Here is a 1153433-nt window from a genome sequence, read left to right on the forward strand (position 1 = left end):
CTTTTTTTTTTTTTTTTTGTCATCAACACAGTTTTGTTCTTTTTTATGGAATACTCACTCTGCTCTCAGTAAGAGATAGAGCAGTGAATGAATGACTCAAAGCTTCTTGCCTTCATCAACTTACATTCAACACTGTGAGATTTCCCTAGAGACTCCTTTTTATGCTTTCTTGAAAATGTTTTCCTTCATTTCTTCTCACATAGAATATCCTACATGCTCTCCACAATCCCTCATTCTCAGTGATGACCCTGATAGCCCCTGAAAAAGAAACTGAAGAAATCAGATATATACTCCTTACATTCCCATCACCTAACATAGAAGCCCAACTCTACATATATCCGTCTTATTTTTAACATGAAGAAAAATATATAATGCTATATACACATACATATGTGTATACACACATATAAATGTGTCTGAATATATGCACTCCTCTGCTACCTTCTTAAAGACCTAATTTTCTCTGCACTTCTTCTCTCTTTGCATCACCAACTTCTCCCACATTATCAGAAACCTCTGGTGACCACACAGTCCCTTCTAGTGCTTGATGTCTCTGCCACCCTGCAAAGCATCATTTCTCTGAAAATTATCTATGCTCTATCTGTCCATGTTTTCACCTCCTATTCACTCTCTATGCTCTTCAATCTGGCCTCATTTTTCTCCATGCCATTAAAGATACCCTTGTCATGAAATACATCTTCCTTTAGTTTCCTTGATAACAGATTCCCCTGGGGTTCTTTTTACTTTTTGGTTACTCATTCTCGGTTTTTTTTTTTTTTTTATTCAGTGAGTTCTTTTTTCTTACTCCTTGTCTAAGCATTGGGCTTCCCTGATAGCTCAGCTGGTAAAGAATCTGCCTGCAATGCGGGAGACCCCATTTCAATTCTTGGGTCGGGAAGATTCTCTGGAGAAGGGAGAAGGGATAGGCTACTCACTCCAGTATTCTTGGGCTTCCCTTGTGGCTCAGCTGGTAAAGAATCTCCCTGCAATGTGGGAGACCATCCCTGGGTTGGAAAGATCCTCTGGAGAAGGGAACGGCTATCCACTCCAGTCTTCTGGCCTAGAGAATTCCGTGGACTGTATAGTCCATGCGGCCTCAAGGAGTAGGACACAACTGATTCTTACCTTTTTGGTTACTTATTCTCAGTCTTCTTTCAATGAGTTCTTTTTTTCTTAGTCCTCTAAATATTGGAGTCCTCCCAGGACCCATCCTATACTGTAAAACATCCTGTACTCTTTTATCTGCATTTGCCTGCTCTCCCTCAGTAACTTCCTCTAGTCTTATAATTTTAAATGATGCCTACATGCTTATATCTCTGGTATTGACTTCTCCCATGAGGTCTGAATGCTTACTGACTACTCAAGATGTCTCCTTGGGTATATATTAGCATCTAGTCATCTCAAACTAAATGTATTTAATAGAGAGAAGTCTTGACTTTTCCTGGACTGAACAATTTTCTTTCCCAACCTTCCTCATTTCAATAAATGGCATTGATACCTAGCACCTAAGACCTGGGAATTCTCTTTGATTTCTCCCTCACCTTCATCTTCTAGTGTCACTCTACCAATGCATTTTTTTTTATTACATCCCCCAAAGATACTTCACATCTCTTTATCTTTTCTCCATCTCCACTGCCACCATCTCTGTCCACACCGTGATTATCTCTTCTTGGTCTACTGAGACAGTGTCTTGCTTGGTCACCTTGCTCCCATTCTTACACTCTTATAATCTATTTTCTACCCAGAATCTACAAGGATCAGTTAAACCCCTAAATCAGATCGTGTAGCTCCCTTATTACGATTGCAGGTTGCCAGTATCACTTAGATGAAAACCTGAACTCCTTAGAATTCCTCACAGGACTCCATCCTTCCTTTTTGCATCGTCATCACATAATACTCAGTCCCTGTTTCACTATATTCCCATAGTATTGCTCTCTTTTCTGAGTCTTAAACAGAGTGAGAGAGCTCACCAATGCATTTTTTGTTGTTGTTTTTGCCTGGAATGCTCATCCCTGCTCTCATCACATGTGCCTCTTTCTTGTTTGTTCTTGAAATTTCCATTCAACTGTAACCATTACTCAGAAAGCCTTCTTATACCATGCTAATTAAAGTAGCTATCTTACCACACTCCTCTCACTCTCATAATATGATTGCTTTCAGTTTTTGAGAGAATTTATTATGAGCCGAGGTTATTTTGCTTATTATTTGAATAATGGTGTGTTGTCTATCTCTTCTAGCAGATAAAAAGCTACTTGAGGGTGAGACTCATGTTTGATTTCATCTCTTCTGTATTCTCACCACCTAAAATAGTGCCTTTCCCATGCAAGATTCACAATAAATATAGATTGAATGAAAGAATAATTAGTAATATCATCAGCAATTCATAAGTACAAGGAGACATGCCTGCAAGAGAGAAAGTAATTCTGAAAAGGTAAACATATATCTTGATTATGCTGGTAAAAAGTATTGGGTTTAACTTGTCCTTCTTCAAGGAGAATTGCCTTGGTTAAAAAAAATAATGACTGTATAGCATTTGAATAAGTAAACTACATCTATATGAATCAGAAGGCCCAGCTCTTAAAAACAAAATGAAAGTAAAAAAGTTTCAGAATACTACATAGTGTATCCATGTATAAAAATGTAAAACTCCATAAGGCATCTCTTGTTTACATATGCAACTTACTTGGTAAAAGTAGAAAACACTGACTTTCAGGACAGAGCCATTCCATATTCATTATCATTGCTACTTCTGGGAAGGGAAAGGAATGGGACTCCGGCAAGGAACAAAAAAGACTTCGGTTTTATCTGCAACATTTCATGCCTTTTATTTAAAAAGTTTGAGGCAAATTTGACAAAGTGCTAACATTCTGCAGTTGGGTGGGTTGATGCTTGTTTATTATATTTTTCTTCATAATTAATGTACTTTTAACATTAAAAAATAAACTTAGTTAAGGGCTTTCTATACCTGTGGTCTGTGGGGTACTTAAGGAATTGATTCATAAAATATAATGTCCTTGTATTTAAATCAGGGGTTAACTAATTCAATTTGGCATCTATCTTTATGATTCTTGGGTGGGCTTCCTTCTGGCTGGCGTCTGTGTTTTTGGGTCAGACTGAAGTGGTGTGGAATGTGAAAATAAGACGGAAAACATCTGCGCGCTGACTCAAATATCTCTCCTCTGTTCCTCCAGGGTTGGCTCTTTTCCTCCTGACATAAGAGTGGCAAAAATAACAAATGTCGTTTATTGAGGATGTACTACATCATTTGTACAGTATCTCATCAATGCTCACTGCAACTCACTGACGTGGATATTATCACTCCTGTTTTACAGGCAAGAAGACTAAAATTTGGAGATGACTTGTGCCAGACCACGCAGCCAGCAGAACAGACGATGGAGACAGAGGTCAGAGTTAAATTTATCTGACCCAAAACTGGGGATTTTCTCTTCTACAACTTTACCTATTTCTTTTTGACCAAAAATGCCTCTTTAACTTCTAGAGTTTTCAAGTTTTGCTTCGAATGTAAAAGCTGCCTTCCTTTCATTCATGCACTTGGTCAATAATCTATCCCTTTCATGAAAGACATATTTAAACTGACCTGAGCTTCATCTTTAAGAGATGAGATGAGGAGTCATATTATTTAGTAGCCACCATCTCTGCTACAAATTGGAATTTCATGGATAAAAAACAGGGTAAAAACAGAGTCGAAATTTTATTTTAGTCACATGCACCACCTATACATGTGTGTATTTATGTATCTGTAATACAGATATATGTGTATATATGTACATGGGGATGTGTATATGTATGTCTTAAGAGAGTTTGGCAAAAGATATCAAATGAAAGTAGGGGAAATTTGAAGGAATAAATAAGTCCTATTAAGAACTATACTCATAAAATTTTGGATTTGAGCTAATCAAGGCTGAGCCTTGTGAAACAGACAAGATTTGTTTTGTCATTCTAAGTAGCTAGAGCAGTGTTTCTGCCTATATATTTCCTTGAGTGAGTGACAGGTTTTGACATCCATCCCCCACGTGGGACCCTGTCCTTCATCTCACTCACACACCCCACCACTGATTTTTCCATGCTGATCTGGGGGTGCTGGAGCCCACCTTCCAGTACCCAACCTAGGTACCAGTTCCCACTCACCAATGTTCCCTTAAAGATGAATCAGCCTTGTTGCTTCCTGGTGAGAAAACCAAATCGGGGCAATTGCACCCAGGAATGTAAAATGGGCAATATCTTCTCTCTTGCAAGTAGTACATTTTCATTTTTTCCTTCTATTCTCATATTATATTTAATTTTAAAAACGTTTTATTTTATATTGGAGTAGAGCTGATTAACAATATTGTGTTAATTTCAGGTACATAGCAAAGTGATTCAGTTTTATGCATACATGTATCTATTCTTTTTCAAATTCTTTTTCCAACTAGGTTGTTATATAATATCAAGCAGAGTTCCCTGTGCTATAGAGTAGATCTTTGTTGGTTATCAGTGTTAAATATAGAAGTGTACACATGTCAATCCAAAACTTCCTAACTTAAAAGGGTTGTCTCATTTGTCTCCCTTTACCTCCATGATAACTCTATGTGAGTTTCAGGCAAAATGACATTAAAAAAAAAAAAAAAAAAAAACAGGGAAAAAAGATCTTTCTATGTGTCTCAGAGCTGGTATGTTGCTGCTTTTTCTCAGTTTGTGTGTTAACAATTCTGTTATTCAGACCATTGTGTTGAATCATATCAGGACACTGAGAAATACATGACCATGCTTTTTTTCTGGAAGAATGTATCTTGTCTTTCACTGCTGATTGGAAATAGAGGTTTTTGTAATGAAAGCAGATAAACAGCATAGGTTAGAGATAATGAGGGCAGGCAAGAAAGGTGTGATTTCTTTTTATGTTGTAGCCATGAAACTGAAAAATATAAGAAAGAGAAAAAAATTTTTTTAATTAAGGTATGGAAATTATCAACTTGAATCAATGGAAAATAACACTTTACATGAACATATATAGGTGGCTGTTTTATTTCATTTACAGCTGAGATGTCATTTTGTTCAATTCCTTGGAATGTCAGCCTTTAAAACATATATATGTATGTATGTATGTATATATAGGACAGAATAACAGTGATAGAAATAGTAACTGTAACACCACAGGCTTTTTCGAAGCCTTCCTTAGGATTTTGAAGATTTTAAAAGGTAACAAAAAATCAATTTCATGGATATAGATGGCAGTTCTGTAAGTCATTTTTGTGCTTACCTGGGGGAGGGATTTGCTTGTAGAAGTTTTAAATAAACAATCTAAATGGAAAGGAGAGATTAGATCATAGGACAGAAAATTTGGGGGATTATATACATCTTTTCTGTAGCCTTTCTTTTTTATTCCTTCATAGATATACTCGATGGTTACTTTGTGGTGGGAATAGCATGGATATTATGAGGCCTCAGATTTATTTAGAAAGGTAAATAAAGCTCTTCTCTATTGTCAAGTAAATTAAAATGCACTAGAGCCTATTAGGAGAAGGCAATGGCACCCCACTCCAGTACTCTTGCCTGGAAAATCCCATGGACGGAGGAGCCTGGTGAGCTGCAGTCCGTGGGGTAGCTGAGAGTCAGACACGACTAAGCGACTTCACTTTCACTTATCACTTTCCACTTTCATGCAACGGAGAAGGAAATGGCAACCCACTCCAGTGTTCTTGCCTGGAGAATCCCAGGGACGGTGGAGCCTGGTGGGCTGCCGTCTCTGGGGTCGCACAGAGTCGGACATGACTGAAGCAACTTAGCAGCAGAGCCTATTAACTTTGGTATATTGGAATAATTTCTGGCAGTTTCTATTGTTTTTTGGGTTATCAAGTCCATTTGAGAGTAGTGGTCAGTCATGGTAATCCTTTCCCCAGTCTTGCTCATAAAAATTGATTTATCTTTTATACTTAAGTGTTCTGCAAATTCATTGATGGTTAGGTAAGATAATTAATGAAAAGTCACTTCTATCTAATATAGTTTCATTTTACTTTCAGCATAATTTCTGGACGCAGTAATTGTGTAACAGTAGCTTTTCAGGTATCTGTTTTTATTTAAAAAAATTACAGTTGAAATGAGATGCTGTCTGGGATTTGCTTTAAAATACTCAAGGGAAAAAAGTTGCAGAAAAGATTAGAAAAATGTTGGTACTTAAATTTAGGCAATGACTACTTGGAGCTTTATTATACTCTCTATCTAGCGTATGTATAAAATTTTCCTTCTGCATTCTTAGCTACAAATTACCTGTGAATATTTTTTTTTCTCATCAGCTATTTGGTTATCCTGAAATACTACTCATATAAGAGTCAGAATACTTGATTTGCTTCCTTTATACATCAATTTTCAGAATATTGTTCTATTTTCTAGGTATATCTTGTTTTGGAGAGCAGTGAATTTTTGTTTCTTATTTTACTTGATTTTTTAAAAATATATTTGATATCTTTAAATCCATTGCAGTTATTATACATTTTGATGCCCAAGTTATCCCATCTTAGGTCAGTGGGAATCTCTTCAGATTGGCTCTTGCGTCTTTTTGGCACAATCACACTCGTCGCTGGTGGCTTTCTTGTCTTATAACAGAATGAGCAGCTCCAGAGTCATCTTGTGCACTTTCTGTCCAAGAACTAGAATCTGTCATGTCTCCACAAGCTCAGGACATTTTCATCCCCGCCATGGAGGTGTCTGCCTGTTCTAACTGCAAGGAGGAGACATTGTGAAGGAAGGGTGTGTGGTGCTGTGCCAAGTCACTTTAGTCATGTCCAACTCTTTGTGACCCCATGGACTGTAGCCCACCAGGCTCCTCTGTCCATGGGATTCTCCAGGCAAGAATACTGGAGTGGGTTTCCATGCCCTTCTCCAGTGAAGGAAGGTTCAGTTCAGTTCAGTCACTCAGTCGTGTCCGACTCTTTGCGACCCCATGAATCGCAGCATGCCAGGCCTCCCTGTCCATCACCAACTCCCAGAGTTCACTGAGACTCATGTCCATTGAGTCAGTGATGCCATCTAGCCATCTCATCCTTTGTCATCCTCTTCTCCTGCCCCCAATTCCTCCCAGCATCAGAGTCTTTTCCAATGAGTCAACTCTTCGCATGAGGTGGCCAAAGTACTGGAGTTTCAGCCTTAGCATCATTCCTTCCAAAGAAATCCCAGGGCTGATCTCCTTCAGAATTGACTGGTTGGATCTCCTTGCAGTCCAAGGCACTCTCAAGAGTCTTCTCCAACACCACAGTTCAAAAGCATCAATTCTTCGGGGCTCAGCCTTCTTCACAGTCCAACTCTCACATCCATACATGACCACAGGAAAAACCATAGCCTTGACTAGATGAACCTTTGTTGGCAAAATAATGTCTCTGCTTTTGAATATGCTATCTAGGTTGGTCATAACTTTCCTTCCAAGGAGTAAGCGTCTTTTAATTTCGTGGCTGCAGTCATCATCTGCAGGGATTTTGGAGCTCACAAAAATAAAGTCTGACACTGTTTCTACTGTTTCCCCATCTATTTGCCATGAAGTGATGGGACCAGATGCCATGATCTTCGTTTTCTGAATGTTGAGCTTTAAGCCAACTTTTTCACTCTCCACTTTCACTTTCCTCAAGAGGCTTTTGAGTTCCTCTTCACTTTCTGCCATAAGGGTGGTGTCATCTGCATATCTGAGGTTATTGATATTTCTCCTGGCAATCCTGATTCCAGCTTGTGTTTCTTCCAGTCCAGCGTTTCTCATGATGTCCTCTGCATATAAGTTAAATAAGCAGGGTGACAATATACAGCCTTGACGAACTCCTTTTCCTATTTGGAACCAGCCTGTTGTTCCATGTCCAGTTCTAACTATTGTTTCCTGGCCTGCATATAGGTTTCTCAAGAGGCAGGTCAGGTGGTCTGGTATTCCCATCTCTTTCAGAATTTTCCACAGTTTATTGTGATCCACACAGTCAAAGGCTTTGGCATAGTCAATTAAGCAGAACACTGTGAATATTAATTAGCAGAAATGGGAAAGTTTCTCTGGATGAGCTGCTGCCAGACACCATTGTTTATTCTTGTGGGAGGCCCATGCTTCTCACAGACATCACTTATTATTACAGTAAGTGGCAGAGTGGTAAAGAATCTGCCTGCCAATATAGGAGATGCAAGAAATGTTGGTTCAATCCCTGTGTCAAGAAGATCCCCTGGAGTAGGAAATGGAAACCCATTCCAGTACTCTTGCTTAGAAAATGCCATGGACAGAGGAGCCTCGCAGGCTACAGTCCATGGGGTCGCAAAAAGTCAGACATGAGTGAGCACACACAGCACAGTATAAGCCCAGACCAGCCAGCTATCTCTCTTTAACTTGCTCCAGATTTACCCTGGCTTACAAACAGAGATCCTGCTGGCCTCTGTATGTCTCCATTTCACTGGGTCAGTCTTTGCCCTTCAAATCTTTCTAGTGTCCAACTTTGCCTATAGGATAATTGGCTTCTCAGGTATATTTGGTTCACATTCCTCCACTCAGTGTCTAAGATAGAGAGTCGTACTCAAACATCAACATCATTTTCTTCATCCATAAAGTTGTCCAGGTAACTTTTTTAGGCATAACAGTGATAGCTAGAACAAGAGTTATCGAGGACAGCACACTTCTGATCAAGGGCTTTGCACACAAAATCTCATTGTCTCGTTTCATCCTCACCACAGTCCTACAAAGTGGGTGTTACTGTCCCCATCTTACAAGACCACACTGAGGCTAAGAGAGGTCAAGGATACTCCTTTCAGAAACTGGGAGTTCCACAGAGGACTCTCTGAAGTCAAAGCTGGAAAATTTATCCACTGTTTAATGCCTCCTTTATCCTCAGGAATGCTAGAGATACAAAGGAATCTAAGACATGGGTTTTCTTCTCAAAGAGTTTATAATCCTAACTGAGAAAGAATCCTCACAGGAAAAATATATCAACATGAAGAAGCATATGACAAGAGACATGTCATTGTTTCCCTTCCAATCCACTTATCCCGTGCTGTCAGATTAATTTTACTAAAACGTTTTTCTTCTCATTACTCCCCTGCTTCAAACTCCAGAGTTTCCCCACTGCCTTCAGGATAAAGTCCAACTTGCTTGCTTGGCGTTTCAGGGATTCCCCAATTTGGCCCTTACCTATCTTCTCATGTGTGAAATTCCACTGTGAAGCTGGCTTGCTAACCGGGTTTCTAAGCCAAAGGACACGTCTGGTACGCTGGGCTTTTGTGTCCTAGAAATGTTATCACATAAAGGCATCCAAGTTTTACTTAGTTCCACCTTTTAGAACAAGATCCAAAAAAGATGTAAAGTCAATTGTTGCTCTGAACCCCCCTCTGTTAGAGTTCTCCATTGTAGCCAAACAGTAGTCTTATTCCCCAAAGGCAACTTCACAATTTCTGCCTTTGGGTCTTTGCTTATGTTACAACCTTACCTTGAGGCCTACGTTTTTCCTCACCTGCCTTCCTTTCAGAGCTAATGGCATCCTGGAGCCTCCCTGATGTCCAATATGATGTCATTTGAAAGTCCTCACATCTTATTGTTTGTACCAATTACTACACAGAGTCTTAGGTTACCATTTATATATATTTATTGTATTTGGTCTTTTTCTAATTATGAAAGTAACAAATGCTCAAAGCAAAAACTTGGGGATGTGCCAGGCACAATGGGAGAAAATTAATTACTGATAATCTCACAACTCAAAGATAAGCATTGCTAATATTCTGCTGTGTGTACATACACGTTACAGGATATATAACAACAATGGTATCACACTGTACCTATGATTTCATACCTTGATCTTTTCTGTTAGCAGAATTTCTCTGGTCAATAGTATTTAAACACATAAATTTTATTTTCAGTTCAGTTCAGTTCAGTCACTCAGTCGTGTCCGACTCTTTGTGACCCCACGAATTGCAGCACGCTAGGCCTCCCTGTCCATCACCAAATCCTGGAGTTCACCCAGACTCATGTCCATCGAGTCAGTGATGCCATCCAGCCATCTCATCCTCTGTCGTCCCCTTCTCCTCCTGCCCCCAATCCCTCCCAGCATCAGAGTCTTTTCCAATGAGTCAACTCTTCGCATGAGATGGCCAAAGTACTGGAGTTTCAGCTTTAGCATCATTCCTTCCAAAGAAATCCCAGGGCTGATCTCCTTCAGAATGGACTGGTTGGATCTCCTTGCAGTCTAAGGGACTCTCAAGAGTCTTCTCCAACACCACAGTTCAAAAGCATCAATTCTTCGGTGCTCAGCCATCTTCACAGTCCAACTCTCACATCCATACATGACCACAGGAAAAACCATAGCCTTGACTAGACGAACCTTTGTTCGCAAAGTAATGTCTCTGTTTTGAATATGCTATCTAGGTTGGTCATAACTTTCCTTCCAAGGAGTAAGCGTCTTTTAAGTTCATGGCTGCAGTCACCATCTGCAGGGATTTTGGATCCCAGAAAAATAAAGTCTGACACTGTTTCCACTGTTTCCCCATCTATTTGCCATGAAGTGATGGGACCAGATGCCATGATCTTTGTTTTCTGAATGTTGAGCTTTAAGCCAACTTTTTCACTCTCCTCTTTCACTTTCATCAAGAGGCTTTTGAGTTCCTCTTCACTTTCTGCCATAAGGGTGGTGTCATCTGCATATCTGAGGTTATTGATATTTCTCCCGGCAATCTTGATTCCAGCTTGTGTTTCTTCCAGTCCAGCGTTTCTCATGATACACTCTGCATAGAAGTTAAATAAGCAGGGTGACAATATACAGCCTTGACGCACTCCTTTTCCTAATCGGAACCAATTATTTGGCAGTGGCAGGTCTTAGTTGCCCCACGGCAGGTGGGATCTTAGTTCCCTGACCAGGGATTGAATCTGCAGCCTCTGCATTGCAAGGCAGATCCCTCACCACCGGACCACCAGGAAGTACCCCCATAGGTTGTAAATGTCTTCAAAATACTTCATTATGTAATGTTCCTTTGCATAGTTATTCAATTTTATATTAGTAGATATATTGTCTACTATGAAAGTGAAAGTGTTAGTTGCTCAGTCATCTCTGACTCTTTGAGACCATGTGGACTATAGCCCATCAGGCTTCTCTGTCCATGGCAATTCTCCTGGAAAGAATACTGGAGTGGGTTGCCATTTCCTTCTCCAGGGGATCTTCCCAACCCAAGGATTGAACCCAAGTCTCCCGCATTGCAAGCAGATTCTTTACTATCTGAGTCACCATGGCAATAAATTTATTTTGGGCTTCTTAACCTTTTTAATGTGGAGAAAATAAGAATATTTGTTCTAAAGTTAGACATACCTAGTTCAAAACCACTTCCTAGCTCTTCTCCCTTAGGCAATGATAATATCTACATTTCCTCATCTTTGAAATATTCATCAAAATACTGCTATATCACAGTTTTGTTGCAAGATAACTGGTCCATGGTAAGTCAGTAATAAATGTAGATTACTATAATTTCTACTTTTTGGCCTCATGTTTTTTCACCTATAGTGAAAGTGAAGTGAAAGTGAAAGTTGCTCAGTCGTGTCTGACTCTTTGCGACCCCGTGGACTATACAGTCCGTGGAATTCTCCAGGCCAGAATACTGGAGTGGGTAGCCTTTCCCTTCTCCAGGAGATCTTCCCAACCCAGGGATCGAACCCATGTCTCCCGCATTGCAGGTGGATTATTTACCAGCTGAGCCACAAGGGAAGCCCATAACTAGATCATAAGTCCTTTATGGGAAGTACTTTTATTTCCTGGGGCTTGTATTTATCAGTTTCCTGTCTGTCCCATTGTATTGTAATAGGTGGTTAACAGCTACTTGTTAATAATCATAACAATGATGCCTCAATAGTCACTGAATGCTCTCTGGGTAGGGAGTTGCTCTTAGTAATTGTCCTGGGCAAACCCCAAACTTCTATTGCTTCTCTAAAACTTTTCTTTCCCCATCCAAATGCTCATTTTGGTGTTAACTTTCACTTTCCAATAATCCACTTCCCCCTGTATTCCTTACATCCCAGTCGTTATGCTGATTAGCGGTTGTAGGTGTAGATGGTGTTGTAATAGCAGGATTTGGGAAGATCTATGCTACCCCCGTGTGATGGTATTTCTAGGGTACTAATGCATGGCACTGGAAACATATCTTTGGCTGAACTAGCCAGTTCAAAAGCCAGCTTCACAGCAGAATTTCACACATGCAAATGAACCATTGTGATCCCGGTCATGAAAATTCATGGAATAGTGGCTAGTTCAGTGTGGATGACCTGTCAATTTGGCAGCCAATCATTTAGTTAAACATCCAAATTACTGGCCAGTTACTCCGACTAAGGCTAGTCTTCCTGTTTGTGACTGGGTTCTATGTAATCCTATTAAAAGCAATGACATTCCCTTTGGTTTGTGGCAGCTAATGTGTAGAAGTACCATGCAGGCATAGGACATGTGTCTGGCATAGTTTAAAAGCGGGCATTGTGAGAATGGACTATTTGTGTTACTACTGGATTTATCTTAAAATCCTAAATATCTTTCATTGACTAACAGGCAAAGTATCCTGATTTCATGGGTGCTTCTATTTACTAGTTTCATCAATTGAAAATAGGAGATCCTCTAAGGATTGCATCATCATCTTTCAATGTGTACTAACTGATTTTGTTGAATCTATATTTCACTCCTTGGCCCAGCCTGTCCTGTCCTGTCAGGTAATCAGACAGAAATCCATGGAGTACTCAGAGCCTGGTAGACCTTAGGATCTGACTTGACCCACTCGTAGTTTAATTCAGATGTAAGATAATAGTATTGTTATGCTGGAAAGCGAATCTAGAACAGTAAATCCAAATCACAGACTTCACTGAAAATATAAGGAAAACTTCAGACTTTAAGTGGAGTGAAATGCACACAATCTAGCCTGAAAGTTCTAAGAGTTCAAGTATCAGTTGCAGCCCAGGGATCCCGGGAACCATGAATTTTAGGTTAAGATGCCTGCCCTGGGTGTGAGAACGAGGATCAGGAATAGAGAGAGACAGAGGAGAAGCACAGAGATAGAAAAAACAAAGAGAGGCAGAGAAACATAAACACAGAGACAGAGGCAGGTTGGAGAGAGACAGGGAGTATAACTCCAGTTCTCTTAGTGGAGCACAACTTCTCAACACTACGCTGAACTGGATTCTAATAAATGCTTTCCAATGTTTGTAATCCCTCCTTCTTCTGGTGAATTAAATCTCTCATGTGAGAGATACAACATATCCCACACCTGATGGTTTTTGACCTTAGTCTTGAGAAATTCTACAGGGACATAGATTTTATTTTAAAGGCAAGTATGTAGGCTGTTTGAAAACACAGTATTATAGGTTAAAGGACTATTTGGCTTTCATGTGAAAAAGCCTTTTGTGTACACTGAAGACCACTGATTGAATAATTATACTAAAAACACTACTGATTAAGAAGCCTTGTTTCACATATTTTTAAAAGAGTCTTTAATGTATGTTATCATATTTTATTCTCACAGGAGCCCTGATGTTAGGTAGGAGAGAAATTGCAATATGGATTTCAAATTTAAAGAAATGGAAGCAGAATGTGTATACAGACTTTTCTGGAATTACAGATGCACAATAAAAAAATGAACTCTAGAAACCAATCTTTGATTCTAGGCTGAATCTATATATCCCTGTTGATAGAACACCCATATAACCAGCATAAATCCTTTTGTTTCCTAATACAAAATATATGAATTTAAACTAGTGTTCTTGAAATCGGACAAAGTAAAAGAATCATAGAGATTTAGAAGGTAGGCAGTCCTAGAGATGAACACTAATGACCTCCTCATAGTAAGAATGAAGCCCTGACCCAGAGGACTTGAGACAAAAGCAGGACTCGAGCTGGCCTGAGGGAACACAGAGCTGACAGAGTCTAATGCTGTGAGGACTTGCCTCTGAATTTCCTGCTTTCGTTGAACTAGGAAGAAGTGAGGTGTAAAAGCACCTATACCATGGCTTATGTAATTTAGGTTGAATGAGCTGGTGATCATTTTGAAATATAGGTGTGAGTCAAATCTGATCCTCCACTTAGACAATGCTCAGAAAGTTTAAAATTCTGACAGAGTTTCTCAGAAATGGTTTTTATAGGATAATGTATAGTTCCACACATTCGATTGACCTGGGAACATATAAGGAAATATGACAGATTAACTGCTCTGCTTCTCAGGCTATAATAGAGAATTGTAGGTTAGAATAGGTAATACACATATCAAAGATGGATATATAATATATACATCTACATCTACGCACCCACATCCATACACACACACACACATACATATATATATATATTTATGTATAAGTAGCTATAAAAATTAGTTTTAGGGGTATTTAAACATTCTTCATTTATAACTTGCTTTTAGGGAATTATTTAGTTATGCAAGATATCACCATATTCAGTATTTTTTTTAAATAATAAACATGTCTAGTCAAAGAAGGCATTAATGAAGCAATTCCCCAAATAAAACAGTCCATGATATCTGAGTTGCAGCAGAGAGAGAGTATGGTCTTTGTAGTCTAATCAAGATCACAAGACTTGTTTTGAGCGTCTGTCATCTTTAATTTTACGGCACTTCATTTCAGAGTAGGACTGCCAGGGTCACATGCAATTAAAACACAGGCAAGATTTGTCTTGTGAAATCTTAACATAAAAAGTAATGTGTTACTCCATTTTAACTTTTCTACTGAACTCTGTGAACTCACTAATTACTTTTCCCCCCTCTTGTCACCTTTTTGATATGACATGTATTTTATAGAGGAGATAGAAGTTTGGATTTTTTTTTTTTGTATCATGCATACGATTGAGGATAACAAAATTAAACCAGAGAAAAAAGAAATTCGTTTTTCAGAAATGCATTTTTTAAAAAAGACATATCTGAGTACTCCAGCTTCAATTACAAAGAACCTCATTGATCGAATTCTAGGAAATAACTGTTAATCTGCTTAACTAGGGCAGGTAGAAGTATAATAACGGACCAACGATTTTATGCAGGCCAGAATGGTGAACCAGAGTTTATTCTCTGGGGTGCGGGGCAAAGGGGCTTTTATGTGATTGGCTGTGAAAAGTATTAAAAACCGGCGCCAACGTGGAGATTTGGAGCGCAAGGAGGCTTGTTCCATCTTAGTGATCAGTAAATTGCATAGACCCTTATTAACCTTATTGATAAGGAGCTTAGGGAAGTCCCATTCAGGCCGCAATATATTCTTCTTTTTGTTCTCCTGTCTCCGCCTGCGATCCCAGCCGCTTTGTAAGCAGAGCCTTTATGCTGCGCCTCAAAATTCAGCGTGAGTAGCTGCGCCTTTAAGTTACTGCAGCGGAAGGGCTTGCGGAGCAGCCCATGCACAGGGGCTCAGGGCCTATTGCGCGGGTGCTGCGGACACCTGGAGAATGTTTGCAAATTTTGTGCTTAAAGAATCTTTTATATTGTTCCTCTTTCAATGCAGCTGGGGTCTGTAGGGATCAGGGGATTATTTTTGATACCTGTCGAAAAGAGTTATGTCTACACTGATTTTCCATCCCTCACTACTAATTAACCTTATTGTATACAGGAAACAGTCTATTTAATACCTGCATTCTTTCTGTAAAGCCAAGTAAAATGAAATCCACTGTGAAATCTAGTTAGCGTTTGCCTTTTTGAAGTCATTTTTAAGTTTCCAGTTTTAGTGACTGTGACCTCAGAACTGATAGCTAGAAAAATGGTGAGCTCAAAACAATTTTGGTTTCAATTGTCTTCTGCATCCCCTCCCACTTAAAAGCTGCCTTTCACCTGCCACTTAAAAGCTGCCTTTCACCTGGACTTGGGAAGAGGCGTTAGGAACGGGCACCTCCAGCTAGACCATCGTTCCCTGGAGTCTTCCTCATTGACCTCTCCCTGGAATTCTAACGCATCTCTTCATCCCCTCATAGGCTGGCCCGCGGTCCCCTGACTCTCCTCAGCAGCGGAGCACCTCTATCATTTTCCTTTCAGTCAAGGAGGCTTGACTTTGACTGAGGGGCACATCATGACAGATTTGTGCACTCGCAGTACAAATAGATGCTGAAGCAGAGGAAAGAATCTGAATACTCAAGGGAATCCCATTAGTGGAATATTTGCGAGGGAAAAAAAGGTAGGGTCTAGCAATACAGAGCAGAAATGAAACTGTGCAAAATGTCACCAAATGATGTGGAAAAATCCACACTTCTTCAAGCATGCTGTGCAATATGGACTCAGAACACACTTTGCTGGTGATGTGAGAATGGTTAGCACAAGTCCTGCTCTTCAAATGTGAGTGTGCCTGTCTCAAATAAACTTGTCAGCTTAAATGGTGCCAGAGGAAAGTGTGGATTTTTCAGGCCGATGCTTTGTATTTGCCAGATTTCTTGGCTTTTCAGATTTTCATACATGGGTCAAAAAGTCAGTACTCTCTAGCATTTATCTGACACATAAACCCTATATTTGGCAGAGCAGATAAGGTGAGTGGAAGATGGGGCTGGGTATTCTGGATGCCTGGACTTTTCCAGATCCAAACAGGACTTTTCCAGATCCCAAACAGAATTTGCATACACAGTAGACTTGCATGAGTCAGGTGAGCAAATGCATTGATCCTCTGCTGCTGTGCTTTTGGAAAGAAGTATTTCTTGTGCACTTAGACTTTAAGAGAGCCAGCTGAAGGTGTATCTATTTGATGGTCCCTTACAAGTGGGACTAGGAGTCAGTACAGACACTGGTGAGTTTGGACTACATTTAACTTGTGATATCTAGTTGATAAGAAACACAGTGGTGGATCATAGTTGTATTTAATGTTGCTTATGTTCTGGGTGCTTGTCTTGGTTCACTCATCCAACAAGTGTACACTGAGCACCAACTCTGGTAGTGTTACCTCTCTCCCTCACTGCTTTCCTAACACTCCCCTTATTCAGTGAGGAGCCTTCTGTAGAATCCAGCTGATGGCTTAAGAATTTCATAGACCCTGAAGTCTTCACTTCAAGCATAAGATAACAAAAATCAGCTGGATGAGTCTACAAGGGATGTGTGTGTGTGTGTGTGTGTGTGTGTATCTTCCTGCCAGGTCTCTCACCAAGACAGCTAGACATTTTCATTTTGACAACACTGCTACAGAAAATTGTCATCTTTTTGGTGCAAGATGTTCACTGTATGCTCATCATTTGGATGATTCAGGATCGCTCCCCGGCGGTATGTTTTGATGCCTGCCTCTTTTTCAATTATATCTAAGAGGAAGACTGTTGAAGACCCATTTTTTTTTTAATGTTGCACAGGACTCCTAAAGGGTAAGATTTAATTTCAATACAATATTAGGCAGTATGACATGATGGGTGATAACAGGATATTGACAAATACAATCCAACACAGGATAATATGATGTTAGAGTAGAAGTCATGCAAAGTACTTTCAAAAATGTGGGCTAAGAGGCTTCCATGCCCTCCTTTTCGTAATGTAGTGACATGGTCAGTACAATGTAGGAAAATGAAATGATACATGAATATTAAAATTATAATAGCAATGACAAAAATGAGATTTAGCCATCTACTCATAACAACAAAGGTACCCTGTATTTGGGGAAATATATAATATCCCTCTTGTTCTTTCATGGAAATTAGTATGAAAGTGAAACTCTCACCAGATGTTTTAACAGGGGAGTTATCAGGTACACACATCTGGGGTGTAAATATTTAGGGTGTTTATTTGTTTACATTCATCATTTTTTTTCCCCCTGACTGAGTGAATCTATGGTATAGTGGTTAAGCCAGGGGCCTCTGAAGCCATACTAATTTAGATTCAAATACTAACCTGACACTAACTTCATGAATTTGGGTAACTTCATTATTTTTCCCCTCAGTTCTCTCAAGTATAAATCAGGAGTAATAATTGTACCTCCTTCCATAGAATTATGAAGATAAAATACAACTATATTTATACAGTGCATTTCCTTAACAAGCACTCAAGACATGTTAGCTAATCAAAAATCAGTCATTCCAGGATGAGTTTCTGTTGGTGGTCCTCTGAGTGACCAGGGAGGTGGCATCACCTGGAGATAAGGGAGGGAGAAATCAGAGCAGATGAGATAGAAATGACCTGATGATTATCTGGGGATCATACTGGAGGCAGAAGATGGTCACATGCATGTTCCTCTGACTTGAGTATAAGTTGGTCCAAATATTTTAAGACATTACTGTCAAATGTCAAATCATTGTCAGGATATCAGTATCACCCCTACCCCAGGCCCAGAAAAATTCCAGTGGAAAGGGGCCTGCTATGAGAGTCCTATGTCCCAGGACTCTTTGCACCGAGCAGTCATAATTCAGATGTAGTAGGTGAATATGGATGTGAGAGTTGGACTGTGAAGAAAGCTGAGTGCTGAAGAATTGATGCTTTTGAACTGTGGTGTTGGAGAAGACTCTTGAGAGTCCCTTGGACTGCAAGGATATCCAACCAGTCCATTCTGGAGGAGATCAGCCCTGGGATTATTTCTTTGGAAGGAATGATGCTAAAGCTGAAACTCCAGTACTTTGGCCACCTCATGCGAAGAGTTGACTCATTGGAAAAATCTCTGATGCTGGGAGGGATTGGGGGCAGGAGGAGAAGGGGACGACAGAGGATGAGATGGCTGGATGGCATCACTGGCTCAATGGACGTGAGTCTGAGTGAACTCCGGGAGTTGGTGATGGACAGGGAGGCCTGGTGTGCTGCGATTCATGGGGTCGCAAAGAGTCGGACATGACTGAGCGACTGAACTGAACTGAGGTGAACCTCAGGAATGCAATTGGATGATACTCCTTAATGTTGATTTCCATAGCTTTTGCCACTGTCTGAATTCAGATCTGTGTTAATAGTACTATGGCAATTATCTTCTGTCAGTGGTGCCTATAATTTCTTCCAGCTTCAAGGTCTACTTCATAAAGTTGCCAGGAAAATCTTTATAGCTCTGCTAAAGTCACTTTGCTGCTAAACAAACTTTCAGGGTCTCAAAATTGACTATGGACTTAATATAAAACCTCTTGTGTATGCCATCATGTGTAGGCTTTTTGGAGTCTGGTCCCAACTTTTCTTCTCATCATTTTCAGAAGATCACATTGTTAATTGTTACTCAATAAGCTGGAAATACATCATCTGTCTCCAGGAGGGACACGTTCTAATTCCATGGTGTGTTACCTGTTTTATATCCTTTACATAATTCCATTAGACAGTCTTAATAGAGATAAGACAAGTACAATTCTAATTTATAAATTGAGAAACTGAGGTCTTTCCTGGTGGCTCAGTGGCAAAGAATCCACATGCCAAGGCAGGAGACACGGGTTTGACCCCTGACCTGGGAAGACCCCCACATGCAGAGGAGCAACTAAGCCTGTGCACCACAACCACTGAGCCTGTGCTGCAGAGCCCAGGCGCTGCAACTACTGAAGCCCTCAGTGCCCTGGAGGCCGTGCTTCTCAACAAGAGAATCCACCGCAATGAGAAGCCTATGCCCCACAACTGGAGTAGTCCCTGCTCACTGAAACTAGAGAAAAAGCTATGAGGCAACGAAGACCCAGCATATCCAAGAATAAAGTAAAGAAATACATTTTTTAAAAAAATGGAAACATCTGGACACAGATGAAGTAAATAATTTGCCCAGGACCTAAATAGCAAGTTCTCCTAAGTGCTTATTTCTTAGCCTGCTCATTTTCTGCTCTAATCCATTGCTCTGGCTTATTTACATATCCCCACTGTTTGCTTTGTATGCTACTATTTTTTCTGGGGAGCTGGCTTTACAACATCACAAGGTTTAACAACACTGTGTTGGAAAAAAGTGGAAGTCCCTGGGCTGAGTCAGCTTAGGTATGTTTTGTTAGGTGCCCTTAAAAATCAATTTTCACTTAAGTTTCTGGCTTTTCATGAAAGATCTGAAGGTCTGGTAGCCTGGTGTCCATGTGCCCCTGTAAGCAACATCAGCTTGAGCTGAGAAGTCAGCCCTTCTGTCCAGGGGTCCATCTTGAGTTTTACCCAGGTGTTGTCGCTCTTTAGTCACTGAGTTGTGTCGGAATCTTTGTGACCCTATGGATTGTAGCCCTCCAGGCTCCTCTCTCGGAGAAGGCAATGGCACCCCACTCCAGTACTCTTGCCTGGAAAATCCCATGGACGGAGGAGCCTGGTGGGCTGCCATCTATGGGGTCGCACAGAGTTGAACACGACTGACGCGACTTAGCAGCAGCAGCAGCAGCAGCAGCAGGCTCCTCTCTCCATGGGATTTCCCAGGTACGAATACTGGAGTGGGTTGCATTTCCTTCTCCAGGGGATCTTCCCAATTTGGGGATTGAACCCTAGTTTCTTACATTGCAGGCAGATTCTTTTTTTTTTTTAATTTAAATTATTATTATTATTTTTTAAATTTATTTATTTTAATTGGAGACTAATTAAACTAATACTTTACAATATTGTATTGATTTTGCCATACATCAACATGAATCCGCCACGGGTGTACATGTGTTCCCAATCCTGAACCCCCCCTCCCACCTCCCTCCCCATACCATCCGTCTGGGTCATCCCAGTGCTCCAGCCCCAAGCATCCTGTATCCTGCATCGAACCTGGACTGGTGATTCATTTCTTATATGATATTATACATGTTTCAATGCCATTCTCCCAAATCATCTCACCCTCTCCCTCTCCCACAGAGTCCAAAAGACTGTTCTATACATCTGTGTCTTTTTTGCTGTCTCGCATACAGAGTTATTGTTACCATCTTAGGCAGATTCTTTACCCTCTGAGTCACCAGGGAAGCCCTCCTCTGGTGTTACTACTTCCTAATACCTTAAGTCTGCTCTTTGCAAATCACTTACATTATTGGCTGGCCCTAGTAAGCAGCCTTGCTTTAAGAAAAAGACTCATCTAAATTTCAGATGATACATTTTAATTGAGGAAATAATATGTGATTATTATGTTTGAAGAAAGTTTTCTTTTTGTTGTTGTTGTTGTTGCTTTTTCGTATTGCGATTTGAATTTCCCAGGAGAGAGTTGATATTGTTTTGGTTTTATTTCTTTTTGACAACAGAGCAATTTGACCCAGAACTCTTAGTGACAGTCCTTTTGGATGAAAATCTTTGCAGGGCCTTTTAATTAGGAATTGACAGGGTGATTAACTTATAATTCACAAAAAATAAATGTGGAAAAGAGAAGTACAGGTCAATTTCTAGCTGTGTTAAACTGTAAGGACAGCACCATTGGCAAGTGACTGTTCCCTTTTAACAGCTTTTCTAATTTTTCTTAATTGGATCCTTTGTTTTCTAAATGGATAGAGAGAACTATCATATGGCTTTCAATTACTGGCTGTGGCATGGTGATCCTGTCATATGTCATATACTAAGTAAAGTCAGACCCATAACATTTAGGATGGAAAAAAAATACCATCTCCAGGAACCCTGTTTTAGAGTTCTGTTATGTTAAGGTTATAATTTCTTTAAAATATTTGCTCATCGTAATATATAAATGCTTCTGAGAATATAAGATTATCTCTTGCGTTCCTGGAAAATGTTAAGAGGTGTACACACATACACATGTACACAAACATGAGAAATGCCAGTGTCCTTTGTTTCTTCTGCCCACTGATGAATTTAGAGATTCTCTTTCTAAGAAATAAAGTTTCTCATTTTACAGCTTCCATTGGCTCTCTGCTGCCTACAGGATAAAATCTAAATATTTTATTATGTCCTGTGTCTGTGTGCTCAGTCCAACTCTTTGTGAGTCTATGGACTGTAGCCCACAGGGCTCCTCCATCCATGGGATTCTCCAGGCAGGAATACTGGAATGGGTTGCCATTTTCTCTTATAGGGGATCTTCCTGACAGGAATCAAACCTGAATCTCCTGAGGCTCCAGCACTTCAGGTGGATTCTTTACCACTGAGCCATGGGGGATGCCCATTATATCCTATGTCTGACTCCAATTCTGTTCTCCAAAATTTTTAGGCATGTGCATCACCGTGAGCTTCTCACTTTTCCTTGGAGATGTTAGGTCTTTCAGCTCTCTCCTCATGCCACCCCTGCTTGCTAGTATGTCATCTACATTGGGGGAGGGATTAATTTTATTCAGTTGATCAAGATTAGACCGAAAGGGTTATCTTCCTAGTGAAGCTTCACCTGACTACCCTAGGCACAATTTGCGTTTTGGTTCTCTGTCAACTACTGAACTTCCTAATATCTCTGTACTAACTTCTGTTCATTCATTCAAAAATACTTTTTGATCAAATCAACTGGAAAATATACTTTTTGAACATCTCTCTGTAGAGGTGCTGAAGCCTGGGGCAACGTGGTTACCAAGATGGCTGAGTCCCTAATCTGGTGTCGAACTGTCTCCCTTACTGGGCTATGAAACTGCTGGGTGTATTAATATTTGCCTTACTTTGTATTTGATCAGTAGAGTCTAAACTTGCACCTGGCTCAGATAAGGTGCTTAAGAAATGCTCACCATCTTTTAAGGTCTTCATGATGGAAAATGTTGGTCAGTTTTTATAAAATCGAACCCCTTATTGAGGCAACCCAGGATACCTACAATCTTGGCTTTTGAACTTGGAACAGTTGATAGGAACACCGGTGCTGTCTCTGAGATGTTATGGGATCTAATGACCTTTCAGTGTGACTCTTTTTATACCTTTAGTGTGTATAAGTCAGAAGGGCACTTTGGCTCAGCACCTTGGAATGGTCTTCTCCAGAGAGCAAACTTAGTCTCTGATTAAATGCCCTTAGCAGGCACAGGACACAGCTGGGGTTTAAATCAGGCTAAATCCCATCAGATTGGAAATCAAGAAGCTGCTGCTTTTGAAGATTGTAAATCTGGAAGGCAGCAGAGGCAAGGGGCTGTGGGTCCCTGCTCCAAGCAGATAATGCCTCTTCTCTTTGGCTCTTAGTGCTGCTTCTCTCTGGCTCTTGCTCCCAGAATTACTTTAAATATGGACACAGGAAGGAATGAGATTTTAACACTGGGACTACTAAACCTAGTCCTTCCCACTTCAAAAATAATTAAAGAAGTAGTAATGAAAGTCTTGGAGGAGACCTCATTGAGAATATGGAATGCCACAGAAATGAGCACTTGAATGCCAGAGACTTGTTTCATGTCTCCATGTTTTCCTGAAAGACATAAGCACAACGTGGAATGAAAGAAGAGCTTGAAGCTGGCAAGTCTGTCAGCTCACTGTTACCAGCGACTTTAGATCATGGGGTTCTGTCTCGTGTGACTTTCCTTGGCTTTGTGGTATTTGTATACATCCCACTCGATGAAACCACACTTCAGCATTTGTTGTGGTCACTTGGTTTTTGGGCATACGCCGACTTACTGGCGCCATTGCCAAAAGGAAGACATTCAACAGGGGTGAGAGAAGCCTCTCCTTCCTCAGGCAGTGTGGTGGATGTGGGAGCTGTGTGAACATCTGGCTTTCTATTGAGCAGTCTCTCTCCTCCACTGTACACCCCATCCATGCAGACAGCCCAGGCCTCTGAGCTCCTTATTGCTCTAAGTGTTTGTTCTTGGGTCCATGCTTCACGCATTTTATTTACATGCTTTATTTTTCATTTTAAGAACAAATCAATAACTAGACTTACTCTTTATCACAGTGGATTAGTTTTATTTATTCCATTTGAATTTGATTAAAAAGCTGTCAAACATAAGTCTACATTTTTATCAGCAGAATACTTTCACAAAACCAGTATGAGATGTGCTCAGCTAGAACATAGTTTTCAAAATAAAACAATGTTTGATATATTCTAGACAGTTACCCTTTTGTTTATCCATGACAACTGAAGCTAACCATCAAATGGATAAAGCCATCCAAGTCTAGTCAAGTAATCTTTGGGGCATATTAAAAAAAAACAACTTTTTTTTAAAAAAAGTTCTTTCTAGATGGATTTAATATGATTCGCCAATAAAACATCCTCAGAAGCATAATAAAAATTCTACATAAAATGACATAGCCAGGGAAAAAAAGGAAGATATACAGTTTGATGAAGATTCAAAATGGATGTTAACATTAAAAATGAGCAGGCATGCAGTTCCTGTGTAATATAAAGATCAAAATTGCAAGGCACTAATTTTGCTTCTAGTTTATAAGACAGTATGTTTATGGGACTGCAAATAGTATAAGTAAAAAACATATCCAATGGCAAATGTTTTGAACTGTCATTTGTCTTCAGAAAAATTGCCGTTCTACATGTATTTGTAAATTTCAGCATCTAGCACCAGGGATGCTGGACTAGATTTACACTTATAAAAGTGTTCTTGAAAGATGAGGTATGTCTATTTTGGTTGAAATCCTGATTTCTTCTGTTCTATTTAAAAATTATTCTTTTGTGTCTTGCCCCCTCTTTTAGTCCTGCTTTGTACCCAGGGGTGTTTGAACACAGGCCTGAGGCAGCCAGGGTAATGAAGAGGTTCACCTGTGTGGACACATACCTGTACTCTCAGTCACATTCACACTCACTCGCATATCTGCACATACACAAGCACATGTGCAATGCCCAAGAGTCTCATTAAGGCTATTTTTGGATATACCGTGCCCTCTGCACACTATTTTACAGCGTCGAGCATCCATAATGTATGCCTGGAAGTGCTGGAAGGCATAGCAGTGAAGGGGTTAATGTAGAAGACATATAGGCAAATATTGTCAACTATTTTATTCAAATGTTTGGAACTTAAACACAAAATCATCATTAAGTTTTCACAAAATGAGGCATCTGTCGCTTGAAAGGAAAAAAATATTTCAGAAATATGTTTACAGAAATGTAAAAATATTAGGCATCGAGACAGATGTGAACACACTCAGTAGCTCGCCTCGCCTGTCAGTCAGCTGAAGATCTGGTCGTAGGCGCTCAGCATGAGCTCGGCGATCTGGTTCTGGTATACCATGTGCACAGCCATGTTCCCGCTCTCGTCTTCCGCTCGCAGGAGGGTGGGTCCAAACACAATCCCTAAGCTGTGTGTGGACATGAGGTTCTTGGACGCTCTGGCCACTATCCTATGGAGAGAGAGAAAGCAAGAAGACCCACTGGAGTTTAAATAAAATGGTGACTGTTTTTGAATTGTAAAGTTCTGTGTTCTTGAATTCCTTTTCTTTCTTAAATTTCAACTTAAAGAAGGAAAGTAAGGGCAGGGATTGGCTTTGGCAAAACAGAGAATGTGACACAAGCAGAAACAACTTTAGATTTCAGAAAAACACCTGCCATAACGTTATTTAATCTACTCCTTATGCTTTATTGTGTGGAAATAGAACTTACGACTTTCAGGAGAAGGATTCTATCCTCATAATACCTAGCCATTGTGAGTGCTCAATAAATGTGGAATGAATACATTACAACAATTACTGTGACAGTTAACAAGATTCAATCTTTGAAGTGACTAGAGTCAATGGAGGAAACAGGTGAGACATGCATAGCACACGTAAGAAGCCAAATATGCAAAAAATAGAATATAGGCATAATTTATAAGTAGAAACAAGAGCTGAAAAAAATAATTAAATTCTTAGTGATTAGTGTGAGTAAAGTATTCCTGAAAAATGCTATTTGTACTCTGTTTTGTTGAAAGTGCTAAGTCATGTCCGACTCTTTGCAACCCCATGAACTGCATGCAGCATGCCAGATTTCCCTGTCCTTTTTCCAGAGTTTGTTCAAACTCATGTTCAATTGATTCGGTGTTGCCACCCAACCATATCATCCTTTATTGTCCCCTTCTCCTCCTGTCCTCAGTCTTTCCAAGCATCAGGGTCTTTTCCAATGAGTTGGCTCTTTGCATCAGGAGGCCCAAATATTGGAGCTTCAGCTTCAACATCAGTCCCTCAGGGTTGATTTCCTTTAGGACTGACTGGTTTAGGGACTCTCAAGAGTCTTTTCCAGCACCGCAGTTCGAAAGCATAAATTCTTCAGCGCTCAGCCTTCTTTATGATCCAGCTCTCACATCTGTATTACTACTGGAAAAACCATAGCTTTGACTGTACAGACCTTTGTCAGCAAAGTGATGAACATTTAGGTGTATAACAAGTATCTCCACCCCTTTTACTCAATAAAATACAGAAGCTTGTAGCATTTGCACAGGAAAAAAGTCCCACTGGAATCAAAGAAGTGTTTGCTTGCGTGAAGACTGTGGAGAGCTGCAATACCATTGAAACATTAGGATGTGGTTTTATTAATGGTAGTCCGTTGCCTGCATCAACATGGGACTCTTAAAAAGAAATTAAAGCCCCATCTTCTACATGGAGGCTTTAAAATAAAACAAAACAATGCTTATTCTCACAATTGAAGCCTCCTTGGTTTTATATTAAAATTAGGGAGAGTGGGGATTTAGTGATGTAAGGAAAAAAGGGAAAGCATATGGAAGGACAGAGTGCTCACAAATACTAAACTCTGCATTCTTCCAGACACCCCAACCCAAGGGAAATCTGAGCACAGAGAATAAAGTGAGGCAAAGGAACACTACTACATAGCAGTGGGGTCTCTGTTCTCGGAGCCCATTGGAGCACCAGTTCACCTCTAGAGGACTCTGTGTCTGGTCTAAGTGGGCCGACCTAGTCTCCATGCATGGAGGCAAGAGGAAGAAGACTTGTTCTCTCTCCATCCCTCCACAAACCTTCATCTCAGGGCCATTTCTGTGAAAAAGGCCCTGACTTCACTCTCCTGAAAGACACTGAGAAGGGCCAACGCCTTCAATTTGGGACTTCCCATAGTACAAATTCCTGATCAGCAAGATGTCCTTGATTTGATCAATATCAATAATAAGAATTATTCTAAGCAATTTTATTTTACTTATTACTTAGGTTTAAAAATGGAAGTATCATTGACTTTATTCTAAGCAGTTTTATTGTCTCACTTGATCCTCACTTGATCCTCATAATAATCCCATGAGGTGCTTGTTGTTTAGTTGCTCAGACGTGTCCAAATCTTTGTGATCCCATGGACTGCAGTACGCCAGGCTTCCCTGTCCTTCACTATTTTCTGGAGTTTGCTCAAACTCATGTCCAATTCTATTATTAAGCCCTTTTTACAAATAAGAAAACTGAAGTCAGAGAGTGGTGAAATGCCTGATGTCACACAGACCTGAGGCTCAAACCCAGGCAGGCAGGCTTCAGCGCCCATGGAAACATCACTGCCCGGGTGTGTGTTATGGCTCCTATGCTTAGTAATTGGCTGACTTGTCTCTCTGCCATTCTCCACATGGTTATAGATCCTTCCCTAAGAGGGTCTGGATTTTTATTCCACATAGCATTGTGATTGACAGTCTGGTTACAATGGATTCATTGTGGGCAAAATGACTCTTAAACTTGGACTAAATATTCAGGATATTCTGCCTCCAATTTTCACTTTTCTTCTTCTTTGTATGAAAAGTCTTCATACCTGTGAGTAACATTGGCGTGACTACATTTCTGGAAGGGATTCTCATATTTTAAAGTATTGGTGTGTTATCGGAGACATCAAGTTTAAAGTTTCCTTTGGAATATAGAAACTGCACCACTTGCTACTACATTTACCAAAAGTCTGTAGAATGATTTTAAAACATTCCCCTAACCTGGAGGAGGGAAAGATGGAATGGGGCTATGCTTCCCTTTAACACACCTATTTACCTTGGCTTAAAGTCTCTCTTGAGCTTCTCCCAGACCTCTTCATTACAAAAATCACTAGTAAGATTCATTGAGAAGGAAAACAGATTTTTCTCTCTTGGATTTAAAGTAATAGCTTCTTGTTCAGTGCTCTATAATGATCTAGATGGGTGGGATGGGTATGGAGGTGGGAAGAAGGCCCAAGGGGAGGGGATACATGTATACATATAGCTGATTCACTTTCTTGTACAGCAGAAATTAACACAACATTGTAAAGCAACTGTACTCCAATAAAAAAATAAAAGTAGTATCTTTTTGGGGATACGAAGTCCTTCATTGACTCTGCCATGGTAACAATAAATTTGTTAAACAAATATGGAAAGAGATAACATAACTGATCAATTAACTGAGTAACTATTACGTAAAAGTTGCTTTCACAACATTACCCATTGGTACCGAACTTCTAAGCTGATGAGAGTTATCTAGCAGAGAACAGGGCTCAGAGATCACAGAGCATGAAGATGGTAGAATTAAAAGTAAGAGACTATTCAAGTATGAAGGTGAATGACTGATATAGGGTCAACCGAGTAGAAGAGGTCCAGGAATCCAGGGAGACTGAAAAGAGAAAGGAAGAATATAAAGACAGGTAGACAGAGATATAGTTTCCTAGTTAATAATGGCTATAATTTCAGTCAAAACAGGAACAGTGAGATTTGGGGTAGCTGGGAGCTAAAATTGTCTCTAACTACAGAGGAGCCTGGTGGGTGACAATCCAAAGGGTTGCAAAGAACTGGGCATGATTGAGCGAGTGAACACATACCCTCAAGGTGAGGTTAGAAATCAAGGAAGGTCCAAGAGTAGATTACTGGAGGGGACAATCATGGCTGTCAGGAGGTTATGGAGGTAGAAACTGGAAGAGGCCTATGGTGCTGGAGGAACTGGGGTGACTGGAGGGGTAACTCAGCCCTACCTGAAAGACGCAGCTGGTGGGACTCGATCTGTGGGGAGAGTAAAAGGATGCAGAAATGGGACTAGATTATTTATAAAGTTTCCCAGTGTTCTTTATATTTTTCCCACTCAGCCAAAGTCCTGGTCCAAGAATTCAGAGCACGAACCAATCCAGAGAAGAAACCAAGGCTCAACTTCAATGGAGTGACGGGTAGGAGGCAGAGCGGCTGTCAGAGGCCCCCCTCAGGCAAGTTTCTCTCTCTTGGCCAGTGGTTCATGGAGGGAGTCCTAAAACGGATTTCTGCGAGTTCATCAGTTTCCTAAATTTGCCCTTTGTCAAGTGCTCATTTTGTGCTCTTCTCTGTGTGTAAATGCAGAGCATTCATTCCATCTCAATCTGTGTCCATTTCTCTGCACACTTTCCATGTGATTTTAATAAAAACACTTTAAACTCATGGGTACTTTCAAGTAATCCTGTTACAAGTATATTTTACCAAAGAATATATGGTTCTGTATTCTTGTTATACTTGCATTCAGATCAGATCAGATTAGATCAGTTGCTCAGTCATGTCTGACTCTTTGCGACCCCATGAATTGCAGCACGCCAGGCCTCCCTGCCCATCACCAACACCCGGAGTTCACTCAGACTCACGTTCATCGAGTCAGTGATGCCATCCAGCCATCTCATCCTCTGTCGTCCCCTTCTCCTCCTGCCCCCAGTCCCTCCCAGCATCAGAGTCTTTTCCAATGAGTCAACTCTTCGCATGAGGTGGCCAAAGTACTGGAGTTTCAGCTTTAGCATCATTCCTTCCAAAGAAATCCCAGGGCTGATCTCCTTCAGAATGGACTGGTTGGATCTCCTTGCAGTCCAAGGGACTCTCAAGAGTCTTCTCCAACACCACAGTTCAAAAGCATCAATTCTTTGGCGCTCAGCCTTCTTCACAGTCCAACTCTCACATCCATACATGACCACAGGAAAAACCATAGCCTTGACTAGACGAACCTTTGTTGGCAAAGTAATGTCTCTGCTTTTGAATACGCTATCTAGGTTGGTCCTAACTTTCCTTCCAAGGAGTAAGCATTAGTGATTTTGGAGCCCAGAAAAATAAAGTCTGACACTGTTTCCACTGTTTCCCCATCTATTTCCCATGAAGTGATGGGACCGGATGCCATGATCTTCATTTTCTGAATGTTGAGCTTGAAGCCAACTTTTTCACTCTCCACTTTCACTCTCATCAAGAGGCTTTTGAGTTCCTCTTCACTTTCTGCCATAAGGGTGGTGTCATCTGCATATCTGAGGTGATTGATATTTCTCCTGGCAATCTTGATTCCAGCTTGTGTTTCTTCCAGTCCAGCGTTTCTTATGATGTGCTCTGCATATAAGTTAAATAAGCAGGGTGACAATATACAGCCTTGACGAACTCCTTTTCCTATTTGGAACCAGTCTGTTGTTCCATGTCCAGTTCTAACTGTTGCTTCCTGACCTGCATACAAATTTCTCAAGAGGCAGATCAGGTGGTCTGGTATTCCCATCTCTTTCAGAATTTTCCACAGTTTATTGTGATCCACACAGTCAAAGGCTTTGGGATAGTCAATAAAGCAGAAATAGATGTTTTTCTGGAACTCTCTTGCTTTTTCTATGATCCAGCGGATGTTGGCAATTTGATCTCTGGTTCCTCTGCCTTTTCTAAAACTAGCTTGAACATCAGGAAGTTCATGGTTCACATATTGCTGAAGCCTGGCTTGGAGAATTTTGAGCATTACTTTATTAGCGTGTGAGATGAGTGCAATTGTGCGGTAGTTTGAGCATCCTTTGGCATTGCCTTTCTTTGGGATTGGAATGAAAACTGACCTTTTCCAGTCCTGTGGCCACTGCTGAGTTTTCCAAATTTGCTGGCATATTGAGTGCAGCACTTTCACAGCATCATCTTTCAGAATTTGGAATAGCTCAACTGGAATTCCATCACCTCCACTAGCTTTGTTCGTAGTGATGCTTTCTAAGGCCCACTTGCAGGTTAAATTTTCCTAGCAGTTTGGAGTTTTTTCTTAAGTTTGGGAAAATTAAGTAACTTGCAATAACACTTAGAGATATCAAATGTAGTTAAGAAAGGTTAAGAAAATGTGGATGTATATTATATAGAATTCATACTATCTTTCCTACTCTCTCTTACAAAATGTATGCTTGTGTGTGTATGTGTATATTTCATTGACAATTTATGTTCTGAATATCAACCAATCAGTAGTTGGTATATTGAGAAATCAATCAATCTTTAGGTTAAAAAAGATGCTGAGGGCGAAGACTATTTGTGGGTGGAAATCACCAACTACTGAACTATATGATTCACGTAAATAGGCAAAAATATTCTCATACCAACATTCACATTAGATTAAACCCTTTTATTGTAGAGGTGGTGATAGACATATCTAGCAAAGAAGCCACCCAAACTGGGTATGTTTGGAAAATGTATTTATGCTGTTACAGACTTCACTATTCAAATATGAACCTACCTACTCTCTACCTCAATAGATTTTTAAGCAGTTAAGTGGTTGATTTAGGAGAACATAAGTAGTCAACCGCAATTTCAAAATACAGCTAGAATACTATCCTACAAAATTCTTCAAATCTCTCTCTCTTTTTTTTTAACCTCAAATCAATGGATCTAATACTTTTCTCTCTTGCTGTGGGGACTAGCTGTGCATTGCAAGTGCCATTATTTCTGAAGGCTTCAACTAGTAAAACATATGTAGAGGAGAAATATAGGCTACTGAAAGAAATGAAAGCCTGGAATGGAAAAAAAAAAATGCAATCTAGTATCTAAGATGGAAAACTCTCAAAAACAGTAAGTTATACTTCCAGTAGCTTAAAATGCAGTTAAGCTGTATTATTGGAGGGGAGGATCTGATTCAGAAACCAAATACATTTTTACTATGGGTTTGGCAGTACTTCCAGGACAGCTTTCACTAAAGTGAGTTCTGCAAACACCATCTCTGTGACACACTTCACAAAAATAGCAGTCTGGAGTAAGATAAGTTTGCAGAAAATTATATGCCATTTTTCCTTCTTGGAAATTTACAATGCACAATAGCATAATACAGGCTCTGACAAGTCCTGCAGAAAACTAACCCTGTTCATCTTTGTGTAACTTAGCATGTTCCCTAACTTACTTGAACATTGTGGATCCTCTTTCTTGAGTGACAAGGAGGAGTGTATATTGAGACATGTTACTCTAGTGTGCTTTGCTAAGGATCTACTAAATCTGAAACATGGTTTGAATCTCCTCTGCCACTCAGGCTTCAGAACTCAGTAGCAGCTAACTCAAAGAGATCAGACTGTGGTCACTTTTGGCAAGTTCCACCCCTCTGGTAGGGCTCAGATTTCATCTGGCCTTAAACTCCACGACAGTGTTGTAAATTGTGAGCTACCATTTAACGTGTGTTCACAAAGAAATGAAAGGAACTCCCTTTTTAGGACAAGAATACTGGAGTGGGGCACAGCAACCCCACTCTCAACCCAGGGATTGAATCCACATCTCTAATGTCTCCCTGCATTGGCAGGTAGGTTCTTTACCACTTGTACCAGCTGGGAAGCTCTTTGAGGACAAAACAAAGATCAAAGGCAAAAAGACCACATCTGAATGACAAAGGTGAGAGCAGTCACATGGTTGAGAGATTACTATACAGCAAATGGCTGGACGGTGAAAAGGTGTAAAAATATTTAGATCAATATTTGGAAATTCTTCTAAATGTTTGTTTACTCAACATTAGTTTACTCCCAAGAAATAGTGAAGATACCTGATTCAAAGCAATGTGAGGAGCTCAAACGTTAGTGCCTGTGAATGCTTCACTAACAGGAAAAACATCTTAAACTGCAACTCTTTTGAAAAAGGCTATTTATGAACACTGCTAAGTTTAAAACAGCTTGACAAGAATAATTATGATTTTATGAATTTGTTCACAAAATAGCACTTGATATATATTCTTTGTAAAAGAAACTCTCTAACCACTAAGTAAAATTTAAGTTTATAAAATCTTAAAGTAGGTAAGAATTCATTTTTCTGGCAAGAGATTAAAAATGTGATGTACAGTTTACAGCACAAAAAGGAGAAGAAATGCCGGAGCTACTTTTTGTCGGGCCCCAATGGAAGGAGCAACAATTCATCAATTTTAGATTATTTTAGAAACAATCTATAATCCACAGCTACAGATGTTGGGCCCCAGACAAAAAAATCCTCACAGACTTATGCTAGGTAAGTTTTTTTCCAAAAGTGAGCTGAATCACTAACTCAAAGAAATTTCTTAGTTGTTGAAAATCATAGCCAAATGATTCAAACTGAAAGAGAGATTTACCATAAAACTCAAAATTAATGCTAAGAAGACCAAAGCATTTAATAGTAAGTAGACCAGCTACAAACAGATATAGGGATGCAAACTTCCTTTAAAGTTTGTGCTTTGCTGTTATCATAGAGACTTGCAAAGGAAGTCAAAAGCCACAGAATTGCCTGCAGGACAAGCCTCAAGTTATTGGAGGTGTATTATAAGTATTCCCTTCTCTATCTCTGGATTGCTGTGGTTTTCCAACACACATAACTTTAGGATAGTTTAATGGAGAAAGTGCGGTGGTAAATGTACTTTTGCCAACAGGTCACACCTGGCTTGTATAATACAGCTCATCCACTGTACATGAAATGTTAATTGTGACTTTGACCACTTCAGTGAGGAGAAGCTGCTAAAAATAGAATAAATTTTCACTGTGCTCAATTTATGCTTCCTATGTGCTGTAGCTACTTTGGGGGGGATCCATGCTAACCATATGCTTGCCTACTCTCAATCTGCACAAAATATACTGCCATGTCTACATTGGCCTTTTTCTTTTTTTTTTTTTTAAGATTGGGGACTTAGTAGGAAGTCTACTTTTCCCCTTAAAGTCAGGGCTGTACGTTAGAAAAATTTTCGAATATTATAAAAGAAGGCGAGCATTTACAACTGTTATTTGCATTTAAACTAATATATTTCAAGGTGGTCATTCACTGGTGACTGTCACTTTTACATGCAAATTTACACATCAACTGGCTTAAACTAATTGTAAAATCTTCAATTTTATGCTTAAATATCCTATTATTATTGTTTTCCAAAGTAAGCAAAGAATTATCCTCCTAAAAGAGAATTACTGCTATGTTCTGGCATTTTTGCTTTTAAATTATCTTCGAAGCTATGTGTATATAATTTTTTCAAAGTACATTGTGGAAAAGGTACTTTATATGGTAGTTACACATTAACAGCTAACATGGCCTTATTCTTTACATTTATTGAATACCTTCTTTGCAATGATTTCGTTTCAAAAGATTGAAACATTTTCAATTATTCACTTGTTTCATATTTATATTGATTGGCCATTACAAGGAGAGTCTAATGTATCTTTAAAGCAATACTCAGAACTATAAGAGACAAGGAATGACTAAAAAAAAATGACTAGCCCGTAGACTTAAACATGGCTTATTTCTGGTTGTAATATGTATTCTATAAGGTGACAACAACATATATAAAATGGGATATCATAGCCAAAGCCCTTACATAGCAGATAATATCAAAAAGGAACACAAACAGTGGTTATTTGCCAAATATCCATTAAATGCTAATCACTGTGCTTCAAATATACCATGCTTTTCAAAGGCAGAATTAAAACTCAGCTGTAATTTCTCTTGCTCTGATTAGTAATACATTCTATTAGAATTTGAGATGGTAAGAAAAGTATGATAAAGAAAAAAAACACACCAATAACTGTAACAGTAACTCAAGGTAATCATTTCTCATTCATTAAAATCTATTATTCAATAGACCTGCTATTACTCAGTACCTGCTAGGTGCCTGATGTTGGGGATGATGCAGTGAGTAAAATAGACAAAGTTCCTACCCATATGCAACTTATAATCTAGTTGGGGAAACAGACAGGAAACAATCCACTAATTAATACACAAAGTGATTTCGACACAGAGGTACTTCAAGAAAGACTAAGAGAAGTGGTGGTTCTTCTACTGACCCTTGGAGCCTCTTAAAAGTTCCTAATGGCCTAGAATCCATCCCCGGAGAGTCTTCTTTGCTAAGAATGAGTAGAGCCTGGCTGGCCGAAGATAACAGAGTCCCCAGATTATTTTGATGGGCAGAGAGAGGTGGAAAGTGCTACACATAGCAGACAAGGTTCTCAGAAGTTCTTTCTAAGGAAAGGACACATGGGCAGAGAGCAGCTTATGTGCACACACCACAGGAAGGAAAACTCCAGGCAGGAAAAAGTTGGTAGAGAGCCCCAGTTGTGAGGTTGTGTTGGGTGGTTCTAGGAATAGAGAAGAGGGTAATATAGCTGAAGGCTGGGGAATGAGACAGATAAGGTAGGAATGCTGTGGGGAGGACTTAGGACTTAATTCTAACAGTGAATAGGTGTTCATCCTTGGGTTTTGAGTAGGAGAATGACGCTGACAGCATTCAATATACATGTATAAATAATTTATTTATATACACATTCAAGAAAATACTTTCTATATAATTTTGCGGCCAACATTTTTCACTTCTGTCATGAGCAGTTCTCATGTCTTATATGTGTATTGTGAGTTAGTTACTTAGTCGTGTCCGACTCTTTGTGACCCCATGAACTGTAGCCTGCCTCCTCTGTTCGTGGGATTCTCCAGACAAGAATACTGGAGTAGATAGCCATTCCTTTCTCCAAGGTATCTTTCTAACCCAGGGATCAAACCTGTGTCTCCAGCATCTCCTGCATTGGCAGGTGGGTTCTTTACTGCTAGTGCCACCTGGGAAGCCCTATGTCTTATATATGTGTGTGCATGCTAAGTCGCTTAAGTCATGTTCGACTTTGTGTTACCTTACGGACTGCAGCCTGCCAGGCTCCTCTGTCCATGAGATTCTCCAGGCAAGAATACTGGAGTGGGTGGCTGGGCCCTTCTCCAGGAGATCTTCCCGACCCAGGGATCAAACCTGTGTCTCTTACATCTACCTGCACTGGCAGGCAGATTCTTTACCATAGTTTTTACTAATTATCTTATATGGGACAGAATGGTTTGTGCGCTATGATTTCTTAGTATAAATGTAATTAATATATTAAAAACCCTTTTTTTTGTATACTCATTCTCCACATTTTTGGAGTATTTCTTTAGGCAGTTGTTTCCAAATAGGGGCAACTTCCCTACCCCCACATCTCCCATGAGGCGTTTGCAGTGTCTGGAGATATCAAAGGTTGTCATGACTGAGTGGAGTGGAGAAGGTGAGTTGCTATGGCATCTAGTGAGTCAGAGGCAAAGGATGGTACTAAACAGTCTACGATGAATAGGACAGTCTCCCCAAACAATTTATCCAGCCCCAAATGTCAGTATTGCTGCTGTTGAGAAACTCCGCAGTAGTAGAAATGTAGCAATTAGATCAATGGTTCTGAAACTTTACCATTCATGAGAATAATTTGGAAACTGGGTTGTATCACAAATCACTGAACTTCACCTTCAGACTTCTGGTTCAGCAACTCTGGGGAGGGACTTGAGAATATTACACTAGTCACAAGTTCCTTGAGAGGATACAATTGGTCTGGGGACCACACTTTGAGAATTCGCACTAGATCATTAAGTTAAGGGTTTTCTTTTCTTAAACCATGATAATGTGGGTAACATGACAATTCATAGTCCTGATAGCATTATTATCATTTGATTTTATTCTTCTTAAAATAATTGCTAACTTGATAGGTGAAAAATGATCTATCATTGTTTAAAGTTAGGATTCTTTGAATTTAGGAAATGGGGAAGAAGTTTAAAAAGCACAGCAATATGGATTATCTCTTCTGTGAATAACCTTTCATATCACCTGCCTTTTTCTTATTGAGAGCATACAATTTTGTTTGTTTCATCCATTTAATTATTTTGTATAACAAAACTAACACATAGTATTTAAAAAGTGTGCTAATCAGGAGAATATAGAATGAAAAGGTCAAACCTTCTGTTTTTCTAGTCAAACTCCTTCAAGACAACTATAATTAACAGATGGGTGCTCCCTCTGGATGTTTTTCTATTTATCTGTCCATCTACCTGGGCTTCCCTGGTGGTTCAGGAGTAAAGAATCTGCCTACTAATGCAGGACAAGTTTGATCCCTCAGTTGGGAAGATACCCTAGAGATGGAAATGGCAACTCACTCCAGTATTTTTGCCTGGGAAATCTCAAGGACAGAGGAGCCTGGTGGGCTAGTCCATGGGGTCACACAAAATCAGACACGACTTAGTGACTGAACAACAACAATCCCTTTAGTATCTGTTTTCTTAAAAAAAAAAAAAGAATGAGATAAAAATACATAATATGTTATAGTACAACTTGCTTTTTCCCCCTTAACTATATATCATGGGAATCTTTCCAAGTCAGTACATTTAAAAATACCTCATCTTTTGAAAAATGCTGTTACATTTCATAGTATGAAAATAATTTATTTAACCATTCCCTTGCTGATGGACTTTTATGTTGCTTCTAATTTTTCGCTGTTACAGACAATGAAACATGTTACAATGAACATATTTGAACATATTAGATTTCTGAGGTTTTTTTTTTGTGTTAAATGGCATAATATTTCATTAGTTTTGTTGTATTTATATTCTCTCAATTATATTTTTCCTTAATTTTGTTTATTTATATTTTTATGTGTTCATATCTAGCATTATTTCTTTTGGAATTTCTCTCATTATTTTTTAATTATAAAATTCATCCATTTAAATAAATCAGGTAATTGTCATCAATATTTTTTTCTAGATTTTAAAAATGGTATATTTTTGTATCTTCTAATTCATCTCAGTGTATTTTACTATATGAAATGTGAAGGTAATCTCTATTTTTTTTCAATAGCTAGCTGATTGCCCCAATAATATATCCTACAACTCACAGACAAAAGCACCTGGTATGTTTTATTCTGGATGATTTGTATTCTGCACTACCACTTTACTGTTCAAATAACTGTAATTTTAATATACACTAGGAATATCTCCATTTTTTTTCTTTTTCAGATATAAAAGAAAATTTTCAGATGGATAAAATGAGCCTGAGAAACACTGAATAATTTGATCGAGACCACATAGTTAAGTGGCAGCAACACTTAGATGAAGATGCAGATCTTTATTACTCTGGGAGATAGATCTTCTTTCCACAAACAACTAAGAGTCGAGAAATCAAGGGGTTTGAAATCAAGGGGTTTCTTAATGATGAGGCCTGAGACCTGGGGTAGATGTGGAAGGGAAGTGAGTCAGAAAGTCTTGGGTGACATATTTTGATTTTTTCATCACCTGATTCATATTCAAGGATATATTTATAGAGATGAAAAGGGTTTCAGGTGGAAGAAAAATCAAAATAATACATATTGCCTTTTTCTCCAGATTCACACAGTGTGTTCAACTTCTGAGAATATTCACTTATCATTGTGGAAGGAAATGCACTATTGGTGAGACAGATTTAGAATTTCAGCTACACGGTTCCCCTTAGGTGTTTTCTGTTAAGCTTTCAAATGGTTTTAGCCATTCACATTTGACCATGTCAGCAGTAAAAGAAGTCTTAATTTGCCTATTCCCTGAGCTCTGTTGATCTAGCAATAACCATGGATAACATCATCATCCTGGGAAGACACTGCCCTGGGTTTAAGAGAGAAAGGCTAGGAAATATATGACGTGTTGGAAGTATTTTTAGAAAAGAAAAAAATATAACACTGTTTATTATTCTTTACTTGGAATTTGTCCAATAAGGCAGTTAAAACACTAGTATGTGCTAGTAACATTTTATACAGAACATTGGGGGTTGTGCGTGGATCAGCATTAATTAGGCCAAGCAGAGTAAGGCACCTAATTATAAGACATTAGTGGGAATATGGAACTTAAATATTTGCCTTATGATTTTAGATAAATCTAAAAGGAATATATACTATCCATGTGCAAAGTCAGAATTCATCAACCTCTTTTCCACTCTTCCTATTCCACTAAGGGATCAACATCAAACCTTCCACAGTTTTCTAGAAAATTGTCTCCTAGTTTAAGAGGTTCCAGAAGAGCTGAAAGAAAGTCAGTTCTAGTCTGTGTGTCAGTATTCAGTTGTCCACACTTAATTTTACTTTCTGAGGGAAAATAAATTTTATATATTTTTCACAGTGACTTGACTCTGGCTGCACAAGTTGAGGCTCCAAGGTGAATGTGTGCATCTGAGTGACAGGCTGCTCAGTGATAGAGGACAGGGACTGATGGTGTTTTGCTTCAGAAAAAAGAACAGTTAGGGCAGCTGTGATGACTGAATGCAAAAAAAGAAAAAAAAACAAACAAACCCCATGATATGGAAGAAAAAGTCTATTTTTCTCTAGTAAATCCAGTTCCTGCAACTGACCCACAGACTAATTTCATTTCTGTATGAAGAATTAGAGTTGTGAAAATAGACTAGTCTGCTTCAAAAGATTCACATTTATTACAGAAAATTTAGAGAAGGTAGACAAGTTACAATAGAAAATAAAAATCCCTCATAATTCTGTCATTTAGTTATTATTATTTGGTATGCTGCTAGGTCACTTCAGTCGTGTCCGACTCTGTGCGACCCCATGGACTGCAGCCTACCAGGCTTCTCCGTCCCTGAGATTCTCCAGGCAAGAACACAGGAGTGGGTTGCCATTTCCTTCTCCAATGCATGAAAGTGGAAAGTGAAAGAAGTCGCTCAGTCGTGTCTGACTCTTAGCGACCCCATGGACTGCAGCCTACCAGGCTCCTCCATCCATGGGATTTTCCGGGCAACAGTACTAGAGTGGGGTGCCATTGCCTTCTCCCTATTATTTGGTATAGATTTTTCTAAATGTATACTATAAAAATAAGGAGACTATCAAGGTTATTAAATATTCTACACATAAAAAGAACACAAGTTCTCCATCAGGAGGCATTCACAGATGTTCCAGATTCCCATACTGGATGGTAAATCCAGTGATATTTAAAATGTGGTTTGGTTTGGGCTTCCAGATTAATGATGAAAGAATGAACATTCTGGGAAAGTCCAAGATGACGTGGGATAATATATCATAACTGAGGTTTCTTCTCCACCCTCGCTCATACCTTTTTCTTTTCTCCAAGATTCCATTAACAACATTTTGTCCTCAGTAGAGGGATGGCACAACAGAAGAGCAGAGAAAGTGCTTTGATTTCTTTGTAAACTAGGGTATTTGAATTGCAAAGGACTGGGCCTTGGGGTTTCAAAGGCTCAAGTGCCCTGGACTTAGAATTGGAATGATGGCCTAATCAGTAGACTGGAAGGTAGATGAAGAGCCAGGTTAGCATGCTGCCAGACAAGAGAAAGATTTCTCTGGATTGGGAGGAGAGTTAAGAAGAGCAGAGACTTGGTAAGGTCCTGTGAAGGTGGCTCGGTCAGGAACCCTTCCTATCCCTCTTCCCGAGGACAGGCTGTGGGCAAGTCTGAGGATTCTGAGATCAGACAGACCTCTATTCTCCCCTTGGAGCAGACCTAGGGTTAGAACAAAATCTCAGAGTTCTCTGCTCAGTGTTATGTGACAGCCTGGATGGGAGGGGAGTTTGGGGGAGAATGGATACACGTGTGTTTATGGCTGAGTCCCTTTGCGATTCGCCTGTAACTATCACATAATTATTTGTTAATCGGCTATATTCCAATGCAAAGTAAAAAGTTAAAAAAAAAACAACCCTCAGATTTCTTCATGTTTAATGTATCAGGAATAGTTAAATACAAATTACTGCATGGTATATCTACACAAAGATAGCAAGATAACCTTCACAGGGTCTGCTGGTGACCGATACCAGACCTGGGATTGGAAGAGATGAAGACAAACAACCAGAAGGAAATGAAGACCATCCAGGACAGGTGACAAAAACCAGACACTTTCTACCCTGCTTATCTGCTTTATTACCTTTCTCCAACAGAATGTAAACATCTTAAGGACCAGGACTTTGTTTCTGTTTAGTGCTGTATTCCTAGACCGGGATTAGTCTTTGGCTCATAGGTGCTCAACCAATATTTACTGAAATACTGTATAAATGGATGCTCTCCCTGCCCCTCACCAGATGCTTAGGCCATTCTTAGCCCTCCAGAACTAGAAATGACCCAGGAAAATGTTTAGAAGTGTCTAGAAGACACTCTGAATTGACTAAATTTAAAACATTTAGAAGAATGGGCCTCAAATAATGCCTGGTTTGAGACAGTCCTACCTTCCTATCATCTTACTCAGAAATGATGCCCATGGGAGCTCTTCTCTGTCACAGCTGTGTCTTTCCAACGCCCATCTAGATCGACACATACTAGGTACTCAATAAATACTTGTCAACTGCATAAACATCTGAACTCTGGGGAAAAGAAACAAGCAAAAAGGGCCTCAAGAGGGAAATCAGTTTTGATTTTGGTACAATACTTACGTTTCTTGTACATCAGAGATGGTGAGAACATGAATGCAGAGATTGTTAAACAGAGATACTATTTCTTGAGACCTAGTTCAGGGCTTGTAACTATGCAGGGTACCTTTCTTTCCCACATATTATCTGACTCAGTTTTTAACATGTACCTGATTTGAACAAAACTGATGAGAAAAGTCTAGAATAAAACATAATTTTTATCTGATTTATACTATGGATGGTTGAAGCTAAAGATAATGACACTTTTTTTCCTGACCATCTGAAATCTGACCATCACATAGTATTTTAGGTAAAATGTTTATATCTGCAGAAAGGCACGGAGAAGGCGATGGCACCCCACTCCAGTACTCTTGCCTGGAAAATCCCACGGACAGAGGAGCCTGGTAGGCTGCAGTCCATGGGGTTGCGAAGAGTCGGACACGACTGAGTGACTTCACTTTCACTTTTCACTTTCATGCACTGGAGAAGGAAATGGCAACCCACTCCAGTGTTATTGCCTTGAGAATCCCAGGGATGGGGAAGCCTGGTGGGCTGCCGTCTATGGGTCGCATAGAGTCGGACACAACTGAAGTGACAGCAGCAGCAGCAGCAGCAGAAAGGTAAACCCCTTTAAATATATATAATACTTGGCTTAAATATAGAAGCTATTTGTTTTGCCTTTATACACATGAATTTGTAATCTGTACTGTGGTGGAGAAATAAATTGTGCGAGTTCCTGCATACATCCTTGTGCACATGGACGTCAGGCTAACTCATGCGTCTATTGTCTGTAATCACCTGTGATGACTCAAATCTGGACCTTTTCATTCCTCTAAGTTTCATCTGCTGTTATCCATGCTGAGTTTTCATTCTTGTGCATACATTTTATTATAATATTACATGTTAGTAATAAAATGTAATAATAGAGATAAGAGGGATTTTGAATTTAAAACATTGTATAAATATAATGTGCTATGATTATTAAATATTAAAGTAATTACTCCTATCCCATTAGAACTAAGCCGTGTGATTTGTGTGCTTTTAGTGACTAAGGGGTGAGGCTATAGGTAACCTAAGATATTTTTAAGTGTATATGAACCAAGAATAAATTAAACAAAGTGACAGCAAGGCTGAAATAATGTAAGCAAGCCCAAAATGAAACATTTCAGTGAACTCAAAATAGAGTAGTGTACTGCTACCGACTGTTCCCCTATCTTGACATGCTGACTTAATTTGGCATCATGAAAGAAGAGAAAAGGATAAAGACAGAGACAAGGAGAAATGGAGAAATGAAGATGGTTTTAGAGTGATCATGACCAGGCCATTCATATTTCTCATATAGCCTGGAAACAATCTCATACTTATTGGAAGATGTGACCTTTAAATGTTCCTTACTTGCAAAAAGACAAATATTCTAGAAGCTGGGTATTAGCTCGTGGAGTCATCTGTCCTGCCTGCTCTTCAAGTGGAGGTTACTGCAGGGGTGGGGGATGCAAGCTGTAGATGAGCAAATGTGTTACTTATTCTTAACATTTGCAGACTTTAGAGTAAGCTCTCTTTGACAGCTCCCTGATTTCTTTAATGTAGCAAATCTCTAATCAGCCTAGATATGTTAAAATGTGATTTTTACAGAGAATTGACCTGAGTTGAGTACTTGAGTTGAAATGTGTATTTTTCGCCCTCAAAAGCTGACTTGGAGGGGAAAAAAAATCAGATATTCTATGATATACTTTGCCTCAGTGACAAGATGTTTTGGGGGAAATCATCCAAGCTTGAAATAAAATCTTTATTGAAAGTAATTCTACATTCATGCCAGTCAGATACATTGTAGGATTAGACCGACTATCCCAGGGGAAAACGACGGTATATGCACAGGCAGAGCTGGTTATTTGGACCTCCCGTCAGTTCTTAACTTCCTGACAATGGCTGAAGCATTCACAACTGCTACAGCTCTGTTTTCATCTTTATTTTGAGAGAAAGTTAATACACTTTACCTTAACTACACCAAATGTACTGGAAAATAACACAGTAATAAGATACACCCTGCCTACCAAGTGATATCTATGTGTAGAGAGCATTTAGCTGTGCATTTTAAGGAAACAAATACAAAGCGGCAAATGACAGAGAGATACTGGGATTATTTTTTCTGCTTGAACTTTTAAATTTTTCTGGCAAAGTCTCCTGTGTGCTGTCTTAAAATCAACATGTATACATATTTATGGAGCCAAGGAAATGACTTTCATTGACAATTTCCTTCAAATGCCACGGTGGGAGGAGCCCTTGAAAATTATTATTACTAGAGTAATTTGGTTATCAATGTTATTTGGTGTCAAAAAGGAAGACACAGGTGTGCCAGGTGATATTTGGCTGCATTTAGAGTCAACAGCCTAGGATGTCACTTTTGTAAAAGTCATAGAATTGTTTCTTTGGATATAATTAACACTGGCTAAAAAAAAAAAAAGAGAAAAGGCATAATGTCAAATTTAGATTTATATTCTGATTCATTGTGAAGACAAACCATAATTACAGTTCTAACGGACAGGAAAAACATGACCCCCAATAGATGCTTGATAGTAACCATGTTCAATTTAAAAACTCAGAACTTAATTTCATAATTCTCATAATTTTATAACTTTTGGTTATATGTTGTAAAAAACTTTGCTTTCATGTTATCGAAGAGTGAAAGCAAAAGGGTGAGGTGGCTTAAAACCCACAAGTTTAAGGAGACAAATGATGACCTACTCTCATGTTAAAGAAAAATGACAACATACTTCCCTAGACAAAGAAGTCTCAAGGTAAAAAGAATATGGGTTCTGAGAATCAATTTCCTACCTGAGTAATGAATTGGTTAAAAAAAACAACAACTTTGTTTTTAAATCTTAAATGCTTATGAATGTCCTTCAATGGGTGAATAGATAAACAAACTGTGGGACATTCACATTGTGAGATGATGGAATATTATTTGGCAATGAAATGGAGTGCACTATCAAACCATGAAGAGATCCATTTAAAATGTATGCTGCCAAGTGAAAGAGGCCCATCTGAAAAGGCTATATGATTTAAGCATCTGACATTCTGAAAAAGGCAAAACCTAGAGATAGTGAAAGATCAGTGGTTGCCAGGAGTTTGGGAAGAGGGAGGGATGACTGGGCAGAGCACAGAGGAGTCTTAGGTAGTAGAGTTATTCTGTATGATATAATGGTGCATACATGTCACCAAATATTTATCAAAATTCACGTAATTTACAACATTAAGAGTGAACCTTAATGTAAACTATGGACTTTAGCTAACAATGATGTATTGATGTTGGCTTATCAATTAAAACAAATGTACCACACTAATGCAAGATTTTAATAACGGGAGATTCTGTGGTTGTGTGTGTATGTTTTGGGGAGCAGGGGGAAGGGGAGTGGAGAGTATATGAAAACTCTCTGTACATTCTATTCAGATTTTTGTAAACCTAAATCTGTTCTGAAAAAGTGTGTGCATGAATGCTAAGTTGCTTCAGTTGTGTCTGACCCTATGGACTATAGTCCACCAGTAAAATTATAAAAAAGTGAAAGAAAAAAAAAGGATAACAGAAGCAGATTGCATTAATTCAGGGGACCGAGGTCGATTCCTGCTTGCCTATTTTTATGGCCACACGCATTTGAATTGTTTTGTGCTGTGTGTCAGTCACCATATCCAAAACCATATTTAAGCCTGTCTCTATGAGGAAGCCTTTAAGAACTGTATTCTGATCACTTCGTTATTTGCTTTCTTGGCATTTAAACATTCAGATTGTATTACATTGTTGTTGACATGTTTTATTTTTATCTCTAAGTTATTTCATGCACATATGTTTTATCTCCCTCAATTAGATTGCAAAATCTTTGAGTTTAGGTGGTGTGTTACCTTCTACTTTACTCCTATTTTCACTGCAGTAGGAAATTTGGGCATTCTATACCTTCCTGTTATTACAAATATATTTTGCTTTACAGGTCACTGGCAGGTTAAGTTTTTCCTCACCCAGATGCATTTTTGCTCCAACAGAAAGTGAACTGAACTGAACAAAAATGAGATACTCTCTAATACTTGTCTAGCTACAGTCAGAGCCAAGCTATCCACAGATACTCTTGTTAGCTGCTTTTTCTTAAGTCCAGAAGGGCAAGTCAAGATGATCAGCAAAGACCTTGAGTCCTTTTCCATGTCAGTCCTTTTTCCCTTTCTCCTTTCCCCTGTCTTCTCTTTTTGCTTCTTTTGAAAAAAATCACAGAGGATGACTGGAGAATAGAATTTGGAAATATAGCAATTTAATGTAACATTTAGAGGCTTTTTTTGGAAAAGAGAATTCAGTAGGTGCAAAATATCATCCTTGGATGCTCTGTTTTCAAGGGTTTTTATGAGGTAGTGTGAAATTACTTTAGGTTAAGGTGTCAGAAATAGAATGTAGGAGTTGTGAGGATTGTGTTGATAAGTTTTGCTTTTTTACAGAAATGTCTACATCATTCAAAGGGGAAAGAACTGACTTAGAGTATTCTGTAGATGTCCCTGAGGCCTACTGACCCAGTACACCATAGGAACCTGGAGAAAAAGTTGATTCAGTAAGGAAGTTTTGGTCTAATAAACATGCACAGTTTAATGACTGGGTGGGAGATCAATTGTTCAAAGACACAGAAAGCCTGGTTTCTTCCCTGTCTCCACTTTTTATTGCATGTAGGACTTTGGAGATTCACTTAATCTTCCTCATCCCCAGCTTCCTCTTTTGGAAAATCAGACAGTTGGGCTAGAGGAGTTCTAATTTGTGCACTAAATCCTGTTGTTCAACAATTTAATACATACACGCAAAGTTTAAACTCTTTTTTTTCCTTCCTCAAATTTGAAATGATTGGTAAGGAAAGTTGACAAGCTCAGAAACACATGGTAAGCACAGTTCTCAACAGCAAAATAAAGAAACTCTAAAATTTAAGGGATTGTAATAATGTCTTACCTATGTACGTATATGCTTTACATATAATTGACACATACAGGGTATGTATGCATATTTTGGGCTTTCCTGGTAGCTCAGCAGGTAAAGAATCTGTCTGAAATGCAGGAGACCCCAGTTCGACTCCAGGGTTGGGAAGATCCCCTGGAGGAGGGCATGGCAACCCACTCCAGTATTCTTGCCTGGAGAATCCCCCTGGATAGAGGAGCCTGGTAGACTACAGTCCATGGGGTCTCAAAGAGTCAGACACGACTGAGTGACTAAGCACAGGACAGCATGGATATCTTCACTATAAGACTTATATTTATTTATTAAAATAAAGATTGAAAGAAAAAGGCAGACTTAGGGAATTTTTGAGGAAACAGACACAAGCCTCCTGTTCTCTTGGAAGCATAAGGGTGTGTCTGTAGTCTGCATTTTTGTTTTCATAACACCTATAAAAGAATGGTGGCAATGGACCAAGAGACCCACTTTGGCTGAGATGACACAGCTTTACCTGGCTGATGGTGGCTGTCTGCTCTGTGGGGAACGACCCTGAAGCTGAAAGAGCTATGTGACCAATCAATAATGTCTACATGGGATTTGGATGAGAAATGGTGGTGTATGTGCCAGGAATGTGCCATTCAGGGTAAAAGTAATTTCAAAAGGAAATCAGATACATCTATAGAAGTATTACAAAGCCTTCCTAGATGAGAAGGAATCTGGAAACTTGAGAGGCAAGCTGCTGGGAGCATTTGAACCAAGCTACCCTTAAGTGAGTATAGGAAAAAAAAAAGGGAAAATTATAGCTGCATAGAAGTGTCAAAGTAGACAAATAGTGACTTTAGATATGCTGCTGCTGCTGCTGCTAAGTCGCTTCAGTCGTGTCCGACTCTGTGCGACCCCATAGACGGCAGCCTACCAGGCTTCCACGTCCCTGGGATTCTCCAGGCAAGAACACTGGAGTAGGTTGCCATTTCCTTCTTCAATGCATAAAAGTGAAAAGTGAAAGTGAAGTCGCTCAGTTGCATCCGACTCTTAGCAACCCCATGGACTGCAGCCTACCAGGCTCCTCCGTCCATGGGATTTTCTAGGCAAGAGTACTGGAGTGGGGTGCCATTGCCTTCTCCGATATATATTAAATTTGCAAAGATAACTATTTGCAAGACATTTAAAGAAATATATCTATAATGAGATATAAATCGGTAGTCCTTTCAAATTAGAACATAATACCTGCTTCATTTTTTAGAAGAAATTATACAACATATATAATCTGTATTTTAAAAAAACCCAGTTTCCAATGGATGTACATTACCTACCTTACTAGTATATTTTATTACCTTATAATCATCAAAAAATGAGGTTTTCTGTGGTTGTATGTGCAGACTGAAGAAAAAAGTCACAGAAAGGAAAAATCCAGTCTCTCAATGGTTAAAAGGGTCTACTAATGTCAGTTGTTAAGTAGTAATTTTATTAAGTAGTGATAATAGAGGGAAGACGTACAAGGCTTCTAAATAGCAGAGGGTCAATGGATTCTATTCATTTTGTGTTTATACATTCGTACTCTTTGCATGGCGCCTCATTGCAATGCCTTATCTGGGAGGATTACTAATATGACAACACTCCTGATTTATAGAAGCCCAATTAGGTTAAACAGTTTGATTCATTTCAATTGGATAAAAAAACTCTTGTTGAAGCTGAATTCTTGCTTTGCAATGAACACAAACTCACACTCATTATTACTTATGGTGCTTTTCTTTATGGATGAAGTGCTTTGCAGCCAAGTAGCAGTAGTCACCAGCTGATGACCATAAGGAAAGGCAAACACTGTCAGCAGAATAACATCCTTAGCCAAGTGTTTATGTTGGATACATATACAATACATAACTGTTCTTAACTAATGATACAAAGTTGGCCTCCCCAAGTTTCTCCTTTTGTATTATTTCTTGCCACCCATGTGTTAAGCAAGATTTTCTCAGGACCTAAGCACCCCCTCACCAAAAGTAAGTTCTGCTTCTTTGCAAGCTGGATTTATTCCTTCTAGCTTCCAAGTGAATATCATACATCATATAACTGAGTTAGTTATACATACAATTGTGCTGATGTGACTATTCATGCAGTTTTCAGAGGTGGTTCATTTAGGTACAGGGTATCTTAAGCAATGAAATGATGTGGATAATTTGGTGTTTTTGAATGTTTCCCTTTAAGATCCTTTGTTTCTTTTTTCCTTCTGAATCTATTGGTTTATTATATTTTCAATGAAAACTTTTTTTTTTTTTCCTGTAGGCAGGGGAAAACATCTAAATCTTCCTATTAAGAACTTTATTTTCTTTCTTTTCCTTGCTCCAACTTTCCTTGCTTTAAATGTTCTCTAACCTACAATTTGGAATTTTCTCTTCAATTGGCTGAAGTAATGTTTTACTGGCATTGCTCTGGCCAGATATTCCCTTGATAGATTCAGCACCAAGCTGAAAGACCTGGCAAACTGCTGGGACCAACAGAATGAGACATTGGTACATCGGGAGTGTGGTGAAGCCAGCTAGATCAGAGGGAAGTTGATGCAGCCCAGAACGTGGCTCTAGGGACACAGAGAAGCTACAACAAAGAGTCAGCACAAAAGGCCAAGCAACACAGGTTGGCAAAGGCTACAGCCAGGGGATGAGCCATATTTGTAGGAACAACATAGCTACCATCTAAGACGACATGACACAATCAGCAGGAACATCTCAGCTCATGACCCTGGTATCAGGCCCTCCAGTAGGAATTTCTGCTTCTGTTTTTCTAAACCTCAAGTGCTGTATGGTAAGCCATCTTCTCTCTGATAAAGAAGCTAATGTTTGTTCAGCCCTTGCTTTGTGCCACTCAAGTGCATCATTTTATTGTTTCCTGACAACAGCTTTATGAGAGCTTTATGAGCATTATTACTCCAGTATTCTTGCCTGGAGAATCCCCATGGACAGTGGAGCTGGGTGGGCTACAGTCCATGGGGTCGCAAAGAGCTGGACAAGTGACTGAGCGACTAAGCACAGTTCAGCACGCAAAGATGAAACACTTGAGGCTCAGGGAGGTGCCCTGTGTCACACAGAAGTGGTTGTGTCGAGATTCAAAGACAGGTCTTCTGAATGCAGACTAGGAACTCCTCTTCTCTTATCATCCCTCTGTCCTCCTTATACTTCACTGGTTTCTCTGTTTGCTGCTCTTTCTCCCCCAGCCCTGGGTCTCTTTAGTTCCTGATCAGATAGCCCTCATCTCCATACCCAAAGCTCTGAGCCAGCCTGTACCCCTCCTTCCCCTGGCCCCAGCTCACTTAACCCCAGCCCGGGTAAGAGCCCCAGGCCCCTGGCTTTCCTGGCAGGAGAATAAAGACAGCTGGCAGTGAGAAAATCCTGTGAAGGAGAATATGAGCGCAGTCGTGGTTATGGCTTTGCTGTCTGAGAACTCCCTCTGTCAGAGAACTGCTCTGGCTTCCCACACTTGCTACATGGACAGATGTTTTCAATTATTATCACTGACAAGCCTCCGGGCCAGGTTCCTTTCTGATTGGCTGTTACGGGACTCAGAGGGGACGAAAGGAAACTGAGGCTGGGACACAAAACACCTCAGTCATCACTTTAATCATGTTTCTCCAAAGCCACTGGTTGAGTTGGACAGTTCACCCAGAATTGGAATCCTTTTGTAAACACAGACTCAATTTCCTTTCTTTTCATTCTGGTTTCAATTTTTCTGCCCATAGTTTTTCTGACATTGTAAGAGAGTGAGACATTTGTCATTTCTTTACCAATTCTTTCCTTTTGTTGTTCTTCCAGAGTTTCGGGTACATACCAGGATATAGGGCGAATTGTGATTTAGTGAAATTTAATTTGATACTACTAGATGACATTGTGTAATCATCGGCAAAAATGACCTAGGTCTGATCTGGAAGTGCCAGAATCATCCAGTGTTTCCACCTATAGAAACCCAGGGAATGCCCGATCCTAAACTTCTCATGTAAGTTTTACACCAACTAGGGTTTGCTGGGAGCCATTTAACACATCCGAGCTTCATCATTAGGGCTGTTGTCTAACTTTCTAGCTAATAACGGTATCAGCCGTAATTACCGTGATTTCTTTACCTCACCATCTCTGGTGTGTCCTAAGGAGACACAATGAAAAACTGATCCCAGGGGAAATCTGAGGGAAGTCTTGGCATGGTTGAAAATGGGAAAGAATGTAGGCATGGCTCTTAGAAGCCACCCTGACAACCCTGTCTTCTACATTCCTTCTCCTTCAATGGGATTAGTTACATTTGGTATCACTCGGCCTCTAAATTCTCATTATTTATTCCTTCCTTCCTATTTCTATAATTAGAAGGGGAAATTAGACTGTCAGGTGGATTAAAGCTTTTGAAATTCATTTTTATTCCCCATTCTGTCATTTATCTGGTTAGAAAAAAATGTATTCAAGATGCTCCAGTGTTTCTGCATATTAGTTTCATGTTTTTTTGATGTCCTGAAGTTAGGTTTGTGTGTGGTCCATCTTGCTCAAGTCTCCAGACTGCCTTGTCTCTGCTGCCATTTTAAAACAATAGCAGCAGACAAGCAATTCACCAAATGTATTTGGTAAAACAGACAAAAATCCATGGACTTAATCCTGAAGGCTGGAGCCTCCATTTTAATTTCTGAAAAATGTATCCTTGACTTTCAAACCACACTCTTTATTTTAAGCCCAAAGGTAAAACATTATAGGATGTTAATTCATCCTTTCTCAAAAAAGGCACATGAGGGTTAAAACATATGCTTCCTTCTTCACTCAGAAATAAAAATCACTCCAACCTTTTGGGGGGATCACATATAGCTCTAAAACAGCTGAAGCTAAAAACATCAAAGTTGGCATGACTTCAGTTATCACTGAATCAGGAAGATCAAGCCAAGTTTTTGAAGAAAATGGTTGAGCATTTTAAAAATAAAAGAAGTTCAAATGCTCTTTCTGAGCATGCTCAGTGGGAGGCTTTTCAATATTTTCTTTAGGTTGGCTTTATTTTGCTCATCACTTTGGAAACATTTCAACAAACACTATCTAATTAGTCTTTATTAATATTGTTCATTAATGCCCTAGCCAAGGCTCAAGTGTCTGTCACCTGCTAAGGTGATGTTTTCACCCTGGTTGCCAAAAGACCCCCACTACTCAGTGAGGGTGAGTCGTGTTGGTCTTTCACAGCTCTGTCATTGTTGGGTTCAGGGATTTGGGGACTTCTCTGATAGATCAGATGGTAAAGAATCTGTCTGCAATCCAGGAGACCTGAGTTCAATTTCTGCGTTGGGAAGATCCCCTGGAGGAGGAAATGGCAACTCACTCCAGTATTCTTGCCTGGAGAATCCCATGGACAGAGAAGCCTGGTGGGGTACGATCCATGGGCTTGCAAAGAATTGGACGCAACTGAGCTACAAACACTTTCACTTCACTTTCAAACACTGGGGAGAGGTTGAGGGACAGGACATTGAAGCACTTCCACAGCAATATGTACATTAATATAGCTGCTAGATCCTTGCCTGTTGTATTTTTTTCTCTCAATGATCGATAACTTCAATATTTCCTCCCCAAGTGGGTAGGACAGTTTGAGTATTTGAAAAACAAGAAGCAGTTTAAATCAACTCCCAAGCATACAGACATGGTCCTTGGAAAGGAAACTGAACAGAACCTATGTTCATTGTTTTCTGATAGGATTTCACTCTCTTTTAGGCACTAAAGTGTTCATGGGTGCTTCTGGTAGTTTGGGGGCCTGCACTTATCTTGCAATAAGACAGTCACTGCCCCTGCTTTACCTGGGATGAGATCAATTGACAGACATGGAGAATCATTGACACAGGAGCTTGTTATCACTGCCATCCGATACTGTCTCAAGATGTAAATTTCTCAAATGGTATCAACAGCTTGGTGAGAATATTACTTCTTATAGCAGAGCCCTTTTGCTAGTTTCAACACTGCAGTTTCAGGAATTTCTTTACTGGAGTGTTCAGTGAAATCCTCCAATAGCATTTTTGAATTGAGGAAATATCTTGCATGTATAATGGCCCAAGGGAATTGCCTCGCTGGTGAGATTACCTCTCCACCTGTCTAAATAGCATTGGATCTATAAATTGTCAAGAGGAAAGGCAAGGGGTAGGGTCTGACATGAGTGGTGTTCCTAATATGCTGTCAGACAGTGACAGCCAGAAAGGCCAGCACAGTACAGGGTATCCCAGTAGACGAATCTGCAGGTCAGTTTAGATATACTAATCCATACTTAAGTAAAAAAGAGGTACCACTATGCTCAAGTTATAGATTCAAGTATACTAGGGGAAAAGCCTGACTTAATAGCTGGTAGCAGAATTCCTCTTAAGGGCAAAAACATAATTTTTCTTTCTTAGCACAGCATTTTGGTTGTGGAAAGATAATCCTTAGAACACAGCAGAAAAAGAGCTAACCAAATTCTCTCTATAAAACATGAAATAGACTTATGAAGGTCATGTATAAAAAGAAAGAATATGAAAGAAGGGTGTTGAGGCAGAATTACATGGTGGGAAATTGGGGGCTAAATGAAAGAGACACCCCACAAAATTCCCAGTGGAGGGCATAGGGAGAATAAGAAGGGGAGTAATAGGAATGCCTAGTACTGAAGTTTAAATTTTAAATTATCTGCTAGGCTGGGTGAGATGTAATCCTTCTATCCTCCATGAATCTTCAGTAAATGTCTAAGTCCTACGTCCTAGAGTGAGCTTTTAGAAACAAGGCAAAGTTAAGATGAGGCAACACTGGTAAGTGATCAGGCATGCATGACTTGTGGGTTCAGCTGAAGCAGGAAATCAAGCCCAAAACAACTAGAGGAAACATAAATCCTTTGCGATAACCTGCGAGACACTGGGTTTCTAATTTCATAAGGACTGAAAGTTTGAACACATGTTCCTTTAATTTTAGTAGAAATGATGATGTAGAATGACAAAAGATACTTTCCTGAGATTCTTGGTACTGTTTCTTGTCGGCCTCAACTGTACAAAAGTTTCTTCTAAAGGGCCTATGCATCCTGCTAGTTCATTGATTTTAGGATGCAGCAGGACTGAGGCGTATGTGCCCAGTCTCACTTGTGGTTTTGATACTTGGTTCTGTTTTTCAGTTTCCCCCCAAGAGCCCTAGAGGGACTGCTCAGACACTTGACTCTCTCACTTATTGCTTACCAGCTCCTTCTGCTAAGGTTATTGTCTTTTTCTGCTCTCCCAAGTATATCAGAACCACCAGCATTGCTTCCCTCCCATCTTGGAAGGTTATAGAGCCTTTTCAAGTCTGCATGTACCTGGACTCCTCTAGTCTCATCATATGGGTCAATATCCTTGACTTGAAAACCAGCAGTGGTTTTCTGTTATCTGTTAGGTAAGAATCTGTTGGCTCCTTACTTGGACATGCTAGCCCTTTCATAATACGGGTCCAGTGTCTTTTTCCAATTTGCCTCACTCAGTGTTCTCAAAACTCACCAGGATATTCCTTTTTCTTCAAGAAAGTAAACCTGGCCATGTTTTGTTACTGTTGTTTGGGCCAAAGGTGGAGGCTTGAATCAAGGAATGGGACCAACTAGAATACCTTTCTCAGCCCTTAAATTTGATTTGAAGAAAGACATTCCAGTTTGTGCAATGGTTGTTCGGAGAAGGCAACGGCACCCCACTCCAGTACTCTTGCCTGGAAAATCCCATGGACGGAGGAGCCTGGAAGGCTGCAGTCCATGGGGTCGCTGAGGGTCGGACACGACTGAGCGACTTTGCTTTCACTTTTCACTTTCATGTATTGGAGAAGGAAATGGCAACCCACTCCGGTGTTCTTGCCTGGAGAATCCCAGGGACGGGGGAGCCTGGGAGTTGGACATGACTGAAATGACTTAGCAGCAGCAGCATCAATGGTTGTTAATATAAAGTTTTTACAGAGCAGAGCATGCAATTTGGATTGTGTAACTATTTCAAGAAATAGAGTTTAAAAAAACTGAAAAAAAAAAGTACTTTGGCTCAGACTCTTTCTTTCACCAAAAGTAGCAATAAAATTTTAAATTGTTATTTACACCAAAATGTCTGAAATTATAATGACTACAGATGACCTAGTTCACATAAATAAGTAGTAAAATCTGTTGATCTCCATAATATTCAGAGACCTGGAGGTTGCCAAATGTAAGGAATTGATCTGGTTCAAGTCATCTCTCACTAGGGAGCCATTCTACATGAGGTCAGTGTCTGCCAAGTGGCCAGTGATTACCTGGGAAAAATCCAAGTTGTCTAAAACAGTCGAAGATTGAAAGATGCCTTTAATTTTGTGTGTGCGTATGTGTGTATGTTTGTGTGTGTGTACCGGCACACGCACATACGCTCAGGACTCTTAATTACCTCACAGACAACCAGAGAAAGTCATGTGTCTTCTGGATGTGACCAATCCTATATGACAACTTTTCTTTTCTTTCTTTCTTTAAAATATCCACTATTGATATTTATTAATATTGTAATTATTTGCTTGGGGCTAAGCCACTCCAGCACTTACCCCAAGACCCACCTCCCACCCCCGACCCCTGGCCCTGCTTACTTGGCTTGTCACTCTCCCATTGATCAAGAATCAGCAGTAACGATAGCTTCTACTCTGATCATGAAATTTTAACTTCCTGAGGCACAGATTGAACTACTTCTAATACTCAGCAGGAGTACCTGATTACAAATAAGAATTTCATTAGATTTTAGCTTTGAATGACTACTACTTTTAAACAGAGTCATTAATCTCCCCCAAACTGCCAGTTTTAAAATACAGATGTTCCAAGGCTTCTCACTTTTGTTGCACTCTGATTTTGAGGTTTGCAAGTCAAAAAACAAATAAGTTTCAAAAATCTTCATGAGATCATCATGAAAAATTAAAAGAATAATCTCTCAATTTCCTATATTTGGACAGGCAGAAGTGAAAAGCATATTTGAATCTTCTTTTAGATTCTACCTTATTGTTATTGTCATTTCAATGTGTGAGACAAGTTTCTATTTTTTTCTTTCTTAGAAATGAATTTAGATTTATTAAGATTAGAGTTAGAATGGATTTAGAACAGTACCAAGTATTAATCCTTCATGTTCTACCATTTTCTATTAGCACTGCTTTTTTGCCCAATACATAGTTGTGACTATAGGAAAACTGATTCCAGAAGGCAGGCTTAAAATTCTGGCTATAAAGTTCTGATTATATCGCTTATAGAAGTTTTAAATACAAGTAGATATGGGGTACACTTTTAAGTAACAGTGGCATTCATTAAGATGAAGAGTATGCAGAAGACCACCATAGTACTGCAAAGGTTCTTGTGGCTGACTTCTACTTAACCAGCTCTCTATTTTCTCTGTAAAATATACTGACCAATGCCCAGAACACACTGAATGTCTGCGGCTAGTTAATGACTCTCAACTGTGCACATCTGTTCCCACTAGAGGGAAGTCCCAGGAGAGAGCCCCAAACAAGTTTATGCCAGTTGTACTTATTATTATAATTATGTAATTTAATTAAATATTATGTAAACTGATGAAATATGAGAGCAAAAAAGGAAGACAATTGCTTTGGGGAGCACTTTTTCTGAAGAGAAGATAAATTCTACTAAATCTAAAATGACTAACGTGTTTTCTCTGAAGATGGGGTAGGTCTGGATGAATTCTCAACGCTTTTTCCAAATCTATCATAATAGCTATTTCTTGATTTTTAAATTTTGTTTCCTTTTGGATTTAGTCCCTAATTCTATTTCATATGATAATAGCTGCCAATTACCATTTCCTGAGCACTTACTATGTGCCAGGCACTGCATACAATGGTTTGTTTGCATTATCTCATTTGATAAACACAGTAATGACTATTAATTATTGAACAATGACCTTATGTGCCTGGTCTTATGTTGAGCAAATTATAAATATTACACATTTAATTCTTACAATACACCTATTTTTAGATACAAAAACTAAAACACAGAAGGAATGAAAACTTTGTCTATACTCACATACCTAATTAGTAAAAGAGCCGGGATTGAAACCCAGCTTCATGTAACTCCAAAATCCTATCTCTTGTGACTACATTATTACTACTTTTGCCACATAGGGGCTCTTTAAGGAGCCACCTTATTTATTTTTGTAGCCTCAGTGCCTAGTTCAGGGCCTGTCTCACTGTCGGGACTCATCAGTGTTACATGGATGAAGGAATGCATTGATGGATGGATGGATGGATGGATGGATATTCCTTCAGTTTTGCATCATAGGCCTTGAGGTGTCTTTGCCAGAGAGCAGGAAAGAAAGCTAGGCAACCTTTCTTACCCATACACAACAGTGCTCCTTACTCTGACTTAGCCTCCATTTTCCTCTCTGATTGATTGAAATACTATTATACTCAGAGGTAGGATAGCTGTGATGAGGAAATAAGAGGTTGCAGTTACAATTTACAGTTGTGCACAAGTAGATTTTTTTCCCTTTTATGCATCTTTTTTCTTTCTTTCAGTAAGAGCATTTTTTGGGGAAAACTGCCTGTCCTCTACTCCCAGTCTCAACTCCACTCCCAGTTTGAATGGAGTTGACCCAGTCCCTGCCTCCAGAGGTGGACTTATGTCCCAAGTCCAGCTAATGAGAGCCATGCCTTTTCTTCTGCCACAGTGAATGGATGAAAAACAAATATGGAATAAATGTGGGATCCAAGCCAGGCCAAGGAGAATTGTTCTGGGGATTTTCTATTCCCACAGCAAAAGTGAGGCTTACTTGCCTCTGAGAATGCTAAGCTGATACAATACAATACTGTTGCTGCCATCTTGCTGCCAGGAGGAAAGATTTTAAGTGAAAATGACGCTAACCTAAAGATGAACAGAGATGGAAAGAGGCAAATTCTCTGCAAGACACTGGCACTTGGATCTAGTAATGCCCAGCGTCATATCTCATCCTAGAACTTTCAGTTATGTAATCCAATAAATGCTTCTCAGGTGACTCAGTGGTAAAGAATTCACCTGCCAATACAGGAGATGCAAGAGATGTGGCTTTGTTCCCTGTGTTGGGAAGATCCCCTGGAGGAGGAAATGACAAGCCACTCTTTGCATCATAGGCCTTGAGGCCTCTTTGCCAGAGAGCAGGAAAGAAAGCTAGGCAACCTTTCTTACTCATAGACAACAGTGCTCCTTACTCTGACTTAGCCTTCATTTTCCTCTCTGATTGATTGAAATACTATTATACTCAGAGGTAGGACAGCTGTGTTGGGGAAATAAGAGGTTGCAGTTACAATTTACAGTTGTGGACAAGAGGATTTTTTTCCTTCTATGCATCTTTTTTCTTTCTTTTGGTAAGAGCATTTTTTGGGTATTCTTGCCGGATAATCCCATGGGACAAAGAGAGGAGCCTAGCGAGCTACAGTCCATGGGGCCACAAAGAGTCAGAAGCAACTGAGCATACATTCATGTGAATCCAATAAATTCTCTTTTCTACCTAAACAGTTTGAATTGGCCTTTGTCACTTGTACTAAACTTTAGCATTCAAGAACCTATAGAAGCCTAAGTAATGTTTTCATAGAGTATATAATTGGGATCAAATGGATTGATCTGGAAACCATGACTTGTAAATATTTACAGGAGAAAAAGAAATTAAACCTCTAACAAAGCAAAGTGAAACAAAATTATACATAAAGCTGAATCTAATATCTGGCTCTAACATCTAAGCCCTAGCTGGTGTTTTACTTTTGGTGCTTTGTGACACTGTTTTGTTCTTTGATTTTAAAGAGGACTCACTAATCTGCTAAGTAAAATGGCTTCATTAAGAGACAAGATTAACATTTCAAGATCTGCATTTCTTGGAAGTCTTCAGATCAAGTCAGAATATTCAGGAAGGATAACCACCCCCACCCCCACCCCCATGATGTTTTAAAGTGAATTCTTTAATTCAAAACTTCTTCAGCATTTTCTTCCAACTCACTTGCAAAACACACACTTGTGTATACATATCCATGCAGAAACAGAAATCCATTCAGGTACAATCTAACTTGCAATCAAGAACTGCTAAAACAGGACCTTTATCATCAGCCCAGCACATCCCAAAATGTCTTTGTAAAATAAATCAAATTATATGAGTTAATTGATTCCAGGCAACATCAGCAAGTGCAGGTGGAGACTGAATAACAGGATGTTTATTAATGAAGTACTATTAATCAAAATTGACAATACCAATTCCTCTTTGTTGTATTTGAAAGCTACCTTCAGTTATAGACATAACTGTTGAATTTTAAATCAGTTTTAAAAAGGAAAAACATGGGGGGGCATAGTAACACATGGGATTTTTCGCTGTGGATTTTGGATTACTGGTATTTAAACACTGGAAAGCTACTCTTAAATGCAATTTGACAAGCAATGCCAAAGATGCCAGTGGTAATTAATTAGCACTTAATTGAGACCACAGAACAACAGAACGCAGAATTGGTACTCAGTGCCATTTCCCCCTTAAGGCTCCATCTCATGAGGGTCAGGAGTGTGGCTGCATGCTGAAGGTCAGGAAGTAAATTGGGAGAACACATTGACACTGGACATTTCATGATGGATCTCCTTCATCCTATACTACTGCTCCCGGCCATCTCTGATGAGAAAAAGGACTGTGTTTGAAGGGGAGTCAGTGTTCATGCACATCTAAACCAAGGTAAGCACTGCCTTCATATCCAAAATTAGTTAGGTTGATCACTTCACAAAAAGATAAAGCTCCTACATTGAATGTTAACATGAATGAGAGTAATAGGCCTGTATAAAAGCAAATTAAATTTAGAGTGAAGTGTTATTTGAAGTTACTGGTTTTGTTTGTTTATGTTCAATCTTTGTAAAAATAAATTTAGACTGGGTTTCTTTTTTAATAGTTCGGATTTGTATGATGCCTGTTAAAGACTTTAGAGATGTTTGAAAATTCAAATTTAGAAATTGTACATATTCCCCCAATTCTTCTTCAGACACTGACCCCCTGTCTTTAATAGATAGGTGTCAATATTCTTTAACAGAGAGGAAAGAACATTCTTGATTCATAATTTCATTGACTGAGCAAATAAAAAAGGAAACTAATTGTAGTCTCTGAATAAATCTTGAGACACTTTCTGATTGAAAATGTATAGTAGCATGTCATAACACATGAATTGGGAAATGGGCTTGTTAAATTTGCACAATATTTTTTGAAAAATGAAGTTGGGTCCATTTTTATTTTTTCATCTTATAGTTAAAATCAGTAACTGAAGGTATAGTTCACTGATATAACTGGGAATTGATATCTGGCTTCTTGAGTATCTGGCTTCTTGAGAGTAAACCCTCACTCTACACAGATTATATTACTTTTGAAGGGCCTTCACTCTCTAAATGGAGCCGAAATAAAGCACAAATGTCATATATACATCTGGAAAAAGACTCTTCAGGGATCTGCTTTATTTGGTCACACACATGCCTGCAGTTTAAACCAACCAGATACCCATCCTTTCAACACTCTAAGGAAAGGCTTGACTTGTTCTTTGGAGGTCCTTGAGAATTTGTAGTAGACAAAGACATCCACAGACAGAGCAGAGGGCAACGACAATTAAGAAATACTTTCTCCCTCTCTCTGAGTTCCTTCGCATGGTTCAGTCGCAGAAGTAAGTTGGTTCCCACGAGAGTCGCCTCAACATCACAGCTCTTTACCACAACTGGAAAAATCTGGACAAGGGATGTCTTTATGAGACTTGAGATACTCATGTGATATGACTGAAGTAGATCAGTGGTTCCCAGCCTCCCTTATCATTAGAAAATAACAATTAAGGGTTGGTGATGGCAATAGAGAGAAATACCATCTGGTAGCCTCAGAATTTGCAATCAAATTAGCTTCTCTTTACTGTCTTGATATTCATTTAGCAAAAAAACTTCAAGAAAACCATATCTTTCAGTCTTAGTCAACTCTCCCCTCTGTGTTTTAAAATATCAGTTTGCAAACGTTACGATATTTGAGTACAAAATAATTTTCAAATTCAGAGATCTTTGTACTGTTTAGTGAGCTTTGAAAAGAATTCTATGAAAATCCCATATCTCTTCCATTGGCCTTTAAACTCTTCTGATTTTAGTACTGATAGACTGTATCTTTAAATACATTCTAGACCCACACATTTCAAATCTTTCCTAAAACACAACATTGCAATTACAGCCCTATGCTTGAATGAAATAATACATGAGGCCATGAGCCACCCACTTCTAGCCAGTGAACATTTCTGAACTTGTTCTTTAAATTTGAGCACCAATTTTATTTCATGAATTAATTTTATTATGTATTAAACTTATTTACACTTCCACCTTATAAAATAAATGTATTTTACTGTATAAAATGAATTCAATATAAAAGTTTCAAATACATTTAAAATGAGTAAGAAAATAAGGGTAAAGGGAAAATATGGGGTGAGGTGAGAGAGTATTTAGGTGGCAGGCTCTAAAGTTGCAAACACTTGCCAAGTTTGACCTGAGGCTTGTTATTCCCTGTGAGTCATATCACTTCCAGGTAGGCTGCCACTGACAACTTAATTGTTAACTTCTGAGAGTATTTCTGCTTTCCTTGTGCTATCTGTGTGACCATGTTTGTTGAGAGGAACCAATATTTGATTTTGAGTCAGATTGGAGCAGGGGACAGTTTCCATATTATCTATTAATTTACCCATTCATTAGATTCACAAATATTTAGTGACTTATGTGCAGGTTACTCTGAGAAGGGAGGCAGTTTTGCATAGAGGTTAGATATAAAGGTTTTGGATTAAGAAAAACTTGTATTCAAATGCTGGCTCTACTACGTTTTAGTTGAGTGATTTAGGAAAACATCACGGTTCCTCTAGATGCTAGATATTGGCTACATCAATGGAGAACAATACCTCCTTTACATGGTTGCTGAATTGAGAGGATATATTTTAAATATTCAGCAAATTGAGGGACATGTGGTTAGTGCTCAATAAATTATGTCTCTTCATGCTAGACACTTTGCAAGAATCAGAAAAGAATAAGAAGAGCTGCACATTTTCTTTTCTATAGTCACTGTATTCTATGTATGTGTCAAATTACCCCCCACAACTATTCCTAAAAAGGGCTGTTACAGAGCCTCAGTTTGAGCTCCCTGAGTTATACAGCAAATTCCCATTGGGTATTTATTTTACATATGGTAATGTATGTTTCCATGTTGTAACAACCTAGACAGGTGGAATGGGGAGGGAGGTGGGAAGGCGGTTCAAAACGGAGGGGACATAGGCATACCTATGGCTGATTCACGTTTGGCAGAAACCAACACAATACTGTAAAGCAATAATCCTTCAATTAAAAATGTATATATGGAATTATATATATATATAAAAAAAGGGCTGTGAGCTGAGAGTAGGGAACGGTCTCCTCAGATGGGGCCAGATCTGTGATCAAGCAAATCTGAATAGATCTGGACACTGAGTCAGATTCTTCAAAGAAGTGGTAGAATCTGGAATGAGCAGAGAACATAGAGAGGAGCCTGAGTAGGAAGAGAAGACTGTGGGCCATACCTTGCAAAGGGGGGATGCAGGAGGTACAGTTGGAGCTGATGATGAGAAAATTCATTCATCTGATGAAGTGACACATTCATTCATGGAAGTAAGGGTTAGAGTTCCAGGTAGAGCTAAGACAGTGAGAAAGTCCTGACAATTTTCTAGAAAAGAGACTGCTGTGATGAAATTACCTTCATTGGAGACTGAACATCTAGGAACCTTAACTGTATTTAACCAGCTAGAATAATCAGCCAGTTGGAGCTTAAGTGCCTTTGACATAGTATATTTCTAATTTCCTTTTACCACTAAGGTCAATCTGGGTTACTGGACCTGCAGACTGGCTAGATAACCTAGGAAAGTCCCAGGTTTGCTCATTTTCGAAATGAGAGGCTTGGCAAGCTTCCCTTCCAGCAATGACACCTCAAAAACCTATAAACCATTTTTTTTCTTGAAAATGAGAATAAAGGTCAGATGCTTGCTACTGCTGCTCTACCTCAACTTGCCTTTTGGACGTCTCTGTTAAAACTCCCAGACGTGTGTTAGGACTCCTCTGCATGCTCAAACATTAAAATTTTTTTTTAAATAATTCATTTCCTTTTTTTTCTTTTTAAAAAGGAGTGGTCCAGGTGTTGATTAGATTGAAATTCCACAGAACTGGAAACAAAATCAATTCCTTTCCCCTCCTCCCAAGAAAAAGACTTCCTGTGTTTTTCTCTGTGAAGTCACTTTACTCCTTCCTGATTTTAGTCTTAACAGTTACATTTTTAAAGAGACATTGTACTTTGGAATATAAACATGTGACATCTAAATACAAAATGCAATAGAGCAGCTTGAGCCAAGCCACACACTTCTGAACTCATTTCTAGCTGTGCTACTATTCTTTGGTAGGTTTTGAGATGAGGCCAGCCTAATCTCAGTGACTTAGTCCACTCTCTTGGAAGATGCCCCGTATTTTCTTCTGCTTTGCAGCATCTTTGCTCCGAGGGGCTGGGGCTATTTAAGCCTCAAAATAGCCCAATACAGAAGGATATGTAGTATTTTTTGCATTACCAATTTGAGACGGTGAAAGACAAATATTGTGTACTTTTTCCTAAGCACAGGAAATGCCCTTTTGTGATTCACTCCCCATGTAGACTGACAAAGACGTGTGATTATAGTGTGTGTTTAGGTCCTTTCTAAGCTTTCTGCCTGGGGGTAATGCAGAACTGCTGGGGGTGGTGGCTGGCACCAAGTGCAGAGGACCCAAGAAACATCCTCCTCACTCTGGCTGCATTGTGGCAGCTCCTACTGTCTGAATTCCTACTTTAGCATATCCCCAATCCTGTTACTAATGACATTCCTATGTTACTAACAATCTCCTCAAAGTAGTTCTCTCTACCTGGGGGTGTTTATCTTCTTTGAAAGCCCTTCATTAGAACACTCCTAGTAATCTCACTTTCCTCTACCTCCCTGACTCTTGTCTCTCCTGACATTTTAAGTCCAATTACTGACATCTATTTTTACTTTTAGTGTTCCCCAGAGGCCCCACCCCCAATCCTAGAACATTTACCAGTTTATGATTTCTCCTTCCCACCATAACAAAAAATCCTGAACTCATACTCTTTCAGAAAACCTTTGCTGACTAAATTCAAGGCTAGGCAAGATAACTTTCAACATATACTTTCTACAAATGCATTTGGTTGTTTTGATTTAAAGCAATCTAGATCCTTATTTCATTATATTTTTAATCTGTATCTGGACTCTCTCTTCTTTGTTGTGATCTGTCTTAGCTTATAACTTTATTGAAGAAGCAGAATATGTCAAATACACTTTTAGACAGCTTTTCAGAGTACTATGAGAATTTCTGGTTCATTTATTTCACAAACAATTACTAAGCAATAATCTACCTGCAATGCAGGAGACCTGGGTTTGATCCCTGGGTTGGAAAGACCTCCTGGAGAAAGGAATGGTTACCACTCCAGTATTCTTCTCTGGAGAATTCCATGGACAGAGAAGTCTGGTTGGGCTACAGTCCATGGGGTCACAAAGAGTCAGACACGACTGAGCAACTAACACTTTCACTTCACTTCATAAGTGCCAGACACTGGACCAGGTTCTAGCATTATAAGAATGTGTACATGTGCTAGTCACTCAGTCATTGTTTGCGACCTCATGGACTGCAACCCTTCAGACTCTTCTATACATGGAATTCTCCAGAATGGCCAGCATATATGCACCACCGTGGAAGTCATATAAAGCAGAAGTGTTGTTTCAGCAGGAAAAGATAGACTATGCAATGACGATAAAAAGTCAGAAACAAAAATGAGGTGGATTAGGCAGCAGCCCTGTTGGAAAATGTGGGTGGCCAATGAAAGTTTCTCCAGGGCTTTTCAACTTGATGAAAGACTGTATTCAATTGAATGTCTAGCAGATTTGACCTAGGAAATAATGACCAGTGAACAATATGCAGAACATGATTGATTTCTACTTCCTGCATTGCTTAATAACCCTTTAAAAGTGTTACTGTAGTTGCCCTTGATTAGGGCAATTCATTTCCATTTTCTGAATCTTAGGTTCAAAACTGTTGGTTCTGTTGCTTTTTTTTGTTGTTAGTGTGGTTCTTAGTTTATTAGAGCAACACTATTGAATGGCTCTTTTCTAAATTTTTCAGCTAGCAGGGTAACTCAGATAAGTTTCCTTTCTCCTTTTTTTCCCCCCTGAATATGCACACACACACACACACACCCAACCACCTTCAGATTTTTTTACTGGCACATCGAGAGGGGAAACTTGAGCGTTGGTTTAAGGTTGTGTAACTGAGACCATAGCTCTGTGGCTTTGACTGCACTTCCCAGTGCTGAGTAGACTGCTGGGATTCTACAGATAAATAATAAAAATAATAATGATTTTTAAAGCATTTGGAAATGCTGAGTTGAAAGGTGTGGTGTAAGTGCAACATTTTATTGTGAAAGTGATATCTCTCGCATTATCTGTTCCTAATGGAGGGCGGCAGTAATGGAGGGGAGGCACTTATGCCTCCAGACCAGGGGTCCCTGAAGGCGGGGTGGAGCTCGGGCGGGCACTGTGGTAACACTTACTGTACTCTGAAGCTGCTTCCTTCCAGTCTAGCCAGAAGGCAGGAGAAGAGTCTTGCTGCTGCTCGTTCCCCTAAACCTTAGAAAGTCAGCCTTGTTTCTTCCTGATGGGAGAAGTGGCTGAGAATCATATTTGCAGTAGCCCGGATATGGGTATTCTCTTGGACTGTGTTATGGACTGAATTACATCCCCTACCCACCCCTCACCACACACACCCCGATTCATCTGTTGAAATGTTAACTCCCAGTACCTCATAATGTGACTATATTTGGAGATAGGGCTTTGAGTAATTAAGTTAAAATGAGACTGTTGGGATGGGCCTTCATCCAATATGATTGATGTCTTTACAAGAAGAAGAAACTGGGACTAAGACAGTTGGGATGTGCACACATAGACAAAAGAGCCTGTAAGGACACAGTAAGAAGGCAGCCTTCTGCCGTCCAAGGACAGAGACCTAAGAAGAAGGTAAACCTGCCGACACCTTGATCCCACACTTCCATAACGGATGGAATGATTCTCACAGTATTCATAATTGAGAGACAATACATTTCTGTTGTTTAAGCAGCCTAGTCTGTGGCATTTTGTTAAAGTAGTCCCAGCAAAGTAAGATAATCTGGGATTATCCACCTTTAGGATTCACACTGAACCATATAGTCTAATATAGAAAAAGATACATATTTTTCATACAGTGTGGTCTGAGTGCTTTCCCAACTAAGTCCATAATGTTAATTATAAAATGCACATAACCTGTATTAAATTATGAATATGTTTACATACTGAATGGGGACAAGAAAAATAAACACCAGATTTAAGCTATATAGGCACTGGAAGGTAGAGTAAAAAAATCTGGTTTCCTTGACCACATTGTCATAATATGCATATATAACAGTTTATTGAATCCAGGCTGTGTAGACAACCAGAAGAACTCTGGCTCCATACTGTCACAATGCATGCCCACAACAAAGGCTCTGGGGGAACAGCCCCTTTCATTCGATCCCTCTAAGTATTACCAACATGAGAGCTGAAAACCTTACCTCTGTCTGAAATATATCTATATATCCATGCATAAGTTATTAACTAGACTCCCTGGGCTCTGCTGCTAGAACTATTAATATATTCAAATCTCACTCTAGCTACTGCAAAAAACGCTACATCAGATCCATGCAGCATAGTATCTTCTTAGACAAAAGAATTCTAATGTTTATAGAAATTTCTTTCTTATTCCTTGGACTCTAGTTGAAACATAAGTGATATACAGTCTAAAAAGGTAAACTGGCCACAAGTGTGAGTACAGAGTTGAATGCATCTATAAAACACCATTGCTTGTACTTGGAATACAATACTTTCATGAGAATTATATGCTGAGTACTGTTCTTAGCATCCAATGGCAGAAAAATTTCTTTTAATTTTCTTAAGACATTTTACCTGATGGAAGTGACATGGACTGTATCTGAATGCCCTTTAATTGCAGACAATGTGACTTTTAATCTATCGATATTCTTGCTTTTATGGGCTGTGTCATCTAACACAAAGATAGCTTCAGAGGATTTGAGAAGCAAAACTTTCCTGAGAACCAACAAGCCAAGTGGAAAACTAGAGACGTTATTAAGCCAGTGATGAGAGGGGGGTCAGCCTTGAGATTTATTCCTTTAGATTGCTGCTCTGCATTTCTGGACCCCCAGTTAAGAGATATATGTAATGAGCAGCCTCTACACCATACAGCTTCACATTTTTGCTATTGGCTGCACTTAAGTCCTTTTATTGATGACAACAGACAAAGTAGGTGGCCTTCTACCTCTTTCTAGCTGCAGAAAAAAAAAGTGACATAATTTTTCACAGCCTGAAATAATTGTGGAAGTACAGATACTGGTTAGGATCACTATGAATTATTAGTGGAAAAGTGGGTCTCAGAAGTACGTTACATGTGAAATATTTTTCGTCACTTGAACATGTGCCGTCCAGAGCTGGCCCTGTTCTAGCCGTCACAGGGAACAAACATTTCACATTCACAGATGCTCCCAATTTGGTGCGGTTTGGAGTGTAATTTAGATCAAACGTCTCCATGTAAATGAGTCAGGGTTTCTTAATTAGGTGCCTCTAAAGCAAAACCTTGGACCACATCAGTAGGTGTGGGTGTGGTGCCCACAATACTGGAATCTTTCCTATAGCCCAGACCAGGCTCCTAGTATCATTCAAATACAGCTTCTTTTTTTTTTTTTGGTTGTTTTTCTCAGGCAGTAATAAATCTGCAGATGGCATAGACAGAAAGACGCTACTTCAGAAGAGCTGTCTAAAAAACACTGCCTCTTTGGCAAATGCCTTAAAGTAGGTCATTCTGCTGTGATTTAGCTTTTTTCTTTAGATTTGATTGCCAGCTTTTTGTTCCCATTACAAGTAGGGTGCATTCCAGTCCACAGACTTGTTCTTAATTTTTCCAACTGGTATTTGTTTACTAGGATTTGCAGATCTTCCTACGAAAATGGCCAATATCCTGTCACAGCGCTAATCATGCCCTTGACCGCAAAGCGAAATGGATCCTGGTGATAATCTGGTGATGCTGAAATATTAAATTCCTTAAACACCCAGTCTTTCCACAGCAAAACTGCATTGATTTATCTGGGCAGGTTTGTTGAAATAATTGTCCCATCTTTTATACATGTGAAAAGAAGAGGTGACAGGATGTAAATGGAAAACTTTTACAAGCCATATTGCTGTTTGTATAGATATTCAGGTTATCTGCTTTTATACTTGTCATTGTTTGTGTTTTTTATAGGGGGAAAAATCATTGGGTCCCATTTCCCTATCAAGGCTTCGGGATTTACATGCAGAACCCCCTGAAGCATTAATGAGTTACCTGCATAAATCCCCTAGCAATCGATGGGCACATAGGCCTTGTTTTGTTATATTAATTATTCCTCACAGAACCTTGACACTGACATTAAACGGCGCCTTAAAAAATCTTGATGAAGGTCTTAAGGTATCTTTTACTGTTCAAATATTAGCATTGCAAAACCTATGTCTAAGGCATTATTCATTTTGTGGTATCACAGGGAAGGAGGGACTGAAATCAGGAGATGGACCAAAGGGTCCAGGCGGTGAACTTTCTGGTCTTAACTCTTTACTGCTTGGAGGCCAGTTTTCTTAGGACTGAGTTATAATCTTCAAATTGTGATAATGGTTAAAATAAATATTACGATCATAATGAATAAAAGAACTGAGTACGTTGTTTTCTCCAGATTGGTATTGAATATGGTGTCTTCTCCACAGGCCAAGTTTTGTCTTGGCAAAGTGTTGGTGTTTTCAGGTGAATTCCAAAATGTCAGTTAAAAAGATACAAAAAAAAGGGCCCTAGAGAGGAGATGGAAATTATTGGCTAGGTATGTTGCAAGATGGCTTGGTAAATATGTACTTAACAGACTGGAAACATGGTTTTATGTGCCATTTTCCTTTATTCCCTGTATACTTTCCTTACTTAGAAGGCCTGGGCAGTATAGGTTCTGATTAAGCAACTGCTCTGGTGAAAAACACATTATATCATCATGTGTGGATTAGCAGTAATCAAACAACACAAATAATATTAAAATTACAATGGATATGACATTATTGTCCTTTGATAATTCACAAGGAACTTTTGAATTGTGATGTTTTCTTCAGCAACTTCAGTTATCTCTGTGCTAGAGTGTGGTTACTAGATAACTGGGTGATTATTAGGGGGATTTCTGGTGAAATGTCAACTAATTGAAATTTGTTTGGATCCTTTTTGAGCAGAAGTTATTTATTAACGTATACCAGTTGATGATACTCTTCAGATTTTCATCATGCTGATGATTCTTTCTTATTGTATCTGTTTATCTTCTGTGTTGTTTCTCTTTTCTGGTTAGTGATGCTTACTGTGTTGGTCACCAGTGTGGTATTTAATTCCATCCTGTCTCTTCAGGCTCTGAATTCTTTCAGTGAATGTATCCACTCTAATTGTTTGGAATATTTACTCTACAAAAATCTGATTCCCAAATCGACACTTCCTTCTTTAGTATCACACCTTTACTTAACCCCTTGCTAAAATGATCTGCTAAATCCTCCTGCTGCTCCACCCTGGTTACATGGGTGGTACTGGTTATATGGGACACTGAGGAAGAAATTATTTCTTAATCATTCTTAATCTTCAGTTAACGTGAAGAATTAAAGTTAGCTATCTGTATGGAAGGATTAATTATGATTTTTTAACAGGCTGAGTAGAGCTGTGTACAGTTGGAATAGGAGCTTTGGGGAGCTTCATTTGTTTGGTGCTTTACAGTTTATAACTGGACTTGTACTCACATGTGACTGTGGATTAAGTCCTTTGAGGTATCAGTATTATAATCTCCTCTAACAGAGAAGAGGAAACCGAGGAAGCTGTATTACCCAAGGTGACAGGTTTAAGGAGTCAGGGACTCAGGATGCAAACTCAGGTCTTGTGGTTCTGAATCTAGTGCTGTCTCTATTTTCATTTGGGTTCAGCACAAGATCAAGTGTCTAGTCTGGACTCTCCACTTGAATTTCCAACCATGTCAAACTCTAGTAACAGTATATAATCTTGACTTTCATTTTCTTCATCTCCTTAGATGTGGCATGTGCAAACACACACACACACAAAGACACTACAAGGTAGATAAAGTTAAATGTTATTCCCATGTTAAAGATGATAAAGCAGCAGCTTAACAGGCCTTAAGTTATTTGGGATACTTATATCCAAGAAGGGGGCTGGAATCTAGCTCTTTATATTCTTTTAACCTATCAGAGGCAAATGCATGAAAAGAACTTTCCACCCACAAATAACTCTTTCTAATTAGATTGGTAACTGTATAAGTTAAATAGTTTTCTATCTGGTTATCCTATTCTCCTAGAATGTACCCTCAACACAGTGATTCTTTTAAAACTGAAATCAATTCTTGTCATTCCTGCTCCAAACTCTACAACTGGCTCCCCGTTTCTTTGAACTCAGTAGAAGACCAAGTGCTCACATTGGCCTCAGAGGGCTGTATGTGACATGGCCTTGTCAGCTAGGTGACTCTTCTCCTCTTCTCCCCACCCTCCCTCTACTCAGGTCACACTGGCCTCCTTGCTTTGCTGTAGCTCAAAGACAGTAAGAGTCTAGATGTTCTCTACGCCTGGAATGCGTTGATTTCAGGCAAATCCATCTGACAAATTCCCTCCCCTCCCTCGAGTCTTTTCTCAGATCTCCCCTCTGTAGTCAGTTCTTTCTCACTGACTGCAAACCACTGGACTCAATTACCCCTGCAGCAGCCTGGACCCTCCTTACTCTGCTCCATTTTTTCTAGTTCCTCAGCAGCTATCATCTTGTACTATACTGTAGCATTTCCTTGTTTATTATGTGTATTTGTTTGATTTATCCATTTATATTATATGTATTAAGTTTATTGGGGCTTCCCTGGTGGCTCAGTGGTAAAGAATCATCCTGTAGGAGATGTGGGTTCGATCCCTGGGTTGGGAAGATCCCTGGAGTAGGGTATAGCAACCCACTCCAGTATTCTTGCCAGGAGAATCCCATGGAAAGAGGATCCCAGGAGGCAACAGACCATGGGATTGCAAAGAGTTGGACACAACTGAAGTGGCTTAACACAGCACAGCACACCTGAGTTTCTAAAACAGTGCCTGTCACAGAGTTGGTGCTCAAAGTTCATGATAACCCAGTTTCTATCAGTGGTATCATCACTCTGTCTACAGATGGGACATTCTGGCATTGTCTCAGACTCTTTCCGGTCATTTATCCATCATATCAAACCTATCAGCAAATACACCTGACTCACTTTAAAGTTTCCCTGGCAATTCCCTTCTTCCTGCTGAGTTCCTCAACCAACACAAAACTAACTGCTCTCCAGCCTTACTGCAAGCCTCCTCCTTCAGCCTCTCCATCTCCAAAACAATTTCAAACTTGACCTTTCAATAAATTGAGATATTGAGAGCAAAACAAAAGCAAAACTTCTATTCTTCAACTGTTCAATAACCTGCCTTGGGGCCCTATGGTCTGAGACTTCAGATTCCAACTTTCCTGCCAGGCCTCACTCATGGTTCCCCACCTTTCATTGAAGACTTAACTATTTTACTCTACTTCTTCCTTCATGTACTGTTTAACAGTTAATTGTTCTTTGCTCTTTTTCCTAAGTGCTCTGTCCACTTTCAGATTAGTAGCTCTGCATTGGCAGAACTTTATACATCTTCTATCTTCCCAACCCTCCCTAGTGTGGTGTGGAACACAGAGTGGGCACTCCAGAGCTACTGTTGGTTCATTGATTGATGCTTACATTCTTCTACATATATATATATATATATATATCTTATCCTAAATTTATATATCTTTGGCAAGTAGCATACTGACAAGCTATATATTAGGATAAATGTATATTCAAACATTAGCCTTATCTAGTTTAAAATTTGTTCACAGCAATGTCTAAATGTAGGAACCCATACTAATTTCACCAGGGGCTAACTGGGTCTTGCTTATAAGCATGTGTTTGTATATCTGTGTGTACATGTTTCCATATATCTAAAGTGAATTCTATCATTAAGCAGTCACAAAATATGTAGATATTAGTCTAAAAAGCACCTAGGAAATGACTAGATAAAGAATATAATCATTAATCCACCTATCAATTAAGTCTTTAATAGTACTTGCAGCTTTTATCATGAAAGGCTTCACAGCACATAGCAATAAACTGAGTTTGCATAATATAAGCTTAAAATGGCCCATTCTTTGATGTTTGTCACCAACACTGATTGTATTTTATAGGCTTTGGAGGAAGATTATTACTCCCTTTACTGCCCATTGATCAAGTTTTGAGGGTCTGTATTCAGCCATCTTGTGTTCTCTTGACTCACCTTAAAAGACAGTTTTAATTCTTGGGAGGTCATCCCAGACCACTGCTGGCTGGGGTGTCTCAGCTACAGTATCAGCCAGTGAGTGGGAAATGCTATACTGTTTAAAGTAGCCATCTCATTCGTGAAACATGTTCAAGGAACAAAATCTGTGCCTCTTGCATCCTCTAATAGTAAAAGTTATTTTAGGAGTAGATTGGAGTCTTTATAGTTTGAACTCTTTCTGTTTCTGCTTCCTTTGGTTCCTAGGACCAATGAAAGTGAGCCTGATTATTGTGGGTGTTAAATCTCATTTTAAAGTTCTCAATCTCTTCGTCCAGTCTCTGCTGTCTTTTCTGCAAGCCCTGACTTCTAAAAGTTTGGTTCCCACACAGCAGCACCTGGAAGCTTGTCCTCAATGCAAAATCTTAGGCTCTGTTCCAGACCTCTTTAATCAGAATCTACATTTTTGACAAGATCTCTATGTGATTTGATCAACAAGCACCTTCAAGTTTGAGAAATTCTGAACTAGAACTTTCTGAGATGGTAGGCAGCCTTTGTGTTGGCCGCGAGATGAGCAGATGGTGGATCCCTCACAGTTCCCTTGTCTACCACTTGACACCTGGGATGTCCATTATTTAAATCTCCCTCCATTCTACCTCTTCAAAGCTTGCTTCCCAAGAAGGCTGAATTAGTCACACAGCACAGGGCCCAGTCTATAGATCGTGAAGAGTCAGAAATGACTGAGCATGTGCATGCGCATGCGCGCGCACTCACACCCACACCCATACCCCGCCACACACACCCCGAGCCCAGGCACACCGATAGAGGGCACTCTTTCTTCCAGTCAGTTAATTGACACCATTACGCCCTTGTGATGGAGCCTAGGTTGTGAGAGGTGAGGCCTTCTGGATGGGCCGCAGGATGCCGGCCTTTACCACTTGTGGTCATTGATGTTCCCGCGGTGCTTTTTGTGAGAAGGGGTTGTTAACCTCAGTGTCCTGGCTGACTTCCAGTGTCTGTAATTGCACGCAGCCTACCTAAGTCTGCTCTGTAGTTTCAGTTAGGTAAAGTATTGTTCACTTCTTGCACTAAACTGCTGTGTTTTGTGGCTACAGACAGCTAATTAGCTGGTATTTTTCAGGTGGCTGCGTTCCTGATGAACAGAACATCTCTCTGGCTCTCTCTCTCCCTGCCCCCACTATCTCCGTGGCCACAGTCCATTTTCTTTTATATGGCAACCTCATGTCTGTTTTCTTCTATATCAACATTTCTTGGATAAATGTGCTTTGGGATCAGAAATGACTAGAATGTGGCAGTGAATCTTTACTTTATGTAGTCACCTGCTTCTTAGCCTACCTAGCCTACTATAGAGTGTTGGAGGGGAAACTCAAGCACAGAATAGCAAGAATGTGATGAGGGGTGAATAAAACAGGCCTGCCTCTGTGGAGAAGAAGGGTAAATGCCTGTGACTGCCAGGGAAGTATGAATTACTTTAAAAGCTTGGTTCCCTAGGAATTGGTTATTTTCAATGTAATATGAAAATATTTTATATTTCAGTGTGATATGAAAATATTTTTAGTGGTTATTTTCAAAGTCAGGGCAAAGAGAATGCGGCATGCATTTTATTTTTCCTTTCCCATTAGGTAAAAAAATATAGCTGGACGTGTAAACCACCCATAAAATACCTCACTATCTCTGTGGGGGATGTCTGACCCTAAACAGGAAATGTGGCGTTGGGAGAGTGAATGGAATCTCTTTCTGATGACTCAAAGGTCAGTACCAAAAGAGCAGTTGTAGCTCTGGAATGGCAGCTGGAAATGAAAGAGAAGTGGGAAAAGGTGGGTGAGCCTGGAACCAAGAGGACAGAGTTGTGCTCTAATCAGAGAAGAGATGCTTTTGAGGGTGGGATTTTTCTGGAATGTAAAATGATTGTTCAAAAAGTGTTCAAAAGGAAAATAATAAGATTTAAGTGAAGTATCACACTTTGCATGTCTTTTCCCTGTTTGAGAACACTCATTCGGTTTTGATGTCTAAGAGACATGAATTAATTAGATAAAAATTCATTTAGAGCAGGGGTAGTTTCTTGTATCTTTTCGTATCCCAAACACTATGAGCTAAATGAATTCATGAATGAACGAATGAATGAATGAGCAAGTGAACTCACTGATAAAGGGAAAAGATTTATTAAGAGGTGCGTCTTGACTGACATTAAATGGAGGGTAGGAAAAAAGTGTTTTTATTGCCCGACCACCAGCAACTGTATCTTGCCTATTCCTTGCTGTGGCCTTGCTCCTAAAAGTTCTACTTCACTCTTTTTTTTTTTTTTAAGATATTTTTGACTTGGACCATTTTTAAAGTCTTCATTGAATTTGTTATAATATTGCTTCTTTTTTATGTTTTGGTTTTTTTGGTCACAAGGCATTTTAATTCCCTTACCAGGGATGGAACCCTCTGCCCCTGCATTGGAAGGTAAAGTCTAAATCATTGGACCACCAGGGAAGTGTCTGTACTTCTCTCTTTGAAAGTGGGAAAGCAAAGAAGAGCAGGGACTTCCTAATCACATGGATGGATTAACTAAATGCCTACAACAGATAGGCCGGCTTGCATATCTCTGTGAGGAGAGGAGGGGCAGGGCAAGAGTCAGAAAGTTGGGAGTTAAAGTCAAGATTGAGGGACATGAACATTCCCAGATAAGGGCAGAGAGACTGATAACATAACTGAATCAAGTTCCCAGATCCCAGGAACTGATTGTTTTCCTGGTAAAATTATCCTTATTTCCAGCTCAGCATCTATCACATGATAGGCACTTGATCTGTATTTGTATCAAGAATAAATGGGGAAATGGATGATGTATCTGTAAAGCTTTGAAAGTGAAGACAGTTCTCAGAGAGAAGTGTAGGAAGAAGAATTTGAGGAGGAGGAGGATATTGGGACAAAAGGCAGAACAAAAGAAAGGGGAAATTGTCAGTGTAAAGAGCCTGGTTTAAAAGAATGTATGACAGAGGAGAAGAAATTACTAGAAGTGAGAAAAAGTTTATAGAAGGCCGTATTTCATATAAAGCTTCTAAGTTCTGAAGGTTATTTCCAACTTCCTTTGTACACATGAAAACAAATTAACCTGAGGAAAAACTAAAGACCACAAAATATTATTGAGACAGAGATTAAAAAAGCCTTAAAAATCCTAATATTAAATTTGAGCTCTACTGTTTTATAGATGATTTCAAAGATCTTCCCAATGTCCTGATCTGAACAGCTCTTAAATTCATTTCTTTGTCCTCCAGAGGCTGTCATTTCAGGTGAGTCTGGGTTTTAGTTGCATACCCCTTCAAAGTCAAGTATGGGTTTAATCTGCCACTGGCCACAGACTAATTATTACTTATGTCTGCGATTTCCTTCTGTCCGTTATTAAAGCCCAGTCTTTTCTCAACCCAGACAACACAGTCTTGAAATCTGAAATCTCGTATACAAGCTGCACTTTTTCCTGCACAAGGCAAAACCCCCAGCAACGTGGAAATGTGCAGCTACCCCGTGTTAACTATTCCTGGATGTCACCCTGCAGCTCTAATTTCTGCTTTCTCCTCTGCATTCTGGGTGCCGCTGCCGGACTTGTCAGCACCTTGTCACAGCTTCCTGGTGCGTGGGCTACCATTGGACTCTGTGTTCTTAACAATTATCCATAAAAAAAAGCCCCACAGAATCCTTCACCAGTGAAAAAATGTATTTACATTAACAGGTAAAAGAGAGAGAGAGAAAAAGAAAATTTTAGTGTCCTGAAGCGGCAGCTATTTGTAAAATGCTGCCGCGTTGTCTCCTCTTCTGCAGTCCTGAGATGCTCTTTTGTTCGTGGTGTGACAAGGATGTGGGGGAGCCGATATGATTTAACTAAATAATACACAAATGCCAGGAATACTTTCATATCTTGTGTACGGACCAGAATAAATTACTCCGATGGAATGTTTTGTTTTTCTTTTCAGGGAACAACCTCCCCCCACCCCCCACCCCTAGTTTACAAGGAACTACGCTGACAAGAAGTGGCTAAGAAATATTATTCAAAGTAACCTATTTTAGTGTAGGACTAAATGGCTGAAGATTTCACTCGGGTTCAAAAGACAGAAGCCTGGAGAGGAAGTTGACAGGCCGACAGCAGTGAGAAATTAGTCTTGTCCTGGAATTCTTATGGGCAGTGGGGAGAAAAATAAGTCCAGTAAGAAATGAAAATGAGGAAGCTAGTTCTCAGAACTAAAGGTGAAGCAAAAGGAATTGGCAGCTGCCTGGACATGCCAGCCAGAGAGGCCATGGTATCTGATACACGTGACAGACCAAAAGACAACTGCAAAGCTCCCAAACGACTCGCCTGAAGGGCTTGCCAGGAAGCCAGATGCTGCTTCTGGAAGAGTATCTTCCGTGGTTGGGCATCTGGGTTCAGTGCTTTCCATTTAAGGAGGAGAAAGAAGGTGGCAAAAGACAGCTCCATCACCACCTTTAAAAAAAATATGTTCTTTCTACTTCTTTCTGCTTGTTTTTTAAAAGGACCCCTGGAGATAAAACTTGCCAGTGTTTCTTAGGTGGAAAGCAATGTGTTAGAGGGAGAGAGAGAGACGGAAGGACAGACACCAAAGAAACCCCTATTTTAATATGTCACTCCACTAAATAATTTGGTAATTTTATTTAAAAGGTTGGGGTTATAGCTGATGTGCAAAAACAGGTTATTTGAGTGATGGGCCTGTGCCTTTATCACAGTTGGCTGGTCTTTCTCCCTCTTTCTTCCCTGGAAACAATCGCGTATTGGTGTTGGCAAGGAAGCAGAGTGTGGTCTAGTGGACTGGAAATCAGGTGACTTGAGGTCTGGTTGATTTTTTTCCCCCTTCTACTTTGAAGTTATGTGTCTCCACTCCATAAAACAGGGGAACTGAATTTCTTTATACACTTATAAGCAGAGGTCAAGCCTTGGTAATAATAATTTTTTCTCCTTACCTGATGCTAAATAATTCAAGGTAATAGGAAGTCAATATTGGATCTGGAACAAAAGATGGACAGGAAGGTTGGATGATATGACGAGACAAGAGAGATAGAGATTCTTTAATTGAGTAGTGAGACTACTGACAGGAGGAAAAAAAAAATCTAAGTTTTGAAATTCCAAGATCTGTTACAAATCTGAGATAATCAAGCAACTAGAAGAACTGGCAATCCCATTCTGGGCTGTAGTGATTGATTTAAAAGGCTCCAACACTGGTGGGTGGTCACGGAGTCCCTGATCAAGACTTAGCAAAGTCAGCTTTGTTGAGCACCCATTGATCATTATACTCTGGACCTCCTAACATGATGAATGTTAATATTGCCTCTTTTCTAATTAGAGCTGTTCTTCTCTTCATCATGATGAAAAGATAAACATAAGGTGAGGAGACAGAAGCTTGAGAAAAACAATTCACTTAACAATATCCTCGAAATGGAATATTCCCTAGTCCTAGTCTATATCAGGTTTCTAAGATTCCAGGCTTAAGAAGTTGACCTTAATTGGAACTATCAATGACTTTTCAATGATCCTCTTCTCTTCAATGAGGTCATGTGATTGTTCAACAAAAATCACTGAGTATCCACAATGTGTGGGACACTGTAGTAGGCTCTTGAAATGTGGCAAGAATCAAAATGATACAAATTCCTGCCCTCCTGAAGCCCATGTGCTAATGGTAGAAGGAACCTGGTCATAATTTCCATTTTTACCAATGTTTCCAAGAACTCACTATACTATAGAACAATTTTTTTTTTCCTTTTGGATTATTATATATTCATTCCCGTGATTTTTCAAGAGCCAAAGGATGAATGTTAGAATAGGAGATCATCATTACTAGATGGAGAAGGCAATGGCACCCCACTCCAGTACTCTTGCCTGGAGAATCCCATGGACAGAGGAGCCTGGTAGGCTGCAGTCCATGGGGTCGCTAAGAGTCGGACACGACTGAGCCACTTTCCTTTCACTTTTCACTTTCCTGCACTGGAGAAGGAAATGGCAACCCACTCCAGTGTTCTTGCCTGGAGAATCCCAGGGACGGGGGAGCCTGGTGGGCTGCCGTCTATGGGGTCGCACAGAGTCGGACACGACTGAAGCGACTTAGCTGCAGCAGCAGCAGCAGCCCTACTAGAATATCTGCTCAATGTCCCATTACCATGAGAAATTTCTAGGTCCCTTTTCTGGAAGCAGTAGTTTTAGCCACAAAATAAAATACCTCTGCTCCATCAAGTTTTCTTTCTATAACCAGGTCTACTATTCTCAGATTCCTTTCCCAGTATCTCTTCCTCTGGCCGCTTCTTCAATAGGGACACCCCCAGGAGTCTTTCCTCAGCTCTCTTCTAGGTTCACACCTTCCCTTGGGTTTATTCATGACCTCACCCAATGCTATCTTTAAACCAGACTACCAGATTCATACCTAGATCCCAATCAGCTTTCCTGCATTCCAACATAGATTTCTTATTCTTTAATAGAATATAAACAATGACCAAATCACATCATGTCCAAAAGATTTCAACTTCTTTCATGTCTCTAATTTTCTTCTTTTGCTCTGTTTGAGTTAAGGGTTTCACCATTTAGCTAGTTCCTGGGTGCCATGCTGGAATCTTCTTTCCTCTTAACCTCTTGCATGTACTCACTGAGCATGTTCTATTGAATCTACTTCCTCCATGCCTCTTGTAGCCATCCCTTTCCCTCCTCTCCCCGTCACTCCCTTAGAATGGTATCTCAGACTTAGACACTGTATCAGCCTCTTAACTACTCCTACTACATCTAGTGCTGCCCTCCTACTAGTTATTCTTCACATTTAAAAAGATTGTGATCTTTATAAATACAAGTCAAATCACATCTCTGCCTGCTTCAGATCATTCAGTGATTTACCTAGTGTCTATGAATGAATTTCGAACTCCTTAGCAAAGCATATGAGGTTCATCACAATTTAGCTCTAATTTACTACATTCTGGGCTTCTGTCCTATCCCCTCTTTTATGGTTCCTAATTTATCATTCCAGAGGAGTCACCATGTCTTTATCGTACTGTAATTCTCCTTCTTCCTGCCGCTTTGTACACAGTCTTCCTTCTGCCTATAGAGGCCTTTGTCTGCCAAAATGACATCCTTAAAAATAGCCCATGTCTTCTCTTGTGGGAGGCATTCTTTGGTTTCTCTTGGCTAAACGTCAGCTCCTGCTTAGTGCTCTCATAGTGTCTTGTGATATCACACTGTATTTATTATAATTGTTTACTCATTTATCAATCCTGGGAAACCATAGGATAAGTGAGGGTAGGAGTCTTGCTTGTGCCCCTGGTATTCAATTGAAAGGTAGGTAAACACTTTCTGTAAAGGGTTGGATAGTAACTATTTTTGGCCTTGTGCAACTTGTTACAGTGATTTAACTTTTGCCACTGTAGCATGAAAACAGCCACTGGCAATACATAAACACATAAGTATGTTGTGTTTCCCAATAAAACTTTGTTGATAAAAATAGGCAGCAGGCTGGGTGTCATCCATGGCCATAGCTTGCCAATCTCTGATCTAGTCCAGCGCCTGGAATACAGTAGGCACTCCTTTAAGACTTCCTGAAGGAATGAGTGGATAGGACTCCACAGTTAACATTTTCACAGTGTGAATTTACTTGACCTATTTCACAGATAAGTAAAAGGGAGGGTTAGAGGCATTAAAGGCTTTCCTAATATTATACTTCCCTGATGGTTCAGGGGTAAAGAATCTGCCTGCAATGCAGAAGACACAAGAGACTTGGGTTCGTTCCTGGATCAAGAGGATCCCCTAGAGTAGGAAATGGCAACCACTCCAGTACTCTTGTCTGAAAAATCCCATGGAAAGAGGGAACAGCAGGCTACAAAGAGTCACACATGACTGAGTGGCTTACAGTTTCTAAGGGCTGAGGTTGGGATTTGAGCCTATGTCTTTTGATTCTAAATCCCTGGGTCTTTCCCTCTAGGTAAAAGGCTAAGATTCATGGTGGAGAAGGCTGGGACAGCTTAAAAAAACTTACCTTTTAGGAGGGAAATACCCCATGAGATGGGCCATCACTAATAGTCGAGAAGACAGTGATAAATGGGCAGTAGCCATGTTAAGTTTTGCTTTGTTTTCTATTATTCAGTGGTTAATGTTAACATTCAAATGTTAAATCAAAAGATCTAAAGTCATTTTACTCCCGTCTTAAAAACCTTATCTCCCAAAGCCTTCCTGCAGAACAAGGATCCACCAGTGGAAGGATCATTGAACCTTAGTCCCATGCTCACAAACCTTATGAATCCCATGCCAAGATGTCTCCTAAGTAGATGACATTTTAATGATTACTACAGGGAGTTGGGAACTATTGCTTCATCCTCAGGATCAGAGTAATTAATTTTCTTAACTACCAGGCCAAATTCTGCCACGGGAGTCCAGTTGAGAAATTTCAGACCCATAGGAAGTACATTAGCTCTTCAAAGTGATTAGGGTGCCATTTCAAACACACAAGCAAAGGAGCTATTAGGCTTCTGGCTTATTTCAAACAACTTGCAGCCCTTGTTTCTCAGGGGGAAAAAAAAGAAAGAGAAAAAGGGAAAATAACAATTTGCTCAGGTTCTTTATTTTCCAGTAAAAATACCCACGGCCTGCAAGTCTTTGGATATCAGGTATTGTGGTTGGGTGAGAGACCAAAGTGTACAGAAAAAGGGTGGAGTGCCAGAAGGCAGCACAGGAAAACACAGCTTGCTCCAAGGCACACCAGAGCAGAGCTTTCAGAGGCCTTGATGGGAGGCAGAGCTTCACCAGCCATCACTCTTTAACAGGGAGAAGGGTGAGGACTCACAGGCTTTCCAGTCCATCTCAGGCTATGCCTCATCCCCCCACCCTCCCAAAAGCTCAGAAACACCCACAGGACCATTTTACAGGCTGGGTAGATGAATTACTTCCTCAGCATCATTTCCTCATACAATCCCTATACTTCTAGGTCATCGTCATTGGAGTTCTTCTGACATGCCTTTGTAGAATATTTTATTTAACATCCATGAACATCACAGAGAAGCTTTAAATATCAGTTTACTCGCACAAAATAGCCACAGCTCAACAGTTTCACCTTTCAATGAAGCATTCAACTGGCATGCTTCCATGAGATCTGTCTATTCAGCCATATCATTTTTTCACCTTGGAATTCAAAGAACAGCTGGACGCTTTTCTTAGCCTACTTTACAAAGTGCAAGTCTCCTACAACAATGTTTATTTGCACCTAAAATCTTCAGCAAATATATTCTTCCAAAGCTGTTTTTGAAAATCAGTGAATGACATTATTTTAAGCACCTCTAAATGCTACACATTTCTGAGATATTTTAACTTTCTCTGGACGATGTATACCTCGTTGGGGATTGAATGTTCTTTTATATCTTCCCCTACCCATCCTCAAACATTTGAGATTGTTTTGGCCTCCAAAATGCATGCCACAAAGTAAATCTGGCTAACGAGTTTAACAGTGAAAAATACTGTTGTATTTATCTTCTAAGTTTTCTGTACTTCTCGTGTATTATTTTTATCCTGGAAATAAAAATGTGAAAAAAGATTTCAGCAATAGCTAGGACAGTTTATTTATAGTAACAGCAGCAGGAATTCTAGAACTTGAAAAGGTCAGCATCAATGACAGGTGGATATATAGCTGGTAAAATTCTAGGAGTGTTTACACTGGGGATTTGAGGCCAAGGGTAAGGCCCTACTGGCTTCAGATTATCTCACTTACTAGGCTTCCACATGGCCAGTGTGCTGCCCTGCCTGGTAGGAAATCCTCACTGTGAGAACCATTCTGATAAGTTAGACAACAAGGCAAGAGGACTGTCTGTCCCTAGGATACTGCTATAACAGAAGGCTCTGAACGGGAAGTGAAGGAGGACCCGTGTCTGTCACCAGTGTCCCAATGCCTGCATAGAAGTCAAGTGGACCAGGCTTTCTTATCAGCAGGATACCACTTTGAAGGTGAAAACAGCTGGATTTGAGAACATGGGATAAGATTCAGATCAGGTTGACGGAGAGTTGGTGACAGCACAGAATTGTGCAGGGAATTCACACAGGGGCTGGGCACCCCACGGAGGTGTCAGGCGGTCTGTCAGCCCGCCAAAGAAGGCAGCTCATGGGGACCAGGGGAGCCTGGCCGAGTCAGGCCAGAGTCGGAACTCAGGTTCTGGCAAAAGATGTTGTGGTGAGCTAAAGAATTTTTCTGGAAGTCAGGAAATTTGGCAACCCAGCCTCAGCAGTTCTTCCTGTATTTATTTCATTAGGAATTATTTTATGTTTCTCACATAATAAAAATAATAAATGTTGATGTATAATGCTTATCCAAGACCTACTATGTGCTAGGTACTGTGCAAGATTCTTTCAAAGGATTCTTCTTTCACTGCTAACCACAGTAATAGGTGTTATTATGAATCCTGAATTGCAGATGAGAAAAAGGAAGCTTAGAGTTAAGTCAGTTCACAGTTATGCGTCCAGTAAGTGGCAGTGCCAAGGCTCACATTCACTTCTGCCTAACTTCAAAGCCTATTCTCTTTACCGGCTCTCAAACCCCATGTCTCTTTCTATCCCACTGCTAGGAGAGAAGAAGAAACACACAAAGAAAAAATTCTTTCATGATTCAACAACTCTAAGAAAGAAATATTAACATCTCAGCAAGCAGCTTTACAGTCTTTTCTAAATGCACAACTTTCCCACATATTTATACTTATACTCTCTTTGAGTATATAAAATATTGTATCCCTGACTTTGACTTAATGCAAGGATTTCCCTACTTAAAAAAACAACTAGCTATGAACTACATTTTATTAAGCTGATATGATATGCCATGTTTTGTATAACTATCCCCTGTCCCTGAATGCTTAGGTTGTTTCCAAGTTTCTACTCGTGTAAATAGTAAAATTTCGTTTGCATAAGCTACCTGCCTCCCCCACCATTCCTTAGGATAGGTAATGGCATTAAGATATTGGCTCAAAAGGCAATAAGATCTGAAAGGCTTTCATTCTTGAGCTATATTACATTTATGGGTTCCCACCGTGCTGGGTGGGACATCCCCACCAGCAGATCTAGAGGGCTTGTTTCAACTCACACCAACAAAACAGAGTTAACTCTATTTCCTTATTCTTCTCTAAGCTCATCTTGCTTTTTCCCTGTCTGTATTTCAAAATAGAGAAAAAAGTGCACCCTTCTAAACAGTGTCTTCTTTTGCAATTTTACTGCTATTGAAGGAACTATTTTTGCAATTACTTGGCATTGAAACCCCAGACTTATCCCTGCTTCTGCTGCTGCTAAGTCACTTCAGTCATGTCCGACTCTGTGCGACCCCATAGATGGTAGCCCACCAGGCTCCCCCGTCCCTGGGGTTCTCCAGGCAAGAACACTGGAGTGGGTTGCCATTGCCTTCTCCAATGCATGAAAGTGAAAAGTGAAAGTGAAGTTGCTCAGTCGTATCCGACTCCTAGGACCCCATGGACTGCAGACCACCAGGCCCCTCCATCTGTGGGATTTTCCAGGCAAGAGTACTGGAGTAGGTTGAGACTTATCCCTATGACTGACTAAATAAGGGGGTTGAAGAAATGAGAGAAGCAAAAGCTGAGTGGAATTTTCCTTTGAGAAGTCGCAGGGTTTGGACCATTGTTTTCCATCCAAGATTCATCACTCCAATCTAACTACCTCTCCAAGTGGCTTCTTGGGTTCTTTTCTTCTTCTATCTCATTCACCCCACACTCTATTGTTGGAGGACTCTTTCATAAACACGGAGCACATCATGCAAATGTCCAACAGATGAAGTCTCAGTGGTTCTCTATTTCTTATATAACCTCGCTGCCTAGCTCTCATCCTCAAGCTACTACCCATCAACAAGCAACGCTTATCTTTCTAGTTCTGCCTTCCCATTAACTTCATCTCCACTTTGCCTGCCTGCCTTTTCAAATAAGCAGGCCGAAGGAACATGCACTGGCCACATATTTTTCAGAGATAGAACATGCCATTTATATGATTCAGAGGGTATCACGGGACCTTCCAGTGCTTATCACTGTAATGTCAATTGGTGAAAGTGCCTATTAATAAAGATTTCTGGCTGATGACATTTTGAGACGATAGTGTATTCTGAATTCCTGGTCTCAATCTATCACAGCAGAAGCACATACTTCACCATGAGTATGATTGAGAATGAGGACTCTGGACTATGAGACTATTCAGCCTGTGAGGTTATTATGTAATCTTATGCTTAACATGAGCTTCCCAGGTGATGCAGTGGTAAAGAATCCACTTGCCAATGCAGGGGATGCAGGAGACACAAGAAATGCAGGTTTCATCGCTGGGTCAGGGAGATCCCCTGGAGAAGGAAATGGCAACCCACTCCGGTATTCTTGCCTGGAAAGTTCCATGGACAAGGAGCCTGGTGGGCTACAATTCATGGGGTCACAAAGAGTGGGACACGACTGAGCAACTGAGCATGCACTCACATGCTTAATATAATCATAACCCTTTAAAAATTCTGGCTTTTGTGAATAGCACCTGCATCCAGCTTCTACTTCAACTGTGGTGCATTAAACTTTCTCAGTTGGGAGTTGCTCTGCTTTCAAGGGAATGTTTAACTCAGAGCTTTGCAAAAATGGACTTCTATTCTGTTGGCTATAGAGTACGACGTAGGTCAAGTGGAATTTTTGGCACTTCATTGCATTCCCTGACCTTTGCTAAACAAACTTCAAAATATATATATATTTGCAACAATTTGGAATAAACACTACATACAAGTGTTGATGGTAGATTTTCTGAAGAACTACCAAATACATCAAGACTAAGGAAAACATTCTAATGATTCTTTCAAACATGAATACATTTAAATTCTCGTTAAACAATCTTCTTATTTAGTCTTCTCAAGCTTTGATGACATGCCACGATTGGCTGTTTATCAAAAACTTAGCAAGAAATGCTTAACAAGATATAATCATGTGCACATACTTGTGCATAATTAAACCCTGTTTATAAATCATTGCAGGGTGGAATATGGTCACACAACTCAAGAAAGGTGGGCGGCAAGCAAACAACACTTTCTCTCCATCTAAAATGGAAACCTGTATCACGTGGATGCTGTGAAGGTGATATAATAACCCAATCTGAAATCTCCATCAAAAACATCTATTTCCATCTCTACTGAATTGAACGAAAGTTCTAACAAAATTAGGGAATTAATTTAAATATAAGACATGATCAGGCACTAATTGCTAATACTGCGATTGTGTGGCATGACTCTTATCCTTTCAAAGTTTTTAATTGGATAGACTCTCTTCACTGTGTGTGTGTATGTGTGTGTGTGTGCATGTGTGTGTTTTCAAAGTAGGATTTAGCTGATTCTCAGTTTCTTCATTTTATAGTTGTTCTTTCAGTTGGAAAAACAAAGGCATACTTGAGACTGAGTAATGGATATTTCTCAAGATCTCTGAGACTAGGTATTACATAGCGTTAAAGAGTATACTTTTCCATTTGCTTAATGACTTTGTCCAGTTAGAATTACTGAGATAAGCACTCCAGTATTTACATGCAACTTGAAATTCCTTTCATGGTGTGCCTGGAACCTAAGGGAAAAGAATTAGCATTTGAGGAATGCTTACCTTGTGCCAGACTTTTTATATGCATTATCTCATTTAATTCTCATAACCACAAGATATGGTTGATATTATTTAATATGATTTTACGTGTTTGAGATCATAAAGGGAGTATAAAGTATAGAACAAGAATTTGACTGTAGATCTCTATTTCTTCAAAGCCCAACATCGTTTCACCAAGAAACCATACTGGGTTTCCCACCAAAGGCAGTATATGGACGTGACAAGCAGGGGCATTCTAACAATAAGGGATCTTCTGAACTTTGATACAGCTTCCACTGGTGGGAGTGAAATAGTAAGAAGGAAATATGATGAATTAGATTGAAATATGTTCCCTAATGTAGTGAACAGTGAAGCAAATTATAGATTATCCATCCCATGGAATACTATGCCACTGTTAGAAAGAATCAGATACCTGCTTAATGAAATGGGAAGCTGTCCATGAGTTGCAAAAATAGTTGCAGAACAATATGTGTAGAATGTATACTCTAATGCAATAAATAAGCACACACAGGTATATTTGCATGTCCTTAGGATTAGGAACATGTCTGGAAGGGTAGATACAAGAAGTGTAGTTATTTCTGCTCAGCAGGCTAAGAGTGACTGGAAGGCAAATTTGATTTATAAGCATGACAGTTGCCTAAATTTTTCATGTATGCAATTCCGTGCATTATATTTACAATTAAAAATTATGTAGTGGGTTAATTGAATAATCCATAGGAATGACTCAACCCAAGGAATGGGTGATTAAAGAGATTTAATCTCACAAAAGCAAAACTGCCCGATCTATCAGGCTTCAATATTACTATATGTATGTGATGAAAGCTAAAACCTCATCACTTATATTGCACTCTGCATTATCTGAAGAAGGTGTTAACACAAGACAAATGAGGAACGGTCATTTCAAACTTAAAGTGTCCAAAACACAGCTCTCCAGTTAGTTCTTCCTATTCAACCTTTTCCTTCTCCCAGTTTTACTCATCTAGGTAACATTACCATTTCTCCATTTGCTCCAAACCAAACCCCAAGAGGAACATTTAATTTCTCCTTTCCTTTCTCCACTGCATCCTAACTATCAGCAAATCTGACTTGACCCATCATCAAAATACTTCTTTAAGGCTTCCAGTGAAACTACCATTACTTTTTGCCTGAACTACCACAGTCTTCTCCGTATAGGTCTCCCTGCTTTCACTTTTGGAAATCATTCTCCATCTGTCAGCCAGGGTGATCTTGTATAGAATCCCTCAATTTAACACACTTTATGGTTCATCACTGTATTTATAATGGAATTCCACTTTCTCACTGTGGCCCGCAAGAACCTATGTGGTTTTACACTGGTCTAACATCTATGACCTCAGCTCCACCCCCATGTCCCTCATCCATGAGGCTCTAGCCAGTCAGGTCTGCTTTATGCTTGTCAAACACACCAAGCTCTGTGTGGCCTCTAGGTCTTTTCACTGTCTTTTTTTCTCTTAGCAGTTTACATCAGATCAGATCAGTCGCTCAGTCGTGTCCGACTCTTTGCGACCCCATGAATCACAGCACGCCAGGCCTCCCTGTCCATCACCAACTCCCGGAGTTCACTCAGACTCACATCCATCGAGTCAGTGATGCCATCCAGCCATCTCATCCTCTGTTGTCCCCTTATCCTCCTGCCCCCAGTCCCTCCCAGCGTCAGAGTCTTTTCCAATGAGTCAACTCTTCGCATGAGGTGGCCAAAGTACTGGAGTTTCAGCTTTAGCATCATTCCTTCCAAAGAAATCCCAGGGCTGATCTCCTTCAGGATGGACTGGTTGGATCTGCTTGGAGTCCAAGGGACTCTCAAGAATCTTCTCCAACACCACAGTTCAAAAGCATCAATTCTTCGGTGCTCAGCCTTCTTCACAGTCCAACTCTCACATCCATACATGACCACAGGAAAAACCATAGCCTTGACTAGACGAACCTTTGTTGGCAAAGTAATGTCTCTGCTTTTGAGTATGCTGTCTAGGTTGGTCATAACTTTCCTTCTAAAGAGTAAGCGTCTTTTAATTTCATGGCTGCAGTCACCATCTGCAGTGATTTTGGAGCCCAGAAAAATAAAGTCTGACACTGTTTCCACTGTTTCCCCATCTATTTACCATGAAGTGATGGGACTGGATGCCATGATCTTTGTTTTCTGAATGTTGAGCTTTAACCCAACTTTTTCACTCTTCACTTTCACTTTCATCAAGAGGCTTTTTAGTTCCTCTTCACTTTCTGCAGTTTACATAGGTGTCACATTGTCTATTGGCATCAATGTCTTATAGATGAAGGAACTGGTTATCAGAGAGATTAAGTCACTTATATGTGGTCATCACTCTTGGTACATGATGGCTCTAGGTTTTGAACTCATGTCTAAATCATTCCAGGCTCCTGCCATCATACTAAAATAACAAAGTAAACCCAGCCCATTCCAGGGCTCTGGCTACAGTTGTGGCAATCAGTCAGCAAACATGTACTTGTTTAAAAGTCAGGGAAAAGAGATTATTTTGAAAGTTCCTTTTGTAGGTCTCCCTTCCTACCTCAAGTACATTTCCCAGCTTCTGAAGGAAGAGTTAGATCAGCTAGAGGGGGAAATTTGAGATGGATGCATTCAGAAACTCTTGTACTAGAGACTTGAAATTAAATATTGGTCATTTAGGAAATGAGAATATGACAACACAACCAGAAACTTTTACAACTTACTTAGTTAGGTGTCCAAAGAGAACCTTCATGGTGTCACGATTTGGTGGAGGGAGTTTTTGTACAAGAGACTTTATAGCTTCGATTCTTGTGTTGTTGTCTTGCTTTTCTGAAAACAAAACAAAACAAAAAACAGAAAAGAATACGATTACTCAGGTGCATGAGGGAATTTTCTGAGAAGAATTTTGGACTAAATCCTAGCAAATGTAAAACGTAAAGCTCTGATTAGCAGCCAAAGGGAATAAATATACTGAAAATCAGCATCATGAAGTTTCTTTATTTTGACTGTGAATAAGATCAAGGGAAAATGAAAGCAGCAACAGTGTGGCTCTGACACGATCTTCTTATTAAGATCAATCAGTTTTCATAAGTGCTTTACTATTTTCTAAGTTGTGGCAGAGTGAATAATGGCCTCCCAAAGATGTCCATGGCCTAATCTCTGGAACCTGTGAATACATTACCTTCCACGTATTAGGGATTTAATCCCAATTAAATTTGGGATTCTGAGATGGGGGGGGATTATTCTGGATTATCTGGATGGCCCAATGTAATCACAGTGGTGGCCAGGAGGGAAGCAGGAGGATCAGAGTCAGAGAGAGAAGGGGATATGTCAATGAAAGCAAAAGGAGCTATGGCTATGTGATACTCCATGGGTCGAGGAGTAAAGATAGCCTCTAAACCCCAGAAAAGCTGAGGAAAGAGCCTCCAGAAGGAACACAGGCCTGCCAGCACCTTGATTTTTGCCCTACAAAATAGACTTCAGACTTCTTGTCTTCAGGAACGTAAGATAATAAATTCTTATGGTTTGGAGCCAGAGTTTGTGATAATTTGTCATAGCAGCATTAGAAAACAAACACACAAGGACATACATTCTGATTCAATTACCAGTATTCTATTTTTTTGCTTAATTTTGTGGAGGAGTAAAGATTTCTTTTTTATTAGTTCTATGCTATCTTTTCTCCCTAATACATTTCATTTTTGCTGTAAAACAAAAAAAAATGCAAATAAATTTGAAAGCATAATGCTTAGTCACATACATTAAAAAAAATAGGAAGTTATTCCAAACTACATATCACGTAGGGTGTTTTCTTTCATTTTGTTTCTTTTTGCCTTTCTGGGCATGGATGGCACAGTAAGAACTGAGTTACTTAGTATACTAGAGAATTTATCTTACCATAGTTTTAATAAAAGCTCAGAATTATAATAATTTCTTGAATTTAAGCTCTTTATATAATTGACTCAGATACCTTTCTTTTCTGTACTTTACTTCTAACTTCTAGCACAGAGCTCCTGATGATTCTAAAGAGGCCACTGCTAGAAAAGATAAGAGATAAGAGAATAATAGGTGAGGCACACACCACCCAGTATCCATTCTCTTCCTCCTTAGCTAGACCATCCCATTGTTGAGGAGATGGCCATACGCAGCTAAAAGAGATCATTTCCTCACTTCCTTGGCAGCTAGAGTGACCAGCTGACACAGTCTGGCCAATGAGACTGTAGTCAGAGTGTTATGTGGGACTTCTGGGGAGACTGTGTACAGGGGGATAACTTATCTTTGTAGCCTTTTGGCCTTTCTGTTTAGAAAGTAGATGGCTTATAGTTGTACTATGAGATGATCTTGAGAACTGAGCCCATGGAGAGTGGAACACACAGTATAAACAGCTTCCTTCAATCTGTGGAGCTATCAGGACAGTCCTGAAGAACGAGTGTAGAAACTGACAGTGTTTTTTTTTCTTAATACACTATTGCAAAGGAAACTTTTTTTCTAAGGAATTACAGGAAAATATCCTGCAGAAGATAGTATTTGGCTAAAATAGAGCTATTTCAAATCCTGAAGGATGATGCTGTGAAAGTGTTCACTCAATATGCCAGCAAATTTGGAAAACTCAGCAGTGGCCACAGGACTGGAAAAGGTCAGTTTTCATTCCAATCCCAAAGAAAGGCAATGCCAAAGAATGCTCAAACTACCACACAATTGCACTCATCTCACACGCTAGTAAAGTAATGCTCAAAATTCTCTAAGCCAGGCTTCAGCAATACGTGAACTGTGAACTTCCAGATGTTCAAGCTGGTTTTAGAAAAGGCAGAGGAACCAGAGATCAAATTGCCAACATCCTCTGGATCATGGAAAAAGCAAGAGAATTCCAGAAAAACATCTATTTCTGCTTTATTGACTATGCCAAAGCCTTTGACTGTGTGGATCACAATAAACTGTGGAAAATTCTGAAAGAGATAGGAATACCAGACCACCTGAACTGCCTCTTGAGAAATTTGTATGCAGGTCAGGAAGCAACAGTTAGAACTGGACATGGAACAACAGACTGGTTCCAAGTAGGAAAAGGAGTAGGTCAAAGCTGTATATTGTCACCCTGCTGATTTAATTTACATGCAGAGTACATCATGAGAAACACTGGGCTGGAGGAAGCACAAGCTGGAATCAGGATTGCCAGGAAAAATATCAATCACCTCAGATATGCAGATGATACCACCCTTATGGCAGAAAGTGAAGAGGAACTAAAGAGCCTCTTGATGAAAGTGAAAGAGGAGAGTGAAAAAGTTGGCATAAAGCTCAACATTCAGAAAATGAAGATCATGGCATCCGGTCCCATCACTTCATGGGAAATAGATGGGGAAACAGTGGAAACAGTGTCAGACTTTATTTTTCTGGGCTCCAAATCACTGCAGATGGTGATTGTGGCCATGAAATTAAAAGATGCTTACTCCTTGGAAAGGAAGTTATGACCAACTTAGATAGCATATTAAAAAGCAGAGACATTACTTTGCCAACAAAGGTTCGTCTAGTCAAGGCTATGGTTTTTCCAGTAGTCATGTATGGATGTGAGATTTGGACTGTAAAGAAAGCTGAGCACCGAAGAATTGATGCTTTTGAACTGTGGTGTTGGAGAAGACTCTTGAGAATCCCTTGGACTGCAAGGAGATCCAACCAGTCCATCCTGAAAGAGATCAGTCCTGGGTGTTCATTGGAAGGACTGATGTTGAAGCTGAAACTCCAATACTTTGGCCACCTGATGCAAAGAACTGATTCATTTGAAAAGACCCTGATGCTGGGAAAGATTGAGGGCAGGAGGAGAAGGGGATGACAGAGGATGAGATGGTTGGATAGCATCACTGACTCAGTGGACATGGCTTTGGTTGGACTCCGGGAGTTGGTGATGGACACAGAGGCCTGGCGTGCTGCGGTTCATGGGGTCACAAAGAGTCAGACACATTGAGCAACTGAGCTGAACTGAACTGAAAATAGGGTGGGGGTAGTCTTATTAGGAGAACTCTGCTTAGAAGTTGTTCTTCTTCCTCTAAAAACCACAAAGGCCTATAAATAATGCCTCCCACACTCAGAGCTTTCAAAATTGCAGTTATTCTTAGAAGAGTTCCAACATACTATGGATTGGACAACTGCAAATGAAAGAGACAAAGAGAAAAGGTAGAGAAAGGGAGAGAAAAAGAGAAAAGGGAGAGAAAGGGAGAGAAAAAGAGAAAAGGTAGTTGCAACATCATAGCAACAGCAGATCTAATCTTCCTGCCAAAAGGCTAGAAAGCCCCCTTGTAGCTTAATGATGGCAGGACAATGTGATGCTTCAGAGGACCAGTTGGAGCCTATGGGATATGAGAAACTCAGAAGTAAAACAAGTCAATAAAGATGAGAGCAAATTGGTACAGTATGTTCAGGACAGAGCACTTAGGGACACTTGGAGACTTTGTGTCTAGGCATCTGAAGCTAATTCCACACACACCAATGATCCTATACATAAACATACATTGCTTCCCTGGTGGCTCAGTGATAAAGAACCGCTCTGCCAATGCAAGAGATATGGATTCAATCCCTGGGTACGGAAATCCCCTGGAGAAAGAAATGGCAACCCACTCCAGTATTCTTGTCTGGGAAATCCCATGGACAGAGGAGCCTGGCAGGCTACAGTCCATGGGGTCGCAAAAGAATCAGACACGACTTAGCCATTAAACAACACAACACACATACATTTATATATTTTTGAGATGAGTACATTCTGCATAAAATGGGATGATGCTAGTAGTTTAATTTACCCAAGGATCTTCTGATTCAAGTAATACAGATGAAATTGGGAAAGATGAGGGGAGGAGAGGAGGGGAAAGGAAGAGAGGTGACCTTTCTAATTTTATTGAAGACTCTGGCCATGGTAATGATTAGTTTAATGTCAGAGTCTCCAAAAAAAAAAAAAAAAAAAAGGATCCGTTAACATTGAGGTCTATAGAAGTAGCAGCCATGATCTAAGCTTGACAGACAGTAAGTAGAGAGTGGTCTAAATGGCCACATCCAGCAAACCTCAGTTTTAGGGAGTGTATGACCCAGGCAGAGCAGGTTTAAGAAAGGTTGGGGTTGCTTAATTGGAAATAATTGCAAGGTCACTGCCATGGTATCTGGGCAGGAATTAAAGCTTTACTTTGTCTTTTTAACCAACTGGATAAAAGAATTATGAACCTCCCTAGGCAGAGTCCCTCTTCTATGTTCCATTGCGCTTAGGACATTCTATTTATTGATATATAACACTTCATATGGTATTTTCATGACATGAATACCTGTAGATTTGTCCCATTAAACTGAAAATTTTCCCATAAACTGAGGCAACTCTTATACTGGCATATAGTGGGTTAAATGGAGTTTCTAGATGGCACTAGAAAATGAGCTTTCTAGGTGGTAAAGAACCTGCCTGCCAATGCAGGAGACATAATAGATGTGGATTTGATCCCTGGGTGGGGAAGATCCTCTAGAGGAGGGCAGTATTCTTGCCTGGAGAGTCCATGGACAGAAGACCCTGGTGGGCTACAGTCCATGGGGTAGCAGAGTCAGACATGACTGAAATGACTTGGCAGCAGAAGCAGTGGGTTAATTGAATTTAAAAAAAAAAAAAAAGAATTAGTAAACAAAGGAAAGACCTGAACACAGATTGGGACAGACAGACCTTGGTTTGAATTCCACAACAGTGTTTTAGCAGTCTTGGATAAGTGGTGTGTGTGGTCTTGGATAAGTTTTTTATTTTCTTTGAAAAATGTCAAAGAGGCCAGACTTATGGATTAAACAAGGTATGTAGTGTACTTAACAGTGACCAGCAAAATGTAGGTACTGTATAAATATTCATCACTCCCTTCCCCTCCTCTTTTTTTTGAGGTCTATGCTAAATATGGCTCACCTTTTATTTTCAGTCCCGGGCATACTACCTGGTTATAGTGAGCATTCGAAATGTAGTTCCTAATACTTGAACTGAGTTGATGCCAACTGGTGACAAGACACTTGCTATGGTTGCCTGACATTTCACAGCACACTACATAATTTGAGAGGCTGGTGATCTTGTTGATGAGCAGCTTAGTTCCATGTAAGAATTTTTGTAAAAGTACATGGTTGTTCCATATATGCTGGTAAGAAACATCCTACATGAAGACTACTTAATAGAAATATTTTTCTCTTTCTCTGCTTTCACTTATAATTGAGGAACTGAAATGAACGGTGGTACATAAATATCTGTGGTTAAGTTACACTTAAGTCATGGAGCGGGTACTGGACAATAGATTAGAGAGGGCTGAAATATTATCAAGGAGGAGCCATTTATTGTTCTTACAACATAATCAGAAAGAAGGTTTGAAAAGGTTATAGGAAAGCAGTAGCTTCCCCTTCAAATCAATACTGAACCCACTCTTCCATAGCTTGTAAAATCAGAAATAACACAAACACTTCTAAGTGAAGGAACTTCTAAAAATACAATTGGATACATTAAAATCGAAATGACACCTTTTCAGATCTGGTTTATTGATGTGTCATATTAGGAGCTGGAATCAGCATACATAATACAGGAGTGGTTAATGAGCTAAGATTCAGACACAGCTTACTAAAGATGCGTCAACTGTCTTCAACTGATTCAGTGAGCATCTGAAAGACAGCATTTTCTATTAATATTTCTCCTTCAGCATATGGTTTCTCATTATTGTAAAGTATTGAGAGTTTTGAGAAGACTTTCAGATATCTCTGACTCTTTTACATCATGACTAAAAGGGAGAAAATGAACCTTTGCTACACAGAGAATTAGAGAACCTCTTAGGTAAATGGTATGCTAAGAGACTTACACGAACTCTTGCCAGGAGGAAGACACTCCATGATTGGGGCCTTTTCACTCACATTTGCTCTTACCATTGTGCCCTTCTGATTTACTTTTGTATCTACTTTGAGTGAAAGTTGCTCAGTCGTTTCCGACTCTTTGTGATCCCATGGACTATACAGTTCATGGATTCTCCAGGCCACAGTACTACAGTGGGTAGCTATACCCTTCTCCGGTGGAACTTTTCAATCCAGGGATCAAACCCAGGTCTCCCACGTTGCAGGCAGATTCTTTATCAGCTGAGCCACCAGGGAAGCCCATCTACTTTAATACTTACCTTTTAGTTCCCACTCAGATTCCAATAGCCTCTCCAGTCTGAGCTGTGAACCCATACTGCATACAAAACTTTTCTGGAGGACTTCATTTTTGTTACCCAATTGCAAAAAATGCCTATGGAAAATATGCATGGGATACACATATATACTAAAATAGTAAACTGTTTTTTTTCACTAAGGCCTATTCCTCACCCACCTGGCCCCATATTTTCAAATTATACCAAACTCTGTTGTAAATGAGCTTCTTCAAAAACAACTCCAGGCTACTTAAAGAAGTAACAGCTCCTACATGATGTGATAGCCTTTAATGTTATGATAAGGATGTGGCTTTATAGTTTTTCCGTGATTCATGGTTTTGAGGGCACATTTTAAAAAATATGGTTTATGATGGTTACATTTGCATTTATCTGCATGAAATGTTGCTACTAAAACAAGGACATTTACAGCCAAATGCCTTTTTTGCAGAGATAAGATAAAGTTATACAATGATGGAAAGAGTTCTGTGCAGTGCAAAACCCCAGACCCGATGACCCCCAGACACTTTTCCGGCCTTATCATCTATGCATTTATTATTCTTAACTTATTTATAGTCACAAGTTAAATCATATATCAAAATTAACTCTGCTTTGATATGTAGGTTCACCCAGGGGAATAAAAGACCAGATTCTCCCAGTAAACAACATGGTAGTAGTACTATTCATTCTATTTATCTGTAATTCTAAAAGGATAACTGTACCCCTTTGTTTGAGGAGGTCAATATACATCACAGCTGTTCTGCTTCTGAAAGTTATGCTGAAATGTATAGAGCATCCTGTATGAAAAAATCGGCTGTCGCTTATATGTCAAGGCTATATTTGGAAGAGAGCAGTTTAATTTCTATCCACTTTCTATTCTTTGTATCATCACCATTTCAGAATTTAGTTACAGACTGTCCTAGCTTGTAGGAGGGATGTTTATCTTCAGAGAACGTTTTATTTATTTATTTATTTTTTTAGTGTACCCTACAACCAGATGCAAATCTTTGAGGACATGCTTTTTAATTATAAAATTTGAGTTGGGTGTTAAAGGATCATCCAAGTCATGCAAACAATCACTTGATAAATTTCTTTAAATAACTAACATTTACTTCAGGGAGAAACACTAGGTGGAAAGGGAGAAAATTCAGGACTTACAAATGGATAAAAATAGACAGATGCTTTAAACTCCTGCTATAAATTAAGAGAAGTGGTATATCATGAAGGAGTCTGAAAAAATTAAGTTAGAAATAGTGCTCTATAGTACAGTTGGGGCAAGTTGCTTGAACTCCTAATGTCTCCAGTTCCTACTTAAACACAGACGCACATACACACACACACACAATCTATATACATATATCATACAATTGTACGTAGAATTTTGTTTCAATGTACATAAATGCACATATTGTAAGTACTACTGAATGTAAGTACCCTTCCCATTAACATCTTTCTTTTGAATCATCCTCTCTATCTGCCCTGATTGCTCATAGTTCAAGGTTATTTTCCAAATCATATGAAGCCATAAATGTTACTCTTTAGTGCTGTTTCCTAAACAGGAACAGCCCATAGTATGTATTGGCTTTGTGAATACTTAGAAAGCAGTTCATTATCAAAGAGAGCTTGGTTCTAATTCACAAGTTGATGTGCGTGTGTATGTGCTAAGTTGCTTCCGTCATGTCTGACTCTTTGTGACCCCGTGGATTGTAACCCACCAGGCTCCTCTGTCCGTGGGATTCTCCAGGCAAGAATATTGGAGTGAGTTGCTTTGGTGCAGTCAATCTTAGGATGATAACATTTTCTAAAATTCACCAAACTGAAACTGTCTCTGAAAACAAATTTCTTCAGTTTTGCAGAAATGCCCTTTGTCTGAATCAAAGAGTAAGGTAATGGCGGCAGTCTTCACAGGAAAAGCATGATCGTATTATCCTCCCTAAAATTTCTTGTTTTCCAAGTAATTTTGGAAGTGTCATAGTGGCCAAGTACATTTCTGTAACTTACAAATGATCCTAATTCATCCTCAGGCGATAGTGTGTGTTGAGAAAATAAAGCTCAGTAGTTTATTTAGTTCTCCTGTGAGAATTTTCTGTAAACTATATTTATCCTTACATATCTGGTTTTACAAGTTTTTTTCTTTAAAAAAAAAAAAAAGGCTTATCGTTTTGAGTCATTTAACATCTTTCTAATCATAAACCAGTAATTCTTTTCAAATACTCAAGTTGCTATTTCTATTACCATTATCTTTGTACATTTTCATGAGGGTGGCAATTCTACAAATACTTTTCTAGATTTAAAGTTTTTAATATGTGTCTACCTCTTTTTGTTGGTAGACAAATTAAATTTACTGGGGATTTAAAAAGTCCCACCTGAAAACAACTAGGATCTGTTACACGAGAAAAATGTGAAGGAAGGAATATTTTCTCCTCTCCACTTTTTTTAAGAAGCATATTCAACTTTATCCATAACTATTCATTTTGAACAAAAGACCTCTCAAGAGGAGATAATGGTTAGTATGCTCAACTGTTTCTCCAGCCAGTTCATTTGTGTTGGCCACACAGTGATGTTGAGAACAGGGGACAAATGTTAGAATCCTTTAAGAAACGGGGAATAAAATAATTTCATGATTCAACTTTCTTTTTTGTTAATTGTAAGGCTATTCTAAAAGAAGAAAAACAGGCAACATGTGGTAACTTTAGTCAGCATTTCTGAACTGGGAATGATAAACACCTCTGCCTGGCTCTGGTATTTATCAGGACTGAGATATTATTACCACATAGAGTCACAGCATGGTTACTGTTATCATCGGCAAAAAGAGCCAGCTAATCTTAATGGTTTGTAAAGCCGTTACCTGCACTGGTCTGACATTTATCATGATCATTTTACCACATGGGTCCTACATAGCAAAGGTCTTTTATCTGGAAGGGACATCACTATGAATTATTATTTGCAGCTAGGTAGAAAATTGTATGTTGTAGATACCTTTTCTCATTATAAATCACATAGTCACATTTCACCATTCCCCTCAGAAAGCTGCTGAGCCCAGGTTTTTTGCCACAGCTTGCTTTCCTCTCCCTGTCTCTCTTCTTTCTCTTTATAGTTTCCTGAAATTATTAGCCATATTTTTCATTAACATCCTTGATATAATTTTTGAAGAATCACATATGTGGCAGGCAAACATGGACATACTTTCTGAATAGTTAGGGGATTTTCATCCACATTCTATAGAGACTGCATAGAACTTTAGAAATCGAAGCTGATAAACTGTCCACATTTCTGTTTTTGCTTATTCTCTCTTCTGTCTTGGGGGCCAGAGTTTTCTCTGTTCTTGACCTTGTCAATAGAATATTTACCAGTAGATTAGACAAAATTTCCGATGCCTGGTTTGAAATACTCCAAACATGTACACCATTTTTTGCCTGAAATACTTTGCTTGGGAATGTGTTCTCATAAGAAGTAAAATATAGTTTACTTTGTTAGACTGTGAGTTTTTTCAAGTTCTGTTCCAGTAAGTTGCAACGAAGCAGCAGGTTCCTCCAACAAATTTGTTTAAAAAGGAGCTTTTTAAACAACTATCTATGTCCTAAATGACATACATCAAAATGTAAATATAGAAGAAATAAGGATATTAGAAAGGACAATGTTTTGGAACCATGGGACCAAGACAGTAAAGTGAAATGCATTATTTGACAATGGAAAATTACAATGAAAAGCCCAATTGTTTACAATGGGGAAGAAATGAACAAATACTCTCTTTTAAAAAGATTGAGACAACTAATCTTCTGAAGGAGATATTTATATATTTCCTTCTTTCTCAAGTGTTCCATTAGGAATAAACAAACCAGAAATTCTGCACTTTTATAATGAAGAGGGAGGAGAATTCTTTGCCATTTTTGCATTTAGGAAGAAATGTGCAAGAAGAATGTGACAATTTAAGCAAATCAAGATTGTTTCAAATGGATCACAAACGGGACTTTGTGGGATATTTTACACTAGCATGCGAAGCAAACAGTAAATTTGAAAGGAGGATTTTCTCAATGGTCTAGTTCTGAAGTGTTTTCCCATCTCTTTGTGTGTTTAAAAGAGGTTTGGATGTGGTGTTTAATATTGCTTCGACTCTTGCAAATGAGTTCTGGAGAAATATCCGTACATGAAGGAAAGCTGATGTGCTGTAATGCTGACAGCAGCTGGGGGGATACGAATGAAGAAACCAGATTGCCAAGTCTGGATTTAGCAAAAATAAACACCTATCATTCCATTAAAAAAACTGTACCGTTTAAAATGTTTATGGGCATCAATAGCAGACCACTCTCCCTTTGAAAAAACTAATATTTTCTTCAGATAACTCCATTCTTTGAGAGGGAGATAACAACTTGAATTTGACATGCAGTATTTTGTAGTAATCTATAGTAGTTTGCCTATCTTGTTACATTTGATTCCATACTAATTTCTGTATTATTACAAATTTCTTCCAAAGGATACAATTTCTATTTCAGAGATTTGTGAGACGAACTTCCATAAATTTGGGAGCAGGGGGTAGAGTGGAGGATATCATTTGTGAAACCAACCTGTACTTTCACTGCTCAAGAAGAGCTGCACACACTTCGGTTAGGTCATCTAAAATTTCATAGTAAAGAGGCGGTCTAATATTCTAAAACACTGTCTTACCCGTTGAAAGACTGCACTGATTTAAATCAAACAATCCCTTTTATTTTTTTTTAAATTTCAGAATGACTCTTTTGTTCTAGCTTAACATCATTCTGCCATCATTGTCCCCCCAAAACTGTAACCTGGGAGCATTTACCATAATTAGTGAGGGGCTTTGCTGCCTGGGTTTTCTCCTTTTCTGGGGAACTGGGTGAATTGTTGAGTGCTAATGAAATTCGGAGACTCCTAGCAGTGGTTGAGCCAGGCAGAGTGCAGGCAGACGCGCTAAGCTTCCCACTGTGCTGCAGTACAAGCCTCCCTGCTGTTATGTTTACCATAGTTTTTAATGTCTGTGAAAAAAGTCCTGATGCAACCGAATTATGTTATGCCCTCTTGTTTATCTAACCCCAACCCACTACCCCACCTCCAATTTAGCAGATTCTTATTGCCCCTCTTGCAGAAAGCACCTTCTCAACTTTGCGGCCATCTTACCACATCAGTTCTTGCCACACATCCCAGCTGCTTTGCAACCATGTCCAGAGGATCACACATGATCCATCTAGAAGTTTTGGGAGGACAACACACATGTCTTACTCTACTTATCCACCTAATAACAGATATCCTTTTCTCCACTGCATGCCAGTTTTGTCAGAGGTGATGTTAAAGCACCAAATTTAATCATCTGGCATTGACAATACTAGCTTAAACTGCAAATGTATTTGGTAAAATGTACTGTGTCTTTAAAGAAATTTATCCAAAGACCTCAAACTATCACAGCAAACTAAATGATGTGCTCAAAGATGAAAACAACCAATCTGTGATTTGAGTTGATCTTATTTTTTGTCCTTTTCTTAAAAATGGTTATCTAAAAGAAAATGACCATTCCACTCTATGGTAAATTGATGGATTCACCAAGTGTGATGTACAGTGAAGTTTTTAATGAATATTCATACAACTCTTTCAGTCCATTAACAGGACTTAAGACAATGAAGATGCAACTCATTCCCATTTAGATAGTGGGGGGAATGTAGAATTAATATCATAAACAGCACTTGGAAAAGTTTAACCTTAATGTATCAAACTCCAGGTGCCAGAGTTTGAAGAAAATAACCAATAATAGCCATTTTTTACATATTTGATGGGACTGATTATGCAATGTGCAACTCTAAATGGCTTCTAGCACATTGTAGCATGGTTCCATCCCATTGGCTACAGTAGGGTGCAGGCAGATGGATGACAGTGACAGGGAGAGAAGTGCTTTTGCTTAGCCGTGCGTTAAGATGCCATCCAGAAGCTCTGTGCACTGCAGACACTTCATTAGGATGCCAGGATAATGGTAAACTACCACTCAGAGTGACACCCCATTTCCTGCTTACTGAGCGCTCCAACCTCGGCAGATGTCAACAATCTCACAGTGCTACAGAGCAGACCTAACTTTCCAGCCACTTTGACTCCAATTTTTTCCTCCTAACAGTGCCATACATTATGTGCAATATGTAATGGCAAACACCTCACGGAAAACAAAATCTGCCCAGTTCGTTATGACTGAAGTGCTTTTTTTTTTTTTTTCCTCTAAAAGATAAGGGACAGTGAGCTGGGTGAGAGGATATGTCCATTCACTATTTTAACCTCAAAATTTCTTGCTATGATTTCCATTTGCTAATCAGTTTGAAGTGTTAATTGTGTGGTGAACTCTGATTCATAGTAGTTAAACTCTGATCACAGGGGATATGATTGTTTCTTTTAATTACTGTCCGTTCCAAAGGTAAGTGATTGTGGAAATCTTTTGTTAAAGATTTTAGACTCCGTTTCGGTATGGTTCTTAGTTGTCTGCCAAGAAAAGGCTGACTTGAGCATCTGGAGGATATTTCCTCTGCAAAAAATGTATAACTTGAGGCCATTTACACACCTCCTTACCCTCAATTCAAGCCAATAGAAACTTCTTTCCCTATAGTGTAAAGTCCAAAATTCCTTTTACAAAGAACCAAGGTGTGGTTTACACAATGAAAAAAATCCCCCAAATGGAAAAATAATATTTTGAAATCTATCTTTATGATAAACGATTGATTTACATTTTGTGACTCTAAACATCTTCTTAGAAGCTCAAAGGGCCTTGCAAATGGCAAGACTAAAAATAAATTTCCTCCTTTCAGGTCTGTTACCATTTCCAGGTAAAGAGGCAAATGTGAAGAAGTCATAGACTGAGGTCACGCTCCAAGGGAGAATTTGAATGCAAACTTTCGATGTGAGGTTCTTGATGCAAATCTTGACTTTTGCTTTAAAAATGGCATCTGGGTGGCAACACCTAACCACCTCTTGGAACCTGCCACTAAATATGCTTGATGACACAGAAAAAAAAGACTAAAATGCTTAAAATAACAGGGACTGACCGGCAATAAGGTGACAAAAAGTTAAAGAGTAATTTCCTTTAAGACAGATGGAATTTAATTGGAAAATGCCAGTGGTGAGACCACTTGCACTACTGAACTACTGAACCAGAGACTGTGCCTATCTTAAAGCGGATAGAAATAGCCTTCTCTTCCTCTCTTCAGCCATCTGATTTCAGAATCAAAGACTCAGCCCAAAGGACTAGGCAGCACCCCTTTCCATGCATACAGATGAATACTGTGAAGGATTTCCTTCCTCACCTGAATTCTCCCCTTCTAACTATGTATGGAGATTTCTCTTTTGTCTGCAATAATATAGAGACAGCAATTTCCACAAAATAACGAGGGAGATTGAGAGCGGAAGGCAGAATGATGATGATGATGGTGATAACAACAACTGAGAGTGGAAGGCAGATAATGGCACATATCACCGTAGGAATTGTAGTCCCGTATGTAAAACATAGAATCAGTGGAGACTGGCAAAATTCTATTTGGAACAAGTTCTTAGAATTCTAATATTGTATGTCTTTAATCTTTTAGAATGTCAATGAGCTAAGCAATGTGGTGGGAGAAAAATCACCAGGATAGTAGGGTCATAAGACAATAAATATGCTAGAAAAGAATTAATATAAGAGCTGTGTTTATCAATTTGTCATCTGGATGATGTTCCAGGGCAAAGATTAGAGTAGAGCTAAAGTAGAGCATAAAAAGCAACCTGTATTATACACAGAATGCTGGATATGCTTCCACCTTTTGAAATGAATAAATATAACAAAGGGCTTCCCAGGTGGCACTATGGGAAAAGAAACTACCTGCGGATACAGGAGACGCAGGAGATGAGGGTTTGATCCCTGGGTCCGGAAGATCCCCTGGAGGAGGGCATAGCAACCCATTCCATTATTCTTGCCTGGAGAATCCCCATGGATAGAGGAGTCTGGTGGACTGTGGTCCATAGGGTTGCAAAGAGTTGGACACAACTCAAGTGACTTAGCACCCAGACATGCAAACACAACAAAAGTATGACCTATGAAAAGCTCTTTTTAGATAAGACCAGTGCTCAGAAATGCAGAACTTTCACAATGACCATGAGACAATTAGGCAACTATTTAGCACCTTTAGTAGAATGTTGAACATCAAGGAGTCTAATGAAAAGGATCAGCAGGCCATTAGGAGACAACTGGGTAAGATGAAAGGATGCTCAGATGAGATGATAAGGAGATAGACGGTGAGGAAAGACAGTGAGAAAACTAAAAATGCAGACAAAATGAAAGTTTACATTAAAGGCGAAACTGTCATTGCAGAAAAATTAGGTCAGTGATATGGATGACAAGAGAAGTGTCCAGAACATGGAAACAAAATATGATAGGAAGGAGAAGGAATGTTGGAAGTCTGAATTGAGAGATTATCTACAATTTATTTTTGTGGAATTGGTGATTTTGAACTGTGGTGCTGGAAAAGACTCTTGAGAGTCCCTTGAACCACAAGGAGATTAAATCAGTCAATCCTAAAGGAAATCAACCCTGAGTGTTCGTTGGAAGGACTGATGCTGAAGCTGAAATTCCAATAATTAGGCCACTTGATGTGAAAATTGACTCAATGGAAAAGACCCTGATGCTGGGAAAGACTGAAGGCAGGACGAGAAGGGGGTGACAGAGGATGAGATGATTGGATGGCATCATCAACTCAATGGACATGAGTTTGAGCAAATTCTGGGAGATGGTGAAGGACAGGGAAGCCTGGCGGGCTGCAGTCCATGGGGTTGAAAAGAGCTGGACACGACCGAACAACTGAACAACAACTACAACTTATAAATGTACTTGGGGAAGAGTGTATTTGAAAAATACACAATAGTCAAAGATAAAGTTAAGGAAAATGTGAATGAAAGAAACAATCTCAGTGTTAAAAATGACAGCTTGGTTTTAAGAATATATCACTGAGTAAATATATTATTTTAATATATTCTGGCAAAACTTTGTAATGATGATCAAGCACTATCCTACAATTATTAGAGCCCAAATAAAACTACGTTAGTAGCCATACAGGCTTTCCTGAGACGTATCTGACTAAATTCTGAAGCAAAACAAAGCAGTACCTGTTGTTCAGAGGGAAAAGCTGTGGTCCTCAAACTGTGTGCACTCTTCAGTCATCTTTTTCACATTAGGATAACAGAAAGACATCTATGCAAAGATTTATAATAGCACTACTTTCTTGAAAAGTTTATTTGAAAGCTTATGTAAGCCTATTGAGTGATGAGTCAAAATTTGGAACTCAAAAATAGAGATACTATAAATGAAACTACATATCTTTTTAAACTTACTTGGACCCCAAACTCAAAACGCCCCATTGAATTATTTCCCTTTGGCTTTCATTTTATTCTCAGTATCAGGAAATGGTTTTATTGTGGTCCACCCTTCACAGTTCAGGTGAAATCTCTAGTGCCCATTTAAAACAGTGACTGATGCTATTCAGTTCTGGCATTTGTTAGCAAACACAATTATTAGAACATTGCAGTTGAGAATTACTTGAGTTTTCCCTTCTCGAAAAGCAGAGTTTCATAGAATGTTTACTCCTATTGCTGAGAATCTTTAGAGAACATCCTTTATATCTACAATAATTGTATAGAAACAACTAAATCAGGGGAACAATCAAAGTGATAAAGACTGAACAATCAATCAATGATAAATATTATATCCAAATTTTCCTATTTTGTATGTATTTAAAAATTAAATAGGCTGGGGACAAATGCAGAATAAACAGGTCTACAGAATATGATGGTGAAATTCAGAGTAATTTTAATTTTTTTCTTTTTACTTTTCTGTTCAAGTTAGCATCAACAAATATTTATTATTTCTGTAATCTGTTAAGAGACAACTTTAAGTTTGTACAATTGCTTAGATACCAAATAATTATAGCTTTCCCAAAACAGCTAATTAAAAAGACTGTAGGAAAGATATACCAAAATATTAGCCATGATAAGTTATCTTTGAATAACAGGAATATAAATCACTGTCTTCCATTTTAAATGTGCTTTACAAATTTTCTTTAATATTGAGTATATGCTATCTTGTAACAAAACTAAATCTCTGTGTTTGGTACAGAACATTTAGGTGTTCTAAGCCACAGAAAAATATACTATTTTCAAAAATCAAACCATTTCTAGGAAAATAATATACTAGACTTTCCTCTAGGTATTTCTGTTGCAGTAAATATTTTATTTAGTGCCTATATTACAGAATCAAGAAAGAAAGGTTAGAGTTTGATACTTTCTTTTCATGGGTGAAAATACTAGATATAGGGTACTTTCAGGGAGAGGACAGAAAATATAAAATGCCACAGGACTATAACTTTGCAACTTGAAGAAAGACCTAGGATCCTCAATGCCACATATGTAAATATGTTTAGTTCCACATTCTAATTTCTGATTCTTCCTCAATCAAATCTTTTCTTAGGGAGTTACATTGCCCGTTGGACTGAAGCATGGGAAATACCACCTATCAACACAACACTAGTTCATGGATGAGATTTAATGGTGATATTTCTAAGCAGAGAAAAAAAGAGTGCTATAGAGTTTATACCGAAGCACACATTGTATTCCTATGCCTGTCCCTTTAAATCATATCAATTTCTCTTCTCTTTTGGAAACTAAATTCATTAAAGCCTTCCATACCAGTAGCATAGTTTAGAAATGAGGTCATAGCAAATTTAAACCCTTAAACTTTACTTTTGTTTCAATTTTTTTGTACATATTAGATACACAATTAATACATGTTGACTAAATGATCCAGATACTGACTCAGTTCTCCAGTTCACCTTCCACACACAGTCAGGTGAGAATTTATTCAGAGTTTTGGTATCAGTGGTTAGTTCCAGGTTTTACCAAGCAGAATCACAAGGAACTAAGAGTTAAACATTTTGAGGTAGAAGTTATTAGGCAATCAAAAATTAAATTTTCAATTGAAACTCTTTTCAGAATTGAGGTTAGATTTGAATGGAATTTGGAATGGTAGGAAGTCAGTATATGTGGGATATTTAAGAGAGCCCCCTGTTGGTTAATCTTAGAAATGTCTTCTGATTCCTTTCTGTCCTCCAGATGGCCAGTTATATATGTCTATCAAATTGCCCATGTGTTTAAAAGTGAATTGGGATGGTGGCAAAGCAAGCCCCTATGTTTGATTAATAATCATTTAAAAAATATTTTCCAAAAAAATCTATTATCTGTTTCAAGGTATACAAAAAGACAGTATCAACCTCCAACAAACTAGAAATATAAGCATTACAGAGAATGTTTTAAACAGAATTAGATTAAAAAGTAAACTTGGGCATATTACAGTGTGATTCCTTAGAGTCTGGAAGTGATTGCTATCGTTAGGGACTCATGCTTTGCAAAGGTTCTTCTGGTCTTTCTAAAACCAATTTCAGGCTGAATTTAAAAAGAGAATAAAGTTATTTTCTCATATAATCAAGCAATGGCCTTTTCCACTGGTAGACATCTTCCAGGACTTTAGGAATTAAAAAAAAAACAATAAAGGATGCAAATGTTATTCTTTTCTAGCTAACATAATTTTTTTTAAAGTAAACATCAGCTCCTCAAGGGAGATTTCGATTTGAAGACTGTTTATTATATCATTTGAATAGGACTAGACCTGGCCTTTTGACTTTGAACCACTACCAAATTTCAGGCTGTGAGGAAATTGTTCTACATTTCCTGACAAATTGAGTTAAGCAGACATTAAGTGGGCTTTAAGAAAACAAATGGCCATCTTTATCACAGGTGGACACTGATGGCTTAATGGGGTCTGGGCTGATTGTATCACTTCTAATGGCTTGACGGGAAGCATTAGGGTTTTTGCATAAAGAACTGGCATTGCGAACCCTGCTAACACAGACCTGTCAAGCGCTCTGTATCCCTTTGTGCACGGAAGCAGATGTTTGTATGTATACTATGAACTGGCATTAGAGCAAGCGACAGATGCCTGTATGAATGCCAGGTTTGTGAATTTTTACAGCAGGAGCATGTTCTGAGGAAGTGCAGCCCTGCCCTCTATCATAGGTAATTCCCAGTGGAACTTGCTAAATCCCAGCTATGTTTTCATTATTTGGCTTTCCTAGCAACTGGATGAATGTGTCTATCCTGAAAACGCAAGATGAGAGCCCTACCAAATTCTTACAGATTTGCACATAGCTCGTCTGTTTTGAACTTGGACTTTTCCAGGCAGCGCTTTTGCACTGGAATCGCAACCAACTTACTCAGAGGAGCGGGTGGTATTATGGCTCTCTAATTAAAACTTACTTCAATGTTTATCTGCCAGTCCTCCCCCATAGTCTCCCTCCATTCCCGCCCCCACTCCCGAGGAAACGTGAATTCTGTTTGGAGGTTTTTCTCTCCTGCAACATTCAGAACTTACACGCTAGTTGTCTGTCAACAATAGAAACAGGTAGCTTGCAGTCCATTAAACAAACACAGTGCCCCCCTCACTTTTATTTGACATTTTATTTGGCTGTGACAAATGAGCAGCAGTTGGATTATAACATAATTTGTCTTGTCTTTATTACCAGCACAAAGGACACCATTCATTAATTATTCTGCCGTTGCAGCTTAACACTGACTGGAAAGGTCCCTCTTCGGACAGATGGCGGGGACGATGTTATTTATATCAATCAGCCAAAATCCTCAACAAGGATTACTGTTCCTGAGACTACAATGATTTATTTCTTTTTACCTCACCCTCCCTCAACCCCTTCTGCTTTCAGAGATTTCTCTATAAAAACGAAATTTGATGGGAATCTTAAAGCAAAGCCATATTTAACCTGTTAGCTTGCAAAACAACATGCATGCTACATCAGTTTAACTGCATGACATTAGCTGCATATTTTTTAAACTGCTCGGAGTTTTTTGATCTTCCATTCTCAAGCAAAAGATTAACCGAAGGTCTCAGGGCAGCAAGTTCAGCAGAAGTTTGCCTCTTTTGTGACACGATATTACTGTGGCCCATGGGACCCCCCAATAAGGATAACTGTGCTGTCAAGAATTTTTTTTTTTCCCTGCCTCTGCTGAGAGGAGATGATCCATTCTCTTTCAGAGTCCAGAAGACTTTCTGCAAGATCAGCTAGGATATTTGGATTAAAAAAACAAAAAACAAACAAACAAAAAACAACAACTAAAGCCAACCAAGCAGAAACACCCTTATCTCCTATCTAAATTGGGGTCAAATGAAAAAAAAAGTGAAGCTCTCCTTTGATTTCTCCTGGATCCACATCTCCATGTAGTATCATGAGGTGGTTTACAGGGTGGCAGTAGTGGGTGATTTACCTTGCTTGTTTTGTGTTCTTAACGATTCTGTCTAATACATGCTGATCGAGCACTAATAAAAGACTAGACTGAACCCAGATGTGACATTCTTCTACACATTTTTCAATAGTGCTCTTGTGATGTGGCCATTTCTCCAATTAAAATCTTTAAGAGAGTAGTAGGTACAAAAAAATATACAGACTGTTGAGGCTAAGTCACTGAGAGTGTTTTTTTAAGTTTTCTACTTGAATATAATAAAGAAAATAATGCAGAAAGTTTTTTGTCTTCAGAAATTATTGGTATAACCTTGCTATCCTGATTAGTTTGCAAATATTAAAAGTCCCATCAAGACAAATATCAGCAACATGCAAATACTCTTGCAGGTTGTGATTAAGATTTTAAATGTATCCTTTTGCTTTTAGTTAATGAAAAACAAAGTCTTGGAGGATCTAAGTTGTAATTTATTAAACATGAAAGGCTCCTTGATGAAATATAGAAATGAGATATATTTTGCATTTCAAAGATTTAAGCTGACAACTTACTTGCATGCAAATAAGAGCAAGATTTGTAAAAATATTTGAAAAGAAATTATTCCTGAATGTACTTATTACAATAATGTGGCATGTAGATAAGAGAAACACACAGCATTAAAAGACATTCATTTCTCCAAAGTCTTAAAATTAGCTTCTTTCTGCCATTGTGTATTAATGTTCTTCTTCAGGAATGCAGCATATTAAAGAACTGCACAGAATTAGTAATAAATTTGTTAATTACAAATTTAAGCAACACAACTGTGTTGTTTTCCCAATATGTTTTTTTTCAAAAGCAGAATTGCTAATGCATTTTAATCATTTATGTATAAACATTTGAAGATAAAATATTCTGAAGTTTATCAATTTCAAGAGCTGTTTATTTGCCAGCAAAATAGGCCATGTTATACAACATATATCTTATCATTTTTGCTCATCAAATCCCCATTTGCTGAATGCAAATTTCCCTGGTCTAAGTGCTCTTGCACCTCAATTTAAATGAATAATAGGATCGACTCTATTAAAATCAGTTTAAGGTTGCCATGGGTGACATATCAGTAGGGTTAAAATGAGAAAAAAAGGTCACAGAATCAGTCCTTACAACCTGTTTTTTATCATAATGAAGCATATGTAAGATTTGGCGAAGGCTTAAATAACAATATGTCACTTAGGCAATACTTTAGTTTGTGGGTCTTCTTAAGAAATCTTCTTTAAACCTCAATGTATTTCAAACAAAATAAACGTAAAATCATGGCACCATCAATAACTTGGGGAATGTATTTAATTGTGTTGAAAATTAGAGTATAAGATCTTGTGCTATCATATGAGACTGACAGATTGTGGATTTGTAAAAATAACAGAGAACTCTTCAAAAAAAAAAAGAGAGAGCAGGTACTTTTACTGCAGTAAATCTCTTGTTACAAGGATCCAGCTAGGTGTTATAATCAAATTAACAAAGCATACAGAAACTAGATTCAAACACTTCATCTGAGAAAAAATTTTGCTTCCTCTGCCAACCAGGTTTAAAGAATTATATTCATGTAGTTATTAGTAAGTATTGAAATACAGGCTCACACCAGATGTAGAAGATATCCTGGAGCAAATCTTTGGGTCATAGGCTCTTGAAAGCTGAAAAAGCAAGACTTTGAGTCTGACGGAATATACATACGATCATATATACATACACATATGTGTGTATGTGTGTGTATATGAATCTTCTTTTAAAAGTCAATTCTATTTATTAAATTCACACACAATGTTGATTTTATATTATTTATGATTCTCATTGGGATTTCACAGAGTCACATTTTTGTTACAAGTGTTATGTTTCCTATCTTTTCTTTAACCTGCAATAAAAGGGGGAAAAAAATCTCCTTATTTGCTAAGGTTACAGTGTTAGTTTAATTTTCATAGAAGTGGTGGAATATTTTGAAGTGAGTAACATTTACCAAGTCATTAGTTTTATGCAAACTAGGAAGGAAGATGAAAGAAAAAAAATTATCAATTATTTATAGATTGTTAAAATGTATCTTAGTGCACTGCTACTGTATAGAAATGACAATTAGCCAAACTTACCTTCTTTAATTAATAATGCATACATTATGCTCTTTGGGCAACTAATCACCAGCTCTACAAATTTGTTTGACACTGTTGAAGATACCTATCACATGGGTTAAAAAAAGAACAATGCTCTGCCGGCTGCAGCCAACTTTCAGCCTTCTAGCAATGCTTGAAATGCAGTCGCTGTTCCAGGGAGCAAAATGGTGGGACTTCAGCTGCCTGACACTATGAATATGGCACTGAACTGCAGAATGCTGCCTGCTCTGCTTCACCACCAAAGAATGCACATTTTATCTCAAATCAGTTACTTAGCAATGAAAACCTGCAGTCTCTCTCGCCCATGTTCATTTCCACAGTCTTACAGTGAAAAATTGTTGCAGGTAAAATTGTCCTGTTGCCTTAAAGCTGCATTTACCATATTTTCTGAAGTAAAATAGGAACATATGTTTGCGGAAAAGGATGGGCTATTTGAAAACTGAACTACTGTACAGAATCTGGGATGCATAGTCACCATGCTTACCACAGAAAATTTCAACCACACCTGTGATCCCACCATTTTATTGCTATGACTCTCCACAGTTTATTTTTAATATGGCATAAGCATCTATCAGTAATATATTTAGACTAGAAGAAAAGGTCAAAAAAATCTTTAAAAATTGCTGACCTCTGCCTCCCTCTGTACTTTAAGTATGGAAAACCCTGTCTCATTTTACTCAAAAATCTGAGGGCAGTGGTAACTACTTGGAAGTTTGCAAAAGTTTCACATATGCTACTAAATTAACATAAAAGCCTAGGCATTCCACGTCTCTGAGGCCACTAAACCATAGTATGATATTGAGCAGGATGCCTGAGTGGTCAACAGGCCAACTGACATTGGGACCAGGTAGACACTTAACTGTCACCAATTTCATTGCAGAGTCACACACGCCACAATGAGATAGCAGCTTGTAACATTTGGAGGAAGAAATGAGACTGGTGCAGCTCCCTCACATATGGTGTTGAACAGACCACCCTTCCCATTTGCTCCTCCGAAAGGTGTGCATTTTCCAGCGATAATGCCGAGTGTTCTTTGTGCTACGGTATCTTTGCCTTGAAAGGTGATGTGTCTGACACATTTTGGCAGGCTACCGTGAAGAGCTTTAGAATTTTCCACTGACTTGCACTAAGACTTAAGAGAATAAAGTCGTACTTTATCGAGGATAATGATCTGACTTTCAGAATGATAAGGTCGTAGCTCTGGAATGAACCGAGAACACGAGAATATGGATTTTTACTGATGATATTCCTCACCACCCTGTAAAATTCCTGCTTTTTTGCTTTTTAAAAACAATACAGAAAGACTAATGATCTGCCTAGGTAGGTTTATCATTTTAAGAAGATTGTGAATTAGAGCTATGAAATGTAGATACAGTAAAACCAGAATGTGTCTTGTGAAATCCTCTCCTTTTTCAGCTGCTCTAAATGAAATGCAGAATAAGAGTCAGAATAAATGCAAGGAACTTCTCTCAGAAGACTGAGAGAACCAATTCTATATGCAAACTGAGGGAAATCTTCATTTCTATCATGAACAGTGGGTATTTCCCCACCCACTGTTTAGAAGGATTTCTGTTAGTCTTTTGTGAAAGATTGCTCTCATTTATTTAACTCATGCCACATGGCTTAGCTTCATAACCAGTATAGGGTTTCTAGAGATTAAAAAAAATCCATTTTGTATCTATGGAAATATGAAGCTGGAATTTAAGCTATAATTGCTCTAAGTTTTCCACATTATGGTATAAAATTGCTGGATTTATTAATGCTGGGCATACTTCAAGTACTCTGTGTTTTGCCCTGGTCAATAGTTACCTGTCAAAATGTAAAACAATTTTTAAAGAATATTCTGTGCCACCAGGAAAAGTAATATGTGGATTTTTCTCATCTTTTTGTTTGTTATAAGCAGAATATTTGCAATAATTTATGGAAAGTCTTAGAATTATAAATATTACAGCATTGCCAAATGACTTAACTATCCCTCCATGGCAAATTGTCTTTAAACACTACCATTTTTTTTCTTTCGTTCTTTTTTTTTTATCATTTACTTGTGGACCAGAAACACTTGCAGGCTCTTGCCCCTGGCCTTCTGTGAGAATGTTAGTTAGCAATGCTCATAAAAACTCAATTCATCAATGTGAACATAATTTGCTATGAACAGAAAGCTCACAAAAGGGTGAATTTGTCAGATAGACAGGTGGCCTGAGATCTCTCCCTGATACTGAATGATATGAATAATAGATTCTGGTAAATGTATGCCAAGACTTGAGCTGTAAACACAGCTGCCTCCATTCCCTTCCAGAAAAACAGCTTCGAGGACGAAAGCACAGGAACCACGGTTCCACCTGAGGACCTAAGCTTGTACACACACACAAACACACACACACACCCATTCAAGAAATAAACAACCTCCATAAAAAAGGACAGAGTTAGAGGAGTCTTCTTGTTTTTCCCTCTCTATGAGAAAGACATTTAAGCTGTCTTGGGCAGAGGAGACTAAATAAAGAGAAAAAAGAGAAAGGAAATAGATTTTCCTAATGGTTCTGGTTCCTTGTTATTCAAATGTCTTATTTTAGAAAATACACAAATCAACAGAGCTAATAAACTTTGTAATATTATAACTCCTGTTTTATAATGAGAAAAATAAGAGAGCAGGTTGACTCTATGCAGAAGCACTATGCTTAAAATCATTCTAGTAATTCATGGCTATTTGTCTTATGGGTTATTAAGTATTTATTAAGGTTCAAATGTAATGTAGCCTTTTCTCCAATTTACTCTGAACTTTAAAGATCTATTTTGCAAATTGTTTTCCAGGTAATGCACAAACCCACTTAAGATTGAATCTCAGGATTTAGCAGATTCTGATTGAGTGCAACATATATTTTTTTAGTCTTTATAGATAGTATATAAGAGGTTGACCTATTCTGATAACATTTATGACTGATTGTCAACTGGCGAAGACATTGGTTAAGTCTTTTTTAATATAGCATAGCAGTGCTTCTTAAAGTAAAATATGCATATTATTGGTTGTGTAAAAGACAAATTTAATGATTATGTATTTATTTTCATGTATATTAAAGTGTAAGGAATATCTAGAATGTGTGCATCATGGATATTATTACTTGGGAATAAAGCTAAATCTATCGGTCCATGGAATTTTCCAGGCAAAAATACTGGAGTGGTTTGTCATTTCCTTCTCCATTATTTAAATAAAAATGTCTTAATTTAAGAAAAATATTTGGCATTGTTTTACTTAAAATACTATCCATGAAATTAGCGTGTGGATCGATGAAGTTTGGGAAACCTGGCAATCTCATTCCAATCACCAAAATCACATAAAAAATCTTATCAAAAATAATAAGAATCATAGAGCCACAGAAGATATTAATAGAATCATGACATTTTTAGAGTTGGAGTAGACTTTGGAAATCTTCTGTCCTAATATCTAATTTTATGGATGTAGAGGCTATGATAAAAGGCTATGATAAAGAGTCAATGAACAGGTCATCCATCCAGTCATGGGCATAGACACGATTAGAAACCAGAGCTCCTCACAGGCTATCCTCTGATTGTTAGGAAAAAGTAATAAATAAATTTTGGCATCACTTCCCATTCATTCCCACTTGATTTCTGAAAGAAACACTATTCTCTGTATAAAAGGTTATCATCTTGACTCTGTTGAAACAAAATTCCTAAAATTTCTGACTAGTATTTTATTTAGGCTTTCTCAATATGCATACATTCAATATGAGTTAAATTGGTCTAAAATAAAGCAAGTCTCTTTAATGGGGGGGGGGTGAAAATAGGCAAACATATTCTTCCTCTTTGCATTTTCATAAGAATGCATCTCTGCCCCTCTTTTTCCACATGACTTTTCACTTCTTATTGTGTATTAGTTAGAAACGTTTTTTTTTTCTCTCTGACAACCTGATAGAACTTTGCATACAAGGACTATGCCTTATTTATCTTTGATTTCTTATCTCAGTGTCTTACTTGTAGTAAGTATTCAATAACTTTGTTATATGAAGGCAAAATGAATTCAGTTCCTCAAATCCCTATTAATATTGCCTGATCTGTAACTCCATTACCTATAAATGTTATTTCATCCAGTTTAATTAAAATTCAATCTATGAAATACTTCAATCCTTACCTAGCACTTGATTTAAATGAATGTTCCAGGTGCTGTGAGGTAATAAACTGTTTTTAGCTTAAAGAGCACACCAGCTAAGAGAGTGATATGACATGATCAGAATTAAAATACAAGGCATACTAAAGAGGTATGAATTTCTATGAGGATTTGAAAATGAAAAATATATCTATTTTTCTGGGATAAATCAGAAGGGCTGAATGAAAGGTAGTTCCAATAACTTACTTAGTTCATTTTTTACTCCAATGTCCAAAGATAAATACAGCAATATATTCTCAGGTTTACCCATTGATTCTGATATCCAAACTCATGATTACATTACCAAGTACACCAAACATGTCTTCCAAAATTTTGTGTTCACAAAACAGAAATCCCTTAGTCCAATCAGGTCTAAAATTTCTATTTCTTCTTTAAACCTTAATAACTGGTACTCTGGGTCTCTACCATTTTCAGAGGGTCTTGAGTCCTTATTGCGACTTCCCTGGAGGCTCAGACGGTAAAAGTGTCTGCCTACAATACGGGAGACCTGGATTTGCTCCCTGGGTCAGGAAGATACCCTGGAGAAGGCAATGACAACCCACTCCAGTACTCTTGCCTGGAAAATCCCATGGACGGAGGAGCCTAGTAGGCTACAGTCCATGGGGTTTCAAAGAGTTGGACACGACTTAGCAACTTCATTTCCTTTCTTTCTGAGTCAATATTAGAATCATTGGAATCATGGAAGACTAATGAAACAATGAATGAGATGTCTCCTGGAACCAGGAGAATCAAAACAGAATAAAATGATGAAGAAACCATAATGATTTTTCAATTACTTTCCATTTAATTTTTAGCTCAAGTAAAACTGAGATGAAATTCAAATAGTGGCATGCATACACCTTAAGTGTATAGCTTGATTAGTTTTGATAAACTCAAGTAACAAACACCCCAAATAAGTTAGTACATCATTCTCACTTCTAAAAATGCCTTTAGACATCTTTCCAGTCAATCCCCATCTTTCTCATATGCAACCATTCTTCTGAGCTCATAATAATTTTGCTTGTTTGTGAACTTCATATAAATGGATCACGCAGATACATAGTATTGTGTGTTTGAATTCTTTTCCTCAAATCAAATTTTAAGATCATCATGCTATTTTGTGCATTGATAGTTCATTCTTCTTTTTTAACGCTTGATTATTGTAAGTGTTCATCTCTCAGTAGTGTCGGACTCCTTGTGACCCCATGGACTGTAGTCCCCCAGGCTCTTCTATCCATGGGATTCTCCAGACAAAAATACAGGAGAGGGTTTCCTTTCGCCTCTCCAGGGTATCTTCTCGACCCAGGAATTGAACCCAGGTCTCCTGCATTGCAGGCAGATTCTTTATCATCTGAGCTACCAGGGAAGCCCTTAATGCTTAATAGTATTCTATTATGTGATTTGTTGATAAATTCTCCTTTAGGTGAACAAATGAGTCACTTTTATGGTTTTGGCTATGATGAACAGAGTTTGTGAATTCTTGTACAAGACTTTTGGTTGACAAATGTTTTTACTGTTCTTTGGTATATAACTAGGAGTACAATTTTTGGATCATAGGTAGGAGTATGTTTGATTTTTAAGAACTGCCTAACAAAATCACTGCAGATGGTGACTGCAGCCATGAAATTAAAAGACACTTGCTCCTTGGAAGAAAAGTTATGACCAACCTAGATAGCATATTCAAAAGCAGAGACATTACTTTGCCAACAAAAGTCCGTCTAGTCAAGGCTATGGTTTTTCCAGTGGTCATGTATGGATGTGAGAGTTTGACTGTGAAGAAAGCTGAGCACTGAAGAACTGATGTTTTTGAACTGTGGTGTTGGAGAAGACTCTTGAGAGTCCCTTGGACTGCAAGGAGATCCAACCAGTCCATCCTGAAGGAGATCAGCCCTGGGATTTCTTTGGAAGGAATGATGCTAAAGCTGAAACTCCAGTACTTTGGCCACCTCATGCAAAGAGTTGACTCATTGGAAAAGACTCTGATGCTGGGAGAGATTGGGGGCAGGAGGAGAAGGGGATGACAGAGGATGAGACGGCTGTATCGCATCACTGACTTGATGGACGTGAGTCTGAGTGAACTCCGGGAGTTGGTGATGGACAGGGAGGCCTGGCGTGCCGTGATTCATGGGGTCGCAAAGAGTCGGACACGACTGAGCGACTGACTGAACTGAACTGAACTGAACATTTTTCCAAAATGGTTGTACCATTTTACACTCTCACCAGCAATATACAAGAGTTCTAGTTGCTCACTATTTTCACCAACATTTGTTATTAGTCTTTTTAATTTTAGCCCTTCTCATAGGTGTAAGGTTTTAATCTGTAGTTTTAATCTGCACTTCCCTGATGACTATTAATTAACGCCAAGAAACTTTTCATGTCTTCTTTGACCACTGTTTGTCTGAAAGTTTGTTCAAGTCTTCTGTTCATTTTTTAAAAATATCATTGCCTGTTGTCTTCTTATTGATTTTGTTTTATATATATACATATATATATATACAGACATATATACAGGTATTTTTGTCAGATGTATGTGCTAGTGGTAAAGGACCAGCCTGCCAGTGCTGGAGACATAGGAGACTCAGGTTCAATCCCTGAGTCAGGAAGATCCCCTAGAGAAGGAAATAGCAACCCACTCCAGTATTCTTGCCTGGAGAATCTCATGGACAGAGGAGCCTGGTGGGCTATAGCCCATAGAGTCGCAAAGAGTCAGACAAGATTGAAGCAACTTAGCATGCATGTATGCATGCATTATAAACATTTTTTCCCAATCTATGGCTTGCCATTTTGTTTTCTAAATGATGATTTTTGTAAAATCCAATAATAATAAACTTCCTTTTGAGGTTATTGATTTCTATGACTTGTCAAAAAAATCTTTGCCTACTTCCCAGGTCTTAAATGTGTCCTATAATATTTTCTTCTAAAAGGCATGTAGAGTTAAATGTTACTTCTAAGTCTATGGTCTAACTCAAATTATCTTTTGTATATTGTATGCAATATACATCTCACAATATATATCTTTTGTATATTGTGAGATGGGGACCAATGTTTTTCTTTTCTTTTTTCCATTTGCTTATTTAATTGCTCCAGTGCTATTTGTTGAAAGGACTTTTCTTTGCCCATTAATATTTTGTTTCTTTTTATGATTGTTTCAACTGTTCCAAGTTGCTTTCATTCTCTTAATCATTTTAGAATCAGCATCTCATGTCTACAGAAATGCTTGTTGAAAATTTGGTTTTCAACAAGCATTTTTGAATTTGTGTTGACTCTATGGATGAATCTAAGTAGAGCTGACATCTTACTAAAATTGAGTCTTCTAAACCATGAACATGGTATATTCTTCTATTCACATAGGTCTTGTAAATTTTCAGCAATGTTTTGTAGCCTTTGATGTATTAGTATTATATGACTTGATAAATTTATTGCTAAGTATTCAAAGCCATTTTTAATGGAAGTTTTAAATTAAACTTTTGAAATTTCCATTTTTGGTTGTTTGCTGCTAATGTGTGTGTGTATGTGTGTGTGCGTCTACTCAGTCTTGTCCGACTCATTGCAACCCCATGGACTGTAGCCCACCAGGCTCCTCTGTTCATGGGGATTCTCCAGGCAAGAATAATGGAGTGGGATCTTCCTAACCTGGGATTAAACCCACATCTCTTGCATCTCCTGCACTGCAGTGGATTTACCACTGCACACATGAGAAGCCCAATAATATACAGATATACAATTGCTTTTTTTTAAAAATTGATTTTGATCCTATGGTGCTTACAAATTTGCTTATTATTTCCAGTACTGTTTTTATAGATTACCTTAGGATGCACTGGATAGAAAATCTAGTACAATTTTGAATAAAAGTGCCAAGACACTGGGTTGACTTTTTACCAGCACTTTAACAATGCTTTTTCTTTGTTTTTAATGAAAATTCAGTCATAATTTATAGTTTCTATATATTTGCATGAATTGTGTTTTATTCTCCACAAACTTTTAAGATTTTTATTTCCATCTTTGGTTTTAAGTTAAAATATATAGTTTAGTGTTTTTATTTTTGCTTTGTATTGTATTGCATCTTCTTTTTTTTTGCTTAAGGTTTTCTGAGCTTGTTAAATTTATAAGTTGGAGTTTTTTGCAAAATTTGGGAAATTTTGACTATGTTTTCATATATCTATATAGTTTTCATTCTTTTGTGCTTACTCTTTTTCTACTCTCCCACTCTATGTCAAATTATAGCATGTTACATTGATTTTGTTCTGCGAGTCAGTGAAGTTCTGTTCTGTTTTTAAAAAGCTTTTTTTTCTTTTTCTGTTCTTCTTGCTGGATAATATCTATTCATCTGTCTTCAAGTTCGCCAACCCTTTATAATATAAATACCTGTCTATTGTTAGGCCCATTTATTATAAAGTAAATTTGTTTACTTTCAGTATTTTACTTTTCAGTTCTAAAATATTTATTAGGTTAAATAATTCTTCCTCTTCTTTCCTTCCTCCCCTTCTCTTTTTCTACATCTCTATGCTGAGGTTCCCCTTCTGTTTGCTCAATTTGACCATCTTTTCTTTTAAGGCTTTAGACATTTACAATACCTGCTTCAAATTTTTTTTTTTTTTTTTTTTTTGCTGACTTCATTATTGTGACCATCTTCAAGTCTATTTCTGTTGTCTGCTTTTTTCTTGATTGTGGGTCATATCTTCAACTTTGTCACATCTCCAGCAACCTTCACTGCATCTTTGGCTACGATACATTGTATGGAATCTGTGTTAGGTTGCTTTTCCTTAAGGAGGAGAAGTTTTTAATGAAGGATAGTTAAGCTTCAGTCAGATACTTTTCGGTCTTGTAAGACTTGGCTATTTTTCTGTTAAGGTTGGTCTATTTCACTTTTGAACTCAACTATATGTCTTATTAGATAGCTACAGCCTTCCTAAGGTCTCACCTAAAAAATTGCTCAGAGAGATTTCTCTACTTTGACTAAACTGAAGCTCCAATGTCTCTCAGTTCTGTGAGACCTCAGTACTGTAAGACATCTTTCTTCCACTCTCAATCCTGAAACAGAATATCTCTTCTTGGCCTCATGGAAGCCTTTTGCATGTATAACACAGTTCTCAGGTACACAGCATAGAGACTGCCATGCAGATTTCTGGAAGTCCTGTTTGCAAAGCTCTTTCTTTTCTTATGTCACCCTACATGAATTCTAGCCAATTTAACAGTCCTGAACTCCAGCCTCTACCCTTTAACTCAACAACGCTACCATACTCAAATGAAAAGTTTTTCATTTTCCTATGCTGCAACATCAAAGTGTATCCCAAAAACATTTTGCATCCACTTAGCAGTCACCAGGCCCATTTCATGTGATTCCTTTCATTTTATTTTTTCAATATCTTAATGCATCTTCTATTTTGTTGAATTGTACAGTTATTTCAAATTGGAAAGAAAGTCTATTAGCAGTTATTCCAATATGGAGAGATGCAAATTGCCTATCTGATATATGTATTTTTAAAATTCAACTTTTCAATAACTGTCAAAAGAAAAAGAATGCAAAAGTGTCATCTCCTTAACTTTTTTATCTGCTTATTTATTCAAATTAAGAGTTTAAACTAAGCTTAAATATATGTTTTACCATTGCCTTTGGATATTTCTACTTTCAGTTCAGTTCAGTTTTAAAGCAAATAATGTAGATATTCATTTAGCTTAATTAATTCTCACACTGCACCATTAAAGGCTACTACAGAGAGTAAAGATTCAGTGTTATAAAATATTATTCTCATTCTTGGCCCAGCAATTTCTTTATGGTTTGTACATGAATCAGCAGGGCTGAGTTGAGGTTCTTTACCTTTTTTATTAAATTGAACCAATTTAATGGAATTGCACAAATTGCAAATTTTGAAATCAATCAATACTAAATCTAGACAGTGTATTAAAAAGCAGAGACATCAGTTTGCTGACAAAGGTCTGAATAATGAGAGCTATGGTTTTTCCAGTAGTCATGTATGGATATGAGAGTTGGATCCTAAGGAAGGTTGAGCGCTGAAGAACTTGATGCTTTCTAATTGTGGTACTGGAAAAGATTCTTGAGAGTTCCTTGGGGAGCAAGGAGATAAAACTAGTCAATCCTAAAGCAAATCAACCCTGAATATTTAATGGAAGGACTGATGCTGAAGGTGAAGCGCCAATTCTTTGGCCACCTGATGCAAAGAGCTGGCTCACTGGGAAAACCCTGATGCTGGGAAAGATTGAGGGCAGGAGGAGAAGGGGACGACAGAGAATGAGACGGTTGGATGGCGTCACCAACTCAATGGACATGAGTTTTAGAAAACTCTGGGAGATAGTGAAGGATAGGAAAGCCCAGTGTGCTGCAGTGCATGGGGTCACAAAGAATCAGACACGACTTAGCAACTGAACAACAAATAGTATGTCTATCATGTAATATCTGTGGTGAGGTCCATTAATTAACTTAAAAATCATTTGAGTCTTCTAACATGTGCATCGGAGAAGGCGATGGCACCCCACTCCAGTACTCTTGCCTGGAAAATCCCACGGACAGAGGAGCCTGGTGGGCTACAGTCCATGCGGTCGCTAAGAGTCGGACACGACTGAGCAACTTCCCTTTCACTTTTCACTTTCAGGCATTGAAGAAGGGAATGGCAACCCACTCCAGTGTTCTTGCCTGGAGAATCCCAGGGACGGGGGAGCCTGGTGGGCTGCCGTCTGTGGGGTTGCACAGAGTCAGACAGGACTGAGGTGACTTAGCAACAACAACAACACGTACATATAGTCCATTTGTCTCATCTTTGGGCTCTTTATAGGCATTAATAGCGATAGTTCCTCATGTTTGAACAATGAGCCAATTTTTGAGTTTTGTCCATCATGTATATGCATTTTTGTGCTCTACTTTGATTTTTTATCTGAGAGTATCAGTTTACACTGAGCCAAAATGATTCAAAACAAAACCTAAAGCTGCTTCTTAACATATTATATTGCATGAATATTGTTCATAGTAATCTTCAATTATTGTTCAACCAATAACATACACTATGTTTTTTAGCTTTCTGACATATCGTTTTCTCAGTAGGCATGCCATTAGCCCATTGTTCTCGAAGAAAATATAATTGTAGAATGGAGGTAGTGTGGTTAAAGCTAGAAGAACTAATGTGTATGCCCAAGAATTCTTTTCCAGTAATTTGTCAATGGTTTCCTTTGGCCTGGGATGTTTTAACCCAGTTAACTTATTCTGTTTAGGCAGTCAGGTTGGTTTACCAGCTGATAGAGAGAAAGTACTCACTTTCAGAAACCTGCAACGTGCAAAGCAACTTAAAATACATAAAACAATTAAAGAGGGTTCTGATCTCCAGTGACCCATTGGATCCCTCAATGTGTGCAGGCTGTTGAAAGCATGAAATTTGGGATTTGCCAATGCATGGAATTGGCAGAGGCAGGCAGAAGTGACCACATGGGTACCCTTGATTTTATGTGTCTTTTGCACAGCATTTGACTGGTCTGGTAGGTGATATGACAAAGAGAAAGCAAACTCAGTCTGAGGCATCAGTCTCATGATCTTCAAATCCTTCCTATCATACTCCAATAAGAAGGATGATATGCATGACACAGAAAATGTGCTGACACCAAGAAGTAATACAATAGCACTAGAAATACAGAAAAAGTTGAGGTTTTTGCATAGGAGACAGAAAAAAGTAGATGTTATAAATTAAAAAAGAAATCTGGAATGTGGTTAAGGGCAGAGAAGGGGTGTATTCTAAGAACTTTGAGCAGGAGCAAGACTTAGATGATAAAGAATCTGCCTGCAATGCAGGAGACATGGGTTTGATCCCTGGGTCAGAAAGATCCCCTGGAGAAGTGAATGGCAACCCACTCTAGTATTCTTGCCTGGAGAATTCCACGGACAGAGGAGCCTGTTGGGCTACAGTTCATCGAGTCACAAAGAGTTGGACACAACTGAGCAACTAACACATATACATACAAGAGCCTTTTCAGGTGGAGCCTGACTCCTCCAGTGTCAAGTCTCTTGTCCATCCTTGGAACACTGAACTGCAACCAGTGAGCTCAGTTCCTCCCTGACATCCAAGGTCTGTCTGACCTTCAGCAGTGATGGGCACTTAAGAAACTAGTCTACATGCCCTCTGTGGGGGACCTGAAAACCATGTCACCTCTGCAGCTTGTCTCAGCCTAAAATTAACTTCAGTGTGAAACACTGGTCCCCTTTTGCTTGAATCTTTTTGGTGGTGATGAGATCAGGTATACCTTGGGTCCCTCTAGTAATGGGAGTCTTGTAATGGGAGTCTTGTGATCCTCTCCCTATCTTTCTTATGTATTTCTTATTTCTTATGTACTTTCTATTCAAGTATAGACACTCAGAGCACCACGCTTGCATACGTAGAAGCAAATCTCCATTTTCAGCTCTCAGGTCTGGAAGTTGTCCTGTATTCTCAGACCTTCAGAGTTTGCTAAAATAGTTCTTTGTCTGGATTATAAAATATAACCTTAGATTCACCTTTATAGATTCATATGATATATGTCTGCTGATAGAGACTAAGTCCTACCTGACTAAAGTATGTTAGTATACAAGAGATTAAGTCTTTGGATCCTGGAACCAGAGACTTAGATTTAAATCTTGTTCTATAAGTTACTAGTGGTCTGATCTTAGATAAGCCACATAAATTTCTGGGTCTTAGTTTCCTTATTTAAAAAATGGAGAGAGTGATAGCTGCCTGATCATGGTATTTAAGTTACATAGCTTAGAGAAAACCTTTAGCACAGTTTGGGTATATAGCTAATGCTCAACAAATCACAACTGTTGTTGTCATTATCTTTTCTGGTTTCTATTTGGTACCTACATTTGTGTTTATCCTTCAAATGTTTGATCCATGACATGGCAAATTTGTTTGTTCATTCATTTATTCAACCTGCAGTGTTCTAGGCCTGTTCTAGGCATTTGTTCTAAATCTTGACTTTTCTCACTGGGCTCAATCTTGTGGTAGGTTGGGGCTTCTCTGGTGGCTCATACAGTAAATAATCTGCCTGCAATGCAGGAGACTGAGGTTCGATCCATGAGTCAGGAAGATACCCTGTAGAAGTGAAGGGCTACTCATTCCAGTATTCTTGCCTGGAGAATCCCTGGACAGAGGAGCCTGGCGGGCTAAAGTCCATGGGGTTGCAAAGAGTCAAACACAACTGAGCAGCTAACACTTTCACTTTTTCATTCTCTAAGATGAGACATAAGAGAGGATGTATACTTCGGTGGCAGCTAAAAAATGGCTTTGGCGTTATACTACCTAGGTTTGAACGCCAGTCTCTCTACTTAACAGCTGAATAAACTAAGATAATTTTTCTACACCTCAATTTTTCTTTTCTGCAAAATAGAGATAATAATAATACATATCTCCTAGGATTGCTATAAAAGCTGAAACTGACACATTTAATGTGCTTAGATTAGTACTTGGCTCATAATAAATATTCGATGTTAGTTATAGTAAAATTTTAAGGTCTAAACTCGGGGCTCTGAGTCCCAACAGAATGTAAGCTTTCCACATAGCTAGCCATTCCAATATCTGAAAACAATTAAAATTCTGATTCTTTCATAGTGGAGAGAAGAATACACTTGCAAACAAATTTATACCAATGTGAATTAAATCATTCTCATATTTCTTCTTTTTTGGGAAGTGCTATTGTATCAAGTTATGTGTTGTGAACTTGAATGATTCTACAGCTGTCTGTGGCCTGTATATTTGACTTTACAGGATTGTCTATGTATTCAACTTCAAATAGAAAGTTGGAATTTCTCATCAAAGGATTGGAATAAAGGTGACTTGAACTACAAGTGTGTCAGAACTCTGGGCTTCTCTAAGAAAAAATAACTGGCAGATCAACTGCAGCAAAAGGAACAGGGTGACTTATTCAGAAGGAGATGGTCATGTAGGCTGCACAAAAAAGGAAGAGTCAGAGTACAGGCTTGTCAAACAGCAAATTGCGCCTGCAGACAAAGGACATAGTTTAAGGGCATGGGGTTTTAGAAAGGAATGCTGGTCTCTCATTTGTCTTTTCAGCTGGGTCTGCATACATGGGTGATATCGCCACAATCAACCATGTCATCTCTGAATAGGGAGGAATAGAGACTCACACAGAGCTTGCACCAGGGAGATCCTTCACACAGACGAACAATTCATTAGTCATTCAGAACTCAAAGCTGTTGCCAAATTTTGCTCTGTATGCTAAAAACAATACCATGATTGAAAATAAAAAGAAAATAGAATCGAGACAGTGAAGAAGGCTTTTAGGAGGCAATGGGAGTGTTACATCAGCATACTGTTAAGATTCAGATGAATATCTTCACAGTATTTTCCATCCTGTGGGATTTGAAACTTAGACTGTATACAGGTTTAACAACAGTGGTAACTATTCTCCAGACTACTATTAATACTCATACTAAACCTACAAAATACACCTCAAAGCATTTTTACCTGTTTCTCTTTAATATATTTTTCTTTTCTGAATCTCTATCACAATTTATTGGGCTTTCCAGGTGGCTCAGTAGTAAGAGAAGCTACCTGCCAATGCAAGAAAACACAGGGTTCAATCCCTGGGTTGGGAAGATCTTGTCGGGAGAATTTTATGGATAGGGGCGCCCAATGGGCTGTAGCCCATAATGTTGCAGAGTCAGACATGATGGAGCACATACACATCATGATTTATACTAAATTATAGATGGAATTTTCTTGAAGATTAAATCAACTCACTTCTGTTTAGCACTTATTTGCAAGGTAGTTATCATTGATAATTTTATTTTCATAATAAGAACATAAACTTTTTAAAAGTATGGGTTTTTTAAAAAAATTCTTATGGGGTCTTTTCTTTTGTCAGCCTTGTGTTCCTGCTTATCTTTTCCTACTTCTCTGCTCATAGCTGACATTCATTAAACATTTATTGTTTCATTATTTTGGTGAGGACGATGTAGGATTTTAACTATTTATCATTTAAGCAATGTTATATACTACTCAACTTGTGTGGTAGGCAGAATAACAGACCCCTAAAGATGCCCAGGTCCTAGTCTCTGGAACCTGGAGCATGTTTTCTTCATGGTAGAAGGGACTTTGCAGATATGATTAAATGAAGGACCTTGAGATGCGGATATTATCCTGGATTATTTGGTGGACCCCAATCTAATCATATGGTTCCATAAAAGAGAGCTTTGCTGGTAGTGGCCAGAGGGAGATATGAGTATGGAGGAATGTTCTGAGAGATACAGGATAGTGTTTCCGTTTGTTGGTGGTTGTGAAGATGGAAGAAGGGGTCCATGAGCTGGGGAATGTGGGTGGTTTTAGAAGCTGGAAAAGGCAAGAAAATGAATTCTTCCCTAGAGTCTTCAGAAAAAAACACAGTCCTGCCAACATCTTGATTTTAACCCAGTTAAGACCCATGCCAGACTTCTAAGCTACAGAACTGTAAGATAATGAGTCATCAAAAGAAAATGAATATAATAGTGATGAGATAAAACGAGGACATATCTGTGTGTTATTTGCTGGCCATCACAAACTCACTTTGTTGCTAGTACTCCTAGGTTAAAAGTGAGGGGCTAGGAGATTTCTCAGAAGGAAACATATACGATAGGTCCAATCTGTTTATTTCTGTGACAAAACTACATTTGTAATTTAACATGGTGGTGGTGGTTTAGTCACTAAGTTGTGTCCGACTCTTGTGACCCCATGGACTGTAGCCTGCCAGGCTCCTCTGTCCATGGGATTCTCCAGGGAAGAATACTGGAGTGGGTTGCCATTTCCTTCTCCAGGGGATCTTCCCAACCCAGGAATCGAACCCAGGTCTCCTGCACTGCAGGCAGATTCTTTACCAACTGAGCTAAATGAAAATAACCCTTAAGGAGATGCATCACATGTAAAGTTCACTGATATTTATGCAGACCTATCTGTAATTAACTTCTTGATATCTTCCATTAAAAATGTATAAACTGTGTATCTTAGGATTGATTCTTGTTCTTATGTGTTTTTTTTTTTAATTTTATTTTTAAACTTTACAATATTGCATTAGTTTTGCCAAATATCGAAATGACTCTGCCACAGGTATACCTGTGTTCCCCATCCTGAACCCTCCTCCCTCCTCCCTCCCCTACCCTCCCTCTGGGTCGTCCCAGTGCGCCAGCCCCAAGCATCCAGTACCGTGCATCGAACCTGGACTGGCGACTCGTTTCATACATGATATTATATTAAAAAAAAATTAAGTTCTTTCTTTTTTCACTCTTCAGTCCTTGGCTATGTTAAACCACCATTCCTGCTTTAACCTCTTAGGGCACAGATCTCTTTTCTGGTTCCAGAATGTTGCTCAGAAATATAGAACTTTAAAATCTGGCTGAAACTAGTATTCAGTTCAGTTCAGTTGCTCAGTCGTGTCCAACTCTTTGCGACCCCATGAACTGCAGCACGCCAGGCCTCCCTGTCCATCACCAACTTCTGGAGTCCACCCAAAACCATGTCCATAGAGTTGGTGATGCCATCAACCATCTCATCCTCTGTCGTCCCCTTCTCCTCCTGCCCTCAATCTCTCCCAGCATCAGGATCTTTTCAAATGAATCAGTTCTTCACATCAGGTGGCCAAAGTACTAGAGTTTCAGCTTCAACATCAGTCCTTCCAATGAACACCCAGGACTGATCTCCTTTAGGATGGACTGGTTGGCTCTCCCTGCAGTCCAAGGGACTCTCAAGAGTCTTCTCCAACACCACAGTTCAAAAGCATGAATTCTTCTGTGCTCAGCTTTCTTTATAGTCCAACTCTCATATCCATACATGACCATTGGAAAAACCATAGCTTGACTAGACGGACCTTTGTTGACAAAGTAACATCTCTGGTTTTAAATATGCTGTCTAGGTTGGTCATAACTTTCTTTCCAAGGAGTAAGCATCTTTTAATTTCATGGCTGAAATCACCATCTGCAGTGATTTTGGAGCCCAGAAAAATAAAGTCAGCCACTGTTTCCACTGTTTCCCCACCTATTTGCCATGAAGTGATGGGATCGGATGCCATGATCTTAGTTTTCTGAATGTTGAGCTTTAAGTCAACTTTTAACTCTCCTCTTTCACTTTCATCAAGAGGCTCTTTAGTTTTTTTTCACTTTCTGCCATAAGGGTGGTGTCATCTGCATATCTGAGGTTATTGATATTTTATTGATATTTCTCCCAGCAATCTTGATTCCAGCTTGTGCTTTTTCCAGCCCAGCATTTCTCATGATGTACTCTGCATATAAGTTCAATAAGCAGGGTGACAATATATACCCTTGACGTATGCCTTTTCTCATTTGGAACCAGTCTGTTGTTCCATGTCCAGTTCTAACTGTTGCTTCCTGACCTGCATACAGGTTTCTCAGGAGGCAGGTCAGGTGGTCTGGTATTCCAATCTCTTTCAGAATTTTCCACAGTTTATTGTGATCCACACAGTCAAAGGCTTTGACATAGTCAATAAGCAGAAATAGATGTTTTTCTGGAACTCTTCTGCTTTTTTGATGATCCAGCGGATGTTGGCAATTTGATCTCTGGTTCCTCTGCCTTTTCCATATCCAGCTTGAACATCTGGAAGTTCACAGTTCACATATTGCTGAAGCCTGGCTTGGAGAATTTTGAGCATTACTTTATTGGCATGTGAGATGAGTGCAATTGTGCGGTAGTTTGAGCATCCTTTGGCATTGCCTTTCTTTAGGATTGGAATGAAAACTGACCTTTTCCTGTCCTGTGGCCACTGCTGAGTTTTCCAAATTTGCTGGCATATTGAGTGTAGCACTTTCACAGCATCATCTTCCAGGATTTGAAATAGCTCAACTGGAATTCCATCACCTCCACTAGCTTTGTTCGTAGTGATGCTTCCTAAGGCCCACTTCACTTTGCATTTGGGGATGTTTGGCTCTAGGTGAGTGATCACACCATCGTGATTATCTGAGTCATGGAAATCTTCATTGTATAGTTATTTTGTGTATCCTTGCCACCTCTTCTTAATATCTTTTGCTTCTGTTAGGTCCATACGATTTCTGTCCTTTATTGAGCCCATCTTTGCATGAAATGTTCTCTTGCTATCTCTGATTTTCTTGAAGAGATCTCTAGTGTTTCCCATTCTATTATTTTCCTCTATTTCTTTGCTTTGATTGCTGAGGAAGCCTTTCTTATCTCTCCTTGCTATTCTTTGGAACTCTGCATTCAAATGGGTTTATCTTTCCTTTTCTTCTTTGCTTTTCACTTCTCTTCTTTTCACAGCTGTTTGTAAGGCCTCCTCAGACAGCCATTTTGCTTTTTTGCATTTATTTTTCTTGGGGATGGTCTTGATTCCTGTCTCCTGTACAATGTCATGAACCTCTGTCCATAGTTCATCAGGCACTCTGTCTATCAGATCTAGTCCCTTAAATCTATTTATCACTTCCACTGTATAATCATAAGGGATTTGATTTAGGTTATATCTGAGTGGTCTAGTGGTTTTTCTCCACTTTCTTCTATTTCAGTATGAATTTGGCAATAAGGACTTCATGATCTGAGCCACAGTCAGCTCCTGGTCTTGTTTTTGCTGACTGTATAGAGCTTCTCCATGTTTGGCTGCAAAGAATATATCAATCTTATTTTGGTATTGACCTTCTGGTGATGTCCATGTGTAGAGTCTTCTCTTGTGTTGTTGGAAGAGGGTGTTTGCTATGACCAGTGTGTTCTCGGGAGAACTCTATTAGCCTTTGCCCTGCTTCATTCTGTACTCCAAGGCCAAATTTGCCTGTTACTCCAGGTGTTTCTTGACTTCCTACGTTTGCATTCCAGTCCTCTATGATGAAAAGGACATCTTTTTGGGATGTTAGTTCTAGAAGGTCTTGTAGGTCTTCATAGAACTGTTCAACTTAAGCTTCTTAAGCATTACTGGTCGGGGCATAGACTTGGATTACAACATATAAATGCAACTGATGTTCCCATTGGCTCTCCTAGAACTTCTGGGATTACAGAGTGGAAAAGACATTCAGGAGTTGAAGAATTATACTAAATATGGAGGAAGAAGGAGAAATATACTCAGATGTCATTTTTGAAAACATAGAAACAAGTATGATTTAACAAATTTTATACAGAGCAAAGTTTGAATGCAGGAGTTAGTTAGGGCTTCAAGGACCCCATTATTCCAGGCTATGAAGTTTGTAATGATTTTTGTCATATAGCAATAGAACATCTTATTAGACTCAAATCTGCTGTAGTATGGAACACAGACCATGTGTCTATCCACAATATACTGTTAGAAAAAATTAAGTCCTGAGTTAAAAACTCAGGATGTTGGTCTATGTTAGCTTTTTCTAGCATCCCTCCATGAGAAGAATATCCACCTATTGCTTCAATTTATCTTGAAGAAAGTTCTAAGATGAAGATCCTGCTGCTGCTGCTGCTGTTCAGCTGCTAAGTCTTGTCTGACTCTTTGTGACACCATGCACTGTAGCCCACCATGTTCCTCTGTCCATGGGATTTCCCAGGCAAGAACACTGGAGTTGCCATTTCCCTTTCCAAGGGATCTTCCCAATGCAGGGGTTGAACCTGTGTCTCCTGCATTGGTAGATGGATTTTTTTTTTTTTTTTTTTTTTTACCACTGAGCCACCTGGGAAGCCCCAAGAAGCATCAATAAACAGAGTGGGAGAGAAAAGTGGCAGAACACAGAAGCTTATTGCTAAGACGATGAAGTTTCCACAAAAGATTTCTAAAATGATTGAAAGCTTATATAATTCACTAGAAATGAAAAACCAATAAACCCAAAGTATTCTCAATTTTTAAAACAGATTGTCCCTGAAAGGGTAGACAACTCCTTAAAATTTCCCTGGGCCCTTGAGGACATGGATGCTACTAAAGACTATCCTTCACTCTCTCTTTCTCTACTCTGACCATGGGAGACAGTGAATAAGTGAGAATTTCCCAGAAAATAGGATTAGGAGCCATCAGACTATCTGATCTAGAAAATCACTCCACAGCCAGGGCACAGAACTCACAGAATTCCTGCTCAGCAGAATATCATCTGTTTTATGGACAAAGCACTACCTTATGCTCTCCATTGTTCACTTTTACAAATAGAAATCTTAGTTTTAGTTACGCCCTTTTCCTCTACTTTTGAATAGTAAGTGCTTTGGCGGTAGATAGCTGTCGTTTAGTTAGAGAAGTCTCATTATACCTGGTAGAAAACTGAGCACAAACCTTGGTTCTTGGTACTAGCTACAGTAGCTGGATGAGACTAGAGAGAAGTGAGTGGCTTCAAATAGCTGTGAAGGTTTCAGAGGTAAAGGTTGGAGTAGAAAGGAGCATGTGAGTGTTCTACAGTCAATGAGTTGGAGAGGAGATGCCAAAGCCTACCTATACTGCAATTACTTTCTCCTCTCCTTCTAAATGGAACTTCCGTGCTGCTCTTAGCAGACCCCAGGCTCTGATCTGGGATTCAGCCTTGCCTAATCCAAGTCAACCTGCTTTTCCTTGCTATTTTAAGAAATAAGCATGTGATGCAGTTCAAAGTAATTAGGTGAAAAGAGATGTTTGCTTCAGATTTCTGGGAAATGGGCTCTTCTACCTCCCACCATATGTTACAGAGGAAGGACAAGGTTGTGTTGCTATTCGGGGTCACCTTATACAATGAGGGCAATGAGCATGAGAATGAAGCCAGCCCTGTGGATGGCAGAGCAGTGATAGAACGGGCCTGGGTCCTCCACACCCATCTTTGAATCACTGTATCAATAAATCCTATAATCCCCCAGTCTCCTGTAACCCTTTCTCATTACATGAACTAACACATCTCCTCACTGCCTAAATCCTTTTGAGCTGTCTTTCTGTCAACTGTAGTCAAACATAATCCAACTGACTTATTTGATATTTGGAATTTGACACTGATATAGGGATGGTTATATTACTCATTCATTTACAGGAATAAATAACATACAAAGGTTCAATTCTGGCTCCTCAGATGTGTATGCCAAAATGTAATGGATAGATGTATAGGTTTTTAAGCCAAACAGACCTGAACATTGATCCTGCTCTGTCTATTGCAGCCTATGCTTGTCTTCTCTGAACTCCAATCTTCATACTGGCACAATGAAGATAATGAATCTATCTTATACGGTGCTGGTAGAGAGAAAATGAGATAATGCATATAAAATTCCTATCATGAAGGAGATGTTCAATCATTACAACCATCATTTTAAGGGCCAGAGAAAAATTTGTGTAAGAACCCTTGGTGAGAATTTTATAGGAAGATGGCTCAAGAGGAATAGAACACTAAAAAGTGAAATTCTGAAAATATAATTGCAAATGATTCTGATGAGAAAGGAAATGAATAGTTAGCTAAAGGAACTTCAGTAGCTGCACAGAATAAGTTCCATGAACTGACACAATTTTTAAAATGTATATTGGGAGAGCAGAAACATTTCACCACCCATAATGGATATAAAAGAGAAGTGCAAACTCCAAGAACAGGATGGAGGTGGGAGGGTTGAGGCACAGAAAGAATATCAACTTAAAGAAAAACTCATAATTATATCCAAAGCCATGATAGTAAGAATAAATCAATAAGACACATGTAGAGACTATAATGTTAAGAGGTGACAAGTGAACATAAGTATGTTTAAAAACTGAACTGAGCAATATGCAAGAATAATATGCATAATATAGATGGAATCACCAAACAGTAAAATAATATTCTACCTATTTTCAAAGTAAATGTTACTACTGGGAAATTTTCAATTATACTTTGAAACATTACAGGCCATGTTGACTTATTTGTTACTGAGTTATGAAAATATAATAAAATAAAATATCAGATAAATTAGATTGATATCATCCCGAGTTATTGATAAATTTCAGAGATAAATCTTGACAGTACAAAAGGATAATTGCTCTTTATCCTGAGGTCTGTACTGGCAAACCATGACTTTTCTATGTGAACATGATATTCCCACCTTGCCTCAGTGAACAGACATAGCTTTCTAAAATCTTTGATTAGCTTTAAATTATAAAAATGTTTCTTAGTGATTATACTAATGGATAATACGTCCCCAACCCCATACACAGAGGGAAAGACTGGGAATTGGGTTCAGAATTCAGACAGATGCCACTGTATATGTGACTTACTAAAAACATGCCAACACACACACACACACATCAGAAATTCTATCCTAATTTCTCTGTATGTGTCAGCAATAAAATCTGAGGGGAGGCCTTCGTTATCAAGGTTAAGTTCATGTCTGACCTAGTTAATTCTTCTAGAGAGGAGAAGGACTCTGCCTTGCGAGGCCAGGAGAGAACACAGCGTTTTCACCAAGGAGGTCCTTAGAAATAATTCACCTTCAGGTGAACTGCTTTTAGAAAGCACTTTTCAGTTACCTGCCCCCAGAGTGAAGTTCAAAAGAAAAGGGAGTTGAATGTTCTCATTCAAGATCTCTGGTCTGTGGTGTTTTCTATCACTGGAGAGTTGCTTGCTTCCGAACATTATCACCTTCAGGAATAGGAAACAGTCATTTCTTTACTCAGACAGTCTTTTAATCTTGGAACAAGAGGCCTAGAAAGCTATTCTCACAGAAGGCTTTTCCTGCTTTTAAAAACACAATCAAATTGGTTCCAGTGGAGTGGGATATAAGGAATGTACCTCCTCTACTTGTACTCAGTAATTGGACTAGCCTAATTAGATTGCCCAAGTGTTTAGATACCATGGTGATGGGTACTTGATAAATACTGTATGTAGCTAAACTGGGAACATCCCTTGTGGCAGTAATAGCCAAACAGTTAGCTCTGATAGGTTAGCAAGATGCAAGCCAAGTGCTTCGCTACATTCCATAATATTTATTGATAGTTATTTATGTTGACATTTTCAGCCATTTGTGGTGTCTTTTTACTCTAGATCTGTGGGTAGTGTGGTCAGAGATGACTTCTGCTGACAAAAATATCTTGTATGCAAGGTAAGCATCAGTGTGGATTCTGCCAAATAACTAAGGAAACTATTATAACTTATAAGCAAATGCCATCCAGAAATCAAGCTGCACTTAATCAGTTTAGAATTAGAACTTGCTCAAATGAGACCTGCTGTGAGTGAAAACCACACATTGCATGGAACTTAATGGTCTTTGGTCCTAGAAGAAAACCAAAGGATATTCTCTAGTAGAAATAAATCCAGAAAATAGCGTAACTGAATGCTGAGTTGCTTTCCTTCCTTCTCAAACTCTTTTTCTGCCTCATTTGTCAAGCTGGGGCAACCTCAGTAAGAAAACTACAGTGGAAAAGAATGAAACTGCTGATTTATATAAGTAGGAAGAAACTGATTCATGTTTTCAGTCTTTGTATTTAATTCTTCCAGACTGGAAGGTAATTTATGATTTTTTAAAAGGTTTGGAAATTCTTGCATACCACCAAGCAGTTACCTAGCATGATAGGGAAGTGATACAAAAAAGCTAAACCTTTTGCTCTAAAATCAACCTTTTACTATAGGGAAGAAAGGGAAACGAACATCTCACAATGCCAGGGCCCATCTTCTTTTTATAACACCATGTTTTCTTGCTGCATTAAAAAATGCTGCCCTAGGGAAATAGGTGACTACCTTCACCACGAGTTTTTCAGAATTTTTATTAAATTTTGATTGTGTGTTTGTCCTCACAGTTAATTACTGCATTAATAAGAGCATCATAATATACATGGAAGTGATTAGCAAGGGCAGGGGAGAAGCCAGATTTAGAATAAAAATATCTGGGTTCAAATCTGGAGGCTGACAATTTTAATGTAGCTTCGAAATGTCATTCAACTCCTCTTCATCTCAATTTATTTATCAGAAAAATGAATGTACTTATAATATCTTGTCCCAGGGTCGGTGACAACAAAATGAAAAACTTGAAAATGCTTTAAGGAAATATATAACAGTTAAAATCAAAAGATTTAATCTTTTGAGATGCATTTAACTTTTTTGGGAAATTCAATCATGTGAATCCATTGCACCTACTAGGCTGAATCAGTGCTTCACTGATAACGAAACTTTAGTAGAGAAGGCAATGGCACCCCACTCCAGTACTCTTGCCTGGAAAATCCCATGGATGGAGGAGCCTAGAAGGCTGCAGTCCATGGGGTCGCTGAGGGTCGGGCACGACTGAGCGACTTCACTTTCACTTTTCACTTTCACGCTTTGGAGAAGGAAATGGCAACCCACTCTAGTTCTTGCCTGGAGAATCCCAGGGACGGTGGAGCCTGGTGGGCTGCCGTCTCTGGGGTCGCACAGAGTCAGACACGACTGAAGTGACTTAGCAGTAGCAGCAGCAGTTAATATATTAATCTTCCTCATTCTTTGTGTCTTCCCTGGTGGCTCAGATGATAAAGCATCTACCTGCAATGCTGGACACCAGGGTTCGATTCCTGGGTCGGGAAGATCCCCTGGAGAAGGAAATGGCAATCCACTCCAGCACTCTTGCCTGGAAAATCCCATGGATGGAGGAGCCTAATAGGCTACAGTTCATGGGGTCGCAAAGAGTCGGACATGACTGAGTGACTTCACTCACTCACTTACTCACTCATTCCTTACTCTAAGTGGTCAGACAAATTCTGTTACTTTTTATCTCCAAATACTCCTTATACAACCAATATCTCCTTAATTAGCTCCCCACCCCGAGTCTTCCATCCCCTAAGTATACATGTTGCACTGCTAATCTTAGTATGTCTTCAGTTCAGTTCAGTTCAGTTTAGTCACTCAGTCATGTCCAACTCTTTGCGACCCCATGAATCGCAGCACGCCAGGCCTCCCTGTCCATCACCAACTCCCGGAGTTCACTCAGACTCACGTCCATCAAGTCAGTGATGCCATCCAGCCATCTCATCCTCTGTTGTCCCCTTCTCCTCCTGCCCCCAGTCCCTTCCAGCATCAGAGTCTTTTCCAATGAGTCAACTCTTCGCATGAGGTGGCCAAAGTACTGAAGTTTCAGCTTTAGCATCATTCCTTCCAAAGAAATCCCAGGGCTGATCTCCTTCAGGATGGACTGGTTGGATCTCCTTGCAGTCCAAGGGACTCTCAAGAGTCTTCTCCAACACCACAGTTCAAAAGCATCAATTCTTCGGCACTCAGCTTTCTTCACAGTCCAACTCTCACATCCATACAGGACCACAGGAAAAACCATAGCCTTGACTAGATGGACCTTTGTTGGCAAAGTAATGTCTCTGCTTTTGAATATGCTATCTAGGTTGGTCATAACTTTCCTTCCAAGGAGTAAGCGTCTTTTAATTTCATGGCTGCAGTCACCATCTGCAGTGATTTTGGAGACCCAAAAAATAAAGTCTGACACTGTTTCCACTGTTTCCGCTGTTTCCACTCTTTCCCCATCTATTTCCCATGAAGTGATGGGACCGGATGCCATGATCTTCGTTTTCTGAATGTAGAGCTTTAAGCCTTATTTAAATCTTCAAGGGACTTTGTTTGTCCTCAGGATAAACCTCCCTCCATAGTAAGTCACAGAAGAGTGTTCAGAATCTGATAAACGATTATGCTACTTCATTTATAAGTGATTAAAATAATGATTTTTAAGCTACTACCACATGCCACACACCATGGCCTGCTCTGGTGCTATGAAAGTAAAGGCAACAGACAACAACTAACCATCTCAAACGAAATTAATGAAAATGCTCTGACTGAGGGAAAGTACCGGGGATAGAGGATGCTAATCCACACTGGGGGGCAGGTAGTACTCATTGAGGAACTCTTCTTTCTCACCTCTTTTATTTTGTGTTTCTTAAGTGCTGGTGGCTCAGACAGTAAAGAATCTGCCTGCAGTGTAAGAGACCTGGGTTCTGTCCCTGGGTAGGGAAGATCCCTGGAGGAGGGAATGGCTACCTACTCCAGTATTCTTGCCTAGAGAATACCATAGACAGAGAAATCTGGTGGGTTACAGTTCATGGGCTCACAAAGAATTAGACACAACCAAGAGATATTTAAGGAGCAGTGTTAAGTTTTCATCAATTTCCTAAAACTTTGTTTCTCTTTTTTGAAGCATCTTTACTGTATTCTTTAGAAAGATCTTAGAAAAAGCAAAGAAGATGCTAGTTACTAAATTAGGAACGAGGGAGGTGACATCTCAGTAAATTCTATTAATAATAAAAGAACAATAAGAAAATATTATAGGAAAATTTATGCCAATATATTCAACAAGTGAAATGAAATAAATTTCCTGAAAGACAAAATCAATCAACATTCAAAAATGAATGACCTGGAAATTCCTATATATAGCAGAGAAGCTGAATTTTTAGTTAAACCTTTTTCACAACACTGAAGAGGAAGAAATAGTTCTTCATTCTGTCAGGACAAGCATTGTTGACAGTAAAGAATAAAACCATACAAATATATTGCTAAGGGGGAAAGATCCTTTAAAGATCAATACCTTTTATCAACATAGATGCAAAACACTAAACAAAATTTTAAGAAATGGAAACCAATGATAGAAAAGATAACAGATCATGAACCAGTGGGACTTGTTCGAGGAATGCAGATTCATTCTAGCATTTGAAAAGTCTATCAATGTAATTAACTGTATTGACAAGATTAAAAAAAAATCATATGACCTTTCAATAGATTCAGAAAAATTTTTAACAAAATTCAATATCTATTCTGATAAAAACTGCCAGAAAACTAGTGATAGATGAGAAGAAAAAACCTACAGTCAGCAACATGCTTAGGGGTAAAAGAGTGAATACTTTCCACCTAAAGGAAACAATGGAACAAAGATGTCTACACTCATCATTTCTATCTAACATTGTGCTGGAGGTTTTAGCTAGTGTAATGAGACAAGAAAAAGAAAGAAATGTCACCAGATGTGAAATAAAAGTAATATTTTTTAATTCAAAGATGACATATTTATCTATGTAGAAAACTTGATGATGTACCAAAAAACTGCCAGAACCAATGAATTAGTATCACAATATTGCAGATGTAAGAACAAAACATAATATCAACAGTATTTCTATATAGAAGTGAATAACAACTAGAAATTGAAATTAAAAATACAATAATAATAGCAATGAAAAATATTAAATATTTATGGATAAGTCTGACAAAATATGTGCAAGATATGTATAGTGAAAATTGTAAAACACTGATGGGAAAAATTAAAGAAGATATAAATAAATGATAAGGTATAATTTATTCATTGGTTGGGATTCACTATATTGTTAAAATGTCAATTCTTCTTGAATTCATCAGTAGGTTCAATTAAAAGTGAATCAAAATCTCAACAAATTTTTTTAAAGTTTTATGAAAAGATAAGATAATTCCAAAATTCAAGTGAAAATGCAAAGGACATACATCAAGGTTTAGCAAACTATGACCTGCAGTGTATTTCCAGCCTGCTGCATGCTTTTGTAAATAAGGTCTTTTTGGAAGATAGCCATCTCTATTAGTTTAAATATTGTCTATGGCTGTTTTTGCATTACAGTGGCAGAGTTAAGTACCATATGAGACTATACAGCTGTAAGCTTAAAACTATCTGTCCCTTCAAAGAAAAAAGTTTGCCAATTCCTGACCTAGAATAGTGAAAACAAGTTTGATAAAGGATGAAGCTAGAGGAAAAACAATACCTGATCTTAAGATTTATTCTAAATTTATGATGATAAAGTGTGGCACTGGTAATGAGTTATATAAATAGATCAATGAATCAAATGGATAGTACTGAAATAGTACTAGTTACATCAACAACAGACATTCAACAAAGGTGCAAAGGCAACAGAATGGAAAAAGGATAGTATTTTTAACAGAGTCCTGAAAAAATTGGATACCTAAAGGCAAAAAAGAGTGGATTTCAATCTTTACCTCTCCATCTTATGTAATTGAGAGGTATGGCTGAGTCCCTGCACAGTTCACCTAAAACTATCTAAACACTGTTAAATGGCTACACCCAAATACAAAATAAAAGTTCTAAAAAATAACTCAAACTGGGTCATACATCTAATGTAATCTAAAACTACAAAACTTCAGGTCTTGATCCCTGCCTCCTGTACAATGTCACAAACCTCTCTCCATAGTTCTTCAGGCACTCTGTCTATCAGATCTAATCCCTTGAATCTGTTTGTCACTTCCACTGTATAGTCATAAGGGATTTGATTTAGGTCACACCTGAATGGTCTAGTGGTTTTCCCTACTTTCTTCAATTTAAGTATAAATCTGGCAGTAAGGAGTTCATGATCTGAAGCACAGTCAACTCCTGGTCTTGTTTTTGCTGACTGTATAGAGCTTCTCCATCTTTGGCTGCAAAGAATATAATCAATCTTATTTCGGTATTGACCATCTGGTGATGTCCATGTGTAGAGTCTTCTCTTGTGTTGCTGGAAGAGGGTGTTTGCTATGACCAGTGCATTCTCTTGGCAAAACTCTATTAGCCTTTGCCCTGCTTCATCTGTACTCCAAGGCCATATTTCTTCTTTTCTCCAGGTATTTCTTGACTTCCTTTTTTTGCATTCCTTTCCCCTGTAATGAAAAGGACATCTTATTTTGGGTGTTAGTTCTAGTAAGTCTTGAAGGTCTTCATAGAACCATTCAACTTCAGCTTATTCAGCATTACTGGTCAGGGCATAGACTTGGATTACTATGATATTGAATGGTTTGTCTTGGAAATGAATAGAGATCATTCTGTCATTTTTGAGATTGCATCCAAGTACTGCATTTCAGACTCTGTTTTTGACTATGATGGCTACTCCATTTCTTCTAAGGGATTCTTGCCATAGTAGTAGATATAAAGGTCATTTGAGTTAAATTCACCCATACCAGTCCATTTTAATTCACTGATTCCTAGAATGTCGATGTTTGCTCTTGCCATCTCCTATTTGACCACTTCCAATTTGCCTTGATTCATGGACCTAATATTCCAGGTTCCTATGCAATATTTCTCTTGCAGCATTGGACTTTACTTCCATCACCAGTCACATACACAACTGAGTGTTGTTTTTGCTTTGGCTCCGTTTCTTCATTCTTTCTGGCGTTATTTCTCCACTGATCTCCAGTAGCATATGAAGTGTACACATATTTCTTCATGTTGATGAAGATGAGGACAATTGCAACTTCTACATACTGCTGTCCTATCTTTCTACCTTTTCATACTGTTCATGGGGTTCTCAAGGCAAGAATACTGAAGTGCTTTGCCATTTCCTTCTCCACATTTTGTCAGAACTCTCCACCATGACCCGTCCGTCTTGGGTGGCCCTACATGGTATGGCTCATAGTTTTATTGAGTTAGACAAAGCTGTAGTCCATGTGATCAGATTGGTTAGTTTTCTGTGATTGTGGTTTTCAGTCTGTCTGCCCTCTGATGGAGAAGAATAAGAGGCTTATGAAAGCTTCCTGATGGGAGAGACTGACTGAGGGGGAAAGGGTCTTATTCTGAAGGGTGGGGCTCAGTAAATCTTTAATCCAATTTTCTGTTGATGGGCAGGGCTGTGTTCCCTCCCTGCTTTTGACCTGAGGTCAAACTATGGTGAGGGTAATGAAGATAATGGAAGTGAAGTGAAGTGAAAGCTGTTCAGTTGTGTCCAACTCTTTGGGATCCCATGGACTACACAGTCCAGGGAATCCTCCAGGCCAGAATACTGGAGTGGGTAGCCTCTTCCTTCTCCAGGGGATCTTCCCAACCCAGGGATCGAACCCAGGTCAGCCACATTGCAGGCGTATTCTTTACCAGTTGAGCCACCAGGGAAGCCTGAAAATAACGGAGACCTCCTTCAAAAGGTCCCATGCACGCACTGCTACGCTCAGTGCCCCCACCCCTGCAGCAGGCCACCGCCAACCCACAGTCCCACTGGAGACTCCTGGACACTCACAGGCAAGTCTGGGTCAGTCTCTTGTGGAGTCACTGCTCCTGTTGGCCATTAGAGAAATGCAAATAACAACCACAAGGCAACACCTCTACAAACCTGATAGAACTGCAAAAATTAAGAAGATGGACTATTCTTATGTTGATGAAGATGAGGAGAATTGCAACTTCCGCATACTGCTGGTGAGAAGGAAAAATGGTATAGCTACTCTGAAATATAGTTTGACAAATTTTAAAGTTAAATATTCATAATCATATGACCTAGCCATTCTAGTTCTAGGTATATATACAAGGGAAATGAAAGTATATTTCCATACAGAGGCTTACACACAAATGCTCATAGCAACTTTACTTGTAATAACCCAAAACTTGACAATCCAAATGTCTACCAACAGGTACATCGATGAGCAAACTGTGATGTAGCCAACCATAGAATATTACTTAGCACTAAAAGTAAATCCCAATATCTACAACATCGAAGAATTTTGAAATAATTGCTCCACATGGAATGAACTGACAAAAAAGCATATTCATTACATAATTCTAGTTATACAGTACTTGAGAAAATAAAACAAACCTATAGTGATGGAATGAAAATCATTTGTTATGGAGGAGGGCACCAGAGGTGGAGGGAAGGAATTACTAAAGGACATGGGGAGCATTTTGGGGGTTAAGGATGAGCTCAGTATTTTGACTGTGCTGATGATTTCATGGTGTACACATATCTCACTGTGTGAAACTCATCAAATCGTGTACTAAATTTGTGTCCCAAATAATATCTTAACACAGCTGGAGAAAAATTCACATGGCATGCTCTAATACTGTGCATTTTTAGTTTTTACTACTATAGCTTTTATCAAAAACAAACATACAACAACAGCAACCAGACTTAACATGTACCCTTGGTCTTTAATGGGCAAGGCCAGGGCATCTGCATTGCAGTAAACCCATTATATTTGACTTTTTTTTTTTTGCTGATGAGAAGGCATAAGTAATTGATGATTTTGTGTAATGAAAAATCTACTAGTACATTGATATATAGGATTTTCCTCCAAGATTCCTCCAGGTCACCACTAAAATATATTTCTAGCACAGTAAAAATGGACAACATATGCGGTTGTGCTGATTTGGGGGAAAATGAGTCATGTGATGGGAGCTATGTAATCATGCATGCATGCATGCTAAATTGCTTCAGTCGTGTCTGACTCTTGGAGACCCTATGGACTATAGCCCACCAGGTTCCTCTGTCCATGGGATTCTTCAGGCAAGAATACTTGAGTAGGTTGCCATGCCCTCCTCCAGGGGATCTTCCAGATTCAGGGATCAAACCCATGTCTCTTACGTCTCCTACACTGGCAGGCATGTACTTTACTACTAGTGCCACCTGGGAAGCCCAAGGTATATTAAGTGCCACCAAATACATGACAGAGTAAGCCAAGAATTTTATTTTGTCAACAGTACTGTAGAATTCCTCACCAATACCAAATAAATTGTATTGGCAATGAGGATTTGCTACGTATAAGGATCTTTGATTTTACCTTCCTCAAAACAAGACAAAGGTGCTTGCCTGCCTCTTTCATTTGGCTGGGTCCTTGACAAAGAGAATACTTACTGGGTAGAGTATAAAAGACTACAGGAGAATCAGGCAAGAGTCTTGGCTTGATTCACTACGAAACAGCAGGCTTGTGAGGAAGGTAATCTGTAAAGTTTAGCATTACAGAACCATGAACTTTACAGTAGGTTGAGGTGGTTAGAAATCACTTCGTTTGATAACCTCGAACATCAAATTTGAGAGGACAAATTATTTGCTTGATCTGAGGAGCTAATTTGAGCCAAACGCACTTGTGAAGCCACACTTTTCGTGGTAAACCGTATTTGCCCTTTATTACTCGTGGTGCCATACAATGTACGTGACAAAAAGACCCACAGGAATTTTATCATATTACTTTGAAAAAAATAGTTGTAGCCAGCTTTGATATTTCAGCTCATCAAGACCCACATCTAGGGAAACTTTTCAGTGTTGTTCCTGATATAAATGAGTTTCTGATAATTGGGTTTTTTTTTTTTTGCAGAGTGCTAATTGAACATTTGGACTTCCTCAGTGGCTCAGCGGGTAAAGGATCTGCCTGCAATGCAGGAGACACACAGAAGACATGAGTTCGAGAAGACAGGGGTTGAGGATTCCCTGGAGAAGGAAACCCACTCAAGTATTGCCTGAAATATCCCATGGACAGAGGAGCCTGGCAGGCTACAGTCCAAAGGGTTGCAAATAGTTGGACACGACTGAGTGATTAAGGATGCATGCAATTGAAAATTTAGGTTAATGAAGGAATTTAAAAGAGGAAAAAAAGCTCCAACAATATGAAAATGAAAGTTTATTTACAATCTTTTGGAAAATATTAATTTTTCTTAGTAAAGTATACTTTGTACCAAAATGATTATTTTTTATTTAACTCTTGCAATCCTTGTAGTATGAGGTATTTTATAAGAGAGGTGCTTTCACTGCTGTGATTCACGGTAGTATCCCAGTTCCTTCCGTCTGTAAAATGGGTATAACTACGAATTCTAATGACCCAAAGTGAATAATTCTTAGACTGCTATGTATTTCAACAGTATTGGTATGCATGCAGAATGTTGTAATTTTCATTCCCCTATATTAAAGGGCACAGATTTATTCAATACCTTCCTTATTCAGTGATTGTGGAAAACAGACTACATCTGCCAGAGAGCAAACACTGTTTCTTCTCTCCAGATGTCTGCTTTTCCTCCCAGAAGTTGGAGAGCATTGGACAAGCAATAACAGATGATGAACACATGCATAACTACAAATGGGCAAGCTGATTGTTTTCAAAATTGGTATAAACATTTGCTCTTGGGTTGAGATTTAGCCCATAGCAAATCTTTACATTTGCGTTATAAACTCCCAACTTAAAAAAAAAATGTTTATAATGGAAGTGCTGACAATGTGAAAATTCAGTTATGGTCAGGAAAGCAGTTTTGTTTAAAAATGCCATTTTGCGCTTCCATATTTACTTCCTAACCAGTGAATGAGATGTCAATTTCTCCAAAGTTTTCTTTTCCAGTCCAAGGAAGAATCTGACAACTGTTTTGAAATGAACAAGAGAGCTGAATTTCAGCCTCTTGCTTCTTCAACAAATAGAGATTAGAGGATAGAACCACATGCTGGTTACTTAACTGATTACATAGATGATAATGATGTTGATTGTGATGTTGATAATGATGAATGAAACAGAAGACAATTATGCTTGATGCTCACGCGAGGTTTTGCTTTTTATACACTATTTGAAAAAGAAATGGCAGCAATTATCAGGAGATACTTCACATTCTCTGACCTTGAGTATGCCAAAACATAGTAAGTACATTCAGTTCAGTTCAATCGCTCAGTTGTGTCTGACTCTTTGTGACCCCATGGACTGCAGCATGCCAGGCTTCCCTGTCCATCACCAACTAACTCCTGGAGCTTACTTAAACTCATGTCCATTGAGTCGGTGATGCCATCCAACCATCTCATCCTCTGTTGTCCCCTTCTCCTTCTTCCTTTAATCTTTCCCAGCATCAGGGTCTTTTCCAATGAGTCAGTTCTTCGCATCAGGTGGCCAACGTATTGGAGTTTCAGCTTCAGCACCAGTCCTTCCAATGAATATTCAGGACTGATTTCCTTTAGGATGGACTGATTCAATGATTAGAGGTTATTAAGTAAAGTCAGAGAATTCCCTCAATTTGCTTATAAGTCACTTGGTGTGGGACCTTATGTGTGGTTTTCACTATGAGGCTGGTATTACAGTGAGGCCAGTGGGCTGAATCAGATGTTTTTCCTATGTCTCATTATGTAAATACACATATGATCCTCTGATATAGTTGAATTGTAAAGACCACTCTTCTGTTCACTCCCAGGATGGAGAACAAATTTAAAAATAGAAGAATGTAATAAAGATATAGACATGTGCTAACAATGCATATTTATGAGCTAGGATTTTATTTTTTTGGAAAAATTTGGTTGGGTAGAAATCACAGGAAATTTTATATTTGATTAAAGCCAATGGTGGGAATAACTTTTGGATATCAGGCAACTATTTTCATTTGAAAATTTAAAGCTATTCTGTTTTATAATCTAGATTATTGCCTAGATTCTCACTTATTTGCAGGGTAATTGAAGTATTTTTATAATAAAAGGGGAGAGGGGAAGGAAAAAAAAAAACATCCAAATTTCCCAAAGAATCAGGTTGACATGAATAGGCAAAGACTCCCCATGCCCACTTTCAACATGTGGATCTGAGCATAATCCAGTCCCACTTGCTTAGGTTCAGACATGGGAAGAAGGACAAATAACTTATCCTTAGCATAAAAACACATAGCAAATTTCTCTTGAAAATGTTGAGAGTCTTTGAAGGAAGAAAAACTATGTTAAAATCTGAGTTCACTATTTAACACTTGCCCAATACTGTATGCAAAAAATTAAGGCATGCATGTAAAATTTTAACATTTGTATTTTCTTTCATTGAAGCACACAACTAATAGAATACTGTGGTCACAGTAACTCTCAAGTTAATGCATGCAAGAGGGTTACGGTTCAAATCGAGAAACGGGAATGAGAAGGCATTCAAGCATTATAAGAAAACATGGACTTTGCTTTTGGGCTCTTGCTTTCAGATCTCAAATCATGTAAATGTTCAACCTTGTCCAAGGTTAAGAAGACTTGCATTTATCTTATTAGTATTTGTGGGGGACAATCTGGGTGGTGGTAGAGTAACAATAGTCAGAGTGGATTGATATTTTGAGTATTAATACTCAGCCCTCTCCAGCTGTTAGATTTCTGGAACTATTTTGAAAAGAGTGTTACACAGACATAGAACATAATGAAGAAGGCATGTGTATGAAAATATGGAGTCCATTCTCATTTTCCATGTTAGTGAGAGACAGTTTTCTTCAGGACACTGAAATACTTTGAAGTGAAAGGCATACCTTGAAAAAATGATACAGTATAGTATAAATCTCAGATAGCTAGTCAATCTTGCTAGTCATTTTGAATTTTTTACTGTAATTTAACATTTCAAAAAGTTATGAATATTTGTAAATTGAGTTAATCAAGTGCTGATAGATAGAATAAAAATAGAATTAAAGATAATCTTTCCCCAAATGAGATCTTTTTGGCTCATCCCTTTACAATTATTACTCGGAAGATTGGAATGTGTCCTTTGTTTATGACTCAATGATTCTCATAAAGGCAGCCCTGTATTACCACATAAAATAACTATAATAATTTGCTCTAATTGAAGAAAAATGTGTTTGTGCAGAAAGCACCTAACAACCACAGTTTTGGTGAATTCTTTTCATAATCCTTCGATCAGCACTGTAATGTGAGCAGATTTAAAATATACTTTCTAATAAGTGGCTTGCCTTTTTTTTTTTTTCTTAACTACTTGGTGATATCCTAATTAACCATGCTCAATTGATTGCTTTCAAAATAAGAACTAAGAGCTCTCATCTAGTCAAGTGGAAGCTAATTCAACTCTTTTACACTATGGCAATGATACATCTCACATACACACTCCAAACAACATGCACACTGCCACCACATGTGGTCTAGTAGACACACTACATTCTGGGTCTTCTGGTTTGAGTCAGTGTAGCTTGATAATCACATTTCAATGGATCTTCACGTATTACTATCTTTAATGCTCATGACAGTGAGTCTAAGTTTTTATTTTTCATTCATTGAAATTGTTTTCAGAATTTTTTTAGATCATTTGACAAACTCTCATATCCAGGAAATAGGCTGTTTACTTGGAAGAAAGCAAAAAAGTTAATGGGAGAAAACGAACCCCGGTCAGGAATTCTGACCTTTTCAAATCTTAACTTCTCCCAGTTGCCTCTCTCTTTTGTCTTTTCACGTCAGAATTAAACACATCTAACTTGGGTTGACAAAACACTTAATCACTTGATTATGAGATTATCCTAAGGAGCTGGAACATCTACGCACATGATGGTATTAATACTTGGGGGTAGAATACAGAATTTTCAGACCCTCATTACTGCGCATCCCATGAACATCTTCTCCAGCCAAATGTATAAATGGGGGTAGCTGATACAATATGTAACTTAATGTCATGCACAGACCTGAAAAACTGTATTCAGTATATATAAATCTCAGTCCAGGCATTACACAACAGGAGTTTAAAATGTTACATGTAAATCATCCAGACTTAAGCTTCTTAGGAAACACTAACCATTCTCCAAGGACCTATGAGACCAGAACTTCAGAAGATTCTGTCTAACTGTGGCATGGCAGAAAAAAGCAGCTCACAGACCACCCTGGTGTGCAGTAATCAACAATATAGTGGCCCACTTTATAAAGGCGTCAGACAGTCTGTAAGCAAAAAGGCAGAACCTCCAACTGAGACAGGCCCTGCTAATAAGTGGCTTCCAGTAAAAAGGGGAAAAAAAGCCAGCTTTAACATATGCAACAGGTCTCAAATCGCAATGCATTTATTGCTTTTGTGTTCTATCTTCTTTCATTTGGAGCATCATCATCAAGGATGTCATCTTGAAACACCATGAGCAGTGGAAGAGAGACCCTTTGTTAGCTCAGGCCCTTTCATGTCTTCATTGTGGGGTTGCCCTTGTGCTGTAAAGATCCTGTCACATGTCTGTTTCGCTGCTGGACTGTGAACTTCATAAAAGTGGTACCCTGTCCTGCTCATCTTACCATTTTTAACGTTCAGTATATCATGTCCATAAGAAGTCATCCAATATATATTTGGTGAATAAGTTGTTCTATTCCAGTATTGCTCTTAGTGATCTATCTGGTAAGTTCTGGACAAAACATTTCATGGGTTTTAGCTTCAATTCCCTCATTCAGCTTTAAACATTTCACAAAAAGTTAGCAAAAGAGGTAATATATTTGAAAAAATTTAAAAATATTTTAATAAAAAATGTGTGCTTGCAAGGTGCAGGTTTGGGCATTTTTTGCAATATAAGCTAAATTATCTGAATAACGTAATTGTTATATGATTTATAATACTATAACTGAATTGGTCTTATTCTGACAGAGAAGTTCTTGTTCTGTGATCTTATGCTAAAAATCATTCACAAGAATGTTGCTAATTTGTATTATTTGTATAACACATTAAATGATGAAAAATAACAGCAATTACTTCAGAAAGTATTGAAAATGTTTCTGTTTCTTTATGATTCTGACTATATCAGCAAAAGTACCTTAGTGAGTGCTCATACCTGCTGTGATAAGTAGAGAGACTAAACCACATTTTGTCAATAAGGGCAACTTGTACAAACTGGGTACACAAATAGAAAATAATACTGCTGAAGAAAGTGTAATTAATTAATTCAAGCTTCAAGATAAGATCACTGGATCCTGCTGACCCTACATGTTAATCAGTTGATTGATTAATTGCTACAATCATAATAATTATATGGTGCAAATCTAAGTACACTTAATGATAGTGTAGACAGAGTTAAAAGTTCTTTTCAATCTGCATATCTTTTCCCTTTCTTGATTCAAAGGAGTTGGTTTCATTTACTTTAAGGGTAACTTTTGGTTTGTAGAACTGGAAAGCTTTTGTCAAAATTAGTCAAGGTTCATATTTGCATGTTCTGTTAACCGTTTTTGCTCATTTCTCAATGCTCTGTTTAAAAATTTAAAACAATGTTGCCTCTGAACTAGGAATTTTACATTACACTTATTCATCAAATAATTACGCTTTTCACCTGTGGAAATCCCTGTTTTAGGCTTTATTATTACTATAAATTATATCCTTAAAGGAAATCAGTCCCGAATATTCACTGGAAGGACTGATGTTGAAGCTGAAACTCCAATACTCTGGCCACCTGACGCGAATTACTGACTCATTGGAAAAGACACTGATGCTGGGAAAAATTGAAGGCAGGAGGAGAAGGGGACAACAGAGGATGAGATGGTTGGATGGCATCACCAACTCGATGGACATGAGTTTGAGGGAGCTTCTGGAGTTGGTGGTGGATGGGAAGCCTGGTGTGCTGCAGTCCATGGGGTTGCAAAGAGTCAGACACGACTGACTGACTGAACTGAACTGATTATTATTATTATTGCTACACACACACACACACACACACACACACCAAGATATCATGTTATCTTTGATTTTGCCAAAATTTTCATTCTAAACACTTTCTACTTCTGATCATCTATTCAGTATTCAAATAGTTCTAATCAGTTGAGTTATCCCAGAATAACTTGAAGCACAAAGGCACATTGAACTGTCTTGCTCCAAAGTCTATAAGAACAATGTCAGGAAGAAAAATCAGTTCATCAATGAGTTGTGTTTGGTCCAGTCTCCTACGGCATGCCAAACAGCCAACAAAGCTTCTCTATTTCTGTCAAATACAGTTCTGTTCTCTTGATTATCTAGGTTTAAAATCTGACCACGATAGTCTGTCTTAAGTTCCCATTACCTCTTGGCGACTTTTCTCTTTTCTGGTAATCTTTACCAGTACCTTCTTCTTTTCCTTTCTTTCTTTTACAAAGCCGGCAAAGATTTTCAAGTTGGTGAGAAGCTTAGAACTCATCCAGCTACTAGATTCTTAAACTTTTGCATGCAGATGAATAACCTTGGGAGCTTATAAAAACGGATTCCTGGGCTTTGTTCCCAGACATTGTCATTCAGAAAGTCTGGAATCGGGCCCCAGGATTTTCATATCTAACAAGATCCCAGGTGAGTCTGATGCTACCAGTCTGCAGACCACATTCTGAGTAGTGCTTATGTTATAAATTTTTTCAAGGTCACATATTTTCTGAGATTTCTGTTCCAGAAAATACACAGGTGTGCATAAATAGAAATTTGAACAACACTTTGGGCAGTGGATCGTGAAATGCTTGCACATCTATGTATGTATCTCAGTTTCAGAATTCTGACATGGTATCATTTCATTACTTTAGAGAAAAAAAAACAAAAAAAACTGAGTCCCTGAGTAGTTAGGTTACTTGTCCAAGGTCATATTCAATTGGTGGCCAGGTCCAATCCTAGTAGGTAGATAACACAACAGGGATTCATGTCTCCTATCTCTCCTCTTAAACACATCTGTCAATTACCATGAAATAATTTCTCTAAAACATACTTTTCAGTTTTTCACTACTTTTCTCAAAAATGTTTAATGGAATTTCCTCTACTGTGGATTAAAATGAAAACCCTTCTGTAGTATTGAATTCTCTGCAATTAATTAGTTAATTTATTGACCAAGTATTTGCTGAGTCACTTTTCTGTGAAAGGTACTGTGTTAGGCAGGAGGATACAAGATCAAATACTAGAGTTGTTGCCCACAACCTTCATGGGATTTGTAACACTGGCTTAACTGTATCTCTGCTCCTCATCTTCATTTGTTATCTCCAAAATCTTTAGTGCTTTTTGCTCAGATTCTTCACTTTCACCGGAACACACTCATCTCAGGTCTAGAGCCAGTGCTTGTGTTCTTTCCTGGGCTGGCTTTTCCAAACTCCAAACACACTGAATGACTCCTCCATGAAGTCATCCCAACCACTGCCCTTTTCTCTCTCTCCTCTATATAGCGTTCGATCACTTATGGTACAGCTAGAACCCATAGGGTTGCGTATTCTTCTCTGTTGTTGTTCAGTAGCTCTGCCGTGTCCAGCTCTTTGCAACCCCATGGACCTCAGCACACCACACTTTCCTGTCCATCACTATCTCCCGGAGTTGTCTCAAACTCACGTCTATTGAGTCGGTGATCCCATCCAACCATCTCGTCCTGTGTTGTCCCCTTCTCCTCCTGCCTTCAATCTTTCCCAGCATCAGGGTCTTTTCCAATGAGTTGGCTCTTGCATCAAGTGTACAAAGTATTGAAGTATAGTTTCAGCTTCAGCATCAGTCCTTCCAATGAATATTTGGGGTTGATTTCCTTTAGGATTGACTGGTTTGACCTCCTTGCTCTCCAAGCGACTCTCAAGAGTCTTCTCTGACACCATAGTTCGAAAGCATCAGTTCTTTGGTGTTCACCCTTCTTAATGATCCAACTCTCACATCTACATGACTACTGGAAAAACCATAGATTTGACTAGATGGACTTTTGTCATCAAATGATGTCTCTGCTTTTTAATACGCTGTTTAGATTTGTCATAGCTTTTCTTCCAAGGAGCAAATGTCTTTTAATTTCTTCTCTAGTTTGGGGAATTTACCTCTTACTTCTTTAATCTCTCCCTCAAGGAGCACACACATGGCTTGGGGTGAGCTGCTATGATGCCAATAGTCTGTTCAGAGAAAGAGCTTCTTCCTCCTTTTCAGCTTTACTGAGGAGAAGGGATCAAAATCAATGGTTCCGGAATCTGACTAGACATCTGTATCACCTGAGGATTTGCTCATTGCTTTTTGGTAAAAATTCCTCTACTTCCTCTCAGGCACACTCACTCAAAATCTATCAGAATCAAAATTGACCAGGAATCTGTTTCTATGAAGGTGTTTTAGGTCAAAACCATTTTCCAAATCCTTTAGGGTAACCACTCGGGATCTCTTATAACAATGTCAACTCACCCTCTTTTTATATCTTTTATTCTTAGTGTTTTATTATTACAAATGTACTTACTAAAGAAATTTACAGAACACAGAAAAGCAAGAAAAGAGTGTCAAGCAAAGGCTATATAGTTATTCAGAGAAAGTGAAAAAGTGAAAGTGTTAGTCACGCATTCATGTCCAACTCTTTGTGACCCTATGGACTGTTGCCTGCCAGGCTCCTCCAGATAAGAATACTGGAGTGGATTGCCATGCCCTCCTCCAGGGATCTTCCTGACCCAGGGATAGAACCCGGGTCCCTTGCATTGCAGGTGAATTCTTTACCATCTGAGCCACAAGAGAAGCCTCATCAGAGAAAACCTCTGTTAAGATTTTGAAATAAATACTTGGTCTTTACTTACAGATAATTATATACATATTTAAAAGTAGATTAATATTGTACACACTTATGCTCTCTTTTAATATTTATACTCATTTTACCTTGTGAAGCAATGTTTTCTGTAACATAATTTAACAATTGTATACTATTTCATTATATTAATGTGCCATAATTTAACTTTCAGACAAATATGTTACTCTTACATTGTTCACTATTTTAAACAGGAGCTCTATAAACAAGTTTTGTACACATTCTTGTGCATATCTATAAAAATTTCCTCCGGTAAATTTCTAGATATGTAGTGGCCAATACAAAGGTATGCAAATTTTTAAACTTTTTGATGTATATATAGCTAAAATGCCCTCAAGAGTGTTGTAAGACTTCCAATTCTAAGTAGCTAACAATTCTTGCCTCATCGTGAACTTCAGCTGGCATTTCATCTAGAGCCAAGTGTTTCTATGATCAGCATTTCTTTATAGGTATCATCAGCTTATATCCGTGCAGCATACTTCACTATGCAGAAACTGCATCTTTTGTTAAGGTTATTAAAATTTTGGCTATCTTCCTTGCAGGCTTCCACCAATGTTAGAGAAAAGAGAACTCCAAAATAATTAATCTCCTGAAGTAAACTTTGATGAGATGTAACATTAAAACTAAAAAACCTGAAGAAGGAGAATGCTATTTTCTTGTGTGATACCTTATTCTGGCCATCTGTTTAACAAATATCTGGTTCCAAAGAGTGTCAATTAAAACTGATGGCAAATCTTAATAACTTCAACTTGTGAATATCAGCAAGTGCAAGCTTGTGCTATTCATGTAGTTATCTTATGGGAGTTGAGGTACCACCAGATTTTACATGGATACACAATGCTCTCTCACTTTATCTTTAACCTAGCAGAACTAGTTATCCAGAACACCCACTGCTAAGCAACTTTGTAAAATACAATACTGCTTAGCATTGGGAAATCCCAAATCTGGTGCCCGGAAGTCCATAAACATAGTCATGAACCCTCCCACGTCAAAAGTGAGCACTGTTTAATAGAGCAAGTAGGAATGGCCTCTGTGATGCTTTGAAGCTGGAGGTTTTGGACTGCAAGAGAGCAGAAACTTCGTAAGGGTAGTAGTTGTAACACCAGATCCTGGAAAGGCCAGCTACTTCAGTCTGCAAGTAAACTAAAAGGAATGGCTGCTCACACATGGTCCTGATGCCACAGAAATAAGAAACTCAGCACAGGAGCAGAGGAATGGGGATTTGGTGGCAGATGGAAAGGTCTGCGGGAAGTGTCCACCCAGCTTTGTTTGGCCCATATTCTGAAACAACTAGAATAAACACTGAGTGTCGTAATTTATACACATTTCAATACCAATAAATCAGAATCATGCAAACAGTCATGTTTATTATATTCTTGTTGCTTAATATTCATGACAGTAATTTATTTTTATAGTACAGTTTCACTGTTCTCTCCACCACTGCCCTGCATTTAAGTCTGGCAAGTTGTTTTAGGAGGAGTTCAGGTAACCCTTTGAATACTGCAAAAGTTCACTAGCTGATCAAAGTCCTTTCTTTGTTCATTTAATTTCCTCTTTATTCTCTCATAAACTTTCAAGCCACAAAGATGAAGTCTTTGTAAATTATATAGTAATGCCATTTTGTCATACAGAAAGTACGAAAACAAGAGTTAGTATATTCTTCTGATGGTGACATTTTCACAGAGTTCTAAAGAAGATGAAGGACATTCGGAGAAACGTTAGCAGTTAATTCTTAAATCCGTTATCAGTAAAATGGGTAATATTAAGCACAGTTTCCTCCTCTTTTATTTACCTCATGGCCAGTCCTTTTCATTACCGCACTTCAGCAGTCCATTGCTGCTAATTACAATGGGTCGTTAAAAGAGGAATTATATGAAACAACCAGCACAAAGCATGTTATGTCTTTACATTCACCTAGAGCTGCAGCTACGAAGATAACTAAGACTCGGCTCCTACCCTAGGGACCTTTAGGTTAGGTTAAGAGATGAAAAACAATGTCCTAAGTTTTATACCCAGAAATGAGACAGCTTACACTCAGTTTCATATTTACAAATTCAACAGAGATAATTTATGATTAATCACCAGAGAAAAGAGTCACAAACATACAAGCCTGGAAAATCAATTTTATAAAAAATAATTCCAAATTAATAACGCTCTCAAGATCTGTGTACTGTATTTGCTGTTTCAACAAAGATGTTAAACCTCTTTTTTTGTTTGTTTGTTTGTTTTTAAAGAATATCACTACATGTGAGTGGACATAGTATCAATATTTTAACTATAGTTGGGCTTTTTCTATTATGATTAAGATGGTTGAAATAACGAATCTATTTTATAGACTTTATGAAAATATATTCTAGCACATGACATGAGAGGCAAAGCTGCAGTTCCACGTTTCAATTCAATAACACATATGATGAAAGTTGTAAGAAATTTTATGCTATTTCTTAATTCACTTCCTAGAAAATGTAGTAAGAACATAGAGTCTTGTTTCTACACTTTAAGGATTTCTTCTCCATCTGCTAGGAATGTTTGAATTTCACTGGTGCTTAGTTTTATTTTTAAAAGTTTTTCCAATGACCAGGAATGAGAATGAGTACCTGCAATGTTGCCTTGGATACAGAAAGCAATAAAAAAATTTCATTAAATTTGTTATAAATTGAATAGCTAGGACAGAAGCTTTTCTTAAATAAATAATGAGGTTTTGTGACCATGTGTATGAACATAACAATTTATTCATGTTCTATTTAGTTTCCTCTCATTATAATTCTTGACAACAGAGTCTTTATCTGAGCCACATCTAAATCTACTAATTACCTAAATTCTAAGTAGACTTGTTATCACTTCATCCAAATTAGGCAGAAGTGTTAGTTTCCTGGTTAAGAACAACAGCTTTGGAGTCTTCCAGTTTGGGGTTCAAATCTCAGCTAGCAACTTCCCAGCTGGTACGCTATTTCATTTTCACGAGCCTCAGTTTTCTAAGCTGAAACAATGGGAGTAACAACACCTATCACAAAGGAGGTCCTAAATACTACTTTAAATGGAAAAATGGACATATTGTACTTGGCTTTATGCAAGTGAAAATATGGTAAGTAACCCATAAATTGAAACTGTAATTACATGAGCTGTTTCTGGATTTATTTATACATTAACATTATTCTATTAGACTATAACATTTATAATTCAAATGACTTCTTAAAACTGTCCAAATGTCTAAAGAATGTCTATATTATAAATTTGTGATGCTCTTTTCTACAGTTCTTCTTATTGGCACAGTATTTGAAATTCTTAACAAAATGTTATAAATTGTTCTCTCTCATTGCTCCATTGTTTCAAATGGCTTTCCAGTCTATGCTGCATGGTCCTGAAATGTATTCAAGACCCAAGGAATACACAGTGTTCGGATTTGCAAATGCCACAATGCTGAGAGGAAGATCAGATGGTAAGACTAAAGGATTTACAGTTAAAAACTTGCATTTTGGTCTAATTGTTATGTGACTCAGGTGAGATAAGTCTTGTGAATATGCAAAACTTAAAGCGAATCTCCTCTGCCAATGTTATTGTTCTGATAGCCTGGGATCATGAGGGAAAAAGCACAATAGTAGAGGGTTGCATTCATAAATCTTCTTGTAGGTTAAAAAGTGCACAAATTTAATGTGAAAGAGAAATGGGTAAAAGTGACACCCGAAACTTTAAATTCAGTTTTAGACCCCAATAATACATCAAATAAGAATAAACTACTATTAATAAAGAGCTAGTTAAACCTTGTGTTGCAGTGATAAAAAGATACTGCCAGAATAAGGCAAGAAACTTTATCCACACTGATTAGTAGCACATCTAAAATATTCCACTCAAGAATGATTTCTGCTACTGAATGTTTTTGTTCACTCTACCCCCCAAATTGTTTCATTGAAATCCTAACTTCCACTGTAACAGTATTTGAAGGTGGGAGCTTTACTCAGAGAAAAAATACAGAAAAGTGTCAAAGAACAATCTTATCATGGAAGGTAGAGTTAAGGACCTGGAGGGGGAGCTCAAAAGATATTGATTTCATGTATCGGAAGGACAGTATGAACCTGCAGTTAGCACAACAGATGGCATTAATTAGGTCTGCCCATCCATTACTTGGCAGAGGAATGGACTTGAGATCTAAAAGAGACACTCTTTCACCTGCTGGACACTCCAAGTGAAAAGTGAAAGAGAAAGGCGCTAAGAGCTGATTGGTTTTCATGGACTCAGGGCCTTAGAAATGTACACTTTTAGAGTAATTTTCTGGAAAGTGAAGGTATTGCATGAAATAAAAAGCGATGTGCATGTGTGCTCAGTTGTGTCTGACTCTTTGAGACCCTAAAGGCTGTAACACACCAGACTTCTCTGTCCATGGAATTTTCCATGCAAGAAAACTGGAGTACGTTGCCATTTCCTCCTCTAGGGGATCTTCCTGACCCAAGGATTGAACCCATGTCTCTTGCATCTCTTGCATTGGCAGGTGGATTCTTTACCACTAGTGCCACCTGGAAAGCTCAAAATGGGGATGTGGGTGAGCTGCATATTTAAATGGAAAACTATAAATAAGTCAATGAAAGGAGGAAACACATAATTATACCATACAACACTTTTTTTTTAACTGTGCATTGATTTTTTTTTTTTTTAAGATACACATTTGCTTTTGTTCTTTCAAGCATACTACTTTTACTTGTAAAACTAGCACTGCTACTTGCTTTCTATAAAAGGCTATCCATTTTCCATGTTTCTGTTTCCCAAAGTGTAGGTAGAAAATGTGTGACTCAGTCCTTAGGGGAAAATTCCATTCTCCAAACAACATGGCAATTCTCAACGAGTATATTCTGCTGTTCCAACATGAGCAGAATTCCTGCCGGACTTGTATAGTACTCCAGCAGACATCACTTCTAAAGTGTAACTCTCCAAACAACACAGAGTGACAAAGACACATTGCATTTTAAGAACCCCATGATAGTCCTACAAGCTATAGGAGAAAATTCTGTTATAAACTTAGAGGTAGAGAATTGGAGCGAGGACAGGTGCCTGAGCGCTGAACGTGTGTGACTGAGTGTGAGCAAGTAAGAGACCAGAGGGTAAGGCATCAGTTCTCACCTCATCTCAAGGTTCGAATATAGCTCAGGGAGGTTAATGTGAACGTTTTCTTGAGATTATTATAAAAGGATAAAAAAACAAGTCTACCTTTTAAAGCTAGAATGTCATAAGCTGTGAGAGTTGAAGAGTGAAACACTTCCAGTTTGGAGAATGTGTGTGTGTGTGTGTCCCTGTGTCTGTGTGTGTGTATGAGGAGGGATGACTTCTTGTGGAGTATGGTTTAGTTGACAATTCTTTGAGTGTTTTGCTCTGTGAGAAAGATCAACAGTGTTACAAATACTTGTACAGGCTCGTGAGTAGCCTCCCTGTGCCACACCCTAAACTCCTTATATCCCAACCTGTGAGTCTGTGACCCTGTGAGTCTGTGACCTTCACGAGAGAAAACACAGGAACACTATCAGCAAGGGAGCTAATTTCCCAACTTGGAAAAAGCAATACTTTGAAGTTTTCTTTTCTGGTGCCACTCTTGATGTTACAATTTCTAGTATTTAGTAAAAGGAAGACAGCATCAGGTTGGGGAGGGTAAGCCTCTGGGTTATGATAAAGATGTATGTTTTACAATGAAGGGACAAGCTCTGGAGTCATGAGGTGGAGTTGGGCTTGGGAACTGCTGGCAGAACAAAGGAGAGATGCTGTGAGATAAAGAAAGTGGGAGTTGCTGGATCTCGAAGCAAGAGAATATCCTGGAATGTTATCTGAAACATATTTGGTGCTGTCTGGAATTCTGCAAACCAATATTAGAGCAGAATAAAGGTAGTCATATGTGTCACTCAAGACAATGTTATTAAATGAGTAGAAAGATGGTGGGAATAGATAGGAAAGTCATGTGAGAGTGTGGACTGAAGGATAGTCTGACTGTACACAGGTTTGATACTACTACCTAACGTTCACTGAAGGCCACATGCCAGAAATCTGTAAATAAGTGCCTTGTCATGATAGTCATGCTCAGTTGTGTCTGACTCTTTGGCACCCCATGGACTGTAACCTGCCAGGCTCCTCTGTCCGTGGGATTTCCCAGGCAAGAATACTGGAGTGGGTTGCCATTTCCTCCTTCAGGGGATCTTCCTGACCCAGGTATTAAACTCATGTTTCCTGTGTTTCCTGCATTGGCAGGCAGATTCTTTACAACTGAGCCAACTGGGAAGCCTTTGTCATGATTGCTATGGTGTTCGCAGTGGCTCAGTCATGTCTGACTCTTTGTGACTCCATGGACTATAGCCTGCCAGGCTCCTCCATCCATGAGGATTCTCCAGGCAAGAACACTGGAGTGGGTTGCCATGCCGTCCTCCAGGGGATCTTCCCAACCCAGAGATCGAACCCAGGTCTCCCACATTGCAAGTGGATTCTTTACCATCTGAGCTACCAGGGAGGCCCCTTGTCATGATTAGCATTTCACTAAATCCCCTTCAGTCCCATTGGGAAAGATATTACTTTTACATTTATTTCTAGATGTAGACATTGACGTGTGTTCTTGTTAAAGGTCTTAGGACTCAGGATTTGAATGGAAGTGGTGCTGTGCCCTGCATGTAGAAATGTTAGCTTCTCTGATGATGTAGGCCTCACTGAGGAGTTAAATGTGAGTGAAACATGGGGGCATGCCCCTGGTAGAGAGGTTGAGCAGTCAGACCCTCCATATACCTGGGGCATTCAAGTAAGGGCCAGGAAGCCAATGGGCTTGAGTGAGACGGTCCAGGCAAGACAGCTGTGGGTGACCAGACATGAAGGCTTTGAAGACCTCACAAAGAATTTGTCTTTTCTTCAAAAGAAAACTGCAAGCCAGTTGCATAAGAAGCCTATCTTTACAACTAGATTTACGCTGGATTGGGTGAGAGAAAAGGAACCTGTTAGGGAAGTAGAAGAGGTCTTTCTCCCAGAAATGTGGTCAGACTCAGAGTTGGGAGTGGGTCAGTAGAAAATTTTTTGGAAGCCCTCTCGGTGGTGTGGGTATCAACCCATGAATGTGAGATGAGACAAGCATCTCAAAGACCACAGACCTTCAGTTTCATTAGGCTCTGTTAGTGCTGTGAACTGGATAACAGTTGATTAAAACTGTCACCTAAATCTACATTAGAGGAGAGGGTAAGATAACTGTTGTCCATTGAGGTACTGAGGGTAAATTCTACATTCTGCTATATATTTTTAACAGCATTTCTCTTCAGTGGGAGCAGAGATGCTCAGGAAGCTGTCTCATGAAGGTTGACAGACTGATCACTCAGCTTGAGAAGTTTATTGCTTTGAAAAGTGACCTCATAAAGATATGGAAGAAAGAAGTGCAAGTAAAACAAAGTTATAAGGAAAAACAAAAAGATAAGCACTGCATTTTCTCATGGAGGTGATGTCTTACCACTCAATTAATTTCAGCGTCAAGGGCCCAATTTTAGTTCTGAATCACCTTCTAGTTTTACTTATAAAGGACTTTTCATTAAGCCAAATTAAGTAGATGGAGGTCCAGTTGTTTATTATCTAGCACTAAACCATTCCTACAAAAAGACACCTGTGCAAGCCATTTGGCTCCAGTCAACTATTTTTTTTACAATTTAATTATGAATATAATTAGAATGAGTTAAGAGACAAGCGAGGCATCCACCATAAAATTTCTAGTTTGCTAACACACACACACACACACACACACACACTGATTAAAAAACAACCACAACAATAACCCTGCCAAGTCTGCAAGAATGTTAGCTTGCAGTGGAAACTGTAGTTAAAGGGGAGTATTTGTAAAATCTACCTTTATTTTAATTTCAAATTTCCTTAAAACGGTGCTGTAGAGAATATTTTTATACTATATTATTTTTACATCTCTGTTGTCTTTGTGGTTACCCTTTAAACCCTGCTTTTTCCTTTCTCTGGTCTTAAGGTAATTTGTCACTATCATGCTTTCATGTTTAGCAACTGTTTGTAGTCAAGTGCCTTGCAAGCTCTGTTTCTTTTCTCCCAAAGAGTATCATCATGGAGTTGATGATGCATCAGAAATAGTTTGACCAAAGGGCAAGATAGTCAAGAGTAAAGAAAATATTTGCAAATATACTTGACTAGTTTTTTCCCCAATTACTTATTTAAAGTATACTTTAAAGGTAAAGTAGCATGATGGCCATAGAAGGGGAAAAAAAAACATTAAGACATGCAATGGATACTTTCTGCCATAAGGTAACACCTTTTTATAGGAGGGTTGTGTGACTGACAGATATATAGCAGGATGAGTTGTATTTAAGGATACAAGGAAATGGCAACCCATTCCAGTATTCTTGCCTGGAGAATCCCAGGGATGGGGGAGCCTGGTGGGCTGCTGTCTATGGGGTTGCACAGAGTCAGACACAACTGAAGCGACTTAGCAGCAGCAGCAGCAGGGCATGTTTTATCTTTGGGGCCTAGATTTCAAAGATGCTCATTCAACCTTATGGATACCATTTCTCAGAATTTGTTTTACTGCTTAAGTAATCAGTGTATACCAAAACTGGTCATAAATATTGTCTTCAAATGTCTGTGTGATTGGAACCTTTAAACTGAAGACTTGAACATTTTATTTATTTATTTATTTTAAGTGGAGGTTAATTACTTTACAATATTGTAGTTTTTTTTGCCATACATTGACATGAATAAACTGAAGACTTGTATGGAACATCTTTACTGTCTCAGTTTATTGCTGGCTTGCCTAATCTCCAAGGCCTATATACATAAGTACACATACACATACGGGCTTCCCTCATAGCTCAGTTGGTAAAGAATCTGCCTGACAGGACTGAAGCGACTTAGCAGCAGCAGCAGCAATGCAGGAGACACCAGTTCGATTCCTGGGTTGGAAAGATCTGCTGGAGAAGGGATAGGCTACCCACTCCAGTATTCTTGAGCTTCTCTTGTGGCTCAGTTGGTACAGAGTCTGTACCAACTGGGAGACCTGGGTTTGATGTGGGAAACCTGGATTTGATTCCTAGGTTGGGAAGATTCCCTGGAGAAGGGAAAGGCTACCCACTCCAGTATTCCGGCCTGGAGAATTTCATGGACTGTATAGTCCATGGGGTCACAAAGAGTTGGACACGACTGAGCAACTTTCACTTTCAATTCCATATGTATATACACATATATTAAATAAACATGCTATATATAAAACAAACATGATACCTAATAAGCGTGATATGTAATAAACATTATGTATATATATATTTGGCTTCCCTAGTGGCTCAGATGATAAAGAATCTGACTGCAATGCAAGAGACCTGGGTTTGATTCTGGATTGGGAAGACCTGAAAACAATGACAAGGGGATTGGTATTGGAAGCACAGGTTTTTTCATTGTGGGGTTAGCAATGTTTGCATCCCTATGATGGGAAATACACAGGGCCATGGTCAGGGATGGGAGGAAAAGTAATTATTTTTACACACAAAAGGCAACATTGGAAATTGAGAATATAACACATCAACAAACCTCAAATCATGCTCTAATATGAGCAGCAAAGAGCTGAGGTGAAGAAGGTGACCAAAATGAAATTATAAGATAGTCCTTGAATAACTGAACTTTGACCTAGGCTTGAGAGAAATCTCTAAGCCTATCCCTCATAAATAATAGATAAAACATTTTGTAAGGAAATCCATGGGGTCATTTCTCTTTATTTCCCTCTGATCTACTAATCAGCCTATTCAGTTCAGTTCAGTTCAGTCACTCAGTCATGTCCGACTTTTGCAACCCCATGAATCGCAGCACGCCAGGCCTCCCCGTCCGTCACCAACTCCCGGAGTTCACCCAGACTCATGTCCATCGAGTCAGTGATGCCATCCAGCCATCTCATCCTCTGTCGTCCCCTTCTCCTCCTGCCCTCAATCCCTACCAGCATCAGAGTCTTTTCTAATGAGTCAACTCTTCGCATGAGGTGGCCAAAGTACTGGAGTTTCAGCTTTAGCATCATTCCTTCCAAAGAAATCCCAGGGCTGATCTCCTTCAGAATGGACTGGTTGGATCTCCTTGCAGCCTATAGCTTTACTATTATGTCAGCGCTGATGATTGTTTAGATTTGAGGCAGTTAGATGAAAACTGATGGATTAAGAGCTTTTATCATATGGAGATAAAGAAAGTGCCATCTGTAAAAATTAAGAAAAAAACCTGTAGTAGGCAAAAAATGGCTCCATAAAGAAGTCCATATTTTAATTCCCAAAGGCTGTGACATTATTCCTTTACATGACAGAAGAGATTTTGAAGATGGGATTAAATTAAGGACTTTGAGATGGGGAAGTGTCCTGGATGATTCAAGTGGGCCCAAGGTAATAACAAGGATCCTCAAAAGAGAAAATTGTAATCAGAAGCAAGTCTGAAGGAGATATTACAATGGAAGAAGTTGGAGGGATATGATGTCGTATGATTGTTGGCTGTGAAGGTGGAGGAAGGGAACCACTGGCTAAGGCACGCAGGCAACTTTAGAAGCTGAAAAAAGTGAGAAGTGGATTCTCGCACAGAACCTCCAGAATATGGTCCTTCTGACTCTGATTTTCACTCAGTGAGACCAAGTGTCACACTTTTGTTCTACTGAACTATACGGTAATAAATTACTATTATTTTAGGCCACTGAGTTCAAGGTAATTTGTTATGGCAGCAATAGGAAACTAACACACAATGTCCTATAGGAAACAAAGGCTCTAATTCAGAAAACAGAAAGAAATCCCTGTTTGAACACTCTGAAACAGGGATTTCAAGGTTCTAGAAGCACCACTGTAAATGGCAGAAGGCTCTAAAAAGAAAGCATTCTGGAAAATTGGGACACTGTACAATAGAGTCAGAAGAGTAAGTTCATTATAAAAGAAAAAAAAACATAGAGAAAGATAAGCAATTACAGACTCCAGGGAAAAAATAAATAATCTACGCAAGAAAAGCATGATCCAACTATAAAGGGAAACAAATATGGCCAATAGTTTAAGCAATTTTTGGAGAGAAATAAAATAGATTCTGTTGGATATGGTGAAGAATATTCTTTGAGAAGTGTAAGGATTGTAACAGTGAATTCTAAAGAAAAAGTCTTTGTGAGATCTCTTGGATAGGCAATGAACAAGACTTACAAACTCATAGTAACACAAATATAAATCCTGTTTATTAGTTTCCAATTTGGTCAAACCATTAAAACTTCAAGGGGTTAATGACCAGTGACTGTGAAAAAAAGGAAGTGAGATACAGGAAAGTACAGAAAGGAAAATATACTTATCTTACAAAGGGAAGTTATGAGTTATTATAGAATGTTGATGAAACAAGAAACAGAGGCTTATTCATATTAAGTACCAAAATATAATAGCATGATTATCAAATATGGAGGAAGTGGAATAGAATAAACTGATACTTCCTATTAGGAATTATCTATAGATGATAAGTCAAGAAGTAGAGATGTTATCCAGAGTTATGTAAGTAACTTCTAGAAGAAATTAAAAACTGAAATAGCTGAAGGAGGTTTCCTCTTATGAACAGGCCTGGGGATGTGAAGTGATAGGACTCGATCTATCACTTTCCATTATAAATTCCTCTGTGAAATTTGGTTTGGTAAATGTTGTAGTTTGATACAAGTGAGAAACTGTAAAAAAAAGTAATATTAATAACACTTAAACTTGAAATACTACTCACATGATTTAAGAAAATAATATTGCATATATCTAAATGCATTTCAAAAGGGGGTGTGTGAACAATTGGTTATAAAAATAATACAGTGGAGGGTTAAAATGTACTCAAAGAGGGCAACATTTAAAGCATTGGTGCTTTTAGTATCTACTAGTAAGTATTGAAACATTGCACACTCTTGGAAAGTACTAGCTTTATTTCTTTTTCTTTTTTTTAAAATTTGTATTAATATGCATTTGAGACATTTTTAAACACACAGCACAAACATACTTGACTTATGATTTATCATATTTTGTTTTTCATACTTTTTGATGGCATCTTAAAACAAGACTTTTTATCTCAAGTTTAAATTGTAAAATAATTAAGAACATAATAGTAGGTTTCAAGAACATATAGTAATTACTAATGAACATGAGTACATATGTAAACATACACATTATTATATACTAATATGAGTATATAATATATACTTATATTTAATATACTTGCTTCTTGGAAGAAAAGCCATGACAATACTAGACAGTGTATTAAAAAGCAGAGACATCACTCTACGGACAAAGGTCCTTGTGGTCAAAGTTCTGGTTCCTCCAGTAGTCATGTATGGATGTTAGAGTCAGACCATAAAGAAAGCTGAGCACCGAAGAATTGATGCCTTCTAGCTGCGGTGCTGTTGAAGACCCCTAAGAGTCCCCTGGACAGCAAGGAGACCAATCCAGCACTAGCTTTATTTCTAACCTAAAACTTCAGTACTAAAATTTCTGATGATTTAATTCTAGCCTTGATTTAAAAAAACACCAAAATGATATGATCTTCTGTAGAATGATATAGGATATATATGTCTTATATAGGATGATGTAACAGACATATATTTGGCAGCAGCTAGTTATTTATTCTTCCAGCAAGATTTCTTTTAGATAAACAGTCACAGAAAGGCAGTGTAGGATGATGGAAGGTATTTATGTTTTAGAGTCTGCAGCTTAATGCTAAGCCTAATCTTCTGAGCCACATGAACTTGGGAAGTATTTTGCGACTTGCTTGATTCCTCTGAAAAATGAATTTCTTTCAAATCATTTATTGAGCACCTAATACAGAGTGAGGAAAACGTTATGCTGTATAATTCTCATAGAAACTTTATGAGCTAGAAATTATTTTCCACATGATTTTTCCATTTCTTCTGTATCCTGTGTTATCATCAGAAATGAATGATATAAAAAGTGCCAACGAGTTTTCCTTTCCCAGGAATTTTGAAAAGATGCAGGTAGTAAAATGGAAAAGACACTGTTTGTTGCCTCTTTCCTTTGGATCTGTAGAAGTACCAGAACAAAAGAGATGGGAATAGAGGTAAACAGTACATTTCCTAGGATTTAGAGGTACTGGAAATGTCCACAAGCCCAGCAGGCTTTTAGCTACAAGACTGCATCACCTATCATAAAACTCTAAAGCTGTGTTTTTGTACTGAGTTCACATTTAAGGTATTAATAATGCCTTCAGCACAAGTTATTTCCAGGGAATTAATTTCCTAGTAGTCAGTGGGTTAAATCCCCTACGAAATAACATGCAGGTGACCCAGTTGTATTGACCTCAGGTATAGAATTTCAGATCAATAGCTGCAGTACTTGGATTCTGAAATATAAAATAATCGCAGGTGTTTTTGTTACCCCAATGGGTGTTATTAGACAGGGATCACTATGGCAATTGCAGGTTCTTATCATATTAATGTTTGTTTTTGGTCCAAAAAGAAACTACTTAAAAAAGTAAATGCCTTCTGTTCCCTCTTCTTGGAATATGTAATGATGACTTTCAAACATATAATAAAAACTAACAGTATTTCAAACAGCACAAATGATCATTAATTGATCTTACATGAAATAATATTTCTTCTTCAGGAGCAGAGCATTACAGCTGGATGCAAAATTCTTTTTGGTCTATTCACCTTTTAACTCTGTCATGAAAGCATAACAGAAGATCTCTCAATTTGTGACCAAAGAGAAACATTAAGCCTTCACAAACTGGGCTTGGAGGTAGTGAGGCAGTAAAGGGAAATACTTTTATAGCTACCTGAACCATGACATTGACTGGCATGACATTTGCTAGTGACTAATCAGTGACCAGACATCGCTTCAAGCATTGACGCCAATAGAGGGAACTGATTACCCATGTGGTAAAGAAGCTGAGAGCCAAGTAAGGAAGAGTGTAGTAACCAAGTAACTAGAGACTGCAGAAAGCCACTACCCAGCTAGAGGGGCAAATGGAGGAGTGTCCCCATCACCAGATGGAAGCTGGAGCCAGAATGGACTAAAGACATGGAGGAGATGGATCCTTGGGTAGGGAAGCTACCTGAGGAAGGTGGGTGGGAAAGGGAGAGAGGGGTGGAGGATAAACTAAAAAACTGGGTTATCTTTTCCTTCCCTCTCCCTCTGCCAACTACCACTGGCCACTTCCTTTGACTGTGGTAGCATTCTCTGTAATACAGCTGGCTAGGGTCAACCTTCCACAGGTACAAAGCAAAGAAGTGACAAAAGAAGATGGTCAAAGAAGCCCAGAGCCAGCATATATGGACATCTCCCCTGGGGAATTACTTTACCTGGCTGGTTCCTTTTCATGAAAAGTTAAGACCTCATGAGGAGGTCTGTTGAGCTCACAATATAGATTTCACAAGAAGCAGTGAGCCCTATGATAAAGCCAGCACCTCTCTGCAATGGATAAGAATGTATTTACAGTTTCAATTTTTTTTTTTTTAACTCAGTTAGTGCACGTTGGGTAACAGTGCCTCCTCTGGTGTGGTTTTGCCATTTCCAAGCAACTATGTGGCCACTCTCCTATTGCTTAAGGATATTTAAATACTAACTACAACTTCGAGCTGAGTTAAGAATTCAAGAACTAATGTCAAGGTTATGTCAAAAATGCATGGATTAGCAAACATATGTCCCTTTCCAACATATTTCTCAACCACATTAACCTCTTGGTTAGTCCCTCCATTTTATATATGAAAAAAATACTAAGTACTGCATGAGTTAGGTAAGCCAAGATTGTTGAGATTGATTCTCCTTGCCTTGAAAAATGAAAAACTCCTCTCTTTTTCCTTCTAGATCACTTTCTTAAACAAAGTTGATCTGAAGAAACACTGTTAGCATTTGTTCAGTATCTTACATCTTTAAAGGGATGTTCTAAAATACTTTCTCATTCATTCTCAACATAGCCTTTTTGATAGGAGTTGGAAAAAATCATTGCAATAGCCATATATCACAGTAGCATGCTGCTCTACCTCACTTCTGCTTTGTTAAGTTCTGACCATGCCAGTGTTTCTGAAATTCTGTCCAGTTTGGAGCTGAGTCTAGGATAGTCCAGAGATGGCCTTACTTTTTACGGAAATTCAAAGGACACAACCTCACATGGGTTTGAGGGCCTGCTTTCCACATCCTTAGACTAAGGGAATGGCTTGCCTAACATCTTCAGAATCAGGTTAAATAAGGAAGCTTAAATGATGGGTTGTGGCTCAGCTGGTAAAGAATCCGCCTGCAGTGCAGGAGACCTGAGTTCGATCCCTGGGTTGGGAGGATCCCCTGCAGAAGGGAAAGGCTACCCACTCCAGTATTCTGGCCTAGATTTTTCCATGAACTGTATAGTCCAGGGGGCCACAAAGAGTTGGACACGACTGAGAGACTTTCACTTTCAAATGATGGGTATATTACATCATCGCCCTCAGATCAGCACAAGCACGAGTATGCTTCCAAATGAGACAATTCTCACTTAAAAGTATGGAGACTTCGATGTGAAATTTGTATGACTTCTTTGCTGCTACTGCTAAGTCGAATCAGTCTTGTCCAACTCTGTGCGACCCCATGGACTGCAGCCTACCAGAATCCTCCATCCATGGGATTCTCCAGGCAAGAGTACTGGAGTGGGTTGCCATTGCCTTCTCCGATGACTTCTTTAGATATATAGAATCAGAGTACATGGGTGCATGCTAAGTTGCTGCAGTCATATCTGACTCTGTGCGACTCAGCCTGCCATGCTCCTCAATCCACGGGATTCCCCAGGCAAGAATACTGGAGTCGATAGCCATGCCCTCCTCCAGGGATATCTTCCTGACACAGAGATTGAACCCGCCTCTCTTATATCTCCCTCATTGGCAGGTACGATCTTTATCACTAGCACCACCCAAATGCAGAAGCCCCCAACGTCTTACTGGAAGGCTGTCCTAGCCTTATGACTGACCTTCCATATCAGAATAAACTGTTATGGAAATTCAGGCTTGTTTATTTTTGTCTTTATTCTTCCTTTTAAAAAGACGTTAAGAGAGCCTGGGAACTATAAAATACTGTTCTTCTTGAGAAACAGAGGACTCATGAAATAAAAAATCTGACAGGGGATAAGAGTTCCAGCCTCACTTCAAAACCTATATTTAAAGCACTGTTCCTCTATTCAACAACAGCAACATCATCTGAAATTGTGAGCAGGCAGCAAGAAAAAGACCTTGGGAGAATAAACTCTGCTTTATTCCTCTTGATATCATTTTGCCAGAGCTTTAAACAAGCGTGAAGACTTTTGTGAAATGAAAAACAGAATAAAAGAGCATATTGAGGGGCTGTTTCCAACAGGCTCCCCGTATCCCACTCCCCCTAATGGGAATGCTGTACACACAGCCATCCAAGATCAGACCTCCTAAGCAGAGCATTTTTTTTTTCTCAGAGATTTTTCTCATTTGGACTTTAATTAAGCTCCTGCCAGGCTTGCAAGCTTTTTAATTTTACCTTTCTTTCTTCTTTCTTTTTTCCTCCTTGAATCAGCCTGCTTGCCAGGAAACTTTTTCCAAGCTGTCATAATCATAGTAAGTATACCCTAAGATATTAATATTAAATTTAGAAATGTACTAGTCGCTGTTGCTTCAAGAATCAATAGCGGAAGTTGCCTCACATTTGGAAAGATTTTCATTCATTTGTTCATTCATTCATTTATTCATTAGTTTTTCCTTAAGCATGTGTGTGTGTGTGTGTGTTATGAATGAGAAGATAACAAAAAGGAAGCTTCATGGAGTGTACAATGACTACTGGATAATGATACAACTCAACCTCCCCCAAAGCCACCAGTTTAATAGAAGAAACCTTCCATAACTTAATTGATACTCACAATGTCCATAAGCAAACTGTAGCCAACTCTTTCCTAGTGTTGGTGGGTGTAGGGTGAGCGATCCCTTAAGAAGGTAATGTCTCAGTTGACGATTTAATACCTCTTTGATGAAATGTAATGTTTAATTCACTTCAGTTCTTTTTCAAAATCCCCTTGTAATCAGTTAAACTCACCGTAACTCCCAAAGTATAAAGGTAGGGGCTGGGGATGTGGAAGGTGACCCCTTTAAAGCAGATTGTGGGCAAGGACCTGGTGTAGAGCACAAGGAACTCTGCTCAGTGTTATGTGGCAGCCTGGATGGGAGAGGAGTTTGAGGGAGAATGGATACTTGTATATGCATGGCTGGGTTCCTTTGCTGTCTACCTGAAGCTATCACAATGTTGTTAACCAGCTATACTCCAGTATAAAATAAAAAGTTTTAAAACAACAACAACTAGAAAAAAATAAAGCAGATTGTATAAGAAGCTATTTTCATTTAAGGAGGCTTAGTTGAAAATCAGCCACACTAAACAGGATGTCTTCTTTTTTTTTCCTTAATTTTTAAAAATACTCAGATAATATTGCAGAAATAAGAATAAGCCATTAGAAACACCAAAACTAGAACGAAAGCTGTGGAGCACTGGGGGTATTATCATCGCCCTGATTGCTACTCTCGCCATTCTTATTGTTAACTTAATAATAATTCCACACCACCAGGTTTTTGCACCAGCCATTCCTGTGTATCAGGTACTTACTGATCGCCTCCACAAACTGCTCAAAGAAACTGTAAGGGAAGAGCGGCTCAGGCAAGTCCCGGAAAAACATCTTCAGTGCTCCGGTGACAACGTGGATGTCCTCCCACTGGCTGTCGTCCAAATTCAGCTTCTCTTCTGGGAAAACACGAGGAGAAATGGAACAACTGGTTTTAATGAAACAATTACAAGACACTAATTATTATGTTAATGTTTGCCTACTATCATCAGCAACCGTTAACAGCCTTCTGCACCTAGAGGTTTGGTGCTGTGCATGTTTTTTTTTTTTTCCCCTTTTTTCCATAGGAAGGGAACATTTTCAATGGAATACCATCTGTAGGAATGCAGCTAACAAAAAAACAAGAGACACAAAGAGACAGTGCCATTGACACAGTATGTCAGATACATTTATTCCCATAATGCATCAGTATGAAAATTAGCATCACAGCTCAACATGATTCAAAGCTATTTGGTTTAGAGGCCGAGGGGCTAAGAGTTGCCAATGATGGCTGGCTCAAGGGACCGGCCTAAAGGCCTTGCTGAGCCAACAGGAGACATATGCTAAACATGGCAATAGAAAATGAGTTATTGCTTTACATGTGTTAGCCTTGCTATGTACAAGGGAATAATGGGTAACACTTTTTTCCTTTTTTTGCTGAATATAAAGTCAGCAAGGAATAGAATACTGAGTGAGAAAAGATATTAATTCCTTCTTACCGCTTCAAAAATATCTTTTTTTTTTTTTTTTTAGTTTTCATCTCAGCGAGGAAAATGTGCCCAGCAACAATATTAGACAGACCCCTGTTGGCCTACGTAGGCTATGCAAAGCTGTCAAAAATGATAACACACTAAAGACAAACCACAAGTGCTCACCAACTCCTCTTAGAAACAACGGAAATGTTTGCTTGGGAAGCTTGAGTGAGTTGAGACATTTAAATATTAAAGGCAATAAAGGCCCCAATAAAGTTCTCAGAAGAAATAAAAAGAGTCTGGGCAATTATTTCCTTCTCTTTCGTCTTCAGTATGAAAGACTGGAACCATTCTCACTCAAAAAGTGGATGCAATAATGTCTGAAAGTGACACCTTTACATACAACTAAAAGGAAGCAGGCATGCAAGCATTGCTGCTGAAACACGGTATTTGTCTTTCTGAACGTTACAACACAGAAAAGATTTTGGATTCTGGGCTTAATGAAAGCTGAGGCTAATCATTTTGGACAACCTGCGGGTTAACAGGAAAGCTGAGGATCCTGGCAAGAACTTACTAGGTATTTGGTCAACTGGAATTGTGTGTCTTTACCGATGTCTTGCGCTCACATTTAGATGCCAGCTTGTGTCAGGTTTATGAATGCAGAGGAGACTTTGCACCAAAAATGTAAGAAAAGCTGAGAATTGTCACTGTAGGGAATCTCTGCATGGGCTGTTTTGCTAATAGTGTTCATGTCCTTTTAAAAATATTAGCTGAAATCTTTATCAGATCTTTTTTTTCTAAATGGATTATTATTCCCAGGGCTGGTAAGTGACGTTCCTGCTCAACTGGCTGTTTGCAAAGAGAAGGAATGAAGGTGAATCTGTTTATTTCAGCTGGGCTATTTTCTTCTTCCCTTTCAGTCTCCATCCCTACCTCAATCATAACACAATAATTTGACCCACAACAAAATCAGCAGAGGAGACCTTCTTTCTGCCCTGCAATCATTTTTGATTGATTGTATTTCAACAATTAGTCTTTTATTTGGCTACACACTATTGAAATAGGACGACAGCATCCTAGCAGGCCAGCTTTAAACAGTCAACTGTTAACAATAGCATCAAAAAGGGAGACCTGATGGGGTTTACTGTCACTTTAAAGAACGGGGTTTTCACATTGTTGAAATCTGTCAGATATTTTGAAATGTCCCTCTCACTATGGTGCCACACCCCCTGCGTGCCCTTATAATAAAATTGGTTTTACTCCTGATTAAATCATTTTCTCCCTACCCACTACCATACTTCTCATAATGGACCTGTGCGCTCTACAGCTGGTGTTCTTCCCATGGTACCAATTCTTACTTTATCTTTTAAGCACTTTGCTGCTAAGATCTCATGCAGAGTGCTTATGTTTTGTTAAGAGCTTCATTCTTAGAGAAATAGCTTAACACATGTTCTAAAAATGTTGTACAACTTATTGCTTAAAGCACATTTAGAAAATGTATAAGTACGGTAGCTTTGGCACTGAACTTTAAGTGGAAAACTAAATACACACAAACACACACATACACACACATGCTCACATGCACAACTATCTCTACCAAAAATTTATCACAAAAATCCACACAAAAATTCATTTTGGTGCATAGGTTTAAGAGTACAAAAGTCCAACACAAAACGCTATTTTGCTGCATACGTTTAAGTTTAGCAGGTTAAAAAACAGGATGATTTTATTTTGAGCAAGCAAACAATTGCATAACCAAAGATAGATGCCAGTCATGTTTGTCACCTTCAGATAAACATCAATTAATTCAACTGATTTTGAAAATGAAATATTTCAATATACATAAAAAAGAAAATCTACCACTCAATCAACACCATTTGATTATATCCATTCAAAATGCCATATAATATCAATATCAACTTGTGTTACTTAAACTAACATTCCTATTATGTGGTCTTCATTTTAAAAAGACCATGTATAGCCCCCCAACAAGTAGCTTCAATAAATAAGATGATAAGTAGTTGGAAAGTCTTTTGGTATATAATACCTAATTTTTATATTAAGTTTTTCCATAAACAACCAAGGTTAAGATTTCTTTGTAAAACAGAGGACTTTAAGGCATATTTTTCAAGACCACTGATACTTATCTAAACACACAGTTGGGTCCATATTTATATGCCTTCTCATGAATGCAATCTGTAGTGAAGATGAAGTGACACTCATCTCTGTGTTAACAGGTATCATTATGAACACATTTGTATTATCTGATAGGCATTTTCTTACAAATCTGTTAGCAGTGATGATGTCTTCTTGTTCCCCTCTTTTCAAACGAGCATGATTTCTCTGTAGTGAAGCACTGTTGACATTCGGGACTGAATAATTCTTTGTAACGGGGGCTGTCCTGTGCATGCTATGGTATTTAGTAGCATCCCTGGCCTCAGCCAACTGGTTGCCAGCAGCACTTCCCAATGGTGCTGATGAAAAATGTCTCCAGGTATTGCCAAATATCTCCTGGGGGTACAAAGTGATCCCCCAGTGGAGAACCAAAACAATGGATTCTGTAAGAGTCTATAAAAGTTACTCAACAAACGTTGATTTGTGAAGTTTACCTTTGGTGTATAGAGAAATAGAAAACTAGATATGTGCATATTGAGGTTTCTTCAACATGAACTTAAGTGCTGGTGGGGCTTCCCTGGTGGCTCATTTGGTAAAGAATCTGCCTGCAATGCAGGAGACCTGGGTTTGATCCCTTGGTCAGGAAGATCCTCTGGAGAAGGTAATGGCAACTCCAGTATTTTTGCCTGGAGAATTACATGGAGAGAGGAGCCTGGTGGGCTACAGTCCATGGGGTCGCAAGGACATGAATGAGTAACTAACACATTCAACATTAAGATCTGGTAATTATTATTGACAAAATAAAAATCTGTTACAGAACAAAATTCAGATGACTATATTTTAGGGAATCTTTGCAACAGAAACAATAACCAATAGTTATTTGATGCTTACACCATGCTAGAGACTATGCTATGCACTTTACATTTTTTTTATATAATTTTTTTTCAATAATGAGGTCTATGCTATTGTTATCATCAGCTTATTTTACAGACAGGGAAAATGAAGCATGTATAGATTAAGTAAAATTTCCACGGCTGACAAGTTATAAACCCAGGATAAGGAGTCAATTTGTTGCTGTTTCTTAGTTTCTAAGTCATGTCTGACTCTTTTGCGACCCCATGGACTGTAGCCCACCAGGCTCCTCTGTCCCTGGGATTTCCCAGGCAAGAATACTGGAGTGGGTTTTCATTTCCTTCTACAGGGGATCTTCCCAACCCAGGGATCGAAACTGCATCTCCTGCACTTCAGGCAGACTCTTTACCGAATGAGCCACCCGTGAAGCCCAAGGAGCCAATCAGTCTCTCTTCAAACCACTATGGTCAGGCTAAGCCTGGCTTGCAGAAGCTGAAAAGATAAAGGCAAGTAAATGGTAATTGCCAGTCATAGTGGATTGACTATTACTTCAAAGATAGTGATTTTTATTTATTTTTATCCCTAAATATCTTACTTGAGGCTATGCTTTTACCTGTGACCTGACTCTGATCTTTCCTAATTACTCATTTATAGAAGACACAGATTTTTATATAAATAGATATAAAGCAAACTGGCAATAAAAAGAATGCATTAGGAATGGGACAGAAGATGGAGCAAATTACTATGTGGTGCTAGAGTGAAGAGGAAACATGATAGAGTGAGAAAGAGATTATATAAAACACCAGGCCTGGATTTACCGCTAATTTATTGTGTATCTATTTATTTGTGAAATAAATATATTTAGAAGGATAGTCATTTGTATCAAATGAGAAAATGTATCTGAAAAACATTTGGAAAGCAAAAAAACCTCAAGCATATCCAAGATGCCATTGTGATGGGGAAGGTGAATAAAGGCCCAAAAGGCAAAATATATTAGGGATTAAAGTAATGGAAATACTGAGCAAACATCATAAACCATCCTGATTGTCTTAGAGGATTTGCCTCAGCATGATGCAATTTGTCATAGGAGCTCAACAAAAACTTCACATGCTGGAGTTCAGTACTGGGAAGAAGTCTGGTTGAGTCAAGACACCTCACAATCATCACACCAATAATCTGTGCTGGTTTCTCCTGGCCCTCTAATCAGGTTATTGTAAATTCATGTTGGTTACGGCTTTTGGCTTAAACCATTTAAACAGAATTGAAGACAGCTTAAGCTCCAAAATCCAAAGTCACTCTGTGACTTTTAAGATACCACAACAAATATATTTTAACATTGTATCCAAGCATTCAAGTCTATCTTGAAATGTCCTTCCTTAAAGGGTTTTTTGTAGACTTGCTTTTTTTAAATAAAAACTTACCTATATCTAGCTAAAAATCCACTATATTTGAAATTAAACATTTTTGACAATAGCTATTAGAAATTACCTCTTTTTAAAAAGAACTGAAAGGTGTATCTCTGAGAACCACAGAATGTCATGATAATTTCCATGGAAAAAGAAATATTTAAATATCACTAATAGGATTTCCTTGGTGGTTCAGTGGTTAAGAATCCTCTTGCCAATGCAGGAGACAAAGGTTCAATCTCTGGTTCAGGAAGATTCCACGAGCCTTGAAGCAGCTAAGCCTGTGTACCACGACTATTGAGCCACGCTCTAGAGCCCATGAGCCACAACTACAGAGCCCATGTGCTTCAACTACTGAAGCCTGTACACCTGTAGCCCATGCTCCGCAACGAGAAGCCATCACAAAGAGAAGCCCACACACCGCAGGGAAGAGTGGCCCTCGCTTGCCTCAACTAGAGAAAGTCCACACACAGCAATGAAGACATATTGCAGTCAAAAATAAATAAATAAATATCACTAATAGCTTAATCACCACTCTCTTCTCGTATTATATATTGCTCTACAGACTTGCTATAACTCAAAGTTGCAACATTGTCTGACTTTAAATAAAGGCACTGTGTTAACCTAGGGTTGGTTGACATGAAGCTGCAGACAAACTTGGACTCTCCAGAGTAGAATAGTTACATAAGAATAAAGATGAGCATCTTTGTGTATTGAAAGACAAGTACACTTTTGCCTTGTAATTTTTCCACGGCAGTTTTAAAGTCCCTTTCCAACTTTTATTTTACTGGTGTAATAAAAAAAAAAAGAGGAAAAGACAGCCCAACTTTACCAGGATACAGAGAGAATAGCTCTGATATCATTAATACAGTGACAAGAACCTATTACATCGTGAAACTCTCATAAAGGATATGGTATCTGCTTCCAGCACAGATGACCATTTGGAAACCTTATCGGAAAGCCCTGCTGGGTACATGAAAGTCACATCATGAATGAAAGAGATGTCATAGGGACAATTGATCCAAAAAATAATAATATGTTTGGCCATAAAATCAAACTGGAAGATTAGATATGAGTGGATGAAACATACCGTTTATAAGGATACAGCTGATTTTTAGTTTAGCATTTAAAGGGGTGGATCAAAAGGAAGTTGGGTGAATCATCCAACTAGCTCGACCTTTCCTGTCGTGTTAGCTCTTTAAAGTGACAGTTCAATCTGATTTCTGGTGGATTAGAGAGGTTCCAAATTCTCAAACACAGCGATATGTAAACTTTGTGCCAAAACCATCCTCTTTGCATCCTGCACCCACTAAAGGACCTCTGTAATTCCTTGGGAACATCAGACTTTGGTGGGGACGTTATCTTAGAAAATTAGGCTGGTCGACCAGTTAATTTGCTAGTTTATTTAATTTTTACTCAACAATTGTAGCTTGAATGGAGACTACATACTAGGAGCTGTATTTGGTGCCTTTTTAGAGCTACAACTGTTGAGGCTGCTTTGGATACCTCAAAGAGAGGGCTTTGCCAGGTGCTCAGAAATTTTATTCAAGTGAAAATAAAGTAGGTTCTAGGCATTTTCCATCTTATTCCTGTCCCCTAGAATAATACTCTTTTTGACCTTAAAGCAGAGACAAATTCACCCCCGAAATGTGCTTTATGTTTGTTATGGGCTGAATTGTGCCCCCACCACCACACTGCTCCAATGAATAACTTGGAGTCTCAAACTCCTGTTCAGTTCAGTCACTCAGTTGTGTCCGACTCTTTGCGATTCCATGAATCGCAGCACGCCAGGCCTCCCTGTCCATCACCATCTCCTAGAGTTCACTCAAACTCACATCCATCGAGTCGGTGATGCCATCCAGCCATCTCATCCTCTGTTGTCCCCTTTTCCTCCTACCCCCAATCCCTCCCAGCATTAGAGTCTTTTCCAATGAGTCAACTCTTCATATGAGGTGGCCAAAGTACTGGAGTTTCAGCTTTAGCATCATTCCTTCCAAAGAACTCCCAGGGCTGATCTCCTTTAGAATGGACTGGTTGGATCTCCTTGCAGTCCAAGGGACTCTCAAGAGTCTTCTCCAACACCACAATTCAAAAGCATCAATTCTTTGGCGCTCAGCTTTCCTCACAATCCAACTCTCACATCCATACATGACCACTACCCCACCATATTTGGAGATAGGGCCTTTAAAGAGGTAATTAAGGTAAAATGAGGTGACATGGATGGCTTTATTCCAATATGACTGGTTTCTTTATAAGAAGGGGCAACTAGACATCACAAAGGAAGACCATGTGAAGACATAAGAAAAAGACAGGCATCCACAAGCTAAGGAGAGAAGCTTCAGAAGAAAGCAACCTTGCCAACACCTTGATTCTGGTCGGAGAGGAAATACATTTCCATTGTTTAATCCCCTAGCCCCCCATCCCTCCTAGTCTATGATACTTTGTTCTGGCAACCCTAGAGAATGAATACAATGCCCAACGCAAAGTTTCTGTGCAGAGAAAGACATCATGTTCCTAGATCATATCTAGACATTTTCTCAAATCATGGGCCGTGTCACATATGAAATATGGTAGACAACAGAAATAGCTGTTTAAGTAATTCAAACTAAATAAAAATTATTATCTAGATTCAGAGAAAGCATTTGAAATTTGAATTAGTTGAAGAATTTCTTGCCTATTCAGGCTCAACCTAACTATTTCAAATGGTTTGCTCTATACACATGCAGGATACTCTCTAGCATGACTACCAGACAATAAAATCATGATTGCTATTTTCTTACTCATTCTTTTTTCCAGCTACTACTTCTAAAGTAGAAATACTTCATTGCTGCTATAGCCCAAGACATGAAATACTAAGGAACATTTAAAATTGTTCTCTGGAAATCTTGGGCTTCGCAGGTGGTGTTAGTGGTAAAGAATCTGCCTGCCAATGCAGGAGACATAAGGGAAGCAGGTTCGATCCCTGGGTCGGGAAGATCCCCTGGAGTAGGAAATGGCAATCCACTCCAGTATTCTTGCCAGGGAAATGCCATGGACTGAGGAGCCTGGTGGGCTATATAGTCCATGGGGTGGCAAGCAGTTGCACAAGCAGTGTGCGACTGACATTGTGCATACTCGAGCGCCCGTGCGCACACACACACACACACACACGCACAAGATCTCAATGCAAGCCAAATTAACTCCCTATGGCCGTGGTTATCTATCAAAGAAGGCAGAAAGTTGTTTTAAATATATAATTTTATATTCCAAAACCAAAGAAATTTATTCCTTACTATTTACCACAGTAACCTGCAGGAAGCTATTAGAAGACATACATTTGAAAATGGTTGCTCTACTATAAAAAGAGATGGCTTGATCCATATAGAGAATGGACACTTCTGCCACCTGGTTTACCAAATTCAGTTTTGTGTGGCCTCCTTGTAGTAAGGAAAAGGGAGGAGCCAAGAAAATAAGCAGAAATTTTCCAACATGCTAAAGCCTCTTTCATGAAAGCTTCTATTTCTTAACTCCATTGGGTTAAGTGAAAATAAATTGGGGTATTTTGGTATGCCATTTTAGCTTGCTTTCCATAGACTTCATGCTGTGTATATTTCTTTGGAAATCACTTAAGAAGCCCAAGGCATGCAAATAATGTCACAGGCTAATGAAATGTCTTTAGTGACTCTCTTTGATGGTGGTGGAGCAGCCTTCTACTCTATCTATCCTTCCCCAGCTAACCAGTACAAGAACTGAGTCAAGAATGACTATGCCTTATTTTTGTTTTTCCTCAGATTTCATTTGAATGTAAATAATAACATAATAAATAGGTACAACTGAAATTTGTGAAGCAGGCACCACAGATGGAAACTATAACAAACGTGTCACTGCTTTTGCATCTTTAATTTATAATGGCATAACATACAGCATCTTCCCATCGTAACTCCATGTATAATGCCACCTTATAAAAGGCTGTTATGGACATTACTTTTCTCTCCTGGCTCCTAGGTTTTTTTGTCTAGGCATCCGAGGGGAGGTAGCCCTGTTCAGACTCTAACAACAGTAACAATGATAAAAATGAATTGACTTTGTTAGGATCGTAAATTTTAAAAAAGGATACCTTTCATGATACCAATATATACTTCTTTAATTCCTTTCTCACTCAGAGCTTCCAATACTGCTCTTATTTCCATGCAGTCAAAGGCTTTTTGTGCTCTGCAGACACTATACACAATGGTTCATTTTATTTGACCATCTTCTCCAAACAGATTCTGAATTCACTCAAATTCCATGGATGATTTCATACATTACATACGCCAAAGGGTAGAGAATCCATAGGATTAAATTTCAAGTCATTTTTGAAAGTTTTCTTCGTTATCGGCTCTAAGTTTCAACACTATCGCTTTTTGTTCTCTCTGAGTTATATTACATTTGTAAATACCAAGCAGAAGGTCAGGTCAAAACATATCTCATAATGATATCTAGGAAATAAATATAACTAAGGTCTATAAATACCCGTATACAGATAATATGTCTATTGTAGGTATGTGCATATATATAGATATTGCTTAACATACTGGTTTCCTTACTTGTCCAATGAGAACTGTTATCTCTCCCTCCTAATTTTGTGTGAGAATTCAGTGAAGAGATATAAAAGATCTAGTATAGGCTTGTTATACATTATTAGAAAATTTATTTGAGTATTATCTTTGTCAGTCAGACTTTGGCAAATATTTTCAGAATCTTTTATAATATCTGGCTTAAATTACTCCTTTTACTGTACTGTCATAAGAGATGTAACTTCTGATGAAAAGAAAAGTTTGACTCTTTAAGTAAGAACTGATAAACAATTGATGCTTAACAAATATATAACAATAATACAGCTGACCGTTGAACGACCTGGGTTTGAACTGCAAGGGTTTACTTAATATACAAGTTTTTTTCAAATACTGCAGTGCTAAATGACCCGCACTTGGTCAAATCAGCAGACGCAGAGCCATGGCTACAGAGGAACTGCGCATATGGAGGGTGGATTATAAATTATATTCCGGTTTTCAACTGCATGGAAGTTTTGCCACACCTAATCCCCTCAGTGCTCAGGGGTCAACGGTAAGTACAAATCAAAAAAATAAACCCAACAACAGTGACTGTTTTCTGATGAAATAAAAATCTAAATAGAAACAAAGTCAAAAGAAAAAGGAATTAGCATGCTGAAAATGAAATGAATGAATGAAATTCCATCGTTATACATCAATTTCAGTATTACATTTATAGCGCAAAGTGAAACAAAACTACCAATCAAGTTAATACATTCACTCATTAAAAATAAAACACCTAATATGTGTCAAATGTGCTAAGTGCAAGAGGTACGGGTGGGGAAGGCAGTTATAATGACAGAATGAGGATTGTAAGATATCTAAGAAATGGTATATAATCTCTTGAAATATGACAATTCTTAAGTTTTTTAACATTAGTACTAGAATTATGCTGTCTCTAGGAAAGGAGCTACTCCTTTTAATTTTATATTCAATTCATTAGTACAAAGACATGCTCAATTAGTTGCTTACTAAGTACCTTTTTAATAAAGATGATGATGATAACTATATAAATGTCCAAGTCTGAGAGTTATCTACAGTTCCTTTTGTAGAAAGACAGAAGACATCATTCTCTATAGTCTCAGGTGAACTGTTAGTACTAAGACACCTTTCCAAGCAGCCTAGGCAGTTTTGGCCTATACGAGCCTCTCCCTTTTCTCTGCAGAGTAGAGATGTACTCAGGCTAACTTCACCACACATTCTCACATAAGAAAGTTAGTGGAGGAAACTGGAGTGATGTTAGTGGAAAGACACAGCTTTCTTCAACTAGGTACTCTTCTTGCTTTTCTTCTCTTCTGATTTAACACAAAACACATCTGGGGCCCTCACTCCTGAGTTTTTGCCTATGGTTCCTGAGGTCACCCACGTCTGTGCTGCTGATCTTCACTCTGGCCTACATTCAGCTTCATTTCAGGTCCATTTAGTATGTTACTCATCCTAGCCTGGTAATCGTATTACTCCAGGCCGTGCCTGTGTCCTCAGTTGTGTCTCTTTGCAATCCCATGGACTGTAACTGGCCAGGCTCCTCTTATCTGTAGGATTTTCCAGGCAAGAATACTGCTGGAGTGTGTTGTCATTTGCTCCTCCGGATATCTTCCCAACCTAAGGATCGAACCTGTGTCTCTTGCCTCTCTTGCACTGGCATGTGGATTCTCTACCACTGTGCTACCTGGGAAGCCCATTACTCTGGGGGCACACCCTAAATAACTTAGCCTCAGCAGTCCTCTTTCATCCTTAGTTTTGCTTTCCACAGGTATCTGCCATCAACCACAGTCTGAAAATATTAAATGATAAATTTTAGAAATAAATTTTAAGTCATTCTGAGTGGTGTGATGAAATCTCACGCAGTCCTGATTTGTCCCCTTCCCTCCCCACTCCCAGGGCCCTGAATCTCCCTTTTGTCTAGTGTAGCCTCCATCGGTCACCCGGTAGCCATCCCAATCGACCACACTGGCTGCCATAATATCAGAGGCTTGTGTGCAAGACACCCTTCCTTAATACTGGCCCCCAAACACAAGACTGGTGATGCTGGCAATTTGGATATGCCAAAGAGATGCTATAATGTGTTTCCTCTGAGTGAAAGGGTAAATGTCCTCCATTTAATAAGGAAAGGAAAAAAAGTTGTATGCTGAAGTTACTAAGATTGATGTTTAAGAACAGACCTTTTGTCCATGAAATTGTGAAAAAGGAAACATAAATTCATGCTAGTTTTACTGTTGCACCTCAAACTGCTGAACTTTAGTTAAGATGGAAAAGGCATTAAATGAGTACAGTAAGATATTCTGTGTGTGAAAGAGCACAGTCACATAACTTTTATTTCAGCATATTGTTATAATTTTTCCTGTGCTTTGCCAGGAGTGAGCAAGACGGATCAGGAGTATATGGATGAGAGGTTATGTGTCCAAGAGGTACCAGCAGCAAACAGCTTAGTTGAGATGCTCTGTTGTGTTAAAATACTGCATATTCACTGTGGAAAAACAATATTTTAAATGCAGTCAGGAGATAGAGAAAAACTCAGGTGTATTCATGAAACCATTGTACAGCAGAGAAAGAAGCCTAGAAAACTGATGGCTAGGCATATACAAAGGATTAAAGTTCAGAGACAATTATTGTGTATCACATTTATCACAAGTTCAAGGAAGTCAAAATATTCTATTTTCCTGAAGTTTATAAAAACCTGCTGGTAGTTGGAAAAGGAAAATCCGTGTGGATTATCTGACCAGAGATAAGACTTCAATGGTGTTTCAGTATCATGCACTACTTTACTGACTCTACAAAAGGGAATTACAATTAATTGGATTATGCTGGTCTCCACACGCTGATTGTAAGAGAAGGAAGTATAAAAGTGGAACTATTGCTAACAGGTCATATCTATCATCAACCATGGGATTTGCTTTTTTACTTACCAATAAGATTAATTTCTTCTTTACAATCTTTCAATTTGAAGCTGTTTTAATTATAGAGTTTAGAAAAGTCAAAGGAAAAGGCAAACCTACTTTCAATGTATTATTAATAACTGACCGCATTTTTATGCATCTTTATGATAAGGGAAAAACAAATGGATGGTTTTGTTTACTGATTAGAAGAGTTTTACTTAAGATTTCTTTGCAATCTTTTCTGAATTTCAATTGAATTGAAAGGTTTTTATACTTAATTTCTATAAAGTGCTAGGCCTGGGGTTATGTTTCTGGGAATTCATGGAGATGTGGTCTCTGTTTTCAGGGTGCTTAATATCTAGTAAAGGACTTTGTTCTGCAAACTCTAAATGTCATAATATGCTAAGTGGAGTGTTAGATTAAAGATATGAACTACTAGGTAACATAATAGAATTGAGTCCTTCTCAGGCACTATTCTAAGTGCTTCACATACGTTCATTTATTTTCACATCAACATACGCTATAAGCACTATTATTTTTTCCAGTTTTACTGATAGGGAAATGGGTCCAGTATTAAGTAACTTATCCAGGTTCACGCAGATATTTAGCTAGAGTCCAGTAATCTGGTTCTAAGCCTTTAGAACCCTTAGGCACTGTGCTAGCACAGAGTATGAACTGGTTCATTCAATGGCAGTAAGGGATTCATTGGATTTTGATGGACTGAGATGGGGAAAGAAAGATGTTCTAGGCCCTGGTCATACAAATGTGGTCTCAGCACCAGCCATATTGGCATCACATAGGACAATGTTAGGAATGAAAATTAATGAACCATACCTCAGACTTACTGAATCAGAATCTCTGGGGTGCGGCTGGCCATCTGTGATTTAACAAGTACTCCAGGTGATTCTGATGCATGCATGCTGAAGTGGGTTGTGTAAGGTGACGAGAGCTTAGCTTGGAAATCAGTGGATAGCTTCACTGTCATGTTAAGAGATTAAATGTTCTTTAGACAAGAGAGACCCATTAAAAGTTTGAGTGGGGATATATGTCACTCAGAGTGTATTTTAGTGGACATAGTATTTGAGAGATGAAAAGATAAGAATATGTAAATTATTTAGGAAGCCATTGCAATTGTCCGAGGCACCATGAAGGCCAGAATTACGTAGTCTTTGTAGAAATTCAAAGAAAAGGTTGAGGATAAAAGGACTTAAAATTTAATGAAAACAGTGGTGGTAAAGGGAAAAGAGAATCAGGTAAAACTATTGTTTCTAGCTAGAAGGATGTTGGTGTGTTGATACAGCTGTCACGTATTAGACACCGAGGAAGAGTTTTTATTCATTCAGTTCGTTCTCAACAAGAAGATGCCAGGGAGTATGAGTTTGATTTGGCAATGCTACTGGCATTTCCAGGTGGCAATGTCCATATAGACATTTGTATATTTGAACATGAAGCTTAGTAAAGGGGATAAAGATTAAATAGGTCAATTTGAGAATTATCAACATAGAAGTAAGAGTTAAATAGTAATGATAACTACAGTAATGACAACAGAAGCTGTTAAGTTAGTTTCTATCATGTGCCAGTCACTGCGAGATGTACTTTACATACACACATGATCTTAATTAACTTCCATAGCAACCAAGCAAGGTAGTACTATCCTAACTTAACATGTGAAGAGCTAAAGACCAGAGAAATTAACTAGCTCAAGTTCACTCAGGAAGTTAGTGTCACAGTAAGTTTTTAACATTGTTTCCTCACTTGTAAACTATTTTGCAAGACTAAGATAATAAGGGAGACAAATTGTCATGTAGAAACAGAGCAAGAAGAGAAGGGTACCACTCAAATTTATGTCCTGGAAGTCAGAATATAATTCTTTTTATATGAGTTTAAAAGCAAACAGCTCCAGACTGATTTGAAAGGAATATCCAACCAACAGATTGGTTAATATCCAACCAACAAATTGGAATCTGTGTTAAACATAGATTCTTGTGTTAATACTTAAGTTCCAAAAATCAGCATCTACACAAATTAGTTGGCTTGACAAGGTAAACTCCACAGCAGTTTTGTCTCTAGCGGAGGAGCAGCAGTCTTAAGTACACGGAATAAGTCACACTTTGTGATTCAGGTCATCTGTCCTAAAGAACACCAATCACTGCAAACCCAGTGTTCTCTGAACTGGTGCTGAATAACGATCACTATGTTGTAAATTTTATGGGTAAAATACATCTAAAGTTGAGGGGAATGAAACATAATGGAGTGATAGGTGTTTCCCAGGCTCAATAGTCATGTCTATGCAAACTATCAATTTGTTGTTTGATAGTCTGAAGTTGATAGTTTGCAATCATACCAACTACAAATAACCTGTCAGATTTATAACACTCCACATTAGTCCAAAAGGTTTTAGGAAGACAGTACTAAATGATGACTCTTGGTTAAGGCATGACATGATTTTAGGAACATTATGTTTTAGTTTTCTGAAAATCTAGGTTACATTTCCTTTAATGAACAGAGCTATTTTTAAGGGATAGAACAGCCAAAAGTTAATTTGAATGTGTGATAAGGCACTTGAATAAACCTCCACAATACATATCATTCACAGATTGGGTCTATAGATTGAGCACACGTTTGTCATGTATTTTAAAGACCACGATTTCTCATTCCATCCATTCAAGGCCTCTACTATTAATACATGACCCAACCTGCCATTTAATCTTAACTTTCCTCTTCACTCAGACCCCTGACATCTGTTCCTGTTAAGCTGGTATTCTTTCTGTTCCCCAGAAAAGTTAAGCTATACTCTGTACCCTCCATACTTTGGTTCCTTCTCATTCTGGACCCTAAGCTATCATATCCCCTCCCTCCTTCTACTCCATCCTACCAATTCTTTAAAGCCCAAAGGGAAGCCTTCACATCTCCCAAAATCCTCCCTGCTGCTGCTGCTGCTGCTGCTAAGTTGCTTCAGTCGTGTCCGACTCTGTGCAACCCCATAGACGGCAGCCACTAGGCTGCCCTGTCCCTGGGATTCTCCAGGCAAGAGTACTAGAGTGGGTTGCCATTGCCTTCTCCAATGCATGAAAGTGAAAAGTGAAAGTGAAGTCACTCAGTCATGTCCGACTCTTAGCGACCCCATGGACTGCAGCCTACCAGGCTCCTCCACTCATGGGATTTTCCAGGCAAGAGTACTGGAGTGGGTTGCCATTGCCATCTCCGAAAATCCTCCCTAGAGTGATCCATTTCTGCTTGATCTCACTTGCCTTTGAAAGCTGCGGATTTATTTTCTATGACACTAATTTGGGGATTGTGCATGCATGCGTGCTAAGATGCTTCAGTCGTGTCCGACTCTTTGCAACCCTATGGACTGTAGCCCTCCTGGCTTCTCTGTCCATGGGGTTCTCCAGGCAAGAATACAGGTTAGGTTGCCATGCCCTTCTCCAGGGGATCTTCCTGATCCAGGGATTGAACCCACGTCTTTTGTGACTTCTACATTAGCAGGCAGGTTCTTTACCACTAGTGCCACCTACGAAGCCTGATTTGGGGATTAAGCATTAAGAATCGGAGCATTCTTGCATTGTCTCCTCCTACCCTCTGTTCTGCAGAAGCCTCCTTCTGGTTCAATCTGGTGGGAAGCCTTTTGGTAAACAGGACCTTGGTGAAGTGGTACATATAAGTTAGATCCTGGGTACAGAGCAGGGTAGAGAATAAGGGAGAACCAGTGTGGAGCAGGGAGGAAACAGAAAACTACAAGCATATCAGTCCAATAGTGGGCTTCCTAGGTGGCTCAGTACTAAAGAATCTGCCTGCCAACACAGGAGACATGGGTTCAGTCCCTGGGTTGGGAAGATTCCCTGGAGGAGGAAATGGCAACCCACTCCAGTATTCTTGGCTGGGGAATCTCTTGGACAGGGGAGCCTGGTGGCCTACAGTCCATGAGGTCACTAAGAGTCGGACTTGACTGAAGTGATTGAGCACTAAGCACAATCCAATAATCTGTATGTTAGAAACTTGAATCCAGTTGTCCAGAGTAATAGTTCAGAATCTCAAACAGTATAACTTGGCTTAGAATACTGTAGGAACTTTCTGGGTAGAGATGGGAGGCACAAATATCTTTTGTGGAAGGCCATCCCTAACATCCTTAATCCCATAAAGAAACACATGTACATGCACTTATTTCAAAGTGTAATTATTGACATAAACACAGCTGCTCTCTACGTTAAAGGAACATTAAGCTCACAAAAGCATGGAAATTCCTACTTAGAGTGTCTACTCCATCCTTAACATGCCTTGTTGTGCCCAGATGCTGCACGTATTTTTGCACTGTTTAAAAGGTTGATGTACAAAAGCAAAAAAAAGGTGGTAGAAAAATTAACTGAAAAAAGGATCAAGCCATGTAGCCTTGTCCTATTCTTCAATTTTATTATGCTCTAATCTCCATAATGGCTAGGCACAACAAAACAAATTAAGAATTAAAGAAGAGATAATTTGACCATGGGTTTTTGGATTTGGGGGCAGGAAAGTGATGTATGTAAGGATACACAAGACACGTACAGCCAAAACAGAAGAATACTGAAATTGTGTAGTTTATGATAAACTTAAAATAAATAGAGATTTACACTTCCCTTTAGATCCAGAAATACATGAAAAGTTGCAAGGCAGCCCACAACAAAGCAATTGACAAGAAAGATAGCATCTGCTTTTCTGTCTATTCAAGCTGAAGTTTTTCATTCTAAATGCAAGCAATGCTTCCCAAGTTAACATAATTAACTCATGACAATCCTGAAACATCATAATATAAGATACAGATGGAAATTCAAAGCTTTAAAAATGTCAGCTAACTGCATCAGGATTATCACTTTTTTTTTTTTAAAGTGAACAAACCATAATGCTAATTAAAGCAGGTGTTTTTATTTCAAACCCTTTTGCATGCTATGAAATTACAACCAGGGTTATTTATTTATTAGTCTGCTGTGAAACATACATCTTAGAACAAGGGGATCTGTGAAAACAACAAAGTAGAAAGATAAAAAGAATGACACTCAGCATTGCTTTCTGATACAATAGAGGACCAGTCGTTCAATTAGTTAGTAATTTCCGTGTGACTACTTGACAGAATCTACTAATTGTTAATCTTCCACTAACTATTGCTTTACATAATTAATTATATTCAAATAAAAACAACAAAGACATGTGGGCCAGTTGCCCTTTTGAGAATTTTTTTTCACAAACTGGTTCTGCTACTGACAATATTTCCAGTATGAAAAGATCTTAATGTCACAGGAGAAAAGACATGAAAGTGTTAGCACACTGCGTCTTCTACCTTGCTTCTAGAGCGCCCCCACCCCTCTACCACCACCAAGGACACAACAACAAAAACCCTGAAGCTACTGCCTGCTTTACGCAACTCCATCCTCAGAGCAGTTCGTAACAGCCAAAGTCCTTTGAGTCGGAATCTCTCATATTAATTTAGCATTGCGTAAAATTCGGAGTAACCCATACGGAGGTCAAGCATCATTCATCATTAGCTGAAGTGACATTTTCAACCCTTCATATCGCAGCTGCTAAGAAGTGGGGTAGAAAGGTATTCCTTGGGAGGAAAAAGTCAAGACTCAGAACACAATCCTTGCTCTATGCACAGAAGAGAAAACAAGGTGCCTCTATGTCAGCCCGATAATATGCTTAAATTTGATGATGTCATTCTTCCCTAACCCCAAAGTCACTGAACACATGGCAGCTACATTCCTCCATTTAGGAGTTCTAGTGGAGATCAGTATTAACCATTTTACATGTAAATGCAATCCTTTAGTGGGGTGGAGAACATAGCTTTGTGAGCTGAAGTGATGATTTATATCCAAATCCTATCTTGTTTTCGAGAGATTGCAACTGTTAACAAGGCTACCCTTGTTCTTGTGGCATCCTCCAGGCATAAAAAATTCTGGGAAGCTGAGTATGATCACTTTTGAAACTGCAAAACAGCATTCCAAGGCTTTGCAGCAAACATACTGCCAAATTAGGATCTATGAAGCTTTGCAGCTCACAAATGAAAGATCACTCTCTCTATTGTGGGATGCCTTCCTTTCTCTGAAACATTAAGGTCAAGACGGGAAATGGGAGCAATTACAATGAAAAAACAATCAGCAAAAAGTAGATAACTGGTATTTAAATGACTAGTAATTCACAGGGCTTTTGATAATGCATAGATGTGTGCAAAATTATGAGACATCTCTGGTTCTAAAATATCAGGATATTTGCTCTAGGAAGTAAAGTTTCTCTGGCAAATAGTCAAAGTTCAGACACAAGTGTTATAAAAAGTTCCAATGAAAAAGGTGAGATCTGAAGGTCTCTGCTGAGACTCTCTAGTCTCTTTTTGAGTCACCTTAGACTCTGATTCACATGGTAGAATTCTGAAGACACAGTGAAGTTTTGAAACATAGTAGAATTTTACTGCTACTTCTCCTCCCAAGTTATAGCAGTGTGATTGAAAAGTATCTGCAGTAATTATGATGTGTAAAAAAAAACTTTTCAAAATTTGCAAAAATCAAAACTAAAAATGACTGACATTTCATTTGGGAGAAGAAAGTAATTTAAAAGAACACTCCACATTGATGACTTATATAGATTTAAATTATGTCTATATTTGTAATTCTGTTGCACTATGTCAAGACATTTAATGTGGTATTTTCATCTGTAAGGACTATCCTAATATCATTTAACCTTCTCCTCTACTGTGTTTGGCTAGAAGTATACCTATTCAAAGGACACAAGTGGAGTAAATAAAGGCATATGATTGCAGTAGGTAAGATCACAGGTTTTGTGGATCCTTACACATGTGGTCAAAGCCTGCAGTGGTCCAAATTTTAGACTTGACCCTGAGGGAAATGTATACCTTTTACTTACATCAAAACCATATGGGATTTCTGGCATTGAAAAGTTCTTTACAGTGCTGGCTTTAAGTTTGGGTATGAATGTCTCATAAACACAGTGACAAGAAGAAATAAAGGCTGTCTATATACAGGAGTCCAAGGACTGTTATAAATGCCAAATGTCTTTTCTATTCCACTGTTAATTACCTGATATGAGCTGAGCACCCACAGAGATCAAATTGGGTGTTAAAAGGGTAGTTATCTGAATAATTTAAGAAATTACTAAGCTACTAAACTAATTGGAGCAAAATATAACAGATTATGTTAATACCATTCATCACATTCAAAACACACTCACATTCAGCATCTCATTTAACACAACAATCTGGGGAAAAGTTATTACTAGCATTCTCTGCATTTTAGAAGACAATAAATAGGGGTTCAGTGAAATAACTATACAAATATTGTAAATAGGAGAGTCAGGATTTGAATCAAGTCTTTGAGTCAAATATTCCAACTCTTTGTGACTCCATGGACTGTACCCTGCCAGGCTTCTGGACTGTAGCCTGCCAGGCTCCTCTGTCCATGGGGATTCTCCAGGCAAGAACACTGGAGTGGGTTGCCATGCCCTCCTCCAGGGAATCTTCCCAACCCAGGGACTGAACCCAGGTTTCCCATATTGCAGGCAGATTCTTCACTGTCTGAACCACCAGGGAAGTCCAAGAATACTGAAGTGGGTAGCCTATCCCTTCTCCAGGGGATCTTCCCCACCCAGGAATCGAACTGGGGTCTCCTGCATTGCAGACAGATTCTTACCAGCTGAGCTACCAGGGAAGCCCTTTTAAAGCATACCTAGGTTAAAGACAGCATTCAGGGATTAAAAAATGGCAAAACCATTTCAAATTTGAAGCACAGGTTGTTTGAAAGTTATAGATGAATGGTTTTAAGCAAGGTCTCAACTAGCTCCTTGTGGTCAATTAATTCCACCTCTTTATGCTGGAAGGCAAAAGTGGCTTTACCTCAAGTGTCCTGAATCTGCTTCATAGTAGTAGATGTTGGTATAACTGTCAGTTTGGGATTATCTATGAGTTTTTTCCTGGGACCTGTCCTATTTTCAATTGTGGATTTCAAGCACCTTGACATGAGGTGCTATGTTTTACATTTTTTCTAGTGCCTTGTTTCTATGCAGTTAGGTACTTTTTACATTCTTCCCTCAGGACTACATCTTTACCTGGATATATAGTTCCAAGTGCTAATTATGGTGCTGCTGCTGCTGCTAAGTCACTTCAGTCGTGTCTGACTCTGTGCGACCCCATAGGTGGCAGCCCACCAGGCTCCCCCGTCCCTGGGATTCTCCAGGCAAGAACACTGGAGTGGGTTGCCATTTCCTTCTCCAATGCATGAAAGTGAAAAGTGAAAGTGAAGTCGATCAGTTGTGTCTGACTCTTAGCGACCCCATGGACTGCAGCCTACCAGGTTCCTCTGTCCATGGGATTTTCCAGGCAAGAGTACTGGAGTGGGGTGCCATTGCCTTCTCCAATTATGGTGCTAGTACCAGCGAAAGAGAATACCAAATGGAAAATGCAAATGCTTTTCATGTGAGAGTGCAGGCATGGAGCAAATGTTGATGGAGCAGGAAGGAGCTGAGAGGCTGAACTCTTTACTTCAAGTCCCTGCTCTGTCTCTCTTAGCTTCAATTGTTGGGTTGTGTTGCGAGGATCTATTTAAGGAACTATATGCAGGAACAATCTATGAAAGTGTAAAATATTATGCTATATAAGGCATTACTACTCCAACCATCTTCACCAGAACAGAGATGCTCAAGAGAGTACAACATTTAGGAGGAAGCACAGAACGTGTATGCGAGATTTAAAGTTGTCTGAATGCCACTATTTAGTTTCAGCAAATTCTATTCTATTAATATATCATCTGATTTTAGTAGGAGTATAACCTGTATGTACCAAATCGTGGTCATTAGGGCTAAAACTCTAAAGCCTTATCTAGAGGAATTTGTTAGGAAATATCTCAGTAGCTACCTATGTGCAATACTTTGTCCAAAAGGGCATTTTGTATATACAAACGGGCAAAATGTTGATGATTGAAAGGTTTTGTGACTAAATGGTATTTAAGTGCAATAATATAGGAGCTTGATAAACATTGGAAAGTGGAGCAGAGAGAATTCTCTAAGTGATAACTGTACTGATAGATTCTTGCTTCTGATAGATGCTTGAAGAGCAATGCAGATTCACAGACAAAACCAGGTCTGTCCGTGAGAGTCCAGTTTCCCAAAATAGCTTGCAAGGATCCATAATGGAGGGTCTTGGAAAATTCCAATCCAACATTTGGATTGGAATTTTCAATCAAATAAACAAAAACAAGAGAAACAGCCAGGCTCAAAAGAATTGATTTTTCTAACTGCCAGAACAAAACTCTGCATTTGAGCCTGATATCTTTGGCTGCCTTCAGTCTATCCTTAAATTTGAAATCTTATAAGCAATGCAACCACTACTTTGAGAAATTATTTTGTAGTCTAATGGATCTCATTGTCAGGAAATGGTTTTTGATATTCAGCCAAAATCAAGCTTTCCAGAAACAACTTTTATTTGTGCATTTCCCTCCTTTAATATTTATGGCTAATGTAGATATTTCATTTATGGGCTTCTTTTTTCAAGCTTCATATTGGTAGATGAGGAAAGGAAGATGAGGAGAATTTCTTCAAGAATTTCTTTCTTTTCTTCTCCTTATCTCCAGTAAAGTGAACTGCTAGTGCAGACAACTACTTTTCCACTGAGAATAGGAGAAATCCTTACAAGGAGAAGCAGCACAGATAGGTGGGAATATTTGAACAGTACCTTGCAAGAGCTGCTGCTGAAAGTTCACCAAACAAACTAAATCTGTAAGAAGACTACTTCAACAGCTTTACAATTCTTTGTATTGCCATCATTCATTGGTAACTGGGGAGTTTTTACAGCCTTTCAAATCTTAGAGTCCTTTCAATCACTAGATGCCTTAAAGGGACAGAAAGCCTTAAAATGTGCTCCCGATCTCCCAAGTTGAAAAAGATACATAGACAGAGGGGGGAAAAGTCAAACAACAATACAAAAAGCATTAATGCAAAGAACAGTGGGGTCTCTCCCTAATTTGACTTTCTCTACAGGTGGCCTGCAGCTGCGTCCGAACAGGTTACTCCATCGCCTTCCCATGAGCACAGCAACAAAGTGCTGTCTGTGTTCACAAGAATACATTTAGTGGCAGAGACTGATTCAGGTCTAAAAATAAGAAAAAAGCATTTTTCCTGCATAGCCTGAGGTAACTCTGTGCACCAGCGGAAGACAGTAACACTCTTGTCTCCCTGGCTGTGCCTGAACATAAAGGAATCAAAACCTACTTCACATGACTCGAGGAGGCCCAGGGCCAGCGAGGAGTTGATTCATTCTATTTACATCCCTATGAGTCCCACTGACTATATACAGCAGCAGAGCAGGCCGAATCAATAAGGAATATTCTGTTTTCAATGGACATCAAGGTAGACTATACATATAGATCTCTGAGATTGATATACCTGTTTAAATAAGTATTCTATCATGCTGGTCAACCTTATGCTGAAACATGCAAAATTAGAGCACGCCTATTGGGTTTGGCTTTAAAATAATTGATCAGACCACCTTTACTAATCTGCTTTAAAGACATACTCCCTGCCTACATGGTGACATAGTGATGAAATGACAAAAAAAAAAAAAAGAAAACCGGAAAAACCTTTATATTGGACACGTAATCCTCTTAAAATTGATTTATAATTTATGTCTTAATACTTAAATAATATCTTTTGAAACGAGATTTCAATTACATTGCTTCTTGTATGTAACATTTACACATGAGGGAGTTCAGCCTGTTTCTGAAAAGTTTTCCTACTTTCCCTTTTTCCCTACTCTGTCCTCCATTCCTTTCTTCTTTTTTTCACATTTTCCCTCTTATCTCTAAAGCAGGAATTTTATTTTTTTCTTTCATGAAATTTCTATTCTTTTCCAATTCATCAGGCTGATTTAAGAGCAAATCAGTAAAAGGTGCCCTCCCCATTCACCTCTGCCAAGAAAGAAAAATCTGACCCCCTCCATCTTCCCTGGAACACCATTGTATTTCCATTATCATGACCAAGCAAATCATCTTTGAGATATGTTTAATTCCCTACTGACCCAAGAAGTGTGAATCTCTGCTTGCCTTCTAAGTACAGGTCTCATGAGTAATTTTACTTCTTCAATTGCTACACTCCAGAACTGTCTTCTTTTAAAACTTTTTGATAACTCTGTGTTTTCCCATCCACTCAGAAAGCCATACAATGTTATTTTTGTAATGTGTACATGACAACCATTAGCAAAAACTTTTCTCTACTTTGGATATCCAGATGGTTCCAATTTCTTTCCCTATTTCTCTTTAAACCTCCACCTATATTGTTTTATGAAGATATATTATTTTAGAATACCTCATAATATACTTTTGCTGATGCATGCCAAAAAGAAAGAAAAGACTAGCTTATTTGCCTTTTGAATTCAATAAAGAGAGAAAGAATTAATGAATGCTTTATTGTTTCATGTAATACAAGGGGAAAAAAAAAACCCTGAAAAATGTATCTTTGAAAGGGTAAGTGTCCAGTAGTCTATGCTCATTGTAGAGTGAAGGCTCACAAATGGGACTGGGGTAAGATTAACAAGTCATTCCCAAAGGAAGTCACAAACAACTGTGTGTACTTAGGGGGGAAAAAATCCAAGATAAGCTATATAATAGTTGCTTATTTTAAATGAAACACACAATACAATGTGGTTTGAAATAAGACTTTTAAGAATTAGGATGGAAAACTTTAAATCCTGCATCATGCAAGATTTTCAACACCAGATGAAGTAAAAATGCTCAATTATGTTCTCATGATTGAGATATGAAAGACAAATAGCAAGGGAAAATTGAGAATCTTCAACTCACTTTAACCAGAGAAATCATACAGCTCAGGTTTTAAATGGCCAAGCCCTATGGTCAGGCAACCTCCTCCCTCTTGTGTTTGAAACTAGCAACATTTGCTTGATCACTGGCTACTGCTAATTTTTAACGTTTATGAATGCTTGCTGTATCAGAGAAAAGAGAATTAATTTCAAAAACTTGTTCTATTGTCTTTTACTTCTTATTACGCCTATGTCGAATTTCCCTGGGCAAGAAACCTTCTACCATTAACGAAAGAAAACATCTTTGAAGAGATAGGTTGTCAGCAAAATATTATAAACTCATGAAATCCAAGCAAATCTACAGACCACCACACTGTAAAATACATGTTAAAGATATCAAGAGAAATTGAATCATATTTGGAGAGAAAGTCAGATAACTTATTGAGGTTTCTTCAGATCCAGCAGTTGAATTATAAATACAAGCTGTGAAAACCAGTTTGGGACTTCTACAGCAATTGATGTTTTCCAGCTAAACTTTTAGAACTACTGCTTTAGTACAGAGTTTGGCAAACTATGGCCCATAGACCAAAGTTAGCTCAAACATAGATGGGTAACATTTTAAAAATAGGTCATATTTTAAATATGGCATGCTTCAAGAAATGTCATTCATATAGGTGGTATATTTTAAATGGTATGCTTATATGAAGTTTCTTAGTTCTCAAAAAAGTATTATATTGGGACTAAAAAGAATAAAATAAAAAATAAATGTACATTTGTGCAAATGAACTACTTAAGATCACTTGCCGGTTTCCCAAAAGCATCAAAAATACTACATTAGCCGGTACCATTTAGCTAGCTATAGACAAGGACTTTAAAGGTTAGTTTTTCTGGCGATTGACTTAATCTGCTTTATGGGACTCTATGCTCCTTCAATATAGTGGACAATTTCACATGGTAATTAAATGAAATGAGGTTTGTAAAAGCAATTTAAAGCAGTAAAGAACTATGTAAAGTGGTAGTCATGGTTGTGATACTAGTGGTAGAAGTAGGTGTTTAATAAATATTTGTTGGATGAATTAAATGTTGGCTCCATTTTGGACCACGATTTTAAGAGTTTTAACTGCTGAGAAGAATATCATGCAGATAAAATGTCTGTTTCAGATCTGAAAGTCGACTGAGTTACATATAATATGAACACTCTGCTGGTTATGCAATGCTTGGAATTCCAAGTGGGAGTTTTACTCATGGAAGAAATACAGTATGTGGCCCTGTGACTAAAAGATAATAGGAACTATTGAAGATGGAGATTTTTCCACTTGGTCCTGGGCACAGAATCAAAATCTAAGTTTAACTTGGTGATATTTAAAAATGCATAACATGCAAAAGTCTGCAATCATTCTGTTTCTCAGCTAGTGAAAATAGAAGTCTACAGCCTAGTATGTGTCAATTTTGAAAATATAGCCAAATCAGGCCGACAAGAAAAATCTTAAGTAAATAACTTCATCCATGTGTTTAGTACCATCCACAACTCTATGCCAAATTCACTTCAAGTTCCCTTCTTCAGCAACTTCTTTTATAACATGTGCCTGCAGCTATTAACTATCTGAAGTGTTGATGAGGAAAGAAATTACTTTCATGGTTATGTTTTAGGGGGACATTTGGAATTCAACACTACATTCGAAGGGACCAGCTTCAGCTTGAAAAAAAATCTGCTAAGAAAAACACCTGGATTCTAAGCAAACAGTTTAGCCATTTAAAACTCATCGAGGCAGATACACATGATAAGAAATAGCAGAACTGGCAGAAGAGAGAGAGAAAGAGTGAGAAAAGTGATCCATGTCCATAAGTAGCAATGGAAAGAAACTAAAGTTAAACTGGAAATTCATGATAAATACAAACTATATGAGAATATTAAACATTTGATTTTTGGATGAAAAGTGCTTTCTGTTCTTTGAGGCTTATTTTTCTGGTTTTTTTTTTTTTTTGCAGTGATATTTTCATTTGTTTATCATTTTCTATTTGTTAGTAATTGACAATTTTTTCAATGTATTTTTGTTAAGACAAAATCATTTTTTCCCTCCTAGCTATGAAATATTCAAATGGCTCATGCTCAAGTTTACTTTTGAAAGATTGTGTATTAATAGGAACTTACAGGTGCACACATGTTTGCTGGTAGGAAAATTACTTAGGCTCTCATCTATGGACAGCAAAAACTCTATTCAAATGTCCATGTTTATTGAAATGACTTACTGCTGTTTTTCCAAGTGGAAGTATTTAGAAGGTTAGCATTCTGTGAATAGACAAATAATTTTCGCAATAGCTAACATTCCTTCCAGAATACATCACTTGTATTCCTGTTTGCTATTGATGTTTGGTTTTTAAGGAAATGCATGGACTTCTTTAAGACTCTTAAGTTTTCAACCCTGAGAAACGTACCTCTCCTCTTCTATCCAGAATATTTCTTAGGATTTCTATCTTCTGTTTGCATACTCTCTATCCTCAACAGAAATAAAACAAACCTTCTATTTAAAGAACAGACTGCTCCAGGCTGTGGAGGACAAGCAGGGTGTGATAGAGACACACAAGGTTTGGCTGATCTTGTTGGGTGGCTAATCCAACTCCACTCCTAAGTTCCTTCCCTGTGGCCACCTTCCAGCTATGTGCTGTGCCATGCTTAGTTGCTCAGTTGTGTCTGACTCTGCAGCCACATGGACTGTAGCCCATCAGGCTCCTCTGTCCATGGGGATTCTCCAGGCAAGAATACTGGACTGGGTTGCCATGCCCTCTTCCAGGGGATCTTCCCAACCCAGGGATCAAACCCAGGTCTCCTGCATTGCAGGAGGATTCTTTACCATGTGACCACCAAGGAAGCCCAAGAATATTGGAGTGGGTAGCCTATCCCTTCTCCAGGGACTCCCACCCAGGAATCGAACCAGGGTCTCCTGCATTGCAGATAGATTCTTACCAGCTGAGCTACCAGGGAAGCCAATGGTGGCCATGTGACAACACAGTGGCTAAGAAATTTTACCATGTGTATATCATGTAATACCATCTAAAGTCTTTACATCTCTCCATAATTACTGTAGACCTTGGAAGTTACTAATTTTGTTTACTCCCCTACCCAGTTTATACACTACTTTTGACAAGATTTCATCAGTCTCTAGATTTACACCCCACAAATGTATCATTGTTTTACAGTTTCTTTAGATTTACCCATAAGTTTAGTTTTTTCACTAATCTTTTCTTCTAACAGTTCAGACATTTCTTCTGGCATAATTTAATTCCTTCCTGAAACATATTCTTATAATACTGTTTTGAGAGAGTCTGTTGATGTTAAACTCTCAGATTTGCTTGCTTGAGGTTGTTTCTATTTTGCTACAGAATATATACAGACACATGTTATTAGTTGAATGTTATTTTTTTTCATGTAAGAAAAATGCCACTTATCAAACTACCTCTTCTATCTTTCTGTACCATTTTTAAGTTAAATATTTACCTTTTGAGATTAAAGTCTCTCTTTCTCCCTTAAATTAGATTTTCGAAGGGAACAATAAGAGAGAATTATTAAGCTGATTAATTGCTACCTCCTATTAAGTGACTGCGGAGAAGGCAATGGCACCCCACTCCAGTACTCTTGCCTGGAAAATCCCATGGACGGAGGAGCCTGGTAGGCTGCAGTTCATGAGGTCGCTAAGAGTTGGACACGACTGAGCGACTTCACTTTGACTTTTCACTTTCATGCATTGGAGAAGGAAATGGCAACCTACTCCAGTATTCTTGCCTGGAGAATCCCAGGGACGGCGGGGCCTGGTGGGCTGCTGTCTATGGCGTCATACAGAGTTGGACACGACTGAAGTGACTTAGCAGCATTAAGTGACTGACTAACATTTTAAGGGACAGCTGGACAGGGCAGTTCTCATGCTTGGCCTCCTGCTTTCTTTTAGAAAGGTCATATGAGGGAATTTCCACATCAACTGGATTAAAGGTAGATTTTCTATCTGCATTAGAATCTGAATTAAGATACATAAGCCAATATGTATTATATATAATATAAACTATAATAATTTTTCCATAGCTCTTACAAAAGAATATCAATTTTACATGTTTATCTCTTTATTATGATATTTTGTATTTAAGCAAATCAACTACCAAGTGATAATAAGAGAAGTCCTGAATTCTGCCATGTTTCCTAAATTGTAAATTCTCAAAAGTTCTTTTTTATATCACTGTAATTTCAAAATGGCTATAAACATGTATTACTGTTAGGTGAAGGTGGTGGTTGATGGGAGGGATAGGAAGAGGAAAAGAAAAGGAAAGGAAAACTTAAATTAGTGAGAAATAAAATTTATGGTCAACTTCGGTTCATTTAAAATAGATTATTATATGTTATTGAGGATAATAAATGATTCTTGGTGGAATTCCTTAGAGGATCTGAATTAGAGATTAGTGATGAACATTTTATAGTTAGAACACCACTTTGTGGAAGAAAAACTTTTACAAGTAATTTATAATGCTTAAGAATGTCCCTAGAATTTTGGAAGCATTTTTTGAAGATTTTTTTTTGCATAGTAAACAGGTAAACATCAATCTATTCCATCTCAAGTATATATGAATCATTAATTAGTGAAATCTAAATTATTTGGAAGGATGATACAGACTATTCTAAAGATCTGGCTTAACGATTCTAAATAAAAATAAGGATAACAATCGGAGTAAGGGTTAAGACAAATGCTAGTTTATATGTAATTTAGTTTCAAGAGTAATTATTTTAATTTTGGGCAAGTTGGGTAGATTCACAAACGGCGACTTTTACTCAAATCACCATTGTTCCTCTCTTCCAAATGATCTGATTTCATCAACCCCGTTTCTCTGGGGTTGTTATGACATGAATTGAAAGTTTTCGCATTCTTTGAACAGTAAAAAATAAAAGCTCTTGTTTGCTTCTAATTTCAGTAGAAACTTGCTTCACACAGGAAATAGCAATCTAGATGTTTCTCTTCATATTGACTCAACCTAAAATTTTCATTTTAATGAGAATTAGACCATGGCATTTTTCCTTAGCAAAGCCACATTTCCATTCCAGGGACTGTGTTTTAATTCCTGGTATAAATTGAACATAATCCCAAAGAGTAGAGTCAATACCACCTCCTCTCTTGGCACAAAACAAGATGGTTTGGGGAAAAATTTGAGACTATTTATTAAGGGAAACCTAAATTCACCCTCACCTTAAAATTTTTTCTTTACGTAAAAGGAATGCCTAAAAGCCTCAAGTTAACAATCAATCTTAGTTTAAGAGCTGGATCTTGGTTAGAATATAAATTCCCCTGAAAAAGACAATACTTAATACCTAATATTTGTGGGTTTAAGATACTTTTCTGAGAGTAGGTTTTAGAAAAGAAAAAGAGAAGAAAATACAGAGGAAATATGTCTCTTAGAGGACTTAGAAGTTATCCTGAAGAAAAGGACTAGTGGACAAATGTTGATAAATTTCTGCTTCCTCAGAATCTTATCAAGAGCTTCCCCAATATTCATGCATGAATTCGTTTTTTCATCCCTTTGATTAGTTTTCATTGGTATGTCCTGTGTTCTAGATTGTGCTAAGGATTGGGGGTGCAAATTGAACACAGTATATTTTCTGTTTTTAGGAATTCTACTCTAGTGGAAGAGGACATCACCAACAATCAAAATACATAATGACAAATGTGTAAGGGAAGACTGTAAGAGATTCCACTGGAGGATTATGCAAAATAGATGGACTATTGATCTATAAACTCTTTTTGAAGTTAAAATATTTATTTACAGGAATATGAGATGATGCTAATTTAGTATAATGTACACTAAATTTAGTCAACCATTGGTGGCCTAATATAACCAGCCCTAGGAATGTCTCACCACATTTCTTCTTTGAAGATACAGTGCTAGCAAAGCTTAAAATATTTTAATATCTGGTCAAGTCAGCTGCTCTGACAGCAATTGATTTGCTGAATGTCAAATCTGTTCAGACTGGAATTTAATGGGTTTTAATAAGGTTGGGGATGGGATAAATCTAAATGTTTGAATAAGTATTTACCAATTTAACTTTTTATATTTTGGTTGAATAGGAGGTGTTTATATTTCTAAACATGGATTTACATCCTGGGCTTGACGGCAGTACCACTATTCATTTTATGGATTATAATATATCTTGACACAATCCAGGGAATTTGAAGGTAGAGTTGACACTCCATCATTTGCTTGCACAGTTGTGTCTTTTCCTAAAACTGAACAACTTAAGCAGGGGGTGATTATAGATGTTAACTTTGACACTGCTGACATTTGTCACCTTATGCCATAACATTAACATTATTTAAAGATATTTGTGGAAGAGCTTCCTGATTGTTCAAAGCACAGTCTAGCATTCTGAAATGTACAGGCTCCTGTAACATTTGCTCCGTCAGCAATCAACACATCAGCTTTTCTTTGAGAGGTAAATATTACATGTCATGTTCCATAGGGGAGAACAGTAAGACTGTTATGACATGGTCTTTGATAATTTTTCCTCCTATTTTCCCTTTGTTTTAGAGGTTACACTTGTATCAGAAATGAAATAGGCTGTGAATTTCTCTTTGTCCTTCATCAATCAAAGCTGATCAATTATAAGACCAGCAAAACTGGATCACAACTCCAAGCTACATGGTCATATTACACTCATATTATTACTAAAAGCCACATCTATATTCCAAACTTGGATACTATAACCCCTTTGTCATTTTCCAATAAAAAGACCATACCAAATAGGCCGAGCACACCGTAATTAGCAGCTGGCAGAGAAAGCTGTAAATCTGTATGAGTTCTGAACGATTTGCTTACATTGTTGCTTTGTTGACAAATGATGCTGTACATGTTAATGTTCCTGAAATGTCCCCATTGCACCTGACGTGCCAATAAATGCCAGCCAGCTGTATGAATTATGGAAATAAGATTTTTGTTTATGAAGGTATCCCAGACATTTATTTTACAGCATTCCTCTCGACAGATTTAATGTCTGGAGTTACGTTGAGAAGATATTTGCTACCTGACATAATGGATAATGGAAACTTTAAAGGCTTTTTTTCCTCCTTTTAATGATGAGATTAATACATCCACACACGCACACACATGCACACACATATACGTATTTGAACATTTACCTTTTGACTTTATAATTTTCTCTTAATTTTTTAACATCATGCACTCCTGCTCAAGAGTAAAATAAGTTATCAATTTCCAATTAAGACTATTAGGGGTGAATATTTAGAATTACATACTGATAATTTTCATTTCCATTCCAATCATTCTTTCAGTGTGTATGTGAATAGCACAAAAATATTTTGTACGCATTATATTATTTTGCATTTGTTGATCTATTACTTTATTGTTGATCTTAAAAAGGTGTGTGTGTAAGTCATGTCCAGCTCTGAGATCCCGTGGACTGTAGCCTGCCAAGCTCCTCTGTCCATAGGATTTCCCAGGCAAGAAAACTGGAGTGGGTTGCCATTTCCTTTTCCAGGAGATCTTCCCTACCCAGGGATCAAAGCCATGCTTCCTGCATTGCAGGAAGATTCTTTACCACTGAGCCATCAGGGAAGCCCCCCAAAAGCTTTACTTGTGGGTATTTTTTTACAAGTTAGTACTCTTGTACTTTCTTTTACAAGACTAAAAGTACTTTCTTTTACAAGTTGTAAATAGCTTTATTTTAATATACTTTAAATTAATGTGTTCTACAAACTTTGTTTGTAGAAATGTGTTCTTTAAAATATGTGTTCTACAAACTTTGCCTCATTGCCCATGGCACCACAAAAACCCTTTATTCAGATGAGAGAGTTAATTTATTATCAAAGAGCTCTCATATGAGATAAAATTACCTGATCTTATAGTAATCATAAAATAACCACTAGTTCTGAAACTTATAAACACAGTCATAAAATAAATTAAATCATACTAATTTAAAAGCCTTTTCTCTAGCATAAGTATAAAATGTATAATTCCTAGATATGAATACTACCCTTCTCAAGTTTTAACCTTCAAAACATTTTCAGATGGTTGCTCACTATTGTATTTGAATTATACTTTTCCATAGGTCAAAGGGGATTAGAAATTATGATTTTTGGACTATAGTAATACTTTCGTCTTCTGTTTCCATACCAAGAATGAACTGAATCAGTACCAGAGCTGTTGATAATACATGGCCAATAAGATTTTGAATTTGATTCTGATCTCCAAAGGGTTTGTCATATCATATGGCATGTGATTTAGAAAAGAACCAATGAGTAAGGCTAAGTGGCCTCAGTTACATAGTTTCTCATCTGGATTAATTTGTTTAGTTGATTTTCACATACTTAGGCCAATGTGCTTTGTCCACAGAATTTTTGATATACCTTCCCACATCCTAGTCAAGATCTAAGCTACCTAAAGTCTCAAAACAGTAGGAAAAAAAAAAAGCCTCATTATGGAACTTTGAACAATGGCACCTTAGGGATGATTAACATACAAATAGGGAGGAAAGTCCAAACACCTTTGCGACCAAAGGCAATTCCCTTCAAGTGTTTCTTGCCTCACAAAAGAATCCAGATGGCAAAAATGATGCTTAAATAAATGCTGGCTAAAGCTCAATTCTTCTGGTTCACATTGGCTACAATAGACACTCACATTTATATATTAACCATTTCACAGATTTTGTGCAAAGAGTAAGCTACATGTCCATAGGCCTATTGTGTTTAAAGAGTTAAGTCTCCAATTCTTGACATTGCTGCTTTAGTCTGTATTTGCTCAAAGGAGGATTAAGGGTAATGTGCAGCAGAGGAACAACGTAAGGGGACCTGGACTATATCTCTCTCCTCAATATACCTGCACGACGGGAAATGTGGGGCTCCAGACTCCACTCTCCATGTTTTATTTCACGTGCATGGAATTCATTGAAACTAATGGGAAGGAAATTATAGTCGTCTCACAGGTCTCCTAACTACAGGTTTCTGTGTGGATAAATTTAACTTGTCAAGATTTCTTACAGAATGACACAACAAAAGTCAAATAGTCAACGAAGAATAGCAGGAAAATCTACAAGTATTCAGTTCCCCCATTTTGGTTAAATAAAACCAGATACATCATAGGCAAAGATCAGAGTGTGACTGGAGACTTTCCAAAATGATACTATAATTTCTTACTGAGTTGTGAAGTTAAACACACACAAAGTAATAAATATCTAGAAAAACATAGTTCATCTAATTATCTGAGTATAATTTTAAAATTAATTTTTTATAGGCAAATCTTTTCATATACTCCACTAGGATACAAAAGGATTGACATTCAGAAAATTAAAAGAAGGAGTTGTTAAATGGTGTTTGACTATTAATCGTTCAGAAAGAGCATTTCATCCAGGAAATATTGAATATAATAAATAAATAGCTGAAACAGAGAAATGTGCTATGCTGCTTTATGGGGCAAAGTAAAGCACTAAAAGAAAGTTTCTTCAAATATGAATCCTTCTAAAAAGAGAGTTACAAGAAATTTTATCCCGGCAATATTTGCAGAATAGTAAGAAAATAATAATCATAACCTTTATCTCACTTGCATTTGAAGTTGGAACTTCACAAGGTAGAATTATTAATTTTGTGTTATAGTTGAAGAAGCAAAGTCCTAAGATGTCCTAACTTTTCAAGGCTGTGCCAGTTTTACAGAGCAAGGCTTGAATTTATCCTAGGCCAATGTGACTCCAGAACTCACATTTTAAAGCACAAATTATTTTGTGCTTAGAAATGACACATGCTGATTGTCACAATCTAATTTTATGATTTAATGAATGTGTTTTGGAAACTTTACTGAAAAATGGAAAGCAAAGCCAAGTGGATTGGGGAGGAAGATTCTCTGGAAAGAAGAGTTGGGAGGAAAGGATAAGTAACAAAAATAGTTAACAAAGTATTTGTGAACAGTAAGGTGGACATGGTACACCAAATAGATACTTTTGGAAATTTACAAGAAGAATCTTTTTCAGGCTCCTGAGTGCATGACATCCTAAATTCACATAGGTCATCATCAGGAGAAGTCCTGAATTGGATGCCTAATTTTTGTGAACAAATATCTCCTGAGTACTACTCGTCCACTTCAAAATGAGAACTTGTCCACTTCACTGTTCACAATTACTTTATTATTTTTTTGCTACTAATCATGCCCTACAAACTTCTGTCTGTCCAGAGGATCCTCTTTTCCAATCCACTTGGCTTTGCTTTCCACTTTTCAGTGAAGTTCCCCAAATGAGACAATCATCTGCAGTAAGTACTGAATCAAGGGAGAGAAAATATATACAGATTAACTACTAAGAGCTAAATATTTCAAAGTGCAACAGTACTACTCACCAACTTATAAAAAATGCCCACCCCCACCAAGTTTCAGTCTCACTGTTTTTCACTAGCCCCAAAAGTCCGCTGAGCTAGGGCCACATCTTACTCATTTTGACACTCTGTTGTTTTGTACCTGGGATATATAGGCCAATGAATTCATGTTTGTTAAAGAAGAGTGACTGCAGACTCAAGAAGCTTACCCTATACCTAGAGTGAGGTAGAATTTAAGATAACACTATGGATTTTGACACAGTGTGTAAAAGTACATTGACATTACATTCGTATCAATCCTAGGTTTGACTCTTGACTCTGTCATCTACTAGCTCTATGCCCTTAGGCAAATTAACCTTACCAACTCTGTTTCCTTATCAGCTCAATTGAGACAGTAAAGTCTACTACTTCTTTGGGCTCTAAGTTTATTAAATGAGATAATATTTGTAAATCACCTCATGCAGTGGTGGTATATAATAAGTGTTCAAGAAATACTGTTAAAGATATGGTAGTTTTGAGAAAGTGAAAAAGCAAATACTGGAAATGACTCAAACCTGTCATCCTAGGTTAGTAAGAGCAGTCAAATTTTGTAGGCAGTAGAGTATACACAAAGAAAGTAGATTTCTTAGAACAGAGATTAAATTTCTCTATCATTTCAGTGATTAGTGACCACTTAAGTGGAGACATATTTTTAGGCAATAAAAACCACACTTTTAATAATATGCTGAAAGGCAGGAATTAAGGTATAGAAATAAAGGTTTGAGAATAATTTGATTGCAAGTGATAGCTGAACTATGCAAGTTCTCTGAAGAGGGAGTAGAGAAGAGGGTCTAAAGTTGAACTTTCTCCAGCCTAGTTCAATAGGTGAAATATTGATACAGATGAGGAACCAGCAAAATGGACCCTAAGGCCTTTTTAAACTCTTAACTCAGGAAGTAGGTTAAAAAAGGCCATGGAAGAAGGCACTTGGTTGGGGAAGTCAAATATGAATGTAAATTTACTATAGAGCATTGGAAACATGTCTAAGCCAGGGAGGAAATGTATTAAACTGAGTAGAAAATAAAAGATTCCAGAATCATTTAATTTTCAACATAGTACAGGTGGTATTTCTTTGTGGAAGAATTTCTGATGAGTATGCCCAGGAGGGACACAGTCTAACTTAACTAATTAGATATCCATACTTTTTCTCTTCTGTTCATAAAAGCAAACTGGAATGCAATGAGTGTGATTTTTTAAAAATGGAAACCTTGATTTTTCTCCAATATATTTAGAAGATAAATAGCTTGAAAACATGAGTACTTAAAGCAATTGAGATCACTGTTCTGGAATGTGATGAAGGGTAGAAAGCCAGATGGAGGGCCTACCTAGAAGGTACCATGGGTGCTCCAGATCACTTATCTAAAAGGACTCTAAAAGATCACTTCAAATGTAATGAGCAGGGAGAATTTATAGTATTAGAACTTCTCTTAGGAGGAAAACTGTATATAGTTCTTTGATAAGCTGTTTGACAAGGAGGAGAGGAGCTAAAATTCTAGGTGGTTATGTTTGAGTAAAACCAAAATACTGTTAAACTGTTTTCTAAGGAAGTTAAGCCCAGTTAACAGAAAGGTTTTTGATGTACTGAATGGGGGCTACATGATGAGGTACTGGCAACAGTAGACTTCTTTTCTATTATACTTTTTCTAATAGACTTTCTTTTCTAATAGACTCCAACCCCAGTACTGGAGTTTGCCTTTAAAAATGTTTAATAAATATTTATATCAGTTTAAAGAAGTGACAAATGACTGGTGTTCTTTGGAGGTCAAATGATAAGTTTGACTATAGCACAAAATTATTATCCCACCAGTGGCGTCCACATGTCTCCAAACAGTTCAAATGGAGGACTGGCACTACAGAAATTGTTATGAAAGAGGAAAGATGAAAGAAAGGGAGGCCTTTACCCTTTACTTTGGGAAGGATAAAAATCAACTAAAGCAAGAGGCATTTGGGAAGGAGTAGTATATTTGATTTGTTTAAAGTAATTCATTAGAAAGGAAGATATTTTTCCAGGAATATTTGAATAAAGATCAAAACACAATGACACAAACTTCAAAAGTCTAGAGAAACTTAGGTCTTAAGATTATTTCATTTAAAAAGCATCTAGATTGAGTGCTTTGAAAACACACCCAAAGCAATAAAGACTGAAAAAAAAAAAAAGAGAACCACAGCAACACTAACAGGAAAGTCCCTCCAATCTTCAATAAAACAAAAGAAGTAGTCAGAGCTTCGAACTATACACAGTCATGTGTACTGTGAACTACTATGGAATCTGTACCAATATGAGGAGAGAAACTATTAATAAGAGCCAACACAAACTTCAGAAATAGAAGAGAAAAGGGGTGTCCTTACAAGTGTCATAGTTTTGCGTGTAATATCTGATGATCCAACAGAATATCAGGTCTGGGAACGGAATGGGTGCAGCCTGTGAGTAGGCAAATATCCTAGAAATTTATGCCACAGAAAGTCAAGGAAGGTAGCATGGAAACAAAATCATTTTATTGTTTATTCCCCAGTTACTTAGCTGAGGAAAAGTTCCAAAGAAGAAACTGCATGGAGGGAGATAAAACAGAAATTTGCAGGTTCCAACAAACAGAGCTGTGTTGCTGGGAAAGAGAGAGAAAGATTAAATTGCCCAATCCAAGGATTAGTAGTGATCAGAAAAAATAAGTAAGGATTAGAAAAGTACCAAGGTATCATTGTTTAGAGAAGAATAAAAAGACAGGGGGATATAAATCATCAGAGAAATTATGCAAGAAACCAGGGGAGTTCAGGCAAATAGCTATCTACAGTTGAAAAAATATCAATAAAATTTATCAGAAATTAAAAATTTTTTTTAATTTTTAAAAAGAGCTATACATATTCAAAGGGAGCAAAACAAGTTGATCAAACTCAGGAAATAAGTGAAATAAAAAAAAAACGTAAAAATGTCAAAGTAGAAGAAAACTCGCATGCATATATAATTGAAAATACAGGATGAGATATAGACCAGAAGAAATTAAACAAAATGAAAAGGTTAAATGCATAAAATATGCCTGAATAATTTTATGTATATGAATAAAGGTGATTATAATACAAAGACAAAACTAGTGCTGTTTAAGATCAAAGAACAAATGGAACAGAAATAAACAATTAAAGATGAAACAGAAGAAAATTTTTGGAACTAGAGAAACACTTAAATTTTCTTACTGAAAAAATGCACTTAGTTTCAGGAAAAATTGGTACATATCCTAGTAGGTCTAAGGATAAATAAGAAGACATATGGTTTTCCACACAGCACAGGTAATTCATATTAAGAGAGAGAGGGGGAAAAAAAAAGATTGGTGTTAGAATCCTTCATAGCAATGCTCCGTGCCTAATGAAAAGGTTTGCAAAATTCAGAAAAATTCATTCAGTAACTGGAGAGTAACCTACTCGTGCTCCTTTATTGGAAATGCAACTGGATAACAAAATGTAATAAATAAAGTTTAAATGAAGTCCTTGAGAATAAAGAAAACTTGATAAAATGACGAGATGTGAACATTTTTTCCTTTCGTATCATAGAACTAAGTCTAAACAACGCTGGGAATAATGATTACAAATGTGAATGTTACCCTTGTCAATAATAAAATCCTAAATAAACTGAAGATCATCTGGAAGGAAGAACACCTTCCAAATCTTTTGAATAGCAAAAATTTTACTCTAAATGGAAATAATTCTTTTCGCTTCAAAATCTTAACATTTTCCTCAGGGTTAAGTTATCTTTAAGGAGCTGATCACTCTTGGGTCAAATAAACATTTATTTGAAGTTTAGCCATTCTTTCAAACTCATTTACATTTCTTTTTCTTCTTAAAATTCAAGTAAAACTAAACATAAAACATTTTACTAAAAAATAATAACTGTGGCAGAGTCCCATTTTTACCTATCTTATTATCCATATCTGTCTACATCACTATATTGAGTCATCTTTAATGCTATTCACTATTAACATAATTATACATGTGTATATTTTATTATGTGTTTATTTATGAAATGACTACATGACATTTTTTTCTTTTTCTTTGTGTATTTTTGTCTGTTTGAATTTCTGTACAGTTAATATTTTAATACAAAAAGTTGTAAAATATTCTTTCAACAAACAGCAATATAACTGCTTAAGGTCAGAGCTGAGGTGCTTTTATCATTCTACAGTCAATATAGAATTATAAAGAACAGTTACAGGCTTAAGCAAATCTTTACATTCTTTTACTTTTAGTCTAGGGAACTATGAACCTCTTATAGGATTTATCTTGCATTTCTCTAAATTTAGAAAGGATATTTTAAGTCTCAAGATGATTTGTTAACACCCAGAATGTTTCTAATCCATCTCTCTATGCTTTTATCAATATGCTTAGGAAATGTAAAATTAGTTAAGTAAAACACAAAGATATTTGCAAGGGATTCCAAAGCCAAATACAAATTATTTGGGACTATTTAGAATTGTCTTCCCCAGTGGTTCAAGAAGTGAAGAATCTGCCTACAGTGCAGGAGACACAAGAGACACGGGTACAATCCCTGGGTCGGGAAGATCCCCTGGAGAAGACAATGGCAACTCACTTCAGTATTCTTGCCTGAGAAATCCCATGGACAGAAGAGCCTGGTGGGCTACAGTCAATGGGGTTGCAAAGAGTCAGACATGATTGAGCACGCATGTACACTTAGAATTACAGATTTCTTTGTCAGTTGTTCTGATATGGTCATATTTCATCTTCAGAATTTTTCAGGTATTTAGATTTTAAATTTTGCAACTGAGAATAAAAGATGTGTGACAAATTATTTATTCATAAAAATTGCTTTGTGGAACTACAGCTTGACTTCGATTGGCTTCAGAAAATATATGTCTATACTGTCAGATTTTTAATGCTCTAATTATCTAGATTATGTTGTAATAATGTTGCTGTTCTCTTCTAGAGTTTTTAATTTATCAGAATACTACAAATAAATAGATTGTGAATGTTCACATACTTTGATACCCGGAAGACTTGGAATTTACTGATTTTCTGTCCAGCCTTGTGTCTACACTGTTGGAATAATTTTACTCAAATTCTCTTGGACATTTACTTTCATGACATTTCTTTCCAAATATATGACTTCAATAGAAGGCATCTTTAGCAGTTTGAAGAAATAAGAATGGTACATCTTGGGTGGTATTTTTGCATATTGCATTTATTTAATGTACTAGTTAATGGAGAATACAAACTATAATATCATGTATGAAACAAGTCGCCAGTCCAGGTTCGATGCACGGTACTGGATGCTTGGGGCTGGTGCACTGGGACGACCCAGAGGGAGGGTAGGGGAGGGAGGAGGGAGGAGGGTTCAGGATGGGGAACGCGGGTATACCTGTGGCGGATTCATTTCGATATTTGGCAAAACTAATACAATATTGTAAAGTTTAAAAATAAAATAAAATTAAAAAAATAAACATGCAGGGATTTAAGTAATAAAAAATGTAAAAAAATAAATAAATAAAATAAAATTTCAAATTTACCTAGAAGCATCTCAATGTAGGCAAAAGATAAGATTTAGTTGAAACTCTGAGAAATGATGGGAGAAACTAGTTTTCTCAACCAATAAAATTAGTAGTAGACATTTAACTATAAGTAAATAAAACTAGTATTTTGCAGTAACCAGGACAAAAAAAATCCTTGGAGAAATCTAATTCAGAATTATTTCTAAATAAAAGAATTGCTAGTTTATCCTTGCTCACAAAGAGGTCTTCCAGTCTGAGCTTTAACTTGATCTCCATGTTTAAATAAACTCAGACAAAATCTTAGAAATATCCCTGAGAGAACCTAACTCCCTACATCAATTTTCGATTTGTCTAAGAATTCAGAAACATTGTTTTAAACACATTCTGTTAAGTAAATCCATGCCATCTACCTTTTTGACTCATTTTTTTAAAAAAAATGAATGCAAGTAACATCAATCATGAATAACTTGACTTTCTATAAAAGTAACAGTTCATAAAAATCTGTGAAACTACTACTGGGAACAAACAAATTAAACAAATGACAATGTAAAATAATAAAACTGCTGTTGTCCTCCTCTGGTGGAAGAGCTGCTTCTTCTATGGGACTAATACATCTTACAGAAACAATTTTAGATAATACGTAACATATGGATTTAGCTTTTATTATTCTTCTAAAAGAAGACAATTATATTTATGTGATAAACTGTTCAGTGTTAGTAGCATGATGTTTATATTACTGGCCACTTAAATAATCTTTGACATGCTTGTATGTGGATCAGCAGCCTGCTTCTCTTGAAATCCCTCTTACATTTAAGTCCTGTCTCTTTACAATGGCGATCCCGTGCACTCAGAGCATCAGGAGCGCACTCTGGTCTCTATGTGAGACTGACGAAAAAATTTCTTACGGTGGATATGGCTAACTCACATGCATCTCCTCTTCCCTTCCACACACCTTCCATATGAGTTCTCTCCTCTTCCTTAAGAGAAAGCTGGGACATGACCTCAGTCGGTGTTTGACAGAATGAAAGGAAAGTAGCTTTTGAAGTTTTGCTTTTGCTGAATGAACATCAACTAGGTGTTACCTGTAAAAAGTTTCTGAAGGACTGTCTCCTTCTCACTCACTGGAAAGCAGGTTAGAGATGTATTTTATATTACTTTTTTCATCTCTATGTTTTTTAATTGAAGTATAGTTGATTTACAATGTTGTGCTTGTTTCAGGTGTACAGAAAAGTGATTCAGTTATACATACATAAGATCTATTTTTTCACATTCTTTTCCCTAATAGCTATATTTTTCAGTTTCTTTTTTCCTCTTTTCACGTTATTACAAAATATTGAGTATAGTTCCCTTCACTGTATAGTAGGTTCTTGTTGGTTATCTGTTTTGTATATACTAATGTGTATACGTTAATTCCAAACTCCTAACTTATCCTTCCTCCTCTCTTTTCTTGTTTGGTAAACTTAAGTTTGTTTTCTATGTCTGTGGTGGGTATGTTTCTGCTTTATTTAAGTTCATTTGTATCACTTTTTTCAGATTCAATATAGAGTAAGATATGATATTTGTGAAGTTTTGTGGAGTAGAGAGAACCCTGAAGACATCTGACGAGTTGCCTTCCACAATTCATCTAAAAATGCTTAATAAAAGCAGAGAAAAGTTTGTCTCCACATCTTTCAGTGTGACTGCCCCCTCACTCACACAGACATTTCTGAAGGAGAGAAATGAACTTCCAAATTGTCACTTTGGCTCACTCCTCAGTTGCTGCTGTGTGTTTAAATAAGACTTGCTAAAAAGTGATGGAGTTTGCTTTGCTGACTTGTGCTTCTGTAGTGAATCTCTTACAGAGTAACAGTTGGCGTAGTATTTACCTATGCCCCTCCTCTCTGCTCTACTGAGTGAGTTGAATAATTCTAATAATCAAAGGCATAGAGTCTGCATCTAGTTGAGAAGTGAAACCATGGGTAATTTTCAAATGGGTTGCCCTCAATTTTTGATGAATTGTCACAGAAACAGGAATTAACACAATTCAAAAATCCCATCCACTAACGGACAGAGATCAGCATCTGTGGATGATTTCTTCTAACCCACTACCCTCATATTTCCTTCCCTGCCCCCCCTAGTAAAAACACACCCCTTTGCCTCATGCTTCCAATTTAGCGCAACCATGCCTCTTACTGGCCATTGCCTTGCAGGACACCAGCTGTCAAACACATAGACGCAAGATATGAGGGTTTGAAATATAAAGCCTTATTAATGTAAAAGATGTGCACATCTTTATATCATGTCCAATATTAGACTCAAATAAGACTGCTCAGCCTGCAGAAGCAAGAACACAGTTGCATCATAAACACTGGAAATGAAGGAATGCTAAATGGCAGTTATCACTTTCCAGAGTCTTTAAATGAGTAATCTCATCTCATCTCATTTCATGTCTTTCAGAGAAAGAAATGGCCCTGTTCCCATCTTTTCCAATCCCCTCCCCACCAATAAGGTGATTGTGAGAAAAACCCCCATCTTTGGAAGGTTTTAAAGAAACTGTCTTTGAAGGTAAGATTTTACTCTTCCATAGATTCTGAGAATCTGAAGTTAGGGGAGCTGCCAGGGGAGCTCAGAATATGTCATTTCTAGAATTGGAGCAGCTAATTTCATGCATAAATAAACTGTGCTGTTTTTTCTTTTGTGTAGTAACTCAGTTAAGACTCATTTATTTCTATCACTTCTGCACTAGTCCTTAGGCCAAGTAGTAGAGGCAAAGGTGAGATGCAATACTTGCCCTAATGAAATTCAGGCTCTACTAGTGAAAATACTAAGTGTTATGAAAAAAGCATGGATATAATGGAAAAATACAAGAGGAGGAAGGGTGAGGTCGTCTGTGCCTGAGGGACCTGAGGACAGTCTCAGAGATGTGATTTTAGCTGGATTTTGAAGGATGAACAGGAATTTGCAAGCATTTGTGGGGCTCTGGAGTGGAAGCCTATTCTGGGAAGGACTAAAGTGTGTGCATTGGTTCACAGTGATGCACAAACAGGCATAGAAAATTGCTGCTTTGACACCATTAACCCAGCTCTGCATAAAGTGATGCTATAAAAAATTTCAGCTTGTCTAACACATGTTATAGTACATCAAAATAGATGTTGCTTGGCTCCTGCATCTTCTGGCTTTTTGTGGAGCTAATTAGTCAAACACCTATGCTTGAAAACAAGGACTCTGTTAAGAATATATGTGTACGACTCGTGTCCTTTGTCACTATAGCTCTTCTCACTATACCTCAGTCTGGAGATGGATGTGATACTAGTACTTGCTACATAGGATTAATGTGATGATCAGTAAGAAAACGCTAATCAAACACTTGGCACACACAGTACCTAGCACATAGTAAGGCCTTGATAAACATGAGTTATCAGTTTCATCATCACTATTAAGCACCTATTATGTCACAAGTATTCTTCTGAGCACTTTAAGAGTAAAAATATAGAATAAGATATGATGCTACTCCTGAGGATCAAGATGTTTTTGGTTGGGGATACAAGTCAACTGCAGAATTAGTGTAAAGAGAAATATACATATATGAATTAGTATTATGTACTAATATAATAAAACCCTAGAAAATAGAGCAATTTAAGCATTAATTATTATAAAATAATATTGCAATAAAAAACATGTAAAAAGAGGAAAAGTAAGGAAATAAGATTAATTCATCAAAGGAATTTGGAAATTGAGATGAATTTTGAAACATGGTCTAAGCAAGGGGATTTCAGGAAAAAAAAAAAAAAGATCCATAAAAGCAAGTCATAGAGGGGGAAGTAAATATACCATTTTCTTCCTATAATGATTATATTTACTTGCAAGAACATAAGATTGGGTATGGGTTGAAAATAGCAGGATGTGGTCAGCTTCTGGAGAACGTGGTGAACTCTGAAGAAATTTATCTGGATTTTACACTAATAGATATAATAAATCTACATTTAAATTTTGTCTTTACATTTTCTATTTAATTGCGATAGCACAAATCTCTGAATACTCTGAGATGAGACAAGTTACTTTCACCTATCTTTGGCCCCCTAATTGAGTCACTACTAATTAAATATAAAACAGAAAATATTGCTTGAGTTTCTCCTCTAATTTTGGAGTATGCCATCAACCTAGTCTTCAATTGGCTCTGTATCCATATCACTGAAAAACTACGGCAAGATTCAAAATAAAAAGCCTTTTCTCATCTCCTAGTGTTCTTCCTTAATGTAACAAACAAATGCTATTCCATTGCTGATAGTGGAGAGGTTTGTGTGGGAAGAGCTGAGTAAAGCCTGGAATGGTTGCTCATTTAAAGGTGTGTCCTCCAAAATATTTATTAACAATAACAAAAAAATTAGCTTCATTCTTAATTTTAAAAGTTGCCTTTGAACACTGGCCTCTCTTGACAAAATATTTAGCTAATTTCCTCCATCTGAGGCATATCTTTTGGGCAGTTTTTCTGGAAATTGGATGGATCTGGGTTGCTCTACTTATTCTTTCTGGTTTAGTTCCCCTCATAATCATAGGCACACATTTCTGAGAACATGGCTCTGAATTAAGGACAGTCTATATCTACAGAATATAAAGGATCAAACTGACGCACACAGAGACTAGAAGTACTGTGCCCTAACTCAACTAAATACTTTTTTTCCTTAAGGAGAGAAAACCATGATAGGTCAAATTCAAATAGATTCATTTTTGCCAAGATAGTTAGTGTCCATGATGTGAGTCAGCTGCAAATCCTCTTCTAGCAAACTTATGTTTAAATTAGTTTCCTATTCAATAGCCAATATGAATGGCAACTTCCCACCCTCTGATTTAACCATCCCTGAGAAGACCATGTACTTATATGCCTCCTATCACAGTTTAAATGTGCCCTTAAATATTCAAATTACACAATTATGCCTAATTATGCAATACACTGTATTTGATTACAAAATAATACAGTTTTGTCATCATTGTCATCTTATAGCATTTGCCTTTTTATGTTGTGGCATTTTGAGTATTTTGATCAAACAGTATAAATGGAACAGGTTTTGCATACTGAGCATTTAAAACCCACTTTCAAGAGATTTACTATCAATGCACATTTTCTGTTTGGCTGGAAAACATAAGAACTTTATATTGTATATGATGAAATATAAAATATTAATACTATTTAAAGTTAATGATATGTCAAAGAAAATGTCTAATAATACATTATACAATTAAATGCCTATTATATTAGTTCATCTATTAACAAAATACAATAGATTCAAAGAGAAGGATTCTGACTTGTAGTTTTTCCAGCAAGGGTTGCCCATGTGTAAAAGCTAATTTATTCAATTTTTAGACTGCTGGATACATCAGTTTGTAATTATTTGCATTATATTTGAATGCTTTGTCATGTGTCTGTGATACAACAACAAAAAAAACCCCCAGTTTTCTCTTCTTATACAAAGGCATCTTCTTCTGCACAGATGCCACCAACAGTGACAAAAAAAATCAAACAAAAAATCATCTTCCATTATGTCTAGAGAGTCATTAAGAATTTCTAAATATCCTGGAGTCATCAAAGATCTTCATACTATGGTTTCAGACCCTTTGCTGAACTGTATGGTATCACACCTTAACCTAGTTCTGGGGTACATAGTTCTACATCATTATTCTGACTCTTTCAACATTTACCTATGCCTGTTCAAGGTTAGGTCTCTTCTTTTTAATACTCTATGTTGTAATTTTATACATCTTGGTCCATGCTTGTATATGATCATGTGCTTATTATTTTCTTTTCAATGTTGGTAACCTAAAATACATTGAAAACATATAAGTTTTGATCCTAGAACAGTCCAAAGATAATAGATTAATTAAAAACTGGGAACATGTTAAGGCCCATGCTTGTGCTGGAGCAAGCTAACCATTTTAACTAGGATGCAATTACCCCTTTCTTGAACCTATCAATTACAGCAATGTTTGTGTACATCATCCCAAAGCAATTACTGCATGTTTAAAAAAGCTCCCAAACCCTGTGAAATGGATTTACCCAAATAGTTTTTAAGTGTGTTTGAGGACCTGCTTGAAGATATGTGCCTTCCATGAGTGTATCTTCCACACACCAGTCTCCATGGTATAACATCCACTGTCTTAACAGCAAAAGTTCATCTACTCATTGTAGAGAGCATCTTGCTTCTGGACCTTGTACACCAAATTTCCTCAGGGGAACATCTGACTTCTCTATGCCAGTCCAAATGCTTTGAGTGGGTCTCTATCCCTACCTCCAAGTATGGATCATGTGACATTGGTCTAAGCCAATCTCCCCATGTGATTTTCTTAGCCACAGTGGCTGATTCAGGAATATTGGTTAGTGAGCCAATTTTGATCATTGGTACTCAAGCCTGTTGAGGAAAAAGTTCCAGGGGACCATGTTGACCAAGAGATTTTGCAATCATTATTGCCACCATGTGAAGCCTGAGCAGAGCTGAGGGATCCAGAGTCTAGGTCCTGATGAGGCTGTTTAAGCAACCAATTTTAGTCATGAATGAGTCTGGATTATTTTCTGAATTTTCCAGTTATATGACAAATGTATTTAAATCAACTAGAATTGGTTTGCTATTCCTTGAAATCAAAGAATTCTAACTGATTTACTTGTACTTTCTATTTACTCTTTTGTTTCTTTAAAGATGCTAAATTTTTGAGCTACTGCATGGTGAGAGACCAAATAGTCAATAAATTTAAAAAATCAGCATTTCACCATAATCCCCAATGAAGGGGATTTTGTTTTAGTGGTATAAGAAAAGGCAGATAGTATATTTATTTCAAGTCAACACACAACTTAAATTGAACATTGAGGTCTTGCATAGATGGCAGTTTCATCAAGCTTTTTCAGGGTTGGTCAAAAATTAGAAGTTGCTCAGTCCTGTGTGACTCTTTGCGATCCCATGGACTATAGCCTAGCAGGCTCCTCCATCCATGGCATTTTCCAGGCAAGAGTACTGGAATGGGTTGCCATTTCCTTCTCCAGGGGATCTTCCTGACCCAGGGATTGAACCCAGGTCTCCTGCATTGCAGGCAGACGCTTTACCCTCTGAGCCACCAGGGAAGCCCCAAGTCTCATCAACCTGAGCCCAAAGTAAAAGTAAAGCGGGAAGACTGATTAGATATATCATTTTAGTTTTTCTGTATTTCAGGTGACTTGTTTGTATTTCTTAATTAGGGGGTTTGTTCTATCCACAATTAAATGATAGTTATAGACAGAAAGACAGTGTCTACAGTCATCAGCTGAAGTCATGAGATGGGATGGGACATTTTTTGTAGGAAAGATTATTTTGGACTTCTTGTTATTTCAGTGAGAGTCAACTCAATATATGGTTTACATAATGAACAAGAGTCAACCAAACTAGCTTAGTCATACGTTATAGCAAAGCGGGGTGGGGGGGACTAATAGTTAGTGGGTAAAACAGAGCTAGTCTTAGTCAGAAATTGTTCAATAAAATGTGGCTTTCTCATCTAATTCATTGTAAGAGTCAAGGCTTTTTTTTTTTTTTTTTGCTCTTATGCTTCTAGGACTTCTCTTTAGTTCTTAATTCTTTATCATATACTCTTCCTCTCTCCTGACTCTTCCAAAATTTTCTTTCTTTGCTGTGTTCTCTTGGAGGTATACTAAGATTTGTGCTTTCCTGCCTGATAAACAGATTTTTGTTCATTATATTTCCTTAATGCATAAACCTTATATGATATTTGCATTCTAATAATTAACTTTTGTTAATCCAATACCATATTCCAGAAATAGAAAACTTGTGGCAGGCCTACTTAGGTTCTTTTAAAAAATAATGCCATCATATGACATCTCTTATATGCAGAATCTAAAAAGAAATGATACAAATGAACTTATCTACAAAGCAGAAACGGATGCATAGACTTACAGAATGGACTTATGTTGTCAGGGGGAAGAATGGGAAGAAGGGATAGTTAGGGAGTTTGGGATCAACATATACACACTGCTATATTAAAAATGGATAACCAACAGGGTCCTACTGTACAGCACAGGGAACTCTGCTCAGTTTTATGTGGCGGCCTGGATATGAGGGGGCTTGGGGCAGAATGGATACGTGTATATGTATGGCTAAGTCCCTTTGCTTTCCCACCTGAAACTATCACAACATTGTATGTTAATTGCTATACCTCAATACAAAATAAAAGTATATAAAAAATAATGCCCATGCCATACATCACTTTTGCATCATAGAAGTCATTCTCTTTAAGACATTGCTTCAGTCTCCTCCTTAACACAACCATCTAATCACTAAAAATCAACTGTATTTAGTATAAGAGGTAAGATTATTTGCCTTTCTTGCCTTAGCCAGATTAATTGATTTTCTAATCGTGGCATTTCAAGCACAGTGAAATGGTGGTGGGAAATTATTTTGTATGTAAAGAATTTTCTTCATTGGCAAAAGCATCCACCTACACTGCTGTCAAATCAGGTTAGTCCATGAGTATTTTAAACTTGTTAAATAAGAGATATAGATTTGGGTGTTACCGAATAGTGCTTTTTATATTGTCGTTTGAATATGGATGTACTCAGTGACCTAAGTGAGTTTATATTCCACCTCCTCCAGTTTAGATTATTTATAAAATAATTCAGGGCACTTCTTTGTCAAAATAACATATTCCATCTAGAGAAGGCTAAATCAAGTACTCCAGTCCCTGCTTCCTTTTCCTTCCCTCTTGCCCCCAGAATAGGACTATTCATATGGAAAACAAAACCCAGGCACTATTAGAATGGTATCATCTCTTATTTACTTCACAAAACAGAATACAATACGGGTTGCTGTGAAATACAAATGAACTGTAATCCTCATCAGGTTTGGAAATAATGGATTCAGGCTAACATTTCCAGAAGAAATATGAAGGCAGTATTCTAAATTTCCTATTCTTTCCCAAATGAGTTTGCACAAAATGTGTCGCTAAGAAGAGTAATGTGCCCATCACATGGCGAAATTTCCCACTTGCAAAATGAAAATGAAAAGTCTGCATTTTAGGATGGCGTATTTAAACACATGCACCATGCTGTTTGTACAGGAGGGAAAAGAAAGCTCCCCCTACTGGAGCATAAACAAGCCTCATCGCTTTCCTGCACCCCATGGCTCCGTCATATGCAGGAAGGCGCAGAAACATATAGTCTTCCCATTATCCTGCAGACAATCCTGGTTCTCTCATCAAAACATTCCATTTTCCTCATTTCAGTTAATTAAAGGACAGCTGGACATTTCATTATTGCACCAGCCTCAGCTCTGACTAGTTGAAATGGGGCATGGGAAGGTCTTGGTCCCAAAGACACTTTCACCCGAGACAAAAGATTTAAAAATTCATGCCTCTAAGGGAGAAATTTACAAAAGAAATAAAAATAATCTTTGAAGTGTGTACATATATATGCTTGTGTTTGGTTTTCACAATACACAAGTACATATACATATGGGAAGGGTGAAATTTAGCATGGAAGAATTTTACTAGAGAATGTCTATCTATCTATCTATATAAGAAGAGAGAGAGAGACACAGGCACACTTATGTGCATACTTTAAAGATTACTTCTATTTCTTTTTCAAACATATATGAAGAAAGGAATAAAAAAGGAGTTGTGAGATTGGTGAGGTATTACTAATGGTTGGTTATTAGCATTTTATTGGCAAATCTCTAGACATGTGAAACTCAATGTCTATCTATTTTACTCTGTAAGTATAAAAAGCTACTGTAAATGTGAGAGGTTTAGAGGTTTAGAGGCATGGCCAAACTAAATATAAAAATAATTTTTCCCATGACATTATATGAGGTCACATGTTTTATCAAGAGGGCAAAGGGATTTATACTAAAAAGGACTTAATGAAAATTTTCCTCAAAAGAATTTCTAAGCTTTTATTGTTGCAACATTTGCTGTCCACAGGAAAAACATCTACACTTAACCAAAGTTAAGAATATTTCTACTGATTCTAGCAGGATGGGGGCATTGCTGAAGGGGACATTAAGCATGTTTCCCAAATATTTTCAGTTTTAGTGTTACTGACTTGAGAAACTTTGGGGACATGCCCTTCTCATCAAGATCGGGGCGGAGCGGCGGGTATTCTTTATCTTTGAGAAAACAATAGACAACTGGAACAAGTCTTGCCTTTGGGATAGGTTTGATTATATTAATAGTTCATCATTTTTAAGACAAGGCTTATATGTTCATTCTTTTTTGAAATAAAACCTGGGTCTTGTCACTCCCTTCAGAATTAGCAATTAAACAACACACTCTCTCTCCCCTTTAGACTAAGCAAAGGACCTGCTTTTAAAACAGCGTTAGACTCAACCTTATGCTCTGTGACAACCTGGAGGGGTGGGGTGGGGTGGGGTGGGGCGTGGAAGGAAGGTTGAGGAGAAAAGGAACATATACATAACGATTGCTGATTCATGTTACTGTATGGCAGAAACCAACACAGCATGGTAAAGCAATTATCCTCCAATTAAAAATAAATAAAAAAGGTCTCTGGGCTCTGGGCAATGGAGACTTGGTCAGCAACATTCCCACTCCTAGAAATCTGAGGTATTACAGTCACACAATTTTGAAAGTCATACTGATTAGATTTTTTACTCAATGATTCCAGACTCTAAAGGGTTTGTGAGGATAAGGGAGTGTGTTTATGCTAGCGCAAGTGGCATAGGAATAGACATTGTGCATAGAAGTTCTTTGCCCCTTTTCTTGTTTCCTGTAACAGATTCAGGAGCAACTATTTTCAGGAAAATGCAGTCCAGAAACCATCCTCTACTGTTCACACATATTTTCAAGAAAATAGTATAAATAGTCACAGAATAAAAATAACTCAGACAACTTTTCCTCCTCTCAATCCTGATTTTATTAAATAAAATATAAAAGCTGCAATTTTTCTATAAATGGAAAAAATATGATTATGATCTGCAGTGAATGGGGGAAATATGTAAGTCAGATTTGTCACTTGTTTCCACCAACTAGAACTGGGTTACCTCTTACAAAGGAAGAGTGCACCTCTAAACATACTATACTAGGTATGTTGGAACCCATAAAATTTCCAATTACTGCTTCAGAATTTATTGTGCACATATGGAAAATAATACTTGTAAAACAGAAAGGGGTTTGTGCCTTGTGCTGTCAATACTGTGAAGGATGAGGTGATTATAAAGCAAATTAACAATACTTTTAAATGTGCATTCACTTATCTTTCCAATTAAATCCTTGTTAAACAACTGCACAGACAGTAATGGCGCTTCTGCAAAGCACTGATCAAGACAGTTTTATTGTAATTTTTACTCTGTAACAATTAATCAAGTAGGCATTTTCTTTATTATTAAATTATTTAGTTAATAAATATTCTCAATTGGCTAACAGATTTGTAGTTTACATGTTATTTTTGATTTTCCTACAGTGGAACATATTTGGGAATATTTCCATTTTCAAGCAGAGGGACCATTAAGGGATGTGATTTTATACATTTCTTTTCTCGAGAAGAATAACTGTGAACAAGAGAAGTCCTTGAAACTTTAAACCATTCAAAAGTCCTATTTCAACCCTTTTTTTTTTTGTAAGGGATGCAAACACATTGCTTTCAGCAGATAAGAAATGAGAGGTTTTGCTCTAAGGCGGCTCTCTGTTGGGGTAAGCGTTAAAATTAGCATTTTAAAAGTTCATTAATACGAGTTACAGACTTTTGAGTCACAAGGCTGCATTGTGGTTTGCATTTTCTTCACTTGTCCCAGTGAAATGAAAAGTACCTGAATGTTATTTCTTCTATAAACACACAAGGTGGTACAAACGAAGAAACATATAAAAATATGTTTTTTTTCCCCATTTTTGAATTTCCAGTTTTGTAATTGGAGATTTGAATTTATCCAGCTGATATACTTCACTTTTAAAGTGCTTTAGATGGTTCTTAATATGGTCTCTTTTTGTTTCAATTGTGTATTTTATATTTTAAAATTTTTGATTAGAACAAATTTTCAGATAACTGGATTAGTATTGAGAACAGTGATCTCAGAAATTACACCTGGATTTAGGATTCAGGAGGGCTATATTAATTCAGAATTAACATATGAGAGCTACACATTTGAGCCATAAAAAGAAAATTCCAGGCACAGTTGGCTCTAAAGTTGTCAAAGTGGTATGATTTTGAGATGAGTCAACATTACTTTTTGAAAATGCCTTATGTAGAAACCTGATACCCTCACTTTTGGCTTGGTTATAGGAGTTCCCTTATATTACTCTCTTATGTAGTCAAGAGTCTGAACTAGTTTACTGCGGTTAACAGATTGTCACCTTAGAAGGTCTGAGCAGACTCTTGGGAATGATGATAAAGGTCAGCAGAGAGTATCAGAAAAGGGAGAGGGAAAGGAATGGAGCAGATGGTTGGGTGCTGCGAGTATGAAAGTGGAGAAAGCAGGCTTTGGAGGCATCAGAGGTGAGGGCAGAATGGCTTGAAGGCTCTAAAGGCACATTTTGGTCCCTCTGCACTTTGAGATGATTGACCTCAGTTTCAAGTCAGATAGCTCTCTGGGGGTAGAAATGCAACGCTGATGCCAAGGCATATATTCTCCTGGCTGAGTATTTGGCAAGCAGAAATCATAGGCTCTGGCAGGGATAACTTTACTGAGGGTCTATAATGTACTTGGCACATGATGGGCATAATGGGAAATCCATAAGTAAGCGTGAAGCACATTTCACTTCCCAGAATCTAACGGTCAGGAGAGGGAGAAAGATACGATGCTAAATAGACTAAAACCACTGCTGAACCACAGGTACACAATGATACAGGAACACAGTGGAAGAAAAAGCTAATTTCTGTTGAGATTGATCCCAGGAATCATGAGAGTTGTCTTAAAGAGATGAAGTTACCAGTCAGCAAAACCAATGATGGTGTGTCTCTTGCTCAGAAAGACAGATCTGCTGTTCCTTCCATTGAGACCAATCAAATAATAATATGCACACATATTTCTGTCCCTGTGTCTGATGGGACATTGAATTGAAACATCTCGAGCATAGAAAGGAGACAACCCTTATGGTTGTCAGAGCATTAAAGGAATGATTTAACTAGAAGGGAGAACAGGCCATTCACAAGAGAAAAATGTAGCAGGGAGTGGGGAGACCACAAAAAAACAAACAATCTGGAAAAATGTAAAAGATGAGATGGTGAAACAGCAAGACAAACTGCTATTTAAACAACATTATTCTAGTGAGTTTTTTAGGATCTCATGGACATTACGTTAAGTAAACGATCAGACACCATGCTCACCCTGAGAGCATCCAAGATGGAAACCAGGTTTTTGAAGACTTTAGCTGGGCTTTAAATCCATTTCGTCTCTAGATTACCATGAGACACACACTGCCTTCTCAAAATATCACTTGAATGAAACAAATGCAAGTTTTAGCAGGTCATTTAAACTCATAGGGACTTTCATTCACCTATAAAGTGAACAGCTTTTTTATACAGATATAGTGAGACAGCACTGAAAATGCTTTAGAGAATCAAGTACCGACATTCCCTTGGCAAGTTCTAAGGGTGAGCACCATTCTCTTAAAGCGAATTTACACAACTCTTTTAAAACAAAGCATGTATTTCTTTTGTTATTTCAAAAGAAATATGTGTTAACTGTGTGAAGTTAGAACATGTTTTAGAAAAAAGAAAGACAATAAAAGTCACCAGTACCTAGTCAGACATTTTGTGCATTTCTTGCCATTGTTTCTGGAACAGAGTTTGGCAATACACAATGAAATAGTCCATTTTAAGAGTGTTCTCTAGCATGTGTAAAATACTTCTTTTTCTTTTTGAAGGAAATATCCCAACTCTGGATCTGATCAATATATTAATTAAGATTCTATTCATTGCAAGAGAGCTTTCAAAGTGAAGCAGGACAGACAGACTTATGGTCTCTGCTCTTAAGGAGTGTTCAGTGTGTTGAGAAGACAAGATATGCATATAATTCTTGCTAGTAATATATGACAACACATACAACATGAGATTTCTGTGAATCAACTAGCTGAAACTGCAAACATATAATTTAAAAGGAGCAGCAATTCCTGAGGGTTGGGGTGATTCAGGGAAAAAACTGAGTTACAGTTAAATAATCCAAGGAAGATATGAGATTAGCCTTTTATCAAATGTTCTTTCCTTTAAAAAACACACACTTTGTTGTATTAAAATAGCTATCACCATTAGGATGGTTGTCAGGGACGCATTTCGATATAATTTCTGATTCTACAAGCATACCCTGAAGATATCATGGGTTTGATTCCAGACTGCAGCAGTAAAGCAAATTCCACAATAAAGTAAGACATACAAATTTTTGGCCTTCCAGTGAATATAAAAGTCATATTTACACTCTACTGTAGTCTATTAAGTGTACAGTAGCATTATGTCTACAAAAATAATGTACATAGTTTAATTATAAATATTGCTAAAAATTCTAACCATCAGCTGAAGTTTCAGTGAGTCATAATTTTTCTTTTGGTGGAGGGTCTTAATGTTGGTGGATGCAGACTGATCAGGGTGGTGGTTGTTGAAGGCTGGGTTGGCTGGGGAAGATCTCTTAAAATATGACAATGAAGTTTGCCATGTTGATAGACTCTTCCTTTACAAACAAGTTGTCTGTAGTTTGCAGTGCAGTGCTATTAGATTGCATTTTACCCAAAGTAGAACATCTTTCAAAATTAGAGTCAATCCTCTCAAACCCTGCCTCTGCTTTATCATTTAAATTTATGTAATAATCTAAATCATTTCTGCTATTGCAACAATCCTCACAGCCTGCTCACCAGGAGTAAATTCCACCTCAAGAAACCAAATTCTATGCTCAACAATAAAAAGCAACTCTTCATTCATTCAAGTTTTATCATGAGATTGTAGCAATTCAGTCACATCTTAGGCTCCACTTCGGGTTCTTTTTCTCTTCCACTGCATCTTCAGTCACTTCCTCCACTGAAGTCTTGAGCCCCTCAAAGTCATTCATGAGGGTTGGAATCAACTTCTCCCAAACTTCTACTGATGTTGATATTTCCAGTTCTTCCCATGAATCACTAATGTTTTTAGTGGCATCTAGAATAGTGAATCCTTTCCAGAAGGTTTTCAATTTACTTGGTGTAATTCCATCAGATGAATCACTATCTATGGCAGCTATATAACTTTATGAGATATATTTCTGAAATTATAAGGCTTGAAAGTAAAAATTACTCCTTGCTCCAAGGGCTGCAGAATGTGTGCTGTCAGCAGGCATGAAAACGTGTCAGCAGGCATGAAAACATTAAGCTCATTGTCCATCTCCATCAGAGCTCCTGGGTGACCAGGTGCATTGTGAATGAGCAGCAATATTTTGAAGGAAATCTTTTTTTTTTCCTGAGCAGTAGGTCTCAACAGTGGGCTTAAGAAATCAGTAAACCATGTTGTCAACAGATGTGCCGTCACCCAGGCTTTGTTGTTCCATTTACAGAGCACAGGCAGAATGGATACAGCAAATTCTTAAGGGCCCCAGGATTTTCAGAATGGTAAATGAGCTTTGGTTTCAATTTAAAGTCACCAGATCATTAGCTTCTTATAAGAGAGTCAGACTGTCCTTTGAAGTTTTGAAGGCAGGCATTGACTTCTCCTCTATGAAAGTCCTAGATGGAATCTTCTTCCAATAGAAGGCTGTTTCATCTGCATTGAAAATCCATTGTTCAGTGTAGCACCTTCATTAATTATCTGAGCTAGATCTTCTGGAAAACTTGCTACAACTTCTATAACCAGCATTTGCTGCTTCATCTTGTGCTTTGATGTCATGGAGACAGCTTCTTTCATTAAATCTCCTAAGCCAACCTCTGCTGATTTAAGATTTTTCTTCTGCAGCTTCCTTATTTGTCAGTCTTTATAAACTTGAAGAGAGTTAGGACACCGCCCTGGTTTAGGCTTTGGCTTAAGGGACTACTATGGCTGGTTTGATCCTCTATCCAGACCACTAAAACTTTCTCCATATAAGCAATAAGACTCACTTTCTTATCATTTGTGAATTACTAGTTTCCCTGGTAGCTCAGCTGGTAAAGAATCCTCCTGCAATGCAGGAGACCCGGGTTCAATGCCTGGGTTGGGAAGCTCCAATGGAGAAGAGATGGGCTACCCACTCCAGTATTCTGGCCTAGAGAATTCCTGTATAGTCCATGAGGTTGCAAAGTGTTGGACACGACTGAGTGACTTTCACTTTCAGCCTTTTAGAGTTGCACTTTAAATTTTTTTTTTTTTTTTTAAACTTCTGTTTGCATTCACAACTTGGCTAACTGATGCAGGAGGCCTAGCTCTCTGCCTGTCACAGGTTTTGACATGCCTTTCTCACTAAGCTTAATCATTTCCAGTTCTTGATTTAAAGTGAGAGCCACATGACTCTTCTCTATTTGAACACTTAAAGGCCACTATAGGGTTCTTAATTGGCCTGCTTTCCATATTGTTGTGTGTTAGGGACTAGGAGACCCTCAGAGAAGGAGAGAGACAAGGGAATGGTTGGTTGGTGGAGCAGTCAGAACAAACACAACATTTGTGGATTAAGTTCACTGTTTTACATGGGCGCCATTCAGAGTACACCAAAACAATTACAATAGTGACTTCAGAGATAACTGATCACAGATCACCATGATGCTGCTGCTGCTGCTAAGTTGCTTCAGTCGTGTCTGACTCTGTGCGACCCCATAGATGGCAGCCAACCAGGCTCCCCCATCCCTGGGATTCTCCAGGCAAGAACACTGGAGTAGGCTGCCATTTCCCTCTCCAATGCATGAAAATGAAAAGTGAAAGTCAAGTCGCTGAGTCGTGTCCAGCTCAGTCGTGTCCGACTCTTCGCGACCCCATGGACTGCAGCCTACCAGGCTCCTCCGCCCTTGGGATTTTCCAGGCAAGAGTACTGGAGTGGGGTGCCATTGCCTTCTCCACAGATCACCATACCAATCATTATAATAGTAAGTTTGAAATATTGTGAAGATTACCAAAATGTAACACAGAGACACAAAGTGAGCAATTGCTGTTGGAAAAATGGCATGGATAAACTTGGTACAGGGTTGCCACAAACCTTTAATTTGATTAAAAGGCAGTGTCTATGAATAATAAAGTGAAACCCAATAAAATGAAGCATAATGTAACATTTTCCACTATAACTGATTCATTATTTCATGTGATTAACTCATCTCTAGAGAACAGATGGTCTTGCCTTAAAGTCAAGAAAACTGGCCTAGGAAGGCTAAGTGATTTGAGCAAGAAAACACAGCTAGTAAGAGGTGATACGGAAACCCATAAAAGTTATCTAACTCCTGGACCTCAGTGTTCTCATTGTACCTAATGGCTTAAAAGAAATGGTTCAAAAGACACATGGAAAATAAGACAAATTAGAATGTGGAGATTACCTCATGTAAACCAATGACCATTATATCTTGACTGACCTACTGCAATTACCTCCTAACTGTTCCCCAGTTTCTACCCTTATCCTCTACAGTCTATTCTTCTCATAGCAGTCAGAATGATTAAAAAATAAATAAATAATATCAGATCATTCTGTGATTATCTGCCACCCCCTCCACCCCTTGACTGTCTATTGAATTTAGAATGAAAGGCAAAACTTCTTATTTTGATTTGCAAGTGTTTCCATGGGTGGCTTTGCCCATCTTTCTGACTTCCGTGTCCTGAGGTCATACAAACCCTGATTCTCTAGGGCCAGTTTTCCTCCGCCTGGTCATTTCTCCCTCCACATCTTTGTGTCATTCCTATCCGGGCAAGTATCTACTCAGATGGCACCTCCTCAAAGAGATCTTCACAGATCATCGAAAATGAGGACCATCTTCCTCATCCCTTCAGTTATTCTCTATCATGTCACTATCTTGACTCTTGGCTTATCTAGTAAGCACCTTGTATATTTGATTATTATCTATCACTTGACATCAAAATGACTACTTCCCCAGATCTTGACTCCTTTGGGCTCTTCTCAGTACTTAGAAGAGACCCTGACTCATAGAAGGTTTTTCAGTAAATATTTTTGAATAAATAAATCTCCATTTCAAGTCATCCTTAGGCAAATTAAAGTCTTATTCTATTCTTTAAACTAATTTTCCTCATTTCTTGATTCTTATATACTTTTAAATGTATAATACTTTTGGGGGTGGGGCATCGCAAGACCAGGAAAGTCCCTTGCAGTTTCAGCCTTGAAATTTGAGAGGTGGCTTTTGGCAGCCTGGCAGGGGGCTGGCAGAGCCTTGGCAATGAGCAGTATCACTGAGAGGAATCACACTGTGGACATTCACATAAGTAGACGATAGTCCTAATTGTGGTCTTACCACCTGGGTTGAGAGTTGCCCATTGTTTAGGCAATTTTTCTTGGCCTATTGGGCCAGGATGTTAGTGCTGGCTCTGATCTTCCATCTTAACAGCTGCCTTTTCATTTTGCCAAGTCTTTATTATCCGGTCCATGTTGGACAATCAGATTATGACCTCATGTGGAGGTAAGAGGTAGAGAGAAGTTGGTGGTTTATCGGGTCGACTGGACATAAACTTTCAAACTCTGAAGATTTTTTTTTGCTTGGGGTTATATAACACTTTGGCCCTAAGAAGCCTGGTAGTCTATTCAGGCCTAACCATCACTGGTGGTCCAACATTATTCATTAATTCACTTAAGGAATTAATTCGCATTCAGCAAAAACCTACTTGAAGGCTATTATGTTCTAAGCATACTGAGAACTGGGGGGTTACTTAGGAGACCAAACCAAGCAAAATCTTGCTTGCAAAGAGGCTACAGTGTAGAGGGGGAGGGCAGTAACTGAAGCAGCAATGAAAGAAGCAAGGCGATTTCAGGCAGTGTGTGTGGTGAAGAAAACAAAGCATTGGGATGAAGAGTGTATGGGTGAATACAGTGCAGACATGTTTCAGACGTGTTAGCAATGGAAGGTCTTGCTGAAAAGATGATTTGAATGTTGAGAAGAGTGAGTCTGGTAGGGACTGGAGGAAGCACATTTCAGGTACACAGGAGCAGAATCCAGAGCCTTGGAAAGGAAATGAGCTTCATGTGTCTGAGGAAGGAAGGAAGGAAGCCAGGGTGGTTGGAGAATAGTAAGATGAGAGACAGGGACATAGTAAGATCAGAGAGATAGGAAGGAAAAAGAATCTGTGGGGCCTGCAGATCCTAGGAGTTCCTTATTAATTTACACTGAATAGACCAACAGGTTTCTTGGCTATTAGATTCAAATATCCATGGAAATATAGGCTCCATGTCAATGAGAATGTCTTTTGCCGTATTCACTGCTATATTTCCAGCATCCTCCATGTTGCCTGGCACATACTAAGAATGTTTTGAGTGTCTGTCAATGAACAAATGATGTAAAAGCCAAAATCTTATTTTATGAAGCTCACTTCTCACTTCCATATCAATTTTGATGTCTCAGGACCCTCAGAGAAGAGGAAAGTGGACAGGCATACCTGCCACTCCATCTCCAGTAGGCCATGAATGTGAGGGCATATAAGGAGGATGATGTTGAAGTCCACATGACTCTAAGTCACTCAGATTTTCATCTGATCATTGCTTCATCCCTAACTTTGTAAACTTTGGATGCTTCTCTTCAGGGAGTTCATGAGGACCTGAAAAAGTTCCTCCCTGCCTCTATACTTGTTACTTTTTCTTTCTAGAAGAAACTTTGAAGTAATGAGAATACTTTTTTTTTTTTCCCATATAGCACACTTTTGTTAGGAAATGATTTTCAACTACATGGAGTGCCTTGAAAAAGAGGTGCCATATGTGAGTCACTGAAGCCAAAATTATCGGCAACAGGGACTTTCCTGTGTGAAAACAAAAACCAAAGCATACTTTCAGAATTCAAAATTCAGTGCATGGACTTAACAAGAGTAATACAATTAATTTCATCCCTAGTTAGTCAATTCTGATTTTCTCTCTACTTTGTCATTTCCAACATTCTGGAGAGCCAAGATGGCAAGCAAAGTAGAGCCACTATTTCCTATAGCATGCCTGGCTTGCCCAGTAGCCAATGACATGCAGTAAATCATCTCTCCTCAAGCTTTTTCTCACTGAGGCAGAGAATGGGAATTTGGGATTTTTTCACTCTTTATTTGTGTCCCATGATTTTTTTTATCCAATCTAAATTAGGTGTTAATTTATAGGAGTCTGGGAGAAAATAAATGCAAAATATCGCTTGAGTGTTCTTTACTGAGACACCTAAGTAGTAGAACCTAACACAATGTACCTATGATACCACTTGGTAGGAGTTTATCAGAAGTTCATCATTCTCTTATTTTGCACCAAATCTTTATTTAACCCATAAAGAGTATTGTGCACTTTGTTGTACTGGGGATACAAAAATGAATCAAACTTATTACCCTCCATGAAGTCACAGGCAGTTAGGGGTTATTTATTGAAAGAACACTTTAAAATGAGGTTTCCTTTTATAAGAGTCCCACAGACTGGACATCAAGAAAGTATAGTAGCATAATAAGAAGTGGTTTTTGGTTCTTTGATGTTAAAAAGAAGAAAATGTCTCTCTCTTCCCTCCCCTACAGTAAATTGAATCCAGCAACCAGTGACATATTCTTTGGAGTAAGTTTAAAGTGGGTTCATTGTCTGGCTTTAAAACATATTACCCTTGTGGCCTTAGAAAAGTTACTCAATCTTTCTGAACCATGATTTTCATGTATGCATAATGTGGATAATAAAGTTTATCTACCTAGCAAAATTCTATATGGATTAGAGATAATTCTAACTTTGCATACCTGCCATGTAGTAGATTCTCAATAAGCACTAGCTATCATCAGTGTTAGTATTATTCTGTTACATTTTAAAATATTATTTACCCTTTAGTTTTGTTAGCAAATCCTTAGACACAACAATTTTCCTTTTCATTTATTCCAGAATCTACAATATTGGAAAAGGATTGCAGTTATGAAAAATGCCAGCAATTTTAATCATATGAATAATATACATGTTACATTCATGACATTAATTTCTTAGTTACATTCTAAATCATAACTCAGACTTCATAAAAGTCTTAACATTATTATATCAATCAATAGTCAAAGAGAAACTGTTTATCATTAGAAATTGCTTAACAAAAAAGTGTTCACAGCCTATTTCTGCTTTTCTTAAAAATACATCTCACATGTCTTATGGTTTGTAGGTCATGTTTTCTCTAAATATCCAGAATAAAACTAGCTGGACATTGCACAGGGGTTCCCAGATCTGGCTATGCACTTGACTCGGCTGGAAAGTTTTTCTTTGAAAATGAATATTAATAGCTCTAACCTCAGCCTTTTGCATCAGAGTTTTTATGACTGAACTTCAAAAATCAAATATGCAGGGCAGGAATAGAGATGCAGACATAGAAAATGGACTTGTGGACACAGCGGGGGAAGGAGAATGGGGGACAAATTTAGAGAGCAGCATTGAAATATATTCATTACCATGTGTAAAATGGATAGCTAGTGGGAAGTTGCTGTATAAGACAGGGAGGGCCTCGTGCTCTGTGATGACCTAGTGGAGTGGGATGGTGGGTGGGAGGGAGGGAGGCTCAAGAAGGAAGGGATATATATATATATATACACATATAGCTGATTCACTTTGTTGGACAGCAGAAACACAACATTGTAAAGCAACTATACACTATTTTTAAAAATAAATAAACAGTGGCCATGATCTATAAAAAATAAATAAAATAAAAAAACATAAAAAGCCCCACTACTTGATTCTTGTGGCAGACAGACTTTACAATGATCCCTGATTATCTCTTCCACCTTGTGTTCATGCCTTCTGTAATCCCCTCCTCTAAGGTATGGATACGAACCACAACTTGCTTCTAACCAACAGCATGCACCAAAGGTGTTGAGTTATAACCTTTTTGATATCTTACAAAAGATTATATCTTTGCTTCAGCCACTGGTCTCTCTCCCTAACTGCTCTGATGAAGAAAGCTGCCATGTTGTGAGATGGTATATGGAGAGGTCCACAAGGCCTTTGACCAACAGCCAGTACTGTTGAGGCCTTAAGCTCAACCTATAAGGAACTAAATCCTACCAACAACCATGGGAGCTTGGAATTAGACCTGTCCCCACTTGAGCTTCCAGATCAGGGCCCATGCCTGGCTGACACCTTGACTGCAGTCTTATGCAGAATTCAGCTAGTCTACCTCTGACCCACAAAAACTGGGAAATTATAAATGTGTGTTGCTTAAGCAGCTAAGTTTCTGGTAACATTGTTACTCAGCAGTAGATAACCAATACAATTTTGAAATATAGTCAGGGCTGGGAACCAATGCTTTAGACTTTGTTTAGAATAGAAGTAAGTTCAATTTTTTTCCTACTAATTTTTAATGACTATGCATTAATTCTAATAATAATGATAAATGATAATGATGGGTTTTTATAAATATCCATAGAGATTTGCTTAAAGATTGGTAGTCGCACATCTCTGACTGGTCTAATTTCTGGACTCAATTTTTTGACCCAGTGGAAAAAGCACAACTAAAGTAGATCTGAAAATTTCAGCAGAATTTACTCCTCCTCTCCAATGAACATGAGGATATTCTTTTGGAATCTGGAATTTCCCAAAAGCCTTTGGATAAGATAAAGCTAACCCAGACTTCCTATGAATTTGGCTAGGTATGAGACAAATCACTGGATAGTCTCTAAAGAAATATAATATTATTATCATCAGAGAAAACTCAATCATGTGGAAGCCAAAAGCCATATTTGATTATTAATATTTAGTATCATGTTATTATTAAGACAATTAAGTAATATTGATTTGATTTCAAGTAACCACTTGTCATCTTAATTAAATCTAATACTGATTATCATTGCTTGATTCAGAGTTTTTAAAGTCCTTACATTTTCATTATTATTCCCATTTTGGAAATGAAGAGTCTGTGATTTGAAGGGGTTAACATAGTTTCTATTAGACTAACAAATAGCTTGGAATGAAGATAAGGAGGCAGTTTCATCGATGCTGACCCAGTGCTCTTTCCTGACTAGATGATCTCTGTCTTTGATTGTTTCACCACGGAGTTAAATCAGTTCCTTTTTGCTTGGTATATAATGAATTATAAAATATAGTTCACAATAAATGAATGGTGTCATTTGTTTAAAAATAAGTAGGTAGAATTTGTTTACTTTAAACACTAAACATATTTGAAAGGTGTTATTCGAATATTACATGAAACTAAAAACTTTATAAATATATGTGCATGTGAAGATCTTATTGTTTCGACCTCTGTGTTTAGCATTACTTACTAATAACAAATACATTTTCTTAAGCAGCTAGGAAGCAATACAAGCTTTGGCATCAATAGTCTTTGAGCCCTCTGACTCAATGTAGCTGAAAAATGAGGTCTGAGAAAGTTTCCAAAGCCCTGAATGATGTTAGAGTCTGGCCCTTTTATGATCAAGTGATCTTTTCAGCTTTAATGGGAAAAATAAATCATTGTTAAAAGATAATCTTGTCACATGGAAGCCAGAAAGGTGCAATATCAATGATTCAACTTACCAAAAAACCGCCCCGTGGAATGGATAAAGCAAATAACACAGTTTGTTTTGTTGTTGCTGTGGTTGGTGGTGAGAGGGGAGTAGGCTTAAGGAAATACCTCGTTTTAAAAATAATAAGAGGGCAATATAAACTTTCTTAATAGAAAAATGAATGGACTTGATACAAGGGCTATTTTATGAGAACAGAACTAGAAGTTTTGAAATCCTTTTCCAGATCTTTTCCTGTTTCATCCAATTGCTTATTTCATGGTGAAACTGCCAATTGTTCACATTCTTTCTCGCTTTCCTCTTCTCTTATTCAATTTTTGATGCTGCAAATAATATGAAAAGCACCAGGATAGCTACTAAAGTTAATGCTTTGCTTTCTTTTGCTTTGTGGTACAAATCTATATAAAAGTAGTTTAGATATAGCTGGCAACACAAAATTGTTCCTCTAATAGTTTATTTTCAATGGAGCTTATTCTTAGCATGATCAAAATAAGCAAGTTCATCTCTTTAAGCCAATATTTAATTTGGATTATTATGCCAGTAAGGTCTGGGTGAATAAAGATATGCAAAGTATAAGACTGTAAATTAATGGGAAAAAATCTTCTTCCATTTTAAAATAACATACATACAATCGTATGCACACACACACGTACACACACCCACATACCCAATTAAGATTCTTGGCCATGGAGATTTATGGCATTTATATATTTTGTTCCTCTGGGTGTGAAAAAGTGAAGGAGGGTGTCCCTGAGAATGTTCCTTTAAATTATTTTTCTATATTTGGAAAGCATGTCTAAAATTCTGGTAAGTAACTTCTTCCAGTTCAGAGAAATGCTTAGAGGGAAGATTTGTTATATGTACCAAGAAACACCAGTTTGGAAAACGCTCAATCAGTTCTTCTCTCTGTGCCTCACAGTCCTTTATTGTCTCATGGGCTCAGGAAGTTTTGCAGTTAATATTTTCCAAAAAGAATGCCAGTCTTCCTTGTCCTTTTTTTTTTAAAGGGTGAAAGAGAGCATCTAAGTAATATAAAAGGGAGTCTGAACTGAATTTAGAGTTTGACCAATAAGCCCGATGGGCAGCTCAAACCAGAATTCTGGTGTCAAAGGAGGGGGTGTTCAGATTGGTGGGATTTTTAAGACCCACTTTCAGAAGTTCTCAAGACAGTGATGCAGCATCCTCAGTGCTAAAGTCTGTCCTTTGTGAAAGGACCCCCACACAAGTCACATCACAGATCATTCTAAGGAATCAACGCAGTGTCACTGGCTGATTGTAAGTTGACATCTAAGATCATAGACTAGTTTCTCTGATCATAGACTAGTTTCTACAAGGGGCTGCCCTTGTAGAATGGAGGAGAAGCATCAGCAAAATGTCACTGAAAGTTGTCACCAAATATAACAAACGGAAGAGCACGGCTCACTAATGCATAAATAGCCAGTGAGTCTAGAGTCTTTCATGACTCTCTGTGAGGGTCGCAACAGAATACTGTGATAGTTTCTGGTTCCAAACATAGATACATGAAGCTCTACTGGGAATGGTAGCATCAGGCGTCAGACTTCTTCCTAACTGTAGCATTCGGTGTTTTCCCAGGCATTTCTCTTTCTTGAAAAGTTTCAGTCAAACTCCTACGACAGTACTTGTCACTTACAAACACCAGAAAATAGAAAGCCACTAAGAAGTGGATAAAACATGAAGAGACTGATCTTCACTTTTGTAAGGAGGTAATAAAGAATCAATGAATGGGCAAAGTCAAACCCAGCAGTGGTTTTTGGCACTGGCTCTGAGACACAGAGATGTGGGATCTAGTCCAAGCCCTCTCACTCACTTGCTTTATGACCTTAGGACATTATTTAACATTTCTGGGTCTCAGTTTCCTCACCTTTAAAATGGAAACAGTAATAACCCACATTCTATGGAATGGTAGGACTAAATTAAATAAGTAAAACACTTGGTAGAGTGCCTGGCACATAATAAATTATGAAAATACATTAGCTACTTTTATAATAATAATTATTATTATCCTCATCATTACCAGTTACAATTAGGAAATGCTTTTCAAAAGTGATCACTTTGAATTTAACTTGTATGCCATCTGATCTGGAAGTATAATAAGGGTATCCAATTCCTACTGATTTAGTGAGTCAAACAGAAAACCAAAACAAATTGAATCATTCAACTGGTGTATTTAGAATTGCTGATGATTATAGCATTCAAGAAAGTTAGTGAAATACATAAATTGCAATTAAACTGTTCTTGAAAATCACCAAAATCAGTTTTCATTTGTCTAGTCTAATGGTGGGTAGGGCTTATTCATTTAAAAAATATACATTTCGAACCTTCTGAAAAGGAAACATTGTGGAATGTGAACATGGAGGAGATAAAAGGTGTTAACACAGACAGGGTATGCCAAAACCAGCTATGCTCTATCTTAGAATACAAAAAAGAATGCATTGCCTTCACATATCCCATTTTGCTTTTCAAGGAATTATCACTGAACTGCCACTTTATTGCCTTGCACATACGTGCACACACACACACACATATTCACTCACATACATACACACACATAGAGAAAATCACAATGATGTACACATTCAGTCTCTTTGTATCCAGCACTGATTCTCTCCTATGTCAGCTCTGTTGTCAGCAACCAGCATGTAGAAGGGGAAGGTATGGTGTTAGAACAAATGTTACAGCTCCACTCCTGTAATTTCATTCACAAGATAATCTGATTAGTAAAATTTGAGGGAGACTGGCATATCTTTTGGGCTTCCCTGGTGGCTATCTTTTATCATCTAATCCAAAAAAAAAAAAAGAACACAACATAGCTTGGACAAAATCACTAGTATCAAAGGTTCTAATACAGCATAATTTGTGCTGAGTGTATTGCATTCTGACAGTGCTATAAACCAGGGAGACAGTTTACTGACAATTCTGTGCTACCAGATACCAACTCAGGCCTCTGTCCAGCTTTACATTGTCAGCTCTCATGGAAACATGAGCAGTTATGCAGCCCCAGAGGATGCTGAAGTTTTTCAAAAGATGAGATGGACAGATTTCATATTTTCATTGCAGATTTTTTTTTTGTCTTTTCAAACTGCTGAGCATAATTTTTTTAAAGGCAGGAAATGCAACTAGTGTTTGTTTCTAGCATGGCTTCTGTTTTGAGATTTCTTCTTTGTAGAAGAAATGTGTTGCCCAGCTGTCTAGAATCCCAATCAGGATATGGTTTTTGTATGAAATATATTACAAGAATGATTTTAGCTGGTTATAAACAGGAATGGTTATAAAAAGCTGGGGCTATTTTATCCAATTTTTATCCACAGAGGGGGTACTCTGGTTCAGGCCAATGGGACCAATATGAATACATAAGGTAATGTTCAGTTCTGCCTTCCGCCCATGAAGGACAGTAATTCTGAAAGACAAAAGTACATAATAGTGAGCAAACAGATTCTTAGTTACAGTGTAAGTGAAAGTTGCTCAGTCGTGTACAATTCTTTGTGACCCCATGAACTATACAGTACATGGAATTATCCAGGCCAGAATACTGGAGTGGGTAGCCTTTCCCTTCTTCAGGTAATCTTCCCAACCCAGGGATAGAACCCAGGCCTCCCACACTGCAGGCAGAATCTTTACCAGCTGACTCACAGGGGAATTACAGAGATGCTCAGAAATAAGAAGCACGTGGCCACTGGCCAAAAGCATTGTAGTTAACACTTAAAAGCATGGTTCAACCCAAGCTGAACTGCTGGAGAGGTTAATGCTTCTTAGTATTAATACTTCTCCTATTTGCAACACACACACACACAGACAATATACAACAGATATTAAGAGCTCCCTGCGTGGAGACTCCAAGAGCTACTGGTTAATGAGGATAGATACAAGACTTATTTAAATCCTACCTTTTTAGGTGTATAGAGATTCAGGGAGGAGATAGATATTTCAAACAGTATGCTCTTTTTTCTTATTCCAAGACTTTCAAATTGTAATGCTTCTGAAATATAATCACTGAATATATTTGATAAAATTCTCTTTAAAAGAATGGCATTAAATATCTGGGTCTTATAATAGATGGAATTTTAGAAGTTAGATATGCTTGTACGAATGCAAATTTAACTACCCAGCATAATGGGCACCCAGAGAAGGAATCTGACTGAAGGAATGTTGCAAGCTCCCTGGAGAAAATGATTTATAATCTGAGCCTTGAAGAATAAGGATAAATCTAATGAGACAGGAAGTTTTTGTATGTGGGATAGGAAGGAAAAGATAGGAGGATATTGAAAGTAGATGAAAGAGTGTATGCAAAAGCATTAAGAAATACAACAGCATGTAAATAAGGAAGTACAGTTATGAATGTATTGTGAAAGAAATTCTGAGGGCCTGCATCTGGCTAGAAGTAGGTGGGAAGCCAGATTATGAAGACTGTATAAATTCTCCTGAAGGCAATTAGACACTATTGACTTTTTAAGTGAAAGGGAAACTTAGATGTACTGAACAACTACCAAGAGGCTGTTATGTTACTAAGGGAATGCCACATCTTATCTCATTTCATTCTCACAAGTATTTCCAAAGCACCTCCTTCCTGTTTTTACAGATAAAAAACAGAGCATAGGAGAATTAAATAGATGCCAAGGACACAAGGACAGAGTGTCTCGTTTTTATCCCACATGTATAACTCGAAACTTAGGAGCTATCTGTAATAACATCTCAAGATGTTTCGATCTTTTATTTTCTTCAATATTTCCTAATTATTATTTTTTAAATTCTCATCTTTTTTTAGAGAAAGTTTAGGTTTACAGGAAAGCTTAATAGAAAATATAGTTTCCAATATACCCCCCTTATACTTGTCCACTCCCCCACCATTTCCCTTATTAGTAAGATCTTGCATTAATGTAGTAGATTTGTTACAACTGATGAGCCAATATTTATAAGTTATTATTAGTTAAAGTCCATAGTTTTCATTAAGGTTCACTCAGGGTTATATATTATTTAGATTTTGATAAATGTATAATGACATGTATCCACCTATACAGTATCAAACAGAATAGTTTCATGGCCCTAAAAATCCCCCATGCTCACTCATTCTTCTCTCTCTCCCCTCAAATCCTTTACTATCACTGATCTTTTACAATCTCCATAGTTTTGCATTTTACAAAATGTCATATAGCTGAGATGATATAGTATATAGCATTTTCAGACTGGCTTCCTTCACCTAGCAATATGCAGTTAAGTTTTATCCAAGCCTTTTCATGACTTGACTGCTCATTTCTTTTTATCAGTAAATAATATTCCATTACAGGGATGTTTTATGGTTTGTTTATCTAGTCAACTATTGAAGGAAATCTTGGATGCCTTAAAATTTTACCAATTATGAATAAAATTAATGAAAATATTTTGTGCAGTTTTTTTGTGTGTGAACATAATATTTGAACTCATTTGGGTAAATACCAAGGAGTACAACTGCTGGGTAATAAGGTAAGAATAAGTTTATTTTCATAATAACCTGCTAAGGTATTTTCTGAGTTAGCTGCACTATTTTTCATTCCTACTAGTATGAATGAGAGCTCCTGTTGCTCCACATCCCTGTCAGCATTTGGTGCAGTCAGCATTTAAAATTTTAGCTATTCTAATAGGCTTGTGGTAGTATTTCATTGTTGTTCTAGTTTGTAATCCTTTGATGATACATGTATTTCATAATTTTTATTGTTTTACTTACCTATTATATATTTTCTAACATTTGTGATTTTGACTCTTACATTTTCCACTATTCATTTATTTATTCAATTATCAACATATATTAAACGTGTATTATATGTCAGCAACATTTTTCAAAGCTAGTTTATTTTTTACTCATTATTCTCGTCTTCATTTTAAGTTCATATTTTACTTGTTATTTATTTCACACAATGTATCAGCTAGGCCTTTTTATTGTACTCATCTTCAAATAAACTATATTCGTAATACACACAGCAGAGAGTGTGAAATATTGTTAGAGACAAAACTACTTGAAAGAAGGTCTGAAGTAAAGAAATCACTTACCTTGGTTGACGATAAATCTTAACTTCTGTATTGTTGCCAGATTGCCACTAACACGATATATTCCATCAACATCTAGACCTGAAAACAAAAGGGCATGTTTTATATTCACTCTTATAAGAATGAGATGATAAAAGGAAGATAATAATTATACTATCTCTTCCTCACAGAGAAAACAAATTTCTTTTTCCTAAAGCAAGTAGTCTTCAATATTTTAATCCAAATAAACTAATCGTTAAGTTCAGTAACAGCTAACCATCGACAAACTTGATTGCAGTTGAACCATAAAAGAGCAGTAGGTAGCATGGAATTTCACAGTATAGTTATGATTCATTCCCAAAGACAGAAATCAACCTGAGGGTGCAGTAGGCAGAAGAACCTTCATGTATATGTGTATTATTGACCCTTGTTGGAAAGATAAAGTAACCCAAAGTGTTTGTGAAGTTTCCCTTCCTTAAAAATTCTTCCTTCCTTCTCTGCCCTTTACTGTTTTCTCACTTTTCTTTCTCTTTTTCTTCCCTTTCTCCTATTCATATTCTATTCTTATTCTGTTGTATTCTATTCTATTCATTTTATTCTATTCCTAGGGATTCCAATTCATTTCCATTTGGTTTCATTTTCTTTTTCATGCAGTCCCTATGGCATAACGTGTATTGGTCTGATTATTTGAAACTACAGAATGAAAATTCTACTCTCAATGTATAACTACTTTGATAGTCTCTAGTGTATTGTAGGTAATAGGATACTCCATTACAGAGGGGAAAAATAAAAAGAAATCCTTGACAAGATAGTGACAACAGTTTCAGATTATTTTAAAACTAGTCATCTATAATTCAGAATAACTTATCCTGGCAGTGGGTTTGGATAATAAACCACTTGTTTTCCACATACTTATTTATATCTATATCATCTGGTTATTTCCATGAGTCAGTTATGAAAAAGAAGAAAATGGAGAAACAGGAAAATGAAAAGAGAAACACTTATTCAGACACTATCATTGTCAATAAGAAATGTTGATAACATAATTTTTATGTCAGGATTGAATATTCCTTGATGTGCCCAGGCCCTCAAAGAGACTTAGATGAGATTCAGATCAGATCAGATAAGTCGCTCAGTCGTGTCCGACTCTTTGCAACCTCATGAATCGCAGCACGCCAGGCCTCCCTGTCCATCACCAACTCCCAGAGTTCACTGAGACTCATGTCCATTGAGTCAGTGATGCTATCCAGCCATCTCATCCTCTGTCGTCCCCTTCTCCTCCTGCCCCCAATCCCTCCCAGCATCAGAGTCTTTTCCAATGAGTCAACTCTTTGCATGAGGTGGCCAAAGTACTGGAGTTTCAGCTTTAGCATCATTCCTTCCAAAGAAATCCCAGGGCTGATCTCCTTCAGGATGGACTGGTTGGATCTCCTTGCAGTCCAAGGGACTCTCAAGAGTCTTCTCCAACACCACAGTTCAAAAGCATCAATTCTTCGGCGCTCAGCTTTCTTTATAGTCCAACTCTCACATCCATACATGACCACTGGAAAAACCATAGCCTTGACTAGACGGACCTTTGTTGGCAAAGTAATGTCTATGCTTTTGAATATGCTATCTAGGTTGGTCATAACTTTCCTTCCAAGGAGTAAGCATCTTTTAATATCATGGCTGCAGTCACCATCTGCAGTGATTTTGGAGCCCCCAAAAATAAAGTCTGACACTGTTTCCACTGTTTCCCCATCTATTTGCCATGAAGTGATGGGACCGGATGCCATGATCTTTGTTTTCTGAATGCTGAGCTTTAAGCCAACTTTTTCACTCTCCACTTTCACTTTCATCAAGAGGCTTTTGAGTTCCTCTTCACTTTCTGCCATAAGGGTGGTGTCATCTGCATATCTGAGGTGATTGATATTTCTCCCAGCAATCTTGATTGCAGCTTGTGTTTCTTCCAGTCCAGCGTTTCTCATGATGTACTCTGCATATAAGTTAAATAAACAGGGTGACAATATACAGCCTTGATGTACTCCTTTTCCTATTTGGAACCAGTCTGTTGTTCCATGTCCAGTTCTAACTGTTGCTTCCTGACCTGCATACAAATTTCTCAAGAGGCAGATCAGGTGGTCTGGAATCCCATCTCTTTCAGAATTTTCCACAGTAACATAGAGGTCAGCACCTCTGCAGTTTCTCTAAGGAGGTGATATAGCACCACTGTTAAACATTGTCATTCACGATAGTTAGTATTACACAAACTGATAAAAATTACTGTCATGGTATAACAGAATAAAGTCTTTTTGAAGTCTTTACTGACATGAAATGAATTCCTTCATTGTTTTACAATCTCTATTTTTATGTACTTTATAGTAGAACATTTCTGCTGCTGTGCAAAATATATCATCAGTAACTTAGGACAGACTGACATAATGTGTAATACTAGTACTAATGGCATAAATCAAAGCCATTATTCATTCAGTTTTAAGACATTATTTTTAGAGCAACTTTAATTTTACATCAAACTTGAAGGAAAGGTACAGCGATTTCCTACTTAACCCTGGCCCCTACACAGGTATAGCCTCTCTTGTTGTCAACATCTCCTACCAGAGTGATACATTTATTAAAATTGAGGAAACACCACCAATACATCTAAAGTCCATAGCTTACATTACGGTTCAGCCCTGGTGTTGTACAGTCTATTGATTTGGACAAATGTATAATGACATGTGCATGCGTGCTAAGTTACTTTAGCTGTTTCTGACTATGTGCAACCCTTTGGACTGTAACTGCCAGGCTCCTCTGTTCATGGGATTCTCCAGAGAGCAATACTGGAGTGAGTTGCCATGCCCTCTTCCAGGGGATCTTTGAACCCAGGGATTAAACCCGAGTCTTTTATGTCTCCTGCATTGGCAAGTGGGTTCTTTACCATTAGCGCCACCTAGGAAGCTCCCATAATGACAATGGATAATGACATGTATCCATCATTAAAGCATCATACAGAGTATTTTCACTGCCTGAAAAATCCTCTGTGCCCCACCTACTAGTCCACACTATGGTTTTATTCTTCCATGTAATAACTTCTATACAATTTCAATAAAACTGAATGGCTATTAACAAATATATTAATTGGTGTGAGTTTTGTAGTTCTGACTTCCCTGGTGGCTCAGATGGTAAAGCGTCTACCTACAGTGGAGGAGACCTGGGTTCAATCCCTGGGTCGGGAAGATCCCCTGGAGAAGGAAATGGCACCCCACTCCAGTATTCTTGCCTGGAAAATCCCATGGACGGAAGAGCCTGGTAGGCTACAGTCCATGGGGTCACAAAGAGTCAGACATGACCGAGCAACTTTCTTTCTTTGTAGTTCTAGAATAGTCTAACAATAAATTAGCAAGCCTCTGTCCCTTCCTGAGAACTATGGATTTATGAGGAATTTAGATGAGGTGGAACACCTATTAGTATGTGGTGAAAATGTCTAAGACACATACATTTATAAAAATCAAATGTGTCCTTGTTTTCCTGATGTATAAAATAGCTCCATTAATCAAAGTGCACTCCAGTTTGTTTTTAAGCACAATGTGCACTTACAACTTAAATGTGATAGTCAATTAGAACTTTTCCAACGTTTGATTTTCAGTTTTTGCACTGGACTATGTTGGTCTTCAGTTTATGTACGTGTGCTCGGAACTTTGTAATTTTATACCATTTTCTTCTTTGCTTTGTCATGTAGATAATCTTTCTGACTTAAGTTTAACTTCTGTGTTTTTAAAAAATGTTATAGCTTTTTAAAATATTAAAACTTATGCATTCAAGTATGTGTCTCCCTTTCAAATTTTTCCCTTTTGGGGGTATCCATAATACTTCTGAACAAGTAGCCATTACAAAAAATATTTTGAAGCTATTCTCCAAAATGACCTTCAGTGGCTCCATATTGTCTACAGAGAAATGTTTATTAATGGCAACTTTGGGGCCTTTGATGATAGTTTTTTGGTCTGGAAATAGTCAAAGGTCATTCAGAACCATGAATGTTGAATGAGGTCCTCTGCTTGTCATCACAAAATTTCCCTAAATGAAAATTATCTTGATTTTTTCCTGTGAGTTATCAGTTGCTCTAAAGGAAGTTGAGAAAAAAATTAGTTTGAAAAATAGAAATATTGAGGGAATGTGTAGATCTACATTTCCCAAATGAGAAATCTTAATATACATTTTTTAAGAAATCAAATTAGCCCTATTTAAAATAATGATTAAAAATGAAATGTCAATTAACAACAACTACAATAAAGTGAAAAAAAAAGTTTTAATTAGTTGGACCTTTATCCAGGGTCAATAGTAAATACAATCATTTGAATTCTAACAATTGCAAATAAAGACCTTAATTAAGCCTCATTTTAATAAATATGTCTCTATAGGTATAAAATCAAGTACACTTTTTTTGAAGCTAGAAATTTTTCTTTTCTAATATTATTTTAAATGTTATTGAAATGCATCTGTTGTCTAGAGTTTTAAACTGAATTTCAATTAATGAAATTCCCTACTACCTAAAAACTTTCTCTGATAGAAATTTGATGTTACTACATAGGAAGTATCCCTTTGATCTTTCATAAATTTCAGTAGAAGTTATATATTTTTTTAACTTCAGTAATCAAAAACATTTGAAAGAGGAGTATGGGTTGAATATATTACATATGAGCAATTGGAAGGCACTATACTGTTCAAACAAAGCAGCCTCATTCTAAATTAATAAGCCAATTTTCTTCTGGAATAAAAGAAGGGAGTGCTGGGAATGGAGACAGGGAGGATAATTCAGACTAGTGCGACCACTGTGGTTGCAGACCTAAGTCACAGCAGAGAAACCGCTCTGTGGCTCACGATAGAAACCAGAAAGTATAAAGGAGTAAAGCAAAACACATTAGATGCAATTTGAATCTAACTTGACAGAACTTCCAAGCCCTTTAGATTCAGATATATCAACACCATATATCTTATGAAGGATAACAATCTCTGACATTTGTGGCTCCTGCTTTGAATGGCTTATGCTCCCCTGCTATCATACTTTTTAAATTACATAAATAGAGTGAAAATGACAAAGCAGATATTAAAAAGGAGGGTATTACATTTTGCAAAATAATCTGGAACACATCAGTGAGTTTTAGCAGTTATAAATTACATAGGTACAGTCTTGTAATTGATTAGCTCTTCCCTGAACAGCTCATGGAATGGCAAACCCCAAGTCCTGTGAATTGAACCCAAATTACAAAGTTTCATGTGCCATCCTCTTCTTGCTCCAAGAACTTTGAAAGTCATGCCAAACCAAACCAATGTAAATTGGTGGATTTGGACATCCTTTTCATGACCACATTATCCTTGCTGGACTGGAAGCTACTTATTTTGGAAATATAATTAGACCTCTTATGATTTTTAAATGAGCAATATCTTCAAGGTACACATGTTGGGCCTTGGTGAAGTTTGGAGAAAAATCACTTTACGAGGTACTTCTTTCAAGAAAATACCCTGACTGAAAATGCTGACAGGAATTTTGCCTGTTATGCTAAAAATACTTTGGGAACACAATGAAACTAAAACATTGTATGCTTATTTTTATCAGACCAGCATTAATGTAATGTTGATGAAAAATTCTCTTAAAAAATCCACATTCACTGAAATGTCTTTTATTTGTTCCTCATCAGCTGACACTCTTAAGTTCCAAAATAGTGTTTACTGTTGACAGAAATCACTGGGTATTGCTGCAGGGGATTTTCAAAAGTCCTCCCCCTCCTCCACTTTTTTTTTTTTTTTGAAGAAGCTTAGACTAGGATAGACACACAATTAGGAGTTATTAGACCAAATGGTGGTCTAAACCCAGTGGAAAGAATGCAGCTGTCATGAGTAATTCCCACCATAAATCTCAGACACTTTCCAAAAGGAAATCTAAGAGACCAACACTGTTTCCAGAGTTGACTGACTTATCTGCCAAAATATGGGTAGTTTTTAACAATGCAGATGAGCCTGTTAAAAATAGCTGCAAACTGTGGATTAGGTAGCATTCTTGGCAGCTCAAACGATGGACAAATCACGAAGATGTAGAGTTTGAGCCTGGTTGAGAGGTAGGCTCAAAAAGCCTGCTTGTTTTTCTGGAATATAACAAAATGCATCTGAACCTCTGAAGTCTGAAATATGGGCTGGGAATTCTGCACAGTCTCTCTCCTGAGATTTATGGCACTTCCTAATTCCTAGGAGGCCAGAGCTACCGCAAAAAGAGTCATTCTCGCAATACTTTGGTCTTCTGGCTTCTCCCTCTGGCAAGAACAACTGAGCAGAGGAACACCCAGACTGCCCCCAAAGAGTGCTGCCCATTTCTTTTTCTATTCTTCTAAAGGTCCTGCTTGGTTTCAGAGATGTATTTGAGGAGAGGTTTTGTACCATTTTGAATGGCACATATTTCCTCCTCTAAATTGAAGTGTTTCCAACTTTATATTGCTAACTGATCTGATCACACACTTTAAATTCAGTGGCTGAGTACAGGATATAATTGGAAACTCTTTCTAAATTTAATTTCTACTCTGTCTCAATGGCTTGTATTTATCCTGTATCTTTTGCTGGCTTTATTTATTACTAATTTATTGTGAGATACACATCCTTCAAGAATGACTACCTTAAAAATAGTTGACACAATTCTGATTGTCAAACAAGAATGATTTTATCTTATATGAAAAACTTTGACTTTATAATAATCATTAAATTTTTTTTTTTTTTTACTATAGAGGCAATATACTTGCTTGGTAAAAATGAAAACTAACCCACACAAGATTAATACAATGAAACCTAAGTAAATACCTCATCCTGCTGTCCAAAGACAGTCACTGTTAACAGTTCTGTTTTAGTTCTTTTGTTGTTACTTATTTTATGTTAATGCATCACATTTCTGTTTATTAATTTATTAACTTTGAATGGTATTTATTCACTCCTTATCAGAAAAGATAAAGAGTCTATAGCTTCTACCACTTATCTATGTACCCTCTCTTTGTTATTATTAACTACCTTTGTCTATTTCTATATCTTAATATACCAAATTAGCTCTGTGTGTAAGAAAATAAGGAACTTATTGCATTTTACTTTTCCTTACCCTTCTCTTCTCTCTCATAACTTCCAACTTTATTCTTTGTTATTATTGCTTACGTCTTGAAGTTTACAACATTTTGTTTTATTCTCTATAAATATTTTGTGGCTTATCTGTGGGTTAATATTAGTCACTATTTATAAGAAAGTGACTGTGATTGGGTGCCACATTAACCTTTTTTCACAAAGGAGATCTCATCAGAGTCTCGTGTGTTTTCTTCCATTGTAGGCCTCTTTATTTCTTCAATTAAGCACTGTCCAATAGAACTGTTTATGATTATGGAAATATTCTCTATATTAACTATTTAGACCAGCAGTCACTGGCCACATAAGGCTGTCTGCTGAATACTTGAAATGTGGTTAATGCAACTGAATAACTGAATTTCTATTTACCTTATTTTAAATAACAGCCACATGTGGTCTATGACCACCATACTGGATGGTACAGCTCTGTGTCAGAGTCAACTACTACTCTTCTCTTGTATTCTACTATTATTTCTTCTTGGATTTCTTTTTTAAGAGTTATGATTTTTTTTTTTTTTTGCAGACGTGTGTGGTTGGTAAATTTTCTTATTTATTCTATCTCAGTGACTGTTTTTTATAAAAACAATGTCATACTGTATTGTACAGGTAATTATATTCAGTATATAGTGACAAATAATAATGGAAAAATATGAAAAATAATATGTATATATTCATTATATATATATATATGTATATAGAAATGTATGTGTGCATGTATACTAAGTTGCTCAGTTGTGTCTGACTCTTTGTGACCCTATGGACTGTAGTCCACCAGGCTCCTCTGTCCAAAAGCTTTTCCAGGCAAGAATACTGGAGTGGGTTGCCTTGTCTTCCTCCATGGGATCTTTCTGACCCAGGAATGGAACCCACATCTCTATGTCTCCTGCATTAGCATGTAGATTCTTTACCACTAGTATCACAGGGTTCTTTACCAGTGGTGCCACTGAGTCACTTTGCTATACAGAAGAAGGTAACACAACATTACAAATCAACTATTTTTTAAAAAGACTGTTTTAAAAAGACTGCTTCCTATTTAATTGTTAATTTAAGTATTTATAATTTAAAAATTTTTCTAACTTTGAAAGGCAATGTTCCATATCTTCTAGCATCTCTGCTGTTATGTTTGATATCAAGTTGATTCTTGATGCTTTGCAGGTAAATTTCTTTTACCTTCAGGTTTAAAAAAAGATTTTCTCTTTAACTTGTAGAAGTAAAATTTCACTCAAATGTGTCTACATCTAGTCCTTCAATCAGAAAACATTTTCTTATATTATTTGCATTATATATCCTTCTTCCTACTATCTTTTCACTTTATCTAGAACTTCTTTAAGATGGATGTTCAAATATCAGAATACTCCTTTGACAAAAGAGCAAATTAACTAGAATAAATGACGGTCATGGGTACTTCTGTATTTGTACACTATTATTATTATTATGTCCCGCAACAGGCTCCAATCTTAAATTGTCAGGCTGAGTGAGGATGAACCAGTGTTGAGTAGATAAGATAGTAGACTGGGCTTCCATGGTAGCGCAGCTGGTAAAGAATCTGCCTGCAGCACAGGAGACCCCAGTTCTATCCCTGGGTTGTGAAGATCCCCTGGAGATGGGATAGACCACCCATTCCAGTATTCTTGGGCTTCCCTGGTGGCTAAGATGGTAAAGAATCTGCCTGCAATGCTGGAGACCTGGGTTTGATCCCTGGGTTGTGAAGATCCTCTGGAGGAGGGCATCTCCAGTATCCTTACCTGGAGAATCCCCATGGACAGAGCAGCCTGGCGGGCTACAGTCCCTGGTGTCACAGAGAGTCAGGCACAACTGAGTGACCAAGCACAGCACAACACAGATAGCAGGCTAGAGGTCTTCAGCTACCAGGTAAGGAGGACTTATATGGGGATATGGAGCACTTGTACTATTTTGCTTCTGAGCAAAGTTCTCCAACTCTGTGTCTGCTGTAGAAGACCTGAGACATTTCATTTTCCACTGCCTTCCTTCTCAGATGCCAGCATCCTCTCATTTGTCCTTGTAGAACCTATTCTCAGTTGAGCCTGTTCTCTTCCTTGATGCAAGGCAAATGGAGAGGGACTCAGCTTTTGACATGTTAGATACAATATTTTGTGCATTACTTTACTTACTGCCCTCTTGCCCTTTGTTGCTCTTTTTTTTTTTTTTTGTCAACTCTAAGGTTGGATATTTTCTAGGACATCCCAAGCAAGAACTGTACCTAATAATAGTGTCTGGGAATGATGCTTCTTTCACTCTAATATGTTCACTTGTTTGATCCCATCTGCTTTCAGTCTTCCTGGAACTTTTATTTCTTGTTTGCTGATGGCACTTTTTCTCTTTTCAGCACCACTTGTTTTTGTTTTTCTTTCCCAACATATATTTTCTCTTATTTCACTGGGATGATCTTTGAGGAAGGAGAATTCAAACATAATTTCTTGGCCTGGAAATTTGAATGGGGGCCCTAGTTATTTTTCATAGAGAGATTTTTTAATGCTGAAAACAAAAGTTTCACTAGATTGCAAAGATACTGCCATATAACAATTTTCTTTTCAATAGTAATCTAAATGACAGATGTGTGAAAAATTAGAATATTTAAAACACTTATTATGTGTCTCTATATCTAATGCCGGCAGAATATGTTAATATCGGGTCCAGGATCAGATTATCCTTCATCTTTTTCTCACTCCTGTATTTTTCTTTGTCATTAGAAGTTTCTACTGTCATTTATGGTTTTGACAATGTTCCTTTTATTACTGAGATTGCTTTATTTGGTGTATTTTTCTCTTTTATTTGTTTCATGAGTCCTTCTTTTTGTTTGGTAAATAACCGTTTTTTAAGATTCCATATTAAAACTCAACATTCAGAAAACTAAGATCATGGAATCTGGTTCCATCACTTCATGGCCAATAGATGGGGAAACAATGGAAACAGTGAGAGATTTTATTTTGGGGGGCTCCAAAGTCACTGCAGATGGTGACTGCCACCATGAAATTAAAAGATGCTTGCTCCTTGGAAGAAAAGGTATGACCAATCTAGACAGCATATGAAAAAGCAGAGACATTACTTTGCCAACAAAGGTCCATCTATTAAAAACTGTTTTTTCTAGTAATCATAAATGGATGTGAGAGTTGGACTATAAAGAAAGCTGAGTGCTGAAGAACTGATGCTTTTGAACTGTGGTGTTGGAGAAGACTCTTGAGAGTCCCTTGGACTGCAAGGAGATCCAACCAGTCCATCCTAAAGGAAATCAGTCCTGAATGTTCATTGGAAGGACTGATGCTGAAATTCCAATACTTTGGCCACCTCATGTGAAGAACTGACTCATTTGAAAAGACCCTGATGCTGGGAAAGATTGAAGGCGGGAGGACAAGGAGACGACAGAGGATGAGATGGTTGGATGGCATCACCGACTCAATGGACATGAGTCTGAGTGAACTCTGGGAGTTGGTGATGGACAGGGAGGCCTGGTGTGCTGCAGTCCATGGGGTCACAAATAGTCAGACTAGACTGAGTGACTGAACTGAAGTGAAGATTCCACATATAAGTGATATCATATGACATTTGTCTTTCTCTGTCTGACTTACTTCACTCAGTATGACAATCTCTAGGTCCATTCATGTTGCTACAAATGACATTATTTCATTCTTTTTTATGCTTGAACCCTTTTTCCTTTAAACTTTTATCTTATTTTAATTTTTTCCTACCTTCCTTGTATCTCTGTGATAAATTCTTGTTTCATAAAGACAATCGTTGCAATAAATGTTTGTTTTCCTTCTTAATATCATGACAAAATACTTATTATCAATTTTCCTTTACTTTTTTGTTTGCTTGATTTTGGTAGCAGTCCATTTTAGGTTACTTATTTATGAATGAAATAAGTTTTTCATCTAAGAGATATTTTATGGATTCATATGGAAAGAAGAATTTTGTCTTCTTAAGATATGAAAGAGACAGTATTTGTTGATAAATGAAAAAAAACATGTTAGACTGAAGAGAGGTCACCAAGAAAAGGGTGTTTTTTTTCCCTTGAGAGGACTGCTTAGATACTGTGATGATAATAAATAAAACATTATTTTATATTGTTTTTGTAGCATATGTTGCTATTGTTGTTTAGTCGCTAAGTCATATCTGACTCTTTTGCAATGCCATAGACTGTAGCCTGCCAGTCTCCTCTGTCCATGGAATTTCTCAGGCAAGAATACTGGAGTGGGTTGCCATTTCTTTCTCTAAGAGATCTTTTCCTACCAGGGATCAAACTTGCATCTCCTTATTTGCCAAGCTGGTTCTTTACCAGCAAAATTATTTTTCTATCATCATTTACCTATCATTTTTGTATCAATCATCTATCTACCTATATTTTTTATCATGCCATATTTGCTATTCTGTGCAATCCTAATGTCTTACGTAGCCTGGGAGCTGGGAAGATGAACTTAAAATTGGAAGAGGAAAAGGATAAAATATCCCAAGTATTAGGGGTGTTACTGATCACATTTCTTACTCATTCCATATTGTACCACTTATGCCTTGAAAAGATCTGCAGTGTTAATACTTAGGGATTGTGTATGGAAGGAAGAGCTAGCTGTCTTACTTATTATTAAGTATTCTTGTAAAGAGCTATATTGCTGAAAAAAATTAGGAAAACCATTTATTTCCCATACAGTCAATTCTTTTAAGGTAGGATACTGAATACTTCAACATGTAGAGAAGAATCACACTGAATTCTTTAAATGTTACCAGAAACACAGAAACATCCGCATCACTGTGCACTGTCATTCCTCTCTACTGGAATTTCTCCCTTGTATTTATACTTGTTGCCATAGTATTTCACTAATTGTCTCATAATTGCAAATGCACATGTATGGGGTTCCCAGTTGGCAGTAATGGTACAGAATCTCCCTGCCAATGCAGGAGATGAAAGAGATGGGTTCAATCCCTGGGTCAGGAAGATCCCCTGGAGTAGGAAATTGCAACCCACTTCAGTATCCTTGCCTGGAAAACTCAATGGACAAAGGAGCCTGGCAGGCTACAGTCCATGGGGTCACAAACAGTCAGACACAACTGAACGACTGAATACACACACAGAGAACATGCATACCATTATCAACTAGAAACAGTAGTATATGAAAAGTCCTGTGAAAACTCACATGAGTACCAAGGGCAAGGTCCTGGTTTCCATTTGCTCTGATACTTTTTATGCATTAGGCTTATTTTTGCATATCACCTCCATACATTTAATGCAACTCATAGTCCATTCAGACTTACTACTGGACCAGTTGCCTTTAAAATCATACCTTTTAACTTGTGTGTGTGTGCTTAGTTGCTCAGTTATGTCTGACTCTGTGACCCTGTGGACAGTAGCCTGCCAGGCTCCTCTGTCCCTGGGGATTCTCCAGGCAAGAATACTGGAGTGGGCTGCCATGCCCTCCTCCAGGGGATCTTCCCCATCCAGAGGTTGAATCCAGGTCTCCCACACTGCAGGTGGATTCTTTGCCATCTGAGCCATCGGGGAAGTCCACCTTTTAACTTATGAACTATTAAATATAAGTAAATAATGGAAAAGACAAGGGGAAAAAGTTCCAGTATGGTTAGTGTGACATAGATAAAAGCCATTTGTATGCCCTGTTTAATATCTGGGTAAAATGAAACGCCAGTCTAAGAATGCTATCCCAAATGCTGTCCCTCATTTTTACTCATTGAGTCTCATGTATCTTTTTAAAGTCAGCTGAGAATTTGAGTTCTATGAGTCTGAAGCATGGTATAAATAAATAACTTACAGAATTATACCAGTCTTATGACCTGAATAATATTGGAAATAAACTCAAAGTAAGAAGAACCTCATGGAGAAGGCAATGGCAACCAACTCCAGTACTCTTGCCTGGAAAATCCCATGGATAGAGGAGCCTGGTAGGCTGCATTCCATGGGGTTGTCAGAGTTGGGCACAACTGAGTGACTTCACTTTCACTTTTCACTTTCGTGCATTGGAGAAGGAAATGGCAACCCACTCCAGTGTTCTTGCCTGGAGAATCCCAGGGACGGCAGAGCCTGGTGGACTACCATCTATGGGGTTACACAGAGTTGGACACGACTGAAGCGACTTAGCAGCAGCAGCAGCAAGAAGAACCTCAAGAAAGCTTGAGTATGCTTGTGAAATTTCACTAGGAATCCTAATCTCTGATTTGATAAGACTAAAGATAACCACCTGAAATGATTTTTAAATGTAGAAAACAAAGTACCTAGAAATAGTCTTTAATAAACTCTCTTAGATGCTTATTTTTAAAAAAATCTTAGTTTTGAAGACAAATATTGGCCAATGATTAACTGACAGCATTTGTCTTCAAGGAAAATCTCTTGTGTCTGGAAGATATAGAGATTGAAATTGGTATTTGGCTCATCTCATCATCTTCTGAGTTTCTTGTAGGTCTGAGTTCTATTGTTATGTTATGCTGTGATCGTGCTGATGTAAATAAATCATTCCTTTGGTACTGTGACTGAGGTGTTTCTTTAAAATAAATAAGTCTAATGTGGTCAGCCATCATCTGGTAGTTTGCATCCCTGGTGGCTCAGCTGGTAAAGAATCTGCCTGCAATGTGAGAGACTGGGGTTCGATCCCTGGGTTGGGAGGATCCCATGGAGAAAGGAATGGCTAACCACTCCACTACTCTGGCCTGGAGAATTCCATGGACTGTACAGTCCATGGGATCACAAACAGTTGGACACGACTGAGCGACTTTCACTTCACTTCACTATGCCAACATAACCTGAGGTCCAGACAGGAGTACATGACCACAGCAGGCTTATGAATAGAAAACAAGCTGCCTGAAAATGCCATTTCTAAGGAAAGCTTGGGGGCTACAGAACAGTAATCTGTAAACCGTGCCCATGTATTCTTTCTTTTTAAAATTCTAGCAACAAACTTTCTTATAAGTTAAAGATATGCAATGAAAGGCTTACCAACACAAACAAGAAGAAAACACTGAAAAATGGCTCCTTCTCTGATGAAGTCATTATAGTTATATAAAGTCTAGCCTTTGATCCCATCATACTTGAAATGGATATTGATCTAAAATTTATATATTTGCCCTCATTTTTTTCAATCCCTCCACCTCTATTTTTTAAACATCTAAACAAAGTGACCTCATTGTTTTCCACTGGACTTTTTTTTTAAACATTGGCTGGGATGATTGAGATTCAGGAATGTGGGAAAATGGATTCCCAAACCACGTCCCTCCCCTTTCATTCTGAACTGTAATTTTTGGCTTGGCTTGAATCACAGTCATCACATTTCAGCCTGAATCTCTCTGTAAAGTGATCTTTCTTAAACATTTCTCTCACTCATCAAGGGATCAGAAACAAAGCCATTCTAGCCTTTCAGCAAAACACTTACAAGCAGCTTTTACAGAGAAGTTGCAAGAGCTCAATTTCCTCTAAAACGGGTTGAAAAGTGAACATTTTCAGTGCCTTGTTGTCCTTTTTGTGAATCTTGTCATCTGTATGACATGAGTTCCAGCAGCTATTTTAATCTGTTTTTGTTTGCAATCCATTTGGTGTCCACCCAAGTAAATGCAGGTGATTCTAATTAACTTACTGCTGAAGATGTAGGAAAAAATATCTCAATTGTATTGTAAAGAACTAGACACTTGAAACTTTTCTTCTATTATTTATAACATCTTATTAATGAAAATGATTATATGAATATATTTACCACCTAATTCACGGCTGTTCACGTTTCTAAATCAATGAGGCTTATGGCACAGGAAAAAGCCACACACATACACAAATACACAGACACAATACAGGCCCCAAGAATTCTTGCCAACTTTTATTTAACAAGAGTAGCAACTTAAAAATAACATTATTTTTACTTTGTGCAACATAGTTTAATATCTGAAATAACCCTGTTCCAATAAAAACCTATTGAAATACTCTTAGGCCTAACTCTGCCCTGAAGGTAAAAGTGATTAATTGAAAGATTTTGGCAGATCTCTGCTCACCACCAGGGCAGTTTAATTTAGAACACATTCAACCATTTCTCAGTGTCTCTATGTTGGTGCAGCATAACTTTTGATCTTCTTTGGGGAGGTGCCTCTAATTCAGACCCTTTGGCTAGCTACTTCCTGGAGGGTTTTGATGGTTTGGCTCAGCTTAGCATTCAGGTGAGAGACAGAGCCCATTCTGGCTGCTGCTCCTACAGCGGATTAGGGAAGCCAAATTCCAGACACAAAGGAACTATACTTACAAGACTGTTTAAGCATATCAGGACCCCAAGTCCTGTTTAGATCACAGACAAGATGGTTCTTTGCAACTTCTTGATGCTCTCCCAAACTTCAGAGAAATTCTGTGTCATTTGACTCTTTCCTGGTCAAAGAAGATGCGCCTGACCATGACAATGGATGAGGCTAAAAAACGGAACTTCCTTCTCTCAAGAAACATAAATAAGATTACTGTTCTTTTTTTGAGAATACAAGATAAATAGTGAGAATGGTATTGTTAATATTTCTGCTAAACAGAAACATGGGGCTACTGCATAATACTCCTGTTTGACAAAGGACCCATGCTAAACTGTGGCTAAATGGAAGGACAGAGAAATTCCAATATATTCTAGATAGAAAGTTAGAGTTAGTAAAATCTAACACTCTATGCAATTTAACAAGTATCAACTAAGTGCTCACTGTATAGCAAAAGTGTCCGAGGCACTAGAGACACAGCAAAGAACAAAGAGTACACATCTCAGATGCCATCGAGCCATAGCATCATCTTCTGAAGCAACAATGCATTAATGACATGCATTGAACATGCATTAGTGACGACACCTGCAAGCTCTGATATTTTTACACATAGGACACATCGAAGCAATATATACAAGGTGGTATATAAGCTCTGTAGTCAACTTTAGAAGAAAACACCACCACGATATATATTCAATTTCACATTATATCCTGAAACAGTTAAGTTTCATCAGTTCAGTTCAGTCACTCAGTCATGTCTGACTCTTTGTGACCCCATGAATCACAGCACGCCAGGCCTCCCTGTCCATCACCAACCCCCAGAGTTCACTCAAACTCATGTCCATCAGTCAGTGATGCCATCTCATCCTCTGTCGTCCCCTTCTCCTCCTGCCCCCAATCCCTCCCAGCATCAGGATCTTTTCAAATGAGACAACTCTTTGCATGAGGTGGCCAAAGTATTGGAGTTTCAGCTTCAGCATCAGTCCTTCCAATGAACACCCAGGACTGATCTCCTTTAGGATGGACTGGTTGGATCTCCTTGCAGTCCAAGGGAATCTCAAGAGTCTTCTCCAACACCACAGTTCAAAAGCATCAATTCTTCGGTGCTCAGCTTTCTTCACAGTCCAACTCTCACATCCATACATGACTACTGGAAAAATCATAGCCTTGACTAGATGGACCTTTGTTGGCAAAGTAATATCTCTGCTTTTGAATATGCTGTCTAGGTTGGTCATAACTTTCCTTCCAAGGAGTAAGCGTCTTTTAATTTCATGGCTGCAGTCACCATCTGCAGTGATTTTTGAGCCCCCAAAAATGAAGTCTGACACTGTTTCCACTGTTTCCCCATCTATTTCCTATGAAGTGATGGGACTAAGCCATGATCTTAGTTTTCTCAATGTTGAGCTTTAAGCCAACCTTTTCACTCTCCTCTTTCACTTTTCAAGAGGCTTTTTAGTTCCTATTCACTTTCTGCCATGAGGGTGGTGTCATTGCATACCTGAAGTTATTGATATTTCTCCCAGAAATCTTGATTCCAGCTTGTGCTTCTCCCAGCCCAGTGTTTCTCCTGATGTACTCTGCACATAAGTTAAATAAGCAGGGTGACAATATACAGCCTTGATGTACTCCTTTTCCTATTTGGAACCAGTCTGTTGTTCCATGTCCAGTTCTAACTGTTGCCTCCTGACCTGCATAGACATTTCTCAAGAGGCAGATCAGGTGGTCTGGTATTCCCATCTCTTGAAGAATTTTCCACAGTTTATTGTGATCCACACAGTCAAAGGCTTTAGCATAGTCAATAAAGCAGAAATAGATGTTTTTCTGGAACTCTCTTTCTTTTTCCATGATCCAGTGGATGTTGGCAATTTGATCTCTGGTTCCTCTGCCTTTTCTAAAACCAGCTTGAACATCTGGAAGTTCACGGTTCACTTATTGCTGAAGCCTGGCTCGGAGAATTTTAAGCATTACTTTACTAGCGTGTGAGATGAGTGCAATTGTGTGGTAGTCTGAGCATTCTTTGGCATTGCCTTTCTTTGGGATTGGAACGAAAACTGACCTTTTCCAGTCCTGTGGCCCCTGCTGAGTTTTCCCAATTTGCTGGCATATTGAGTGCAGCACTTTCACAGCATTATCTTTCAGGATTTGAAATAGCTCAACTGGAATTCCATCACCTCCACTAGCTTTGTTCGTAGTGAAGCTTTCTAACGCCCACTTGACTTCACATTCCAGGATATCTGGCTCTATGTGAGTGATCACACCATTGTGATTATCTGGTTTGTGAAGATCTATTTTGTACAATTCTTCTGTGTATTCTTGCCACCTTTTCTTAATATCTTCTGCTTCTGTTAGGTCCATACCGTTTCTGTCCTTTATTGAGCCCATCTTTGGATGGAATGTTCCCTTGGTATCTCTAATTTTCTTGAAGAGATCTCTAGTCTTTCCTATTCTGTTGTTTTCCTCTATTTCTTTGCATTGATTGCTGAGGAAGGCTTTCTTATCTCTTCTTGCTATTCTTTGGAACTCTGCATTCAGATGCTTATATCTTTCCTTTTCTCCTTTGCTTTTGCTTCTCTTCTTTTCACAGGTATTTGTAAGGCCTCTTCAGACAGCCATTTTGCTTTTTTGCATTTCTTTTCCATGGGATGGTCTTGATCCCTGTCTCCTGTACAATGTCATGAACCTCTGTCCATAGTTCATCAGGCACTCTATCAGATCTAGTCCCTTAAATCTATTTCTCACTTCCACTGTATAATCATAAGGGATTTGATTTAGGTCATACCTGAATGGTCTAGTGGTTTTCCCCACTTTCTTCAATTTAAGTCTGAATTTGGCAATAAGGAGTTCATGATCTGAGCCACAGTCAGCTCCCAGTCTTGTTTTTGCTGACTGTATAGAGCTTCTCCATCTTTGGCTGCAAAGAATATAATCAATCTGATTTTGGTGTTGACCACCTGGTGATGTCCAAGTGTAGAGTCTTCTCTTATGTTGTTGGAAGAGAGTGTTTGTTATGACCAATGTGTTCTCTTGGCAAAACTCTACTAGCCTTTGCCTTGCTTCATTCCGTACTCAAGGCCAAATTTGCCTGTTACTCCAGGTGTTTCTTGACTTCCTACTTTTGCATTCAAATCCCCTATAATGAAAAGGACATCTTTTTTGGGTGTTAGTTCTAAAAGGTCTTGTAGGTCTTCATAGAACCATTTAACTTCAGCTTCTTCAGCATTACTGGTCGGGCATAGGCTTGGATTACCGTGATACTGAATAGTTTGCCTTGGAAATGAACAGAGATCATTCTGTCATTTTTGAGAATTGCATCCAAATACTGCATTTCGGACTCTTGTTGACTATGATGGCTACTCCATTTCTTCTAAGGGATTCCTGCCCACAGTACAGTAGTAGATATAGTGGTCATCTGAGTTAAGTTCACCCACTCCAGTCCATTTGAGTTCGCTGATTCCTAGAATGTCGACGTTCACTCTTGCCATCTCCTGTGTGACCACTTCCAATTTGCCTTGATTTATGGACCTGACATTCCAGGTTCCTATGCAATATTGCTCTTTACAGCATCGGACCTTGCTTCTATCACCAGTCACATCCACAACTGGGTATTGTTTTTGCTTTGGCTCCATCCCTTCATTCTTTCTGGAGTTATTTCTCCACTGATCTCTAGCAGCATATTGGGCACCTACTGACCCGGAGTGTTCCCCTTTCAGTATCCTATTATTTTGCCTTTTCATATTGTTCATGGGGTTTTCAAGGCAAGAATACTGAAGTGGTTTGCCATTCCCTACTCCAGTGGACCATATGTGTGTGTGTGTGCATATATATATGTGTGTGTGTGTGTGTGTGTGTGTGTATTTGACTTTTGTGAACAAATGGCTATAATTATATTTACTTTATTACCAAAGTATTGTCAAAGATTACATTTCTTTTTTATAATACACTTGTGTGTTCCCAAGGGTTCATTTGAAAAAGCCTGGGAGATTATCATAAATCTACTATGTCCTTGAATGTTCTATCTTGTATCTCTAGTTTAGCTGAAAGATGCTTTAATATGCATGATATCAGGTTCCAAATCTCTAGGCGACACAGTGAAAACTTCAAAATTTAAATATTTCACAAGTCACTGGACAAATCACACCCAGTTTTGGAGATATAAGTCAGAGGAATAGAGATAAAAAGACAATCATTTCCCCTAATTAGAAGCTCTAACTATACCTGGACAATTTAAACCACTGTAATTCATGATTTTAAGATTTCTTCAAAGAGAAATATATAGATAAGTGCTTAGAACTAGCATTGAGGTTGGCTTTCTTAATTTCTGTTATCATACTATAAGCAGAAAAATTAGAGGAAGACTTCCTTTAGTGGTGTAGGAGAGGGCAATATTCTCAGCTTCATGTTGACTACTTTAGGACTGTTTACCAATTGCACACACTCTAGTTACTCAAAACTGTACTTGTTGTCTTGAAAAAAAAAAAGCATTCCAATTCTGATAGTTCTCTTTTTAAACTTATTAACACTAGTGTAACAGAAATAGATTTCTTGTTTCTGAATGATCTTGTCACTTGGGTTTACATCAAAAGTCTTACTGAAATATTTGTGTCTATATGTGTATGTGTATGTGTGTGCTTAGTCGCTCAGTCATGTCCGACTCTTTGCGACCCCACCCACTGCAGCCCACAAGGCTCCTCTGTCCATGGAATTTTCCAGGTAAGAATATGGAGTGGGTTGCCATTTCCTCCTCCAGGAGATCTTCCCAACCCAGGGATTGAACTTGCATCTCTTGTGTCTCCTGTATTGCAGGCTGATTCTTTATTGCTGAGCCACCGAGGAAGCCATACACATACATATTTAGTATCTATCACTAAATATCTATCACTTCTCTGTGATCTGTTGTCATGAAAAGAAGGTATATTAAACAAAGATGTGTTACATATGCTGATGTTCATTAATACACTATTTACTGAGTGTCTCTTCCTTGTGTGATTTTTCTAAGTGGTAAGAAACCAAGTTACAAATGCATTTCATGTTTTTCACTATCTTAAATTTAAGTAAAGAGTATCTTAATTTTCTTAATTCTATCAAAGTGTGTTTGATTTTGAATTTTGAAAATAATATTAGAAAACCCAGTTACTATATCTGACTATTAGTACTACAGAAGATAGAAATAAAATACTATCAATTTGAAGACCTGAATTTCCTTTTTTGGTCCCAAAGGTTAGTTTTTAACATTAATTATAGAGGCTATATTTACAATATCTTTTTAAAGTTTTGGGAAGATAATTTCATCTTAAAATATTTCTTTTACATATCATTGCTTATGTATAAAATTCTGTAATTAGAACTTTATTCCTTTGTTTTTAAATCCCATGGAGGGATTTCACATCAAACTTCACTGATCAATCTATTAGATCTTGTCCTGAGAGAAAAATTTAGCTAAAAGAAAGCAAATACAGCAAGACTTCACTTGTGGAGGATGTGGGACAAGAAGAGATGAAGGATAAGACTAGTGTAATAAATAATGGGAGAAGACAGAAGAGGAAGTGGGTGTACCATGTAGGCTAATCCAAAGGGGTGGTTTCTATTATCCAAATGCTCACCCTTCTATTTTCAGATACAATAGTTATATGAAAATGGCATGTTCTTACTGTATTTAAAGGTTTGGGGGAGGAGAGGCACATTTTTCCACTTGACTAAATACAATTTATTCTTAAATATGATTTATTTTTATTATCATATTAATTTTCCATTATATGGGAAGCATAATAAATGATCTGTCTTTCTTCTGGGACAACTTATATGACCCTTTCCCTTTTGAGTGAGTGTAACACTCTAAACTGAGACTCAAAAGCTGAGTGTGTATAAATCCATATAGGGCTTTGCTCTATAGATTGAAATACTGTGAAGAGACAACATTGTTCCTTGGAATTATGAGACCTCTGTATCTCCTTGGAATAATGAATTAATGATAATAATGAATAATAATGAATTACAGTCCTCTCTCCTTTCTGGGTAGGGCCTGCAGAACACATTCTTGGAGACTTCTCCTGCTGCATCATTTTTCTGCACCAAAACTGCATCTTTGTGCACAAACTCTGTGTGCACACTGCTTTCTGTATACAAACATCTAGCTCCATCAGACACCTCTCCTTTCTCATGCCCTTAAGTCTCCTCTGTGCTGCTGCTGCTGCTAAGTCACTTCAGTCGTATCCGACTCTGTGTGACCCCATAGATGGCAGCCCACCAGGCTCCCCCGTCCCTGGGATTCTCCAGGCAAGAACACTGGAGTGGGTTGCCATTTCCTTCTCCAGTGCAGGAAAGTGAAAAGTGAAAGTGAAGTCGCTCAGTCGTGTCCGACTCTTTGCGACCCCATGGACTGCAGCCTTTCAGGCTCCTCTGTCCATGGGATTTTCCAGGCAAGAGTATTGGAGTGGGGTCCCTAGCCTAAAACTCTACAGTGTCAACTGGAGATCACATGACATTGAACAATGTGTCTAGATTCATGAGGTCCTTGATTCCCAACCTAATTTCAAGTTTTCAAACAAACCTGAACAAAAACTACTATACACAGGAACAAATGCATTTCTACCAACCCACTGGCTGGAATATAAAAAGAAAATGATGACCTTATTTTGCCCAAGTTTAGAGCAAAGTATACTACAAGCAAAAGCCCTAGAGTGGAAGAAGGTACTAACCCTGGAAACACAGCCTACTCCCAGAGATGTCAATATGACTCTCCTTCCCTTCTTTGCTTTATCAAACAAAACAAAGCAAAATTCCTTCCATGGTACCTGAATAGGAGACAGAGCCATTTGATGCCAATTTATTGCTACCTTTCAGAACAACTGTACTCAAGGTAATACTCAGTCACAAGGGTGTCTGAACTTCAGGCTGAAACTGAAAACTTGGCAGGTTTGCCAAGAAAAGGTACTAGAGGTCAGACAGAGTGCTGAAGGGGACAGCATGGAGTAATGCAGCCATACAGCAAAGAAAGAGAAAGAAGAGGGTAATGAGTACCAAAATACATAGGCACCATCCTGGAGTTATTCTTGTTCAGAATCCACATTTTGCCCCATGAGAAATTTCATTATTTGGTTTATAATTGTCTTCTTATGGTTTCAGGATTTCAGACTTATTACAAATTTAACTCTGTGTCCTAACAATATTATATATATATATATATATATATATATATATATATATAATCCTGTTATAAACATGAGTTAAAAGTTTAATATTTCACGATGTTTAATGAGAGAAAAGCATTTCGCCTGTTCACCATACTGTTAAACAGGAAAATGACAATATTTGATTTAGGACTTGAAGTATGAAGGTCTGCCCTCACTCTTACATGCCATGTGCATTAGAAACATTGGATAAGAGATTTCAAACACGTTGTTGTTCATAGAATAGTATTTCTGTACAATCTTCACAATTTTAGTTAAACAGAAGTGCTGTAACCTTTTTTTGTTTATTTTTGTTTTAGTTTTGGTAATAAGAATTTATGGCAATTTTAAAATATGGAATTTTAAGAATTCATTAAATTTTTCTCTACACAAAACATTACCCTGATAATTAGTCCATGGGATTAAATGCAATATCCTTCATATATTAAAAGTCCCTATACTTTGGTCTGGAAAGATATGGGAAAATATAACTATATTATTTTAACCTGTGATCTTCTTTTAGAGCTACTGGTATCGCTTTTTGCACATGGATCTCTAATTGTTTCTGTTGGCTCCTCAGGAATCTACAATCTAACTCTAGAACTATTTTCAGCTAAGACAAGTTGCTTTCTACCATTAACCTAATTTCTAGATTAATAACTTTTCTTTTAGCTTACCCGCTACAAATAATTATTTTATCTGCTCCTACTCATAGACAGCTTGTGAAAAGAAGCCTGGTTCTTCTTTTCTGGTGGGAAAAGAATTTGAATGGAAAACATGGTCATACATATATCAGACCGAGGATTAAAAGATGAACATTATACGTGAGGAAACATTTCAAAAAGGTTTCACTATATAAGTTTTTCCAAGTTAGTATTCCAAGCCCATTTTGGATTATGTGTGAAAAGTAAGAACTCTGCACTGTAACAGGTGCTGGCAGGAAACTCCCATTAAAGCTTATGGAAGTTATGCCTGTAAAGTCTTGGCATCTGAGAAAATTCTCTCATAAGAATGCATTGTGCATCAGATTTTTCTCACTGCAAAAACAATACAAGGATGTAACTGCTTCACCATATTCCCAGTCACTGTTTTGCTAACACCATCCTTCAGTGATGACACCTTTGGTGACCTTGTGCTATATGTAAAGTATATATCAGCTTTAATTTCAACATGGCAAATGTGCATCATCTTCTGTATATAACAATAGAGATGCTGGTCTACCATCTGTCTGTCCTAATCACTAGAAAGATTTTTTTCCTGGGGAGTCAATGAATTTATACTAATTCGCCCATATTCTGAAGAGTGACTTATCATATACACCCTGCCAAATGTTTAAGAGATTCACTGAAGTTAAAAATTCTGTTTGGAGTACCAGGTAGTAAATGATATAGGCTTTAAATGTATTGTACTGACCCATGTTGGAAAGCATTAGCATTATTTGTGGCACGTAGTAGGTGCTTAATAAATGTCGCCTTTGTTTTCCTTACATAAATCATACCTTGTCTGTATGACTACAACTTCAAAGACTAATGCTGTAATTCTTTGCAAGTAAACTTGCCTACGTTAAAGTTAACAAGTAATGTCTCTCTGATCAAGTTCAATTTTTCAGCCTATTCATTCTATATGTTAAATTGTTTTTACTGACATTTGCCTGTCGGATACAACTGAAAAATTCTCTGACTTTATTTTATAAATCTACTAGTTATAAAGAATTTGATTTAAACTCAATAGGCAATTTGAGTTTAAAGCATTTATCAAATTAGGGAGTGAGATTAAAAACTTAAATAGTAGTGAAGGTTAGGAAAAGTCTCCTGAAAATAATTGTGAGCCTGTATGTATATCTAGGTTAGTGGCTACACTACAGATTAAATGTTACTAGTTTACATTTGTATTTGTATTTACACTTTTACGTGTGCTTTTTGTATATCAATAAATATTTTGAGGAAAAAGTCCTCAGTTGGGATAATATAGCTGCCTTCCAGAACACACAAACACACACACACACACACCGAGCACCAGCCCAGGCAATCTGCCAAAGTGTGGTTGCTGTGAAAAAGGTTTTGCTTTAGGGCATAGCAAACTAGCTCACCGCCCTGCGGCCCTGTCCACTCCTCGCCACATGATTCTTTGCTGTATCCTTAACTTCCCCTCCTACAGTGAGGGAACATTTCTTTGGACTGTTTTATTGCCAATACATTTTTACTTTGTATGATGAAATGAAACAAGGGACTGGTTTCATTAGAAGGAGAGGTAAACAGAGCATTAATTAAATTTGCTGATGATACTAAATTGGGAGGAACTGTGGACATCTGTGAAGACAAAAGAATCATACAAATGGACTTAAGGAGTTTAGAAATACGAGCAGGAAATAATAAAATGAGATTCAGCCTTAAATAATGCAAGCTAATACATTTGGGAAAAGATAATCAGAAACATGGCTATTCAGTGGATGGTAGATGCCTGGAAAGTGGTGATGGTGAAAGAGACCTGGGGGTGATAATGGGAAAAACGATATACAAACTTACAGGGAAGTGGGCACAGTGCCTGGAAGTTTATATATAAAAAGCAGTTTTTGAACTAGAAACATGATAGTTCTACACTTAGGACAGTGACAGGTCTCAAAAGCATCAAATTTGTTTTTAGTTAATTGAATCTCTCAGGTTTATGAAACATTTAACACTGTTGAGAGAGCGATTTTTCCCTCTTAAGGATGAGAAAGAATCACTGCTTTATTTTGGTCCTGTTTTATCCTATTATAAACTATTGCTAATATGGTATGTCACATAGATATGACATAGATATATGTCATCATGTATATGTATGATATCAATATAGATATTGATATGGATATACATACATATCATACCATGATACAAATGTAAAACAAAACAACTCTTTTAAGACAGTTTCACCTTTCCAGACCATATAACTTTACTCTGTGTTCCAAGAGACATTTAATGACTCTTTCTTCTAGCAGGTCAATGAATCTTCAGTATACAATTCGATTCTCTAAGGATGTATACACAGATGGATGAAAGAAATCTTGGATAGTATCTATTTATCCATCCAATCATCCCTGATGACTTGAATCCTTACCATATGCCAGCTCTGGTGTGCTGAGCAGTGAGGAGGCAGAGAGGAGCCAGACAAACCCTAGACTCCAGGACTTACATTCTAGATGAGGAAACAGATATGAAACTAGCCACTATGATCCCATGCAATAGGGTGGTATTGGGGAAAGCAATGCTTTTCTTGGAATACTGTGGAGGGAAGGGTGCTAATAATGCTCAAGAGACTACAGAGAGGTGACTGAAGATATGAGTCATACAATATTCATCTGTGAGGGGGAAGCTTGTACTATGCCCAAGAGGATGAATGCAAATTTGACAGATAAATGGATATGGAAAAGGTCTTTAAGGAGAGAAAACTGTTCATGGACGGAATATCAGCCTTTGGAAAATTTCATGTAGGTGGGGCATAGGAAGCTGTTTATGAGGTTATAAAGCTGGACAACAGACAGAGGTCATATGCTTATCCTTTTTATGATAATAACTAGTGTGGAATTTTGTTTATCCTGATGGAAGGTTCTCAGAAGGGATAATATGATCCTATTTATATTTATGAGGGATAATTTTGGCAGCATTGAGAAAAATGACCTGGGCAGAAATAAGAACAAAGTCAATGATGTCAATTAGAGGGTTCATATCAAAAGAAATTATGGAAGCACAATTAAGGCCATGGGATGTGAGAGGAAGAATCAGATTTAAGAGACAGTAAAAAAGTAGAGATTGGGACTTTCCTGGCAGTCCAGTGGTTAAGACTTAGCTTTCCAGTGCAGAGGGTGCAGGTTTAAACCCTGGTCAGGGAGTGAAGGTCTCACATGCCTCATGGCCAAAAGACCAAAAACATAAGACAGAAGGAATACTGTACTGTAATAAACTCAGTAAAGACTTAAAAAATTAAAAACAAAGTAGAGTTCATGAGACTTGATGAAAGGTGTTGTACATAATGAGAGAGAAAAATCTAAGATGTCCAGTGAATTTCTTTTTAGGGCAATGAGCAAAATAGGTCATGAATCCATTGGGTGAGGTAAGGACAAAAAGAGGAAGAGCAGGTTTTTTGAGGAAAGGTATAAGCTCAGTTTGAAAATGTTGAATTTGTGATGGCAGAAAAAAAATATTCAAAAACGATTATTCCTAGATCTCAGATGTGAGTATAAAAAACTAGCTTGAGGAGTCATGCCTATATCAGAACTTTAGTCATTGAAGGAATCACTGAAGTTTTAGGGTCACTGAGATCACACTGAAGAGCTGACTCATTTGAAAAGACCCTGCTGCTGGGAAAGATTGAAGGCAGGAGGAGAAGGGGATGACAGAGGATGAGATGGCTGGATGGCATCACCGACTCACTGGACATGAGTTCGAGTAAACTTCAGGAGTTGGTGATGGACAGAGAGGCCTGGCGTGCTGCAGTCCATGTGGTCGCAAAGAGTTGCACAGGACTGAGTGACTGAACTGAACTGAGATCACACTGAGAGAAATAGTAGCATGAAATGTCAGTCAAGAATTAAATCCGAAGGAAATGCATAGTTTCTTTTTATGCTGTTAAATCCAAGGCAAAACACATAATATATCCAATATTATGCTATGCAGTTTTACTTACGTGCCAACCGCCCACTTTTAAGACAAAAGTAAAGAAAGCTTTCAATACTGTGATTACAATAATTTCTGTTAGGTGTCTCACCACTCTGTAGGGAGACTTAAGGGTTAAGTTAGCACAAGCTATCAAAAATGCAAAACATAACAGAAGAACATATTTTTTAAAAAAGAAAGACAATAGCCTATTTTTAATGACACTGGTATATTCAAAGTCTTTATGTAGCTTTTGATAGCATCAGCAGAATTTAGCATTTTTGTGCTGTGAAGTAATTTTGAGAAAATGAAATCAATGTCCAATAGCAAAACTATGTCAGAATTTAGAGTACTGCTATCCTTTGTTCATTAGTTTCAAATTGATAGGTCTGTGTAGTTGACCGCATCTTTCTTATTTCAAATTCTTTGACAGATTCTTTACACTAAAAAAAAAAAAACTATCATGAAACTAAGAAATTCCTGAGATCTACATAGAAAAGAAACACTAAATCAGGACGATGAGATGTTTACAGGAGAGTAAACTAACACAGAGGAGCACTGAGATGGTAGTCCAAGTCTGAATTAAAGCAGAAGATGCGGTGCTTAACTTGCTGTGGGGTTATGGGACCAGAGCCTTTGCCTGGCCATTCACATACATGTCACTTACAAGTCATAGTTGCCATTCAATCACTTAATTAAGAACAGCAGGCTATTGGTGTTGAAATAATGCCTAATGGGATATGACTTCCTCTGATGAAATGAGAAGAGAATGGATGTTCTATTAGCTGCTGAATTTAAATGTAGTTTCCAAAAATTGATGGGCATAAAATCTTTAAGTAAACATAACTGTGAATGCTTAGCATAGCTGTGTGTCAATGGGGAAGAATGATGTCATTTAGAATAACATAATATCTTCAGAAATGGTTTAAATTTAAAAAAAAATGCAAACCACACTATTCTCTGCACATCCTGTAGCTGCCTCCGACCAACAACTGCTGGTTATTCATCTTTTTAGTTTCAAGCATGTGCAGGTGTAGCGACGGTGTGCAACTTTCCAGTGAAGATTTAAACAATGTTGCCTATAATTTACCCACTATATCATTTATTGAGAATGCATCACATGCTAGGCACTGAGTGAAGAATTAAAATGAATCCACTCTCTCTACGGGGAGGAGCACAAATGTACTAAAGGAAACATTTAAAATATTTTTTCTTTGATACATGGTGCTTTCACCCTACATCTCAGGGCATTCTTATTTCTTTAAAAAGAGTATGACTTTACACTTTGGGTCTACAGTATACTAAACCTCAAGAATTCTTCCAGCAGTATCATTTCAGAGCTATTTTGGTTTTGCATGGTTAGTTTTCTTTTTCAAAGTGTCCTGCCCTTGATTTTTTTTGTTGTCGTTTGTTTTTTTCTGAACTGAAGATAGAAAGCGGCTTGAAGAGTATAAAATTTGGCAAAAAGGAATAAAACTAGCAAAGAAAAGATTATTTGAACCCAGGAAAAACATTTCTAACTCAATAGCTTGTTAGACTATAAGATAACCTCTCATAGAATTTAGAAGAAACCCCAAGACATGAATCTACTAAGGAGATGGGTAAATTACTTTAAAACATCCTATGGAGGAAAATATGCCATGTTCAATAATGTAGACTGATAGAACCATTTCTCCTGGAATCTGTATGTCTCTTTTACTGTGTATGCAGATTAATGATTAATGTTCAAATTGAACACACTTCATCTGAAAGTGTGAAAATTCCTTGGAAGGGGCAATTTTTTTCTAGACATTTAGAGGGGAATGCCATTCATTAGGAAACCCACAAAAGAGTATAATATTTTGGTCTTATTCATAATTTCCTAAATTAACTTAAGGCTTCTCAATGATCATACATTTTTAAGCTCTAGGGAAATGCCTATAAAAATATGATGTATAAATTAGTGACCCCATGGACTGCAGCTCACCAGGCTCCTCCGTCCATGGGATTCTCCAGGCAAGAGTACGGGAGTGGGTTGCCATTTCCCTCTCCGTAATAAAGGACAGATTAATTCAAAAACAAAGTGACACTTGTGAAAGTGTTGACGAGTTATTTTTTAATCAATGGGTTCACATTATGCAACAAGAATGAAAATATTTAAAAACTACAAATCCATTTTTGGATCTAAAGGCAACAAATATTTGAAAATTTCTAACTGCCTTATTATTATCATTATTATTATTACTACTACACTCAATTTCTAAAAACATGAAAGCTTTCCAAATGCATGTGATAATTTTTTTCTTCAAATCTTGTAAACGTTTGCTTTCAGGCTTAAACATCCTGCCAATTTTCAGCCAAGATTATTTTTATGGTTGAACTATTAACTTCTGAATATGGGGGTTTATAATGGGAAAAACCTCCAGACCCAGAACTCCCATCATATAAATGACACCACTAAAGGATAATTTAGAGTATTACATCTTGACATGTTGAGGTGTTGCTTTATTTAAATCCTCCATCCACAACAAGAAGCTAATTTCCTAGGGTATTAATTTTGGCTCTGTTTCCTTACAACTAACTCCAAGGGAAATGTACGTTAAGAACCTAAGCTTTAGAAAGGGGATGGGAGTGCGGGCGGAGGTTGGAAATTGGACTTAAGCTTTATCTAGGAAGAGACATTATTTATTCGTATGCATTCTGGACTCAAAAGTGTGGGAATATCCGCTGACTGACTTGACCAGAGCTACATTGCTGGATCTGTTAGATAGCCTTTCCGGTTATTGAACTGCACACTCATTTCTCTGTTAACTTCTGTTATAGTTAACTCTCTCTCTTTTCTTTTTTTTGATAATAACACTGCTGTGTATTGCTCAGCATAGATAAATGCCATTAAAAGGCACTAATAAGTGCAGTGAATTAATTAGTAACCACATCTATGTACAGAAATTGTGAACATTCAGAATTTGTGAACATCCACGGCAAGATTCAACTTACAAGCATTTTCTGCAGCAAAAGTACATTTCTCTGGAACAGGGAGTAGGTATCAGGTAACTATGGCAGAGATGGTAACTGGTTCAACAGTCTGTCTTCTCTTCATTACAGACCTCACAAGCATGCCCTTTTATCCACATTTGTTTTCGTAATTGCAAAACACAGCTTTTTTCTCTCTCTCCACCTTGTCATCTCTGATTTCTTTTGGTTGTCTTTTCCCAGTTTCTCTTTTATACTCTCGCGGGCTGTTTCCTGTTTACTCTTTTTTTGATTTTGTCTTCCCCTCTAGCCCTGAATGTGGCTTTCTTACAGACACAGAGGCCCCAGCATGACTACCCCAAAGAGCCAATTCCAACTTGGACCCAGCACAACACGATTGCTGTCAGGAAGGTGGCAGTCACTGGGTTGCATTAAAACAAAACAAAATAAAACACAAAATACCAAAACAAACAAACAAACAAAAAACCCACTAAACTGGACTTAGTTTTAGCTCAGAAGTAAAAACTAAAGAAAATTTGCTGTAAACTTTCACGGAGCTTCTTTGAGGATCTTTCTATTGTAAACGCATGGGGATGCCTAACTTTAGGCATAAAAAGCAAGCACTTGAAAAAAAAAAAAAAAAGGAAGACATAGGTCAGTGCCCTGAGAAACATTTTTGTTCAGTCCCACAAATATTCTCTAGGGAAAAGGGAATAGTGCTTATCTTGAACTCTTGATTTTATTTTTTGAGCATGTAATTTTTATCAGTTTGTTTTGTTTTCATTACTTTTTATTTTTTCACTTGCTGCTTATAAAACTAGCAAGCAGAAGTCTCTCTGGAACAAGATATAATCATAAAAGTTTTCAAGAATCTCGTCACCAACTAAACAGTACAAATTGCACATTCTTCATGGAAGTATCAGGCTTTGGTGCGTGCCTGGATCCAACTATAATAGATTATCCCAAAGTGGGAAAGAATGAACAGTGTAAAATTAGCAGAACTGGGAGCAGAATTTGCCTAGGGAAGGCATTGTGATCGGCCCTTCAGGGGCCTAGATCACCGGGAAATGGGAAAAGAGTATGTAGTTTTATTTTTGCCAGTGAAAACTTGGTAGAATCTCAAGACCATGTCAGACTGGTGCACTGGATCTGGTGCATCATAGCTATATTATAATCAGGTCTGTTCCTTTTATAATAAGTACATACATGTGCATGCCTTACTTAATTTGCAAACACCTATTAAGGAAGCATGCACTATATATAATAGGAAATATCCTTGTATTTCTGTATAGTCCTTGTTCTGAATTTTTATGATTCAGTAAGTATATCCAGTAAGTTATAAGGGTATAACCATACCTTCCTGTGATATTAATAAGTACGCCCAAATAAATATTGACACAATAAGAGAAATAGGTTTGGTCTGTAATGTCATGGAATTCTTAATCTGCCCTTTTCTCAAACTTCACGTAACAGCAGGGGAACTACCAAAAAGAAACAGTTAAGGTATAATAATAATTTTAGTCATTCTTTTTCCAAGTTGCTATAATCTACCCAAAGATAACTAATTGTTCAAAGTAAACATTCCACTCTGACCACAAAAGGAATCCATTACACAAACATATAATTCACAGTCATTTTTAGTGGGTTGTAAACAGTTTGGAATGAGCATAAAATGGGACAAAAATCAAAGTGAGCATTTTGAAATGAAAAAGTGTTTGCTACAAAAGGTCAGTCCCTTTGCTTGGCAAACTATGTAGAAAAGCCTGGGAAAATGCTGATCACACAAGCAATGAGGGAATTTTAAAGCCAACAGCCTCCTTGTTTCTTTAAACAGACATCGGAACCTATAACTGGATCCTGTCAAACAAACGACAGCAAAAAAATATAACAGCTGCTAAGAAGTCAAAGAGAGAGATAAAGTTTTCGGGGCTAAGGACCTTCTCAGAAGTAGACTAAAGGTCTTTTTTAAATCTTTAAGCAAGGTTATGGATCCCAGGGTGGCTTTTAGGCACCAAGTCAAATATGTAATTTTGTGTATCATTCCTGTCATAGTATTTTGTGTTCCAGAAAAAAGAGAGAGAACAAAATTGTTGGTTAGCATCTGCTGAGGCATTCTGCAAAGTAGCTTATAGCTGGAATCATCAAATTTGGAAGACCTGGTATCATTTATTTTTAATTGTGGCAAAGAAAATCATATAATATAAAATTTACCATTTTAAGTGTACAGTTAAGTAGTGCTGTGTTCACATTGTTTGCGACAGATCTCTAGATGTTATTTTAAATTTGCTATATCGTTCAGGGGCATAGTAACCTGAACTGGGAATCAAGGAGGAAGAATGAGTTGTTAAACCATATTCCAAAGGATGAATGCCAATCCAAATGCAACTTAAAAATTGTTTTAAAACCAGCCCTATTCCTTACAAGCAAAAATATATTGGATGCATAAAAGTATATTTAGTGTAGAAACACGTTCATTCGTTTAGTTAACTCCATTATTATATTAAAAAATGTCTTTGGCAATGTATGGCATTGTTGCATGGAAAAAGGACTGGTTCATCATTCATGGCATGTTCTTTTGGGTATCTCACACCAAGTGATTCCTTGTGTTACAATGTTAAAGTATGTCAAGAAAATAACCTGGGAGATAGGGTGTCATTAAACTTCTGGTCTTATCAGGAGGCTAAAACCAGAAGAGTATGTGTTTATTATTCAGGGCTTATTATATCATTTAAAATATATTCTAAATGAAAACTCTCTCTCTCTATATATATATATATATTTAAAGTGTACAACCAGAAACTATAAAACTCCTAGAGGAGAACATAGGCAAAACACTCTCTGACCTACATCACAGCAGGATCCTCTATGACCCACCTCCCAGAATATTGGAAATAAAAACAAAAATAAACAAATGGGACCTAATTAAACTTAAAAGCTTCTGCACAACAAAGGAAACTATAAGCAAGGTGAAAAGACAGCCTTCAGAATGGGAGAAAATAATAGCAAATGAAGCAACCGACAAACAACTAATCTCAAAAATATACAAGCAACTCCTACAGCTCAATTCCAGAAAAACAAATGACCCAATCAAAAAATGGGCCAAAGAACTAAATAGACATTTCTCCAAAGAAGACATACAGATGGCTAACAAACACATGAAAAGATGCTCAACATCACTCATTATCAGAGAAATGCAAATCAAAACCACTATGAGGTACCATTTCACGCCAGTCAGAATGGCTGCGATCCAAAAGTCTACAAGCAATAAATGCTGGAGAGGGTGTGGAGAAAAGGGAACCCTCTTACACTGTTGGTGGGAATGCAAACTAATACAGCCACTATGGAGAACAGTGTGAAGATTCCTTAAAAAACTGGAAATAGAACTGCCTTATGATCCAGCAATCCCACTGCTGGGCATACACACTGAGGAAACCAGAAGGGAAAGAGACACGTGTACCCCAATGTTCATCGCAGCACTGTTTATAATAGCCAGGACATGGAAGCAACCTAGATGTCCACCAACAGATGAATGGATAAGAAAGCTGTGGTACATATACACAATGGAGTATTACTCAACCATTAAAAAGAATACATTTGAATCAGTTGTAATGAGGTGGATGAAATGGGAGCTGATTATACAGAGTGAAGTAAGCCAGAAAGAAAAACACCAATACACTATACTAACGCATATATATGGAATTTAGAAAGATGGTAACAATAACCGTGTATACAAGACAGCAAAAGAGACACGGATGTATAGAACAGTCTTTTGGACTCTGTGGGAGAGGGAGAGGGTGGGATGATTTGGGAGAATGGTATTGAAATACGTATAATATCATATATGGAACGAGTTGCCAGTCGAGGTTCGATGCACGATACTGGATGCTTGGGGCTGGTGCACTGGGATGACCCAGAGGGATGGTAAGGGGAGGGAGGAGGGAGGGGGGTTCAGGATGGGGAACACATGTATACCTGTGGTGGATTCATTTCAATGTTTGGCAAAACCAATACAATATTGTAAAGTTTAAAAATAAAATAAAATTAAAAAATTTAAAAAAAAGTGTACCACATGATATACATAGACATAGCAAAATGAAAACTAATTAACATATCTCCTCACATAACTACCAATTTTTCTCTGTATTGAGAGCATCCAAAATCTACTCTTCTTTATTTTTAGTATTCAACACAATATTGTAAACTCTGGTTATCATGCTTATGTAATAGGTCTCTAGACTTTTTCCTCCTACATAACTTCAACTTAATGCCTTTGATCAAGATCTTTCCACTTCCCCCACCCCCATCATGCTAATTTTAAGCAAACTTCTATTTTTAAAATTATTATTGTAGTGGTTGTTCTTTCTTCCAGCACAATATCTATTCTTTTCTTTCATAGGACTTACCACAGTTTGTTTAATGTGTATCTCCTCTGTATTCTCAGATGGTAGTATGGGGAATGATACAGAATAGGCATCTGAGCAGCTAATTACCTGTTGCTGAAGTGCAGTAACACTAGTTCTATTACTTCATTCAGCCAATATTACTGAGTGTTTACAATGTGTCGCACACTTTGTGGGGCTCTTTCCAAATGACTGGCCTTCACAAAGAATAGTCAGTTACAGACTTTTCATATACAAAAAAAAACCCTATGGATTAAGGTTTTAGTACTAATTATACCAGTTTAGATGAAGTACTTTCTTTGGTTCATATCTCTAGGTCCTTGTCTCTAAGTGATAAAAGTGACTCTACTTTTAAGAAAGCAATTTCTATATACCTCTTAGATCATTGTGAACTACAGAAAGCATTTCATAAAGCGCTGAAAACTGAACTTCTCTCTGTTTAGAGCTATATACCACCAGTATGTCACAAGGTACACCCCCTACATGCTTGTTCCTCCAGGCTTTAAAAAAACTGTCAGATGATCTCCTGCTTTTGGTCAGTTTACCATGTCTATTGAGCATTAGCTGAATAATCATTCAATATTTTTTGTATAATTTTCTCTAGAAGAAGAAACAAAAATTCAATTTCTCACTGGTTATTTAAAATTTCACACACACACACACACACACACAGTCCAAAACTGTAAGGGCAAGGCAAAGGAAAATGAACCACTTGGAAAAGTTTTAAAGACTAACACACTCCTTCACAGTTGGCCCTCCAAGTTCTGCGTATATTTTCTGGGCTAACCAGACAATGTCAGAAACCACAGAAAGAACTTTAATCTAGTTACAATAGTTGGTAAGGAGGAGAATGCTCTGGTGGTTTAGAGGAATAAAGGAAATCCAAATCAAGATAAGGAAACATATTAAACAAGTGATTCGCTAAATTGGTTTACATTCGGCTCACTAAGAGATTTTCTTCTAGGCATGTCCAAGACATTCAAAATTTAAAATGCAACTAATACCCTTACGGCAGAAAGTGAAGAAGACTCTTGATGAAAGTGAGAGAGGAGAGTGAGAAAGTTGGCTTAAAGCTCAACATTCAGAAAACTAAGTTCATGGCACCTGGTCCCATCACTTCATAGCAAATAGATGGGGAAACAGTGGCTGACTTTATTTTTTTGGGCTCCAAAATCACTGCAGATGGTGACTGCAGCCATGAAATTAAAAGACGCTTGCTCCTTGGAAGGAAAGTTATGGCCAACCTAGACAGCATGTTAAAAAGCACAGATATTGCCTTGTCAACAAAGACTATAAAGAAAGCTGAACACCGAAGAATTGATGCTTATGAACTGTGGTGTTGGAGAAGACTCTTAAGAGTCCCTTGGACAGAAAAGAGATCCAACCAGTCCATCCTAAAGGAGATCAGTCTCGGGTGTTCATTGGAAGGACTGATGTTGAAGCTGAAACTCCAATACTTTGGCCGCCTGATGCGAGGAACTGACTCATTTGAACAGACCCTGATGCTGGGAAAGATTGAAGGCAGGAGAAGGGGATGACAGAAGATGAAATGGTTGGATGGCATCACTGACTCAATGGACATGGGTTTGGGTGGACTCTGGGAGTTGGTGATGGACAGGGAGGCCTGGCGTGCTGTGGTTCATGGGGTCGCAAATAGTCGGACACAACTGAGTGACTGAATGGAACTGAATACCACTTTGCCAAGTATGGGTAAAGAATACATTTTGTGCCAAGGACTGGGTAGGATACCCCTGGGGGAGACTAGAGAAGTGTGGGCAAATTGCTTCTGCCAAGTGTAAGTAACTAACTGAATGAATGGATGAATAGAGGAATGAATGAGTAAATGGTGAGAGATGCTCTCCTAATGTTGCTTCATTTGTAATCAAGAATGTTAGAAGCATTTAGGGCTTCCCTGGTAGATCAACTGGTAAAGAATCTACCTGCAATGCAGGAGACCCCGGTTCAATTCCTGGGTTGGGAAGATCCCCTGGAAAAGGGATAGGTCACCCTCTCCAGTATTCTTGGGCTTCCCTGGTGGCTCAAATGGTAAAGGTTCTGCCTGCAGTGTGGGAGACCTGGGTTTGATCCCTGGGTTGGGAAGATCCCCTGAGGAGGACATGGCAATCCACTCCAATATTCTTGCCTGGAGAATTTCCATGGCAGAGGACCCTGGGGGGCTCTAGTCCATGGGGTCACAAAGAGTCGGGCATGACTGAGCAACTAAGCACAGCACAGAAGCATTTAAAAAATATTACTGCAGTTTGTAAATGATTTTTTAAGGTGGGGAAAATAATCTCGAGAAAAAAGAAAGGAAACAATTAGTTTTTATGTAACAGCTGATGTGCTGCTGTAGTGAGGATTGAGACCATTTTCCTAAGTCTGTGAGAATAAACACACAGTTTTCATTAAACATGCCTTTCCCATAACAGGTCCATAAGCATTTCCCATGACTCTGCAGTTGGGTATCTTGGCTGGAAGAGGATCTGGCCATTAGAAGAAGGGCTCTAGATACGCTGAGTCCAGCCGTGCTGAGAGACTTGGCACCTTTATATGTTACTTTCTAACACCAACCCCAGCACAAAATGTCATCAGAAACCTACATAAACATTGGACTTATATTCACATAAATTATTTCTGTACTGAGGTGCTTTATGCCAGAATTTAGCAAAAACAACACTTTGAGTAAACAGAATTGGCATATAAATGTAAGAATATTAATTCAACAAAATGATCATAGAAAAATATAATCAACAGCACACACTTGTAAATCTTGTGAGAGGTTTTTGTGCCTTTGAGTTTTGTTGAACATTTCCATAGAGTTCCTTTAAGCTGATATTGCCAAAATGCTTTGAATTATCTGCTACTTTACGGAATTGTAGTCTTTGTTTCATTAAAACATTTAGGAATTATATTAATAATCATTATATGTGATTAGTGCCTATCTAGTGCTGAATCTACAAATTCATTTTAAGAGAAAACATTGGGACGATGAAATATAAGGCCAAATATGATTGCCCCTGTCAGCAAAAACATGGTTTTATTTTATTAAAAATCACCAATAAAATGCCATGGACAAAACATATAGTTTCTATTTATAGGCATTTTCAATTCTGCAATACCATGATATCTGCATGCCACACGACTGTGTCTAGCAGGGTTTTCATTTTGCCTGGGGTATATACAGAAAAAGAGAGGTATAAAATCCTTTTTAAAATGTGCACACATCTTATTATGCACAGCTTCCCCCAAAGTCCTATTTGGATTTTTGTTCTAATATGACAGTGCTTACACTGTCAATACTGAGTATTTATAAGTGAGTGAAGATTTCCAGAAAATGATGATAATTTAACTATTGGCAATAATAACATTATAATATTTTCAGTGATCCCTTTGGCTCTAAGTATTTATTAAATAATATTTATTCCTAAAATACGTACTCACACAATTACATGAGATTGTAACATGCAATAAAAGGACTTTTCTCTCTAAACTCCAATTGATTCCACTCCTCACAAATACCTCTCCTTGTGTTTATTCTGCTTTTACTACTTTCTATTCTCTCTCTGAACTCTCAGCTCAGCTCTCTGATGTGTTGATATGCTTTTCCCCAAAGCTGCTCACTTTACACACTTTCTCTACCCACTTGTCCCCTTCTTGTTATTCTCTCATTCCCTACTGATATGGGAATAATAGGATCCCAAGGCTGTCCTTACAGTATAATTCAAGTATGAATTTCCAGGAGTTGGAAATTGCAGACCATTTTTATTATGTTTCTATAATAAAGCCAGGTAACATTGAGAGAATTAAAATGGCTTTTCCCTAGCAGATAACTTGGTAAAGATTTCTTCCCTTGGTTCTGCTGTTTTAAGAGACTGGGAGCTGAAAAGGGGAATAGATTCACCAATTCTTTTTCTGAAAACACCTCCATCCTTTACATGATATATATCCCCCTAGATCCTGGGAATATGTTGTAAACTTGTAACAGATGGTGATGAAGCTTCATATTTTTATACAATATAGTTTTTGAGATTCTGCATCTACTGTGGTGTATCTTCCAGGGAAAATGACCTTGAATGAATGAAGTCAGAGTCTGAAGGAAAAACACCCTACAGATAGACTACCTTAGAAATAATGAGTCAATTGGGTTTTGCTTTGTTCCCCTCAGTAAGATGAGATCATTTCAGACGAAAATTAGACTGTTGAAATATAGGAATCAAAGGTCATCTTAACACTGGAGGTGTGTCTGTTAATTGTTCCAGCAAAACTAGTTAGGCGTATTCTGTGCTGAACAGATACATGTGGAAGATGGAACATCACCGTTTACAAGTAGGAGCACTATTGGGTAATGGGGGCTTACCAAAATTTGTTCTGGCACAACGTCTACCAGCCTGAATGTTAGGAGGGTTCTAACACTGTGAGTACTGATATTTTATGAATGTTTTATCACTGGCGGGAAAACAGAAGTTTGCAATTGAATCAACAACATGTCAGACAGCAAAATATTAAAAAAAAGAACATTAGTGGGAATTATTGATGTCCCTACTGTGAAAACAAACTGGAGTTAATAAGAAACTTGATCCTCTTAACTGATTAGCAACAGTCAGGTTTTAATTGCATGGCTTTCCAGACAAATCAAGTGGTGCTGTTAATGTGAGCATGGGTTGTGTAGAGGGTGCAGTATTGGGGGAATGGCTGTGCGTTCAGTTACCCACCTCTTTTTTCGACAGCTTCAATGCATTGCTTTACAAACCGTGGAACTGTGGACTTTTCACGTTCACACAGTGTGTGCAGATGAGAGCCAAAAATTTGATCTGCAAAAGAAACAAAGATGAGCTTCATTAAAATCCAAGCTTGCGTTGTTCTTTAATTTGATTCTGTTTCCATATCCACTGAATGATGAAATCTGCATCTTGCATTGGAATCGATTTTTGGCTTTAATTCCAAAGTGTCTGTTGCAGACATGCAAGGACCATAGCTCCCTCCTTTATGGAACAGGACTCTGGCCCTAGAGAAAGAAAATGAACACTCTGCCATCGATTAGGCAGGGATGACTGAGTAAGTTATAGTCTCTCTGGGCTTAATTTCGCTGTCTATAAAATAATGACTAGGAATTAAGAAAACTTCGATGAATTAATGAATCCTAGTGAATTGGTGTCTCAGTGTTTGAGAAGAAGTTTATCAACAGTCATCAAAATTATGATGTTGTTAGTATATTTAGATTCATTCAATGGCACAATGATATCTGAAAAAAGCAAGTTCCAGAAGATTTACCTTGAAGTGAATGTTTTCACATTTCTCCTGCCTTGAATTTGCCCTTCCTCTAATCTAAGTATCCCTTTTCTTTTAGGGCTCAGCTCAAATGGTTCTTTCTCCACAAACTCTATCCGGAACTCTTATCTCAGCTTTATGTCTCCTGTAACATAGATTCTTTGGAATACCAGTTTCTCAGGATGTTAATAGGCGATTTGAGGGGGAAAGCCTGTAATCAAAATGATTTAGCAACACTGGGTTAAACAAAGTTAAACAGGTTTCTTTCATGTGTACTTATTTTCAGAGCCCGTGTTATGCCAATGTGCACTGGGAATCTCCAGGCAGGACTGAAGGACGCGCCAGTTACCAAACTTATTGGAGTAAGATCCTTTTATTTCAAAGGGCATCTCTCCAGACTAACGTTTCCGAGAACACTGTGTGAAATTCTAGCCTAGCTCTCTCATTTGGAACATGATTTATGCTACCTTGCATTGTGTATTTTCACTTAGAATATATGGAATGTATTCTCAAAGCAGATTCTCGAGTGCTGCATTGCTTATACTGTTCTTTCAGTCAAGCACAGTTTTGGGTCCATGGTGTTCAATTTACCATTTTAACCACTTTTGTGTGTCCAGTTTAGTGGCATTAAGTACATGTGCACTGTTGTGCAACCATCACCACCATCCATTTCCGGAATCTTTTTAAACAGCAGAGATGTTGATTATTGACAATGAAACAAATATTTAGTAGGTTCAAGGACTTTCCATCTCGCATGCAATGAAATCTAATTCCTTGACATCACCTCCGAGGCAGTAAACAACCTGACTTTCCACCAATTAACTGACTTCATTTGCTTCCTCTCTCCTCTCTCTGCTCATCACTCGCTGCTGCCACTCTGTCTACATCACTGATTCTTGTCCATGCCAAGCACACTTCTGCCTCAGGGAATTTGAACTTATTATTTCCTCTATGTGGAAATCAATTATCCAGGTGATCAAATGTCACCCTCTTATTGTAGCCTTTCCTATCCACCTTTAAAAAAACTGGCAAGCCCTGCTGATAACAGATCTTCATGCTGCCCACAGCTTACTTTTCTTAGAGCACTTTACTCCATCTGACATATTAGATTGATATGTTTACTGGTTAGTTGCTCTCCTTGCTTAGAATGCAAAACCCAAGAGAATAAGGGCTATTCCTATTTTCTTTATTACTGAATTCCCAGTAACTCGACACTCTTTGGAAAATACTAGAAGTTCAGTAAATATTTATTGAATTATTGACTATAAGACATCATCTTTTTCATCAGTAGAAGTTTTCAAAAATGTAAAACATATTTTTAGCACGGTTGCTGTTTGTTGTTCAGTCCCTCGGTCATGTCCGACTCTTTGTGACCCTGTGGACTACAGCACGCCAGGCTTCCCTGTCCTTCACCATTTCCTGGAATTTACTCAAACTCATGTCCACTGAGTCAGTGATGCCATCCAATCAGCTCATCCTCTGTCATTCCCTTCTCCTCCTGTCTTCAATCTTTCCCAGCATCAGGATCTTTTCTAATGAGTCAGTTCTCTGCATCAGGCCACCAAAGTATTGGAGCTTCACCTTCAGCATCAGTCCTTACAATTAATATTCAGGATTGATTTCCTTTAGGATTGACTGGTTTGAGCTCCGTGCAGTCCAAAGGATTCTCAAGAGTCTTCTCCAACACGACAGTTCAAAAACATCAATTCTTTGGTGCTCAGCCTTCTTTATGGTCGAACTCTCACACCCATACATGACTACTGGAAAAACCATAGCTTTGACTATATGGACCTTTGTCAGCAAAATAATGTCTGCTTTTTAACATGCTCTCTAGATTTGCCATAGCTTTTCTTCCAAGGAGTAAGCCTTTTTTAATTTCATGGCTACACTCACCATCTGCACTGATTTTGGAGCCCAAGAAAATAAAGTCTGTCACTGTTTCCATTGTTTCCCCATCTATTTCCCATGAAGTGATGGGACCAGATGAAATGATCTTCATTTTTGAATGCTGAGTTTTAAGCCAGCCTTTTCATTCTCCTCTTTCACCTTCATCAAGAGGCTCTTTAGTTTCTCTTTGCTTTCTGCCATAAGGGTGGTGTCATCTGCATATCTGAGATTATTGATATTTCTCCTGGCAATCTTGATTCCAGCTTCTGCTGCATCCAGCCCAGCATTTCTCATGATGTAATCTGCATTTAAGTTAAATAAGCAAGGTGACAATATACAGCCTTGATGTGCTCCTCTACCAATTTTGAACCAGTCTGTTGTTTCATGTCTGGTTCTAACTGTTGCTTCTTGACCTGCATACAGGTTTCTCAGGAGTCAGGTAAGGTGGTCTGGTATTTCCATCTCTTTATGTTTTTAGCGTAAGTGGGGGAAAATATAAGATGCAGCGTAATAGAATGGTAAATGATATGTTATTCAAAGGGATAGTCAACACAGATTGTGGTGAGACTTCAAGGAAATCACGATTGTCATCAATTTCTTAGGAAAGGTGATGGCTTGAGTTGAGAACAACTCAGCAAGTTAAGGCTAGAGCACTAATAATAATGCAATTTAATGTGGAAATGTGAGTTTTTGTCCACGAGACAGAAAGAAGACAAGCTCAAAACACACATCAACATAATGTAGAGAAGTGGGAAATAATCATGAATATTTGCTTTGAATATCTGGTCTAGTAACAAAGATTCATTCAGAAACAGTAAGTCACCAACATAAGAAAGAATAACATAAAATATTATTTAAGAAAAATAATCCAGAACTTCAGATTTGATCATTTAAACTGGTCAGAGATTACAGAAAGGAAGCATTTTTATACAGAATAAAATCTTTTAATGATAGTCATGATTCAAATAAATTTCAGAAATATGTACCAAGTATCCTCTATAGTTGAAGCAATGAGTAGGCATATTAGGTTGTGATAAATATATCAAGAAGCTTATAATATTGTAGGGCTAACAGAAACATTCTGTTAATAAATAATAAATAGAATATATAGCAGGTATCACAAAAAGTACTTCGTGCAAAGAAAGAAGTTCTAAAGTATAAAGTTTTTTTCTGTCATTTAGTGCAAAGGTGGTATGTGGGAAGGGGGAGGTTGGGGGAGGATTTATGGGATGGAGATCATTCAAGAAAGATAGATTCTTGAATGAAGATGATGCTAAAGTCTGGAGAAAGGTTTCTTTCTTTACTTTTTTTTTCTGATAGGTAGATACAGGAATATGAAAAAGATGAAAATATTCTACTGTATTTACTCCTTCACTCATTCTGTTATTTAAAAGAAATCCTAAATGCCTGGTCTGTGTCAGGAGCTAGGAAAGGCACTGATAGCACAATAACAAAGACTCCTTTCCAATGCTCTAAAGTTTCTTGTCTAGTGGCGACGTCATATAAGGAAATAAGTAAGAACATGTCATCCTGAAGTATACTATTCCCAAGGAAGCACAGATCCAATGGGAACATGTTAGAAGGAGCACCTGAACAGCCTTGAGCACTCATGGAAGACTTCCCAGGGAAGAACTGAGTCCTCAAGGTTAAGTAAGACTTAGCTTGGAGATGTAAGGAAAAGAACAAACAGGGCATTTGGGGAGGATGAAGGAGAGGTAAACAATCAGCGACGAGAGAGTGATGAGAAGAATCATCTTGGTGTGATTGTACAAAGGGAAACATACACTTTTTCTTATTTAGAGAAATCTTCATCCAAGCCAGGCTTCAGCAATATGTGAACCGTGAACTTCCTGATGTTCAAGCTGGTTTTAGAAAAGGCAGAGGAACCAGAGATCAAATTGCCAACATCTGCTGGATCATGGAAAAAGCAAGAGAGTTCCAGAAAAGCATCTATTTCTGCTTTATTGACTATGCCAGAGCCTTTAACTGTGTGGATCACAAGAAACTGTGGAAAATTCTGAAAGAGATGGGAATACCAGACCACCTGATCTGCCTCTTGAGAAATTTGTATGCAGGTCAGGAAGCAACAGTTAGAACTGGACATGGAACAACAGACTGATTCCAAATAGGAAAAGGAGTTCGTCAAGGCTGTATATTGTCACCCTGCTTATTGAACTTATATGCAGAGTACATCAGGAGAAACGCTGGACTGGAAGAAACACAAGCTGGAATCAAGATTGCCGGGAGAAATATCAATAACCTCAGATATGCAGATGACACCACCCTTATGGCAGAAAGTGAAGAGGAACTCAAAAGCCTCTTGATGAAAGTGAAAGAGGAGAGTGAAAAAGTTGGCTTAAAGCTCAACATTCAGAAAACGAAGATCATGGCATCCGGTCCCATCACTTCATGGCAAATAGATGGGGAAACAGTGGAAACAGTGTCAGACTTTATTTTTGGGGGCTCCAAAATCACTGCAGATGGTGACTGCAGCCATGAAATTAAAAGATGCTTACTCCTTGGAAGGAAAGTTATGACCAACCTAGATAGCATATTCAAAAGCAGAGACATTACTTTGCCAACAAAGGTCCATCTAGTCAAGGCTATGATTTTTCCTGTGGTCATGTATGGATGTGAGAGTTGGACTGTGAAGAAGGCTGAGCACCGAAGAATTGATGCTTTTGAACTGTGGTGTTGGAGAAGACTCTTGCGAGTCCCTTGGACTGCAAGGAGATCCAGTCAGTCCATTCTGAAGATCAGCCCTGGGATTTCTTTGGGAAGGAATGATGCTAAAGCTGAAACTCCAGTACTTTGGCCACCTCATGCAAAGAGTTGACTCATTGGAAAAGACTCTGATGCTGGGAGTGATTGGGGGCAGGAGGAGAAGGGGACGACTGAGGATGACATGGCTGGATGGCATCACTGACTTGATGGATATGAGTTTGAGTGAACTCCTGGAGATAGTGATGGACAGGGAGGCCTGGCGTGCTGTGATTCATGGGGTCGCAAAGAGTCGGACACGACTGAGGCACTGATCTGATCTGATCATGTATGAAGCTTTAAGAGGAGATAAAGTTTGTGTTATGCGGAGTCTTAACTATTAAGTCAAGTGGGCATTTATCTGAGAGCCTGAAAATGTGGCTGATTTGTTATACATACGCCATTTCCCTCCCAACTTCTTTCATGTTTTAGAGTCCACTTATAATACAGATTCTGGTGTTCAAATGGTCTCCAATGACTTCTGCTTCCTTTGTAGCTTTCAGTTCAGTTCAGTTCAGAAGCTCAGTCATGCCCAACTCTATGTGACCCCATGGACTGCAGCACACCAGGCTTCCCTGTCCATCACCAACTCCCAGAGCTTGCTCAAATGCATGTCCATTGAGTTGGTGATGCTATCCTCTGTTGTCCCTTCTCTTCTGGCCTTCAATCATGTAAATTTAGTTAGTTTAAAATTAGAGAGTTCTGGTTGGTATAATGCAAGGGGATATGACTTGGGAAACTAAAAAAGAATTTTTTTTTCCTGATGAAAGGAGAGGGGTACATGAAAGCATTCTGTCTTTTTTCCTTCATGAACATCAACGTGCAACTTTGCAATGCCTGGAGCTACTGCTGCAATCTTGTCACCATGAGACAAGAAGTTTGCAAGCCAAAGCTGCTGCTGCTGCTGCTAAGTCACTTCAGTCGTGTCCGACTCTGTGTGACCTCACAGACAGCAGCCCACCAGGCTTCCCCGTCCCTGGGATTCTCCAGGCAAGAACACTGGAGTGGGTTGCCATTTCCTTCTCCAATGCATGAAAGTGAAAAGTGAAAGGGAAGTCGCTCAGTAGTGTCCAACTCTTGGCGACCCCATGGGCTGCAGCCCACCAGGCTCCGTCCATGGGATTTTCCAGGCAAGAGTAAGCTACAAAGACCTGAGACCTCAGTGATATTGTTGAGCTTCTAAACCTGTCCTAAAACACTTTCTCTATACTTCTTATATATAGATAATATAAACAATTTTTAACTGGATATTCTATCACCTGTAACCAAAATATTCATAACCAAATGGTGGGGTTGCGGGGCACAGATCGTGGTGAAGACTGAACACAAAAGATCTGTTGAGAAGCTAATGTGGTTACGTATGCAGATGTTATGAAGACCAGAATCAGGATAGGTTTGTGGTAAATTTAGTCATCATTGAGCATTCTTCTCCTCTTCTCGGAATTAGATTTATACTTTTACTACCTTTGCCATCTGACTGTGTGGTGAAACTCACTAGAGTGGGTGACATTTATTTCCTTCATTTCACTGATAGAGGGCTTGCCCAAATGATTACTTTGGACAATGTAGCCTGTGTAGAAATGACTGTGTTTCAGTTCAACACTGAGGTCTTCAGACATGCTACAGATTTCTATGCTTGCTTCTCTGTTACTGCTGAATCAAGGTTTACCTGGGTAGCAGCTGCCCCTTCAGTCCGGGCTCCAGAGTAAATACATATAGCACAGAACTGAGGCTGACCCTTATTGAGGAGACAAGTCCAGTCAAACCTACAATGTAAAGCAGAGCGGTCCATTCAAGCCACAGACACATGAAAAATAAGTGCTTTTTGCTGTTTGCCACTGAGATTCTGTTTGTTAGACAGCAACAGCTTACTGATAAAGAATGATAACAGGAGACTGGAGTTTGGGTGATCTAAGCTATGCTGTGAGAATGAAAACAAAGAGACTTGATAGGACATGGAAACCAAAACTGGGGAGCAAATAAATAGAGAAAAAATTCTAAATTTAGCTAGAACGTGGAATTACACATCCATTTAGAATCAATCCTAAGATTGAGTCTCTTTGAAGAGACTCAAAGGAAATTTCTCTCACCTTAAAATTTAAAGTCATTATGTTTTATGTTATATTATGGCACTTCTTATTATGTATTCTCTACAGATCAATTCAAATCTATTTAATTCAATTCAGTGAATATTTCATGAGCACCTACCATATGCTGAGCACTGTAAAGAATTTGAAGATTGACATCCATTCATAACTATCTATTATATTCATAACTATCTACATGCCCACTGTAGCCTAGACATTGCACTCCATCCTGAAGATGCAATGGTGCATGAAGCATGATCTCCCACAGTCTGGGCGGAAGAATAGTTCTCACAATTATAATATGATGCAATTAGTGCTATTATAAGGGTGTTTATTAATAATAGCAAAGACTTATTGCATTAAGCCAGGCAAAGTTCAAAGTACTTTATTCTAACTTACTTGATCGTCATAGTAATTGTAACACTTTGGTAGTAGACACTATTACCATCCTGATTTTATAGGAGTGGAAACTGAGGCAGAAAGATACTGAGTCATTTGCCCATAGGTACAAACCATCAGGCTCTAGATGAAAAAAAAAAAAGATAAGGACCTAACTCAGACAACGGAGAGATGTAGTGATTCTGCGGATTTGCAGACAGGATGCAGGAGGTGAGCTAACTCACTGGGCAAAGAGGATTTAAGTTTTTGCTTGATTAAAGGAGACTAAAATGCAGAAACCTGAGGGTTTGGAGAAGAATCGAGAGAGTTGATATTTAGGAGTTAGGATGGGTAATTCAGAACAGAATGTTGATGAGAAATCAAGGTGAAATTAAGAGGTTATTGGTGATCATAAGGAAAATGGCTTTTGTAGAATGAAACTGAAAAGCAGAGGCTTTTGGTCAAGATTTGAAGGGAAGGTGAGAAGTAGAGACAGCAAATAGACTTTTTTCAGGTTAGTGATGAGGATTCACTAATTATAAGGAAAGACAGGATTTGGGGAGGGATTATGAGTGGGGTGGAGAACAGAACATTTCAATTGCAAGGTATTTTTGATTTGTTGATTGCCAGAATGCTCTAGAGAGGGTGAGGGGCACTCCTAGCTACTTTCAGTTGTTCTGAGGCCAGAGGTGGGGGAGGTGCATTACTGCCACTTACTGGGTGGTCCAGGTAAGTGCAGGCAATCCCTCATGGGGAGAGAAAACAACCCTTCCCAGATTGCCAACAGCGCTCTGGGGAAAAAAGAGTTGATATATGTTGAACTTCATTAGACAGGAGGGAAATGATTGCCTTCACTGGTTACCAGAAAGGTAAAAAAGAAAAATAATCACCTCATTTATATCCTGACTTTAAAGTGGCTACACTTACCCAGTAAGGCTCTGTAGAAGGACCTAGTCTTCCAGGTTAAAACAAAAAGTGAAAGTGTTAGTCGCTCAATCCAGTCCCACTCTGTGACCCCATGGATGGTAACCCACCAGGCTCATCTGTCCATGGAATTCTCCAGGCAAGAATACTGGAGTGGGTAGACATTCCCTTTTCCAGGGATCTTCCTGACGCCGGGATCAAACCCGGGTCTCTTGCATTGCAGGCAGATTCTTTACCATCTGAGCCACAGGGTAGCCCATACCTTCTGGGTAAACCTGATTAAATTAACGGTTGTCATGTGGCCCAAGCCGGGTCAGTGCAAGTTTCCCTCCAAAAGTTTTACAATTGGGACGCTACAGTCTGAGGTGGTATCAGGGATACTATCTGCTCCAGGGACACTGAGGGGCAAAGGGAGGCGTTTGGCGAGATGGCTATGTGCAGTGAGTGAGTGTGCACAGAAACGGATATGCAGAGGGAGGTGAATGAAGCAGAGACACCTCAGCTCCTCACTTCCTGATACTTATATATGGTGTCATATATATACCATATACTGCTGCTGCTAAGTCACTTCAGTCGTGTCCGACTCTGTGCGACCCCATGGACTGCAGCCTACCAGGCTTCTCCGTCCATGGGATTCTCCAGGCAAGAACACTGGAGTGGGTTGCCATTTCCTTCTCCAATATACCATATACATGATGCACCATATATGGTTGCCATCGGGTGCATTAGAATTAGAAGGCACTGGGCTTCCCTGGTGGCTCAAACAGTGAAGAATGTGCCTGTAATGCAGGAGACCCGGGTTCAATCCTTGGGTCAAGAAGGTCCCTTGGAGAAGGGAATGGCTGCCTACTCTAGTATTCTTGCCTGGAAAATCCCATGGACAGAGGAGCCTGACGGGCTATAGTCCATGGGGCCACAAAACCACAAAGAGTCAGACCTGACTGAGTGACTAACACTGACACTTTCAGTTTAATGCAGCCAAACAAATTTGGCAAGAACATGGACATAGCACTGTCCACAATGTTCCAAAAGAGGACTTAGAATCAGAGGAGAAGGTGCCAGGATTGGAAATAACTCAGTGAGACCCACTGGTATGGGTGGCGCTGGTTAGGATGAGTATGTTGCATGTCTACTGGTTTTGCTGGCCTTGGAACGATTCTTCTATCCTCCAGTAAGAGCACTCTGGTTTTCCTATGGGGGTGATACTTTCTCATATTGCTGCCATTTGTTTTGAGTAGTGCTGACCCCACCAGCTCCAGCTCTAGCAATAAACATGCACTTCTTCCCTTGGCCACAGGGATATGAACATGTGTTCAGATATGAACACATGATCCAAGTGGATCTGGTCTCACAAATCCTGAGGGCTTTTTTTTTTTTTTTAAAGTGCTACTGGGAAAAAGGAGCCCTCTTTCTGTAGGAATTGGTAAACTATAAGGATATAAGTCTGAGCTTCTAGAAGTTATGCTGCCAGCTTCTGGGAAAACATACTGGAGAATTAAGCCAACAGATTGGAAAAGAGAGCTGAGGGATGGAGGAGATAAAGATTTGATAGCATTTTGTGCCCACAGGTCCAGTCAAGGTTGAAGCTATCCTCGTCTCTTGGACTTTTCAGGCAAGTAGTAATTAATTCCATTCTTTCGTTTGCAGTTTGAACAAGTTTCTATCAATTACAACTTAAAAAAAAAATGACTGCAACATGAGCTTTTAACATTACATGGTGAAGTATATAATGTGGAGGAGATGATGATACACTTGAAATGACTTTGCAAAATCAAAAGTGCTAAGGAAGTAAATCATAGAGATTTAGCTAAGACATCATTGTACAGTTTAGGGGTTATTGTAGGATTGCCACCCATCTGTAAATCTGATTTCAGAGTTTGATACACCAAGGAAGACCATTAAATTATAGGAACATGTTTGAACCACAGAACCTTCTATCTTGAAATTGTGTGGGGAAAGGGGGAGGAAGAAAGAAGGTGTTTTGTTTTCCTGGCAAGCACTGATGACCTGGCTTTTGCCCCCTAAACACCCATGCCTGCTATCCTGGCACAACGTTAAAGATTATTTCTGCTTTCCCCCTCCTTATGGCATTCCGAAAAAGGGAGCAGTCCTGGAACCCTGAGTTCCCGGCTCCCCACCTATAGTTCCATCTGTGGGCTCACTGGTAATCCTTTCTTCCTCTCTTAACAACTTTTTGTATTTAGAAAACACCTCTTGCTAGGGGTGCCAATATTTTTGGAATGTTCTGCACATGCCCATGGCCTTGGCTGGTGTGATCATTACATCTTTGTTCTCCTGCTTCAGTGCTTGTACCAGGGGTGGCAGGCAACACATTGGTTGGAGAAAATCCATTTTCTGTAATTTTTCTTTGAAAGCATCTTTTGGTGAGAAAAACAAATAGACCTTCCACATGACTGCACTTACAAAGCATGTTGTTTACATAATGAATTAGAGTTTAACTAGAGAATGGTGGTTTTTAATCTTTAAGCACTCAAACTTTTGACCGATTTAGTTAGTTCATCAGCATAACCAGGTTAAGTCTCCCAGATTACAAATTAGCTTCATTCTCCCTCATCTCTGCTATACATTTTTTGACAAATTATGGAAAGAACAGCCAGTAATGGGATCTTTGTCAGTTAGATTCCAAATGAATCAAAACTACGAGGAAAACTACTCAATAGAGGCAGTTAAATGTTCAAATAATGTGACGGTGTTATCATCATTTATGCAGGGGAGACAGTCTCCACATGCTTTTCAAAATGATGTTATTCTGCTATCAGGAGAGAGGCTCGTTGCAGCTACTCTAGTAAATTTTAAAGCAGAAAAACAAAGCCCATAGAACTACACACATGAAATAAAGAGAGGAAGAGAAAACAATAATAAAAAACTGAACTGTTCAAACATTCACACACACACACATACACACATTGGACAGTTATTTTGGTAATGAGGTACATTCATTGAAGATTTGGCTACAATAGAAAAGAAAAAGCACTGTGGTTATCTTAAGCAAAGAAAAATTTATTCAAATGATGTCAAAGGATGGGGGTAGGAGGAAACTCAAAGAATTTACTGGGAACCAAAAGTAATTTTAGAAGGCAGAATACTAAAGAGTAAAAAGTAATAAAGAAGGTGAAGTGCCAAAGAATTGATGCCTTTGAACTGGAGAAGACTCCTGAGAGTCCTTTGGATAGCAAGGAGATAAAACCAGTCAATATTAAGGGAAATCAACCCTGAATACTCATTGGAAGGACTGATGTTGAAGCTGAAACTTCAGTATTTTGGTCACCTGAGGCGAACAGTTGACTCATAGGAAGAGTCGCTAATGCTGGGAAAGACTGAGGGTAGAAGGAGAAGAGGGCGTCAGAGGATGAGATGGCTGGATGGCATCACCGATGCAATGGACATGAACTTGGGCGACTGAACAACAACAGAAGTAATTTATAACTGAATCATTTTGCTGTATATCTGAAACTAGCACAACATTGTTAATCAATAATGTTGCTGTTCAGTCACCCAGTCATGTCTGACTCTTTACAACCCCATGGACTGCAACACACTAGGCCTCCTTGTCCCTCACCATCTCCTGGAGTTTGCCCAAGTTCATGCCCATTGTACTGGTGACATCATCCAGCCATCTCATCCTCTGATTCCCTCGTCTTCTGCCCTCAATCTTTCCCAGAATCAGGGACTCTTCCAATGAGTCAGGTGTTTACATCGGTGACCAAAATACTGGAACTTCAGCTTCAGCATCAGTCCTTCCAAAAAGCATTCAGGGTTGATTTCCCTTAAGATTGACTGGTTTGATCTCCTTGCTGTCCAAGGGATTTTCGGGAGTCTTCTCCAGCACCACAGTCAGAAGATATCAATTCTTTGGCACTCTATCTTCTTCTTTATGGTCCCGCTCTCACAACCATTATGTGACCACTAGAAAGACCATAGCCTTGACTATACAGACTTTGTCAGGAGATTAATGTCTCCACTCTTCAACACACTGTCTAGGTTTGCCATAGCTTTCCTGCTGAGAAGCAATCTTCTGATTTCATGGCTGCAGTCACCATTTGAGTGATTTTGGTGGACTGCCATCTATGGGGTCGCACAGAGTCGGACACAACTGAAGCGACTTAGCAGCAGCAGCAGAGCCCAAGAAGAGGAAATCTGTCACTACTTCTGCCTCTTCCCCTTTTGTTTGCCATGAAGTAATGAGGCTGGATGTCATAATCTTAGTTTTGTTTTTTTTTTAATATTTAGTGTTAAGGCGGCTCTTTCACTCTCCTCCTTCACCCTCATCAAGAAGCTCTTTAGTTCCTTCACCCTCAAGAGGCTCTTTAGAATAGAAATCAACTATATTCCAAATTAAATAAAATAAGTTAGATGAAAAAAAAAGCAATTTATGAATTCCTCAAAGAAATTACTGCAGGTGAGGGGCCAGTCTTAGAAAGGCTTAATCCAAAGTTCTCAGGAGAGCCAAGAAGTAAGAAAAAGGAAATACAGCAGCTGTCTTGCTGTCTTGTGACTTTGAGAGGGACAGGATGTCACCCCCCCCCCCCCACTAATGTCCTAATGACGTCTGTTCATCAGTTACTCAAGATTTGAAGTTCTAATAGATGATGTTCAAGTGAATGAGATTTTGTCTAAAAAATGGGTTGGAATGAGAAAAAATACAAGCCTTGTAGCTTCCTTAGTAGGTAGCGTTCACTAGGAAATTTTCTCCCTCTAAAATGCCACAGACACAGGCAGATCATTTCCCAATAGGCTGCTGTAAGGACAGGGCAGTGGCTGATGGAGGACAAAAATAATATTCTCAAGATGGGTAATTTCAGCAATTTAGGTGATTTCATCCTTTGACTTTAAACAGTAAGCGACATGTGGTTTCCCTTTGTGAGTAGGTTTCCAGACCCAAACTTTTAGATTACTTATCAAGGAATCCTATCTCTATTCTTATATTTTCTCCAGTTCCATTCTTGCATTTTTCTTTTCCTTACCTTTAAAATACTCTCTATATGAGCCCCCATCATATAATTCTCCCACAACTTCACTGAGACTTTTTGAAGAAATACGTGATTTAAATTAAGTACTGTAGTATTCTGGTGGCTTATGTCTTTGAATTAAGATAGAGAGAAATATGTTTAATGCTAAAACACTAGCACTGAATTTAATATATGTTTAAGAGTTTCAGGAGGTACTGAATTATCTTATAATACCTCAGGGCTTTGATTAAAAATATCAGCTATTGCTTTTTATTACACAGATATCAAAAGTTGCACTGATTCTCTGCTGAGTCTCTTAATATAAACTGGAAGTAAATCTCTCTCATTGCTTTGTTTACTCATGATTTTTTTTTTTTCTCATAAGTGGCAAGTCCAGGAAAAAGCTTAATTATTTTAACTTTCAAGTAGTTTGGAATCTAAATAAATAGGAATTTTAAGTATATACACTTCTGTGTATGGTTCTTCCCACATGTTTGTTCATATTTTTGTATCTCATCTGATCTAACAGACTTTAAAGTCGCTGGCAGAAAATGATAATGTCTACCCTGGAAAGACTGGCCTGGAGGAGACTGATCGAGGCTCTAGGCAGAAGACCTCCCCCAACAAAGGAAGGTTGGGATCTGGAGCTTCCAGTCAACGTTGGATAGTTGCTTCAAAGGTAGCACCCTTTGACAGGATCAGCCAAAGATGAGGGTCAGAGACAGACTGGCTGCCATCCAAACAGTATGGAGGGTCCTTCCGCAGTCCTTTCCATTTTCCCTCCTCCTTTTCTTTTCAGGCTTTCAGCAGTTACACTCTCAACCTCAAACAAGACTTCTATAAAGCGTCCTCTGGCCCTTCCTTTTAAGCTGCCAAACTCTTATTAAAAATAGATCTCAACTCCATTTGATCCAAGTAATGCAATGTACATATTGGTGGGTCCACCAGCCAGAAAGACACCTTTATCTTAAATGAACAGTTTATTAACTCAAATATAACACTGAGTATACCTTTTTTCTTTATTTGTCTCCCTTAGGCCAATCTTTGTCCTATACTTCTTTTCTGTGCTTACCTAAAAGAACACATACACACACACACTCCACCATATGTGTGTGCACAGAATCACAACACAGAGAATGGCTTGACCAAGTGGATATTACTGCATTTTTATATTCATCCATTCAATCAATCCATCCCTGAGTATTTTTCAATGCCTGAAGAAGATGGAATAATGAATAGGACACTCTCTGTCTTTACACACTCTGTATGTATATGGGAGAAACAAGCACATATGCACATTAATATATCAGGTGGTGATAGGTGTTATGAGAAAATAAAGCATGCCAGAGAGAGAGAGAGCAAGAGAGAAGTGTTATCAGAGAAGACTTTTTAGAGGTAATGGCACTGAGCAGAGACCCAAGAAGTGAAGGCACGAGCCATACCAATATGTGGATAGAATATTTAATCAGAGGAATAGCAAGTGAGAATAAGTGGGGTAACTTGGAGGAGCAACAAGAAGGCTGGTGTGACTGAAGTGAAATGATAAACAGGAAGTATGGTTGAGGATGAAATTGTAAAAGTAGCCTAGTGGACATAGCAGGTGGAACCCTATAGGTCACAGGAAGAAAAATACATATGATTTTAAGTATGATTTAAGTACTTGGAAATTACTGAGCAGGGAAGTTATGTAAAGTGATTTATGTTTTTAAATAATCTTTCTAGTTGCTATGTGCAGATTGTATTTAAGAGGGTGAGGAAAAGAAGCAGAGAGGTCAGCTAGAGAGCTGGTGAGATAGTTCAGGGAGAGATCATGGTCTTAGATAGGGTGGAAACAATGGAAGTAAATAAAAGTGGTTGAATCGAGAATACATTTTTAAGGTGGGATTTGCTGATGAGTGTAGATGGGACAGAATAGCAGGGAGAGAGACCCCAGCTGGCAAATAGCAGAGACATTTCCTGGAGTTGAGAATACATGGTAGCTTGGGAGGCAAGGAGTGCTCTATAAAACTGTGAGATGGCTTACCAAGCATCCCAGGAGATGTCAAATAGATGTTTGAATGTGCAAGTCTGGAGTTTCAAGGGTCTGGAGTTTGAAGTACTAAGTTTAGAAAACCTATCATAGGAATTTGAAACCACAGGGCTGGAATATTTCAGCCCTGGAATATTTGAATAGTGCTCAGTAGTCTAAGACGGAAAAGGAAAAGAGAAGAGAAGTTCAAAGACTTAACACAGGAGTAGCCCAACATTTGGAGGCTGATGTAAGGGGCAGTCTTCACTAAAGGAGCACCCAGTGGCTTAAAAGTTTCCACAAGAAGGAATGAGAAATTGTAAATAAATAGGAATTCTAAAACCACTGAAAGATTTCATGCCCTCCGTCCCTTCTTTCCTACTCCCTTTAAAGCAGAGTGAAGTTAAGATGCTCTTTAGTCCACCAGAGACAATTCACGGTCTCCTTGGAAGGTATTAAAAGTCTCAAACAATGAAATTATAGTGTGGGGATAAACAGAAAAGAGGACTGATTCAGAATGAGGAAGACAGAAATGGCTTTATGGAGTTGGTAACTTTGAGCTGGAAGACTAAAAATGAATAGAAGTTTACTAGGAAGAAGAAGCTAGAAAAGAATATTCAAGGTGAAGGAAGCTTTATACAATAGAACAAGATAAACAAAATTTTTCCTCTTTCCTATAGAAATAGATGTATTTCTATTGCCTCCTATTACATTCCCTTCTGGATGCCAAGTAAAAATAAGTGAATAAGTAAATGAATGAATACATGAATAAGTGAATGAATGGATATATGAATAAGAGAAGACAATGTATATAAAAAAGTGACTTTTATGTAATGACTGTTTTATGATAACTTGAGTATGAAAGAAATGTATTTCAGTTTAGTTTGCATTAATGCACTTTGGATGATCAACATTACCAAATTTTGCTTAGCAAAGGCTGATTATTTACATTTTGGGTTGACAATATTTTCTGTTTTTCCTTCGCCTATCATCATTTTATTAGCATTACTGAGGGGGTCTATCAAAGGAAAAGGGAATAAAATTTAATGATGTCAAACTTTGCTACTTTATCCCTATTTGTGTACAATTTATGTTTTTAAACTAGAAAACTGTCCATGGAGCTTAACTGCTCAAGCATACAACTTATTACAATTACTCTGAAGTCAATACTTTTATAGATTAAGTTGTCTACTTACTTCACTTAGAAGGAACTTCGCTGGGGTTAAAATTACTATGGAATCAGTACTTTTATTTCTGCTTGAGTGATGAGGATAAGAAGAAAACTTTATACATGAAATTTATTCAGATATTTGATTGAATTAAACCTAAATGATTTAATAAAATTACCTTTTAACCCATAATAATAGGGACTAAAGCTGGTAATGTCATTCAGTGATTGATAAAAGTTGAAAGTTTCTTTTAAGGTGGAAAAGGTGTGGAAATTGTGACTCACTCTAGATTAAGTAAAATCTAGGAAATAACACTGTACTCCTCCTAATATCAGCATAGATTTGTTAGAATCCCAGGTGATAAGACTTCAATTTATTTGCATGAATGCATAGTTCAATAAGAAAAGATTTAAATTTAGTTGGAGTAAAACTGCTTAATGATTTCAAATATTACTTGTGATATATTAATATAATGGGTTTGAATATCTATAATGGAGTCTCTTTCATTTGGGTCTTAAGGGTGTTCTCACAGCTACTAATGCTGAGTGCTAGGTACATGCTGAAGTACCTAAGAGGAAAGCACTTTAGGTTAAAAGCACTTTCTCTTCTCAGCCTTGGGTTAAAAGCTATTTCAGGATTCTGTTAAAGGCATTCTTCGGTCCTCAGCTTCAGCTTAAAAGCAGCTTTGATGAAAAGTGCTTTGAGGCAGGTAAAGGATTTGATAATAAACCATATTAAGAGCTGGGGAACGGTGTGGTTCTATGGAAGTGTTGGCTAGCTCCGTGGAGGTGTGGCGTATACCCTGTGCAGGTTTGCCTGCTCTCTGTCGTACTCTAATTATTTTATGCAAAGAAATTGAAAAACATTTCCAGGAATGTAATTGGAGAGAAGGGGTTAGGAGCCCAAATTAATAGGCCATGATGCACACATTTACGAAAACATGTTGTCTCTTTTGGGGCTTCCAGTAAAACATGGTGTGTATTTCTTTCTCAGCCCTTACTGTAGAAAGTGACTTTGCACTAACATTTCTAAAACAGCTTATCCTGTCCCAGGGCTGTCCACAGAATTCAATAAATAGATATCTCATTGGAAGATGGGCTTCCTTGGTAACTCAGAGGGTAAAGAATCTGCTTGAAATGCAGGAGACCCAGGTTCGATCCCTGTGTTGGAAAGATCCCCTGGAGAAGGGAATAGCTACCCACTCCAGTATTCATGCCTGGAAAATTCCATGGACAGAGGAGCCTGGCGGGCTACAGTCCATGGGGTCACAAAGAGTCAAACACAAATGTGTGACTAACACTTTTCACTTTCATTGGGAGATGCACTTTGCATACATTTTCTGGGTTTATTTCATACACTTCGGATTACTTTTCCAGCTAACAGGGCCTCCCAAGGTGGGACAGGCATAATTAAAGATGAAATGGTTGGGTCTACCAAATGAATTGGCAGAGTGATGGTCACTACCCAGATGTCTAATTGCAAGTGTTAATATTTGTTGGTGAAAACACCAACAGTCTGTTTGAGAAGTGGCTTGCTTGAGAAGGATTTTGAGCTTGTGGAATCAGTGGGAATTCTCAGAGATGGAAGAATGCTTCATGTATTCTAGCTGATCCAAGTTCTGTTGAGGAGAGGGCCTCAGAGAGAATGGAAAGAAGCTAGTTTCTCACTTTGTGAGATTCAAAGCCTAAGCACTGTTGCTTCAGGCCCTAAAAAAATCAAATGAACCATATAGTTGTCTGGGAGCAGGGCCGTCTTCTGGATTGCTCTGGAGGCAGAGTAAAGCCAGAAATTCAGTGGAAGCAGAGGGATTGCAGCCCCTGAAAGGTTTTGTAGGTTTGGAAACTTCTGGACAGTAAGTAGGCACTGAAGCAGTCATTGATCAGAAGACACTGGCTGTCTGTGGCCATGACAAATTGCCTTCCTTGGCCAGTTTGTAGGTGATGGGATATCAAAGAAGAGGAATCAGAGAAGAAGAACATGAAGAGAGCAGTTCTCCTCAGATGTGATATATTCCAGGAGTTCCAGAGATAGCTAGGGAGACATTGGAAACAGAAAGGCTGAATTGTTATGATGATACAGGTGGGAGTCAAGACTTGTGATATTTGCTACCTATGAAACCTTGCTACCTTCATGTCATTGTTACTTCATTCACAGTAACAGGTTGCTGGGACGTGGCCCATTGAGGTTAAATAGGAATTAAGTAAAATTAATTTCATAATGCGGCTTTCTAATATAATCAGTCCTTCACATATACGGGGATGTAGAACCAGCAAATACAGAGAAATGACTGTACTGTGGCATTTTACACACAGGGTTGTAGCATCTTCAAATTTTGCACCAATCCTTTGTGGATAGTAAGGGATAACTATATGTATTTCCATTGGACTTTTCAAATGGAGCCAAGTTGGCGAGATATGGACATAATTTTATTTTAATATAGAATACTTCTTTCCAGGCAGTGTCTAATTTTCAAGAAAGGAATCTCACCTTACACATCTTGGTGGGCCCAACATCCAGTCTATCACTTACCAGATGGTAGGTCCTCAATATATGTTCATCAAATAAATACAAAATATGTAATGGTACTGAGTGAATAATAACATTGCTCATAATATAAAGTACAAGGTCCTTAGCCTGGCCCTATGCAAACCACCTGCCACCATGACTTATTAAATCCTTTGTATTTCATCCAAGTCACTATTACCCATGCTTCCCTACAACTGTATACTTTGCATGTCTCACTCATTTCTTCTCATATCCAAAAACTTTAAGGTTCAGTTTAAGGGCCATAGAGTAAAAGAAACAGTAATCTTTCCCACTTCTTTTTCCACTTGTAATTTTCCCAAATCTATGACCTGAATCTCCCTTGAAGCAATTGACATTTGATATATTATGCCATATTTGTTGTGCATTTTCCTCCCTCACTCATTTCCTGGGGGATTCTGCTTTATGAAACTTTGTATCCTCTTAGAAAATAGTGATTTACGAGTATGTGTGAGAGTTAGACTGTGAAGAAAGCTGAGCGCTGAAGAATTGATGCCTTTGAACTGTGGTGTTGGAGAAGACTCTTGAGAGTCCCTTGGACTGCAAGGAGGTCCAACCAGTCCATTCTGAAGGAGATCAGCCCTGGGATTTCTTTGGAAGGAATGATGTTAAAGCTGAAACTCCAGTACTTTGGCCGCCTCATGCTAAGAGTTGACTCATTGGAAAAGTCCCTGATGTTGGGATGGATTGGGGGCAGGAGGAGAAGGGGACGACAGAGGATGAGATGGCTGGATGGCATCACCGACTTGATGGGCATGAGTTTGAGTAGACTCTGGGAGTTGGTGATGGACAGGGAAGCCTGGCGTGCTGCAATTCATGGGGTCGCAAAGAGTCGGACATGACTGAGTGACTGAACTGAACTGATGCGTAGGCAATGTAAATAACCATCAAAGCATAAAGAAATGCAAGCAGAGTTCTTTAGCCTTGTTATTGGATACCATAGTACATAGTGGATAGGATGCTCCACATGTTGGTTTTATTAACGCAGTCTCACAAAAATCTCATCATATTTTATCTGTTTTGAAATTTTCAGAATATCTACTCTGCATCCAGGAGAAGAAGCACATACAATATGCTCTGAGATAATAAGAGAAGAATTAGGAGTATAAGAATGAATAGCTATTACTTGCTATGTTGATTATTCTTTATATAGTATCAACAATCCTAAGAGGTAATATCTGGAAAGTGTTAAGACAGCAGATTTCATTACTTTGCCCTAATTCACAAAAAATAAGCAGCAGAGCCAAGACAGACTTCAAATCTAGTTCAAAATTCTACCATCTTTGTGGCTTAATGACTGCAATACATTGTTTCCCTGAGTAAAATAGGTTACATATAGCTCTTTCAAAAATCACAGGGAGAGTTGGTCACTATCATCTCATCAGTTCACACCACATGCCCCCAGACCCAATGGGGGAAATAGTCTTTCACATATTTCATTATTTCAAGTGTTCTTTATATACTTAAATATCATACAAAACTAAGTACAGTTTTGTGTTCAAGCACCTCTCTTTCCCAAGGATGCACAGCATTGCTGCATTACTTGTTAGATATTCTTGTAGTCTAGGAGTCTAGGCTGGTGATAATGGAGGCAACAGGCTGGGACCTTCTCCAGCAAAGGATGCTTCCACCACCCCTAACCACCAGATGGTACGGCAAATGGATTAGCACAGACTCCATGCAGTGGGTCTCAGTTGAATGTCTACCATCCAGCTCAGCAGGTGAAACTGGAGCTCAACACACATATACATGGCAGCTTCTCAGACTCTTGAGTTAGAGAACTGCATCTGGGAGACATAAGCTTTCTCTAGGCATTCGGTAGTGTTCTTACTATAATAACTGATTGTAGGGACAGATGGCTTTGGATGATCACTGGGAAATGTTTTCCACTAGAACTTTACCCAAAAGTACTTACTACCTTCTCCAGAATTCCTTAGATAAGCTGTCCCACCTCCCCAACTGTCTCCAATATGCTATTTATTCTCTACGTGGTATTAGTGCAGGGTTATGATCTTGTTTTCCCCCACCATCCACCTCCTGCCCATCAATCCTTTCTGAGGCCACAGTTCCCTGGCCAGATTTTCTGCTTTCCAATCTGTCCTCCACAATGGCAGTTCGGGACAGGCATCTTACTGATAAAGTGCCCTGGTATGTGGCCCCATGTGGTCATATTTGGAAAGCTTATATATTAATACCTACACTATATTGCCACCCTTGAAATACTTTCTCCATATTGCTGTGGCATCTTGAATTGAACATAACTTCCCACATAGATGTAAGTGTCTTTCCTTGTGTGTAATGGACAGTGTATTTCTAACCAATATTACTTTTCTTCAAAGATTATTCAATCATACTTTTAATATGTGATTTTTCTGATTAAAGGGGCATGCATACAAGTGTATACATGAATAAAAAACCTTATGTTAAAGAACTTGAGATATCTGACATCATTGAGAATCCTGATTTTGATGAAAACAGGGTCTAACCTTGCATTTTTTTTCCTCCTAAAATGTTTGACTTCTTCAACTGGTAATTATGTAAACAGATTTATGACCAAAAAGCGCTCTCACTTCCTCTTCTGACATGTTAATTGTTTCTAAAAAACATTAAGTGAGGTCCTGTCAAATTCTTTACATAATATTGAATTTATCCTATGCTAATTACTTTTTAAGATAAAAAAATTGTACCATGCTCAAGGCCCCAGTACATTTGAAATGTACAGTCACAAAAGACGTAACCATAATGTTATACTGTTCAGAGAAGGAATGTATGAGGTGGTGCAATGATGAAGGAATCTGGGGGAATAATAGCTTTTCTGAAATTTAGATTATTTGGAATATCAAGATGCTAAGATATCCTCAAGACATTATTTTCAGACCATCTGTTTTCTTATTTCTCAGCCTCTAGCGCATGATAGATTCCTTCATTGTGAGGTTAACCGAGGCCAGTCCTCTTCCGCCTCCATCATTTTTTCCCTCCTATGAGTTTGAGTTCCAAGTTCAAAGGGATAAGTTAGGAGTGATATATTCAAGTTAATGACCCTCACATGTGTTTAACTTGGATTACATCTCCTCTAAAATCTCCTTCCTGTCTAATATGGGTAGATAAGAAAATCATTAAAAAATTGGAACTCAACAACTGTTGAAAGAGAATGAAAATTTCTCTCCTTTGCTCTTACATTTCTAAGTGAATTAAATCTGATGAAGATGTCAATCCTTGTAATAGCCTCTTAGATAGCTATCTGCCCAAGTTATCCATCACAACACCAAGCACAATTCAATAGCTGTATGCATCTCAGGAAGGCATCAAGTTAGGCAATTTTAGGATTTACTCTAGGTACATAGGTTATAATTTGGGGCAAAATTTCAGCAATAAATGTATAGTAAATTTTCTTATAAATATTGGCCAAATATATATGACTTATTTTGCTTTAAAATTATAGCATTCTTTATAATGATTATCTTACATGTCTGAACATATATATGTATCTACTAATATTATTAGAAGTATATACTTTATATATGAAATTTCTTTAATAAATCCCAACTTCATTACTGTCCTCCCTGGTGGCTCAGACAGTAAAGCATTTGCCTACAATGCAGGAGACCTGGGTTCGATCCCTGGGTCAGGAAAATCCCCTGGAGAAGGGAATGGCAACCTACTCCAGTATTCTTGCCTAGAGAATCCCCATTATCCGAGAAACCTGGAGGGATACAGTCCATGGGGCTGCAAAGAATTGGACATGACTGAGAGACTACTGGTTCCAAATAGGAAAAGGAGTTCGTCAAGGCTGTATATTGTCACCCTGCTTATTTAACTTATATGCAGAGTACATCATGAGAAACGCTGGACTGGGAGAAACACAAGCTGGAATCAAGATTGCCGGGAGAAATATCAATAACCTCAGATATGCAGATGACACCACCCTTATGGCAGAAAGTGAAGAACTCAAAAGCCTCTTGATGAAAGTGAAAGAGGAGAGTGAAAAAGTTGGCTTAAAGCTCAACATTCAGAAAACGAAGATCATGGCATCCGGTCCCATCACTTCATGGCAAATAGATGGGGAAACAGTGGAAACAGTATCAGACTTTATTTTTGTGGGCTCCAAAATCACTACAGATGGTGACTGCAGCCATGAAATTAAAAGACATTTACTCCTTGGAAGGAAAGTTATGACCAACCTAGATAGCGTATTCAAAAGCAGAGACATTACTTTGCCAACAAAGGTCCATCTAGTCAAGGCTATGGTTTTTCCTGTGGTCATGTATGGATGTGAGAGTTGGACTGTCAAGAATGCTGAGCGCCGAAGAATTGATGCTTTTGAACTGTGGTGTTGGAGAAGACTCTTGAGAGTCCCTTGGACTGCAAGGAGATCCAACCAGTCCATTCTGAAGGAGATCAGCCCTGGGATTTCTTTGGAAGGAATGATGCTAAAGCTTAAACTCCAGTACTTTGGCCACCTCATGCGAAGAGTTGACTCATTGGAAAAGACTCTGATGCTGGGAGGGATTGGGGGCAGGAGGAGAAGGGGACAACAGAGGATGAGATGGCTGGATGGCATCACTGACTCCATGGATGTGAGTCTGAGTGAACTCCGGGAGTTGATGATGGACAGGGAGGCCTGGCGTGCTGTGATTCATGGGGTTGCAAAGAGTCAGACATGACTGAGCAACTGATCTGATCTGATCTGAGAGACTAACACTGGAGAAGTCATCGGCACCCCACTCCAGTACTCTTGCCTGGAAAATCCCATGGACGGAGGGGCCTGGTAGGCTGCAGTCCATGGGGTCGCTAAGAGTCAGACATTGACTGAGTGACTTCACTTTCACTTTTCACTTTCATGCATTGGAGAAGGCAATGGCAACCCACCCCAATGTTCTTGCCTGGAGAATCCCAGGGACGGGGGAGCCTGGTGGGCTGCCATCTATGGGGTCGCACAGAGTCGGACACGACTGAAGCAACTTAGCAGCAGTAGCAGCAGCAGAGAGACTAACACACACACAACTTTATTATTATAGGTTAGTGCTCAGTATCAGTTAGCTATACAAAGTATTCCAAGTATTTTTTAAACATATTATCAAAGGTAAAAAAAATGCTAGAGACAATTGAAAATATAAGATGGAGTTAGGTCACAATATGTAATAACACATTGTAATAACATATATGTAATCACAACAGTAATAATAACTGAACTCTTGAGAAAAATGTAAGTTGAAGACATATATAAACAAATATTCATTTCTTATCAGTTCAGTTCACTCAGTCGTGTCCAACTCTTTGCGACCCCATGGACTGCAGTACGTCAGGCCTACCTGTCCATCACCAGGATATCACCGTCATCAGCCCTGTCCATCACCATCATCACTGTTTCATATAAACTTCTTTAAATGACTCTGTATTCTTTTCTTTCCTGGGTTTTTCCCCTAAGCTACTGTTAAACTGTGAAAGTACATACTCATAAAATCTTTTTTTATTGCATAAATGTTGTTGATTTGATGAGGGAGAGAAAAGTTTTCTTATTTCTCTTTTATGTTTTCTTTATTGTGTGAGAAGAAAGTGTTCTGATCATCTTTTTAAATAATGAAAACAATAATAACTGTTCCCAGGAGAATAAGAAAGCAAAGAGAAGGCTTTGTTTGACTTATCTGTGATAAGGCACTTTTGTGCTTCACGTTTTGTGAGTTGAAAAAAGAGATGTACACAACACTTGCATGCCCTTCTATTACGACAGTTTATGCTTCCTATACAGCTTATTTAACTCAAATGCCTGGGAAATAGACACAATTACCACCTTATGGAATGCCACTTAACTTTAAACGTTCCCTATAGAATAGAAACCTACTTCATCAAAATTTATCTCAGTTTCTCAGGAATTATTTCTCCTGTAGGCTTCTGATTTTTTCTGTGCAATTTTAAAATTTAACTCAAGATTGCTTAGGCACAACTATGATATAAAAAGACAGAAAATATTCCCACACTCAGGGAGTTTGTTCACAAGAGTTCCTGTGAAAGAGCTGTGTCCTACGCTCATGTACACTTTAATCATTCACTCTTTCAGCTGTTATCAATTTAAAACCAATGAAACTCCCACACTGAGTCCATTTGAGCAGTCAATTTTAATATCTCAAGGCATCTGTAGTTATTCTGAATTGGCTGCAAAAGCAGAACTAACAAGTTAAGCTCTAACCATAAGTCGACATCAGGCTGGTAAACCATACATCAAACGCAGACAGTTAGTCAATACTCCAGTACGAAAAACCAACTAGCATTTTTAAGAAGCGCAATATATTCATAATATGTTTGGCAGTCTGGTTTGCATTGCTTCCTTGATGGCTGTGCATTTAACTTTTTAGTCAACAGGGTGCTTTTTGCACTGCCGAGGCAACACATTTGAGGGAAAAGTGGTCTAGTCTTCCCATGTATGGGTAATAATTTTAACACGAGAATAAAAGGGATGGAGGAATGTGCCCTTTGTGAATAAGAATACAGAAAGTGTCTTAATAGTGGCTTTTTATAAGAAAACTCTTTCAACCATATGTTCTGGATCTTTGAGCACAGTCTCGATTTCAAATATTATGTCATTGTCAGGCCATGTGTCTCAATTTTGTGTTTGGAAAATATGGTTGGTTGAAATACCTCTTTCTCTCCCAGGAATGACTCCATGACAGGACTGTTGCCTCCCATAGAGAAAAGACAATGAAGAAGGAGGAGTATTCAAACAAGATCAAGGCAGTCATCACTTCAATCAAATTATTTCCAAATTTTGGGGGCTCCGGGGGCCCTGGGCAAGGGGGAGTGAAGGGTATTTATGACATATAGCTGCCTATTCCCAGAACTCTTTTATGTACTTTTATTTTATCTTCAAAAAGAAAGGACATATTAAAGAGAAATATCTAAGGAGGAACAATGCTACATAAAGTTTATGTTTTCAGATCTGTTGCCCCAGAAAATGCTTTGATAAAACACACTTAGAGCAACATAGTCAATTTCAAAGGAAAGTTGGGAGATAATACCTCCTCATGTTGCAGTGTGACTAATACTGACAGACCACCAATTATGATTATCCAAATTCTGATATGGCATCTTGCCTCTTTCCCAGAGAAAAGTTGAATATGCTAGAATAGTATTTTTGTGATACAGAGTTATTTTTCTGATGATTAAATTTTACAGAGGCTGGTCAAATTTCAATGTCACTAATCAGATAAGGTAACAAGTCAAAAGAGATATTTTTATATTGGACAAGAGAGATATTTTTATATTTGTTCCCCCCAGTAAAATGATACATTTCTTTTTTTCCTTTATGTTGGGAATTTGTGGAACATTTCTGATTTATAATAGACATGAATTTAAGAGGAAAGATTTGTAGGCCACACTGTCAGTGATGCTGGAGGAAATAAAAAGAGCACTATATCAATCTTTGTTGTTGTTTACTCACTAAATCGTGTCCTACTCTTTGTGACCCTATGGACTGTGGCCCACCAGACTCCTTTGTCCATGGGATTTCCCATGCACGAATACTGGAGTGGACTGTCATTTCCTACTTCAAGGAATCTTCCCGACTCAGGGATCGAACCTACGTCTCCAGCAGATTCTGTACCACTGAGCCACTAGGGAAGCCCATTTTCATGTTAAGATATGTCAAAATGAATTATTGATGGTAACATATCCACTCCAGTACTCTTGCATGGCAAATCCCATGGATGGAGGAGCCTGGTGGGCTGCAGTCCATGGGGTCACGAAGAGTCTGACGTGACTGAATGACTTCACTTTCACTTTTCACTGTCATGCATTGGAGAAGGAAATGGCAACCCACTCCAGTGTTCTTGCCTGGAGAATCCCAGGGACGGGAGCTGCCATCTCTGGGGTCCCACAGAGTCGGATACGACTGAAGCAACTTAGCAGCAGCAGCAGCAGCAACATTTCCTATGCTCGTAGCCATCCACATATCTGCTGAATGTGGACCCTCATGAGGAGAAACTGGTTGGGAGAGCTCTGAATTGTATCATCTCCAGAGACACAGTCAGCATACATACAAATGGACTCTCGAATTCCAGTCATACCATGAGTACCTCCTTTTCCAAGCACTATGAAAAACTGAATTCATCTCACTATATATGAAGCATTTATACACACATTTGTTCAAGTTATCCATCTCCCGGCAGAAAGAAACTCTGGTTTCCTCTCCCTCCATTCTCCATCCCACTACAAAATGAAATCAATGTATTTTCAGCAACAGAATTACAACTACAAAGGAGAAGGTAAAGTGCCAGCACTGGTTTTGGATGCAGTCTGTACAGTCTACCGAGGTCCTGAAAAGCTAACAAGAATTCAGCTGAAGAATCTTCCCCTGCCTGTGAGCTGGGTTTAGGAGTCATGAGGGAACTGTGTGGTATGAGAACACCTGCTGGAGAACAGCAGGGTATCAATAATAAATGCTAACCTTTAAAAGAGGGACTCCTGTGAACACTGACGAGAGCCCTGCATCTTTTTCTTCTCTTCAGGTGGTTTCATGGAGGAAAGATTTAGGATGTGATTAGAGGATTGAGCGGTCATAGACCGCCTCTCCAGAGGGCAGCACAGCAGCCTTTTGACCCAGGAAGGAAATAATCACATTGGCCTGACTTGGTCATCTGCAACTAGTTGAGGATATGCTTCAGAGAGCAAATAAACTTGGGCTGGTGCAATGTCAGGGATGGGAGGAGAGGCTTCTTATCCTGTACATGATCTACAGACACATGCATACATGCCCAAACACATATGCACAAACACATACAATTTGAATTAGAGCACAGAGTATGCTTAAAACATGGTTTATTACAAAACAAAACCTGTCTCTACCTGGTACTGTTTCCTTACTGGTGCTCATGCTGATTTCTTCTTACTTTATGAAAACTTGTCAGTCCTCAAACTGGAAGGCTTAAAAACAATATTTCGAACTGTCACCAAGATTAGACTAACTCTGTAAGCTGTGCCAAAACACTGGGCAGTCTTTTAATAATAAATAGTCCATGGAATGGCTAAACCCAACATCTTCTGCCAGGACAAGAATTAATATGGGTTTTAGAGGCCATTGGCTAACAACAAAATGCCAGTATGCTATTTTCAAATCAACTGGGTCTTATTCATTTTATATTCTCCGTATTTAGAATGCTGTTACTAGGAATACAGTCAGCTTTAGTGCTAAAGGCTGATATTATCCAGAACTTTCTTTTACCTAAAAAAACCAGAGATCTTGAGAACTCAACTCAAATGTTAGTAATATAATTTAAAGGAAGAAAAAAGGAGAATAGTAGAAAAATAATATTACCTGCAAACATATGAAATATAGTAGTTTATAGCAGGAAATTACAGATAATATCATTTTGTAGTACTAAAAATCAAGTATAGGTAAGTCACCATCTCAAATAATATATTCTAATGAATGCTGTGTGAAAAGTTCTCCTTCCATAAGAAAATAAGTTCTTGAGCCACAGGGAAACCAAGTCATTACTCTGGCTCATTCTTTCCCCCCTTACCTCATTTGCTCGCATTTCTGGACCTCATTTCTCTCTTGTTGCTCTGAAGTTATTTTGCTTTTAATATCTCATAATATCAGGATCATTTCCTCTCTGGATAACAGGCTTTTAAAAGACATGGGCTTAACCTGCTAGCCAGGTGCACTTTTTCCTCAACATTTGCCATCTTTCATGGTGACCTGTATTTTATTATTGAACAAAAGCTAGCTATGTGGTACTCTATTATGAACACATTTGCTCCCAAGAGCCTTTAAATAACAGAAACTGCCTGGGAACTATAAATGCAGAGGAACCAGGAAGCTTATAGGCCAAGATAAAGCAGCTTAAGGTTGGCTATTAATTTTGGCTAATATTAAATCATGACACAGCTCACACGTAAGGATCACAGTTCAATTATGAACCATAAAGAAGTTTAAAGAAAAGAAGATTTACAAGATATTTTTAAGCACATTAATGCATATTGTGGAAGTTGTGAGAGTATTTCAGGCCCAAGCAATGATAGACCCATGCCCCAGTATATAAATTCAAATATAATTATTCTCAGACTAACACTGATAATGTGGCAAGTTGGAGCATATCTCTACTCAAAGGTATATTGCAGTGTTGCTCATATATATTTTGCTTAAATTAACAATGTGACAGGTAGGTTACTTTGTCATACATTAGCTCTAACAAATTACTTTAAAAATACTGTCCTCTTAACTCAATGATTTTGCTATTCATAAACATGACTGCTGAAACTTTAGGGCTAATAACTTGTATCAGCAACTTGGATGGCAAAGCTTTCTTTACTCTTTAGTAGAACATATATTTTACAAAAGTACTGTGATGTCAAAGATATTATTTTCTCATATGCCAGAAACTTAAACAATTGTCTGTTTGGATAATTATTAAACATTTTAGCAATTGGATGACACCATGTTAGTGGGTGTAGATAGAAAAGAAAATGAGCTCATGCCCATTTTTGTATAAAGAGTACCATAATAAAAATTACCCAAAATGGTAAATATGAGCCAATTGCAAATGATTTTTACACTTTCCTTGAAGAAATGAATTACTGCTTCCTTTCCTTGATACTTGTCTGGATTAATTTCTCAAACATTAAAAGAATACTTGAGAGAGTGTTTTCCTAGGGTCATCTTGGTCATGATTTCCTCTATAAACATAAGTAAGAAAAGAAAGAAGGGGGGAAAAAGGAAAGAAAGATGAAATCAAGGAAGGAAAGATAGAAGGAAGGAAGGAAGGAAACAAGGGAGCTGCTGAATGTTTAAGATAAGTTGGGCACTATGGGAGATTCTTTCATTTACATTTAAAATAAATAAACTTAAATATAATTTCATTTGAATTTTATGATGTAAATTTTATAAACCCAAAAGTTGATAACCAAATATTAAATTTATAACTGATAAATGAGAGAATTTACCTTTAACTTAGTCACATTCTAAAGCTGTTATGCTTTCAAATAAACTCAATTCTCTTAATTATAAAAGAGAGTTGAAAATTTTCTCTCACTATAAAAAATTGTACACAGATTTATTCAGTTTAGCAAAAGTATATAAGGCATACACTACCCTATGGAGATATTTGATATTTCAAGCAGGTTTGATAGTTCCTATAGATCACCCTAGAGCAAAAACATACCACTGACAAGCTAGCTCTACCCATGTATGCAGAATTACAGCTCATTTTTGTGGAGCCTCATTTTGTAACAAGAACGAAGAGCAATGGCCAACCAGACATGGGGGTGAAGTTACTAATGTGATGGAAAGAGAATCAGACAAATATATGAGTAAAAGGAATGCAGATGACATTGATGATTCAAAGAAGAGAAAATCTTAAAATTAAAAGTCCAAAACAACAGCAAATTGTAATTTATACAAGTTGATAAGTTAGAAAAAAAATATAATCTATTTTCTATTTTCTCTCTTATTCAATGAATTAACGTTTACTGAGTGTTAAGTATCATCCTCACTATTAGGAATGGGAGCAGCATGGTCAAACAAAACTTGTCCTCATATAATGCGAGAGAGTGAGGTATGTAAAAAGGAACCGAGAATAAGAAGGATGTCTAGAAAACTGAAAATATAATTGTTGAAGCAAAAATTATGATGAAACTGAGAATTCTTTCAGAACATGAGAAAAACCAATTCTGATGATCTAATACTCACATCCTAAAGATCACAGAGAGGGCAACAGAAAACTGATGGGAGAAAATTATTAACATAATAAGAAAGAGAAAAAATTCCAGAGCCAAAGATTCACAATTCTTCAAGTTGAGTGCCAAGCAAAATAAAATTTAAAAATTCTGCCAACTGTATACATTATCTTGACTATAGAATCTCAAAGACTCCCCCCATCAAAAAAAAAAAAAAAAACAGACAAAAGAAATCAACGATTCTGAAAGAAAAAAGAATTCAAAGGAACAAGAGTAAGAATGGAAACTGCAACTCTATATTCTAGAGGCAATGGGATTTTATGCACAACAAAACTATTGATTAAGTGTATGGACATACTGAAGATATTTTTAGACAGTCAAGGTCTCATGTTTTCTAAATGAGTTACTGAAGGCTGTTACATAATAAGAGAAGAAATTAAAGCAAGAAAGAAAAGGCATGGGATTCAGAAGACAGTGAATACAGCTCAGAAGATCAATGAAAGGAAATCACAGAGTAATAAACGTGAAGCACAGAAAGCAACCAACACAAATGGAGTAAGATTATGGAAGGATTTTAGAAGAGATATGCAGCTGATACCACTCTAATGGAAAAAAGTGAAAAGGAACTAAGGAGTCTCTTGGTGAGGGGGAAAGAGGAGAGTGAAAAGCTGGCTTAAAATTCAACGTAAAACAAAAAAAAGAAACCTAAGATCATGGCCATAACTTCATGGCAAATATAATGGGAAAAAGTGAAAGCAGTGAAAGATTTTACTTTCTTGGGCTCCAAAATCACTGCAGATAGTGACTGCAGCCATGAGATTAAAAGATACTTGCTTCTTGGAAGGAAAGCTATGACAAACCTAGACAGCATATTAAAAAGCAGAGGCATCACTTTGCTGACAAAGGTCCATATAGTCAAAGTTCTGGTTTTTCCAGTAGTCATGTATGGATGGATGTGAGAGTTGGACCAAAAAGAAGGCTGAGCAACTGATGATTTGGAATGCTGATGCTGGAGAAACCTCTGGAGAGTCCCTTGGACTGCAAGAAGATCAAACTAGTCAATCCTAAAGGAAATCAACCCTGAATATTTGCTAGACTAATGCTGCAGCTGAATTTCCAACACTTTGACCACCTAATACAAAGAGCCAACTCCTTGAAAAAGATCCGGATGCTGGGAAAGATAGAAGGCAAAAGGAGAAGAGGGCAGGAGAGGATGAGATGGTTAGATAGCGTCACCGACTCAATGGACATAAATTTGAGCAAGCTCCAGGAGATAGTGAAGGACAGGGGAGCCTGGCATACTGCAGTTTATGGGGTCACAAACAGTTGGACACTACTTAGCAACTAAATAACAACAACCAAAGTGAAACCTGGAAAGCAACCAAAAATACAAATGGAGTAGGATGATGGAAGGGTTTTAGAAGATATTCTGGGGTAAAACCTAGGGAGTCACAGACTAAGGTACATAAAATGTTTAGTAGAGAGGACTAAATCCTTTGAGGATGTAAAACTCAGAAAGCAATGAAAAAGAAAACTTTGGGAGATAAACATCTGTACAAGAAATTCACAATCCCAAAATGTATCAAGCTAAACAATAGCACAATTATAAGCAAATGATGAAGCATAAGCTTTAAAAATAATAACATTATAATTTGTGCAGCCAATAAAGCCTGGTATCAGACCTATGGATAAATTAATCCAATCTGGCACACTACTTGGTGAAAAATTTTGTAATATCTACATGATTACATGACTGATCACTTCTTTCACATTTAGATTTGAAATATATGGGATGAGGGTAGAATTCTTGATTGCGGCTGTGAAACAACTTTTCATGATGTAGAAGTAAAGACTTAACAGCAAAAGTAGAGGAGATGAAAGGGGAAAAGGACACCTTGCTTGTCATCTTGTCAGTGGAGGCATTAAGTCTCAATTGTCTATGGTCAACAGAACAATAAACAGAGGTTTAAGTATGTTGGATATTTCAGATGAAGCCAATAGTAACAGTAAGGCCAATTGTATTTGAGTATTTGGGAGAGAAAAAGACAGGTAGATGAAGTCCAGTTTAATTGTCAGATTCACTGTAAAATAAACCTGAAGTAATGTCTGAAATTTATAAAGAAAGATATTGAAACATTAAAGATAAGAAAGATATTAACAAAAATCTATACCCCAAATAATAATAACTAAGATAGAGAGGCAGCCTTGAGAACTACAAATAGAAACCCCCCCAAATGGTCCCTATAAGGAAGAAAATGAGCACGAGGCAGGAAAACACTGCTTTCATCATAAATCCTGGAGGTGTACTATTTAATCCTTATACTGGCTGTTTCCCTTATAACAAACATTAAAAAACAGAAGTATTACCACATTGCTCTCAATTTCTACTAATGTCATCCAGTATGGTTTTTTCTATACAAAGATGAAAGAAACCACTTTCAAAATACACAATAGTCTTTATCATTTTGACATAAGGAAATGTTAGTTGCTCCTAAAAATCCAACCAATTATTATCTTTTCTAAAAATTGCATTGCCTGTGTTTTATGTTCTTGGATGTCAATGCTGCTATTTGAAAGATTACATAAGGTAGTTTGGCTGATGCTAATGAGCAATTACTTCAGTTCCAAAAGCAAGGAGAGGACATGTACAAACATACCTACCACCCTAAAGTGTACCCTATTCCCTATAATTTACATATTACATTGATTGGAGTTTTGTTTTCCGTGAGTGGCTCAATGTAATAAACTCATACATTTAAAAAGCTCTTGCCATTCCCTTGGCAAATGTGAAAGCACTTGGAGAAATTGAAGGCTTTTCAGAAGCTACTACTGTAGTGGCACAATGATTGTGACACCCACCTGAGCTATTACTATTTCTTTTCATTGGGTGATAATTCAGAATTTTCTGCTGGCCCCTTTTTGGCATCATAAGGTACCCTTTTCATTAGTCATATTAAAGAAATTAGAAAATGCAGCCCCATTAAAAGGCTACTTCCCTATCTAAAATCTAGCCAATGAAATCACATATTGGCCGGGTCTTCATGAGTCCAAAAATCAAGTTTTAAAGAAAGGGTTTGTGCCTGAGTTTATACTGTGCGATATTGTGACAGTTTTCTTTTCACCTAAAGTGCTTTGTGAATATTGTTCTGCTGGGCATTGAAAGTCAATAAAACACAGCCTTTCCTGCCCCACAGTGGGGGCTCAATAAACGCTGGTTGAATTCAAAGCTTAGGCCTCTCAATCTGTTGGGAATGTTGCATAAAAGCGTAAACACTTTGAAAAGTGGCTGTGGCCTTGCCAAACCCCTCCTAGGTATCAGGAAGCACGCTTGTAAGACCCAAACTACCATGTACAGCTTTCCTGAACCTCAGTAATGGAGGTCTTTACTCAACATATGCAAAAGAATATATTAAATATATATTATTTGAATATATATTTAATATAATTTGGGAAAACACACTCCAGGACACATTTAAAGGCATTATCCCTTTTTTCTAAATAATTCTTCTCTAGAAAGAGTTAAGTCATTTTACTTGGAGAAATTAACCATTTCAGTGTTAATCATTGATTTATTTTGTGTGATTTTTCACAGCCAATCAAAAACATTGTTTTCATTTTTTCGCCTAAGTCTTTGCCTTAAATATGCTAAGAAAACGGACTTAACATACTAAATTTGACTGGGTCGATATCTTTAAAAATTGGTTTAATGCTTTCTATTCAGTTAAAAAAAAAAGTCTCAGAAGCCTTACAAAAAATTCACAGTTAAAACTGAAACAAGCCCAAGAAGTGAGTGCATTTGCATAACTTGATCTGTATTTGGAAGAAAATTCCACTGAAGACAACAATGGAAGCTTATCAAATTGGAATTTCACATAGATTTTCCATAGCCTTACTAATGAATTCTGACTCATTGGTCAACTATGGTGAAAATGCAGTGGAGCTTTAAGATAGGAAATGTACCATCGGAGTGTGTTCAGTGGTTCCATTACATCAGTATGAAAACTGCATTAGGCATCCAGTTTCTCTGCTGTTTTCTGAGACCAATTCTAGAGCACTATGGTTTTTAATTCTTCAGCATTTTGATTGGGGCCAGACCATGCCACTGAATTAAAGCCCGTTTTATTTTGCTACAGTCATGAAAAATTTGGAGTTTGTCAGACTGTAATTGTTTGGGCTGCTTATCTGGGTTTATATTTTGTCATGATAGCAGGTAACATGCTACTGATTTTTTTCTAAGAAAATGATAATCCATGGGATAAATTCTAAGGTAGAACTGGAGGTACTGCAATATGATGATGTGAAGTTGAATCTGTAGAAGACCAAATGCTGTCCACTGCAAAGGACATTTCAGAGAGTAAAAGTCTGAGCTTAAGACTGATTTAAAGCAGGTGCTAGTTCTACTTCCAAATGCTTATGTTAAAGAATTTTCCACTCTATTAGTGATAGGTATGTTCATGCTTCACAAAATTTAACCTTTCACAATTGGTTCAAAATGCTAGATGATTTTTGTGATATGTTCACCTATTTTAAAAAGAGACTGAAGTTAATAGGTCAGATGGCTATTGTAAACTACTGAAATAATTCTCATCCCAAGTAGTGCTGAAAATACTATCTGCTTTGCCCTGTTCCTGAGAAATATTTGTATCATAAATCACTTTTTGACTTCTATAAGGATGTCTTTCCACTTCATTCTCAAAGTTTATTTTAGTACTTTATTTTAGGCTATTTTCAAATTCTTTCTTGTATTTAATTTTCAAAATGTGTCCATTGGTTAGAAAATCTGAAAACCAGGGAGAATAATGGACTTGATTAATATATTTTTTTCTTAGGAAAAAAATTTGCCTCTGTGATCTATAAGGTGATTTCCAGTCATAAAAATCTACATCACTGGTTTTGTCTGTCCATCCATCCTTTCATCTATCTGGTAACAACAAGAGTAATGAATGATAATAATATTAGTGATAGCAGAGGACATTTTTTGAATACTTATATTCCAGAAGCACTGTTAAATACTTTAAATGGATTATCTCATTTGTTTAAGAGTCTTCTCCGTGATGGGTATAAGTATCCCCAGTTAAAAGAAGAGGCTCTGAGATAACATCTCTGAGGCTCAGAGATAACAGCTTGCTCAACATCAATATTAGTGAGTGGTAGACTAGAAGTCTGAGTCCCAATTACAGTATCATGCCAGAGTGTTCTTCTATTCTGGTGTTGGAATGGTGGAAGATATTTTATATACTTTACACATATTTGCAAAATATCTGCTTATTTCAATTTAGATTGAGTTCTGGGTCCTCCAGTTTTCAAACCTGTAAGTTTTCACGACACTAGTTTATCTTAGACTTTCTTCCTAGCCCTACTTCAGACTATGACTAGGTGATCAGATAACTTATTATACAATTCAACACGTTTACCTGTGGTGGATTCATTTTGATATTTGGCAAAACTAATACAATTATGTAAAGTTTAAAAATAAAATAAAATTTAAAAAAAAAGGAAAAAAAAAAAGACTCAATTGAGAATGAGAAGGGATGCTGTTAGTAAATATTCTGGAGCAATAGGTACATCGAAGATTATTCCAGCATGTGGGGTCATTCTAATGGACTACTGGGGTGTTTCTTCTTGGCTCCCAGATCCTCTGAGGGCAAAACCTGGTATTTTTTCAATGATCTTATGATACAACCTTTATTTTCTCAGGATTAGTTTTCTGGAGAGCTATTTTTCCTTCTGTCATAGAGCAGAACATTTAATAAGCAACCTAAGAAGAATAAAATCTCCTAAAACTCCTTTATAGCCAACTAACTACTGACAGAGAGGCACATTCATTTATCACTGTTACAGTAAAAGTATAAAATATTCTATACCTTTAATAAGTCCTTTTTCTTGCAGAGTTTTCAGGGAAGGTCTTCGGGTAATAAACTTCTTTAATCTGCTTTTAACTCGGTTTTTGTCGCTTGTATCAGAAGCACTATGATGCAGTCTGAACACTGGAGATTAAAAAAAAAAGTCAGAGGCTTTCAGTAAATTTTTCCTTTATGATTATTACTTTATGCAAATATGAATAGAAAACTGCTAGTTATGGGATGACTACTTGAATTCATAGCTCAGGCCCTTCTGTTTAGACAGGGCACAGGAGTAAAAATTTGCCCATGTAAAAATATTAGCTCTGTTGCTACATGATCATGTAATGAACATGTGGTTAGGTCCATATTTTCACAATTTATTTTCACATTAACTTCCTCATAGTTAACATGATAACTTATTTGGATAGCTCCACCTGTGTATGTGTGTGTGTTTAGTCAGTCGTGTCCAACTCTTTGCAACCCTGTGGACTGTAGCCCACCAGGCTCCTCTGTCCCTGGGATTCTCCAGGCAAGAATACTGGAGTGGGTTGCCATTTCCTCCCCCAGGGGATGTTCCTGATCCGGGGACTGAACCTGCATCTCCTATGTTTCCTGTGATGCAGGTAGATTCCTTAATGCTGAGCCACCGGGGGAAGCCCTCTACCAAACTGTATCTGTACACAAAATTATAGAAAAGTTCATCTAACTTGCAGAGAAAAAAGCTCTTGTTAATTTCAATTAAAAGCAATGACAAACCTAGAGAGCATATTAAAAAGCACAGGCATTACTTTGCTGACAAAGATCCGTCTAGTCAAAGTTATGGTTTTCCCAATAGTCATGTATGGATGTGAGAGTTGGACTATAAAGTAAGCTGAGCACTGAAGAATCGATGCTTTTGAATTGTGGTGTTGGAGAAGACTCTTGAGAGTCCTTTGGACTGCAAGGAGATCAAACCAATCAATCTTAAAGGAAATCAATCCTGAATTCATTGGAAGGACTGATGCTAAAGCTGAAATTCCAATATTTTGGCCACCTGATGTGAAGAACTGACTCATTGGAAAAGACCCTGATGCTGGGAAAGATTGACGGCAGGAGGAGAAGGGGACAATAGAGGATGAGATGGTTGGATGGCATCACCGACTCAATGGACATGAGTTTGAGTCAACTCCAGGAGTTGGTGATGGACAGGGAAGCCTGCTGTGCTGCAGTCCATGGGGTCGCAGAGTCAGACATGACTGAGTGACTGAATGAACTGAATTGAACAGTAGGAAATTTAGGCATTTTCAAAGGTCCTGCATACCTAATGATTTTTTCAAGCTTCTTTATCAAGTTAAGAAAGCAGATATTTTTAAGATTTCAGATTCCCCTGGCCATCCAGTAGCTAAGACTCTGAGCTCCCAATGCCGGGGTCCAGAGTTTGATCCCTGGTCAGGAAACCGGATGCAGTTAAGAGTTCGAATGCTGCAACTAAAGGACTTTTCATGCCACAATGAAGGTCAAAGGTCCCTTGTGCCCCACTAAGATCTGGCACAGCTAAGTTAATTCATCAATTTTTTAAAAAGAATGCAGATACATCTTTCTCTTCTTATTTGTGTGAAATTACCACTAGGTGAAATTCTGTAACTCATATTGACTCAAACTTTTGCCGTGTCTTCATCAGTCCCCCATCTCAGTTTTACTAGCCTCACTGTTATCATGAAAGTTAGGTGTGTATCTATTAATGATTCATTTACTAAACACATGTTTGCTGAATGCCTACTGATTATCATATCCTATGCTAAAGGATATGGATTCAATGATGAACATAACATTTAAGGTCTGTACCTTCATTAGCACGGAGCCTAAACACTTTCAAGTTATCTTATTATTAATGACATTATTAACAGGGGTTCCCTTGTGGCTCAGCTGGTAAAGAATCTGCCTGCAGTGTGGGAGACCTGGGTTTGATCCCTGGGTTGGGAAGATCACCTAGAGAAGGGAAAGGCTACCCACTCCAGCAGTCTGGCCTGGAAAATTCCATGGACTGTATAGTCCACGGGGTGGCAAAGAGTCAGACACAACTGAGCAACTTTCACTTTCACTATTAATAATGATTCTTATCATTAATCGTTGTGCTGGAGAAGACTCTTGAGAGCCCCTTGGACTGCAAGGAGGTCAAACAAGTCAATCCTAAAGGACATCAACCCTGAATATTCATTGGGAAGACTGTTGCTGAAGTTGAAGCTCCAATACTTTGACCATCTGGTGGGAGTAGCCAATTCATTGGAAAAGACTCTGATGCTGGGAAAGATCAAAGACAAAAGGAGAAGGGGGCAGCAGAGGATGAGATGGTTAATAGCATCATGAATTCAATGGACATGGATTTGAGCAAACACCAGGAGACAGTGGAGGACAGAGGAGCTGGGCATGCTGCAGTTCATGGGGCCACAAAGAGTCAGACACGACTTAGCAACTGAACAACAGCAACAAAACAACAAAATCATTCATAATTGGTAAAATGATAGGAATGAATTGTCTCTATGCCATGAGATACTCATCTTAACAGGGCCCTTCGTTGTCCTCACCTAATTACCGATTTCATGTGAAGATTTGGGACACCTCAGTAGGAAAATGGAGGTCTTTTCCTGTCAAATCACATTTCAGAATAAGCTGATCATTCAATATTAGAGCTTCCCAGGTGGCTCAGTGGTAACGAATCCACTTGCCAATGAAGGAGATGCAAGAGACACAAGTTTAATCCCTGGGTCAGGAAAATTCCCTGGAGTAGGAAATGGCAGCCCACTTCAGTATTCTTGCCTGGAGAATTCCATGGACGGAGGAGCCTGGCAAGCGATAGTCCATGGTGTCACAAATAGTCAGACATAACTTAGTGACTAAGCATGCAGGCACATACACAATCATTCAAATGGGTTAATAAGACTATATCTAAAATGTATTGAGACCTTACTATATGCTTGAAACTCTCCTAAGCATATAATGTGATTTAACCTAATTCTACTACAGTGTAAGGAGGGATTTCATGTACTTTTATAAACACTGTTCACTAATGTGTCCCTAATACTGCAACATTGTTCATCACATAGTAAAGGTTTAATCAATATTTTCTGAATCAAATCACAAAATGATCTTTTGAAGTATTGGAAAGAGGAGCCTGGCACGCTGCAGTCCATGGTGCCAGAGTCGGACATGAATTTAGAGAGTGAACAACAAACAAAACTAATTCTACTCATTTTAAATGATGAAGAAGCTAAATTAAAGAGGTTAAGTAACTTGTTCAAAGTCAAGTTGGGATATGGGATCAGTCTAATAAGATCTTTATCTGGTATTCTAATATATTGGAGTATTTTATTTTGGGGGGCTCCAAAATCACTGCAGATGGTGACTGCAGCCATGAAATTAAAAGACACTTACTCCTTGGAAGGAAAGGTATGACCAACCTAGACAGCACATTAAAAAGCAGAGACATTACTTTGTCAACAAAGGCCTGTCTAGTCAAAACTATGGTTTTTCTAGTAGCCATGTATGGATGTGAGAGTTGGACTATAAAGAAAGCTGAGCACTGAAAAATTGATGCTTTTCAACCGTGGTGTTGGAGAAGACTCTTGAAAGTCCCTTGGACTGCAAGAAGATCAAACCAGTCAATCCTAAAGGAAATCAGTCCTGAATATTCATTGGAAGGACTGATGCTAAAGCTGAAACTCCAGTACTTTGACCACCTGATGTGAAGAGCTGACTCATTGGAAAAGACCCTGATGCTGGGAAAGATTGAAGGCAGGAGGAGAAGGGGACGATAGAGGATGAGATGTTTGGATGGCATCACCGACTCAATGGACATGAGTTTGAATCTACTCCGGGAGTTGGTCATGGACAGGGAAGCCTGGTGTGCTGTAGTCCATGGGGTTGCAAAGAGTTGGACACAACTGAGTGACTGAACTGAACTAACAGTGAAAAATGGAAGGTGAAGGAAAACGAAAGTATCAGGAGCTCACTTAGTCTTTTAAAATAGAATGGTTTTAATCAATTAAAAAATTTTATGTTGCTATTGGGTGCAAAACAGTTTACTAAGTGATAACTGTAGGGGAGCTACACTTGAGCCATTCTATCCCCTCCTGAGGAACTCAGAATAAAAAGAGAGAGATTTAGGAGGGAACTGGAGCTGGGAGAAAATAAATTGCTTGAATTAAAGGATTTGAAGTCAAATTTTCCTAGTGGGATCTCAAAGGAACCCATGAAAGTGCCTGAGGGAGAGTGTCTGCTTTAAAGAGTCTGCCAGGCCTAGTGTGAGAAGCTTTCTTGTAACTGGTCAAATAAGGACATTTTTGCAACCTCCTTCCTTTAGCTTTGACCACAAGGTAGTTACAAACTTTTGTTAGCAAAATGGGGAGTTAGGGTGAAATGCAAGGCTAAGGAAAAGAGAGGAAGACATCTTGTCCTCCTCCTAGCTAAGTATAGAGTGGAGCTTTAATTTTAAATTAAGTGAAAAATTTAAATTATCACATGGGATTATACACTATTAAATACTAAGTTAAGACAGTACTTGCCACTTAAAAGATCATAATATCTTCTATTACCTCAAAGGAAGGTTCTCAGCTTTGGCACTATTGGTATATGAGGTCAGACAATTCCTTTTTTCAGGGGGCTGTCTGTGCAGAGTAAGGGTGTGGAGAAGCCTCCTTGGTCTCTACCCACAATATGCTAGTAGCATCCTCTCCTAAACTGTGGCAATCAAAAATGTCTCTAGACATTTTCCAATGTCTCCTGCGGGGAGAGGGAGGAGACATATTCCCTGTTGAGAATCATTCCCAACTGAAGGGAAATTTTTCATTGATTGGTGGTGGAAGGGCTACTCATGGACTGACAAAATGTAAAGGAACTGTGAAAAGTGAAAAAAGTCTTATTTTAATAATAAATCTCTCTATAAGCAGCATATATTATCTATATGGACTTCCCTGGTGGCTCAGACAGTAAAGAATCCACCTGCTAATTCAGGAGACCTGAGTTTGATCCCTGAGTCAGGAAGATTCCCCGGAGAAGGGAATGGCAACCCACTCGAATATTCTTGCCTGAAAAACGCTATAGACGGAGCTTGGTGGCCCACAGTCCATGGGGTCACAAAAAGTTGTGTCCAACTCTTTGTGTCACACACAAGAGCGAATAACAGTTTATTACATATACACATATACTTAACATATATATCTGATGTCTCATCTATTACATTTTGTGTGTGTATGTGTATCTTAACTTGAAATGGCCTGAGGAGCGGTGCTTTAGAGCTGCACTGTCCAATTCAGTAGTCACTAGTCACTCTGGGCTATTGACTACTTACAATGCTGCTTTTGCCATAGGTTGAAATAATAATGTTTGGGTATTTTTGTTAAACTATATTATTAAAACTTATTTCTTGTTTCTTAAAAAAATGTGGCTATGAGAAGATTTTAAATTAGGCTCAAATATTCCTGGACAGTGCTGCTAGATGCTTAAAAAAATATACAAACTGGCCACATGCATGCATGGTAGTGCTGAATTTAACTGCTGTGGATAAAAATGCATATGGTCTCTACAGTAATAATACAGTATGGTGAGGAGTATGAAGTACAAGAGACTAAGGGATCTTAGTGGAGGAATTGACCTCAGGTCATTCTGGAGAAATACCAAGAGCCATTAGAACCCATGCTAGCCATAACTGCTCTTATAGGATCGTGAATATCAGGTATTAACTGACTCAAAATTTTATGACTGGATGAGTCATTTTGAGCATCTTAATATGCTGTGCTTACATTCTAGCCTATCAACTTTCATTTGGGTCTGGTCATGTATAATCTGCTCCAACTGACAGTTGTTAACAAAGGCCCAAGGGCCTCGGTTCTAGTAGTGGGGGCTAAATGAACGAGTATCCTTCAGGAGAAACCTACCTCAGTAATTTGGGTCTCAAAGTCTGCTTTTGAAATGATATGGAACAAACAATCTAAATTTTCACAGGTTACCAAAGGTATTATTTTCTATTTCTAGTCTCATGTCAAAATCCCGTCATTTTCCATGACAGGCTGCCAGGAAATTCAGAGCCAATGATGGTATTTTTTTCTGCCATTTAGGGACTAGTAAAAATGATATGATTAAAAAGTACTTTGCAAATTAAAACACATATACACATGAAAGTAATTATATAGTAAGTTATATATTTTTGGAAACAGGTACTCTGGTGATAGTACTCTTAATTAGATGTGTATATATGTGCATATATACATACATATATATATATATTGTTTTCAATACCACCATCTGGCTCCACATGTGTGAAATGTGTGTAAGGTACACTGTTTTTACAAGAAAAATGCAAGTATACTTTAAGATGCTTTAGCTTGTTTCCTTCTCATACATTCTGAGAAACTAGCAGTCTTGGATATGATTACACAGTTTTTAACACAGCCAAACTACCCAAAGTTGCCTCTAATGATGACTTTCCTGGAGACAGACTAGAGCGTCAACTTCCATTTCCTGATGCCATAAATAATCGTCCTTAGATGACAAGTCAAATTGCCAGGCCTCTGCCATCATTCATTCTGCTCATTTTGTTCTAAGAAGAGTTATGCAAAAGTTAAAGTCAATAGATGACTATAATATATGGCATAGTTTTTAATTAACCAAATAACTTTAAAGCACTGTAAATACAAACCAAAAATGTAAAAAAAGCACACGGTTACAAAGCAAAGTCCATCACTGGCCCCCTGTAAACAGCAGAAAAAGTCTTTGAATATTGCGGTTTACAAATCTGATTTTAACAGCCAAACTTATAAAACAGTTTACGCTTTTCTGTTGTCAAGGGAGAAAAACTTGCCAAATTGTTCATTTTAAGTAAATACAACATAACCAATTAAGGAAAGCAAAATTTAAACACATGCCTATGGTAATCAGGACATAGTTTGCTTCTGATTTCACTACTGATTTTAACAGAACAGAGTTCCTTCCACTTTCCCACAGCACCCAAGTGACCCCACACATACTTTTAGAAACTTGTAATCACACAGTACAAATAAAAGGACACTTTACTGGAAAATACACAGTGTGGTACAATAATCCATCATTTATGAAAAATAGAATTCAGCCTTTTCCTTTTCCTCAGAGATTCAACTACTTTTTGAGGGTGAAACGTATTGTAATTTAAAGATTTATGTTAAGCCAATGAGCAGTTTTTTTCCGTTCCCATTTAAAATTTTTATTCAAAAACTGAAAAATAAACCAAAAAGATATAGATTTAAATTCCAAAGAATTTAATCTGATTTACAGAGGAATCACTCTTAATTCCACATATTTTCAACTCTGAGAAAAGTTAAGTTGAATTGGATTAACTTTCCAGGTATTTTAGAATTTACTTTTATTTTTTTATTTCCTTTGTGCTTCCTGTCTCTCTCGTTTTTTTTCCCCCACCAATGTGTGATCTTTTTTTTCAAGCCCAAACAAACAGAATATTTTTCAAAGCCTAAGAATTCTGAATAACAATATGCAATTTAAGTCTCCACACTCATAGACCTAAGGCATTAGTTTTAAGCACCTTTCTTAACCAGTGGAGAGATTTAATTGCTGTTAAAGCTGCTCACACTAGAGAATAGTTAGGATCCTGAGTTTTTCAAGATGATTTCCAATAAATATCATTACATATGATATCAATGCATGGCATTATCCCAACACAAGTTTTATACCTGACGCAGCCATTATGGTGTTAAAACTACCTCTCAAGGTAGGAATGCTTACTATAAAGAATGCTTTTTGTACTATAATGGATGCCTTTTGTATATTTATTTTCCAACTTTAGTAATGGGAGGAGGAAGCAATGCAATTTGAATGATGAACATCCACTACCATGCTATTAAGTGATGGGAACCACACACAAAAAAAAACCTCTCAAATCTTCCAGAATCCAACAATTTGGATAATATGATCCAGAACTGTGCATTTGCCAGAATTTGTCTTGTTGTGGATCTTATTTTGAAATATCCCGTTTTCCTGCCAAACTCCTGTTCTCGCGGTATTCCCATGTTACACTTACATGTTGTTAATATATTTTTTTTTCAATTTGGAAATGCTGGGAGAGCTAACATTTCAGAAATATTGCTAAAGGAAAGTAGAGTTACTACCCTTCAGAAATGCTGTTTCAAACAATTTTCTAGGGTATTTGTTGTTACTTTTTTGGTGGGGGTTTACATAAGGAGCAACATAGGTGTAGATAGATAGCTGTATTAGCTGCTAGGAGTTCCCAACACATGGAGAGTCTAGTGGGATGTTCAGAGCAAAGCTGGAAGGAGTCACTTAGTACAATCATCTTATCACACTGCAGGGTTCCGAGAGGGAAATCCAGAAAAAAATGAAAAAATCAGGTTATATCAGACTTTTCACCCCCAAAGATTTCCAAACACTTCTCAAACCATCACGTGGATCACAAAACAAAACGCTGATTTTTCTCCTTTCCTATTTTCCATATGATCTTGTATTTGGAATTTCCCTGTTGTAACTCTTTCTAACTTACTAAAACAAGAGCACCTTACCCAAAATTGGGAAACAAAATTCACTAAATTTCTTGTCTGCCTCCTGCCTGATTCCTTTCCAGGGCACACCCTCTTATCCTAATTCATTAGGCTGTAATAAATACTGCTTGCTCTCTCCACAGTGTGGTTTTACAGCTCAAAACACTTTGCACATATCTCCCTGTGTCAGAGTGGGCAGAAAGGGTAAGTTTGGGCTTAATGTACTGTTGGTCATTTAATATATTGTTTTCTTCACAAGCTCAGTGTAAACAAAAGTCATAATTTCAACCACTTGAGAAACTAAGTTATTGAAACTTCAAGTGACTTACTTGAAACACAAATCAGGATTAAATCTGGAAATAATTGGAAGAGGGAATACACGGCATTCTAACAGCAGTGCTGTGTTTTAACCACTTAATTCCCATTTAGATGTTATAGAAAAACAAAATAATCAGTTGGAAACAGAAGGGTATGATAACATTCTCTCTTTGATGATTCATATTTATGCTATCCACTCATGAGAATTCATACAATATAAATGTTTACTTTTTCGCTAAATTATCTAGTTTAAGTAGACAGATCTAACCACTTTTTTATGTTTTCAGTGTCAATAAACAGCAGGCAGTTTACTGTCATAGCCCTGTCATTTGGCCATATGGAAATACCATTATTTTTCTACTAATTATAATAAATTCTTCATAGTACTTTCATGTATAGGCTTAACATTTTTATTTTGCTGATCATATATCTTAGGTGTATCTAGTTTATAATGCATTGCTGTAGGGTGAGTCAGGGTGTTATATTTAAACTATTTTTATAGCATTTAGCATAGCTCTGAGTTACTTAAACAATAACTTTCAGGGTGGTTGTGATGATGATGGCAACTTCAAAACTGTACTGCAAACACTGAGCAATTTCATCACAAATATAATATTCTTTCAACTGTAAGTCTGTCTAGTTTATTTCTATAAGTGAGAGTTGCAAAAGATTTTCCATCAAAAGGTTGTGGAAATACTACAAATAAAAAAGGAAAGAAGAAAGAGAAAATATACCTAAATAAATAAACCTATGGTGTGTATAGAGATACATAATGACAGTTTTTTTCTGAAACAGAATCAGATACAGTATAAAATCTAAAGATTCAGATCATCAAATATCTTCTATTGATGAGAAATTTTATCTTGGCTTCTTATTGCTTGATATAGTGTTGATAAAACTTTGTCACTTGAAAACTATTTCAAAACTTTGATAAATTTGCCTATAAAGTTTGGGATTGCAGAGCTGCCTTAGCTCAGCAGCTGATTTTGACAGCAAAATTACTAAAAAAGAAAGGAAAAAATAGCATGGAGCATTAATCTAGACAAAGGGCACCATGAAGTAGAAACATGTTTTCCATGTTTTCTATATATTAAATACAGGAATGGGCTAGTGATATAAAATAGGCCACAGTCAAATCAAATGGGAAGAGCCTCATAGGTCAATGTGCACATCAGTCCACAAAAAGAGAACAAAATAAAAAAACCAAAGCAATATAATTGTACGCATGGCAATTCCCCCCATAGAGGTAGCAGTATGACCAAATTCTAGGAAATTACCACTTAGATTTCTATGGAAAAAAAAGTAAAGTTGAAAAAGGAAATAATATTCATATTTAAGAGTACTGGATAATGTCCACACTGGTTTTACATACTGACTCACGCTTAGCAGTATTTGCATTGGGTAGTGGTGGTGGTGTTCATTTGCTAAACCATGTCCAGCTCTTTTGCAATGCCATGGACTGTAGCCCACTAGGTTCCTCCATCCATGGGATTTCCCAGGCAAGAATACTGGAGCGTGTTGCCCTTTCCTTCTCCAAGGGATCTTCCTGACCCAAAGAGCAAACCCACATCTCCTGCATTGGTGGATTCTTTACCACTGGGCCACCAGGAAAGCCCATTTGCATTGAATGAGTGGCAATAAAATCTTCCCTCCTTAAGACATAAATAGAGATTGCTATCACTATGTATATTGTGTCCATGTATGTACTTGTACTTTGTGAAAAATGTGTGTAAAGATACTGTATTCTCAGCAGGTGTAGAGGGGAGAAATATATGACAACTCTGAAGATTTTTCTTTCATCTCTAAACTCTTGGTCCTCTGTGTGATCAAGAATATGCAATACTGTATCCCTAATTTTTAAAACATAAAATTTGAACCAGGGCAGAAAAATATATAGTACAGGCATTGGTAGTTTGAGAAATGTCTTAAGTCAAAGCAGTCAATATTTAAGAGGAAGTGGTGGAATAAAGTGTTTATTTAGATTGTGAGAAATGTTAAATAAATAAACATATATTTAACTTTTCTCACAATTTAAATATTATATATACAATTACATATTATAATCCATATAGTATTGATTCTTTTAAAGCAATCTCAGTTTCCACTTTGACAAGCCAATCTGATCATCCCAAAGTCACATGGATTACTGTTTTTAGAGTGTTACTAGTGTGACAAGGAAAGAATATTCTATTTCATTTAGTCCTTATAATCATTCAATGTGGTAGGTTCTCTTACTGCTCTTGACTCTGCTGCTTAGTGATCTGAGGTTCAGAGAGGTTATGCCAAGTAAGCAACAGTGGCTAACCTGGAAATCAAATATGAGCTGTCTGATTTCCGGCCCTTGGCAATGCCTCACCCGCCACGCAGCCTGCCTCTCTGTCTGGCAATGCTGTCAAAGTTCTAAGGACACAGAGAGGTGGCAGTAGCCTCCCACTGTAATCAGTTGCTTTCAACTTAAGGTCTTAAATCATATGCTTCAGGTGAACTCTGACAAAATTACTCCAGGTTGCTCAGATGGTTAAGAATCTGACTGCAATGCAGGAGACCCAGGTTTGATCTCTGGGTCAGGAAGATCCTCTGGCAAAGGGAGTGACAATCCACTCTAGCATTCTTGCCTGCAGAATTCCATAGACAAAGGAACCCGGCAGTCTACAGTCCATGGCGTCGCAAAGAGTTGGACATGACTGAGGGAATTTGACACATGTGTCACTCTAGACCTAAAAGGGAAGATGAGTTGCTTTAGGTGAGTTTAGTGAATCACAGGACAGCATCAGCATTGATACGTGACTACTCTGTACTGCCAGTCAGAACAACTGAAGATGGCTTTTGGGCTGCAGAGAGCACGATCACCATAAACACAAATTGAACTCTTCAGCTACTGGGAAGAAGGTGAATACAAGAACCACTCACTGTGCTCCAGGTGCTGAATGCATTAAGATAAGAATGAATATAGGAATAGAGATACAGAGTACAGACTGGGGCTTCCTTTTAAGCAAAAATGCTTTAGTGACCTAATCATCTCTCTCAGTTTCTTAGTTCTTGTTCTTGATTACTGTCATCACACTATATTTTTTTTCAAAACAGATGGTGTAAGATTACTGGGAGAAATATCAATAACCTCAGATATGCAGATGACACCGCCCTTATGGCAGAAAGTGAAGAGGAACTCAAAAGCCTCTTGATGAAAGTGAAAGTGGAGAGTGAAAAAGTTGGCTTAAAGCTCAACAGAAAACGAAGATCATGGCATCTGGTCCCATCACTTCATGGGAAATAGATGGGGAAACAGTGGAAACAGTGTCAGACTTTATTTTTGTGGGCTCCAAAATCACTACAGATGGTGACTGCAGCCATGAAATTAAAAGACGCTTACTCCTTGGAAGCAAAGTTATGACCAACCTAGATAGCATATTCAAAAGCAGAGACATTACTTTGCCAACAAAGATCCGTCTAGTCAAGGTTATGGTTTTTCCAGTGGTCATGTATGGATGTGAGAGTTGGACTGTCAAGAAAGCTGAGCGCCAAAGAATTGATGCTTTTGAACTGTGGTGTTGGAGAAGAGTCTTGAGAGTCCCTTGGACTGTAAGGAGATCAGCCCTGGGATTTCTTTGGAAGGAATGATGCTAAAGCTGAAACTCCAGTACTTTGGCCACCTCATGTGAAGAGTTAACTCATTGGAAAAGACTCTGATGCTGGGAGGGATTGGGGGCAGGAGGAGAAGGGGATGACAGAAGATGAGATGGCTGGATGGCATCACTGACTCGATGGACGTGAGTCTGAGTGAACTCCGGGAGTTGGTGATGGACCGGGAGGCCTGGCGTGCTGTGATTCATGGGGTCGCAAAGAGTCGGACACGAATGAGCGACTGAACTAAACTGAACTGAACCCTTAGCCCACTATATTATAAGCATATACATTCATGTTTATAAGCTCCTTAGCTCTTTTCTCAGCCCAATTAGGAACCTTATTCTTCTCCATCCCAATCACAGAGTCTGCTTTTATTATTCCTAGTTGCTGCATAGGAGTAAGAGTTTAGGATCAATATTTAAGCATGAAAGCAGATAAGAACCACTAATATGTGGCCTCCTTTCAACATTAATGCTGTTCCTTTTCAAAAACTTTGTGTTCCAGTCTCTTTCATGCATTTTCTCTATCTCTTTTGAATACTACCAATTTCAGATTTTGAATTTCAGCTGTCACCTAACAGTGGCAGAATCTTATTTAAGCAACATAAGTTCTTTTTGCCTCTATTTTCTCATCTGTTAAATGGTACTGGCAATATCCCTACCAAGGACTGTTGCAAAAATTAAATGTCCTGATATATACAAAACATGGTAAGCATTCAATAAAAGCTAATTGTTGTGAACGGTGGTTATGATAGTTACTCTATATCATAATCATAGTTGTAATAATCAGTAAGTAAATAGAGCAGCTGGTATGAAAGTGCACTTTCACCTTCCATCCCAGTGCCTCTGATTTCTTCAACATTTACTGGGCATTTATTATGTACCTGGTATTATTAGAGTAAGTCTTTAGCTGCTTCATACATTAAATATATATTAATTTATAAGATAAATATATATTAATATATACATTTTAATTAACTGCTTTTTGGCTCTTTGTTAAAAAAATACTTCATACAACACCAAAAGTTTATCTGTGATTAATTTCTGCCAGGTAGAGTGTATTGCAAGACTTTGAACACATGCTGAAATCATTGGGTTTTGAAGAACTATCCATTAAAGACTTTCTGAACTGTGACAATGGATATTGGCAGTGCTTGTCAGACTAAACCACTATTGATTGGTTCACATCATGTGTATAGCAAAACCAATTTCTTTCAAGTGCTTCTTCCTAACTGAAATACATTATTGCAGCCTTCCTCTCTGTTTATTATAACACCAAAGCTCATCGCATGTAACACATCCAGCAAAAAGGCTTCACAACGAACAAAGCAGCAAACTGCAACACAGAGAGAAGTGAAGGCACTTAGCAATCCAAATACTCTTGTGCTATAAGTTGCTATCCCTTTGGAAAATATTGATCTCTTGCAGAGTCTTGTTTTTTTTTTTTTTTTTTTAACAGTTCCCCTGAATATGGAAAGATCACGGACTAACAGAGCTTTGCTATTGTTTAATGATCCTGTGACTCTCACGGCTTCTATCCTTGAATGAAACTATTTTAAGTATTGTGTGTATGTTTAAGTTGTGGGAAAGAAAGTGTTGTTTATATTGGGTCATTGCTCCCCTGTCCACAAACATACACAGCTCTATACACACACACACACACACACACACACACACACCAGGGATGTGACTTTTCCCAAGCCTTAGAATGTTTTCTCCCATGAGTGACTTAGGCCAACTCTGGTCATATGCTACACACTGTACAGTTTTATTACTAATTTGAATTTGCATTGTGCCTTTTTTCCCAAGAGGGTACATTTCTTCCTGAAACAACATTCTTATATAGCCACGAGAAGTTTTCATTATACCCCCATGAGTGGGAAGAATTCCAGATTTAGTTTTCATTTGAAATTATTATTAAACAAAATCTAAAAGTATACCTTCCCCAAGTACTGACTGTTCATACCTCATGTTTCCTGCAGTGTATGAGCAGCATTCCAGGGTCTAAAGACCCTTTAGTCCTAGTTTTTACCCTCTAAGAAGCTCAGAGTGTACTGTATGCAGATGCCTGGGGAGACAGAGTATTCCTGGATTCTTGGGATAATTCTCAAAATATTCCTGTAATTGCCAACATTCTAAAAAATGATCCCCAGAACTCACAAACGTTACTCTGATGATAAAACAGGGAAGACTTTGGTTAAGTTTACAGATACTTTAATTAAATCTGGTGTGGTGCTGCCAGCTTCTCTCCCATTCTATGCATGCCTAGAAATTTAAAGAAAAAAAATTTGCTTAGAAGGCTGGCAAATGCTCCACAAGCAAAATGTATCTTTCTGCAAATTCCCTACTTAAGTGACACAGTTCCAAATTTGCTTGAACATTCGAGACTAGGAATTCTCCCAAGATAAGGATTCCATTGAGTCTTGCCTCCTGCTCCTCCATGCTACAGCCCAGGAGAATGGCTGCACTCAGCCCCCTGGACTGTGTCCTTCCTCTGGCTTTGCCCCTTGGCCATGGCCTTCTCACCCCCACATTCCGCAGCTCTGAGACAGGCTTCTGGCCTTGGGCCCATTCTCTTGGCACTCTCTGTAGGGGTCACTCTGTCCTTAAAAAACGGTTGGTTGTTAGGGTGGCAGCCTCCCATGCCTTTTTCAGGACATCAGAGATGAGGAAATGTCAGGCCAGAGTCAGTCTCTCACAAAATAGTTTTACTGGGATGAGATTCTCTATGAGAAGCATCGTTTTGACATAAGCTTCCAGTTATTTGCTCCAAAATGTGCTCTTGAAAGGCTGAGACCCTCCCCCACAGGAAGGGTATTGAGAATGCAAAGGGTGGGCCGAGCAGAGCTGAGGACACAATATGCAGTCTCCAGCTAAGTGATCTGGGATAGTGGAGCGGTTTGTCCTCACAAATGCTGACAGACAGCTGCAATTTGCAGCTGGCAGTGAGCTTATGCTTGCTAAACAAAGATCTAGCTGGAGCCCGTGAATACTTGGCTCCACCGCAATAATCATAATTCATAACATACATTTCTAAAGAAGGAGGAAAAAAATGAGGAAAAGACCCAGAAAGACCTGTATCATTGTGATGCTTGATGTGGTCAGGATATAGGCTCTTTCATTTGTTTTCTATTTTAAATCTATCTGGGGTCCTTCTTGGAGACGATGGTCCCCAGGTCGTCAACAAATGAAACTGCTTTCTGCTTTTCAGTCACACCTTCAGATTAACTGTATTAAAAATAGTGATGGGAGATTTACTTTCTGCCACCATTCAATGATTACCCCAAATGTTTTATTTCTTTTCCTGGATGAGTTAATTGTAAACAAATTACCAAGCCTTTCCTTGTTTTTGACCATCAGATAATCCCATTCTTGGGCACAGGTCATGTTGGAGTCACAGAAAAATGAAATATTAAGCCTGGAATGAACTGGAGAGAACATAATGCTCCTTACTTTTGAGATGAGGAAAAAGACACCCAGATTGTTCAAGTCACTTGCCTAAGGCTACCAAGTAAGAAGCAGGGTAAAAATTCTATCGCAAATATCTCAACCACCATCTCTGGGTTTTTGTCAGCACATCTTTATGTCTCCCTAAACCCAGGAAAAACTTTCCTCAATCCAGAACAATGTTCTAGAGGAGCCAGGACTGTTGCCGTAGGCGCCCCCTACTGGCCTGTGCTTCCAGTGATCAGGAGTTTTAGATTGGAATTTAAATGTAGTCGTTGCCATCAATTAATTTCATTTTATTCTACATATTTAGAAAAAGAGTTTTAAATAGAATATGGAAATACATTTAAATTAATATGCATAATCATGCATAATGACATAAAAAGACATGCCCCAAGGCGGGGTGGGGGGTGGGGAACTACAGTAGCCTTCTTTCAGACATGCAGCAGTGCTGTTTTGCTATTATCCTTTTCTTTAACTTTTGGTAACCTGAAATCTGTAAGAGATTATTATTATTTGGGGTTTTGAGCCTTTCCTTTCCCTGGGGGTGGGGGTGGGGGAGAAGATCCTGTTGCCCACTGCCAGGACATTCCTCCAGACAGATGTCACTGAGGAGAGTCTTCTGCAGGATCTGTCTCCATGTGTTGTGGCCTAAGCTAGGAGGAAAAAGACAGGATAGAGCAAAGGATGGGAACATGCATTTCGCCAAGTTCCAGCCCCTCTGAAAGTCGAACTTTTGGACTATGGAACAGGCTGAGATCCTGATTTTCTACAAGCTTGTTTACTTTCGACAAGCAGAACTTCTGGTCTTAGGGAAAAAAAATGTCTTTGGGTTTTAAAGGTCTCTGAAAGCTTCTTGAGACATTAAGTACCTCTTACATAAAAAATAACACAGTGATGATTTAAGACCAGAGAAACTAGAAGTATGTGGATTAAATGACCTTTAAAATACACATAGGTTTAAAATTGAAAGGAAAATGCACTTAGCAAAAAAGCATTGGGGATTTATTTCTAAAATATGGTTGGAAACATTAAGGAAACTCAAAATGAGGTGATGCACACACATCCTCATTTTGACTTAAAAATCTAGTTTTAATAACACAACAGATGTAGTCATCAGCATCTGTTCCAACAGGGACACAGTGAATGGTGAGAAAGACACAGTAAGACTTGATAATAACAATAACTACTGTTATTGTTATCCCTTAATCCTTCAAACTGTCAAAGCAGAACCAAGAGTAAAAGAGAAATATTCTAGCAGGATCTGACTCCCTCCGCATTTATGTCAAGCAGTTCAGTTAAGAAATTTCCAACAAGAAATACTTCCTTAAGTTAATCACTGGAAAGTGAGTTTAGTTATTTTTCACTCTATGGCACAAAAGAAAAAAACACCAGAGGACTTCAGTCTGAAAACACTCCTGACAACACAAACAGGTGTTGGCTTATGTAATGGCTGAAAAAAGCAGAGGTGGACAGAGTTGTGAATCAAGGGTGGGGCCTTGCAAAGGAAAATTGAACTTAATTGCTCCATTGTGAGGGAATGGTCAATGAGAATTATGTGCTCTGGGTCACATAATAGTTTGGCAAAAATACTTTTTTTTTTTCCAGTTTTGTGGCCACATGAAATAAACTGCTGTTGGAATACATGCTGAAGTCACAGATGAGGATGGGCTGAGGCAGATCTTCACATGATACTTTGGAACTGAAGGGTGCTCCCTATACACTCATCAAGGCGGACACACAGTCAGGGCTCAGTTTTAAAAATGTTTAGCAATTGAATACTGTCTGTGCAAGACATACAGTGGCAAGAACATAGGCATTCATGTTATGACATCTGATCTTGAGTCCCAGACCCACCACTTAGGAAATGTATGACTTGGCTTCCCTGAATCTCTATTTCCTTATCTAGTATATTTAATAGAGATACAAACGCTTGGTTGCAATGTTGTAAGGATTAAATGCTATGCTGTAAAATAATCACAGTGCTTTGCATGTACACAAATTACTATCTTTATCCTCTGCCTCACTTTCTCCTTCATCTTCATCATTCTCACCATTATCATCATAAATTACAGCTTGCACTACACTCTATAAAGTGAATTAAATAGAGAGAATCCTTGGACTTTGGGCGCTAACAAGTAAAAATCACAATGCATCTGATGTGTCTAAACAGAAAGTAGATATAGATCATTTAAGAAATTTGGAGTATTATTTAAAAATTAAGCTTATATTAATATTAGCTGTCAGCAAGGAGATATGCCAATATACCATAGGAAGAGTCCTGGAAATTGCTTGTTGAGACTGAGTATACATTCTCACACTTTTAAAAAGCACACTAAATTCTCCAACTGTGTGTATGTATATTAATTGTAGCTTTGATGGCTTAGGTGTCCTGGTGGTATAAATCACCCCAGATGAATGTGGGAGTTACTACAACTTCTGCTAATAATAATAATTGTAATTTTTAAAATAAAAAGCATATTTTATTTATACCTAATTTAAGATTGAAATCTTCTTTCTACCCAAATAGAAATGGTAGAAATTCTGCTTTGATAAATATGGCAGTAACACTGTTTTATATAATGGAATTTCTTACCAGAATGTATCAGAAATACATCCCATGTAGCCTTAGGGTACACAAATAGGTACTTTAATAATTTACACATTAAAAAATTTTAAAAGATCCTTGACACTTGATTAATAGCAGATAGAATGTAGCTCAGCAGAGAATCTGAAGATCTGAGGACCTCAATTGTTTGTGTGGTGGGGAATGAGGGAATGGGTTAGTTGGCAGGAGACTCTCTGCTCTGATGTTGTACTTCATAGTGTCATATTCACAACTTTTAAGCAAGATCAGCTCTGAACAGTACAGTAAAAGAAAACTCTTCAGAATGAGTATCTCTCTGGTAAGCTACCACATGACCATATGGAGCTATTTGTCAGTCACTAATTTTACTTTAGCTACACTGGCCTTCTTGTTCTCTCCTGAGCACATCCCACCTCAGGGCCCTTGCACATGCTGCTTCCTCTGACACAGAAGTTTTTTGGGGATATTTGCATAGCTACTTTCCCCACCTCTTTTAGGTCTTTCCTTAAATATCACCTTTATATAGGTTTTCTCTCTCTGTTTAAATTTGCAAGCCTTCCCCACTTAGGTGCTACCTCCCTTCCTTGGTTTATTTGTTTAAGTTTGTAAACTTCACTATCTCACTAATACATGTTTTCTTTCCTTTTTAAATATCTATTTCCCCCCAATAGAATGTTAACTCCCCAAGAGCAAGATTTTTGCCAATATTTCATTTTATTGATTTTTTTTAGAGACTAATTCCACTACCTGAGCGAATGGTAGAAGTGAAGTGAAGTGAAGTGAAATTGCTCAGTCGTGTCTGACTCTTTGCGACCCCATGGACTGTAGCCTGCCAGGCTCCTCCGTCCGTGGGATTTTCCAGGCAAGAATACTGGAGTGGGCTGCCATTTACTTCTGCAGGGGATCTTCCCAACCCAGGGATCGAACCCCAGTCTCCAGCATTGTAGGCAGATGCTTTTACCGTCTGAGCCACCAGGGAAGTCCCAAATGGTAAGTGCTTAGTATAAATTGTTGAATGAATAGAAGAATACTCTGAATCTTTTTCTAGAAAAATCAAAGCTCTAATTTTATTCAACATTTTGCAACTTATGAATAAATCCCTAGGTTCTAAGAAAGCAAATCTTCACTTAATGTTTCATGAGGAAAGGGAATTATGATGGGTTATTATCACTGAATAACAGTCTGAGTTTACATCCACAACAGGTCTGAGAAAAAAAACACATCTTGACCCTCAGGCCTTTCTCTTCAAACCCTGAACATCTAGAAAGAGTTGTGGTTTGTGGTATTCTTTTATTATTTACCTATTCACAAATATGAGTGAAAATTATCTTGCTATCCTTATTATCTTGTTTAAGTAAGAAAATAGGATTCATATTAAAAAATTAAATATAAAGACACATTCAAGAATATATTAAAATGATCCTAGGTGGTGTTTATGGGGAGGAAGGTGAATGAGAGATAAGGAAAAAAACTGTAAGTTGCATGGCTAATGATAATAAGGATGACAAGGATGGTGAAGATGGTATCAACTCCATTCTCTGAATCAATTAAGTAGACAAACATGTACATACAAAGAGGCTGTTTCTTCAGGAGACTGATTCTGATCTGTGACCTCAGACCACCTAATCCAGTACTGTCCACATATGTAAGTAGTCCCACACAATTGCACTCATTTCACATGCTAGCAAAGTAATGCTCAAAATTCTCCAAACTAGGCTTCAAGAGTACATGAACAGAGAATTTCCAAAAATTCAAGCTGGATTTAGAAAAGGCAGAGGATCCAGAGATCAAATTGCCAATATGGGTTGGATCATAGAAAAAGCAAGAGAATTCCAGAAAAACATCTACTTCTGCTTCATTGACTATGCCAAAGCCTTTGACTGTGTGGATCCCAACAATCTATGGAAAATTCTTAAAGAGATGGGAATACCAGGCTACCTTATATGCCTCCTGAGAAACCTGTATGTAAGCCAAGAAGCAACCATTAGTACTGGACATGGAACAACAGACTGGTTCCAAATTGAGAAAAAAGTATGTCAAGGCTGTATATTGTCACCTGCTTATTGAACTTACATGCAGAGTACATCAGGAAAATGGCGAACTGGATGAAGCACAAGCTGGAAACACAATTTCCAAGAGAAATATCAATAACCTCAGATATGCAGATGACACCACCCTTATGGAAGAAAGCAAAGAGGAAATAGTCTCTTGATGAAGGTGTAAGAGGAGAGTGAAAAAGCTGGTTTAAAACTCAGCATTCAAAAAACGAAGATCATGGTATCGGGTCCCATCACTTCATGGCAAATAGATGGGGAAATAATGGAAACAGTGACAGACTTTATTTTCTTGGGCTTCAAAACCACTGTAGATGGTGACTGCAGCCATGAAATTGAAAGATGCTTGCTCTTTGGAAGCAAAGCCACGATCAACCTAGACAGCATATTAAAAAGCAGAAACATTACTTGACAACAAAAGGCTGTCTAGTCAAAGCTACGGTTTTTCTAGTAGTCATGTACGTATGTGAGAGCTGGACCATAAAGGCTGAGTACTGAAGAATTGATGCTTTTGAACTTTGGTGTTGGACAAGAGTCTTGTGAGCACCTTGGACTGCACGGAGATCAAACCAGTCAAACTTCAAGGAAATCAGTCCTGAATATTCATTGGAAGGACTGACGCTGAAGCTGAAACTCCATAATTTGCCCACCTGATGTGAAGAGCTGACTCACTGGAAAAGACCCTGATGCTGGGAAAGATTGAAGGCAGGAGGAGAAGGGGCTGATAGAGGATGAGATGGTTGGATGGCATCAGTGACTCAATGGACATGAGTTTGACAAGCTCTGGGAGATGGTGAAGGACCGGGAAGCCTGGCATGCTACAGTGGGGTCACAAGGAGTCAGACACGACTGAGTGACTGAACAATGTCACATTAAAAAAGAAAAACCAGATATTAATTTTAATAATATGTATATTTTATTTAACCTAATCCACCCAAAGTATTGTTATTTCTCCATATAATTAAAATAAACATTATTTGTGAGATATTTGTACTAAGTTTTTGAAATCTGGTATGCATGCCGTACCTACAGCCAGGACATCTCAATTCAGACTAGCCCCACTTTAAATGTCCAATAAACACTTGTGGCTGGTGGCATCCATACAGAACAGTACAGTTCTAAAGCAAGCCTCTAGGTGTCATGTCTGAAGGTGGGTATAAGTGAAAGCCAAAGTGAAGTCACTCAGTCTTGTCCAGCTCTTTGCGATCCCATGAATTGTAGCCCACAGAATTTCCCAGCAAGAATACTGGAGTGGGTTGCCATTTCCTTCTCCAGGGGATCTTCCTGACCCAGGGATCAAATCTAGGTCTCCCGCATTGCAGGCAGAGGCTTTACCTCTGAGCCACCAGGGAAGGTGGGCATACGTCAATACAAATACAGTCCCCTGGAACCACAGCTGAACTTTGCTGGCAGTTGGTACTGTGAGCTGGCTCAGAGATATTACCACAGTAATGGGCAACAATGTGTCAGAAGAGAAAGCCACAGAGTCATGTTTCCAGAATCAGAGTCACCAAAACCAGAGATTATTTCTGAATTGATTTGTCTTTTCAGTTCTTTTTCCATCTAGGTTTCTGTTAAGTGTCTGAGTAAGAATTGCAGGGGGAGCCAGGGTGATTCATTAAAAGGGACAACACTTAGGAAAAAAGTAAGGTGATTTTATTGCATTTTAGGTTGGTAGAAGAGGTAAAGCAAGACACATTCTATTATATTATCTGTAATAATTAAGCTTCTGAATTTTTGTATGGGCTTCCCTGGTGGCTCAGATGGTAAAGAATCTGCCTGCAATGCAGGAGTGCAGGTTTGATCCCTGGGTCAGGAAGATCCCCTGGAAAAAGAAATGGCTACAGACTTCAGTATTCTTGCCTGGAGATTTCCATAGACAGAGGAGTCTGGTGGGCTACAGTTCATGGGGTCGCAAAAAGTTGGACACAACTGATCAACTAACACACACTTTCAAGTGCTGCTCTGTCAAAATTTCACACGTGCTAATCATCTCTCCACAATAACTGAATTTTTATACCCAAACCTTTAAACATATCTGGGAGGAGTGAAGGGGTTAACTGCAGGTTCTCAGGGGTGCTGGGTGCTTTAAGTAAATAAGCTGTACTCCCTTATAATAGTTCAAGTGCTTATTTGATTCTCTCTCCTACTAAATTTATTTTATTTTTGAAAATTCATGGCAAGGTAAAAATTTTAAATTGTCACAAAGGGCCAGTTTCAGATGATCTATTTAATGTAGGAAAGACTGGGTGGGCATTGTCTGGTTTATAATGCATTACACAAATCAAGGTTTTGTTCTGGTGAGAAAAGTTAGAGACATACACACAGACAGTGTGTGCTTAACTATAGAATAAATTGGTTTTGGTCAATTTAAGTTTTGGTTTTGCTCTTAATTTCCCAATATTTAGCTGATGTGACTGTACTATGATTTGAATAGACTACTGATTTTACTTTTATGTCATTTCCCTGTATGGGAATCAATTCACATAATCTCAGCCAAAAATTATTCAAACTCAGAAGTGTATACATCTTTCAACTTTCACATTACTCTCTTTCACACACACACACACACACACACACACACACATACACATTCTAACACACTTACAAGGGAATACCCAGCATCTATGGGCCAGATGAACCATATTGTTCCATAATGCCCAGGATTTAGTAATAAGACAAACAATCCATCATGGCACTGATTTTAAGCAATGCAAATCCTGAGAAAACAGTTTGACTAGTTGAATAATAATAATTAATATTATTTCTAAAAGGTTTATGAAACCCTCGATCTAGTTCTCAAAACCAAAGCCATATTCACCGAATATTTGCAAAAGATTTTCAGCTGAAGCTTTCAGGTTCAGCTTTATTCCCCCTCCCCCTCAAAATGATTTTCTTCTTATTGCAAATAATCACTAGAAAGTATTTAAATGTGTGCATCTTGAAAGTCCCCCGCCCCCCCAAAAAAAGGTGGATATAAACAGAACTTCACTTTAATTTTAAGAATAAGAGTGTGTCTTAAATATGAGTATGATGGAAATGCTGGTTAAAAAAGGAAACTGGATCCCATTCCTCTTAAAATTTTTAATGTGTATACAAGTACTTAAAATACAAACTATATACCAGTTGACACTGTGCAGCAATACATAATCTAACAAGACACCATGAGGCAGATTGAAAACTTCCCTCAATCATGTTTCCCAGCTTTAAGGATGCAAAGGTCTAATAAACATGAACTTGAACTACAATGAACATACTCAAATGATCCTTAAAAAAATAGGTATTTACAACAACAAAATAGTATTGTAATGGCAAAGATAAATGAACTAAGCTTAGATCTGTGTAATATAAAAAGGAAACAATGATTATATAGTACAAATAATTTTGCTGTAATATGACAGCCTAATGACTTAAGTGCCCAATATCGTCATTATGGTTCTGAACCCAATGTGCATTAGCAATAAAGACTCAATAAAACTACTATATAATTCATATTTTTCCATGAAAATCTTGTTCTTCTTTTAAAATGTTTGTGCCTCTAAGATCTGTAAGCCTAAATGGAAAAATATAATAAAGTGAATTATATATTATGTCTGTGTTGTGATTTGAAGGTGATCTCAAGAAAGCTCCTAAACAATCCTTCTAATGAAGGGAAACAACACTTTTGGACACCTGGATTTATTCAAAGGTTTGTAATCTAGTAAAAAATGCTTATTTTGTTATTTAATGCATTAATTTAATATACATATATATATATATATATAATTCTGTGAATTTTATATAGTCCAAAACCAATTACAATTACTTATCTGATCAGTGCATTTCAATTTTGCATAAAAAATAAATAAGTGACAGTATGACAAATATTTGAAACATTCATCTTTACTTACTATTTGCCATGCATATAGCTATTACTTTAACCTTTTCTTTTTCAAACAAGGTAAATGAATGGTGTAGGGTAGTGATCAAACAAAAACACTGCAAAACGTGCCTTGGAATAATTGCACAGCATGATAAGGCATCATTTCAAGTATTCATATTCTCTTCCTTAGATCTCCAAGTCAGGTTTGCTAGAAATCTTCCGTTGCTCAAATTATAAAGGGAAAGAAAACATTGCTTAAAAGTGTAGCAAGAGTAGGTATTTTCAGGCCACTGAGCCATGTATCATGAAGCTGTTTTTCTAAGAGATGCTGAGAAACATGAGAAATTAAAGATGCTATTATCTTTTATTTTTCCTTTTAATGTTTGTAAGGGAGCAGCTGTGCCCAATTCTTAGTGTAAAAGGAAAACCATATCAATTTTACTCATTTTTGTGGTTGGAATGAACATGTGATGAGACGTACATTTTGCCATTATTGAATCGGGAGATGTGACAATAATTTTAACGGGTGTTGTTTCATCTACCTGCTAAACTGGTCCTCCTTGCTCAAAATATGGTGTTGTAGGGTTGTATCAACCATCTGGCATCACAGAATGAGAGTTTTACAAAGAAACTTCTTGGATGTCTAAAAATGATGTGAGGATAGACAAGCCCCTCAAGGGTGTCTGCACAGATGCAAATCATTTACATTTGCAAATGTGTGCACAAAAGAGAGGATGGTATTACCGAGCAAATGGCTCCCCTCAATTACCTGTTTTGTGCCTGAATATGCTTGATTTATGAGTGTAAGAATCAGGAACTTGAAGAACTAAACCAGGAGACAAAGCCTATCACATGAAATACTCTTTTCCACTAATACTCAAACACAGTGAATGTTTGGACAAATATATACGCTTGATTTATACAACTGACTTTTTTTTCTCAGAAGCTGAAAAAAAAAAAAAAGATTCAACCCAAGCTGTCTTTTCCAAGAGTCTTGAGAAGCTGCATTGTTTTGAAAAAAAAAATTGGCTTCATTTTCACAATTTTAAAAAAATGGATATGGAAAGAATAAGATTGTGCCCATAAAAGCCAACTGTTTCCAAACCTCCCTGTATTGTTTGGCCCCAATACAGTATCCTCCTATATGGATGTAGGAAACCATGACAGACTGGAAATACAATAGTGAAAGTTGCTCAGTCATGTCTGACTCTTTGCGACCCCATGGACTGTATCCACAAGGCTCCTCTGTCCATGCAATCCTCAAGGCAAGATAACTAAAGAGTGGGTTGCCATACCCTTCTCCAGGGGATTTTCCCAACCCAGGCATCAAACCAAGGCAGATTCTTTATCATCTGAGCCACCACAGTACTTGATCAAAATAAAAGTTTTATTCTGTGGTAACTTTAACATCCTGGGGAAATCTGCTGAAACCCCAACCCTCCCTCTGTCCCCCATTCAGTGGGACAAAACAAACTAAATGAAGAATTCGGTTTTTATGTTAGGTCCTCACTGTTCAACGAACTGATTTGCTGACTGACACACATAGGTTTTCTGTTAAATAGAATTCTAAAGAGTGACAGAGATTATCAAGGGCAATTGAGGGATTTTTCTGCCTTCCAAGGGAGGAACTAGAGAGCTAGCTGATGTAAGCTGGGGTTGCAGAAAATGCCTAAGCCATACCTAAGCACAAATGGAGATAGTGAAGCTAACTGAAAATATCATTGTTGCTACTATAACAAAAGGTGGACTTCTGTTAGTTTTTATGTGGGGAGATGTCAAAAAGTAATGAAAAGAAAACATATTTATACTTTTTCTGTTGATTAATATCTAAAGGTAATTATATTTTCAAACATTTTTGCTTTTTTTATATGTAATATATCAGCATTTAGATTGTTAAACTGGAAAATATAAAGTATTAGCTTTCTGTTAAATAAAAGCATAAATAAGGATACTATGTAAGTTGTACTGTAAAAATGCAGTACTATCAATAAAGACCAAAAGGAAACTATAATCAAGGTGAAAAGACAACCCTCAGAATGGGAGAAAAATAATAGCAAATGAAACAACTGACAAAGGATTAATCTCCAAAATATATAATCAGCTCATACAACTCAATATCAGAAAAATAAGCAACCCAATCAAAAAGTGGGCAGAAGACCGAAACAGACATTTCTCCAAAGAAGGTATACAGAAGGCTAATAAACACATCAAAAGATGATCAATATTGCTCATTATTAGAGAAATGCAAACCAAAACTACCATGAGATATCACCTCACAAAGGTCAGAATGGCTAACCATCAAAAAATCTACAGACAATAAATACTAGAGAGGGTATGGAGAAATTGGAACCCTCTTGTAATGCTGATAGGAATGTAAATTGATACAACCACTATGGAAAACAGTATGGAGATTCCTTAAAAAACTAGGAGTAAAGCTACCATATGACCCAACAATCCCATTACTGGGCATGTAACCTGAGAAAACCATAACTGAAAAAAGAAACATGTTCCCCAATGTTCATTGCAGCACTATTTACAATAGACATGAAAGTAACCCAGATATTCATTGACAGATGAATGAATAAAGAAGCTGCACATATATCAGTCAGTTCAGTTTCTCAGTCATGTCCGACTCTTTGCGACCCCATGAACCGCAGTACGCCAGGCCTCTCTGTCCATCGCCAACTCCCGGAGCCCACCCAAACTCATGTCCATTGAGTCGGTGACGCCATCCAACCATCTCATCCTCTGTCATCCCCTTCTCCTCCTGCCCTCAATCTTTCCCAGCATCAAAGTCTTTTCAAATGAGTCAGCTCTTCGCATCAGGTGGCCAAAGTACTGGAGTTTCAGTTTCAGAATCAGTCCTACCAATGAACACCCAGGACTGATCTCCTTTAGGGTGAGTTGGTTAGATCTCCTTGCAGTCCAAGGGACTCTCAAGAGTCTTCTCCAACACCACAGTTCAAAAGCATCAATTCTTTGGCACTCAGCTTTCTTTATAGTCCAACTCTCACATCCATACATGACCACTGGAAAAACCATAGCCATGACTAGACGGACCTTTGTTGACAACGTAACGTCTCTGCTTTTTAATATGCTATCTAGGTTGGTCATAACTTTCCTTCCAAGGAGTAAGTATCTTTAAATTTCCTGGCTACAATCACCGTCTGCAGTGATTTTGGAGCCCAGGAAAATAAAGTCAGCCATTGTTTCCACTGTTTCCCCATCTATTTACCACGAAGTGATTGTACAATAATTACTCAGCCATAAAAAGGAACATATGTGAGTCAGTTCTAATGGGATGGATGAACCTAGAACCTTTTTGCATCTCCTTCATTGTTAGGTGGTCTCTTTACCAGCTGAACCACCAAGGTAAGAGATACACACACACACACACACAAGAACAGATGTGAGGCAGTCCTAATGAGGTGGCTCAACTAGAGCGTATTATACAGAATGAAGTAAGTCAGAAATAGGAGAACAAATGTCATGTATTAATACATATATATGGAATCTAGAAAGATGGTACTGATGAGCCTATTTTCAGGGCAGCAATGGAGATGCAGAGAACAGACTGTGGACATGGGTGGGTGGGGGGAAGGAGAGCGTGAGATGATGGAGAAAGTAGCATGGAAATATATACATTACCATATGTAAAATGGATAGCCAGTGAGAGTTTCCAGTATGACTCTGGGAGTTCAAACTGGTGCTCTGTGACAATCTGGAGGGGTGGGATATGGTGGGATGTGGGACAGAGTTTTAAGAAGGAAGGGGCATATGTATGTCTATGGTTGACTCATGATGATATATGGCAGAAATCAGCACAATATTGTAAAGCAATTATCCTTCAATTAAAAAAAAAATAAACTAATTTAAAAACAGACCAACAGTGACTAGATTCCCAGTACTTTCAATCGCGCATGAGTGAGTGAGTGAAGTCACTCAGTCATGTCTGACTCTTTGCGATCCCATGGACTGTAGCCTAACCAGGTTCCTCTTTCCATAGGATTTTCCAGGCAGGAATAATGGAGTGGGTTGCCATTTCCATTTAAAGGTAAATATTATGGCAGTAATCCATGTTGCAAGGATTGCAGACTTTTTGTTACTAAGATCCTTCATTTTCTCTGATTTGGTCACCTATGCAATACTGTAGAACTTTGGTCCAGCTCTGGAAATGAGAGTCAGCTGCAGAAATTAGTTGAAGACTGATAGCAATGCCTGCTGTTCATCTCTTCCGTCTTCTCCTCCCTCTCTAGCTTCCTTTGCCCCCTCCTTTGTTCCTATCGGATGTTTTCGTTAATGCTCATTAAAGGGTATTTTTAAATGTTAATGGAAAGCCAGCTACAAAAAACAAAAATAGGAGGAGTTTAAGGGGGAGAGAAATAAGAAGGAGGGAAAGAAAATAGCAATGGGAGGGACAGTAGAGCCATTTTGAGGGAATGATGGGAGAAAAACTGCAACATTTTAAAGCTGAAAAAACATTCATTAACCTAAGCAACTAGTTTTTGTTTTAAAATAGGCTTTAAAAGTTTAAAAAAGTAAAATTTGTTATAATACTAACTGTGAAAATGTCATTACTGCTTTACACAACATGAAAAGGATTTTCTTAAAAGATAATGAAAACTTATATAGTAAAAGGCTTTAAATTGATGTGGAAATCTAAAGAAAATCTATAGGATTTTGAAATCATATTACATTTGATAAAAGGAAAAAGCTAAGAAACATAATGAGGGTGTAGTCTATAATAAAAATCTCCAGAAGTGTAACTAGCCTCCAAAACAAACTTCTTGAGATGTCTTGATCATCAACAAGATGCCGAACTAGCCTTGGTTACATCATTTCCACTGTAACAGAAGTTGTCTTGACTAGAAATTGTCACAGAATTTTCTGCTACATACATTTAGAAATATAAATAACTTGTCTGGCAAGACTAAGCACAGCTTTCAAAATTTACATGAATATACAAAGAGTTATTTATTTACTTACTCTTTCTATGTTTGCCATAATATGTTTGCCATATTAATAAAAATTCACTTTAAGTTATGTTTTTGTATGTCCTCAATCACCAATGTAATTCGTTCTGTTTATTCAAGTTTAGACCTTTATTTTTTCTTAATTATTATAATTTCAGTCTATTCCTTAGATGTATCAAATTGTATCTAACTTACTAGCTACCATTATAATAAATACAATTAAATAAATTGTAATTGTTTCTTAATTGTCCTAACATCAATTCAATAAATTAAAGAGGTTATTTAAATACATTTCTTAAAATCTAATCAGCTGAGCTCTTTAAAAGAGGGCTGAAGTCTTCGCTGGGGTCAGAAACTCCAAATCACTTCTGCTCAGGAAATTCCAGCTTTGGCTTCATGTCTCTTTTCTTACTGTCTATGGATAATTAGCTTCAGCCTCTGCCTATGAGGTTCCAGCCTGGTTGCGGTCTTCCCTTTCGGATTACTTGCCCTATGGCCTGCAGACTCAGCCAACCCCACAAGCATGTAGATCAGTTTGGTTCCTTGTTATCTGTCAATCCCTCTCCTCTCTCTTCTTCTCCCTTCCCTTCTCTTCTTCCCTCCCCTCTCTTTTTCTCTGTGTGTCTCTCTCTGGAACTGTTTGTCCACCCATCTGTACCTATTGTTTTTGTCTAGTCGCTAAATCATGTCTGACTCTTTTGTGATACCATGGACTATAGCCCTCCAGGTTCAGCAATCTATAGGACTTCCCAGGCAAGAATACTGGAGCTGGTTGCCATTTCTTTCTCCAAGGGATCTTCCAGACTCAGGGATAGAACCTGCATCTGCAGGTGGATTCTTTACTGCTGAGCCACCAAGGAAGTGCATCCTTCTCATTAATAGTGGTTCTGCTTCTCTGGTTGAACTCTAATATATACAGAGGGTTTCAGTCTAACTTTTGTCTTCCATAAAAATAGAAGGTTGATTAGGTACATTCTTGAGCTACCTTTCAATTCTCAATCACATAGCCCCAATATTAGGACCAGCATTCCCTTATGTGTGAGACATTTTCAGAGAATATTAACTAATCCAGTTTGTTCAAAATTATAACTGCATTGAACAGTGTTTCATATATGGAATGAATGTGTGGACGGGTGGAAGGATGGATGGATGGGACTCTGTTCTCTGTGTCCTCTGGAAATGTGAAATGTATCTAACCTTCAATGGGGTTTTCTGTTTTCCTATCATGTCTCTGTTGAAGATTTAATGATTTGGAATCATTTTTCCCTTTCAACCTTTTTGTTTTTCTCCAGAGTTAAAATTTAATCTGTTATTTTTATAAGGCAAACTTCACCGTAAAACAGATTAATTTAAAAATCCAGATAAAGAAAACAAAAACCCCTGGCTGAATGGAGATAATGAGTCACACTTTACAATAATCATTTTTACATATCAAGTGTGCTTGCTGAATAGTCTATTTTTAATGGTAAACAAGTATTAATGCCTATTTGTTCAATGTACTATGTTGAAGACACCCCAAAGGGGAATCATAATTACAATTTCAGAAGTAGAATTAACTAGTACCTTCATTTTTAAAAATATTGAATTCTTCTTGATAGACAAAGATACTATAAGTCATGCTGAAGAAAACAGATATTGAAAAATAGCAGGGTTTTTGACAGTTAAAAAAATTTCCGTATGAATTTACCAATGCTCTTACATTTATAGAAATATTCCATTACTTTAGTTTGTTTTCTTTTAATGATGGGGGAAAATTATTTTCTATAATTATAGTAAAACTAGTCATTTAATCCTTATGTTTTTCCTATAACATGTAGCCCAAATGAAGAAATGATACATATCCCTGGGATTTCCTCCAAGTTCAGAGGAATGAAGATCCCAAACCATACATTTACTGCCCCACAGATGTGCTAAAAGTGAAAGGATGGTTTCACAGTACAAGCCAAATCTGAATAAAATATTCAAGGGTTTCAATTTAAAGATGGGCTGTGTCTTCTAGATTCAGTAATCATTGTAAAGCCTGAAGAAAAGGCTAAGGTCTCGTTTCAAATTAATTTTTTTTTTTTTTTCCCCAGCAAAAGGGGCCTCTCTCCTAGGGCTGAAGTCAGGTATGTTACCTATGTTCTGTGTGTCTGTTCCCCTCTGACCCGATTGACAGGGGTGGCAGAAGTGCTAGGGGAGTTGCCCGCTGTTCTGTTCAACAGGGTACAGCCCCTTCCCTGAATCATGGCAAAACGCAGAGACTCAGCTGAGGCCATCTGTGCCCCGGGTTCCTTTCTCAAGTTTCCTCTAAGTGGCAATATTTCATTTTTCGTCTCCTATGCTCATTTTCTTCTTGTTAAACAAAAGAGGAATCACACATATATGTTAGTTAAAAAGGATCAAGGTTTAGGTAAAATCTTTGTAGAAAACTGTATCATTTCTTGAATTAAATCCAACAGAGAGAGAGAGGGAAAAAAAAGATAGTAAAGAAAATAATGGGGCTTTCCTGGAGGTTCAGTGGTAAAGAATCTGCCTACAATGCAGGAGATGTGTTTGATCCCTGAGTTGGGACGACCCTGGAAAAGGACATGGAAACCCATTCCAGGTTTCTTGCCTGGAAAATTCCATGGGCAGAGGAGCCTGGCAGGTTACAGTCCATGGGGTCACGCAGAATTGGACATTGGACACGACTGAGCACAGGCGCACAAAGAAACCATAACCCCAATGCAATCATTGTACCAAGGAATAACCCATAATTTGTGCTTTATGTCTGAGGTCTGGTTAATATAAAATAAAGATTCTAATTTATCACTGTTTAAGTACCTTGTCTTCTAAATCTTTGTAGTTCAGTTCTTTGATAAGAAATTGTGTTTTTGGCCCCTGGATATGTATTTTTCCAGATGTGTCATTCGTACCTTCACATATGTAGAGGATAAAGTGAAATTAATAAAACTAGTAGCATGCCTCATTATATAAAATTAATAAAACTAGTAGTATATATTATTATACACACAGAGAGAATACCTTCAAGTCTCAATCTGACACCCTTTTTAAGGTAGGCAGCAAACTGTTAAAAGCTGTCTGCCTCCTGACTAACCCAAGCTACTAGCAATCTTAAAAACTGATATGTAAAAATATAAAACGATGCCTCCAAACGTTGAAACTATTTTGCGAGGATGATTTTCAGAGCACTTTTCTCTAAGGCTAAAAAAAGGTCTAGCTAATTACTTCCATAAAAGCAAAAACAAAAGTATGGAGTACCTAACAGCTAGACTGAAGAGGTCAGGTGGCCTTGACTATCCTGATGAGTTTATCATTATTTACATCTCAAGCTGATCACAGATCAAACATCACAACCATCACTCCAAAACAATTATTCCGTGTTGGTATATTTAGTTGCTGTGAGATGCCAAAGCAATTGAGCCTTGACTTCAAAGCAATGAGTGATGGTTCATTCCCAAAGGAGAGAACATCATTAGGAAGGAGGGAAATTTTTTTTTCTCTTAAACTATTCTTCAAACAGATGTCTATCCTGATGATTTTAACTGACAAAGTTCTTAATTTTTAACTTCTAAATTTGAGGAGTCCATTTTCAGCAGTTAAGAGCACTAGGAACTTTCAGACTCTTTTTTTCCCATGGCCTCTGATCACTAGCCCTTCAAAAGGGAAATCCTTTATATTATTTTCTGAACACACTGCTGGTAGTGCTAGAACAGCCTGGTTGCAGGTCTCCAGAGCTGATTCTTCTAAGGAACTTCTTGGAAAATCAAGATTGAAACTCTGGTCATAATTAGCTTTCATTTCTGGGCAGACAGCCCCTGCTGTTCATGACAGCTGGGGCTGCAGGTGTAGTATATTCTCTTTATCACTTTATTTTTCAGTTCCTTGGCTAAATGGGTAACTTAAGATTTTTCTCATTAATCATTTGTATGCTTTGGAATGTCATGAAAAATTATGGGTTCTTTATAAAATTGACACCAGTACATTTTTAGACCTGAAAGAGTTTGAAGGAAAATTTTGAAGAGGTGTTTTAGAATATTCCACTTTTTCCTCATTTCTTTTGGTTAATTTTTCTAAAATACAATATTTCACTGGTTTTCTCTGTATCAGAACAAAACTTTATATACTACTGTATTGAAATTTAACTTCTGGATCTGCTTCAGATTTTAAACTGTAATTGTGCTTTATGTACTTTTACGGTTTTCAGTTATTTTCATTTTATTCTTAATAATATTTATTTTCTCAAGGAACTAACATTTAGTTTACTATTAATTTTTGTTTTATAATTTACTGGTTTTCTTAGCTTTATCATTTTTACCTTTGGAGTTCTTTGGTTATATTTAGTTATGAAAAAATGTTTCTGAATTAAGTTCAGAATTGTTTAACTTTGCTCTTAATACTAAAAACATTTAATGCTATGCATTTGCCTCAGAATAATTCTTTGGTTGCATACTGTTACATTTGATATTTAATGGGCTCTTCCTTAGGAAAAAGCAATGGAAGGAAATGTTCTTTTAACCAATAAGTGACTTGGGGCATTTTGGTTAGTATCTTGTTATCAGTTTCAATTTTTCTTATATTTTTATAAGAAAAAATTTATTTCTTATTCTTATTATAAGAAATTTATTTCTTATATTTTCTTATGGTCTTATTCATGGTCTTATTCAAGGTCTTATTCATGTCATGTTTCTTCACAATTTCTGAATTTAGGATTTAAACAAATTCTTTGTGGCTTTAATACATGATTGATAATAATAAATACTATGTAGGATGTTTTAAAATAAGATATTATGTCTGTACTTAGGGCACAAAGTTTAATATATATTTAGTAATCAACAATATGAATACATGAAAAGTTTTTTACCTCCACTATAATCTTATGGGTATTTATCTTGGATTAAATATCATATTTTCAAACTAAATATTTGTACACAGGCAAATTTCTAAACAGGAACTGTTAAATAAAAGACATAACTCTGAAAACTTAAAGGTTAGAATTAATTTAAATATAATTAGAAAATAACAAGCTTCTGAACAAGTTCATAGAATAATCTCACTAATTTAAAAAATGAAATTGCATTTTAATATTTTGCTTTTAGTTTTTAACTCACCATCTGTTAAATCAATAAATACTAGAGTTTAATTGTTATTATATATTAATTTCTAAATCAACTTTCTTTGACATTTGTACTTTCCCATCTGTCAATATGGCCCTTAAATTTTATTTTTATTTACTATATAGGCACACATGCATTTATGTCTGTATACAGATCTTTTTATCCTTCAAAACACATTACAAAAATCATTTAATAATATAATTATTTATATGTATTTGCAAGTAAAACTTAAAGAAAGGTGAGAGGAAATAAAAACAAAATTGTACAAAGTCTAAAATATGCAATGTATGCTTAATTTATAATCTATATTCTGAAATTAAAATGTTTGTGTTTCCTCTTCTATAAGTGAATATAAAACTTATTATATAGGATGTTTTAAAGATGAAAATGAGAAAATACATGCTTTGTAATTAGAACAATGCATGCTGTTTATATTTTTATTTATATTGATATTAATATACAAAGGCTGATAAAAATTATTTTCCCTCTAAGAGGAAAATGCTTTAACTTTGGAAATAATGCTAGTCATATCACTTTACATCTTTGTTTACTTCATATCATTATCTAATGCATTTAATTTTAATATATAAGACAATGGAAAATTCAAAATTGTTATTTTATTTATGATTTTTTAAAAATTTTCTACCACCTCCAATGAATCTGCTACTCTGTGATATATATTTTTACCATTTGTTTTTTAAAGTTATTCAAGTTTTATGGACTATTAGGTTTATTTGGTCTAATATGAGTCCCTAGTAAGGATAATTAATATTTTAACAGCACATGCTGTATTCCAGGCAATGTTCTAAGCACTTTCAGAGACTAAGTGATATACTCTTCACTGTGAATCTATGAGGAAATGTTACTCAAGTCACAAAGATGGTCCTGGCAGGCAGGTAGGTCTAGGACCTACCTACGTCTAAGTCATCTGTCTCTAGTATCAACACTTCCATCACCGCACTGCAACTGGACAATCAGGTGAGCTGGTAGCCTAATTTGCACTTAAAGCAGCACTTGCTTCCTAACAGCTGGGCTCTAGGTCATTTAACACTGTTTCTATCACTGTAAAGTGACAAATTCCCATTCCCAGGGCCAGATAGGAAACAATTCCAGCCTCTAGAAGACTGAGGATGAACAATGACACTAGGACTCAAGCTTGCAGCATTTTGACTCATCAAATTCTTCCCTTATGAACTCTTGGTAGACCATGGCCCATGGCACTACTTAACCCTCCATAGACAGGAGTTTGTTCTTAATGTGAATGTAAAATTTCTCGTAAGTTCAATGTGAGACTTCACTTACCCTTCAAGGTGTAAACTTAAGCGAAATACGTTGCCAAAATCATATTGGCTGTGCTGTGCCCAGTCACATCTGACTCTTTGTGATGTCATGGTATGCAGTCTGCCAAGCCCCTCTGTCCATGGAGTTTTCCAGGCAAGAATATTGGAGTGGGTTGCCATTTCCTACTGCAGGGGATCTTCGTGACCCAGGAATAGAATTCATGTTTCCAGTGTTTCCTTCACTGGCAGGCAGATTCTTTATCACTGAGCCACCCAGGAAGCCATATAAAAGCATATTTAACCAGTCATTATTGTATTCATTTTGTTGACAAAATCAAAATAGTGTATTTTAACAATTTTTCATGTGTAAATTCATCATGAATTTTGATAGAGAATAGGAAATGCTTACTTAAAATGTGACTATAAACACTGTTAGTCAATGTAGAATTGAGAGCATCTGGAACCTCTTTAACTTCAGTGCTTCAAACACCACAAATAATTCTTCAATAAGTGCCTGTGATGTCAATGCATAAACTGAGCACTTGCTCCCACTACTCTAACTTTTTAGAATTTATATCATCTTTGCTTAGACCTCAGATATCAGTTTTTAGAGCTTACTTGTCTCTTCTCAGTTCCCAGATTTAGATCATTCTGATCTGAGTCAGTCCATTTATATTATGAACATATTATAGTACAGGGACATTTTTAATTCCTCTATATTTAGAATGTAATGAATACATTGAAGGGAAAATGTAACAAATACAACAATTCTTGTTTCTTCACTGGTTTTTGGAGTTGATTGGCTGATGTATCATTTATTTATTATCATGCCATCTAAAGTCATTTCGTTTCTAGCTATTCAGTGGGAAAAAAAGCAGAATTTAAGAGACAATGAAGAGCTTTACTCTACTGTCAAAACCTCCATATAAACAAGCAAATAAATGTAGCCTGGTGGCGGGTTAAGCTGTTTTTTGAGCCAAATAAAGTATGTCTCTGGTCTTAAATATCAGATACTGATTTTATCCCAATAGTCTTCCTAATAGGAAAATTATCTGTGTATGATTCACCCTTGACTTACAATGATCTTGGCCCAATAGTGAAAGACTCGTGAAAGGCTGGGTAGGAAAAAAGGACTCTTAATTCCTGACTGTCTTGACAAGCCCTTAAAATAGCAGTTTCTTTAGCATTTGAGCCTGAAGTCTAGGTATCAATTACTAGCAAATAAGAGGCCTCAGGGCCTCTCAATGACAGTCATTACAAAGTAAGGCTTCTGGAACATTCTTTCCACCCAACTTTGAAAGGATCAATTTGTTCCTTTTCTGTTTATTCCCAGTCAAAATGCTGATAAGTAATTTCAGTTAAATTCCTGCAACTTCACTGAACTTTGTAATTCCTCATTATATTGCCAAAGCTGAAGCCCCTCAATATGACTATCCAAGTTATATAATTATACCAGTTAGCTGAGTTTTCTGCTGTCTTCTGAAGTAAGACAAATGCACTGAAGCATATCAGATTTGGCAAGAGGAGTCTGTCTCTAGAAACAAATAAATTGACCCCCTATCTTCATCATCTCTTTTATGATTGGATAAATTTGTTTTCACTAAGTAAGCTAATATAATATATCTATGTTAATTTTGAATCAAGACTTTTATAAATGGAAACAAAAGGACGACATATGACTAAGTTCAGACTGACGACATAGAGTTCAGTCTTCTGTAAGTCATTCCATATGCTATTTTTTCCCTATAAATCCAAAAGAATTTTTGAAAATATGTTAATCTAAGAGAACTCAGTCATCTATTTCTAAGGTAACCTTTCCTTAAACAAATTAGGAAGACTCTTCAAAATACTAAAGATCAAAATTAAATACATGTACCAATGTCAGTATTAACATTTAGTGAGTTCTTATGTTATGCAAAGCAGTGCTAGAAACACTACTTGCATAATCTAATTTATGCTTCTAAACAACTCTGTGAGGTAGATGGCCATTTTCAAGATGATAAAACAGAATATTAGTGAGGTTAAATGACTGGCTCAAGTTTATAGATCTATTAATATGTAAGTAACGAAAACTTCAGCCTCATTCCCAAACCCCGAATCCTCACAGAACAATGGTTATGGCTCCAGGCTGCAGAGTCAGAATGCTTGGTTTTGAATTCTAACTCTGCCTCTTTTCAGCTGTGTCACCTTGGGCACATTGACAAACCATTCAGTGCCTCACTTACCACCTGGTAAAATGGGTGTGATGATAATGCCATTGTACCTCGTAGGTTCATTCACAGAATTAAATGAGAGAGAACATGTACACTGCTTAAAATGGGGCTTACAGCTTAGTAAGCACTCCCAAACACTAGCTATTTCTATATCATAATTCTATAGCTTAGGGGATATGGAAACTTCATTCTTACAATACTATTCATAAATTTGGCATAGGAATGGTCCTTGAGTGATCATTTAATGATGATTTTCCTATCAACAATTTATATAACTGAAAAGCTTATGTTTATTTCAAATTCTACCATACTGTCCCAATATTTTCTGGTAATAGCCACTAGCTATTTGGGAGACCAAGACTAGAAAAACACAGAACCTTTATGAGAGGACTTACTGAATCTCTTTTTTGGTTTTCCTTTTTACTCACCCATGATCAAATGAGCCCTCCCATTTTAGATTGCTAGGACATTGAGAAAAAACATCTAAAGGGGAGGGTCACAGTTGGGGGACTTCTCCTCCACGGGTGCACCTCAGAACACAGAATGTTACACATGCATCTTTCACATACTTATCCTTAAACTGTTTATCTGGCACATCGACAGGCAGCTGGTGGAACAAATAGGAAATCCTGGGAAGCACATTCATTTTTAAAGTGTTAATGCGCCCAATCCAAGAGACAGTAATGTGCTTCCATCCGTTAAGATCCCCTTTAATGTTTCAAATTGGAGGGCCATAATTTAAATGAAATGCATTATCCAACCTGGAAGGTATTCCACATCCTAAATATTTAATTGATTTCTCCATCAGGGGAAGATGAGCCTACACAATGAGCAGATCCTATCTATATCTAAGTGTCCGATTAATAGTGTCTCTAATTTAGGGTAATTTAGGAGTTTACAACTTATAAAATGGCTATTTCTTCCACATTCCTCCCTAAGTACCAAGAGGATTGTGTCTGGATTAATTGCAAAAGCAGACAATCCTCTGTGTATAATGAAAACTCAGAGTCAGCATCATCCAGCCATGCACCTATAATGTGAGATCTCATCTGAATATTTTTCACAAGAGGCTTCACATCCAAAGCAAACTGAAGTGGCAAAGGAGGAAAGTTCTAATTGTTGCATCTCCCTATTAGAAAAGTTTAGTGAGTCCAGTTCATTCCTGCTGATTTTTACTTAGTTGGGTCTTAGCTAACTGAGTGAGGAAGATAAATCAAGCTACTTTCAGATTTTCCTAATGGTGCAAAGTTTGGCACCCCGAGGACTATGGAAATGTCTGTTACTACACTTGTAAAGGAGAGAAATGGAACAAGAATGTGGGTGGCTGGATCCATATAGTGATTTATTATTCTTGAATCCACTCAGTCATTTCCAGATAAGCACTTATGTGCCAAAGTTTATGGCATTTTCAGTTTAGGAAAAGAATAGGGCACATTTTCCCATACAGAACAGATATATTATTTGGAGAAATTGACACTTTTTTCTGGGTTTACTAGCAAATTGAAAATTTGAGTTTATAAATTTAAATGTATCCTTGAACTTTACCTCCATGAGTTGTGTCTGACTCTTTGCAACCCTATGGACCACAGCTCCTCTGTCCATGGGATTCTCCAGGCATGAACACTGGAGTGGGTTGCCATGCCCTCCTCCAGGCGATCTTCCTGACCCAGGATCGAATCTGCACCTCTTATGCCTCCTGCATAAGCAGGCAGGATCTTTACCACTAGCACCACCTGGGAAGCCCCCGTTCAGTTCAGTTCAGTCACTCAGTCCTGTCCGACTCTTTGCGACCCCATTAAGTGCAGCACGCCAGGCCTCCCTGCCCCCGTAAGCTTAATTCTGATGTTATGAGGTCCTTTTAATTCCAGTTTTTTTAGGGAAAAAGGATATGGATGCTCTGTTAAAATTTATTTGGGGATTTGACTTCTGAAACAAAAGAAGTTAAAAATTTAGTGGCATGTCAGGAATATAATTTGTTGATGTTAAATTTACCTTTTTTGTGGCAATTTCTCCCTGTATTCTTGAAGAGCCACTTTGTAGATAGCTTAATTTTTGTTTAAATAAAAAGTAGAATCAATTTTCTTGGGAAAAATAATCAGTATGGATCCTGTTCTCCACAACAAAGAAAATACATTTGTAGACATACTCTGGAAATTTAAATCCCTCAATGCTTCTTTGAGGAAGTCCGAGGAGATTTGAAGACTGACATTTTGTACTTTTGCTATTCCCGAGAGGCACATGTATGATCATCTTTACTGAGGTTTGTTCCAGTCCCTGCTGAATTAATATGCATTTTCGTTAACTAATCTTGAAACAACAGGAATAAAGTTTATCCAGGTCTTTTATACCTCAGAGAACAAAACAAATACTACAAATCTTTAGAGAGAAAGGATATACAAAAGGGCTTGAGGTGAATATTTCAAAGCAAATACTCTTTAAATGATGTGCAAATTATTTCAGCTCTTGAGCATGATTTATGAAAGGGGATTAGCCCACTGAAATAAGAACCAAGTTTAAACTGTTGGGTTTCAAAGTCAAAGATGAGAAGTGGTTACAAGGAAAGGAAGGAGAAAGGCGATAATAATTTAGAGGAGGGATTTGTTTTAATTTTTTCTCTAAACTGACTCACCTTAAATTAAGTATCACCAACTGTTGTTACTTAACTGCAGTAGAAAATATTGCATTTGTCCTCTAATTTTCTTTAAAGTTAAGAGTGCAATAATTAAGAAATAATACTGGAATTTATATTTCAGCAAAATGGTCTCTACTTGCCACACAAAAATATTATAGAATCACAAACTGTGTTAAAGAAAACTATTCAAGCTGAAAAGGATAACTTCTAAGAGTCTCGAATCAGAGAACTTTTTTTTTTCAATTCACAAGTCACATCTATAATAATACAACATAATATATTCTAATATTCCAATATGCTTCTCAAGTAATAGTTAAAAGCTTCTTCTAAGACTTATGAAAAATGATTGCTTTTATGCAATTGTAAAGAGTATTAAGAGAGCTCACTTCTTATCATTCTGTAATGACCCACTATTGCTATGCTGGAAGGTAAAGGAAATTTTACTTGCATGTGATTAATATCTAATGCTTCTTGACTAAAATTCTGGATTTTGTTCAATAAAAATAAGTTAAGCAAAAATTGCATGGGTTCTCAGTCAACCCCTTCTGTGAAATCAGTTATGCCCAATTTAAAAATAAGGCATAGAACCTCAATAACAAACCTAGGTACTGATGAGGGAAAAAAAAATAAGATTAATTATTCTGATGTAACCTGTCCTAGAGTAATATAACTAAGTAAGTGAAATGCATCCAGGCATTACTAAAGTTTTGAGGCTACTCTTTCAATATGTTTCATTACCATTCACCCAACTTTAAAAGACTGGGCATTTAGGGGCAAATTTGTGAAGCAGAGTCTTAGAAAAGATTATCATTTGCTCAGTTTAGTTTGCATTTCCTGGAATAAACAAAGGTGGATCTGAGAAAACCATGCTTTATTTCCAAGATAACTATTATTACCTCTCACTGGCAAGTGCAATTTCATATTACTAGAAGGATTAATCAGACTTTATATGGAATATGTCCTTTATTTTTTGATAACTAAATTGTGAGCCTACTTTTATTTTTTGCATTTTTTCCTAAAGTGCTTCACTAAGCTGCAAGCTGGTAGGCCTTGATTGTTTTGGCAGGCACAACATATAAACTTACTCTATGAGTAAGTCATGGGGATCATTCATAATTATGACAGTTAACCTGAAAGGACAATGGGAAATACATTCAGGTACCTAAGAACATCAAAATAAAGGACATTTAAGCCATAAAATACTACAATTTTGCCTTTGGCAAAGAGAAATAACAAAAGAAAGCTATTTATAACATATATCCCCAAAAGAGTCAAATGGAAAATGAGAGGTAAGTAGCATTTCAGATGGACTTTGCATGTGAGCACATCCAGAAAATTAATGAATCTTTTCCTTGTTTGGAGCTTTGGTTTCTTCACTCTTTGTCTTCTCTTTGTCTTAGTTTATTCTTGGCTTAATTTTCATTATTGTTATTGTTTAGCTAGTGTTATTGACTTTCTGACATGGATAATTCAGACTTCACATCATGGGTGTGACCCAGGCAAAAGTTATGAGGAGAGTTTAAGTTGGTTCTGTCTTAATCTGCAATCAGGAGTTGAAAGAGGTTGATAAGATGAAATAAATATTCAACAACAGTGCTAGTGGCAAAAAACCTGCCTGCCAATGCAGGTGATATAAAAGATGCAGTTTTGATCCCTGGGTCAGGAAGATTCCCCTGGAGGAGGCCATGGCAACCCTCTCCAGTATTCTTGCCTGGAGAATCTCATGGACAGAAAGCCTGGCAGGCTACAGTCGATGGGGTCATAAAGAACCAGACACGACTGAAGCGATTTAACACGCACAGACAACCAAAATCAGTGTAATGGCATGGCAAACATGATAATAACCATATGTAAACTAATCCTCAGTTCAGTTCAGTCATTCAGTCGTGTCCGACTCTTTGAGACCCCATGAACTGCAGCACACCAGGCCTCCCTGTCCATCACCAACTGCCAGAGTCTACCTAAACCCATGTTCATTGAGTTGGTGATGCCATCCAACCATCTCATCCTCTGTCATCCCCTTCTCCTCCTGCCCTCAATCTTTCTCAGCAGCAGGGTCTTTTCATATAAATCAGCTCTTCACATCAGGTGGTCAAAGTATTGGAGCTTGAGCTTCAGCTTCAGCATCAGTCCTTCCAATGAACATTAAGGACTGATTTCCTTTAGGATGGACTGGTTGGATCTCCTTGCAGTCCAAGGGACTCTCAAGAGTCTTCTCTAACACCACAGTTCAAAAGCATCAATTCATTGGTGCTCAGCTTTTGTTACAGTCCAATTCTCACCTCCATACATGACTACTGGAAAAACCATAGCCTTGACTAGATGGACTTTGTTAACAAAGTAATGTCTCTGCTTTTTAATATGCTATCTAGGTTGGTCATAACTTTCCTTCCAAGGAGTAAGCATCTTTTAATTTCATGGCTACAATCAGTATCTGCAGTGATTTTGGAGCCCAGAAAAATAAGTCAGCCACTGTTTTCCATTATTTCCCCATCTATTTGCCATGAAGTGACGGGACCAGATGCCATGGTCTTCGTTTTCTGAATGTTGAGCTTTAAGCCAACTTTTTCACTCTCCTCTTTCACTTTCATCAAGAGGCTCTTTAGTTCTTCTTCACTTTCTGCCATAAGGGTGGTGTCATTTGCATATCTGAGATTATTGATATTTCTCCCGGCAGTCTTGATTCCAGCTTGTGCTTCCTCCAGCCCAGCATTTCTCATGATGTACTCTGCATATAAATTAAATAAGCAGGGTAACAATATACAGCCTTGACATACTCCTTTTCCTATTTGGAATCAGTCTGTTGTTCCATGTCCAGTTTTAACTGTTGCTTCCTGACCTGCATATAGGTTTCTCAAGAGACAGGATAGATGGTCTGGTATTCCCATGTCTTTCAGAATTTTCCACAGTTTATTGTGATCCACATAGTCAAAGGCTTTGGCATAGTCAATAAAGCAGACATAGATGTTTTTCTGGAACTCTCTTACTTTTTCCATGATCCAGCAGATGTTGGCAATTTGATCTCTGGTTCCTCTGCCTTTTATAAAACCAGCTTGAACATCTGGAAGTTCACGGTTCACGTATTGCTGAAGCCTGGCTTGGTGAATTTTGAGCATTACTTTACTAGCGTGTGAGGTGAGTGAAATTGTGTGGTAGTTTGAGCATTGTTTGGCATTGGATTTCTTTGGGATTGGAATGAAAACTGATATTTTCCAGTCCTGTGGCCACTGCTGAGTGTTCCAAATTTGCTGACATATTGAGTGCAGCACATTCACAGCATCATCTTTTATGATTTGAAATAGCTCAACTGGAATTCCATCAACTCCACTAGGTTTGTTCATAGTGATGCTTTCTAAGGCCCACTTGACATCACATTACAGGATGTCTGGCTCTAGGTGAGATCACACCATCATGATTTTCTGGGTAGTGAGGATCTTTTTTGTACAGTTCTTCTGTGTATTCTTGCTGCCTATTCTTAATATATTCTGCTTCTGTTAGGTCCCTACCATTTCTGTCCTTTATTGAGCCCATCTTTGGATGAAATATTCCCTTGGTATCTCTAATTTTCTTGAAGAGATGTCTATTCTTTCCCATTCTGTTGTTTCCCTCTATTTCTTTGCATTGATCGCTGAGGAAGGCTTTCTTATCTCTCCTTGCTATTCTTTGGAACTCTGCATTCAAAAGGGTATATCTTTCCTTTTCTCCTTTTCTTCTCACATCTCTTCTTTTCATAGCGATTTGTAAGGTCTCCTTAGACAGCCATTTTGCTTTTTTGTATTTCTTTTCTTGGGGATGGTCTTTATCCCTGTCTCCTATACAATGTCATGAATCTCCATCCATAGTTCATCAGGCATTCTATCAGATCTAGTCCCTTAAATCTATTTCTCACTTCCACTGTATAGTCATAAGGGATTTGATTTAGGTCATACCTGAATGGTCTTGTGGTTTTCCCCAGTTTCTCCAATTTAAGTCTGAATTTGGCAATAAGAAGTTCATGATCTGAGCCATAGTCAGCTCCTGTCTTGTTTTTGCTGACTGTATAGAGCTTCTCCATCTTTGGCTGCAAAGAATATAATCAATCTGATTTCAGTGTTGACCATCTGGTGATGTCCATGTGTAGAGTCTTCTCTTGTGTTGTTGGAAGAGGGTGTTTGCTCTGACCAGTGCGTTCTCTTGGCAAAACTCCATTAGCCTTTGCCTTGCTTCATTCTGTACTCCAAGGCCAAATTTGCCTGTTACTCCAGGTGTTTCTTGACTTCCTACTTTTGCATTCCAGTCCCCTGTTATAATGAAAAGGACATCTTTTGGGGGTGTTCTAGAAGGTCTTGTAGGTCTTCATAGAACCGTTCAACTTCAGCTTCTTCAGCGTTACTGGTCAGGGCATAGACTTGGATTACCATGATATTGAATGGTTTGCCTTGGAAACGAACAGAAATCATTCTTTCGTTTTTGAGATTGCATCCAAGTAATGCATTTCAGACTCTTTTGTTGCCTATGATGGCCACTCCATTTCTTCTAAATGATTCCTGCCCACAGTAGTAGATATAATGGTCATCTGAGTTAAATTCACCCATTCCAGTCCATCTTAGTTCGCTGATTCCTAGAATGTCGATATTCACTCTTGCCATATCCTGTTTGACCACTTCCAATTTGCCTTGATTCATAGACCTAACATTCCAGGTTCTTATGAAATATTGCTCTTTACAGCATTGAACCTTACTTCTATCACCAGCCCCATCCACAAATGGGTGTTGTTTTTCCTTTGGCTCCATCCCTTCATTCTTTCTGGAGTTATTTCTCCACTGATCTCCAGTAGCATATTGGGCACCTACTGACCTGGGGAGTTCATCTTTCAGTGTCCTATCTTTTTGCCTTTTCATACTGTTCATGGGGTTCTCAAGGCAAGACTACTGAAGTGGCTTGCCATTTCCTTCTCCAGTGGACTACATTCTGTCAGACCTCTCCTCTATGACACATCCATCTTGGGTGCCCCACACCCATTCAGACCTTTAATATTGGACTCTACTATATTTTGGACTCTGTTCTTAGATAATGCAGATGAAGAGAAGTAATCATCAGAAGGTCATGATTTATACCGCAGGCATTTGCAGTCTAATGGAACAGGGAGATCCTGGCTTCAGCAAATGACAGAAGCCTTGGTCAGCTAGGACTGCTCCTGCCACATATGAACTCCCTTCATCCAAGCAGATATAGGAGCATCCTAGGATACCTACCAGTCTGTCAATAGAGTGTGCCTTGGTGAGACCGACTTTTATCATCTTTTGGTTTACTCCTTATAAGTGGCTCTGTAATCATGTGGTTTTGATATTTTTCCTTTAGTCAAAAAAAGCTATCTATCACCAGGTGAGTTATGATATTTAGCTTAGTTCATGTGAGTATATGTGAAAGTGAAAATGCAGTCGTTCAGTCCTGTCCGACTCTTTGCGACACCATCGATTGTAGCCTACCAGGTTTCTCCGTCCATGGGATTTTCCAGGCAAAAGTACTGGAGTGGGTTGCCATTTCCTTCTCCAGGGGGTCTTCCTGACCCAAGGATCAAACCCGGGTCTCCTGCATTGTAGGCAGACGCTTTTACCATCTGAGCCACCAGGGAAGTCAAGTATATGTATATATGTGCACGTATATAATATATAGTAGAATTTATAGGTATATATACATATATACACATATATGTATGTATAAAACATTAAAATCAAACAAAATCTTTCCTTGCTTTTTAGGTGAAATTATATAACTTTTTGTCAAAATTTTACCATTGCATCATTTTGTTCGTTTATGCAAAAAAGAATAGGCAAGTGACACTGGGTGACATTTAATCTCTAGAGATTGCTACAACATTAGGTTCACACTCAGGAATGGGAAAACCAATGTTTTATTCCTCATAACTCTCAGAATCTCTTAAGGGAATGGAAGATTAAAGTGTATATAATGTTATGGGAATCAATGGAATAAAGATATTAAAAAATAAGCCTTTGATAAATTATGCATTTATTTAGTCTGATTTTGCCAACCTTACAAATCATTGGCAAAGTGCATTCCCTTTATATTTCTAAAGAGAAGATTTGATGAATTTATAGCAGACAAAGGTCATGATTATTTTACTTAGAATATGCCCATTTAGAAATCATTATGTCTGATATCTATACTGTAATAAAAATATATATAGTTTTTGAATATATTTTAGATATAGTATATATATTATCCTTGGACCTAATATATATATTAAAATTATCTCCTTAGATCATGTACATATTGTGTATATATAGGTTAGATTTATATTAAAAGTATCCACTGATTTACCTATAAAGTCAGTTTCCAGAAACTTAAGAAACTTGTCCAAATCTTATGGCTAGTTTATCTTGGAGGTAAAAATTGTACATACAATTTCAGATTCTTAGACACAAATTTTTAACACAATCCCAACAACCTTTTGAAGAAGACATGTACCCTTTTCTAACTTTTGTGTGGATTTTCATAAATTTCCTAGATTTTTTCAAATATACTGACCATAGAGGAAACTATTCTCAGTCTTCTAAAAATTATCAAAACTACTATTACTATCTTTTTATACATTATAGAGTTTTTCCTTTTTCCTTGCCTCCAATAGAGCCTTGAAAATTCTAAGTCAGAGCCCACAGGACAGCATCAAGAATTACTATGAACCAGAATGATTCTCTCAATTAAAACTGGAGGCTAGAAGGCATGATAGAAATATGCTGAGAGGACAGTAACTTTAAGCAAAGGAACTAGGATTTTCTCTTCTCTCTCCTCCAAATCTTAGTCATTTTCATCTTCATTGTGTGATAAAACAGATATGTGTACCTGATGTTGCTAGGTACAGTGCATGAGACCTATTAAAAAATGTCATTTCTTTGAGATTCACAGTCCTAAGAGAAAATTCAGAGAGGCATACAAATACTGACTTTAAAATACCAACCAGCACAAGTAGCCAGGATGAAGCAATAATCTATTACTTTCCTAAAAATATTTTAGCAATTTTATCTTAATTTTTAGCACAGAATGAGAAGTATATTAGTAATGATCATTTGAATACCCTCATCTATTCATTCACTAATTTATCATTGCACATTTCTGAATACTTTCAAATATCATTAAGCCACTTTGCTAGTTGCAGATAAAGGTAAATGAGACAGAGTCTTCTTCAGAGTCTAGTAGTCTAGTGGATAGACAAACAGACATTGATACCTAGCTTGTTGTAATACACTTTGTCTATTGCAATGGAAGAGATATGTACTGAATATTGAGGATCTCCTGACTCACCACAGAAATTTGGGAACGCTTTTGGAGGAAGTGTAGCTTGAGGTGAGTCAAACAGGATGTTAATCTAGCAAAAAGAAGACCTTGAGTTAAATGGAAACATCAGCACAGAATGGTATGTATCAAGGATTATATCAGCATCATTTTCCTGAACATAAATCACGGGTCAGAGAGGGGTGGGAAACAGCCAGAGAAGGGGACCCAAGTCATAAAGACCTTTCTGTTGAGGAACTTTTACTTGAGTCATTCCAATGCAGTAATTTGATTAGAAATTGTTCTTAACTTTTGACTCTAGTTCAGAGGACACCATCTCTGATGGTACTCTCCCAGTCATATTTTGCATTTGACCATTGCCTCTCCTATTTTACCTCTATTTTCTCAGGTTATTAATTTTGGATACAAAATAGTCTATTATTTACAGTACTTAAATTGGGTAGCAGGAGTATTTGGCTTCAGGTGCTACTTAAATAATCAAAGAAAGATGAATTGGCAGACTGATTTACCATTCTCAAGTCATCCACAAGGCATTTCTTGAAGGAAGCAAACGTTATATTCACATTTTATTGAATTTGGATGGAAATATATTCACGTTTTACTGAATTTGGATGAAAAAAGCTAGTAGTTTTGGATACAACTCATACTTTGAGATGAAAGCAATACCTGATTTTCCTTACATGGATGTGGACTTACATAGTAATGAGTAATGAGAAATAAACTTATTTTCCAAAAAAATAGCATTGATTATACATGTTTACAGTTAAATGTTTACCCTAAGCCTAATATTGGGCTTATTTGAGACACCCAAATAAAGAGATTAAAATGCAAATTAATTTTTATTTAGGATTAAAAAAAAAAGTAGCATTATTCCTATACACCAGAAACTACAATGAGTATACCAAATAAATTCTATATACAAAAAGAGTTGATCACTTACATTCAAAAGAATGCTTTCTTTCTGCACAGGGATTCAATATAAGAATGCTTTAAATATCATGTCTAGCTAATATACTGTAAACTTGATGTGACACTGGTGAACACATATTATACATCTAACTTAACAATAAAATATTAATATAAGCCCATTCTAGGTTCATGGAATAAAGATAGGAGAAATTTTTAGAGGAAATCAAAGGATATTTTTTCTGTTGTTTACAATCACAGTAGTGTATTAATGCTAAGGAAATATTGCTGTAGAGTTAGAGCAAAGAAGCCCTCTGGATTTGGCCTATTATTGAAAGAAAGATGCCATTTGACCTAATGAAATCAGAAATTGATTAAATGCAGTTCATCTAAGGGGAAAAATGGTCAGGGAGTTACTGCCAGGGTCAAGAGGAGACGGGGTGATCTAGTGCTTGAGTGCTGATAGGGTTAGATAGACTTTCAGAGTAGCTGATGCTACAAGATACATGACAATGGACACCCACAGGTCAAAGAGCGAGATCAACCCCTTGGATGGGAAGGAAGAGATTAATCAGAACATTCTTTGCTCAGCTTATAACTAAGTCTGCTTATCCGATGATTCATGGAGAACTGAATGTTTTGAAGAGTCTGTAATCTATGGGCCCCAGGAAAGTTGAATTGCTGCTAACTATCTTGGGAACACATGTCAGAACAATTGCTGTGGTCACATAGTGCCTTGGTGAAGCCCTGGAACCTTCATGAATAATACTGTTTTGACAAAGTAATTCAGATGCCTGATTATCAAGTGTGCATCTAATCTTTACTGGGTTATTTTTTTCTCATAATGTTCCAGCTTTGGCACTGTAAATGCCCTTTTAAAACTTTTTATTTTTTTCTTCACCAAATTGGAATATGTTGAAATAAAGAACTCCCTTAACCTGTAAAAAATAATCAAGAAGAGAATTGACACTCACTGTTTCTCAGAATTATCTGTCTTATAACTATAGTAAAACAAAATTATTTTTATTTTCACACTTTAGTTCAATAGTTTATTTTTCTCAGCTGGATATTGAATGAAACTGGTGCCAGGGTACCAATATTGATTTTAGTGGGAAAAAAAGAATCAGATAATTGACCGTCTTACTTGAATCTGAAACTCACTAAAACACAATAACCCATAATATTCTACACAACTATTATGATTTTTTGTTGTGTCCAGGTAAGAGTTTCTCTTTTTTCAAAGATAGATATAATTTATTTGTGCAATTTTAATATTGTTTTCATTTTCTTGGCAGATGGCTTATTCATCTTATTACTTTCATGCATTGGCAAGATTAGGCTGTTTCATACAAAATTCTTAATAAGAAGAAACTTTAAAATATGTATTTATATGAGTCTCCATAACAGCCCTCACAATATGTTTCAAACAATTGCTAATTACATATCTATCCAAGAAACTAGTATGACTTTTCCATTTTGGATAATAATAAACATTTTAATAAATTTTATTAATTATATAGTTATCAGAAAGGTCACAATAGTCATAAGAGAACATATACTGGCTTTTGGAGATAAAGGAGGAAAACAGTGACTTAATGTTTTATATTTAAAGAGGTCTTAATGTAACTCATATAAAGAAAATTTGATCCTTCTTTTAAAATTTTAAAACTGCAATTTGAAAATATGTATTTTTTTTATTGAATTTTGAACATGAGTAATAATTGTCCATGTGTGTATGCTCCAGTTTTTAATTGTGAAACTTTCAGACATACAGAAAACGATAGCACCATGATCACTTTTATAGATACCACCCAGATTCCACAAATGTTAGAATTCGGGACAATGCCAGACTAATCTGTCATTATACATATTTCTTACATAGAACAGCTGAGGATTCAGTTCCCCCGCCCATGCTGCAAAAACTTCCTCTCCAGTCCACCTTCTTCTCATTTTCTCACTATTTCTTGTATTCCCTCCCTACCATCACTGGGGATTTTCAGGGTCCAGGAACCTCCTGGCCAAAGTCATTCTGAGAATCCTAATTGTATTGGTGGAGCTGGTGCAAGGGTGTGGGAGGAGGAAAAAGGAAATCAGATGGAAAGCAAAGCTACTTGGAAGGCAGATCTTCTAGGGCCAGAGGTGCAACAAATTCAGAATGAATTGTTTACTAAAAGCAGCATTTGAAATGATTGCCTAAGATTCAAGCGTGCTTCTGTGGCTGGTATACGATTTCCTTTTGAAAATACGTTGAGGTCTAAGCAATCAGTTTAAAACTGGATTTTGAGAACATAGTCTACTCATAGTTGTGGATGGCCAGTATTATCATCATTTAGATTAGTACAAAAATTAACTGCCTTCTCTATCACACTTGTTTTAACTTGGTGTGATCATTATTTGCAGGCAAAATTTTAAACAAAGATATCACTAAAGTTTCACAAGCATTTAAATTTTCTAGACTGTATAAATATGTGAATCCAGTTATTCCATTCTTATCTTTATTCCTGAAGCCTTATACATACATTTTTATTACACATTGGTAAGAAGCTGTGGAATTAGGAAATTCATATCTAAATACTTTTAGGATTTCACCCAGAACACTTTTGGTTTTTATGATACTTTCATCAAAGCACAGCTAAAAGGAAACCCATTTCCTTTTGATTCTATTATGTCTGATTTTATTCTTCTAAATTATGTTCATTTGGGGGTGTTTATTTATAATGCTAAGTATCAATTTTTCATAAAATTTATTCAAGATTCCCATATATGGATTTTATAGCTCAGCAATTGATGAACCTGAAACATATTACTCCTTACACATAACCTAAATGCAAAAATAATTTTAAAAAATTGGAAATACAGATGAATGGAGCCAAGAATTTTAGTTACATGCCTTGAGGTATATCTATTAATGAAAAACAATAAATACACGATGAGTGAGTAAACTAGAGCTATGGATAAAGCAATGGTGAAATGTCTAGATGCTGAATCCTTTCCATCAACTGGGACTTCTTAATGACCTGCTCTTCTGGGGATAAAAGAATCAAGAGTATCTCTTGGCTCCCTTGTATGAGTTCCTGGTGTGTTGCTCCCAAGAATGTCCTGGCTGCCATTTTCACCTGGGGAGTGGCCAGGGGAAAGACCAGCTGTTCATATTTAGATTTTTGCAGCCATAACTCCCATATACAGGTCTGACTCCTTTCCCCTATTTTATTTACACTCAGAGAGAGGATGTGAAGTATATGTGCCCTGCTCCAATCTTTCATCAGATACCACCCTTGGCTCATGCCCTATTTTGGTGCCATCTGCTTGGGGACACAGAGGATAATAATAAGAGCTCCTACTTATTGAGTGCCTGTTGTGAACTAAGTATTTACATATCTAATTTCACATTCTCAGTCGATGCTGCAAGGACAGTAGTAGATCCATTTTTATAGATCTAGAGAGTAAAGCTCAGAAAAGTTGAGAAAGCTCTCCAAGACTTTTTGGGTTTATATTTGAGGCCATCAGTGGAAGACAGTTCTCTTTCCTTGGAAAAATATGTTAGCATTTTCTTTGATTGATTCTCCACTTTCCATAACAGCCGTCCCTGGAGAGCAGCGCTCCCACTCTCATCCCATGCTGGTGTCCTGAATTTCCCACAGTGATTTGGCCCTCACATTGAATGTTCTGGCTTCTTGTCTGTTAGACTCAACTGATATCTTAAAATATCTGATTAGTACTTAATAGTGTTGGCAGGTTAGAATCATATTTTTAAAAGGAGAGTATATTTAAGCACTTAACTTTCTGAATTCACTCACTGAGAGTACATATTTTTCCCATGTTATACAGAGAAACTGGACAATGAAATGACCACCTGTTAGCTGCTAATGATGTTCACATGCCTTTAAAAAAAGTAATTCTGGCTTTATCTGTCTACAATCTTGGCGACAAAACTCGTGGGAACATCAAGGGCACAGGAAGCCAAAGGCAGCAAACTGACAGTAAAGTTTGTGCTTAGACTGCTAATAAGGAAGGAGATGTTGTGAATCTCTAACTTCATATAATTATTTAATCTCAAGAGGGTGTTGTAAAACCAAATGCATGCTTTAAAAACCTAAGTTTGGGTGTTCAAATCTGGAACTAAGATCAGAGAGGTTTCATAGGGCCTATTTCTTCAGAAAATATTGTAAAAAGCATCAGATATAAAATATGCCAATCACTATTTCAAATGCCTAGCTAATTTGATACTGTATGGGTGGGTCAATCATTATGCCTTTCAAATGAAAATGAATATGTAAATACTGAAAGAACTTAATTCAAAGTAATGGATGAATATTAACAGTATCCTACTGTGCAAAAAATAGATTAGCCCTAAAAAAGGCTTAAAACTATTAATATCTACCAAAATACAGAAAAGAAGCATTTTCTAAAATTAGGACTAGTGTTAAAGATTAAATGACCCTTTTAGTTTAACAGTAAATTCAAAGTCCAAAGTCAACATCTGGTTTTAATTCTTTTGCTAATATGTTTTTGGGTCTCTATTTAAGTTTATTGATTTATATGGATATCATTTTTAATATTTCCATCCAAGTCCAAGGTTGATATAAACTAAGTGTACCTTTTATTTGTTCACTTCATTCTAGTTTTATTGCTAAAAGCACTGAGTCTAATATTGGTTTCCTTGAGTTTGAAACTGGTCTCCGTAACTTGTCTTTGTACAAGTTGTTTTAATTTTCTGTGCCTCAGTTTCCTATCTATAAAATAGGGTTAATAATAGTACCTATGTCATTGGGTTACTGGAGGATTAAGTAATCAGTGTAACACATGCGCTTAGAACAATGCCTGGATAGTAAGTACTCAATATTTTCTCGGTATCATTATTTTTTTAACTGCAAAGAAAAAAGCAAATATAAGGTTCTTATACAGTTAAATACACTTTGAAATGAATAGAATTAATGTCTCTTTCCTTGTATTTAGACAAGACTAAATGTAGGCCCAAAATAGATAAATAATTGTCTTTCCCACTAAAAAAAGTTTGAAACAGGTGATTGGTGTTCTACTTGTAGGAATTTTTTTTCCCTGATATAGTCTGAAAACATTTCAAGTGACTATTGTTGAATACAAAATCCATTTACCTCAATGTTTCTCATACATACTTTTACAAACCTTAATTTTCTCCTGAGGTTTAGACTTTAGAAATGTGTCAAAGTCTGCTCCACACCAGCAATTATATATGAGATTCCAGAGCTACTGCTCATTTCCTCATACCTCATTTTATACCTACTGTTGCTGCTGCTACTAAGTCGCTTTAGTTGTGTCTGACTATGTGCGACCCTACGGACAGCAGCCCACCAGGCTTCTCTGCCCACAGGATTTTCTAGGCAAGAATACTGGAGTGGGTTGCCATTTCCTTCTCTTTTTATACCTACTACAAAATGTTTATGCAGTTAACATTAGCTACATACTCACAATCGAATTCTAATTCTAAAATCTTATGTCTGTACCCATATTAAGTCAAGAAGGACAATGAGCAAGAAATAAAGAGAAATCCTCAGATGAGATAATATCATACTGTACCATCATATGGAAAATTTTTTAAAATGGCACTGCTTATTTTCCACAAATAATTTAATTTTAATGCACCATAGAGTCTGAGACATTAACATTGATAATTTTAAGTTCTAACTTAACACAACTGGCTAACCAAATATGTACCAATGGATATTGAAATTATGGCATGGTTCTCTGAATAATGACAATTTTGAAAGGGTGCTCTTCCTCAAAGTTATCATGCTGTTTCTAGATTCAGACTCATAACAATTTAGATTTAGAAGATATATTATCACATATAACTAACCTCCCTCTATTTTGTCATGTGGGGGAGTGAACATGTATATTTATGTGTGTGTGTGTATGTGTGTGCATGTATGTATATATATATATATATATACACACACATATATATATTATTCTCTGATGCACACAAATATATGTATATACATATATGGTCATCCAGCATATTTACTTGTGTACACATGAGTGAGTGAGTGAAAGTTGCTCAGTCATGCCCGACTTTCTGCAACCCCATGGATATACAGTCCATGGAATTCTCCAGGCCAGAATACTGGAGTGGGTAACCATTCCCTTCTCCAAGGGATCTTCCCAACCCAGGGATCCAACCCAGGTCTCCAGCATTGCAGGAGGATTCTTTACTGTCTGAGCCACCAGGGAAGCCCAAGAATACTGGAGTAGGTAGCTTATCCCTTCTCCAGGAGATCATCCTGATCCAGGAATGGAACTGGGGTCTCCTGCATTGCAGGCAGATTCTTTACCAGCCGAGCTACAAGGGAAGCCCCTGTACACATGTAGATATGCAAATACACATGTACGCATGTAGATATGCAAATATTCTGTAATCAGCCTTTCTCTTCTTACTGAGTTCTCCTTAAGTTCAAAAAGCTAGGATATAATTACAGGATATAATCTGATCTTTAGTTAGATGGAAATGGCAGAAAAACTGGTGATTCAGAAGACTGAATGTACGTAGATAGATGATCCCAGAAAAGTACTATAATTTTTGAGACTCTGATTCCAGAGATATCTACTGTTCTTTCAGGGAGTTGAGATTCAAATCAACTCTGTGAGATATGCACAACACCTTTCCATAACTCTTTATTGAGGAAGAAACAGGGTGAAAACATAGAAGACTCTTGAGAGTCTCTTGGAAAGCAAGGTGATCAAACCAGTCAATCCTAAAGGAAATCAGTCCTGAATACTCACTCATAGGACTGATGCTGGGAAGCTGAAGGTCCAACACTTTGGCCACCAAAAGACCCTGATGCTGGGAAATATTGAAAGCAGGAGGAAAAGGGGATGACAGAATATGAGATGGCTGAATGGCATCACTGACTCAATGAACATGAGTTTGAGCAAACTCCAGGAGATAGTGAAGGACAGGAAAGCCTGGCATGCTGCAGTCCATGAGGTCACAAAGTTGGACACGACTTAGTGACTGAACAACCACAACAAAAAGCATGAAAAAGATTAACAGTTATGCTCAAGGTCACTATATAAGTGAACAGACTGGTCCTTTTCACTTCAAATTCTTTTTTTTTTTTTTTTTTTTAGAAAATCAGACCTAGATGTGACCTTGGAGGATATCTAGTCCACATTACACATTTCTAAATCTTTCTGGTGGTTGAAACAAATGGAAAGTTGCATAGCCTGTTGGTTTATGTCAGGTCAGTCATATATCTTTTAATGTATGAAAATCAAATAGTCAGCATACCAAGGTTTGGAGACGCTTGACATTTCCCACTCTTGAAATCAATCACCAATCTGAACGCCATGGTTATTACTTAGATTCAGAAGTTTGCTGTAAGCAGAGACCATGACCTTGGAACAATTATTTTCTCAAAAGGCATTACCAACAATGATGTGAGCAAAGCACTCAGACTGCCCTCGAATGCATGAATTCCTGGCTAAAGAAATGGCTACGAATTGGGTGCCATTGCCTTCTCCGATGAGTAGCATCAGTTTGGTTCAAATCTCATTTCATTGTATCTACATTTCATAAGCACTAAGTTTAAACAAAGTTAAAATGAGCTAGTCAAAAAAAATACTTACTTAAAGATTTTCTGTGCTCTGGTTTCTGTTCTTTTGTATCACTATCATAGTGACTTAGTAGTTCAGTACTGGAGGATCTCTGGATTTTAAATAATTCCAGGTTTCTTGAATGACTACTTGGATCCTTTGGCTGGAAATAACAAATAGATGGAACAATTTTACATAGAAGAAAAAAATTCACTAAATAGTTCTGTGATCTATTTTGATGTTAGATTAACAAGAAGTTTGTAATAAGATAATTATTTTGAAATAGTGTCCCTATGCTAAGCTTAAGTTTTAAATTGTAAATGATATATATGTATATATACATATATAATATTACTTATTAAATTCTGTGCATAGCCTAAGCACCCCATGCATTAATTCAATTACTCATCACAGATATCCCATGAGGTAGGTATTTTATTACCCTTATTTTCCAGACAAGACGACTGAAGCCAAAAGAGATAAACAATTTGCCTAAGGCCACACAGCTAGAAAAATCAGATTCAAACTTTCATGCTCAGGCAGTTTTACCCCAGAGTTTGCTCATAATGATAAAAAATGCGTGTGCATGTGTGTGTATGTGTGCACATGCGTATGCCTGGATAAGGGGACAATAATGATAGTGGGAAAAACTTACTTGCTATTTTATTTTTTAAAGTTTTGATCCCAAAGTAATACAACGGAAGTGTGTAATTAAACCACAATAAAATCACAAAAATATTATTATTTTTATACCTTATTAAAAGCTCTCAAGAATATTTTCTTGTCAAGATTTTGCAAACACCAGTGTCCTAAATAAGATGTTTGGTTGAGAAACAGTATAAAATGAGTAGTTTTAAATTATTTGACTCTTTTAAGAACATACTTTAAACTTGTGATTTAGGGTAATTTCATGAAGTTCTAGATATGTAATTTTCACGAGAACAATCTTGCTTAGCTGGAAGAACAATGAAAATCAGTACAAAGGATTATTATTTACTAGTATTATAACAGTGAGTATGGGCTTAAATACACTGATATTTATTTTCAAGAATATGTATTACAGATTGCATAAACTGAAAATGTGAAAATTTAGTAGTTATTAAGTTCTTGTTTGCTTCATAGAGCCTTCACTAAATCAATGTCTATGCTATTTCAGAAAAAAAAAAAGAATGCATTGTATTTTTAAAGAGAGAAATAAAATGTCATTTAGTTTCAAAATCCTGTCTTCGTTGCCTTCTCCAAAAATGGAATTAGTGACTGTTTAAATTAAAATAACTTAATAACTCTAAATTCATAGGATCTACTTAAATGTATGTGTATAATATGCTTAAGCAATAGGTTTAAAAGATTACATTCTAATTAACAAAGGTAACAGCTAAAACAAATACATACCAATCTGTCAATTGCATTTTTGATAGCATGGAACCAATCCAATATGATGAAGTCAATATCTGACTGCAGAAGGAACTCATTTCCTGATAAAGTTGTGATCTAAAAAAAAAAAAAGATCAACAGGTGAGCAAACCATATAAAATGATCTATTACATTTAAAAATATATGCTTAAAAAAACACACACTTTAATACACTGAGATATTTTCTTGTATTCCAGTAATTGTCTTTCTGGGAACTGGGAGACTACGATCATTTTGAACTCCTCTCTACAAACCATTTCTTCATGTCATAACAAATACATTATCATTTCAATAATAGAACGATTAACTCAGAGTAGGTCTAAAGCTGAATTACTCCAACTCATGGAAAAGCAAGTCAGGAAGTTCGGAATAATGCAGACAGTATCCACTTAAGTCAGAATCTCAGAAAAATGCACCCGGGTGTGTCAGAATTCATTCTGCACGTTTGGCTCTTTCCTGTTTGTCTTTTTCAAATCTAATAGTATCTCTATATTTGATTTCCTTTTATGGAGTGTACTAAAACAGATTATTTACCAAAGAGCCTAATGCAGACTTTTCTAAAAGGTCATTCTAATGAGTAACATTTGGCTATTTCTACTTTCTTATCAAAAAGATCTATAGGAAAGTAATGAAGACCAATTTCCCCACAAAAAGAGTATATTAGAATATAAGTTCATTTACATATTTGGACCTCTCATGGATAGTATGTATCAGAAGAACATTCCTGTTCCAGATACTTAGGGCTGTTAAGTAGTTGGCAATATTTAGAGTACAGCTGTAAGTTTTTCATTAAAGGGAACCTTTTTCCCCCCGGAATTGTTAGAGAAGGATGAGACCCTATAGAAAACTTGATTTCACACATAAAGGATTACCTAGAGAAGAATTTGATTAGAGAAGGTGTGGACATGCTCTTTGTTTTAAGCTATCAATCTGAACCATGAAGATTTTCCCTTTGTATTATTGACTTTTTTGTTTCACCAAGAAGATGAACATTTCCCAACTACTGTCACGCATCAAGCAAGGCTTCAGAGGTTTAGAGGACAGACATTTCAAAATACTCAATCAGGAGTTAGTCACCTCTTCTCAGCCTTACTTCCTCTAAATGGGAGGTAAGTGCTAAAATATGGCTCAAATTCAGAAAATCACAAATTGAGGTATAAAATGCCTCTGTAATTCTATCATTAAAGTGACAATTACCCAAAACAGCTCACTCTGAAGTTTCAGTGATTTTTATGGTAACATTTAGTGACAACAATCCTGAAGTCTTAAAGAAATCTTTGTTTACACAATACAGATATATTCATTTGCACTGATATTTAGGAAAAATTATTTAGATATGCAACATTACTCAGTGCTGCAATATAATCATTCTTGGGTGAGTTGGATCCCAACTTTTTACAACAGTCAGAAAAGGAAGTATACAAAGTAAATGCAATTAAGAGATGTGAAAGATTAGAAAATAAAAGGCAACTTAATTACCCACACTCGAATTTGACAGATTACCAAGGCCTATCACTTTTTTTCTTTTTTTTTAATAAAATTGCATGTAAGATTCAGGATAGCTCAAAATAGCCTCCAAATAGTCCTCTGTTTTATGTATCTTGTAAAAGACAGTTAAGCTGATATTTCCTTAATTATCTGAACACCCTTGCAATGTTCTTTACTTATATAAAGTTCCAAATATTTACTTTATATAAAGTGTTGCCACAGAAATAGTAATCTAAAAATATAAGGTCACTTCTAACTAACACAAGAAAACTAGTAATGTCCTTGACCTCTACCTTCATCCTAATCTGAATATAAATATTTTGATTATGAATGTATTACATAATATTACAATTTGCTAACATACACACAGAAATATGAATTAGCCCAAATGCAATGTACAACCTATTTTTCTGCCATTATAAATAAACTATTATCAAAATTATAAAAAGGAACACTTTCAAAGTGCTAGAAACAAACATAATTAGATTTACCATATTCTGAGGGTTTAGGAAAGAGCCAACAAGTTTCAATTTTCAGCCTAGTAAATTCAAATAGTGATTAAATATGAGTACTTCAGCAATGCATTTGCATTTTGGGTACATGCTATGCAATGCAAAGGGAATCTTTACTGCTAACACAATGAAAAGCAAAATGTATCTTAAAAGTTTCTTTGCCCAAATTTATTACTGCATTATTTGTACATAATCAGTGATTTATGAATTCATTTGGGGAAGCTGGACCAGAGAACTATGTGAATGCAATTCATTTAAAGCATACTATTAGAAAGATACAGTTGCATCCTCTCCTCTGTCTTCCCACTAATCTTTCAAGTTACTAGGCAGTCTGGAGAAGTCTGCTACTGCTCTCTACAGTTTGAATGCTTCCACTTCTTAATTACAGTCAGTAATTGACTTTGTTCTGTTCCATTCCAGTCACTCATAGGAAAGCGGTTTCAAAGTCTTTGGCTGGTAAAACACATTGAATTCAGGTTTCTCAATCTACTTTTTTTTTTAACATTACCTCTGTAGTTCTGATAAATACTTTGCCAAATTATATTTGCACTTTGAACGATCGAATTGTCAATGCTCCTGAGAGAAAGCTATCAGTAAATGTTAGTTTTGACTAAACCTTTTGATTGAGTCTCTCCTGATGACACTACAGAGTGACATAGAGCTGATAACAATATATTAAGTCAGGCTAATATATTCTTTCTATATCATGTATGGTCTCAGTGACAGATGCTGGGACAAGGTAGATGAAGGAAGAATTTACAGAAAAGATGGTTTAGGCAAGAGCTGCTGGTCTCCACTTCACTTCAAAGCTTACTTTAGACAAGTGCCTCTTGAAATCCCTTATCTCTTCCAACTTGCATTTTGAAGGTATATATCTTGGCACCAAAGACATCTCAATGAAATTTTCTAGCGTTAAGAATAGATGTATTTAAATACCTGTCAGGACATTTGCCTGAAACTTTTCTCACTAAATAGTGACCATCTGAATTTTTTCTGGTAAATGAATGTATACATAAACAGCCTTGTAAGCATATCCACTGGGCATCATGCAGAAGAGACAACATTCCTCAAGACTTTGGTATTAATTCAACAATAGTTTCCCCTTGGGCTAGGAACATAGCTCCATTTGTGTCCTTGTTATGGTTCCTCTGAAGATGGAGACAGGTATAACCCAGTTCCAAACTCCACTGATTAAAGACAATGAGAGAAGAATGTTTTTTAAGCCCTAATTAACAAATGGGACATTGTTATGCAAACTTAAAACTGCTTAAAGGACTTTTAATGAGAAATGCTTATGTTTAAATATTGCCCTTTTCAATTCTGTCAATTAAATTGCTCCTGTGCATTCTGTGCATTGCTCCAATGCATTCTGGCAGTTAGTCTTTCCCCTGTTAGATGCTAATTTAAATGAAGAATTAATATGTAAGATTGTATTTATATAATTAAAAATTTCCACACTTTGGTTTACCAGAATAAAAGCAAAATATTTTCAGAACTTAATGTTTTTCTGATTCAGTTCAATCACTCAGTCATATCTGACTCTTTGTGACCCCATGGACTGCAGCACTCCAGGCCTCCCTGTCCATTACCAACTCCCAGAGTTTACTCAAACTCATGTCCTTTGAGTCGGTGATGCCATCCAACCATCTCATCCTCTGTCGTCCCCTTCTCCCACCTTCAATCTTTCCCAGCATCAGGGTCTTTTCAAATGAGTCAGTTCTTCGCATGAGGTGGCCAAAGTATTGGAGTTTCAGCTTCAGCATCAGTCCTTCCAATGAATATTCAGGACTGATCTCCTTTAGGATGGACTGGTTGGATCTCCTTGCAGTCCAAGGGACTCTCAAGAGTCTTCTCCAACACCACAGTTCAAAAGCATCAATTCTTCGGCTCTCAGCTTTATTTATAGTCCAACTCTCACATTCATACATGACCACTGGAAAAACTATAGCTTTGACTAGATGGACTTTCATTGGCAAAGTAATATCTCTGCTCTTTAATATTTAAAAAGGTGTTTAGGTAGTCATAACTTTCCTTCCAAGGAGCAAGCATCTTTTAATTTCATGGCTGCAGCACTGGAGCATCGACTGTGTGGCACTGGAGCGACTGTGAGGAGATACCCCATGTCCAAGGACAGAGAAGCCCCAGCAAGACAGTAGGTGCTGGAGTGGCGGCTGTGCAGTGCTGGAGTGACTTTGAGGAGATATCTCATGTCCAAGGGCAAAAGAGAAGCCCCAGCAAGACGGTAGGAGGGGTGAAATCACATTTAGAATCAAACCCCATACCTGCCAGAGATGCTCAGAGGGCTCAAGCAAACCTTGTGTGCACCAGCACCCAGAGACCCCACAGAGATTGAGCCAGAGCTGTGTTTCAGTGTCTCCTGAGGAGGTACGGTCAGCAGTGGACTGCCGTAGGGGCAGGGGCTCCGGGTGCAGCAGACCCAAAGTATGGCATAAGCCCTCTTGGAGGAGGTCACCATTAACCCCACCATAGAGCTGCCAGAACTTACACAGGACTGGGGAAACACACTCTTGGAGGGCACAAACAGAACATTGTTTGCACCAGGACCCAGGACAAAGGAGCAGTGACCCCACAAGAGACTGACCCAGGCTTGCCCGTGAGTGTCCAGGAGTCTCTGGCAGAGGCATGGGTTGATGGTGGCCTGCTGCAGGGTTGGGGCCACTGAGTGCAGCAGTACCTGCAAGGAACTTTTTGAAGGAGGTCGCCATTATCTTCATTACTTCCACCATAGTTTAGTGAAGTCGCTCAGTCACGTCCAACTCTTTGCAACCCCTTGGACTGTAGCCCACCAGGCTCCTCTTCCCTTGGGGTTTTCCAGGCAAGAACACTGGAGTGGGTTGCCATTTCCTTCTCCAGGAGATCTTCCCAACCCAGGGATTGAACCCAGGTCTCCCACATTGTAGGCAGAGCTTTACAGTCTGAGCGACCAGGGAAGTCATAGTTTGGCCCCAGGTAAATAGCAGGGAGGGAACACAGCCCCACCCATCAACAGAAAATTGGATTAAAGATTTACTGAGCATGTCCCCACCCATCAGAACAAGACCCAGTTTCCTCCTCTGTCAGTCTCTCCCATCAGGAAGCTTCCATACACCTCTTATCTTTCTCCATCCAAGGGCAGACAGACTGAAAACCACAATCACAGAAAATTGACCAATCTGATTACATGGATCACAGCCTTGTCTAACTCAATGAAACTATGAGCCATGCCGTGTAGGGCCACCCAAGACAGATGGGTCATGGTGGAGAGTTCTGACAAAACGTGGTCCACTGGAGAAAGGAATAGTGAACCACTTCAGTATTCTTGTCTTGAGAACCCCATGAACAGTTTTTATGATTATAAAGCACTAAATTTGCTGTGGAGAATTTAGAAAAATTAAAGATAATGAAAAAACAAATTAAAACTATTCATAGCTCCACAGAGTAAACATTATAGAAAATTTAACTTAGTTAGTAACCAAATGTACATGATAATAATTGATGAAAAACTTTATAGATAGATAACTCATCAGCAAAATACAGTAAAATATCGTCAGCTGCTTCCATTTCAGATGACTTCAAATGAATGTTGGGAGACTATCAAAGGTGCAAGAGTAAACAAGTAACGTGTGTTCCACTTTTTGATAGTAGCAACTTTCCTACTGCAGAATAAATCCCCAAAAGAATCCTTAGTTTAGGAGAATTAGAGGATGTGTTTCTCACTGAACATCCCCCTAATCAACAACAAGGCCTGATTAAAGTGAATGGCACATTGTTAGAAGCTAAGGATACACAAGCTCCACCCTCAAGAGCTCACAATCTGTTCAGACCGATAGGACATAAGAGTATAGAGATAAATAACAATAGAAATGGCTTATACTAAGTCCCAATGTGAGTAGAACAATGTTCATGTCAAGATTTCCGAGGAGGGAATAATTACTGCAGACACATTTACATCATGGAATTATCCATAAACTGTTGGTCATGATAAGTTATTCTTTAAGGTTGATTGTATCAGAACTTTAGTCTATTAAGGATATGAATACTACCATTTGGTATGCAAAGTGATATCAGTTTTAATGATCTCAAAGCACATAATAAACATTTTTCAAATGCAGCTTTCTTCCACTATCATAAAGTAATTTTGCAAATGAAGAAAATGAAGCAAATGAGGAAAATGAAAATGCCATTCTATCCAATTGGCATCATTTTAAATGATTGAATCAAGAGATTACAAAGATCTTGGTTTCTAGTTCACTAGTCTTCAGCAAACTGTTGTATACCATCAAGGACTGTGCAAATGAGAAAAGGACCATAAAGGTTTGGTTTCAGTTGTGAAATGCAGACTACAGACCTTAGACTAAAGTTGCTTGTTTCTTTACTGTCATGTTAAAGATAGGACAATTTTAAAAGATCCACCAATATTCTTACTCAGATGCTTTCTTTTTTTCCCTCAAGGACAGCCACTATCCTACTATGAAAGTGCATTGCCCGTGTGCTCAGTGGTGTCCAACTCTTTTGACACTCCACTGACTGTAGCCTGCCAGGTTCCTCCGTCCATGGGATTCTCCAGGCAAGAGTACAAGAGTTGGTTGTCTTCCTTCTCCAGAGGATCTTCCCAACCCAGGGATGAACCTACTTCTTCTGCACTGTTAAGTGCATTCTTACCACTGAGCAACCAGGGAAGCCCAAAACATAGTTGGGTTATCCAATAAACTCCTTGACATCCTACAAAAGACTAAAACAATCCTATGTTTGAACTAAATGTCTTTCACATTTTGCTTAGGATCAAATCTGATTATGAGCCTAAGGAAGGTTTACTCCATGTTAATAAAGTTGAAACTGTATATAGGAAATGCATTCTAAAGTATTCCAGATATACAAAGAGTTTTGAAAAATGTTAAATGATATGGCTACCTACAAATAGGTAGATTACCCATTTAAGAGGAATAGAATTTAATTATGTCAAGTATAGTAAATTCATTTGAAGTGAAAATAAATTATTTTTTGTTAATTTTGGTTGTATCTTTAATTCTAACAGCATAAGAAATACATATACCTTGGTCACATCATAGTGAAATTGAAGTAACTAAATTGAAGTAACAATGACTTTTAAAAAACCCTCAGATTAGCGTTTTTTTTTCATCTTGCATTACACTCCACATTTGATATGGAGGTTGTCATGGTTATACTTATAGTTAAATTACTTGGTCTCAAAGGTGTTTATGACCACTCAAGAAATTACATTATCAAGCTGTATGTCTGTCTCAAATTACAGTCTGGTTTGAGTAACTCCTAACATTTTTCTTAACATGTCGAGCAAAGTTAACACAAAACAAAGGGTAAAATATCATTTAGAAGTAAAAGGTCTTCCATTTGTCTTTCCAAAAATGTTACTTGTTAAAACATTTTGTGAGAAAGTATCTGCCTTGTGTTCCCAATGTTGCTAGATGTTAAGTAAATATATGCTGATTATAAAAAAAAAAAGTTGCTTTGGCAACTCTCTTATTAAAATGCATTTGTAACCCCCATCTGTCATGAAAGTTTTGAAAAGTTTGTTTACTTTGGATAGCAGCCTTATCCAGGGTTGCCCCAGCAAACAATGATAGCAGTCTTCAGAAGTCGTGTGAGGAACAAGCCACTAGGGATCCATTTTTGTTTTAATTGGCACACACAAACACTTTTCTGGTCTGTCAAGAAGATCAAACTAATATGCATGGAGGGTGTTACATTCGCAGCTTTGGGGACCAGTAAAGCTCCCTTTATTTAAGTAATTTAAATGATAGACTGCAAAAACTTTGCAAGTCAGAAAAATGCTTTATACTTTCTTAGGGAATATTTGTTTTAAGCAACGGAAAATGTTCTACATATCTAAAGATGTTGAACCTTATGTTATAATTACCCTGTTTCTTCTGACTCTGAGAAATATTCTAAAATCCACATGCTACTAAATAAGCCTGGTTATCAATGGATCCTGCATTTCCACAACTGCCCCTGTGTTAACAAATATGTGTTCACTAGTTTCCAGATGTGTATTGGTTATGTTTTCAATGTGTTTGGGGTTGATTGATTTGCATGTCCATTTACTGGAACCCTCAGCAGTGTCATCATATAAAAATAGACTGCTCATGTAAGCAATTTCTTTTATAATAGAAGGTAAACAAATGTTGGGCAATATATACAACAGATCTTAAGTGTGTTCCAAAATCTAAGGTTTAAGGCCAAACTTTCAAGAAACAGTGCTTTTTAACTGAAATTGAGCTGTACCACTGATACCCAAATAATTTGGTCCATGCATTCTTGCAATACAGATTTATTTGTTCTGCATAATAAAACTGGTTCTACAGTGAACATTCACACCGAGTCATTTGCCCATACTACCTTTCTGTTTATTAATGAAATACCCAAACCCAAATACAGAAAAGAAAAAGAAAAAAAACTTGTGTTCCTTCTTTTGTCTGTAATAAAATATTTTAACACTGACAAACAGTCTTCTCAATATTCATGAAAGAATACTATCCAAGTAATTAGTAGATAGTTTAGCAGTTTCTACAGTTTTGCAGTCAGCTACACCAAAAGTTTTGCCTGTGGTGCTCAAATGAAAAACGACTGAAAAAGTGACTAATCGAAGCAGTTGGTGTATAAAGATATCAGCTTAGAGTTTTATTGCTGTTAACGTTAATTTTTAAACTTGGGGGAATAACTGCCTCTAGATAAACGCATCATCTCAGGGCTCCTGTTTGCTGGTACCCACCACTCAATTAATCACTGCCAACCACACATCAGCTGCTAGCCTGATCTATGTTCACTGTGCAAAATTACTCAATCACATGACTAATGAGTCACTTGGGCATTTGCTGCCCCCACCATTTCCTAATTGGAATGGTTTTTACTATTTCTGTATTTATTTAAGCAATGCCCAATGTAAAGATTTTAACAAATATAAAAGTATAACTTAAACACATTTCCCTTTCCCAAGGCATACTGGATGGTTGCCTATCTTTCAATTTTTTTTGACTCTTGGATAAACATTATATATGTGTTTATATTTTAATGAAAATGTCATGTATACTGAAGTATAATTTTAGCATTTATCTATACTACCATCATTTTCACATGGATTTAAGAGCTTTTGTCTCTCTACAATCTCGTTTCCCCTTCCAATCCATGTTCTATACTGTAGCCATAGTGATCTCTCTGAAATTTGGATCTCATCATCCCATTTCTCTTGAAATAGAAAATGGCAACCTATTCCAGTATTCTTGTGCAGAAAATCCCATGGACAGAGAAGACTGGTGGGCTACAGTCCCAAATAACCAATTCCTATACCTGATAATCTGAGATTCCCCACAGCTGTTACACTGCAGTGTAAATCCTTTCATTCGGGCTGCCAGACCCTGTGTGCTCTGCCACCTACCTGCTCTGGAGCCCCTGTTCCACGCTTTCCCCTGCATCTCTATAATCCAGCCATACTGATATTTTTCCTTGTCTAGCTGTTCCATACTAATTCTCATTTCTTCCCTCAGAGCAGGTTGTTTCCTTTCTGAAGAACCCTCTATGATATTATTCAAATCAATTTAGATGTCACCTTTTCAGGAAAGGGTTCTCTGAAATAGATGTTCCTGCTACATGCATCTATGAATCCTGTTTCCTCACAGGGCAAAATGGTCTGCATTGCAATTCCCTGTTGATTTCTCTGTTCCCTCCACTACACTGTCATCACTTAGAAGCCAAGAGTAACTGTCTACCCAGGATGTAGCCATACAACCCACAACCAAGGGGCACTAAGTAAATAGCATATAGGTAAACTTTATCAACCTTATACATTTCAGTGAATGCATTATATCCTATTGTTTGATATGCCATAGCATTTAGCTCTTCCTCAATTTTAATAAAATTTTGAAAGTTACAATACCATTGTGTACTTTCAGGCAATGTGTAAGTGCTTATTTTGAGATCTACTGATGACACCTTTTTATCAGAGTAGAGTAGGCAATCCATTTTGAAGATTGGGAGCAACACACTGACACTCTTCTCCCATCAGTCAACAAGCCCTAGACTTCAGATAAAAGGATTAAATATGGAGGGAGTCAGGGAGCACCAAGACTGGTTCTGTACTTAAATGCATATTGCTAGAATAGAATGTTCTTGATTATATTCCAAAGCATGTGTTTTGCAGGGGTAATCTATACTAGAATATCCATGAACCTCACCCTATGTATTGATCTTTCTAATTGAGTGTTGACAATATGGGAAATTGGACACAGTTTAAGATTTTCAAGAGTTAATGCTAAGGTCAATGGGTCAAGTCTTTAGAGAACCTCAGTGATGCAAAGTTGCTGGTTCTGCACTGTTGCAGCCATTATGTTCAGTAAAGTGTTATTAATATTAATAAACAAACTATAGGAGGTCAGGGGGCAGTGGTTATGTTACCAATACTTGTATTTAGAAGTATTAGTTAATTTAAGATACAGTGACTTAAGCAGAAACAGGTATTGTTGCCCCTAGTTTATTACATACACATGTCTTCTGTTAATAAGTGCTGAGACTGCACAACAAGAATAAAAGATGTTGAAGTATGTGTCTTTATGCAATTGTAACATATTTGGCCATGATTATGAGTGTTTATAAAACATTCAAGAGTTGTTCCATGTCTACTTACATTAATGAGAACACCTGTTAATGTTAGTGCTGTACAGACTTATTTGCATTAGATTCAGGTTTTTGCATACTGTACATCACTTTTTGAAACAATTAGGTGCTTATAGAGAAATATAGCTGAGCAAAACCAGCAGCTTGAATGCCTTCCGGCTCAAGACAATTCAACTCCAGGTTTCAATGAAAAACAGAAATCTGCTGAATTACAAGACTGCCAGTTAGAAGTGAATGTAGGTGTATTTTATATTTTTTACATTCAGAGAACAGAAGATACATATAAAAATCTGTGCTTTAATCTTCAAGTAAAATTACAGCCAACTGAGATAGCTTCCAGACAAAGATGCCAACCAGTAAGAGATGGCAATGCCATCACAATGACGATTCCCCATCATCTTGCTGCTGCTGCTTAGTCACTCAGTCGTGTCCGACTCTTTGTGACCCCATGGACTGTAGCCACTAGGCTCCTCTGTCTATGGGATTCTCGAGGCAAGAATACTGGAGTGGGTTGCCATTGGGTACATTCCAAAAGACAGCATTTTTACCAGTCTGAGAAAGCTGGACAATTCCCATGGGGCTTTTGACTGAATGAGAAAATGTACAGACTATTGCTCACCTTGCTTTGTTTATAACCCTTTGCCATGGAGCCCTTTCTAAGTAATAACATAACTAAAAGGAGGGAAGGAGATAAGGACCCCCTCTGAGTCAGTCATTTCCGGGCTGCTGGTCCCAGCACAACAAAAACCTACCAACGTAGAAGCCAGTGAGTCTGCCTTATTCATAATTCAGAAAAACAGTTGCAACTATGGTAGGTCCCACTCTGTCTGCCACTTCTCATAGGATGTTAAAACTTCTGCAATTTAAATATTTTCAGTTATTGAAAAGGGAGCACTTGCACAAATCTGTAGATTCACAGCATCTATTATCATCATTATATTTAAGAGGTGCAATATTTACATCAAAATGACTCACTTGGTGATATATGCTAAAGATAAATGTGTATTTATGATCTGAAGAAGTGTGATGTATAACTATTTTGTCAGACATAAACAGAGTGCCTCTGTGCTGTTCTAGGGAACTCCAATTATCCAGGGCACAGATGAGCTATTCTCACAGAATTAATGCCACTTTGACCTGGGAAATGAGGGAATTGAGAATTACCCTGGGAGAATGTGTAGATCACAAGAAAATGGTATCTGTTTCCTTGTCTAACATCACACTACATGGTCTGGGCAGAATAACAAATATTCAGTGAGGATTTGGGGATCAAACTATTGAATTTTTATTGTCTGGAACACAAAGTTCCTAATTTAAGAAATAAAGTTAACACTATAGCAAAACCTTATTTTTTGGTTTCTGAAAATTTTCAAATTGCATATAACCAAGATCTTGACAGATATCCTGTATGAAATGGTATAATTATCCGTTAAGAACAATCAACTAAGCACATATATAAGTAGGAAGTTCATGAATGAGGAGAAATTTCTCTTTCCCCATGAATTTTAGGTTTAAATAAGTTGAAAATAGTGAAACTTTCCTTGAAAACAAGCAAAAGTGATAATTCTGTTTTTGGGAGAAAAACCTATTCCAAAGGGTTGTCTTTAAACAAACTTGTAAAAGTATTTTACATTTCTAAAACTATAATTTAGTGGCATAATGCCTTTATAATACAATAGTATGAATATCATTTGATGTTACTTTTAAAAAATAAACTACTCATAACTTTATAATAGACAATGGCATCTGTCAATTGAACAACAGGCCAGTAATGGAGACATTTGACATTTGGAATGACATTTATTACTTATGATACCTGCGTGCAGAAAACTTTAACATGCCTTAATTTCCAGAACAAAACTATATTTGTGTTAGAAATAGTACCATTTTAAAATGCTAGATTTTTAAAAAATATATTTATTGCTTTATCAGTAGAGTGACTATATAATTATTTGCCTAAACTGTGCCAATTTTGAAGGCAAAAGAAGCACTATTAGTAGTTATACCAGGAGAATAGGTCCATATACTTTGTGTATATTGGGGCTTATATAACCCTATTCATTACATACAACACTAGGTGCCATGTAGCAACCATTGATCATTAGATGCCTGGTGACTATCTATCAGGATTCAAGTCTAGGGATGATGAAAATATTCCAAAAGAGCTAGCATAATCCTTGTTTTAAGCATACATATAATCTAGGATGACAAAATCAACATGGAAAAACAACTAGAAAAAATAATTATGCTATAAGATGGGACATATGCACTAATTTTTAAGGAACAAATCAAAGGTTCTCTAAGGGTAAACTTGCATCCTCAGGGAAGATAGAGAAGGTTCTTGCAAGGACAGCTGAGATTGAGTAAAAGAAGTGGAGGAAGAGAATGACACAGGTGACCAGAGCAGTGAGTATAAGGGCTTAGAGGCAGGATAGAAGATGACATCTCTAAAGGACATTAAGAATCTGTTTCTAAGTTCTCTTTTTGGGCTATTCTTCCTTCACCCATTCTTTAAATGGAGGTGTTTGTCAGTATTGTCTCGTAAGCCATGATTCTCACTTAGGGACATACTCCTGAATGATGTTACCTACTTTGTTATCTTTTTTTAAATCAGAGTTATAAACTGATGAATCCTTACTCACCGTCTCTATTTCAGACATCTTCCTTAGTATAATTTCAATTCAAACCATTCTTATTCCCTGCCTTATCTTCCTATAAGATCAGACAGGTGATCCATCCAACGCATATCTGTCAACCATCATTTAAAAGTCACTGACTTGATCCACATTGTCCTCAAGATAAAACTCACATTCTTTTATATGGATTATCAAGCAGTTCATGATGTCCCTTTCTGTCTCTCTAATCTTTCTCTTCAAATCCTCTACATCTTAACTGCATAACTTTGAGCAAGTTACTTAGATTCTTTGTGTTTCAATATCCTCACCTATAAACTGTGGAAAATGTTAATATGTACCTCACAGGATCATTGTGTAGGGTATATAAAATGTAATTCAGGAAAAGAATTTAATATAGTAGCTGTCACATACTAAACTCTTAAATTATAGTTATTATTTGATTGATTGAGTCATTGACTGTCTCTTGGATTTTTGCAAACTCCTCTTCTTTATTCATTGGAAATGGCAACCCACTCCAGTGTTCTTGCCTGGAGAATCCCAGGGATGGGGGAGCCTGGTGGGCTGCCATCTATGGGGTCGCACAGAGTCGGATATGACTGAAGCGACTTAGCAGCAGCAGCTTCTTTATTTAGGAAGCTATTCAGACATCACCTATTTAGGAAAGGCTCTTCCAATCTCTAAAGGGAAAAAAGGAAGTGTCCCTCCAGTAACCTGAACTTACTCCACCATGGAGTTGACCTCACTATTACAATTATCTAATTTCTTGTTCTACCCTTGTTACACTTCACAAAGTGAAGATGACAAAGACCATGTGTCTCCAGCACAGAGCCAAGCACCACAGGCTCTCAAAAAGGTTATGGAATGAATGATGGTTCAGTTAACTTAGGTTACTACTTTAGAGTTGTGGTATACAGATAACAAGAGGCCTTAAATTTTAGAAAATGTAAGTTTGATTTGACACATTAGGCAGTGGGAATCATAGCACTAGATCTCTGAGTAGATATATAAGTAGAACCATACCATAGTTTCAGAGAGTAGGGGCATCCTCTTAAAGATGGATCTGTATTGCAACTTTCCTAACTGTCAACATGGCACTGTCTTCTGTATTTGCGACAAGGCTCTTCAGAAAGGTGTAAAGTGCCTCCCTCTTCTATAGTCTCCTAGACTTTCCAAGACACTTGTTGGTTTTTGGCCTTTTGTCCTTTCTTTCCACAGAGGTCAAGCAGCTTGTTTCTCTGCCTTTGGTTTTAGATGCTAAGCTTTGGTGATGCTTGGCATTGGATTTAGACCTTTAGCTCACTCCTGGGGGGCTTGACATGATCTCAGTCTCTGATAATTTAGAATGTGCATGTGTGTGTTCAGTCACTAAGTTGTGTCCTACTCTTTGCGACCCCATGGACTGCAGCCCACCAGGCTCCTCTGTCCATGGGATTTTCCAGACAAGAATTCCTCCTGCAGAGGATTTTCCCAACCCAGGGATCAAATCTGTGTTTTCTGAGTCTCTTGCGTTGGCAGGCAGATTCTTTACCACTGAGCCACTCAGGAATCCAATTTAGAATGTACCCAATCTCAATATCCTGTCTTTGTTGAAACTCAGTTTCATACCTTTACCCTTATCTTGTTTCTTGGCTTCTGATTCCCTATTCTGATGGCTTACATTGTGCACCAGATCCTCTCAGCTGGTGCAAGTGCTTTTTGCCAGTCTCCATTTCAGGAACTAGAGCTCTGCTGAGCATCTCCTTGATCCTGACTGCCTCCCTTCCTTAATTCCACCTTCCACCTGTCTCATCTACCTTAATTATAAGACATGTAATCAGTAATAATCTGTATTTGCATTCAAGGCAGATGGTCATACGAGTACCCCAAAATGAGCCATTTCTGTGAGTTCATTGATTATCCAATTGGCCTATTAAATATTCTTGTTATTTCAGGTTGGAACTCACACTCTGACTCTAACAGCTTGGAATGTATTCTGTTTACTTACTGTTTCATTCTGTATTCTGTCCAGCAGACACACTTCCTTCCAATACTATCAGCTCAAACTTTTCCCTAACACCTCTCTCAAACTGATGCCTACTTCATCAAGATGGCTCTATTGCCATTAACTGGATTACTGCTAATCCTAAGAAATAGTCTCCATCCCTGAATAAATTATAGCTAAGAATCATCAATATAGTGAGTTCCTCCCTCAATTGTTGTGGATCACAGTGAACTATCGTGAGATTTATCATTTTCTAGGATACTGAGGGAATTTCCCATCATTGGACCAGTGTCTATCTGGCTTGCAACTTGCTACTATTGATGAATAGTTCATTGTATTAGATCTACATCTTACTAAGTTACATCCACAAATTTTCTAAATACGTTTGAGTTATACATTTATCCATAGCTTGTGAATGTATCTGAAAGCTGATGAGGGAGACCTTAAGGGAATAATTTATTTCCAAAGTTAAAAGAAGCCACTGCCCAGGAGGCATATTCTGGTCAAAGATTTAAAACTTGTTTGGCCACAGTGCATGGTAAGACATCTATTTTACACTGGCAGATGAGTGGTATCTTCCTTTATTCACTCTCTCTGTTTTTCTCCTTCTTAGAGGTACACTCACAATTCTTTTAATCTATTTATCCACATACCCATTATTTTGTATAAAATATCCAATAAACATATTACTTATATATGTATATGTTTGTGTGACACAGAATTGAAACAAAAGTTTCATGAAATAATACTTCCTCTTACTATACATAATGTAGCCTGATATTTTTATTCTGTTCTATTCATCCTTTAATTGATTTCATTAAAAAATATAGCCCCAACTCACTAAATTGATTTCAAGACCCACTAAAAGGTCTTGAATTCTATTTGAAAAACACTGGACTGGGGCACTGGGTTTAGGGACTAATGAAAACTCCAGTCCCCAAGTCCTGCTTCTTAGCTTTCTCTCTCTTTCTTCTGGTTTATAAGATGTTTCAAAATGTTTCCAAATATTATTTAACAGTTAGGTTTTTAAGCCTACAGAAAGACTCCAGAATATTTGTCACATATTATGACAATTAGGCTTGGCTGATCAATAACCCTGTATGGGGGATTCTGTTCTGATAAGTCATTTCCTGCTATTTGAAAATAGAATTAGGATGTGGTTCTTTGGAATTTGGCTTAAACCCTGGCTTTTCTAAATATACCTTAAAGCATTAGTTTCTTTATAAAAGAGGAAACAAAGACTTGAGGGTAATGTGCTGTTTGGAATACATTTGAGATAGCTCACCATGATCTGAAGAGGGAAAAACCAAAGATGTTAAAAGCCTGGCAAGCTATCAGAGGCAGAGATGGCAGCTATTTGTTTTTAAGTCCCTTGTATCGAAACAATGAGTGCACTCCACGTTGCATCCTGCAGCACCATGATACAAGGTCTGGGAGTAGTTATTAGCATGTGTCTGTGTGATGGGAGAGAGAAAGCTAAACATTTTAATAGTGTTATGGCCTCTCCTTCTCAAGTTCCCATTAATGCAAATACAGCACATGTGGTTTAAGTCCCAAGAGCCTTGTAGGACACAAATCACAGATGTGGAATAAACATTATCTGAGAATATGACTCCATGGTCTTCTCTTTGCCATCAACAGATACCCTTATGCTCCCATGATGTCAGGCAGATACCTGATATGCTGTCTTGAGGAAAATCACAGAAAGTCAGTGTTCTCAAAGGGCCCACAATGGCAAGATTTGAAAGTAAACTCCAAAAACTTTTCAGTAAATTTCGGCAGAGGCTCAGACTACATCAAGACTTTCAGAGAACATTCACCACTGTGATAACTAAATATAATGAAACTAACTTATACTTTATACATCAAAATTACCAGAGACTTATTCTCTGTGTGGGATAGAGTGTTCCTATAATGCAAGTCAGGCAATACAATGGCAGAAGGATAACAGAATAGAGCTGGTGTATTTCAGATAGTCAGTAAATCTTCCCCCAGCCATGCGGAGCCATTCTTCTGTGCCATCTCCAACAAGACTATGATTCCAGAAGATAGCAGTTCTGAGATCACTTTTCCTTTTTCTGTGTTCCATTCTTTCCTCATGACATTCTTTCCCCAAATTCTCAGCCTCAACAAATGAGTAAACTGACTTTCTTCTATGTAACTCATTATCATGACTATATTTTAAAATTGCCACTACATTTGAAAAGTTTGGCAATCTCCTTATATATTGATGAACTGTATTTCCCATAAGTGAGACTTCAGTATCCATATGCTGACTTGACCTTAAAACTTATATTGGCAGTATTGTCAATTGCCATGTCATGTGATTCTAGGAGTGTTAAGAAGCCTCCTTGGATGACAAATTCCCTAAACCTACTGTCTCAGGATTGGAATTTTAATGATTAGGTTATTAAATGAAGCTTCTTAGACAGCTAAATGGAGAGACTATTTTTTATATCAATATAATTTTTTTTCAGATGTCAGTATATCACTTTTCCTGAGAAAATATATTAAAACAGAAGATTTCTGATTATAAATACAACATATGAACATTCTAAAAAACAAAATGAGAAATAAGTAAAATGAAAAATAAAACCACCTCTAATCACATTGCACAAAGACAGCCCTCTTAATATTTAATACATTTCTTTTAGATTTTTCAATGTATGCATATAGAATATGTGTATATAATAGGTTGCATTAGAGTATTGTTTTACTTTTTTAATGTTATAAGGGTTTTCTATGACATTATTCTTTGAAAGCATCAGTTTAATGACTTCATAGTATTCTGCCATAGAGATTTATCATAATATATTTAAGTTTTCCTGTTTTTTCCATAATTGTTTCCATTTTTTGTCATGACAAATGAGACCATGTTGCATAAACATGTTGTCTTCCTTAATTTCTGATTTTTCTTTGGAGAGATTCTTAGAGAAAGAATTGCTATACCAAATAACATAATTTTGGAAGGATTCAGAATAGATTCCTAAGTACTTTCTAGAAACATTAATTTGTATTATCTCAGTAAAATTTATAAGTGGGACCATTTCAATTCCTTTTATCCTAATAAATATAATATTGTATTGTTGGCTAATTTTGTACAAAATATTTTTTAAGTTTGTATTTCTTTTATCAGTAGTTATTTTTAAAAAATAGTTGCTAATATTCTGTACATTTTTCAACTATAGGACTTTATAGTTTTATTTATTTGATTTATTTGAAAGAGAACTTTAATTAAAGATTATTAAACCTTGGCCATAATTACTACACATATTCTCCCTAATTAATTTAAAATGGCAATTTTAGTTAAACTATTTATAAATAAAAGTGTAAATTTTAAAAGTTTTATAAAAATCCTTCATGATTTTTCTAATTAATATTTTAGTTCTTAGAAATCCCTTGCTCATTTAGATGTCAGATTTTTGGCTCATATATTTTCCAATATTTTTAATGATTTTTTCAAACATGTATACTTAATTATTCTTAGATTTATTTTATGGGTATAAGAGAATCTACTATTAAAATTTATTTCATACAATGTTTATCTAGCACCATTTATTGAATGATATTTCCTCACCCTATTAGTTTGCAATTTTCCTATTATCTTACAGATGCATTATCTTTTTGTGGGCTGTCTATGCAGTTGTTTTATTTCTCTCTGGATTTATAGTATTTTGATCTTCTTTGTAATTATTCTTATTTTAGGTTTCCCCCGTACTTCACATGGCATATTTCCCCTCTGTTATTCCTTTTATGATTTTGGGGACCAATTTTGACTTTAAAACTTTTAAATGAATTTTAAATATTTTTTTCTTCTCCCAAAATATCCCATTGGTATTTTGATAAGATTGTATATTAATTGGCACAATGAAAAATTTGCAAATAGTAAGACTTCTTTCTCAGAAACAAAGTGTGTCTATTTTAAGATTGTGTTTGTATCTCAATAGATCTTTTAATTTACTCATACAAACACACTTAGTTCTTAGTATTTGAAAATAATTTTGATAGAAGAATAGAAAGAAACTCGAGGGCAAATATTACTATGACTCCAAAGAAAGAAAAGGCTCAGAAAAAAATATATGAAGAGCATTTTTCAACAGCAGTGTTTAACAGCAGGTCGGTGATTTTTGTGGAAATGACCCCAAGAAACTCAGACACACATTCTTCTGTTCTTATCATCTGGCCTGTGCACAAATTTGCCGCAGGACACTGTCCCTGTAGACTTGAAGCTAACAGGTGCTACAAGAGTAATCTCATCCAAAGACATACTCATTTTCTGATAATAAAAAGCAGAATTATTGATACCCATAATGAAACATATCTGTTGGTCTGAGTTTCTCATTCTAGATGGAGGTAGATAAACCCTCTCCCCATCAGCAGCTGCAAAAACATTCATCTGATTTTAGAACCAGGTCTTTAACTTTTCCCCAAAATTGATTTCCCAAGTTATTGTAAGTGCTTCATAAGCAATCTTTTTGTAATCATGTAATATTGCATCATTTGAATATATCATATTCCGTTTTCACTGTCTCTATTTTTTTTGCTTACTCAGGCACCACAATGCTTCCACTATTACTTACTCTAAATTTTTCAAAAGAGGTGTCACCCCAATAGCAGTTTTGCAAATAATAAAAGGAATACTTCAACTGCGGAGATTTTGCAGAATCACAATTAGGGTGAAGATACCTTTAGGTTCCTAAGAAGGAAACTAGTGGGTTTGGACCCCAGTCTATAGATGTGTTAGAGGTGTGAGGCTATGTGGAGGGAATACCCTTGTCCGGAGCTAGGTCTCCAGTATGTGGTGGATGGGGGTTGGGGGAGAAGTATGTGCAGGCAGGGCACCCAGGGCAGGGACAACTGTTTTTGACCAGGCCTGAGAGCAATGCCTCATCCTTACAGCTTCAAGGGAACCCCATGTGATCCTGTGCCCCAAAGGCAGACAGAGACACAGACACACTGTTAAATTCTCCAGCCTGAGGCCAGGACAAAGAGGCTGAAGAAAGAAGGGATCTCAGATTCAAATAGTAGAAATCATAAGATTTGGTGGTGGTGCAACTTGATGCCAGCCACAAAACAAAGCAAATAAATAAAACAGCAGAAACCATGCAGCTTTAACAGAATAGCAGAGCAGAGCACAGAGAACAGCAGGGCACACCCAGATCAACCACAGTAAAGTGGAGACCAGAAATGTCTCTTCCTAGAATGTAAACTCCAGGCGGGCAGGGAGTTTTTGCTTCTTTATTCACTGCAGTGTTCCTAGGATCTTGAATAAATTTTAGCACATATTAGATACTCATTATGTATTTATTGAATAAATATATCAAAACCAAGGCATCCACAAACCATTCTCTTATTTTCCATTTGCTATGAGGCTGGTAAGCTGTTCATTTTACCCAGATACCATCTTGGGAAAGAGAACTGAAAGGACAGACTCATGAAGAGGTTACATCTAAGAAGACTAAGTTTTTTAATCAGCACCCCCATCCCCACCAAGGAAATGGGGGATGTGGAGCAAAATTAATTCAGAATTAAATTATTGAATGTAATATTCCTTCAAAAATAATTGCTTTATAAAAAGTGATTTTTGACCCCATTACAATCATCTCCCTCATATCTGATATCTCATAAGCATAGGCAAGTTAACCTTCTATCATGAATAATCTTTTTCTGATTTCTTCAGTTCCTTAAATCCTTCTCAGTCTGCTTTGCTATTCCTCTCCATAACAACGAAATATTTCCTCCTAGGCCAAATTCTTCTCTCACTCTATCCATTCCTGACACTTCTTTTTCTGGAACTAACAAATAAAGAGTGATTCCCACATTTGCATATTGTTCTTTCTAAGTACTTCAAAGTTTTCCCATACTTTCCCAAAGCTTTCCCAATGTTCAGTTCCGTTCAGTCGCTCAGCTGTGTCCGACTCTTTGCGACCCCATGAACCGCAGCACGCCAGGCTTCCCTGTCCATCACCAACTCCCGGAGTTTACCCAAACTCATGTCCATTAAGTCAGTGATGCCATCCAACCATCTCATCCTCTGTCGTCCCCTTCTCCTCCTGCCCTCAATCTTTCCCAGCATCAGGGTCTTTTCAAATGAGTCAGTTCTTCGCATCAGGTGGCCAAAGTATTGGAGTTTCAGCTTCAACATCAGTCCTTCCAATGAACATCCAGGGCTGATCTCCTTTAGGATGGACTAGATGGATCTCCTTGCAGTCCAAGGGACTCTCAAGAGTCTTCTCCAAAACCACAGTCCAAAAGCATTAATTCTTCTGTGCTCAGCTTTCTTTATAGTCCAACTCTCACATCCATACATGACTACTGGAAAAACCACAGCCTTGACTAGATGGACCTTTGTTGACAAAGTAATGTGTCTGCTTTTTAATATGCTGTCTGTCTAAAGTTGACTCATTGGAACAGACTCTGAAGCTGGGAGGGATTGGGGGCAGGAGGAGAAGGGGACGACAGAGGATGAGATGGCTGGATGGCATCACTAACTCGATGGACGTGAGTCTGAGTGAGCTCCAGGAGTTGGTGATGGACAGGGAGGCTTGGCATGCTGCGATTCATGGGGTCGCAAAGAGTCGGACACGACTGAGCGACTGAACTGAACTTAACTGAGGTTGGTCATAACTTCCTTCCAAGGAGTAAGTGTCTTTTAATTTCATGGCTGCAATCACCATCTGCAATGATTTTGGAGCCCCAAGAAATAAAGTCAGCAACTGTTTCCACTGTTTCCCCATCTATTTCCCATGAAGTGATGGGACCAGATGCCATGATCTTAGTTTTCCTAATGTTGAGCTTTAAGCCAACTTACCTGAATTTATTTAAATCCTTCCTATAAATATTTAATAAAATTATTTTTATTTCAGAAAGCCAAATCTACATCCAACCCCTTGTACATATACCTATTATGTAAGTGTAAGTGTATGATAGATTATTAAAGTGGAAGAGCAAGATCAAAAGTAACAGACACATAATTTTTAAAAATTCTTCTAATTTATTCTCTAAAATTGCAATTGTACCAACAATGAATGAGAACGTTTGCCCCAACAATCTTTCGAAACTAAACATTACAAATCTTTAAATATTTTTTAATATGATGAGCGAAAATGGCATCATGTCAAAGGCTGCAATTCTCTGACTCTCAGAGAAACTAAACTTTTTTTCCGCATAAGCTTATTAGACATTTTAAATTAATTTACTCTTTTTTTTCTTAGCTATCTGGCAAGTTTCCTTCTTTTCTTATTTAGAGGTGTTCTGTCTATATTTATCTTGCAAAAATATTTACCTGTCTTTTTTTTTAACTTTATTCATAGTATCTTAAATGTCATAGAGTTTTTAATTTTATATATTCATATATGTCAGTCATTTCTTGCCAAAGAAATTTATTTCTAATGTTGGCACACTATTTCTTTAAGAGGTATTGAATTTTATCAAAACGTTTCTTTTAATATTGAATGAGATATTATATTTTTTCCTTTAGCGAGTTACAGTAAAGATGTGCAAAAACAGAATTCCTCATGTTGGAGATATTCACTCTCAAGATAAATATTTCATTTGGTTACCAAGATATGTTTGCTGTTATTATATTTAGAAGTCTTAACATCTTTATCATTATGATTGTCCTTCAGTTAATTTCCTTCTTGGAGCTCTTCCTGTTTGATTTTATTTTCAGGTTATGCCAATCTCATGAAATAAATTGGGAAGCTTTCCATATTTCTATGTAAAAAGTTTATGTAACATGGGGATTGCTTATATTTGAAGTTTAATGTCTTTTCAGATGTAGATATTTTATTACTTCTAAAAATTCTCCTATAATTTTTTATTCAGCTTTTACATTTCCTAAGTCTGTAGATTGAAATTTTCCTAAAACTAATACTTTTATTCTAAGTTTTCAGAGTATTAACCAACTTTTATGCAAATTTCCTTGTAAATCATTTGTTTGTAGTCATTCTCTTATTTCTAACATAATATTTTTTCTCTTTTTTGCTTATAATTGTCTTTTTTGTTCAAATGCATTGTTTTATTAAGGGATCGGCTTTTAGTTTTATTAATAAAATATGCTTTATTTGTGATTTACTCTATCATTATTTTTGTTTTTATCTCAGCTAAGTTCTAAATTACATTTTCTTTTTTCTTTTGATTTTTATAACTCTAATCTTTTCAATCTTTGTTTTATTATTTACTTATATTTTTATCTAAATATATGTATTAAGATAATAAATATTCCCCCCAAAACTGTTTTGATTTCTACCATTATTTTTTTTTTTCACTAAACAACTTTCAGGCAACGGCTGACTGACTTCAGATCGTCATTTACCAGTGAACCAGGCACACACACACAGATAGCATTTCTCTTTGAAGACAGAGAAGAGCCAACAAGGCACAGAAAACTTAAGAATTAAGATCTTGAAGAGACTAGAAGCCCAGAGAAGTGAGTTCAGAATTTGGTCTTGCCTCTTCCCCTCAGATATTCTCCATTTAAAGCTATGGGTAATAGGCTGAGCTCATCAGAGTTTATGGTGGTCTCACAGGGCTTGAGGAACAAAAGTGTAGATCAATATCTACAAAGATGGAAAAGACTGAGGCTTTCAACTGAAGGATTATGCTTTGAGCATTACAATAATCCTGGAATATATGAGTCTTCACAAATTCAAAAAGCACTTAATTAATTTAATCCCTGCTTAGATTAAGGTGGTCTCCTAGACTAAAGTTCCTGCCATGAATAAAAATTAAATTCCCTCTGAAAGAATGCTTTAAATTACTCTACAATTCTTCATAAACAATGTCCTGCGTTCGATTTAAAAATCAGGATTGCTATCAATAAATGATTGCTAACAAATAGAAAAAGTGATTAAAATAGACCTATGACAAATTTAGATAATATAGCTGTATGATATTATATAACACATTCAAAAATTTACAAATTGGAAGTCTTAGCAGAGAACTGGAAATGATCAATAGAATGATATGAATTTTAGAAGTGAAAATATAATCAAGATATGCTGATATAAAAAATAATAAAAAATTAAGATAGATTTCCAGAAAATCAAATAGAGGAAAAGGAACTGAAATTAAGTCAGAATGAAATACGCAGACTTAAGTACAGAAAGCAAAAGAATGGAAAATATTGAAAAAACAGCATAGAAAAAGACAAAATAAAAGTCCCTAGAGATATATACTTGGGGTCCAGAAAGACAGGAAAAATTGAATAGGAAAAAGTTGTATGTAAAGCCAATGACTGAGTAAAGAAGAAGAAAAGTTTGCCATGTGTCTCAACATGGATGGACCTAGAGGGTTTTATGCTTAGTGAAATAAGTCAAAGGACAAATACTGTATGTTACCATATACGTGGAATCTAAAAACTAAACAAATGAATATAACAAAACAGAAACAGACTCACAGATATAGAAAACAGAAGTTTATACCAGTTGGAAGAGACATGGGGGAGGGGTGATACAGGAGTAGAGACTAAGTGGTACAAACTACGATGTACAAAATAAATAAGAGATAAAGATATATTGCACAGCATAGGGAATATAGTCAATATTTTGTAATAATTTTAAGTGGAGTGTAACCTATTTTAAATATTGTAACCTATACCAATATTGAATCACTATGTTGTACACCTAAGACTAATATAATATTATAAATCACCTATACTTAACAAACAAACAAACAAATAAATAAAGCTAACGACTGATAATTTTCTAAAGCTACTTAAATACATAAAGCACAGACCCAAGAATCACTACAAACCCTGATCAGGAGAAATGCAAAAAATATAACCCTTATTATACCATAATTGTACAGATGAAATTCAAAGAGACAGATAAACATCTTAGAACCACACAGGTAAAAAGTGATTTTAATTTAAAGGAGCAGTAATAAATTATCAGTTAATATTACTAGGTAAAATGAATTCTCATGAGACTTATGAAAAGATAGTGTTCATCCACATTAGCCATTTCCTGAAGTAAATTCCAGTTAATATTTTGCTCCAACATCTGAAATTGTTACTAAAAGCTGCCTAATATGTCAGTGATGAAGTTCAAAAACCGTAATTTTTTTGCAACACTGCAGTTACTTAAAATCATGTGCTTGAAAAGTCCAACATTGTGTTTTCAAAGAACTTCCATTTGTTCTATCATATTTAATCTATTACTAGCTTATCTCTAATCACCTCTGGTCACTCTCTTCTCTAAGAAGCTATCTCTTATCTACATGACAAGGAGCCTCCTAAAATGGTCTCTTGGCTTCCAGTCTTAACCCTCTACACTCAATTTTATTATACAGCTGACAGAGTAATTATCAAAAAAATGCTAACGAGATCATATCACTTGCCTGCCTAAAATGCCCTAACAGCTGAAACTAAAACTCTCTATCATAGTCTCCAAGGTTTGCATACCTGTACATCATCCATTGTGCTGACCTCTTCTCCTCCCACACCTCTTACTCTGATTCAGCTATATTAGCTTTTAACTGTTGCCATCAGGACTTTGGACTTCTGGTTTCCTCTTCCAGGAATGCCCCTTACTCATATACTTCACTTCATTCTAGGCTCTCCTACTATATCACTACCTCACAGAGGTCTTCCTTAGTCTCCCTTTCCAAAACAATACACTCTGTTACTACTCTCTGTCACCTTCTATTTTCTTTTCTCACTTTATTTTTCTCTTTATATATTTTAATTGACATATTATATATTTCTACTTAATTATTGACTATTTTATACTAACATGTAAATTCCATGAGTTCAGAATTATTTTTTTTTCTGTCTTATCCATCAGTGTATCTCTAGGTCTTAAAATAGTATCTTAATATATATTTGTTGAATGTTTGATTAATCAGTGTATTTAACAGTTGTAATGAGTGCTATGCATGCTCTGCCATTGTGCAAAGGAAGAAAAGATGAATTCAGTAAGCTCAATATATTCAATAAATTCATAGAATAATAGCAAATAAAAACATAAATAACTTGTGATCATGTGATAAGTATAATAGGGAGACAGTGTTCATATACAATGATGTGAAGTCTTGGTGGGTTTTTTTTTGTTGTTTTTGGCAGGAAAGAAGTTTATTAATTTATTATCTTCAATAGTTAATACTTGTTCTAGATATTTGTATTTAGAGAAACATTTAATTTTAATATATACAGAATTAAAGGTTGTGGTTCTTAAAATATTAATTATGTCATGGTCTTTCAAATACAACATTTTAAAAGGTTTTTTATTAATCTAGCCTTTCCTACTATATTTTCATTTCCATTATCACTGTGACTAAAGTTATCATGATAATATAAATCAGTCATCAACAAAACCTAACCCTAACCTTAATTAACCCTTACTTCCTTCAGTCCTTACTCACAAAACACTTTTCTATGGCATTCTCTGGCCATCCTATTTAAATTTCTAAACTATTCTCTCTGAGTTTATTCTTTAGTTGCCATAGCAACATCAATATACTAAATATTTTGTTTTATCTTAGTATTTTGCCTATTTCTAGCTTCATCAAACTAGAATGCAAATCCCATGAGAGTAGAATGTGTTTCTGTTTGTTAACCGCAATAATGCAGCACCCATACTAATGTTTGGCATATATAGGTGTGTGTGTATGTATATATGTACCATAACTAGGCATAAAGAAGATGTTCAGTTAAATATTTGTTGAGTGAACACTCACACACATTTCACATATTTTCCCTTTCCAGGATAGAATATTAGCATTCTATTCAGAACACTAGAAAACACAAACATAGAAAAGGACGTATTGTAGTTGACAGTCCTGTAGACTGCTGTCAATCAATTAATATATCATTAGTCACCAAAATGAATTTTTGTCTATGTGCGTGTGTCCACTCAATAACAGATGAAACAGCAAATGTGTCCTCAGACTCAACAAAATAAATAACAAAGTAGAAAATTTTCATGAAGCAAAGAACAGTCCATATTATGAGAATTCACCATAACTTTTAATTTAGATGGCATATTTCTATAATTCATTTCAAGTAAAATTCTATTAATTTTCAGACTTTATACATTACTTTCTAAAAATATGCATGTTAATACTAGTTTTGTGATGATTTTTGGTTGGATTTAAAATCAATATCTCAGTTTCATTCATTTTATAAATATGAAAACTCTAAAAGTGAAATGAAGTGAATTTCTTGATCTAAAATAGAAAAAAGGGTGCCTTTGTAGTGTTTGAAGTACCATTCCCCGTAATAGGGGATATATAGGTAAACAAACATATTTCACATAGTATGATATACAAATGGTCTTAAACCATATAAGATTAAAATAAAGCTCAGTAAGTTTGATTAAATAAATGCTTAAGCCCAGTTAAAAGACCATTGGAGATAGTCCCGTGTGAAATTAACACTTCTAATATGACTGTGTCTCCACTTCTGTTTCTGACATAAATTAATAAGATTCTATTTGGTTTAAAAAAAAGATTCTCTCATTAGTGTCCCATCAAAAATAGCACCATTTGCCTCATTAAATTTAATGAGGTTGTTGTTGTTGTTGTTGTTTTTCTATTGGTAGGTGTGGGTGTGTGATATATGTGTCAATGTGTTAGACTTGTATCTTCAAAGAATATGCTTTACATAGGTTAGCTATTCTCTGAAGCTAAAGTTGGTTTACAGTAAGCAATTTCTAGAAGTTGGTGGTCCCTTAATGGGTTTTATAACCAGGTAATATTTTATTCTGAAAAAATGAAAGTGTCAGAGATCAGTGCCTTTTATGTCAATTCCTCATAATTGAACAGTGTCAATATCAGAATATTTTATACTGTACGTAATGCATATTTCAAACCAAGATTTAAAGGAAAAAACATATATTCCTCCTTTATCCATAGTTCCAACTAAACAAAAATCTCAGAATGATGTTTGATTCAAGCCAATAGTCTTCCCCCACAAATGGCATGGAAAAATGTTTTTCTGAAGGGCTCAAATATTATTTCATTATTATAACAATCAAGTCTTCTGTTTTCAAATTTAGAAAAATTAACATTTTTAATAGTTGCATATATGTTATATTCAAATAGTGCAAATATCATTTATATTTAAAAAGACCATTTCTTTTTCTTTCTAGCATCCTACACAATGGAGATAAACATTATATTTATGTATTTAAAAAACTTATGTAATGCCTGCAGAGTTTTTAATATACTCAAAATTATCTTTGGCAAAAAAGATTTGAGGTCTTTTAGCATAACTGAGGGGAGAAGTTTTCTAGAAAATTATGTATTGGACAATCCTTTAACCAATTTCAACTTTCAGATGGAATAAAAAATTCCTAAAACATAATAAGATGTTTTCAAAAACAGCCACAGACTTTGATATAGGCAGCCTAAATCTAGAATAGACTTTACCAGTCTTGTCCAGAGTTCTCCATAATGAAAAAATAGGAACCCAGAAAGAAGAAAGTGCAAAAATTCAGCATGTGGATTACAAATGAAAGAGGGAGAGACTGCAGGAAGAAATGTGCAGCTTTCTTCAGATTAAATACTTTAGGTTTAAATGCAATCATTTTTACATTAAGAAAGAAGATTAATAAGCAGAGAGCATGTCATATGAGACTAGCTCACAGACACTGCTATTCTTGTTTTCAATTCCTCAGAAAAGAGTTGGGGGAAAAGATAGAAAAATAAACAAAAGTTATATTAAAAACCCACATCAGAAGAAAAACTACTCCAAGAAATAGGAGAAAATGTAATATTTAATATTCTACACCCTCAGGAAAAAATTTTTGGGACCTTGGACCTATCAAAAGAATAACACAAAAATAAACATAGAAGATCAAAAAAAGATAACTTAGCAAAAATATAAAGTAAGAATTTTCAGGTTTTATACGAAGAATTGAGTGTTACAACGAAAATTATTAGAGTGTTTAAGCCACAGTAAAGTATCAAATAGTAGAACAGGTATAATTATATCATGAAGGAAAACACATGAAACCAAAAAAGAAAAATGAGATCAAAGTTATTGAAGAGAATATTGCAGAGATTTCATAAAAACAGTAGAGTGAATATAAGCATTGATTCTACTTTCCTGCCATATACCCATCAAAGCAACAAAAAACAATATCTATATGATGAGTATCCCAGGGTTTCTTTTCTTTTCCAGTAGGGACAGTAAAAGCATGTTAAGGGTCTTGACTCATTTAGTGGATGATATAAACATTAAATCATTCAATGAGGTACGTTAAGTTAGATACCAGTGTTAAACTACAGAGTTAATAATAATTGTATACAGAACTTTAGTTTCTAAGCTACCAAATGGATAAAAATAAACCAAAAAAAGTAACTTCATTTCCTAAAGATAAAATGAAGAAAAAGAAATAGCCTATAGGCAAAACAAACAAACCCTCAAAAGCCAACAACAAAAATCATAACAAAATCACAGAAATACCAAATATTTTATTAAACTGAAAAAAAACATGAATGCATTATATTTTCCCATTAATGAATGGAGGTTTTCAGACTGAGCTTTTTAAAAATGAGTATATCAATAGACTGTTTGCAAGATACAAAGCTAAGGGAACAATGAGATTGGAAATAAGAATGTAAGCTCATATTAATGAAATATTACCAAAAAGTGTATGGCACATGTGGCATTCGTCTCTTCTTTCTTTCATAAAAATGTGTGCTCCTTGTCCCTTACCCAATTTTTTTCACCCAGCTTTATTGAGATCTGATTGACAAATAACATTGTGTAAGTTTAAGGGTTAAACATCATGTTTTGCTGTATGTATATATTGTGAAAAGATTACCACAAGGAGGCAAATGAACATATCCATCATCCCACAACAGTTATCATTATTTTTTGTCTGGTGAGAATATTTAAGATTTACTCTTTAAGCAACTTTCAGGTATTCAGTAGAGTACTATTAACTCTAGTCACCATGCTGTACATTAGATCCCCAAAGCTTCTTTGCCTTATAACTGAAAATTTGCATCCTTTGAATGATAGCTCTCTATTTCCCCCACCCCTGAGCCCTGGAAACCACCAATCTATGCTATGAGTCTACAAGTATGATTTTCTAAGATTCTGCATATAAATAAAATCATGTTATATTTCTCTTTCTCTGTCTTATTTCATTTAATGTAATTCTATAAAGGTTCATACACATTGTCACAAAGGACATGCTTTCCTTCTTTTTGGTTCCAAATAGGAAAGGGAGTACGTCAAGGCTGTATATTGTCACCCTGTTTATTTAACTTATATGCAGAGTACATCATGAGAAATGCTGGGCTGGAAGAAACACAAGCTGGAATCAAGATTGCCGGGAGAAATATCAATAACCTCAGATATGAAGATGACACGACCCTTATGGCAGAAAGTGAAGAGGAACTAAAAAGCCTCTTGATGAAGGTGAAAGTGGAGAGTGAAAAAGTTGGCTTAAAGCTCAACATTCAGAAAACGAAGATCATGGCATCCGGTCCCATCACTTCGTGGGAAATAGATGGGGAAACAGTGGAAACAGTGTCAGACTTTATTTTTCTGGGCTCCAAAATCACTGCAGATGGTGACTGCAGCCATGAAATTAAAAGACGCTTACTCCTTGGAAGGAAAGTTATGACCAACCTAGACAGCATACTCAAAAGCAGAGACATTACTTTGCCAACAAAGGTTTGTCTAGTCAAGGCTATGGTTTTTCCTGTGGTCATGTATGGATGTGAGAGTTGGACTGTGAAGAAGGCTGAGTGCCGAAGAATTGATGCTTTTGAACTGTGGTGTTGGAGAAGACTCTGGAGAGTCCCTTGGACTGCAAGGAGATCCAACTAGTCCATTCTGAAGGAGATCAGCCCTGGGATTTCTTTGGAAGGAATGATGCTAAAGCTGAAACTCCAATACTTTGGCCACCTCATGCGAAGAGTTGACTCATTGGAAAAGACTCTGATGCTGGGAGGGATTGGGGGCAGGAGGAGAAGGGGACGACAGAGGATGAGATGGCTGGATGGCATCACTGACTCAATGGACATGAGTCTGAGTGAACTCCGGGAGTTGGTGATAGACAGGGAGGCCTGGTGTGCTGCAATTCATGGGTTTGCAAAGAGTCGGACACGACTGAGCGACTGATCTGATCTGATGTCTATATAGATATATTGCATTTTCTTGACCCAGTCATTCACTGATGAACAGTTTCCATGTCTTGCCTATTGTGAATAAAGCTGCAATAAACATGCAAGTGCAGATATCTTTGCAAATAGCGATTTCATTATCTTCATAAATATACACAGAGGTGAGATTGATGAACCATATAGTACTTCTATTTTTAAAATTCAAGAGCCACACCTCTAAACCATCATGTCATATAATTAGAAATTAAAAGCAAACAGAATAGCAGAAAAGAAAATCTTCTATTGAAAGTAATAACATATGAACAAAAAGAAAACATTCTCCTAAAAATATTTGTATTAAAAAGGACACTTTTTAGAATTGTAAAAATTTTAAACATAAACATTATATTATAAAACCTGTGAGGATGTGATCAGAATACTAAATAGTAAGAAAATTTATTATTTGAGATACATTCATTGTAGAAGACTAGATGTGAGAAAAGAACAAGAATGTCAGAGATGTAATATCCTCATCATAAATGAATCCTCAAAATGAAAATTTTAATAAAATAAAATAGAAAGATACAAAGATGTGACAGACAAAATTTCAGTAAAATAGAAATCTGAATTTATGTGGATGACTATGTTCTAGAAAATTTTGCTACAGAGTTTAAATACTAAGATATATCTTAGCTAAATTATCAGAATTTATGGATAAAGAAAAAGTCCTATAGACCTTCAGAAACATGAAGCCACTTATTAGGGCAAAACTAGGATGGCTTCAGATTTTTCCATATCAATGTTTAAATTCAGACGAAAGTGGAGAAAGCCTAAACGTCTTGGTAAAATGAAAGTGTTAATCAAGTATTTCATACCTAGTCAAGTTTACATTCACATACAAAGGCACCAAAAGATTTCATTGGATAATATGAGTCTCATATTTGCTTTCAAACAAGCAAAGCAACCAAATATCAAAAGCTAAGAAAATATTTTTGAGGAAGTTATTGTATAAAATGAGGTACAATTCTTATTTAAGCCTAAGCTCTGAAAATTAGAATGACAAAAATAAAATTTTTTTAAATTCAAAAATATAAAAATATCTAACTATGTCTAACATATCTATAGATTATGACAAAGTGGGAAGAAGTTAAGTGCATATATTTCTCATTTTTCATAAAGGGAGTCAATTGTATTTAATTTAATGAAGCAAGTATTTCAATTTTTAAGGATAATTGCAAGAATAGATAAGACCACTATGCAAAATGAACAAAATTCAAGCAGAACTTGCTCAAAGGCATTCACGTACTTGTTCTGCCCATGGTCTGTAGCCTGCAAGGCTCCTCTGCCCATGGAATTCTCCAGGCAAGAATGCTGTAGTGGGTAGCCATTTCCTTCTCCAGGGGATCTTCCCAACCCAGGGATCAAACGTAGGTCTCCGGTTTTACAGGTGAATTCTTTACCATATGAGCTACCAGGGAAGCCTTTTGTATAGGGAGGTCTACCTTATAACATCAAACTTCTAAATACACATCCTAAAATACCCCCTCCCATCGTGCACTAAATTGGTATAAAATTCATTGTAAGTACTCATTTGTATCTCAAATTATTTAACTAGAAATATTTGTTTTTTCTAAAATTTACCTTGACTTCCCAGAAATTATCTTCATACTTTGTAGTCACTGGAAAGAAATAAAAATCTAACCCACAACTTGTTTTCAAGTAGAAGTTGTACATTTTATAATATGAGTTTCATCTCCAGTAATCTTTGAGAAATATCCTGTATATCACAACAGAACTGGTCTCTTAAGAAATTGAGAGAACTTGAGAACTAAAAACTTAGGATATAAGAACATAAGGCATAAGTTCTTATCACTACCTAAGTAATGATAACTTTTATTTATCTTAAAAGTAAAATAAGAGTCCCCTTATTTACCTTTTAAATTTTTATAAAATCAATTCATTTCACTAATTTTCCTTCACATTGTTGCCTAATGAGGCACTCGTCTTATCTAACTGCTTTGTGTCAGAGTCTCTCTAAGAATATGTCTAGCTTGTGCCCACATGGTAGGAACTCATATGTGTTTGTTGACTTTAGAATACATCAATCATGACTTTATAGTTTACATCTTACTTACGCTGAACAAAGACAGTTCAAGTAGAATATTAATAAACTAATGAAAATCTAATGGAAGTCAAATATGCAGTGTCAGATACTTCTTTGAAAATTACAAATATTTGCTTTAGGAGATAAACATGTTCCTGAAAATCATATAATTTTTTGATGAGATTAACTTAAGTGACACTTATCAAAATTTCTAGTCTATAATTTGATTTCCATATCTTTCTGCTAACACATTCACTCATTCTACATAGACCTTAGGGCCTTTATCAAATTTTGCTTCTTCCATAAAATGTTTTCCTTAAAATGTCTTACCTTCCAGATGTTCATAATTCTACCAGTGCCACTATCATCCGTGTGATCAACTCTTGTTCTATAACTGCATCATTTTTATCTTCTCTATCCCCTTTGTCCCCAGTAGATGACCATTTATAATGTTTTCTTTATCCTTGAGTGTTCAGAATTGTCAGTCTAGTCCACACTCTATTTACACCTGACATGGTTTGCTACCTCTGAACCCCTTCTTTCAATATCTTCTTTAATATCATACTCGCTTTAATTATACATCTTACCAACTCCAAAACCTTAAAAATTAATGGAAAATTGGAAAATGTTCCATATACTCTCACTTGAATAAGCTTTGTATAATAAGGTTCTTATTGTCTTTTGCTTTTCTTAAAACTCTCGTATTTCAATCTCTCTCTCATGATGTTTACTGTGCTGCTCTCATTGGAGTATCTTGTACAGAAAGTTGTTCCATGTCTCTGGTGAAAAGTTTAAGTCTCATTTATATTGTCTTTACATACTTACAGTAGAAATGCAACAATAAAAGTAAATGAGTGCTTTTATAAAACAATTGTTTTATAAAATGGTGAAAATTGTATTTCTTCCTCTCTATTTTTTTCTCTTCTAATAATGCATAAAACTAAAATGTTTCCTTCTCTGGACTCTCTAGCTATCTGGAGAGATAGACTTTTATTTCTGAGCATAACTTCACCACTATTATGTATTATAAACTTTTAAAAGCAATTTAAACAATTTGTTGTATTTTATCTTGGGTGGTCTTCTTCTTGTTTCTTGTTCGCGCCATAGTAACAACATGTATTTTTTTAAAGTAGTAATAGTTTGTGCTTCTTTGTAACTCTCAAAATATTTACTCTATTTCTGGGGTAATGATTAATAAGTTAAAATTGAGTTGGCAGAATTTGAAAACTAGAAGATTTATTTAAGTCCCACAAAAGGGAGGCATGTGAACTGGAAGTGGACAACAGTAAATAATCCTCTAGGCTTTAAGGAAGACTGACACTGGCAAGTGGAATGTTAAAAGAAAATAGTGTGCCCGGTCTCCAAACTGTCACAAGGCTAGAAACCAAATGTTCATTGGTTTCAAGGCTATGGTAACACAAAACTTCATTCTAATTTTGGTGAAAACTGTGGCTTGAGGAGAAGGTATTTACTCTAGCATATATCTATATACTTTAAAGACACCTTTTCATTTCAGCCAACTCAATTTCAAATTAATTTGTAGATTAATATCCTTTTGTATCTACACAGCAATACTTGGACAGCTTAGTATTTTGCTAATTAATTCTTTTAAGTTTTTCTTAAGGTTCTCTTATATCTTTGAGAGAGCAGCTTTAATATTTTTAATTATGTTAGCAAAATTGGATAACTTTAGGATATATTCTTCTATAAGAAAACAAAACTCTCATTGAGGCTGTTCTCCAGAATGTCTCCTACCCAGGTAAACAGCTAAAAGATAGGTGGAAACATTCTTTTCAATGAGGTCCCAAGGAGGTCCTCAATTAAGAAAAACAATTGACTGATGTGTCTCTATTATATGCTAGGAAACTCTGTGCAGTGTTTCTAGAGGTTTTCCTTCAATCAGCCCAACGTGAGATTGAGCTGCAAACTGTGATTTTGTAAATCTTTTTTTAGTACCTATCGGGGCATCCTGTGAATTGTGGTTGCTTCATATCCACATCATGGGGAAATGTGCACAGACCAGAAAAGATTGGACAATTTCAAATCTCAAAATATCCCCACCCACCCCCTTCCCATTTGGAATATAAAATTAGCTGTGAGTTTTTATCCGGGGAAACCACATATTTTGGAAACATTAGAGTTTTCAAGTTCTCAAGAGGGGTAATTCTTTTGTTTTCCCTGTCATTAATAAGCCATTTCTTTTTGTGAATTTGAAGAAGCTAAAATCCTCACTAGTATCTTAGCTGTTTTCTATTTTTCCAACTTCAGTTTGTTCCATAATAAAACAACTGAATATCTCCCTCTCTCTCTCCCTCTCCCCTCTCTAATCCTACCTGGCCTGGCAATTACATTTATCCTTTTGTTGAGGACTATTAAACTTATCTTATATTTTTAATATCATTATAATAATATTATATGGCAGGCAAAAATATAATGATAAATGATAATTTGCCAAAAAAATTAAAAAAACACCGAGGTGTTACCTATCAAAAGTTCTCCTTCTGTCTGTGATGCAGCACAGATTGTGATCGTGACAGTAAATCTGGTGCTATTGTTAATGCCATGGCACTTGGGTTTTTGGCTTGCTTTAGTCCAATCTGTGACATGCTTGTGAATATCTTTCTTCTGTTCTGTCTGTATGGCATATGGATTTCTGGGATACAACGTCAGACCTATCCACATAACAAGTGTTCAGAGCACCTTATCATTTTAAAAAGCCAATTACTCAAAAAGACAAATGTGAAATGTTTCACATTTAATGATGAGCAAATCTGCAAAACAAATGCAATTTTGCTCCTTCTAAAAAGTTTAGTTTAACTGTAAATATTGCAATGGAATCTTGCATGACACACACCACTGATAGAGAAAAGCTCATTTCATACATATTGTATATCATCACTGTCAATTACATCTGCACAGTATTTAAAACGAGGGTGGTATAAGTAATTAGAAATAAAGCAAATAGAATATTCTAAACTACAAGGCTCTGAAATCACTGTAAAAATGTCAGTGCTAACATTGAACACTCTAAAAAAATATTTTGAAAGTCTCACCCAAAAAACTGAAAACTGCATATGTCTACAGAGGTAAAGGTCATTCATGAAACACTCAACAACAAAAAATACCAATTCATTTTTTAGAAATATTTGTCAATATGTAAAGAATGTTTTGTACATAAGTTCTCAGTTACTGTTGAATCAGTGGCTGTACGTAATATTCCCACATGGAATGATGTCCTTTCAAATACTCTAAAACAAAGGTTTAGTGAAGGATTTTATGGGGACATCTTGAGTGCTGAGATTTTATGCATGGGAAGCACAACTAACAAAACACAGTAATACTGGTTTTGCAACTGATTTATTTATTCCAACTATTATACCTATTCATAATGGAAACAATAGCTAGTTCAGAACTAAACACACATATTCCGTCTACCTTACCCCACCTAAGCAAAACAAGACTAAAAATATAATTCTCCTCTTCAGCACCTATCATACCGGTTGTATAGATACAGTTGTCACATTTAAATGTCGTTACTAATTTTTTTGTCTACACATTCTTTAAACCTTCTTTAAACTGTGAAGACTGGTAACAAAATATTATATGACATAAGAAATGGAATGCACCTGGCACTGGTAATTTTAGAAGAAACTAATCTCGATATTTATAACATCATTTAGCAAGCGGAACAGTTTTACCAGGCTTGGAATGTTTAGATACGAAAAAGTTCACTCAGTTCCTGGACTTTCATTTGACATTGAAATTGAAATGCACTTAAAACTCAGAAAGTTTCCAATCAACTTCTGTACAACACACATAGAAATTTCTGCTAGACTTCTCTACTAGCCACAGAGACTAGAAGATGTCCTACAATTCTGTTGTATTCCATGTTAACTATTTGTTGTCCAGGACAGAATCTAAACAAGAGCTGAACAATCAGTCCATACATCCATACATTAAAAGTAAATATAGTCCATCATAATATTTTTAAAATATTCACTGAAAATAAGTGCCTCATTTTATAATTTATTATTCTTGTGTCTATTGTGAGTTCATTTCAACTGCATGGATGTCCACCTTAGTTTGAAGTGAATTAATATAGTGTTGTTCATGACACTTGAATATTTTAATGTGATGGCTAGGATTTGTCAGGTGGCTTTAAATCATTTAATTAAATATTTTAAAGTAGTGTTATGGGCTGTTTCAAAATTTGGTGGGAAGGATACAAGAGTCGAGATAAACACATAAATAACTAATCTTCGCTTTCTGCCTCTGTGAATAAATGTAAATAAAAGTCTGGTTACAAATAGAATGCCAGGTGCAAACTCTTCCTAGAGAGCCACCACCTTAACTTCCCATCTTTCACTTTCAACCGACTGCTACTTTCCTTTTGCTGAACCTTGAACTTCTTGAAATGTGATGAAACAGGTAATCTATCCAAATTTCCATAGTAATATTTAATTTCTAACAGTTGGGACTTTAAACATATACTGCTGAAATCTTTACACTCATCCTAACATTTGTATGAATTGCTTGGGCTTCCCTGGTGGCTCAGCAGGTAAAGAATCTGCCTGCAATGTGGGAGACCTGGGTTCAGTCCCTGGGTTGGGAAGATCCCCTGGAGAAGGATATGGCTATCCTACTCCAGTATTCTGGCCTGGAGAACTCCATGGATGCAGTCCATGGGGGTCGCAAAGTGTTGGACATGACTGAGCGACTTTCACAGAAGTATTTATACAGAGGAAATTGATGATGCTAATGGAGATTTGTCAGGAAGAAAGTTAACGGAGCCTCCAGGTGGTGTGAACTAGACCTGAGGGTGTGTCCCAAGTGAACTTGAGAGCCTGCACAGGTCACACCTTCCTAGAGTCCAGTTCTACTGAACATTTGTTGACTATTTTTTGATATTTGTTGCTTATTTCTAGGAGTTTACAAGTTTATAATCAAATCTCAAGATCACATTTTTAAAACTGGAAGGCGACTTAAAGACCGTCTTTCCACCACTGTCCTTTTTCGACATAAAAAGATTTAGACCCAGAAGGACTCGGGGGTACTTTCTAATGGGCACATTCCTAGAAAAGCCCCAGGCAGACCTGGAGTCAAAAGGTCTGGACTAAAGTCCTTGTTGCCCAACTTACTCTGTGAGTTACTTTAGGAAGTCTCTTAACTTTTTTAAGAGGCAATTTTCCCAGCTGTAAAAATCTGGTGACACATATTTCACAGAGATATTATGAATGAGATAATACATGGGAAAGCCCTGTAAACCATAATACGTTACATCCACAGATACAATATAGGGCCTTTCTCCAACTCACTAGCAACTTAGTTCCTAGTGTCTTTATCATTTATTTAATTATTTATTTTTGCCTTTCCTATCTTACAGGATGTAAACCATTAAATAGTAAAGGAAACATCAGGGGATAAAATTCTAGCTTTTATAGACAGAATCAAAGCTGCCAAGAAGGGCATTTTCTTTTGCCTCAATGTTCTCTGAGACTATTCGAAATGGTATCCTCACAGCTTTTACCCATGTTCTTCCAAAAAATTTTTCTAAAAGAAAATAGTAACAATGGTATAAGGAATAATTATGACAGCTGCTAGCCTCCATAATCAGTCCCCACATAATATTCTTGTGTGAAATGCTATCTGGGCAGTACCTGAGTCCATAAAGTGTCAGGTGGCCATTTGGCAAAAGAAAAAGGAGAAAATCAGATCAACATTTTATAAGTGGTTTGCTTTTTTTTTTTTTTTTTGCACCTGTTATTCTACAATTTCTTTCAGTTATATTTCAAAACACTACAGTTGGGATCTCCTTGCCAACCTGAGATGGCATAAGCCTGGATAACAGAACAAAATGTGAGAAGGTCCTTCTGTCTTTAACGCCTGTTCACCAGTGAATCAGCCTCCAATTAATCTGTTTCTTCAGTAGGAGTTTAATAAAAGTCAAGCGCACACATGTTCAGACTTGTTTAGTATTGAATCTGTGTTAACATTATATGTCTAGCCAGGTCAAAAATCCTGTGTAATTAGATGCCAGAAACCATTTCAAAAAAAAATAAAATAAGGGTTTTTCCATTTATTATAAACAATTGATTATCTGAGATAGGGATGCTTAAATCTAAAATGGAAGAGCAATGAGAGAGATGCTTCTCATTAAACATTGGAAGGGGAAAAAAGTTTGTCTTGTGGCCAAACTGCACATAAAACTCAAATATATTAAATTTGTTATTTTCTATTTGTTTATGAACCAGAAAATTCAGGATCATTCAGCAACTCTTATTTTCCATTTCACTGTGTGAGTGATGATCAGATTTGGTCATTTACATTCAATCATATATGGCATTATGCTTGGAGAAAGCCCTTAACCCAGTCATCTGTGCCTGAGAATTGAGTGTGCCTTAGTGTTTTCTGGAGAAAATCAACAATGCTGCAGATGGAAATACAGGTTGGATGAATTTACGACAAGCTGAGTTAGCAACTACAAAAGCTCGGAAGTGAAAGCTTCCCAAACCCCCGTTAGGCTGCATAGTTTAAGCAACAGTAGAGGCGATAAAAGCTCAGGAAAGTCCAATTCTCCTGGAGTTTTTTGGTGAATGACTTTTAACCCATCACTGAGAGGAACATTAACTTTGGGTAAATCACAAAACAGTATCGCCCTAACCAGCCTCTCTTACGTCCACCACGGAGTCTAACTCCTCAGGCTGAGGAGTATGAAATCTGATTATTGTTCTTATGTCTCCAGTGTGGAAGGATGTAACAAGATGACTCATGCATATGGGACTTGCCATACAATTTGAACCATTTAAAAGGAAGATTATTTAAGAAATTCCCACTCAAGGCAGAAAGCGGACATTTCAGGATTGAAAGGAGTTAATGATGATGGTCCACACTCAGCTTTTAACTTTCATTGAGCTACACAGAAAAATAATTTACCACTTTCCTTTTTTGAGATTTTTATAACCAATTCACTGAAGGTATGAATCTATCTGTACACATTCCAAATAATTACCATGGCCAGTATAATGCGTTGTAGAGCCCAGTTTTACTTAAAAGTATTAGAACTTGCAACATTCTTTTTCTCTGGCCCCACCTCATAGCTGTCAGGATCTTAGCTCCCCAACCAGGAATCAAATCTGGCCCCTCAGCAGTGAAGCCTGGAGTCTCAACCACCAGACCTCTGGAAAATTCCCTGTAGCATTCTTAATTTTGTTACAACTCACTATCTATGAAAAAAATAAGCAAAAAATAAAAAGTCCATGAATAAAGTGTTCTAGGATTGTATTGAAATTTCTCTTTATTTTTAGCTAATTATCAGCAAAGTTACAAGATCCCTGTATCTTTATGATACTAGTTACTTTCATAGAAATATCCCTAATTCATCAACTCTATCTTCTGTTGAGAATGCGTGGAATTCAGCAATTTTAATAAGCAGTTAAAATTATATTAAAAATGTACCACCCAAGAAAAATGACCAGAAACCTAAATACTATTCACACATTCCATCATAAAAAACTAAAGTTGAAAATATACACCATTCTTATTTATTATTGTTGTTCATACTTATCTTTATCATCATTCTTATTTATCATTACCACTATTGTCTACATAAATCAGTAATGTTCACATATACTTCATTCACTGTGATGGAATAATTATTCATATTATGTTTGGGTTTTTTTGTCATCTGACCCCAGCCACATTCTGTTGCCAGGAGTTTGTATCTACTTTCCCCCATCTACAGGTTGTGCTTGAGCTAGAAAAAAATAGTTCGTTGGCTTTTTACTCTTTGCAGCACTGGAAAGTGAGAAAATAACATGGAGGACAAGAACTCAATCTAAGGAAATGTCAAGAATATTTCAGTAATTCTACCACCTCCTCCATCTCTAACTTTGGGTGTGTCATGAAGTCTTACTACATCTCCCTGTGTCTATTGTTAAATGTGAGAAATCATGAGATAATTCATATAAATATTCATTGCAAACTTCAAAGAGCTACATCCAAGACAGAAACTACTATAATCACAATTGGTAACGCAGTTCAGAGTGTTCTTGGGGTATTAGGTATTGGGATGCTTCACCTTCTCGACCAAATATGCTATAACCATTTCGATGTACATCTAGCTGAGTGGCAAATATTCTCAATATATGGATTGTGCTCTAGAATATTTTTATTTCCTTAGGAAAAGGCTCATGAAATCATTCAGAAAGCTGAAGATGTCACCTTTGATTAAACAGAAAATAATTTAAATCCTTTTTTCTTTAGACTATTTGGAGTCTTACTCCTCTAAAAACTCTAAAAACATGGAGATTACTCTAAAAACCAATTGGTTCTGTTCGATTGGATCAGAGTCTTTACATAGTTTGTCATTATGTCATTATATTATGTGTTACTCTGGTCACTAGGGATCACTTGTAAGAGTGATCCTGCTTATGAAAACCCATGGCAGGTGATGCTATGTTCCCAATTACAGCTGGTCATCAGACAACATTCTTTGAATATTATTGAAAATGCAGTTGTGGCACACAGAAGTTCCTATAATTTGATTCATGAAAATCTGGTGATATTTCTGATTATTATTTTACCTGTTAAAATGGAAGAATTTTATAGGAGCACGGTGACAATGATAATACAAACATTTAGGTTATTTCTCTTGCCCTTAAACATAGCTGAGTAAAATAGACTCAGCAGATCAGAATATAAATATACAGCGTTACATCACCTTTTTTGGAATGAGACCTTTAATAAAGCATCTTTGATTTATGATGAAATTTTAGGGGAGTAAAATGGACTCAGAAGCTGATAGCATCTCTGGTGAAGTGGCGAAGACAAATCGTCACAACATCAAGGAATACAGTAGGAATGAAGCGCCTGCACTTCCTGGAATGTTTTGTTCTGATTCAGATTTTGATTGGCACTCATCCTCCTGCAAGCTCCCACTGTGTGCCTCGTACTTCAGGACAAGCTCACCTCATTTCTGTTTCCTGAAACCACAAGTGACATGTCACTGCTCTTAGATAAAAGTGATATGTTTAGCATGGCTGACAGGGACTTACATTATGAGACAGTTTCTGCCTACCTCATGGCTTTATGTCTTTCCACACTCTATCTTTCTCATTCCATTCTTTTCAGAATGTTTTGGTTCTTCAAACACGCCATGCTCTCTCCTACCACAGGGTCTTTGAACAAGCTGCTCCTTGCGTACATACTTTGCTTAGCCTCTCTTTCACTAATGTTTGCTCATGCATTCTCCTGCTCCTCAGTTTCAGATCTCATCCCTAGGAGAGTCTTTCTTGACCTTCTAAACTAGATTCAGCTAAATATAGTCTTTAGCACTAATAATGCCCACTGCTTTTCATATACGAAGGAGATCTTCTGGAGATAACTACTAATTATACCTTGTACTTCTCCTGCACTACACTCTGCCTGTGTGTGACTCTTTACATATTTACTTTATATCTTTCAATTGTAACTATAAATATCATGAGGGACTGGACTGTGTTTTGTTCACTAATGAACTCTTTGTTCCAGGTCAATAACAGAGCATAAAAGGGGCTCAAAAATTATTGACTGAGTCACCCCTCATTCTTACTTGCAATCCCCTTCAACTCCTTGCCTATTGAATGTCAACTGAATTCTTGAAGGTCCGGCTGAAATGCCATCTCTTTATTGGCCTTTCTCTTCTGTAATCTGATTTAACCTCTCTTTGATACTGTTGTACAGTAATGACTATTCCTCAATAAATTTTAAGCTTATTTAAGATAAAAAACTAGGCATTTAAAAAAGTTATTGTAGTCTTCACAATATATACTCCAAGTGCTTTGAGCTTTAATTATTTGTGTGTGGTTTTCTTGCTATGCTACGGTGGTAGGTAACCCAGATAGACAGTGTCTTTCAGGCAAGGTAGAGTAATCTTTCCTTCTTATTCTCAATCCCTCTCTTCCTTCTTCCTTTTATCCTCCATAAATGGTAATTTCTGACCATTTTCATATCTATCTTTTCTGAAGATACAATACGGAATAGGGTATTGGAGTCTTTTATCTTCTCCTTACCACAATATGTAGCAAGGAAAAATTTCTGCTTATCATTAAGCTGCCTTCTTTCTTTTTGTTTGAAAATATATATTACTACGTGTTCTGAGATTTTATTCTCTCTTTAGTTCTAAGTATAGTAACAATCATTTCAAAATGGTAGGCAAATGTAATATTGAAATATACTGGATGATTCTTTGTACTTCAGAAGTCCTTAATGGAGATGAAAAGATGCCAACTCCTGAAACATGCCATTATCGGAAAGTTTCCTCTCATATTTTCATTTCTACTGTTTTTAGTAGGTAGAAGATAGTACTAATCATCAAAGTTACCAATTGGGATATGGAAGATGATTGAAAGGAAAGATATTTCCTTTATCACTATCAGTATTAAAAGTACACCTAAAGTTGGTGACTAGTCTGGGTGTCTAGAGAACCACACTTGCACTCTGAGCTGGAATTCTGGCCATGGTTTTCATTACTTTTCCATGTGACCATGATTTTAGTGTAGGGTTTGTGTTTCACCCTCATTTTTTTTTTCCAACTTGCCGACAAGAAAGAGAACCCATTGTGTTCTAGTCTTGGCCATCACTAGCTCTTGAGTCACCTTGGATATTTCCACATTATTCAGAAACTGGCATATTTATGGCTATGTTGATATCTAAGAGTCTACTAGTTTATACAGAATGTTAATGAGATTGTAGCTTAAAGTTATAGCGAAGTTAAATGTTTGTCATACTGGATGAGCAAAGAAGTCCATTTGAAAAACTCTAAGTTGTCCTAGTATTGTTCTATATGCTTATTTACTGATCACTGTGAATACTCATCAACAATTAATGTGTGTGTTAGTTGCTCAGTCTTGTCCAACTCTCTGAGACTCCATAGACTGTAGCCTGCCAGGCTTCTCTGTCCATGGAATTCTCCAGGCAAGAATACTGGAGTGGATTGCTATTCCCTTCTCCAGAGGAACTTCCCAACCCTGGGATCGAACCCTGGTCTCCTGCCTCGCAGGCAGATTCTTTACCGTTTGAGCTACAGGGAAGTCTCAATTAATAGCCTATGTTAAAAAAGGGTAAAGTTTTTTAGAAAAATTCTTGTTAATTTTTGCTGTGTCCTAAACCACAGATGAAAGTGAAAGTGGAGAGTAAAAAAGTTGGCGTAAAGCTCAACACTCAGAAAACGAAGATCATGGCATCCAGTCCCACCACTTCATGGGAAATAGATGGGGAAACAGTGGAAACAGTGTCAGACTTTATTTTTCTGGGCTCCAAAATCACTACAGATGGTGACTGCAGCCATGAAATTAAAAGATGCTTAATCCTTGGAAGGAAAGTTATGACCAACCTAGATAGCATATTGAAAAGCAGAGACATTACTTTGCCAACGAACGTTCGTCTAGTCAAGGCTATGGTTTTTCCTGTGGTCATGTATGGATGTGAGAGTTGGACTGTGAAGAAGGCTGAGCACTGAAGAATTGATGCTTTTGAACTGTGGTGTTGGAGAAGACTCTTGAGAGCCTCTTGGACTGCAAGGAGATCCAACCAGTCCATTCTGAAGGAGATCAGCCCTGGGATTTCTTTGGAAGGAATGATGCTAAAGCTGAAACTCCAGTACTTTGGCCACCTCATGCGAAGAGTTGATTCATTGGAAAAGACCCTGATGATGGGAGGGATTGGGGGCAGGAGGAGAAGGGGACGACAGAGGATGAGATGGCTGGATGGCATCACGGACTCGATGGACGTGAGTCTGAGTGAACTCTGGGAGTTGGTGATGGACAGGGAGGCCTGGCGTGCTGCGATTCATGGGGTCGCAAAGAGTCGGACACGACTGAGCGACTGATCTGATCCGATCTGATCTGAAGCCACAGAAGCAAGCGGGACGTGATCTGGATAGGTCCTATTCTCTGGCACACGTGAATGCCAGTGCTGACAAAGGGTACTGAGAAATAGTGCTTGTTCCATGACAGGGTCTATGGATTACTTTCCCTAGAGTCAGACTGGCTTTACAGTAAAAACAATTTGAAGTATTTCTTGCTGTTTCAGTTACATCCCAACTGGAAAGGTATTCCTGTGACAGACATCTCTTTTTTTGGCCTTCCCCCAAATTTCACTCTGCATTTCTTAAGTACCAATTAAGTAAGAATGTAATACTTCTCATAAATTATCTAAAGTGCTTTTTCAAAATATAAGTTATGGATAGTTTATATTATTCTTAGTAATATTAATACCTAATGAACAAATTACTATTGGTGATACAAGTCCTAGTTCTTAGTGCATATACTGCAATACCAAAAATGCCATTTTCTAATTTCAAGGTTTATAGAGTAAATTTAGAGTATAATTATATAGAGAGTATATTTTATATGCTCTTATATATATATATATATAATTATATTTATAGTATAATTCTAAGTTTTATACTCTGGGCAAAGCATAAATGAAGGCTAACTTTGGCTGTCTAGATTTTTGGGGCCATCTAGGTAAAACCTGTTTTTCACTTAACAAATCTAAAACTGAAAACAGAAACAGAGACCATTACAATGAAAGATATTTTAAATAATATTTTTGGAAGTAAGTATACACTGTAATTTATTTTGTAAAAGAATGATGAAAAAGCTAAGATATATGTGGAGAAAAATCAATTTTGGATTCATCATAAATACAACTATTTAACATATTCCATGTATTTTTAAGTTTGGTGATACGCTTTTAAGAACATTTATTTGTCAAGATTTCTATCTTGGGTTATGCATCTAGCTTAAGAACAAGACATTTTCTTACTGATTACTGAACAACTCTCAAATGACAGTGACTTTTGTTGAAAGATAATCAGTTATCTAGAGGTCAAAATCATATCTAGGAGCCATATATGTTATACAGAATTTTCCCTATATCCCCTCAAAAGTCAAAACAACAACCACCTCTCAGCATGTTCATTATTTTCTACTTATGTTTCTTTAAAATGTCAGCCATTTCTATCTCACTTGATTTCAGATCGTTACCTCAAGCTGTTGAAACAACCACACTCAGCCGAAGCTATCCCAAACCAATCTCATTTGTCTTTTCTAAGTAGAGTGTGTGTGCCAGGGTTACTCTGAGCTAAAGTGGATGTATTGTGGGGATACACTCATTACTAAAGTTGCATTTCTAAATGCATGTTCACATAAATTAGGCAGGATTTAACAGTGAATGCAATGTATAAGTCTTTTAATTGATAAATACTACATCTGTAGACAAAATATACAATATACAATAATTCCTCCAGACAACATAATTTCAATATATTTTTCTAAATAGAAAAAGGTTGAAGATGTGGGCCAATTGGAAAAAGACAGGATGATCCTATCTCTGTTTTAACATTTCTAAGTTTGTTTATTCATGTTTAGATTTTCTTTGAAGTTACTGGAAAATGGACGCTTCATAAAAATCCATACCATTTCAGAGGATAAAAATAGTAAGTGTTTGGAAAAATTTAATAGTGACTATTGGTACGTTCCCTGCATGTTCTCACTACAGGACATAATGCAACGAATAGAAGTTACTTTGAAAACTGACCCATTCAGAACCTGATAAATTTCCGTGGGCCCTTGTTACCTAATTCATTCCTGTCACCTTTTTTTGAAGCCAGTGGACCTCTATTTTTCCCCCAGGAATCTCTTGGATAGCCTGCGTGTTAGTTTCTAATAATACATTCTTGTTTGTGACCTGAAGTACCACAAGAATAACCTTTCCCAGGTTCCAATGACAACATGATAAATGTCTTGAATCTGTAGTAATTATTTTTGAAATGTGAATTAAGGCAATGTTTTTGCTCATGATTTTCCTTAAAAAAGAAAAGGAAAATATACAATTTCGGTTTGCTGTCATGCTGAAAAAACCCTTGGGTCTTCTTTGGCTGTTCCAAATCTTCCTTCTCCCAGGGAGAGGTGTATCCTGTTCTGGGAGTGATGGTGGGAAGGAAATTCTGCAGTCTCTGACAGCCATGTGGGCAGGCTCAGTTCAGGGCCCTGACTGTGCTCACCGGTGACAAGGAAGGGGACCAGTCGTAGCGGATCATTTTATTTTGTAACTGTATAATTAGGAGTCAACTGAGCTAAGTGCTTGCTTAATAACTGGCCTCTGGAGTTAAAGCAGGCTCCCTAAACCAAGAAAATAAAAATATGTATTGTGCAGCACAGCACACCTTAGAACAGAGTAGAAATCAGATCTCACCTCCCATAATGGCGTAAATGTTTCTCTTCAGTGACATGTAACAAAGGTATCACATGGGCATGAATCAACGAGGGTAACATATTTCACTACAGTTAACTGTCCCAATTTATCCTAAGAAACTAGGTTTTATTCTGTAATCTGTGAGGAAATCTGCTGTTCTGGCCCTAAATCCTTTCCTTAGCCAGGTGATTATCAACCACATTTTTGTACAGAAGAGAATTAATGCCACATACGGCCTAAGCAGCTTTGAAGGCAAAAGGCCTGGACCTGTAATAACTTTTGTGCAGGGTATTGATTCAGAGAGCGCAAGGGAACACACAGTCCCAGGATGTCCGGGGGCTTTCCATGGCCTTCTTTACCTTTCGTGTTCCACCACACGCCCCCTCCACTGTGAACCCTTGCATTAAGTCTCCAAGGAGACCCCAGGTAACTCTGTGCTGGTGTTACCACAGACTGAGTAAAACCCTAGGTAAAAAGCTGGGCCCATAATGAAATCTGATTTTCGAGCCAGCAACAATCAATATGGCTTTAAAATTTGATAACAGGGAACTTTTTCAGAAAATAATCAGGTTTGCTGTAAAAAGCTGGGGCAAATTTCCTCTCAATACGTGGTTTGTTCTTTCAATTTAGGTTGATACTTCTGTGGGCATACTGAGTTGTGTTTGCGTGCGTGTGCACTTAGGCCTGTGCTTGAGTGTGAGCGTGTGTGTTTTAAGGTTGTACTTACAAATATCTAAGGGTGACTCTGTAAGCTTTTGTTGGAACTAGTGAGCAGACCAGGCTGAGGGTTGGGGGTAGAGAGGGGGAAGTGAAGGGAGGGGGAAGCGGGGAGAGGGACACAGTACATCCTGCTCCATGAATTTATTCAAAAGCATTGCAATCTGCCTGCACATCTTCATCACTTCAGCGATAATTAAATCTCAGCATCACAGGTGATGTCCTCACACAGTCCCTTTCCCAGGTTCCCACTGGGCCAATGAAGCAGGCCTCCCTGTGAGGCCTGTTAGCACAGATCAGGTGGTAATGTGGAGGGACAGATGAGCTTTTGCTGACAGATGGCAAGATGACCTGGAAAACCTGCCCCCTTTTCTAGGATCAGGCAGCAGCTGACAGGTATTATTTCATAAAATAACGTCTAAAAGGAATCGCCAGGGTCTTCGCATTAATCTGAGGCTGCAACCAGCCATGTAACGTTTATGTCAGAACAAATCTGTCTCTATGCAGGAGAGGGAAAGTGGTTTTTGATGAAGTTGTTCATAAATTTTAATATAATATGCCTGATGGTGTCAGATATAGTCTCATATCTCTTTTATATTTAAAGGCTCTAGTGAAACATAGAAATATTCAATCTTCAACAAGCTACTTTTAAATAACTAAAAAGTTAACCAAGGATACCTTACTGCCTCTTTTTTTTTTTTTTTTGTATTTTCAATAAAGAACTGGTTCATCTGAGCTCCCGTTTTTCAAATGAGAATTATTTCAATGCCATGAAAAGCTCTTTGCCTGGGGTACCAAACAAAAGGAGTGAGGCTGTTGCAAAGTTGCTTTTATGGAAAACTTGTTTTTTGGAAAGGAGGAAACTTGCCCAAACCCACAAGTAAACAACAACGGCAGGAAGCCCCTGTCTTCTACATACATAAATAATATTTCACAACTTCTGGTGAAAAAAAAAATCAACTACTGACTGGTTGGCAGGGATAACCCTTTCATTAAATGAGCTCTCCAGGCACCTGACATTTGAAAGTTTCAGTCCAAATGAATATGTGGGGAATTCAACCACCTGGATGGAGTTTGGCTTTGTCCTCCCCGTGTGTTATTCCCAAAGGCATCATGTAACAAAGTACACCCTATGACTCAATTTGCATCTACCTACTCAAGAACAAACTCACTTTAGTCCAGTTCGACGGACCCCAGTCAGTATTTCAGCATCAAACTTCTAAACCTGCCAGGAAAAAATGCTGACATCTTTCTATTTATTTGATTGTTCTGAAACAAGAACCATTTCTTATAATTGTGTTAAAAGAAGGAATGTTTCCTCTTCTAGAGACCTTTCATGGTGTAGGATTGCCTCTTTAAGCACCTCTAAGGACAGCCGTAAAGTGAATTGATAAACATAACAGACGTACAAGTAACCCGGAGAGTCATGTATTACAGAAATGGAACCATCACCACACACCTCATAATCACATTTTCACCTGCCCATCTGGTGCAGACCTGGGCTTATTAGTAAATGCAACGGATACAAAATCATGTTTGTGTTTCAAAAACATACACTGAACACAATTTCCAAAAATAAGTAATGCCTTAGTTTATTAAAAAAAAAACAGGAAAATACATATTTCAAGATGCTCCTTTTAAAAACTGAAATTAGTGAGGTATATGAGAAAATATCTTAGTCCACTTAGATAATTTTATAGGACTACCTAGCCTGAAGCCCTCTAAACTACTGGTTTGCCAATTTTTTTTTAGAAAGGTAAATCCTTTATTTGTCATAAAATAGGGTTTCAGAAGTATCCATACAGATGCTTTTATTTTATTAGAACAATCAAATTAAACCTTTAAAAGAGTTCTCCAAATGGCACAGAGTTTTGTGAAAAGTCTGTTTTATTCTACATTGAACATACAATTAAATTACCAATTAACAAAGTATAGAATTTAGATCTAACCACTATAGAAATATTCTTATCGGAAGCAATTAGGACCAATATTTGATGAGTAATTTAAAAAGCTAACTGAGGAATTACCATAGAATTATACATATAATACCTACCTAAACCAATTAAATAAGGACTTCCCTGGTGGCTCAGACGGTAAAGCATCTGTCTACAATGTGGGAGACCTGGGTTCAATCCCTGGGTTGGGAAGATCCTCTGGAGAAGGAAATGGCAGTCCACTCCAGTACTATTGCCTGGAAAATCCCATGGACAGAGGAGCCTGGTAGGCTACAGTCCATGGGGTCGCAAGGAGTCAGACACGACTGTCTTCACTTCACTTAAACCAATTAATTAAATTAAAAACAAATACATGTTTTACTTAGGGTCAAAGCTTTTCTTTGTTTGAGGGTCGAAGTTTGGGTTTCATGCTCTCTTCTAGAAACCTATCTACAACAAGCGTAGAATTCCTATTTTTCATTTCTTTGACATAGAGTGCAAATCCAGTGATACATGCAAAACAAACTAAGTTTAGAATCTTTCTGGAATTTTTTCCCCAACTTTTTATAGTTGGGGAATTTTTTCCCCAACTTCCCCATACCTGATTTGGAAAAATTTCTTTTAACAATTCATTTATCAAGTTTTTCCCAAAGCATTCCCCTTTGAGTTTCATACAAATGAATTTCTTTCTTCGAACATTTTTACATCATTTGTTTACATAATATTGAATTAAGTTATATAATTCTATACATAAAAATGATGTGAATAGTTTTTGGATAAAATGAAAAGTTTTCTCCAAAAGCACCCTACTCAAATATTAGGCACAAAATAGTACAGGCATACCAGAAAGTAGAATACTACCTGTGAGCACTTAGCATAGAGTTGCTATGAGTACATTTCAGAAAGAAAAGGGAAAATATTAACTAATTGTTGAGGCAGTTAAGTGAGACTGTTTAAAAATCTCGTGAATATGTATTTATCATTGTGTGCGTCTGTGTGTATATATATTCTCACACCCCATGATATGGGGAGAGGCAAGGGAATGGAGTAGCAATTAAGAACTCAACAATTTTTCCCCACTTTTTATAAGAATTAGTGGAGTTTTTTTTTTTTTTTTTTAATTATTTGCTTGTCTCCTCTACTTTGGAAAGACCCAATACTGAATTTTAATCTTTTTATCCTCATGACCCAGCACAGTGCACGGTTCACACGTGGTAATTAGTAGTGTACCAGTCATGTGAACTTAAGCTAGTTCTGTATGTTAGCTTCTTCATCTGTAAAATGTCAGTGATAATAAAATGTCAATTTATTTTATGAATTCTGTGGAGTAATAAACGCACAATGAGCAGAGAATAAGACCTGACTCTTAGTGGATGCTCAGCAATTGGTATCATTATCAATAATGTAAGGTAATGATATTATGTTAGCAACATTATTGCCATCTAATCATTATTCTCTGTAAGTATTCACTTATCAAAAACAAGATCTAGTGAAAAATGAGAGAGAATGGGGTTGGAACTCTTGCATTTTGTTTAATTATTCAAACTGTTGCCACCTGTTAGTATATGTGAAGAAAATTTAGGTAAAAATTACATTCATTCAACATTCATTGATATTTCTTAATTCCCTTAAATTGGCAAAATTCGACTGTTACAAATATGTATAGCTTCTGTTTACCCCCTTTTCAATTTGTTTATTCCTGTTGGCTAATTTTTTAAACTATTTTCAATGAAATATTGTATGGCAAAATAGTGAGGTTTCTTTGTACAGACTTGTGCTTTGAAACAGATACTCTCTATGCAAAATTGAAAGTCAACTTGACCATTTTGAACAAAAATAAATGCCTACACAGAATATCTTTCCAAAATTTTTTTCTGATAGCCTTTTCGGACACATGTTAATAAATAAATATACAAAGGATCCAGTCTATTCCTTCCATATATTTTCCTTTCATGTTACCTGAAGACAAGTCTTTCTGTTTATTTATAAGACAACTTCTTGAACAATTGTCTTCAGTAAGCATTGATTTTTTCCCCTCCTTTTAATTCAGAAAACTTGCACTTTGTCTTTTTTCCTTTCAATGAGCTTTGCAAAAATTTCATTCCTTAACTTCAAAACAAGCTCTAAGTTAAAAAACAAAAACAAAAAACAATCTACTTTTTTGATATATAACTCATTTTTTCTAGATCAGAGTGAATACACCGAACACATAATCCTCTTCTTTGGAAAATCTTGTGGCCCTTTTTGTCTCCTTAGTAATATCCCACCTGACAATACTCAGATTATCTATCAACACTGTGCTGGTGGCTGAGTGATTTCAGGTTGTAACACACCTCAAGTGGAATTCATCTGAATTTCCTCTCTTCATAGATAACACGAATTACATCATGGACGTTTTAAAGAAAACATTTTTTTTTTTTTTTATGCCTAGCCATAAACCAGACAATGATTAGAGCTGAGTATAAACATTAAGAAGTCCCAAGAAATAATAGAGAGGAAGTATTTATTTATGTAGTTCAGAGTATTAACACAATGTTTCACTGTCAAAGACTAATACTGGGCCTGAGATGGCCTTTTTTCTGTTGCTTATCTGTCTCCTCTGGTATCTTAACGTTGATATAAGTATTAACTGGAAAATCCAAAATAGCTAGATCAATATGAACCTAAGGACTTCACATTTTCTAAACCCTAATTACTTTTGCTTGATTAGTCCATTTCATCTGGTGCAAATTAATGGTTTTAGTTTAGGAGAACTAGAGGGCACTTCAGAAATCTTCTACTAGTTCAGTGTTTGAGAGTTGGAAACTTACTAGTTCAGTGTTTGAGAGTTGGAAACTTATCTTTCAAGCTAGCTAATGGTTCCGCTGACTGTCCCATGAATGGAGAAAGGGAACTATTACTGTAATTCCACCCCCTTTAGTACCAAAAAATATTGAGACACATCTTGAATACATTCAGGTAATTTTAGTAATCAGTGTGCATTTGGTGAAATGCCTGCTAGCAAGAATGTCCAGAAAAAAAGTCATTCCAATGTCTACAGAAAAACTCTCAAAACATATGCCTTCATTTATAAGTTCAGCTATTACTTTGATGAAATAAAGTGAATTTTAACTTCAGTGCTCTAAAAGTCTAGTGGTCCTAGCTTGGCCATGCTGGGAGTTACAGTCAGGTGACAGCAAACAATTCACTGGACTCTGTTTTAGCTGAAGCTTCTCTACCGACCTATTTATCTTGTCTTCATGGGTTGTGCATAAAACCTGATGTTCTCAATCATTGTAAATAACTGCACATGCCAGTATGAAGTCTTCCTGGATCAGACCGACACTCCTCTATTCTTAGTGGTTAGAAAACACATGCTTGACCTCTGTGAGCTCCATTCCTTCACTGTGGTTTACATAAAAACCAAAGATTGAGAGATTTCTGAAGCAGCCATCAGTTTTACATAGTATATTTATGAGAAGCTTCTCTCCAGGTAAAATAAAATTGCAGCCTAGGGCTTCTATCAAATGCTTTACATTATGGGCATTTGTAGAATGAAATAAAATCTCTTTTTCTATAAAGGCATACCTTCTTCAATTTCCAAAGAATAGACAGTAGAGGAAAAGTTTTGTTCTCTGGAGTGTTTTGAAGCTTTTCTTCGTAATGGTATGCCTAGGCATACCTAGGCAGATTAGATTTAATTCTCCTTGGAGACAGAAGGAGTGGATGACCTTCCAAGGGGCCTTCATGCCTTTGATTACATTTCCATACAAATAAATCCAGATACAAATAAACAGAAGTATGCTTCAAATGGGTGATTCCTGAATGACGCCAGGAAAAGAGACAGTTATTTTGGAATACCCAAACTCTTTTTCAAATTTTACTTATGCAGGTGGGTTACATTCCCCTACTATGCACTTAGCAGTATTTTTTTAAACTCTAAAACACATAGGCCTTTTTGCCTGAGTTAAATTTGTTTCTTTAGCTGGTAAAGCTTTTCCTTTCCATATGGTCAGGATAGCTAATTTAGTTTGTCTCTGAGGTGGCCAACATTATAGTGTGGTATCATAGAATATAAAAATAAAAGAAGGTATGAAAACCTTATTCTAAAAATGAAATAAAAACAGATGGGACATACGTTTCTAACGTATTTAATTTGCATCGTCTTTTTCTCCTTTTAAAGTTCTTGTGGACCAATCTTGCAAAAAGGCAAAACAAACCCTAAACACTCCAGTTCCATGCCAGCAAGCTGCCAGGCTGATCTTTTTATCTCCATCAACTCCATGAAAAATCAACGAACAGAAAAAAATAAATCAAAACCCATGCGTTTTAAATGTTCTGAAAATTTTAAAATAAAATTCTAAAATAAAATTTGAAGAGTATTTTTCACTTACATACTGTGAAACTATTTCCAAGTGAAAGCTAGTCATCTACAAGGTTGAATTACCCCAGGAAGCCTAATGATGACTTTTCTCTGCCTCATGGGGATGACAAGGACTTTCCAGGGTGGCTCCAGAAAAGCATGTCCTGGATGTCAATTTTAGTTTTTTCTTTAATCAATACTTTTCCCTTTCTTTAATGCTGCTGTAAAGATTTCATCATTCACCCCCAGATACAGCCTGGTTAAGTCCTGATCCTAGAATACTGATTTTATCAGATTTGCTCAATGTAACTTGTTTAGTAACTCACTGCATAATACCCCAGTGGTCTTGTACCAGCCACCATATGCGAAAAAGACTAGGTCTGTGTGATGTCAAAGCAAATGAATTAGGAGGCAAAATAATTTAGACACATAATTACAGGTTTTGTCTGAACAACTGGCTTAACTATTTTTTTCTCTACAGTTTCCTGAATTGACTTTTTGTTTTTTCAAATCAAATGAACACACTGGAGAATTGCTTGAGAAATGCAAGGATTTGGTTCGATATAGAATATGTGACAAATTATTTAGTATACTTTTCATGTTTAGCATAATAATTACTTTTTAAAAAGCACTTCCAAGAGAGAAGGTTTGTATCTTGTGTAGGATTATAGCTTTATTGTTAAAAATAGAGGATTTGCAAATATAATTCTTTTTTGACATTAAATATTTTAATTTTATTACTAACCTCAAGAATACCTTATTCATTGATAGCTATCCATAATTTTAATTAAAAAGAAGTTAATCATTCAGTTGTGTCTGACCCTTTGTGAGTCCCATGGACTGTAGCCCACAGGCTTTTCTGTCCATGGAGTACTCCAGACAAGAATAAGAGTGGGTTGTCATTCCCTTCTCCAGGGGATCTTCCCAACTCAGGGACTGGATACACTGCAGGCAGATTCTTTATCATCTGAACCACTAGGAAAAGATTCATTCAAATGAAAGTGTTGCCCCATTACTGTTATTTAAATGAGCCAAGATACTTGCTTGATTAAAATGTTTTATTTTCTTCAGTTTTACAGAAGAAAATAAAAAAAGTTAATAGAGCCACAATGACAATCACAAGTTATTTGTCATTAGAAGAAAACGTCAAAGGTTTTTAAGGCAAACACTCCAATAGTTCAGGTTTGAAATTGCTTTGCATATTTTAAATGTATTCTCTCCTTTTTATCTCTAGTATAATACAAAAACATTTAAAATGATTTCATTGATTCCTGGAACAAGGCACTAAAATTGTGGGCTGATAAGCTTCTTAGGTATCCTCAGCAACCTTGATACATGTCTAAATAAGAAAATGTGTGAAGGAAAATAAAACCATGGCTGGTGTTACTGATACTTGATAATTGTCTTTCCCACAATGCTGGATAGCCTAGCTTTTCTTTTCTCATGTCAGGGTGATTACCAAACAAATTTTATTTGGGTCATAAAAGAGTAATTTTATAAAGATTATTATAAGAACTGAAAGGTTAAGTCATTGTTTTTCATCAGTGTCTTGCTTCTGATTCTGCCTTTTCTATGGAAACCCTCAATCCAAGACAGCAAGTGAACAGTGCAAATAAGTCACAGACAACATTGTAGCCCTGAATGGTGCTTTCATCTTTGCAGGATCCTACCACTTGCTAAAAGATGTCAACCTTTCCTTTGAAAGCAAGAGTGGGAATTCTGTTCTTAGTTGGAGTTATGAGTAGAATTAGGTCAGCTCAATAAGATGCTGACCTTCTAACCCCCAGTACCTTGAAATATGACCTTATTTGAAAATAGGGTCTTTATAGAGGCAATCTAATTATCATGAAGTCATGAGGGTGGGTCCTGATCCAATATGACTGGAGTCCTTATAAAAAGGAGAAATTTTGACACAGAGACAAGCACGTAGAGGGAGGACTATGTAAAGCAAACACAGGGAGAATGTCAGGTGACGATGAAGACAGAGATTAGAGTTACGCCACTGTAAGTCAAGAAATGTCAAAGATTTCTATCAATCTACCAGAAACTAAGAGGCAAAGGAGAATTCCTTTAGATTTCACAGTGACCATGGTCCTGATAACACCATGGTCTGACTTCTAGCCTCCAGAATGTGAGACATTAAGCTGGTGTTGTTTGAAGCCAACAGTTTGTGGTACTTTTCAATGTCGGCCCTAGCAAACTAATACTAGTTTTAGTGGTTATTAGGAGAAACTAGTGCCACTGAGGAGAGTATCTCAGAAGAGAAGAAAAAAAGAAAAGGGAAAACTTCTAAAGGAGTGAACTACCCAAATATAAGTTGTCAGGAGCACTTTTGTTAGTGATGAGGAAAAGATACCAAAGAAGGTACCAGAAAAGATGGACTGCCTCATTTGCTAAGTTGAAAATCTCCTCTTCTTTGGACAATTCCCTATTTATGTGCTTTTTACCTAACAGTCCAAACATTTCAAAATGTGGCACGATGGCTGGGAAACACTGAGATGGAGAAACCTGATGAGAAACCGGGTAACGGTGATGTCACACATTCTGGGAAAACAGTGGAAGAAAGCAAGAGGATGAGCAGAGTCTATAGTGAGAGGGTGTCTGTAAATCACTGTGTAAACACCCAGGAACTGCTCCCCCAAAGTCAAGAACGAGTCAAGCAGTACCAGCTGTAAAAATGGAAGTGTGCAGGAAGTGGAAGATTCCTCCAACATCTGTTGGGGCCATTAAAAATGAAAAGTAAATCCAAACTGGCAATATAAGAGATTTATTTTTCTACATTAACCCTGACAGCAACTGCCAGTTTTTTTTTTTCAATCTTTTGCCACACAAGTACCTTTCAAGGGGCATAAGAATCAGTGCCAACTGCAAAAGCAGCAATAGTGGAAAAATCAGGATTAAGACAATTTAATATTGATGGCAAGCATCCAATAAGATGGGAATAAAGAAGGAATATGAGAAGTCAAAGTGGTGGGAATGTGTCAAATTTTCACAGGAAAATATAATCATCTGGGGAGAATATAAATCTGAAGTGTATCTTAAAATCATAAGAGAGCCAAACAATTCCTTGTAGGCAATATCACATTCTATAAAATAAAGAATTTTAAGAAGATCTCAGTGTATTATAAAGTAGAATTTGACTTGTGTGTGTTAGCCACTCAGTCATGTCTGACTCTGTGACTCTATGGACTGTAGCCCACCAGGCTCCTCTGCCCATAGAATTTTTCAGGCAAGAATCCTAGAGTGGGTTGCCATTTCCTCCTCCAGAGGATCTTCCTGACCAAGGGATAGAACCCACATCTCCTCTGTCTTCAGCATTGGATTCTTTACAACTGAACCACTTGGGAAGCCTGTGAAAAGATGTAGCTCTCCCTAATTTATGTCAAGGGTTGTTTGTTTGCCATGCACATTAGCAGGAGAGGCTGTCTTTTTAGGCATTTCAGAACTACACTTATATTATGAATCAGATAATGTGTGAAATCCTCCATTCTCTCTCCCCTTTCTTTCCTTCACTATTTCTCAAATCTGTTTGCTAACCCTGGTGTAAAGTCAGAATGCCAGTATCATGAGCCCACATATTTTGTCTCTTTGTAGTTCGTATTTTAGAGTTTAGCGATGGAAGGAATTCTGGAGATCATTTACTTTAATGGCTTAATTTTATTTATACACAAAGGAGGAGTGGAACTATTTAACCAGAGGGAACACAGAGAGTTATGTATATGGGCTTTGGCCATCAACAGCCTTGGATCAAATCTGGCTCCACTACTTGCTCGATTGTGACTATCAAATTTCTCATTACATGGGGGCAATTTAATAGATCATCCAAACAGGGACACTCTTGAGGGAAAAGTTGCAGGGGATACTCACATAAAGGATGCTGGAGCAATGGGGATAAAGCAGGGCTATTTCTGACAAACTAAAATTACAGTCACTTGTATTGTCAGAGTGATATGGACATCATAGGGTAGATGTGAGGACTGAATGAAATAATATATGTTGAGCACCCAAGCAATCAAATCAATGGTGAGTATTATTTGTGTTATTAAGTGACTGGCCCATAGTCAGTCCAAGTGTTTGTAACAGAGCCAGGAATGGAAAACACAAAGTCACATTCTTTCCACTATACTACATTGTTACTTTGAACAGAGTAGATTAAGTAGGAGACTAATAAAAAGCAGAGTACTAACATATCATTATATTAGTACTCCTTATTAATCTACTTAATCTGTTTTGCTTATGCTCACATACATATTCAAGTCTCCAATTAGATTAGATCTGCTCAAAGGCTATAACCAGAGGTCTGATGTATTATCCTAGTTCCTTCCTTTTCCCTTTTCTTTGCAAAGTGCCTAGTATAACGTGCATAAAGTAGGTATTTATGAAAACAGTCAATTTTGTTCTCCTTTTCTATTACACCGCATATTTTGAGAATTGCAAATAAGCATCCAGTTCCTGGCACAATAAATATCTGTTTAATGGATGTGGAATAAGAACTCTCTTTAAAATCAATCTATCTGTATTGTACCTTCATTCCTTTGGGGAAAAAAAATATAAAGCCATTCTTTTTTTTCCTGCTAAAGCTATTTGAAATGCATGTATTTATTCCAAAGTGGCAAGTCTTTTCATTTAAACTTCTTGATTTTCAATTGAAATTTCATAACAATTTTTGGTTGCTCACCCCTCTCTAAGGTTGATAAAATGTCTTTGCAGAAGACAATAGCAAATCAAACTAGGAAATTCAGATGGGTTTTCAGGAAGCTAAAAAGATAATTTTGCAAACTATGCCGCATTGAAAGTGCAATGTTTGGAAATGGCTTTTTAAATGGTCAGTGTGGATCATATCACTATAAATTCAACTATAGCAATGATCAGCACCAAAAGGCAAGATGTGTGCCTGGAGGATAATTTACTTATGGGGTTGTGCACAGACTGTATTTATTTATTTATCCTTTCTTCTTTTCAAGTGCCATGTGCTCAGTCGTGTCCAACTCTTTTGTGACCCAATGAACTATAGCTTACAGGCTCCTCTATCCATAGAATTTTCCAGGCTAGAATACTGGAGTGGGTTACAATTTCCTACTCCAAGAAATCCATCCTAACCCAAGGATTGAACCTGCGTCTTCTGTGTCTCCTGCACGGCAGGCAGATTCTTTACCCTCTGAGCCATTGGGGAATCCTTTAGTATGCACCTATTTACCGGGCTTCCCTGGTGGCTCAGTGGTAAAGAATCCACCTGCAGTGCAGGAACCACAGGAAAACCAGTGGCTTCCATCCCTGGGTCAGGAAGATCCCCTGGAGGAGGGCATGGCAACCCATTCCAGTATTCCTGCCTGGAGAATCCCATGGACAGAGGAGCCAGGCAGCTTACAGTCATGGGATCACATGGAGTTGAACACTACTGAGGCAACTTAGCACGCACGCATACATGTACGTATTCGGGGTTCCCAGGTGGCGTTAGTGGTAAAGAACCTGACTGCCGATGCAGGAGACATAAGAGATGCGGGTTCCATTCCTGGATTGGGAAGATCCCCTGGAGGAGGGCATGGCAACCCACTCCAGTATTCTTGCCTGGGGAATCCCAGGGACTGGGGAGCCTGGAAGGCCGTGGTCCACAGTGTCCCAAAGAATTAGGCACGACTGAGTACACACGCATGTACTTAGAAGACCTACATGCACGTGACAATCTTCTTTCCTTCTGCACATATTTGAACACTCCTAAGACAATTCGTTAAAGGTACTCTAATTTGGGAATTTGTGAAATCTCCATTTTATTTTTTAAAAAATTGACAGCTTCATGGTTCCAATGTTTACCATATGTATCAAATAGTGTGCCTTTTTGCTTAAGTATTTTAAATTCTCCAGCTTATAAATTGTAACATTTATAGTTTATTTAGTGTACTTCTCCAGTACTATCAGCTTTCAATACTTCGGAGATTGATTATCCAGTTTGTGAATATGATTCAAGTCCTTGACTTCTGCATTTCCCTCAAGGAAGCTGACAAGGGAAATGCAGGGCATTTCTTCCCTCTAGACTCTCTGCTAGAGGGTGGCAGTGGAGAATGAAGGACATAAAACACATCAATCAATGTTTTAGCAGAACTGGTAGTGGATGGTATATAGGAAGATGTTGAAAAAGCTTGATAGTTACTCAGATAGATACTATCTGAGGTTTTCACTGATTTTGAATATATCATTTTCTTTAAGACACTAGGGGTAACTATGGCTCTTTTATAAACTATCCCTGTTACCAATGAATAGGAAGGATAACAAGTTTGATTCACTGTTTTACCATGTTGGGTAGATAACTGGGAATTGACCTCAATTTACCAAGAAGTAACATGGATAATAACATCAGCCTTAATACCAGACCAGGTTTATAGAAAAATATCTTAATTTCTTATAGTTTTAGAAGTGTTTTAATATGTTTAATAAACTGTCTAGTATCTCCAGATTCAAGAATGACTGAATTTCCAATCACTCACAATTTATTTTCTAAAAGATCTTAGAAACTGCTTTACAATCTCATTTTCACATACAATGAAACTAAGTTTTAATCATTTTAGTCACTACTATTAGATCACCTGTCTTGCTGAATTGAAACCTCAAAGTCATACATACAAAATAAAGTTTCAGGGTGAATTTCAACATTTTAATAAATCTCAGTAAATATAATGTTTGTTTGCTTGTTGTCCTTTCTGCATTTGTCTCCAAAGATTATTACTAAAGCTAGAATCATCTACTCATTAAATATTATGACATATTAAATATGTTAAATTAATTATTAATGTTTAAATGAAGATTATATTTTGGAATGTTTGCTGCAAAGGGAAAGGTACCAGGGAGAAATTTAGACACTGTGTTAAAAATATTATTTTTGAGCATCACTCAAGTAAGTATTCTTTAAAATTCAGAAGTTTGAACTGTAAATGTATTAAAATCATGAATGGAAAAGTTCTGAAGCAAACTCATATATTCTATAATATTTTGTTACTACTAACATCTTGCTAATTTATTGCTTTAACACTAATAGGAAAAACTCCAACTGAAACCCTTTTTACACTGTAGAATTAATATTAATTAGCATAAAACTATGTGGCCCTCAAATTCTCTTTCAAAAAATGTTTAGTGACTTGGAACTTTTCCACTCTAAATTTAATGAAAGAAAATCAGAAAACAAAATTATCTATAGAATTCCAGCATATAAAATAAAAATATGGCTGCAAAGAAAAATAAAGGTAGAAAGGAAATACATAAATCTATTATGAAATATGTTTAATAATGAATACTTTGGAAATAACTGTTTTCACTTTTCTTAATTTTTCTAAAATAATCACCTTAGGAAATAATGTTTTTTAATCCTGAAAAGAATAAAATTCCTGAAAATGTGCTAAAAATTCTCTGTGTCTGAATATTCTAGAAAAATGTTTTTCAAAAAAATGTTAATTGGAACACGAAACTAGAATAAATGATCACTAACGTTTCTTCCTACATTAAAATTCTATTGTTCCGTATATAACTTCATTAGGTAAATATTGGCTGTACATTAAAAAAGTAATTATTCTTTATAGGATTATAATTTTACCCAAATGCTCTGAGACATAGTTATTAAAATTATTCTGTCTTTGAAACTTTTATTAGATGTTGGGGGAAGTAGTCCATATATGGCATTTGTAAATAAAATCCAAAGCTTGTACTTCCTCAATAAGGGAGCAGATTCTCACTTTAATGCCAGGCAAATGGATTGATATTCTTCAGTGATTACTTCCAGAGCGAAATATTTAAAAGAGATTACTACGGGAAAATATTTACCACTACCAACCACATAAAACACAGTATTGGAGGCTGACAAAAGGACCTTCATGCATACACGTGTAATCTACAAAGCAAAGAAAGAATGATGTTGACGAGTGGGTAAGTACATTTTGTCAAATTAAGTATTCAACATTTTAAAATAGTCTTGGAACTGCTGCTACTGCTAAGTCGTTTCAGTCGTGTCCGACTCTGTGCGACCCCATAGACGGCAGCCCTCCAGGCTCCGCCATCCCTGGGATTCTCCAGAGAAGAACACCGGAGTGGGTTGCCATTTCCTTCTCCAATACATGAAAGTGAAAGGTGAAAGTGAAGTCACTCAGTCGTGTCCGACTCTTAGCGACCCCATGGACTGCAGCCTACCAGGCTCCTCCGTCCATGGGATTTTCCAAGCAAGAGTACTGGAATGGGGTGCCATTGCCTTCTCTGATTCTTGGAACTGAGATCAGTTTTATCTTTTTCATAAGCTCAAAAAGAAATACAAAGTGAGAAAGTTGTAGCTAGAAGAAAATGGGGAGTGAAGTTCTAATTTTCTTATATTAAATTATAATGTTAAAATACTACAATTTAGTGATAGATATGCTACTGAATACCCTTTAAAAGCAATTTATTTGAGATTGGATTTTCCAATGCTTAGTATCAGCCTCCATGCTATACCTTAAGTCCTGAATTTTTATCCTTTGTTTTCTGAGTCTTACCATGTAGGCATCTGAAGTTAACAAAAATAAATGCCCTTAAACCATAGCCTAAACAGCCCTGCTTGTGATCAGGATCATGATTTTAGGAAGTTTTGTTCCCCACACCTCACCCCTGCCAGACAGAGTAGGTGTCAAGGAGTAAATTCTATCATTGATGATTGATAGACTTGAACACTATTCAGGAAATATCAACAGGCTACAAACAATCCAAGTTAAGTAAAATCCAAATTTATAAATTTATATAGTGTTCTGGCAATGAGGGATTTTGGTTAATTGATTTTCCTGATTAGCTCAGTGTAAATGGAAAGCTGTCTACTTTCTGTCCCTGTAATTTAAATTTATCTTTAGAAATGGTAATTCACTCCAATATTCTTGCCTGGAGAGTCCTATGGACAGAGGAGCCTGGTGAGCTACAGTCCATGGGGTCATAAAGAGTCAGACATGACTGAGTGACTAACACTTTAAAATGTTTTAGCTCCTCTCTCCACTTTTAGCATTCTGAAAGGTTGCATAATGGAATGTATCTGTAATGGTAAGAATCTTATAGCACTCAGCAGTCAAGATTCTAAAAATCAGTTCTCATTGTATCCAGTGGAAAATGTAGAGGTTAAAGATATTAGTGATGATAATGAGTGCCTACATACCGCAGGCCATACTAGATATGTTTGTTTTTCTCTTTATATATAATGCATTTAAACACATGAACTTGTTCTGTTGTCATTTGCCAACACATTTTCTTTAGAGTAGGGTGTGCTCTTTGCCAAAGCACTCCTTGCTCCAAGCAATCATCACAAGAAAAATAAAATCCATTTAATGAATGTTTAGAGAAGTTGGGTTCTTAGTCGGCATTTCACTGTTTTTGGCTTCCAGAAAGAACTCTTTAGAGCCTCAGTGTTGATAGAAGTTTTCAGTAGGAACACTTAACCATGGCAGTGTTATTGGTGAGTTTGCTGACTTTACCTTAAACCTATACAATTTCCATACTTTCCTAAAAAAAAAACAAAAAAACCCAGCATCTTCAACTTTCACGCAGCAGTCTAAGATTTCATTTCTAAATCACTGGCGCTCCCAGGGAGGTCATGTCTTTATGCATGTCACCACTGGATACTCTTGCACTGTTGTTCTAACACCTAGTGAGCTGTGGAGTTCCCCCCACAACATTCCACATGTGCAAGAGAGTATATTTTTCTTAGTTCATAAGTGCTTGGCAGAACTCTGATTCCCAGGGTATTTGGACTATGTTGTTCTGAATTTTCATCACCAATCAGATTACTTACTTTCAGACCATTAAAAGTCACAAAAAAGAATTTAGGAAACATATTTAATAGGGCCCTAGGGGGAAATGGCAAGATGGGAGGTGAAGAGAGGGGGAGAAGCCAATGACATTTTCAAAGACCAGTAGGTAGAGTTCTGATTCTAGCATGCTGTTAGTAAGACAATTGTTAGTAGTAACACACATTTTCATGTAGCCATTCTGAATGGTGGCCTTTAAATAAGCATTTGGGTTTTAAAAAATACAAATTATGTCATATACATCATTACCTGTCTTATCAGAAAATTACTTAGAATACATTTTAAGGTCCGTATCTTTAATCAAAACATCTAGTCCAATTTCCTTTCTGTCCAACCTGTTTGTTCATTGCTTTGTTTTACAAATTTGGATCCCTCTAGTGATTCATTTCTTCTAGTGAAGCTATGATGGCCTTTATTCATTTTTCTCTTCCTTTTATTGATCAACTATTTGGGCATACATTGTTAGCAGTGTTAAATTCTGAGATTATGCAAATAGAAAAGGTATTGTACTTGTTCTATGAAAGTGAAAGTGTTAGTCACTCAGTCGTGTTCGACTCTTTGCAACCCTGCAGACTGTAGCCCACCAGGCTCCTCTGTCCATGGGATTCTCCAGGAACGACTATTGGAGTGGGTTGTCATGCCCTTCTCCAGGGTATCTTCCCAACCCAGGGATCAAACCCAGGTCTCCTGCATTACAGGCAGATTCTTTACCATCTGAGCCACCAGGGAAGTTTTGTCCAATAGAAGCCATTGGTCTGCTTCAGGGGAAAAAAAAAAACACACACATACATTCAACAAGTAGCTATTGCAACCACAGGGCAGATTCTCCAGTTGGGGCATATAAAAGTTACCATTGCAGCCTGAAGACTAATCAACAAATGAATCATCAATGCAGAGGATCAGGCAGGGTAGAGTACAGCAGGGAAGAAATGGGATGGAAGGTTGGCCAGTGTAGGCATCTACTAATGATAGCAAATAGTGTTACTATGCAAAAGAAACATATTCCAGTAACAACATCTCATAATCCACTTACCATATTTTTATATCCTATTTTTCAAAACTAAGAAATGAGCAATACGTTCCCTTTAAGGAAATATGTTCTTTCTTACCCACTGGCTTTTATTTCACCCATTATAATGACTTTCAACAACTTAATTTGCAGTGCCCTTTGCCAACTGTTTGAGAAGTAACAAAATTACAAATCTAGCTATATGTGATTAACAGAATAATTTTACCTCATAGATATACAACATTTGGGATTTATTTTTATGGACCTATTTTTAAAAGCTAACCATGATTCTAATAACCATTTAACCTTAGTAAAATGGATTTGCAGCTCTACTAGGTCCAAAGAATGTTTCATTTATTTGAGATTTCTTGTTCATGAGTAACTCAATTATTATTATGTTTTATTCTTTATCAAGAAACAAAGAATTTTGTTAATATTAATCTAAGAATGGTAAGCCATATTTTTATTTAAGGAGAAAAAAATTCAAAAACTGCCTGTTATATATCTCTTCTACTTCTTCAATGCCTAACTCAAATTTGATATGCTTCTCTGAGACTTTTCCTAGACTATTAACAAAATTGATTGCTCTTTCATCATGTCACTTCATGTCACTCTAATAATTCTGTTATATGTTTATGAGAGATAGAAAATAATTTTTGAAATTTGAATTTATACACACATACATGAGTTAGCTAAAAACTGTGGTAGTGTTAGTGAAACATAATATTTGGCTTCTAGTTTTGAGAGACTAATGACACTTTCCTAAAAATCAAAGGCTAAAATAAAGAGTTAAGGACTAACCCATTAAATCACTTCTGAACACAGTCATGAAAATGGGATACACAAATTGAAAGCTTTCAATGATGTTTTCAGCACTGGTAACATAGATAAATGACTGCTTCAAAGCAGATCATCAGAATTATAACTAAATGGTTACCAGAGAGTAGTATCAGTTGCAATGCCATGTTTCAGTTGTATAGAAATTTCTCAAAACAGTGACTTGAAGCCCGACCTTTCATAGACCTAGTTATCAGGATTCCAACATTAAGACTGAGACTACACTGATCCTTGTAGTATTTTTAAGCTACCCTTGATAAAACAAAAACAAAAACCAAAGAAAGCCTAATACTTGGCTCAGTGCCTGAATTGCTACAAACCAAACCAAGCCTGTATGCATCTATTCTGAATGTAGTCATTTCCACTGCATTTGTGTGTGCAACAGAGACAGAAGAAACAGAGACAGAGAGGGAAAGAGAATATGCAAGCCTGGAATCTCACACAGAAACTCTAGAAATAATTGAATAATATGCAAACCCTTCATTGCTGGAGAATAGATTCTTACCAACTGATCCTTATCGTTACATGTCTTACAGAAATCTATTGAAACAATGATATTTGAATGACTTTCTAAAAACATTTTTTTGTCAAAAGCAGACCTAAAATAGGTTTCTATTGTGCCAAAACACCACCACTAACTCTACAACCATCAAAAAACCAATAAATAAAAATATACCCTTCTAAAACAACCTATTCTCCTAAACTAAATACAGGATGTTATGCAAACATCCTGATAGTCTCTTTAGGCGGAGATACTTAAAGGAGAAAAAAAGTAATGATTAAGGAAACAAGCCCTCTTATCTTGCATAATCTTTTGAAACATGAAAAAGCTAAATATGAAACTTTTCACATGGATTTACAGGATGCCACAGAAGACAAAAGAATAAATGAAATAAATCACTTGGGAAAGAAATTTGAAGTTACAGTGTGTACCTATGAAATGTAGACATAAGTAGAATGAACTCAAGCCCCATTTTGAAGATATTTGTCAGAGAATTTGAACTATTGTTAAATAAATTTAATCAAATAATTTTAGAAATGACATATAAGATGTTATTTTCTAATTATATAATTTCTTTGTAAATACACGTGGTAGTGGTTTAGTTGCTAAGTAGTGTCCGACTCTTGCGACCACATGGACTGTAGCCTGCCAGGTTCCTCTGTCCATGGGATTTTCCAGGCAAGAATACTGGAGTGGATTGCCATTTCCTTCTCCAGGGAATCTTCTTGACCCAGGAATTGAACCCAGGTCTTCTGCATTGTAGGCAGATTCTTTACCAACTGAGCTATGAAGGCAAGATTCATGTATGCTACACTAAATTCCTTAGAATATTTCATAAGACATCACAACTAAATCAAATAATTACAAAAGCTATAAGTATTCATGATTAATTAGTATGACTTTTGATACAACAAGCTTTTCGAAGTGGGCTGAAGTTAAAAAATTATGAATTACAAGTATAAACATATAAAAAGTATAAAAGTATGATTTAAGTAAGTATGAATAATACAAACTGTTATTTTGCTGCTCTGCTGTGCTTAGTCATTCAGTCATGTCTGACTCTTTGCCACTCCATGGACTGTAGCCTGCCAGGGTCCTCTGTCTATGGGGATTCTCCAGGCAAGAATAATGGAGTGGGTTGCCATGCCCTCCTTCAGGGCATCTTCCTGACCCAGGGATCAAACCCAGGCCTCTTAGGTCTCCTGCATTGGCACGCGGGTTCTTTACCACTAGCACCACCTAGAAAGGCCTTTATCTATAACTACTTGCCAAGTGAGAGTGCTACTGCCACATCCTGACAGCGTAATACAGAGGAAATAATCATGGACTTCAGAAAAAGACTGATATGGATTCCAATTCAGGATTTACATTACAAGCCTACATTCTCTGAAAGATTTTTGTATTCCATAGAATAGTCTTTGCCAAGTGCTTGATAGAGTAGTTTGCCCCTAATATATGTGTCTCAATATATCACAATCATCATTTTATTGATAATACTTTAAAACAGTATGAACAGTGTACTATATCTATGGAACAAATACCTGCCTTGCTTACTACAAATTCAACTAGCAATTAGAATTTTTGCAAGTTTGGATGAGAAAGTTGATCAAACTGAAGTCTGTTTAAAATCAACACCTTTACATTACATGATTACTTTGTCAAAATGATTATTTTTAATAAATTAAAGGATTTAAAAAAATTATGCTATGTATTTAAAATATATTAAAATCCACGTTTAAGTTTAAAGGTCTGTTTGCTTTTGGTTCTTCTAAGAAAAAGCAGAAAATAAATTTTACATAATTTGCCATTTTAAGGAAATTGGCATAATATTTATAATATTTACAATCTTTCTCTGATGTGGTCTACAATTTACAGAACCACAATTTAGGAAAAAGAAGAGATAAAATATGATCAGTGAATACTATTTGAAGAGCATAAGTATCACTGAATTAGATTATGGAAATGAACTGAACAATATACTATGAACACAGTTATAAGATGCTTTCTAACATAGCATGCAAATGTGAAAATTGCATTTGATTTAGAACCAAATTCTGCCATTTTTAGAATTTACTACCATCAGTATCATTTTGCCTGAATATGTGTGCAATATTTTATTGTTTTTTTAGGGGTTCTCTCTTGTTCAGTGTTTAAAACTCTGGATGTGTCACTATTCATTTATACAATAAAAAAGTATTAATCCTATATTTAGCTATTTTTATTTTTCCACTTGTCCATATTTTAATTCAATCAATTGTTAATCATAATTCATTAACTACTGTTATGCAAGAGTAGTCAATGGAAATTGGAGAATCTAAACTTTGGGGCCTCATTCTCTCTCATCAATCTTATTATTTTGCCATCCAAAATGGTCCTGGTGCCTCCGAGGCCATAGTTTCTTTATCTGTGCTAGAATTCTCACTCTAAAATCAAATCTGATCATGCCTCTTCTCTGCTTAAAATCTCCAATGATTCACACAGAACCCCAGAAAAATTGCATTTTTTTAAAGTAAACACACCCTTATTTTCAGGGGCTTCCCAGGTGGCGCAGTGGTAAAGAATACACCTCCCAGTGCAGGAGACGCAGGTTAGATCCCTGGGTTGGGATGATTCTTTGGAGTAGGAAATGGCTATCCACTCCAGTATTTCTTGCCTGGAAAATTCCATGGGCAGAGGAGTCTGGCGGGCTACAGTCCATGAGGTCAAAAATAGTGGGACTCTACTAAGTGCAGACGCACCCTTATTTTCACTTCATTTCCTGTCATTTTCCCTGCCTTTCAATTACAGCACGGAACATGTTCCCTAAAGACCACCCCAGGTGGCAGTGCATGTTGCCACCTGGGGGCGGTGCCACCTGGGCTCTCTAAAGACCATCTCCAGGTGGCAATGCATGTTTGATTCTCTGGTACTCAGCAGAGACATCCTTTATTTCAGGGAGTCTTCTAAAGATACTCTTTATATTACTTGGCTTCCATTACAAGCTAAGCAAAATTCTATTTAATTTTATATTTATTATATTGCACTCTAATGTATCTGATATTTTTTTACTTGCCTCATTAAATATTCTGCTTTTCAAGGGTTTTCCTAGAGAAGGTATATCTGGGTTTCCATGTTACTATATTACGTTATTGTGTGCATAATAGCATAGAGAGGTATGAAGATTAATTATATTGTGTGTGTGTGTATATATATATATATATATATATTTATATGTGACTTTCTTGTCAGTTAAGTACCTCAAAAGGTCTAAACATATCTCTTGAAATAAATTATAAGTTTTACATTTTTTGTTCACCTTTCAATAAACTCCTCTTATTTAAACTCAGGTCAATAAATTATAATATCTATAATCCTTTTAATTGGCAAAATTAGCTTCTAATTATTTATTTAGTTAAACCCTATATTATAGCTGTATAAAAAGGTGGCTGAAAAATGGCAGTACAGTGAATCCAAGCCTATTTTTAGATTATTCAAATTAATGCTGTTTGTGACATACAGTGGTTTATTTTATAAACCTTCCTAATAATACATGAAGCATGAATTAGAGATATGAAGGCATATTAAAAAAGCAACAACAAAAATAATACACCAACACAGATGAGAAAAGTGAAGTGAAATGGAGGTTGCAAGAAGAAATATATAAAAAAAGACAGAGAGAGCAAATGGAAAGTCCTAAAAGATAAATTAATGTATGCCCAAAGGCAATGAATGCCATTTAGTAATAAATATACTAGAAATAAAAATGGAGCCAATTAGTATGAACAAGAAAGTGCAAAAATAATCAGGAATAAAGAAGAGGAATATCCAGAGTAAGTTGCACGAGACGCAGAGCAGTATGCGGAAGATTATAAAATGAAGTGAAGGGAGTACAAAATAATGAGAAAGGAAAGGTGGCAAATAAAAGGAAACCTGTGACGATGATAAAGATAAATACAATGCCATTTTCAGCTGTAGGAAGGGCCAGAGGTCAGATCTTAGAAAAGATAGAAGAGATAATTTATTGACAGTAAAGGAAGAAGAGCTGATAAAACAAAATTAATTTTTTTTCTGCCTCAGTGTCCACAAATAGTGGAGAGGCTAACATGGCAAACACAGGTATGTATTTCCCATGAGACAGAAATGCTAAAGAAAATTAAGATTGTTATTGAATGTCTAATCAATTGAACTGTTTTTGTTTTCCTTCAATGCTCCTTTCTATTAATATCTGAAAACAAGATATGTCTAAACAGTATAAATACTGCATCTTGATTACAATAATAATAATAATAATTTTGAAGTTGACTGTAAGTAACACGAACCTGCCTTTTACATGAAGAACATAAACAACACTTTAAACAACAGCTTTAAGGGAAATTCAGTAAATACTAGGCCTGCAGAGAAGAGGTAAAAAGAAGTTGCTGAAGATAAAGAACTGTCTTGGTCATGCTTTATGTATTTTATTTTAATTTTCAGAAAATAATTATATAACAAGATTTTTTCAGTTAGCATTTTAATGAAGAGTTTAAATTTAAGGTTTTGAAAGCCTATTTGAATAGTTTTCAAATAAGAAACTAAAATATACAGATATCATTGTATAACACTATTCTAGTAAACATTAATTGAGTTTGCTAAAGAAAATTCACAAGGAAAAACATGATCCTGAAATGTATAATTTTTGATGTGTTAAGTTTATTATCAACACTGCAACTTGGACCTTAAAGTAATGATTATTTTCCTTATGAAACATTTATTAAACACGCAAATATTATAATGGATTTGTGATCTTGATTTCTATTATGAGGGTATAATAGAAACTAAACTGAGATTTTAATTTCTGAGATCCAAAATTGTATATGTGTATGAAATTTTTCATATATATTCTCTAATAGTTATGAAAGGCAATAGATTTCAGGTATTTTTGAATGATCTAATTCTGCTACATAGAAATTAAGAATAATTATATCTTTTTACTATACAATCTAGCTGACCTTGGAGAAGGCAATGGCACCCCACTCCAGTACTCTTGCCTGGAAAATCCCATGGATGGAGGAGGCAGAAGGCTGCAGTCCATGGGGTCGCTAAGAGTCGGATACGATTGAGCAACTTCACTTTCGCTTTTCACTTTCATGCATTGGAGAAGGAAATGGCAACCCACTCCAGTGTTCTTGCCTGGAGAATCCCAGGGATAGGGGAGCCTGGTGGGCTGCCATCTATGGGGTCGCACAGAGTCAGACACGACTGAAGTGACTTAGCAGCTAGCTGACCTAGCAAAATATATAATTTACTAGGTAAAGTTTTAGACATGATTGTATAGATTCTCCAAAATTTAGATTACTTTTCAGTAGTTTTACATAAAAAATAGTATTCAGAATAACTAATTCAACATGTATATATACAGGATCTACTGCTTGAAAAAAATACCATAGTAGATACTTTGAGGACACCCAACAGGAACTGGAACTTAAAACATAATATGAGCGAGAACACCTATCTGTGCTGATGTAATCAAGGTAGAGAGTAAAAACCTCCATAAAAGAGGTTCTGATAAAAAGCCTAGGGAATTTAAAAGAAAGACAGATTTGTGACAATCAGCCTTTCACACAACTGGTCATTCAAATAATATTTCAGAATATTGAAAGATGGGTGAAAAGATAGACCGATGGAAATGTGGATAAAGGGACTTTCCAGAAGAAGGAATCAGAAAACCACACAAGTAGGTGTGCTAGTGTGTGCCTGATGTGTTATATACCTTCTGTCAGATCCCTAGCTCATCTGTCCATTAAAGCCGAAAAATAGTCGTGATTGTGACTCCACAGAGGAAGTTCTTTTAAAGGCGAACTTGATTATTCCCATTTTATATATAAGGCAATTTAGAACTAGAAATGTTTTTTAAAGAAATCATCCAAGATCCTTGGAGCCTTAACTGAAGAGCCAAGATTCAATTCTAGAAACTTTTATCTTCACAATCCAGGCTCTATCAATTTCTGGCTGGTGTATACAAAAAAAAGTAAGCATTAGAAATCAGAATGGATGTGAATGTGTAGACTATGACGTAGTATTCCTGAGTGCTTAAAATGAATGGTGTGCCCAGCATTTGTGGCAGTTATCCCAATAGGAGCTTCAACACTTTACAGGCAAGAACTATCAACCAGAAATAATCAGTAGAAATTGAATCAAGAATCTAGAGACTTATATATTTAATCTGTCAGTATTTCTATAAGACCTAAAGCAACTGAACCTTGTCCCAAATGTTTGGGAATCCTTTTCAAAAAGCATTCACTGAATGTTCGCTCTATCCTAATAGATACTCTAGTTAGCATCTTGCTGACATTATGTCTTAAGGCTGAGGTAGAACAGAAGGCAAAGATGGAAAAGAGAGTAGTTACAGGATTGAACAAAATGTAGGAGTTAGATGTCATAGATTTTAACAAAAATTGGATGGCAAGTTATATTTTATATTACAGAGACCTTCAGAACATTTATTCTCTTCACTCCTGCATGCCACATCCTCTGTGACAGAAAGCTCAAAGAATACCATCCTATCCCTACTTCCTACTCCCCTCCTTGCCCTCCAGAGCCTCACTGGAATGAAACTACTAATTTAAAACAGTACACATACTCCACGACAGTCCTTTTTACACCTTGTTTAAATTGTTCTTTTTCCTTGAAATGCCTTTTCTCTCTATTCCTTCCTTTCTCACCCTCTTCCTTCCCTCCATCCTTTCTTCTTCCTTTCCCTCTTCCTTCCCCACTTTCTTTCTTCCTTCCCCCTACCCTCTATTAGTTCTGCTGCTCTATGCACACCATAAATTCCTGGGTATACTTCAAATCCAGGCTTTCCTGGTATTATAATATGTGATACTTACTGACTCATCATTAGGGCATAATTCCTCCCTCTTCTGAAGTTTCTTAGCATTTATTTGGTATTTATAACATCTTCTATATAGTTGCCCTGCCCATATGACAAACATTATGTGAATGTTTATATCTTTTTTATACTTCAAGGTTCAGAAAAAGTCCTGATTAAATGTTTTCTGAATAAATAAATTACCTAAACTGTTTTTGTGGGAGAGAAAAATAATTTCCAAGTGAAAGTGCAAGGAAGGAAAACATGAATTTTCCATAATAGCACAAAAAGATTAAGGTGGATCTGTGTCTAAAATAAACCAAGTAATGTTATCGTAGGGTAATGTTAACCAGGAACTGCTCATTAAGATTTCTGAGATTAGAAAGAACATTATTCAGAAGTCTGTTAGGTATCTAATGGACAGTGGAATGTTCTCTCATTTATGCTATTGTTTCTTCTCTGACTTCCAGTTCTCTGGCTTTTTTTTTCTCTAGGAAAAAGTAGTTGAAAGAGAAGATTTGGCTTCATCAGCACTTCTTAGGATGGTATCAGATACTTTCTAAGGCTCTTCTATAGCAATCTGTTTTTTTAATGCTCGCTCACTGATAACAATCAATCTCTCTAAATTAGAGACAAAAGACATGGTAACTTCCATTCTTCATTTATTAGTAGCAAGCCTCAAATTTATGGTGTCCTAAATTTCACTCATTCAAACTGGATTTTCTTTGTGATTGCTACTCATTTGTTTAACACATATTCATTAGTTTTCTACTGTTTGACATCCAGTTCTAGGTGCTGGAAACACTGCAATGACCAAGATGAGCAAGTCCCATGCTCTGAAGACGTTAGCATTTTGGTAAGTTTAAAGAAGAGCCACAAAATATAAACTAACAAGCAAACAAAAATGTATGTTAATGATAGGTGTCTTGCAGAGTATCAAAACAGTGTAACATGATAGCAAATGTCTAAGTGGCTATTTTTAGAAATGGCAGTTAGAAAAAGCCTTGGTAAGGACATGGAACAACAGACTGGTTCCAAATAGGAAAAGGAGTATGTCAAGGCTGTATGTTGTCACCCTGCTTATTTAACTTATATGCAAAGTACATTATGAGAAATGCTGGACTGGAAGAAACACAAGCTGGAATCAAGATTGCTGGGAGAAATATCAATAACCTCAGATATGCAGATGACACCACCCTTATGACAGAAAGTGAAGAGGAATTAAAAAGCCTCTTGATGAAAGTGAAAGAGGAGAGTGAAAAAGTTGGCTTAAAGCTCAACATTCAGAAAATGAAGATCATGGCATCTGGTCCCATTACTTCATGGCAAATAGATGGGGAAACAGTGGAAACAGTGTCAGACTTTATTTTTGGGGGCTCCAAAATCACTGCAGATGGTGATTACAGCCATGAAATTAAAAGACGCTTACTCCTTGGAAGGAAAGTTAGGACCAACCTAGATAGCACATTCAAAAGCAGAGACATTACTTTGCCAACAAAGGTATGTCTACTCAAACCTATGGTTTTTCCAGTGGTCATGTATCGATGTGAGAGTTGGACTGTGAAGAAAGCTGAGCACCGAAGAATTGATGCTCTTGAATTGTGGTGTTGGAGAAGACTCTTGAGAGTCCCTTGGACTGCAAGGAGATCCAACCAGTCCATCCTAAAGGAGATCAGTCCTGGGTGTTCTTTGGAAGGACTGATGCTAAAGCTGAAACTCCAATACTTTGGCCACCTCATGCGAAGAGTTGACTCATTGGAAAAGACTCTGATGCTGGGAGGGATTGGGGGCAGGAGGAGAAGGGGACCACAGAGGATGATACGGTTGGATGGCATCACCGACTCGATGGACATGAGTTTGGGTGAACTCCGGGAGTTGGTGATGGACAGGGAGGCCTGGCGTGCTGCAATTCATGGGCTCGCAAAGAGTCGGACACGACTGAGCGACTAAACTGAAATGAAGGAGGTGATATTTGAATGACAGAGAGAAGAAAACTATAAAGAGTAAGACTCTCCCAGACAGAGGAAACAACAGGGGGTGCCACCTGTGGGTCAACTTGAGTTAACATGCTCAAGAAAGTAAAAGAACAATATGACTGAAGCAAAAGTAGAGAGAGGTGAGATGAGACAGGACTAGTACGGCATTTGGAAGGGGCTGAACCGTGCAGGGTGCTTAAAATGAGATATCAACATTTTATTCTAAATGAAATGAAAGTTATAAAGCTTTGAAAAGAAAAATGGCATGATTTCATTGACATAATTAAAAGATTGCTCTGGCTACTGCTGAAGAATGGATGGTAAAAGGGTTAACCAACTAGAAAAGTATTACAGTATGCAGAGAATGATGATGGTGACTTGGTCCAGGGTGGCTTAATAGAGATACAAGAAGGAGATGCATTCAGGTTCCTTTCATGTAGGGCTAAAAGGTCATAACAATTATTTCATTGGGTTGGGTTTAAATAGGAAAGAAAGAAAGAAAGTGAAGTCGCTCAGCCGTGTCCAACTCTTTGTGACCCCATGGACTGTACCAGGCTCCTCCATCCATGGGATTTTCCAGGCAAGAATACTGGAGTGGGTTACCATTTCCTTCTCCAGGAAGTCTTCCTGACCCAGGGTTTGAACCCGGATCTCCCACATTGTAGGCAGACGCTTTACCGTCTGAGCCACCAGGGAAGTCTCATAAATAGGAAGCAAGAATAAATTCCTAGATCCTCACCATGAACAACCAAGTGGCTAAAGCGGTTTGCTTATCATAATGGGAGATTCCAAGAGACAAACAGATTTTGAGTAATGAGGACAAGTATTCTTGCTTTGTTTTGCTAGTTTAGGACAGATATTAAATATCCAAATGAAGACATCAAGGAGGCAGTTGGATATATGAGTCTGGAGAGATCTGCTCAAGGCTAGATGCAAACATTTGAATGTATGTGGCATAGAGAGAATAGTTGCAAACCATGATCCTGAGTAAGATCAACTAGACAATTGCAGATACTAAAGGTGTAAGGTGACCAAAGACTGAGCTCTGGATAATTGCACAAGTAAGAGGTGGTGAGAAGAAGCCAGAAAACTAAGACAAAAGACTCTCTTTTGAGAATGTGATTCTGCCTGCAATGCGGGAGACCTGGGTACAATCCCTGGGTTGAGAAGATCCACTGGAGAAGGGAACAGCTAACAACTCCAGTATTCTGGTCTGGAGAATTCCATGGACAGAGGAGCCTGGCAGGCTACAGTCCATGGGGTTGCAAAGAGCTGGACATGACTGAGCGACTTTCAATCACTCACTCTGAATAAACTAAGAAGAAATATTTCTGGAATTGAAAAGTCCACCCTGCCAAACACTGATTTTTGCCACACAAGAGCCTAGGCTTTGAAAATACAAAAAGGAATATAATAATCTAATTCTTCTACTTAAATTGGGTAAACAAAGAAACAAACATAATTTCATTCAATGTATAATTGTAATGGTTCAGGGTATTATGAGAGCACATAAGAAGGAAATAACCACCAAGATTTTTAGGGAGAGCAAATATGTATGGTCTTTTGGAGTACAGGCCATCTACAGGGAAGATATGAAAGAGTTTGATAGGAAAAAAAAATAGGACGTGTGACTACATACACAGCATTCCTGGTAAACAGAATAATTGTGAAAAGCTAACAAAGGAGAAAATGCAGAGTTTGGTAACTGTAGATAGGCTTTCAGGATCCACAGAGCTTAGATACAGCATAGGACCTGAGGCTAATGAAATAAATAGGGACCAGACTGTGAAGGGCTTTAATAGTGATAATAAAGACCTTGAACTTTTTTTCTAAAGGCTATGGAAAGTAATGGAGAAATTATAAAAAGTGAACAACTAAGAAACCAATTTGAATTTTAGGATGATTTCTCTGACAGCCAGTCTCAGGAGTATGGCTTAAAGTGAATAAAGGAGGCAAAGAGAAACTAAATACTGTTTAGGAGCCCATGGTAGAAATTCCATCAAGAAAAGAGAAGCACCTGAACAAAGAAGAGGTGGTAGAAGCTTTTAAAAATTTTACCGAAGTCCATCATTGTTCATGCATCTTATAATGAATCATAAATAGTAAAATGGGCACTAAGGTAAGTTTGAGTCAGTACGTGGAGCCCCTTACTTTCGAATTTGGTCAGCAAAAACTGGTGAATAATTCCAGACAGATGTCAAAACAGAATCTTCCAAGACCATTAACATCAAGAGGTGTGCTTTATGCTTTATCTAAGAGATTCAGTGGTGAAGAACATGGCAACCCACTCCAGTATTCTTGCCTGGGAAATCCCATGGACAGAGGAATTTGGTGGGCTACAGTTCATAGGGCTGCAAAGAGTCAGACACAACTCAGTGACTGAACAACAATAATAAAAAGAGATTCAAATTCTGACCACGTAGTCATTTCCAGTTCTGTGATGGATCATTTTACATAGGAGTATGATTCCCTTTTCAGGAAAAAGAGGTCTCTCAATCAGTAATGTTTCCATTAATGATGACAGATTATCTAATAATTACTTGGGGGTTTTCAATACCACAAAAGAATTGGCATATGCCTCTCTGCAGCTTAATAGGTGACATATCAAAATGCGGAAGACTCAACTGCAGTGCAGATGCTACTTCCAGGATTTTGATAAACTGGATTTCTAATTCAATCTGAAATACTTTTGTGTTTTTTTTGCTTGTGTAGCGCACTTTTGCTACTCATTTCCTCCCTTGTGTCGATTGGTATAGCTCCTGTCTCTGCAATTTTGCAACCTAAGAGTTCTCAAAAATGTGGGACTCATGCATGGTACTTGGTAATGGCATTTCTCGTGGCATTGTCCTAAGACATGAGGCATCTTACAAAATTTTGCTTGGAGGTCTATATTTGAAATGTTTTCCATTGTTAATGACTCAATTTAATTTGGTCAAAATGTGTTTCAAATTATGCAATGAAAAATTTTAAATATAAAACATTAGAACCCATATAAATATTTATCCTTCTAACTGGCTTAAAGCATAGCCTGAACCACTCATTTGGTCATTAATAATGTATTTCCTTCCCAGAGACATCATCTGTACTGTGTTATTATTAGTATTTAACTCTTCCTTATTCACCTTTTTAGTTTCTCTCTCTTTCCCATAATCACAAAATGTTTTGTAGGTGATCAGTATTCTAGAAATCTTCAGTTCAGTTCAGTCGCTCAGTCGTGTCCGACTCTTTGCGACCCCATGAATCGCAGCACACCAGGCCTTCCAGAGTTCACTCAGACTCACGTCCATCGAGTCGGTGATGCCATCCAGCCATCTCATCCTCTGTCATCCCTTTCTCTTCCTGCCCCCAATCCCTCCCAGCATCAGAGTCTTTTCCAATGAGTCAACTCTTCGCATCAGGTGGCCAAAGTACTGGAGTTTCAGCTTTAGCATCAGTCCTTCCAAAGAACACCCAGGGCTGATCTCCTTTAGAATGGACTGGTTGGATCTCCTTGCAGTCCAAGGGACACTCAAGAGTCTTCTCCAACACCACAGTTCAAGAGCATCAATTCTTCGGTGCTCAGCTTTCTTCACAGTCCAACTCTCACATCCATACATGACCACTGGAAAAAGCATAGCCTTGACTAGACGGACCTTTGTTGGCAAAGTAATGTCTCTGCTTTTCAACATTAGGCACATGCTATAATGGCATGGATGAGGAAACCAAGATTCAGAAATGTAGGTACTTCTTTTACTTCTGTAGTCTGCAAGTGGCAGAGCTAGAATGCAAACCCAGGTCTCCTGTTTACAAGTCCAATGTCTTTGCTTAAGACTCCTGAAGAGAGAGACTATGTCTTCTTTACTTAAAAAAAGAAAAATTATTGGAATATAGGTAGTTTACAATTTTGTCTTACTTTCAGGTACAGCAAAGTGAACCATTTATGCATATACATATATCCACTCTTTTTTAGATTCTTTCCCCATGTATGCCATTGCAGAGTATTGAGTCAAGTTCCCTGTGCTGCACAGCAGGTCCTTATTAGTTATTTATTTTATATATGGTAGTGAGTATATGTCAATCACAGTCTCCTAATTTTCCCTCCCCCTTACCTCTTAGTGACTTCCCTGTGGCTCAGACAGTAAAACATGGAAAGTTATGACCAACCTAGATAGCATATTCAAAAGCATATTACTTTGCCAACAAAGGTCCGTCTAGTCAAGGCTATGGTTTTTCCAGTGGTCATGTATGGATGTAAGAGTTGGACTGTGAAGAAAGCTGGGTGCTGAAGAATTGATGCTTTTGAACTGTGGTGTTGGAGAGGCCTCTTAAGAGTCCCTTGGACTGCAAGGAGATCCAACCAGTCCATCCTAAAGGAGATCAGTCCTGGGTGTTCATTGGAAGGACTGATGCTAAAGCTGAAACTCCAGTACTTTGGCCACCTCATGCAAAGAGTTGACTCATTGGAAAAGACTCTGATGCGGGGAGGGATTGAGGGCAGGAGAAGGGGAGGACATAGGATGAGATGGCTGGATGGCATCACCGACTCAATGGACATGAGTTTGAGTGAACTCCAGGAGTTGGTGATGGACAGAGAGGCCTGGCGTGCTGCGATTCATGGGGTCGCAAAGAGTCGGACACGACTGAGCGACTGAACTGATCTTACCTCCTAGTAATTATAAGTTTGTGTTCTACCTCTGTAATCCTACTTCTGTCTTCTACTTCTTTGTATTGTGTTTGAAAGTGAAAGTGTTAGTCGCTCAGTCACATCAGACTCTGCGGCACCATGGACTGTAGCCCTCCAGGCTCCTCTGTCCATAGGATTTCCCAGGCAAGGATACTAGACTGGGTAGCCATTCCCTTCTCCAGGGGACCTTCCCGACCCAGGGATTGAACACACATATCCTGCGTTGCAGGCAGATTCTTAACCGTCTGAGCCACTAAGAAAGTCTCTTTAACTCTTAGTGAAGTGTCTTACATCTTTTGTGGATTTGTTGTTTTTTAAATGGTTACAGCTCACAATGTTTTAGATTAATCCTTGATATTAATAGAAATGTGATTTTATAGATTTTTGTATTGTTAAAAGTAAATGTTAATGTTTTCTTTCTGTTCTTATCACATAGAAGAAATCACACTAAATCCATCTCTTCAGTCATGTTTGAAAGTCTAAGAAATTATCCCTCCCTCAAAATTTAGATGAATGTAAATATCATAAGATATGTCTTCATTTAAGGTCTTGGGGTGAAGTGAAATATCCTACGATGCCACTTTTAGTAAAAATTTCTATCAAAATCATGAAAAATTTGTTTGCCATAAATATCACTATGTTTTGCAATTTACTTTTGAATTTTTTTTTTTGCGGTTACATCTCCTTTTATAAATACTGATCTGCATATATTACATATCAAGGGACATTTCTTAAATTCTAAGGTAAGGCGGAAGAAAGATTCTTCTACATATTTTGCTGTTTATTATTTTCCATCATTTTTTTTTTAAGAAAATGGAATTGTAAGGAAGGGACATTTTGAGGGATAGAGGGCATTGTTAAGCAATGAATTCTGAAGGAGATTCACAAAGAGAAGAAAATAAGACATTTACTAAGGATAAATAAGAATGCTAAATACTTTCCAAAAGAGAAAAAGAAATTAGTGAAAGGAGTTGGTGATGGTCCCAAAGTGAAGAGCTCAAGTTATTCGGATGCAAGTATAGTATCAGTAGCATTTTACCAGTTTGGGAAATATAGGTAATACAACGGACTAGTGAAGCTACAAGAAATTTGCTCAAGTGAACGAACTTCTATGCAAGTAAGAGTGATCTGCAAGAAGTATCGTCTAAGAGATGAGGGTCATGAAAATACAGCAGAGAAAACTGAGCAATTTTGTTACACCCACCAAGTAGACTACATGTGTTTAAAAATATTTGTGGTATATCACCAAAAATACTCATGAGATTTTTCTTATATAATCATTATGAAAGTAGTATATGTTTGTCAATATCACTCTAATAAAATATGTTATTTTATATATATTTTGTTTTATATGAACTATTCTGTGGTCTCAATTTACTAGACATGTATGCATTTTTATCAGTATTTTTTTTTTTACATTTAAACAGATGGCACTTACTACCCCTTTTATTATAAATGATTAGAATTTGGCTACCCACTCAATATTTTTATTTTGTCTTTCTAAGTTATAATGTCTGTGTTGATGATGAACCCCATTCACATGTAAAAACATACATTTACATGCATAAGTATCATATTATATATAGAAAAAATTAACTATAATTATTTAATATTCTGAAAGAATAACTTATAGAGAGGAGCATATGTTAGTGTAGATATAGATGTTGTACAGCTATGCATTTCCTGATAGAAGGTAAATATTTCATATATCCAGCATATTTATAGGCATGTATGAAATATTTTCTTTCTATAAGGTCCAGGTTTGTTTAAAAAAAAAAAAAAGTATTTTCCCATAAAATAAATGCTTCCTCTTTCCTGTTTTCTTTTTTACTTTATATATATTTCCTCTCAATCTCAAAAATATAATTCATTTTAAATATATTTTTGCATAATGTCATATTAAATGTGGCTTTTTATTATTGGTTTTGATGATTTTTGAAGATTTTTGTATTTAGATGGCATACACATTTTCAATCATGTCTTAATTACTTTTAAAAATGCTGCACTGGCTTAGGGACAAGACAGATAACTTGTTAAGCATTTGAAATTTCTGAGCTGTTTTCTCAGTTCTGGCAGTCACTACCCAAGTCCAGATTGTAACCTCCTTTCTGCCTCCAAAGCCTGCCTTGGCTCCGTGTCCAGTGAGGGATTATGGATTTAGCAAGGAAGGTAAGTGTGACTACAAGCATTGGCTCACCATCTGCTCCCCAGCAGAGTATGGGCCAACCTGCATTGCCTGCAGCAAGACCAGGGCACTGTTCTCCAGCCAGCCCCTTTCCAACCTGGCTCAAGACACACATCACATTCAGTCAGATGATTAGGTCTAAGTAGTCCATATGTAACAGAATATTTTTCCTAAATACCAAAATGAAAACAAAATGAATGCCATTTTTTCATTCTCCTTACTCGATATATCAAGTTTTACACAAATAAATACTCTCTTAAGGTTTATGCAAATTATAGAAAAATAAAACTATGCATTATTTAGCAGTTCTCCTATTTCAAGATCTAACAGACTTTATTCACAGCATGTTTTTCCCTAGTTTATGCTGGCCTTCTTTTCTGATTCGACTTTTTAATTCATCTTTTTAAATTATTCCTTTTTAAATCATTATCTTATGTGTCTTCATAGATTTTCATGTATTAATCTATTATTAATTTTTACTATACTCAACTTAATCTTAAATTGTTTAAAGCTCTTTTAAGAGTAAACACTTGCTTATGTTTTAAAGATAGCTTGTACTTTAACATTTTGCATATTTGATCTGGTAGCCTCATTCAAACTTAACTGTCAAATAAATTATAATTTTTATCACAGGCATTTTATGCATAGAATAATCAAGCATTGAACAGGAAAGTTAACCTTTGAGCCCAAGAATCCAGATTATTTTACAGTTCTCAAGAATTCAGAGATTTCTAGCCACCTACATGAACACATCTTCAGTTTATCAATAATATGCTATTAAATGTGTTTGTATTTTGTTTCAGGTCAAGAGTTATTTTTTTCTTTTTTAAATATTTCCATAAATAGCAGAAAAACATGCAGTTGAAAGTAGCTTTCTGCTTCCTTTAGCCCTGTTGCTGATTTGAGCACACAGAGTGAACATGAAAATAAGCTGAACAAACATCTCACCCTTTTAACTTAAACTGTTGTCTGCCTGACTGCTGAATGCACACAGAAAACAATCTAAAACTGTATAACCCATAATACAGTATATTAAATTACAACATTGGTCAGTAATGGAAACTTATTCCCAGATATGAATTATTTACAGCCCATTTAAGTAATCCATATTCAGGTGTGGCAATGAAAAAAAGTGCAACATAAATCTTTAATGCTGACCGGTTGAGAGAGCAGAGCTGAGGATTACAGACATTTTAAAGAAAAAAACTAAACGAATTGATATAGCCTGTTCAGTGGCTTACTGCACCAGTGTGCTAATAAATTGACGGATGGCGTGTCAGGGGTAGGAGTGGAAATCCCAGCATTTCTAACTAAGGAGGGATCTAATATCAGACTACCAAAATAAGGAGTTTCTGAACCTGGTTGTCACAGAAAACAGCCTGTGCATCTTATTGTATATGCAAGCGTTCAAAATATCGTATTTTAACAGGAAAATCCAAGAAGGATTTTTTTTTTTCAATTAACTCAGTAAGTGCATTAGTAATTTCAGTGAGCCACATAGATGCTGTTATAAAACAGAGAGGGTATATTAAAGGTAAGCCTTTCTTTTTCCTTTTCACGGAGTTGGGGCCAGTGCCGTATTTGGAGAAATAAACTTATCAAAGAAATCCCTTTAATCCTGTTTTACATTTCCACAGTATACCGAATAGAATTCATCCACAAACTTCAAGGGGTAAAAGAAGCAAACGACTTCTGGAGTGTTTCACACTATTTTTTATACAGACTGTGCAAGTTGCTAGCTACTTCAAACTGAAGTATAAAAGATCATGGGTTGAGGGAGGCTTCCATGTGGCAATTTCTTTTGTTTCCTGGAGCAGTACCTATATTAATTCATCTCACAAAGATCATTGCTCAAGAACTAAATTTTGCATATATTAGAAAGCAGAATTAGCATTGCACAGTGTACAACATTCCACGCTAACTTCTCTCCAAGCAACCATTAAAGGTCATGTTTTGACGACTGAATGGCATGTCGGCACCTTGGTTCCCTGGAGAGGCATTCCCCAGGTACATGCAAAAGGTTATTAAATTACCTTCCGAGCAACACTATCTCTTCGGATGAAAATAATTACAGGCTTTTAGAGGCATCAGAATGCTTTCTTTCTTTCTTTCTTTTTTTTTTTTTTTTAAATAAGATGAAGATGCAGTACCTAATGACCATTTTTGTGTGTGAGTCATATAGCCTGTCAGCAGTGACAGGAAAAATGAGCGTAATGGCATAGCTTAAAGGGGAAAGGTTCATTTTAAATAGTGACAAATAATATTTAAATGGCATTGTTGGAGACCCATCATGCTTGTAAAATGTAGTTTGTATCTCTTCTTCATCCTTTAATTTCATCACTGTCAAATGGCATTAGCTGTTAACATGCAACATCAGGTGCAGATATAATTTTTAACTGTTAAATGTACCCATAACCAAACATAATGTATCTTGATTTTTCCTGTTTTTTTTTTTTGTAGTATGGGGAACTCATTCCATAATTCAAAAAAAAAATTTATCTAAGGGATTTGATTCTCAAAGATGACTTTACTAGATGGCTAAAATAATAGCTTTAAATTGAAATCTCTTGACTGTTATTTCTTGTCAAGGCTCAAAACTGGAAGTGACTTAATTTTTAGGCTAACTATAATTAGCAGATTGGAAGTATCATTGGCAAGATCACTGGATGTAGCAATTTAGTCAGAATAGTCATGGGTAAACCAATGTAATGACATATATATTGTGTATACTTGAAGTAACCTGGTGAGCATAAAATGTGTTTTCTTTTAAAGCAAAAGTATAACTTCAAGAAACATATTAAGAGTGAAGCATATCACTGCAAACTGATATTTTTCTATTCTTTGTCTCCTTATGGAACTTGAACAAAGTTAACTGAAAGTCTGTTCCATCTTTTAAATTTTCTTGAGATAATAGAGTGCCATAATGAAAATACATGAAGATAAGTAACCGCGGAGATATCTCACGCTCAGAATTGCAGTTCTAATTTCAAATTTTCATATAAAGCTTTCTAATTCTTAAATATTTTTACACAGCTTCATCACATTTATTGCTACATTATTTTCAGATCACTTAAGCCAAAACTGGAGACAGTTTAGGTACCTTTGAGCTGTTAAAAGTTATAGCCAATTTTCTGAAAAATTATACCAGCTAAAAACACAACATTAAATATTTACCCTGTTGGATGTTAAAAAACGCTTACAATGAAAAATGTTCACATATTGACTATTCAAAATGGCCTTCACTTTGAAATTGTGAAATGGAAGGGATTGCAGATGTACAAGAATAAATATAAAAACAAATGAGTTGACTTGAAGTGTTGCCGGCTTTCATAAACATGCTACTGCAATAACATGTGACATTAATATTTAATTACAAAAGCACTGCTGCAAAATCTTTGAAATTAATGTTTTGCAAAATTAACATTCAGTGCACAGAAGCAAAGTCGTTCCAGGCGCGACTGTGATTAACAATGCCATTCACTTTACATATTATATTAATATATTATTCAAGCTACGAATTAACACCTCCTAATTTAAATAAGGTGCTACATATCATGATGAGCTAAAATGCTTTTCTTAAAATGGCCCGTCTGATTTTAAGCAATCTGTGTTTATCATTTAATATTTTGTTATTGAATACTGTTCCCCGTAAAATTCCTTCTACTTTAATTTCAAGCCGAGGAGACCTCATTAAACTGGTGCCTTCCGTTTCTAGGATTGTTAAGCCATTTGAACCATATTTTGTTCGCTAGCTAAATCAGCAGTGCTGAAATACTACTGTGTGTATGAGTGTGTTCTTAGGCAGCCATACTTCTATTTCAAGGTTCTAAGGGAGCCTTTCAAGCAACGTGCTTCTTTGCTTTCAACGAGACACTTGCTTACACAAATATTGCCACTATTATTGTGTCACAGATTTTGACATTTTCACTCTGACTGAGGTAAGCATAGTTCTTTGGAAGGAGGAGCTGCAGTTTTCAAACTCTGCCTCCTGTACTGAACCTCAGAGCTCACCAGTTTTTCTTTTTCTTTTTTTTTTTTATGGGAGTGTGAAGACATTTGGAGTTGATAGGGATGTCTTGTTTTAATCTATGAATGTGGGATAATTTTCATTCCTGTTAGGAGTTCATTCATCAGGAAGTAGTTCAGAGGGCCATTTATGTTTTACAAAGCCAATGCAAATGAAAGGGGCCTTATTATAAGAAAAATAACAAAGTAGATGAAACCACACTATGGAGAACATCATTTTAGAGGCTTAAATGCTTGATCCATCTATATCTTTGGAGCACCAGACTTCAGTGATGACTTGGTTATTGACATTCTTGAATTGAAAACAATGACTGACATTCCAAGGAAATATTTATTTAGCAATAAGAATCAATCACTGATACTTCAGAATAAGTTCAGTGTTTTGCTTTAAACAATTTTTAAGTTTTATTTCCTCAGTTTTGTAATCAATCAACAAATAAAATGAAATAATGAAATTGGGCTGCACCTATTTTATAATTTTAGATCCTTGAATGGAAAGAAGCGTTGATTATTGGTCTAAGTTGAAGAGTTGAAGACTCAAAGGGAGTACATTTATACAACTGAGTGAGTAACCACTTGTGGAGACTGTCAAAGATGGAAAGATGTTTATAGAGGCAAAATCACCTTTACACCATAAATTTAGCCTAAATCAAGGGAGTGGGGACCAGAAGGATGTTTATCTATTCCCTGATGGAGTATCAATGCACAGTTGCACTTGCCCAGTTTGCTGAAAAAGTAACGAAACTCTCTGTATCTCAACAAGTTTCTCTTAAGAAACCAGGCTCATCTTCAGTTCAGTTCAGTTCAGTTGCTCAGTCATGTCCGACTCTTTGTGACCCCATGAATTGCAGCACGCCATCTTGGCTTTGCCTTAATGTCAACCAGTCCCTGCTCATTCACTTTCTAATTCTTTAAAAATGCATGAGCGTAGCTATTCCTTCTTCGAAAAATAATGATTTTTGGAATTATTTCATAATGTTTTTTCTGATTCAGTTATGTGTCATTTTAACAGTATAAGAAATCCTAAATTTGAAAATCCATAAAGTAAAATTTGAACTAATGGTTTTGGCATTAGTAATGAGGTAACGAAGCTTTCAAGTATTGTCCACTCCTTAGGAAATATTTATAACTAATTGGGTAACGCAGTTTAGATATTCAATGAACTGGTTCAAGAATGTGGGAAACATTAGAATTTTCAATATAATTCAGATTATTTATGAGGAAGCGTTCTGCCTACCCCTTTCATGAGAAACAATTCTTAAAACAATGTTTTTGAAGTAAATTGTGTTGAACAGCAATTCTGCAGTATATAATTCAAAGAGAAAAGGGAATTCCATAATCATATAAATTTTTTAAAACACAGAGTTAGGCAGATAAATATTTTTATGCAGGACTCCTTTCATTCTAACATTAATATGTATTATGATTCTCTATGAGGGTAATAGTACACACAAATAGTACACTTATTTGTGTACTTATTTGACTACAGATTTTTCTGTAGAGTATCAGGAAGACCATGAGCCACATTTTAGAAAATGCTACTCAAAAAAAAAAAAAATGCTAATCATAGATGATTGAAATTAACCCCAAATTCTTAAGTACTTTGAAGATAACCATATTTACAGATCATTATTTTATTTTAATGACTCTGGAAAGTAACAAAAGACAAGTCTATTAAAGGCATACTAAATGAATCCTGAAAATATAATTTTCTAGAACTAATTTCTTGAGTGGTGGTGGTGGTGGTTTAATCACTGTCTTGTCCAACTCTTTGCAACCCTATGGACTGTGTAGACCAGCAGGCTCTTCTGTCTATGGGATTCTCCAGGCAAGAATACTGGAGTGGGTTGCCATTTCCTTCTCCAAACTTCTTCAGCAGTTGGTGGTAATTCATAAAGAAAGCTCTTTGTATAAATGTTTCCCAGACTATAAATTCCTCTGGAAAATATGCCATTAAAACCTTAAAATCACTAAATAAGTTGGGCTATTCTATGCCAAAGGCAATGGGGAAAAACATATAAAATTCTACAACAATATGATCAGAAACACAAAGAATTATTGTAATGATGGTTGGAAGGTAGGTTATTTAGGGTGAAGCTTTGTCTGAATTCTTGGTGAGTAATGCAGGTATAAATGGGATTCCCAGGTGATGCAGGGGTAAAGAATCCACCTGGATGCAGGAGATGCAAGAGATGCAGTTTCTATCCCTGGGTCAGAAGGTTACCCACGAGTAGGAAATGGCAACCCACTCTAGAATTCTTGCCTGGAGAATTTCATGGATAGAGGAGCCTGGCAGGCTACAGTCCATGGGTCACAAAGAGTTGGACATGACTGAGCGACTGAGTATACACACTTAAAGTCAGTATCTAACAATTTTGTTTAAGGTAATGAATTCTAGGAAATTTATATCTTTTGAATAAATGTATGTTATAAATAATGAACTTCTGATTGTTCATTGTTCATATTATAAAAATATTGTAATGAGACTTTATGTACTTCTAGGGATAAAAAGCATTCTCTGTTATCTAAGATAAAAATAAAGTCCTAATTCCATGCCATATTACAGCAAAGATACCAAAGTAGTTCATTTTTTAAATGCCCATTAGCAATTATTATTAATACTATCCATGTATGCTTAGCTGTTCCGACCCTTTGCAGCACTTTGGACTGTAGCCCGCCAAGCTTCTCTGTCCATGGGATTTCTTCAGGCAAGAATACTGGAGTGTGTTGCCATTTCCTGCTCCAGAGGATGTTCCCAAGCCAGGGTTCAAATTCCCATCTCCCATGTCTCTTGCATTGCAGGTGGATTCTTTACCGGCTGAGCCACAATTAGTTCAATCTTATTGATGTAGATACAAGACTGAAAAATGGGAAATCTTCTGACATTAATCTTCCTACTACAAGTCTCTGGCTTAATCAAAGGTAACTACAAGTGCTCAAATCTGGGCCAACAGCATATTCACAGCATCACATATCTTCTCAGGTTAAAAAACCTTTTCTGAGTAGAAGAAATAGACCCAAGTAACTGTTTGACCACCGGAAGCAAATTCTGTGCATCATGGCAAACATATTTTTTTTGTCAATTTAAACATTTTGTTTAATGAAAGAAGAATTTGGTTCATAGTGCTATATCCAAAATTCAGTAGTCTTGCTTTCTCCTTCTCTGCTTTTCAAAACTTTCTTCATCCCCCACTCCCTTTTTAGGTGAAAATCAGCTCTGAGGTACCAGTTATGTTGGACAATTCCCTGATGGTATTACAGAACCCAGTGGAAGGATATGCCTTATCAGAAACTTGTAATGATTCTTTAAATTATTTTTTCTTATTAATTGATTGCTTATGGCCACTGTATACTGAAAGAAAGTGAAAGTGAAAGTCGCTCTGTTGTGTCCAACTCTTTGCAACCCCATGGACTATACAGTCTATAGCATTCCAGGCCAGAATACTGGAGTAGGTAGCCTTTCCCTTCTCCAGGGGATCTCCCTAACCGAGGGATCAAACCCTGGTCTCCCAAATTGTAGGCAGATTCTTTACCAAGATATCAGGGAAGCCCCAAAATTGTAGGAAGAAGCCAATAGACTTTATACATGTTAAGTAAAAATAAGAATGAACACATATACTTTTTGCATTTTTTACTGACAAAAGTAGTCTCTGCATACTTAATCTATTCTTAAACTGTTAACTTTAGTAACTATGATATGTTTACTGACCTGATAACTTTAATAATAATTCCATGTTTACTGTCTCCAAATATTCTCCTACGGAGACCCTGATGGCCTTCAAGAAAGTCCAGTAAAATACATAAAAAGAGCAGGGACAGGTAGCTAAATGTTTTATATTTCCTATTTGCTCCTTGAGATCCAACTGATGACAAAAATATAATTTCATTAATTAGGAAAAAATGATAAAATAAAATACTGAATGATTACTATCTCCTAAGCGATTCTAACTTGTCTTTGATACAAAACGAGTTACGACCTATCTTTGAAGATACAGTTTTACTTTTAAAAGGCAAACATTTTTCTTATATTCATTAAAGAAATTCTACATGAAATGTCCTAACTATTATAGATGTTGACACTCAGGCAACTGATAAAAGTCTCTGGTTGTTCCAGTGAGGATACACACAAGAGACACAAAATGCCATATCAGTGAATCAAAGATATGTTTTATAAAAACATGTTGAAAACTAAGCTAATTATAAACATGAACAGACAGATTCACTTTAAGTGGGTTCCACTAAAGGGAAGGATATTCTGACAAAAAACAAATATGTATCATTTGTGTTGGTAAAAATTATTTTTGCATACCTCCTCTCCATTTTGGAGATCTAAACAAAAATTTATGAAAATAATAACAAAAAGCTAATAAAACCAATGACAAGATTATTATTGCTGTCATCACAGGAGGTATTCTCTAATAAGTATTTATTCTAATGTATTTTCTCAAAAGGCCTACTATATTTTAATAAAGTAACACTGCCACTAGTTTTTTTGTTTCAATTAAAATTGGATTCACATGATATATTTCTACAAATCTTAGTATTTTATCATGTATACAGATATCCTTCCAAGAAGCAAAACAATAAGGTATAGCTATATCACAGCAGACAAATGGAGGCCTAGAAAGGTAATGCATTTGCTAGACATTTGTATGCAAACCTACACTTGCTAAGCATTTGTTAAGCCAACACTAGAATACACATTGCTTGATTCTTGATGTATACCATTACTTTACTCTTGAATTCTGCAGTCTTTTATAGGACATAGGAAAAACAACAGTCCTTGTATGTAGGGTAATAATGTCATCAGACCAATAAAAATAATATTATGTATCAAGAGATTTATATAATAATCTAGTTCTTTAGGTAAATAGAAATGTTTTAAAAAGTAGAATACACCAATTGGCCTCAGCAGAGATATTTTCTATTTGAAAGTGACCATCACCCATTTCAACCTAGGAAATTGAAACATTCTGGAAAATCACCAGCTAGATGACTACATCAGTTCCATCTTTCATAATCAAGATAAGTTAATATTTGCCACAGACATGCATTCATCCTAACAAACTAGTCAGAACTACTGCTACTGAAAAGAAGACAGGAAACGAAGACTTCCTGGAAACAGTGGTGGGCTTCCATGCATTTTAAATGGACTTTGATGAATTGATCTTGTTTCAACAGTAGTTGATGCTTTCCATAGTTCCTTTATCCTCTCACTCAAACTGACCTAAATTTCTGAGGAGTTTGGAATGAATATTTTTATGGGCTAGATTTCCTAAGTGTTGAGTGGACAAACAAAAGGCAATCTCAAGTTTCTTCTGAACAACTTTAGACTGTATCAAGCAAATAAAATACCCTCCATGGTGGTTGAAATTTCCTACTCCCCACTTAAGATTTTCCCTTATAAAAGGCACACTGGACGTGTTGAAAAGTCTAAATAGTTCAACAGGTCCTCAGAGTCCTCTGACATTTTATATTTACCTATGTTCTTCAGAATATGCTGAAAGTTAGTTCCTTCCTTCCAGTACACAGATTTCTCTCACAAGCAAAGTTTTGATAGTCTTACTACCTGAGATGTTTTAAGAAATGTTATGTTTCCAATTTTAGGAGAAGTTACAATTTAAAAAAAATCCATGTAAACATCACAGTCAGGAAGCAATTTGTATGGAACAAAATATCCTCTGTTTTAATTTACTTTTTCCTGTTTCCTTATTTGGGAGATGTTAGTAAATCTCCATATCAAAAAAAAATCTGAAGTTTCTAGTATTTCCTAGACCAGAATTGAAATGACATGTAGTAAGAAGCCCAGGAAAAATTTTCCTGAGATTCCATTATGATTATTTAAAATCACAGGTAATTCAGATTATCCTTAAAAATAAGATGAAATGAAAGAAGTTATATATGTAAACACATATCTCTAGTACACTGTTCACACCTAGAGTCTCTGAAACAAACACACAAGGATGTCTTTACTAGTTTTAGTAATATGAATGATTTCATAAGCATTACTTGAGATGAGAATGACATGTCCAAAGCCTCTCTAATCTCTAATTATGGTTATAAGAAAGCACTGGCTTAACACCCTTTGTTTTTTCTTCAATAAACATTCAAATAATAGTTTTTTGGACCTTAAAAATAAACAAGTGCATTTTTTTCAGTATTGAAAACTCTTGAAAGAGTTAAAATGTCATAAAAATGACAAAGGCACTTTCAAAAAATAATGTGGCTATCACAGTAGAACAGTATTTCACAAAAATATTGCACATTTGATGACTGTCAGAATTTACATAACTTACTCTGCATGAATTAACTATGAGGTATAAAATTCAACTTTGGCTTAAATACACACACAGAGATAGTAACTGTCATGTGATATTTTTAGGCCCTGCAACTGTGACATCAAGGTAAAGCCTAAATCACTAACACACATGTGAAAACAAATGACTAGGACACATGGCACTAGTGTCCCAGTGTGTTGCGTGGAAAAGATGTGGGATTGTCAGAAACAGAGCTGGAGGAAACGGGCCCATATCCCAACAGTTGGGGACATTCCAGTAGAAATGGTGTCAATTTGGTGTCCATGATAACCACACTAAGTGTATTAGGGTCACAGGTTGGGCTCACACAAGGAAACACATAGATATCAGAATCTCTTGAAATGATTAACTGCTAGGAAAATCAAATCCTAGTATCTAGCATCTGTCCTACAAATTCTTACCATTTATCTTTTGATCAAAATTTCAAATGGTGTCAAAAAAAAAAGAAGTCGAAAGGACTTGGTGGGGGTATCTTTGTTTCTCTCCCAAAGCCTAAAAGTTATACTCAACTGCAGCACAAAGAGTAAAGAGGTTGTTATTCATATTAACTACATTTACATTCCTAACGTAACATCCAGAGAGCTAATAGTGGGGTTATTAACATAACAAACGTAAATGTTCTATATAAATAATACTGTTTCAGGCCAGCAACCGCTCATCTGACAGCATTTAGGCACAGGCTCAACATCTGTTTATGAACACTTTGCCTAATGATATCATCAGATATCATTAAGTGCGGCAGAATACAGCATAGAGGCAGGTGCAGCTGCCTTCACAACCCATCACAGAGAAAGAAAAGAGCTGCATTCCCCATCCGAAAACCCATCATTAGGACAATTTTCTTCGACAAACCAGCCCTGTGATTTCAATCTGTATATCACCTGTAATTGTAGTTTTTAGCAAGAAGCTGATTCTATACATTTAGCGACGAATCACGTTGATGGCCTGAATACTGGAAACACATTTGTGGTACCAGCTGCGGCAGCTTTTTTTAGAGCCTGTGTTAACAAAATACTGCTAACAAGGCAATGCTTGGAGTGCAGCTTTGTTTCTCTTTCTTGTTCATAGTGTTTAGATGTGCATAATTATGGAAATTAGCAATTGATTGCTTCTCAATAATAATTGATTACTGGTCACTGAACTCTTCTGTAGCACTTTACTGAAGGTGAGGACATGAGATAAGTGAATTCTTACCAGTTCCAACCATATATAAAGAAAGAGACCAAAAAGTACTCTCGATTTGTACATCAGTTTCCATGATAAACAGACCAAAGGGATAATAGAATATCCCAGAATCTAGTTTGCCCTGAAGCAAATTGTAGAGATCATAGCAAGCCTGCAGAATTCTCCCTGTGGACCATGTAGGAAACATACATCATTTTTATATATGTCAGTTGGTCTTTGATTTGAAAATATTTCTACCCATTTAATTTATCTCTTTCAGTCAGTTTTTGTAAATTGTACAATGTAAGGGTTATATCAAAAAATGAATACCAATTTCAACACCTCTCAAATTGAAACAAACTGACAAAATAATACGAAGTCTCTTTTGCAAAGAGGTACAAATGCAGAAGCCTATAGTCTCAGACAGATAACAAGTACTTCAAAATGCCTCTCCTCTTTTTGATCTGCTGTATATCCATCAACATTTTGGTCTGTGCAGACTGACTTGTTTGAGTACAGCATAATGTAGAGGATGCTTCTTGATGCTACAGCTAACATTTAAAGGAGAATGCACTTATTTTTGGCTTAATCACTACTGTCAACTGGGATATAACATATTCAATCCAAATTTACTGCAGTACATGGAAGCCTCACAGACAATAAAGAAGCCATGGTGTTTGTTAAATGGGAAACACCATGACTCATGGTGTTTCAAAGATGGGAAGAGCAGTAGGGGAAAAAAAAAATTAACTCTTTATCTTAGAAGAGTAATGAGCCTCCAAGCGTTAAATTATGTCCTCCCTGGTGTGTTTGTGAGAGAGTATGTGTGTGTGTGTCAACATATGTGTGTGGGTGTGGATTGGTGAGTGTGTGTATATATGCTAATTTTTATAGGACATGGCTGTCTTGTGGCAGTCAACTTTACAACCCGATTCACAAAATATGCAGCTTGGTTAAAGTTAGCATGCTCAATTTCAATAATGTTTTTATCCCAAAATGTGTAGCAGATTGTACAATCATCACTCAGAAAATATGCACAAGTTATAGGAATTAGGCAACAGTTTGAGAATAAGACTGAATTCCTCCTCTCTGCCCACAGAAGGCTTTCTCACATAATAATGAACAGGTGCAATTTCCAGAGATCTCTCTGTTCATTGAGATGGCAGAAGCCACTGTTTGTTGCTTTCCCCAACAGCAACACAGGATAATATGATTATAAAACTGCGATCGGAAACTAAAAAGTCACATCCCTTATATACACAGTTCTACTGTGTTAGTACATCTCTCAAACACAAATTTATATCCCTCTCTCTCAGCTCTTTCTTAAATTGACATTTATACACTGAATAACATCACTATAAATTTTTGCACTACTTTGTACCCAAAGCCGAAAAAAAAAAAGAAAAGAAATTAGGCAATGTGTGTGAGTCCATGTGCTTACGCCATTATGCTAGTGCCAAAAGGCGTTAAAAAAATGCAGACAGATTCCCTGTAATATATCTCTGGTTTTATTATCAGCATGGCATTTTAATGTGTGTTATTAAAACTGTATTTTAGGGGTTGGGGTGGGGTTCAGGTGGAAGAAGACTTTGGAATATTATAAAAAGTTGCACATAAAAAAAAATGTTTTTGGTAACCTAGCAATGTCCTTGACACACTTTGGCACCACAGAGTGGATCTGCTTAAAGAGACATATGGCTGGAATGGCAGAAGTCAGAATTTGAAGGGTATTAGTAAAATCATGTGGGGGAAGCTTGAACTGAGACTGGCTTAGGCTAATTGTAGCTCTTTCTTCTGATTTTATACACTCCAAACCCAGAAGATACTTTTAACTATTGAAAGCATAATTTCTATTTTTTGAGATGGTTTAAATCTGTTAATAGGAAATCAGTTTGAAATAAATGTATTTGCTAATCAAGCCAGATGACTTTCAAATGTCATCAGTGTAGGGTAAAAAGTTTGGTAAATGACCAACCCAAAACACTCAGCTGCTAGTGATTCATGGTTGTTGCTGAATAACACAATGGCTGAAGTAAGAGAGGCCTGAGAAAATCTGGGACCAACTAAAAGACAAGATTCTTATGACCACTTAATAGCACTGGAAGGTACAGTAGTAGCCTTGCAGCCTTTTTCCTTAGTTTTATTTTCATCAAAGCCTTAGAACTACTTGATACTTCTTGCAGCTTCCTTGTTTATTTGTTTATTGTCTTTCTCCCCTTTTTTAATGTCGTGTGAGCTCCTTCCTAGAAAAAGTCTTATGGATCTTCATTCCTATCTGCCTGACACCTATGAGGCACTCAGTAACAAATGTATAAGATGAATGAATAAATGTGATAAATAAATCACTCAATGTCCTTCACAAGCCATGGTCTGCCTGACACTCTCAGCTTTTCCTTGGGACAGAGTTTACTGGCCTGATAGAAATTTGTAAACACTTTATGTCAAATTTTAGAAAAAGTACTATTGCATTAATGACAAATAGAGTACTTTCATAAGGTGTTAACTTTGTTTTATATATTTCAGCCAGAGAGATTTTAAGAAAAATTAGCACTTCCTTAATATTAACTCTTCAAAGAAATAATTTCAGACTTGAAAGATACCTATAATCTCTGTTCTTGATAAAGATATTAGGTTTTGAAAGAAGGAATACCAAATTACCTATGTTACTTTTGTAGGTATCTACTTTTCCAGGAAAGGTTAACGATGCTAACTACTTTCAAACAATCAGAAAAAAAGAAGGGTTTTCATTTAAGATCCAATTCCCACAGTACTAGGGAAGGTGAGAGAGTGAGAGGTGTGCTATTGAAAGGAATTCAGAATGAGTAATCGTTCTGAATGTGTGTACATCGGAGACTCCTCAAAGCCTGCCTGGCAATCTGTTTTTCATGTAAGTTTGTTTTTATCTGTGGTAGGGAGCGTTGATATTTAAATTTGCATTAACTACTTTCCATAATGAATAAGAAGTACATAGCTAAACTTGATTTGTAGCAAATCAATTTTGGCAGACAGCAAAAAGTCAAAAAGTTGTTTTTGTTTCTAAAGTAGACAGCTTCTGTTAGGCCGTTAAAGATTTTCAGAGAAAAGAAATCATTAATAGGAGTAACCAAGATTAGTGTAATGATACGAATAGTTATGAAACTGCTGAGAGGTTTAGGGAAAGTTCCCCATTTTTTACGTTCTGAAAAATTGGGTATAATCTTGTCTTCTACAATAGAACTGCTCCATCATTCTGAAATATTTATTTTCACAATCTGTCAATATTTATAGTGAAGCTTGAAGAATCACCAAATTGTAAGGTCCAAAGTACTGTTGAGAAATCATTCATTAACTCAACAAATATTGAGTACCTATCCATTTTCCACACTGCCAACAGAGTGATCTTTCAAGGACAATTGTGATCTTTCTCTGCAGAAAATCCTTTGAAGATTATTTATTGCCTGAAGAATGCAATTCAAACTTCTGACCATGGTATATAAGACTCTTAATAGTCCAATCTCTGTTTTCTGATCCTCTTTCACCAATCTTCTTCTCTGACCTTTCTTGATCATGCCACTCCACGCTAAATACCCTTCAACACTTACTGAGTTTATATTCTCTCCCAGAATTGACAACTCTTTGTCAACAAACATATCTATGCTTCATAGGTGCTGTTCAATCTTCCTGAATTAGTCTCTGTACACAATTCCTTGCCTGCAAGGTGAACTCCTACTCATCTATCAAAACCCAGATGAAATATCATATTCCCTGTAAAAATTTTTTTTCTCTGTATGCAAGCTTCCCATTTGTGCTTCCATATCATGGTAAAAGCATCCTATGCTACAAATCATACTACCATCTTCATTCACTCAGCAACAATTTATCAAGCTTCCATTATGTGCTAGGCATTGAGGATATATCTCTGAACAAAACAAAATTTCTAATCTCATAGAATTTAGATTCAAGTCTTAATCACAGGAAATAGAATAAGACAATTAATCTATATGTTTATAGCATGTGGTATATAATACTGTATTACACACCTTTTTGGTTAGTGTGGAGTTCTAAGAGGATTAAATGAAAGATGTGTAGTATTGAAGGGGTGATTAATACTGTTGATAGTTGTGGCCAGGGAAGGACTCACCATCAAGAGATTTTGAGCAAAATAACTAGTAATCATTTAACTACAATGCATCTTTCTCCATAGTTTGAAAACTTATTCTTCTGAGTTTTTTTGTTTGTTTGTTTTTTCATTACCTTTTTGCCTCATCTAGAACTCAGCATAGTTTCTGGCATACAGGAGTAAAAGAATAGATAGAGTCTGGGACTTAGGTGAAATAATTCTATACAAACCTAAAGGTTGTCAGGACGATGGGTGGAATGCTATGATTTATTTCTGCCTCTTGGAGCTTTAGTGCTAGACACAGACCCTGTGAGGCTTATAGCCTTTAAAATGCAATTACTTATACAATAATACTGAAGAATCATCATGTGTCTAGAAAAATACCCTCTAAGTAGGCAAATTACTCTATTGCCATACAGGAGAGAAAGATCATGGAATATTCACATTAAAAATCCCTTTATTAAGGCTTTATTAATAGCATGAAAAATGAATCATCTTTCCAGTTCCAGACACTTGTTTTCCTCATGAAATGTTATACTGCGAACTGAGTATTATTTCCTTCCAAAGCCTGTTCTGTTCTGCAGTTTGTATGTCCAAGACATGTAGGACAGACACTTCCAATATGAGGACATTTTTTCCCCACAAAACACTAGCAATACCAATGATATCCATGAAAAGCCCAGAAGCATCTATTGATATGTGGGATAGAGCTGGCACTTTTCACAAATCTACAAATCATCACAATTGTATATGATGTTGTTATGTACAATGGGTACAATTCTGCTCTTAAATGAGCATATAGCTCATAATAAGTCCTAGGGCATTTGGAAACATAAGTTCAGGGCTATCTCTGTAATTCTGACAAAATATATGTGCATTGTGAAGAATTTTGGCTAGGTCAAATATAAAATAGGATTCATATTTATTTTTAATGATTAAAATTCTTCTTTAAAATTCAAAACTTATATTTAAGACCCCTAAGAAGTAGAACTGGCAAGAATGAAAAATTACCATGATTTTGTGAAATTCTAAATTCTGTGTAATTTTAAGTATGCTTCTTGGTACACTGGTCAAGGCAATTTGTATCCACTGAATTTATTAAATAAGTGGAAGGAGAAATAATAATTACTATGCTTTTTGTTGGAAATTGGAGAGACAGTCTGTATATCATTATTTAACAGAGAGGAAATGCAGAGTGAGTGAGAAATTTTAGAAGCTTACATGTGAGGGAAAAATGAAATGATTTTAATGGACAATCTGATGGAGAGAGATTTCATGTTTCATTCCTTTCACATGCACTTGTTGCTTCAGACCGAGCATAGCCACAACCAAGAAGGACAGGGATCTGGGGGTGAAACTAAACAGACTGATCATATATCATTTCAAAATAATTTCCCCAAAATGTATCAGTCAGTGAGTTTAACAGAGTTATTTATACTAGACACAGTCTCATGCACCGGCTGCCCTTGCCAGAGACTTCTGAGGAGTCTGTTAGTTTTATCTGGAAAGTTGTCATGTAGATGAAATATTTTCTTATAGTTTTGTAACAGTAGAGAATAATGTAAAGATCTCAATTCAAATGTAATAGTGTCTTTAAAAAGGATTCTTCAGACATTTAATGAGTAGCTACTAGGTAGGGGTTTTTCTAAGACAATGAAGATGAGAAAAAAATATGATTTAGCTCTTCCTCTCAATGAACTTCCCAGAAAAGGGAAGCTAGAGACATAAATTAATACAAGAAAGAACAAAATCATAATGGCAAGACCTGTAAGTGTTCATAGAGAAGAGAACATTTCCCTACATGTTATAGAAAACAATTAAGTCCAATGAAAGAATGGCTGTCCTACAAATTGTGAAAACTATTTGTGTAATCTATCTTACGTTAGTTAATTCACATAGTTTAAAATTTTCAGTATTCTGATTTCTTATTAGATTAGCTTTTTTTTTATATATTTGTGATTTTTCTTTTACCATTTTTATCATCATAAGTCAAATGTCAGAAACACAGGAAAAGGAAAATATTTTTTTAAATAACTCTCTTCATTTTGTTCCTTGGCCACTTGAACTAGACTCTTATGGTCTGAGTAGCAAATTGTCCCCATCAGCATGATTTTTCTCATCAGAAAAATGGAAAAATATATCCTAGAAATCTCTGGTTCTAAAGTCGCCATAAGTTTTCTACCTTAGAGGTTAGCGGATATGAGGCTTATCATCAACCTGAACAGTGCTGCTCCATTCCAGCATGCCCATCCCCCATAAAAATATTGATTTCTTTTACAATTAAAAAAGAAATATATCCACTAGTAAAATTTGGGGACAAACATTTTCATTCTCAATAGTTAACAAATAGAATTTATATTAGGAAGACACAAAAATCTTAAAAATATCTTCCTAACTTTATTCCCATATCTCATACAGTGGGTATATCTCAAAATCACCCAATTCTCCAACAAAACTTCTCAAAACTCTCACTTAAAATGCACCATTGCACACCCTTCTTTTCTACCCCCTTTACTCTTGCATTGCCTGATTAACCAGGTCACTCTCACCCTGACTGGTTTCCAATTTGTCTTGGTTCTCTTTGGTTTGCAGCTTCTCCCTTATGCCAATCAACAAATTGCAAGTGTAGAAGGCCAGTCTGTAGGTATCACTGCCAACAAAATGCAACTCCTTTTAGGATGCAAGAAACAATGCTCATACTTTGTGTTTCTGTATTTGAGAGTAGTGAGTATTAAACATATTGACTGCAGTTTGCAAAGAGAAGGAGAGAATGCTAACTTTGGGTTATGTGCCTCTGAAGCATTAAGAATTCAAAAAGGAGAAAAAAATGATTCAACTGAAAGAAGATAGCTGTTGATTTATAGGCCCTATGAAAATGGTGTAGAAGAACCAAAATGCCCTCTACGGAGACAATTTCACACAATGAGACACAAGATAGCTAAAATAATCCAAAATTTAAGTCAAATTAACATGATAATGCTGAAAGCTATAGCTGGTTATGTTTTAAAGTATAGTATGGTATTTTATGCGATCATACATAAAAGTATAACTTGAGAATTTTAGGAAAGAGCCTTAGTAGATAAGACCACAAATACCAAAGAAAAGCAAGAAGGTATCTGAGCTAATTTAAAAAGGAAGTTTCCAGGTCTGAGTTTCCAGTTTCGTGACATGACTGAAATACTCCAGAATTTACTTTCTTTGGTGATCCTATTGCCTAATGGAATAATTCCAGATTTCTTTCCAGATTTCATGATTCTTTGAACACCAGCTAGTCTATCTTCCCAGCCACAGCCTTCTGACATCTTGTAGCTTTGCTTGGTGTCACAAATAAGCCATATTGCCTACTTTTTATAGAGCTCGTCTTTGCTATCCCATTGCATCTCTTTGCTTAGCTCCTGTGCTCAGTCAGTCAGTCATGTCTGACTCTTTGTGACCCCATGGACTGTAGCCTGCCAGGTTCTTCTGTTCATAGGATTTTATAGGCAAGGATACTGTAGTGGGTTGCCATTCCCTTCTCCAGGGGATCTTCCTGACCCAGGGATCGGACCCGCATCTCTTGTGTCTCCTGCATTGGCAGGAGGATTCTTTACAATTAGCACCACCTGGGAAGCCCTGTACCTAACTATTAAAACTTTGTGAATCCAATGATAAATTTTTGAGTAGTATCTGGTCCAGTATTTCATCAAGTCCTTTCCTTTAAGGATGAAGGGCCCATGAGTAAAGAGACTTGATCAAGGGCACGCACCTGGGAAGATTGGACCTGACCTGAAGTCACCAATCCTAATTCAGTGACCTCTTTAACTGCTTCCCTCCACCCTCCCACTCAGCAGCAACAGTGGCAATAGTAACGGCCCCAGCTGTTTATTTAGGTATTATAGGTCAGCATGACACTGGAGCATATCCACTTCTAAAGCCTGTTTCCTGTCTGTAAATAAGAGTAAAAATTCCTGTACTTTACGTAAGTATCTGTGAGAGTACAATGAGATGGATCATTTAAAATGCTCAGATTTAGGGCTTACATACAAGATACTGAGCCTTCAAGAAATGTTTATTATTAATAGACACATAAACGAACACTTGCAAACTAAAAGTGAAGAAAAGTAACGACTTCCAAAATGTACATTTTCAGATGATTTTAAGATGTCTAACAATATTATATCAAGAAGAAAACCCCTGAGACTTAAAAGTCAGAGAATTACTAAATAATTTCCAGCTGAGCAATTAATTTAATGCTGTGTTTTCTTGTTTAAGTTAATTATCATAGGTCAGTGCCATTCTACCTTCCAGGGTTTGGACAGAATTTTGCTATCTTATAAACAGAACACCTTCCCTTCTTCTTCTTCTTCTTTAAATGTTTGATAGTTTGCCAATCATTGCTGAATTCAGTTGACCTGGACTTATTTTGAAAATAAATCCTGTGACCTCAGGTATGGAAGCCTAAAAGAGAACTCCAGAAGGAATTATTGACATTAGGTTACATTCCTAAAAGTCTTAAATCAAAGGCAGTCAGAAACCTACTAAGGCAAAATACCCAAACCCTTGCTGCTGTTGCTGCTGCTAAGTCGCTTCAGTCGTGTCCGACTCTGTGCGACCCCATAGACTGCAGCCCACCAGGCTCCCTGTCCCTGGGATTCTCCAGGCAAGAACACTTGGAGTGGGTTGCCGTTTCCTTCTCCAATGCATGAAAGTGAAAAGTGAAAGTGAAGTTGCTCAGTCGTGCCAAACTCTTAGAGACCCCATGGACTGCAGCCCACCAGGCTTCTCCGTCCGTGGGATTTTCCAGGCAAGAGTACTGGAGTGGGGTGCCATACCCAAATCCTTAATATAATGCAAAACTTGACATAGTCGCCACCTATAGCCTACAGAAGCAGTGCCACGTGCAGTCTCATGAAACATTTTGCCACATTGCTTTGATTCATTTAATGCTTTCCCATTGCTCTTTGGAAAAATATCAAATCTTTAATTCAGCCTGTAAAATCTTCCAAAGTCTGATTCCCTCACCCCTGGCTTCCTATCCTGTCCCACCTCTACTCCCAACACCTCCCCCCACCCCTGCAACCACATGGCCTGCAGGCAACTCCTAGAATATGCCTTGCTCGCTGTCTCAGCACTTTCCCACACACTTTGCTCAGCCTGAGGTTTCCTCCAAGTCTCACCCACCCTAGTATCTCCACCTTCAGCCCATCAGGGAGACTCCTCTGGATGCCCAGCTCATCAAATCAACACTAGCCTTGTCCTGCGTGGCGCTCCAGGGGTCTCTGCCATAACACTTTTCAGAATGACCACTTCATACCTCCTTAGGAAATGATTTGCTCATCTCCCTTCTAACCTGGAAGCTCCTTGGGTGCTGGGATGTTTTCTACGTTCACCACTGTTTGCCTGGCTTTTAGTCCAGGGCCAGTATTATGTTCTCAATACATATTGTGCAATAAAGAAAGAAAACCACAAGTTTAAAATAATTTAAAAGAGAAAGCACAAAATTCCTTCAAACACAAAATAAGATGGTTAGTATGTTTGGTCACACATGCAGATTTGCCAGTACTTAAAAGAATGCTTTTATGCCTCACTGTGTTCCAGGATTTTATTCTAAATTCCCAGGGTCTACTTGGGTTGTTCCCAGGGGTCCCTTATACACAAGTCTCTACCAATCAAACAAAGCCATCCTCTCTTGGTACTCTTCTACTTCATTATTTTTATTGCATAATCTATGAGCAAAGGATTGAGAGGATGGAAATAATTTGAAAATCAGTGACATAGGATATAATTATATAGTAATCAATTATTTTATTTTTAAATGTCATCTCAAGGGCATGCTGTCCTGGGTAAACTTTGTTAAGTGACATCATTTTTTAACTCTCCAAACTTTATTCCCAATCTGAAGTCATAGTCTTGTACCTTCATGCATGTCAGAAAACACAGATATCATCATCTATTTCTGGCTGTCTCTCTATCATCTATCTTTCCCCTCATACATGTACGTCCTTTAGTGGTTTCTCTGAGACCCAGAGGAAAACCTCCAAGTCAGTGGCATAACATTTGAAAACTCTATCACTATTTAAACTTACCATTCCAGCTTCCCTCCCCTCCCCTTGAGCTTTATATATGAATCATGAAACATATCACACTTTTTCCTATGCCTGTGCCTCTGTACTTGCCATTCTGTCTTCTTGGAATGCACTTTCTCTGCCAGAGTAATTTGTTCAGTTCCCTCATGAACCAGCTCAACTCTCACCATTTGCTTTTCCCAGTCTGGATAACGTACCCAAACCCCTGCCACATGCACCCTCAGGACTCTATGGTTCCACCTCACCATAGGCCTAACACACTGTTTGATAACACACATGGCTCTTGTTTACTTTTGTGTCTGTCTTCCCTGTCTAGATATCTCCTTAAATACAGATTCTGGGTTTCTCAGTTCTGTGTTCTTACTTCCTAGGTTACTGCTTGACATAAGAAATCTACCCTGAATGAGTAGAAGAGAAGTTTTAATCATTTTGAACAGTTCCTTGGCATTTAAACATTTAATATTTATGATTTCAACTCACTGTGTGATTCCCCGAAGTGTGTACCATAGAGGAATTAGCTGAATCCCAAACAAAACCATGTATGCATGGTGACTACTGCCCACATATATCCTTCAGCTGGTTAGAGTCTAGTCAACTGCTCTGACCTTGCATCTAACAATTTTGTCATTTTCATTTGAAACAACATTCTATTATGACAACAATTATCAAGAGGGTTTTCAATGCTTGTGAAATACTCAGGGAATTCTGCGGAACCTTTTTAATTTCGAAAGTCGAAGAATGAGGAAAGTATTTTCTCACTGCACAGTGAATCAGGGTTGGTGTTGGTATAGGTCAAGATCAGTATTTCTTAAAGTATGTTCCAAGACTCACCAGTCCCTTGAGATTCTGAACAAAAACGTTCGTGGTGAGATCTATTTGGGAACACTGCATTCCTGGCACTGCATAAAGGTTTGTAGTGTACACTAGAATCCTTAAGGCCTTGAGAAATTCTTCAGTTAAAAAAAAAAAGAAGTGACTTATCTTTATTTAGCTCAACATCCCCAAACTCATTTGACTGTGGAGGTCTACAAACATTCCAAGGGCTCACTGGGAAAAAAGCTAACATTGATCATCAAATTCTCAACCCGAACACTTGCCTTTTAATTACAGGGATACATGCACATGCAAGGTAGAGATATGAAGCAAGTATTTGGGGCATCATTTTTCTCATTTTTACCAAAAGGGTCTATGTAATTGAGAACAAATTATTCTAGATCCTTTTTTCCTGCTTATTTTTGATATGAAATATGTGATTGCTTTATTTTTCTCCATTGTAATTAGGCATAAAATAAATAATCACGCCTTTGCAATGTGTTTGATAATGGAATAAGTCACATTGATTATCATTAACATCATAATGTTATCCTTACATTCATTAAAATTTGGTCATTTTGCTTTATATCTTATCACTATTGCACACCACAGCAGCAGGTTACAGTAGTTATTTTAACAGCATGAATTGTAATTTAAATTTAGATTTACCACCTTGTTCTTCCTAATCTTCAAGTTGATTTTCACGAGTGTGTGTACATACACATATACATGTGCACGCAATTAAGAAGACTAAATTAAAAAATCATAAATAGTTTATAAGACATGTAAATCCTGATTGAGTAGACACATATATATGCAGTAATTGGCATATAGCAATCGAGACCCCTGTGAATCATATGAGATTCAATTCAGAAAAAGAAGAAAATATATAATAACCATCATCTTTAGAAAACTCTATGTTGAGAAAAGAAATATTTTCTGAAAAGAGTGGTGTTTCTTATTTGTAATGCAAAACAAATTAAAATCAAAGAAAAAAAATCTTATTTTTACCAGCTTAAGAAAAATTATAGAGATGTGTGGTTGTCAATTTACTAGAAAATATAAGTACATTTTCTCCATGAATTCAGCCTATACTACTCGGTATGGCTTATGCTGTAAATGTACAAGTGGAACTACAACTCAGCTACTGCTTGATAAGTAGCAAAAGATGGAAGTATCTGAACACTTAGGTTGTCACCTTAAAACAAACTGTCACACATTTTTCTTCACACATTTGAAACCCAACTTATCAACCTTAACAAGTGTTGTTATCAAAAGAATTTTGGTGCCTTTGTTCTTTCCCTTTTGCAAGTAAATTACACTTTTAGGATTTATTAAGACAAGAAACAATTTTTGAATAGCAGGTCAAAACTCTCTACGGAAAAATTCTCATTACTTTCTAGCCCGAAGCAGTATTTACCACCCAATGTATCCATCTTTTTCCTGTTTCTTCTATATCTATATTTCCCGAATCTTGTTTCTGTGCCTAATGCTATAACATTGCTGCAGTTTGTTCAAAGCAACACTCTTATTTTTGCTCTTAGCTGATGCTATACAAACCATGATCAATTATTAAAGTAGAAGCCCTGAAGTAACACAACCATTACTGCAGCAGGCGGATAAAAATGGAACACTTGCAGCGGCAGTATATTTACTTTTGAGTTCAGCAAACAAACTAACAAGTTAAACTACCTTGTCTTTCACTTTGTTCAATGTATTAATACTTTCTGCTTCCTTCCTTCTTTTCTTCAGAAAGCATGGGTTCGTAAAGTCCACTTTCTTCCTGGAATTGTGATAACCTTAACATTTATGCTAAAGAGCTCAGCAACAGGGACACGACACGCCGGGCTGAAACGAGTTAACACAGACACGTCCTGCCAAGAGCCACTTGGTATTTTCTAAAGTTCGCCAGTGTGTCCTCTTCATATGGTAATAACACTGCAAAGATGCCACGATGATATTTAAAACAACAAACAGTATCACCGAGGAAAGTATTCATTAAAGCTTTTCAGAAAAGTCAAATTAGAGGTGGAGAAAATTTCTCATGAAGAGCAACCGCTAATCACATTTGGACTTTTTTTCCTGTTCTCTGTGCTGCTTACTCCATTATTTACAAAAGATTGCCCAAGATGTTATAATTTTATTTTTTAAACTGCTCCCTTATTTAATTATACAGAATATATCTGGTCAGGTTGCCAGTGAAGGCTGCAAGTATTCATCTTCGGATAATGCTAACTTGCATCTGCCGCCTCAATATAATGGTGTACTTTTTTCTTTTTTTTCATTTTAAATGTCTGCTCTGGGTTTTAAGGGCTAAATGATAGTGAAGATAACTGGAAATGTTCCAAGGTTTTTCTATGTACTGTGCAGTCAAAACCAAAATTAGTAGTTATACTCCAGAACTAATAATATTTGACATTTATTCTTATCATTGCCTGAAGTTTGGGTAGAGAGTTCCAGCAAGTTTGTGAAACATAGCTAAGAACAATGTAAAAAATTGTTCTAAATTGTGATGTATCTGCAACACACTCTTAGATCTTCTTTTCCAGCCAAGCAAATAAAAGCAATCTGCATAACCTCTCAGCACCAAAGGTGAGCACATTATGAAAAACGTCTTCATGAATTCATAAGTATGTTATCAAAGCCACTTGAAGCACTTTGGTATTTGAATAGAAAAAAAGCCATGAATAAAAGGGCCATATGCATTTGGAAGCTTTCATAGTTTAGGAGAGTTTATCTCAATGTCTTGTTATGAAGTGATGTTCATCTTTTCCCTCATATACTCTTCATTTGTGAATAGGCCTATTAGATACAATACAAAGCATAAAACACCTCCACTGAAATATATGACAGATAAATATCTTATCAAACATTTTTAAAATATGAGGACATTTGTACTGCTAGCATTATGAAAGCCAGTTATATCTCAGCATCAGGACAACAAAAGGAAGACTCTTTTATTTATTCTACGCTGTCGTTAGTGAGTAGACAACAGTGTCACATTATTATTAGTTCCCTTTCCTTTACTCATTTAAAAGAGGAGAAATAATGCATTTGTATGTCCAGTTCCTAGCACATCCATTTCTTTGTTTGAATTGATATTGTGATCTAAGTATGGTGTAAAGGAGTGGGGTGGGGTACAATTTTATTTATATACTAGGATGTCTGAATAGAGAAGGCAATGGCACCCCACTCCAGTACTCTTGCCTGAAAAATCCCATGGGCAGAGAAGCCTTGTAGGCTGCAGTCCATGGGGTCGCTAAGGGTCGGACACGACCAAGCAACTTCACCTTCACTTTCCACTTTCATGCATTGGAGAAGGAAATGGCAACCCACTCCAGTGTTCTTGCCTGGAGAATCCCAGGGAAGGGGGAGCCTGGTGGGCTGCCATCTATGGGGTCGCACAGAGTCGGACACGACTGAAGCAACTTAGCAGCAGCAGCAGGATGTCTGAAAGAGAGATGGACCATTTATTGACTCAAACATCTGCATTATTCTTAGGGCTTCATGGCAGACAGCTCATGAAAAGTAGCTTGTATGACAAGAAACATAATTTGGAAAAGGGCAGAAAGGATTTTCTAGAAATGTTGAAAAAAGCTTTAGAAACTGTTCTTTATTTGACATGGCTCTGGATAGTGGAAACAGGTTGACTGAATTTATGAGCTGTGAAGCTTATGTCTTATAATGATTAACATTAGAATCACAATTTAAGCCTGAGGTCAGATATAAGAATTAACTCCTCCTCTACAATGAAGGTTGTCAAGACAACCCACTCATCTCCCTTTTTACTCCAAAAGACAGTATTAGCCTTTCTAAGGTGGCTACAGATTTAAAACTCTTTTCTCATGTACTTGCTTTTGTTTGTTTGTCTTACTGGTTTAGTTGGAGTATAGTTGCTTTACAATGTTGTGTTAGTTTCTGCTGCTGCTGCTGCTAAGTTGCTTCAGTCGTGTCCGACTCTGTGCGACCCCAGAGACGGCAGCCCACCAGGCTCCCCCGTCCCTGGGATTCTCCAGGCAAGAACACTGGAGTGGGTTGCCATTTCCTTCTCCAATGCATGAAAGTGGAAAGTGGAAAGTGAAAGTGAAGTCGCTCAGTCGTGTCCGACTCTTAGCGACCTCATGGACTGCAGCCCACCAGGGTCCTCCGTCCATGGGATTTTCCAGGCAAGAGTACTGGAGTGGGGTGCCATGGCCTTCTCTGTGTGTTAGTTTCTACAGTCCAGCAAAATGAATCAGTCATACACATACATGTGTGTGTGTAACTGATACACAAGTATACATATGTGTGTGTGTGTGTGTGTGTATGTATACACTTCCTTTTGGATGTCCTTCCCATTCTCCTCACCACAATGCATTAAGCAGAGTTCCCTGGGCTTGCAGTATGTTGTAATTAGTTCCCTATTTTATACATAGTATCAGTAATGTCTATGTGTCTATCTCAGTCTCCCAATTCCCACACCCCTCTTTTCCCCCTTGGTATCAATATGTTTGTTCTCTATGTCTGTGCCTCTATTTCTGCTTTGCAAATAAGATCCACTATACCATTTTTCTAGACTCCACATATACATATTAATATACATATTAATTATTAACATATTAATTAATTAATTAACATATTCTATTTCTGACTTCACTCTATAGGACACTTTCTAGGTCCACCCATGTTGCTACAAATGACCCAATTTCATTATCTTTTATAACTGAGTAATAGTCTTCCATACTTCTTAAGGGTAATTTTGTTTTAATATCAACAGTATTCTTCTCAGAAAGTTTAGCTTGATTAATGAAGGGAGACAAGTCTATATAATCCTTGCTTAGAATTTCATTATTTCCTCATTTATACATATATTACTTTATTTAAGGAAAAATCAAAACAATTTTATTGAGGGATTACTATGCATTATGTACGCTGCTGGATTTTGACAAAACAAATAATGCACAAGACACGTTCCTGCCCTGAAGAGTTGATAGTCTAGCAGACAAGACAGACAAAGACATATTTATACTTAAGTTATGGAATAGAGACAAACAGGTCTGTGGTATCCTGGTGGTTTAAAGAGGTTATGGTTTCTTTTACAAAAGAGAAAGGTTGGGAAGGGGGATGCAGGCAGGGGAGGAGCTTTCACCAAGAGATCTTAAAGGTAATCAGTGTACAATAGCTACCAAAATAGACATAATGAAAAATATATTGCTAAAATATAATTCTCAGGGAAAAAGTATATTTGCTACGTACTAAAGAATCATGTAAAAGACAAAGCAACTCTGGTTTATGAATGAAGTCATAGTTAGCAAGACTCTTTCATATACATCTGGTCCTCCTAGCAGCTTCTCCTGCAGGCATAATTTCTCTCCTCATGGAACAGCAGTAAATGAATATATGATCAACTCAAATATCTATATCTAATTAAGTGCAGAATTAGGACATCAACCTCAACTCAAATCAAAGAAATGATATTCTTTAGGGAGACTGTGACATCAGTTTAGCAATAGTTACTTGAACATCCTCATAAGGAAAACTAACAAGAGTATGTATATCAATAACCTCAGATATGCAGATGACACCACCCTTATGGCAGAAAGTGAAGAAGAACTAAAGAGCCTCTTGATGAAAGTGAAAGAGGAGAGTGAAAAATTTGGCTTAAAGCTCAGCATTCAGAAAACTAGATCATGGCATCTGTTCCCATCACTTCATGGCAAATAGATGGGGAAACAGTGGAAACAGTGGCTGACTTTATTTTTCTGGGCTCCAAGATTGCTGCAGATGGTGACTGCAGCCATGAAATTAAAATATGCTTACTCCTTGGAAGAAAAGTTATGATCAGCCTAGACAGCATATTAAAAAGCAGAGACATTACTTTGCCAACAAAGGTCCATCTAGTCAAGATTATGGTTTTTCCAGTGGTCATGTATGGATGTGAGAGTTGGACTATAAAGAAAGCTGAGTGCCGAAGAATTGATGCTTTTGAACTGTGGTGTTGGAGAAGACTCTTGAGAGTCCCTTGGACTGCAAGGAGATCCAACCAGTCCATCCTAAAGGAGATCAGTCCTGGATGTTCATTGGAAAGACTGATGTTAAAGCTGAAACTCCAATACTTTGGCCACCTGATGTGAACAGCTGATTCATTTGAAAAGACCATGATGCTGGGAAAGATTGAGGGCAGGAGGAGAAGGGGACGACAGAGGATGAGATGGCTGGATGGCATCACTGACTCGATGGACGTGAGTCTGAGTGAACTCCGGGAGTTGGTGATGGACAGGGAGGCCTGGTTTGCTGCGATTCATGGGGTCGCAAAGAGTCGGATACGACTGAGTGACTGAACTGAACTGAACTGACAATGTTTCAGGTGCAAAATAAATATTTTCCCTATGGACATCCAAACTGATATGGGGACATTGACACTTACCAAATATATTTCTTTAGAAACGGAGAACTACAACTCATCTTCTGTATATTTATTGCCTAGAGGAGTTTTCCAATATATCACTGATGGAGGAATGAAACCTTGAGAACAAATTGAATTAGAAAAAAATCATAATTCTATTTGGGTAATATTCTGAAATTGCATAAACAGTGTTGCAATATTGTGCACACGCTAGTTTAAAACTCTGAAGGCATGAATCACCAGGTCTCTTTGTCCTCATTTAATGTGACCAAGATCCTGAAAAAGAGATTTGATTCAACTAAAGTGATGGAGACTTAGGAAGCACAGATGGCTACTTATGAAACACTTATACACTTAACACAAATATGACCATGGATATGTCATATATTTACCTTATACAGTGCTACTTGATAGTTTTATCTGTATTATGTACCTGTATTTATATGTTAAAATTTGATGGGAAATGGTAGCATAGTAGAAAAATGTATCTATAAAAATCTTTTGGGACTTCCCTGGAGGTCCAGTGGTTAAGACTTTGTCTTCTAAGGCAGGGGCAAGGGCTCAATCCCTAGTCTGGGAGCTAAGACCCCATATGCCTCACAGCCAAAAATATAAATAATAAAACAGAAGCAATAGTGTAAGAAATTCAGTAAAACCTTTAAAAATAATCTAAAAACAATCTCATAGGCAGGGACATTGAAATATTAACATTATATTGCATTATTTTTACTTTATAGATCTTATAGGCCTATTTTTACTTAAACTCTTCTCTTTTACTAAAAACAAATAGACACTAAACTTCTAAGTTTAATGCCAATTTTCCTTTTTTTCCCTCGTAGAATCATTCTTATTCACCAAGCAGTTTCCTTTAAACTGTGTTCTCTCATAACTTTTGTAGAGTGATTCCAAAACTTTGGTGAAAGTTCTGTCATTATAAATATAAGATAGAGATGCTGCTGCTAAATTAGGCATGTGTTGTGTGCATGTGTAAATAAATAATCAGTGTAAGAGGTATGTGGAGATATATATATGTATATATATACTCACACACATATATGTTTCATATAAATTGACAAGATTTATAGTACACTAGAAATTACTTTCTGTATTAGCATTAATACTTGTTTTAGTAAAAATGTGCTCATTTTCTATGACAGTGTAACAAATTACCACCTTTTTAGCAGCTCAAAACAATATCCATTTCTCACTTCACAGCTTCCATAGGTCAGAAGTTCAGACACAAGCTAGATGAATCCTCTGTTCAAGACGAGTATGTGGTGGTGGTTTATACATGCTCAGTTGTGTCTGACTCTTTGTGACACCATGGACTGTAGCCTGCCAGGCTCCTCTCTGTCCTTGGGATTTTCCAGGTAAGAATACTGCAGAGGATTGCCATTTCCTCCTCCAGAGGAGCTTCCCAACCCAGGGATCAAACCTGTGTCTCCCATGTCTCCTGCATTACAGGCAGATTCTTCACTTCTGAGCCCCTTCAGGACTGCACAGGTTGTGATCTAGGTATCAGATAGGTTGCTATCTCTTCTAAGGCTACAGAGTCCTCTTTCAAGCTTATGCTGTAGTTGGCAGAAATCACATCCTTATGGCTGTTGGGCTAAGGTCCCTAGAACCTAGAGACTGCTCCTCTCCATACATAATTCACTGCATGACCATGTGTCTCGATGGCTAGCTGGAGATTATCACTCATATCTAAAACCTCTTTTAGAGGGCTCACCTTATTAAATGAGGTTCACCCAGGATAATCTCCTTTTGATTAATTTAAAGTTAACTGCTTCAAGGCCTTAATTACATCTGCAAAATCTGTTCACCACTGCCATAAAGCATAACCAAATTGAGGCAGTGACATCATCACCTTTGCCCTATTACCATGGATGTAACACCAGTGGCAGAGATCACAGGGTCCTCCCATACCTTACAGAGAATGACAAAGCTACTGTTGAAACATTGGTGAGGACAAGTTCATATTATTCAGAAATCATGGGCAATCCTAGAACAAACAAATGTGCAAAACACATTGATAAGTTGCTTTCACTTAAATACCACAGAGAAGTCACGCATGCATACACTATGAATAATATTGGAAAATAATCTATGATTAAATGTCAAAATGAGTGGCATGTACAATAACTCAGGAAACTGATCATCTGAAATGAGTTCAAATCGTTGACAAACTGAGACAGCATATTAAAAAGCAGAGATTACTTTGCCAACAAAGGTCTATATAGTCAAAGCTATGGTTTTTCCAGTAGTCATGTATGGGTGTGAGAGTTTGACAATAAATAAGGCTGAACACTGAATAATTAATGCTTTTGAACTGTGGTGTTGGAGAAGACTCTTGAGAGTCCCTTGGACTGGAAGGAGATCCAACCAGTCCATTCTGAAGGAGATCAGCCCTGGGATTTCTTTGGAAGGAATGATGCTGAAGCTGAAACTCCAATATTTTGGCCACCTAATGTGAAGAACTGACTCATTAGAAAAGACCCTGATGCTGGGAAAGATTGAAGGCAGGAGGAGAAGGGGATCACAGAGGATGAGACGGCTAGATAGCATGACTGACTCAAGGGTTTGAGTAAGCTCCAGGAGATGGTGAAGGACAGGAAGCCTGGCATGCTGCTGTGCATGGGGTTGCAAAGAGTCGGACATAACTGAGTGACTGAAAAACAACTAATTACTGGAGAAGGCTCTACTGAGTACGAGGTTTAAGCTGGGTTCTAGAGGACACAAAGGTTTTGGGTGAACACAGAAGAGAGGTCTAGTTTATACAGCTGTTTAACATTTTTTCTTAGTAGTGTAGTATAAAGCCAGGCAGACAAGAATTTTGACTTCTACTTCTGTCACACATAGCTGTGTGACTTTGGATAAGTCATTTAAACCCTCTCAACTTCCATTTCCCACTTCTAAAAGAGGAATAAAAAACACTTCACAGGTGTTAATCAGAGAATACAAAATCAAATTTATGGATTGTTTATTCATAGAATCACAGAAAGAATACAGTAACAAAAATATGAAAAGAGAAAGGAACTTGTAAAACTCTTAAGTGCCATAAAAATGTAGGTCACTCATGTCATAAGTTCTCCAGTGATGTTCTCTCTTTGGTTTGATATCTCTAATTTATTGGCATATCCTATTTGTTATAATAAATGTGTAAATGACTTCAAGACCATTCTGAAAAAAGGAAATTTAGAAGTAAGCAGACAAATTAGCTTTTTGACTGAGAACTTCTATTATTTGATACCAGGAAAGTGAAAAACAAAAGATGGACATTTCAGAAAGCATGAAGTTCAGTATGGGTGATATTTAGGGGATGGATTTGCTTTTCTTTTTTGTCTGTCATCATTCTTGTTAGTGATTGTTTTTGATATACAATTAGTAGGAAACCAGTGATTTAAATGTTAAAAATGTGCCCAACACAAAAGGGTTATACTACAGCTATGTGTCCCACTGAATTAGAAACTTAAAGTGATTTTTTTCTTATGTAAGTTCTCAAAATAAAGAACTTAGTGTCTCTAAGTGATTAACTTGGCTTTTAATTCATACTTTATATTTTCGGTAAAGAAGAACAGCCAAAATAAAAACTAGATTTCAATCTTGAATTTCAAACATATCTTCCACTTGATAATCATTGTAAATAAGGTGACATGGGAGGACTCTGGGAATATTTATTGAATTGTGAAAGAAAATATCTGACAAACAGTATACCCTTAATCATTTTCCATTTATCATCATCACCCTGTGACAGGATATAGAAACAATTGTACTAAAATGAGGTGTTTTGTTGAGGATGAGGCTCTAGAGTATTAAAAAAAGATTTATATTTGAGTAAATAAAATTCTGCTGGAACCAGAAATTGAAGAGTATTTGAAGAAAATGCTCTGAACTATGGTAACTGATTATTCTTCATTTATAATGTCTGTTTCAAGCTGTCTCGAACATACGGTCCAAGAAATTTTGAGTCAAGACAATATACAGCTAGGGAGATACACCAACTTTTCACTTAACTACATATGAAATGAATTTTCAAAGTTGTCTAGGTAAACTGAAACTGGTATATATTTAGTTGGCTTTCCTCTTTGATAGTTATATCTCTGAACAATGTGAAAAGATGAGATTCAGAAGAAATAATAAAACCTTGAGATTGACTAGTAAGTGTTCTTTAGCCATGACTTCTGACCTATTGTGCACATGCTAGAGAATGAATCTAATTTTGAATATTCATTATAATCATGTTTTAAAAAAAAATACATTTTAATGTCACATAGAAACAAAAGCTGTTCACGGGCCACAGCCTAGTCACTTAGGTTTACCACAGAGTGATGAAAATTCATCAAAATGTCAAGAGATCTGTATTTACCAAGTTTGATGAAGAAAATCTGACAAATACTATTTAAGATAAGTGGCATTTTTTTTCTAATTGTTTTCATATGGATGAATGAAAATCAAGTGCCCTGTTACTGTGATGAAATGCTAAATTGCTTAAAAATTCATTTTTAAACAATGGGCCAGCATACAAACTGAATGTAAGATTATGGTTTCAAAACCAATGTATAGAATTTTTCCCAGTTAGGCTTGTACAATACAGCAAAGTAAGTAAAAGTGAACGTTTAAACCTGAACTAACAGTTTTACTCTCTCTGCCATTTCCTCACGGAAAAGCAAAACAAATAAGTATTAGGTTACACAATAGTAAGTATTTCTGTCATGGAGAATAGCTCAGACTTTCTGTTTGTGGTGGTCAATCAAAGACAAACATAAATCATTTTAGCAGGTAATTCACCTCAGGAATTAAATATGTTAACACTGAAAGAAAGCCATAGATTATTTTCCCAGTCCACGTAGGGCGTGTTATAATTCCAAGGAAGAAAAAAATGTGCTAGGAACACAAAATACAAGACAACACATATTGGCCTTCCTGGATGCTATAAAAACGGAAAGGAATGGTCAAATCCTAATCTGTGTTCTCCCTATAATTTTATGTGTGGGTGTACCCTTATGCATATGCGGTATTAACAGTGAAGTTTAAAATCAAAGAACCACAGACTGAACTAACAAGCAGCAGAGCTGAGATTTGAACCCTGGTGCACGTGATGGCAGGCCTCGCCTCCATGCTTGTATCTCTTCAAACAGTTTTTCCAAAGGAAATTATGTAACATTTTAAGGAAATCCTAAAATTTGGAATTTACTGATCTATGAGCCATCATCCACTGATCTTGACTTTTTTAATTAGAAAAATACAATAAAGCAGAATGAAAACAGTAAACCGCTTCTGAGTTGACTGTCAATCTTGATATAGATTTCCTCACACTCAAGTACATATCATTCCTTTCTAAGACGTTTGCAGCTTTGCACACTGAGCAAGAGCCATCATCAAATACCAGTCAATTCCTACATTTACAGACTCTTCCTAGGCCATCTCAGGGGGACAGGCATATATCTAACTTCATTTATGTTAAAGATTTCAGAAGAAAGCTGCTTTTATTACACCTTCATTAACTAATTCCAAGGTTTTTTTGGTGAATAACCCATCCTTTCAAAACAAATATAATTCTCATATGCAATGTAAACTTAGTTTATCGACAGTCTTTGAACTAAAACACTTTTATAGCGTGTGAGAAGGCACAAATTAAAAATATACTGAAAGACAAGCATCAACCAGGAGAGCCTCAGGAAAACTAGGAAGCACAGTCAGAGGAAGAGTCAGGGGAAGAGCTGGTGAGTTCACCCTTACCCTTACAGCAGCAAATATTATTTTCAAAGTTGACTAACTTCCATTAGTTTAAGATAACAAGTTGACCAATAACTACATGTATAAACATTAAAATATAAGGAATTAAATTAATTAAATTCATTACATTCACATAAGATGAACTTAGCCATTTTTCCAGTTATCAGGACATTTCACAAATGAATTCTATCTCCTTTTCTGTTCCAGTGCTGCATACAGATACTGGGAAGGAGAGACAGAAAGTAAACACACAATTCAGTGACAGCAATAATTAGGCTAGGTCTTGAATTGCTCTGTCCATCCTAATACTGACCTTTGTCTTTTTCCTATCAGGTAACTTAATAGTTTAAAATGTGAAAATTGCAAATGTTTTTTGATCCTCAAATCTAATTAAGGTTTTCCTGGTGCCATAGTGGATAAGAATCCACCTGCCAATGACCTGGATTTGATCCTTGGTCTGGAAAGGAGCCACATGCCACAGAGCGGTTAAGCCTGTGGGCCACAACTCCTGAGCCCATGTGCTGCAACTATTGAAGCCTGCACGCCTAGAGCCTGTATTCTCTCTACAACAAGAGAATCCACTGCAGTGAGAAGCCCTCACACAGCAGCAAACTAGCCCCTGCTCACACAACTAGAGAAAGCCTGTGCAGCACCAATGACCCAGTGCAACAACAACAACAAAAAGATTTAAAAGATCATATATAAAAATTCCAATAAAATTAAAATATTTACTCTTGTGATTATTTACTATTAAATAGGAATACTATTACTCTTATATTATTGTATTATTATGTTGTAGTTAGTAGGTAGTTTATAATGGCATCTTTTAGATAAAATAATCACTGTTCCATAATTTCTGTACCAATCATTTTACAAGTTGTCTAGAATGGGCAATGAAGAGTTATACAAACCATAACCAAATCTTTGATCAAAATTTCAAATTTATGAATAAAAATAATAACTTGGGCAGTTAATTTATTAGCTTCTCTCTGCTAATAAAGCAGTCCTTTGTCAGTCGAGCAATGGATTTTCATGGTTGAAGCAATGTTGCCTCTCCTAATTGCCTCAGTCAGTCTGAGAGAACAAAAAATTGCATAAGGGACCAACTGTCTAGGGTCCAACTCTCGTACAGTCAGGAAGCCGAAAGGAAAGTGGGCACGGCCCACAGGGTTGAGCAGCCTACTGGGATTAGGCCAATAACATAATAGAAATAAAGAGTGGTGCACACATGCAGGAGAATGAAATTCTAGAAGGTGTACAGTTTGGGGAAATTGAAAATGAGCATAGAAACTTTAGCAAGAAAAGAAACTAGGTTCTATACAAAGTGATTATGATTAAGCTTGTATCTACTTTTAGAGGATGTCAGTAAGTTCCCTGCAATTCTAGGAAGAGCATAACTACAGCGGAGGTCTCTCTGTGTCCAATCTATACCTGTTCCTTGCAGTCCACAGAATCTGAGCTTTTTTCCATATATGGACACTGAGCCCAGGTCAGCATAAAATTCCTTTTCTCTGCCTGTAGTTATTGGTTTAGGGAAGGGCATGTGACATATCCAGGCCAATGAAAAGTCCTCTCAGGGCTTTTTGCCAGAAGTTAGGGGAAACAGACAATCTCTCTTATGCTGATTCCCTGAGTGCTAGGGTTCACATCAGTGTGAATGCTCTATGAGAGAAAATCTGTTTTGAAGTAAAACAAAAACAACAAAAGAGGAGAGAGACAAATCAGCCCTCTCCTTCTTTGCTTACATAAGTTTGAGTTTTTGTCACCTGCTGCCTAAAGGGCCCTATGAAGTAATGAAGTGAAAGTATTAGTTGCTCAGTCACATCCAACTCTTTGCAACCCTACAGACTGTAGCCCACGGGTCTCCTCTGTCCATGGGATTCTCCAAGCAAGAATACTGGAGTGAGTTGTCATGCCCTTCTCCAGGGGATCTTCCCTGACCCAGGGATCAAACCCAGGTCTCCTGTACTGAAGGCAGATTCTTTACTGCCTGAGCCACCAGGGAAGCCCAAAGGGCTTTATACTTCCCATGAATTAATGTTGGACTGAGGCATTTAAACTAAACATGTTTATATTACATTTTGTATAAACCTGAGCATCATGGTTTGGGTGCTTTGAAGCTCGTTTTCTTCTTATTTAAATACACAAGATCTTCCTTCTGAGACTGCCCTTCTCCAGGAAAACAGCAATGGGCCCCAAGAGCCAGGTAAGAGTCCAGCACCCAGGCTATCCATTGTCATCCAAGGCTCTGGCTGTGGCTTCCTCCTACAGGGAATGGAGGCAATTGAGCCCTGAGCAAAGTCCTTGCATGGAAGCGGGTGCCGCACCTATGTACAGCAAACTCCTCTCACCAGGTGGATCTGTTACTTGTCAGAAGTTTGCTTCTTCTGTAGTACCATGACCCTAGAAATCTCTTTTTGTTTTAAGTCTCAGTCCATTTGCTTTTGTACATTTGAAGTCCAACTCCACTAACTCCCTCATTTCTCCCTGTAAAAGACGGCAAAAACAGTGAAAGTGAAGTCACTCAGTTGTGGCCGACTCTTTGTGACCCCATGGACTGTAGCCTACCAGCCTCCTCCACCCATGGGATTTTTCAGGCAAGAGTACTGGAGTGGGTTGCCATTTGCTTCTCCAGGGGATCTTCCTTACCCAGGGATCGAATCCAGGTCTCCTGCATTGCGGGCAGATGCTTTACTGTCTGAGCCACCAGGGAATCCCTAAAAGACAGCAACTGTCCCATAAAAAGCATGCACAACTCCTTTTTTTTCTACTCAGAAACAGTCCCCAGATTTCCCTGTCTAGTCTCCTCTTTAACTCATGTTCTGATCTTTTCTTCTAGAAGAGCATCTTGTTGATTCATCTCTAAATCTCCTGCTTCTGTTAAACCCAGTCAGATTCTAGCAATATTTCCTATTGCTCCCTCTCAAGGAATACTGTCTAAACTAAAAGCCATGTAACTTCTAGTATATCTTTACCACAGATCTCCAGGCCCTTCCCCAGTGCTGTGCCAGTGAATGTTTATCACAGGGAATTCCCTGGCTGTCCAGTAGTTAGGGCTGTACGCTTTCACTGCTGAGGACATAGGTTCAGTCTCTGGTCAGGGAACTAAGATCGCACAAGCTGCGTTGCTTGGCTGGAAAAAAAAAAACAAAAACGTATATCATAGGCTCTGGGGAAAAGTCTTCATTTGTAGCATTCACTGACTTTCACAATGCAGAGTTGGGAAAAGCCGTCCATGTCAGTTCTGCAGCCAGCTCCAGTCCGCCACAATTCTGGCCTCCCCTTTTTCTCGTAGGGCTTCCCTGGTGGCTCAGCTGGTAAAGAATCCGCCTGTAGTGTGGGAGACCTGAGTTCAATCCCTGGGTTGGGAGGGTCCCCTGGAGAAGGGAAAGGCTACCCACTCCAGTATTCTGGCCTGGAGAATTCCATGGACTGTGATAACCATGGAGTCGCAAAGAAACAGACACGAATGTGCGACTTTCACTTACACTTTTCTGGTAGGAGGTAGGATATAGGAAGAGGGAACTGCTACAGTTAAAGAATCCTAGCTAGGTACTGTATTTTGTATTAGAAATGTCTAAGTTTTAGTTATTGCCCACATAGTTTTAATTTCATTGAGTATATCTGTCTCTTTATCTACCAAGAAGGGGGGAAAGATGAGACAAAAGAGAGATTTCATGTTTGGTTATAATAATACACACAGTTATAATAACATTTATTACAATACACTTCTGAAAAATATTTGAGAGATTAGTAAAAATGTTTACTTTTTATTGAATAATAAATAGCAGGATTTGATCTATTAAAAGTGACAGCTGAACACCATTTACTTTTCTACTGAGCTCAATGTAATCTATGTAAAGTGTTTCTGACAAAGCCTTTTCCTCCTCTTAGAAATGCTTGATTTCCAGTGAGTTATATATTTAGCTATCCACCTGTTATTTATTATTTTTGTTTACAGAAAACCATGAGTGCACAGAACACATAAAAGGCCCTATAAAGATGAATTTTCTAATTCAATTAGGAATATAATACCTTGGGCAACAGACAAAATGTGCAAAGAGATGGAAATATTTTTATAGAGGAGATTGGAAAAACAGTTTCATAAAAGGAGGATGAAAGAAGTATATATAGAAGAGAGTAATGGTTTAGGATTCATAGAATAGGGGGATAGGAATTTATATTTTATAAATATATTTTCAAAACATAATTTTAAAATAAAATGGGACCTAATAAAAAATATTGGGAAGCACAGGAAGGCAGTGAAAGAGACAAAATGGAAATAAGAATAATCAGTCTAAAAGCATCAAAAATATATCATTGCAAACAATGATGCTAGGAGATGGTATATTATACTAGGTTATACACTGTGGGGAGAAGAGATAACTGCACAAATATAAAGCAAGTTAAGGGGTTTCCCTGATAGCTCAGTTGGTAAAGAATCTGCCCGCACTTCAGGAGATCCTGGTTTGATTCCTGGGATGGGAAGATTCCCTGGCAAAGGGAAAAACTACCCACTTCAGTATTCTGGCCTGGAGAAGTTCATGGACTGTATAGTCCATGGGGTTGCAAAGAGTCAGACATGACTGAGGGACTTCCACTTTCAAAGAAACATAAAGTTGTGGATCAGAAGGGACTGAGACAAAAGTCAAGTTTACAATTAAGGTTCAACAGTAGAAGATGTTTCTATGGAGATTTTCTGAAAATGAACACTTGAAAGTGTATTGGTCAATGATTTAAAAAAGCAGTGCTTGGTGTTAGTAATCAGTGCAAATTCAGCAACACTCATTGATTTGATAAGCAATTATTGAGCATTACAACACCAAGGTACTATACTAGTTGATGGAGGGAAAGAACGTACAACAAATATTTATTAAGGTCCCACTGTGGCATGAAGCCTGACTCATATTTTATCATTTACCACCCTCACCCCAATCTTTCAGGTCCATTTTAATACTCTCATTTTTGGTTAAGAAAGCTATTGTTCAGAAAGTGGAAACAATGAAGTATACAAGATATGTGTGTATGAAGGGCTTACCGTCTAGCAAACAAATGAAAAGGCATTTTGAAATACAGGAAAAACTCTTGTCTCTTGCATTGATCATTTGAAAGAAGCAAGGCTACATTTTTTTCTGAGAAGATGAGAACAGACTACTTTTTTTTTAGATTTGTAATGGCAAGAACTGTTGCATTAAAATGCAGTCTGATAATTCGAGTTTTAAAGCAGTTGAAAATGATAATATCCTTATCTCCAGAAGAATTTTTCCCCTACACAGTTTATATTAGCACCCTTGTAGTTCCTATTGTGGGAAAGTTCTGTGGTATTTTTATATGCCATACTAGTGGTGAAGAATATAGCAACTGCTCACATAGTATTTTCTCTTGCTATGTGCTCTTCTAAGATTTATCTCTTATTAACTCATTTAATACATTGTATTCCCAATGTCACCTCTTAACCTAGGCTACTTTTCATACACAGTTTGGAATCTCTAGCCAGCTGTTTCTCTGTGCAGCCTCTTCCCAAGCCAGTTCATCCTGCACGCTGACTTTGTATGAGTCCTCCTAAACCATCATTCTGAACACATGTCTATTTTATATTAAAAAAAAAAAACAAAACCTGTCTATAGAATATAGTACACATTCCTTAGTTTAGGAGATAAATCCACCATAAGCTGGTTACTGGTCATATTTCCAACTGTGGATTCCAAAAGTTCTTTCACAGTTTCCTGAATAACACTCCATATCTCCATTCTAAAGCATACCATTTATGCTTCTGAAAATGCCATCACCATATTACTTACTTATCGAAGTAGTCTTTTTTTTTCTTCCACATTCCACCACTGAACTTAACGTTTTAACTTACAAAGCATTAATTCATGTACTATGCCTTCAGTCGATAAGTTGTGTCTGATTCTTTGCGACCCTATGGACTGTGTAGCCCGCCAGTCTTCTCTGTCCATGGGATTCTTCAGGCGAGAATACTAGAGTGGGTTGCCACGCCCTCCTACAGGGGATCTTCCTGACCCAGGGATCGAACCCATGTCTGCTGGGTCTCCTGCATTGCAGGTGGATACATTACTGCTGGGTCACCTGTGAAGACACCACTGGAAGTGTATGCATTCTAATTATGTAGTGTCAACTGGGAGGTGAACAATAAACCCAAGCTCTTTAAAAAGTCACTGAATTTAACAACTTATTGGGAAATAAATAGGAATTTAGGAAGCAGGGAGCCAATCAGGAAGTGATTTACTAAAATCTAGGGTGAAAATTATGGTGGAATTCAAACAGTATATTGAAGGTTGATGGACTGTATTATATTTAGAGCAAGTTTACGTGTTTGGAAACAGAACTGATCAGAAAATCTCATGTGATGGATCAGGGTCAATAATTCACTTAGGAATTTGACTCAAATTCATATTCAAATCAAAGTTGCCAAAAACTGTTATTCCTCCCCCTCCCCCCCCACCCAGTTTCATTTGTTGTTGTTGTTCAGTCGCTAAGCTGTGTCCAACCCGTTGCAACCTCATGGACTGTAGCCCACCAGGCTTCCTCTGTCCGTGGGATTTTCCAGGAAGAATACTGGAGTGGGTTGCCATTTCCTCCTCCAGGGGATCCTCCTAACCCGGAGGTTGAACCCAAGTCTCTTTCATCTCCTACATTGACAGTCAGATTCTTTTACCACTGTCCCACGTGGAAAACCTAATTAGAGTCTATTGAACAAAGCTAAATCCTGGTAAACTTGTATTGCCTCTGTGTACTTTAGCACCTAGCTTGGGGACTGGGCACATACCTACTGTTTAAGAAGTTCCCAAATTTTATTATGCATTCAAATCTGACAAGCTTGTCAGAATATGGACTCTGATTCATTAGGTCTGGGGTGGCCCAGACATTTGCATTTCTAACAAGCTCTGGAACATGTCAATGCTGCCTGTTTGAAGACCATATTTATTAGATGATTGCTTACTGAATTTATTGGTTGACTGATTGACTAACTACACTCGGAAGAAAGGCAAATGGTTAGAATTCTCATTAAATCATACCCAGTTTGGATCAATTTGAACTGAAAATTACTTGACACATTCAAATAAATGTGTAATATATATTTCCTTAGGGAATTAAGGTGATTCAGGTATGTATAACAGTATTTTGGTCATTTTCTACGTTAAAAATATTGGGGAGAACAGATTTTAGCAGTATTTTTGGCGTTACTATTTTTATAGTGGTTGTTAGTAGGGGTTGTTAGTATCACTCTGTAATTGTGGTTTTTAGACAGTAGAAACCACGAGGTGATGGTAGTGTTGCTGCTGTTGTTTCTCTATCCTGTACAGAAGCATCTGTAAAGATTTTATAATATACAGACAATGTGTCTTATCCCTTGACAATACAGTAAGCATCCTAGTATCTATATTAAAAAAAAAAAATCACCCCAGGAATTCCTATGCTTAGCTGTGTTTTGGAGCCACATGTATATTTAAGTAAGGAAGACAAAGAGCGTGTCATGATGTGCAGCTACTGTCTCCCTTAAAGGATGCGTGACTCCTTTATATTCGTCCTCAGTGCTTATAATCAGGAATTTTCCACCTACTCTCAGAAGAATATTCTTTTCTTACTTTTTTACATTGCCCAGTCCCAGCTCTAAAGTTTTCCTATGAATTTTCCCTGCCTCTACCTTCTAAAGAGATCCCCTGAGTGAGTTTGTATCATCATGTATTTTACTTTTACAACAATCATCAAGTAAAATAATTATCAATCTTTAATTGTTAATGCATTTTTGTACCTTTCCCCTTGGAAAGTTAACTCAGTGTGGCTAGCCACTATTAATTGTCATCATCATATCCTCACGTTTGACTTAGTGCTTGGTGTTCAATAAAGGTTTGCTAAACGAAGTCATTCAAGTCTTCAGTTTTCCTCATCTGGGTTACCAGTGTTTTGTATGTGTATATTCTTTTTCTGCTCACTTCACTGTCACACGTTATCTGCCGGAATTTGCAAGCATACACGTTACATCCATCCAATCATTTATCACTGAGTTATTAAACTTTCACGTGGCACTAGTGAAAGTGGAGTGCACTGGCACTCCTGCCAATGCAGGAGACAGCACGGAGGTTGTAACATATAAACATGAATTACCATATGTAAAATAGATAGCCAATAGGGATTTGCTGTATGACCCGGGGAACTCAGATCGGGGCTCTGTAACAACCCAGAGGAGCCGGGTGGGGAGGGTGGTTTAAAAGGAAGGGGATATATGTATACCTATGCATGATTCATATTGATGTTTGGAAAAATCAACACAATACCATAAAGCAATTATCTTTCAATTAAAAATAAATAATAAATAAATAGAGAGGTGGGTTTTATCCCTGGGTCGGGAAGATCCCCTGGAGGAGGGTATGGCAAACTACTTTGGTATTCTTGCCTGGAGAATTCCCATTGACAGAGGAACCTGGCGAGCTGCAGTCTATAAGGTTGCAGAGTCAGACATGACTGAATTGACTTAGCACGCACATCTACCAATGGCTGTGATAAAGGCTAGAAAATAAACCTATGTGGTCTTTGACACAGGAATATTACAGCCTGGTCACAGTTATAATTAAACAAACCATTACAATATATTTTAGAATAAAAATTAAAAGAAAAACCTTTAAAGGGCACAACTAAAGAAAACAAATCTAAAGAAAATTTGCTAATAAAAATATATTATTTATAGAGGTACAAAGAAGCATTGCAAAGCTAAAAAAAAATCAAGCTTTGAACTTTGTAATTTACTAAACTGCAAACTCCTTGAAGGCAGAAGGAGTGTCAATGAATAATTTCTAAACAGCAAGAAATCTGAATTTTTAGAATATATGCTATTTGACATTATTGTCCGTTAGACTTTAATACTTCCAGCAATAAACAGACATTGCTGCAGGTTACTAAGGCAAAGCAATTTGTTCATTTGGGTATTTTATGCAGATTAGTCTTGAGTTCTTATTTAGACAGTCCATTTGACTTTATCACAATCCATGTATCTTTATGGTTTTTGATGATAGTTACCACTAAACTTGAACTCTACATATCTAACTACTCAAATGTTGATTATCAATATGAAGTGATGAGAGGAAAAAAATGAGGTCTGCAATTACAGAGTCCAGGGTTGGGATTTTATCTTGGCCACTGCTCTGAGACTAGAGGAAAATTTATTAACCTTTTTGGATTCCAGCTACTTATTCTGTGAAATGAAACAAAAGCCAAGAATCAGCAAAATTTATGGAGAGGATTTGGTGCTCATTAGGTGTTCAGTAAATGGTAAACTATTGTTACTAGAATAATATCATGATTCTAAGAAGGATGACATAAATGATAGAATGACTTAGGATAAATTAATTATGCTAATGTAATTAAATTTTGAATGAAGATCACAATTTTTTCTAAAATATATTCTAAAATATAGCACTATATATATGCAATTATTTAACATAGTATAAGGACATAAATGGTGAGTATAAATTAATGGCATCTGCTAGTTACTTAAAACAAGAATTTCCCCTTTAAATATCTGATATATTGACCATTTACCTGCTTAGAAAAGTGACTAAGTGAAATATAACTGTTGCTACGATAACTCTTTAATCTATTATAATATGCAATCCTCTTTGAAGGATTAAACAGGCTCCCCAAAATGTATGTGTATGTACATATTTATGTGTATACACATATATGTGTGCTGTGCTAAGTCATGTCAGTTGTGTCCAACTCTTTGCGGCCCGGTGGCCTGTAGCCCACTAAGCTCCTCTGTCCATGGGATTCTCCAAGCAGGAATACTGGAGTGGTTGCCATGCCCTCCTCCATATGCATATATACATGCATACAAATAAAGGCATATACATATGTATTAGTCTATAGCAAAATGACAGTTATTTTACACATTGCACATAGGAGTATGTTAAATTAGGATATATCAGAGATATCAGGGTTTTTTTTAATTAATTGAGTTGTCAAAGTGTTTTAATTAAGGACAGATGAGTGAACTTCATTATAATGTCATTCATCATCTTGAACAATTTTCTTAAGAATTTCACATTGAATTTAAATCCCAAACACACTTTTCAAGGTAATTATCCTTTAAATATTGAATATTTTGCATTAAAATCTAGAGCTAATTCATTCAAACTCTTTTAGAGGTAGCAATGTATTTCTGTAACTGTATTCAGGGTAACTTAGATTTACAAACAAGCTTCTGAGAGTTCCCCCCACCCCCACCCTTAAAAACTTGGAAGTTTGGATTATTCTTGAGGCATCTTATTAACTGAAACAACAAGAAAATAATGATTTTATTCCAATTCTGTACCAGTAACTCTCTTCTGAACTTTGAGCCCTGACCAACTCCCCACAGGATATTGTGCTTCTGAACTCTGCCAAGAGCTTGAGTGGTGATGGAGGCCTTTCCCGTTCACAGCTACATCATAGCCACTTGCTTATACCCTGTACAGGGAAGTTACTGTCTAGTTCTGATAAGAGTTAATTGTAAAGGTGAGTTATTTGGAAACTCTTTTCTAGCTTTAAATGTCATCTAGCATTTTTGGATGAGAAATGTAATTTTTTAATTAAAAATAAAATAAAATTCACGTATGTTAAAGTATTATAAAAGATTGGTTTCCTCCTTAGCAGAATGTAGGCTCTGGCAGAAATATGGTTTCAGGTGTGGGTGTAGGAGGGGAACCAAACTTGGATGAAACGGGATTTTATCTTCCTGGGGTGGGCTGCCAGTTAAATTTCTGCAAATAGCAATGTCATAAAGCATGATTTTAGAGAAAGACCATGTGCTTTCTAGAGTAGCAATTGGGAGAAAAACAAAATTACAAGAAGGCTAAATGTAAAAAGCAAGCTTTCTCCTCACCCACCTGAAGTCTTGCAAAACAAAAATGCATTTTAAAAATATGCTTTGTTACAATACCTATTCAAAATCAGAATACAACACCATGAAATCTTAAAAGTTTCAAGAGGGCTTGCCTGGTGAACTCTACACTCTTGAGTATTAGGATATAAAGGTTAATTAAAGAAATGACAAGTTCTCTGTTTCCCTAACGTGGCAAAGGAAGACCCGTTAGCAATGCCATATACAAAGCTGAACAGCAATTAGAGAGAATCGAAAAACAGACACACAAAATGGAACCTTTGGCAAACCTAAAGATAGATTCTACCTTAGCATCTGTCGTTATGTTACAAACACCGAAAAACCTTACGTTTCTGATTTATGCTTCTTGTTCCACCAACCCACCCTCCCACACATACACACTCTTTGCCTCCACATTTCCACATAGCAGGGTTTTGTAGGAAAACTGAAATGAAAAGAGTTACTGTGAAAGGATATCATCTGAGGTGAGAGAAGGGAAATGACCCTGTTGGAACAATGAAGAACAATATAAAGAAAACCAAGGTTTAGTAGTAAACAGAAGTAGTTTGGCTATTAAGAGTTTGAGGTACAAGAAGTGGGAGGAACTTGACTTTATATCCATACAATTCCTGGCATTATTACCTTGCTTTTCTCTTACAAAGAATCAATGGTCCTCTAGGTGCTTCATGAGAATCAGTTATACTTCAGACTCTGTAATTCAGTGAACTTCCTGTTTATTTATTGTCTGTCTTCCATATGATGCTACCCAGACTAAGTTTTTCTTTTTTCTCTTTCATTTGTCAGTATTTTTTTTTTTAACTCTCCTGAGTCATTTTTAACACACAGTTAGGAATTTTTCCAGCCGCGTGAAAATTCTATACTCTTTTCCTGCCATTTAAAATACAGTATTACAGTAAATCACTGCTACTGGGAAGAACATCCTGACTTGATCAGTGCAACCATGGTGTAAAGTGTGATAGACAGAATTCAAACACTAAGAGGACAGTCTCTAGTTTTCCTATACCATTCTTTAGTTAAAGACAAGTAGTAGGCTAACTGTATTTAAGATATCAGAAATATACTTGTATATATAGGGTATTACTAATTTTTAGCTATGACAATTTCACACAGAAACCCTTTTGTTGGAAACTGAATTTCTCATGTAGTAATTAGCTGTGGAATATTACCCTAAACAGGTGTCTGTAGCCTGTCAAAGTCAGAACAGGTGATTTAGAATTAGCGTATTAAAAGAACTGTGAATTAGCGAAGCAAAAACGTGTTAATTTCTTGTTCCATCTGTTAATATGAATTCACTGCCAAATATTTTACTTTGTAGAACTGTGCTGGGATTGGCAAGAACATACACTATAAAAAAAGTTTAAAGGCCTGAATGTTTAAAAATCATGACATACGTTACTGCAAAAATAACTTCTACATTTTGAGCATGCTTTTTTTCTTTTTTATCTTTGAAAAAATAACCGCAGAGATTGCCATATAATATAGAAAGTTAACTAAAGAAAACATACGATCAAATGTTAGACCTTTAAAACAAAAATTGGAAGAAAATGTTATTCAAGAATGTTTGATTATAAATGAAGACTAATTCTTCAGTGCTACTTCTCAGATGTATCTGAGAACTACTTTGAATTGCTGAAAGATATAGAGAAAATATCTGCTGCTACCACACAGCTCATATCCTATAATATCCTCTTACACACAGATGCCATTATAGAAAGAGAGATCATTTTTTTTCTCCCCAAATACTGTAATCCTTTAAAAGATTATGGTGCAATTTAGGTCACTAAACCACAATCTCTGTATAATACTTAAATCTATTCCTCATTAGCTTAGTTTTGTTTCTTCCCCCATATTTTCCTTGCATGGAAAAAAAATCAAAAGACATTATACCTTTAACTCCATGAGTATGTGTGTAGTTGTGTATGCTGGTGGTAGCAACAGAGGGTGGTGAGCAGGAAAAGAGGAAAGACCCATAATAAAACAAAGACAATTTGAATGGGTATCACCATTCCAAAACATGAGGGGCTGGGCTTCATTTGGACACTTTTTTATTCTGAAAACCTTGAGAAAATCTAGAGTTACTGAACTATTGAACCTTTTTACCATCTTTGGATCTCTTTTCTTTGCAAGCAGATCCATGGGAAAAGAAAGGAATTTGAAGTGAATTGAAATTTGTGAGCTTAGACATATGCTAGAGTACAGTTAAGTTGAGTTACTTTTTCCATGCTGCTGAATTGGGTCCTGAATGAGGCAGTTTTGTGACTTAAACAGATTTCACTAATTTTCCTTCCTTGCACATTTAAAAAACAAACCACACTCTCCCATATTGCTGTTTGGGTTTTAACCGAGTGAAGGCATGCACACCCAATTACTATAAGCACTTTAAGTAAAGCTTAAAGATATGCAGCATGTTCTTAACTGCAAATGATATGATAGGTAGTGTCTTTCCCCTTGAGTTTTATGTCACATCCAAGAGATTAATCCTCTCATGAATCATCCATAATGACTAGAATAATTTGGGGAACTGAATGAAATTTTTCAAATTATTTATATCGTGAACTCATAAGAACATGAATGGTGGGTTACACAAATACACACCATGCTTACGAAAGATAAATACAAAAAAGGGAGGGGTGAGGGCTAAGTTTATGAAACTGACGCACTGTGGCATTATTACTTCACTGTAACAGCTAATGAAACATATAAGGGAAATGTACTGTTTCTAACATTTGAATGGAAAAATAATGAGCTTTTTGTAAACTTAGAACACAAGTACCAAAATCTTTAATGATGTGAGATGCCCATATTATATGAAGTTCATAATACTTTCAGAAAAAAATAACAATTCTTTAAAATATTCAGAGATTTTTTTTTCCTATTCAGAGCACACAGACTGAGCATAAGTTTTATGATTCTTTCTAAACATGTTCTCAAACAAAAGACAATACTCTATTTCTCATACTGTTTAAGAAATATGGTGGTGTTGTATAGGAATTGATGAAATATTTCCAAAATTCTATACCATCAGGCTAAAAATTCATATGAAACTATATAATACATAAAACATTTTATCGAGTTTTAAATTATACAGTACATTAAAGTTTTAGTTGACTTATCTGAAAAGACATTTTTGGTATGTAAATAAAAATGCAAGGAGAAGAACCTGTCAGAAAGTAAATAAAGTATGTAAATTAAATAAAAGGTAAGGCAGCTACACTTTTTATATAAAAAACTGTGTTAACAGAGCTTTATGCATATTACAGTATATTCAGATGCAGAGCTTTTGCAAAAATAAATTCATTGCTCCTCTCCAAAGGATGGATTAAAACAATTTATTTTATAAAATTTGGATAGATAGGATAAGAAATGTAATAGCCATCCATGGAAAATAAATATAAAAATTATTCAAGCTCCATCTACTTTATGTTAGTAATGAGATGCACTTCATTCAAATTCCTTTCAATTGAAACAGTGCTGAGGAAGCAAAAACATGATTCTGTAGGAAATGATTTCTAATCTTCATGATAACATACCGATATAATACAATTATTTACAATTGACTAAGAGTTAATTTCAATAGTATAACATCTTTCTTGCAAAAACGTCAGTCTTTATTGATGAAACAAACTAAGAATAAAACATTTTTACTTGTAGTGTTACAGTGCTGTTTTTCATTCTGTTAACCAAAACAACACAGTAATACTGTAAACAAAAAAATAACATCAGACTGCTTGTGTTTGCATGATTTTCATCAAGAACCGTAAGCAATGGAATGAAGTACATTAGCTTTAATTTTGGAAAACACTCGATTCTTTTAGATGCCAGTCATGCTATATTCAGAATAAGAAGACACTGTTGGGATAATTGTGTTATCTATTATGTCATGGAAGTACATAAAATTAATAATTGATAATTAGTGATCTCATATATTCAAGGTACAATAAAAGTACATAGTATGTGACAGACAACCCTATCTGCATGGGCACACACGCACACACATATATACACACCTGTTCACATATACAAAATTTTCTCAAATGAGGTCTAATTGTCTCTAGACAGTTTAGCTGCTGCAACTTGAAGAACAGGGCTACTGATATCTAGTGGGTAAAAGCCAGAGATGCCGCTGAATCACCTACAACATACAGGACATTTCTCACAACAAAGAAGTATCTAGTCTAAAATGTAACTATGCCTACGTTGACAATCCTGGGTATATATCTAGAGCCTTTTATTTTTTGCTATCATCTGCTTTCTTTGAATAGAGAAATATCACATATTAATACTTTTATCAACTAACTCTCTCTGACCATTAGACTGGTTAAATCAGACCACTATGACCAGAGCTTCCCTAGTGGCTTAGACGGTAAAGAATACACCTGCAACGCAGGAGACCTGGGTTTGCTCCCTGTGTTGGAAAGATCCCCTGGAGAAGGGAAAGACTACCCACTCCAGCATTTTGGCCTGGAAAACTCCATGAACTGTATAGTTCATGGGGTGGCAAAGAGTCAAACACAATTGAGCGACTTTCGCTTTCACTTCACCATCACACAGGAATAGGATCCACTCTTAACTTTTATTTATGGAATGTACACTCTGTGCCAGGCCTTGTTGTGGGCATAGTTCTAGAATGAGGTAGCACCTGTCTAGTCCACTTACTTCACTTAAGGTTTGGTGAATAACTGTACTAGTAAGCAAAGTGACTTGCCCATACTCACTTTGGCCAGGCTGGGTTTGAACTGATTTTTCGTGACTCTGAGATTCCAGAAAAATCTTTTGTACACTGAAACCTTTGCTCTTAGCAGTCAACAACTGAGAATGGTAATTATGGAATGTAGATTTGCTTTATGTGGGTGTTTTCCTATATACTGCCTAAAACCCCAACTTGCTCTGACTGCTTTGAATAGGCTATGTGTATTAAATTTTCAGATATATAGATAGAGTAGGAAGGAATAAGGTTGATTCCATAGGAATACGTTTATTAGATTTAGTTAGCTAAGCAAATCTTCTTTGAGTTGTATTTAATATTATATATTAATTTTCTACTAAGGATCTTTAAAAGAAACTACAAAATGAAAATTCTTTTGGCACTACTCATGGCAGCCCACTCCAGTACTCTTGCCTGGAAAATCCCATGGATGGAGGAGCCTGGTAGGCTGCAGTCCATGGGGTCGCTAAGAGTCAGACACAACTGAGCAACTTCACTTTCATTTTTCACTTTCCTGCATTGGAGAAGGAAATGGCAACCCATTCCAGTGTTCTTGCCTGGAGAATCCCAGGGACGGGGGAGCCTGGTGGGCTGTTGTCTATGGTATCGCACAGAGTCGGACACGACTGAAGTGACTTAACAGCAGCTGCAGCAGCATATAAAAAGAATAGTATGAGATAATATTTTCAGGATTAAAGTCCAGCAAAAGTTTTACTTCTTAAAAAGTGTTATTTTTTTCTTTTTTGCCCTGGCCACTAGGAATGTCAGAGCCAGATATGAATCTCACTAGCAGCAAAATGGGCTTCCCTGGTGGCTTAGACAGTAAAGAATCCACCTACAAAGCGAGAGATCTAGGTTCAATCCCTGGGTTGGGAAGATTCCCTGGAGGTGGGCATGGCAACCCACTCCAGTATCCTTGCCTGGAGAATCCCCATGGATGGAGAACCCTGGTGGGTTACAGTCCATGGGGTTGCAAAGAGTCGGACATGACTGAGAGTAGCACAGCAGCAAAATAATAGTTTGTATGTTATATATTTATCTTTTCCATTACTCTGACTTACTTTCCTTTTTTAAGATGTGAGGAAGTACAAATAAATTATTTAATTAGTAGATACACTCTGTTTTCCTAGAAAGTTTACTTAATAGAGTCATAGAATAGTAACATTATAAACGGTTTTAAAACTGAATAATTAACATGTGCCTTCTTCTCCTATGATTTGCTAAATGATTTGGAATCTATGACATTCCCTAGAATTTCATGAGCAGTTTCCAGTAGTGCCATTTCTATCACATTCTTTAGTAAAACAACCTGGCCTGTCAATGGTAGTATAAAGACTTTTCACTATAACATTTGTCATAGCTCTTCTATAGCTGGGCACTCTGTTGTATACTTTTTGATATTTTTTTTCCTATCATTAACTCAGTCCTACAAATCAGATACAATGCTTATTTTACAGGTAAAGAACTAGAAGCCCGGAGAGGGTAAGTAGCTTGCCTAATACTATCCAGTGAGCTAGTGGCAGACCTAGAATGCCATTGCAGATCTGACTGCAAAGACCTTGCTTATTTTCACTTGTATGTCACTCCACTTAATGCATGGGAAAAAAAGGAAAAAATTGATAGAATCTGAAATTAAATTTCTAAGGTAGAAGTTTAGGTAAAATTTAATTCAATTACTGGTATGACTATTTTCATTGAATTTATTGAGTGATCAGTCACTCCATCCCCATTCTGGTTCTTACTTAAGTCTGCCCTACCTCCCAGTTAATAACTCTTACAGTGTAATTAGCTATACCATAGACCTAACAGTATAGTGTATCATCTGAAGACTTTGAAATAGTACAAAAAAGCCTTATTTGTGGTTCAGAGTTTACTTATTGATTGTCTTTTCTTTTTTTTCAAGAAAGCTTTTTTCATGTATTCCTTTATTTTTTAATTTTTATTGAGCCATAGTTGATTTATAATGTTGTGTTAGTTTCAGGTATACAATAAAGTGATTCACTTAGACACACATATATATCCTTTTTTATATTTTCTTTCACTATAGGTTATTACAAGATATTGAGTATAGTTCCCAGTGCTACACAGTAGGTCCTTTTGGTTATCAAATTTTATATATAGTAATGAATATATTTTAATAGACTTTCATTTCTTAAAAGTTACTCAACTGTACTTATTTGAGGAAAGGTGTCGACTTACACTATTTCCATCAAGAACATTATAAACTGTATATCTAGTTTCATGCTTGTAAAAGACTAAAACTGATTAAGGTGCTTCAACAAATGTAAGAATCCATAAATAAATGTAGTGATGCCTCATTTAATCCAAACTAATTATACTATAAGAATTACTATATCATGGAAAACAAGAAAATATTTATAATTATGTGATGTAAATCTGACTGTTCACTAGCTACCTGATCAGAGCCCCACCGTGCTCACTCTCTCTGCCGTCACTGAAAGGTAAACTGGACAGACTCAAAACACATTTGCAATAAGTATTGGAAATTTGTCTTTGGAGGAGAGGCAAAGTTTTCTTTCTCTCCTTTCACACTGATAATATCCTTCAGATACTCCCAGGATTCTTTCTCTCTTTGTGCAGCTTTAAACATCAAACAGGAGATTCTGATCAAAATGTGTTGATTGACTATATACTTCAATTGTTTGTATCTTGATCACAGTGGCTCAAGCAGTAAAAAATATGCCTGTAATGCGGGAGCAGCAGGTCCAATCCCTAGGTTGGGAAGATCCCCTGGAGGAGGAAATGGCAATCCACTGTAGTAGTCTTGCCTAGAGAACTCCATAGACAGAGGACCCTGGTGGGCTATATAGTCCAGGGGGTTGCAAAGAGTCAGACACAACTGAAGCAACTTATCACATAAATGCATATTAAATTGCTGCCTTCCTTTAAAAGCCTTGGCATTTAAATTTATCCTCAATTGCAAAATGAAAGGCCTTTTATTTATTTGAAACACTTTAGAGAAAGGAGAGGCAAGATTTGAATATGGTTCCCAAGATTCAAGCCCTTGGTATGGATGCCCGGTATAATCGACTCTTAAGTGTGGACAGGACCCGAGATATGATACAATACCACTCCTGTGGTTAGAATTTGTTAGATGGCAAAGGTAAGAGATTTTGCAGATGTATTTAAGGCCACAAATTCACTGACTTTGAGTCAATCAAATGCTGATTATCCTGGGTGGACCTGACCTAGCTACCTATCAAATCTACCCTTTAAAATATGATCGGCCCCCCACCTGAAAAGAAAGACTAAAAACAGGAAAGATATTGTCACATGGCTTTGAAGATGCAGAAAGAAATGTTATGAGTTACCCAAGAACTCAGGGCCTGAGTCTTTAACCACAAGCAACTGAATTCTGGCAATGAGCCTCAAGTGACATTATAGCCCCTGTGGATATCACAATAAGACACCTCACTAGTAGCCTTGGGGGACCCTGAGCAGAGAATCCAGCTAGACTATTCTTAGCAACCTGACTCATGGAAACTCTGGGATAATAAATGTATGTTTTTTAAGCTGCTACGCATGCACTATTTTGCTACAGAGCAGTAGACAGCTATAGCATGGATTAGCAGTGTGTTGGGATATTAGGAAAACAGGTGGAGTGAGTGGGAGGAAAAGACTATTCAGGCTGACTTCCACTCAGGAAAATAAATGCTCCTTCTGGAGATGTGGATGAATTAAAAGGAGGCCTGGAGGCAGGACCTAGAGTTTGTTTTACCCAAGCATGCTTCTGCTTGTCTCCAGATCAGTCGCACTTGCCTTAAAAGCCCTTTCCTTAATAATAGTAACAAGGATTAATATTTTTAGTATTTCCTAGGTGCTAGACACTATCCAAGGCGATTCACACCTATCTTTTATTTTGATCCCCATAACCACTCTGAGGTATGCAATTATGTATTATTATCAGTCCTATCAGAAGAGATTAAGAAGAAGTGGCAGGATACACAGAAGAACCATACAAGAAGGGTCTTAAAGGCCCAGGTAACCACGATGCTGCAGTCACTCACCTAGAGCTGAATGTCCTGGAGTGTAAAGTCAAGTGGGCCTTAGGAAGCATTACTATGAACAAAGCTAGTGGAGGTAATGGAATTCCAGCTGATCTATTTCAAATCTGAAAAGATGATGCTGTGAAAGTGCTGCACTCAATATGTCAGCATATTTGGAAAACTCAGCAGTAGCCACAGGACCAGAAAGGGTCAATTTTCATTCCAATGCCAAAGAATGTTGAAACCACTGTACAGTTGGTTTCATTTTGCATTCTAGCAAGATTATGCTCAAAATCCTTCAAGCCAGGCTTCAGCAGTATGTGAACTAAGAACTTAACAAGCTGGGTTCAAAAAGGCAGAGGAACCAGAGATCAAATTGCCAACAATCATTGGATCTTTAAGGAAGCAAAAGAATTCCAGAAAAAACATCCTATTCTTCTTCACTGAATATGCTAAAGCCTTTGACTGTGTGGATCACAACAAACTGTGGGAAATTATTAAAGTTATGGGAATACCAGGCCACCTTCCCTGTCTCCTGAGAAATCTGTATGCAGGACAAGAAGCAACAGTTAGAATCAAACATCGAACAATGGACCGGTTCAAAATTAGGAAAGAAGTACAATAAAACTATATTTTCCCCCTGCTTATTTAACTTATATGCAGAGTATCTCATGCAAAATGCTGGGCTTGATGAATCACAAGCTGGAATCAAGATTGCTGGGAGATATATCAACAACTTCAGATATTCAGATGATACCATTCTAATAGCAGAAAGTGAAGAGAAACTAAAGAATCTCTTGATGAGGGTGAAAGAGGAACATGAAAAAGCTTGTTTTAAACTCGACATTCAAAAAACTAAAATCATGACATCTGGTCCCATCACTTCATGACATGTAGAACGGGAAAAAATGCACACAGTGACAGGATTTCTTTTCTTGGGCTCCAAAATCACTATGAACAGTGACTGACTGTAGCCATGAAATTATAAGATGCTTGCTCCTTGGCAGAAAAACCTAGACAGCATGTTAAAAAGCAGAGACATCACTTTGCCGACAAAGGGCTGTATAGTTAAAGCTATAGTTTCTCCAGTATTCATGTATGGATGTGAGAGTTGGACCATAAAGAAGGCTGAGCACCAAAGAACTGATACCTTCAAACTGGGGTGCTAGAGAAGACTCTTGAGAGTCCTTTACACTTCAAGGAGAGCAAACCAGTTAACACTAAAGGAAATCAACATTGAATATTCATTGGAAGGACTGATGCTGAAGTTTAAGCCGCAGTATTTTGGGTACTTCATGTGAAAAGATCCTCATGCTGGAAAAGATTGAAGGCAAAAGGAAAAAGGGGTGGCAGAGGATGAGATGGCTGGATGGCATCACCAACTCAATGGAAATGAATTTGAGCAAACTCCAGGAGACAGTCGAAGAAGAATAGTCTGCTGTGCTGCAGTCCATGTATGTGCAGAGTTGGACACAATTTAGAGACTGAACAACAACAATAATTGATCAAATTATATAATTGATGATACATATGTGTTAAATAATATGCCAAATATCAAATGGCTAGTACATGGTAGAGGCTAAGAATTAAACACAGATCTGACCAATCTAAATCATACAATTTGAAAATTGTATGATTTAGATGAAAATCTGCCGAGTTTACTCCCTTCTATAAAGGGACTTGATTCCAGCTTGTGTTTCTTCCAGTCCAGCCTTTCTCATGATGTACTCTGCATATAAGTTAAATAAGCAGGGTGACAATATACAGCCTTGACGTACTCCCTTTCCTATTTGGAACCACTCTGTTGTTCCATGTTCAGTTCTAACTGTTGCTTCCTGACCTGCATACACATTTCTTAAGAGTCCCTTGGATTGCAAGGAGATCCAGCCAGTCCATTCTGAAGGAGATCAGCCCTGGGATTTCTTTGGAAGGAATGATGCTAAAGCTGAAACTCCAGTACTTTGGCCACCTCATGCGAAGAGTTGACTCATTGGAAAAGACTCTGACGCTGGGAGGGATTGGGGGCAGGAGGAGAAGGGGACGACAGAGGATGAGATGGCTGGATGGCATCACTGACTCGATGGACGTGCGTCTGAGTGAACTCTGGGAGTTGGTGATGGACAGGGAGGCCTGGCATGCTGCGATTCATGGGGTCACAAAGAGTCAGACACGACTGGGCAACTGAACCGAACTGAACTGAATACAGAGACTTGCCCCTCTTCAATTCTACTAATCTGCAGTAGGCACTGTTCTCTTTAATCCTTATCCATAAATCTTAAAGATTTTCTATGTCTTTCTCACATTTTTGGTCAGTATATCAAGGCATTTTCTTACCTTAATGTAGCATTTTCATTTGAATAAAAGTGACAAGTCCTTGCATAAGAAATTCACAGTATGCCCAATAATGTTACTGAGATTGTTCCAATAGTTTTTAATGTAGAGATGAGGAACAGGTGTTTGCAAAAATATTTTTTCAAAGTTAAAAAAAAACTTGGTTAAAAATTTAATCTAAGTCTATTCCACAAACTCTCTTTTATAATGAAATAAATTATTTATAAGATACACAATACTTATTTAGAAAATATCTAAATAAGAATATTGTATCAACTAGATTTATTTGATTGACATACTTTTGGCATTGAATGATATTTATATATTTTAAATTACCCTTAATTTGTTTACAACAGTTGCTCAGATTCCATTTGCATAGAAGACCATTTTTCCCCAAAGCACTGATATTCTATTACCAATTTCACACTAAAGATCTGTTTTCTCCTAAGTGTTCATTGACAATTAAAACATAAAAAATATTGGTTGTGTTTCAAGTTTGATATGTCTGAACTATTTGGATTTTATAATTTCATCACTATTATACTCAATTTTGGGCTTCCCAAGTGGCTTAGTGGTAAAGAATCCATCTGCCAATGCAGGAGATGCGGGTTTGATCCCTAGGTTGTGAAGATCCCCTGGAGAAGGAAAGGCCAATCCACTGCACTATCCTTGCCTGTCTCTGCCAGACAGAGAAGCCTGGAAGGCCACAGTCCATGGGGTTATAAAGAGCTGGACATGACAACAACTGAACACACACACACACACTCAATTTTGATTTTGGAAATGCCAATTTTAGAGATGTAGAAAGACCAAGATTTGACCATCTTTGACCTCCAAAAATGGCACCTTCATACAGTTCAAGTAAGACTTAAATAATGATTCTGAAGTATGCATAAAACTCAAAGAACACTGTTGTAAGACTGACCATACTTTTAGTTCAATATGCTTTAAAAAGTTAAATGGACAAGCTAGAAATAAGAAAGTGACTCTATCATCTTGTGCATGTACATTTTTACCTCGTAATGTTACACTTATCTACAAAGGAGCAGTTTTACTATATTTATCCTCAAGGATATAAGCCATTTTGTTTAGTCTCACCAATTATGAAGTAAGGGTTAGACTATAAAACCACAAGAGTTTATTTGTGGTCAAGCTTATGATTTATTCAGTTGAGAGTTTTCTCTTTAATAAAAGAGTCATTTTTGTGAAAAAGCAGGACTATTCTTCCTGAATTGAAATGATAGGAATAGATATGCTTTTATAATACATTAGTTCAGCTACAACTAGGACAGAGTTGGTATTTCACTACCTGTGAAATTTCAGAGTCAACTGTGCACTGAAGAATGCCTGATCTCCTTCTTCAAGGCAATTTTTGTCATAAAATCATAAAATAGAATTTCTTCTCATCTTCCATATCTGTGCCACTAAGTTAAATAAGTATTTTCACCAGAAATGCAGATTTTCAGCCCAGAATTTCACACCACATTGGACTGAAATTTTCAAAAAGAATATAAAGTGTCAGAATTATTTTTAGTCAGAGCAAGAAGTATTATTTATACCTTGCTATAGTTTTTTTTTTTTAATGTGAAATTTTAACAAAATTTTAACTTGGGAGAGTAAAAATAAAATATGATTGTCAACTGCATTAAAGGTCCTCTTTAGCAATGTCTTGTGAGGACAAAGTTGGTGGTATTGATTGTGGTGGTGGTGATATTCTAAAAGCAGAATCACAAACAAGGAATGAGGAAGAGACTTGGATACTGAACATACACAATATAAGCCCTTGGCATTCATTATCTCAGGTGATTATTTCAACATGCCTGTGCAGGGAGGTTTTAGGTCTTTATCAGGTGAGGAAACTGAGATAAGTGAGATTAAATTCACTCAAGGCCATGTTTATAGTAAGTAACAGAATCTAAAAGCAAATATGGCTGGATTTTAGAAAGTCAACCTCTTAACTTTTCAGATATAATCATATTGGTCACTACTGGTTAGATAAACCAAGTAGAACCATACTCACCATTTAAAAACTTAAAAGAACACTCTATCCATCATCTATTTATCTACTTATCTATTTCCATTTGTGTGTGTATTCATATGTGTGAACCCATAAATTTATTGTAATATGGTAACTCTTTCAAACTCACAAATGGTGGTGCTTTAGCATTAAGCAATTTCATTATGAAACAGTTTTGCATTTAAAAACATCCTATGTCATAAACTTTAAGAATGAAGACATTTTAAAGAGGAAACAGTGTCAATATGTATATCTTATCCATTGTAAAGTGATCATAGTTACCTGTGGAGACTATTTTTATATACATAGCTAAAGTTTATAACATATTGACTGTTGCGTTTTTTTTAAATTAGTGCTTTTGTCATCTTTAGGAATGATAAAGTTGATAAATATAAAACTGATAAATAATAAAATGATAAATGGACTATTATTTTTATCTTCAGAACCTATTATTGTAGAAACATTTAATAGCTCTCCTTTGAGGATCTAACACTTAAAAAATAAATTAATACATTAATTTACCTCATCAATTCATCCATTAAGAACTAGGGAAAAAGCGGTAATTGGGGAAAACAAAAATGACAGTAAAAATCCAAAGGCATTGTTCTTAAAGTCCATACTGAAGACCTGACTCATTGGCACAAGTGTTGTCAGACTTTTAGCACATTTTAAGATGTTTATTAACATAGTAACTCTATCAATACAATGAGGCAGTTGCTACACTTTTTGGTTTGTAATCCCCTGTTAGATATTGGTTCTGTAATAATTTAACATACAACGTGGTTGAGAATGCTGTGTTCTCCTTTTTCAACTTGTGCACAAGTGTACTCTCTCAGCCTCCTTTGCAGGTGGATCTCATGTGGGTTCTAGTCATTGGTTTATAAGAGAATAAGATATGTCCTTCTACTAGAGTGTATGGCAGAGTAGAAGGATGTGTGCTCATCTTCTCCTGAGAGACCATCAAAATCGCAACTAGCTGCTGAACAACCATTGACAAGAGAATGCTGGATCCCACCCCAAAAAGATATCCCACATTCTAAAGACAAAGAAGAAGCCTCAGCAGGAAGGTAGGAGGGGCACAATCATGTTTAAAATCAAACCTCATACCCACCAGACATGCTCGGAGGGTGCAAACAAAACCTCGTGGGCACTGGGACCCAGGGAAAGGAGCAGTAACCACCGGAAGAGCCTGAGCCAGACCTGCCTTTGAGTGTTTGAGTGTTTCCTGTGGAGGCACGGGTCAGCAGTGGTCTGCCACGGGGACAGGGGCTCTGGCAGCAGCAGGCCTGGGAGGCCCGGCATGTGGCATAAGTCCTTTTGGAGGAGTTCACCATTAGGACTATAGAGCCACAAAGTGGAGAACAATTATACCAAAGAAGTTCTTACATTATTGTGAAAGTTCTAGGAACCACAACAGATTCCCCAATTTGGGGATCTGGCAAAGGGACTGAAAACCTCAGGGAATTTGACTTTGAAGGCCAGTGGAATTTGATTACAGAACTTCCACAGGACTGGGGAAACAGAGACTCTTGGAGGGCACAAACAAAAACTTGTGCACACCAGGGCCCAGGAGAAAGGAGTAGTGACCCCACAAGAGACTTAGACAGACTTGCGTATGAGTGTTTGGGAGTTTGTGGTGGAGGCTTGTGTCAACATTGGCCAGCCACACGGATCAGGGACACTGACTGCAGAAACCTGGGATGTGTGCCATGATGGTATGAGTCCTTTTGGAGGAGATTGCCAACCCACTCCAGTACTCTTGCCTGGAAAATCCCATGGGCGGAGGAGCCTGGTAGGCTGCAGTCCATGGGGTCGATAAGAGTCGGACAGGACCAAGCGACTTCACTTTCACTTTCCACTTTCATGCATTGAAGAAGGAAATGGCAACCCACTCCAGTGTTCTTGCCTGGAGAATCCCAGGGATGGGGGAGCCTGGTGGGCTGCCATCTATGGGGTCGCACAGAGACAGACACAACTGAAGCGACTTAGCAGCAGCAGCAGCAGCAGCAGCCATTATCTTTATTATAGTTTGGCCCCAGGACAAACTACAGGGAGGGAACACAGCCCCACCCATCAACAAAAATTGGATTAAAGATTTACCAGGGTGCTGGAGTGACTGTGAGGAGATATCTCACATCCAAGGGCAAAAGAGAAGCCCCAACAAGATGGTAGGAGGGGCAAAATTGCATTTAGAATCAAACCCCATACCCACCAGAGATGTTCAGAGGGCTCAAACATACCTTGTGCACACCAGGACCCAGAGACCCCACAAAGACTGAGACAGAGCTGTGTTTGTGTGTCTCCTGAGGAGGTATGGTCAGCAGTGGCCTGCTGCTGGAGCAGGGGCTCTGGGTGCAGAGGACCTGGGTATGGCTTACGCCCTCTTGGAGGAGGTCGCCATTAACCCACCATAGAGCAGCAAGAATTTATACAGGACTGGGGAAACAGGCTCTGGGAGGACACAGACAGAAACTTGAGTGCACCAGGACCCAGGAGAAAGGAGCAGTGACCCCACAAGAGACTGACCAAGACTTGCCCGTGAGTGTCCAAGAGACTCTGGTGGAGGCATGGATCGGTGGTGGCCTGCTGCAGGGTCGGGGGCACTGACTGTAGCAGTACCTGCAAGGGATTTTTTGAAGGAGGTTGCCATTATCTTCATTACCTCCACCATAGTTTGGCCTCATGTCAAATAACAGGGAGGGAACACAATCCCGCCCATAACAGAAAATTGAATTAAAGATTTACTGAGCACGGCCCTGCCCATCATAACAACACCCAGTTTCCCCCTTAGTCAGTCTCTCCCTGGTGGCTCAGACAGTAATGTGTCTGCCTGCAATGCAGGAGACCTGGGTTCGATCCCTGGGTCAGGAAGATCCCATGGAGAAGGAAATGGCAACCCACTCCAGTACTCTTGCCTGGAAAATTCCATGAACTGAGGAGCCTGATAGGTTACAGTCCATGGGGTCGCAAAGAGTCGGACACGACTGAGCAACTTCACTTCTACCCATCAGGAAGCTTCCATTAGCCTCTTATCCTTCTCCCATCACAGGGCAGACAGACTGAAAACCACAATCACAGAAAATTAACCAGTCTGATCACATGGACCACAGCCTTGTCTAATTCAATGAAACTATGAGCCATTCCTTGTAGGGCCACCCAAGAAGGATGGGTCATGGTGGAGAGTTCTAACAAAACGTGGTCCACTGGAGAAGGGAATGGCAAACCACTTCAGTATTCTTGCCTTGAGAACCCCCAAAACAGTATGAAAAGGCAAAAATATAGGACACTGAAAGCTAAACTCCCCAGGTTGGGAGGTGCCCAATATGCTACTGGAGATCAGTGGAGAACTAACTCCAGAAAGAATGAAGAGGTGCAGCCAAAGCAAAAACAACATCCAGTTGTGGATGTGACTGGTGATGGAAGTAAAGTCCGATGCTGTAAAGAGCAATATTGCATAGGAACCTGGAATGTTAGGTCCATGAATCAAGGCAAATTGGAAGTGGTCAAACAGAAAATGGCAAGAATGAACATCAATATTTTAGGAATTAACCAATTAAGATGGACTGAAATGGGTAAATTTGACTCAGATGACCATTATATCTCCTACTGTGGGCAAGAATCCCTTAGAAGAAATGGAGCAGCCATCATAATCAACAAAAGAGTCCAAAATGCAGTACTTGGATGCAACCTCAAAAATAACAGAATGATCTCTGTTCATTTCCAAGGCAAACCATTCAATATCACAGTAATCCAAATCTATGCCCTAACCAATAATGCTAAAGAAGCTGAAGTTGAACGGTTCTATGAAGACCTAGAAGAACTTCTAGAACTAACTCCCCAAAAAGATGTCCTTTTCCTTGTAGGGGACTGAAATGCAAAAGTAGGAAGTCAAGAAATACATGGAGTAATGGGCAAATTTGGTCTTGGAGAACAGAATGAAGCAGGGCAAAGGCTAAGAGTTTTGCCAAGAGAACGCACTGGTCCACAAGGGAAGACTCTATACAATGATATCACCAGATGGTCAATATCAAAATCAGATTGATTATATTCTTTGCAGCCAAAGATGGAGAAGCTCTGTAGAGTCAGCAAAAACAAGACGGGGAGCTGATGTAGCTCAGACCATGAACTCCTTATTGCAAAATTCAGACTTAAATTGAAAAAAGTAGGGAAAATCACTAGATCATTCAGATATGACCTAAATCAAATCCCTTATGATTATACAGTGGAAGTGACAAAGAGATTCAAGGGATTATATCTGATAGAGTACCTGAAGGTTTATGGATGGAGGTTTGTGACATTGTACAGCAATCAAGACCATCCCCAGAAAAAGAAATGCAAAAAGGCAAAATGATCGTCTGAGGAGGCCTTGCAATCAGCTATGAAAAGAGAAGCAAAAGGCCAAGGAGAAATCAAAAGATATACCCATTTTAATGCAGAGTTTCAAAGAATAGCCAGGAGAGATAAGAAAGCCTCCCTCAGTGATCAATGCAAAGAAATAGAGGAAAACAATAGAATGGGAAAGACTAGAGATTTCTGCAAGAAAATTATAAATATCAAGGGAATTTTTCATGCAAAGATGGGCACAATAAAGGGCAGAAATGGAATGGCCCTAAAAGAAGCAGAAGATATTAAGAAGAGGTGTCAAGAATACACAGAAGAACTATACAAAAAAGATCTTCAAGACCAAGATAATCACAATGGTATGATCACTCACCTAGAGCCAGACATCTTGGAATGTGAAATCAAGTGGGCCTTAGGCAGCATCAGTATGAACAAAGCTAGTGGAGATGATGGAATTCCAGTTAAGCTATTTCAAATCCTGAAAGATGATGCTGTAAAAGTGCTGCACTCAATATGCCAGCAAATGTGGAAAACTCTGCAGTGGCCACAGGACTGGAAAGGTCAGTTTTTGTTCCAATCCCAAAGCAGGGCAATGCCAAACAATGTTCAAACTACCACACAAAAGCACTCGTTTCACATGCTAATAAGAGCATGCTCAAAATCCTCCAACTGAGGCTTAAACAGTATGTGAATCAAGAGCTTCCAGATGTCCAAGCTGGATTTAGAAAAGGCAGAGGAACCAGAGATCAACTTGTCAACATCCACTGGATTGTAGGAAAAGCAAGAGAATTCCAGAAATACATCTGCTTCATTGACTACGCTAAAGCCTTTGACTATGTGGATCACAACAAACTGGATAATTCTTCAAAAGATGGGAATACCAGACCACCTTACCGGTCTCCTGAGAAACCCATATGCAGGTCAAGAAGCACCAATTAGAACCTGACATGGAACAACAGACTGGTTCAAAATTGGGAAAGGAGTACATCAAGGCTGTATATTGTCCCCCTTCTTATTTAACTTATATGCAGAGTACATCATGTGAAGCACTGGGCTTTATGAAGCACAAACTTGAATCAAGGCTGCCGGGAAAAATATCAATAACCTCAGATATGCAGATGATACCACGCTTACGGTAGAAAGCGAAGAGGAACTGAAGAGCCTCTTGATGAGGGTGAAAGAGGAGAGTGAAAAAGATGGCTTAAAACTCAACATTCAGAAAACAAATATCATGGCATTTGGTCCTATAACTTCATGGCAAATAGATAGGGGAAAAAGTGGAAACAATGACAAGACTTTCTTTTCTTTAGCTCTAAAATCATTGTGGGTGATGACTGTAGCCATGAAATTAAAAGATGCTTGCTCCTTGGAAGAAAAGCCATGGCAAATCTAGACAGTGTATTAAAAAGCAGAAATATTTTTTTGTCTACAAAGGTTTATACAGTCAAAGCTATGGTTTTTCCAGTGATCATGTATGGATGTGAGACTTGAGACTTGGACCATAAAGAAAGCTGAGCACCACAGAATTGATGCTTTGTAAAGCTCTGGGTGTTCTTTAGAAGGAATGATGCTAAAGCTGAAACTCCAGTACTTTGGCCACGTCATGCGAAGAGTTTTGACTCATTGGAAAAGACTCTGATGCTGGGAGGGATTGGGGTCAGGAGGAGAAGGGGATGACAGAGGATGAGATGGCTGGATGGCATCACCGACTTGACGGACGTGAGTTTGAGTGAACTCCTGGAGATGGTGATGGACAGGGAGGCCTGGTGTGTTGTGATTCATGGGGTTGCAAAGAGTCGGACATGACTGAGCGACTGAACTGAACTGAACTGACCTGTGGCATTGGAGACGACTCTTGAGATTCCCTTGAACTGCAAGGAGATCAAAGCAGTGAATCCTAAAGGAAATCAAACCTGAATATTCATTGGAAGGACTGATGCTGAAGCTCAATTTCCAATACTTTGGCCACCTGATGTGAAGAACTAACTCATTGGAACAATCCCAAAGCAGGGCAAACTGATGCTGGGAAAGATTGAAGGCAGGAGGAGAAAAGGACAATAGAGGATGAGATGGTTGGATGACATCAATGACTCGATGGACATGAGTTTGAGCAAGCTCCAGGAGATGGTGAAGGACCGGAAAGCCTGGTGTGCTGCAGTCTACGGGGTCACAAAGAGTTGGACACGACTGAGTGACTGAACAACAACAACAAAGATATGTCCAGTTTGTGGGACAAGGCTTTTAAGCAGCTGCTGCTGCTGCTGCTAAGTTGCTTTAGTCGTGTCCAACTCTGTGTGACCCCATAGATGGCAGCCCACCAGGCTCCCCCATCCCTGGGATTCTCCAGGCAAGAACACTGGAGTGGGTTGCCATTTAAAATCCCATGGACAGAGGAGCCTGGTAGGCTGTAGTACATGGGGTCCCTAAGAGTCAGACACGACTGAGCAACTTCACTTTCACTTTAAGCAGCTGTTGTATCCTAACTGTGCTTTCTTCTTCTGATAATGACGAAGCTCATGAGCAAGCAGAGCCATGAGATGCAAGGGGTAAGGGTCTGAATCACTGCCTATCCAATGAGAGGTGGAGGAGAGCTGCCTGTTCAAGAATTCCCACCAGAAAATGTTTGTAAGTATGTTCTAGTTCATTATCAATGTGTCTGTTTTGTTTGAGATACTGCATACTTTGGGTCTATTTGTTATTTCAAATAACAAATAGTGAGTTGGGTGACACCAACTTACACATTGAGGATAGTATCAGGTAACAAAACGATTACTTAGACATAATTTGAAACCATATATAAAATGAAGTATATACAATTTACTGAGTGTTACAAATATGTGAAGAACATTACCTATTGATTTTACCTCCCTCCGGCTACATTTGATCCCGTTATACTTGTGCTTAATCAGTAGATTAATTGAGTAACATCATTAACAAACTGAATGATGTGCTTCCATTTGACACAATGGCCAAGCAGACCTGGCTTCTTCTATGTGAGACTTGGGCTAATAATATTCCTGTAGAAACTTCCCAGATTTTCTGCCCCAAAGTGCTCAACATCTGTTCCCTTAAGAATAAGCTTTCTGATTTGTCTACACAGAATTCAATCATTTTCCATTTATAATCTAAGATATTTAACTTATCAAGTGCTATTAAATAAAACTGTGTACGTTAGGAAGTACTTTGCTGCTGCCTTTGCAAGGGTTTCTAAAGGCTTTAAAAATTCTTTTCAGAGTGAGAATTTTAGAATCTTTGAGAAGCATATTCCAAAATGGTTCTTCCCACACACTGTATATGTTACTTGAACAAATCTCTAAACATCTTTGACATTCAATTACCACACCTGTAAAATGGGAGGTTGTGCATGCAAAATAAGATAATGAATGTAAAACAACTCGGACAGTATCTGGTGTACTATTTACTTTTTGGATTATTTTGATAATTTAATTTATTGTATAATTATTTTGCCACTTCACAGGTATCAAGATCCATATACACTATTGCCATATATGTAATAATCCTGAGGTTATACATATGGATTTCACGAATGTATTTTCTGATTAATTTTTACCTAAAAGTAGTATGAGACTGAGTTAATACCACTTGGTATGGATTTGCTGAAATGAGATTCAAATCAGTTTAATGAGTTTAACTTTGAAAAGTACCAATATGTCTGGAAAATAATTATTAGAAATTTTCTTCATGACACTAATTTTCCATTCACATGAATGAGGCTTAGCAAAGCTGTCATAATCATCTTGTAATGATACAAGTAGAAATTCTCAGAGATGGTGTTATAATGATAAGGTAAAACAAAGTTCTGTCAATACTGTGGTGTGCTAAGAGGATAATAAGGAGTTTCAGTATTTTAAGATACTAACTGGGGATTACATCCATTTGAAGGGAAATCCTAGTATTACCTTTTTAGCAATCCTTCAACATGGAAATGCATAGTTGAGACTGAAGTACCAATATCTGTATTGCTACTGCTAAGTCATTTCAGTCGTGTCTGACTTTGGGTGACCCCATAGATGACAGCCCACCAGGCTCCCCTGTCCCTGAGATTCTCCAGGCAAGAACGCTGGAGTGGGTTGCCATTTCCTTCTCCAATGCATGAAAGTGAAAAGTGAAAGTGAAGTTGCTCAGCCGTGTCTGACCCTCAGCGACCCCATGGACCACAGCCTACCAGCCTCCTCTGTCCATGGAATTTTCCAGGCAAGAGTACTGGAGAGGGGTGCTATTGCCTTCTCCAATGCATGAAAGTGAAAAGTGAAAGTGAAGTTGCTCAGCCGTGTCTGACCCTCAGCGACCCCATGGACCACAGCCTACCAGGCTCCTCCGTCCATGGGATTTTCCAGGCAAGAATACTGGAGTGGGGTGCCATTGCCTTCTCCAATGCATGAAAGTGAAAAGTGAAAGTGAAGTTGCTCAGTCGTGTCTGACCCTCAGCGACCCCATGGACTGCAGCCTACCAGGCTCCTCCATCCATGGGATTTTCCAGGCAAGAGTACTGGAGTGGGGTGCCATTGCCTTCTCCGAATATCTGTATAGTAACATACATATAGAGGGTGTGATCTACAGTCAGAAAGGACAGAGAACAAATCAACTCTTGTTATCTACTTCTAAGTAATTCTTAAGCAGATATGTGCTGGGGAATATAGGAAACCCCTCCAACTGGAGAGAATGGTACCTGTGAACACAGGGAGATAATTCAAGAATGGGACTCTATGAGGCATTCTATATGGGAGTTGTAGAACAAAAGGTAGAAATAAGATGCAGTCTGTGTGAGACAATGCAAAGAGAAACTATCTAAAACACAGGGCTCCTGTGGGGAAGAATGAAAATTCCTGTGTCATTAGTTGTGCAACCTTGGACAATTGATTTTCCTATGCCTTAATTTTCTCATCTGTAAAGGGGAGATTACAACTGTTCACAGTTTATTTGTCACTGGAATTTGATAGATACTTTACTGCAAAACATATGGTCTAGTAAATGGCACCTAATTAGCCCTCAATTATAGTCCTGTGTGTTGGGAACTTTTTTTCTTTTTGTATTTGTTATTATTACTTAAATGCATATATGTGAAATGTTGAGGCTGTACGCTGAATATTTGGCCTTGTCAGGTATGTAAAACTTTATTTCAATAACTGTAGTTTTTCTTTGTTGCCATGGTTCAGGAGACACAAAACAGTTAAAAGGAGGATTTTTTCCCTTTGTTTTTCCCCCAGTGCTTGTGAGTAGGCCTGACGATAAGCTTCTCTCACCATGCTCCTTGCACTCATCATAATGAGCCTGATAGAAAAGAATGTACTGGTAAGACAGACAGCCAACAGCATTGCCTGAAAATGCTTCAGGTTGCTGCTAAAGACTAAAAAAATGTTCTTCCACACATAGAGGGGAAGGGCGAACAAGGGAGAAACCATGGTTAGGCAACAGGAGGAAAATAGGAAGAGGGTGGCACCAAAGCCACGAAGCAAAGAACCCACAGCATGGGCTGCTGCAGGGAGGTGAAGATTTAGGAGTCGATCATCAACCATGTTCAATGACTGAACACCATAGACTGCTGTGCTGGTTCAATGCACTATTGATGGCGTGTAAACTTGTAATCTCCAGCACAGTATAACTGATCACTTCCCAATTTTTTAATCTGTCCACTTAGTGTTAAAACCACCCAGTTGTCAATAAAAATGACTTTACATGGGTTTGAGTCCCCTCATTTGCGGTTGCTTACCTGCCAGACTTGTTATTGTTCTGGTAATAATTACAATTTGAATTTAGGCAGATTTTCCTGCTTATCTTTAGGAAAGACTCCCTGAGAGTATGTTTTTCTGCCTTTTTCATTTTGGACATCAGCTTTTCTAGCTGTAACTACACAAATAGAAGAAACACAAACAAGCATATAAACTAAAAATAAAAGCATATTCTGCTAAAATCAGGGCTAGTGAAATCTCTATCTCATAGACCAAGAGATTCTAAGGGTTAGACACTGGAGCCTACTTCTATCCAAAGACTTCTACGAAACTACGAGACCTCATTGCTTCTACTGAGGAAGGTACTCTCAGGATGGAAGTGCACAGAAGCCATTTAGCTTCTACTGTGCTATTGCATTGAAAAGCTACTTCTAAATAATCACTCACCTTCTATATCACCCAGCAATATGCTTATGGAAGCTATTTTCTTTCTTGTAACTACAGGTGTCAGATGCATCAAAACCAAACAAAACAGAAGTGCCCTTTCAGCTCTTCTCAGTGCCATTTCTTGTCAATTCCATGCTGCCTACAGCAACAACATAATATGGAAACAGCAGTGATGTCACTGGAAGTGCTCTGTGATTGACAGTGAAGAACAATAATAGTCAGAGGTGGCTCCTCAGAGAATTCAGAACTCGCTCAATGTTGTCCAGAGGCTCATCCCTTGATTTAAAGGAGGAAGGAAGTTCTCTGCATGAGAAAGCAGAGCTGAGAAGTGGCATAGGTGCAAAAGAACGGTCAGTTACTCTGAAAGTACTTAGAAGCCGGACCTGCTGAATACTGAGGTCTTGGTAAGGTTCTTTGTGAGGAGCTCTGGGAACCCAGAAATGTAATGGCAGTGAAGCACATTCCTTAACTCTCACACTTGTTGAAATGAGTAGAAGGTGGCATTTGTTTGGAAATCCCTCCCTAGTCTTTGTTCCCAGAACCCAGTATTCATTTTCCTGTGCCTACATGCGTAGCTCTACCACTGCAACAAATTGTTGAGTGCCAGGCCTTCCCAGATGGTTACATTGAATTAAAAATATATGCAAATATAAGTTCCAAAGTAAAAATGAATGTGAATAAAGATATAATTCTCACTAATTCCCCAAATTGCCTTCTATTACAGCCATGCTGCTACAAATATTGCCTTTATCCACCCAAATCTTTGTTCTCATCATCCTTCTCCTTTGAAATCTTCTGTAATTCTCTATTTATGAAATTCTGCCCATTTTTAAGGACCAGCTAAAGTCTTCACCCTTCATACTCTTTCGTAGCAATGCCCACCTTTCCTGAAAACCCTATTGCTTGCCTGGTATTTGCCCTTTAATATTGACTGTCCTTTTCTCTTATTTTAGAATCTCTTTCCTCCTCAACAGAATCCAAATTCCTTGAGATTAGAGCCCATTTGGGCTTTCCAGGTGCAGCAATGATAAAGAATTTGCCTGGAAATGCAGGAAACATAAGAGAAGTGAGTTCAAGGCCCAGGTAGGAAAGAGCCCCTGGAATACGAAATGGCAACCTACTCCAATAATCTTGCCTGGAAAATGTCATGGACAGAGGAGCTTGGTGCACTACAGTCCATAGGGTCACAAAAAGTTAGACATGGCTGAGTGACTAAGCACAATGAACACAGAGATCATTTTAAAATCCAGTCCTTTGCTGAATCCACAATGATATGCACAAGTCCTGTGGAGAAAAGAACAGGAGTCTACAGGCTGGGAGTGAACTGTGTAAAATTACACTGTATAACCTGAGCAAAGTCTAATTAGATGAAATTTCTGTCAAGAAGAAACTGTTCTTCCAAATTTTCCCTTTTCTTTTCAAATGGCACCTGTCTATCTTTCCTGGGAGATAAAATAGTCTAATTGAATTAGATTACCTAGATTTGGAGTTAGATTCTAATTGATGTTTACCATATAGCTCTGGGGACTTTACTTACTTCCCTGTGCCTCAGTCTCCCAACTGTAAATTGGACCAAATAAGAATAATTGCCTTTAGCACCATCTGGAGTATTAATTAAACTAACATATGTAAAGTGCTTAGAACAATCCCCCAAATATAGTGACTGCTAATAAATACAGGCTATTATTTTGTTATGATTCAATTTCTTCTTATTAGCTTGCTGCTGCTACTGCTAAGTCGCTTCAGTCGTGTCCGACTCTGTGCGACTCCAGAGACAGCACCCCACCAGGTTCCCCTGTCCCTGGGATTCTCCAGGCAAGAACACCGGAGTGGGTTGCCATTTTCTTCTCCAATGCGTGCAAGTGAAAAGTGAAAGTGAAGTCGTGTCCGAATCCTAGCAACCCCATGGACTGCAGCCTACCAGGCTCCTCTGTCCATGGGATTTGCCAGGCAAGAGTACTGGAGTGGGTTGCCATTAGCTTAGTATTCAATTAAACTTCCCTCTGATTTCTAAGTGGAGGCCACTTATTTGAACATAGTGTCCCATTGGCTGGAAACCAGAGATGTAGTACCGCGAGAGCTTTTGGTTGGATGTTAGGGGAGTTGACTCTTCAGTCACTGGTCAGTGCACCATCTCAGGGTTCTTCGAGGGTAAGCTGTGACAAACTTAGACAGTGTATTAAAAAGCACAGACATCGTTTTGCTGACAAAGGTCCATATCGTCAACTCAATGGACATGAATTTGAGCAAACTCCAGGAGTTAGTGAAGGACAGGAAGCCTGGTATGCTGCAGTCCATGGGGTCACAAAGAGTTGGACACATCTTAGCGACTGAATAACAAGAACAACTGATATTTCTGGATTGCCTTTGCCAAACATGTGTGGTTTCCCTTCCACAGTACACATTTATTGCTCAGAAGTGCTGTCCCTCAGAGACTACACTTTCCAGCCCTCTCCCCTTGATTTTAAATGATGAATCACATTCTTGCCAATAAAACATAAGTAGAAATGATGTGTGCCACTTCCGGTCCAGGAATGCACCTCCTCTTCTTCATGCTCCTTTCACTGATTTGATGCAGATGCACCCAGAGACCTTAGAAGTCATATGTTAAAGATGCCAGGTCCATCCACTGGGAAGCCTCTGGGGGTCCCTGATTTACTGCCCACAGGAAAGTCACCTGTAAACAGCAATGCCCATGATGGACTTCAAAAGAGTGAAAAATAACATTCTATTCTATTTCAGCTTTTATGTAGGGTGGTGTCTATTTGTTATAGCAGGTAATGTTATCCTACCATGTTGCCCATCAATGGATTAGAAAAGAGTCTACCCATCTACCAAAAGTAACCCAACATCTTGCCCATCAGTGAATTAGAAACAAGTCTACCCATCTACCAAAATCTACCCATCTACCTGGATTCAACCCAGGTCTCCTGCATTGCAGGCGGATTGTTTACCAACTGAGCTATCAGGGAAGCACAAAGTTAATTATTAACTCATAAAATACCAAAGTCTCAGAAGCACCAAGTAAATATATCTAGTAATATTTTCCTGCTTACTTTGTGTTTTTATTCTGAGAAATTTGTGTTAAAATTGCATAATAGCTCACAAGTGCTTCTCAACTCACCCATGAAGTCAAATGTTCTGGGTTCCAAAATATGCAGTAGTTACAGCAAAGATTGTCTTAGGATCTTTAAAGGTGCTTATTAAGATTCAGGTATAAAGGAAGAGAAGGCTTAGAGAGAGCTAATCCTCTATCATCAAGACAAACATCAAAGGAGTTTTATGTAAATAGTTGAGCAAGACCAGTTAACCATTGAGTTAATTTCTCAAAGCTTTAATGAATGTTTATCAGATGTACTTAAATAGTTTTAAACAGCAACTGAAATAAGTATTATCAATTTTTCTATTGTATCTACTTTTAAGTATAGAATTTAAAAACAAACTGAAAAGGGCTTTTCATCAGGTTTGTTTGTTTGTTTGTTTGAGGGCAGGGTTAAGCATTTGTTGCCAACCCATGTGCTAAGTCACTTCAGTCGTGTCTGACTCTTTGCAACCCTATGGACTGTAGCCCTCCAGGCTCCTCTGTCCATGGGATTCTCCAGGCAAGAATACTGGAGTGGGTTGCCATTTCCTTCTCCAGGGAATCTTCCCGACCCAGGGATCAAACCTGCATTTCTTATGTCTCCTGCATTGGCAAGCAAGTTCTTTACCACTAGGGCCACCTGGGAAGCCAACCCACAACTAAATTCAAATTTGAATGTGAATAGCTGATCCTTACTTTTTTATTTTAACACTTAATATTTGCAACACATATAAACTTTTAGTTCCCACCCAGACACCTAGCTTTAAGACCCATATATGAGATACTTTTAGTCTCTAATCAGATATCTGTGGAATTATGAATCATTAACAAAACCTGACATCTCTGATGCACTGAGGTGGTTTTAAACTCCAAAATTAGTGTTATTCTAACCCCCTCAAAATGAACAAAAAACACATGTTTGTTGGTGTAGAACAGATTTGTTTGAGAGTGAGTTCATTAAGCACCCCTTGCCCTAGCATCTATGGGTCTCAAAACAAGAAAACAAATGGAGACATACATGCTGTATGTGAAAACTTTTAACAGTTGTAAATCCAGTGTACAAACTTCCCCAAATCATTTTTCAAAACCATTTCATTTTTGTAAGGACTTAACATGTTGATACATGTTAAGGAACCATGCCCAGTACATAGTGAGGACCCAATAAATGCTAGCTCCTTTTCTGGTTTTTGCTACTGTTGACGGTGATGACTTCCTCTCCTTGAGAGCATGACGTAATGAACAAATGACTCAGGGATTGATTATTGGGCCAAATGCTTCTCCGGACCCTAGGGGTACTCTCACGATTAATGAAACAATATCTAAAAGTGTGGGATCATTTTCACCAGATCCAAAATGCATACTAAAATGACTGTAACAAACAAAAGACTTTAGGCACTGGAATCCCACAGGCATTAATTTTGTAATAACTTTAAAATGAGAATTCTAAGATTATTTAAATTTTACAGATATTTATGTATGATAAACTAAGTGAAATTTAAGCACTAGAGGGAGGGTTTGAATAAAAATGCTGATTAAAATCAGTAATTCTGGTATTGTTGGATTAATACTTGGCTTAGTAATGTTATCACTTAAAACTAATAGGGTCAATATCTATTTCTAGAAACAATCAACAATAACTCCTAAATTATAGTCATCCTTCCCAGCCCTGCTAAAATTAATGGTCTTGTAAAATTCCTATTAGAAGAATATACATTTCAAACACTGAAAACTCTGCCATAAATTATTTACATAAATAATTATTTTTAAAAATCAATAAGACCATTTTAAAGTTTTGGAACTAAAAGGAAGATTTTTTTTAAAAGTTGCTTTGGGAGTAATTTATGAAAAAGATTACCCTTCTTTCTATCATAATAATTTTTAAAAGGACTGTCTTTTCTATTAAATTTTTAAATTCAATTTTACAGGCTGTTACTCTATAAATAGAACAATCCATTTTAAATGGACAAGGTGAAGTATATAAATGACATTATTAGTGTTGCGACTAACAAGTTTTGAACTCTGCATATTTACACATAAATAAAACCAAACCACAGATACCAGTCTAAGAGTAAAAGAAGACTAGGAGTGATGTACCATTATTTCCGTAGTTTAAGGTGTAAATGGATCAAAATGATTGAGTAATATTGGCGCCTTCCTGCATTATAAATTGAAAAATATATTGAAAAATATTTAATTTAAAAACAGCAAAAATACCTATTTGGAAACTATTAGATGCATATGACTTTCTCCTTTTACAATATTTTAAGTTATAGGTAGGAAGCTAAAGTTACCCCAAATGTCTGATGAAATCGGTAAACTGTTGCAAAGAACGAGCAACTGAATTTCATACGAATATGATATGCTTATAGGATAGAAAAGTCAAACATTATTTGTACTCATGGCTACTAAATTGGGGACACGTGGCTATGATTGTCAAATGGCACCACTGAAAAATGGACATTTATTTGAGAAGCAGTCACAGTTTTCCAAAAATGTTTTGAAACTTTCAAGTTCCGGAAATATTTTTATTCTCAAATTTTAAAACATGCTTTGTCTACCTATAATACCTAAATGAATTTCTGGTTGATTTTGCCTAGTATCCAAGTATGACTCTTAAAGGTATTGGAAACCTTTACATAAAATTTGCTTTTTAGTGATAGTCTCATCTCCAGCCTTGATGGAGGGGAGGGAGGGCTTTGACATCCTAGCCAAGCAGGGCAATAAGAAAATGGGTGGATATGGAGAGCAAAGGTTCAAAGCGAATCAATTTGAATACAAATCAATTCACCCTAATTAAAACTGTTAACTCACTGTACATATTCTGAGTGCTAACCTGAGTCAGGTCTCAACAAAACAAACAAGAAAGGAAGAAAAGTGGGTTCAATCTGATTGCCTGACCTCTCCCAGAGAACTCCCTCTGGCTTGCTATTGGGATTCTCTGAAAGAACCCAGCAGTTAATAATGCATTGTAGATCTTCAGAATAAGCAAAAACACTTGCATGGCATATGGTTAATTTTCTGTCAGCCTAACCATTTAAAGATGCCCAGATTAAACATTTCAAGTATATCTGGGAGAGTGTTTCCAAATGAGATTACATTGGAATTGGTGGATTCAGTAAAGTTGATTGTCCTTAAGAATAAGAGCTCAGTTCAGTTCAGTTGCTCAGTCATGTCCCACCCTTTGCAACCCCATGGACTGCAGCACACCAGGCTTTCCTGTCCATCACAAATCCCCAGAGCTTACTCAAACTCATGTCCATTGAGTTGGTGATGACTTCCAACCATCTCATCCTTTGTCGTCCCTTTCACCTCCTGCCTTCAATCTTTCCCAGCATCAGGGTCTTTTCCAATGAGTCAGTGCTTCACATCAGGTGGCCAAAGTATTGGAGTTTCAGTTTCAACATCAGTCCTTCCAATGAACATTCAGGTTTGATTTCCTTTAGCATGGACTGGCTTGATTTCTTGCAATCCAAGGGACTCTCAAGAGTCTTCTACAACACCACAGTTCAAAGCATCAATTCTTTGGTGCTCGGCTTTCTTTATGGTCCAACTCTCACATCCATACATGACTGTTGGAAAAACCATAGCTTTGACTATATGGACCTTTGCTAGCAAAGTAATGTCTCTGTTTTTTAATATGCTGTCTAGGTTTGTCATAGTTTCTCTTCCTAGGAGCAAGCATCTTTTAATTTCATGGCTGCACCACCATCTGTAGTGATTTTGGAGCCCAAGAAAATAAAGTCTCACTGTTTCCATTGTTTTCCCATGTATTTGCCATGAAGTGATGGGACCAGATGCCATTATCTCATTTTTTGAATGCTGAGTTTTAAACCAGCTTTTCCACTCTCCTCTTTCACTTTCATCAAGAGGCAGCTCTTTAGTTCCTCTTCACTTACTGTCTTAAGGGTGGTGACATCTGCATATCTGAGGTTATTGATATTTCTCCTGGCAATCTTGATTCCAGCTTCTGCTTCATCCAGCCTGGCATTTCACATGATGTACTCTGCATATAAGTTAAATAAACGGGTGACAATATACAGCCTTGACATACTCCTTTCCCAATTTGGAACCAGTCTGTTGTTCCATGTCCGATTCTAACTGGTGCTTCTTGACCTGCAGACAGGTTTCTCAGGAAGCAGGTCAGGTGGTCTGATATTTCCATCTCTTTAAGAATTTTCCAGTTTGTTGTGATCCACACAGTCAAAGGCTTTGGCGTAGTCAATAAAGCAGAAGCAGATGTTTTTCTGGAAATCTCTTGCTTTTTCTACGATCCTGCAGGTGTTGGCAATTTGATCTCTGGTTCCTCTGCCTTTTCTAAATCCAGTTTGAACACCTGGAAGTTCTCGGTTCACATACTGTTGAAGCCTCACCTGGAGAAAATGAGCATTACTTTGATAGCAATTGAGATGACTGCAATTGTGTGGTAGTTTGAGCATTCTTTGGCATTGCCTTTCTTTGGGATTGGAATGAAAACTGACCTTTTTCCATCTTGTGGCTGCTGAAGTTTTCCGAATTTGTTGGCATATTGAGTGCAGCACTTTAACAGCACTATCTTTTAGGATTTGAAATAACTCAGCTGGACTTCCATCACCTCCAATAGCTTTGTTCATAGTGATGCTTCCTAAGGCCCACTTGACTTCACACTCCGAGATGTCTGGCTCTAGGTAAGTGATCACACTGTCGTGGTTATCTGGGTCATTAAGAGTTTTTTTGTATAGCTGTTCTGTGTATTCCTGCCACCTCTTCTTAATATCTTCTGCTCCTGTTAGTGGATATCATCTAATCTGCTGAGTGCATGACCAGAACAAGAGATAGAGGAAGGGGAATTTCTCCCTTTTTCACTGCCTCACTGATTGAGCTAGGACATCTCATCTTCTTTCTGGGACTGGGATTTACTGGCTTTCTTGTTCTCAGACCTCTGGACATGGACTAAATTATACCACTGGATTTCCTGGGTCTCCAAGTTGCAGATGACAGATTAAAGGCATTTCTCAGTCTCCATAATTATGTGAAATTAATTCTTCATAATAAATCTCCATATATATATATGTGTGTGTGTGTGTGTGTGTGTGTGTGTCTTGCTGGTTCTCTGGAGAGTTCTGACACATGATATCTATATATCTATATATAGATACCAGAAAAGATTCATTTTAGGGGTGAGTGTGTATATGTATGTGTATGTGTGTGTGTGTGCACTGCTTTCCATACAGATTTAAACACCTTAAAGACAGGTAGAGGGTCATACATTTTTATATTCACTGCTGTCCCCTGTATCTCCTCCAAAATATTTAAGCCAAGACTTTAGAAAGTGTAGTCTTTAGTGTATTTTTGCAAATGAATTTAATTCAGTTAACCAACTGATGTGATATATTCTTGATAGAAACTATCAAACCAAGTCAAACTCACTTAGGCTTTCTTTGTTGCTCTTGTTAGTAATTCTCTACTTTTGTTCCCCCTAGATTTTGGTCATTCCACTGTGATGTGCTCAGTGTCAGGCCACAGAATGTTGTTCTCCTCATCTCACTGGCAACATCATAACACCTTGTGTACTTACTTCTCTGTGATAACTCCTTCATATTCCTTAATGGCAATGCCAGGCTAATGCTGCTCTTCTCTGCCTTGTTATCTGCTACTATCCCAGCTAGTTTAATTACCTCTTCAATAACCTGTATTTGCCTGACTTCCAATCCCTTTTATCTCTTCAGTCCTACCCACTCCAGATATCTACTTCTAAAACTATTTGAGTCTCATTATTAACTCACCCTCCACATTTTCAAACTCAAAGATTTGCTACACGGTGTATCCACAATTCAAGCTGACTCTTTATACCTACAGAGGTTATAACAAAGTATAATGGGCTAAAACACATCTCAGGTATATTTTATTTGATCTACATAATGTACAAAATTTTTTTAAAAAAGTATTTGCTAATATTTAAAATCAAGAGGGTTCATGTAAAAATGCAAACGATTTGGCAATTTTGTTCTATATTCTTGCACGCATCAATGATCTACAGCTGAAAAGCAGCTGTTTTTTTTTGTTTTTCCCAGATAGGACAAGCAATTGTCCTCTCTCTACTCCAGACAGAAACTATCCCATTTGCCTCAACACTTAAACCACATCATTTATGTCTTTACATCCAGTCATAAACATTTCAGTGTATGATTCCTATTTGAATACTGGCTGACCCCGTGTCTTACCATTTAGCTCTCATGACTCAGTGCTCAGATCTTCTATATTTTCATCTTCAACCAAAACTCACTTTCACCAGTCACTTTCTTAACACCCTCTCCTCGATGTGAATAGCTGATGGGGAAAATTATGGAGTTGTTTTGCCTGAGCCCAGTAGATATTTTGCTATTTGTTTTGAGCATGGCTGTCACTTGATACATATCATTTTGCAATCTATTTCATGAATTATTCAAATTGGTTGTTAACTTCTTGAAAATAGGACCCAAATTGTTTATGCCTCTGTTGCTCAAGTACCTAAAGTTTTCTGAGTAGTTAAGATATTCCATTCATTTAGGTATCCATTTAAAGCTTTTTGTGGGTGGTTATTTAAAGAATCAGACTGTCTAGTTACGTGTTGTCATGTGGTACATGAAGATTTGACAAATTTATCAGCTGTAAAATAAGTCTTTTTCCCTCTTCTTATTTTTCTTTTGACTTCATCTTAGGGTGTGTGAAAGTCACTGTGTATGAACTGAAAGGATAAGTAATACGAACAAGGCATCACACTTTTGTTAAGAGGGCCTCAGATTTAAGGTTCCTTTATATAAACATCTCAGAACAAATGGTGGGGCCTCCCATGTGGCTCAGTGGCAAAGAATCTGCCTGCAAAGCCAGAGACGTGGGAGACACGGGTTCAGTCCTTGGCTTGGGAAGATTCCCTGGCTGAGGGCATGGCAACTCACTCCAATAATCTTACTGGGGAAAATCCCATGGAGAGAGGAACCTGGTGGGCTACAGCCCATGGGGTTGCAAAGAGTCGGGCATGGCTGAGGCGACTGAGCACACACGCAGAACAAATGAGAATCTACAGAGGCTGCATGTTGTAATTCCCAGGACATCCGTGGGAGATAAGAAGGAAGAAGCTTTGAATCTCTGCAGCCTGTATCCTTCTTTCCAACCAGGGTTTTTAGCCCTGTAAACTGCTATCCAGTGCACTGCCTTCCACAAAGATTTAAAATTCATCAGACAGACAAAGTGTATATTTAATACTCACATGAGGGAATACAGAATGCCTTTCAATACATCAAACTCCTAAACCTTTTACATCCTTCATTTTTAAGCTACATGGATTTTGATTTGTACAATTTTAAAAATATTCTGAAGCCTAGTCAATCTAATGGTAAAAAGCACTGTTGCACAGTAAGAAATCAAGAAATACAATTCAGCAAACCTGGCCTAGTTGGTCCCCAGGGAAGCTTTTTTCCAATTCGGTTTGTCATAGCCCAGATCCATCATGTCATGCTATCCTAACTTACCACTACTGTCTTTCATTTTTCCCCATTTTTGGGCACACTCCAACTATTTTCTGTTAAACTAGGGCTGTCAGAAGAAAACATATAAAAATGCTCTTTTGCAAACACTCTGTTTGGGTCTCTCCTGAACTCTCACTGTCTTCATCAGGGGTGAATGTTGACAGATCACTGAACCTTACTGGTGGTAGTGACAGGCTTGATGCTGTTTCATGCAAGGTGCAGGGAAAAAAAAAAAAAGGAAGAAACAAAATACTAATAATAATAAAAAAGAAGGTTTCTGTGCCATGCATCTAGAAGGTCCCTTATTCAACAACAAAGGTTTGTGTTCAAAGATGATTAGCTTAAAGGCATTTCAGAGATTTCTGATTGTAGCTGCAGTTGGGTGTCTCGCTACTGGGTGAAATATGTATTCCCCTGAGAACAAAGGCAGCAGAAACTCTCTTCTGCTGAGATGGCACCTTTAATAATTCCATGTATTTATCAGGATTTGTGTCAAGATCTTAGGGATTTTGCCCTTCAGGTGAGGCTAAGAGTAGATGGAATGGATAGGGTCTTAAATAGTCCTCTAAGGTATCTGCAGAGAAAAAATAATTGTCCCAAGGTATCTAGGAGAATGAGAAGAAAATACTCTTGAGGACGAAAATGTACACAGCACAGAAAAATACCCACAAGGCTTCTAAAGGGAAGAATGAATAGCCTTTAGGTTATTCATAAAGCCCAAGATAAGCTTGGCTAAAAAATTGTACAGTACTGTTCTTTTTTATTTTCTCAAGGTTGAATCAAGTCAATCTAAAGAAATGTATATTTTTCAAAGGTTAAAAAAAATAGGTAAACTTATTTTTTCCAAATAAATCAACCAGCTCTGTATGTGCTGTTGCCATGGATTTCTTCTGTATAACCATTCTACATATTGTGTACGTGACTCCAGAGGAGAAATGGTTGGCCTGCCATTAGGAAAAACAGGATGTGCACAAGACTTAGCTGAATGTGCACCCACATGATTGGCACTCTCCCTGTGGCCCTTGGCCTCGTGTGACACCTTCTGTCCCCATCGGAGACAGATTCATGTACTACTGAATTAGGTGGTACTTTTTCCCACGTGGGTTCACACTGGGCTTGGTTGTTTGTGCTTCTTATCAATGCAGAGAGCATTCACACATCGTGTACAAGGATGCATGTGTTATAGAACCATAAGGGAATGCCAGAGGCTTGAGGAGATAATCTTTCAAATAATGACTTTGATCCAGTCTCCTGAAGTTTGAAATATAAAAAAGTCAGTTTGCAGAAATGGAACACTAAGCATCCTCCCATTGGTATAAGAGGGGCCCCCAAGGAATGAGTTGAACTGAGGGGTGAGCCTTCCCTGGAGAGACACACAGAGCGAGTCTCAGATGATTCTTTAAACTGGGTGTGAAGCCTATGAGAGCCCATCTTATTTTCCTCTTTTTCTGGAAGCAAACTTTCCATGACAAAACCCAACCCTAACCCTAACCCTAACCCAAGCTGAAGTCCTAAAGTGCAATTTTAAGTATACTGTGAAGCCAGGCAGAAGACAAGGTATATTTTGAGAAAGAAAGAAAGTACTTGTCATAAGTACAAGGCCAAATAATCAGATTAAGACTGATCTCTACCAATGTCTTTTTGAGCACATTTTCAATTTAAGTCAAAAGCAGACTTCCTTCCTAATCCCTAATATAATTTATATTATTGGTCAAGTTTTATATTGACAGTAGACAAAAGTAAGCTATATAAAATACATGGCCAGCCAATAATAATAATGTGGAATAGGTTTATGCCAGTTTAGGTAACAGGATTATACATTTGTTCAGTACAGTGTTTCATTCTCAAAAATTCTGGCCCATACAGTTTCGCTTCTAGAATTTCAGACTCCTAAGAATTATGCATTTACAATGCAAAACGGGCTCCATGCACCTGTGCATGCTCAGTCTCTTCAGCTGTGTCCAATTTTTTGCGACCCTATGGATTATAGCTCACCAGGCTCCTCTGTCCATTCTCCAGGCAAGAATACTGGAGTAGGTTGCCATAACCTCCTCCAGGGGATCTTTCTGACCGAGGGATCAAACCCACACCTCTTATGTCTCCTGCATTGGCAGGCAGGTTCTTTACCACTAATGCCACCTGGCAAGCCCCTATGCACCTGACCATCACTGCAGTAAAATAATGTTTCACTGCCTATTCCCATTTTACTATAGCCTCTGCTTCCTACATAGCTTTTGATATTCCCCTCTTTTCTTCTATTTTTTTCTCAGAACTGTAACTATCTTTCTGTCACAGAAAATAAAAGGAATCCGTACATTCACTTCTACAGGAATTCATTACATGTATACATATGTATGTGTGTCCTCACATGCAGAAAACACACAAATGCGAACGTGATTTCACATTCCAGTTATGCTCAGACAAAGCTGGGAATACAACAAGGGCCCAATTAAAAAGAGAAATGCAGAAGTTTTAAATGGTTACACTTACATTTCCTTCATATATAACGATGCAAGATGAATGGAGGAAAATAGAAACCTGACCAGAACTTGTCAGAAGAGATCATGGTCTATTAGAAAGAGAGTTTGAAGTCAGGAATCAGAAAACCAGGGCTTTAAGCTTCAGTTTTGCCATTTGTTCTAGATGTGTGATGATGAAGATGGTCATTCTCTTCTATGAGACTTATCCCAACATTAAAATTATAATAAACCCTCTTTTCACAAAGGCCACCATGTGGGTTATATGTTGTATCCTATATGAAAACACTTTGTAAACTCAGATACACTTGGCAAATGTAAATGAGGAAGATTAAATCATAACACTAAGATTTTGTTCAAAAAAGTTACAGAATATTTGGAGAAGACAGTTTTTTTTTTTCTTTCATAATTTTGTACATCATGAATTTTCATTTCAAATTTTAGGGGATTTTAAGTTTTTACTAAAGTCAACATTTAAAAATATTGTATGGGTGTAAAATTATTTTATCTACACTTAAAGGATACATAATGGTTTGATGTTTCAGTTTTTATGTATAACGAGTTTTGTTCAAATATACTATAGATAGAGTTTTATTAGGACTGGCAAGAATGATACCAACACATATTCATGGACTTATTCCATCTGCAAGGAATATGTAGATCTCACTCTAAATATAGCCTTTCAGTATTCTGAAATGCTTGTGCTTTGGAAATTTGAAGTACAATAAACTGATACTATATTAACTTGGTAGTTCAGTTTCTCAATTTAAAAAAGTATGCATCTTCTTACAAGATATTAGATTTTTTCTAAATTAAAAAGTAAATGCATATGGATCAATAACAACTCAGAAAAAATTCAAAAGCCCCTATACCATAATATTTCATATAATGTATTTTCTGTTCTCATCCATAAGGTATTTTTTATCAAACCAATTTGCCATCTAACTTAGGTAAAAAAGTTATCAGAAGATAAAAGTCTATTTCCAAAACATATACAAATGAAATACAAGTTTGATATTATTTATTCAGGCACTCAGCTAATTTATAGTTAACACAAATTTAGTACTGGTAGCTTGAGCATTTAAATGTATAATCTTAACCAGGTGTTTTATATGCTTATACTTTTAATTTATTTTATGTTTAAAATTTACCCTTTACATTATACTGAAAAAAACATTGAATTGATTAAGTTTCTACAGTTCTTTAATTTTCTCAATCAGTATTGGGTTTACAATTAAAAGCCTCAAGTGTCGAGTTATTAAATCAAAATTTTAAGTTTTGTAAGGAACCATTAGATGCATTTATATGTACTTAATTTCATCCACACATGTCTTTTTGATGTCTTAAGAGAGCTGCTTAATGTCACAGATTGCTTTGTCTCATCAGTATAGTATATGTCTTTGAGTTAGTCTCTACTAGTCTAATTTGAGATGTCTATAATATCTATTTCCAGCAGCTTTTTTTTTTTACAGTAATTTCGCTATGTTAAAACAAAATGTACATTACTTCTAAAAGATTAAGAGAACAAAGTAAAAATTAGAGACGTGGGCTGCATGTTCACTGAAATCTACTAGCCTTAGGCTAGAAATTGGCTTTTCATGCTTAGGAGAAACTTGAAGGAAAGAAACATAATCTGTGGCTTATTTTTGGAGAATCAAGATCACTTTTTTCTAATTTCTAGTTTCTTGTATTATTTGCCCACTGATTTGCAATGCATGATACTTTATTTCAGGTTTATTGGGTTTAGCTCAATGTCACTTATCTCCCTGATTAAACCATTTTTTTGGAACACTATGCAAAGTGGCTTCTGTTAGGTCCATACCATTTCTGTCCTTTATTGAGCCTTTATGAAATGTTCCCTTGGTATTTCTAATTTTCTTGAAGACATCTCTAGCCTTTCCCATTCTATTCTTTTCCTCTATTTCTTTGCACTGAGCACTGAGGAAGGCTTTCTTATCTCTCCTTGCTATTCTTTGGAACTCTGCATTCAGATGGGTATATCTTTCCTTTTCTCCTTTGTTTTTCGCTTCCCTTGTTTTCACAGCTATTTGTAAGGCCTCCTCAGACAGCCATTTTGCTTTTTTGCATTTCTTTTTCTTGGGGATGGTCTTGATCCCTGTCTCCTGTACAATGTCACGAACTTCCATCCATAGTTTATCAGGCACTCTGTCTATCAGATCTAGTCCATTAAATCTATTGGCCACCTGATGTGAAGAACTGACTCATTTGAAAAGATTCTGATGCTGGGAAAGATTGAAGGCAGGAGGAGAAGGGGACGACAGAGGATGAGATGGTGGGATGGCATCACCGGCTAAATGGACATGAGTTAGTAAACTTGGGGAGTTGGTGATGGACAGGGAGGCCTGGCGTGCTGCAGTCCATGGGTTGCAAAGAGTCAGACACAACTGAACGACTGAACTGAACTGAAGCAAAGTGGCCCAAGGTCCTGGGTGGCTGGAATGTCTCTACTCTGTTGGATTGGCTCTTTTTGCTCTCCTGTCATTATCATAACCTAGTTGCTATTGCTGCTGCTGTTTAGTTGCTGAGTCCTGTTCAACTCTTTTGTGACTCCATGGACTGTAGCCCACCAGGCTCCTCTGTCCATGGGATTTCCCAGGCAAGAATACTGCTGTGGATTGCCATTTCCAGGGGATCTTCCTGACCCAGGGATCAAACCCGCATTTCCTGCTTAGCAGGTGGTTTTTCTTTACCACTGAGCAACCTGGGAAGCCTTTCACTTATTTATATTAATATTTTATTCCAATTGTTTTTTAACTCAGTGCCTGTAAAATGGTCACAAATAGCCCTTGGGATAGACATGCTCATAAAATACTTCCTGTGGCTCCCAAAAGGTTTAATCTTGCTTAACAGTTGAAAGCATCTAAACATATTGGATAGATTTCACAACAAAATCAAGATTTATGTTTTTCTTTGAAAAATAGGATCAGGAAAAACTGGGCCTGCTCTTCTGCATGGTGACCATTAGGTGGCGATGAGTAACAAGGGGCAAAGCTCCCAGTTCGTTCAGAAGCACCAGCCCTACTGTAAATGAACTCCTGTTTCTGGTATGTGAATTTTGCCATCTGTGATCCCTGGTCCAAGGTTTCAAGAATGGGTGATTAGAAATGTGTTTCTAATCTCAAAAATAATAAGGAAACAAGGAGAAGGTTGTTTGGGGGTGAAATGCTTATTTATTCAGAAAGGACGAATCATCAAAGTAGAAATGTCCGGTGAACATTTGGAAATAAATGGTGAGTGCCAACACAAGAGGAAAAGATTTGCAATAGAGATTTTGGAATTATTCAAGTAAAGGCAGAACTGAATCCATGAAAATGGATGAGATCTTTGAAGGAGAAATTAGACAGCAAGAAGAATGAACAAGTAAAATTTGAACATAGGGGGATATTAATTATTATCATGCAGGAAAAAAAAAAGGACCTAGAGAGAAAGACGGAAATTTTGAAGAGAGTGGCAAAATCTACCTTTTGATTGGCTTGAATTTATTGGTGTTTTTCAACATGGAAAAAAAGAGGTAGGTATGCATAAAATTAATGGTGAATAATGAAAGATTTAGTGTTATTCCAGATAGGAACAGAACGTTTTGCTGCCTTATTATAACAATAGTACACAGCCCACACAGGCCCTTTGCCGAAATCCTAATTTGTAATATAGGCTGATAGTGTTGGACACAGTAGGCAGAAAATCAAAAATATTTTATGTCAATATATACAACAGGATATTAAAAGAGTAGAAACATGTAACGTTGCCATTTTTTTTGGTAAAGCTATATTTTTAAATATGGACATAACTTGGAAATGTTGCAGCTTTGGTTCTAATTCACTTCAATTAAGTGAATATCACAATTAAGGGAGTCACACAAATATTTCAGTTTCCCAGTGCATATAAAAGTTCTGGCTACACTATACTTATAGATTATGTCTAAAAAAAAGGTACAAGCCTTAATTAAAAAAGATGTTATTGCTAAAAAATGCTAATTATGACCTGAAACTTCAGTGAGTAGTGATATTTTTGCAATAGTAAAGTCAAAGATCACAGATCACCATTACAAATATAATAATAATGAAAAAGTTTGAAATATTGTGAAAGAAGAGCAAATTATGTTGGAAAAAAAGGTGCTAATAAGAGTTGCTTGACACAGAATGGCCACAAACCTTCTATTTATTAAAAAAAAAAAAAAAAAGCCACATTTTTGAATCCTAATAAAGCAAAGGGCAATACAATGAGGTGTGTTTGTATCTGAAATGAATTTTTTGCCTTTCTTTAAATTTTTGAGTACAGATTGATCACCTTTATTGTAAATATAGCACTTTTATTTATACAAGATGGGGAGGGAGTTTCTTAACTTGCCCCTTAAATTTTTACTTTCTTATCTTGGCGGTTTCAAACAAAATAGTGTACATTGAGGAAAGCAGTGAGAACAGAATGGTGTGAAATTATTGATCTCTTGCCTGGTGAAGTTTCACAAGTCCTTGCAAAAATTTACAGGTTTGCTGCAGGGCAAAATTTGATCATTTTAGACAGGGATTGAATATTTTGTCTTGAAAAATGTTAGCAAAAAAACTCCTAGGGGTGAAATCACAAATTGTCAAGTCATTTGGGCATAGAAAGTCATCAACTTTATGTGGTGAGTGGCAATTTATACTCTATGCTTAGCTTTCATGGAAAACAATGACAAATTTAGAATCAATACTCCTAAATGATCTGCTCCCGACAAGAACTGGTTGTTTTCACTGGATTGTATTGAAGGGCTGACTACAGTGTAATACCAGCGGTGATCCGCGGGAGGCAGCACTGAATGACATATAAAGCAAAGGAGGCAGCCGACCCAGGGAAGGACCAAATTTCTAAGCAGCGTTCCAGCATAGAAAGAGCACAGGCTTTGAAGACAGACAAACCTGGGTCCAAATTTTGGTTCTGCCATTTATTAGTTATGTAAAACCTGGAAGGTTATTTAGCCTCTCTGAATCCTAGTTTTCTCACATTTAAAGCGAAAGAATGAATATTTACCTGATAACAACTTTGAATAATGACAAGCTGATCCATGCCTTATAAATGGTATTTCTATTATTAGTTAATCACTATGAAAACCTTTATCAAACTGATAAAGGTTTGCCTATAAGAGGTCATATTAAAAGTCTATATACTTTTCCATGAGATATCAAAATTTACATATATCATAAATAATGTAATTTACAAATTTAAAAATTTATTTACAAGTACAAGTGAACTGGAAACACAATATTTAAGACGTGACTCTAAGAAAAGTTGCTAAAGCTAAGAGCCACTGAAAGAAATGAGTTTTTTATGTAGTAGATGATAACCTTATTAGATTCAATCTATCACAATTTTATCTAGTCTGAGAGTAAAGGAGTTACATATGCTTATGAATACTGGATTCATAGACAACTTTAAAAATATTTTTGGCTAGGTAACACTTTAACGTGGTTCAGCTACCAAATGCATTAAAAAAGGAAAAAGTAAGTTTTTCTCCTCTCTTTATCTCAATAGTAGAATTTAGAAACTAGAATATTTTGGAGTCCAGCAATAAACTGCAAATGAAAATTGAGCTTGAAGCATGGGTACAATTTTATAAAATGCATTAGTCCATGAGGCACTACTGGCCATTTTATTATCATAATGAAGCACCATTGTTATTAGTCAGTCATCATGAAGGGAACCTGGGGCTTTATGACAATGTTCAAGAAATGAGTTTGCAGGTCCATTTCCAGTGGACTCATGTTTTCTATGGGAGAGTCATGAATTTGCAGGGCTCTTTCTTCTTTTAGTTTTACTTCTTTTGAGCTGCTGCTTTCTACTATCTCAGAACCTCATAAAACATGTCTCTATTTTTAAGCAAATGATCTTAATTGCAAAAAATGCTAACAATGAAATATTGTCCTCCTACTATGTTATAGTCTGATAATCTTGATCTTGACTCCTGCCTGAGACTTTCCATATAAGTGACTTTATGTTAACATAGGCTGTCTTGTTATTACTATTCTTTCTATGTGTATATTTGGTATATTTTGAATATCTATAATTAGTACTGTTTTCTACATTAAGTTTTTTTCTTCATTATATGTGTAGCAGAATAATCAACATCAAGACCTCTATAGCAGGAGCACTCTAGTTCTAAACCCGGCTTTCACTGTTAATTATATGACCTCTGGGAAGTGACTAACCTCTGAGCTTTACTTTTCTTGATCTACTATATGGGGATAATAACAATAATAATTGTATCAGGGATGTTGTAAGGATTAAATCAGTAAGACTAAATACACTCCTTAGAGTCTAGTATATAGTAAGTACAACATACAGTAACTCTATTACATGTGCGTGTTTGTTTTTTGTTTTTGGCCACATGGCTTGTGTGATCTTAGTTCCCTGATCAGGGATTGAACCCCAGCCCTGACAGTGAAAGTGCCTAGCTCGAACCGTGCGACTGCCAGGGAATTCCTGTCTACTACATGTTTATTGCAAGTATATCTTACTAATATTCTTTCTTTAGGCAAAAGATGAGGGTGCTCTTTTTATACCTGCCATTTCTTTGTATCAAAACGGAAGTGTGGGTTCCTTCTTATAAGTTGGTCAATATTTATCTTTTCATGGGGAAAGTTATTAGGATATATTTGAATCTCAAAGCCATGGTATTTCTTTCTCAAAACCACTCAGAAAATCCTTAATCAAATCCTTAAAACTTAGCTTTTTAGGTTAGTCTTGGCATCCCTACTGGCTGTGAATGCTTCAGAAGAAGACACTATAGACATCCGATGCTTTGGGGGTAAATGAAGTTGGTATTTCTAGGGACAATCATAATAGCATTATAGGAAAAAACAAGACAAAACATGTCTGCCTTCTCCTGTACCAGCTCCATCTCCACTCATTCTCATTTCTGGCTTCTACCAAGGGGTGCTGGGAGGCAGGGGTGGAGTTTATGATCAGAAGAGTCAGCACCCAGTACATGACTTTGATCAATGGATGGTGTTACCAAGTCTTAAGGGCACCCTCCCTTCTTTTTTTCTCTCTTGTTTCTTTTTCCCTTGTACCCTATATTGTTTCTCCATGTGATAAGTGGACCTAGACATGACCTAACCCTTGATTTTCTTCTTCTACTCTTTGCTTCTGGAAAAGTAAATCAGCATGGCCTTTTCTCTGATTGGCAGAATCTCACCATGCCCTCTCTTGCTTCTTTTACTAAGCTGTGAGGTCACAAAGGCTGGCTGGCTAAGTTTGGAATTATGTCATTACTGAGTAAAACCCAATGCTCATTTCCCTCCTTTTCCTTTTAGAGCTAGAAGCATGAAGAAAATAAGAAATGCTAGCTTTTTTTAAGAGCCCACACATGTGAAGTCAAGATTCAGATAAAGTTCTATGGGTACCCTTTTGCTTTGAGGGAAGTTTTTTGTTTTGATTTCTGAAGAATGGTAGGTTGACTTTTTTCTAGGAAGAGAGAATGATTGAAGGTTGTTAAAAGCTGATTGAAAGTGTTAGGGCAAGCCAGTATTGACATCCAGCTCTGTAGCAGACCCAGTTACTTGCTTCCTTCAAAAAGTGTTGTGGGGAAACAGGGCTGGCCCCATCCGTAATGAGCTTCCATGCCCCTGGGCAAAACACAAATTGGTAACAACAAGCCACATTTTCAGTCATTAAAACACAGGAGCACTTGCTAACTTATCAACTAGAAACCATTCCTGTGTAGGTTAACAAAGGTGCTCAGTGTCCAATAAGACAGCTTAAAGAGCTAAACCTCTGGAAAATGCAGTTAGAGGTGAAAAAAAAGTGGGGAAATTTAAATGTATAACTAAAACTGAGAATTCTAGAAGAAAATGACAGGGATTTCGACCTAAATAGGAAAACTTATTGGTTAAAAAGGATATTTAAAAGTAACGTATTTCATGAAGTGCATACGGGAATAAATAAAGATTATACTCTCAGTTTGTCTTCTATGTCCAAAATGATCTTCAGTTCAGTTCCATCTCTCAGTCGTGTCCAACTCTTTGCAACCCCATGGACTGCAGCATGACAGGATTCCCTGTTCATCACCAGTTCTCAGAGCTTGCTTGCTCAAACTTGTGCATTGAATCAGTGATGCCACCAAACCATCTCATCCTCTGTCATCCCCTTCTCTTGCCTTCAAGCTTTCCCAGCATCAGGGTCTTTTCTAATGAGTCAGTTCTTACTTGACCCATTTCTATGTAAATGGGTGTAACAGATTTCTTTCTTCTCGTACAAAGCTGAACAATTAACCTCTGAATGATTTTGTGTATTCAGAACATGCCTCTGTTTAAACTCCAATGTCCTGTGTTTGAGAACCAGTTCTCTACTGATCAGTGAAGGCTCTTCTGGCCATATAAGCTCTCAGGGAATGACATCAGTAAGGACTGCTGTCATAGGCTAACACTTCATGGAAGAAACCAGGATTGAGTGTGACCTGAAAAGGGGCTCAGGTCACAGTCTTCAATATAGTCACTGCTTGTTTTTACAGATGTAGCTAGAGTCCAGCATGCACACCAATTTGCAAGGCCATGCTTTGAAATAATCAGAGAAACTCGGGAATTACATACAGTTCCCATCGTCGAAGGCAGTACTTGAAAATCTTTTCTTTAAGTGCAACTACTTGAGAATGAGAAGGGTCTCATATGATGAATTAAAATTCACCAAATTGGCACTTCAGCTGAATGAGTAAGAGGGGAAAATTCTAGAAGCATAGACTGTAAAAGAGACACTGCTTCATTCTTCCCTAGAAATAATAACATCTTTTACATATGCCACTTCTCTCTGAGGGGCTTTAAATACTTTATCTAATTAATCCGCCCAGCTTCCCAAAGAGGTAGACCAGGGGCAGGTATTATTATCTGAATTTCACCATTGTAGAAATTAAAGTGTCCTGATTAAGTGACTTAGGTAGGAGGCAGCATTTGCACTTAAATAAGTAGGTTCTAAATTCCTTCCTTTTTTGTAGTAAAAAGAGCACTACAATGTATATTAAATCTTCCTTTTTAAAATCCATCCTACATGTAGTTTGGCCAAAAAAGCATTCAGCATTGCTTAGTACAAAGAACAGAATATTTCAAAATGTAACTGTAAACTTCAGTGGCTTCTGGGCCAGGAGACTAGAAATTATTTTTATTAATATTTCTTGTACTTTTTAATTGCTGTAGTAGTCAATTTAGCATGATTGAAACAGTTAAATGTGCATTGTAAATATCCGAATAGAAATATCTGAGGGGCTCCTGGAACTTTACCTTAGGGATTAAAAGGAAATTCTTGCATTTGGATCAGGTAATTAAGCCCTCAGGATAAGAAACACTAAGGATAATAGATAAAGTCCAAGTGAAAGTGAAGTCGCTCAGTCCTGTCCAACTCTTCGCGACCCCATGGACTGAAGCCTACCATGCTCCTCCGTCCATGGGATTTTCTAGGCAAGAGTATTGGAGTGGGTTGCCATTGCCTTCTCCATAAGATAAAGTCCAAGGAGAGGGTCAAAAAGAGTAGGCTTGAATCAGCCATAGGTTTAGCTATGTCCCCTCCCACTTGAACATCTTTCCCACCTCCCTCCCATCCCACCCTATCCCTCTATGTTGTTACAGAGTTGAGCCCTAGTTTGAGTTCCCTGAGTCATACAGCAAATTGCCAATGGCTAGCTATTTTACATGGAGAAGGCAATGGCACCCCACTCCAGTACTCTTGCCTGGAAAATCCATGGACAGAGGAGCCTGGTAGGCTGCAGTCTATGGCGTCGCTAAGAGTCGGGAACGACTGAGCGACTTCCCTTTCATTTTTCACTTTCATGCATTGGAGAAGGAAATGGCAACCCACTCCAGTGTTCTTGCCTGGAGAATCCCAGGGACGGGGAAGCCTGGTGGGCTGCCCTCTCTGGGGTCACACAGAGTCGGACATGACTGAAGCGACTTAGCAGCAGCTATTTTACATATGGTAATATACGATATATATTTCCATCTTGTTATTCTCTCTGTACATCCCATCCTCTCCTTCCTCCCCACCCCTCCAGCCATGTCCGTAAGTCTGTTCTCTATGTCTGTGTCTCCGTTGCTGCTCTGCAAATAGGTTCATCAGTACTGTCTTTCTAGATTGCAACATGTGTTAGTATATGATATTTGTTTCTTTCTTTTTGACTTACTTCACTCTGTATAATAGGCTCTAGGTTCATCTACCTCATTATGACTGACTCAGATGTGTTCCTTTCTATGGCTGAGTTAATATTCCATTGTATACATGTACCACAGCTTCTTTATCCATTTATCTACTGATGGACATTGAGTTTTGCCTAGCTATTGTAAACAGAGCAGGGTTGCCCTGCACGTCTCCAGGAGATCTTTCTCATGTAGGGATTGAAGCTGAATCTCTTATGTCTCCTGCAACTGGCAGGCTGGTTCTTTACCACCAGCACCACCTGAGAAGCCCGATCCCAGAGACACATTCTCACAAATTTCTTCACAGATTAGAAAGATATTTTCTATGGACTTTCTTCTAAATAAACCCCATGAAAGGAACTGGGCAAGCAGAGCTTCCTACAGAAGCTGGTGATAATCGAATAGAAAGACTGAAATGCAAAGGCAGAGAGTCTGAAGAAAGCATGGCTCATTTTATCCTGGATCTACAGAGGCCCACTTGGGGTTTCCCAGATGGTTCAGTGGGTAAAGAATCCTTCTGCAGTGCAGGAGACACCAGTTCGATTTCTGGGTCAGGAAGATACCCTGGAGGAGGGCATGGCAACACACTCCAGTATTGTGGCTTGGAGAATCCCATGGACAGAGGAGCCTGGTGGGCTACAGTCCATGGGGTCGCAAAGAGTTGGACACGACTAAGGCAACTGAGCACACACAGACAAACAGTCCAATGACTGTCTAGTTAATGAAAATATATGCTGTGTCCACAAAGCACCATGTAGGTATATATGGCTGATTTCAAGGTTCACCTATGAATTTAATAAACAAGGCCTATGGATTTGTCTTATTGTCTGACTGCTTTAAAGTTCTTTGAGAAGTGCTGAAAGATGGCTAATAGCTTAAGATTTAAAAGTTCTAGCTGTCCAAAAACTTAGACAGACACTCCCTTCAGGTGGGAAAAGCATACATAATTCTGAAGTATGGAAGGTACATTCTAAATCCTGGTATGAGTTTCTGAATCTATCCACCTCATATTCATTTTTCAAAAAGTAAACAAGGCATGTCTGCCAGTTATACTGAACAAATAAGCAACAAATGATATGTAATAAAACTGTTCATTTTCCTTACTGAGGAGTATACAACAAATGAAAAATAAACTACTTCATTTCTTGTTATTTGAAAAGTGAACAGCTGAGAATGAATTCATTTCCATCCTTAGGTTCCCTGGGCATCCTAGAAGTTCAGAAGGGTCTAAAGCAGTATTTCAATAAACCCCAGGATCAAAGTACAAGCCACAGTAACAATAAAAAAAACAACAAAAGCAACCAAAATAATCTACAAAGAACACTAAGAAATAAGAGGCATCTGAGTGGTAGAAGAATGAAAAGATGATATGGTTAAGCTTCCAGCCATGGGCTTTCTAACAACTTTGTGAGCTTTTGCTTGGTTCAATTGTGTGCCTAATGAGGCCAATGTTTTAGTAAGATGGCAAATTATAACAAAGAATAAACAGCTTTGAGCATTCCTGTATAAGGCACTGCATCAGACATGAAAGAAATTTAAGAAAGAAGGGAGGAAGGTAGGAAGGAAGGGATAAAGGAAGGGAGGGAGTAAGGGTAGCTGTGGTCCCTGCTTTCCAAAGAAGTAAAATATAATTAGAGAAAATGTGTAGACATATGAAAATATGTATAAATGTCAAAGTGTCTAGCAAAAAGATTATGATACTAATATGCATAAAGACAGCCACACTGTTATTCAGAGGCAAGGTTCGGTAATTGTTAGCAGTGTAAGAATTAGAGACAAATGCTTGTGGTTTAAGCCTCAGCTTTCCCATAAGAGCTCCACAAAATAAGACAAGTTACTTAACATGTCTGTAAATCCTTTTCCTCATTTTTAACTAGAAAAAAGAGCAAACTGTAGACTTGGTGAGTTGGCTGTGAGAAGTAGAAAGATACATGTAGAGTATCCAACAGAGTGCTATGCCCTCACCAAAGTTCTTGGTAAAGGGAAGAAATAAAAGTTGCAATAGTGTGCTGAGTGAATGGTATTCATAAATATAGCTGATGTTTATTTTGCTTTCGGTGTGGGAACCATTCTGCCTATTTCATTTAATTATCACATCAACTCCTGTAATGACATCCTTACTCTAAAAGTAAAAGTGAGAAAAGTCCACTCTAGCTCTGAGACATGGAGGATTCATGTAAAAACTTATTGTAAAGGAAGTGCATAAGTTGGACTGGAAAAGAAGCAAGGGGATGTCATACCAGGAAGGGAAACAGTTCAGTAAATAAATAATGATGTTATAAGAGCCTATCAATTATCTAAAGAAGTCTCATCTATAAGTCTCAGATGGTCAAGAATCTGCCTACAATGCAGGAGATCTGGGCTCAGTCCCTGAGTTGGGAAGACCCCCTGGAGAAGGGGATGGCTACCTACTCCAGTATTCTTGCCTGGTGAATACCATGGACAGAGGAGCCTGGCAGGCTACAGTCCTTGGGGTTGCAAAGAGTGGGACATGACTGAGTGACCAACAATAACAATTATTACCAGAAGAGTTAGGCCACAAACAATTTGGTTTGTTAGAAGACAGCTATATCCAAGAAATTGTGCATCAGAGAAGAGTAGACCGGGAAGGTGCCTTAGACAAATGAATGGGGAATTAACTTGGTCACTGCTCTGGGACTGATGATGTGAAGAACTAGAATGAGTGAATGAGTGATGAGCTAGAAGCTTAGGGAAAATGTGCACACTGGATCTTCTGATGTAAGGAAGCAAGTAAATAAATAAATGAGCCTGTTTTCACATACACAAACCTAATCAAGCAGAGAAATGAAATCTACTCATCCAATAATTATTTTGTTAATACGTCGATTTAAACAGTTTCTAAATTAGTTTTCAAATTAATTGTATAACTGCATTTCACCATCGCCAAGGCCAGCACTTTGTGATGGAAACATCAACATTATATATTATTCCATTCCCTTGTTGATTATATCATCCACAGTTCAGTGATGGTGAAGTCAGCGGTGGACAGGCAGAGTTCCTGGGATCTCTTCCCCTTACTGTAGCATTGGAAGTCAGTACAAGGTTGGGCAGTACCTGGTGGCTCAGATGGTAAAGAATGTGCCTACAATGCAGGAGACCTGGGTTCGATCTCTGGGTTGGGAAGATCCCCTGGAGAAGGGAATGGCAACCCACTCCAGTATTCTTGCCTGGAGAATTCCATGGACAGAGGAAACTGGCAGGCTACAGTCCATGGGGTCGTAAAGAGTCAGACACGACTAAGCGACTTTCACTTTCACTACCTGAAGAACCCTGATATTTCTCCTCGTTGACCCCCTGCCTCTAGACCTTCAGCCTTTCATTCTGTGGGGGGTTTCTGTTTTTGTCTGTGGGTGGTTGTTTCATTGTGCTGTAGGGTGTTTTGGTGTGTGTTTTCTCTTGATTCAGGAAATTTACCAGGACTGGTGGCCTGCTTCATTGTGACATTTTTCAGTTATGCATGGTTAGGTTCCCAAGACCAGTTAGGCAAAGTGTCCTGGGGAAATCAGAAATTAGTATTGTCATTTTGAAATTCTGAAATTAGGACCACCTTGCAACACAACTGAATTATAAACGTGGTATGCCGTCCTGTTACCCAATCAATCAGCCAGTAACATGAAACGGTTATTAGACTGTGCTGTGAGTATAACTTCCTCCTGCTAATGTGATAGAATTAATTCATACAACCTGATAACAAGGCTATTACAATGCGAACAATGGTTTCAAAGAGGCTTGCATGGAACAGCCAGGCACCACTGAACATTTCAGATCAAAGGTCTATTGAACAGAAAGAACAAATAGAATCAATTTCTTGAACTGTTTCTGCATTTTCAAACTTGCAACATTATACTGCATAATGTGACTTAATGAAGTACAGATGAGAAGACCAGAGAAAAGCTAGTTCTAATGCAACAATGAAAATTAATGTTGTACTTTAGACTTTTTTCCTTTTCTATGAAAACAAACTAGTTATTAAAAACAGCTTTATATGCCTAAAATTGAGGACTTTGAAGCCAGACAGGACTTAGATAATTTAGTTACAGATAAAATGGTTTAGAGAGATACACTGGCAAATTTTCATCTAGGCTGCAAAGTTGTGTGTTACAGAATTAATTTATTTATTTTCAAACAACAGAGTACTTAATGAGGTAGAGTGTTCATTCAACTGACACAGGTGATAGAAGATGCACAGAACATTTTACCTAAAATCTGAAATTAAAGGTTGAATAGTGACCATAATAAAATGGCTAGTGACAATGAAAAAAAAAAGAGACAGAACTTTATTTTTCCAGAAAACTTCTTTGTGTTACAGGTTGTTTCTCAGTAACATGTACTGCAAGAGTTGCTGAAATTATAGAAAAAAGTACAAAATATATTTATTCATTAAAAACATTTGAACTCCTACTATGAGCCAGACTTTGTTCTAGGCTCCTTGAAATTACTAGAAAATAAGTTAGCAATAAATGAGAGGAGATTACAAATGATTCCATTTTATAAGAATGAAATATGGAAGTGAAATACTTAGAAATGATTATGAGTTAAAAAGTAACTCATTAGAGGATTAGAGGAGATTTATGAAATCTTAAAAAAATTACGCAGATAAATACTAACCTACATTTTAAATAATTAATCTTTTGTAAAATGTCATACAACATGCTACTTAAGAATATGGGTCATGACTTTTTACTAGTAATATCTTTCATCTAATTAATAAGTGGCTTGTAAATATGATATTATTAAGAACTAGACATTAATATAAACATCTTATATTGCAAAATAAAGCAGTTATTAGTAATTACAACCATATAGCACCAGCAAATTATTCAAAAATATGTGTCAGATTCTGTTAGGATATGTTGTCTTACTTTTACCTACTTTACCATTTGTTTTACTGAAAAAGGTATCCAAACCTAGTTACCTTCATTTCTGGATATCAGTAACTTAATTACAAAGATACTGGTGAAGCAATATTTTAAGTGGAAATTTAAGGAAAAAACACAGGTTGATGAATAGAATAAAGTGATTATGTAGACAAATCAATGTAAGTTGTTTCTTTAACTGAATCTTTAAAATATCCAGTTAAAAAGACACACAAAAACAATGAAATGATACACAGCTAAAAATGCAGAGACAGTACTTGAACACATGAAATAAAAACAATCAACATCAACAACACATTGCCAAAAACAAGATACCAAAACCACAATGCAAAAAACAAAGAAAAAATTCCATTTAACATGATTGAATTTAAATTTTAAAAGTTCAGCAGATGAATGGATAAGAAAGCTGTGGTACATATACACAATGGAGTATTACTCAGCCATTAAAAAGAATACATTTGAATCAGTTCTAATGAGATGGATGAAACTGGAACCTATTATACAGAGTGAAGTAAGCCAGAAAGAAAAACACCAATACAGTATACTAACGCATATATATGGAATTTAGAAAGACGGTAACAATAACCCTGTGTACGAGACTGCAAAAGAGACACCAATGTATAGATCAGTCTTATGGACTCTGTGGGAGAGGGAGAGGGTGGGGAGATTTTGGAGAATGGCATTGAAACATGTATAATATCATGTATGAAACGAGTCGCCAGTCCAGGTTTGATCACGGTACTGGATGCTTCGGGCTGGTGCACTTGGATGACCCAGAGGGAGGGTAGGGGGGAGGGAGGAGGGTTTAGGATGGGGAACGTGGGTATACCTGTGGCGGATTCATTTCGATATTTGGCAAAACTAATACAATATTGTAAAGTTTAAAAAAAAAAAAAAAAGTTCAGAATCTATTAAAGGGAAGAATCTGGACTGACCAAGTGGTTAAATACATACATGATTAATACTTTTCTACTGAAACATTCATGAAAATACCAATGAGATCAAGTTCTAGTAGTATTGGGAATTGAGAATATAAAGTAGTGATCTCACAGATTGTTAATAATATTGCTTAAATACTTTACAGATCATCTGAATTGAGATTGGCAGTGAATGCATTGCTATGCCTTTTGAGCTGAATAATACAGAATGAGAAAGAGGAGGGCTGTTAAGAACATTGCTGCTACCTCTTTTTTCCTAATATGATTTGGCCTGCACTGCCCATGCAGTGTTGTGACCACAGCCTTGTGTCTGCTGGAAGACAGCTATTTGCTGAGGCTCCCGGGACCCTTCACAGTACTTAGATACTGACTCCATCAGTATCTAAGGAGGCAGTGGGTCCAGCACAGGAAGAGGATAAATTGTATTTTGTGAGCAAAATTAACAATAGTTTCTGACTAAAGGTACCCAAGAAGTGGTTTGTTCTTCCAGAGAATTACAGATACATGCCCACATTCAAGTAAAAAGAAGAACTAAAGACTGTTTTTAAATTCTCACGAATATATCCATCTCCTTATTAGCAGTATATATGATAGAAAAGAATATTTGACAAATGTAAGTTTCCTCAACTTTAAGTTGAGAGTTTGTCAGCACTCAAGTAGAATTGAAGGTGTAAAATACTGTAAGAAAAATATATGAACACTTGGCTTCTGTAAAAGAGTCTACAAACTAGAAGAGTGAAATGCTGAAAAGATACAGAGAAAAAATATCTGTGGAGTGAGGGGAACTTTATTATAGAAGCCAGAACCTGTAGGAACATACCTGTGTTGCAATAAAAGAAAACTTAGAATTTATATGGCCAGAAAAAGAAGATTTGATTCAGGCATACATAGAGTGAGATGTGTATATATGTGGAAAATGTAAGAAAACAAGGCAGGGGAACTCTGTGAATTATATCAGAATTAAAATATTTATTAGAGGCAGAAAATAGCTGAATTTATACTACAAAAATTAAAAGAAAAAATTAACAGTGGAGAAGAAAAATTCTGCCATTTCTAAAACAGAGGAAAGAGACCAAGAGGGAAAAATTTTGAGATAAACATAATACATATGAAAAATAGAGAGGTGCCATTTTACAGAAAGGTAGATGTACAGAAGGTGAAAAAACAACTTAATGTGATCATCAGTGACATACTTTAGTCAATTTTGAAAAAACAATATGCAAATTCAAATTTTTTGAATATGCATTAAAATATTAAATGTGACTAGTAGGTTAACAGAAAAAATAAGATTTTTTTCTTAAATTTCTGGAATAAAGAATAAATAGGCATGTAACCCAGGTTATGTACAAAGAAGAAAGATCAGATTGTTTTCATATTATACTAACAGCCTGTAGATAATACAGCAATATCAAGACAGTTTTGAAAAAAGAAAAGCTGACCAGAAGATTTGATCTTCCAGTAATTAGAATAAATTATATGGTTACTATAGTGAAGACAGTAATATCGGGTGCAATGTCAAAGAAATTGATATCTGAAATATACTTATTAAAAAGAGAAGATAATATATAATAAAAATATGAGCGGCATAAGACCGTAGAGAATGATACATTATTCACAAAATGGTACTGAATGCCTGACTACTTGGGTCACGTTACACTATACACCAAAGTAAATTATGAACAAATTGAATATCACCAATGGCTTAGATAGCTAAATGTTAAAAAAAAAATATTGAAATCCTTTGAGAAATGGGCAATACAAATGAGAAGCTGCTGATCTCAGTATGGGAAAGGATTTTATTTTAAAGCATAAATGTACAGAAATCACATCCAAAGCAAACCAGAAATGTCTGTTTAAGGTGAAAACTTCTGAGTAGGTGAAAACATCTTAGGCAATTTAAGGGGAAAACATCTTGAGCAAAATGAAAGTCAAATAAAGTTTTATAGTTGGTGAAGAATATGTAAGAAGATCAATTAACATTTTACTAGAGATGTGCTTGTAAATTATTAACATTACATTCACACCTAATTGTGGACAGGTTTTTTTTTTTTTTTTTTAACATGGAACTCTGGTCAATGTTATATGGCAGCCTGGATGGGAGGGGAGTTCAGAGGGAGAATGGATACATGCATGTATTACACAGCTGAGTCCCTTTGCTATTCACTGGAAACTGTCACAACATTGTTTGTTAATCAGCTATACCCTAATACAAAATAAAAAGTTTTTTTTTTTTTGTAAGTATTGATCCTTGAACATAATGGGATTTGTACACACATCAAAATAACAGGCAGTCCTACAGGATTGCTAGCACACACTCTGAACACATGGTGACTGTATCAGTCAATGAGAATAATTCCGTTTTGAGTAATTTTTCTCTTGATTTTTTTCAGTGAACAAAAAACTAGTAAAAATGATAAATATTTAAAAATAGTTTGACTTTTTAAAAGTCATAGGAATATTTGGCATAGGAAACAGATAAGCCATAGTAGTTTCTCTTAAAGATCTACCAAACATATACCCTTATTTTATTTCCCTGAGCACCTAACATATTCTATTTGTTTTACAACTCTTTGAAGCATATTTACTTAGGAAAGGTATTTTTTCATACATTTCATTTTGCTGGATGATTTTCTTTCAATTCATATTATCAGAGTTGATTCTAGTTTAATCTTTTAAGAGCTAATTTCTATTTTACCCTTAGTCTGAATTATTTGTTCTCTTTTCGGTATCTTCTACATTATTTGATGGTAACATACCCGTATTTTGTCTTTACTAACTGTTTGCCAAATGTATATTTACCCAAAGAATTAACAATCACCTCATTTATCCAAAAATATTAATAGCAAATGTGCCATTCTATTGCTGTTTTAGAGGTTATTTAATTAATTACATTTTCAAGTCTAGAATGTGTAGTTTTTAAAAAGATAAATCAGTACTAAAAATTTTTAACTCACTTGCATTACAATTGTGTTAAAGAAAAAAAATACTGATATATACAAGGTACAAATATCTTTTATTTTTTTCTATTCCAGTTCATGGCAGTATACACAACGTTTTGCCATTCTTTTTTAACATAAGAGTCATTTTGTTTTTTCACATTCTTGGGAATTCCAATCAGCTTAATTGTTTGACAGAATTTTCCTGCCTTTTCTCAGAAGGTGTAAATTTTTCAAGTGCCAGCACATATACTAGAATATTTCCCAGGAGTGGCAGCTAATTGCAATTTGGTTTACTGGGACTTTTGTTTGAGGGCCTTTTTTTCCGTTTTATACCAATATGCTCTACATTTGAAACACAGGACTTAAAACCAATGCCTTCCAAGAAAAAAAAGAAAAAAAACTAATAGCTATACTCTGTAAAATTACTTTGCCATGATAGCTACATACATAAAGCTGAATTGCATTCATTTTTCACTGACATTAGTTGGTACTTTTGCTAAAATTAAAGTAGTTTTTACTTCTTGTAACAAATCTAGAGTATTAAAAATGAGGCTTATGCCTCATTCTGAAAATACAGATGGTTTTTTTCTCAAGCAAAATGTGTTGCTTTGCTATTGAACAATTTACATTAAGGACCCTCATTTTGTCTTCCATCCCATCTAATATTATCTCCCTAGAATACACTTCAAAAGGATATAATTCATAAAACTTGATAGAAAAGAATCATATTTTCTCATGTCAAATATTTGTATTCCAGAATATAATTGTTATTTCAACAGCAAAAATGCTCTACAGTATAGTTTTTTAGTAAAGCACTTCCTGAGAGACCAATAAAATCAAGCACATTATGTATGCACTCAGTATATTTAAAGATGGTCTATAAATATCTATGATGAGAAGACAAACTTATTTGATGATGTTAGACATATATTCATTTACCATTGAAAAAAAGAATAAATCCATTAACATGGTTCAATTACTAAATGCACTTTCCAATTCTTACCTCATTTTTGTCACCCTCATGAACTACTTATTACACTCTGAATTCTGTGACCTTCAGCTTCTATAATTCACACATCTGACTTGAAATTAAATGATTATTGATACACAGTTTCTATATTCTCAACAGTTTTGAACTAATTTTAAAGTGGATACGAATTGATACGCAGGTTGTCATATGTTGTCGAAAAACTTGAACTGTAGTTTCATACTCAGCAGCCTCTATCAAAGAGACAATGGCTCTTTTAAATAAGTCACTATGTCACCATCAATTACAAGTATGCAATCAATTATGTTAAATGCTTTTTATCTCTAGAATGGCTTGATGAAATTTAACTCCATTTAAGCAGCAACAACAACCCTTTAGATTGAGCAGGTTAGGCCAAGTGATTTGAATATTTAGTTGTGAAGGGATTGTGGTAGGCTCTATTTTTAGCTACCTCTTATACTAGTGCATCTCCTGCAGTGCTCCTGCACATGTGAGGATTATACCTGTGTGTTCTCCTGGCTCCATGACTTCTTTAGTCCCATGAAATGAAGACAAACCTGACATATACTACTTCTGAGAAGGAGCTTAAATGCCAGCATGCCATGCCTGTCATATCTGTTCCAGATAGAGGCTATTTCTTCAACCCGGTACCCAGAATTAAGACAGTATAGAGCTGAGCCATGTGTTCCAAAAGCCAATCTTGGTTGAGAGAGGGGTCATAAATGGAAGTATGGTAAATCAAATCCCTGATGACATTTTGTCCTTTGTGTTATTCTGTTAATATTTTCTTCATTAATTATGATATATATTCTATTTATTTGGAAACATGAATGAATATTAAGCAAAGTTTATGGGGAAAAAGTTAAGTATAAGGATTTTGTTGGTAAAATGGAAATGCTACACAAATGCTAATTTAAGAAGTGATCCCTGTGACATTTCTCTGTTCCTAGAAACATCAAAAGTAGAAAATTCAGAAACACTTACCCTTAATAAGTAAATTTAGCAGATTCATATGCTAAGTGAAAACAATAAATATGAATATCATTCTCAAATCATGGCATAAGCAATTTAGCTACTTACAGTGTCAATTACTGAACCTCAATTATTCACCCTGTCTGGAGTTTCAGCAAAATTAGTAGAATTGCTACTTACTCACCAATAGCAAGTAAGCACTCTACATAACCTAAATATTAGTTCACTTTCTTAGATAGAGCTTGCGTTTGAGAAATAGCTCAGTTACTTTCTCCGATTACTGAAATTTTCACCTTGACTTGATTTGTGTTACACTGGAAAAAATAATTTTGCTTGACTTTAGAAGATAAAGTAATACCTATTATCAAAATGGGATTTTTTATTGGGTGGTAAAATTATTTAAAACAAACAGTGAAACAAAGGCTATGATAGGAATAAATGGGAAATGGCTGACTGTTATTCAATTTCTTAACCATAAATTAGACATTTTTGTAAACTGACTTTTTCCAAGATTCTGGAGTTCCGCTCAGTATGATGAAAAGTTAGTAATCGAACGCACAATTTCTAAAATAACTACCAAAAAAGTGTTTAAAACCTAGACTTTGATGTAACTGAATAACTTTATTCCCTGTTTTTCATCAGTGTTTGTCCCTGAAGTTAACTTAACACAGATTTAGAAATAATAAACTATTGAAAATCTAAAATTTAATTGAATTAAGGAATTCAAATAAATTTTTAATCCAAGACAGATAACTCTTAGTATCATGTAGCTTTAACATTGAATACACCATGCTTATCTTTGGGTTTAATTAGGTAGGGAAAAAAGACATAAATGAATTAAATCTTCTTATTTGCATATTTTAGGAAGAAAAAGCAAAACCAAAAACTTAATATTGATAAAGGCAGGTCTGGGAATCACATGTTTACCTTACACAAATAAATAATTTCTGAGCCAGAATATCTTGTAAAAATTCTCAGGAAAAAAAATAACATTTTTTATCTGTACATTTTTCAAAATTAAAGGAGTAGCTAGAATATTTAATTCCAAAATGCAAAGCCATATGGACTTCATGCTTTATTCTAACTAATGGTCTTTTAACATGGAAGGTCATTTTCAACTTTTAGGAACAAATTTAAAAATACCATTTGCAATATAAATATGACAAATATAATTTTCCTAGGTCATCTGCAAGCTTTTCCATCAGAGGCACAGAAATCAAATTTCTTTTCTTTCTCTCAGAAATTCTTGAAGTGCCAAAACTTTTCAGCTATATTTAGATTGTCCAACTGTAGTTCTATCTGCTCTATGTCTTACAGCTCAAATTCTGGGTTAGAACCTCTATAGTTGCTGGCCTATCAATGACCTGTTACAACCCTGGGTCTTGTTGGTCCAGACTATTTTTTTTTTTTAATGGCATAGATATATAATATTCTCTGATTTTTAAGAGGCCAAGAAAGATACTCTCTTGAAGACTCTGAACATACTGTCCCATGAGCATATGCTATGATTTTTTTCCCTTGTAATTTTTCAAGCCAAACTGTGTTGTCTCCACCTAATGTTGCAAAAACATTGGGTGAAAGCCCAAAGTGATTCTAAGGCTCTGGTATGGTTCTGTGTAACCTGGCATCTTTCCTGGAAGTTAACTTTGTTAGGCAGCTATTTCAATAAACAAAGTGAGTAATAGAAAAGATGCACGACCAGATGAAATGCCACTACCTGCATTTTCTCTACAACCCTGTAAGGAACTGCTGCTGCTGCTGCTTCTAAGTCACTTCAGTGGTGTCCGACTCTGTGCGACCCCATAGACGGCAGCCCACCAGGCCCCCCCATCCCTGGGATTCTCCAGGCAAGAGCACTGGAGTGTAAGGAACTGCTGCTGCTGCTTCTAAGTCACTTCAGTGGTGTCCGACTGTGTGCAACCCCATAGACGGCAGCCCACCAGGCTCCCCCATCCCTGGGATTCTCCAGGCAAGAGCACTGGAGTGTAAGGAACTGCTGCTGCTGCTAAGTTGCTTCAGTCATGTCCAACTCTGTGCAACCCCATAGACGGCAGCCCACCAGGCTCCGCCGTCCCTGGGGTTCTCCAGGCAAGAACACTGGAGCGGGTTGCCATTTCCTTCTCCAATGCATGAAAGTGAAAAGTGAAAGTGAAGTCGCTCAGTCGTGTCCGACTCTTAGTGACCTCATGGACTGCAGCCTACCAGGCTCCTCTGTCCATGGATTTTCCAGGCAAGAGTACTGGAGTGGGGTGCCATTGCCTTCTCCAGTGAAAGGAACTAGTACTTGTTAATATTAGAAGCTGACACCATGAACTGGGGCTCTACAACCTATCCAAAGGCCTTTTATACTGGTTGGATTTTACTTTCAAATATATTATTTTTTTCTTATAGAAATCAGGTCATTGAATTTTATTTGTATCAATTAGCTACTACTCTGTAACAAACTAACCCAAAGTTTAGTGGCTTGAAATGATAATCATTGATTTGTTTACAATCAGGAATCTAGGCTGCTCTTAGATATTCTTGAACAGTGATATGACCACAAGTCCTCAGGTGAGTCAGTACATTGGGCAGCAAGAGTATTTTGGGATGTTAGGCACACACCCACTTGGCTATCCATAATTTAGCAATGACTGCAGCAAGCTCAGGCTATGGTGCAAGTTCTTTGACTCTAGAATCATATGACTCAGAAAATTCAATAAAAAATTACGGTGTAATGCTTCGTGGAGTCTGTGGCAGATTATAATAAAAGCCTCGTAACAACGACCCAAGGGTTGTGGAAGAAGACTTTGTCACCTTTAGTAAAGATATTCTCACCAACTAAAAGTAATTCCCGGCCTGTTACTGGGTCAGAAAAAAGACTAAGCACCTGATCACAGGACATCAAGTGTCGATTTGACTTTAGCTTCCCAAGATGAGCTGGGTATTGTAAAATCCATTGACTAATAATCTTGGGCAACAAGCCATGAATGGCAATGCCATATTTAGAATTTGGTCCAATCAGGCCCATAGGGCCTAAGTAAATTACATTAAAAATACAAAGAACACATGGCTCAAAACCCCATGCTATCTGTCACTGTTGGGCTAGTGCTTCTCCCTGAGCTTGCACCTATGGCCTCACGGAAGTTCTTAAATGCCAGCTGATGAAGGATGAAAACACTCAAGCCCGATTCCTGAATAGGTCACTTCAGTACATTGTTGGACATCAAAAATATGGACTGCAGCTGCACCGCAGCCCTACCCTTGGGTGACCCTGTAGGCCAGTGGTGAGGAGAAATCTTTCCATGGGGAGAAATATAAGAAGTGAACTTGTTTGGTTAACTGTAGAGAGCAGGGTAGCCTGAGGTAAGCACATAGACTGATTTATAGAAAGTAAAGAGTGGTTTTGTTTGCCAGCCAGAGGCCTGGAAGGAAATAGTCTGGAAGATTGAAGATAAAGAAGTCAGTGGACTTAACGGGAGTGGGCACAGGCCGTGAAGATCATTGGTTCCAACTTAATGTCTTAACGTCTACCACAGAGTGAGAGAGTCATTTCCTAGGCAGGTTGATAGGGAGTCCAGGGGTCCCCAAGGAGAGAGGGGTCTGGAATTCTCAAGGAGGAAGAAAGGACCAACTTTTTTCTTTCTCCACATTCCTTAGGATTATATAACAATAATGTATCCTGCCTGAGGACAGTCTTTGGATTAAACCTTCTGGCTAATTCTGTAATCTTAAAATGTAAATTATGGGAGTAGGTCTGATGAGGTCTTTACAACCTCCAGACATTCTTTGGAATATATAACTTCATTGTTAACACTAGCAAGCGGGTACTCTTTCTGCCCCCTTCTGATGCCTATGTCAGAAGCTTTCTCTATCTCCTTTATACTTTAATAAAACTTTATTACACAAAAGCTCTGAGCGATCAAGCCTCGTCTCTGGCCCCGGATTGAATTCTTCTCCTCCGGGGGCCAAGAATCCCGGTGTATTCTCGTGATTCAACAACAACCTTTCAAGAGTAAGTGTACTAGATGACTTAATCAATTGAAATCCTCTAACTCTATCTTTGGATTTCCCTGGTGGTTCAGAGGGTAAAGAATCTGCCTGCAATGTGGGGAACCTAGTTTTGTTCCCTGGGTTGGGAAGATCCCCTGAAGAAGGGAATGGCAACCCACTCCAGTGTTCTTTCCTGGATAATCTCAGGGACAGAAGATCCTGAAGGGCTACGGTCCATGGGGTCTCAAAGAGTCAGACGTGACTGAGCAGCTAACACTTTCACACGGCCTCTGTCTTTAGCCAATTGGAGCTTGTATAATACACTCATGAATGGAGTGGCCATGGTAGCAAAGATTGAGACTATGCACAGATCCCAACCTATGGCTCCCTCTCACCAAAGCTGACATAATGCCTATCACTGCTGATCGGCTCAGGCTTCTAGCAGCGAAAGCACAAGTGAACCCTTCAAAGAGACTACCCGGGCACCTGATAGAAACTGACTATATCAGAGCCCTTCCTTTGCAAGTGGATCCTTAAGATCCACTGTTCTTACTAAACAACATACTATTTGGAAGCAATCAACCTAATAAAATAACCAATGACTTCATAAAATCTTAGTTAAGGTGGTAGCTTGGGGATAAGACCCTGCTTGGTTAGGGTGTTATATTCTAAGATGCAGTACATACACACTGAATCAATATCTGATACATGTTATAGTGTCCATAATAGTTAGAATGTATGAGTCTAAGGATCAAGAGAGAGAAGCAGGAGCAGCTCCTGTAGAAACCCATTTGCAGCACTGATGCTTTTGACTTTTGCAACTTGGCTTGGCTAGATGAAAAATTCTTGTTCTTGGGATGGGGGATGAGTTTGTTTTTGGCAAAAAATAGTAATGGAATCATTGAACTTAAAGTTATAATCACTGGTGTTTAAGAAGGGCTACTCAAGCTGGGGACCAACAGGCACACAAAATAGCTGCTATACTCATCAGGATAATTGGCCCTATTATGATGAAAAGGTGAAGTTGCTTCTGTACAGTGGGAGTTGGAGAAATGATTCAGGAACTCAGGGAATTCATTGAGATGTATATTGGTGCTTCTGTGCCCGGTGAGAGCAGTGAACTGTCTACTGCAGCAAGCAAAGCCTGGAAATGTCAAAAAATTAAGAGCTCAAATCTGTCAGGTCTCAAGGTGAGGAACATCTAGAATGAGTGGCAGAAGAGGTAGATGATGAACATCAAATATGGCCTCAGACACAGTAGTGGTAGAGGAGTGTAACTTTTTCTACAACAACTTTTTTATTAGCTCTTGTTTACAAACTGAGGCCGGCCACCACCTTGGTTAACTTGAGGTCCAAGTCACTTCGAGCATTTTCAGAGGGGATTGCATCACATACTTCTCGCGTCCTGCCTCACACCCTCGGGGCTTTACCTGTGACACCAGCTGCAGCTGGTGTAAACAGTTCTGCAAGGGCTTCAAGTCCCTTTGTCCTGACTGCATCTTACCTCAAGCATATACCATGTGTCTTTCCCTTTCTGCCACAGATATTCTCTAGTGTATGACGTAGGACACTAGAAAGAGCCTTCTTGGTACACAGATATACACATTCAGTCTGAAAGTCAAAAAGATTTAAAGATACTATTCTGTCCTAATCCAAAGGGATGAAAAGCTGATGAACAAATGCACCATCCTGTTAATCCTTGGGTGAAAATTCTGACAGATATTCTAGCCACTTTGCCCAACTCAGTAATGCCCCTTGTCGTGCCTTTTCATCCTACTCTGTTTCACTGGTGCTAGTTTTGAACTCTGGCTTTCTGGGATTATCTCCTAAATAAACTAGTTGCAACTCAATTCCTAATCTCTAATTTTGCTTTGATGGGGAGCCCAGCCTTAACCAGAGGGCATACATGGCCAAACTCTTTGCTTAAAGAGAATTCCAACCTAGCTCCCTATGAAAGGAACGGACCATTCCTCCACCGAGATACAGCTGTCACTGTCATAAAATTTAGCATAAACAAATACACCATCAAATGCCCTGCTATAAAATGTAACATCTAGCAATTATGTACTAAAGGATTTAAGGTGACATCATTCATTACAGTATTGAATGATTCTCCTGGTTGGATGGGAATTTAGTGTTAAATAGCTATAAAAGCTGTCAAAGGCAAATGTTATTGAAACAAACATTAGCAACTTATGACTACAACCTAGAGCATCCTGACCGTAACTACTATTTCTCTATTATGGAACCATTAGAACCAATATAGGTTGTATCCAAGATAATTAGGAAAATAATTTACTTGAAATTTTATACTTATGGATGGAAGAGACTGGGGCATAATCATTATCATTTTCACTTTCTTTGTAAAGCTTTATTGTTGTTTTTCACAACCTATTCCTAAATAGAGACAGAGGAGGGGTAGGGAATTTAGTAATCAGTCTTCTCAGGGAAAATAAGCAATGTTCTTCCATGAGTCAAATTAAATATTTTGAGGAAGAAAACATTTTAAGTGGCAAAAGTAGGTATTATTAAGGGTAATATCAAGTATGCAGTCACAGAGTGAAAATCTTAACCAAGAATTTAAAAATAAATTCCACAGTCTTACTTTAAAAATAGGCATTTACACGTTTTTATTTTTTTGGAGAGGATAATATGCATTTGATATTATGATTCTCCCAAGTTAGTGCAATGGCATTTTGTTACCTTTACTAAATTATAAGGTGGTTTAAAGATGTAGGCACATATCTGGTAAAAATTGAGTATTAACTATTAAATATCATCCCTGAGAACTCAGGATTGAATTTCAACTTTCCTCCTGGGGTAATTTTAACTCATTATTTCCTATACTCTTCAAAGACTTGTGATCTATATAAATATCCACTTTATTGATCAGGAGTCTCATTGCATACAATGAGGCATTCTACAGTTATTAGAAACTTAGAACATACCCTGAAGTTGCAAAGATAATCTCATTGCTTCTGATTAAGAATGTGTTAATGCACTGTTGCTCAAGAACCATCAAAATTTCTTAAATTACATTTTAACTATATTATTTTTTATTTAAAAAGTGTAGCATGAGCTGAGTATTTGTCATTTAATTTGTAAATTCATGAAGAAAGATGACTTCATAAGTCTCTGAGTCATTAACAATTAATCAGATTTATTCAATATAACAATCAAATGACTGGGAAGAAATGTTGAATTTTATGAAGCCCTACACATTTCTCTCTTTTGACGCTGTAAATTATGTTATTTCCAAAATCAAACTCAGTGAGTGGTAACTTAAAAAAAATTCATGTTTGGATCCAAAAGAGGGATTATAGTATCTCACATACATTCTTATTTAAGCAATACAGTATATATTTAGATTCAATAAATCTTCCTAATATTTGACTACATATTTATTTTCTAACAGAAATGAGTGTTGATAAAATTCATCAGTCAATAACAGCCAAGAGTAACTTCCTTACATAAGAAGTCATGGAACATACACTTTCATGTTCAGGATAAAAATCACACAAGTATGTCATTGACTCCCCTGAACCCGCCATTCCATGACAGGACAGAGAAAGGACTGCCATCAGATGAATGGCATCTGGGCCATGGTATTTCAGGTTTGTATTTTAATTATTCCATAAAGCGAGCCCTCCACTGAACGCCTCGCCAGAGCACCCAGCCAAATCAAATCAGCGAAGTTGGTGTTGAAACGCCAACTCGCCACCAGATGGCAGCAATGCTTTTATGAATAATGCAGCATTATGTGCAGTCCATCTAAGATTTTCTGTTAATAATAGAACAATCCTTACTTTAGTAAAAGATTTGTTCGTAATGAGGCCAGCCATTTTTTTTTCATGTCACTAGTTATATTTTGCGGGATCTATTTTCTTTCTAGAATTACAGCCCCCCAAAATATTTATTTTCTTACACATTAAACATTAAATTGCTGTCGAATTTCATTTTGATGTCGTGGTAGAAAATGCCTGTGGCTTGAAACAAATATTTTCCTTTCTGATGGACAAATAACATCTGTGGTTGTAAATGTTCCAGTGTAGCTGTCAAAAGAGAAGGGTTTCACATAATTTCCTGCCACCCTCATCAGTACATCTTACACATCAAAAGGGCGTACTCGAAACCACCCTTTGCGTGATTTGATTTAAAATCTATCACAGATCTCAAATATCAGAAACTTGTATTCTACATGATCATGGGTGTGAGAAAAAGAAGCATTGTTCAAATTCAAGTTTTTAAAAATCCCCTCAAATTATCAAGGTCTATATTACTTGGGAAGAGAATCCTCAATATCAGTGTTTCTTTCCCTTTTTGAGCTGTTTGCACCATTTGTTAATTTTCCCACTGTAAATTTTTTTGGTTTGCACATGTTCACCAAGGAAGTCAGACTTAGAATTTCTCCTAGTGCTGGAAATAAAATGTTAGGCAAACTGGTGGGATGAAGGCCAAGGATGAAGGCCAAGCTTTCTACTAAAAAAAAAATTCATCTAAACCTTCCTTAAAAGTGAATGCCCCTTCCTTGTTCAAATCACCGCATACTGATCTGTTATCTGAAAACAGTTTAAACAGCTTCCTTCCTGATTCCTCCCAGGCATCAGGCATTTCATTTCATCCTTTCACTTAGGTCATCTCTCAACATCCTGTTTTGTTAAGATAAAAGAGCAGCCTCCTCTCTTCTTTAAATACCGAAACTCTTTAACTGTCCTGGAGTGTTCATAGCTTCGGTTTTGAATATTTGTTTTCTACTAAATTTTTAGTAGCATATTTACCTCATATATATAGAGACTGCATAGACTCTACAAGTGGCTTCTCCAGTTCTCTATGAACACTGGCATTTTCTTTCATTTTAACCTTGGTTAATTTTTGTCCTTGTGTACATTTCAAACCTTTGTTTATGGATGCTTGCTTTGTTATTTTCCTATATTGCTTTAAATACAGCTCTGAGGTTTGAGAGTTCTGCTCACCACTGCCCAGATTTTTCTCCTGCTCAGTGGCTTATGGTATATAAATGCTGTGAATATATATTCTCTTGCCTTCAGATCCAGCCTCATTATCTTATGTTTCTAAAAATTGAATGACATCAACTATTTATCTGCCAGTGATCCTGTACGATCCAAAAGCACTCAATTTTATTTCACCCTGTGTCATCCTTATGGACAAGCTATAAAATATGATACCACCCACTGACCCCATCTATTATGTACCAACTTCAGGGATTAAATCCTTCCTTCTTCCGGAAGAAGTCTGCTTGCTATTTAAAAAAAAAAAGAAAAGAAAACAAACCCATATTCATCATGAAACAAATATCGCTTCTCTCCTTTAAAATACAAAATAAAAACTTTGAAACAGATATAAAAAGGGAATCAGTTGGTTTGAATGTTGTCTTGCTAGGATCAATGTAATCTTTTGTACTTAACAAGGTGAAAATTACAAGTGGAAAAACAGTAACGCTTAATGATTCTGATTTGATACCATGAAATCCCTCATTGGCACTGGTGGCTTTTGCTCAGGTGGGTATCATGAAGTCCTAGGTTTGATTCCACGTAACTCAGTTAGCCACACTCTGGTTCTGTGATCATGGGGACCTGCATTGTTAGCCCATGTAAGGATCAGTGACCAACACACCAGTCGGACCAAAACATTAAGAAACAGAGCACGTTTCATAAGAGGAGGGGATGTAAATCATGATGTCAACAAATGAAGAACAGCATGTTGCATTTAGCTTGGTGTCAAACTAAACTCTAGAATTTATTCCAAATGGACAACTCTTATCTTTGAGCAGATGGAGCCAGCCCCTTAGGTAATACACACCTATCCTTTTGCTAAAACATTAGAAGTATAACAAGCCACACTGACGTTTTCTTTTTCTTTTTTTTAAATTTTGACTAATTTTATTTTATTTTGGAACCTTAAAATCTTGGTTCTCTTGCTTAATTTTGGACTGAAACTTACTAGTGTGGCTATTGTCAATCTTTACTCTCAACCAGTAGCATTCTACTCTGATGATAGCTTAAAAACAAATGAAGAAAGTGTGATAGCATTGTACCCGCTGATAGTATAACACAGAAGCTGTGCAAATGAGTCCATATCTTAGACTACCAAGCCTCATGGCATAACCAGTCAACATAAGCTTCCTATTATTTTCTTTGATGACACACTCACATTATTAGTATTTTAACTCTATACTTTAGATTATATCTGTTTTTTTTTCCAGACATATTTATTATTTCTGAAAAGATGAATCAGAAAAAACAAAACAAAACAAAAAAAACAGACAGTGGTTCCCAAGTAGCACGGGCTGAACAAATAGTTGTGTTTTTCATTTGAGGGATTTACTTGCTATCCATGGACTTCTTTCTATTTCTCTTTTCATCAGTCAGGTTGTTAACTCTGAGTCTCACCTTGAGGTCTTGCAATCTTTATTTCCTGCCTCCAGACTCTCTCCTTTGCAGTGAAATTTACACACTCCTATATGCTAATATTCTTAAATCAAGTCCCCAATTATGAAAAATTATCTCATTGCATTCATCAAAATTCTTCTGTGCAATCCCACTGGCAAAAATGAAGTCAAAATCATAAAAATAATTCGCTCTTCCCCTTCAATCAGGGAAAAAAAATGTCCTGGTATCTCATCAGCAGAATAAAAAGATTTACTATTGTCTCTTATTTGGGGGCATAGTTGTTGCACTTGTTTCTAAGTTCCCTTTTTCAAGATCCTCTTAGTAACTTGGTAGAGGCTTTTCAGCCAAAATGCTTTTCTTAAAGTGTTAACTGGGATATGACATTAATTAAATAATTTGCATTGATTAAATATTACATTAACTATACTCTTTGTTTATAGACTAGGATACTAAAAATAATCTCAGTTTGAGAACACGTATTCTTAGACAATGAATGAAGAGATTTTCAGTGGTGCATTTCACCTTCTCCTGGTTAAGTTCACAAGGCAGTACAGAGAATATGTGCGCAGCAGAGACCCTGAATCGTATTTCAGAGAGACCTACCTCTCCTACCCATATTCTTCCCAAATCCACATCTGGAACTGTTCTCAATGCACTGTGAGATGATGTGGTTAGATGATGAATTCAACCCAATCTTATTTATCTTAAAAATCAATCTTCTGAAGTTGCTTTCAAATACAGGACTGCTTCATTTTAACCTTAACACAGACAGGAGGCAGGTGAGTTAAAGTTTATCTCTTATTTCTTTGGTGTGACAAGCTGTAAGCTGAAGGAGGGATCCTACCCTGGGTTCTACTTAAAGTTACAACTGACAGCACCAAAACTGGAACACACGTCCCTAGACTCCTGTGTTCTCTCCCCTGCACCTTCTGAATGATGGATGAATATCTAATAGGTAGATAAAATGATTGGGGACAAGCAAGAAAGGGAAAAAAACTGTATGAGACATTAAGGCTGCTCTTACTCTGGTTTATTTTTAATGCCATGCCTTTTAAGATACTGTGAGTAATTCTCTAAAGTGAAACCAGCTTTACTCGAAATCTAATGCATATATGAATGTGAAGAATCATCCTTTTGCATTTAGTCTAACTACAAGCATTGAAAAATGAAAGAGAAAATTGGTAAAAGCTCAGATTTATTTTAAACCATCAGTTTTAACAGAAGGAAATGGATAAAAGCAAAATACCAGTAGTTTTCCTTTTGGCTTAAAATGACATTTTCCAAGATATTATTAAATTATCTTTGCATTAATAAACTTAAGTAGTACTTAAAGATTTTAAGCTAAGACATATTCAGATCAGGAAGAGCAATCAAATTATGTTTAAATGTAAAGCATATCCATGGACAATATTACATGAATATGTTGAATATACATTATAGCCAGAAGACTCCATCCAAAGTCACAGAAGAAATACAACTAATGATAAATCTATTCCGAGATTTACTTCTAGGGACAGAACCTGCTCCCTTGAGATATTTTTATACATTAAAAAAAGAATCTCAGATCCAAGAAATTTGATCATGATTTTTGTTGAGGTAATAAACTGGTGGTAGAAGGGGGGGAAAAACAGACTTTCATCTTGAGTCATTTAATTTTTTCTGTCTTAAAAGCAGGCAATTGATAAAGTTTTAATCGGTCATAATTCATTAAGAGTAAAAATATCTTATTTAAAACATGTAATGTGTAGATGAGCCTGTTACATGTTTATGGGTGCATTTATTTTTAATTTTATTTGAAAGGCAACTGAGAAAAACTGAGACCTAGTCACTTCTAGCTCCAAGAAAAGGTTTAATTATTTCAAATGAGTAATCACCTACTGGTGTAATGAAAAGGACCAAGAAAACAGTATATTTCCTATTCTTTACCCTCATTTTAAAAAGTGACTGGAGTTGACACTCAGAAATCATCTTGGAGTACAGAGCCTATAATAGTGGACACAATTTCTTAAAAAAAAAAATTATGACAGTGAATTTTATGTTTTTATTAAAAATTCAATTTTAGCCTTAATAGTAACCATAGCGCTGGTTAAAAGGTATATCCAGTCTTGTGGTTTAAAAAACCAGTATAGGATATAGTCTCTACATTTGTATATTCTTTGGGGAGGCAAAATTAATTTACATGACAGGATTAAAGAATATTCTAGTACTGAATTAAAAGGCATTGGATTAATTACAGTGCTTGGGACCATCATATTTAACAAGGGGGCAGCTCCTTAGAGGTTGGGAATGTTTTAGAGGCGAATTATCTAATTATTTGAGAGCAATATCGTGAACTCCTTTGTCCCAGACTTTACAAACCTTTAGCTCAGAGAGTTGTATGTTCAAAAGAAGGAAGGAAATCTGAGTGAAAATTTTCCTTCTACTTTGAAACAAGAAGATATCAGAAGTTTAAAAATTACTTATTGTTATAAATTGTTTTGCAACCATTTTCCCAACTGAATGTTCTGTTAAAAAGCTTTGTAAATGCTTGATGTACCCGTGAGGAAAGAGAAGAAGGTGAAGAAGCACCACTCATGTTACAGATGCCGCCTGACAACACTGCCATCCTTTCACATGGTTTTATTTAGTTATTACAACTCCCTCTCTGTAAATGACATTTAGGATTATTTAAGATTATGTTGTAATCCTTTTAATCCTCAGTGCTTTAAATTTCAGGCTAAATACCAAAGAGCAAACTAGCACTTAGCAGGAATGTTTAAAACATGTGATTTGAACATAAATCTTTTTATTCATTCTTTCCCTGATGAAGACCTAGTGTTGCTCTTAACTAAGAAAACTTGTACCACAGTTCATTTCAAATCATTCAGTTGCTAAATGCTTTCTCAAGCTACATCAGATTTGCGACGGTCCTTGACAATTATGCTAAACGAAGAATTGAACAAAAGTTAGAAGCATTGAACATTTACTACTTTAGTTTAGAATATGTATGACCTTTTTTTTTTAATAAGTGCAATACGTCTTTCAGTGTTAGTGTGTGAGAAGAACAAGTGTATGGGAAGAATCACTCTATTTCCTAATGTCAAGCTATTAGATGTGGATTTACACATTGACGTATACATCATATATGCATACATCTATATACAATTATACTTTTTAAATACATTATGATTTGTCTAAGTATGCTTTATAACAGAAGTTGTTAATAATTAAAAAATATGTTATGTATTATTAAAGTCAATTAGGAAAAACTGTTCTATTATAAAATAGGCAGATGTTCTTGAACTCAGCCAGTGAGCATCATTGTGATTTACTAAGAGTAGCTGAATAAGAAATCTAATTAATTAATGCTGTCACAGTTATGCTATCATGTACCAATCAAATAAGAATGAATCTATATCAAGAGTTTTTAATAAGACTATGAAAAGAATCTGACTTTTAATACAAAGAAGGAAATGAACAACTCAAATGTCCAAATGACATATACGAAGGAAACAGATGAAATCCTTCCATTCTTTGTGTCACAAATGTTTGCTTTTGAGTCTTTCAAGCATATCTTAGGCATGTGATTTTTTGTTTGCTTTTCTCTTCATTTTAAGTTCATCTTCTCTAGAGACATCGTAATTATGTGCCATATAATTGCTAATCCATCAACTTTTTCATGACAGATTTCAAATTTTAAATTATTTCTAATTTTGCTCTTCTTTGATTTTTCTTGAACCAAAAATCTCAATAGTCATTAGATATCTGTAATCTATAATTCATAGACTGAGATTGAACACCATGCCTAATTCAAACTTGGAATTCTAAAGCTATTTCTGATGTAGCACATCAGCTAAAGCTGTGATGGTCTTTTTCAGTCAGGAAGAAATGCTTCATTATTCTGTAGGTAATGAAACCCTTGTACACACACACTCACACACCCAACAATACCTTAGTACCATGTTTTTGAGATATAATCATGTTTATTCTGATCATTTGAGAGTTATACCAGCTAATGTACCTAATCAAATATTGATGCAAGTCATCTAGATTTAGCTCTCTGGCAAATCCTTTCTGATGTTTTTTCATTAACAACTATAAAAGCTATTTATATTGTTCCTCTCAAAAGACTTACTTTCATGGGTTGCCACTATGGATAGGAATTAGTAAATTTTACCTAAGCTTATGTGTTTAGGTGATGAAAAGATTTCAGCATGACAAGAAAACCACATGATTCAGCCTAAAAAGAATGAAGCAGGAAATGAAATCTTAATCTTTCTTTAGTTTTATTATTCACAACATCCTTATCATTACTTCTTGTTTTTCTAAACTAAAGGGTACAAGACAGAAACCGGTAACCTAGGCGTAAGAAAACCGAAGTCCCCTGAACTACTCAGGTACCTTACAGACAAAACTAGCTGGTAAGATTTTCCCCTCTGGAAAACTAATACAATGAGAATAGTTTTAATATTTTTGGAAGTATCTACATTCAGAAATATGAAAAATGAGTAAAATATTATAACAGAGGTAGCTAGTCACACTCAGAAAATGTTAGGATGATGCATATTATCAGTACAGGTGGTTTAAATATATATCTATACATATTACATTCATAGCTTTGTAAAATTATACTTGGATATTTTTCTTCTATATTCACAGCCTGTATACATCATTCATATTTGAGTATCATCCTCATTTGTGAACTAATGTAACTATAAGGTTAACAGAAGAAACTAAAAAAGTCGTCCTTAATTCAACTCTGACGGTTTGTTTCTATTATCTAGGAATTATGTCAATATCAAATTTTAACATCTTTATTTTGCAACATTGGTAATTAGGATGCTAAACTAACAACACATAATAAAACTAAACCCCTTAATTCACCTTATCCAGTTCAGAACTAGCCATACTAATTATTTATGTTGTCATAGAGGCTAGGATTATAACACCAAATTTTCTTACTTACAGCAGAATTAAAAAAGCAAGAAATTGGGAGAGAGAATATACCACTGATCCACAATTCCTCACTTCAAAGCACAATTTAATTTTACTTCTTGATTCTGTAAATTCACCTTCTAATCACTTTTGGTTTTAGTCCTTTGATTTCTTGGCAAATATTTTTAGTTTTCTATATTTTATTCCTTTTTTTTTTCTTCTTTCCTTCCTTCTTTCCTTCTTCCTCTTCTTTGGGTTAAAACAAAAACAAAAGCAAAAACTCTACCCTATGAAAATGAACGCCTAAACAGAATTCAACTATAATCAGAAAAAATAAGTTATTCCATAATATGTTGAAAGTGTTTTTTTTTGCTTTTTCGTTTTTTTAATTACTATGAGTCCAAATTATTTGGCTAGACCTGATTAAGCATCTGAAAAATGCAAAAACAAACTGGACATCAGGTTCTTCTTCCCAATGAGAGATCAGATAAGAAATGTCACCTACCTATTCTTCTATAAGACCCTATACATTAATTTTAGTGATGCATTTAAGAATAGAGTTGATTTTTCTTTAAGGGCTAAAATGGTCTTAGAATACATTTAATACAATAATTATAATGATTTAGTTCCTACTAAATGATGTAAATTCTAAAACAAACCTATAAAGTTCTGGGTTACTTTGGATATCTAAAAATAAATTAAATGTCATATAAATACAGAAAAAAGATCAACTTCTGTAATCTGAAGTTATTAATTGCCAAAGGGATTTTAGTAAAATCATACATGAAATATTGTTTTCCCATTTCCTTTCTTTGAAGGATTTCATCTGGTTCTTTCCATTCAAAGCAGCATGATTGAAATATCAATCAGTTATTTTTTCAAAAAAATTAATTATATAATTTGAAAACACTGATTTCTATAACTGTTCAGCTCTCTCCATCCCCCAAGTTGCACTGGTAAATATAATTTATGACTGGAAGGCAGGAATGGCAGTGAATGCAAATAGTTTATCATAATTAGTGAATCTTAGTTTGTTTATTTCTGAAAATCCTACACTAAATCTATGTAAGCCAAGCATTCTAGGTTTGAATCCCAAGCAGCTATCAAATACACTGTAAAAGTCAATGACTTTTGGGTATATAATTAATCACCATACAATAAACATTTTGTGTTTAGATAGCAACCAGTCACCAGGGAAAAACAACAAACAACCAAAATTTGACAGGAAGAGAAGCCAGTTTTTCACAATGACCTCTGCACAGCTAGTTCAAGCTCATGAAAACATCTTAACAAGGTAGTCTTGTTTTGATTACCCAGGAGAGCTAAGATTTAGAAAGAATAGGAACAATTTGAATCTATGTAACATTCTTACCTGAAAGACATTCTTTCTGCTTGATTTTTCCTTGGCCCACTCAATATGTGCCCCACACAAATCCACACTTTCTGGTTTGTTCCCAGTTTTCTGTAAACAAAAATGTAATAAGAAGAAAAAGCACACAACACTGGTGATGCATGTCAGAAAAAATAAGTTATTGATTTAATAGCTATATATTAATGGCATAAAGGCTTTCTTCTTTCTCTTTTCCAGTTTCAAATAGATATTCTCACACTCATGTTCACTGCAGCATTATTTACAATAGCCAAGACATGGAAATGATGTGTCTGTCAACCTATCAATGGATAAATGTATAAAGAAAATGTTTATATATATATATATATATATATATACATATAAAATATTGTTGCTTTGTTGTCTAGTGGCTAAATCATATCTGACTCTTTTGTGATCCTGTGGACTGTAGCCTACCAGGCTCCTCTGTCCATGTGATTTCCCAGGCAAGAATACTGGATTGGGTTGCCATTTCCTTCTCCAGGGGACCTTCCCCACCCAGAGATCAAACTCATGTTTGGCAGGCGGATTCATTACCACTGAGCCACCAGGGAAGCCCATATATAATATATGTGTATGTAAGTCAGTTACGGTAAGACAAATTCTTCTTGATCTCAGATACATGCAGAGTCTGAAAGTCTAACTCATAGAAACAGGGTGGTTACCATGCACTGGGGTAATGGGAATAAATTTGCTAAAGGGTACAAATTTTCAGTTATAAGATGAATAAGTTCTGGGGATCAAATATACAGCATGATGACTGTAAATTACTAAAGAGAATAGATCTTAAAATTTATAACCACACATACACACACACAGAAAGGTAACTATGTGAGGTAATGAATATTTTTAGTAGCTAATCTTAGTGTGACAATAATTTCACAATGTACATGTATATCAAACCACCACACAATACAACTTAAATTTACACAATATTATTTGTCAATTATATCTCAAGAAAGCTAAAAAAAGGAAAAAATCATAAATTTAAAAGATCAATTGTATGGCTTTTAAGAATTCACTTTTCTGTCTTTTAAGACTATACACATAAGTGTAATATATATTCATACATTTGTATTTAGTCAATTTAATTTAGATCAAATAGATTATGGCATGTGCTTCCTTTTACACAGTACAATGTGGGTGTTACTTAAATGCTGTTTTTACCTCAGTAATTCATAATAATCAATTAATGGGAATGTCCTCTATATTTGTCTCTTCATATTTTCATTTAGTTCAAGTGCATCATACGTACATAATTTAAATCTGCATAACTCTGAACATTAAAATAAAAACTTACCTGTATGGAAAATTTCTTTACTGTTGTTAAAGAAAGTTATTTAAAGCCACATTTCAAAGATTCCAACTATTTTTATATGTTGTGAGCTGGAACTCCAGGTTTTCCTAGAGATTAAGTTCCATTTTCTCAAGCCATTTTCAAAAGAATACTTTAAGTTTTTAGTATACAAAGCTTATAATATTTTTATATAATTTTTAACATTATGAACTTAAGGTTAAAACATAAAATTATGAATAAATAGTAAAAAAAATATTATAAGAAATCTATCCACAAGTTTTGCCTCTTACCCACTATGTTCTACTAGTTTACAGTAAATAAATTATTTTTCAGAACAAGCCAGAAATAAGTAGTTTTTAATAGTAAAATTTGAGATTTTCTTGAGTTTTGGCACCTCAATAAAAATTTTTTGGAAACATTGTACAGGCCAAGCACAGCTCTCCTTCAGGATAAATTCAGTTGGCAAAGCATCAGTTGACAGCGTATCTTTCTTTTGTTATTTGGAGGTTAATTCCATGGAAAACTAATCAAGATGAGCACGGCTCTTATGAATGCTTCAGACAGTGAAATACTTTTACTATTTTCCCATACTCCACAACCCAGGTGATCACTGCTGTGGAAAATCTTAAAGTATGATAATGATGTTTATTGTCAAGTGATTTATGACATAGAGAAATTAAGAGCAATCCGTTTCTACAGTTACTTGAATTATGGGACACTCAGAACCAATAGAAATAATCATCAATAAGCATATGTAAGAAAAAAGACTATCTGTCCCACATAATGCAATCAGGAATAAAAAATGAAAAGATTTTACATAAGAAGCACTTTTTATGGGCCAAACATTTCTCTATGTGTTTTATGGCTATTAATTCTTATTGCACCTGTATGAAGTAAGTACTATTATTATTATCATATTACAGGTAAGAAAATGTGTCAGAGTGGTTTGGTAAGCTTTACCAAGGTAACACATGTAGGAAAGGAGGAGTCAGTATTTGAGTGTTAGCAGCGCCCCTTCAGTCTGTTTTTATCTACTATGTTGTTCTTGAAAATTGAATATACAGTGTGATCATATTCATGTTAAAACATGAAACATTTAGGGAAAAGAGAGGCTTTTCTCACTAGACTAGTACAGACATATTGATCTTGTTTCTGTCTTTCTCTGTTAAACTTGATCTTCCCACTGGGCTTTTACACCACCTGTTTACCTGGAATACCTCCCAATCTTCACATGGCCGACTCCTTCTCCATCAGATCCTAGCTAAATGTCACCTTGTCAGAAGTCTTTTCTCTGACTGTCGTATATAAAATAGTGGCATCCCAATATTACTGATAACTCTCTACCTATTTTTTTTCTATTTTCATGATTTTAATTTTATTTTATTTTTAAACTTTACATAACTGTATTAGTTTTGCCAAATATCAAAATGAATCCGCCACAGGTATACATGTGTTCCCCATCCTGAACCCTCCACCCTCCTCCCTCCCCATACCATCCCTCTGGGTCGTCCCAGTGCCCTAGCCCCAAGCATCCAGTATCGTGCATCGAACCTGGACTGGCAACTCGTTTCATACAAGATATTTTACATGTTTCAATGCCATTCTCCCAAATCTTCCCACCCTCTCCCTCTCCCACAGAGTCCATAAGACTGTTCTATACATCAGTGTCTCTTTTGCTGTCTGGTACACAGGGTTATTGTTACCATCTTTCTAAATTCCATATATATGTGTTAGTATTAATTTCACCATAGATCTCTTCCTAGTTGAATTAATATACATAGTTTTATGCTGTCTGTTTTTCTCCCACTAGAATTTAATTCCCTGAGCTGGGAACTTGCTTGCCTTTTCCTCCACTATTTTTCCAATGTATGGAACCACGTCTGGTAACTAACTGTTGTTCAATGAATATTTACTAAATTAATAAATGAAAATACCAAGGTGCAATTAAGGTTTATGCTTTGGAAGGAAGGTTTGGGCGTTTTAAAATTTCCAATTTTATACCAGTTAGGGCTTATGTTTGGTTTACTGGTTAAGCAGTCTTTGTTTTGTGAGTTTTTGCTTTGCTTGCTCTGTCCATTACTCTTAGTCACCTCCTAGTGCTCACTCATATGACTTTGACCCATATCTTATGTTCTTCATGAGCTCACTGCTTCACCTTTTCTCCATGGTTAATAATCTTCATTCTGACTTTTGCTTAACAAATCCCGCTTTCTGAGTCATTCTTACTCCCACCCTGTCATGCTTGGTTTAGAGGTTACTGAAATCTGCAGACCTTTTGGTGTTCTCCCCGTGTCAAGCCCTGGATTTCACTTCCTTTCATGTCCATATCTGTGTCCTGATTCAGCAGGCAATTCAACCTGCCCCTCTCTCTCCATCATTTGATGATTCACTCCACTCTCTCATCCACGTTTTCTTCTTCTACAATCCCCTTCATATTCCTCAAATTTATGGAAATGACTTGACTACTCAATATAGTAACATTGCAAACAATGGCCATCTACTTAAGCTGGGCTTTTGACTCTATGCAGAGACACTTTCATCACTATCATTGTGATAAGGACATTTAACATACCCCTGAAATCATTGCCAAGACTAATGTTATGAGTGCTTTGCAGAATTTTTATGTGCTCCTAGTCAGTTTCTATTTTTTGAATGGCACCTCTCTTACAAAGCTGTACCTTTTTCAAGTTATCCCACCAAATGGCTTACTCGTAATTCACAGAGGTCATAGAGCCCTTGTGCTAGAACATTCACCATTCTCCCCACTTTCATAGTTAGTCTGTCTAATCAAAATGAACAAACAGAATATATTCTATATGTCTTCCCTCTGAAAGTTTTATATCAACTTCTTTATTTCCTTACAACAATCTTATGAAGTTAACGCCATGGCCTTTAATTGACATGTGAAGAAACTGAGGCAGAGAGTGGTTAAGTTTATTGCATTAGCTCATACACTTAATAAGGGCCTCAGCTGAGATATGGATTCATTTTTATCTGACTCCAAATCCCAAGTCCTTGAACACTGCCTCCCCTCCATACCTATCCTTTTCTCCTACTAGGCCACCTAACATCCTTTTTAGGTCTAAAAATGAGAATTAACACATTCTATTTCTTCCTTGTTTCCTCATTTCCTACTTTGATTTCTGGATTCCAGACTTCTCAACCTGGGTCTATGACTTTTGTCCCTATGTCTAATGAAGTCCCATGTCTGAGCATGACAGTGACATCTATGAGCATCAAAAGCACCTGGTCTGTCTGCCATATAGTGCACGAACAACTCATAAGGCACGTCCTGCTTTTCCTCAGGGGAAGAGATGCTCATTCTTCATCCCAAGGGTTTTCCTCGGCAGTTTTTATTTCCATCCGATTACATCCCTTATTTTCTCTCAAGTAGATTATATCCTTTAGCCTATAATCACACTGAGGTCACTTTTGCTTAAAACACAAAAAAACAGAAGAAAGCAAGCACTGAGCCACAACTTCACAGTTTCTCAGCCTCACCCATTTCCTTCTGTGATGAACAGGATTCTTCAGAGTTTCCTGTAGTTACGTTCTCTGTTCTTGTTCCATTCTCTTCACAATGTCTTAACCATTAAGGTCAACAGAAACAGTCTGATGCTTTCTCACCTATAAACATTCCAGCTGAACTCTGTAATATGAAATGCTGCTGGCTCTTCTCCTTAAAACTCTTTGTCTCTCAAGCTAAGACATTTTCTCTCCAAATTCTTCACTTTTTATATGTTGCATTCTCTGTTTTTTTTTTTGTTTGTTTGCTTGTTTTTTTTTTCACTGACTTCACTTCCTCATCCCATTTCTTGGTGGTGGTGATGGTGGTGGTTTAGTTTTTAAGTCATGTCTGACTCTTGTGACCCCAATGAATGTAACCTGCCAGGCTCCTCTGTCCATAGGATTTCCCAGGCAGGAACACTGGAGTGGGCTGCCATTTCCTTCTCCAGGAGATCTTCCCAACTCAAGGACTGAACTTGGGTCTTCAGCATTGCAGTTGGTTTCCTGTATTGCAGGTGGATTCTTTACCAACTGAGCCACCAGGGAAACCCATTTCTCAAATGTTAGTAATCCTTGGTTTATAGTTCTAGACCTTTATTATTTCTCATAGCTTATAAGCGTTCTTTGGGTTTTGTTCTTACCTATGATCTGATCCATCACTTATAAATATGCTAACTTCCCAGTGGTTTCTTGCCCCCAGAACTCTATTTTCTATCATTAGGATGTAGCACAGACAACTCTGTGAAATCACTGTCTTCTCAGAGTTGGCCCCCTTTCTCTATTGCTCATCTTGGCTAATCATTTCTTTACCTCCTTTATTCTCCTTATTTTCTTAATTCTCCACTTTCCATCAACAGCCACAAATTCTAGAACTAGACCACAGTCTCATTCGAGTTCTTATTTTCTCTAATCTGAATTCCTCTCCATGCTGTTTCTTCTGATCACAGGAAAAACCATTTCAATTAATTCTCTGTGTTTTCAATTTTTTTCTAAGATATATATCTCAAAAATAGTTCTTCTAGAAAATTTATTATCTACAGAATAATGTACAAATACCTTAGCAGAGTATACAGGCTTCTTTTCATTATCCTCCAACCACCTTCTCAGTTCCATTCATCCGTCTTTCTTCTATATGCCAGCAATGCTGAAGTTTCCAAAATGCAACATCCTTTCACAACTCTCTATATGGGGATCTGAGTATACATGCACCCCTTTTCATCTGGGACACATTTATGTCTCTCTTCAACCACTTTCCTTGCCCGCCATCTGCCATAATCTTGCTCCGTTTCATGATGTAACTCCAAAATAACCTACATGAGGCTCTCCTTCACCTCTGTAGACACAGTCACTCACTCCTTCTCACCATTTTCCCTACTCTGAAACACACTTTTTTTGACAATTTGTTTTGTTATCCACACATTACAACTGCTTTCTGACGTGTCTCTTTCCTCCAGTTATACAATCAGAACAAGTTGGATTTGTCTTATAAATCTTTATTTTCCTAAAATCTAGCAAAGTGGCCCCAAATAAGCCCTAAACAGAAACCCGTTAACTGCTCAATCAATTTATGAACTGGAAACCTGCAACAGAAAATTTCCAGATTCATTCCAATATATTAATAAATAAAATTAAAAATACACCTCAGATTTATAGTTTATAAAATGAGAAATACTTGACATAAAAATCACAATAATCTCATTTATACTGACCTTTAATAGGAACTAATATTATAGCAAAATTGAAGCAAATGATAGAGATTTTGGGCTAAATTTTAAAGTATGCCAGAAAAAGCTAAAGAGATTTTGGTAAAAGTCTAGCAAATAAAAATATCCACCTCAAGAAAAGAAAACTAAGTAAATGAAGGGCTATATAAAAATGATCCTAATCAATCATTCATTTTTACAAATTTAAAGCAAAAAGACCCAGGCTTGGAGAACAACTTTAGGGAGTAGGCTTTATTAGAGGGGGAAATTATCAGTCTTGCTAAATATTGGAATAAGTTGTTCAGAAAAGCTGCAGAATTTATTTGGAAGACAATCAAGATTTTATTCAAGAAGCCTGAAATTAAAGAATCCTTTAATAGAAAACATTTCTGATTCTACAGCTATAAAACACATGAGAAAGTCTGCTAAACTACATGATGCCAATGTATCACATTGTACGTCATTATAAAAACGCAGTTTTAAAAATGGACTAAATATAAATTTAAGTCTAAACGTGTACATAGATTTATTCTGGGTAAACTTAAAATATAAATGACTGATTTTTTAAATATTTAAATAGAAGTATTTAAAAGTTACTTCTTCTAGACAATAAAACATATAAAAGCTCTTTGCTGGAAAAGGCAAAGTTATTAAAAATTGACCTTAGGTCTTGTCCACTTCTGATTTCTATTATTTCTTAGTACATCTTTACCATTTCCCAATAATAGTGGACAGCATATTCTCTCCATAATATATTTTTCCCTGACTTAGATTAAACACTTGGAATTAAGTTCCCATTTTTCTTTATGGGATATTTGAGGGCTTTTAATGTATATTAAAGAAATATCAAAGGCCAGATGCTCTTTTACTTGATGGCATTTTCCATGATGAAGACTGGGCATGTGTGTGGGCAACAAATCATTGGGCCACTCATTCTCATACCCTTATTACTCGACGTGGTTGAAAAAAAGACAAGGCTCAGATTTTATGAAACAGGTTATTAGCTACCATTTTTTATTTTGGATTAATTGCTGTTCCAGAATATAGACTCAGATTGTCCTTATCAGTTTGAAACATGAAACACCAAATCTGTTTAGAGGAATTAAGTTCTATCACATAACTGGTTTTGTTTCTGGAAAATCAATCATGCAGGAGGATAAAACTCACTTATAAATTCTCATTTTGGCAAAATGATTTAGGAAAGAGTGCTGAATGGCTACCTGATCTTATTAATGTCTAAAGTATGGCTGCTGTCAACATAGAAGTGGATACTTTGATTGTAAGATGTGAGTTTTATGTATATGAATATAAATGGTGTTAATAATAGCTGAAATTGTTTCTCCAGTGAAATTTCTCAGTACAAGACCAAATCAAACCAGATTTTCAGAAAAGCAAAGCCTTGTTAGTGATCTGGAGCACTAGAATGTTATACGTTTGTTTACTTTGTTTGTTGAGGAGAAAGTATTCTCTCCTTTTAAGAACTTATTGTATTTATCCTGAATCAAAATCTTGCAGGAATAAACATAAAAGCTTCCATGTTTGCTGCATGCTTATATTGCCTTACGTTTATATTACATAAAAACTATTTAATGCTGCAATGTGAGTAGTTTGGGCATATTTTGATACCTCCAGCAGCCCCTCAGATTCCCTCCTTAGCCTCTCATTCACTCAGTTGGCCTCAGCTGTCCCTGTAGATGGCCAGTCCTGCTTGGGCCCATACGGTCTCACTTCCTGTGGAAGTCTAGACGCCTTCTTGGAATGCAAGACCCTCTCAGTTGCCAAGGTGCAGATAGATGTTTAGCTCCCTACCACCTCTAGATTTGGATGAAATGCTGCTTTACAGGGGATAGGATCTGACTTTCTGAGTAGTCATAAGGGTATGTCCAGGATATATACAATACAGGGAGTGGAGACTGGGTGATACTCCAGTACTTTGGCCACCTCATGCGAAGAGTTGACTCATTGGAAAAGACTCTGATGCTGGGAGGGATTGGGGGTGGGAGGAGAAGGGGACGACAGAGGATGAGATGGCTGGATGGCATCACTGACTCTATGGACCTGAGTCTGAGTGAACTCCGGGAGTTGGTGATGGACAGGAAGGCATGGCGTGCTGCGATTCATGGGGTCACAAAGAGTCGGACACGACTGAGCAACTGAACTGAACTGAACTGAAGCAAAAAATGGGACGAGATCTGGCTGATAATTCCTTCTCCTACCCCATCCTTTCCTCCTACAGACTGCTTCATGCTCTCTCCAGTTTATTTGCAGCTTCTCTGAAAATCGTGGTGCACCTGCCCAGTAGCCCTCTCCAGTGTCTCTATGAGGCTCTGTGTAGAGTGGTAGGCCAGAATGATAACACATCCTCTTTACCCTTTCCCATCATCTCCCGCCTCGCTTCCTTTTTACTTTCCCTCTGTGTCCTGCGCTCATGCCTCTCAAATAGAAGCATGGGTACTTATTTTTGGCTTTGTTTTCTAGAGAATCAGGACTGAGACAATTGGTTTCTTTCCTATGATGGGGAAAGGTAGCTCTCCACTAAAATGTGTGCAGTGCTTCCTCTTCAAGAGTCTAGACTTTCTTCTGGGAAGTAGCTCAAACAGCCAGAGGCTACATTTTATCTGTCCCCCTTTACATTAACCTTTGGCCATATTACTCATTCTCATCACTGGAATAAGAGTGAAAACAATGTGAGAGGCTTCTGAGCTCACAGCTTTAACACAGCTTGCAGACCTGCCTATGCTGTCTTAACCTTTCTTCAACCGCCACTAGGGGATGACAGAACCGAGAAATGGCACAAGCACCTTGCAGCAGAAAACTGACCAGGAATATTTGTTTTGGCCTATGGTATGAATAAGAATCACTCATACCAAAATCACTCACACCAAAATCACTGCAGATGGTGACTGCAGCAATGAAATTAAAAGACGCTTGCTCCTTGGAAGAAAAGTTATGACCAACGTAGATAGCGTATTAAAAAGCAGAGACATTACTTTGCCAACAAAGATCTGTCTAGTCAAAGCTATGGTTTTTCCAGTAGTCATATATGGATGTGAGAGTTGGACTATAAAGAAAGCTGAGCGCTGAAGAATTGATGCTTTTAAACTGTGGTGTTGGAGAAGGCTCTTGAGAGTCCCTTGGACTGCAAGGAGATCTAACCAGTCCATCCTAAAGGAAACCAGTCCTGAATATTCATTGGGAAGGACTGATGCTGAAACTGAAACTCCAATACTTTGGCCACCTGATATGAAGAACTGACTCATTTTAAAAGACCCTGATGCTGGGAAAGATTGAAGGCAGGAAGAGAAGGGGACAACAGAGGATGAGATGGCTGGATGGCATCACCGACTCAATGGACATGAGTTTGAGTAAACTCTGGGAGTTGGTGATGGACAGGGAGGCCTGGAGTGCTGCAGTAAATGGGGTCACAAAGAGTAGGACACGACTGAGCAACTGAACTGACTGACTGATGAGTAAGGAATGAAGTTCTGAAGAAATTCTGAATTGTATTTGGACAGTGAGTAGTGTTTTTTTTTTTTTAACCTGAAATATCTTTACATTATTGTTAAGAAGATTAAGACAAGGATTTTAATGTATAGTCATTAAATGGCAGTTTTTGTGTTTGAATCTAGTTCTGGTTCCAAAGTCTGTTCTCTTAACCACTATGCTCTATTGCTGTATGTAATAATAATAGTGACAACAATAATAAATATATGTATTATCTTTGCTTTGTGCTAGGCATGCTACATCGATTTCCTCACACAATCTCACAATAGCTCTAGGAAGTAGGTACTCTTATTAACCCCAAACTGAAGTAGAAACATCAAAGATTGTAGCAACAAATAAAATGTGAATCTGGGATTCCTAACCCAGGTGGTCTGACTTAGAGGCTTCTAGTTCTACCTAATATGGTATACTGCTTCCTAGAGCATTTCAATTTAGGAGTGAATTTTAAAGGAAGAATAAATACGTACATTCAGTAAGTTTTAAAATGCACTGTAGAGTAAGTCCAGTTCATCTTAGAGAAATGTAAGCTCTAAATCACATGTATTACATTGACCAAAATGATAAACCACAGAGAGTCAAGCTTCATAATTAAAATAGTTTTCTGAAAGAGCCTAAGGTGAGGTTTATTGGACAGTAAGCTATTATCCATTTATAAAGCATCCTATCAATTTCATAGATTTTTGTGGTTATTAAAAATTATGTAAGATACAGAATTTATTGTGGTTAATGGCCAAATCTTGAGAAAATTATAACCAGAGAACATGGCCTCATTTATAGTAATATCGATCACTTGATTTCATTTTTTCCTTACAGAGTTTGTGTTAATCAGATATTAGAATTCATTTTTCCTTTTCTTTTCTTTCTTTAAGACCCACCTGTCATCCTCTAGATTTTGGACTGTTTTTTTTCTTTTAATTTTTAAATGTATGATGAGACCATATGATAGTGCAATCAACAGCTGTACTAATAATCTGCCCCCAATATAAGCCATGCTGACTTTGCCAGAGCACTATTATTACAAGAATTAAGACATTAGTCACAGATTTTAAATAGCTTTGTTATGCTAAGGTCAGTAGATCTATTGTAGACCTCTGTTTTTATGATTTTTTTTGAGCAGGGATCTGAATAAGGGCTTAACACTCACTTTACAAAGATAAAATAATTCCATATTCATTTTGTACAGAATACTCAATAATTCATGAATAGCTTTCTGATTAAAACTGTTTTCATCTTTTTGCTAAATCACATCATTTTACTCCCATAAATAAGTCCACTTTGTTATTAAAGTCATGCTACAGTGAATGAACATTAAATATATTGCATTATTTAATTAATGCTTATTCTCATTATCTGCATTGGAAGTAAACAATATTAAGAAAAAGTAAACAAATTATTTTAATGAAGCCTTTCATATTACTCTTTTTTTGCTTTCAAGGTTATGGCTGAATGACTGGTCTAAAAACGTTAATAGTTTATTAAATGCCTTGGAAAAGTTTTCCGTCATTAGAAGTAAAATTTGCCAGTGTTTGCCTCTGATTAGAAATATTTGTACAATGTAAAGTGAAAAACAAAAGTAGCCAAAAAATCCAAGTTACATACACAGTCGACATGTAGTTTCCATATTGAACAACTGGCTTTATAACTGTATGGTTTGAGGGGAGAAATGGTCCCTAAAATGCTTATAATACTTCAGAATTTATGTCAAAATTGATACTAAGTTTTCTGAGTATCATGCGATAAATATAAAAGGAAGTAAGGTTCACTTGGGCTGATTTTGGGTGGATGTGGAAATGAGATACTTTTTAATCAGAAATAAAGTTTGCACAATGCATTTGTTTTAGTAAGGTGCCACATAGAACACGTATTCTGGCATCACAGGAAAATACCTCCCTGTTTGAACTGGTGCTCACTGATGTGCTGATATACCATGTTTGGGCCACAGCATATTTTTCCGCTCTCCTTAGATGAATGACCCTATTTGCTTCCTTTGTATGAGGACTCTTTACAAATGAACAGACTGCTAAAAGATCAGGTCATGGGAGAATATTAGTGCATATTTTGAGTGAGAAGATGTCCTGGGATCTACTAAATGCATTGGGCCATATGATGACAGATTTAGCTGTTTTGCTATATAATCTTTATCAATACCAGCACAGGCCTTATTGCTCTCATCCATTCATAGATTTTTAGAATAGGTTTTTCAGATAGTTTAACAAGTCTTATCTTAATTTTTTAACTGTAGAAGAAACTGAGTTTGTTTCATGTTTGTATCTTTCTTTTTTTTTTTGTATCTTTCTTAATACCTAGAATAGTGGCTTAACATCGAGCACCCTCAGTGATATTTGTAGAATTAATACATAAAGAGATACGTAAGCTGATACTTAATTCCCCCAAACTGTCGCTAAAAACTCTAACTCTTAATTTGAGGATATGCAGTAGTTGGGGCTTCCTAGATGGCACTTGTGGTAAGGAACCCACCTGCCAATGTAGGAGATATAAGAGACATGATTCAGTCCCTGAGTTGGGAAGATCCTCTGGGGGAGGGCACAGCAACCCACTCCAGTATTCTTGCCTGGAGATTCCCCATGAACAGCGGAGCCTGGAGTATACAGTCCATAGGGTCGCAAAGAGCCAGACACGACTGAAGCAATTTAGCACATATACACACACAGTATTGAGTCAGCCAAAAGGTTTGTTGAGGTTTTTCAGTAACATCTGTTTTTGGCCAACACGATATTAATGATACAGGGCTCCACAGTGCCTATAGAAAGAAATCACCTCTTCTCACAATCCGGTTCAAGGTTTAATAGTCTGCACAAAACAGTCTGGACTGGTGCATATATACCCTAGGCCTCGGAACCACCAAGAAATATTTTTAAGATCAATGACTAGCATAGTATGTGGAGCAATACAAGAAATCAATAATGCTTGGAAAATAAATAAATTAAGAAATTGATTTCCCATATTTTATCATTACTCACTCCCTTCTTTCCAGGTGAAGTGTCTTTCTCCCCCCTTTTTTCTGCATTGAAATCCTCTTCAGCCTTGAGAAACGTCCTCAAACTTCACTTCCTGTGTGGATTTATTTAGAACCCTTTTCAGCTGGAGACAATCTCTCTCTCCACTTAGTTACCATAAAACTAACTCATGCCCATGTCCATGACATTCTGGAGCAATTATCAAAGTCCGCTTTTTCACTACAATTACTTGATTTTTGGGTGTGCTTTCTATTTCTTTTCAGGCCCTCAAATGACAGATCTGAGTTTGTTTCATGTTTGTATCTTTCTTAATACCTAGAATAGTGGCTTAACATCGAGCACCCTCAGTGATATTTGTAGAATTAATACATGAAGAGATATGTAAGCTGAGCATTACTCGGCACCACAGTTTCCTTGGGAAAGGACTACCTGTAGCTAGACCTATGGTTCCCCAAGCATGTTTTCTTATATTTCTTTATCATGTTAGTCATATTCTATTATAATAAACCTAAGTATGATTCTGTTTCCCCTACTGAAACATAAGCACCTGGAGAGTAGGGATCATATATTATTAATCTGGATATCTCTAGGGTTTAATAACACATAGTTTGACACCTGTTAGGAGCTGTTAACAGTTCATAAAATAAATAAATGAATGAGTTATCTAAATTACACAGCTTCTTCCTCATGAGGCAATCCATATATATATATATATATATATGTATTTAACCAGCAGTGCATATTTGCCAGATCCCAGAGCTATAGTCCAAGGTCTACCCCATATCAGGCAGATGCTCTAAAATCGCAAAGTATGGAAGGTACACAGGAGGAAAGTTGCAATTGAATTTCAGGAGCCAACTGAAATACTTTGGTGGTACAAAAATAGATAAGTGTACCTGAAAAACGGAAGGGGATATGATCCAAGGCCTCAAAGGATAAATCAAATTGACAAATTTTGTTTCTTTAGGGTGTCTCTGGCACCAGATGAATTAAATAATACTGTAGCTGCTTTTGAAGCAAAAGTTTTTGCTCTTGGACTAAATGAATTGAAGTTAGAATTAATTTTTCTCTTGTCTCTTCCTTATTACAGTACCGGTCATTTTCAAACAAATAACACCTGGGTCATATTGCTGTTCAGTATATATTTGTTAAAAGAAGAGCCATGAGAGATTATTCTAGGGTGAAAATGTTTGGAGACTACAGACACACCTTATTAAAGAGCTGCCCCTGGTAGCAAATCTCAATCCATGGCAGTCTTCTCAATCATTTTCTTTTATCCTATCTTCCAACCAAACTAAAAAAATTCATTTCTCTTTTTAGCACACAGACCTTGCCCATTTTCAGCTTCATACCATTGTTCATTTTCATTTCATTTCATTTTTTTACTCCGCTGGAATTTTCCCTGCCCACAAATCTCCTCATACTGAAATTATAACCATCCTTCAAGGCCTAATTCAAATCTTTCACAGATGTGAGCTCTCCTTCCTTTAAATGTTATTAAAAAAAAAAAAACTCTCCTGTGTTTCTTGTTTCATCTCATCCTATTTTTTTGGCAGAGACGCTATAAAGCAAAGACTATCTTGATTATATCTCTATGCCTTATATGTAGCCCTAACGAGCAAGCTGTTCATTGTAGGATTTCAATACATATTCTTATGAAGTCTTTTCCCACCAAGGCTTATATAAATAGCACAAACTTGATTAACCAAATGCATATTTAAATGAAAGTGAGGTAGATTGTAATGAGAAACTATGCTATTTGGATCAACTCTCCCACTGAAAACAATGAAAAGTGCTGGATAAAATACTTCTTTTTAAACTTACCTTAAAAATTGAAAAGCTGAAAAGATAGTGGGAACTTCCAAGGAAAGTATTTTTTAGAGGTGAGAATCTGAACCCAGAGAGAAAGCATAATATCGAATCAACACAACTACACCTTGTCTGAGGGCATTATCAAAAGATAAAGGCAAACTAATATTAAACCTGTAGCTTTTCTCCAATCCCAAGGGATTATAAAGAAGACTGCCTTTGTTGTAGAAGAGCAATGTAAGAGAAGAAGGAGTGAATACTTCTGTCCCTGATAAGATATAGCACAACTGTAGCCCTCCTCTTATGTACACATAACTTGAACATTTTAAGGTGTTAGATTGATCTAATCAATCACTGGACATGCCCACAGATAATCTGAGGAAAATGCAAAACACTCTGGAGTAGGATGCATTTATCCTAGACCTCGGAGATCTTCTCATGTTATTTTAATAACGATTAGCACAAAGTCAAAGGTAAGCAGACACACAGCGAAACAAAGCAACATGAGTGAGAACCAGCAGAAACTGACATAGAGCTCAGATGTTAGAATCACAAGACACAGAATATTGAAAAAAAAAATGCCTTCTAATTTTCACACAATAAAAGTGAGTTTTTAAAATGTGTGTGAGTGAATAAAACAAGTGTAACAATGACATAGTAAATTAAAAATATAAACTTCTAGAAATTAAAATTATAATAATTAAAAAAAAACAATGATTATCACAAAGGGAGATTGAATTAAGGAATGAGAAAATAAATCAAGAGAAGTTATTTGGAATGCAGTTCAGAGAGACAGAAAGAAAGAAGAATATAAAGCATGTGGAGGCTAGTGTGAGAAAACATAGGTTTAACTAGGGGCTTAGAAGAAAACAAGAGAAAATGTAAAAGAAGTTTCATTTGAAAAGATAATAGCTTGGGATTTTCTATTAATAAACTACATTAATGAGAGCTATAATCAATTTCAGGGGACCTAACAATCTGGTCAGGGAAATAAAAAGAAACTGACATTCGAATGTATCATTGTGAAACTGTAGAAATATTATGAGCAACCAAAGAATGGTAGTTAGATTAACAGGTAACTTCTTGATCACAATAATGGATGACAGAAGACAGTGGAAAGCTATTTTAGATGTATTGAAAGAAAATTACTGCCAACTCAAAATTCTATATCCAGAGAGAATATATATTTCCAAAATGAGGGAGAAATAGAGAGATTTGAAACAAGCAGACGCTCAGACAGATTGTTACCACAAGACCCTTACTACAGGAATTTCTCAGAATATACTTCAACCAGAAGGAAAAGTAATCCTAGAAGGAAGATCTAAGAGACAGGAAACAATAAATAACGTGGGATGTGGCAAATATTGGGCAAATATAAATCAGTATTGATTCTATAAAACAGGATAAATAATGTCTAGTGGTGTTAACTAGAAAAGAAAGAATTAAAATACAGACAGAAATAGCATATACATTGGGAAGGAGATAAGTGAATTTAAAAAACATTCTAAAATAATATTTGAATAGCTTTAGTCTTTAATAAGTTATAATTACAGGCAAGTCATTAATAGAACACAAAATGTATCACTCTCAAATCAAGAGAGAAAAATATGAAATGATTAAAACAAAAAGAAAGAAAAAGCAAGACATATTTAGAGAAAGAAGCAAGAAACAAAATAAAGGCATGCAGTGATTCCATTTTACAAATTCAAAAACAGATGAAATAAACTATATTTTTAAGAGCTATAGGTATAGGTGGGAAAATAATAAAGGGTGAAAAAATAATGACTAAGATGCCATTTAAGTCTGTGACAAGGGAATAAGCTATGATGACATACAGATAATTGGCAGGGCTTGTAGGGTCTATATCTTGACCTGGGTGGTGATTATGCAAAAGTTTGATTAATACCTGTTAAAATATACAAATTTGTTTAATATATTTTACTAAAAATAGATTCTGCATTATTTTCCAATGACAGTATTTAAAATTTTAAAGTGAGTTCCAAATCAGAATCTAGAATATGACCGGTGTCTTTTCCTTTATAAATCCAGAAAACCCAGATCTAAGGACACCACTGGTTTTCCAATGCTCCTTTTCACAAGAGGGTCAACCAGTCTGGACCAAACAAGTGAACAAAACAAAGACAGTGTATATAGACATTAAGAAGGAGACAGTGTCCTCTCTTGGTGAAGACTATCTTTCTTTCTGAAGTTTTATCTGACCTAGATTTGGGATTAGGGTATTTCCTTCATGTTAGAAAGTGAGAGCAGTAGTAGGTGGTAATGTACCCATTTCTTTTTTTTCTCAATGAAATTTCAGTTTTGTTATGGGTTCATCAGTTTGAGAAGAAAACTTATATAGACATGAACTTCAGCCCACTCATCCATTATTGATTCAAAAGCCATCCTACTCTTTAATGACCTTATTGAAAAAGAAAAAGAGAATAGATCAGTCCTCCCTGAATAAGTCACTGAGGACACAGAGCCTATGAAACTCAGATTTACACACACCAGCAAAGTGATTCTACATCTCTCTTCAGGGGAGAGACTGCTTTTGATAAAAATGGGACATGGTTATAAACTGAAAGAATTTCAGTGAGAAAAAAATATTGTCACACATGGAATGTGGGATCAGGCACCACAGTCTGTGACATGCTGTATTAAATGTGAAAGCAGTAAGTGTAAGAGGCAATGGAGGAAGATACATATGGAATGTATATATGGACATCAGGATGTTACATCTATAACCCCAGATAGAGAAATGGCTTCACAAACAATATTTTATGCTGCCTGTGGATACATATTTCTTTTTTTGGAGACTATACATGCTGGCATTCCTTGAATTAATATACTTTTTCTTCTCTGCATGTGTGAATCAATTCAAGTGACTCAATTCAATGATAAGTTATAATTATTAGGTTAGTGTAAACATAATATCAGTTTTTGCATGGTTGAAATTTGCCATTTGATATTGGAATACATACTTAAATAAGTGTGGTTAGGTTATACATCATCTGAATGCACATTTCTCACTTGATATTCTTTTTGCTAATGACTTAGTACTTGCTGTTTATATTTATTTTAAACTATGGAAAGGATGGACAAAAAGCAAATTTGAGTGATTTTCTTATTAGAGTTCAAAATAGCAGCAGAGACAACTTGCAACATCAACAACGCATTTGGCCCAGAAACTGCTAATGAATGTGCAATGCAGGGGTGGTTCGAGAAGTTCTGCAAAGGATGTGAGAGCCTTGAAGATGAGTGAAGTGGCCAGCCATTGGAAGTTGACCATGACCAGTTGAGAGCAGCATCAAGCTGGTCTTCTTAAAGCTACACAAGCAGTTGCTGAAGAACTCATCAACCATTCTATGGTCATTCAGCTTTTGAAGCAAATTGGAAAAGTGAAAAAGCTTAATAAGTGGGTGCCATATAAGCTGACTGAAAATCAAGAAAACCGTCATTTTGACATGTTGTCTTCTCTTATTCTGTGCAACAACAGTGGATCATTTCTCAATTGGATTATGACATGCGTGAAAAGTGGATTGTATGTGACAACCGGTAATGACCAAGTCAGTGGCTGGACTGAGGAGAAGCTCCAAAGTGCTTCCCAAAGCCAAACTTGTACTAAAAAAATGTCATGGTTACTGTTTGGTGGTCTGCTGCTGGTCTGATCCATTACAGCTTTCTGAATCTGGGGAAACCATTACATCTGAGAAATATGCTCAGCAAATTGATGAGATGCATCGAAAACTGCCATGCCTGCAGCCAGCATTGGTCAACAGAAAGGGCCCAATTCTTTTTCATGACCACGCATCGCACAACGAATGCTTCAAAAGTTGAACGAATTGGGCCAGGAAGTTTTGCCTCATCCACCATATTCACCTGACCTCTCACCAACCACCACTTCTTCAAGCATCTTGACAACTTTTTGCAGGGAAAATGCTTCCACAACCAGCAGGATGGAGACTATGCTTTCCAAGAGTTCGGTGAAGCCTGAAGCACAGATTTTTACACTACAGGAATACCCAGACTTATTTCTCATGGGCAAAAAGTGTGTTGATTGCAATGGTTCCTTTTTGATTAATAAAGATGTGCCTGAGCCTAGCTATACTGATTTAAAATTCAAGGGCCAAAACTGCAATTACTTTCGCATCAATTTAATACATTATACTTCCTATTATGTACTACAGAATATAGTATATTTATTTTTAATAGAGTATATTGGAATATAATAATTATTTTAAGATTATTGTGTATATTTTTATAAATTAATTTTACTCCATACTAATTATCTTGGCAAATATTACTATCCCCACTTTATAGATGAGGATTCTGAAACTCAAAGCAGTTGAATAACTCTTTTCAGTTCCTAAGTGGCAAACTAGAATAGAGTCCTCTGTGGTTGAACTTCAAAACCCTTCTCCTAGCCATTTTGCTGGTTTGTCTCATCAGTGCATTAGCATTTGAAGATCATTCCTATACACATTAAAATATCGTTTACTCTTCTAAACACATTCTGCACTCACTTAAGCAGTTTCTATGCACCCCTTGCAGAAAAGGGTAGACTTTTCCCCAAAAGTACCATGAACAATAATACCAGAGCATGTGTAAGGGGGCACAAGAGAAATTCAGAAACTTGAGAATAAATCTCTTTCAAAATAAAACCACAGTATCTTTAATCAAGGTCTGGCAATCATCATATCATTTCTCTGAGACTGGTATTGGTAAATGTGGGCTATCCCACCAAGCCTTTAATGCTTGTTAGAAATGTATCCAAGAAGTTGACTAACAAGGCAATTCATGCAGTACAAACAGGAATCTGTGATTCTTTCCCCCATTACCACAAACATAGTTACTGCCCTGAATTTGCTTTAAAGACAGTGAGAGAAATTGTAAGAGCACTGAAAATGGGACGGTAAATAATAAATAGGGACTACCCCTCCAAAAAAAAAACAAAGGTTAACAAATTTTTTCTGAAGGTAAAACCTATTTTCAATTTACAACAATTCTGAAGCTTGATCTGGAGGCATGCAATGAATGAGGTGACTTTCAAGGTCTGCCTATTATGGAAGGGGGAGTTCTCTTCCACCTATAGAAAATTAAGCAGCTGATAATGATATCTCCTGGTATGAGATTTAAATAATAAAATCAAGCCAAAAACTTTAAATTGAAATCTAATTTCTCCCATTACCCCAGCACATTCATATCAACTCTGCTCCAATGGCATTCTTCTCACCCAGCAAGACAAAGATCATCTTCTCAGCAGCCAAACTCAGAAAGGCAAGCTACTTTCCTTCCTTCCTGACTTTCCCTTCAGAACTCATTCAAAGGGAAGACAAAGGACCTGTGGGTGGATGGGAGTTGTTTTGTGCCTGGGCCATAGGGATACTTTATTTTTCTTAAAAAAGATTATCTCAACATTACTGTAGCCAAAAAATAAATAAAAAATAAAAACAAAACCCTAAAACAAATATCCGAGGCAGTTTAAATTAAAAATACAAAGGACTGAGATATATTTTTAATTTCTTCATAATTAGTTTACAGATTGGACTGCACTGAGACTCCAAAAATCAGCAAGCTACTTGGGGATAAAGGCTATTGCAATTATCAGGAGCAAGCCAAATGCTACCTTTTGTTCTTACTAAAATCTTCTCCTTTAAAAAAAATCTCCTAGCAAATGATTTTCTATTTCCTATTTAAAGAGGATTACATAGCAAACACCACTAGTGGCTGGAAAGCAAAGAACTTTCCATCGTTTTATTACCTGCCAAATACAAATTAGCTCATTGTGGTTAATTCCTGCCAGGAGACCCCTTTCCTGGCTGCCCATCAGGCCAATGGGGTATGGCAGGTTGGTTCCTGCCTGGAGTCCTTCTTAATCAGGAGGCTGTCAGATATGCTGCTTGCCCACTGTCTCCGACATCGTGTGGCAGTTCTCGTGTTCGGGCAGTGAGGTTTTGAGCTTGTATTGCCCCAGTAACTAGCTCAGAATTGCTCCTACTTAGGATCACTGTCAAATCTCAGTGGGCATTTGTAAGGTCTTCCTCCAGGTACAAATCAAGAAGCCCTACAAATTTCACTTTGTAATAACTACAGGATACAGAAATTGTATTAGTGCCATTAGATTGAGTCATAGAACTATTCAGAAAGGTTAGCTGGATGTAGTGAAGTCACAGTTAGACTAAGATAAAAAATCACTTTGTTAACATTGAGTATTTCCTCATTGGTAACACTCTATATTAAGGTGCCATTTATAAACAGCTTATTATTATTTATTAATGTGTGAAGCACTTTATAGCATGCTAGATAACAACTTAAATTCATGTATTAAAGATGCACATACATGGTTTAATACGATTTATGTCCTATAATATTCTTTAAAACAGCTTCCCATAGTCTCATCCGTTAAGCATTTATTACTAATGCATTTTATAACATGCTTTATAATACATTATTTGAGCAAGTAGCTGCATTTAGTGATCATTTCATAAATAAGAATAAAGCATTTATAAATGGCACCTTAATTTAAAGTGTTACCTTCCCATTACTAGATAGCTGCTCACTATTCATCCCATTTTGTGATTATTCTCCAAATGCACCACTTAATAAAACAGACACTAAGTTCTATTTTCCCTTCATCTGATTAAAAGTTTATTGAGTCATTTCTTCCATCTGCTTTCAGATGTTGCTAGCTTGGAGGCTTTAGTGCGATTTCTGTTGAAACTGAACTTTCAATTCAACAATATTTCTATGAAGATTATAATAGTAAACACAGAGAACTACTCACCATGTTAGACAGCGCCTGCTGTTTGGACTCCTTGTAAAATTCAATTTTCCGACTAGAAAGAACAATCCAGGAAGTAGTCCAGTTTTTCCTTAGGAGAGAAAAAAGCAAATAAAAAGCAGTATTACTTGAAGAAATTAGCACAAATATTGCATAAGCAACATGTGGAATAAGTAGAGACTATCTCTTTTTTAACTAGAATTCCTAAAAGTCTTTTTCTTTATTAAAATCTATAGGTGGTATGGAATATGTATAATAATAAAAGATTCTGTAGTTTTTAGATCATGGCATTTACAGTAAAAGTTTCATTTGTAGATCCTCCTCAAATCTTTTTCAGATATTAAAAATCCAACTTCATGTATCCATGTCCCCCACTCCCTAAAAAGCTGTTCCTACAGCAAACTAAAAAGAGAAATCAGAACATTGTCCTTCATTGTTCAGTTCACTACAGTTCAGTCGCTCAGTCATGTCTGACTCTTTGAAGCCCCATGGACTTCAGCATGCCAGGTTTCCTTGCTCAAACTCATGTCCATCGAGTCACTGATGGCATTCAAACATCTCATCCTCTGTCATCCCCTTCTCCTCCTGCCTTCAATCTTTCCCAGCATCAAGGTCTTTTCCAATGAGTCAGTTCTCATCGGGTGGCCAAAGTATTGGACTTTCAGCTTCAGCATTAGCTCTTCCAACCAGGACTGATTTCCTTTAGGATTGACTGGTTTGACCTCCTTGCAGTCCAAAGGACTCTCAAGAGTCTTCTCCAACACCACAGTTCAATAGCATCAATTCTTTGGTGGTCAGATTTCTTTATGGTCCAACTCTCACATCCATACATGACTGGTGGAAAAACCATAGCTTTGACTATATGGACTTTTGTCACTAAAGTAATGTCTCTGCTTTTTAATATGCTGTCTAGTTTGTCATAGCTTTTCTTCCAAGGAGCAAACATGTTTTAATTTCATGGCTGCAGTCACCATCTGCAGTGATTTTGGAGCCAAAGAAAAACATCTGTCACTGCTTCCATTGTTTCCCCATCTATTTGCCATGAAGAGATGGGACCGGATGCCATGATCTTCATTTTTTGAATGTTGAGGGTTTTTTTTTTTTTGTCTTTAAAAAAATTTTTTATTGGAGGCTAATTACTTTACAATATTGTGGTGGTTTTTGCTGAATGTTGTTTTAAACCAGCTTTTTCACTCTCCTCTTTCACTTTCATCAAGAAACTCTTTAGTTCCTCTTTGCTTTTGGCCACAAAGGTGGTGTTATCTACATATGTGAGGTTATTGATATTTCTCCCAGCAATCTTGATTCCAGTTTGTGCTTCATCTAGTCTGGCATTTCGCATGATGTAATCTGCATATAAGTTAAATAAGCAGGGTGACATATATACAGTCTTGACATACTCCTTTCCCAATTTGGAAACAGTCCGTTGTTCCATGTCCGCTTCTAGCTATTGCTTCTTGATCTGCATACAGATTTCTTAGGCGGAAGATAAGGTGGTCTGGTATTCCTATCTCTTGAAATATTTTCCAGTTTGTTTTGATCCACACAGTCAAAGGCTTTAGAGTAGTCAATAAAGCAGAAATAGATGTTTTTCTGGAATTCTCTTGCTTTTTCTATGATACAGTGGATGTTGGCAATTTGATCCCTGTTTCCTCTACCTTTTCTAAATCCAGCTTGACCATCTGGAAGTTCTCAGTTCACATACTATTGAAGCCTAGCTTGGAGAATGTTGAGCATTACTTTGCTAGTGTGTGAAATGAGTGTAACAGTGAGGTAGTTTGAACATTCTTTGTCATTGGAATGAAAACTGAACTTTTTTAGTCCTACGGCCACTGCTGAGTTTTCCAAATTTGCTGGCATACTGAGTATAGCACTTTAACAGCATCATCTTTTAGGATTTGAAATAGCTTATCTGGAATTTCATTACTTTCACTAGCTTTGTTCATAGTGATGCTTCCTAAGGCCCACTTGACTTTGAACTCCAGGATGTCCAGGATATGCTCCTTCATTGTGACATCTCTTCATGGGTTTAGTACACATCAGAGTCTTGAAAACTAACCAGCTAATCTCTCACTGTCTAGCTCACAATATTTTTCAATGTTGAAACTCAACAGAAAGCAAAAATGAAAATAAAAGGAGTCAAATGTTTTTTTTTTTTCCTTTTTTGCCAGTCAAACTAGCTAGAACTATAAGGAATGATACCAAGGGCTACTTATTGAGAGTGTGGAGAAATGAATTCTCCCATACAATTTTGGTGGAGTTCAAACATTTTTTCAGGAGTGAATCTGGCAATATGTTTTTAAAAAATATTTTTAAATGTGTATATCTTTCAATTGAACAAGTTTATTACTATGAATTTAAACTGATCCTACAAATAATCTTATAAGTTAAGGCTCTCTGCCCAAGAATGAAGTGCATCATTTCTTAAGTCTGCATGTAAAATATCAAAAAAAGAGAGACAGGTTATGAAAATTGCATATTATGGATTCATATAAGGAGCTAATTAACCCTGTCTTATAGAAGAATCCTGATAAGGGAAGTTTTCAATGTCAATCATAATATAAGATATAGTTCAAAATACCATACTGCACTATTTATCTATGACTGTCTTCACCCATCCCAGCCCCTTCTGATTATTAATTCCCATTCATCAGAAGTTCAAACATTATGTTTTTAAATATGTCTTCCGTGACTTCCTCACACAGCACTTAAGACATATTGAAAATAATATTTTGTAAATTTCACTTCTCTCTTTCCCCCATTAAATAAAAATCCCCAAACCAACAGAAAATACTTTATATTTACAAAGATACCCCCAGTGACAAGCAATAGTGAATTGGAAAGAGTAGGCGATAATTATATATTTGTTGAGTTAATGATTAAACTTAGGCATGGGGGTATAAAAAAAATTGGATATAACAACAGTTAAATCAGAAAGTGAAACCCCAACTTTGATTGCCCTTTGCATTGCATTGTTACTTAAATAACTAGATCTGTATAAGTTTGTGTCATGAAGAATACCCTTCGATTAGATGGTAAAACATTAAGGAGATTAATATACATTAAGTTTCTATCTATTACATCATGTTGCTGATGTTTGCTTTGGTTTAACACTCATTTTTGAATAGCTGAATTCATTTTACAAAAGTGATTTTTTTTTAAAAAAGGTTACTAAAAGACTATTCTGGGCAATATAAAACTACACAAAAATATGTTTTAAATGACCATTTAAGATCTTTGTATAATTTAGTTCCACTTTCCTCATAGACTCTAGAGGTTTGATTGAAAGAACAGTTTTGATTCAGTCAAGTTAACATTTACAAGACTAGGTGGCTCTTACATGCTTGAAGCTTTCCTACTTATACACCATTGTATTAAAAATGAAAAACAGAAACAAAACACACATAATGTGTATGTTTCAACATGCAAATACGAACTCTATGTTGTTGGACCCACTTGTCTTCAAATAGTCACTTTTTCAATCAGATGACAATAAAGATGGAAGAGCAGGAATAAAAACACATAGACCTTTTTCTTCCTTTGCTTTAGTTCCTATTTCTCCTTTTATTTACCACCAGCAGCAAGATGAACTGAAGCATCTGTAGCCTTCTTCTGACAGAGGTCTTAATATTAGATGATCCAAGATAGAGTAAGCATTGGCAGGACTGCTGATCTAGACTGGGCATCTTTGTTATCTCCACCCCTCACTTTTACCATATGTAACCAGCAAGAATGGAATATCCTCAGACATGACAAAATCTTTATTTAACCTGCCTGTTATATTTCCTACTATATTTTTAATCTCCTGGCAGGAGATATTCTATACCTTATTTGCTTCCTATCTATAGCAAGCCCTGGATAAACGGTTCTGATTTGATCTGTTTCAGATGTTGATCGTTTATAGAACGTGTTGGCATTTTTCCCTTCCTTAAACTTGGAACTGGAATTGGTTAGAAATGAAGTTGCATGAAATTCGATTATCTCATGGTTCTCAGAACTTTGAGCTGCTGTAAAGAGTTCCCTCTTAGGTGAATCTGATGAACAGGCTGAAGAGGGTAGGAATTGTACGTGTTGTAACTTTGGTAATATAAATTGCTCTGGTACTTTACATACAGTGTAATTTCTTTTTGAACTTATAAACTACAAATAATATCTATGAATACAAGGGATTTTTCCAACTTGTTTAAGATAATATCATTTCAAAAGGAAGAACAGAATGCTGGTTTATAACATTTCAGATGCCCCAATTTTAATTCAGTTTTTCATGATCTCTTTTAAAATAAGAATTAACATAAATTATTTTGAGTAGTATAAGTTTGATCGTCTAGTGGAGATTTAGCTTCTCAAAAATATGATGAAGATATTATATCCACTTACTAGTACAGAAAATAAGATTCAGAGTGTTTAGGTAACTTACTTAAGGCTACACATTTAGAGACAAACCCAGTTTCTCTGATTCTGAAGCCTATAATCTCTTTACTAATTTATATTGTGTTTTTTAGATTAAGGAGTATAGGTGTGCTTCATTTTATGGTGCTTAGCAGATATCGCATTTTTTACAAACTGAGGTTTCATGGCAGCCTTGCTTCAAGCAAGACAAAAGTCCAATAGCATTTGTTCACTTCATGGCTCAGTCACATATTGGAAATTCTCACAATATTTCAAATTTTACATTATTGCGTTTGCTATGATGATCTGTAATAGTGATCTTGATGTCATTATTGTAACTGTGTTCGGGCGCCATGAACTATGCCCATATAAGACAGCTAACTTAATCCATTGGTTGTGTGTGTCCTGAATGCTCTACTAACTGGTCTTTCCCCAACTTTCTCCCTCTCCTCAGGCATCCCTATGCCCTGAGACATGTCAATACTGAAATTAGGACAAAGAGTAACTTTGCTGCTGCTGCTGCTGCTAAGTCGCTTCAGACGTGTCCGACTCTGTGCAACCCCAGAGACGGCAGCCCACCAGGCTCCCCCGTCCCTGGGATTCTCCAGGCAAGAACACTGGAGTGGGTTGCCATTTCCTTCTCCAATGCATGAAAGTGAAAAGTGAAAGTGAAGTTGCTCAGTCGTGTCTGACTCTTAGCGACCCCATGGACTACAGTTTACCAGGCTCCTCCATCCATGGGATTTTCCAGGCAAGAGTACTGGAGTGGGGTGCCATTGCCCTCTCCTGAGTAACTCTATAACAGCCTTAAAGTGTTCAAGTGAATGGAAGAGTCACATCTCTCTCACTTTAAATCAGAAGCTAGTCGTGATTAAGTTTACTGAGGCAGGCAAGTCAAAAACTGAGACAGGCTGAGTACTATGCCTCTTGTGCCAAAGTTAACCAAGGGAAGTCAAAGTTTTAAAGGAAATCAAAAGTGCTAATCCAGTGAACACATGAATGATAGACAAGCAAAACAGTCTTATTGCTGATAATAGGGAAAGTTTTAGTGGCCTGGATAGAAATCAATTCAGACACAACACTCCCTTAAACCAAAGCCTAATCCAGAGCAAAGCCCTAACTCTCTTCAATTCAGTGAAAGCTGTGAGAGATGAGGAAGCTGCAGAAGAAAAGTATGAAGCCAGAAGAGGTTGATTCATGGGGTTTAAGGAAAGAAGCTTTCTCTAAAACATAAACAGACAAGGTGAAGAAGCAAGTGCTGATGTGGAAGCTGCAATAAGTGATCCAGATGACCTAGCTAAGAACATCAACGAGAGGGTTGCACTAAACAACAAATTTTCCATGTAGACAAAACAGTCTTCTGTTGGAAGAAGATGCCATCCAAGACATCCATAGCTAGAGAAGAGAAGTTGATAACTGACTTCAAAAACCTTAAAGCACAAACTGACTCTCTTGTTAGGGGATAATGTAGCTGGTAATTTTAAGTTGAAGCCATTGTTCATTTACCATTCTGAAAATCTTAGGATCCTTAAGAATTATGCTACAGATAGGATGACAAATCATGGGTGATAGCACATCTCTTGACAATATGGTTTATTGAATATTTTAAGTCTAGTGTTGAGATCTACTGCTCAGAAAAAAAGATACCTTTCAAAATATTATTGTTCATTGACAATATACTTGGTTACTCCAGAGCACTGATGAAGATACGCTATGAGATTAATGTTTTTATGCCTGCTAACACAACATCCATTCTGCAGCTTATGAACCAGGCAGTCTTATTATATCAAGAAATACTTTTTGTAATGCTATAGCTGCCATAGGTCATGATTCCTCTGATGGATCTGGGCAAAGTAAACTGAAGACCTTCTGGAAAGTATTCAATATTCTCCATACCATGAAGAACATTCCTGATTCAGGGGAGGAGGTTAGAACATTACCATTAACAGGACTTTGAAGAAGTTGATTCCAACCCTCATGAATGACTGTGAAGGGTTCATTCAAGATTTCAGCAGAGGAGTGAGTGCAGATATGGTGGAATTAGCCAGAGAACTAGAATTAGAGGTGGAGCCTGAAGATGTGACTGAATTGTTACAATTTCATGAAAAACTTTAAGGGATGAAAAATTGCTTCTTATGGATGAGGAAAGAAAGTGGTTTCATGAGATGGCATCTATTTCTGGTAAGTTTCTGTGAAGATTGTTTAAATGACAAAAAAGGATTCAGGATATTACATAAGTGTAGTTGATAAACCAGTGGTAGAGTTTGAAAGGACTAAATCCAATTTGAAAGAAGTTCTACTGTGAGTAAAATGCTTTTAAACAGCACTGCATGCTACAGAGAAGTTGCTTATGAAGGAAAAGTCAATTGATGTGGTAAACTTCATTATTTTCTTGTTTTAATAAGTTGCTGCAGCAACTCCAACCTTTAGTAATCACCACCCTGATCAGTCAGCAGCTATCAACACTGAGGCAAAACCCTCCACCAGCAAAAAAATATTATGACTCACTTTTTTGTGAGTCATATTGAGGCTCAGATGATGATCATCATGTTTTAGCAATACAGTATTTTTGAATTAAGGTATATACATTGTTTTTTTAGACATAATGCTATTAGATTATTAATAGACTACAGTGGAGTATAAACATAAATTTATATGTTCTGGGACACCAAAAATATCATATGATTCTCTTTGGTGCCTTATTCTCTTTATGGAGGTGTCCTGGATCCAAACCAGCCATATCTCCAATGTATGACTGTATCAGTTTCTTGGTTAAGGAGATTGTCCATGTCAGCTTTCACCTTAGTTTTGGTCCTAAATCTCAAGTTATAGAAACTAGAGTGCAGAGCCTATGGCAAGGTACAAGTCATCTGGACTGCCTTATTTACTATTTTACCTAATGATAATTAGAAGGATTGGCCAAAGGCCCACTACTCTCAAGCGCTTTTTTTCTCTTGGGAATTGAACGGATTTAAAGGAGGCATGGACTGTCACCCCCACCCCGCCCCCTGTAGCTCAGCTTTAAAGAATCCACCTGCAATGCAGAAGATGCAGGAGACATGTGTTTGATCCTGGGGTCTGAAAGATCCCCTGGAGGAGGGCCCGGCAACCCACTCTAGTATTCTTGCCTGGAGAATCCCATGGACAGAGGAACCCGGGCTGCAGTCCATAGGGTCGCAAAGAGTCTGACACACTGAAGCAACTTAGCATATATCAAAAGGAGTTAATGATGAGCCTTTCAACTGCTTGGAAGAAGCCAGAAGCAGGGGTGTACTTCTAACTATGACACCACCTCTGTCTCTTTCCTGCTAGGGGGTTATTCTGGTTTGTGATGAGCAGACTCACATGTACTCGGTAGGGAGTCTAAAACCAGAAAGTGTTTCAAAAGCCTCTCATGTAGGAGTGACTGAGAACTCACCTACTGGGAATATCTTTTACCTTATGACATAGGTCAGGACCTTTATCCTCTGAATAAAGACTTAGCTATTTTCTTCACAATATCTTTCAAGTCAATTCCCCATTTGATGTGTTTGGCCCTCTGTGTCACCTAAAATTCTCAGGATATCAGCAGAAAAGCTTCTCACCAGTTACTCTAACACAATGAGCATTTGGATGGCACTGTCAGCTCTGGAAGCGGTGTGAATTGGATCAACTGGCAAGGTTTTGCCTTGACTTGAAATTCTAACGCTTTCTACATGCCATCAAATCCTTATAGGTGACAGTTTTTCAGTATATTGAGATTCAACTCAGCAAGTGAGTAGCTCCTTCAAGTTTAGAGGGCTTACTTACACAGGACTTTTATTTTATTTTTTTTAATTAGTTAATTAATTTATTTTTTTAAATTTTATTTTTAAACTTTACAGGTTGTATTAGTTTTGCCAAATATCTAAATGAATCTGCCACAGGTATACCTGTGTTCCCCATCCTGAACCCTCCTCCCTCCTCCCTCCCCATACCATCCCTCTGGGTCGTCCCAGTGCACTATCCCCAAGCATCCAGTATCGCGCATCGAACCTGGACTGGCAACTCGTTTTACTTACACAGGACTTTTAAATAGATCTTCTGAGGAAGAAGTGATTTTCAGAATGGAAATAAAAGTCTCTCTACTTTCCTAGCACCCTCAGAGAAGGGAACACCAAGCCTGACTTCCTAGAGCTTTTCCACTCCTGGGTACAGTATCTGTGGGTTGTGTTTGTTGTTATGCTGTCACCCAATCGCTCTTTTTTTTGTGACTCCATCGACTGTAGCCTGCCAGGCCCCTCTGTCCATGGGATTTCCTTGAAAGGAGACTCAAGTGAATTTCCATTTTCTTTTCCAGGGGATCTTCCTGGCCCAGGGATCAAACCTGTGTCTCCTGCATTGCAGGCAGATTCTTTACCACTCAGTCACCAGGGAAACCCATATCTGACATATAGTGAGTGCTTATGAGTGCTTATTTAAGTATTTTTTTTCTTGTTGTTATTATGTTTTGATATTTGGTGGTTTTGGGGGGTCCTTACCACAGGGCAAGTGGAACTTCCTTGACCAGGAACTGAATCCATGCCCTCTACTGTGGAAGCTCAGAATCTTAAACACTGGACCACCAGGGAAGTTCTCAAATGTTTTTGAGTAAAAGAATATACGGGTTCTCAAATTTCAGGAGCATCACACATCTAGAGTCAGACACAACTTAATGACTGAACAACACCAGCGACAAAAGGGCTACAAAGCACCCACTTCTGCATTTCCCTTATTTATTACTTAATTGCCAAGTGTTTTGACAAGTCCTTCATAGAATCATTTTAAAACTATCTAATGTTTCTGGTTGAATACATCTTTTCTAATTTATAATTCTAGTGGCATGGCCTGAGCTTTCTCCAGAGGGCTTCCTGACTTCTCATATGTGTGTCAATAAAATAAGCTGGTGGGCATGCATCAGTTCTCACCCTGTGCTAGGTATGGCACCTGATACTTTGTATAAGTCAAGAAATTTAGTCCCCATGCCAGTCACAAGTATCTACTGAGAATCCGCCACAGGACAGATACAATTCCAAAGCCTGCATATATAAAGGCAAACAGCAGACACCTCAAGGCATTTACCTCTAACTCATTGGAGACAGGTAGTAAACACGGTAACAAATAAATTATCCAAATAGCATCGGGAGGTGGGTGATAATCCACACACTACAGATAAGAGAACGGAGGTGTTGTGAGGTTACGTCTTATCCAAGGGCATCAAAGTCATACATATGGGATTCAGGCCAAGTCTTCTGAACCTTGAAGGCCACACTCATTCTGCTGACCATCTCTAGAGCAGATCGCACATAACTCTCCCTCAGTCATACTGTGCTTGTCTATGGAGAGCCTCATGATAGCCCTGAGAGAAGAAGACTCCTTACTACTGCCAAAGAGGTCCTTGACCATCTTTCTCCTTGGAGCAAGGCTACTTCTTAGACTGATTTGGGCTGTTCTGCAATGCCAAATTGGGGGGCCTTTTCAGCCTTACTTTCCCAAGATGGCCAGCAGGTAACATCATCCATTGATGGGAGCCAATTAATGCATCAACATTTCATCATCTTAAATTTGAGGGCATTCTTTTTTAAAAAATTTTTCCACACAGAGAGATAAAAACCTAGATGTTGGACAGACTCGTGTGTTAAGTAAGACACATAAGTCAGGAAATGTCCAACTTTAGTAAGTCAGATGTCCTAGGAGTAGGAGAGAGAGTCTCCACATAAATTTACAGATAGCAATTAGGTAAGAGATTGACATTAATGCTAGTGATTCAGCGCAGGAAATATATCCTGAGACAATAAATGCAGGTATTTATTTTAAATTTTTGTCACAAGGTATCTCATTTAAGATGGGGGAGGGGGTGGCAGTGAGGATCCTTAATGTAATTAAGAAGGAGGAAGAACTAACTTCTAATAAGGACAAGCAGTTAATGCAATTGGTGGGACATCTTCTCCAAGTGACACTTTGGAGAACATTCTTAAAATGAATCCTGACTTGTCAATGTAGAAAGTAAAACCAAAACCAACCAAACAAAAAACCCCAAACCAAAGAAACTAAACACAAACATCAGCTTGACCAAAAATTCTTTGCATTCTGTGAAATGGACACCGGATGGCAGCACATAATAAGAGCTACTTTGTAACTGCTCATCTGAACAACACTTGATGGAAACTGGCCTTTAAAATATTTGTTATCATTGTTAGAATCTGTTAGCTTGGGCTCATGTTGAACGGATTCATCTACTCTTAACACTTAAGTTTTATATATTACACTGACCTCTCCAGTGCCTCCTTTGGTAATGACATGATGGCAAACCAGAAAATAAAAGGAAAATAGATGTGAGGTTACTTTGTAAATTTCAGACTCTCTTTGCTGTTGCTTGCCTCTGTTATCTGACTTGGTTACACTGGATTTGAATTGATTCTGCACCCCTGGAGGGGGGTGAAACTGATTTACTCCAGTGTCCTTGACTGATTTACTGAACAATCACTCGGACGCTGCTAAGTAGTCTGACTAGTTCTCAAACTGGTATGCAAGGAACACATTTCTTGTTTCATATCCTAAGCTTTTTGTAATTTGCCTCTACTTTAAAAAAAATCTAAGAGACACTGGTGTATAAATATATACATCGCTGTCACTACTGCAAGAAATGTAAAAGCTTTCTATTTTCACAGGGTTACTAGAAGTTGGAAATTATAATAGCACGTGTTGGAAATCATGAAACTAAAGGAACCTTTTACAAAATAACTGCTGTATTCCATATTTTTCAAACGTTCCCCCTAGTCCTTAGCACTGAACATAAAAAGAGAGAAAGGCAAATGCAACCTGGAAGAATTCATTAGGATCTTGAGCAGAAAATGCTAAAATAATAATAACGTTTACATTAGGGGGGTACTTTAGTACCATGTTCCACAGAAAGTCTATTCTTAGAAACAATTGTTTAAAAAGAAGAAAAAAACAAAAACAAAGGTTTAATAGCTCTGGGGCTCTGGGATGAAAATGAACACCGGTAGACATAACACTATACTACTTGTTTTTCCAAATATATCTCTGTGCATCCTTTCATCCTCAAGAACTTCTTTCCACCCCCTCTGAAGAGCAGAGTAGAGTGAAAAGCCATGTGTAACAAGATGTACAAGCCACAGATGAGATGACGAAGGGGCAGGCTTAAAATGAAAGGTGTAGTAGGAGAGATGAGGGTACAGAAAGCGTACACGCTGTCAGGGGCCTTTCATAAACGAAAGAATTGAAAGCAACTCTTCGCTAAGGTCTCCGAGAACTTCAGAGAGACATGAGCTACTTCTCTTTTGGGAACAGATGTAACAAAATGCAGGAATTTCTAATCTTTATCAGAAAAACACACTTTCAATGTTCACAAACAAAATCTAAAGTTGAATGCTGAATATCTTTGGCTTTCAATCCTGTCGGTCTGGGGACACTTCTAGAACTTCATTTCAAAATAAAGGTAAATTCATGGCCCTTTATAGATGTAAGATATAGCCAACGTGTTCTACTTTCCACCAACTCTTGCTGTATTCAGAGATAGGTCAAACTTTTCTTAGAAAGAAGGAAAAAAATACATGAAAAAGGGAAGGAAGTTAAAGAAAAAGGAACAGGAAGAGGGGAAGAAAGAAAAGAAGAACACAAAACATGATGTGGATGATATGTCATGGATTTAGGAGTAGAAAATTTGTTGTTGTTGTTGTTTAGTCACTAAGTCGTGTCTGACTCCTTGGCAATCCCATGGACTGTCACCCACCAGGCTCCTCTGTCCATGGGATTTCCTGACCAAGAATACTGGAGTGGGTTGCCATTTCCTTCTCCAGGAGATCTTCCTGACCCATGGATGGAACCTACATCTCCTGCATTGACAGGTGGGTTCTTTACCACTGAGCCACCAGGGAAGCCTAGAAAATTTATAGAGATTAATAAAATAGTATTTATTAAGTGACAGTTGAAACCCTTGGTACGGCTGATGGTATGAAATAAAAGGACAGTTTGTGCTTCCTGGCCTCAAACGTCTTCTACCAAGACGGAAAAATCTAACCTACTTCATACAGAGGACATAGCTAAAATCTGACTATACGTACCAACTATACATAGAGTAAGATTGGGAGGAGAGGTTGGTAGAAGGGACCAAGTTTCTCCATTTGTAAAATTGATGGCAGTAACATAGCCTGTTTTAGAGTATTATTTCAGTGTTACTGGTAAAGCAACTATCCAAGTACTCCACAGAATAAGCATCTGTTATTATTGTTATAACACATTAAAAGTTATAAAAAGATATAAAGTTCCTTGATAATAGGGACAAGACCATGGCAAGAAATTTTACATAAGAAATACAAATTATAGAAACTATGGTATACTATTGAATAGTTACTAAATTATCAATGGGTTAAAAACTACACAACTTCTCAGTTATGATGAAATTGATCATTCTGTTGTTAGTTACAAAAACATACAGACTCCTTGGGCAAGCAGTAGGTCTATACATAACAGTCTTTAAAACAAATATGGTCTTGTGATTTACTCAAGACATCTAGGCTTAGAATTTCTGTTAAGAAAATATAAAAGCAAGCTATAGTAGGTTTACTGCAATTATAACTATTTTCATATAAACTTGAGTCAACTTAAAAATGTAATAAAAGAGGAATGTAGAAATGGCTTGGTGCTTTATAGTCCCATCAACATTGTAGGATATCATATGTTATTACATATGTTGACTATATCTACAATTTTTAATCTATAAAGTCTTTATAGTTTTAATATAAAAGTTGACCAAGGTATACTACCTGGTGCATATTAGAAATTGTCACAAGAAAAGAAAAGTGAGATACTTAACTGAAACATCAACCAGAGGAATAAAAATATTAATAAAAGCAACTCTATGTTCTATAGATATCAACTTGCAAAACTGAAATTTAGTAAAACTATACACCGATGAGATTGTGGTGAGGGGTGATCTCTGCATTGTGAAGAGAATATGAACTGATGCATTCAGTTATGCATGGATTTATAACTGTATGTGCCTTTACCATCAAGCAGTCTTTTTGTGTCGTTTAGTCACTAAGTCACGTCTAACTCTTTTGCGACCCCATGGACTGTAGCCCACCAGGCTCCTCTGTCCATGGGGTTTTTCAGGCAATAATACTGGAGTAGGTTTCCATTTCCTTCTCCAAGGGTTCTTTCCAACCCAGGGATTGATCCCATGTCTGCTGCGTTGGCAGGCAGATTCTTTACCACTGAGCCACCTGGGTTTATGCCCCAGAGAGAATTCCTAATATATTTGTAAGGAGACATACATGTGTCATTTATTGCAATATTGTTTGGGATGGAAGGAGTAGGGACAATTTAAGTATCCACTCCTGGAAGACTGCGTAAGTAAAATTTGATGTGTGCACACAATGGCAAAATGGGTAGAAAGCTGGAAGAAATTAATTTGTTTTAAGTATACAGCTGTAGATAGATAACCCTAATATTGACTAGTGTTTAATGAAAGTAGTACAAAACAGAATGAGGCTTATAGCCCGAAGTGCTCATTCTCTCAGTTGTCTCTGATTCTTTGCGACCTCATGGACTGTAGCACATGAGGCTCCTCTGTCCATGGGGTGTTTTCAGGCAAGAATATAGTAAGTGGGTTGTCATTTCCTCCTCCGGGGGATCTTCCCAACCCAGGGATTGAACTCATGTCTCCCGTGTCTCCTGCGTCTCCTGCATTGCAGGCAGATTCTTTACTGCTGAGCCACCACGGAAGCCCCTATAACCCGAAAGACTTCTGCAATTTAGAGCATATTCACTTACATGCTGTTTTCTAGTATGCCACACATATAGCCAAATAAATATATGGAGACTGGATTTGAAGAACACATATTCTACAGAGGATTGAAGTGAGGAATGGAGACTGAGAATAAAGTAAGCCCAGCTAGGAGTCTTGCCCAGAAAGATGATAATACAAGGCCACACACTGAAGAGGATAATCAACTCAATTTGTGCACCTGAGGTTAAAAACAAAACAAAAGGAAAACTAAAATGGATATGATTTTAAATGAAAAAAAGCTGAAAGAATGCATAATTTCATGCAAGATGATTGAAATAACAATGAAACATAGTACAAACTAATGTTTATATGAATTTAAGCTGGAACACATCAATGGTATGTAAACTGGTTAAACAAACAAACAAAACAAATACAAAATGGTATACACACTGATTGAAGCTACCTAAAAATATGCTGTTCATGCGAGCTGGTGAGGGAAAAGGCCTGGTTCTGCCCCTTAATTTTTCTTGACACCACCTTCTAGGAAAACATTTTACAAGAATGGTTTATGGAGGGCTTATGGCAAGGACACTGTACAAAATTTGCTTGGAATCCCTTTTAGGATCTTCTCCTCTTCCTTGCATGAGGCTGGGATCCAAGACCTACCAAAGCTATCACCTCCTCCTTCCTACCAAGCCCCAGGGAAAGGCTGAAGTGGGAACTTTGACAAGCCCTTTTCTATCCTTCTTTGGATGTGATGTCCACATAGCTGGTAAGGTAAGAAAGGGCTTTGGTTTATCCTGGGAAGGCTTATTGCTGCACCCTCCACACTCCTTCCACGGGCTAATATACCTGGGAGTGAAGTCCAGGGGAAAGTTGGCACTAGGTTGGATTAGTCAAAGAATCCCTACTGCTCTTTCAGAACTTAACACATTAAGTCAGGTTCTCCACTGCAGCCTGGACTAGATGAGTCTTTGAAAACAGTATTGCATTTGATCTTGTCTCCTGTGTAGCTCGCTCCTTGAACCTTCAAGGGAGGGTGGCTGCAGAGATACTGCAGAAAAGTAGTCTAGGAGAAGGTTGAAGGCCCTGTTTACCCCAGAATAAAACACAATATTTTATATGCTCTTCTTTAAAAGAGCTTTTAAAATCTTACCCCAGAATAAAACACAATATGGATGGAAAATAGAATTTGTTCTTTAAAACTGAAAGAGTTATTTTAAGTAGTGGAATTATGGATGATAGTTTTCTCCAATTTTACTTATTTTAAATAAATAAGTACAATAACATACTTCATTTTCTAGTGTTGGCCAGAGTTCCATCCCAGTAATAAACTATATTATACAATTAATAAGTGTCCCATTGTGTAGCTAATTAGTACATTTATCCTTTATGATTTTAATTGTTAACTATACAGTCATGAATAAATGCTTTGTCTGCCACTGTGAGTACTTTCTACGTACCTTTGCAGTTTGCATTTAACCTATCACAAAACTAAGTATTTAATAAGACTTACATAAGAAATAGGGGACATTCTAAAATAGAGATGTTTACTTCTAAGTAGCCCATATATTAAAAAAAATATGTAGCATCTTTGACTACCCTCCTATCAACCTCATTTTTTATTATTAAAGTTTTTTCTTCCTGTCGCCTAAGTAAATTCTTCCTGCATTGTCTAATTTCTCTCACCTACTCTGTGCCACTCTCATCTCCAAATGCAGCAACTTCCAACTTTTTATCTAACAGATGATATTTTTCTCTCATTTTTCTTTCTCAAATGATTTTTACTGAGCAACAAATGTATCTCAAATCCTCCATCCTTCAAAAAATTATGCTCTCAATGTATTATAGGAGATTTTTTACACTGCAAAATGAGTCCCTTCACCCTTTAATCTGTTAATCACAGAAATAAAGACCTGGAGATCAGCCCTGGGATTTCTTTGGAAGGAATGATGCTAAAGCTGAAACTCCAGTACTTTGGCCACCTCATGCGAAGAGCTGACTCATTGGAAAAGACTCTGATTCTGGGAGGGATTGGGGGCAGGAGGAGAAGGGGACGACAGAGGATGAGATGGCTGGATGGCATCGCTGACTCGATGGACGTGAGTTTGAGTGAACTCCGGGAGTTGGTGGTGGACAGGGAAGCCTGGCGTGCTGCGATTCATGGGGTCGCAAAGAGTCGGACATGACTGAGCGACTGAACTGACTAACTGACTGACTTTCTTATTTCTTTGCATATTTTTTTAATTTCAAGTTTTAGAGGGTCACGAAGCAGTTCATTCATATTCTGTGCAATAAAATAAAATGTAGTGCTTTGTTGGAAACCTATAGTTACATTAAAAATAATGTTGACCTTAGTGATAACAGAGAGGAATATTCTAGTCCTGCATCATAGGGCCTACCTTTCTAAACAATAACAGCAACACAAATTGAGGAGATGGAGAACTAGCATAGTTATATACAAGTGAATTAAAAAAAAGTTTATTACCTTAGTTTCTTTCCTCCATCTGCAATTTTAGCTTTTTGAAGATAACCTTCTTTCTCAACCATCTGCAAGAAGAATGCATATATTAAAACTGTGACAAACTCATACACATTATTAGTTTGAAAGAACCTATGCTTTCCAACAGTCACTGCAGTGATGGAAGTTTCCAGTCATAGAACTTCATCAATAATGCATATATAGCTTATGGGAAGTGCCTGCAAGATCATAGTCATTACAAGATGTTAAGTATCCAAAAGAAATATTACAAAGAGTAATGTGAATGATTTGTTGAATAGTGATACACCTTTACTCACACTTCCTTCTGGGCATTGAAATCACTTGCTTACAAAATTGATTACAAATGGTAAAACAAAGATAAATTTAATGCCTTCCTTAATTTTACTTATCATCCTTGGAAAAGTTCCTCCTTTTCACCCCTCATTTCTACTTCCCCTTCCATGTACCTGCTGAGGCCAGTGAAAGCAAACAATTCAATAGAACTAGGTAGCTGGTTAAACTGGAGAAGAATTTAAAACCCTAATATTCCATACATTTTGTTCAGCTAGCTACCAAGAAATACTGTGGCAGCATTATCTCATTATCTTCCTCCATGGGGTGGGCTTGCTTCCTTTCCTATTTGTATTTATTGGCTTTCACTGTTAATATAACTGCATATTGCTTAAGAGAGATTCAACTATTCCTTATCACTCCACAGAGATTTTTGTTGAGTTCTAGGGTAAATATATTGGAGAAGGCAATGGCACCCCACTCCAGTACTCTTGCCTGGAAAATCCCATGGACGGAGGAGCCCAGTAGGCTGCAGTCCATGGGGTCGCTAAGAGTTGGGCATGACTGAGCGACTTCACTTTCACTTTTCACTTTCATGCATTGTCAGGCAATGGCAACCCACTCCAGTATTTTTGCTTGGAGAATCCCAGGGACAGAGGAGCCTAGTAGGCTCCCGTCTCTGGGGTCGCACAGAGTCGGACATGACTGAATTGACTTAGCAGCGGCAGCAGCAGGGTAAATATATACAGAATGTAAGTTGTGATGCAGTGACATCCCAGTCACAGATGGTGGCTGCAGCCATGAAATTAAAAGACGCTTACTTCTTGGAAGAAAAGTTATGACCAACCTAGAGAGCATATTAAAAAGCAGAGACATTGCTTTACCAATGAAGGCCTGTCTATTCAAAGCTATGGTTTTTCCAGTAGTCCTGTATGGAAGTGAGAGTTGGACTATAAAGAAAGCTGAGCACCGAAGAACTGATGCTTTTGAACTGTTGTGTTGGAGAAGACTCTTGAGAGTCCCTTGAACAGCAAGGACATCCAACCAGTCCATCCTAAAGGAAATCAGTCCTGAATATTCATTGGAAAGACTGATGTTGAAGCTGAAACTCCAGTAATTTGGCCACCTGATGTGAAGAGCTGACTAATTTGAAAAGACCCTGATCCTGAAAAGACTGAAGGTGGGAGGAGAAGGGGACGACAGAGGATGAGATGGCTGGATGGCATCACCAACTCAATGGACATGAGTTTGAGTAAACTTGGGCAATTGGCGATGGATTGGGAGGTCTGGCATGCTGCAGCTCATAGGGTCACAAAGAGTTAGAAACAACTGAGTGACTGAACTGAACTGACTCCCATCAAAGTCTGCAATAGATGTTCTAATTTCTTAGTGCCCTATTTCTATCTTCCTCTGACAGTCCTGCACTCTTCTCATCCCTAGTTCTTACCCTTGCTGCAAGATTGAAACAATCTTGGTGAATTGCCAACAACCTTGACCCGTGTCCCATCCTATATGCTGTAAGCTTTTAGAAGTCAGCTGCCTACTAAGAAACGACCATACCCCTCAGTGCCATCCTACATGCTTTTCTCCTGACTGTAATACTTCACTCCCACCATATTGCCATCACATAAATTTCCAAATATATTGAATCCACTTTAAAATGTATTATGTATCTCTGTTGTTATACAGTTCTTCCATGTTTCCTCTGCAGTCCCTTTTAAATGCCCTTTTCTGAATCTTCATTTTTCATTCTGCTGTTATCACTATCATAGGGCTTGTTGGGTTGTACCTGCACCTGTGCTGTGACTCTTCCTTTCACATCAGGGTTCCCAGCAGACAGAGTACTTGCTGCCACCAATAATTACAATAATAAATATTATTTGAACAAATGAGTAGATAAATGATGAATGAATGGCTGCTTAAATGTTTATCTAAATTTTTATAGGAAACTGGGTAAGCAAACAAACAAGCAAAAAAAAAAAAAAAACTACGTATGCATTATGATAGATTAAAAAAAGAGATATTTAGAAGGGAAAGAGACACGTGTACCCCAATGTTCATCGCAGCACTGTTTATAATAGCCAGGACATGGAAGCAACCTAGATGTCCATCAGCAGATGAATGGATAAGAAAGCTGTGGTACATATACACAATGGAGTATTACTCAGCCATTAAAAAGAATACATTTGAATCAGTTCTAATGAGGTGGATGAAACTGGAGCCTATTATACAGAGTGAAGTAAGCCAGAAGGAAAAACATAAATACAGTATACTAACGCATATATATGGAATTTAGAAATATGGTAACAATAACCCGGTGTACAAGACAGCAAAAGAGACACTGATGTATAGAACAGTCTTTATGGACTCTGTGGGAGAGGGAGAGAGTGGGAAGATTTGGGAGAATGACATTGAAATATGTAAAATATCATGTGAGAAACGAGATGCCAGTCCAGGTTCGATGCACGATACTGGATGCTTGGGGCTGGTGCACTGGGACGACCCAGAGGGATGGTGTGGGGAGGGAGGAGGGAGGAGGGTTCAGGATGGGGAACACATGTATACCTGTGGCGGATTCATTTTGATGTTTGGCAGAACTAATGCAATTATGTAAAGTTTAAAAATAAAATAAAATTAAAATATGCAATTGAAAAAAAAAAAAAAGAGAGATATTTGGGAGTGAGTTGTCCCTGGGTCAGGGAGATCTCCTGAATAAAGAAATGGCTACCCACCCCAGTATTCTTGCCTGGAGAATTCCATGGACAGAGGAGCCTGGCAGGCTACAGGGGGTCCATGGGGTCACAAAGAGTCAGACACAACTGAACGACTAATACTTTTCCCAACCCACTAAAATTTCATCAGTTAAAAAACTGGCTATTTACAAGACTCACTCTGATATGAGTGAGTTCTTTTCTGATTTGTTTATTATTATATTCACAATACGTAGCACAATACTTAGCTTTCAACATATATTGGATGAATACATATTTTAAAAAATAATGAAGATAATGAAGATTTATGATAATCATAGCATACTACTTTTCACATAGCTACATTTCCAGAGAATTTCTTTTATTTCAGCATATTTTCCATAAGCCTAGAAGAATATAAGGAAGCTCTCTTAGATAACTTTTAGAATCATGATGTTCAGTGGTGCCGCTTTCGTACTTAGATATGTCTATTCATTTGCTTTAATCACCTTTTCACCTAATGTATACAGTCTCTTCTTTTAGTGCCAGAAAATCTTATTTGTCTATCCCCTAAATTCATATAATACATTTAGTAATTAATTAAGAGAGATGTTTTTAAGAGCAATTAGCATCACAGAAGATGTCCCTTTCTATATGAATGTATATTTAGAAATTTTGTTGTGTAACAAATAATAGATGGTTGATGGCTGGATGGCATCACTGACTCACTGGACATGAGTTTGAGCAAGCTCCAGGAGTTGGTGATGGACAGGGAAGCCTGGTGTGCTGTAGTCCATGGGGTCACAAAGAGTCAGACATGACTGAGCAACTGAAGTGAACTGAACGAATGATAGATAAAATTTACCACTTTATTTAAGATTTCTTCTGATGAAAATAAGTTACCAAAAGACTGAATCTGTCTACCAAAACCCTACAAAATCTCTCAACCCATAATAAAATTTTATGCATACATTATTAGCTAAGAATATTGCCTCCCCCCAGAAAAGAAAAATCACTAAAAGGCTACTAGGTGGATATTTAGTTCCCAGAGATGTATTATTGATGACCACTTGTCTAAAAAGAGACAGAAAATGTGAAAGTAGAAACCTAATACTCTTGCAGGGAGAAATCTACATAAGCTGGCTTGAGTTATATACCTTAAAATTCTCTCTCCTTGAATAAGTAATGTTCCTCTATGCACTGGACCTTTTCAGGATAACTGAGATTGAGGCCAGGGGCTGGATTTCTCATATTAGGCTTCTATAAATGGACATCATTGCCATCAAACAGGCTGAGTCAGTTTTCATGGCTTTTGATCAATGCAATAGAGTTGCTAGGCATGTCCACACAGAGGTCTCAGAGAAAACAGGTAAGGAATCTTCTTTTATATTATCTTCTAACGTCCAAGTTGCCTTCCTAGTCATTGGGAGACACTAGTAATCCTTCTAGTGTGTACTTTTACCTATTATATTTATTTCTACAGTGCATATTTTTACATATCTGTGTATCTGCATATACATTTTACATGTAATTATATACATGTGCAACCATCATGAACTATTCCCATGTCTGTTCATTTCTCTCCATTGTTTCTTTCATACTTAATATACAACCTTTTTTTTATACATTTTAAAATAACACCCCCTTCCACTAAATACCAGTTGCTCTTCTCACAAGGGGACTGCAAAGGTTAATGTTTCTGCTGCCTCGTCGCTTCAGTCGTGTCTGACTCTGTGTGACCCTATGGGCTGCAGTCTGCCAGATTCCTCTGTCCATGGGATTCTCTAGGCAAGCGTACTAGAGAGGGTTGCCATGCCCTTCTCCAGGGGATCTATCCGACCTGGGGATCAAACCCTTGTCTCCTGCATTGCAAGTGGATTCTTACCGCCAAGCCACTGGGGAAGGCCCACAAAGACTAATAGGACAACCTTAATCTTATTGCGGTTTATATCATTGTGAGATCACATTTCAAGATACTCCTATTCCTCTTTTGGAGGGAATGGATACCCTACTTGCCTCCAGTTACCTCCGAGATGAGAACAGCTTTTGTCCTGGAATAGAAAATTCCAGTCAGGTTTCCTATACTGAAAGCACTGCATTATTCAAGTCCCATGCTGAAAAGCAAAGTTTCCATTAATATACTTTATTACTTTATAATTCCTTGTCATCATATTTTGAAATACTTTTTCATGTTCCAGGCACTAGGAATCACTTATTCCAGGAGGCTCATAGGAGCCAAAAGAAGTTTTAGGGCAAGCAGAAGATTGCTCTGTATTTTGCATGTGGGTTTATGTATGGTACCATATTAATTATTTTAATTACTTATTCCTCTTTTATGTTAATCCCATGGTTTGAATGGACAGTAATCTATGAATTACAGTGGACTAAGTTGGTCGTCTAGGACCCACATGGTCTTGCCTCTGGTAATTTACAAAATTATGTTTAGGTTTAGGCGTGTGTTTCCCTGGTGGACCAGATGGCAAAGAATCGGCCTGTAATGCGGGAGACCTGGGTTCAGTCCCTGGGTTGGGAAGATATCCTGGGGAAAAGAATGGCTACCCATTCCAATAATCTTGCCTGAGAATTCTATGGACAGAGGAGACTGGTGAGGTACAGTCCATGAGGCCACAAAGAGACACTACTGAACAACTGAAATGTTCATTGTCTTTCACTTTGGGGTACCACATGCCAAGTTCCAGGCCAGCTTGAAGTTCTTTAAAGTTGTAGCATTTCCTAAACCATATACTTAGAAACATCAACCAGTCTTTAGATGCTGAATCTGGCTTCTTGTGCTATTTGTTCAACGTTCCTCAGAAGCCCTATTTAATGTTAAGTGGCAGGAAAGATCAGCAATTTGTCCAGATTGGATGCCAGCCAGTCTGCTAGCAGTGAGGGAGTACTCAGCAGACACAACTGTGCTGAGATACATATGAAAAGAATGAATGGTGGTGGGATATCCAGATAGCACCTGTTTATCAGCCTAAGTTGGAAGCCAGACACAAGGCAAGAGAGCAGAAGACAACCTGTGATTAATGCTAACAGTCAGGCAGAAAGACCAGACTGTAACCATAACTACAGACACTGCAATTTTTTTTATGTGAAGTCTTCAGTTCTCAGATAAAATAAGTTCTTATATCTTTATCTTATAAAATAAGATAAAATAGTTCTCAGATAAAATAAGTAGAATTGAAAACAATAGAGTTTTATCTACACCAGTACAAGAGTCCTGTTGAAATACATGTTTATAAATGAAAATACATTGAATCTAAAACTTTCAGCGCATTTTTACGAGAAAAGACTGATGTTCAGTACCAGAAACATAGAGCCTTCGCTCTGCTGATATATGTGAGTGGTTGCTCTTTTCTCCTTTGTTCTGATTCCTGTGTTCACTGGCAATCTTCTGACTCCTAATTCAGCTTCCTCGGTCCTCTCACACAGAATGTGATGGACCATAGTCAACATCAGTATATGCACCATTACAAATTAATAAATCAGATTTCAAGTTTATACAGCAGACTCTTAGAAATTTCATTATGTGAGGTAATCCCATTGTTGTTTATTTGCCAAGTTGTGTCTGACTGTTTTGTGACCCTATGGACTGTAGCCCACAGACAGTAGGCTCCTCAGTCTATGGGATTTCCCAGGCAAGTATACCGGAGTGGGTTGCCATTTCCTTCTCCAGGGGAACTTCTGGACCCACAGATAGAACCCACATCTGCGTTAGCAGGAGGATTCTTGACCACTGAGCTACCAAGGAAACCCTAGGTAAATGTTCATCATCTCTGTAAACACTGGTAATATTGATACATGTAATCTATCAAGATCCACCGAACTGAGACAAGCCTCAGGCCTGAACTGGAGAGAACCCTCCAAAGTAGTGGCACCCGTGAAACTTTCTGTATGACTAACCTGCTTCCTGGGAGAACTTTGTATCGAATCTCCATAACTACACACATGAGCTACTATAATTTTCAAACAGATTTTGCATTTAACGCTTTTCCAATTTAGTAATTAGACGTTATATTTTTTTCTGAACTTTCAGTTGATCAAAGTACTTTGCTGATAATCTTGTTTTTGATAATTTCTATTATAAAGCACAGAAGGAGGATATCTGGTTACATCATATTACCCCCAATGACGTTTCTCTTCCTTTTTAAATCTCTTAACTTTTCCACTACTCACAGAAATAGAAATGTTGTGTACTTTTTCCAATGGCTTTCTTTTTAAAATTATTTTTTTGTTTCTGTCTTTAAAATAAAAAATGTATATATTTAATGTGTACAACATGATATTTTGATTTACATATACATAATGAAATGTTTGGGCTTCCCTGGTGGCTCAGTGGTAAAGAATCTCCCTGCAATGCAGAAGGTGTGTGTTCAATCCCTGAGTCAGGAAGATCCCTTGGATAAGGAAACAGCAACTCACTCCAAAATTGTTGCCTGGGAAACTCCATGGATAGAGGAGCCTGGAGGGCTACAGTCCATGGGGTTGCAAAGAGCTGGACATGACTTAGTGACTAAAAAATAACAGACAACAACAGTGAAACGATTACTATAGTCAAGCTACTTAACATATCCACTTCCTCACATAGTTACTTTTGAAGATTTTTCTGTGGTGAGAGCATGTAAGGTCAACTCTCTTAGCAAATTTTCAGTGTACAACACAGCCTTATTAACCGGTATAATCACCCTAATGTACAGTCAATCTCTAGAACTTAGTCATTACAGAACTCCACTGGCTTTCCCTCTCTTGCTCTACTTTCCTCTTTGGGATTCACTGCTTACATTTTTTTCTTCTCAGTTTCCAGTTATTTATGTATTGACTCTAGCTTTCTTGCTACATCAGATCTGCTGACCGTGTGTGTGGTCTTGTAGGGGAACAAAAACAAAATAAAGGGAAAAAAATCACCTTCAAAATGTAGCTTATCTTTATATCATATAAAGTACTAATTTAAAATATAAATGCTTAATTTTAAATGGCAACCCACTCTAGTATTCTTGTCTGGAGAAGTCCATGGAGGGAGGAGCCTGGTAGGCTACAGTCCACGGGGTCGCAAAGAGACATGACTGAGCTACTTCACTTCACTTCAATTTTAGGGCCATCTCACATATAGTTGGAAAATGAACTATGATGCTCTTGGAGACATGAAATATAAAATCTCTGTGTAACAAAGATACATAATTAAGTGTGTACATACTTTTAAAAAGTGGTAAACCAAAATTTTCAAGTTGAAAACAATAATTACATGAAAGGAGAATAGAAGAAAAAGGATGCTGTGTCATACATGAGCAGTGCCTATAAAGGAGTAATTAAGCATGCTTAAAGATCTGGAAAAGCTGGTCTTGACTTCAGGTCTTAAAGTTAGGCATGGTTTGCTGAATGCAAATTATTTATACCCTGCAGTGTGTATTGTACATTGCTTTCATGGGTTTTCTCCTTCTTTTGCTCTCAGGATAAGAGTATATGTTGTGCTCTGGGGCTCTGCTGAATGTCTTGAACCGGTTTTCAAATGTTGGGTTTGGCAAAGTACATATTATGTTTTGCCAAATGCATTTCCCCATCATCTTAAACCCCTGTGTATTTCAAGGGAAATTTTACCCACATGTCTCTGATTTATTTACCCTTAACTCATCAAAATATCATCTTGAATAAGCTAGCATTTGATGTTTAAGAACCCCCTTAGCCTTTCATCTTGTAACCAGTGTGTTTCATTTGGTCACCACCATAAAAATCCAGGTTCTATTTGGGAAACAGGCTGATGAGGGCACTTCTTTCTGTCTCAAGAAATTCAGTCTTTTGGAGCTTTTCCTGTACAAATGCATCTCCTTTCCCTTCCTTTTTTTTCTCTCTTCTTCCCTGAATTCTATTTCTTTGTGCCATTGATACAAATATGGTGTTCTTTCTTTAACTGTTATTGGGATTCAGTGAGAATGGCCTTCCTGGTTACTGTCTGGGAAATTTATTAGCATAATTCAATTGTTTTGTTATAACTAGTTTTGGTCAAGGCAATAGGGAAAACAAGATTGCTCAATGTTAATAACCTTTTTCATTGTTGTTGTGTGAATGTTCTTCTCTTCTGTAGAGTTAAATGAATTTCAAATGTAGGCCTGGATGGGAAAAGTTACTGTAACCTGTTTTTGTATTTTAATGGCTTCTGAACTCCTTACCATTATCTGAGAACTGTCTCCCTCTACCCACATTTCCAGATTTATATCCCTAGTCAGTCTACCACTTCCCTGGTGGCTCAAACCGTACAGCATCTGCCTACAATGCAGGAGACCCGGGTTCAAGAGCTGGGTCAGGAAGTTCTCCTGGAGAAGGAAATGGCACCCCACTCCAGTATTCTTGCCTGGAAAATCCCATGGACGGAGGAGCCTGGTAGGCTATAGTCCATGGGGTCACAAAGAGTCAGACACGACTGAGCAACTTCACTTTCTTTCTTTCTTTTCTAGTCAGTGCAGCATTCATGCAGTTTTTCCAATATTAACAACTTTGTTCTGACTCCCAGACCTCTGTACTTGCTAGTCCTTCTGTTTGCAGCATCCTTCCAGTTATTTGCTTAACAAGCTCTATTCACCCTGTAAATCTCAATTTAAATGGCTCTTTCAAATTGTGCTTTTATAAATACTTAATCCAAAGTAGGCTCTCCCTCTCTCATAGAAACTTGTTTGTCTGCTGTCATAGCATGTTGTGTAATTGGCATTTATAGAATTATGACTTTCTTTCTTTGTTTAATATTTCTCTTCACCTCTGGCCTGACAGGCCCTCCAGAAAAGGACATGACTATTTAGCATATCATATCACACCCAAACCTAGCACAGGGATGGCCTCATTGGAGGCCAAATATTGGAGTTAACACACTCCTACACAACACTGTAAAATCTATATGCCGATAACACTTTTTAAATGAAAAAAATAAAAATAAAAAAACACTCCTGTTTGAGTAAAGGAAGGGCACATAAAACAATGAAAACTTGGAGATGGTTTGTATAAGGGTTCTTAAATTATATAGCATTATTAATATACTAACATCTTGAAGATTTGGGAGAGTGCTTTTTCCAAAAACCTAATTTTTATCTTAACAAAGTAGAATTTTGAAAGACTAAAGAGCTTTTGGTAATTTTTTTTGCAATTTAAGGAAAGCACAGCCTAATCAATAGCATGATTCCCCACAAAGAGGCTGTCCTTTGTTTTAACATAAGAAATGCTGTATGCTCACAATGTCTTTCATCCTTAAAGCCCTCACAAGTATTAATTAATCCACAAAATGATATCTGGCTCCAAAAGGTAGAATCTGTGACTTAAGGTTTATCTGCAAAAGCCTGCTTTGCCCTCAAGCCATGGCAACTTCCTGAGCTCTGGCCTGCAAATCCTTCCAGCTCAGGAGGCAGCAGATGATTCTCTAAAACCTGCCACAGGCTTTTGAGTCCTGCAGGGTTATCCCCAGACATGCCTTATACACTTTTGATAAACATAAAGATGATAAAGATTTAACATGCTATAAACAGGGTTATTTTTCTTGAATATTTCATTAAAGGAAAAAGGGGAAATACTCTGAAAATAATTAGGTCTCACAAAGAGTTGTAATGTGAAATATACAACATCAGGAAACAAACACATATTAGTACATTTGACGTTTCATGTTTAAAATCTTCACTGTGTTACAGAGCTGGTTAAGAAACAACACAGCTTCTCAGAAAATAATTTAGTCTTTTGCATTGATAGCATATGGATTTGCATACCAAGTGGTGTAAGTGACGTCAGCTGTCAGTGAACTGGGTAGTTTGCACCCTGAGATTTCAGGCTCCAGCTAGGAATATATTTTTGCCAGTATTCAAAAGAAATGCATTATGTTGCTGTTTAACCATGCTGATTGCAACTTCTTTCTTAAAGGGGAAGTAAAGTGGTAAATTATGGTTACTGAAGGGTGACACCATCTAGGGGATCACCCACCATAGCAGACTCCACTCTCAGAAAGTGAATTATTTTCCTCCAAAAGGAGTGGGTGGAATGGCATACTTTGGGTCAGTTATGCTTAAAGCCAAAGGCTCTAATGACTGCTGGATAATGTTCAAAGAATTTCTAAATATGAGAGATAAAGGAAATGAGATTTTTAGCACAAAATGTGGGATATAAATAAGCTCAAAGATCCAGATGGTAAAAATAATGAGTAATAACATCTACTCAAGGATTTTACTGAGAAGGCAATGGCACCCCACTCCAGTACTCTTGCCTGGAAAAATCCCATGGACAGAGGAGCCGGGTAGGCTGCAGTCCATGGGATCACTAAGAGTCGGACACGACTGAGTGACTTCACTTTCACTTTTCACTTTCATGCATTGGAGAAGGAAATGGCAACCCACTCCAGTGTTCTTGCCTGGAGAAACCCAGGGAGAGAGGAGCCTAGTGGGCTGCCGTCTATGGGGTCGCACAGAGTGGGACACGACTGAAGCGACTTAGCAGCAGCAGCAGCAAGGATTTTACTATTTTATAAAGTGTTTTGGTACATATCATTTTATATATGGTAGCTCATCTTGGTAGGTATTGACAAGGAAAAACACTGCAAGAACTTATGGATGACTACAGAAGCAACCCTGAGGCAGGGATGGGGGAAAGAAAAAGAGATGTAGAGACAGAAGGAAGGAACATGTCAGATTGTGGAAAAAATATTTGAATCTAGGTTAAAAATAAGTATACAGTTTTATTCAGTTCAGTTCAGTTCAGTCACTCAGTCGTGTCCAACTCTTTGCGATCCCATGAATTGCAGCACGCCAGGCCTCCCTGTCCATCACCAACTCCCAGAGTTTACTCAGACTCACGTCCATCGAGTCAATGATGCCATCCAGCCATCTCATCCTCTGTTGTCCCCTTCTCCTCCTGCCCCCAATCCCTGCCAGCATCAGAGTCTTTTCCAATGAGTCAACTCTTCGCATGAGGTGGCCAAAGTACTGGAGTTTCAGCTTTAGCATCATTCCTTCCAAAGAAATCCCAGGGCTGATCTCCTTCAGAATGGACTGGTTGGATCTCCTTGCAGTCCAAGGGACTCTCAAGAGTCTTCTCCAACACCACAGTTCAAAGGCGTCAATTCTTCATCGCTCAGCTTTCTTCACAGTCCAACTCTCACATCTATACATGACCACTGGAAAAATCATAGCCTTGACTAGACGGACCTTTGTTGGCAAAGTAGTGTCTCTGCTTTTGAATATGCTATCTAGGTTGGTCATAACTCTTCTTCCAAAGAGTAAGCGTCTTTTAATTTCATTGCTGCAGTCACCATCCGCAGTGATTTTGGAGGCCAAAAAATAAAGTCAGCCACCATTTCCACTGTTTCCCCATCTATTTCCCATGAAGTGATGGGACCAGATGCCATGATCTTCGTTTTCTGAATGTTAGTTTTATTAGGCAAATATAAAAGCAGCTCTATAGGTTGTGGAAAAATAGTTCAAGTTTTGATGTAAACAGCAATGGATACTTAAAAATCAATACAAATTAATTGTTAGAAGGAATTGGTGATTATTTTCTCATTGTCTATCATAATGGAGTAGTTCATAAGTAAGACTTGTAGGGAAAAGATAAACATTTCTATCTTTAAAATAACATTAAATAAGCAATTTAATTCAAGTAGAGACTGAATAAAAGTTGAACCTAACCTCTGTTCACAAGGGAAATGAGAGCTAAACAAGTACTCATAGAAAGGATCCAGGGAAACCCAGTGCAGGCATAGAAAGTAGATTACTTGGTAGTTCCAATAGAGTTTTTAGAGCTTGTGTGTGTGTGTGTGTGTGTGTATGTATAAACAGAGAGATTGAATAGAAATGCAGGGAAAGAGATTTATAGAGACTGAAAGCTAAAGAGATCAACAAATTACTGTTTTTTTCCTTTTATCTAGCAGTAGTTCCCAATGCCACTTTTCCAAGTTTATCTGATCTAGAATAGTGTATTAAGCATATAGATATATTTTTTCTTAGTTACATTATACATAATTTGAGATCTTTTAAAAATAAGTTTAATTTATTGAGAATTGAGGCTGCAAAGTTAAGGCATATAACTGCTGCTGCTGCTGCTAAGTCGCTTCAGTCGTGTCCCACTCTGTGTAACCCCATAGACAGCAGCCCACCAGGCTCCCCCATCCCTCGGATTCTCCAGGCAAGAACACTGGAGTGGGTTGCCATTTCCTTCTCCAATGCATGAAAGTGAGAAGTGAAAGTGAAGTCGCTCAGTTGTTTCTGACTCTTAGCGACCCCATGGACTGCAGCCTACCAGACTCCTCCATCCATGGGATTTTCCAGGCAAGAGAACTGGAGTGGGGTGCCATTGCCTTCTCCAGCCAACAAACCAACAAATAACCTTGAAGTTAGGAAGGTACATTAAGAAAACTGTTTCTGGAATATTTTAATTCTTTCAATATTAGCCTATGCTTTATATACAGGCATAGCAAAAGTATACCATTAGTTATTGGTTAAATTTAAGTAATAATCATAATTTTAATTTTTAAAATTCATAATTAATACACATTTCATGTAAAAATTTGAAAGTTTATGGCATTTTTCAAATATAATCTCATATATATTCGCACATATAAAATTACATATAATTTCATACATATTTATATTACATACACACACTCATATAGCTTCATTTTCAGTTTAACTTTTGCCATGTTTCATCAAACACTTCAGAGAGACATTTGCATGTGCTATACTTAAAATAAAGCATTTTATTTATATGTACTTTATTTGTTCTGTAAGGCAAATGTATACAAAAGAAACACCATTACTTTTCTATTCACTGTACAGCTCTACTGTGCCAGGCCTTCCATGAAGTTTTAATAAGAAAACAGTAAGTGAAGCATAGCTCTCCCCTCAAATACCTTGCAATGCAGTAAGAGAGATATAAAAGGAAACAGGCAATTTCAATGTGATCAGAGATAGAGTCAATTTAGAGATAGAGGCAAGGAAAGCTGCTACAGAAAGGCAGAATAAAGAAGGGCTACCTGATTCAAAGTTGAGGAATCAAAGAAATACTTTCCAGGGAAAATGTTCTCTAAGTTGAAACCTAAGTGGTCAATTTTGAATATAAGATATTGTTACATCTAATTAAATTTTAAAAATGTCTTTCACTATGATTAACAGTCATATATGTATTAATCTCTGAAATCAATGATATTATTTTAATAAATCTTTAATATCTTATAATTAAACCATTGACATGTGTGTCTTTTACAAACACTAGTGCCAGAAACAATGTAAGGGGAAGTATGACATAATAAAGAAAATACAAGTCATGACCCCTAACTAAAAAGCATTTATAGTCTAGCCATGGAACAAGTCTATTACCCATGAAATAAGAGTGGACAACACAAAAGAGTGTTGAGATGAAGGAACTATAATTGTTACAGAAAATCCGAGCTCCTTCAGGGTAAGAGCCATGTCTTAATCATGTTACTATTGCTGGCTTGAGGGTATGTATTTGGCAGTAGATAATAAATAAGGTAAATCAGGGCTGTGAGAAAGTCTATAGACTTGATGCTATAGAAAATAGGAAGCTGCTGAAAGTTGTGACTAGGAGCATGAAATAATGAAGCTTCTATTTAAAGAAGGCTGGTGTGGAATTACTGCAGAATCAGTGGGAGAGGTGTGGTGGATACAGTGGGGTGAGGCCAGAGCATTGAAAGGCCTGGGGAACATGTGCTTGCACACATGGAAAAAAGATGAGAACATCACACCCACCGTGGAGAAAACACTTCAGAAAATGTTGACTTACATGAAGGGTCATAGGGTAAATAAAGGATCCAGAGAAAATGTATTCTCAGCCTAGATAAATGTTTACTACTAACAGGGATGTGGTAGATTAGGAATTCGGTATTAACATGTACACACTGTGTGTGTGCTAAATCTCTTCAGTTGTGTTCGATTCTTTACAACCCTATGGACTGTATAGCCTGTCAGGCTCCTCTGTCCGTAGGATTATCTAGGCTAGAATCCTGGAGTAGGTTGCCATGCACTTCTCCAGGGGATCTTCCTGACCCAGGGATGGAATCCAGTCTCTTACATCTCCTGCATTGGCAGGAGGGTTCTTTACCACTAGCACCACCTGGAAAGCCCCATGTACACACTACTATATATAAACTAGATAACTCACAAGGACCTACTATATATATGGTACAGGGAATGCTGATTAATATTCTGCAATAACCTAAATGGAAAAATAATTTTAAAAAGAATATAGATACACCTGAAGCATTTTGCTATACACTTGAAGCTAACACAACATTGTTAATCAACTAGACTCCAATATAAACTAAAAAAAATTAAAATTAAATGTGAACAAAAATTTTAAAAGTCTCTTCTCTATTAAAAAGAGGTAACTTGTTCTTTTAAGTAAGTATAAAAAATAGTGGTAGGGTCAATGGAAATGGGAGTCAATTTGAGAAGAAGGTGATGATGGGTTCAACTTGGAATAATTCATATCTAGAGTGGCCCTAAGATATGCTAGAACAAATGACTAAGTAACACTTCAAGATATATGATGAGATAATGAGAAAATACACAAGTATGCATCAGTGTATTATAAGCCTGGAAGTAAAAAAAAAAAGTCTTTAACTATCTCATTTATCTCATAGCTATCTCATTTGTGCATTCAGTTAACACATATTTACTGAAATTTTATTATGTTCTTACAGTTAATAGAATCATGGGAATCAAGATCTAAACATAGGCGACAACAGAACACTCTAAGGAGATGACAAACAAAAGGAAAATGCAGAGTATAGCACATGGTGATAAGTTGTATGGAGAAAATTAAATTAGGGTAAGAGAAAAGGAGTGTGGACTGAAATGGTGGTTTTCTTAATTTGTTCATTTGTATTTAGGGGAGACTAGAGAAGAGCTATTTTAAAAGATGATATTTGAATAAAGATGCAACGAAAAGGAAGGAACAAGGCTTACAAATTTCTGGGTGCCAACTGAACTATTCTGTACCAGACAGAACAAAGAGCAGGTGAAATGGCCCTAAGGAAAAAGTAAAGAGGTCATCTTGGCTGGAGCAGAGTGTCAGGAGAAGAGAGGAAAGGGTGAAGCACAGAGGTGGCTGGGTCCTGTAGAATCTGGTAAGTAACTTCATGTCTTTTAGGTTTTACCCTGGAGACACTGGAAATCAGAGAGGTATTTGAGCCAAAGCGTGACATCAACTAACTTACATTTTAACAATCTCATGCTAGCTGTTGTATCAAAAATTAAAAAAAAAAAAAATAGAAAGCAAGAATGAAAGTAGATACGTGCATTAGGAAGGCATTATAATAAACTTTACCGTCTGAGCCACCAGGGAAGCCCAAAGTCTTCCCTGGTAGCTCAGGCAGTAAAGAATCTGCCAGCAATGCAGGAGGCTCAGGTTTGATCCTTGGGTTGGGAAGATCCCTTGGAGAAGGGAATGGCAACCCTCTCCAGTATTCTTGCCTGGAAAATTCCATGGATAGGGGAGCCTGGTGGGCTACAGTCCATGGGGTCTCAAAGAGTCAGACATAACCGAGCAACTAAAGCATACACATGTAATAAACTAGGAGATGAATGACATAGCATAAAGATGGGAGAGAGTGAAATGATTCCAGATGGATTTTAAAGACAGAGTAAATGTGGTTCTTTGGTGTTTTAGTTTATGTAATGAAATAAACAAAAGTTGAAGATGACTAACAGTTTTGACTGTAAAACCTAGAAGAATGGAGTTACATCCTATGAAATGGAGAAGACTGGGAGAAGCAGGTTTGGAGGGAAATCAGAATTACTTTTGGATGTTAAATTTGAGATGTAGACATATAAATGAAAATGCCACAGTGTACAATATTGTAGTTTAGGGTAATGGTCTATCCTGAAGACTGAATATTAGAAGTGGTTAGTGTAACACAGTATATGAAACAACAACACTGAAATGAGATTCCTTAGTGAATAAATGTAGACAGAAAGAAGAAAAGTTAAGAGTCAATCTCCAAGATGAATGAGAACCAGCAAAGGAGATGGAAAGTCAGTGGCCACTTAATTATTTGGATATCCAAAAGACAGCAGTTTCCTGGTAGTCATGTAAGGAAAATGTTTCCAAAAAGTTATTAACTGGATTAAATTCTGAGATAGATATTCTAAGGAGAAAACCAAAACTTTACCAACATGTGCCCATGTTGGTACCAAATTTAGTAACATGAAAGTAACAGATGACCTTGTTAAGAGGTGAGTGGTTGGGATAAATGCCTAAATGGAGTTGCTGCAAGAAGTAAAAGGAGGGGAGATTTTAGGGACATTAAAGGTAGACAATATTTTAAAGAATTTTTTATTCTAAAGTAAAACAGAATAACGAAGCAATTAGCTAGAGTGGACATAAGTGACCTAAAACATGCCAAGCAAAGAAAATCATGGAACTGAGCCAAGAAAAAAATCATTTTGAACTGGAAGCATGTTGACTAATATGAAGTACAAGAAGGATAAGCAAGGAGAAAGGGGGCATTATATTTATCAAAAAGGAGATCATTAATAAAAAGAAAGTTACATATCAAAAAGTTTGTGTTTATGTGTCTTTAAGGAGTATGTCAAGGCTGTATATTGTCACCTTGCTTATTTAACTTATATGCAGAGTACATCATGAGAAACGCTGGGCTGGAAGAAGCACAAGCTGGAATCAAGATTGCCAGGAGAAATATCAATAACCTCAGATATGCAGATGACACCACCCTTATGGCAGAAAGTGAAGAGGAACTAAAGAGCCTCTTGATGAAAGTGAAAGAAGAGACTGAAAAAGTTGGCTTAAAGCTCAACATTCAGAAAACTAAGATCATGGCATCCGATCCCATCATTTCATGGCAAATAGATGGGGAAACAGTGCAAACAGTGGCTGACTATTTTTTGGGGCTCCAAAATCACTGCAGATGGTGATTGCAGCCATGAAATTAAAAGACACTTACTCCTTGGAAGGAAAGTTATGACCAACTTAGACAGCATATTAAAAAACAGAGATATTACTTTGTCAACAAAGGTCCATTTAGTCAAGGCTATGGTTTTTCCAGTGGTCATGTATAGATGGAGAGTTGGACTACAAAGAAAGCTGAGCACCGAAGAATTGATGCTTTTGAAATATGGTGTTGGAGAAGACTCTTGAGAGTCCCTTGGACTGCAAGGGGATCCAATCAGTCCATCCTAAAGGAGATCAGTCCTGGGTGTTCATTGGAAGGACTGATTTTGAAGCTTAAACCCCAATACTTTGGCCACCTGATGCGAAGAGTTGACTCATTTGAAAAGACCCTGATGTTGGAAAAGATTGAGGGCAGGAGAAGAAGGGCACTACAGAGGATAAGATGAGGATGGCATCACCGACTCAATGGACATAGGTTTGTGTGGACTCCAGGAGTTGGTGATAGACAGGGATGCCTGGGGTGCTGTGGTTCATGGGGTCGCAAAGAGTCAGACACGACTGAGTGACTGAACTGAACTGAAGATATCTCTGAGACATCTATAAGTTATTTATATCTACTTCATTCTTTTATGTTTTGTAGGATGTTTCAGGTATTCTTAATTGTCATTACTGCTACTGCTAAGTCACTTTAGTCATGTCCGACTCTGTGGGACCCCATAGACTGAACACTGGAGTGGGTTGCCATTTCCTTCTCCAATGCATGAAAGTGAAAAGTGAAAGTGAAGTCGCTTCAGTCGTGTCCGACTCTTTGCGACCCCATGGACTGAAGCCTACCAGGCTCCTCCATCCATGGGATTTTCCAGGCAAGAGTATTGGAGTGGGGTGCCATAGGATACAACAATAAACAACAAGAAGATTAAAAAACACACAAAACTTGGTCTCACTCGTAGAATCTACAGATAAGGGATTAATTTTTCCTTAAAAATGTCAAAATTTGCAGTAGGTGCCTGATAACCTTTACTTCACTGGAGAAGGAAATGGCAACCCAGTCCAGTGTTCTTGCCTGGGAAATCCCATGGACAGAGGAGCCTGGCAGTTTACAGTCCATAGGGTCACAAAGAGTGGGACACAACCTAGCACCTAAATCACCACTACCACCTGTTACTCACGCTGTTCTGTAATCCCTCCTCCTTAAGTATAGACTGAATTTAGTGACCAAGAGAATGTAGCAAAACTGATGGGATATCATTTCTATGATTAGGTTGCAAAAGATTCTATTTTTCACCTTACTAATAGACTCTCTGGTGCTTCCCTGAGGCTCAAGTGGTAAATAATCTGCCTGCAATGCAGAAGACTTGGGTTCAATCTCTGCATCAGGAAGATGTCCTGGAGGAGAGCATGGCAACCCACTCTAATATTCTTGCTGGGAAAATCTCATGGACAGAAGAGGCTGGTGGGCTATCGCCCATGGGGGTCACAAAGTATCAGATATGACTGAAGTGACTGAGCACACCCAACAGACTCTCTTGCCTTCCCAGCTGGCATGCTTGGAAGAAGAAAGCAAACATACAAGTCGCAAGAAAGTAAGAGCAGCCTCTGGCCAAAAGCCTCAAAGGAACGAAATTGTGCCAACAGCCATGTACTTGAGCTTGAAAACAGATTCTTCCCCCTTCAAGCCTTCAGATGTTACCCCAATTTTAGCTTAAATTTTGAGTGAAAACTTTTGAAAGACTCTGAGCCACAGGACCCTACTAGCTTATGCCCAAATTTCGGACCCACAGAAATGTGAAGTATATGCTGTCCTAAGTTGCTGAGCTCTGAGGTAATTTATTTTGTTGACAGTAGACAAATAATACAGTACTGAAGTGAAATACTTACCAATTGTTCCAATGGAGGAATGACATCCTTCAAGATATGCTGTGAATGATTTCTTCTGTGCCGGGATATCTGAAAAAACAGTGACATTTGATACCATTATATAATTTATATTAAAAAATCTTAAAATAAAAGAGCATAATTTTGTAACAGTGCACATGAGAATCACCATATTCAAATTCACTCAAAAAGGTGAATAAAGTAAGTTTAAATGGGAAGTAAATGTTTTGGACATTAACTAATTTGGATAAAAGGTGTACTCAAAGATGGCTGGCTGCAACGATATCTCATATTCCATGTGGTCTCCTTACCCTTTGACCTTGATACTTCCTATCAAATGGTGGGGTGTATGATGTTTCATTTTGAACTTGGGTGGACCTTTATACATGCTTTAACCAGAATACATGGCAGAAGTGACATACATGACTCCAAATATTAGAGTATAATAATACCACTCACTCCCCACTTGTTCTCTTGGAACCCTCCCAAATCCTCCTCCTCTGCAGAAACGGCTCTGCTCCTGTTTGAATGTTCTTTCTGTTGTTGAAGGCTGGAGCCCAGTTCTCTGGGCACAGGAAGGATCTGCTCTCCGGCCTCCTGGGACCAGCGGAAAGGGGCTCCCAAGGCCAACACCCCTTCTTCCAGAGAAGGAGATGAGATCTGGGTTTACTTTTATTTTTTTCCATTTCGGCTGTACCCTTGGGGACAGGTAAGGAAGGAAGGTGAGGTTTCTAGGTGGTGTCGTGGTGTGATACTGAATATTGAATAATACAATTGCTGTTTTTTGTTAAAAAGAAAAAAAAAGGCACCATGTTGAGAGGAAACCCAAATTGGCCCATTCAGAGAGACCAGTTTTCCAGCTGACAGACTAGGTGAGTTTCCAGCAGACAGCCAATATAAGCCACTGACCATGTGAACAAAAAATATCTTCATGATTCCTTCTTCTAGGCATTGAATCCCCACAGCTTTCAGGTCTTCTCAGTAGAGATAGCAAACACTGCAATAGCTACTCTTATTGTGCTTTATCTGAATTTTTGACCAGATTCCATCAGCAAAAAAAAAAAAATCATTGTTTTACACCTCTATGTTTCAGAGTGATCTGCAATGCTGTAGAAGTAACTGGGACAAAATATTTAATATTGAAACTTTTGTATTTATCTGTGTGTTTATAAACTTAGCTTCTTCAGAGTTAATGTGCTATTAATGTCCATGTCTTCCACTGTTATCCATATATATATATATAAATATACAAAACACACAGTAAGTGTTTTCAGAACAAATTTGCTTTAAATGCCTTATTTTTTCTCCTGAAGAAGTGTCATAGACAGATTCTATAGTTAAAAAAAAAAGAAAAAGGAATTCATAATTAAAAATCATATTTTAAAATTTAAATAAAAGCTCTCATTAATAGTACAATTTCACTATAAAGGGATTTTCCAGTACTTTACATAAAGAAGAGAAGGTGGTGGGACAAATCAGTAGGAAGAGAAAGAAAGAGACAGAGACAGAAGAGAAAGAGAGAGAAACATGAGTGTAAGGAATCTTTAAATTAAGCACTATGTCTAGAAAATAATTTTGGATGATTTTGGCTCTGTTTACCAGCACATAAAACAGACTGAAAAGATCAGTTCAATGCCAGCTAAGATTGTGGTGGTGTTGTTCAGTTGCTCAGTCATGTCAGACTCTGTAACCCCATGAACTGCAGAACGCCAGACTTCCCTGTCCTTTACCATCTCCTGGAGCTTGCTCAAACTCATGTCCATTGAATCAGTGATGCCATCCAACCATCTCGTCCTCTGTCGACCCCTTCTCATCCTGCATTCAATCTTTCCCAGCATCAGGGTCTTTTCTAATGAGTCAGCTCCTCACAACAGGTCACTAATGTATTGGAGTTTCAGCTTCAGCATCAGGCCTTCCATGAATATTCATGATTGATTTCCTTTAGGATTGACTGGTTTGATCTCTTTGCAGTCCAAGGGATTCTCAAGAGTCTTCTGCAACACCACAGTTCAAAAGCATCAATTTTGTGGTGCTCAGCCTTCTTTATGGCCCAACTCTCACATCCTTACATGACTACTGGAAAAAACATAGCTTTGACTATACAGACTTTTGTCAGCAAAGTAATGTTTCTGCTTTTTAATATGCTGTCTAGGTTGGTCATGACTTTCTTCCAAGGAGCAGGCATCTTTTTATTTCATGGCTGCAGTCACCATAGGCAGTGATTTTGGAGCCCAAGAAAATAAAGTCTGTCACTGTTTCCATTGTTTCCCATCCATTTGCCATGAAGTGATGGGACTGGATGCCATGATTTTAGTTTTCTGAATGTTGAGATTTTAGCCAGCTTATTCATGCTCCTCTTTCACCTTCATCAAGAGGTTCTTTAATTCCTCTTCACTTTCTGCCATAAGGGTGGCGTCATCTGCGTATCTGCAGTTATTGATATTTCTCCTGGCAATCTTTATTCCAGTTTGTGCTTCATTCAGCTTGGAATTTAGCATGATGTCCTCTGCATATAAGTTAAATAAGCAAAATGACAATATAGAGCCTTGACATACTCCTTTCCCAATTTGGAAAGTCTGCTGTTCCATGACCAGTTCTGTTGTTTCTTGCCCTGTATACAGGTTTCGCAGGAGGCAGGTAAGGTGGTCTGGTAAGATTCTGAGGAAATTGTATTCCCAAAGGAACCAAAAGCCTGATATAAAGACCCTGTGATTCTATTCAATCCCTGAATTCCATATTTGCTCCACAAAAACAATTATGAAGGCAGCCTTCAAGGAGGCCATTCTCGTCCATGTCCTCTTCAGATGTGGTGTCCATGAAGGATGATGGAGAAGGAAGAGACTCCAGAAAGCCCAGCCAGAAACCCTGGAGAACAATGTAATGGGAAATTCTTCTAGAAAGAAGAGGCAGAAACTGTCGCTACTGCCTGGACACGTCTCACAGGACCTGACAGGGAGGTTAGTCATCGCTTGCATCCAGTGGCTGTTGGTTGTTTACCATTCTTTCCTTTATAAATGAGAGGATTTTTGTTTTTTGCTTATTTTCAGGTATCAATTTCTTGCCCTAACATTGTCTGTTAGATATGATGGAGAAAACAGGATGGAGAGCTTAGTTTTCGAGTTTGACATTCTTAATCCCCTGGTGAAAATTTGGACCTGATGCAGAAAGCTGTTTGCCACCAGAGATTCTGGAATTGGAGTTCAAGGCAGTAACTAAGTGAGGCTTTTGGTTGTCTCCTTTGAGGAGGTGTGGGAGTTTATTCCTAAGTGTTAGAAGACAGGTGCAAATTGATATATGGGAGGGAGGAAGAATCTGGAAATCTCTCACCAGATTCTGTCCTCTCCTTCCAGGGCACATTTCCAGACTGCATTACAGTTGAGAGTGTCCATGTAAGTAGTTTAAACCAAAAACAAATGAGTAGAAACAATGAGAACCACTTCCCTTTCAAAGCTATTAACCAGTGAGTGCTTGTCCCACCACATTCCCTTTCTTGGGATACTAGCTGGGAATAAACATCAACCGAGGCCTTATGGCAGAATGAAAATGCAAGATGGGAGATGCTGAATCACCAGGTCAAGAAAACCCAAGCATAGTTCAGGAAAACTCACTTTGTCTTATTTAGTAAACTTTATTTTGGAATAATTTTATACTAAGAAAAAAGTTGTAGCGAGAACAGAAAGTTCAGGTAGGAAATGTCCTTTGAACTTTTAAATAGTGAGGAATAAACTTTTATTTTGTGGAGCCATGATATATTTTAGATAATTTTATATTTGTTAGCATTACCCTAAGTAAGATAACCATAATTGATGGTTAGTTAGTGTTGAAATGAAAGATCTTCTGCATAAGAAAACTGTGAACAGAATAGCAGTTAATGGGAGAAATCCTAGAACCAAAACTTCATATCTGTTATTCACTGATACTTCAGCTTTTCAACAGGAGGATGTGTATATATATATATATATATATATATGTATGTGTGTGTGTGTGTGTGTGTATATACACACACACATATATATCTGTATATATATATATATTTGAGATTTAAGCCTCTTAAAGAACTAGGAATTTATTTTGTGACTATGTGTTTATAATTTAGTACTTTTAATTATTACTCATTATACTGGGAATTTAGTATTATGTCTTATACTCAACTTACAATGGTGGGAGAATTCTGGGATAGAAGGAGTTTTCTTATTTAAGTAAATGAAATGTGAAAAAAACCCCACAAACACAATAAGTGAATGACTGAAGCTTGGGAAACAAATTTTAATAGAAAGAAATTGGATCAGAAATGACCATTTACTGAGCATGTACCACCTTTGAGGGAGACCTTTGGTTCCATGGTATAAACAAGAATTCAACTTGAGATATGATACAATACTGCCTGCCAACATTTATTAAGTACCTATTATTTGCTAGGCATTGTTCAAAGTGTTTTTGAATATACTAAAATAATTATTACCCAGAAATTAAGGGATCAGAGACATATATTTTAAAAAGATAAACATAGACCTTTTAGGGAACTTTGAAAATCCACAGCTAGGAAAAGCATAGGTGATATTTTAATGTGGACTTCAGCCCTTAGTTATTGCACTTTACTATTTTTCCAGCAATAAAAATGTTTATGTATAAAAACAGTCACTAAATTCTTGGGGAACTGCAGAGATCTCCTGTGTGCATAAGTGGATATTCGTAAGGTAGAAATTTGAGGAGACCTAAACCTATAAATTTGTACACGTTTACGCAGGAAGCTAGAAATCAGGTTTTGAATCTGTTATGAAACATGTTAATATTCCTCTGGGGGAAGTAATATTGCTGATCATTCCTAAATCAATAAGCTAACCAATCTATCATATTCAACCAAGTTACAAAGATATGGAAGAAAAGAAAACTTTCATCACCTGTCTTTTGCTTTAATGTCTTTCTCAGTTAAGTATTAGGTACAGAAATATGCTATTATGCCAAATCAGATTATGCTGACTGAGACTTATGATTTAGGAAATTCTTGATCCAAAATTGCTCAGTTGTCTTGTATTGATATCTGAAAAACTTAGAATGTTTCAAAAGAACTGTCTTTCTGTGACATATGTAATTGAAATAATAATTATAAAGAAAATTTGAGGTCAATCACAATCTCATGAGGTAAGTTTGAAGGGAAAAGACAGGATTCTCCTAAATCATAGCATAAACAACAGAATATCTTACAGTTTACAGAATTATTTATTAATAATGTAATATTAATATAATAGTATCTGATAATTTTATAGTATCTGATAATTAATCTGATAATAGTATATGATAATTAATATAATAGTATCTGATAATTTTTCAAATTTTTAAGGGATGACCTCTTAAGAAACATTACCACTTAAGACATTAGACTTTTTGTAGTGAAATGTAGTTTATTTACCATGTTGTGTTTTTCTGCTTATCTGCTCTGCAGCAAAGTGATTCAGATATACACACATACACGAGTCCGTGCATGCTCAGTTGCTTTAGTCATACCCGACTCTTTGTGACTCTGCGGACTGTAGCATGACAGGCTCCACTGTTCATTGGATTCTCCAGGCAAGAAAACTGGAGTGGGTTGCCATGCTCATCTCCAAGGGATATTTCCAATTCAGGGATTGAACCTGCATTTCCTGCAATGCAGTCGAATTCCTTACTGCTGAGTCATTGGGGAAGCCATATATATAATTTTTATTCTTTTCCACAGATGTTTTGATGAGCCATTCATTTTAGCCAACAAACATTTCATGTTTAGTACACACATATGCCAGTAATTTCTAATAATGAGTGCTTAAAATGTACTTGTTTGTTGACATTACAAAAAAATCTCTTACTAGTGTTGCAAATAAAGCACGTACTTTATTTTGGACAATCCTAACTTTTTTCCCAGAATATCAGAGCTTTTAAAAGTACCTGACAACAAAAACCCCTATATCTTGTTTTGAAAATTGCTTTTGGATAAGTTTCAGAATGCTGGCAAGGTCAGGCTCCATTGTTTAATCTTAGGTCCTTTTCATTTTTGCAGGAATTGCTAATCATTGAATTTGTTAAACCTAAATAATGGTCAAAATATTAGCAGTAGCTTGATACAAAATTTTTAACACATTATTTTATTTGTGAATTACAGAAGTATTTTTTCTGAGGAAGCCTGGAAATATGATTTTTTTTATGTGTGTCTGCTTTCTTTTTTGTTTCCAAATATCTTAAATCATATACAGATCTTCCTTTTAAACATAAATGAACATGTATGTATACCCACCACATATTTGTGTTCTACCCTGATTTTTTTGGCTTGTTCTCATACTCTTAAATTATGACATATTTTTTTCAATATGATTTTACAATTCCCATTTGAGAATTTTATGAATTGCTACTTTTCAATTCACTTCTAGCTTTTAAGCAGAAAGAAACCTTAAAATTTCCACACTTCTCTGGCCTGTTTATTAAGGAATGTTACTTAACAGTTTCTTTTGAGGTGACATGGTTATGTCATAAACTGTTTTTTTTATCATGGTATTCTGCATCATAATAAGCTAAGCTTTCATAATAGATAGTAGTTGTGTGGATGGCAACCCTTCTTTTCTTTTGAGGAGGGAAAAAAGTCAGACCTCATCTATTTTCAGTGATGCCATCTTCCTATTGATTTATTTTTCCAGTAAATAGAAATGATTTGGAGCTACCACTGAAAAAAATTGAAAAACAAATATCTTTTGACTTGGATTTTTTTGAACTCAATATTAAGTTAATATATCACTGAAATTCTTTTAGATCAAGTCTATGAGTTTTTCCTTCTTTATCACCACCTACCACTCTCTCTACTTCCACTCCTCTAACCTCCCCAGGTACTCCCCTTTCTAATTGTGTACTGCAAGGTGGAAAAATAAAGTATTCAAGATGTGCAATGCATATTTCCCTTTAAATTTCTTTTTGTCTTATTAGAATATGCATTATAATTAAGTTTTTCAGATATCTTTTCCTCCAAAAAGAGGAATTAAAAAGTCACTTTTTCAATGTTTTCATTTTGTTCTTCCATTCCTTTTTCTATAATCTATTCTAAAATATGAAGCTGATAGGTGGGACTAGTACTTGATATATTACACAAACTATAAAAATAACAGAATTTGAGCATATTATTTTTCTTGTGTAGGAGGGTCTACTATGAAAGTTATACATAAACATGAAACATTCCACATAGCTCTGATTTTAAATAGATTACCATTTTTGATGAAAGTTTATAGCTTGTGGCTTAGAATTGAAATAAAATCACTTGAATAAAAGCATTAGTTTGTTCCAACATTTTCACAGACATGTACATTTTCTGAGGCATACCTCTCATTAGCAACCTCCGTGGATACTTGGATGAAAAACAGAAATAAATTTGTGGTTAAGTTTAGTTTTTATCTTCACAGTTTCTCAAAAGTTTTTCTTCTTTTTCTTTTTTTTTTAGTATATCCCAAGTTTTATGTTCAAATCTTCATATGTTTCACCAATATCTTTTTCTTAAAGCTACTATAATCAGAAACTAAGGAAAGTTAGTGATGCTTTTTGTGTGTGTGTGGGTTCATGTGGAAAGGTAGTCAGTATTTCCTGTACTTACAGCAACTTAATTGTTTAGAGATAATAAATGTCAACATAAGTGATGGCTATATGTTTTCAATCATGTATATGTGGTAGGTAATTGCTTTTGAAAAAACAAAAGGCAGTTAAGATATAAGAACATTATCTTATCATGCATTTAATCTTCTAACTTTACAAATATTTGTAGGCACATGTGAAATTTGTCCATGCCTCATAATTATTCTACCCTTACTAAATGTATCTTTCATAGTCCTCATGAGAGGTAATAACATAAATTGTAGAAAAACCAAATCTTCTGTTTTACTCATTATTAATGTACTACGGTATATTGTTTGACAATTTGGTTCTCATCTTCCATCTGCCCATAATAGCATTCAATTACTGTAGTGGGCATACAAATGCCTTTCTTTTTCTATTTTTCCATAAGTCTTTTTTGGTTGTATATTGTCAGTCACCTAGAGCCAGACATCCAGGCATGTGAAGTCAAGTGGGCCTTAGGAAGCATCACTACGAAAAAGCTAGTGGAAATGATGCAATTCTAGTTGAGCTATTTCAAATCCTGAAAGATGATGCTGTGAAAGTGCTGCACTCAATATGCCAGTAAATTTTGAAAACTCAGCAGTGGCCACAGGACTGGAAAAGGTTAGTGTTCATTCCAATCCCAAAGAAAGACAATGCCAAAGAATGCTCAAATCACCGCACAATTACTCTCATCTCACACGCTAGTAAACTAATGCTCAAATTTCTCCAAGCCAGGCTTCAACAATACATGAACTGTGAACTTCCAGATGTACCAGCTGGTTTTAGAAAAGGCAGAGAAACCAGAGATCAAATTGCCAACATCTGCTGGATCATCAAAAAAGCAGAAGAGTTCCAGAAAAACATATTTCTGCTTTACTGACTATCCCAAAGCCTTTGACTGTGTGGATCACAATAAACTGTGGAAAATTCTGAAAGAGATGGGAATACCTGATCACCTGACCTGCCTCTTGAGAAATCTGTATGCAGGCCAGGAGGCAACAGTTAGAACCGGACATGGAACAACAGACTGGTTCCAAATAGGAAAAATAGTATGTTAAGGCTGTATATTGTCACTCTGCTTATTTAACTTATATGTGGAGTACATCATGAGAAACACTGGGCTGGAAGAAGCACAAGCTGGCATCAAGATTGCCGGGAGAAATATCAATAACCTCAGATATGCAGATGATACCACCCTTATGGCAGAAAGTGAAGAAGAACTAAAGAGACTCTTGATGAAAGTGGAAGAGTAGAGTGAAGAAGTTGGCTTAAAGCTCAACATTCAGAAAACTAACATCATGGCATCTGGTCTCATCACTTCATGGCAAATAGATGGGGAAAAGTAGAAACAGTGGCAGACTTTATTTTTTGTTGGGGCTCCAATATCACTGCAGATGGTGACTGCAGCCATAAAATTAAAAGACACTTACTCCTTAGAAGAAAAGTTATGACCAACCTAGACAACATATTTAAAAGCAGAGACATTACTTTGTCAACAAAGGTTCATCTAGTCAAGGCTATGGTTTTTCCAGTAGTCATGTATGGTGTGAGAGTTGGACTATGAAGCAAGCTGAGCACTGAAGAACTGATGCTTTTGAGCTGTGGTGTTGGAGAAGACTCTTGAGGGTAACTTGAATTGCAAGGAGATCCAACCAGCCCATCCTAAAGGAAATCAGTCCTGAATATATATCAGAAGGACTGATGCTGAAGCTGAAACTTCAATATTTTGGCCACCTGATGTGAAGTACTGACTCATTGGAAAAGACCCCGATGCTGGGAAGGATTGAAGGCGGGAGAAGAAGAGGATGACAGAGGATGAGATGGTTGGATGGCATCACCGACTCAATGGACATGAATTTGAGTGGACTTTGGGAGTTGGTGAAAACAGGGAGTCCTGGCGTGCTTCAGTCCATGGGGTCGCAAAGAGTCAGACACGACTGAACGACTGGACTGAACGACTGAACTGATCTGATTGTCAGTCAGAAATCTGATAATCTCTTTTATCCCCTGTAGAAAATGAAAGAGTGATTCAGAAACATTTGCAAGATGTATTAAAGTTTATCAGCATTTTTTTTTTTTTTTTTTTTTTAGTTTCTTGAATATTCTTTAGTCAGCATCTGGGCCACCTGAAGCTCTCACCAATTTGTCAATCCTGGGATAAGTCTAGTTGAGTGAAACAGCTTCAGCCACATATTCTTCTCCCAGATAGCCAAAGATAAGTGTTTGCTGGAATGATTCTTACTCCTTCATATTTTCCCTCAAACATGTGTATACCACCAAGAAGAAAATCAAACTGCCTTTTACCTCCTGTTTAATTATAAATGAACTATATATTACATGTATTTCCTTGTTTATTGTTAAATACTATTTATTTTAGTCTTCTCATATATTTTTGCATACTATCAATAGTAGTGGTAAAGAACCTGCCTGCCAATAAGGGAGATGTAAGAGATACAGGTTCAATCCCTGGGTAGGGAAGATATCCTGGAGGAGGGCATGGCAACCCACTCCAGTATCCTTCCCTGGAGAAGCCCATGGACAGAGGAGCCTGGAGGGCTACAGTCCATATGGTCACAGAAAGTCAGACGTGACTGAAGCAACGTCCATTCACCATAAATAGAACATTTATCTCCAATAATTTTCTCAGACTGAGAAGTAACATTCATATGGAACTTGGACACTCCATAATTTTAACCTTCAATTATGCTTGTAAGACAAAAACTATCAGAAATAAGAAACACAGATTCTGGGTAATAAAATTTTCTATAATTTCTTCAATGAAGGGCTCTTATGTCCATCTTAAATTTTTAGTTTACTTTCTTTTTTTACTTTATTGTTTCATCTATACTAAGTCAGGGCTTTTCTGGTGGCACAGTGGTAAAGAATCTGCCTGCTGATGCGGGAGATGCAGAGATGCAGGTGAGATGGTTAGATAGCTAACACAATGGACAAGAATTTGAGCAAACTCCAGGAGGTAGTTGAGGACAGAGGAGCCCAGCATACTGCAGTCTGTGGGGACACAACGAGTTGGGCACTACTTAGCAACTGAACAACAACAAAGATATACTTCAATCATGAATTTCTAAATTGATATAATGAGCAAATAAAGGCCAAATAGACACAAAGACATCTTATTTCACTCATAATACTACTAATGGTATTAGGTCTAATGGTATTAAATCTAAATCATTAGATAATTCTTTAGAGCCAGATAGAAAGTTAGCTGGTAAAATAATTTATTTGTCTCTTTTACTCTCTATAACAGAGATATTTCCTTTGTTGGTGTAAACTAAAGGAAAGAATTTAGAGAACAGATTAAGAAAATATAGATAGGTATGTAGAACACTCGGGCCAAATTGCTATTTTCTCCACAATTGCAAGTCATAATTTATTGTTTAAATAGAAAGATTCAAGACAGTATAAAACGATACCAAGAGAACTATCTCACAAACACCTCAAAACAAAGAAAAATAGGAAACAATTATTGAGAGTCTAAATTATTAAAATGGCCTACCAATTTTTAGCTAACTGAAACAAATCATTGTCAAATCACCATTTGGCCACACTGGGCAGAAACGACCTATGTCTAATTTCTGGATATGTAACTATCTGGAAATTCTCAACAAATCAGAATCAGGCTTTATTTACAGTCTCAAATATAAGTCTCTTTCATTGCCCAGAAGAGCTTAAGTTGAATTATGAAGTTGCCTTCTTATTTTTTTTTCAGGGATATGTTCAATCACTAAAGAAGAAATTCTCTTCTTTGAAAAACTGTAATCTACGCAATATCTAGTTTGATCTATGATATGTAAAGTTTGACAAATACATCTACCCTCAGTCAGATTTCTATAGTCTTTTGACACCTTTCCTTGTACATCATTATTTCATAGTGCAAAGATGGGAATGTACTATCTAACTCACTATAAATGCTCTGCCTGTGTGGAAAGATCACTTGTAAAAGCATTGTGGGAGGCAGAACTTTTAACAACTGTGACGTTCTTTCAAGAATTAATGGACTTTTGGTCAAATGTTTAAAACATGCATATGAATACCCTTGGCATCTTTAGTGAATGCCTAATAACTGTATCTTTCCAGTTTCCTTTCTTCAGTTATTCTTTGAGGTTTCCATAGACCCCTAAACTCACCTTCTGCTGCCGAAAAAAGCAGATTTAGTTCTGAAGGTTAATCCAACTCAGCAGGATTGAAGGATGGCACTTTTCCTTGGTCGTAAGTATGTTGGCTCAGGCCAGACAGCTGTTAGGACATTCTCCTCTGGGAATCGTGCCCTCAACACCCACCGCTGATGCACATACATGGTCTACTGGCTGCCGACTTCCATGCCCATCTGCTCAAATGGCATGGTGCCCGCTCACAAGTTGGCTGGATCCTTGCCCTTAGTGTGTAGGTGCCAGGCAATGATGGGTTTAGATGGGCAGCCTGCATAATACTACAAGTGACAATTTTCTCTTTCTCTCTCTCTCCAGTATCTGTCTTCTGTGCCTTCTCTGAAAGAGAAACTGTATGTTTCTCTACCTCTGATAATCCTGTGGACACATGTGGCCTTTTACAGGTAGATATATAAATACCCTCAACCTGCTAGCAACAGGGAGATGAAAGGGAAGAATCCACAGAGCCCCAAATGACAAGTTCTAACACAGAAATGGGTTGGATTGTGAAAATCCCGACCACCTGGAGTCTGTCAGAAGAAATTTAGCAAGGGTGTAAGTACGGCAGATCTCTCACAGACAGCAATGGCACCAGGAAATAGCTTAAGTTACAGCACTTTTTGTCTGTCGCGGCTCCAGCACAAATCACTTGCCTTGCATTGAAAAGGCACATACAACAGAAAACAAAATAAATCAGGCAAAAAGAACAAGCTTAATGGGAACACAATTTATATGCTCAATGGGGGCAAGGGTGCAAGCTATGATATTCAGACCTCAGAAATAACCCTGAATGGAAGACTTAATAGAGAACGAAACAGAAATAGCATCTCTCTTTCCAATCTACAACAAACCCGTGGAGAGGAATAGATTGGCTTAGGAGGTTGTGACTTTAATGATCCAAAGCATATGAATGCTTGTTAGCAGACAGCAGACAGACATAAGTAAGAACAACAGTAATGGTTGCATCTGCAGCCTGGCCTATGGCACTCAAACTAATCAGGCAGCATTGGAGAGCAGTGCCGGAAGGTATGTTAAAGGCTTGCTTTCCTTGTGTGTTTATTTAAGGGTGATTGAATTCAGGGTGTTGTCAGTCTGCCTTGGAGAATGGTTATCCACTGTGTAGGCATGATCTTTCTCCCTGAATATGCTCTGTTGAGTCAGTTAGTTATGTGTGACTACTTGCTCTGTCCTGGTCTTTATACAGTGCCAAAATCCTCCAGTCCAAGTTCCAAAGGAACAGGGCCTAAAAACTTTTGGCTCGAGAATCAAATTAGGTTTCTCTGCTTTCCTAGCCAGAAATGCATAAATACCCAATGGCCTAAACCAAAGAATTTGACATTGTGGAATGAATAGAGCTGTCATATACCACTAAAGTGTGGAAATATCTACTGTTTGAAGTCAGGACTAGTTCAACATCTTCAGTAATCAGAACAGACTTCTTTGGACACCTTTATGGGTTAGTCTGGCTTTTGATTGGGAATATTTCTGGCAAGCTACTGACTCCAGATATCAGAAATGCAAGAACATACGGTTTATAAGAGAAAATCTGCCATTTTTTTCCTACCAAAAAAATTCTCAAAGGCAGCACATTTTCATAAAAGACAGATCCCTCATTCTGTTTTCCTTATTGACCTTCAAGTTAGCACAATGTGCTTAGATATATACTTAAGAAAGAACTAGTCAAAGAAGAGGTAAGTTTGAATAGTTTGAAAAAGTATTTATGAAAAACTCAATTTGGAATTATCTGGGAGCTTCTGGTGAAAATAGACAAAGAATGTATATAATCATCCAAAACTCTTATTCTGGTTTCTATGCTATAACTCTCAGAGCTCCCAGAATAAACAATTTTCCTCATGATTTATCACACCTTGAGTATATTACAGTAATAATTACATACTACTAACTTCTTTGAAAATGAAAAAAGAAAAGCAAACATGCTCTTCAGAAACTCTTGAGGATGAGCCATGTTTTATTTATCTTTAAATCAATGGAGTTTAGTATAGTATGAAAACTCCACACTCCATTTTGCATCATCTGATACATGTGACTTACTTTTCATTGAATTCACCATGACCTTCAAATTGTATAATATCTTGCCTTATGATATCTTGTTATAAACATATTTACCATTCTTTCCAAAATATAAATCAAGTCAGTAGTCATTTCTAGATGAAGTTCCATAGTTTCTTATAGGAGATTTGCCATCTATCTTTACTGAAATAAGGTTGAACTTTCAAAACGATACCTTCATTAGCCTACAACTGAAATAACAGATACTAGTAGGATAATAATTTACTCATCTATGTTGTATGCCCTATGCTTGAGGCTTATATACCTCTTCCAGAGGAAAAATCTGAGAAGATAAAAAGATATAAATAGGCATAGGGTGGATATGTGTGTTTGTTAGTCCCTCAGGCACGTCCGACTCTTTGTGACCCTAGGACTGTAGCCTGCCAGGTTCCTCTGTCCATGGAATTCTCCAGGAAAGAATACTGCAATGGGTTGCCACTCTCTTCTCCAAGGGATCTTCTTGACCCAGGAATCAAACCCGGGTCTCCTGAATTGCAGGCAGATTTTCTACCATCTAAGTCACCATGGAAACCTGTGGATATAGATTTAGGTAGATGTATTTCTGCTTTTAAATAACATTACCCAATTATTTAGATTATTGTTTTGAAGAGTTCTCTATTCTATTAGGGGGTACCCTGGTGGCTAGATACTGAAGAATCTGCCTGCAATGCTGGAGATGTAGGTTTGACCCTTAGGTTGGGAATATCCCCTGGAGAAGGAGATGGCAACCCACTCCAGTATTCTTGCCTGGGAAATCCCATAGACAGAAGAGCCAGATGGGCTACAGTCCATGGAGTCGCAAAGAGTCAGACATGACTGAGTGATTCACACACACACACACACACACACACATACACACACTCATATTCTATTATCACTTACCTTCTGGGCATATTGTTTTAACTTCTGGTGTCTCTATTTCCTCAACATATGCATAATATAGAAGTTATTTCTCATAGGATTGCATTAGAAATAAGTAAGTTAAAACATATACAGCTTGTCATATGGTAGGTCCTTGTTAGTATAACCTCTGCTATACCAATTATATAATTCCTCTTCCAGTATACCAGTAAATAGGTAAATATCTTCTTGTACATGAATAATTAAGCAATCCCACTGCTGGGCATACACACTGAGGAAATCAGAATTGAAAGAGACACATGTACCCCAATGTTGATCGCAGCACTGTTTATAATAGCCAGGACATGGAAGCAACCTAGATGTCCATCAGCAGATGAATGGATAAGAAAGCTTGGTACATATACACAATGGAGTATTACTCAGCCATTAAAAAGAATACATTTGAATGAGTTCTAATGAGGTGGTTGAAACTGGAGCCTATTATACAGAATGAAGTCAGCCAGAAAGAAAAACACCAATACAGTATACTAATGCATATATATGGAATTTAGAAAGATGGTAATGATAACCCTGTATGCGAGACAGCAAAAGAGACACATGTGTATAGAACAGTCTTTTGGACTCTGTGGGAGAGGGAGAGGGTGGGATGATTTGGGAGAATGGCATTGAAACATGTATAATATCATATAAGAAACGAGTCGCCAGTCCAGGTTCGATGCAGGATACAGGATGCTTGGGGCTGGTGCACTGGGATGACCCAGAGTGATGGTTGGGGAGGGAAGTGGGAGGGGGGTTCAGGATGGGGAACACGTGTACACCGTGGTGGATTCACGTTAATGTATGGCAAAACCAATACAATATTGTAAAGTAATTAGCCTCCAATTAAAATAAATAAATTTAAATTAAAAAAAATTAAGCTAACATTCTCTTAAAATCTTTGATGCTTTTAAAAACTCTTTTAAAATAATTTATATCTTCAAAAAATTCCAACTATTTTTTTAGGGCATTTTGAAATCATTTCATTAGAAAATGCTTTAAATACTCAGAAATCTAGTTATACTGGACATGCACACCAGGAGGTGGGGCTCTTGGTGGTTTAGAATTCTGTCTACCACAATCCCACCTCTGGCCCTCAACAAATTATGTCCCTTCCTCAAGCAAAATACATCATCTCTTCCCATGATTCCAAAGAGTCTTATTTTATTATAGCATCCACTCAAAGTCCAAAATCTCATCATACAAATGTAAATCTCATCTCACCAGTTTAAAGACCAAAATCTAGATTCAGTTTTGAAATAAGTTGAGTTTCAGATCAACTATTAAATTGCAGAGGTGGGATTCAAACACAAGTAATTTGATTCTATAGCCAGTGGTCTTTAACAACTTTAATAGTATGCACTATCCATGCTATGAAGCAGTTATGATTATTGCCCTCACTGCATAGATGATAAATCTAAGGCAAGTGGGAAAAGACTGAAAGTTAAGTGAGGGTCAGAGGCTTTTGATTAATCTAGATTCATTCAATTCAAAACTCCATGCATACTGACTCCAAAGCTGACCCTACCCTACCACCTTTCAAAGTGGAAACTCAGCAAATGGTTGTTGTCTGCCCATCATCATATTGCACTGTTTGTAGATCAAAATATACACTGATGTTTATCACTCTTCTTCTTCTTCTTCTTTTTTTTTTTTTGGCTGTGCCAAATCTTGGTTGCAGCATGGGAGATTTTTAGTTGCAGCCTGTGAGATCTAGTTTCCTGATCAGGGATCAAACCCAGGCCCTCTGCATTGGGAATGTGGAGTCTTAGAGACTGGACCACAAGGGAAATCCTTGTTTATTACACTTCTACTCAATTATTTTACTTATGCTTAAGTGTCTATTCTCTTTTAATCATATTTCAAATAAAAGATCTTTATAATCATCTTGAGCATTAAGATAAAATAATGATAGCAATGTTTTGGAAGTCAGGAAGATGAATAGACTAAAGGTGCATATACTTAACTATAGTATCCACTCAAAAATAGTGCTACGATTTTGTATTTGGTATATCCTGGAACTGAAAAGTGACTATCTGCTTTAGATGTTAATATGCCAGCTGAGGTAACGTTGCCAGGGTAGATTTCTAGTTGACACTTGTGGACTGACCATACATCTTAATCCCTCCTATGTACTAAAATAAGAGTAAAAAGATAAAAAATATATTTGCATAGAATGAAAATATGAGCAAAAGTGGATACTGTATCTCAAAAATGCTTAGAATATAGAAAATGTATGAAAACATTGTATATTACCTTGTAAAATGAAAATTCTACAGCTTCAGTGTTGCAGCAGGAGAAGCTGATGTTATTAATGACAAAAATGTCAGTCAGTCCCTCCCTCCCCAAGGCTCATCACTTGGAAGCACCAGATAAAGACAAGATCAAGACTGCCTACAAGAACCATCATTGAAAAAACTGGACTCCCAGGCTCACTCATTCATTCAAATCCAGAGATCAGTCCCAGATTTACATGAGACAGACATTAAATCAGGCAGTTTCCAGAGTCTTGACTCAGGATTACCTGGCATCACAGAGGGAAGAGAAGAGTTTGATACTCCAAACTAGGGAATTAAAGCCTACACACTGAGCAATGGAACCCTCAGCTCCCATTCTCAGCCTCTCTCCCAGAAATGCCAGTGGCAAAGAATGTATTCCTTCACCCAGAAGATTTAAGGAATCTACTCTTGAAGACTGAATGGTTCTAAAGCTCTTTGGATCCTGAAACTCAGACATCCTCAGTGAAAAGCATGCATGAGCATGCATTACAAAGAAGCCTGACTGTCAACAAGACCAACATACCAACTCCAAAAGAGACATTATAGTGCCTCTTTTAAAAAAATGAACATGTAGGAATAGCTAAAAGAAGTTAATTAATATATAATATATAACACTACATAATATATAATCTTTATATATTATACTTATAGATCAGATATTATATAATACATATATAATTACTATATTACACATGTAATAAATTATAATCACTATATTATACATTTATTTATTGATAACTAAATATGTGCAATATATTCTAAGTGCTGAAGAAAAATAGCTTCTGCTTTAATGAAAAAGTCTTTGGGGAAAGTCCCAAAATGGAAGAGGAATATCAAAAAAGCAAATACAAAAAGGAATTCAAAATAAGCAGAAATAATACAAAAAGGAATAAAATATTTTAAAAATACTATTGATAATATTATTAAAAGATAAGAAAATACATAGGATTCATGAAAACAGAAAGAAAATAATAAAGAGAGGCATTTGTAAGTTAAAAATCTAGATAAATGTATTAAATCAATATAATTCTTGGAGGATAGGAATAACAAGTCAAGAAATAGAAAAACAAAGAGCTGAATCATAAAAAGAACAAATGAAAAAAATAATCTAAGAAGTTCATCTACATTACAGGAAAACCCTAAAAGATAAAACCAACATTTTAAAAGAATAGTAAGAAATTTTAAAATAAACTACAAGAAAATATCATAGAAGTTTATAAATATGAGCCTTCTGATTAAAAGAACCTATCAGGTGTCCAGAGCAGTAAATTAATAGGTTTGTCATGCAATTATAGAACACTGGAAATAGAAAGACAAATATCACATACAAAAGTATGGGAATCAGAATGGTGTTGGCTGACTGAAGGCTAGACAAATGTTTTCACAATTTAAGGAGAAAATATTGTTAACCTAGAATTATGCAGCTTGTTAAACTATCAATCAAAATCAGAACTGAATAAAGACATCTCCAAAAATGAAAGGTGCTCAGTATTTGCTTCCACTAAATTCTCGTTGGGAAACTCCTGAAAAAAAAAAAGAAAGAAATACTTGACCAAAGATAAGAAGGCATTATAAATAAGGCCTGGAGACCTAGGAACATGGTAAAGAGAAGTTCACAGATGTGTGTCAGGCCAACAGTCTACAGTCCAAATTGAAGGAAGGTGATGGAAAGAAACAGAAAATAAATAAATAAATAAATGGGAGTAGACAATATTTAATGTTTCAGTGTCTTAGAAAAAGATTGGTAGGAGTTTGACAGATTTGCTGGCACTGTTGGGTAAATTAGCTATAGATATGATAAAATATAAGTAATTTAAACTAAGGCAATTATTAACTTCATGAAAGAATGCTGAATAGAAAATGAATGATAATTATATAATAATTATCAGCTCAGCTGAAGATATTTAGAAAATCACAATAAGGTCAACTAGTGATTGAAACAAAAATTGTGATAGAACTATAATGAAAAGAGAGAGGGAAAGGAAGGTGTGGAGTTTAAGAGTGTGGGGTTTAAAGTATCATAACAAAGTCAATCTGTAATGCCTAAAATAGATAAATCAGGAAAAATCTGTATTGCATATAGTGTTGAAAACATGAAGGTTGATGTAAAAAATTTTATCAAAAAAACTAAAGCTGTTAAAATTGGTAGCCTCTAGGAAGTGAAATTGATGAGCAGATAGATGCAGAAACCAGAGATACGCTGTTTAATTAAAAGCTTTCTAGACTAATATTGTAAATTCATGGGTAACTTTGATAAAAAATAAATTCTGACAAGTGTAACTTATCATGGAAAAATTAAAAATTTCCCCAAATGGACTTGAAAGAGAGAGAAAGCAGGAATTCTCACACCAAATTGGATGAATATCCAACCTGGAGTCTTAGTATTCAATCTATATCATGAAAAAGTTCCACTTGCGTATCTGAGCCTTGAACACAAGCTGAATTAAGTCTGAATCAGCAGAGAACAATTGCAATAATTGTTACAAAATCACAACCACATAACAATTTGTGGATTCAAGCTCTGCATTCACCATTAATCTGCATGATTTAAGGAAAGTTATTTAACATCTCTGTGTCTTGGTTTCCTCATCTACAAAACAGGGAATATAATAGGTTACACTGTTAGATTGGATATTAAATGTATTAATACTTTGAAAGTGAATATGAGAGCACCTGGTATGTAATAAGTACTCAATACATGTTAGTCATTATCATTATCAAAAGAACTCTTTTAATATTGAAGGAGATCAGCCCTGGGATTTCTTTGGAAGGAATGATGCTAAAGCTGAAACTCCAGTACTTTGGCCACCTCATGTGAAGAGTTGACCCATTGGAAAAGACTCTGATGCTGGGAGGGATTGGGGGCAGGAGGAGAAGGGGACGACAGAGGATGAGATGGCTGGATGGCATCACTGACTCAATGGATGTGAGTCTGAGTGAACTCCGGGAGTTGGTGATGGACGGGAGGCCTGGCGTGCTGCAATTCATGGGGTCGCAAAGAGTCGGACACGACTGAGCGACTGAACTGAACTGAACTGAACTGAAGAGAGCCCTCTTAAAGTAATGTCTTCCTTAGCCCTTTGATCTTTCTTGAGTTTCCAATGGAAGACTCACTCCAAAATGCACCTTCAGTGACAGTCAGGGTCAAAGGAGAAATCAATGGAGGTGGCCCCTCTTTTATTTTCTCTGGCCACATTATCTCTTCTCCAGTGAAAGCATTTTACACAGACAAATGGCCTTAACAAAACAAAGAGCTAAGGAATGAAATGGTTACATTTGTATTTTGCTCCATATCCTAAAAAGCATGCATGCTATTAATTAACCAGATTTGTATCCTTCTGGACATTAAGTGGAAGAAGTTGAGAAATAACCCAGAGGTTGTTATTAGAGGATAAGGTGCTATTAGGTCCCTGATTCTATGATGTTCAAGGAAAGCTTTTCATGTTTCTGTTTTTTACAGAAATCTACCAAGAAAAAAAGCAATGCCAAAGAATGCTCAAACTACCACAAAATTGCACCCATCTCACATGCTAGCAAAGTAATGCTCAAACTTCTCCAAGCCAGGCTTCAACAGTACGTGAACCATGAACTTCCAGATGTTCAAACTGAATTTAGAAAAGGTAGAGGAATCAGACATCAAATTGCCAACAAACGTTGGATCATTGGAAAAGCAAGAGTACCAGAAAAACATCTACTTCTGCTTTATTGACTATGCCAAAGCCTTTGACTGTGTGGATCACAATAAACTGTGGAAAATTCTGAAAGAGATGGGAATACCAGACCACATGACCTGCCTCCTGAGAAATCTGTATGCAAGTCAAGAAGCAACAGCTAACTGGACATGGAACAACAGACTGGTTCCAAATCGGGAAAGGAGTATGTGAAAACTATATATTGTCACCCTGCTTATTTAATTTATATGCAGAGTATATCACTAGAAATGCTGGACTGGATGAAGCATAAGCTGGAATCAAGATCGCTGGGAGAAATATCAATAACCTCAGATATGCAGATGACACCACCCTTACAGCAGAAAGCGAAGAACTAAAGAGCCTCTTGATGAAAGTGAAAGTGGAGAGTGAAAAAGTTGGCTTAAAACTCAACACTCAGAAAACTAAGATCATAGCATCTGGTCCCATCACTTCACAACAAATAGATGGGGAAACAGTGGAAACAGTGACAGACTTTATTTTGGGGGCTCCAAAATCACTGCAGATGGTGACTGCAGCCATGAAATTAAAAGATGCTTACTCCTTGGAAGGAAAGTTATGACCAACCTAGACAGCATATTAAAAAGCAGAAACATTACTTTACCAACAAAGGCCCATCTGGTCAAAGCCATGGTTTTTCCAGTAGTCATGTATGGATGTGAGAGTTGAACCATAAAGAAAGCTGAGCTCTGAAGAATTGATGCTTTTGAATTGTGGTGTTAGAGAAGACTCTTGAGAGTCCCTTGGACAGCAAGGAGATCCAACCAGCCCATCCTAAAGGAAATCAGTCCTGAATATTCATTGGGAAGGACTGATGCTGAAGCTGAAACTCCGATACTTTGACCACCTGATGCCAAGAACTGACTCATTTGAAAAGACTCTGATGCTGGGAAAGATTGAAGGCAGGAGGAGAAGGGGACAACAGAGGCTGAGATGGTTGGATACCATCACCAACTTTATGGACATGAGTTTGAGTAAACTTGGGGAGTTGGTGACAGACAGGGAGGCCTGGTGTGTGGCAATCCATGGGGTCACAAAGAGTCGGACATGAATGAGTGACTGAACTGAACTGAACTGAACCAAGAAGAAAGAAAGCCTCTTTGCTAGTCACCTACTTAAAACCTTTTCATTTTCAAATCAAGAGAAGCTGCCAAAATTGTATTAATTTTTTAAAAATAACACTCTCACTAATGCTCCCCTTGGATGAATAAACAGGACGTCTAACTCCCAGCCCATTTTTTATCCTCCGTTGTGTACCCACCACAATGCACAAGTTAGTTCATTAGTGCTCTTGGCAAGGGCCATCATTTTTAAATGATCAAAGTGTTTGGGGAGAAATCAGTCACATGGAGTAATTGTTCCCAAACTGTGATCCTGACCATTTAGGGGAGAATCCTCTGTGGTTCATTTAGAGATATTTTAAGGGAAATGTGAAGGGTAATAAAATATAGGACCAAGTGGGAATGTTTTGAAGATAAAGGGATATAGAATGGTCATTATATCAGTTTGAGGATAGGGATTTGAACTTAGTGGCAGTTCAAAATGATGAATAAGAACTTTCAATCATGGAAAAAAACAGGTGCAAAATAAACCTAGGAACCAAAGTTTCAGGTCATATGCTAAAGGAAATTTTTATAATAAATGGGTTTTGTAATATAATCTCTTAAAATGAAAGCCATATACACTAAACTTTGAAACAGAAAACTAACTTATTAAGTTTTCAAAATAATTTTTTTCAAGATGCAAATGTCACATTCTTGCTTTTTGTAAGCCAACATAATTTAAATAAAGATTGCTAACTTTTAATCATAAATGAAGAAAACATGAATTTGTTCCTATTTTATATGCTCAAATTTCCTTGGTTATTTGGGGCTTAACTACTGATTTGATTTTCCTCATCCAACCACAATGAAAGACACACCCAAATCAGGAGCAATAAAAAAGAAACAGTTGAAAATTGTTTTTGAAAATTTGGCCACAAGCTCAATGATAACTTAATGGCAGAGTTTTCTGAAGGGATGTAAAAGATATTTATTAAATATTCTTTACAGGAGATTGGCGGGGTTTTTCACAGGGAGCAGGACATACTGCAGACAGCTATGAGAAGTTAATTTGAGGTCTCAGTTTAAAGAAGAAAAGGAATAAGACAAGAGTTGAAAGATTTGGTAAAGCTATTGAATTTGAGATTGAAATTATTTAAAATATATATTTCATATCTTTATTGTAAACTTAGGATATAATACTTTTTCTTTCATTTTTTGAAACATAATTTAAAATTTCTGCTTAGGAGAAATCACTTTCATATGATTTATGAAGTCCCTTTGATGATCCTGACAAAAGATAAAAAGACTTCTTACAATAGCAATTAATAAGGGTAGTCTACATCGTGTGGTGAAGAAGGTAAAATCCATCCTAACCATAAAGAAAGGGTATTTCTAGAGAAAGGATCACAACTCTTTCTATTTTTGGACCTCCAAACATACTTGAAGAAAACACAATTGTAAGTAACAACTCTTATTGTTGCAGGGATTATAGGCTTTAGGTAGCACTACAATTAGAGGGGGCTGTAATTTGAAAAAAAAAAAAAAAATATATATATACACACACATACATATATATACCTCCCATGTCATAAGGACCTGCTCCTACCTTGATCTTAGATTAAAAATCAATGAGAGAATCGAAGTTTAAACCCAGGAAAAATATGGAAAATGTTCAAAGTACATGAGCTTAAATCTGTGTTAATAGTTAAAAGTAATGGGGCAAAGAAAGTTTCCATAGGGATAACGTAAATTAAAAAGAGAAGAAATGTATTTTGATTTTAAGGTAGTGACTGTATGCAGTTCATCCTATTAATCCCAAAGACCAGCACAGTACTTGGCATATGACAGGCATGGGATGAATGTTGTTAAGGTGAATATTAAAATATCAATAAAAGATTTGTTTATGTCCCCAAATAAATTCATATAATTTGCTCATTTATAAAAACAACAGTATTGTACAATATACAGGAAATTATTATATCATTTTGGAAGATAAGGAAATTAGGCTAGAGTATAAATGAGTATTTCCTGGGTTAGTTCTATGAGCAAAATACGGTATTGAATCTAGCACAAACTAGGTATGATTATTATGATAATAAAGAATATTTGTTTTTTACTTACATCCCAAATGTCATTTGATCTATAAAAATCAGTCTCTTTAATTGGTATCATAGATTTATAAGCTGAGGTTCAGATATATTAAGTACTAGATATTAGATCAGATTCTGTAGTGATCCACAGTGTTTCCTGAGGCCACAAAGAGTAAAACCTGCAGTTCTCTTTCAACTGGGACATGCCAACCCAAATGAACCCAGATGAAAATAAGGATAAAGAAAATAGTCCTGCTTTATTCAAATCAAAGTCATCGAAGAGTATTTCTAAGTAAGCAATACAACTAAATAAGTTTGTCCAGTTTGCTCTCCCTCGATTGGCTATGCAGTGCTGTCCAGTTTTTTGAGGTCACATTTATACAGATAGACTTTCAGTTGGTGCTAAAGGCACTTGTCCTTCAGACTTTTGCCTCCCCAAGAATCTTGCCTTCACTGTAGTATATGCAACCCTTCACCCTGTCGAATGCTATTCTTCGCAATTCAGCTCACATAATATACTTCAAAATATAAGCTAACGGAGCAACAAGCTGCATCAGCGGCTGTGTCATTTCAGGTTACATGTTTCTGTCCATTCTTCGTGAAACTTGGGCTGCTGGATTGCTGACCTCCTTAGTTGCAGTGGACTGCCATGGGCTACTAGTCAGAGAAGGAAAGAGCTCTGAAGAGCAAAGGCAGTCACAAAGGAGAAACTTCTGGCTTGCCTAATAGTGCATGCCTTTATTTTACTCTGCTGTGTCAACTTGATGATTTAAAAGGATTACCTTTTTATGTGGTTCCAACTTCAAACTCTAATTTAAGGATAGTGTCTATTTCTTTTGGTCAATTTTGCTTACAATAAACAAAGTTTTAATCTGACAGCATTTTATCTTTAGCTTAAAAAAAAGATTCAAAACAGAGAAATCTACAGAGTGTTTTACCAAGTCTTATACTCATATTGGAATGATGTGACTCTTTCAGTCACTATATATTTTTATTTCCCTTTTGTGTAACCTTATTTCTTTCCTGATCCTATTTTTGATACTTTAATATACTTGATTATTTTTTTCAAAGATATGCTTATAACAGTACAGAGAAAAATGGCAGTCTTTGATGGTGTCCCCTAAAGTCATTCCCATTTTCCTCATTAATCATTGTTCCCTTTACACAGAAGAAACATGCCTTAAATCTGAGAGAGAATTTAAAACTTTATAATTCCAATAACATGGACCCCTTGAAGCTGATAATAATTAATCATTGGTTATGAATACATTACAGCATCTGGTAACACCCAACAGCCCTGCAAACCTTCTACCTTTGCTTATCCTAGATTCTGAAGAGTAGTTCTAAGTGGCTTAGCAGAGCTCCAGAACCAGTTCTAACAGGAGCAAAAATATGTCAGTCTTCTTTGTCCCACTGCCTTAAGAAGATGAATAGTCAGTGAGCCTCTCAAGACTCCAAGTTCATGAAGAACCACCCTGAATTCCTAGTGCCCGTCAGGCCTACATGTTAGGTCCAAATTTGAGAATTCCTGTGACCCTTTCATATCTTCTTGCCGGCTTCTAGTATCAACTTAATCTATAAGATTGATCTCCCAGCCTTGACAGCTAGCTTTTACACCCCTGATCTTCCCCAGTGATAGACAGGACCTGATCTGATTCATGCTTGGTTGCTGAAGGAATCCTTCTCATTCTATTTCCTGGGACTAGATTATATTTTTAGTATCCCTGCTACTTAGTGAGGGCTGTGATACATATAGACAGAACCCTTATTACAGAATAACATCTCATTCAAATTCTGTGTGACCTTGTTCCTACCAAGCACTTGAACCAGCTGGTAAACATGGTTACCTAAAATATATCTGAGTTTCCTTCAGCATCAAATATTTGCCTTACTGGAGACAGTCTCTACTAATGTATTAATTCCCATCCTAGCAGGAGCTGAGTTTTTATGCAAATGGCAGCATAAAAGAAGTCCCTAAAAGGGTTACGGAGCCATATAGGTGATACTCTGTTGGTTCTGCAATAACCCAATATTCTCTTGTCTTTCTCTAAGTCCCTCTCTATCTCTATCTTTCTGTCTTTCTCAAACACACACACACACACACACACACACACACACACACACTCCTTTAGAAATTGTTGATTTAAAAAAGACAGATGAAATATGTCTAACTTTTCCAAAACATAGAAGAAGGTGGAACCTTACATGCAGAGTAGAAGGTGAACATTTCTAGATTCTTAAGGCAAACTGACTTTGTACAGTGTAGTACTACTGGCTTTACAGACTCAGTTTCAAAGCAGAGTCTGACCAATAAAGAGTGCTCTTGGTTTTGTTTAACTTTGAAGCCTGAAAGCTTTGGGACCTAGTGAATAGCTATAAGCTGGATTCTAATTCCTAAGATCTAGGTTAAATTCAGCAATCTGTATTTTCAAAAGCTCTGCCAGTGATTCTTGTGATCAATCACATGTTGTAATCACTGCAGAAGAGTATGTTAATAATTTCCTTGGATATCCTACTCTAAGCAAGCCCAAGACTCTACTTCTAGGATTTCAGTCTTCTAGGATTCGTCTCCATGTCTGGAGACTCCAAAATCATTGTTAAAGAAAATAATCTGGTAATCTCAGGCTGTGAATGAAAACAGTGCTGAATAACTGGAAAACATTTTCCAGCATGAAACAACAACAGTGAGGAAAGGGGGGCTAACCTTATTCTAGGTCCTGAATGGATGTCTAGACTTGGCTTGCCCATAACAATGGTAAGGATGAAAGGGTATGAAGACAGTCCTGGAAACGTCGGGAAAGGTGAGTGGTAATGCCAGCCAAAGCCAAATAAAGGGACTGCTCCTTAACCAGTGAGATTAAATTAGAGCTGATGAATCCATTGCACCTATCTAGGTGACTGTAAATGAGGTTAAACCTCAAATAGCTAAAAAGACAGGAAGAACTCCTGAATGACAGCACCATTTACACCCTGGAATTTGCTTCCTTATTTAGGGCTGTATCTGTGCTCTGTAACCTTGTTAGTTGCCATATTACTAAAACGTACCTTGCAGGTATGGAGATTAAGTGAGACCATGAATTTAAAGGACTGATTCTCTTATAGGGGATGCTTCTATTCAACTTGGTCTGCCCAAATTCTGTGCATTTTCAGCTAATTTAAGGCTGTTGCCATTGTTTTTTTAGTGAGGAAACTGAGACACAAAGAGGTTATGGAACATGTAAAATATCCCCCAGTTAGTACATAAACCAGGATCTGACCCTAGTTTGCTCACATTGTTAATCCACCAAATAATGTTCAATGGGGATTTCAGGTGGATTTCTTGGCCATCGACCCATTGGCCACAATGTGGGATAGTTAGCTACTTGATGACTTAATCTACTTGTGAAATTAGGAGCTTGGAGCCAACAATCTTCAACAGCTCAAAAAATTTACTGTTTCTATGTTACATTCCACATCTAATCTCAGAAAACAAAACTCAAGATTTAAGAAGGACATATAATATACCATCAAAAAACAGCAGAACTCAACACAATGCCAGAGAAAAAAAATCAGCCAAATTATTTTATTTTTCTAACAATTCCAAATTACCAAAATGTGCTTGACACAATGCTATTTTTCTGGGTATAATGAATTTTACAAACCAGTTGTCATGAACACTTCTTAGTCAATTTAGACAATATTTAGGCAATATCAGTTTGTGACAAACTGGAAGTTTTAATGAGAACTTTCAAACAAATTGATAAGTTCTCAGTTTCATTTTTTGCCACCTTTAAGAATAAGTTAGCATGAAAGAGAGACTTTATCCCTCAGTGGGGTTCATACACGCATAAAACTGAGTGCTTCTTTGTCATTCACTTTGTAAAATCAATAACTATCATTATTTAACATTTTTTCCTGAAAATAATACAAAGTCCTCACCCTCTAAGAACTTTGAGTCTTAGGCAGGTGACTGAAAATTTGGTAGATAAGTACATTGCTGCATGATAAACTTTGGAATCCTTCTCAAAATAGGTTAGCATGTCTACTGCACTCCACAGTGAGACTTAGTCTACTTTCTTGGATTCCAGATTCCTTTTTAAAGGACATTTACTTATTTTCGGTCGTGTTGGTTCTTAGTTGCAGCTCGTGGGCTTCCCTCTAGTTGTTGCATGTGTGGGCTTAGTTGCCCTGTGGCATGTGGGATCCTATTTCCCCAAACAGGGATCAAACCTGCATCCCCTGAATTGCAAGGCAGATTCTTAACCACCAGACCAGCAGGGAAGTCCCGTGGATGCCAGATTCTTGACTTAGTCAGAGGTTCTCAAACATTTTTCTGCAGACTTTACACTCAAAAAATTTTCAGTTCTTTAAAGACCTTGAAAACCTTTTCCATGGGAGATATATCAAACAATTTGTCACATTAGGAACTAAAATTGAGTAATTAAAAAAATACTTGTGTACTAATTTACATGTAGCAATAATAAAATCTTTGCTTACTAACATAAATAACATGTTTATGAAAATAACTGCTTTTTCAAAACAAAAAATATATAGTGAGATGAAAGGCATTGGTTTATATTTTTAAAATATATATACTAATTTAGAATTGTTATGAAAATCGATTGGACCTCTGGGATCCCCTGAAATGCAAAGGAACCCACAGGAATCTGTAGATCACCCTTTGACAGTCACTCATGTAGGACACTGTTTGTCAGATCACCATGCATGGTTATAGGAATGAACAAGCAAATGAATATACAATAGAAAGTAAAAGGTAGATAAATGCAAACGCCTCTTCCTGTTATCAAATGCTACAGTGTATATACTTAATGTTATCTGTCCTGAATGCAGTTCCTCTTTGGTGAGAACGAGGATGGCCTTTTCTAATCCAATGAAATCATCCTGGTGGGTTCTGTCCAAATTATAACCTTGCCTTTTCTGTCCTTTTTTTTTTTAAGTCCCCAATCCAACTGGACCAGTCACTGGTCTAAGAATAGCTCCATGACCAAAACAAAGCCAATTTGAGTCTTTGCCTGGGATTTTTCTGGCTCAAAGTGATGGGGAAGGATTTTTTTCTTCTACAATAGACCTCTCCACACATGTAGACTACCAGCTCTCATCTTACCCACTTTCTTGAGAAAGACTGTAGTAGGGGAGAAAAAAGATAGCATTTAGAGAGCAAGGGGCAGGAGCAGAGGATAGAGGATAGGTCAAAATTCTTAAATTTTGACCAAGTGGCTGATTTTGTTTCCCAAGGCATTCACAAGATCTGCTGTTCCGCATGTTCTTCTTACAACATCACATTGACACTCGTCCATTAAGAATTTATATATTCCTTTCTCTCAAATTAGCGGTCTGTAACTACCACAAAAGTGAACTACATGGTTTCCAAAACCAGTACCTAAAAGATCATACAACTTTCATCTGGTCCTCTTGAGACACTAACTCTTAGAACCTAGTCATTGTGTCATGAAGAAGCTGAATAGGCCAAGGAGAGTTCATGTGGAAGGAAATAGCATCCCCTCACCCCTCAACCCTCACCTCCGATTGGGCTTCCGGGAGACAACAGCGCTGATGTTCCAGTAATGTGAGTGAGCTATCTTGGAAGTAAATCCTCCAGGCCTGAGTTGAATTGCCCCAGCCAATGAGATGAGCCTTCCCTACTGCATCCTCATCAAACTGAAGATTTATAAGTTACATAAACATTTGGGGATGGTTAAAGATGCAATGATAAATAATTAATACACACTATAAGAATTAATACAGTTTTTCTAGTTAAACTAGTTTAAATTGGGTTTCTATATTTGCAATCTAAAAAACTGACAAGATGATTTTAATATAGATTTTCCAATTTGTCAGCTGTTTTTCACTATTTAACATTAAGTGATTTCCTCTGCTATTATCTAACAATATTAGCCAGCTGCCCAATGTTGGTATCTTCAGACATGTCTGACTCTCTGTGACCCTTTGGACACTGGCTACAGCCAGTCAGGCTCCTCTGACCATGGGATTTCCCAGAGAATACCAGAGAATACCGGAGTAGTTTACCCCACAGACTCTACCAGGGGATCTTCTTAATGTAGCAATTGAAACTGCATCGCCTGTGGCTCCTGCATTGCAGGTGATTATTCAGCTACTGAGCCATCATGGAAGGTATCAGTTGCCCAAAGGCCAGGGTCATTTTGGATATATAATTGTTCATTTATTAATAGGTTGGCTTCTGCATATAAATATCAACTCCACTTTATTCTTGATAATTATGAAACAAATAAATTAACAAAGCAATAGATTTATTTTCTTACTGAGTAATTTCCCTAATTGTTTTGAAAACTGCAAATGAAACTTTGAGAAAATCTATTAATGTATAGATTCAAGGGATTAGACCTGATAGTGCCTGAAGAACTATGGACGGAGGTTCATGACTTGTACAGGAGGTGGTGATCAAAATCATCCCCAAGGGGAAAAAAAAAAAAAGCAAAAAGGCAAAATGGCTGCCTAAGGATGCCTTACAGACAGCCGAGAAAAGAACTGAAGTGAAAGACAAAGGAGAAAAGGAAAGATATATCTATCTGAATGTGGAGTTCCAAAGAACATCGAGGAGAGATAAGAAAGAATTCTTTGGTGATTATTGCAAAGAAATAGAGGAAAAAAAATAGAATGGGAAAGCCTAGAGATCTCTTCAAGAAAATTAGTGATACCAAGGGAACATTTGGAAAACTCAGCAGTGGCTACAGGACTGGAAAAGGTCAATTTTAATTCCAATCCCAAAGGAAAGGCAATGCTAAAGAATGCTCAAACTACCACACAATTGCACTCATCTCACACGCTAGTAAAGTAATGCTCAAAATTCTCCAAGCCAGGCTTTAGCAATACGTGAACCATGAACTTCGAGATGTTCAAGCTGATTTTAGATAATGCAGAGGAACCAGAGATCAAATTGTCAACATCCATTGAATCATCGAAAAAGCAAGTGAGTTCCAAAAACATCTATTTCTGCTTTATTGACTATGCCAAAGCCTTTGACTGTGTGGATCACAATAAACTGTGGAAAATTCTGAAACAGATGGGAGTACCAGACCACCTGATCTGCCTCTTGAGAAATCTGTATGCAAGTCAGGAAGCAACAGTTAGAATGGACATGGAACAACAGACTGGTTCTAAATAAGAAAAGGAGTACGTCAAGGCTGTATATTGTCACCCTGCTTATTTAACTTATATGCAGAGTACATCATGAGAAATGCTGGGCTGGAAGAAGCACAAGTTGGAATCAAGATTGCTGGGAGAAATATCAATAACTTCAAATATGCAGATGACGCGACCCTTATGGCAAAAAGTGAAGAACAAAAGAGTCTCTTGATGAAAGTGAAAGTGGAGAGTGAAAAAGTTGGCTTAAAGCTCAACATTCAGAAAACGAAGATCAGGGCATCTGGTCCCATCACTTCATGGCAAATAAGTGGGGAAACAGTGGAAACAGTTGCAGACTTTATTTTTTTGAGCTCCTAAACCACTGCAGATGGTGACTGCAGCCATAAAATTAAAAGATGCTTACTCCTTGGAAGAAAAGTTATGACCAACCTAGACAGCATATTAAAAAGCAGAGACATTACTTTGCCAACAAAGGTTTGTCTAGTCAAGGCTGTGGTTTTTCCAGTAGTCATCTATGGATGTGAGTGTTGGACTATAAAGAAAGCTGAGAGCTGAAGAACTGATGCTTTTGAACTGTGGTGTTGGATAAGACTCTTGAGAGTCCCTTGGAGTGCAAGAAGATCCAACCAATCTATCCTAAAAAAGATCATTCCTGAGTGTTCTTTGGAAGGACTGATGCTGAAGCTGAAACTCCAATACTTTGGCCACCTAATGGGAAGAACTGACACATTGGAAAAGACTGTGATGCAGGAAAGATTGCAGGTGGGAGGAGAAGGGGACAACAAAGGATGAGATGGTTGGATGACATCAATGACTCAATGGACATGAGTTTGGGTAAAGTCCAGGAGTTGGTGATGGACAGGGAGGCCTGGTGTGTTGCAGTCCATGGGGTTGCAAAGAGTCGAACACAGTGACTGAACTGAACTGAAGGAAAAATTTCATGCACAATAAAGGACAGAAATTGTATGGACCTAACAGAAGCAGAAGATATTAAGAGGTAGCAAGAATACACAGAAGAACTATATAATAAAGATCATGACCCAGATAATCATGATGGTGTGATCACTCACTAGAACCAGAATCCTAGAATGTGAAGTCAAGTGGGCCTTAGAAAGCATCACTATGAACAAAGCTACTGGAGGTGATGAAATTCCAGCTAAGCTATTTCAAATCCTAAAAGATGATGCTGTGAAACTGCTGCACTCAATATGCCAGCAAATTTGGAAAACTCAGCAGTGGCGACAGGACCGGAAAAGGTCAGTTTTCATGCCAATCCCAACGAAAGTGTTACTCAGTCATGTACGACTCTTGTGACCCCATGGACTGTAGTCCACCAGGCTCATCTTTAGACAAGAATTCTGTCTGAATTCTCCAGACAAGAAACCTGGAGTGGGTTTCCATTTCCTTCTCCCCAATCCCAAAGAAAGGCAATGCCAAAGAATGTTCAAACTACCTCACAACTGCACATATCTCACATGTTAGCAAAGCAATGCTCAAAATTCTCCAAGCTAGGCTTCAATAGTATGTGAACCAAGAGCTTCCAGATGTTCAAGCTGGATTTAGAAAAGGCAGAGGATCCAGAGGTCAAATTGCCAACATCCATTGGATTGCAGAAAAAGCAAGAGAATTCCAGAAAACATTTACCTCTGATTCACTGACTATGCTAAAGCCTTTGACTATGTGGATCACAACAAACTGTGGCAAATTCTTCAAGAGTTGGGAATATCAGACCACCTTACCTGTCTCCTGAGAAATGTGTATGCAGGTCAAGAAGCAACAGTTAGAACTGGACATGGAAAAACAGACTGGTTCCAAATAGGAAAAGGAGTACATCAAGGCTGTATATTGTCACCCTGCTTATTTAACTTATATGCAGAGTACATTGTGCAAAATGCCAGGCTGGATGAAGCAAAAGCTGGAAGAAAGATTGCTGGGAGAAATATTAATAACCTCAGATATGCAGATGACACCATCCTTATGGCAGAAAGCAAAGAGGAAGTAAAGAGCCTCTTGAGGAAAGTGAAAGCAGAGAGTGAAAAAGCTGGTTTACATCTCAACATCCAAAATACGAAGACCATGGCATCTGGTCCCATCACTTCATGGCAAATGAATGGGGAAACAATGGAAACAGTGACAGATTTTATTTTCTTGGGCTCCAAACTCACTGCAGATGGTGACTGCAGTCATGAAATTAAAAGACGCTTGCCCCTTGAAAGAAAAGCTGTGACAAACGTAGACAGTGTATTAAAAAGCAGAGACATTACTTTGCCTATGAAGGTCCATCTAGTCAAAGCTATGGTTTTTCCAGTAGTCATGTATGGATGTGAGAGTTGGACCATAAAGAAGGCTGAGTGCTGAAGAATGCTTTTGAGCTTTGGTGCTGGGGAAGACTCTTGAGAGACCCTTGGACTGCAAGGAGATCAAACCAGTCAATGTAAAGGAAATCAGTCCTGAATATCCATTGGAAGCACTGATGTTGAAATTGAAGCTCCAATAATTTGGCCACCTGATGCAAAGAATTGACTTATTAGAATAGACCCTGATGAAGATTGAATGAAGGAGAAGGGGATGAAAAGGATGAGATGGTTGGAGGGAATCACCGACTCAATGGACATGAGTTTGAGCAAGTTCCAGAAGTGGTGATGGACAGGGAAGCTTGGCGTGCTGCAGTCCATGGGGTTGCAAAGCATCAGACATATCTGAGTGACTGAACTGAACTGAGCTGATCACTGAATAGATGAATATTAGTAAAGTTTCCTATATCATTGCTCACTTAACATTTTTCATCAATACAAAATAACTTTGCTGAATCTTTATAATGTGTGACAACAGCATCCTTATGTATTTTACTTAAGGAATTAGGTCATCTCTCTTTCTCACATGATCAACTGGTAATATAGAAGAATCTTTCAAAATAGAGGAACTCAGTTTTTTTTCAAGCTTGACCATGTAGTGATTCCTTTAATATTTGCCAATGATAAAAAATTTATCTCTAGATAGTAATATGTATTTTATTGTTAATGTATTATATAATAATAATTTCTTTAAGGTATTAGATACATTGTATTGGGCTTCCCTGGTAGCTCAGCTGTAAAGAATCTGCCTGCAATGCAGGAGATCTCAGTTCAACTCCTGTGTAAGGAGTTCCCCTGGAGAAGGGATAGGCTATGCAATCCAATATTCTTGGGCTTCCCTGGTGGCTCAGACCATAAAGAATCAGCTTGCAATGCAGGAAACCTGGGTTCAATCCCTGGGTTGGGAAGATCCTCTGAAGGAGGGCATGACAACCCCCTTCAGTATTCTTGCCTGGAGAAAACCCCTGTACAGAACAGCCTGGTGAGTTACAGTCACGGGGTCACAAAGAGTCGGACACAACCGAGCAACTAAGCACACAGCACATACGTACATTATATTACTCACTTATATTCATTACATTATTACTATTATTCAAATAGATATCTGACTCTATTACTTAAATTTGACTTCTTATTTTTTTTATTGAAACTACATCTGCTATGAGTTTGGGTTTTCAAGATGACCATTTTTCACAGCCCTTGAGATACTGAAGGTTTGTGGTAGTTAGGGAGGCCACTCTAAAAATTCTGTACTAATTTCCAAGTTCAAGGAAGAAGTCTGAAGTGTACAGGAATTATAGTGGCTTCTGAAGATGATTTTAGAAAGCATTTTCACCCCAGGATCTGTGGTCAAGAATAAAAATGGTGGAGATAATTTTGTTCCTTCAGTCTATGTACAAGCCTGCTCCATATCCATAGAGACAACAGAGCTTCTTTTTTTCAGGCGTGTGTCTCCTAAGAGAAGAAACACTAAGGGAAGCAGATCATTATCACAGGGAACTCTGCCAATCACAGGCCTTAAAAGGCTATCAAGTCATTTTCTATCAGTCTTCTCTCTTCACTCTTTCTTCCCTGAATATCAGCCAATCATTTCCAACAATTGCTTTCTGTCCCAAAACTTAGTTTTTGATCCGTGATGGGCCTTAACTTACTATGTGGTTAATACGTTTCCAAATTAGTCTTTTGTGAATATTTAATAGCATTGAGCACTGGTAATACTTGTGCTCTTCCTCATTTCTTCCACTTGGGTCAGCCTAGAGGCTTCCCAAGGCTCTCAGTTCATTGGTTTAGGAGCCCATGAGATGCATTAAAGATCTAATGACCCATAAACATTCAGCTTGATGTTTTTTAACCCTCTCTAGTTTTCTTTCTATGTATGTGTAAGTCCACCACTACAAAGTATCCATTTTTAAATTATGCATCTGGAGGTTCCTAGGAAAATTAATAGTCTACAATATGAAGTTGATTTAAAACTTGGATACAGAGTCTCAGTAGTGGTGTTACTATTTTAACAGTGGAGTGAATAATGTTAATATGTCTAATTAATACCTAAAGAAATTTTTTCCCCATTTGATCAATTTCAAAAATATTGTTAATATTTTTCAGGATACACTGTGTTTGTATAAAAGCTTCATTATAGAGTCATTATTCTACTTTTTTCCAGGAGGAGATATGAATATGGAAGAACCATCAAGTAGCTCCTCTGTCTCTCCAGATGTGGGGGAGTCTACACTGACTAATCTGTATCAATTCTCTTAACACATCAAATAGGCACTTTAAAGTGCTTCCTAATTTCTGTCATTTTAACTGTATTCACAACATCTTGTTCTCATAGAAAAAAAATGAAACACTGTTAAAAATTAGAATATTAAAAATAATCCCTAGGCAAACAGTCTTGATATGACCTGGAAAGCAAACAGAGTATGTAAAGCTAAAAATAGTTGGTGAAAACAAATGAAAACAGAGATGATTTTTGTAAAAAGAAAAAAAAAGTTCCTTTAAAGCATTTTGTTTGTTTTTTTAAACTGAAAGCTCTGTTAGTGTTTGCCAATTACGGACGGGAAAAATGTTGGAATACAGTGCTCTCCAAGGTGATGATCAAAATCTTTTCATTCAGCTTTTTGTGACTATTAAGCTGCTCATTTGGTGGAGGCGATCATTAGTGTCTTAATGTGAAACAAAAGCTTCGGGACAAAAACTTCTGGTTGAAGATCAATATGAGAAATATCATTTCAGTTACAGCCTTAATAATTGTAACCATAGGGAGTCTGGCAGAGCTGGTTTTATGAATTAATATAATATAGAATTCACCAGGTACAAATGGAGAGTACAAATAAAGGAGAATTGCTAGTAGTTACTACTCTGGGAATTTTTGGGTGAGAGGGAATTGTTTGATAAATGAGAGTTAACTCAAAGTGAGCTCTTAGTAGCCTTGCCACAAACACATCTTCCAATAATAAAATGCATATCTGAGGGCCAAATTGGGAAGGGAATTCAACCAAGGAGAATAGAATTGAAAAAGACCCCTTAAAAAATGATTCATTTTACATATTCTATTATCCTATATGCTCCCTGTGGGATTTTTCTTTTTTTTTTTCTGTAAAGTGGGTAAAATCAAACACATGGTTGACATTTTCATGTGATTTGCTGCTAAGGTACAATAGTCCACTTGGACAGAAGTTACAAACAACTTGGTCCAGAAACTGTTATCCATCTACCAAAGAAATAATATGCCATTAACCTTTTCTGATTAATAGAGCTTATCGTTTTATCCTGGGGCAAACTGTAAATGAAAAACAAAGTTCAAAAATATCCACTCAATTTACTCAAGATAAAATTAGAGGTGTGTGTGTGTGTGTGTGTGTGTGTGTGTTTAGTTTTGTGGATTATCTTTATTATCTCTGTATCATTTATTTCTTTATCTTCACCTTGATGTTTGCCCTTTGATTCTATCTTTGAACATTTGTTTCACATGTTTAAACCCGTTATCATTTTCCAGACATTCTGACTTTTTCCTAGTCCTTGTGATGTTGCAATGAGAGATTGCTTTTCTTGAACCAGAAACTATACCTCTTAAGGGAAAATTAAAAGTAAAAAATAAATTTTGAATTTTCCTCTACCAGGAAAAGAAAAATAATGTTTTAAAAATATAAAGATATGTAGTATTGCTTAGATTTGATCAGAGCACACATAAAAATGTATATAGATAAATATACTTGTACATGGATTCATATTCATATATGACTATAAACTATATCTAAAATACACATTAAAAAATGACACCTCTGTTTTTATTGTATCTTTAGGTCATAATTTCCAACACTGAGAGCCACTAGTTTTGCCTCATTTCCAATTACTAGGAATTAATTTTGCCTTCAAAGAAACTGAATCTAAAGGCACTTAAATGAAATATATGAAAAAAATATGTACTTATATATATATTTTTTTTTCTTTAAAAATTCTCAGGCACCCGTTTTTTCTTGAATTCATGGACTTCTCTTGGTTCATGTTCACTTTTCCAGTCACTCTATCAATTTCTTTGCAGGTTTACCCTGCAAGTTTAAATCCTCTTTAATGTCTATGCTTTATCCTGTTATACTCTTTGTTATACTGCTGCTGCTGCTGCTAAGTCGCTTCAGTTGTGTCCGACTCTGGGCGACCCCAGAGACGGCAGCCCACCCGTCCCTGTGATTCTCCAGGCAAGAACACTGGAGTGGGTTGCCATTTCCTTCTCCAATGCATGAAAGTGAAAATTGAAAGTGAAGTTGCTCAGTCGTGTCCGACTCTTAGCGACCCTATGGACTGAAGCCTACCAGGCTCCTCCGTCCATGGGATTTTCCAGGCAAGAGTACTGGAGTGGGGTGCCATTGCCTTCTCCACTTTGTTATACATGTGGCATTAAATATTATCTGTTGGTTATTGACATAAAAATTATATCTGTAGGTCATGCTAATTCTCTGAGCTACAAATTCACATAATTCATTGTCACCTTGACACTTTGACTTTGATGTGTCATTAAAATCTCAAACTTTCCATAACCAAATCTGATGACTTGAAATCTCACATTGTCAGATCTATTGTCTATTCTTGGTTCTTCCCATTTCAGTGATTGGCATGGATATTAATACAGTTTCTCTAGCTAAACACCTGGAAACCTCCCCACTTCTTTTCTATCTGCATTCAATCCATCTCAAAGTCTTTTCAATTCTATGTTTAAAATATTCTTAAATTGTTTTCTTCCATCTATATTCACTCAACCAATCCAGCACAAGTTACCATGATTTATTGGATCAAGAATAGTTTGAAATCCTTAATAGCACTCCCATTTTCTTTCTTCTTCTCTCAACCTATTTTCCACCAAACAGGGGCACTCATCTGCTTAACATCCTTCAGTGTCCTCTAATTATGCATCAAATAATAAAATCCAAACTTCTTAGAGTATACTACAAAGCTTTGTGTTATCTAAGGAACAGCTCCACTCCAATCTCATTCTACTTCATTCTGTCCTTTAACTCTGATCTTTCATTAGCCCTTATCTCTATCTGATATTATTTTGTTTGCAGCAGGGAAGTCTTCTGATCAAAAAATTACACCCCAGTCTTCCTTGAAGCTAAACATTAACTAAACATGTGATACAGTTTTGAGCAAGATATAAGTAGAAATCACTGAATGGACCTTCTGTGGAAGCTATTTAAAAGACAGTAGGTTTAGCTTGCACAGGCCTTTTGCCCTTAGCTTGTCTTTTTTCCTGCCTATAATGCACTTGAAATACTAAAGGTAAAGCAGCCATCTGCTGGCCATGAGAAGATCAGCAATGGGAAATAAACTGCATTCTAAGGAGGGTGAGCCAAAGAAGCCTGTGTCTGATACTTTGTCTACCCCAGCACTACAGCTGCTTGGTAGTCACTACGTGTGCATTGTTGCTATACACAAAAAGAAGCCCATTAGTTATTCAAGTGAATATGTCCACTTTTCTGTTCCATGAGGCCAAATGCAATCTTTAATTGTAACAAAGGTCATGTGACTATTTCTGGACTGAATTCATTATCCAGATGGCTAGTGGAATTCTCATCTTGGAATTAGATACAGCCTGAGAACTGTTTAGTAACCAAAATTCTCCATCAAATGTTTAGTCAATAAGACAGACTAATATAGTGCTGCTATATACAGGTGGGAATATCCTCAGCTATCCCCACCTTGTTCCTCTAATGTAATGGACTAATTGTATATATTATTTAATTATATTTATATATAATAAAATGCTAATTATGTATAATTATATACTAACAATATATTATATGTAACATATAATTATATACTAATTATGAATATATACATAATTAAATGTAATTTTACATATATCAGATCAGATCAGTCGCTCAGTCGTATCTGACTCTTTGCAACCCCATGAATCGCAGCATGCCAGGCCCCCCTGTCCATCATCAATTCCCGGAGTTCACTGAGACTCACGTCCATCGAGTCAGTTATGCCATCCAGCCATCTCATCCTCTGTCGTCCCCTTCTCCTGCCCCCAATCCCTCCCAGCATCAGAGTCTTTTCCAATGAGTCAACTCTTCGCATGAGGTGGCCAAAGTCCTGGACTTTCAGCTTTAGCATCATTCCTTCCAAAGAAATCCCAGGGCTGATCTCCTTCAGAATGGACTGGTTGGATCTCCTTGCAGTCCAAGGGACTCTCAAGAGTCTTCTCCAACACCACAGTTCAAAAGCATCAATTCTTTGGTGCTCAGCCTTCTTCACAGTCCAACTCTCACATCCATACATGACCACAGGAAAAACCATAGCCTTGACTAGATGAACCTTTGTTGGCAAAGTAATGTCTCTGCTTTTGAACATGCTATCTAGGTTGGTCATAACTTTCCTTCCAAGGAGTAAGCGTCTTTTAATTTCATGGCCACAGTCACCATCTGCAGTGATTTTGGAGCCCCCCAAAATAAAGTCTGACACTGTTTCCACTATTTCCCCATCTATTTCCCATGAAGTGATGGGACCGGATGCCATGATCTTCGTTTTCTGAATGTTGAGCTTTAAGCCAACTTTTTCACTCTCCACTTTCACTTTCATCAAGAGGCTTTTGAGTTCCTCTTCACTTTCTGCCATAAGGGTGGTGTCATCTGCATATCTGAGGTTATTGATATTTCTCCCGGCAATCTTGATTCCAGCTTGTGCTTCTTCTAGTCCAGCGTTTCTCATGATGTACTCTGCATGTAAGTTAAATAAACAGGGTGACAATATACAGCCTTGACGTACTCCTTTTCCTATTTGGAACCAGTCTGTGGTTCCACGTCCAGTTCTAACTGTTGCTCCTGACCTGCATACAAATTTCTCAAGAGGCAGATAAGGTGGTCTGGTATTCCCATCTCTTTCAGAATTTTCCAGTTTAATGTGATCCACACAGTCAAAGGCTTTGGCATAGTCAATAAAGCAGAATATATATATATATATATATATATATATATATATATATAATTAAATTCAAGCCCACCATTCTATCAGTGCTCTTGGTAATTCTAGCTCCCCTTTGGAAATATACTTGTGGTTACTAAATGCCTTATTCTACTGCCAGTCTTCTACTATCTCTACAATAGTGTTTTCTGTGAGTTTCAGTCTCTGGGTGGATATAATAAGGTGGGGAAAGGATAAAGAACAGAATTCTGGTTGTTTCATAAAACAGCACCTGCATGGCACAGGGATTCTTTCCAAGTGTTTGGCCAGCAAGCAAACTATTATTTCTGAATCACAAGGAAGGCGTCAAAGAGATGAGCTACCTAACTTGGGCCTCAATGGATGCAATGATGACTTCACTGTTCAGGATTAGAAGCACAGATTGGCTATTGAGTTTTTCCTGCTCTCAATTCAACTTCTTTAGTTTTACAGTTATAAGATATCCCTAGGTATATTTTTCCCCCTTCTTGTCATACAAATAAAATTATATATTTTTGTTACAGAGATAATTTCTTCAGAAATTAGAAGAGATATCACTAGGTGTTACTAGCCGCATAATATTTTACACTTTTTAAAAGCACTTTAAATTTTTTTAAAAACATTTGAAGTGCTCATTTTTAGTCAGGTTCAGTTGAGGTTAGGTATAATCTCCAACTTCTAGGAATTTTCATATTAGTAGGGGTTATATAATATGAAAATATAAAAAGTTAAATTATAATAAAGAGGGATACATTTTCAAAATAAAGCATAGAGAAATACATTAAAGCTGTGCATAATGAAAAGTTATATAATCAATCAAATGAATAACTGCTGTAGGAGTTCAGATGAGGGAAAAGCCAGTTGAGAAACCCTTGGGTAAGAGACCGAGTTTTAATTCACTCTTTAAAGTTGAATAAAATTTTAATTGGCATAAAAGGAAAATGTATGTCTGCGTCTCACTTGTTCTGTGGGCCAGACAACATAGCAGAATGTCACCATGGGGTTAACAGAAAGGTAGGGCTTCAGGGTTAGGAGCTATAATACAGACTGTGGCTCACTATGGCCAAAGCTTGGACTTTGGTATCAGCATCCTTGGAGTTATGTCTCAGTTCCATCACTGAAATTTGGTGTGAGGGTTTAATCAATTCTTCTCCATTGCAGCACTTAGCACAGTGCCAGGTACATAGCAGATGCACCCAAATGGCAAACATTTGTATTACTGTAACATAGGAGCTAACCCTGAGTCATAGCTGAGGATGGATACCAGCAGGTGTTATTCTAAAAACAGCATCAGATATCAGAAGATCTTTGTCAAAGAATTAAAAGCTTAAATAAACCCAGAATAGGTTGGGTAAGAGCTCAAGATGGTTGAATCAAAATGTTTTTGAACACAGGTGAATATTGGAGCCAGTTTGCTGGAAGATGTTGGTCAAATGGCAGAGGGGACATAGGAAATATCAAAGCTACAGAGCCAGGTCTGTACAATCCTTGTCAAATGAGTGGCATAATTATAATGGCAATTTTCTACAATTTCCGAACACTTGTGCTCAGGTGTCATACTTAGTACATTATATACATTGTTTGCATGCTAAGTCGTTTCAGTCACGTCTGACTCTTTGTGACCCTATGCACTGAAGCCCGCCAGGCTCCTTTGTCCATGGGATTCTTCAAGCAAGGATACTGGAGTGGGTTGCCATGCCCTACTCCAGGGGATCTTCCTGATGCAGGGATCAAACCCACATCACTTACACCTCTTGCATTGGCAGGTGGGTTCTTTGCCATGAGGGCCTATTATAGACATTATCTCCTTTAATTTTCATCAGTCTATAGGTAACTGATATTTTTACATTCACAGTATGGAGATTCTTTTAAAAACTAGGAATAAAACTACAATATGACCCAACTACTGGGCATATACCCTGAAGAAATCATAATTTAAAAAGGCACATGAACCCCAGTGTTCATTGTAGCACTATTTACAATGGCTAAGATGTAAACCTAGATGTCCAACAACAGATGAATGGATAAAGAAGTTGTGGTACATATATACAATGGAATATTATTCATTATTCATAAAGTGGAACACATTTGAGTCAGTTCTAATGAGGAGGATGAATCCAGAGCCTACTATACAGAATGAAGTAAGTCAGAAAGAGAAAAAATGAGTATTATATATTAACACATACACGGGGAATCTAGAAAGATGGTACTGATGAACCTATTTGCAAGGCAGCAGTGGAGATGCAGACAGAGAGAACAGACTGTGGACACAGTAGGAGAAGGAAAGAGAGGGAAAAATGGAAAGGGTAACACTGAAAAAACATGCATTACCATATGTAAGATTGATAGCCAGTTAGAATTTGCTGTATGATGCAGGGAGCTCACAGTTGGTGTTCTGTGACAACCTAGAGGGGTGGGATGGGGTGGGAGGTGGGAGAGTGATTCAAGAGGGAGGGAACATATGTATATCTGTGGCTGATTCATACTGATATATGGCAGGAACTAACATACTAATGTAAAGCAAATATCCTTCAATTAAAATTTTTTAAAAATAAAATAAAAATGTAGCTAGGAAGCCCCCAAACCATCAAGAAATTTGTCCAAAGTAACATAGTAAGTAGCGGCAGAGCCTGGATTTTTTTCCCATGTCTGCTCAGCACTAACCCGTGTTTATAATCACCAGACTCCAATTTGCTTCCATGAAGTTGCAAAGCACTTTGAAGGTAACCCATCATGTAGAAGTGCTTGAGAGGATGATTTATGCCTGGGTTACAATGCCTAAAAATAATTCTAATCCTGGCTAGAGTCAAATGTTACTGGTCAAAATACTGAACGTGTACCCAACTCGTAACTAACAAGAGCATCACAACCTCTGTATGACACTTGCCCTGACAGTTCTGATTGAACCTGGAGGGGGCACTTCAGGGACAGAGACTTGCCACATCTCCCCACGACTGCATCTTTGATTTGTCACTGGAGATTTGTGTGCCACAGGGGCATTAATTAGTGTCTCTGGGAATCAGCAGAGGATCATGTTTTCCAAAGTCTCATTTATGTAAATAACCACTTCAGTACATAAATGAACCACATCTTCCTGTTTCCAAACCTTATTCTCATCTGGAAGAGGCAACTTAGAAAAGTTATATTCGATGGAAACGTTAGTTTTGCGGTTACCTGAATGATAACACAGCTTCTCTTTGTCCTTAGTGGGCATTTAAAAAAGGTTGGAATGGAAACTCTAAAGCTGACATTGCCAACTCAGATGTCAGGTAGGTAACAGGATCCAGTGAAGGGAACCTGGATTTAAATGTGGTGAACTAGAGGCTACTTGATGCACCTAGACAGGGCAACATCTATTTACCTTTAGCTGGTTACTGCCTACTCTTTGGGGAGCCAGAATGATACCCTGTGATGCCAGAATGTCTGATATTTTGAGATGTGTCATATATACAAATTTTTGTGAAACTTCACAATGTTAAAATGCCAGTTCAATTAAAAAAAAAACAAGAAGGAAACTGGGACAGGCAAAACACATTTTTGGGTCGGTTTCAGCATGCAAGATGCAAGTCTAAAGATCTCTGAGAGCCCTTTGATCTTCGTTTCAAAGGACTTTTTCTCTTCCTTATGTGAACCTATCTTCTCTCCATAAAGGCACACAGCTTCTGACCTGGTAAAGCCTATTCTCCAAAAAAAAAAAAAAAATTGGCTATAAGGAGCTGCGTTGAGACTATTTGTAAGGTTCATTTTTTCTGTGTTTCATTTTTTATGGTATATTACATGTCAACTGAAAAAGAAATAAAAATTCTAACAAAGTTTAATAGCTTTCAAATTAAGTTTAATTAGTAAAAATGTAAAGTAAATGATAAGTAATAAGATGATTAGTCAAATATAAGTTGATTTAAATTTTGTATAATATTATAAACTGTCAAATAGTATCATTTCTCATTTCTAAGGGTCTGGTGTGATTCTTTTTTATAATATTTAGAAGTGTACTGCTTCACTTAAATAAAAAGCAACTTATCATCAAGTTTTAAGAAATATTTAACAAACTTTACAGAAGTTAAATTACAGATAAACCAGAATAAACAGAGCATTTATAACTTGGTAACAAGAACACTATTTCCAGAGATAATCTAGTGTTTTCTAAAAGGCAGCAAGTTGTTTGTTAATTTATAATAATGTACAAGTCTAAAATTGAAATTAATCCCACATGAAAAAAGTCTGAATAAGAAAATTCATATTTAGCTATATAACAGAATGTTTTCACACTCTCAGTGAAATGTGGTAGAGACTACATTTCCAAATGTATGACTAACAATTGTCATCTTCTAAATTTTCAAATTGATAACTAACAATTGTCATCTTCTGACTTGCCACATTATGTTCTCAATTCTAAATAGTCAGTCACTGAAAAGGCTGTAAGATTATAAACTGAAATCTCTTCAGGGCCAAGCAGATAGCATAAATTGATGAGAGACATTGCTACTCCAACCAAGGGCTTTCAAATTCAAATTTTTAAAATATAAATTTATTTATTTTAATTGTAGGCCAATTACTTTATAATATTGTATTGGTTTTGCCATACATTGACATGAATCTGCCATGGATATACATGTGTTCCCCATCCTGAACCCTCTTCCCACCTCCCTCCCCATACCATCCCTCTGGGTCATCCCAGTGCACCAGCCCCAAGCTTCCTGTATCATGCATCGAACCTGGCAACCTAGATGTCCATCAGCAGGTGAATGGATAAGAAAGCTGTGGTACATATACACAATGGAGTATTACTCAGCCATTAAAAAGAATACATTTGAATGAGTTCTAATGAGGTGGATGAAACTGGAGCCTATTATACAGAGTGAAGTAAGCCAGAAACAAATTAAAAATTTTAAAAACAAAATCCCACGCAAAAAATACCTATGGGAAAAATTGGTTCATTCACTTGTTTGCAAACCCTACTTTAGACCATTAGTCTCTTGTCACAAGTATATATGAAATTGATACTGTCTTTAAATAAATCCTTGAAGCATAAGTAAAAGGAAGCCATTGGAGTTCCAAGTATACATTAGTGATCTTGGAAAGCAAAGACCTCCCAAGACTGGCTTCAGCAAGCATTCAGGCAGAAGGTGGGGAGCTCAGAACTTGAAAAGTCAACATGAGTAGCGAAAAGCTCAGATTGACAGTCAAAGGGTGCAAACAGATCTCTTTAATGCATCCAGTATCTAGTTTGGGTTTCCTTGTCCATACTCATGGCAAGACTTCTGTCCAATTATGCACACATGAGAGAATTAAGAAACTATGAAGTCTCAATAGAACCTATTTTGTGCATGACCAAGTGCAGGCATACCTTACAGACACTGTGGATACCATTCCAGATCACTACAAAAACACTAATATCACAATGAAGCTAGTCACACAAATGTTTTGGATTTCCCAGTTCATATAAAAATTATGTTGACACTATACTTTAGTCTATTGTGTCTATAACATTATGTCTAAAAAAATGTACATGGCTTAAATAAAAAATACTTTATTTCTAAAAAATCCCAAAGTAATTATAAAAGTAGCATCAAAGATCACTGATCGCAGACAGATCTCTATAACAAATGTAGTTAATAGTGAAAAATTTTGAAATATCACAAGAATTATCAAAAAGTGACACAGAAACATGAAATAGCCAAATGTTGCTGGAAAAAATCTCGCCAATTCACTGGACTCAGGGTTGCCACAAACTTTCAGTTTGTAAAAAACAAAAACAAAAAAAGGCAGTCTATGATGTGACATACAGTGAAGCACAGTAAGGGAAATATGCCGTTATTCATAAATATCTAGGAGTCACTTTGCTCTACATGGAGCTAAATCTTTAAACTAGTCAACTGACTGGTTTATTACAAAACCTGGATATTACTATATTTTGGCCCTAGTTTGTCTATGCAATTTGAAGAAATTATTCTTCAAAACATTTTTCTTTCTTTCTTTCTTTTTTTTTTTTACTGAATAGAGTAAGCCTTAAAATAGCTCATTCTGCCAACTGAGCCTATGCTCCCTGGTCTTTGCTTTGTGCTTAGTGTTATCCCCTTTGCTTCAGTGTAGGAGCACACTGGTGTCATAGCCAGCAATGTGTTTTAAGGACTATGATGGCATGCTCCTCTTAAATAGATGAGGATAACACTAATGATAGGGACCACTTAGGTAGGTTTGTAAATTAAATCATTCCTTCCAGGATTAACCCCACAAAATTCAACAAAGCACGGGTACTTGGAGGACAATATTCAGTCATATCTCAACAGCAAAGATCACATTAAAAATTACTAAAGAGTCAAGAACTTGAAGAAAATTTTGAATGCTCTGTAAACTTCTAAATTAGTTCTGTGTTCAGTCTTCATATTGGAAGCATAAACAGTCCTAGACGTCAAGTATACATTCTAACACTTTAATTTGTAGTCATAAAATTATTATTTCAACTACTCCAGTTAAACATACGTAATAAGTTCACGAAAACTACGGAAGAGGGACTAAGAACGGGTGATGAATAAAAAGGCATTATAAACTGAACCAGTTGGGAACACTTGTACCATGACTTGTTACCAAAGAAAGAACTTTAATAATTTGGATTTGCTAAAGGAAATATTGTATTTACATGGGAAATAGATCAAAGTGTGCAAAAGAGAGTTTAAAGTATTAATAGGCTAAAATCAGGTTGGAGTTCCACAATTTCACATTAAAAAAAAAGCAAAAAACTCTTGTTTGAGACATACAACCCACAGAAATGCATCTATAGGAAGAGACAGTGAAGTTCTGCTATTTCATAAGTATCTTTTAAACACTGTATACAATATCTGTGGCAAGGTGAAAGGTAGGCAATGCTAGTATCAGTATGGAGAATGAGGGAGAGCAGGTGGTGACAATGATGACATCTAGGAAGCAAACAGGATGAGTCTGGGGTATTATTCCCAGATTCTACCTCACTTGAATGTAAACTCTAAGAGAACAGAGAACCTTTATGCTTTGTGTCCCCAGTTTTCAAAGCCCTCTTTGATAGCTGCCAATAAATATCTGCCAAATAAAAAAGAATGGACTAATGAATGAGCGGATGAAAGTAGTTGACCTGCTCACCCATTTCCACTCTGGGGTCTCTTAAAGGGACACAAACAGAGGCTGCGTTGGGATGATCATAACTTTGTGAGCAGGAAATTACTAATGAAGGGACCTTAGAACACACTACTGGATGACATTTTGTAGGATTTTTGTTATGCAAGAACATTATCCACTATAATGGTCCCTTATATTCAGAGTTTTATTATCTAAAATGTGTTATAGATGAGAACCAAAAAGATTCCAAATTAATAATCTGTGTGACAGTAAAACCTTATTCATTAGTACTTTAAAGACAAGAAAGAAAATTTCTTTTCCTTTTTTTAAAGGATAATATTAAAAGTACAGAGGTTAAAGATAGCACATCCAGGAATGTAAAGTTCTTTCCTTTCTATTTGATCACGTGTTATTGGCATGGACACTGTCAATAATACACGGTGAAAGAGGATGTTGTCATGTAAGGTTACCCACTGTCAGGCTATGATCTATAGGTAAGACCACAGTGGGTGACGTATTGTCAAAGCTAGATTCACTTTCTCATGGATCAGTTCGTCTAACCTGAACTAAGCTTATTCATTCATTATCCTTTCCCTGGTGATTATTGACTACACCTTGAACACATTTTATTTAAGTACAGAATATCACTACTTAGCAGTACTTCTTGCTATTTAATTCCTGTGATCTGGCGGTTGGACCTCTAGGATTTGCCCCCATGTTTCGATGTCGGTGTTTATATTTGAGCAAACAAAACTGTCACTTTGTTTTCCTGTCTTCCTTTATTGGGTCACTTTGTGCTACATGATATGATCTAAGACAATTCAATGCAAGGAGACACATGTCCCTTCTCATTGGAAATATGAAGTCTGCAGTTGCCTTTTACCCTGTGGGAAAGAAAGCAGGTCAGGTGTCCAAAAGGAGTGGAGGAAAGTTAGTGTCATTACTACTCCTCCTCCTCCTCCTCCACAGAAACAAGATTATCAGGCAAGACCAGCACCGGTTTCCTCATGAAGGAATTAAAAAAAAAAAAGGAACAGTACCATGGTTGTCTGTGTTTATGGTACTGTGGAAGGCACTCACAATAAAAATAAGTACTTCTGGACATTTTCAAACACATTATTAATCAAATATCTTCGAATCTCAGGGAAACTAGCTTATTGAGATCATCTCCTCAGGGACAAAAGAAATACAACACTAGCAGCCATTGTCTTTTTTTGTTGTTTTGGTTTTATTTAGAAAGTATAAACATTTAATTGATTTCCTTTTGGTTTTCAGAGCCAGACCTCTACAACATTTTGATATGTAAAGACCAGAATTTGGCTTTGTTTCATTTTAAGTTTTATTTCGCCCAAAATCTGGTAGCACATAAATGAGTGAGAGGTCTGAGTCAGTCAATGTAATTTTATCAAAGGTATTTACATGGGGAAAAATGTACCATATCATGGTGACTACAGGACCTACCATTAAAAAAAAAAAAAAAATGCTGGTGTTTCTCCGAAAAAAAAAAAAAAAAAGGAATGCAATAATAATAATGAGGGGGAGAAAGAGAATGAATAAAGCAGCTTCCTCTAGGGTTTTTTCACCTTTCTCAAAGAGTCTCTTCTCATTTTTGGAGGATATTATTTATCTCCCAATTTATCATATCCTTAAACTTGCTTGGCATATGACAGCTATACATCCTATTACAACTCAAATTCCATATCTCTTCCCCAATAAACTTATTACCAGTGAATTGGAAATGAATGGGAATCAGAATCCATCATCGCAAAGAAGAAGCATATGAGTTTGTGCATAAAGAAGATGGCCTCATTTCCGGGAGAAAGTGCCACATCAGTGTACACCTGCTAATTACATGCAACATGCATTAACATAAAAAATGTCTTTTTTTCTTACATAGTGTTGTTTGGAGATGGTTCTGCTTATCAGTTTTTAATATGCTCTTTGAAAACTGACATGCACTTTAGCCACATCTCTTTAGGAACACAGGGATTCAAAGGCTGGATAACATACTTTCATGCTTCCCAACACAAACCTGAGAGTATAATTAAACAGATGGTAACAATAAACTGGATCTGAACACATGAGGGACTAGAGTCCCTTATTAAAAGCCTTACACACTGAAGGGTGGTGGAATGACAACTCTGGGGAAGTGTTTTAGCAGCCAACACCTTTACATATGCCTTGGTCTCAGAAGCAGAAGCTAATCAACTCTTTAGAGATGGGCTTCCTACCACCTGGGAGAGGGCACACACGAGGTCCCTGCACACTCTGAGGAACAGAAATGCAATGTAGATTGTGTGACTCTAAAGGAAAGTGACTCTTCCTCACGATTTGCCTTCAAGACATCAATTTTAGACACATCAACTTTGTAACTGTAAATCTGCCTTATCCTCACCCCTCCTACACACCACACACACACACACACACACACACACACCCCAAGACCTACTTTGGAGGACTTATGCTCCAACAACACAAGTTATCATCTTCTATGTGAGGAAAAAAACAAGGTACTAGAGATCTCTGATAACACAGTTGTTCTGAATATTTTCAACCTCATTTCTGGCAACCAAATGATCTATTTATTTCATTCTTAAAATTTATTGGAATTCTACTTATTTCTCAGATCTAACATTGTCTGTTTGTCCTGAGTTAAATCTATTGCAAAAAAGAGTACTGTAGCAATCTGGATATTTCAGCTTGTAGATATATGTATGCAGCTCTTTTCCCTTTTATATTTTGAGAATATAAAAATAAGCTCAAATATATAAATTTTATATACATGTCCCTCTCACTCTGAAGTGAGAGATGTAGGTATGTTTATTTACTATATATGTATAAACACAAAGAAAGAATCTACTATAGGCAAGAAAGGATCTTATTACTGTAGAGGTTTGCAATGTTATTGTGCAACCATGCACACAAAGATACCATTTTGCCATTACATAAGGCACTTACAACCTAGGGGATAAAGTCAGTGTTTGTTCTTCTGTTTCTCAATCTGCTTCAGTTCTCTGCTTCACTTGGCAAGTCGAGTGTCATTTATAAGAAACATTCCGCATCAGTACAACAATGATTTAACTTAACTAAGTGCTAACAATCAAAGGACAATATTCTGAACACACTGTGCTTTGGATTAATCAAAGTTATAATGATGATCTAAGAAAAGAAAATTTTTGAAAAGTGAGGCAAGTATTAAAATGGGAAAATGTACAAGGCACATAAAAACATAAATCAAATGGCAAACATTATTTAGCAGCTTGCATTTTACCTCTTTGTGCCTATAATCATCATATAACATTGTCTAATTTTAATTTGGGGTTTTGATACTTAATAGTGTAAAAAACCCTGGTGGCTCAGTGGTAAAGAATCTGCCTGCAATTTAGGAGACCGTCTGCAATACAGGAGATGCAGGTTTGATCCCTGGGTAGGGAAGATACCCTGTAGAAGGAAATGGCCACCTATTCCAGTGTTCTTGCCTGGGAAATCCCATGGACAAAGGAGACTGGTGAGCTCCAGTCTATGGGGTCACAAGAATCCGACACAACTTAGCAACTAACTCACGACAACTAAGTTTAAAAATACTGTTCCCAGCTTCTGATACAACTGTACCTGAAATGACTCATATCATCTTAGGAATTTGCCATAAACGCCCCTTCAATAAGGCTCCCTGGTGGCTCAGCAGTTAAAGCGTCTGCTTCCAGTGCGGGAGACCTGGGTTCGATCCCTGGTTGGGAAGATGCCCTGGAGAAGGAAATGGCAACCCACTCCAGTATTCTTGCCTGGAGAATCCCATGGACGGAGGAGCCTGGTAGGCTACAGTTCAGGGGGTTGCAGAGTTAGACACTACTGAGCGACTTCACTTTCACTTTTTCCCTTAATAATAGTGACTGTGGTTCCAAAATTATTTTAAGGGTGAAGAGTATTATATGAATTAAATAAGAGATGGTGCAAATAATTCGGTGGAAAAGCATAGTTGCTGCCACACAGAGTATTAGGTAACATTTTTTTTTTTTTTTAATTAGAATGTACACTTTAAGATTACTGATTATGAACATCAGGGGACCTGAGATTTTGATTCATCAGTAATTCTCCTTTATGTCTACACTAAGACGTAAAAATGAGACCTCTGTCTCAACTTGGTATTTCAGAGCCTGTACATGCTGGTGCAGAAGCAGTTTTACCTGTAATCTCTAGTACTGCTCTGCCCCCTTGTGCTGCTGCAGTGAACTCAACATAAGGCACAGTTTGCCTTCATCTCTGAACATGTACTACAGAAAAACCCCACTGTCACTTCTCACTTTTCTGGCAAGTTCAAGGTCAGTGTCTAGCTATTTTCAGCTCATCTCTTCTTGATCCATGCAGAGAAATGACAAGGTAACGTGATTCGGGGTCAGCTGTATTACAGGAACCGTTACATAAACGGAGAAAGTGAAAATCAATCCTAGCTGACAGTGACTTCGGGATAATCAACGCCCACTGGATGCCTCTGTCAGCTCGCCTGCATCAAACACCGTGTGACTTCTGTCAGATCTTTTTAATAAAACTATATTCTCACTTTCAGCAACTTAAATAAATATTTCTCTTGAGCTGATTTTTTCAGATTATGTTAGCCTTCCAGATTTGTAAACTATGCCAATAACGCTGTGAAAAAAATTAATGCGTGATACCCCTGTCCTACAGTTTATTATTGACCTGAGATGGAGTTTACTGCTGTAGAAACACCCGTTTTTTGAGTGATCCAAGAGAGCTCTCATACAGACATTTTCTGCACTGATCTCAACACCTTCCCCATCATCCTCAGCCCTATCTCCTCTCTCTTCCTCCTTGTCTAATAAAACACCTTAATCAATCATTTCTTGTTGGGAGAGTATTTTTTCCTCCTTTTTTGATGTTCATCGCTTTCCTTTTTATCTCTCTATTTTCTGCCAGGACATTTCCCCCTAATACAGAATTGGAAATACAGTATTTAACAAGATGTTCCAGTTTAGTGGCATTCCCACTGACAGCACCTGATATATCAGTTTAGGGAAGGAGCTATTTTTATCCCACCCACCTTGTGCTCCCTTGAAACTGTGAGGCGGGCAGTACCCCATTGAAGTACAATTTACCATAATATTAGTTGTCAGTAAATTCAAAGACAGAACTCCTAAAGCTATAAAATGGATTAGAAGCAATTTTAAAAAGAATTAACAAACTAGAGTAAGAGTATACTGTCAACAAACAAATGCTCCATCATAGGACTGTAATTTGGAATTTTAATTACCCCTCTGCTTCTGTAACAAAACAATGTCTGAACTGGCAGCGATTTGAATCTCTCACAGGTCATTGAGCATTCTAGTTAATTACTCTATGAATAGCCTGTTTTTCTCCCCTCTGGAAACACGTTTCTAATGGCAGTCAAGGTCTGACAAATGTGTCATCTACATAATTAGCTAGGAAGCAACACAAAACATTAAACATGCTTTGTGCCGACAACTATCAAAACATTTCATTTGTTGTCAATTATTCATTACTTTGTAGGTTTTGAAGGGGTTGTTATTATGGAAATAAGTCCAGATGCTAACAAGGTTAGAGTTTTGGATTCAAATTAGTAATCAGAGGACTAACTTAAAAAAAAAATGTATCTCATGTACATTCAGCGCCATGTTCAATCAGTAGGAGATTATAAACAAATTTAGCTATGCTCAAGTTAAAATGGAAACCACGCAAGCTCGAACATGAACTCAAGAGCCCCAGCTCATTCTTTGAAGCACAGACTCTACACTGTCAATGAAAACTTCCCGAACCTTTGGCATGTCCAATTTGTGCTTGGTAAACAGAGTTAAAGATTTTCAAAGCATGAGATGACATAGGATGGCAAGGACAGGAAAGAAATCTCTAGTGGTTTTGATTCTTCTTTCCTCCTTCCCCCCCCAGGGCATTTTATGTAAAAGTAAAAAATCTAGCTAATAAATATTTTCTTCTGCTTTACAGCAGACTGGTTACCTTAGGTAACCTTTGAATATCATGATTTCTTTCTTTTTTTTTGGGGGGGGGATATTTCTGAAAACTTGTTTCTCTATTATTGTTTTAATATCGTATATAAAACCAAGTGTTGTCTTGAAAGCAGTAGTCCTAATGTATATAGAGGATATAAAAAGATTTCTCAACAAAACTGACCTCTCAGTGGCAAAGAAAATTGCAGTGGAAGACAAATAATTTCGTAGTCGTATCTGAGATTTGGATCTATGGAGAGTCTCACTCCACTGTCCTCCAGCTTTTCCTCATAAACCAAAATGGCTTACAAATGTCATCCACAATAGTTCGATAAAGATTAGGAACAAAACACTGTCCTTACATTGATGAGATAAGAAAGATTTAACTGCAGAATGCAGTGTATAAGAACAGTTTGTAAGGCTTGTTCTCCAATCAGGAAAATAGAATTCAAATTATATTTGTGTGTGTCTAGAATTTAATTGAGATGATCAGTTTGTTTTCCACACAATGTTTGATTAGATGCCTGTACTTCAGAGCTAGACAAAAAAAAAAGAAAGAAAACAAATTCATTCTATCAGGAAAAATCAGGAAGACCCGTTATCTACAACATGTGCAAAATATGTCAGGAAATAATTCTACCCTGAGCTCTGAGAATGCCCAGTTAATAAAAAAAGATCAGCCACTCGCTAAGGGAAAATAATTTTCTGTATCTATATTTTTCAAAGCAAAAAGGCAGCCACATCTTATACTAAATAGGACACATTAAAAATAAGCTTTAATAATCTTTACGCAAAAGGAAACTAATCCATTTTCAGATCATACGATCCACAGCAATAAAAGGAAATCATCAAACTAAAGACAATTTTAGAAATGGCTGCAGACTCTCATTTAATTAACATGCAACAGATCATATATTTATGAGGAAGTCAAAATATTTAGGAAGCCTATAATCCTGTAAGCCTTAATGTGGTATAAAAACAACAAATAAATGCAAAGTGTTACTGTTATACATGCCTGCCTGATCAATGGTTTTCACATATTGATCTATAAATGGAGTTGACAGTCTGTGTTGGCTGCACATTTTCCAAGCAGTGCTATTTTTGTATAAAACCAATACGGGCAATTACCTTTGTTTGAGATGCCAAGTCTTATCAATTCAATGTGATTTAGTGTCATTTTAATTGAATATCAGGATCCACTTCAGGACAATTTATACAAACAAAGCCTCAAACCTAACTATAAGCTTGATTTGAAATAAACAGGGATAAGTCCTACAGCCTCATAATATTTCTCAAAATCTCTGCTAAACAGAAGGCTTATATTTTTAGTAGCAATTTTTATGTCTGCCTTTTTAGCTAGCCACAACTTTGGCAAGTATCCTATAATCACAGAAGTAAGAAACAAAGGAAAATTGTTTCCTTTTTTTCCCTTATAATATATTGAAAAGAAAAATGAAGGAACACTGTCTGTTAACAGAAGCACAAGGAGTCTTGTATGTTAATGTTTAGAAATGGCTTGAACTAAGTCTTTATCTGAATACTAATAAAAATAAAACATTTTCCTGTCTATGATGGCTATGAATGTAGTGATGCACTCTGTGGGGTTTACAAGCTGGAAATGGTGAATATTCATACATGATGCTGCTTAAGACACCGGTATTAAATGCCAGAACTGCTCCTGCCTGCAAATCCTACGTCTGCGGTTTCCTGACTTGGGCTATTTAAACTCTTCATTAATATCTATTTTCAAGCTGTCTAGTAGGCTGGGCATCCCTCTTACAAATAACATCAAAGTCACATTAAACCTTTTGTATTAGCTATTCTCTGGATTGCACATTAGCCTTTTTCGCCCCACACTTTACTTGCCCCTGTTTATGCTCACTCAGCCTTCTGCTTCTGTATTTAGCATGTTCGGGTAAACCATCAGTCCACCTTTAAGAGGTCTCTGGTGCTTGGGGCAGGGGGCAGGGAGATAACAAATCACTGAGACCAAAGAGCGTTCCCTCCCCACGAAACCGCCAGACCGTTCTCACAGATATGCAATTTTCTTACTAACCATGTCATTCCATGTCCAAACTTCCCATCTCTCCAACATTTCTTAGAAAGCAAAGTGGCCTCTTTGAATTTTGAAAAGGCGTCAATCTTATGAGCCACATAAAAATGATTTTTTGGTGTTTAAAGAAAATGATGCATGCCACCAATAAAATACTAATGGACTATTGATACCTGTTTTACTGGAATGCTTCCCTGCAGCACTTAGGCAATAAAAACTTTTAATTCAACAAGTAAATTCACCTGTGTTTGCAGAGTTTGGGGTCGCATAAATGTTTATATTGGCATTTCAAATACTCCTCGATTTAATACATCAAGGACATAGGCTCCTATGACATATATATGAGAGTTTTATATGAGAGTCTTACTACACACATTTTAATTAATCAACTTTAAAAAAGGACTTTATAAATTAATGACAAAATTACATAATAGATCTGACCCTAGAATTACTATCATTTTTTATTATAGGTGAAATCATAGTAATGTAATATCAGACTGTGTTAGTATATACTCTAAGTCCTTGTTAATTTGCATAATTGGCATGGCAGTAACAAATAGTATATATATGCCAAATATATTAAATAGGGCACATAATACATATATAGTTTCTAAATACTCAATTGCTTTCTGTACAAATTAAATGTATTTGTGTCTGTTACAGAAAATCATGCTACATGTGAACTTCTGCACACATTTTAGTGTATATCTTCGCCCACTTTCCCTAAGTTCAAAATCTCCCCCTTGACCTTACCCCAACTTCCAACTTCTGAGAAATCAAGTTCTTAGTTTAGCTTGAGCAGATATCTTTAACAGGCTTGTTTGAATAAATATGCCAAAATACTTTACATTCTGTCAGTATCTAGTCAGAAAATTGTGCATGGAAAAAAGAGATGAAAAGAACTGAGACAGAAAGAAAATTAGTGCCATGGCAAGCTTTCAATACAGGATCTCTGAGCCAAGTTTTCTTGGTGAAATGACATATCCTCACTAAAATACCCCTTTTATATAATTATGCACTGAGCACACATAACCAAAAGTAACTTTTATTTTTGTTCCTTATCGAGGAATACATATTGCCGAGGCTAAGAATGCGGAAACAAAAGCTGGGATAATTATAGCTAATTTAACTTTGGAAAACTCTGATTCTCCAGCAGTCCAGCATACAACCCCCCAAACTAAAGTTATGTAACAAGGTAATATCAACAATGAGAAACTGCATGATAAAATCCTGCCCAAAAGTGAAAAATGCTAATTTTGTCTCATTTAGCAGCTGGATACAGAAATGCTCATTAGTTTTAAGAGGGTTAATCCTTTTAACTTTTGCATATTGATATGCCAATTATGCCTAATTGTACAAGAGGCATCAGTCAAGGTAATAGTGCATAAACACATGAAAGTTATTAAGTACATCCCAACATGTAATAAAGTAGGTGTTAATTGGTAGCTGAGTTCTGCGGGCTATTGAGGTGGATAATTCATTGAGAGATGGATCACTTGTAATTTCTCTCCATAATTCCTTTTGCAGTCTCATGCTGTGATGTTTTCATGCTTGTCAAAAACAACTGCGGCATAGTGCCTTTTGTTAAACACAGCCAATAAAATATGTTAGGCATCATTAAATATACTTAACTTTTAAACTTTTTCAAAGGTACAGTTCTTACTGATAATACATTATAGAGATTCCAATAATTTACTCTAACCACTATCTCAAGTTCACGGCTGAGGAACGGTTTAGCAGGTTTCAAAGTCAGGCTGACTGTGTTGTGCCTCCCAGCAGACAATACTTTTAAATGAGAAAAGAAAGAAAGAAAAATGTTTCTCTCAGAACCTTATCTAGGGACATATTTCTCACTTCCAAAATATAATCACTGGCTTCCTCATGCTACATCTGTCTATAATACCTGAAAAAAGAATGGTTAAAATCATATATTCCTCAGGCTCCTGAAATTGTGGTGGGTTAATTCTGCACTTGAAATTCGAGTGAAAAACAGGGAATAAATATAATCAGTAACATGCTACTCAGCAAGTTGATCTCATTTAATAACTCAGTTAGGGAGCTGAATATTTCATAGGCCCCTATGATATTAACAGAACACTCAATTAATAGCTCACATGTTACTGCAGGGTGACTGGGACTCACAGGCTATCCCCAGCTAACCTAGCTCTTGCTCTTGCTCTCACTGTGAGCAACAAAACAGATCCGGGGTCCAAAAGAGTGGCTAACATTGCATAAATAATTTTGTAACATCCTATGGCCTCAGCTGCAAGTTACCACCATTATGGAAGAAAATTAACCAGAGGAGACTCATTGCAATCAGTATGTTTAGTGGCTCAGGATGAGTGCAGGGGCAGGGACACAACTGGCAGTAGAGTTCATCTCTAACTATTTTATTTCAAATCTTCCTAATGACACATTATGGAGACAAAATGGCTTCCTCTCCAAACCTTAAATTGCCACACCATTTCCACTGCTCAAACTCATTCCAAATCAGACTGTAATTTCCAATATCATATATTGTTGGAAGATTTTTAAGGAAAAGATTTTCACATTTAAAAACTATATTTTTTCTCAGTTTATTCTTAGCTAATTTTAGCCTCTGGCTTTTCAAAGTGATGTACTGTATTTGGAAGTACAAACACCACATGCCAGCATAACCTCATTATTTTTATGACACTGAAGCATGATAGTGGAGGCCCTTAAAATGAGTCAAAGGTGCTCTTCAGTCTAGTTCCAAATCCACTTTATCACTCTGGATTAAGCCCAGTTCTTCTTTTGCAACTGGGGATATTATTATGATTATAAGTAGGCAAGATAAAATGCATTACAAAAACAGTTTTCTCATGCACATTAGGAAAACAAATAAAACACGGCTAATTAGCCCCCCCACTTTTACTTTTTTATAAAATTCTATATCAGGGAACTTGGGGTGTCTGACTTACAGGTTCAGTGACCTTCCCAACTTCGGTGAGGATCATAGATTTACTTTGGCTCAGCCTGTCATGGTGGCTGTTGGCATTTTTGATTCTCATTTGCACAGCTCCAGTGCCTTGGCGGGTGGGATTCAGTGTTTCCACAGGGATATCAGAATTTGTAGATTTCTGCATAGTACAGTGGTATCCTGATAAAATATAAAAGTATTATATTATTCTAAATATACATAGTTTTCCATGAAAAACTCTTGGTGGAGTGGACATCTCTATTCATCATTAAGGCACGAAAATGGCGTTAAGTCTCCACCTCTTTGAGTGGTGAGGAAGAAGGTAGTTATTTTGCAGTGTGTTGTTTGTTTGTTTGTTTTTTATCAGTTAGGACCTCTATATTCCAACACTACTGTATTCATGCCAGAGGATTTCAATTCAAATATAATACACTCAAATTCTGTGTAGTTCCTTCATTTGATTAAGAAACTCCTAATGACAATATGATATGGTCTCCCTTATATAGAAATGCTATTGCCAACTAAGCATTTTCAGGGTATATGCTGTTTTCATTCACAATGTCTTTGATCTATTAGCCACCCCATCCCACACCACTTTCAGATACTATTACTGGCAACTTTTTTTTTTAGTGGGAAAAAAAACCCAAAAAACTGTGAATAAGGTCAAATTTAAGTGTATAAAATTGGCTTTAGAGGAAACCAAGCTGGTCCCACTGACTATCAAATATGTTGGCTTGGCCTCATTAGCCTGGTTCAGAGTCCTAACCCCACCTCTACTTGCAATATCCACAGGGAAAAATTAAAATTCCTTTGTCCACTGCCATCTGCCAACTGAACTAGGTTTAGTATTAATAACTTATTGGATATAATATTTATGAAGAAAGAGAAAATCAACACATCAACACTGTTTATTTATTTATTTACATTTATTTTATTGGAAGGAGTCTGATTCAGCCAGGAAAATCCAGCGTGGGCAAATTTTAAAGGAGTGGCTATGAAAAAAGAATACTTCAGAAAAAGAAAACAAAGAAAATAAATTGGGTGGGTGGACCAAGAGGGCTTTGAGTTGCTTCCCAAATACATAATCCTTTTCAGCTGCTCCTGCCCACAAGTTCCTCAAATGAATACATCTACTCATTTAAAATAGAACATTTGCAATGCAAATATAGCTTCTAAGTTTCTAGAAACAGATCCGCTTCTGCCTGAGTGTTGTCTCCATCTCTCACCTATACAGATGCTTCAGTGCTAACCTGGTCAATTGGGTACAATATTAGAAAAAACTGTCATCAGTCAGTTTTAAAAGTCAATATAATCCTAAAGAAGAATTATATTTTAAGGAGCCAATTGTATTGGTACTTCTACATTGGTTGGACAGACAACCAGGCTAAAATCGTGGTAATGTTCTGGTTGAGTGGACATGAAAATAATTAGGAAAAAATAAAAGCATTTTAATAGGAGGAAAAGTGGTATCAGGAAAAACTGATACCAATTAGGCAGCTGAGTGATATTTTTTAAAAAGTTAATATTTATTGAGTATTTACTATGTGCCAGGCAATTAGCTGGTTTAATCCTTATAAAGCTCCTATGATATTCACATTATACTTATGTTTTTATTGAGGAGAAAAATGAGCATTGGAAAGACTAAAATTTTCTTAAGGACAGTGAACACAAAGAAGTGGAATATTTATTTTACCCCCTCACTAAAAAGACTCTTGGGAATCCCTTGGACTGCAAGGAAATCCAACCAGTCCATCCTAAAGGAGACCAGTTCTGGGCGTCCATTGGAAGGACTGATGCTGAGGCTGAAACTCCAATACTTTGGCCACCTCATAGAAAGAGTTGACTCATTGGAAAAGACCCTGATGCTGGGAAAGATTGATGGCAGGAGGAGAAGGGGATGACAGAGGATGAGATGGCTGGATGGCATCACCGACTCGATGGACGTGAGTCTGAGTGAACTCTGGGAGTTGGTGATGGACAGGGAGGCCTGGCGTGCTGCAATTCATGGGATCTCAGAGAGTCGGACACGACTGAGTGACTGAACTGAACTGAACTTAAACTTCTCCAGGGGATCTTCCTGATCCAGGGATTGAAACTGGGTCTCCTGCATTGAAGGTGAATTTTTTACCATCTGAGCTACCAGGAAAGTCTCCACTAAGTTGTTTACAGGATAGTTATATAAAGAATTCCTGAATCTGGTCCCATCACTTCATGGGAAATAGATGGGGAAACAGTGTCAGACTTTATTTTTTGGGGCTCCAAAATCACTGCAGATGGTGATTGCAGCCATGAAATTAAAAGACGCTTACTCTTTGGAAGAAAAGTTATGACCAACCTAGATAGCATATTGAAAAGCAGAGACATTACTTTGCCAACAAAGGTCCATCTAGTCAAGGCTATTGTTTTTCCAGTGGTCACGTATGGATGTGAGAGTTGGACTGTGAAGAAAGCTAAGCGCTGAAGAATTGATGCTTTTGAACTGTGGTGTTGGAGAAGACTCTTGAGAGTCCCTTGGACTGCAAGGAGATCCAACCAGTCCATTCTGAAGGAGATCAGCCCTTGGATTTCTTTGGAAGGAATGATGCTAAAGCTGAAACTCCAGTATTTTGGCCACCTCATGCGAAGAGTTGACTCATTGGAAAAGACTCCGATGCTTGGAGGGATTGGGGGCCAGAGGAAGAGGGGACAACAGAGGGTGAGATGGCTGGATGGCATCACCGACTCGATGGACATGAGTCTGAGTGAATTCCGGGAGATGGTGATGGACAGGGAGGCCTGGCGTGCTGCGATTCATGGGGTCGCAAAGAGTCAGACACGACTGAGCAACTGAACTGACTGAACCAAATTATTTTTCTACTTCTTTTCTTTTCTTTTTTTTTTTTTTGACAAAGTAATGTCTCTGCTTTTTATTTTATTTTTTTATTTTTTTAATTTTATTTTATTTTTAAACTTTACAATATTGTATTAGTTTTACCAAACATCAAAATGAATCCACCACAGGTATACCTGTGCTCCCCATCCTGAACCCTCCTCCCTCCTCCCTCCCCATACCCTCCCTCTGGGTGGTCCCAGTGCACCAGCCCCAAGCATCCAGTATCATGCATCGAACCTGGACTGGTGACTCGTTTCATACATGATATTATACATGTTTCAATGCCATTCTCCCAAATCTCCCCACCCTCTCCCTCTCCCTCTCTTCATTTCATAATCCTATGAGTGACATATTTAAAAAACATTTAATTGAGAACAAAAAGGCTCTTTTGACAACATTGGAAATACAACTTTGAGGTAATAAAATAAGGAAGTCTTATCCCCACTATTCCATAGAAATATGATTACAACTACATTTAATAGAATTTTTAAATGGATCGAATCTGACCACTAATGTATGCATAAGGGAACTTACCTCTTTATATAACTAGAATAAGATATAGAAGGTTAAATATATCAGTGTGTTTTAAAAAGTAAATGCAATCACAGGCAAATGATATAAATAGTTATTTTTCCATATACCCTAGTACAGGATAATACATTTTTGGTTTTATTCTGTGTATTATTTATTATCGAGGCCATCAATTTTTCATAACCAAGAAGACATTATTTCAAAATAAAGCAAATCTATGGATTTTTTATATTGATAAAGTGCTAATAATAAAGGCATGAGTTTTTTCAGCGTTTCAGTGAATGAAGTAATTATGAGTGAAACAATGAGAATCTAGGCACTGTGATTGTGATGGAGACCTTGGATTCATTATAATTAGACTAGCTAAGGGTCAGACACGACTGAGCGACTTCACTTTCACTTTTCACTTTCATGCATTGGACAAGGAACTGGCAACCCACTCCAGTGTTCTTGCCTGGAGAATCCCAGGGATGGGGGAGCCTGGTGGGCTGCTGTCTATGGGGTCACACAGAGTCGGACACGACTGAAGCGACTTAGCAGTAGCAGCAGCAACAGTTGCATAAAAAGAACTCATGATGACTTCTAGTGGCAGCACAGCCTGTAATGTCCACCTTAATGCCTTTGAACAAGTCCATGGCCCCTTGTTCTGTCTTTGGAAGAAAACTGAGAGTGAGGGTGCATGGTCAACCAGGAGGACCGCTATGATATGCACCATCCTTTCCACTTCTGATACCACTGCACTAAAAACTGGGAGCTGAAGTACTACTGCAGATTTACAGAGCTCCAAAGTTTCAGGCAAATAGGCAGCAATGAAAACGCATTGGTATGATTTAATGTCCAAGGGATGTGGATTATGCTTGAGGAGAATCAAGGATTAAACATATAAATCTTTTCTAAAAGAATCTAGATTCTCCTTGGAGTTCATTCAAGGCTTGATCTTCCACATTATTCATTAGATTTGTACTCCAAAGATAGTGTGCTTGCCACATTGGTGAGGGAAATACTCTAGCTAGAGCCACTATCTTCTGACCAAGAGCGTGAAGCCACTGAATTTACATAGCCTCACCATGTGCCATTTATAGGAAATGTTGCTTCCTCAGACGGCACACATTTCAGCATCAAATCAACATCTGCATTCTGGTATTGATTTCACAATTAACCCATAATTTGTCTGGGGATGGGTTTCCGTCAACAGGCTGGATTTCTTTAAAAAACCTCTTATCTGGCTTCCCCACCTGTTTTCTAGGGGACAATCTGCAGAAAGGAATTTCAAAATTCCTCCTTTAGATCTTTCTTTTAAGCTGCTTTCCCCCTACACTGGTTAATGTTATTTCTCTTCTCTCACTCCTCTAGCTATCACTCTCTTTCCCAACTGACCCCAGTTCACATTTTGTTGGAAGCACATTGCTCTCTTATTTTTTCTTCTGTATTTTGTTTTACAATGGTATTCCCTTGATACTATTCATAGTTATTCTCATATTTGTAATATGGTGGTTTCATGTTGCTCTAAGAAGAATACAGAAAATGACACAAACTTCCTCTTACCCACAGAAAATAAATGACCTATTTAAGGTTTATTGAGACTTTCCTGAGTGACAGACACTAGAGTAGAGGTTCTTTTTTGTGTTTTTGTTTGCTTCAGCCAAGTGCTTTGTAGTAGTTTAGTGAGTGTGATAAATAAATAAATCAAATTAAATGAGAAAAGAGTTGTGCCCAGGTGGGAAGAGAAGCAATGGCATTTGACTCTGGTGGAACGGTGAGGTGTAGAGAGAGAAAGTCTGCAAAAGAAGACCAGCCGATGCTGGAGCTAAATTAAGACAAGTTGGGCTTTGGGGGCAAAAGGCTTGGTAGTGCAGAGGTATGCAAATAATTGTGAAATTATAAGGTAAAATTTCACATGTGTTATAAAGAAATACTACAGTACCGAGGAAGTTGAAGGAAAAGACAAGTGCTGGATTTCATGAAGGAAATGGCATTTAGTATCCATGTGGGTAAGTCTGATTATCTTGCTATCCTCTCATCAGGCTGAAGGATTAACTGAGAGCCTCAACCCTCCTAAGCCAACCAGTGCTATAAGAGGCAAGGTATTCTAGACACTCTGAGGAAGAGAATTTGGGAAGAGGGCTTTCCTTGGCATAATACACAAACATCTTGTGTGGAAGAACTGAGTACAAGACAGAGGGAAGCAGGACCCCCTCACCCTCAGCAGGAACTGGGGAAGGGGGAGGACAGAGGAGGAAGGAAATATAATTGCCAGAAATGACAGTTGCACTGGTAGCTGTGAAACTTCTAACTGTTGTACTCTGTGGGTTCAGAGGTGATTTATTCTTTTTCATCCTGTTAGAAACCTCTCACACCAAGTGGATAAGGCTGTTTTATACCAAATTTTGCAAGTCATATTCAGATCCCACTTACAGTTCTTTCTCTTTAGACTCCTTCAACTTTCCCATTTTCCCCTCGCCCACACCCTAATATTCTTTTTCCTCTACCTTGAACACTATGATCCTTTTAACATTTTGGCTGCCAAAGCCCTCCCACCTACTTAGGCCCCATCATATCCACAGGGTCAATATTTCTGAAAGGCCATCATCAATTCTTACTTACATTTTTTTACTTAATCCATCTGCTCAGTGAATCACTTAGATGTATATATGGGAGAGGAGTGATTATAGCAATTAACACAATACCATAAACGAGTAGTCAGATTTCACATTAACCCTCAGGAACCGTTTACCTGAGTCTCATACTGGAAACTCTTCTGGCTATGTGGGAACACATCTCATAGTAGAAAATCTTTGGTTATTCTACTTTGTGTGTGTTCCTAAGTACTTGTAGAGGCAGGCAGCATTTATGACTAAGGAAAGGAGATCAGGATTGTATTCTAGTAAATGGTGTCTCCTGGAGTTGTGGGATGTGATGGCTTGCCATGGTACTCTAATTTTTGAGTCTTTAGGAAAGAAGTTTCTAGGGGAACAAACTCCATTATAAAGTCTGCCCAACTATGAGTCTAAAGAAACCCTCAAACCCCAGGGTCCATCACGACTTGCTTCCAGCATCAGGGGAAGAATATAATTCCAGGAACCTAGAAGTATTAATTTCAGGATGTGTTAAGGAAGGCAATGAAGAGCTCTAATCAATGAGTTTTATGTTATTATTCCAAGAACATGCATAGGGTTTTGAAATCATATTCTGTTGTTCCACCTGTATTTTCATTTCTCACTGACCCTCGAGTTTCTAGATTTGGTAGAGTATATCGAAAAATCAGTAATATTTTTCTATGCTTGTGCATGTGTGCTAAGTCACTTCAGTCATGTCTAACTCTTTGTGACCCCATGGACCATAATCTGCCAGGCTCCTCTGTCCATGGGATTCTCCAGGCAAGAATACTGAAGTGGATTGCCATGCCCCACCTCCAGGGGATCTTCCTAACCCAGGGACTGAACCTACATCTCTTTTGTCTCCTGCATTGGTCGGTGGGTTCTTTATACCAGTGCCACCCGGGAAGCCCTTTTCTATGTTTATTCCTATACAGTTTCAGAACATCCAGCATTCTGCTAACTATATGTCATATTAAGTTTGTTTCATGTGATCTACATGCTTATTCAGTATTTCCTGTGTTCCTTCTATAACATCTTATCATCATCATCATCACTGTTTTTAAATTCTATTAGAAAAAAATGATGACTAGTGCATTTATATTCTTACAGGAAGCACACAGAAGCATGGTGGAAGCCTAAGGAAAATATTGAAGAATTAGTTCATTTTGCATGTGTTTAAAATGTCAATTTTATTTTACAAAACTGTCTAAATAAACATCCTTGAGTTAGAAATTTAAATGTAAATCACTTAAGGCTGCCTTCACAATTTCTCTAGACTTCCTGATTTTATATGTACCAAGAGAAGAGCAAGAATAGCTTGTGATATTACACCAGTTCCACTTTCAATACTGTTTAAAAAACAGGAAACAGTGATGAGAATGCACTTCATAAGAGCCCCACAAACTTTGACTCTGCTCAACAGACTTGGTTGGCTCAGTAATATTCTGGGTCCGATTTTCCCACTCACACTGCAAATACCTAAATAGGAATGAATGTGATATTTCATCTAATTCTAAATTTCATAGCTGCTCTGTCGATTATCTGTTGCACTCTGTTAATTATATTAAGTCTCCTGAGTTAGAAAGTTTATTTTTGACATCTCTTTCCCATCAGAAACATTAAAATAAAAGTGTATTAAGAATTATTTGAATTAGGAGAAACTGAATGGACACTATGAAATTATTTCCGTGCTACAGAGCAGAGAAAATTAAAGTTGAAGGATATTGGTGGTTCTTCCCCAAAGTTTCCCCACCTGTTCCAAGTAGTCCCAGGACAGATCTCAGGTGCTGCATCTCCAAACATCCTTGCCTTGGTCACAGACCCCTAGATCAGGGGGAAACTGTGTCTGGAAAACTAAGGTAACAAGAATTCCAAAGGAAATCTAATGGAGATCTAGTGGATAAAATGATGGTAGAGCACCCATATTAAGTATAGATCATGTAAGTCTTTAATCATTTACATCCCTGTGCTTCCTGACAAAACCACAAAGACTTAATAAATGTTTGCAGAATATAGAAATGGAAAATAAATATGGACCCTAGTTAAGGCCGGAGTATATAGCCCAGGAAAGTATTACCAATAGAAATGCTTCTGATCAAATTTATTTCTTATTTTAAAAAGAATATGTATAACTTACTCTGGCCAGTGGGTCTGAGGACCAGTGAACGAAGGATATTTCACGGTAAGTTAATGAAATAAGGCTGCAAATAAGCAATGTTTTTCATACTCTTTGACGCCAACATTAAGGTATATTTGGAAAATCATACAAAATTTTAAAAATATGAACATTAGCCTACTTCCATTTCAGACAACCATTTTGTTTCTTATTAAGAAAAAAAATGACCACATTTATGACCATCTTGGGATTTATCAGGGTTCTATGTTCTAACAATAGAGAAAGTCTCCCTCAAGTTTCAATTTTCTTTGGGTGCTTGACATTTTTTCTCTAAATGGAAGGACTCTCTTGCCTGACATGGATTCCCACTAAAGACTTAGTGAGGAGAACTATCTCAGAGGTAAGCACTGAGTGTGCCTCAGTGTTTTCCCGTTCCTTGGGTGTCAGCTTGGGTTTCCACTGTGTAGCAGTGAGCTGTATGGTCACCATAACCACCAAAAGCCAAGGTTCTCTCTGCCTTGACACACAGGAACTCCTTGTGGCAATATGACCCCATTCCTTTTCCGGAATGTGTAGGAAGAGCTTTCTCCAGGTCTACTGAGAGTGTGTGGAAACTCCACAGACAGATACTGTATTTGTGAGAAACTCATTTCTGTCCCCTGGAAAGATCTGTTGATCTGTGGTAAAGCACAGCCTGTTTCTTCCCCTGTGGAAATGACTTGTGACTGTGGTTGCTCCAGTAATGTGTGGCACAACCTCCATGCTACCCTTTCTTGATAGGTCAGTAATTAACTTGCATTGCGATTGTTTGTCATCTCCACCAGAGCAGCCATTTACCAAAATAACATTTTAATTTCACTTTCCTTCGAGTTTGCTTTTCTTTTCTTTTTTTTTTTTCCCTGTGGCTTCTACATCTCTATTAAGTCTAATTTCCCTAGACCATTTTCATAAGCAGAGCAAGTGCAATAAAACTCAGTTTCAAAAATGTCAAATATAATGAGAAAGGAAGCTCACAGTAAAGGAATTTGACCATAGCCACACCACTGGGTAACATTGTCTTTGACTGGACAGGTATTACATATAGGAAATGTTATAATAAGACTTTGCATTTAGTTAACTTATATCAAGAAATCTGGGTGATACGCTGCATTTACTGACAAAGTCAGGCAGATCAGCTTCATGGATAAATGGTAATACAGTTATTCTTCACATGGGTATCCTAAATAGTGAAAATGACAAGTAAAATATAAAATGTGTTTTAAGTAGAATAAATACTGAACAAAACTGTGGTAGGCAACCTTAGTATCATGCTGCTAGTGCTCCCTCCCTGGGCACTTTAGTCCACTAGTCTCAATCCTACTGGGAGAAATGCAACATATATTATATTTCAAATAATCTTTGAGCCTCTACCCTGAGAAACAGACTTTCTAGGTCCCACAGTTTCTACAAAAATTATTAAAAATTCTGGAGTAGAGTTGGACATATACACGCTTACTTACAATGGAGTCTGATTAGAGTGCAACAGAGAATGGGTCTGAGGGCAATTTCTGGTGATGGTGAAAGTGATACCATATGATAAACTTGAAACTGTATGATAAACACGATTCAAAAGGCAGAGAAGGGATTTCAAGAGCAGTGCAGGCTGAGGTAAAAAAATTTAAGGAAAGGCAAGGTGAACATCCACAACACATAATAGAGGGGAGTGGATAATTTGGAAAGCTAGATACAGACAGCGGATTAGAGCTGGATTAGGACAACCTCGCGGAGAAGGCAATGGCACCCCACTCCAGTACTCTTGCCTGGAAAATCCCATGGATGGAGGAGCCTGGTAGGCTGCAGTCCATGGGGTCGCTAAGAGTCGGACACCATTAAGTGACTTCACTTTCACTTTTCACTTTCATGCATTGGAGAAGGACATGGCAACCCACTCCAGTGTTCTTGCCTGGAGAATCCCAGGGACGGGGAAGCCTGGTGAGCTGCTGTCTATGGGGTCACACAGAGTCGGACACGACTGAAGCGACTTAGCAGCAGCAGCAGGACAAACTTGGGGCTTCCTAGGTGATGCCAGAGGTAAAGAACCGACCTGCCAATGCAGGAGACATGAGGCTCGGGTTTGATCTCTGGGTTGGGAAGATCCCCAGGAGGCGGGCATGGCAGCCCACTACAGTATTCTTGCCTGGAGAATCCCATGGACAGAGGAGCGTGGCAGTCTACAGTTCATATGGTTGTAAAGAGTTGGACACAATTGAAGCAACATAGCACACATGCACAGAAATATTACTGCTTCATTAAAGAATGTGGGCTTGTCTTATAGATTCTGGGAACTGTTGATGACTTTGTTAAAGACATAATCTCTTTCCAAAAGACTTGGTGAAAAGAGACCCAGAAGAATGGATCCCCAGTTACTGAGGCTGCACAATGAACAGTAACATTTTCATGGGATGCTTCTTAATTAACTTTGAATCAGAATAAATACCACCACATCTATTTGTAAACATTAATCTTATGATAAGAATACCCCACAATCCGGGAAAAACAAAATCAAAAAACCTTCAGGAAACTCACTTTGAACTTTCAGAGGCATGTTTAATTCTTCTGGTTATAAATCAAATGAAGAGAAAAGTAAAGGCTCCATAGAAAAGACAAAATGAAGCATTTAAGGAAGAGAGGTCCAAGGATACAATTACATCTTATTAAGGACAAAGAAGAAAAATTAAGTTGAGAGTTAGTAGAACTGCTTATGAATTTCCCACTGGTGATCAGGTAAGCAGTTAAAAAAAAAAAAGAAATAAAAGCAAATAGGAACTAAATGCTTGTATTATTACATTGATGTTCAGGCAGCAAAAGAAATTTTATGAAATGGCAATCTCCTTAGATACAGAAGAGAACCATAAGGGGTATAAGTAATGCAATCTTCTCTCTGCTTCCTCTGTCAGTTTTGACCTAATCTAGCAAGAAATGCTGAGCCATTTTCCGCCTCTTGCGTACAAGTATCAATTAAGGGAAAACAGGGTGACTATCTTAGGGCAGCGGACGATGAAATGTCACTTACACAGAAAACATCAGCTGTACAACAAGTTGTTCGGCAGCCACAGAATTAAAATAACTGGCAAAACAAGCTGTCTCATTCTCTGGGACAGACCTGACTCTCTGATCTTTGTTGGAAGTGTATCAAGTGCAAAAATACACATTTCAACCTGTGATGGCTTGTTTCCTGGAATTTCATGTCCTATAGCATTTATTTCCTAAAGGACATGACTCAGTTGCAAAGCCCTTTTATCAAGCAGATGAAATCTAATCACACATTGATTGCAGTACACTAGGCTCCCTCTATCTCCATCTTGGCCTGCCCAAGTTAAAATATGGGGAAGCAGCATATTGCATAATGAGTGTTCGACAGTAATTAACGAGAGTCAGTAATGGAGGGTAGTAAAATGTGGCTGACATTTGTTTTATTTAGCAAATTTGTTATTGTATCCTATTAGTTTTTCCCTAATGCCCATGTCTTCAAACTCTGAATTGATTGAATTGGATTTCAGTGCCAAAGGGACATGTCTGAGAATGGGACAGTAATATGGTCCATCACTGTGACAATGATAGCCCCATTAAGATACAAATATTTCAGAATAACTTTTTAAATGCATTTAAAAATGATTTCTTTCTCGCTCAATAACATATGCCTAAAATACAGTTTAAATCAATTTTTTTATGTGTGTGTATGCCTGTATTTTTATAACATGAATTGTCACAAACTGAATGCATACTCATGTAACCACACCCAAACTGAGAAACTCAAAATCAACAGCACTCCAAAAGCCCTCGGAAGCTCCCTTCCAGTCACTGTCCATCCCCAACCCCATCAGTGATAACCATCATTCTACCTTCTTAAGTTTTGTCTATTTTGAACTTATATATAACAGAAACCTAGAATATATACTTTTTATTGCTGGGCTTATTTCACTCAAAATTTCATTTGTGTAGCTGATTGCTATTTGATATTCTTTGGAAGTATCTGTGCAAAATTGTCCTTTTCTTACTGATTTGTAGGAGCTGTTTTATATCCTGAATACAAGTTTCTTTTTAGTATATCTGTTGCAATAGTGATTTTCTTTTTTTTGTAGGTTGCTTTTTACTCACTCATCTTTTCATTAGTAGAGATTTAGCTTTAATATATCCAATGTATCACTTATCTAACTTTGTGATTAGTGCTCTTTTTGTCCTCTTAAGAAGTCCTTGCCTAATCCACGGCTACAAAGACTATTCATGTATTTTCCTCTAAAAAGCTTTGGTGTTTAAACTTTTTTTTTTTAGAACTGTGATCCTTCTGGAAATAATTGCTGTTTGTGTGAGGTAGGATAATGTTCTTTCTATATAAATAACTCATATATATATTGGAGAGGAAATGGCAAGACACTCCAGTATTCTTGCCTGGAGAATATCATGGACAGAGGAGCCTGGAAGGCTGCAGTCCATAGGGTCACACAGAGTCAAACACAACTGAAGCGACTTAGCACATGTGTGTGTGTGTGTGTGTGTGTGTGTGTGTATATATATATATATATATATATAAATATTAATTAGAAGGAACTGTCATTTCTTGTGATTTATCTAGGTGAAACAAGACCTGGGACCTGGCTCTACATCTGAAGTGAACAGATGCTGAAGAGCTCTCTTATCCACAGGTATCGACAGTAGGTACCATTGAGTCTAATAATTACATAACTATTCAGTTACAATCTTGGTAAATACTTGGTAACTGGGGATACAAGTTGAATAAAAAGCTTTTTTTAACAAGTAGGAAAAAATACCCATTCTTAGAGGAGCAATCCTCAGAAGTTCAGCTTTGCAGATTTTTATCAGCTAGGAGGTTTGTTACAGTCAGAGTTCTGAACATTGGGTATTTGTTCAGAGCCAGCTCGATTACCCACATAGAAGACTGTTAGTAGAGAGGTGGGGTTTTAATCTTAGCAAGAAAATGAGGCAATGAATGACCAGTTTTCCAATAGAGGATGTTGTAGTCAGGGACAAAACTATGCCTAATGAAGAAGGTGTGACTTCCTGAGGCACTGGGACTTGTAAACAAGGAGGTAACATACTTGATTTGTGTATCTTAAGTGCAGACTAAAAGCCATAATCACTTGTTACAGTTTATTATTAAATTCACAGAACTCCATTTCACTGGAATTAGTTAAAGATCCCCTACATTAAGCTTTCCCATGAGAGGCAGGGTCAGAAATAACTCAACTTCAGCTAAAAAAAAAAAAAAAAAAGACTCTAGAAGTGAGAAAGAAGATAGCTGACAGCTGTAGAGCAGTGATTCTCAAGGATCAGTGTGAGAAGCTTCACAGACATGCATATTTCACCGTACCTTCCAAAGATATTCCCATTTAGCAGGACTGAGAATGAGCCTGAGAAAGAACACATTTGGCCACCACCCTTAGTGATTCATATGCACATTGAACTTTGATGAGAAACTTTGACAGAATTATATAGTTTTTTTTTTTTAATTTTATATCGTCATTGTCCTAAAATTGTAACAATTATTACAATTGTCTTATTTTTAAAGACCAATGGTACTAGGTTCATACTTGTTAATATTTTTGCTCTAATTAAGTTTTCCGTAATTAAAATTCCCTTTGGAATATGCCGGTGCTTTGGGGGAGTGGTGTGTGGATCACAGTTGAGAACAGCAAGAAGAGAAATGAGTAGGTAGCTAAATAAATATATATTATTTAGTATATAGATTTAGCATTAATTATATATTATCTAGTATATAGATTGACACACAGACACCTAGGTACATGTAAGGAATACTGTGAATGTCTTATTTGAGATTAATTAAAATATGATGTTTAGCTATCTAGAACATATATCCAGTCCTAACTTTTGCTGCAAGGAAAAACCAAGTTGGCTTATACTACAAGAAATCTAGGTCTATTGTAGAACTTTCATCAAGTGTTTTTTGTTGTTGTTTTTTATATCATAAACATAGTAAGTTTGAGTAAAACAACTTGAACAATTTGAACATGTGGAAAGCCATTCTCTTCCTTGTTAAACATCAAAAGATATTTAGTGTGAGAACAAAACAGATTCCATAAAATATTGCTGTTTTCATTCAAATTTAATCTGAAATCTGGGGACAGTAAAGTTTCTCCTTGGAAGGAAAGTCATGACCAACCTAGATAGCATATTCAAAAGCAGACATTACTTTGCCAACAAAGGTCCGTCTAGTCAAGGCTATGGTTTTTCCAGTGGTCATGTATGGATGTGAGAGTTGGACTGTGAAGAAAGCTGAGCACCGAAGAACTGATGCTTTTGAACTGTGGTGTTGGAGAAGACTCTTGAGAGTCCCTTGGCCTGCAAGGAGATCCAACCAGTCCATTCTGAAGGAGATCAGCCCTGGGATTTCTTTGGAAGGAATGATGCTAAAGCTGAAACTCTAGTACTTTGGCCACCTCATGCAAAGAGTTGACTCATTGGAAAAGATCCTGATGCTGGGAGGGATTAGGGGCAGGAGAAGAAGGGGACGACAGAGGATGAGATGCCTGGATGGCATCACTGACTCGATGGACATGAGTCTGAGTGCACTCTGGGAGTTGGTGACGGACAGGGAGGCCTGGCATGCTGCAATTCATGGAGTCGCAAAGAGTCGGACATGACTGAGTGACTGAACTGAACTGAACTGAAAGCTTTCTTTCATCAAGTCAAGAATATCAAAATAGTAAACATTTTTAGCAGTCCACATTATTTAAATTAAAAGTTTTTGAGTGTGTTTTTCAATGCTAGTCTTTGAAGATACTATAATATCCTCTGTTATTATATATCTTAAATTGTATCCTTTCTAGGCTGCTTAACTAAAGGCTCTTATGTTGCTATAATTGCTTGAAGAGCTTCAGCTGCATTGTTAGGAACCTCAACCCAGGATTTGTTTAGGGGATATTTTCCCACTGAAATAAGTGGTTTTGCTTGTCTTTCCTCAAAGTAGATTTCAGAGGCCTCTACTCAGGAAGTAGGAGTTAGAAGAGATAGTTGTATGCATTATCAAACTAGGTTCCAGCTAACTGAGTGTAACTGTAATTTGAAGTAATTTAGCCAAATTTCTGTCTTAATTTAGACCCCTCATAAAGTAAAATATAGGATTTTGATTTGGACATCTTGAAGTGAAAAGGAATTCATAAATGGTAGAATTTTAAAATGTCTATCAGATTACCTAATTAAAAATTATTGAACAGTAGTTCTTTTTCTCTGTGTCCTCCCATATCATTTATATCCATTGTCATGACTACTTCTGGAAAAGAGATAATCATCTATTAAGAGATAACACATATGATGGGCTATACAACCACACTTGGGCTATATTTCCTCATCCTATGCACTGAGAATTTCACACATGTATGTGTGTGCATGCACATACACATTTAAATTGTTGTTACTATTATTATTGCCACCTAAGGTATACAAAACTAAAACTCTCTTTTCTTTGCCCTATGACAATTGATCCTTTACAAGTATAGGTGTTCTGATCTGTATTTGATATTTTATGATTTTGTGAACATCAGGGAAACTAAAGATTATTATATTTGTTATTACTTAGAAAAGTTAAATTTTGGAGACATCTTAATGGTTAAAACAATGCTTTGAGGAGGACTAGCAGCAGAAGAGTTTGTTCTTCCAAGTAAAGTAAATGAGCCTAGTTGTGAAAGGCAGACAAACAAAAGAAGGGCCTAAATGAAAAGGTTATAGATAAACGGAAGCTTTTTCATAAAGTAAATGTGCTAGTCAGTCTCCAGCCATTTATTAGGATTCATTGTGTGCACAGAAGTTACTCAGAGGACTCTAGTTCTCTCTAATCATTACACCCTGCTCCTGCTTTCTTAGGAGCAGCTATAAATTCAAGAAGAGGTGGAAAACCGGCAGACTGCCAACCAAATTCAACCCACAGACATATGTTGTTGGGCCTGAACAATGTTTTGGAGAATTTTGAATCAGCTTCCAATTGAAACATGATAATTTTTACTTTTTCTAAAAACAAGTCTGTATTTGTGTGTCTTCTCTTAAAAAATGATGAGATGTGAAGAACTGGTTAAGGTATGCATGAGAACTATCAGGTGGAGATGTGTAGCTTCAGTATCTTGTAAACAGAATGAGTTCTCTCTGAATCAGGCTTTCTCTCCCTTCACCCTTTATTTGCATAGATAACCTGACTGACCTGGGGATATCTGTGACTGTGACCCCAGGAGTCAATCACCTCTAAGAGTTTTGCTTCTCTGATTTGTGGGTTGAGCAGAGTTTCTGCTGCATATTGAACTGGTATGATTTTCAATATCTTATTATTTTTAAATCCAAGCTGATAGGATTGAAAATGGAGAACAAAATCAAGAGACTGCATTTGTATCTCAACTTTAGAAAGAAATTCACTGGAGATTAACATTATTTATTTATACAATTTTTTCAACATGATCTGAAATGACCACGAATAGGATATTGTGCTGTGCTCTTTGCTATTGCTAAGCAAGTTCCTTTTCCCCCTCTCTGCTCTGACCTCCTTTACTGTTTCTATTATATTTTGGCAGATAATCATATCCTGACTTCTTTTGTTCTCTGTTCTCTACTTGAGTTAGATGTCCCTCCTGCCAAATTGACTTTGGACTCCTAAAAGTCAAATGCTGTATTTTTTTCAGTGTTGATACACTGTACTGGACCAAGAACATTTGGTGCCTGACTGAAATTCTTTGTTTCTAATTTTTCCAGTATTAAAATGAGCATTTGCAACAAGTGCAAGTTTGCCACCATATTAGAACGGTCATGATTCGCAGTCCCAAGTGTTACTGGATTCTCGTGCTTCTTTTCTACTCTCCACATCAAAAGCTGCCACATGGACCTGGGATCAGTGCACCATGGTCAGGGAAAGTCAGAATATCCACTGCATCTCACCTTGGCTCCATTCATGACTCAAGACATACTCTCTACCCATCTGCCATGCTGACTAGTCTCTGGTTTTCCTCTCCAACTGATTTCCCACCCTGCAGCTATGGTAAACTTGTTAATCCCCTTTCTTAGAGCCAGACTTCTAATCTAAAACTTCTGGCCTGTAAAAAGCAGCTAATTCTCCAGGGACAACCCCACAGCCACTTATCTCCCAAGTATTTTGTCAGGGACTTCCCACTGCCACACCTTCTACCATTTAATGGATGGCCTAATACCAAGCGCTTTCAGAATTAGGACTGAGATTGGTATATTCAGTCTACCTCCATACATGAAATCTTCATCAGGTTTCCTCAAGGGGAAAACAAAACAGAATAAAAACAGAAAAAGACTTTGCTCACTGGCTCAGCACCTTAGACCTTGGACATTCCAAAATCTTTTCTTATTTTTCCCCGAGAGTATTTTTCTAGGACCCCCATGCTTTGTGAACAATCTACACTGATACTTTAAAATCCAAGGCAAAAATCAGATATAATATAAAAGTGAGTCAAAAAAACCTACTTTTTTTTTGCTCTCTCCTAGTTTATGTAGTTCGTCTTTGCTTCATTTTAATTTTAGGTCCAAGATTCAGTAGCTGCCTTCCACTTTTTTAACTGCTCTGTGTGATGAATATTAATTTTTCAAAATTAAAGGGTATTTTTGGTTAGGACACATCGTGAACTGCTCAAAGGAAATTCTCCATATCAACCAAAAATTGGTAAATAAACAAGAAAAGAGTGAGCCTCCTTCCTTGTCTCCCACACAGCTGTACTGAGGAAATGAAACTAATAGCAAGAAATTGCTTTTGACGAGTTTCATAATCTTGTCAGACTAATCAGAGTTGAAATAAACCAAAATTATCCTGACATGATTTTTATATCATACGGAAGGGGAAAATGGTCATCATGTGTTTCAAGACAATCTGATAGAACAGTTATACTACAACTACTATTCACATTACATTTAATCTTTCTAAAACAGTATTTTATGACACAAACTAGGCAAAGTTCCTTATGTACATTATTATTTTTTTTAATCTTGTGAGAAAAAGCCTTGTTTTATAGATCAGGGCTTCCCTGATGGCTCAGTAGTAAAGAACCCCACCTGTCAATGGAGAAGATGCGGTTTCAATCCCTGGGTTAAGATCCCCTGGAGAAGGAAATGGCAACCTATTCCAGTACTTTTGCCTGGGAAATCCCATGGCCAGAGGAGCCTGGCAGGCTATATAGTGCATAGGGTCACAAAAGATTCAGATATGACTTAGCAGCTTAGGAACAATAATAAATCAGGAAACTCTGGCTCAGAGAGATTAAGTAAGTTGTATAAAATAACATATATACTATCTAACAACTGATGGAGCCCAAGATTTAACTTTATTTTTCTGACTTCCCAGGCAATACTCTTTTATCTTTACTATCTCTCATATTGGTTAGAATGGCTGTCATCAAAAAAATCTACAAACAAAAATCTCCACAATAAATGCTGGAGAGGGTGTGGGGAAAAGGGAACCCTCTTCCTACACTGTTGGTGGAAATGTAAATTTGTACAGCCACTACTGGGCTTTCCTGTGGCTCAGTATACCTGTGGCGGATTCATGTTGATATATGGCAAAACCAATACAATATTGTAAAGTTAAAAAAAAAAAAAAGAATCTGCCTGTAATGCAGGAGATGTGGTTTTGATCCCTGGGTCAGAAAGATATCCTGGAGAAGGGAATGGCAACCCACTCTGGTATTCTTCCCTGGAAAATTCTGTGGACTGAGGAGACTGTGCTCAGAAAGAGTCGGACACGACTGATTAACACTTTCATTTTCACTTCACAGCCACTATGGAGAATGATACGGAAGTTCCTTAAAAAAGCAAAAATAGAACTACCATGAGCGAAGTGAGTGAAAGTCACTCAGTCATGTCCAACTCTTTGCAACCCCATGGACTATTACTGTCCATGGAATTCTTCAGGCCAGAATATTGGAGTTGAGATCCCTCCTCCAGGGGATCTTCCCAGTGCAGGGACTGGACTCAGGTCTTCTGCATTGCAGGTGGATTCGTTACCAACTGAGCTATCAGGGAAGCACCTACATTACAATTTACTATGTGGTAAAAAGTATGAGGAGGGGAGCAGCCAAGCCATGATGACCAGATATTATCTATCTGGCTGTATGATCAGAAATCTGACCATATGATCCAGCAATCCGACTCCTAGGTAAACATAAGGAGAAAGACATAATTCAAAAGGATACATGCACTCCGATGTTCACTGGAGCACTATTTACAATAGCCAAGAGGTGGTAGGAACCTAAATGTCCATCAACAGAAGAAAGGATAAAGAAGATGTGGCATATATATATATATATATATATATATATATATACACACACACACAATGGAGTATTATAATAGTCATAAAAGGAAACAAAACTGTGCCATTTTCAAGACATGGATGGACCTAGGGACTGTCATACAGAGTGAAGCAAGTCAGAAAGAGAGAAACAAATATCGTATAATGTCTCTCAGATGTGGAATCTAGAAAAATGGTATAGATGAACTTATTTGCTATTAGAAGAGAGTCATAGATGTAGAGAACAAACAAATTTACCAAGGGAGAAGGAGGTGGTACTACAAATTGGGAGACTGGGATTGACATATGTACATTACTATGTAAAAAGAAAAGAGAATTAATGAGAACCTATTGTACAGCCCTGGGAACTCTACTCAGTGATCTGTGATAACCTAAATGGGAGGAAACCTAAGAAAAGAATGGATATATGTATATGTAAAACTGATTCACTTTGTTGTACAGCAGAAACTAGCACAAAGTATAAAGCAATGCTGCTGCTGCTGCTAAGTCGCTGCAGTCGTGTCCGACTCTGCGTGACCCCATAGATGGCAGCCCACTAGGCTCCTCTGTCCCTGGGATTCTCCAGGCAAGAATACTGGAGTGGGTTGCCATTTCCTTCTCCAATGCATGAAAGTGAAAAGTGAAAGTGAAATCGCTCAGTCATGCCCAACTCTTAGCGACCCCATGGATAGCAGCCTACCAGTCTCCTCCGCCCATGGGATTTTCCAGGCAAGAGTACTGGAGTGGGTTGCCGTTGCCTTCTCCAATAAAGCAATATATTCCATGTAAAATATACATATATACATATATATGTATATATACTTATATATAAATATAATCTTTACTATCTCCATAAGAAATTAAAATGTTCTGGACCAGAATTTGGGAAGAATATGTCCTTAGCCTGTCCTCAAACACTTCTTTTTCTCCAAGCTTCCTTGTCTTTTATTAAATCTGCTTTTTCCACTAGCTTGCTAGAATAGCTACATAAAAATAATTATGCAAAGTCACTTTTAAAACTCTAAATAGATTATAAATAGACAATAGACATTCTTATTTGTATTAATTAATTTGAACCCAACCATCACCATAAAGACATAAAATAAACTTTACATAGGCCAAATGACGTAAGAGAAATGAGTACTAAAGTAAGACCCTTTGCCATAGTCTAGACAAGCCTTAAAGGATAACCAAATGAGTAACTAAGACAATAACTGAACACAGAGAGAAGGAACTGAATGCCAATGGTAATTGATTGGATGTATGGACAGGAGTCCATGGAGATCCCAAGCTTACTTCTTTAGGTGATTTGAAGAACTTAACTGAAGTTTAAAAGAGAATGGGGATTCTGTAGGGAGATTATGGTTTTCACATGAGGTGTATACTCAGTTTGAACTGCTGACTAGACATTAGGGAAGAGGTATCAAGTGACAACCGGAACCAGGAACAATACTGGGAGAGAGACCAAAGCCAAACATAAAAATTGAAGGCCCATATTGATTAAATTCAAATCATAAAAATGAATAAGAATGTCAAGTAATCTTGTGAGAAGAAGAGATGGCCTAAAATTTTGCCATCCACTAGAAATAGTTGTAACATGAGTAATTTAAAATTTTCTGGTAGCCATCCTGTATGAGGAAAATGAAAGAAGTGACCCCATTAAAATAATATTTTTTTATTTAATTCCCTATGTTGACATAATTTTAGCATATAAAAATGTAAAAATATTAATGAGATACTTTACATTGTTTGTTTCTATTGTCTTCAAAAACTGGTGCTTATTTAACACTCAATTTAGATTCATGCATTTTAAATGTTAAATAGCCATCTAGGGCTAATTTCTACCATAATGGACAGCATGATTCTAGGACAGAATTTGTGGGATCTAAGGGCTGAAAGGAAACATAGGGTCCAGGGAAGATAAGAAAAGAGAAACAGGAAACTAAGGCAAAAAATGTCTTCTTCCTCACATATTTTATAACATCTGTACATAAAGTAGATGTGTGCATATATATATGAATAAGGGACAGGTTTTTACAGATGGAATAGTTTTTTTACATATGAGACAGAGCAGGATCCTTCTAAACTGTTTCAGACTATAGCGCCTCCTGAATGAGGTTCAGTATGGCTTAACTACCGACGCCTAACAGGCTTAGAAATGATAGCATGACATAGTGGAAAATAACAAGAATTTTATATCATGTGGATCTTCATACGAATCATGATTCAGCCTACCAATAGCACTATAAATTTGGGCACTTAACCACTTAACCTAAGCTTTCTTATCTTTAAAATGGGAATACTAACTCCCTTACATAATGTTTGTAGGATTCAAATGCTATTAAGTATTCAAAACACCTGATACATAATACACAGTGAATAAATCATAGCACTAATGATTACTATTAATAATCCCACTCTAATAATCATTTTTATTAACAATGTCTCATGCTACTGCAAGTATCTAGACAAGAAAGGAATACTGTTTGTTTAGCCTAACATCATGGTACCTACCACAGTGTTGGAGACACCACTGGGATAAATCAACATTCATTTTTTTCCTCCTACATTCTACTTCCTTTAGGAGAACCATCAAGGTATGAATAGAGGCTCAGACTACTTGATTTCCCAGGGCATGTAGCAGAAAGGCGAAAAAGATTAATATGGGCCTCACTGTTCAGTTTCTATCCCTTAAAGTTCTAATATGAACTTAACTGAAGCAGAAAGATTAATTAAAAAAAAAAAATTCCCTTGACACAGCATTCAACTTCCTGAGCATTCTACCTTTTACAGCTATTTTAAAAAGAAATCTCGTTATGACTCCAAGCTTGTCATTATATCAGCAGAGACTAGAACAAAAAGTTCTCTAATTGTTTAGGAAATGAATCTAAAATAAGTAAAATTATTCAATGTAACACCATGGTTTTAGAGAAACAGCTTAAAATTTAAATGCTAAGAGGTAGTTGGTGTTTTTTTAATCAGTTTATTCAATATGTTCTCAGATGGAGGGTTGTTTGATTTGGAGTTTCAGAAAAGCGCCACAGTATAGAATGGATCCAATGTTCCAATCCCACCTTCGGCACTGTCATGTTACTCAAAAGGAGTCCATAAAGTATCATTGTTTGAAATATGTTTCTAGCTTTCTTTCCCCTAAGTTTATCTTATTTGTGAGACCCAACAGAAGTCACAAATCTCCAGAAAACCTTCCCTGGCTCCACAGTCCACATTCAGCTTTCATATTATTTATTCTTTCACTAATCAAATATTTAGAGTGTTTATTATACGCCTACCACTGTTCCAGATTCTCAGTATTCAGTAGTAAAGAGGCAGAAAAAGTCAACACTTTCATAGAGCATTCAGTTTTGGGTAAAGACAGCCACTAAATGACTTCACATGTAATAATGATTCCTCATATCCAAAATGCCATTTAAGCAAACAAAAGCAGAGTAATTAGGCAGAGTATCTGAAAAATCATGGAAAAAGACTGAATTAAAGTACAATAGAAAATCATTTGGAATGTTTTAGTTGGAGAGTTGTATGATTTAAGTCTTAAGAAAGTTACTCTGGCTACTCTTCAGAAAATGATTATCAGGAAATGTAGAATCAGGGAAATGAGTCAGGAGAACTCTCCAGCAGTAGAGGTGTTAAGAAGTGATTAAATTTGGGATATCTTGATATACATTTACCCCTTGCTTAATGTTTAATTCATTCCTCCTAAGAGAAAACCAGTTAAATAAAAGCAAGATACCCAACCAACATTTATAAATATAAAAATTCATGAATAGATTTTAAAAATGGGTTTATGTAAGTAGTAACAACAATTTGAAAAATACTCTACATAAAACATATTAAAAGTGTATTTAATATATTTCTTTTATTCTGTATCTTTGTCTTCACCGATGTTTTTGAGACAGATTTCTTGCCCTCAGATGGGCAAGAAAATGCTAAATTACATTTATCATTTAATGATTACATGATAAATTATATAAATGATACTTAATGATATAACAAAAACAAACAAAACAATTATAGGGTCAGAAAATCTGACAGGAACATTCTACAAGCTCCTATTTCTTCAACCTTTTCAGTTCATTAAATATGTTCAAATAAACATTGCTCCATATATTTCACATGATTTATCTCTAACTTGAAGCTAGGAAGTAAATTAGTAAGTGTGGTTCTATTTAAAATTGTGATGTCATCTAAATGCCACGTTTTGTAGTGTATACATTTATCGGTGTTTTGAGGAATATTCAGTATACAAACAAACAAAAAATAAAAAGACCCAATAGTCTGAAAAAAAAAAAATATATATATACCTTTTTAAGAGCCAACACTGAGAAAAGTAAACAGGATTATGGGAGGTGAATTAATATTTTGCAGGTTCTGCCTATTGCTGATTAACTGGATGTTGGTTTGGGATAGGGAGTATGAGAGAAGGAATGAAACTGGAGATAATTCTTATTTACTATCCTGAACAGAGAGATAAATGGTGGTGCCATTAAATGAGATAAATGAAAATAGGGAAGAGGCAGGCTGGGTTGGGGGCAGATGGGGAGTAATTAGGAGCTTAGTTTTTGAACATACTCATTTTGTTGTCTCTTGCAACATTCAAGTGGAGATGATAGGCAATAGCATTTACGGCTTTAGTGCTAAAAAACAAAAGGCTTGGTCTAGAGAGCTAATTAGAATATCAGTTCAGTTCAGTTCAGTCGCTCAGTCGTGTCCGACTCTTTGCGACCCCATGAATCGCAGCACACCAGGCCTCCCTGTCCATCACCAACTCCCGGAGTTCACTCAGACTCATGTCCATTGAGTCAGTGATGCCATCCAGCCATCTCATCCTCTGTCGTCCCCTTCTCCTCCTGCCCCCAATCCCTCCCAGCATCAGAGTCTTTTCCAATGAGTCAACTCTTTGCATGAGGTGGCCAAAGTACTGGAGTTTCAGCTTTAGCATCATTCCTTCCAAAGAAATCCCAGGGCTGATCTCCTTCTGAATGGACTGGTTGGATCTCCTTGCAGTCCAAGGGACTCTCAAGAGTCTTAGGTAGTATTTAAAATCATGGCAATATATAATATTGCATAGAAATAAACTTGAAGACAATAGCTAGGACCGAAAAAGTAGAAATATGAAGATTAAGTGCAGGACATTTTAAAATTTATAGGGTTGGGTAATGGGGAACAGCTAGCAAAGAGACAGAAAAGGAGCATCCAAATAGTTTGGAGAAAAACTGGGAGAATGAAATATCATAGAATTTAAATAAGGAGAGAATTTCAAGAGAGAAGGAATGTTCAGTTGCATCAGATGCAACTCACATGTGAATAACATGAAGACATAAATAAGCCACCGAGTTTAGTAAAATGAAACTCTGGGCTTCCCAGGTGGTGCTAATGGTAAGGAATCCACAGGCTAACACAGGAGACTTAACTGAAGCAGTTGGATCCCTGGGTTGCGAAGCTACCCTGGAGGAGGAAATGGCACCTCACTTCAGTACCCTTATTCTGAAGAATCCCAAGGATAGAGGAGCCTGGTAGGCTATAGTACATGGAGTCACAATGAAGCGGACATGACTGAGCATTTGAGAACAGCACAGCACAACCAGTCTCTGACAATAGCATATTCTGTAATATTTCTAAGGCATTGACTTTAAATTTATGAATTTATATTTAAATTCTTATGTTTATACACTTAGCTACCTAAGAAGTTTTCACTGGCTAGATAGCACACTGACTCTGTATCCCCAATAATTCCTAGCATAATACACTGTACTTAGTTGGAGCTCAAAATTATTTATGGAATTGAATTGGGCTGATGCCCATTGAAAGAGAAAAATCAATTTTAAAATTCACAGTTGTATGTTTTTGACAAGACTGATTTTTTAAAAATAAGATAGTCTGCCTATTTTTTGGCATCCCCTAAATACTCCCTCTCATCAAATGTGCTTTCCTACCACTTCAATGAAGATAGAATCAACAGAGAAAGTGTTCCTTCAACTTCCTTTCCTCACTTCATCGTCTCTACATCCAATTCATCTACATACACACTCATTAAAGTGCTCTTCCTTCTGTTTCAGGTTAACTTATCTATTTGAGCTAGTGATTACACCAATCTGTACTGTATCATCTGAGACCTTGTTGGATATCTGAATATATATATATATTTTTTCTTTATTTTCATTTCTTTTCTCTTTCCCTTCACTTAAACATTCATATTTCATACTCATTTTAGCTATTGCCTATTTCAAGCTTTATAAAAAGAATATTTTATATACACTAGCCTCAATTCCCTACTTCCTTTAATATCTCATTCTAGCCTTGAACTTAACTAAGATTTTGGTCCTTAATTATACAGTTGAGAAAGGATACACTCTGTTATTAGTAAAAAAACAACAAGACCTCTAACCTTTTAAAAAACAAGCTTATCTCAATCATAATAACAGAAATATTACATAAAACTTTATGAGGACACAGTTTTCTACAGACTGGAAAAACCTGAAATGTTTGGTAACACAATCTGTTAGAAAAGCTATGAAGCCTCCACCAGCAGTCTCAATAAGTGCTGATGGAAGTTCAAAAACTTACAACTAACATGAAGGACAGTTTGGCAATACCATTTTATCTGTCTATCTATCTATCAGTACCATTTTATCTCTTGGCTTATAAAAACACAGTATTTCTGGGAATTCATTCCATAGATACATTTTCAAATGTACACAATTATATTAAAACATTCTTTTCAGCAGCAAAAAAAAATTTAAAGCACTCATGACTCTTTTAAAAAAGACACTGGTTAGATTAAGTACAATATATCCACAGAGTGGAATACAGTACAGCTATAAACAAAGAGAGAGAGAATTAGACAGTTTATTATCTTTATAATTAAAATAGCTCCAAGATATTACTGAAAGAAAAAAGTGAAGAGATATATATAGCATACTACCTTTAATGTAATAAAGATATTTACACACATACATGTGTGTATATACATATATGCTTCTGCATAAAAAAAAAAAACTATAAAAGGAATTTTTTAAAAAAACTATGAAAAGTAGTTACTTGTTGGGTTAAGGTGGGAAAAAACAGAGGTTTATAGAAGCAGGAAAATAAGAAAGATTTTCACTAAAATGCTTATATTTAGGTTTTGTTTTCAAACCATTTCACTGTGTCACTTATTCTCAAAATTAAAAACAACCAATCAGAGTTCCACAATATAGAAGAAAAAACAAAATATTATAAGCACAGCCTATATTAGAACCTCTCTTCATAGAAGACAAGCATTTCTCCAAACCACCCTAAAGAGTATATCATCAACAGTAAGTCCTATGGAAGAAGTAAACAAATCCTGATGCTACATAACCCACCCAGATGCAATTATGGCCATCCAATTAGGGATTTCCCCTGCCTAACAACCTTGTAGTTACCTATTCTATAGAGTCATGATCTGCTCAGCAAGTTCACTCTATTAGAATCTCAAACTATCTGCCCCAACCTCTTACTAGTATACTTGTCGCTAACAGCAGGAGACAACTCACTCTGCCTTGGAAATTCTGTTACTCCATGTTTTCATCCTTTGACACATTCTTTCCTGTCCCTTAGAATGTTTTTCATCTCCCCAGTTCTAACTTTCTCTGGAAACTACCACAGTAGCACCCCCTTATCCATGGGGATACATTCCAAGAGCCATAATGGGTACCCAAAACTACAGGCAGTACCAAATCCTATATAGACAATGTTTTTTCTTAGTATACAAACCTATGATAGAGTTTAGTTAATTAGTCACAGGAAAAGATTAACAACTACTAACAGAACAATTGTAACAACATACTGTAAAATTATGTGGACAGTGGTCTCTCACACACACACAAATTATTTTACTGTACAAATTTAATGTCTTTTTCATCTTAATTAAGCACTTACCATGCACTGTGGTCACAGCTATTGCAGTTTGAGGTGCAACAGCAAAGCACACAGGATTTTATTTCCCTTCTTCACAATTTCATGAATAGAAGATTCAGGTTCACCCCTACTGTAAATCTTAGCAGCCTCGACATATATATGTTTTTTTTTTTTTTTTCTCTCACACCCTTTCACTTAGGGGAAGCACGCAGGGCTTCTCATTGGCATGTCCAAACAACCAGGCCAGCAGCACTACTCTTGTGCTATGGGGCCGGTATTAAGTGAAATAAGGGGGACTCCAGAACAAACGCGAAACTTCAAACCCAGGAGAGCATGGATCTGATAAGCAAGATGGCTGAGGAGTGAGTTACAGAGGAAACGCTAGACTCCGGACTGATTCGCAGGAGCAGGACGAGGTGAGACTTCGTCAAGCTACTTCAGAAAGGTGAACAATTGCAAATGTATGAATTATTTCTGGAAGTTTGTCTTCAATAGTTTTGGACTGTGGTTGATTATGGACACTGCAGAAAGCAAAATTTTGGAGAAGGGGGAACTGCTGTACACATATTTATTCAAAAATTTTGTCCTGATTTCTCTGACTGAATATGGTAAATGATATGTCTGCAAAATTCTCTAGTTTATTGCCTGGCATATAACAGGAAGACAAAAATGTTCAACGAAGGTCTGAATCCTAATAGAACATCTCATATCTTTTTATGGTACTTGATATATTTTGTCACCATTATAATTATTAATATAATGATTTTACTAGATTTTGTGAAGAAGGAAATGCCTACCCACTCCAGTATTCTTGCCTGGGAAATTCCATGATCAAAGGAGCTTGGTAGGCTACACTCAATGGGGTTGCCAAGAGTGGGACGACTGAGCAAGTAAACAACAACGATATTATAAACTTTTAGAAGATAAGTATTGAGGGGCAAGGGTTTATACATGGAGTGCGTGTGTGCTCAGTGGCTCAGCTGTGTCTGACTCCGGAACCTCATGGACTATGGCCCACCAGGCTCCTTTGTCCATGGGATTTTTCAAGTTCCAATACTAGAGTAGGTTGCCATCGCTTCCTTCCAGAGGATCTTTCCCACCCAGGGATCGAACCCACCTCTCCTGCATTGCAGGAGATTCATTTCCACTGAGCCACCTGGGAAGCACATAGGAATGGCTGTGGGAAAATATTTTAAAATTCAGTTTAATTAAAACATTTGCTTCATTTAGACCTACTCTTAAACTGACATTGTTTCTGTCTGACTACAGAGCTTAGAAAGTTTAAGTAGCTCTTTTGTTCTTATTTAAATATTTATTTATTTGGCTGTGCCAGGTCTTAGGTGCAGCATGCAGGATCAAGTTCCCTTACTAGGGATCTGATCTGAGGCCGCTGCATTGGGAGCCAGGAGTCTTAGCCATTGGACCAGCAGAGAAATCCCAAGTAATGCTTTTAAATGTTACCCTATGTGGCTGTGTAATGGTTTTCTATGGCTTTCAGCTCTAAGATATGAAGTTCTCTTTCTTCTGAGGGAAGAATTTTAGTTCCTCAGTGTGGAGCCCCCTCTTTTCAGCTGAGACTCCATGTGTTGCAGGGGAAGGTGGCTCATCAGTGCAAGAGTAAGCCAGTTACCTGATCACTCAGGGTATCTGAATCTCAAAGGCAGCTCAGCATGGTCACGTGACCTGCTTTTATTCAGTCAGATCTTAATCTGAAGTATCTTTGCTGTGGCCTTGGAGGAAAGACACTCTTTTGTACAAAGTTTTCTAAAAGAGTGAGATGTAAACCTGAAGCGTCCTGGTCAACTTAGTATGAGCTTCTGCCAGAGAGTGCTTATAGAAAAGAGAGAACAAGAGCTAGGGAATGAAGAAAATGGTCTTGGTAATCCTGTGTGCGCTGCTGGGTCCAGCCTGATTTTTCTCTCCTTGGATTTTCAGTTATACAGATCAGTGCCTACCTCTATTTCCTAGGGTAATTTTAGCTTATTTTCTATCATTTGCAAACAAAGGCATTTTATCTACTATAAGCTGAAATTTAGAATAATTATAAGTACATTTTATAGTTTAGTTATATAACATTATCTTGCAGTACAAAAAATATGGTGCCCAAAGTGTTCAGGATATTAAATGATATTTAAAATACACATGTAAAACATTGGATTACGTTAGTTTCTAATTGTATGAGAATAGCAAAATACCCTGAAAATATAGTACAGTTAATTTTCATCCACTGCAAGAAACATATATATTTCTTTAGGTATATTTTAACGAAATGGACATATTTCTGTGATGGACCCTTCATGTAAAACATTCTCAGGATATTCTGGGGTTAATTGCCAGAGACAGGATGAATGGTTAACAAAACAGTCTTTGTGCCCCCAAATATTTCCCCAAAACTATTTGTCATGGAATTAGTCTCCTCACTTGAGACCGAGTAGTCAACATTTAGCTGTTCCCTTGGATCTTGTCTGCTGAGAGAACTTATTAAAATTCTACTAGAGGGAGGGGAGTCCTGAATAACAAGTTACAAGAAACAAAGCTTTGGAGTCTTCTCTTGTGAGCATGGATTCTTTTCATCAGATGCTCTAACTTCTGGAAAATAGGATGTGTACATTTTTTAACAACAGTGGGGGCGTGTTGGGAAGGAAAAAAAATTAAAAGTATGGTCTGTTTCTCTAGGTACCAAGGATGGTTGACCTTAAGTTAGGGACAGAGTAGGCCATTCTGGGATAGAGCTTTTAAAAAGAATAAGAGAAGGAATATCAAGCCTTTCAGAATTTTGCTGAATCCTGGCTCGAAGTGGAAGAGCATATTTTTCTTTAAAAAATGACTTTCCAGATGAGATCCTCTGCCTTGTTTTTATTTCATCAGAATTTTTTCCTATTCACTTAAAATGCATAAAGTTATAATAACTTATAGTAACTCATTTGTAATTTATTCTCTTAAGATTTGATCTGTGCATTCCAGGGATAACACATACCTGGTTTCTACAAAATGAGAACATCTTCGTTTATATGTCTATCATCTCTACCTGTTGCTCTTTATAATTTCATAATAAGTATGTTTAATTAATTCTTAATTTTACACATACGCCATAAAATATTTGCATTTTAATTTAACAGTTTCTGCAAGAAACAATCATTTAAAAAATAATTTGGCTTTTAAAAAACTGTAGTGGACTTTTTCAGTACCAAATGCTTATGTAGATATACATTCTTGCTAACGTGTAAGTACTACATATGTTTATTCATGTGATGCTCTTTTATAGTAAAATGAAATAAAGTAATAACATATCAACCAAAGCTATCTGAATTATAAAGCTTCTATAGATGTTCAGAACCATAATATTGAAGACAAATTTAAATAAGGCTTTCCATTGTGAGCAAATTGAAAAGCTAATCAGAATATCAAAGCAAATAAATATTAGCAGGGTTCTCTTATACTCTAACAATAAAAAAAAATGTATTGAACATCAAGTCCTAATCTCTGTTTTTTCCAAGATCATTTTAATAGTCAACAAGTAGCTAGCTTCAGTATTGACAATTGAGGAGGTCTTAAAATGGAGTATACTAGTGTAAATAATAATTTCCTACCAAATTGACCACATCAAAAATCATTTATATGAGTCATTCAATAGAAGACAATAAAAGAAAAGAAAATTGTTGCCACTTATCAACCCTGTAACCATTTTTTAATAACATAAAAAAATAGTGTTGTGGGGTCATCATGTCCCCCATCCAACAGTACAATAAAAATGATATTATGGAAGAGTGTATAATATCTGGAGCTTTTATTAAAATTCCCTCAAAAATCTACAGTCAGATTTATTTTAGGTATTTGTCTCTGAGATTAGCAATACTTCTATACTTTTCATACATATGTTACAGCACATAAAGACATTCTGTAAAGGTAAGAAGTCACTATAAAAGAAAAGTTCTTCTCAGTTTATGATTAACAAATTATTTTAATTTCTAAGGTTATTGTTTTGGAAATCTCAAAGAAAGAAAATTATATAATTACCTAAATAACAGAAGTATATTTCTAATTTGCCTCTTTCCCATAAGTAATCCTCTGTGAAGTCATCTGTGACTTCTCTTTTAAATGCAGAGTTTTACTTATGAAATAGAAACTTGCCCTCATTTTACCCTGTATCTTAAATAAAATTTATCGGAAAAAACTCAAATGTCATGTTAGAGAACTTTCTTTTGCATTTTGAAAGCTTCCTGCTTTTTAATAGCCATTTAATAGACTACAGATTAAATAAACTACACCTTTTCAAGGGTTTCTCATGCTAACTTTAATACAATACTTTACAGTAGCTATCTTTCATGCTGCATGCAATTCAGATGTTATTTCTTACTTTTACAAAATGCCCTTTTCTCTTTATTATCTAGATCATGAAGAGTGCACTTTATAAAGCAGTCAAAGATACAAAGTCTCACATTTTCTCTCAGTATTTGAAGCACTTTGAAACTAAAAGTTTACTTTTACTCTGTTTTTAATATTTTCCTATAAAATCTTAGTGTAATATCTTTTAAAAACTTTAGAATTTAATGGTTGCAAATTTAAAAAACAATATTCTTCTCTACACCAAAGGAAACAAATTGATGTTTCAGTCACAAGTGAAAATGTTACAATTTTGTTGGAAAGGTTTGTATGTTGCTACTGAAGCATAGAATACTCTGCCAAATATTTTCAAGTTTAAATTGCATGTTTAATACAAAGTAAAACTCACTTACCTTTCTCTCAGTGCCCACTTGTTATTGAAACTTCATCAACTTCTAACTGTTAATGATTCTTTCAACAAAAACGAAAAACAGTCAACTCAAGTCACATGTCATAAGAGTAGGCCTAGGTTGGATGCTGCTTAATTTCAGTACTGGAAGAAAAAAATAAAAGGCGGGGCGGTGGAGGGGCGGGGTGGAGTTAGCAGAAAAAACTTTTAAATAAAACCACTTCCTGCGCAGATACAGTTAACCACACACATCACATCATTACTTGATTTGAAGACATTGCCTTCTATAGTCAACGACATTGTTGTTTTCCAAGGTGATTTTCAATTTTCAGACAACCCACAGTTGTAAAGTTTTCATCAGTTCTGATTTAATGGGGCAAAATGTGCAATTAAAACTTTAGGAGGGGGAGGAGCAGCCTGCTAAGCCCTGGGGACACTTCCCCTTTCTCTGCCTTCTAGCAAGGGCTTTAAGCCTAAAGCCTGCTCTCCTCAGTGGGCTGGAACAGGTCTGTATGGCTTCGGAAGGCTCTGTTGATTGGCCTAGGAAGCCAAGAGGCCACCGGCATTGACAGAGATGGCGCTTCCGTGTGACTCATGGAGGAGCCCAAACAGAGGTGCTCCGTTACCAAGTTCATGAGGCTTTGGACAGCCTGCATTAGAGCCTGGGAGAATACAGCCAGGCCCCTGCTGTCACCTGGGGGGTGAGAGGCACTCATCTGGAGCAGCTGTGACGTTTGCTCTGGTGGTGGCTCTCTTTCTGGTGTGTTTTCTCTCTGTTTCCTAAGCAGTTCTGAAATCTGCTGAGGAGCTTTTGATCTGGCTGAATGACTTTTTGTGTGGCCTGACTTAAAAAGAAAGAATAAAGGATTCAAGGGGTATCATTTCTGGCATGCTGCTGTGTGCCCATCTATGTCAAACTTTGACCAGAGCAAGACACATTTAGGGTGGGAGTGGGAAGCTCAGAATGACTAAAGGGTGTGTGTTTTTACTGAACCATGGAGTTTTAAGAATAAGCTCCTGGATGTCCAGGCTTGGCTGGTTTTGTGAGATTTGTAGGATCTTCACGAAAGGAAAAGCTTTTCTTCCAAATATCTGAGAAAATTAAATCAGAATCTCTTGTCATAAAACCAATTAGACTAGAAATCTGTGTAATAGTTCTCAGTGATGTGGAATGTTTGGCACACATAAAGAAAAGCTTTAAAAATATATTCGGTATTTATGGCCCGAGATAAGCATGGCATGTTCCTGCAAATTAATTTCTCTAGGACTCTCATTTTTAAAATCATATTTCAGATCTACCGTAGAACTTGCTGTCAATTGTCATTCCAGGATGCACCTTTTTAAGTTTGTAGAGCCCTGACAGTTTGTACTCAACTTTCCTCAACGTTGTGGAGAAAATAGAAACAACGTGATACTGAAAGCGAGGAAATCAGATTTCAGGCTTCAGTTCTGACACTGCTGTTTATTTAACCTTGGCCAAGTCGCTTAAATGCTCTGAAATTCAGGTTACTTGTCTCTATAATACAATACACAAATAAAAATATCTATCTCCCAGAATAAAATTATTGGTTGGTATACTTGAAAGCTTCCCAGGTGAAATCTGAAAGTAGGCCCGATACATTAAGAGCAAAAAGAGAACAAAGAAAGAGACAGACCGATCTAGAATGGTGTGTGCGTGCTAAGTAGCTTCAGCTGTGTTTGGCAACTTTGTGACCCAGCGGGCTATGGCCTGCCAGGATCCTCTGTCCATGAGATCCTCCAAAAAAGAACATTGGAGTGAATTGTTATGCCCTCCTCCAGGGGATCTTCCTGACCCAGGATCAAACCTGCATCCCTTTATTTCTCCTGCATTGGTAGGCAAGTTCTTCATCTCTAGCACCACCTACCAGTCTGGTAGATGGCAGATTTAATAAGCAAGGGAACTCATACAAGGATTGTCTTGAGTGGCTGTAAGACAAATAAATCTCTGTACTTGCCCTCCACCAGAATCTTAAAAAATTTTATATAAAGGCCTTAACTGGGTTCAGTTAAGCATATAGTCCATACAGTCCCCAAAACACATTGTTCTCTCAGGCTCTGTCCTTAAAAATGGCTCCCACTATGGGAACAGTGGGAGGAATATGCATTCCAGGTCAGGGGAGGAGGTGAGGAGCCTCTGATTGCCTTGGTCCAGTTTGTGGTTCAAGCAGAGGTCACATTCTCCCAGCTACCTCTTCCAACAAAAAGTAAATAGAGTTTAATCCTCTATTTAAAATAGATAACCAATAAGGACCTACTGTATAGCACATGGAAGTCTGCTCAATGTTATGTGGCAGCCTGGATGGGAAGAGGGGTTTGGGGGAGAATGGATACTTGTATATATATGGGTGAGCCCCTTTTCTGTCCACCTGAAGCCATCACAATATTGTTAATTGGCAATACCCCAATACAAAATAAAACGTTTAAAATAAAAAAGGAAAAAGAAAAAAATAGATTTAAATATTTTGTACACAGTAAAGATAGGCAGATATTAGCATGACTGGGAAATACTGCTGCCTCCCAAGAAGCATAAAAATATTCAGTACATCCTACTTGATTTAAGCCTTTGTAAGTCCAACTCCTGGTTACTCAGTGATAAAGAATCTGCCTGCCAGTGCAGAGGACGTTGATTTGATCCCTTGCTAAGGAAGATCCCCTGGAGAAGGAAATGACAACCCACTCCAGTTTTCTTGCCTGGAAAATCACATGGACAGAGGAGCCTGGTGGACTGTAGTCCATGGGGTTGCAAAAGAGTTGGACACCACTTAGCGACTACAGCAAGTCCAAGTTAGGCTCAGAAATGTAGAACAAGGAATATAGACCATTCCTTTTACATAGGTACTAATATCAGATATTATAATATGAAAAAATATAAAAACCAATGTATCCTTATGGGAAATAAACACAAACATCTACTTGAAGGTATAAATTTTCAATGTTTATTTTTCATCATGCGTAAGTGGACATTAAATAGAGACAAAGCATGATTTTTTATATAAGATGGGAAGGGAGTAACTTAGGCAGTGATGTATCTAGGTTTCGTGGCTAGAGGAGATGCATTTACTTTAGTTTAGACTTCGACGCTCGTGACTCAGTATGTTCACTCTTTCCAGTGTTTAATATTTGACTACTTGCTCTAAGCCAAGAAGTGTACTAATCCTTTTACATGTATTCTTTTATTTAATCCTCACAGAAACCTTATGAATTAACCAATATTATTGTACTGGTTTTTTTGTTTTTCCCCCTCTCTTATGAGGAAACTGAGGTTATGTAGTTGCAAAATTTAGTAAGCAATAGAGCCAGGAGTCAAACCAAGGGCCCTGATCCCACAGTCTTTGTTCTAAAATACTATGCTGTTTCCTAACTACATTTTATTCAACACAACTCAATTAAATAATAATGTGGAAAAGTTTCACCCCTTGTGTTTCTTTTTCCTTCTTCATGAACAGGAAAGATAGACTCAGCAGGTGGAAATCATTCTTGGCACTCATGCTAAAGTCAGATCTCACCAAAGTTCTCTATATTTAAATCTATATTGAAGAGACTGAAAGAATTGATAAATAAAAATACACTATGTGAATACATGAGAAAAGTAACACTGAAGATGCATCAATTTGTCCAAGTCAATCAGCAGATAGATTCAATAGAATCTCATTTATATTGCAGTTGAATTTTTAAGAAACATAACAAGCTATTCCCAAAATTTACATAGAAAAACAAATGTCAAAAAATACCTAAGTTTATTTGGAAACAGAATAGCAAAGACTGATGACTTACTGGTCAGATATCAACATAGTCCAAGTCATAATATTAAAAAAAAACATTTCAATACTGGTCCAAGAGCAGATCATATTTCTTTGAATTCTTGATATATGACAAAGATGACATCATAAAGTAAACAAAAAGGAATAGATTGATTAGTAGATGATGCTGGCAAGACACATTCACTAAATCACAGAAGCAGTGTTGAGTTTCCTACATTAGGCCACATGCAAAGATGGACCCTGGATGGAATAAAATCTACATTTGAAAGGTAAATCCATAATGTTGATACAATATAATAAAGAAATATATTTTTGTAGATTGCAACTTTTGTAAACAGTATCCCTAAAAGGAAAAGATAAAAAATATACAGACTTGACTGTATAATAATTAAATAATTCTGTTAATTATAAAATACTATAGACAAAGTTACAGAAAAATAACAGATTAGTAGAACATGCATAGATTCACAAAAGATTTGTGCAAGTCAATAGGAAACCCAAGTGGGAATTAAGAAATTTATTTGAATAAATGATTCATGAAAAGGACTGCATAATATCCATCGGTATCTAAAGAGATGTACAACACCCCAGTAGTCATTGTAAAAATAAGTTAAAGTAGCTCCTATTGAAATGGCAAAAATCTGGATGAGAATTTATAGAAAGGACCTCTCATATATTGATGGTCCAACTGTAAATCGAAGCTATTCCGACAAGCAATTTGGCAAAAAAAAAAAAAAAAGGCAAAATAAAATATATGCATGCACTATCTAGCAACCCACTTTTGGTATAACATAGCTTCAGATAAATCCCTCACCAAGAATTGTTTTCTCCCCTTTATCACAACAAGTTAACTGATTTAGGTCTTGGTTTTTGTCACTCAGGTAATATTTACTTGTATCTGGGCATTTGTGTACAATTAGGGGGGAAAACCCAGAAGTTTCCAGGCCCTCCAAAAAGATGTTATGAGTTAGATGCTAAGGGAAAGCAGAGAAGAAAGGCTTGACTTATACTGAGAAAGACTTTGATTTCCTGTGACAAAAATGGGAGAGAGAAATGGGTTTCTTGCATTGGAGGAGAGCTTGCTTCCACTCGCAAGAAGCTGTCCAGCATTGGTGAACACTGTAATCTGGGGGCAACATCTGTTTACCTATTCAAGGCTTACTATGTACCAGGGAATATAGTGAGCTTTAGGGATGTGTATATTAGTTAGAAAAACATAAAATAGTTTATTGATAAGAAGAGAAGAATGAAAGCAGTGAAAGGGAACAGAAAATTCTCAGAAGGTATAAGATTGAAGGTCAGATGACAAGAGAGGATTCAGCAAGGAAAGTAAAGATTTAAAGAAAGTGATGGTTGTAGCCATGTGGATTTAGAGGTGGGAGGTGGGTATTCCAGGGAGAGGGAGTACCAAGTGCAGGGACTCTGGATACGGGTGTGTCTAGGACATTAAAAGGCTGCATGGGGGTCATTGCAACTGTGGATAAGTGAGAGAGAAGAGTATAGGGAGTAGTGTCAGAAAAGTATAAGGCTCAGACCATGTGGTCTCCTCTTCTCTTTTTGAAAAATCTGAGTAAGAAGGGGAAACATTAAAATAATTTGACTCATGATTTTACAAGAGCATTCTGTCAGTTGTATGAAGGATTGACCAAAGCAATAGGAATAGAACCTGGGAGACCAATTAGCAAGCTAGCTATTGCAGTAATCCATGGCATAAATGACTGGGATTCAGACCAAACTGGTGGTAACAAGTATAATGGAGAAATGGTCAAATTCTGGATGTGTTCTGAAAACGGATCCAACAGCCATTTCCTTTTGAACAGCTTGAACAGCTAAAGAATGGATTTTCTATTAAATGAGACAAAAAAATCTTCAGAAGAGCTGGTACATTGGGGCATGCTGACTTGTAGTAATAACTTTGAGGTGCTTATTATCATCTCAATGGAGTTGATTATTTTGCAGTTAGATATGAAGGTCCGAGGGGCCAGGGGTGGGGTACTTTCCAGGTGGCACTAGTGGTAAAGAACCCGCCTGCCAATGCAGGAGACTTGTCAGATGAGGGTTTGATCCCTGAGTTGGGAAAAACTCCTAGAGAAGGGCTTGGCAACCCACTCCAATATTCTTGCCTGGAGAATCCCATGGACAGAGGATCCTGGCAGACTACAGTCCATAGGTTCACACAGAGTCAAGGAGACTTAAAAATGGTAGTCTTGGAGGAAGGAGGAAGGAGGAAGGAGGAAAAATGACTTTGATGTCCTGGAAGCCAAGGGAAAATATTTTCTAGGATGAAAGGTTCATAAATTGTCAGATGCCACTGAAAACTCAGGTAAAAAGAAAGCAACAAAATTACCTTTTGATATAGCGACATACAGGTTATTATAAACTTGATAAAAGTTTTAGTAAGATATGGACGAGAAAATCTTATTTTAATAGACTGAAGACAACAAGTACAGATATCCTTTTGGAGTTTTACTTTAGAAATAAATAGGAAATAATAATAGAAGTAAAATAAATGAAGAAGATCCTGTAGAAAGAAATATTGATGATGCCAGATAGAAAGGAAAGTGTTATGATACACTTCTTAAGCAGAGGAGTGGGAATAGGATCTCAGGCACAAGTAGTTTTATGGATTTAGCCTTGGCTGAAACATGAGCAGTTCTTTCACTGTAAAAGAAATGAAGCCAGAGGACACAGACAGGACACAAATATGCAGTATTTGAGGTCGGTAGGAATTCTCTTCTGATTGCAGCAACTTTGTCAATAAAATAGGAGTGAGAATTAGAATGTAAGAAAATGGAGTTGAGAGATTTTAAGAGAGAAAATAAGTCGTGAAAGAGTTCAACATCGTGAGGCTTTCTGTGGTAGAGTGTGGATACATCTCCATATCCCATATTTTGCCAGAAGCATCAGGACTATCTATTTTAAATTATGCCCCTAAACTCAGACAAGAAGTATTTCAGTGATACTCATAATGACCCAAGGAGCTTCCCCAAAGACTGTGGAAGCAATAGGGAGTCCTATATAGTTTGAAACTTAGATGTAGAATGGTAGAATTGGGGTTGGGGTATAAATCATGATGGAAATTTAATTGTAAAGTTGGTGAGAACAGGACCTTAAATTATTTATAAAAAGATAAATAAAATAAATTGACATCTCTTGCAACCAAGTGTTACACTGTTGTGGGGGGGAAAAAACATGTGTACCCAATACTCACTCATTCAACAAATATATTTGGGATATTTACTTTGGTATTTAGACACAACACCAAGCTCTAAGGATATAATTTCTTGAAGGTATTTTAATGTCATTGAGGGGTGATAGAGACAATAAACAAGAGTAAAATCACATTAATTAATAATGTACAAGAGTAGTAAGAACTATGGAGATAGTAAAGCAAGACCAGAAAATAGTGAATATCCACAACTCTTCCAAGAAATCATAATCTAAAAGGAAGTTAAGTATGCAATGCCTTGAGGGGAAAAAGGTGACAAACAGAGAATACTAACAGTTTGATTTTAGTATTCTGGCTTGGAGAATTCCATGGACTATACAGTCCATGGGGTCACAAAGAGTCAGACATGACTGAATGACTTTCACTTCACTTCGCACATGCTGATTGCAATGATGCAGTAGAGAAGGAAATTTTATTAATGTTGACATGTAAAAGGGATACTCCCAGAAACAATGACCCTGAGTAGGTGAAAGGTAAGGAACAACCTTGACATCAGTCCATAGATAATTCATATAATCAAGAGAAAAATGAGAGCATCTAGATGAAGGTGGAGAAGGTGATGGCACCTGACTCCAGTACTCTTGCCTGGAAAATCCCATGGACGGAGGAGCCTGGAAGGCTGCAGTCCATGGGGTCGCTGAGAGTCGGACACGACTGAGCGACTTCACTTTCACTTTTCACTTTCATGCATTGGAGAAGAAAATGGCAACCCACTCCAGTGTTCTTGCCTGGAGAATCCCAGGGACAGGGGAGCCTCGTGGGCTGTCATCTATGGGGTCGCACAGAGTCAGACATGACTAAAGTGACTTAGCAGCAGCAGCAGATGAAGGTGGATAGGTATAGGGTTTTCAGTAGTGATATTTCTGACAAGGTGACTCGACACAAGACATGAAAAAAGTCAAGGAGAAACCTGATGCATATATGTAGAACCGTGGTCCAAGCAGAAGAAAGAGTAAACGCAATGTTAGAGCAAGCTTGTCAGTTTGAAGAATAGTAAAGAGACATGCGTGCCTAGAAAGCAGACAATGAGGGCAAGATTTTGTAGGGTACTGAATGCCAAGTAAGAAACAATCATTTTTATGCACATTGTGCAAGTAATTGTGCTAGGAAATTAGAATTTCTATAAAATTCTTCACCTCCCTCTGTCCCCTTCACTTCTATCAGGACACTGTCATCACATCTTGGCTTGTTCTTTCCATCTTGCTTATTTGGATATTGTAACAGGGATAAAGCCTGTTTTTCTCGTATTGACTTAAGTAGCCAAGATACGTCTTAAGGGCTCCTGGCTCAGGAACATACTTTTGCATAGTCTTAAGATTCTAGGTATCTATACATAGCCAGGTCCCAGGTCCTAGCCTCCAACTCTATTTGAAAATCCCGGAGTATTACTCCAGGGAGAGAAGGAGGAAAGAAGTAAGCTAGTTACAAAACACGCAGTTCATGCTGTAGGAGTACGTGCAAAACGGAAAGACTTCCTATTAAACACATGGCTCAGCATCCCAGAAAAAGCAAGTGAAACTAACTGAAAGATAGGATTTAAAAGGAAATCTGAAGCTAAAGGAGTAAGCTTGCAGGCTGCTGCTATGGCAAATAGAGGAGGCAGGTAGTCCCCGGGGTCAGAGATATTCATGGTCACCAAGGAAATGAAAAGATTGCACTAGACTTGCTCAAAAGCAGCTGTTAGAACTGATTCCTGCTGAAAAATAGGACCCTCAAATGGCAATGTCAACCACAAAAAAGAAACTAGAATAGATAAAAACTAGAAAGCTCGTCTATACTGGGTCCTTGATTAAAAAAAAAAAGTCTTTGTGAGAAATTAAAAACTGATTTATGTTGAGGATCCGGATACGTGATATCTTCTCAGATACTGCTGCTACTGCTGCTAAGTCGCTTCAGTAGTGTCTGACTCTGTGCGACCCCATAGACGGCAGCCCACTAGGCCCCGCCATCCCCGGGAATTCTCCAGGCAAGAACACTAGAGTGGGTTGCCATTTCTTCCTCCAATGCGTGAAAGTGAAAAGTGAAAGTGAAGTCGCTCAGTCGTGTCCGACTCTTAGCGACCCCATGGACTGCAGCCTACCAGGCTCCTCCGTCCATGGGATTTTCCATGCAAGAGTACTGGAGTGGGGTGCCATTGCTTTCTCAGATACTGGAGACTCCCAAGTCTACAAATTCATATAAAATCTAAACCAGTGAAACCAGGTGGCCTCTGGAAGAAGCAAATGCAAAACAACTATGTAGCAAATACTTCCTCAAGCCAGAGTGCATGCAGATCCATCCATATAAGGTGCTTTCACAATGAAAATGACACTGCATATCAAAAAATCATCAACCATCTGCAAAAGTCAGTATAAAAATGATTCCTCAGAATTCAAGATTATACTCAATCTAAAAAAAATCTACAAAATGAGTATATTTCAGTTGAATACAAAAATTAGAAATGAAATAGATTCCCACAGAAAAACCAGAGTTCCATTTAAAACAATGACGTTTTTTATAACCAAATATACATTTTTAAAAATGCATATAAGGATTTAAGTTCTTGACTTGTTGTTTAGTTGCTCAGTCGTACCTGACTCTTCTGCAGCCCCATCAACTGTTGCCCACCAGGCTTCTCTGTTCAAGGGATTTCCTAGGCAAGAACACTGGAGTAGGTCACTGTTTCCTTCTCCAGGGGATCTTCTCCACCCAAGGACTAACCCACATCCACTACGTTGTGCAGATTCTTTATTGCTGAGCCACCAGGGAAGCCTCATGTTCTTGATTACTGGAGAATTTTTCTAGCAGTAGAAAAATTAAAAAGATGATCCTTTTTAAATTTTACCATAGTAACTGTACCCATGCTGCATCATGAATTAGAATAGAAGTCCTATATTACGATGCCTTCAAACTGAAATATTCCACCATTATATGACTTTCCTTGATAAATATATATTATTATAAATCAAGGGTTGAATTATTCACATAATTAGTTTTCAGATATAACTCTTGGAAAGTAGATTCGAGCACATAATAAATATTCTTCAGTTAAGCAACATAACCTATAAAACAATTTGCTTCAATTAAATTTTCAGTCTCAAACTAGAAGGATCATTTACATCATCATAGATAGAATATAATTTGTTTTATCTAACTGAAAAATAAGCAATTCTATGAATTGGTGAGTTTATAATTTTTATTGTTTTTCTTTATTTCCTGTCTATAGAATTGAACTAGAAACTAAAAATGACTTCTAGGTAAAAACTGCTTATGGAAAAAACATTATTGTATTTCATGGAATATATCAGCAACTTGTATTTTACATCTTTAAAACTGAAATAACCTTAAAATGTATATCTACTTTCTAATGAATAGATGACAAATATTGAAACTTTGATAGCATTGTAGGTGGTAAACTTTTCCTTTTATTTTCTAAAACTAATGCAGATGTAAAATGTCTGATACTTGCACTTTATCACTTTATGCCAATTTACCTATTATCTTGAACTCTCAGCCAGAAACTATAGTTTTCCACCTTCTGTTTCTCAGGTAAAATTTGGTAGTAAGACAAAATAAAACATAGTAAGATTAAAAATTCAAAAGGCATATTAAAGTAAACAACAGATGCAGAAAAAAATGGTAAACTGGAAGATAGACTTGAAGAAAATCCTAGTAAGTCCTAAAAAGGTGTAAAATGTTAAAGAATAAATAAAAGGTGTAAAGATAGAATGCATCTCAAAGGAAGGAAATACAAAAAACACAGAAAATAGAGGAGAACAAAATATAAAGAGATAAAGCCAGAGAATTTCCTTGACTTGACAAAAAGACCAGGATGTAACGGAAATGCAGAATAGAGAATGGTTGATTATGATGAAAGGTAGGTTCAGGCATGACTTACATAAGCTGAAATTTTTCTGAGCTGAGTTTTGAAGAAACATGCTGGTGAATCATCGAGATAGGCATGTTTGAATGTAGATAAAGCTCTTGACTGATGACACTGTGTCCTCTATTTTAATAAATAAGGTAATGTATAAATCCCTATTCACCAGTCAGAGAGGACTCTAATTTCTCTGTGATGACTTGGCACTTATCATACTGGGTGTAAATTTTATTTTGCCATCTACAAATTAAATGTTAGCCTTCCAATTTTCCAATGAACTATATTACAAATGGAAGGTATGAGTGATAGATGAAGCTGTCCACTAGTGTGCTGGAGCAGGCTTAAGCTACCTTACAAGAGTCAAATAAAACCTATCTTCTCAAGCTGTGTTCTGTGACATCATGTTGGTAATTTGAAATTGGCCATGATGGGGGTATTTACCACAGAAATTGGCAGTTGCTACAATTTAAGACTAATGTTTCTAGAGTAAGTTATTAAGTAATTTTTTATATAAAAATGAAGCTATGCTGCAATGATCATGGGCTGCATTTATCTTTTCAAATTATTGTTTTTTTAAAAAATTGAAATATCCTAGATATACATGGTTATGTTAGTTTAAGGTATACTACATACTGATTTGAGACTTTTGCACACATTATGAAAGGATCATCACAATAAGTCCAGTAAAATCTGTCCCTATATAAAGTTATTACAGGATTATTGACCATATTCCTTATGCTTATATTGCATTCCCATAGCTTATTTATTTTATAATTGAAGGTTTGTACTTCTTAATCCCCTTCCTTTATTTTGTCCCCCTATATCCCCACCTTTGGCAACCACCCTTCTGTTCTCTGTACCTATAAACCTGTTTTCATATCCTTTTGCTTGCTTGTTTAGGTTTATTTAGATTCCATATATAAGTGATATCATACAGTATTTATCTGTCTCACTTACTTTACTTATCAGAATATGCTCTAGATCCATCCATGTTGTCACAAATGGCAAAGTTTTATCTTTCTTTATGGCTGAGTAATACTGTACTGTGTACATATACTACAACTTCTTTATTGATTCATCTATTGATGAGCACTTAGGTTGCTTCTGTATCTTAGCTGTTGTAAGCAATGCTGCAATGAACATAGGGATGCAGCTATATTTTCTAATTACTGTTTTCATTTTCTTCAGATAAATAACCTGAAGTGAAATTGCTTTTTTTTTGCATTTTTTTTTTGGAGGAAATTCCATGAAGCTTTGCTGCTGCTGCTGCTAAGTCGCTTCAGTCGTGTCCGACTCTGTGAGACCCCAGAGACGGCAGCTCACCAGGTTCCCCCGTTCCTGGGATTCTCCAGGCAAGAACACTGGAGTGGGTTGCCATTTCCTTCTCCAATGCATGAAAGTGAAAAGTGAAAGTGAAGTCGCTCAGTCGTGTCCGACCCTCAGTGACCCCATGGACTGTAGCCTACCAGGCTTCTGCGTCCATGGGATTTGCCAGGCAAGAGTACTGTAGTGGGTTGCCATTGCCTTCTCCGCCATGAAGCTTTACATAATGACTAAACCAATTTACAATTCCACCAACAGAGTTAAGTGCAATCTCCATGTCCTCACCAACACTCATCTTTGTTGTCTTTTTGATGATAGCCATTTTGACAGGTGTAATGGTATCTCATTGATATGATTTGCATTTCACTGATGATTTGTGATGTTGAACATCTTTTCTTCCATATTAACTCTTTATCAGTTATATAATTTGCAAATATTTTCTGCCATTCAGTAGGCTGCCTTTTCATTTGTTGATCATTTCTTTTGTGGTGCAGAAGGTTTTTAATTTGATGTAGTCCCACTGTTTATTTTTGTTTTTATGTCCCCTACCTGAGGAAACAGATTAAAAAAAAGTTTCTGCTTTGATGTCAAAGAACAGACTGTGTATATATTTTTTAGAAGTTTTATGGTTTCAGATCTTACATGGACATCATCTAAACATTTATTCTAAAGCCAGTTTTCTAGAGCTGAATTCTTTTCATTTTTGCTGTGTGTAAAACTCTATCTCTCCCTCAGATCTGGATGATAGCCTTGCTTGGTAGAATATTATTGGATGTGTTTTTCTTTTTAATTTTTTTTCCTTTCATCACTTTAAATATATTGTGCCACGCCCTTCTGGCCTGCAAGCTTTCTGCTAAACATCAGCAGATAGTCGTATGAGAGTTCCTTTGTATATAACTCTGCTTTTCTCTTTCTGTTTTTAAGATTCTATCTGTATCTTTAATTCTTAACATTTTAATTATAATGTGTTTTTGTATGGATTTCTTTTGATTCATCTTGTTTGGGATGCTGTACTTCCTGGATTTAGATGTCTATTTCTTTCTGCAGCTTAGGGAAGTTTTCATCTATTATTTCTTTAAGCAAGTTATCTGCTCTTTTTTCTCTCTCCTCTCCTGAAGGGACTCATAATGCAAATGTTGTCCAGTGATCTTTTAAATTATCCTGATATTTTAAATCTCTTTCTCTGCACAGATTAGATGATTTCCACTACTTTGTCTTCCAGATCACCTATTGGGCTCAGCAGCATACTCCCCTCTGGTCATTAGAGCTCTGTGCTCTAGAGGTATGCTCTATGTGGGCTGCATGTACTTCTGGTGTGGAAGGATTGACTGCTGTGGGCATATTGGTAGGTGGGCTGGCCCCAAGCCCAGCTGGCTGTGAGGCCATGCCTTGTGTGGTGGCTCTGGGCTGGTGGAAGGTGGGATATATTTCCTTTGCAATTGAATGGGTAGCCCAGAGTGGATCAGGCTGGTATAGCCAGCTGTCTACATGGCTCAGGGAGGTTGCAGGGCTGGTACTGGCCTATTGCAGGGTGGGGACTGGTCCCTGCAGGGTCGTCTGTGTGACCAGAGGTGGAATAGACCTAGTGCCAACATGCTGCATGGTATGGCTCTATCCCAGGCAGTAACAGGTTAGAGGAAGGATTCCAAAATGGCACTTCTCACTGCTGGTGGTATTATGGTAGAATGACCTCCTAAAAAAGGCTGTTACCAGTGTTCTGTTGTTACAAGGAGCCTAGTTGCCTTCTGTTTCTCCAGGAGGCTGTCTTAAGATCAGAAAGTAGAGACCCCTTTCTAATTATTGTCTGTGTACTGGGACTCAGAGATTGTGATATTTCTGTATACCCTTTAAGAATGGAGTCTCTGTTTTACATTGTCATCTAGCTCTCCTGAACATAAACATCACTGGTTTTCAAAGCTGGATGTTCTGGGGGCTCATCTTCCTGGTGCTGGACCCTTGGGATGGGTAACCCAATATGGGGCACAGACCCTCAACCTTGGGAAGGACCTGAATGATTATGGTATTTCTTTTTTTGTGAATTGCCAGCCCAGAGGAGTGCATCCTGACTGTACTCTGTCTGCCTCCGTACTCATCTTGCCGTGGTTCTTTGTCATTAGGTGTGGAAAATCTTTTCCGCTCATCTTCAGATCATTCTCATAGATAGTTGCTTTGTGAGTAGTCATAATTCTGGTGTGTCAACAGGAGGAAGTGAGTTCAGTTTCTTCTCACTCCACCATCTTAGCTACCTCTCTCTCCATATTACAGAAATTATCAGAAACAAAGTGTAGGTTACTATTTCCAGATTTTAGATTACAATAAGGTACCACTGTGATCCATGCTGAAACACAATAAAAGCATCTCTCTCTTGTTAGGTTAAAGTATACTGTTATGACCCCTCTGTGAAAGAACACAATAATGAGGCTGAAGTGCCCTGCTGTTGTTGTTGTTGTTTTAATTTGGCTGCACTGGGTCTTCATGAAGCATGGAGGATCTTAGTTGTGACATGTGGGATCCAGTTTTCATCCAGGGATCAAACCCAGGCCCCCTGCATGAGGAGCATGGAATCTTGGCTACTGGGCCACCAGGGACGTCCCCAGCGCTGTTTTTGACACTGCCAAAAATGAGAAAGATTAGGTCATGGAGAAAATCATAATAAGAGGCTTAAAACTGCTAGACTTGGTAAACACCCCAATGATATATTTTTTTCTCTAAAACGATGACAACAACAAGAATAAATAAAAATAGTTAATTAGGATCCTTTAAAACCACTTTAAAAACATGTATGGTGAAAATACCTGAAAACTATGTCTTTGTAAGTTTATCACGGGCTGTTCATATGTGTGTGTGTTGTAAATGAGCAGTTGTTTAGGAATGATTTAGCTGAGCACAATTTTAAAAGATCATATGGAAGAATCACTTATGCCGATAATATTTTGGTCTAATGAAAAAAACCATTAAGATATAAAGTGTCACAGTACAGCAACATTTGCTAGTTGAAACTGTTGTACTTTCTACATCCACTTGGGAGAAAATTTCCCATGGATCTCTTGTGTTTCTGGCTATCTATAAATCAGAGGCACTAATGACTTTGTTCTGGAGTAATGATTCAAGAATTTTGTATAGCACACAGCTTTGGAAGGTATTGTATCTTCCCCTGAAGTAGAGGGACATTTTGTTTATTGCTCAGGATAGTGAAGATTATATCTCCCTTTGGGGCAAAAATTGGTTAAGTAGGTTTGCCCTTATACAATTCAGGGTTTATATTTTAAGTTCCCGTAGCTGTGATGCAAACCTATTGTGTATACTTTATCCAGCTGAACCTATCAGCATATTGCCTTCAGGGATCTGTGAAGCAAGGGAAAATGATGTGGACTTGAAGTACAGGCTGCTTCCTGGGCAGTAAGTAAAAGTTCTTTGTCTCTGACCCACAACTCTCCTGTGTTTTGCCATATGTGAAACCTTAGCAGACTGATTTGTCAGCTTGTGTTTAGTACAAAATCTCAGAGCCTTCACTGTTCTTAACACATCGATCCTTCCAATTTTGGCTTTTCTTCCTGCACTGCTTATCCTTCCAGTCTCTGTTCATTTCATCCTTTCGTCCTTCCTTCCACTCTGTGTCACCTTATTTCTCATTGTTCTTTGTTTACTCAATCTAACCTCATCCTCTGTACAGGTAAATAGGACCTAGTACAGAGCTTGATGTATAGTATATATTTGTTAAATGAACCAATGCATTTATAAGTTTCTATCTCTAGAGAGTAATTCTCACTTGGTTTATCATTGACAACTTGAATTAAATGTACAAAATGTTACTTAATTCAGTTTTTTGAGTTTCAATTGTTAATTTCCTTTCAAATTGTAGTATACTGATTTATTGTAGCAATTTTATGAACTATATTTTTCAAGAGTTTTCTGCACTATTTTCTTCTTTCCAGGGGATTTTCTTTTTTTTCTCTCTCTCTCCCTCTCTCTTCCTTTTGATGTACAGGGCCATTTAAGTCCTACATGTATTTGTGAAAAACTAAAACCCCAAATCTAAGCCTGTTGAACCTCTTGTCACACAAGTATTTGAAAGAATGATACTTAAGGGAAATAGAAAATGACACTTTTTCCCTCATCTTTTGAAGACGAAATCATCCACCCCCCTTCAACTCTACCAAAAGAGATCCCTAGCTCATTTTCCTTAGCAAGAGCTTTAAAGTGTAAAAAACTCATCAAACATCTTTTCCTCTGAGACAATGTCATCTGAGTTCAAAGGATGTACACAGCTCTGCAAAACTGCTGTCTTGTTTCAGTGATAAGGCCTAGGCTTTCATTTTATGTTTGATTCCAAGAAAATCAAATCTGTTTTTATGTACACTATGACTATAACTAAATCAGGAAATTAGAAATAATCTATTTCTGCGGACAGCTAGAGGGAAAGAGTTTCTAGTTAAAAAAAAATCCTGAAATTACTCTTCGGCTAGGTTACAGTTTCATTCTCAAGATACACTCAGTTATTTAAACTAAGATATGTTTATTTATTCTTCCACACAATGGACAAAACTGATACTATTGCTGTCAGGAAACAATACTGTCTTCCTTCTATGGCTGAAAGTGAAAGAGAAAGAGAAGTCACTCAGTGGTGTCCGACTCCTGCGACCCCATGGACTATACAGTCCGTGGAATTCTCCAGGCCAGAATACTGGACCGGGTAACCTTTCCCTGCTCCAGGGGATCTTCCCAACCCAGGGATCAAACCCAGGTCTCCCACATTGCAGGCAGATTCTTTACCATCTGAGTCACAAGGGAAGCTCAAGAATACTGGAGTGCGTGGCCTATCCCTTCTCCAGCAGATCTTCCCAACCCAGGAATTAAACTGGGTCTCCTGCACTGCAGGCAGATTCTTTACCAACCTTTACTAGACAACTGAAAAATTGAGGGCAATGCTTGCTGCTTGTTTATTTTCCCCTCAAGCTGGTCAAAACTTCTGTACCAAAATAATTAGAATTTTTAAAAAGAACTTTAATGTTTATCCAGTGACTTACTGAATCACAGTTTCTAAACATGGGACACAGAAAATTTTCATAAAAAAAAAAAAGAAAACCTTAGGGGAACTTCCCTGATGGCCAAGTGGTTAAGATCCCATGCTACCAATGCAGGAAGTGCTGGTTTAATCCCTGGTCAGGGAAATAAGAGCCCACATGCTGTGAGGGGTGGCCAAAAAAAATTATAGTACTTGTGATTTTATTGATATCTTAGTATATACAGATCCATTCAATATAGTAATGCTCATTATAATGCTTGAGCTATAATATGTAAACTTTCTTATACATTCAAAAATAATATTTAGATATGAAATAAACTATACTTCATATATTAGTATAGTTTATATACTTCATAAATAAGTAACACTTAGAAAATTAAGAATGATCAGCAACTTACTCTCAAAACTATATTTCCTCTTCAAGTTCATACATATCTTGGGTAAATTTAAAAATACTGCTGCTGCTGCTGCTAAGTTGCTTCAGTCGTGTCCGACTCTGTGCCACCCCATAGATGGCAGCCCACCAGGCTCCCCTGTCCCTGGGATTCTCCAGGTGTGTTGCCATTTCCTTCTCCAATGCATGAAAGTGAAAAGTGAAAGTGAAGTTGCTCAGTCGTGTCCAACTCCTAGCAACCCCATGGACTGCAGCCCACCAGGCCCCTCCGTCCATGGGATTTTCCAGGCAAGAGTACTGGAGTGGGTTAGTCTAAAACCTAAAAATTAAAATGTTCACCAAAATGATATATAATGAGTAACTCTGTTTTTGATGAAAGATTCTATCCATTTTTAACCTCAAATATCAAATCAAATATTTAGAAATTTTACTCTGTATATGTCCTGATCAAATAAAGGTAGATACTTTCAGAATGAAGGCAGTTGATGCCTTTACTTCTCAAGAAGTTTCCCCCACCCTCTTCAACAAACCTTACTAAAATCCTTTTAGCATCTGACTGAGTGTGATCATGAAAAGAGCAAAGTGAAGAAAATGTTGAAAATTATCTTTATTACTTCCAGTCTAATGCCTTTCAATCTCATTTACTGATTCTGATAATTTTGGTGGACATTCTAATAAGTGAATTAATGTTAACAATACTCAAAAAGTGAATTGAACTGTGAAAAAATATTGCAAGTTAAAAACATATCAATTTTATCAATGAGCCCATCTACTGTCATTTAGTTATTATGTTTTAGTTTATGAGGAGAGTATTGTTGGTAAACCACAAGCTACTGAGTCAAGTTTAAAAACTGAGTAATTTTAGTGTGTTTTTAATATTTTAATTCAGTCCTATTATAATTGAATAACTATATTCATAGTGTTATTTCACTATAGCTTTTCAACAAATATTTCTTGAGTATTTAAGACATATTAGACACCTTCTCTTTTGTGCACTGCTTCATCTCCGCTAATCCTCTAGTTTCCTGAGAAAGCCAAGTTCTTTCCTGAGGCCTTTGTTCTAGCTGCCTGTTCTGCCTCAGAGGCTCTGAACCCACTCCTCATACTTGCCGTCCATTGTTCTCATAGCTAGTTTCTACAGATGTCAGCTTAAGATGCTGTCTCTCTCTTAACCAATCTATGAAGCACCCCATTCTGTTCCACATTTTTATCTTGGCCTCCTATCTCTTCTTTATTGTACTGAATTTGGTTTTGTTTTTGTTTAATCAGTTTACCTTCTTCAAGAATATGAGCTCTATATGTTGAATTAAGCTTTTGTGTTTCTTAAAATAGGTAACTCCAGCACCTGGTTCAGCATTTCAGTTCAGTTCAGTTCAGTTGCTCAGTCGTGTCCGACTCTTTGTGACCCCATGAATCGCAGCACGCCAGGCCTCCCTGTCCATCATACTCTCGGAGTTCACCCAAACTCTTGTGCAAGTCAGTGATGCCATCCAGCCATCTCATCCTCTGTCATCCCCTTCTCCTCCTGCCCCCAATCCCTCCCAGCATCAGGGTCTTTTCCATTGAGTAAACTCTCCACATGAGGTGGCCATAGTATTGGAGTTTCAGCTCAGCATCAGTCCCTCCAATGAACACCTAGGACTGGTCTCCTTTAGGATGAACTGGTTGGACCTCCTTGCAGTCCAAGGGACTCTCAAGAGTCTTCTCCAACACCACAGTTCAAAAGCATCAATTCTTCGGTGCTCAGCTTTCTTCACAGTCCAACTCTCACATCCATACATGACTACTGGAAAAACCACAGCCTTGACTAGATGGACCTTTGTTGGCAAAGTAATGTTTCTGCTTTTTAATATGCTGTCTAGGTTGGTCATAACTTTCCTTCCAAGAAGTAAGCCCTTTTAATTTAATGGCTGCAATCACCATCTGCAGTGATTTTGGAGCCTTAAAAGCGTAAAGTCTGACACTGTTTCCACTGGTTCAGCCTCCAGCATATAGTAAGTGCCCAATAAATAATGACTGAATTTCTTGACATTTGCAGTGCTCAAATAAGGCAGTGCTTCTGAAACCCAGTTTATAAATAGTAAAAAGCTGTGTGAAATATTAGTTTGATACATTTCAGTTCAGTTCAGTTGCTCAGTCGTGTCTCTTTGTGAGCCCATGGACTGCAGCACACCAGGCTTTCCTGTCCATCACCAACTCCCGGAGCTTGCTCAAACTCATATCCATCGAGTCAGTGATGCCATCCAACCATCTCATCCTCTGTTGTGCCTTCTTGCCTTCGATCTTTCCCAATGTCAGGGTCTTTTCCAAGGAGTCAGTTCTTCGCATCAGGTGGCCAAAGTATTGGAGTTTCAGCTTCTACCTCAGTCCTTCCAATGAATAGTCAGGACTGATTTCCTTTAGGGTTGACTGGATTCAAGGCTATGGTTTTTCCAGTAGTCATGTATGGATGTGAGAGCTGGACCACAAAGAAAGCTCAGCACCGAAGAATTGATGCTTTTGAGCTGTGGTGATACATTTTAGTAAACACTTACTGAGTATCTGATTCATTTTGAGTTTTAGAGTACCTTTTTGTTCAAGACAAGTAAAAGATGATTCCTACTTACCCTTTCTATCAGTTGGAATTAGACTTAATTATGTATTTTAAAAAAATGACAGTGGCTTGGAGACAAGGGTTAATTTTTCTCACATAATGAGAAATCTAGAAGTAAATAGCAGCTAGCCCTTTTTCAGTGGTTCAGGATAGTCAAGATCTAGATATCTGTGACACTTTTACCTTTGGCCTTATAGTCTTAAAATGGCTGTCTTAGCTCCTGTCTTCATGTCTGAGTTCCATGCAGCCAAGACAGATAGGCAAAAAAGCACTCTCCCAAATGTTCCAGCAAACAACCTTGTTTATAGCTTGTTCACCACTACTAACCAGAAAGAAAAAGTTTATAAATGTAATATTTCAGCTGAGCGCATTGACAGCCAAAAGGAAAATTAGTATTTGGTTTTTTCAGAAGAAAGAGAAAATGGTCATTGGATAAACAATTTGTTTCTAGTCTTTAAAATCAGAGTTTAGCTAAAGTGTGTTTTAAGCAATATGATTGCTTTTATTTTTTACTGTAGGTAAATTTTAAGTCACAAAATTTAACAAGACACAAAATCTAACAACATAGTCTATCTTCAGCTATAAACAAGTATCGGTTCAGTTCAGTTCAGTCGCTCAGTCGTGTCCAACTCTTTGCGACCCATGAATCTCAGCATGCCAGGCCTCCCTGTCCATCACCAACTCCCGGAGTTCACCCAGACTCACGTCCATCGAGTCAGTTATGCCATCCAGCCATCTCATCCTCTGTTTTCCCCTTCTCCTCCTGCTCCCAATCCCTCCCAGAATCAGAGTCTTTTCCAACGAGTCAACTCTTCGAATGAGGTGGCCAAAGTACTGGAGTTTCAGCTTCAGCATCATTCCTTCCAAAGAAATCCCAGGGCTGATCTCCTTCAGAATGGACTTGTTGGAATCCTTGCAGTCCAAGGGACTCTCAAGAGTCTTCTCCAACACCACAGTTCAAAAGCATCAATTCTTCGGCCCTCTGCTTTCTTCACAGTCCAACTCTCACATCCATATATGACCACTGGAAAAACCGTAGCCTTGACTAGACGGACCTTTGTTGGCAAAGTAATGTCTCTGCTTTTCAATATGCTATCTAGGTTGGTCATAACTTTTCTTCCAAGGAGTAAGCGTCTTTTAATTTCATGGCTGCAGTCACCATCTGCAGTCATTTTGGAGCCCCCCAAAATAAAGTCTGACATTGTTTCCACTATTTCCCCATCTATTTCCCATGATGTGATGGGACCGGATACCATGATCTTCATTTTCTGAATGTTGAGTTTTAAGCCAACTTTTTCACTCGCCTCTTTCACTTTCATCAAGAGGCTTTTTAGTTCCTCTTCACTTTCTGCCATAAGGGTGGTGTCATCTGCATATCTGAGGTTATTGATATTTCTCCCGGCAATCTTGATTCCAGCTTGTGCTTCTTCCAGCCCAGCGTTTCTCAGGATGTACTCTGCATAGAAGTTAAATAAGCAGGGTGACAATATACAGCCTTGACGTACTCCTTTTCCTATTTGGAACCAGTCTGTTGTTCCACGGGCATGGCTCAGTTTCATTGAGTTAGACAAGGCTGTGGCCCTAGTGTGATTAGATTGACTAGTTTTCTGTGAGTATGGTTTCAGTGTGTCTGCCCTCTGATGCCCTCTTGCAACACCTACCGTCTTACTTGGGTTTCTCTTACCTTGGGCGTGGGGTGTCTCTTCACGGCTGCTCCAGCAAAGCGCAGCCACTGCTCCTTACCTTGGAAGAGGGGTATCTCCTCACCGCCACCCTTCCAGACCTTCAGTGTGGGATAGCTCCTCTAGGCCCTCCTGTGCCCTCGCAGCCACTGCTCCCTGGACGTGGGGTTGATCCTCCTGGCCGCCGCCCCTGGTCTCTGGCATTGGGTAGCTCCTCCTGGACGCCTCCCCTGACCTCGGTCGAGGGGTAGCTCCTCTCAGCCATTCCTGTGCCATTGCAGTCTGGCACTCTTGGCCACTGCCCCTCACCACGGACGTGGGGTAACTCCTCTTGGCCGCCACTCTTCGGGCATGGGGTCCTCCCGGCTTCTGCTCCTGACCTTGGACTGGGGTAGCTCCTCTCAGCCGCGCTTAGTGCACTGGTTACAGCCACCTGCGGGTCATGGTGGAGAGATCTGACAGAATGTGGTCCACTGGAGAAGGGAATGGCAAAGCACTTCAGTATTCTTGCCTTGAGAACCCCATGAACAGTATGAAAAGTCAAAATGATTGGATACTGAAAGAGGAACTCCTCAGGTCAGTAGATGGCCAATTTGCTATTGGAGATCAGTAGAGAAATAACTCCATAAAGAATGAAGGGATGGAGCCAAAGCAAAAAGAATACCCAACTGTGGATGTGACTGGTGATAGAAGCAAGGTCCAATGCTATAAAGAGCAATATTGCATAGGAACCTGGAATGTCAGGTCCATGAATCAAGGCAAATTGGAAGTGGTCAAACAGAAGATGGCAAGAGTAAATGTCGACATTCTAGGAATCAGCGAACTGAAATGGACTGGAATGGGTGAATTTAACTCAGATGACCATTATATCTACTACTGCGGGCAGGAATCCCTCAGAAGAAATGGAGTGGCCATCATGGTCAACAAAAGAGTACGAAATGCAGTACTTGGATGCAATCTTAAAAACGACAGAATGATCTCTGTTTGTTTCCAAGGCAAACTATTCAATATCACAGTAATCCAAATCTATGCCCCAACCAGTAACACTGAAGAAGCTGAAGTTCCCTTTTAGAACTAACACCCAAAAAAGATGTCCTTTTCATTATAGGGGACTGGAATGCAAAAGTAGGAAGTCAAGAAACACTTGGAGTAACAGGCAAATTTGGCCTTGGAATATGGAATGAAGCAGGGCAAAGACTAATAGAGTTTTACCAAGAAAATGCACTGGTCATAGCAAACACCCTCTTCCAACAACACAAGAGAAGACTCTACACATGGACATCACCAAATGGTCAACACCGAAATCAGACTGATTATATTCTTTGCAGCCAAAGATGGAGAAGCTCTATACAGTCAGCAAAAAAAAAAGACCAGGAGCTGACTATGGCTCAGATCATGAACTCCTTATTGCCAAATGCAGACTTAAATTGAAGAAAGTAGGGAAAAACATTAGACCATTCAAGTATGACCTAAATCAAATCCCTTATAATTATACAGTGGAAGTGAGAAATAGATTTAAGGGACTAGATCTGACAGATAGAGTGCCTGGCGAACTATGGAATGAGGTTCGTGACATTGTACAGGAGACAGGGATCAAGACCATCCCCATGGAAAAGAAATGCAAAAAAGCAAAATGGCTGTCTGGGAAGGCCTTACAAATAGCTGTGAAAAGAAGAGAAGTGAAAAGCAAAGGAGAAAAGGAAAGATATAAGCATCTGAATGCAGAGTTCCAAAGACTAGCAAGAAGAGATAAGAAAGCCTTCCTCGGCGATCAATGCAAAGAAATAGAGGGAAACAACAGAATGGGAAAGACTAGAGATCTCTTCAAGAAAATTACAGATACCAAGGGAACATTTCATGCAAAGATGGGCTCGATAAAGGACAGAAATGGTATGGACCTAGCAGAAGCAGAAGATATTAAGAAGAGGTGGCAAGAATACACAGAAGAACTGTACAAAAAAGATCTTCACAACCCAGATAATCACGATGGTGTGATCACTCACCTAGAGCCAGACATCCTGGAATGTGAAGTCAAATGGGTCTTAGAAAGCATCACTACCAACAAAGCTAGTGGAGGTGATGGAATTCCAGTGGAGCTATTTCATATCCTGAAAGATGATGCTGTGAAAGTGCTGCACTCAATATGCCAGCAAATCTGGAAAACTCAGCAGTGGCCACAGGACTGGAAGAGGTCAGTTTTCATTCCAATCCCAAAGAAAGGCAATGCCAAAGAATGCTCAAACTACCACACAATTGCACTCATCTAACATGCTAGTAAAATAATGCTCAAAATTCTCCAAGCCAGGCTTCAGCAATACGTGAACTGTGAACTTCCTGATGTTCAAGCTGGTTTTAGAAAAGACAGAGGAACCAGAGATCAAATTGCCAACATCCGCTGGATCATGGAAAAAGCAAGAGAGTTCCAGAAAAACATCTATTTCTGCTTTATTGACTATGCCAAAGCCTTTGACTGTATGGATCACAATAAACTGTGGAAAATTCTGAAATAGATGGGAATACCAGACCACCTGACCTGCCTCTTGAGAAATGTGTATGCAGGTCAGGAAGCAACAGTTAGATCTGGACATGGAACAACAGACTGGTTCCAAATAGAAAAAGGAGTACATCAAGGCTGTATATTGTCACCTTGCTTATTTAACTTATATGCAGAGTACATCATGAGAAATGCTGGACTGGAAGAAACACAAGCTGGAATCAAGATTGCCGGGAGAAATATCAATAACCTCAGATATGCAGATGACACCACTCTTATGGTAGAAAGTGAAGAGGAACTAAAAAGCCTCTTGATGAAAGTGAAAATGGAGAGTGAAAAGTTGGCTTAAAGCTCAACATTCAGAAAACGAAGATCATGGTATCCAGTCCCATCACTTCATGGCAAATAGATGGGGAAACAGTGGAAACAATGTCAGACTTTATTTTTCTGGGCTCCAAAATGACTGCAGATGGTGACTGCAGCCATGAAATTAAAAGACGCTTACTCCTGGGAAGGAAAGTTATGACCAACCTAGATAGCATATTGAAAAGCAGAGACATTACTTTGCCAACAAAGGTTCATCTAGTCAAGGCTATGGTTTTTCCTGTGGTCAAGTATGGATGTGAGAATTGGACTGTGAAGAAAGCAGAGGGCCGAAGAATTGATGCTTTTGAACTGTGGTGTTGGAGAAGACTCTTGAGAGTCCCTTGGACTGCAAGGATTCCAACAAGTCCATTCTGAAGGAGATCAGCCCTGGGATTTCTTTGGAAGGAATGATGCTAAAGCTGAAACTCCAGTACTTTGGCCACCTCATGCGAAGAGTTGACTCATTGGAAAAGACTGATGCTGGGAGGGATTGGGAGCAGGAGGAGAAGGGGAAAACAGAGGATGAGATGGCTGGATGGCATCACTGACTCGATGGATGTGAGTCTCAGTGAACTCCCGGAGTTGGTGATGGACAGGGAGGCCTGGCGTGCTGTGATTTATGGGTCGCAAAGAGTCGGACATGACTGAGCGACTGAACTGAACTGCACTGACCTGTTGTTCCATGTCCAGTTTGAACTGTGGCTTCCTGATCTGCATACAGGTGTCTCAAGAGGCAGGTCAGGTGGTCTGGTATTCCCATCTCTTTCAGAATTTTCCACAGTTTATTGTGATCACATAGTCAAAAGCTTTGGCATAGTCAATAAAGCAGAAATAGATGTTTTTCTGGAACTCTCTTGCTTTTTCCATGATCCAGCAGATGTTGGCAATTTGGTCTTTGGTTCCTTTGCCTTTCCTAAAAACCAGCTTGAACAACTGGAAGTTCACGGTTTACATATTGCTGAAGCTTGGCTTGGAGAATTTTGAGCATTATTTTACTAGCATGTTAGATGAGTGCAATTGGGCGGTAGTTTAAGCTTTCTTTGGCATTGCCTTTCTTTGGGATTGGAATGAAAACTGACCTCTTCCAGTCCTGTGGCCACTGCTGAGTTTTCCAGATTTGCTGGCATATTGAGTGCAGCACTTTCACAGCATCATCTTTCAGGATATGAAATAGCTCCACTGGAATTCCATCACCTCCACTAGCTTTGTTGGTAGTGATGCTTTCTAAGACCCACTTGACTTCACATTCCAGGATGTCTGGCTCTAGGTGAGTGATCACACTATCGTGATTATCTGGGTCATGAAGATCTTTTTTGTACAGTTCTGTGTACTCTTGCCACCTCTTCTTAATATCTTCTGCTTCTGCTAGGTCCATACATTTCTGTCCTTTATTGAGCCCATCTTTGCATGAAATGTTCCCTTGGTATCTGTAATTTTCTTGAAGAGATCTCTAGTTTTTCCCATTCTGTTGTTTTCCTCTATTTCTTTGCATTGATCGCTGAGGAAGGCTTTCTTATCTCTTCTTGCTAGTCTTTGGAACTCTGCATTCAGATGCTTATATCTTTCCTTTTTGTCTTTGGCTTTTCGCTTCTCTTCTTTTCACAGCTATTTGTAAGGCCTCCCCAGACAGCCATTTTGCTTTTTTGCATTTCTTTTCCATGGGGATGGTCTTGATCCCTGTCTCCTGTACAGTGTCACGAACCTCATTCCATAGTTCATCAGGCACTCTATCTATCAGATCTAGTCCCTTAAATCTATTTCTCACTTCCACTGTATAATTATAAGGGATTTGATTTAGGTCATACTTGAATGGTCTAGTGTTTTTCCCTACTTTCTTCAATTTAAGTCTGCATTTGGCAATAAGGAGTTCATGGTCTGAGCCACAGTCAGCTCCTGGTCTTTTTTTTGCTGACTGTATAGAGCTTCTCCATCTTTGGCTGCAAAGAATATAATCAATCTGATTTCGGTGTTGACCATTTGGTGACGTCCATGTGTAGAGTCTTCTCTTGTGTTGTTGGAAGAGGGTGTTTGCTATGACCAGTGCATTTTCTTGGCAAAACTTGTTTATATATAAACAAGTATATACTACATAATTAATGAAAAATAGTCTGTATGTCCAGTGTGCATGTGTGTGTGTATGTGTAGATGCACACCCCCCCCCCCGCCCCAGGGAATCAAAGGAAGGCCAGAGTCCAGTTTCCTCATCCTATATTCTATATCAAAGGGAAGCCATCAAAGGTCTGCTATATAAACTTTACTAACAAATATTCCAGTGAATTTGTTGTAACTACTTTTATTATGCCATTTAATTTGAGGAAGTATTTCTTGTGATACTGGTCGATACAGGACAATGTCATACAGTAATAAAATGCTGCTTGTGCGGGAAGACATAACTGAGTCTTTCTTCAGTTTGGGGAATTGCCTATAGGCATCTTTCACAGTTGACAGACATTCTGCTGTCCAAACTCAAAGTTCCTCTGTCTCGCCCAACTCTTACTATAGGAAACTTTCCTATTTGTTATCACAGATTAACTGAGGTTTCCATCTTCTCTCCTTGTTTTATATTATTTGTAGAGTAAAATCCCTTTAAATGGGATCTCAGTTCAGTTCAGTTCAGTTCAGTCGCTCAGTCGTGTCTGACTCTTTGTGACCCCATGAATTGCAGCGTGCCAGGCCTCCTTGTCCATCACCAACTCCCGGAGTTCACTCAAACTCACGTCCATTGAGTCAGTGATGCCATCCAGCCATCTCATCCTCTGTCGTCCCCTTCTCCTCCTGCCCCCAATCCCTTCCAGCATCAGGGTCTTTCCCAATGAGTCAAGTCTTTGCATCAGGTGGCCAAAGTATTGGAGTTTCAGCTTTAGCATCAGTCCTTCCAGTGAACATCCAGGACTGATCTCCTTTAGGATAGACTGGTTGGATCTTCTTTCAGTCCAAGGGACTCTCAAGAGTCTTCTCCAATACCACAGTTCAAAAGCATCAATTCTTGGGGCTCAGGTTTCTTCACAGTCCAACTCTCACATCCATACATGACCACTGGAAAAACCATAGCCTTCACTAGATGGACCTTTGCTGACAAAGTAATATCTCTGCTTTTGAATATGCTATCTAGTTTGGTCATAACTTTCCTTTCAAGGAGTAAGCGTCTTTTAATTTCATGGCTGCAGTCACCATTTGCAGTGATTTTGGAGCCCCCCAAAATAGTCTGACACTGTTTCCGCTGTTTCCCCATTTATTTGCTATGAAGCGATGGGACCGGATGCCATGATCTTCGTTTTCTGAATGTTGAGCTTTAGGCCAACTTTTTTACTCTCCTCTTTCATCAAGAGGCTCTTTAGTTCCTCTTCACTTTCTGCCATAAGGGTGGTGTCATCTGCATATCTGAGGTATTGATATTTCTCTCCCAGCAATCTTGATTCCAGCTTGTGCTTCTTCCATCCCAGCGTTTCTCATGATGTACTCTCCATATAAGTTAAATAAACAGGGTGACAATATACAGCCTTTTCCTATTTGGAACCATTCTGTTGCTCCATGTCCAGTTCTAACTGTTGCTTCCTGACCTGCATATAGGTTTCTCAAGAGGCACGTCAGGTGGTCTGGTATTCCCATCTCTTTCAGAATTTTCCACAGTTAATTGTGATCCACACAGTCAAAGGCTTTGGCATAGTCAATAAAGCAGAAATAGATGTTTTTCTGGAACTCTCTTGCTTTTTTGATGATCCAGCAGATGTTGGCAATTTGATCTCTGGTTCCTCTGCCTTTTCTAAAACCAGCTTGAACATCTGGAAGTTCACGGTTCATGTATTGCTGAAGCTTGGCTTGCAGAATTTTAAGCACTACTTTATTAGCATGTGAGATAAAGTCCACAAAATTTGCCTGCCAAATTGTTCTTATGGGGAAGGGGAACCAGGAAGGGAAGGGAACAAAGGACTGGCAATGAACTGCCATCTTTAGGAACCTTATTCACAAGCCGGGTATACACACTCACACTCACACACACACACTCTCACACATCTTTCTGTTTGTGAATATTTATCATTTTTTTTATTCTTATGTCTTTCTCTTTGGTAGAAAAGATCATAGTTTTCTTACATTACTGAGAGATTTCAAATTTTATGAAGAATTACAAGAAATAAAATCTTCAGGGTTTATTTCCCTTTGTCTTATGTTTTTGTATGTAATTAACCAGTTTTGCAGAATTACTATCATCTCTCACTTATTCTTTCAGTATCATTTCAACTATATTGTAATCTAAGCAGGCTTTGGCTGACCCATCTGACAAGAGAAATCCAAGATTTGAACAACCACATTACAAATGAATCTTTAAAATTAAAAGTTGATGACCTAATTTATTTCAGATATAGGGGTCATTTCAGCCTTACTGAAAGATGAATATACTGACCATTCACATAATAATACAAATGGCCTTAATTTGCTTCTTCCCTTGCATGTGACTGAGAGTAGAGGATCCCCTACCTTGGGATGAGATACACGTTTCAGAGGTCCATGCTCTGGTTCTCTTCCAACAGTCCTCCTTCCCATGAGTGAGGGAATCCATGGGACCAAGGGCATGTGTCCCACTTGAACCAGTGTCTCTGAACCCTTAGGTATCTACTAATATAAAAAATGAGGAATTTGTTACCCAAAGAGTCAGATTCTTGCCCTCTGACCTTGCTTCCAGACCTTGTTAAAGCCTCTTCCCTGCTTCCATTTATCAAAAAGAAGGTCACACTGCCAGATGTGTGTACCACTCACTAAGAGCTCTTTAAGGGGAGGGTTTAGACTAAGCCATATATACCTGAGAGTAAGAGTCCTTCTTACTATTCTTTGGAACTCTGCATTCAATGGGTATATCTTTCCTTTTCTCCTTTGCCTTTCACTTCTCTTCTATTCACAGCTATTTGTAAGGCTTCCTCAAACAACCATTTTGCCTTTTTGCATTTATTTTTCTTGGGGATGGTCTTGATCCCTGCCTCCTGTACAATGTTAGAAACCTCTGTCCATAATTCTTCAGGCACTCTGTCTATCAGATCTAATCCCTTGAATCTATTTGTCACTTCCACTGTATAATCCTGAGATTTGATTTAGGTCACAACTGAATGGTCCATTGGTTTTCCCCACTTTCTTCAATTTAAGTTTGAATTTGGCAATAAAGAGTTCATGATCTGAGCCACAGTCAGCTCCTGGTCTTGGTTTTGCTGACTGTGTAAAGCTTCTCCATCTTTGGCTGCAAAGACGGGAATACCATCTTCTTAAAGAGAATGGAATACCAGACCACATAACCTGCCTCTTGAGAAATCTATATACAGGCCAGGAAGCAACAGTTAGAACTGGACATGGAACAACAGAATGGTTCCAAATTGGGAAAGGAGTACGTCAAGGCTGTATATTGTCACCCTGCTTATTTAACTTCTATGCAGAGTATATCATGAGAAATGCTGGGCTGGAGGAAGCAGAAGCTGGAGTCAAGATTGCTGGGAAAATATCAATAACCTCAGATATGCAGATGACACCACTCTTATGGCAGAAAGTGAAGAAGAACTAAAGAGTCTCTTGATGAAGGTGAAAGAGCAGAGTGAAAAGGTTGGCTTAAAACTCAACATTCAGAGAACTAAGATCATGGCATCTGGTCCCATCACTTCATGGCAAATAGATGGGGAAACAGTGAGGGACTTTATTTTCTTGGGCTTCAAAACCACTGCAGATGGTGACTGAAGCCATAAAATTAAAAGATGATTGCCTCTTGGAAGAAAAGTTATGACCAACCTAGACAGCATATTAAAAAGCAGACACATTACTTTGCCAACAAAGGTCCGTCTAGTCAAGTCTATGGTTTTTCCAGTAGTCATGTATGGATGTGAGAGTTGGACTATAAAAAAAGCTGAGCTCCAAAGAATTGATGCTTTTGAACTGTGATGTTGGAGAAGACTCTTGAGAGTCCCTTGCAAGGAGATCCAACCAGTTCATCCTAAAAGAAATCAGTTCTGAATATTCAGTGGAAGGAGTGATACTAAAGCTGAAACTAATAGTTTGGCCATCTCATGTGAAGAACTGAATCATTGGAAAAGACCCTGATGCTGGGAAAGATTGAAGGCGGGAGGAGAAGGGGACGACAGAGGATGAGATGGTTGGATGGCATCATCCACTCAATGGACATGAGTTTGAGTAAACTCCAGGAGTTGGTGATGGACAGGGAAGCCTGGCGTGCTTCAGTACATGGGGTCGCAAAAGGTTGGACATTACTGAGTGACTAAACTGAGCTAAACTGGAGTCCTTCAGCTGCCAGCTAGATCCAAGGGTGGGAAGAGACAGCAGAGTTCAAACTTAAAACCAAGATCAGAGGGTTGGCTCCCTTGCACCCTCATTTCAGGGTGGATTCTAACTTTGAAACTTATTTTCCCAGGACTTTATAAAGGAATATATGTCAAGATAGTAAATCAGAACAATGTTTTATTTTGCAGCTTATTAAATGTATGTTTTGAAACCTTGAAATATTTAGTTGCTATTTGTGATCCTACCCTTGGCACTGAAAATGTTAGGAGCAGATCTAGGAGGGAGTGGGGAAAAGGAGTATTATTTTAGTGCTGGAGCACTGTGGTCAAGGTTTTTCAGTGAAGGGTTTTAGAAATATAAAGTCTTGTTCATCAGAGCTGAAAGGAGATAAAGATTTAGAATCTAAGAGTTGGGTTCAGAAAGTAAGGTTTGACTGTGATAGCTGATGGTAGCTTATGTCAGATTCGAGATCTCCAAAGAAGAAGACCCAAAGAAGAAAGGGACTAGGCTTCAGATACTCGTGTGGCAGAAGTTTTATTATGGTAAAAAAGGACAGAGAAAGCTTCTGACATAGACATCAGAAGGGGGACAGAGTGCCCCATTCACTAGTCTTCTTAACAAGGCCTTATATACTTTTACCAGATCCACTCCCATAACATACATCATGAATTAACAAGATTAGAACTAACAATAGAAACGTTTTAGCAGACCCACTCCCACAATATGGGTCTTAAGATAACAAGATTAGTCAGAAGGTTCTTGTTAAGAAGGAGAAACATGTCCTTGAGCAAAATGTGGTTGTTTAAGTCCTGTCTAACTCTTGCAGCCCCATGGACTGTAGCCTGCCAGGCTCCTCTGTCCATGGGATTCTCCAGCCAAGAATACTGGAGTGGGTTGCCATTTCCTTCTCCAAGGAATCTTCCCAATCCAAGAATCGACCTGGGTCTCCTACATTGCAGGCAGATTCTGAGCAATTAGGGAAGCCCTTGTTGTTATAATCACTAGTACAGGGCTTTAGGAAAAACATACCCTTGGGCAAGATGAATTGTTTTGTTGTGTAATCATTAGCTCTGGGCTTGAAGAAAGTTAGTCTTAAAGATTGTTGTCATAACAACTCAGAGTTTAAGAAAAAAAAAAATCTCCTGTGACTAAGACAAAGCAATATAAAAATATATAAAAAGGACAAATATATATTTGTCCTTTTCTCCTCCTTGAGAGCCCCAGACCCCTTTCTCCTCCTCCAGGGCCCCAGACTCCTTATCAATCTACATAAGAATTTACTCCCTCAAACGTGGCATGAAAAGTTTTCTTTATAACATTTTCCTAGATCTGAAACCACTACACTTGCATCTAGGTATAGAAAGACAAATAAGCTTTCATACGTTTCCATTCAGTTTTTCTTCTTATTCCTTCTTGCCATCTCTAGACCCCAACATTTGCTGCCAACATCTACTCCTAAGTGCTTCATCTTCTTTCTTAAAGAAAGAAACTTAAATGAAATAAGTTGTCAAATGGACATTTGAATCATAGTAAATTGAAATATGGGTGATTAGAATTAATTGACCAGTTTGAAGATGCTAGATCTTACTCAGGTCAAAGAAGTTTTGTTGTTCATTTGCTAAGTCATGTCCAACTCTTTGCAACCCCATGGACTGCATCTGGATGGGCTTCTGTGTCCTTCACAGTATCCTGGAGTTTTCTCAGATTCATGTCCAGTGAGTCTGTGATGCTATTGAACCATGTCACCCTCTGCCACTCTCTTCTCTCTCCTTCAGTCTTTCCCGCATCAGGGTCTTTTCCAGTGAGTAAACTCATTGCATCAAGTGGCCAAGTATTGGAGCTTCAGCTTAAACATTGGTCTTACCAACGAATAATCAGGTTTGACTTCTTTTAGGATAAACTTGTTTGATCTCCTTGCAGTTCAAGGGAATCTCAAGAGTCTCCTCCAGCACCACAATTTGAAGACATCAATTCTTCAGAGCTCTGCCTTCTTTATGGTCCAACTCTCATGTAAATATAAGCTACTGGGAAAAAAACACAGCTTTGACTGTATGGACCTTTGTTGATTACTTTGATTTTTAATATGCTGTCTAGGTTTGTTATAACTTTCCTTCCAAGAAGCAAACTTCTCTTAATTTCATGGCTTCAGTCACCATCTGCAATGACTTTGAAGCCCAAGAAAAAAAAATCTGTCATTACTTCCACTTCTTCACTATCTATTTGCCTTGAAGTGATGGGATCAGAAACTATGACCATAATTTCTTTAATGTCACATTTTCAGCCAGCTTTTTCACTCTTCTCTTTCACTTTCATCAAGAGGCTATTTAGCTCCTCTTCACTTTCTACTATTATATCATCTGCATGACTGAGGTTGTTGATATGTCTCTAGAAATCTTGATTCCAGCTTGTGATTCATCTATCTTGGCATTTCGCATGATGTACTCAGCATATAAATGAACCAAGCAGGGTGACAATATACAGCTTTGTCATACTCCTTTCCCAGTTGAACCAGTACATTGTTCCATGTTCAGTTCTAATAGTTGCTTCTTGTCCCACATCCAGGTTTCTCAGGAGACAAGTATGGTGTCCTGGTATTCTAGTCACTTGAAGAATTTTCCACAGTTAGTTGTGATCCATAGAGTCAAAGGCTTTAGTGTAGTCAATGAAGCAGAAGTCAATGTTTTTCTGGAATTCTCTTGCTTTCTCTAATATCCAATGAATATTGGCAATTTGATCTCTGGTTTTTCTGCCTTTTCTAAAACCAGCTTGTACATCTGGAAGTTCTCAGTTAATGTACTACTGGAGCCTAACTTGAAGGATTTTGAGCATAACATTGCTAGTATGTGAAATGAGCACAATTATACAATAGTTTGTGCATTCTTTGGTACTTCCCTTCTTTGGGATTGTAATGAAAACTGACCACTGCAGTCCTGTGGCCACTGCTGAGTATTTCAGATTTGCTGGCATATTGAGTACAATACTTTAACAGCCTCATTTTTTGGATTTTAAATATCTCATGTGGAATTCCATCACCTCCACTAGCCTTGTTTGTCATAATGCTTCCTAAAGCCCACTTGACTTCACACTCCAGGGTATCTGTCTCTAGGTGAGTGACCATACTGTCATGGTTATCTGGATATTTTAGAATAATTCTTATGTATATTCTTGCCACCTCTTTGTAATCTCTTCTGCTTCTGTTAGAGCCTTACCATTTTTGTCCTTTATCATGCCCATCCTTGCACAGAATGTTTCTTTGATAGCTCCAGTTTTCTTGAAGAGATCTCTAGTCTTTCCCATTCTATTGCTTTCTTCTACTTTCTTCTACTATTCATTTAAGAAGACCTTCTTTTCTCTCCTTGATATTCTCTGGAACTCTGCATTCAGTTGGGTATATCTTTCCCTTTCTACCTTGGTTTTGGCTTCCCTTCTTTCCTCAACTATGTGTAAAGCATCCTAATACAACCATTTGCCTTCTTGCATTTCTTTTTCTTTGGGGTTTTTTTGGTCACTGACTCTTGTACATTGTTACAAATCTCTGTGCATAGCTCTTCAGGTACTGTCTGCCAGATCTAATCTCTTAAATCTATTCTTCCCTCCCACTGTATAATCACAAAAGATTTGAATTAGGTCATACCTGAATGGCCTAGTGGTTTTCCCTACTGTCTTCAATTTAAGTCTGAAGGAACTCATGATCTGAGTCACAGTCAACTAAAGGTCTTGTTTTTGTTGACTATATAGAACTTTTCCATCTTCAGTTTCAAAGTATATAATCAGTCTGATTTGACATTTACCATTTGGTAATGTTCATGTGTAGAGTCATTTTGTGTGTTGTTGCAAAAGGGTGTTTGCCATGATTTGTGAGTTCTCTTGACAAAGCTCTGTTAGCCATAGACCTGCTTCATTTTGTACTCCCAAGGCCAAACTTGCCTGTTATTCCAGGTATCTCTTGACTTACTACATTTGCGTTCCAATCACCTACGATGAAAAGGACAGCTTTTTAAAAATAAACATATAATGTACCAAATAAGCTCTTCTCGATAAAGTGTGTGTGTGTGTGTGTGCGTGCGTGCACGCACGAGCGTGGTCAGTCACTCAACTGTGTCTGACTCTTTGTAGCCCCATCTACTGCAGCCCTCCTGGTCCTTCTGTCCATGGAATTTTCCAGGCAAGAATATTGGAGAGGGTTACCATTTCCTGGTCCAGGGGATCTTCCCTATCTAGGGGCTGGACCTGCATCTCTTGTGTTTCCTGCATTGTCAGGTGGATTCTTCACTATTGAATTGCCTGGGAAGCCCAGAGTTGGAAACCCCTGATGTAAAAATACCTTTTCTTTAAATTGTAGATTCATCCTCAGGATTGATAAGTCCATGCTGATCTATTTAATGGTTTTCAACTTAAAAAGAAGTTGACTGAGTGCATAGATAGAACACACAGTCTCACATTTCCCCTAGAGCTCAAATGATATAGAACATCCCAGTTGTTAAACAGTTGCTGTTTAGACACCATAAACTGTAGCCCACCACACTTCTTTGTCCATGGGGTTTCCCAGGCAAGAATACTGGAGTGGGTTGCCATTTCCTTCTCCATGGGATCTTCTCAACCTAGGGATCCTGAAACAGGTCCACTGCATTGGAAATGGATTCTTTACAACTAATCCAACAGGTAAGCCCCAGGTAAACAGTATTAAAATGTAAACAAGCAAAATTTTAGAATTTAAATAGATTCTATTTGCAAAACATCTATGCAATTAGAAAAAAAAGTGTTTTGACTGACTCTGAGGTGCTTCATTCATAGTATTTTATGATCTTTCATACAAAAAGTATTAATGATGTTCTTCTTATTAGTGAAGAAACTAATATTTATTGGATTTTCTAACTTCACAAAATTTGTGTTGGTACAAAATATAATTTTGTAATGTATAATTTTTTTTATTTTACATAATTTTATTTTTTGAGAAAGATATTGACTTATTAGGAATACCAACTTGCTTTAATAAATAGTTGAGGAAAATCCCCTTTAAAAAGGTGTCTGGTGTCTCAGATGGTAAACAATCTGCCTGTAATATAGGATATTGGGGTTTGATCCCTGGGTCAGGAAGACCACCTGGAGAAGGGAATGACAACCCACTCTAGTATATTTGCCTGGAGAATTCTGTGAACAGAAGAGCTTGGTGGGTTACAGTTCATGAGGTCGCTAAGATTTGGACATGACTGAGCAACTAACACTTTTACTTTAACTTTTCTGAATTGCAATTGGGAGCCATTTTCATGTTCATGTTAGTCACTATAATCATTCACAAATATTCCCTCTTATGTACGTTATTTTATACAAAGGGTTATGTTAAGTATGTGTTTTATGGATTTTATTTATTCTATTTACATTGTATTTTGAGATTCTGAAAAACTTTTGATGCAACATTGGTAGAAATATAATATCTTTGTCAAAAAATGAAAGCAGGGCACTCGTGTACCGAGCCTGGACCAGGAGCCAGGAGCCTGGACTGGGATCCCAGAGCTGAGAGCTGGGAACCGGGCAGGTGCATGGAGAGGCCTGGAGGGCACAGTGGCACAGAGATCAAGCCCTGAGCCTTTGGAGTGGGAGCACTGACTCCAAGACCCTAGACTACCAGAGAACTAACCCTTCAAGTTCAGGTTCAAGTGAAAGTCGCTGACCCATGTCTGACTCTTTGTGAACCCATGGACTTCTCCAGTCCATGGAATTCTCCAGGCCAGAACCCTAGTGAGTATCAAATAGTGAGAATGCACACAAAGGACACCACTTGAATAAAACACTGCGCATCACCCAACCACCAGTAGCACCCTGTGCAGGACTCCTCATCTGAACAACAAACAAAACAAAATACAAACCCAATCATGAGCAGACAGGAGAACCACCTCACTCAGCCTTACCATTCAGAGGAAAAACAAACAAAAACTCAGCATAAAACATACAGGTTTTGCTTACACAAACCTATATGCAGCTTACACAAACCACTGGATCAATCTTAGGAAGTCAGAAACCAAAAGAAAGAAAGAAAGAATTCAAACTTGAAGCCTGGGAAAAGAAGACCTCAAACACAATAAGTTAAAAAAAAAAATAATGAAAAGGCAGAGAAATACTACACAAATGAAGGAACAACTTAGAAACACAAAAGTCCAAATAAATGAAGAGGAAATAGGCAAACTACCTGAAAAAGAATGCAGAATAATTATAGTAAGTTTGATCAAAAACCTTGAAAACAAAATGGAGAAAATGAATCAATTAACAAAGAATTAAAAGAATCAATTAACAAAGACCTAGAAGAATTAAAGACTAAACATACAGAGACAAACAACACAGTTACTGAAATTAAAAATACTTTGGAAGGAATCAATAGTATAATATCTGAAGCAGAAGAACGAATCAGTGGGCTAGAAGACAAAATGGTGGAAATAACTTCTGAAGAGCAGAATAAAGTAAAAAGAATAAAAAGAAGAGAGGATAGGCTCAGAGACCTCTGGGACAATATCAAACACAACAACATTCGAATTCTAGGGTCCCAGAAGAAGAGAAAAAGAAAGGGTATGAGAAAATTTTGAAAGAGATTATAGTGGAGAATTTCCACAACATGGAAAAGGGAATAGTCAATCAAATCCAAGAGGCACAAAGAGTCCCATACAGGATAAAACAAAGGAGAAATATGCCAAGACACACACTAATCAAACTAACAAAGACTAAACACAAAGAAAGAATATTAAAAGCAGCAAGGGAAAAGCAACAAGTAACATTTAAGGGAAACCCTATACGTTTAACAGCTGATCTTTCAGCAGAGACTCTGCAGGTCAAGAGGGAATGGCAGGATATATTTAAAGTACTGAAAGGGAAAAATCTACAACCAAGATTACTGTACCTGGCATGGATCTCATTTGGAATTGATGGGGAAATAAAAAACTTTTCAGACAAGCAAAAGTTGAGAGAAATCAGTACCACCAAACCAGCTTTACAACAAATATTAAAGGGACTTATATAGTGAAGAAATACAAGGGAAGGAAAAATATCAACAAAATCAATCCTAAACAATTAACAAAATGGCAATAGGAACATATATATCAATAATTACTTTAAATGTAAATGTATTAAGTGCTCCAACCAAGAGACACAGACTGGATGAATTGATATAAAAACAAGACCTATATATATGCTATTTACAAGAAACCCACTTTAGACCTAAAGACACATATAGACTGAAAGTGAGAGGATGGAAAAATATATTCCATGCAAATGGGAATCAAAAGAAAGTGGAGTAGTAATCCTCATATCAGACAAAATAGACCTTAAAGAAGATTACAAGAGATAAGGAAGGACAATACATAATGCTCAAGGTATCAATCCAAGAGGAAGACCTAACAATTGTAATTATCTATGCACTGAACATAGGAGCACCTCAATACATAAGAAAAAACACTAACAGACATAAAAGGAGGAATTGACAGTTACACAATAATAGTAGGAGACTTTAACACCCCACTCATACCAATGAACAGATCATAAAAATAGAAAATTAATAAGGAAACACAAGTCTTAAATTATACATTAGATGAGAGGAATCTCACTGATATCTTCATGACATTCCATCCAAATGCAGAAGAATACACTTTCTTCTCAAGTGCACATGGAACATTCTCCAGGATAGACCACATCTTGTGTCACAAATCAAACCTCAGTAAATTTAAGAAAAATGAAATTGTATCAAGCATCTCCAACCACAAAACTATGAGATTAGATATCAACTATAAGAAAAAAGCTGTAAGAAACACAAATACATGGAGATTAAACAACAAATTTCTATGTAACCAACAGGTTACTGAAGAAATTAAAAGGGAAATAAAAAAACTTTTGGAAACAAATGACAACGAAAACACAACTCAAAACTATGAGATGCAGCAAAAGCAGTTCTAAGAGGGAGTTCAGTTCAGTTCAGTCACTCAGTCATGTATGACTCTTAGCAACCCAGAGAACACAGCATGCCAGGCCTCCTTGTCCATCAACAATTCATGGAGTTTACCCAAACTCATGTCCATTGAGTTGGTGATGCCATCCAGCTATCTCATCCTCTGTCGTCCCCTTCTCCCACCTTCAAACTTTCCTAGCATCAGGGTCTTTTCCAATGAGTCACCGCTTCGCATCAGGTGGCCAAAGTACTGGAGTTTCAGGTTCAACATCTGTCCTTCCAGTGAATATTCAGGACTGATTTCCTTTAAGATGGACTGGTTGGATCTCCTTGCAGTCCAAGGGACTCTCAAGAGTCTTCTCCAACACCACAGTTTAAAAGCATCAATTCTTTGGAGCTAAGCTTTCTTTATAGTCCAACTCTCACACCTATACATGACTACTGGAAAAACCTTGACTAGATGGACTTTTGTTGGCAAAATAATGTGTCTGCTTTTTAATATGATGTCTAGGTTGGTCATACTTTTCCTTTCTAAGGACTAAGTGTCTTTTAATTTTATGGTTGCATTCACCATCTGCAGTGATTTTGGAGCCCCCAAAAATACAGTCTGCCACTGTTTCCCCATCTATTTGCCATGAAGTGATGGGACCAGATGTCATGATCTTAGTTTTCTGAATGTTGAGCTTTAAGCCAACTTTTTCACTCTCCTCTTTCACTTTCATCAAGAGGCTCTTTAGTTCTTCTTCACTTTCTGCCATAAGGGTGGTGTCATCTGCATATCTGAGGTATTGATATTTCTCTCCCAGAAATCTTGATTTCAGCTTGTGCTTCATCCAGCCCAGCATTTCTCACAATGTACTCTGCATATAAGTTAAATAAGCAGGGTGACAATATACAGCCTTAATGTACTCCTTTTCCTATTTGGAACCATTCTGTTGTTCCATGTCCAGATCTAACTGTTGCTTCCTGACCTGCATATAGGTTTCTCAAGAGGCAGGTCAGGTGGTCTGGTATTCCCGTCTGTTTCAGAATTGTCCACAGTTTATTGTGATCCACACAGTCAAAGGCTTTGGCATAGTCAATAAAGCAGAAATAGATGTTTTTCTGGAACTCTCTTGCTTTTTTGATGATCCAGCAGATGTTGGCAATTTGATCTCTGGTTCCTCTGCCTTTTCTAAAATGAGCTTGAACATCTGGAAGTTCACGGTTCACGTATTGCTGAAGCCTGGCTTGGAGAATTTTGAGCATTACTTTACTAGCGTGTGAGATGAGTGCAATTGTGTGGTGGTTTGAGCATTCTTTGGCATTGCCATTCTTTGGGATTGAAACGAAAACTGACCTTTTCTAGTCCTGTGGCCACTGCTGAGTTTTCCAAATTTGCTGACATATTGAGTGCAGCACTTTCACAGCATCATCTTTTAGGATTTGAAATAGCTCACCTGGAATTCTATCATCTCCACTAGCTTTGTTCGTAGTGATGCGTCCTAAGGCCCACCTGACTTCACATTCCAGGATATCTGGCTCTAGGTGAGTGTGAGTGATCACACCTTCATGATTATCTAGGTCCTGAAGATCTCTTTCGTACAGTAGTTCTGTGTATTCTTGCCATTTCCTCTTAATATCTTCTGCTTCTGTTAGGTCCATACCATTCCTGTCCTTTATTAAGCCCATCTTTGCATGAAATGTTCCCTTGGTATTTTAATTTTCTGAAGAGATTTCTAGTCTTTCCCCTTATATTGTTTTCCTCTATTTCTTTGAATTGACCACTGAAGAGGGCTTATCTCTCCTTGCTATTCTTTGTATATCTTTCCTTTTTTCCTTTGTTTTTTACTTTCCTTCTCTTCACATCTATTTGTAAGGTCTCCTCAGACAGCCATTTTGCCTTTTTGCATGTATTTTTCTTGAGGATGGTCTTGATCCCTGCCTCCTGTACAATGTCACGAACCTCCATCCATAGTTCTTCAGGCACTCTGTCTATCAGATCTAGCCCCTTGAATCTATTTGTTATTTCCACTGTATAGTCTTAAGGGATTTGATTTAGGTCATACCTGAATGGTCTAGTGGTTTTCCCTACTTTCTTCAATTTAAGTCTGAATTTGGCAATTGAGTTCATGATCTGAGCTACAGTCAGCTCCTGGTCTTGTTTTTGCTGACTGTATAGAGTTTCTCCATCTTTGGCTGCAAAGAATATAAGCAATCTGATTTCATTGTTGACCATCTGGTGATGTCCATGTGTAGAGTCTTCTCTTGTTTTGTTGGAAGTGGGCTTTTGCTATGACCAGTGCATTTCTGGGAAAAACTCTGTTAGCCTTTGCCCTGCTTCATTCTGTACTCCAAGGCCAAATTTGCCTGTTACTCCAGGTGTTACTTCCTACTTTTGCATTTCAGTCCTCTATAATGAAAGGACATATTTTTGGGGTGTTAGTTCTAAAAGGTCTTGTATGTCTTCAAAGAACCATTCCACTTCAGCTTTTTCAGCATTACTGGTCGGGGCATAGATTTGGATTACTCTGATATTGAATGGTTTCCCTTGGAAATGAACAGAGAACATTCTGTTGTTTATGAGATTGCATACAAGTATTGCATTTTGGATTCTTTGTTGACTCTGATGGTTACTCCATTTCTTTGAAGGGGTTCTTGACCACAGTAGTATATATAATGATCATCTGAGTAAATTCACCCCGTCCAGTCTGCTTTAGTTCACTGATTCTTAAAATGTCCACATTCATTGCTGCCATGTCCTATTTGACTACTTCCAATTTGCCTTGATTCATGGACCTAACATTCCAGGTTCCTATGTAATATTGCTCTTTATAGCATTGGACCTTGCTTCTTTTGCCAGTCACCTCCACAACCAGGGGTGTGTGTGTGTGTGTGTGTGCGTGTGTGTGTTTTGCTTTGGCTAGGTTTCTTCATTCTTTCTGGAGTTATTTCCACTGATCTCCAGTAGCATATTGGGCACATACCGACCTGGGGAGTTCATCTTTCAGTGTCCTTTTTTTTGTGTGTGTTGTTGTTGTTATTCTTTTTCCAGTTGTTTTAGGTGTAAAGTTAGGTTGTCTATTCGATGTTTTTCTTGTTTCTTGAGGTTGGATTGTATTGCTGTTATAGCATTGAAAACACAACTCAAAACCTGTGGGATGCAGCAAAACAGCCCTAAGAGGGAAGTTTATAGCAGTACCATCCTTCCTCCAGAAACAAGAAAAACGTCAAATAGACAACCTAACTTTACACCTAAAGCACCTGAAAGAAGAACAAAAAGAACCCAAAATTAGTTCAAGGAAAGAAATCATAAAGATATGAGCAGAAATAAATGAAAAAGAAATGAAAGAAAAAATAGTAAAGATTAATAAAACTAAAAGCTGGTTCTTTGAGAAGATAAACAAAATTGAAGAACCTTTGGCCAGACTCATCAAGAAAAAAAGAAGAATCAAATCAACAAAATTAGAAATTAAAAAGGAAAGGTTACAATGGACAATGAAGAAATACAAAGGACTATACGAGACTATTATGAACAACTATATGGTAATAAAATGGATAACCTGGAAGAAAAGGACAGATTCTTAGAAGTTTCATACCTTCCAAGACTGAACCAGGAAGAAATGGAAATTATTAACAACCCAATTACAAACATTGAAATTGAAGCTGTGATCAAAAATTCCCAAAAAACAAAAGCCCAGGACCAGAAGGCTTCACAGAATTCCATCAAACATTTAGAGAAGAGCTAATGCCTATCCTTCTAAAACTTTCAAAAACTTGCAGAGGAAGGAACACTTCCAAACTCATTCTACGAGGTCACCATCATCCTGATACCAAAATCAGACAAAGATAACACAAAAAAAGAAAACTACAGGCCAATATCACTGATGAACATAGATGCAAAAATCCTCAACAAAATTTTAGCAAACAAATGTCAGCAACACATTAAAAAGCTCATACACCATGATCAAGTTGGGTTTATTCCAGGGATGCAAATGTTCTTCAATGTACAGAAATCAATCAGTGTGATATACCATATTAACAAATTGAAAGATAAAAACCATACAATAATCTCAATAGATGCAGAAAAAGCCTTTGACAAAATTCAGCACCCATTTATGATTAAAACTCTTCAAGAAATGGGCATAGAAGGAACCTAACTCAACATAGTAAAGGACATATATGATAAGCCTACAGCAAACATTATTCTCAGTGGTGAAAAAATGAAAGCATCCCCCCTAAGATTAGGAACAAGACAAGGGTGTCTACTTTCCTCATTATTATTCAGCATAGTTCTGGAAGTTCTAGCTACAGCAACCAGAGAAGAAAAAGAAATGAATCCAGATAAGAAAAGAAGAAGTAGAGCTCTCACTGTTTACAGATGACATGATACTGTACATAGAAAACCCTAAAGATGGTATCAGAAAGTTCCTACAGCTAATCAGTGAATTTAGCAAAGTTGCTGGATACAAAATCAATATGCAGAAATCACTTGCATTTCCATGTACTAACAATGACAAATCAGAAAGAGAAATTAAGAGAAATTAAGGAATCAATCCCTTTCACTATTGCAACAAAAAAATTAAAAATCTAGGAATAAACTTACATAAGGAGACAAAAGAGCTATACACAGAAAGTTATAAGACACTAATGAAGAAATCAAAGATGACATAAACAGATGGAGAGATTTTCCATGTTCCTGGATAGGAAGAATCAATATTGTGAAAATGACTATACTACCAAATGCAATCTAAAGAGTCAGTGTGATCCCTATTAAAGTACCACTGGCATTTTTTGCAGAACTAGAACAAAAGATTTCACAATTCATATGGAAACACAAAAGACCCCGAGTAGCCAAAGCAGTCTTGAGAAAGAAGAATGGAGCTGGAGGAATCAACCTTGCTGACTTCAGATTATACAACAAAGCTACAGTCATCAAGATAGTATGGTATTGGCACAAAAACAGAAATGTAAACCAATGGAACAATCAGAAAGCCCAGAAATAAACCCATGCACCTATGGGTACCCTGCTTTTGACAAAGGAGGCAAGAATATACAATGGGACAAAGACAGCCTCTTCAGTAAATGGTACTGGGAAAACTGGACAGTTACATGTAAAAGAATGAAATTAGAACACTTCCTATCACTATACACAAAGATAAACTCAAAATGGATTAAAGACCTAAATGTAAGACCAGAAACTATAAAACTCTTAGAGGAAAATATAGGCAGAACACTTGATGACACAAATCAAAGCAAAATCCTCTGTGACCCACCTCCTAGAATAATGGAAATAAAAACAAAAGTAAACAAGAGGGACCTGATAAAACTTCAAAGCTTTTGCACAGCAAAGGAAACTATAAGCAAGGTGAAAAGACAACCTGCAGAATGGGAGAAAATAATAGCAAATGAAAGAACTGACAAATAATTATTTTCCAAAATATACAAGCAGCATACAACTCAATGCCAGAAAAACAAACAACCCAATCAAAAAGTGGGAAAAATGCCTAAACAGACATTTCTCCAAAGTAGACATACAGATGGCTAACAAACACATGAAAAGATGTTCAACATCACTCATTGTTAGAGAAAGGTAAATCAAAACTACAATGAGATATCAGCTCACACCAGTCAGAATGGCCATCATCAAAATGTCTACAGACAATAAATGCTGGAGAGGGTGTGGAGAAAAGGGAACACTCCTGCACTGTTGGTGAGAATGTAAATTGATACAGCCCCTATGGAAAATGGTATGGAGATTCCTTAAAAAACTAGGAATTAAACCACCATATGACCCAGCAATCCCACTCCTAGGCATATATCCTGAGGAAACCTAAATTGAAAAAGACACATGTATTCCATTGTTCATTGCAGCACTATTTACGATAGCTAGAACATGGAAGCAAGCTAGATGTCCCTCAACAGATGAATGGATAAAGAAGTTCTGGTACATATACACAATGGAATATTACTCAGCCATAAAAAGGAACACCTTTGAGTCAGTTCTAATGAGGTGGATGAGCCTAGAACCTGTTATACAGAATAAAGTAAGTCAGAAAAAGAAAGATAAACATCGTATTCTAATGCATATATATGGAATCTAGAAAAACTGGTGCTGAAGAATTTACTTACATGGCAGCAGTGGAGAAACAGACATAGAAAATAGACTTACAGTCATGGGGAGAGGGGAGGAGAGGATGAGATATAAGGAAAGAGTAACATGGAAACCTATATTACCATATGTAAAATAGATAGCCAACGGGGTTTGCTGTATGGCTCAGGAAACTCAAACAGGGGCTCTGCATCAATCTAGAGGGATAGGGTGGGGAGGGAGATGAGAGGGAAGTTCAAAAGGGAGGGGATATATATATACCTATGGCTGATTCTTGGTGAGGTTTAACAGGAAACAACAAAATTCTATAAAGCAATTATCTTACAATAAACAAATAAATTAATTAAAAATAAATAAATATGACTTTTAAAAACAAGTTATTTGTGAAAAAATAAAAATAAACTTATTGAACATAAAAAAGTAAAAGCATTGCATGCATAAATATGCCACTGCAAAACATATTAGCTATATTTAATAAAATTTTAAATGCAGGATTTTTTTTTTAATTTTAGCTTTTGCATAGGCTAAAATTGTTTGATTCATTACTTAAAATTGAATATAAAGACAAAGAGAACTTTGAAATGCATACCTTGGAGTAAAGTACTCAGCTCTTGATGTAAATGTCAGAGAAAAAAAAAGTTCTGATGAACTCTCTACTGCTGAAAAACAATTGTCACTGAATAGAATTATAAATGCCACTAAGATAATGTTTTATCCTAAAGCAGAATAATTTTAGTGCCATTTACTTGCTATGTGAATTTTGGCCCAATAGTTATAAAATATTGCTCTAGAAATAATTTAGGAAGGTGGTACCACTGTGTAACTTTCCAGTTCACTCTTGTGTCATAATGTTTTAGGTTAGAAATTGTCCAGGAAATAATATGCTTTAACTATTGGAATCTTTTTTTTTCCCCGTCAAATTATGGCACCATAAGTTTTCATTTTCCCCAGTGCCTTTTCTGCTATAATAATGGCTTGAGGATTTAAATCCTGTGCTGTTATTGTGACTTCAAAGCCTTAAAACTGCAATTGAATGAGGCAGTTCATCTGTCATTATTCAAATATGAAGCAATTATGATGAAATAAAGATAAAATTCCATTGAGAAATACTCCAATCAATTTTCACTTATATTTAACTAGAAACATAAAACCACTCTTAGAAGAGTAAGTTTAGGTAATAAAATTGAAGAATAAAAAAGCATGAATTACTGATCTATAACTGTGTCATTTATGGAAGTTGCAAGGCATGTAAATAAAATGTGTCACCAATATTGAGTGAAACTTTGGTGCATGATAAAAACAAAAGAAAACAAAAGCTAAAAAACAAAACAGAACAGAACATAAAATAAAACTCCACTTATTACTTAACTGCTCAAAACAGTAGCTAAACCTATGTTCCCCACCAGAAGTCTTATAGATTATTTATGTTTTTAACAAATACACCCAACCTAGTCAAAATAAAATTCAGTGAATTTATGGGATGTTTGTTTTCTTTGAAAAGATGCTAAATGTGGTGAAGGACATGGCATGATATCAGACAAATGAACTTTTTATTATTTTAATCTGACTTAGTATTTTATATTCCCTCACTTGTACCAACTTCATTGTTTTATGACTCATGTTATCTTTCACTTTAATATTTCTTTTTTTAGTCTAAATTTCAGTATTCCACTTGCTTAAATTAATAAAATTGATCCAAAGAGTCATCCAATGGAATGCTCAACTATATTCTAAAATGAGCTAAACATAGAAGAAAAGTAAAATACACAGCACTGTGTCATATAAGAATACTATAAACATGTCTTACTAACCATTCTTCCATTAATTTAGAATATTTTTATTAAAAATTTTTCATGTTCATCTTAAGTTCTCATGCTATTCAGTCATATAAGTACAGTGTTCTACTTTTAGTTAGCATAATTTATTTTTATTTTTGCTTTACATATATAATTTCTGAATATAGCATGTGTCTATTAAAAATTTGTATCTCAGTTATCCGAAGATTACATTCAATTAATAATAAATATCATAAGTATATTTAATATTTCAAGTGAACAAGGCATTCCATGAATGCCTACTATGTTCCAGATCTCTGTCCAGTACTTAGTAAATACATCAGGACCAATACAATAGACAGGAATGAAAACAGGGAAGTACAAAACTACAATGGAAACACAAATAACTACTTAATTTTACTATGAGAATATTTAGATTGCTCATATTTTCCTGCTATGGAATGTAAGGATAATACCCTTTAGCAACAATTTCAATAGCAAATTAAGCAAGACTCAGGCAACACTTTGAAGAGTAGAAATTAACCAGGGGACAAGGCATGAGTAATGTCTTCTAAGTATAGAATCTCAGATGGCACACATCAAGAGAAAGCACAATTAATTCTGGAAGAGCAGTTTGGAGGAACAAATGAATGATGAAAAGAGAGGTTTGAAAGGGTTTCAGAACCAGATATTTACTCTGTCCCCAAATCCCTGGAAATAGTGACAGTTCTAAAATGGAATTCAACTAGAAACTATTTGCCTGTTATAATTTGGCTATAATGTGGAGAACTCAAAAGGTAGAATATGCCTCCTGACAGGGAAGTGTATGAGAGGATCATTTTCATGAATTCAAGGCAAAAAAAAACCCAAAAAATAAAACTGAATAAACTGTGATTCTGACAATGGAAATGGAATATTATAAAAATAATTATAGGAGCGGTAGGAGGTTTTTTGTTCAGTCACTCAGTCATGTCCAACTCTTTGTGACCCCATGGACTGTAAATGCCAGGCTTCCCTGTTCTTCAGTATCTCCCGGAGTTTGCTCAAACTCATGTACATTGAATCAATGTCATCCAATAATCTCATCCCCTGTCACCCACTTCTCCTCCTGCCCTCAGTCTTTCCCAGCATCAGGATCTTTTCCAATAACTTGGCTCTTTGCATCAGGTGGCCAAAGTATTGGAGCTTCAAGCATCAGTCCTTGCAATGAATGTTCAGAGTTGACTTCCTTTAAGATTGACTGGTTTGATCTCCCTGTTGTCCAAGGGACCCTCAAATGTCTTCTCCAGGATCACAGTTTGAAAGTATCAGTTCTTCAGTGCTCAGCCTTCTTTATAATCTCTCACGTACATACATAACTACAGGAAAAGCCATAGCTTTGACCATACAGACCTTGGACAAAAAAGTGATGTCTGTGCTTTTTAATCACTGTCTAGGCTTCCCTGATGGCTCAGGGGTAAAGAATCTGCCTGCAATCCAGGAGACCGACTTCAATGCCTGGGTCAGGAAGATCCTCTGGAGGAGGTCATGGCAACCCACTCTAGAATTCTTACCTGGAAAATTCCCATGGACAGAGGAGCCTGGCAGGCTGCAGCCCATAAGGTCGCACAGAGTAGGGCATGACTGAAGCAGCTAAGAAGCAGCAGCAGCAGCTTTGTCATAGCTTTTCTTCCAAGGAGCAAGCATCTTTTGATTTCATGACTTTAATCACCATCTGCAGTGATTTTGGAATCCAAGAAAATAAAGTTTGTCACTGTTTTCAATTTTTTCCCCATCTATGTGCAATGAGTTGATGGGATCTGATGCCATCATCTTTTTTTTAAAGTTTTTTTACAGTGTTAAGTTTTAAGCCAGCTTTTTCACTCTCCTCTTTCACCTTCATCAAGAGGCTCTTTAGTTCCTCTTCACTTTCTGCCATTAGAGTGGTATCATCTATATATCTGAGGTTGTTGATATTCCTGCAATCTTGATTTCAGCTTGTGCTTCTTCCAGCCCACCATTTTGCATGATGTACTCTGCATGTAGGTTAAATAAGCAGGGTGACAATATGCAGCCTTGATATGCTCCTTTCCCAATTTGGAACCAATCCATTGTTCCATGTAAGATTCTAACTGTTACTTCTTATCCTGTATTCAGGTTTCACAGGAGGCAGATAAAGTGGTCTTGTATTCCCATCTCTTGAAGAATTTTCCAGTTTGTTGTGATCCATACAGAGAAAGGCTTTAGTGTAGTCAGAGAAACAGAAGTAAGTATTTTCTGGAATTCCATTGCTTTTTCTATGAACCAACCAATGTTGGCAATTTGATCTCTGATTTCTCTGCCTTTTCTAAATCCAGCGTGGACATCTGGAAGTTCTTGGGCACGTGCTGTTGAAGCTTAGTTTGAAGGATTTTGAGCATTAGCTTGCTAGCATGTGAAATGAACACATTTGTGCAGTAGTTTGAACGTTCTTTGGCATTGCTCTTTTTTGGGATTGGAATGAAAACTGACATTTTCCAGTTCTGTGGCCACTGCTGAGTGTTCCAAATTTGGGGGCATATTGAGTGCAACACTTTAACAGCATCATCTTTTAGGATTTGAAATAGTTCATCTGGAATTCCATCACTTTTGCTAGCTTTGTTTCTTAGTAGTGCTTCCTAAGGCCCACTTGACTTCACACTCCAGGATGTCTGGTTCTAGGTGATTGACCACACCATTATGGTGTATCAGTAAGACCTTTTTTGTACAGTTCTCTGTGTATTCTTTCCACCTCTTATTAATCTCTTCTGCTTCTGTTTAGTCCATACCATTTCTGTACTTAATTGTACTCATTTTTGCGTGAAATGTTCCCTTGGAATCTTTAGTCTGTCTCATTTTATTGTTTTCCTCTATTTCTTTGCATTGTTCACTTAAGAAGCCTTTCTTATCTCTCCTTGTTCTTTGGAACTCTGAATTCAGATGGGTATATTTTTCCTTTTTTCCTTTGCCTTTCGTTTCTCTTCTTTCTCAGATATCTATAAGGTCTCCTCAACAACCATTTTGCCTTCTTGCATTTTTTTTGGGGGGGGGGGCAGTAGTGGATGGTTTTAGTCTCTGCCTCCTGTACAGTGTTATGAACCTTTGTTTATAGTTCTTTAGGCACTCTATCAAATCTAATCCCTTGAATCTATTTGCCACTTCCACTGTATAATCACAAGAGATTTGATTTAGATCATACCATGAATGGCTTAATGGTTTTCCCTACTTTCTTCAATTTAAGTCTGAATTTTGCAGTGAGGAACTCATGATCCAAGCCACAGTCAGCTCCAGGTCCTAATTTTGCTATAACTATATACAGCCTCTCCATCTTTGGCTATAAAATATATAATCAATCTGATTTCTATAGTGATCATCTGGTGATGTCCATGTGTAGAGTTGTCTCTCTTTTTTTTTTTTTTTTTTGTAGAGTTGTCTCTTGTGTTGTTGGAAGAAGGGTAGCATTGATAGAACTGGCACTATTGATTAAATTCAGTTATTGATTAAATCTGGAAACTTGAGGCTTAAAGGACATTCCATCAATGACTGGCTTGGGCAAATGAATAGCTGGTAAGGTTATTAAATGACATAGAGGACACAGGATGAAGAATAGAAACAAAGTTTATTTGGGAGCAGTTGTAAAGACAGCAAATTTAATTCCAACCATATTGAGGATGAGATGTCAGTAGAGTTTCACTGTAGATTTGTGTCAGGATAGGAAAAGGAACACAGGAAAGTTGTGAGGACCATCTGGATGATAAAAAGACTAGGTGTTTGGAGGGTAAGGGGTGCATTAAAATTGGGGTTGGAGGTAATGGAAATAAATGTGGCATTTATTTAGATTTCCTCAAATGCCTGGTTCAATATGAGTGGTATTACATTCAAATCAATTTAGTTGAAGAATACAAAAAAACTTGTTTAAAAGGTTCTACTAAGAATACTCAGCATTTTGGTAGAGAATAATTTCAACAATAAGGATCTTTCAGTACTCTCTGTATGATCATAATAAGAACTGTTTCCTTTTACCACTGAAATCAGACACACTGGGCTCTAAAGTCTGGTTGGTCCTAAGACTTGATCTTTATCCTTTGTCAAGTTCCTTAACTTCTTTAGTGGCTCCACAGCAATAATACTAGATAGAAGTATTGCAATGACTCTTGGCAGGTTATTGAAAAGCTTGAATGAAATAAAGCATGTATAAATGCCTAGTGTATTTTAGAATTAATGCCTAATATACAGAAGTACTGAAAACTATACATTGCCAAAGGGTTCATTTTCCCCTTCCTCTCCAAAAAAGTATCTCTTCTGCTTTAAATACTAAATAACATAAATCTGTGTTGCTTTTTAAAATTTTTTTGCTTCATTCATTCAACATTATTTTCATAGGAGTTTCCACATGTATAGGATAATGTCTCATTCAGCAAGAACTTGCAAACAGTGCTTGCAACAGCTCGTTATATACGAGATAATATAAATTCTACAAAGACAAAATAACAAAACAGCAATAAAAGCTCATTTTGGGAGGTTAAAAAAAGGGATGGTGAAAGAAATACCTGTGTAACAAGATCTGAATTGTCCACGAGATCATCTGTTTCTTGTTTGCCTAGAATATTTATAATAGATGTTTAAAAAAAGAAAACACGCTTGAGGTCCATCAGATCTGGCTTTAAATTCTCGTTGCACCAGTATTAGCAACATAACTATGGGCATAGCTTAGCAATTGTCATATCTTCTAAAGTTTATAGAATACCAAGATAATGTGAGGAGGTTTCAAGCTCATGCGTCTTTAGATCTTGATTGGAGACACTTTTCCATAGAAAAAAAAAAAAAGCAAAAGCAAATTTAATTCTCAGTGTGGATTATAGACCTTGTTTCATTGGAAAATTTGGCAATGATATGACTTAAATCTAATAACATGGTCTAAATGTCTACACTTTTTAAGTTAGGAAGACTGTTGAATCCTCTTTATATACATGGGGAATCCATTAGAATCCCAGATAAGGATCTATTCCTTTATGATCAATATATTTACACCAAAAAAGTGAAAGCAATTCCAAAAATTTCAAGGGAAGGTAACCACCAAAACTGAATTGGGTGACATAACTGAGTCATTATTTGTAGCACTTTTTTAAACCTGAGAAGATATAAAATTACTATATAAAATGTTTTAGAAAAACATGTCTATGATATTTTGCCATTGTTGTTAAGTAAACTATACACACTTGCTGTTTTAAATATCTGAAATATTTTGGAGAGTTTAGCAGATTTAGCCAAAGAATTGATGCTTTTGAACTGTGGTGTTGGAGAAGACTCTTGAGAGTCCCTTGGACTGCAAGGAGATCCAACCAGTCCATCCTAAAGGAGATCAGTCCTGGGTGTTTATTGGAAGGACTGATGTTGAAGCTGAAAGTCCAATACTTTGGCCACCTGATGCGAAGAGCTGATTCATTTGAAAAGACCCTGATGCTGGGAAAGATTGAGGGCAGGAGAGAAGGGGATGACAGAGGAGGAGATGGTTGGATGGCATCACCGACTCGATGGACATGGGTTTGGGTGGAATCCGGGAGATGGTGATGGACAGGGTGGCCTGGCATGCTGTGGTTCATGGGGTCACAAAGAGTCAGACACGACTGAGCGACTGAACTGAACGCAACTGAACTGATACTTATGACTCTAGTTAAAATATACAAAGTCAAAACCAATTTCAACTTGAGATCTTAAAATCTCAGCAAGTTCATGTACAGTATTGGAATGTGCACTGGCATAGGTTTATTCTATTTTAAAATTTAATTTAGTAAATTTTATAAGAATTATACAATTACTTACATTTTTTTCAGGCAGTGTAAGTCTTTAAAAATGAAATCAAGTATTACTGAATAAATTCACAACTGTAGTTTAAAATGTTTAGAGAATCTAAATGGAACCAATATTAATGAAATACTTCTTATTTGAAACTTTTTTCCCCTAGAAAATTTAGTTATGTACACTAATCAAATTTTATTTTGAGATTATTAAAAATTCTAAATCGGACAATTTTAAGCTTCTCTTTTGATATATATACACGGACATACACATAAACATATACGAAAGAGTGTAGGATGTCTTTTTTAAACCATTCGCAGAAAGGGAAAGATGTTTGGTGAAAGAGGTGAAAGATCATTGAACTCTTGACTACTGTTTGGCTGAGGGGGATGACAACTGGTTTCCCAGAAGAGGTCTTAATACCATTAACAGTTTATCTGAAAATTGCTTAAGCAGTTTATCAGGAATGCTAATTCCTTCCCAGAAGGAGGTTGTGAATTAAAAAGTCTGTCTCAGACCAGGTTAAGGATAATTTTCCCCTTATAAATCTTTTTCATTTTTAAGTTTATTAAATTTTATGGAAACACATAAAAAATAAATTTTGAGAGCTGATTCTAGTAATTAAAAAAGAACTAGATTAAAAAAAAATTTCTCTTTTAAACAAAAGAAACTTCAGATTAGACTTTTAGTTACACCAAAACCACCTTCAAGGATATGCCACATCCCCAAAAGCTATGGGGATGTGGCATAGAGAGATAAGATATGCAAAAGATATGGCAAAAGAGATAAGATATGCACTTATCTCTCAGGGTTAGCTGTTTGCATAGAATATGTATTTCCATGAGTGCGTATACCTGTGTTTGTGTTTGTGTGTATACATATACATATGTATGTATATACTCAAATATATTGGCTCTGATAACATTTCTACATGAAATGTGAAGTTTTGGTGGCTTGTCAAAAAATACACACATGTACCCAGGCTTGTCAAAAGATCAGAAACCATTCAGGGAAAGGGGGAATCAAGATGATGGTGGCAGGAAGGAGATCATTAACCGACTTCTTTTCATGATAGCTGAACCTGACATCTCTCATACATCTACACACCCAAGCTACAGGAACTAGAAGTGATCGGTATAGGAAATACTATACTATCCCACTTACATTTGATCCCAAATCTTTGATCTTGTTTTTCTGACCCAAGTGTTTTGTCTTTGTTCTCTGACTTTGATGTCTATTTCTTACTCTTTAGCTGCAAAACTCTCATTCCTCAAAACAATGCTCAGTGGATTGTTGGGGACAGACCTCTCTAAGTGAGTTTCTGTGCCTAGCTGAGGTTGGGCCTGCCCCTAATTGACCTCTCTGCTCTAGCTTCTTGTCTCTATGACAAGGATGTTGGGACTCCATACAAGTGTCATGCGAGTGTATGTTCCTCGGTTCTTTGTCTCATCACAACAAAGATTTGGAGCGACGGACATTAAAGCCCTCACAGCTCTTGGGTCTTGGACAAACCGTGCTATAGATCTTAGGCAAATCAGTGTTACAGCTCTATTTTATTTAGAAGATAGCAGGAGAATCCAAGACTTGAAGAGAAGAGAGTGGAGGAGTGCGTGGGGAGGGAGGGAGAGAGAGTGAGAGAGAGAAAGAGAGAGAGCGAAAGAGCGCATGCACGCGGGAGAGAGAGTCTGAGAGAAAGTGCTTTGGCTCCTCCTTTTATATGTTTTTTCCTCCACCTGGGCCTGCCCTATGCAAATTGGACTTAGCCAGGAGTGCTCTTTGTTCTGTTTGTTCTGCCTGAAGTCTTCACTCTGGTCCTCGGACCTTCCTTGTCTTTTAGCCACCACCATTTTGGACTCCTTTTCCCTATTCTACCTACCTAACACAAGAGACCGCAATTGGAAGGCAATTCTGATGGGTCACTGTAATCTAGACTCCCTGTGCAACTGGTTGGGAATTTTGTTTAATCTGTATTAAATTTCATTTTCTCCATTGGCACAATCCTGCTTCCTCTACCATCCCTCCACCCCACACCCACAAACACATGTTCATCTCAATAGCATTTCACATAAAACCCTTACAAATAAATTCCCATCTGAGCCTGTTTCCTGCAACTTTGAACTTCAAAGAGAACATGGGTGACCATCTAAAAAATTCTTTTCAGATTTTTTAAAATGTAAGTTTCCATGTTACTTTTTCCATACATCTCACTATTTTCAGATTTTTAATCATAAAAGCTAATAATTATGTTGCTATTAAAAAGGAAGGGGCTTCCCTGGTCGCTCAGGTGGTAAGACTCTGACTGCAATGCAGGAGATCCAGGTTCAATCGGTGGGTTGGGAAGATCCTCTGGAGAAGGAAATGGACATTCCAGTATTGTTACCCGGAGAATTCCATGGACAGAGGAGGCCTGGCAGGCTAAAGTCCATGGGGTTGCAGAATCAGACAGGACCGAGCTGCTAACACTTTCACTTTTCATGCCAGTTAAAGTTGACAAGTTACCCCTGTGAGGGTGTCTGGAAAGAGTTGGTGATGGAAGAAGACATTATTTTTTGAATTTCTAATATGAAATAGATTAAAAATCAATTATAGATTAGATGAAAGTTTGTGGGTAGAGTATGACTACTCTGTTTCTCCTAATTTCCTGCCTATACATTCATTTCAAAACTTGGTGGGCTACAAGAAAAAACTAGTGTATACCTGAGGACTGAGGGACTTTGGGTCTGGTGAACTAAGATTCAAGGGGGTACTGATTCTCAGAGAATATCTCCACTTTTCCATAGGCTTCAGGAGGTGGGGCTAGGTTAATTTCACATATTTTGAATGGAAAAATGCTAAAATTATTCATTCCTTCTCCTAAAAGATAATGCGAGAGTAGTGGAAACAGGTGTGGGGAGACAAAGCAAGGACTCTCAGAGGTGGAATACCTCTTCCTGGCTGAGATGGAGGCTCGTGTATGGAAAGAGTTTCTCCTGCACTTCCAGCAAATCAATGAATAGATCTTACTTTCCAGGCTGACTCTCCCATATTTGAAACATGTAGTGATTGAAGCCAGAGAATCCTCTGAGGTGCTGTTCTGTTTTCCAACAGTACAGAAGCAAGTTTCTCAGACAGCAAACAGAATGACCAACAAGCCCCATTTGTTATTTCCACTGAGAGGGTAGTGTAGTAGTTGAGGACTTTGGAATCCTCACATAAATAGTATAGAAGAAGGAGGAAAAATAGCATTCATAAAGTGGCAACTTCAGGGTTCTCATGCTTGACTATGCTGGTCCTGAGTTTGTACATCTTTAAGATGTGGGTAGTAGAATGGATGTAAGGGTTCCACTGACCCCTAGTCTAACTGCAGATCTTCAAAGAAGGTGACATTTCAGAGACTTATTTTCTTTTTTGTTTTGTTTTTATTTTTAATTGGAGGATAATTGCTTTACATTGTCGTGTTGGTTTCTGCCATACAAAAAAAGCGAATCAGCCATATCATATATCTATTCCCTCCCTCTCCACCCTCCTTCCCACACCACCCTCATCCCATCCATCTAGGTCATCACAGGTGAACACTGGGTTCCCTGTGTTATATAGCAGCTTCCCACTAGTTATCTATTTTACACAGGGTGTTGTGTATATGTCAGTGCTGCTTTCTTGATTTATCCCACCCTCTTCTTCCCCGACTGTGTCCACAAGATTGTTCTCTATATGGAGACCTACATTCTCTATATAAGTTCAGTATGGATAGTTCTTTTCTGCATCATTGGAAAATGAGATTACTTTGGTTGACTTCTAGATAAAGTTTATGGCTTATATGTTGGAAAACTAAATATTTGAAAATACTTATAAAAAATAGACCTTGTCTTCAAACACTAGAATCCCATCAGTGTGGGTCATGCTTGTGTACCAAGAAGCATCTATAAGGTGAGGGATTGCTGTCAAACGTCGCCTTCTACCTGGGTCTTCAGAATATTCAGTAGAGTGGAGGGCTGCATCAGTCACCCAAACAATTAGACTGTTTTGTATGTTTAGTCTTTTTTGTTTGAGTACCATTTAGTTGTTTTTGAAAATGAATCTTGATAGACACAGTGACACCTCTGTCTTTATGTAATGCTGTTTCCTTCCTCACTCTCTTGCTTCTTCCATTAATGATAACCAATGAGGCTGGGACTTCTGAGAATTTCAAGCTACTATAAAAAAGAAGATGTCATTTATCACCTTAGGTGGGATTAAAACTCTTCCCCTTGTTCACTTTCATAAAACTTGGTACAATAAATTCACTTTCGTTTAGCTTCTCCTGGCTTAGATTTAATCATATTAATGTCTATTTCTGATTTTCACTTCTCTGGAGTAGCGATAATGTTTTCACTATTTCAATATCTATTTACAGTGTTGAATGTATGGCATTTTAAAATATTTAAAAATTCTAAAACAAGATTTTTAATGATGCCATAAATTAGTCCCTTATAGTTCTGTGTCTAATTTTCTATCTTTATAAAAAATATTTGCATAAGTCTGCCTGAAGATATGCTTTGTGAATATATCTGCATTTGCTTGTTATCCTTATTTTGCAAATGGGGAAATTAAGGTACACAGAGACTAAGTAATTTACCCATGACCCTGAACTAGTAAGTGACAGAGTTGAAAATTTAACACAATACTATAACTCCTAAAATGACATATTCAACTGCCACATAATATAGACTCTCAGCACTTAATCTGATATGTTTGGGTCTACTTATTATTTAGAATTTTTTTGGATTTACAAAGCAATAAGATATATTCATCACATATTGCATATCACTTCCAGTAGGTCTAAGACAGTATCACTTGGGCTCAATAAAGGACAGAAATGGTATGGACCTAACAGAAGCAGATGATATTAAGAAGAGGTGGCAAGAATACACAGAAGAATTGTACAAAAACAATCTTCACGCCCCAGATAATCACGATGGTGTGATTATTCACCTAGGGCCAGACATCCTGGAATGTGAAGTCAAGTGGGTCTTAGGAAGCATCATTACCAACAAAGCTAGTGGAGGTGATGGAATTCCAGTTGAGCTATTTCAAATCCTGAAAGATGATGCTGTGAAAGTGCTGCATTCAATATGTCAGCAAATTTGGAAAACTCAGCAGTGGCCACAGGATTGGAAAAGGTCAGTTTTCATTCCAATCCCCAAAAAAGCAGTGCAAAAGAATGCTCAAACTACCACACAATTGCTCTCATCTCACAAGCTAGTAAAGTAATTCTCAAAATTCTCCAAGTCAGGCTTCAGCAATACGTGAACTTCCAGATGTTCAAGCTGGTTTTAGAAAAGGCAGAGGAACCAGAGATTAAATCGCCAACATCCACTGGATCATGGAAAAAGCAAGAGACTTCCAGAAAAACATCTATTTCTGCTTTATTGACTATGCCAAAGCCTTTGACTGTGTGGATCACAATAAACTGTGGAAAATTCTGAAAGAGATGGGAATACCAGACCACCTGACCTGCCTCTTGAGAAACCTGTATGCAGGTCAGGAAGCAACAGTTTGAACTGGACATGGAACAACAGACTGGTTCCAAATAGGAAAAGGAGTACCTCAAGGCTGTATATTGTCACCCTGCTTATTTAGCTTATATGCAGAGTACATCATGAGAAATGCTGGGCTTAAGGAAGCACAAGCTGGAATCAAGATTTCTGGGAGAAATATCAGTAACCTCAGATATGCAGATGATACCACCCTTTTGGCAGAAAGTGAAGAGGAGCTTTTCTTTTCATCAAGAAAAGCCTCTTGATGAAAGTGAAAGAGGAGAGTGAAGAAGTTGGCTTAAAGCTCAACATTCAGAAAACTAAGATCATGGCTTCCGGTCCCATCACTTCATGGGAAATAGTTGGGGAAACAGTGGAAACAGTGACTGACTTCATTTTTTGGGGCTCCAAAATCACTGCAGATGGTGATTGCAGCCATGAAATTAAAAGACATTTACTCCTTGGAAGGAAAGTTATGACCAGCCTAGATAGCATATTGAAAAGCAGAGACATCACTTTGCCAACAAAAGTCCGTCTAGTCAAGGCTATGGTTTTTCCAGTGGTCATATACAGATGTGAGAGTTGGACTGTGAATAAACCTGAGTACCGAAGAACTGATGCTTTTGAACTGTGGTGTTGGAGAAGACTCTTGTGAGTCCCTTGGACTGCAAGGAGATCCTACCAGTCCATCTTAAAGGAGATCAGTCCTGGGTGTTCATTGGAAGGACTGATGTTAAAGCTGAAACTCCAATACTTTGGCCACCTGATTCGAAGAGCTGACTCATTGGAAAAGACCCTGATGCTGGAAGGGATTGAGGGCAGGAGGAGATGGGGACGACAGAGGATGAGATGGCTGGATGGCATCACTGACTCGATGGACATAGGTTTGGGTGGACTCTGGTAGTTGGTGATGGACAGGGAGGCCTGGCGTGCTGTGGTTCATGGGATCACAAAGAGTTGGACACGACTGAGTGAGTGAACTGAACTGAACCAAATATATGAATATTCACACTAAGTATAATAAATAGAAGCAATATATATAGCCTTCTGTAAATACTGATCAACTGAATTTGGACCAGATCTGGTTTTGTGCTCAAATGAGTTAATACCCTTAATTTGCAGGTTTGAGTTCCCTCCCAACCTTATTCCCAGTTGCTTCATAGGGCTTTCAAGCAAAAGACTTTTTGGAATCGGGGGTAAGAATGTTATATATTTGGCTTGACTGAGTCATAATATTTAAATTCTTATTCTTTCACTTTACCAGCAAGTTAAAATTCATATGCCAATTTAAGACTTTTTGAATCCTGTCTATAGTCCACAACACTAGGGATTGACCCAAGTGTTCTAATTATCTTTAGGTGTTTAACAAATCATCTCAAAATCTAGAGGCTAAAATTAATACACTTCAGGAATGCTTGGTCCAGAATTTGGTATATCTTCTATTCTTTATGACTTCAACTGAGGATATAGTTACATTCAGCTGGCAAGTGGACTCCTGTATATGGGTCACATTTTAAATGATTTCATTTTTTCTCTTATGAGATATCATAAAGAACATTTCAATAATACAGAAACCAAGAAAAAAAAAAACACAGTAGAACAAGCATTATAACAAAATTAAAATTTTCCAGTGAAATTGTTGTCTGTAATAATACTTTTTCATCTTCACACACTTACTAAATAATATGTAAAATACTGACACCTAATGTTAACTTTATGTATTATAATGTCAGAGGAAAAAAAACAGTATCCTGAAATAGAATTTAGAAAGCTACTGAAACTTATGGTTAAACAAACAAACCAAAAAAATCATAGTTTTTCAAAATAAAATTATTTGACTATCTGGTGTGCTAATAAGATACTGTTCTAAAAGTTAAAAGTAGAAAAGGCAGCTCGTATACATTTAATGTGTACAGTGAAAACCATGGGTGCACAACTGAATTGAAGATTAATGTCATGAATGTATTATTGATAACACCTTAACAAAGTAATGTTTTAACGCAGAAGTCAGTGAACTTTTTCTGTAAAGGACTAGAAAGTAAATATTTGTGGATGATGGTATTGTTTTGTGGATGAAAAGGTCTTTGTGACAACTATCCAACTCTGACCTTAGAGATTAAAAGAAGCCATAGATAAAACATGGCCAAGTGAATGTGACTGAGTTCTCACTCACCAAAAACATAGTTGGCAATGGAATCTGAATTTTCTATAATTATCATATGCATGAAATATTGTTCTTTAAAAACTTTTTAGCCATTTGAAAATATATTAAAAAAAAAACTTTTTTAGCTTACATGCTAAACAAAAGTAGATGTTGGACGGGATTTGACCCACAGGCCATAGTTTGCTGACCCTGGTATATGCCTTGTAGTTGAATTGTCAATGTAGGACAAATAGAGAAACACTTCTCTCCCTTGGGGTGAGATCTGATTGAATAAAAGGAACACTCAAAGATCCAGTAGATGTTTTGGTTCAAAATAATTACTACTCATCTCAGCCTGATGTTGCCTTGTAGGCTATTTTATATTCACTGGATTAGCCGCAGGAAAACTCAAAACTCATTTTTAAAACTGCATTCACAAATTAATGTACTTTTTCACTGTTGTTTCATCAAACTATGTAATAGGAAAACTGGAAAAAATATTTTAAAATGTTAGAAAAAGTTTTTGACCTTTTAAATAGGAAATTTTGTCTATTATGTTTCTCAAAAGACAAGCTAATTTCTACCTGAAGCCCTTTCAGACCTTTGTTTGGAATGTTCTTTCCCCACCTTAGGTTCCTTGTTTCTCATCCTCCTGGTCTCGTTTAATCAGTTCCTCAGTGGAGACCGTCCCTGACCAACCTGTGGATGGAAATTTACCTTGGTCAGTTTTCCATTGCACACTCTCTCCTTTTTCTTTACAACCCTTACCAAAACTACTCCTTTACTGTCTGGAGTGTATCTACATTATGGCTTCCTCCCCAGATTCTGAGCTCCCTGCAGCTGGGATGATTGTCCTTTTTCTAATCCCTGAGCTTGGTATGGTGATGTGGTGTAGCCAGGGCTCAGTTAATAGGGGCATACCTTGGAGTATTATGGGTTCAGTTCTAGATCTATACAATAAGGTGAATATCATAATAAAGCTAGGCACATGGAATTTTTTTTCTTGTGCATATAAAAGTTATGTTTACACTGCAGTGTAGCATATGCAATCGCATTATGTCTATAAAAAAGTACACATTTTAATTTTAAACTATTTTATCACTAAAAAAGTGCTAACCATCATCTGAACCTTCAGTGAGTCATAGTAACTTCAAGGATCAATGATCACAGATCACCATAACAAATATAAAACAATGAAAAGGTCTGAAATAGCTGTGAAGATTACAGAATGTAATCAGAAACAAAGTAAACAAAAATTGTTGGGGAAATGGCACCAAGTAACTTGCTCAGTGCAGAGTTTCCATAACACTCAAGTCTGTAAAAAAAATATGCAATGAAGTGAAGTGCAACAAAGCAAGTTATACCTGTACTTCTAAAGGATGAATACGTGAATCATATAGTTTTTAGTTGAAATGCATCTTCTTTTAGAGAGATGAAGTCTGAAAAACTAATATAATTAAGGCTAAATTAAGAAATAGAAAGATGGCAGGTCAAAAGGGATAAGGTAGGAACATGGCAAGATGACTTTAAGGCAGAAAAGAAACCAGATATATCATTGCCTGTGACAAAGGCCTTATGGTAGAACTTCAAAGTTTACAAAATGTTTATTTTTCTGAGAAGTGAATAAAGTAAGTAATTTTATTTTAGTTTACATATGAGGAAATGAACTTGCAAACCTAGAATTTTATGAGTTTGCCATGCATATTAAGAAAGGTGAGGAAACTAGAGAAAATAAAATACATCAAATTATCAGTGTGCTTCAAGAGAGGAAATAATGGATATTGGTTAAGTATTTGAGCTCTAGAGACAGACCCAGAGTTGGGTCCTAACTCTGCTATTTTTCAGTTGTTTGATCTTATCCTCTTCTGCTTTATCTAGAATTTGAACAAAATTATAGTATAAGAACCCTATATCTCACAAGGTTGTGATAGGGATTAAATATAACGTGTTTAGACAAGTCTGGCACATGTTAAGAAAACAATTAAGTAAAATCTTTATTGAGCTATTATTTATTATGATATCCATTAGATAGCTATTAGATAAAATAATGAAACCAGTTAGAAAAATGTGAAGTTTTTAACTTCTGAGAACTCAACAGAAATGAATAAGAAAGAAACAAAAGTTATTTTTGGTTGGACAAGAGTTTATTTTCACTAAGGACTTCTCATTTTTTTCAAATATTTTCCGTATCTCAGAGATTAATCACTTGTGCTACAGTGATTCGCTCACTCATTCATTCGATATATTAAGCTCTGTGTTAAAGACATTCCCAAGTGAATGACTATATTGTCAAAGATACTCAACTTGTTCTAGAAGGAGAAGCTTCCAGGCAAAATAAAAGTTTCTATCGATTGGAGAAAGTGAATTTAAATTAACTAAAGAGGTAAAGATAAATGAGCAATATTCAAAGTATTGGTGTACCATAGCTTGTTTGATCATTCATTCGTGTAAAGATATTTGAGTTGTTTTCAGTTTTTATCTACTATGAATAAAGTTGTTATAAATACTTGTGTAACAATTTCTTTACATGAACATAAGTTTTAATTTCCCTAGTGTAAATTTCCCAAAGTACCATTACTGGTTGTATTATATGCATATTTTAAGTTTTAGAAGCAACTGCTGAACTATTCTGCAGGAACTATTCAACTATTCTGAACTATTCTATATCCTAACCAGTAGTGTATTGGGGATTAAATTTCTATACAGCCTTAACAGCATTTGATATTACATCTATTTTTTGACTGTATCCATTTTGTACTTATTTTTGTATTAACATAAGTTACACAGCTTAGGCATTCAATATATAGTAAATAATATAAAAATACCTACAGTATGCAGGATTCTGTAATAAGAAATGATTCTTTGCTAAATTTCTAAACATTGCAAATAAAATGAATTGAATTTTATTACAAATGTTTCAAAACAAAGAAATTTACTCTCTCAGTTCTCTTAATCCATTGTCACTTCTTTTCCCCTATATTATTCTTTTCTGTCTTTCATTTTCTCTATGTAATAAACTATGAATGTAATTATGAAATATTCCATAAGCTATAAATAGCTCATATTGAGTTGGATGAACAAAGGACTATAAATATTTTTTTATCATATAGTTTTCCTGTACTCAAACTTTGCTTGCTAGAAATGTCTTTGAATGTTGTCATATGTTTGACAGCAATGACTAGATTAAATTTTGTCCCTCATTCAATTTTCTCTTTCAGTCATCACATACACATATACAAACTCACTCAAGTTAATCTTTTTCATAAAATGTATCTTATTCAAAATTTTCAGGATGTACCTAGATTTGCAAAGATAAATATATTTCATTGAGATTCTTCCTTGAGTTTCTGATATTCAGAATAAAAGCATTTCTATTCCTGCACTAGATGTATGATGTTATATATTATCATTCCATATCTCTCCTCTTTTTCATATTATGCATGTTAAACACATAAAGGGAAGAGTAGGTTTCTATTTATATGACACCATACCTCCCAAACTTGCTCAAGCTTGGATTACAGTATGTTGTCTAGCCTTCTCCAGAAATCTTCCTTTTCGTTTACAATAATAAAAATTCAATTTTTGGTCCACATGTTTAAAATGTTTTAAAGCTGCCATTCACTAACAGCCTTAGTTTAGTTACACACAAACTGTTTGAATGCCATCAGAACTTAAGTTACAGCTTTCTTTCTAATTATGAGCCATACATTATTGTCTATATCATCCATGGAAAAACAGCTTTTGTACTTGCCAAAAGAATATCTGGAGGTGTTCTTATTTACATTGTATGTTGAAAATATAAATACAAACAAAATCATGGTTTAGTATATGTTAAAATTAATAAAACCACCACAAACAAACATTACCTCTTATTTTTCCCTCTAATTAGCATGTCTTTAAACATAGTTGGTTTTTGAAACAAACGAAAAAAAGGTGTCCTTAGCCTCTAATGAGGACCAAAAAAAAAAAAAATAGTGTCAATTTTGTTTAAATTTTGGACTAATTAATTGTATATGAAAGAATAAGGACATATCTTAAAGCATGCTGAGAATTCAGGATTATCTTAATATTAAATTGAAGCATAGAGGGCATACATGCTATTATATGAACATATCAAAGCAGATATAGGACCAATATTCATCTGAAAGAGTAAATATTAGCATAAATATTAATTAGCCTTCTGAAAAATATTAATTAATTAGTTTGAAATCAGTTTTACTGTCTTCATTTCTTTGGTAATGAGATTCTGCTTTTTAGAAATCAGTTTTAATTCATATCTTAGGCATATGTTCATATACTGATATTATAATAGACAAAAGTTAATCTTTCATAATTAAGCATAATTAATGAATGCTTTTGTTTAGAAATTAAATAGTAAGAAACATAGTTTAAGATAGTTTTATTCTAATGATAATCATCAACTTTTAGTTTTTAAATATAATAATTCTTATTTCTTGACTAAATTCTTTAGATTGCACAGTGTATCATGTATTTTCTAAAATTATTTTGTCAAAGTAACACATGTAAATAGTTAACAGTAACCCTGAACTGCCAGCATTACTAATGTGTGCCTCACACTATTTAAATTATTCTGTGTATTAAACTTCTTAATATCTGACAACCCTGTGAAGTAATCCTATTATTACTGTCTAATTTTACAAAAGGGAAATGGGAGCACTGAGCATTTATGTCACAAGATCACATACCTAGTAGGTGGTAGACCCAATATTTGAACCCTGTGTCAGAGTCTGTGAACTTAACTCTTACAGCACACTTCTTTGCAGGTTTCAACTTTTATATCCAAAACAGCAGTCCTCTGACCCATCAATACTTACTATTAATTCCTGTCCTGCTAAACAAAGGGTGACAACTCTGAAACACTTTAGCTGTCTCCACCTATATTGAGTTCCGTATTATTCCATAAATATGAATTTATAGCTATTTCTTCATCTTCAAGTTTGCAACATTATTTTTTCCTACCAGGAAAATTGAGGGTTTAGTTATAGATCTCCCTCCTCTACGGCCCATGAACATATATGCACAAACATACACATTTTCTCCCCTCATCCTACAAATACAGTGAAATTATAATTTATATTACATCAGTATTCATTGTTTGCATGTTTATAACTTCATAGATATTATTTACAGCTTGTGTTGTGTGCATATGAAAGAGTCACGACATATGTTAGAATATATTGAGAATGTAGCATTTTTGTAGTATTAAACTGAGAAATAGAGGGTTTATCTTCTATACCACATGGTTTACTCTGATAATGTTTCTTTTATTGTATAATCTTATTTTTAGAGTTAATAATTATCTTATTTTACATTTGTTCAGTATTGTTGTCTGTTTACTAATTTGAATTCTCAAATTAGTTCTAACAGAATTTTAAACTCTTATCAGGAGAGTGAAATAAAAGAGGTGTTAGGTATTTCATCAGTTTGTATATGTGAGAGAGAGAGAGACAGACACAGAGAGAAGAAGTAAATATCCACATCTTGGAGCCCTTACTCCAGTCTGGAGTGGTTCTGCTCTAGGACTGTGGTCATGAGACCTCTCTTCATGCTCATTTAGGGAATCTCATTGCCTCTGTGTGTGTGTGTACAGAGGCATGTGAGTGCAGGCTGCTCAGGCTTTTCCAGTAGCTTCTGAGAAGTAGTACATGGAAAGAAAACATTCTAAAACCTTGCTTACCTGAAAACATCTTTATTCTGTCTTCACATTTAATTAACAGTTTGGGTTGCAATCAAAATCTCAAATGGAAATAACTTTTTATCTAAATATCAAAAATATCCTCCATTATTCTCTTTCAGATTTGGTAGTAAGAATTTCTTCATCATGATTGCTGATATTTTTAATGTAACAATTTTTTTCTATAAAACTTGTTAGAATCTTCTTTATATCCTGTGTCTTACATTTTTTCCCATAATGTGATTTATACTTTAAAAATATATTATGTTTAGTACTTATTGAGCCTCTTCTGAAAGCACATCTTTGTTTTGGGAAAAGTTCTTGGGGAGTTTTCTTTTTTTGATAATTTTTCTTCTTTTTGTTTTCTCTCCCTTTTTATTTTACAGCCACTATTAGATGGGTGTTGACCTCTAGTTACCTCTAACTAATCTTTTTGTTCTACTTTTGAGACAGTTCTTCAATTTTATAGTCCAGAATTTCCTTTGAATTTTTTATTTCTGATATATATATTTTCTTAATTTTCAAAGACTTTTTTCTTATTCTCTGAATCCTTTTAATTATATAGTTTTCTTGTTCAAAGATTTTTCCTTTCTATTGGAAGATTTTTAACTGCAGCTCCCCACCACCGCCACCCCTCCCCCCCCCGCCCCCGCCTTTTCTTCTTCTTTTTCTTCCTTTTTCATTGCATTGCTTATTTCCTGTTTGTTCTTTTGGGTTCTATTCTGAACTTTGAATGTTATTGTTCAGTGTATGGTGATACTTCATAGCTGTTCATTTAAAACTTGGAACTCTAAAAATCAAGGGCAACAATTTTGTACAGGGGCAAAATTTTCTGATTGGTGGGCAGCACTATGTCACAATGAGACCCATGTAAAGATTTGCAGTTCCTATCAATTGGACTAGACAGTTTTCCCAGTGAGAGCTCTATAATCCTATTCCTGGGTTGGGCTGGAAGGGGAACTGAACAGGACTCTGGGTGCATGTATAATTTCTTGGGAACCAAGTAGAGAAAAGAGAACAAGGGCTTTCACCATTATTGCAAAATTTTACCAAATCACTCAACTTTTAGTTAAATGGTTCGTCTATCTTCTCAACTGTCCTCATGCCCCTAAGTCTTAGAGTTACAAGAGTTGATCCTTTCTAGAAAGTGAACTCTTGTCTTTGTGGGTGTAAGAAGGTGGGATTTACATGCATATATCCTGGTATACATAAATAACAGGCACCTCCAATTCCTAAACATTTCAATGGCTTTGAACTGAATTAGTTTAATATTTTTTGATAGCCTCCCTTCTCATTTTGGCAACTATATTTCAGTTTTCTTTGTCATGCTAAGTCAGCTGACTTTCCAGTTTTGAAAGTATACTGATATCTTCCATACACTCTTGACCCTTATCATTTTGAGGGTATTGCTATGTTTATGCACATTTATTAATTTGCTATCATTTTGTGAGATGGATGGCTATTACCTGGAAATACAGATTAGTATACAGTAATTTTGCCCCCCTAAAATGATGTTACCCAACTTTCCCAAAGAAATTAATTTAAAACATTTAGTTTTCTCTTAATCTTATTTTATTTTTGCTTTTCTAACTCAAATACACATTGAAATCTTTAAAGAAGAGGGAGTTTTCTGATGGATAGGTAATCACATGGGTACTGGGTATTGAACTGCACAGAGTGCATGAGTTGATCACAACAAATGTGCCAGATTTGACTGGATTGAAAGCCATTCAAAGGAAGCGTTTCTTCAATCCTCCTAAGCATTGTTGAGAGAAAGAGATATAAGAAAGAGAAAGATAACAAATATAGATTATAAAATACATGTAACAAGTTTATTATAAAGTTAGTTAGTATGGCCATCAATACAACCAAATAACAGTTATGAAATAGCAATATTATTTAGAATTCAGTGAAAAATGTGACATTTGGAGTCAGTTCCCAAATTCAAACAGTCTGGTTCTGTTGTTGCCACCTAAAAAAAGACTGTCTGCAATTCTCTCTTTCTGTTCTTTTTTTTTCTTCTTAATTGCCATTTTTTTCCCCAGACCAGCTGTAGCATCTATGTCCTGACTTTGATCCAGCTACTTACGTTAACCCATAGAGAAAATGTCTCCCATAGACTCTGCATATATCACGGCAACGTCTCCATTCTTGACAAGCTTGCTGTTTTAGCACAATAGAGTGCAAGAAGAGCGGCATGAAATGAAGCTCCCACATACTGGGAAAGAGTAAATTAAGACCTCTGTTTAGTAAATATTGGCACTCAAATGCAGTTTTTTTCACCTAAAATAATATGAGTATATGTGATTGAAATTGCAACTGAGGCCCAGAAATCCAGTGTTAGTTAGCTTCTTTGTTTTTCATGAGAAGTCACGCTTTAAAGTATTATTCTTATTTGACTTAGGATATTAAAGTAGGATGAAAAAAACAAATATGCAAATACCATGTAAGATATAATATTCCTTGCAAAAATCCATCATAAGGGAATTATGGAAAACAACTTTTTGACACATGGGGGCAGAAGAGATTGTTTCCATCATGAGAACATGTAGTGGGGGATATTAAAAAAATGATCTTATTAAAAGCATGAATTTTGAGGCAAGTATCCTGGATTCTCAGCTTAGTCATCACTGTTGATAGTTTTTTCTTAATTTTCAAACATTAAAAAAGTATAGAGAATTTCAAACATTATCGTCTAGTTTTAAAATTGTCAAGATTTTGCAGCACTTTCCCCCTTTTTTCTTTCTTTTCTTCCATCCATTCATCATCTTCTTGGGATAGGATAATAATGACCCTGAAAGATATTCATGCCTTAATCCCCAGAACGTGTGTATATCTTACATTATATGGCAGAGTAGAATAATGATTGCAGATGGAATTAAGGTTGCTAAAAATAGGGAAATGATCCTGGCTTGTCCAGCTGATCTCATTGCAATCATAAAGGCCCTTAAAAGCAGAACAACTCAGAAGAGGAGAGTTAGAAGGAGCTGTGATTATGAAAGAGCCATCAGACAGATGCAACATTGCTGTCTTTGAAGACAGGAAGGAGACCAGAGCCAAGGACTGGAACAGTCTTTGGAAGATGGAAAAATCAAGGAAATGGATTTTCCTCTGAAGTCTTCATAAAGAGATATAATCCAGTTAAAACCTTGAGTTTGGTCTAATGAAGATTCATGCTAGATTTCTAACCTACAAAACTCTTAAGATAATAAATGTGTGTTGTTTCAAGCCACTAAGTTTGTTGTGACTTGTTCGGCATCATTCTTTTTTGGAGGAGCACTGAAGGGAACTAGGGGAATTTTAAAACAAATTCCAGACTTCATGTCATTTTATTTCTTTGTACATGGTATATATATTTAGATATATTAGGATCTTCTTATATCCACAGTGGCTATCCACAGCTAACAAATTGAATAAAATTATTTTCTCATTCAAATGTTATCTCAGCAACATATTTTTTATAGTTGGTCTTTGAATGAAGATCCAAACCAAGTCCACACCATATATTGCATTTGCTTGCTTTGTCTCTCCAGCCTTATAATCCAGAGTAGTTCCTTCTCCTTCACCCTTTTCTTATTTTATTCATGCTGTGATTTGTTGAAGAAATCCAACCAGCTGTCATGTAGAATGACCCATATTTGCTTCTCTGTTGGATCATTTAGCTTGTTCCTCCATTCCTTATGTTGTTGTAAAACTAGAAAATAGCCCTAAATGTTTTACTGGACTCAGGTTTATTATTTCCTAAGTATATAGCTAAAGAGCCTCTTGATGAAGTGAAAGAGGAGAGTGAAAAAGCTGGCTTGAAACTCAACATTCAAAAAACTAAATCATGGCATCAGATCCCATCACTTCATGGCAAATAGATGGGGAAAAAATGGAAATAGTAACAGACTTTATATTCTTGGGTTCCAAAATCACTGCAGACAGTGACTGCAACCATGGAATTAAAAGACACTTATTCCTTGGGAAAAAAAAAAAAAAACTATGACTAATGTAGATAGCATATTAAAAAAGCAGAGACATCACTTTGCTGACATATGTCTGTATAGTCAAAACTATGGATTTTTCCAGTAGTCATGTATGGATGTGAGAATTGGACCATAGAGAAAGCTGAGCGCTGAAGAATTGATGCTTTCAAACTGTGTTGCTGGAGAAGACTCTTAAGAGTCCCTTGAACTGCAAGGAGATCAAACCAGTCAATCCTAAAGGAAATCAGTCCTGAATATGCATTGGAAGGACTGATGCTGAACCTCCAATACTTTGGCTACCTAATGCAAAGATCTGACTCATTGGTAAAGATCCTGATGCTGGGAAAGATTGAGGACAGGAGGAGAAGGGGATGACAGAAGATGAAATGATTGGATGTCATCATCAACTCAATGGACATGAAATTGAGCAAACTCAGGGAGATAGTGAAGGACAGGGAAGCCTGGTGTGCTGCAGTCCATGGAGTCGGTAAGAGTGGGACACAACTGAGTGACTGAACGACAACAGTATATTGCTTAAGTGGTTCTATCTGCTTAATACTGCATCACCTCAGGCACATGGCTAAGAAGTTGCTCCATTTTTAGCAGTACCAGTGGTAATCAGTGAGTTTAAGTGGTAACAATCCAATTTTCCTACTATGGACTTTCTTATCCACTTTTCCTAAAATGTTTGATCTTTGCTGAACTAGTTATTCTAGTAATAACTGAAAATGAGTTATATCCTAATTCTATTATTCCTCAAGTATTAACTTTAATTTTTTGTTTATAAATGAATGTTTTTCCAAAGTGGAAACAAGTATTTGCAACATGCTACTATATTTACTATATGTAAAAGAGAGAAATATACATGTATTTACCTATGTTTATATCTATCTATGTGTATATCTATCTATCTATCTATATATATATATGTAAAATAATAGAAGGGGTAAACCAAAGCATAAAAGATATGTATAAATAGGGGGAGGAAATAGGGAAAAGGGAATAAGGAGAGAATCCAGACTTCTTTGAGTATAGCTGGCTTGCAGATTTGAGTTCAGGATGGGGAACATGTGTATACCTGTGGCGGATTCATGTTGATATTTGGCAAAACCAATACAATATTGTAAAGTTAAAAAATAAAATAAAACAAAAATATTAAAAAAATAAAATTATCTGAGTATATTACACAATTCTAAAATAACTTTTAAATTTAAAAGGGAATTTATAAAGATTGAAAAGTTGATTCCAAAGTAGTGAACCTAACTATGTATATAGTTCTATACATATAATCATACAGAGCACAACCACACAGAGAAGAGTTATTACAAGTGCCTATTAAACACAGTAATCTGACTATTCCTAGTGAAACATATTCTAAGGAAAAAACAAAAAGTTTCCAAAACTTAACTCTTAACGTGTTTTCCAAAACTTAGCTCTTAACATGTTTTCACCATATTGTTTATGACAGCTTTAGTATTACTAATTCTAAAACTATATATATAATATATATGCATGTATTGAATATATATACAATAGTATATAGTGTATATGATAAAACTATACACTATATAAATTACACTATATAAATTAATATATAATTAGAACCAAGGTTTCCAGCACAATAAATAAAATATAAAGTAGATTAAGTAAAAGTTTTGTTATCCTAGGTTAAATTTAAAATAAGAATATGAAATAAAGACATAATTTCTCTTAAAAGGTGTTTATTTCCTATCCTCTTTAACTCAAAATTGTGGAAGTAATGATCAACCTGATTATAATGAGAACTCTTACAGTTAAGATTACAGTTTCTAAATACCATTTTTTCCCAAAAGAGATTGAATATTTTTAAAGAAATGGGTGATGTCAAGTTTGAAGTAGGAAATATTCAAAGTAAGCCTACATCTTGTCAATTAAAAAGCAATGAAGCTATCAAAAAATAGTCAAGGTACTGTCAAGAGGATTCAGGAGCCACTTGAAACAGTCAAAAATTGGAACACTAGATCATTAATAAAAATAATAATGGCAATAAGCCAAACCACAGCAAAAATGTTTAAATCCTTTAATTTATACTAATCCTCTTTATCATTTTGTTCTTTGAGAATATTTTGCTGAGATTAAAAATGAATTTACTAGAGGGCCAGGTACATATCTCACACCTTTATCAAACACATAATGCAGATGCTAACGGTCCACAGAAGCAACAAATCAACCTTCTCAGTAAGAGAGTAGTACCCTTACCCAGTGATTGCTGTGTTGTTTTATGATGTGCTTTCGTGGTGTGTGTGGATTTTTTTTTTTAAGATTATGCCAAAATCCATTTATAAATACTTAAAAATAATTACTCTAACAATCTCAATTTATGAAACAAAGATATAATGGAATTTGAATGTAAACCCATATAGTTTTGGATGAAACAATATGTTGAAAGTTATTGAGCAGAAAATAGCTATAGAGAAAACTTATTTCTTTAATTTGAAAATAAGTTATTGACTTTACATCCAGCCTTTTCTCCAGTAAGTTTTGTATAATAAATACAATTTAGCATTACATAAACAGACCTGTGTATTACTATAGCACCCAAGGGTATCGTTATAAAAGGATTGATATTTATATAGATATGCATGAGTTATTGAAAAAGTAAGATTTATTTGTCACATGTTATACTTAAGAAAACAAGAAGTATATACACTTTTGGTTTTCAGTCATAAACCTGCACTTGACTGTTTAGCATGTTGTAAGGGATTCGATACCAGATAAAAAAGAACAAAAGATAAACAACAACCAAAAAAGCCTTCTAAAATGAGATGGCATGAAAGTGAGAAATTCTTAGAACCCCAAAATGAATTAAAACAGGAACCTGGGAAGTAAGCAAAGATCAAAGTAAGCTCAGGATCAAAGCATGGCTTTCATCCTGAGTATGTGCCAAATCCCAGAGTCACTGAGCTTCAGAGCTGATAACTGAATAGGACATGAGATAAGCCTAGAGTGGTCAAGGTAAGTATGCTGATAGTAGAGCCTGGCATAATATTGACAACCAAAAAGGATCAGCAAGAAAAATTAATTATCTTCTGAAGATTTGTAAATATTAATTGGTCCCCACATGGATTAACCTATCCAGTTCCATGCTGTTCATGTGATTTGAAAAGCCTGAAAAAAAGTCACAAGTGACCCAGGGCAACTGGCAGAAGCAAGCATGAATATCTTTCAAATAATACACTTTAACCCAGTTCTCAAAGAATTTCAAAAGGTCAAGATAAAGGAGCACCATAAAGTTAACAATTGCAGTATATACAAGGAAACCAGCATTTTATGTGAAAACCAACAGAAACAACTGTAAATTCATCATCTATTAGATACGGAATATAAAATTCTTGGGCTTCCTTGATGACTCAATGGATGAAGAATCTACTGCAGTACAGGTGACACAAATTCAATCCCTGGGTCAGGAAGATTCCCTGGAGGAGGACATGGCCACCCACTCCAGTAATCTTGATGGGAAAATCCCATAGCCAGGGAAGTCTGGCAGGTTATAGTCCAAGGGATTGTGATGAATTGGACATGACTGAAGTGACTGAACATGCACACACATAAAATATTAATATTTATGATTATTAAGAGTAGCTAAAGGAAATGCTATCTTAGATTTAGTTCCCAAGGAATAGACCTTCAGACAGGGATTTGGATAAATATGTTTTACTGAAACAATTATCATTTATCACAAAAAAAAAAAAAAAAAACCTGGGAAGGAGATAACAGAAAGCAAAAGAGGCTGGACAAGTGTAAAACCCAGGAAAAAATTCTGGTTTTGGTTTAATCCACAAATTAAAAATGTTGTCTGAAGCATTAACTGGTGTGGTTTGTGTGTGTTCATTTTTTTCCCCCCTTTTCTTTTTGTGTGGAAGCTAAAGATTTTCTTCTCTGTTATTTTAAAATAATAATAATACTAATAATAATCACCTTGGCTGTTTTAACACCCACACATGACAAAGGCAATCAACTGCTACCACTGGCAAAGGTAAGGAGCATGGAAATCTTCATGTCCTACTGGTTGGCATGGAAAATGGTACAGTTACTTTGGAAAGGTTTGCCAGTACACAGCGAAGTTGAACATGTGTTTGGCCTGTGACTCAGCACTTTCACAGTTGTGTGTCCTGGTTGCACTTTTAAATGTGTACACTTTGTTGCAATATTACAAATGTTTGGAATAACTCACGTCTTCACCAGTAGTAAAATGAATCAACAATTTCAATTATATAATAAATTACTGAGCAGCAATGAGAATGAATGAAAAATTATGTCTAACAAATGAATGAATCTCCAAAAACAAGAAGCTGAACAAAAGAAGCAGAAGAATACATACAGTATGATTGCTGCTGCTGCTAAGTCGCGTCAGTGGTGTCCGACTCTGTGCATCTGCCCATAGACGGCAGCCTACCAGGCTCCACTGTCCCTGGGATTCTCCAGGCAAGAACACTGAAGTGGGTTGCCATTTCCTTCTCCAATGCATGAAAGTGAAAAGTGAAAGTGAAGTCGCTCAGTCGTGTCTGACTCTTAGCGACCCCATGGACTGCAGCCTACCAGGCTCCTCTGTCCATGGGATTTTCCAGGCAAGAGTACTGGAGTGGGTTGCCAGTGCCTTCTCCAACAGTATGATTAAATTTATATAAAGTTCACACAGGCAAGTTTGGCTAATATATTTTTATGGGTAAATATGTAGTTATAAAATTTTAGAGAAAGGAAATGATTAACACAACATTTAATTCAATGATTATCTCTTTAGGGAGAGAGGGGGATGCAAGTGGGAGAAAGTTAGTTTCTAATACTGTTTCTCACCTACCTGATAAGAACAGAGTGCTGATTATGCTTTGAATGGTTTTTAAAAACAATTTGATGTAATTCTGATGTAATTAACATGAAATACTTTGCAACTTAAACTGGTAAGTGCCTTCATACACCTTCTTTTACTCAACCATTTAGTGAATACCCTTAAGATTTTTCTCTCATAATATCTTCATAAAAGAAGTTATAGTTTGTGAGTGTATATTTACTTTGATGTTTATAGGTTTACAGTCTATTTCCCCACTAAGCCACTTGTCCTCTGCGAGCTGAAGCTATGTCTTTTTAGTGTACCACTATGAGGTTGAAAAACTGTTTCTTCTAGATGAAGTCATTTATGGTCAGATTTTAAGGTTTTGAGAATTTTTCCATCTATGAGGATGAGTTTTGCCAAAAGTGGAGGTGGAAAGCACTTCTAAAGTAATTATGCAACTACTCAGCTAAATGAGATAACATATAAATAGAATAGCAGAATACATGGTATGTAGGAAGTACTCCATAAATATCAGTAGTTGCTGGTGTTGGTGTCGGAGCTCTGCAACTTTTTATTTAACTCTGCCATTCAAAGTGGTTGGCTAAGTTAATTTGTTTCATCATGGGCAATAATTACATCGTACTTACTTTTTCTTGCTGCTTATGTACAGAAGTGTGGAATATTTTGCCAATTCATGAATAATGTTTATGGCATCAACAGCTAAAAACTAAGGGAATCTTACAGGGCTGAATGTAACTGCAGTTTTTTTTTTTCACAGTGAATAAGAAAAGTCCATAGATTTGGTACAGGGCTTCAGAGATGAGCACTTTTTTCCTAACTCTGGTCCTCAACTGCAAGAATCCTTCTGTGATTTATTTCACTCTTTTACAGAACAGAAGCATCCAAATAAAGTCTTTTATCCAGAGTGATTCCTGTTAAACAAAAACAAGAGATTATGATAACGTTAAATAAAAGGACATTCATGAAAAATGGATTAGGACACAGGAGTGAGTAAAGAAATAAATTTAATGAACTTCAACCAACATTTGTTGTGGTGACATAAAGTAATGAATATTAAAGCACAGGCAAATAATTTATGCAACTTTTGCTTCTACTATGTATACAACTTTAAAACCAAATCTAGGATGATACATACTCAGTATTGGAGAAGGCAATGGCACCCCACTCCAATATTCTTGCCTGGAAAATCCCATAGACGGAGGAGCCTGGTGGGCTGCAGTCCATGGGGTCGCTAAGAGTCAGACACGACTGAGCGACTTCACTTTCATTTTTCACTTTCATGCATTGGAGTAGGAAATGGCAACCCACTCCAGTGTTCTTGCCTGGAGAATCCCAGGGACAGAGGAGCCTGGTGGGCTGCCGTCTATGGGGTCGCACAGAGTTGGACACGACTGAAGCGACTTAGCAGCAGCAGCAGCAGCAGCAGCAGCAGCAGCATACTCAGGATGAGAATCATGGCAGCATCAGGGATGGTAACATGAAAGAATGGCCAGTGGCAATTTTAAGAAGCTGTTGAATGAAAGTTGAAAGATATTTCTTCTTTATTGGATGTTAAAATGTGGTTAAAAGTTATGTATTAGAATCGATGAAGTAAGGCATGTACACAAATTAGCCCCTGGTATTAAATGCATTTCTTAGTATAGATCATGACCAAAGTATTTGAAAGCCACTGCCCTAGAAAATGTATTTTGTCTTCCTTAGATTGGCATTAGGTGGAACACTGTAAAAAGCATACATTCTTCAGACTGTTCAATGGCAGTGCCTATAAGAAATTGCTTGGTAAATTAAAATTAAAGTAATAGTTCTAAAATTGATACAAAAATTTCTACATACATATGAAGTTGTCATTCAAATTATAATTAAACCAACAGAAAACATTTCATTAACTGTGAAATGTGACAGATAATCAAGACTATGTATGTGATACTTGCACCAATAAATACTTTGATTCACCAAATACCAAGAAGTTCGACAGCCATAGAGATCTCAAGACCACAGGTCCTTAGCAAAACTGTCATGTGTTCTATAAAGTACGCAATTCATTTCCAGTTAATTGTAATCAGTTTTTAAATACTTCCAATAATTAAGACTTGAATAATAGTAATAAAGTAACTGCAGGCTTTGCATTTTATTTGCCTTAGTTGCTGCGGAAAATACTGCTATTTTATGTTTCTACAGAGCCAAGTACAGAAGTGAGCAGATTGATAAATTTATAAACATCATGGAAAGAATTGTAGAGAGGAACTGGAGCCACTCGAATGCCATCTGGCTCCCGTTTGTCACACTGTAGGGGAAACAAAAAGTAAAGCCACAATAGTGTTAGCATTTTTCACATAATGGAAATCTGCATTCAAGAGAAACTTACATAAAACATTCATACTGATTACTCTAAAATTTAATATGTAAGAATTTTTTCACTTTAAGTAAAACGTCATGTTTGTGTTATTTGAAGCTATTCTCTTAATAATAATTAAAATATTAATGGGTTGGTACATTAATGTCTGAAGTGCTTTCTTGAAGTGCACTCATCCTTTATAAGCATCCAATAGTTTGGGTATGTAGTTTATCTGCGGGGAGACCCTGAAGAGACTGGAACCCTTGCACACATTTCAATGAATGAGAACTTCACTGAGATCTGGAGAGTTTTAGTCAATTATATTTCCATTGAATTCAATAATCCCTAATCTCATGAATTAGATAATTCAGCTGTCTGAAGATCACTGTGACTCTGTTGTTAAGAGACACCCCTACAGGCTAGACAACATAATAAATGATTTGTGTTTGCTGGCACTTTTAATTCGATAACAACTTTTGAGGTAAGTATACTCGATTCCAATATGGATGAGAAGTCTCAAGTCAATAGATGTTTACCAACTTTCACAGGAGCACATGGCTTGCAAATGGTAGAATGTTATTTGGATTGCTGATATTCTATGTGTCTCCAAAAACTGGGGAAATCTCTCCTAAAGGTTTGGAAAACTGAGTGCAGTATTTTCTAAATTATATTATCTCTGGAAATAGATATCACTATTTATCCTGTAATTGCTCATTAAACAATTATTAGTTCTCTTCAAGAGACAAAGAGGACTATTTTAGGCACAAAGGTAAAAAACAGCAACAAAAGAATATATTCCATACAATGTTAGCACTCTTAAGATGTGTCTACATGTCTTTCTTGACTGCAGTGAACAGGTTAAAAATAACTTATTTCAATCAAACTAAACAAGACTAATTTACTTTTTCTTCTTCTACTATATTGATGTGTTCTTTAATTCCACTTACTCCACAAATTTATATTGGGGTTTTCACTATTTTTTTTTCTGCCCAATCTATAATGAAAAGAATGGATAAGTTACATAGTACTGCTTCCTACAACAAAATCTGTGGTGTTTTCCCTTTTATCAGAAATAACAGATCTCTGTGTCTTTAGTTAACAGAGTGCTGAATACTTAGTTGGCACTTAATTTATCCTCACTGATCAAAATTAAGTATCATAGAAAAATGCATAAACTGAAAAATTCAAATTTTATCCTCAACATTTGCAACCCATAGAGAAAACCTAGTAGGAAAACAAGAGATACACTTACAACCACTCCTCTTTTTTCTAGTTCTTGGATAATGTGTTTTATTGGAATAGAAAATGTTAGGGTTAGCTGGCAGCCACGTTCCGCTATACAGGATGGAGTAATTATGTTCACAACTGTTTTCTTGCTTTCTGCTTTGTCCTGGCTGAAGTACTGCTTGATCATGTATTCCAGATAACCAGTTAGCAAAATAGATTTTCTCCTCAGTGCTTTCATAGTTGCTTGTTTAAAGATCTGCAGAATGAGAAACAATCAGGTTCACAGTTTCTTGTTGATTTATAAAGTAAAAATTAACTGTAAATCACATATAAAAAGGAAAGGCCTGCTTCTGACCTTTCCAATAAAACATCCCATTTTAGATAATCTTTTCGTAAAAAAAATGTCTTTTAAGTACTGTGCCATTAAAAATTGAACACAAAGTTTCCATGATAGATTAGCTGTACAAATGTTGTTTAAACAATATTTGCCAAAGCAGAAAAAAATAAGTTAACATAATGTTCCTTCAGAGCTATTTTAAATTAGCTTCATATAATTAGTACAAGTAAAACATACCTTAATAAATGGATTTAAATTTTATAAATGTCAGACTTCTTCCTCCAAACATTTTATACAATTATAGTCAAGAACATTTTTGTCTATTCCTGTATAAAGTTTGTTTAGTCCACAAAAAAGTACAGTAAGAGTTCAATGCTTATGTGGAAGGCAATGTTACCAATATTATTCATAATCATTTTAACAATTTCTAAATCTCTTTCAGTTTAACAGTAAGAAAACAAGGAGTTAAAAATGATGCTAAGTTTTGTCAGGCAGGAAAGCAAATAATGTTAGATAGTGCTTATATATTACTGAAGCATTTGTATTGAAAGCATTGAAGTCTTTCTTTTTTTCTTCTTTCATCATTTTTTTTTTCTGCTGCTAAACTCTTAACACTGGTGTGAAAACACTGGCACTTGCTTCTTGAGGTTTCTTATATTAAGATGAGTGACAAGGGCACACAGTCACTGGTGTTGGAACATTAGGGGTCAGAACAGACATGCTTTTTTAGCTTATCTCTTAAGGTCAAGTAGAGTTTAAAGATCTATCCTACATATAAGAACTGAATGAACTGCAAACAGAGAATGATGCACTGGCAGGCCACTTAATGTCCCTTTTCTCTATCATGGTAGGCACAGAGCAAAAATAGGGTCATTTGGTGATATCTATACTTTATGAAGTCTATGGAAATAGTTCTTTCTGTATATACACATGGCATGTGTGGGTAGGCATTCTAATAGGACTCAAACTGTCCAGGCATAGATTTTCTTGACCTATTGCAGAGCGTATGTATTTGGCTGAAGGAGAAGATGGGAGTTATATTTAAGTTAATATATTGAAAGAAGAGAGGAGTATCAGACAGTAGAAAGGTATCTGTCTGTTTCCCCAACCAGACCTCATGGACTGTGTCTGCAATCTGGAAAGACTTCAGCTGAAAGTAGAACCTAACATCTGACATATTCAGTGCAAAAAAAATGCTGCTTTAGTATTCAGGTAACCCTCGTTACATGGAGTTTGGTAGGAGACATCTCTTCATTTCCTATGTAAAACAAAATGGCCATCAGAGAGCCTGATTCAAGAATCAACATTCTCACAGAAGGCAGGAGCAAGGAACAGGTAAAGTATGGTCCACCCAGTGGTCTGTCAGGCTTGGAATTAAAACAAAAACAAAAACAGGAATCTTTCCAAGCTTCTCTTTGGCGATTCATAGTCTTTGAAGACATTTTAATTATTTAAGTAATTCTGGTAAACTTTCTGGATCTGCTTTGGGTCCCATAAGATGCAGATGGGGGCACTGTGTAAGTTAGTACTTTTAATGACATTTCACTTGTATTCATAAGTCAGTAAGACGTTGGGGGATATTAAGATTATAGGGTTCTTTAAATGAAGTTTTGCTCTTGCAGATTTGATAACAAGAAAGCAAAAGTTTCTCATGACAAATATCTTGATTTTAACATATCAGTACTCTTTGTTAATAATCAAATAATGTTTAAATGTAAAACTATTTTCCACGTTACAACTATAACAAGAGAAGCTGCATTCTGAAGTGGCTTTAAATTCTTCTCACAGGGTGTTAAAGTCTCTTCAGAGGCTTCAGTTAAACATACTAAGAGGGGATAATAGGAGTTAACAGTGAAGTAGAGTAAATGTCCCCCACAGCCTTTTTTTTTTTTTTTTTTAACTTCTCATTATTTTCGTGCTTTCAACACTGTGGAAATCTTTTTTTCTTTTTTTTTAATTAGGAAATATGAAAAGTGTAATTTGAAAATATTCAGCTTATAACAGAATTCTTGGCAGAATTTCCACTACTTAGATTATTTTTCTTACTAGCTAAAATAAATTCAAAGTTAGAAAAGTTAGATCATTTTAAATAGGAAAAATAAGTATAACATGATGTTCTCAACTCTTAAGTTCTTAAAATTGGGTGCCTAATAACTTTCTGAGGAAATGCAGAGTACATTTCTTCTGACTTGCCCTATATTTTAATTGAATGCTCTAATTTTATATTTTGAAGCTATTTAAATAATTATATTGCCTACCTGTTGTTATGTATAAATAGGACCCTTCGAAATAAAATATAAGTGTTGTTTAATGTCATGTTTACTAATTGGAAGATTGAGGTGACCTCTGAAGTAATCTGGTTCAAACATCTTTATTAAAAGGTTGAGGCAAATGAATTCAAGAATAGTTGTCATTTGTTTAAGGTCATACCTAGTGTCACAGTAAGGGATGGAGTATTTGCCTCCTGGTTCCTACCTTATTCTTCCTCTTTATCTACAGTATATTTAAAATTATTGTGTAAATTATTAAATAGGCAACAGTATAAAGAAACCTGATTTCAGTTTGAAACTGATTATAAGGTGTTATTTTTCATCATATGCCTCAGTCAAATACACATTGTGAACAATGCCATAACTAATTTAAAAAAATTCTTTGTATTACAAATCTGTAATCATATCCATGTGCATCAATTCATTTTTTTGCAATTTTTATTTAATATTTATTTATTTGGCTGTACCAGATCGTTGTTTTCGAACACGGGAATGTCAGTCCTTGGTGCGGCATGCAGCATCTTCAGTGTAGCATGCAAACTCTTAGTTGTGGCCTCTAGGATCTAGTTCCCTGACAGAGAGTAAACCCAGGCCCCCTGCATTGGGAGCGTGGAGTCTTAGCCATCGGACCACTAGGGAAGTCCCAATATATATCGATTCTTAAGTATAAAATCTCTCCTTCAGTTGGCATTTTACTGTGTAAGAATACTTTTCGAAAGGGAAGTAGAGATAACAAATATTTGATTTGTGTGTTTATTTCTTTCACTTACTCAAACTTCAACTAATCTCCTATATTCAAAATTTTTAAATAAATAAGCTAAGTGCTGAATCTGTTAATTCATTGATAGTCATATAGCAAATTCAGAAGCATTTGAAAGAACAACACTTTAACAGTTACCCACTCCAGTGATCTTGCCTAGAGAATCCCAGGGACCTCGGAGCCTGGTGGGCTGCCGTCTATGGGGTCGCACAGAATCGGACACGACTGAAGCGACTTAGCAGCAGCAGCAGCAGAGAATGGGAAATATATTATTTTGTAATTTCAGAATTTTGCAATTTATAATGGGGAGTAAGAATTTCGAAAATACTTTCTTTAACTCAAGGTTTGATTATTTAAAGATAATTTTGGTAAAAACATAGCCTCAACAGTGAATTATTTAAATAAGGTATTTCCATGAGGCTGCAGAGAAATACTTAAGTGATGAGAAACTCAAGAGAAGTGTACATCCCTTTTCTGGGGCTTTAGGGTCATTTTCCTAGGTTTAAGTTTAGATATTGAAGTAGAAGATACATCAGTTTTCAGATTCCAGCTGAGAATAAAAATCATATCTAGGTGAATGTTATACAGTGTGGAGCTAAACTATTGGTAGGGAAAATAGGAATCTGTTTTTTTCTGTGGCAGAAGAGGTGAATACTGAAGTCAGTCCACTGCAAAGAATGCCGGTGATAGTGTCTAAAAGACATTTTCTAGATATGGCTAGGAAATAATTTGCAAAGATGAGTAAAATCAGAGGAAATAACTTTAAGTGCTACTTCTTTCTAAGGTATGCCTTTGTGCCTTATTTCTTTTCTCCTTATTGTATTAATAATTTATCTTCTCCCTGATATAAGTTTGCAAAGTTTGCAAAGCGTTATTTTCTTAAAAAACAAAAATGTTTAATGGAACTGTGCCTCAGGTTGAATATTTTAAAAACAAGTCAAATATCATTATTTGGTTTGCCAAGCAGATTTAATCACTTCCCCACCCCTCCCCAAATATAATTTGTATCACTGAGAAATCTTGTTACTGGGTCTATTTCAATGCAAAACAGAAAAATCTGCCAAAACCTGAAAATAGCACAAGCTCCATCTAGTGGTCACACTGAGTAGGTGTTTTTTTTTTTTTTTTTAAATTGGGATGAAATGAAACGAGCTGATTACTTCTATCTAGTGGTGAAGCTGTATAAAAACAGAGGAACTTGACACTGCCGTCCAGTGGCCAGAATGAGAAGTTGCTGAGAATTTTCACAGACTTCTAGAATTTTAGGTTTGGAAGAGATTTTGAAAGTCTTTATCTGGTCACTCATGCTGGAATACGAGGAGGCTTTCAATACTTTAAAAAAATCAAATTTTTATTTTAATGTCTATATATTTAAGATCTCTATTAGAAATATATATGTATATTTACTTAACATATACTTTACGTATATAAAATATGCATTTCTTTAATATGTGTATTAATACCATTATCATATTTGTTGTTGTTTTAGTCACTAAGTTGTATCTGACAACTCTTTTGCAACCCCGTGGACTATATAGCCCATCAGGCTCCTCTGTCCATAGGATTTCCTAGGCAAGAATACTGGAATGGATTTCCATTTCTTCTCCAGGGAATTTTCCCAACCCAGGGATTGAACCCAAGGCTCTTCCCGTGTCTCCCGTATTGCAGGCACACTTTACTACTGGGCCACTGGGGAAGCTCATTATCATACAGTATATAATTATTAACAATATATATTTACTTAGATAAATTTTTGTCTCAATCTAATGAATATGAAATGAATGAAACTAATTAATTTATAAATTAATGAAACTAATGAATATCTCATATCCAAATAATTGGAAGACATGTGTATGTATATGCATTATTCAATTCAGTTCAGTTCAGTTCAGTCGCTCAGTCCTGTCCGACTCTTTGTGACCCCATGAATCGCAGCACTCCAGGCCTCCCTGTCCATCACCAACTCCCGGAGTTCACTCAGACTCACGTCCATCAAGTCAGTGATGCCATCAGCCATCTCATCCTCTGTCGTTCCCTTCTCCTCCTGCCCCCAATCCCTCCCAGCAGCAGAGTCTTTTCCAGTGAGTCAACTCTTCGCATGAGGAGGCCAAAGTACTGGAGTTTCAGCTTTAGCATCAGTCCTTCCAAAGAAATCCCAGGGCTGATCTCCTTCAGAATGGACTGGTTGGATTTCCTTGCAGTCCAAGGGACTCTCAAGAGTCTTCTCCAACACCACAGTTCAAAAGCATCAATTCTTTGGTGCTCAGCCTTCTTCACAGTCCAACTCTCACATCCATACATGACCACAGGAAAAACCGTAGCCTTGACTAGACGAACCTTTGTTGGCAAAGTAATGTCTCTGCTTTTGAACATGCTATCTAGGCTGGTCATAACTTTCCTTCCAAGGAGTAAGCGTCTTCTAATTTCATGGCTGCAGTCACCATCTGCAGTGATTTTGGAGCCCAAAAAAATAAAGTCTGACACTGTTTCCACTGTTTCCCCATCTATTTCCTGTGAAGTTATGGGACCGGATGCCATGATCTTCGTTTTCTGAAGACTGAACTTTAAGCCAACTTTTTCACTCTCCACTTTCACTTTCATCAAGAGGCTTTGTAGTTCTTCACTTTCTGCCGTAAGGGTGGTGTCATCTGCATATCTGAGGTTATTGATATTTCTCCCGGCAATCTTGATTCCAGCTTGTGCTTCTTTCAGTCCAGCATTTCTCATGATGTACTCTGCATAGAAGTTAAATAAGGAGGGTGACAATATACAGCCTTGATGTACTCCTTTTCCTATTTGGAACCAATCTGTTGTTCCATGTCCAGTTCAAACTATTGCTTCCTGACCTGCATACAGGTTTCTCAAGAGGCAAGTCAGGTAGTCTGGTATTCCCATCTCTTTCAGAATTTTCCACAGTTTATTGTGATCCACACAAAGGCTTTGGCATAGTCAATAAAGCAGAAATACATGCTTTTCTGGAACTCTCTTGCTTTTTCCATGATCCAGCGGATGTTGGCAATTTGATCTCTGGTTCCTCTGCCTTTTCTAAAACCAGCTTGAACATCAGGAAATTCATGGTTCACGTATTGCTAAAGCCTGGCGTGGAGAATTTTGAGGATTACTTTACTAGCATGTGAGATGAGTGCAGTTGTGCGATAGTTTGAGCATTCTTTGGCATTGCCTTTCTTTGGGATTGGAATATGTGTGTACAAATGAATAGTTATAGGTTAAGTACCTAGATATATAGAAATAATAGACATATGCATGTCTAGAAAACCAAACTGACCCTTTGAGTATTATAATTTTGAGTGAGACTACTTTCAAGTAAAAATATGAATGAACTTAAAGAAAAACACTAAGCCAGTAACAGTAAAGATTACACATGGATACAATGACATAGAAACCCCAATAAGGGGGAAAATACACCCTACCTCATGGGACAAGCTTACTTAGTCTCTGCTTTACTCTGACTATTCATACTCTCCCTCGCCCCTTAAAGTAAGTCCTCCTATAATTTTGTCATATGGCACTTTGTCAGCTCACTGACTCATAGAACTAGAAGAAATGAGTCCCCAGTAATCACAACATTGTCTGACACATGATAATTTTTAAATAAATGTTTGAATGAGTGAATTAATCAAGACTTAAATATTTCAGGCTTATTTTCCATATAGAAAGACTAATAGAAGATCCAGTGACTCATTCAAGTTCACACAAATTCTAAGTGGAACTAAATATACGTCTCCCCAACTGAGTTCTATGGAACATTAAGTACCAACACTGTGCCAAGCCTTGTGCTGGGGGAGGGAGATATAAATAAAGGGTGACACGAGCCACAGTCACTGTCCTATAGGAGAACCCTGCCCTTTGTTCAATGCTTATGCACAGTGCATATTAACCTAGCTGATTAACAGATGAAATATGACAGCATGTCACACTCAGATAAAGAAAAGGTGACAACGTGGGAAGTTTGACGCATAGATCACTTACCTCTAAACTAGCATGTAAGGAGCAGACCAACAGAATGGGAGGATTTGAGATTCGGAATCCATTGACTCCAGGGATTAACTGCAGTTCTGAAAAATTAATATCACTTTTATAGGATGTATCTAAAAAGTGTCCTTTATGGATATTTTAATGACAGCAAAGTAGAAGGAAAAAAATGTAAGACTTAAAAGCTTTTATTCCCAAGAGTTTTGAGATAATTAAAAGAAACTTCATGGACCTAAAGTACTAGTATATTTTTCCTTCACCTGCAACTTCCATCTTGTCTGCCCCTGTAATAAGGGCAGGGTGGACACACAGCTTCTAGTACAAGATTCTTAGCAGGTGGTTAGAGGTCCTGCTGTGTTAACAGTCAGCCTGGCAGTGGTGCTCGTAGAGGAGAGCACAGTGAGAGACGGATCGGTGCCTTAGGCCTTGGAACTGGCAGATGAACTGGGGACCCCAGGGCTGCATTCCACAGAGCTCCAGCGCTCTCGCTACAGCCGTCCACCAGTCGGGCCCAGGCCTTGATGCAGCAGCAAACCTCTCCCTCATCCCCACCTGAGACCTAATGGCGGTGGCAGTCTCCATGGGTCACAGTCCACAGAGGCTTCCAAACCAGAAACCATATCAATGACATCAAAATATCAAGACTTGAATGGCTTGTAATTGTAATATCCTCCAAAGGCAGAAATGTGAGTGAAATGATGTATGAAGGTGACTTTTAATGCTAGAATTACTACATCAAGTGACTTCTCTTAGGAAAGAGGAAAAAATGTGGTTTACAAAGATGATCTGCCTAAGAATATATTGAAAAGGTAAGTTAATAACAGACAATATTGTCATATAATTAATTATATTGAGTAGCTGCAAGCTAAATCCAATAGTTAAAATTACTAGTTAGAGCAAATTGAAAACTAATACTGACTTAGAGTGAGAGAATTTTCTGGGTCTTTAGATATTCATCTAATGAGGGCTAGTCAGACTACGTCCTATGGGTCATATCTGGCCCACTCCTTATTTTGTAAATAAAAGTTTATTGGAACATAGCCCTGTTCACCTATTTATATATTTCTATGGCTGCTTTAGCACCACAATAGCAGAGCTGTGCACTTGCCACAGTTAGCCTCCAAAGCTTGACATGTCTACAGTCTGAACCTTCACAGAAAAAAACACTTTGCCCACTCCTGATCTAATCCAACTTCCCTATTTACAGATAAGAAAACCTATTACAAACAATTTAAATAACTGTATAAAAGAGCTATGATTCAGCAGCTAAGATAAAATATAGCTTTCTTGATTTGAGTCAAAGGGCCCATCTTTATCCTTTGCATCTTGGTTGGTGCAAATGTGTATATATGTAACATCAAATCTCAGGATTGGAAGCAGTCTGAAGGATCAAGTTTAAGTTGATTTCTCAGAACATTTAGGAAGTTTTCTGTATCCCATGTGATGGAAGAATAAAGTCACTCAGGAAAGAGAAGTAGGGCAGTTTAAGAACTCCCTGCACTAATTATGTACTTTAATTTCTACCCACTGGGGTTACTGTTTGGTATGTGGTGAAAGTGGGCTTATCAGGTGGTACTAGTGGTAAAGCACCAGCTTGCCAATGCAGGAGACATAAGAGATGCAAGTTTGATCCATTAGGAGGGGGTAGGATCCCCTGGAAGAAGGCATGGCAACCCACTCCAGTATTCTTGTCTGGAGAATCCCACTGACAGAGGAGACTGGCAGGCTACAATCCATAGGGTCGCACAGAGTTGGACACAACTGAAGTGATTTAGCACACACGTACGCATGCTGGTGGCAAAAGCCACCAAAGGAGGACAATTTGGGAAAAGAGAGGGATAAAACTGAACACTTATTAATTAGTATGCTGCTTGGTTTACAGCTTTGAACATGTTTTACCCTCATGAAATAGATATTATTATTCACATTAGATACATGAGGAGAAAATTAAAAGTCCAAAATGATCAAATTTGTACAGCATCACAAAACCAATAAACTTGATACCTAAGTCTCTCTGGGCCTGACTATAAGGACCATGATTCCTTTCTGTCCCTGCTGTCTGATGGTTTAGGTATTCCATATTGGTGAGACCTGAATTTCTGTATTTTAGATTTTGCTTCTTCTTATTTCCCTGTAAAAGGATAGACTCAAAATCATACTAAAATCTATGAATACTTAGTCTTACATTGAGGAAATGTCATTCCTTATTTTAAGAATTCTTAGTGGCATTTTCAAAGTTCTCTCTCCATGAGGCATGCATATTACATATCATACAAAGATGAAAACTGAAATAAACTTAAAATAAAATGACTTGTGAAGTAAAGTTGAATATACTTACTGTTATCCATCTGAAATCTGGTGCTTAGTTCATGGCCGAACCATCCCACTAACCTAAAACATATATAGTAACATTAGAGATTTTGGTCTATAAATATAGTCAGAATTAATATAGGACTCTGGGGCCTTCATATTAAAATCATTTGTGATACGAGTCATCAAATACTTAAGCATATAAATGCCATGTGATATCATAATACAGTTAATATTTATAACCTCAGAGAGAATAAAAATCAATGTTTTCATATTACTGGTTATATACTTGCAAAGTTAAATAATCTGAAGAGCTATATTTAATGACCTTGTTGTTTAATATAAAATGAACAAAAATGTTCTTTAGATTTTAAAAAAGGTGAAAACAAAGAAAAGTGATTAATACAGTAATGTATTCTTTTTGCAATAGGAATCCTAAAGGGAAATGACATAAAAATAACCTCTAAATTGTTGAAATTTTAATAATTTTCTAAAGAAATTGGTTACTTTCAGAGTTTCATAAGAATGTTAATTGGCCAGACATAAAGTATAAAATATACAGGAAAAATCATATGTATGTGTGTGTACTTATTAGATAAAAATTACAAATGGTATGAAGAAAATATAAAATTTGAGAAAGAGACAAACACAGTATTCTTGTATAATCAACTCTTCCTAAATAAAATGCTAGTTTTAACACTGCCAAAATTAAAAATTCCAATGTACTGTTTTTTTGAAGTTGGCAGTTTTTTTTTATGTTTATATAGAATACATGAGTAAAAATAACAAATTTTGAAACAGAGTATAAAGGTGAATATGCTCTACATTACATGTGAAAGTGAAAGTCGCTTAGTCATGTCCAACTCTTTGCGATTCCATGGACTGTCCATGGAATTCTCCAGGCCAGAATACTGGAGTAGGCAGCCTTTCTCCTCTCCAGGGGATCTTCCCAACCCAGGGATCAAACCCAGGTATCCCGCAATGCAGGTGGATTCTTTACCAGCTCAGCCACAAGGGAAGCCCAGGAGCACTGGAGTGGGCAGCCTATCTGTTTTCCAGGGGATCTTCCCGACCCAAGAATCTGAACTGGGGTCTCCTGCATTGCAGGCGGATTCTTTACCAAGATATCAGGGAAGCCCATATTACAAAATTCATTAAGTAAATGAGGATAGTACTGTCACGAGAAGCATCAGGGAGACAAATGGAATGTGACAGAAAATATAAATGGTCCTCAGATCATACAATTATATAATGTGATAAATGTAACATTTGAAAAAATGCAAATGTGAGGAAAATATATTCATATATTTGATTTTTAAAAGTAGAATCTATGAAAACCAAATAAAATATAAAGGATAATATCATATATTCATACACATTTAAATTCTGTATTAAAAAGATAGGCAAAATTAAAAGGACCCAATGATGGGGAGAAGGACGCTGTTTGCCACATTTAAAAGAGTTTGCACCAAGAGTTTTTTCATCAGAGAAAAGGCAGTGTCCCCAAAGCTACCCAGTCACAAAGCATGCACAGGACATTTATAAAAAGAGAAGTGAAAATGCTCCATGAATTCCAGGAAGAAAAAAGCTCAATGTTAGTAAAAATTGAAAAATATGAAACCACATAAAGATGAAAGATATTAAATTGGCAAAGTTATTTAAAATTTAGATGTCTTTTTTTCATCAGGGATTCAGTATAAAATAAACTCTGTTCAATAATGAGTATAATAAGTAATAAAACCTTTATGAAGTACAGTTTAAAAAATATAAATTAAAGCTATGTACAGTTTTCTGTCTAAGTACTTTTACTTTTTCAGATTCATGCAAAAGACTATTTGGAGTACACTAAAATGTGTGTGCTAGGACAATGAGCACAGTACTATTTACAGTGTCATAGCAACCCCAGCATCTTGTAAGAGAGAAAAAATAAATTATACGATGCTTATGTTATGAAATATTATAGCCATTTAAAAATCATATTTGAAAGAATATATATTCAAAATTATAAAATAGAGATAACAATATTTAGAGTTTGATCTTAGGATAAATATATATTGCACGCATTTATATGTAATTATGGCCAAAATGTTAAAAATTTTAACTTCTGCTTTATTCACATCCAACTCACACCTGGACTTAATGGAGAAACACCAAAAGTGCTTTCTTTAATGTTAATATTTTGCAGCTTAAAATTGAAAAATAGATAGTCAATTATTACCACTTTAAAATTTTACAGTTGTGTACCTGGTATGCACAAAAAGATAACTTAGCATGGTAGTCTGGTACAAAATTAATATGAGAACTAAATATCTGTTAATAAATTAATATGAGGACTAAATTTAAAAGTGAAATTAAAAAATTGAAAGCAAACTGATATATTAACAAAAAATATTTCAGATTTATATAAATTTTTTAAAATATTCCTGAATCTGAACAAGAACATCAAGTTGAATAATTTTCAACATCAAGAAAAATGTCAGTTCTCTTCGAATTGGTGTATACATTTAAATAATCCCAGTAAAATATACAAATAGATTTTATTTGTTTTCATTTAGGACTTGCAAGCTAATTCTAATGCCATATGGAAAATAAATAATAGTAAAACATCCCTAAAAAATAAGAGCAATGAAGTTGAATATTTCTACAAAACATTATAACATTATAAAATGTCAAAATGAAAACAGTGGTCAAATCTATTAATATACTATTCATCATATTAATAAAACTAAAGAGAAAGTTATAAGATCATCTCCATAGACCAATAAATCATAAGAGAAAGTTGTATCATATGACAATCTATTTTTTAAAAATCATTTGCAACTTATGTCATAACAAGCTAAACTTTCTAGTATAAAAATACCTAGAGATCATAATGCAAAAGTAACAGTCCAAGAAAAATGACCAACATAGACAGACAAAGGAAATGGCTCTCAATTATTTTTTAAAAGGGCCATCCATTTATTGTTAAGAAAAATACAAATTAAAGTTAAACTGAAATGCAATGGACTTGAACATGGGCAAACTCTGGCAGATGATAGGGGACAAGGAGGCCTGGCATGCTGCAGTCCACAGGGTCACAGAAAGTCAGACATAAACTTGGTGACTGAACAACAACAAATTACCATTGCCCACCTCTTAAAGTGGAAAAATTCCAAAGTTTTATTAAGAACTCTATTGATATTAACACATTGTATAAATTACTGTCATGTATTCTTGTTGGAATATGTATTATAGATGTGCCCCTCTAGAGAATAAATGAATAACAGTTGTGGAATTTGCAAATACATATACTCTTTGACCTGGAAAATTTACATCTGGGAGTTTAGCTCTTCAGAAGAACTTGTCCAAGTATGAAGTGAATTATGCATAAGTATAGTCATTGTATAACTTTCAGTAATAATCTAAGACTGAAAATAGCCTAACCTCTCTTCAATAGAAGATTAGTTTTATAAATTATGGTAAATTTATATTGTAAAATATCATATAAGAATTACATCAGAAGTGAATAAAAAAGGATTCTGTGTCTTGAAAGGAAATGATTACAAGAAACCAGAAACCAAAAAATATATTAGGATAGGACATATAGTATTTTTATGAACTAAATAATTAACTTTTTGATTTATCTTCCTCAACTAGAATGTAAGTTCATGAGATCAGGGACCAGCTTTTAATGTTTGTAGAGGAGTGTTTTTAAAGCGAATGATGTGAGGTATGGTAAATGGTTGATAGGGGAAGCATGAGTTAGGACAGCTGAACCAGGGTGGTGATGGTCAGAGGAAGCTCTGATGAGCAAAAGAATGTGTATATTTCAGCACAGAGAAAGGAAAGAGTGTTCCAGATAATCAAAACAACATGTTCAAAGACCAAACACATATATAGACAAGGAGGGCAGATTTCCCACCACCTTCTTTCTCCACTTTTATTTTTTTTCTTTCTATATAGGTGGATTTTAAATGAATCTTCTGATTTTTAAATCTGGTTTACTAAATTTCTAGATGTGCATTTAATATTCAACTTTGGAGTTGTTGTCAAATGATTTTTCCAGAATAAAATACTAAAGCTTACTAGAAAATTTATAGTCCATTTTAGGTTCTACTCCTTCTTTGTATGATATTTCTCAGTCCAGTTCTGTTGCTCAGTCATGTCCGACTCTTTGAGACCCCATGCACTGCAGCACGCCAGGCTTCCCTGTCCATCACCAACTCTTGGAGATTGCTCAAACTCATGTCAGTCAAGTTGGTGATGCCATCCAATCATCTCATCCTTTGTCGTCCCTTTCTCTTCTTGCCTTCAATCTTTTCCAGCATTGGGGTCTTTTCCAATGAGTCAGTTCTTCACAACAGGTGGCCCAAGGATTGGAGCTTCAGCATCAGTCCTTCCAGTGAATATTCAGGACTGATTTCCTTTAGTATTGACTGGTTTGATCTCCTTGCAGTCCAAGGGACTCTCAAGAGTCTTCTCCAACACCACAGTTCAAAAGCATCAATTCTGGTCCAACTCTTACATCCATACATGATTACTGGAAAACTCACAGCTTTGACTAGACAAATCCTTGTCGACAAAGTAACATCTCTGCTTTTTGACATGCTGTCTAGGCTGGTCATAACTTTTGTTCCAAGGAGCAGGCGTCTTTTAATTTCATGACTGCAGTCACAATCTGCAGTGATTTTGGAGCCCAAGAAAATGAGTCTGTCACTGTGTCCATTGTTTCCCCATCTATTTGCCATGCAGTAATGGGTCGGATGCCATGATTACCAGTTTCCCTTCTTTGAAAAATCTGTCTTCAGGGATAATGTACTGACATATATTGTTTGGAAAAAATATTTGGGGTGGTAAAAGAGAAAAACTTTGAAGGCTTTAATTAAAATTTTTCTCATCATTTACAAATATTTTCCTAAACTTTCTTATCCATAGTGAATCAAATTTTACTGTGTTAGGTTCATTTGTTAGGTGGAAAGCTCCAAAGGATATATATAGTACCCAAATTCCTTTTGAGTTCCAAGACAAGATTTTGAAACTTATACAGAGTCAGTAGTATTTAAAAGCCAAGGCTTCTGACTTGCAATATATAGACATTTTTGAATTCTGATTATCATATCTCATATAGTAGCCCAGCATAAAGTTTATGCTGTGAACAGCAAAAAGAAAAGAGAGTGGAAGAAACAATAAGTATTTCTTCCATTTCCTGTTTCCCATGATTAAAATAATGTTCTGAATGCTGAGGAATGAGAAGCTTCAGAATGGAAAGAGAAAGACTGGATTCATACTCCTAATACAGAACTGGCTACACTCCCTGCCCAAAGTTAAGTTCTAGGGGATAGGAGTTGGGATGGTTGAGAAATCAGTGGGAACTCCAGATACATTCAGGGGGATCTACAGATAGAAAACTCTTGTAACATATTCCCTCAGACCTACTAGGCAATAAAACCATTTGTAAGAATTCTTCCAGGCCAGTTTGGTGCTGTAGTCTTCAAATAAAAATGTTAGCAGAATGGACCTGTGATAGCACTTTTACTTATAACTTAGGATCATATTAACTCAATAGACCCAAGGTAGTATCCTGAAATTCCAGTGCCACCAAAGAAGGGAATTGAAGGGACTAAGATATTCAGTATCCCCAGTGGAATTTGAGATAAAGGGCATATTGTCATGATAGTTCCATAGACATCTTGGAGGGTGCAGTAGTAATGGAAGCAGATGACCAAGGGAGTGCCAGGCACAGTTTAGTGGATCCTGGAGTTGCCTGTGGACTGGATATCTCTCTTTTATCTATGTCTGTGTACATCAGTCACCTTTTCAATCTTAAATGGTATCCTAAGGAGAAAAGGACAAAAAACAAAACAAACAAACAAACAAAAACTCTGAACAGACAGAGCTTAAACTCTGAAATTACTGAGAAAAATAACAAAAGTCATTAAGTATACCTCCAAGTTACAAGATTGAATTTCCTGCATCAAATGAGTTGATAGACGAAAATAAAGAAAATTACTTGTGTACCTAAGTTTGTAACCTGATGACATTTACAACTTTTAAAACAATTATCAAATTTCTGATGATAACTGGAATCAATAATAAAATGAAAAATATATTTGTCAAAGCTTTCACATGCTTTGTATTAAATATTCAAAATCAGAACATATCTTAAGTTAATTTGAACATGTAACTGAGCTATACCAATGAGATAAAGTGAATGGAAAGCAAAATCACTGTGCAATTTGTTTGAGGTACTTATGTTTATCATGATGTAAATTTATTGAAAATTTATTCTTTCAGCAAGTAGGGAACTATGCTGTGTACTGAGGGGAACTCAATATCATCCTTTCTATTGAGATTAAGATTCAGTTCAATTCAGTCGCTCAGTCGTGTTCCAACTCTTTGTGACCCCATGAATCACAGCATGCCAGGCCTCCCTGTCCATCACCATCTTCCGGAGTTCACTCAAACTCATGTCGATCGAATCAGTGGTGCCATCCAGCCATCTCATCCTCTGTCGTCCCCTTCTCCTCCTGCCCCCAACCCCTCCCAGCATCAGGGTCTTTTCCAATGAGTCAACTCTTCTCATGAGGTGGCCAAAGTACTGGAGTACACCCAGGGCTGATCTCCTTTAAGATGGACTGGTTGGATCTCCTTGCAGTCCAAGGGACTCTCAAGAGTCTTCTTCAACACCACAGTTCAAAAGTATCAATTCTTCGGTGCTCGGCTTTCTTCACAGTCCAACTCTTGCATCCATACATGACCCACTGGAAAAACCATAGCCTTGACTAAACGGACCTTTGTTGGCAAAGTAATGTCTCTGCTTTTCAATATGCTGTCTAGGTTGGTCATAACTTTTCTTCCAAGGAGTAAGCATCTTTTAATTTCATGGCTTCAGTCACCATCTGCAGTGATTTTGGAGCCCAAAAAGATAAAGTCTGATACTGTTTCCACTTTCCCCATCTATTTCCCATGAAGTGATGGAACCAGATGCCATGATATTCATTTTCTGAATGTTGAACTTTAAGCCAACTTTTTCACTCTCCTCTTTCACTTTCATCAAGAGGCTTTTGAGTTCCTCTTCACTTTCTGCCATACGGGTGGTGTCATCTGCATATCTGAGGTTATTGATATTTCTCCTGGCAATCTTGATTCCAGCTTGTGCTTCTTCCAGCCCAGCGTTTCTCATGATGTACTCTGCATATAAGTTAAATAAGCAGGGTGACAATATGCAGCCTTGAGGTACTCCTTTTCCTATTTGGAACCAGTCTGTTGTTCCATGTCCAGTTCTAACTGTTGCTTCCTGACCTGCATACAGGTTTCTCAAGAGGCGGGTCAGGTGGTCTGGTATTCCTATCTCTTTCAGAATTGTCCACAGTTTATTGTGAAGGAATTAAGAAAGGAATTTTAGCTTGAATGAAGTAGATTTATTGACTGTCATTTAGTATAGGGGCATTGATTATTGTTTTATTACTTTTATCTTTTGAAAGAAAAGAAAAATACTGCAGTTTGTTCATGAAAATTTCTGTAGTTACAAATTAAGAATCAATGTATAAGCAGTTTTGCACATAAAGCTTTCTTTTGGAAATGAATTCAAAATTTCCTCTTGGCATTATGCTTTTTAAAAATCTGAGGCAAATACAGTGGCTGTGAAATAGGGTCATAAAAAAATTGCATATTTTCCCATTTTTTTCAATGGCTTCAAAATAAACATTGGGAGAGTACTTCAATACTTTTTTTTTTTATTATTTAGCAACTTATCTTTAATTTTTCTGTATTCATTAAAAAGACTAGGTATTTGTCATTTTTGTTTGTGTAGTGCTACTAAAAAAGTCGAGTATGAATTATGATTGTTGAGTATATCTGAAAGAAACAATCAAAGACCTAGTGTATGAACATGGTATCACAGGAGGAAATAATAGCCAATGTTTAAAAATACTGATGGGAGAAGGCAATGACAACCCACTCCAGTACTCTTGCTTGGAGAATCCCATGGACAGAGGAGCCTGGTAGGCTGCAGTCCATGGGGTCGCTAAGAGTCAGACACGACTGAGCGACTTCACTTTCACTTTTCACTCTCATGCATTGGAGAAGTAAATGGCAACCCATTCCAATGTTCTTGCCTGGAGAATCCCAGGGATGGGGTAGCCTGGTGGGTTGCTGTCTATGGGGTCGCAAAGAGTCAGACATGACTGAAGTGACTTAGCAGCAGCAAAAGTACTGATGACATATTCATAACCCAAATCTGAAAGGAATAAGTAGGGAAAATGTGTTCTTCTTTAGAGAAAAAAATACTTGGATCTGATTCTATAACTGAAATCAAGGCATCATTTTTATGCTTTATTTACTGAATCCATAAAAGTACTTTAAATTTTTATCTGAAAAAGTAAAAATATAATATTTTAATTGTTTCCAATTTGCCTCATTATTTGATGATGATATACCTCTTTTGAATTTATTCACTAAAGAAATTGTGTTTTACTATCCAGTGGCTTGGTCTTCCCAGGTGGCTCAGTGGTAAAGAATCCACCTGCAGTGAAAGAAACATTGGTTCGATCCCTGGGTTGAGCAGATCCCCTGGAGAAGGAAATGGCAACATACTCCAGCAGTCTTGCCTGGGAAATCCCATGGACAGAGGAGCCTGGCCGGCTACAGTCCATGGGTTGCAAAAGAGTCAGACACAACTTAGCAACTAAGCAACAATAATCCAGTGGCTTATTACAAAAGATTCTGGGACTAGTGTCGTTGGAGATTCTAATTCTTTATCATCCATCACCCTTGGCCCCTACATCTATGTCACTTTTGGATGAAAATTATATCATCCTATATAACATTTCAGAGTAGTCTAGCTAATCAGATTATCTGTTCTCATGCTTACAGGAAATCCTATTCAAAAGACATGGCTGGGCAAAGCTTTTGCATAGTGAACTACTAAGAAAAAAAGGGAAGAAATGAAGACATGTTTGCTGGAAAACTGGGCAAGATTGTCTCAGTCACTTTACTTAATCTGCAACAACATACCGAGGTAGGTATTGTTTCTCTCATTTTATGTTTGAAGAAAGTAAGGCTTGCAGAGTTTGAGTGATCATATAAAGGAACATAGCTAGTTAAGCCCATATCCTGCCCAGTAAGTGAGCAGGAACACTGACCCACAGTTAGAAACTGTGTTTGATATACACATCCTCAGAAATAAGTTGAAGGAGGAAGTTCAAAACAAGTATCTTAACGAACCAATAAACTAGAAGAACCCGAGATCATCGGGGCCTAGAAGCTGAGCAGAAGAGCAGAAGCTAAAATTAAATAGAGTAGACTTAACTAGAGTAGAGTAAAATAGTTTAATGGAAGTTACATGAAGCTAGAGTTGATGCTGTTTATAAGTGTCTCATTTCTGTAATTTATAGTACTAGTTAAATTACATTAAAAATCAGGCTTATTAGAGGTTTCCTATATTTCAATCATTAATTCTTCAAAGGTAGTTAATGACACACCTTGCTAGAAGCAAAAGATAGAAATAGTAGAGTGAACTAAAATAGAAATGGTTCCTTCCCACAAAAAGCTTAAAGTCTTTGGGTATGGGTGAGAAGCTAATTAAACAAATATTAATTCAACAAAGGGTGGGTGCATAGTCCCCCATCTTTGTTTCCTGGTGTTCATGACATTATGAGGCTCAGTATTAAGAATTGTGGGTGGGACCTGTGACTTTTCATCAATAATAATGGATTCAGGTGAAATAAAGTGGAAAGAACTGAGAGAGGGAAAATGGACCAAAACCTAGACATTTGATAGTAAACAAGAGCTAAAGAAGGCAGAGTTGTTGACAGATTTTGTTAGGAGTGAGATATTGAGTGGATTTAAATACTGAAAAAAATGAAATTAGAGACTCAGAAAGGGTGAGGAGTTTCAGTTTCATCAACCTGGTTATTGAACTCATTAAGAGAAGCAGAGTAAGAACAACAGGAGAAAGAAAACAATGACTCTTTATAGAGGCTTTTCATACCATAATTCCCTAATGATTATCACTCTGGGTCAGAGTGCTTCAGAGCCGGAGGATCAAATGTATGGCAGGAAAGTCTAATATCTAGATGTGACAGTAACACCATTGAATTCTGTTACCAAAGCAATAACTTGAAGAAAATATTCATCAGAAGAATTCAACAAGCCATAATACAAACACTTTTACGATTATGAAAAAATAGGATGGAGGAGATCTTCCATGTTGTATGTGCTTCAGAGTCCTGAGTCAGTAGTGGTTAATGGTCTCTGCTACTGATTTTTCACATGATGCGTTTCTTCATTGAATATTTATTCTGATATAAAGTATTAATAATTGTCATATTCTTGTAATCATTTGTAGTATAAATAATCTTAATGAAATTCTAAATGTTATTTCGATGAAAATAATTGTAGCCTTCTAAATTTAATCGCTCTATACTTTTACATGATAAAAATAATAATTTAAATGGCATATTACAACAAGAGAATGACACTTTGTCTTATTAAAATTTCTTTTTACACTTAAGTCCTTGTCAAGTAAAAAAATCTTAGAATCTCTTCTCTAATTTCTGAATATTCTGAATATTTTCATGATAAACACCATCAATGATATATTTTTAATATAAGACCCCATACTCATATAACTTTTACCATAACTAGATTAAAATTTTGAAAATCACTGTTAATTTAAATAAGAAAAGGAAAATATATTTTATTAAGATAATATGTTTGAGAGATAAATCTTTTCCCCATATTATTTTCCAAATAATAAAAATGAACAATGTGAAAACAAGTGATTGACTGTCCTCAAACCTTAAGCAAAGATCTTGTAAAAATACTCAAAAAGAGTTTGACTTAGGAATATGTGGGTTCTTCCTGATTTAGGTTCTCATAAGTTTTTTTGTTAATTTTGAGAGCAACAAAAACAAATGCTAATTGAGATTTCATTATGAGTCAGACACAGTTCTAAACAATCACGTAATCTTCAAAAGAATCATATAATGCAGATAGTGTTATCATCCTCATTATACAAATGAGAAAACTGAGGTTCCAAGACTCTGTATAAATTGTTGAAGATAATACAATTATTGGTCTTTGAAGCCCAAAATGTAGATATGGCCCATCATGACCAAGTATATTCATAAACATATGCAAAATCACCTGAGACAGGTTTTTTTTTTTTTTTAATTCATCAGGGATTCTTTAAAAAAAAAAAAAGCAATATTCCTCAGATTACTTAAATACTACACTTGGGGTTCTGACCTAGCAAAACACCAGGCTGGATGACAGCCACATTCTGTTTATATACAATGTTTCTCCTGCAAAAACAAAAAAATATATTCCTTCTGATCTTTGATAATCTCTGTAGTCATTTCCTCTTCTTCAAGGAAGAGGTTCAATGTGTGAACCTATGGATCTAATACAGTGAATCTGAATAAGCATATCACTCATCTATTGCACCTTGAAGCCTCAACAAATGAAATGGGGACTGTTTAAAGTCAACAAAGAAATGATTATTTCAAAGAATATTTATTCAAACTCAAAATACATTTCAAAAAACTTCTGGGAAAGTTAAATTCATTTTAAAACCCTCACCACTTGGAATACAGGAAAGGTAAATCAAAATGCAAAAGAAATGTAATAAAAGCTTCTGCACAACAAAGGAAACTATAAGCAAGGTGAAAAGGCAGCCTTCAGAATGGGAGAAAATAATAGCAAATGAAGCAACTGACAAACAACTAATCTCAAAAATATACAAGCAACTCCTACAGCTCAATTCCAGAAAAATAAATGACCCAATCAAAAAATGGGCCAAAGAACTAAATAGACGTTTCTCCAAAGAAGACATACAGATGGCTAACAAACACATGAAAAGATGCTCAACATCACTCATTATAGGAGAAATGCAAATCAAAACCACTATGAGGTACCATTTCACACCAGTCAGAATGGCTGCGATCCAAAAGTCTACAAGCAATAAATGCTGGAGAGGGTGTGGAGAAAAGGGAACCCTCTTACACTGTTGGTGGGAATGCAAACTAGTACAGCCACTATGGAGAACAGTGTGGAGATTCCTTAAAAAAACTGGAAATAGAACTGCCTTATGATCCAGCAATCCCACTGCTGGGCATACACACTGAGGAAACCAGAAGGGAAAGAGACACGTGTACCCCAATGTTCATCGCAGCACTGTTTATAATAGCCGGGACATGGAAGCAACCTAGATGTCCATCAGCAGATGAATGGATAAGAAAGCAGTGGTACATATACACAATGGAGTATTACTCAGCCATTAAAAAGAATACATTTGAATCAGTTCTAATGAGGTGGATGAAACTGGAGCCTATTATACAGAGTGAAGTAAGCCAGAAAGAAAAACACCAATACAGTATACTAATGCATATATATGGAATTTAGAAAGATGGTAACAATAACCCTGTATACGAGACAGCAAGAGACACTGATGTATAGGACAGTCTTTTGGACTCTGTGGGAGAGGGAGAGGGTGGGATGATTTGGGAGAATGGCATTGAAATATGTATAATATCATATATGAAACAAGTCGCCAGTCCAGGTTCGATGCACAATACTGGATGCTTGGGTCTGGTGCACTGGGACGACCCAGAGGGATGGTATGGGGAAGGAGGAGGGAGGAGGGTTCAAGATGGGGAACACATGTATACCTGTGGCGGATTCATTTCGATATTTGGCAAAACCAATACAATATTGTAAAGTTTAAAAATAAAATTAAAAAAATATATATATAATGAAGAAAATTTAAAAAAATAAATGAAACTTTAGCATAAATTCTAATAAGCAAATATTCTAAAGCTAATGAAGTAAAATTAAAAACCATTAAATTAGGTTATAAGTAGCTATTATCACAACAGGCTGATAAATCATATCTATGAGCTGAATATGAATAGTAACAATTAAGATGCTATATCATCATACTTGGATAGAAATTTTAATCTCTTGCCATCAAAAATTAAAAATCAAACAGGGAGTTAATTTACTTGGAATGAAGATATTAGCAGAATTTTGAGAGAAGTTGTTGGAAGAGATCCAATAAATAATAAAAAAGTAAAGATTTTAATAGGCTTTTTGTTCTTTGAACATCATAAATTTCCTAAAAGGATTTTCAAATAAGTATTATCAAATGGAAAGCAGCACTTATAATAAAGGCATCTTTGAGACGTGATATTCAGATTCAGTAAGAGGAAACCACCAGGGATCCACTGAATATGATTTTGGATGCTAAGAGTTATAAAATGAAATATCCAAATGCTCCTTGATCTCCTTAGCAAGCCTTTAATGGCAGAATCTCCAGTATGAATCCGTAAATATTTCATGCACTGAATTAGTTCAAATTATTCTGCAAGCCCCTTACCTCTCCTCACTCCATAACTCACCAAAACTAAACAAAACAGCTTATACCAGTTTTCCTGACTTCTGTTAAAAATGCAATTAATCATTGGAACACAATCCAACATATAAAGAAATTAGATCACAGTCTTTTCTAAGAAAATATATTTGCATAAAAACTGCTTTCATAATGTCCTTTATTTGGCAGTTTATTACCATACATTTAATAATTTAAGTCTGTGCTTAGAAATGTAAACTTGATTGGGAGCAAGTTTCTTCTTTTTTCCCTTTTCCTTTACATCTTCTCTTCCCTTTTCCTCATTTTCTTTTTTCCTACCCTCCCACCCCTCTTCTCTTATTTTTCTTTCTCTCTTTGTCTCTTGAGGTCACAAGTTAGAACTAAATACAATTGTCTTACTGCTTACATGACTTCAAAAAATGTGTTGAATTAACAAAACTGTTACAGCATTATAAAAAATAGAACATTTGGGGTATAGCACAATTATTTTTAAACAAAATCTGTAATAGCAATTGCAGATAAGTTTGAATGCCTGTCATATCCTAATGTCCTCTAAAAGCTAGTGTGTGTGTGTGTGTGTGTGTGTATGTGTGTGTGTGTTAGTGACTTAGTCATGTCTGACTCTTTGTAACCCCATGGACTATAGCCCACCAGGCTCCTCCGTCTGTGGAATTCTCCAGGCAAGAATACTGTAGTGGGTTGCGGTTTCTTTCTTCACTTCTATAAGCTAACCTCAAGTCAAAGTGTAGTACTTAAAATCCTCATCAAATAATCAAGTTTCACAGAATCAAAAGTTCCTTAAAGGTTGTTTTATTCAGGACATAATGAGAAATTTATTCATTCAGGACATAATGAGAAATTTATTCATTCAGGACATAATGAGAAATTTATTCATTCACATTGCTTTTATATAGTCTTAATTTTCATAATAAAATTTTTTGGCAGCTGAACTTTAAGAAATGGGAAGAGGGCACTCTTTCATACTTGAGAAAAGACAAAGATGAGAAGATTACAGTAAAGTTTGTTACAAATTTATCTCAACTTACTGGGCTTTACTGTATCCACCTATTACAAAAAAAAAATGGAAGGGAAGAGGGTCATCAGACTCATAAATATGCATAGATTTCCATTAAACTGGTTTTAGTTTCTGAGTTATCCTTATCAGCAGTTTGCTTTTTTCAAAGCTTCATATTTATTCCTAGAGAATCATAGTTTAAAAACTGGAAGCGAATCTTAGAGATGTCCAGGTGTAACTATTTATTTTTCCCATAATTAAACCAAGACCTGGAAAGGTGTTGAGACTTGAGCCCCTTTGTTTTTAAGATAAAAATCAAAACCTCTAACTTGAAACACAAGGACCTCGATGATCCTGCCTGTTCCCTTTCAGTCTGGCTAAAAGTTAGGATTTCTCCAGTCAATAGGAAAAGGTTTCTCCAATTTCTCTCTCTCTTTTCCCTGTCACACTGAATGATAAATTCCAAGATGATATTTCTGAATTCCCAGTGTTTTCATACTGCTTTGCCTAGTAGATGCTCAAGAAATATGTTTGTAGTTGATAAATGAAACAATGGTATGCCATTTGAATAACTTAGCATCATTTGAACAGACATAAGTCTTTAATTCTCCCCTCATTCCTGTCCCTCTAGCCAAACTCTTCTCTATGTCCTGCCAGTACATTTGCTCAGTCATGTCTAACTCTTTGTGACCCCCTGCACTGTAGCACGCCAAGCTTCTCTGTCCATGGGAATTCTCCAGGCAAGAATACTGGACTGGGTTTCTATGTCCTTCTCCAGGGGATCTTCCCAACTCAGGGATCGAACCCAGGTCTTCTGCATTGCAGGTGGATTCTTTACTGTATGAGACATCAGGGAAGCCCTAGAAGCCTACAAACGTCTCAGCACTTCCTCTGCTGCTCCCCTGCTTTAAATTGTTGTCACCTCTTGTCTTCTTTCCTCAATGGCTCCCCCGCAGGTTTTCCAAAGACCACCATTACCCTCTTACAACCTGTTCCCAAGAAAGCCACCAGAATGGTCATTTTAAATTTGCTATATCATGCCACTTTTCAGGCAAAATAGGAATGGATCCCAAGCCTGGACCACTTTGTCTCACTAATATACAATTTGCTCAATCTGCTCCAGCCATGCTGGCTTTCTCAACACACTCGTGTCTTTGAGCTTTTGATAAAATACTCCCACTGCCTGGAACCCTCTTCACTAAATAATTGTTGTTTGGCACACCTCCTTCACCTCTTCATCCATATCATATTTCCCAATGATGAGCCTTCTTGAATGCCTTTTGAATACTGTGCATGGCCAAGTTTTCTAGATTATTCTTATACCCCCTTTTCTGTCCTGTTTTTCCAATTATCCATAGGACTTATCAATTTTAAATGTATCATGCAGTTTGCTCTGTACATACTCCGTCTGTCCTTAATGGAATGTAAACTCTATCAGAGGAAGGATTCTGTGCTTTATTTATCCATATATCCGAAAGATTTTTTTTAGATGCCTGGATTATAGTAGATGTTCAATAACTGTTTCTTTAATGAATCTAAATGTGGTACAGGGACATAATTCAGCCATGCCTGAAAGGATTATAAGTCAAATTTTTCCATAATGTTCAGTGACAATATTAACTTCTTTTCATGTACAATTATATGCCTTTTTTCCTGTCTTTCTTTTTAGTTATTCCAAGTTACTGTATCTCACATGCTAGTAAAGTAATGCTTAAAATTCTCCAAGCCAGGCTTCAGCAATATATGAACCATGAACTTCCAGATGTTCAAGCTGGTTTTAGAAAAGGCAGAGGAACCAGAGATCAAATTGCCAACATTCACTGGATCATTGAAAAAGGAAGAGGATTCCAGAAAAATATCTATTTCTGCTTTATTGACTATGCCAAAGCCTTTGATTGTGTGGATCACAATAAACTGTGGAAAATTCTGAAAGAGATGGGAATACCACACCACCTGACCTGCCTCTTGAGAAACCTGTATGCAGGTCAGGAAGCAACCGTTAGAACTGGACATAGAACAACAGACTGGTTCCAAATAGGAAAAGGAGTATGTCAAGGCTGTATATTATCACCCTGCTTATTTAACTTATATGCAGAGTACATCATGAGAAACGCTGGGCTGGAAGAAGCACAAGCTGCAATCAAGATTGCCGGGAGAAATATCAACAACCTCAGAAATGCAGATGACACCACCCTTATGGCAGAAAGTGAAGAGGAACTAAAGAGCCTCTTGATGAAAGTGAAAGAGGAGAGTGAAAAAGTTGGCTTAAAACCCAACATTCAGAAAACGAAGATCATGGCATCTGGTCCTATCACTTCATGGCAAATAGATGGGGAAACAGTGGAAACAGTATTAGACTATTTTGGGGGGCTCCAAAATCACTGCAGATGGTGACTGCAGCAATGAAATTAAAAGACGCTTACTCTTTGGAAGGAAAGTTATGACCAACCTAGACAGCATATTAAAAAGCAAAGACTTTACTTTTCCAACAAAGGTCCATCTAGTCAAGGCTATGGTTTTTCCAGTGGTCATGTATGGATGTGAGAGTTGGACTATAAAGAAAGCTGAGCACCGAAGAATTGATGCTTTTAAACTGTGGTGTTGGAGAAGACTCTTGAGAGTCCTTGGACTGCAAGGAGATCCAACCAGTCCATCCTAAAGGAGATCAGTCCTGGTTGTTCATTGGAAGGACTGATGTTGAAGCTGAAACTCCAGTACTTTGGCCACCTGATGCGAAGAGCTGACTCATTTGAAAAGACCCTGATGCTGGGAGGGATTGGGGGCAGGAGGAGAAGGGGACGACAGAGGATGAGATGGTTGGATGGCATCACCAAGTCGATGGACATGGGTTTGAATGAACTCCGAGAGTTGGTGACAGACAGGGAGGCCTGGTGTGCTGCGGTTCATGGGGTCACAAAGAGTCGGACATGACTGAGCGATTGAACTAAACTGAACTGAACTGACTGAAGCTCCATCCCTCTATAATCGGCCAAGGTGTTTCTTCCGCCTCCACTGACAGTCTTTTCTAAGCAAGCAATCCACTTGTATGCCAAATGCAAACAAGGGTGGTCTGAGCAACTTGCCTTCAGGGAAGTAAGATCAGTGGGTATGACATGAGCATGGTTGCACAGTACATAAGTATCCCAGTAAATTTTTAGGTCATCTCTCCCAGTGAAGCATTAATATTGTTAAGCTACCATGCAGAAGGAGAAGAAAGGCTTGGGAAAGAGGAACAAAATTGCTAAAGTTCAAGTTGATATTAGAATAGGAAAGGTGGAGCTACTGTATAGGAATGAGGATCAGGGCAAGCAGTAGATATAAACTATAACAAACAACAAAAACAAAAACAGAAGCTCAACTAAAAATAAAAGAAGGAGCAGTGAGAATCTAAATCTAAGCAGTTAGTAAAGAGCATATTTGAAGGAAAAGTAAACTTATGGCTAAGTGATAGAACAGATTCAAAGGTGCTAATGACGATGAAAATCTTGACAAAATGGGATGTTTCAGCTTGTGAATCGTGCATTCATTCCTTGTCAGCAATGAGTTTCCAAGCATGACTATTTCAAGGCTCAATATGGCCATAACATTAGATAGGTAAAATATTACCAACTCACTCTTAGTAAAGAAGGTCTTTATCAATTCTTAATTTGTTAAAAAAAAAAAAAAAGAAAGAAAAAAAGTATTCACAATTGCTCTGCTCTGTTCTAAGTCAACTGATTTAATGCTGTTTTGGGAAGGAGTTTGAGGAGTTATGGGGATTCAATTCCTTTTCATCCACTCATTTGCCCAATCATATGGAAATATCATTATGAGAGAGTGCTTTACTTGGTTCTGATACATATTCAATTACATCTTCAAATCTTACTCAAAAGAAGGCTTGTTAAAATATGCCCAGTGAGCTAACAGTATGATAAACATAGTTACAAAAATTCCTGATATTATAAATTTTGGTTATTGAAAATTGTTTCCTGAAGATTCAGAATAGTATGTTGTCCTTACACGAGCTAAATCAATATTTTATTGGTGTGAAAGCTTCATTAATAAAAATTTTCTGCTTATCATTTCTTGAAATCTACTATTATTTTAAAATATTGGTTTATAATCCTCTATGGTGATATTGATGCTAAAATCATAAAACACATCAAGATTTCTGAACTTAGGACTTTAGAAAGAACTATTTGCAATGTTGATTAAAGTTGATTAAAATACTCATGAAGGATTTTTAAAGTTGTCTATAGCTGGTTTCATGGATATATTTAGTCTTTGTAGAAGCATATGGAAATGCATATTTAATTTGACAGTATTTTGCAAATCATACTCACTTCAGAGTAACTTGCAAAGTAGAAATACTTTCATATGCTAGAAGATGGTTTGTCTATTATGCTGAAAGTAAAGAAAGAGCCATATATTCAACAACAAAATAAAGATATATATATATATATATATATATATATATATATATATATATATGTTCTCGGGCATTGTGGATTATGATAATAAAGGAAGATCAGAAGGACAATGTCCTGTACTTTAACATTTAGAATTATGTTATGGTCAATTTTTCAAACCATCACAATGGACATACTAAAATGAATTCTCACAAAGATCACAGGCACCCTTAAAAAAAAAAAAGATTCAAATGGTCATTTTCTGTCTAGATTTCCATACTAATGCCAAATCTTCTGAGACTTTGACCAAATCTGATTGGAACAGAGATTTAGAAGACAGTAAAGGCAATCTATCTTTACATGAACTTATCATGATGAAGACAAACCTCAACACTAGATAAAAGGATAATTTCCACTCAATCAAATTCTCTCCTCTGGGGTGGAGTTAAAAAGAAGTGACCAAAGAGAAACTGATTCATAGGAATTCAGACCTTTGTTTTGAGTTATGCGTTACAAGCATTTTTGTGGCCTGTGATGTTAGCCCAGCTCAGTCTTGGAAGCAGCAGGACCCAGTGGCTCATGTGCAATGAGTAGTTTCCCACGCTGCCCCACACAACATGTATCACTGCACCTCTTATAGAGTCAGATGGATACATGTGTTTTCTCAACAAGAACAAATAAAGTTTAGTAATGCTGCTGCTAAGTCGCTTCAGTCGTGTTTGACTCTGTGCAACCCTATAGACGGCAGCCCACCAGGCGCCCCCATCCCTGGGATTCTCCAGGCAAGAACACTGGTGTGGGTTGCCATTTCCTTCTCCAATGCATGAAAGTGAAAAGTGAAAGTCCAGTCGCTCAGTCGTGTCCGACTCTTAGCGACCTCATGGACTGCAGCCTGCCAGGGTCCTCCATCCATGGGATTTTCCAGGCAATAGTACTGTAGTGGGTTGCCATTGCTCTTCATATTTTATATTAAAAAAGAAACTTTTCATATTCTGAAGGTCATTTTAGGGACAAAACTTGAAGTAATTAAAACAAGAGATGAAGCTCTTTGACAAGTTTATATTTTGTGTCTAAAGGATTCACTGACCTGATAAATCTTCAGGGACACTAGACTGCAATTTTCGAAGAGAAAATAAATTTTGAGGCTTCAAAGGACTTCAATTTTCTCATATTAGTGATTATGTCATCATTATCTGAGAATAGTGATTTGCAAACAACATTGACTTTAATGCAGTTTTATACTGATAATTACTCTTCCTGTTTTAAGAGTCAGGATTCCCTTATCTCTTGAGTTGAGAAAATCAGATTATTTACTGAAATTATTCTTAACTGTGATCATTCCTCAGTGCATAAACATTATTTTTATGATCACAGCTTAAATTCACTACACTCAAAAATTATCTGGATGATTTGTAGAATAAAAAATTCAAGCTTTGAAGGTGAGGAGTCTTTTTAGAATTATTGATCTAAAATGGTTTCTGAATGAAGATAGGAATGATTTATGTGTCATGAATCCATAGGTGAGTTTTCTCCAATCGTATTGTCTTCCTTTGGATCCTTTACACTGATGATTTGGAGACTAGGATTTCTCATAGGTATAAGCCACTCACGAGCATGGCTCTGGAACTGAGACTATGAAGCAAACCTGCTTTTACTACTGTTTATAATTTCTAAAATACTGTAGAAAAGAGATAAAGAGCAAGATTATGATCCTAGGCAGACTTTTAAATGTTAAGTCAATAACTCAGATTCCATAAGAATTCTATCAAGTGTATAAAAAGATCACTTGACATATCCTTTAAAGAAAGGCCATTTAAGTAATTCATTATACTTCCTTAGATTTATGAAACTAATCGAGTGAAATCTCTCTCATAGGCAACAATTTCAGCTTTCAAAGTAACAGATTAAATTTATGCACTTAGTTAACATAGCATTCCATTTTGCAGAGGAACAGTATCTGTAAATTTCACCACAAACTTCTTCAAGCTTGTCCAAAGGAGCTCTGAGTTACCTATCCCTTCACTGTTCCTATGGTGACACATGAGAATTCACCCAGCAGTTATTTAGGAATTGCCTTGTGGCACATATTCTAACCCTATATTACCTATCATTTAAATTGTTTATTCAACTATTGAAACAACAGCTTTCCAAATGGGTTGTATGATTTAAAAAAAATGCAGCATCCTGTATTTATTTCTATCTATGAAAGTTTCCTGTACAAAAATAAAGGTTGGTTATATTTGCTCATGCCTCCTCAAATGACTGAGAAACATTCTCTTTACTTGATAAACCAGTGAGCACCTTAGAAAGGATATTTGTGTTGGAGTAGTATAAAATGGAAGCTCCATCATGCTTAATTCATAAGATTGGAAAGATACATGGATATATTAGAAGTCCTCATTATTTGCTAGGCTTTCTTTGTGACTCACCTGGTAAAGAATCTGCCTGCAATATGGGAGACCTCTCTGATTTGGGAAGATCTCCTGGAGAAGGGAAAGGCTACCTACTCCAGTATTCTGGCCTGGAGAGATAGCCCATGGGGTCATGAAGTGTCGGACAGGACTAAGCGACTTTCATTTTAAAGAATCCACCTGCCAGTGCAGGAACTGCAGGAGCCTTGGGTTTGATCCCTGGGTGGGGGAAGATCCCACAGAGGAGAAAATGGCAACCCACTCTAGTATGCTTGCTGGGATAATTCCACGGATTAAGGATCCTGATGGGCTAGAGTCCATGGGGTCTCAGAGTTAGGTATGACTGAGCAACTGAGCACGCATGGAATACTGGGAAAAGGTCTTTTAAAATAGAACTATTTTAAACCAGTAACCATACTTTTGTAGTAAATAATGAAGGAAAAAAATAAAAGATTTGATTGGGATGCTTTTGAAAAATAAAACTTTAAATTGTATAACAAATATAATTTTTAATTTGAGAAAACTTACATTAAAATCATAATATGCAAATTATTAAAAAGAATGAATAGTAAATCAAATGTTGATTTTTTTTGGTGTGCTTGACAAATGTCATGGTAGCAAGCTAGAATCTTTTTTGTGTTATATTTAACTTTTTAGCATGAACATAAAGATGATCATTTCCACAAAAGTTTTGAAGCATTCATCAGTTCCTCTTAATCCCTCATATTCAAGTCATTTGATTTTGAATTACTATGCCTAATTTCCTCTACTTCATTTGTTAATGCTTTTGACTCTAACATATTCTCATTGTTCATGATTTTGTGATTCAGCAGTTCTTCAGTATAACTTGCATCATGAAATGCTGAATCTCTTGAAAAATTTTACTTTACAATTCATTTGCATAAAATTTTTACTATGTTATAACATTCTATAATCAGCAAGAGACCAAAATATTTTTTATAATAATGCATAGAGATAAATGTTAATACTAATTGAGAAAGGGTGTTTGGTAAAGGTTAATTTTATAAGTGAGTAGTTCACAGTTTTTACTTTCCTACATTGTCATGTATCTTTCGGGATTAGAATAATACTTTGGTAATCAGAAGCTCTTGCAATTTGCAATCAGATAAAAGTAAGGGATAGAAAGTAAGCAAGTCATAAAGCTAGAAATACAGTTGATATCTTCTGCAAATGTCTGTTTTTGACATCATTACAGAGGATGAGATACACCTGAGTTAAAAGGACCAAGGGTTGAGGCATTGAGGGAATCAATGAAAAAGTGAAAGAGTAAACTTATCAGATACAGAAAAGCAATTGCATACATTGGAACAGAAGCAAGGGGAACTGATACACTGGAAGATTAGGGCTGTGGGAGGTAACGTAGGGTTGTGGGAGGCAACATTAAGGACAAAGGGGTGGCCAAGTACATGTAATATGGCTGTCTGACAGGGCAGGAAGTTGTGGCTAAGATGCCATCCACGTTAATTCATACTGAACATCTAACTCCAGTTAAAAACAAGCTAAATGCATAGAATAAATGCCCTGGGAGGTCTGAGTCATAGTTTAACTAAGGATTCTGTGAAAACTTTCACTGAGAAATACATTGATACTGGCCTATCCCATTTGCAAGTATCTGGGGTCTGGTGAATTCACCCACCTTGCTACCACCACCGACACTCCCTCATTCTCCCAGTCTTTAATACCAAAACCTTATATAGATACTAGAAAAAGCTGTGATAATTAGTAAGTCAGAAAGAATCACAGAAACCAAAACAGGGTTTAAGTTATAGATGAGTTTGGGTTTGTGGTATTCTCCAGCATTGCCTGGGGAAGGAAGTACAATCAGATATATCATCATCACACTCCAGAACAAGTAGATGATCTCTCTCTATAACATTAATTGTTCTGTTGGGTCAAGAGTGAAACATGCTTATAATTTTTAAGCCATTTTTATAAATTTTCCTGATGCTTATTTTTATCCTTTCTTAGACTTTCTTATGTTGTTTTGCTGCTGCTGCTGTCGCTAAGTCTCTTCAGTCGTGTCCGACTCTGTGCGACCCCATAGACGGAAGCCCACCAGGCTCCCCCATCCTTGGGATTCTCTAGGCAAGAACACTGGAGTGGGTTGCCATTTCCTTCTCCAATGCATGAAAGTGAAAAGTGAAAGTGAAGTCGCTCAATCATGTCCGACTCTTAGTGACCCCATGGACTGCAGCCTACCGGCTCCTCCATCCATGGGATTTTCCAGGCAAGAGTACTGGAGTGGGGTGCCATTGCCTTCTCCGTATGTTGTTTTATGTGTCTATTTTTTAAGTTCCCAAATAATAATAATAGTAGTAATAATCTATACTTCTGAGTTTAAAATTTTCCTTTCCCAGGCACTGATGCAGCCAGCCTCTTCTGCTGGTTCTTTTTAACCTGCAAATTACTTATTACAATAAAGGAGATGACTCAGGCTCTTAATAAAGCCTTAAAAATGTCATCTCTACTTAAAGCCTTCAATCAAATACCTCTAACTGTTTATGGAAATGTTTGGCATGATTTGAAATTCTAACATTTTCAAAAAATTATCAGTAGGCTCCATTCTTGACCACTTAAAAAACTTAAAAAAAAAATACTAGGGGAAGCAAGAATTTCAGGAGAGCTAATATATAAGAGCATTTGAAAGATTCTTTATGCCAGCATGGAAAGTGAAGAACAGCAATTTTCTAGTGTGTATGATTTCACTGGATAGAGTAAAAAAAAAAGTAAGCCACAGAAAGAATCTTAATAACTTACTCCTGTTTCTTGCTAGAGTCTCTCTAAAAAAACCAAGAAGCGATGGGTGGTGTCTTGAATTGCAGTCTGTGGACTTTTACAAAAGAATCATTTTACAGGCTTCACATATGTTTGAATCTTCTAAAATAAAAAAATTAAGTATTGATCTAAAGTCTTTCAGAAAGGTCAACACTTATAAATTTAAAAGAAATATGCAAGATTTTTAAGGACCTGAAATGCAGGAGACTTGGTTTCTATCCTTGGGTCAGGAAGATTCCCCTGGAGAAGGGAATGGCTCCCACTCCAGTAATATTTTCTTGCCTGGAAAACCCCATGGACAGAGGAGTCTGGCAGGCTACAGTCCATGGGGTCGCAAAGAGTTGGATGTGACTGAGCGATTAATGCTTTCACTTGCAGGATTTCTTTAAAAGGTGATATGTTTCTAATGTTTGAATTCTTACAGCTAAAAGTATTTCCTTCATATTGCAGAGCAATAATTATTAACTGTATACACTAAAATTGTCAGACACGAAGTACAAAAAACACAAGATGGCATTTACTCAGAACCAGTCCTTATTTAGTATAATTCTTAGCTACATATAAGGTTTAGAATATGATACTAGAATGGGAAAAACATGATGATAAACTAGAAAGAGGTCAAATTATAGCTAAGATTAATGATTTTAATTATAATGCTTAATACAGTAGATTGATACTGGCCTCTACTCATTATTTTTATTGACAAAGTGTTCTTGGAAAAAGTCTTAGGTCACCAATTTTGAACAATGGCCAAAATGCCTATTTAAATAAACAAACAAAAAATGGTGAAATTTCTTGGTACAGATGTAATCTGCCAGTTGCTAATGGGAACATCATATAAAAGATATTTTGAAATTATTCACCTAATATTAAACTTTCAGAATTCAGGGTTACAAGTTCCAGGATCCACTCACATAGTACCCTTCTTCTCAACCTTGATAAACATTTATGCATTTTGTTTAACATTGTACCTAAAATGCACCTAATGTTAACTTCCACCTCCATCCTGTCCTACCTCTTTATCAAAGGCTTTGGCTACACAATTATTGCACTATAAATATATGGTCAAATGATAGAAAAAAATTATACTTTAAGTATAGATAAAGAATGAATGGACCAGGAAAAGCTATGTGTACTATTTATTTGAAATAACATGTTTAGCCACTAGATGTCACCCTTTTTTGAAGCACAAAGTTTACTTCATGAAGTTAACAGTGGTTACATTGCACTTAGGGTAGAAGTTGGTACTATTGGAACTAGTCCCTCTAATGTCACATAAAAAGAAACTTTAACAACTGATAAAGAAACAACAACCAGTGTTTCCTGTAAGAAGGACTACCTGAGTCAGACTGGTTTGAGTCTTGTTGATCTCCAAACTAGATACTTAAAATGCAACAGAAGTTAATAGCATGTGATTTTCAAACTGTACAAATAGAAGACTGTACAAACATGGCTCTTGTATAAATATAACATGAACACATATAAAGATCTCAATCAACTCATAATTAGCAGATAAGCCAGTAAGATGGTGAGGCCAGTATCAGACAGGATTCCAGGAATAGAGGCTTACAGGCTCAGTCTGAGTTTGGCCATAGGTACAAAATTCTTTAATATCCCAAAGGTCACAAACCATAACCTTTAAGGGTATGTTTCCTGCTTGAGGAGAAATGATCTCTACTAGGCAAAATTCTACAAGTTAACATGCAACTTCATAGCAAGGCAAAAAGATACTTACCCTAGATGTATGGATCACCTATCATGCTTCAGTGGCTGTGCTGTTTTACATGCATTATCCTATTTTAACCTCATGATAACTTTCTATGAGGTATATGCTTATGTTCTCTTTATCAAGAGACTAGAACACTGAGAAATCAAGAACATTCTTCAGGACCAGCAGGTGAGTGATCAGGTTAGAATGTAAATCTGCTCTGTCTGTATGGTCTTTCTCCTGGGAGCACAGACTTAACACTTACCTACTGGAGAAGGAAATGGCAATCAACTCCAGTATTCTTGCCTGGAAAATTCCATGTACAGACGAACCTGGTAGGCTACAATCCATAGAGTCACAAAGAGTTGGACACGACTGAGTGACTTCACTCACTGGGTCTAGAGGATGTTGAGATTCTAGAAGATGAGGCACATGCAGGCACACTACAACCCTTCTGCTCTCTCTTGTTCCTCATCCATGAAGGGCAAATAATGGTGAAAGAACTCTGAAGTGTAATAGAGATGCTGTGAAATCAGAGTTTAACTGCTAGTGCTTGCATTCTCTAGAATTTGTGTACATTACTTACCATATCCCTGCTTCCCTTTGCCGATTTCTCTAGTGCAGTTTAAATAAGTGGAGAGTTGGAAATGCTCAGGGTGGTGAGTTTTCACACAAAGGCAGGCAATATCTTACATACCATCTATGTGGAAAACACTTAGGCTAGGTAAAATGTTATCAATGGGGTTGTTTATAAATGAAAAAAAAAACCAGACCTTTTAAAACTTGCATGGTAGTCCTATAATATACATTTTATATTCCAGTCCATTCTGAAGGAGATCAGCCCTGGGATTTCTTTGGAAGGAATGATGCTCTAAAGCTGAAACTCCAGTACTTTGGCCACCTCATGCGAAGAGTTGACTCATTGGAAAAGACTCTGATGCTGGGAGGGATTGGGGGCAGGAGGAGAAGGGGACGACAGAGGATGAGATGGCTGGATGGCATCACTGACTCAATGGACGTGAGTCTGAGTGAACTCCGGGAATTGGTGATGGACAGGGAGGCCTGGCGTGCTGTGATTCATGGGGTCGCAAATAGTCGGACACGACTGAGCGACTGACCTGATCTGATTCTTTTCAGATAATTTGGGACAACGGGAGAAATCTAATGTTGTCATTGTTTAGTTGTTCGTGTCCAACTGTACTACCATGGACTGTATCCCTCCAAGCTCCTCTGTCCGTGGGATTTCCCAGGCAAGAATACTGGAAGGAGTTGCCATTTCCTTCTCCAGGGGATCTTTCTGACCCAGGGATTGAAACTGCATCTCCTCCTTGGCAGGCGGACTCTTTACTGCTGAGCCAACAGGGAAGCCCATAGCTAAGATATTCTTTGCAGAATTTGGAACCAGGGGAGAAATCTAATGTCCTGACAATATATTCAAGGTAGATGAGTACCTAACAAATATCTGTCTAAAAAATGCTCTATTGAATTTTAAAACTTTAAAATCTTGAAGAAATTTAGGTATAATTAAATGAGCTGTAGAAAATGATCTTAAATTTGTATGATTTATATGCAGAGAATCTCAAAAATGTGAGGGGCTCCAAGCTTTATAACTAATTCACTTTCAGTTCTCATAAAGATTATACCATTCAGCCAGTGACTGAAAAGATTCGGAAAATTAATCAAACATTATTATATTACCTATTAGGAGTCTAGACAGTCTCCTCATCACACACATTCTGATACAATTTTGAAAGGATTTTTTTTTTACAGAATATTTTTTTTTCTCCATACCAGATAAAAATAATAGAAACACTTAAGAGTTCCCCAGTCAAATAAAAATGTTAAATTTGTTGGTGTATCACATTTGCATTTATACTTGCTCTAAAAAATGAAGAGTGCTATATAAAAATTGAAGAGTATTTCTTTTATGTAGTCAGTCTGTTGTTCAGCGTTCAGCTTCTTCAGTTTTCATGGATTATAAAATCTTTTAGGACAGAAGATATTCCTTACAAGACCATATTATAAGTTTCCAGCTTTCAAGGTAGATGTAATTTTAATAATCATGTACTACTTTTAAGCTCTATTAGGCACAGCTCTGTGTTGCCTTTGATTTATTCATCAATGTGAGAAACCTGGACTTTTCTAAAGTCTAATTTTTGAAAAAAAGTTAAGTAGTCTCTTTGCATTAAACCATCTGCTCTACATGATTACAGGGACTTGTTTTTAGCATTGAAGCTTCCCTTTTGTGATTAAATTTCTTGTTCAACCAAGTGAACTCTTTGGAAATCGTTTATTTCTGATAAAGCATATCATTGTTCACAGAGTAGTAAAATAATTATAATCAACCCAGATTCTTATTGGATAGCATCTTAAAGAACACATGTAAATTTAGCACACTAATTAATTCAAAATCATTTAATTCATTTATCCATCACCAAAGAAAATCTGAAAATAGTACTCACGCAGGTTTAATTGTATAGGCATGTTTTTCATGGACAAAGGCACCAGCAAGACCTCCTGCTCCTGTATTTAAATACTGGATAGAGAGTAAATTAAACTGTGTAGGTTTGCCTAAATATACATGATAAAAATAATTATTTGACTTTTTTGTTATGAAATCAACTTTGATAAGATCAAAATGTGTGATTATTTTAACTTTTATTATAAAACAGAATTTGGGGTTACTTTGTTCAAAGAAAAACAATGAAATGTAGCATTATTAATTAGGAATAAATAGCTATTACTATTTTGGCCAGTTTTTGCCCCAACTGGTAGGTAACAGTTCAGTTCTACTGACAATTATCTGATTTCAAAGCTCATTTATTTCAGTTATTTTGCCACAAAATATTTAAATAATAATAAAATATTATATTTTTAAAACGCTTAAGATCACTTCTATTTCTATGCTCCCTGTCAATAAACTTGTTTTCAAATGTCAATACAAAGTTGATTCCATAAGAATTATCTTTAACTTATGTAGAAATTTCTCAACATATTAACAAAAAACTAGATTAAATTTGAATTAAGTTCTAAGTATAGAAGTATTGTCCAGAACGTCCTGATTTTTTCATAGAAGTCAGAGAATTGAAGGAATAAATACTCTATAAAGGATGGAAATACCAAAACATAATAACCTATACTATTGATTAAGTGAGTCTTCAATTAACTAAAGTCACAAAATACAGTAATGAAGGAAATGGAGGAAAGTAATTCAAATACCTAAAACTGGTCATTTTTACAATTTTTACAATACATTTTTAAATTGGTCATTTTTACAATTTTTAAATTGGTCATTTTTACAATTTTTAAATTGGTCATTTTTACAATTTTTACAATACATTTTTACTGATCCATTTTTACATTTAGATTAACGTTAGTGTGGACTAAAAGGATATAAATATATTAACTAGTCTGTTGATACCTTGTAGGAGCACCAGCAGGCAAAATCAACTCCCCAGTCATGTAAGTGAAGTTCAACATTTCCAACTGCATGTGCTAGATCAAAGCCAACAAAACAACCCTGGGGAAGAACACGATAACATTTTGAAATTGCTTAATGATTCAAAATAACAAATACAAGTATATTTAAGAAAATTATTGAAAAAATGCTGTACCATAAATTCAGTTTATCCTTTGGTGCAATGACTCACAAAGTGTGAATCATAAAATCTTGGGCATTCTCAAGGCCCTTTCAGGTCAAAACAGTTTTCATACCAGGAAGAAGACATTCTTTGCCTTCTTCACTGTGTTGACTTTTGCACTGATAACGCAGAAGCAATGATGTGTTAAACTGCTGACATCTTTGCACAAATCAAGGTAGTCAAAACTTGTATTGGCATTGTGTGCATTCAGTTACAGCATGAAAAGGTTAATTTGAGTTATATATCTCCTTGGTACAAGTATAAAAATAATACATTTGTATAAAATGTCAATATCTTAATTTTATTCTTTTAAGGTTTAATATGGGAATTATTCATAAAACATTTAACAACATCCTGAAGTAGGATGTCTGTCTCATAATGCACTTATGCAATTATTTGAGTTGGAAGCTAAGTTACCCACTTTAAATTCATAGAAAGCCATTTTTGCATGAAAGAGCAACTTACAGACAAATAATAGTAAATCATACTTAGGTATTTGAGACATATTTTGAAAAATGAAGTGAGTCTATCAATTTGAGGAAAATAACTTGAAGAATTTGTTGCCAAAGGAAAAAAGTAGTTACCAAGAGAAACTGGAATTTTGGAAAAATTGTGTCCATTTCCATAAATATGATCATTTCCCAGTATTTAAAGATATTTATGGTGAGTTTAAAACTAACATACAATTTTAAAAAGAACATATAATGAAATATGAAATATTTAGAAAATATACATAAGTTAATGAAAAAGCAAGAGAGTTCCAGAAAAACATCTATTTCTGCTTTATTGACTATGCCAACGTCTTTGACTGTGTGGATCACAATAAACTGGGAAATTCTGAAAGAGATGGGAATACCAGACCACCTGACCTGCCTCTTGAGAAACCTGTATGCAGGTCAGGAAGCAACAGTTAGAACTGGACATGGAATGACAGACTGGTTCCAAATAGGAAAAGGAGTACATCAAGGCTGTATATTGTCACCCTGCTTATTTAACTTCTATGCAGAGTACATCATGAGAAACGCTGGGCTGGAGAAAGCACAAGCTGCAATCAAGATTGCCGGGAGAAATATCAATAACCTCAGATATGCAGATGACACCACCCTTATGGCAGAAAGTGAAGAGGAACTAAAGAGCCTCTTGATGAAAGTGAAAGAGGAGAGTGGAAAAGTTGGCTTAATGCTAACATTCAGAAAACTAAGATCATGGCATCCAGTCCCATCACACCATGGGAAATAGATGGGGAAACAGTGGAAACAGTGTCAGACTTTTATCTTTTTGGGCTCCAAAATCACTACAGATGGTGACTGCGGCCATGAAATTAAAAGACACTTACTTCTTGGAAGGAAAGTTATGACCAACCTAGATAGCATATTAAAATGCAGAGACATTACCTTGCCAACAAAGTCTGTTTAGTCAAGGCTATGGTTTTTCTAGTGGTCATGTATGGATGTAGACTCCGGGAGTTGGTGATGGACAGGGAGGCCTTGGTGCTGTGATTCATGGGGTCGCAGAGTCAGACACGACTGAGCAACTGAACTGAACCGAACTGAATGAATTGATATTTTCCAAATGATCAAGACATATTGTTACATATTATGCATGGATAAAAGATCTGTTCAAAATGAAAAATCAGCCCATAGATTTTAATGTAACAAAGCATAGAAAGATCATTGATTTGGTTTCACATTTCATACTACAAATCCCAGGATGTTCTTGTCAAATTCTGGTATAGGATCAAAGAATATTCACAGTTAACTGAAAAAGCTATTATATTACTTGTACTTTTTCTAAATATATATCTGTACAAGGTCCAATTTTATTCTTATATTTCACAAAGAAAAAAAAATCAAGAGATTAAATGCAGAAGATATATAAAACCAGCTGCCTTCTATTAAGTCAAATAGCAAAGATTTATATTTCTATATAAAATATATGCCAAATATAAAACATTCTTTTTTTGTTTCTTTTAGAATTACATTTTTACCCCCTAACAATGTAATATGTATTTCAGTATGTAATGGGTTTGTTTTTTTGTCCTAGATGGTGACTGCAGCCATGAAATTAAAAGACGCTTATTCCTTGGAAGGAAAGTTATGACCAACCTAGATAGCATATTCAAAAGCAGAGACATTACTTTGCCAACAAAGGTTCGTCTAGTCAGGGCTATGGTTTTTCCTGTGGTCATGTATGGATGTGAGAGTTGGACTGTGAAGAAGGCTGAACACCGAAGAATTGATGCTTTTGAACTGTGGTGTTGGAGAAGACTCTTGAGAGTCCCTTGGACTGCAAGGAGATCCAACCAGTCCATTCTGAAGGAGATCAGCCCTGGGATTTCTTTGGAAGGAATGATGCTAAAGCTGAAACTCCAGTACTTTGGCCACCTCATGCGAAGAGTTGACTCATTGGAAAAGACTCTGATGCTGGGAGGGATTGGGGGCAGGAGGAGAAGGGGACGACAGAGGATGAGATGGCTGGATGGCATCACCGACTCGATGGACGTGAGTCTGAGTGAACTCTGGGAGTTGGTGATGGACAGGGAGGCCTGGCGTGCTGTGATTCATGGGGTCGCAAAGAGTCGGACATGACTGAGTGACTGATCTGATCTGATCTGATATAATATATTTTAAAGTTGTTTTTATTACAAATACAGTAAATATAGGTATACATAAACAATATTAAAACCTCTTTGAGGAGTTCAATAATTTTTAAGAATGTAAGTATTTTTCCCATATTTGAAAAAGATATATGTACCCCAATGTTCATTGCAGCACCATTTACAATAGCTAAGGCATGTTAGTGATGTCAGCTTAAAGTAGAAGCATCCTTGCAACCAAGTCCTGCCTAGTTTGGTTAACGTAAAGTTGACCAAGTGGCATTAGTGGTAAAGAACCCACCTGCCAATGCTGGAAATATAGGAGCTCAGGTTCGATCCTTGGGTCGGGAAGATCCCCTGGAATAGGAAATGACAACCCACTCCAATGTTCTTGCTTGGAGAATCCCATGGACAGAGGAGCCTGGGTTGCACACAGTCCTTAGAGTTTCAAAGAGTCAGACATGGCTGAAGCAACTTCAGTTCAGTTCAATCACTCAGTTGTGTCCAACCCTGTGACCCCATGGACTGCAGCACACCAGGTTTCCCTGTCCATCACCAACTCCCGGAGCTTACTCACACTCACGTCCATTGAGTTGGTGATGACATCCAACCATCTCATCCACTGTCTTCCCCTTCTCCTCCTGCCTTCAGTCTTTCATATCATCAGGGTCTTTTCCATTGAGTCAGTTGTTTGCATCTGGTGGCCCCAAGTATTAGAGTTTCAGCTTCAGCATCAGTCCTTCCAATGAATATTCAGGACTGGTTTCCTTTAGGATTGACTGGTTGGATCTCCTTGCAGTCCAGGGGACTTTCTAGAGTCTTCTCCAACACCACAGTTCAAAAGCATCGATTCTTTGGTGCTCAGCTTTCTTTCTAGTCCAACTTTCACATCCATACAGGACTACTGGAAAAAACATAGCTTTGACTAGATGTATCTTTGTTGGCAAAGTAATGTCTCTGCTTTTTAATATGCTGTCTAGGTTGGTCAGAGTGTTTCTTCCAAGGAGCAAATATCCTTTAATTTCATGGCTGCAGTCACCATCTGCAGTGATTTTTGGAGCCCCCCAAAAATAAAGTCTGCCACTGTTTCTTCTTCTTTTTGCCATGATGTGATGGGACCAGATGCCATGATCTTAGTTTTATGAATGTTGAGTTTTAAGCCAACTTTTTCACTCTCCTCTTTCACTTTCATCAAGAGGCTCTTCAATTCTTCACTTTCTGCCATAAGGGTGGTGTCATCTGCGAATCTGAGGTTATTGTTATTTCTCCTGGCAATCTTGATTCCAGCTTGTGCGTCATCCAGCCCTGCATTTTGCATAATGCATTCTGCATATAAGTTACATAATCAGGGTGACAGTATACAGCCTTGACGTACTCCTTTCCCAATTTAGAACCAGTATGTTGTTCCATGTCCAGTTTTAACTGTTGCTTCTTGACCTGCATACAGATTTCTCAGGAGGCCTATAAAAACAATGCTATTTTTGAATCTATGTTGTGTTCTTCCTGTACATTGACTTGAGACCTGGACAATTTCTTACTGACTCTATTCTGTCTCAATTATTTACTTGTATGGTTTCAAGTATTTTGTATGTCTGCCTGGTAGAACTCAGTGTATTAGAATGTAAGACTCTTTACACTAAATTACCAGAAGGAAAGCATGGAGCAATACATTTATATTATCCAAACTGTACTCAAGTAGTAATTTCCTGATTTAATTGCTTACCATCAAAACCACTTTCCTCTGTAGATCAAAATGTGAAAACATTTAGCTAGATAATATAGTGATTCATTCCACATTAAGACAACTTTGTACATGAAGATGAATTTTTTTAAAAAAAGTTATTAAATGAGGGTATTCATTTTGCAAACATGTCTTACCTCTGAGTTCTTCTATTGTTAGCTTACTAAGAGCACGTATAATAATTACCTTCTTAAAACATTAGACTTCCTGCAACTTTGAAGAAATACATCTATTGATTGATGTTTTTTGAAGTTAATAATTGCAGAAGGACCCACTTTTTGATTGTAACACCTCTTAAAAATAACTCCGAACTGCTATTACAGGTACTTTCCCCAGAATAGGGACTTCGCTGGTGAGTGGCTCAGACAGTAAAGTGTCTGCCTACAATGTGGGAGACCTGGGTTCAATCCTAGGGTCAGAAAGATCCCCCGATGAAGGAAATGGCAACCCTCTCCAGTATAACTCTTGCCTGGAAAATCCCATGGATGGAGGAGCCTAGTAGGCTACAGTCCATAGAGTCGCAAAGAGTCAGACATGACTGAGCGACTACACTTCACTTTCCCCAGAACAGAGGGATGCAAACCATGACCTTTTTAATGAATAAAGTAATATTTGAGGACAGGTAATCTCATTTCTTTAGATATTGTCTATGGTTGCTTTTGCAAGCACAAATGAATTATTGCAACAGAGATCACATGAAAGGAAAGTCTGAAATATTTGCTATTTTGGCCATTACAAAAAAGATTTGCTGACCCCAACCCTATAACATCGGTTTCCATGAAGAAAACTCAATATACTGGAGAGTCGGTTAATTAGAAAACTTACTCATTATAATGTGACCAAAACTAGAATCTCATAAAAGAAAAGAGGTTCTTACAGGTATTTTATTTCCCAAACACAAAAAATGAGCAACATGACATAAAACATAAAAACCTTACATATCTGTCATGAAAACATGACAGATACTTCACATTAACATAAGTTTTTGGAGCAACAGGAAAGAAATACAATTAATCTCCTTCAAGATTTAGAGGTTTTGGCTTCTCAGGTGGCACAGGGGTAAAGAATCTGCCTGCCAATGCAGGAGATGTGAGAGACTTGTGTTCAATCCCTGGGTCAGGAAGTTCCCCTGGAGTAGAAACTGGCAACCCACTCCAGTATTCTTGCTTGGAAAATACCATGGACAGAGGAGCCTGGTGGACTGCATTCCATGGAGTCACAAAGAGCAGGACATGACTGAGCATTTGAGCACACACACAAAAACCAGGTTTGCAGACTGATGTTTAGGTTTGAAGTGAAGTCGCTCAGTCGTTTCCGACTCTTTGAGACCCCATGGACTGCCCACCAGGCTCCTCCATCCATGGAATTTTCTAGGCCAGAGACTGGAGTGGGTTGCTATTTCCTTCTCCAGATAAAAGTGCACATACATGTGCAATTGGTTTGTATTTTAAGACATAATTTTCATAATTTCAATGAAATTAAATGTAGGGGAAAGAAGTTCTGAATTTAAAATTCTCTTTTTTCTCACCAACATTTCTAATTGAAGTGATTTTTTATGAGGTGATTTTTATTCCTCAGCCTCCCATAGACAAGTTTTTATAGCACAATTTTTCTTAGGAAACTCAAGGAATAAAAAAGCAGCAGTTATATTATCAGTTATTTATAAAGAATAGCCTGATGAAGAAACTATGTAACTTCACCCACATACCATGTTGTTAAAGGCCCTGTGGTCACATATGTGGCACAATATATTAAAAAAATCACTTGTGGCTCCTACAATATATTTTAATGCATGTGCAATTCTTTCCCCATGGATGGCAGAGAACATAAGTTATTAAATGCAATTATTTTGAGTAAATGACCTTAAGATACAAACTTGAATGTGATCATCACCAAGTGATTTTATAGAAGTTTCACTAGATGGCAGCATTTTAAAGAAAACACTGAGTTTTCTGAAACTTTGTATAGCCATTCAGTTAATATTTTTATTACTTTAAGAAAAATAGTAGGTAAAACAATATGAATATGTGAAAACATACATTGCATACTTGAGTGCATACTTTATGCAATGCTAAAATGGAAATTAAATATTTTCAACAGATTTGGATTAATTACCCGCAATTGTTCAGAATCTCATTGGTAAATCCTGGAGAAGGGAACAGCTACCCACTCCAGTGTTCTGGCCTGGAGAATTCCATGGACTGTATAGTCAATGGTATCGCAGAGTTGGACATGACTGAGCGACTTTCACTCACTCATTGATAAAAGAGAGTGACAAATGTAAATGATAAACAACATTACAAGCACAGAAGTTTTCAGCCACCATGTCACCTGGGTTTATAGTCAATCCCCAAACTACGGAAGTAATCTTCTAACCATTCTGACTCCTTCCATCCTGCTTTCTTCCAATGAACTTTCTAAATCATACATTTGATTTTGAGACTTCCTGTGTCCCTTCAGTGATCCCCCATTCAATTCAGGATGTAACTCATTTTCCTTGGTATGGTTTTTAAAGACTGTTATGGTCTGATTCTTTCCAGCTTTGTATCTCAGGTGCCCTACACCTACTTTCCTCTTCTTGCATAAATATTTCTCTGTCTCTAGAGTATTCTTTCCCTTCCCATTTGCCTGAGTAGCTCAGATTTTGATCACAAGATAATTTCCATAGGAAGATACTTCGCCAAACCTCTCTCTTCTCTTACAGTTCCGGTTACATAAATCTCTTCTAGCAATTTTCCAATCTTACTATTTTTCTATTTTTACATAATATAAATTCAAGTATTCAATTGTTGAATGAATAAGTAAACAAAAGAACATATAATAAAGCCAGACAATTGTCAATAAATATTATGTAAACTGAAGCTAAATGTAAAAGAATATTATTTGATATCCTTTATTCTATTGCAATTTTATTGCATAAATCATTTATTCAGGCTTGGAATCTTTTAAAATGAAGTTTCTTGGGAAATCAATAGTAGCTTAAAATATATTTAAAATTCTTTTCAATAAAACAAGGCATATGATGAGTTTTTATTTTGACCATCTTCAATAGCACAATACTAAGAATTTTTCTAACCAGTATAATAATACACATAGGGCCTGTGTTGAGATTTCTAGGTAGCTATCTCACTGTCTCTTAAATTTAGTTTATTATTTTTTATTTATTAAAATGAAATATGGAATAGTACGGCTTAATTTTATCCCTTGTAGCATTCAAGTCCTCATAATTTTGTTGGTTTATCCTGTAACAGATTGACTTTGGGCTGATATCATTATTTTCTTCTTTATTCACTCCCCAAAACTCCTATAAATTATGAAGACCATCAATAAGTAACAAATTTGGTGTGAAAAGGGTAATTATATAAGACACTTGTACCTATACACAGAACTGAAAGCCAGGTCGTATGCATTTGTATGTTCATATAATTGTTAAAATAATAAAATACTTAAGATAGGTAAGTAGCCTTTGGCCCACTTGAGTAACCACCTAGGTTACTTTGGCAGTATTTGCAAAGGATGCATGTCATGTAGACTGTGGCCATTCATACGTGCGAGCTGGGTGCATGTTCAAACTTTAGGATGCCCTTGGAAGTGGCATTAGCATCATGGTGGGTAAATTATAGGTGCCTGCAAGATTCCTTCAAGGTTAGTAATTGGATACTAGTAGTAGGAGTATGACTGCTCTCATGACTGTTTATGGGAACTACAGTTTCCACACCATACCAAGCAGATCTTTATGTATTCTAAATGTTACTCCTGGTTCAATATAAAGTCACAGGAAACAATTGCAGAAGTACACTGCCATACATTTGAATAATGTTACCTTAAAAAGAAAAACTGGTGGGAAAATTTGAAGACAGTGAATGAAAATTTTTTTAAAAAATGATAGGAGTGTGTATGTATGTGTGTGTGTGTGTGTGTGTGTTCATCTCTAGATAGATAGGATAGACAAAAGGGGGATTAAAAACAACTGGTTGGCTAGTTAGTTTTGATCCTGGGACTTCCCAAAGAAGCTCATAATTAAAGAGATGTTGAATTGTACTGGGGCGGGGTGAGATTGAGGAAGAGGCAGGTGAAAGGTGGCAGGGTTTCTTGCCACTGTCTTGAAGCACTAAAATTTGTAAAATTCATTCAATTGCTATGGTTCAAAATAATGCACAGATATTAAATAAAAAAAAGAAAAGAAAAAGAAATACTCTGTAAGAGGGGCCTCTACCAGTTCTGTAAATATAGTATATCATTTCAGAGTGAATTTTTATCCTGAAAGTCTTTCCTTTCACCCAGCATAAATTTATTATGATTTTCAAGTATCCTTCTCACTTTTTTTCCTTTTCATCCAACTCTGGTTATAAGCAGGAGTGAAGTCCCTCAGTCATGTGACCCAGTGAACTTTAGCCTACCAGACTCCTCTGTCCATGGAATTTTCCAGGCAAGGGTACTGGAATAGGTTCCCATTTCTTTCTCCAGGGGATCTTCCTGACCCAGGGATTGAACCCATGTCTCCCTCATTGCAGGCAGACGCTTTACTGTCTGAGCCATCAGGGAAGCCTTATAAGCAGGAACTGTGCATTAATTAATTCTTGCATGGTGTTTATTTTTCACTTAAAGTCAAAATGTAATCTGTATAACATTTTCCTTCCCCTAATTATCTAACAGAGCTATCTACTATTTTGTTATTGTTGCTTTTTGAATTGGTATGTTAAGCCTTCTCTTATTTACAGCAAGAGATTGATAGGAATAGCTGTTCCTCAATACTAAAACATATAGCAGTACAAAATGCGAATAAACTCGTAAGTTAAAAGTACACAACACAATCTTCCAAGTGGAGCTGCGGTAAATATTCTAGAAATCAAGTAGCTTGGCAACTAGAACCAACGTCTAAAATTTTAAGGCAGAAGCTGAATGCTACTCAAAGTTATTTTAGCTCCGAGGCTCTTAAAGATAATATATGATTCCAGAAGTAAATAATCAGCATATGTACTGCAAGAGAAAAACTACACACAATATCCCATCCAGGAAGCTGTGACTTGATAATTACAAATGCTCATATTGAAGTTCAGCAGCAAACAGGAACAGAAACAAGAAAAACTGGGAGGGTAGACAAGATTTTACTTTAGACCATATGATGAATTATTCTAAGGTTAAGGTGTACTCATTTGAAATGTATCTTCTATCAAAATATTATTTTAAAATGTAAGTGTACAGAGAAGGATGATTTCCCAAAAAGCCCTTACACTACATGATAATTTGAGTAAGAAAACTACCTTTTTCTCCTAGAGCTATTGATTGATGGTATTTATGTGAAAATCTGTATAGAGGAGACAATAAGCACTAAAAACCAAACATCTGTGCCTCTCATGTGGGCTGTTCCTAGGGATCTGGGGAGCCATGACTCTACTTGGGAGTTTCCAGAGAACTGGATTTTGAAAAAGATAAGATATTTAACAAGGGGGACTTTTGAATCAAAAGAGTCATGACAAAGGCTGGCACAGATATCAAGGAGTTCATTAAATTAAAATGAGTACCTTTAACTTGAAATCAAAATCAGAATGAATGCTTTCACTTGATGACTTAAAGACTCTGGTTTGGATTTATGGATTAACCAAGGAGTAAAAATGGAATGCATTCTGAAATATGTATGTGTCAATCTGTACAAATTAGAGTAAAATGGTATTAGGATTTTGTTGCCTTCTTACGTCAAGCCATACTTTCATATTTTCAGAAAGTATAGTAGCTTACAGCTGTAGTTAACTAAAAGAAAATATGTTTATGAAGAATGTGTTCTGTTGGAAAAGTAACAGTGAAGTGACAGGATGTGGAATATTGGGAAGAAGAGAATGGACATGGGCACGTCCTAAGGAGCTCATCTTTGCTTGGAAACCCCAGAGTCCTGAATGGGGTGGTAGAACTCCACTCACTGAAGATGAGTAGACCTCCACTCCGCTCACTGAAGATGGCCAACCTGGTGCATTTTTAGACACCTTTCCAGGCTCTATTTATGTCACAGGAAAGACAGCCTCTATTTTTTTTTTTTTTAATTAATATGTATCTCAAGGTACTCTGTTTAAATTCCAGAACTGTTTTAGCTATAGAGTTTACATAGCTGACCAGGTAGCCTGTGGGGAACACTGGCAACTGGAGTCTGGAAAAATAGCTCTGTCTTAATAGCTATGCACTCTAGTTCTCTGAATAGATGCCTGGAGGAAAATGATAGTTTCTGAACTTGAGTGAGACTACATCTCCCACGCTATCTGACTTATTCTTGAGTCAATTTGCAGTGTGTGGTTTTGACCCAATCATTAAGATGAACTGGAACATGCACAACTCTACTTTTTGTGGTATTACACTAGATTGATATTCTAAGACATTTTCACAGATTTGTTTTTACCTTTGACAAGTACTAACACAGTCTAGAACAATTTCCTTTTTATGTGCCTCTATGCCGCATATGACTCTTTAAAGGCAGAGACAGTGGAGTTTTTCTTAATCTATTCTCTCTATCCATCTGTCTGTCTGTCTCTTTCAAATCCTGGAATCTGATATTTAGTGAGGGGTCAATATACCTGTGACAGAATGAAATTTCTAGAGAGTACTCTGTAACTCAGCTACCATTAAAGGGTTCAGTGGACTTTTCGTTGAAATTCTCCCCAGTGTCATGTAGATTAGCTTCCCAATCATGTGTAAGTTGGTAAGCTCATTTAATTAGAGAGAGGGCTTGTGCAAACACATCTAAAAGCCCCAAAGAGCTGCTACCAGGAATGGCAATGACACTGTCATTGGTGAGAGCTATTACCAGTGAAACTACCTGAGACCCATCAGAAGGAGACCCATCAGTGTCTCGGGGCATCTCTTAAAGAGAGCAGTTGGAAGGAGTGTGTTTGAAGTTCTGAGTTGGGGTACTGTTGAATGCTGGCACTGACAGAATCTTATTCAGCAGTAATTCTGATTCTTATCCTTGACATCTGCTGCTGCTGATGCTGCTAAGTCGCTTCAGTCGTGTTGGACTCTGTGCGACCCTGTAGACGGCAGCCCACCAGGCTCCCCCGTCCCTGGGATTCTCCAGGCAAGAACACTGGAGTGGGTTGCCATTTCCTTCTCCAATGCATGAAAGTGAAAAGTGAAAGTGAAGTCGTTCAGTCGTGTCCGACTCTTCACGACCCCATGGACTGCAGCCTACCAGGCTCCTCCGTCCATGGGATTTCCCAGGCAAGAGTACTGGAGTGGGGTGTCATCTCCTTCTCCGCATCCTTGACATCTAGGGCAAAGTAAAAACTGCGGTTTAACATTCTCTAAACTGAAGAGATGATCATGCAACCCTGAAGACAGGGGCCTCAGTTTCCCTAGGAAAAATAACCAAGAAAGAGGGCTATAAATATTTTCTCAGACTTTCCAAATGTTGAGACTGCTTTGTCATTACACATTAAGTTTGCAGCTGTAAAAGGAGAAAATATAGTGGAAAGAGAGGTATGGAGCCAGACTCCAGTTTCCCAGATGGCTAAGTCAGCTTGAACAAGTGCTTAACTTCTCTCAGACTCCGTTTCCCTCAATCAATCATGGGAAAAGCTCCCTGTTAGCATAGCTGGGAATATTGTAAATACTACATCACAAGTACCGGAAGCAAAGAAAGCCATCAGCAGCACCTAGTATTATTACCTTTGTACAAGGCACTCTTGAAGAAACTAGATTCATCCTTTTAGCCTGACTTTTTTAAAAGTAAAGATTGATGAGACTGACAAATCCAGAGATGAGAAATAGAAAGTAGGAATATTGGGAGCATTTTGCTAATGAAATTTAAGTTGGGGGGGAGGGGCGGTGTCAGTTAAGAAGGTCTGAGACAGAGCTAAAAGCTAACAGCTACTTGGGCAGGAAAAGTAAAGAATTCGAGAGGGAGGAAAAGAGAAAAACCCTTCAGACTCTAAAGTGTTGTGTAATTTGCAGGTAAAAATGTCTTACTACCTAACAGAGTGTGCTTTCAAGAGTAAATTTCAGCTATTTCTTTTACCAGAAAAAACAGCTATTGTCTCCTCTATTTATTGTCAGAAGTAAGTGCAAAACCAAAGAAGAAAAATAAAACAAATTGAGTAATACTGTTCTCTTCTAGAGTCTTTCTCCAGCTGGCAAGGTTCTCACACAAAATATAGTTTGTTTGATTTATTTCGGATACCCAAGATGGGAAAAATAGCTCAAGGTAATTTTTCAAGCTTAATTTAGTTCATTTAATGTTTAATAATTTAATGGAGTTGTCTGCATGCCCTAAGTATGTCAAAGAGTAGAAATGGAATTTGAAAAAGAACTCAAATTTTACAACAAGTATTTTGATTTTTTAAAGTAATTAACCATTATAAGTAATTCTTCAGAATTTTCTGATTCTAATTAAATGGGAGCATAGTTATGCTTTTTATGCAATATGTGATCCATAAAACAGCCTAATCCATCCTTACTGATATACACATTTATCCATTCACTGACCAAACAGGTACCCATTTAATGATAAATAATTATGTATATGAAAAGCACTGAGTTATGTATATGAAAGCATTAATTATTATATATGAAAAGTATGAGCCTGTGAAGTTTGTAAGGCCTACCCTCAATCAGTCAGTGAACATTCTACTTACCAAAGCTTCCTAAATTTTATAGATATGCATATAAATAATTACAAGATAGTGCAAAATGGGACCAATAATACATTTTCTATCATGCTGTGGAAATACAACAGGAAGATAGATTTAGCCTGACACAGAGGAATGAGAAAAATTTTATGACAAAGATCAAGGATCGCCCCCTCATGGTTCCACAGGAGTTAGTCAAGAAATATTGTGAGTTGAGCCTATAAGAAATACTCCCCTTTACTCAGTTTGGTAAGAATGCTGTAATGTAAGTAGAAATATATATATGCCAGCTGTCACTCTGCTTCAGTGCTGAGGTCAGTAGGTAGAAATGGGAGTTGTGTTGAAGAACTAAAGTTCCATCTAGTGGGCAGAGCTATGACTCAGTCTTACCACTTGTTATCCTACGTTAATGATGGTCTAATGTTGCCAAACATGTCACTTTTCAGAAGGTATTTAAAACTAGGAGTTTTTATATGAAATCTTTTGATCTGTCATTATTGGCATGTAATTAAAATTTTTAATGTACCACATTTGCATATACAAAGAGGGTCAGCAATTCTCTAGGACCAGTCATAACCTGTGAAGCGGATAGTGGTTGAGCTGGGATAGAGGCATAGAATCTTCATATGTGGAAGTCCAAAGACGAAGGAAAACTAAGACAGGCATGGCAACAGTGTGACATCTGTACAGAAAACACGTGAAACATTTGGTTTAGCGTAAATATAAGTCTGTGAAGGACAGCAGAGGAAATACAATATTAAATTAAGTATATGCATAATTATAAAAAGTCTGAAATGGTCTGAACTACATTCCACAAATGATAGAAGAGTGATGGGCATCATGTGGGGAAAATGAGGCAAGGGATCAAATAGGAGACACCAGGACCTAATCACAACCTCCCAATAATGGGCAGTTACTTGTCAGGTAGGTGGAAACCTTTAACCTTTACATATCTGTTTTATCTACCTATCCTGTTATACACTGGTTTTAAAGCAGCTATTTAATTTATCCATCATGTGGCAATGGTGCTCTATATCGAATAAAGCACCATTTTGATTAGAAATGAAAGTACACTCTTCCCTAATATGGTTTTCTAGTGATTACTATGTCAACCTGAATGCTCATTTTCTCAACCAAATTTGCTTATATTATTAAGTTTACTACATACTGAACTTGATAATATTGCAAAGAAGTTTATGGGATAATTCTTAAATACATCATTCTTTAATTTCTTCCCTTAAATCTAGTTTTTATAGACAATGCTATGGTTATCCGCTTTGCTCACCACCTTACTTAAGATAATTTCCTAAGAAAATGAACATTGCCTTCTCAGCTCAGTTTTTGATTCTGTTTGCATACATAATTTACCTGGTTAAATAAGGATAACATGAAGAAGGACATTAAGAGAAATCTCACATTTTATTGGGGATTTTTTTTTCCTGCTTAAAGATCTTTTGAAATTCCACCTACATTGATTGCCATCAAACACACATTTTTCTTTCCATTCTTATGGTGGTTAGTGATTAAATTAAAATGTATGTGTACATTTCATGTTGAAACACTTTCATTTTTCAGCTTAACAAAGACTTAAATCACCCTTCCTTTGTTTATCAAGTGGCTAAAAAACATAGATCTTAAACCACTCCAGTATTTTTGCCTGGAGAATCCCAAGGACAGAGGAGCCTGGCAGGCTACAGTCTATGGGGTCACAAGAGTTGGACATGACTGAACACAGCCTTAGTCTAAGGCAACTTAAGTATTTTGTAAAATGTATATCATCTAAAAGAAACCCTAAGTATACACTTTCATTTGGGGAATTCTGGGTTTGGATGGGGCTAGATCAGAAGAAATAATTATCCACCATGGCTTTGATGAGAGTGGTTGCCAAAGCAACAATCCTGATTGACAATTTGGAGTCTTGCTTTTCTCAGATCTGTAATCCTAAAACATCTTGAGTGCAAATTTCTCTTCTATTGAGAATTAATCAATCTTCCTCACATGGTCCCTTTAATGAAAAGCTTAAATTAGATAAAACATCTGATGAAAACTTCTTAGGGACAGCTCAAAATTTTTAGATTCTTGGGCATTGATCCTCACAAACATTGACTCCAGGCTCCTACTTGGATAAACTACAGAGCGTGTATTTTGTATTTCTAAACAGAATAATCCTTTGCTATTCCCGAAGTAAAGTATGCTTAGTTAATGAGATGGTCCATCTAAAATTTAGGTCATTTTTCCCTTCTCTCTCTCTCTCTCTCTGTCTCTGACTGTATGTATGTGTGTGTGTGTGTTATTATTATTATTATTTTTAATCCTTGTATTCTGTGGATAGATTGAAATCTAGGTGAAATCAGAGTTTAGTACAGATCCTTCATTTCTGATGCTTATACAAATTTTGTCTTTAATATCACTAAGATAAAATGTTTAAATAAGAGTGATCTATGAAGAGATCAGAAAATATTTCATTTGGTAAGAAATGGATCTGTCCTCTGGTACCCCTATCTTTTGAACTGTATCATGACAGAGAGTTTTAAACTTTTTGCATAGAGACTGAAGATGACTCTTTATTCATCTTCTCCCTACCCATTCCTGTAAGTAGGGCATATCTTTTTAAAATTAAAACAAAACCCAGTTTGTTTCATTGTCTAAAAGCTTTCAGTGGTTCCCTATGTCTTTAAGAGAAGTTCAAGACATATAATATAGCTTAGTGGGCCCTTATTTACCCAGCCTCTGTCTGCTTTATAGACTCATTTTTTATCATACCTTTTCTATCAAATCATACAGCATTTTTTACAATCAAATTATACTGAAGTATTTGCTTCCTTGCAATTCTTTTTTTTTTTTTAATATGTAGAATGGCTCCACCATATTATCTGCCTCCTGGAGGGGTTTTTACCTAGTTAATTCCTACTCATAATTTTAGGATTTGCTGAGGTCTCATCTTGTCTAAGAAGGTCAGTCTAACACTCCAGGCTAAATTAGGAGTTCTTATTTAGAATTCTATTATTATAATTTACTCTTCAAATATTTGCTGATAGAAATAATGGATAAAAGATTCAAATGTGTATTGCTCTATTACAGAGAATATAGAGACAAGATTCTTTTTATGCACTAAGGACAAGATCCTGTTTGGTGAACTGGCAGTGACTTTAATAAAATAATGGCTGTGTGTACTACAATTTCTAGTAAAGATTACTTAATGTTGAGCATCTGAATATTAAATCTTTTCGGAAAGGGTTTATTCATTATATATAAACATTTCCTACAACATGCCAGTTTATGTTATAGTTGTATATAAAAGTATCTGGTACTGATTTTTCCTAACTGATTCACTGCTCAAATCTTGATCTCATGCAAGTATTATTGATATTATTCTTCTATAATAGTCCATGAGAGTTAACTCCTAGTCTTCAGTATTAGAAGCATCCCAGCCAAGTTTCCTGTTGAATTTTGAGCTTTGATCAATTATTTATCTCCTAAAAAGTCTCAAAATTTTTAACAATAATTTAAACCTTCCCTGAGGATAAGTGGATGCATCAATGAAGTGACCATTTATATATGAGTGTTATTTAGATACCTCAGTTTTTATTAAATGATGTTAAAACTAAAATATGTCTTTCTTTATTATAATGAGGTCTTTATTCATATTTCTGCTTTTGTCATATATTATTCTGAATCCAGAATTAATTCATTCTGTATTTAAATTTTGTGGTTATAATTGCAATTATTATTTATTAATTATTTAGGCAGCTTATAGTTGGGTCTAAGAGAGATGTTCATACTCACACCCACTAGAGAGTACCACGCAACAAAGGAGAAGCTAATAAAACAAAACACAGGGTTGCAAAATTTAGTCTTCTTTTTGGCTGTTATTTGCATTTCAATTTTCTTTAGGCTAAAAGAAACTAACATTCCAGCATCCATATACAGTAAAATAGTGTAAAATATATGACAAATAAGATAATTAATCATTCATTCAGTCAAAAAATATTTATTTGGAACCACTATCTGCCAGGCACCTTGAGTTCCAGAGTGCTGAAGGACATTTTGTATGGCATTGGAGAGGGAAAGTGGAATACAAGCATTTGGCAATGAGTTTTTTTAGGGATAAGATTATTAAAATTGTTGTTAGTTCATTACATAATTAAAAAAAAATTTCGGTCTAGTCTGTTGAATCCTAACCACGTTGCTTCTTGTTTTCTTTCATAATCTAGTGTAGAAGTGTCCAAGTAGAGTAAAGTTCTGAATATTTCACTTTCTAAGGATGCATTATTTCTTTGTTGTTTTTTTTGTAGATTGGATATTACACTGTGATTTTTTTATATATGGTGATAATGTTTACTTATTACTTGCAATGCACTGTTTCAGGAATAGTACCTTGTTTCTGCTTAGAGCAAATACATGGGCACTGTTACCTTCCCATTTACTAAGCAGAGAAATGAACTCACATTGATTGGTAAATGAATTAAGCCACTTAAACTATGCTAGAAACTAATAGAAAGGCATGAGTTCAAGGCCAAGTCAGCTCTGTCTCTACTATATAAATATTTCATTAATGCAAATGCTTCACTACTTTCAGAATTATAGTATAATACTCCATCAGCAAGCAAAAATACCTGAATTACAGGTGGCAAAGCTAATAGCTGTTCTTCTTGAGCACACAGATATACTTCATTTCCCAACAATGACCATGCATTAATCAATGGAATACAAGTGGAAATAAATCCCATTCCTTTGGCTGAATATTAACAGAAGTTCTAGGATATGAAAGCCATAGGATACAACCCTGAACCCCTGGTAACTTGATCCTTGATTGCTGGATGAGCAACTAATAAATATTTATCACAGTGAAGGCATTTTTGGCTCTATCTACTTGTTACCAAGACTTAGTCTATCTTCTCTACCAAGAGTTTCCATTGACAATAATTTCTAATTACCTGTTTCTTATCATAGTCCAGGTTGAGAAATTATTATTTGTGAGAATTATTATTCATTCCACCAGATGATCTAGATTTTCTTTTTATTTCTCTCTCTTTACATTTCATTATGTTGTCTGTTAAATTGCCCATGAATTGGTTTCAAATGCTTTGTGAAATGGGGCATAAAACAAATATGAAAAAAAGAAGGAAAGAAGGAAAAATTACAGAGGGCTAGAAGAATAGAAGTAATGATGTTTCATGGGGGTATAATTGGAAGATGCAAGAAGTACTGTGGGTTTGTTAGCCCAAACACCTTCCCAGCTCTGTTTTTAGCCTCTCTTTGGTTTAGGTCCATAAAAGCTAAAAAGTCCTTTACTCATGCTTCCTCAAAGCTACTGCTTCAAAAAGCATTGAATCAGAAACTGGAAACTGCTAGGTTTTTTGGGAAAGACTTTGCACTTTGGATGAAAAGCATGGATAAAACTGTAGTGCTCTTTCTCCTCTCTTCTTTCTTTATGCAAACTGTGATATCTGGATTTGGGACAACTCTCCTAGCGACTATGACATAAGAAATCTGAAGGACATATCAGAAAGCCCTGGAGATGTCACACTAACGTTACTGAACTGCTTAGTGCATCCTAGCAAACTCCTGCCTCAAGTCTTCTGTTGTGAGAAAAATAAATTTCTAATTTTCAGCTATTTTTTCCTCTGGGACTTTTTTTTCTTGCAGCTGAAAACCTTCATAATTGCATCCTAGCAAACTCCTGCCTCAAGTCTTCTGTTGTGAGAAAAATAAATTTCTAATTTTCAGCTATTTTTTCTTCTGGGACTTTTTTTTTTGCAGCTGAAAACCTTCATAATTGATTAAGGAATATTAAAGGAAAGACTAACCCTGAGAGGAAAGAATTAAGAAGTGATTGGTTGAAAAGGTAAAGAACAGGAAACTGTCAGGGTTGAGTCTATAAAGGACTATAAGGATAGTAGTGTGAAACAGTAGTGGTATTTTGGAGGGAGACAACTCTGGAGCATACTGATCTCAAGGTGCATATAGAAGTTCTGAGTGTAATAGTTAGGTGGTCATAAATAATTTTCAAGGGTAGGAGTAGCCTGTAGCTTTTACTTGGTAGTGAAAGTTGACTGGTGCCAATAGTCAAAATCTCTAGGGACAGTAATTCAGAGGAAAATAGGGAACACCCAGTGAGTGTAGATGAGAAGAAATTATTAGTACAAACAAGTAATAGAATATGAATATATATATATATATGGCAGCACTCCAAGATAGTAGGTTGGCCAATAATACAAAATTAAGTAGATAGCTTCAGAGACAAAATATGAATATGATGTCTCTTTTCACATGCTGGCCTTCCCTTATAATATGGCTCTCTAACCTGATCTTATGCTTAGTTTTCATTGGCCTCACACATTTGTCATGATCCCAGGTCTTCTCCTCAGTTAAGTAAAGCCTCAGCATTCTCTAAATTCATTATGTGAATACAGGCCATACTACACTACCAGTTGTTGTTTGATTAATTTATTAGTTTTCCTTTTAGATGATCACTAGAAATCATTTATCTTCTCCTTACATCAGAATCAGTTTCTATACTATTTATAACAAAGAGATAACCAATTGAAAAATTGGACAAGACACTTGAACAAGCACTTCATAACAGAAAAAAATAAACTTAGCAAGTACACATTTGAAATATCTGCAACTTCACCAATAATTAGAGAAGTTCATATTAAAACTGCAATGCATTATCATTACAAACTAATCAGATTTGCTATTGGTGAAAATGTAGAGTTACAGAAATTCATGGTGAAAGTATATGACCAATTGATATAAACCTTTGGAAAGTTGTCATTGTTGATCTGGATTTAACATATACCTACATTATATTCTAAAAATGCCAAATCTAAGCATGTAACTCAGCAGAGCCACAGGACTGGAAAAGGTCAGTTTTCATTCCAATCCCAAAGAAAGGCAATGCCAAAGAATGCTCAAACTACCGCACATTGCACTCGTCTCACATGCTAGTAAAGTAATGCTCAAAATTCTCCAAGCCAGGCTTCAGCAATATGTGAACTGTGAACTTCCAAATGTTCAAGCTGGTTTTAGAAAAGGCAGAGGAACCAGAGATCAAATTGCCAACATCCGCTGGATCATGGAAAAAGCAAGAGAGTTCCAGAAAAGCATCTATTTCTGCTTTATTGACTATGCCAAAGCCTTTGACTGTGTGGATCACAATAAACTATGGAAAATTCTGAAAGAGATGGGAATACCAGACCACCTGACCTGCCCCTTGAGAAACCTATATGCAGGTCAGGAAGCAACAGTTAGAACTGGACATGGAACAACAGACTGGTTCCAAATAGGAAAAGGAGTACATCAAGGCTGCATATTGTCACCCTGTTTATTTAACTTATATGCAGAGTACATCATGAGAAACGCTGGGCTGGAAGAAACACAAGCTGGAATCAAGGTTGCCGGGAGAAATACCAATAACCTCAGATATGCAGATGACACCAGCCTTATGGCAGAAAGTGAAGAGGAACTAAAAAGCCTCTTGATGAAAGTGTAAGAGGAGAGTGAAAGATTTGCCTTAAAGCTCAACATTCAGAAAACGAAGATCATGGCATCTGGTCCCATCACTTCATGGGAAATAGATGGGGAAACAGTGGAAACAGTGTCAGACTTTATTTTTGTGGGCTCCAAAATCACTGCAGATGGTGACTGCAGCCATGAAATTAAAAGACGCTTACTCCTTGGAAGGAAAGTTATGAGTAACCTAGATAGCATATTGAAAAGCAGAGACATTACTTTGCCAACAAAGGTCCGTCTAGTCAAGGCTATGGTTTTTCCAGTGGTAGTGTATGGATGTGAGAGTTAGACTGTGAAGAAAGCTGAGCATGGAAGAATTGATGCTTTTGAACTGTGGTGTTGGAGAAGACTCTTGAGAGTCCCTTGGACTGCAAGGAGATCCAACCAGTCCATTCTGAAGGAGATCAGTCCTGGGTGTTTTTGGAAGGAATGATGCTAAAGCTGAAACTCCAATACTTTGGCCACCTCATGCGAAGAATTGACTCATTGGAAAAGATCCTGATGCTGGGAGGGATTGGGGGCAGGAAGAGAAGGGGATGACAGAGGATGAGATGGCTGGATGGCATCACCGACTCTATGGACGTGAGTTTGGGTGAACTCCGGGAGTTGATGATGGACAAGGAGGCCTGGCTTGCTGCAATTCATGGGGTTGCAAAGAGTTGGACACGAATGAGTGACTGAACTGAACTGAACTGAATTAACAGAAATGGGTGTGAATGCATACCCAAAGAAATGTATAAGGATATAGATTTATAAGGTTAGAATAAAATTTATTGTAATGGCCCTCAAATGATTAGAATAAAAAAAATTAAATGATCTATTTCATATAATACAATAATATACTGAAATGAAAAGGAAAACACTCAAAACTGTTTGAACAAAAATGGATGAACTTCACAAATACATTTGTGAGCAAATAAAAAGACATAAAACAGTGTATGTTAATCCATTCATATGAAGTTCAAAGATGGACAAAACTAATATGTATATATTTATATACATGGAGGATTCTGAGTTTTATAAATGTTCTAGAAATTTCTTGATCTAGGTGATGGTTGTAAGAGTTCAGAATAACTCATCTACCCACTTATAATTTGTGATCTTTTTGGTATATATGTATTTCTTTAATATATTTTTCAAAAATTCTATCTCCCTCTTCTCTTTCATTTGAAGTTTCTACTTGAAAATCTACTAATGTTGGCTTTTATTAATCAGTTTTTGTTCCAACCATATTTATGGAAACTTTTCTTTTTTTTTCTTAATCTCACTTAGACATTCATAATAGTGACTCTTTAATGGCATTTTTCCACCTCAGATTTCCCAACTCTTTCTTGATTGACACCTTTAATTTTCTTTCTCTCTCTTCAGCTTTATCTTCATAGACCACCCAAGAGAGCTATGTAAATCTACATTTTAAATACTTTTTCTAAATCTTCATTGAGAATGAAGGGAATTGTCTAGCAAGAGTATAAATATCTGTTAGAATAATTTTGATAATGGATAAATTGAAGTCAGCTAGATCACCATTTCATTCCCATAGTATCCATCATTTCTGTACAGTTGCATTTATATGGAACTACTCATTCCTACCTTGCTTTCTATGACTGAAAACTCAATGAGAGTCTTACCTAGTAGGCAGTTACCACATTTTGTAAGTGAAAGAAAGCCTGCAAAATACTGAAAGAATGGTTTCAGCATCAAAGTAGTTGAATGGGAGTTACATATAATATGTAGTAAACAAGTTTATTTTGCTTTTTAATGAGAAATGAAAGAAAATGTATATTTAAGCCACTTTCTTAACTTCATGTTTGTTGAGGACAGTGGAAAGTGGGAAGTAACCACTATTTAATAGCAGAATATGTGCAATCTAATAGATAATTTCATAATCTTCATAATCAGCACCGCATTCATCAAGTGGGTTCTGTTATTCCAACTAACGCTTTTGAAAACAAAGACGCAGAAGAGTCAAGTAACTTGCCCAAGTTCATATAAAATTAACTGACCTAGCCAAGATTAGAACCTCAGACTGAGTGATTCCAAAACCCACCATCTTTCTTATCTACCTTCCTGCCTCATTTCTATGAAAGTTAATGAGACATGCATGTATAGTAAGGCGATCAGAGACTTCTAATTACTTACATAACATTTTAAAATATGGTATTTTATTGAACTATGTTTATTTTGGTGCTTAAGCTTTAATATCTAAATTAAGAAGACATCATCATTATATCTTTTGTAATGCACCACTTTCATATTTATCAAATCATTTGGAAGTTGTGGTTGGAAATTCCTAGAGACCACTGGTAATGGTGCTAAATTTCTTTTCATTAGTTCCATTCATTAGCTTCAATAGCTGAATATATTAACTAGATCTCACTTATGTATTAATCCCATAACTTACTAATGTTAAGAATGTAATTTGATTGTTAATATATATGGCTTTTTAAATATATGGCTTGATTGCTAAATCAAATAGAACACTTAAAGATTTTAAATACAAATTGTAACTGTTAAGTGTTTTCCCTCTTATTTTTTTCAAGCAAACATACTAAAACACTTTTTCACAAGACACATATAAAGAGTTACTGTTTCATAATAGTATACTGTGTAAATATTATTCAGTAGTATTTAAAGAAAATTACTCATTATAGGCAGTATAATGGCTTCCTTAAAGTAAACTGGGTAAAATCACATCTATGATAAACTTTTATTCTTCATCTCCCCTTCAGGTACATAGGGTTAATGAGCATAGATTATATTTAGAATGAGTTATATGATTATATTTAGAATGAATTAGAGTTATAACTATATTTAGAATATAGTTATATTTAGAATGGAATAACTGGAATGGCTCAATTCCAGTTGAGCTATTCCAAATCCTGAGAGATGATGCTGTGAAAGTGCTGCACTCAATATGCCAGCAAATTTGGAAAACTCAGCAGTGGCCACAGGACTGGAAAAGCTCAGTTTCATTCCAATCCCAAAGAAAGGCAATGCCAAAGAATGCTCAAACTACCGCACAATTGCACTCATCTCACACGCTAGTAATGTTCAAAATTCTCCAAGCCAGGCTTCAGCAATATGCGAACTGTGAACTTCCAAATGTTCAAGCTGGTTTTAGAAAAGGCAGAGGAACCAGAGATCAAATTGCCAACATCCGCTGGATCATGGAAAAAGCAAGAGAGTTCCAGAAAAGCATCTATTTCTGCTTTATTGACTATGCCAAAGCCTTTGACTGTGTGGATCACAATAAACTATGGAAAATTCTGAAAGAGATGGGAATATCAGACCACCTGACCTGCCTCTTGAGAAACCTATATGCAGGTCAGGAAGCAACAGTTAGAACTTGACATGGAACAACAGACTGGTTCCAAATAGGAAAAGGAGTTCGTCAAGGCTGTATATTGTCACCCTGTTTATTTAACTTATATGCAGAGTACATCATGAGAAACACTGGACTGGAAGAAACACAAGCTGGAATCAAGATTGCCGGGAGAAATATCAGTAACCTCAGATATGCAGATGTCACCACCCTTATGGCAGAAAGTGAAGAGGAACTAAAAAGCCTCTTGATGAAAGTGAAAGTGGAGAGTGAAAGATTTACCTTAAAGCTCAACATTCAGAAAACGAAGATCATGGCATCTGGTCCCATCACTTCATGGGAAATAGATGGGGAAACAGTATCAGACTTTATTTTTCTGGGCTCCAAAATCACTGCAGATGGTGACTGCAGCCATGAAATTAAAAGACGCTTACTCCTTGGAAGGAAAGTTAGGACCAACCTAGATAGCATATCCAAAAGCAGAGACATTAGTTTGCCAACAAAGTTTCGTCTAGTCAAGGCTATGGTTTTTCCTGTGGTCATGTATGGATGTGAGAGTTGGACTGTGAAGAAGGCTGAGCGCTGAAGAATTGATGCTTTTGAACTGTGGTGTTGGAGAAGACTCTTGAGAGTCCCTTGGACTGCAAGGAGATCCAACCAGTCCATTCTGAAGGAGATCAGCCCTGGGATTTCTTTAGAAAGAATGATGCTAAAGCAGAAACTCCAGTACTTTGGCCACCTCATGCGAAGAGTTGATTCATTGGAAAAGACTCTGATGCTGGGAGGGATTGGGGGCAAGAGGAGAAGGGGACAACAGAGGATGAGATGGCTGGATGGCATCACTGACTTGATGGATGTGAATCTCAGTGAACTCTGGGAGTTGGTGATGGACAGGGAGGCTTGGCATGTTGTGATTTATGGGGTCGCAAAGAGTTGGACATGACTGAGTGACTGATCTGATCTGATCTGATATTTAGAATGAGTTATAGAAACTCAACTCAGCACCAGAGTTGAGTTTCTAATAGTCCTAATATATAGTTACTATCCTAAGTATTGGCTACTTCTGCTGACTGAGCAGTTCTGTACCAATGACAACACTTAAGGAATCTCACCCATCCTGCTGATTAGAGGTAGACATTGAGAGAGCAGATGCTAATAAGGAGGTATGACCACAGAAGTAACAAAAGAGGTTTAAACAGAGATGCCTAAAGCTAAATATTCATATTTTAAAGTGTATTTAATAAACTTTAAATTTTAAAATATATGTATTAATACATATATATTAAATATATTTTAAAACATAAATATTTTACTTTAGGCAAATATATATATATGTATCATATGGGGCTTCCCTGGTGGCTCAGACAGTAAAGAGTCTGTCTGCAACATGGGAGACCTGGGTTTGATCCCTGGGAAGGGAAGATCTGGAGAGGGGAATGGCCACTCCAGTATTCTTGCCTGGAGAAATCCATGGACAGAGGAGCCTGGCAGGCTACAATCCATGGGGTTGCAAAGAGTCAGACACAACTGAGTGACTGACACTTTCACATATCATATATACACGTGTGTGTGTGTGTGTGTGTGTGTGTGTGTGTGCCGTGTGTGTGTATATAGATGTTCTGGACAAAGTGGGGAGGAAGAAATGGTGCACATACCTTTGCTTGTCCTGCTTTTGTGATGGCAGGTATATTAAAGAGCTGTCCGGTATAAAAATGCAGACCACTGAAAAGGATCACTGCAATAGAGTCACCTTCATTCTCAATTACTTCAAGGATATCCTCTAATCTCAATGTGTCTTCCCCCTAAAGTCGTGGTAGGCATAAATTACATAATATCCACAATGACAACTTTTCCGTTTATATTTCCCAATCCAAAAATCACTTGGGGATCTTTCTTATCATAAGAAAAAGCAAAGGTATTTTTTTCAAGTTAAGAGTCTTCAAAAATCTGGCAAGAACATTTGAACATGCTTTTTGTTATTAAGAAATGATAATACAATAGTAAAAAGTATTTTATAAAGTATAAGTTTTTGCAAAACTCTATTACCTGATTTTATTCTTCAGTTTTTCAATTAATCTTTACTATTTAGATACTTATAAATTATTTCATTTTTATTCCCATCCAATAAAATACCAGAAAAATAGGATATCCATAAAATATTAAATGTCAAAACTGATTTCTTGCAAATTAGTATTTTACTTATCAATCTAAAATCATTAATTTTTTCCAGATAAAAGACACATATACATCATCTGAGTGAAACTTAACCTAATATTTTCTATTAATTTAAGAGTAATATCTATTCCATACCAATCTGAAGGTAAAGATCCAAACACAAAGAAACTATCAATGAAATTCAATATTATCAAGGTTACTTTTCTCCCACAATTCAGTGATCAGTTAGTTTGTGAATACTGTGAATGATTTAATTTGGTCTTATAAACAACTTGAGTGAAAGGACTCTGCCAGATACAAATTATAAATTTGTAGCCTAATAATTCTCATCTATTTATGAAGTCTTCATGAATTTTCTACACTGCTCAATCTGACATGGTCAGTATTAATGGATTTTTCTTCAATTGTTTTTAATTTTGGTAACTCTTACTATTTGCCAATTACTGTGTCCCACATTAGGCATATATCATATGTATCACATATGTAATAATATGCTAATTTCTGCTAGTAGTCTGAGACTTGTTTGAAAAAATGATAATCTATAAAAATAAGAGTGGTAAATTGTACTGGTCAATCTACTTGAAGGGCAGGATAGAGATAAAGACATAGAGAACAAACTTGTGGACACGGTGGGGGAAGGAGAGGAGTTGAGTGAATAGCCCTGAAACATCCATTGCCATATGTAAAACAGATAGCTAGGAGAAGGTTGGTGTATAGCACAGGAAGTTCAACCTGGTGCTCTGTGATAACCTACAGAGGTGGGATGGGGGAGAGGTGAAAGGGAGGTTCAAGAAGGAGGGGGATATACGACTGATTCAAATTGTTGTATAGCAGACACCAACACAATATTGTAGGCAATTATCCTCCGGTTAAAAATAAATTTTAAATTAAAAAATAGTAATTCTAAGAAAAAAATTTAAGGTAAAATTAGTAACATGACAACCCCAACCTCTTTTTTTTTTTTTTTCCTGTAGAGGAAGCTAATACATTTTGTCCATTATAATTGTTTAAAAAAGTAAGGAAAGTGCTCTATATACTAATGCTTTATTCCTTTAAAGAATCAGTACTAAGAAAATGAGAAATTTATTTTCAATGATAAGATATGGTTCTGTTTCATGTTGACCTGCTTCAATCTAGTAATGCTAAAGAGTAGTCCCAAATATATGATTAAGTCATACAGCTCCACAACACTTATTACTTTAAAAAAAAAAAAAAAACTTGTGATGGCTATAGTCATTTTTACTAGAAATAAGCAATTTATATATAATATATGAAACATATCATTCCAAAGCTGTGAGAACTTTCTGTTCCATTAATAACATGTTGCCAAAAAGAAGTGAATAGAGTAGATCTTTAATTTCTCAAATTGGTTTTGGGTTGAAAGAAATAATTGTGCAAACATTGACTTGGGAGTGTCATACATACATGAAACCTAAAATTTATCCTGTGTGAATCTGTTGGTGCCAAGTCACACAAGCTGCAGGGTTTAGATATCAAAGCCTGTACAACTTAGCCTTACAGCTTTATTAATATAAAGGGCATAGTATTTTAGATCTTAAACATATGGTCAAGCCCAACTGTTTCCTTTGTAATCTGTTTAAATATAAAGAAATCTCAGAGATAAAGTAAGTAACACAAAGTCATGGGGATTTCCCTGGGGAGTAATAACGAGATTGTAAACCTAATTTCCTTCTGCTACACTAAGTCCCTTTCAATACCCCAGACTAAACTCAGAGGCAAACATTTGGTACTTAGATTAAGAGGGGCAAAAAGATAGGCATCATTCAACTTCAACAAATATAACTGATTTTTAATGTGATTTTAATGGCACCCACAGGCAATGGCATTTAAATTTGAAAATGATATATGCAAGTTGCTATCTCCTCCCATCCCACTGAAGAATATGGCAGACTCTAGTGGTATTGATAGGAAAATAGTTTGCTTATAATATGACAAGCCCTTGAAAAAATTAAAATAAATACACTTCTGAGTTAAGTTTCTATTTTAAGCAAAATGACCTAATAGTAACAGAGTATAGGTCTTTTATACTTTCTTGAAAGTTCCATTAAAGTAATGAAGATAATAAACTTTTGAAGAAAATGAAGAAAAAATCAATACTAAATAGAAGCATGATGAATATTTATTTCTCTTTCTTATATACCTCTCTTGGCTTTATAATCCGCATACTTTTCTCAATGTTAAGTCCATGAAGTTGAAGCTGTGACTCAACAGCATACTGGAAAAGAAAGATGATTTATTAAATCAAGTCCAGTTCACAGAAGTACATTAAAATATCTCAAAAAAAGATAATAAAATAACAATAAAAGCATATTATCATTTTAGATTCAAGGTCAAGGTTAAAAGTGACTAAACAGAATGTATCAGAGAAAAATTTAACATTATTTACATGCAGCAATCTGAACAGAAATATTATAGGGATAGAAACGAAGGGTCATTTATTCTTTAGAAATATGACATTTTTTGAGTAAGATATTTAATTAATCTAATTTGAGTCAAAACAGAGTTTAGAAAATAACCAAAGTGAGCAGTGAAGACTTGCTAGGCTTCAATACAGGATACAGAAATGGCTTGCCTTAAAAAGAGTAAGCTAGTGTAAGAAAAGGATAAAAAAAGTTCCCTTCATTGAGAGCCCCAGATGAAAATGGGAACCAGAAATTTTAGGGACCCTGAATTTTTTCAAGATAAATATTCTTGATCCTTTTTAGTAAGATCATGGCTATTAATTTGAATGATTAAATGCCTTGAAATTATAAGACATAGGCTAGAATACTTAAATAGTGATAATATAAAGATGGAAATTAAGTTTCTCTAATACTAAAACTGAAATATGCTTTTATCTGTGTTGGTGTCTGTAACAGTCAAATTTCTTATCAACTGAAATTGCAAAAAAAGTAGCATGGTTTTTTTCCTTGAACCACAAAAAATTCTTAAAGTCTTCAATGCATTTTTTAAATTAAAAACTACCAATAATTATGCTAGTGTGTTATGAAAGCAAATGGACAGATAAATGTTTATATTCCTACTTTAGGTAACTAAAGGGTTAAGTACTGGGGTGTGTATTGATTTAATTTCATAAAACCAAACAGCAACAAGAATTAATAAAACATTTATAACTGCACTTGATTTAGACCAGTGGTTTGTTCAGTGTCTTTAAAAAGACTAATAAATCAATGTTCCTACTCAATTCTTTCTTCCCTTAACACATGTTTTACTTGAACAAAAGAAATAAAGCTACAATCTATAAAAATGCATAAATCAAAAGCATTTGACAGATCTTTTTATTATAAGGATACTTAGAAAAGACTAGTGAATAAACATTCAGGTCAGGCAAATGACATGCTCCTTTAGGAAGAGTAGAAAGAATATAAATATCATTTGAAGAATCCTTACATGATCTGAAGGGAAGGCTTTGGCTTCTAGGAGAATTTTATACCGTTTGGGTGTAGGCTTGAAAAATGATAACTGCAATGAAATGGATTTATTGAGAAAAGCATTAATGTACAACATAGACATTTGTTCATTTTTATACCACACTTTAATTTTATAATCTCCAGCATTTTAAAGGAATTAATTAACTACACAGTTAGATGCCTATCAAAGGTACATTTTTCCAATTAGTGTTGTTTCCAATGAATTCTAAAAACAAGATATTTGCTCACTATGTTTATCAGTAGGAAAGCAAATTTGAGAGAAAAATGTGAATCAGATAAAAATGAATTCTCAAACTTCACTTAAATGCTAATTGAAAATTAATTGAAAATTGAAAATCTCAATGCACTTAATGGCAATTGCTCTGATACTGAAATATCATAGTCTATCTACTGCCACCTGGGAAGCCTATATGTATGTCTTATTCATAGCTGTAGATTTGGTTTCTAGTACATAATCTTTCTAAAGTTTTATGATTGTATGAAATCTAATTTTAAATCCAACTGAAAATTCCTTTGCCCTAATGAAACATTTGGGATTTCTAGATTCACCAGGGATAAGTAGCTCATGTGTTCAGTGGAGCCTTGTCATTTCTCCGTGCAGTTCTTGGAGAATACTGACAGACAATAATAACAATAAGGATGATTGCTATTGTTAATTGGATGTTGACCATTGGCCGGGGTGCTAAAACAATTTTCACACATTATCATGTTTTATATGTATGAGGTAGATATTATCATCCTCATTTTTTACAAAGGAAAAAATTAAAATTAGAAATGCCAATTGTTGTTTAGTTGCTAAGTTGTGTCTGACTCTTCTGCAACTGTAGCCCACCAGTTTCCTCTGTCCATGGGATTTCCCAGGCAAGTATATTGGAGTGGGTTGCCATTTCCTTGTCCAGGGGATATTCTTGACTCAGGGATCAAACTTATATCCCTTGCACTGCAGGTGATTCTTTATCACTGACCCACCTGGGAAACCCAGAAATGCCAATACCCTTGTCCAAAATCAAATAGGTATTTAAGTAATCTAGCTGGGAGCCAAACCAGAGTTGTCTAAACTGAAAGTCATGCAGTTTACCTTCATACTTAACATACTCCATAAGCACTTTCCTTCAGCCATGTTTAATAATCATGTCTGTATATTATAAAAATAAAACATCAGTATCTTAATAGTCCATCTTTGTCCTATAGACATGTTTTCAAAATCTCACTTAAAAATGAAATACAAAATTTTCATGACATTAGTTACTCTAGGCACCATATTTCAAACCAAGAATATATATTTTAAGGTATACATATTACCAAATTCTTAAAATGTAAGAAATACCTAAGCAGAGTGACTCAATGTTTGTTATTGTTGTTCAGTCAGTAAGTCATGTCTGACTCTTTGTGATATCTTGGACTGCAGCAGGCCAAGACTCTCTGTCCTTCACTGTCTCCTGGAGATTGAGCCATTTCATGTCCATTGAGTCGGTGATGCTGTCTAACCATCTCATTCTCCACTGCCCCCTTCTTCTCATGCCCTCAATCTCTCCCAGTAACAGGGTCTTTTTAAATCTACCCCCTAAAATCAATGTACAGAAATATAATATTCCATAGTCGAACCCCCTAAAACTCAGCATATTGGAAAACTGTCTTTCTGAAAAGATCACTGCTTGCTACCATTTTTACATCGTTATTTTGTGTGCTTGCCGCAATTTAGCTTTTTATCAACTGTGACTCTTATTCCTTATGTTCTAAGATAAGAGCTCAGTATTCTAAAGCTGTTTGTAAAGAGACAACTCTCCCATGATTATGAAGAAGCCATTCTAGCAGGGCCCAGCATTTCCTGGAATAATTGAAAATAATCTCACAATTTATTTTTAAGTAAGTAAAACTCCAAATCCTCATGAATTAAAGATAGAAAAAATCAGATTCTGTAAATGAGTGTATTCTAAACACTGGTGGGAAAGGAAGCTTACCAGTAGAAGATGTAAATTAACAGTCAAACCATTCATTAGGGCTATTTCTTTCTCATTGGCTCCTGAAAAATAAATATACAGTAATTTAGATTTTCCTGTTAGTTTTAAGGGTGCTTGGAAAAACAAAGTATCACCATTTCACCTTAATGTCTTTAGTGATAAGGGCATATTTGATGCGTCATCACAAAGAAGTGGAAGCTTTCCCACTTGACTAGTTTTATCAAACGATATTTGGACTCATATGCACATAGCTAGCTAAAAATACATTTTCTTTTTGACATAATAAATAATAACAACATAATAGTGAAGCATTTGCTTTCTCCTGTAAACTAAAAATGATCTATCCTATCATCAGCTAGGTTGCCAAATTCCCACAGAACACATTTTTGTGGTAAGTGCATCTCGAAGAGGAATCTAAAAAGAATTGAAGGCCAATCACATCTTTAAAGCTGGTTGTTTCTAACATTAAATTAATGCACCTTTAATAAAAGAAGGCAATGCTGCTAAACATAACTCACTGTTATTACAGTGAAATATACAGTAGTTCCTAAGACAAAAAAAAGCTAGTAGTTAAGTAAATGCTAAATAGCTCTGGGTTTTCTTTATTCACACTGATATGAGATAATTAATATAAATATGTATTGTTTGATGAAGAAAACATCAAAATTAAGATAACCACAACACAATCATAATCTGATCTAATTCCTATTAACAAGGGTTATACCACCAGAAACAGACCCAAAGAGAAAGCATACAGTGGATACTTAAGAACTCAGAGCACAAACAAAGGTAATAATACTTTCCCCCTTTTGCTTCTTATGATGTCTCTTGAAGGCAATTAAAATCGTATCTCTTTACTATTGCTGAGAAAAAGAGGGTATGAGCTTTAATGTTTGTAAGGCTGTACTAAGTGTAAGAGAAAATGCTTCATAAAAGTTTTGCACTTTGTATCCAATGAGATACTTCTGATAGAATCTCATTTTACTCAAAAAATAGACTGTAAGTAGGATAATTATTCTAATAAGTAGACAGAGTTTTAGGTTAAATTCACTTGAGGGGAGGCCACTGGAGATAAGTGGAATTTATATTTCAACATAGTCATTTAAGGAAAGGCCTGTGCTTTGAACTAGTTAAGAAAAACTTGTTGCATTTGATGGATGGATTTCCCCACTTGATATGCAAGTTCAGTTCAGTTCAGTTCAGTCGCTCAGTTGTGTCCGACTCTCCGCGACCCCATGAATCGCAGCACACCAGGCCTCCCTGTCCATCACCAACTCTGATATGCAAGATTGGTAAACAAGTGGTGGCTGTTAAATATGTATCTCTGGTCATTGTAAGGTGAATAGTGTCTCAAGTCCAAGGACAATAACAACCTCATACTGCATATATATATATATATATATATATATATATATATATATAAGTTGCTCAGTTGTGTCCAACTCCTTGAGAGACCCCATAGACTGTAGCCTGCCAGGCTCCTCTGTTCATGGAATTATCCAAGCAAGAATACTGGAGTGGATTGCCATTTCCTTCTCCGAGGGATCTTCCAAACCCAGGGATCAGATCCAGGTCTCCCACACTACAGGCAGATTCTTTACCTTGTGAGCCACAAAGAAGTTCTTCATACTGTATTCCTTGCACCAAACAGGTATTTCACACATGCTAGATAGCTTATGTTGTATATGGGGGCATACATCTTCTATGGTATGAGCATCTTTTTGAAATATGATGAAAGAAATGCTGCCAGATTTATTTGCATTATGGTATGAATTTTCACTATTACTTATAAAACAAAACATCATCTAAGACATCAATCTGATATTATTCTTAACCTCCCGTTAGCTCTTTACACATATCTTTTCTGAAAACCATTAATTTTAATAAAAAATATTCTGGCAGGGAATGTGGAAGGAGAAAAGGAAGGAAAAATAATACATTTCACCATCCTTATCCATGGATGTGAAACCCATGGATATAGAGGAAGGAGTGTATTCATGGAACTACCCATTTTATGTTAGGGACTTGAGCATACACCTATTTTGATATCCTGGAGGGAATATCCTGTGTGGACTCCTGGAAGCAATCCCCAAAGAAACTGAGGGGTGACTGTATCAAGAAAGAGCAGAACTAATAGAAAGAAAAGCATTTGAAAGACTGTGTTGTTGTTTACTTGCTAAATTGTATGCGACTCTTTTTTCGACCCCATGGTCTGTACCCTCCAGGCTGCTCTATCCATGGGATTTCCCAGGCAAGAATACTTGAGTGGGTGCCATTTCCTGCTCCAGGGGATCTTCCCAACCCAGGGATCAGATCTGCATCTCCTGCATCACAGGGGGATTATTTCCCACTGAGCCACTGGGGGAAGCCAGAAATAATGTAATGAGAAGAAATCAAAAGAGGATAAAATAATTTATAAATTTACCACCAAATGAAAACAAAGATATGGAAGATGCAGGAAAAAAAGAGGTAGAATTTCTATACAAGGCCAATTACCTTTTGATTAAAATAATTATCCTTGCCTAAGAAATGTTAGTCCTTCAAAGAATACAGTGTTCATTTTGGATCACCTAATTTTCTTCATGCATAGAATGTGATGAACCACAGGTGCTTGGGCTGAATTAATCTATACATACACTTGGCCCTGTGCTTTGCACTCTTCACTCTCAACGGACTGCTAAAACTTGGGTCAGTTCTTTGTAAGTAATCCTTCACTGACTTGAATTTGTCTGCCCACATACACAAAAATTATCCCACCTTAGCACTTTAAATTCAATCCAGTTCTTCACAAATGCCCTCCTCACCTGCTTATGAACTTCGTGAAGGGGAAGCTCAGTGTATTTAACATGTGTGCATACACACCCCAGTATAGCTAAGGATGGTGCATGTTTTAAGGCTGTATAACATTAACAGAAATGTTTATTCCAAATATGACCTAAAGCACCTAAAGAATCAAGTGTTCTTAACATTCATGGGCTACAAATCAGATAGATTTTTAGCATATTTTCAAAAGAAAAGTTACCTAATTGACCTATTTCTTTTGGTTCAATTTGTATTTCTGAAATTCATGTTTGTACCTTTAAGATATTTCAATATTATCAGCATTCCATATGACAATAAATCTTCATTTAAAGCAAGTTGAAATTCTCTCAAGTTGCTTTTGTTTGTTCCTTTTGTTTTTCCTAAGAGCTTTTTTTGAACTAATGTTGACACATCAAAAACTGTAAGTATGGGCTATAATTTCCTGTGCTATACAATATATCCTTATTGCTATCTATTTTATACATAGTGGTTTGTAACTGCCCTAATTTCCTCCCCTCACTTCCCTCTCCCCTTTGGAAGCCACTATTTCTTTTCTACATCCCTGAGTCTGTTTCTGTTTTGCATATACCATCTTTTGCACTATTTTTTAGATTGTGCTTTGTCACTCAGTTGTGTCCGACTCTTTGCAACCCCATGGACTGCAGCCCACCAGGCTCCTCTTCTTCGCTTTCTGCCATAAGGGTGGTGTCATCTGCATATCTGAGATAATTGATATTTCTCCTGGCAATCTTGATTCCAGCTTGTGCTTCATCCAGCCCAGCATTTCTCATGATGTACTCTGCATATAAGTTAAATCAGCAGGGTGAAAGTATTCAACCTTGACGTATTCCTTTCCCGATTTGGAACCACTCTGTTTTTCCATGTCCAGTTCTAACTGTTACTTCCTGACCTGCATACAGATTTCTCAAGAGGCAGGCCAGGTGGTCTGGTATTCCCATCTCTTTAAGAATTTTCCACATTTTGTTGTGATCCACACAGTCAAAGCCTTTGGCATAGACAATAAAGCAGAAATAGATGTTTCTCTGGAACTCTTGCTTTTTTGATGATTCGGTGGATGCTGGCAATTTGATCTCTGGTTCCTCTGCCTTTTCTAAATCTAGCTTGAATATCTGGAAATTCATGGTTCACATACTGTTGAAGCCTGGCTTGGAGAATTTTGAGCATTTCTTTACTAGTGTGTGGAGAAGGCAATGGCACCCCACTCCAGTACTTTTGCCTGGAAAATCCCATGGACGGAGGAGCCTGGTAGGCTGCAGTCCACGAGGTCGCTAGAGTCGGACACGACTGAGTGACTTCACTTTCACTTTTCACTTTTAGCATTGGAGAAGGAAATGGCAACCCACTCCAGTGTTCTTGCCTAGAGAATCTCAGGGACGGGGAAGTCTGGTGGGCTGCCGTCTCTGTAGTCGCACAGAGTCGGACACGACTGAAGCGACTTAGCAGTAGCAGTAGCAGTTACTAGCATGTGAGATGAGTGCAATTGTGTGGTAGTTTGATAATTCTTTGGCATTGCCTTTCTTTGGGATTGGAATGAAATCTGACCTTTTCCAGTCCTGTGGCCACTGCTGAGTTTTCCAAAGTTGCTGGCATATTGAGTGAAGCACTTTCACAGCATCATCTTTCAGGATTTGAAATAGCTCAATGGGAATTCCATTACCTCCACTAGTTTTGTTTGCAGTGATGCTCCCTAAGGCCCGCTTGACTTTGCATTCCAGGATGTCTGGCTCTAGGTGAGTGATCACACCACGTGATTATCTGGGTTGTGAAGCTCTATTTTTGTGTAGTTATTCTGTTTTTTTCTTGCCACCTCTTCTTAATATCTTCTCTTTTTTTAATTAATTAATTTTTTTTTAAATTTTATTTTATTTTTAAACTTTACATAATTGTATTAGTTTGGTTCAGGATGGGGAACACATGTATACCTGTGGTGGATTCATTTTGATATTTGGCAAAACTAATATCTTCTGCTTCTGTTAGGTCCATACCATTTCTGTCCTTTATTGAGCCCATCTTTGCATGAAATGTTCCCTTGGTATCTCTAATTTTCTTGAAGAGATCTCTGCTGCTGCTGCTGCTGCTGCTGCTAAGTTGCTTCAGTCGTGTCTGACTCTGTGCGACCCAATGGACGGCAGCCCACCAGGCTCCCCCGTCCCTCGGATTCTCCAGGCAAGAACGCTGGAGTGGGTTGCCATTTCCTTCTCCAATGGATGAAAGTGAAAAGTGAAAGTGAAGTTGATCAGTCGTATGGACTCTTCTCGACCCCCTGGACTGCAGCCTACCAGGCTCCTCTGTCCATGGGATTTTCCAGGTAAGAGTACTGGAGTGGGGTGCCATTGCCTTCTCCGAAGAGATCTCTAGTCTTTCCCATTTTATTGATTTCCTCTATTTCTTTGCATTGATCAATGAGGGAGGCTTTCTTATCTCTCCTTGCTATTCTTTGGAACTCTGCATTCAAATGGGTATATCTTTCCTTTTCTCCTTTGCCTTTCAGTTCTCTTCTTTTCACAGCTATTTGTAAGGCCTCCTCAGACAACCATTTTGTCTTTTTGCATTTCTTTATCTTGGGGATGGTCTTGATCACTGCCTGCTATACAATGTTATGAATCTCTGTCCATAGTTCTTCAGGCACTCTATCAGATCTAATCATTTGAATCTATTTGTCACTTCCAGTGTATAATCATATGGGATTTGATTTAGGTCATACCTGTATGGTCTAGTGGTTTTCCCTACTTTCTTCAATTTCAGTCTGAATTTGGCAATAAGGAGTTCATGATCTGAGCCACAGTCGCCTCCCGGTCTTGTTTTTGCTGACTGTAAAGAGCTTCTCCATCTTTGGCTGCAAAGAATATAATCAATCTGATTTCGATGTTGACCATCTGGTGATGTCCATGTGTAGAGTCTTCTCTTGTGTTGTTGGAAGAGGGTGTTTGCTGTGACCAGTGCGTTTGCTTCACGAAACCCTATTGCCTTTGCCCTGCTTCTTTCTGTACTCCAAGGACAAATTTGCTTGTTACCATATAATATTCAGTATTTGTCTTTATCTGTATGACTTATTTCATTAAGTATAATATGTCCTAGGTCCATGCACACCCTGCAGAAGGCATTATTCCATTATTCTTTATGGCTGAATAATATTCCATCACCTAGTGGCTCAAATGGTAAAATATCCACCTGCAATACAGGAGACCAGGGTTTGATCCCTGAGTTAGGAAGATCCCCTAGAGAAGGGAATGGACATTCCAGTATTCTTGCCTGAAAAATTCCATAGACAGAGGATCCTTGCCAGTTATAGTCCACGTGGTCACAAAGAGTTGGACATGGCTGAGCAACTAACACTAATATTTTGCTTTTCTTTATTCATCTGACTATAATTTATAAAAATTACAAATGAAAGTACTACATTATTGGAGGCCAAGGATTTCTTAAAAAACTTCCTGAAATCTTATCAGGATTTGAAAGAGTCTTTACTTTAGAAGATGGGCTTCCCTGATAGCTGAGTTGGTAAATAATCTGCCTGCATTTCAGGAGACCCCTGGGTCTGGAAGATCTGCTAGAGAAGGGATAGGCTACCCTCTCCAGTTTTCCTTGGCTTCCCTTGTGGCTTAGCTGGTAAAGAATCTGCCTGCAATGCATGAGACCTGGGTTCTATGCCTGGATTGGGAAGAGTCCCTGGAGAAGGGAAAAGCTATCCACTTCAGTATTCTGGCCTAGAGAATTCCATGGAATGTATAGCCCACAGGGTCACAAAGAGTTGGATACAACCGAGCAACTTTCATTTTCACTTTACTTTAGAAGATCATGTACAAGTCACTGCAGTAAGTGTAAAAATTTGAATTATTTCATCTAAGATATGTGTGAGACAGGGTTCTCATTTGAAGAGTGAGAACTGCTTGTTTATTTATTGAACACAATTTTTTGCTCTACCAGAAGGTGAAACTTATATGCAAGCACTACCTTCTTCTATCCATACCTAGCACACTAATGTCCATTGAGCCCTTATTATGTGCCAACACTTCTAGTGTGACTTATATTATCTTCACAGTAATCCAATAAGGTATCTACTTTATTTTCCACTTTTATCAATGAGGAAACTAATGTGCAAGCAGATGAACTAACTTGTCACAGATAGGAAGTAGGAGACAAAAATCTTTCTCTTTCAGAAAAATAAATAAATAAAATCTTTGTTCAAGATAACATTTGCCAAGTGTTGTCCATGTTATCTGCTCTCTGTACGTCAAATATAGGAAGCCCATGTTCATTACTAATATCCTTCTGCATCTTTCTCATCCTCATTTAATTTCAAATGTTTTGCAAAATAAGAATGACAGGGTCCCTAGCTGCTTAGTGTTTGATAAGAAGGTTCTCATAACTGCCATGCCACGTTCTGTATATTTTATTAAGCAGATGCAAATGTTGTTTTGTTCTAAGGTTTGCAGTTAAGCTAATATGAGAGCTTTCCACTCCATTTTACAAGTAGCAAATTCCTGGGGTCCTTAGTGGTGTCTCGAGTGTGCTTGATGATTCATGGCTATTTGGAGAGAGCTCCCAGGGATATTACCTCTCAGAGGGTCAACCTCAAGTTTCATAAAGCAAATTTATGTTCATATTACAATAGTTTTATAAGCCAAAATGAATATATCTAGTCCTCTGTAATGTTTATGTACCCAGGGAGAAGTAGGCTTAATAATAATATTAATAATATTCCTCAGCAATTCTATTTCTAGCATCCTGATAATGTGACATTAATTATAAGGGAAAGTTATTCCATGTTTTGCAGTTCTACCTTTAGAGACTTTTGTGTCTTTGAAATACCATACAAAGGCATGTAATATGTATGTGATAAGCTTCATTTGTTTTTATATATATGAAAAGTGAAATATGTATATGTTTGACAACATATATATAAATGTTTTATTAAAAGTTTTTCATCCCATATGAAATGGGAATTATTTTCTCTATGAGTAAATAGGATTGCTCATTACCTCTTTCTCCTCTCTATTCACTCTATCAGTTTGTACCCATAATAATTTTTATTATCCTCCTGTTTCTTCTTTTTCAGAAGTATTATGACAAAATAAAGGCTGTGGTTTTAAGAACCTGGAAGATTCAATCGTAGTCCAAAACTTATAGCTTGTCTGTTTGCTCCTGACTCATTTCGACATCCCACAAGTAGCAAAAATCAATTTGACTTTTGCTCCTGTCTTCTGTAGTTACCATATAATTTAATTTTTTTTTAATTTATATAATATCTACCTCCAAAGAGGATATTAGGTGTCTTGCATTTAAGGTGAGAAAGAATGATTTTTAAAAATTACAACAAAGTACAATATATGCTCATGGGAAACAAATTAGAAGCTATTAAATGTTTCTGGTACTTCATTCTATCAGATTTTCTCAGAACGTACTAGTAACCAAGGCAAAAAGGAAACCTGGGATTTTCAGCAAAAAAGACAAACATGAACACATACACAAATACCTTATAAAAGAATCAGTTCCTACTAAGGCAAACAAAGTAAACTCATTCATTTTTAAACTTAAATTAAGAACCATTTATTTGATGGTAATATAAAATTGTAATATATACAATTTTAAAAGTAAATAAATTGGGGGATAGGTATTAGCTACTGAAAAAAAATTTAAAAAACGAGCTTTTAAAATCATGCTCATAGTCCTCTTTTGCAGCTACTGTCAACAACAACAACAAAAAAGGTAGAATTATTTCTCCCGATAAAACATACATTGTAGAGAACAAAATAGACATTTAATAAAATAATCATTAAAATAAAGAAGCTACTTTAGATTTAATGATGCACTGATAATATTTCCAGTTAAATATGATAATTCGATTGTCGTATTAAGGCTTGAAACTTTGAGAAATATATATATATATATATATATATATATAAAATAAATAGTACATATACTGTTTACTGAGTTCCATATAAAATTAAGTTTATCCCATATATGTCACATGCCTTTGTGTGGTATTTCAAAGACACACAAAAATCCCTAAAACTAGAACTGATAATTATTGTTTAAAACATTTTTAATAAGTTCAATTTTGTTACTTATCTAAGTAATCTAAATACTTATTCTTTTTTTAATAATCTTATTAACAATAATGAGAGGTGGGCTGGTTTGAAATTTCATTGATCTTTGTGACATATACATATTTGCTGGGCAACAAAATGCATGCTCATTTAATAAGATGCAGTGGGGCTATAAAGTTTTAAATGGTGAAAGGAAATCTTTTTGCAAGTTTTATGGGTTTTATAAATCTCACTAAATAATTGCCTTACCACTTCCCTGGCCTAACACCCTAACTCCTCTTTAGAGCATGATAAATATTAATCACAAAATAATAGAATTAGAATGCAATTTATGTTCTGAAAGCAAATCTAGCAAAGAAAAAACAGTCCACATCTAAGGAAAATATAAATGCTCAGGTCAAATTAGTTCAGGATTTTTTGAGTATTTTTTTTTTTTTAGATTTACATGTTAGGCATTTGAATGAATATAATTGGCTTCAAAGAAATGAACACAGATTAAAAGCATTATCAGACAACTAGGCAAAACACTTATAAATGCTATCCAGGATTGTTCAGGTGAGAATCCTCTCCATAACACTATACACATACGTATACATATCCTCTGGGTTATGCTGGCAGTCTGATCAAGTGCTCTGTGCTCCCAAGATCCTGACTGGTTTGGAAGGAGACGCTAAGCTTTCACCTTTAGCCACCCTGGTTAAAATGTCCTGACTTTGGGTTTGAGTCCCAAGCATCCAGAGCTCTGTAGATTCACCCTGGGGCTTCTTGTGCGAGTCCTGCACTCAGACCCTACATACTCATGCTGGCTCCACGCACTACTCCTCAAATACTGTGCTTCCAGCTTCCAAGTACTTCTTTCTTCAGCAAATACTATATTTCTGATCAATAAAGATTTCTTTTTAATTTTTAAGTGTTGCTATATGCTTGTTAATCTAATTTTTTTTCTATTTTTCTGTGTTTAGAACAGAAGGGAACATTTCAGTTTGTACTTAGCCTCTTATTTTAAACTAGAAACTGATATTCTGATCCTGTAATATAACTACATAAAAGAGGTAGAAATGTGTATACTGTAGTGATTATTCAAAAATAAATAGCAGCAAACAGAGTTTGCTTTTGCTTGCAACCTTTTTATCTAGGTGCTTATTTATTTATTTATGTTAACTTTTTTAATAGAACAGGTTACATATTCATATAGTTCCTAAACTAAGAACTTATTTTCCTTAAAAGTCTAGCAGTTTGGGCTATGTTAAGAATGAGTGTGTTCTATGCTCATTCATGCTTAACACAGTTGCTATATAGACCTGGATGTCTGTTTCTTTTTCCAAGTTAGGGAGGTTTTCAGGTATTATCACTTCTAATTCATAGTCAACTGAATATTTAAACTTGGGGGGTGGCTCTGAGCCCAGACTGAGCCATCTGGAGTCATCTGGTTCTCGATCGTGTTGAGGCTTTTTGGGAAGCCAGAAACTTTAGGCAGCTTTAAAGAAAGCTGAACACCGAAGAATTGATGCTTTTGAACTGTGGTGTTGGAGAAGACTCTTGAGAATCCCTTGGACTGCAGGGACATCCAACCAGTCCATCCTAAAGGAAATCAGTCCTGGGTGTTCATTGGAAGGACTGATGCTGAATCTGAAACTCCAATACTTTGGCCACCTGATACGAAGAGCTGATTCATTTGAAAAGACCTTGATGCTAGGAAAGATTGAAGGTGGGAGGAAAAGGGGATGACAGAGGATGAGATGGTTTGATGGCATCACTGACTCAATGGACACGAGTTTGAGTAAACTCCGGGAGTTGGTGATGGACAGGGAAGCCTGGCGTGCTGCAGTCCATTGGGTCCCAAAGAGTTGGACATGCTTGAATGACTGAACTGAACTGAACTGAAAATGCAAAGTCATTTCCTGTGGATCTATTTTTGGGGGTCTATTTGGGACAGAAGACTGTCCTTATGCTGGGATGAGTCCCAGAAATACATGAGAAGAAGTTAGAAACATAGAGTTCCTAAATTATTTGTGGTCTGTTTACAAACTATATTAACATAAATTGTTTTGACTATGATAATTTTGAATCTCTCCTTGCTAAACACGGAACGAAAGCTAAAGCTTTCTTCCCTGTCTTGCTGTCAGTACAGAGGGTATGAATGGTGGCTGAGGATTGAGGAAGCTTCACCTGATAGATGTGGGTGCTAGTCTCTTGTCAAATGTGTCCATAAGCTTCCTTCTCGCAGGCAACACCCCAACCAAGCATCTAAAGCAAGATATGCTGCTTTCTTCCTCTTCTCCCTACATGGGGTTACCGGCAAAGCTAATATGACCACTACTTAGAAAGAGTAATGACTTCTGCAAATACAAGGGTGTTCTTTCTCCCAGTCTCTCCTGTTTCCTTCCTTTAGAAATCCTCTGCCCTAGACAACATGCCCGCAACATGCCCAGAGGGTCTCTGCTTACCCTTCTCCTGTGGTCTGGTGATACCTCCACCTTGAATGTGAACTGCTATTCTTATTACCCTACTAAAGAAGAGCCAACTGGCATGTTGTCAGAAGGCACTATTTAAAATGTGAATCATTACAGAACAAATGAATACTGTGTATAGGACATTTAAAAAAGAGACATTTTTCCTTTTATAATTTTTGTATTTCTACTTGTGGCCTTTTCTTCCCACCTACAGAAGTCTCATTAACATTTCCTGTAAAGCATATTTAGTGGTGCTGAATTCTTCTAGCATTTGCTTATTTGTGAAATGCCTTCACTCTCTTTCAAATTTGAATGATAGTCATGCCAAGCAGGGTATTCTTGGTTGTAGGCTTTTTTTATTTTCACCACTTTAAATATATCATGCCACTCCCTTCTGGCCTGCAGAGTTTCTGCTGGAAAGTCAGCTACTGTTTTTTTTGGAGTTCTCTTATGTATAATAAATTGCTTTTCCCTCGCTGCTTTTTTAAGATTTTCTCTTTATTTTGTTGACTTTTTAATTACAAATATGTTTTGGTGTGGACCTCTGTGGGCTGAGCTTATTTGGGACCCTCTGTGATTCCTGGACCTGGATGTCTGTTTCCTTTCTCAGGTTAGGGAGGTTTTCAGGAATCATCACTTGTAATAACTTCTCTGCCCCTTTCTTCTCCTTCTGGGACCCTTATAATGTGAATGTTAGTATACTTGATATTGTCCCAGATATCTCTTAAACTGTCCCTCTTTTTCAATTCTTTATTCTGCTTTTCTGCTTAGCTGGAGTAATTTTTACTACTCTGTTTTCCAGTTCACTGATACATTCCTCTGTATCATCTACTCTATTGTTGATTCCTTCTAGTTTATTTCAGTTGTTTCCTTTGGCTCCATTTGGTTCTTCTTTATGTTTTCTAACTCTTTGTTTAACTCCTCATTATTTTCACCCATTTTCCTGAATTAATTGAGCATCTTTATAATCATTACTTTGCATTTTTTATTGAGTAGATTATTTATTAACACTTCACTTAGTTCTTTGCAGTTTCCTGCCGTTTTTTGGAAAATATTCCTCTGTCTCCTCACTTTGTTTAATTCTCTGTGGTTATTTGTATATTTTAGGGAAGATATTTATTTTCCTGATCTTAAAGAAGTGTCTTTATATAGGAGATACTATGGGATAGATATGTGTGTATATGTATATATGTATACACACACACACATATATATATAGTTTAATACCTTAAATTTCATATAAGACTTCTTTAAGCAATGCTGAATAATCTACCCTATTAAACAAATAATTTTTTTCAATATGATAACACATTTACCATTTAAAACTATATTGAATAGCTTTACCAACAGTATATAGAACTCACTTTAGGAAATACATCATAGACTGAAAATACAGCATCAATATTATTTTCAACAGCACTCAGCCTAATTTTAAAAGATCATCACAGATTAAGTTGAAATGACCCTAAACATATTGGTGTCTTAGGCCTTTAGCATGTGAAGGTTAATGTTTATTTTACCGTATAATAAACTCTTAGAAAATTAATTGAAGTTCATTTCTATGAAATTTCCTTAATTATAAGTGCAGATGTTTTTCATTGATGAGTAAACAATAGCCTTAGAATATATAAGAAAAAAAAAAAAAACTTTAGCAATCGAGTCTCAGTTAAAAGCACATTTACTCTTTAGTATTATAGATTAAAATAAAAAATCAGGATGTTCTTCAATAAAATGTTTGTCTAATAACCTATGTGTATAACCAAATGATTATGTCTTTATGAGTTTTTTGGAAAAAATTTACTTTGTACTTACCCACAATGTCAGCCATAAGTCCTGAAATAGTCTCATCTCCTATAATCCAAGGACGTTTCCCTACACTGTGACCATAGGCTCCCCTGAAATTGAAAAGGGATATAACAATCTTAGTTTTGGTGTGCATCTGTGTGTATAGTGTGTATCTCTGTGTGTCTGTGTCAGTGTGTGTGTGAGTTTTCAAATATCAACATTAGTGACTGAACATTTCTAAGTGAGTCTTTGTAATGTTTTAATAAAAAGCATGCTTTTTTAAAAACCAAAAGTAATATTTGAGAACTCTGCTTTTTAACTTGTAATTTTAAAATATTTCTTTGTTTTCTTTTGTTGGGGAGTATAGGGGGAGTTGACCATATAATATTTCATTATCTTTCTTTATTTTGAAGTCTAAGATATTATTTTTTCTCTTTTGAAAATTTTAAGGCTATTTGAATATCTTACCTGTATACCATTCCATATAATTGTATCTATACTACAACATTTTACAGCTACCTGAGGCTAGATATTAAAATGATTATTAATTGCATTTTAAAATATAATTATAATCTATGAATTAAATAGAAGTATTATAAAATGTGACTATACTCATGATGACATTTTAAGTTAATAGTGAAACTTGGCAATAATCAGAGACAATACTATATCTTCATCTGCTTGTGTGCTCAGTCCTGTCTTATTCTTTGTGACTCTACAGAGAGTAGCCAACCAGGCTCCTCTATCCATGGGATTATCCCAGCAAGAATACTGGAATGAATTGCAATTTCCTCCTACAGGGAACCTTCCCGACCCTGGGATCACTCCTGTGTTCCCTGAATTGACAGGTGAATTCTTTACCACACTGAGCCACCTGGGAATCCCATATTTTCTAGCAATTTCATCTATCACATTCTAGCTCAATTTTGTTATTCTAGTAAGTATCTCAGTAGGCATAATGGAAAAAATGCTAAATACATAAGATAATGTCAATCCTCAAGTCCTTTCTATCAAATAAGGAAGGCAAATACATTTGAAAAATAGGAGAAGAAATCAAGAAGAGAGTGACTTTGTGTGCTGTTACAAACTTGTATATTAGAAAGTTCTGGAATAGACTGTTCTTAATTCTTTTGGGATCCAAAGACTATGTAAACTTGGAAGAAAGGAATAAGCATGTGCTCTATGTATATAGTGTTAACTGTGATGAATATATATTCTGGAATTAAATAAGCTGGTAGTGGTGAGCTGGAAAACCTTCTCTTAGAGGTGAAAAGTAGTAGAATACGCCATCCTGAAACATCATTGTGGTACATTCATCATATTGTGCTATAGGCACTTGAAGAAACAGAAAATCCAAGAAGAGGCTTTCTCTGAACTTTGCTATCTGCCTAAAGACAGATCCTTCAGAAGAAATTTAGTTATCATAAATCTTCCCAAGAGTTTCATCAACTAAAGAAGATTGACTCTCGGCACGGTGGGTGCATGGCAATTGCTCAGCTGTGTCCACTGTAGCCTACCAGGCTCCTCTGTCCCTGGAATTTGTCAGGTAAGAATACCTGGGTGGGTTGCCATTTCCTTCTCCAGGGAATTTTCCCAACCCAGGGGTCAAACCCAGGTCTCCGGCACTGCAGACAGACACATTACCATCTGCGCTACCTGGGAAGCCTCTTAGCAAGGAGAGAATACAAGCAACACCACCCCCCAGATAAACTTCAGAACTATTCCTCCTATCTATTCTTCAAGGATCCGTCCATCTTTCACAGAAGTCCTTAACTATCCCCCAAGAGGCCTGCATCTTTCTTCCTCTTTAGCTATTAAATGAGATTTAAGCTTGAATTCTCAGCCACCTTCAGGAGTCACTCATTTTTCCCTGAATATTCCCTATGTATCCTTTAGGTATTCATGTTAATAAATTGTGTTAATAAGCAAAATTCTTTTTTTATCTTATTAACCTCTCTTTTATTACAGGGCTATCAGTTAAAACCTCAGAAGGCCAAAGGATTGTTTCTCCTCTACAGAGCAGTGGGGAAACTGGAAAGGAGGATCCCTTGCTGATTTCTGTGGTATGAATACCGCCCATCAATGAAAATCCTGAATGTTTAACATTTGACTCCATCACCTGGGATGGGCCTGTTCCAGGTCAATACTACGTACGAGGCTACATTTATTAGAGGCTTATAGTACTTAATTTCCCACTTTTATAACAGTAAATGGGTTATAATATGTACCTTAAAGGCTTTGTATGAAAAATAAATAAGATACCATGTAAAAGATCTTGGTACATGGTACCCCTTTTTTGAGTTGTCTTTCCTAATGCAAATCTAATGTTAAAACTCACTTGATCAGCATGTGAAGGCTTCCCTGGTAGCTCAGAAGGTATCTGCCAGCAATGTGGGAGACCGAGGAGACCCGAATTCAATCCCTGGGTTGGAGATCGATCCCTTGGAGACGAAATAGCACACACTTCAGTATGCCTGGAGAATTCCATGGACAGAGGGGCCTGGCACCGGGCTACAGTCCATGGGGTTGCAAGGAGTCAGACACGACTGAGCGACTAACACTGCACTACACATCAGCATGTGGTGTAAAACACAGTTTTTAAACTAATACTTCAGTTACCATATAAAGTGAGATGAAGGAAGAAGACTTTGAGAATAAGCAGACTATAAGAACTAAGGAGGAAGAGAAAGGCAATTGTTCATGAGTATTATTCATATTATTGTTAGATAGCCTGCAGCTTGCCTCTTTCTTGACTTCCAATATAAATGCTAAAGACAAAAGTCTTTATCATTAAATAGTAGTTAAAGGCAGATACTTGGATCCTTTTTTATTTTAATCACATAGAGCTCCATGGCCTTGCTGATACCACAATACATCTTATTGCATTTAGGCAGTAAAATTCTATGTTCTGCCTCAGAGAATTTATATCTCAGAATATTATGCCACCTACTTCTCACCCTTGTAGACACCATGGTAATAATCTTTAAGGATCCATTTCTTCCTGCAATGCTTTTGGCATCTTCCTTCCTTTAAGATGTCACACACAGAATCAACTTCTTCATTTTGCCAGTCTACTAGCCTAGGGTAGTGAAATGTATTTAGGAAGTGTTACCCAAATAAACTCAAAGTGGCCTGTCATTAGAAAGAGCCGATGTGGATCACAGTGCAGTTATAAACATACATATTCAATTGAAGAGAAAGCTTATGTTGTTTTCATTCTAAACTGCTTAAAGCAGTTGCAGTGTAGGTGCAATCTTCTTTTACTAATGCTGTGAGGAAAAGAGAGCATAGGACAGAGTTCACTCACTACCATTGCATCAATCATTGCTGTGAGTCGGCTGAGATGTCTGTAGAGCAGTATTTGCTCATGAAATTAGATTTCAGGATATAAAATCTAATTAGGAAGTTAATAGAAATGTGGATCCTCTTTGAAATAGGGCTGCGCTTTAACCATCCTACAGAATGAAAAGTGCCCCTGCTTTTAAAAGCTCCCCCCAGTAAGCAAATAAGTAAGGCTTCAAAGAGTCTCCCTTAATGATACCACAACTTTTTTCTGTGACCCAGTTGATGATTAGCCAACAGAGATGTCAGGAAAAGCTCTGTAACATGTCATACCATGTACTTTTTTATTCATACTGGAGGCAGAATATGCCACACTAAAACTTGCCGCTTGGGCATAAGGATTATTATGTGCTGGAGGTACTTGAAAAAGAGCAAATGCAAGGGGAGGATATCTCTGAACTCGCCTTATCTGTGTGAAGACAGATCCTCCAAAAGAACTCACTTGTCATTAATTCCCTCTTTGGAAGTTTCATCAACAAAGGAAGATTGACTCAGGTCACAAGAGAGGAGATGAAGTCAGCACCACAGCCAGATAGACCTTGTCACAAACTACCACACTTCCCATCTATTCTTCTAACAGCCTATTCATCCTTCCTAACATTCATGTACTTTTCTCAGAGTGACCTGTATAGCTCCTCCTTAGCCCCTATTAATACAACATATAAGCTTTCAAATCTCATTGCTTTTTTTTGGATAATCATTTCTTTTTTTCCTGTGGTGTCCTCATGCATGTAATATTAAAAAGTAATAAAATTTTATGCCTTTTCTTCTGTTAATCTGCCTGTTACTTTATTTCCTAGGCCCAGTAATGGACCTGTGGAGTAGGGGGCAAGTCTTTCCTCCTCTACAATACACCTTTATATTTTTTAAAGAAAGAAACCCTTAAACTGAACGAGACTGCAGGTCTGCAGAAACATGTGTATCCCTGTGCTTCACCAGCACCCTTTCTGCACACATATTACCATGTAAGCTAAGTCACTGCAAACTAGGCAGCTTGTTCCTACTGTGTAATTCAGTGTGCTATTTTTCTTTTTAAGTAATTCTACCTAAAATGTATCAGTGTTTATAAGAATCCCTATAAAGACAAAACTGTGGCAACATTTTGCTCCTATAAAAAAAGAAAGACATTTATTTATCTAGCAAATGGGATAACCCAGAAGACCAATAATATAGTGGTTACTACCTAGGGACACAACATACATCCTTCAACTTACAATGTGCTCTTTAGGACTGATATAGCTGAATTTTACCACTATGATTACTTACTCATTCTCCTTTAATTGATCTGGGTCATTAGTAAATATTTAATTTTAAATATTCCCCCAAATTAAGTTTATTGCCTATCCATCTTAGCAGACCCACAATGAACAAGCATATGATATTGATGCTTCTTATTGTTGTTATATCTTCTTGCTGATAACTAATTATTATATATCAAAGAGTGAAATTACACTAAAAGTTTTCTATTTCAGAAAATTAAAATAATCTAAATATTATTATTTCATCAAATAATTTATTCTCCAAATAAAGTGTTATTAACCTACTTTAGAAATCATATACAGTTGAAAATGAATTTGGAAAATACTAATAGGCATTTAAAAAATACAGAGGTAAGCATTTTAATTTCATAGTCTTGCTTGAATCACTTGAAGTTGTAGAAGAAATCAATTGAGTCCTAAAATATTTCTAAGTGTGCCTGTATTCTTGACTTTTCTTTAGTGTAAAGTAATCAAATATGGCAGTCACGTGAATTATAAGATTGAGCTGCATGATGACCAGTGATGGTTTATTTTATAGATAAGTAGGTAATATGTCTACAATAGTCCGTGAAAGATGATGACTTAGAAGATAAAAAACATAAGCCAAATGTCATTTCCTATGTTATAGGTCATGGATGCCCAGAGATTTGATATCAATATCCCAGGGCAATATTTCACTCAAATTTCTCAGTTACTGTTAAGATTATAAATTTTTAATATTATTTTCCTCTGTTAAGCAAATAATTTTAAGGTACATTATTTAGTGACTGTGTAGCTCTCTTTGACTCAGTTCTCAAAATCTCTCACTGGTCAGGAATGGGGGTGGGCACTGTCTTGGTTTGGGTATCTGCTGAGAAGTAGGGCAGAATTAGGGTTGGAGGAGATGAAGAAGAACAGATAGTCAGATAATACTCATTACAATAACGAGTGGCTCTGGGTCCAGAGGCAAACCAAACATATGCAGGGGAAATTTAGTAAAAAACAAAGGCAATAGTTAGAAAGGCAAGTGAAGGAAACAACGGGCCACCAGAGTGGCAGGAAGATTACTTTAAAAGCATGTTTGACCTAAGAAAGAAATCCTAAGAAAGAAACATTGTCCAGACTTAAGGAAAGCCTCCTGAAAAAACCACCACCACTGACCCACCATCAGAGAAAAATGGCCCTTAGCACTAGGAGTTACACATTTACTTTCCCTCAGTCTTTCTCTTGGGGAGCTCCCAAGCAGGAAAGATTTGCTGGTTATTATCAAGTTGGAAAAGCCCAGTAGAGCAGACCATACTTTCCTACTGAAGCCTAAAACTGCCCACTTTTTGTTAAATTGGTTTTAATCCCTTACTCTGGCTGATAAGTGAACCACTGTAGTGTGTTTCGGTACCCATGTAAAATAAAGTTTACTCCTGCTAATCTGTGTGTGTGTATGTTCTGCATGATGTACAACTCTTTGTGTAGCCTGCCAGGCTCTTCTCTCCATGGGATTCTCCAAGCAAGAATACTGGAGTTGGTTATCATTTTCTACTTCAGGGATCGTCCTGACCCAGGGATTGAACTGGCAGGCAGATTCTTTACCACTAGTACCACCTAGAAAGCTAATCTATCTGTTGTCAATTAATCCTCAGGCCCCCAACCACTGGAAGGTAAGTTGATAGAGGAAAATTTTCCTTCCAACACAACATTAGCTGAAAAGGCTAGAGTGGAGTTTTAAGCTAAATATTTAGGAGTCAATATAAAATGAATAATGCAATAAATGAAATTAAAAACACTCTGGAGGCAACAAATAGTAGAATAACAGAGGCAGAAGATAGGATTAGTGAATTAGAAGATAGAATGGTAGAAATAAATGAATCAGAGAGGATAAAAGAAAAACGAATTAAAAGAAACGAGGACAATCTCAGAGACCTCCAGGACAATATTAAACACTACAACATTCGAATCATAGGGGTCCCAGAAGCAGAAGACAGAAAGAAAGACCATGAGAAAATACTTGAGGAGATAATAGCTGAAAACTTCCCTAAAATGGGGAAGGAAATAATCACCCAAGTCCAAGAAACCCAGAGAGTCCCAAACAGGATAAACCCAAGGCGAAACACCCCAAGACACATATTAATCAAATTAACAAAGACCAAACACAAAGAACAAATATTAAAAGCAGCAAGGGAAAAACAACAAATAACACACAAGGGAATTCCCATTAGGATAACAGCTGATCTTTCAATAGAAACTCTTCAAGCCAGGAGGGAATGGCAAGACATACTTAAAGTGATGAAAGAAAATAACCTACAGCCCAGATTAGTGTACCCAGCAAGGATCTCATTCAAATATGAAGGAGAAATCAAAAGCTTCTCAGACAAGCAAAAGCTGAGAGAATTCAGCACCACCAACCCAGCTCTCCAACAAATACTAAAGGATATTCTCTAGACAGGAAACACAAAAATAGTGTATAAACTCGAACTCAAAACAATAAAGTAAATGGCAACGGGATCATACTTATCAGTAATTACCTTAAATGTAAATGGGTTGAATGCCCCAACCAAAAGACAAAGACTGGCTGAATGGATACAAAAACAAGACCCCTACATATGTTGTCTACAAGAGACCCATCTCAAAACAGGGGACACATACAGACTGAAAGTGAAGGGCTGGAAAAAGATTTTCCATGCAAATAGGGACCAAAAGAAAGCAGGAGTAGCAATACTTATATCAGATAAAATAGACTTTAAAACAAAGTCTGTGAAAAGAGACAAAGATGGTCACTACATAATGACCAAAGGATCAATCCAAGAAGAAGATATAACAATTATAAATATATATGCACCCAACACGGAAGCGCCGCAATATGTAAGACAAATGCTAACAAGTATGAAAGGAGAAATTAACAATAACACAGTAATAGTGGGAGACTTTAATACCCCACTCACACCTATGGATAGATCAACTAAACAGAAAATTAACAAGGAAACACAAACGTTAAAGGATACAATAGACCAGTTAGACCTAATTGATATCTATAGGACATTTCATCCCAAAACAATGAACTTCACCTTTTTCTCAAGTGCACATGCAAACTTCTCCAGGATAGATCACATCCTGGGCCATAAATCTAGCCTTGGTAAATTCAAAAAAATAGAAATCATTCCAAGCATCTTTTCTGACCACAATGCAGTAAGATTAGATCTCAATTACAGGAGACAAACTATTAAAAATTCCAACATATGGAGGCTGAACAACACCCTGCTGAATAACCAACAAATCACAGAAGAAATCAAAAAAGAAATCAAAATTTACATAGAAACTAATGAAAATGAAAACACAACAACTCAAAACCTGTGGGACACTTTAAAAGCAGTCCTAAGGGGAAAGTTCATAGCAATACAGGCATGCCTCAAGAAACAAGAAAAAAGTCAAATAAATAACCTAACCCTACACCTAAAGCAACTAGAAAAGGAAGAAATGAAGAACCCCAGGGTTAGTAGAAGGAAAGAAATCTTAAAAATTAGGGCAGAAATAAATGCAAAAGAAACAAAAGAGACCATAGCAAAAATCAACAAAGCCAAAAGCTGGTTCTTTAAAAGGATAAATAAAATTGACAAACCATTAGCCAGACTCATCAAGAAACAAAGGGAGAAAAATCAAATCAATAAAATTAGAAATGAAACTGGAGAGATCACAACAGACAACACAGAAATACAAAGGATCATAAGAGACTACTATCAATAATTATATGCCAATAAAATGGACAACGTGGAAGAAATGGACAAATTCTTAGAAAAGTACAACTTTCCAAAACTCGACCAGGAAGAAATAGAAAATCTTAACAGACCCATCACAAGCACGGAAATTGAAACTGTAATCAAAAATCTTCCAGCAAACAAAAGCCCCGGTCCAGACGGCTTCACAGCTGAATTCTACCAAAAATTTAGAGAAGAGCTAACACCTATCCTGCTCAAACTCTTCCAGAAAATTGCAGAGGAAGGTAAACTTCCAAACTCATTCTATGAGGCCACCATCACCCTAATACCAAAACCTGACAAAGATGCCACAAAAAAAGAAAACTACAGACCAATATCACTGATGAACATAGATGCAAAAATCCTTAACAAAATTCTAGCAATCAGAATCCAACAACACATTAAAAAGATCATACACCATGACCAAGTGGGCTTTATCCCAGGGATGCAAGGATTCTTCAATATCCGCAAATCAATCAATGTTATACACCACATTAACAAATTGAAAAACAAAAACCATATGATTATCTCAATAGATGCAGTGAAAGCCTTTGACAAAATTCAACATCCATTTATGATAAAAACTCTCCAGAAAGCAGGAATAGAAGGAACATACCTCAACATAATAAAAGCTATATATGACAAACCCACAGCAAACATTATCCTCAATGGGGAAAAATTGAAAGCATTTCCTCTAAAGTCAGGAACAAGACAAGGGTGCCCCCTTTCACCATTACTGTTCAACATAGTTTTGGAAGTTTTGGCCACAGCAATCAAAGCAGAAAAAGAAATAAAAGGAATCCAAATTGGAAAAGAAGAAGTAAAACTCTCACTGTTTGCAGATGACATGATCCTTTACATAGAAAACCCTAAAAACTCCACCAGAAAATTACTAGAACTAATCAATGATTATAGCAAAATTGCAGGATATAAAATCAACACACAGAAATCCCTTGCATTCCTATACACTAATAATGAGAAAACTGAAAGAGAAATTAAGGAAACAATTCCATTCACCATTGCAACGGAAAGAATAAAATACTTAGGAATATATCTACCTAAAGAAACTAAAGACCTATATATAGAAAACTATAAACCACTGGTGAAAGAAATCAAAGAGGACACTAATAGATGGAGAAATATACCATGTTCATGGATTGGAAGAATCAATATAGTGAAAATGAGTATACTACCCAAAGCAATTTATAGATTCAATGCAATCCCTATCAAGCTACCAACGGTATTCTTCACAGAGCTAGAACAAACAATTTCACAGTTTGTATGGAAATACAAAAAACCTCGAATAGCCAAAGCGATCTTGAGAAAGAAGAATGGAACTGGAGGAATCAACCTACCTGACTTCAGGCTCTACTACAAAGCCACAGTTATCAAGACAGTATGGTACTGGCACAAAGACAGAAATATTGATCAATGGAACAAAATAGAAAGCCCAGAGGTAAATCCACGCACATATGGACACCTTATCTTTGACAAAGGAGGCAAGAATATACAATGGATTAAAGACAATCTCTTTAACAAGTGGTGCTGGGAAAGCTGGTCAACCACTTGTAAAAGAATGAAACTAGAACACTTTCTAACACCATACACAAAAATAAACTCAAAATGGATTAAAGATCTCAACGTAAGACCAGAAACTATAAAACTCCTAGAGGAGAACATAGGCAAAACACTCTCCGACATACATCACAGCAGGATCCTCTATGATCCACCTCCCAGAATATTGGAAATAAAAACAAAAATAAACAAATGGGACCTAATTAAACTTAAAAGCTTCTGCACAACAAAGGAAACAATTAGCAAGGTGAAAAGGCAGCCTTCAGAATGGGAGAAAATAATAGCAAATGAAGCAACTGACACACAACTAATCTCAAAAATATACAAGCAACTCCTACAGCTCAACTCCAGAAAAATAAATGACCCAATCAAAAAATGGGCCAAAGAACTAGACGTTTCTCCAAAGAAGACATACAGATGGCTAACAAACACATGAAAAGATGCTCAACATCACTCATTATCAGAGAAATGCAAATCAAAACCACTATGAGGTACCATTTCACGCCAGTCAGAATGGCTGCGATCCAAAAGTCTACAAGCAATAAATGCTGGAGAGGGTGTGGAGAAAAGGGAACTCTCTTAGACTGTTGGTGGGAATGCAATCTAGTACAGCCACTATGGAGAACAGTGTGGAGATTCCTTAAAAAACTGGAAATAGAACTGCCTTATGATCCAGCAATTCCACTGCTGGGCATACACACTGAGGAAACCAGAAGGGAAAGAGACACATGTACCCCAATGTTCATCGCAGCACTGTTTATAATAGCCAGGACATGGAAGCAACCTAGATGCCCATCAGCAGATGAATGGATAAGAAAGCTGTGGTACATATACACAATGGAGTATTACTCAGCCATTACAAAGAATACATTTGAATCAGTTCTAATGAGGTGGATGAAACTGGAACCTATTATACAGAGTGAAGTAAGCCATAAAGAAAAACACCAATACAGTATACTAACGCATATATATGGAATTTAGAAAGATGGTAACAATAACCCTGTGTACGAGACAGCAAAAGAGACACTGATGTGTAGAACAGTCTTATGGACTCTGTGGGAGAGGGAGAGGGTGGGAAGATTTGGGAGAATGGCATTGAAACATGTATAATATCATGTATGAAACGAGTTGCCAGTCCAGATTCGATGCACGGTACTGGATGCTTGGGGCTGGTGCACTGGGACGACCCAGAGGGAGGGTAGGGGAGGGAGGAGGGAGGAGGGTTCAGGATGGGGAACACGGGTATACCTGTGGCGGATTCATTTCGATATTTGGCAAAACTAATACAATATTGTAAAGTTTAAAAATAAAATCAAATTAAAAAAAAAAAAGAAAGAAAGCTATGGTACATATACACAATGGAGTATTACTCAACCATTAAAAAGAATACATTTGAATCAGTTCTAATGAGGTGGATGAAACTGGAGCCTATTATACAGAGTGAAGTAAGTCAGAAAGAAAAACACCAATACAGTATACTAAGGCATATATATGGAATTTAGAAAGATGGTAACAATAACCCTGTATACGAGACAGCAAAAGAGACACTGATGTATAGAACAGTCTTTTGGACTCTGTGGGAGAGGGAGAGGGTGGGATGATTTGTGAGAATGGCATTGAAACATGTGTAATATCATATATGAAACGAGTCACCAGTCCAGATTCAATGCACAATACTGGATGCTTGGGGTTGGTGCACTGGGATGACCCAGAGGGATGGTATGGGGAGGGAGGACGGAGGAGGATTCAGGATGGGGAACACACGTATAACTGTGGAGGATTCATTTTGATATATGGTAAAACCAATACAATATTGTAAAGTTAAAAAAATTTAAAAAAAAGACTTAAAGGCAAAAAAAATAAAATAAAATACTTATATTATTTTTAATATTCAAATAATATAAGTATTTAAATAGTTAAGATATTTAAAAAAAATCCAGTTTTAGCTGTCAGTAATTATTAGGGAAGGATAAGAAGTACATAAGATTAAGTTATTTTCCTTAAGGGATTTATAATATAGCTAAAAATATGAAACTAATGTAAGTAGATATCTCCAAACTACCTATTGTAGAGTGGTGATTACTATTACACTAGGTATTCCACAAGGGGTAATGAGTTGTTGAGAAGGTTGATAGTTAAGAGATGAGAATTGAGGTAAGTAGAGAGTATGGAGGGTTTCATAAGTAGAAGAGTAAAAGCAGAACAGAAAAATGGAGAAAAACATGAATCCTGATGTAAGATTCCTACACAATTAGAGTGAACCTGCTAAACTAAGCCCCAGTGGAGCATCTACTCAATGAAAGTTATAGTTGCTTAATTGTGTCCAGCTCTTTTGCAACCCCATGGACTGTAACCCGTGAGGCTCCTCTGGCCATGGGATTCCCCAGGCAGGAATACTGGAATAAGTTGCCATGCCCTTCTCCAGGGAATCTTCCCAAACCAGGAGTTGAACTAGGGTCTCCTGCATTGCAGGCATAGGCATGAATCTTTACCATCTGAGCCAACAAGGATATGCATCTGCTCAATAATCAAGTTCAGTTTGGTGAGGGAAGTACTGTCTGTTTCACTCAACCTCTTGTCCTCCCTCAACAATTTTTATTTTCTTATTTATAAAAATTGGTGTACTAGAGTTTAGCCAAGAACTAACCATGAAAACACTAAACTGAATCCTAAATATTAACTCCTTTGTTGGTAATTTAAAAAAATAAAATAATTGCTTATGACATAGATGTGCCAATTCAGAAGAGGAGCTTAATTTTTAAAATATTTTAAAAGCTTTACTATTGATTCTACCACTAATTTGCCATATGACCTTATTTACTGATCCTCAGTTATTTTGTCCATAAAATGAGAATATTTTATCATTCATTGAACACAATCCCTCTGGTTCCTCTCTGCTCTAATATTCTAAGATTCTGCTTTACATCTTTTCAAATATTAGACAGTCTAGAGTGATTTTTACAATTCTTGTATGAGATGTTGATTGTTAGCTTTTGAAATAATACTTACATTTTGGCCCATTTATCTAGTTCCTCTTCCAGGTATGTTTTAACCATTTTTGGTTGAAGGCCAAGAGAATTTCCCGAGAAATAGATAGCTTCTTCATCCTTATTCACTAAAGATAAATCAACTGAAATAGAAGAAAATGAAAAAAAAAAATACTATTCAATTAATTAACATTATTCCATTTGGCATTGTTTATCCACTACAAACAATTAATGTACTTAACTCCAAGAAGGATGAGAAATATCTTACAATTCCTTCCAAGTATAGCATCAGGTTCTCTTAAAAATAATATTTTACATTTATATTTTAACATATAATTTAAATATTTAGATGCTTCTGTTTAGATATGTCATATGTATTATGCTCCACAAAGAAATCTAGATGAACAAGTACTTCCAATAATAAATAGCCAATAGAAAAAAGTTAAAACAAGAATTTCTACAGAAATTATATCAGCCTATCTAGTTATAGCAGAAGGTTATCAGAATTTGACAAGTAATGATACTCTGCATTAACTGGTGTTGCAGCATATAGACACAATCTAAATGATTATCGATATATCTGAAGTGGATATAATAAATGTGTACATTTTTATTCTCTCTCTATGCATACATGTTTAGGCAAAGGCTCTTTTCTTTATTTACTTCTTATTCAAATAAATGAGAGCTACACTAAGTTTTAATTCTACCTTGGTTGCAATAAATATAATTTCAGCAGTAAATCAGTCCATATGGTTAAAATATTTCCTAGAAATGCACAAGTTTATAATTGTATTCTTGTAAGTTTTATCTTAATTCTATTGAAAAAAAACATTAAACTTCTGCTAAAATTTTACTGGAATAATTTTGTTGTATTCTTGTCTTTATTTAGATTACTTAAAATTTGCTGACTTTTTTTTTTTTTAACTTTACAATATTGTATTAGTTTTGCCAAATATCAAAATGAATCCACCACAGGTATACCTGTGTTCCCCATCCTGAACCCTCCTCCCTCCTCCCTCCCCATACCCTCCCTCTGGGTCATCCCAGTGCACCAGCCCCAAGCATCCAGTATCGTGCATCGAAAAAGGCCACCATTTAATTCAACCTGACAGCCTTTATAGATACTATCTTTGTTTTTCATTGGCATCTCTTAAGTCTGACTCTTTCTCAAATTGGAACCAGTCCATTGTTCCATGTCGGTTCTAACTGTTGCTTCTTGACCTGAATACAGATTTCTCATGAGGCAGGTAAGGTGGTTTGGTATTCCCATCTGTTGAAGAATATTCCAGTTTGTTGTGATCCACACAGTCAAAGGCTTTAGCATAGTGAAGGAAGCAGATGTTTTTTCCTGTAATTGTCTTGCTTTTTTGGAAGATCCAACAGATATTGGCAATTTGATCTCTCATTCCTCTGCCTTTTTTGAATCCAGTTTGAACATCTGGAAGTTCTCAGTTCATATCCTATTGAAGCCTAGCTTGGAGAATTTTGAGCATTACTTTGCTAGCGTGTGAGATGAGTGCAGTTGTGCTGTAGTTTGAGCATTCTTTGGCATTGCCTTTCTTTGGGATTAGAATGAAAACTGACCTTTTCCAGTTCTGTAGCCACTGCTGAGTTTCCAAATTTGCTGGCATCTTGAGTGCAGCACTTTCACAGTATCATCTTGTAGGAATTGAAATACCTCAACTGGAATTCCATCACCTCCACCAGCTTTGTTCATAGTGATGCTGCCTAAGGCCCACTTGACTTCTCATTCCAGGTTGTCTGATTCTAGGTGAGTGATCACACCGTTAGGGTTATCTGGGTCATTAAGATCTTTTTTGTATAGTTCTTCTGTGTATTCTTGTCACCTTTTCTTAGTTTCTTCTGCTTCTGTTAGGTCCATAAGTTTTCTGTCTTTTATTGTGCCCATCTTTGCATGAAACGTTCCCTTGGTATTTCTAATTTTCTTGAAGAGATCTTTAGCTTTTCCCATTCTATGGTTTTCCTCTATTTCTTTGCATTGATCACTTAGGAAGGCTTTCTTATTGCTCCTTGATATTCTTTGAAACTCTGCATTCAGATGGATATAGCTTTCTTTTTCTCCTTTCCTTTTTGCTTCTCTTTTTTTCTCAGCTATTTGTAAGGCCTACATTTTTGCCTTTTTGCATTTCTTTTTTTTGGTCAAGAAGCAACAGTTAGAACCAGACATGGAACAACAGACTGGTCCAAATTGGGGAAGAGTATGTCAAGGCTGCATATAGTCATCCTGCTTATTTAGCTTATATGCAGAATATATCATGTGAAAGGTCCAACTGAATGAAGCATAACCTGGAATCCAGATTTCTGGGAGAAATATCAAAACCTCAGCTATGCAGATGACACTATCTTTATGGCAGAAAGTGAACAGGAACTAAAAAGCCTCTTGATGAAAGTGAAAGAGGAGAGTGAAAAAGCTGGCTTAAAACTAGACATTCAGAAAACTAAGATCATAGCATCTGGTCCCATCACTTCATGGCAAAAGATGGGGTAACCATGAAAACAGTGACAGACTTTATTTTCTTGGGCTCCAAAATCACTGCACATGTTGACTGCTGCCATGAAATTAAAAGACACTTGCTACCTGGAAGAAAAGCTCTGACAAACCTAGATAGAATATTAAAAAGCAGAGATTTTACTTTGCCAACGAAGTTCCACATAGTCAAAGCTGTAGTTTTTCCTATAGTAATGTATGGATATGAGAGCTGAACCATAAAGACAGCTGGGCACTGAAGAATTGATGCTTTTGAACTGTGGTGTTGGAGAAGACTCTTGAGTGTCCCTTGGATTGCAAGGAGATCAAACCAGTTAATCCTAAAGGAAATCTGTCCTGAGTATTCATTGGAAGGACTGATGCTGAAGCTGAATCTCCAATCCTTTGGCCACCTGAGGCAAAGAGCTGACTCTCTGAAAAAAGACCTTGATGCTGGAAAAGTTGAGGGCAGGAGAGAAGAGGGCCAGAGGATGAGCTGGTTTGATGGCATTATCAACTCAACGGACATGAGTTTGAACAAGCTCCAGGAGTTGCTGATGGACAGGGAAGCCTGGCATGCTGCAGTCCATGGGGTTGCAAAGAGTCAGACACGACTGAGTGACTGAACTGAACTGAAGTCTGTCCCAATAAACAGATGTAAATATTGTTCATACATTTAAGTTGGATTAATCTAACAGTTCTTTGTCAATCTAGAGAACAAATTTTGAACGATTTTATTCAGAATTCAGAAGTTTCAGTCAGTGCACCATGGCTTAGATTTCAACTGAGCATTCTAAAAGTAGTTTAAAGACTAAACATGTTCTGTGTGTGTCAGCCTTATCAACAACCCAGAAAGAGGAGGGAACCACCCAGATATCTGCTCCCATGTTTTGTTTTTGTTTTTGTCTTGTTTTTTCTTAGTGGTGCTTTTATAGACAACTAAGTATTGGGTTTGGCATAGTCAATAAAGCAGAAGTAGATGTTTTTCTGGAACTCTTGCTTTTTTGATGATCCAATGGATGTTGGCAATTTGATCTCTGGTTCCTCTGCCTTTTCTGAATCTAGCTTGAACATCTGGAAGTTCACGGTTCACTTACTATCGGATCCTGGCATGGAGAATTTTGTGAGATGAATGCAATGTGTGGTAGTTTGACCAGCCTCCTGAGAAATCTATATACAAATTAAGAAGCAACAGTTAGAACTGGACATGGAGCAACAGACTGGTTCCAAACTGGGAAAGGAGCATGTCAAGGCTGTATATTGTCACCCTGCTTATTTAACTTATATACAGAGTACATCATGAGAAATGCTGGACTGGATGAAGCACAAGCTGGAATCAAGATTGCCGGGAGAAATATCAATAACTTCGGATCTGCAGATGACATCACACTTATTGCAGAAAGCAAAGAAGAAATAAAGAGCCTCTTGATAAAAGTGAAAGAGATGGTGAAAAACTTGGCTTAAAATTCAACGTTCAGAAAACTAAGATCATGGCATCTGGTCTCATCACTTCATGGTGAACAGATGGGGAAACAATGGAAACAGTGACAGAGGGCTCCTAAATCACTGCAGATGGTGACTGCAGCCATGGAATTAAAAGACACTTGCTGCTTGGAAGAAAAGTTGTGACCAACCTAGACAGCATATTAAAAAGCAGAGACATTACTTTGCCAACAAAGGTCCATTTAGTCAAAGCTATGGTTTTTGCAGTAGTCATGTATGGATGTGAGAGTTGGACTATAAAGAAAGCTAAGCACTGAAGAATTGATGCTTTTGAATTGTGGTGTTGGAAAAGACTCTTGAGAGTCCCTTGGACTGCAAAGAGATCCAACCAGTCCATCCTAAAGGAAATCAGTCCTGAATAATCACTGGAAAAACTGATGCTGAAGCTGAAACTCCAGTCTTTTGGCCACCTGATGTGAAGAACTGACTCATTGGAAAAGACCCTCATGATTCAAAAGACTGAAGGCAGGAGGAAAAGGGGATGACAGAGGATGAGATGGTTAGATGACATCACTGACTCAAAGCACATGAGTTTAAGTAAACTCTGGGGGTTCTTGATGGACAGGGAGGTCTGGCGTATTGCAGTCCATGGGGTCACAAAAAGACAGACACCACTGAGTGACTGAACTGAACTGAACTGAACTGAAATATTGGGTTACTGTTATTTAGAAAATCATTTTTAAAATGTGTTCTTATGAAAGAAAAGCAGAATTGTAAAGTATTTTGTCACATGTCTTCCAAAAGTGGGTTCCCCATTTTCTTTATTTTCCTTTTACTTGGTTGCATATTTTTTAAGTCTTAAAGCACATCTAACGACATCATAAGAGCATTCCATTGGCATTAGGTAAAGAAGTACAATAGAGTATCAAGAAAGTACCTTTTATAATAAGAATGATGAGATAACATTCTACTCTCCAGCTCAATCCCATCAGATCTTTACAACATCAAAGACCTATAGACCTTTAAGCTGCGGGGGCCTCAGCTTCTCTTGTGCCAGAAGAATGATAAGAAAATTTGGTATTGAAATTTGGTGCTCTTGGCTGTCATGGGGTTCTGTACTAATTTCTAGAAACATACAACCTGCCAAAATTGAATTAAGAAGAAATAGACAACTTGAACAGACCAATCATTATTAGATAAAATGAGTTTGTAATAGGAAAAAACAAAATCAAATCAATACCTCCCAGCAAACAAAAGTCCAGGACAGGACAGCTTCACAAGGGAATTCTAGCAAAAATATAAAGGATAACTAATACATATCCTCCTCAAACTATCCCCCAAAGTTCAAAAGAACTCTCAAATTCGTTCTATGAGTCCACAATTGCCCTGATATAAAAACAAAACAGACGACAAAAACTACAAAACAAAAACTGCAACAACAACAAAAATGCAGATCGGTATCTCTGATGACTATAGATGCAAAAGTACTCAATGAAATATTAGCAAATGGAATCTAATATAAAAAACGATCATACACCATAATTGAGTTGGATTTATTTCATAGTCACAAGCATGGCTCAGGATTCACAAATCAATGTGATGCACCACATTAACAGTAGGAAGGATAAAAATCTCATGATTATCTCAATAGATGCAGCAAAAACTTTTCATAAAATTCAATATCCCCACATGATTAAAAAAAAAAACTACTCTCATCAAAGCAGATCTAGAGGGACAATATCTCAACATAATAAAGGCCATTTAAGCCAAACTCATACTCAATGACTCATTACATCAGAAAGAATAAAACACCCAGAAAACAAAAAAATAAATAAATAGCTAAAATAGGGAAAGACCTATACTCTGAAAACGTTAATGAATGAAATTGAAGGTGATGCAAATAAATGGAAAGTTATCTCATGAAGTTAAGCTGAAAGAATCAATGTTGTTAAAATTATCATGTTACCCAAAGCAATCTTCATATTCAATCCAATGCCTATCAAAATACCCATGAATTTTTTCACAGAACTAGAATAAATAGCCCTAAATTTCATATGGAATTCTGAAAGGCCCCAAATTGTCAGCAATCTTGAGAAAATAAACAAAGCTGGAGGTGTCACCCTCTCAGACTTCAGACTATTTTATAAAACAACAGAAATCAAAACAATGTGGTTTTAAACAAACACAGACATGTATCAGTGGAACAGAATAGAAATCCCAGAATAGAGAATTGCACAAATAAAACACTCCCTTAAATTCCTAACTCTTTGTTACAGCCCAGGAACTTTTTCCATATACCATACTTGAAGGGTCAAGTATGGATGTGAGAGTTGGACTATAAAGAAAGATGAGTGCCGAAGAATTGATGCTTTTGAACTGTGGTGTTGGAGAAGACTCTCGAGAGTCCCTTGGACTGCAAGGAGATCCAACCAGTCCACCCTAAAGGAGATCAGTCCTGGGTGTTCATTGGAAGGACTGATGTTGAAGCTGAAACTCCAATACTTTGGCCACCTGATGAGAAGAGCTGACTCATTTGAAAAGACCCTGATGCTGGGAAAGATTGAGGGCAGGAGGGGAAGGGGACGACAGAGGATGAGATGGTTGGATGGCATCATCGACTCAATGGACATGGGTTTGGGTAAATTCCAGGAGTTGGTAATGGACAGGGAGGCCTGGCGTGCTGCGGTTCATGGGGTCACAAAGAGTTGGACACTACTGAATGACTGAACTGAACTGAACTGATACTTGAAAGGAAAAGGAAATATGTTGAACATAGGATTTCCAAATTGTTAGCTTCTGAATTTTCCTCACCTACAGGATCCATTGTTTGTTCACTGAATGTCTGGAGCTGTTCTTCATTTGTGCCAAGAGAAGTCCCTTGGTTAGAATGTCCATTATTTTCTGGACCTCGGATTCAGTCATGACTCATTGATTTCCATCTTTAAATTATCAATTGTCATGTCAATTATTCTTGATTGTCTTGCTGATCATTGCTGATAATTTTCTGCTGCTTCCTAATAGCTTAAGTCCAAGTCTAGAGTCTTCTGAAATAAAATCATGAGAATGGATAAGATCCAGGTATGTTCATGGTCTGGGAAGAGTTCCTTTTCTGAAAATATTCATTGCATTTATTCTTTCTTCCAAAGTCAAGTTTGACATAAACTGGTCATTTTTATTCTTCAGGATATTTTCTGTGTGTTTAAAGTTTCTTAGCATACTGAGGATTTGGTATTCTGCCAAAATATGTATTTTGGAAATGATGCATTCATATTACTTTTCTTTGAGTAGGAGATATCAATTTAGACATACATTTTTGTAATTTCTCAACAGTTCTCTTGCATATGTTGCCATTGGCCTCCAGATATTCCCTTTCATATTGTATTAGTGTACATCTTATTGAGCTCATTTTAGCCTGGTTACATCTATACACTCTATCTCCCAATAAGGTAACTTTCTGTGGTACTTGGGGTTAGGACGCATAAGCTTTTAGGGATACAATTCAACCCATAGCATCTTCCTTGAAGGTTCACTTGACTTTAAATAGTCTAAGAACTCAAGAGTTTCAGCTTTCTACAAAAAGGCCTCACCTCATTTGTCTGGAAGTCTCATCTGTTGACAAAGGTTGTTATATGATTGATATAGAGTTCATGATTCTGGATATTCATTTGCTTCTTAGTAATTTCAGTGCATCAAAAATGTTTATCACTCCAGACCTTAATTGCATATCCTTTAAGTTCATTCATATGTCTCAAACCTAATCCAAGAACCAATTTCATTTTTCCTTCTTAAATATAAATCAAAATTTCAACATCACTTCCAATTCAAAGCTTTATGCATTACCAGCTCAGGGTTGATCTAATTCAGAAAAGTATAGTTTGAAACAGAGGAATATGTTGACAGTAGTTTGTTCTTGTTCCTCACTGCTGCTACTTTTAATTTCATAAATGAAATGAGGAAATAAAGACAAGAAAAACTTAATCTAGCTTTAGTACCTTTGTATTAGTAGATCTTTCCTTTATGGGTTACTTTTTTTGTACTTTTTTTCTGTAGCAGTGCCTCTTACTGGAGACTTCCTATATTTAGTTGCCTCAAGTAGTGAATGCACACTTCAGCTGATGTCTTTTGATCCTATTCACTATCACTGCCTGCCACCTTTTCCAGTATATTTCAAGACCGTTACTGCTGTAGTTAAAATAAGCCAACAAGTAGCCCTCCCAGGTCAGGTGCTTTTGAAGTGATTTAATTCTACTATATTTCACTAGGTTCAGCTACCTGAAAGGAAATATGCCCCCTAAATATATTAATTATTGGCATTCTAATGAAGCTATTTTAAATTTTTAGTTGTAACTATTTTAGAGTCTTTGAATAGAATTTTACATCTTCAACATATATAAATTTTCTACTATAATGCTGTCCACAAAAAGAACACTCAGTGTGTTTAGAACAGCCAACTAATATTACTAGAGTTGGCCAAACAGCATCCTAATTGTAAATATGTTGGTAGATACCAGTATTGGATATTATGTCTTTGGAAGAGATAGTCATTTTAAAATCATAAATATGTGGGTGTAATACTCTTTATACCAGTTATTATAATCTATTCATGAAAGATTAATTTTTAAGAATTATATATATATATATATGTATGCTGCTGCTAAGTCGCTTCAGTCGTGTCCAACTCTGTGCGACCCCATAGATGGCAGCCCACCAGGCTCCCCTGTCCCTGGGATTCTCCAGGTAAGAACACTGGAGTGGGTTGCCATTTCCTTCTCCAATGCATGAAAGTGAAAAGTGAAAGTGAAGTCGCTCAGTCGTATCCGACTCTTAGCGACCCCATGGACTGCAGCCTACCAGGCTCCTCCATCCATGGGATTTTCCAGACAAGAGTACTGGAGTGGGGTGCCATTGCCTTCTCCATATATATGTGTGTGTGCGTGTGTATATATATATACACACGCACACACACTCATAAGGAGATATATATATATATATATATATATATGATGATCTCCTTATGATCTTTATATAAAGAGAGCTGAGCACTGAAGAATATATGCTTTTGAACTGTGGTGTTGGAGAAGACTCTTGAGACTCCCTGGACTACAAGGGGATCCAACCAGTCCATCCTAAAGGAAATCAGTCTTGAATATTCATTGGGAAGGACTGATGCTGAAGCTGAAACTCCAATCCTTTGGCCACCTGATGCAAAGAACCGACTCATTTGAAAAGACCCCGATGCTGGGAAAGATTGAAGGTGGGAAGAAAAGGGGACAACACAGGATGAGATGGTTGGATGGCATCACTGACAATGCACATGAGTTTTAGTAAACTCTGGGAGTTGGTGATGGACAGAGAGGCATGGCCTGCTGCAGTCCATGGGGTCTCAAAGAGTCGGACACGACTGAGCGACTGAACTGTACTGATGAGCTTTATGTATTTCAATTTATTAATAATGTATGTGCCAGTCTATCATATAGTCACATTTCAGAAGGCCTGGACATAATCCTCTTATTAAAAACAGAGCAAAATAATAACTTGTGGCTTCCAAGTGAAACAGAGTAGTCATCAGTTAGATCCATTAAATGATAACTTGCTTAATGAATAATAAGCTATAATCTGCCTTTACCAAATAAGCTGGCTTTCACTGTTTTTTTAGACACACTTGCATATCTTCTAAGCAGCATGTAGCTGAAACAATGTTTTCCCAAGTTTTCATTCAGGAACTTGGAGTCAACTCAGGCCAGTTTGAGCTCAAACCAGTTAAAACTGGTTGGGATCACTGGGCATGTGACAGCATCTAATAGGTGAACTTTTGATGTTAGAGGGCCAAAATGTCCACTCTCAGGTCATGCTGCTACTGCTAAGTCACTTCAGTCGTGTCCGACTCTGTGCGACCCCATAGACGGCAGCCCACCAGGCTCCCCCATCCCTGGGATTCTCCAGGCAAGAACACTGGAGTGGGTTGCCATTTCCTTCTCCAATGTGTGAAAGTGAAAAGTGAAAGTGAAGTCGCTCAGTCGTGCCCGACTCTTAGCGACTCCATGAACTGCAGCCTACCAGGCTCCTCCATCCATGGGATTTTCCAGGCAAGAGTACTGGAGTGGGGTGCCATCGCCTTCTCAGCTCAGGTCATGCTAAGCTCACCATTTTCTGAACATGTGTCCCATGAAGAAGAATGTAGCTCAGTTGTGCCTCTGCAGGATCATTACCTCACTTTTTCTTATCTACAATTATATTTCTTCACCCCTCCCCCAAGCCTCAGACTACCCTGGTTCTTTATCTCATAGTATCTACAACCCTTCACCTTCAGGGAAGAGGATTTGAGATTTGCTCTCCTGTCTCCTTGCTTCACTCTCTCATGAATAACCCTTTTATTGCTACAAATCTCGGCATCTCAGTGTTTGTCATGTTGCAGATGAACCTGATTTGGTAACACAAACATAAAAATCATATTTTACACTCAGTCTTCCCTGCATACTGATGGGGTCATGGCAGGTAGGTAGGTATGTAATAAGCCTACTTCTGGGAGGTTTCTTCAAGGGAGAGCACACACACACACTTTTCTTCTTTGACCCTATCTGCTCCTGTTATTTGAAATATAGCTTGCAAAATGTTCTTCCCTCTGAAGGATAAGATCTAGTTGGCTGCCTTCCCACTGGAGTCTGCCCAGATGACACTCACTCAAACATAGAGAAATCAGTCTCTATTTCTAGGGAGCAGATAGCCTAATACAAAAGAAAAGAGAAGGATACAAATAAGTCTTAACTGTTCCTCCCTAAAATGCAGAATACAACTGCCTCTAGAAGTTCAACATGTCTACAAAATTTAGCTTTTAATTAAGAGATACTCCATTGTTTTTCTTATGGATATTAGATATTTAAGTCATTATTAAAATCACAAGTGTGTGTGTGTTAGTTGCTCAGTCATGTCCGACTCTTTGCAACTCCACGAACTGTAATCCACCAGGCTTCTTTGTCATGGAATTCTCCAGGCAAGAATACTGGAGTGGATTGCCATTCCCTTCTCCAGAGGATCTTCCCAACCCAGGGATCGAACCCTGGTCTCCTGTATTACAGGCAAATTCTTTACTGTTTGAGCTACAGGGAAGTCTTTATTAAAATCACATAGTCCTAACTGGATAAAGCCTTTGTTTAACACAGTGTTAACTGTCCTTAAATAAAGCATTCCAGTTTATGTTGAAAAGCATACTTTCCCTCATTTTGTTTACTGTTACCTCCTACTCATCACTGTTCTGAGACTACCAATAGCTGAACTGAAGAGCCTGCATTATGTTATGTGAAAGCCCTGAATACAAACTCAAGCATGACAGTTTTCTATGTCAGTTTTATGTAACCAGTGCTAAATATGACAAAGTCAGAATAAGAGTAGATCTTATTTAGATAGCTTAAATTTAACTTACTGAAGATGGTTGGCAGTGCCAAATTGAAGGAGCCATCAGGCTTATCTTCATCTCCATATTCTTGAGTTTCACTTCCTCACTTAATTCTTAACCACTGTTCAAATATCATCTCAGCAGTGTTTCCTTCCCTGAGTCCCCTGAGTAAAACGAAACTCTTCCCACCCTCCCAGCCCTTAAACTCTTAGAGCACTATCTGACAGAGTACACCTAACATTGTTTGTAGTTTTGTTTATTAGATCTCCTCATACTAGAATAAAACATTCAGGAATGTGATAATGTTGCTCTTTAGTCCACTGATAAACTGTTTTGAGAATAGTGTCTCAAACAGATTTAGTACTTAATAAATATTTGTTGAAAGGATGAAACTTCAGACAGTAAGGAACTCCTAGAGTGAGAATAACGAGAGCAGAAGTTAATTAGTCTAACTCTCTGTGACACAACCCAAAGTGAGCTAGTTACAGATGACTGGATTCCCCTGAGTCTAATTTAGTAATTCTGGGGTGGTAACCAAGAACTGGCAAGTTCTGGTTAGTTCCCTGGTGATCTTCACATGCTGGTCAGAAAATCACACTTTGACAATAACTAATTTAAAAAAACTCTTGGAGTTAATGAAGTAAAACTTTGTATCATTCAAAACTATACTTTTTAAAAAATCAATTGTTTAGATTGATTGAATTTTTACTGAATCAATTCATCTTCTTTCCCTTTCTGTATATATATAGAAAATTAAAATTATTAAAAATCAACAAAAATTTAACCGTTTGTAGTTTTTAAGTTATTTTCTATTTATAAAAATGTGATACCCATAATCAGGATACTTGAGTCAGCTTTTAAGTGTAATGAAGTGGCTACATGTGCATTGCTATATTTATCTGGGTTCTGATTAAATTATCTCAAAGCTTAGTAAAAGAGCCCTATGTTGATCTGTATTAAAATCAGACCACAGAGCCTCTCAGGATAAACACTGTGAGCATGTTTCAAGGCATGAGGGGGATTGTGTAAAGGTAACTAATAAATGTGTGTTGAAAGTAAGTGATTCAACATGAGGATGAGAGTTATGTTAGTTAATAAGGCTTAAGTTCAATAACAGAAAAAAATGATGAATTCAAAATAGCATTTGAATTCACTTTCTGTCTATGCATTCATTTCAATAGACTTTTGTCCTTAAAAACCCAAATCCCTAATGGTTTTACTTTGAAGAAAGACATCTTAAGAAAAGAATGATGACAAAGAAGTCAAAACTCCTATTGTATCATCTTCAATGTTGAGGAAATAGCCATTGTGTCTAGATGTAGCCATTATTTAGCATTATTTTCCAAGAAATCTCGGCCCAGGCTGCAGCTACCATGTACCACTAGCCATTTTCTTTTCTTATTCTTCCTTGTCTCTGATACCATTATCTACCCTCACTGGAAAGGCTTTGCTGCTTGCTTACTTTGTTGTGTCTGTTTTTCTTATCATTCATGAAAAGGAACAAAATATTTTTTTAATCACGAGAAAATTAGAATTTGCAATAAGTAACATAAAGTTCTAGAGCCTTGATTCTCAATTTATAGTTCTGTTGTGTGTGGAGGGCAATCATAAACTCTGGCACTCCAGGGTTCTGCTGTCATCCCTCATCTAAGTGCAAGAAAGTGAAAGTGAAGTCTCTCAGTCATGTCCGACTCTTTGGGACCCCGTGGGACTGTAACCTACCAGGTTCCTCCGTTCATGGGATTCTCCAGGCAAGAATACTGGAGTGGATTGCCATTTCCTTCTCCAAGGGATCTTCCCGACTCAGGGATCGAACCCAGGTCTCCTGCATTGCAGGCAGACGCTTTACCCTCTGAGCTACCAGGGAAACATCCCTTGTCTAGGGGCTCATTAAAGCCCCAGGTAGCCCAGAGGCTGGAGAGTGCATTGGGACAACAGGGTCATAATGTGTCTTAAGTGGGTCCTTGGAATTTTCAAGGACTTCCACACTATGTTCTGTATGCTACCATGTCCTTAACTTCCCATCATGATAGAATATTCCTAGACTTAATTTCATCATTTTCACACATTAATATTCCTTTTTATCCTTAAGTTTCAAAGCAAAATGCACTTACATTCTAGATTCCAGAAAGACATAGAAGATTTTTTTTTCTTATGATCTCAGATCACTTCACTTACAACCCCATTTTATCTGGTCTCATCAATGTCTTCCTCAGTTAATTGTAAGCAACTTTAAAATGGATATAAATCCTCCTCTTATTGTGTGTGTGTGTGTGTGTGTGTGTGTGTGTGTGTGTGTGTGCACTCAGTCTTGTCTAACTCTTGCAACCCCATGGACTATAGCCCTCCAGGACTCCTCTGTCCATGGGGTTTCTCAGGCAAGAGTACTGGAGTGGGTTGCCATTTCTTTCTCCAGAGGATTTTCCCAACCCAGGGATTGAGCCTCATCTCTGGTGTCTCCTGCAGGGCAGGCAGATTCTTTACCACTGAGCCAGGGAAGCCCTCTTCTTATTGTATCCTTCCATAATTCTACAAGGTGCCATCCCATGTTGCATAATGAAATATAAGCCAAATAGGAAAGTTATGTGACCTGATCTCATTTTAAAATCATATTCGGTAATGCTCTTGGATTACAAGTATCCAGAATTGTACCTGCCACAATTAATTTGAAGAAAAAAGGAAATTAGACTGAATTAGAAAGTATGTGAAATCCATTTTGGTAGATCAATTCCATTCAAACTGGTAGCCTTTTTCATTGACATAAAATGAAGCAAAGCCAAATACAAACTATTGCTTCATCTTTTTTAACCTGTTACCTATTTTTTTTAAACAGAACATCCTCCAAAATAAGAGTAAGTTTCTTTTTTTAAACAGAACATCTTCCAAAACAAGAACAGATTCAGTATTAAGTTTTTAAAAAGCAATATGCATTTCTTAGGCATTTTATTAAGTAAGTCTTATACATGCCACAGCACACAGAGTTAGATATCCATGTAATATCCCTCCTAATATATCCAAGTTCCAGAATAATATCCCCTCTTAGACTAATGTGCTGTCATGAACTAGGTACCAGAAAATAAAAGATATACTAATACTGTATTGAAAAGGAATTGTTTTGAGCTCTAAGTGAGTAAGAGAACAAGTAAATGCATCCGCTATAATTTTCAATCAGGCATTCTATTGTTCAGAGAACTAGATGACAATATAAGAACACTGAAAGTATTTTTCTTTTCAGCAGAGGAGAGGAAACATATAGGATCTGTGACTAAATTAGGCTGACAGGTTGATTTAATGCCGCCAGGAACCTGCTGTTTGCAGACATGATTGCAATGGCTCTATTATGTAACAGAACAATGATTTTCAAAGATTTGTGATAAACACATTCAGTAGAAAATATAATAACAAATTGATTAAGGAAAGTAAAACCCTTTCCAGTGTTCTTACTTGGAGGCAGATCCTGCATTTTGGGAATATAAAAACACTCCCTGAAGTGCCTCAGCTTGTCTTCTTCATCGAGGCGGAGAGCAACTCTCTCATCTGTTGGGTGACATCTAAGTTCAGATGCGATGCGCCGCAATGTATCCGTTGGTAACTCAAGAGGTGAAGGCTCCATTACAAGTTCTCCTCTAAAAATACATTTGAAAAAAAAACTAAAAATAATCAAGCCACTGTCATTTTTCTTCAGTAGAAAATTAGCCTTTTAGGTAAAACACCTTTTATTTTAACAAAGTTTCTAGTCTTCCCAACCTCACAAATGATATAATTAACAATTGGAATTCAAACCCATGCCTGAATTTTTCTTATGTAAGGAAAATAATAGTAACTTAGGGATTTGAAAAAGCTGAATTAGGTAATGATGCTCAAGACAAGGTCAGCCTTCAATAGATGTTAGGTCTTTTCTTTGTTATTTTCCAAGAAATGGTCCCAGTTAATGATTTTCAAACATATATAATGTTGGCATCTTTTCTTTAGATGTCTTACTTACTAGGAGGTGAGAATAAAGAAGCTTTTGTGAAAAGTGTAGAAGAGCAGTGCTCCACTGAGCTCATCTTCCTTTTCTCTAGCTCTCCTCAACTCTCCCATCCTCAGTAATTTTTGGATCATAGTTTTACAAATAGAGACATATACACAATAGAACCCTAGCAAATTATTTACTGTGAATAAAAACAATATCAATGAAAAATATTTAAATACTTTAAATAATGTTAGTGATTTTTTTCCCATATGAAGACCAATGAGATCTACGAACTGCTGATAATGAAGCATTTCTCCTCTTTCACAATCATATAGTCCATCCTTGAACAAAGCAGGGACCTCTGGTGTTACTTGAAACCACATCCTGCTTCATTTAATCATTATCTAACACTTCCTATATTTTTGGAAAGAAAACTTAAATTCCTGAAATGGATAAATAGCAATGGAGATTTCTATTTCTTTTTTCAAAAATAATTATATTTCCCAAAATTTCATTTTTTTTTTTTTTAAATTGAGCAAGAATTGTACAGGCTTCCAGTTCAAGATAGCGGTGCAGGTATATACTGAACTCACCCACCCCCACAGACACAGAGTCTGGAGCCACATATGCAGCAATGTCCTCTGAACAAAAAAATGTAAAGGCTGGCTGAGCATCAAATACACATTGGAAAAACAAAGAGAAAACCACACTGAAGTGAGTAGAAGAGGCTAGGATACAGTCTGGCCTTAACACCCCCCCCCGCCTGTGTAGTGATCTACCTTCTGAAGGAAATCAAAGCCTGGATCTTCTCTCTGAGGCGCAAAGGGTTTTGCTCCCACATCAGATACTTCAAATTTTAAGACGTGTATTTAAGAGAGAAGCCCCCAGAACATAAAACTGTGAAAACCAATAGGGCTGAAGTCCCAAGGCACAAAAGAGTAGGAGCCTGAGTAATAGCTCTTAATGGGCTTGGGTGCTCAAACTTATCTGTCCCAGGGCCTGGCTCAAAGGCGGCCAATTGTGCTTAGACCTAGTCAAGGAGGCTCATTTGCTTATATTTAAACTCTGGCCTGAGGGGTTGGCATCTAATTTAACACACATATCTAGGAACCTGCTAGAACACTCTCTGAGGTTAGAGACTGGTGGGTGTCAAGAAATTTTCTCAAGCTAGTTTTATTTAATACTTATACTATTGTTGACCCCATGTATACAGTATTTCATTTTTTTACTCTTTCAACAGATATTTATTGAACACCTGTACTATAGCCCCAAGTACTATAGAACAGCAGCATCTAACAAAGTATATAAAAGTGATTTTTGTTGAGTGACTTTTTAGTGCAAGAAGGGAAAAATAAATAAATTAATACAACTTTAGATAGTTTCAAAAGCTATGAGTAGAGATAGCAGAGAATGGAATAGAGTCACTGGAGCATGGAATTGCTACCTTAGGGGGTGCGTCAAGTGCATTTCTCCTAGGTAAGGACATAGGAGAATTTCTGAATCCCGTTAGAAAGTCAGACATGTGAAGAGGACCTAGACCTGGAGGAAGATGATGAAACGTGCCAAGGTCCTGAAGTGTAGGCAGGTTTGGGTTGTTCAACTCATGAAAGCAGAGAGAAGGGAAGACTAAAATGTAAGAGAGGGGGAGGTGATCGTTTATCATAACGACTCTGAAGGCCAGGAAGGAATTTGGCTGTTTTTCTATGTTTAGTGGGAAACCAGAGTTATATAACTTTAAATAAAAATCATTTTTCTCCTTTTGATGAGTTATAAGAGTAAAAAAGAGATTATTTTAGTAGTTCAGGGGGAAAATGATAGTAAATTAAATGTGGTGAGGGGAAAAGAAGTGTGTGGATTTATGGTATATTTTGGAGAGAAAAGTAAAGAAAGTATCTCTGGTGAGGACAAGAAAGGGAGTGACCTTTAGCTTTGGGATCTGAGTGAATATATTCAAAGTGATGAAGTAAGAAATACCTAGGAAAGAAACAAATTCAGGAGGAAAATCAGAGTTATGTTTAGGACACGTTAAGTTTAAGATGATTATTAAGAATCCCAGGTAGAAATGTCAAGCACTGGATGTTTGAGTCTGTAGCTCATGAGAAAATTGAATCATGAGATATAAGTTTGATACTTCTCAATTCATAGACAGTACATAAAGTTTAGAACTCTTATGGACCAATGGAAACTAACAGATTGCAGTTCAATCATCTTTCTCCTATTCCTCACTCACTCTCCTGCCACCTCAACCAACACACAGTGTTAGGCAATTAAGAGTTGCATATCTCAATGTTTTATAATGCCAGCTAAGTAGACATACCTCCTGTACTCTGTACTTAAATCCTCCTTATTTATTTGAACTCTTCCTTTCTCAGTTGCCAGTGGTCTCCCCTGATGAGCCATCCTTTATATTCAAAGGTAAGAATGCTGCAGCTGCTGCTAAGTTGCTTCAGTTGTGTCCGGCTCTGTGCGACCCCATAGATGGCAGCCCACCAGGCTCCCCCGTTCCTGGGATTCTCTAGGCAACAACACTGGAGTGGTTTGCCATTTCCTTCTCCAATGTGTGAAAATGAAGTCGCTCAGTCGTGTCCGACTCTTAGCAGCCCCATGGACTGCAGCCCACCAGGCTCTTCCATCCATGGAATTTTCCAGGCAAGAGTACTGGAGTGGGGTGCCATTGCCTTCTCCGAAAGGTAAGAATACTGAGCTTTAAATGTGTATGTTTTTTTAGCTTTGGTGCTCGTAGTAGTTTTCAACTGCTCTGATCTATGCTTTTATAAGAATGTTAATTGATTTTGTTATTAATGTTTTTTGTTCTTTTAATACCTGACCATACTAAATTGGGGATTCCCAGGTGGCACAGTGGTAAAAAATCTGCCTGCTAATGCAGGAGAAGCAAGCAAGAGACACAGGTTTGATCCCTGGGTCAGGAAGATCACCTACAGGAGCGCACAGCAACCCATTCCAGTATTCTAGCCTGGAAACTTCCAAAAACAGAGGATCCTGCTTGGTTAAGGTCCATGGGGTTTCAAGGAATTGGACACAACTGAGCACATGCATACACACACTTTAGGGCTTCCTCGATGGTTCAAGGTGTAAAGAATCCACCTGCAATGCAGAAGATGCAGAAGTTATGGGTTTAATCCATGGATTGGGAAGATCCCAATGCACTCAGTATTCTTGCCTGGAAAAGTCCCATGGACAGAGGAGCCTGGAGAGTTACGGTCCATAACATTGCAAAGAGTCAGACATGACTGAGCACATGATGGCAGGGTGGATAGATGGACACCATATTAAATTAGTTGTCATCTTCACGAAATTTTCTATCTCTATGATTTTTATTTATTCCTTTTGCCTAAAATATTCTACTTTTCCTTTTATATATTCAAATCCTGGTCACTCTTCTAGCCCTAGCTCAGATGTCATTGTTCTTCATGAGTTCCATCATGTTATCTGAGCTAAAAGTAGTTTTTTCCCCCTCTGAATACCTGTAACACTTGTGAGCATACCTCTTATAATAAATAATACATTCTGCTAGTTCCTGTAGTTATTTAGATACATATGTATATATGGGACAAACATTCATGCCATGCCTACAACTTGATTTTATCTGCATTTCTAGCTATACTTTTCTGATGAAGGAACCTGCCCATTAAATAGCACTACTGCTTGACATTGTCAATTGCCTAGTCATAGTAGATCAGACTTTTGCTGGATACTTGGTGCACTAAAGACAATGCACTATTTTATCAATGGTCTGTGAGTGACTTGCTCATAAAAGCTCTAGCCCAACAATCCTGATGGTGTTTAGCTGAGCATATAATCCAATTTTTTCAGGAATCTGACCTGTGAGACATAGCTATTCATTCAGTTAGAAACAAGCACAAATTTAAGAGAGAGAAGCAATAAAATGGTAGGGTTTGCAAGGAGTATTGTCATGAGTGACTCATTTTTTCAGAGTCAAACTGAACCACTGATTGTTAAAACATGAAGTGACTTCAAAGGCAAGTAAGAATCACTTAGTTACATGGATGGCAAGAGATAAAATAGCTATGGCTCCTAGAAAGATGACAAGACAAGCCAACTGGGAAGTCATTGATCTTTCTGTGCAACATACTATTTACAAGGCCTGGGAGGTTGCCTTCTTGGCTGTTCCAAGAATCCCATGAGCTGTTTTTCTGTCTACCGAGTGTGTCTTTACTATAAGCTTGCTACTTACGATAGCTTGATTGAATTGCTGGTCTATTGTACTGAACTATATTTAGTCGGGGGACTGAATCTCATGTAATTTATCCTTGCAGCCATCCCATTCCTGATCAGTGCCTTTAAAATAGAGTAATCCCTTAAACTGGCAATTGAATAAGATGCACAAAATAGGTGAATTATTTGACAGGATTAATGACCGTTACTTTAGGAATACCCTTCTCATTTCAGCCACAGGGGAAGTGATTTTAAAAAGAATTTTTTCAGTGGGACTCTGCGTGATTTCCTTTGGAGAGTCAGCACTTTGTGAATTCATCAGGGCTGACTCTAAACTCTAATGGGTTATGAGTTTGGGTGAACTCCGGGAGTTGGTAATGGACAGGGAGGCCTGGTGTGCTGTAGTTCATGGGGTCGCAAAGAGTCGGACACAACTGAGCGACTGAACTGAACTGAACTGAAACAAACATATATTCATTTTCTTTTGTGATATCCCCTGTAAAATTTAACTTTCTTTGTTTAACAAAAAAGATATTAATATTAACTCATGGGCCTCTTTATATTTGTTTCTTATTTCATCCCTGTACCAGTTTTGAGGGATTAGAGTTGTTTTTCCTCTATTTTGAGACCAAACTCTGGAATCAATAGAGTAGAAACAAAAATGAAGGAGAAAGATAACAGAGCTCACAATCTGGGACTGCACTTTGCCTGAGGAACTGAGTCAAGCTGAACTTGTCATTGACAGGGCATGTGGGTGGAGTATGCAGAGAAGAATTCCTGACACAAGGCTTGAACCTTTCATTTCTTCCATCTAATTTTTTAATTCTTTTTGCAGTGTTTCTTTGGCTCATTCCCTTTCTTTCTTTTTTTAAACCCCTGTATTCACTCTGCAAAGCCCCACAGGCTATAAATCCATCTACTCTTTTTAATCAATCCTTTCAGTCCTAGTGAGGGCAAGGTTGAAGTCCACGCCTTCTTCTGAACTTGTCACAACTTGAGTATCAAAACCTCACCTGCCCGGGTAGTAAGATACTTGATGGTGAAATACTCTTTCCAGAAGAGCACCCAGGATGCCACCCTGCCAACAGCCCCCAACAGGAGTAAATAAACTCACAGTACCCTCACTCTAAGAAAGCAATTTATTAACTCATCATAAATGATTCCTGCTACATTCTGCACTCACCTTGCCACTAAGTCAGTTAGTACTTCACAAACCAGAATGTTATACCTTGTTTAGTCTACCATTTACAGGTAAATTGACATGCTCTGATATTGAAATAAAGCAATTCAAGCCAAATTTAAAACTTCTAAATTTTATATTTCATATATTTAGAGGTAATTTTATTTAAAAAGTGGTTATGTACACAGATGGATAAAAGTCTCATAATATTTTTTTTTCATATTAATACCTTATGGTGGAAATTGCCATTTACCTTCAATGGAAATTTTGTAAATTGTGTTTCCAATTTTATTTATACAGCTAAAATTTTAAAGAAGAAACTTCTATAGTTATAAACACATTTTTGTGGAATCGTGGAATTCAAGATCTCCTAGTTACCCACAGGTTCTCAGGTTAGATAGTTAAATAAATTAACTAGTAAGCAAATTAAATACTTAAATAAGTGACATTCGATCCCTGGGTTGGGAAGTTCCCCTGGAGACGGAAAGGCTACCCACTCCAGTATACTGGCTTGGAGAATCCCATGAACTGTATAGTCCATGGGGTCACAAAGAGTCAGACATGACTGAGGGACTTTCACCTCACCAGTGGTTAATCTTTACACAGTTTCAGATTTCATGGCTGAAATGAGCAAATTATTCACATGAGTTCAAAGTTTAGAACCTGGCAAAGCATATTATAAAGAAAGTGTGTAGCTTGAGAAAGAGTATTATTTAATACATGTGCACGGAACAATGTTCTTTAAATGTATCGCTGTTTGAGGAATGAAGAAATGTCACTGACACAGCTGCACACTTTATATCTAAGCTTATATGAATTACATGCTGAGTTTCAAATTAATAAATTCAAGGTGTTTCGTCCAATATTACTATCTAAAAAATACCTCACCCTTCTCAAAATAAAAACAGGAAAGAAATAAGTAAACTCTTTTAACTATATAGAAAAAAATGTTTCAACTTTCCATTCTTAGGCAAACATTTCACAAAGTGAAAGCGGAAGAAACCTTATTCAAGAAATAGACATTTTCACTTCTCTAAATAAAATTGAATATAACTAATATCAACATAAGACAAATAGAGTCCCCAGAAAACACAGGATCTAAAAAGCTAACTTCAGGATATGAATTTTCATCTAATTTTACCATTTAAACTCAAGAAATGGCAATCCACTCCAGTATTCTTGCCTAGAGCCTGGCAGGCTACAGTCCATAGAGTCACAAAAAAGTTGGACACGACTGAGCGAGTATCCACACCACAGTAAGATTAACTTATTCAACTATAACTATCTTATAGTAGATGTTTTATACTATATATATATATATATTTTTTTTAATCTGTTCATTTAACCCACAGGGTTAAAGGGTCTTTAGTAGTAGAGACCCTGTGTGTTGCACTATTTTTATGAAAATAATTTGGAGGAAAAAAAAAGAAAGAGAAGAATCTAGCAGAAGAAACTGCTAAAGCATTATGACAAAAATTCTAGCAGAAGGAATATCCTTTAGAAAACTCATTGAATGTATATTTGTGTAGAGTATATCAATGTCTCAGAACTTACCTATTAGGATTCCAGTGGGGTCCACAGCTCCCAGTGTCTCTTTTCAGCAAAATGAAACCTCTCAAAAGTAGCTTACAAATATAGACTAGACTTCTGAGTGAGAAAGTCAAAGCACTTTTGCTCAGACTCCACCCTATGGGGAATTTGTGAGCTAATTTTAGTTCTTCCCACTCTTGTGTATTCTGACGGTAAATCGCCAGTCACTGACAGACATCTGAACAACATGCTGCTCCTGCTCTGTATTTCAAACACTAGGGGCTCTGCTTCGGGCACTGTCCCCTGTGAAGCTCTGCCCTGTAGACTTAGGTAAACACTTTCTTGTTCACTAAGATCTTTGGGAATGTGAACCATATCCTATAATAATCTTGTAGAGTAAATGGATTATCCTCTTTTGTGTGTGAGCTGAACCAATTAGTTTGTCCAGGAACTAAATCCCCAAATTCACATTCCTCCTTGCTTTGGGCTATGAAATACACCAAGAACTGGAGAAAAGTTATTTCCTAACTCTGGAGGTAATCCAGAAGACTTGGATTTTGAGATAATACCTCACTGTCAAAAGCATTGTGAATTTCTAGTCTAGAAAACAGAACTCTGTTTCTAGAAACAGAGTTTGACACTTAATGAATTAACATTTAAGTTGAAAGTTTAATATTGGCCCTAAATTCTAGGATATACTTTATAACCTGCTGCTACTGCTGCTGTCACTTCAGTCGTGTCCGACTCTGTGCGACCCCATAGATGGCAGCCCACCAGGCTCCCCCATCCCTGGGATTCTCCAGGCAAGAACACTGGAGTGGGTTGCCATTTCCTTCTCCAATGCACGAAAGTGAAAAGTGAAAGTGAAGTCGCTCCATCATGTCCAACTCTTAGCAACCCCGTGGACTGCAGCCCACCAGGCTCCTCCATCCATGGGATTGTCCAGGCAAGAGTACTGGAGTGGGGTGCCATTGCCTTCTCTGTTATTGCCTAATAGGTGGATTTTTAAAAAGTCCTAAATCATCAATCTAGATGGTTAACAAAACAATCAAGTAAGAAAAAGTCAGTGTTAGAAGATCATGTGGAAACTAAAGTTGGAAATTGTAAATGGAAATTATTTAAGCTTGTGGGCTATCTATCGTTCTACCTTCATTATCTCTTTATGTTTATTCCCAAGCTTGGGTCTTTTATTATATATCCTTTTAGGTATGAAAAACCACAAGCAAAATGTTTCAGAATTAAGACCAAAGATAGAGACTGGGGCTAAATAATTAAATCACTTGTATTTACTGAGATTACTGAGATATATATAAAGCAATGCATGTAGAGAGCCAATGTACCAAGACACACAAGTTAATAAGTAACACATCCTTAAAAAAAAAAAAAAAAAAATCCAGAACAAAAGCATTACCCTCCAGTGTCCAAGAAATGGGGATAAAAGACATACAAAATTACTTTTGTACAAGTAATTGTACAGTGAAAAGAAAATATGTTTTATCACATGAATCTTATCATTAAAATAATACTATAGAATAAGAGGAATGTCTTAATTTTATTAAGTTGGAAGAATAAAACTTTGAATCCAGACTATCTCAAATTTTGTATTTTTTTTTTTTTTCTATTTCACTTATTCCTTGTACTGTAAGAATGTTAGATAATTTGCCAAGTTCTAATATCCAGGAAGTAAGTCTGAGGGTGAAGTCTGTGTCATTTTTGGTAGAAAAATTATACTCCTTTTTAACTACAGGAGACACATATAGATATATACAAAAGTATAGATAAAGTGTCTTGCTTTCACTTCTTCTTCTGAAGTCTTTTGATAATGTTAAAGACCACTCCATCAAAATATTGTCTTAAAAACTATTGTTTAAAATAGCCACTTTTAAAGAACTCACTTGGAGGTCTAATCTATCAACCTATATCTTATATTTTATAAATCTGTCCTTTTAAAAAAATGTTCCCTTCATTCATTTTTTAAAAGTATTTAGCATATTCTTTGTAGCTGGTGATATAATGGTTTTCCATTATAAAATCTTTATAATATTCATATTGGTGTTTAGTCATTACATCATGTCTTACTCTTTGTGACCACTGTAGCCCTCCAGACTCCTCTGTCCATGGAATTATCTTGGTAAGAATATTGGAGTAGATTACCATTGCCTTCTCCAAGGAATATTCCCATAAACACCTAAAAATATAAAAGGTTGTGAGAAAACAAGTTGTGGGGGAGTGGTGGATGCAAGATCCATTGCAGAGCCAGCTGTAAAGGGAAAAGAGAGAACAGAGTGAGCTTATATTTCTTCTTTCTTGGAAACTGAAAGAAGAAACATGTTGCCAGGTTAAACTGTTGTACCAATTCAGAGCCGTCTACTAATTTCCGTGTACGACATCTCACCTACAACATATGTTTCTGAAAAGCAGAGAATTTGATTTTATCCTCCTCTGAGATTGCCCATGAATAAAGCTAAGAAAATATCTGTTGAATTTTTTTTTTCCAGAAGTTGATTCAGTTCTTTCTATAAAAATTCATGACTTGGAATATGAGAGAAATTCTCTTCTCTCAAAAACTAATTCTTAAACTGTTCTTAAACTGTGAACTTTATCTTTACTCTTCAGGGCTTATTCACTAAGACTGGGCCAGTGCCTGACATGGAGTAGATTTCAGTGAGAGATCGTGTTATTATTAATCAAATTAAATTCAGTGTGGCACACTATTCCTGTAAGAATCCAAGGGTATAGATCCAGCTATGAAACTCTTATGCTACATGTTCAATAAGTAAAAATGAGTATGAGATTGAAGACAAAGATGCTGACTCATCGTCAGTTCAGGTCCAACTATTAGAAGTGATCTGTAGAAATAAAATATGACCAACATAGACAGCCTATTAAAAAGCAGAGACATTACTTTACCAACAAAGTCTGTCTAGTCAAAGCTATGTTTTTTCCAGTAGTCATATATGGACGTGAGAGTTAGACTATAAAGAAAGCTGAGCACTGAAGAATTGATGCTTTTGAACTGTGGTGTTAGAGAAGACTCTTGAGAGTCCCTTGGACTGCAAGGAGCTCCAGCCAGTCCATTCTAAAGGAAATCAGTCCTAAATATTCATTGGAAGGACTGTTGCTGAAGCTCAAGCTCCAATCCTTTGGCCACCTGATGCGAAGAACTGACTCATTTGAAAAGACCCTGATGCTGGGAAAGATTGAAGGCAGGAGGAGAAGGGGATGACAGAGGATGAGACAATTGGATGGCATCACCAACTCAATGGACATGAGTTTGAGTGAACTCCGAGAGTTGGTGATAGACAGGGAGGCCTGGCATGCTGCAGTCCATGGAGTCATAAAGAGTTGGACACAACTGAGCAGCTGAATTGAACTGAATTGTATAAATAAAAGAGAACCTCAGGGGCCAGGGAGGATGAACTCATAAAAAACTGCAGTCTCAAACTCATATGTGGAAGTATAGCAGAATATGCTACCCCGAAAAATGATTGTAGGAGTTCAGGATGTTGTTGTTCAATTGCTCAGTTGTGTCCAACTCTTTGTGACCCCATGGACTGAAGCACACCAGGCTTCCCTGTCCTTCACCATCTCCTGGACCTTGCTCAAACTCCTGTCCATTGAGTTGTAATGCCATCCAACTGTCTTATCTTCTATCGTACCCTTCTCCTCCTGCCTTCAGTCTTGCCCAGCATCAGGGTCTTTTCCAGTGAGTTAGCTCTTTGCATCAGGTGGCCAAAGGATTGGACCTTCACTTCAGCTTAAGTCCTTCCAATGAATTTGCAGGGTTGATTTCCTTTAGGATTGACTGGTTTGATCTCCTTGCTGTCGAAGGGACTCTCAAGAGTTTTCTCTAGTACCACAGTTTGAAAGCATCACTTCTTTGGCACTCACCCTTCTTTATGATCCAAATCTCACATCTGTACATGACTACTGGAAGACAATAGCTTTGAGTATACAAACTTGGTCAGGAAAGTGTTGTCTCTGCTTTTTAATACGCTGTCCGTGTGTTACCATAAATATGCCACTGTGGTATATTGACTAGTTTGAGCTGTAGCACTTGAAAAACAGCAAATGCAGGGCAGAGATGTCTGTGAACTCCTTTTAAACATGGACCTGAAAGGAACTCAGTTTTCATAAATTTCCTTTTTAGAAGTTGGATTAACCAGGGAAGATTGATTCTTATCACAAAAGACACCAGAAGTTCACACCACACCAACAAACCATCTCACAAACTATCTTCTCTTTCACTTTTTCTTCTAAGGGTCCATTGATATTTCCTAAAATCATTTGTTTTCCGCAAATTGTCATACAAACCCCTTACCTTTTCCTGTTACGATGGGCATTTAGCCTGAATTTTAAACAACCTCTGAGAGTTTTTTTTTTTTTCCTCTTGGGTAGTTCCTGTGTATACATAAGGTATTTATATTAATAAACCTCTGTTTTCTCTTGTTAATCTGTTTTTTATTGCAGAAGTCCTAGTTAAGAACTCAAAATGGTAGAGGGAATATTATTTTTCCTCCTTTACACTATATAGTAACTTTTACACTAATCTATATTTTAATTAAATATGAATATTTTAAGAGATCACTTTTTACTCTGCGGAGGGAAATTTAATCTGTCATTATTTGGACTCTCCTTCCTTCTTCAAAGGGGGTATTGGAAATATCCCAGATGTTGTACATACAGCAGATCTTCAGCCTGGTAGCCTCCTTTTCACTTTTCCTTCTGCCTCTCCTTTCCCAGGAGACAGCAATGGCACCCCACTCCAGTACTCTTGCCTGGAAAATCCCATTGGCAGAAGAGCCTAGTAGGCTGCAGTCCATGGGGTCGCTAAGAGTCGGAAACGACTGAGCGACTTCACTTTCACTTTTCACTTTCATGCATTGGAGAAGGAAATGGAAACCCACTCCAGTGTTCTTGCCTGGAGAATCCCAGGGACGGGGGAGCCTGGTGGGCTGCCGTCTATGCGGTCACACAGAGTTGGACACGACTGAAATGACTTAGCAGCAGCAGCTCCTTTCCCAGTTTCATCACTCTGCACTCCCAAGCACTCTTTCCCCTTCCTCTTGGGGTTAACTAATATAACATGGGTTCTCTCAAAACCCACGTCAGGGGGTTCTTGTCTAGCAATTTCCATTCTGAGCCAAGGAATGCTGGATCTTGTTTACATGGGTAGGAAAAAATAGAAGGAACAGAACACACACACCTGGATTTCTCTCTCTGTTTTTTTTTTTTTTCCGTCCCCCTTTTTTTCTCTCTCCTTTCCTCTCTTTCCTTGCCTTATCCTTTACTTATGCCCTCTCCTCCTCCTCTACTCTCCTTAATCCTCCTCTTCTGCCTTTTCTCACTCTCTTGCCCCCTTCCCTATTCTTTCTTCTTCCCTATTCCTTCCCTCCTGTCCTTTCCCCTCATCTCCTTCTCCTCCACCCCTTACCCCTCTTCTCTTCCCTTTTTTCCCCTCTTCCTTACATGTAAAGGGGATAGAAAATAACAAATCACTAGGCTAAATAGATAATATGTTCTCTCTTTCCTTTGAGGCATGCATTTGGTTATTATAAAAATTAGAATTTTGGTAATTAGGAAAATTCCCCAGTGATGAGCACAGGCTTTCCTGTCCTCTATATGTAGTTCTTCTTTAAAAAAAAAAAAAAAAAATACAAAAGCCTATTATAAGCAAAGGCAATTTTGCCATTTGGTAATTAAAATTGTAAACTAAAATTCCTATAACCTACTCACTTTTTATTGGATTACATTTTCTCCCTTACAGTTAAATTCAGAGGCATAAAGGCAGTCTATATTTGTGCTCTTCTGGGGAACCTGAATATTTTCTATTATATATGTTTGCATATCAATTTTCCCAAATCTCTGTTTACATGAAGAACTGGAATTATCAAAAGTATCTATTTTCCCCTCTGTATTCAGATAGTTAGCTGATAAGAGAATCAGAGCTGAGCTACAAAGAGTTTTCAAATTAGTCTGGAAAAGATAAATGCTTTCAAAATAGTTTTGAAAAAGGCATATTTGCTTTCAATGAGTCATCACATCTGAATAGAGGAAAATTAGATGATTAGAAGATGAACATTAAGGATTTTAAAATTCCCACTGTAGAGAAAGATTTGCTTTCAAATAAACCATTTTGTAATAGTAGTTATTGCTTGTGTGTGTTTGTGTATACACGCTCAGTCATGTATGACTGTTTGTGAGCACATGGAGTATAGCCTGCTAGACTCCTGTGTCCATGGAATTTTCCAGGCAAGAATGCTGAAGCAGGTTGCCATTTCCTATTCCTTTTACTATTTGTTTATTTAATGTCAAATTTTCTCAAAGTAATATTGTTGCTGCAATCATTGTTCTCTTGATGAGGAGAGATGTCCTGAGGTTTCCATTGATATAAAACAGAAGGCACAAAGTAATAAGTATATTGGCATCATTAATTCAATGACAGCAGTATTGAAATTGTGATAACTGCAAAATGGGAACAGGTGATGCAAAAGTTATTTTCTTCCTTTCTTTCTCTCTCTCTTTTTGTTTCTTTATTATCTCAACATTGGTTCATAACATTATATGTTTTATGTGTACAACACCATATTTTAACTTTTGTATACACTCCAGTGTGCTTACCACCAAAAATTTAGTTTCCATCTTTTATGACACCCATTTGGGGGTGTTATTTTACCCATTTTGGTCTTACACCACACTCCTTCTCTGGTAATCACTACTTTGCTGTCTCTGTGTGTGCTTGTTTTTGTTAGGTTTAGTTTGTTCATTGATTCTGATTTGTTTGTTTGTTGTATGTTTTTTATATTCCACATGTGAGTGAAATCAAATGTTGTCTTTCTCCATGTGACTTATCATAATAGCTTAACATAATACCGTCTACATCCATCTATGTTGTCGAAAATGACAATATTACTTTTTTATGGATGAACTGTACTCCTTTCTGTGTGTGTATATATGTATGTGTATATGAAACTGAAACTTAAATAGTCGCTCCATCATGTCTGACTGTTTGTGACCCCATGAATTGTAGCCCACCAGCTCCTCTGTCCATGGGATTCTCTAGGCAAGAATACTGGAGTGGGTAACCAATCCCTTTTCCAGGGAAGCTTCCCAGTCCAGGGATCCAACCTTGGTCACCTGAAATGCAGACAGATTCTTTACCATCAGAGCCACCAGCAAGCCATATATATACACGCATGTATGTATATATACATATATACACATATATACACACACACACAAACTACACTTTATCCATTCATCTATAAATGGGCAATTAGGTTGTTTCTGGGTTTCCCTGGTGGCTCAGCTGGTAAAGAATCTGCCCGCAATCTGGGAGACACCAGTTTGATCCCTGGATTGGGAAGATCCCCTGGAGAAGAGAAAGGCTACCCTCTCCAGTATTCTGGCCTGGAGAATTCCATGGACTGTATAGACCATGGGGTCGCAAAGAGTCGGACACAGTTGAGGGACTTTCACTTCACTAGGTTGTTTCTGTATCTCAGCTACTGTAAATAATGCTGCAATGAACATAAGGGTGTATGCATCTTTCTGAATTAGTATTTTTGTTTGCTTCAGGTAAATATTAATACCTGGAAGTGGATTAGCTGAATTGTATGGTAGTTCTATTCTTGTTTGTTTTTTAGTAATCTCGCTGTTGTTTTCAACAGTGGCTGTACAAGGCTTCCCTTTTCTCTACATTCTCTCCAACAGTTATTTCTTGCCTTTTTAGTAATAGTCATTAAAATGGACATAAGGCGATATTTGTGGTTTTGATTTGCATTTCCCTAGTAATAAATAATGTTGAACATCTTTCTATGTATCCACTGGCTACCTCTATTTTTTTTGTTGTTGTTGTTGTCATTTTGCTTCTTTGCTTGTTTGAGGGGAAGTAGTTTGGAAAAATGTCTATTTGGGTTCTCTACCCATTTTTTTAATTGGCTGTTGTTTTTTTGTTGTTGTTGTTGAGTTGAATGAGGTTTTCACATATTTTGATACTACCCCCTTGTCAGATACATGGTTTGTAAATGTCCATTCAGTGAGTTATTTTTTCATTTTGTTGACAGTTGCTTTTGCTGTGAAGAGCTTTTTAGTTTGATGCAATCCCACTTGCTTATTTTTGCTTTTTGTTTCCTGCCTCAGAAGACATACATTTTAGCATATTTTTTTTTTTACTTTTTTTTTTCTTCAACTTATTTATCTGTTTTTCAATTTTCTTTTTATTTTATGTAGGCTGTGCTTTTTGGAGCAGTTTTAGATTCACATCAAAAGTGAGCAGAAAGTACAGAGAATTTCCATATACTCCTTCCTTCTCAACTTATTTTTTTTAAGTTTTTATTGAATTTTTTACAGTATTGCTTCTGTTTTGTTTTGTTTTGTTTGGCTACAAGGCATGTAGGGTCTTAGCTCCCTAACCAAGGGTGGAACCTACACCCTGCTGCATTAGAAGGTGAAGTCTTAACCACTGGACAGCCAGAGAACTCCAACTTATTTTTTCATATTAATCTTTTCCAAACAAACTTCTTGCTTTAACTTTTCAGTTTTGTCCAATCTGATTCTTATGTTCACTTATTATTTATTACTCCAATATTGATTCTTTTATAATTTTAATTATTTTACTTTTTAAAATGTCTTTCCCTACTTTATTTCCTAAATGACTTTTAATTTTCAGTTTTTATTTATTTTAATCTTTGTTATTTTAAATGATTTTCTTGACATGGTCAAGGATTTGTTATTATTTGCTGTGTCATTTACTATTGATTATTATTTATTTTTACTCAATTTCTTGTTTTTTGTATTCTGTTTTTTCACGTAATCTCACTGGTTTTATTTCATAATTCTTTCCCAGTTATTTCAAATATTTATTATTAACAGTTGCAATTGCTTTTAATTTTATAAGTTACCTTTCGACAGTATATAGAAAATAATCAAATGTGGGTGGTGGCCCAGGCAGGAAGAGTCTGTAATAGGCAAGAAGATAAAAGAAGAGTGAGACAAAGAAGCTGAGTGATTGTTCATGTTACAGTCCTACAATGTAAACCTTTTTTCTACCTAAATTTCCAGCCAAAAGTCTTATGTCCATGTTATAGCTGTTGTTGTTTAGTCACTAAGTCATATCTGACTCTTTTGCCACCCCATGCACTGTATCTTGCCAGGCTCCCCTGTCCATGAAATTTCCCAGGCAAGAATATTGAACTGGGTTGCCATTTCCTTCTCTGGCAGACCTTCCCAGTCCTGGGGTCAAACCCGTGTCTTCTGCATCCGCAGGTGGGTTCTTACCGGTGAGCTAACAGGGAAGCCTGTCCATGTTATAGTTGGTGGAAATAAAAAAAAATAGTGTTGGTGTTCAGCACATTATGATTTGGTAAAGAGAGAACCTCTAATGGACTAAAATAGTCTTCTAAATGAAAGATATTTATTCAAATAGGAATACAGGAAAGAGGTGATTAAAAGTATATTTTCCCTCCTACACATATCCTTGGAACAAAGGAAGGCATTCTGAGGATGAATATTCAAGGTTATCATTAGCATTTAAAAGTACCTGGGGAAATCAGTGACATCTGAGTGACTTTTCAGAATCTTAAGACTTTACCTTAGGCTTCACCCTTGAACGTCATTTCTTTTGGCTCTTAATGAATTTGGATCTTATAGAACTCCGATTTGACTTACTGCCTCAGTGTGACTTGATTTGACTTACTGCCTCAGTGTGACTTGAGAGAAGCAAAGGCAGAATCATGCATTTCACTTTATGTTTTTTTTACCTCACTGTTTTGATTTTTCTTTGAAAAATTATAGGAGAAATATTCAAATCTTAGTGTTTTTTTTTTTTTTTTTTTTAAATCAAGAAGAATTGTACTACTGTTTGGCTGCTGGGGAGGTTAAAATCAATTTTTTGCCCTACCTAAATGTCAGCCCACTCCAGTATTCTTGCCTGGGGAATTCCATGGACAGAAGAGCCTGGTGGGCTACAGTCCATGGGGTCAAAAGAGTCAGACATGAGTGAGCACCTAACACTTAAGCATTCTGTGAGACTTTTCATTTACATCACTCAGTTATAATTTTCTCTTATATTTACTGTACAATAATCTGTCTATGGCATCAATATATTTATTTATTTTTCAGCCTACATGTAACCTTTTAATTGATAATATAAATTAGCCAGCCTAGTTAAATAATAATGGATAAATAAATATGAAGGCAATTATTGCTCCCATACTAATTTACCTTGTCTCACTTTGGCTCCTAATTGCTGCTCAGTAATTCAGTTACTCCTTACCTTTTGATTTCGTATTATGGGCTCTTGAGAATCTATTTAAAATATTCACCCTCATGGTCCTCCCTCCAAGGAAGCCTTCAAAATGCAGGGTCATATCTCCTTAGCCCTCCTTGTTTGATCAGATATTTTATAAGACAAGAAGCCTTTACTGTCTGTATATTTACTGTGGTATCCAAGCCAGGAGGTAACTGTAAAGTGGTCAGTAACTAGCTACATCTTCTGTCCAGCTTACATCAGACCTACTTTCAACACGGCAGTTTATAAATCCTCTAATCCTCTAACTTCTAACTTTTTAGTTCTCTTTGTTCTTTGTCAGAATATAGATGCTGCTGCTGCTAAGTCACTTTCAGTCGTGTCTGACTCTGTGTGACCCCATAGACGGCAGCCCACCAGGCTTCCCCGTCCCTGGGATTCTCCAGGCAAGAACATTGGAGTGGGTTGCCATTTCCTTCTCCAATGCATGAAAGTGAAAAGTGAAAGTGAAGTCGCTCAGTCGTGTCTGACTCTTAGTGACCCCATGGACTGCAGCCTACCAGGCTCCTCCATCCACAGGATTTTCCAGGCAAGAGCACTGGAGTGGGGTGCCATTGCCTTCTCCTCAGAATCTCGTGTAATTATTCCTAAAGAATTCCTTGTAACTTTTCTACTCTCATGAGACTCCTGTAACTTTATTGTGCCTACAAGAATGGACTTTTGGACTCAGTGCCCTAACACAGGATGGATGCAATTGGAGATTACTGTTTTATTAACAGCAATTAGTAACCAAGCAAGATGATCTTAAATTGAAAATTTTAAAGGACACTAATAGAAAACAAAAATATCATCAGCAGGAAACAACGTGCAGGAGAAATGTTCTTAATTTCCTTTTATCTGTGACTCTTTATGAGATCACAGAATTGTCACTCTATAGGTACTTTACAAAAAGTACCTATGGAGTCCTCAATTTTACCAAGTGTTGTCTAGTCATTCCTTTTATCCCTTTCTACCCTCACTGCTTGTCCGAGTCTAACATATCATCATTTTATGACTTTTTAAAAATTTCCTTTATACAGTATCTTAACTTGCTTCCTTGTCTAAATATTTCCCTTGTAATCTAAATTCCTTGTCATTCGCAGATTAATCTTTCAAATCATGTGTTAAATGCTACTTAAAGACCTTTTAAAATTGTGTGCGGGAGGAATGAAATTATTGACATGACATATGAAGCACTTTATGCTTTGGCCTGTGCCTACTTCTGTAACCTCATTTTGGGCCCTTCTTCCCCATGTGTACTATAATCCAGCCATGTGAAACTCACTTTGAGAATCTGACGGCTCCAAACTCTCCACCCACTTCTCTTTTCCTCTATGTAGTTTCTTCCTTTGATTTAAAATATTCTTTTCTCTCTTGCTTGCTCTCTTCCAAAAATGAACTTATATTTTTGCCTAACTTAAAATTTTCTTTATATTCCAAAGTTTATTGTCTGTATTATAATGCTTCTTATTTTATTTTATTTAACTGACTGATTATGCTGAGAGAGTTCAAGTCCTCCGTAATTCAGAAGCATGACTGAGGTATTCAGGAGATGTGAAGGGATTTATCTGCTCAGTATGTTTCGATTCTTTTTTGTTGTTGCTGAAGCAGTAAATCAACATGGCTTAGAATTTAGCTCCAGGTGACACAGGTTTTTGTGTTGTGAAATGACTTAACTAGCTTTTATCATCATCAGTAAAGTGAATTGCTCCTTCTCTTTCCTCCCACTACCATACTGACTGCAATTTTGTGTGATGATGGCTGATCTATGTACTTTCTCTTCCATTCTTATGTCTCTTTTCTATATTCAGAGTAGAATGGAGCTTAGAGATTGTTCTCCACCCTATTCAATTTTCCAGAATTACTTTCTGGATAAGATATTCTTTGCGGGACCCATAGGACCATAGGACCATACCACCTGCCTTGGGAGAACTTCAGGGCTCATATGAGATGAGTGCACTCTTTGCACCCAGACATGTTAGGTCTGAGACTGTGTATTCAGCAGCTATTCATCATAATTTTGGTTTGCAATTATAGCCAATGCCCATTTTATTAAAGAGAGATTTCTTCTCTATTTTCTAAGAAGTTTTCAGTTTTCTCTTGGCTTCAAAGAGAACAGAGTAGAAACACCTTTAAAGTGCCTCCTTAACTGTGAGCTCCTCTTAAATCTTACTTCCACTTCTGCTGTGTCACTGAGTCTCTTCTCTAATAACAACTATAATGATTTCCTAATTGGCAAATCCAAACCGCCTTCTCTGCTGACAGCCTCTACATTGAAAGCTCTTGTTCTTATCAGTTCTTCTATAGTGCAAATCTGTTTAATCTTTTTTCTCATTCTCCTTTGCCTTTTCTTCTTTTCCAGTCTCATTCTACTTTCCCTTTGCTGCTAATAAAAATGCATGCCTTCATTTTTGTACCTATAACACTTTCTTTATTGCTGTTAATAGCCCTTAGCATAGGCTGAGTTCTTAATGTATGTGTATGCATGATTATCTTCCTTTTAGAGTACTGTTACTTGAACATAAACTTTTATCTTTCTTTACTTCATTTTTCATAGTATATAATATTTTTTTCTGAATTCAAGTTATTAAAATATTGTCTCTGCACTGCTTTTATTCATCAGGATATATTATTAACCAGTTACATTGATAATTAAATATATTAACATATCATTAATTGTAATCAAGAGCAAAAGGGAAAAGCATTATGGCAATGGAATATGAAACTAAAAGCTAAAAACAAAACAAAATTCTGAACCATAAGTCTGAGGATCTGTTTACCATGTAGACCCAGCGTTATCAGAAATGAACATGAGGTCTTAAGTAGACACAAAGCAAACTGATAAAGGTGAAAGTTATGTTTATTTTTAGAATGTTAATTTTTTAGGTTTTCTAATATTCAAAGATCTACTTGTGGTCTTCAAATAGAAAACAATGTTGAAATACTACCATTTTGTGTCAATGCTCTGTAAAAACTATTTTAATGTATACATCATTGTCATAAAAATTATAAGTTAAACATGATAGAGGTATGCAATTTTAATTAAAATAAAGGAAAATCCACCAAAAAACAAAATATTCTTTGAGAAGCCATCGGCTGAATAAAAATACCCATTAATACTAAACTAGCTGTAGAAATACTAGAAAGAAAAATATGCTTTATTGGAATTTCTTTCTTCATTATCAAAACCTTACAGCCCACTCTTTCAAAAATTAAGTTGCTTCTGTTATAAGCAATCATAAGGATGATTGGGGAAATACATACATATCAACAGAATTAGAATTAATCATTTCCCTGTATAACCACAAAATGATTGTTTTTTACATTTTCAGCTAAAGAGACTTTATGAAAAGTTTATTTTCTGCAGTTCTGCCTGTTAGTCTAAGAGTTGACCCAAAGTCTTTGCTTATTAAAGATCCCATTCATAATTTTTGAGATACAACTAATGTTTTTATTACTAAGCTTCTTGTGTTCTACATATTGATTACAGTATAATTACACAATGAGAGAAATACTGCCTATTATGTTTGTGAAACTTGGAGTTTATAGAACAGCATGCGATACCTTTGTAATAATCCAAACATGATAGAAGAACACACATAATGCTCACTGAATTATATTAGAGGATAAGCTAAGTTTAGATAGCCATAGCATATGCATGGTCCTTACATGATTTGTATGTAGTAATCCACTTGATTAATTAATTTAATGTATTGATTAATGTAATAAAGGATTAACTGGTCTAAAAAGCTTCCAAGAATAGTAGCTATTTCATATTTACATTTGACAAATTAAATCACAAGAGAACTTGAATATAATTTAATTATTCAAAATATTCTGAAAATACAGCCCCATGGAATTGGGAAGAGGTAATGATGATTCTTGGAGAAGGCAATGGCAACCCAATCCAGTACTCTTGCCTGGAAAATCCCATGGACGGAGGAGCCTGGTAGGCTGCAGTCCATGGGGTCGCTAAGAGTTGGATATGACTGAGAGACTTCACTTTCACTTTTCACTTTCGTGCATTGGAGAAGGAAATGGCAACCCACTCCAGTGTTCTTGCCTGGAGAATCCCAGGGACGGGGGAGCCTGGTGGGCTGCCATCTATGGGGTCGCACAGAGTTGGACACGACAAGAGACTAGCAGCTGCAACAGCAATGGTGAATCTGCTTGGGAAAATGAGTGAGTATTTAAAAGAAGTGTCTATACCCACTTGAAGCTCCTCCTTTCTTCCTTGCTGGTGGCAGTCCCTGTTAATGGAGCTCACACTGTGCTGCTTTCATCTGTGCCTCATTGTGGTCTTTCATCTCCTTAACAGAGTACTTCAGGAACTAATTTTTAAAGGCATGGAATGTTTTTACCAACCTAGGCAGTATCATAGACAAACCTGATATAGATAAGTGAATATAAAATGCTCCCCAGAATTCCTTGCTAGTGAAGAATCTGGCCAAGAACAGAGGTATTGATTGAAGGAGTCACAGAAGGGCAATGGAGTAAGAATTTATCAAACACTAGCCATTTACTTTAATGATCATTTCCTGAGAAGTTCTAAAATATTTTCAATGTTTAGAGAAGATGTTTAGGAACTAAATGGAAAAGTTTCTACCAAGAGAAAACTCCATGCACTTATAAGAACATTCCACTTGCCCCTTGTTTTTCATATCTCTCTGCCAATATCTATGATAGATTTTAGAAAACATATTTTGCTTCATGAGTTCATGAATGATTCCACTTTCTATCATGACATTAACAGTGTAGTTTTTTTTTTCCCCCTAGAGTTTTTCATCAGTAAAGAAATCAGATACAACTCTGTATTTCATGATACGTTCCTCAAAATGGCTCGAAAGTTTGGGTGATAAATCATGCACTAGGGGCAAGAGTAATGGTGATGAAAATGTTGCAGTTTTGAAACTATAAATGTATGGATTCAATGGATATATTTGGCACAGGTGAAAACATGCAAGTTCCTCCATCATCAGCAGGTCAGATGCTTGGGGCACAAAAGCAGGTCAGCTTTAAGGGCAGAGTCTGCTCTTCACAGAGGCAGGCGTGCTGTGCCTAGTCGCTCAGTCATGTATGTCTCTTTCCAACCCCATGGACTGTATCCCACCAGGCCCCTCTGTCCATGGGGATTCTCCAGGCAAGAATACTAGAGTGGGTTGCCATGTCCTCTTCTAGGGGATCTTCCCAACCCAGGGATCAAACCTAGGTCTCCCACAATGCAGGCAGATTCTTTACTCTCTGAGCCACCAGGGAAGTCCCAGAGACAGGAGTTCCAGGCTAACATGTGTTTAAGAGCAGATTAATGGCTCCTAGTTTCTTAGTCACATCTTCCTCCATCTATCACCAGAATCTACATTTTCAGTTTCCTGTGTCTAGTCTTAGTCTTTGGTGAGGGAGTTAACAGAGGATGAGATGAATTATTCAATTTCCATTTAGACTAAAATTAAATTTATATCTCATTTTATATGTGTATCTAGGCCCCATTACAGTATCAGTTCAATTTGAAACAAGCTTAATAAATAACTAGTTTATATTTAATCCTGAGTGTGAAGTAATGTACTAGTGTTTCATCTGTATTTTCTCCCTTAATCTTTAGAAGGAAAAAAAAATGTTATAGGTACTATTAGTGCTTTTGCTTCTACTTTATAGAGGAGGAAAGTGAAGTGAAATATTATAGATCGAGCCAACAGAAAAGTGACAAGTTCAGTTCAGTTCAGTCATTCAGTCATGTCTGACTCTTTGTGACCCTATGAACCGAGGCACACCAGGCATCCCTGTCCATCACCAACTCCTGGAGTCCACTCAAACCCAGGTCCATTGAGTTGGTGATGCCATCCAACCATCTCATCCTCTGTCATCCCCTTCTCCTCCTGCCCTCAATCTTTCCCAGCATCAGGGTCTTTTCAAATGAGTCAGCTCTTCTCATCAGGTGGCCAAAGTATTGGAATTTCAGCTTCAACATTAGTCCTTCCAGTAAACACCCAGGACTGATCTCCTTTAGGATGGACTGGTTGGATCTCCTTTCAGTCCAAGGGACTCTCAAGAGTCTTCTCCAACACCACAGTTCAAAAGCATCAATTCTTCCACGCTCAGCTTTCCTTATAGTCCAACTCTCACATCCATACATGACCACTGGAAAAACCATAGCCTTGACTAGATGGACCTTTGTTGACAAAGTAATGTTTCTGCTTTTCAATATTCTGTCTAGGTTGGTCATAACTTTCCTTCCAAGGAATAAGTGTCTTTTAATTTCATGGCTGCAATCACCATCTGCAGTGATTTTGGAGCCCAGAAAAATAAAGTCTGACACTGTTTCCACTGTTTCCCCATCTATTTCCCATGAAGTGATGGGACCGGATGCCATGATCTTCGTTTTCTGAATGTTGAGCTTTAAGCCAACTTTTTCACTCTCCTCTTTCATTTTCATCAAGAGGCTTTTGAGTTCCTCTTCACTTTCTGCCATAAGGGTGGTGTCATCTGCATATCTGCTGCTGCTGCTGCTGCTAAGTCATTTCAGTCGTGTCCGACTCTGTGTGACAGCATAGACGGCAGCCCACCAGGCTCCCCTGTCCCTGGGATTCTCCAGGCAAGAACACTGGAGTGGGTTTCCATTTCCTTCTCCAACGCATGAAAGTGAAAAGTGAAAGGGAAGTCACTCAGTCACGTCCGACTCTTCGCAACCCCATCGCCTGCAGCCCACCAGGCTCCTCTGTCCATGGCATTTTCCAGGCAAGAGTACTGGAGTGGGGTGCCAGCACCTTCTCTGCTGCATATCTGAGGTTATTGATATTTCTCCTGGCAACCTTGATTCCAGCTTGTGCTTCCTCCAGCCCAGCATTTCTCATGATGTACTCTGCATATAAGTTAAATAAGCAGGTTAACAACATACAGCCTTGACGTACTCCTTTTCCTAATTGGAACCAGTCTGTTGTTCCATGTCCACTTCTAACTGTTGCTTCCTGACTTGCATACGGGTTTCTCATGAGGCAGGTCAGGTGGTCTGGTATTCCCATCTCTTTCAGAATTTCCCACAGTTTATTGTGATCCACACAGTCAAAGGCTTTGGCATAGTCCATAAAGCAGAAATAGATGTTTTTTCTGGAACTCTCTTGCTTGTTTGATGATCCAGTGGATACCCCACATCCAAGGTAAGAGAAACCCAAGTAGGATGGTAGGCACTGAGAGAGGGCATCCGAGGGCAGAAAGACTGAAACCACAATCACAGACAACAGGCCAATCTGATCACATGGATCACAGCCTTGTCTGACTCCATGAAACTAAGCCATGCCGTGTGGGGTCACCCAAGACGGACAGGTCATGGTGGAGAGGTCTGACAGAATGTAGTCCACTGGAGAAGGGAATGGCAAACCACTTCAGTCTTCTTGCCTTGTTTACTCCATGAACAGTATGAAAAGACAAGTTAGGTAATGATGACTATTAAGAACATCTAAAGAATTCCTCAGGAAAAATGACCATAACACAATAAAAATAATAAAAAAATAAACAGGGGATTAAAATACACAGTTCACAATGGGAAAACCTGAATAGCTGATACCTTTTGAAGAGATACACAAACATTTTAGGAATCAGAGAAGTGTATAGTAACAGAATGATAAGCTACCTTTAGCTATCATGTTGACAGAAATACAAATGATATCTAGAGCTGAGGAGAATAAGGAAAAGTGCAATGTCCTGTGGCCTTAGGTCTAGAAAAGACATTGTATAGACCATTTCTGGCAGTTTATTGAAATGAAACAGGAACACCCCCTATGATTTAGCAATTTCACTTCTGAAGAGAGATCTGTAGTTATGTTTTTTCCCCCATTTTGAATATTTGAACTGACTTAGCCCAGTCACAGAGTGTACCACTTGAGGATTTTCTCTAGAGAATGCAGGCAAGCCTCAGAGCTCTCAGAGATATCCAGTTTGAACCCCTGTGGGCCCAATCTCTATGCTCTGGGACTGGGCTGAGTCTCTGACTTGAACTGCCAGGATATGCACAAGGAATTATATCTCGGGAGAGTTCCTCCCCAAAGGTCTCAGTGGTTCGTTATGTAGATAAATCAGGCTCATCAAACTGGTTAGGTCAGTTGCAAACTATCAGTAAAGAAGCTAACTTTGAGTACTGTCAGGGAGACCATACTCTAAGCAGAATATCATATATCTACTGCCTGCCCTTATTTTGGCCAAGTCGAAAATCAGATATAGCTCTTCTTATTCAGGTGGAAATCAGCTCTATCTCCTATCCAAATGCTCCCACACTTACACGAAGAAATGTATCTTCATATCCATTCTAGCATGTTTCGCATAGCAAGGATATGGAAATGATGTCAAGGAAAGGAAATTATGGACAAATGTGTGACATGCATAAGATGGAATACATATAATAGTAGAAGAACAAGATTTATCTCTATCAAAAAAGATAGAGATCAAAAGTGAAATGTTCAGTGAAAACCAAAATTATGACATTTTCTTGAGCTGTATTACACAATGTGCCATATTGCATAATATAATTTGTGAGAATAAAACAAACAGACACAAACTATATATTATTAAACCCACATGAATGTAAATAAGTCATGAATGGTGGTTTGAAAAAGATGCAGATGATAAATAAAAGAATGAGTGCTTATAGGGGAATGAATTAAAATTTGACCAAATGTTTCTACCTGGGTGTGCACATGAGCATGCCTGAGTGTGTGTGTATACATGGACAATTCTTCCATGTAATTTAGAGACAATTACTAACTTGTCTCTCCCCAACCTCTTCATTCCCTTTTTTTTTTTAACTCCTATATTTCACATGTCAGACATCCTGGTTTATCTTAATAGGTTCCTTTTTATTATCTTTGCATTTTTTGTCATTTCAAGATTTCAGAATGCTAATTTCATTTTTAACAATGACCATCTCCTTTCTCAGTATTTCTGATATTTTTAAATTTAAAAATTATACTTCTATAATGATGCCTTATTATGATTATTGCATTAATCTCAGTATTCCTTTTGGTTTCTGTAACCATTTCATCTGTTTCCTCCAGATTCAGTTTCAAAGTGATATTCAAATTCAAATTCCAGATTCAGATTCACTAGAAGACCCAACCTTTTTGGATTGTTTTCCTTGTGTGTTCTGTGCTTTATGCTAAATTTCCTTGAGGCTATATTTACCCTCAGCTTTATTTGCCTTTGTGACTCAGATCAAGCTGTTGAGCTATGCTGAGGGATACAAGTGGTGGGAGTTGCTGCAGTATCTACAGCTGGGTATTGGTGATGTACCACCCACAGTCTGTCTGCCCTCTGACGAGGCTCCATCACAGTCTCTTTTGCTGAAAACTTTGCTATCCTATGAGATTTAGGTTTAAGTGTGTCCAACGGTATGTTGCTCCAGCATTGCTCCCAAGGCGAGTATTCCTGACACTACACAGTTGTTCAAATGCCACCTTCCTTCCCTCCCCAGCAGTCTATGGGTTTCTGCAAACTGAGCTTTCTCCAAGAACCTAAGAACTGGATTCTCACCACAAGACTGTCTGCCCTCTGTCTCCAGGCATCCTTCTGGATAAAAGAAGATAAATAGTTTGTGTATAGCTTCTCTTTCTTTCCAGATCCAAGTTTGAGTTTCAATTTGAAGACAAAAGTTCTGTTTTTCTAGCCTCAGGCTTTCATAGGGAAAAACTTCAGCTTGTGTTACTGTTTCACTGCAACCGCTTCTACGTTTTCTTTATTTTAGAAGTGATCATCTGTGCAAGAGTTGCCTTTTATACAGTTCACCTATGTAGTTAAGCTTACCAGGACAAGGTTTTGAGCAAAAAAGGCAAACAGCTATGTTTTTACAGGGGAATAGATTTGATGCAGTGCCAAGGGATAGGAACCCACTGCCTCTACACTTCAGACCAGCTCTGAACAGTAATAGAGCTATTCTGAACATAGAGCTTAGATAGTGGTATTCTGTTTATTCATTTATTTTAATTGGAGGATAATTACAATATCGTGATGGCCTCTGCTATACATAAACATGAATTGGTCATAGGCATACATGTGTCCCCTCCTTCCTGAACCCCCATCCCATCTCCCTCCCCACCCCATCCCTCCAGGTTGTCAGAGAGCACCAACTTTGGATTCCCTGTGTCATACATCAAACTCCTACTGGCTATCTATTTACATACTGTAATGCATATGTTTCAATGCTATTCTCTCAAATAATCCCATCCTCTTCTTCTCCCACTGTGTCCAAAAGTCTGTTCTTTACGTATGTGTCTCCTTTGCTGCCTTGCATACAGGATTGTCAGTACTATCTTTCTAGATTCCACATATATGTGTTCAGTTCAGTTCAGTTCCGTTCAGTCGCTCAGTCGTGTCCGACTCTTTGCGACCCCATGAATCGCAGCACGCCAGGCCTCCCTGTCCATCACCAACTCCCAGAGTTCACCCAGACTCACGTCCATTGAGTCAGTGATGCCATCCAGCCATCTCATCCTCTGTCGTCCCCTTCTCCTCCTGCTCCCAATCCCTCCCAGCATCAGAGTCTTTTCCAATGAGTCAACTCTTCCCATGAGGTGGCCAAAGTACTGGCGTTTCAGCTTTAGCATCAGTCCTTCCAAAGAAATCCCAGGGCTGATCTCCTTCAGAATGGATTGGTTGGATCTCCTTGCAGTCCAAGGGACTCTCAAGAGTCTTCTCCAACACCACAGTTCAAAAGCATCAATTCTTCGGTGTTCAGCTTTCTTCACAGTCCAACTCTCACATCCATACATGACCACTGGAAAAACCATAGCCTTGACTAGATGGACCTTTGTTGGCAAAGTAATGTTTCTGCTTTTTAATATGCTGTCTAGGTTGGTCATAACTTTCCTTCCAAGAAGTAAGTGTCTTTTAGTTTCATGGCTGCAGTCACCATCTGCAGTGATTTTGGAGGCCAGAAAAATAAAGTCTGACACTGTTTCCACTTTTCCCCATCTATTTCCCATGAAATGATGGGACCAGATGCCATGATTTTCGTTTTCTGAATGTTGAGCTTTAAGCCAACTTTTTCACTCTCCACTTTCACTTTCATCAAGAGGCTTTGTGGTTCCTCTTCACTTTCTGCCATAAGGGTGGTGTCATCTGCATATCTGAGGTTATTGATATTTCTCCCAGCAATCTTGATTCCAGATTGTGCTTCACCCAGCCCAGCGTTTCTCATGATGTACTCTGCATATAAGTTAAATAAGCAGCGTGACAATATACAGCCTTGACGTACTCCTTTTCCTATTTGGAACCAGTCTGTTGTTCCATGTCCAGTTCTAACTGTTGCTTCCTCACCTGCATACAGTTTCTCAAGAGGCAGGTCAGGTAGTCTGGTATTCCCATCTCTTTCAGAATTTTCCACAGTTTATTGTGATCCACACAGTCAAAGGCCTTGGCATAGTCAATAAAGCAGAAATAGATGTTTTTCTGGAACTCTCTTGCTTGTTCGATGATCCAGTGGATGTTGGCAATTTGATCTCTGGTTCCTCTGTCTTTTCTAAATCCAGCTTGAACATCTGGAAGTTCATGGTTCACATATTGCTGAAGCCTGGCTTGGAGAATTTTGAGCATTACATTACTAGCATGTGAGATGAGTGCAACTGTGTGGTAGTTTGAGCATTCTTTGGCATTGCCTTTCTTTGGGATTGGAACGAAAACTGACCTTTTCCAGTCTTGTGGCCACTGCTGAGTTTTCCAAATTTGCTGGCATATTGAGTGCAGGACTTTCACAGCATCGTCTTTCAGGATTTGAAATAGCTCCACTGGAATTCCATCACCTCCACTAGTTTTGTTCGTAGTGATGCTTTCTAAGGCCCACTTGACTTCACATTCCAAGATATCTGGCTCTAGGTCAGTGATCACACCATCGTGATTATCTGGGTCGTGAAGATCTTTTTTGTACAGTTCTTCTGTGTATTCTTGCCACCTCGTCTTAATATCTTCTGCTTCTGTTAGGTCCATACCATTTCTGTCCTTTATTGAGCCCATCTTTGCATGAAATGTTCCCTTGGTGTTTCTAATTTTCTTGAAGAGATCTCTAGTCTTTCCCATTCTGTTGTTTTCCTCTATTTCTTTGCATTGATTGATGAGGAAGGCTTTCTTATCTCTCCTTGCTATTCTTTGGAACTCTGCATTCAGATGCTTATATCTTTCCTTTTCTCCTTTGCTTTTTGCTTAACTCTTCTTTTCACAGCTATTTGTAAGGCCTCCCCAGACAGCCATTTTGCTTTTTTGCATTTCTTTTCCATGGGGATGGTCTTGATTCCTGTCTCCTGTACAATGTCACAAACCTCTGTCCATAGTTCATCAGGCACTCTATCTATCAAATCTAGTCCTTTAAATCTATTTCTCACTTCCACTGAATAATCATAAGGGATTTGATTTATGTCATACCTGAATGGTCTAGTGGTTTTCCCTACTTTCTTCAGTATCTTCATTACAAAATATCTATTGAAAAAATAACCAATGAAAAGTACTACCATCATGCTTCATTTATCTTCTTCAGAAATAGCTTCAGAAACTCTCCTCACACCTTTCTACAGAACATTCCTGTAATTATAGACACTTACTATGGCCCCCAAATGCTTTAACTTCAAAGTGTGATTGAAATCAACTTGTTCTTACACCACTGCACTATTCTTTATTAACAAAGTTTTTCGTGTAAATGCCTCTGAGTTACAGTGTTCATCAGTTTCAAAGGAGGCCTCTCCAGTGTTTTTTTAGATATAATATCCATAAAACTCTTAATGATGGTAATTATAGGCCATGTTATAGAGAAGTCTCGATTACTGGGTCACAACTGGAAATTATTCAGATATACAGTCTCTATAGTGAGAATTTGATCTTACTTTTAAAATTCATTATTGAAGAACTCTAGTCCTAGTAGCTCACTTTGAATTCTTTGTTCAATTTCAAATTTTGACTTTTTCCTTAGTATTTAAAACATGCCTAAATGCTTCTATAGATAACATCATAATAAGCCTACATGAAATGTTACAAAGAAAGAAAGTACATAGAAATACAGAACAATCTTAGCTATAGTTTATATAAATCCATTTCCTTAAAGGTCATATTTGTTCCAAACATTGTGGAATATTTCACAGAACTCTCATTAAAGGAATAAAATGAGTTTTACAACTCAGAAAATAAAACATATATATATAATCCTTTGGCATCAATATTCAATGCAATATTTTCTCTTAAAAGAAAATGATTTACATTTAAAATATACAAACATTTGAAGGCACCTGCTTTGTACCCTAAAGAAATATACTATACTTTCTTCTATTTTGTGTTACAGTCTATTATCTAGCTCCTGTATGAAGACTATTCAGCTATACTGTTTTCAAAATTAAACTATTATAGTGTAGCTCAAGCAAATGATAGGTCTTAAATTCAATATTCCATGTATTCTATCTCTACCAGTGATAGAAATTGATCATTTTAAATCTCCAAAGTCAGAGCATATTCAGGGGAGAAAAGTCTCAACTTGACTTTTAAAATGACATATTTCATTTTGCCCAGACAATAATTCTCTAGTATTATTTGGACATCTCTTATGTGCAGACTGTCAACAGACTATCAGTAAGAAACATAATTTTAAATCTGTTTTAATTGATGAACTCTATTTCAATTCTTTTTACACTCTGTCCCTTGAATTGTGGCCCCTTTGCCTCAGCTGAGTGATTCATGATATTTCCAATAAAAGCTGGTCTTTTTTGGCCACGTGATGAGAAGAGCTGACTCATTTGAAAAGACCCTGATGCTGGGAAAGATTGAGGGCAGGAGGAGAAGGGGACGACAGAGGATGAGATGGTCAGATGGCATCACTGACTCAATGGACATGGGTTTGGGTGGACTCTGGGAGTGGTGATGGATAGGGAGGCCAGGCGTGCTGTGGTTCATGGGGTTGCAAAGAGTCGGACAGGACTGAGCGACTGAACTGAAGTTCTTGTTATTTCTGGATTGCCTTGATGGAGTCTTCCCTTTAGTGAGAACTTACTATTTCCAAAATATTCTACCTTTAGTCTTTCTTTACTTTCTCCACTTCATTTGTTCCCACTTCTTACAATACTTTGCATATTTGTTTCTGAAACTTCCTCATCTTAAATCCGGCTACAAACTCCTACCCAGAAAATCTTTGCCTAAACAATTCAGACTTAGTGGTTCCATATAACATTAATATCTAACTATTTTTAATGTCACTGTTGGCTTTTAAAAGTTTAATTATTTAATAAATATTAGAATTTTGGAACATTGGAATAAATATTTGGAAATATGGGAATAAATATGAGATTTTCAAATCAGATGTTGTAAGGCAAAGCACACGTTATCCCTCTGTTTGATGCCAGTCATAGACTCTAGTAGGAATACCATATATAAATATTGACTGATTAATTGGTTGTTGCTTCTATTTGTCATGTTATCTGTCATTTCTATTCCACTCCCTGCACAGGAGCTCACTAGGTTCATTGCTCCTATCCGTCTTTAGAGCTACACCATATGGTGAGGCTGGATACAGAAAGGATTTGTCCAGCATTATATGGCTGGAACTTAAAGTTCTCATATTGAATGTTATATCTAAGCATGGAATAAAATTATATAGCCATAAACATTTGTAGAGAAACTGCCGGGGTCCAGCCCCGGCTGATCCAGGGTATTCGAAGGAGAGATGGCCTAGGCGACTATTCAAATGTTAATTAGAGATATAAGAGTAATAGAATGAGGATAGCTCAGTAGGAAAATTCAGTGGAGAAAAGAGGCTGAGTAGCTTGGTTTACGCGGAAAATCAATATAACCCGTGACACCAGGTTAGCTCTGACCACGGAGGCTGCAGGCGCCCTCTCGAATAGCGGAAGGTGCCCCACCTTAGACACCTTCTCGAGTGGGTCTTAGAAGCCCAGGCAAATAAATGGTCGCAGAGGATATCCACGCTCCAGATGGAGACTTCAGCCAGAATGTGAAAAGAAAGAATGACATGGGGAGACCAAGCGTTGGTGAGCAAGGCCCATAGCTTTATTTTTAACAGGGGCTTATATACCCTAAGTTACACATAGAGGATAACAGGGGATGCAAAGTCAGCAGTTTTTGATCCTTATCAAAAACCAGGGTTTCTTTCCTGCAAATTTATCGTATACAAATGGTTTAGGTGATTTACATCATCTTTTGGCCAGAAGGCCTATTAACATTTTATGACTCTTGACAAGGACTTATCAACAAAGACTTATTTTCTCTAAGAGTAATTATTTTAAGGTTTGGCGCCATCTTCCGAAGATAAAATTGCATTCCTATAGGGTGGATGTGTAATGGGTTTACAACAAAGGAAAGAATTTATTACCTTAAGGGTCTAAAGTTACTAACAATAAGGCCACTACTTATTTTTTCTACATACCAACTATATTAATTAATACACATTCAAGGATACAATTCAGGGGATGTGAAAACTTGGCAACAAGCATTGGCTCACCAATGAAATCCTTTACTAGTTTATTCTGACAGTTTCTAACTCTCTGAGAGGCTCTAAGCTATTTGAATATCTTAAGCTTCCCGTGCCTCTCGAGGCTGGGAGACTGTAAACAATCATATGCATAGCTGTAGGAGTCCGGGTAAACTTGTCAGGCGAGTTAGAGAGCCATCTGAGGGGTTTGTAAACACTCCTAATTGCCCAGGAACTTTATTAATTGGAGCTGTAAGTTAACTCTTTGACAGAGAGAGTGAGATGGTGGTGGGGGACAGCCCCCAGTAAAGTCAGAGGTGAGAGCACAAAGCAATAAAGTAGGCAGACTCTGGTTTTTTGGGGGGTAGATGCTCGAGAATATCTAGGGGGACTCCTGAGGCTTGATCCCGCCTTTGGGTATGCCGAGCCTCCTTCCTCATGACCTTTGTCACGAGTGGAATGCCTCACCGGCTCTCAGCAAGAAGCTCACAGAATTTTGGAATTAATTGATGTAGAGGAAGAAAAATGTCTTATTCTACCCATCTGGGCTCTCTAGCTGGAGCCCTTTAAATTAGACTGGAAAAAGAAAAAAAAATCAACAAGAGAAAAACAGAAACAGAGTTTATTAATATGTACATCACATGTGGCACATGATAGTACTCAGATATGAGGAACTCAAAGATTTGGTTAGAACTTGGATTTACACAGCATCTTAACAAAGAAATAATGCATTTCTAAAGAAGTGGAAAGGACCTAAGTCTCTAGGGGCAGGAAAATGTGGAAAGGTAAATATATGAGAAACTCTTCTGTTCAGTTCATTCTCTCAGTCGTGTCCGACTCTCTGTGAACCCCTGGACTGCAGCATGCCAGGCCTCCCTGTCTATCACCATCTCCTGGAGTTTACTCAAACTCATGTCCCTTGAGTTGGTGATGCCACCCAACCATCTCATTCTGTCATCCCTTCTCCTCCTGCCTTCGATCTTTCCCAGCATCAGGGTCCTTTCCAGTGAGGCAGTTCTTCGCATCAGCTGGCTAAAGTATTGGAGTTCCAGCTTCAGCATCAGTCCTTCCAATGAACACCCAGGACTGATCTCCTTTAGGATAGACTGGTTGGATCTCCTTGCAGTCCAAGGGACTCTCAAGAGTCTTCTCCAACACCACAGTTAGAAAGCATCAATTCTTCAGCGCTCAGCTTTCTTTATAGTCCAACTCTCATATCCATACATGACTACTGGAAAAAATGTTGCTTTGACTAGATGGACCGTTGTTGGCAAAGTAATGTCTCTGCTTTTTAATATGCTACCTAGGTTGGTCATAGCTTTTCTTCCAAGGAGCAAACATCTTTTAATTTCATGGCTGCAATCACCATCTGCAGTGATTTAGGAGCCCCCCAAAATAAAGTCAGCCACTGTTTCCACTGTTTCCCCATATATTTGCCATGAAGTCATGGGACCGGATGCCATGATCTTAGTTTTCTGAATGTTGAGGTTTTTTTTTTTTTTTTTTATTCTTTTTTAACTTTCTCTTTATTTTTTTAAACTTTACATAATTGTATTAGTTTTGCCAAATATCAAAATGAATCCGCCACAGGTATACATGTGTTCCCCATCCTGAACCCTCCTCCCTCCTCCCTCCCCATACCATCCCTCTAGGTCGTCCCAGTGCACTAGCCCCAAGCATCCAGTATCGTGCATCGAACCTGGACTGGCATCTCATTTCTTACATGATATTTTACATGTTTCAATGCCATTCTCCCAAATCTTCCCACCCTCTCCCATAGAGTCCATAAGACTGTTCTATACATCAGTGTCTCTTTTGCTGTCTCGTACACAGGGTTGTTGAGTTTTAAACCAACTTTTTCCCTCTCCTCTTTCACTTTCATCAAGAGGCTCTTTAGTTCTTCTGTGCTCTCTGCGGTAAGGGTGGTGTCATCTGAGGTTATTGATAAACTAATGGTAGATAAAGCCTAGTTAGTATATCTTGTCATGTAGGTTCCTCTGATGCTGTTTCCAGGCTATTATCGAAACCTTTCATCAGTAATTAACTTTTCTTTCTTCTTCTTTTTTAATTGCAGTATAGTTGATTTACAATACTATATTAGTTTCAGGTTAGAGCATACTGGTTCAAAAATTTAACAGATTATACTCTATCAAAGTTATTATAAGATAATGGCTAATTCCTTGTGGCCTTGTTACTTATCTATTAAGGGAGCAGGGACAAACTAGAGGTATGGGATTAAGAGGTACAAATTACTGTTTGATGGTTAACTTTGCTCTTCCTATTGATAGGAGAGTAGAGATACCTCTGTCAATTTATGTTTTGCTTCTAGAGAAAAAAGAGCAAGGCAGAGAACTTTTTTGTATCTAATTCCTCACAATTGACTTCAGTTCAAAATAACCCCTGTGCTTAAGTGGCATATTTTGAAATGGCATAGTCTGTAGTCTGCCACCCTACAGCAATTGAGCATTTTGCCTTGACCGTTTACTTATAAGGCCAAGTTTAAAGTATTCAGATTTCTAAGATTTCTAAGTATTCAGATTTCTACCCCAATCAGTTTCTTAGATTGGGATAATTCAAAGCTAGGACCTCAACATGTATACACGGTGTATGGGCTTTTCTTCTTTTTATATCAACTCTGTTCAAAAGATCCTCCAGGAGAAGTTTAAAAAATCCTCTCTCTCTCATTTTAGAACACTGCTATCCAAAGGACAAGATGACACATGCAGGCCACTAAAGTTAAAAAAACAGGACTAAAGCTTCAAAAATAATTGAAGGAATTAACAAGAAAATATTAAGAACTCAACTCATCTGATGAGTAATAAAATTCCTTAAGCAGGAGAAAGATGGCAATAAATCCAAACAGATCATCAGAAAAACTCCGCTTAATTTTTTCCATTACTTCTTGAACATGATCAACTAAACATTAAACCAAAACCTCCTGTGTGGATATAGTTCATTGCATATAAATTTTTAGAGTAACATATACTTAACTCTCATAACAGAAATGAGTTCACCTGTTTTATATATATTCTTTCTTTCTCTTTATGTTCCCAAAACACCTTAAAATTTTACTATAAATATAGAGTGTCCTGGTCTGACTGGACACTGACTTTTAGATAGGTTACATTGAATTTCTATTATATTCTGGTATACAAGATGTTGGGTGGCTTCCCTAGTGGCTCAGTGGTAAAGAATCCAGATGCAGAAAATGTGGGTTTGATCCCTGGGTGGGGAAGATCCCCTTAGGAGGAAATGGCAACCCATTTTCTTGCCTGAGAAATCCCATGGACAGAGAAGCCTGATGGGCCACAGTCCATGGGACACAACTTAATGACTTAGCATGCATGCATACAGAGACTGAACAAGCGTGAAAGTCACAACCTGAACAGAATGCTCACTTAATTCTTTCTCTGTCTGCTAAAAGTGCTATAGTGCTGAGATGTCAAATGTGATATAAAAATAAAACCCCAATTATGGTATACAGTTACTTCACTGAATTCCACAGTTTTAAAATGATCTCGTTAGTTAGCAACATGAACTATTTCAATAAGACTAACCTTTTAACTTTGCAAAATATTTCTCCTTTTTATTCCACCACACGCAACCTCCTCTGCCGGGGTCCAGCCCCAGTGGATCCAGGGAATTCGAAGCGGGGACGGCGTTGGCGAGGATCAGGAAACAACTGCTTAATTAAATGTTAATTAAGGATATAAAGAGTAATAGAATAAGGTTAGCTCAGTGAGTAAATTCAGTGGAGAAAAGAGGCTGAATAATTCAGCCAGAAGGTAAGAGAAAGAACGAAATGGTGAGACCAAGTTTCGGTGAACAAAGCCCGCACTTTATTTTCCAAAGTAGTTTTTATACCTTAAGTTATGCATAGAGGATAATGGGGGAAGGGGTAGAGTCATGCAGTAAGCCAGGCTTTCTTCCTGCAAACTTATCATATGCAAAAGTTTAGGTGATTTGCATCATCTTCTGGCCCGGAGGCCTTTTCCTCTAAAGGTGATTATTCTAAAGTCAGGCCAGCCTCCAAAAAGTATTAAAGTTGCATTCCTACAGAGCAAAGGTGTGGTGGGCTATAACAAGAAAAAGAATTAACTCAAGGGTCCCAGGTTACAAACATTAAAGCTACTATTTACACCCATTATATTAATCAATACACTGCCAGGGACACAGCAGGTAAGGGATATGGAGACTTAGCAGCAAATATTGGCCCAAGAAGTGAAAATCCCTTCACCAATACAATTTCTAATCAATCTTTTGACTGCTCAAAGGAATCTGTATTTAGACAGTTTAGAACATCTCATGCCTCTCACAGTTTGGAGGCTCTGAGCAATCACATGTGGCCGGAAAAACCTATTCAGGCAGGCTAGAGGACTTCCAAGGGAGTTTGTAGGTTGAAACACTGTCACACCCAGGAATTATTAACTGGAGCTGTAAGCTAACTCTTTTTTCAGAGAGAGGTAGTGGGGGACAGGTGAAAGCACAAAGCAGAAAGTAGGCAGACTCTGGTTTTGGGGGTAGATTGCTTGAGAATTTCCAGGGAGACTCCTGAGGCTTGATCCCGCCTTTGCGTATGCCAAGCCTCCTTCCTCATGACCTTTGCCAGGGGCGGAGCTCGGTCCCCACACTCCTCCAAACACAAGACACAGATGTCATGCAGTCATCATCTTTCCATACTATCTGTTCCTACTCTTCTTAGATGGCTTCTTCTTTTCTCTTAGCCCATCCATATCCTGACTGTCCTTTGGGAGTCCTGGGTCAGGTGCCAATCACTTGACAACACTGATGTCTCTTTTCTCTAATTTCTTTTTATTATTGTCAGTCAATTATATCAAACACAGTCAAGCATATGTACATAAGACACACTCAGTCAACTTTATGATGATTTATTTCTCTGCAGATGGCATTATAAAAGCAGAGGCCATGCATATGAGCCAAAAGTATGGTATTTGCTAGTCTGAGTCAGTTGAGCACTGCCCCTATCAGAATCCTGTCACTTAGTAGGGCACAAAAGAATTGCTATGAGGAGATGTTGTTGTACCTGATGCTAACCCGAAATGTTTAAAAAAAAAAAAAAAAAAAATGAGCTTCCAAAACACCATTGTTTCCCTTGAAAGCCTGTGTGGAACTGTCATCAGTGTCTTTTTAAAGACATTAATGATGCTATTTATATTTCTAACTTGTACAGTTATATTTATGAGCAAGGTCAAAGGTAAACAAATAGTGAAATGAAGAAGGCTCTTTATAGGTCCCCTCCTTCATTCTCCTCTTTCTCCCATTTCAGTGTCCCCAGTGCTACCATACTTTTTTCAATTATGTAGGAAACTTAAATAGGTAACACCAATTTCAGTGCCCCATTTGTTCCAGATATATTTGCAACTAGAAGAACGGGAAGGAAATACCTCACATGTATTAATGGATTAAGATTGGTGGGCTTTGAAGCTGTCAGGGGAAGGCCACTGAAGCTGTCTGGTAACTTTTGAACATTTTTTAATTGAAAAATTATATATATTACCACTTATTCCAGTGGGCACAAGACTGACTCTTACTGCTTTCTTTCTTTTCTTATCTTCTTTTTTTATTTTAAAGCAAGAACTGGTGCTGTGTAATCTGGCCAAAAAATTCTTAGAGGCTGAATAACAGAACCCAGTAGTTCATTGTGTTTTGAGGATGTTGCCAGCTGTGCTGAGATCTGCTTTAGAGGCTACGTGATATGGAGAGAATGTGGATTTTAAAGTCAGAACACACAGAATCCTTAGTGAGAAACTGCTGCTTTCTAGTATGTAGTCTTGTGAGAGGCAGCCTCTGTTGGTCTCAGATTCCTCCCATCTGTAGTAATATATCATGTCTCCCTTCCTCACAAGACGGCTGCGAGGATTCCATGAGATAATATTCATGTAAGAATACTCCTACAGGAGGCTCGCTGGATGAGTCATGGCCTGCGAACAGTGTGCTCACAATAATATGCTCAGGGATTATTCCTCCTATATTCCATCCATCCCTTAATAGATGTAGAAGATAAGAAACATCAGTCTGGATGGAGAAGGGATGTATCTGTAAAGAGTTCACCTATAGAATGTGAGTAAATTTTTACTGTCTCTTTTGAATCAAAGGCAGTGTGCTGTTTTGCTTTTAATAATATGAAGTGAGCTAGAGATAATAAACTGCGATTCTATCACTCCAATTCTAGTCTATATTTGCAAGTCAATAGTAAAATGAAGGAAAGACAGAAACAAAAGGGACATATACAACTTATCATTTTTTTCTCAGTGTGTGATGAAACATGGCTTCCCTGATGGCTCAGTGGGTGAAGAATCCACCTACAATTCAGGAGACACAGGAGCCGTGGATTTGCTCCCTTGGTTGGGAAAATTTCCCAGAGGAGGAAATGGCAACCCACTACAGTATTCTTGCCTGAAAAATCCCATGGACAGTGGAGCCTGGTGGGGTCCAGTTCATGGGGTCATTAAGAGACAGGACTGAATGACTAAGCACTCACACAAGGCTTTCCCGTGATCATGCCAAACAAATTCCCCCAATCCACTGACCACTTAAAATACACACACACACTAACTTATAAATGTGAATACTGATATCAGATTAGATCAGATCAGTCGCTCAGTCGTGTCTGACTCTTTGCGACCCCATGAATCGCAGCACGCCAGGCTTCCCTGTCGATCACCAACTCCCGGAGTTCAGTGAGACTCACGTCCATCGAGTCAGTGATGCCATCCAGCCATCTCATCCTCTGTCGTCCCCTTCTCCTCCTGCTCCCAATCCCTCCCAGCATCAGAGTCTTTTCCAATGAGTCAACTCTTCCCATGAGGTGGCCAAAGTACTGGAGTTTCAGCTTTAGCATCATTCCTTCCAAAGAAATCCCAGGGCTGATCTCCTTCAGAATGGACTGGTTGGATCTCCTTGCAGTCCAAGGGACTCTCAAGAGTCTTCTCCAACACCACAGTTCAAAAGCATCAATTCTTCAGTGCTCAGTCTTCTTCACAGTCCAACTTTCACATCCATACATGACAGGTAAATAATGGGTGTTTATAAGAACCATACTCATCTCTGAGAGATGTATAAATTTTATCTTTTTGAATGTAAACTTAGAATTTCTACCAAAAGCAATCTTACATATTGCAACATATTTTTAATTTAACCAGTTAAAAAGCCAAAAAACAAAAAAACAGTACTTGTAACAGGTATGCGTTTGTTTGATCACTGATTTATGTAATCAGGGAATTCTCTGAATGGGTTGTGAATTTTACTGCAAATGTTTACTTTCTAATTTAGGAAAGTTAAAAATGGATAAAACAGTATATAAAAGTTCTGCTAAGCTTTAGTAGACATACTGGAGTGATTTTAGAAAAAAAATGAAACAAGTCAAAATTAAATTTCAATGCTAAATATGCTCAAAATATTAAAGGAGATGAATGAGTATAAGTAGAAGGAATAGCATGGCAAAGTGCTATCAGTTCAGTTCAGTTAAGTCTCTCAGTCGTGTCTGACTCTTTGCGACCCCATGAATTGCAGCACACCAGGCCTCCCTGTCCATCACCAACTCCCAGAGTTCACCCAAATTCATGTCCATCGAGTCGGTGATGCCATCCAGCCATCTCATCCTCTGTCATCCCAATCCCTCCCAGCATCAGAGTCTTTTCCAATGAGTCAACTCTTTGCATGATGTGGCCAAAGTATTGGAGTTTCAGGTTTAGCATCAGTCCTTCCAGAGAACACCCAGGACTGATCTTTAGAATTGCCTGGTTGGATCTCCTTGCTATACAAGTCATTAGATGTAAGAACCAGAGGCTAGGGAGAAACAAACTATAATAAATATGGATGAGCATAAGGAGATCTATATTCAAACCTGCAGATTTTGAGACAGAAAATATAAAGGTCAATAGCTAAGTGGATAAATAACTAAATTAATAATGACTCTTAGAATTAGCTAGATTTGAATATCTTATACCAGGGACCAATGTGCCACACATTTTTCACATAATCCTGTATACTCCATTTTATGTTCTGAAAGTATGTCCTATTTGTCAAAATAATAATGTTTTTACATAACTGTATGCTAAATAACATTTACAGAAAACTTACCATAGAATCAAAACTTGTTGTTTCTCTGCAAATTATTCTTGAAAATTGTAATGTAAATAATCAAAATGTGGGAGAAAAACTACCTGGAGTATTCAGTCTTCACTTTATTTTTTTGTGTGCAAATAATGGCTAAAGTTACCCCTAACACATGGATGATTGTCATGAATCTTGTCAGGAAGCTCAACTGCAAAGACAATATTAAATCCAGATCAAACACTCCCAAATTTGGTTGGACACCTGTCATCATCATGAAGACTTAGAGTTAATACTACAACTTAAAGAGGTGACTAAATGGACATTAATATATTACACTTAATTGTGTTTGAATCACAAGTCGTATTACCTGCTTTGAGAGTCTGTCACTGGAAGCTCAGTGACCCCAATTCTAGCCCTCAGTATAATTAATGATGGCAGTTTCCCTATATCTACTTGCTGATGCCATCTACTGCCTGTGATGTCTCACTAAGATAAATGACTTAGCCAACTGCAGATAAAAATACTTTCCATCAGAAGTAGGCTGTGACACTACAATGGAGAACAAGCTCAACCTGACTTTGTGAATGGTTAAAATTTCCTGGCCAGAACATGCAATGGTAAATGATTTGTTAATATTGATTTCTATCCATACAAGGGTAGGGATATAAACAAGATCAATTTTTTTAGTCACATCTGTTGTTGTAGGATAAAAAATATCTGCTAATTGCCAAAACTGAATTTAATATAACAGTGTGGTTTAGATTTTAAATTTATTTTAGCCCATCAGGTTTACATTTTTCAGGAGGAATGACAAGTGAAATATTGATGAGTTTTACCCATTGCTATCTGCTAAAGTTAATGTGAAATTATACTGAAAAAAACCAAAAAATTTAGAATATTTTTATCAAAAGTAATATCTGTGGACTGGAATAACAGTCATTAAACCCCCCTCCCCACATTCTGCAGAACTGAGGTTAGTTTTAAAGAAGTGTGGACTTTTTGACAAACAATAATGATCAGTAAAAAAAATTTGTAATTGTGGTACACATGAATAAAATTACAAAGCTGTGACTTTTAAAGCATGGAAGGCAAGACATGTAGAAATGTAATAGTAGTTCAATATAGTATCTTTTTCACTGAGAGATTTCATAGGAAAAAGAGAATTACACATGAGGGGGATATTTTTCCCCACTAGAGCAGGTTTTTTCTGTACACAGCTAGGGGTATTTTTTTTTTTTTTTTAACACAAATAGATCAAATTGTGTTACTTGCAAGATGAAACCTTCCAGCAAAATACAAGTGAACAAGAAAGGCTAAACACTCTCTGTGGTCAACAAGGCCCAACATGACTGAGGTCCCTGAGACCTTTCTGACTTCAACACACATTGTATTCTTCCTTCTTCAGTGGCCTCCAGCCGTCCTGGTCTTCATTCCTTTCTGTAACTGTGCTCATGTTGCCTCACTCTAACCTCTCATACTTGCCCTCTCTCCTAGGAAACTCTGTTCTCCTATCTTCCTATTGAGTGTACAGTCTCTCCATTTTGGTCTCAATCCAAAAGTTACCTCTGATGTAGACTCTCCCTAAATACCTTGACTGAAAGCAAGATCCTCTCCCCTCCTCCATTTTAAGTTTCATTACATTTATCATTCTCTGAAATAACTCAGTTTGTTTACTTGTTTACATTGCTCCCATGAGGTCAATAATACTGTCTTCCTTTTCAAAAATATACTCCTGACACATAGCATATGCTTAAAACACATCTATTGAACTGATGAATGGGTATGTTGACCATCATATTAGAATATTACAAAAATCCCTATATTTGCTCGTGTAAATTACTATCCCAGTGTTTTCAACATCATCTTCTTATATTTTAATAAGAGAAATAAGTAATCAAAAGTAGAAATGCTGCTGCTGCTGCTGCTGCTAAGTCGCTTTAGTCGTGTCCGACTCTGTGTGACCCCATAGACGGCAGCCCACCAGGCTCCCTGTCCCTAGGATTCTCCAGGCAAGAACACTTGAGTGGGTTGCCATTTCCTTCTCCAATGCATAAATGTGAGAAGAGTGAAAGTGAAGTCGCTCAGTCATGTCCGACTCTTAGCGACCCCATGGACTGCAGCCTACCAGGCTCCTCTGTCCATGGGATTTTCCAGGCAAGAGTACTGGAGTGGGTTGCTGTTGCCTTCTCCACCATAAAAAAGAAAAACAAAAAAACAAAAAAAAACAAACATCTGTAGCAACTGGGTTGCAACTACAGATTATCATACTCAGTGAAGTAAATCAGAAAGACAAAGACAAATACTATATGAACATATTAAAAAGCAGAGACATAACTTTGCTGAAAAAGGTCTGTATAGTCAAAGCCATGGTTTTTCCAGTAGTCATGTACGGATGTGAGAGTTGAACCACAAAGAAGGCTGAGGACCGAAGAATTTATGTGGTAGTGGAAAAGACTTTGAGTCCCTTGGACAGTAAGGAGATTAAATAAGTCAATCCTAAAGGAAATCAGCCCTGAATATTCATTGGAAGGACTGATGCTGAGGCTCCAATACTTTGGCCACATGATGTGAAGAGTCAACTCATTGGAAAGGACCCTGATGCTGGGAAAGATTGAGGGCAGGAGGAGAAGGGGGCAACAGAGGATGAGATGGTTGTATGCATCATCAGCTCAATGGACATGAATTTGAGCAAACTCTGGTAGATAATGAAGGACAGGGAAGGCTGCAGTCCACAGGGTTGCAAAGAGTTGGACATGACTAAGCGACTGAACACCGAACACCAAATCACTTACATGTGGAATCTAAAATATGACACAATGAACCCCTCTAGGAAACAGAAACAAAATTAGGAACACAGAGAATAGACTGATAGTTGCCAAGGTGTGGAGTGAAAGAGAGTTGGATTGTGAGTTTGGGATTTGCTGATGCAAACTGGTATAACAATATACAGAATGGATAAACAGCAAAGTCCTACTGCAGCACAAGGAGCTATATTCAATATCATCTGATAAACATTAATGGAAAATAATATGAAAAAAATGTATATACATAACTGAGTCACTTTCCTGTACAGCAATATTTGACACATTGTAATTAAAGTTTACTTCAATAAAAATAAGCAATCAAAATTACTTATATGTAGAAATTATACCAGGTTTTATTAGGAGAAAGGGAAAATAGGCAAGGTTAAAAGGGTCTACTTCAGAGTACTTTAAAAAGCACAATCAATTCAGTTCAGTTCAGTTCAGTCACTCAGTCGTATTCAACTCTTTGCGACGCCATGAATCCCAGCACGCCAGGCCTCCCTGTCCATCACCAACTCCCTGAGTTCACTCAAACTCATGTCCATCGAGTTGGTGATGCCATCCAGTCATCTCATCCTCTGTCGTCCCCTTCTCCTCCTGTCCCCAATCCCTCCCAGCATCAGAGTCTTTTCCAGTGAGTCAACTCTTTGCATGAGGTGGTCAAAGTATTGGAGTTTCAGCTTTAGCATCAGTCCTTCCAAAGAACACCCAGGACTGATCTCCTTTACAATGGACTGGTTGGATCTCCTTGCAGTCCAAGGGACTCTCAAGAGTCTTCTCCAACACCACAATTCAAAAGCATTAATTCTTTGGTGCTTAGCTTTCTTCACAATCCAACTCTCACATCCATACATGACCACTGGAAAAACCATAGACTTGACTAGCTGGACCTTTGTTGGTAAAGTAATGTCTCTGCTTTTGAATATGCTATCTAGGTTGGTCATAACTTTCCTTCCAAGGAGTAAGCATCTTTTAATTTCATGGCTGCAGTCACCATCTGCAGTGATTTTGGAGCCCCCCAAAATAAAGTCTGACACTGTTTCCCCATACAATTCCCATGAAGTGATGGGACAAGATGACATGATCTTAGTTTTCTGAATATTGAGCTTTAAGCCAACTTTTTCACTCTCCTCTTTCACTTTCATCAAGAGGCCTTTTAGTTCCTCTTCACTTTCTCCCATAAGGGTGGTGTCATCTGCATATCTGAGGTTTTGATATTTCTCCCGGCAATCTTGATTCCAGCTTGTGCTTCTTCCAGCCCAGCATTTCTCATGATGTACTCTGCATATAAGCTAAATAAGCAGGGTGACAATATACAGCCTTGATGTACTCCTTTTCCTATTTGGAACCAGTCTGTTGTTCCATGTCCAGTTCTAACTGTTGCTTCCTGACCTGCATACAGGTTTCTCAAGAGGTAGGTCAGGTGGTCTGGTATTCCCATGTCTTTCAGAATTTTCCACAGTTTATTGTGATCCACACAGTCAAAGGCTTTGGCATAGTCAATAAAGCAGAAATAGATGTTTTTCTGCTTTATTGTTGGAACTCTCTTGCTTTTTTGATGATCCAGTGGATGTTGACAATTTGATTTCTGGTTCCTCTGCCTTTTCTAAAACCAGCTTGAACATCTGGAAGTTCGTGGTTCACATATTGCTGAAGCCTGGCTTGGAGAATTTTGAGCATTACTTTACTAGTGTGTGAGATGAGTGCAGTTGTGTGGTAGTTTGAGCATTCTTTGACATTGCCTTTCTTTGGGATTGGAATGAAAACTGACCTTTTCCAGTCCTGTGGCCACTGCTGAGTTTTCCAAATTTGCTGGCATATTGAGTGCAGCACTTTCACAGCATCATCTTTCAGGATTTGAAATAGCTCCACTGGAATTCCATCACCTCCACTAGCTTTGTTCATAGTGAAGCTTTCTAACACCCACTTGACTTCACATTCCAAGGTGTCTGGCTCTAGGTGAGTGATCACACCATCATGATTATCTGGATCCTGAAGCTATTTTTTGTATAGTTCTTCTGTGTATTCTTGCCACCTCTTCTTAATATCTTCTGCTTCTGTAGTGTGAGTTATATTTGGAATTCATCCAACAGTATTCATTTTCTAATTATTAGATTCCTTATTGGTTCATCTGTGCACTCATTTACTTAATGTTTCTTGATTTAATGAATATTTATTGAACACTTTGATGCATATGGTACTGAGGTGCTTTGAAATTTACCAGGTGGGAAAACCCTGATCCTATAATTTATGGTTTATGGGAATAAATGTGCAAAATACCTGGTAAATAAGAAACATGTATAGGATTGTTGGATGTTTTTTAAAATTCTGGAAAAACAGAGCAGATGCAGGATGAGGGAACAGCAAACCCCTCTTGCTGGTTATGGCCTTCTGTGTAAGCACAGTACTTTTCACATGATGTATGCTCTGCTATTTGCTTCTCAAAATGGGTATTATATTCAACAGATTCACACCCAACATGCTAAATTTGTCACTTTTGTTACATTTTTAATTATTTTTATTGATACCACTTTTAGTTTCACCACAGTCTAACACTTTTTTTAAAACTAGTATTTTCAACATTAACCCAGCTTCTGTACTCTTTAGATATAATGTAGTAATATTTTAAAAAACAAAATCATACCCAGAAAACACTATTTCTGAGCAAACCACACAGTGACTGAAAGGATGCCATATCATCACTAATGCCATCTGCTGTTATTTTGCAGAGATCCCTGTTTCTTTCATGAAACTTACAGCCATCTATAATATTTTGGTTTTAACTTATTCATTAATCTAATGCTAGAGTTTTAGCTTCAGAAGACAGGCTCATGTTTGAAATTTATTCCTTAATTGTTTTTATTTCCCAATTCCAGGTATATCATAAGCAATTAAAGCAATTTAAAAAAATTATTTATTTTAATTGGAGGTTTATTAATTTACAATGTTGTAGTGGTTTTTGCCAAACATTGACATGAATCAGCCATGGGTGTACATGTGTCCCCCATCCTGAACCCCACTCCCATCACTTTCCCCAACCCATCCCTCAGGGTCATCCCAGTGCACCAGCCCTGAGCACCCTGTCTCATGCATCGAACCTGGACTGGCAGTCTGTTTCACATATAATATACATGTTTCAATGCTATTCTCTCACATCATCTCACCCTTGCCTTCTCCCACAGAGTCCAAAAGACTGTTCTATACATCTGTGTCTCTTTCGCTGTCTCACATATAGGGTCATCATTACCCTCTTTCTAAATTCCATATATATGAGTTAGTATACTGTATTGGTGTTTTTCTTTCTGACTTACTTAACTCTGTATAATAGGCTCAAGTTTCATCCACCTCATTAGAACTGATTCAAATGCGTTGTTTTTAATGGCTGAATAATATTCCGTTGTGTATATGTACCACAGCTTTCTTATCCATTTGTCTGCCAATGGACATCTAGGTTGCTTCCTTGTCCTGGTTATTATAAACAGTGCTGCGATGAACATTGGGGTACATGTGTCTTTTTCAATTTTGGTTTCCTTGGTGTGTATGCACAGCAGTGGGATTGCTGGATCATTAGGCAGTTCTATTTCCAGCTTTTAAAGGAATCTCCACACTGTTCTGCATAGTGGCTGTACTAGTTTGCATTCCCACCAACAGTGTAAAAGCGTTCCCTTTTCTTCACACCCTCTCCAGCATTTATTTGTTGAGACCAGCTCGACAAGCAGGGTTTCTGAAAGCACGATACAGTGAGAGAATGAGAAATGAGACACAATAATTCAGAGAAAAGCGAGGGTCAGGGGACCAACACTGCTCCAAGGTGAAGGTGTCAAAACTGAATCCAAGGCAGCTTTATTATACTTTCAGCTGGGAATGAAAGAATAAGCGGGAGTTAAACTATAACTCATGTGGCCATCAGGGCCACAGAACAAAATGATTGTTAACCATTGAGTAATTAGGAAACAGTAATCAATAACAAATCAGTAACTAAGACTAATATTCTTATCTATAGATTTCCCACCAAATACATAAAACATGTGACTCTGAGATGCCACTTGAGAAACAGTCTGGGGTTAGTTTTTTGACCCCAGGATAATATCTTGTTTTCAAGATTATGAACTATTCCCTCTGGACTTGTTCCAAGAGTCTCATGCCTTATAACACCCAGTTTATCAATAATTATAAATTTCTTTTGCAGCCTTGCTGGGGCCTTCTTTTCTTTTATTCTTCCTGTCTCTTACTTTTATTCTGACCAGCATGAGATGGTACCTCGTTGTGGTTTTGATTTGCATTTCTCTGATAATGAGTGATGTTGAGCATCTTTTCATGTGTTTGTTAGCCATCGTATGTCTTCTATGAAGACATGTCTATTTAGTTCTTTGGCCCATTTTTTGATTGGGTCGTTTATTTTTCTGGAATTGAGCTGCAGGTGTTGCTGGTATATTTTTGGGATTAATTCTTTGTCAGTTGCTTCCTTTGCTATTATTTTCTCCCATTCTGAAGGCTGTCTTTTCACCTTGCTTATACTTTCCTTCGTTGTGCAGAAGCTTTTAAGTTTAATTAGGTCCCATTTGTTTACTTTTGTTTTTATTTCTTTTACTCTCGGAGGTGGGTCATAGCGGATCTGCTGTGATTTATATTAGAGAGTGTTTTGCCTATGTTTTCCTCTAGGAGTTTTATAGTTTCTGGTCTTATGTTTAGATCTTTAATCCATTTTGAGTTTATTTTTGTCTATGGTGTTAAAAAGTGTTCTAGTTTCATTTTTTCATGTGGTTGACCAGTTTTCCCAGCACCACTTGTTAAAGAGATTGTCTTTTCTCCATTGTATATTCTTGCCTCCTTTGTCAAAGATAAGGTGTCCATCAGATCAGATCAGTCACTCAGTCATGTCTGACTCTTTGTGACCCCGTGAATCGCAGCACGCCAGGCCTCCCTGTCCATCACCAACTGCTGGAGTTCACTCAACTCACGTCCATTGAGTCAGTGATGCCATCCAGCCATCTCATCCTCTGTCGTCCCCTTCTCCTCCCACCCCCAATCCCTCCCAGCATCAGAGTCTTTTCCAATGAGTCAACTCTTCGCATGAGGTGGCCAAAGTACTGGAGTTTCAGCTTTAGCATCATTCCTTCCAAAGAAATCCCAAGGCTGATCTCCTTCAGAATGGACTGGTTGGATCTCCTTGCAGTCCAAGGGACTCTCAAGAGTCTTCTCCAACACCACAGTTCAAAAGCATTAATTCTTCAGTGCTCAGTCTTCTTCACAGTCCAACTCTCACATCCATACATGACCACAGGAAAAACCATAGCCTTGACTAGACGAACCTTTGTTGGCAAAGTAATGTCTCTACTTTTGAATATGCTATCTAGGTTGGTCATAACTTTCCTTCCAAGGAGTAAGCATCTTTTAATTTCATGGCTGCAGTCACCATCTGCAGTGATTTTGGAGCCCAGAAAAATAAAGTCTGACACTGTTTCCACTGTTTCCCTATCTATTTTCCATGAAGTGATGGGACCGGATGCCATGATCTTCATTTTCTGAATGTTGAGCTTTAAGCCAACTTTTTCACTTTCCACTTTCACTTTCATCAAGAGGCTTTTGAGTTCCTCTTCACTTTCTGACATAAGGATGGTCTCATCTGCATATCTGAGGTTATTGATATTTCTCCCGGGAATCTTGATTCCAGTTTGTGTTTCTTCCATTCCAGCATTTCTCATGATGTACTCTGCATATAAATTAAATAAACAGGGTGACAATATACAGCATTGACGAACTCCTTTTCCTGTTTGGAACCAGTCTGTTGTTCCATGTCCAGTTCTAACTGTTGCTTCCTGACCTGCATACAAATTTCTCAAGAGGCAGATCAGGTGGTCTGGTATTCCCATCTCTGTCAGAATTTTCCATAGTTTATTGTGATCCATACAGTCAAAGGCTTTGGCATAGTCAATAAAGCAGAAATAGATGCTTTTCTGGAACTCTCTTGCTTTTTCCATGATCCAGCAGATGTTGGCAATTTGACCTCTGGTTCCTCTGCCTTTTCTAATACCAGCTTGAACATCAGGAAGTTCATGGTTCACATATTGCTGGAGCCTGGCTTGGAGAATTTTGAGCATTACTTTACTAGTGTGTGAGATGAGTGCAGTTGTGCAGTGGTTTGAGCATTCTTTGGCATTGCCTTTCTTTGGGATTGGAATGAAAACTGACCTTTTCCAGTCCTGTGGCCACTGCTGAGTTTTCCAGATTTGCTGGCATATTGAGTGCAGCACTTTCACAGCATCATCTTTCAGGATTTGGAATAGCTCAACTGGAATTCTATCACCTCCACTAGCTTTGTTCGTAGTGATGCTTTCTAAGGCCCACTTGACTTCACATTCCAGGATGTCTGGCTCTAGGTCAGTGATCACACCATCTTGATTATCTGGGTCGTGAAGATCTTTTTTGTACAGTTCTTCTGTGTATTCTTGCTATCTCTTCTTAATATCTTCTGCTTCTGTTCGGTCCATACCATTTCTGTCCTTTATCGAGCCCATCTTTGCATGAAATGTTCCTTTGGTATAGGTGCATGGATTTATCTCTGGGCTTTCTATTTTGCTCCATTGATCTATATTTCTGTCTTTGTGCTAGTACCATACTGTCTTGATGATTGTAGCTTTGTAATATAGCCTGAAGTCAGGCAGGTTGATTCCTCCAGGTCCATTCTTCTTTCTCAAGACTGTTTTGACTATTTGAGGCTTTTTGTTTTTCCATACAAATTGTGAAATTATTTGTTCTAGCTCTGTGAAAAATACTGCTGGTAGCTTGATAGGGATTGCATTGAATATATAGATTGTTTTGGGTAGTATATTCATTTTCACTATATTGATTCTTCTAGTCCATGAACATGATCTATTTCTCCATCTATTTGTGTCATCTTTGATTTCTTTCATCAGTGTTTTATAGTTTTCTATATATAGGTCTTTTGTTTTTTAGGTAGATTTATTCCTAAGTGTTTTATTCTTTTCATTGCAATAGTGAATGGAATTGTTTCATTAATTTCTCTTTCTGTTTTCTCATTGTTAGTGTATAGGAATGCAAGGGATTTCTGTGTTAATTTTATACCCTACAACTTTACTACATTCATTGATTAGCTCTACTAATTTTCTGGTGAAGTTTTTAGGGTTTTCTATGTAGAGGATCATGTCATCTGCAAACAGTGAGTTTTACTTCTTTTCCAACCTAGATTCATTTTATTTCTTTTTATTCTCTGATTGCTGCGGCTAAATCTTCCAAAGCTATGTTGAATAGTAGTGTTGAGAGTGGGCACCCTTGTCTTGTTCCTGACTTTAGGGGAAATGCTTTCAATTTTTCACCATTGAGGATAATGTTTGCTGTGGGCTTGTCATATATAGCTTTTATTATGTTGAAGTATGTTCCTTCTATGCCTGCTTTCTGGAGGGCTTTTTTTTTTTTAATCATAAATGGATGTTGAGTTTTGTCAAAGTCTTTCTCTGCATCTATTGAGATAATCATATGGTTTTTATCTTTCAATTTGTTAATGTGGTGTATTATGATGATTGATTTACGGATATTGAAGAATCCTTGCATCCCTGCCATAAAGCCCACTTGGTCATGATATATGATCTTTTAAATATGTTGTATTCTGTTTGCTAGGATTTTGTTAAGGATTTTTGCATCTATGTTCATCAGTGATATTGGTCTGTAGTTTTCTTCTTTTGTGCCATCTTTGTCAGGTTATGGTATTAGGGTGATGGTGGCCTCAGAATGAGTTTGGAAGTTTACCTTCATCTGCAATTTTCTAGAAGAGTTTGAGTAGGATAGGTGTTGGCTCTTCTCTAAATTTTTGGTAGAATTCAGCTGCGAAGCCGTCTGGTCCTGGGCTTTTGTTTGCTGGACGATTTCTGATTCCAGTTTCTATTTCTCTGATTGTGATGTGTCTGTTAAGATTTTCTATTTCTTCCTGGTTCAGTTTTGGAAAGTTGTACTTTTATAAGAATTTGTCCATTTCTTCCAAGTTGTCCATTCTATTGGCAAAAAGTTGCTGATAGTAGTCTCTTATGATCCTTTGTATTTCTGTGTTGTCTGTTGTGATTTCTCCATTTACATTTCTAATTTTTTTGATTTGATTCTTCTCCCTTTGTTTCTTGATGAGTCTGGCTAATGGTTTGTGTATTTTATTTATCTTCTCAAAGAACCAGATTTTGGCTTTGTTGATTTTTGCTATGGTCTCTTTTGTTTCTTTTACATTTATTTCTGTGTTAATTTTTATGATTTCTTTCCTTCTACTAACCCTGGGGTTCTTCATTTCTTCCTTTTCTAGTTGCTTAAGGTGTAGAGTTAGGTTATTTATTTAACTTTTTTCTTCTTTCTTGAGGTAAGCTTGTATTGCTATGAACCTTCCCCTTAGGACTGCTTTTACTGAGTCCCATAGATTTTAGGTTGTTTTGTTTGCATTTTCATTCATTTCTATGTAGATTTTGATGTCTTTTTTGATTTCTTCTGTGATTTTTTGGTTATTCAGAAATAAATTGTTTAGCCTCCATATATTGGAATTTTTAATAGCTTTTTTCCTATAGTTGCCATCTAATCTTACTGCATTGTGATCAGAAAAGATGCTTGGAATGATTTCTTTTCTTTTCTTTTTTTTTTAATTTGCCAAGGCTAGATTTATGGCCCAAGTTGTGATCTATCCTGGAGAAGGCTCTATGTGCAATTGAGAAAAAGGTGAAATTCATTGTTTTGGGGTGAAATGTCCTGCTGCTGTTGCAACTAAGTCGCTTCAGTCGTGTCCGACTCTGTGCAACCCCAGAGATGGCAGCCCACCAGGCTCCTCTGTCCCTGGGATTCTCCAGGCAAGAACACTGGAGTGGGTTGCCATTTCCTTCTCCAATGCATGAAAGTGAAAAGTGAAAGTGAAGTCCCTCAGTCATGTCCAACTCTTAGCAACCCTATGGACTGCAGCCTATGAGGCTCCTCCATCCATGGGATTTTCCAGGCAAGAGTACTGGAGTGGGTCACCAGTGCCTTCTCCAGAAATGTCCTATATATATCAATTAGGTCTAACTGGTCCATTGTATCATTTAAAGTTTGTGTTTCCTTGCTAATTTTCTGTTTAGTTGATCTATCCATAGGTGTGAGTCGGGTATTAAAGTCCTCCACTATTATTGTATTACTGTTAATTTCTCCTTTCATACTTGTTAGCATTTGCCTTACATATTGTGGTGCTCCTATGTTGGGTGCATATATATTTATAATTGTTATATCTTCTTCTTGGATTGATCCTTTGATCATTATGTAGTGTCCTTCTTTGTCTCTCTTCACAGCCTTTATTTCAAAGTCTATTTTATCTGATATGAGTATTACTAGTCCTGCTTTCTTTTGGTCTCTATTTGCATGAACTATCTTTTTCCAGCCCTTCACTTTCAGTCTGTATGTGTCCCTTGTTTTGAGGTGGGTCTCTTGTAGACAGCATATATAGGGGTCTTGTTTTTGTATCCATTCAGTCAGTCTTTGTCTTTTGGTTGGAGCATTCAAAACATTTACATTTAAGGTAATTATTAATAAGTATGATCCCATTCCCATTTACTTTTTTGTTTGGGATTCGAGTTTATACACTTTTTCCATTTCCTGTCTAGAGAAGATCCTTTAGCATTTGCTGAAGAGCTGGTTTTGTGGTGCTGAATTCTCTCAGCTTTTGCTTGTCTGTAAAGCTTCCTGATTTCTCCTTCATATTTGAATGAGATCCTTGCTGGGTATAGTAATCTAGGTTGTAGGTTTTTCTCTTTCATCACTTTAAGTATGTCCTGCCATTCCCTTCTGGCCTGAAGAGTTTCTGTTGAAAGATCAGCTGTTATCCTTATGGGGATCCCTTTGTGTGTTATTTGTTGTTTTTCCTTTGCTGTTTTTAATATTTGTTCTTTGTGTTTGATCTTTGTTAATTGGATTAATATGTGTCTTGGGGTGTTTTGCCTTGGCTTTATCCTATTTGGGACTCTCTGGGTTTCTTGGACTTGGGTGGCTATTTCCTTCCCCATTTTAGGGAAAATTTTAACTATTATCTCCTCAAGTATTTTCTCATGGCTTTTCTTTTTGTCTTCTTCTTCTGGGACTCCTATGATTTGAATGTTGGGGCATTTGACATTGTCCCAGAGGTCTCTGAGGTTGTCCTCATTTCTTTTAATTCTTTTTTTCTTTTTTCCCCTTTGCTTCATTTATTTCCACTATACTATCTTTCACCAAACTTATCCCATCTTCTTCCTCAGTTATTCTACTGTTGGTTCCCTCCAGAGTGTTTTTGATCTCAGTTATTGCATTATTCATTATTGATTGGTTCTTTTTTATTTCTTCTAGGTCCTTGTTAAACATTCCTTGCATCTTCGCAATCCTTGTCTCCAGGCTTTTATCTGTAACTCCATTTTGTTTTCAAGATTTTGCATCATTCTTACTATCATTATTCTGAATTCTTTTTCAGGTAGACTCCCTATCTCCTCCTCTTTTGTTTTGTTTGGTGGGCATTTATAATGTTCCTTTACCTGCTGAGTATTTCCCTGCCTTTTCATCTTGTTTAGATTGCTGTGTTTGGGATGGCCTTTCTGTATTCTGGCAGTTTGTGGTTCCTGTTTATTGTGGAGGTTCCTCCCTGTGGGTGGGATTGGATGAGTGGCTTGTCAAGGTTTCCTGGTTAGGGAAGCTTGAGTAGGTGTTCTGGTGGGTGGAGCTGGATTTCTTCTCTCTGGAGTTCAATGAAGTGTCCAGTAGAGTTTTGAGATGTTTATCGGTTTGGTGTGACTTTGGGCAGCCTTTATATTAAAGCTCAGGGTTATGTTCCTGTATTGCTGGAGCATTTGCATGGTATGTCTTGCTCTGGAACTTGTTATCTCTTGGGTGGAACTTGGTTTCAGTGTAGGTATGGAGGCTTTTGGATGAGCTCTTATCGATTAATGTTCCCTGGAGTCAGAACTTCTCTGGTTTTGGATTTAAGCCTCCTGTCTCTGGTTTTCAGTCTTATTCTTACAGTAGCCTCAAGACTTCTCCATCCATACAGCACTGATGATAAAACATCTAGGCTAATGGAGAAAAGATTCTCCACAGTGAGGGAACAACCAGAAAGGTTCTAGATGGAGAAGAGAAGAGCAAGGAGAGAGATAAAGTGTACCAGGAGGAAGAGAAAGGGAATCAAAAGGGTAGACAGCAAGCTAGCCAGTAATCCAATCCCTATGTGCTCACCACAGCCTGGAACACCCAGAGAGGTTCACAGAGTTACTAGAGAAGAGAAGAGGGAGGAAGGAGATAAAGGTAACCAGGAGGAGAAGGGTGGGGGGATCGAAGGGAGAGAGACAGATCTAGCCAGTAATCAGTTCCCTAAGTGTTCTCCACAGTCTGGAATACCCAAAGAGATTCACAAAGTTGAGTAGAGAAGAGAATGGGAGGGAGGAGACAGAGGTGACCTAGGGGAGAAAAAGGAGAGTCAAAAGGGGGAGAGGGCAATCAAGCCAGTAACCACACTCCTAAGTAAAAATGGGTACTGAAGATTGGGTTCTTCAAGGTACAAAATTGATAACAAATAACAAAAAACAAAGATTAAAAATCTAGAGTAGATGTTAGAATCTCAAAAATATAATATTAAAACAAAACAAAACAAAATCACAAAAATTATTTAAAAAGTAACAGTAGGTTATAAAAATGAAAATTAAAGGCACAATAAAGGGCTTAAAAATTAAAAAAAAAAACATTAAAAAAAGGATAATAGAAAAAATATATCTAGGAATTTCTCTGGAGCTGTTGCAGGCAGTGTTGGGGTCAGTTCAGTTTCAGATAGTTCCTTGTTCCAGCTTATACTTCTCAAGTTCTATAGGGCCTTTCCAATGTAGTCAGTGCTAACTACAGGGTTTTAATCTGTTGCACCTGTCACTTCCAAAGTGGATCCCTCTGTTTATTTTGGCTTCTGTTTACAAGTCTCTTCAGTGTCTAATTTCTGCCCTGACACAAGGGGAGAAGGTGGTCACTTATTTAGGCTCACTTGTCGTGCTGTGGGGAGGGAGGAACACTGCAAACAAATATCACTGGCGTGTGTGTGGAGTGCTCGCAGTGTCTTGGCCACACTGGGTTTGTCCCCGCTCAAGGCGTGTGTGCTTTCCCATTCTACACTGCTAAGGCTCCAGGTTGCTCTGCAGGGGAATTGTCTAAAGCGGGCCCTGAGTTGCATGCACTTCCCAGGTCTAAGCCGCTTAGGTACAGGTTCTTGCGTACTCCACAGAGGCCTGCGTTTTGTGCCCTTCCCAGGTCCGAGAAGCTCAAGCGACCAGGTCCTTGGTGAGCACACTCTCCCCAGGTGGGGCAGGGAATCTTATCACCTCCCCGGTCCCAGGCACTCACTTTCCTGGGTGCGCAGCAGGAGTGCCGTCTCAGGTGTGTCGTGTGTCTCCTCTGGAGAGCTGATCTCTGGCTGTGACTCTCTCAACAGATGTCAACTGGCCAGGGTCCCAGGAAGACTTGGTTAACAACTGGGAGCCTGCTCGCAGTTTGGTAGAGGATGCCATCTCTGGGGCTGAGATTGCCCCTTTCCGGCTCTGGCTGTCACATGCCTGCCTCTCTGCCTCTGGTGAGGGGTGGGCTGGTGCGCAGCTGGCTAGCTCTCCTTTGGTATTCACTCAGTCCTTTGTTTTGTGAGCAGGCCCGGCAGAGCCTTAGGTTAGAGCTTTTCCTGGGAAAGTTCTCTCTCTCTCTATTCTCTCTCCCTTTTTTATCTCTCTCTGGCTATCCCACTGTTTGGGTAGCTGTCTCACATTAGCTCCCTCAGATTGCCCTCAGGGCATTCAGGTCCGTACCCTAAACAATGCAGCCTGCGCCTCCCTGTTCAGCCCCCGCTTACTGGTGGCAGATGCGAACATGTGGGCTACTTCTCTGCTATGAGTTGCCATTAGGCATGTAATCTGTGGGTTTTTTTTTTTTTTTTTTTTTCCCTCCCAGTTATGTTGCCCTCTGAGATTCCAAAACTCCCCTACAGACCTGCTGGTGAGACAGGTTCCTGGTGTTTGGAAACTTCTCCTCCTTTACGAATCCGTCCCCAGGACAGCACTCCATCCTTAACTCTTTTGTCTCTCTTTTTATCTTTTATCTTTTGTCCTACCTCCTTTTGAAGACAATGGGCAGTCTTTCTGGGTGTCTGGTATCTTCTTCCAGCATTCAGAAGTTGTTTTGTGGAATTTGCTTAGCGTTCAAATGATTAATGAGAGCTAAACTAACCTTTGTGCTGTCCTATTCCTTCACCATCTTAGGACCGCACCCCCCCAAAGCAATTTTTGAAATAAATTGACAGCATCTGTAATTGTTTGTGATATTCCATAATGTTCCCAGCTATTGTTCCATGGAAAGAACTGGAATGTCCATATACCTAAATGCAGATGATTTAGATGAAGAAGTAAATATTCAGCTTTGCAATATGAAATTGTGTACATTTGGCTGTGGAAGAGTTTCTATCCCTGTTGACTTTGTTGCCTGGATGAGAAGGCAGGAAGAAACAGATGGTAGAAATTCTTCTTCTCTTTAGAAGGCTTAGAATGGATTAAACTACATTAAACTATATTGTTATATTATAGAGATGAGAGTTTTGTTGAACATGATTTAGGAAAAAAGGTGGATTCTGGGAAGAGAAATGAGAAATTGAGAGGCAAGCCTTTTTTGGGATAATGGGAGAATTTTTCTCTCTGGGCCTCATAATAATAAAATGTAGAACAGAGTGCCCCACTGTTTTTGTTTTTGTTTTTTTAATAATGAGAGCTAAACTAACCTTGCTGCATGTAGGCAAGTTGTCATCTAGAGTACCTGACTGTCAGGAAATCCATGAGGGTAATCTTGGGCTAGTGGGCTTGGAAATGAACCACATGAATTAGCACTTGTAAATAACTGCTGTTTTTATACCCCTGTGTTAACCATGCACTTTCAGTTAAATGTTTTTAGAAGCTGCAATTTAGTCACAATCCTGCCAAGGGAGTTTTAAGGGATGACCTATTTTTATTCCTCATGTCAATATGTTGAAGTGGAGGGCTCTGCCTTCCCCACCATTATGCCCCGACTCCTACCTGCCTTCATGTTGACAGCTGCAGTGGTCCAAAGGATTTGGAGGATGGAGACAGAAAGGGAGGATGAGGCAGTCACGAAGGCTGGTGTTCAGTATTGATAATTATAAATACAACAGCTACAGCAAGAAGCAAAAAGGTAAAGTTATTAATGCTCATTGAATGCTTACTTGGGGTTGAGTAAGCATTAGGAGTCAATGCTTCTTTTGTTCTAAATACTGTAATGTATCAATTAACTTAATTTTCCCAATACTGTGGTTGACCTTAAATAAACAGATTGCCTGATATGTCTCCCCAAAAGATGAATTTATTTTGGATCAGCTGAGAATTACAGTTTGGGGTCTGCAACAATGGCAGGCCACATGCACGTTCCCATCCCACAAGGGAAGGAGAAAACTTTTATAAAAAGGTAAATGATGTTGATAGTTCTATTGTAAATAATGAGTCCATGGCTTTTTACTGAGTCCTTTGCAACTCTATTTAATTGAGGCTTTGGTTTATTAATTTTAAGCTATAAAGTAGTACTATTCTTAACATACGAGTCATAACCACATTGAACAGAGGGGGGAAAAATTAAACAAGAGACTGCCACTCTGTGGTTCAGAGTTATCATGTTGACAGTACTCCCTGTAGAAGTCCTGTTTATTGAGGTCTTCTTTGTAACAGCTTATAGGCAAGATTAGACTAGAACAAAAAACCATGAGAAAACTTCTTTTAAAATCTAAAAATTGTGAACTATCTACTGTCCACTAGGATTAGGACATTTTTCCAGATGGTTGGGAAACCCAAAGGACTTTTTCTCACTTCTTAGACAATCTGCATCTCCTATTCTTCTGAGAGCTTCTTTGCTAAGAAGAATAAATACTGACAGCAAGACTGTAATTTATTAAAAGTTTTGCAAGAGAAAGATTGTTATCTATTTGCTCAAAAGGCTTTCCTGCCGAGCATGAACCTTGCTGATCAGTTCACTCTGAATATAAGAAGAGATAGTTATAGGCTAGGTGCCTTGGTGATTACTCCATTTTCAGTCTTTGTTGCCATGTTTAATCTCTAAATCTCGTCAGATTCTTTATGACCCCATGGACTGCAGCCTGTCACACTCCTATGTCCATGGGATTTCCCAGTCAAGAATACTGGAGTGGGCTGCCATTACCTTCTCCAGGGGATCTTCCTGACCCAGGGATTGAACATGAATCTAATGCATTGGCAGGAGGATTCTTTGCCACTGAATCACGAGGGGTTTCCGTCTTGCAGTCATTACTACATATCAAAACCAAGGTAAATTCACTGAGGACACTTGAATCTTCTATGCCCCTTCCCATCTTGACCTGGGTATAGGAGAAAGAAAGAGACCTTTTTACCTTTATATTAGCATAGTGTCCAAAGTGGGCTACATAAATCTATTTTTTATAACATATTTGTAGATAAAAGATAATGAAGGAGAGAGAGAGTGACAGAAAGTTCAGTATCTGGACAATGGCTGCATAGCTTAAACAACTGAGGTAGGATGCAGTATAGTTCAAGGAATGATTCTGACTGTCTTTACTTATTGACACCAATTGCTCTGGTTGAATAGATTTGGCAGTGATCTCGACTGAATATTAAGGTGGCTTTGTAAGCAGAATCAACTAAGCTTTAATGATGTTTTAGTATACATCCATAAATCCATCTGTTTATTTTCATTTTCTTGGCATTTTATCAGAGGGAAAATATGTGTTTATTCTCTGCATATGGTGCAATAGTTTAACCCCTTCATAAGTAATTTCAAAATAAAAGCATTTATTACTGAAAGATATAAATATCAACCAACAGGCACTAAAATGGATAAACACAAGGGGCCTTCTAAGGTTATTGGGGTGAAGATTTAATGGAGCAGAGACTTCATAAACATTTCAGGATAAAATATGAGATGTGATGCTTACACTGATACATTGACTTGTGTGTTGTGAAGTGTCTTTTTGTTTTTAATTTATTTCTCCAAGCAAACATAAAGTATCACAGAATTTTAAGGATGTATGATATATACACACTAAGAAAAACATTAGCAAGTATCATCTAATTATGTAGGCTTGGTTAAATAATTATTGGTTAAATAATTATAAACCATAATTTCTTATGGTTAATAAGAAAAATTTTTCATTAGCTTGCTAACTGCTTCACTTTTTTCTTGCATGTGTCTTGGGCCAGTGCACCAAAAATCAAACCAAGTCAAGCACTTGGTCTATGTACTTTCATGTAGATACCTAACATCATGTCTACAGGCACAACACTCAAATGAGTTTGTTGCTACCGCCGCTGCTAAGTCGCTTCAGTCGTGTCCGACTCTGTGCGACCCCATAGACGGCAGCCCACTAGGCTCCCCCGTTCCTGGGATTCTCCAGGCAACAACACTGGAGTGGGTTACCATTTCCTTCTCGAATGCATGAAAGTGAAAAGTGAAAGTGAAGTCGTTCAGTCGTGTCCAACTCTTCGGGACCCCATGGACTGCAGCCTACCAGGCCCCCTCCGCCCATGGGATTTTCCAGGCAAGAATACTGGAGTGGGGTGCCATTGCCTTCTCCCACAGTGAGTTTGCTGCTGCTGCTAAGTCACGTCAGTCGTGTCCGACTCTGTGCGACCCCACAGACGGCCGCCCACCAGGCTCCCCCGTTCCTGGGATTCTCCAGGCAAGAGCACTGGAGTGGGTTGCCATTTCCTTCTCCAATGCATGAAAGTGAAAAGTGAAAGTGAAGTCGCTCAATCATGTCTGACTCTTAGTGACCCCATGGACTGCAGCCCACCAGGCTCCTCCATCCATGGGAGTTTCCAGGCAAGAGTACTGGAGTGGGTTGCCAGTGCCTTCTCCGACAGTGAGTTTAAATATATTTAATTCTTCTTTCCATTATTTCTTCTGTTAGCATATGCTATAATTATGTTACTATGCAGTTAAGAAAAAAAAAAAAATAAGAAAATAAATAACCTGAATGTCTGGGTAGTGCTAAGACCTGGGAAATACAGAACTGAATATTTCCATACCCTCTGTCAAGAACCCAAGCCACTTGCCTGGAAATGTAATTTTAAAAAGAAGGTAAAATATGAAAAAAGAAAGGAAATTCACATTATGTGTAAAGAGTAAAAAAAAAAATCATATTTTACTTTTATCCAGTGAAATATATTTTTAAAAAGAATGTCACCTAAGATAATTGGCATGTGCTCAGTTGTGTCTGACTCTTTGTGACTCCTGTCCATGAGATTCTCCAGGCAAGAATACTGGAATGGACTGCCATTTCCTTCTCCAGGGGATCTTCCTGACCAGGGATCAAACACACATCTCTTAGGTCTCCTGCACTGGCAGGCAGGTTCTTGACCACTGCCGCCACCTGGGAACCCCTTTTAGCTTTCATAGGGGAAACTATGTGATTCCAGACCTTACAAACTTCCCTCCCCTAAGAATTTTTAATTTTTCCCAAAGTTTACATGCACATTACATGTGTCACCATTTTTTGTAAACTCTTTGAAACAAGAGATTGATTATATCTTTTGCTCCTTAGAAACAACTGAGACTTCTACAAGCAGCCAATAAACACATATTGTTAATGCACGCTGGCTGAAAACTCAAGTGTCATAAAATTTTTTTAAAGGGAACTTTTTTATCTCTGTAATTTTATTTGTACAGTTTGGACAAGTAGCTCACATTTGAAATGCTTTCAAGTATGTTTTTTCAATCAATCAATAAATATTTACTGAAAGGTTTCTGTGTGCTCAGTAAGGCACTGGATGAGTCATAATAAGGTTGAGCAAATCTTTGAAATCTAGTTTTATCCCAGTTCTGTAGAAAACATTTCTCTCAATATATTTATACCAATCTCCAGATGACTCTTTTTTGCACCAAATGTGACATTTTTCTAATGTGGTCTGAGATAATAATTTAATATTGTTATTTTAAGAATAAAAAAAATAAAATATTCAATAACTTTTTGAAAACAAGGGTAAAAATAGTGCTTTGTTTTAGAATATATCAAAATATATATGTAAAGTTGAGATGCTGTATCTAGTTATTTAATATGGTTACTAAATAAACAGTAAGTAACAATTTAATGACTAATATAATATGTAATTTTATTTTATTTAATGAAAAATCATTAAGAAGTACTATTATAAAGGTTAATTGTGTATCAGTTAAACAGAGTAAAATGCTGGATAAATAATGAAAACCTATGGTATAGTGCAAGGAACTCTATTCAGTGCTATGCGGTGAAGGAAATATAAAAAAAGAGAGGATATATGTATATGTATAACTGATTCATTTTGCTATACAGCAGAAACTAACACAACATTGTAAAGCAACTATACTCCAGTAAAAATAAATTAACTTTTTAAAAATAGAGCACAATGTCTACATCCAAGGGTTAAAGTGTGTATGTATTGAATTCATGAATATTAATTTATTCATTTTATTTAAGTATTTTATTATTGATATCTTAAAGCTATGGGAAAGCTAATATTATAAAATATATATGATGACTGACATTCAAGAAATGATAATTTGGATTCTCTATTTACAACATAAATCAAAATAAATTCTCATGTATTTAATACATATTAACAGTAACATGTTAAGATGACAAAAGAATTGAATGCACCTTAGGATAGGGAGTTACCTTCTAAACATGACATATCAAGAGAAGCCATAAAGAAGAAGACTTAATGGTACAAATTCAAACTTCAATATGGCCACAAATTTATAATAAAATAAATGTCAAAAACCTTTAAAATATATACATATGTAATAAAGATTTACTAATATTACTGCAAAATGAATATGTAAAATACTTTGAAAACAGTTTATAGTAGAAAACAACAAACCCGTTAAGTGTATGAGCAAGTTGAGAACAAAAGATACCACTAATATTAATTTTCTTCACTTATATAGAAAGAGATGACACAAAAAACAAATTTGATTTAAGCATTGATAAAAATAAAATAATTTCATATTTATTGTTCATTTTAGAAGTTAATCAAAACTTGTAATATTTTACAAAGTGACTTGACTTTTGTAAAAACAAAAACAAAAACATGTATTTGCTATCATTTCCAGTCCTCAGACGTGAGTATCTTCACTAGTCTCTGCATGTCAGTGACTTTGCAAATGTTGTAATTGTATTCTCTTTCTCTGCTTAGTTAAATCCTACTTATTTCTTCTTCACTTTCTTCATTTCTTCAGGTGTGATTTTGCTTTGTAATTTATTATATTATGATACACACTGAAATAATAAAGTGAAAAATAATGTACAGAAATAGTGAATAACAAAAGAGTATGAAATTACTAATGTGATCAAGGAGGGCCTCTCTGAAAAGGCTACATTGATGTCAGTCATGGCCAATCACGAGAAGAAATAATCAATCTAATAAAAGAGAGAAGAGTGTTTCAAGCAGAGGTGAGAAGGTAGCAAAAATAAAGGCCACTAAGGAGCTTAGATTTTTCTGGTTTGGGTTTTTAATGGAAGTATATTTGATTTATGGGGCTTTCCAGGAGGCTTAGTGATAAAGAATCCACCTGCCAATGCAGGAGACATGGATTTGATCCCTGGGTTGGGAAGATTCTCTGGAGAAAGAAATGGCAACTCATTCCCAGTATTCCTGCCTGGGAAATCCAATGGATAGAGGAACCTGGCAGGCTACAGTCCATGGGGGTCACCAAAGAATCAGACATGACTTAGCAACTAAACAACAACAACAAAAATAGTTGATTTACAATATTGTGTTATTTTCAACTATACAGCAAAGTGATTATTTGGTTATATACATATGGGCACATATCTATACTTTTTAAATTCTTTTCCATTATAGGTTATTACAAGATAGTGAATTATAGTTCCCCATGCTATACGGTATGTCCTTGTTTATTTCATATATAGTAGTGTTATTTTTTAAGAGTTGCAAGAAGGGACATGTGGCTAAGTAACTAAAAAGAATGTGCAACAGAGACTCTAGGTGAACCAGGCCAGACAGGCAGAGTCAGATAATGCAGTCCTTTTAGGTCAAGGCTAGGTATCTCAATTTGTTCAAAGTGTAGTTGGAAGTCATTGAAAATTTTTAAGGCTTGGGTAAGTGACTTAATAAAATTTATGTTTTTGTTGTTGTTGTTGTTGTTGTAAAGGAAAGGAAGTTAAACTTCAAGAGATTAGAGGAGGGTTTTTTTGACCTTCCTAAATGTAGTCATTCTCAGAGACCTGTATTTTATAGATGGTAATAAAGTTTTTCTTATATCTACCTATCAAAAAAAAAAAAATTTATGTTTTTAAAGATTGTGCACTGGTAACCTTGGTTCTAGCTGTATTCTGGAAATAATTACTGAATATGGAAAAAGCCATGCAACTGAAGACAGGCTGGGTGTAGGGCTCCTTCCTTTAAGAGAAAGGGAGTGAATGATCTTATTCATGTATTTTGGCTTTTTCATCTAAAGGTGTTTTGCAATCTTTAGTTCCTGGTGGTAGTGGTTTAATTGCTAAGTCATGACCAACTCTTGTGACTCCATGGATGTAGTCTGCCAGGCTCCTCTGTTCATGGGATTCTCCAGCAAGAATACTGGAGTGGGTTGCCATTTCCTTCTCCAGGGGATCTTCCTGACCCAGGAATCGAGCCCGGGCCTCCTGCATTGCAGGCAGATTCTTTACCGACTGAGCTATGAGGGAAACCTTCAGTTCCTAGGAATAGAGCCAAAACAAAAAATGGCCAAGTACAAGTAAGAGCCTAGAACTGAGAAAATGAATGAAGCTTGTGGAAGAAACATCTTGGAGAGAAGGAACTCCAGAAAAGTGGATACAATAATCTGTATGCAAATTTTCTTTTTTTTTTTTAAATTTTATTTTATTTTTAAACTTTACATAATTGTATTAGTTGCCAAATATCAAAATGAATCCTCCACAGGTATTGGCTGGTTCTTCAACTATGCCTACATAAAGCAAGATTTCAAGACACCTGGCAGAAAACAGTGGCTAAAACCTCCAGAAGTTGGTGATGGACAGGGAAGCCTGGCGTGCTGCAGTCCATGGGGTCGCAAAGAGTCGGACATGACTGAGCGACTGAACAGAACTGAACTGAAAAACCAACAGGTAATCAGGAATTTCAGGTACATAGTACTAGGAATGCAGACATTGTATTTAGACACTGACAGAATGGAGGAGCCAAGTACTTCCAGCCATGACCCAGAAAGTTCATGTAGAGCAGTAGGAATCTGTTGTAGAAGCTTAGCCTGAGTGAATATGGTCTCAGAGTAGGGACAAACTAAAATAGCTAAGGAGACGTAGATTCCACGGAGGATAGTGAGTCAGAATCTTTAGGAAGGAGGAAGTTGGCAGAATGAAAGCTCAAACTTAATTTTACCAGTAGCTGGATTATGCAAGATTCATAAAGAAAAATGGAATAGTTTTGATTTCCCCGATGGCTCAGTGGGTAAAAAATCTGTCTGCTATGCAGGGGACACAGGATATGTGGTGGGTTGAATTCCTAGGTTGGGAAGATCCCCTGGAGGAGAAAATGGCAACCAACTACAGTATTCTTGCTTGAAAAAAATCTCTTGGACAGAGGAGCCTAGTGGGCTACAGTCCAAAGCGTCACAAAGAGTTGGATACAACTGAGCACAAACACAAGTTGTACACCCTGAATCCTGGCTTGGAATGAAATCTACTGTCTTGGAAGGATTCCCTTGTATTAGCATAGTGTTTCTAGAGAATTTGCTCTATATTATTTAATGAACTTGAGGTATATATTAATATTTACCAGAGAAAAAAATAAGAAGTGTGCTTGTGTATATGTATATATTTATATGAGGGGAAGAGAGAGATTTAGTTAGGAATTAGCTCACACAATATGGAACCTTGCAGATCCACAGTTGGCAGGTTAGGCCAACATGCTGCAGAACCAGGAAAGCCAATGGTGCAAATGAAGTCTAAAGGCAGTCAGCTGGAGAAATGCACTCCTGTTGCTAGGGACGCCAGTCTTTTTGCTTTATTCAGGCCTTCACCTAACTGAATGAAACCTACCCACATTATGGAGAGCAATTGACTTTATTCAAACCACCAATTTATATGTTAATCTCACCAACAAATAACTTTCAAGCTGACACATAAAATTAGCTATCACAAAGTGTAATTTGGATAAAAAGCATAGATGTGAAGTTTTCAGTGGAATGAGTTTTGACAAATAAATATCTCTGTGACCACACTATAAGCAAAAACATTTCAGTCACCTCAGAGCATTTCCTCATTTACACCTTTACATTTAGTCTCTTATATTTGGTTTCTCCCCAATGCAAGGTAATAATTTATTTAATTTCTATTACCAATTTTTCCTGTTCTACAGCTATATTTAAATTAAAATGTGAATATCTTGTTTGATTTGCCCTAAATGATTTCTATTCCCTTGTATTAATATCCACAATTTGTTTACTCGTTCACATTTTAATTTGTTTCCAGTTTTCAGTATTATAAATAAACCTGTAATAAATATTCTTGTACCAATATTTTAGGGAGCACAGGTTTTGATTTATCTTGGGAAAAGTATTTTAGAGTGAATTTTCTCAATCATGGGGTAGGTATATTTTAACTTTATAATGAACTGCCAAGTAGTTTTCCAAGTGATGGTACCAGTTTCTATTTCACCAGCAAACAATGGGAGTTCCAGTGGCTCCATATGCATTAACGCTTAGTACTGTCATTCTTTTTAATTTTAGCAATCCTAGTAATGTGGCTTTTACTTGCATTTTCATGATGAATAATACTGAACTGCTGCTGCTGCTGCTAAGTCGCGTCAGTTGTGTATGACTCTGTGCGACCCCATAGACAGCAGCCCACCCGGCTCCCCTGTCCCTGGGATTCTCCAGGCAAGAACACTGGAGTGGGTTGCCATTTCCTTCTCCAATGCATGGAAGTGAAAAGTGAAAGTGAAGTCACTCAGTCCTGTCTGACTCTTCTCGATCCAATGGACTGTAGCCTACCAGGCTCCTCCGTCCATGGGATTTTCCAAGCAAGAGTACTGGAGTGGAATACTGAACTGCCCAAGTTTATTGGCCAGTTGTATGTTCTTGAGGAAGTGTCTGTCAAGTTGTTTGCCCATTTGTTTTCTTATTATTGAGTTTTATAAATATATATGTATATAAAAATATACATATATATTTTCTAGATACGAGATATCACATATAGATACTAGATACTATATCACATATAGTTACTGCAAGTATTAATATCCAATTCTTTGGCTTATGTTTTTATTTTCTTAATTTTTCCTTTCAATGAATATACATCTGGTTGTGGTTTAAGTCTTATTTACCATTTTTTGGGGGCCTCTGTGTTCTCTAGAAAACTTTGTCTATCTTAACATCACAAAAATATTTTTCTCTTTAATTCTAGAAGTTTCAAATTTTTATCTTTTACATTCATCTTGTAAAATCATTCACCTTGAATTATTTTTTATTCAAGGTGAATAAAAATAATTATATATTATTTTATATCATTCACCTTGAATTATTTTAATAGTTTTATTATAATAGGCATACATTAAAATGCCTATATGTAGGATGCCAAGTTTGAAATTTCAAGGGAGTATGATGTCTCAATCTAATGGAAATTATGCTGCTTCACTTTTAAAAATAGTTCCAAGCATATATTTCTAACATATACTTGATTTGCATTTTTTTATTCCACCAGTTTGGTGTATACTTTAAAGTCTTTAAGCATTATTTTATTCAGTCATTTATTCCAAGTCTTTAAGAAAGGCAGTGGTTTTGATATCTCATTCTACTTGATAAGTCACACATTAGTTAGAACGAGAGATTGCTATGAGGGCCACACTGCTTTCCAAAGACTCAATTCCATTTTTTTCTTTTTAATTGAGATTTTGGTAAAATACAAAGACATAAAACTGATGATTTTAGCCATCTTAAGTATATAATTTATTAGTATTATATACATTCAGATTGCTGAGCTACCATTACAACTATCCATTTCCAGAATTTTTTCACCATCCCAAACTGAAACTCTTATCCATTAGACAATATCTCTGTTCTCCTCTCCTGCTAAATTCCTGACAACTATTGTTGTACTTTGTGTCTTTATGAATTTGCCTATTAAATTATTTTTGTGTATCATGTGAAATGGAAATTTTTCCCCATATGAATGCTTGGTTATTCTAGCATCTTCCAACTTGCCAATTTAAAAAGAAGTCTGCTGAGATTTAAATTGAGATGAAATTGAATCTATATTTTCGATAAATTCAAAAAGAATTGAGAGCTTAAAAAAAATATTGAAGCTTTTAATCTATGAGGGGCTTCCCTGATGACTCAGAAAGTAAAGAATCTGACTGCAATGCAGGAGACCTGGTTCGATCCCTGGGTTGGGAAGTTTGCCTGGAGGAGGACATGGCAACCCACTCCAGTATTCTTGCCTGGAGAATCCCATGCACAGAGGAGCCTGGTGGGCTGCAGTCCACGGGGACACAAAGAGTCAGACACGGCTGAGAAACTAATACTTTCTAATCTATGAACGAGGTAAATCTCTTAAATTTACTTATGTATTCTCTAATTTATTCTGTAGATTTTTGCCCTTTACTGCACAGATATCATGCACAGTTTTCATTAAATGTGCTCTTTATTTTCATTCTCTGCTGGAAGAAATGGGATTTTTTTTTTTAAACTTTGGTTTCCATTGCTTGTTTCTAGGCAACTTTAAATCTTTCACATCAGTCTCCTTCAAGCACAGGATAAAGCATGCCTCCAGATATTGAGAAACTACACCATGAATATATGCCTGGCACTAGAAAATGATCTTCTGGCCTATTTGGTGTAGCTGTAATATATGTCTTAAAAAATGTGGAAAGAGAAGAGAGGCAGGTTAAGTAGTATTTCTAGAGTAATGTGCTAAGGCAGAAACAAGGTGAAAAAAGAATCTGAAGTTGCTGACTCCCTATGCAGGGTTCTCATGAGGGGCAGTTGTGAAAATACCACTTTAAGCAATACTACTAAAGCTGCCAATAGAGACATGTTTATTTGCAGATTGAAAGGACTGAAGTACTTTCAATTATATTTACAAAAGGCAATGACTTTTTCTATTATAAATGTTCTTAATATTTAAAGGTCATTCTAATACAAGGCTCTTGGTTAAATACAAAAATGCATCAACAGGTCCATTATCACCAGGAGCAGTATCTTTAAGTGGCTCTGTGTTGCAGAGAATATTTGGATACCTCTTTTACAGGGATTGTTTTTAAAAAAATAATAGGGAGGAGGTGGATCTATTAATTGTATAATACTTGACGGTATTCATGTTTCAGTTTCTGAAATTCTCTGTCAAAAGTGAGTATTTTAACTGTTTTGAATGATTCCTCATCAATCTTGTGTTTATTATGAGTCACACAATATTTTACAAGTTATTATTAAAAGTAAATAATCATAAAGAAACTATCTTTCACTGTTCCCAATATAGATTCAATACAGGCTAGATCTTCAGTCTCAGATTTGGTCCAGTTCCAGTACATTTCTGATTAATATAGTTTGTGGCCACTTTGAATTGAATTGAATTGAATTGAATTGAAACCATCTCAGTTTAGAAAATAGTCCAATTCTTTTTAATTGTCAAAATTTTGAGTTTACTTATCATCAGATCTTTCTGCTCTCCCAGGCTGAGATCAGCTTCAGCTGATTTGCAATAGGAAGGAACAAGAGGTTGGATTTCCCATCTGGCCCTTTCACATCTGTAGCTTTACCAGCATATGTTGACACTAATTTTGTTTTAGTTATTTTGATTGAAGAGTGATGATATCTCATTGTGGTTTTAATTTTCATTTCTCTAATCTCTAAAGATGTTTAACATACTTTCAAGTGCTTATTTGTCAGCTGTATATTCTTTTCAATGGAATGACTCTGTTTTTTGTCCATTTTCTAACTATATTATTTGCTTTTTTACTCTTTAGTTTTGAAAGTTTTTTATGTCTTTAGGTATTGGTCTTTTGCCAGACAAATGGTTTGCAAATATTTCTCCCACTTTGTAGAATATATTTTTACTCTTTTATCAGGGTAGTGAGCAGAGCCAAAGTTTTAAGTTTTGATGTAGTATAAGTTATCTGTTTATATTTTATAAAATGTGATTTTGGCATCAAGTCAAAGAACATTTTTCCCAGTCCTAGCTATCAAAAATCTCCCTTAGTTTCACCTCCACCCCCTTAGGTATTTTATAGTTTTACATTTAAATCCACAATCCATTTTGAACTAATTTTTTATAAGTCATGAAACTTTGGTTCTGTTCTTTTTTTTTAATCTACAGATGTCCAGTACTTTAAGCACTATCTCCACTGAATTAGCTTTTCACCTGAATAAAAATCTGTTTGGACTTATTTGTGTGGGTTCATTTTTGGGTTTTCTGTTCAATTCCATGGTCTCTGTCTGTTTATCTGGCACATAGTCTTGATTGTACGTGCTGTGCTAACCCACTTCAGTCATGTCTGTCTCTGTGGACCCTATGGATTGGAGCCTGCCAGGGTCCTCTGTCCATGGGATTAACCAGGCAAAAATACTGGAATGGGTTGCCATGTCTTTCTCCAGGGGATCTTCTGAACCCAGGGATTGAACCCGCATGTTTTATGGCTCCTGCATTGGCAGGCAGGTTCTTTACCACTAGCGACCTGGGAAACCCAGTCTTGATTATTGTAGCTAAGGCTTAAATTGACAAAAGTAGGGAAAAACACCAGACCATTCAGGTATGACTTAAATGAAGCCCCTTATGATTATACAGTGGAAGTGACAAATAGATTCAAGGGATTAGATCTGATAGAGTGCCTGAAAAACTATGGATGTAGGTTCCTAACAATGTATAGGAGGTGGTGATCAAAACCATCCCTAAGAAAAAGAAATGCAAAAGGCCAAAATGGTTGTCTGAGGAGGCCTTACAAACAGCTGAGAAAAGAGAGGTGAAAGGCAAAGGAGAAAAGCTAAGATATATCTATGCATGGAACTCTGAGTGAATGCAGAGTTCCAAAGAATAGCAAGGAGAGATAAGAAAGCCTTCCTAAGTGATCAATGCAAAGAAATAGAGGAAAACAATAGAATGGGAAAGACTAGAGATCTCTTCAAGAAAATTAGAGATACCAAGGGAACATTTCACGCAAAGATGGGCACAATAAAGGACAGAACAGAAGCAGAAGATATTAAGAAGAGGTGGCAAGAATACACAGAAGAACTATACAAAAAAAAAAAAAAAAGATTTTAATCCAGATAACCATGATAGTATGATCACTCACCTAGAGCCAGACATCCTGGAATGTGAAGTCAAATGGGCTTTAGGAAGCATCACTGCAAACAAAGCTAGTGGAGGTGATGGAATTCCAGTTGACCTATTTCAAATCCTAGAAGATATGGTGTTAAAAGCGCTGCACTCAATGTGCCAGCAAATTTGGAAATCTCAGCAATGGCTACAGAACTGGAAAAGGTCAGTTTTCATTCCGATCCCAAAGAAAGACAGTGCCAAAGAATGTTCAAACTACCACACAGTTTCACTCATGTCACAGGCTAGCAAAGTAATGCTCAAAATTCTCCAAGTTAGGCTTAATCAGTAGGTGAGATGAGTCTTCTGGATGTTCAAGTGGATTTAGAAAAGGCAGAGGAAACAGAAATCAAATTGTCAACATCCACTGGATCATTGAAAAAGTAAGAGACTTACAGAAAAACATCTACTTCTGCTTAGTTGACTACACTAAAGCCTTCAACTGTGTAATCACAACAAAGTGTGAAAAATTCCTGAAGATATGGGAGTACCAGACCACCCTACCTGCCTCCTGAGAAATCTGTAAGAGGGTCAAGAAGCAACAGTTAGAACCGGACATGGAACAATGGACTGGTTTCAAATCAGGAAAGGAGTATGTCAAGATTGCATATTGTCACCCGGCTTATTTAACTTATATGCAGAACATCATGCTAAATGCCCGGCTGGATGAAGCACAAGCCAGAATCAAATTTGCCAAGAGAAATATCAATAACCTCAGGTATGTAGATGACCCCATCCTTATGGGAAAAAGTGAAGAGGAACTAAAGAGCCTCTTGATGAAGGTGAAAGAGGAGAGTGAAAAAGCTGGCTTAAAACTCAACATTAAAAAAACAAAGATAATGGCATCCAGTCCCATCACTTTATGGCAAATAGATGTGGAAACAATGGAAACATTGAGAGACTTTAGTTTTTAAAATCTTTCCAAAATCACTGCACATGGTGACTCGATGGACATGAGCTTGAGCAAGCTCTGGGAGTTGGTGACGGACAGGGAAGCCTGGTGTGCTGCAGTCCACGTGTTGCAGAGTCAGACAGGACTGAGTGGCTGAACTGAACTGAACCAAATAGCTGACATTCAGTTCAGTTCAGTTCAATTCAGTTGCTCAGTCATGTCCAAATCTTTGCGACCCCATGAATCGCAGCATGCCAGGCCTTCCTGGCCATCACCAACTCCCTGAATCTACACAAACCCATGTTCATCGAGTCGGTGATGCCATCCAACAATCTCATCCTCTGCTGTCCCCTTCTCCTCTTGCCCCCAATCCCTCCCAGCATCAGGGTCTTTTCCAATGAGTCAGCTCTTCACATCAGGTGGCCAAATATTGGAGTTTCAGCTTCAGCATCAGTCCTTCCAATGAACCCCCAGGACTGATCTTCTTTAGGATGGACTGGTTGGATCTCCTTGCAGTCCAAGGGACTCTCAAGAGTCTTCTCCAACACCACAGTTAAAAAGTATCAATTCTTCGGCTCTCAGCTTTCTTTATAGTCCAACTCTCACATCCATGTGTGACTACTGGAAAAAATGTTGCTTTGACTAGATGGACCTTTGTTGACAAAGTAATGTCTCTGCTTTTTAATATGCTGTCTAGGTTGGTGATAACTTTCCTTCCAAGGAATAAATGTCTTAATTTCATGGCTGCAGTCACCATCTGCAGTGGTTTTGGAGTTCAGAAAAATAAAGTCAGCCACTGTTTCCACTCTTTCCCCATCTATTTGTCATGAAGTGATGGGACCGGGTGCCATGATCTTAGTTTTCTGAATGTTCAGCTTTAAGCCAACTTTTTCACTCTCCTCTTTCACTTTCATCAAGAGGCTCTTTAGTTCTTCTTCACTTTCTGCCATAAGGGTGGTGTTATCTGCATATCTGAGGTTATGTATTCTGATTCTTCCTACTTTGTTCTTTTTCAAAACATTTTAAGCAATTTAAGTTTCTTCCTTTTTCTTGGTGTATAAATTTTATAATAGTTTTGTCTATTTCTACCAATCTTTGATTATTGATAATAAATGCATTTAACTTAATCAATTTGGGAAGAATTGATATCTTTACTATGTTGAATCCTCCAGTCCATAAGCACACTATGTCTCTCCATTTATTTAGTTCACTATTTTAATCACTGATTTTCAGTTTTCAGAATAACAAACTCTGGACGTGTTTTATTGGATTTACTTCCTAATAACTTCAGTCTTTTTGAGCACATCTATCTCTTTGATCTTGAGATCTCTAGCCATTGTGCCTTCTTTCTATCTTTCAGAAACACTTTATATATGCTATGGATATAATGTACAGAATGCATAGCTCCATTTAATTGAGAAGTAGAAAAAAAATCACATTTGTTTCATCTTTCTAGATGTGGAAGTTGTGATTATTTTTTTAGATTTAAATATTAAAAATAAATCATATATTTATCCATTTAGTTGTAAGTTCTGGTTCTTTTTTGCCACCTTTGTGTAGATTCTGTCTTCTGCTCAAGGATGTCTTTCACCATTTTTTATAGTACATGTCTGTTGGTGAAGAATTATTTCAGGTTTGAATATCTGATGAAACACCTTTCTTTCCCCTTTGTTTTTGAAATATATTTTTACTCATAATAAGCTGATTTTATTTTTAATTCAGTATTTGAAGACATTAATGCATTATTTTCTCACCATGCATTATGTCTGATGAGAACTCTGCTAACACAATATCTTGATTCTCTGTAAATAATGTGTCATTTGGCTTTGGCTGTTTCTAAGTTTTTTTTTTTTTTTCTTTCCCCTCCCTTGCCTTGTTTTATCTATTCGGTTATATTCTGTATGGTTGTAGCTTTCTTCAAGTTTGTTGTATTTACAGCACATTAAATTTGTTGGATTTATAGGTTTATAGTTTTAATCAAATTTAGAACTTTTTCTTCAAGATTTTTCTGTCTCCCCACTCTCATCTAATTAAGAAATATCAATTACATGCATTAGATCATTTGAATTGTTACACAGCTCTAATGTTCATTTTCTTAATTTTTTTCTTGTGTGTTTCACTTTGGATTATTCCACTAGATGATAGAATTTGGCTACTTCTATGACTATATCTTTAAGTTCACTAATATTTTCTTTTGTAATTTCTGAAGGAAATGGCAACCCACTCCAGTGTTCATGCCTGGAGAATCCCAGGGACGGGGGAGCCTGGTGGGCTGTCGTTTCTGGGGTAGCACAGAGTCGGACACGACTGAAGCAACTTAGCACTTAGCATACTATATTAAGCTAATGTTGTATATTTTTCATCATATGCATTGTGGTTTGTATTTCTTGAAATTTGATTTTAGTCTTTAAAATAATATTTTCTAGGTCTTAGCATTTTGAACATATACAGTACAATTACAATGGTTTTAAAATTCTAATTTCTAATATCAGTGTAAATTGTGTCTGATTTCAATTGATTGGTTCTTTCCTCCTCAATGTTTTATTTTTCTACATTTTTCATGCCTGGCAATCAAACTAGATGTCATTCATTCTGAAATTTATCGTGTGTGTGTTTTTTTAGAATAATAAAAGAAAATATATTGGCGTTCTCGTTATTCAACTTAAAGATCTGCTTATACTGGCTAGTCTACTTTGGTATTTTCTCAAGTCTACATCAGTTTAAGTTCTCTTAAATAAGTTGTTTGAGACACAGTATTATTAGGAATAACTATAGTAGTAGTTTTAACTAGTTACATTTCATTGTAATAAAAATTTCTATGTAATGACACAGTTGTATTTTGTAAAATAATTAATTATTCATGGTATTTCTTTATAGCACCCATGTCAGGTTCTGGGATCTAGAATTGGAAGTACCTGTGTTTCAAGTCCTTTTAAGGTAAGTCTCATTGCCTCTTGTGAGGTAACAGAATATGGGTTTGTGCTCCTAGTTCTTGACACAGAGTTCCTAACACCCTTGTACTTTCTTATATAATAACACCAGGAGCACATGTTCTACTGTAGTGACTCTAGATGAGCCCCTGGGTAGTTCTTAGATATGGGGTGGTCATCAGAAAGATCAAACCATGATTGAAAGCTTGGTATTTTCAGCTTTACAACCATCCTCCAAAGAGGAGAGTGGGGCTAGAGATGGAAGTAGCAATCAATTATGCCAGTAATTGATTATTCTTATGTGAAGAAACCTCCAAAATATTTTATGAGTAGGGGTCTGGAAGCTTCCAGGTTGATGAACACATCCATATTCAGGGTGACACATCCCAACTTCACAGGGACAAAACCTCTTCTACTTGGGAAACTCCCAGCCTATGTATTACTTCATCTGGCTGTTCATCTGTATCATTTATCTTATTCTTTAATAACTCATGAATGTAATTAAGTGTTTCTCTGAGCTCTGTGAGCCACTCTAGCAAATTATTATTAATCAAGGAGGGGATTGTGAAAATTTCAGATGTGTAGCCAATCAGACAAAAGTTGTGGGTACTCTGGGAACCTACTATCCCTTGGTATCTAAAGTGTTGTGGAAGCATTCTTGCGGAACTGATCTTCAACCTGTGGTATCTGACCCATTTCCAGAACTGAGTTAAATTGTAGGACACCCAGTTGATGTCATGAATTGCTTTGATGTGGGGGAAAAAGCCCCACACATCTGGTGGCCTAAAGTGTCAGTAATGGTGTTCTGTGTATAAGTAAAGGAGTGTATGTCAATTATATCTCAATAAAACAGAAAGAAAAAAAATAAAGGAGAAAACAAAGGACAAAATCTGTAGGTTTTTTTCAATATGTCTCTTCATATCACTTTACCTAGACTCTAAAATATTACCCTACTTCATAAGGTTGTTTGCAGATTCAATGAAGGAACGTATATAGAGTACTGAGTGCCTTATTATGCATAGTTGTGTTGGTGCTTAGTGACAAGTAGTTAGGACATAAAAATGTTGGTTGTTGTTAGCACTATTTTTATGGCCTGAATAATTTAGACTTTTGATGAGAGGAAAGAGCATGTTCAACTTTTGTTAAATCCTTGAGAATATGCTTAATGCATTAATGTTTACCTCAGTGGAAGTAGTCTGAGACCTTGTTTGCTCTTGTTCAGTTGCTCAGTAATGTCCAACTCTTTGTCACCCAAGGACTCAGCACACCAGCCTTCCTTGTCCTTCAGTATCTCCTGGAGTTTGCTCAAACTCATGTGCATTGAATCGGAGATGCTGTCCAACCATCTCATCCTCTGCCGCCCTCTTCTCTTTTGCCTTCACTCTTTCCCAGCATCAGGGTCTTTTCTACTGAATTCATTAGAAACTCATTAGGCTGTTCACATCAGCTTGCTAAAGTATTGGAGCTTCAGCTTTCAATGACTATTCAAGGTTAATTTCCTTTAGGATTGACTGGTTTGATCTCCTTGCAGTCCATGGGACTCTCAAGCGTCTTCTCCAGCACTTTTCATACTGTTCATGGGGTTCTTGCAGCAAGAATACTAGAGCAGCTTGCCATTCCCTCCTCAATGTATTGTCAGAACTCTTAATTGTGACCCATCCGTCGTGGGTGGCCCTGCACGACATGGCTTATAGCTTCATTGAGTTACCAAAGCCTATTCACCAGGACAAGGTTATGATCTGTGAAGAGACTGAGACCTTGAGATAGCTTTGAAAATTATAAAGGTTAACTGGCAGACCTTCTTTAATGTCTTCTCTATATAAACTTGCATAATCAGAAGAAAAAACATGAAAAATGTTTGTCTGACAGTTTAAAAATTTGACCAATTCTGTGATTATGATTAAATACATATCCAGAAGTGAAATATCATCACTTTGCAATGTATTTATTGCAAACCAAACAAAACACTTCAAAGATCAATTTTCTCTAAATGTCCGTGTGTGTGTGTGTGTGTTCAGTCACTCCATCGTGTCTCCCGTAAGGCTCTTCTGTCTATGGGATTTTCCTGGCAAGAATACTGCAGTGTGGTACACATTATTTATTTATTTATTTATTTTCATTATTTATTTAATAATGACATTTTCTAAATTCTTTACCTTAAGGTCAAGCATGTACTACAAACACAAAGACATATAAAATTATTAATAATTATTTATATATAGATTATGCAAAGATATAAATCTAAAGAAAATAGTTAAACAACAGCTTGTTCAAATTCAGTTGTTTTGAAAAAAGATTAGTAATTTCACTGAGAGCTAAAATGCATATTCCAAAATTAAGCAAGACACAGAACTACAAGGCAGTAAAAAACCTCTCTTTTTGAGAGTTTATAACAGAGGCACATCACCATAGCAATTTAAAAGAAAACAGAGTAATTTAAGTTTCAGTACATATGATATAAAAATTACTCTCAAAATTCTTCTTAAAGCCATCACTAAAGTGTTCCATTTCATAGAATACATGACATTAAAATTTCTTTTAAACTATGTCAGAATATGATGGAAAACAAGAGAAGGAAGAATAAAGAAGAAAGATCAAGTCTGATTTTCTTAACTCTTGTCTTTTCAAATGAAAACATCTCTGCTGGACATCACAGATAAGTGGACTCACTCCCAAGTAAATAAATATGCCCTATACATATTTGCCTTGGAAAATATAGAGTAAGGTTCATGTCATCCTTTGTGTCATTCTCACAATATATTGTATTTATATAGTGCTCAATATTTTTGCTTAAACATCTAATTTATTAGACCATTACACACAGTTTTTTTTAATAGAAAATACCTTTCATATATCAGACACTCCTTAGGAGAAACAAAGATACAGTAGTAAAGAAACCAGACCAGTCTTTTGCTTTCATTGTGTTCTTGATTGAGAGAAGGACCATAGTTAATAAAGACATAATGTAAAATGCTAATATAATACATGTTATGACACAATAAGATAGAAGCACATAACAGAGAGTATCAAGGATTATACTTCATATATGATAGTCAAGGAAATGATAGCACTTAGTTTCTATTTGATTTTAATAATGTCTATTTTTCTATCATCACAGAAACAGGAGGACATATGTTATTTGTTTCCATAGATTTTCTAAAAGGATCATATTATCTCTAGTACCTAAACAGATGGCTTCATTGACTTAAGAGTTGGTACTGTATTTTAAGAGCTTCTCTGGTATCTCAGCTGGTAAAGAATTTGCTGGCAATGCAGGAGACCCCGGTTTGATTCCTGGGTCAGGAAGCTCCACCAGAGAAGGGATAGGCTACCCACTCCAGTATTCTTTCCTGGAGATTCCCATGGACAGAGGAGACTGGTAGGCTCTATTCCATAGGGTCCACAGAGTCAGACATGACAAAAGTGACTTAACATGCATGACCAATAAAATAAAGCAAAATTTAATTGCTACTTAAAGTCTTCTAACAAGTCAGTGTCACACCTCGACCTCTTGATCACCACTCAGTGCTTTTCCTGGGATATCACAGTTTCTAGAGATAATTTTATCTTACTTCTGATAAAAAGTCATCATTCTAAAGAATATACTGTTTTTTATTGAGGGCTTCCCAGATGGTGCAGTGGTAAAGAATCCACCTACCAATACAGAAGACACAGGATATGAGGTTTCGATCCTTGAGTCAGGAAGATCCCCTGGACGAGGAAATGGCAACTTGTTCCAGTATTCTTGCCTGGAAAAATCCCATGGACAGAGGAACCTGGTGAACTACAGTCCATACAGTTGCGAAGAGTTAGACATGACTGAGCACGCATGCATGTATTTCATTGACTTGAAGTTACCATTGCATCTAAGATGCCCTATTATCTTTACAGAAGATGCTTCCAATTAAACTCTAATTCAGTGCTTATTTTCACTTAGATTCATATTTTATAATTCTATATTGAAAGAACTCATCTAGGCTTAATGAGATGTAGGGTTTTATCTTTTATCAGTCTTATACATGCATATAAACAAAGTATAATTGAAGAAAATTCATTGACTTTTTTCTGAAAGTTTTATACGATTAAACTATAAGTTTTCTAGAAAATTTTTAAATTCAGTTATTAATACCCTCAAGAACATTGATGACACAGCATTTCTTAAAATCATAAGATTATTAAAATCTTTTAAAAATGGCCCTGAGACAACTCTGCAGTTATGTAGCTTTGGATTACTTTTAAATGCATGTTAGAAATTTTTGTAAGTACTATCTGATTCAGTGTTTTTACTGATGATTTCTAAGAATTTAAAAGAATGCACCAGAATTACCTCTCAGCCTTTCTACAAGCCACTGCCATCCTTTCAGTGAGTTTTGATCTAGCATTTTGATGGTTTCCCATACATAGGCAGTGGCATTAGACCATGATTGCTAACAGGCTGACAGCTGCTTGGAAATGTAATTGACTTTAATAGACATCCATTGCAAAGATTAAATATAAAATTAAAAAAAAATCAGTGTCTTGTGATCATGAAACAGAATAATAGAGTAAGCATAGTTTGTTGTTGCTGTAGAAGTAGACCTTTCTTGATGCTCATTCCTAAATATAAAAATTACTAATTTGTCCTAATAGACCTTGCATTCTCTGGAGAAAAATATACTGTGAAATCTACTTCTTTCCTTTTTTTTTTTTTTAATCTATGAAAGTTCTAGAAAACAAAATCCTTAGTAACAACTGTTATAACTACATTTTAATTTGGGATGAATTTAGTTGGCAAAAGATGTTTTGTTTAGTTGATTTTTGCTAGAGCTTTTGAAGTAGCAAAGAAGATAAAAAGTCTTTAAGAATATATGGAAATTCAACCAAAGGCAATTGAATTAGATAAGACTACTTCCTTGTGCTTCAGCCCTCTGGAAGATATGTGTGAAAGGTAGTCAACCACAATCAAATCCAAGTTCATAGCATAGTTCCTCATTTGCTATTTGTTCCTTCCTGCTTAGTTCAGTTCAGTTCATTTCATTCTCTCAGTTGTGTCTGACTCTTTGCAACCCCATGGACTGCAGCATGCCAGGCCTCCCTGTCCATCACCAACTGCCAGAGTTTACTCAAACTCATGTCTGTTGAGTCGGTGATGCCGTCCAACCATCTCATCCTCTGTCGTCCCCTTCTCCTCTTGCCTTCAATCTTTCTCAGCATCAGGGTCTTTTCCAGTGAGTCAGTTCTTCGCATCAGGTGGCCAAAGTATTGGACTTTCAGCTTCAACATCAGTCCTTCCAATGAACATTCAGGACTGATTTCCTGCTTAGTACATCTTACTAAATAATACCTTTGGAAGATTAAGCCCATGCCCTTGTTCTCCTTCCTTTTCTAAGTGAGTGGTAGATTAGGTTCATCAAGTCTAAGTTCCATGTTAGTTTCACCATAATTTAAAGTTTGAAAGCAGATAGATGCTGAAGCATAGATGCCCCTAGAATATGTCGCATGACAGACTGGCTGACTGCTCAGAGACTCTCTAAAAAACTCTGTCATTTCCTTTTCTTTGTAGTTTAAATTCATGATTATACCTGTGCACTGAGAGTGGTACTATGTTATTTTTTAAAGTCAAACTTAGAATCAATGATATGATAGCTAGAACTTCTATTATTAATTTACAGTGAGAATTAGATATAAAACACAATTTAAAAATGTTCAGTACCCAGTCATCAACCCAAATCTTCTCCTACTTTAATGTTACCAATTTGAGTCAATTGTCACTGGATCCTTATAACATAAAATAAGAGCCTCACATTCATCTTTGACTTCCTTGTTTCTTTAAATCCTCACAATCATTCTGCATACAGCAAAACCTTTGGACTTTATGTTAAAAACGCATTAGAACATTTCATATCATCTCCCTTTCTATTACATTCATTCCAACCACCATCTTCTTGCCTAGGTTACTATTGTTCAGTCGCCAAAGTTGTGTTCAGCTCTTCACGACCCCATGGACAGCAGCACGCCAGGCTTCCCTGTCCCTCACCATCTTCCAGAGTTTGCCCAAGTTCATATCCATTGAATCAGTGATGCCATCCAACCATCTCATCCTCTGTAGCCCTCTTCTCCTTCTGTAGAAACTTATTAAACATTTTAATTTCCTCTTTGCTCTTTTTTTTAGTGTATTCTCAGCACAACCCCTAAAGAAATCCTAATAAAATCACCTTTACTTAAAACTCACCAACCTCTTCTCATCTAACTCAGAGTAAGATTCAAAATCTTCAGACTAACCTACAACAAGTTAATGATCCTTGTGTCCACCTCTCAATCTCAACTCCTCCCTCCTCAAATTTTGCATCCTCCTTTTTGCTTCATTTTTTCCATAATGTTTATTCCTACCTAACATTTTTATACATTACACTGCAATGTAAGTTACACAGGACAAGAACCATGGTCAGTTTCTTTCACTGTTATAATCTCACTATGCAGAACAGTGACTGTTGCATAATAAGCATGCAGTACTTGCTGAACAAATGAATTTATTCTGTTAAGCTTAGCATATTATTTCCTTGAAGATAGATGTCAGAACTATAAGATGCTAAATGAACATAGACTTCAAATGAAGAACAGTTATTTTCATGTTTCATATTATCTGATGCATCCATTTCCATGAAGATACAATCTATATTAGATTTAGAGTCCAGATGGAATGTGGACTCCCACTTTTCTGAAAGTGCCTCAATCTTATCTAATATTATTTTTATTTAAAAATTGATTAGACAAGTAGTGTATTATTACATTAATGCTCTTAAGTCCTTTCTGATCACCATGCTCCTTTCTCCTCATCCTTGCCAAAATTTGATGTGAATCTTTCCAGTAGAAACTAAAATTATGATTTACATATCCAAATACATGGATGGAAAGTATGTATAAATTTAGTTAGATTTTTAGTTTTACAAAAATAATACCATAGTGCACATATTACTTTGCATCTTGCTTATTTTTCACTCAAAATGTTTTCAATCCATGTTAACTTGTATATGTCTAGTTGATACCTTATAGATGCTATATATTGTTCCATCAAAAGGTCAAACTAGATTTAACTTTTTCTGTTATTAAGTTGTGGTTGTTTAGTTTTTAATTTTGGCAAGCAGAACTTCATTAAACACCTTAGAATGTCTCCATCTGCATATGTGAATTTGCTTTCTCTGTCTTAAATATTTAAAATTAGAATTGCTGAATAACCATGTATTTTTACTGTTAATGTATACTGTCAAATTCTTCATCAAATTTACTGCTTTATTTCTTACTTCAAACATGAAAGAAAACACTATTTCCTCACAATCTGTCAAGGCATTGTTGGCATACTAATACTACTTTTTTCATTTTATTCTGATCTAATTAATGATAAAGTAATAGGACTCCCATAAATTTAAATGCCTATGATTACTACTGCTAGTCAATTTTCATATATGTATAGGTCATTTGAGTTTCCTTTTTTACATACTTCTTATTTATATTCTTTGTTGATTTTTCACTTTACTTTTATTCTTACGTTTTAGCAGTTATACATATAGGTAGTAAGTTTTATCACTTACAGTATACCTTTTAAGATTATTTTTCCTACTTTTTTATAAAAGCATAAATTTTGCTGTCATATTTATCAGTCTTTTATTTTGACACATGCATATATGATAAAATATATTTTATAATGAGATAAATGATGGGCTGGATGAAGCACAAGCTGGAATCAAGATTGCTGGGAGAAATATCAATAACCTCAGATATGCAGATGACACCACCCTTATGGCAGAAAGTGAAGAACTAAAAAGCCTCTTGATGAAAGTGAAAGAGGAGAGTGAAAAGGTGGGCTTAAAGCTCAACATTCAGAAAACTAAGATCATGCCATAGGGTCACATAACTTCATGGCAAATAGATGGGGAAACAGTGGAAACAGTGGCTGACTTTATTTTTCTGGGCTCCAAAATCACTGCATATGTTGATTGCAGCCATGAAATTAAAAGACACTTACTCCTTGGAAGGAAAGTTATGACCAACCTAGACAACATATTAAAAAGCAGAAACATTACTTTGTCAACAAGGGTCTAGTCAAGGCTATGGTTTTTCCTGTGGTCATGTATGGATGTGAGAGTTGAACTATAAAGAAAGCTGAGTGCCGAAGAATTGATGCTTTTGAACTGTGATGTTGGAGAAGACTCTTGAGAGTCCCTTGGACTGCTTAGAGATCCAACCAGTCCATTCTAAAGGAAATCAGTCCTGGGTATTCTTTGGAAGGACTAACGTTGAAGCTGAACCTCCAATATTTTGGCCACCTGATGTGAAGAGCTGACTCATTTGAAAAGACCCTGATGCTGGGAGGGATTGGGGGCAGAAAGAGAAGGGAACGACAGAGGATGAGATGGTTAGATGGCATCACCAACTCAATGGATATGAGTTCGGGTAAACTTCAGGAGTTGGTGATGGACAGGGAGGCATGGCTTGCTGCGGTTCATGGGGTCACAAAGAGTTAGACACAACTGAGCGACTGATCTGACTGACTGAAAACAGCTAGTGGCAGTCTAAAGATTTATGTGTTTATGTTTTAATATTTTGGAATCTATCTTCACTTTTAGAATCTATCTTCACCTCTAGAATAAGAGAAAGGGACTTCATTTTGTTTGCTGCTCTATTCCACATAACTGACACATGATGAATAAATCAATGAATAAAGAATACCACATTTTAGTTTAGCAAAGTTCAGTATGTTTTTTGAGAATTATTATTTCTTTAAAGTGTTGATTAAGCCTGGTATTTGCTTTCAGTGTTATGAAATTCCTGAATATTTATCACATTTTCATTTTCTCAGGGTTCTAAGTGAAATCACTAGATGTTATATAGAAGGTTATAACAGGTCAGGTTACAACAGGAAAAGGTCAGTTTTCAATCCAGTCCCAAAGAAGGGCAGTGCCAAAAATATTCAAACTATTGCACAATTGAGTTCATGTCCCATGCTAGCAAGGTAATGCTAAAAATCCTTCAGTGTAGGGCTCAACAGTGCATTGACTGAGAAATTGCAGATATACAAGCTGGGTTTAGAAAAGGCTGGGGAACCAGATATCAAATTGCCAACATCTAATGGGTCACAAAAGAAGAAAGGGAATTCCAGCAAAACATCTACTTCTGTTTCATGCACCACACTAAAGCCTTTGACTGCATGGGTCACAACAAACTGGAAAATTCTTCAAGAGATGGGAATGTCAGATCACCCTACCTGCCTCCTGGGAAACCTGTATGCAGGTCAATAAGCAACAGTTAGAACTGGACATGGAACAACAGAGTGGTTCAAAATTGGAAAAGAAGTATGTCAAGGATGTATATTGTCACCCTACTTATTTAACTTATATGCCAAGGACATCATGCGAAATGCTGGACTGGATGAAGCTCAAACTGAAATCAAGATTGCTGAGAGAAATATCCTTAATTTCAGATATGCTGATGATACCACTCTAATAGCAGAAAATGAAGAGGAACTCAAGAGCTTCTTGATGAAGGTGAAAAAAGAGGTTAAAAAAATTGGCTGAAAACTCAACATTCGAAAAACTGCGATTATGCATCTGGTCCCATCACTTCGTGGCAAATTTATGGGGGAATAAAATGGAAACAGTGACAGACTTTATTTTCTGGGCTCCAAAATCACTGTGGATGGTGACTGCAGTCATGGAATTAAAAGATGCTAGCTCCTTGGGAAAAAAGATATGGTAAAACCTGCTGCTGCTACTGCTGCTAAGTCGCTTCAGTTGTGTCTGACTCTGTGCGACCCCATAGACGGAAGCCCACCAGGCTCCCCCATCCCTGGGATTCTCCAGGCAACAACACTGGAGTGGGTTGCCATTTCCTTCTCCAGTGCATGGAAGTGGAAAGTGAAAGTGAAGTTGCTCAGTCGTGTCTGACTCTTCGTGACTCCATGGATTGCAGCCTACCAGGCTCCTCTATCCATGGGATTCTCCAGGCAAGAGTACTGGAGTGGGTTGCCGTTGCCTAGACAGCATATTAAAAAGCAGAGACGTCATTTTGCTGATAAAGGTCCATATAGTCAAAGCTGTGGTTTGTCCAGTAGTCATGTATGGATGTGAGAGTTGGACCATAAAAAAACTTGAGTGCCAAAGAATTAATGCTTTCAAACTGTGGTGCTTGTGAAGACTCTTGAGAGTCCATTGGACAACAAGGAGATCCAGCCAGTCAACCCTAAAGGAAATCAACTATGAATATTCATTGGAAGTACTGATGGTAAAGCTGAAGCTCCAATACTTTGGTTACTCTTTGAAAAAGACCTCGATGCTGGGAAAAATTAAGGGCAGGTGGAGAAAGGGGTGACAGAGGATGAGATGGTTGGATGGCATCATCAACTCAATAGACATCAATTTGAGCAAACTCTGGAAGATAGTGATGGACAGGGAAGCCTGGTGTGCTGCAGTCCACGGAGTTGCAAAGAGTCAGACATGACTGAGTGACTCGATGAGAACAACAGGTCAGAATGGTCAGATCAAAGTTACACAGATATCGATTGCAGAGATTATCTATGTCAGCAATTATGTCAACAAGGTAGGAAAAAATATGGTAGAAATCTGTAGCATATGTGGCTTTGTACATGTATCAACTGATTGCATACTCTTGATGGCAAGTGACAGTTTTATTCTCATGCTCATGAGAATGTGGGTTGGCACAGATGACTCAGTTTCACGCTTCAGGTCCATGTATGTAGGTCCATGTGTGTGTTCTGATGGTTCTGTTCCATGCATGTTTATGCTGAGTTCCTAGTCTAGACGGGTAGAATCCAAGTGGTGTGTCATTTCTTCTGGCAATGTCAGGAGTTCCCCAAGGGGCTGGAAGAAGTATTTGGGTGCTCCAAAAGGCCTAGGCTCAGTACTGTACTTTATTGTGACTCAGGTCATATCCCATGGGTCAAAAAAAAATCATGTAAACATACAAACTTCTGTGGAGCAAAGAAATATACTCCCTATGAGGAGGTTAGAGGGAAATTATTTTTTGTTGAAAAATATTCCTATCTACTACAACTGGTTTTGTCAGAAAAGATGAATTAATAAAATGACTAATAAATTTGAAGCAAAAATTCTCCTTTGTTACTTAATAGTTTAAACCAGAACTGGAACCTAGATTCTTCAGTGAAGTGTTGTCCAGTTATATGTCTCCCATCTCCAATTGCAATGAAGGATTTCACTTATATAGGGCTGTGAGTCAGGATTGAGTTAGAAGTAGAGATCAACTCTAGTAAGTTACAGGAAAATTAATCTGGAGAATTGGTTATCCAAGTGTTGAGAGTCTATGAAGAGTGAAAGGAAAAAGATAGTTGTTATATAGAGAAATAAAGGGAAAAAAGATATGATATATAAAGATCAAAAGCTGCAAAAGTCATTATGTTGGAATCTATGAGCTTATGCTGCTGCTAAGCTGTTGGAAATTGTTGTGGGTGCTGTTTTATCCACCAGAGAAATTCAGCTCAACCAAGACTGGTGCTAAACAAAGTTTGGCATTATTTTTTTAAAAAGGGCAGATTCAATAGTTGAGTGAATCGAGGAATTTCGTTTTGTATATTTAAAAAGTTGAGATAACTCAGTTTGTGAGCTGTTCTATGAGAACCCAGGAATGATCCTTGGTGTTTCAAGGTCATCATGATACTCTGCAAAACATACAGCACTTGCAAATATTTCAAGGATTGGCAATTAGTCTCAGGATATGTCCAATACCTGAAACAGAATGCCAAAGTAGAAAAATTATATTAGAAATGTCATAACACATGTGAGATACCACCCACCTTCTTATTCTCTACAAAAACAGAATGGAAGAATAGAGATTTTATAAGAGATAAATTTATCACTTAAACTGATGAATGTTTAGAGCCAGTAGAGATTAATATTTAATGTGATATAGTATTTTGCTATAGCCTGATGAAATATGAGACAGCTTACAAAACTATAGAGCTTAAGAGATGGAATGAAACCCATCCATCTAATCTAAACTTTACATATTATGACCCACCAGAAGAAATACATTATCTTGGAGTAAATATGTAAACTTAAAAACAGTTTCATGAAACAATACTTACCCTCACTATCTATTCCACACTATTTAATTTTATAAAAAGAATGCCAATTGTGACCCATTTAATTGATTTCATGCCACTAAAGGGGGTGAAATAGTCCCTTTTAAGTTTAAAAAACACTGAATTCTCACCATATAGTTAAGGAAACTGAGACTCAGTTCAATCAATAACTCTATGAATTTCCTAGTGTTCCTTATGAACACAGTTGTATCATATTGTTTTAAGTCATGAAGTCCTTAAGTAGTGAGGCAATAGTTGAGTTGTATTCAACAGAAAGAAGATTTTTCATTTATATTCTTAGCAAATGTTTCACAGTGATTGCAACTATGTATCTGAACCATGATGCTTCATAGGTTTATCTTATCTCCTCAGTGAACTTAGTAGCTCTTTGAGACAGAACCATTTCCAGTAATTCTTTTTATCTTCTGCAGTAATAACATGATTTGAAGCTGAGAATCCTAGGACTCAATAAATTATATTTAATTGAATAACAGAAAAATAATTATAAAGAAGTTTTAAAATTCATATATCACTGCTGCTGCTGCTGCTGCTAAGTCGCTTCAGTCGTGTGCAACCCCCGAGAGGGCAGCCTACCAGGCTCACCCGTCCCTGGGATCCTCCAGGCAAGAACACTGGAGTGGGTTGCCATTTCCTTCTCCAATTCACGAAAGTGAAAAGTGAAAATGAAGTCGCTCAGTCATGTCCCACTCCTAGCGACCCTATGGACTGCAGCCTACCAGGCTCCTCCGTCCATGGCATTTTCCAGGCAAGAGTACTGGAGTGGGTTGCCATTGCTTTCTCCACATATGTCACTGGATGATAGCTTATAGGTTGTGTCATCTTTCCAAAAATAAAATAGAAATCATAGGGTTTTTTTTTCAGCAACATGGAAAACCCAACATTTCATTTCCGTGTTCAGTATAAACTGTTGGCACAATGACTTGAAATATTTGGGATTTCCAGTGCATTAGTGTTACCAAAAGCTTCTTATAGGTTTATAAGAACAGAATTTGGGAATAGGCAAGCCTTCAGACATTAAGGCCAGCTCACATTGTCGGAGACTGGTAGAATACTGATATACCTTAACCACTTCTTAGTTATCCAAGATTCGTGTTCTGCTAAAGCATTTGGATTCCATGAAGAAAATAAATAAATAGGCTGGTTTTATGTGAAAAGGGAAGAAAACAGTCTCTACAGAGACTTTCAATTCTGCCTTTCTATCAAATAGAATTTTTATGGCTTTGGCATAAATCCTTGAAAAGCTGAGATTTTAATAGAAATGCCAATGTAGTTTTAAATATAGCACCCCTGGGCTGTGCTTATATTACAGGGAAATCCAATGTCCCTCACAGCAACCAAATATTGGAAATCTCAATGGCAGCATTCCATTCAGTGTTTAGCTATTTGAAAACCTCTCTGTTGATAGAAATGTATTTGTCACAATTTAAATTTGTCAAGTATTGAATGATTTAAAATATTGCTATAATCATTTTAGGAATATGTACTTGAAGTTACTACTTATGCAAATAAAAGTTTTAAAATCCATAAATATGGTAAAATGTATTTATTACCAATGAACTATTATTCTTCATATACTGTTCAATTATGTAGTACAAAGAATACTGCACTCTGAAGAGGAAAACATGATTGTTAGAAATACATTTTGCATTCACTGTGTGTGAGATATTGGCAGATTTCTTCATCAACTTATGTTAGTCTTCAGTCAGAAAAATAGAAACCATAATGACATTCTTAAATTATTATTGTGAAAGTCATGTGAGACATGAGTGAGAAATGATTTTTAAGCCTAGAAAGTGGCTTAACAAAGTAAATATTTTTACATATGATTTTTATTTTAAAATATAATTATAGTACATATAAATATTGAAAAATATCATAAAGCTATGAAACATAAAAATTAGAGAGATCACTACTTATTTGAGAAGCATCTGTAAATTCTATAGATATTGCTATTTCTTTATATAATCATACTTTTTTCCATATATATAAATTGCATCTAACTTTTTTATTATCAGCACAGATACCTTTATAAATGATTGTATATACATGTGTGTATATATATGTGTGGATGAATATATACGTATGTATGCACACATATATATACTTTTTTCTTTAAGAAAACACATGAAGTGTATTCATTAAGTCATCTGAGTGAAAATATTTATAGTCGCTTGCCTTCTATAACTTTGTGCCAACTTTTGACCCCATAACTACTTAGTTACAACTTCTGAATATTTATCCTTTAAAAAAATCTTTGGTAATTTGGTCGTTAAAAAATAATATTGTTATTTTAATAAGTATGTATTTTTAACTAAGATAGTTAAATATTTAAAAATATTTACTAGTATTATTTTTAATGTTCTTTCTTCATTTTTCTGTCAGAGAATTTGTTCTTTTTAAAATTAATTTGTATGTATTCTTCATTATTTGCCTGAATCTCAGTTTTCTTATCTGGAACATGGGTAGAATTATAATTCATGGACTTTTCTAATGTGATGATTAACTGAAGTAATATAAGCTAGAGTGTGGAAATAATTATTAATAAAATATCAAAGTTTTATACCTAATAAGAGATAAAAATGTAAGTTTAATTATTATGTTCCACATCCCATGCTGGTTTTGAAATAGATCTCTATAAAACAAATTATGACAATCATTACTATACACTACTTAACAAAAAAACTAATATAATTTTTCTATTCTTCTTTTCTGGAATTGATGCAACCAGTAAGTATTTATTAATCTTTGCATGGTTCTACTCATCTTCCTAAGAGTTGATACTTTGAGGGAACACATGTACTCTTTTACACTAGATATGCATAATTTATGTTCACTTTAATAGTATAAAAAAGTAAGTGAAGTCTCTCAGTCATGTTTGAATCTTTGCGACCCTATGGACTGTAACCCACCAGGCTCTGCTGTCTGTGAGATTCTCCAAGCAAAAATACTGGAGTGGGTTGCCATTTCCTTCTCCAATAGTGTAAAAAAATCTATTATTAAATATTTTTCTGTGGGTAAATATGTAAATTATGATACACCTATACAAGAGAATACTACTTAGCAATAAGAAAAAGCAAACTATTGGGACATTCAGTGAATTGGATAGATCTTGAGGGCACTGTGCTGAGTGAAAAACTCGATCTCTTTAGGTTTCATACTGTATGATTCCACCCATTTTGGAAATCACAAAATTACAGTGATGAGAAGGGGATCAGGGGTGGGTCAAGAGTTAGTATTGTGCAGAAGATGTAACAAAATGTAGTAAGAGGAGCTTTGTTAGAAGTGAAGTAATATTACTGTATCCTGATTGTGGTTTTATGGATCTATACATGTGATAAAGTTGTATAGATTATACACTCACACAGTCAATGACTATAAAACCTAAAGAAATCTAAATAAGGTATGTAGTTTAATTTATAATATCATGCCAATGTCATTTTCCTATTTTTTAAAGTATTGTGGTATAATTGACACAACATTGTGTTAGTTCCAGATGTACGACGTAGTGAGTCCATATTTGTATATGTTGCAAAATGATCAACACAGTAAGTCTAGTTAACATCTATCACTATACATAGTACAAAATGTATTTTTCTTATAATGAGAGCTGTTAAAATTTATTGTCTTAAGAAATTTTCAAATATGTAGTATACTCTCAATGTCCTCACCATGCTGTACATTATATCCCCATGACATTTATTTTATAACTGGGAGTTTATACCTTTTGACCCCTTTCACACATTTTGCCTTCTGCCTCACCTGACTGGCAACTACCGATCTGTTTTCTGTATCTATGAGTTTGTTTTGTTTTGTGTTTTAAATTCCACATGTAAAAAAGATCATATGGTATTTGCCTTTCTCTGTCTGACTTATTTCACTTAGCATGATATCCTCAAATCCACCCTTGCTGTTACAGATGGTGGGATCTCATTATTTTTTATGCCAGAATAATATTCCACTGGTGCTTTCCAAGTAGCTCAGTGGTAATGAATCCACCTTCCAGTGCAGGGGACACAGGAGATGTGGGTTTGATCCTTGCATTGGGAAGATCCTCTGGAGTAGGAAATGGCAAGCCACTCCAGTATTCTTGCTTGGAAAATTCCATGGACAGAGGAACTGGTGGGTTACAATCCAGGGAGATCACAAAGAGTCAGACATGACTGAGCACACACTTATAGTATTCCATTTCTTATATGCCACAATTTCTTTATCCATTTATCCATTGGTAGAGACTTAGGTTGCTTCTACAATTTGGCTATTGTAAATAATGCTGTGATGATCATGGGGAAATATATATATATATTTGAGTTGGTGTTTTCATTTTTTTCAGATAAATACCCAGAGGTAAAATTGCTGAATCATAGGCTAGTTCTATTTTTAACTTTTTTGAAGAAACTTCATACTGATTTCCACAAGCTGAGTACATCATAAGAAATGCCAGGCTGGATGAAGCACAAGCTGGAATCAAGATTGCCAGGAGAAAAATCAGTAACCTCAGATATGCAGATGACCCCACTCTGATGACAACACCCTTATGGCAGAAAGTGAAGAGGAGCTAAAGAGCCTCTTGATGAAGGTGAAAGAGGGGAGTGAAAAAACTGGCTTAAAACTCCACAATCAAAAAATGGAGATCATGGCATCCGGTCCCATCACTTCATGGCAAATAGATGGGGAAACGATGAAAGAAATTTTCTGGGCTCCAAAATCACTGCAGATGGTGACTACAGTCATGAATTTAAAAGACACTTGCTCCTTGAAAGAAAAGCTATGACAAACCTAAACAGCATGTTAAAAAGCAGAGATTAATTTGCCAAAAAGGTGCATATAGTCAAAGCTAGGATTTTTCCAGTAGTCATGTATGGATGTGAGAGTTGGACCATAACGAAGGCTGAGCCCCAGCCCTGAAGAATTGATGATTTTGAACTGTGCTATTGGAGAACACTCTTGAGAGTCCCTTGGATAAAAGGAGATCAAACCAGTCAATCCTAAAGGAGATCAACTGTGAATATTCATTGGAAGGATGGATGCTGAAGCTCCAATACTTTGGGCATCTGATGCAAAGAGCTGACTCATTAGAAAAGACCCTGATTCTGGCAAAGATTGAATGCAAGAGAAGGGGGAGACAGAGGATGAGATGGTTGGATAGTATCACGGACACAATGGACATAAATTTGAGCAAGCTCCAGGAGATGGTGGGCAGGGAAGCCTGGTGTGCTTCAGTCCATGGGTCGCAAAGAGACACAACTGAGTGACTGAGCAACAACAACAACAACAACAACAACAATATACTGTTTTCCACAGTGATTGCACCAATTCCCACTGAGTGCACAAGAGTTCCTTTTTCTTCATATCCTTCCAAACTCTTTATTTCTTGTCATTTAATAATAGCCGTGTGTTTATTTTCTGCAGTTTCTTTCATTAGTGTCTTGGATTTCAGTGTGCAGATCTTCCACTTCCTTGGTCAAATTTGTACCTAGGTATTTTATTTAGTTTCCTGGTTTTAACAGCTGTACTTTCAGTTCAGTTCAGTCGCTCAGTCGTGTCCGACTCTTTGTGACCCCATGAATCGCAGCACGCCAGGCCTCCCTGTCCATCACCAACTCCCAGAGTTCACTGACTCACATCCATCGAGTCAGTGATGCCATCCAGCCATCTCATCCTCTGTTTGGTTATGTAAAATTTTATCTTTAGGGACAGCTGAGTGAAGGATGCTTGAGAATGGTCTGCACTATTTTTGCAACATCCTTGTAAATATTTTTTTTTAGTTAGTAATTGAATAATTCATAGCCATTGTTCCATGCACTTGTACAGCCTTCAAGAGTACAATAACTCATGTTGACTGATTTGTACTTAATTCCAAAGACAAGAACCTTGAATAAATTTTCACCATTCTATCTCCAACACTGAGGAAATTTCCTGGAGCAGAGAAGGCACTCAGTACATGCTTGCTAATAAATAAATTGATACAAAATTTTATCAAGTAGGTGTATCTGAAATAAGTAAGCTATTTGCATATAATTGGAATTTTAGATTATTTCCAACATCTGCCAATGTAAATGTTACCATACAAAGAGCATATTTATTTATATAATTGATCTCCCACTCCTTATGAATTATATATATATGTTTTAAGAATCAGTTCTCAAGAATGAGATGACTGGGTTTAAAATATGTAGCTTTTTTGGAGCTTACAATTTGGCTTATCGATTTACTTTCTTAAATATCATAATTACTGTAATTATGTTACTGAAACTGCTTCATTTCTCACTCCATCTTAAAATCCTCTATACCTGAGTCTCTTATACCTTATATCTGCTACTCAGCTATTTACTCAATTCCTTACCCAAACGTGAATTTCATTTTAACGTTATGATATTATACTTTATGATAAAAGGCATATGAGAAGCTTTAGCATGAAGATTACATGGCTGTATTTGTGTTTACGTCTGTATGTGTTAGTTGCTCAGCTGTGTCTGACTCTTTGAGACCCCATGGATTGTAGCCCACCAGGCTCCTTTTTCCATTGAATTCTCCAGGAAAAAATACTGGAGTGGGTAGCCATTCCCTTCTCCAGGGGGTCTTCCCGACTCACGGATTGAACATACATCTCTTGCATCTACTGCATTACAGGCAGATTCTTTACCGTCTAAGTCGTGAGTGAAGCCCCATATCACATATGGGTCAAGAATTAGACAGATAACAGTAAATTACCTCTATGAAATGAACTTTAGGAATGTTTCAGTTGAGTTGTATGTTAAACAATTTACTTTCTCTGTTTATTTCAGTGTTGTCAAAACTGACAAATTCGTATTTAAAATACTAAGTCTTGATGATGAATTCTTATAGTGATATTAATTAAAATGTAGAGGCATTGTATTTTTTAGATAATTTACTGTCAACAAAATTAGGAAAATTTTATTATTTTCAATATTTTCTCATTTTTCTACATTGCTTCTTTTCTTAAATTAGATTTTTATAGCATTTATTGTATCCCTTTTGCCAAAAAAGTTGCTGTGTAAATCATTGCCTTAACATTTTTGACAATTTTAGAAGGAAACCAGTGTGTATTTGAAAATTTCAATTTTAAAAGCACCTTATAATTTTCTTTTTTTTTTAAATTTTATTTTTAAACTTTACATAATTGTATTAGTTTTGCCAAATATCAAAATGAATCCACCACAGGTATACATGTGTTCCCCAATTAAAATCATTCTTAATTGAATATGATTTTTATCTGAATTAAAGAATCCTTAATTACTGAGACCTTATTAATTTTAGAAGTAAAGTTTACTGGAAATTATTTTTAACTTTTTGAGTCATGACTCTGCAGTACCTAAGGTGACCCCTTGTGGTCAGGACATTTCAATTGTAGTTTAAAGTGATAGATGTGCACACCACAGTGAATTTCCTAGTAACACATATTAATCTAGAAAACATTTATGAGTTAAAGTTGATTCATTTTCCATTAACATTGTGTAAGAATTTACTTTTAGAAAAATTAATCATTACTTCATTTTAATGGGACTTTGTGAAAAATAAATTGAAAATGTGTTTAGTTCCTTTTATAGTCTATGGAGGAGCCACCATTTCTCATCTATGTTAGAAAAATTTAAAGAACAGTTGACTGGACAGCAATCATGTAATGGTTGAAAATTAAGCTCCTTAATTTATAGCACCAGATTTTGTGGCAGTCTATCCAGGCAGGATATATTTATTCAATAATGATAATATGCCTCAAATGAGTTTACTAACTATAACCACAAATATGCACAATATTTAATATTATAAAACAAGTCTAAAATGAACAGATTACTGTGGGAAATCATGATAATTTTCTGCTTTTTCTTAGCAAAGCAGTGATTATTAGTCTGTTAATTAATGAATTATCTCCATTGGTTAGCACAGATAATTTCTTGCCACATACTGTTTTTCTAATTCTGATGATTGGTCTCTCAAAGTATGCATTATTAACTGAAAGAAATACTGAAAGTAGGATGGATGGATAAACTTAATCAGTATTAATTAAAATAGTGTCCAAAACTTCTTCTATTTGATGACATCATATTAGTTAGTTTTCTGCATGTGAAATGAGATGTTAATGAAATCTTAAGAGGATGACAGTATTGTTTCAAAACAATGCAACTAGATACGTAAATACATTACCAATAAGAAAGGTTTTGTTAAATTGATAGTGTGTTCCTTACCAGCTTTTTCTCCTCCAAAATGAACAAAAAACAGAACCTAAAGATCTAAATCATTTAGTTGCTTTTGCATTAAACTTTAATGCAAATGAGAACCTACATATCTCATTGCCATGTTATATTTACTTCTGTTTAAGATAAGTTGTTTTATCTTTTTTGATAACTGAGTTTATAAATATTTTAAATTGTTCTTGCCTTATGCAAAATATGAAAAATACTGTTATAATCTGACTACCTTAGAAAGAGATTATGAGGAAGGTTGATGAGGCACTTAGAAGGAATTCTCAGCTTCTTGCAAGAGGGAAAAAGCCTCACAATTATACATTTTGGCACCATAAGAATAGGTGAACATTAAATGTGGCATCAAAGATGTGATGCTGTTAAGATACTATAGTATTCATAAATGGGTGCCGAATTTTTTCAAAGGATTTTTCTGCATCTGTTGAGATTATCATATGGTTTTTAATCTTTCAATTTGTTGCTGTGGTGCATCATATTGATTGGTTTCCATATACTGAAGAATCCTTGTATCCCTGGAATAAACCCAACTTGATCATGGTGTTTGAGCTTTTTGATGTGTTGCTGAATTCTGTTTGCTAAAAATTTTGATGAGGATTTTTGCATCCATGTTCATCAGTGATATTGACCTGTAGTTTTCTTTTTTTGTGTTGTCTTTGTTTGGTTTTGGTATCAGGGTGATGGTGGCCTCATAGAATGGATTTGGAAGTTTTCCTTCCTCTGCAATTTTTTGAAAGAGTTTTAGAAGTATAGGCATTAGCTCTTCTTATAAATGTATAATAAAATTCTCCTGTGAAGCCATCTGGTCCTGGGCTTTTATTTTTGGGGAGATTTTTGATCACAGGTTCAATTTCAGTGCTTGTAATTGGGTTGTTCATAATTTCCATTTCTTCCTGGTTTAGTCTTGGAAGATTGAACTTTTCTAAGAATCTGTCCATTTCTTCCAAGTTATCTATTTCATTGCCATATAGTTGTTGTTCATAATATTCTCTTATAATCCTTTGTATTTCTGCATTGTCTATTGTAACCTTTCTTTTTTCATTTCTAATTTTTTTGATTTGATTCTTCACTTTTTTTCTTGAAGAATCTGGAAAGGTTTTGCCAATTTTGTTTATCTTCTCAAAGAACCAGCTTTTAGCCTTATTAATCTTTACTACTGTTTCTTTCATTTCTTTTTCATTTACTTCTGCTCAGATCATTATGATTTCTTTCATTCTACTAATTTTTTTTTGTTGTTATTCTTTTTCCAGGTACTTTAGGTGTAAAGTTAGGTTGTCTATTTGATGTTTTTCTTGTTTCTTGAGGAAGGACTGTATTGCTATAAACTTCCCTCTTAGGGCTGTTTTACTACATCCCACAGGTTTTGAGTTGTCATGTTTTCATTGTCATTTGTTTTTAGAATTTTTTTTTATTTCTCTTTTGATTTCTTCAGTCACCTGTTGGTTATTTAGAAATGCGTTGTTTAATCTCCATGTGTTTGTGTTTCTTATAGATTTTGCCTTATAATTGATATCTAGTCTCATAGTGTTGTGGTTGGAGAAGATGCTTGATATGATTTCAAATTTCTTAAATTTATTGATGTTTGATTTGTGACCAAGGAGGTGGTCTATCCTGGAGAAGGTTCCATGTGCGCTTGAGAAGAAGGTGTATTCTTCTGCATTTGGATGGAATGTCCTGAAGATGTCAATGAGATCCATCTCATCTAATTTATCATTTAAGACTTGTGTTTCCTTATTAATTTTCTGTTTTGATGATCTGTCCACTGTTGTGAGTGGGATGTTAAAAGTCTCCTACTGTTATTGTGTTACTGTCAATTTTTCCTTTTATGTCTGTTAGAGTTTGTCTTACGTATTGAAGTGCTTCCAGGTTGGGTGAATAGATATTTTCAATTGTTATGTCTTCCTCTGGATTTATCCCTTGATCATTATGTAGTGTCCTTCCTTATCTCTTGTAATCTTCTTTATTTTAAGGTCTGTTTTGTCTGATATGAGGATTTCTACTCCAGCTTTCTTTTGCTTTCCATTTGCATGGAATATATTTTTCTATCCTCTCACTTCTAGTCTATATGTGTCTTTAGGTCTGAAGTGGGTTTCTTATAGACAGCGTATATATGGGTTTGTTTTTGTATCCATTCAGTCTGTGTCTTTTGGTTAGAATATTTAATCCATTTACATTTAAAGTAATTATTGATATATATGTTCCTATTGCCATTTTCTAATTGTTTAGCATTGATTTGTAGATCTTTTTTCTTCTGTTGTATTTCTTGACTATATAAGTCCATTAAACATTTTTTTGTAAAGCTGGTTTGGTGGTACTGAATTCTCAACTTTTGCTTGTCTGAAAAGCTTTTTATTTCTCCATCAATTTTGAATGAGATCCTTGCTGGGTACAGTAATTGTGGCTGTAGATTTTTCCCTTTCAGTACTTTAATTATATCCTGCCATTCCATTCTGGCCTACAGAGTTTTTGCTGAAAGATAAACTGTTAAGTGTATGGGTTTCCCTTGTATGTTAATTGTTGCTTCTCCCTTGCTATTTTTAATTTTTTTGTATTTAGTCTTTGTTAGTTTGATTAGTATGTGTCATAAAACACTTCAAAAACTGGGCATAGAAGGAACCTACTTCAACATAGTAAAGGCCATATATTATGAGCCTACAGCAAACATTATATCAGCAATAAAACAAGGGTTCCAATTTTGCCACTATTCAAAATAGTTCTGGAAGTCCTAGCTACAGCAATCAGAGAAGAACAAGAAATAAAAGAAATCCAGATCAGAAAAGAAGAAATAAAGCTCTTGCTGTTTGCAGATGATACGATATTGTACATAGAAAACCCTAAAGACAGTATCGGAAAATTACTAGAGCTAATCAGTGAATTTAGCAAAGTTGTAGGATACAAAATCAATACACAGAAATCACTTGCATTTTCCATATACTATAATGAAAAATCAAAAAGTGAAATTAAGGAATTAATCCCACTCACCATTGCAACAAAAATAATTAAATATCTAGGAATAAACTTACCTAAGGGGACAAAAGAACTGTACACAGAAAACTATAAGACACTAATGAAAGAAATCAAAGATGGCATAAACGGATGGAAAAATATTCCATGTTCCTGGGTAGCAAGAATGTGAAAATGACTATACTACCAAATGCAATCTACAGATTTAATGTGATCCCTATCAAATTACCAATGGTGTTTTTCACAGAACTAGAACAAAAAAATTCATATGGAAATACAAAAGACACTGAATAGCCAAAGCAGTCTTGAGAAAGAAGAATGGAGCTGGAGGAATCAACCTTCCTGACTTCAGATTATACTACAAAGCTATAGTCACCAAGACAGTATGGTACTGGCACAATACAGACCAGTGGAACAAGATGGAAAGCCCAGAAATAAACCCATGCACCTATGGCTACCTTACTTTTGACAAAGGAGGCAAGAATATCCAATGGGGCAAAGACAGCCTCTTCAATAAATGGTGCTTGGAAAAGTGGACAGCTACATGTAAAATAATGAAATTGGAACACTTCCTAATACCATACACAAAGATAAACTCAAAATGGATTAAAGACCTAAATGTAAGACCAGAAAATATAAAACTCTTAGAAGGAAAGCATAGGCAGAGCATTTTATGACATAAATCAAAGCAAGAGCTCTATGACCCACCTCCTAGGTTAATGGAAATAAAAACAAAAGTAAACAAGTGGGACCAGATTAAACCTCAAAGCTTTTGCACAGCAAAGGAAACTATAATCAAGGTGAAAAGACAACCCTCAGAATGGGAGAAAATAACAGCAAATAAAACAACTGACAAAGAATTAATTTCCAAGATATACAAGCAGCTCATACAACTCAGTGCCAAAACCCAAACAATCCAATCAAAAAGTGGGGAAAAGACCTAAACAGACATTTCTTCAAAGAAGACATACAGATGTCTAACAAACACATGAAAAGATGCTCAACATTGCTCATTATTAGAGAAATGCAAATCTTAAGCTACAAAGAGATATCACCTCACACTGGTCAGAATGGCCCTCATCAAAAAGTCTAGAAACATTAAGTTCTGAAGAGGGTGTGCAGAAAAGGGAATGCTCTTGCACTGTTGGTGGGAATGTAAATTGATGCAGCCACTATGGAAGGCAGTATGGAGATTCCTTTAAAAAACTAGGAATAAAACCACCATATGACCCAGCAATCCCACTCCTAGTCTTTACCCTGAGCAAACCAAAATTGAAAGAGACACATGTATCCCATTGTTCATTGCACCACTATTTACAATAGATAGAACATGGGAACAATGTAGATGTCCATCAACAGATGAATGGATAAAGAAAATGTGGTACATATACACAACGGAATATTATTCAGCCATAAAAAGGAACACATTTAAGTCAGTTGTAATGAAGTGGATGAACCCAGAACCTATTACACAGAGTGAAGTGTCTCAGAAAGAGAAAGAGAAATACCATCATATAACACATACATACAGAATCAAGAAAAACGATCCTGAGGAATTTATTTGCAGGGCAGCAATGGAGAAACAGACATCCAAAATAGAATTATGGACATGGGGAGAGGGAGGAGAGGGTAAGATATATGGAAGGAGTAACATAGAAACTTACACTACCATGTGTAAAGTGGATAGCCAACGGGAATTTGCTGTATGGCTTGGGGAACCAGAACAGGGGCTCTGGTCAGCCTGGAGGGGTGGAATGGGAAGGGAGGTTGGAGGGAGGTTCAAGAGGGAAGGGATATGTGCATACCTATGGCTGATTCATGTTGAAGTTTGACAGAGGATGGCAGGATTCTGTGGAGCAATTGTCCTTCAATAGAAAATAAAAAAATTTAAAAAAAGATACTGTAATATTCAACTTTGTGTATTCTGATTTAAATATTTTCATGTATTGCTCATAAGAATTCCACAACATTTAACAAATGTTTCCAGTCACTGCACTCTAGTGGACTACAAGCTAGTCTCCCAATTTATATGCAGATTGGTGGCACAATGTTTTGTTTTTATGAATATATACACACATACACACACACACACATTTTTATTGTTGTTTTTCAGTCGCTAAGTCTTGTCTGACTCTATGTGATTCCATGTACTGCAGCATGCCTGGTTCCTCTCTCCCCCACTGTCTCCCGGAGTTTGCACAAATTCAGGTTCATGGAGTCATGATGCTCTTTCACTATCTCATCCTCTGCCTCTCCATTCTCCTTTTGCCTTCAACCTTCCCCAGTTCAGTTCAATTCAGTCACTCAGTTGTGTCTGACTCTTTGCAACTCCATGGACTGCAGCATACATGGCCTCCCTGTCCATCACCAACTCCAAGAGTTTACTCAAACCCATGTCCATTGAGTGGGTGATGCCATCCAGCCATCTCATCCTCTGTCATCCTCTTCTTCTCCTACCTTCAATCTTTCCCAGAATCAGGGTCTTTTCTAGTAAGTCAGTTCTTCTCATCAGGTGGCCAAAGTATTGGAGTTTCAGCTTCAACATCAGGGCTTCCAATGAAAATTCAGGACTGATTTCCTTTAGGATGGACCGGTTGGATCTCCTCACAGTCCAGGGGACTCTAGAGAACCTTCTCCAACACCACAGTTCAAAGGCATCAATTCTTTGGCACTCAGCTTTCTTTCTAGTCCAACTCCCACATCCATACATGACTACTGGAAAAACTGTTCCTTTGACTAGACTGACCATTGTTTGCAAAGTAATGTCTCTGATTTTTAATATACTGTCTAGGTTTGCCAAAGCTTTTCTTCCAAGGAGCAAGCGTCTTTTAATTTCATGGCTGCAGTCACCATCTGCAGTGATTTTGGAGCCCCCAAAATAAAGTCTGTCACTGTTTTCACTCTTTCCCATCTATTTGCCATGAAGTGATTGTACCAAATGCCATGATCTAGTTTTTGGAATGTTGAGTTTGAAGTCAACTTTTTCACTCTCCTCTTTCACTTTCATCAAGAAGCTCTTTAGTTCTTCGTTTTCTGCCATAAGGGTGATGTCATCAACATGTCTGTGGTTACTGGTATTTCTCCAGCAATCTTGATTCCAGCTTGTACTTCATCCAGCCCAGTGTTTCTCATGATGTACTCTGCATATAAGTTAAATAAGCAGGGTGACAATATAAAGCCTTGACGTACTCCTTTCCTTATTTGGAACGAGTCTGTTGTTCCATGTCCAGTTCGAACTGTTGCTTCCTGACCTGCATTCAGATTTCTCAAGAGGCAGGTCAGGTGGTCTGGTATTCCCATCTCTTTAAGAATTTTCCAGAGTTTGTTGTGGTCCATACAGTGAAAGGCTTTGGCATAGTCAAATAAGCAGAAGTAGAAGTTTTTTCTGGAACTTTCTTGCTTGTTTGATGATCCAACAGATGTTGCTAATTTGATCTCTGGTTCCTCTGCCTTTTCTAAATCTAGCTTGAACAAATGGAAGTTCACAGTTAATGTACTGTTGAAGCCTGGCTTGGAGAATTTTAAGCATTACTTTACTAGTGTGTGAGATAAGTGCAATTGTGCAGTAGTTTGAGCATTCTTTGGAATTGTCTTTCTTTGGGACTGCAATGAAAACTGACCTTTTCCAGTGCTGGCATATTGAGTGCAGCACTTTCACAGCATCATCTTTTAGTATTTGAAGTAGCTCAACTGGAATTCCATCACCTCCACTAACTTTGTTCATAGTGATGCTTCCTAAGGCCCACTTGAATTGCATTCCAGGATATCTGGCTCTAGGTGAGTGATCACATCATCGTGATTATCTTGGTTGTGAAGATCTTTTTGTACAGTTCTTCTGTGTATTCTTGCCATCTCTTCTTAATATCTTCTGCTTCTGTTAGGTCCGTACCATTTTTGTCCTTTTTATACCCGTCTTTGCATGAAATGTTCTTTCCCAGTATCTGGGCCTTTTCCAAAGAGTCAGCTCTTTGTACCAGGTCGCCAAAGTATTGGAGCTTCAGCATCAGTCCTTCCAATGAATATACAGGGTTGATTTCCATTTGCCTTGACTGGTTTCATCTCCTTGCAGTTCATGGGACTCTCAAGAGTCTTCTCCAGCACCACCACAGTTCAAGAGCATCAATTCTTTAGCACTCAACCTTCTTTATTGTCCAACTTTTGTATCCATACATGACTACTGGAGAAATCATCTTTTTTACTATAAGGATCATTGTTGGCAAAGTCCTGATGTCTCTGCTTTGTAATATGCTAAGTTTCTAATATCTTTCCTTTAAAGGAGCAGCCATCTTTTAATATCATGGTTTCATTCACTGTCCACAGTGATTTTGGAGCCCAAGAAAAGAAAATCTGTCACTACTTCCACTCTATCCCCCTCTATTCGCCATGAAGTGATGGAACCAAATGCCACACACATTCTCTCTCTTTTTTTTATTGTTGAATTTCAATCCAGCTTTTTCACTCTCATCTTTCACATTTATCAAGAGGCTCTTTGCTTCTTCTTCACTTCTGCCATTAGAGTGATATCATTTATGTATCTGAGGTTGTTGATATTTTTCCTGGCAGTCATGATTCCAGCTTGTGATTCATCCAAGCTGGCATTTCATATGATGTGCTCTGGTTATAAGTTAAATAAGTAGAGTGACAATATACAGCCTTGTATTCCTCTCACAATTTGAAACCCGTCATTTGTTTCATGTCCAGTTCTAACTGTTGCTTCTTGACCCACAGAAATTTAAAAAGACAGGTAAGGTGGTTTGGTACTTTCATCTCTTTAAGAATTTTCAACAGTTTTTTGTGATCCACACAATCAAAAGCTTTAGTGTAGTCAATGAAGCAGATGTTTTTCTGAAATTCCTTTGCTTACTGCATGATCCAACAGATGTTGGCAATTTGATTTCTAGTTCCTCTGCCTTTTCTAAATCCAGCTTGTACATCTGGAAGTTCTGCTGAAGCCTAGTTTGAAAGACTTTGAGCATTACCTTGCTAGCATGTGAATGTATACAGTATGCAATTGCACAGTAGTTTGAACATTCCTTAGCGTTACCCTTCTTTGGGATTGAAATGAAAACTGCCTGTTTCCAGTCCAGTGGCCAATGCTGAGATTTCCCAATTTGCTGATGTAATGAATGCAGCACTTTAATAGCATTATCTTTTAGGATTTTAAATAGCTCAGCTTGAATTCCATCTCCTCTACCAGCTTTGTTCATGGTAATGCTTCCAAAGGCCCACTTGACTACACATTCCAGGATGTCTGGTTCTTGGTGGGTGACTCCATCATGGGTATCATTAAGGGATCATTAAGACCTTTCTTGTATAATTCTCCTATGTATTCTTGCCATCTCTTCCTAATCTCCTCTATGCCCTTTACGCCCTTGTTTCTGTCCTTTATCACACCCATCCTTGCATGGAATTGTTAGGTAGTTAGAATAGGAAACGGGTGTCTAAAATGGTGGTGGCTAAAAGACAAGGAAGGGAAAAGCCCGTGAAAATAGAACAAAAGAAGGTCCGAGGTCCGGAGTGAGGACCTCAGGTGGGACAAAGAGCACTCCTGGCTAGCCCAATTTACATAGGGCAGGCCTGGGAGAGAAAAAACATATAAAAAGAGGAGCCAAAGGGCCAGGTCTCTCTCTCCTGTGCGCACGTGCTCTCTGTCTCTCTTTCTCTGTCTCTCTCTCTCTTTGCATCTTTTGGGTCGGCATGCCCTCACACCTTGAGGATGTATTTTCCTTTATTTTCTAGATAAAATTGATCTGTTTGAGAGCTATAACATGGCCTGTCCAAGAGCTGTGACGCACCGAGGGCTTTAACGTCAGTTGCTTCAAATTTGTGTTGAGGTGAGACAGAAACGAGGAGATTACACTCGCCTGACATCTATCCTACTTTAGGTACTACATTCCCTTCACAGCTCCAGTGTTCTTTAAGAGATGTCTAATCTTTCCCTTTTCTTCTCTTTCTTTGTGTTGTTCATTTAAGAAGGCCTCCATTTCATCTCTTCTTGGGATTCTCTGGAACTCTCCATTCAATTGGGTCTTTCCCTTTCTCCCTTGCCTCTCACTTCTCTTTTTCCTCAGCTATTTGCAAAGCCTCCTCAGACAACAGCTTTGCTTTCTTGCATTTTCTTTTTCTTTGGGATGGTTTGGGTCACTGTGTCCTGTACAATGTTATGAATCCCTGTCCACAGTTCTTCAGGCACTCTTGTCTACCAGATCTTACCCCTTGTATCTATTTGTCACCTCCACTGTGTAATCATAAGGGATTTGATTTAGGTCGTACCTGAATGGCCTAGTGGTTTCCCCTGTTTTCTTCAATTTAAGTCTGAATTTTGCAATAAAGAGCTCATGATTTGAGCCACAGTCAGCACCAGGTCTTCTTGTTGCTGACTCGTAGAGCTTCTCCATCTTCAGTTGCAAAGAACATATTCAATCTGATTTTATTAGTGACCATCTGGTAATGTCCATGTGTAGATATACATACCCACACATATGCATACACATGCACACACACACACACACACACACACCCATCAACTTTAAAAGTTAATGCCTATTCAGAATAAATTAATTATTTTCTTTTTTTGAGATGTAAGTGAATGGTATGGCTAGGGCTGGCCTGCCTATGTGTATTCAGTTAGCTCATATTTTCCCTCAAAATTACATTCCAGTAATGGTAAGTCAGATTTTATTACTAACAATATATTTTCCAATGAATTTCTTTTCTGCTGAATATTGAAAAAATTTTAGATTGCACTTATATATTCTACTACCTCCACATCTGGTTCTAGTCTGTTGTTTCTTGCTCTGTTCACCCATTGGACATTACTGCTTGGCTTTTCTTCAAGACCATGGTATTTGGTGTTCCTCTGCCCTGAATACTTTTATTTTCAACCCAGTGCCTCAGGAGGCTGGCTCCTCATCATTTCAGGTCTCTGTTTAGAAGTCATATTTAATAGAGGCTGTCTTTGGCCAGCGTATCTAAATGATGTCCCTGTCATTCAGTAATTTATTATTTATGAACTTATTTTTCTGTTCTAATAAGCACTGGTATTATTTGCATTATTTGGTTGTTGATTTTTAAATTGTTAATTCTCCTTCTTTGATCTTTTAATATTAAAATATTACCTTTATGAGAGACAGTGTTTTACTCATCAGGACTGTTTTCCTCACCCATCTGTTCTCCACATACAGAATAGTCCCTGGTGTTGGGAACACGTGATGAACATTTACAGAACAAACAAATGAGTATGTTGTCTCTGAATGTGTTTTTCTCTCTTGCTCTGTCTCTCAAGCACAGGCATCAACTTTCCCTTAATCTCCCACTGAGGGCACTGGAAATTAATATATATCAGAAAAGAAACAGTATTCAAGGAGTAATTTATAACTGGTACTGGACAGGTCAGCTCAAAGGTACCATCTAAACTAAACTTGGAGAAGGAAATGGCTACCAACTCCAGTATTCTTGCCTGGAAAATCCAATGGACAGAGGAGCCTGGTGGACTACCGTCCATGGGGTCACAAAGAGTTGGCCATGACTGGAGAGACTTAGCAAACATGCAAACCTAAACTTACCATTAAGACATTTCTAACAGGATGGGTCCTGTTTAGCAGCCTGTCTCTATCTGTGTGGTAGTGGCCAATTTCCATCCCTTCTAATTCCTCTGTTAACCACATGCTTAAAGAAGTGTTCTTGAACTTGACTGCTCTACTACCAACAGAAGGATAGAAAATGTCTTTCTTTTCTTCTAATCTGAGACCTACCAGATTCATTTTCTGTCTCTAGTTTGACCTTTTCACAGGATGGTTGTCATGAGCATTTCTACTTACTTTAGGAAAACTCTATCTCCAACCACAGAGGTGCAGTCTGGAGCATTGTCTTCAAAAGAACAAGTTTATTTGAATACAACAGTATTCAAATCCTTTATCAGCCCCTTTCCTGACAATTTCTTGTCCTAAATAATAATACTGTGGGGCATCAGCAGTCCAGTTCAATAGTCCAATGATTATCTAAGCCTGATTTATTTCCACTGTAGAGTTCCTTTTCTAGCTCAAGTTAATTGGGCTTTCCCATCTTTCTTTAAGTCCTTAGAGGTCATAATTGCTTAAGTCTTGTGGTCATTGTTTCCACAAGAATTTCCCCCAAGGGCTTGCTGTAATTTTCAGAGACAGCACATTCTAAATCCATACTTGGGAAAAAAAATAAAAAACCTGCTCTAAGGGGAGCACAATCTGCAGATATGCAACTCTACTTGAAGCATAGCCATCCTGTTTATATTATCTAACAGAACAATTGCATCCCTTAGAGTTACATCTTTGCTTTACGTCTTCAAAATTAAAAAGCACATTTTTAGTTCATGGTTTTCCTGGAACAATAAAACAGCCTCCATGAAAGTAGAATACAAGTTTCTAACAATTTGAATGCAGAAAATATCCTGACTGCTTTAAAAGAGCAGATTTGAGGTTTGTTGAGTTTAGTTTGTATTTATTCGTTTCACCATGCCCTCAACTTTGCTTATGTCAGCATTAGATTTCAAAGCTATTAGCATGAAATTCACATCTAGGCCTGAATCAGCATTTCTAGCATGCCCATCTTCTACAGAGATCTCTATGAATAAAAAAATCTATTTATGCCCTTGTGTGCTTGCTAATGGCACCCCACTCAGTACTCTTGCCTGGAAAATCCCATGGACAGAGGAGCCTGGTAGGCTGCAGTCCATGGGATCGCTAAGAGTCGGACATGACTGAGCGACTTCACTTTCACTTTTCACTTTCATGCATTGGAGAAGGAAATGGCAACCCACTCCAGTGTTCTTGCCTGGAGAATCCCAGGGACGGGGGAGCCTGGTGGGCTGCCGTCTATGGGGTTGCACAGAGTCGGACGCGACTGAAGCGACTTAGCAGCATCAGTGCTTGCTAAGTTGCTTAAGTCATGGCCGACTCTTTACCATCCTATGGACTGTAGCCCACCAGAGTCCTCTGTCCATGGGATTATCCAGGCAAGAATACTGGACCGGATTGCTATACCCTCCTCCAGGGGATCTTCCCAACCCAGGGCTTAAACCCACATCTCTTATGTCTCCTGTATTGGCAGGAGGGTTCTTTACCACTAGCACGACCTGGGAAGCCCACTTTTTAGGTATCATTCCTTTTCTTTCTCCTGACCTGTTCTTATGTTGCAATTAGCTAGCTATATCACCTGGGGAAAGAATTTGGGAAGATTGTTTAGAGATTTTCATGCCAAAGTAAGATTTTTAAGTGGAATCCAGGTCTAGGCAAGACTGCTGAGTTTAATTTTTCACAAAAACTAGTATTTGTCTTACTGTTCTTCAGTAGGAGAGACTGCTTCACAGGTTTAGCTTTAGTTGCCTTTTTCCAAATTGATAAATTCATGACGTTTGAAAGAGTGACAGAGGGCTTATGGTTTTCTCATGTCAGGAAAAAAAGTCCATTTTTTGCATATCAAAAGGATTTTGGAAACTGGTTGTCTATGGTGAAGAATTTATGCAAATGATCAAGAGTTCTGCTTGTATTAATAATTCCTGATAAATTTCAGTTTCTCTAAAAGAAATTCAAATGTTTCCTCACTTGTAAACTATGAGGAAACTCCCCTCTGGGGCATATAGAGTTGTTATTGCTGGACTAGATATAATTTGGAGGCTAACATGAAGGAAGGTTAAGAATGTCTTTTCCTTAAGCTTTTAATGATAAAGGCCAAACACTTGAAGTTCTAGTTTCCTAACCTTTAAGACCAAAGCTCTTGAGAGAGAAGACCCCATGTTAATGGCTTAATGGAGACTTTTGACAAAGGGAATTCATTTTAGTAGCACTTTAATGAAGTGAGAACTTGGCAAAAGAAACTTAGGCTGACATGTCAAAGGTTGAAGTGGTAATGGACTTAGATGTCTCTTGAATTATTGGGACTTCAGTTTGGATGATTTAATAAAAGATACACTTAAGGCCATTATGGATAGAGCACTCAAAGTTGTCATTATCTCAATCCTCTCAACTCTACTACTGTAGAACTTCTTGAAAATGTTAGTTCCTCTCACCTCATTGTTCATGCCTGAATAATTACATAGACTATTATTATTTTAGGTGCCAAATTAGCATCCCTCATATCACTGTTCTCTGCCATAGTCCATCTTCCAAGTTTTACAGAGTCATTTTTCTAAAACAGAGACACTTAAAATCATATATACTTGATGAGAATGTAAATTGCTTCTACCTTAATGGGCAGCTTTGTGGCAATATCAATCAAAACTTAAAATTCACATATCACTTAACTGAGCAATTTCACTTTTAGGAATTTATCTTATAGCTGTATTCAACCATGCAATTGTTGAATGTGTAAGAATATATGTTGCAGTATATCAATGATAGAAAAGAATTTGGAAGAGCTGAATATCCATCAGCAAAGAACTAGTTAAATGAATTATATTATTTTAATATGATAGAATTTAAGTAGCCATTAAAATAAATGAAACAGACTTGTATGTATAAAAATGCACTAGATTTATTTATTTGGGGGGATAAAGTGTAGAATAGTGTGTGTGGGAAAATATATAGAAAGAGTAGAAGGATAAACAAGAAAATGTTCACAGCAGTTATTTCCTCAGGGGAATCTAGGAGGAAAAACTAGAATGAAGGTCACTGTAAACATTTTGTTTGCTTAGAAATTGAGCTTTGTGCTTTAATGCTCATTAACACAAAGGTCCGTCTAGTCAAGGCTATGGTTTTTCCTGTGGTCATGTATGGATGTGAGAGTTGGACTGTGAAGAAGGCTGAGCACTGAAGAATTGATGCTTTTGAACTGTGGTGTTGGAGAAGACTCTTGAGAGTCCCTTGGACTGCAAGGAGATCCAACCAGTCCATTCTGAAGGAGATCAGCCCTGGGATTTCTTTGGAGGGAATGATGCTGAAGCTGAAACTCCAGTACTTTGGCCACCTCATGCGAAGAGCTGACTCACTGGAAAAGACTCTAATGCTGGGAGGGATTGGGGGCAGGAGGAGAAGGGGACGACAGAGGATGAGATGGCTGGATGGCATCACTGACTCGATGGATATGAGCCTGAGTGAACTCTGGGAGTTGGTGATGGACAGGGAGGCCTGGTGTGCTGTGACTCATGGGGTCGCAAAGAGTCGGACACGACTGAGCGACTGAACGGAACGGAACTGAACTGAACACAAAATTTATTTTTAAATATTATATTATAATAAATTATACATAATATAACATAATTCCATATAGCTGTGATGTCACCTGATACTAAAATTTATATATATATAGTAATATCATAATTTAATATCATAAAAGCTATATGTATTTTTCTATCTATCCCTCTAGTCATCATGGTCTGTAGGAATACTTACATTGCCAATTATAATTAAAATAATACTTCCAAATTTCCACCAACAGAGCTTTCTTAGTTTCCTACTGGTTATAGAGGTAGGGAGTTTGGTGTGGTATTCATTATTAATTAGTTCTGTGTTACTCTGAAGATTTGCTTTGAGTGAAACTTCTTTAGCAAAATAATCTCTGCGTGGAGCAGTTTTATGATGTGTGTGTGTGCTCAGTTGCTCAGTTCTGTCTGACTCTTTGAGACCCCATGGACTGTAGCATGCCAGGCTCCTCTGTCCGTTAGATTTCCCAGACAAGAATACTGTAGTTAGTTGTCATTTCCTATTCCAGGGGATCTTCCAGACCCAAGCATTGAACCCACATCTCTTGTGTCTCCTGCATTGGCAGGTGGATTCTTTACTACTGCAGCTGCTGGGAAGCCCCATTATATGATGTAGCTTTACAATTAATTTATTGTAGTATAATGCTGCTGCTGCTGCTGCTAAGTCACTTCACTCGTGGCCGACTCTGTGACCCCATAGTATAATAAACACACAGAAAATCACCCAAATAATAAGTACACAACCAAATAAATAAATATTGCATTGCTACCAACTTCATTTAGCCACCACCACACACACAAAAAGATAGAATTGCATAACCAGACTAAAGAAGGTCACATTGTCCTACTTCCTAGTCATTACAGTGTTGAAAGGAAACTATCTTCCCTGACTCCTAATAGCATAGGATTCGTTTTTTCCTGTTTTAAAACTTTGCATAGTGCCATCTCATCCAAGGCCATGGGAATCCTGAACTCCTTCGTCAAGGACATTTTCGAGTGCGTCGCTGGTGAGGCATCGCGCCTGGCACATTACAACAAGCGCTCCACTGTCACATCCAGGGAGATCCAGACCGCCGTGCGCTTGCTGCTACCTGGGAAGCTGGCCAAGCACGCCATGTCCGAGGGCACTAAGGCTGTCACCAAGTATACCAGCTCCAAATAAATATAATATGCCTAGCCACTGTTAACGGAGAAGGCAATGGCACCCCACTCCAGCACTCTTGCCTGGAAAATCCCATGGACGGAGGACCTGGTGGGCTATAGTCCATGGGGTCGCTAAGAGTCGGACATGACTGAGCGACTTCACTTTCACTATAGTAACATTTTGTTGTCATGTATTTCATTCAATGCATGTTTGTAAGATTTATCCATGTAGTTACATGTAAAAGTGGTTCATTAATTTTCATTAATGATTAACATTTCATTATGTAAATATGGTACAATTTATTTTGTTATTTTATTTTAACATGCATTTAAATAGTTTCAGGTTAGGAGCTATTATAAATAATGCTGCCATGGACATTTGAATGCGTGTCGTTCATAACACACATGTAAACATCACTGTTGAAAAAATATTTATATAAAACTGCTTGGTCATAGAAGAGACATACATTCTGTTTTCTTAGATACTGCCAGATGATTATTATTTTTTTGGTAGTGGTTTTATGAATTTACCCCCAGGCAGCCAACTATGGGATTACAATAGCTCTTGGTCCTCTTCTGTGATTGATACTGTCAGTCTTTCAGTTTACAGTCATTCTGAAGTGTGCACTTGTATGTGTGTGAGAAAGAGAGACAGAGGGAGTATGTGTGCGCTTGGAGTGGGTCTGTGGATCTATTTTTTAATAATTTCCTGATGATTATTGATGTTGAACATACTTTTGTGTTGATTGGAAATTTTCATGATGGAAATACTTCAAATCTGTATTAATAGAGTGGTCACTAACAACATGTGGATAACACATCTTGAAATGTGGCTATCACTACTGATAAACTGAATTTTTAATTCAAAGTTAAATAGTCACTTGTAACATGTGTTAAATCAACAATACAGCTAGAATTTTGCTTGCTTATTTTTTTTTAATTAACCTAGCAATATTTTGGAAACTGCATATTTTCCAAGTGGATTGCAGTGACATTTTTATAAGTATTTATGTGTGGGTGTTTTTCTTGTTCCATTGGTCATTTACCAATCCTATTACACTCTCTTGTTATTGTAACTTTATATTTTTATTTTTATTCATGATGGTTTAACTCCAGTATTTCTTTCTCAAGATTATTTTGGCTATTCACAGCTCTTCCTAATTCTATATGAATTTCAAATCAACTTGTTTATATTTTAAAAAACTTGCTGGGACTTTAAGATTTCATTTAAATCTAAAGATAATGTGAGGATATTATATATATATTTATTTATGTATATATCTTAGATCAAGTTGTTAATCATAGTTTTTAAATATTGGCCTTATTCTATGACATAGAAGCTTGGTAAATTATTCTACTATGCTTGTGGATTTGTTATTTCTTTTCTTGTTTTCTGGCTTTGTGATTTATACACACAATTAATTTAGAACTCCTCTATCTTCTCCTGATTTGTTTTCATTATGGCATCTTTCTTTTTCTACAATAATGCTTCTTGATTTAAAATTTCTAGTTCCATCAATGTTATTTCAAATTACATTATTTCATTCTTTTTATGGCTCACTAGTATTCCATTATGTGTATATACCACATCTTCTTTATCCATTATCTCTTGGTGAACATTTAGGCTGTTTCCATGTCTTGGCTATTGTGAATAGTGCTGCTATGAATATAGGGGTGCATGTTTATTTTTGAACTATAGTTTTGTCCAGATATTTGCCCAGGAATGGGATTGTTGGAAGGTTGGATTGTATGTCAACTCTATATTCAGCTTTTTGAAGAAACTTCATACTGTTTTCCATAATAGCTGTACCCATTTATATTCCTACCAGCAGTGTAGAGGGTTCCCTTTTCTCTGTACCCTCTCCAGCATTTATTATTTGTAGACTTTTGATGATGACCATTCTGACAGATGTGAGCTGATACCTCATGGCAAGTTTGATTTGCATTGCTCTAATAACTTAGTGATGTTGAGCAGTTTTTTCATATGCCTGATCACCCCATCTGTATGTTTTCTTTGGAGAAATGTCTGTTTAGGCCTTCTGCCTATTTTTTTGGTTGAGTTTCTCTTTCTTTCTTTCTTTTTTTTTGTTACTGAGTTGTACAAGCTATTTTATATTTTGAAAATTAAGCCCTTGTTGGGTCATCATTTGCAAATATTTTCTCCCAGTCTCCCAGTAGGTTATCTTTTCATTTTGTTAGAAGTTTACTTTGCTATGCAAAACCTTATAAGTTTAATTGGGTTCCATTTGTTTATTTTTGCTTTTGTTTCTAATTGCCTTGGGAGATTGACCTAAGAAAATATTGGTACGATTTATGTCAGAGAATGTTTTGCCTATATTCTCTTCTAGGAGTTCTACACCATCATGCTTATATTTAGGTCTTTAAACCATTGTAAGTTTCTTTTTATGTGTGGTGTGCAGGTGTGTTCTTACTTCATTGATTTAGATGTGGCTATTCAACTTTCCCCACACCACTTGCTGAAGGAGATGGTCTTTTCTGCATTATATATTCTTGCTTCCTTTGTTGAAGATTGATTGATGTGTGTGGGTTTATTTCCAGACTCGCTGCTCTTTTTCACTGATCCATATGTCTGTTTTAGTGCCAACACCATGCTGTTTTGATTGCTGTAGCTTTTTAGTATTGTCTGAAGTGTGTGAGGATTATGCCTTTTGCTTTTTCTTTTTCCTTACGATTGCTTTGACAATTCTGGATCTTTTATGATTCCATATACACTTTAGGATTATATGTTCTAGTTCTGTGCAGATGTCATTGGTACTTTGATAGGGATTGCATTAAATCTGTAGATTGCTTTGGGCATTTTAATTCTTCTCATACAAGAACATGGGTTGTCTTTCCATTTTGTTGAAGCATCTTCAATGTCCTTTATTAATGTTTTATAGTTCTCAGCATATAAGTCTTTCACCTTCCTTGGTTAGGCTTATTCTTAGGTATTTTATTTTGTCTTTTGATGCAATTTTAAAAGATATTTTTTTTTTACAGTTATTTTCTGATATTTCATTGTTAGTGTAAAGAAATGCAACTGATTGCTGTATGTTAATCTTGTATCGTGCTACCTCGATTAATTCATTTATCAGTTCTAATAGTTTTTGTGTGAATTCTTTAGGGTTTTCTATATGTAGTAACATGTCATCTGCATGTAATCATAACTTATCTCCAGAACTACTTTTCTATACATCAAATTTCATATTTCTTTTTTTTTCCTCCAGAATACAAAAAGTTATCAGGAACAGGATAGCTAATTTATAAGTTAATAAAAGCAATTGAAAGAAGATTTAAAATATCTCAAAATGTAGCATAGAAGAAAAAAGAAAAAAAGTAGCAAGGAAAATCATGTAAATGTAACATATTTTTAAGAAATTATGGGACAAATTGAACTAATTGAAATATTTGGTTTTCTGCTAAACTCAAGGGAAAAGAACTATAATACTGTCATACTGATTCCTACTTAAATAAGGATTAAATTAATGAATAATCAGGAAAATACTATGGCTATTAGAAAAGTAAGAAAAAAGTCTGGCTGATTAAAGAAAGGATATGACACTGTTGAAAGTTTTTAAAGTTTACATCATATTTCAAATATGACTGTCTTCGTTTATTGTAATGTGCTTAAAATATATTAGTTTTTGAAAAATAATAACACGATCAAAATCACTTTTGTAAGCATATATAAAGCAAATTATAAATATTTTAAATTGTTATAAAAAGATTTGATGTCAATACAAGACAGGCCCACTTATAAATCTCTGTGATCTACTGATAAGACTTTCAGAAATTTAGTCAGGAAACTATTCCATCCCTAATGGCATCAGACCCTACAGTCACCTAATTTATTTTCACGATATGTATATTCCCTACTCTCATTTGCAACTATTTTAAGGACTGGCATATTGTTATATGATATTGATGATTATACCAAAAGGAATTATCTACATATTACTCACAAGTTAATGAGCTAATAACAATCTACGTGATTTGTTTTACAAATATTTAGTGTATTTAAATCCAAGATATATTGTAATTTCTGTAAGCTGTTTGAAATGACAATAAATAATTCATATAAATTAAAATCAACCTTGAATGACTAGATTTACCAAAATAAAGCTAATATCCATTTCAATACTTGTTAAATCCACAATATTCTAATTGCATACTTGTTGACATAATAGGTATATTTTTTGTCAATTGACATTTTTCAGTGGACAAAGACAAGTTGAGCAAGATATACAATGTAGAATATTTTGTTTAATATTGTGAATGCATTTAAACTTAATCTCAAACATTTATATGAAAATAGGTAAATGTGGTTTGATTGCTTGCTGTAGTATACATTATAGTTGGTCTCAGTCAAAAGACCTTTCTATTATGCTTTTCACTTATCTTCCTCTAAGTTTGGAGAGCTAAAAATTAAATTCCCCATCTACCTTTGTAGCCAGGGGCAGCCAAACAAAACTTATGCATAATTTACCAGCACAGAGATGAGTGCCACAAAGCAAGTGATGGATGGGGAAGAAAGATAGAAAGGACATGTGTTCCTCTTGCCACAGTGAGCTGCTTCACCAGCTCTAGACTGCCTCCTTTCAAAATTTTATGTTATATGAAACAAACTGTAGTTTTTCAGGTTGATTTTATGGTTTTGGTTATTTACACCCAAATGCACTATTGAATAATAAAGAAAATATGCATTTTTAAACATGTGTGTTGATTTAGATAATTTTTAAAATGTACCTCTTTTCATGCAAATGTCACTGATATGCAAATGCAATTTGAAGAAATGTTCAATATAGAAATGACACATCAATATAATCAAGAATTCAGGCTTTTGAATTTCATATGTAAAATTTATTTACTCTTCCAATGGAGTTTCTTAACCTTTAATAACATGATGAAAATATAAATAACTATGAAGCACTACCAAATATTTTAGCTTCCCAGATGGCTCAGTGGTAAAGAATCCACCTGACAATACAGGAGATATAGGAGATGCGGGTTAGTTCCCTGGGTCAGGAATATCCCCTGGAGGAGGAAATGACAACCCACTCCAATATTGCCTGGGAAATCTCATGAACAGAGGAGTCTGGTGGGCTACAGTACATGGGGTCACAAATAGTTGGACACGACAAGCAGCTGAGAACATTGCACCAAATATTTAGTGTCTATAACATAGCAAGTATTGTTTTAGTTACTTTTCATGCATTGTTTGTTTTTTGAATCATTGCTACAACCCTACAATGAGGTAAATATATATTTTATTTTACAGAGGACAAACTAAGATCAGAGTGGTTAAGCAATCTGCTATAATGCATGTTCTTTTCATGGTATCTCACTTCCTCTGAACCTTGTTAATCCAGATTTGGAAATTACTGTCTTTTTCTCCTCCATCACTAGCCAAATTAATATTCTAAATATATTTATCTATTTTTTTCATGTTTTACATTCTCATTTTGAAAAGAAAAGCAAATCCTTTCCCATGAATAATTTGATTTTTTTTAATGTATTGATTTATTTTTGACACACTGAGTCTTATTTGCATGTGGGTTTTCTTTAGTCGTGGTGAGTGGGGCTACTCTCTAGTTGCAATGTGTGAGCCTCTCATTTCAGTGGCTTTTCTTGTTGCAAAGCATGGACTGTAGGGTACATGGGCTTTGGTATTTGCAGCACAAGGGCCCTAGAGTGCTGGCTCAGTAGTTGTTGCTCACTGGCTTAGTTGCCCTGTGGCATGTAGAATCTTTCTGGAGCAGGGATTGAAACTCTGTTCCCTGCATTGGTTGGTGGATTCTTAACCACTGGGCCACCAGTGAAGTCCAAATAATTTCATATTAATGCATAATCTTTTTACATGAATCTATCCTATAAAGACTGATGGTGTGATGAATTTGTCGTGGAGGGTACATGCCGTGACATAAAGAGACTTCTTTCAAAAAGAAGTCCCTATGAGTGTCATTTTTTCTTGTGTGTAGATTTCCATCTTGACATATTTCACCAAATACTCACTCATCCAGTATGCATTTGGTGAGCACTTCTAGTGTGTCAGAGGCAGTGCTGCATCTTCAGGGTGTGAATAAAGCAGAAACACTTTACTCAAGGTGCTCAGAGTTTACTTTGGAAACATGACTTTATATGGTGCAAATTAAAAATGCTATGAGAGGATCAGGACATCCAGAAATACTTTTGTGTATTTTGCAGATTGTGTGGTTAAAATCCAATCCAGTTCTTCCTCTCAGGCCTGTGCCTTTAAGAGGTTGTGTCCAATGGGAGGAAGATATGCCTGTTTCTCACCGAATAAGGAGCGTCTCTCCTTAATTCATTAAAAGGCTAAGAAAGTGGTAGGATCAGCAGATATACATCACATAAAATAAACCCTTACCTCATTCTACATGGTTAAAGAGGCTTATAAGAATCTCATCCTTTCAGACAGTAAGAATTCTCCGGTCAAAAGGAGTAAGTTGCTTACCTTTGTGGAAAGTCAAAGAATGTGCACATACAAGTTGGAGTCAGGAATCTTTCTGTACAAAAAATAACATGATGAAGAGGCTGCAGATATATGTAAAAAAGTAGATCCTGAAAGCCTCATATTCCATAGCAATATGTTATGAGTATACATTTTGTATTGAAACAGTCTCTGTCAATAAAAGATAGATAACCGTACCATAAGTTAAAAATTTAGTTACATATTTTACCTTACTGAATAAAAATATCTCACCTAGGACCAAGAAAGCAATAGTGACACAAATTAAAAGTAGTCTCCATTTTCAAGATGAAACTGGGATTTGTCATTTTGCTATTGTAAAATGACATGGGTCATAATTAGGGAAGAAGTGAGTCTTTGAGAATCAGTATTTTTTTCAGATTTATAATCCATGAAAAACATTTTTTCATGGGTAGAATCCATTTGATGTGCAATGAAGTCCAATGGATTTTAATGTAACAGAGCATATAAAGGTTATTGATACATTTTGATTTTTCATATTTCAGTGCACCTTTAAGAAGCAGTCGCTTGTTGAGTTTTGGTATAACATCGAAGAATATACACAATTATCTGAAAAAGCTATTAAAATGCTCCTCTCATTTCCAGCTATGCATCTGTGTGAAGCTGTATTTTCTTGAGATATATCAACTGATACAACATATAGCAACAGCTTGGTTATGACCAACCTAGATAGCATATTCAAAAGCAGAGACATTACTTTGCCAACAAAGGTCCATCTAGTCAAGGCTATGGTTTTTCCTGTGGTCATGTATGGATGTGAGAGTTGGACTGTGAAGAAGGCTGAGCGCCGAAGAATTGATGCTTTTGAACTGTGGTGTTGGAGAAGACTCTTGAGAGTCCCTTGGACTGCAAGGAGATCCAACCAGTCCATTCTGAAGGAGATCAGCCCTGGGATTTCTTTGGAAGGAATGATGCTAAAGCTGAAACTCCAGTACTTTGGCCACCTCATGCGAAGAGTTGACTCATTGGAAAAGACTCTGATGCTGGGAGGGATTGGGAGCAGGAGGAGAAGGGGACGACAGAGGATGAGATGGCTGGATGGCATCACTGACTCGATGGACGTGAGTCTGAGTGAACTCTGGGAGTTGCTGATGGACAGGGAGGCCTGGCGTGCTGCTATTCACGGGGTCGCAAAGAGTCGGACATGACTGAGCGACTGAACTGAACAGAAGTGAACTGAGTGTCAAAGCATATGAAACTGAGTCCCTTTCTATTGTCAGATGTAATAAAAGATTTGCAAAAATGTAAATTATTATCCCTATTTTAACCAACTTTTATCTTGGAAAAGAGTTTATTTAGAATACAATGTTTTTAGTTTTTAGTGTTTTAGAAATTTTTAAATTTTCTAAAACTTTAGAAAGTTTTAAATTAAATTAGTTCTTAGTTTTAGCATATAATGAAATTATTATAACAATTTTAAATGAATAACAAAAATATTTTTAAACTTTCTCAATATTAATCACCTATTAAGTAATATTGGTAGATATAATTGACATGAACAAAGAACTTTGGATTCTTCAGTAATTTGTTTTAACTGCTTTTTGGAGATATTACTGGTGTACAATAATTAGTAAATATTAATATAGTCCAAATGGATAAATTTAACATAAGAATGCACCTGTGAATCTACCACTGCAATCAAGATAATAAATATATCAACATCATAAAAGGTTCCTCATGCCCTGTTATAATCTGTTCATCTCTTCCTAGGTCTAATTTTTTCTGCCTTGTTCTGTTCTGTTTCCTATTGTGTAGTATTCTCGCTCTAATTTCTTAAGCAAACTTTTGACATCAGTGAGTCTCAGTACTAGGAGAGTGATCTCAGATGTCTGCATCAGAGATGATATAAACTTCAGTTGTCATTGTTGTTCATCGCTCAGTCATGTCTGACTCTGAAACTCCATGGACTATAGCTTGCCAGGCTTCCCTGTCCTTCACTATCTCCCAGAGTTTGCTCAAATTCATGTTCACTGAGTTGGTGATGATATCTAACTATCTCATCCTCTGCTGCCCTTCTCTCCTTTTGCTTTAAGTTTTTCGCAGCATCATAGTCTTTTCCAATATGTTGGCTCTTCACATCAGGTGATCAAAGTACTGGGGCTTCAGCTTTACATCAGTCCTTCCAATGAATATTCAGGGTTGATTTCCTTTAGGATTGACTGATTTAATGTCCTTGCAGTCCAAGAGACTCTCAAGAGTCTTCTCCAGCACCACAGTTCAAAAGCATCAAATTTTAAGTGCTAATCAGAGCCAGTATTATTTCTATTTCAGGTTTTTGATAACTGGGAAGCAAATTAGGTTCACTAATTTTAATTATCAAATATTCACAAGGTACATGCATGGCTGGAATATAGGATTAGGGACTCACAGAATTGATGTATAGGGAAGGTTAGTTAACCTTGGACTGTGGAGACTATCTTGTCCATTCTGCATTGTTTTATATATGTGTGCTGTGCTGTGCTTAGTCACTCAGTTGTGTACGATTTTTTGCAAGTATGGACTGTAACAAGTCAGGCTCCTCTGTGCATGGCAATTCTCGAGGCAAGAATACTGGAGTGAGTTGCCATGCCCTCCTCCAGGAAGGTTTATATACATATACATATACGTATATATGCCAACAAAAGTCTGTGTAGTCAAAGTTATGGTTTTTCCAGTAGTCATGTATGGATATGTCAGTTGGACTATAAAGAAAGCTGAGCACTGAAGAATTGATGGTTTTGAACTGTGGTATTGGAGAAGACTCTTGAGAGTCCCTTGGACTGCAAGGAGATCAGTCAATCCTAAAGGAAATCAGTCTTGAATATTCATTGGAAGAATTTATGCTAGCTGAAACTCTAATACTTTGGCCACCTGATTTGAAGAACTGACTCATTGGAAAAAACCCTGATGAAGGGAAAGATTGAAGGAAGGAGGAGAACAGGACAACAGTGGATGAGATGGTTGGATGGCATCACCAACTTGATGAACATGAGTTTGAGCAAGATCTGGAAATTGGTGATGGACAGGGAAGCTTGGTGAGCTGCTGTCCATGGGATCTCAGAGTCAGACATGACTGAGCGACTGAACTAAACTGAATTGAATATAAAAATTGTTCTTTTTTCCCCTCAGATTCAGTGTCTATAACATTTCAAATCATTGTTTTAAAAACAAGAGAACTAAATCAATATTATGCAATTTAAAAGGAACAAATGCCAGTTTCCACCTTTACTAGTTAGGATAAAACAATCAAAATGATATGATAGCACCTTTGAATAGAAAATTTTTGTGTCTTTGCTGACTATGACAAGCTCAGCATGTGTCAACACGCTGATCATACCTCTGAAAATATTAGCATGACATGGTAATACATTATGTTTATCAAAGACTCATGTCCAGATAAATAAAATTATCCATTGTGTTTTTCAAAATCTCACGTCAGGAACTACTATGCAGTTCACACTTGAAATAATTTCTCTAACACTATACACTATAAATATTATAAAATAAATATTGACAGAGCAGTATTCAGAACAGTGAGGTATCTGAAAGCTCTTGACACTTTAAGAAAGATGAAAGGGAGTGGGGGATTTTAGTCTGGAGATAAAAAGGTATAGGTGAGCCACAGTTGCTGCTTTTAAATATTCGAGTAGCTATTCTCTTGGAGAAAAATTGGATTCTATGTATTTTATATATCTTTCAGATATATAGAACTTGTAAATGTTCATTAAAGTTTTAATGAAGCAATTGCTACTTCTTATAAGGAAAATTCTTTGCATAATGAATGATCTGCAGTGATAGACTAGGCAGACATCTTTATTTGAAACATTTGAGTAGCACCTAATTCATTGTCTGTAGGGAATGTTTGGTTAACGCATGGGTTTAACAGTGGGGTTTCCATAATTCTGAGAGGGAATTTTTGAAAAAAATCAAAATGAAATTGACAGAATAGTGATTTGCTGAAATTACTCGAGTGACTGTCCAGTAAAATTATATGAGGATTTGCAGTCTTAATAAAAGCAGGTTGTGGAGTATGATTTTTACTGAAGAGTCTAAACAAATCTCAGATCTCTGCTTAATAGTCTCCATGAAGGATGTTACCTAATTTACTTGATTGCAACATTTTTGCAGAGCTTGGAAACTATAGATCAGAGTTAGCAGTGACTGTATCAATTTAGAAAAATACAGACATGAAGAAAAGGTAAAACAGACATGGAAAGGAGATAATAAGAGCAGTTTAGTCATAAGAATGGCTAAGGAAATAGAGATGAAGACCCCTCTGAGAATATAAAACAGACTAGGTCACTAGACCTTTAATTGGATCGCCATGGTTGGTGTTAGACATGATGTCCTAAATAGTTATTTAAATTTCAAATTTTATGGGAACAGTTGGGCAGCTGTTAAAATAGTTTTCTTTGCTCCTCACCCTCCTAGATGACTTGATTCTAAATCCTGCAGTGATCTATGTCTATGTCTATTACTTAGAATTTAATATAGTTTATGTATACCTTTATCTACCTGCAAATGGTTTGAGATAAACGGAAGGGGATTAGCACAGGGTGTAAGAAAAGGAAATAGAAGAGCTAGGCTTTAAAGGATATATGAAATTAATTGATTCTAAACAATCTTTAACTGCATCTCTCCCATCTAACAGTAGACTGATTTCTTTCTCAGCATACAGTTTTGTTATCATTTGGTCTTCCATGAAAATGTCTGCTTTACAATATCCTTATTAATGTGGCTGTGGACCACTCATATTGGAACCACAAATAATATTTGTTACATATACTTATTCCTAGACCTAATACCACTGAATCAGATTCTACTGAATCAGAATCTGGTGGTAATTCCAAAGAGTCTTCATTTTAAGCAATTGCCCATGCAACTTTCATGCATACAAAATTTGAGAAACACTGTCTTATATAAAAAGATTGTGCTGACCAGTTACTATGAAGAAGTCTGCTTTCACCAGATAACGTCCTCAGACCTGGTAAAACCACCTCCTCACTTTGTTTCTTCAGTCTAGTGGTAGGCGTTGTAAGGGGTTCCTTTTGTTTTGTCTGGAGTCCCGTTGGTCTCCTGTTAGCTGGTTGTTGTTTGAGTATTTCATCATTTGTCTAGCCAGTTCTTTGCATTTCAATTCCTGTGGTTTATATATTCAAAGTGATTTCTATTTTAGCCCCAGTTGTGTCCTGGCACTATCTCTAGGATGGCCAGTATTCCTAGATGTCATCAGCCTCTGATCTCAACTTAATCAAAGGAAACCTACTTGAATCAAAGGTCATTTGAAAGAAATTTTATCATTTGTTGACTCTTATTTGCCAGGAAGTCCTGTATACTTTCAGTGGCTAGTGGGGGTAGACAGATACAGATATAGATATATACAATCTAAATCTTAGCAGCTTTGAACAGGGGTAGATGTCATATTCTCCTATATTCAGTATCTAGTCCTTTGAGACAATTATATAAGTCATCATTAGTGTAAAAGTCTACTCTACAGCCATGGAATGACCTTGTTTGCTGAGAATATATTCATTTTTTTGAGAAAAAAAATAAGTGTTTTTCATGTGCAGGTGATTAATTTAATGGTAGAGATACAGAGATTAGTAAGACATGTTTCCTGTCCTTGACAACTGAACAGTAATTGAAGGTATTAGGAGAGCAAACAACGGTAATACAAATGAATATATGAATAAATTTACTTTTTTTTTTATTGTTCAGTGAACTCTATGCGAAAGGCATAAGAAAGGAACAAGATGGGGGAGAACTGTAGTTGGAGTGAGAAGGCAACATTGTTCATAATTTTGTTAAGATAATATTATTTTTATCTTTCATCATCTAGCAATCTTAAGAAGTAGATTATAATTTGTGAAAATTAGCTTTCAAGTTTCCCTTGTAGCTCACATGTCATTTCGTTGATATCTAAATATTGAAGTGTGCTGAGTCTGAGTCTTTAACCCTCTCTCTTCTCCATCTGTACTTCTTTTATTAGCTTTTCTCACTTCTCGTAGCTTTAAATATCATGTCACCACTGTGCTGACTCCTCTCAAATTAAATCTCCAGTTCAGATATCTTCTCTACTCTGTATACTCACATATCCAACTGCCTAATTGAGATTTACATTGGGATGCATAACAGGCACTTAAACTTAATTCATCCAAAATTGAACTTCTGATGTCTCTCATCTCTCAAACCACCATCTCTTGGTGTAGTTCCTGTTTGATTAAATAATAACTCCATCTTTCTAGTTTCTCAGGCCTAAAACCTTCAATTTCTTTTGATTTCTTTTTTCTCTTAAAGCCCACATCCAAACTCCTTTGTCTCCTAAAAATATATTCATCTTTTGATCATTTCTCGTCACTTTTATTCTCTTGAGGTTTCTTTTACCTTTTAAAAAAGTATTTTTTCCCTAAGATCTACCTCTATCTATCTGCCTACCTTGCTACCCACTTATCTATGAAGTTGGGGCTGACTTCCTGTATGAGCAACCTCTGTAGTTTCAAAGAGTCCTAGGTTTTAAAGGACCTATGTTTAGGGTTCTGCTGTCACCATCTTGAAATTCTTCATAATTTTGTCTTTGAACTTATATTTGTAAATGAAGTCCAATAGGAGAATGGAATATGCACTGTAGTAGAGGAAATCCATGACATGTGTATATTATCATCATTCCTTGTCCCTCTCATTCATAGGTGATGCTCTGAGAGCACAGAATTCTGGTGTGTTCACAGTGCAGCCAGACTCAAAGTAAAAGAGAAACGTACTGTGTCTTTGACTGAGTGAGCACAGTTCTGACAGCCTTTACAGACCACCCTTTTGTTTGAACCAAATTGTTTCCAACAATGAAAGAAAGCAGTGGTGTTCTATGAAACATGCACAGCTAATGAACTCTAACATGTCTTTTCTTAGTCGTGTTCTTTGCTCTATTAGCAACCACTTGGAGAGGGCGATGGCACCCCACTCTAGTACTCTTGCCTGGAAAATCCCATGGACAGGGGAGCCTGGTGGGCTGCAGTCCATGGGGTCGCTAAGAGTCAGACACGACTGAAGTGACTTAGCAGGAGCAGGAGCAGGAGCAGTAAGAAAATGTGACACTAAATGGGAACGATGGGAAAGAATTGCTGAAGGTAGAGAGTATTGAGGGCATTTTGTTGTTGTTGTTGTTTTTAGAAAAATGTCTCTTTATTGTGTGGTTGATGCTTCTTTCTTTCTTTCTTTCCTCCTTCTTTTCTTCTTCCTCCCTCCATCATTTCTTTCCTTCCCTTCCTTCTTATTTCCTCTCCCTTCTTTCTTTCTTGATAAGGTTCAAAAATAGATTATTAAGGAAATAAAAATCTATCAAAAATCAAACTTTGTAAATCAGTGTTCACAAGTTCTTTTTTGTAATGATGCTAAATTACTGACAAAATGTTTTTTGAAAACAAAACAAAAAAAATTTCAAAACCAGCACATGCCAGTGTTGCTGCTGATTTAAGCAACTGATGTTCCTCTGCTTTTGAGGCATTTCTTTCAGAGATGTACAAAGTTATCTTTTTGTCTTGAATATTAAGAGGTAAAAGAAAAGTTGCACAGTTTAGTCTGTGCACTTTTTCACTGTTCAGACAAACAAAATACATATGCATGTCTCAATTATGAAATATAAAGAGCACAATCACTTGACATATGCCAAAGACAAATGTAGTCCAATCTCTACACATAGAGTGTTAAACTAAAACAAATCCAATTTTACATAAAAGTTATTATTTAATTCAGAGATTAAGGATTGTAGATATTGAATTCTAGCCACAAGTGAAAGAATATCTTGCAGTTACACATGACAGCTATTTTTTTTCCTAAGAATTGTAAGATTTTACCTGATAGCATTTCTTAGGAGGGGGCTTCATAGGTGACTGAGTGGTAAAGAATTTGCCTGCAGTGAAGGGGATGTGGATTCCATCCCAGGGTTGGGAAGATCCTCTAGGGGTATATATAGCAACCCACTCCAGCATTCTTGCCTGGAGAATCCCATGGACAGAGTAGACTGATGGGTTATAGACCTTGGGATTGCAAAGAGTTGGACACGACTGAGCAGGCACACATTACTTCGGAGATGCTGTTTGACAGGATATATACCTTCATAATAAATAGATAATATATATATTTTTTGCTTCAGAAACCCCCTCCATAGAAATGAAGTGGGCTATTCCATTCAAACTGGTTATTAAAGAAGGTTTCAAAAATGATAATCAAGAACTCTAGCAGAAACAAAAGCATTTTTCTTTTAGCCGCAGGGGAAATGTGCAATAAACAAATTATGCTAGTCAATGAAATGTGAAACCAGAATATAATTAGTAGCATTATCATTTAAATTGTAACCTCATTGGGCATTTTACTGGAAATTTATCTTTTTAGCAGGAATAGCCAACACAGTTTCTGATTATGGGTTATTAAATGTATCTATTGCATTTGGATGCTTATATTCATTAACTAGGTCACCCAGTTTCTAATTTTTTTATCTGTCAAAAGTTTCTGGAACTGGCTGCTTATGTGTTTCATATTTGAGGTACCTAAAATCTGTTTATTTCCCTTAGAAATCACATTTTATCACTGGTGTTTTCTATGTATTGTTTTACCATAACTTCATGGTTGGTATGGATTTTTATTCATATGGATTTGTTTTAGGATATTATGGTAGTGAAAATCTTGAGCTGTAACTTCAAAGATTAGATTTAAATCTTAACTTTGTAACTTCCTATTTTTGTATACTGGGAAAATTATTTAACTTCTCTACAACTCAGTTTTCTCACCTATAAAATAAGGATATTGAGTATACGATGCTTATCGTTTGAAATATCCTGTAGTTAAATAAATTAATTTTAAATACACACATACTTAATTTTTTAGTTTCTGTCCACATTAGCCTAATATCTATAGATTACTGAGAAAAAAATAAACCATAAATTTTCTGTGTGATTAGGATTGGGGTTATGCATTATGCTTCATCCTTATAGATTATTATAAAAAATGGTTTTCTTATGACAAAGCTTAGTGTTGAGTAAATTTTCAGTTCACTCAAATATATAATGCTTAAAAAAGTTTCACCATCAGGACCAAATGCTAAGAAAGCATACTAAAAGAAGATTAATAAGTCTGATGTTAATTAGCTCTTAAAGAGGAGCTAATAAATTTAAGGAAATTTTTATACTTGGGAAAATTGTCACCAATATTACCCTTAAATATCTGATGTGTCAATGTGGATTGTCTAGAGCTAGTGTATAGGCAACAGTCATCGAGCCTTAGTGACTAGTTGTAACATCACCCATTGAGTCATACAGATTTCTACTTAGGAAACTTTAGACCATGATTTTACAGCTCACTAGATGAAAACTGTGCTGTTAATATAATAGTTCTATAAAATATATAAAATGTTTTGCCTGTATAAATAATATAATTTTGGTGTAAAATGAAGAGCAAAAGTATGTAAGACAACAAAAATGAACTATAATTATAAAAATTAATACAGCAGCACTTTATTGTTTCCAATTGAATCAAATATTAGATATGGTTTTATAGCCCACTGCCTCAAACATCTCCATGTAGAAGGCATAAAAGGCTTTACCAAAAGAAAATCAAAATCAATAAACATTATATGTCCCGCATTGGGAAAATAGAAGCCACAGTAGTCCATATTCTGACAACAAGTGTTCCCCAAAACCAGAGTCACTTGTTAAGCAATTACTTTCACTCAGGGTTTGCCCTGGTAGTCAAACTATGAGACGGTGGTGGGAGGCCATGACACAGGAGTTTCTGTTTAGTCAGCTCAAGCTGCCATGATAAAATACCACAGACTGCATGGTTTGAGCAACAGATATTTATTTTCTTACAGTTCTGCAGGCTAGAATTCCAAGATAAATGCGCCATCAGAATTGGTTTCTGTTGAGGGGTCTCTTCCTGGCTTGTAGACAGCTGCCTCCTCTCAGTGCCCTCAGATGGCCTTTCCTCTGTGCACATGCGGAATGAAAGCTTTCTGGCGGTGCTTCTTATAAGGGCATATGTCCTATGGGATGAAGGTCCTATACTTGTGAGTTTGTACAACCTTAATTACATCATAAAGAGCCTCATCTCCAAGTGGAGGTGATGGAATCCCAGTTGAGCTATTTCAAATCCTGAAAGATGATGCTATGAAAGTGCTGCACTCAATATGCCAGCAAATTTGGAGAACTCAGCAGTGGCCACAGGACAGGAAAAGGTCAGTTTTCATTCCAATCCCAAAGAAAGGCAATGCCAAAGAATGCTCAAACTACCACACAATTGCACTCATCTCACACACTAGTAAAGTAATGCTCAAAATTCTCCAAGCCAGGCTTCAGCAATATGTGAACCATGAACTTCCAGATGTTCAAGCTGGTTTTAGAAAAAGGCAGAGGAACCAGAGATCAAATTGCCAACATCCGCTGGATCATGGAAAAAGCAAGAGAGTTCCAGAAAAACATCTATTTCTGCTTTATTGACTATGCCAAAGCCTTTGACTGTGTGGATCACAATAAACTGTGGAAAATCCTGAAAGAGATGGGAATACCAGACCACCTGACCTGCCTCTTGAGAAACCTATATGCAGGTCAGGAAGCAACAGTTAAAACTGGACATGGAACAACAGACTGGTTCCAAATAGGAAAAGGAGTACATCAAGGCTGCATATTGTCACCCTGCTTATTTAACTTATATGCAGAGTACATCATGAGAAACGCTGGGCTGGAAGAAGCACAAGCTGGAATCAAGATTGCCAGGAAAAATATCAACAACCTCAGATATGCAGATGACACCACCCTTATGGCAGAAAGTGAAGAGGAACTAAAAAGCCTCTTGATGAAAGTGAAAGTGGAGAGTGAAAAAGTTGGCTTAATGCTAACATTCAGAAAACGAAGATCATGGCATCTGGTCCCCTCACTTCATGGGAAATAGATGGGGAAATAGTGGAAACAGTGTCAGACTTTGTTTTTTTGGTCTCCAAAATCACTGCAGATGGTGACTGCAGCCATGAAATTAAAAGACACTTACTCCTTGGAAGGAAAGTTATGACCAACCTAGACAGCATATTGAAAAGCAGAGATATTACTTTGCCAACAAAGATCTGTCTAGTCAAGGCTATGGTTTTTCCACTGGTCATGTATGGATGTGAGAGTTGGACTGTGAAGAAAGCTGAGTGCTGAAGAATTGATGCTTTTGAACTGTGTTGTTGGAGAAGACTTTTGAGAGTCCCTTGGACTGCAAGGAGATCCATCTAGTCCATCCTAAAGGAAATCAGTCCTGGGTGTTCATTGGAAGGACCGATGCTGAAGCTGAAACTCCAATATTTGGCCACCTGATGCAAAGAGTTGAATCATTGGAAAAGACCCTGATGCTGGGAGGGATTGGGGGCAGGAGGAGAAGGGGACGACAGAGGATGAGATGGCTGGATGGCATCCCCGACTCGATGGATGTGAGTTTGAGTGAACTCCGGGAGTTGGTGATGGACAGGGAGGCTTGGCGTGCTGCGATTCATGGGGTCACAAAGAGTTGGACACAACTGAGCAACTGAACTGAGCTAAAACATGATTACAACCAGTGTCTGACAGTTCCTTCACTCCATAACTTTCCTTCATGCCCCTTTGTAGGTGTTCCTTTCTTCTGCTCCTGGCAACCACTGGTCTGTACTGTCTCTGTAGACTTCTATTGAGCTTTGCCTATAATATAAATTGGATCATGCCACTTGAGTCTGGCTTCTATTTCCTAATATGAGACACTTGAGGTTTATCTCTGTGGTTGTATATATTTCTAGTTCATTACTTTTTATGTACCCTTTACTTTTTGGTTATTTTCTATTTCATGCTGTGGTTGCCCTCACCAGCTTCCCACTCCATCTCCCAAACCTAAAAAAAAAAAAAAATTTTATTAACTTTTAAGTTTGATTTTAGTCTTGTCATTTCTCTACCTTGGAGAATCAGATATACTTTTTCCCCAAGTTTTATGGTTATTGAAAACTGAAGTAAGCTGATACAGCATTCTGAGAGGTAACCAAAGCATTATTGGGAAGTGAATTCAGCAGTGAGAGGTGTAAAGAAACAACTGTTCACATTACCTCCCTGAAACCATCTTTGAGAATTTTCAAAGCAGGACTCTAATTTCTGAAACCATATAGGATTCAGCTTGAGTCATTTTATTTAGGCATTAAAGAAGAGAGTAATTTCAGCAGCTAGAGAACATGAGGCTCTTCTCTGGTTATAAATGAAGGTTTCTTAAAATTGGAGAAGACCCTGGTGCTGCGAAAGATTGAGAGCAGGAGAAGAAGGGGGCAACTGAGGATGAGATGGGTAGCATCACCAACTCAATGGACATGAGTCTGAGAAAACTTGGATTTCATGAAGGACAGGGAAGCCTGATATGCTGCAATCCTTGAGGTCCTACAGGGTTGTACACAACTTAACAACTGAACAGTAACAACAAAATTGAATAATAATATCCCAAATCAAATCCAAAGCATTGGAATAATCTCTGTCCTATGAAAAGAGATGCATAGAGAATGGTGTTGTCTAAATTTTACTTATTCTTTTGTTTAGTACTAACATTAAAACATGGCCTTATGTTTCTAAGCAAACACAGTAGGAACTGACAGTTCTTCAAAATAAAATTCACCTCAGATTTGCCTTCAGAAGTTCTTATATAAAATTTATTCTTTACTTATTAAATTTAATACAAGGAAATAGAACACATTCTAAGACTTACAGTATAAAAAATTGAAAAATGTTAAGGAGAAATTTCTATCCAAGTAACTTTAAGAATTATCCCGTGAATCTCACAATTTTGAAATAGTTTTAAATAAAGAACAATATATTGTACTAAAAGTCTTGGAAAGGACTAAGTAGTAGTCAAATTTGAGGAAACATTTTTCTTATTTTTATTATATAACCGAATTAAACAAAAGTAGTTTCCTTAGGACATGAATAAGTGAATATGACTCACCAATTCACACTTCAATGGTAGTTGAATATTGGAGAATGGACAAGAATAATTAATTAACCTGACATATATTGTGTAATAAAATGGAAATCTTAATCTTGAAGTTTTAATTTTTTAAATGGGTTCTTAAAAAATTTAGGCCCTTGTTATAGAGTTGATGGTTTATAAATTGTTTGAAATGCATAAGGTTTTTTCTAAAGTGACAAAGGATTCTATCACTGCAGAATACTTTATAAAAATAATATATTGTGAGCAGAACGGGACGACAGAGGATGAGATGGTTGGATGGCATCACAGACTCAGTGGACATGAGTTTGGGTAAACTCCTGGAGTTGGTGATGGACAGGGAAGCCTGGCGTGTTGCAGTTCATGGGGTTGCAGAGTCGGACACGACTGAGTGACTGAACTGAACTGACAAGTGACTATTAGAAACAAATAATTTTTTAATCAATATGTGCCTTACAAAAATAAAACACAATTACTCATGGTAACATTGATCATTTAAAGTTGTAAAGGGTTTTGTTTTTATATATGTATTTGATTAAAAAATAAAAATCCACTTCCCAGATGTCATTCTTTTCTTTTAAACCAGAATGATATGTTGATTTAAGTGCTTAATTTTTAAAGCTTTTTTTTTTCTTTAGGAATTAGTCTTCTGTTAACTTCTCCACTGTACACAGTTGGAATTCATAACATTCCACCTAAGAGGCTTAACTTTCATCTTTTATTCCATGATCTTTAGCTGTAGAAAAGCTGCAGCTTTTTTTTTTTCCCAATCATTTCCTCCCTAATAAGACTATCTTTCTGATACTGAATAAGTATTATATTTATATTGTATTTTTTCAGACTATTTTATGTTTTGCTATATTGGTTTCTTTAAAGATTATAAAACATTGTTGTCTGTCACTAAATCGTGTGATTCCTTAGACTGCAGCATGCCAGGGTCCTCTGTCCTTCACTATCTCCCAGAGTTTGCTCTTATTCATGTCCATTGAGTTGGTGATTCTATCTAGCCATCTCATCCTTTGCTGTCCCCTTCTCCTTTTGCCTTCAATCTTTCCCAGCATCAGGGTCTTTTTCAATGTGTTGGTTTTTTGCATTAGGTGGCCAAGTTACTAAGAACTTCAGCATCTGTCCTTCCAATAGAATTCCTTGGTCTTTAGCTGTAAGAAAAGCTACAGCTTGTGTTTTTTTTTTTTTTCCTTTCAAACATTTCCTTCCAAATAAGAGTCTATCTTTCTAATATTGAGTAAGTATTATATTTCTACTGTATTTTCAGACTATTTTATGTTTTGCTACACTGGTTTTCTTTAAAGGTTATAAAAATACTCATTAACAATGTGCAGTGCTAGGTTCCACAAGATAGCCTTGACTCAGATTAGCTAGGGGATTGACTTTGAAATACTCTTTCCAAAGAAGGGATGCGTTTTCTTTGATCCCCCTATGCCCTTTCACCCAGATCCCAAATGACCATAATGGATTATAGTTATTTGCTGGATTTTTATTTGTTTGTTTGTTTGTTTAGGTTTCAAAGACTAGATAGACGTGGAAGTAAGTTTCCAGTGGGAGGTCATGACTATGACCTTGTCAGTATTATCTTCTATCCATGTTTTTAAGCAGACATTGTTTGCCAGATACTCATTTTAAAAAGTTGATTTTTCTTTTTTACCCAAGAAATACTTTGCCAAGAAGTTGCTGGACTTTTTTATACATATCATTAATTTAATCTCTGAGCACTCCAATGGTTATACTCAATTTACAAATTAATATACTAAACTCTAGATAGCTTAAATATCTTCCCCAAGGTTGCACAGTTAGGAAGAAGCAGATGATGCATTATCCATGTCAGTTGACTTTGAGCCTATATTCTTAAACAATGGGAAAAATGATTTGTCAGAACAAATATGAATAGTGCATATACATCACTTTCTTACAAGATTCATCATTTAGAAAGTAATAAAGACAAACAAACATTTTAACAAAAATTCATTGCATAATCCTTTTTTCTTTTGACCTTCTACTTTTATTTCATTTAAAAAATCTCCTTATGATCTCAGTCACCAAGTCATGTTTTATTTTATTTTATTATTATTTTTTTTAGGTTTTACGTTTATCTGTTTTATTTTTCCTTTTTGGAGATTTTACAATCCTATGTGTATATTTTCATGGACAGAAAAATGACTGTCCTGCTTTTTATTTATTTTTTTTAAATTAAATTTATTTATTTTAATTAAAGGCTAATTGCTTTACAATATTGTTTTGCCATACATCAACATGAATCCGCCACGGGTGTACACATGTTCCCAATCCTGAACCCTCCTCCCACCTCCCTCCCCATACCATCCCTCTGGGTCATCCCAGTGTACCAGCCCCAAGCTTCCTGTATCCTGCATCGAACCTGGACTGGCAATTTGTTTCTTATATGGTATTATATATGTTTCAACGCCATTCTCAAAAAATTTGTCCACTCTTATAATTTAAAAATTGAGTAAGATAAAGATTTCTTAATTGTGGACTAAACAAGTCCATGCTGTGTACTATAGGAGGAAAGAAGTGGCAGAGAGATTATTACTTTCTAACCAACCCAGATCCTTTGCTAAGTCCAGCTGGGAATCCTATTAATTAGCAAGATCTGTGAAAGTTAGACCAGTTGTATATTTTTATTCAGTCATATTGGGCTAAATTTTATCCAGGATATTAAATTCTCAATTATATTATAGTTATATATTATTATATATAATAATTATATATTATATATTAAAGTCTCAAATATATTATACCTTTTATAAAATGAGGCTAAAATATCTTGTCATACAGGCTTGTGAGACGATTACATTAGATGATACAGGAAAAGCCCCTTGAAGATATATTGATAGAAAACAAAATTTTATTATCTTCCCTACACTGTATTTCCTGTCCCGCGTACTTCAAATGAGTCAGAAACCTTCAGCATAATACATTACACAGTTGTTAGATCATAGCAGCAAACCATGAACCAGGCTTTTTCTTCCCTAATTTCTGTAACTCCAGTAAACGTTTTTGTCAGACTATATTTTATTTATTGAATTTTTATAATTGAGTTTAATAACATAATTATGATTACATGTTACCCAGTGTGCTCTCTTGTGGGAACCTCCTTCAATTTTGAATCTGGCCTTATGGAGACCAAGTATAACTCTAACCCCAAGGTCAGCTACTTAGGGCATCTCAGCCCCTGTATATGTTGCCTATAAAAGAAACATTTAGATATCTCTCCCTTATTCCACTTGATTGTTGTATTTTAACACAACAATTTAAATTTAAAAGAGAAAATAAAAGGCTCATCTTGATTTATTTTTTGCTTATTTATATCTGTAAAATCTTTGTATAGTTTTTCAGTGGCTATTCAATGTGTTATTGTATACTTATAAAACTTACAGCCTACTGGTTTAATGTTTTATCATTTCAAGTGAAATGTGGAAAATTTACCTTCATTAGATTCCTTTACCCTCCATACTTTTAAAATATAATAGCCCTTGGTGTTTCTTCTGCATGCACTGAGAACCACATCATGTGGTATTCTAATTTGTTCTTCATTCATCAAATATGTCATAAGCTTCATGAGAAAAGAAGACAGTCTTTTGTATTTACACTTGTTTTCATCCATTTCAGTGTTCCTTCTTTTTTTCCCTCAAGTTCTGAAACAACTTCTCTGATTATTTCCTTACTGTTTACAGTTTCCTTTACTTATTTCTTAATGATAGAGTTGCTAGGGACAAATTATGTCAGTTTTCATTCATCTGAGACTATCTTTATCCTGAAGGATATTTTCATTAGATGTGGAATCTGTGGTTATTTTTGTCTAGCACTTGAAAAGTGATGTGCCAGTATTTCCTGGCCTTTATGGTTTCAGATGAGAAATCCTCTGTCATTTGAATCGGTGTTTCAAATAAGCAATGTATCATTTCTCTCTGCTGCTCTCAAGAATTTTTTCTTGTCTTTAGATTTTAGAAGTTAGATTATGATGTGTCTTGTCATGGATTTCTTTGGACTTACCCTATTTGAGTTTTGCCAAATTGGCTACACACAGAGAAACCAATACACATACATGTGTACTCACAGATCTCCTTTAAAAGACTGGATACAGGTAGAAGATATTGAATTTAAAGACAGTTTGGGTTTAATTTTCAATCTTTGTGAGTCCTACAATTGAATGCTGTTGCTGCTGCTGCTTAGTCACTAAGGTGTGTCCAATTCTTTGTGACCTCATGGAGTGTAGCCCACCAGGTTCCTCTGTCCATAGGATTTTCCAGGCAAATATACTGGAGCAGGTTGCCATTTCTTTCTCCAGGGGATCTTCCTGACCCAGGGATCAAACCTACCTCTCCTGCATTGGCAGGTGGATTTCTTTTTTACCACTGAGTCACTGGAGAAGCATATAATTGAATAAAGCCTAGTAAAATTATGGCTTATAAATGTAAAACTAGTTCATGCTGAAAATAATAATTATATCTATAATACTTCTAGATTAAAAATGACTCCTTCAGTGTATGATTAAACTCTGATACCAGTTTTACATATTGTTATAGAGTAGTTAAGAAAATTAGTCTGTGAATATTTGGTTTGAGAATAATTTTCAATTATAAGACTTTAAAAATAATCATGGGAAATAGATGGGTAAACAGTGGAAACAGTGTCAGACTTTATTTTTTGGGACTCCAAAATCACTGCAGATCGTGACTGCAGCCATGAAGTTAAAAGACGCTTACTCCTTGGAAGAAAAGTTATGACTAACCTAGACAGCATATTCAAAAGCAGAGACATTACTTTGCCAACAAAGGTCCGTCTAGTCAAGGCTATGGTTTTTCCAGTGGTCATGTACAGATGTAAGAGTTGGACTATGAAGAAAGCTGAGCACCGAAGAATTGATGCTTTTGAACTGTGGTGTTGGAGAAGACTCTTGAGAGTCCCTTGGACTGCAAGGAGATCCAACCAGTCCATTCTAAAGGAAATCAGGCCTGGGATTTCCTTAGAAGGAATGATGCTAAAGCTGAAACTCCAGTACTTTGGCCACCTCATGCGAAGAGTTGACTCATTGGAAAAGACTCTGATGCTGGGTGGGATTGGGGGCAGGAGGAAAAGAGGACGACAGAGGATGAGATGGCTGGATGGCATCACTGACTCGATGGACGTGAGTTTGAGTGAACTCTGGGAGTTGGTGATGGACAGGGAGGCCTGATGTGCTGCAATTCATGGGGTTGCAAATAGTCGGACATGACTGAATGACTGAACTGAACTGAACAATAATCTAGAGAATTCCTTTAAAATTATATTTTTTGGAATGAATAGAAGTTTATTTTTTGAAATTGCTTTCAAAAGAAAATTGAAGAACATCTTTGTATGTAGCAGGTTCAAGTTTTTTTTTAATATTTTTTTATTTTTTTATTTTTATTTTTTTACTTTACAATATTCTATTGGTTCTACCACACATCAGCACGAATCCGCCATGGGCGTATGCGTGTTCCCCATCCTGAACCCCCCTTCCACCTCCCTCCCTGTACCATCCCTCCGAGTCATCCCAGTGCACCAGCCCCAAGCATCCTGTATTGAACCTGGACTGGCGATTCATTTCTTATATGATATTATACATGTTTCAGTGTCATTCCCCCAAATCGTCCCACCCTCTCCCCTTCCCATAGTCCAAAAAACTGTTCTATACATCTGTGTCTCTTTTGCTGTCTTGCATACAGGGGTATCATTACCATCTTTCTAAATTCCATATATATGTGTTAGTATACTGTATTGGTGCTTTTCTTTCTGGCTTACTTCACTCTGTATAATAGGCTCCAGTTTCATCCACCTCATTAGAACTGATTCAAATGTATTCTTTTTAATAGCTGAGTAATACTCCATTGTGTATATGTACCACTGCTTTCTTATTCATTCATCTGCTGATGGACATCTAGGTTGCTTCCATGTCCTGGCTATTATAAACAGTGCTGCGATCAACATTGGGGTACACGTGTCTCTTTCCCTTCTGGTTTCCTCAGTGTGTATGCCCAGCAGTGGGATTGCTGGATCATAAGGCAGTTCTATTTCCAGTTTTTTAAGGAATCTCCACACTGTTCTCCATAGTGGCTATACTAGTTTGCATTCCCACCAACAGTGTAAGAGGGTTCCCTTTTCTCCACACCCTCTCCAGCATTTATTGCTTGTAGACTTTTGGATCGCAGCCATTCTGACTGGTGTGAAATGGTACCTCATTGTGGTTTTGTATTGCATTTCTCTGATAATGAGTGATGTTGAGCATCTTTTCATGTGTTTGTTAGCCATCTGTATGTTTTCTTTGAAGGAGGTTGAATTTTAAAGGCCATAAACTCAAGTGTATGAAATGAGAATTTTTTTAATATGTCTAATACAGTCCCAAAGAAAGGCAATGCCAAAGAATGCTCAAACTACCACACAATTGCACTCATCTCACAGGCTAGTAAATAATGCTCAAGATACTCTAAGCCAGACTTCAGCAATACGTGAACCATGAATTTCCAGATGATCAAGCTGGTTTTAGGAAAGGCAGAGGAACCAGAGACCAAATTGTCAACATCTGCTGGATCATGGAAAAAGCAAGAGAGTTTTCCAGAAAAACATCTATTTCTGCTTTATTGACTATGCCAAAGCCTTTGACTGTGTGGATCACAATAAACTGTGGAAAATCCTGAAAGAGATGGGAATACCAGACCACCTGACCTGCCTCTTGAGAAACCTGTATGCAGGTCAGGAAGCAACAGTTAAAACTGGACATGGAACAACAGACTGGTTCCAAATAGCAAAAGGAGTACGTCAAGGCTGTATGTTGTCACCCTGCTTATTTAACTTATATGCAGAGCACATCATGAGAAATGTTGGGCTGGAAGAAGCACAAGCTGCAATCAAGATTCCCGGGAGAAATACCAGTAACCTCGGATATGCAGATGACACCACCCTTATGGCACAAAATGAGGAGGAACTAAAAAGCCTCTTGTTGAAAGTGAAAGAGGAGAGTGACAAAGTTGGCTTAAAGCTCAACATTCAGAAACCGAAGATCATGACATCTGGTCCCATCACTTTGTGGAAAATAGATGGGGAAACAGTGGAAACAGTGTAAGACTTTATTTTTTTGGGGGGCTCCCAAATCACTGCCGATGGTGATTACAGCCATGAAATTAAAAGATGCTTACTCTTTTGGAAGAAAATTATGATCAACCTAGATAGCCTATTAAAAAGCAAAGACATTACTTTGCCAACAAAGGTCCGTCTAGTGAAGGCTATGATTTTTCCAGTGGTCATGTATGGATGTGAGAGTTGGACTGTGAAGAAAGCTGAGTGCCGAAGAATTGATGCTTTTGAACTGTGGTGCTGGAGAAGACTCTTGTGAGTCCCTTGGACTGCAAGGATATCCAACCAGTCCATCCTAAAGGAGACCAGTCCTGGGTGTTCATTGGAAGGACTGATGCTGAGGCTGAAACTCCAATACTTTGGCCACCTGCTGGGAAGAGTTGATTCATTGGAAAAGACCCTGATGCTGGGAGGGATTGGGGGCAGGAGGAGAAGGGAATGACAGAGGATGAGCTGGCTGGATGGCATCACCGACTCGATGGACATGAGTTTGAGTGAACTCCGGGAGTTGGTGATGGACAGGGAGGCCTGGCGTTCTACAGTTCATGGGGTCCCAAAGAGTTGGACATGACTGAGCGACTGAACGGAACTGAACTGAATACAGTTTTACTTAGTTTTTTTTATAGCACTTTCTCTATTGATGGAAAAATCGTCTACTGGTTCTAAGGAATCTCATAGCTTCGAATATTTTAGAGGTAAAGATTTAATAAGTTCAGTAATTTCTACCTCACATTTTCCTTCTATTTTTGCCAGAGGGTAAAACTCAGGATCAGGTGATAAACAGCACACTCAAAGAAATAGAGTATGAAGATAAGATTATTTATAGATATAAACAAGGTGGTGGTTGTTCAGTTTCCAAGTCATGTCCAACTCTGCGACCTCATGGACTGCAGCACTCCAGGCCCCCCGTCCCTCACCATCTCCCATAGTTTGCCCAAGTTCATGTCCATTGAAACAGAGATGCCATCCAACCTTCTCATCCTCTGTCACCCTCTTCACCTTCTGCATTCCATCTTTCACAGAATCTGGGTCTTTTCTGGTGAATCAGTTTTTTTAGCAGGTGGTCAAAGTTTTGGAGCTTCAGCTTTAGCATCAGCCCTTCCAATGAATACTCAGGACTCATTTCCTTTAGGATTGACTGGTTTGTTATCCTTGCAGTCCAAGGGACTCTCAAGAGTCTTCTCCAACACCACAGTTCAAAAGCATCAATTCTTTGGCCTTCTGCCTTATGTATGGTCCAATTCTCACATCCATACATGACTACTGGAAAGACCATAGTTTTGACCAGACAGACCTTTGTTGGCAAAGTGATGTCTTTCTTTTTAATATATTGTCTAGGTTTGTCATAGCTTTCCTTCCCAGAAGCAATCATCTGCTAATTTCATAGCTGCAGTCACCATCTTCAGTAATTTTTGAGCCCAAGAAGAGGAAATCTGTCACTGCTTCTACCTTTTCCCCTTCTGTTTGCCATGAGGTGATGGAACCAGATGCCATGACCTTAGGGTTGTTTTTTTTAATATTGAGTTAAATTTAGTTTTTAATATTGAGTTAAACTGGCCTAAACAGGTTTTTTTTTTTTTTTTTTTTTACTCCCCTCTTTCACCCTCATCAAGAGGCTCTTTAGTTCCTCTTCACTTTCTGCCATTAGAGTGATATCATCTGCATATCTGAGGTTATTGATATTTCTCCAGGCAATCTTGATTCCACCTTGTAACTCATCCAGCCTGGCATTTTGCATGCTGTGCACTGCATATAAGTTAAATAAACAGGGTGACAATGAACAGCCTTTTCATACTCCTTTCTCAATTGTGAACCAGTCAGTTGTTCCATATAAGGTTCTAATTGTTGTTTCCTGACCCTGAGTTTTCTCAGGGACAAGTATTCCCATCTCTTAAAGAGTTTTCCACAGTTTGTTATGAACCATACAGTCAAAGCCTTAGAAATAACAATAAAACAAGACGAGTGACTGAGGGATTCTAAAGAGGAGGGCATAGTTACTATCCTTATAAACAAAGAGAGAACGGGAGAGGCAACAAACGAACCCAATGAAAATAGTCATAGGTTATAAAGAGGAAGGCAGCCACTGCCAAAATTTGTCTTGGCAGGCAACAGATCAAGTGGGGAGAGGTATTGAGAGAATAGGTGGGGCATATAAGTAAATACATTGACTTAACTTCTCTTTATTATCTCTTTTCAATGTTTCTTATTGTTCAAAGCCAACCATGGTCCAGATGGCGACAGAATCTGCCAAAATGAGGCAGTCCTGTAAATAAGCCTCTGGGTCTGAAACAAGGCAAAGAAAAATAGCTCTGTTGGGATAAATAAGGAATGTCAGTTAAGGGCTCAGACATTATTCTCAGATATAGAGAAAATGTGCTATCTTTGTGTCACCAAGATTTTCCTGGCTTCTGCTGTGGTGTTTAATTCCCACTGAGTTTTAATCATGGACTTCTATTAGCTCAAGTTTTGGTTTCTGTGGGCTTTATCACTGTGAATACTTGGACTTTCTCCTCCCTCCCCATCCCAAATAAATAGGCTTTACTTGTCTGTTTGCTCTTATTTTGTTGGAAGTGAAGGAAGATTACAATTCTTGTTATACTTTGAATGCAAGAAAGGTTTAGAGGCAGTAGAAATCTCTTTCTGCCAATTTGTGCCATGGCATTCATTCTTGAAACTCTCCTTACAAGTTCCAATATAAGAGGACGTCTATTAACTCAAGTTTTGGTTTCTGTGGGCTTTATTACTGTGAATATTTGGACTTTCTTCCCCTCCCCATCACAAATAAATAGCCTTTACTTGTCTGTTTGCTCTTTTTGAGTTGGAAGTGAAGGAAGATTACAGTTCTTGTTATACTTTGAATGCAAGAAAGGTGTAGAGGCAGTAGAAATCTCTTTCTGCCAATTCGTGCCATGGCATTCATTCTTGAAACTCTCCTTACAAGCTCCAATATAAGAAAGTGAAACATCAATTCTTGTGCAGTTAGGTTCCTTTTGAACCATTGGTTGCCTGTTATCCACTCCTAACATTAGTAGGCAGCTTGGGGACTGAAGATGGGTGGGGAAGGTTTTGAAGGCTTTCGTGGCCTTAGATAGTTATCTAATTTTCTTAGTTTTCTTTCAGAGTTCTCTCATTTCAAACCATATATCTTTATCTAGTTTGGAACAAGAAATTACCCTTCTATCCTTTTTTTTTTTTTTTAACATTGTTTATGGTATAAACTATATGATTTGAATTTTGAAGAAAAAATAGAAAACTGTGTAAAACATTAAAACTTCTTTCAAACAATCCAGCAATTCTAATACAAAGGTGCTTTGTTTTAAGACCATAATGTGAGCCATGAGTTTTTAAAGTAAATTCTTTAAGAAATTTGGCAAGTTGCTTCACTTTCATTTGTATTCCTATCACTCAAATCCTATCTGCCAATGCAATAGATGCCACCAAGCTAACGGAAGAAGATCAAGGTGGCAAGAAAAAAATTGTGGAAAGGAAATCAAATATATTATTTCCTGTGCCAAGTATAGTTGAGCAAAGAGATTTACATTGGGAAGTTTTACATTTAGAAATGCAGAATGATATACACACTAGAATCCACAGTTCCAGAAGTGCTGAATATTACATCTAATTTGCTAGAAAATAATTCTGTAATAATATAAACAATTTGAGTACATTATCACTTCACTTATAAAAAGTATTGTATAATTAAAAATGAACTAATGGTAGTATCGACATACATTTTCTCTACAAACATTGAAAAAATATTCCTGTACCACATAAATCTTATCAACACAATAGATTCAGTAGACTTGGAACACTACAAAAAAAAAATATTTTCACATCTTGAGATGAACTCTACATTTTACTTTGTTTTAAAGTCAATTTTCAGAAACCTACATTAAAAACTATAATATGGACTATTTGACTGACCAGAAGTCATAGAAACATAAGCTACAACTCTATTTGTGACAACCGTTTCTGGAGAATTTAAACATTCTATTAAATTTTACCTTTCCCAGCAAGGTAAAGAAAAAGAGACAGTCAGAGCGTATTTACATTCTGGTCCCACAGAAGCACAAGGAACACAGCGTGTTGTGGTGAACAGAGCCAGGCAGGGCAAAGGTTCCTATAATCACACTGTTCACTTCTGTTCCTTGCTACAGTTCTTCTTCCTATAAGTATTAATAGTTGATGAGAAGTAAAAAGTGTCTCAAATAGTTAGCAGTTTGATTATCACTCTTTCGAATGCAATCCTTTTACCTTAACTGTGTAATCCCCTAAAATATATTCACAATGGTTTGATTGCTATAAATATAAGCTATTTCAAATATCATAGCTTAACTTTTAAATATTTAAACTGTGAATTATGAAATATTGTAATAAACATTATCTGTGAAAGAATTTACCAGTCTTGTGCCAATCATTAGAAATATGCAGCAAGGGGGTTCCTGTTGGATAGAAACTCTTTTGGCTTTTGCTGTCACTTCAGAATATAATACAGTCTCTTCTTTCAGATTTGATAGCTCTTATTGAAATGCAGTTCAGTGATTGTTTTTGGACAGTAATTAAGAGAAGTTCTTGAGACTGCTATACCAAATTATATTTATGTCAAACTTCAATCTTCTTCAAAGCCAACCCACCAACCAATATTTAGTCCAAAACAAAGACAAAAATAGCCCCTGCATTTACAGTCAACTAGAATAATAATAAGAAAGCAAAGACAGGAATATAACAATATTTTCCAAATCTATTAGTAAAGGCAATGACATTCTTCAGCTAAGTGATTTTTAAAAATAGATTTCATACAGGTATAGATAATAGAGAAACTATTTTTTCTCTATGCATCTGTGTGTCTTTATTCAACCTCAAAGTGAAAATGGTAAATGCATCAATGAGTGCCAGAAATTAGAGGTGGAAGAAGGGTATAGTTATTAAGGAATAATATAGTAATATAAATATGGTAACATTAAGGAGCTTTGTGTGTGTGTGTGTGTGTGTGTGTGTAATGAGACCGTCTGTGTCATGATTGTGGTGTTTGTACTCAATTCTACACGTGTAACAAGTTTTCATATAACCATACTTCTTGCTTAGTGTGTGCACATGTGTGTACATACACACACAGGATTACACACAAAACTGGAGAAATTTCAGTAAAGGTCTGTTGTTGAGTTAACAATATTGTCCCGATGTAAATTTCCTTGTGTTGATAGCATACTATGGCTGTGTAAGAAATTATCATTGAGGAAGGTTGAAGGACAAGTACATGGGGAGTCTCTGCACTATTTTAGCAAGTCCTTGTGATTACTGAATTTTTTCAAGGTACAAAGTTTACTTAAAATTCTTACTCATAACTGACAGAGATGTTTGAATTAGCAGCGAATGTCATCAAGAAGTATTTTAACTATATTTTATACATTTAAAAATTTAAATAGAAAGGTGCCAGATATAAAAATGAACCAACCCAAACTTTTAGAAAAACGTTTGAGATGTAAAACACACAGAGTTTAATGATTATACTATAATTATGTAACAATGTCTCTTTTAGTATAGTTTAATAAATTACTCATTCAAAATTATTTCAAAACTTTTTAAAAAGAGAAATATATTGGGCATATTGTTAGTGATTTTTCCATGTGTCATGGATATTAAATGTCAGAGACTACTCAGTATTCTTGCCAGAGTAACACACTTGTGTGAACTATCTCCTTCCTTTCCTTTTTTTTTTTTTTAATTTAAATTTATTTAGGTTCCTTTTTTTACATTAGTTTACTTAGGCTATGATTTTACTGAAAGAATATATACCTCTAGACAAACTACAGTTTTTTAAGTTGTCAGCTCCCCCTTGTATAGGAACAGTATAAATACTCTGTCTTAATGTATTCTATATGATTTATTCAAATAAATGATAAGAATTCACAGTATAGTATTATAGTGCTGATCTCATAGCAAGCTCATCTGTTACTATCAAATCTGAAAATATGTTTTTGAAATCTGAGTAGAAATTTGGTGTTATCGTTAACAAATGTGAACCACATGTTGGGACACTTTGGTAGAAACCATGTAATGTGTTAGTCTTTTTTTAAATTTATTTTTAATTAGAGGATAATTGCTCTACAATGTTGTGTTGGTTTCTGCCGTACAACAATGCGAATCAGCCATAATATACACATATCCTCTGCCTCTTGAACCTCTCTCCCACTCCACCCTCATCCGACCCTCTAGGTTGTCACAGAGCACCAGTTGAGCTTCCTATATTATACAGCATCTTCTCACTAGCTGTTTTACATGTGACAATGCATATGTTTCAATGCTCCACTCTCAATTTGTTCCACCCTCTAGCTATTTCAAATAGCTGAGCTATTTAAAATCTTAAAAATGATGCCGTTAAAGTGCTGCACTCATTATGCCAACAAATTTGGAAAACACAGCAGTGACCGAGGACAGGAAAAGGTCATTTTTCATCTCAATCCCAAAGAAAGGCAATGCCAAAGAATGTTCAAATAACCATACAATTGCACTCATTTCTCATGCCAGCAAGATTATACTCAAAATCCTTCAAGTGAGGCTTCAGCAGTATGTAAACTGAGAACTTCCAGATAGTCAAGCTGGATTTAGAAATAGCAGAGGAACCAGAGATCAAAATGCCAACATACACTGGATCTTGGAAAAAGCAAGGGAATTAAAAAAAAAATCTACTTCTGCTTCACTGACTATGCTAAAGCCTTTGACTTTGTGACATATTCTTAATGAAATGGGGATACCAGACTACATTACCTGCCTTCAGAGAAACCTGTATGCAGGACAAGAAACAACATTTACAACTGGACATGGAACAACAGACTGATTCAAAATTGGGAAAGGAGTATGTCAAGGCTGTTTCTTGTCACCCTGTATACAACTTATATGCAGAGTACATCATGCAAAATGCTGGCCTGGATTAATCACAAGCTGAAATCAAGATATCTGGGAGAAATATCAATAACTTCAGATATGCAGATGATTCCACTGTAATGGCAAAAAATTGAAGAGAAACTAAAGACCCCTCTTGATGAAGGTGAATGAGGAGAGTGGAAAGGCTGGCTTAAAACACAGCATTCAAAAAATGAAGATTATGGCATCTGCTCCTATCACTTCATGGCAAATAGATATAGAAAATGTGGAAACAGTATCAGATTTCATTTTCATGGGCTCCAGTATCAATGCGGATGGTGACTGAAGCCAAGCAATGAAAAGAAACTTGCTCCTTGGAAGAACAGCTATGACAAACCTAAGCAATGTATTAGAAAGCAGAGACATCACTTTGCTGACGAAGGACCATATAGTCAAAGCTATGATTTTTCCAGTTGTCATGCACGGATATGAGAGTTAGACCATAAAGAAGGCTGAGTGCCAAAGAATTTATTCTTTCAAACTGTGGTGCTGGAGAAGACTCTTGAAGGTCTCTTGGACAGCAGGGAGATCAAACCAGTCAGAACTAAAGGAAGTCAACCCTGAATAACCAGGGCTTCCGTGGTGGCTCAGATGGTATGGCAAAGCCAATACAATACTGTAAAGTAATTAACCTCCAATTAAAATAAATACATTTATATTTAAAAAAAAGAAAAAGAAAAAAAAATGACACTCAAAAAAAGAATCCACCTGCAATATGGGAGACCTGGGGTCAATCCCTGGGTTGGGAAGATCCTCTGGAGGAGTGCATGGCAACCCACTCTAGTATTCTTGCCTGGAGAATCCCCATGGACAGAAAAGCCTGGTAGGCAACAGCCCTTGGGTCCAACAAAGAGTTGGACACGACTGAGTGACTAAGCACTGAATATTCATTGGAAGGACTGATGCTGAAGTTGAAGCCCCAATATTTTGGCTACCTGATGTCAAGAGCTGACTCATTGGAAAAAGACCCTGATGCTGGGAAAGATTGAGGGTAGGAGAGAAGGGGGCAACAGAGGATGGGTTGGTTGGATGGCATCACTGACTCAATAGACTTGAGTTTGAGCAAACTCAAGACATAGTGAAAAACAGGGAAGCCTGGTGTGCTGTAATCCATGGGGTCACAAGGAGTTGGACACAATTTAGGGACTGAACAGTGACAACAACTTGTATCTCTTTAGACATTTTAAAAAATGGCTGGGTATGACTTAAACATGTTTCCATAGTGACACATCCATGACTTTTGGTCTCACTTTTCTTTATCTTTCTATCCCAGGATATGTAATACATCTGCCAATGATCCTATATTTCTATCTCTTGATGAATCTATGAATTTGTTGAAACCCATATATGAATAACATGTATATCTGTATTCTCTCCATTTTCATCTGTAGATTTCCTTCCCATCTTTTCTGCTTATCTCAACTGTGTAATTCTCTCAGGCCTACAATACAGAAAGAACTTTTTTTTTTTTTAATGCTTGAGTAAGAAAGGAAGATGCCCAGTCTTAAGTATTTTGAGACTCATATTGACATAATGATATGGGTTTTACTATATGGCACTCATCCTCATGGACTGCACAGATGCTTTGAGGGTGGGGCACAGAGCTGGATTTGGTGGACTCAAGTTTGGTTTTACTGTGCATCTCAAAATATTGCGAGTAGTCGTTAGCAAACTCCTGTCTCTGCTGTTGCTCATAGTCTACCTTTGTAAATTCATTCTTCTGGGGACTTTTTTCCTCAGGGCCACAGTTGGTACTTCTTAAAATCAGGTTACTGTATGGTCTTCCTATTCATCAGACATCTCTGTATTGATCTAGACTCCTACTGTGCACCATGTTAAATTTTGTCTTGAGGGTTCTAAGTTCACACAGCTCAGAGTGGGTTCCATGATTCCCTGTTGGATGCTCAGAAGCTATTTGCCCAAGGGACATTTAATACTGTTAATTAGCATGCAGTTAATTATTAGGCCATCATAAGATTTGAACAGGATAGAAAAAAATATCCAATCTGTGCTTTACACATAATTGTATTCGTGTAGATGATAGAGTCAATACAGAAACAGACTGGAGGCAGATGGACTGGCTGGATTGCTGCCATAATCTGGGGTAGAAATAATAATAGCCTGAATTAAAGTGGGGGCAGATTTAGCAGAGGAAGCCAACCTGAGATAAATTTTTATTATCAAATATACATGGAGAATCAGGAAAGGAAAAATCTAACATGCTTCCAGATCTCAACTTGATTCATGTAAATCTGTTCTCTATTTCCTTCTTGTCACTAGAGAATTATGCTTTTTTAAGAGATGCAATGGGTTTAGGGTACCATACAGTGATCAAGTTGACCTCATTAACCCAATGTACACTGGTAAGACCAAAAGAAATTACAGCTACACTAAGGGGATCAGCTTGGAGCCCTAAATAAAATGATGCAATGAAACTAAGTAAGTGTAATGCATTCTGCCTGTCCTTTCTACTATGTTTGCTTCTTCAGGGGAACATTAATTTGTGAGGAAATGCTAACACATATTATACTGAAATTATTTATTGGCAGTGCATACTTATGTGCTCTCAACCTATAATATAATGGGAGAAGAGAAAATAGTTGTGGAAGCAATGAAAACACACAGAATTTGTATGCAAGGCTCATATGGACTTTGCAAGCCGAATAGATTTTCCATAGATATAAAAGTATTCCAGAACTATTTCAGTATAGGATAGTTTGGGGTTTCATAAATGAGTCAGTGTAAGTTTGCACAAGTGAAAAGAGTCTGATTTCTTTCCTGCAGCTGTGCACTGAAGTAAGCAATTATGTCAGTTACCAAATACAAAGGCATAGAAATTTCAGACCTTCCAGCTGTTCATGAAGTTGGTTGGTATTTGTACACTTATCTCCAGGTACCTGATTGATGGTGGTGTAGCTAGTGCCATGTCTTAAAGAAAAAAATTCCTTTAAGTGCTAATGGTGACTACTATTTGTAAAATTCTAGCATAATCTAACTTCAAAAAAAAATCTTGCGTTTTCTCACATCAGAATATGAGAAACATTTTTGCTCATCGGTGATTGGATTTTGATAATTACTCCTTCATTCTCATCTTGTGCTAATAGTAGACTCCATAATGCATTAAAACTACTTCAGTTTCTAAGATCATATCATAGCCTCTTCTCTCAGCTATGACAGGTTTAACAGGGAACTTGTTATTTTTCCTCTCTGTATGGTGACACTTTGATTTAATCACTTCTAAAATGCAATTGTCAAGAAATGAATCTGCAAAGGCTTTGTAATATGCTCCAGAATTTGACCTTTTGGGACCAGGAAGTTGTTTTGTCATTCTTGATGTTGAGAAATGGATCAACCTCTCTGAACATGATGATGCATTCACTAATATACTTATTGTACTTGTGAGATTCATTAAATCCAGGCACAGAATGCCTTTGAACTGTGTTATTTCCAAGGACATGTTGTGTTTTCGCTTTATATTCAGTAAGTTCTGTGATTTAACCTTATCTAAATTTGTTATTTATAAACATTCTCCATTTTCAGAAATATGTTATTATTTTTCCCCATATTGCTTATCAGGAGTTTAGACAACAGTCAAGAATCTCTGGCATTGAGAGAGAAACTTCCTTAAAGGGAGACAGAAAGCTGTATTCTCCTTTGAGTAAATCCCTGTGGAGTGGAGAACAGTGATTGACACTAGCTGACCAGGATACTTGCATTCTTTTTGTTTCTTGAACACAAATCCCTTAGCTGAATGCAGAACACTCATAATTGCCAGAGGTTCCCATTGTGATGGGAATTGGCATTTGAGAAATAGCCTGACCCTAGAGAATACAAAGAAAACACATCTTGGGTCTGCCACTTGTGAAATGTATGTTTTGAATTCTGTGCTACTAGATTTGTGCCTCCGGATGTTTTGCTGGCCCCTATGGCCCTTTAGAATCCCAAGTGAGAGAGAAAAGAAACTTGAAGTGTTTTTTTCTCCATTATTAACACATTAGGTATGTGTAGTGTTTTGCTGCTGGGTTTTATAGAAGTTCTGTCTTGGCTAGCAATCACATCAGCCTCCAGTGACTAGAACTAGCAGAAGGAACACCACGATGGCTATTAAGTATCCCCATCTTCCTCTGCTACTCTTGGTGATTTGGGAAATGACTAGCCAAAAACCATGATCCCATGGGAAGATTCTGCCTTGGAACTATAAGAAGGAGCAGTGTCATTTTTATTACTATTCAAATCACCATTCAGACACCAAGGCGGACTAATAACTCTATCTTCACTGTGCATAAATTCACAATCTTCATTGTGAATAAACGAGTGCATTTATTCACCTTTGGTGGTGGTTCATAACTCCTGTGCACTTGAATAAACGTGCTCTTGGCTCAAAGAGTAGCCAGATCTTAAAGGTAAAGTATAAATTAAGATGTGTCATGAAGCATTGGATTTTTTCTGAAATCTAAATGAGGTCATAAATAACAGATGAAAAGCAATAGCTTAGAACTTAAGGATAAATGACTGTATAGAGATCTGAATTTCCAATTAGATTTAAATAAGTATGTCAAAATTTAGTCCTTCAGACTAAAGTATTCAAGACTCTGGTCAGCCTGGCTGTTGGTCAGTTCTTTCACTTCAGTAGCTGCTATGTTTGTTTTGTGTGTATGTGTTTTATAGCTAAATTGCTGGCAAGCTAGATTATAATTTATTGATCAGTCAGATAGGCCACACTCTAAAATACAGCCCCCTTTATTATGTTAATGGTACATGGGGCAATTGTGAGATTCTCCCACTTATGTTCAGCTGAAATATTATAAATAGAGGCATAAGATTCTCCTCTAGGAATTAACTGAAAAGCAAGGTATAACTATACAAACTGTGATATGCAAAGCCTTGAAGTTCAGAATGATAATCATTCATTAAAAACTGATTAAAGAAGTAATTTGAATACAAAATGACTTACCAGAAAGGCTACTAAGAAACCTTCTTACTTGTCAAAACTTCTTAAAAGAAAATGTAAATATTATTTTAAGTTATGATCATGATTATAGACTTTGAGGTTATCCTGAGATTGAGAGATTATCTTATATTATCCAGTTGACCCAACCTCATCACATGAATCCTTAAAGGTGAAGAACCTTTCCTGGTTGAGTTAAAAAGATGAAGAGAAAGGAAACATAAAAAAGATGGAACTTCTGCTGATGGTGTTGAAGATGGAAGAAGCGGGCCATAAGCCAAGGCATCTAGAAGCTGGAAAGGATTCTCAACTAATAGTCAGCAAGAAAATGGGGATCTCACTCCTACAACTGTTGAATTGTGCCAAGATCCAAGGGATCAAAGAAATGTTTTAAAAACCCTAGAGCCTCTGGAAAGAAATGAAGTCCTTGATTTTAACTCAGTGAGCTTTGTATTCAGCTTCTAGCCTTTTTGTTGTTTAGTTGCTAAGATGTGGCTTACTCTTTTATGACCTCATGGAATGTAGCCTATCAGGCTCCTTTGTCTACAGGATTTCCAGGCAAGAATTCTGGAGAAGGTTATTATTTCCTTCTCCAGGGGATCTTCCCAACCCAGGAATCGAATCCATGTCTTCTGCATTGGCAGGCACATTCTTTACCACTAAGCCACCTGGGAAGCCCACTTCTAGCCTACAGAACTGTAAAATAATACATTTTTATTGTTTAAGTTTCTAAAGTTGGCTCTGTTTTGTTACAACAGCAAAAGGAAATACGTACTCTGCACTACAGACCAGATGGCTTCTTATCTCATCTGTCAATCTAAGTGTCTGTATCTATCACCTGTCTTTGCCATGATTTTTAAACCCCATAACATGGATATCACAAATGTTTCAATACCTTAGAAATTTTTTGCAGCAAAGGCTGGAGGAAAGGAGGGAACAGGCAAGTGGGTCTCCTGGTACTCAATACATTTCAAATGCAATAGTTCTCTATTACATGTCTTTTGAATAATGAATCATTCTGCCCATGGAAATTTAAAACCACTCTTATTGCATTTTTTTTTCTTTTTCTTTTTTTTTAAATTTTATTTTATTTTTAAACTTTACATAATTGTATTAGTTTTGCCAAATATCAAAATGAATCCACCACAGGTATGCATGTGTTCCCCATCCTGAACCCTCCTCCCTCCTCCCTCTCCATACCATCCCTCTGGGTCGTCCCAGTGCACTAGCCCCAAGTATCAAGCATCGTGCATCGAACCTGGACTGTCAACTCGTTTCATACATGATATTTTACATGTTTCAATGCCATTCTCCCAAATCTTCCCACCCTCTCCCTCTCCCACAGAGTCCATAAGACTGTTCTATACATCAGTGTCTCTTTTGCTGTCTCGTACACAGGGTTATTGTTACCATCTTTCTAAATTCCATATATATGCCTTAGTATACTGTATTGGTGTTTTTCTTTCTGGCTTACTTCACTCTGCATTTTTCTCTGTTCGTAATATTAAATGAGTAATAATACAGAAAGTGAAGGTTCTGGTTCTAAAGATGAGAAATACAGATCTCCTAACCTTGATACACTTGAGGTAAAAATTGGAACTCATTAGGAAAGTTGAAAATAGAGACTATTCTGACTCAAATGGATGCTCATTAAACCTAAGCCTGTCAACTGTGTGTTCAGTTGTGAAGGGAAAGATCAAAGTAGGAACTGTATGAAATGCTTGAAATATATCAGCAAGATCACATCTAAAATGTGATATGCACTTAGGAATTTTATAGTATTTTAAGCCCGTGGGAAGAGCATCCCCTTCTTTAAAACATACAAGCCTTATGGCTCTAAAAGTTTTTAAGTCAAACATATTTTTAGCATAAAATATATGAGAGATATCCAAGAGAGAATGATTCAGTGGGAAGAGAGATTTTCTGTAGAGGAGTAAAATGAGAGAGAGAAGCAAACAGTGGTACCATGGCTACAGCTCGGGGCAGAGAATGTGCTCTGGTCCACAGATAATCATCTAGTCTTTGTATGGAGACTGTCTCTATTTAGGGGGGGAAATAAATCAAGTCCTTATGACTCAATGGTACTATTATTTTCTACTTAAAAAAAAGTCTTTCTGGTAATAATCAGTCTTCATATGTAGGTCTGCCTTCAGGGGTTGAAAATGCTGCTCTGTACCTGGTAAACTCAGTAGTCATCTTTCTCATTATTAATAGATAAGTTCTGTGTCTCTCTCTAGAAAGGAAGAGGAAAAAAGAAAGAATAGATGAGTTTTGGTATATACAAATATATACATATATAGATGGATATAGATGTGTAGGGGCTTCCCTGGTGGCTCAGTGGTAAAGAACCTGCCTGCTAATGAGGAGATGCAGGTTTTATCCCTGGGTTGGGAATATCCTCTGGAGAAAGAAATGGCAACCCACTTCAGTATTCTTGCCTGGGAAGTCCCATAGACAGAGAAGCCTGGTGGGCTACAGTCCATAAGGTCGCAAAAGAATTGGATGCTACTTAGCGACTAAACAAGAACAACAGCAAAAATAGTTATATAAATATTTACATATAAAAATATGGATATAAAATATAGATAAATATAGATGTGTCCCTCAGTAAATATAACTATCAGGCACTGGATCTTTCTTGACTGGAATATCATGAGATAATTAAGTTCTATTGCAGTAAGGCATTTTTGGAGGTTATGAATTATCTTTTCACCTATGCATTCAAATGATACTCATTGAGATAAGTAAAATAATCACTCAGACAATATCTATGTTCTGTGGTTCAGCTCTGGAACCCTAGTGAGAGATCCCAGTTAAGATGGTTTATTCGTATAAGTTAACTTGCTACCTGCATACTTCAAATGTCCTAGTCTGCAGACCTCTTTACCATTTCTCTTGATGAAAGTGAAAGAGGAGAGTGAAAAAGTTGGCTTAAAGCTCAACATTCAGAAAACTAAGATCATGGCATCTGGTCCCATCACTTCATGGCAAATAGATGGGAAACAGTGGAAACAGTGGCTGGCTTTATTTTTCTGGGCTCCAAATCACTGCAGATGATTTTTTCATGGTGATTGCAGCCATGAAATTAAAAGTTGCTTACTCCTTGGAAGGAAGGTTATGACCAACCTAGATAGCATATTGAAAAGCAGAGACATTACTTTGCCAGCAAAGGTCCGTCTAGTCAAGGCTATGGTTTTTCCAGTGGTCATGTATGGATATGAGAGTTGGACTATAAAGAAAGCTAAGCACCAAAGAATTGATGCTTTTGAACTGTGTTGTTGGAGAAGACTCTTGAGACTCCCTTGGACTGCAAGGAGATCCAACCAGTCCATCCTAAAGGAGATCAGTTCTGACTATTCATTGGAAGGACTAATGCTGAAGCTGAAGCTCCAATATTTTGGCCACCTGATGCAAAGAGCTGACTCATTTGAAAAGACCCTGATGCTGGGAAAGATTGAGGGCAGGAGGAGAAGGGGATGACAGAGGATGAGATGGCTGGATGGCATCACCAACTCAATGGACATGGGTTAGGGTGGACTCCGGGAGTTGATGATGGACAGGGAGGCCTGGCGTGCTGCAGTTCATGGGGTTGCAAAGAGTTGGACACGACTGAGCGACTGGACTGAACTGAACTTATGGCGATAACTGAGATCTTAATATATTCTATTATATCATGTTCTGTGACATAAAACTCTCATTACAAGCTTAAATATGACCTCTTCCAAGAAATCCTCTTATCAGTGTAGCCAGTTGTGATCGCTCACTTGCCTAAATTACTTTTGCTCTTTAATTAATGTTTTCTCATCTTATTATATTATATACTTGCCTTTTCTCTCATTTTAAGTGCTATAATAAAAGTCAATTATATGTTTTTTTTTTTTTCCCTTTGGTCCTGATTAGAATGCCTGGAACTGATAGGCACAGATTATACATTAATGGAATAAGAAAATTAATTACTAAGTAGACATCAGTAGCTGGAAAGACACTTCATAAAGTAGGACACAAATGATATGAATTCATTGGGTTAAATCCCCATGTGGTCACATGCTTATATGTAACTGTTGGTTTCAAAATTCTTTCAAACTGTATCTCATCAAAATAAAGTAATATATAAATTTACAACAGAGACAGCTTTGTGAATAGGCTTACATTACCTCACTCTTCCTAGAAAATTAAAAGTAGACCTAAAAATTGTGAGGTCTGGAGTGTCATCTTTACATACAAAATTAGCACTTATAAGCTTATTTTAGCTATGTCTTACTCATGATGGGCTAGCCTATACATAATGAATTGTATGCGTTTGAATTGGTACTAGTTTTAATATTATACTCCACTTGAAATACCATACACAACACTCTGCACATGTGTATGTAAAATTCAGTTTCACTTTCTAAAAGTTATTTTGACCGTATGTTAGTTTATCTCCACCACTAAATACTATATTCCTGAAGATTACATACTTCCTTTTCATTGTTTTGTACATTTTTTGCTCTTTACTAAAATCTGAATAGTCTCATGAGTGATATTACTTAGGAGGCTAAATTGTTTTCCATTATCAAACATCACTGTGTGAAATGGTGCTCCTCTGGATACTATATGCTGGGTGAATGAAGATAAGTATCTAATATCTCCTTAGGAACCCATGGTCTAGTGGGCTCAATAACATTTAATTCTGGCACTACTGTTAATTTTTAATTTATCCACAGTCAATTTCTTAATGTTTTCAAAGAGTTGTTTCCTTTTATAATATAATGGAAACAAAACATGTACTCCTAGCCATATGTTATTTGAGATATTATTTTTAAAATACATTATAAAACAATGATGAACACTAATCTAAATTCAAACAAAAAAACATGTACATGGGGATTTAATCATCCATTTTTTTTCCCCAACAGGACCTGATTGGTCAAAATTTGGTGCATTTAAATCATTTCTTAAATCTAGTTTATTCAAATTTTAAGCATACCTGGATATAGTTGGTTTGTAACTAGGGTGCTTAATTCTCAATGACCCTTTTCTTTTAGAACTTTGCATGTAGAAAAACAAGTGCCTTATAAACCTGGTTCTATAAAGCAAAACCACTTTAAAGTTATTTTAATTCATCAGAACTGAATAAATCTTAACTTTCATATCTTATTTTAGCATGTCATATAAGTAAGCTAAAAACCACAAAAAAGCTTTGTTCACTTAATTTTATATAAAAAGATTTCTGTTTTGTTATGCTGAATTATTCTAGATGAGTGGCTTGTAATTATTTTGGCCCAGAGCTTCTAGAAAAGGGCCTTTGAAGCTAAAATGTGCACTGAAGAAACACTGTGACATATTTGGAGAAATTAAGGAAGATGTGTACCCAGCAAAGTAGGTAAATCTTAGAAACATTGTGTTGAGCTGGGGAGGGGGGAGGAGATATGTGGTTTATAAGAATGTATACAAATAAAAGAAATATTAAAAAAAAAAAAACTAAACAAGTGGTACTATAGGTCTATCTAATTTGCTTACCTACCTATCTTTGTATCTGTAACATTAAAATGATTGCCTTTTTTTGATGCATAGAGAAATGAGACTGAGGAATTTGGCCAAAAGAGAATCAAAATTAAAACAAAGAGAAGTTTTGCCCAGATCATCGTGAGTTACTGAGGCATGTGGTTAATTTAGCATTTTGTGTCTGAGGTTCAGAGAAACAAAATGGAAAGAAATAAAAGAAATAATAAGTTCCTAATCTTAAAAAAAAAAGTAACCTTTTAACAGTTAAATTTTGGTGTGTTGTCTATGGCAGTTGATGAAAGGTAGTGACAACTATGACAATGAAGCATACCTCATCCCTTTTTATATTTTACTGAAATATCCAATTATACTCAGTATTTTCAGGGCATTAGAATGCCCAAATTTTGTTAAAGATGTTTTGGAATAGACAAAGGAATTCATTGAGCTCATCTTACATTCAGTTCAGTTCAGTTCAGTCTCTCAGTCGTGTCCAACTCTTTGCAACCCCATGAATCGCAGCACTCCAGGCCTCCCTGTCCCTCACCAATTCCCAGAGTTCACTCAAACTCATGTCCATCGAGTTGGTGATGCCAGCCAGCCATCTCATCCTCTGTCGTCCCCTTCTCCTCCTGCCCCCAATCCCTCTCAGCATCAGGGTCTTAAATTATCTTATTTTTCATTTCAAGTTTTGTCTGTGAATCCTTTTATGTCACCAGAGGGGCCCCATCTTACAGAGTTTGAATTTAGTGCTCACCGTCTATTCCGTGATTCTAAGCAGTTAAGCTTTGGGCTACAAGGCAGTACAGTGTGAGAGGAGATAGAAGAGTGCATTACAAAGTGGGCTTTAGGGTCACATTGCAAATCCCAGGTCAAATCCCAGGTCTGCTACTGACTGGCTATGTATCTGCTAAAATGTCTTCCGTGTGTCTCTAAGTGAATGAAGTAATTTTACTTATTGTACATGGTTATTTTTAGGTTTAATTTTTTTTTTATTGAAAGCAGTGACATACATAAAGTCTGCAATATATATTAGTTAAAATGATTAATAATTTAAAAAATAAATTTGCATATCATTTAGTGAATCAAAAGCTTTGCTGTTAATAAAACCAACCATATTAGCAGACAGTATAATGAAGATCAGTTGCAGTGCTATTCAAGTTGTATTCCACAGTTTGTTGGTCTGCAGATTGGTTACTAGTCTGTGATAAGTACAGAAACTGAAAGTGTTTAGAAACATATATAGTAAAACGACATACTTTGTTTATTGAATATTATAAAAATACATATAATGTTTTTTTATTTTATTTTTATGCTGATTTATTTTATTATAGTTTTTTTAAGGAATTGGTCTACAGTGAATTAGAATTGGAAAGAATAGCAACAATAACACTGGTCTTTTACCACATATAGTTTGAGAATTACTTGCTTACAGTTGTTCTTTGTCTTAAATGATTTTTATATTTCAAATACTGTAAAATATTCTCTCAGAGTGTACAGAACCTACACATTCCTCCATGTTGTTGCATGTGAACATAGATGTCTTCAAAAATAAATTTGGGGACTTCTATGAATTATAATGAGTAAATAATATTACATTATTTGAAAATATGACCATTCTTTCTTTTTTGAATATTGAAGTTAATGATTTCATTTTCTATCTTCAATAATATAAAAATGAAGAGTTCTGTATGTCAACTGTTTACAAACTCATAATTATTTCTTGAAGATAAATTTCTAAAAGTCAAATTAAATCACTGGAAGTCCAGATTTTTGAGGTTTTTATTGTACAATGACAGATTTTTCCCTGAAATAATTGTACTGATTTGTAATCTCTCAAGCAGTGCTCATGAGGTGTCAATGTTCTTTCTTTATTGTCTATTTTTCCTTGAAACATATTTCACTATTTTATGAATCAATGATTTGGTTTTTAAAATATCTTCAAATAATTATTGTGTGCATAAAAGTCACTTCACTCTTGTTCAACCTTGCCACCCTATGTACTGTAGTCTACCAGGCTCCTCTGTCCATGGAACTCTCCAGGAAAGCATACTGGAGTGGATATTGCCATGCTTTCCTCTAGGAGCTCTTCCTGACCCAGGGATAGAATCTGCATCTCCTGTGACTTCTGCATTTCAGGCAGATTTTAGTATCACTAAACTACTAAGGAAGCCTTAAATGACCATTATATTTTTTAAATTTCTTTTGTTAATTAAGTGAATTACATATGTCAGCAAATGCATCTGCCCTACCCAGAGTTGCTGAAAATAGCAAACAAATTGTATCCTCTTCTGATAAAAAGGCTTCCCTGAGACCACACAATTGGCAACTGACCAGAATCTTGTTGAGAACCAAACATATATCAGAAAGTAAAGTCAGCTGCAGTAGTCCCATGAACCAAAAAGTGATGAGATTTTACTCTAGATGCCATTTTGCAGTTGTGAAGAAGCTGCATTAAAAAAAAAAAAAAAAAAGCTTGACTGGCTTTAAAACAGAAAGTTAGAAAATTTATGAGAAGAAAAACAAAACAGCTTGCATTCCTGACTTTCCATCTGTAAGCTTCAATTCCTATGAAGACTACACGAAATTCTTGCTTTTCATTTATTTCCTTTTATTTCATGCAAGCTAAATGTGTACTTTAGTTTCTTATAACCATATCTTTTCTAGAGTTATTTTCTTCCCAGTTATTCCATTATCTCTTGGGATACTTGCTAATTTTTTTTGGTTTGAATTCTTTCAGTTCAGTTCAGTTACTCAGTCATGTCCAGCTCTCTGCGACCCCATGGACTGCAGCACGCCTGGCCTCCCTATCCATCACCAGCTCTTGGAACTTCTCAAACTAATGTGCATCGAATTGGTGATGCCATCCAACTATCTTATCCTCTGTTGTCCCCCTCTTCTCTTGCCTTCAGTCTTGCCCAGCATCAGGGTCATTTCCAATGAGTCAGTTCTTCGCATCACGTTGTCAAAGTATTGGAGCTTCAGCTTCAGCGTCAGTTCTTCCAGTGAATAGTCAGGACTGATTGGTTTGATATCCTTGCAGTCCAAGGGCCTCTCAGAAGTCGTCTTCAACACCACAGTTTAAAAGCATCAATTCTTTAGCACTCAGTTTTCTTTATACTCCAACTCTCACATTCATACATGACTACTGGAAAAACTATGGCTTTGACTATATGGACCTTTGTTGGCAAAGTAATATCTCTGGTTTTTAATATGCCCTCTAGTTTGGTCATCGCTTTTCTTCCAAGGAGCAAGAGTCTTTTAATTTCATGGTAGCAGTCAACATCTGCAGTGATATTGGAGCCCAAGAACATAAAGTCTCTCATTGTTTCCATTGTGTCCCCATCTATTTGACACAAAGCAATGGGACTGGATGCCATGATCTTAGTTTTCTGAATGTCGAGTTTGTAAGCCAACATTTTTACTCTCCTCTTTCATTTCAGCAAGAAGCTCTTTAGTTCTTCAATTTCTGCCATAAAGGTGGTGTCATCTGCATATCTGAGGTTATTGATATTTCTCCCAGAAATCTTGATTCCAGTTTGTGCTTAATCCAGCTTGGCATTTCTCATGATGTACTCTGCATATAAGTTAAATAAGCAGGGTGACAATATACAGCCTTGATGTACTCCTTTCCTGATTTGGAACCAAGTCTGTTGTTCCATGTCCAGTTCTAACTATTATTTATTGACTTGTACAGATTTCTCAAGAAGCAGATCTTGTATTCCCATCTCTTTGAGAATTTTCCACAGTTTGTTGTAATCCACACAGTTAAAGGCTTTGGCATAATCAATAAAGCCTAAGTAGATGTTTTTATGGAACTCTCTCGCTTTCTTGAGGATCCATAGGATGCTGGCAATTTGATCTTTGGTTCCTCTGTCTTTTCTAAATCCAGCTTGATTCTTGTTCTTGGTTATTTTTTTATTCCATACACATTATAAATATATTTCTAATTTGTTGTCTTCTAATTTTGCTTTTCACTTTTGAAGAAGTTATCAATATTATTAAATAAATATATTTTCTTTTATGTTTTATTCCTTTCTTATAATACTTCAAAAGACTTTTTCATGCACAATGTTTATTTGTGTCTTACCAGTAATGTATTCTATGTTATTTACATTTTTACATACCTGTAGTATTTAGTACAAGAAATCCTCTCTTTCCACAGTAGTGTGGGACTGTAAAAATAACCATACACACTAAGAATATGAAAGGGAAAGTGTTAGTCACTCAGTCATGTCAAGTCTTTTGCTATCCCATGGACTGTAGCCTGCCAGGCTCCTGTCTCCCTGGAATTCTCCAGGCAAGAAGACTAGAGTGGGTAGCCATTCTCTTCTTCAGGGGGTCTTCCTGACCTAGGGATTGAAACTAGGTCTTCCGCATTGCAGGCAGATTCTTTACCATCTGAGCCACCAGGGAAGCCCCAAAACATGAAAGCAACTTTAATAATCAATAGGAAAATTATGATTGTTTCATGACTTTAAAAATTGTTGTCAAAACCTTAAAAACTTTTTTACTGTTGGTTATAGATGAGTCTCTCTCTCTCTATATATATATATACATATACACACATGTATACAGAAACCTAGTAAAAACTTACTATTTATTTAGTGCACTAAAACATTGGAGATGTTAAAAATTAAAGTATTTTACTATTTTGTAAAAATGCTTATCGAGAGTTGAGTTTGAATATCGTCTCCCTTTTCTTCTCTTCATATAATTTAAAATGCAAGTGAAAATTTTATTTTATTTTTTCTGTGCTCTGGATAAATTCCATACACATTTCAAATGTTGTGGCAGATTGAAACTTTTACCCTTTGTGCTTTCAATATTGTGAAATATCTTTGAGAGTTCCTTCAGTGTGAAGTTTTTTTGGCATCACTTCCTCTGAGGCATCTCTTTCTTTTCCATCTCAACTACTTACTTATTTATGTTAAGAAATTCACCCTCACTGGAACTCAAAAGCCTCTTGATGAAAGTGAAAGTGGAGAGTGAAAAAGTTGGCTTAAAGCTCAACATTCAGAAAACTAAGATCATGGCATCCGGTCCCATCACTTCATGGCAAATGGATGGGGAAACAGTGGAAACAGCATCAGACTTTATTTTTCTGGGCTCCAAAATCACTGCGGATGGTGACTGCAGCCATGAAATTAAAAGACGCTTACTCCTTGGAAGGAAAGTTATGACCAACCTAGATAGCATGTTCAAAAGCAGAGACATTACTTTGCCAACAAAGGTTCGTCTAGTCAAGGCTATGGTTTTTCCAGTGGTCATGTATGGATGTGAGAGTTGGACTGTGAAGAAGGCTGAGTGCCGAAGAATTGATGCTTTTGAACTGTGGTGTTGGAGAAGACTCTTGAGAGTTCCTTGGACTTCAAGGAGATCCAACCAGTCCATTCTGAAGGAGATCAGCCCAGGATTTCTTTGGAAGGAATGATGCTAAAGCTGAAACTCCAGTCCTTTGGCCACCTCATGCGAAGAGTTGACTCATTGGAAAAGACTGATGCTGGGAGGGATTGGGGGCAGGAGGAGAAGGGGATGACAGAGGATGAGATGGCTGGATGGCATCACTGACTGGATGGATGTGAGTCTGAGTGAATTCCGGGAGTTGGTGATGGACAGGGAGGCCTGGCGTGTTGCGATTCATGGGGTCGCAAAGAGTCGGACACGACTGAGCGACTGACCTGATCTGATCTGACCTTACTGTAGCACATGTTTAGAGTCTCTTGAATGGTGCCATTATCAACATTCCTTCACTCAGCTGTTTGTACTCTAACTCTATTTACATTTGATTTGAATTTCACTTCCACCAACAACACTTTTCTTTTCTCCCCTCCTCCTTTCCTTCCTTTTCTTCTTTTTCCTCTTGTCTCCCTACTTTATTTCACTTTGCACATTCATGTTTGTTGATGAATTCTCTTTCTCTATCAATTATCTATTTTCGTAAAATGCTACATGGATTTACCACTAGGAGACAAAAAGGCAACTCAGTTCCATACCTTGCTGTCTGTGTGTGGACTTGTTAACAGATGCTTTGAAATCAACTACCAATGGACTTTGAAACAAGTGACACAATTAGGTCACATCATGATGCGTGTCCTTTACTTAGTGATTCCTGGATCAAAATGCTGGTAGTGAAGTTTGTATCATTATGTCATTACTCACAACTCATACCATGATAGGCAACATTTAAATTGTGTACTTGGGGGACTGGGGTTACTTAACAAAATCATAGTTACTGACAGTTGTACATTGAGAATCATGCAAAAGCAGAGAGTGTTTGTACTTGATCTATTAATACATATTAACCTGGCTAATGCTAGTCAGTTTATAGAGAGCCTTTATGTGAATTTTTTGGCATTGCCTTTCTCTGGATTGGAATGAAAACTCACCTTTTCCAGTCCTGTGGCCACTGTGGAGTTTTCCAATCTTTTTCAGTTTTCATTCCAATCCCATAGAAAGGCAATGCCAAAGAATGTTCAAACAGCTGCACAATTACACTCATCTCACGCGCTAGTAAAGTAATGCTCAGGATTCTCCAAACAAGGCTTCAATAGTACATGAACCAAGAACTTCCAGATGTTCAAGCTGGATTTAGAATAGGTGGAGGAATCAGAGATCAAATTGCCAACATCTGTTGGGTCATACATAAAGCAAGATAATTCCAGAAAAACATCTATTTCTGCTTTATTGACTATGCCAAAGCCTTTGACTGTGTGGATCACAACAAATTGTGGAAAATTCTTCAAGAGATGGGAATACCAGGCCACCTGACCTGCCTCCTGAGAAATCTGTATGCAGGTCAAGGAGCAACAGTTAGAATCGGACATGGAGCAATGGACTGGTTCCAAATTGGGAAAGGAGTACGTCAAGGCTATATATTGTCATCCTGTTTATTTAAATTAATGCATAGTGCATCACGCAAAATGATGGGCTGGATGAAGCACTAGCTGGAATCAAGATTGCAGACAAGTATCAATAACCTCAGATATGCAGATGACACCATCCTTATGGCAGAAAGTGAAGAGGAACTGAAGAGCCTCTTGATGAAAGTGGAAAAGGAAAGTAAAAAAGCTGACTTGAAACTCAACATTCAAAAAAATAAGATTGTGGCATCAGGTCCCGTCACTTAATGGCATATGGATGGGAAAACATTGGAAACAGTGAGAGACTTTATTTTTTTGGGCTCCAATATCACTGAAGATGGTGACTGTAACCATGAAATTAAAAAAGACACTTAGTCCTTGGAATAAAAGCTATGACCAAACTAGAGGGCATATTAAAAATCAGAGACATTACTTTGCTGACAAAGGTCCGTCTGATCAAAGCTATGGTTTTCCCAGTAATCATGTATGAATGTAAAATTTGAACCATAAAGATAGCTGAATGCTGAAAAATTGATTCTTTTGAACTATGATGTTGGAGAAGACTCTTGAGAGTCCCTTGCACTGCAAGGAGATCAAGGCAATCAATCCTTTTTTTTTTTTTTTTAATTGGAAGCTAATTACTTTACAATATTGTAGTGGTTTTACCATACATTGACATGAATCAGCCATGGATGTACATGTGTTCCCCATCCTGAACCTCCCCCCCCACCTCCCTCCCCATCCCATCCCTCTAGGTCATCCCAGAGCACCAGCCCTGAGTATCCTGTCTCATGCATCAAACCTGGACTGGCAATCTGTTTCTCACATGATAATATACATGTTTCAATGCTATTCTCTCAAATCATCCCACCCTTGCCTTCTCCCACAGAGTCCAAAAGATTGTTCTATACATCTGTGTCTCTTTCACTGTCTCACATATAGGGTTATCATTACCATCTTTCTAAGTTCCATATATATGTGTTAGTGTACTGTATTGGTATTTTTCTTTCTGGCTTACCTCACTCTGTATAATAGGCTCCAGTTTCATCCACCTCATTAGGACTGATTCAAATGTATTCTTTTTAATGGCTGAGTAATATTCCACTGTGTATATATACCACAGCTTTCTTATCCATTCATCTGCTGAGGGACATCTAGGTTGCTTCCATGTCCTGGCTATTATAAACAGTGCTGTGATGAACATTGGGGTACATGTGTCTCTTTCAGTTCTGGTTTCCTCAGTGTGTATGCCCAGCAGTGGGATTGCTGGGTCATAAGGCAGTTCTATTTCCAGTTTTTTAAGGAGTCTCCACACTGTTCTCCATAGTGGCTGTACTAGTTTGCATTCCCACCAACAGTGTAAGAGGGTTCCCTTTTCTCCACACCCTCTCCGGCATTTATTGTTCGTAGACTTTTGGATTGCAGCCATTCTGACTGGCATGAGATTGCACCTCATTGTGGTTCTGATTTGCATTTCTCTAATAATGAATGATGTTGAGCATGTTTTCATGTGTTTGTTAGCCATCTGTATGGCTTCTTTGAAGAAATGTCTGTTTAGTTCTTTGGCCCATTTTTTTTTGATTGGGTCATTTATTTTTCTGGAATTGAGCTGCAGGAGTTGCTCGTATATTTTTGAGACCATACTTTGTCAGTTGCTTTGTTTGCTATTATTTTCTCCCATTCTGAAGGCTGTCTTTTCACCTTGCTTATAGTTTCCTTCGTTGTGCAAAAGCTTTTAAGTTTAATTAGGTCCCATTTGTTTATTTTTTTCTTTTATTTCCATTACTCTCAGAGGTGGGTCATAGAGGATCCTGCTGTGATTTATGTCGGAGAGTTGTTTTGCCTATGTTTTCCTCTCAGAGTTTTATAGTTTCTGGTCTTACATTTAGATCTTTAATCCACTTTGAGTAATCAATCCTAAAGGAAATAAGTCCTGAATATTCATTGGAAGGACTGATGCTGAAGCTGAAATGCCAATACTTTGGCCACCTGATGCAAAGAACTGACTCATTGAAAAGACCCTGATGCTGGGCAAGATTGAAGGCAGGAGAAGGGGATGACAGGAATGAGATGGTTGGATGGCATCACCAGCTCGATGAACATGAGTTTGAGCAAGCTCCAGAAGTTGTTGATGGACATGGAAGTCTGGCATGCTGCAGTCCATGGGTCACAAAGATTTGGACATGATTGAGTGACTGAACTGAACTGAACTGATGTGAATTAGCAAAAGGTACTCTTAAACCCTCATAGATGTAATTATTTAGAGGACATACTGACAATAAGAACATTATGCAGAGTATGACATTCATAGCTCTAAGTTGTGACAATATTCACAACTACTTCCTAAGAGAGACTTTATCCAGTATATGAATGTTCTTTCATTTCTGGGATGATGGAACAGTGGCCTTTTGTTTTTGTAGCTCCCTGCTAGGTGGATATCACACATATTCCAGCTCAACTGATTTTGTTGCTTGTGTTTCTTTGCTTAACTTGAAACATAGCTACTGGTCAAAGATTAGAATCTTGGAATCACTGCTGTTTTAATATGAAAGTCTCAGTAAAGAGAGCTTTTATTTATAGAAGACATGTTTGAAGGAGCTTTGAATTAAGTTAGGCCAGAAAACTATACACTTGGCTTCATTTCATGTCCTCTTATCTCGCTGCTTCTCCTAAGTTTGAATGATCGTCTTTTTCCATTCCCAGAATGAGCCTTTTAGATAGGAAACAGAACCATTGAATAAGTTAATTTGTTTACAATAAAAAAAATCATTTGAATAATATAGCATATTTTCCATGAGAATTCACAGAAGTTAATTTCTTTCTGGCCTTAGTATCAGAGAGAATGATACTTCTCTTATCAACTCATTTTTTCTTACTGAAATATATTAGTCAGCATATTTCTCATCTCATATTAAAGACTAGAATGAATTTCATATTTATTAATTAACTTAGGGTCAAATACTTATTCTAAAGCCAATGGAGCCAAAAACCCTTGGTGAGCTTTTCATGTATTAATGTCATGTTTGTTTCACCTTACCTTTCATTTTGTCCTTTTCTCTTTGTCTTATTTTCCTCAGTAATTAATTTTATTAGTGTTTCATTTCATTACATGCAAACATACACACATATATCTTAAAACCTTTCAGACAATGTGAGGTATAAATGAATGAATGGATATTAAAAAGAAAAGACTGATTTTATGAAGTATCTTATGTCATCATTAAAAGCATTTGTGTTAAAACTTTTATATTTAAGTTTGGCATAAGATCATCTGGTTAACAAATTTTGTGAGGAGAATAAGAAAAATTTTGACAAATTTGGAATAAGAAAACATTTTCTTATTTGCTTATCCAGATATTGGGAGTTATCAAATGTGTCTTTGAGAGTCCTTGATTTGTGAAACAAGTAAAAATAACAGTTTTACAGGATACGTTTGCAAAGAGCAGTACTGTTTTCCAAACAAGCCACCTTCCTAATGTAATTATCCACTAAATTAGCCATCCTTTCCCTATTCTGAGGTCACAGTTAACCTGCTGAGCAGTCAAGAAACAACTCAAGGGCATAATGCATTTTTGTTTAATCTGTTTTATTTCTATAACTAGATTATTGTAAACAATATAATACTTCATAAAACTATACAAGATGAATATTACATAACAGCTATCACAGCATCAGAAACAGAGTTGTGAGTATTGCCAAGAGTGACTAAAGAAACAAAACCAGAATTCATGGGAAGTGATTGATTAGGAGAACATTAGACTGGGACATCAAGACACTAATGGGAGGAATTTGAGTCCTTTTTCTTTCACCGTATAAAATGAGGTAAAGTACTTAAGGATCCTTTGCAGAAAGCAATTCAATGCTGAAAGAGAAAGGAGCACATTACATGGGTCAGAAGGCTATACTTTTATGCAATTAATTTATATTACCTTTTCATGTTATGGTATTTATTACACAAAAGATACACTCTAGAAAGCTTGCTTTTTTTAAATAGTACATGGTATTTTACTTCTAATGTAAAGCCTTTAAATACTGCTTTCCTTTATAAAGATGTATTTTACAATGAGGAAATGACTGAAAAGTTAATGCCATAGGAAATTATCCTATAATTTATCCCTTATTTAACAATATGTTGTTTAACAGCCAAATTGTTTAAAAAAAAAAAGGAACTTAAAAAAAATCCTGTCAATTCACTTTGATTACCTTTGTGAATTATTATTGTTAACACTAACAGGTGTAAAGATGGATTTTTTTATCTTTTATTTTATTTTTAAACTTTACATAATTGTATTAGTTTTATCAAATATCAAAATGAATCCATCACAGGTAAAAAAAATTTAGCTTAGAAATAGAATTACTTTATTTTTATCATAAAAAAATCTTAGAAAATTTGTGAAACACAAAGAAATTGAAAGAATGGTGGAAACTTACATTTCCACTTCTTGAATAAAATTATTGATTATATTTTGCTATATTTCCTTTCAGGTTTATTTAAAATAATATTTTCTTTCAATTTAAAAGTAGTATGATTTTATTTTATAATTATAGAAATACATTAAATATAAATAAATGTATAAATCAGCATTCATGATAATAATAAGCTGCTATAGATTTTTAGTGATTTGTCTAATGTTTCTCATTTACAGTCCTGTTTCTTTTCTTCATGTAAAGTTTATATAATGTTAACCACAACATATATGAAATTTTATATTTTCATTTTAGCTAGGATGGTTATATAAAGTATTATTTTTAATTACTAAATACCAATCCATTATATGGATGAATCATAGTACATCTGTTCCATTTTATTTGATATTTCATTTGTTGTCATTTTATTGGAGTTTAAAAAACGTTATATTTTTGTATAAGTGTTCCTATAGTTTTGTGTGTGTGTGTGTTTCCCTTTGGTCTCTTTTCTTAAACTGCCAGAGTGAGATTGTAAAGGCAGGAGTTATTAATATTTTTAAGATTTCCAGCACAGATTTACAAAATCTTAACTTCTCCCAAATATAGTGTGACTGTGAATAAAACCTGTGAAAAACTAACATTTGAGAGAAATCCATTTTCATTAAGTGGTCACCTAGGTGATTCAAAGCACTTTGTGCCAAAGGCACCTAAAAAGCTGGACCTACTAATGCATACTAATACACTGAGCTGTTTTATATGCTGAGATCCTCAAGTAATAACAAGGGAGAGAATGAGCCGCTTCTTCAGTAGAAGTACTTTCAATCATACCAGACAGCTAACAGGCTGCAGACAACAGAGTCCTGGATCTCCAGGAGCAGAAACCTTCTCTGAGTGCTAGGACTGCACTGGTACCTTAGTTCTGGGAACTTCTGCAGTCCCCAGGACACATCTGAGAGAAAACCTATGTCAGGAGACCCACTGAATTGAAATGATGAAAGTTAGCTTTAAGTGATCACCAAAGATAGAAATCTGAAGAAACTAACTTCAGGAGGTAGGGTATAGACTAGACTCTGGCAGTCCATCTGCGTAACACAAGCAGTTCTTAAGTTTTGGTCTTGGTCGGCTAGTACATACTTTAGCTTGGCAAAAGGAAACAAAAGTCATCTCCAAAAGAGTATAGACACATCTTAGGACTCAAATTATTTCTGAAATTAATTGTTTCAAAAAACAATCTAAGATGTTAAAGCAATAGCAGAATAAAAATGCACAAACAATAATCAATAGAGCAATAATATTCAGTAGGAGTTTGGTTGTGAGCAAGTCCAGTTAGGGGAATTTGCTAGATGTAGATTATAATACAATGATCCATTATGTTCAGAATAAAAATGCATTTTTACTTTTTTTTTTTTGCTGCACCACACAGCATGTAGTAGGTGTATGGGATCTTAGTTCCCTGATCGGGGATCAAACTTGGGCCTCCTGCAGCACAGTCTCAGTCACTGGACCACCAGGGAAGTCCCAAAGGAGATGTAAAATTTAGAAAAAAGAACTGGAAACTATAAAAAGTGATATATATATAAATAGAAATCCACTAAAATTGTGAAGTTGAAAACTGTAACTAAAACCAAGTAGACAACATATGATTTTAATAGCCACTTGTACACAGCTGAGCTAGAAAGAAGTGAGGAGAGACAAATATAGAATTAAAGATGACGGGGAAAGAGAGGACAATGAGAGGTCTAATACGTTTTAAACTAATTTTAGAGAAAAAGAAGGGCAAAAATGGGCCACAGAGAATTTTTTTCATGAAATAATGTCTGAGAATTTCCCATAACTGATGAAGGAAACAAGGCATAAAACTATTAAAAGTAGCCAAAGATTAACCTCAAAGGAATGACTGAGTTGACTACTCAAGAATATTAGAGGCCACAGAACTAAGAAGTGTCTTCAAAATGGTAAGGGCTACAATTATTGAGCCTAATTTTCTGCTATAGACAATATTTTTAAGAATAAAATTAGCATAAAGGAATTTGCATACAAATAATAAAGAGTTCACCTCCAACAGACAAATCCAAAGGAAAATGTAAGAACCTCAGGTGGGGAAAAAAGTCCATATGGAATCTTGGAAATAAAACAAGAGAAAAGAAAAAAAAGACAAAGAGTTTGAATCTAAGGGTAAATTTAAATTGACACTGGTGGCAATTATAACATTATTGCAGGATTTAAAGTATACAATATTAAGATGTATAAAATATTTTTAAGAAGCCAGTCAAAGGAATTAGAGTATGCTAAAATATGTGTGTAATGCAAGAGGAGAGAGTAAATGTAGAGAAAAGTTCAGTGTCCAAAAGGTAGGTTCAAGGCAGCACCTAAAATAACAAAATGTATATTTAAGGGAGAACATTTGAATGTAGGTCCACTGATTAAATCCTTTAGTCTGAGAACAAGACAGTAGGGATTTGTTGATAAATACAGTGCGGTGTTCTATATGTAATGTTGGTTTTCAATAGGCAGAAAGGCCTCAAATTAGCACTTACTTGAATAGGTTTATCAAGAAAAAGGGAAGAGTAGCATGAGTCCATGGAAAAAGCCAAAAAGATCTCTTTCCTTACTAAAACAAAGCTTCACTTTTCACTATTACCAAAGCATAAATGCAAACTACTTAGAGAGATTACAAAGATAAAGGAATAACAGGACTGGAATCACAGTTTATACACATCCCCATCATATTGTGTGGAATTAACCACTGTAGAAAGGAGAAAAAAGTGAATCTGAAAGTAACAGCTATTATCTCATAAGGACTTTAGACAGATCTTTGACCTGATTATTCATACATCAGAAAAATAATGATGACATTTTAAGTGTCCACAAGAGTAATATTGTCTTATATCAGAAAACTAATATTCTGTAAACCAAAGAACAAGAAGCCTAACAGATTAAGTACAACATGAAGAGAGCCAGTACTTCTGAAACGTTTAAAAAAAGTATAAAGAAGAACTAGGAATAGCTAAAGGGAGTAAGATAGAGGTTTCAAATTAGCTTGTTTTTTATGTTTTTCTTATTAATTTGCAAGAAGGGAACTTATACATTTGCATTAGGATAAGGTTGGGATCATAACAACTCTAAAGTGCTGACAATTTTATTTTTGTAAATGTGTAAAACACTTAAAATATCAGAACCAAATGCTGCATATTTTAACAAGTAAACGGAAAGCTGACTGTCAATAATTTATGATATTATACCACATAACAAGAAATGTATGATTTCATGTTCTTTAAATACATTTTCATAAAAGTGAAATAGAGTGATTCTTATCTCTCTGGTAATAAGTTTCGAATTCATTGGAATAGTATTTGATTTTCATTTTAGTAAGGTAAAATCAGAATGGATGAAAACTTTTGGTCCAAGACTAAATACTTTTTTAACAATTACAGATGTTAGTCACTAGATTTTAACTAAAGGAACATGTATTATTTGCCTCCATTTACCGTTGTAAATAATCAACATCAGGACCATCGTGTATGGTCACTCATGTTGTGCTCTGCACAACTCTAGGACTCCTCGTCACATATTCTGTGATGAGAATAGTACCCTTTAGAGTCGTGTAGAGTTATCTCCCTAAAGTGTTCCTCTGACTCATTCTTCTCTACTGAAAGAACAGCAATAGGGGAGAAGGAAATTTTCATAGAGTATGGAATCTGATAATCCACAAAATGTATATCTTTAGGGTGATCTCTGGTAAGATATTTAATATTTCTGAGACTTAAATTTTATCCTCTGTAAGAATAATTATAAGGCAGGCAATTTTTGAAAAGCACAGAAAAAGCATGTGTCGGTGTGTGTGTGTGCATGTGCTCAGTCATGTCGGACTCTTTGCAACCTCATGGACCTCCAGGCTCCTCTGTCCCTGGAATTTTCCAATCAAAAATATTGCAATGGTTTGCCATTTCCTACTCCTAGAGCTCTTCCCAACCCAGGGATTGAATCTGTGTCTCCTGCATTGGCAGGTGAATTCTTTACCAGTGTGCCACCTGGGAAACCAGGAAAAGCAGAGCTCTATTTTAAGAGGAAAGGCTATTTAAGAGGCATTATAATAGAATTCTGGGTAATAGTGAGCAGAATGAAGGTTGCAGGCACTTGATGTACGAATAAACCACAGAAAATAAAGACTGTGTAAGAATGTTAAAGGACATCAAATGCTAATCCTTCCTGTGTCAAAATTTGCCCAGCATTGGACTGGCAAGCTCCTGAAATTGCTCAATAAGTGTGAATATAACATTTTAAAAGAATAATACCAATCCTCATCCCTGCTCACCTTGAAGAACAAATGACCCGTTTAATCCTTCAGGTTATTTTTAACTCTCCCATGCCACATATCAAATTATACCTTTGTTAGGATAAGTGGTACAGTGGAATTAATAGAGATAAGAAGTTTTGGTACTAAAAATGCTGTTTGGAAGTTATCCATTCATCTAATCCTGTCATTGAAATTAGATAATTAATTTTCATGGCAAACAGCTTAGTCAAATTTTACAAAGGTTACAATGAAGAAACTATCTTAAGTTCATGATCTTTCTCCAATTAATTAAGCTAGGACTAAACATTTTCCTGTGATAATTAAAATTGTAGCTTTAGTATATGAACTTAATGTTCAAAATCCCCCACATTTTCCCTTTCAACTTTATACCAGCTAAAATGATGTTGTAGTTAAGGAAAACAGTGCATTTATATCAGTTGAAAAAAGAAAATGGAGTAGAAGGTAAATATATGATTTTAAAGATTACATTACCTTTTCCAAAGATTTTGTTTTGATGATAAAGGGCTTTTATTTGAAAACAATAATTGTCTTGAATGATTCTAAAGCCATCTAATCACTTTCTTTTTAGAATTAAGAAAAAGCACTCCTGTAGAGAAAATATTATTTAAAATATATTTTGAAATTAAAAGAAAAGAGATTGAAATTAGTATATAACTTTAACAAAGATTTGCTCACTATTCTGTTTTCCCTGTCAACAATGAAATATATTTGAACTAAATGTTGTTTTCACTTTGAGGAGAAAGTTGAAGAATCCTTTAATTTCTTATTAACTACAACATTAATCAGTGCCTAATTGTAATTATTTAGCCTGTAGAAAAAGTGAAATTAGAATTAGAATCTGACTACAAGTCAAATAAACTTTGTCTTTCTTATTGATTTAAGCATTTTTAAGACAGATGTTCAATAAGGTTTACTTAGCAAAGTGTTGGTAGTGCACGGTCAATGTGTTGAATAATAATTGAAGTGCATTGCCATGTCACACTATCTTTTTCTGTGTAAACTGGTAAGCATTAATGTTCTTTAACAAAAGAGAACAACATTAGGATTATTTTTTTCAATGTCAGTACATAATTGCAATTACATTTTTGTGGATTTCAAGCTTGGTACTGAAATCAATGTTGTATCTATTTTTGAATGTTCCTTTGCATTTTATTTAGAAATTATTTTAAATAATACAAATTTTCTTTAAAGATTTCCTCTGTTGCACAGTACTGTTGATGTCTTTAGCTAATTTTTAACATATTAAAGATGCAAATCCTGAATTTTTTCAGTTTCAAATCCTACTTGGCATTTAAGAGCTTGTAATACGGTGGAGAAAATTGAAGACCTAACCTTGTCTGAACAGAGTGTCAATAAATAAATAAAAATCCCATTTCAGAATGTGAAAATGTTAATAACATGCCATGTCTTATTTCTCAGTTTGGGAAAGTACGGTGCTTCTAGAGTCTCAGCCTTTCCCTAATAACTATACTCACTGCCTCTTTACAGTCTTCCCTTAGCAAACATGGCTTGCTGAAGAAGCAACACCTGAATCTGGCGATCTTTAGTTTCCCTTCATCAGTGTCTAAATTATCAGTACATTTTGTAAATTCTATGCTAACAGACCTTCGCAGTCAAATGCTAAATGTTATTAACCTCCAACAAGTTGGATTCCTAAAAAATCCATGTTCTTTTCTGACACAGTGTCAGTGAGTCATCAGTGCTCCAACCAGGGCTCCTCTAGTGGCTCTGTGAAAAGGCCCAGGCTCCTTGGACTCCGCAGTTGATGGTTTTCATGCCATATTTTGGTAGTTTATGAAATCATTAGACACTTTTTTCTACTCAATAAATATTTATTTTGTGTGAGTTATGGAGCTTTTGAACTGTGGTTTTGGAAAAGACTCTTGAGAGTCCCTTGGACTGCAAGGAGATCCAACCAGTCCATTCTAAAGGAGATCAGTCCGGGGTGTTCTTTGGAAGGACTGATGCTAAAGCTGAAACTCCAGTACTTTGGCCACCTCATGTGAAGAGTTGACTCATTGGAAAAGACTCTGATGCTGGGAGGGATTGGGGGCAGGAGGAGAAGGGGACGACAGAGGATGAGATGGCTGGATGGCATCATCGACTTGATGGACATGAGTTTGGGTGAACTCTGGGAGTTGGTGATGGACAGGGAGGCCTGGCGTGCTGAAATTCATGGGGTCTCAAAGAGTTGGACACGACTGAGCGACTGAACTGAACTGAACTGAACTGATGGAGCTAGTGTTGTGCTTGGATATAAAAAGGCAGGTACTCCACAATACTGCTTGATTTATTCGATACATTTTGGTTAGGAGTGGTTTTATGGAAGTAAATTTCATACTTCCTGAAACCAGGGACACTGGGCAAAATTTAACCTTTCTATAACTTAAGCTAATAATGAGATAGGAAATATTACAGCAGTATATTATTGATTTGTTTTTATTTCTAAATGTTTTTCCTACCTTCATATTGGAAAAAAAAAAAAAAAAGGTCTTCCTCTTCATTGGTGAGAAACAGCTTTTGGAGTTGAGGTTAAATTGTTGCTACATTCAAGTTCATAGAAAAGACCTCTGCTCAGCATTATATTTTCCATAGTCTGAGTTATTGGAAGTAAACTGTCTAAGAAAGGGTGGAAGTGCCAAGATATGGACTAATAATAATAAACACCTATCTCTGCATTTTCTTAATAAGTAGCAAAATGGCCATAAAAAGCCAAATCATGCCATATCCTCTATAATTTAATAGGCAAACTGACTACAATTCTCTTGACATTAAAGTGTCACTGACGGATTTTAAGCTGGATGAGGGAAATATGATAAAAGATTTAATTGGTGCTTCAAATTTTATCACTTTCTTCAAATTTCTATAAATTAAAGCTATTGTTTACTAACCTTCAGGTTTGCACATTATAATCTTATTTGGTATTTCATATTGCCTCTGAAATTTGGGAGAAATTTCTAATAGGGATGAAGAGTTTGCTGGCCACTATCCTCATCCAACAGCTAGTTATTCACTGGAGTAAATTTTGAAGATTTGATTGTTACATAGGCTTTTGTCATTTAAATTGCTTAATTGAAATTGTGTTTGTGATATCACCCTATGGACACTTTTAGGTAATAGGAGAAACCATAGGATCATTTCGATTCTTTATTCATGGGTGTAGAAAATGTAACCATCCCACCCCCAATATTCTTGCTATTAGATCCACTTGAAAGTGAAGGAATAAGTAATACATTTTTTCTAACCCCATATTTTGATAATGTTTTGTTAAATGTATCAATTACACATATACACACACACAGTAAAATCTTGGATCACCGTCTTTTAAATGCCTTGGTTTGGTAAAACCCTTTGAAGGAACTGACCATTACAACAGAAGGTTCTTTCCTGTTGGCTATCAAAGATAAGAGCACTTAAAGTCAGTCATGCAGGGAACATTGCCAACAGATACCAAACAGGAAATGGAGAGCTATAAGGCATCAACCAAGAATTTATGTTACAATACTCAGAAAGAGAAACACACAAAGGAGGGAGGGCACATCATGTGAATTTTTTAATGTGACTATAAGCCCACACAGTGTTGACACTGAGATAACATGATCTTGGAGACACATGCAGTTGTGAGAGTACCACATGCATGGAGCTTTATAACATTCCACAAGCTTATAAATTTCTATGAAAATAATCCCTATGGCCAGGAATCCAGAAATGCACTGTCTTTTCTCCTTCAACTGGCTCCAAAGTAATAAATGATGTTAAGACCGTTCTTAAACCAATAGAAAATTATAACAGTTCAGTTCAGTCACTCAGTTGTGTCTGACTCTTGGCGACCTCATGGATTGCAACATGCCAGGCTTCCCTGTCCATCACTAACAAGCAATAATAATTTTGCCACAGGAAAAAAATACTAAAAAATAAGTACCACAGTGATGGAGTTATGACAAAGGGACACAGGAGTCAGCTGAAAGAGCATCCAGTGGCCACAACTGGATTAACATAAGCAAAATAAATAATGTGCCAATGGATTATAACCTAAATTATAAAATAAATATCCACAAATTTATATTATATAAATAAATGGTTTAATAAATAAACAAATGGCGGAGACTAGACAAATATTTCATGCAGAAGAGTACCAAATAATTTATGTATATATTCTGTCCTCAAAGAGGTGAAGCATAATTCCCTACTCCTTGACTCAGGATTGAGTATAGTATCCTTGTGAAGAGCACAGTATGGAGTTGGAGGGAGAAAAGAGTAACTATACAGTGGAGAAATCTGACAAACAGTACCCTGCTAGGTGATAAAGGTAAACATCAATAGTGATGTTAATTGATAGTATATACTCTTGATATGATGCATTGAAATGGCAATTTACCTCTGTGGTCTTCCTCCCAGTAATTCATATCCCCATTCGAATCGTGATAAAACATTAGATAAACTCCAACTGAGAGAAGTACTACAACATAGCTTATCAGTACTCTGTCAGGGTGATTTTTAAAACAAGAAAAGTCTGAAAAACCCTTTCAGTCAAGAGTAATCCTATGAGACATGATGGCTAAATATGATAAAGTATCTTGGATGAGGTCCTGGAATGGATATGAGTCATTAAATAAAACTGAAGAAGTCTGAAGAAAGAATTATCGTTGTTTAATCACAGTCATGTCTGACTCTCTGCGACCCCATGAACTGAAGCATGCCAGGCTTCTCTGTCCTTCACCATATTCCTGAGTTTCTCAAACTCATGTCCACTGAGTCAGTGATACCATCCAACCAACTCATCGTCTTTCGCCTCCTTTTCCTCTTGCCCTGAATCTTTCCCAGCATCAGGGTCTTTTCCAATGAGTCAGCTCTTCACATCAGGTGGCCGAAGTATTGGAGCTTCAGCTTCAGCACCAGTCCTTTCAATGAATATTCAGGGTTGAATATAGACTCTAGTTAATAATAATGTGTCAATATTAATTCACTGATTGTAACAAATGCACCAGATTAATATAAGATGATAATAATAGGGGAAACTAGGTAGGTTGTGCTAGTGGTAAGGAATCTGCATGCCAATGCAGGAAACACTGGAGACCCAGGTTTGATCCCTGGATTGGGAAGATGCCCTGAAGTAGGAAATGGCAACTCACTCCTGTACTCTTGCCAGGAAAATCCCATGGACAGAGGAGCCTGGCAGGCCACAACTTCAGAGTTGGACATGACAGTACACACATGAGGCGTGGGGCCCTGGGAATGCTCTTTACTATCTCTGCATCTTTTTTCTGTAAATCTTAAAGTGTTCAAAAATAAAAGTTTTTTTTTTTTTTTTATCTACTTGTTCATTCTGAGATGATACCACTTTGGTAGAGCTGGCTCAATGCCCAGGCCCAGTAGTGGAAATGTAAAGCAGGCTTGGCTCAGTTGAGCATTACCTCCTACACAAAAACAGAGCTTGTTTCACAGATGGACATATAATCCAAATCATTTCAATCAGAACAAATCTTGAAGTGTTTTGTGGTAGGACTAAAAAAGAGTTGTTTTTTTTTTTTGTCTTTTCTACCAGACTTGAGCTGTGTGCATGTAGGCCTAGAGCCATATTGCGACCACAAGAACAAAAATCTGTTAAAGGACCAAATGAAAACATGGATTGAGTTTTGCAGAATGAAAGGTTAATTCTTAACCACATTGTTTGTGCTCCTGGATCTAGTAATTTTTAAATAACTGTAACTTTTGTTATTTTCTCTTTATATATATATGTATATGAACCACTACTGGCTTCCCAGGTGGTGCTCGTGGTAAAGAACCCACTTGCCCATGCAGGAGACATAAGAGAATCAGGTTCAATCCCTGGGTTGGGAAGACCCCCTGGAGGAGGGCAGCATCTTACTCCAATATTCTTGCCTGGAGAATCCCATGGACAGAGGAGACTGGAGGGCTACAGTCCACAGGATCACAAAGAATCAGACATGAGTGAAGTGACTTGGTACATGAGCCAATATGATCCTTTTGTTTAAGTCAGTACAAGTTGTGACCATTTCAGCCAATCACTGTAATTTTTATGTAATGTATTTGAGATAGAGAATTGTCAGGACAGTTTAGATTTTCCATTAATGCTCTCCTTGGGGGACTCTTGCATAGCTTAAACTATAGACCTACTGTCACAGTGACAATGCAGTGTACTGAAGAGAGTTGTTTGGTTTATTCTTCAAAATTTGTATGAAATACAGCTTATTATGGTTCACATATTAGTTCATCATGATTATTTTTGAATGACTATTTGGTGATATGTGGGGAGTCTATGTGCATATGTGCTGAGTCACTTCAGTCATTTCTGACTCTTTGAGATCCTATGGACTGTAGCCCACCAGACTTCTCTGTCCATAGGATTCTCCAGGCAAGAATACCTGAATGGATTGCCATGGCCTTCTCCAGGGGATCTTCGCTACCCAGGGATGGAACTCAGGTCTCTTACATCTCCTGCATTGGTAGGCGGGTTCTTTACCACTAGCACCACTTGGGAAATGCGCTGTAGGGAATGAGCAGCAGTGAATGGGATAGACAGCATCTCTGGGTTCATTTCAGTAGAGGAAAATGAACACTACTCTAAAACCAACATACAAAGAAGCAAAAAACAAGGGTCTCTAGTACTAGTGAAGTAGTCTAAGTAACATGGAGCAAATAATGGGGATAGAGGAGACTAGAAGAGGATAGAGACAAGGTATATGACAGTTGGCTGGAGAAAGAATGTGATTGCTGTTAGAGGGGATGGTGCAAAGGCCTTGAGTGGGATATGGTAGATGTGATGGTTAATTGTGTCAGTTTAGCTAAGTCATAGTTCCCAGATACTTGTTAAAAAGTTATGATGGATATGTCTGTGAATCTGTTTTTTGGATGAATGATGCTGTGAAAGTGCTGCACTCAATATGCCCTCAAGTTTGGAAAACTCGGCAGTGGCCTCAGGAGTTTAAAAGATCAGTTTTCATTCTAATTCCAAAGAAAGGCAATGCCAAAGAATGTCCACACTGCTGCACAGTTGGCATTCATCTCACACATTAGCAAAGTAATGCTCAAAATTCTCCAAGCTAGGCTTCAACAGTGTTTGAAAGAGAACTTCTAGATGTTCAAGCTGAATTTAGAAAAGGCAGAAGAACCAAAGATCAAATTGACAACATCCATTGGATCATCAAAAAGGCAAGAGAATTCCAGAAAAAACATCTGCTTCATTGACTACACTAAAGCTTTGACTGTGTGGATCACAACAAAATGTGGAAAATTCTTAAAAGAGATGGGAATACCAGACCACCTTACCTGCCTCCTGTTAAATCTGTTTGCAGGTCAAGGAGTAACAGTTAGAACTGGACATGGAACAACAGACTGGTTCCAAATTGAGAAAGGAGTACATCAAGGCTGCATATTGTCTTTGCTTATTTAACTTATATGCAAAGTACATCATGCAAAATGCCAGGTTAGATGAAGCACAAGCTGGAATCAAGATTGCTGGGAGAAATACCAGTAACTTCAGATATGCAGATGACACCATCCTTATAGCAGAAAGCGAAGCAGAACTAAAGAGCTTTTTGATGAAGGTGAAAGAGGAGAGTGAAAAACCTTAGAACTCAACATTCAGAAAACGATCATGTCATCCAGTCCTATCACTTCATGGCAAATAGATGGGGAAGCAATGCCAACAGTGACAGACTTTATTTTTGTGAGCTCCAAGATCAATGCAGATGGTGATTGAAGCCATGAAATTAAAGGAAGTCTGCTCCTTGGAAGAAAAGCTATGAAGAACCTAGACAGCATATTAAAAAGCAGAGCAATTACTTTACTGACAATTATCTGTCTAGTCAAATCTGTGGTTTTTCTAGTAGTCATATATGGATGTGAGAGTTGGACCATTAAGAAGGCTGAGGGCCAAAGAATTGATGGTTTTGAACTGTGGTGTTGGAGAAGACTCTTGAGAGTCACTTGGATAGCAAGGAGATCAAGGCAATCAATCCTAAAGGAAATCAGTCCTGTATATTCATTGGAAGGACTGATGCTGGACCTGAAACTCTAGTACGTTGGCCCCCTGATGCAAAGAACTCATTGGAAAAGACCCTGATTCCAGGAAAGATTAAAGGCAGGAGGAGAAGGGGATGATAGAGGTAGAGATGGCTGTTAACATTTTTCTCTTCCTGAGTTCTATATTGTTTCTTCCTTTAGAATAGTTTTCATGCCTTGATATCTTTATATGATAAAGTACATGTATCAATAGCACATTTAAACATTCTCTAATTAAATCTGGCTCTGATAGTGATAAAACCACAAGCATGTCAAATAAATTAAAATTAAGCAAATAGTTGTTTATTTAGCATTGTGTGAATAAACAAAACAAAGTCCCCCATCCATGCCCCCTCCACACACACAAAGGTATTTCAATAAATTCCCCTTTCCCTCATTGCTTTTCTGGCCATGGGCAAATAGACTACAAGAAATTAAAATACAAAAAGTTTCTAAATTAGCCAGTTTCCCACAATTTGTTATTAGCATTAAGCTTCAAAAATTTTTATTCTTTTACCTTCAACAGCTAAGTAATTCTAGTCTTCCCATATTTTTGTATATTTTTCATGAATTCCAACTCTGATCCCCAATAATTGAACTTTATCTTCTTTTATTTTAGCTACAAAGCTAATGACAGTTTATTAGCTTGAAAATAAGAATCTTTTATTGTGTCTAATGTACTAAGTTTCACTTCTGTCATCTAACTTCAAAGCTTCCTTTTTGTTCCAGATGAAGTTAAACAACAAAACAAAATCTTTGATATGATTAGCAGACAGATCTAGGGCATTATATAAGGTGTGATTCAAGAGAAATGAAATAGCATCTAAAAATTGTTTCTACTTACACATTCAAATTAATGTTTTCCTCCAAGTGATCACTTTTGAAAGGGCCATTTATTTATTCTAAAGACACTGTTATTACTCAAAATATTTTTAAAGTTTTTATTTGTTTTGTTTTCATTCAGCTTCAGAAATGCATTTGTGAGTCACCTAAGAGAATTCTTTGTCTCCGTGCATATCACTTTTAAGAAACATATATAATAAATATGTGCATTTATTGTCCTCGGCAATGTCCTTTCTAAGTGTTCACTAACTTATTTCCTATAATAACCTCATGAGGTAGTTAATACAATAATCTTAATTTTGTCTGTAAAGAAACTGAAGCATTGTTCAGTATTACCCACCTAAGAATTTAGGGAGTTACATTGAACTCAAGAAGTCTGGCTTTGTAATACCTGCTTACTTAGTGTGTTGTGTTGCCTCTCAGATCTTACATTTAAAAATTATCAGCCATTTTTTTCACAAGGTGTGAAATACCTCTGAATATTATTTTTGTCTTTAATGTAAAATTGCTTTTTCAATGGGTGTTCACAGACAAATTAAGGAATTTGAAGCACAGCAGGAACCTGAATCACAAAAAAATATTCAATCATCATTTAGTAAAAAGGAAAGATGGAAAATTTCCTGCTGTCACAATTTTCTGTTTAGCCTTGTGTTAATCAGACAAACGGTTTGTACGTAGCCTTCTTTCTTTTAATTTCTTGTTAATTGAGGTATTACTGAGGCAAATGTAGTATCCCTTCTCTTAGCCACCAATCCAAAGCTATTATTCTTGAGTTTAAGATGAGCTGTGTCAGCACTGTTTTGACTTTCACTAACTGGGTTGGACGACTGCTCAGTTAATCTTGATGAATCTCTACTAGTGGGGTGATTTTGATAAGCTATAAATCAGCCTCCATGATTTTTTCCCTTTGTCTTGGTAGACTAGAGAAACAAGTTAGCTGGAAAAAATTTGTCCAAGTCTAGATAACATGCATATATAAATTGTTTGCTTTATGCTTTGTCCTAGTCTCTTACATACTAGGAAATCAAAAATCTAATCCAAAGAAGAGAGTTGAATGATTCTAAATTTTCTGGGGTTTTATAAATTGTTCATAGGCTTAAATTTAAAATGTAATGACTTTTCATAGGAAAACCTTTCTCACAAGAGGAACTGTTAAGTGAAATTATTATAAAATAGTTTGCTTCACCATTGGATGACATCTCCATCAGGGTAAAAATTATGTCTATTTCATCTATTACTGTACACAGCAACCAATACAATACCTGGTACATAATAGTAGGTGTTCAGTAAATATTTACTGAATGAATAAAGATTGCATTCTTAGGGTTTAATTAAAATCCTTTTAGAGGCTGGCAGTACCAGTTCCTATCCTTAGAATGCTCTCATAATTTTCAGGAGTAGACTCAAGTGGCCTCAGTATTAGAGAAGCAAGTGATTTAGAATGCCAGAACTAATCCTGATATCTTATATTTTAATAAAATTTTAATATATTCTAGCTGTATAATGTACACTCTTATTGTTTTCTGACACATCCATAAGAATAGTAAAATAGTTTTGTTGTGTCTGCTTTTAAAAATGATAAAATAGACTCAGACAATTCAAGACACTGGCTCAGGGGTCATATACTGGTCAAAACCTAAGCAAGGAACTGAGCTTCTTCCTAAAGAGTTCCAGAGGGTGTAATCTGCCCTAACTGTATATTACTTAGTGACCTGGATTCATTTTTCGCATCCAAAATGAGACTGCCATAGTTATATCTTTGTGACTGCAAGAAGAAAGAGAACTCATGACAGCTGGCAAGAATGGCAAGCAAATTAATCAGCTTATAAAATGTTTATAAACTCACAAAAATATCAGAAGTCCCCTTTCTTTGCTTCTGCTCCTACTGAATTCTACATACAGTTTTTTGCACAGCCTAGATCTAATGGTCAGTTCAAATTTATTCATCTTTATTTATATGTTATAGATATTTTGAGTGAAGCATATTGTTCCTCAGAGAAAATGGCTATCTAAATCAGTGCTATTTGTGAAATGTGTGAAAAGGTTAATTATAATTTATTATGAAGTCTCCTTATATCTACTGTTCATAAAGTAATACTCTCTTCACAGCAGGCCCAACTTTCATTAACTTTTTCATAGAAGCAGTGATCTCAATATTATTTCTGAATTATGTGCTCATACTACACACTGACTTTTCATTTCTAAGGGGAAAAGGGCCAATGTGCAGTTGTGGCTTGATTTTCAGATTTAAACTGTTGAAGAAAAAGGGTAGTATTTTCTCTAATAAAGCTATTCATGGTCTTTTCAAAGCATTATTTTCCACGTTTTTTAGGTTTTCTTCCATTCCAAAGACCATGGCATTTTAAAAGTTAAAAAAAAAAGTCACAGTAAATGAAAGAGTGGCATACAGTGATATAATAATGAAGTAAAATAACCAAGATAAATAATGTGTACTTAAAGGGAAGGGAAAAACCCACAGGATGTCTCTCTTTCTCTGCCTCTTCCTCTTTCTCTCCTTCAGTTTCTTTCTCTAGACAGTGAGTTAAATCCATTGATAACTGAAGAATAGAGAAAATTCCAGAATTCCCATCTCTTCTATCATTATTTTACCTAAGGTATAAATCTTTCCAAGGCTGTATATTGTCACCCTGTTTATTTAACTTATATGCAGAGTACATCATGAGAAACGCTGGACTGGAAGAAACACAAGCTGGAATCAAGATTGCTGGGAGAAATATCAATAACCTCAGATATGCAGATGACACCACCCTTATGGCAGAAAGTGAAGAGGAACTCAAAAGCCTCTTGATGAAAGTGAAAGAGGAGAGTGAAAAAGTTGGCTTAAAGCTCAACATTTAGAAAACGAAGATCATGGCATCTGGTCCCATCACTTCATGGGAAATAGATGGGGAAACAGTGGAAACAGTGTCAGACTTTATTTTTGTGGGCTCCAAAATCACTGCAGATGGTGACTGCAGCCATGAAATTAAAAGACACTTACTCCTTGGAAGGAAAGTTATGACCAACCTAGATAGCATATTCAAAAGCAGAGACATTACTTTGCCAACAAAGGTTCATCTAGTCAAGGCTATGGTTTTCCCTGTGGTCATGTATGGATGTGAGAGTTGGACTATGAAGAAGGCTGAGCGCCGAAGAATTGATGCTTTTGAACTGTAGTATTGGAGAAGACTCTTGAGAGTCCCTTGGACTGCAAGGAGATCCAACCAGTCCATTCTGAAGGAGATCAACCCTGGGATTTCTTTGGAAGGAATGATGCTAAAGCTGAAACTCCAGTACTTTGGCCACCTCATGCGAAGAGTTGAGTCGTTGGAAAAGACTCTGATGCTGGGAGGGATTGGGGGCAGGAGGAGAAGGGGATGACAGAGGATGAGATGGCTGGATGGCATCACTGACTCGATGGACGTGAGTCTCAGTGAACTCTGGGAGTTGCTGATGGACAGGGAGGCCTGGCGTGCAGTGATTCATGGGGTTGCAAAGAGTTGGACACGACTGAGCGACTGATCTGATCTGATCTGATAAATCTTTCCTCCATCCAACATTCTGTCTTGTTGGAAAGGCCAGTAAATTCTTGATTCCTTTGTTTCTTTTCTAAAAAAGCAAAACATATTGGCAAAGTTAGTATGTATTTCTTTTGCATACTTTCACACAAAAATTCTAGATAACCACTACAGTCTTACTATCTCTTTCTCCTCAGATTTAGATGCCCTTTAGGTAATCATAATCTTCATGGAAGCAGTAAAGGCAGTGATTGCAAATTATGCCAGGCTTTCAGCTTCTATAGACCTCTGACCTTTCCTGTTGGAGTCATTTAAGTTCCTGTGTAAATGGAGCACCTTTACAGAATTTGAAATCCTTGATAGGTTAAAAAGAAATCTATGGGGTGTTATTATTATTTTTAAGATAAATTCAGCCAGGCTTTTGGTCTAACACTGATGTTATATACTAGGTCTAGTAGCAGAGCTGTTTATTGACTATGATCAGGAGCTTACTGTACACATTTATAATGATTGCTGCTCTGCCGTATCAGCAAACAGTTGGGTTGTTCTTTAGTTCTTTAGGGAATATTCAAGTTCTACTGAGCCAAAATCCTTCTTTCTACTGTTCTCTGTCCTTCCAGGGATATATTTCCTTTCCTGTTACTTTTCCTCATGGTAGAGTCTTCACTACTGGTTCTCAGGTCCTTCTAAGGCCAATGGCCTATCAAATTGCTTAAAAGGTACAAAAGTATACTCTTGAAGGATAAATGCTTGTCTTCCATGGTCTTTCTCAAGTATTCTAATCCACCTGATTGCCAGGGCTTGGTCATTATTGATAGGAGCATCTTCGTTCCTACCAAGCCCTAGTGAAAATAATATAGACTATATAGGCAATACATTTGTACAAATGTTTTAGTCATATTCTAAAGTCAAATAATTCTATTTTTGATGCAAGCATCAGCTATGAGTAGTTTTGAAATTATTTTAAAACAAGTCACATTTGTTTGAATATGTAAACACTTAATTTAGGCAATATACATCTTCATATTCTTCCATTAAGCTTTTTAAAAACCATTGCAAAAGATATTACAGGGAAATCTGAATTCTGTCTCTTAACCACAAAAGTGCCCTGGCTTAATAAATCATGAAGAGAATCAATGAGGCTTGCATTGGATGACTGAAAGAAAGCTGCGGTCATTCATAAGGAGTAACTTTGGATGATTAGTAAGTTCTCTAAAGCAGTTGAGATTGCAGAAAACCATAAACGCGTAGTTCAACAATTATCACTATCCCATATACCAGTGGAGCCATTTTGAAAGTGTTTCCAATAATCCACAAAGGCCTTGACTGGAACTGATGTGGACTATTTTTGAAGAACTTTATTGTAATTCTCAGTTATAAAGGTTGCCATCTGAATGGAATACTAATGTTCTTTTGTCAGAGTGCTAAATACTTGTTTGCAATTCTAGATATTTTTTGATCAAATGCCTCTACTCAAGAGGAAAAATAACAAAAAGTATGCTATTACTATGTAAAATAACACATATAGAAATATGACAGAATCACAAAACTTATTTAGCGCATAGATGATTAAAGAACATCCATTTAGAGGCCTAGTTGAGTTAATTTCTCTCCTTCAAGGTCAAGAAAATATATTTCTTGAATATTTTGTTCTATGGGCCAAGCACTGTGCTGAATCCTGGAGGGAAATAAAGATGAATAGAATTGCATCTGCCATAAAACTATTTCAGAGATGAAGAAGAACTCATGATTGATAAGCAAGAGTACAACATGGCTGGAAAGAAGGTATGATTGTGGTCATTCCCATGGTCAATTTATGATTTTCACCATCAAGATAGGGATTGTGCTTGAGTTTTTAAAGAAACTTTGAGATACTGAATAAATAACACCTTCTATTGTTTAAGAAGCCTTCCCAGTTCATTTGAAGAGAAAAATATACAGGCTCATATAATTCCTATTTAAAGAGATGGAAGTTGCTTAAGTACCAAAATTATATCTTAGTCTAAGCATAACTAGATGACATAGAAGGGCTCATTAGCTTGTTGGTAAATGAATGAAACTAAAATAATTATAAATCCCTAAAAATCCTAAAATAATTATAGATTTATAATTATAAATTTAATTATATAATTTTATATTAATTATATAAAATTAATTACTTTTGTTGTATGGCTCATACTTATAAATGTTGAGTATATGAAAATTAATGATATTTTTAGAGAAAGAATAGATTACAAAAAGTTAACAGAAAACACCTAGTAGATATGAATAAAGGCCAGTGTGTTGATTATGATTAAATCATGGATATATCAGATCAAATCAGCAGATCAGTCGCTCAGTCGTGTCTAACTCTTTGCGACCCCATGAATCACAGCATGCCAGGCCTCCCCGTCCATCACCAACTCCCGGAGTTCACCCAGACTCACGTCCATCGGGTCAGTGATGCCATCCAGCCATCTCATCCTCTGGCGTCCCCTTTTCTTGCCCCCAATCCCTCCCAGCATCAGAGTCTTTTCCAATGAGTCAACTCTTCGCATGAGGTGGCCAAAGTACTGGAGTTTCAGCTTCAGCATCATTCCTTCCAAAGAAATCCCAGGGCTGATCTCCTTCAGAATGGACTCGTTGGATCTCCTTGCAGTCCAAGGGACTCTCCAGAGTCTTCTCCAACACCACAGTTCAAAAGCATCAATTCTTTGGTGCTCAGCCTTCTTCACAGTCCAACTCTCACATCCATACATGACCACAGGAAAAACCATAGCCTTGACTAGATGAACCTTTGTTGGCAAAGTAATGTCTCTGCTTTTGAATATGCTATCTAGGTTGGTCATAACTTTCCTTCCAAGGAGTAAGTGTCTTTTAATTTCATGGCTGCAATCACCACCTACAGTGATTTTGGAGCCCAGGAAAATAAAGTCTGACACTGTTTCCAACTGTTTCCCCACCCATTTCCCATGAAGTGATGGGACTGGATGCCATGATTTTCATTTTCTGAATTTTGAGCTTTAAGCCAACTTTTTCACTCTCCTCTTTCACTTTCATCAAGAGGCTTTTGAGTTCCTCTTCACTTTCTGCCATAAGGGTGGTGTTGTCTGCATATCTGAGGTTATTGATATTTCTCCCAGCAATCTTGATTCCAGCTTGTGTTTCTTCCAGTCCAGCGTTTCTCATGATATACTCTGCATATAAGTTAAATAAACAGGGTGACAATACACAGCCTTGACAAACTCCTTTTCCTATTTGGAACCAGTGGGTTGTTCCATGTCCAGTTCTAACTGTTGCTTCCTGACCTGCATGCAACTTTCTCAAGAGGCAGATCAGGTGGTCTGGTATTCCCATCTCTTTCAGAATTTTCCACAGTTTATTGTGATCCACACAGTCAGAGGCTTTGGCATAGTCAATAAAACAGAAATAGATGTTTTCTGGAACTCTCTTGCTTTTTTGATGATCCAGCGGATGTTGGCAATTTGATCTCTGGTTCCTCTGCCTTTTCTAAAACCAGCTTGAACATCAGGAAATTCACAGTTCACATATTGCTGAAGCCTGGCTTGGAGAATTTTGAACATTACTTTACTAGCGTGTGAGATGAGTGCAATTGTACAGTAGTTTGAGCATTCTTTGGCATTGCCTTTCTTTGGGATTGGAATGAAAACTGACCTTTTCCAGTCCTGTGGCCACTGCTGAGTTTTCCAAATTTGCTGGCAGATTGAGTGTAGCACTTTCACAGCATCATCTTTCAGGATTTGGAATAGCTCAACTGGAATTCTATCACCTCCACTAGCTTTGTTCATAGTGATGCTTTCTAAGGCCCACTTGACTTCACATTCCAGGACGTCTGGCTCTAGGTCAATGATCACACCATCGTGATTATCTTGGTCATGAAGATCTTTTTTGTACAGTTCTTCTGTGTATTCTTGCCATCTCTTCTTAATATCTTCTGCTTCTGTTAGGTCCATACCATTTCTGTCCTTTTGTCCTTCTGTCCTTGAGCCCGTCTTTGCATGAAATGTTCCTTTGGTATCTCTGATTTTCTTGAAGAGATCCCTAGTCTTCCCCACTCTGTTGTTTTCCTCTATTTCTTTGCATTGATCACTGAAGAAGGTTTTCTTATCTCTTCTTGCTATTTTTGGAACTCTGCATTCAGATGTTTATATCTTTCCTTTTGTCCTTTGCTTTTCACTTCTCTTCTTTTCACAGCTATTTGTAAGGCCTCCCCAGACAGCCATTTTACTTTTTTGCATTTTTCTTCCATGGGGATGGTCTTGATCCCTGTCTCCTGTACAATGTCACGAACCTCATTCCATAGTTCATTAGGCACTCTATCTATCAGATCTAGGCCCTTAAATCTATTTCTCACTTCCACTGTATAATCATAAGGGATTTGATTTAGGTCATACCTGAATGGTCTAGTGGTTTTCCCTACTTTCTTCAATTTAACTCTGAATTTGGCAATAAGGAGTTCATGGTCTGAGCCACAGTCAGCTCTTGGTCTTGTTTTGGCTGACTGTATAGAGCTTCTCCATCTTTGGCTGCAAAGAATATAATCAATCTGATTTTAGTGTTGACCATCTGGTGATGTCCATGTATAGAGTTTTCTCTTGTGTTGTTGGAAGAGGGTGTTTGTTATGACCAGTGCATTTTCTTGTCAAAACTCTATTAGTCTTTGCCCTGCTTCATTCCGTATTCCAAGGTCAAATTTGCCTGTTACTCCAGGTGTTTCTTGACTTCCTACCTTTGCATTCCAGTCCCCTATAATGTAAAGGACATCTTTTTTGGGTGTTAGTTCTAAAAGGTCTTGTAGGTCTTCATAGAACCATTCAACTTCAGCTTCTTCAGCGTTACTGGTTGGGGCATAGACTTGGATTACTGTGATATTGAAGAGGCGGCAGGCGGGAGGAGCTACCCCACGCCCCCATGCCGGAGGCCAGGGGCAGTGCCCGGGAGGACCAACCCCACATCCAAGGAGCCATGGCTGCATGGGCACAGGAGGGCCTAGAGGAGCTATCCCACATTGAAGGCCAGGAAGGGCAGTGGTGAGGAGATACCCCTCGTCCAAGGTAAGGAGCAATGGCTGCGCTTTGCTGGAGCAGCCGTGAAGTGATACCCCACGCCCAAGGTAAGAGAAACCCATGTAAGACGGTAGGTGTTGCAAGAGGGCATCAGAGGGCAAACACACTGAAACCATACTCACAGAAATCTAGTCAATAATCACACTAGGACCACAGCGTTGTCTAACTCAATGAAACTAAGCCTTGCCCATGGGGCAACCCAAGATGGGCGGGTCATGGTGGAGAGATCTAACAGAATGTGCTCCACTGGAGAAGGGAATGGCAAACCACTTCACTATTCTTGCCTTGAGAACCCCATGAACAGTATGAAAAGGCAAAATGATACAATACTGAAAGAGGAACTCCCCAGGTCAGTAGGTGCCCAATATGCTACTGGAGATCAGTGGAGAAATAACTCCAGAAAGAATGAAGGGATGGAGCCAAAGCAAAAAGAATACCCAGCTGTGGATGTGACTGGTGATAGAAGCAAGGTCCGATGCTGTAAAGAGCAATATTGCATAGGAATCTGGAATGTCAGGTCCATGAATCAAGGCAAATTGGAAGTGGTCAAACAAGAGATGGCAAGAGTGAATGTTGACATTCTAGGAATCAGCGAACTGAAATGGACTGGAATGGATGAATTTAACTCAGATGACCATTATATCTACTACTGTAGGCAGGAATCCCTCAGAAGAAATGGAGTGGCCATCATGGTCAACAAAAGAGTCTGAAATGCAGTACTTGGTTGCAATCTCAAAAACGACAGAATGATCTCTGTTCGTTCCAAGGCAAACCATTTGTGGATATATAGGCCAGTAATAATTTGAACTGATAGATTTACAATGGTGAACTTGATTTGCAGTATGTGTATACTATCAAATCAACTGGATGATATGTAAAAACATATTTACTAGAGTATATCATTGTACATCTAATCTATTCTGGAAAATAACTTATTTTGCAGTGTGTTTCAGTACTTGAGACTGCTTGGCCTTAGTTTACTGGAAAATGGAGTGTAGAAAAGTGAAGGTATCTGTATCTGCTCCCAGTGATGATACTATTTCATTTTTATAGTTCTATGAATCATTTTCACACCTTTCTTTGCACACCATGTGTAAGAATCCCAGTGCTGAGTGCTCTCTGAAGTCAGTGGAAATCTGTTATTAGTTCAGCTGGATATGAGTGTTTAAAAAAATTGTATTTTTTTTTCCTGATGACTAAGGACCAAGAAAAACAGATGGTTGGGTGAGGAATTTGGAGGTTGTAGGATAAACTCTTGCCAACAAGATTCCATAATATATTCAGTCAATTGGAGCAGTTTGATGACACCAAATATAGATAAGAATCATGTGTCTGGTTGTCTTAGTACCTTATGTGATGATTGAAAGAAAACTGATTTAACTTGAGCTGAGTGATATTTGTTTATTATAGAAGAGAGGTCCATATTTTTTAAACAAAACAAAATGTTTTCCTCCTCATGCTACTGACTTTGATGAATAATTTTATTTTTTACTTTTAAACAAAACAATGTTATTAATAATTTAAAAAGTGTTTAGATTCTATGATCAAATTGAACTTATCAGTTATGTGTATAGATTGATCAATAGATAAATATATAGCTATATACAAAAATTATTTGAATTGTTGTATGTTAGAAATAATAATTTTAAGTTCAGAAAAGACATCCTTATTTAAGATGATATACAACAAAATAGTTGTCCTTGCACAAAATTTTCATTGTAGTCCAGTGCCGAGTGACAGTCTATGGTGACACTTAGGCACCAGGACATATCTTTAATAGTGCTTGCCTACTATATACTTGTCTTTATTATTTTTGCCCTAAACCTTTTTTTGGCCTACATCCCAAGACTGTCTTTCTCTTAGATAGCCAGTCTATATACTCTTTATATCTGTCTTACTTCTCATGATTATGTTCTGTGATTATTTTCCTTTTCTTTACTTTTCAAATTTATTTTCCTTATAAATAAATTTGACAGACACATCCACATATCTTTGAAAGTAAAGCATTTAATGTCTCAACATTGGGGACTGTAGATGTTGTTTTAGAATAAGAATTAGTCATCCTATTATATTTTCTAATGGGCAATTAGAAAAAAAAATGAAAGACAGACAGCTCTGTGCATGGCTGAGTATCTTCAAGGATGCCTTTAGGAACAGAATCACATGGAGTATAAGGGGCTAGAGAAGCAAATTATCTTTTCACACTGGTTTTTATACAGTCAGAGATGAGAATCCATGAACTGGATATGGACATACTATGGTATCTTAAAAAATAATAAAACTTGAAGTAAGACAAACTTGTATTTTAAAGTAATAGAGTCCTGAAATAAAACTCATTTCTCTTCCTTGGTGACTATATTCTCTAAGGCAAGTTATAGCTAATGTGAATCTGTTTTCTCCTTCCCAAAATGAACATAGTAGTATCATACTTGAAGGTTGTTGAGATGTTAGAAACAATGCATATGAAGACTATATTGTGAGATTGAAATTGTTCTTTATTTTTATGATTTCCCATAGACTATTATTGATCAGACAAGGTGAGATAAATGACAGTAGTGTGGCATTTCTGATGAAGGCCGGATGCTTACTTTAATGCTTATGCTTATTTTTTTCATTTTTCTCAATATATATTTGATGCACTAAAATAACATCAGAAAAATGTTCATGCTAGGTGTGGAGTTTAACTTTGGCAAGTTTGGTAATTGTTTTTCACCTTAAACTTTTCATTTGTCTGAAATTCTGAGCACTTGAGTTACTAACATGGAAAACAGCTTCAGAATATTGCTGCATTAACCCAGTCTGTAGCTCTTGATACTTGATTTCTGTAATCATAATACAAAATAATAATACTCTTATTTTTGGGTAGTGACTCACAGAATGCTAACATCTTTACAGTGGTATAGTGTAATCAGAAGATATTTTATGTACAGTTTTCAGAGAAAAAAGCAAATTATTCAAAGCCACAGGATTGTTAAGTGCAATATTCAAGGTAGAAACACCATACTTTATTAAGCTTTTTTCCCTCTACTCTGCATAGTTTCTTCATTCTTTGAAATCTTTGATTTTGTTTTGTAGAGAAGTAACTTCCCCTACATTAGTAGATGGATAGAATAATCTTTCATATTTATTTCTAGTATTTACCAAAATATTCTTAGATTTAAACACATTTCCTTACAAAGAGGTTTGATGAAAATGGGACTTCCTATACACTAAAACAACCTTCTGTGTGCTTTCTTCACTTGAAAAGGACCTTGTTTGAAAATCAGTAGGATACTAATTTTATATACTCACAGTTTACTTTTCTGACACAAGAATTCTTTTGCATGTGACAAAAAAAACACACATTTTATTTGTTAAAAAGTCACTAAAATAGAAAGAAAGAAATTGAAAAAAATCGTTTGTTAGGAATTTATTTTTCTTAAGTTGTGCTGCTATTTGAAAATAGTAAAATTCAGTATGAATATCAACTTTCACAAAGTGTTCCAAATTTTTGAAAGCCTCAATCATTTTCTTAAATTTCTGATATAATTTCATGTTTTTACGAAACATTTAAAAGATTCACTGATCTTTATCTTTGTGTAAAATGTTGTCTTTTGTTCCTCTTAGCAGAAAACTCCAAAGCTGACCACCTAAGCAAAAAATAATTTTAGAGTTGTTTTATTTTATCATCATTTTTCATGAAGCTTTACTAGAAATTTGTAATTTAGAGAAGGGATATTTGCTGTGTTACAAACACTTTTTAAAATATAAGTGTATTTTATGGGGTATTGGTAATTTGCTGCACTGATCTCATTTTTTTCAAAGTTAACTGGTATAATATGTTTCACTGATATAGATGATTATTGTTAAAACGATTCACTCATCATGGGAGATTATTTTAGGGAATTTTAGTCCAATAAAATATAGGAACTTCCATGATATATCTAAAAATACTTATTTAACTCTTGGTTGAAGATGTCGTGTGTGTGCTTAGTGGCTCAGTCATATGCAAGATACAAGATCAAGATACAAAAGTCAACTATTTTTCTACATAGTGCTACCAAGATGTGCCACCAAAGGTCCGTCTAGTCAAGGCTATGGTTTTTCCAGTGGTCATGTATGGATGTGAGAGTTGGACTATAAAGAAAGCTGAGTGCAGAAGAATTGATGCTTTTGAACTGTGGTGTTGGAGAAGACTCTTGAGAGTCCCTTGGACTGCAAGGAGATCCAACCAGTCCATCCTAAATGAGAATAGTCCTGGGTGTTCATTGGAAGGACTGATGTTGAAGCTGAAACTCCAATACTTTGGCCACATGATGTGAAGAATTGACTCATTTGAAAAGACCCTGATGCTGGGAAAGATTTAGGCAGGAGGAGAAGGGGATGACAGAGGATGAGATGGTTGGATGGCATCACTGACTCCGTGGACATGGGTTTGGGTGGACTCCAGGAGTTGGTGATGGACAGGGAGGCCTGGTGTGCTGCAGTTCATGAGGTCAGAGTCAGACACAACTGAGCAGCTGAACTGAACTTAACTGAACTTATTTTCCAAAAGATTCTCATCCGCACCCTTAGCCCTACCACCTCTTCCCACCCTGTATTGCCAATCTTTCACTTAAAAAAAAAGGCTGAGATAAAGTCTAGTCTTCAGTGGGAAACTTTTTTTTACTCTTCCAACCTGCATCAATAACTGAATTCTCTGATTTCTAGTATCTCTAATAATTCAGATCATGTTGCCTGACACTTGACTTTAAACAGCTGGTACAGTTCTCTGGATTTATCAGTTGTGTCACACTCTATATAGAATGCAAGCACTTTGTAAAAGAAGAAGCTGTTGTCTGTTTTCTTGCCTTATTTCTTCATCTATTTCTTTATGGGAACAATGAGATCCTTAATCTTTACATGTTAGCCTTCTATTACATTAGACTGCCTAGTTATGAATTCTGAAGAAGCTACAAAACTATCCTTTTTTTTTTTTTGGTAAATTCAGGATGTGCAACCTGACTTGCATTGACATACTTTTTGACTATAATAGTCCTAAAAAGTATATTTTTCTTCTTCTTATTTTTTTCCCCTTCATGACCCAGGAGAGTTTATTTGGATATGTTTTGAGAAAACATTGTGTTTATTTGTTTTTAGATAGTGTAATAGAGACCTTTTAGACTATCTGCCATGCTCCCAGTGAGGGTTCTGGCAGCTGGGACTGGTTTTTCTTTTTTTTCTTTTGGTGACTGCAGGACAGGACTTATCTGCATGGTTTAGACACCAAATAGAGCAGGAATTTAGAATTTTGAATTCAGAGGTACTAGTAAATTTGGTGTCTTTTCTAAACAGAAACTGACAAACCACAAAGCAGCTGGAGAAATATTTTCCCCTTATGAAAGAGGAACAGGAAAAGACTTCAGGCAGAGAGAGTGGAATTTAAAGTACTCAGAATGAATTAGATTTGAAAGACTCTGTGACCCTAACAGTGAAGAAAGAGGGAAAGGGAATGTGTGTGTGTGTGTGTGTGTGTGTGTGTGTGTGTGTGTGTCTGTGTGAAATGAATGCCAAGAACTAGAGGGACTGTAGAGGAATTGCCTTAATTCCTCATATCTTAGTTCTCTCCCCTCCAAGGCCTGCCTCACTATCTTCCTCTGAGGTCCATGAGCTACAGCTTTAGTTTTATCATACATTTCCTGAATTTTTAAAAGTGAACCCGAGTAGATTTCTGTTACTCACAAACGAAATAACTTTAACCCATACACAGAACTAGGGATGCAAAATGGGAAAATAAAGAATAAATATTAAAATTAAAGGAAGATAATTTAATAAAGCTACACTTACATTACTTACATTAATATGATAACAACTTCTGTTTAATTGGGAAAACTTTACAGTCCGAATCTAAAAAGCAAGGGACTTCAGACATGTTCCTCTTCAGCAGGTATCAAACATGGAAGTAATTTGTTACCTGCCCACAGAGACACACCTGAGGACTAAAACTATGCACAAAGAGATGATTCCAAAGTTTTAAAGCTGGAAACATTCTGTAGAGTGAAGAGAAAGCAAGGGACTTTATTGTATCTAACTGGAGTTATAACAACGTTTGGAATTTGAGTTCTGAACAGCTCCAAACCCAGAGTATGGGAATTATTTTCATTTAATGTAAAGCACTGATATAATCTGAAATCTACCATTCCAACAGAAAATGCACTGGTTCTAGAAGAATATGAGATGTCAAACTAATCAAGGAGATAATCTAAGCTGAGTCCTTTGGAGGGAAAAAAATTCTATAGTTTTTTTTTTTTTTATGGACCATTTTAAAAGTCTTTGTTGACTTTTTTTTATAATATTGTTTCTGTTTTATATTTTGGTTATTGGGCCACAAGGCATGTGGGATTTTAGCTCCTTAATTTGGGACTGAACTGCACCCCGTGCATTGGAAGGTGAAGTTTTAATCACTGTACCACCAGAGAAGTCCCGTGATTCTACAGTTTTGGTGAGAGTTTCATTTATTACTTAGTGAGACAAAATCACATTGCATAGAATTGGCAGATTTCCATGAATTTCACTTAAGTTAACTTCATGGTTGATGTTCTGTTGTAGGAATATAGTCTTTCTAATATAATAATTTTAGTATTTTATATGTGATGTGTGTTTTGTTTTGTATTTTGTTCTTTTCAAGTGCATCTAATATAAATGAGAATTGTCTGGGTAGATCCAACATGTAGTTTCCCTTTAAAATGTTGATTCTCGAAAAGTAGATATCCCAAAAAGTACTCTTACAGAGTGGCCTTTATTAGAGATTATTCTTATTTGTTGTCTTCATCCTACATATGTAAAACTTTTCTGCTTTCAATTTTAAGAATCCATGAGAGTAATAAAATCAAATAGTTCAGACTGATGCCCTGCTAGACCTAGAGGAGAATTTTTTCCATAGGCTTGATTCAGTATTTCTTAATCAGGAAAAATCTATGTATAAAGTAGGATACAAAGAAATATTCTTGTAAATGTTAAAACACTTTTAATTATTAAAATATATTTATCTCTATGATTTTGTTTATTCGTTGGCTGATAGCAACAATTGCTTCTCATTAGTTGGTATTACTGTTGTAATGCTTGAGGCTATTCACAGCCCATCTGCACACAGGAATAGCATTGCAGCTCTCAACTGATGGCAAAAAATAGGATGTATTCCATTTTGAACCCATCTAGTTCATCCAAACTGAATAGACTCTCTAACTCTAATGCTAAAGATCTTTTCAAAACTTCATGCTGGCTTAATTAACAGTTAATATTTTCCCAAAGCATCAATCTTTGTTAGAGGCTTGGTGAAGGCAAGAATGAATAAACAGTAAGATTTTTTTTCTTTTTTTTCTAACAATAAGGGCCAAGTATCACATGTATCCGGTTAAAGAATTCTTTCTTTGATAAACAAAATAGTTGTATCAGCATATACAATAGATGATAGAATGGAGTATCAGCAAAAGAGTTGGGAGGTGTCCTAATTGAAAGATAAGTTAAATGAGGAGAGTGGGCTGTGGAAGCTAATATTATTGCCTTTAAACCAGGCAAGTGAAGTATAGAAGAGAGAAGAAGAAATCCATTTCTCATTATAAAAGATCAAAAGGGAAAAAAAAACACATAGTTGCTCAGGCTTGTCTCACTCTTTGCCATCCTATGGACTGTAGCCAACCAGGCTCCTCTGTCCATGGAATTTTGCAGGCAAGGATACTGGAATGGATTGCCATTTCCTTCTCCAGGGGGGTCTTCTGAACACAGGGATCGAACTCAGGCTCCCTGCATTGTGGGCAGACTCTTTACCATCTGAGCTACCAGAGAAACCTATAAAAGACCAAGGAAGAATACTTAGTCCTAAGCTGAGGAACTGGAACAAAACTAACTCTAAATAAATGCTAGATGAAGGGATGAATAAATGAGGAATGGAAAAAAGTGAATAAATATATGAGTGCACTTTCCTAGTCCATTCAGCTAAAATAAGTGTTTAAGCACTGAATTTCATCTACATTGAGTGACAAAAGTTTTCATGAAGTTGAACACAATGTTGACAATGGAACTTAAATACTTTTTATCAGTTTATTATATTTCAAGTGCTTATTTTAACATTGTGTGATGAGTGTAAATGAAAAAAACACTTCTTCCCTTCGAAGAAATTTTCATTATTCTAAAGATACTCTGCAATTCTATACAGTTATCATTGAAGTAATCAAAGAGAAAGGAGTATATGCTCAGAAAGTGAGTTGAGAAATATGGAAACACTGAAGTAGCTAAATTTGCATTATAAGCAAATTTGTTTTCAAGTTTTTCATTAACTTTTATGTACATTTTTTCTATTATAAAAGTAATATGCATTTTATTTAGAAATATTTCATAAGGTAGACAATGAAGCAAATAAACACTCATAATCTTTTCCAGTCCATTGATCTTAACAAATACGTATATTGATTTTTAAAATACTTAGGAAGAATACCACAACAATTAACACTTATAATACTGAAAAAATTTCAGTAATGTTTCCTAAATGACTAGTTAAATTTGATGCAGCGAAATGATAAACTACAAGGCAACTATTAAAAGGATATTTTAAAAGCATATACATCACCGTTGCAAGATCCAGATAATAAATGCACATTATGCTTCCAGGGTCATACATTTATATCTGTATTTATTGTTGGTTTGTTATTTAGTCACTATGTCATGTCCGACTCTTGTAATCCCATGGACTGTAGCCTGCCAGGCTCCTCTGTCCATGGGATTCTCCAAGCAAGAATACTGGAATGGGTTGCCGTTTCCTTTTCAAGGGGATCTTCCCAACCCAGGAATTGAACCTGGGTCTCCTACATCGCAGGCAGATGATTTACCAACTGAGCTATGAGGGAAGCCCATCTGTATATTAGATAGGTAGATAGATAATATCTCAGTATTATCTATCTACCTGTCTATTACTGAAGAGTCACCACAACATAGATAATAACTTACTAGAAATAAAAGAACATGATCTAAACCAAAAATTCAAAGAATGAATAAAAAGGAAAGATTAGCACTGTTGGTTGAAATTTGAATTAGTGGTCTGGGAAATCAAGTAGAAGAATGTCTCAAAACACAGGGGAAAAATATAAAGAGATGAAGTGGGAAAAAAAAGTCAGGAAGAACAGATACAGAAGACATAACACATGAATAATATGATTTCAGAAGGAGAAAAGAAGAACAGATGGAGGAAGGACTATAATTAGACAAATAAAAAAAGAAATTCTCCTGGTGTGAAGAAAATTAGAGTGCAAATTAAAATTGTTCACTACATTCCAGGCAGGATTGGTGGAAAACAGACCTGGGTATATCGTGGCAAAATTCCTAAAATACTAAGTAAAAGGAAAATGCTCTTGTCTGCTACTCAGAAGGCTGAAGTTGTATAGAAAATAAATAATGTTTCATCAGTGACATCAAATTGATCTCCATCCCAGGTAAGATAGCTTTCACTTAGCAGTGAAATACTGAAAAATATGTAAGCCTTCATAAGCCATATCATTCTCATATTTAATATTCAAGCTAAAATTCTTATCAAGCAAATCAGATCAGGAGTCTCAGTGGAAAGGTAGTGGAAGAAGAGAAACTATACATTAGTGAGTAGTGGGTAAGGATGGTAACTAATTATATACAATAAGTCCTAGTTACAGTTTCTTGATATAAAAGGTACAAACTGCTGTACAGGAACTAAAAGTACTAAACAATTATAGCAAAACTTACTAAATGGGGATGGAGTAGAAAAGAAAATAAACTACTTCCCATAGTTTTCTCTCTTTTTAGGGATGTATGTAAGAAAGTAAAAATATTTTCAGTCTTTATTTTTTTTTTCCTGTAGGAAGGGAAAAAAATATAAGATAAGAGAGTTTGTATGGATAAATGGTGGTTTTTATACACTGACTAAATAAAAATATTTTTTCAGGAGTGTTAAAGAAATATAATCACCTTTGGAAAGCAAAGAAGCCAAATCTGTTAATAGTTATAGCAAGTGTGAATGGTTGACATTTGTATTGAATGGAGAGTCCTACCTGACATCCTGTGTTATCTGCATATCTATTAAAAAAGGGAGGAGAAAATAAAACTAAAATTTTAATTGAAACTCACTTAAAGAAACCTCAGGGAGCTATTTTAATTGTGGCCCCGATAAAGAATATTTGTTAAGACATTTCTTAGAGCTCTCTGTCCCTCCAGTTCAGTTCAGTCGCTCAGTTGTGTACAACTCTTTGCAACCCCATGGACTTTGGCATGCCAGGCCTCCCTGTCCATCTGCAACTCCTGGAGCTTGCTCAAACTCGATGTCCATTGAGTCAGTGATGCCATCTAGCCATCTCATTCTCTGTCATCACCTTCTCCTCCTGCCTTCAATCTCTCCCAGCATCAGGGTCTTTTCAAATGAGTCAGTTCTTTACATCAGGTGGCCAAAGGATTGGAGCTTCAGCTTCAGCATCAGTCCTTCCAATGGATATTCAGGACTGATTTCCTTTAGAAATCAGTTAGGTTAATCTTGGACTGGTTAGATCTCCTTGCAGTCCAAGGGACTCTGAAGAGTCTTCTCCAAAACCACAGTTCAAAAGCATCAATCCTTCAGTGCTTAGCTTTCTCTATAGTCCAACTCTCACAACCCTACATGACTACTGGAAAAACCATAGCTTTGATTGCATGGACCTTTGTTGGAAAAATAATGTCTCTTCATTTTTAATATGTGTCTAGGTTGGCCATAGCTTTTCTTCCAAGGGACAAGTGTCTTAATTTCATGGCTACAATCATCATCTGCAATGATTTTAGAGCTCATGAAAATAAAATCTGTCACTGTTTCCACTGTTTCCCCATCTATTTACCATGGTTTTTCCAGCAGTCATGTATGCATGTGAGAGTTGGACTATAAAGAAAACTGAACACCAAATAATTAATGCTTTTGAACTGTGGTATTGGAGAAGACTCTTGAGAGTCCATTGGACTGTAAGGAGATTCAGCCAGTCAGTCCTAATGGAAATCATTCCTGAATATTCATTTGAAGCTGAAGCTGAAACTCCAATATGTTGGCCACTTGATGTGAAGAACTGACTCATTGGAAAAGACCCTGGTGCTGGGAAAGATTGAAGGCAGGAGGAGAGGGGAGGATAGAGAATGGGATGGTTGGATGGCATCATCAACTCAATGGATGTGTTTGAGTAAACTCTGGGTGTTGGTGATGAACAGGGAGGCCTGGTGTGCTGTAGTCCATGGGGTCACAAATAGTTGGATATGACTGAGTGACCGAAATAAACTGAACTGAACTGAATAGATATACCATCTAAATTTAAAAAAAAAAAATAGAAAATTCAAGAACAGAAATTCTAAGTTATCTTTCAAAAATGAGGTCCTAAGCAAGGATCTCACTCTTCCTATAGAAAAGGATCACAGATGTCCCTTCTTATATAGAAATAAGAGAAAGCATCACAGGGAGGAAATCAATTCTGACTCCATTTTGGAAACTGTTTCTTTGACTTGCTTTTATTATTGTCATCATACTCACCGGCTTGCCTGGAGTACCTTGCCCCTCTGCTTGACTGTGAACTAAAGTGCTTTTGTTCAGCTTATGAAGAGATAGTTTGTCCCTGCCCACCTGTGAATAGAAGAGATTAACACACTCCTTCTGAAGACTGGACGTTGCCCTGGAGATGTGGACTGAAGACTCCCTTGACTTCCTCACTGCATCTGCCTCTCTATTATGCCTTTTGACTTTAGTTCCTCATTGCTTCTTTCTCTGTGATCTATGAAAGAACCTGGCATCCAAACCCCTAAAAGATGGTTTTTTGAAGCGCTAGCCCGACATTTTCTCAGTCAGCTGGCTCCCCAATGAAAGTCTCTTCCTTGCCTCAATACTTCATCTCTCTGAATCATTGGCCTGTTTTGTGGTAAGCAGAGTGAGTTTGGACTCAGTGACAAAAGTTCTTTATTTTCACAATAAATAAAAAAAAAAAAAAAAAAAAAAGGTCTAAAGAGGAACTTTAGTCTAATTAGTTTGACCAAAGTATACGTGTCTGTAGATTCCATTTAACTAAGTAATTATTGATTCAACAAAGTGTTACTGAGTGACAGTTATGTGCATAGCACTGTGATTGTTTTGGGAGGAACAGAGTTAAAGATAAATGTTTCTCCTTAAGAAATGTACACACACACTGGCTGCTACTGCTGCTAAGTCACTTCAGTCGTGTCTGACTCTGTGTGACCCCATAGACAGCAGCCCACCAGGCTCCCCCGTCCCTGGGATTCTCCAGGCAAGAACATTGGAGTGGGTTTCCATTTCCCTCTCCAGTGCATGAAAGTGAAAGTGAAGTCGCTCAGTCATGTCCGACTCTTGGCGACCCCATGGACTGCAGCCCAGCAGGCTCCCCCATCCATGGGATTCTCCAGGCAAGAGTACTGGAGTGGGGTGCCACACACTCACTAACACACTATAATTCTGTAAAATAGGTACTTGAAACATTGGTAGCTATGTGCAAGCTATTTAATAAGTAAGTTAGAATCTCAGATTTCAATTGTTGATAAACTATTCTGATATTTTCAGATCTGAACATTGAGATAACTCCTTTTAACAAAACAGTTTAGCAGTTAGTATTGGTTTTAGCCAAAGTAATGAATTAAACTCAGAACTCTGAATAGTAGGGTTTGGTATTTTTTTCTAATAAAACATTTTCAAAAGATATAATACACTTTCTAGTAGCAGTGAACTCTGAATTTGTGTAAACTTTCACTTCTGGAAGTAATGCCAAGAGGAAGGAAAACATCCATGATAGTTTATTTTCTCAGAGTAATACCAACTTAGTTACACATTGTAATATCTCCAAATTTCAGAACATGTCTTCCAATTAATATGTTTGCAACTTTAATCTCAATTTCCCCACCTCTTTTTAGCACTATATAAAATAACAATACATCCATCTTCTCAGATTTAGTAGAGTTGCTATATCTGGTGAGCAACATTTATGTGTTTAGCTTCTACACTTAAAAACAAGGTTTTCACTCAAGTGTAGTCTCTAAAATTTGGTTAGAGAGTACAGAGTCAACTGTTAACAGCTGTCTGATTTTTTTATGATTTTTCAAGCAGAATAATGATATAGTAGTCACATTTGCTAGCTGAAAATTCAGAAAGACTCTTAAATTTTTATATTAAATAAATTTAAAAGAAAAAGATAAAACTGACTCAAAAGTAAATTCTTAAAATTGAAAAGTGGGAATAAGACTACATGAGGGGGAAATGCGTAACCATGATATTTTAACTAAATATACAGAAATGTTGGTTTTATTCTAGTAAATTTATATAACATATAATGAATCCAAAACATTCAGAGCACTTTCACCTGCTGGATGAAATAAATATAATAGATCCTTGCAAAACAGCAAGTTATTAATATCTTCTAGTTGAAAATTTCACTGAATATTCATACCTCATGAATTGATAATGATTCATCAGCTTGTGAATGTCTCATTTTTTGTACAAAGTTTGTCAGAAGGGTAAGAAAATAAGAAGCAATTTGAAAAAACTACTTTAAATATTTCAATAGAATTAAAATAAGCCCTAATTTAATATGTATTTTATATACACAAGAAGCACTGTTGTTTGAGGGTTTTTGCAACTTTTTTTTTGTGTTGAAAACATATATTGTCTGACATATCAAGATATATATTTTATAAAATATGTGGTTATTCTATTTGATGTCCTGAAAGCTTTCAAGTTTGCCTTTTTTTTTTTTTTTTAGCTTAAATCTTTTTTTAAAGAAAATAACTACAATCCTCCTATCTCTATAGGGAAAGTGTCAATGAAGTACAAATCTGAACTTCTGAAAATGATATTATTATTATCTGCCTAAAAAACATTATCAAAGGTGATTCCCTCCACAGAGTTCATAAAAGATGACAGAAACCACAGGAGGGATGATAGATTAGTAAAATATTATTTGTTATCTGTATACATGTTCATCATTGAATCATGCTATACCAAGACTGTTAATGTCATTTTATCCCTTAACAAAATCAATGATGATAAGAGTCAAATAATTTTGGACCCAAAAGACTCCCTCACCATAAGACTGCCCTTCTACTAATACACATTGAAAACATATTTTAAACTGGTTTAAGTAGAGATGTAAGACAGTTAATATACACCATGGGGCCAGGCATATAGAGTAATAGGTGCTCAATAATTCTTTGTATAATTAGATAATTTATTCACTTCTATTTGAGATTATCTTTAGCATATTTTAGGACTTCCTTGGTAGTTCAGCTGGTAAAGAATCCACCAGCAATTCAGGATACACTGGTTTGATTCATGGGTTGGGAAGATACCCTGGAGAAGGGATAGGTCACCCACTCCAATATTCTTGGGCTTCCCTGGTGGCTCAGATGGTAAAGAATCCACCAGCAATGCAGGATACACCAGTTTGATTCATGGGTTGGGAAGATACCCTGGAGAAGGGATAGGTTGCCCACTCCAATATTCTTGGGCTTCCCTGGTGGCTCAGATGGTAAAGAATCCACCAGCAATGCAGGATACACCGGTTTGATTCATGAGTTGGGAAGAGTCGGACACAACTGAATGACTAAACACCACACAGTTTATAATAATCGCGAGAAAAAGAACCATGAAAATGTTCGTTTTCACTACAAGCTTTTTAAAAAGCGAAGTGTTAGTCAGTTGTGTCTGACTCTTTGCATCCCCATGGACTGTAGCCAGCCAGGCTCCTCTGTCCATAGGATTTTCCAGGCAAGAACACTGGAATGGGTTACCATTTCCTTCCCCAGGGGATCATCCCAATTCAGGGATCTAACCTGGGTCTCCTGCATTACAGGCAGATTCTTTAACTTCTGAGCCATAAGGGAAACCCTTTAAAAAGCAAATATAAATCAACCATAATGTAAAATCAATCATATATTTTAAATTATCTGACCACTCTTCTATAACTCTTCTACAATTTTGTATGCATGATACAGTGTAGATCATATTATGTTAAGTGAGGAAAGAGAGGGAGAGGCGAGGAGAGAGAGAGAGCAAATTTTCTTAAGATAAAAAGGAGAGTGTAGATATGGCAGAGACACTGATGGTTTCCTATCCATTATTTGGTCCCTGTTTCTTCCTTTTGGGGGGGAACATTTACTTCTAGCTTTATACTTGCCTATAATAAATATTTAATTCAGTTATATATGTTGAATGAATGTTTCAGACAAGGGATGATCACTGGGCTAAATTTATTATTTTCAAACTGTAACATGAATTGGATTTACCAAGGGGACTTGCTAATATATAGATTGCTGGGTCCCATCCTCAGTGTTTCCTAATTCAGTTCATCAGAAGTAGAGCCAGAGAGCTTCCATTTTGAACTAGTTCCTCAAAAGGTGCTAAAGAGAATACAGTTTAAAAACCTTTAGTCTAAGCCAATAATAGTAATTCCTAGTGCTATGCAGATAGAAGTCTAAATATTCACGCATAGTGGTTTATGACTACTCTCCATTCTTATTGATAATTTTCTGTTCTAACTGATAGTTAACCAAGGTGGTTTTAAAATAATCAAATATCACTCCACAATAATTCACATTTCTTTATTGGCTTAGAAAAGTACATGGGATCCAGTTCTGTCTAATAGCAATGAGAAGAGTTCTACTGACTACTTCTGTGCATGCATTTGCATGCTCAGTCTTGTCTTACTCTTTTCAACACCATGAACTCCAGTCCGCCAGGCTCCTCTGTCCATGGGATTTCCCAGGCAAGAATATTGGAGTGGGTAGCCCTTTCTTCCTCCAGAGGATTGTCCTAACCCAGGGACTGAACCCAAGTCTCCTCCATCTCCAACACTGGCAGGCAGATTCTTTACCACTGAGGCAAGGATTATCTTACTGAAAACCTTTGGAAAATACTTTCTTATTTTTGAAAATAATACCTGGGAGGAAAGGCATTTCTGGATCTGGGTTTAGTCTTCCACATGCATGTGAAAAGCTACCTTTGGATCAAAAGGGGAGTTAGTTTAAGAGGATAAACTACTAATTACTGTAAAAAGCTGAGCAGAGACATGAAAGGGATCTGGAACTTTTCTGATATTTTTGAGCAATCTATTGGGGGATTCACACAGCCTTCATATTTTTTGTTACATGAGATCATGTTACATAAGCTCATGTTACATGAGCTTATTTTTTTAAGCTCCTCTTCATAGAGCTATTCTTTTCCTGGTAGCCAGAATCATCCTAACTGATGCACTGGATTATCCAAATAGCATAGTATATTAAAAAGTACTCTGTCTCTTGATAAGAAAGCAAAATGTGAAGAAGCAAAGGGATGATAATTATATATAAGATTAAAAGTCATTAGTTTAAAATGATTGTACATGTATTCAATAGGAAAAAATTCCACTTAATCATTTAATGATTGCAAATGCTGTGATTTACTTTATTTGTAGTTTCAAAAAAATTCTAACAGAATATTAGATGCGGTCATTGTCTTTTTGAAAGAAACTAGATGAAATTTGTAAAATATCAGTTTTTAAATTTAAATCAGAGACTTTAATTTTCCAAAAATATCCTCTAATGCTAGTTATTTTGGGGTAAGATGAATAAAGAAAAACTACTTCTTGGAAATAAATCTACTTTTTGTATTTCATATTTCAAAAAATCAGTTACTTCTATTGCTAACATTTTAAAATATTGCTTAAAGATCCCTCTGTATTAGACTTTTATTTTTATTTTCCCCCCATTACTATTCAAGCATAGTTTTAGTATTTTTGTGCAGAAGGAATCAGGTTTTACACTGAATACAGTCTGTCATTGAAAAATGATCTTGACAGAATTAAAGAACAGACACAGGGCTGACATGGAAACAATGGGACTTTTAAGATACAAGAAAGTCATTAAGCCTAGTTCATTGATGTACAGTACCCAAACTGCCATATTTCATTCTGGATAGAAACAACTCCTCCTGGTTCACAACCAACTGAAATGTATATATGGATCAAACATTTGGAGACCAAGCTTGTATTTATATTTACTGCTACTAAAATTGATTGAAGAGCGTGATTTTGAATCAACAAGAAAAGTGGGTAACTCCCCTAAATTCAGCAGATTCATTTACCCAGTTATTGACCCAACTGGCTCCTCTGGTGGCTGAGATGGTAAATAATCTGCCTGCAATGCAGGATGCAGGTTCAATCCCAGGTTCCCTGGGTTGGGAAGATCCCCAGGAGAAGGGAATGCCTAGCCGCTCCAGTGTTCTTGTCTGGAGAACTCCATGGACAGCACAGCCTGATGGGCTACAGTTCATAGGGTAGCAAAGGATCAGACATGAGTGAGCAACTAACACTTTGACTTTAGACAAACATATCCTGCCCCAAAGGAATGTTCAAAATGCAATCTCTTCTCAAAGAGACAAATATGGGAATAAACCGGGATATAAAAGTTTCTTTTGCCACAGTCATTTTTCACATAGGCCATTCCCCTGGGGGAGGAGTGAGTGGTGAATGAGGCCATAGTGCACCTGGAAATGCTTCTGCCATTCTTTTTTCTGCTTGGGAAGTAGAGTAAAATTTTGCCATCTGGTGTATGTGCAAGAGGAATGATTAATAAGTGGCCTATTCTGTATCCCTAGCCAATACTTTTCAGTTTCCTGTCTCTTATTAGAGACTATTAGGTTTTTAGTCAATCAAGAACATGACTGGTCTCATAGCAAAAGAAATCAGCAGTTCTTCAGATTTCTCCATGATACCCTTTTGAGGGAGTGTTTTTCTGGGTATACAAGTATTCAAAATTAGGAAAGGAGTATGTCAATGCTGTATATTATCACCCTGGGCTTATTTAACTTATATGAAGAGTACATCATGCAAAATGCCAGGCTGTATGACTCACAAGCTGGCATCAAGATTGATGGGAGAAAAATCAACAGCCTCAGATAGGCAAATGATACCACTTTAATGGGAGCAAGTGAAGAGGAACCAAAGAACCTCTTGATGAAGGTGAAAGAGGACAGTTAAAAGTCTAGCTTAAAACTCAACATTCAAAAACTAAGATCATGCATCCCATCCTGTTCCATCACTTCATGGTAGGTAGATGGGGAAAAAGTGGAAACAGTGACATATTTTATTTTCTTGATCTTCAAAATCACTGCCAACAGTGGCTGCAGCCACTAAATTAAAAGAAGCTTGTTCCTCAGAAGAAAAGCTATGACATGTACACCCGTGGCTGATTCATGGCAATGTGTGGCAAAACCACTGCAATATTGTAATGTAATTCACATCCAATTAAAAAGAATAAATTTATTTAAAAAATTAAAAAATTCTAATAATAATAAAAAAAAAAAGCTGTGACAAACCTAGACATTGTATTAAAAAGCAGACACATTACTTTGCTGACAAAGGTCCATCTAGCTAAAGCTATGGTTTTACTAGTAGTCATGTATGGATGTGAGAATTGAACCATAAAGAAGGATGAACACTGAAGAATTGATGCTTTTGAACTGTTGTGCTGGAGAAGGCTCTTGAGACTCCATTGGACAGCAAGGAGATCAAACCAGTTAATTCTAAAGGAAATCAACCATGAATATTCATTGGAAGTACTGATGCTGAAGCTGAAGTTTCAATGCTTTGGCCACCCGATTGGAAGAGCATACTTGTTGGGAACTTGATTCTGGGAAAGACTGAGGGCAAGAGGAGAAGAGGGTGACGGTGGATGATATGGTTGGATGGCATCACTGACTCAATGGATATGAGTTTGAACAAACTTGGGGAGATAGTGACAAACAAGGAAGCCTGGTGTGCTGGAATTCATGGAGTTGCAAAGAGTCAGACTTGACTTAGAAACTGAACAATGATGGTAGTGTTCAAATTACTTTTTATCATCACCAGAAAGTTCTAAATTATGTCATAAAATGGCATTAGTATAGTTAACTCCAAGACCAAAATTGTGTTCTTTCTTCTAATTCACACCTCAAAATATTCCCAGGTACCATGTTCATTCAAATTTATCAGAGGTTTTGCAACAAAATTGTCAACCACATAAAGATACCCATGATTTAATTTCTGAGAAAAAAAATTAGAACCCCAAATATAATTTCCTTTCCTTAGTGAGAGTAAAAGTCCAAAGTAATTAACTACAGATTTAAAAAATAAAGTCTGAAAATATTCCCCAGTTGTTTATTCTGCTCTGTATCAGCCAGAAATGGATTCATTTACTTGAAGCCTGAGTAGTTTTGGTGTTCTTCCATCATCAGCTGTCTCTAAACAGACTAAGTTCAGTTTCTTCAGTACTTTCAAATTTTGAATTAATCTAACCCCAAATTCACAGATGTTCTTTAATTTTTAAAGAGTATTAGTAGTATTACCTCTTGTAATTGGGTAAATTAGATGCAGAGTACAAACCTCTATCATAAATTTTAGAAATGCAGGTCACTCACTTCACAGTCACTAGAGTTTTTTTTTTTTTTGCCCACTTTCCTAGGCAAAAATGATGTTCCCAGATGTAATTCTACAGGTAAACCAGACAGTTGATGTTCATCCTGTGGAAAAGCACAGGGAGCTCTTAGTGATTTCTGTGGGAAGGATCAAGCCACAGTAGCTTTTTAGGGTCCAGCCTCACTGTTCAGCATATCACATTTGTCCAGAAATTGTGATTTATGAACTGAGACTCATTGAGAAATAAACATCTTATTTAAAAAAAGACTGTTTATGACACTTCAGTTACCATATTTAGTGTGTCCTTAGGGAAAAATTACCCTTGTATATTGTATTTGCTCTCTGAGTGTGGCCACTGAGAGGGTCCTACTTTTTTTGCAAAGTTGAGTAATTTGTAATTAGATGACTACAGTTACCAGGACTTACTTGGTATGCCTTCCTATCTGGCCAGCATATTCAAAATTTTTTAAATTTCTGTTTCTCATTGGCTCCATGTGGCTGGTGCCTTGAACTGTACTTGGTCATTTCAGTTTCCTCTTCGAGATCTGGCCGCTTCTGTCTCTATTTTGTACCTTTATCCCACCCACTGCCATTCATTTTTTTCATTCATAGTAATACTAAAACAGCTACCCTCTATTTTAGCACATCTTTACAAGCAGTTAAACCCAAGAACATCTTTAGTGTTTCTTACTTATTTTAGGCTTGTCCTTTAAGATTATGGCCTTACTTTTAAGAAAATCTCTTCTTAGTCTTCATTCCTCTGCTGTTTTTACTGTTCTCACACCACTCCTGTCCTAAGAGTTGTATTGATGTATATATATATATATATATATATATATATATATATATATTTAAAACCAATCAGTTACCATTTGAATACCTGAGAAAATCTGTCTGATAGAAACTGAGATTTTCCAACAGGTCTATGTAGTTGCTTATTCATGTTTTAGTGTATAATAGCTTTCTCAAACTCTTTCTTTCCTCAAAGAAGACTAGGTACTGTATTCTTTACATCAGCATTCTTCATAATGAGATATGTGAACTCCACTCAAAATGCCTATAAATTGCATTAAACCATTATGGATAATCAATCCCATGTCACCTGAGCTAATTTAGGTGAAAACCTAAATAAAGTGACTCACATGTCTACCACAAACTTTAATATCCATTTGTTATTTTGGTCACTAAGTGCCAGTCTTTGTATCTCAAAGTCATAGAAAAAACCAAGGTGCTATGGTTTTAGAACACAAATAAATGTACTTTTTTTTTTTCTATTCTGAATTTAGAATCACTTAGGTAGCAATTTCTAGGAGGTAAATAAAATTCACCTTGTCAGCGGTGATACCGATAAAGCTATTTGGACAGCATATCTTTATCGTATGTCATAAGTAAAAAGAACTTGCTAATGGCATGTATTTCTCTGCAGTCTAAATCTTAGAACTTCCCATACAAAGCACTAGTCAAGAATTGTCTCAAACTTGGAATGGAAGGAAGAGAGAGGATAGGTGTTATCACTTATATGGGGAATCTAGAAATAAAATGAATGAATATAACAAAACAGATTCAGGCTCACATATATGGAGAGAACACTAGTGGTTACCAGTAGGGAGAGGAAAGCAGGGAGAGGCAAGATAAGGGTAGTAGATTAAGAGGTACAAACTACTATGTGTAAAATGAACAAGCTATGTTTATTGGTTGTATTGTACAGCACAGGGAATATAGCTAATATTTTTAAATAACTATAAATGTAGCTATTATATATATAACTTTTAGTTATATGTATATAGAATCTATTTTAAAAATTTGAATCACTATGCTGTATACCTGAAACTAATATTATATTGTAAATCAACTATACTTTAATAAAACATTAAAAATAAAGATGAGCATTACCCAGTGTTGTCAAGTATACAGATGTGAAATTCCTACACATTGATGGGGTATGTAAAATTGTACTTAAGAATAATTAGTTTGTTATAAACTCACTATAGTGTTAACATACAAAGCAGTCATTCCATCCCCAGTTATTCATCTAGGCGAAAACGTAACCAGTACCCAGAAGAGTTCATATAGCATACCCATATAGCACCAGGACCTGGAATAGCTCATTGCTCATCAACTCATGAAAGATAAACAATCCAGTGTATAATTATAGTAAACAGAACAGAGTATAGATACATACTATCTACTAAAACTTGCTGCTACCCTGTTGAGCCAAAAAAGACAGAACCCAAAATGGTGATATGGCATGGTGTCCCATGGGGTAGGGAGGCAGGGGGGTTCTGAAACTGAAAATTTAAACTGTCACACCACACAGCAGACTAGTTGACCCCTGGAGATGGGTAAGGGCTGATTCATTTCAAGGAAGCATGGGGGAACTTTCTGGAAGCATTCTACATCTTGGAAAAGGTGATGGATACCCAAGAATATACACGTATGGATTCTTTGAATTGTATACTAAATTGGTGAATTTTACTGTATGTAAACTAGAGCTGTTTTGATTTGATTAGTATCTCTGTATTTTGATAAAATATATGCCAATTCAGGTCTTCAACTCTTTCCTTTTAATATTCTTACCTCCCTATGCTTCCCATTTTCCACTTGTTTCTTCATGTCTTTTTTTTTTAAACATTTCTTTCACCTGTAATTTACAATTGTTTATGTCAAAGTTATCCCTGGTTGCAACCTTTATGTTTAGACATATCCTTATCAACTGATTTGACTATATTGTTCAATAGCCTCACCTATATTACTGAAAACATAGTCTCTAAATTAAAATTTTAATAGTCATCATAGTCATCAATTATAGTATTTTTAAGCAGGTTGGGCTGTTTGAAGGGTACCACACATACATAAATGTATTCTCTAGGTTTTATAATAGTACATTATTCAGTTGAAAACAGTTTTTCTACCACTTGAAACATTTCTTGAGCTTTTGTCATCATTATTATGTGGTTGTTGTTGTCCCTACAATAACCTTTTAGATGTCATTGCTTTGAGAACAAGCTATTTCACTGCAACAGCATTTTTGAATACTGGACCTTAAAAGTCAATAGTGTTCTTTCTATGACCTACTTTCAACATAGCAATGTGACACATGGGAAACATACATTGATAAATGAGGATCTTTGTTGAACATTAGAACAAAAAGAACTAAATTGGGTCTCCAGATATTAATTATTCTCAGAGACACAGTCCATCTTAGTGATCTTCAAACTGAGAGATAATTTACACTCTAACATGATTAAGTATGGAAATGTTTTAGACCTGGTGTGCAGTAAGCAGTATTACAAATGGGTTGAGAAGAAGTGGGGGGAAAAGACTTATGAACACATTTATAAATTAAATTGAGAATGGTAATATCCCCAGACTTGAGACATTTTGAATAAGCAAAGCTATCTAATTCAAAATCTGAAAAGAATAGATAATTTACCGTCTTCTGCCCAGTCTATTAATACCCTAGGTGCAACTTACTTTATAAAGCAGATAAAAGAACTTTCACAAAGAGTTGTAGCTTGATCAAAGTCAACACAAATGATTTGGATTAATGCTCATCATAAGTAAAACACAAGCAAACACATATTTTGCCTTTTTATTTTTTCATAATGCTAGTTTATTTTAATCTTATATGTGAGAAATATATAGTCAATTTATCTTGCCAAGTGGATACTATTTATGTTGATTATTGTAGATCTGAGCTTGTTATGAGTTCATATTAAATAATGTATATGAAAAGGGTTTTGGAAAATATAAAGCATTATACAAGTGAAGGTGATTATTATGATTATAATCATCTTAAATATTGAGAGTAACTGTGACCATCTTAAAATATGCTTCCAACCAAGATAATCAGTCAGTCAGTCTGTTGCATTTATTTTATAAGTGCATGGTCAGAATTCTGTGTTATATCAACTGGTGAGGGAGAAAGGAAGGAAAATATATGATCTATGTCTTTTGAAAGACTTCACAGTTTGAAGTAGGCCTATGATCTTAAATGAGTGAATGAAAGATAACATATGCACACCATATACCAAATGTCAAGAATATAAATTATGACAAGATTAATACAAAGTATCTACTCTTTGAGGAACAGTAAGGCAAACAAAGGCAACCAAATAACTGCAGTAAAATCATTTGGGAATAATAAATATTTGCACAAAGCACATGTTGCACATAGGTTGGTCAGCTTAGCACAGTGGTGGCATTTTAGCAGACCATAATCACAAATTTGATAGAAAAATATGTTTTATTTGACCAAATTCAGTGTCATAGTTTTCCTCCTTCCATCCTTTCCTCCCTCGATCCATCCTTCCCTTTCTTCCTTTCTTTCTTCCGACAGAAGATGCATAAGACCCCTATACTGAACATTGTAAATCTATATGATGGCCACAAAGGGTGTGACCACGTGGACTATAGCCCACCAGGCTCCTCCGTCCATGGGATTTTCCAGGCAAGAGTACTGGAGTGGGTTGCCATTTCCTTCTCCAATATTATGGGCTACAAATAAAATCTTTAATAAATAAAACATGCACTGTTAGCACTGAAATTGAACTTTACCATACTTAAAAGCTGACAAATTATCACGTTGATATTTCATAGATTCTGGAAGAAGACAGAAGACTTTTGAATTAGAAAAATAGAGACATTGCTACTCATAGCTAAAGAAGCAGCTTTAGTGTTGCCATGTTTGCCTTGGTGCTCTTGTTCCCCATCCCCCAAGATCACAGGATTCCGTGATGGGACTAGGTAGATGCCTGCATATACAGTGGGCTGGATTATAGGTGAAGAACACTGACTCTGGGGAATCAAGTGCTTTCATAGCAAGTAGTAAGCAAGCCTGTTTTTGTTTTTCAGTTGGGGGCAAACGTTATCTCATTTCTCAAAGTAACCAGCAACATAAACAACACTGAGAAATGTTCCAGTTCTTCAGAGAGCAGTCATATGCAGCAGGATTTGTTGGAGGAATACAAAATATCAAAGAATGAATCTCCCAACAGGTACTATGTTTATGAATAGTATGTCTAAATATGAATTATATAACTATATTAATCCTCTCCAAGTTAATTTATGAGTCTACTGGAAGTCCGATCAAAATCTCAAGTTCATTTGAGATTATGAAAAAACATCCATAGCTAGAGGAATGTGTATTGAAGAACTAGGATGGATTTTTATTGGGTTATATTTATAACAGTTATGTTGTATGATTCAGAATTTCATTTAAAAATATGTCTACCTTAGTAAAACTCTTCTATAGGTATTGGGTTAGCCAAATTGTTCATTTGGGTTTTCCCATAAGATGTTATGGAAAAACCCAAACAAACTTTCTGGCCAGTTCCCATACATAAAGACGTTCACAGTGTGATGCTTCTGCGATATTGTTTATCTTGGAAAAAACTCTAATTGCTTATTGATATTAGAATGGACAAATAAGTTATTAACTAGAAATTAAAATTGTTTAATTTTTATTTAGACCCAGTGGGATAATGCTAAAAATCTAGTGTTCAGTAAAAATAAGAATAGATGCCATGTATGCATATTAAAAATATTGAACATCATTTATTATTTATCAATATAAAATGGTAGTTATTTGATACCATAGGCAGGAAAAAAAAAACACAATTTGAGGATAGTTATTACCTTTAGATAAAGAGCAAAATTTGGGAATAAAATAGAATGGAAATCTTTAACAGTTTATGAAATGTTTTATTTCTTTAAAATAAGATTTGAAGCAACTATGGCAAAATGTTAATTGCTAAATCTCAAGGGTGGGAATATAGATATCTATCACAATATCATTTCAAACTCTATGCTTAAAACATTTCAATATTAAAAAACATACAACATATTAGTGCTTTACCTGCCTTCTTGCCTCTCTGAATAAATTAATGCACATGGAAGTATTAAGAATTTTATTCAGTAAACGTACTTACAAGATATTAGTGATTAGTTTTGATCGTGAGCCCTGTTTTCATGTTTGTTTAAAATTTAATCAAATCATGAAATATAGAATATTATACATCAGTTGAAAGACAGTGAGGATAAGCAAGACAAGCTCAGCTTGGAAGGTTATTTGCAGTAGGGATAATTTTTTAAATTTATTTTTTATTGAAGGATAATTGCTTTACAGAATTTTGCTGTTTTCTGTAAAAATTCAATATGAGACAGCCAGAGGTATACATATACCCCCTTCATTTTTAACATCCCTCCCATGTCCCTCCCTTTCACAACCCTCTAGATGATAGAGAGCCCCTGCTTGAGTTTTCTGAGCCATGGAGCAAATTCCCGATGGCTATCTCTTTTGCATACGGTAATGTAAGTTTCCATGTTAATCTTTCCATACCTCTCACCCTCTCCTCCCCCTCCCCATATCCATAACTCTATTCTCTGTTTCTGTATCTGTTTCTCTATTGCTGCCTTGTAAATAAATTCTTCAGTAACAATTTTCTAGATTCTGTATATGTGTGCTAGAATACTATATTTATCTTTTTCTTTCTGAATCACTTCACTCTGTATAATAGGTTCTAGGTTCATCCATCTCATCAGAACTGACTCTAATGCATTTTTAATGGCTGAATAATATTCCATTGTGTAGATGAACGACAACTTCTTTATCTATTCAACTGTAGAAGGACATCTAGGTGGCTTTCATGTTCTAATTATTGTAAATAGTGCTGTAATGAACAATGGAATACACTGTTTTTTTCAATTTTGGTTTCCTCAGGGTATATGCCTAGGAGTGGAATTGCTGGGTCATATAGTGGCTTTATTCCTAGTTTTTAAGGAATCTCCATAGCGTCTTCCATAGTGGCTGTATCGATTTACATTCCCACCAACAGTGCAAGAGCATTTCCTTTTCGCCACACTCACTCCAGCATTTATTGTTTGTAGACTTTTTGATGACAATCATTCTGACCTGTGATAGGTGATATCTCATTGTGGTTTCGATTTGCATTTCTCAAATAATGAGAAAAGAAAATTAGAGTTACCAAGGGAACATTTCATGGAAAGATGGAATCAATAAATGACAGAAATTGTATGGACCTAACAGAAGCAGAAGATATTAAGAAGAGATGGCAAGAATACACAGAAGAACTGTACAAAAAAGATCTTCACAACCCAGATAATCACAATGGTGTGATCACTCACACTCACCTAGAGCCAGACATCCTGGAATGTGAAGTCAAGTGGGCCTTAGGAAGCATCACTAGTAACAAAGCTACGGGAAGTGATGGATTCCAGTTGAACAATTTCAAATCCTAAAAGATGATGCTGTGGAAGTGCTGCACTCAATATGCCAGCAAATTTGGAAAACTCAGCAGTGGCCACAGGACTGGAAAAGGTCAGTTTTCATTCCAATCCCAAAGAAAGGCAATGTCAAGGAATGTTCAAACTACCCCCACAGTTGCACTCATCTCACAGGCTAGCAAAGTAATGCTCAATTCTCCAAGCCAGGCTTCAGCAATATGTGAACCATGAACTTCCAAATGTTTAAGCTGGTTTTAGAAAAGGTAGAGGAACCAGAGATCAAATTACCAACATCTGCTGGATCATCAAAAAAGCAAGAGAGTTCCAGAAAAACATCTATTTCTGCTTTATTGACTATGCCAAAGCCTTTGACTGTGTGGATCACAATATACTGTGGAAAATTCTGAAAAAGATGGGAATACCAGACCACCTGACCTGCCTCTTGAGAAACCTGTATGCAGGTCAGGAAGCAACAGTTAGAACTGGACATGGAACAACAGACTGGTTCCAAATAGAAAAAGGAGTATGTCAAAGCTGTGTATTGTCACCCTGCTTATTTAACTTATATGCAGAGTACATCATGAGAAATGCTGGGCTGGAAGAAGCACAAGCTGGAATCAAGATTGCCGGGAGAAATATCAACGACCTCAAATATGCAGATGACACCACTCTTATGACAGAAAGTGAAGGACTAAAGAGCCTCTTGATGAAAGTGAAAGAGGAGAGTGAAAAATTTGGCTTAAAGCTCAACATTCAGAAAACTAAAATCATGGCATCTGATCCCATCCTTTCATGGGAAATAGATGGGGAAACAGTGGAAACAGTGGCTGACTTTATTTTTCTGACCTCCAAAATCACTGTAGATGATGACTTCTGCCATGAAATTAAAAGACACTTACTCCTTGGAAGGAAATTTATGACCAACCTAGATAGCATATTAAAAAGCAGAGACATTACTTTGTCCACAAAGGTCCATCTAGTCAAGGCTATGGTTTTTCCAGTAGTCATGTATGGATGTGAGTTTTGGACTATTAAGAAAGCTGAGTCCAGAAGAATTGATGCTTTTGAACTGTGGTGTTGGAGAAGACTCTTGAGAGTCCCTTGGACTGCAAGGAGATCCAACCAGTCCATCCTAAAGGAGATCAGTCCTGGGTGTTCATTGGAAGGACTGATGTTGAAGCTGAATCTCCAATACTTTGGCCACCTGATGCAAAGAGCTGACTCATATGAAAAGACCTTGATGCTGGGAAAAATTGAGGGCAGGAGGAGAAGGGGACGACAGAGGATGAGATGGCTGGATGGCATCACTGACTCGATGGACGTGAGTCTCAGTGAACTCCAGGAGTTGGTGATGGCCAGGGAGGCCTGGCGTGCTGCAATTCATGGGGTAGCAAATAGTCGGACACGACTGAACTGAACTGTACTGAACTTATAGTTTCCTTTGCTTTAAAAAGCTTTTAAGTTTAATCATGTCAAACTTGTTTCCTTTTTTTTTTTTAATTTCTGTTACTCTGGGAGGTGGATCATAGAGGATCTTGCTTTGATTTATGTCTTCGAATGTTCTGCTCCATGTTTTCCTCTAACAGTTTTATAGTTTTTGGTCTTACATTTAGGTCTTTATTCCGTTTTGAGTTTATCTTTTTGTATGGTGTTAGGAAGTGTTCTAACTTCATCCTTTTTCATGTAGCTGTCCAGTTTTCCATCATCATTTATTAAAGAGGCTGTCTTTGCCCTATTTTATATTCTTGCCCCCTTTGTCAGAAATAAGGTACCTATAGGTACATGGTTTATTTCTGGTCTTTCTATCTTGTTCCACTGGTCTGTATTTTTGTTTTTGTGCCATTACTATACTGTCTTCATAACTGTAGCTTTGTAATATAATCTGAAGTCAGGAAGGTTGATTGTTCCATCTCCATTCTTTCTTCTCAAGACTGCTTTGGCTACTTAGGGTGTTTTGTGTTTCCATATGAGTTGTGAAATCTTTTGTTCTAGTTCTGTGAAAATGCCATTGGTAATTTGATAGGGATTGCATTGAATCTGTAGGTTGCATTTGGTAGTTTAGTCATTTTCACAGTATTGATTTTTCCTACCCGGAAACATGGATTATCTCTCCATCCCTTTAAGTCATCTTTGATTTCTTTCATCAGTGTCTTATAATTTTCAGTGTACAGTTCTTTTTTTCTCCTTAGGTATGTTTATTCCTAGATACTTAATGCTTTTTGTTGCAATGGTGAATGGGTTTGATTCCTTAATTTCTCTTTCTTATTTGTCATTGTTAGTACATAGAAATGCAAGTGATTTCTGTGTATTGATTTTCTATCCTGCAACTTTGCTAAATTCACTGATTAGCTCTGCTAATTTTCTGATACTATCTTTAATGTTTTCTATGTACAGTAGCATGTCAACTGCAAACAGTGACAGCTTAACTTCTTCTTTTCTGATGTGGATTTCTTTTATTTCTTTTTCTTCTCTGATTGCTGTAGCTAGGATTCCAGAACTATGTTGAATAATACTGGGAAAAGTGGACACACTTGTCTTGTTCCTGATCTTAAGGGGGATGCTTTCAGTTTTTCACCATTGAGAATCATGTTTGCTATAGGCTTATCATACATGACCTTTACTATGTTGAGCTAGTTTCCTTCTATACCCATTATTTGAATACTTTTAATCATAAATGGGTATTGAGTTTTATCAAAGGCTTTTTCTGCATCAATTGAGGTTATCGTATGGTTTCTATCTTTCAATTTGTTAATATGGTAAATCACATTGATTGACTTGCATATATTGAAGAATCCTTGCATTCCTGGAATAAACCTAACTTGATCATGGTGTATGAACTTTTTCATGTGTTGCTGAATTCTGTTTGCAAAACTTTTTTTTGACAATTTTTTCAGCTATGTTCTTCAGTGATATTGGCTTGTAGTTTTCTTTTTTTGTGTTATCTTTGTCTGGTTTTGGTATCAGCATGATGGTGGCCTCGTAGAATGAGTTTGGAAGTGTTCCTACTGCAATTTTTTGAAAGAGTTTTAGAAGGATAGGCATTAGCTCTTCTCTAAATGCTTGACAGAATTCCTCTGTGAAGCCATCTGGTCATGGGCTTTTGTTTTGGGGAGATTTTTTTATCACAGCTTCAACTTCAGTGGTTGTAATTGGGTTGTTCATAACTTCTATTTCTTCCTGGTTCAGTCTTGGAAGATTGAACTTTTCTAAAAATCTGTCCATTTCCTCCAGGTTATCCATTTTATTGTCACATAGTTGTTCATAGTAGTATCTTATAATCCTTTGTATTTCTGCATTGTCTGTTGTAAACTTTCCTTTTTTCATTTCTACTTTTGCTGATTTGATTCCTCTCTCTTTTTCTTGATGAGTCTGGCTAAAGCTTTGTCAATTTTGTTTGTCTTCTCAAAGAACCAGCTTTTAGTTTTATTAATCTTTACTGTTGTTTATTTTATTTCTTTTTCATTTATTTATTCTCAGATCTTTATGATTTCTTCCCTTCTAATAATTTTGTTTTTGCCTTTTTTGGGGTTGTTTTTCTTATTCTTTTTCCAGTTTTTTTAGGTGTAAAATTAGGTTGTCTATTTGATGTTTTTCTTATTTCTTGAGGTAGGATTGTATTGCTATAAACTTCCCTCTTAAAACTACTTTTGCTGCATTCCCACAAGTTTTGAGTTGTCGTGTTTTCATTGCCATTTGTTTCTAGAAATTTTTTGATTTCCCTTTTGATTTCTTCAGTAACCTGCTGGTTATTTAGAAACATATTGTTGAATCTCCATGTGTTTGTGTTTCTTACAGTTTTTCTTGTAATTTAAGTCTAGTCTCATAGCATTGTGGTTGGAGAAGATGCTTGATACGATTTTAATTTTCTTAAATTTACTGAGGTTTGTTTGTGACCAAAGAGTTGGTCTATCCTAGAGAATGTTCCATGTGAACTTGAGAAGAAGGTATATTCTGCATTTGGATGGAATGTCCTGAAGATGTCAATGAGATTCATCTCATCTAATGTATCATTTAAGACTTGCGTTTCCTTGTTAATTTTCTGATTTGATGATCTGTCCATTGGTGTAAGTGGAGTGTTAAAAGTCTCCTACTGTTATTGTGTTACTGTCATTTATCCTTTTATGTCTGTTAATGTTTGTCTTATGTGTTGAGGTGCTCCTATGTTGGGTGCATAGATACTTACAATTGTTATGTCTTCCTCTTGGTTTGATCCCTTGACATTATGTGGTGTCCTTCCTTATCTCTTGTAATCTTCATTTTAAGTCTATTTTTGTCTTATATGAGGCCTGCTACTCCAGCTTTCTTTTGCTTCCCATTTGCATGGAATATATTTTCCCATCCTCTCACTTTCAGTCTATTTGTGTATTTAGGTCTGAAGTGGGTTTCTTGTAGACAGCATGTATATAGGTCTTGTTTTTATATCAATTCAGTCAATCTTTGTCTTTTTATTGGAGCATTTATTCCATTTACATTTAAAGTAATTATTGGTATACATGTTCCTGTTGCCATTTTCTTAATTGTTTTGGGGTTGATTTTATAGATCTTTATTCTTCTCTTGTATTTCTTGACTTTATAAGTCCCTTTAACATTTGTTGTAAAGCTGGTTTGGTGGTGCTGAATTCTCTTAACTTCTGCTTGTCTGAAAAGCTTTTTATTTCTCCATCAGCTTTGAATGAGATCCCTGCTGGGTACAGTGATGTTGGTTGTAGATTTTTCCCTTTCAGTACTTTAAATATATCTTGTCATTCCTTCTGTCCTGCAGAGATTCTACTGAAAGATCAGCTGTTAAGCATATGCAGTTTCCCTTGTATTTTACTTGTTGCTTTTCCCTTGCTGCTTTTAATATTCTTCCCTTATGTTTAGTCTTTGTTAGTTTCATTAGTATGTGTCTTGGCATGTTTCTCCTTGTGTTTAACCTGTATGACACCCTTTGAGCCTCTTGGACTTGATTGACTATTTCCTTTTCCATGTTGGGGAACTTTTAAACTACAATCTCTTCAAAAATTTTTTCATACCATTTCTTTTTCTCTTCTTCTTCTGGGACCCCTATATTTCACATGTTGGTACGTTTGATATTGTCCTGGTGGTCTCTGAGACTGTCCTCAGTTCTTTTCATTCTTTTTACTTTATTTTGCTCTTCAGAAGTTATTTTCACCATTTTACCTTCCAGGTCACTGATTCATTCTTCTGCTTCAGATATTCTGCTATTGAAACCTTCTATAATATTTTTAATTTCAGTAGTTGTCTTGTTTATTCTTTAATTCTTCTAAGTCTTTGTTAATTGATTCTTGCATTTTTCTCCATTTTTTTCAAGGTTTTTCATCATTACTATCATTACTTTGCCAACAAAGGTTCGTCTAGTCAAGGCTATGGTTTTTCCTGTGGTCATGTATGGATGTGAGAGTTGGACTGTGAAGAAGGCTGAGCACCAAAGAATTGATGCTTTTGAACTGTGGTGTTGGAGAAGACTCTTGAGAGTCCGTTGGACTGCAAGGAGATCCAACCAGTCCATTCTGAAGGAGATCAGCCCTGGGATTTCTTTGGAAGGACTGATGCTAAAGCTGAAACTCCAGTACTTTGGCCACCTCATGTGAAGAGTTGACTCATTGGAAAAGACTCTGATGCTGGGAGGGATTGGGGGCAGGAGGAGAAGGGGACGACAGAGGATGAGATGGCTGGATGGCATCACTGACTCGATGGATGTGAGTCTGAGTGAACTCCCGGAGTTGGTGATGGACAGGGAGGCCTGGCGTGCTGCGATTCATGGGGTCGCAAAGAGTCAGACACGACTGAGCGACTGATCTGATCTGATCTGATCTGATCATTATTCTGAATTATTTTTCAGGTAGTTTTCCTGTTTCCTCTTCATTAATTTGGACTTCTGGGCTTTAGTTTTTTCCTTCATTTCCGTATTATTTCTCTGTCTTTTCTTTCTTTCTTCTTCTTTTATTTTTGTAACTTATCATGTTCGAGGTCTCCTGTTTCCAGGCCTCAAGGTTGAATTCTTTCTTCCTTTTGGTTCCTGCCCTCCTAAATTTGGTCCAGTGGTTTGTGTAAGCTTCATATAGGGTGAGATTTGTGCTGAGTTTTTGTTTGTTTGTTTGTTTTTCCTCTGATGGGCAAGGCTGAGTGAGGCGGTACTCCTGTCTGCTGATGGTTGGGTTTGTATTTTGTTTTGGTTGTTGTTTAGATGAGTTGTCCTGCACAGGGTGCTACTGCTGATTGGGTGATGCCAGGTCTTGTATTCAAGTGGGATCTTTTGTAAGCATTCTCACTATTTGATACTCCCTAGGGTTAGTTCTCTGGTAGTCTAAGATCTTAGAGTCAGTGTTCCCACTCGGGGAGCTCGCATTCAGGGCTTGATCTCTCCTCAGGAACGAAGATTCCACAAGTGGTTTGTTATGTCATGATGTGAGATTCAAACAAATATCCAAAAATGAGAAACCAAAGTTGAACCCCAGACAAATGGCAGTCACAAATAATAATTAAAATAATGGAATATACACATATACATATACATCCATGAGCAAAGTCAAAACAGTCCAACGAAAATAAAGTACAATAGATGGGGATTAGTTTTTTTGAGCCCAAAGCAATGACATATTGAAAACTTCTCAAGGAGTAGCAAAATAGTTTCTAGGAGATGTTCAAACTGTGATTTTGTCAAGATAGCTTATTTCTCTTCCTTGGTTCTTGTCTTGTAACAAAGATTTGACAGTTGCAAGTTTCATAACAACAGGCTATGCTGTGTATGTCTTCCATAATTCAGGCTGTTATAATCAGATGTATGTATGTATAGAATATTTATGAACCCTTAGTTGGCTCCTTCCGCCTAAGGTTAATTTAGGAAGCCCTTGTGGTTAGTTTGTATCCACTGTGTGCCTAGGGCACATGTTCAGGAGTTGAAAAAGTCTCTGTGGTTATTTTTGTAGCATATCTGTGAGCTCCCCTGGGCCTGTGTGGTATGGAATTTAGAGAACATCTTGCATCCATTTTGGCTAGGCCATCCTTGTTGCTCATGCCTAACTTCCTCTGTAGCAATTTTATATTTTAGCATCAGCCTGTATTTAGGGTGTGTTTGCTTTTACAGTTTCTGATTCACTATAGTGTTCATCTCTAATGTATTTAAAAAACTCAGTCAACTGTTACCTAATCCTTTGAAGGCTTCTGTATATTTAAAAGTTCCAAAATTGCTTTTTTTTTTTTCTGTGTATTTGAGGCTGTATAGTCATGTCTGTTTCATTTTATGAAGTAATTTTGTGTTTTTAAAAGTAACAAGCACTTATTAAATAATTAAATTTAAACTCCAAAATAAACGAGGAAACGACAGCCATATTCCATAATTCAGAGAAACCAACTGTTGTTAACACATTTGGCTTCTTTTAGTACTTTTATATGTATACCTTTATTTTTAACATAATTGCAATGATAACATACATCAAGTTTCACAGCTTCTAACATTTATTTTGAGATTTATTCCCAGAAGATAGACTTTAGCATTTAGTTTTAAGAGTATTTATTTATTTTTGAATTTGGATCACAGTAGTGAGAGCTAGGGAAAAGTTTGAATTAGAAAATGACATGATTATTTATACATGCTTAGAGATCCAGAAATGTGTGTTTATGTATGTATGTGCTTGAGCATGCACTAAAAAAGGTACTGCAGTTGGGGTTTTTCTCTGTTTTTATGGCTACGTGGCAAGAGCAGCTTGGACCTAGGCAAAGCAAGGGAAGGCTTTGGCAGGTGTTCACCTCTGCCTTTTCAGTCCTCTTGGAAGAGGTGCTTAGGAATAAGAGTGGTAAAAAATTAAAGAAAATATCAGAGAAATTGAGTTTTAAGCTTAATTTCAGATTCAGGTTGGAGGAAAATTTTTGTATGCTCTGAGAGACTGGAACATTTTTCTTTAGCAAATATTGTGTAAGTGATCAAAGTCTCTATTTTGCATGAGCTGCCAAAAAGAGAGTGAAATTTTGTACTCTGCATGAGTAATTGTGGAACACTGTAACAAAAACACCTATATTCTAAGGATCCCCAGCCTTGACTTGATCTGTAGTGTCCTTAAGTCTGATATATTTGTAGCTTTATTTTCTACATACATTTGCTTTAAGAAAATTAAAAATTTTGTGAAACAAAGTTGAGTGAATCAGTTAATACAATAATAAACCTCAAGATATGAATCAGAACAACTTAATACACAATTCCTCACTATGCTAACTCTCTGTGAGTTGCTTTAGGACACTGACATTGAGTGACTAGTTGTATTGCAGGAAATTTGAGGAAAATACATATTTAATTTATATGGGCTAGGATTGTAAGGTAAGTGAAATTAGTCTACATGTATCTGTTCTTTCTCTTTTATGAAAAGAAAAATCCATTCATTATCTCACTTGCTTAAAAAATATAATTTCCTTTTTGCTAAATGATGCCTAATTGAGAAAAAAAAAAAGAAGGCTGATATACATAGTAAAAAAAATACTATCATGAATATAAAACAATCAAAAGGATTCATTTGGATTTTTCCACTTCTCACTTATTAAGGTTAATGAAGGTTTTACTTTAATATACATGAATGTGTGTGTGAGAGAGAGAGAAAGACATGTCTTGACATAGTATTCTGTTGATGGTCTACAGCTGCACATTTATCAAATGCAATATCCACTAAACACATGTGACTATTGAACATTTGAAACGTCATTAGTCCAAACTGAGATGAATGTAAAATACATACAAGACTATCAGATCAGATCAGACGAGTCGCTCAGTTGTGTCCGACTCTTTGTGATCCCATGAATCGCAGCACCCCAGGCCTCCCTGTCCATCACCAACTCCCGGAATTCACTCAGGCTCACATCCATCAAGTCAGTGATGCCATCCAGCCATCTCATCCTCTGTCGTCCCCTTCTCCTCTTGCCCCCAATCCCTCCTAGCATCAGAGTCTTTTCCAATGAGTCAACTCTTTGCATGAGGTGGCCAAAGTACTGGAGTTTCAGCTTTAGCATCATTCCTTCCAAAGAAATCCCAGGGCTGATCTCCTTCAGAATGGACTGGTTGGATCTCCTTGCAGGCCAAGGGACTCTCAAGAGTCTTCTCCAACACCACAGTTCAAAGCATCAATTCTTTAGTGCTCAGCCTTCTTCACAGTCCAACTCTCACATCCATACATGACCACAGGAAAAACCATAGCCTTGACTAGACGGAACTTTGTTGGCAAAGTAATGTCTCTGCTTTTCGATATGCTATCTAGGTTAGTCATAACTTTCCTTCCAAGGAGTAAGCATCTTTTAATTTCATGGCTGCAGTCACCATCTGCAGTGATTTTGGAGCCCAGAAAAATAAAGTCTGACACTGTTTCCCCATCTATTTCCCATGAAGTGATGGGACTGGATGCTATGTTCTTCATTTTTTGAATGTTGAGCTTTAAGCCAATTTTTCACTCTCCACTTTCACTTTCATCAAGAGGCTTTTGAGTTCCTCTTCATTTTCTGCCATAAGGGTGGTGTCATCTGCATATCTGAGGTTATTGATATTTCTCCCGGCAATCTTGATTCCAGCTTATGCTTCTTCCAGCCCAGCGTTTCTCATGATGTACTCTGCATATAAGTTAAATAAGCAGGGTGACAATATACAGCCTTGACGAACTCCTTTTCCTATTTGGAACCAGTCTGTTGTTCCATGTCCAGTTCTAACTGTTGCTTCCTGACCTGCCTACAGATTTCTCAAGAGGCAGATCAGGTGGTCTGGTATTCCCATTTCTTTCAGAATTTTCCACAGTTTATTGTGATCCACACAGTCAAAGGCTTTGGCACAGTCAATAAAGCAGAAATAGATGTTTTTCTGGAACTCTCTTGCTTTTTCCATGATCCAGCGAGTGTTGGCAATTTGATCTCTGGTTCCTCTGCCTTTTCTACAACCAGCTTGAACATCAGGAAGTTAACGGTTCATATATTGCTGAAGCCTGGCTTGGAGAATTTTGAGCATTACTTTACTAGCGTGTGAGATGAGTGCAATTGTGCAGTAGTTTGAGCATTCTTTGGCATTGCCTTTCTTTGGGATTGGAATGAAAACTGACCTTTTCCAGTCCTGTGGCCACTGCTGAGTTTTCCAAATTTGCTGGCATATTGAGTGCAGCACTTTCACAGCATCATCTTTCAGGATCTGGAATAGCTCAACTGGAATTCTATCACCTCCACTAGCTTTTTCGTAGTGATGCTTTCTAAGGCCCACTTGACTTCACGTTCTAGGATGTCTGGCTCTAGGCCAGTGATCACACCATCGTGATTATCTGGGTAGTGAAGATCTTTTTTGTACATTTCTTCTGTGTATTCTTGCCATCTCTTCTTAATATCTTCTGCTTCTGTTAGGTCCATACCATTTCTGTCCTTTATCGAGCCCATCTTTGCATGAAATGTTCCTTTGTTATCTCTGATTTTCTTGAAGAGATCTCTAGTCTTTCCCATTCTGTTGTTTTCCTCTATTTCTTTGCATTGATTGCTGAGGAAGGCTTTCTTATCTCTTCTTGCTATTCTTTGGAACTCTGCATTCAGATGTTTATATCTTTCCTTTTCTCCTTTGCTTTTCGCTTCTCTTCTTTTCACAGCTATTTGTAAGGCCTCCCCAGACAGCCATTTTGCTTTTTTGCATTTCTTTTCCATGGGGATGGTCTTGATCCCTGTCTCCCATACAGTGTCACGAACCTCATTCCATAGTTCATCAGGCACTCTATCAGATCTAGGCCCTTAAATCTATTTTTCACTTCCACTGTATAATCATAAGGGATTTGATTTAGGTCATACCTGAATGGTCTAGTGGTTTTCCCTACTTTCTTCAATTTAAGTCTGAATTTGGCAATAAGGAATTCGTGGTCTGAGCCACTATAGATGAATTCATATAAAAATCGAATCAATATTTCATATTGATTGGATGTTAAATGATAATATTTTGGCTATACTTAGTTAAATACTTTAAATTTGATCTTTTTGTTTTACCTTTTAAAGAGTAGCTTCTAAATAATCTAAGTTGTGTGGCTTTAAATTCTAAATACACATTCATGGAAAACACTGTATTTCTGTTGTTTTGGAACACAAATAACAGTTACAAGAATGCTCAGAACATGCTACAGTATTTTCTTAGTTTTTTGAATAGAGGGCCCTAAAAGTGTTTATATCTGTGTGCAAAATGAAAGATCACTTTAAATATGAATTAGTTTTGTAACAATTCTGCCAGGACATACACTGCATATAAGTGTTAAACTTAGAAATGGTTACTAAGAGATGCCTCAACCAATTCCAGGATCCTGCTTTTATACATTTTGTGATTTTTATTACAAATTACCTTCAGAGTTTATGGTCTATTCTTTCCCGAGTCCATGTGGATAGGTTCTACCTGCATTTGAAGAAGGTGATTTATATTTTAAACTATTAATATGGATGCCAGATTTTCACCTTATAGTTGATAACGTCAAATTTGTCAGAAATGTCATAATATGTGAGCCAAAGCAGTCTTTTAAATGAATTCCAGAACCGTGCAGATTCTTCCAGGCAGAACTCCATGTGCACAACAATCCTTCTAATAACCCATCTAAAATCTCAAATCACAGAGGAGCAAGAATCCATTGTCTGCCAGCAAGAGGAGGAAAGCAAGTAGTGCTGGGATAGCCATTTCTAGTTAGTTTTCCCCAGTTTTTGTTGTTGTTTTCAGTCCCTAAGTTGTGTCCAACTCTTTGTGACCTCATGGACTGCAACATGCTAGGCTTTCCTGTCCTTCACTACCCCCTGAGTTTGCTCAAATTCATGTACACTGAGTCAGTGGTGCTATTGAACTGCATCATCCTTTGCCCGCCTCTTCTCCTTTTGCCTTCAATCTTCCCCAGCATCAGTGTCTTTCCCCCCATTTAACTACTGGATAATCTACTTTCTATCTGCAGAAGAGTGAATACAGGGAGCAGAAAGAGTCTGGGAGTTGTGCTCCTTGAGCAGTATTAGGAAAAAAAATTCTTAGAGTGAAGAAGTATATGCCTACTATCAATCCATAAAATGGGAAAAATATTTTCCTTAATATTAATTACTATCATTAATATATCATTACAGATCTCAAGGTATTGCTGCCAACTATGTATTTGTACAATCCTTACAACCTTTGATTTCAGTAGCTATTTTATTTCCTCTGGAAGAAAAAATAATAGAGTCTCTGAAAGTTCAAGCAACTTGCCCAGCATTATGTAAGCCAGAAAGTAGAAGATTCTTTTACTACACACCTGTTCTATTACATCTTCATTGAAATTAAACACATTCTCTCAAAAATTCTATGTTGGTCTAAGTTTTTGAATGAAGTATATCAGAATGATTTGTGAATTATTGAAAACAAAATGAAGAAAAGCAGAAGTTTTATCTCTCTGTGATTCTCAGTTAAAGTTGTAAAGTAAAATGAAAAGATTTGGAGCATTTGTTGTATTTCTGAGTTGATACGAAATTTACTGGAACAATTACTTCAAAAATGATTCTACTCATTTTAATACTAACATACAAAGTAAATCATACATTTTCTGTAATTTCTTAAAGACAAATTTAATGTTTTTATTATTCTTACCTCCTAGTTCTACATATGGATCATTGTCATAACTATGATTTCAAACATAAAATTGAATACTTTTGAACAAAGCAATGGCTTCCCTTGTGGCTCAGCTGTTAAAGAATCCATCTGCAATGCTGGAGAACTGGGTTAGACCCTGGGTTGGGAAGATCCCCTGGAAAGGGGAAGACTACACACTTCAGTATTCTGGCCTGGAGAATTCCATGGACCATATAGTCCATGAGGTTGCAAAGAGTCAGATACAACTGAGTGATGAGTGACCTTCACACTTACTTTCATAACAAAGCAAAACGATTTCTAATAAATTATTTTTAAAATTTAATAATGACAATATAGACAATTTGAAGTTAAAGAAAACTATATCTTCTCTCCTATCTGTTGATTTTATAGAATGCTGTTAGAAAATTACCTTGTAATCTCTGAAATTTAATCCAGAATTTTCTGCTTTGTTTTTTCCCAAAAGCCTAATTGAAGAAACTACATATACTCAAATTATATAAATTTTATTGTTTGTCTTGATTGTTTTCTGATTGTTAGGCTATGTTACTTGCCATGTTGTAGAGCCTTGTGATTTCAAGAGCCATATTATTTTCTATGTATGTGTCCTTAAGAGTTAAAATATGTTACATATTATTTGTGTAGTCTGGTGGAACTTATGAGGTACTTCTAAGACACATCCTTTATTTCAATGAAATTTTTATTTGATTAAGAACTGTAGAACCATTCCTATTAATATCACTATACAATTAGATCATAGGACAGTAGGATTTTTACTTTTTATTTTTTTTCTTTTTAACTTTAGTATACGGCTGAAATTTCCAACACTTTTGTTATATCAAAGAACTTATTTGGCACTTGTTTCTTTTCATTTCATACCATTATTGATGTGTAATGTAATGATAGAAGATTCTTAATGCATTTGTTAATAAATAGGATACCAGCTTTGCTCTATAGTATTACTGTGTTTTATCTTTTCTTCATTAAATTGTCAAGGCTGCTATCCTCAATCACAAGCACATCCTGTACATTAATGTACAACAATGATTGGTGATATAAAAGTGCACAGGAGAGCATTTCAATTTTTGAACTTCCTGGTTTTAGGTTTTAGTTAATTATACTACAATTGATGTGCATTTAGGGATGTCATTGATCTCCATCTCCCAAATGCTTCATTTACTGTCTGATATTAGACGAGGCATTCAGCGTGGTATGTTAACTCTCCAGGCAAAAGAAACACTATTGAGTGAATTATAATAGAGCTGTTATTATATTTGGATTTTCTTTTTTCAGGTCATTTATGGCAAGCTTTGGAGATTATGGCAGGGCCCTATATTCTTGGCCAATTACTTTATCAATGTATGCCCAGCTAGACTCATGATATCATAGAGTTACAAAACAGAATGAGAGCTTCTACTCAAACAGCTTTATTTTAGAGAAGCATATATCATAGTCCAGAAAGATTAAAGATTTTGTGGCATCACAAATTTAATGACCTATCTGCTATTAAAAAGAAATGAGACCTTACCATCAAAGCATTATTTTTGGAGAATCCAAGCTTCTTCAAATTACTGGTCATTTAATATTTGTCAAATTTTATAACCTGTCTTGTCCAATTTTTTTCTTTTGCTCTATGTTGATAATGAATATTTTGTAGACTTATGTGAAAGAAAATGACAGGTATACAGTAATTGTTGAATTTCTTTTCTTTACTTTTATTGTTTCAGAGAAACTCATCAAAAGATCTTAAAAATTATCCGTTAATTACGGTCTATGGGAAATGCTATCTTTATGATTATAGGTTAGCAAATTTTATTTAAAATCATTTTTAATCAAAGAGTTATTTTTAAAAACCTTCATTGTCTTTGGTGGTTGAGAGAGGGAGGAGAAGTAAGGCATTGAGAAAGGTTGTTTCCATCTCACTGGATTAAAATAAATAGCTATCAAAAAGCTATAAATAGCTCAGCCTTTATATTTCCTTGAGTGGAGGATTCTTCATAAACTTTTCTTTCTTTCTGTTACATTTCCATGAAAAAGTGAAAATAAGTGCCAATTTATTTGTCATCTACATAGCTCCTTTTGGCTCGTCTCTCTTTAGTCTAGTATTCACAGGCTCCTGGGATCCTATTATCATTGTGTTTTTTTCCCTTCACTTAGAAAAAACAGTCCTGCACATGATATTGGCAAGATGTTTCAAAGATGTCAGAATCCAGTTCTTTGTTGAATTAAATTGCAGTTAAAAGTTAGGAAATATAATGTAATTGTTGAAATTGTTTATTTGAAAGAGAAGTTTGAATCTAGTGGTGATTCAAAAATTAAAATGCTGTGTCAAACCCTATTCATTCTATCCTTGTCTAATACTAAATGAGAACTTTAAGAAGTGAAATTGATGTTTCAAAATATCAGATAAAAATGATTAACCTCACTGTTGGCCTGTGGATTGTTGAGACAAATTTTTAGTTTGAAACACCATGACCCTAGGAAGAAGGTTGCCTAAGAACAGTGTGCTGACAGAACTCTTCCAAGTAAGAGAGAAAGGGGTAATACCATGTTTTTAAAAATATATTAAACCCTTAAAAATGCATTTGACATAAAAGGTTATTATAATTATTGACTAGTCAGTTATACACACTATTTTGTTTTATAAAATAATTATGGGCAAATGGTTCATCTGGAATAAAAATTCATTAATGACAGGTTCATTTTGAAATATGAGTAGTAAAATGTATTAAGATAGCATTATAAAATACTAATTTATGATCCCCAATGGATTATTTGAACAAAGCAGCAAAATTTCTTAACAATAATTCTTGTTTTTATGAGGTGGCTGCATAGTAACTGATGGGTAGGCAAACATTGTCATATCATCTTCAAACCATCTCTGGGAATTGATATGACAGTTATCCTTATTTTATAGATGAGATAACTGAGGATCAAAAAAATTAAATAATTTTCCAAGGCCATATAAATCAAAACTTGAACTATTTTTTTTAAACTTCAGAGTCTTCAGTTTTATATTACAACTTAATACCATAAATAAAAAATGATATGATAATGTGGAGAGACAAGTGAAGTAGGAATTAAAAACCTGGATTTTGGTCCTGAATTTACCATCATCCTATCTTTAACTCAGTGTTGAACTAAGATAAGGACTTAGGAATTTACATGGAGAAAACTGAAGCTCCCAAAATTTAACTTGCCCAACTCCATCCACTGCTTGGTGTTTAATAGACTTTGTACTCTCATGGTATATCAAAACAGAACAGTAACTATAAATCAAGGAAAAGAAAAAAAATTATTTGAAGCAAATGAGCTATGTTTGGAAAATTTTGAAAGAAATATAGCTGAGCAGTACAAAAAAGCCATTTTGGAGATCAAAGAAACAACTATTTTTAATATTATCTTTGGATGACCAAAGCAATTACCTTCCCAATTTTATCTTTCCACCATACTTTCTCCAGAAAATAGATAGCCACTTTTTTGGTTCATGTTTTTTAATATCTTCCTTCTCTATATTTCAATTTCCTGTCTCTTCTTTGGGCTTGGGTGTTTTTAGATATTCAGCTAGACTGCCTATAAGAATCAACATAAAGGTTATGTCTAGAGTCAAAGTTCAGTTTTTCTGTTGATAAACAGCTTTTGGTGATGAATATTGCCATACAGGGCAGGGAAGTGTCATGTGAGATCCTGGGCCATCTATTTACTTGGACCCATACCTTAAAATTCTTTCTCCTCAGATGGTTCTCATTCACATTAAAGTTTGAGAACCACTGTTTGCTGTTTATTATCTCAAAGATAGATATGATTTCACTATATTTTCTTGGACCCTTTCTTATACATCCTGCATAGCCTAATTATCCTAATTATATGGATATTATTTTTGAAAATATGTGTTTAGAACCTATGCATAGTTGTTTTTTTGATGGGTATTGCAGAAGTAGAGTGGGTTGGAGAGAGAGCTGATATTTTCAAGCATGGACTGCGGTGTTCGTTATTGATTCCCATTTTACAGATTAGAGGGCTTCCCGTGTGGCTTATTTAACTTATATGCAAAGTACATCATGAGAAACGCTGGACTAGAAGAAGCACAAGCTGGAATCAAGATTGCCGGGAGAAATATCAATAACCTCAGATATGCAGATGACACCACCCTTATGGCAGAAAGTGAAGAGGAACTAAAAAACCTCTTGATGAAAGTGAAAGTGGAGAGCAAAAAAGTTGGCTTAAAGCTCAACATTCAGAAAACGAAGATCATAGCATCCGGTCCCATCACTTCATGGGAAACAGATGGTGATTGCAGCCATGAAATTAAAAGATGCTTGCTCCTTGGAAGGAAAGTTATGACCAACCTAGACAGCACATTAAAAAGCAGAGACATTACTTTGTCAACAAATGTCTGTCTAGTCAAGGCTATGGTTTTTCCAGTGGTCATGTATGGATGTGAGAGCTGGACTATTAAGAAAGCTGAGCCCCGAAGAATTGGTGCTTTTGAACTGTGGTGTTGGAAAAGATTCTTGAAAGTCCTGTGGACTACAAGGAGATCCAACCAGTCCATCCTAAAAGAGATCAGTCCTGGGTGTTCATTGGAAGGACTGATGTTGAAGCTGAAACTCCAATACTTTGGCTACCTGATGTGAAGAGCTGACTCATTTGAAAAGACCCTGATGCTGGGAAAGATTGAGGGCAGGAGGATAAGGGGATAGAGGATGGGATAGTTGGTTGGCATCACCGACTCAATGGACATGGGTTAATGTGGACTCTGGGAGTTGGTGATGGACAAGGAGGCCTGATGTGCTGTGGTTCATGGGGTCGCAAAAAGTCGGACACGGCTAAGTGACTGAACTGAACTTGTGGCTCAGCTGGTAAAGAATATGCCTGCAATGCAACAGACCTGGGTTCCATCCCTGGGTTGGGGAGATCCCCTAGAGAAGGGAAAAGCTACCCACTCCAACGTTCTGGCCTGGAGAATTACATGAACTCTATAATCCATGGATTCGCAAAGAGTTAGACATGACTGAGTGACTATCACTCACTCACTCACAGATTAGAAAACTGAAGATAAGAGAAATAAAGCAATCTATTCAATCATAGGACTGGCTACTTGTATATTTAATACCAAGTTTTCTGCATTGAAGTTAGAGACTGAAATGGACACTAAGTGCCCTTGTAAGCTATAAACAAAACGGTCCATCTTGGATATTCCAAGTGATTTCTGCAGAGCAGATGGGCAGTGAAGGAGTTGCTTTTTAGAGGAAAGGTGCCCATGCACCCACTTATTTATTAACCCTTTCTGTTTTTCTGAGCACTTAGAATCTTATCCAGTGTTTTTGGGGGTGTTCAATGCTATACAGCTAAACCATATGAAGTTAAAAAATTATTCATTACAAATTTTATATGGTAGGACTTTGAAATGTTTAAGTTAGTTCATGAGCAATTAGCAAATGTCTTATGACTTTAGAAAGTTTAATTATAACCTTACAGATGAATTCTTTTTAAGATTTGGTAGACATTGGATTCTAAAAAGTAAAACATCTTTAATTTTTGAATGAGCATTTCATCAACTTTTCATTGCTAAATGCGAATTATTTGATCTAGATAGCCTATGGATATATGAAAACTGCTAGTAATAGAAGAAAAAAAAATTTAAGTTGCATTGAAAAGAAAAAAGAAATGGGTATTTTGAGAAGCTAAACTAATTGAAATTGACTCAAGGTTTGTAATTTTCCCTTTGTTTGATCTAGCCAAAGACAATTCTGAATCTTAGCTAAAATAAAAATATATATGATGAAAGAAAACCTAACCGAATTTGCTCAACTTGAAAATCAGCTTTCTGAATGGGAGTTTATATATGAAAGAGTCAGAGCAGTGCAGTGCAGATGTCAGCAGTATTTCAGAATAAGGAGTAAGTCATTGAGTCCTGTCAGCCCTACAGGAGAACAATATACAATGGCTAATAGAACTTGCTCTAAAATATAATTCAGACTCCTCCTTTCTACCTCAAAAGATAAATGCCACCTTCTATCTCCACACCTTTAAAAATATGTTCTAAATTTCTTTCTCTTTTCTTCATACGTCCTATCTGAATCCTTTGTGTCAATCAGCTCCAATTCTTTACTTCCATTAAGTGCCATCTCAGATGCCATAGATGCCAGGATTGTTGCATTTTCTACCCAGTGCGTTCAAAACAATTTTCTCTGAGGTTCCATAGCTACTTCTGTGTTGAAATGAAAGTTGCCCACTTGTGTCTGACTCTTTTAGACCCCATGGACCATATAGTCTATGGGATTCTCCAGGCCAGAATACTGCAGTGGGTAGCCTTTCCCTTCTCCAGGTGATCTTCCCGACCCAGGAGTCGAACCAGGGTCTCCTGCATTGAAGGCAACTGAACTATGTCAGTTTACCAATTGAACTACGAGGGAAGTGCGCAATTGAAAACACATTGATGATCAATACCAAATTAAATGTTGTTGCATATGTTTATGTCCCCCATCCTATATCATTGAAAGCAAAGAACTTTTATGGTTAATCCTTGAAGTTCCCACATTATCCAAAATATTTCTTTATAATAATATTTTTTCAGTAAATGTGTGTTGTGTTGAATTTACACTAAAATATTTAAGACTATTCAAGTGTTTAAATATGAGGTTAGTATGCTTAGGAAATAATCAATTTAGAGAGACATAGAACAAGATGACCTGGGAAATGAAGCAGAAAACTGTACATAAATAGATGTCATGAGGAGTGAAAACTGCTTCCTAGTTGCTAATTTATAGAAGACAAGCAATTAGGTGGTCTTTGCTAAAATCATCTCTGCTGTGTATATGTAAATGGTTGATACTGTCTGTTAAAAAATAGTTTATGATATTGATGTGTTTCCCAGTCCTGAGAATGACTATAAATAATTGAACTGTGGCAACTCCACTGTCATAGCTCTTGAAAGTTCTTGAAAGTATGTTTTCTGCTCTAAAAGACTAGCTCTTTCTTGACTAGAATTTTGAGGCTGTTTTTATTTGTAGAGCACAGGCATGATTACTATTGATAAATATATATGTTGTTATATGAGTTCACTAATGACTAAATTAATACCATTAAAAATCTCTTGCTTTTTGAATCCATTATAAAACCAGATAATTTAAAGCATTATTGTTTATTTTTTTACTTTATGTACTATAAAACAGTGGTTATGCTATGTATCCTGAAGGAATTTCTTTTCTGACCTTGATGTTTTGAGAACTTCTCATTAAAAGAATTTTAACTTTATGGTTTGAAAGGAAGGTAACAAATAAATATTACATTTTCCAGTGAAGAGTTCATTATCTTAATTTAATGGTTTAAGACTAAATAGAAGAGAGTTTCTAACAGCTTTAAAATGAAAATGAAGGCTAAATAGAATAAATTCTGCCAAATTTAGTGATGTCAAAATTGTATTTTTTGCAGCTAAATTGTTTTGCCATATCTTGGAGATACGCTACCCAGTCAAAAATGGTTCTTTCTGCATAGACACAAAGTTATTCTCTCAAAATTTAAAATAAAATCACATTTTTTCGGTCACAAATAGCTTTATTTATCTTTATTAGATAATTAATCTGTGAATATAGCATTTCATTAACAACAGTGGAGCCTTCCCTTAGTATTTTATTGCCAGAGATATTTTCTTACTTGTCACTACATGTTTGCCTCTTTTCATACTGAAAAGTATGCCATTTAGATTTGCTTTTAGAAATTTTTTATTACTATTTAAAATTTCTATCTTCTGTTTTATTCATCCTTTTCTTTTTATGTCTTTAGAGTGCTGGATTTTTGCAGTAATTGGAATTTGATCTGAAGTATGACTACTTGGGTATTAGAATTATAAGTTTCATTTCTATTATATTGCCACTTTTGTTCTTGCACTTAAAATGTGGGAGTTTACTTTTTTCTCATTTTGGGGTCTGAACTTGAATAATTATTTTTTCTTTATTAATCTGTATAATATTTTTATACTTTGTAATGCTTAATTTAAGAGCCTCAAACTCAAATAGTTCTTCAGATTGTAAATTTCTGAAGTAATCTTCTGAATATAAGTGCAAAATCAGGAGATTAAACTTAAAATGTTTATGTGGCCCTCATTTTCACAAACAACCTTAGAACTAATTTTAAAAAGTCTCATTTCCTTATGAAATTTTTTCCAGGTTATAGTCGTTAAATTCCTATAGAATTTTTATGTATATATTTTCTTATATTGTCTTCTAGTTTTTTCAAGTATTAGTATAAACTTGGGCTTCCCAGGTGGCACAGTTGGTAAAGAATCTGCCTGCCAATGCAAGAGATGCAGGTTCTATCCTTGTTTCAGGAAGATCTCCTAGAGTAGGAAGTGATGAGCCACTCGAGTATTCTTGCCTGGAAAATTCCATGGAGTACCACAGTCCATGACATCACAGAATCAGACATGACTGAGCACACACACAATATAAAATTGGATAAGATGGTACAATCCTTGAAAATATGGTTAAGGCTGTTCTTGGTATATTTTCAATATTTGAAAATGCCTATCATCATGTGATTATATATTGTAGTTACTCAGCACATTACTGAAACAATAATTTCTGTAAAATGTTATTAATTTGACTTCCATGAACCATGTTTGAGGCATCATGAGCAGAGGTAATTGAAAATTTATTAACATCAGTTATTTTTATTCGATTTATATATTAACAATAATATTTAAGATTGACAGCAAAGTTGTGTGATTTAATTTTAGCATCTTAGAAATGTGAAAACAGTCCATTTAAAAATTTTTGATCACCTACTATTTAATAATCAAAACATTAGTTAAGCTATCTGCCTCAGTGCAAAAGCAACCTTTTTCCCCATGACTCTCTAATCAAAACCACTTTTCTTCTGTTTAGGTATTCACTCCAGAGGTTACAATTCATGGGTTGTATAGAGATTTCCCTGACATGTGCTTCTTTTCAGTATAACGTTTCTGCTGGGACAAAATCATGAATCCAAATTTTTACTGAATCAAATAAGAAGCTGTGTACTTACTGAATCTGGCCCACACAGGAGAGTAATGTGTTTAGTGACATTAGGAAAGAATCCCAGTTGCTCTCTGATACCAGGCTCTTAAATGTAGTACTTTTAAATTCCTATCATTGTGATTGCTTTAAGTTACAAAGATTTAAAATAATAACAATCATTCACAAAGCCTCTCAGGTTTTAGAGCCTGTGTTATTATCACCTCCTTTTTATTATGCGTTTTAGAGAATACAAATGAAAATACTGTGGCTTGGGTACTCCACAAACTATCCTATGATAAGAATTTAAACATAAATATGTCTTCAAATACACATTGTTGACTGAGATAATGCCAGATTTTCAAAATATTTACAAATTTACTCTTTACTTTTAACTTATTGGGAAATGGAAGAAATTAGTTAACTTCTAGTTTAGAATATTAATTTTGGAATCTAAAGACAATTTGCCTAAGAATTAAGATACATCTTTTGTGACTGTGTTTTGACTTAGTTTTCCAAATCAATAATTGACATCAATTTTACCAATGTAGATATCTCTTTGGCATAAATATAAAATATGTTTTGATTATTTCTAGCTTTCACTGTCTTTAATTTAAGACATATCATTTATAATTTGACATTTTGATTATGTCATTAAACAGCAACAATATATGTCATATTCAGTCAACACAGACAGCACAATCAGATAAATTGAGTAATTCTATTGTCATCAAATCTTATTAATGCTGATAATCAACTTGAGTTCTATGAAATTATCCTCTCTTAGCTTAATAGAAATACTGTTGCTCTTTTTTTCATCATCCATTCAATTATTCATTCATTTATTGCTTATAAATGATTCTCAAACACTATTGAGTGCACAACTGATCTGGGGAGTTAGTAACCTGTCCTATTTTAGAGATTCTGTTTCAGTAATTGACAAACATATTCTGATAATTTTAAAACAGATTAACACAAAGACCATACTGTCATGGGGAATGCAGTTCACTAACATCAGTCACTTTGAAAAATGTTAAAAAACAAAATTCAGGGGAGTAAATTTGAAGATCTAATTGTCTTTATTCAATGATTCACTGATCAGGCAGCATTCTATCTAGCAAATATAAAGGGGCTCCCAAGTTCTGCAGAAAAAGAAATGATTTTAGAGACAGAGAGGGGCTGGAACAAAGAAACCAGAGCAGAAGAAAATATTATTTCAGGAAGTTACTTTGCTTTAGAGGAAGACTTGAGTCTCTGCTGGTAATTCAAGGTTGACTGGCTAAATGTTACCAACTTGGAAGAGGCTGAAGCTGCAGTTTGGTGAGGAGTTAAGTCTTGGTTTGCTGATGTGAGGTTTAGAAAATGAAGTCAATTTTGCCCTTTTTTTATAACAAAATATTTATTTAGTGAAAAATGCTGTATTGTTTTCAACAACATGCATTTTGGTCTTCAAATACTTTTAAGTTTTTTTAAAGAGATAATATATACACACAGATTTTAGGACATGTGTAAAACAATCACTAAATAGTAATTGTTTAGTAGTTTCTAATAACCATAAATTTTCAAATACATATTATTTATTATCTTAATTTCAACATTATTTTTTCTAACCATCCACCTTCAGAGTGAATATAAAATATAAGTAATTTTACATCTCTTCCTACATGTAGTATAAATTATTGTCAGCTGGTTGAAAGATAAATAGTGCATAAATATAAATAAATAATTATTATTAGACTTAATAAATATTTATAGTTCAATTTAACATGAATGTCTTAGTTTTTTTCTTTTAAAAATGATTCTACCTATTGCTATATTTAATTAGCATAAAGTCCAGAAAATATGTGGTTTACTCATTTTCAATTTATCTCTTTTTCTAATTCTAGAAGTAAGTCATCAAAAATGTGGCAAAATATTAAGTTGGATTTTATAATTATATGTGTTTAGTCCTGATACATGCATACCATATGGATTTATTTGGCATGAAATATGAAAACTTAAATAATCTTTACTAAACTAAAAGGTATTGAAGTATTCATGAAAGTTGACATGTATCTTTCATCACTAACAAAATCAGAGCAAATAACAAGGAAAATATCTGAAGGACTCACTGTGGGAAAAACAAACATATGAATAGTTAATGATGGGAAGAACAAGCAGGATTAACAGCTTTAGAAATATAGAAGAACTTTTGTATTAAGTAAACCAAGCTTTGATATGTCTTATTAAATTTCAGTCACAGATTTAATTCACAGAAGCTAATTTAAATAGGCTTTGCATTAAGCATTGTTATAATGTTTAAAATCTGGCCAATGAACTTGAATTAATCATGAATATAAATAGTGTCACGTTCTCTGGGTGCCATAGAGATGAATGTCAGCTTGGTCTTATTTGAAACTTCATTAATGGCCTCAGAGATGGAATAAATAGAGTACCAGTGAAATTCTGAGATGAGTTCAGATGGGCAGATAGGGAAAGCCCCACTAAAAGAAATTGTAAAAAAGTCAAAATTTGAAACTACCTTGAATGGGTAAAATCTTGGTAAGAACATTAGTACACATATAATTTTCAAAATGTGATATACCTGAAGAAATTAATGGAAATTATAGGTAATAGAGTATGGGCTCAATCTTTAAATGGCAGTTTTAAGATAGGTCAGTAAAAGTGAAAGTGTTAGTTGCTCAGCCATGTCCGACTCTTTGCAACCCCTTGAGTTGTAGCCTGCCAGGCTCCTCTGTCCAGGAATTCTCCAGGCAAGAATACTGGAGTGGGTTGCCATTTCCTTCTCCAGGGGGATCTTCCTGACCCAGGGATCAAACCCGGGTCTCCTGCATTTGGCAGGAGGATTCTTTACCCCTGAGCTACCAGGGAGGGTCTTAAGATAGGTCAGAGTAAACTAGAACAATTTATTCTAATTTCACAGCAAAATAATTCTATAAATGTTACAGCTTTACAGTAAAAGCTTAACAAGTTAATAGTGCATATTATGTATAGAAACACCCACATATCTATTTACCAAATCTACTTACACTTTTCTATATTTAATACTCTTGATATAAGTACATTTTAGCTCCTCAGAGATTGAACTTTATATCTTTTTGTCAATGTTGACTAACTCACAGTTTTAGATGAAGTGGCATGATAAAAAGAATAAGAAACATAAAGTCCAATTAAGTGGTAGAAAAGGATAAGAATTAGGAAAGAATAGCATTGGTATGACGCATTTGGGAAAAGAGAAAGATGCTTTACTGGAATCACTTATATTTTCCAGAAGAAGGGTAAATAAACAGTAAAATATGATATTCAGAAAAATGTCATTAAAAGAGTGGTAGAAGGCAATGGCACCCCACTCCAGTACTGTTGTCCAGAAAATCCCATGGATGGAGGAGCCTGGTAGGCTGCAGTTCGTGGGGTCGCTGGGAGTCGGACACGACTGAGCGACTTCACTTTCACTTTCCACTTTCATGCATTGGAGAAGGAAATGACAACCCACTCCAATGTTCTTGCCTGGAGAAGCCCATGGACGGAGAAGCCTGGTGGGCTGCAGTCCATGGGGTCGCACAGAGTCGGACACGACTGAAGCGACTTAGTAGTAGTAGTAGTAGTAGAATGAGGGAAATAGTATCATTTACAAATAAAATCAGTTTGAAAGTAACTTTCACTATAAAGACTACCTTTCAGAGCAAACAATTTTTTGTTTGTTTGTTTTGGCTGCACTGTGCAACATTGTGGGATCTTAGTTCCCTGACCATGGATTGAACCTGTGTCCCCTGCAGTGGGAGGATAGTGTTTTAACCATGCCCAGAAAATCCCCAGACCAAACAAAATTTAATCTCTAAGTTATGTTATAAGTTCAGTTGCCCTATTTATTACATTTCTAGAATCCTTTTTGCTTTGCTGATTTAAATATTTCTGTGGCATATAACTGGGATAATTCCATGACATTACACATTCATTGATTTTTTGAAAGTGTGTTTAGAACCCATAGGTTATCTCTCAGTTCTTGAGCGCTTTTTGCGTTAGGTAACTTCTGAAATTTATTTGGTATTCTAGAGTTGGTTCAGTTTTATAAAGACTGTGTACTAATTATGCGTTTGTTTAAGGTATGTGGGAAAGCTCTATATGTGATGTCATAGTAAATACATTGGAGAAGGCAATGGCACCCCACTCCAGTACTGTTGCCCAGAAAATCCCATGGATGGAGGAGCCTGATAGGCTACAGTCCATGGGGTCGCAAAGAGTCGGACACGACTGAGCAACTTCACTTTCACTTTTGACTTTCATGCATTGGAGAAGGAAATGGCAACCCACTCCAGGTTCTTGCCTGGAGAATCCCAGGGACAGGGGAGCCTGGTGGGCTGCTGTCTATGGGGTCGCACAGAGTTGGACACGACTGAAGTGACTTAGCTGCAGCAGCAGCAGTAAATACATTTGAAAGAGTCCTGAATTATAAGTCTGGGGAGACAGATTCCATTAGTTAAGTCACTAACCTGGATGACCTTGGATAAACTGCTTAAACTCCTACATTTAATTTTAAAGTAGATAGGAAGAATTAGATAATACTGAAAATCTACAATTCTGTGGATGGAGACAAATCTTTTGTCCCTCTTCTCCTTTAAGGTTTAGTAAATATGGTTGATATTTCTAAGTGTACTGAAAAGAGAGGCATAGTGTAACTAAAATAACCCATATTCTAATGTACAAATTTAATGAAAATGAAATAATTACATGTCAGCCATCAAAACGCTATATCAAGACAGTATAATTAATGTATTGAAAGTAGTCTGTATTTCTGAAGTTTAATGGGATTGAGAGTATTTAATTACATGGATTTATAATAAATACAATCTTAAACATGAAGATTAGAGCATAAGTACACAGAAAGTAAAGAGGGATTTTTTTTTTTAGGGTCTGTTATTATTACAGCTTAAATTTCACATCTTGTATTTTAATTTTTCATATGGAATTTTGACAAATACCACTTGGAGGCACTCTTATACTGTTGTTCTATACAACTTATAGTATAAGAATGTCATATAATGAAATTTTCAGTTTTTATTTCATTTTTTAATTCTAATAATCACTTGGGGATGGGTAATTAACATTGGTTTTGGTCTTTAATCTTTGACATTATTCATATTTATCATCTTGTGTTTTTTACTATTATAAATAATCTCCTGTTCCTCTTATAAAACAGATTCCATTAATTCTTATAAGAATGAAAGAAAGGTTTTAGGACAATACTTATTCATTTGAGAATAAATTTTCAAATTAGGAATTTTTACTAAAATTGTGTTCATTTAAAGTCACTGTTATGCGAAGCAGAAATGTCAGTGAGGTCCCAGAGAAAATATTGATGAGAACTAATCTCATCAATCATTTACATATTTTCATGGGGGATATATTCAATTAACAGGATTATAATAACATCAAATGAAATACAACAACATGCACAGCATATGCACTAAAATGGGTTTGCACAGGAAAACTAAAGTTTATAGCTACTAACTTTTGGTAAGAAATTTTTAAAGAAATAAAATAATATTATTTGAGGTGTTCTCATTTGTATAGCATTTTATAACATTAATTTATTTAAAAAATTAATATAAATTCCTCATGCCCTTTTTTGTTTCAAATATATTTGAAAGATACCGAATACCACATAGGGAAGCATATGTGTGTTACCTCTTTTCTACTTTACTGTGAACCTAGAATGTACAAAACAGTGCAATAGAAGTAATCTTTGTTTTAGTGTTACTTTCATATAACATATTTTAATGTTTCAATTAGGAATGATGTCATTGTAACGTGCAGACTATAAAACTAACATGTTAATTTTTATCAAATTTTGATCAATTAATAATAGATCAGTGTATTAAAACAGTATGTTTGCCTTACGTGAAATGAGTAAATAATAACAATTAGATTTCATCTGTATGTTAATATACTAGAGCTTGAAAAGCTTAGAGAAATTTTACTTCTTTAA

General features: G+C 37.0%; 2 protein-coding genes and 2 long non-coding RNA genes across 6 annotated transcripts; 2 read left to right on the plus strand and 2 right to left on the minus strand.

Annotated features, from left to right (window-relative positions):
• The first annotated feature begins 2980 nt into the window (after positions 1 to 2980).
• LOC132343029 (uncharacterized) lies at positions 2981 to 30132 on the plus strand. The gene is made up of 2 exons (XR_009491675.1): positions 2981 to 3404; positions 28643 to 30132. It is a non-coding gene; the product is annotated as an uncharacterized lncRNA (long non-coding RNA).
• On the minus strand, positions 23584 to 722087 carry ARHGAP15 (Rho GTPase activating protein 15). 2 transcript variants are annotated; one of them, NM_001105003.2, is given in 14 exon segments: positions 24635 to 24990; positions 87627 to 87732; positions 167983 to 168117; positions 237709 to 237786; positions 276903 to 277001; positions 313720 to 313842; positions 370110 to 370239; positions 371469 to 371567; positions 573612 to 573701; positions 595212 to 595299; positions 611837 to 611898; positions 631585 to 631653; positions 689931 to 690109; positions 721980 to 722042. In NM_001105003.2, coding segments are annotated over 13 exon segments (1416 nt in total). In that variant the 5' UTR covers positions 690096 to 690109; positions 721980 to 722042; the 3' UTR covers positions 24635 to 24818.
• Positions 290997 to 303599, plus strand: LOC104971224 (uncharacterized). Its single transcript, XR_001502282.3, has 2 exons — positions 290997 to 291143; positions 302837 to 303599. It is a non-coding gene; the product is annotated as an uncharacterized lncRNA (long non-coding RNA).
• A 75620-nt stretch (positions 722088 to 797707) lies between the features above and the next one.
• Positions 797708 to 918969, minus strand: KYNU (kynureninase). 2 transcript variants are annotated; one of them, XM_059874543.1, is made up of 15 exons: positions 918849 to 918935; positions 914235 to 915022; positions 911407 to 911588; positions 896661 to 896781; positions 883778 to 883860; positions 870640 to 870701; positions 868638 to 868709; positions 867388 to 867462; positions 864707 to 864853; positions 839043 to 839141; positions 838084 to 838157; positions 809981 to 810033; positions 807640 to 807725; positions 800308 to 800538; positions 797708 to 799004 (listed from the first exon to the last, which is right to left on the minus strand). In XM_059874543.1, exons 2-15 carry the CDS (start codon positions 914315 to 914317, stop codon positions 798885 to 798887), a joined length of 1488 nt encoding a protein of 495 aa, XP_059730526.1. In that variant the 5' UTR covers positions 914318 to 915022; positions 918849 to 918935; the 3' UTR covers positions 797708 to 798884. The 2 variants fall into 2 exon arrangements, with proteins under 2 accessions (XP_059730526.1, NP_001178237.1); NM_001191308.3 differs by lacking the exon at positions 914235 to 915022 and having other exon boundaries at positions 798826 to 799004; positions 918849 to 918969.
• Positions 918970 to 1153433: the final 234464 nt, after the last annotated feature.

Source organism: Bos taurus, chromosome 2 (genome assembly GCF_002263795.3).
Source record: "Bos taurus isolate L1 Dominette 01449 registration number 42190680 breed Hereford chromosome 2, ARS-UCD2.0, whole genome shotgun sequence".
Taxonomy (NCBI): domain Eukaryota; kingdom Metazoa; phylum Chordata; class Mammalia; order Artiodactyla; family Bovidae; genus Bos; species Bos taurus.

Bases quoted from the DNA above. Each gene is read 5' to 3' on its own strand.
- ARHGAP15 (XM_024977977.2), bottom strand. From the start codon at position 611,898: ATGGTTGAGAAAGAAGGTTATCTTCAAAAAGCTAAAATTGCAGATGGA. The intron at 595,300-611,836 runs GTAATAAACTTT...TTCTCTCCTAAG, and splicing joins GATGGAGGAAAGAAACTAAG to GAAAAACTGGACTACTTCCT. The intron at 277,002-313,719 runs GTATAGAATATT...TTTCTTTTGCAG, and splicing joins AGAAAAAGGACTTATTAAAG to ATCAAATTTTTGGCTCTCAT.
- KYNU (XM_059874543.1), bottom strand. From the start codon at position 914,317: ATGGCTCATCAGGGGAGACCACTGGCAACTGAGAAAGGAAGAGTTCAA. The intron at 911,589-914,234 runs GTATGTCTACTT...ATGTATTTTTAG, and splicing joins TTAAGTACAGAGTACAGGAG to AGGAGAACTTGTAATGGAGC. The intron at 868,710-870,639 runs GTAAGCTTCCTT...ATTTCATTGCAG, and splicing joins TTAATTTACATCTTCTACTG to TTATCATTTTTCAAGCCTAC.